This window comes from Microcaecilia unicolor, chromosome 2 (genome assembly GCF_901765095.1).
Source record: "Microcaecilia unicolor chromosome 2, aMicUni1.1, whole genome shotgun sequence".
Lineage (NCBI taxonomy): Eukaryota > Metazoa > Chordata > Amphibia > Gymnophiona > Siphonopidae > Microcaecilia > Microcaecilia unicolor.
Window position 1 is genome coordinate 453,986,731 of NC_044032.1, and position 1,153,433 is coordinate 455,140,163.

Below are 1,153,433 nucleotides of genomic sequence, written 5' to 3' on the forward strand. Positions count from 1 at the left end.
CAGGCTGTAAAACCAGGTCAGAACATCATCCCCAACCAGAAGGGAACTATCAAGGCACATCTCCACCAAATATGTAAATAGGTACCTGTCAGAACCTTACATCTCCAACATACATCCGACATAGTGGCAAATATGTGCTTCAATCGATCAGGCCTATAATACCAGCGGGTAAGTACCTTGTAGGCATTTTCTTGCACCAACATGCAAACTGAAGCCTTTTGTACTTCTGCACATATGGTCTCCCATTCCGAGCTAGAAAAGCTACAAAGCAAATCTTCTTCCCAGGAATGCATAGATTTATGGGAGAAAGAATCCCACCCCCTTACAAACAAAATAGGTCTAGGAGTCTTCTTCAAAGGTAGCCATAATTTCTACAGACCCTCTGTCTTACAGGGATCTTCCTGTAACCAACCTTGCCTCATCATAAAGTGCTGAACTTGCATATAGGAGAGAAAATCTCCAATAGATAGATCATGCAAGGATCACAACGTCTCAAAAGGTATAATATGGCCTCAGCAGTTCCCATCAAACAAATGACCTGTTCCCCTTCCCTGCCCCAAAGCTTGGCTCCCAATTAACTGCTGCCAAGGAGAAAGCCCGATCTACCTGACCCCATCGTCTGTGTGCTTTGTCCCAGATTTCAAGCAAATGTCGTAGAAAAGGATTATGGACCCTGAAAGGGATCCCCCCCCCAACCTTTCAGTTGTCCACAAAAGAGACCCTAATGGGTTGGAGGGGAAGTACGATTGTTCCAACAACACTGAGGGCTTACTCCAGGATTCTATATATGGCACCTTAATTTCCATATGGAAATCAAAACTTATTCTATAAGAATGCGCATAACTTAATTGGTTAACTAGCTAATCAGCGCTGTTAATTGGATGTTCACAAGCAATTAGCTCTAATTGGCATGATTTACATGTACAGCTCACTAAGCATATTCTGTAATGTGGTGTGTGTAAATTCTAAGTTGCATAGTTGAAAAGTGGGTGTGGTTATGGGAGTGGAATGGGTCATGGGCATTTCTAAAATCTCTGGGTGTTATAGAATACACCCGCTCCATGCCTAATTTATGCATTGAGATTTACACCAGGTTTTAGTTGGCGAAATAGACTGTGACTAAATTTAGTTGCACGGAGCAGCTCTTGCCGTATTCTATAACATATGCCTAGATTAAAGCGTACTTTATAGAATACGCTTTTATTTCTGTGTGGAAATCAAGGTGCAACATGTAGAATCTAGACCTTAGCATGCGCTATTCACAGAGTGAAAAATATTTTTTATTTTCCAGCGTGGGAGGTGTGCCCATGGGCAGAGAGTAGGCATGCTTGCACTAATCAGGTATCGCAGGCACATTACTACTACTACTACTACTATTTAACATTTCTAAAGCGCTACCAGGGTTACGCAGTGCTGTACAGTTTAACAAAGAAGGCTAGATTTCCTGGATAGAGGTATAATGGTTAGGTGCCGAAAGCGACATTGAAGAGGTGGGCTTTGAGCAAGGATTTGAAGATGGGCAGGGAGGGAGCTTGGCGTATGGTCTCAGGGAGTTTATTCCAAGCATAGGGTGAGGCGAGGCAGAAAGGGCGGAGCCTGGAGTTGGCAGTGGTGGAGAAGGGTACTGAGAGGAGGGATTTGTCCTGTGAGCGGAGGTTACGGGTAGGAGCGTAAGGGGAGATGAGGGTAGAGAGGTAATGAGGGGCTGCAGATTGAGTGCATTTGTAGGTTAGTAGGAGAAGCTTGAACTGTATGCGGTACTGATCGGAAGCCAGTAAAGTGACTTGAGGAGAGGGGTGATATGAGCATATCGGTCTAGGCGGAAGAGAAGATGGACAGCAGAGTTCTGAACGGATTGAAGGGGGGATAGATGGTTAAGTGGGAGGCCAGTGAGGAGTAGGTTGCAGTAGTCAAGGCGAGAGGTGATGAGAGAGTGGATGAGAGTTCGGGTGGTGTGCTCGGAGAGGAAGGGGCGATTTTTGCTGATGTTATAGAGGAAGAAGCCATAGGTCTTGGCTGTCTGCTGGATATGGGTAGAGAAGGAGAGGGAGGAGTCGAAGATGACTCCGAGTTTGCGGGCAGATGAGACGGGGAAGATGAGGGTGTTGTCGACTGAAATAGAGAGTGGAGGGAGAGGAGAAGTGGGTTTGGGTGGAAAGACAATGAGCTCGGTCTTGGCCATGTTCAGTTTCAGGTGGCGGTTGGACATCCAGGCAGCAATGTCGGCTAAGCAGGCCGATACTTTAGCCTGGGTTTCCGCAGTGATGTCTGGTGTGGAGAGATAAAGCTGGGTGTCGTCAGCATAAAGATGATAATGGAAACCATGAGATGAGATCAACGAGCCCAGGGAAGAGGTGTAGATTGAAAAAAGAAGGGGTCCAAGGACAGATCCCTGAGGAACTCCAACAGAGAGCGGGATGGGGGTGGAGGAAGATCCATGAGAATGTACTCTGAAGGTACGGTGGGAGAGATAAGAGGAGAACCAGGAGAGGACAGAGCCCTGGAACCCAAATGAGGATAGTGCAGCAAGAAGTAAATTATGATTGACAGTGTCAAAAGTGGCAGATAGGTCAAGGAGGATGAGGATGGATTTGGCAAGGAACAGGTCATTACAGACTTTAGTGAGTGCTGTTTCTGTTGAGTGTAGAGGGCGAAAACCTGATTGAAGCGAATCGAGGATTGCATGATAAGAGAGAAAATCAAGGCAGCGGCTGTGAACGGCACGTTCAAGTATCTTGGAGAGGAAGGGTAGGAGGGAGATGGGGGGTAGTTGGAAGGACAGGTAGGGTCTAGGGATGACTTTTTGAGAAGTGGTGTGACTACAGCATGCTTGAAGGTGTCAGGGACAGTTGCAGTGGAGAGACAGAGGTTGAGGATATGACAGATGGGGGGGTGACAGTAGGAGAGATGGTATTTAGTAAGTTGGTGGGGATGGGATCAAAGGAACAGGTGGTGCATTTCGAGGAGGAAAGAAGGTGGGCGGTTTCCTCCTTGGTGATATCAGGAAAGGAGGAGAAGGATGCCTGGGTTGATTGGTTGAGGGAGTGGGTTAAAGGGTGAAGAGGAGGAGGTGGCTTGGTAGTGAATTCGAGGTTGATCTTCTGCACCTTGTTGCGGACGTAGTCAGCCAGTGATTGAGAAGAGAGTGAGGGGGGTGGGTGGGTGGGAGTGGAGTGGAGGGCACTTTGAGGAGGGAGTTAAGGGTGGTGAAGAGACAACGAGGGTTGGAGCCGAATTAGTCAATTGGGTGTAATAGTCCTGTTTGGCAAGGAATAGGGAGGACTGGAAGGAGGATAGCATGAATTTGTAATGAATGAAGTCAGTATGGGTGTGAGATTTCACACCCATACTGACTTCAGTATGGGCTGGGGATTAGTACGCCTTGTGGGACGGGAGATGGATGGTGCAAGGGTGTCCAGAGCAGAGGAGAGAGTGGCATTGTAAGCAGAGACAGCCTTGTCGACAGACTCGGAGGATATGATGGAAGGGAGGAGATTAGAGATACTAGAGGATAAGGTGGGAGGATCAACAGCCTGGAGTTTCCTGAAAGTGGTGGTTAGTGTTTGGCGGGACTGAGGGGGAGGGTGATGAAGTGTGAAGGTGATCAGGTGATGATCTGAGAGAGGACGAGCAGAGGCGCAGAAATTGGAGGGTGAGCAAGTAGAGGAGAGGACGAGGTCAAGACAATGGCCAGTTTGGTGAGTAGGGGTGGTGGAGCCCAGTTGAAGGAGGATGTCAGAGTGAGGATCTGAGAAGTGTAATTTTTCCTCTGTTACCAACCATCCTCAAAAGTAAAAAACTGGAGAGAGTATGTACTCTTCTAGCTCCCACCATTGTACATAATAAATAAAATCCCTCTTCTCATCTCAGAGGCCCCATTAGTGTGCATTTTTCTTAAAAAGTATGTACTATGCATAAAGAGAGTGCACTCTTCTTAAATATTGCCCATTAACCCCATTTACTAAGCCACGCTAGCGGCTGCCATGCGCCAATGCCGACACAACCCATTCACTTTGAATGGGCTGTGTCAGTATTGCTGTGTGGCTTAGTAAACAGGGAGGTAACTGCAAAGAGAGAACCCTTTTCTTAAAGAGTGCACACTGTTTTCCAATAACGCGTGCCAACCAACTTAGTTCTTTTGAATATTTCTTCCCTAGGTTCAATTGCAGATAGGGTTTGGTCTTCCTTCTCTGTACCAACTCTTGATTCAATTAAATTCTTTCTCTACAAACAGTCATCTTTGAATTGCTTATTAGATGCGTGCCCTACCTATGTATTAAAGTCATCACCTGACCTGTTCGTTAGCTATCTTAAGTCTAACCTTTCTTTTATGCTGTCTCAAGGCTTATTCCCTACAAAGGCAAAATAATTCTTAAGCTCATTCCTAAGAACCCCAATTTTAGCATGAGTGAAGAATCCAATTACAGACCAGTGGCCTCCATACCACTGTTAGTAAAGGTGGTGGAAGGTCCAGTGTCCAGTCAACTCATGGAATATCTTCTGTCTCATAATATCTTACACAGTTCTTACTACCCTGATAACCAATTTCAGGATGGACCTAAGTCAGGGCAAGAAAATTTTGATTTTACAATTTGATATGTCCAGCACTTTTGAAGTGGTTGACCATAATGTTTTACTGAGTCTTATGGATCAGTTTAGCATTTGTGTTGAAGTCCTGAAATTGTTCAATGGTTTCTTAAAATCAAGACAATATCGAGTAAAGTTATCTGGTAACATTTCTTCACCCTGGCTCTTTGTGTATGGGGTGCCTCAGGGTTCCCCCCTTTCTCCCATTCTGTTTAATATAATGATGGTCCCACTAGGTAGATTATTGGAATCAAATGGCTGTAATACCTTTATTTATACTGATGATGTCACTATTTACATATCATTTAAAGAAAACTTGCCTAGAATTAAGTCCGGCTTGGATCTGATGGAATCTTGGGCTGCCAATTTTAAATTAAAACTGAATAAGGATAAAACCAAGTTTCCAATCCTAACCAATTCTGCCCACCCAATAACTAATAAAAGCTTCACTATTGATAATGTGTCCTACCTTTTTCTACCACTATGAAAATCTTGGGAATAACTATCGACCAATACCTATCATTTGAACCTCAGGTTTCTATGGTGATTTCTAGTGTCTTTAATTTTCTGTGGAGACTGAAAAGACTGAGGCTTTTCTTTTATAACTGACTTTATTGCTCTTTAGTTCAATCTTTAGTGCTATCCAAATTTGATTACTGTAATGCTGTTATCCTTCAAGAAACATACCCAACCCTCATCCAATTTGGATTCTGCAGATTGAGGCCTGAACAACGTAAACCAGCTTTCTTCAAGGAAAATCACTTGGCACAGCTGTGCTGACTTCATCCAAGGATGTTTACTGCAACTTACTTCCAATTTATTTCCTGGGAAGATGTGGAGGAGCGATCTTCTCAAGGACAGTGTCTCCAGTAACATCTGTGAACCATGGTGAGGAATTTGGTACTTCCAGCCTACTTCTGATAAGATGTTCTAGCTGGAAGTCTACAAGGCCGCCCATTGTCATAAACATGAGTAATCTGCTGGATGGAGGTACATGGTTAGTGATTGGTCCAGACTGGTCACCTGCTGGACTCGGAGTGCAGTGCCAATGCTGGGTAGGGGAGAAAGACAAAAAAAAAAAAAAAAGAGAAGAAGAGGATTTCATCGTGTACAAATCTCTCTCAGAAGAGATAGATACTGATTTGCCCAAACACCTGTGAACTGTATCTCTGTATGGAGCACTGCATGAGGTCAAGATCAGAAGCAGCTCTGTGGATTTATCTAAAGACTGTGTAACAAGCTGCTCAACGTGCAAGGACATTGGACTAATAATACCTGATCAAATAGGCTCGCAGGAGGAATTCTGCTGGAGCCTGGAGAGGAGCTAAATCATCACCCCATCTGGACTCGGAACCTGTGGGTGAGATACAGGACTTTTCCTCTTATGGCACAGGTTTTAGTTAGTTTTGGCTTGTGCCTGTGAAGGACTGGTTGTCCCAGTATTTTTTTTTTAAATTTTGCTTTGCCATATTGCTAATTATTTTTTATATCTATAATAAATATTTCCATTTTGGCATTGTTCCTTTTAATTGGTGGACAGCCTGACAAGAACCTAAGGGCCACATTTAGGTACTTTCAGCCTAGTGGTTAGTGCAGCAGACTCTGATCCTGGGGGAACTGGGTTCGATTCCCACTGCAGCTCCTTGTGACTCTGGGCAAGTCACTTAACCCTCCATTGTCCCAGGTACAAATAAGTACCTGTATATAATATGTAAACCGCTTTGAATGTAGTTGGAAAAACCACAGAAAGGCATTATATAAGTCCCATTCTCTTTCCCCTTTCATATCCTTAGCAAAAACGAGTCAGCTGCCAATCTTACAATGGCTGCTGAGACCTCCCATAGCAGGCTCGGCAGTCATCTTGATTCAGTGGTGGCAATAGGCAGGAATGAGTGGTCTCTGTTCCTGCCCCAAAGAGGCCATTCGATCACCAGGGTTTGTTAAGGTAGGCCTGGGGATGGTCTACAAAGTGGTTGGGCATCCCGGGGGGGCCAGACCCCTGATGGGAGGGTGCGGGGTGGGGATCAGGGTGTGGTGGTACGTATTTTCACTGGAAGGGGGTGACCAGGGAGGGGAAGTTGTTTACAGTTTCACTGAACCGAGTGGCAAATTTTGGCTGTGGATTTGGTTTTGGTCAGAACCAAAACTACTAGTTGGCCTTTATGCTCATCCATATTTATGCCTCCTTTGCATTTATGCACTATAGTAGTTACATTCTCAGTTACAGAACAGTGCATAATGCAATTACACACACAAGTTCAGTTTTCTCAGAATTTATGTGGGCAAGGTGTGAGTAATTCAAATTGTTTTTCACTGTCTCTTGTATACTGCTTACTATCTTAAAGTGTTAAACCTCTCATATTCGCTTGTTTTTACTTGTATGTTGTGCACTGCGCCTATCTTAACTGTTTAATTTCTGATACAGATTGCTAGCACGGAATTGATATTAATCAGAGATTTATCTGTGCCTTTCAGACTTTAAACGTTATTTGTATTAGCCTTCTGACCCCTCCCCCACCTTTTCTCTAAAGTAGTTACCTGATCTTGGAGGCAGACTTTTGTTTCAAAGCAGAGGTGTAGTAAGGTGGTTTAGCATTTGGAGATAGATTTCATAGCTAACACATTCTACAGATCTGTAGTTGTTTAGATTCACCCACCCCAAGGGTGACTTCCTATATAGTTTGTCTAATCCACTATCTCCTACAATTAATTCTATCCAAATTACAGCTATCAAATCATTTGATTACAGTGACTCTTCAGCCTTCTGTTTTTATCAGGTGCAGAATCCCTTATGAAAGAAGTACAAGAACTGAGAGAGGAGGTGGCAAGACTAAGAAGCATCTGTGACAGCCAGAAATTCATTCCAAAGATGCATGTTGAAACACTGGGGATCTCCAGCAAAAGGAGAAGAGCTCTCATGGAGAAAGAGGACAGCTGGACACAGCAGTGGCATAGCTATGTGGGGCCAGGGGGGGCCTGGGCCCCCGTAGATTTGGCTCTGGACCCCCCTGCCGATGTCCCTCTCGACCCCCCCTCCCGCCGCCAACCCGCCATCGCCTGCCTTTGCTGGCGGGGGACCCCAACCCTCGCCAGCCGAGGTCCTCTTCTTCTTGCAAAAGGCTTCCTTCTGTTTCTGACGTCAAGAGGGTCGTCGGCAGGGGAGGGGCAAAGTTGTTCCAGCAGTGGGTAATAGAACCAACAAGAGATGGAAAGATTCTAGACCTGGTGCTTACAAACTGGGAGAATGTTTCTGATGTTACAGTGGGGGATCATTTGGCATCTAGTGATCACTGAATGGTGTGGTTCAACATTAAGAGACAGGAAGAGAAGATTTATTCAAGATTGAAGGTCCTAGATTTTAAAAGAACCAACTTTGCCGAGATGGTGGAATTTCTCAAGGAAGAGTTAGCTAAATGTGAACAACTGAAGGAAGTAGAACATCAGTGGGCAAAACTGAAAGGAGCTATTTTAAAGGTGACAAACCTTTATGTTAGAAAGTTATATAAAAGTAAGAGGAAAAGAAGACCACTCTGGTTCTTGAACATAGTAGCTGAAAAGACACTGCAGAAAGAGGAAGATAGGCAAAAATACTTAGAAAAGCTGTCAGGAAAGTGAAGAGGCAAATGGAGGAAAAGATAGCTGATATGGTAAAATTGGGGGACGACATTTTTTAGATAAGTAAGTGAAAGGAAGATGTGCCACAATAGCATCATGAGGCTCAAGGCTGAGGGGCAGGAATATGTAGAATCTGATATGAATAAAGCTGAACTGCTTATCAATTATTTCTATTCTGTGTTCACAGATGAAAGGCTGGGGGCAAGACCACAGAAAACAAATGCTAATGGGGATGTATGTATGTTAGACTGGGATCAATTCTTGGAAGACTATGTTCGTGAGGAGCTAGTTAAACTAAAAGTAGGAAAAATGATGGGACCTGATGGGATACATCCGAGGGTACTCAAGAAAATCGGAGAAGTTATGGTGGTTCTACTGTCTGACCTCTTCAATGCTTCCTTAGAGTTTGGAGTGGTCCAAGAGGACTGGAGAATCGCAGATTTGGTCCCTCTGCACAACAGCGGAAGCAAGAAGGTTGTGAATTACAGAATAATGCGGAGGATTGTGAGGTTTCTTGAATCGAATGGACTGCAGGACTTGAGGCAGCATGGTTTCACTAGTCATGAGGAAGGATCTAGTGAAGCTTAAATCATGGTCCAAAAATTGGCAACTAAGATATAATGCTAAGAAAAGCAGGGTCATGCACTTGGGTTGCAAGAATCCAATGGAACGGTACAGTATCGGGGGTGAAGTGCTTCTGTGTACAAAAGAAGAGCGGGACTTGGGGGTAATTGTGTCTGAGGATCTTAAGGTTGCCAAACAGGTTGAAAAGGTGATGGTTGAAGCCAGAAGGATGCTCGGGTGCATAAGGAGAGGGATGACCAGAAGGAAAAAAGTGGTGATAGTGCCCTTGTATAAGTCTCTGGTGAGGTCCCATTTAGAATACTATGTGCAGTTCTGGAGACCTCACCTACAGAAAGATATAAACAGGATGGAGTCTGTCCAGAGGGCGGCTACAAAATTGGTTAGCGGTCTCTGTCATAAAACATATAGGGACAGGCTTATGAACCTCAACATGTATACACTAGAAGGCGGGAGAGAGGGGATATGATAAAGACATTTAAATACCTCAGTGGTGTTAATATACAGGAGGCTGGCCTTTTTCAAATGAAGGAAACCTCTGGAACGAGAAGGCATAGGATGAAATTAAGTGGAAACAGGCATAGGAGGAATCTAAGAAAATACTTTTTCACGGAAAGGGTGGTGGATGAGTAGAATGGCCTCCTGGTGGATCTTGTGGACTGTGTCAGAATTGTAAAAAGCGTGGGACAGGCACGTGGGATCTCTTAGGAAAAGGAAGAGTTAGTGGTTACTGAGGATGGGCAGACTGGATGGGCCATTCGGCCCTTATCTGACATCATGTTTCTAATTGCATACACCCAGTTATAGAATTGCCCTTAAAGTGTCTGGCAGTGAAGGGATGTTATATTACTCCTACTGAGATGAGACAAGAATGCAAATACTTTTTTATCTGGTGAGTTGTAATGGGAAACATCTTAGTTCTGCTTTGCTACCATTGTTGGGGAAATTTCTATGGATGTGGAGTGTAATTTTTAGAACTGGAAGTGCAGGATTTATATTGAGATTCTATCTCATCCTGTATTGAGTCCAGACTTCATTTTGATATAGAAATGATTGAATGATGGTAGCAAATATGTTTAGTGGTAGTTTCACTGGGTAGGTGAATTGGCTTGTGGTTTCTTTATTGTACAGAAAGAATGCCCTTTGGTCTTTTTATTGTCTTTTACAGTCAATTTGAAGGCAGCACAGGTGAGGGCTGTGCAGTGTGGGTGAATTTAATGCATGGAAATGTTATTTTGACTTTCCACTCTCCGTACCAAAGCTAGCTGTCCTGATGGTACTGTAACTGTGACCTCACCCTGGGCACGATACTTCACCCTACAATACCCTTAGAATACCTCGGACAAAATATCGTGTATCGGACAGGGTTAAGGTACAGACATTAACACTAGCCATGTCTCCCTGTTTCTAAAACGGGGAGAGGACTGAAACTAAATTGGTTATATATTTTATTGTAACTCAGGAAAACAAATGTCATTTACATTGATAATTTAATAAATTATTTTTTTTATTTAGGTTATGGGTATGTGTAAGGTTCAAATCCGTTTAACAAATTCAATATTTTTTTAGTACATCAACAACTCAACAGATCAACTTCTTCAACTTTTATCAGATAAGTATAATTTGACTTTAGCAAAATTCATTAACTAAATATGCATTTAATCTTAAACTTTTGTCTAAACATTCCCCTCTTCTATAAGAATTGATTCTTTGTTATTATTTCTTTTTCAGGTCCCTCAACCCTCAAGCAGGTAAGTATAGTTTGCGTTTTTTTTCTCCCTTTTCTTCTTATAGGTATATCATGGCTCCCATCACCAAATTGCAAAGACAAATTAGATAAGTATATTTTACTAATCTAACAAAATTTTCTTCTCTAATATATATAACACAACAACAGTACAGTATTTATTAAATTCTCAACAACTGTAAGAGCTGATTCTTTGTTTTGTGTTTTCTTTTGCAGGAACTTCTTCAAGGAAAAATACGGTAAGTATTATAAGTCAATGTTTGTGCAGCGCTGCGTATGCCTTGTAGCGCTATAGAAATGCTAAATAGTAGTAGTAAATAGTAGTAGTAGTAATGTTTTTAAACAGGGCCCGGTTGATTCTGGCTGATATATTAAAGGATACTCCTCTCCAGCACTTTTGTATGAATCTCTCTCTCTTTTATTGTTGGGTACCCGTACCGTGCTGTTTTTCTTTTCAAGATGATAGCGGGTATACTGCAGGCAGGAACTGGAACTCCTCCGAAGGACCTACTACTCTAAGCTGTAACCAACTTAATAAGAAAAACCTTAAACCTTTTCTATCCAGTCCACTCATATTAATATGCAGTGGCTCATTATAATTATTCCTTTCCCTATCTAGCTATTCCCAGGTAAAATAAAATATGATTGAACATCCCTATCTAAACCCTCCCAAACCAATAAATCCCCAAAAATGTATCACAATTTAATATAAGCACTAGGATTATTAAATCCTATGTGTTGATTTTTTTTCTTTCTCTGCAGCAGGTCACCGCTCTTTCAGAGACAGGGGTATTATAATCATGAGATTTTTTCCCCTCTTCCTTAAATTGATGAAGCTCACAATTACTGGGGTGATTATTTAGTTAAACCTTGTCACAAGGCAGATAACCCCTCACAGAAGTATTTTGAAACTCACACCAGTTCCTTACAAGGTCACTTCTATTAGTGAGCCAGACTGGTACTGCGCCCAAATATTTTATTTATCAAAAACACTTCTAACATATGAAGTTAAATTAAGATTCAGGCAACAGCTTTCCCATCCAAACCAAAATCACTTGCCTAAAGCCTCCTGACAACATGCGAGCGGCTTTTAAAATTAAGTTTTCCCACTGCAGACACACACCACTATTTTTAATTGACTACCCAAACCTCTCAAAACTCAATTTAAATGTATTTCTTGGCTGAATTGCGCAGGGACCACTTTTACAGGTCTGCACAGCCTTTAGCTTACCTCCCAACTGCCACACAAGCCGTTTAGAACTTAAGTATGTCATATATGGCACAAGCCCAGCATGAGCCCCTGCACTAACCTAACACTTTGCAATCCCCTATAAACATACACTTTACATTAAATTATGACATTTTCAGCAATATACAGCACTTTACACATATTTGAATATTTTTTCCTTACCTCATTTAGCATTTAACTGTGTTTATTTTTAAGTTTTCTTCTGCACGCGCCTGCTGCACTCCCTGGCACAAGCCAGCATCTGGCTCGTGCCATCAGCTGCTGCTCTCCCTCCTCGTGGCTTCCCCTCAGCGCGTGCCACCCAACAGCACGACCGCCAACACATTTAGAAAATAAAAAACACCGGAGAAGTGCACCGGAGCACTTCCCCCTTCTTACTCTGTTCCACGCTGGGTTCCCGTCTCCGCTCAGAACCGGCTCTGTAACCTAAAAGAGCCGGTTCCCTTTAAGAAACGGGGATTCCCTGGCCCCGGCGTCTCACATGCGTCTGACGTCATAACGTCGACGTCAGACGCTTACACAGGGCGGCCAATCAGGCCTCTCCAGCCCTCCCAGCCTTCCCCTTCATCCTAAAAAACAAAATGTGCCGCTGCAATCAACGCGGCCGAAGATCTCCCCAGCTGCTAGCGCGAACCCCTCCTTCCTGAATCGCCGCCCAAACTCCCGCACCACTGAACAGCTGACGCCCCTGCCGCCGCTAACGCCACCCACGTGACAGCGTACACCGCACCACCCTGGAGCTCACCCTCAGAGGCATCCCAGGTAAAATAATTTAACCCTATATGGGTTACAGTACCCCAAAATGTTCTGTCCAATAATGCTACTGAGGAGAGAGAAAATGTTACTTGTGCCACCATCCATTATCACTGCAGCTTCAGCCTGGCCCTCATATTTGAGTATTGCACTCAATTTTGGCCGCTGTATCTCAACAAAAGATATAACAGATTTAGAAAAGATTCAAAGAGCGAGCAAAATGATAAATGATAAAGGGGATGGAACTCCCCTCATATGAGAAAAGGCTAGAGGTTAGTGCTCTTCAGCCTAGAAAAGAGGAGGCTGAGTGGGGGGGGGGGGGGGGGGGGGGGGATATGATTGAGGTCTGTAAAATCCTGAGTGGTGTAGAATGAGTAGAAGTAAATAGATTTTTTATTCTTTCAAAAAGTACAAAGATTACGGGACACTCAATGAAATTACATGGAAATACTTTTAAAACAAATAGGAGGAAATATTTTTTTCACTCAAAGAATAGTTAAGCTCTGGAACTCGTTGCCGGAGGATGTGATAACAAAGGTTAGCGTATCTGGGTTTAAAAAATGTTTGGACAAGTTCCTGGAGGAAAAGTCTATAGTCTGTTATTGAGATGGACATGGGGAAGCCACTGCTTGACCAGGGATTGGTAGCATAGAATGTTGCTACTAATTTGGTTTCTGTCAGGTACTTGTGGCCTGGATTGGCCACTGTTGGAAGCAGGATACTGCGCTAGATAGGCTGTTGGTCTGATACAGTACAGCTATTCTTATGTTCTTATGAGGGTATGTTTCATTCTCCTTGCCCCGGGCACCAAAAACCATTTCAGCTCTGGGGAAAGGGCTGGTGAAATGGGTGGCAGAGATGCCAAGGTGCCATGCTGCTACTCCAGCAGAAGAAAGCTTCTTTGGCATCTGCTGTTATTGCCTGGGGCTCTGGCTAAGTCATCTCAGAGGGAAACATCTGGTAGAACAGTCACTGGATAAAAACGACACCCTTTTACACCTCTTCTATGCTCTTGTGCGCATAAACTCACACACTGACTTATAAGGATGATATAATACTCTCCCACACCTTGGTTCTCACAACAGTCACCCTTTTTGTTCACCCTTTCCAATAGCATTGTTCTCTCTGGGATGCTGTTTTGCTTAGCGAAAGCGCCTCAGGTAGACTTGGGAACTGCCACCTCTTAGTTTTTAGACTGATGGGAGAATTCTCACAGCTTATCGTGCTTGCAATGTTTGACTTAGACTATGAGCATATTATTTAGCGTCTAATGCACAAAGGGGTTCTGCATCGCTTTCACAATAGCAGTTACCGATAATCCTATGCAAATGTCTTACAACAAGCTCAGCATTCCATGCGATGCACAGACGTTTCCACGTGATGAATAGAAAGGAGCACATACCTTTAACATTCAAAATGTTCTAGTAGGTCTGGAGCAGTCTGCTTACATTTTTTAATAGTATCTGCACGTGTATGTGAAATGTGCTATGTTTGTGTATTATATGTGTATGTTCCACACGTATCAATAGTGTTTAAAATTTGTCATGGAACATTTGTTAATAGTAGCTGCACGTTTCTGAAATGTGTATTTTAAAATGTGTGTCTGATCCATATGTAACGCTTTTAAAATGGACATATATGATGTACACCTAGGACATGGTTGTTGTTTTTTTCCCCCCTGGGCATGCATATAACATCGATACTTACCGCGAGACTGTTCTATGCATGTGCTAGGTGCTTTCCATACCAAGCTGCTGGCAGAATTTCCATGCATCACATTTGCATGCGTTTTCCTTTGAGCATCGATTGCTGTTTCAAAATCACTACGTTCAACCATGGATATAGACACAAGCAGTATTTAACGGCAACTTTTGAGCATCTGGGCCTGAGCAACAGTGAATGGCTCTCTCTATCAGGATCTACTGGCTATTTCCAAATAATCAGGATTAATCATTATTAGAGACAAGTTGCTGGGGTTAATAAAACATTGGTCTGACCCAGCAATACATCCTTATGGATCTATTATTGCGATTTAATATTGTTGGGGAAAAATAGGAAATTTGTGTGGTCACAGATGTTACAAACACCTTGGCAAAGAAAGGGTCAAAAGTGTTAGCTTTATGCATGTACAAACAGCCTCACCTACATTGCCTTGCACCTTGTAAAACCCCTCCCTGGATTGCAAAACCAGTGCTTTAACCACTAGACCACTCCTGCACTTTCACTCTCTCTAGGTATTAGACACAGATCTGCTGATAAGAAGACCTGTAGGCATACAATTGCTTGGGAGACTACTGCAGCACACCGTCCCAGACCCTTACTTGTTGGAGTAGGAATTTAGTCTAGGCTGGGTGTTATTAAATTGGCAGAGCTGTCAAGTGACCCATGTCATGAGAGAGTCTTTTGGCCAGTCCTGGTTTTAAACGTGCATCTCAAAACATTGTAGTAGTTGTAGTCCATGATTCTATCCATTTAAATTAGTGCTGCAGGGCCCATAATGTACCAGGATGAAGTTGGCAGAAATCCAGGACTGGTCAAAAAGTCTTCCTCCTCTAATGGGTAACTTAGCAGTTTTGTATTGGTTGATTTTGCTCTTACATGAGCTGTTTTTTTGAAATGAGTTATAAGTTCTGATTGTTTCTATGAATTATGTTTTAATATGTTGATGTTGTAAGTACAGGTATATATTATTTTTAATAAGTTTCAAGCCGCATGCCACTAAGGTGGTGTAAAAATAACATTCTCTTTCCTCACTCTGAGCTCTTAAAGATAAATTCTGTCACATATAACCCAGCAGCATCTAGTTGACAAGTGGGTGGATAGGATAATAACACTACACGCCCCAACATCCCCTCCTCTTTATGACGACAACAGACGTCACCACGCCGCTGAGTTTCCTCGGAGCTTTCCGCGCAAGGACTGTAGTATCTCTATGGATATCCCAAAAGAGAGAGCCTCCTGCTTCCGCCGCTGCAGCACCAGAGAACTACATTTCCCAGAGCCCCATTCAGCTTTCCAGCTGCCTCAAGTCAAGGCTTTGCAAAGTTTGTTTGGGAAATAATCACACAGATGCAAGAACGATAAGTTGACGCCATGGTGGATTCTACAGAATATCCTACTTTCCAACTCGGGAAGCCCCGATTTCAGCAGGTAATTCAAATTGAAAAGCTAAAAATATTATCCTCCACGCTTTCATCAAAAGCATTCGGCTTACATATTATTTTCAACTGTGCCTGCTGCGCTAGGCGTTACAGAGAAAGCTCAGCTAGAGGACAGCTCGCAGTTCCTGCGGTCTAACGGTTTCTGCTTTCGCCTTAGATTTTCCCTACCCCAACTTGTAGAAGCTTCCCCGCTGTGGTCCCCCGGTTCCCCCTTCCATGTAGTGATTGGCCCGATGGGGACTATACCACGGTTTGGATTGGGTAGTTGGTTCGTCAGTTTCGACAGCCTTTCGTGTGATTGGTCGCAGACTCGGGGGTGGGACTTTTGACGACTCTCTAGACGACTACTGGACCCATGTGCATTACTTACCTTCCTTCCTATTACAGTAGTTCAGGTGCGAGACCAGGGTTGCTGGACCGTTGTAAATAAATCAGTTCTAACCATCAGTAATACTGTTTACCTTCCGGGATAAGTTAGTGTTCTTCGCCAAATGACTTTAGAAAGAAAAATATATATTTAGAAACGATGCATTTTTATATTGTAACTAATGAGAGTACTAACTTTTTATAGACATTTTTTTCAAGTCTTATAGATAGATGCCATCCCAGTGTATTTTGCAGTGGTGTAGAATTCTGTTAGTATCATGGGTGGTGGGGGGGGGGGGGGGGGGGGGGAGGAGAGAGAGAGCTGGAATCTTGGTGAGATCTTTTAAAAGTGTAACATATGATTAAAGAAAAGTCATAAATCACCTACAGCATGGTTTACAGGAAGATTACATGGGCCGCTATCAATGCTATTCTGTAGTTTTGTGAGAACTGCTTCTTCAAATAATGTACAAGTTCATATTTGCTCAGTTCATTGGTTAAAATTGGTTTTTATCTAGCCAGTTATTAAAAAGATACAGTGAAATAATGAAGCTCTGGTTTGTCTGGGTTCAGAGCATTTGGAGAATATTGTGGATAAAGTAGTGTGGTTCTTCTACTTTAAAGGTAATAAATAGAAATAAAAACAAACATCCTAAGTAAAACAAAAGAAAGGAACATAAGGTGATAACTTTTTCATATCACATTACAAACTATAAATTATACTGTCATCTTCTGGTTACCTGTTTGTACCTACTCCCCCACCCCTACCTTTCCCTCAAGACCATCATTAATGTTTTTCTTGTTTCACAATATATATTTTTATATTGCCATCTTTTGCTCGTATTTGACCTGAAGAAGAAGACTTTGCCTTCGATGCTTGTCCAAAAAAAATTGAATTATTCCCCAAAAAAGGTATCACCTTATTTTTCCTTTCCCATGTTTTATTTCTGTTTATTACCTTGCAAGTCTTATGGCACATGTCTCCTTTCTTTCTGCCTGAAAGGGCTGTCTGAACTTCCTCTGCAGTCGCTATAAGGTGGAGATGATTCTGCTGCTGGCCCAGGAAGAGGAAAGGGGAATGTTGTGCGCATAGAGGTTGGCTGACTTTACACACTCCAGTAGATCCTCTTCTGTAGAGGTTGCGGCTTCTTGTTCACTGATTTTATGAATCCAGCCAGACAGGACCAATGCCAGCAATTCTCCAAGATGTTGTCTTGCTCTTCTACTGGTATCAAGATATCTCTTGCGCAAAGGTTGACAGTCCAACCCTCAACTGGCGTCCACTCCAGTCTTTGTCACAGAAGCCGATAAGTCTTCTCCATCTGTGTATTTGCCTCTGCCAGAGCAGCCACGTTCATTCCTGTAAAAGATGCATAATGAATTCGTTGAGGGTTACTATAAAGATTTACCATCTGTGCAATATTAATAGCCAAGTGTATCCATCTCAGTCCAAGGGCGTTATTCCTGTGCAGTGATCACCTGACCCTTAGTAGTTTACAGCTATTTGGTTCAGTGGGGAAGAGTCCTGCTGCCCACTAAATGAGTTTGCTTGATAGTAAATGGATGTTTGAGCTAACAGGCACACGAGTCATGTTATACTTTTGGGGCAAAAGAATATGATAATTTGAAAAGAAACAAGGAGGCCATTGAGTTCGTGCTTTCTAGAGGTGTTTGAGGAGAAGACCAAGTGAAATACTGTCACTACCAATTTTATTTATTTATTCTGCTTTAATCTGAGTATATCAACATACCTGTTAAACTCCTTTTTGATTTCCTGGAGCTAATCCAGAATTCTCTGAAGATGCATTTTTCTCACTTTCTTTGTGATCGTGATTTTTTCATCTCTGTGGTTATATTGTGTGGTGTGCTCTGAGGGTAAATAGGTGTTCACACCATCATGGGTAATTTAAAAAGTCTGATACTTTCAGAGCATGGCAGTAATGTTTCAGAGGCAGTGGTTTCATGACCTAAGCCTTGGGACATACCAGCCATTCAGGTTTTTCAAGATAACCACAGTGAATATGCATGTGGTTTATTTTACATCCACTGCTTTTATTATATGCAAATTTGTCTCATACATATTAATTGTAGCTGGGTGTGTCTCTATAACTGGGGAGTGAGTACCCAGTTATTATGCAGCCCTGAGATAACTAATCTTTTAAAAATTGGTCTGTTTGTGGAATGTGTGAATTAATGTGATTCTTAAATGCAAAGAATTTACAATGGCAGCTGCGACATGTACCCCATTTACAGTAGATATTTTACAGAGGTGTTAGATCAGGGATACACACAGAGCCTCTTTTGGCATGAAGGATACATTGGAAGAACACAAGCGGTCTCAGAGCTCCAGCAAAGTTTGGCTGTTTTCCATTTTTCTTCCATCTCTCTCTCTCTTCCCCCCCTCCCCCCTTGCTCTGCCTTCTCCTGTGGCCCCTTCATGTGTTACACCATTCCTATCCCGTCACCTGACGCTGAGGCAGGTTCAACATAGTAGGTAGTGTAAGACTTACAGCATGGGGAGAGTGCATTCTGCACAGGAATTGCTGGGGGAGAACTGAAAACTTGGAGGAGCAGCTGTGGAGATAGGAGGCACTCATTCTCCTTGGTCCCTTTACTGCCTGAGGTGGAATGAAATGGAGCATTGGGTTTTTGGGGTCTCCTGTTCTTGGTGGCGTGATGGACTAATTACCACGATAGCAGCTGTTTGCCCTGGAACTGCTTTGCTCCTAAAGAACTTTAGATTAAATCATTTGTTTTCTGAGATGATTTACACAAGCAGGAATCAAGAGACTCAGATAGATGTATTCAGAGATTAATATATTTGGATATGATTGAGACTCTGGAGGATGAATTCAGTGGAACCTATGAATTTTAAAGTGACAAGGACAGGTTGTTAATCTGTAAACTGCTTGGATCTGTTAGATAGGTAAGGTGGTATAGTAAGCCTGAGTAAACATAAACGTATATAATGGGGGGGGGGGATGTGTGGAGACTGGGAAGATAGATGAGTTCAGAAGAGGAGTACTGTAAACTGAAGTACCTCATAATTCTTGTGAGAACTGTGTGAGTTTCGGTGACATATAATTATGTCTTTAAAGCAAGAGCCCTTTATGTAGCAGCTTTACTTGAACTTTCCTCAGAAAAACTAATCCCCGAGGATGTCTTTGCTTACAAGGAGATTATGTTTTGCCTTAAGCGTGTCCATGAGCTTAGAAGAGTTGGCAGAAGAGATGCGAAAGCTGTAGTTTTGCTAATTGCTGAATGTGTCCACTTCTGAGGTATGGCAGTTGATTTGTTTTGTTGTTTTTGGCTTAATGCATCGGTTTCACGGTGTGAGAGGTAGTTACATGCGTGTGCTGCCATGAACCATGATGTAAGATCTGGAAAGAAATGGCGAGCATACTTATATTTAAAAAAAATAGAGACATATTGTGCTGTCGCTCTGACAGACAATGCAGCTGATGCTCAATGATCTTGGCAGGACTAGAGGGGCACAGACCCAGGAGCATTCTGCTTCGCAAAGAATGATTGTCGTTTGTCTGCTGGATAATAACACCGATAATTAGTAGAGTGCTGCACATTGTATTGAAAAATGGGTATATCCCAGAGCTGAAGAACTAGTTGTGCTTCTGGGAAAACTTTGATTCACTAAAACATGCGTCTTTGCTTGTAACTCTTTTGCTATACTACACAGTGCTAAGCATATGTGCACTGAAATGGCTTTTTTTTTTTTTAAATCTCTTGAATTCACCTGCATTTGCTGTTTCTTGTCCTTTCTCCTCTGCTCACGGTATCCATATTTTCTCATAGAGCTACATGTGAGGATACAAATCATCAAACATATAAATGGCAAGTGACCGACTCACCTGCAAATGTGCAGTAGAGACTTCCTTCTCTGTCCCGCCCTCGCGTCAAGACGTGATGATGTAAGAGGGTGGAACAGAGAGGGAAACGGAGTTGGACTGTCGGACGCTGCCGCTGGAGCCTGGAAACGAACATCGCACGCACCAACCTCCACCCCCCCATCCCCGCCGCCGCTCCCGCCCCCCTCTGTATCGGGCCCCCTGCACTGACCTGACAGCGCCTCTCATCTCTGTGTGGAAGCGCTGCAGGCAGCAGCAGAGCGATCTGCTGCTGCCTGCAGCGCTTGCACACGGAGGTGAGAGGTGCTGTCAGGTCAGTGCAGGGGGCCCGGCATGGAGGTGGGAGGGAGCGGCGGCGAGGAGGGTAGCTGGAAATCTCGCCCGTTTTAACGGGCTTAACGGCTAGTTGAATTATAAATTATGATGAGGTAAAAAATATCACCATAGATAAATTCTGGGGTAGTATGTGTGGGTCAATATACAAATGCACCTTGTCATGAAAAACGACTCATCACAAGTGGACATGCATTTCTCTCTCTCCTCCCAGGACCTGAGGAAGGGGGTTTCCTGGTTCATGTTGATTCTTTCCTCTTACTATCTGGGAGAATAAGGAGGGTGGAGGTAATTCTTGGCCTTCAGTTTATGTGCCACAGCCTGTGCTTCTGTAACATCTGACACAGATCCTTCTTGCCTTTTTGTATAGATTTAGTTTTTTTAAAAGGCATCCCATTCATACATATAGGCGGTGGCTGTTTCCTCCAACTAGAAGGAAGGGTCCCACTTCAAAATCATGAGTTGTGGTGGGCATGGAGGAAGCCCCCCCTCAATGTCACAGCAGCTGGTCATGCAGGATCAATGTTTCCAGGGAAGGATCATTTCTCTAGTGGGCATGCTTCCTGCTCAGCCTGCTGTGAAATTTGCTCCTATATGAAAGGCAATGGGAAGAGCTATGAAAGTATGCCCATATAAATACCAGTAGTCAGCTTGTCCTTAGATTATTTAATTTTGTTTTGAATTTGAGCACAAGGCAAACAAGGAGGTACCCGCCACAAGGAGAAAGCATAGGGCCTGATACTCAGCGCTGTTTAACCGGCTAGGAAACAGCTCCTGGCCAGTTTTAATAGGGCTTAGCCAGCTAAGTGCTAATATTCAGCATGAGAGAGCCAGTTATCTCCACAGTATTAGTGCTTAGTGGCCAACCGTGTGATAGAGCCGGCTATCCACGAATATTCAAGTGCTGCCTTTATACCTTGGCTGGTGGGGATCCCGCCAGCAGAAGACGTCTTCCTCCAGTGCTGACTGCCTGCCCTTGTGACTGCTTTTCCTCTCAGGGCATGCTCAGTTTCAATGCCCTTCCTGTTTTGCTGGGGAAAGGTTGGTGGCTGGGACAACCTCTGCCCTTTCTTCCACTGTCACTTAATCTATGGATTTTTACCTGGAATGTAGGGGATGTTTGGCTCCCAATGAAACATACTAAAATCCTGCAACAGTTGCAATGAGCCAAAGCTGATATAGCCTTGCTACAGGAAATACACCTCTACCAAGTAGCATGCTGAGCTGAAGTGCTGGTGGATTGGTGAATGTGTGTCAGTGGCAGCCTGAGGAAAGAAATGTGGGGTAGCTGCATTATTCTGCAAAGAGGTGGTGAATGCTGTTAAAACCCTGGACATTGGCCCTGAAGGCTGCTATGTGATGTCAAATTTCAGTGGCTCATCAAGATCGTTTCATAAAAAGTTGACTCACATGCTGTTGTCACATCATTCCATTTCCATAATAATTGGTGGAGATTTTATTTTGGCCTGGGACCCAAGTTTGGATAAACCTTCGAACCCCCACTTTCCTTGTCATCAAGCAGATGAAGCCATTATGTATGGGTTGTGTCCATCAACCAGCAGGGGGAGATAGAGAGCACTTAACTTTTCTCAGTGCCTCATGGCCAGCTAGCTCCACTGCCTCTTCAGTATTCTCTATCTCCCCAAGCAGGGTGGATGCAGCTTCTTCGAGCTCCATCAGAAATCTGCCTGGGGGTGGCTCCTGGCTTGCCAGTTGTTAGCCGGGGTGTTAGAGGCTATAGCAGCTTCACTTTGAAGGCACATAGGTCAGCCCTTTCCCTGCCTTACCCATGCCCCTTTCTTTCCGAGCACTCTACCAAAACCCTCATCAACACCCTTGTCACCTCTCGTTTAGACTACTGCAATCTGCTCCTTGCTGGCCTCCCACTTAGTCACCTCTCCCCTCTCCAATCGGTTCAAAACTCTGCTGCCCGTCTTGTCTTCCGCCAGGGTCGCTTTACTCATACTACCCCTCTCCTCAAGTCACTTCACTGGCTCCCTATCTGTTTTCGTATCCTGTTCAAACTTCTACTAACCTATAAATGTACTCACTCTGCTGCTCCCCAGTATCTCTCCACACTCGTCCTTCCCTACACCCCTTCCCGTGCACTCCGCTCCATGGATAAATCCTTCTTATCTGTTCCCTTCTCCACTACTGTCAACTCCAGACTTCGCGCCTTCTGTCTAGCTGCACCCTGCGCCTGGAATAAACTTCCTGAGCCCCTACTTCTTGCCCCATCCTTGGCCACCTTTAAATCTAGACTGAAAGCCCACCTCTTTGACATTGCTTTTGACTTGTAACCACTTGCCTCCACCTACCCTCCTCTCCTCCTTCCTGTACACATTAATTGATTTGATTTGCTTACTTTATTTTTTGTCTATTAGATTGTAAGCTCTTTGAGCAAGGACTGTCTTTCTTCTATGTTTGTGCAGCGCTGCGTAGGCCTTGTAGCACTATAGAAATGCTAAATAGTAGTAGTAGTAGCCAGTTGTTAGCCGGGGTGTTAGAGGCTATAGCAGCTTCACTTTGAAGGCACATAGGTCAGCCCTTTCCCTGCCTTACCCATGCCCCCGTGGATGTGGACATATTAGCTTGCTTTTCCCTGTCCTTTCCCACTCAGTGGATGCAGGCACATTGGTTCGCCTTTCCCTGCCTTTCCCACTCATCTGAGCCTCCGGAGTTCTTATTACCTCTGCTTTCCTCACAGCGTTAAAAAAAAAAAAAAAAAAAAAAAAAATGGAACAGAGGTTTTCCTTTGATTCTTCTATGGGACCGGAGCTGTGATACTCCGGTCCGGTGAGGTAAGAGTGTTTTCTAACTCCTCCGGGGTGGGCTCGTGATCGGGGCGTTTTTAGCGTGAAACCGCCATTTTGAATTTTCCCGCCGTTTTTGGCGATGGCTGCAGTGAATGTAAAGCGCTGTTCCCGGTGTGGCAAGTGCAAATTAGCAGCGGAGCCCTTCTCGGATGTGGCTCCGCGGCTGGAGTCGGCCTTGTCCTTTTTGGCTGATGCCCTTTATGATATTGTCAGAGCTTCGGCTTAACAAATGGCAGTAGCAGTGGCGGCTCGCTGTCTTATTTGGCTACGACATTGGGCAGCAGACATGGCCTCAAAGCAAAGGTTGGTGAAGTTGCCCTTTCAAGGCCTTCTATTTGGTGAGGAGTTGGGGAAAAAAAAATTGTTAAAGGCCTGGGAGATTCTAAACCGCCTGGGGCGTTCTGCTGGGTTCACTTCTCGTGCCCGTTTTTCAGCAGAGGAACTCCTTTCGCTCGGACAAGCGTTCCGCAGCCACCGGCTCTAGGCCTGGAGTTCAGGGGCAACCCTCTCAATGATGGTGCGCCGGCCCCCTCCTCGCTTCCTGTCATCGGAAGGACGTCTTTCCCTCTTTGCCGAGGAGTGGGCCAATATTTCCTCAGATCAGTGGGTTCTGGACCTGATCAGAGATGGCTACAGAATAGAATTCAACGCCCCAGTAAGAGATGTGTTTGTGGAGTCCCGATGCGGTTCTGCCGCCAAACGGGCGGTGGTAGAGGAGACTTTGCAAGGTCTAATTCAGTTAGGGGCCGTGTCCCCGGTACCTCCCGCCGAACACGGCTACGGCCGATACTCCATCTACTTTGTGGTGCCGCGAAAAGGTGGGTCTTCTCGCCCTATTGTGGACTTAAAAGAATTAAACAAGTCCCTGAGAGTGCGGCATTTCCACATGGAAACCCTGCGCTCCGTCATTGCTGCGGTACAGCCAGGAGAGTTTCTCGCGTCTCTAGACCTGAAAGAAGCTTACTTGCACATACCAATTTGGCCCCCGCACCAGAAGTTTCTGAGTTTTGCGGTGTTGGGAAAACATTTCCAGTTCCGGGCCTTGCCTTTTGGCCTTGCCACAGCTCCCCGAACCTTTTCGAAGGTAATGGTGGTAGTAGCTGCTTTGCTCAGGCGAGAAGGTATCAGGGTTCACCCGTACCTAGACGACTGACTCATCAGAGCAGACTCAGTAACAGAGAGCTATCAAGCTACAGCCAGAATGGTCTCAGTACTTCAATATCTAGGCTGGGTTGTCAATATGGTCAAAAGTCACCTGACCCCCTCGCAATCTCTAGAATATTTGGGGGCCAGGTTCGACACAGACTCGGGCTATGTATACCTACCTGAGCTAAGGCGGTACAAGCTTCAGAATCAGGTCCGTCTGCTCCTGAGGATGCCCCGCCCGCGAGCTTGGGACATTGTCCAGCTGCTGGGATCGATGACAGCCACATTGGAAGTGGTGCCCTGGGCGAGAGCGCACCTGAGACCTCTACAGTATTCCCTACTTCAAAGATGGTCTCCAGTTTCTCAGGATTATCAATGCAGACTTTCTTGGCTCCCTGCGGCCCGACTCAGCATAACAAACTATGTAAGCTACATTGAGCCTGCAAATAGGTGGGAAAATGTGGGATACAAATGAATAAATCTTTTGTCTATTTTTTTAAATGTTTTTGGTTCTTTTCAGTTCTTTTTTTCCTACCTAGTTGGTTCCTCATGAGATTCCTGTCCATGGCACCACTGGCCTTGATGGTTTTTTTTTTTTTGCAGACTGATAAAGTGAAGACAGTTATTTAAGAAAGTTATTGGAGGTAAAACTGTGTACTGCTGTGTAATACTGTGTAATTTTAGTAACATGGTAGCAATTAGCACTGGTAGCAGCTAACAGTGACATATGAGCTATTAGTAGTCACTAGTGGAGATGTGGTTTAGGAAAAGGGTGCAAGGGTTTCATTGATGGTTGTGGGAACCAAAAAGGTTAAGAACACCTGTCATATAGCAACAAGTCAGCATCAGTGGAGTAGCCACGGGGGGGGGGGGGGGGGGAATTGAAGGCCTGGGCCCCCCATGTTTGACTCAGACCCCCTCCGTAACTGCAGTAGATATTGAATGGCTGGCATGGGTCAAATTTAATTTATAACAAAGGGAGGAGGAGAAATCATTGCAGACTGTTTTAAATTTTTCTGTGCGAGATGGAAAGATCGGGAAGATGATCTGTAGTTAGGGGGTCATTTATAAGTGTTTTTTTTTCTGTGTGTGAAGCCTGTTTTACATGTAGGTTATAGCTTTTATAAAATTGTATGACTGTAAATACATGCCAAATAAATTACGTCTGCTTATGTGGCCCTTCTAGCTAAGTGCGTTAAGAAACTTAGTATGCAGTTAATATGGTTGTGATGTAGGCTGTTTCCATGTGTTACGGGGTTTTGCTTTAGTTTGCCTGTAACCCTGCATTGAACCGTTTATTACTTAATTTTTGTGAATTTCTCTGTAACAGGGTGTGGCATTGGTGGAGTGTGGGTGTGGAAAGCGTTTGACCATTAATGTGCTTCACTTGCAGCATGCTAACTGCCTAATGCACAGTTAACGTGAGACAAGGTACCAAGTGTTACTTGAATGTTAAGTATAGCACAACCAAAGGAAACCAAAATAGTCCCACAGGGAAACAAGGCAAGAGAAAGGGGAAGGTGGGAATGAACACAAGGAGATGGACCAGGATGACAAAACCAAGGGGCAGATGCACTAAGGTCCTCCGAAGAGCCCTTCCCTTACCGATTCCATAGCAAATCGGTAGGGAATGGCCATGCATCAAGGAAAGGGAATGCAAATGAGCTGCTTGTTGTAGCTTACTTACATTCTCTATTCCCTCGGAAGCCAGTTGGCCGGTCGAGCATGCGCAGAGCAGCCAAGTGTTATGCTGGCTGCTCTGCGCATACCAAAAAAACAACAACAAAAAAAGGACGTCCCTGAGGAGCAGGAAACTTGTCAGCAGCCTGAAACCTCAGAAGAACAAGAGCAAAGTACAATACCCAAAAGTCCAAAAACATAGAAAACCAAATAAAAATACAAAATAAAAGAAGTTACATGGAAAACTTATTCTTACCCTGATTCCCCCAGAAGAATAAATTGACTGGCACCTAAAAGTGTACAACATATTTTGCACCCCTGATGCCTTTGATTGCCGTGAAAATAAGTCATAAGAATTGTCTGTGCTTTTTTGCAAGTTGAATCCCATGCTTCTTTAATTTTGTTTGGATTGAGACTTTTACAGTGAAGGAATAACAAAGGGAAAGCACCAACCATTTTTTTTCATGTTTATGCTTGAGCAAAGTCCAATTGATAACGTAAGTAATGTGGACTTTGCCCAAGAAGTGCTCAAAACATCCTGGAACTGGTTTAAATTTCTTTCCTTCTCTCCAATATCTCTACATTTCCAGAAGCAATGTACATTGTTTTAGTTTTTAATCTCTCATGTCTTGCAGTTCTTGGCTTAATTGAATTGATGCTGTAAGTTACCACATAAGGCTTTCTAGGAGCCACTTGTATTCAGGGAGAAATAACTACATTATTGAACCTGAAGTACTTTTATTCAGGGTTTTGAGAGAGCTTCATTTTATTGGATTAGAGGTAAATTTCTTTATTGCTACATTATTTGTAGAGGTGTGAATCAATGCAGTCTCTCCACAGTATACATGGAGGATAATATATTCTTCCATAGTGTCCCACAGATCAATCCAGAGACTTGTGGGTTATGCCCATCTATCAGCAGGTGAGACAGAGAGCTGTGCCATATAGGGCACTGTGCAGCGGCCTGTTCAGTATTCTCGGTATCAAGCAGGTGGATAGTCCATATCCTGTGCAGCTCTGGAATTGATGGTGTCTCCTGGCCTGTCTCACAGGTCTAGTTGAGCACCCGGGGTTGAGGTGTCCCTTGCCTGGGACTCAAGGGTATACTTGGTGGGACCAGGTCCCTCTCTTTCTCCCTTCTCGGGTTCCTTGGTTCCAGTTCCTGTCGGTGTTGCCTTAGCTGTATTGGTTTCCAGCTTCAATCTCCTGCCTGTCTTAAAAAAAAAAAAAGAAAAAGGCATACCAGCGGCAGCAGTGTGAAGGAGGAAGGGTGCCGGTTCAACAGTGAAGAGGTCCTGTTTATGCTCTGCCTGCTTCTCTCCTGTGAGTATTTTCTTCAGGGTTTTTTAATGGCTCCTCCCGCCAAATCCGTGAAGCGCTGCTGCCGATGTGTGAATCGGAGAGCAACGTCGGGAGTTTGCGCTGCATGTGCTTGTGCAGCCTTGCAGAGCCCACAGCAGCCCAAGGTTGGTTCGGCGTCGGGGGATGTCTTGGTGGGTTCCGTGGCACTTCTTTCTTCCTGCGGCCCTGCGGGTGCCATCTTTAATTTGCTACTCTGGTGGTGGGAAATTAGCTGCAGGCCGATTTGGATCAATGACTCGGTTCCCAGGACTGTGGGTTGGTGCGGCGAGAACTCCTGAGTCTGAGGACACCCCATTTTCACCTGTGTTTGTACTGTTAATGCACAAAACTTTTCTATTGAAAAGGCCTTTGGGGACTTGGGCCCCTTCTTCTTCTTTTGGGGTCCATTCTCCGGGTCTGCCAAAAAAGGCTAGGATGGCATTCTGAGGCACCTTGAGGAGGTGTTGGGTTTGATCACGGTTCAGTGGTCTCAGTATGGGATTTCTAGACAGGCCCTCTCGGATCTCTTGGAAGAAAGAAGGGAAGCTGCTGCCAGATGAGGGTGATGACCTCACAGCAGCTAGGCTCTTCCGCAGAGAGGAGCTGCTGGCCTTAATCACACGGTTACTGGAAGTCGTGGAAATTTCCTCACCTGAATCCCTATCTTCTGAGTCTAGCGCTCATCCCATAATGTCAGGGATGAAAAGACGTCCCAAAACTTTTTATATTCAAGAGGCTATACGGGTTTTTATTTTGGCACAGTGGGACACTCAGGGTTGAGAATGGCGCAGGCCATGGCTCGACTGTATCTTCTGCCGGTGGGAGAGTTGGAGTCCTTATGGAATCCTAAGGTGGACTCCTTGATCACTGCGGTCACTAAGAAGATGATCTTACCTGTGGAGGGTAGCATGGCGCTTAATAACACAGAGGATAGAAAACTGGAGTCCTCTCTAAAAATGTCTTTTGAGGTGGCCGTGTTGTGCTTGCAAGCCTCAGTTTGTGGCTCCTGTTGCCCGAGTGTGCCCCTCTTGGGTTCAGAAGGTGTCCTTGGTGGAGGAGTTGATTCAGTCCCTATCATCCTTGGAAGTCAGGTTGGCTTATTTGCGGATCTTCTTTATGACTTTCTAAGGGCCTCCATGAAAGAGGTCTTGGTGACAGCACGGTGCTGGCTTTGCCTTAGGAATTGGGTTGCTAATACATCTCTAAACCTGGCTCTGTTGCCCTTTTGGGGCAAGCTGCATTTTGGACTGAATTTGGACATTATTGTCAAAAATCTGGGAGATTCCAAGGGGCAGAGGCTGCCAGAGGACAAGCCAAAATCATCCTTCCACTCTGCCCAGTCTTGCTCCAGATATCGAGATGCTAAGCGTTACTAACTGAGCTGCTCAGGTTCCTTTCAGAGGCCGCAGTTCTGGCAGAAGCAGCAGCTCTTTCGGGGTGACAGGTGCTCTTGTGCCTCCTCTCCTTGAGCCACCCCAGCTGCCTGAGCTTCCCAGTGATGGGCTGTCATGGGCCAGGGAAGGTGAGCCCTTGGGTTGTAGCCAAGTTGACATTGCTAACTAGCCTGAAGGCTAGGTAGGCCCCAATTGGCAGCAGACGAGTTACACCCAGGCTAGAACTAGGCCAGCTTAGTCTAGAGGTACACCAGGAGAGTAGGACGTACTGTAACGGAGACCTCAGTAGGCACGCAGGTCCAGGTACCAACAATGGTATTGGAGAGGGTCGAGAAGGTCCAAACAATCCTGGAGGTCAGGACAGGCTGCGATCAGAGGAGAGGAGACAAGCCAAAGTTTTAAGCCAAGAAGTCAAGTCAAAGGAAGGGAGCAGGAGCAAGGGTAGGCAGAAGGGGACATACTGGAACAGGATCAGGCAGACAGAGATGTACAGGAACCAAGGCAGGGAGTTTGGAGAGATGTACAGGAACCAAGGCAGGGAGTGGTTATTAGCAGAACATTTGGGGGCTACATGAGGCAGGAATCCAGGAACGGGGCTAAGCAGGTAACAGGTTGGCACACAAGGATGGGACAAGACAGAAACTCAGGGACTCGGGAACAAGCGAAGAAACACAACCCAGGCAATGCTAGGTGACCTGTTGCGAAGGCAGAGTGGGAGAACTCCAGGATCCCTCATAAAGTTCCATCTTCATGATGTCATTACCGGGCACCCTGGATGAATTTCCACCATTGGCCCTTTAAAGTAAGTTCTTCAACACGTGTTTGCACCTAAGGGAGCCGGTGCAAGCCGGTGCTGGGGATGTAGCATGGGAGCAATCCGGTGTGCTGGGGATGGCCATGCAGATGGCCCACCGTGTTAGGAGGAGCGCCGGAAGCCATGGAGCCTGGCTGTCAGTGGATGGAGGTGAGTCGGCGTACGGGGCATGGCCATAGCTGTGACACGGGCCTGTGGTCCTTCTCCTGGAGGTGGTCATAGGGAGAAGGCTGTCGCTCTTTCTGGAGGAAAGGAACAGGGTTATGTCAGACTAGTGTATCTTGGAGGTGATTCATGACAGCTTCTATCCGATTATTTTATGGTTTCCCCTTGCAGGGCTCCGGCCAAAGTGGAAGGCAGTTTGAGACACACTCGCCATGCTGGTGTATGTGGGGGCTGTTCTTCTGGAACCTCTATAGGAGTGAGGCCACAGGTGTTAATCTACTTCATGGTGCAAAACAAGGGTGGGGCATCTCAGCCTGTTCGCAATCTCAAGTATGTAAACAATGCTCTATGAATTTGGCAATGCAGCAGTACCAAAAAAACATATTAAGCAAGTTACAGTGCAAGTTATACAAATATTCAGAAAATAAAGGCTGCAATATACAACACACAATTCACTCTTTATATAGGAACCAACAGTAAGAAAGAGAGAGGAAGAGGAAAGCACTGAAAGAATCGAGAACAAAGAAAATAAAGCACTTTTTAGAGGTATAAGTGAAATAAGCAGATCATCAGGGAGGGAAGCAAAATCCACTACAAGGAACCATACGTTTACATGCTGGTAATGGTGAAATCTATAAAGTGGGCTATTTTGATGGAGAAGCTCGAAAAAGAGGAGCCCAAAAAAGGGCATATCTCCAAGGTTTACATTTCTGTAGCCAGACCACTTTGTCCATTCCAGCTATATGTCAAACTTTATCCAACCAGAAGCGTTGGGAAGGCAATATAGAATCCTTCCATTTCTGTGCAATACACACCTTGACTATAAGTAGCAATTGTCTAAACAAATCTGAATACTCATGATAAATTAAATGCTGTGGTGGCATTCCCAGGAGAATGAATGCTAGTCTCATTGCAATTTTCTTCCAAAGAAGATTTGTAATATATGTAATTACCAGTTTCAAAAAGATTGGACATGTGGACAAGTCCACCACATATGGGACATTTCTCCATTCTGCTGGAGGGGATGCCCCATCTGAGAGATGAATATACTTGCCATTTGTATATTCAGTGCGAAGTGAGATAGGTAGAGTAGAGAATTCTCAATTGGATGTTAGTAAGTGATAATGAGATAAGAGTGAAAGCAATAGGACCATACTGTCATCTAAAAATTCTCGACTGTTTTCCGATAAGTTCTTCCCAAAGGTTCATATAGTGAAAACAACAAGGTTGAGGGGGCAGAAATGTACTTTTAAATTAATGCAAAGTTTTTAAGGAAAAGGCGCTGAAAAAAATAGCGAGTGGGGTAATATAGTAGTAGAGACAAAATGACAAATTTGGAAATACTGGAATAGTGACAGTTTCACTTGGAATATATGGAAAATATTGGATATAGTCAGTAAATTGCCATGCAAAAATTGTTTAACCAAGGGAAATCAGTAGGTAAGCCCAGAGTCTTTATATGAAAATTAGCCAGAAGAGGCATTAATGGAATAAAGACAGGAGAAATAGATTTCAGAGAGCAAACATTTCTCTAGCTAAGAAGAACAGAAGGAATAAAAGGGTGATAGCATAGCATTGAAGACCAGTTACGTGTATTGGCAAAAATAAAAGTTAAAAGAGTATAAGGGGAAATGAGGGACTCCTCCAATTGAACCCCAAGGTGGTTGAGTAAAGGCTTTGATCTAACAATTAAATGATTTTAAACAGGCAGACCATAATACCATTGTAAGTTTGGTAGGCCCAAACTGCCTAGTTGCTTGAGTGTAAAAAGTAAATGAGATTTGACAAGGGGCCATTTTTATACCAAACATAGGGCCCTGTTTACTAGACCACATTGTAGGCACGCTAACAATTAGCGTGTGCTAATGAGACACCTATTATATTCCTATGGGTGTCTCTAACATTAGCACATGCTAAAAAGTTTGCACACCTACAGTGTGGCTTAGTAAACAGGGCCCTTATTGTATTATGCAGGATCTTAATTTCACAAAAACTTTCCTAGGGATGGATATCGGTAAACTCATTAATAAAAGAATTTTAGGAAATGTAAAGATTTTAAAAATATTAATTCTCCCTAGTCATGAGAAGAAGTGGTCAGGACTTTGAGTGGAAAGATCTTTTAGTTGCAAAGAGCGCAGCAGCGACAATTAAGATCATATAAAGTATCTAGGTGATTTGAAACAGTTACACCTAGGTATCAAAATTTGGAGGTCCATTTCAGGCCATAAGGTAAAGGAAAGATATGATTCAATTTAGAATGTGGGTTATGCATAACAACAGATTTATTAAAGTTAATAGCAAAAAAGACAGAGATCCAAATTCCGGTAAGATCACTCAGGTAAAGCAGTGTGACATCAGCATATGAAGAGATTTTGTGTGTCTCGTCGTTAATATTAATGCCCTGAATTATCAGAGTTGAGTGGATGAAGATAGCTAAAGGTTTTAGGGCCAAAGCAAATAGGAGTGGCAAAAGAGGGCATCCTTGACGAGTCCCTTTATGTAAAAAGAAGACTGAGAGAGAGAGAGCGCCATTAACGGTAACAGATGCTAAAGGTTTTAGGTATATTGCTTCTATCCAGGACAAAAAATGTGGGCCAAAACCAAAGCTCTGGAAGACTCAAAATAGATGAGGCCATTCTTTATTATCAAATGCCTTTTCGACATCTAAAGAGCATGAGGTGCCTAAAATTATCTGAGCTGTATCAATTTTGAATAAATCCTGTTTGATCAAGATGAATACACTCAGAGATGGCATACTCCAGTCTTTGGCTGAGAATTTTAGTAAAGATTTTGTAGGTGGGGTGTTTCTGATCTTTAGGGATAACTGTTATAATCGCAGAGTAGAAGGATCTGAGTAAACAATGGTCCTCTGTTACCTTGTTGAAAGCTTCAGTTAAATAAGGGACCAAATGGGAAGCTAGAGATTGCTACAATTCTGCTGGAAATTTATCAAGGCCAGTTGCCTAAACAGTGGGCCTCCGTTATCTTGTTGAAAACTTCCGTTAAATAAGGGAACAATGAGAAGCTAGGGACTGATACAGTTCTGCTGGAAATTTATCAGGGCCCATTGCCTTGTTCCTTTTCAGTTTTGCAATCACTGAATGTACTTCCATCTGTGTAAAGGGTCTGACAGTATTAGATTGAAAGACAGATTTCAGTTTAGGCATTTCTAATTTATCTAGTCAAGATTTAATAGTTTCCATTGTGGAGGTAGAGTGAGACGTGTATAACTCATTGAAGAAAGAGGAAAAGGTGTTCAGAATATTTTGGGTACAGTATGTTACAGTTCCTTCAGAGAATTTAATTTTCTCAACAAGTCTCTTAAGTTTAACCCAGCACAGCTGCCAGGAAAGTAGTTTCAGAGATTTATTAGCATCCTCAAAGAATGAGCTTTTAGTGTATTCATATAATACGTTATTTGTTCAGTCTCAAGAGCTGCTATCTGTTGTTTGACCTGTAACATTTCCTGGAAAGTGAAGAACAGCTAGTGAGGCGTGAAGATAATATTTTACAAAGCTGTGCTAGCGATTCCTGTGCGGTAAATGAGAAGAAGCCCATAGGAATTGAATGGGCTTCCACATAGGAATCGCTAGAGTGGCTTTGTAAAAGAAGTCCTTACTGTCTGAGGATACTTTGGATATTGTTTTCCAAGCATCCCATAAAATAAATGTATTTCATCAGTATAATTAAAATGAACATATTCCTCTCTGGTTGAGATTAACTTTTGTATGAACACTGGATATTGAAGAAGTTGTCTATTAAAAGACCATTGTTGAGGTAGAGAAGTATCACTTAGATTGCCTAAGTAAAACAAAATAGGAACATGCGAAACCCCTACGAGAAAAGCTGCACTGGCTCCCACTTAAAGAACGCATCACGTTCAAATTATGTACCCTGGTTCACAAAATCATTCACGGAGATTCCCCAGCCTACATGTCAGACCTGATAGACTTACCACCCAGGAAAGCTAAAAAAATCATTCCGCACAATGTACCCTGGTTCACAAAATCATTCACGGAGATTCCCCAGCCTACATATCATACCTGATAGACTTACCACCCAGGAATGCTAAAAAATCATCCCGCACATTCCTCAATCTTCACTTCCCCAACTTTAAAGGTCTAAAATACAAACTAACGCATGCGTCAATCTTTTCCTACTTGAGCACACAATTCTGGAATGCGCTGCCGTGCAGCTTAAAACCGATCTATGAACTAACTAACTTCCGCAAACTACTGAAGACCCATCTCTTTAACAAGGCATACCACAAAGATCAACAAATGTGAACTCATACACATATATCCAGAACAGTATCACAATATTTGCTTGCTACACTACTATCATGTTTTATCATTATCATGCCACTCAAGATGCTTATGTAATACTAAATGTATATTTTCTTATATATTTCCACCATTCATGATGTATTGTAAGCCACATTGAGCCTGCAAAGAGGTGGGAAAATGTGGGATACAAATGCAATAAAATAAATAAATAAGTGGAAACTCACTGATGTGTGGTCAGAGAGATATTGGGTGCCAATAGAGAAGGATAGAACTGAAGAGTGAAGTGAAGAAGAGATGAACCAATAATCGATTAGGAATCATGGACTGCAGAGAAAAACGAATAGTCTTTCTCTCTTGCATGCATTATGTACCAGATGTCTATGAAAGATAAATCCTGTATATTTTGCAAAATAAGCTTTAGTTGAATTAGTGTTAAAATTATTTTCAGACTTATCTAAAGGCGATAAGGCACAGTTAAAATTTCTGCCTAAACTCAGAGAGCTCTTTAATGAAAGATTTTACACACGAAAGACATTCTTGAAACTGAAAAGGAGTTATTAGGAGCATACAGTGTATGTTAGCTAAAATTATATTGTTACCATCTAGTTTCTCAATTACAATAACATACCTACCCTTGGGATCTTGTATGGCAGATTCTAATACAAAGGGGCAATCTTTTGCCATTAAATTAGTCACTCTTCTTTTTGATTTAGAGAGAGAAGAATAAAATACCTGTATAACCCAAGTGGTTGTTTATTGTTATTTTTGTTACACTGTGCAAAATGAGTTGTTAATGTTGTGGACTATACTGTGTTTGAGAAGGAATTTTATTTTTGTGTGGATTTTATGACAGCTCTAACCTTAACTAGGACATTCCTGATAAACGTGAAATATAACAGCCCAATTTAAATCCTGATGATAAAGGTTTGCAGACACAATTTGTAGCTCTCAAGAATTGTTGAATTATTCCGAGGGATATTTTCTCCAACTGACTTTTAAAAAAATTCTTTTTAGACTACTTTCTATGGAAGATTCCGACACTTCCTGGATATCATTGATCCTCGGACTCTCTTTGTTACTGAGGTATGTAATGCACAGAATATTTGTGCTTTGAAACAATTCACTCTTATTTTAAATCATACTGCAATTATAATCTAATAAATCATATGCTAGAAAGTAAATGTTTCATGTATCACAAACCAGTGGCGTAGCCAGACAGCCAATTTTGGGTGGGCCTGAGCACAAAGTGGGTGGGCACAAAATTTTCTCTCTTCCCTCCCCCATTGTCCAGCATTTTCCCTTTCTCTTCCCTACCATCCACTGTCTATCTTCTGTCCCTGGATCCATCTTCCCTCTTTCTCCCCTCCCTCACTTGTGCATCTCTCCTTTCCTCTCCTCTTCTCCACCTTCATGTCCAACTTTTCTCCCTCTCCCTGCCTTGAGCCCCTGGTTTGACATCTCTCTCTGCCCCCCACCACCACCATCATCATCTCTCCATCCTTCCTTTCCCTCACTGCCATGTTCAACATTTCCCCTCTCACCTCTCCCTTCCACTTCCATGTCCAAAATGTTTTTCTCTCTCATGCCCTTTCTCTCCCTCTCCCCATCCCACCCATATCCAACAATTCTCATTCTCTTTCCCCTTGCAGCATCTCTCCGTCCCTCCCCAGCTCTACCCTGTCTCACTCCCTCATCCCAACAGTGCTCCTGTCTCTCCCCGACCCCCCACCCACACACCACCACCACACACACACACGTTTTTCCCTACCTTTCCCCAGCGACAGTCTGGCACCTGGCTGCAGGCCTTCTTTCCCCTCCCCTTCGGGCAGCGCCGCAGTCTATCCCTACAGCTGAGCAAAGCTGCACCGCACCGGGTCCGTCTCCGTCCTGCCACTACTTCCGCTCTCCGGCTCCGTTGTGATCTTTGTTTGCTCTTCTGCAGCGGTTCCGGATCCGCGCGCTCCCAGGCCTGTCTGTATGCTGCCTGCGACTGCTTTCTCTGCGCTGGCCCCGCCTACTCTTCTGAAGAGGCGAGGCCCAGCGCAGAGGAAGCAGTCGCAGGCAGCATAGACAGACAGCCCTGGGAGCGCACAGATCTGGAACCGCTGCAGATAAGCAAACAAGATCACGGAGCCAGAGGGCAGAAGTAGCGGCAGGACGGAGACGAACCCGGTGCGCTGCAGCTTTGCTCAGCTGTAGCGATAGCCAGCGGCCGAAGGGGAGGGAGGGAGGGGAAAGAAGGCCTGCGTGCCGGCGGGGGATCAATTCTTTTGTCGTCGCTCTGCATCGTCGCTGGGTGGGCCTGAGCCCAAAGTGGGTGGGCCCAGGCCCACCCGTGGCTACGCCCCTGTCACAAACACTGATGAGGCTTTAGCAGCGATCTCGGGCAGAGGTGGTTAAATATTTTGGCTTGGAGGCTGCATTGAGAGCTATAACCATGACTGGCCTGGGGGGCTACTGTGGGGTGTGACTTTGAAGCAGGGTATACCCCTGATACCAGTGGAGGTCTTGAGTGTGATGGGATGGAGATTTAGGGGACCAGGATGGGAAAAAAAGCCACCCTAAAACTCCTCTTTGAGTTATGGATACAGGGAAACAGAAATTGAAAGTATGCGACTGTACTAAGGAAGAATAGAATGATTAGTTGACATGAAAATGCCAAGGGAAAAATAAAGCAAGCTTTTTATGAAAATGCAATGTCTCGGGGAGGGAAAGACAAATTCATTTGAAAGATTTAAGGCTGAATGTAAGGGGAATGCCACAGATAAGTAACTTTTTTTTTTGAGGTGCTTGTAAACTAATGCAGTGTTTTTATAGCTGATTGGAATATATTTTTCTGATTTTAAAATAAAACAGGAGTTAAGTATGTTAATGCGAATCCAAATAAATGTGTTGGGGTTTTTCCCCCATAATGAACCTTGCGGGTTTGCTGTGTACTAAGGTCCCCTTTTACCACAGTGTGTAAAAGGATTTTAAAAAAATGGAAATGGCTGTGCTGTAAGTTAAGCACTTGCTCTGTGGCCGTTTCCTGGGGAAGCCATTACTGCCTCCTATTTAGGAGGCGATAAGGTCTCCCACGCTAACCCAGTGGTAAAGTACCGCTGGATAAGCCTCTGGTGCTAAAAATGTTTTACATTTGTGAGCGCCGGAAATGGTGTGCAGCACAAATTGGCACTACCACCAGCTTCCTGTGGTAGCCCGGTGGTAGGGCCAATTTGATGCGTTCCATTGATGTGTTAGCCCTACCATGGCTTTGTAAAAGGGCCCCTTATTGAGGTAGCCTGTTGTGTCTCTAGTGTTTTGAAGGTTTTAGTATGCACAACTCCAGATACCTTGTATTTTATTAGAGGTTTGGAGTTGTCAGGATTTCAGCTGTTGATATGGTGCTCTACATAAGATGTGGGAAGAACATTAGATTTGGTTTTATTTTATAATGAAGATTAGGAGTGAAGCTGGAATTTGTGAGTTAAGTATTCATCCAGTCCTTAGTTCAGATCATTGATAGGTTTAAAAATAGAGAGAAATTAGGGGAAGAAAATTGAGATTCTATGAACTGTAAGGGATTTGACTCTGAAGATTGCTAGAAGCATTAGGGTCACCTATAGGAAAAAAAGAAGTGAGTAGGGGGATGGTAGAAGAGTAGCTTAAGGATTTGAGGGGAGCAGTAGATTCAATCACCCTGTTAAAAAATGGTAATAGGATTTAAAATGAACTTCCCCTGGTATATAGAATTTTTTATACATTAAAGCAGACTAGAGAGGATTTTGTGCAACAGTACAGTGGCATAAGTGAGAATGATTTGGAAAATGCAACTAAGGAATACAAGACAGTGGTGAAGAAAACCAAGCATATATAGAAGGTAATATTAATTCTGCATAGAATAGTTCTAGAGAAGTGTTATAAAATTGATGAATAAAAGCTTAAATACCTAGGGCCCTGTTTATTAAGCCTTGCTGTAGGTACACTGATATTTTTAGCACACGCTAACACTAGAGACACCCATAGGAATATATGGGTGTGTCTAGCATTAGCGCGCACTAAAAACACTAGCGCGCCTTAGTAAACAGGACCTCTAGACATTTGTAAATGAAAAGACCTGGGTCAACAATAAGACTTATAAACAGAATGTGGCTCCAAGGACATCATTATCCCCCTGGCCGTCTCTGCTTTTTGCTATTTTCTGTGAAACATTTTTGTTCTTCTCCTGTTTCTCTTCCCACCAATGCCTTGGAGCCATTTCTGATTAACCTGGAAGTTCCAATAAGCAGGAGGAAAGCACTAGTCCTCCCCCCACCCCCCCAAAAAAAGCCCATCTTTGTCCATGTGGTGCTGCTTCCTGCTTTTCTTTGCTGCTTGGCTTGCTGTGGATAGATCCATAAGAGAAAAAAAATGAGTTTCCTCTTTGTTACTGTAGCACTGTTAAAGCTACGCTTTGGTTAGTGAATGGGATAATGAGCAGAGACAAAAAGAGGGTAGTGGTGAGTAAGAGAGAGAACAGGTGAAGTGAGTGGGAGAGATGAAAAGAAAGTTACAAAAATGGGAAGTGAAAGAGGGGATTACAGTGGAAGAATAAAAAGAATACAGGTTGAGGGAGAGTGAATAGGCAGAAAGATGGAAAGGAGATTTAGAAAGGGAAGAATGAGAGATTCACTGTAGTTTTATTAAATGTGAACGTTAGTAATTTCAAGCAAATTATAAAAACTGGGGACCACTCCAGTGCCCCTTCTTCCATTCTGTCAGTTAAAAGTTTTAGCTCCATTCTGGGTCTTTCTATTGTTTATTTCTCATTATGATGTCTCACGGTATTGTGGCTCTTTTTGTATTTCTCTTCTTTTAGTTGTTAGCCTCTCTCCTCTTTTCTCCTCTCTTCTTCCCCCTTTTGTTGCATCGACAGCAACCTCTTTACCTTCTAAATTCTCAGTCCTCCATCTGCATCTCAATGTTAGACATCAATGCAAGGGTCTTGGGGCCTTCTTTCTTGGTGGTGCTCAAGAAAACAAACTTTGCATAATGCAGCAAAACAGTTTGCTTGTTCTTATAGTTATCATGATAATTTTGCATGCAATGTCTGCCATATAAATCTAAAAATTGTCGTACCATCCAGTGAGCTATTGCTTCTAAGCAAGATAAATGATGCATTTCCTGGAGTTTTTTTTTTGGTGATGTATAGAAAACTAAATCTAAAATTGGAATGGAATCAGCAGAGAAAGAGGGGCAGTATAGAATCACAGAGAGCAAGTCAACTTGCAATTGGGAATTCAAGGGTAAGAATCATCCACATATTGGTGAAAGTCAGGGAGCTTGGAGATAAGTATCCCTCAGAAGCACTTTCCTCATGAAACCACTGTACAAGGCTGGTGGATATTGATATATTATCCAAAATAATGAACATTAGAATAGCTCATTGTAAAACCTTAGTTCAAAAATAATAATTGTAAACATAGTAACATTTGTGGTTGGTCTTGAATAACAAGGGGTGTAAAGCTCATTCATTCCTAAACTTCCCCACTGTTCAGCAAAGTTATTCTACCAGCAACAAATTTCAAACTTTTGGAACAACCAATTTTCAGGTAGACAGAAAATTATCACTTCTGAGGTCAGCCCAGCAAATTTTGCCTTTTTGAGACAGCTGGATTCACAGCAACAAGCCCACCCAGCGAGGGAAGCAGGTGCCTGAGTCCCTGGATCCCCACTGGGGGGGCCTGCCTATTTCCCGAAAGGTGTGAGGATCAAATGATTGGAATTATACATGTAATTGTGGTTTAATTAAGCTCCACCAGGGAAACCAAGTAGGTACAGCAGATATTTCTGTCAGGCTAATTTGTTCTATGTGACATTGACTTAGACTGTTAACACACTGTAGGAAACATTTTCATTAAAGCAAGCTGGAGGCCTCACAATGACACACAAGCTAAGTGGAAATGTAACCAGGGTCAGAACTTCGCTGAGAAGTTAAAGGTTTTTATGTGTTAAGTACAGGATAAACTTATTAAAATATTTCTTCATAATGCACACACATGGTCCTTATTCAGATTGATTAACATGTCGGATCAACCCAGCAAAATCCTATTGTACTGTATTTCATAGACCCAGCAGTTTAGAATCATGTATACAGGCACTTCTGTGTTGAATGACCTGGCAGTACCTTTCTGATTCTTTGAACTAATGAGAGTTTCCTCAAAAAAAGAAGGGAAAGAGACCAAGTTTTACATATTAAGTCTGTAATTGCATCAAGAAGCTTCAGTGATCTAGAAAATATTCAAGGCACTATTGTATTGACTTCTTCACCAAAGGTTGGTTTAAAAAAAAATAAATTAAAGATGACAAAAATATATTCAAGGCAGCTCAAGAGTAATCCTGCAGCAGGGATTAGAAAATGTTACAGTGGTTTTTAATATTTTATAGTGCATTTTCATATACATTTATCTTTCTCAGCTTTTTGGGTGCAGTATCTTTGGGGGGGGGGGGGGGGGTTGTAACAAAGAGCATTTGTACTTAAACCAAAATAGTAGGTCCTGACTGCCCTACTAAATACCAGAAATATCTCCGATTTCTAATAGCAAATTGAATAATCTATAGTTTGGGTTTCTCTTTCCCACATGCATCACTTTGCACTTGCTCACATTAAACATCATACTGTACTTCAGTTGCCTATTTGAAAAAGTGACTGGTGGCTGCTTAACTCCTCCCCCTGTATTTCACGCTACTCCAAGAGGTTTTTTTTTAGTTACCCTTATATAAAATTAGGCGAGTCTTTCATAGATGTGTGATTATTACTTTGGTCTATCTGCCCTCTGCATCAGAAGCCTTTGAAAGTACTTGTACATTCAAGGACTTTTAAATTAAGATGGAGACACTAGTCTTTTTGTTTCATTGCAAGTGAGAAGATACACTAACAATCCACTTTAAGCTTAAGACTTCACTTAAATGATAATTATGTTGCAAGAAGCAGATTTATATTGCCTTTTTGCTATGTCTTTTCATTTTGCTAGATGTTTGATAGCATTTACATTTAAATACAATGCTTTGAAAGCCTTCAAAGAGAGCCTCAGTGTAGCATACGTGTTGTAAAAGGGTTCCAAATATTTGACTCAATTCACACCAGTGATTATATTGGTCAAAACATACACCAGTGTAAATGTAATACAGTGGTTCCCAAACCTGGCCATGGAGGCACCCCCAGGTGTGTCAGAAAGAAAATAGGGAAAACCTCTATGCAAACCAAACAGAACTCCAGAGAAAGTAGAGGATGACACACAGTTCCAACGTGTTGGCAGAACAAATAGTCTTTATTACAAAGCACCAGTTATCGACCCGACAAGGGTCCGTGTTTCAGCAGAGACACCACCTGCATCAGAGGTCTCTCTAAGCTCAATCTTCTGTGTATGGTTCTAGAAAAAGTGCAACCAACTATGTTACAAATAATAGAAAAAGTCACAATAAAAATGAAGAGTGTATCCACTAACATCTCTGCCACCTTTTTGTCTGGCAGCGGCAGAGATGTTAGTGGATACACTCTCTTCATTTACTTAATGGTGGTATTGCAATACAAAAACATATCAGTTTTGTAGAGCACAATTTTCTCTTTCAGATGATACTGTTGACAAGCTGATTCAGGCAGATTCTTTTTAAAGAAGTAACTGAAGAAGGCAGGCTTGGGAACCTGCAGTGAAGTAACTGAAGAAGGCAGGCTTGAGAACCTGCAGTAAAGAAACACACAATCAGGCTTGGGATCCTGCAGTAAAGATACCCACCCGTGGCTGTTACTGCTTGGCTATCGGGCGATGGGGATGCTGGTTTCAATGTGATAACCAGTAATGGCTCAGCCATCATGGACCAACGCAATACATCGCGCACACAAAATATAACATACTTTGACCTGAGTAAATGGCTACTTAATGGTGGCATTGCAAAACAAAAACATATCAGGGTTGTAAGCACAATTTTCTCTTTCAGATGATACTGTTCACAAGCTGATTCAGGCAGACTCTTTTTTAATAATTGGCTTTGAACTTTGGTACATTTTACCATTTGCGCTGACAGTGCCAACTTTGAAGAGATCCTGCAGGGCGGTTATAGATGCTGGTTAGTTGCAAATCTGCAGTATTATAATGCTTGTTCAAAATTTCAAGTCTGTATCTTTGTTTGCATGGAAGTTGTTGTGGTCTGAATATTGGTCCAAATATGTTTTGATGCATCGCGACCAATTTTGATGCACACTTTGAGTCAACTTGTTTGACTGGATTTTGCATCCATAATGTTAAAATGTATTTCATCAGAATTAGCATCAAAAACTGTACAGGATTCGAATTTTTTTAGCCATTCTTATAAATGTGTTTGGATTTTATTAGACCCCAAAAATGGCATTTTGGTAAATGTCGCACGCTCATGGACTGACAACCTTTCAGAAAAGGGGGTCTAGATCTGCAACTATTGCAGTTAGAGACCTCAAATTTTGGGAAACTTTGTTTAACACCTGACTCGAGCAACAGATAAAATTTGAACAAAATTGGAGACATGATGGTGGGAAGGTTTAGACCACTTGGCATGGAATGACCCTATTGTTACTCGCAGATTCTTATGTCTGGGAGGTTCAGATCTCTGTTATGATGTGTAGGAAAAGCTCCCTGACGTGTTATGTAATAGAATCATTTTGAAGATAAGATCAAAAAAGCAGCTTCTCTTATAGAGCACTGTAAAACACTCAAATTGGTCAGTGGTCTCTTTCATAAAGCATATGAGAGCAGACTTAATACTATCAATATGTATACTTTGGAAGAAAGTCAGGAGAGATGGGATATGATAGATGTTTAAATATCTCTGTGGCATTAATGTATAGGAGATGAACCTCTTTCAAATGAAGGAAAACTCTGGAATGAGAGGTCATAGGATGAAGTTAAGAGCTTATAGGCTCAGCAGTAATCTAAGGAAATACTTTTTCATGGAAAGAGTGGTGGATGTGTGGAATTGTCTCCTGGTGGAGGTGGTAGAGATGAGAAAGAACTGTGTCTTAATTTAAGAAAATGTGGGACAGGCACGTGGGATTTCTTAGGGAAAGGAGGAGATAGTGGTTGCTGTGGATGGGCCATTTGGCTCTTATCTGCTGACATGTTTCTGTGTTTCTTTGTCCACTTCTGACCCATTCTTCTCTCCTCTTTGCTCTCATCTAAGAGGGTAGAGAGCTCAGAACCCCCAACCAGTTTATCAGCTAAAACCCATGTGGGATTTGACAGCATTCCTGTTTACATTCCAGATGACCTTTCAAGTAAGAGGGAGGCTAAAGTTTTATGTAAACAGGCCCATTATTACCTCTGACCACTGGGCTTTACAGATCATTTGCTATGGGCACAAATTCCATCTATTTGACATACCACCAACCTTAACAAAATGCTCTTCGTGGGCGAACAGCATCAGGAAATTCTTATGAAAAAGCTATCCTCCTTCTTTGAGACCAAAGTGTTAAAATCTGTCTACCGGGGAAAGATCATGGGGATTTTATATCATGTATTGCTGGGCAGACTTCTACAGTCTATGCCCTGAAAATGGCAAAGAGAAATCAAGATCAGGTATACATATGAAGTATCATAATATATCTTATGCAATGAGTTTATCTTGTTGGGCAGACTGGATGGACTGTACAGGTCCTTATCTGCCGTCATCTATTACATATATTACTATGTATTTTCTGGCCACAAATTAAATTGGATGTTTCTACTCTATCCTAGACCTGAACAGATTTCTGATTTGAGAAAAGTTCAGGATGGTTTTACTGGTTTCCTTTCTTCAGGATGGAGACTGCATTTTTTTCTGGACTTAATGGAAACATACATCCACATAGATATACATCCCAAATACCAGAAATATCTCAGATTTCTAATAGCAAATTGAATAATTTATAGTTCGGGTTTCTCTTTCCCACATGCATCACTTTGCAGTTGCTCACATTAAACATCTGCCATTTGGATGCCCAGTCTCCCATTCTCGTAAGGTCCTGTTGTAAATTTTCACAATCCTCTTGAGATTTAACAACTTTGAATAACTTTGTGTCATCAGCAAATTTAATTACCTTACTAGTTACTCCCATCTCTAGATCACTTATAAGGATGTTAAAAAGCAGTGGTCCCAACATAGACCCTGGTGAACCCCGCTATTTACCCTTCTCCTTTGAGAATGCTGACCATTTAACCCACTCTCTTTCCTATCTTTTAACCAGTTTTTAATCCACAATACAGCACTACCTCTGCAGTCTTTAATGAGGTACTTTGTCAAATGCCTTTTGAAAATCCAGATACACAATGAGGGGCATAATCGAAAGGGACGCCCAAGTTTTGCTGAGGATGTCCTCGCAAAATGTCCCATCGAAGGGGTGGGGAAACCCGTATTATCGAAACAAGATGGGCGTCCATCTTTCGTTTTGATAATATGGTTGGAAACGCCCAAATCTTGACATTTAGGTCGTCCCTAGACTTGGTCGTTTCTGATTTTCGACGATAATGGAAACTAAGGATGCCCATCTCAGAAATGACCAAATGGAAGCCCTTTGGTTGTGGGAGGAGCCAGCATTCATAGTACACTGGTCCCCCTGACATGCCAGGACACCAACCGGGCACCCTAGGGGGCACTGCAGTGGAGTTCAGAAATTTCTCCCAGGTACATAGCTCCCTTACTGCGTGTGCTGAGCCCCCCAACCCCCCCCCCCCCCAAAACAAAAAACACTACTCTCAACTGTACACCACTACCATAGCCCTTATGGGTGAAGGGGGACACCTAGATGTGGGTACAGTGGGTTTCTGGTGGGTTTTGGAGGAGTCACATTTACCACCACAAGTGTAACAGGTAGTGGGGGTATGGGCATGGGTCCGCCTGCCTGAAGTGCACTGCACCCACTAAAACTTCTCCAGTTACCTGCATACTGCTGTGATGGACCTGAGTATGACATTAGAGGCTGGCATGACATATTTTTAAAGTTGTTTTTTGAGGGTGGGAGGGGGTTAGTGACCACTGGGGGAGTAAGGGGAGGTCATCCCCGATTCTCTCCGGTGGTCATCTGGTCAGTTCGGGCACTTTTTTGTGCCTTGGTTGTAACAAAAACAGGACCAGATAAAGTCATCCAAATGTTCGTCAGGGGCGCCCTTTTTTTCCATTATGGGTCGAGGACGCCCATGTGTTAGGCACGCCCAAGTCCCGCCTTCGCTACGCCTCCAACACGCCCCCGGGAATGTTGGTCGTCCCCGCAACGGAAAGCAGTTCAGGATGCCTATTTGGGCGACCTTGTGAGAAGGATGCCCATCTTCTGATTTGTGTCGAAAGATGGGTGTCCTTCTCTTTCAAAAATAAGCCCTGAATATCAACCAGTTCACCTTTATGCACATGTTTGTTCACCCCTTCAAAGAAATGTAGTAGGTTGGTAAGGCAAGTTTTCCCTTCACTAAATCTAATTGGCTTTGTCTTATTAATCCATAATTTTGAATGTGCTCTATAACTTTGTTCTTTATAATATTCTCTACTATTTTGCCCGGCACTGATGTCGGGCTCACCGGTCTGTAATTTCCCGAATCACCTTGGAACCTTTTAAAAAAATCGGCGTTACATTAGCCACCCTCCACTCTTCTAGTACCATGCTTGATTTTAATGGCAAATAGTTCTGCAAGTATCAGTACTCTGGGATGAATACCATCTGGTCCAGGCGCTTTGTTACTCTTTAATTTGTCAAATTGCGCTATTACATCTTCTAGGTTTATAGAGATTTCGTTCAGTTTCTCCGATGCATCAGCTTTGAATACCATTTCTGGCACCGGGGATATCTCTCCCAAATGTTCCTCGGTGAAGACCTAAGCAAAGAATTTGTTTAACCTCTCCGCTATGGCTTTGTCTTCCCTGAGTGCCCCTTTTACCCCTCGGTCATCTGATTCTTTTGCTGGCTTCTTGCTTTTGATATACCGAAAAAAGTTTTTACTATGTGTTTTTGCCTTCAATGCAACCTTTATTTCAAAGTCCCTCTTTGTCTTCCATATCATCACTTTGCATTTGACTTTGCCATTTCTTATGCTGTTTCTTATTACTTTCAGTCAGATCCTTCTTCCATTTCTGAAGGATTTTCTTTTAGCTCTAATAGCTTTCTTCACCTCACTTTTTAACCATGCAAGCTGAATATTACAGTTATTCATCACTCGGGAACAAAGCTGTTTACTTCAGTGGAGGAAGCGCAAATATTTGTACAACAGATGGCAACGGATCAATAATGCTGGTGATGTGATGCACTGAGCTGCTATAGAATTTTGGATTACAAATCACCTCGGATGAAATTGAACAAGGGTAATTGCCGCACAGAGGAACCCCGCAAAGTTTGGATATAGTATTGCAAGATGTTATTTTTATGTGAACGCCTACAGGATGAGAACCTTAGCATGAGACATTGAATTTATACAACGTATTGATGAGCATGAGAATTGAGTGGAAGACAACATGGTTGACAGGTACTGATAGGATATCTGTGATGCTGTATACGATGAACATGAGGCCCAGATTAACTAAAAGGAGAGCTGGATTACCATTTGGACAATTGTTGGTGCAATGACACTGTTTGAACATTATCCTGATCACTGAGGTCAGCACTGCAATTTCTAAACACCCTGGTATAAATGAAAGAAGCAAAAGCAAACTGTTGATAAGTGATGAAGGTATAGTTTAACGTTTGGGGAGATAGAATACCCGATAGGGGTGGTTGTGGGTTGGACAGAGAGGTCTGAATATGTAACAGGGAAGATGATGTGGCTTTAGGCTCATTTGCTTTGTTTGGAAGGAGGTATGGAATAATGAATGGAGGGGGGTTGGATGATGGGGAATACATAGGAGTAACTTGTAATAGTTATTAGGTGAATAATGATGAGCAAGATAGGTCATGGATAAGGGGAGTAGGGGCGTCGTAAGTGACCTGATTCCTTAGGGAATGGAAGGGACAAGAAGGGGGGAACTGGGAAGGGTAGGGGGCAGGGGGAGTTTGGGCTAAAACGAGGGCTGGGTGGATGGGGGTTGACTCATTCTGTGTCAGGCAATCAATGGCTGAAGCCTGTTAGAGACTGGTATTCACAAGAGGGAGGCTGGAGGCTGGGCTGGTTTCTTTCAAATGAAAAAGATGATTTGGGGATAGATTGGCTGGATACCGGAGGGTAACAGATTAAGGTAGCATCTTGGAATGTAGGAGGTATTCATTCCCCCATCAAGCGCTCCAAGATTTTGTGGCATCTTAAACGCATTGGAGTAGACATAGTGATGCTACAAGAAACACACTTGTCAGATGTTGAACACACTAAATTGGCTAGGTGGTGGGATGCAGACTGTGTTGCAACTGCGGCCTTGGGGCACAAAGGTGGGGTGGCAATACTTTTTAGAAAAGGGATAGCAGTCCAGGTGCACAAAACGATACAAGACCCGGAAGGTAGGTTTGTTTTCTGCATTGTTACTCTGAATCGACAAAAACTAATTTTGGGTAGCATTTATGCTCCTAACATAATAGATTTAAAATTCTATAAGAAACTGCTTAAGCAGCTCATGCAGCTAGAAACATTGCCCATGATACTAGGAGGAGATTTTAATATGGCCTGGGAGCCTATATTAGATAGATCACATCCCCCAACTGATCTACGACGGATAAGCACTAGGGGCTTGCCTGATTTCTGCACAACGCTTGAGCTAATCGATGTCTGGAGGACATTGCATCCACTAGATAAGGAATATACACATCAATCTAGAGCACACGCCACCTCGGCTAGAATTGATTACTTGCTTGCTTCCCGCACACTATTAACAGACATTACAGAGGCACATATAGATCCCTGCGTTATATCGTATCATTCGGTGACATGAATGGGCAGGAGTGGGGGAGAGGAGGAAGAGAAATTAAAAAGCTAGACGTTTCCAGCATACTTGTTAAGAGACGCACGATTTGGGGAATACTTACAAGCTAAATGGACCGAGTATAAACATTTCAATGAGGGGTCGGTTGTGAGTACCACTAATTTCTGGGAAGCCGCGAAAGCAGTTTTAAGAGGTGAAATAATAAGTTATGTAACCCAATATAAACGCGCAAGAGGTAGAGAAATTGTGCGGCTTGAAAAGCGACTGGGTAAATTGAATAGACAATACGGTTCAACCCCATGTACTAGGATCAGACAAGAGGTGATGGAGCTACAAACAACTTTGAACTCACTTTTACATGATAGAGAATTGAAATCTCAAGCCTATTATCGGTTCCAATTATATCGACATGGGAACAAAGGTGGCAAATACCTAGCTAGACTTATTGCATCAAAATATGCTTCTAGGACTAACAGCCATTAAAACCAAGAAGGAGAATTGTCTCCACTCTAACCAAGCGATTAGATTAGCATTCCAAACATATTATCAGAGCAAGAGGGACTTTCAGGAGAGATATACTTGGATGGGGTTAAGACCCCGAAATTACAACTTAGTGATTGTAATCAATTGAATGCCAAAATTAGTGCAGACGAGGTGGCCTGGGTAATAGCTCAGAGTAAATCAGGTAAAGCCCCTGGTCCGGACGGATATAAAGCAGAATTTTATAAGTTAATGGGAGACTCGGTGGTCCCTACTTTTGTCAAGGTGTTTAATGAATGGATGGAAATTCTAGCAAATAGATTGGGCAGGGTATTACCCCATCTTATCCATACGGCCCAGGTAGGATTCGTGCAAAGAAGATCAATCACCAAAAATTTGAGGGGAATTATAGCATCGCTGGAGGGATTGGACCACTCCCATGAACAGGCTTTAATGATAAGCTTCGACGCTGAAAAAGCGTTTGATAGAGTGGAGTGGCCCTTTCTGTACTCGGTGCTAGAGAATTACAGATTTCAGGGTAACTTTGTACAAGCGATTAGAGCATTGTATTACCTACCTAGAGCACAGGTTCTGGTAAATGGTAATGTATCGGGTGAAATTCAAATTTGTAGGGGTACTAGGCAAGGGTGCCCACTGTCACCTCTCTTATTTGCGCTTCAATTAGACCCTTTAATTAGAGACATATATGGCTGCAAAGCGATTCCTGGGGTACAACTTAGAAATCAAGAATTTAAACTTGCCGCGTTCGCAGACGACTTGCTAGTGATAATTACAAAACCGAAGGAGACTTTACAGAATCTTTTAGAGATATTTTGGGAATACGGAGATTATTCGGGCTTTAAACTAAACATAGACAAATCTGAAGCTCTTGCGATAAACCTAGATATCCAAACTCTCTGGCCGGATGGATTTCCACTGAAACGAGCGACAAATTATTTTACATATCTGGGGATTTTGCTGCCGTCCAGACCGAGGGAGATCCATACTTTAAATGTTACAAGACTACTGGAACAGACAGCTCAGCAGTTAGAATCATGGGGCACCTTAATGCTGTCCTTAGCGGGGAGGATCGGCCTCATCAAAATGGTGATTTTGCCGAGATGGCTCTATACATTACAGATTCTGCCCATAGTGTTACTGCAGAAGGATATAAAATGTTTGTATCGCTTGGTGTCCAGATTTTGTTGGGCCAAAAAACGAGCTAGGATGCAGTTGAAATATATGTTGGGTGGATGGAGACAAGGGGGATTGGGAATACCCAATATTAAATATTATAATATGGCATGTCTCCTGCGGCAGGTGCGAGACTGGCTATTCCACTCCCAGGAACACACACCTTTAGAGATGGAAGAAGCGTTGTATAATCCATATCATGGTATAACACTAGCTCATTTACAGAAGAGAGAGATTCCACATAGACTCCGACATAATGTGCTGCTTAACTCCATCAGAGCAGCGTGGAGGTTCTTAGGGACATTAATGGGTGGAGATCCAAGAGTGACTGACCACATAAACATAAGAGGAAATCCCGCTTTTGTGCCTGGGTTGGAGAACAAAACTTTTGATAGATGGGCACAGTTAGGAGTGACTCGCTTAGCAGATGTATTGGGGATATAATACCGCTGCCGCAGCTGTTGGCTCAGGGGGAGCAGGGATGGGGTGACACGTACGCGCATTGTCAACTTAAACATTATATACAAACTTTAGATAAAGACGCATTGCATTGCAAATTGGGGAATAAAATTAAAAACTTCTTTGACGAGATTTCTGAAAATGCTCCATCCATATCTCATATACATCAGAAACTGTGGGGGCTAGCTCCGGGGAAGGAGCTGACCCAGATTAGAAAGAAATGGGAAAAGGATGTGGGCCGTAATTTGGAATCTTGGGACATTATTGCGCAGATAAAAGATATACCAAGAATAATAGGGGGAGCAGCTTACAGGGAATGCGCGTACAGGATTCTCCATAGAGCTTATTTTATCCAAGTCCAGTTATATAAATCTGGGGGAATTGAGACAGCTCTTTGTTTGAAATGCAATATATATGATAACTCTTTGTATCATGCGATGTGGGGTTGCGTAGTAATACAGAGGTATTGGAGACAAATAGTTACTTACCTGACATGTGTGCTGTGTACTAGAATAAACATGAATGCACTGCAATTGGTATTAGATCTGAAAGAACCACCACTAAGACTAAATGCTGACAAAACATTACTGTCTCGTAAATTATGTCTGGTGGCGAAGAAATGTATTATGCAATATTGGACTGTAGCCACTCCGCCTTCTTACTGGCATTGGCGTAACCAAGTACATCAGTTGCTGGTGTGGGAGGCGAAAGAGGTGAAAGGATACTGCAAAAGGAAAGTGCGATTTCTTAAAATATGGGGATGCTACTTAGACAAAATGACACAGAAAGGTCGAAGTCTTGTTGTTAATAACTTGTAATGGTACAATGTTTCTTCATGACACTGTATGGTATTAGACATGAGTTAAGTAAATAAGTGGGGGGGGGGGAAGAGGGGGGGGGGAAAGGAAAAATTTGGAGACAGGAAAAGCTTTGTAATACAACAAAGTTATGTTAATGGATGTTATTGAACTGAGAAACAGTGTATTGAAGTATTTTATCTTTTGTACTGTTTTCAATAAAAACGTTGACATATAAAACTCTAATGAAAACTCTCCTTTTGTTGTCCAAATTAGAATAATTGACTATAAATGAAGAGTTGAGCTAGGGGAGGTGGGGGTGGGATGAGGACTGAACTAGGCCCTGCTGTGTCTTCTAGAGTCTATCTGTTGTTGCTGTATTGTTTTATTGTCCTTTATGTGATTATAATTTTATTATGTATGGTGGTTCTAACCTGCTCAGATGTAGTGATGGTGAACTGTAAAGCCTTTCAGATAAATAGCTGGCAGCATATATGTGTGTAGGCTTTAAAAATGGGGCATCTACTTATGGAAGCAATGCCACTTCCATGTTGAGGTGCAGATCTCATGCTATCGTTTTATCCACTTTTAAAATGATTGCTCCCATTGTATGTGCCAGCAAATACAAATGCACACTTACAGGTATTTTAGTGAAACCTCTGTGCCAGCCTAGGCTTTTTTAAAATACTGCTGGAATTGAACATGTCCTGACTTGAACATCTCAGTTCCAATCGTTCTTCTATGTGGAATAGTCCTTCAGATGTTGCAGTAGTATTTATTTGGTTTTCGTTAATTTTTAGAGTCATCTTAAAGAAGCTATACAGTTGTTGGAGGATTTTAAGAATGGGATGTCACCCCCAGGAGTCAGCGACAAAGAGGTAAATATTCTTATGCCAGAGGTTTTCTCTTTTTATGATATTCAACTTCAACTTTGGCTATAGTTCCCACTTGTATCTCTCAGAAAAATTATGGATTGATTTTCCATTCTAGTTTGACATAGTTACCATCTAAAAGTATAAATTTATTTTGTGCTTATGTGCAATATATGCTTGATCTAAGGAGAATGATCACAGGATTCTGGAATTAGGAGCTGCCACTTGCCGCAAAATTTTAGATCAAGCATCCAAAAATGTTCTTTGCGTTTAGCAGCCAGTACAAAAAGTTAGGAACTAATGGCTGAGATGTCTCCTGCTTCCTCCTCCATTGTCCTTATTAAAGTTAAAGAATGGGGGAGAGAGGGATTCTCCTCCAAGTTTTCAGCTGCTCTTTTAGAAACTGATTTAGTAATTTTCTAGTTTTGCTAAGTGAAGAGATTTTAGTAGATAAATCAATATATGGCTGCACATCCTTGGCAGAAGCCAGCAGCCTCCCATCCCCAAGCATACCAACAGCAGTATGACAGTATAGCCTTGATAAGTAAAGAAAAGAGCTAAGTGTTGCTTTGCTTCACATTTCACAATTACTTTGGTCTCCACTGCTCCCTCTCTTTTTTTATTTTTTTTTTTTCTCCTTCTCTTATACCCTCTCACCCCAGTGTTTACCTAGTCTCTTTCATATTCTTCCACCTAACCAGTCTCCCCCTTTCTCTCATATAGTCCTTCCCCAGGTCACCTGCCATCTGCCGGCATGCTTGGCACTTATTTATTTTATTTATTTATTTATTTGTTACATTTGTATCCCACCTTTTCCCACTTATTAGTAGGGTCAAAGTGGCTTACATAGTCCCAGAGAGGTGGTTACAGACTCCGATGTGAACAAATACAGTGTACGGGTACCGTTACAGTGAGAAATACAGTAAAGAAGTAACGGTAGGTTGGGGTGGTTCATCCCAAGCAGAATGCTAGGGTGGGATCATGTGTCGGGGTTGAGTACTGTCCATTTCCTGGTTAAATTGTCATATTTCATTATTCTGTATTTGTTAGTTCTATGGGGTATGCCTTTTTGAAAAGGTGAGTCTTTGGGTTTTTTTTTTAGGAATTTTAGATGATTATTCGTGTTTTTCAGGTATTTTGGCAGTGTGTTCCAGAGCTGTGTGCATATGTAGGAGAAACTTGACGCGTATGTTGATTTATACTTCAGGCCCTTACAACTTGGGAAGTGAAGGGTTAAGTACGTTCTGGCTGATTCAGTTGTGTTTCTAATTGGCAAGTCGATTAGTTCAGTCATATAGCTCGGAGCTAGACCATGTTTCCTTAGCCTCAGTAACAGATAAATCCAGGAACTGGTGGGGGTTGTGTCCATCTACCAGCAGGTGGAGATAGAGAACACTAAAAGTAGGCATTGACCTCCTGAACACAGGTCCCTCTACCTTTAGTATATCTCCATCTCCAGCAGGTGTTGGACGGAGCTTCCCAGCTCCTGGATTCTGTGCTTGAGGGAACTCCTGGGTTACCCAGTTGAGCTGTGGGTGTGTGGCTGGTGGTGCCCACTTTGAAGGCATACTTGGGTATCAAGTCCTTGCCTTACCCTTTTCTCCCTCTTTCCCAGTTGGCTGCTCTGTGTTGTTCTCTGAGTTTTCCCATTGACTTTGCTCACAAAAAAAAGACAGCACGTTTCCAGACCCAAGCTCTCTGGACCAGGTGCTGGGACGCCGCCTTGTTTTCAGGCTCCTGCGGGGAGTGGCTATACTGGACTGCTGTGCCTGAGAAGGCTGAGTGTGGCTGGCTTCGCGACGCTTTCACCCGTTCCCCGCCCCCCCCCCCCCCCCGCTACCAGCGCGAGTGAGGCTATGGCTTCCGAGGCGGTTAAACGCTGTCCTTGCTGCGGTAAGAGACACAGCGTGACAGGGAGTTGCAGAGAAGGCTGCCTTGAGGGAGCGGGGTCTGTTCCTCTGCCGGCAGCCTCTGAAGCGGTTGTTTCCTGTTCTTTGGTGCTCATGACGGGCGCCATCTTGGAGTCGAGGGAGGCAGTTTGGATGGTTCCAGACGTGGAAGACCTCAGAGGAAAGGCTAGGAGCCTTGTTGAGGGCAAGCTGGTGCCGTTGGAGGCTCGGGGGTTAGGAGCGCAGGAGAGTTTTTCCTCGCAGCAGCAGGGGGACCCGTTTTCTGCAGAGTTCATTCTCCTTATGCACCAGGCCTTTTTGTTAGAGGGCCTCAATGAGTTCTCTGCCTCTGCCCCCTCAGCCTTCAGTTGCCTCGGTGCAGGGGGCTCCTAATTTGGAACCAGATGGGGTGCAATCATATTCTGAGGACCCACCTTCTCTGAAGCGCAGATGGGTGTTGTCCTCCTCGGAAGTGGGCTCTATCATCTTCCTTTCTCCTCAGCTTTCCCTGTTTGAGAGTACAGGTGGTACCGCCAGGTCTATTGGGCTGGGGGATCTCGAAGATGGGGAGCTGGGACAGGATGAGCAAGATGATACGAAAGCAGTACGTATTTTTCATAGAGATGAGCTCCCCTCCCTTATTACTGAGGCCTTACAGGCGCTCAATATTAAGGACCCTGAGGCGGCTTCAGCTCGACGGTCAACATCAAGATGGCCAGCACCTAAAAGCCCGCCCGTGCTTTTCCGGTACACGAGGCCATTCGAGAGCTTATTTCGGATCAGTGGTCTGACCCGGATGGGAGCCTGAAGGTAGCGTGCACGATGGCCCGCCTTTATCCGTTGGGAGAGTCTCATCTGATGCTTTTTGCGTTTCCTAAGGTGGATTCCCTGGTGGCAGCGGTCACCAAGAAAACCACTCTACCTGTGGAAGGGGGTGTCTCCCTCAAAGATATGTAGAACCGCTGTCTAGAGGCAACCTTAAAGCGTTCTTTCGAGGTTTCGGCCTTGGTTCTCTAGGCTGCTATTTGTAGTTCGTACGCAGCTAGAGCCTGTCTTTCTTGGCTTCAGAGTTCAGTGGAGCAGAACGTGGAAACTTCTACCTCTTTTCCAGAGTTGGCCCCCAGGATGAAATCAGGGCTTGCTTATTTGGCTGATGCTTTGTACGATTTAGTGAGGGTATCTGCTAAACAGATGTCCCTAGCTGTTTCAGTGTGGCGTGTGCTGTGGCTGCGCCATTGGTCATCTGATATGGCGTCTAAGCAGCGCCTCACTAAATTGCCCTTTAGGGGTAAGCAACTGTTCGGTGAGGAATTGGGAAAAGATTGTCAAAGATCTCGGGGATTCCAAGTCCCAGTGCCTGCCGGAAGACAGGCTCAAGCCCGGTTCCAGAGTTTCCTCTGCGAGGCCAAGATTTTGGAACACCCACAGATACTGTCCTGGCCAATCCTCTGTGCCTTTTCAGCATTCCAGATTTCAGCAGCGTTCTTCCTTTCGTTCAGATAAAAGACCCGCGGCCCCTGCACAGAGGCAGGGAGCGCCAAACCGTGCTTCCCAATGATGGGATGCTGGTCCACTCTTCCGTGCCGTGAATAGGAGGCCGTTTATCCTTGTTTTTCGAGGAGTGGACCAAAGTCACGACAGACCAATGGGTTCTCGATTTAATCAAGAACAGATACCAGTTGGAGTGTGCGGCTCCCATTGGAGACGCCTTTTTGGAATCCTGGTGCAGTTACCGACACGCTGCACTCTCTTCTGGATTTAGGGGCGGTGATTCCCGTCCCTCAGTCCGAGCTTCGGCTAGGACGTTAATCTATTTTGTGGTTCCTTGGAAAGGAGAGTCCATCAGGCCAGTACTCGACTTAAGAAGAGTCAACCAGTCTCTGAGAGTGCGTCACTTCCGTATGGAGACACTGAGGTCGGTGATAACAGCGGTGCAGCCCAGGGAGTTTCTGACTTCATTGGACTTAAAGGAGGCATATTTGCACATTCCAGTTTGGCCCCCTCATCAGAAATTCTTAAGATTCGCTATTCTAGGCCAGCATTTTCAGTTCCAAGCCTTACCGTTTGGGCTGGCCATGGCTCCATGCACCTTTTCCAAGGTAATGGTGGTGGTGGCGACATTCCTGAGAAGAGAAGGGGTCAGGGTTCATCCATATCTGGACGATTGGCTCATTCGGGCAGACTCTGCTCAAGAGAGTCAGTTAGCTACGGCACGGGTTATTGAAGTGCTCCAGTCTCTCGGGTGGATCGTCAGTTTTCCCAAGAGTCATCTGGAACCCTCTCAGGCTCTCGACTATTTGGGAGTGTCCTTCAACGTGGAATTGGGCTGTGTCTTTCTCCCCAGCAGTAGGCGACTCAAGTTGCGATCGCAGATTCTCCAGTTATTGAGCATTCTTTGTCCGTGGGCGTGGGATTTTGTGCAGGTTCTAGGCCTCATGGCAGCCACTCTGGACGTGGTGCCGTGGGCGAGATCTCACATGAGACCCCTGCAGCATGCCTTACTCAGGCAATGGTCACCGACGTCTCTGGAGTATCAGGTTCGGTTGTCATGGACCCCAGTGGTCAGAAACAGCTTGGACTGGTGGCTGTTAGGGGACAATCTGAAGTGCGGGATGCCGCTTGCTTCCCCTCAATGGGTACTAGTGACTACCGATGCCAGTCTGTCGGGATGGGAGGCGCATTGTCTCCACCAGTATGCTCCGGGGCTATGGTCAACTGTGGAGTCGAGCTGGTCCATCAATCATCTGGCGTTGAAGGCCATTCGTCAAGCTTTTCTGGCGTTTCACAAGATCCTGGAAGGGAAAGCAGTACGGGTAATGTTGAACAATACGACAGCGGTGGCCTACATCAACAGACAAGGCGGCACACAGAACAGTGCGTTGGCGAACGAAGCAGCCATAATTCTGGCTTGGGTGGAGCGACATCTTCTTCTGTTTTCGGCGGAACACATTGCCGACTTGGAGAATGTGCAGGCTGATCTTCTCAGCCACCAGTCCCTCAATCCAGCGGAGTGGGAATTGGTGTCGGACGCTTTCAAGCAGATTTGCAGCAAGTGGGGCACTCCTGGAATCGACCTCATGGCATCCAGTTCCAATGCCATAGTCGCACAGTTTTTCAGCAGATGAAGAGAGCGAGGGTCCATGGGGTTGGATGCTCTGTCCCAACCGTGGCCGCTGGCCAAACTTCTATATGTGTTTTCACTGTGACCCTTGATCGGTCGGGTTCTTCAACAAATTCGTCTTCACGCAGGTCTAGTGATCCTCGTAGCACCAGATTGGCCGTGGTATCCATGGTAGGCGGATCTGCGCTGGTTACTGGTGGGGAACCCGTTTCGTCTTCCTCTCCTTCCAGGCCTGTTACACCAGGGTCTGGTGGTTTTGGAGGATCCTTGCCGCTTTGGTCTTATGGCTTGGCTCTTAAGAGGGAGAAGTTGAGGAAGAAGGGTTATCCGGAAGAAGTGGTAGTAACCTTGATCAGAGGGCGGAAGAGATCCACGACTGCAGCCTATGCTAGAGTCTGGCGAGCTTTTGAGAAGTGGGGTTCTGAGCATAATTGGAAACCGATGCAGGCTTCAGTTTCCCAGATCTTGGCTTTTTTGCAGTAGGGTCTGCCGAAGGGTCTGGCATACAATTCTCTTCGGGTGCAAGTGGCAGCTGTGTCGTGTTTTCGAGGCCGAGTAGCCAGTTCGCTGGCAGCTCATCTGGATGTTGCACGCTTCTTGCGGGGAGCATTGAAGCTTCGTCCTCTGTTGCATTCTCTGTGTCCTACTTGGAGTTTGCGGCTTGAGCTGCAAGCTTTGCAGTTGGCTCCTTTTGAGCCGCTACGGCAGATTTCGCAGAAAGACCTGACACGGTGTTTTTGGTGGTGCTGGCATCGGCGCGTAGGGTGTTGGAAATTCAGGCTCTCTCGTTTCGAGATCCCTTCTTGCAGTTTTTGGAATCTGGGGTCATGGTTAGCACGGTACCATCTTTTCTGTCCAAGGTGGTTTCTGAGTTTCATCTGAATCAACCTCTTTTTCTTCCTTCCTTTCGAAAGGAGGACTGTCTGGAGTCTTTTCGACAGCTGCGCCTTTTAGATGTCCGGCACGTACTTTTGCAGTACTTGCACATGTCAAACGAGTTTCGGTGCTCTGATCACCTGTTTGTCCTTTTTTTGGGTCCGCGACGATGGTTTCCAGCTTCTAAGGCCACAATTGCGTGTTGGCTTAAGGAGGCCATTGTCTCAGCTTATCTTTTGGCTGGGCAATCTCCTCCAGAGGCCTTGAAGGCGCATTCCATGCGGGCGCAGGCTTCCTCTTGGGCGGAGACTTGAATGTTTTCAGTTCTGGAAATTTGTCAGGCGGTGACGTGGGCGTCTCATCTTTCGTTTGTTAAACATTATCGCCTGGATGTTGCAGCTCGAGAAGGTGCGAGTTTCGGAGCGGCGGTTCTCTCTCTCTCGAGGAGCTGCAGCTTACCACCTGTTTAGGGAGTGCTTGGGTACATCCCACCAGTTCCTGGATTCATCTGCTGTTGAGGCTAAGGATGGAAAAATTAGGGCTTACCTGATAATTTTCTTTCCTTTAGTCACAGCAGATGAATCCAGCATTCCTCCCTGCTTGCAGTCTATACACATTTAAGAAAAGTCTTTGGACACTGTCTGTACAGATTTAAGAGGGACTTTCATAGTCTATGCCATTAGTTACTCTGTTTTGAGTATGGTTCGCTCCAGTTGAACAAGTGTTCTTTTATTGTGAGTTAAGTCATGTTTCTATTTCTTTCTCTGCTTTGGCATTATTTCTATACTAAAGGTAGAGAGACCTGTATTCAGGAGGTCAATGCCTACTTTTAGTGTTCTCTATCTCCACCTGCTGGTAGATGGACACAACCCCACCAGTTCCTGGATTCATCCACTTCGACTAAAGGAAAGAAAATTATCAGGTAAGCTCTAATTTTACCATTATTTTGTGAACAAAGGTACAAATGTTGAAAACGATATGTTCTTTGATTGGTAGCCAGTGTAGTTTTTCCCGGAGGGGTTTTGCGCTTTCAAATTTAGATTTTCCATAGATAAGCCTGGCTGCCGTATTCTGAGCAGTCTAGTCTGTAGTTTCCTTAGGATTTGTTCTTTGCAACCTGCATATATTCCATTGCAATAATCAGCTTATTCCCCCTCATCTTATTTTGTGCTCATGCCCAACAGTTTTCCTTTTGTTCACATTGTGGATTGGGTCTCAGTAAGTTTGAACCGTATTTCAAGCGATCAACTGGAAGTTTCTTTCCATGTAGCTTAAACTTACTGAGAACTCACTTTCATATAATGACTGGCTCTCATCTTTCCCTGGAGGCTGTGAATGTTGTCTCTGTAGACCTTCACCCTTAACTGGTCTAAGAATTAGAAGCCAAATTCAGGAAGTGAAACCAAGTTTCCTGCACAGTAGTGTGAAGTAGTGACACTGAGCTATGGTCTGGCTCATGAAACATGTTTTTAGTGATGAATTTTGCAAGCATTATAGTGGTTCATAATTACCCTCTTTCTTTTATATGGGCAAATCATTGGGGAACAAAGATAAATTCAGTTGTTCTGTAACTTGTGTCACAGAGACTGATACACTGTATGATTTTATTGAAAAATTTTCACCTGCTGCCAACAAATCCCATGTAAGTAAATATAAAATTAAATATAAGATTCCAGAGCTCAGGGTGGGGTACTAGACACAAAAGGAACTTGGTGACATAACATGACCAGACAATGACGTTTACCAAGGTGTCTTAACTAAGAAACAAAGCTGGTATGCAGCAAGGTAACTGGTTGAGGACTGAGAAAAATTTCATAGTAAAGAATCTAAACTAGGAACATAGAATGGTCACAGCAAGAAGTCAAAAACGCAAGGCATGAGTGCTATAATCTATATCTATCTATAGTAATGCAGTTGTCTCTGAGTGAAAAAGGTAGCCACAGAGTGGATAGAAGGAGGCAAACAAGCCAAGTGGAACATACTGACACTTAATGGTAGGAAGACAGAAGTTCATACTAATGTGGTTTTCTTAGAAACTGGGGCACCTGCAGGCTGGTGGCAGAACATCACAGCTGACAAGTGTGTTTTAATATGCCAAAATAATATAATTCTGCTTCTACAATGCCTTTGTATGCTTGGTCATCCTAGTATCTTATATAGTTCCCAATAGGGCTTTTTTTGAGGGGGTACTTGGGGGTACTGAGTACCGGCACCTTTTCCATTGTCTGATAAAATTGACCCATGGACCCAAAGTTTTTATGAAAGAGCTCAGGCTCTACATACCAATTCTGCCTTGTCATAGATTATGTGACTGGTTGCAGGGGGCTTGGCTTTTATGGGGTGGGTCCCTCAGTGATCACCCCACCCCTGAAGGGTGGCCTGGCATTTGAGTACCGGCACATTTTTTGCTAGAAATAACACACTGGTTCCCAACTAGATAGATGGCATTCTTGTAGCAGGACTATACTACCCTGAACTATTCCAAATGTTTTAGAATTCTGGCCCTTCCCCTTGCGAATTCCCTTGAATGCCATCGCAACCATTTCTTTTTTTCAGAGGAAGAAACAGGCAGGAAATAAACTTTACTTATTGGAGGAATTAAATCTAGTGTATATTTCAAAACTTCAATTAAATATTTTTTCAATATATCCAAAGGAGCCATTGGGAAAGTTCATCAAACAGAGTTTTAATCTCCTGTTGAAATTTTCCAGTTTATCTTTCACCAAAGCAGCAATTGCATCTTGATTACACTGCACATCCTTCTTAAATTGTTGGAGCTGCGATGACAATTTGACTTTAATATTATCCATATTAGTGGAAAGCATGTCGATCTTACTCACAAGAGCTGAAACATCATCTCCAGCTTAGAAGGCACTCTCTATTCACCATCCAGGGTCACTCTGCCCGAAGCCAAAGGTTGTATGAGGCTAATGGTAGAGCTCTCAGTAGAAAAAGCTGCTTCCATATCATCAAGCTGATCAATCCATAGACTGGTGGGTTGTGTCCATCTACCAGCAGGTGGAGATAGAGAGCAAACTTTGCCTCCCTATATGTGGTCATGTGCTGCCGGAAACTCCTCAGTATGTTCTCTATCTCAGCAGGTGGTGGTCACACACAGCAGCAGCTCTGGCTAGGCCTCCAAGCCTAATCCTTAGGTTTTGTTGAGGCCTGGGATTGAGGGCTCTTTTGAGCAAGTGCAAACCTGGTGGTGCCAGGTCCCTCCTTTTCTCCCCCCTCCCGCTGGCTCCGTTTAAAAAAAAAAAAAAAAAAAATTTTTAAACGTCTTTAAAGGCGTTTAATTCGACGTTTCTTTAAACGTTCATTGCAGCTACTCACTGGGACACCAGTTCGTTACAGCTCGGAGCGGCAAGCAGGTAATTTTACCTTTTTATAGCGGGCAGGGGGTTCCCCGATTCTTCTCCTCGTGGCAATGGCGTCGGAGGGCGAGGGCGCAAAGGGTCGCGCCCCGGATCGCTGGAGCGCTTCTAGAGGGGATGCGGGGGTTTTACAACCTGATTCGCCCTTGATGGGTGATAGTTTAGTGACCGATGAATGTCCCGGTCGTTCCTCCGGCGTGGCGGTTTTTTCCCGCCATAAACGCCCATCCCCCGCTCCTCGCCTCCGCCATCTTGGCCGGCCACGCGGCTCGGACGGCTTCTTCGGGGCCGCCCTTGAGGTTGGAGACATTAATGCCATGAACGCCCTTAATTTGGGCGACGGCACAAAAGCGGCTAAAGTTAAGCGCCGTTCTTCCCGCGCGGCTCCTTCACGGAGTTTCGCGCCGGACGCCATTTTGGATGCGCAGCATGTCTCTCCCCCGCTATTGCGAGCGCCGGTTGAGAGTGCGTCTAGGGCTGTTGCCCAGGCTGCAGAAGTGCACAGTCTGGGGGGTTTCTCCCCCGAGTTTGTTTTGCTGCTGCATCAGGCTTTCCTCATGCAAAACGCTGCCCCTGCTCCCTCTTCTGATAAAGAGGTTGAGGTTCCCAGAGGTAAACGCCCTCGGGTTGATTTCCAGGCCTTGGAGGACTTTTGTCTCCTCCGATGTAGATGAGGGCAGCGTGTCTGAGGTCTCCCAACGATCCTTTGCGGATTCCTTGGAGGAGATAGATCCCCGCTCGGATGGAGCGGAGGACCTGCCCACCAGGGGATGTATTATCCTTTCGCACCGAGGATATATCTCCAAATGTTGCCCGGGAGGGAAAGGTTAGGACAGCTGTTGTACTTGGTGATTCGATCATTAGGCATATAGATAGCTGGGTGGCTGGTGGACGTGAGGATCGCCTGGTGACTTGCCTGCCTGGTGCGAAGGTGGCGGACCTCACGTGTCACCTAGATAGGATTCTAGATAGTGCTGGGGAGGAGTCCGCTGTCTTGGTACATGTGGGTACCAATGACATAGGAAAATGTGGGAGAGAGGTTCTGGAAGCAAAATTTAGGCTCTTAGGTAGAAAGCTGAAATCCAGATCCTCCAGGGTAGCATTTTCTGAAATGCTACCTGTGCCACGCGCAGGGCCCAAGAGACAGGCAGAGCTCCAGAGTCTCAATGCGTGGATGAGACGATGGTGCAGGGAGGAGGGCTTTAGATTTGTTAGGAACTGGGCAACATTCTGGGGAAGGGGGAGCCTATTCCGAAAGGATGGGCTCCATCTTAACCAGAGTGGGACCAGGCTGCTGGCATCGGCGTTTAAGAAGGAGATAGAGCAGCTTTTAAACTAGAAATGGGGGGAAGGCCGACAGTCGCTCAAAAGAGCATGGTTCGGGATAAGGTATCTTTCAAAGATATCACCATAACAGGGAAGATAGAGTATCCTGATAGTGAGGTTGCAAAAGAGATTGTAGTAGATCGGGTATCTTTAAATAACAATAAAATCAGACAAAAGATTGCCAATTAATACTGTCAAGTACTAAGCATGATGTACTTAGGAACAACAAACATAGTTTGAAATGTCTATATGCGAATGCCAGGAGCCTAAGAAATAAGATGGGGGAGTTAGAATATATTGCACTAAATGAAAAATTAGATATAATAGGCATCTCTGAGACCTGGTGGAAGGAGGATAACCAGTGGGACACTGTCATACCGGGGTACAAATTATATCGTAGTGATAGGGTGAATCGGATTGGTGGAGGGGTAGCATTGTATATTAACGAGAGCCTTGAATCAAATAGATTGAAAATTCTGCAGGAAGCAAAACACTCCTTGGAATCACTGTGGATTGAAATTCCATGTGCAAAGGGGAAAAGGATAGTGATAGGAGTGTACTACCGTCCGCCTGGCCAGGACGAACAGACGGATGCGGAAATGTTAAAGGAAATCAGGGACGCAAACAAACTGGGCAACACAATAATAATGGGGATTTCAATTACCCGCATATAGACTGGGGTAATGTAACATCTGTACACGCAAGGGACATAAGATTTCTTGATGAAATCAAGGACAGCTTCATGGAACAGCTAGTTCAGGAGCCGACAAGAGAAGGAAAAATACTAGACTTAGTCCTTAGTGGTGCTCATGATCTAGTGCAGGGGGTAACGATACGAGGGCCGCTTGATAACAGTGATCATAATATGATCGGTTTTGATATTGGCATTGAAGGAAGTGAAACTAGGAAATCAAGTACGCTAGCGTTTAACTATAGAAAAGGTGATTACGACAAAATGAGAAAAATGGTGAAAAAAGACTGAAAGGAGCAGCTCGCAGAGTAAAAAACTTGCATCAGGCGTGGATGCTGTTTAAAAACACCATCCTGGAGGTTCAGGACAAATATATTCCACGTATTAGAAAAAAGGGAAAAAAGACTAAACGTCAGCCGGCGTGGCTAAACAGTAAGATAAAGGAAATCATTAGAGCCAAAAAACAATCCTTCAGAAAGTGGAGAAGAGAACCAACTGAAAGTAACAGGATAGATCATAAGGAATGCCAAGCCAAATGCAAAGCGGAGATAAGGAGGGCAAAAAAGGACTTTGAGAAGAAATTAGCGTTGGAAGCAAAAATACATAGTAAAAACTTTTTTAGATACATTAAAAGCAGGAAACCGGCCAAAGAGTCGGTTGGGCCGCTGGACGAAAATGGTGTTAAAGGGGCGATCAAGGAGGACAAAGCCGTAGCGGAGAAATTAAATGAATTCTTTGCTTCGGTCTTCACCGAGGAGGATTTGGGGGGGACACCGGTGCCGGAAAGAATATTTGAAGCGGGGGAGTCGGAGAAACTAAACAAATTCTCTGTAACCTTGGAGGATGTAATGGGTCAGTTCAGCAAGCTGAAGAGTAGTAAATCACCGGGACCTGATGGTATTCATCCCAGAGTATTAATAGAACTAAAAAATGAACTTGCGGAGCTACTGTTAGAAATATGCAATCTGTCCCTAAAATCGAGTGTAGTACCGGAAGACTGGAGGGTAGCCAATGTTATTCCGATTTTTAAGAAGGGTTCCAGAGGAGATCCGGGAAATTATAGACCGGTGAGTCTGACGTCGGTGCCGGGCAAGATGGTGGAGGCTATTATTAAGAATAAAATTGCAGAGCATATACAAAAACATGGACTGATGAGACAAAGTCAGCACGGATTTAGTGAAGGGAAGTCTTGCCTCACCAATCTAATGCATTTTTTTGAGGGGGTAAGCAAACATGTGGACAATGGGGAGCCGGTTGATATTGTATATCTGGATTTTCAGAAGGCGTTTGACAAAGTGCCGCACGAAAGACTCCTGAAGAAATTGCAGAGTCATGGAATCGGAGGTAGGGTATTATTATGGATTAAGAACTGGTTGAAAGATAGGAAGCAGAGAGTAGGATTGCGTGGCCAGTATTCTCAGTGGAGGAGGGTAGTTAGTGGGGTCCCGCAGGGGTCTGTGCTGGGTCCGTTGCTTTTAATGTATTTATAAATGACCTAGAGATGGGAATAACTAGTGAGGTAATTAAATTCGCCGATGACACAAAATTATTCAGGGTCGTCAAGTCGCAGGAGGAATGTGAACGATTACAGGAGGACCTTGCGAGACTGGGAGAATGGGCGTGCAAGTGGCAGATGAAGTTCAATGTTGACAAGTGCAAAGTGATGCATGTGGGTAAGAGGAACCCGAATTATAGCTACGTCTTGCAAGGTTCCGCGTTAGGAGTTACGGGTCAAGAAAGGGATCTGGGTGTCGTCGTCGATGATACGCTGAAACCTTCTGCTCAGTGTGCTGCTGCGGCTAGGAAAGCGAATAGAATGTTGGGTGTTATTAAGAAGGGTATGGAGTCCAGGTGTGCGGATGTTATAATGCCGTTGTATCGCTCCATGGTGCGACCGCACCTGGAGTATTGTGTTCAGTACTGGTCTCCGTATCTCAAAAAAGATATAGTAGAATTGGAAAAGGTACAGCGAAGGGCGACGAAAATGATAGTGGGGATGGGACGACTTTCCTATGAAGAGAGGCTGAGAAGGCTAGGGCTTTTCAGCTTGGAGAAGAGACGGCTGAGGGGAGATATGATAGAAGTGTATAAAATAATGAGTGGAATGGATCGGGTGGATGTGAAGCGACTGTTCACGCTATCCAAAAATACTAGGACTAGAGGGCATGAGTTGAAGCTACAGTGTGGTAAATTTAAAACGAATCGGAGAAAATTTTTCTTCACCCAACGTGTAATTAGACTCTGGAATTCATTGCCGGAGAACGTGGTACGGGCGGTTAGCTTGACGGAGTTTAAAAAGGGGTTAGATAGATTCCTAAAGGACAAGTCCATAGACCGCTATTAAATGGACTGGAAAAATTCCTCATTTTTAGGTATAACTTGTCTGGAATGTTTTTACGTTTGGGGAGCGTGCCAGGTGCCCTTGACCTGGATTGGCCACTGTCGGTGACAGGATGCTGGGCTAGATGGACCTTTGGTCTTTCCCAGTATGGCACTACTTATGTACTTATGTACCCCTCTGCAGCGCGGCTTTTTAGCCCAGAGGATTTGCCCAACCTGTTGTTACAGGCCATGGACACTTTGAAGATTTCCTCTCCGGAGGACGTCTCTCCCTCAGCCCCTGTTGGCTCTGCCATTATGCTGGGGACGAAGCGCCCGCCTAGAACCTTCCACGTGCATGATGCCATGCACACCTTAATTGCGGCTCAATGGGATGTCCCGGAAACGAGCCTTAAAGTGGCTAGGGCTATGTCCCGCCTCTATCCTTTGGCTGTGAGTGAACGTGAGGCCTATCTGTGGCCTACCGTGGATTCTTTAATCACTGCGGTGACTAAGAAAACGGCGTTGCCGGTGGAAGGTGGCACGGCCCTAAAGGACGCCCAAGACAGAAGATTGGAGGCGGCCTTAAGGTCGTCCTTTGAGGCAGCTGCTTTAAGTTTGCAGGCCTCAGTTTGCGGCTCCTATGTGGCCAGGGCGTGCCGGACTATGGTGCAGCGGGCTTCCCCCTCGGATCATTCCTTGAGGGCTGATTGGCCGGCCCTGGAATCGGGCTTAGCCTATTTGGCAGACTTGCTGTATGATGTCTGGAGAGCCTCAGCTAAAGGCATGGCTCAGACAGTCTCTGCGCGGCGGTGGCTTTGGCTGAAACATTGGTCTGCTGACCACGCCTCTAAATCCCGCCTGGCTAGATTGCCTTTTAAAGGCAAGCTGCTCTTTGGGGTCGAGCTGGACAAAATCGTGACCGATCTCGGCACGTCTAAGGGCAAGAAATTACCAGAGGTCAGGGCTCGGGTTAGTACTCGTCCCGATACCTCCAGAGGACGGTTGCAGGAAGCCCATCGGTACCGCCCGGGCAAGTCGGGTTCCTCTGCCCCCTCTTCCTTCAAGAGGAATTTCTCCCCCAAGCAGCATTCCTTTCGCAGAGACCGCCGTCCCGGAGGTGCTCCCTCCGGTCCTCCCCCAGGGTCTCGTACCCAATGACGGGGCCTTGGTCCACGCCCCAGTGCAGATTGGAGGACGGCTGTCCTCGTTTCTGGGCGAGTGGACCACTATAACTTCAGACGCGTGGGTGCTGGAAGTCATCAGAGATGGCTACAAGCTAGAGTTCTGCCAACCCTTAAGAGACGGGTTTGTATTCTCTCCCTGCAAGTCTCCGGTCAAGCTGTGGTAGTGCAGCAGACCTTGGACAACCTGATCCGCCTGGGTGCGGTCGTTCCGGTGCCAAAAAATCAGATTGGCAAGGGACGTTACTCCATTTACTTTGTGGTTCCAAAGAAAGGAGGTTCTGTCCGGCCTATCCTCGACCTCAAAGGGGTCAATCGGGCCTGGAAAGTGAGGCACTTTCGCATGGAGACTCTCCGCTCTGTTATAGCGGCAGTGAAGGCAGGAGAGTTCTTGGCTTCCTTGGACATCAAGGAAGCGTACCTGCATATTCCCATCTGGCCTCCTCTCCAACGCTTTCTGCGTTTTACAGTCCTGAGACGACACTTCCAGTTCAGAGCCCTCCCTTTCGGGTTGGCTACTGCTCCGCGGACCTTTTCCAAAGTAATGGGGGTCATAGCGGCCTTCCTGCTAAAGGAAGGAGTACAAGTCCATCCTTATCTGGACGACTGGTTGATCCGAGCCCCCTCTTATGCAGAGTGCGGCAAAGCTATGGACCGGGTAGTTGCTCTTTTGAGCTCCCTGGGATGGATCATCAACTGGAAGAAGAGCCAGCTGCGCCCGACTCAGTCCCTGGTGTATCTGGGAGTTCGATTCGACACCCAAGTGGGCAGAGTGTTCCTGCCAGACAATCGGATTGTCAAGCTTCAGGCTCAGGTGGACTAGTTCCTAGTAGCCTCTCCTATTCGGGCTTGGGACTACGTGCAGCTGTTGGGCTCTATGCCGGCCACGATGGAAGTAGGGCCCTGGGCCAGGGCTCATATGAGACCACTACAGCTATCTCTGCTGCTGCGCTGGACTCCGATGTCGGAGGATTATGCTGTGCGCCTTCCCGTGGACCCCGCAGTGCGCAAGGCGCTGAGCTGGTGGACGCAGACAGACAAGTTGTCTGCAGGATTGCCTCTGGTGACCCCGGAGTGGATTGTCGTCACGACAGACGCCTCTTTGATGGGCTGGGGAGCCCACTGCTTGGGAAGGACAGCGCAGGGGCTCTAGTCTCCTGCAGAGGCAAGTGGTCTATCAACCTCCTGGAACTCAGAGCCATTCGGTTGGTGTTATTGGAGTTCATCCCGGTACTGGTGTTGAAGCCTGTATGGGTCCTGTCGGACAATGCCACGGCTGTGGCCTATATCAACCGCCAGGGAGGTACCAAGAGCGCCCCTCTAGCCAGGAGGCTATGAGTCTTTGCCAGTGGGCGGAAGCGAACCTGGAGCAGCTTTCAGCGGCCCACATTGCCGGAGTCATGAATGTCAAGGCGGACTTTCTCAGTCGCCATACCTTGGAGCCCGGAGAGTGGCAACTATCTGCTCAGGCGTTCTTGGACATCACGAAGCGCTGGGGCCAGCCGAGCCTAGATCTGATGGCGTCATCGGCCAATGGCCAAGTGCCGCGCTTTTTCAGCAGAGGACGGGACCCTCGATCCCTGGGAGTAGATGCTCTTCTCCAACAGTGGCCGACACAAGAGCTCCTCTATGTGTTCCCGCCCTGGCCCATGTTGGGCAGGGTGCTAGACCGGGTGGCAAAGCATCCCGGCAGGGTAATCCTGGTGGGTCCGGATTGGCCCAGACGTCCCTGGTATGCGGACTTGTTCAGGCTCTCAGTCGACGATCCTCTGCGGCTGTCAGTGGAGCAGGGCCTGTTACATCAGGGTCCCGTGGTGATGGAGTATCCCTCTCCCTTTGGTCTTACGGCCTGGCTATTGAGCGGCAGCGTCTGAGGAAGAAGGGCTTCTCAGACAAGGTCATCGCCACTATGCTGAGAGCGAGGAAGCGCTCTACTTCTACTGCTTACGCCAGGGTTTGGCGTATCTTTGCAGCATGGTGTGAAGCAGGCTCACTTTCTCCCTTCACTGCTCCAATTTCTTCAGTGTTGGCGTTCCTGCAAGAAGGTCTGGAGAAAGGCCTGTCGCTCAGTTCCCTTAAAGTCCAGGTAGCGGCTCTGGCTTGCTTCAGGGGCCGCCTGAAGGGTGCTTCCCTGGCTTCGCAGCCAGATGTGGTGCGCTTTCTCAAGGGAGTTAATCACCTGCGCCCTCCTCTGCACTCAGTGGTGCCTGCGTGGAATCTCAACCTGGTGCTAAGAGCATTGCAGAAGCCGCCTTTGGAACCCTTGTCGAGGGCATCTCTGAAAGACCTGACGTTGAAAGCAGTCTTTTTGGTGGCTATCACTTCAGCCAGAAGAGTTTCCGAGCTCCAGGCGCTCTCATGTCGAGAGCCTTTTCTGCAGTTCACTGAGGCAGGAGTGACTTCGCACAGTGCCTGCCTTCCTGCCCAAGATTGGTTCTCGCTTCCATGTGAATCAGCAGCTCTGTCTCCCTTCCTTTCGTAGGGAGGACTACCCAGAGGAGTACCCCGCTCTTGAATATCTGGATGTGAGACGAGTCATCATCAGATACTTGGAAGTGACCAATGATTTCCGGAAATCGGATCATCTGTTTGTCCTGTTTGCAGGTCCTCGTAAGGGTCTGCAGGCTGCTAAGCCTACAGTGGCAAGATGGGTCCAGGAAGCCATTGCAGCGGCTTATGTGGCTGCGGGGAAGGTGCCGCCTATCCAGCTGAAGGCTCACTCCACGAGAGCTCAGGCGGCCTCGATGGCAGAGGCCGGATCCGTCTCCTTGGAAGAGATATGCAAGGCGGCAACGTGGGCTTCGGCTCATACATTCTCCAAGCATTACCGTTTGACTGTGGCTGCACGGGCGGAGGCCCGGTTTGGAGCTTCAGTGTTGAGGTCAGGGATTTCTATGTCCCGCCCTGGGTGAGTACTGCTTCGGTACATCCCACCAGTCTATGGATTGATCAGCTTGATGATATGGAAGGTAAAATTATGTATAATCATACCTGATAATTTTCTTTCCATTAATCATAGCTGATCAATCCATAGCCCCTCCCAGATATCTGTACTGTTTATATTCTGGTTGAATTTTAGGTTCAAGTTTAGCCTTCAGTTACTTCAGGAGGACTTCGTGTTCAAGTTCTTCTTTCACTTGGATTCTTCAAGAGTTGAGACGAGTTTGTGTTACAGTGAGCTGCTGCATTCCTCTCCCCTCCGTTTTACGGGGCTGGATTGAGACATAAATTCTGCCGGCGCTCCCTCCCGCTTCGTGCGGCTGTAGGGCAGCTTTGTACCCCTCCCGCTTCGGCGGTGTTAGGGTCAGTCAGCTCCTCCCGCGGTTGCGGTTGCAGGATAAGCCAGATCCCCCCGCATCGGCGGGTGTGGTGTCCCTCCCCCGCTCCGCGGGGATGAGCTGGACAGATTCCCCTCCCCCACTTGTGTGGGGATGAGCTGGGTTAATTCCCCTCCCCCGTTTCGGCGGTGGTGAGCTGGGCAGAGTGTCCCTTCGTGGGTGTAATTCTCTAAGTGCTGAGTCCTGCGGATGGAGCTTTGATATCGACATACTGAGGAGTTTCCGGCAGCACATGACCACATATAGGGAGGCAAAGTTTGCTCTCTATCTCCACCTGCTGGTAGATGGACACAACCCACCAGTCTATGGATTGATCAGCTATGATTAATGGAAAGAAAATTATCAGGTATGATTATACATAATTTTACCTTCTGCCAGTGTTCCGGAAGTGACTTTTGCATGCAGTCCTGCTTGAGCCCGCTCCTGCATACTTGCTGGACATGGACAGACTGGAGGAGAGAATGATTAATCCAGGCCAAGCTCTCATGGAGTCTTTCATCTTGGAGAGCAGCGGGCTCTCAAACTCCAAAATCTTCCTGAGGGTTCTCAAGTGCGTACCACTCAACAGTCTGCTGAACAGGGGTAAAAGTGCGGCCCTCGGAGGCAGTGGGCTTAACTGCCCCTTTCCTTTAATAAGGAAAGAAGGAAAAACCACATCGTTCTCAGCAGACTCAGAATTGGCACACCATGCTCAGGTACGTTTGGCCATCTTGACTCTTCCCCTTCCCTTATTCACTCTTATCCGTAACCATCTGAATGGCTATTTTTAAAAGAAGACCCAAGTCCAAACATGGGATACTTGTAAGATCCAAGGAAATGAAAGTTAAGCTCTGCTCCTAAACAATCAAGTCACTTCTACTTTCTTTTCCCAATCAAAATCTCTTAAATCCTTCACACAAATTCCTCGTAACTAAATCTGTCAGTGTTTTCTGAGGTTGAGCATTCAGAATTTAAAACAAATCTTGAGCAGATGTGATATATTAGCAGTCATACCCTGGCATCCAAAATATGAATTGGCAAGATTAGCAATATTATTTTAAAAGAAAAGAAGATAAAAGGTCCTTTCTTTCTCTTTTTTTAGTTGTGTATTTCTATGACAATTTGTATAGCATTCATATATGTAAGATAAAAAAAATCCAGCATCTCAATAATTAATATGAGTCAAGCCAGACTATATATTTGTATAGTCTCTCTTAAGCAATTCAGTTCTATGAGTGGGCCTAAGGAGCCAGCTTTCCTCTCCTTAGCAATCAAGAAAGTATGCAGCATTCAACATACTTTGACTTAACTTTATTTTAACGTCATTAAAGCACATTCATGTCTTATGTGTCTCAATACCAAATCTGAGGAGAATGTCACCTCCTTAAGTTGTTCAGCTGTCTGAGTCTGACCAGCCTTTTTGGTTATGCCAGATAGGAGGGGTACTTGAGCAGAAATTCTCTAAGCTCTTTTGACACCAAATAATTTTCATACTAAATATTTTTTAAATCATTTTTCTTTATGAATTTCTGGATTTTTTCCTCCTCTTTTTTTTTTCCCAGGAAGATATATAATTTGTTCCTAATGCACTTGTCTGTCTTGTGCTCAAATGCCCTTCTCTCGACAACAGGGTGGAAAACTACTACTACTACTTATCATTTCTACTAGAAATCATAGCTACTAGACGTACGCAGTGCTGTACACGTGAACATGAAGAGACAGTCCCTGCTCGACAGAGCTTACAATCTAATTAGGACAGACAAACAGGACAAATAAGAGATAAGGGAATATTAAAGTGAGGATGATAAAATAAGGGTTCTGAACAAGGGTTAGGAGTTAAAAGCAGCATCAAAAAGGTGGGCTTTTAGCTTAGATTTGAAGACGGCCAGAAATGGAGCTTGATGTACCAGCTCAGGAAGTCTATTCCAGGCATATGGTGTAGCAATATAAAAGGAACAGAGTCTGGAGTTAGCGGAGGAGGAGAAGGGTGTAGTTAAGAGAGATTTACTCAGTGAACGGAGTTTCCGGGGAGGAATGTAGGGAGAGATGAGAGTGGAGAGGTACTGAGGGAGCTGCAGATTGAATGCACTTATAAGTCAATGAGAGGAGTTTGAACTATATGCGGAAACGGATAGGAATCCAGTGAAGTGACTTGAGGAGAGGGCTAATTTGAGCATAACGACACTGGCGGAATATTAGTTGTGCAGCAGAATTTTGAACGGATTGAAGAGGAGAGAGATGGCTAAGTGGGAGACCTGTGAGAAGCAAGTTGCAATAGTCTAAGTGAGAGGTGATAAGAGTGTGGATGAGGGTTCTGGTAGTGTGCTCAGAATGGAAAGGAAAACTACAGGCCTAGCTCTGCTTTATTTCAAAACTACCTGAATGTGTGGTCCTGGATCATCTTCTCCTGCACCTAGAATCTTCCAACATCTTACATCCACGCTAGTCGGGCTTTAGACACGGTCATTTGCTGAAACAATACTCGCATCCCTTCTGAATGATCTGCATGCTGCCTTTGATTGTGGCAATGCAGCTTTGCTTATATCTTTAGACTTAACTGCAGCCTTCGATCTAGTCAATCACTCCTTGCTACTTTCCCGGCATCTCCGCTCTAATTCATAATCGGTTTACTTCCTACCTCTCTGGTAGAAGCTTCTCTGTTTCCATGCATTCTTACACTACTCCCTCTTTTGCTCTGCCATGTGGCATTCCTCAAGGCTTGATCCTCGCCCCTGTTCTCTTCAATAGCTTCCTCAGCCCACTGGCATCCTTGATTCAAAGTCATTCTATCATTGCACACATTTATGCTGGTGACATTGTCTTGGTGTCTAGACAAGGACCCCTAAGTTTGGTTAACTGATTAACATGGCTTTTTAACATACACCGACAGCATGGTGCTATGCTAACAATGCAGTGTTTTTTACCTGTTAACATGCACAGTATTAGTGGATGTTAACAGGTAAAACACATTTCATTGTTAGCACAGCATCATGCTGTCAGTATATGGTAAATCAAGCATGAAAAAATCCCCTAACCAAAAAAAACAGTAAGAGTGTGATGAGTATGTACTTTCTGAAACCAAAAAATTATAAATGAAGTATACCCAAATATAAACATGAAGAGCAGGCCTCGGTGTGAGTCATCAGATGTACTGCTTGTCAATCTCTCAGCGGCAGTGCTTAGAACTCACAACACATCATCATAGGGCTTCTCGAATGCCAAACATTAACTCAAACTCATGTGCAACAAACCTCTTTGGTTTTGAATCTTTTAATTTTCAAAAGGTACACTCATACACACACAATCACTGAAAAGCGTATGTTAAAAGCCATGTTAATCAGCTAACCAAAATTACCTCGTTAAACAGCTGTTGAGAAAAAAAATGCCATTTAGAGTTGGGAGAATGGATGATGACTGTGTCTTACAGTTAATGTGGAGGCAGAATTAGGCCCGGATATCCAGACAGCAGCATTGAATATCTGGGGCCATGCCAGCATGTACTGGCCACCAGATCTTATGTGGGTCTGGCTGATGTTCAGCTGGGACCCACATAAGACACTTATGTGGACTCCTGCTGAATATTCAGTAGGATCTGCGTAAGAGCAAGCAGGTGCCTTCATCATCTCCCCCCCCCCCCTCCCCCCCAAGACAGAAATTCCTTGACAAGGCTCCCCCTACCCCACGCTTGTAGGCCGGTTAAGTGCTGCTGAATATCAGTGGATTTGCAAGCTCTCCTGCAAGATTAAATCACTTTAAATATCAGGCCCCATTATACAGCAGGTGAGGGAGGAGAAGCAGCTGGCCTTGCTTCTCTCGATAGATGCGGAGAAAGCATTTGATCGCGTGGAATGGGACGTTTTGTTCGCAGTGTTACGAGGGGTGGGGATAGGGGGAAACTATTTGAGATGGATTAGCTTGCTATACCAAGCCCCGTTAACCACACTGAAAATTAATGGCTCCTACACCAAGCTTATAGAATTGCATAGGGGAACCAGACAGGGATGTGCGGTGTCGCCTCTCTTATTTGCTCTTTTTATGGAGCCTCTGGCATGCGCAGTTAGGAAAGATACTAGCATTTGAGGAGTGATGAAAGGCTTGAGAGAACACAAACTAATGTTATTTGCTGCTGATGTGCTCCTCACTCTGACGAGACCTGCAGCCTCGATAAGAAGGGTAGTGGAGGTAGTGAAGCATTTTGGGACTTTATCAGGTTTTAAGGTAAATATTAATAAATCTGAAATATTGAACTTAACGGTGTCGCCTCAGGAGACATCTCAGATGAGGGCAAACCTTCCATTCGCGTGGGCGGTGAACTCTATCAGATACTTGGGAATGCAGGTTACATCAAAAGTGGAAGCACTATATCAGGCAAATTTCCCGAAGAAAGTGACAGAACTACTGGCAGAGCTAGATAGATGGGAAGGACTGAATGTGTCCTGGATGGGAAGAATCCAAGCAATAAAAATGATGTTGCTCCCCAAAATGCTATATTTATTTATGGCACTCCCCATCCCAATCTGTGTCGTTTTTTTGAGAGGCTTCATCGCAAATTGTTTACATATATTTGGAGGAAACGCCCCCCCGAGAGTGCGAAGAGCAACTATGTTTTAGCCGCAAGGGAGGGGAGGGATGGGTGTCCCAAATTTTTTACTCTATTATAAGGCAGCGCAATTGAGGATCCTGGCTGATTGGAACCCATACACGAGTAGGAAGTGGTTACACTGGGAGAGGGCGTGGATGGGAACTCAAGCACTGGGAGATGTATTATGGCTCCCTGGTAGAGAGCTGTTAGAAGTGGCGCTTAGACTCCCGCTGGGGGTTAGTCATATACTGACCACATGGTACCAAATCAGGAAACAGTGGTTCCCGGAGCGAAAATACTACCTTCAGACATCTATATCTAGGGCGCCGGGGTTTAAATTGGGAGGTACAAAGAAAGTATATTGGGAATCGTCACGGGCTGGGTTACATACCCTGGGCCAACTATGGGAGAAAGGAGAAATGGTTAGCTTTGATAGGCTTCAGGAGGAATATGGACTTCCCCCCAGAGATCAGGCCTATTATTGTAGCATCAGACATTATGTTTTAACATGCGCCAGGGAGGAGCTAGAATTGGAGGAAACAAAGATTAAAGGTGCATTGAGAAGGGGAGGGGGAAGGGGTAGTGTAATGCGTATATACCAGGCCCTACTACAGAGGGGGAGCCCTCAGAGATTCTACACCAATAGATGGGAGGACACCCTACAATCCTCATATACACAGCAAAACTGGGAAAATGTTATAGATACCTATTTAAGCCATCTCTAGCGCATCCTCATATACACAGCAAAACTGGGAAAATGTTATAGATACTTATTTAAGCCATCTCTAGCGCAATCCACGAGGGAGAATGGATTCAAGATATATTATTGGTAGTACTATACACCGGATAGATTGCAGCGTATATATGGGGGGACATCAGCTGAATGCTGGCGGGCATGTGGTGCAAGGGCTACATTTATGCACATATTTTGGGAGTGCCCAAAGGTACGGGAATATTGGAAAGCAGTGCTGACCCAGATTAATACAGTCTTGCAGTGTGTATATCCCTGTAAGGGATTTCCCCCCCAAAGCCATTAAAATGATCCAGCATAAGCTGGCGACACAATATCTGGTGGCAGCAAAGTTAGCAATAGCAAGGGCTTGGAAGCAGCCGAATTTGCCGGACATGAGCAAGGTAGCCCACAAAGTGGGATTTCAGTACCAGATGTCAAAACTAACAGCACTGAAAAGGGGTAAAATGGAAACATTTATTAAAATGTGGCAACCATATGAACAACATATAAATGGTGGTCAGCCCCGCCAGGAGGGGTGAGGGGAGGTAGCAGTAGTATTTTGTTGTATTAGAACAGGCGATTTAATAGTTGAGCAATTAGTAGTAATCAAGAGAATGTAAAGCTAAGTTTAGCAAGTGAACAAAGTTGGCATTTCTTGTATGTAACTTGAGATTTTTTCTATTAATAAAATTCTTTATTAAAAAAAAATATATATCAGGCCCCATGTATCTACCAATGGGATCTTCAGTTTGACTTTTGAACTCGAATGTGTGGAGTATGTTGGCTAGATCAGTGAAACAGACTTTTATTTTAATGCAATTTGAGAGTTGTGCAAAGGTGGGATGACTCCTACTAGTTACTGTACAGTTTTATTCACATAAAATGATGATGCCCCTCTGTTTTCCTGAGTATGAAGAAAACCCACATTGCCCATCCTACTCTTTTCAATTTAAATGCTGCTCACATACTGTTACTAGCATCCGCATTAACATTATCTTTGGTATAAGAGGCTTTTGCAAATACTGAGACAGAGAAAAAAAGAATGATTTATATTCATAAGGACATAGGAACATTTCAGATCACACATTTTCAACCTTCTGTCTTTTGACATTTTCTGCTCAGTAACATTATCTAATATATATTCTTATCTGCAAATAATTAGAATGAGATCAGTCATTATGTACCTTATGTATTACAGCTATTTTTCTTCATTAATGATGATATGTAGTTATTTGAACACAACATCATAGGTCTATGCAATAGCAAAAATGACAGGTTGCTTCAAACTGGGACAGTTCAGAAAGGAAAATTATTGCTCATTCTATAAACTTGTGTGCATGGTTTAGTGACTACACCCCTTCCCGTGCACTTCGCTCCATGGATAAATCCTTCTTATCTGTTCCCTTCTCCACTACTGCCAACTCCAGACTTCGCACCTTCTGTCTCGCTGCACCCTACGCCTGGAATAAACTTCCTGAGCCCCTACGTCTTGCCCCATCCTTGGCCACCTTTAAATCTAGACTGAAAGCCCACCTCTTTAACATTGCTTTTGACTCGTAACCACTTGTAACCACTCGCCTCCACCTACCCTCCTCTCTTCCTTCCCGTTCACATTAATTGATTTGATTTGCTTACTTTATTTATTTTTTGTCTATTAGATTGTAAGCTCTTTGAGCAGGGACTGTCTTTCTTCTATGTTTGTGCAGCGCTGCGTATGCCTTGTAGTGCTATAGAAATGCTAAATAGTAGTAGTAGTAGTGACTATCACGCAAAATTGCATGCACAAGTTACAGAACAATTGCAGTTAGTGCCTAATTTAACAATTAATGAAACAATGTAACAATTAATTAAAATGGTGTGTTTGTGTAGCAAGACGTACGAGGAAATGTATACTCTGGAGGAAAGGAGAGACGGGTGATATGATACAGACGTTAAGTTATTTGAAAGGTATTAATCCACAAAAAAAACTTTTCCAGAGATGGGAAGGTGGTAGAACTAGAGGACATAAATTGAGGTTGAAGGTGGGTCAACTCAGGAATAATATCGGGAAGCATTTTTTCACTGAGAGGGTGGTAGATACCTGGAATGCCCTCCCACCAGGAGGTGGTGGAGATGAAAACAATAACGGAATTCAAAAATGCGTGGGATAAACACAAAGGAATCCTGTTAGGAATTGATCCAAAGAAACTTTGTGGTAATAGGGTAGCAAAGCCTGTACTGGGCAGACTTCTACTGTTTGTGCCCTGATTGTGGCTGGACAGAATCGGCTTCAGAAGTTGGAGAACAAGGTCAGTGCTGAGCAGACTTCTGTGGCCTGCCTTGATCATGTTAATCTGTTCGTGAGCCCTTGTGCCTAGGCTGAGGCTTAGGAAGGATCTTGTCCAATGCCTAGGGTAGACCAAAGAGGAGCTACGCAATATCACAGCCACAAAGCCCCGCACATTCAGGACAATCAGCTAGCACCAGCAGAAAAGGTGGGCCTCACTCAGGCGGGCCTCACTCAGGCGGGCCTCACGGCCAAACCGGAACCCACTCGTACAGAGTCCAAGCGTACGACACAAGAGAAGGACGACTGACAAAAAGCTGGTAGGTACAGACTGACCAGAGGGAGAGAATGCAAACAAAGGCTACTCAGAAACCCAGGTAGCAGAGGCAAAGCCCACGGGGAAAAAAAAGAGGAAGCCGAGGACAGAATGGCACATGGCCTCAACAAGAGCGAAACTCCACAGGAATGGCTGAACAAGGAAAAGCAGGCTGAAGGAAAAGGCTGCTCAGCAGAGGCAGGGCTTACAGAAGGCAATACCAAGCTCTGCACATAAAGGGTAGACACTGAAGAAAGAGAAACTAAAACAAACAGGACTGATTACAGCAGACAGAGAGGCTGCCTAACAGCGGCAGCACTTACATGAGGCAAATACCAAGCTCTGCACATAAACGGTAACACTGAGGAAAGGGAAATTCAAGCAAACAAGCAGGAACGATTACAAGGGACAGAGAGGCTGCCAACAGAGGCAGGACTTACAGAGGCAAATACCGAGCTCTGCACAAACGGGTTAATACTGAGGAAAAGGGAACTAAACATACAAACAGGAATGAGCTTACCACAGACAACACAACACCAGCCAAGCAGAGAACAGACACAGGTGCAGTGTAGTGAAGCAATCAAGCACACACTGGGAACAACCAGCACATACAGAAACTACAAGCAACGAGAAGGCGGCGGTCCCCAACCCCCGCCAGCCGAAGAGTCTTCTTCATCGCCGGTTGACTCTGGCGCCTTCGCTGTGTGATGATCTGTTTCGAACTCCTGATGTCCTGCACTGTGCACGTCCTGTATGTAGCCCCGTGCAGGATGTAAGGCGTCAAAATCAGATTATCACACAACGAGGGCGCTGGAGTCGACCGGCGCTGAAGAAGACTCTTCGGCTGGCGGGGGTTGGGGACCCCCCGCCAGCAAACAAGGTACCTGATGCGGTGTCAGGGGGCAGCAGCTGGGGGGGGGGGTCAAATGTAGAGGGGGCCAGGGCTTAATCTGGGGGGACCCATGCCCCCGTGGCCTCACATAGCTATGCCCCTGCTGTGGAGAGAGGTAAGTTTAAATAGATCTGGCTTCTGACGTCTGCTGCTTCAGACGTCAGCTCAATCTCGGACAGGCCAATCAGAAGTGAGTCCCAGTCATTCCCCTGCCTGTCTTAGCAGAATCATAACAGATCATGGCTGAATAGATTTGGATGGGCTGGAGTGGAGCTTTTCAAGGGCTTCAACGACAACTTCAGAAGTTTTAGAACAAGGACAGTGCTGGGCAGACTTCTATGATCTATGCCCTGAAAATGGCAGGGACAAATCCAAGACCAGGTGTGTATGGAGTATCTCATAATATCTAATGTGAAGGGCTTGTCTTGTTGGCCAGACTGGATGGACCATGCAGGTCTTTGCTGTTATCTACTATGTTATGTTATGTAATAAGTACGAATATTGGTCCTTGATTGGCTTTACATGCATAACTGCAGATCAGTTCCAATTAAGTGCACTTAGGTGCTATTCTGTAAACATATTTCTACTGCAAAGGGGGTGTGTGCACATGGGCGTGACGCATCACTGGTGAAACATTGCCCATGTTGGTTAAAACAGTCCAGAGGCAGTGAAGAAATAAAGATAAGTTCATTTTCATTACAAATATTATAAGAAATTTTTATGTTTCTAAGCAAAATTAAAAAGACATGAAGGACAGGACCAATGATGATTGTGGTGAGCCATGAGGTATGGTACCTCATGTAAAACAAGTCACTACTGAGGTCATTAATAATTGGAGTGTCTATTTGGAGATAGAGCAAGCGTTGGGTTGCATGTTTTGACATGGGCGTGTCAGGGCATGTCTTGCAATTACGCATGTAAGTTATAGAATACTATCATGCACACAACTGCCAACATTTAAGTGTGTAAAACTGTCGACCACAATAATAATACGACTGTAGTCTAATCAAAATAAGTCATAAACTTCAAAATGCAGTAGTCGACAGTGATTCCTTTTCAAACAACCGTGGGTGTCAGGGGAAAGTCTCATACTGTCACAGGGGACATAATGTTCTATGTAATCCGCACCCACAATGTGAGTGAAGCCCTTTTTGTGACTCTTATAATCATCAACAAAACCCCCATCTTATAGGTGGGGGTTTTGTCGATGATTATAAGAGTCACAAAAAGGGCTTCATTCACATTGTGGGTGTGGATTACATAGAACACTATGTCCCTGTGACAGTCAGTATGAGACTGTCCCCTGACAACCACGGTTGTTTGAAAGAGAGTTACTAGTCCACTACTGCATTTTGAACATTTAAGTGTAAGCATTAATACTAGTCTTTGACATGTCATAAGCGCTCACATCTAGTTAGGCGCATGAATGCGACAATGCTAATATTCTATAATGGTAATAAATACACACAATTGCCATAAAGAATTGGTTTTTAGCACCCAAATTTTTGGGAGCTAACTTTAGGCAACCTTTCTTGAACTGACCCCTATATGCGCTTGAGAGAGGCAGGACCTTGTGTGAACTCAGCTATTTAAGATGTGGTGGAAATTGTTTAAAAAGGACAGTTAGAGTACACTTTAACTTAAGTCTCTGAATTTTCAAAATTTTAATCCATATAAGAATGGTGCATCCAATGGCATAGCCATAGGGGAGCCTTGGGGGCAAGAGCAACCTAAAAAGCAACCCAAACTATAGCTACATATGGCTACATTTGGACTCAAAACCGGGAAAAGGAGTTAGGTGCCATCGTGGGCAGTATTTTACAATTCCTCTGCTGAGTGAGTGGCAGCAGCTAAGAAAGCAAATATAATGTTAGGAATTAATAGAAACTGAATGGAGATTAAAACAGAATATCATAATGCCTATGTATTGCTCAATACTGTGACTGTACCTTTGGATATTGTTTGTGCAATTTTGGTTTCCGCATCTCAAAAAAGATATAGTGGAATTAGAAAAGCTACAGAGAAGGGTGACCAGAATGAAGGGGATGGAGCGACTTCCCTGTGAGGTAAGGCTGAAAAGGTTAGAGCTCTTCAGCTTGGATAAAAGACCTCTGAGGGGAGATAACAATATTGGTCTATAAAATAATGAATAGAGTAGAACGGGTAAATGGAAAAACAGTTGTTTACTTTTTTAAAAAGTACAAAGACTAAGGGACTACACAATGAAGTTACTAAATAGTACATTTAAAACAAATGAGAGAGAATATTTTTTTTATTGTGTGCGTAATTAAGCTGTGGCATTTGTTGTCAGGAGCTGTGGTAAAAGTAGTGTAGCTGGATTTAAGCGGTTTGGACAAGTTCTAGAGATAAAATCCATAAACTGCTTGAGGTAGATCTGGGGAAAGCCACTGGTTATCCTTGGGGATTAAGTAGTATGGAATCTTACTACTTTTAAGATCCTTATAAAGCACTCATGACTTTGATGGCTACAGTTGGAAACAGGATTCTGGGCTTGATGGACCTGTGTATTACGTTTTATTATCTTGTTTTATTGTAACCCCATTGGGTTGTCCTTTGGTGGACCCAAAAAGAAAGTATATAAATTCCAGGTTTGGATCTTTGTCATACATTCTAGCTGCTATCTATTCCATACTGCATATATTTTTGAAATGCCTCGATTTATTGTAGAAATAACAAAGGCATAGTGGGACTTATATGCAAACTTGCTATTACTCATGTAGTGGCACATGTAGAAATGATAAATAGCTGTGATTGGAAGCAGCACATTCAGGATGAATTAGTCTTTACATTTTCTGTGGACAATACAAGAACTCAATAAGCAGTGTTTGTAGGGATCTTTTGAGTGAATTCCACTTCACCAGCATGGGTAGGCATCAACATTCAGGTTAGAGATATTGTTCAAAAGTAGTGTTACTGTTAAAATTCTGTCAAATTGGAACTGAAAAAAAATCTGTTTGCAAAAACAAGACCTGGCTATTTTTATAAGGGTTCTTATATACAGGGGGTAATTTTCAAAAGCATTTCTGGGTATAAAACAGTGTTTTACTTGTAGAAATATGCTTTTATAAAACTGCCCTCTCAATATTCTCATAAACTTATCCAGATACAAATCAAGTGGCATGGTTGGGGTGGGGTTTGCAATTTGTGTGCAAACTTTATAAATCCTCTGCTGACTAGAACAGCAGTCTATTTATGCAATCGACTTGAATTGATTTGAATATACATTGCTGAATGGATATCATTTGAACAGCTTTGAACTATTTGATTTTTGATATCTATAGTATTTTTCAATTTAGCCAGAGTTTTGAGAACTTTATAAAGTATGCATACATATTTGGAAATTATCCTGTGAAATTTGTGCCTGCCATTGAGAAGGGTCAAATATTTTTGTATAAACTCCTTGGGATAATTTTCAAAGTGGAACTATGTGCCGACTTTCATTTTGAGAATTTGTCTGTATTCCATACGGAAAAGTATGTGCATGCTATCTGTGTTGAACAAACCAAGGAGAGGGAATCCAAAGTACAAACAACAAAGATGAATATGAAAAGCATGATGAGGCTTCAGAGTTGGGCAATGTCAAAAGTTTATTGAAGGACCCGAAATGGGCTGTGTTTTGGCAAACGCCTGCGTCAGGGGTCATGAATATAATGAAAAAAGGCTTTAAATCTTTTATTCTTATTTCTTCAGTAAGCAACAGCAATATGGACGCGGTCACTATGGTCCTGTAATGGGTCACTACATTCAGTCAAAAGAACGCTCTTTTTTTCATTATATTTATATCCACGACCCGTGCCAGGTCCTTCAATAAACTTTTTATTCTACCGAACTCTGAAGGCTCATCATGCTTTTTGTATGCATGCTATTTGTGTATCCAATTGATTTGAAAATTGCTTTTAAACCTTTAGGGGTAAATTCTATCTGTAGCGCCAAAACAAATGCATTTTATAAGCCATATTTAAAGTTAGGCAAGTTTATAGAATAGTGCATATGCCTAGTAATCGCGCCTAACTATAGGCACGGCCATTTGCACAAACTGAAATGTGGTGCAAGTGTGCATATCCCCATTGTTCTATAACAACGTGCATAAATGCTAGGAATGCCCCCATTCCACTCATGGCCCTCCAATTTCCACGTTTCCCCCTTTTACCTTGCATGAAAATAAATTATTGGCGCTAATTAGCTTGTTCAGTTAAATTGCATGCACAAATTGGGCTTATACCCAAACTTGCACATGCAGTTTTAGGCAACTTTTATAGAATTAAGGGGCTAATGTCTGTTTTTTAAGATTCTACAGTGGTGGAAATAAGTATTTGATCCCTTGCTGATTTTGTAAGTTTGCCCACTGACAAAGACATGAGCAGCCCATAATTGAAGGGTAGGTTATTGGTAACAGTGAGAGATAGCACATCACAAATTAAATCCGGAAAATCACATTGTGGAAAGTATATGAATTTATTTGCATTCTGCAGAGGGAAATAAGTATTTGATCCCCCACCAACCAGTAAGAGATCTGGCCCCTACAGACCAGGTAGATGCTCCAAATCAACTCGTTACCTGCATGACAGACAGCTGTCGGCAATGGTCACCTGTATGAAAGACACCTGTCCACAGACTCAGTGAATCAGTCAGACTCTAACCTCTACAAAATGGCCAAGAGCAAGGAGCTGTCTAAGGATGTCAGGGACAAGATCATACACCTGCACAAGGCTGGAATGGGCTACAAAACCATCAGTAAGACGCTGGGCGAGAAGGAGACAACTGTTGGTGCCATAGTAAGAAAATGGAAGAAGTACAAAATGACTGTCAATCGACAAAGATCTGGGGCTCCACGCAAAATCTCACCTCGTGGGGTATCCTTGATAATGAGGAAGGTTAGAAATCAGCCTACAACTACAAGGGGGGAACTTGTCAATGATCTCAAGGCAGCTGGGACCACTGTCACCACGAAAACCATTGGTAACACATTACGACATAACGGATTGCAATCCTGCAGTGCCCGCAAGGTCCCCCTGCTCCGGAAGGCACATGTGACGGCCCGTCTGAAGTTTGCCAGTGAACACCTGGATGATGCCGAGAGTGATTGGGAGAAGGTGCTGTGGTCAGATGAGACAAAAATTGAGCTCTTTGGCATGAACTCAACTCGCCGTGTTTGGAGGAAGAGAAATGCTGCCTATGACCCAAAGAACACCGTCCCCACTGTCAAGCATGGAGGTGGAAATGTTATGTTTTGGGGGTGTTTCTCTGCTAAGGGCACAGGACTACTTCACCGCATCAATGGGAGAATGGATGGGGCCATGTACCGTACAATTCTGAGTGACAACCTCCTTCCCTCCGCCAGGGCCTTAAAAATGGGTCGTGGCTGGGTCTTCCAGCACGACAATGACCCAAAACATACAGCCAAGGCAACAAAGGAGTGGCTCAGGAAGAAGCACATTAGGGTCATGGAGTGGCCTAGCCAGTCACCAGACCTTAATCCCATTGAAAACTTATGGAGGGAGCTGAAGCTGCGAGTTGCCAAGCGACAGCCCAGAACTCTTAATGATTTAGAGATGATCTGCAAAGAGGAGTGGACCAAAATTCCTCCTGACATGTGTGCAAACCTCATCATCAACTACAGAAGACGTCTGACCGCTGTGCTTGCCAACAAGGGTTTTGCCACCAAGTATTAGGTCTTGTTTGCCAGAGGGATTAAATACTTATTTCCCTCTGCAGAATGCAAATAAATTCATATACTTTCCACAATGTGATTTTCCGGATTTAATTTGTGATGTGCTATCTCTCACTGTTACCAATAACCTACCCTTCAATTATGGGCTGCTCATGTCTTTGTCAGTGGGCAAACTTACAAAATCAGCAAGGGATCAAATACTTATTTCCACCACTGTATATGAGATTACAATTAGATATGCTCCTACTAGATCAGTGTGATTGCAGACTGAGTTGTGGCTCGTTATTCCTACCACTAAGGAGATTGTTTATAGTCATTCAGGAGTGTGCTGTTTTGGAAAGACTTACCAGATGAGGTCGTTAGGAGTATATTTATCTTTCAGGAAGAAGGTAAAAGCTTGCTTATTTTATCAATTGTTTTGAATATAGATTGTAAGCTGGATATGTAAGTGGAATTTGGAATAAAATAGTTTGTATGGTCTTACTTTTTGAATAGTTTCAGACTATGAAGTATTGGTGATACTATGTATTATGATTTCTAGAATATACTGTTTTTATTATTGACTGATATGAGGTCATATGCAAGTATTCAGCTTTAATAATTATTTTACTTCAACTGTTTACCACTGAGATACCTACTGCAGGATTTGATGAGGGGTCTAAACATGGATTTAAATTAATTGACTAGTATTTGTGTCCATACAGTTAAGAAATTATTCCCATAACTTCTAGGTCATGTCTATTCAATACATTAAAATTCACTGTTCTTGTTGTATCCGGATCCTCTAGTACCAAGAGACAGGCAGAGCTCTGGAGTTTCAATGCGTGGATGAGACGATGGTGCAGGGAGGAGGGTTTTAGATAGGGAGGAGGGTTTTAGATTTGTTAGGAACTGGGCAACATTCTGGGGAAGGGGGAGCCTATTCCGAAAGGATGGGCTCCACCTTAACCAGGGTGGGACCAGGCTGCTGGTGTCGGCATTTAAAAAGGAGATAGAGCAGCTTTTAAACTAGAAATGGGGGGAAGGCCGACAGTCGCTCAAAAGCACATGGTTCGGGATAAGGTATCTTGCAAGGATACCTCACAAACAGGGAAGATAGGGTTTCTGGATAGTGAAGTTGCACAACAGACCGTGGTAGGTCAGGTGCCCTTAAATACAACTAAAGATCAGACAAAAGATGACCAATCAATAGTGTCAAGTCATAAGCATCATGCAAATAGGAACAACAAACATACTCTGAAATGTCTATATGCAAAGCTAGAAGTCTAAGAAATAAGATGGGAGAGTTGGAATATATTGCAGTTAATGAAAAATTGGATCTAATAGGCATTACTGAGACCTGGTGGAAGGAGGATAACCAGTGGGACATTGTCATACCGGGGTACAAAGTATATCATAGTGATAGGGTGGACCGGTCTGGTGGAGGGGTAGCATTGTATATTAATGAGAGCCTTGACTCAGATTACAAATTCATCAGGACACAAATCACACCCTTGAATCATTGTGGGTTGAAATTCCATGCATAAAAGGGAAAAGGACGGTGATAGGAGTGTACTACCATCTGCCTCGCTAGGATGAGCAGGTAGACGCAGAAATGATAAAAGAAATCAGAGACGCAAACAAAATGGGCAATGTGATAATAATGGGTGACTTCAATTATCCAAATATAGACTGGGTAAATGTAACATCGGGACATGCTAGAGAGGTGCAATTCCTTGATGAAATCAAGGACAGCTTTATGGAGCAGCTGGTGCAGGAGCCGATGAGAGAAGGAAAAATTCTAGACTTGGTCCTTAGTGGAGCACATGATCTGGTGAGGGACATTATGGTACTGGGGCCGCTCGATAACAGTGATCATAATATGGTCAGTTTTGACGTCAACCTTGAAGTACATAAGTAATGCCACACTGGGAAAAGACCAAGGGTCCATCGAGGCCAGCATCTTGTCCACGACAGTGGCCAATCCAGGCCAAGGGCACCTGGCAAGCTTCCCAAACGTACAAACATTCTATACATGTTATTCCTGGAATTGTGGATTTTTCCCCAAGTCCATTTAGTAGCAGTTTATGGACTTGTCCTTTAGGAAACCGTCTAACCCCTTTTTAAACTCTGCCAAGCTAACCACCTTCACCATGTTCTCCGGCAACGAATTCCAGAGTTTAATTACACGTTGGGTGAAGAAAAATTTTCTCCGATTTGTTTTAAATTTACTGCACTGTAGTTTCATTGCATGCCCCCTAGTCCTAGTATTTTTGGAAAGCGTGAACAGACGCTTCACATCCACCTGTTCCACTCCACTCATTATTTTATATACCTCTATCATGTCTCCCCTCAGCAGTCTCTTCTCCAAGCTGAAAAGCCCTAGCCTCCTTAATCTTTCTTCATAGGGAGGGAAGTCCCATCCCCGCTATCATTTTAGTCGCCCTTTGCTGCACCTTTTCCAATTCCACTATATCTTTCTTGAGATGCGGCGACCAGAATTGGAACACAATACTCAAGGTGCGGTCGCACCATGGAGCGATATAACAGCATTATAACATCCTCACACCTGTTTTCCGTACCTTTCCTAATAATACCCAACATTCTATTCGCTTTCCGAGCCGCAACAGCACACTGAGCAGAAGGTTTCAGTGTATTATTGACGACTACACCCAGATCCCTTTCTTGGTCCGTATCTCCTAACGTGCATGACGTAGCAATAATTTGGGTTCTTTTTTTCCCACATGCATCACCTTGCACTTGCTCACATTAAATGTTATCTGCCATTTAGCCGCCAGTCTTCCAGTCTCGTAAGGTCCTTCTGTAATTTTTCACAATCCTGTCGCGAGTTAACGACTTTGAATAACTTTGAGTCATCAGCAAATTTAATTACCTCGCTAGTTACTCCCATCTCTAAATCATTTATAAATATATTAAAAAGCAGCGGTCCTAGCCAGACCCCTGAGGAACCCCACTAACTACCCTTCTCCATTGTGAATACTGCCCATTTAACCCCACTCTCTGTTTCCTATCCTTCAACCAGTTTTTAATCCACAATAGGACTTTTCCTCCTATCCCATGACCCTCCAATTTTCTCTGTAGCCTTTCATGAGGTACCTTGTCAAACGCCTTTTTAAAATCCAGATACACAATATCAACCGGCTCCCCTTTGTCCACATGTTTGTTTACTCCTTCAAAGAATTGAAGTAAATTGGTCAGGCAAGATTTCCCCACACAAAAGCCGTGCTGACTCGGTCTCAGTAATCCATGTCCTCGGGTGTGCTCTGTAATTTTGTTTTTAATAATAGCCTCTACCATTTTCCCTGGCACCGACGTCAGACTCACCGGTCTATAATTTCCCGGATCTCCCCTGGAACCTTTTTAAAAAATGGGCGTTACATTGGCCACCCTCCAATCTTCCGGTACCACGCTCGATTTTAAGGATAAATTGCATATCACTAGCAGTAGCTCCGCAAGCTCATTTTTTAGTTCTGTCAGTACTCTAGGATGAATACCATCCGGTCCAGGAGATTTGCTACTCTTCAGTTTGCTGAACTGCCCCATTACGTCCTCCAGGTTTACCGTGAATTCTCCGAGGACAAGCGGGCTGCTTGTTCTCACTGATGGGTGACGTCCACGGCAGCCCCTCCAATCGGAATCTTCACTAGCAAAGTCCTTTGCTAGCCCTCGCGCGCCCGCGCGCACCGTGATTGCGCGGCCGTCTTCCCGCCCGAAACCGGCTCGAGCCGGCCAGTCTTCTTTTGTCCGCACTCGGTACGGTCGTGTTTTCGCCGTGTCGAGCCCCGGAAAGTCGACCTCGCGCGTCCTTTTCTTTGGCGTGTTATTTTTTTCTTCGGAAAATCCTTAAAAACTGTCGGGAAGTACTCCGGAAGCCCCCCGGGCTTCGTTTGCCCCTTCCCGTATTTTTCAGTCTTTGCCCCGGTAAGTTTTCTTTTGTTGTCGGGGTAGGCCTCTTTTCGGCCTCGGTTGAGATTTTCTCCCTAAAACGTTTTGGTGCTCAAATTCGTCATTTCGGATTTTGATTTCGCCGGCGTGATTTTTCCGCCCATGACATCGAAGCCTTCCAGCGGCTTCAAGAAGTGCACCCAGTGCGCCCGGATCATCTCGCTCACTGACAGACACGCGTCGTGTCTTCGGTGTCTGGGGGCCGAGCACCGCCCTCAGGCCTGTAGTCTGTGTTCCCTTTTGCAAAAGCGGACTCAGGTAGCGAGATTGGCCCAGTGGAACGTTTTGTTCTCGGGCTCTTCGTCGGCATCGGCACCGAGGGTATCGAGTGCATCGACGTCGTCAGCGTCCAGAGCTTCATCCTCGGCCGCCAGTGCATCGAGTGCATCGAGGCATCGGCCCTCTGCATCGGCGCCGGGACATCGGATAGCTGCATCGACGTCGGTGGTACCGGGACCCCGTCAGCTGATGTCGTCGGACGGTGGTGCATCGTCGGGAGTGCAGGTGAGGGCTGTCCATTCCCCTGCTGGTGGCGGTGAGCCTTCGGGTGGGTCTCCTCCTACCCTGAGGGCTCCTGCGGTACAGCCCCCCCGAGACCGACCTCCTTCGGCCTCGGCCCCGAGGAAGCGACGGCTGGATTCTATGTCCTCCTCGTCGGTGCCGGGGAGCTCCGGTGACATGCTTCGGAAGAAGTCGAAGAAGCATCGACACCGGTCTCCTCCCCGCGTCGGCACCGAGAGCTCTGGGTCGCCGAGGGAGTCGGCACCGAGAGGACCGCTCACCCTCTGTTCAGGAGGTGTCGATGCGCTCCACTCTGGACAGCCCGGAACAGCCTCCTCGCCCGGAACAGGTTCTGACGTCGACGCCTGCATCGACCTCTCTGCCTTTCTCTGCAGCCGCTCTGAACGAGAGCCTCCGGGCCGTTCTCCCAGAGATTCTGGGAGAGCTGTTGCGCCCTACCCCTCCGGTACTGGCGGTGCTTGCGCCTCCGGTACCATCGAGCGTGGCGCCAGCTGGCCCATCGCCCGGGGTGAGGTCCCCGACGTCGGTACCACGTGCGGTGCCGACTGCGGCCACCTCCCAGGAGGGCTCCCCGACTACGTTGGCGGAGGGAGCTTCGCCGATGCGGGTGAGGGAGTCTACCTCTCGACGCCCCCATCGTGGACGTGGCTCCACGGAGTCGAGCCGGGCACGGTTGCAGACACAGGTCCGTGAACTTGTGTCTGACACCGAGGGTGAGGCCTCGTGGGAAGAGGAAGAAGACCCCAGATATTTCTCTGACGAGGAGTCTGAGGGTTTTCCTTCCGATCCCACTCCCTCTCCTGAAAGACAGCTTTCTCCTCCTGAGAGTCTGTCTTTCGCTTCCTTTGTCCGGGAGATGTCTACGGCCATCCCCTTCCCGGTGGTTGTGGAGGACGAGCCCAGGGCTGAAATGTTTGAGCTCCTGGACTATCCTTCTCCACCTAAGGAAGCGTCCACTGTTCCCCTGCACCATGTCCTAAAAAAGACATTGCTGGCGAACTGGACAAAACCATTAACTAATCCCCACATCCCCAAGAAAATTGAGTCCCAGTACCGAATCCATGGGGACCCAGAGCTGATGCGCACTCAGTTGCCTCACGACTCTGGAGTTGTGGATTTGGCCCTAAAGAAGGCTAAGAGTTCTAGGGAGCATGCTTCGGCGCCCCTGGGCAAAGACCCTAGGACCTTAGACTCCTTTGGGAGGAAGGCCTACCATTCTTTTATGCTCGTGGCCAAAATCCAGTCTTACCAGCTCTACACGAGCATACACATGCGGAACAATGTGCGGCAGTTGGCGGGCTTGGTTGATGCTCTCCCCCCCGAGCAAGCCAAGCCTTTTCAGGAGGTGGTCAGGCAGCTGAAGGCGTGCAGAAAATTCCTGGCCAGAGGGGTGTATGACACCTTTGATGTTGCGTCCAGGGCCGCTGCTCAAGGTGTGGTGATGCGCAGGCTCTCATTGCTGCGTGCCGCCGACCTGGAGAATAGACTCCAGCAGCGGATTGCGGACTCGCCTTGCCGTGCGGACAACATTTTTGGAGAGAAAGTCGAACAGGTGGTAGAGCATCTCCACCAGCGGGACACCGCATTCGACAAGTTCTCCCGCCGGCAGCCTTCAGCATCTACCTCTACAGGTAGAAGATTTTTCGGGGGAAGGAAGACTGTTCCGTATGCTTCTGGCAAGCGTAGGTACAATCCTCCTTCTCGACAGCCTGCGGCCCAGGCTAAGCCCCAGCGCGCTCGCTCTCGTCAGCAGCGTGCGCCTCAGCAAGGCCCCTCGGCTCCCCAGCAAAAGCAAGGGGCGAGCTTTTGACTGGCTCCAGCAGAGCATAGCCGAAGTCCAAGTGTCAGTGCCGGGCGACCTGCCAGTCGGAGGGAGGTTAAAAGCTTTTCACCAAAGGTGGCCTCTCATAACCTCCGATCAGTGGGTTCTCCAAATAGTCCGGCAAGGATACACCCTCAATTTGGCCTCAAAACCTCAAAATTGTCCACCGGGAGCTCAGTCTTACAGCTTCCAGCACAAGCAGGTACTTGCAGAGGAACTCTCCGCCCTTCTCAGCGCCAATGCGGTCGAGCCCGTGCCATCCGGGCAAGAAGGGCTGGGATTCTATTCCAGGTACTTCCTTGTGGAAAAGAAAACAGGGGGGATGCGTCCCATCCTAGACCTAAGGGCCCTGAACAAATATCTCGTAAAAGAAAAGTTCAGGATGCTTTCCCTGGGCACCCTTCTTCCCATGATTCAGGAAAAAGATTGGCTATGCTCTCTGGACTTGAAGGATGCCTATACGCACATCCCGATACTGCCAGCTCACAGACAGTATCTGCGATTTCAGCTGGGCACACGTCACTTCCAGTACTATGTGCTACCCTTTGGGCTCGCCTCTGCACCCAGGGTGTTCACAAAGTGCCTGGCTGTGGTAGCAGCGGCGCTTCGCAGGCTGGGGGTGCACGTGTTCCCATATCTCGACGATTGGCTGGTGAAGAACACATCCGAGGCAGGAGCCCTGCAGTCCATGCAGATGACTATTCGCCTCCTGGAGCTACTGGGGTTTGTGATAAATTATCCAAAGTCCCATCTTCTCCCAGTGCAGAAACTCGAATTCATAGGAGCTCTGCTGGATTCTCGGACGGCTCGCGCCTATCTTCCAGAGACAAGAGCCAACAACTTGTTGTCCCTCGTCTCGCGGGTGCGAGCGTCCCAGCAGATCACAGCTCGGCAGATGTTGAGATTGCTGGGCCACATGGCCTCCACAGTTCATGTGACTCCCATGGCCCGCCTTCACATGAGATCTGCTCAATGGACCCTAGCCTCCCAGTGGTATCAGGCCGCTGGGGGTCTAGAAGACGTGATCCACCTGTCCACGAGTTTTCTCAAGTCCCTGTATTGGTGGACAATTTGGTCCAATTTGACTCTGGGACGTCCTTTCCAAATTCCTCAGCCACAAAAAGTGCTGACTACGGATGCGTCTCTCCTGGGATGGGGAGCTCATGTCGATGGGCTTCACACCCAAGGAAGCTGGTCCCTCCAGGAACGCGATCTGCAGATCAATCTTCTGGAGTTGCGAGCGATCTGGAACGCTCTGAAGGCTTTCAGAGATCGGCTGTCCCACCAAATTGTCCAAATTCAGACAGACAACCAGGTTGCCATGTACTATGTCAACAAGCAGGGGGGCACCGGATCTCGCCCCCTGTGTCAGGAAGCCATCAGCATGTGGCTCTGGGCTCGCCGTCACGGCATGGTGCTCCAAGCCACATACCTGGCAGGCGTAAACAACAGTCTGGCCGACAGGTTGAGCAGGATTATGCAACCTCACGAGTGGTCGCTCAATTCTCGTGTAGTGCGACAGATTTTCCAGGTGTGGGGCACCCCCTTGGTCGATCTCTTCGCATCTCGAGCCAACCACAAAGTCCCTCAGTTCTGTTCCAGGCTTCAGGCCCACGGCAGACTGGCATCGGATGCCTTCCTCCTGGATTGGGGGGAGGGTCTGCTGTATGCTTATCCTCCCATACCTCTGGTGGGGAAGACTTTGTTGAAACTCAAGCAAGACCGAGGCACCATGATTCTGATTGCTCCTTTTTGGCCGCGTCAGATCTGGTTCCCTCTTCTTCTGGAGTTGTCCTCCGAAGAACCGTGGATATTGGAGTGTTTTCCGACCCTCATCACACAGGACGAAGGGGCGCTTCTGCATCCCAACCTCCAGTCTCTGGCTCTCACGGCCTGGATGTTGAGAGCGTAGACTTTGCCTCTTTGGGTCTGTCAGAGGGTGTCTCCCGCATCTTGCTTCCAGGAAAGATTCCACTAAGAGGAGTTACTTCTTTCTATGGAGGAGGTTTGCTGTCTGGTGTGACAGCAAGGCCCTAGATCCTCGCTCTTGTCCTACACAGACCCTGCTTAAATACCTTCTGCACTTGTCTGAGTCTGGTCTCAAGACCAACTCTGTAAGGGTTCACCTTAGTGCAATCAGTGCATACCATTACCGTGTGGAAGGTAAGCTGATCTCAGGACAGCCTTTAGTTGTTCGCTTCATGAGAGGTTTGCTTTTGTCAAAGCCCCCTGTCAAGCCTCCTACAGTGTCATGGGATCTCAATGTCGTTCTCACCCAGCTGATGAAACCTCCTTTTGAGCCACTGAATTCCTGCCATCTGAAGTACTTGACCTGGAAGGTCATTTTCTTGGTGGCAGTTACTTCAGCTCGTAGAGTCAGTGAGCTTCAGGCCCTGGTAGCCCAGGCCCCTTACACCAAATTTCATCATAACAGAGTAGTCCTCCGCACTCACCCTAAGTTTCTGCCGAAGGTTGTGTCGGAGTTCCATCTGAACCAGTCAATTGTCTTGCCAACATTCTTTCCCCGTCCTCATTCCTGCCCTGCTGAGCGTCAGCTGCACACATTGGACTGCAAGAGAGCATTGGCCTTCTATCTGGAGCGGACACAGCCCCACAGACAGTCCGCCCAATTGTTTTTCTTTTGATCCCAATAGGAGGGGAGTGGCTGTGGGGAAACGCACCATATCCAATTGGCTAGCAGATTGCATTTCCTTCACTTACGCCCAGGCGGGGCTGGCTCTTGAGGGTCATGTCACGGCTCATAATGTTAGAGCCATGGCTGCGTCGGTAGCCCACTTGAAGTCAGCCTCTATTGAAGAAATTTGCAAAGCTGCGACGTGGTCATCTGTCCACACATTCACATCTCATTACTGCCTGCAGCAGGATACCCGACGCGACAGTCGGTTCGGGCAGTCAGTTCTTCAGAACCTGTTTGGGCTTTAGGATCCAACTCCACCCCCCGAGGGCCCTGTTTGTTCTGTTCCAGGCTGCACTCTCAGTTAGTTGGTAAATTTTTTAGGTCAATCTCAGTTATGTCCTCGCCGTTGCGAGGCCCAATTGACCATGGTTGTTGTTTTGAGTGAGCCTGGGGGCTAGGGATACCCCATCAGTGAGAACAAGCAGCCTGCTTGTCCTCGGAGAAATGCTACATACCTGTAGAAGGTATTCTCCGAGGACAGCAGGCTGATTGTTCTCACAAACCCGCCCGCCTCCCCTTTGGAGTTGTGTCTTCCCTTGTATTGTCTTGCTACATACTGGACTGGCCGGCTCGAGCCGGTTTTGGGCGGGAAGACGGCCGCGCATGCACGGTGTGCGCGGGCGCGCGAGGGCTAGCAAAGGACTTTGCTAGTGAAGATTCCGATTGGAGGGGCTGCCGTGGACGTCACCCATCAGTGAGAACAATCAGCCTGCTGTCCTCGGAGAATACCTTCTACAGGTATGTAGCATTCGCTGTCAGTAAGTTTCTCTGACTCGTCCGCTTGAAATATCATTTCCGACACCGGTATCCCACCCAAATCTTCCTCGGTGAAGACCGAAGCAAAGAATTCATTCAATCTCTCCACTACGTCTTTGTCTTTCTTGATCGCCCCTTTTACCCCTCGGTCATCCAGCGGCCCAACCGATTCTTTTGCTGGCTTCCTGCTTTTAATATACCGAAAAAAAAATTTTTACTATGTTTTTTTTGCCTCTAATGCTATCTTTTTTTCGTAATCCCTCTTGGCCTTCTTAATCTGCGCCTTGCATTTGCTTTGACATTCCTTATGCTGCTTCTTGTTATTTTGGGACGGTTCCTTCTTCCATTTTCTGAAGGCGTTTTTTTTAGCCCTAATAGCTTCCTTCACCTCACTTTTCAACCAGGCCGGCTGTATTTTGGAGTTCCGTCTTTCTTTTCTAATTAGCGGAATATGTTTGGCCTGGGCCCCCAGGATGGTATTTTTGAACAGCGTCCATGCCTGTTGTACAGTTTTTACTCTCTCAGTTGTCCCCCTAAGTTTTATTTTCCACCGTTCTTCTCATTTTTAAAAGTTAAACGCTAACGTACCCAAAGATGCAAAGAAAAATGCTAGTGAACTAACCAACTATAGACCAGTAGCATCCATTACCTTAATAACCAAAATAACGGAAGGGATGGTGACCAAACAACTCACAAACTACCTAAACAAGTTCTCAATACTACATGACTCCCAGTCAGGATTTCGTTCTAATCACAGTACCGAAACAGTACTGGTCACACTCATGACTAAATTCAAACAAATGATTGCAACCGGCAAGAACATACTACTTCTACAATTTGACATGTCTAGCGCATTTGACGTGGTTGATCATGAAATTCTACTACATATCCTTGAGTACTTCGGAATCAGAGGCAATGTTCTCAACTGGTTCAAAGGGTTCCTAACCACACGATCATATCAAGTGACATCAAATTCGAGTACATCAGCCACATGGACACCTGAGTGCGGAGTTCCACAGGGATCCCCCCTCTAACCGACCTTATTTAACCTAATGATGATACCCTTGGCCAAACTACTATCAAATCAAAACCTCAACCCATTCATATACGCTGATGACGTAACGATCTACATCCCATTTAAACAAGATTTAAAGGAAATCTCCAATGAAATTGACCAAAGTCTACACATCATGCATTCATGGGCAGATGCATTTCAGCTGAAACTTAATGCAGAAAAAACTCAATGTCTAATACTCACCTCTCAACACAATATGAACAAATTCACCACCATCAACACACCAAAACTGAATCTACCAATTTCGGATACCCTAAAAATTCTTGGAGTTACCATTGACCGACACCTAACACTCGAGAGTCACGCGAAAAAACACAACCAAAAAGATGTTCCACTCAATGTGGAAATTAAAAAGAGTAAGACAATACTTCCCAAGGACCGTCTTCCGTAACCTGGTACAATCATTGGTACTCAGTCACCTAGACTACTGTAATGCACTCTACGCTGGCTGCAAAGAGCAAATACTCAAAAAACTCCAGACAGCCCAGAATACAGCAGCCAGACTCGTATTCAGAAAATCAAAATATGAAAGTGCTAAACCCCTACGAGAAAAGTTACACTGGCTCCCACTCAAAGAACGCATCACGTTCAAAATATGTAGTTCACAAAATCATTCACGGCGAAGCCCCAGCCTACATGTCAGACTTGATAAACTTACCACCCAGGAATGCTAAAAAATCATCTCGCACATTCCTTAATCTTCATTTCCCCAGCTGTAAAGGTCTAAAATACAAACTAATTCACGCATCAACCTTTTCATATATGAGCACACAAATCTGGAATGCGCTGCTGCGCAACCTAAAAACGATCTATGATCTAACTAACTTTCACAAACTATTGAAGACCCATCTCTTTAACAGGACATACCACAAAGATTAACACACGTGAACTCCTCCACATGTATCCAAAACTGTCTTAAAATGTTCTCTTGTTATATTACTATCATGTTTTTCATTATCATGTAACCCAAAATCCTTCTGTAATACCAAACGTCTATTCTCTTCTTATTTCCACTATTCATGATGTATTGTAAGCCACATTGAGCCTGCAAAGAGGTGGGAAAATGTGGGATACAAATGCAATAAATAAAATAAATAAAGAAAGAAAGAAAAGAACTTCACTGTTCGATAGGAAAATACAGACAAAGAAACATAAACCAGAGATCCCCCCCCCCCCCACCAAGTCTACAAGGGAGCCACGCCAAAATCTGCCACATGAACTTGCGGAACTATTGTTAGTAATATGTAATTTATCTTTAAAATCAAGCATGATACTGGAATATTGGAGGGTGGGCAATGTAAAAACGATTTTTAAAAAGGGTTCTAGAGGTGATCCTGGAAATTATAGACTGGTGAACCTGATGTTGGTGCCATGCAAAACGGTAGAGACTATTATAAAGAACAAAATTACAGAGCATATACATAAGCATGGATTAATAAAACAAAGCCAACATGGATTTGCTGAAGGGAAATCTTGCCTCACCAATCTACTACATTTCTTTGAAGGGGTGAACAAACGTGGGTAAAGGTGAGCTGGTTGATATTGTGTATCTGGATTTTCAAAAGGCATTTGACAAGTACCTCATGATAGATTCCAGAGAAAATTGGGAGAGTCATGGGATAGGAGGTAGTGTTCTGTTGTGGATTAAAAACTGATTAAAAGATAGAAAACAGAGAGTAGGGCTAAGTGGTCGGCATTCCCAATGGAGAAGGTTAGATAGTGGGGTCCCGCAGGGGTCTATACTAGGACTGCTGCTTTTTTAACATATTTATAAATGCTCTAGCGATGGGAATAACTAGTGAGGTAATTAAATTTGCTAATGACACAAAATTATTCAAAGTTGTTAAATCGCATATAGCGGTAAACTTGCGCCTCCTTGTAGTGCTTCTGAATAGTCTGGAAAATCAAAATAGGCATTCCTTTATATTGCAGATCGTCTCTTTTTTTTTTTTTTTTTTTTTTTTTAAAGCCACTCAAAATTTCTACTTTTTCAAGATAGTTATGTATTTTCACTATTACCACTCTAGGTTTCCTGTGGCCTTTTTGCTGCCAACTGAGTCATTGAGCATGCTCCAGGCAAAGCAGTCCAATGCTAACTAACTATACAAATTCCAGTGTCAGCTAGCATTCAAGTAGTGGATCCAGGTTGCATACAGGAAGAGTCTCCGGTAGACCTACAATGCGGAGGTTTCCCCTCCGAGATCTGTTCTCTAGATCTTTGATGTGTGCTGCCTAGTCACACACCTGTTTCTCCAATGTCACCAATTAGCTTGAGGTTGTGCCAGATTCATCTTCCAGTTTTGAGACACGTTGCTCCACTTCGCCTGTTCTCCAGGTAGAGTTTCTAAATGGGAAAGTTGTTCTGATAACTTTCCTAAATGAGGCTTCAAAGCCTGTGTTACTGCCATCATCAGCTGGGCAAGCTGATGTTCCACCAAGGCCATGACGCTTGATACGTCCGCTGGCGCCATCTTATCTTCTCCGGCCTTCGCCTGACTAGCTTTTTTTTTTTTTAGCGCTGCCTGCCATCTCATCAGTGTTCGTTAAATATTTGTCCATATGCTTTCTGCTAAGCTCTCGGGGGGGGGGGGGGGGGGGGGATGGCTGATTATATGCTCTGGTATGCACGGTGAATATGGTCAGCGGGTTTGGGACCCCAGAGAGAATTCAGAACACCCCTCTCCCTGTCAGTGCATCATGTGACCTCAGCTCCTCTAGTTCATTTATAAATATGTTATAAAGCAGTGGTCCCAGCACAAACCCCTGGGGAGCCCCACTATCTAGCCTTTTCCATTGAAAATACTGACCATTTAACCCTACTCTCTGTTTTCTATTTTTTAACCAATTCTTAATCCACAATAGGACATAACCTCCTATCCCATGACTTTCTAATTTCTGTAAGAGTTGTTCATGACGTACTTTGTTAAATACCTTTTGAAAATCCAGATACATAGTATCGACTGGCTCACCTTTATCCACATGTTTATTCACCACTTCAAAGAAATATAATATATTGGTGAGACAAGATTTCCTTTACTAAGTCTATGCTGGGTTTGTCTCATTAATATATGCCTTGATATATGCTCTGTAGTTTTGTTCTTTATAATAGCCTCTATCATTTTGCCTGGCATTGACCAGGATCATCAGTGTATAACTTCTCTGATCACCTCTACAACCCTTGTTAAATATTGGAATTACATTGGCCACCCTCCAATCTTCTGGTACCATGCTTGATTTTCTAGATACATTACATATTACTAACAGTAGCTCAGCAAGTTCATTTTTTAGTTCTGTCAGGACTCTGGGATGTATACCATCTGGTCCAGGCAATTTGCTACTCTTCAGTTCGTTAAATTGCCCCATTACATCTTCCCGGTTTAAAGAGATTTGTTTGTTTCTCTAACTCATCAGCATTGAAATCCATTTCTAGCATCGGTATCTCCCCCACATCTTCCTCTGTGAAGACCGAAGCAAAGAATTCATATAATTTCTCTTCTGTGCCCTTGTCTTCCCTGAGCGCCCCTTTTACCCCTTGGCTATCTAGCAGTCTAACCAATTCTTTTACTGGCTTCTTGCTTCTAAATATACCTTTAAATGTATTTTTGCCTCCAACGCAATCTTCTTTTCAAAGTCCCTTTTTGCCTTCCTTATCAGCGCTTTGCATTTGACTTGCCATTGTTTTTGCTGTTTTCTACATAGGAGCCAACTTTTCAAAATTATTGGGGGTACTAAACCCAACAGAAACTACCTCTCCCTGGAGACTGTCAATGAGCTTGTTTGATATTGGGGGTACTCAAGCACCCACAGAGCCAGCTCCTATGGTTTCCTATTATTTTTAGTCTGATTCTTCTTTCATTTTCTGGAGGATTTTCTTTTAGCTCTCATAGCTTCCTTTACCTCGCTTTTTAACCATGCTGGCTATCATTTGGCCTTCCTTCCTCCTTTTTTAATAATAGAATATATCTGGTCTGGGCTTCCAGGGTGGTATTTTTGAACAGCATCCACACCTGATGTAAATTTTTGACATTCACAGCTACTTCTCTAATTTTTTTTTTTTTCACAGATCTTCTCATTTTATCATAGTCTCCTTTTGAAAGTTAAATGCTAACGTATTTGATTTCCTGCGTGTACTTACTCCATAGATAGATCAAATTGTATCATGTTATGATCACTGTTATCAAGTGGCCTCATCACTATTACCTCCTGCACCAGATTATGCGCTCTTCTAAGGACTAGGTCTAGAATTTTTCCCCCTCGTGTTGGTTCCTGAACCAGTTGCTCCATAAAGCAGTCCTTGATTTCATCAAGGAATTTAACCTCCCTAGCTTGCACAGTCAATATTGGGGTAATTGGACATCATGGAAAAGAATGGATATTCAGAAGATGCAAGCTAAGTTATATTTTTGAATTGATTCACCGTTATTGTGGCGTGATAAAGAGCCTCTACCTTTGTGTATTGTTTAAGGTGTATGCACAAGTATTTTATGAATAGAAGAGTGGAGTTTTTTTTTGTGAAGACTAGTGATTGAAGAAAGGAGTTCTCTTAACTTTGAAGAGTATTGCTGTAAAGAGAGTTTCTGAAGTCTTTTTTTCTCCACGCATTTTTCATAAATATACGTGAATTCACACCTGCAATACCGGGTCCTAAGTAGTAGAAAGGTTTGATTGATTTTGGATATATATTCTACTAGTCCTTAATATATATTAGGGTAATTGAAATCACCCATTATTATTGTGTTCCCCAGTTTGTTAGCCTCCCTATTATCTGATAATTTTTTGCATCTGTCTGTTCATCCTGGCCAGGTAGATGGGTAGTACACTCCTATCACTATCTTTTTCCCCTCTACACATGGAATTTCTATCCATAGGGATTCTGCAATGTATTTTGTGTCCTGCAGAATTTTTAGTCTATTCGATTGAAGGCCCTCTTTATCATATAATGCTATCCCTTCACCAATTCAGCCCACCTTATCACTTCAATATAATTTATTCCCTGGTCTGATAATGTCCCATTAGTAATCTTCCTTTCACCAGGTTTCAGAAATACCTATTATATCTAAATCTCTATTGTGCTTCTTCTGGTGAATCACAGCGGTCATGGAATATGGCAGCTGCACTTCCTATCATTAAAAACACCCTCCTTAAAAATGTCCTCCCTCAATTCAATAGCAGTTGTTGTCATCAATAATAATAATAATAATAACATGTTATAATAAAATTTTATGTCTAACCTGCTGTATCTGAGTCATTCTAAGCAGGGAACAAAATTACATACAAAGTAAAATATATCTTAAGTCGTCGTAAGTGGGAAACAACCAACCAATTTCCAACTTTTTTTTCTTTCAATAATTACTGAAAAAGTGGTATATACTCAATTGTTTCCTTGTATGGAAAAGATACTGACTCTCTACCCCGGCAATCGGTTTTTCGATCAGACTGTATGGAGACAGTTCTAGTTTCATTTGTAAATGAAATGCATTCATGCATGGATAGTGGAAATATTGCATTGGCTGTCTCTTTAGATCTCTCAGCCACATTTGATCATTTGGTCTCAATGAAGAGGGCTTTTCTTCTGGCAGGTGCTGGCGCTGCCTAAGGAGATCCGGGCAGAACCTATTTATAAAAAATTTAAGGTCTTATTAAAGATACACTTTTTAAAGTTGGCCTTTGGTTTGTAGTCCCAGGAGGTGGGAGGTCTGGTTTGCACTGATAATAATATTTTATGTTAGAAGTAATATTGTGTATGATTGAATGTTTGATTCTTTCATGCATTAGTTAAGTCTTTCCTATAATAATGGATTTCTTTTTTAATTTTAGTTTTGTTTTAATGGAATATTTGAATTTGGTAAACCGCTTAGATCTGAAAATGGGGAAAAGTATATAAAATTTTGAATAAAGATGGATATAAATCATTCTATCTTTTTAGCCTGACTATTAGGTTTAACTGATACTGTCCTTAAATGTCTTTCATTTTTTCTCATAGAGCACACATTTAAAGTGATTTTTAACGTTCACTTTTCACCCTCAACCTCTCCAAGAAGGGGTACGTCAGGGCTCATCTGTCTCTGAGTCCATTAGCTATGCTTATTTAAAATTTTCATGATCTCTGCTTATCCCTATGCTAGCGTCATTCTGCTGCTTTTCTTTACTGTCTCAAGGATCTTGATATTTCTCCCTTGCAAACCTGCTTCGATTCTGTCACTCAGTGGCTCCATTGCCATCTTCTGGTACTAAATCCAGATAAAATGGTAGCCTGCTGGACCACTGAACATGCTTTTCGTTCTACCTCTGATATTGTGTTACTTGGAACTTCTATTAAACCAGTTGAGACATTTAATTACTTGGAAGTTCTTGTGGCTTATTAATTATTGTTTGTTCTTCAGGTCTGATCTCATCTGTTATGAAGATGGGATTCTTTGTCTTAAGTCAACTTTGATCAGTGCATATTTTATTTTGACTTTGTCTTGTTCCATTGTTTTTTCATGCTCTCCTGATTCCAAGACTCGATTACTGCAATATTATATAAAAAATTTACATGCTACTGAATACCGCTATCCATCTTCTATGTTATGCTCAAACATATATGACCATGGGGCTCATTTTCAAAACAAAATACATGTGACTCCTCTTTTGAAGCAATATTATTGGCTCTCATTTGAATATAGAATTAAGTTTAAAGTATTGACATTTATGTATGTTTTTTTTTTTTTATTTATTATTTATTCATTTTCATCAAAAACACAAGAAAACATCTTGTTCGGAAAAGAACATAAAAAAAATTTTTTCATATAACTTAACATTAAAGATTAAACAATCTAAAGGATATAATTACTACTCAAGTCCATAAACTGAAAATCCAAGATTCAGGAATACAAGGAGAATCTAATTAAATTATAAAAATTAACAGGATTAAGCTAGTGCCATTGAGGTGTATTACTTATATATTAAGCGTTATCCTTTTTTCTCGAAGTTATAAGAGCAGATGCATGCATAGGCTCTGTGAACACATATTTCTTTCCATCAAGTTTTACTATACACTTGCAGGGGTATCTTAAAAAGAAGGTACCCCCCAGCTGCATTATTCCAGACTTCAGGAGCAAAAATTGTTTCCTCCGTTTTCTTGTCTCCTTAGAGACATCAGGAAATAATAATATCTTATAACCCAAAAAGGGTTTTTCTCTATTACGAAAAAAGAGACGGAAGATCCAATCCTTGTCCGGCAGCAAAGCAACGGTAGCAACCAAAGTTGCGGGCGTTGCCAGCTCAGAATCAGAAGTCTCAAGCAATAAAGATACATCTAATGGTGTTTCAGAAATTTGATTCAGTTCTTTTCCTGGGACATAATAAACAGAGGTAAATGGTGGCAAATTCTGATCTGTTACATTCAAAACATCTCGGAAATATCTCTTTAACATATCAGAAGGAGGTGTTGTCTGGATCCTGGGAAAATTTACAAATCTTAAATTGTGACTTTTGGTATAGTTATCAAATGTTTCCATTTTTTTCCGAAAATTAGCCAAGTCATTTATCATCAGAGGTTGTAATGTTTCCAATTTTTCAATTCTTTGCTCAGCCATTCCAGCTTTATTGACTATTTCTTTAGTTTTTCCCTCCAGTTGTCTCAAATCTTTCTCTAATAAATTAACTTTTGGAACAATCTCATTTGTCTGTTTCAAAAAAGTTTGTCCCAAGGCAGAAACCAAATCCCATAATTTATCCAAAGTAACCTCTTGTGGTTTAGTAATTAATTCTTTAGGCATTTCAAACCTTTCAGGAACCAACGCATGGATCTCTCTCTGTTCCTCGATACCTCTCCCCGGATCCCACGAAGGCAGCGTTTCTCCTGCTTGAGATGAAAGCGAGCCCTCCACTCGATTTCCTTCCGGGTCCCTCACATCTTCGTTGGGAGACCCGATCGAGCCAACAAGAAAGGAGCTTGCTCCAACCGGTTGGGGAGGCGGAGTCCGCATAGCGGGGCTAAGAGTGGTTTCCAAGCCAGGGGAGACCGAATCTCCTAGTACGCCGGACATCCCAACTGGCGGCGTCCCGCTTTCAAATGCAACACTCTGAGGTCGAACAAAACGGTCAAGAGGACCAGGTAAGGAGGGGGTAGCTAGCGGGGCTCTAGCTGCTACTCGCCCTCGTCGTTTAGGCATTTTGAGAACAGAGGTAAAGCGCGACTTACAGCGCCTCAATGGACTGCGGCCATCTTGGACATTTATGTATGTTTAAGGTACTCTGAATGGGTCTGTTTGGATTGAATATCTATTGTTGGAGTTCTTTTCTTACTATAATTTTAGCCTGTACACAGCTTTGGTATGCCTGTCATATAAAGCAGTTTAAAATATGTGAATAAACAATTATTGACACCTCTGACCCATGTACTATTTACTTTTCTATACTATGTGCACACTTGATGTCTCTGACCCATATGATTGGTGCTATTCTATATACTACATACCAAGTTATAGAATGAGGGGGGGGGGGGGGGGGGGTTGTGCATAAGATTTATTTTTAATGTGCAGAATTACTCAGGATTAGTAGCTGATGTGAGCTTATAAAGGATAATTATTTAACAAAGTTAAGTCGTTTTCTAATATTCAAGAAAAAAACACAGATTTCAATATTTGTTTTTACTACAGACAAGATAAAAAGTGATTTATTTTAGTACAGTTGACAAATAGTGGAAAGGTATTAAGTAAACATGGCTCAGCTGTTGGAAGGGTTAATTGTGACAACATGATATTTAGTCATTATTTGTAGGTTGAAAAGTTAATTCTCTGAAGTGCTTGATAAAAACTGTGGTAGTTGCTTTTGCACTTGCAATAATATCAAGATAAATTGTCCCGTATAACAGACAGGTATTGGTTGTCTTACTTTCAGTTATATTTGTCACTTCTGATGCATAACTTCTATAAAGTAGTGATTTTCTGTCAAGTCACTGACTTGGAACATTTTAAACTTTTTGGACAGGCTGTTGCTTCATGGGAGAAGTAACAGGCAGCTTGAAGATAGGGGAGGAATGTCAAGGAAAATAAACCAAAATAAAACGAGGCCAGTATATCTCCCAGGAAACAGCTCTCTTGTGTTGGGGAAAAAAATTGAAAATCTTGTCACATCCTGTAACACAAACACAAGAGAGTTCTGAATGCAGATAAAATGAAGTCCTAGACATTGCATACTGGTTGCCCTCTCAGTGTTACAAAGGTATTCTTTATTCCCTAGCACTATGCATCGCTAATAACTTGATGACGTTACTGTATTTTCTTTGTCTCTGCACTTTGTTACAATTTTGTAAATTTAAGTGTTTATATTCCAGCTAATTCTCTCTCTTTTTTTTTTTTTTTAAATACAGAAATCAGTGTTTGTTGATGCTTTTCTGCTATGGGTACACCTGCTGGGTACTGTTTCTGATAGACTAAGAGGGGCATAATCGAACAAGAACGCCTGTCTCCATGGACGTCTATCTCCGAGAACGGGCACGTGAAGGGCCGTGACAGACCATATTTTCGAAAAAGATGGGCGTCCATCTTTTTTTTCGATAATACGGTTTGTGCCGGGCAAATGCATCGGATTTGTGCGGATTTGAGCTGGGCGGTATTGTTTTTCAGCGATAATGGAAACCAAAGGCGCCCAGCTCAAAAATGAACAAATCCAAGGCATTTGGTCATGGGAGGGGCCGGGGTTCGTAGTGCACTGGTCCCCCTCACATGCCAGGACACCAACCGGGCACCCTAGGGGGGCACTTGTAACAAGTAAAAAAAAAAAAAAATTAAAATAACCTCCCAAGTCCATAGCTCCCTTCCCTTGGGTGCTGAGCCCCCCAAATCGCCCCCAAAACCCACTTCCCACACCTCTACACCATTACCATAGCACTTATGGCTGAAGGGGGGGCACCTACATGTGAGTACAGTGTGTTTTGGGGGCGGTTTGGAGCGCTCCTCCCATTTACCAGCACAAGTGTAACAGGTGGGTGGGGGGATGGGCCTGGGTCCACCTGCCTGAAGTCCACTGCACCCACTAACAACTGCTCCAGGGACCTGCATACTGCTGTGATGGAGCTGGGTATGACATTTGAGGCTGGCATACAGGCTGGAAAAAAAGTTTTTAAAGTTCTTTTTTTTGGGTGGGAGGGGGTTAGTGACTACTGGGGGAGTCAGGGGAGGTCATCCCTGATTCCCTCCGGTGGGTATCTGGGCAGTTGGGGCACTTTTGGGGGACTTGTTCGTGAAAAAAAAGGTGCCGCCCTTCTTTTTTCCATTATCGACCGAGCGCGTCCATCTCTCCTCGGCCGATAAACACGCCCCAGTCCCACCTTCACCACGCCTCCGACACGTCACCATCAACTTTGTTCGTTCCCGAGACAGACTGCAGTTGGAGGCGCCCAAAATCGGCTTTCGATTATACCGATTTGGGCGCCCATGAGAGAAAGGTGCCCATCTCCCGATTTGGGTCGAAATATGGCTGTCTTCCTCTTTCGAAAATAAGCCTGTATCTGTTTTGGCCCTCTGAATGTTACAAAATAGAAAAAAGTTGGGATAAACCTGCTCTAAATAGACTGGGACTATCAGTTGCTTTGGGCGTGGGGGGAGGAGTGAGGGGGATCGGGATGGAGGGAGGGGGGAGCAGGATCGGAAGGATTGAGACAGCTCTTTGCAGTTATGCAAATCCTGGCTGATATTAACCTGGGGCCCACGTAACTATGTTATATGGGCCTACCAGGATCCGCATAAGCCCCAGTGGCCAGTGCTGTTTCAGTTAGTCCTGGATATTCAGTGCCTGACATTGAATATCTGGGGCTAATTCTGCTCACGACTGTCAGCCTTTGAAAAAACGCTGACTGCCCAGACTGAATATCGACCATTTTAGTCTTGAAAGGGAATGGCTCGCATATGTACTTTAACATGAAATGTTTGATCTATCAAGTTCTATCATTTGTTATAGACACTCTTCTAGCAAATAATACTGGTTATTTGACTGGCAGTTTCCTAGTGATAGGCAATGTATTCTGCCCGTGCTTTTCTGCTTTATGTATGAAATGTATGGAGCTATATGGGTGTACTTGTATAGGAGTTTCTTCTCCATTTTGTTCAGCTGAGAGAACAAAGACTAATGCTTGCAAAATGGCCAGCACAATCCCCAGTGTTTGTCTTACCCGCTTGCTGAGGCAACTTTTAGCGTGGTGGTAAAATGGCCTCATTTTCCATTATTCCCATTAATGACCATTCACTATTTCCCCATTAGGTGTCATTAAGTGCTTACACACTATTTTCTAGGCAGTAAGTTCTCAAGCGCTAATCCTGTGCTAATCAGTTAGCGCGTGGTGATGTAACAATGCCAACCAACTAGTGCATTACAAGCTTACTCTCCACCCCCAGATGCGCCCCCAGTGATTAAAAAAAAAAAAATCTATTTTGTAGTGAGTGAGAAGTGTGTGCTGATCCCAAAGCTACCGTGCGATACCTGAACGTGCCCCATGATAGTGGTTTTTAACGTACGGTAGACATGCATTATTGTTTACCATGGCTTAGTAAAAGGGCCACTTGATAAAGTAAGAAAAGCAATGTTTAATGAGAACTGAAGAAATGCATGCTAACGTATATGAAGTTCACATCTTTAAGCAATTCTGCTTTGTTATCCCTTTTGCTTCACAGCCAAATGTTGAAAGGATTTCAATGTTCTCTTCACTATTCCCTTTTTCTTGTATCCCATTCTGTAGTTTTATTGAAAGCAACCAGTTACAACCGACCAGTTCTTGCTATTTAAAATAAAAAAAATCTCATTTTCTCTTTTATACATCATTTAAAACTGTGTAAAGAGCATTCAACTCACTGCCTTGAATTTTCCACTTGGCTTTGTTAGCGAGTGGCAGTGAGCCATGCATACCTTACCAAATCTGCTATCAAGTATGGTGTCAAATACACATAAAAGATTCATATAAATACTCATATGGAAAGAAAGCTTGTGCATTGAGAGATATCTTAGTTCTGCATGATTACGTCCATCTTTTTATTTACATTTTTGTTCCATCAGCATAAAAACATCTGTAATATGATAGTTTATATCTTCAGAGCAGACCTTATACTGAAGAAATAGAATAGAAAGAAATTATTAAAATAAATGCAAGATGATACAGCATTTCTTTGTCACTCAGTCTAGGGATTTAATGTGGAAGTTGATATTATTTTCTGTTTAATTAAATAATACAAGAGAAACATAGGCAAGATATTTCATCTTTTATTATTACTATCTAGCCATGATAGTAGGTTAAATTCTATCCCTTAAGCAAAAGGACTCAAATACATACCAACTTACGCGTCCAGTTTTTCCTACATAAGCACACAACTGTGGAACGCATTACCAAAAGCCTTGAAAACTACGAACGACCACCTAAACTTCCAGAAAAAACTAAAAACTAACCTGTTTAAAAAGGCATACCCTACCGATCCAACAAATGCCTGATCTCTGCAACACAACAAAACTAAAGAACGTAATGGACATTACACAACTCTTCCGCTGTACGATTCCTTAGTGTGGCTGTTCCAAATGAACTTTATCTTACCACAACATCACTTTGTATTTGTTTACACCGGAGTCCGTAACACCTCTCCGGTAATATGTAAGTTACATTGGGAAAATGTGGGATATACATGTAACAATAAATAAATATATGTAGGTTAACTAGCACATTGATTTGTTTCTCTTATGCATGATCATGAACTTGGGATTAGAGCAGGGATGTCCAACCATGGCCCTCGCCAGGTTAGATTTTCAGGATTTCCCCAGTGAATATGCATGAGATCTATTTGCGTACAATGGAGGCAGTGTATGCATATAGATCTCGTGCATAGGTTTTCAGGTTTTCCCCAATGACTAACTGGATTGCGGCCCTCAAGGAACAAGGTTAGACAACCCTGGATTACAGCATTTTCTCCTATCACCATAGATATTTTTCCTTCCTCCTCCAGTTCCATCAGAACATCAGGGGAGAGCCCTTTATAAGTTCTATATGGCACCCAAATGGGTAGAAGTGAAAAGAAGCTGTCAGGCTCATTGGAGGCTGCAGAAGGGGTTTGTAATGGTGGGGTAGAGAATGAAAGAGGAAGAGAAGCATTAAGATAAAATGAATAGGGACACTTACCGCTGGATTCTGTGTAGGTTTCTCAAAGTTTCGTGTTCAGTTTTGGTCGTGGATCACAGATCCACACATAAACTAATTAGCTAATTAGGCAATAATTAATTTCCATTAATAAGCTCTAATTGGCAGTTATTAGTAGTTAAATGTGGATATAACCTGCACACATAACTTATCTTACATGCAACTCCAAAGGAGGTGTGGCCAGGGGAGGGGCGTTCCCAGGATTTAGGTGCACGGTTGTAGAATACTTGAGTTTGTGTGCCTGACAATAGTTGAGTACAAGCATTTACGCCAGCTTTTGGCTCAAAGTTAGGCATGAAATTGAGCCCTAAGCTAGTATTCTATAAAGCCAATTCCATGTGGAATTGCCGTTATAGAATTCATGCCTAGTGTGCATCATTCCTGCCCTTAACTTTGGATGACCTTTACTAAATTCCCCCCATCTGCCTGTTTGACTGAGACATTCCATCAGGCTCACCGATGGCTAATTCTTTCTGCTCTCCTCTTCACTTCTTTCAGCTGTTGGAAGTTGCATCCACCAGGACAGGGGGAGTGAAGGAGTGGTTGCAAACAGAAAGAGCAGGAAAGAATGGTGTTACCCTATTACCCACCTGATTCAATACAAAATCTGACCCTAACACCACGCCATACTGTTCAGCCCTCCTATCTTTCCTCTTTGATTTCTCCTTATGTCCCTACTCGGATCCTAAGTTCAAGTTCTGAACAATGCTTAACCATTCCTTCTATTTATTGAGCTCAATTTGTATCGACTTGGTCATAGTGCATTCTTTTACCTGACTTCTGTAGCGTTATCTCCTACTGCACCTCAAAGCTGAACTCTTGTGCTCTAAATTTAAAGTGGGGATGAAAACTCATCTTTTTACTGAGGGCTTTCTGGGTTAGGTAGTTTCATAGGATTGTCTCTGAAGGTGCAAAGTCCTGATGACTGGATCTTTTTTCTTCTCTTTTCTATCAGAGATTTGTCATTCCTTTTGTTCTATCCTAGTATGTAAGCTGCTTTGATTGTTTCCGCTGGAAAGGCGGTATAACAAGTGCTGAATATACATAAACATTAACAGGGGTTTGTGCCATCCTTTTAATTGTACCACTATAACCAGTTGCCTGTATTGCCTTGAGGATTGCATCAGTTTTGAGTAGACTATCCCTTAATTTCATGTTAAGGAATTGTCAGTAGCTGCTTAGAGGGAAGAATAGTTCCTTCTAAGCCAACATCATAAGATGCTTCCCAGGACTCTCATCCAACTTTAAATACAGACAGTTTTATATTTTACTGTGATGACATCAAATCCAAGTGCAATATATCTGCAGGCAATGATGCACTTTCCTTGGCAAGAAGTTATTCTTTCTTTCTGAAGACCTGTGTTCTTCTGTTGTTGTCATTGTTGAACCTGATCATTTCTCTCTGCTCCTTTAAGCTTCCAGTTCAGTCAGAACCCAGGCTAGCATTTATAGCTGCCTGGAGTTTATTCTTTTATTTTATATATCCTCTCACCTCACATAGCCCAATCTGGGGCAGTGCATCAGAGTTCCTGGGCCTTAGATCTGGCCATTAGGTGTTTGTTGCACAGTGCCTGGGATTCTCTTTCCCAAGGGGGCTGTGAATGCTGCTTCCCCAGCCCTAGCCAACTTGGGGAGCAGAAGACCTAAGCCAAGAATGGCACCATAAAACAAAAACAATTTAACTGAATGAGCCAGCAAATTAAACCATAATGTAGTTAACAAAATCTCAAAATGATAATTCTAACCAAGATTCCTCTGTATTATCAGTGAAAAGCATCTCATAAAATTAAGGTCTTACAATAAAAGTCAGGTAATGTGGATTGGAGGGGCAAATTACAAAATGTACTTACCAGTGTAACTAACTGGTTATTTGGGCACATAGCTGCCTGAAAATGGTCCATTTATTTTGGATATGACAGGTAGGTCTGCATGTTCTTGATCTTGATCTCCTTCCAAACTGATCAAAAGAAGTGCTTCCTCCATCAGGCCTATTTGCTGCCTCTCTGTTTTTCTCTTGTTCACGGTGTCATTCTCTCCCCACTTCCCCTTTTTTACATTCTTAACCTTCAGCTTCCATCTTTCATCATTTTCCAGCCTCCGTGGCTTATACTTGTCCAATAATCCCTATTCTCACTCTCTTCCCCTTCCTGGCCTCCATTGCTCACTCTCTGGCTCTAATTGCTCACTCTCACACACCTCTCATCTGCTCCCACATTTCTCGCTTTCTCGCTCCCCTTTCATCCTTCATTGTGCCCACAACCAGTACTAGGTGGTTTAGTCATTTTGAGCCACATGCTACCTATAGTCCTGCGCCTCTCCCATCCTCATGAGTGCAGTTCGGAAGTATGGCTGCTCTTCAGCTAAGGCTTCCTGAGAGTTGTGCACAACTATTAATTGGCAGGAGAATGTTGTAGATCCCCTCATTCTATAACATAGTGCCTATATTTATGTACCAATTCTGCACATATATTAATAGAATACACTAACATGTGCTACTGTTAGCACCAGGGTTGGCCCTGCCTGAGGCAAGGGATGAGTTGGTGCCCCCGGCATTCTGCTCCCCCCCCCCCCTTACAACTCCTACCTCAGAGCTAAAGGCAAGGAACCTAAGGTGGTTGGGAGTGATAGAAAATTACAAACTTTTAAAAGCCAAGCAAGTAAGTTTATTACAAAATCATGATAATACATAAACCATATATACATATATTATATGCACTTAAAACCAAAGTGGAGCAGCTTAATGGAGTCAAGCCACACACGCACAAAAAAAGTGTCTCTTTCATTCCTCCAGGGTGGAGCCCTCTGGTACTGGCAGCTGCCAGGACTTAGCTGCACAACTCTAAGGCCTGGGCTGAGGAGCACAAGTACTCACAGAGAATATAGACTATAATTATTTATTCACAAAGCATTCCCAGATCAATCAATAAAACTCTCTCAACAAGTTGTACAGAGCAGAAATAGAATGTTAATACTTTACAACTCAACAAACAAAATCTGGTGTCAAATCAGTGATAGAAAAACAAACTCCCTCCACTACCAGACATCTCCTACCTGCCCCCTTGTTAGCCCCCAGCCCCCTTTACCTTGCCTCAGTGGCGTAGGCCCGTGGGTCCTTGGAGGCCTGGGTCCCCCAATTTGGGTTCAGGCCCCTCAAAGTCTGCTGGTTTGGCTGTCAGGGATCCCTAAGCCCCACCAGCAGAATCTTTCCAGTGGCGATATTTGCTGTTGCGCTGCCTGCCTTGCTCCCCTCCCTCATGGGCATGCTCGGTTTTAATGAAATTAGCTTCACTAAAACCGAGCATGCACGCTGGGGCAGGAGAGTTGGAAATAAGTACATAAGTACATGAGTGTTGCCGTACTGGACAGACCAAAGGTCCATCAAGTGGCCAATCCAGGTTACAAGCACCTGGAAAGATCCCAAAACAGTGCAAAATATTTTATGCTACTTATCCTAGAAATAGTCAAAACACTGTAAAATGGCAGAGGATATTTAGCGGGAAAACTAAATAGATTAATTGACTATGTGAGGTAGAGTCTCATATGGCTAACATGACTATTTTCATTTCACTGTCCGGTGAATCTTTGCTCGTGTATGTGTTTCAGTCTTCTCCCACCTACCTATATCGTGTCTCTTTCAAATTTCTCAATGGCATGCATATAGTTATAACTTTATAATACCTTAATGATTCCACAGCACTTATCTATTCATAATGGTGTGCTCAGAAGCCCCAACAGGTGCCTGTTTCGCAAACTACGCTTCGTCAAGGGGAAGTACCACCAAATTGTCTATTGTGTCTGTGTGTTCCTTCTCATGTAGTTTGCGAAACAGGCACCTGTCGGGGCTTCTGAGCACACCATTATGAATAGATAAGTGCTGTGGAATCATTAAGTTATTATAAAGTTATAACTATATGCATGTCATTGAGAAATTTGAAAGAGACACGATATAGGTAGGTGGGGGAAGAGTCAATGATTGAAACACATACACGAGCAAAGATTCATCGGAGAGTGAAATGAAAATAGCCATGTTAGCCATATGAGACTCTACCTCACATAGTCAATTAATCTATTTAGCTTTCCCGCTAAATAACCTCTGCCATTTTACAGTGTTTTGACTATCTGAGAAGCGAGCAGAGTTTGCCCTAAGAGTTTTGGCAGTATCCTAGAAATAAGCAGTGGATTTTCCCCAAGTCCATCTTAATAATTGCTTATGGACTTTTCTTTTAGGAAGCTATCCAAACCTTTGTTAAACCCCGTTAAGCTAAGTGCTTTTACCACATTGCAATGTCTAATTACATGTCGAGTGAAGAAATAATTTCTACAATTCATTTTAAATTTACAACTTTATACCTTTATTGTGTGCCCCCTAGTCTGAGTATTTTTGGAAAGAGTAAAGAAGTGATTCATATCTACTCATTCCAGTCCACTCATTATTTCATAAACTTCTATCATATCTCCCCTCAGCTGTCTTTTCTCCAAGCTGAAGAGCCCTAGCTGCTTTAGCCTTTCCTCATAGGGAAGTTGTCCCATCCCCTTTATCATTTTCGTCGCCTTTCTCTGTACCTTTTCTAATTCCACTGTATCTTTTTTGAGATGCGGTGACCAGAATTGCACACAGTATTCGAGGTGCAGTTGCAGCATGGAGCGATACAAAGGCATTATAACGTCCTCATTACTCCATCCTCAAGTCTGACATCCCTCCCTCCCCTGAGTCCATCTCTCTCCTTTCCCCATGTCCTCCTTCAAGTTCATCTTTCCCTCTCTCTCTCCCACCCCTTCCTGTATCTGTTCCTTTCTTTCTAGCATCCCCTCAGCCCAACATCTGCCTCCTGTAAATCACACTCACCCCATCCACCAGGCTGCAATCTGCCCCCCCCCCCCCCATGTTTCTCCTCCCATCCCATCTCCCCTGCGGCATCTCCTCCCTTCCTTCCTCAACCCTCCCCCCTGCATCTCTCCTTCCATGCCCCCAGGCGGCATTCCTCTCTTCTTAACTCCGCCGAGTAGCATCACCACTCTTCCTTAACCCCCCCCCCCCCCCCCACCGAGTATACCTTCAATTTACTCTAAAAGTTACAAGGCAGAGGTAGCGATTCACACATGCTGCCCTGCCTCCAGCTCCAGCATCATCTTTCTATTGTGTCCTGCCCTCTGTGACATAATTTCTTATTTCCACTGGGGCAGGCTGCAGTAGAGAGATGCCTCCAGGGCTGGCGGCGTGGCAGCATGTGTGAATCTCTGCAACTGCCTAGCAACTTTTAGAACAAATTGAAGGTAGACTTGGCGGGGGGGGGGTATGGTTAAGGAAGGGAGGAGATGCCACCCGGGGGAGGGGGTTTGGGTTGGGTTGAGGAAGGAAGGGAGGAGATAATGTCTGGGGTGAGTGGCACAGATAGCTGACAAACGGCAAGATGCCATTTTCTTAAGAGTGCTGCCTGAGGCCACCACCTCAGTTGGTCTCATTATAGGACTGCCCCTGGTTAGCATATGTTATTTTACCACTAACTTGTGCTATTTTAGCACAAGCCCCATTTTATGCAATGAGACCTAGTTACTAATAACTAGGGTGTTAGCAGTAAAATAACGTGGCTTAACAATAGCCTGCGTTAGTAACTGCTCCCTTTAGGTGGATAAGTGTACACTTACACATACAACTGCTACTTGAGCACTTGGTGCTATTCTATAAAAGGTGTGTGTAACTTGCTTAGCACCTAAATGTCAAGAGGAGTAGCTTGGACAGGGCTTAACTTACAGAATACTGACATTTACCTGATAAATTCCTACATTTAGGCATGCTCATTTACACTGTTGTTGATATGGCGTAGGTGGGTGTGTTTAAACTGATGCCGATTTAAGCTTGTGTTCTATAACAAAATCTCGGGTTCGTGATTCTGCTATAGAATTAGCCCTCGGTCCCTTACATCTAGGTGCCTAAATTTTGGTGCCCAGATATGGAACTGCCCCCTGAGAGCTCTCTCTCAATCCTACAGAAAAAACATATGCAGTCATAATGAGTGTGGGAACAGAAATTGATCATGACCCTAAATTTAATAGCCATTGATTTAGGGTACCAGTTGTGCAGGTAGTTTTAATGATGTATTTTTCTGTTGAAGGTGGTATTTCAGTATTTACTTTAAATCAAAGGACGGAAGAAAAGGACTTGGTAGCATACTGATGTTTTCTGTATTCTAGCCTTCAAAGCAGTGAGTCTATCACTTTGCATGTGGCCCTGCTCCAATTTTGGAAACTTGCTGTTTTGAAAGTGTTTAAACTTATTTTGCTTTCTCTGAAAGTGAAAAGAGAATCATGAGCCTAATGAGCTTGGATTTATTACTGTTTTCTTGCTTCAATCATGAGAACAGCAGGACAGGCTGCTCATACTGTTTCAGCTATGACAGAAACAACTGAATCTCTCACAAGCTAAATGACATCAATTTTCTACAATAATGGTCTTTTTAACACTGTTGTAGAAGAGTGAATACATTCATTTTCACTAAATTGTACGCTTTTCTTAAAACTGTCTAGTAAAAGTATGTGAATATGCGAGGTTGCAAAAGAGACCATAGTTGGTCAGGTGACCTTAAATAAAAATCAGACAAAGGATTGCAAATTAACACAGTCAACTAATGAGCATGATGTAAATAGGAACAACAAACATAGTTTGAAATGTCTATATGCGAATGCCAGAAGCTTAAGAAATAAGATGGGAGAGTTAGAATATATTGCACTAAATGAAAAATTAGATATAATAGGCATCTCTGAGACCTTGTAGAAGGAGAATAACCAGTGGGACACTGTCATACCAGGGTACAAATTATATTCAGTGATAGGGAAGGGCCTTGAATCAAATAGATTGAAAATTCTGCAACAAAACACATCTTGGACTCCCTATAGATTGAAATTCCATATGTAAAGGGGAAAAGGATTGTGATAGGAGTGTACTACTGTCTACCTGGCCAGGATGAACAGACAGATGTAGAAATGTTTTTAGAAATTAGCGAGTCTAACAAACTGGGCAAAATAATAGTAATGGGTGATTTTAATTACCCCGATATTGACTGGGTAAATGTAACATCCGGGCATACTAGGGAGGTAAAATTGTGAAAATTTACAAGAGGACCTTACGAGACTGGGAGGCTGAGCATCTAAATGGCAGATGACATTTAATGTGAGCAAGTGCAAAGTGATGCATGTGGGAAAGAGGAACCCAAATTATAGTTATGTAATGCATTAGGAGTCACTGACCGGGAAAAGGATCTAGGTGTCATTGTTGATGATACGTTGGAACTCTCTGCTCAGTGTGTGGCAGCAGATAAGAAAGCATATAAAATGTTAGGTATTATTAGGAAAGGAATGGAAAACAAGAATGAGGACATTATAATGCCTTTTTCCTTGTCATCAAGCAGATGAATCCATTACAAGTGGGTTGTGTCCATCAACCAGCAGGGGGAGATAGAGAGCATAGTGCCTCATGGCCAGCTAGCTCCATCTGCCTCTTCAGTATTCTCTATCTCCCCAGCAGGGTGGTTGCAGCTTGTTCAATCTCCTTAAGAAAATCTGCCTGGGGTGGCTCCTGTGCTTTTGCCAGTTGTAGCAGGGGTGTTGTGGCTGATGGTGCCCACTTTAAAGGCAAATAGGTTAGCCCTTTCCCTGCCTTACCCGGCCCCCGATGTGGAAGTAGACAAATAGGCAAGCCCTGTCCCTGTCTTTGCCCACGCTACTGATCCTCCGGAGTTGGATATTTGCCTCTTTCGCTGTTGCCTCAAACTTTCCTCAGTGTTAAAAAAAAAAAAAAAAAAAAAGTCGCGTCGTGCTTTGGCGCTGCGATCCCAGAAAAGAGGTTTTCTTCTGATTGTGCAGCGTGACCGGAGCTCGGAGACTCGGTCTGGTGAGGTAAGAGCATTTTGTAGCTCCTCCGGGGTGGGCCTGCATTTGGGACGATTTTGGCGCGAATCCGCCATTTTGAATTTCCGCCGCTTTTTGCGATGGCTGCTGAGAAATTTAAGCGCTGTTCTGTTTGTGGCAAGCGCAAATCTGCAGTGGGGCTCTGTAAGGTGTGCTTTTCAGATGGTAGAGCCGGCCCGAGCATGGCGAGCGATGTTCCTTCCTGCTCTGTGGAGCTGGCAGTGGGCGCCATTTTGGAACAGCATGGTGCGACCTCCGCTGAAGCGGAGGGGTTTGAACCTGGAGGGGCGCCTCGTGTGGAGGCTGATAAAAGAGCTGTTTCCCCCGGACTGGAACCGGGAGGCCAGGGTGAGCCATTTTCCCCTGAATTTGTTTTATTGCTGCATAATGTATACCTGTTAAAAAGAGCTCTTCCGCAGGGGTCCCCTGCGGCCCTGCTTTCTGTATCCCCTCCAGTGGAGTCTGGCCTTGGATTACCGTCAGGCGCGTTTTCCCTTGAAAGATGGCCGCAAGACAAACGCAGAAGGGTGGATTCACCTTCAGAGAGTGGCGCCCCCCCCCCCCCCCCCCCCCCGTGGTCGGGATGTGAGGACTCTGAGGGGTCTGTCAGGCCTTCGTGGTCTGGAGAGCCAGAAGAAGGTGCAGGATTGCCACTGGATCCAGATGATCGTTCCGTGGTGAGGATTTTCCACCGCGATGAGCTGCCAGCGCTTATTACTGATGCCTTGCAGGCCCTCTCTATAGAAGACCCTGGGAGTACTGAGACCTCCTTCGGTAATCCAAGGATGGCAAGTACTGGCAAGTACTAAGAAGCCTGCGCGAGCTTTTCCTTTGCATGACTCCATCCAAGAGCTTATCACGGCTCAATGGGCTGACCCCGAGGGGCCTTTGAAAGTCGCCAGGATTATGGGGCAATTATACCCTCTAAGTGCGGAGCATTTATCGTGCCTAGCAGTGCCTAAAGTGGATGCCCTTGTCACGACTGTGACAAAGAAAACTACCCTCCCAGTGGAAGGAGGAGTTGCCCTGAAGGACATGCAGGACCGTCGCCTGGAGGCAGCTATGAAGTGGTCCTTTGAAATTTCAGGCCTATCCTTATGGGCGTCTGCATGCAGCTGCTACACTGCCCGAGCCTGCCTCGCTTGGTTACAACAGGCAGTGGAACAGCCCGGAGATGGAGCGGAGCCCCTTTCAGAGGTGACACCGCGGATGGAGTCGGCCTTGTCATTTTTGGCTGACGCCCTTTATGATCTGGTCAGAGCTTCGGCTAAACAGATGGTTGTAGTGGTGGCGGCTCGCCGTCTTCTGTGGCTACGGCATTGGGCAGATGACACGGCCTCTAAGCAAAGGTTGGTGAAGTTGCCCTTTCAAGGCCTTCTCCTGTTTGGTGAGGAGTTGGAGAAAATTGTGAAAGGCCTGGGGGATGCCAAACCCCAGCGCTTACCCGAGGATAGGCCGCGGCCTTCTTCCAAGGGTCAGGCGGTTCCCTCCTCTTATAGACCTCGCTTCTGTGAAGCTAGAAGGTACCACCCGGGGTGTTCTACTGGGTTCATTTCGCGTGCCCGTTTTCAGCAGAGGAACTCCTTTCACTCGGACAAACGTTGCGCAGCAGCAGGCTCAAGACCTGGAGTTCAAGGGTGACCCTCTCAATGATGGTGCGCCGGCCCCCTCCTCGATTCTTGTGATAGTAGGACGACTTTTCCTCTTTCTCAAGGAGTGGGCCAAGATTACTTCAGATCAGTGGGTCTTGGACCTGATCAGAGAAGGCTACAGAATAGAATTCAATGCCCTGATAAGAGACGTGTTTGTGGAGTCCCGATACGGTTCTGCCGCCAAACGGGCGGCGGTAGAGGAGACCTTGCAAGGCTTGATTCATATAGGGGCGGTTTCCCCCGTGGCTCTGGCCGTTACTCCATTTACTTCGTGGTGCCGCGAAAAGGAGGGTCTTTTCGGCCCATCTTAGACTTAAAACAAGTCAACAAGTCTCTGAACGTGCGGCATTTTCACATGGAAATCCTGCGCTCCGTCATAGCGGCGGTACAGCCAGGAGAGTTTTTCACGTCTCTGGACCTGAAAGAAGCTTACTTGCACATACCAATTTGGCCCCCGCACCAGAGGTTTCTGCATTTTGCGGTGATGGGAAAACATTTCCAGTTTCGGGCCTTGCCTTTTGGCCTCGTCACAGCTCCCCGAACCTTTTCCAAGGTAATGGTGGTAGTAGCTGCTTTTTTCAGGCGCGAGGGTATCGGGGTTCACCTGTACCTAGACGACTGGCTCATCAGAGCGGACTCTGTAGAAGAGAGTCAGGTTACAGCCAGAGTGGTCTCAGTACTGCAATCTCTGGGCTGGGTGGTCAATATAGCCAAATGTCACCTGACCCCCTCTCAATCTCTAGAATATTTGGGGGTCCGGTTCGACACAGCCTCGGGGATGGTCTTCCTACCCGAGCAAAGATGGTGCAAGCTTCAGAACCAGGTCCGTCTGCTCCTGAGGATGCGTCCAGGTGTTGGGGTCGATGACGGCCACTTTGGAAGTGGTGCCTTGGGCGAGAGCGCACCTGAGACCTCTGCAGTGTTCCCTGCTTCAACGGTGGTCTCCAATATCTCAGAATTATCAATGCAGACTCACGTGGCTCCCTGCGGCCCGGTGCAGTATGGAGTGGTGGCTCTCAGACAGCATGCTGCGGCGAGGAATGCTGCTAGCACTCCCCGATTGGTGCCTGGTGGTAACAGATGCCAGCCTGAAGGGCTGGGGTGCACATTGCCGAGGAATGCATGCCCAGGGTCTTTGGACACCTGAGGAGTCGGAGTGGTCCATCAATCGCTTGGAGTTGAAAGCGATTTTACAGGCGCTTCTGGCCTTTCATTTGACCCTGGAAGGAGTTCTGTCGGACAACACGACAGCAGTGGCCTACATAAATCGCCAAGGAGGCAGTGCATAGCACTAGCAGCGCAGGCCGCGCAGATTTGCCACTGGGCCGAGCTTCATCTGCAGTTTCTCTCAGCAGCTCATATTGCAGGTCAGAGCAACGTGCAAGCCAATTATCTGAGCAGGAATCAGATCGACCCAGTGGGGTGGGAACTTGCAGACGAAGTATTCCTGCGGATATATGCCAAATGGGGAAAGCCCGTAATGGATCTTATGGCATCAAGCACAAATGCCAAAGTCCCGTGCTTCTACAGCAGATGGAGAGATCCTCGCTCGGCAGGGTTGGATGCCTTGGCTCAACCCTGGCCTCAGGGCCTCCTGTATGTGTTCTCTCCTTGGCCCTTGATAGGGCGAGTACTCCTGCGGATTCGGCTCCACCAAGGAGAGGTGGTTCTCATTGCCCCAGATTGGCCCAGGAGGCCGTGGTTTGCGGACCTCCGGCGGATGCTGGTAGAGGATCCCCTGTCGTTACCTCTGGTACCGAACCTGTTGTCACAGGGCCCGGTGACCATGGAGGATGCCTGCTGCTTTGGTCTTACGGCATGGCTATTGAGAGGGTGCAATTGAGAGACAAGGGATATTCCAGTAAAGTCATTTCCACTCTCCTATAGGCCCGCAAGCATTCCACTTCATTGGCTTATGCCAGGATTTGGTGCCAGTTTGAGGCTTGGTGTGCTTCTAAAGCGATTACACCCATGCGGGCTTCTGTCTCGCCGATACCTGACTTTTTGCAGGATGGTTTACAAAAAGGCTTGGCCTGTAATTCTCTGCATGTTCAAGTGGCAGCCTTAGCATGTTTTCGAGGGAAGGTCGCTGACCTCTCTCTGGCTGCTTGCCCGGATGTGGCACGGTTTCTTAGAGGGGTGCTTCGGCTCTGTCCTTCCGTGTGGGCTCCGTGTCTGGCCTGGAACCTGGGGTTAGTTTTAAAGGCCCTTCAGTATTCGCCCTTTGAGCCGCTCAGGCGAGCTTCGGTTAGTTTTAAAGGCCCTTCAGTGTTCGCCCTTTGAGCCGCTCAGGCAAGCTTCGGAGAAGGATGTGACATTAAAGACTGTCTTTTTGGTGGCCGTGACATCGGCGAGACGGGTATCTGAGCTCCAGGCGCTGTCCTGTTGAGACCCATTTCTGCAATTCTCAGAGCCTGGAGTAATGGTACGTATGGTGCCTTCCTTCATGTTATTATGCTTTGCAGTGTAGAGAATCCACAAACGTGGAGAACTCAACGAAATCCCAAGGATAGTCACAATACAGCAAAGCAGTGGGTAAAAAACCAGGAGTTCCAGAGTGAAGATGAACCAAACTTTATTAATCAGTATATTGACTCGACACAACGTTGTGTTTCGGCCAAAGGGCCTACATCAGGAGTCTTAACAAAGACCTTTGTTCTGAAGCATGAGCCAGATCACTCGCATGAGCGTCTGGGCTGTGCAGTCTAAGAAAAAAAAAGTGTAACACTGCTTTGGAAGCTTCAAATACTGAAGAGGCAGATGGAGCTAGCTGGCCATGAGGCACTATGGTTTTTCAGTGCTCTCTATCTCCCCCTGCTGGTTGATGGACACAACCCACTTGTAATGGATTCATCTGCTATGACTAAAGGAAAGAAAATTACCAAGGTAAGAACCTAATTTTCCCATATCTTTTTTGAGATGCGGCGACCAGAATTGAACACACTATTCGAGGTGCGGTCGCACCATGGAGCGATACAAAGCCATGTCCAAGTCCCTTACCTCTTGCTCCTCCTTTACTCTGGTTGAGATTTTCTTGGAGTGGAGATGGGCTGTAATATCTTGATTCAGAAGAGAAAGGAGTTATAGGATCCATTGCTTTTCTTTGACATTTGAAATACTACTGGGCTCACGTTGATACCCTTTGTATGGCAAAACAGAGACAACTTTTACTTCTCTGTCTGCATTCACTGGTTAACAGCAATAACACACATGTCCTGGACTAGTCTGATGGGACTAAAGGAAATAATTAGCAGGTATGAACTAATTTCTTCTTACTATTTGAACAGGTATTTTTTTCTTTGTGGAGTTAAATTAGATGCTACACAAAGAATGATTGCAATAAATGGAAGAAAGTTTAAGAGGTGAACATAGAAGTTTGAAGGTATTTGGGGTAGAGGTTTTTAAGTTGTTTTTAATTGAAATGTATGAATTATGTTATGTACTAGTAAAAAAGGCCTGTTTCTGACACAAATGAAACGGGCGCTAGCAAGGTTTTCCTCGGAGTGTGTATGTTTGGGAGAGTGTATGTGAGAGTGACTGTTTGAGAGTCAGAGTGAAAGTGTGAGTGTGTGAGAGAGAGAGTGAGTCTGGGTGTGAGTGTGTTTGTGTGAGAATGAGAGTGTGTGCAAGTGTGTATGTGAGACACAGTGTGAGAGAGAGTGTGTGTGTGTGGGCGAGAGAGAGAGTGTGTGTGAGACACAGATTCTCTGTGAGAGTGAGTGTATGAGACCAAGCGAGTGTGTGAGTGACTGTATGGCACATAGAGAGTGAATGTGATACAGTGTGAGATAGAGTGTGTGAGAGTCAGAAAGACATTGTATATGAGAGAGAGAATGTGAGCCCTGCCCTCCCAATCCATGGCCATCTGTCCCCTGCCCCCTCCATTCATCCTTTTCCAGCAATTCCCCTCTCTCCCTGAGCCCTGCCCTCCCAATCCATGCCCATCCATGCTCCTCTGTCACCTGTCCCCTCCATTCATCCCTATCCAGGAATTCCCCTCTCTCCCTGAGGCCTGCCCTGCAATCCATATCCATCCATGCCCATGTGTCCCCTCCATTCATCCCTATCCAGCAATTCCCCTCTCTCCCTGAGCCCTGCCCTCCCAATCCATGCCCATCCATGCTCCTCTGTCCCCTGCTCCCTCCATTCATCCCTTTCCAGCAATTTCCCTCTCTCCCTGAGCCCTGCCCTCCCAATCCATGCCCATCCATGTTCCTCTCTCACCTGCCCCCTCCATTCATCCCTATCCAGCAATTCCCCTCTCTCCCTGAGGCCTGCCCTGCAATCCATATCCATCCATGCCCATCTGTCCCCTCCATTCATCCCTATCCAGCAATTCCCCTCTCCCCGAGTCCTGCCCTTCCAATCCATGCCCATCCATGCTCCTCTGTCACCTGGCCCCTCCATTCATCCCTATCCAGCAATTTCCCTCTCTCCCTGAGGCCTGCCCTGCAAACCATATGCATCCATGCCCATCTGTCCCCTCCATTCATCCCTATCCAGCAATTCCCCTCTCCCTGAGTCCTGCCCTTCCAATCCATGGCCATCCATGCTCCTCTGTCACCTGGCCCCTCCATTCATCCCTATCCAGCAATTCCCCTCTCTCCCTGAGGCCTGCCCTGCAATCCATATCCATCCATGCCCATCTGTCCCTTCCATTCATCCCTATCCAGCAATTCCCCTCTCTTCCTGAGTCCTGCCCTCCCAATCCATGCCCATCCATGCTCCTCTGTCTCCTGCCCCCTCCATTCATCCCTTTCCAGCAATTCCCCTCTCTGCCTGAGCCCTGCCCTGCAATCCATGGGCATCCATGCTCCTCTGTCCCCTGCCGCCTCCATTCATCCTTTTCCAGCAAGTCCCCTCTCTCCCTTCCATGACCCCCCCTCGCATCCATGCTCCTCTCTCTCCCATGTCCCAGCCTGGCCCGCCCTCTTCCCCCCCCCCCCCCCCCTTCGCATCCATGCTGTCGTTTCTCCCCTGGCCTCCCGCTCCCATTGTTCTACTTTACTGGCCACCCTTTTCTCTCCCCCCAACATCCGTGTTTGGTTTTTTTCTTCTTTTTAAATTTACCTCCGTGGCGGTTCCGGCAGCGAAGCGTCAGGGAAGGAGGCGGTGCTCCCGACGTCTAGGTTTCCCTTCGCTGTGTTCCGCCTTCTTTTGACGTCATCCTTGACGTCAGAAGAAGGCGGAACACAGCGAAGGGAAGACTAGACGTCGGGAGCGCCGCCTCCTTCCCTGACGCTTCGCTGCTGAGCGATGCGATTGGTTGAGTGTCATTGCTCCGCCCTCGACGTCATCACGTTTGACGCGTGGGCGGGGCAGACACAAAGCGATCTCACCCCCTTCACTTTTAGAATGTTGGGTAAGTGAGGCTTCATTAGAACGTTGGAGGTGCGTTTTATATAGAGAGACAATGCTTTGATATATGTTTGTAAAGCTGTATGTCAAATTTTTAACAACAACAATAATAATAATAATAATATAATAGAAATCATATAGCTAAATGAATACATTAGTAGCTATGCTGTACAGAGACTTCCTGTTTATTTTACATAATGAATTCTCTAGTGTCCAGAACTAGCCTGTTTGTCTTATCAAGTGGAATATTCTTATATATTCCTGGTGCAGTATATATACCACCACAAACAAGGAAAAAAATCCCTATGGTATACCAGAGAAAGCAGGAGTAGAAGAGATGGAACGCTGACCAACCAAAAAAACACGTATATCCAGAGGTTGATTGACGCAATAATTTATTGAAAGACAAGTTATATACTGACTCTCAGTATATTCCATTGTGGTTTCATAGTAACTGAGATACACATATGAATGATGAGAGCTAAAAGATGAGAAATTGTTTCCTTTTAGAAATGGAGTCTACTGCTGACAGTTGCTGGGTATCATGAAGTTATCATTTTGCTTTTATTGTTGTTGTTCCTGCCAATCAGTGAAGCAAGCCATAACGAAGACATTGAAAACTGCTCTGAAAATCTACTTTCTGCCTATCATTTGAACAGTATTAGACAATACACATTTTCCAGAAAGAACATTCCATAGTCAGTAAATTGGGGACACTGCCTGATGGCTTGCAGTCCAGTTGAAATATCATTTTCTTATTTTGTTTTCTGTATGAGAAAGATAGCATTGTGTAAAGTTCTTCCCAGATAATAATGTTCATAACACCAGCCTGCTTCTGTAATGAAAGCAAAGAGATTTTTCACTTATTCTACTTATGAGGTTAAAATGTTTTGAATTTAGTGTAGGCAAGATAATTCGTAGTTTTTGCTTTATTAACCCCCCCTCTTTTTTTTACACAACTTCCCGAGTGAGAATAACTAGTGCTTCCTGTCTGGTTGTAAGCACCAGGAGGCTGCAATCTTGTTAATGTTGAAGTTTCAAGGGGAAAGAGGGTTCTTCTCTCCACAGTGTGAAAATCCCTCCCCAGTAGTGTGAAAGGAAAGCACGGGTCTTCTAATTAGAATTTTTTTCAGTCTCTGAAGAGACTCCCCTTTCAGAAGTTAGGATCATGTAAGTACCCTGAAGGAAAACATATTTCTGACTATAAATGTTACAACAGCAGGAGCGTCAACAAGATGATCAATGATATTATCAAGGTTGTAAATATTTCGTATGATAATAGCTGTGTACAATAATTATATACATTTTTTTCACTGACTAATAGCTTATGATATGTTCCAGTTATGTGGAAGTGGGGCATGGTCTTGAAATAAAGTGTAAAACATATTTGCAAGAATCTTCTTCCTGGATATAATTAACTTTGCTTTTACTCTCAGACTCGGAGCAGAATCCTTAGTCTAGCTCTTACACAAAGTGCTGTCTAACCCACCCTATTGAAATTTTGCTTCAGCAGTTTTGAGCCCATCTTGTAGCTTGTGCTGAGATAGCGTTTTTGGTGAAACATATATAGTTAGTGTAGTCTGTTAGTTTAGAGTATGAGACATGGTCCTAGAATGTAGTATGCTAGGACAAAATACTAACACGAATGCTAGAACAAAAACATTGCAGGAATGGCAGAGGTTTTTCTCTATGCCAATACATACACGCTGGTAAATATATTAATAAAAATTACAATTGATGAGCACTTTTCCAAAATTCAGTCCATTTTTTGTCAGTTTTCAGTTGTGATTAATTTAGTTCATCAAGGCAAGATTTATTTGCTGTAGTTTATTCTTCTGCCAAAACTTACTAAATCTATGGTGGTAATAATGACTTTGTGTTGAATATTCTATGTAAAACTTACTCAGTCCAAAAGCTATTTAGGTAACAGCTGTAATAGGTAAATTTTCTCAAAATTGCTGCTGATGGACTGAGTTTTGGAAAATTGCTCTTCAGTTTTAAACTAGATTTAAAGCGTGTCGCTAGAATGGGCAGTGTAGTGTAAAAATGGCCCTTTCTAGTAAAGAAGTATGCTAGTGTTTTGTGGCAGATTATTTCCATAGTCCTATGGAAATCTCTATTTTACAGATTATTGATTTATAAGATTGGCTGTTGGGATTATTTTTTTATCTATTTCTTTGGTTGTATTTATTTCAAGGATTAGTGTTGCCAATCTCTCTTTAATCTGGAGACTTAAGAACTCACTTTCTAGGCTTCCTGAAATATTTCCCAGCCTTTTTTCTTGATCATAATGGTAAGGGTGTGGGAATACACCCATTACCCTAAAGCAGACAAAAAGTACCATATGTAATCATCCTTGTGCTTTGATCACTGTGAACTCCTACATCAAAGTGCAGTAGAAAGTGCAGTAGTTGACTGTAAAAGAAGCCAAGAACACTATGGTTCATGTGTCCTTTCTACCAGGACAAGAATGTTAAGACACTTGACCTTCTTAGGAAGAGGTTTTACCAGAATGCAAAGCTGTCTTCCCCATATAGCCAACTGAGGTTTATATGATTCTCTAAGGACAAGCAGGACTTGAATCTTCATTCTTGGGTGATGTCACTGACAGAGCCTGGCTTGAGAAACAGTACCCCAGCAGCTTTTCTAGAAGTGTTTGGGCCACATGCTGTGTATGCACACCTGTTTCCACCAGCCACTGTTGTGCGGGACCTCCTCAATCTGTTATATTCCATAGAACCCATCAGTCCTATTCTCATTGTAGTTGCCTCGGTGTCTCAGAGTTTTTCAGCATTAAAGTTGTAAGTTCTATCTTTTTGCTGTAACACGATTTGGAGGGGGGGGGGGGGGGCTTCTCCCAGTAATCTCATAGGTTTTTCACTGGTTTGTAAGTTTTCTTTCTTTCTTAAGGTCGCGTTAGGCTTTGGCCTTGAGCACCCAAACAAGATATTTTGGCCACCATCAAGTCATTTGATTTTTGCTGTGGCTATTTTTCCAGGCAAGATGTCCGAAATCAGTTCTCCTAATTGCTTCAAAAGGTTTCCCCAATGCAACAGGAACATATCCATTATCGATATCCACTAATGGTGCCTGCAATGCTGAGACCTGACTATAATCTCTTTCATTGTATTCTTTGTTCACGGACATCAAAGGGCATACCATCATAGCGGTGTACAATATTATAATATAAGTAATAGCATTAACAATAATAATATTATTACCACAAGAGATGTAGGAAAGGAATGCTAATACTCATAAGACAGAAACTCCAATACTCATAGGAAAGAAAAAGAAGAAAAAAAGGAGCAGTTCAACAAGCTAGAGCACACAATCGTTTCTTCATAGTCTGGCGAGAAGGACCAGGACAAAATGGGAGAGGGACTGAAGGGAGAAGAGCAAGAAAACGAAAAATTCACAATGAAATTCCATATGCTTGCCTGAATAAGTGGGTTTTCAGAGCCTTAAACTGAGTGGGGTCATAACTGATGCAGAAAAGTAGGGAGGGAGTTCCAAAGAACTGACCTGGCAACAGAAAACATGGATTTTCTCAAAATAGTTAGTGGGACCAAGCGAGGAGTCAGCACGACCAAGAGGTTTGGGTCACAGAGTGCAGATCCTGCTCAGATGAGTATGGCTGTAAGTATTTAAATAAGATTGGAGATTGACCAGATGTTAGAGTCTTTTGAATTAAAGTCAGGGTTTTGTAGTGAACATGAAATTGTATGGGAAGCCAGTGTTCCTGTATAAGTAAAGGAGTGATACCATATTTTCTACCTCCTAATAGTTTTACTGCAATATTTTGTATCATTTTTAAGCAACGTAATTATCGTGTCAACCTTTGGAATAAAGCATTACAGTAATCAACCTTTGTGAGAACCAATGCATGAGTGAGTATACAACGTGCATCTGTCTCTAGCATAGGGTGAAGAGATCTTATCTGGCTCAGCCTGTAAAAGCTTTTAGAGATCACAGTTGAAACGTGTGGATAGAGAAACTAAGTTCTGTATCGAAAGTTACCCCTTGTAGCTTAAGGAAGTCTGAGGTGGTGTCTATATTTCCAAGAAGACACCACACGGAGATAATTCTAGGGGAAAGGGACTACAGTAGGGTATCATGGTTTTGGAAAGATTTAATTTCATCCTGTGATGTTCTATCCAAGAAAATATTGATTCAAATTTTGATTGTAAGCATTGTCTGTGCCGAGTTATCAGTAGGAGTAAATGGAGCCAGGTATATCATTGGCATAGATGAAAGGAGTGAAACCAAGATCCATAATTAGAGATGCTAGAGGAGCCAGGAATATGTTAAAGTATTGGGGCCAACAAAGAACCTTGTGGGACTCCACAAGCATAGAAATGACATTGATAAAGTATCCCTCCAGAGGACTTGGTAGGATCCTTGAGACAGATAGGATTCAAACCAGCATTTCGGTGCTGGTGACATCTATTTGCTGTAGCCTGTGTAAGAGCAAGGCATGATCTACTAAATCAAACGTGGATGAAAGGTCAATAGACAAAAGTAATATGGCCTGCTTACAGGATAGAGCTGATTGAACAGCAGTGAGAAGGGCTACCAGGGCTGTTTCTGTATTATAAGAAGCCCAAAATCCTGTCTGATTTGTGTGTAATTCAGAGATCTCCTCTACATGTCATCAGGCATAATAAGACTAGAAATTCAGTTATCTGAAAAGAACGGCAAATTGGCTATTGGTCAGTAGTTATCGATAACATCTTTCGATAGCTTAGTATCTTTTTGTTTGAGGTGTAGAATAACTATTGGCCTTGAATAAAACTGCATGTCAGGATAGTCTGAAGCAGCGAGTAGAGGGCAGGGGAGGGTATACCTAGTAAACTAGAAGGACAGGGGTCATGAGGCACGGTATAAAACCTTAGATTGTGAGCCCTCTAGGGACAAAGAAAGTACTTGCATATAATGTTTACAGCGCTGCGTACATCTAGTAGTACTATAGAAATGATTAGTAGTAGGTAGAGTGGTGAACAGATTTAATTGCAGTTGTGATAGAAGAAAGAGATGGAAAATCAAATGATGAGAGGTACCGGTGTCAGAGGTGGCAAAGCATAATGTAGACGTCCCTGATAAAAGTATGGATCGGGTCCCAGCATCTTTTTGAGCGAAGTGAGTCGCCAGATCATTAGCAGAAATGGCATCTGAAGGAGGAGGAAGAGACTCGGCAGTGTAAGATTGTGCGATTTTATAAAGCGTTCTTGTGTTAGGAGCCTGGCAGATACGTTGAGAGTAGTAGTGCTTCTTAGTCATGTAAATGCTTTTTTTTTATTTATTTAGTTCATTTATATCCCACTTTTTGCCACTGAAAGCAGCCTCAGAGCGGTTTACAATGAACTGGGTAAAATTACAATTTCAAAGATGGGGGAAGAGAAAGAGGAAGAGGGACAGGGAAGAAGGGGAAAGGAAGGGAGTTGAAATCAATTACAATTGCATTAGATGGGGGCAAAAAGGACATGGAAGGAGAGAGAGGGGAAGGGAAGAGAGTCAAAGATGGACGGCGGCCATCCAGGTGGGATGATATAAATCCAGGTAGAATAGAGCCGCTCCAACAGGTACAGGCATGGTGATCTTCAAACAGGAATTCATGTGACTTTTGCTTATAGCGAAGTTGGGACTATGCTGTCCTTGTTTTCCACCATAGACATTCACAGTGATGGAAGCTACTGATGAAGAACATATAGGTCTGCTAAATACCAACCGCGTGTTCTAGTATTGTATACAGGTGAATTGCTAAGGGGTGCTATTGAGGCTTATTTTCAAAGCACTTTGGGAGGCTAAGTTCCATAGGTTTCTATGGAACTTTGGGAGGCTAAGTGCTTTGAAAATGAGCCCCATGGTCTCATAAGCTTGACGAAGGGCGTTAACTAAGGTTGTGGCTTGTGCATCTAAGGTCATCTAATTGAAATCGACTGTATCGATGGTCAAAGATGCTGTAAAAGCTTACGGATTGAAATTTCAGTAATCACGTGACTTTAACAGACATAGTATCGGACAAAGCAGAGGGACAAGTTGGCAAAGTCAGCTGTTAGTAAGAATGGTCAGAAGCAGTAAAAAGAAATTGAGTATGTGAAGAACGGATGGTGTGGTCAGTTTTAGTAAAGATACCATCTAGGATGTGGCTGTCTTGGTGGGTTGGCTGACTAGTATGATAATTAAGACTCACATTTGTAAGGAACGTTTGAAATTCCTGTGAAAAAGGGGCCTGTGGATTATCTAAGTGTATGTTGTAGTCTCCAAGGATTATTAAATTAGTGGAGTGAAGGGCTTGGTAAGCAATAATATCTAGAAGGGCTGTAAAAAAAAGTGGTTAATGGCAGGGAAGGATGATATAATAGAAGGAAATCCAGTTACAAAGGAATTGAGAGATGAAAAAGAAAGTTTTCCAGACTTGTCTATAGGGGTGGAAGGTGTATTGAATCGGAAACCCTCTTGATAGATACCTGAAGCATGAAAATGGGCGTTGTATGCATAACCAGTCGGTGTTGCCTGAGAAAAGTATGCAAATTGCCAGGTCGAAACCAGGTCTCTACAAGACAGAGGATGATATCTATGCCTCGGGAGGTTATTAGATCGTGTATCAAAAAGTGTATTTACCAAGGGATTTATGGTAGAGAAAAAAGCAGAGAAAAACTATTTGTGATAAGACTGGTCCATTGGCATTGGAAGCATTGGTCTCTGTGTGGGCCCGAGAACTGCATCAGATGCTGTTGTCCATATTGTTTTATGGAATGTTTTAATTATGTATGTTTTTTGTTCTTCACCTTTTACAGTGGATGAGGCCATATCTTGTTAAGGATGTAAAAAGAATTGAAGCGGTGCAAAGAAAAGCTACGAGAATGGTATGGGATTTGCGTTACAAGACGTATGAGGAGAGACTTGCTGAACTAAACATGTATACTCTGGAGGAAAGGAGAAACGGGGGTGATATGATACAGACGTTCAATATTTGAAAGGTATTAATCCGCAAACGAACCTTTTCTGGAGATGGGAAGATGGTAGAACAAGAGGACATGAAATGAGATTGAAGGGGGGCAGACTCAAGAAAAATGTCAGGAAGTATTTTTTCACGGAGAGAGTAGTGGATGCTTGGAATGCCCTCCCGCGGGAGGTGGTGGAAATGAAAACGGTAACGGAATTCAAATATGCGTGGGATAAGCATAAAGGAATCCTGTGCCGAAGGAATGGATCCTCAGGAGCTTAGTCAAGATCGGGAGGTGGGGCTGGTGCTTGGGAGGCGGGGATAGTGCTGGGCAGACTTGTACGGTCTGTGCCAGAGCTGGTGGTTGAGAGGCGGGGATAGTGCTGGGCAGACTTATACGGTCTGTGCCCTGAAGAGCACAGGTACAAATCAAAGTTAGGGTATAAACAAAAAGTAGCAAATATGAGTTATCTTGTTGGGCAGACTGGATGGACCATGCAGGTCTTTTTCTGCCGTCATCTACTATGTTACTAAGTTGAATAAAGTTTGTCCCACTATAATTCACAAAGATCAAAATTGTTTTCATGGTAGAGAGATCAACAGTGGATAATATTTGCTTTTTATATAATGTTCTATCAATCTCTCAACAGTTGGAAGCCCCAGTGCTAGCTGCTTCATTAGATACTGAGAAATCCTTTAATCATATAAAGTCATGCTACTTATTCCAAGTTCTGCAATTGTTTAGGTTTGGTCTGACTTTTGTCTATAAGATACTTTTTAAATATCGACCCTTGATTCTTGTAAATTATTAGCCTAGCAATATCATACTGTGACTTTACTAGCAAAAAAGTAGTAATTTTGTAAGACTTACTGAGTTATCTTCTGCAAGAACTAATTAGTTGTTTATTTAGGGCCCCTTTTACCACTTTGTACTAAAAGGGGGCTCACAGTGGAATTGGTGCATGGGTTTGCAGTTCGCCGAGATCCCCTTTTACCACAGCGAGTAAAATGCATTAGGCACTTGCTGCATGGCCATTTCCCGGGGGAGCCCTTACCTCCATCTATTTAGGAGGTGGTAAGGACTTCCGTGGTAACCGATTACCGCCATGTAAGCCCCTGGAGCAGAAAATAATTTTAAAAACAGGACATGGCACACGGAGGTGGCAGACACTACTGCTGGGCTCCTGTGGTAGCTCGGTGGTAGTGCCTGACTGGTGTACGCCAACACCGCGGTAGCTCTACCACAGTGCTGTAAAAGGACCTCTTAGTTAATAAGCTTACTTCAATGCAAGATCATGAGAAACAAGTTTCTGTGATGGTTTTATGTCAGAATTTTGTTAATGCTTTCCATGGAAAGGTTGGAAAGGTAGTTGATTCTTTTAAGGCAGTGTCTTTTCCAGCTTAGATTATTGGTAAACTTGGAACAAGAGAAAAAAATGGAAAACATTTACTGTTTCTCCACAGCACGTTCAGAAAATGTTAAAGATTCACATTGTAGTTTGGATCCTTGTATTGCATCTGTTTATAAAGTCATTGATTTGATAATATAGCTAGCCCTATCTCAGCTTTAGTAAATAGATCTTTCTCAGAAGGAATATTTTTTGATGCCTTTAAAGCCCGTTGTCTGATGTTTGTTTAAAAGTCATTTATTGGATCCTTGTTCAGCTGAGAGCTATTTCTTCTTTGTTATTTTTGGCTAAAGTATTTGAGAAATTGGCTAATGATTAATTCCTTGTCATCAAGCAGATGAAGCCATTACATATGGGTTGTGTCCATCAACCAGCAGGGGGAGATAGAGAGCACTCAAGTTTTCACAGTGTCTCATGGCCAGCTAGCTCCACTGCCTCTTCAGTATTCTCTATCTCCCCAAGCAGGGTGGCTGCAGCTTCTTCGAGCTCCATCAAAAATCTGCCTGGGCGTGGCTCCTGGTTTGCCAGTTGTTAGCCGGGGTGTTAGAGGCTATAACAGCTTCACTTTGAAGGCACATAGGTCAGCTCTTTCCCTGCCTTACCCATGCCCCCATGGATGTGGGCATGTTAGCTTGCTTTTCCCTGTCCTTTCCCACTCAATGGATGCAGGCACATTGGTTCGCCTTTCCCTGCCTTTCCCACTTATCTGAGCCTCCGGAGTGTTTTTATTTACCTCTTTTGCCTCTGCTTTCCTCACAGCGTAAAATAAAAAAATAATTAAGTCGCGTCGCGCTTTAGTGCAGCGATCTTGGAAAAGAGGTTTTTTTCTTGAGATTCTTCTGCAGGACCAGAGCTGTGATACTCGGTCTAGTGAGGTAAGAGTGTTTTCTGACTCCTCCAGGGTGGGCCTGCGATCGGGACGTTTTTGGCGCGAACCGCCATTTTTGAATTTTACCGCCGTTTTCGGCGATGGCTGCGGAGACTGTAAAGCGCTGTTCTAAATGTGGCAAGCGCAAATCAGCAGCGGGGCTCTGTAATTCGTGCTGTACAGACGGTAGAGCCGGCCCGAGCATGGCGAGCGGCGATCTTTTGCGCTCTGAGCTGGCAGCGGACGCCATTTTGGATTTTCCACATGGCGCGGCCTCTGTTGCGATGGAGAGCCCTGAATCCGGGGGGGGGGGGGGGGGTCCTCTGAGTGAGGCTAATAATAGAGCTGATAGCCCTGGGCAGGATCCGGGCGGTCAGGGAGTGGTTTTCTCCCCTGATTTTGTTTTAATGCTGCATAGGGCGTACATGCTTAAAAGAGCTCTTCCACAGGGTTCTTCGGACCCTCTGCCTGCCCCCCCGGTGGATTCTGGCCTTTTGGAGTTGGCTTTGCCTGTTTCTTATCCTCCTGATAAACGCAGAAGGGCTAATTCCCCTTCTGAGTGTGGCGCACCCCCCTTTTCCCCCCGTGGTCGGGCTATGAGGATTCTGAGGGGTCTGGCAGAACGTCTTGGGCTGAGAAGCCAGTGTCGGGTGCAGAATTGCCACAGGAACTTGATGATCCGTCTGCGGTGAGGATTTTCCACCGCGAGGAGCTGCCAGTGCTTATTTCAGATGCCTTACAAGCCCTCACGATTGAAGATCCTGGGAGTGGTACAGCCTCCTCTGTTAATCCAAGGATGGCTAGTACCAGAAAGCCTGCTCGAGCCTTTCCTTTGCATGACTCCAACCAAGAGCTTATTTTGGCTCAATGGGCTGACCCCGAGGGTCCTTTGAAGGTTGCCTGGGCTATGGGGCAATTATATCCTCTGAGTGAGGAACATTTGGCTCGCTTTGCAATGCCTAAAGTGGATGCCCTGGTTACGGCTATGACAAAGAGAACTACCCTCCCTGTTGAAGGAGGTGTTGCCCTGAAGGATATTCAAGACCGCAGGCTTGATTCAGCTCTGAATCGGTCCTTTGATTTGGCAGGTCTCACTGTTCGGGCATCTGCATGAAGTTGTTATGCTGCTAGAGCCTGCCTGGCTTGGTTACAGCAGGCACTGGAACAGCCCGGTGATGGAGCGGAGACCTTATCAGAAGTGGCTGCGTGGATGGAGTCGGCCTTGTCCTTTTTGGCTGACGCCCTTTATGATATGGTCAGAGCTTCGGCTAAACAAATGGCTGTAGCAGTGGCGGCTCGCCGCACTCTTTGGCTACAACATTGGGCGGCGGACATGGCCTCTAAGCAAAGGTTGGTGAAGTTGCCCTTTCAAGGCCTTCTCCTGTTTGGTGAGGAACTGGAAAACATTATTAAAGGCCTGGGGGATTCCAAACCTCAGCGCTTGCCCGAAGATAGGCCGAAGCCTTCCTCTAAGGGTCAGGCGGTCTGCTTCTCTTACAGACCTCGCTTCCGTGAAGCTAGAAGGTACTGCCCGGGGCGTGCTGCTGGGTTCACTTCGCGTGCCCACTTTCAGCATAGAAACTCCTTTCGCTCGGACAAACGTTCCGCAGCTGCCGGTTCAAGGCCTGGAGTTCAGGGGAGACCCTCTCAATGATGGTGCGCCGGCCCCCTCCTCGTTTCCTGTCATAGGAGGAAGACTTTCCCTCTTTTTCGAGGAGTGGGCCAAAATCTCCGCAGATCAGTGGGTCTTGGACCTGATCAGAGACGGATACCGAATAGAATTCGATGCCCCGGTGAGAGACGTGTTTGTGGAGTACCGATGCGGTTCTGCCGCCAAACGGGCGGCGGTAGAGGAGACTTTGCACAGTCTGTGTCGGATAGGGGCTGTGACCCCGGTGTCTCCCGCTGAACAAGGTCTAGGCCGCTACTCCATTTACTTTGTGGTGCCACGAAAAGGTGGGTCTTTTCACCCGATCCTGGACTTAAAAGAGCTAAACAAGTCCTTAAGAGTGCGGCATTTTCACATGGAAACCCCGCGCTCCGTCATTGCGGCCGTAAAGCCGGGAGAGTTTTTCACGTCTCTGGACCTGAAAGAAGCTTACTTGCACATACCAATTTGGCCCCCGCACCAGAAGTTTCTGCGGTTTGCAGTTTGCGGTTTGGGGTGTTTGCTGGCGCTCCCCGATTGGTGCCTAGTGGTGACAGATGCCAGCCTGAAGGGCTGGGGCGCACATTGCCAGGGGAAGCATGCCCAGGGTCTGTGGACGCCCGACGAGTCAGAGTGGTCTATCAACCGCCTGGAGTTGAAAGCGGTGTTTCTGGCTCTTCTGGCCTTTCAAGTGACCCTGGAAGGATTGGCTGTCCGAGTGATGTCTGACAACACGACAGCAGTGGCCTACATAAATCGACAAGGCGGCACTCAGTGCAGAGCTCTAGCCGCACAGGCCGAACAAATTTGCCGCTGGGCCGAGCTGCATCTACAGTCCCTGTCAGCAGCTCACATTGCAGGTCAGAGCAACGTGCAAGCCGACTATCTAAGCAGGCATCAGATCGATCCAGCGGAGTGGGAAGTAGCAGACTATGTATTCCTGCAGATATGTGCCAAATGGGGCAAGCCAGTGATGGATCTTATGGCGACCAGTTCCAATGCCAAAGTGCCATGCTTCTTCAGCAGACAGAGGGATCCTTGCTCTGCCGGGTTGGATGCCTTGACTCAACCCTGGCCCCTGGGCTTGCTGTATGTCTTCCCTCCGTGGCCCTTGATAGGGCGAGTGCTCCTGCGGATTCGGCTGCATCCAGGAGAAGTGGTGCTCATCGCCCCGGATTGGCCCAGGAGGCCTTGGTATGCGGACCTCCGACAGATGCTGTTGGAGGCTCCCTTTCCGTTACCTCTGGTTCCGCACCTGTTGTCACAGGGTCCGGTGGCCATGGAGGACGCCTGCCGCTTTGGTCTTATGGCATGGCGATTGAGAGGGCGCAATTGAGAGATAAAGGCTACTCAAATAAGGTAATTTCCACTCTCCTGTAGGCCCGTAAGCGCTCCACTTCTGTGGCTTATGCCAGGATTTGGCGCCAGTTTGAAGTCTGGTGTGTTTCAAGAGCGCTTTCTCCGTTGCGGGCTCCTGTCTCACCGATTCTGGACTTTTTGCAGGATGGTGTACACAAAGGCTTGGCCTATAATTCCCTGTGGGTGCAAGTGGCAGCATTGGCCTCCCTGCGTGGCAAGGTTGAAGGTGTGTCCTTAGCTGCTCATCCAGATGTGGCATGGTTTCTTAGAGGGGTGCTTCGGTTCCGTCCTCCCGTGCGGGCACCTTGTCCAGCTTGGAACCTGGGGTTAGTATTGAAGGCGCTTCAGGGGGCTCCCTTTGAACCGCTTCGGCGTGCTTCAGAGAAAGATTTGACACTGAAGGCCGTCTTTTTAGTGGTCATTACCTCGGCGAGACGGGTGTCAGAGCTCCAGGCGCTGTCCTGTAGAGACCATTTTCTGCAATTCTCAGAGTCAGGGGTCACGGTTCGGACCGTGCCTTCCTTCATGCCTAAGGTGGTTTCAGCATTTCACCTAAACCAGCCTGTTTTTCTTCCCTCCTTTGTTGAGGAGGAGTTTCCAGATTCATTTAGGCAGTTGCACCTTTTGGATGTGCGCAGGACTCTATTGCAGTATCTGTGAATTACAAATTCTTTCAGGACCTCTGATCATCTTTTTGTGCTGTTTGCAGGTCCTCGCAGAGGGTCTTAAGCGTCTAAAGCCACTATTGCCCGTTGGCTCAAAGAAGCTATCTTTTCAGCATATCTGCTGTCTGGCCGGGCTCTGCCTGAAGCCTTTAAGGCACATTCCACAAGAGCGATTTTCTCTTCCTGGGCGGAAACTGGAGCACTATCTCTTCATGAGATTTGCAGTGCTACAACATGGGCTTCTAAGTTCTCTTTCGCCCGACATTACAGGCTGGATGTGGCTGCCAGGAGGGATGCGCGTTTTGGAGCACAGGTGCTAGCGCGTGGTGTGGCTTGTTCCCACCCTATTTAGGGATTGCTTTGTTACATCCCATACGTAATGGCTTTATCTGCTTGATGACAAGGAAGGGAAAATTAGGTTTTTACCATGATAATTTTCTTTCCTTTAGTCATAGCAGATGAAGCCATGAGCCCTCCCTGTATGATTGTCTGTATTGCAGTGATTCTGATTTTAGGTGCTGTTCTTGTTTCCTGAAGTTATATTCCTTCCTTGGGGAGTCGGAAAACTCCCTTGGGGAGGATGAGCAGGAGGATGCAAGTATTCCCTCCGTTTATACAAAGTGGAGGACGAGTTTATTCCCTCCAGGAGGATGAGTTCATTCCCTCCAGGAGGATGCAAGTATTCCCTCCGTTTATACAAAGTGGAGGACGAGTTTATTCCCTCCAGGAGGATGAGTTCATTCCCTTCTTTTTTGGAGTTTATGCCCTTGTTAAGGGGCCATCGTTCGCTGTGAGGAAAGTTCATGTTATTCCCATTGCGGTTTGACATACTGCTTTGGAAGCTTCAAATACTGAAGAGGCAGTGGAGCTAGCTGGCCATGAGGCACTGTGAAAAATTAAGTGCTCTCTATCTCTCCCTGCTGGTTGATGGACACAACCCATACGTAATGGCTTCATCTGCTATGACCTAAAGGAAAGATAATTATCATGGTAAGAACCTAATTTTCCCTTACAAGACTTTGTGAATGAAAATCAGCTTTTGGCTAACAGTTCATGCAGGTTTCATCCTCAGCATAACACTGAAACCTTATTTTTTTTGATATGATAAAAACAGGTTGTGATAAGAGGTCCTAATATTTGCTTGTTACATAGGATATTTCACTGGCATTTGATTCCATTAACCATGAGACCCTAATAAGAAGTTTTTGGTCTATTTGGCACAATTTTATTTTTATTTACCTTATTTTATTTGTGTAAATTTTTAGTGTTGAAGGGTTTACAAAGTTCTTGGTTTGATGCTTGTTTTGGAGTTCCTCAAGGATCTGCTCTTTCTTCAATACTTTTGAATATTCATGTCCCCTTTGCAAATTGCTTGCTTGTCTGAGTTTTCATTTTAGAATTTATAAGGAGGATGATTGCTTTTTTTTAATTGACAGGTCCATTGATGATGCTATTGAATTTTTGAGAATTTGGTTGAAATCAATTAATTCATGGATCAGAGAAAACCATCTGCATTTAAACATGGATATGCCTTCACAGTTTTTAATTGATGGTATCAGTACTTAGGTATATTATTAAACGCTTCTTTGATGCATCACCTTCGAAATGTCCATGTGATGTTCCATAAACTAAGAGTAATTAGGTGTTTATGTGATTTTTCTTTTTTAACCCCAGCTAATTTCAAGATTGTGGTTCAAAGTCCGGTTATTTCACACTTTGACTAATTTATTGTTTTTGGGTCTTCCAAAATGAGTTCTTAGAGCCTTACAAATTGCACAAAATGTGTATGCTTGTCTGATTTCAGCCTACTCTAAATCTGATCTTCAAATTACATTGGCTTCCTGTAGAATGGAGGGATAAATATAGAATTTTATCTCTGATAATTAAAGTTTTAAATAATATCCCAGCAATACTTACATCTACTTTGCATGTTATCAACTCCCTAGGTCACTCAGATCAGGTTCCAAAAATCTTCTGGATGTGCATTCTTAGTACAGATCTTCATCTTATTCTATTGTAGGATCAAAAGCTTGGAATGAATTACTGATGGATGTGTGTTCAATCAACAATGCTGAAACTTGTTAAAAGTCCTTAAAATGTATTTGTTTAGGCAGTCCTATGGAGATCAAACAATATAAACGGTGATGGGGATGATGTTACAAGTACAGATGTAACTATAAGATGAGGCTCAGTTATTCTTTGTTATATGTGGTTTTGTATAATTAGTATGCTATTTTTTAATAAGTTTTTAATTTGTTTTAACTTGCTAATGTATTCAGGTTATTTTGTATACCGCTAAGAATGGTCGATTGTGTGGCCTACACAAAATAAAAACAAGAACGTATGTTGTCGCCGTTACTATTTAGTGTTGCTTTAGAACAAGCTTCTCCAAATTCAGTCCTTGAGGGCTACAAAATGGCTATATTTTACTGAACTGGACTTTTGCAGAGGGATCACCAAAAGGGTGCCTAACCTCTTCATTTTAGCAGCTAAGATAGATATAGCTGGAAAATGGGGAGATGCAATGGGAGCTTCTTTCTCAACATGGTATGCAATAATTAGAGAAATACACCTATAAATCAAAATCACAAAAGATTTTGGAAGGGGAAACAAATATTCCCAGATGTGGCAGCCAGTAGAGAAATAATCAAAATTGTTTTTGGGATATTACTTCCTCATGACATTCAAGGCCAGTATTATTTTATTACACAGTTACCCTTTCCCAACCATGATATTCACCATATAAGCGCTCATTATATGTGACACATAGAGGGGCATAATTGAATGGGGTGCCCAAGTTTTCATGAGGGCGTCCTCTCAGGACAGCCCCGTGAAGGGGCGGCCATGCTTCGTTTCAATAATACGATCGGGGACACCCAAATCTCAACATTTATGGTCGACCTTAGAGATGGTCATCCCCGGTTTTTGGCCATAATGGAAACCAAGGATGCCCATCTCAGAAATGACCAAATCCATGCCCTTTGGTCGTGGGAGGAGCCAGAATTCGTAGTGCACTGGTCCCCTTGACATGCCAGGACACCAACCGGGCACCCTAGGGGGCACTGCAGTGGACTTCACAAATTGCTCCCAGTGCATAGCTCCCTTACCTTGGGTGCTGAGCCCCCCAAAACCCACTCCCCACAACTGTACACCACTACCATAGCCCTAAGGGGTGAGGGGGGGACCCTAGATGTGGGTACAGTAGGTTTGTGGTGGATTTTGGAGGGCTCACATTTACCACCACAAGTGTAACAGTTGGGGGGGGGATGGGCCTGGGTCCACCTGTCTGAAGTGCACTGCACCCACTAAAACTGCTCCAGGGACCTGCATACTGCTGTCATGGAGCTGGTTTTGACTTTTGAGGCTGGCAAAATAAAAAAAAATTTAAGTTTTTTTTTTTAGGTTGGGAGGGGATTGGTGACCACTGGGGGAGTAAGGGGAGGTCATCCCCAATTCCCTCCAGTGGTCATCTGGTCAGTTCGGGCACCTTTTTAAGGCTTGGTCGCAAGAAAAAATGGACCAAGTAAAGTCGCCCAAGTGCTCGTCAGGGACGCCCTTCTTTTTTCCATTATTGTTTGAGGCCGCACATCTCTTAATCACGCCCCAGTCCCGCCTTCTGTATGGTGCCGATACCCCCCTGTGAACTTTGGTCGTCCCCGTGACGGGAAGCAGTTGAGGGCGCCCAAAATCGACTTTTGATTATGCCAATTTGGGCAACCCTGAGAGAAGGACGCCCATCTCCCGATTTGTGTCAGAAGATGGGTGCCCTTCTCTTTCGAAAATAAGCCTGATAGGCTCTTAGTGATAGGGAGGGAGGAGGGGTTGGTTGGGAAGGGAAGTAGGGAGGGAATGAAGGAAGAAGGGGAGGTGGTGGAGAAGGAATCAACGAGGAATGTTGCTGAGAAGGGGTTGCAGTATACTTTGTGTTCATTTTGTTGGCACAGTTTTGGTTTTATGTCTAATGATTGAGTAGTTTAATGCATGAGTGAAGTACAAAATCTGTTCTCTGTATGTTCTTCTTGAAAAAAGTTTTAAGAAAAAGTGAAGTAAAAAAAAAAATGGCCATATTTTTAGAATATCCCTAATGAATATGTATTCAAATTCAAAGTAACTTCTATACTCTATAAATAAAGTTATTATATAGGGAGATCACGTGGTGCGATGAGCTGAGCGGTCGTGTTTCGCCTCGGCTCGAGAGCTCCCGCCCCATCTACTAAAAACCAGCGCCGCAAATGATTGAAACTTCGATTGGGTGGTCTTAAATCTCGTATGGACAGATTTGTTACTAAATCCCCAGCTGGAATGGCATTACGCACGGGGAAAAAAGAGAAAGAAAAGACCAAAACGCTCACCCCCGATTCCAAGATGGCGGCGGCCCCAGAACAGGTAGACCAAATTTTCACAAGCTCTCAATTAGAACAAATCACGTTGGCAGTTGCGAGGGCCTGGCAGCCGAAGTGGGACGCGATGGAGCAAAAGTTGGACGCAATTCACACAAAATTAGAGGGACTAGAGACCCGCACGGAAGATCTTGAAACTCTGGTCTCGGCCCTCGAAGACGACTCCCAAGGCTATAGCACAGACCTCCGTGACGTTAAGCAACAACTCCATGAGCACATGGAAAAACTTGAGGACCTTGAGAATCGCTCACGAAGGAACAATCTACGGATTGTAGGCCTCTCTGAGAATATACCAGATAAAAATTTGTCAGAATGGCTTTCCACGTGGTTGGCAAAAGAGCTGGCCTTGTCAGACTCTATGGGACCATTAATTATAGAACGGGCACACCGAGTGGGGCGCCCCAGAGAAAACCAAACTAGACCACGAGTGATAGTAATGCGCCTGCTGAACTACCGTCAAAAAATAGAAATCTTAAACGGATTCAAGATACGCAGAGGGGAACTGAAACATGACGGGCGGCCAGTATTAATGTTCCAGGATTACTCAGCGGGAGTCCAGGAACAACGACGGAAATATCACCCTATATGCTCATTGCTGGCTCAAAAACAAGTTCGTTTTATTCTTCAATACCCTGCATCTCTAAAAATACTAAATCAAGGGCGATGGGAAACTTTTAAGTCCCCTGAAGAAGCGAGGTCCAGTCTAATAGAACAAGGCATAATAAAGAAAGAGTGAGAACATAACAGTAACATCGGGGGTCGGATGAATAGAACATTATAGTGGCAGTAAGTACAATTTTCACATAAAGGGGTGGGAAGCTCTCAGTAACCCAGGTGATCTCTTGCTAAATTCCAGGTTAGTGCCTGGAAGATGGCCGAAGGGGTGGTAATGAGGGGGGGGAGGAAGGGAGGGAGGGAGGGCTTCGGGGAAGGAATAGGAATTCTAATTATAAACAATATGATATTAGCTTTGTGTCACAAGGAAAGATACCGTACAACTGGGGAATGGTCAGAGTTAGATCCTAAAGTAAACATGAGGACTAACGCCCAATCTTGGAGCTGGGGAGACATGTCGGGATTGCAGAGGTGGAGCAGTGGAGGCATACAGAAAGCAACCCACCATGAGCAGAAAGATAAGAAGCATGACTACTAGGATAGTAACATGGAATGTAGGAGGTATTAACTCCCCGATTAAGAGGGCCAAAATTCTCACAGCATTAAAAAGACATAAAGTAGATATAGCGTGTTTACAAGAGACACGCCTAACTGATAAAGAACATTCTAAACTGCAAAAACTATGGGTTAGTGAGGTATTTGCGGCCTCATCACAAAGCAGAAAAGGAGGAGTTGCGATCCTGTTTAGAAAGGGGCTCTCATACAAAGCAACCATATTAGAAAAAGGGATCAAAGGAGAATATATTTTATTAAGTGTGTGGCTCCCAGGGAAAAAATTTACACTACTAGTCTTATATGGGCCCAATAACTATGAAGCCACGTTCTTTAAATCTCTAGCTGGGAAATGTTTGCACAACGGAGGGGGAGACCTGGTAGTTGTGGGAGATTTCAATGCAGTAATTGACCCGCGCCAAGATTGCTCAAATACTCTAGCTTCTCATTACAGGGGAACACGCGCTAAAGAGTTCCAGGGGTTTAATCGGACTCTAGACCTGGTGGATCCATGGAGAATCCACCATCCGGGAGATAAAGATTACACACACAGATCAAGAGCGCACGGGACATTTGCCCGGATTGATTATATAATGGTGGCTCGCTCGCTATTTTATGCAGTAAAATCAGCAACTATTGGGCCTGAGGAGATAACTGACCACTCATTAGTATGGGTGGACTTTGCATTTACACATGACGATAGGGGGGGAAGGGGGTGGAGATTTCCAGCACAATTATATCAAGAACTACACTTACGAACCCATATACAAAAGACCTGGGCCCAATATATAGAACATAACCAAGTACATCTTGATTCCCAACCAGAGCTATTTTGGTCCGCTTCTAAAGCGGTACTGCGAGGTGCCATCATAGCATATTGTCATGTTAAAAATAAGAAAAGGGCAATAGGTATTTTAAGGTTAGAACGACAATTGCAAAAAGCTAAGAGAGTCCACCTACATCACCCCACAGTAGGTAACCTAGAAATCTTAAAGGCCACCCAGGTAGCATTAAATAGTTTATTGCATGAAAAAGAACTCAAATCAGCACTGTTCTATAAATTTAAATTGCAGAGGTTTGGCAATAGAAGGCAAAATGCTAGGACGTCTAATTAAAAATGCAGGAATCCCAAGGACGATAACAGTAATTAAAGATCTCAAGGGGAATATTCTTACTGATAACAGAGATATAGGACAGGCGTTTACAAAGTACTTCACTGCCTTGTATCAGGCGGGTCCACCTTCAACAGAGCAGGCGACACGGAATTACTTGCAGAAGGTGGGGCTTCCAAGATTAACAGTAGAACAAGTGGAATGTCTAAATAAACCATTAACAATGCAAGAATTACAAGGGGTGATTAAAACATTAAAATTATGGTCAGCACCTGGACCAGATGGGCTGTCCGGGGAATATTTTAAATTGTTACCGGGAGAAGCTGTAGCAGCGTTGTTAGACTATTATCGGGAAATAGTGGAAAAAAAAAGTTTTCCAAGATACGCTAACTCGGCATTGATCACACTGATACCGAAACCAGGGAAACCTCTTGATAAGGTGGAATCCTACAGGCCGATATCGCTACTCAATGTTGATACCAAAATACTAGCAAAGATGATGGCAGAACGACTGGCACAATGCTTGCCGTCACTGATTGGGGAAGAGCAGGTGGGATTTATACGAGGTCGCCAATCGGTACACAATGTTCGAAAAACCTTGATGGCCCTAGCAGCAAGCCAACAGATTCGAAGCCCCACCCTGATTTTGAGTTTAGACGCAGAGAAGGCCTTTGATAAAGTAGGATGGGACTTTATGTTTACAACACTATCAGAGATGGGTATAGAGGGCTGGTTCATGCAAGCAATACAGGCACTTTATAGAGGACCTAGAGCAGGGGTGGTGGTAAATGGTGTTAAAGAACCTGAATTCCAGATCTCCCGGGGTACAAGACAGGGTTGCCCCCTGTCACCTTTGCTGTTCTTGATATCCCTGGAACCATTGATAAGGAAAGTCTCCTCAGCCCCAGATATCCGGGGGGTCACATTGGCAGGCCAGGACATAAAAATATTAGCATATGCGGATGACCTGCTGGTGGTTTTGAGAGAACCCACTGAAACACTGGGAACACTAATCCAGACAATAGAAGAATATGGGGGCTATTCAGGTTTCTGTTTAAATTTACACAAATCAGTGGCACTCCCGGCATTCCCAGAGATGCGAGCAGAGTGGACTGGGACATTTCCCTTGCAATGGGCACAAACCTCCATAAAATATCTGGGGGTGAATATCCCTATGAACTTGGCTACACTTTATGAGCAAAATGTGCAACGATTGATGCAGGATACAAATAAACAACTGCTTGCTTGGACTTCATTGCCACTCTCCCTGATGGGGAGAATTGCTTTGTTTAACATGGTTATCGCTCCTAAATGGTTAATACACATTTCAAACATTACCGCTATACCTAACAAAGAGGGATGAACACAAACTGATAAAAGCGGTGCAATCCTTCTTATGGAAAGGAAAGAAACCACGCCTCCCTTTCTCCATAATATGTGTTCCGACGGAGTATGGTGGACTGGGTATGCTAAATGTAAAATACTTGACCATTGCCAGTGGAATGCGTCATCTGAATGATTGGTTTAGAGACACACAAGACTATACCAACACATCAATGGAATTACAATTGCTTCCTGGCCTACATTTCAGCAATTATCTACATACTGGAGGACCTCCACCTCCATATATACTGCAGAAATCTGGAATAATGGGATCCGCGAAGGCGGTGTGGAAATGGATCTGCAAACTACATAGGTTCTCAACTAAAGTTACTCCATATCTGTCGATCTGTGGAAACCCTGCCTTTGAACCAGGGCTCCTATATCCAGCCTTTGCCCGCTGGAAACGGAATGGGCTGGTATACCTGAAGCAGGTCATCACCCCAGAGGGTAAGATAAAACCCTTCCAAGAATTAAAAACTGAGTTTGCAATGCTTCCCTCGGACAAGTTTCACTACTTTCAGTTAAGACATTATATACAATCTTTATCATGGGAGGACCTGGCTGAAGATGTCCAGGAGGAATTGGCCTCGGCTTTATCACTGACAGCACAGCAGGGGGTGCCTCTCAGGTTTCATCACAGGCACATTCGTGATACGGCAGAGGAGCTGGACTATAAGAAATTGGTACTCATGTGGCAACAAGATATACCAATGAACCTTACCTTATCCCAGTTTAAGTCACATATAACTACAATGAGAAAGCAGACAAAGATGATATCGCATTGGGAAACTCAGTATAAGGTGGCGCTACGGCTGTATATATCTCCCCGACGGGCCTTTCATATGGGACTCTCCCCTTGGGGAGAGTGCCCTAAATGTCAAGAGCCGGGGGCTACCTTAGGACATATGTTGTGGTCCTGCGGAGGTATAAGTCAATACTGGAAGGATATAATACAATGTGTTTCAAGAATGTGGTCGGCAGAGTGGAAGTGTGATCCAGGCTTATTATTGGGACATCCGATACTAGTCCACCCCATCCCAGCAGGATTCACAGCTTTTGTGACCAAATCTATCATAGTGGCTAAACAGGTGATCCTATCGGAATGGATTACCCAACACTACCCTGCCTGTTCTCAGTGGAGAGCCCGCATGATCGCATTAATGCGAGTTGAAAGGATGGCAGTGACAGACTTTAAAGCTCAGGCAGGAGTGCAATTTCATAATATTTGGAGCCCGTTTCTTGACACATTGTCCTCACAAGCTAGAAGTAGACTGTTGAACTTTTAATGAGACACATGGCTGGACTCAGAAAGTTTTCTTTTGGGGGGAGGGGGGGAGGAGGGAAAGAAGGTTGAAAGAAATAAGAATCTGCGCACTATGTTTTGTATTACAATGTTTCTTTATTCAATAAAAAAGATTAAACCATAAAGTTATTATATAGTTTTATTGAAAACAAACAGTATTAAAATACAATTCTTATATTATTCCCATTATAATCCAACATCTGTCTTCACCATCACCGCATACACACCATTCATACCACACTGAAACCTGTAGGAACTACCTGCTTTGCTTTACAAGCTTCATGACTTATACCCTTTGACACACTCAGAATATTCCATCATTTCTGTTACAAAAAATTACTGATGTTTCTGTCAAAAAACAAAAAGTCAAGTATTTTTCTTTAAATGAACACCCCAGCGTTTTCGAGCACTGGAAAGTTTTGCAAGTTGGCAAAGGAACACATTGGAACAAAAGTGAATTGATGGTTGCTGAAATAAGAGCATTGCAATTTAATTAATTCGTCCAGGATATTGGATACAGTGTATGGAGATATATGTGGGACTGCAGACTTTTGGAACCAGGGACACATGCAGGACTGAGGAAGTTGAAATTGAGCACTGAAGATAAGTTGAATAGTGGTTTATCCATGGATATAAGATGGACACATGCAGAGAAATAATGAGAGGGCTGTTCTACATTAATGCTGTTTTGAATGAGAAACTTTTAATGTATGCAAATTTAAATGTTTTCTTTATTTCAACCTTTGTGTTACAGAACAAATGTAAAATTTGAAATTGAGCTGTACATATTTTCTTCCATTTTTATGTTTGGACAATAAATAATTGTTTTGACTTTTATCTGTCATTTGTAGTGACTCTTTTTTTGTTGTTGTTGTTTTTTTTAACGGTAACATGTCAACTTTGTTTTTTTGGGGGCAGCCGCTTAATTGGGAACAATGAACTATAGTCCTGATATGTCCCAATTAACTGAAATCCACTGTACATATTAAATAAAAGTTCTTCAATAGTGGAGAAGTTGCCCATAGTGATCAATCAAGTTTCATCTTTTATTCTTTGGGTAAATGAAACAAGAAACCTGATTTGCCGCTAAAGGCAAGTTCTCCACTTTTGTGATTAACTTTTCTTTTCACTTGTTTTTATAAATAGGCCCTCTCTGTAAGTCTCATTATTCATTTTTGCTCAGTTTGCAAGAACAACACATCACCTGTCTTGCTCTTTATGCCAGTTGCAATGAGCTGTATTTGTTATGTATGTTGCCAAGTCAGCTAACTGTTTAATAATAAATCTCTGCTGATTGGAGCTCAGGGGTACTTGATTGAAATTTTGTCAACTTAGGGTATGCTTACTTTGAAGAAGTTGAAAAACACTGCTCTAAAGCATTGGAAAAGTGCAGATACATCAGTCCTGTCATCTCACAGACAACGTTTTCTGAACCCAGGTCTATCCATCTATATCCTTTGCTGTCTAGACCAACAAAGATTCTTCTGGACAGTAGCATTGACAAATCTCATCCTTGTTTAGCGCAGTCATCCCAGTGGCTTCTCAGTACCAATATATTGGTGTAGTGGGCCAGTGCACATCATGAGCAATCTGGAATTTGTTGCCAGAGAATGTGGTAAAAGGTGGTTAGCTTAGCGGGGTTTAAAAAAGGTTTGGACGGCTTTCTAAAGGAAAAGTCCATTGACCATTATTAAAATGGACTTGGGGAAAATCCACTGCTTATTTCTGGGATAACAAACGAAATACACAGAGTGTATAAATGCCAATGCGATAGTCTTAAATACTGTTGGACTAAAGTGAAGGAGAGTCTCGTATATAATTTTTTTAGTAATATTCTTTTCTCTCAATAGGTGAATATATTACATATGTTCATGTCATAATCATTGACTCCACCTCCACCAACCCTTTTATAATGGCAAAAAATAACTTGCTCTGCTTTTTCTATATTGAATGTCTGTAAATGTGTATTTATCAAAAAAACACACTGCACTTATCTTAGGCAAATTGGTGCCCTCTTAACACCCCGACAGGTTCCCGTTTCGTATAGACTTTGTCAAGGGGGAGTGGCTACAATTCTGTCGAAGAGAAGGAAAAGACAACAAAAAAAACAGACGTCAAGTCTCTTATGTTTATATCTTAACCTATTGTTAAACTTCTCTAAATCATCGCAAAATCTTTCTTAAAGCGGCTCTAGGCTTACCCGATTCATGCCCCAGGCTTTTGTGTGTGCTGATTTGTATCCTTAGAAATGAACAAAATGGTGATAGCGTCTCATTTAATAGCGACTAGACAGCTGGTGATGTTGCGTCAAACGTACATACGTCAGAAACGTCAGAAACTCTTAAAGGTCTAACGAATCAAACAAACTAGTGTCTGCGGCATGTATTAGAAAGCATCATGGAAATGTGTTGTTGGAATACTCAAGACGTTAGGTTCAAAATTTGAAGGAACCAAACGAAAAAATGTACTCTTAGGCGGAAAAATGTACTTAATAAGGCAGTAGGACATCTACAGGGGGTAAATTAGAAAAAATAACAATTTAGAAAAAATGGAAAATTTAGAAAAAACTTCCCCATTGGATATATGTGTTTAATCCTGCTGGTTCTATTGTTTCTAATGTGAAAATCCAATAAGTCTCACGTTGCAAAATTCTTCTGTTGAGATCACCTCCTCTTTTGGAGGGGAGTATCTGCTCAATTACCATGCATTTTAAGTCTTCTAAAGTGTGTTTGAAAGACACCCAATGATGGACAAGAGGTGCTCCAAAGTTTTGAGCATTTATTCGTGAGCGGTGTTCTATCAGTCTTTCATGTAAAGATCTAGTTGATTTGCCGATATAATATTTACCACACGGACAAACTATATAATAAATAATACCCACTGAACGGCAGGTGGTATGACTTTTCAATGTGATTGTTCTATCTTTGAGGGTAAAACTTGTACCTTCAATGGTGGCTGGGCATGTTTTGCACCGTGGTTTCATGCATTTGTAATGTCCTGTGGGTTTCAACTGCTCTTCGTTCTTTAATACAGTCGGCAAAACAGCTGGACTCAGGATCTCTTTAAGGTTTTTGGAGCGTGAAAATGCAGTTCTAATGTTATAATCTGCAAACATAGGATGGGATCTAATAATATCCCAATGTTTCCTGATTATCCCTGCTGTTGATTCACCGCCTGGGGTGTATCTAGTTACGAATGTCATAATGTGGTCATCTTGCTGACGTCGTTGTGATCCCTGTAGTAGTAAATCTCTGTTGTTAAATTTTGCTCTGGTGTATGCACGCTTGATGACTTTACGTGGATAATTTCTTTGTAACAAATTGATACCAAATTCTTCAGAGTGTGCTTTGTAATCATCCTCGATAGTGCAGATGCGCTTAAACCTCAAAAACTGAGAGAAAGGGAGACTTTGCCTTAGTGCTTTAGGATGGCAACTACCAAATTCCAAAAATGTATTACGATCAGTACTCTTGGTGAAAACTTTAGTGATGAACTGTTTTTTAGACAACAGAATTTCAACATCTAAAAAATGAATTCTGTCATTGGACCATGTTACAGTGAATTGAATCCTGGTGTGACGTTGATTAAGCCACTGATGGAATTCTTGTAATTCTTCTACGCTGCCATACCATACTACAAAAATGTCGTCTATATAGCATCTACAAGTGCCCAGCATTTTTTTATAGGGTGAAATATGTAACCATTTCTTTTCAAATGACGCCATATATAGATTTGCTAAGGTAGGCGCAAATGTGGCTCCCATCGCCACTCCCGATTTTTGCATATATAGCACATCCTGAAAACTAAAAAAATTGTTGCACAAAGCCAACTCAGCCAGTTCAATAGGTGAATATATTACATATGTTCATGTCATAATCATTGACTCCACCTCCACCAACCCTTTTATAATGGCAAAAAATAACTTGCTCTGCTTTTTCTATATTGAATGTCTGTAAATGTGTATTTATCACATTAGAAACAATAGAACCAGCAGGATTAAACACATATATCCAATGGGGAAGTTTTTTCTAAATTTTCCATTTTTTCTAAATTGTTATTTTTTCTAATTTACCCCCCTGTAGATGTCCTACTGCCTTATTAAGTACATTTTTCCGCCTAAGAGTACATTTTTTCGTTTGGTTCCTTCAAATTTTGAACCTAACGTCTTGAGTATTCCAACAACACATTTCCATGATGCTTTCTAATACATGCCGCAGACACTAGTTTGTTTGATTCGTTAGACCTTTAAGAGTTTCTGACGTTTCTGACGTATGTACGTTTGACGCAACATCACCAGCTGTCTAGTCACTATTAAATGAGACGCTATCACCATTTTGTTCATTTCTAAGGATACAAATCAGCACACACAAAAGCCTGGAGCATGAATCGGGTAAGCCTAGAGCCGCTTTAAGAAAGATTTTGCGATGATTTAGAGAAGTTTAACAATAGGTTAAGATATAAACATAAGAGACTTGACGTCTGTTTTTTTTTGTTGTCTTTTCCTTCTCTTCGACAGAATTGTAGCCACTCCCCCTTGACAAAGTCTATACGAAACGGGAACCTGTCGGGGTGTTAAGAGGGCACCAATTTGCCTAAGATAAGTGCAGTGTGTTTTTTTGATAAATACACATTTACAGACATTCAATATAGAAAAAGCAGAGCAAGCTATTTTTTGCCATTATAAAAGGGTTGGTGGAGGTGGAGTCAATGATTATGACATGAACATATGTAATATATTCACCTATTGCGTGAAAAGAATATTACTAAAAAAATTATATATGAGACTCTCCTTCACTTTAGTCCAACAGTATTTAAGACTATCGCATTGGCATTTATACACTCTGTGTATTTCATTTGTTATTTTAACATATGTGACAGAGTGACGGTCTGAATCATTTCCTTAGTTATTTCTGGGATAAGCAGCATAAAATGTTAGTACTTTTTTAGGATCTTGCCAGGTATTTGTGACCTGGATTGGCCACTGTTGGAATCAGGATGCTGGACTTCATGGACATTTGGTTTGTCCCAGTATGGCAATACTTATGTACTTTAGTGCAAGACTTATTTTGTACCAATAGCTAAGGTTCTCTTGCTCAGCAATTGAGCCACAGCCCTGTGTAATATTCAATGGAACAGACTTAGATGACATCAGATCTAATAGTAGCTGATAAGTCTTTTCCACCTATTTCAATCACTCTTCTGGAGCAGCCTCATGCATTCCTGTAAAATAAGTTCAATGAATTAGTAAAAAACTACTGAAGGAATCTGAGTTCTAGCCAGTATGTGAGGGCATCCAGGATTGAAATCCATGACTCTATGTACCACATTGGGAATAATAATCCAAATCATAGTTACCTGATGGTAGGATCCACCTTAGGAGTGAGCACTCAAGAAGAGAGATCTAGATGTCACTGTAGAAAATATGCTGAAATCTTCTGCCCAGTGTGCAGTGGCAGTCAAAAAAGCAAACCGGTTGCTTGGAATTATTAGAAAAGGCATGGCACAACCTTACCTTGAGTACTGTATTCAATTTTTGTCACCATATCTCAAAAAACATATAGCGGAATTAGAAGATTTAAAGTAGAGTGACCAAAATGATAAAGAGGATGGAATTCTTCTCATATGATGAAAGACAGGGCTCTTCAGCTTGAAAAAGAGACAGCTGAGTTGGTAGCTTGTCTGGCAGAAGCAGGTAAGTGTGGAATTCGTTTGTGTGCATAACTAGTGACCCATTGGATATGTCGTGTAGAATCTCAGCTTCCACAATTGCTGCTAGGTGTCTGGCAGGTTTGCATGTGCTTGACCTAAGTGAAGTTATTCATATGAGTCTAGCAGAAATTCCCTGCTCTGGAGACTTTGTATTTGGAGACAAAGTAAAGGAGATCATGAATACTACTCCACTTCACAATATCATCCTCTAGATGAATGACTGTTTCAATACTGTATGTTTCTATTACTATTACTATAAGCGAACCTTTGCTCTCTTCACAAGACAGCTTCAACAAATCAGTACTCTCCTGCAGTAAGACTCATCCGCAGGAAAGAGGGTGAGCAAAGCAAGCCATAACGTGCACAACATTCTGCTTTTTGACTCTCCTCTACAGTCACAACTAGAATATGTATCCTACTCTACCCATAGGGAGTCAGGTACCATTCTTTGTTCAGGAACAGGAACACATCCCAAGGTTATCAATATCATAAAAGTGGGCTACCACCTTATGTTTCAGTCTGTGCTATCAGATGGACCATTTGTCATGGTCTCAGCTATCTCAGGTCTATACCCATGTGCTATGGGAAGAAGTTAATCTCCTGCAGGCTAATCTAGTAGAGCTGGTTCTACTCCATTTACTTCCTGATCTATGAGAATACAGAAGTCTTGTGTCCTATACCAGATTTCAGAGTCTCAATCTCTTTCTGTGCAAGGAAAAGTTCAACATGAACTTCTTTCCACTCTCTCCTATATGAAGAAATGAGAGTGGCCATGTTTTCTGGATCTCAAGGATGCTTATGCATATACTCCAATATATCTATATTGTCAAAAAATACCTTGGGCAGCTTCTTCCATTGAACTATTATTACCAATCCAAACAATAGGGGATAATAAATTAATACCGGAGTAATAACTATACTATAAGACTAAAAACTCCAGTTCATGGAGGAGATATTAGCGCTCACTTGCTGGTATTGGAACAGCGATATATTTTCATGTGGAGAACGGTAGCTCCCTTTGGCCTCAATCGGGAGGTGGAGTGGGTCTGATCTGATGTGGTGCCCCTTTAACTTAATTGAATGCAGGGGGCGTGTCTTCCCACACCGGTGATTGAAAATGGGTGTGTTTTGCCCTAGCAGCTCAGCGTTGTATCCTCCGACCCCTGCTGGGGCGAGTATCCTTCCGGAAAGCAGCCATATACAAGTAAAACAGTAAGTGATGAGGTAGTTGATTTAGATTGTGATAAGAAGAAATGCACTGGATTCACATTTAGAGTGATATTATTTTTATAATATTATAGACGATACGCTGGTTCCTCCTGAGGAAGAGTTGAAGTGCGGTCCTGCATCGGGGAACCGCTAGTGAACATGAACAGCAGAATGATTCTGTTTTGAGGGTGGCTGTTGTAGCCCCTCGCCATTGCCTAGTATTAATTGGATTTAAGAAAACTCTACAGCGCGCTGGAGTGTCTAGATGAAGCATATGGACTTTGTGATTCACAGAGGCAGCGGGGACTTGGTCCCAGTACAAGCAATATAAACCGGAAGCAGGCTGCGTGAATGAAAATGCAGCTTAAGCAAATGAGCTGGCTTTAAGAGCAGAGCGTCTGGAAAGTCACCAGTCGTGCTGTGAAGGCAACATCGATGAACTGTGTGACACATATAATGTGATATATTGTATTACAATATGTGAAGTTTATATTAGGCAGTAGGGGCGAGTGGTAGATGAATGTTGATGAATGTGAGTGCAGTTAGATGATGTATGTCATCTCAGTTAGATGATGTATGTCATCTGTTTTTGTAATGTAATTGGTGAAAATAAAAGTTAAATTTTTCAGTATATTACTGGAGTTTTTAGTCTTATAATATTATTATTATTGCCATAAATTATTCTTTCTCAGCCCCCTGCTCTAGGATATGAATATTCAGGTCTTTGTCTCTTAGGAAACATCAATTGGTGCAAACCCCACACCACTTTTATGGTATTTCATCCTCCAAAACTGAACACAGTATTTCAAGTGGGGCTTCAACAAATTGTACAAGTGCATTAACGCATCCTTTCTTCTGCTGGTTATGCCTCAATATACATCCTAGCATCTGTCTGGCTGTGGCCACAGCCTTATCACAGTGATTTCCTCCTTGAGATCATCGGACATTATCACCCCGAGATCCCTCTTCCGCTCTGTGAATATCAGCCTTTTTGCCACCAGCACATACAACTCCTTTAGAAAAGTGTTGCTTCTCACCTGTAACATGTTTTCTATGGGCCACAGAATTGAGTTGCATTTCTAAAGCTATGATGAGTTACTAAGGAAGACCACAGGAAGGGCTATGCATGCTTGGAACTTGAGTGTAAAGGGGGAGGGGGATTCTATAAAAGAGTTGCCTCCATTTAGGCACTCCATGGGATGAGAACCTATTGCATAATGGCACATGAGCACCCAGGTACAATTACATTTAGGTGCCTGCAGTTAACCAGCCACAGACCTGGTATAACTGAAGGCACATAAATCTGGCAGGAATGCATATTTAGTATTATCTTGTTCTATTGATGTCATCAAGAAGAGCCAATTATGGGGAAGCGATGAAATATTTTTCATGAGAGATGTCCTCTCTAATGAAATTTTGATATAATAGCTATGATTAAACATGTTTCTGCCGTTTCAGATTTACATAAGTACATAAGTACATAAGTAGTGCCATACTGGGAAAGACCAAAGGTCCATCTAGCCCAGCATCCTGTCACCGACAGTGGCCAATCCAGGTCAAGGGCACCTGGCACGCTCCCCTAACGTAAAAACATTCCAGACAAGTTATACCTAAAAATGCGGAATTTTTCCAAGTCCATTTAATAGCGGTCTATGGACTTGTCCTTTAGGAATCTATCTAACCCCTTTTTAAACTCCGTCAAGCTAACCGCCCGTACCACGTTCTCCGGCAACGAATTCCAGAGTCTAATTACACGTTGGGTGAAGAAAAATTTTCTCCGATTCGTTTTAAATTTACCACACTGTAGCTTCAACTCATGCCCTCTAGTCCTAGTATTTTTGGATAGCGTGAACAGTCGCTTCACATCCACCCGATCCATTCCACTCATTATTTTATTGTAATTGAGATATATTTGTTTGCTCTTGAGACAAACAACTTTATTATTATAATCTCGGAGTTACTGGGTTCTATTATTTGTTTTCAAACATAGCTATAAATGTTCAAATGCAGATTTTAGAAAAAACGTATAAATCAGAATTGAGACGTTCAGGTTGGGACATGCAAGTTCTATTATTTTAGAAAAGAATCTGCTGTCTTAGATCCTTTTCTCAAATACATGCAGGAATAAATGTGTATGTGCTGGTTACATGTGGTAGCAGCACCCATTTTGCAGTTGTCATTGGCTAAATTATGAACAGGGTCGACATGGCAACATACACTTTTATGTCTACCATCTTAGAAACATATATATCTGTTTCCTCAAGCTGTCAGAATGTCTGATAACATTTGCCAGTACTGTTTTCAGGGGAGGGGGAAACCTCCCCTAATCCCTCCCATAGAGCACTACACAGGGAACAACTAAAAGGTGGGCATCCAGAGAATGAAGATGCGATTAGGTGTATAAGGGATAATAACAGAGGAGAGATATAAAGGAGTTCCTACATATGAAGCACTATGAGTCAAGCAAAGTACTTTTAAACCAAATACAGAAACTGACAGGACGCCAGTGTAGTCTAATAAGAAGTGGAGAAGCATGATCTTCTCTTTGGGCATTGCAGAGAAAAGAAGTACCTGAATGTTGGAGGGTCTGTAAACAGCGAAGATGATGTTTAGATATACCACAGTAAACTGAGTTGCAGTAGTCCATATGAAAAATAAGAAATGCATGAAGTAGAGTATGCAGAGAAGTCTAGAAAATTTGTGAATAGTCAAAACAAAACCCTAATCTGGTGATCTGAGAAACCTGTTTTTCAAAGGTGAGCTAACACTCAAATGTCACCCAGATAACGAAAGGAGTCAACAGTAGTAATAGGTAAATTGAACAGTAAAGGAGTAAATGAAGGTTTAGAGTTAGGTCCTGTAAACCAACAGGCAGTTGTTTTAGATGGGTTAAGGACAGGTTTGTGAGTAGTAAGCCCATTGGACACCGAGTGAAGACATAATTGTAGAGAACTGATACCAGGAGAAACTAGTGAGGTATGGAAGATGAGGAGGATGTCGTCAGGATAGATTTAAAAAAACAAAACAAAACGGATGATCAAATATTGAAGTAAGGGTGTCTTTCACTAAGCCGCGCTAGCATTTTTGGCATATGCTGAACATAAGCATGCGCTAAATGCTAGAGATGCCCATATATTCCTATGGGTGTCTCTAGGGTTTAGCACACTTATCACAAGTGTGCGCTAAAAATGCTAGCGTGTCTTAGTAAATGACCCCCTAAGGGTAGCCAGAGGACTTATAAAAACATTGAACAGAAGTGGGGATAATATGGAGCTCTGAGGGACCCCACATTTAAGGGACTGTTTGGATGATCGTGAAAATGAACTACAAAAAGTACGACCAGAAACATAAGAAGAAAATTATTGTAGAATAGTGCCATAGAGGCCAATTTCCTTCAGTAGGGCAAGTAAGAGTGGATGATCCACCAGATCGAATGCTGCAGAAAGATCTAAGGATACAGTTAACATATTACTCCCTGCATCTAAATGAAAGTGAAGTTCACTGACAAGGGCTGTAACTGTTGTCTCCGTGCTATGATTGGCCTGTAAACCTGTTTGCCTTGCCTCCATTTTCAATTTGCTCAAAGACACTTTTCTCTAGTCTCTTTGAGTTAATACACAAATTTGAAACTGGTCTGTATTCTCAAGGAGAAGTGGATCTAAAGAGTTATTTGGTATGGGGGTAATTACAGCCTCTTTCCAAGAAGAGAGCACCATCCCATTAACTAAACTATGACTAATCATATAATTTCCAGATATGTGTATGGACACACATCAGGAAATATCCATACTTTTTGCCTGCATAAATAACTTTTGATGGTTTCTAAAAGAGTCTCAAAATCCAATCTTGGTCTGGGTCTTGGACAAATGTCACTAGAAGAATTGATCTTGTAGTCTCTTCGTTGTCAGATGTTTCTATTAACTGATAATATTCAAACTGCCCTCTGACAAATCCCTAGAGCAAGATAACTTCTTCTCGGGTAGAAAATAGACTCTGGTAGTCGGTGATAATTCCTCTTTTGTCCAGCCAAGGATCTTTGTAAAATATTTCTTAAGCAAATCCAAGGGTGACATAGTATCTGAATTGAGGAAAATTAATAAAGCTAAGTTCAAATGCTTGGCAAAATTTTCAAGCTTCTCAATTTTATTAACCAAGGCTATTACTCCATGAGTAGATGTTACTCCTAACTTCTGCACCCCCTCCCCCCTGTACACTTTGCACCAGCACTTTGATCTTCCTCATCAAATTCTGGCACAGTCTCTCTTAAGAGGCCAAACAGGTCTTACAGGACTAGATTCTATATTGTGGCGTACTTTATATAATAAACCTAAATTTCCAAGTGGTTTATAGAATACACCAAGCACCTATCTGTGCGACTAAATTTAGTCACAGGCAGTTAATCTAATATAATAAAACGCACCGTGAACGTTCTAATGAGGACAAGTTCTGAAGTCACTAAAACACTCCCTGAAGGGTTCGTGGCGTTCGTGGTGTGAAGCCACCCAGCCGTCTCTGCCCCGCCCTCGCGTCAAACGTCATGACGTCGAGGGCGGGGAAAACACACGGATCGCGAGGGCAGAAAAAAAAACAAACTGATCGCACCCACGCACGGTGCGTTTTAGTATATTAGATTTACCTCTGTGGTGGCGGTTCCGGCAGCGCAGCGTCAGGGAAGGAGGCGGCGCTCCCGACGTCACTAGCCTTCCCTTCGCTGTGTTCCGCCTTCTTCTGACGTCAATGATGACGTCAGAAGAAGGCGGAACACAGCGAAGGGAAGGCTAGACGTCGGAAACGCCGCCTCCTTCCCTGACGCTGCGCTGCCGGAACCGCCACCACGGAGGTAAATTAAAAAAAACAAAAGAAAAGGGATGTTGGGGGGATAGAAGAGGGTGGGCAGCAAAGTTGAACACTGGGAGCAGGAGGGCAGGGGAAAAACGACAGCATGGATGCGAAGGGGGGGGGGAAGAAGAGGGCGGGCCAGGCTGGGACATGGGACAGAGAGGAGCATGGATGCGAGGGGGGGGGGGGTCATGGAAGGAAGAGAGGGGAATTACAGGAAGAATGGAGGGGGCAGGGGACAGAGGAGCATGGATGGGCATGGATTGGGAGGGCATCCCTCAGGGAGAGAGGGAAATTGCTGGAAAGGGATGAATGGAGGGGGCAGGGGACAGAGGAGCATGGATGGGCATGGATTGGGAGGGCAGGGCTCAGGGAGAGAGGGGAATTGCTGGAAAGGGATGAATGGAGGGGGCAGGGGACAGAGGAGCATGGATGGACATGGATTGGGAGGGCAGGGCTCAGGGAGAGAGGGGAATTGCTGGATAGGGAAAAATGGAGGGGCCAGGTGACAGATGAGCATGGATGGACATGGATTGGAAGGGCAGGACTCAGGGAGAGGGGAATTGCTGGATAGGAATGAATGGAGGGGACAGATGGGCATGGATGGATATGGATTGCAGGGCAGGCCTCAGGCAGAGAGGGGAAATGCTGGATAGGGATGAATGGAGGGGGCAGGTGACAGAGAAACATGGATGGCCATGGATTGGGAGGGCAGGGCTCAGGGAGATAGGGGAATTGCTGGAAAAGGATCAATGGAGGGGGCAGGGGACAGATGGCCATGGATTGAGAGGGCACGGCTCACACTCTCTCTCTCATATACAATGTCTTTCTGACTCTCACTCTCACACACTCTGTCTCACACTGTATCACATTCACTCTCTATGTGCCATACAGTCACTCACACACTCGCTTGGTCTCATACACTCACTCTCACAGAGAATCTGTGTCTCACACACACTCTCTCTCTCGCCCACACACACACACTCTCTCTCACACTGTGTCTCACATACACACTTGCACACACTCATTCTCACACACACACTCTCTCACAAACACACTCACACCCAGACTCACTCTCTCTCTCACACACTCACACTTTCACTCTGACTCTCAAACAGTCACTCTCACATACACTCTCCCAAACATACACACTCCAAGGAAAACCTTGCTAGCGCCCGTTTCATTTGTGTCAGAAACGGGCCTTTTTTTACTAGTGCCAAATAAAACTTGGTGTAAATGCCAACCCCGAAATTACATGAGGACCGGGTGTATTCTATAACATCGCACGTAGATTTTAGATACACTCATGACTTGCTTATTCTACGCTCATGGCCACGCCTCCTTTTAACTATGGGTCTTAGAATTTATGCACATCATGTTATAGAATACAATTCTAATTAATGCCAATTAGTGTCAATTGCTTGTTAAATGGCAATTATCCTCGCTTTTTAGCTTGTTAATTAAATTGCATGTGCAAATCTAGAATATGACTGGATTTGCACATGCAACTTCACGCTATATAGAATCCGGGGGATAGTCTTGTAATGCAACATGTGTCCTGATGGCCTCAGATGAAATCTAATCTGACACATGCAGGTTTGATCAAAGGCGATTCATAAGTTAAACAAACTGGTCTGGCCACAGAGAATGCTGACCCGGCTCAGAAGTTTCACTCACTGATACCACGGACTTTTGTCCTGGATCAGTTCTAGACATGGAGATAATAGGAACATCCAACCCATTGTCTCCTCCAGTCATTCCTGCAAATCGCCTCCAATCCTTTGGCAGAAAGTTCTAATTGCTGAGCCAAGCCCTCTTTTTGCAGTTTTCCTGTTGGCATCTTTACACTGTCAAATGACACTGCCAATGACTCAGCACTGACGTTCTTGGGGCTCAGGAAGACATCGAGCTGTGCAAGGCTGCCTTGCTGCCAGCGTTGGATCCTGAGATACTGCCAGTTGAATCACAAGCTGATCAATTGATGAAGACGCTGGGTGCAGGATCTCAAAGGAAAGACCCTTGTTTTCCCCTTTTGTTTATTTTCACACGTAAAATGAAACAGCAAATAGTTTCAAATGGGAGAGCTTGGTGTTGTCTCTCAATGGGGAAACCACCTTGGATCCTCCATGGTTATCATTATTATTTACTGTAGCAGTACCTACAGTAAAGTCAGCTGCAAATGTCCCAGGCAGCAACGTAGCAAGTTCGACACGTGCCCTGTGCAACATGCCCCCAAACACTGCAGACGTGGCTCCATCCCACCCACTTTGCAAGGGAAACCAATGGCCAGCTTCCCTTGCGCCCTGTGTAGCTGCACCACCCACCCATAGTTTGCTACAGTCCTGGTCCCAGTTGCTGTTTTTTTTATCCTGGGCAATTTTAAAAATGAAAGTCTTTGCCTTTGAGAATTTGTACAAAGTCTATTGGTGAAAAGTACCTACACGCTTTGCACCTGGCCCATAGTGTTTTGAAAAATGTCCCAGCCATAGGTCTGTTCCCCCCCCCCCCCCCCCACCATGAATTTTGTGTGTTTTGGTACTGTAAGTTATCATGCAGTATCATGAAGTGCATATTTTTAAAGGTAGTTTCTGTTTTTGTTATAATTATGCTATTACTAGTAAAAAAAAAAAAAAAAAAAAAAAAAAAAAAGGCCCGTTTCTGACACAAATGAAATGGGCGCTAGCAAGGTTTTCCTCGGAGTGTGTATGTTTGAGAGAGAGAGAGTGTGTGTGTGAGAGATGGGGTGTTTGTGTCAGAGAGAGACAGAGTGTGTGTGTGTTTGTGTGAGAGTGTATGTGAGAGACAGTGAGTGAGTGTGAGCCCCCACCCCCCCCTCTCGCAGGGCTCCCCTCCCCACCCCCACCTCTCTGGTCTCAGGACCCCCTCCCCACCTCCCTCTCCCCTGCGCCCCTCTAGCCATCCATGTCCAGCGATCTTCCTCTGCCCCTGCCTCCCCTGCAGCCACCCATGTCCAGCGACCCTCCCCTCCCCCCCCGGCGCATCAAACCTCCTCGCCACCCGCAGCTGCCAGTGGTAACGCTGTCTGGCCGCTGCTGCTTCTCCTGTTGAGCAGCAGCGGCTGCTACAAAAAGGAATAAAGTGATAAATGTTTTTAAACCCAGCCCAAATCATTCACAAATGCCCGAGTCTTAAAACGCAGTCTCTGCAGCCTTTCCTCCTCTCACCTCTCATGTCGCTGCGCTCCTCCGGGGTCTTACTCCAGGGGCAGTGACGTGGAGGCGAGAGGAGAAGCGGCTGCAGAGACTTTGTTTTAATACTCGGGAATTCGCGAATGATTTGGGCTGGGTTTAAAAGCATTTGTTTTTTTTTTTCCTTTTTGTAGCGGCTGCTGCTGCTCAACAGGAGAAGCAGCGGCCGGACAGCGTTACCAGTGGCAGCTGCGGGTGGCGAGGGGGTTGATGTGCTTTGGGTGGGGGGAAGGGGGTGGTTGATGGGCCTTGGTTCGGGAGGGCATTTGGTGAGCACGGCAGGTTCGGGAGGGCAGTTTGGGAGGGCGGCAGTCTCGGTTTGTTTTTGTCCTTTCCTTTTCTTAGCTTTTATTTTCCATGAACGTTCGATGAAGCTGCCTGGGCCCACACTGCTGTTGCTTGGGCTCTCTGGATGACTTCATCCGAGGCTTCAGTCCCAGGCACAGCCAATTAGAATGGAGGCACGGGCCCAGGCAGCTTCATGGAACGTTCATGGTGCAAATTATTATATAGGATATGTATTTGGATTTAGCTCATGCTTTTTTAGTAGTAGCTCAAGGTAAGCTAGGTATTTCTCTGTATTGGTAGAGCTTATAATTTAAGTTTGTACTTAAGGCAATGGTGTGTTAAGTGACTTTACCCAAGGTTACAGGGAATGTCAGTGGAATTTGAACCTGCACTTCCCTATTTTTCAGGTTACTGCTGTAACCACTAGGCTACTCTTCCACATGCTATGCTGTTTTAATTTTTTAGCCCTTCAGCTTCTTATGCTTTCAGCAATGTTGAAACTAACACCGAAATGGTACTATAGTCATGGCCTACTACTAGTATTACTTATCGTTTGTATAGAAGTACACAGCATTGTACACATTATATGCAGGTATTTTCTCTGCCCCTGGTGGTCTCACAATCTAAGGTTTTGATTTTCTTTTTACTTAGGGCAAGTGGAGAGTTAGATGAGTTGCCCAGGGTTCCAAGGAGCTGCAGTGGTCATGGAACCTGGTTCCCCAGGATCTCAGCCCACTGCACTATCCATTAGGCTACTCCACTTCTTGTACAATTCCGCTATCCAGAATCTCTCTCCTACTTTCTGTAGCCCTTTTTCTTCTAAACCAGCTATTGTAATGAGATATGGAGTATGGTTCTCTTCAAAATCTGGCACAAGCATGCTTGTATCCAGCCAGTAGGTGTAACTGTTGCACAATAGTTGGCATTCCCTTTGCACCAAGCACTGAAACAGGTGGCTCTACGACTTTTCCAATAAGGAAAAACTGCCTAAGGAATCAAACCTGTCTCCTTCTCAGTGTTCCTCTGTACTGCCGAGACAGTGTGCCAACCAATCTTGTTAAGCATTTTCTGAGTGAGGTGTATGGAATGATTTATCATATTTAAAAAGTGATTATTTAATTGTCTTTTCATTTTTTTTCTTTCCTAGCTTTGGAGAGCTCAGAAGCTAAAACAGGTAGGATATTTTGTCTGAGTTAATTATATATGCAGTAGATCAGTCTTCTATATATTGAAAAATTGATTTAACTGCTCTATGAGCCAGCTCTGTTGGTGCTGAGCACACCTAGTATTGAGCAAGCTCCTTCACTGTGTCCAGGGAGGGGTAATTTATATTGTTTGGCTACCCCAGTCATTCTGAAATGTTAACACCTATGCTCTACACACATTTCTCTTTTTTTTTAATCATCTGTGTGTCCTTTGCCTTCTCTTTATGCACACTCATTTTCCTCTTTTCCCGATGTTTGCAGTTCTCTGTCCTCTTCCTTTCCTACAGTTTATCCCTTTCTCCTGCGTCTTCTGCTCCATTTCTTTCTACAACTCTTTTCACTTTCTGCAGTTCTCCCTTGGAACTCTTTACCATCTCTTTGACTCTTCCTTCATTCTTGTTCATGTATTGTCCTGGTAACAGAAAAGTATGTGGTCTGAGACAGTTCTGTGTTCAAAAGCCCCTATTTGATTTCTTCTCCACAGCTTACTATGTTGTCTTTAGGACAGTTATTTACCGGAGGGCTCATTTTATGCGTTTACATGTGTTGGTAAATGACCCCCCACCATGTGAATTAATTGTATAGCACCATGTACTCTCTCAGCCCTTTGTAGATGATGATGTCTAAGCCCCGTTATTTACTAGTGATATTTGAGCTGTTTTGTGTTTATCATTGATTGTCTAGATCATGTTTTCATGGGATGAGAAACTGCAATAATTTCTTTCCATCACAAGTTTAAATTCATCAAACTCTTTTTCTTCTCGCTGCATATAAGCACTTCATTTACATTTTGTTGAGGTGTGTAACGTGAATAGATAAGTATGCTAATATATAATAAGAAAGCAATGTTAAAGTACAGGTGAAATATGCATGTTCATTTATGAACATCTTTAAATTTTGAATAAAGTAGGTTAAGTGAATAATGCCTTAGGACACCAGAAGCATACGTGCTGACAATTTATGTGCATTTAATAGGCCTACTTATTCTGCTATCAACGTTAGCTTGACATCTGCCATGTTACATAATACTCGGGTTACCTTGGAGATGGAGAACACCTTCTTAAAAATACATAAATTTGTTGATTGTTACAATACATGTCTTCTTTTGTTTGTCAGTTCAAAATGTCAAGACTGACAAGATGATTTGAGGAAAGCCGAACTACTACTGTTATTTTCTGCTGAATGATAGCATGCCGATTGAAGATGATTCATACTTACCTTTGTTTAAATTTTTTCCCCTACTGATTTATCTGAATTATTATGAAGGCTTTTTAAAAATTATTATATTTATTACATTTGGTGGGGAGGTTGTCAATGTGGGCTTCTGTTAACGTCAGATTATTTTATCACAGGTTGAGTTATTTTAGTCGGGGTCCCATTTTATGTAATGAGATCTTTTGGTAAAATAACCCAACTTAACAGTAGTCTATGTTGATAACTTCCTCTCTTATCTTTGCCGTATAAAACTCCCAATTTAAAGTGAGATTTACAAGAATAACAAAAAATAGAAAACATAAAGTAATAATATGCTGAGGTGGCAAAGCCTTATGGGGCACATTTTCAGCAGGATTTAACTTTCTAACTGGGCAACTAAATTTGGCTACTGAAATGCCCAGATTTCCCTTCTCCTTCCAGCGCTATCTCCAAAATGACGGTGCCCTACCCTGTCCAGTACATCCTGGGATGCGCTGGGCAGGTCTTCCCTACTGTATAAGGGACTTTCTACTACCTGCCCATCTTCAAATCTTTGCTCAAAGCCCACCTCTTCAATGTTGCCTTCAGCACCTAACCTTTATGCCTCTATTCAGGAAATCTAGACTGCCCCAATTTGACTGCCCTATTTGACTGACTGTATCAAGTTGTAGGCTGTGATCAACAGTGTCAAAAGCAGCAGATAGATCGAGAAGGATGAGGATAGAACTTTGGATCTGGCCAGGAACAGATCATAGGAGACTTTAGCAAGCGCTGTTTCAGTTGAATGAAGGGGGGGGGGGGGGGGCGAAAGCCAGATTGAAGTGGATCAAGAATAGCTTGAGATGAAAGTCAAGGCAACAGCGGTGAACAGCACGTTCAAGTATCTTGGATAGGAAAGGGAGGAGGGAGATGGGGCGATAGTTGGAAGGACAGGTGGGGTCCAATGAAGGTTTTTTAAGGAGTGGTGTAACTACGGCATGTTTGAAGGCATCAGGAACAGTTGCAGTGGAAAGTGAAAGATTGAGGATATGACAGATGAAAGGGATGACAGTAGGAGAGATAGTGTTAAGTAGATGGGTGGGAATAGGATCAGAGGAACAGGTAGTTAGTTTCAAGGAGGAAATAAGATGTGTAGCTTCCTCTTCATTGATTTCAGAAAAGGAAGAAAAGGAGGCAGGGGTTGGAGGGTTGAGAGAATAGACTGAGGGAAGGAGAGGTAGAGGTGACCTGGTTGAGAATTCAAGTTTAATCTTGTGAACCTTATCATGAAAGAACTCAGCCAGAGTCTGGGGGGAAAGTGAAGGGAGAGTTGGAGGTGAAGGCATTTTGAGGAGAGAGTTCAGTGTGGCAATGAGACATCGAAGGTTTGAGCCAAGAGAATTTGTCAACTGGATGTAATAGTCCTGTTTGGCAAGTAAAAGAGCAGACTGGAAGGAGGTCAGCAAGAATTTGAAATGTATGAAGTCAGTATGGGCACGGGATTTCAGCCAAAGGCATTCTGCAGAGCGGGCACAGGAACGTAGGTAGCGGATTCTAGAGGTCAGCCAAGGCTGGGGTTTGGTACGTTTTACAGAACGGGGAATGGGAGGAGCGAGAGTATCCAGAGCAGAGGAGAGAATAGTATTATAGGAAGAGTCAGCCTCATTGACAGACTTGGATAACATAGTGGTAGAGAAGAGATTTGAAACACGGGAGGACAGAGTAGAAGGGTCAGTAGCCTGAAGATTCCTAAATGTATTGGTTAAGATTGGATGGGACTGGGGAGGAGGGTGTTTAAATGAAAGCTATCAGATGATAGAGAGGGGAAGAGTTGAGGCACAGAAACTGGAGAGTGAGCAGTTTGAGAAGAGGATAAGATCAAGACAGTGGCCATTCTGGTGAGTGGGGGCAGTGGAGCACAGATTGAAAAAGGATAAAGCAAGAAACTGAGAAGCATAAGAGTCAGAGGGATCATTAGCATGAATGTTAAAATCCCCTTGTGCCCCCGTGTTGGAGGGGGTTGGGGGAAGAAGGCCTCTAGGCCACCAGGGAAACTTTTTTTGGGGAGTAGGGTGGATCTTCAGCCTTCTGTGGGTGGGTGGGTGGTGGGGCTTGCAAGCATACAAATGCATGCTGCAGAGCAAACCCTAACACCATCTCCAAGCTGGCGTATGGTTTGCTGTGGGAGTGTTGCTGATTTTTGGTGCGCTGCCCACTGAGCATTGGGGAAGAATAGTAAATGCCCTGTTTTAGCATTCACTTGCATGGAACTTGTGGTCTGAGCCTGTGAGCATGCTTTTTCATGCGCTCGTAGGCTCTGATCATAGGGTGGGAGCAAACGCCGCGGGCGCTAGTATGGCACTAATAGCCTCTAGCGCCTGCGTTTGTTTCTGATCATTGGCCCCAAAGAAAGCTAATTATTCGTCTGGGATAATCATAAAACATGCAGCTTTCATGAGAAAAGTAAAAGTATGCAGTCTTTATAATCATCTCTCCCAAAGAGTCTATTCTACTGTTACAAAGAAATACTTCCCAAGGCAGCTCCAACAGCTTTTCCTGGCTGCTGAAGACTCCCTGATGGCATGCAATTATTTGCTTCTGAAAGGGGATTCATGTAATCATATGTAACCACCAGGAAGAGGTCACATCTCAAAATAGAGAGGTTTCAGGTGTGAGATAACAAAAGTTAAGCCATTACACTCAAGATGCATGACCTTTGCCACCTCATTAGAGGATAAAAACCAGAGCCTTAGTTAAATATCCTGGCCATTGTCTTGGTGCTGGCATAGGTACTTCAATGGCAAGTCCACAGCAAAGGGTCCTCTAGCCTTTATAGCTGCCTTCAGTGTGCTTCACCTGCAGTTTATTTGGACCCATGTCCACAAAATGTAATGCCTATCAACGCTAGAAAATATGGGAAGGAATACTTGAAAGTAAATAGTATACACTATCACAGCCATGAGAAGGAAGCTACTAAGCAAAAATGATGTGACCTTTTTGAGCAGTCCAAGGAGAAATGGGCAGTGTGCCTTCACATAGATCAAGCAGGTCAGGTATTCCTTACCAACCATAAGCAGTGAGACCTTGGACAAATTCACTGTGAGAGAGCTTGGAGGCTGGGAAACCTCTGTACTTACAAAGTGAGGCAGTACATATTGGGTTAAAGCTTTGGCATGATAACAGACTTGATAGTTCTCTGATTGACAGGTAAATATAGTAAATATGGGCCTTATGACCCATGTAACATAAACACCAAAAGGGAGAGAAAGTCCCCTTTGTTTAACTCCATGTAACATAAAAACACAGAGAATGTCAGTAGAAATAGACCATTTTTCCCCACCCAGTCTGCTGATTTGAAACTGTTTTGTCACAAGTCTTATTAGTTTGTTGTCATTCATGTCACTGTGCCATTAAATCCCCTATGGACCTGATTTTATAACACAGTGCATAGGTGAGAAGTCCAGAAAGATGCCTATTTTATACAGACAATATTAGTAGGGCTGTCCATTGATCAAAAGTTTAATTGAATGATTAATCGTGATTAAAATTTCCATATCATCAAGCTGATCAATCCATAGACTGGTGGGTTGTGTCCATCTACCAGCAGGTGGAGATAGAGAGCAAACTTTTGCCTCCCTATATGTGGTCATGTGCTGCCGGAAACTCCTCAGTATGTTCTCTATCTCAGCAGGTGGTGGTCACACACAGCAGCAGCTCTGGCTAGGCCTCCAAGCCTAATCCTTAGGTTTTGTTGAGGCCTGGGGTTGAGGGCTCTTTTGAGCAAGTGCAAACCTGGTGGTGCCAGGTCCCTCCTTTTCTCCCCCCTCCCGCTGGCTCCGTTTAAAAAAAAAATATATATATTTTTAAACGTCTTTAAAGGCGTTTAATTCGACGTTTCTTTAAACGTTCATTGCAGCTACTCACTGGGACACCAGTTCGTTACAGCTCGGAGCGGCAAGCAGGTAATTTTACCTTTTTATAGCGGGCAGGGGGTTCCCCGATTCTTCTCCTCGTGGCAATGGCGTCGGAGGGCGAGGGCGCAAAGGGTCGCTTCCCGGATCGCTGGAGTGCTTCTAGAGGGGATGCGGGGGTTTTACAACCTGATTCGCCCTTGATGGGTGATAGTTTAGTGACCGATGAATGTCCCGGTCGTTCCTCCGGCGTGGCGGTTTTTTCCCGCCATAAACGCCCATCCCCCGCTCCTCGCCTCCGCCATCTTGGCCGGCCACGCGGCTCGGACGGCTTCTTCGGGGCCGCCCTTGAGGTTGGAGACATTAATGCCATGAACGCCCTTAATTTGGGCGACGGCACAAAAGCGGCTAAAGTTAAGCGCCGTTCTTCCCGCGCGGCTCCTTCACGGAGTTTCGCGCCGGACGCCATTTTGGATGCGCAGCATGTCTCTCTCCCGCTATTGCGAGCGCCGGTTGAGAGTGCGTCTAGGGCTGTTGCCCAGGCTGCGGAAGTGCACAGTCTGGGGGGTTTCTCCCCCGAGTTTGTTTTGCTGCTGCATCAGGCTTTCCTCATGCAAAACGCTGCCCCTGCTCCCTCTTCTGATAAAGAGGTTGAGGTTCCCAGAGGTAAACGCCCTCGGGTTGATTTCCAGGCCTTGGAGGACTTTTGTCTCCTCCGATGTAGATGAGGGCAGCGTGTCTGAGGTCTCCCAACGATCCTTTGCGGATTCCTTGGAGGAGATAGATCCCCGCTCGGATGGAGCGGATGACCCCTCTGCAGCGCGGCTTTTTAGCCCAGAGGATTTGCCCAACCTGTTGTTACAGGCCATGGACACTTTGAAGATTTCCTCTCCGGAGGACGTCTCTCCCTCAGCCCCTGTTGGCTCTGCCATTATGCTGGGGACGAAGCGCCCGCCTAGAACCTTCCACGTGCATGATGCCATGCACACCTTAATTGCGGCTCAATGGGATGTCCCGGAAACGAGCCTTAAAGTGGCTAGGGCTATGTCCCGCCTCTATCCTTTGGCTGTGAGTGAACGTGAGGCCTATCTGTGGCCTACCGTGGATTCTTTAATCACTGCAGTGACTAAGAAAACGGCGTTGCCGGTGGAAGGTGGCACGGCCCTAAAGGACGCCCAAGACAGAAGATTGGAGGCGGCCTTAAGGTCGTCCTTGGAGGCAGCTGCTTTAAGTTTGCAGGCCTCAGTTTGCGGCTCCTATGTGGCCAGGGCGTGCCGGACTATGGTGCAGCGGGCTTCCCCCTCGGATCATTCCTTGAGGGCTGATTGGCCGGCCCTGGAATCGGGCTTAGCCTATTTGGCAGACTTGCTGTATGATGTCTGGAGAGCCTCAGCTAAAGGCATGGCTCAGACAGTCTCTGCGCGGCGGTGGCTTTGGCTGAAACATTGGTCTGCTGACCACGCCTCTAAATCCCGCCTGGCTAGATTGCCTTTTAAAGGCAAGCTGCTCTTTGGGGTCGAGCTGGACAAAATCGTGACCGATCTCGGCACGTCTAAGGGCAAGAAATTACCAGAGGTCAGGGCTCGGGTTAGTACTCGTCCCGATACCTCCATACCGCCCGGGCAAGTCGGGTTCCTCTGCCCCCTCTTCCTTCAAGAGGAATTTCTCCCCCAAGCAGCATTCCTTTCGCAGAGACCGCCGTCCCGGAGGTGCTCCCTCCGGTCCTCCCCCAGGGTCTCGTACCCAATGACGGGGCCTTGGTCCACGCCCCAGTGCAGATTGGAGGACGGCTGTCCTCGTTTCTGGGCGAGTGGACCACTATAACTTCAGACGCGTGGGTGCTGGAAGTCATCAGAGACGGCTACAAGCTAGAGGTCTGCCAACCCTTAAGAGACGGGTTTGTACTCTCTCCCTGCAAGTCTCCGGTCAAGCTGTGGTAGTGCAGCAGACCTTGGACAACCTGATCCGCCTGGGTGCGGTCGTTCCGGTGCCAAAAAATCAGATTGGCAAGGGACGTTACTCCATTTACTTTGTGTTCCAAAGAAAGGAGGTTCTGTCCGGCCTATCCTCGACCTCAAAGGGGTCAATCGGGCCTGGAAAGTGAGGCACTTTCGCATGGAGACTCTCCGCTCTGTTATAGCGGCAGTGAAGGCAGGAGAGTTCTTGGCTTCCTTGGACATCAAGGAAGCGTACCTGCATATTCCCATCTGGCCTCCTCTCCAACGCTTTCTGCGTTTTACAGTCCTGAGACGACACTTCCAGTTCAGAGCCCTCCCTTTCGGGTTGGCTACTGCTCCGCGGACCTTTTCCAAAGTAATGGGGGTCATAGCGGCCTTCCTGCTAAAGGAAGGAGTACAAGTCCATCCTTATCTGGACGACTGGTTGATCCGAGCCCCCTCTTATGCAGAGTGCGGCAAAGCTATGGACCGGGTAGTTGCTCTTTTGAGCTCCCTGGGATGGATCATCAACTGGAAGAAGAGCCAGCTGCGCCCGACTCAGTCCCTGGTGTAACTGGGAGTTCGATTCGACACCCAAGTGGGCAGAGTGTTCCTGCCAGACAATCGGATTGTCAAGCTTCAGGCTCAGGTGGACTAGTTCCTAGTAGCCTCTCCTATTCGGGCTTGGGACTACGTGCAGCTGTTGGGCTCTATGACGGCCACGATGGAAGTAGTGCCCTGGGCCAGGGCTCATATGAGATTACTACAGCTATCTCTGCTGCTGCGCTGGACTCCGATGTCGGAGGATTATGCTGTGCGCCTTCCCGTGGACCCAGCAGTGCGCAAGGCGCTGAGCTGGTGGACGCAGACAGACAAGTTGTCTGCAGGATTGCCTCTGGTGACCCCGGAGTGGATTGTCGTCACGACAGACGCCTCTTTGATGGGCTGGGGAGCCCACTGCTTGGGAAGGACAGCGCAGGGGCTCTAGTCTCCTGCAGAGGCAAGTGGTCTATCAACCTCCTGGAACTCAGAGCCATTCGGTTGGTGTTATTGGAGTTCATCCCGGTACTGGTGTTGAAGCCTGTACGGGTCCTGTCGGACAATGCCACGGCTGTGGCCTATATCAACCGCCAGGGAGGTACCAGAGCGCCCCTCTAGCCAAGGAGGCTATGAGTCTTTGCCAGTGGGCGGAAGCGAACCTGGAGCAGCTTTCAGCGGCCCACATTGCCGGAGTCATGAATGTCAAGGCGGACTTCTCAGTCGCCATACCTTGGAGCCCGGAGAGTGGCAACTATCTGCTCAGGCGTTCTTGGACATCACGAAGCGCTGGGGCCAGCCGAGCCTAGATCTGATGGCGTCATCGGCCAATGGCCAAGTGCCGCGCTTTTTCAGCAGAGGACGGGACCCTCGATCCCTGGGAGTAGATGCTCTTCTCCAACAGTGGCCGACACAAGAGCTCCTCTATGTGTTCCCGCCCTGGCCCATGTTGGGCAGGGTGCTAGACCGGGTGGCAAAGCATCCCGGCAGGGTAATCCTGGTGGGTCCGGATTGGCCCAGATGTCCCTGGTATGCGGACTTGTTCAGGCTCTCAGTCGACGATCCTCTGCGGCTGTCAGTGGAGCAGGGCCTGTTACATCAGGGTCCCGTGGTGATGGAGGATCCCTCTCCCTTTGGTCTTACGGCCTGGCTATTGAGCGGCAGCGTCTGAGGAAGAAGGGCTTCTCAGACAAGGTCATCGCCACTATGCTGAGAGCGAGGAAGCGCTCTACTTCTATTGCTTACGCCAGGGTTTGGCGTATCTTTGCAGCATGGTGTGAAGCAGGCTCACTTTCTCCCTTCACTGCTCCAATTTCTTCAGTGTTGGCGTTCCTGCAAGAAGGTCTGGAGAAAGGCCTGTCGCTCAGTTCCCTTAAAGTCCAGGTAGCGGCTCTGGCTTGCTTCAGGGGCCGCCTGAAGGGTGCTTCCCTGGCTTCGCAGCCAGATGTGGTGCGCTTTCTCAAGGGAGTTAATCACCTGCGCCCTCCTCTGCACTCAGTGGTGCCTGCGTGGAATCTCAACCTGGTGCTAAGAGCATTGCAGAAGCCGCCTTTGGAACCCTTGTCGAGGGCATCTCTGAAAGACCTGACGTTGAAAGCAGTCTTTTTGGTGGCTATCACTTCAGACAGAAGAGTTTCCGAGCTCCAGGCGCTCTCATGTCGAGAGCCTTTTCTGCAGTTCACTGAGGCAGGAGTGACTATTCGCACAGTGCCTTCCTTCCTGCCCAAGATTGGTTCTCGCTTCCATGTGAATCAGCAGCTCTGGCTCCCTTCCTTTCGTAGGGAGGACTACCCAGAGGAGTACTCCGCTCTTGAATATCTGGATGTGAGACGAGTCATCATCAGATACTTGGAAGTGACCAATGATTTCCGGAAATCGGATCATCTGTTTGTCCTGTTTGCAGGTCCTCGTAAGGGTCTGCAGGCTGCTAAGCCTACAGTGGCAAGATGGGTCCAGGAAGCCATTGCAGCGGCTTATGTGGCCGCGGGGAAGGTGCCGCCTATCCAGCTGAAGGCTCACTCCACGAGAGCTCAGGTGGCCTCGATGGCAGAGGCCGGATCCGTCTCCTTGGAAGAGATATGCAAGGCGGCAACGTGGGCTTCGGCTCATACATTCTCCAAGCATTACCGTTTGACTGTGGCTGCACGGGCGGAGGCCCGGTTTGGAGCTTCAGTGTTGAGGTCAGGGATTTCTATGTCCCGCCCTGGGTGAGTACTGCTTCGGTACATCCCACCAGTCTATGGATTGATCAGCTTGATGATATGGAAGGTAAAATTATGTATAATCATACCTGATAATTTTCTTTCCATTAATCATAGCTGATCAATCCATAGCCCCTCCCAGATATCTGTACTGTTTATATTCTGGTTGAATTTTAGGTTCAAGTTTAGCCTTCAGTTACTTCAGGAGGACTTCGTGTTCAAGTTCTTCTTTCACTTGGATTCTTCAAGAGTTGAGACGACTTTGTGTTACAGTGAGCTGCTGCATTCCTCTCCCCTCCGTTTTACGGGGCTGGATTGAGACATAAATTCTGCCGGCACTCCCTCCCGCTTCGTGCGGCTGTAGGGCAGCTTTGTACCCCTCCCGCTTCGGCGGTGTTAGGGTCAGTCAGCTCCTCCCGCGGTTGCGGTTGCAGGATAAGCCAGATCCCCCCGCATCGGCGGGTGTGGTGTCCCTCCCCCGCTCCGCGGGGATGAGCTGGACGGATTCCCCTCCCCCACTTGTGTGGGGATGAGCTGGGTTAATTCCCCTCCCCCGTTTCGGCGGTGGTGAGCTGGGCAGAGTGTCCCTTCGTGGGTGTAATTCTCTAAGTGCTGAGTCCTGCGGATGGAGCTTTGATATCGACATACTGAGGAGTTTCCGGCAGCACATGACCACATATAGGGAGGCAAAAGTTTGCTCTCTATCTCCACCTGCTGGTAGATGGACACAACCCACCAGTCTATGGATTGATCAGCTATGATTAATGGAAAGAAAATTATCAGGTATGATTATACATAATTTTACCTTCTAATCACACAAAACAGTCCCCTCAATGTCCTCCTGTATGGTGCAATGTACAGATAGCAGATGTAAATTCTCAAAACTGATATATTTCAATTACTAAACTTAAAATAAAAATCATTTATCTTACTATTGTTTGTTGTCTGTTGATTTTATCTTTCGAATTATCTCATTCTCTCTCTGGTTCTGCGTCCCTGTGCTCTGAACTGTGCTTCCAGGGCCTCCTGTCTAGTATTCATTATTTCTTTTTTTTTCTCCTCTTTCTCATCCTGTCTTGTATCCATCTTTCATCCATTTTTTCGTCCTCTTCAATTTTGTCTAGTTTCCATCTCTTCCCTTCTCCTCCATTCATGGGCATCATCTCCTCCGTTCTCTCATCCCTTCCCTTCCCTAGGCACCGTCTACTCCTATTTCTTCTCTTATTTCCCCTCCCCTTCCATTCCCCTCCATGGACACCATTTCTCTTCCCTTCCCTTCCACGGGCACAGTCTCCTTCTATCTCTCTTCTCTCCCCTTCCCCTCCATGGGCACTGGCTCCTTCTGACTCCTTCCCCTCTACGGGCACTGGCTCCTTCTGTCTCCTTCCCCTCTACGGGCACTGGCTCCTTCTGTCTCCTTCCCCTCTATGGGCACTGGCTCCTTCTGTCTCTCTTCTCTCCCCTTCCCTTCCCCTCCGCAGGCACTGTCTCCTTCCATACTACTACTACTACTACTTAACATTTCTAGAGCGCTACTAGGGTTACGCAGCGCTGTACAAATTGACAAAGAAGGACGGTCCCTGCTCAAAGGAGCTTACAATCTAAAGGACGAAGTGTCAAGTTGGGGCAGTCTAGATTTCCTGAGTAGAGGTGTAGTGGTTAGGCGCCAAAGGCGACATTGAAGAGGTGGGCTTTGAGCAATGATTTGAAGATGGGCAGGGAGGGGGCCTAGCGTATGGGCTCAGGGAGTTTGTTCCACGCATGGGGTGAGGCGAGGCAGAAAGGACGGAGCCTGGAGTTGGCGGTGGTGGAGAAGGGTACTGAAAGGAGGGATTTGTCTTGAGAGCGGAGGTTACGGGTAGGAACGTAAGGGGAGATGAGGGTAGAGAGGTAAGGAGGGGCTGCAGATCGAGTGCATTTGTAGGTTAGTAGGAGAACCTTGAACTGTATGCGGTATCTGATCGGAAGCCAGTGAAGTGACTTGAGGAGAGGGGTGATATGAGTATATCGGTCCTGGCGGAAGATAAGACGTGCAGCAGAGTTCTGAACGGACTGAAGGGGGGATAGATGGCTAAGTGGGAGACCAGTGAGGAGTAGGTTGCAGTAGACAAGACGAGAGGTAATGAGAGAGTGGATGAGAGTTTGGGTGGTGTGCTCAGAGAGGAAAGGGCGAATTTTGCTAATGTTATAGAGGAAGAAGCGACAGGTCTTGGCTATCTGCTGGATATGCGCAGAGAAGGAGAGAGAGGAGTCGAAGATGACACCGAGGTTGCGGGCAGATGAGACGGGGACGATGAGGGTGTTATCAACTGAGGTAGAAAGTGGAGGGAGAGGAGAGGTGGGTTTGGGTGGGAAGACAAGAAGTTCGGTCTTGGTCATGTTCAGTTTCAGGTGGCGGCTGGACATCCAGGTAGCAATGTCGGACAAGCAGGCCGATACTTTGGCCTGGGTTTCCGCAGTGATGTCTGGTGTGGAGAGATAAAGCTGGGTGTCATCAGCATAAAGATGATAGTGGAAGCCATGAGATGAGATCAGGGAGCCCAGGGAAGAGGTGTAGATTGAAAAAAGAAGGGGTCCAAGGAGAGATCCCTGAGGGACTCCAACAGAGAGTGGGATAGGGGTGGAGGACGAACCATGAGAGTGTACTCTGAAGGTACGATGGGAGAGATAAGAGGAGAACCAGGAGAGGACAGATCCCTGGAACCCAAAAGAGGACAGTGTGTCAAGAAGTAAGTTGTGATTGACAGTGTCAAAGGCGGCGGATAGGTCGAGGAGAATGAGGATGGAGTAATGACCTTTGGATTTGGCGAGGAACAGGTCATTACAGACTTTGGATAATGCCGTTTCTGTCGAGTGAAGTGGGCAAAAGCCAGATTGAAGCGGATCGAGGATGGTATGAGAGGCGAGAAAATCAATGCAACGGCTGTGAACGGCGCATTCAAGTATTTTGGAGAGGAAGGGTAGGAGGGAGATGGGGCGGTAGTTGGAGGGACAAGTAGGGTCAAGTGAAGGTTTTTTGAGGAGTGGTGTGACTACAGCATGCTTGAAGGTGTCCGGGACAGTTGCAGTGGAGAGAGAGAGGTTGAGGATATGGCAGATGGGGGGGGGGGGGGGGGGGTGATAGTAGGAGAGATGGTTAAGTAAGTTGGTGGGGATGGGTCTGAGGAACAGGTGGTGCATTTCGAGGAGGAGAGAAGATGGGCAGTTTCCTCTTCAGTGATACCAGGAAAAGAAGAGAAGGAGGCCTGGGTTGGTTGGTTGAGGGAGAGGGTTATAGGATGAAGAGGAGGAGAAGGTTTAGTGGTGAATTCGAGGTTGATCTTCTGCACCTTGTCGCGGAAGTAGTCAGCCAGTGATTGAGGAGAGAGTGAGGGGTGGGTGGGAGCGGAGGGCACTTTGAGGAGGGAGTTGAGGGTGGCGAAGAGACGACAAGGGTTAGAGCTGAGGGAATTAGTCAATTGGGTTTAATAGTCCTGTTTGGCAAGGAATAGGGAGGACTGGAAGGAGGATAGCATGAATTTGTAGTGAATGAAGTCAGTATGGGTGCGAGATTTCCTCCTTAGGCGTTCAGCCGATCGGGTGCTGGAGCGAAGGTATCTGGTGCAAGGGGTCAGCCAGTGCTGGGGATTAGTACGCCTTGTGGGGCGAGAGACGGACGGTGCAAGGGTGTCTAGAGCAGAGGAGAGAGTGGCATTGTAAGTGGAGACAGCCTTGTTGACAGACATGGAGGACATGATGGAAGGGAGGAGATCAGAGATACTAGAGGATAAGGTGGGGGGGGGGGGGGGTCAACAGCCTGGAGATTCCTGGAAGTAGTGGTTAGTGTTGGGCGGGACTGAGGGGGAGGGTGATGAAGCGTGAATGTGATCAGGTGATGGTCAGAGAGAGGAAGAGCTGATGCGCAGAAATTGGAGGGTGAGCAGGTAGAAGAGAGGACGAGATCAAGACAGTGACCAGATTGGTGAGTAGGGGTGGTAGTTTGAGGTTGAAGGAGGAGGTTAGAGTGAGGAATTGAGAAGCGTATGAGTTGGATGGGTTATCAGTGTGTATGTTGAAGTCCCCAAGAATGAGGGATGGGGATGAGGGCTCAAGAAAAACGGAGAGCCAGGCATCGAAGTCGGGAAGGAAGGGAGGGACTTATCAGGGGGGCGGTAAATGACTGCAACTCTGAGTGGCAGCGGGTAGAATAGACAGATGGAGTGGACTTCAAAGGATGAGAAGCAGTGAGACTGTGGTAGGAGGAGAGGTTGAAAACTGCAGGAGGGCGAAAGTAGTAGACCAACGCCGCCACCTTGGCCAACTGGGCGGGGCGAATGGGAGAAAAGATAACCTCCATGGCATAGGGCCGCGACTGAGGCAGAGTCGTCAGGAGTGAGCCAGGTTTCGGTTGGGCGAGCAGTTGAAGGGAGTGGGAGATGTGAAGAGATTGTGGGTGAAGGAAAGTTTGTTGCAGACTGAGCGGGGATTCCACAGGGCACACGAGAAGGGGAGGGAGGAGGGGGGGAAGAGGGGAATGGAGATGAGATTGGAGAAATCGCGGAAACGTTTGCATAGATACGACGAGGACAGGTGTGGAGGTCCTGGGTTGGGATTGATGTCTCCCGCGGATAGCAGGAGAAGGAGCAAGAGAGAGCGGAGAAGGGTGGGGGAGGTAGGGCGACGAAGACGGGATGTGCTTGGGAGGAACGGGGAAGGGTTCATGGCAGGAAGGAGGTGTTGAAGGTTGAGAGCTAGGAAGGAGGAGGAGGACAGTAGGGATGGTGAGGTGGTGGGGGACAGGGTTAGGTAGGGTATTGCAGTAATTAGCAGGATGGGAGAGGACATGGATGGGCAGTGAGTTTGTGTGGTATACAGCGGTGGGAGCGGGAAAAGATTAGGGAGGGATAGGGCAAGGAATAGAATGTGAATGGTGGCCATAAGTAGTAACTGAGGTGGTTATGGGGGCAGGTAGCTGGGCTGGGAGACAGGCAGGTTGAGGTGAGCAGTCGGGCAGGAGAGTGATGAGCTGGTAGGAAGATGGACTGGGAGGCAGGCAGGTTACAAGGCGAGCAGTCAGGTAGGAAGGTGAAGGGCTGGCAAAGTGGCAGGTTGTTGATGGGCAGCCAAGTAGGCAAGTTGAAGGGGTGATAAGCAGCAGGCTGATCGATTGGCTAGCAGGCAGGCGGGCAGGAACAGGTGATTGGCTGGTAGGCAGGTTGGCTAGCAGGCAGGAATAGGCGATTGGGTAGCAGGCAGGCAGGTCGATAGGCTAGCAGTTCGGCAGGCAGGAACAGGTGAGTGCGGTGGAGAGCACAGCAGCAGGACTGGAACAAGCTGGAATGGTTTGGAGCAGAAGAGAGCAGAGCTGGATCAGGCGGGCTGGAACAAGCTGGAGCAGATGGACTGGAACAAGCTGGATCAAGCGGGCTGGAACAAGCTGGATCAGGCGTGGATCAGGAGGGCTGGAGCAAGCTGGATCAGGTGGACTGGAGCAAGCAGGGAGAAGCTGGATCGGGCGGGCTGGAACAAGCTGGGGCAGATGGACTGGAACAAGCAGGGAGGAGCTGGATCAGGCAGACTGGAACAAGCAGAAAGAAGCTGGATCAGGCGGGCTGGAACAAGCAGGGAGGAGCTGGATCAGGCGGGCTGGAACAAGCTGGGGCAGATGGACTGGAACAAGTCGGGAGAAGCTGGATCAGGCGGACTGGAACAAGCTGGTGCAGAAGGACCGGACCAAGCAGGGAGAAGCTGGATCTGGCAGACTGGAGCAAGCTGGAGCAGATGGATTGGAACAGGGAGAAGCTGGATCAGGCGGACTGGATGGGTCAGCAGGGAGAAACTGGGTCAGGTGGACTGGAACACACTGGGACAGATGGACCAGAGCAGGCAGGGAAGGGCCAGGTCGGCAGACTGGAACAAGCTGGGGCTGATGGATTCTGCCAACCCAACGGTCTATGTCCCTGTCCCCGTCGGCCCGGCCGCACAGGTCGCTGGATCGGCGGGCTGGAACAGGCTGGGGCCGATGGACTCTGCCTCCTCTCAGCTCCTGTTCCGCCCCTGTCGGCCCGGTCGCACCCCTAATCCACCGCCGGCGTCCCGGTCTCGTGGTCTGCAACTGCAATCCATGCCCAGGCCGTTCCAGCCAGGGAGTGCGGAGGCACTTCCTTTCCTTTCTCCACAGGCACCATCCCTTCTCTCTCCTTCCCATCCATTGGCACCATCCCTTCTCTCCCCTTCCCTTCTCAACGGGCACCGTCTCTTTTCTCCCTTCCCCTCAACAGGCTCTGTCTCTTCTTTCCCCTTGCCTTCCCCTCCATGGGCACTGTCTTTTCCCTCCCCTCCATGGGCACTATCTCTTCCCTCCCCTCCACGATCACCATCTCCCTTGTTTTTCCCATCACCTATTTCCAGCATCTGTTCCTCTCAAATACATCTCTCTCTCTCTCTCTCTCTCTCTCTCTCCCAGCATATCTTCCTCTGCTTCTGAACCCTCCCCCCTCATGATCCTCATTCTCTCTTTCCCTCTTTCTCCCAACAATTCTTCCTGTGCTTCTGATCCCTCTTCCCCTCATGGTCCCCCTTTCTCCCAACAACTTGCTTCTGAGCCCGCCCCCCACACAGTCCCCAATGGGCTTTCATGGGTTTTCCAAACTTTATGTGCACTGCTAAAGAATATGGCCCTCTGTGCCTAAATTGGCATGCTGGTATTTATGCCACATTTGCCTTGGTGTAAATGGTTGCGTGTAGTTCTAGCTGCTGAGATATCACGTAAGTGTATAATATGTATTGCGCACCGAAATCTAGGTGACACTTATAGAATATGCTTAGACGGAAATTTGTTCCGTGCAGATTTTTCAGATACCATATATAGAATCTGGTCCTAATATATGCGCTCTAGTCTTGGTCATTATGTTTAGTCAATCAGCATTTAATGTTTTATTGTTTTTAGGTTTGTCTTTTTCAAAACTTAAGTGGAGTGTTTTAACATTATATATACTACATTTTTAAACTCTTTGTTCATGATGGGCATCACATGCATTTTTCATCATTTTGATTACTATCACACTTTATTTCCCTATGTTTATTGTTTTTATTTTTTCAAGTTTTAGTTCACAATGTTGGGTTTCCTTTTGATGGTGGTTGCAGGTCTATTTACGTATTGCTTGACTTTTTTCAAAAATGGAAGGTTATTTTGACGCTAGTCATCAGTCTGTCGAACAGACTAACTGTGCTGCAGTTGCTGACTATTATGTTCATCCTCTGACGTTGTGATGGGTTCTTTTTTTTTGTAGTTTTAAGATATTTTAAGTAATAGTGCTTTTTCTTATCTAACAGCAATTGTCCTTTTTTTTTGGGGGGGGGGGGGGGGGGGGGGATGGTACTAGTTTGAATTTAGATCATTGTGCACGCTGTCCTTTTTGTTCCCGTAATGCTCCTCATTTTTCTCAGCACTGCTCTCTTTTAATTTTTGAGACACGGTTGTTTCAGCACTCTTAAACTTATTAATACCACTATACAGTGAAGTGTTCTTAATTGTGTCTTTTACGTCGTCATACAGTTCCATTTGCTTCATTTGCATATCTGGCGATTGGCGCCTTTATTTTGAAAAATATGCATTTTAAAATATAAGCTACTTTTTATTACTCTGAGTTAGTTGATGTATACATGATCAGCTGTTTTGAACTAGTTTGATTTTTATCAAAGGGTTACATTTTCATAGTAGCATTCTTACGATTAATTTTTTCTTTATCTGATAGTGTTTCCTTCAATGTTTTGAATTCTGAGCTCATTTTGGTACCAGTCATTAGTTTGTTGAACTGAAACGCTGTACTGCATTTGTTGATTTTTGTGTTAACTGCTGATATTGTGGTGGGTTTCTTTTTTTGTAGGTTTTCAGTCATATTGCTATTTTCTGCCTTTCAATGTTTTTGCGCTACATGTTCACATTAAGGGCCCTGTTTACTAAGGTGCGCTAGCGTTTTTAGCACACGCTAACCATGTAGGTGCCCATAGGAACACTATCCAGCTTATTTTCGAAAGAGAAGGCTGGCCATCTCTCAAGGCCGGCGAAATCGGCATAATCGAAAGCTGATTTTGGCCGGCCTCAACTGCAGTCCGTCGCGGAGCCGGCCAAACTTTAAGGGGACATGTTGGAAGGGTAGTGAAGGCGGCGGGACGGGGTGTGCCGGGGCGTGCTTAAGAGATGAGCGCCCTCGGCCGATAATGGAAAAAAGAAGGGCGTCCCTGGCGAGAATTTGGTCCACTTTATTTGGTCCCTTTTTTTTCAGGTCCAAGTCCCAAAAAAGTGCCCGAACTGACCAGATGACCACCGGAGAGAATCAGGGATCACCTCCCCTGACTCCCCCAATGGTCACTAACCTCCTCCCACCCTCAAAAAAACAACTTTAAAAACTTTTTTTGCCAGCCTGTATGCCAGCCTCAAATGTCATCCCCAGCTCCCTGACAACAATATGCAGGTCCCTATAGCAGTTTTTAGTGGGTGCAGTGCACTTCAGGCAGGTGGACCCAGGCCCATCCCCCCCCCCCATCTGTTACACTTGTGGTGGAAATGGGAGCCCTCCAACTCCCCCCCCCAAAAACCCACTGTACCCACATGTAGGTGCCCCCCTTCACCCATAAGGGCTATGGTAATGGTGCAGAGTTGTGGGGAGTGGGCTTTGGGGGGCTCAGCATCCAAGGTAGGGGAGCTATGCACTTGGGAGCTATTTTAAATTTTTTTTTTTAATTTTTAGAAGTGCCCCCTAGGGTGCCCGGTTGGTGTCCTGGCATGTGAGGGGGACCAGTGCACTACAAATGCTGGCTCCTCCCACGACCAAATGCCTTGGATTTGGACGGCCTCGCTTTCCATTATGGCCGAAAACCGAGGCCTGCCATCTCAAACCTGGACAAATCCAAGGCATTTGGCCGGCCCCAACCGTATTCTCGAAACGAAAGATGGCTGGCCATCTCGTTCGAAAATACGGTCGGCCCCGCCCCTTTGTGGCGCCATCCTCGGAGATGGGTGCCCTTAGAGATGGGCGTCGCTGGTCAAAAATGCCCCTCTATAGGCGCCTACATGGTTAGCGTGTGCTAATGTTTAGCGTGCGCTAAAAATGCTAGCACGCCTCTAACGAGGCTTAGTAAGCAGGTCCCTAAAAACGCTGTGTGTGCTGTTCCTTTTGTTCCCAGCACCGTTCTTCTTTGCTGTCGACACTGCTTGTTTTTAATACATTACCTCACTGTGCCGTTCTTTTGCATTTTTGGCAATTAGCGCCTTTATCCTGGACGCATATGCATCTTTTATATTTTATGCTCCTTTTTGATCTCTCCCTATGAGTCAGTTTTTGCATACACATTGAGCTGCTTTTGTTCTGGTTTGATTATCTCAAAGGGTAATATTTACATAACAGCATTTTTCTGTTCAATTTTTTTTCTTTTTTTTTCTCTTTAGCTCATAGCATTTCTCTCATATGTCTATTTTTGGATTCGTTCAACAATTACATTGGGGCATTAGGCATTTCTCTTTAATTTTTTAGCATACAATTTTTATCTTTTAATTATATAGGGCAATATGTCCATTGCTTGTGGTTGACTTTATGGTAATTATATTATCATCTTATTGATTCTTGTCTAGGTTATTCTTCATATTGTCTTTTGCATTCCATTAAGGTAGCTCTTTTATGATTTTATCTAATCTGGCATTTTCAGGTCTCTCTTTCTGGTTTATCACTACCCTTTTTAGTAAGCACTTTATATGCAGTTTTTGTTATTCACAATTATACTTTTTCCTACATTTTATACATTCACACATGTTTGCAGGTACATCTATTTTGGTCACATTATCACTGTTAGCCACTGTTTGTGTATTACATATTTGCTTGTATTATGTAAATTTTTCACTGAGTTTTTTTTTTTTACTGTGTTTATATTCACATTCATATCTGCATATTTTTTGTACTTTACTTTTTGGCTGTATATTCATTTATGTTTATGCATTTATTATATAGTTGTGACCCCTGAAGAAGGCACACTGCTGAAATGAGACCCCTGTTGGGTCTGGACAGTGTATGTTATTTTTATTATAGAATAAACTTTTATGTTGAAGATATTGGACTTCTGGCAGTTCTTGGAACTATCTGTTTCACTCTTTGGTTTGCATGAAGTGTTTCTTTCACGACTTTGGGGGGTGGGAGGGGGTCAGTGACCACTGGGGGAGTAAGGGGGGCTCATGCCTTAATCCCTTCAGTGGTCATCTCATCATTTAGAGTACCTTTTTGTGACCTACTCATGATTGAAATAGATGTAGACCAAAATATTTAACTTTTAGTCCTGGACATTTTTGTTTTGTTTCATTATCCTGCTTATTTTTGAAAGAGAAAAACGCCTATAGTGCGACCTACATCGGGAGATAGACGTTCATCTCGCAAAGGCGCCCAAATCGGTATAATCGAAAGCCAATTTTGGGCGTTTCCAACTGCACTCCGTCGTGGAAATGAATAAAGCTGACGGGGGCGTATTGGAGGCGTGGTGGAGGCGGAACTGGGGCATGGTTATCAGCCGAGGAAAGATGGGCATCTTTAGCTGATAATAAAAAAAAAATAGGTGTTTTGACCGCGATTTTGGGTCACTTTTTTTGGACCCTTTTTTTTCACGAACAAGTCCCAAAAAAAAGTGCTCCAACTGCCCAGATGACCACTGGAGGGAATCAGGGATGACCTCCCCAGACTCCCCCAGTGGTCGCTAACCCCCTCCCACCAAAAAAAACCCACTTTACAAACTTTTTTTCCAGCCTGTATGCCATACTCGAATGCCGTACCCACCTCCATGACAGCAGAATGTGTTCGATCCTGTCACAGCCTTTCCCTGGGTCAGATGTGGCTCTCGGGTGCAGTACAGGGTCACATCAGCATTGCATTGTGGTGGGTGTAGGGTATTGGGCTCCGTGATTTCATTAGCTTGTGTTATAGTCTCATGATGTTGGTAGGCTCTTCTCCCATGGTGCTTTTCCCCCTGCCTACTGGATCAGAGTGTGCCCTGTTGTGTTTCCTGTTGTAGTCCATGCGGTAGTGGCCATTTTTGTAAGCCAGTTTTAGTTCCCTTTCCTGTGTTAGCCACGTTACAGAACTTAGTTCTTCCCTTGAATGTGGCTGAAAGAGGGCATTGTACAGCATTCTGCCAGCTCTGACCTACTGCTACTCTCAGTACCAGGGAGACTTGTTGCCAGTGGGGCACAACCTCTGATCTGCAGTTAACTGTGAGTAAATGCGGTTATGCCAATAAAGGACGTTTTCGGAGAGATTAGTCTTCAGGTGTCAACTGCTGTGCCAATGTTATACAGCAGCAACAAGTCCTAGAGGCCTGCGTGTATGCAGGTCCCTGGAGCACTTTTAGTGGGTACCACAGTGCACTTCAGCCAGGTGGACCCAGGCCCAACCCCCCCACCTGTAACACTTGTGCTGGTAAATGGGAGGCCTCCAAAACCGACTGTACCCACATGTAGGTGCCCCCTTCACCCCTAAGAGCTATGATAGTGTTGTGGGTTTTGGGGAAGGGGAGTTGGGAGCTCAGCACCCGTGGTAAGGGAGCTATGCATGTGGGAGCTTTTTCTGAAGTCCACCGCACTGACCTAGGGTGCCCAGTTGGTGTCCTGGCATATCAGGGGGGCCAGTGTACTACCAATCCTGGCCCCTCCCATGACCAAATGGCTCGGATTAGGACGTTTTTGAGCTGGGCGTTTTTAGTTTCCATTATCGCAAAAAAACAAACAAACGCCCAGCTCAAAAACGTCCATTTTTTCAAAAATACGGTTCGGCCCGCCCATTCACGGACCCGTTCTCGGAGATAAACGCCCATGGAGATAGACGTTTCCGTTCGATTATGCCCCTCTAAGGCAGAAAAATGTCCAAGTTTTGGGAATGCTCAAATTCCACTCATAACATGCTCCATTGTGATTTGGATGCACTGCAGACAAACTGTATAGAAAAAAGTCAAAAATGGGTTTCGAAAATAGGAATTTGGATGTTTTGGCCAAAAAAAGTCCATCTGCTTTGTGCCGCTTTTTCGACGTTTTTCTGTTTCAAAAATGAGCCCTTTAATGCACTCAAGTGTTATGTTAGCTTTCCCAACTGTTTTGGCACACTGACTGACTACCCTTGTGGTCATCAGAGATAATAATGACCTCTCAGGGGCAAGGCCTGTAAGTGGGTTAGTGTTTCTCATACCATGACAGTAATGAACCTCACTCCTAAGCCAGGGTATGTGGAGTATGATCTCAGTCTCACATTTATTGCTAACACTTGCCATAGTACTTGCATCGTGCCAAAGAGAGGATTCCTCTTTCGTTTGTAAGAGGTAAAATATATAGGCCACCTATCTAGGTATGCTTGCAAACTGTTTTTAATCAAACTTGTGTCACTTAATGATGGGGAAATATTTCTGTATCCTTCTGCCACACTCTCTTGTCTTGGACTTCTTCTCTTGGATCTTCTCTCTTTCTCTCTCTCACGATTCACAGAGTAATCCAACACATTTGTGATCAATGCCTTTCTGGTGCTCCTCTCTTCTACCACCATGCCCTGTTTCCTTGTATCCAGCCCTCCAAGGCTATCACAACCTTCCTATTCTCCACAGCTCTCCCAGGGTCATAATCCAATGCTTTTCTGGCACAGCATTTCTGTAATGCCTGCAAAGTTTCCAACAAACAAGACATGCCACACTGCTGTACACCTCTGTATAGAAATTCTCCATCATCAGCACTTCACAGGCTGCCACAAGATGAGCAGCCGATTCCATTATCTTTTCATGGAATCTACAGATGCAATATCCTGTCACACCGAGGATGTGTCTCCAGGGGCTTCTGCCCAGGAGAGGATGGTTAGGATGGCCATTGCAGTTGAAGATTTGATCGTTAGGCATGTAGATAGCTGGGTGGCTGGTGGACGTGAGGATCACTTGGTCACGTCTGCCTTATGCGAAGGTGGCAGACCTCGTGCGGCATCTACATAAGATTTTAGACAGTACTGGGGAGGATCCTGCTGTCTTAGTACACATGTGGGTACTAATGACATAGGAAGATGTGGGAGGGAGGTTCTGGAAGCTAAATTTAGGTTTTAAGGTAGGAAGCTCAAATCTAGAACCTCCAGGGTAGCATTTTCAGAAGTGTTGCCTGTTCCACCTGCAGGATGAAGAGACAGGCAGAATTCTGGTATCTCAATGCATATGGATGAGATGATAGTGCAGAGATGAGGGTTTTAGATTTGTAAGGAACCGGGCAACATTCAGAGGAAGGGGCCACCTTTTCTGGAAAGATTGGCTCCAGTCTATCTAGGGTGGAACCAGGCTGTTGGCATCAACATTTAAAAAAGAGAGAGAGCAGCTTTTAAACTAGAACCTGGGGGAAGGCTAACAATCACTGAAAAGTGCATGATTCATAACAAGGTATCTTTAACAGATACCACCAAAATGGGGAAGATAGGGCATCCCGATAGTTAGGTTGGAATAGAGACTGTAATAGACCAGGTGTCTTTAAATAAAGAGCAGACAGATTTTCAATATTGCAAATTATCACTGTCAACTGCTGAGCAAGTTGTAAATAGGAACAACAAACATTGTTTGAAATGTCTGTATGCAAATGTCAGAAACCTAAGACATAAGATGGGAGAGCTAGAATATATTGCATGAAATGAAAAGATCAATATAATAGGCATCTCTAAGACCTGGTGGAAGGAAGATAATTAATGGGATTATATTACAGTGATATGGTGGAAATACATTAAGGAGGGCTTTGAATCAAATAGATTAAAAATTCTGCAGGACACAAAACACATCTCGGAATCCCTATGTTAGAAATTCCATGTATAAAGAGGAAAAAGGATAGTGGTAGGAGTGTACTACCGTTCTCCTGACCAGGATGAACAGACAGATTTAGAAATTTTATCAGAAATTAGGGAGGCTAACAAACTAGGAAACATGATAATGGGTGATTGAATTACCCCGGTATTGACAGGGTAAATGTAACATCAGGGCATGCTAGGGAGGTAAAGTTCCTTGATGGACTGCTTTATGGAACAGCTGGTTCAGGAATCAACAAGAGGGGGAACAATTCTAGACCTGTTCCTTAGTGAAGTGCATGATCTGGTGCAGGAGATAATGTGGTTGGGACCATTTGATAACAGTGATCATAATATGATCAGATTTGATATAATCTTGGGGTAAATACACACAGGAAATCCTATGTGTTAGCACTTAACTTTCAAAAAGGAAACTATGATAAAATGAGGAGAATGGTTAAAAAAAAGAAAACAACTTAGAGTTGCTGCTGAAAAGGTAAAAAATTTACATCAGGTGTGGCTGCTATTCAAAAGTACCGTCTCGGAAGCCCAGACCAGATATATGTTCCATGTATTAAAAAAGGAGGAAGAAAGGACAAACGACAGCCAGCATGGTTAAAAAGTGAGATGAAGAAAGCTATTAGACCTAAAAGAAAATCCTTCAGAAAATGGAAGAAGGATCTGACTGAAAATAATAGGAAACAGCATAAGGAATGGAAGTGAAATGCAAAGTTTTGATAAGGAAGGCAAAGAGCGAGACTTTGAAAAGATTGTGTTGCAGGCAAAAACACGTAGTAAAACCTTTTTTAGGTTAGAAATAAAGTGTTGGTAAAAGAACCAGTGGACTGCTAGATAACTGAGGGGTAAAAGAGGCACTCAGGGAAGACAAGGCCATAGTGGAGAGATTAAATGAATTATTTGCTTCGGTTTTCACTGAGAAAGATGTGGTATTCAATGCTGATGAATCAGAAAATCTGAAACAGACCTGGAAGACTGAATTGGGCAATTTGACAAATTGAAGAGTAGCTAATACCAGGACTGGACAGTATACATCCCAGAGTACTGATAGAATTGGAAAATGAACTTGCAGAGCTATTGTTAGTAACATATAATTTATCTTTAAAATCAAGCATGGTGCCAGACGATTGGAGGGTGGCCAATGTAATGACAATTTTTAAAAAGAGTTCCAGAGGTGATCTGGGAAAGTATAGACCGATGAGCCTGACATAGGTGCTGGGCAAAATCAGGGCCGTGCCGATGCGGTAAGCGAGGTAAGCGCCGCAGGGGGGCGCCCACCTCTGGAGGGCGCCGCCGCGGTGCTTACCCTCGCCCCGCGCCGCAAAGGCCTTTAAATATTTCACCTGGGTCGCAGCAGCGTCAGTGAAAGCGCTGCCGACCAGCAAGGGCAGGGCGGTGGGGGCGGTCCGCCCCGAGTGTCATAAAAAAGGGGGGTGCCGCCGCTCCCGCTGCTCTTCTTCCTGGCAGCCCCTCCCCCGCACCAGCCCTTTAAAAATAAATTGCCGACGCGAATAGCGAGCGCAGCACCTCGTGTGCAAGTAAAAGAAGCGGATCCGATCATCTCATTGGGCCTTCCCTCACTGTCCCGCCCTCCTCTGACGCAACTTCCTATTTCCTCTAGGGCGGGACAGTGAAGGAAGGCCCAATGAGATGATCGGATCCGCTTCTTTTACTTGCACACGAGGTGCTGCGCTCCCTATCGCGTCGGCAATTTATTTTTAAAGACCGGGTGGCAGGGAGAAGACGAGGCAGGGTGAGGGTGGGGGACAGATGGGGTGAAGGTGGGGGGGACTCGGATAGCAGAAGGGACTGGGTGGGAGACAGATGGGGTGAGGGGGACTCGGATGGGCAGAAGGGACTGGGTGGGAGACAGATGGGGTGAGGGTGGGGGGCACTTGGATAGCAGAAGGGACTGGGTGGGAGCCAGATGGGGTGAGGGGGACTCGGATGGGCAGAAGGGACTGGGTGGGAGACAGGGTGAGGGTGGGGGGCACTTGGATAGCAGAAGGGACTGGGTGGGAGCCAGATGGGGTGAGGGGGACTCGGATGGGCAGAAGGGACTGGGTGGGAGACAGATGGGGTGGGGGTGAGGGTGGGGGGGGCACATGGATAGCAGAAGGGACTGGGTGGGAGACAAATGGGGTGAGGGTGGGGGCACTTGGATAGCAGAAGGGACTGGGTGGGAGACAGATGGGGTGAGGGGGACTCGGATGGGCAGAAGGGACTGGGTGGGAGACAGATGGGGTGAGGGTGGGGGCACTTGGATAGCAGAAGGGACTGGGTGGGAGACAGATGGGGTGAGGGGGACTCGGATGGGCAGAAGGGACTGGGTGGGAGACAGATGGGGTGAGGGGGACTCGGATGGGCAGAAGGGACTGGGTGGGAGACAGATGGGGTGAGGGGGACTTGGATGGGCAGAAGGGACTGGGTGGGAGACAGATGGGAGAAGGGGCATGGATCTGGAACTGGGGTCTGAAAAGTGAGCAGGAGGGAGAATGGGGTCATGCCTGGGGCAGAGGTGGATGGGAGAATCAATGGATCTGGAACTAGGGGCAGCCGCAGGTGGGAACTGGGAGCCGAAAAGAGGGGGCATTGAGAGAGGGGGGATAGATCCTGGATGGAATGGGGAGTGAGAGGGAGGGCAGACCCTGAATGGATGGGAGGGGGAAAGAGAGAGGGCAAATGGTGAATCGAAGGAGCAGAGAGAAAGGGCAGACAGTGGATAGAAGGGAGTGAAAGAGCAGACAGTGGATGGAAGGGGCAGAGATAGAGGGCAAATGCTGGAGGGAAAGGAGAGAGAGAGGGCAGATGGTGGATGGAAGGGGGAGAGAGAGATGGCAGACTGGGGCAGATGGTGGATGGAAGGAGCAGAAATAGAGGGCAGATGTGGATGGAAGGCACATTAGAGAGGGCAGACACTGGATGGCAGAGAGAGAGCGAAGACAGATGCTGGATGGAAGGAAGACGGTGAAAAGAAGATGAGGAAAGCAGAAACCAAAGACAACAAACTGTAAATATATATTTTTATTATTTTGCTTTAGGATATAGTATTTTAGCTGTGTTAATAAATGTTTATAAATAGAACATGTAAATAAGGTAATCTTTTATTGGACTAATTTTAATACATTTTGACTTAACTTTCAGAGAACAAAACCCCCTTCCTCAGATCAGGATAGGATACTGTAACAGCACTATACTGTATTGACCTGAGGAAGGAGATTTTGGCCTCTGGAAGTTAAATGTATTAGTCCAATAAAATGGTATTATTTTATTTCTGTATTTGTTTTATTTCTATTTGTTAATTTGTAAAGTGGTGATTGGTATTTGTTAGTTTTTTCAAATTTACATCTGCTGTCTTTATATTTTGCACAGTACTAGGAGACATTTTCTGTTTCTGTGGCGTTGCATTGTATGCAGAGTCTGGCATTGGGGGTTCAGTTTAATTTTTGTCTAAATAGAAAGTTTATGATTACTTATTCTATAGTGGATTAGGGTGTATCTGTGTTTGTGAAAAAGACATGGCTTTCAGTTGGCATTGACTGTGCAGGATCGACGATCTGTACTATTCTGTCTGGTTTCGTTTTACAATAGGTGAATTGATGTTCTAGTGCTCACTGTAGTGCTTAAGATGCTTTCCTTTTCCTTGTGTGACTCATAGAAACGACTGCTTATGGTATGGTAAAATTGCTCTATAGGTCGTGTTTGTATTCTCGGTATGCCTAGTACTGGATTTGGGGGGGGGGGGGGGGGGGTGTTAAAAAAATGACCGGCCCCGGGTGTCAACTACCCTAGCTACGCCACTGCTGCCGACGTCTCCCTTCCCTTGCACTCGTTGGTTCCCTCAGTGTCCCGCCTTCTTCTGACGTCAGAAGAAGGCGGACACTGATGGAACCAAGAGCGCAAAGGGAAGGGAGATGTCGGCAGCGCTCCGCTTTCACTGACGCTGCTGCGACCAGAAGTAAAAGATTTAAAGGCCCCAGGGCGCAGGAGGGAAGGGCAGAGAGGCATGGATGGGAGGCAGAGAGGCATCGATGGGAGGGCAGGGCCCAGGGAGAGGACAAATTGCTGGAAGGGGAGGGGAGAGAGGATTGCTGGCTATGGATGGAGGAGGGAAGGGCAGAGAGGGACAAGGATGGACATGGGGGCCCAGGGAGAGGACAAATTGCTGGAAATGGAGGGGAGGGGAGAGAGGAGGATTGCTGGCTATGGATGGAGGAGGGAAGGGCAGAGAGGGACAAGAATGGACATGGATGGGAGGGCAGGACCCAGGGAGAGAGGAGAAATTGCTGGAAATGGATATAGAGCAAGAAATGAAGAAGAAAGGAGAAAAGTAAAGAAATAAATGGAAAGGAAGCCCTGGAAATGGAGTTAAGAGGACAGATAGCAGCAGAATCAGATACTGGACCAGCATGATTGAAAAAAGAAAGTCACCAGACAACAAAGGTAGAAAAAAATCATTTTATTTTCATTTTAGCATTTGGAATATGTCCACTTTGAGAATTTACATCTGCTATCTTATTTTGCAATGTATACCAATTTGTTTCTAAGAATATTGCTGACAATTCCTTTCAGTGTGGCAAGTGGTGAGCGATCATTTTCATGGGGGGGGGGGGGGGCGTGATCATTTTCACGGGGGGGGGGGGGGGGGGCGCCAATTGATAGTCTGCAGGGGGGCGCCAGAGACCCTAGGCACGGCCCTGGGCAAAATGGTACAGACTATTACAAATAACAAAATTAAAGTATATACATAAACTTGGATTAATGAGACAAAGCCAGCATGGATATTGCATCATTAATCTAGTATGTTTCTCTGAAGGAGTGAATAAACATGTGGACAAAGTTGAGCTAGTTGATGTGGAGGGGCATAATCGAACAGGGACAACCATCTCTAAGGGCGCCCATCTCTAAGGACGTCCCGGCGAAGGGGCGGGGAAACCCGTATTATCGAAACAAGATAGTCACAATTAAAGTAGACGAAGTAACTTTCTGCTCAATAGAAGTATCCAAAAATGTAGTTTATCCCATAGCCTTAGTATCCAAAACAGGGTTTAATGAATCTGGAGATACACCTGGTGAGGGCTTTGGTTTCTCTGGAATATAAAACACTTTTAATATAACTTGGTGGTCAACTTCTGGAAGCTTCAGGACGTCAACAAATAATTTCCTTAGCATTTCTTTTGGTGAAATCCTAGGGACCTTAGGGAAATTTAATAAATAGCTAATTTTTGTTTCTCAAAACATTTTTTGTATTTTCAATTTTGTTATGCAAGAGCAGATTATCCTTAACCAAAACAGAGTTATGTGAAAAAATGGAATCCACTTGGGATCTCGTTTTTGAATGTCCACTTTCACCAAATCCAGTTGTTGATAGATTCTGTGAAGCCTGATGAGAAAATTAAGAGGCCAAACGTTTACCTAGCTCTTCAATGGCATTCCAAATTGATGTCAAGGATATTTCACCAGGACACTGTGGAGTAAAGGAAAAGATTAACAGTAGATCCTCCCTCGAAGCTAGGGACTGGAACCTGCCGACCAGGAACGCCTCGACCTTGCGCCTGAAGGGAGAGACTCATTCCACCCTCTGGGGACCCGACTCCTTGCTGGGCACCTTGCATCAGATCTGCTTCCAGTGTACCTGGCACTGAGGCTCATTCCAGTGCAATCCCTGCAGATCTTCCTAGGGCTGGGTTTGGTGGCTCAATGACGGATCCAGGACCAACACAGTCAGCGTCAAAGGCTCCCGTACTGCCGCAAACCGCAGAGATCAAGGCTCTAACGCAGAAGCCCCAGACTGGAGGTGACAATCCATCAGGCCAGAAAAACGTGGAGGCAGAGAAGCCAGTACGTGCCCTCTACCTACTCCTTTCCTCTTTTTTGCTTCCCATAAAAGGGTTGCTACCAGGAGTCGAAGAAAGGTCCACACACTCATGGACCGCTAGATTCAATCTTGCCCTGCCCCTCCATTTTTAACACATTTAAAAATGATCTAGAGATGGGAGTAACTAGTGAGGTAGTTAAATTTGCTGATGACACAAAGTTGTTCAAAGTTGTTAAATCACAAGTGGATTGTGAAAAATTGCAAGAGGACCTTACAAGACTGGGAGATTGGGCGACTGGTCATCCAAGTGAGAGAAGACATTTAATGTGAGCAAGTTCAAATTGATGTATGTGGGAAAGAGGAACCCAAACTATAGCTACATGATGCAGGGTTCCACAGTAGGCGTCACTGACCAGGAAATGGGTCTCGGTGTCATTGTTGATGAGACGTTTAAACCCTTTGCTCATTGTGCAACGGTGGCTGAGAAAGCAAATAGAATGTTAAGAATTATTAGGAAAGGAATGGAAAACAAAAATGAGAATGTTACAATGTCTTTGTATCACTCCATGGTGTGACCGCACCTCGAGTACTGTGTGCAATTCTGGTCACCGCATCTCAAAAAAGAAATGGCAGAATTAGAAAAGGTACAGAGAAGGGCGATGAAAACGATAAAGGGGTGAGATGACTTCCCAATGAGGAAAGGCTAAAGTGATTAGGGCTCTTCAGCTTGGAGAAGAGATGGCTGAGGGGAGATATGATAGAGGTTTATAAAATACTGAGTGTAGTGGAACGGGTAAATGTGAATCACTTGTTTACTCTTTCCAAAAATGCTAGGAGTAGGGGGCATGCAATGATGCTACTAAGTAGTAAATTTAAAACAAACTGCAGAAAATATTTCTTCACTCAACATGTAATTAAACTCTGGAATTCGTTGCCAGTGAATATGGTAAAAGCAGTTAGCTTAGCAGAGTTTAAAAAAAGGTTTGGATACTTTCCTTTAAAAAAAAGTCCATAAGCCATTATTAAAATGGAATTGGGAAAATCCACTGCTTGTTTCTGAGATAAGCAGCATAAAATTTGTTTTACTGTTCTGGGGACCTGGCCAGGTACTTGTGACCTAGATTGGCCACTGTTGGAAACATGATACTGGGCTTGATCTACCTTCAGTCTCTCCCAGTATGGCAACTCTTATGTCCTTATGCTGCAGTAGCTCCCTCCATGTTCAGTGGAGCCTCTCATCCACAATCCACCATCCTGGGCTACAGCTATCTATCTTTCATCCTTAGGTTTCAGTTCTCCTCTCCTCAGCGATTCATGTATCCGATCTTAATCCATGCTTGGCTCCTGGAGTAACACACCTGTTTGCTGACTGCCATGTCTTTAATTAAGAGAAAGGTACATTTGTTTCTGGATTTGTACTTCCTAAACGTATAAAGACTAGGGGACACTCAAGGAAGTTACATGGAAATACTTAAAAAAAAAAAATAGGAGGAAATATTTTTTTCACCCAACGAATAGTTAAGCTCTGGTAACAGCGGTTAGTGTAACTTGATTTATGAAAGGTTTCAACAAGTTCCTGGAGGAAAAGTCCATAGTCTGTTATTGAGACAGACTTGGGGAAGCAAATACCCTGGGATTTTGTAGCATGGATTGTTGCCACGATTTGGGTTTCTGCCTGGTACTTGTGACCTGGCTTGGCCACTGTTGGAAACAGGATACTGGTTTAGATGGACCATTGGTCTGACCCATTAAGACTACTCTTATGTTCTTATGTATTTACTTGAATTAAAACATAATTGCCAAGCCTTTGATCATATTTACAATTCTTTAAAATCATCTTTCATTTTATTTACTTTTTCTAACATGTCCATTCTGTGGTAGTTTCCATATCATCTACAAAATAGGTACACTTCTAACCCTTCCCCAAAGCCACTTATAAAGAATTGAGGAGGAATAGACCCATCTAATCTCTGTTGTACTTCATTGGTCACTTTTGCTTTATCAGAATGGACCCTATTTGATTTCTACAACAAATTGTTGCTCAACTAGTTTCTCACCCAGGAGATATGTTAAATCGAATTGACTGTTAAATTGAAATATCTGAAAAATAGCATTATGCAAAAACAAAGTCTGTTAAATATTAAGGGTCTCTTTTACTAAGGTGCGCTAAAAAGTGGCCTGCACTATCAATAGTTTGGGGCTTTCCTGAACGCTGAATCCACTGTTAGCATGGCTGTAAAACGGATACATTTTCCAGTTATTCTACATAAGTACATAAGTATTGCCATACTGGGTCAGACCAAAGGTCCATCAAGCCCAGCATCCTGTTTCCAACAGTGGCCAATCCAGGTCACAAATACCTGGCAAGATCCCAAAAAAGTACAAAAACATTTTATACTGCTTATCCCAGAAATAGTGGATTTTCCCCAAGTCCAATTTAATAATAGTCTTTGGACTTTTCCTTTAGGAAGCTATCCAAACCTATTTTAAACTCTGCTAAGCTAACCGCATTTACCACATTCTCTGGCAACGAATTCCAGAGTTTAATTACATGTTGAGTGAAGAAACATTTTCTCCGATTTGTTTTAAATTTACTGCTTTGTAGCTTTATTAATGGTAACACACTAATTTCCCCATTAGTGCGTGGCCATTAGCATATGAGTTCTTACCAACACCTATTTTATAGTGGTAAGGGCTCCTGCGCTAACCACACACTGATCGGCTAGCATGCGGTGATGTAGCTGCGCTAACCGATTAGCGTTGAGCACTCCTACTTTCCGCCTCTAAAACCACTCCCAGTGCTAGAAAATATTTTCTATTATTTAATGTTTGGGAAGTGTGTGCCAAACACAAAATTACTGTGGAATGCCTCAGCATGCCCCGCAGTAGTTCCTTTTACCCTGTGGTAAGCACTAGGACCGTACTGAATATTCATATTCAATTCGACCCTGAATAGTGCCTCAAATGTATTCATATTTGGTTGAATACTGATTTAAATTTGAGTACGAATAATCCAGGGCTCTACTGTGCTAAATCCTACTGAAATAAACACTTGATCTCTGGTTTCAAGTTGCTTCTTTTATTATTTGTTAGTTAAAGCTCAGTGCCCTTTATTTGTATTTGGCCGAATACTAAAATATGCTATTCAGTTAGCTCTAATAAGCACATGTTTGTGCTTACCGCAGCTTAGTAAAAGGGCCCCAGATGTTTGTATTTTGCTGTGCAGTACAGTCAATTTTCATATTAAAACTCATAAATTTAGCTATGTGCTGGAATATTACATATATGCAGTAAGAAATATATACTGTCCGTTAAATCCAAAATCTGTTAAATTAGGGTCCGTTAAATTGAGGGTTGACTGTAATACTAATGATAATCATAACAATAATATGCAATAGTAGGGAATGTGGGTAAATCCTAAGTCCACATTGGGATTTATATAAAAAAAAAAAGGACCAATGTCATATAATACCAACTTTGGGGGAAAAAAAGAATTGCCATAAAACTTGGATTTTTTTTCGGGACAATAAGACGTAAATTTACAATTTATAAACACCTAGTCATAGAAGCTATAGATATAAACCATATGTTGGGTTTGTAGGACCAAATGAAAGTGTCCTTTATTACCTTTAGCCCATTATTGTTGTTTTATTACTGTTGAATTAATTGAGGCATAAGGAGTTAATGTGACTTGGTCAAGGACTTATTCAAAAGCCATGGAAAATTAGGATCTTGAACTTATTTAGAATATTTGTGACTTGTAGTACATTGCTTTAGTAAGTCACGTTCTCTCCATTCACTGTAGAAACATCTGTGTATCTTGCTGGCAGTGTGCCACATTTCTAATCCCAGGGCCTCTTTCTAGGTTCCACATTGAGTGGCATACTGTCAAAACATCTGTGCTGTCTCAGCGGTAATGAGAATCTTATGAAATGAAATACTATATTAAATGAAATATTAAGGTAAATGATCAAATCTTTTTCTAATATAAACTTTTGTGCTAAATTAGAGTTAACACTGCATGGACTGAAATTTACAGTGTAACCCATTATGTAATATTTATTTACAAAGCATTTGATCCAAGCTATGATTTAGATAAATAGTATTTCTATTCAATTAGGAAGATATTTCCTATGTATCTTGCAGTATCTTTTTATTTTAAAACAATGTCTACATGGATTTGTGTTGCAACACAAGCTATTTTATTAATTAGTTCATAATTCATATAAATGTTGCTAAACATATGTTATATGGTCAGGAAACCCATTTCGTATTCCTCCTTATTATAATCTACTCTCCTGTGCTTTCAGTGAAATAATAATACCACCTCATCATAAGCACAAAATAGTGGAAAGCCTGCGTAACTTCTACCTTCCTATATTTGCCGTAGTATTACAATAAATTATTAAGAATGAAAAGCTCTCTTTTTTTACACTCTCCAGTAGTCCTGCCCCTTGGATTACTATTGCTTGGGAAGGTTAATAGATCAATAACTGAATGACTTGAGACTGCAAATAGTCATTAATCACTTGACCTCATTCTTGCCTTGTGATTATTACATTTCTGTTGTTCTCTGGCATTAATTGCCACAGCTTGGCATATCCTCTGAAACTCCTTGTGTATCATTTTGATCTCCCTGAAGATTCTCAGTTCAACTACCAAAGACCTTTCACAAGAGGCAAAACTCGAGACAGTCCTCCATCAGGTAGAAGAAAATCAGAGGAGGAGGATCTCACTCTTCAAAACTCGCCTGTTACTGTAGGAAAGTTTTGCAAAGCTTTTCCCATAGGCACTGAATGGGGGGGGGGGAGGGGGGAAGCGCTTTAATAGAGAATTTCAAAGCTTATTGCTGACTTGAAAAAAAAAACATTATGAGCCTGATAGTCAAAAGAAGCTAAATTTATGCCCCTAAGTTAGGGCCATAAGTTAGTGTTCCATTTTCAGCCTATATAAACTTAGGCCTGCCATTCGTTTATCTAGATTTGTGAGCTTATTGCTGAAAATCAATACTAAGCTCCTAACATTTTGCCCAGTCCTAAATATACCCCTGTTATCATTTATTTCTTATGCTCCTAACAGGAAGGAGTTTTGTGAAATGTTTGGTAAAAACTTAGGCACTCAGCCCTAGTAAATTCAGAGAGGCCAATTTAGGGATATAACTCTTAAGTTTGGAGCATAAATCCTTTGAATATTGGGTCCTATGGATTTGTAGTTTTGTCATCATTCAACAAGACTAATTTTGAGTTCAGGAATCTTTAAAGAACAAGAAAAGTCCTTTTTTACTGTAGTTTACTGTGGGCCAGCTGTTGAATTATGTATACTGATGTGTTTGTACCTATAGCCAACAGGTATGCAGAAATTTAGATCAACTGCCTTCTGGCTATAAAGAGGTTGATGTACTTGAAATATTTTATAGACAGCATAGTTTTAATCAAAATAAAATGAGATTGGGGTGGGTAGATGGTGGGAGAAAAGAACCTACACAAGTTTAAAAAAAACCCCATGGTCAATAATGCAGAGTTGGGGGCAAGATAGCGGTGGGAGCAGATGTGTTGGAATGAAGTCCTGAAAAAATCTTGCTGCACTAGCCTTGTATAATCCTTTGGGTCCAGAGGCAGGTTATACTTGAGGAATTCAAGACCACTAGTGCTTCAGGAGGAGTCTTTGCCTCACCTCCATGGATGCATAACTACTACTACTACTACTATTTAGCATTTATATAGCGCTACAAAGCGTACGCAGCGCTGCACAAACATATAAGAAAGACAGTGCATAAAGTGGAAAGCAGCATAGAAGGTGTCTCTCTGAGCCCTAAGCAAAGAGCGGGTACTCCTTTGGCCTGGTAGTGAATGCTTAAGGGTGAAATGTGTCCGTCTTTCTTGAGGGGACCTCGCATGCAGCATCTTCTCTAGTGCCTGAAGCTGAACAAGGCCTTTTGGAACACCTGTCTGTGAGTTCTGGGGTGTCTAGGTAGAGTTTAGTACATCAGTACGAAGAAAGTCAAAGTACTCAATACAGAAGCAAAATCAAAACAGCAACAAGGGCCTTCATGACGGATAGAAGCAGTCCTTTATTCATTGACCTGACACAGGCCATGTTTCGGTGCTAAACGTCTGCGTCAGGGGTGAAATGAGTATATGAGTATAGACTCTCAAGTGTTATAAAAAGGAAAGTCTCAACTTGATCAAGTGTGGACCAGAAATGCTACCACCTCTTCACTCAGTAAGATGCTGTCCTTAGGCACCAGCGATAACTAATGCCTGAGCATGGCATCTTACTGAGTGATGAGGTGGTAGCATTTCTACTACTACTACTACTTATCACTTCTATAGCGCTACAAGGCATACGCAGCGCTGTACACCATACATGTAAAGACAGTCCCTGCTAAAGAGCTTACAATCTAAATAGGACAGACACAACAACTAAGAGGTAAGGGAATTAAAGAGGTGGGGATAAAAGGGTACAGAGCAAGTGAGTAGTGGTTAGGAGTCAAAAGCAGCGTTAAAGAGGTGGGCTTTTAGCCTGGATTTGAAAACGGCCAAAGACAGGGCTAGACGTACAAGCTTGGGAACTCTGTTCAAGGCGTGAGGTGCAGTGAGATAAAAGGAACGGAGTCTGGAATTAGCAGTAGAGGAGAAGGGGACAGACGAGAGATTTATCCACAGAACGGAGTACCCGAGGGGGGGCGTAGGGAGAGACAAGAGTGGAGAGGTACTGGGGAGCAGTAGAGTGAATGCACTTATAGGTCAGTAAGAGAAGTTTGAATTGAATGCGGAAACGGATAGGGAGCCAGTGAAGTGACTTGAGGAGAGGGCTAATGTGAGCGTAGCGACTCTGGCGAAAAATGAGTCACGCAGCAGAGTTTTGGACTGATTGAAGAGGAGAGAGATGGCTAAGTGGGAGGCCGGTGAGAAGCAGGTTGCAATAATCTAGGCGAGAGGTGACAAGAGTGTGGATAAGGGTTCTGGTAGAGTGCTCAGAGAGGAAGGGACGGATTTTGCTGATGATATAGAGAAAGAAACGACAGCAGAGAAGGAGAGAGAGGAGGGAGAATGAGGGTGCCATCCACAGAAATAGAGAAAGAGGGGAGAGGAGAGGTGGGTTTATGGGGAAAGATGAGAAGCTTGGTTTTGGCCATGTTAAGTTTCAGATGACGCTGAGACATCCAGGCAGCGATATCAGATAGACATGCTGAAACTTTGGTCTGGATGCTGGTTGAGATTTCGGGGGTAGAGAGGTAGATCTGGGAGTCATCAGCGTATAGATGGTATTGAAAACCATGGGATGATATCAGTGAGCCAAGGGAAGAAGTGTAGATGGAGAACAGGAGAGGACCGAGAACAGAACCCAATTGGTAGTGGGATAGAAGTGGAAGAGGATCCACCAGAGTGAACACTAAAGGTGCGAAGCGAGAGGTAGGAGGAGAACCAGGAAAGAACAGAGCCCTGGAATCCAAGTGAAGACAACGTATCAAAGAGTAAGCTGTGATCAACAGTGTCAAAAGCGGTGGATAGATCAAGAAGGATGAGGATAGAATAGAGACCTTTGGATTTGGCCAGTAACAGGTCATTGGAAACTTTTGTAAGTGCAGTTTCAGTTGAATGAAGAGGGCGAAAGCCAGATTGGAGTGGTTCAAGAACAGTTTGAGATGAAAGAAAGTCAAGACAGCGGCGGTGAACAGCACATTCAAGTATCTTGGAGAGGAAGGGGAGGAGGGAGATGGGTCGATAGTTGGAAGGACAGGTAGGGTCAAGTGAAGGCTTCTTAAGGAGTGGTGTGACCACGGCATGTTTGAAGGCATCAGGAACAGTCGCAGTGGAAAGTGAAAGATTGAGTATATGACAGATAAAAGGGGAGAGAGTAGGAGAGATGGTGTTAAGAAGGTGGGTAGGAATGGGATTAGAGGAACAGGTAGTTTGTTTTGAGGAGGAGAGAAGATGTGTTGTTTCCTCATCAGTGATTTCGGGAAAGGAGGAAAAGGAGGTTGTGTTTTGGCAGTATTTTTCTATTTACTTCGTTAAATAATTTTATAAAGTCCTTTTCATGTGTATGTGGCCACATATGTGTGTAAATGGCCTGCTATAAAATTTAACTAGTGGCCTGGGAGCATTGGGGCATAAAACAATGGTCCAGTGCTTCCGGGTCACTAGCTGAGCGTCCCCCCAGACTTCTGCACCTTCTCACCCAAGCCCTCCCATAGTTTAATCACCCTTCCCCACCTGAAAGGTTGGTGGTCCAGGTTGGGGATCTTTCAGTCATGGGGGGAGGCTGTTTGGGCAGGAGTGAAGCCCAGTTGCTCCTGCCTCCAGTGCTGCCTTAAAATTAGCGCCCCCCCTAGCGGTAGTCTCGCGCTACTACCGTTAGGGAGTAGTCTTGCGATACTACTGTTAGGGGTGCCATTTTGAAGGCAGCGATGGACCGGTGCAGGAGCGAATGGGCATCACTCCTGCCTAAAGTGCCCCCTGGACCTAGAAGAACCCCACCCTTGACCACCAACCTTTCAGCTGGGGAAGGGTGGGATTGGGCGGTCCAATTCTCCTGGATGGTAAAATAACTTGAGCAAAAAGCTGGAGTTATTTTATCATGGTTTTTGGGCTGTAATGTGACTTGGGATGAATTTGCATAGTAATGAGATGCAAAACTCACGGTGACTTAAATATCTCCGTGGTATTTTTAGAATAGTGGCATTAGGGATGTTTAAGTCATGTTAAGGGCCAATTAATGTGACTTAAAGTCCTAATGCCGCCTGATTAATCCCCCCCTAATTGACCACATTTAAAGGGTCAGCCATTGAAACACTTCTGAGTTATGTTAATTTACTCATTGTTTACGTGGTTTTTATCATGATGTAAATCCTTCCTATATATTCTTATTGTGGTTTACAAACAGCCTAGAATATGACATTTAAAAAAAAAAATTGCCCTTATTTTACAGGCCATCATACATCCAGATACTAATGAGAAAATCTTCATGCCTTTCAGAATGTCAGGTAAAGTGCAGTATTATTATTATTACTATGTTTCACACAAATGTATCTCAGCATTTATGATCACAGGTAATGTAAAGACGAGGAGTAGAAAATTTTTTAACGATTGATCACAGAGCAAAGGTTTTATTTCAGCTAATCAAGATGGTGCTTTAGTGTTTGTCTTATGTTTAAAAAAAAATGCAATTCCTCACTAGTGAAAGCACAGGTGGTTATACCAACCCTTTTCTCTGATAGTGATAAGACATAATATCTAATAGACAATCATTGTGTTTTACTCCATAGATCCATGCAAAATGATGCAAATAAAAGCAAAATGATGCAAAAAGATCAGTAGTGAATCTCATAGGCTTTTGTCAAAATTAATTGATTTTGACAGGTAACATGCCCACTTCTGGGTTTTCAGCCAATCAGAAGTGAGGGCATGCCTAAGCTACACCCACCATGCCCATTTTGATGTCACTGTCCAATCCACACCCACTCCCCACCCCTTGGATGACATCACTGAATATGATATCTTCTTCCCAAGTCCCATCCATTTTGTATAACCATTCCCCTTGCTCCACCTTATTTGCAAAGCCCCACCTGAACCCCACCCCTTTTGCATAACCCTGTCCCTAAACCCCACCCCTTTTGGTGACCTCACAGAGGTGATATGGTTATGCCCCGTTTGTCGAGATTGCAGCCACTACTCTATGCATCATGTTACTTCCTGTTTCCACTACTGCCCTCCATCTTCGATGGGGTCATGTGACGTGAAGTGATGCAAAGAAAACCTCCCAACACTGCCCCCCTACAGCCTCAGTGGAATTTAGTTGTGCTCATCCGAGCAAAGAATTAGTGATCATTTTAGGATTATTAATAGCACAAGCTTGCCCGCTGACATCACAGCTGGTTTTAACACCTGGTACCTCTACACAGACATCATGGAGTATCAGTTAGTAGTGGATCATTTTGTACCACTGTTGCATTGTGTACTGGTTAAAGGAAAAATAACGAGTTTGTCACCTTCACATATAATAAACCCCATTATGTCCTTGTGAACAAGAACCACATCAATACTATTGCCTTTGAAATAAAGATGGATCACCACAGGCAGTTTTCATTTTGCTACGGGAAGATGATCCTTTAGCTTCACTTGTGATCTCGGAAAGCGAAAATATTTTAATATGATAGCGATTAAAACTTGCAGCGACCCAGTGGCGTACGGAGATTATTATGTAGACCAGGCCTGTCATGGGCTCCCGGGCTTTTACAACTCACCCGATCACCCATTATGTATAGAGTGGGGATCGGCGGTGTATTTCATAGTCTCTTTAGAAAAGTGCTACCGTTACTGAGAAGGGGCTTTGAGATTGTTAAACAACACATGAAAAGTGCTGCTAAAAACATAGCCAAAGATGTGATGAGTAACGTTACCATGGCCGTTCTGAATAACATGAATAACAGCAGACAAGATCAGGACTAGTGGTTGTGCGAAAAGCCCTTAAAAGAAAGAGAGGAGGGCAGATGCTGTTAGAAGAACTGCCCAATCCCCTTAAAAAAAAGAAACTGTAGTGTCTCCGAAGCCTAAGTTCAAGGCTAAGAAGAGATTTGACCCTACAGAGCCGGAAGACATATTTTGAGAAAAAATCATGGCTTTTTGCATGATGTGTCAGAAGAATGTGTTAAATCAGAGCTGGATGTCTTTCAATTGTCACCCACACAAACGAGTATAGAGAAAAGCGTTTATGTGGAAATACTACCTTTATCGGCCATATGGAAAACCACACCACTTGACTTTTACATAGCTGGTGATGGTGAAGATTATTTGGATTTGAACAATACATTGTTGTAAGAAGATGGAATGGATATCACAGGAGCAGCTAAAGTGGCGCTAGTAAATTATCTGATAGCCTCCCTCTTCAGCCAGCTGGATGTCACGATTGGAGAAAGGCTCATCAGTCAGAGCAACAACTGCTACCCTTATAGAGCCCTCATAGAACTGCTTCTCAATTACAGTGAAGGACCCCCTTAAAGCACAGTTTACGAGTGGTCTGTTTTATACAGACTCAGCTAGGAGCCACACGATGACAGATCCTTGGTGGTCGCACCGAAGGTTTCAACGAAAGAGCTCACTTACAGCTGGTAGAATTACTGGGCCATTTACACAGCGATCTGTTTTTCCAAGAAAATCTTCTGATCAATGGGGTAGATGTTAAGATAAAACTAATGAGAAGTAAAGATGCCTCCTGTTGAATGAGCGGGGATGCTGACAAACACTACAAAGTACAGATCCTGTCCTCATCGTTGTTTGTAAAGAGAGTAAGAATGTCATTGGGGGTAAGATTGGGTCATCCTGAAGTGCTGTTGAAGTCCCGTGTCAAGTATGCCGTTGGTTGTGTGGGGCTAAAGGTATTTAGCATACCCACTGGAGCATGCATTACCAACCAGGAACATCTCTTTGTGGGCCAATTGCCTAAACTCATCATCCTGGAGTTTGTGGACAACAATGCTTACAGCTGGTCCTATGGTAAAAATTCTTCTAATTTTCAACAGTACAATATCAACTTTGCCACACTGTACATGGACAGCGAACAAATGCCTGGAAAGCCTCGTCAGCTGGACCTTGAACACCGTCATTGCATGAGAGAATACATGCAACTGGTATAAGTGACCAGTAAACACATGAAAGATAGCTCTTTAATGATTGACCGTGTGAATTGATGTCGAGTCTAGGCATTGGAATGTTTTTCCATGTTGAAGCATTTTTGGTTTAATCAGCTACACATTGCATCTCATATTCGTGAATTCAACAAATAGTTTTTTTATTCTTCAGGATTTATATGATCAGACAGAATCTGTTAGCCCCTGATGCAGCCCAGTTGGGCGAAACACGGCCTGTGTCAGGCTTTTTAATTTTATTACCATCTATTTTTTTATTTATTTATTTATTTATTTATTCATTTTACAAAATATATCAAGATATATAATCTTGAACAGAAAAGTAAATATTTCAGGATATCTGTACTTACAAAAACATAAAAAAAACAAAAAAGTAATAATAATATGAAATATATTACTCAAGTCCACCAGAAGGAGAATCCAAGATATAATACATGGAGGTGATTAGAGGAAAATAATTTAACAAAATCAAATAATACCTAGAACTAACAGAAAAAGAAAACTTCTTATTTCACTCCTATTGTATTCTTAGAGGCTAAGAAGGATGTTAATTGTAGGGGTTCTGTGAATACATACTTCATCAAATTATATCGAATCACACATTTACATGGAAACCGCAAATAAAATACGGCTCCCAATTGAAGAACTGCTGATTTTAATAAAAGAAATTGTTTTCTTCTCTTTTGAGTTTCCTTTGAAACATCTGGGAACAAATTAATTTTAAGTCGAAGAAATAATTTGTCTTTATTTCTAAAGAACAATCTAAATAGCCAAGCTTTATCTGATGATAGAGCTAGGGTAGCAATCAAAGTCGCTGGCCTAGCTTGGTCAGTTTCAGAAGTCTCTAATAAAGTAGAAACATCCAATGGGGCATTTTGTTCTTGCTGAAGATCTTTTTGTGGCACATAATATGCTTGATTGAAAGGTGGTAAAGTTTCTTGAGGAATTTGTAACACTTCCAGTAGATATCTTTTAAGCATATCTAAAGGTTTCACCATTTTGACCATGGGGAAATTTATAAATCTGATATTATTATACCTCATAAAATTATCATAAAGTTCCATCTTCCTCCTCAGATTTACAACATCTTTCACCATAGTTTGCTGTACTTTCTCAGTCTCTAGAAGCGTTTTATTCATCTTTTCTTCAGTATCTTTTATACCTTTAATATCAGATTCATTTTTAACTATCTTCTGTTCTAAACGAACCACTTTCTCAGATAAAACTTTAGATTGACCAGCAAAGGTCGTAACGGCCTGTGCCATCAAATCCCATAAGGCATCTAACGTTACCTCAGATGGTTTCTCCGGAATTTTAAGGGAAAATGGCAGAAGTAGATCCTGAGAACCCGTGAGTTCTTCTCCTCCTCGTCCCACAGCCTGGGTCCCTGCAATGGTCGTCTCGGGAGTTGTGAACTGACCCTCTGGCTCTTCCTCGCGCTGTTCAGGAGCTTCTTTCATTGGGGTTACCCTTCCGCTCAAAGGCGGAGGCCCCGTTGATCCTCCTGAGGGAGAGCTGGTAAACCGCGGTTGTGGGGGCGGAGTCCTCTGGTCGGGGCTCAGCGAGACATTTGGCCCGGAGTTCGCCGATACCTCCAAAACGCCGGCGATACTCTCAGGGCCGCTCCCGATCTGGGTATTCTGTCCCGAGGGTCTGAGATATTGGTCCATCGGGCCAAGAGGTAAGGGGGGAAGCGGCAGCGAAGCTCGAGCTGCCGTTTTCCCCCGTCTTTTCGGCATTATTTTTTCTTTACTAGGAAAGCAGCTCCTCGATGTTCATAGGTACGGCCACCATCTATTTTTAATAAATATTGTTTTATCATCCACGTATCTGCTTTGGTTATTTTCCATATTGGAGTTTGCAGATCGGTTACCCTGTTGTTTTCTTGGACCCACCCTATTTGAGGCCTGCTTTGGTACATCCCACAAGTCTCTGGATTGATCTGTGGAATGCTATGGAAGGTAAAATTAGTTCTTACCTGATAAATTTCTTTCCATTAGTCCCAACAGATAATCCAGATACCCGCCCTTCTGGTTGTTACAGTGTATCATTCTTGAATTCCAAGTTGCTTTGTTGCCTGTTTGAAGATCAGTTTCCTTCATTTGGTTCTCCTACAATATAGAAGTTTAAAATAAAAGAAAATGTCTTGGTTGGATGTCTGAAGCAGTCCCGCTGGTGCTGTTGAGGTGCCTTGATAGGCTTTGTAGAGGCAGGAGAGATCTTTGTCAATAGATTTCTGAATTCTTCACTGCTACAATACTGAGGTGATGGCAGCTGCACAGGGTCACATCTACCAAACCTCTGAAGTTCTCTTTATCTCCACCTGCAGGCAGAACGACATAACCCACAAGTCTCTGGATTGATTTGTTGGGACTAATGGAAACAAAATTATTAGGTAAGGACTAATTTAACTTGATAGCTATGCCCCCAAATGTATAAGTTAAGGGAGACATTTTAGAAAGGTTTTCTATGTGTAGAACTGAATTTTACACAAGGAGAGAGTTATTTGTAAACTAATGCTCCAGATAGATCCCTAAACTTATTTTTACATGGATGTTGTTTGCAATGAATGTTTGTAAATCCCTGCAAGTAAATGGATGCATTTACATGCTATGAGGTCTGAATCTTAGAGCTTATTTTATAAAACTGTATAGGTACCTACCAGTGGTGGACTGATCTCTCAGCCAACTGGGTAGTGCCTGAGGGCCCAGGGCAGCTGGGAGCCCAGTGCCTCCCCCTACCTGAGCCAGCATGCTATCATCTGTCTCCTCTTCACCCAGCATTTCTTCCCATCTCTTTCACTCCTCCCATTTCCGCAATCCAGCATCCCCGAAACGTATTTATTTATTTATTGCATTTGTATCCCACATTTTCCCACCTTTTTGCAGGCCCAATGTGGCTTACAATATATCATGAATAATGGAGATATGTAAGAAATAAACATTTAGTATTATAGAAGGATCTTGGGTAACATGATAATGTTAAAGCATGATATTAATATAACAAGCAGATAGTAAAGACAATTCTGGGTATGTGTGAAGGAGTTCATATTTGTTGGTCTTTGTGGTATGTCTTGTTAAAGAGATGGGTCTTCAATAGTTTGCGGAAGTTGGTTAGTTCATGGATCGATTTTACGTTACGCGGTAGTGCGTTCCAAAAATGTGTGCTCAAGTAGGAAAAGGTTGACGCGTGTGTTAGTTTGTATTATAGCCCTTTACAGTTGGGGAAATGAAGGTTAAGGAATGTGCGGGACGATGTCTTAGCATTCCTGGGTGGTAAGTCTGACAGGCCTGACATGTAGGCTGGGGCATCTGCATGAATGATTTTGTGGACCAGGGTACATATTTTGGACGTGATGCGTTCTTTAAGAGGGAGCCAATGCAGTTTTTCTTGTAGGGGTTTAGCGCACTCATATTTTGTTTTACCGAATATGAGTCTAGCTGCTGTGTTCTGGGCTGTCTGAAGTTTCTTGATTATTTGTTCTTTGCATCCAGTGTAGAGTGCGTTGCAGTAGTCTAAATGACTGAGTACTATTGATTGTTACTAGGCCTCGGAAGACGGTCCTTGGGAAGAAAGGTTTTACTCTTTTTAGTTTCCACATTGAGTTGAACATCTTCTTGGTTGTGTTTTTCGCGTGATTCTCAAGTGTAAAGTGTCAATCAATGGTGACTCCAAGAATTTTTAGAGTGTCCGAGATTGGAAGATTCAGTGTAGGTGTGTTAATGGTGGTGAATTTGTTCGTGTTATGTTGAGAGGTGAGTATAAGGCATTGGGTTTTTTCAGCATTGAGTTTCAGCTGAAATGCGTCCGCCCATGAATGCATGATGTGTAAACTTTGGTTGAAGTCGTTGGAAATTTCCTTTAAATCTTGTTTAAATGGGATGTAGATCGTTACATCGTCTGCATATATGTATGGGTTGAGGTTTTGGTTTGTTAGTAATTTGGCCAAGGGTATCATCATTAAGTTGAATAAGGTCGGTGAGAGGGGGGATCCCTGTGGGACTCCACATTTAGGTGTCCATGTGGCTGATGTAGTAGAATTAGATGTCACTTGGTATGATCGTGTGGTTAGGAACCCCTTGAACCAATTGAGAACGTTGCCACCTATTCCGAAGTACTCGAGGATATGTAGTAGTATTCCATGATCAACCGTGTTGAAGGCGCTAGACATGTCAAATTGTAAAAGTAGTATGTTCTTGCGAGTTGCAATCATTTGTTTGAACTTAGTCATGAGAGTAACTAGTACTGTTTCAGTGCTGTGGTTGGTTCGGAATCCTGACTGGGAGTCATGTAGTATTGAGAATTTGTCTAAATAATTAGTGAGTTGTTTGGTCACCATCCCTTCCGTTAGTTTGGTTATTAAGGGAATGGATGCTACTGGTCTATAATTGGTTAGTTCATTCGCACTTTTCTTTGCATCTTTGGGTATGGGGGTGAGTAGAATATTTCCTTTCTCCTTCGGGAAGAGTTCATTTTGTAACATATAATTCAAGTGGTTCGTTAAGTCTGTTATAAATTGTTGAGGGGCAAATGTCATGAGGTTGTTTGGGCATATATCTAATTTGCAGTGAGATTTGGCAAATCTTTTGAACGTTTGTGAGATGAGGTCTTCCAATAATATCTCGAAGTTGGTCCAGGTTCTGTATGCTGGGTATACACCAGGATCTGGGTCTAGGCAGTCTAGGAGTACGGTGTAGTCGATGGTACTGACAGGTATTTTAAGTCGTAGTTGTATTATTTTCTCATTGAAGTACGCAAGTTTATCTGCTCCTGGTGTATCTTTGCTGTTGGTTGTGACTGGTGTGATATCTAATAGTTTGTTCATGAGCTGGAAGAGTTTGTGTTTATCTTTGTAGTTTGGTCCAATTTCGGTTTTGTAATATAATCTTTTGGTTTGTCTTATGGTATATTTATATTTTCTTTGAAGTTGTTTCCATGCGTTAAGTGTGGGTTCGTCTTTCTTTTTATTCCACACTCATTCTAACCTTCTGACTTGTGTTTTGAGTTTTTTCAGTTCTTCATTGAACCATGGAGTTGATTTCTTTCTGTGTGAGGTTCTGGCTTGAATTGGGGCAATATTGTCTAGTATTGTTCTGCATCTATCATCCCATTCTAAGAGGAATTGGATTTCATCTTTCTTTATAGTCCATCCGTTGTGGTAGATCTGTTGCCAGAATGTTACCGGGTCAATTTTTCCTCTCGTGTAGTAGGTTTTTTGTTCTTGTTTGTTAGGTGAGTCTTTTGTTCGCCATTGGAGGGAGATGTATGCTTTATAGTGGTCTGACCATGGTACGGGTGTCCATTTTGTGTCTGTTAATATAATATTGGAATCAGGGTCAAATTTGTGTGAAATAATGTATAGAGTGTGTCCTTTAGTGTGAGTTGGTTGCGTGTTTAGTCCATGAATATCCCATAGTTGTAGGAACTCTTTGCATTCTTGGGTGCTTGTAGAAGTGAGATCTTCAAGGTGTAGGTTAATATCTCCGATTATTATGAGGTTTGAGGTAGAGACACAGGTGTTCGAGATGAAGTCCATAAAGTGTGTTTGGGTCTCTTGCCAGTTGCCTGGTGGTCTGTAGAGTAAGACTGTGTTGAGGTGTTCCTGTAGCTTTGGGTGATTGATTCTAACCGATGCGATTTCTAGTTGTGGCAGAATGGATTCAGCTATGGTTGTGATGGTGAACTCGGATTTGTATATTATGGTTATTCCTCTTCCTCTTTTTCCATTTCTTGTCCAGTGAGTGATTTTGTATCCTGGTGGGCATAGTTCTAGGATTATGGGGTCTTTAAGGTCGCAGGCTTCAGTGATGAATAAGAGGTCAAGGTTGTCTGTAGTGATCCAGTCTGTTATGATCTCTGTTTTGTTTACTACTGATCTGGCGTTTAAATATCCCATTTGGATTGAGTGGTAAGGTTCGTATTGGGACATTGATGTGTTAATTTTTATTAGTTGCCTGTTTTCTTGGTATCTGGTTTTGTTGTGTCCTTTCTTCCCTTTCTGTTGGTTGTTTCCGTATGTATTTGTTCTATCTTTTAGTTGGTTGTTGTTCTTTTGGTCCAGTGAGTTGTGAATGGATTGTCTGTAGGGTCTGTATGCTGTGGGTAATTTGTTATTTATGTTGGGAGAAGTCCATGCGTGATATATTAGGGGAAGAAAGTAAATTATCATGATCAATTTGTTGATGTTCATGTGGCTATAGTTCACGGTGTTTGGCTGTGTTGAGGGTGTTAGTGAGTGAAAGTTTGTATAAGCATCAGTCAGTATCAGCGTTAGGCATTGTCAACATCAAGTAGTGTGATCATTAAGCATTAAGTGGTTAAGTATAATTTCAAGCAGTGTCCGCTATAAGCAGATTTAACATTATGCGGTATCAACATTAAACAGTATCGACGTCATGCAGTGACGACATTAAACTGAATGAACGTTAAGCAATGTCAGCAGCGGACAGTATCAACATTGAATAGTTAAAGCCTATAAAGCATTTGAGCATATAAGGAAGTTAATCAGCATATTGCAAGGCTCACGCTACAGTGAAAGCATTCAGATCGTTAAAGCATACAGAGGAAGCTTTTTAACTTGTTATAAGGCAGAGTTCAAAGAATGGCACTCAGTTTATTTAGATTTGGTATTGTTTACGCGTTATATCTCATGCTTTGTTCAATATCCTTTTTCTTGCATGGGCTTCCGGTGCCATCGGTAAAATCCTTTGGATCGAGCGCTCGTTCACTGCTGCGCTCCTCTCCGGCTGCCCTGTCGCTCTCCCTGCTCCCGTGCGGCTATCAGGTTCACATCAACAGTCGCGGCGGCTCCTCCCGGGTCGGATGTCCGCTCTCTGCTGCCCTCTCCCTCGGCCAGCCTCGGCCTTGGTCTCAATGCGGGTGTCTCAATGCGCCTCGGAAGACCTGGCTCCAGCGGTCTCCGCTGGGGATCCAGTCCACTCCACCCTGACATGTACCCAGGCTGTTTTTGCCGAGGAGTGTGTTGGCGTTGTGAGGGGGTCCCGTGCCCGGGCTCTCCTGGGGTTTACACTCCGACAGTGATGCAGTGGGGCTCACTGGCAAGCCAGTTCTCGGAACGATTCCCAACGGAATTCCTCATGTTGCATCCTCCCAGTGTGCGGCTCGTGCGCCCTGGCTCGTGGTCGGCAGTCCCGGTAGGTGGATGTTCCGGCTCGGTCACCTTCCCAGGTGGTCGCTGCTCAGACGGCCGCCAAGTTCACCTGCCCTGGAGGTCAGCAAGCGGGAGGGACGCTTGTGTGCTCAGGACAATGCATGGCTCACTTGGGGAGAGGAGCAGCTGCCTCTTGGTGTTCCGGATCAGCCGAGGTACCGTTTGCACCTTCTCCTCTCCCTGCACCTAGCGACTCCTCCTGTATTGTCGGCGGGCGGATGGTCGTTGGTTGGTCGGTCGGTTCGTTTGGTGGTGTTTTCTCGTCCGGTAGTTCATTTACACAGTCTCTCCCAGGAAATCCCAGGCTGCAGCTGCACTTGACAGATGCTGCCTGTGGCCTGCTCAGAACCTCTGTTCTGCAACGACCTGCCCCCACATATACAGGAAGTTGCATCTGAGGAGTGGGTCATGGCAAAGACAGAAGAAACACATTGAGAATGACCCAGTGGATGAACCAGGATTTCATCAAGGATGTCCTTTGTTCAATATTGGGGTGTACAGTACACATATGTAACATAGTAACATAGTAGATGATGGCAGAAAAAGACCTGCACGGTCCATCCAGTCTGCCCAACAAGATAACTCATATTTGCTGCTTTTTGTGTGTACCTTACTTTGATTTGTACCTATGCTCTTCAGGGCACAGACCGTATAAGTCTGCCCCACCTCCCAACCACCGGCTCTGGCACAGGCACAGACCGTATAAGTCTGCCCAGCTCTATCCTCACCTCCCCAGCCCTGCCTCCCAACCCTGGCTCTGGCACAGACCGTACAAGTCTGTCCAGCACTATCCCCGCCTCCCAACCACCAGTCCCGCTTCCCACCAACCAGCTCTGGCACAGACCGTATAAGTCTGCCCAGCCCTATCCCCGCCTCCCAACCACCAGCCCCGCTAAGGGTAAATAATTGTAATGAGACAATGGGACTCAACACAGGCTATGTTTCAGCATCAACGCCTTCATCAGGAGTCCTCGAAAAATAGGACAGACAAAAAAAAATATGACCAACTTTTAAAGTAATAATTTAAGACTAAAAAGGTGTGATAGAGCGAAGAAAGTCATATTGATTGTGTATTTTCATTGAGTGAGAAAGGAAGACAAGGTGAACAAAGATGTCTACTTTAAAAATTTATAAAGAATTATGATCTGTGACACAGCGATATTTTTTTATAATTTGTAAAGAAAAATATATAAGAGTGCAGAGAAAGTGTTAATATCTCTATATAAATTATACGGATAATAGTGGGGATAATAAGATTGGCAGGAATATATGCACAAAAGATGAACGCAAGGAATTGTAATCTGTGATGCTGTGATCAGACTGATCCTGTGTGAATTTTATAATGTGCTTATATTTTCTTTTCTTTTAATGTTTATGAAAAGTGCAGTGCTCATAGCTGTTGTGAAGAGAGGAGGGGATTAGGAGGTGTGATATGTGGGTGGAGAATTTTAGAGACGAGGGGTTATGAGAGTCTAGACCCCTTGTTGACTATACTGTTTGTGGAGTTTTATATTTTGGTTAATTGTGAGGGAGGTATGGGACTGGACCTGGGTAGGTGGTTGGAAGGGATGTTATATTGAAAATTGTATTCCAAGTTTCTGTATTGGTTCTGTTTTGGTACTCTCTAGCAATTAAGAAAAGATTAAACACTAAAAGTCAGTTGTTTGCTTAGTTTTAATTATTATCACAAGAATGAAAAATATCAATTGTAAATGAGACTTACTGTTCATTTCCACTGAATGTCAATAGCCTTCTTGTCTTAGTCATCAACACACATTGCAATTGCAAAGTGGTAGAAATGTTTAGAATAAAAGTTTCATTAATGAAATCTTTGTTTTTTTTCTTTAGGTTATATTCCCTTTGGAACACCAATAGTATGTATTTTAAAGACTCAATTATATACATATTAGTATTGTGTTAACATTGGAACACTGTGTCTTTTTTTTTTTACATGGATGCAGCATCAGGGCTTGGGTTCTAGCTGTGACCCTGCCACCGAGTCTGTGTGACTTTTTCAAATAACTTACAGTACATAATGAATTCCTCAGTTAACCAACTGAAATTGTGAAGTAGTATTGTTTACATCTTTAGACATCATGTAGTGTTAGTGCTGTAATCAGCTGTTATGGCAGTTTATTTTTGAACAATTCTAAATACAAAATATGGAAAAGATGCACAGGAAATACAGGTGTTAGAAAATATTGGTTTTCCAAAAATAGGGAGGAAAAGACCTCATCAACAATATTGGCGCTCAAAGCCACTTTTAATGTGATCGGTCAAAGAAGTCATCATAGGTCTAGAAAAACTATCTGGACCTTTGCCTACTGCAAAAAAACTGTTTTGGCGCTATATCAGAAATTGTTAGTAAATGCCTATGGAGATGATCTTCTACAATTCTAGACTCTGGACAATTACAAGATTTTGTGGACAGCAAAGTTTTTGCTGTGCTGCTCAAACTAAGTACCAACTTTATTCTTTCTCAGCTGTTGGTAGTAGTTGATCGTGTAAAGTTTTGTAACATTTTATCTACCTGACAACTGTCTGTTGGGAGGTTTTTCTAGACCTATGATGACTTTTGACCGATCACATTAAAACGTGGCTTTGAGCCCCAATATTGTTGATAAGGTTTTAATGAGGTCTTTTCCTCCCTATTTTTGGTAAACCAATATTTTCTAACACCTGTATTTCCTATGCATCTTTATCATATTTTGTATTTAGAATTGTTAATATTAATTTTCAGCATGGGTGAATGTAACCTAGGGGTTAAAATAATCTTAACTGGGCTCCTCCAGAGGGGAAAAAAAAAAGAGTTCTATAGTGACATCACTCTGGAACCACAGCTGAGGAAGCTGAGACCTGGTTGCCTTGGCGACAGCTTGCTGGTCAGTTGAAAGTTGGGCAGAAACAGATGAAGAGAGTATATGTATTTTTGAGGGTGAGAGTGGCCAGAAGGAGTTGAGCTGTGGTGAGGAGTGAATATGTGTGGTTGGAGCTGGTAAGGGTTGATTAGGAAAAGGGAATTTTACTCAGTAATTGAATTTAGGAAGTGAGTGGGAGGGATAAGGGTGAGACAGGAGAGAGGCTGCAGCGCTGCAGGAGAAAGGTTGTGTTTTTGGCATTCTCTGCAAGAGAGTGAGGGAATGGTGTTAAAGTTATTTTGAAAGGTGTTGGGGTGAAAGTAAATGAATGGGAACTAGTTTAGGGGTGGTTTGAAGGTGGGTGTGACTAAGTGATGTCATTGTGAGCGAGGGGTATGAAAATTAAGAGAGTGTGCCTGGAGTGAGAGGGGAATAGAGTTGGGGATGATTTTGGGTAAAGGGAGAGAGTGGGTTTTAACAGAAAAACAGCTACAAATCCTGATTGTGAGCGGACTGTGGGGTTTATAGTGACATAAATTTTGATGTATGGTATTTTGAAACTTTTTTTCTTTGTAGTTTATTTTTGAAGCCTTATGTCTTGGAAAGGGACTTGATATACCTTTGAATGAGGTTTTTGCAACTACATTCAAAGTGGTTTACATATATTCAGGTACTTATTTTGTACCAGGGGCAATGGAGGGTTAAGTGACTTGCCCAGAGTCACAATGAGCTGCAGTGGGAATCGAACTCAGTTCCCCAGTATCAAAGTCCACTGCACTAACCACTAGGCTACTCAGAAGACAACTGCACAGCTCGTACATCAAATCAGTTTATGCTAAGTGTAACACCATTAATGATTATGAGACATAATTAGTCTGCTGAATAGTGTCTTGTTGCATTATTTGTTAAAATATCTTTGTAGACACAAATGGGGTGCTGTTTGCCAGACTACCTAGGAAAATTTGTCCAAAAGATTTATTGTTATTGCTATGGTTGTACAGAATAATTGTAGGTTATTTTTTTTCTTCAGTTGTAATATTCTTTGCACTCTTATGTGTTTCAGTGACATGTGAAAGCACAGACTGTTTTTTTTCCCCCCAGGAAGACAGTGACATTGAATCCTTCCCAATGTTTCTTTGCTCTAACTTGTTTTTGTTTGATTCTTTATTTAATAACCTATAATATATCTGAATAATCTTTCTGCTTGTCTCAGTGATTCCTTTTCTATATCTTCATTTTAGGCATTCTAGTACAAAGTTACTTACAAAGTAACAAACTAAAATGAACATCTAATGGGTAGGTCCTGTCTATCTGTCTGTGACCCTGTTTGAGTGACTAAAAAAGAAATGGGTATTGTTCTTTGGACTATGTGAACGTTTACCTATTCCTATTTGAATTTCCTCTCTTTTGAGTTGGCTACTCTGTGAGATAGGCAGAGGCATCCTAATAGAGATGAAATGCTGGGAGACAGCAGCAGGAGAATTGCAGCTGGAGAGAGAGGAGGAGAGCCACATGTGACGTGGCATATGTACTAGAATGTTACTCCCACAGATGTACACTCAGTAGGAGTATAGCTTTGAAACTTATTTGCATATTCTATGACTCTGAATATAAAGAGTGGTCTGAAAAATCTGTCTTATTCGTGTGTTCTCAGATATAGATGTGCATTTTTCATGGCATTTTTTTCCAGTTCTCAATAGATGGAAAATCATGTCATGAGGTGGTATAATAAGTGTCCAACAACCAGATGGTTAGAGCACAGATCAGCGAAACAGTAACAGTTTATTTGTATAAATCTGTCTACTCTTAAATAATTCTTGTCCTGTACTTTGTGGAGAACCACTGTACTAAATTAAGCCACACAGCTATATGGATAGTGACTGAATATTGCTGGTTTAGGTGGCCAAATAGATAAAACAAAAGGTGACGCCAAAAGCCAGAAGGATGCTTGAGTGTATAGGGGAGAGGAAAGGCCTGCAGGAAAAAGGTGACAGTGTTTCTGTATAGACCTCTGGTCAGACCTCATTTGGAGTGTTGTATACAATTCTGAAGACGGCACCTTCAAAAAGATATACCATAAACAGGATGGAATCAATCCAGAAGGTGGCTACTATAATGGTCAGTAGTCTTTGTCATAAAGCATATGGAGACAGACTTAAAGATCTTAATATGTATAGTCTGGAAGAAATGTTGGGAGCAGGGAGATATGACAGAGACATTTAAATAATCCTGTGGAATAAATGTAGGGGGGAGGAGGAGCCTCTTTTAGTTGAAAGGAAGCTCTGGAATGAGGGTGCATAGGATGAAGGTGAAAGGGGACAAACTTAGGCGTGATGTAAAGAAATATTTTTTTATGGAAAGATTGGTGGATGCAACAGCCTCTCAGCAGAGGTGGTGGAGAAAAGAACTGTCTGAATTCAAGAAAGCATGAGACAAGCACAGAGGATCTCTTAGGGAGAGGAAGAAATTTTAGAGTTTAGTTGTTTATATGGATGGGCAGACTTGATAGGTCATATGGTCTTTATTAGAGATTGACACAGGGACAAAGTTTGTCCCCGTCCCCATGAACTCTGTCCTTGTCCCTGCAAGTGCTGTCCTGGTCTCTGCCCAGTCCTGCGAGTGCTGTCTGATCCCATCACAAGCCTCGAACAGTTAGGATTTTAAATTTAAATCATTTTATTAAAGTATAAAAAGAAACAATATTCTGTGGAGCTTTCATTTTATAAATCACAAACAATACAGAGCAAGGATCAAGAAAATCCCTGTCTCCCCTCTCCTCTCACAGATATCCTCTCTTCTCTATCAGAATGCTACATAGAATATTAATGCTAACAGAATACGTCTATCACACACACTGTAAACAAATGCCAAATACAGAATAGCTGACCAAAAATGATAAACATATATATTAAACCAAAATCCCAAGAAGCCACACCTTGCATGACTATTGCAATTCCATCTATGCTGGACTTAAAGGTGGTCTTCTCATTACCTCTCCTATCTCTCCCTACACTCCTCCCCGTGAACTCCGCTCTCTAAACAAATCTCTCTTGACGTCCCCCTTCTCCTCCACTGCTAACTCCAGACTTCGTTCCTTTTATCTTGCGGCACCTTATGCCTGGAACCGTCTTCCCGAACCCATACATCTAGCTCCATCTCTACCTGTTTTTAATTCTAGGCTGAAAGCTCACCTTTTCACTACTGCCTTTGGCTCCTAACCGCTACTCATTTGCCCTCCTCCCCCCCTGTTCCTCTTTACCCTGTAATTCCCTTGCCCGTAATGTATTGTCTGTCTGTTTTATCTAGATTGTAAGCTCTTTGAGCAGGGACTGTCTCGCTATGTCAGGTGTTCAGCGCTGCGTGAGTCTGGTAGCGCTATATAAATGCTATTAGTAGTAGTAGTAGTCTTCTCAAAAATTACAAACAGCTCAAAATACTGCTGCTCGTCTTATATATAGATCTCCTCGCTTCGCCAAAGCCACTCCTCTTTTATTTGAGCTACATTGGTTACCAATAAGAGATAGAGGGCTCCTTTTACTAAGTGGCAGTAAGCCCAATGCAGGCTTAACGCTCGCTATAACGGAAGTACCGCCAGGCTACCATAGCAGCCCGGCGATACTTCCTTCCCCTACTACTCCGGACTGTACCTGATGTAATCTGCGGTTACCGCCGGGCTAGCACAGGAGCCCTTACCACCACCTCAGTGCTGTAGCTTGGTAAAAGGGGCCCAGAATTTCTTTCAGATTTATGCATTTTCATTCACCAAATGCTGTTTGGTCAAGCCCCATCATATATGAATAATCTTATTGGATTACCCCCTTGTAATGCTGTTTCATCATCTGGAGAATATCTTGTCTTACATTTCACTATCTGTAAGAATGTGATACATAAAACAATTTACTCTGCTAATTTCTCCTATCAAGGCACCAAAATTTGGAATTCTCTTCCTAAATCAATTAAGTTTACAGATGATTACCTAACTTTTAGAAGTCTTCTAAAAACACATTTCTTCGGTCTGGCCTTTCTGAATACAAAGAACTCTATTTGAATTTTACCCACACCCTTTTCTTAACCTCGTTTCCCATTTAATCCTGCCTAATTATTCTCTTACCTATCCACTCTTAATTATTTGATTGTCCTTGAGATAGTCTGAATCCCTGGTTACTTACTGCACATATATTAATTTCCTTCTTGAAGTTGTTGTAATTTGTGTTATAATCTGTACATTATTATGTTTTATTCACTTGATTGTTTGTATGCCACATTGAACTTGATTCTATTTTGGGCTAATGTGGGGTATAAATGTCATGAATGAATGAATAAATAAATAGTACAACACCAAAGAAATAAAGAGATGCATTTCCTCCTATACTGTGTAAAATATAAAGATTACACATGCAAAGGATGGTGTTAGGGGAGTGCAACTAGGACAGCTGCCCCCTGGCCAGAGCAAGCCCTAAGCCTGCTGGAAATCTTTCCTCAGGTTCAGCATCTCCCTTCTCAGTGTCCCCAGAGACTTCCCTGGCCAATGTCTCCCCTGTATCCATCTCCCTGCAATCATCATCACCACTCTCTTTCTATCCCCCTCCCCGTGTCCAGCATTACATCTATGTCCCTATGCCCCCCCCAAGTTCAGCATTTCCCTTCTGTGTTCCTGTTCTCCCCCATGTCTAGCATCTTCCCTCTGTGTCCATATACTCCCCTCCCATGTCTGGAATTGCCTCTCTGTGTCCATATACCATCCACATGCAGCATCTCCCCTTTGGGTTCCTATCCCTATGCTTCTCTCCATGCCCATCATCTCCCCTCTGTTTCTGTATACCTCCCTGTGTCCAGCTTCTCCCCTCTCTTACTCCCCCACACCAGTATTTCTCTCTCCCTCTCCATTGTATGTTCAGTATTTCACTCCTCCTTCGTTCATCCCTTTGGTTTGACATCTCTTTTTTCTTTCTCTCCCTTCCTCCCTGCAGGTCCAGCACCTCCTCCAGGTCCTGCCCCTCTCTCCCTTTCCTCCAGCCCCCTACAGTTCAGCATCTCTCTTCTCTCTCCCCCTTCACTCCAGCCCCTCTCCTTCATGGTCCATTCCCTCTCTCCCTTTACTCCAGCCCCTCTCCTTCGTGGTCCATTCCCTCTCTTCCTCCCCCCCAGCCGCCCCCCGTGGTCCAGCACCTCTCTCCCTTTTCTACAGCCCCCTCTATGTTTCACCACCTCTCTCTCTTTCTTCAAGCCTGCCTCCTGCAGCTCCAAACCCCCCCCCAACGGTTCTAGCACCTCTCTCCCTTCCCTCCAGCCCCCTTCCCCTCCTTCTCTCCTTCCTGCGGTTCCAGCCCCCTTTATCTTCTCTCCCTTCTCGCCAACACCTCCTCCCTTCGGTCCAACACTTTGTCTTCCTCCCCCCCCCCCCACTCTACGTTATGGAGCCAACAGCGATCCCCACAGGCCTGCTCTGGGGCCTTCCCTCTGCCGTATCACCTTCTGAGGCAACCTCATGTTTTGCGAAAACAGGAAGTTGCATCAGAAAGCAGAGGCAGTGCCCCAGAGCAGGGTTGTAAGGATCACTGTCAGCTCCGTAAGGTAGAGATTGCAGCAGGGGGTGAAGGAAGACACACAGATTCCAGCCCCGTGGTAGTGGTAACTGCTTTTTTTGTACCATGGATTTACTGCGAGTTCTCATCCCCTTGTCATTCTCTTTATCTGCTCTCATTTTCTGTGACCATAAAGTTACATAACACAATTTACTATCTGTATTATTTATTTATTTATTTATTTTTACTGATAATTTAAAATGTTTCACAATAAAAGAAAGAAACTGAAAAATCTAAGAACATTATAAAGTTCTCTCATCTAATACTTTGTTAAACAAGACTAACTCCTAATCAAGTATCAGGAAATAAAGAAGTCATGAGTGTTCCTAAACTTAAGTATATAAGTACATCAGTATTGCCATACTGGGAAAGACCAAAGGTCCATCGAACCCAGCATCCTGTTTCCAACAGTGGCCAATCCAGGTCACAAATACCCGGCAAGATCCCCAAAATATATAAAGCATTTTATACTGCTTATCCCAGAAATAGTGGATTTTCCCCAACTGCCACACCGTTCGACATAATCATAAATCTAAGGGGAGCTTATCCCAAAGCTCCAGGGCTGTTACACTAAGGACTGGATTCAGTAAATGATGCTCAAAATTCAGTGCTGAAAAAAAAATCGATGCTGTACGGTATTTTATATATATATAGAATAGCGTGTAGTGCTGGGATTTGCACTCAACTTTGGACGTGAGGAGTTTCAGCAACTGAAACCAGGTGTAAATCCCAATGTGCAAGCTGGACATGTATCCGCACTGTTCTGTAACACTGCGTGCATCTTAAGGGAATGTTATTGACCCGCCCATGTCCCTCCCATTGTTTTGCTCCTTTTGCAGAGGTTCTACAATAATGGCGGGCAGGGGGATGTTGGGGGGTTATTTCATGGGAGGAAGGGGATCTGAGGAGGCCTTCTCATTGTGGGTTTGGGGCTGGGGATGTGAGGGTTTGGGGGGGGGGGTGATTTTTAAGTTATGTGAGTGCCAGCCTGATATTCAGCCGGGGCCCACATTCTTATACGGGCCGGCTGAATATTGGCAAGGACCCGCATAAACTCCAGCAGCCAGCACTAACGAAATTAGCCCCTGAAATTGCAAATTGCTAAATTCTTAATGGTGTTTAAATAGACAGTTACCAAGGCCACCAGCTGGATCGGGAGATATAGATGAGGGAAGAGAATGATATATACAGGGAAGGTGGTAACTGAGGAGTCACACCAACACACATTTGAATAAATCTGCCTCTATCTACAGAAGGCAAATGTATTTCCAAGCAATAGGTTACCATCAAGCAAAGATTTTTTTCTCTTTAATTGACATTGTTATTGTGGTCAAAGGCCATAGGTGTTAAGAGGCTTGAGCATGAACAGCAGTCTGGACCTACAATGTTTCTATGAACTGACCAGTTGATTTAGTTTAAGCACCATTTCTGTGGGATTCGAGGCACTAACAGTCTGTGTGGTGTAGCCACAGTAGTGCCTACGGTACAGAGCAATAGTCTAATGATGGTGTTGTTTGAAGTCAGGGCAGCCAAATTTGTTCCTGGATTGTTCTCTTCCATGCTTCCTTTTGTACCCAACCACATCCTCTCATGTTGAAGATCCTTGCTGTCACAGAAACAATTTGTTCTTAACATATCAGTTTTCTTTTAGCTTGTACCTCTTCTCTCCTGTGAGTGTATTATCTCATTGCCTGCTTTTGCATTTGATCTCCTGTACACTATTGTATAGCCTTTGGAAGCAATCAGGAGGAGCCAAGAAGAAATGAGATTTATCTGTTTCCTGCTATTGAACTTCCTTTCATATGTAATCTGCTCATGCTATTTACACATATAATTTTTGGGTGTCTGTATAACATCATGAACATCCTACTGGAGAAATATTTTACCATGCACATATTTTATTTTTGCCTAACCTATGAACTAGTATTTTAACATGCACACACACTTTTTTTTTGTGAGTGCATGTGTGAAGAAGTGCCTGGGAAAACCCTAGTTCCCTAAGGCACATACATCCTCTCCAGGTCACTTTAACAGAGTTAAGACTAGGAACCCTAGGCAGGACAGCATAGCTCAGATCAGAAAGGATAAAATTTCTAAGCAAGGGAAAGTTGAAGAGTAGCTGAGGAAAGACTCCCTGTCAGCGATAGCTGAGAGAAGCCTCCAAACTCTACTAGCTATAGCTGAGTGACTGCTGAGGATTAAGAAGAGAAGTTTGAATCAATACAGTTTGCAAGGTAGTACTTGGTGGCAGAGCCTACTAGAGAGCTTTCTAAGACTGAAGTGGCAGGCCTGTAAGGAGCTAGGCCTCTGTGTTTGCATTATAATAATCTTTATATCAAACCTGAACTGCCAGCTTGAGAAGAATGACAGGCTTATATTTTTATGTGGGAACCTAACTACGTGAACAAAGAATTTGTTTTGCTGCCTTTAAACTGTGTTTTGGTAAGGGTTGAAAGCTCCATTGTATGCTCACAATATCACAGCATGCAATTTTTTTTACAATTATTTTGATTTGATAGCACTGTGCTTGTTTATATTTCAAAGCCATTTTGCTATTAGAAACTTGTTAAAACTCCATTGTAAAACCATTGAGTTCTGATTATGTTAGAGATTTGGAAGACAGTTTCATAAGCTATTTTTGCAAGTAAAGCCTTTTATTAAATATATGGAACAGGGCAGGGCCGCCGAGAGGGGGGGCAGGGGGGAAAAATTCCCTGGGCCAGGGCCTCCAAGGGGGGCCCGGCGCCTGGGTATCTCTCCTTCTCCTGCTTCCAGGCCACCGGTGCTGCAGTCCCCGGTCTCACCTGCCCGCCCTTGGCTCCGTCGACAGCCCCCTCCGTCTACCATGGGCCCCCTGCATTCAAATCAGCAGCGCCTCACCTCCGTAAGAAAGTGGCAGGATCACCCCCCTTCGGGCCCTTCCTCACTATGTCCTACCCTCATCTGATGTAACTTCCTGTTTCCGTGAGGGGGGGACACAGTGAGGGAGGGCCCGAAGGGAGGCGATCCTGCCACTTTCACACGGAGGTGAGGTGCTGCTGATTTGAATGCAGGGAGCCCGTGGTGGATGGAGGGGGGCTGTCGACGGAGCCAAGGGCAGGCAGGTGAGACCGGGGACTGCGGTGCCGGCGACCTGAGAGCAGGAGAGGGAGGCGACAGTGGTAGCGATTGGGGGGAGGGTGCCCCAGGGGGGGCGGCGGCAGCACCGGGGGTGCAACGGCACCGTGGGCCCCGGTGGCGGCCTTGCTCTGGGCCCTGCTCAGTCTCTTGGTGGCCCTGGAACAGGGCATTTATAAAGTTGTGCATAAACCCTTCACTTTACCCAAACTGTTCAGAGGTGTTCCTCAAGTGGGGCTTGCAATACATGTGCATAATTTTGAAAATATACACATGCACATAAAGTAATCCCCAAAATTTGTCCATGTCAAAAGTACATGTATAAATGTAAGTAAGCAGGGAAATTTTCAAAAGAGAAGTATGCATACTTTCATTTAGGAAAAGCTGGTATATATGCCAACGACATCCAGATTCTCTGCTCTCTTGACTTGTCTAACCCATAAGGCATTTCTGCCCTTAACTCTAAATTTACGTAGATCACTGATTGGCTTTGTAACAACTAATTAGTCCTGAACTCCAATAAATCCAAATTTCTTCTCTTTGCTGCGTGTAATCAGGACTCCTTTACCTCTCCAATAATTCTCTGCAACACCCTTGTTCTGCTAGTCATCAGCACAAAGATTCTTGGGGTTACCTCGATGACAAACTTACCTATCAACCCCCACGTATCACAGTTTATTGAACGTTTGTTCTTCAAGCTGAAGTTTATTTATTTATTCTTGTATCCCACTATTATCCAAAAAAGTTTCAGTTCAAAGTGGCTTACAATTTACATTTTGGTGGAGTTACAATAGTGTTGTGCAATGTTGAGAGGGCATCTGTAGTTCGTGTGGTTATTCATAGAGTTTTGCAGAGATAGATTTGAAGTGGAAAAGGTAGTGGTAGCTTTTGTGTTCAATTGTAGAGTTTTGGTGATATTTATTCATATAGTTTTTGAAGATGTGGGTTTGAAAGGAAGGCGACAATATCTTGTGATTTGCTGTAGAATTGTTTTGAAGAGGTAGGTTATCATTTTTTTCTGAATTGGAGGAGATCCTGCTGTGTAGATAGTTTTGTAGATGGTGTTTTTGTAGTAGAGTAGATGTAGGAGTAGGTAGTTTCTGTTTTCTGGGCTGGCATTTCTTGAGGATAGTTCAATCCATGTTAAGCTTATATTCGGGTGCCATGTAGTGTTTCAAGCAGTGATCTTTCATATTTCAATTTCTTGAAATCAGTCTTGCTGCCAGATTTTGGACTGTTTGCAGCGATTGTAGTGTGTTTTCCTTGCACCCTACGTATGCTGCATTGCAGTAGTCTAGCTGCGATAGTATCATTGATTAGACCAGTATTCGTAAAGATTGTCTAGGGAAATAGTCTCTTATTCTTCTCAGTTTCCATAGTGTTTTGAAGCATTTTGATGTTATTGCTGATATTTGATTGTCCAGAGTTAGGTGTTTGTCGAGAATGATTCCTAGTATTTTAAGTTGTGTTTCAATGTGGTATGTTAGTTGGTTGGTTGTGAATTTTTGGGAGGATGTGGGATTGTGTGGGCTGAATAGTACTAGGAATTTGGTTTTGTCTCTGTTCAGTTTGAGTTTGAAAGTTGTTGCCAATTCTTCCATGAGGTCCAATCCTTTTTTTATTTTGTCCTGTATGTTTGTGATACTGTTTTGGAAAGGTATGAAAGTGGTGATGTCATTTGCATATATAAATGGGCTGAAACCCATTAATTCCATTTTTTTCCCAAGTGGTGCCATCATTACATTGAACAGTATTGGTGATATTGGTGATCCCTGTGGTACTCCGTACTCAGAAATCCATGAGGCTGATATTACTACTACTACTACTACTACTATTTAGCATTTCTATAGCGCTACAAGGTGTACGCAGCGCTGCACAAACATAGAAGAAAGACAGTCCCTGCTCAAAGAGCTTACAATCTAATAGACAAAAAATAAATAAAGTAAGCAAATCAAATCAATTAATGTGAACGGGTAGGAAGAGAGGAGGGTAGGTGGAGGCGAGTGGTTACAAGTGGTTACGAGTCAAAAGCAATGTTAAAGAGGTGGGCTTTCAGTCTAGATTTAAAGGTGGCCAAGGATGGGGCAAGACGTAGGGGCTCAGGAAGTTTATTCCAGGCGTAGGTTGCAGCGAGACAGAAGGCGTGAAGTCTGGAGTTGGCAGTAGTGGAGAAGGGAACAGATAAGAAGGATTTATCCATGGAGCGGAGTGCACGGGAAGGGGTGTAGGGAAGGACGAGTGTGGAGAGATACTGGGGAGCAGCAGAGTGAGTACATTTATAGGTTAGTAGAAGAAGTTTGAACAGGATGCGAAAACGGATAGGGAGCCAGTGAAGGGTCTTGAGGAGAGGGGTAGTATGAGTAAAGCGACCCTGGCGGAAGATGAGACGGGCAGCAGAGTTTTGAACCGACTGGAGAGTGGAGAGGTGACTAAGTGGGAGGCCAGCAAGAAGCAGATTGCAGTAGTCTAAACGAGAGGTGACAAGGGTGTGGATGAGGGTTTTGGTAGAGTGCTCGGAAAGAAAGGGGCAGATTTTATGGATGTTGTAAAGAAAGAAACGACAGGTCTTGGCAATCTGCTGGATATGAGCAGAGAAGGAGAGAGAAGAGTCAAAGATGACCCCAAGGTTTCGAGCTGAGGAGACAGGGAGAATGAGAGAGCCATCAACAGAAATAGAAAACGGGGGGAGCGGGGAGGTGGGTTTGGGGGGGAAAATGAGAAGCTCGGTTTTGGTCATATTTAATTTCAGGTGGCGTTGAGACATCCAGACAGCAATGTCAGACAAGCACGCTGAAACTTTGGTTTGGATGCAAAGTGAGATATCAGGGGTAGAAAGGTAGATTTGGGAGTCATCAGCATAGAGATGGTAGGAAAAGCCATGGGATGAGATTAATGAACCAAGGGAAGAAGTGTAGATAGAAAAGAGGAAGGGACCAAGAACAGAACCCTGAGGTACGCCGACAGGCAGAGGGATAGAAGTAGAAGAGGATCCACCAGAGTGAACACTAAAGGTGCGGAGGGAGAGGTAGGAAGAGAACCAGGAAAGGACAGAGCCCTGGAATCCAAGTGAGGACAGGGTATCGAGAAGTATGCTGTGATCGACAGTGTCAAAAGCAGCGGAAAGATCAAGAAGAATGAGGATGGAATATTGACCTCTGGATTTAGCCAGTAATAGGTCATTGGAGACTTTAGTAAGCGCAGTTTCGGTTGAGTGGAGAGGGCGAAAACCAGATTGTAGTGGGTCAAGAATAGCATGTGAGGAGAGAAAATCAAGGCAGCGGCAGTGAACAGCACGCTCAAGTAATTTGGAGAGAAAAAGAAGGAGGGAGATGGGTCGGTAATTAGAGGGACAAGTAGGGTTGAGTGAAGGCTTCTTAAGGAGAGGTGTGACCACAGCATGTTTAAAGGCAGCAGGGACAGTCGCAGTGGAAAGTGAGAGGTTGAGAATGTGACAGATAAAAGGAATAAGAGCAGGAGAGATGGCATTAAGAAGGTGGGTGGGAATGGGATCAGAGGAACAAGTGGTACATTTTGAGGAAGAAAGGAGAAGTGTAGTTTCCTCAATAGTAACTTCAGGAAAGGAGGAAAGGGAATGAGGGGAAGGAGAGAGAGGGGAACGGACTAGTGGAGGGAGAGGTGGTGAGGTAGAGAAAGCAAGGTTTATCTTTTCAACCTTGTTGTGAAAGAATTCAGCAAGGGTCTAAGGAGATAATGAAGGGGGAGTTTGGTCGGACATCTTACAATATAGCATCTGGTCTTTCGGAAGCCATTGAACCATGTTGCCACTGCACCGCTGATTCCTATGTTGTCGAGCAGCGTCATTAGTTTGGTGTGATCTACTAGGTCGAATGTACTTGAATGCCGAATTGTAGTAGTAATACGTTTTGTCCTTGACATATGCTTCTGAATTTTGTTATCAGGGTGGTTATGACCATTTCAGTGCTGAGTTGTGGTCTGAAACTTGATTGGGATTTATGAAGAATTGAGAATTTTGTTAAGTATTCCGTTAGCTGCTGTGTTACTAGACCTTCCATCATTTTGGTCAGTAGTGTTTGGCTACTGGTCTGTAATTTCTGATATCGCTGATCTTGCTGGTTGTTTTTTGGGGGATAGGTGAAAGTACTATGTCGCCTTTGTCTGTTGGAAATTGACCTCTTTCAAACATGTATGTGATGTGTTTGGTGAGTTACTCAACGCACCAGTCTGGTGGGTTTTTCATCATGCTCTGTTCTCTTTTTTAAAGTTGCCAGTTTGGAATTACTGCAGGCAGTTGGGAGGGGGGAGATGAGCTGATTAGGACAGGTATTTTGGGACAGGAGAGTGATTGACCTTAAGCACTTCTTGAAATGTAGCTATGAGAAAAGCTTCCACAATGCTTGTTTTAAATCTGCTTTATTTAAGTCAGACCAACTTCAAAAAGTTCCCAGATTACCTCTGGTAAAAATCTCAACAATAATAATACGAACCAGGGTATAATATGATGGAGACAATACAAGTGAGAGGATTGACCCAAACGTCTGCTGAAATATGGTATATAGATATAAATATATTAAGGAAGTTCTCAGAGTATAAACTTACCCAAGTGAGACTACACAAAGTGTTTTACGTCTCTAAGGGTGGACAAGCTTCTCAATCCTAGAACTTCACCTTAAGTCAATTTTAATTTTTATACTTGCAAATGCACACCCGTGCTATAATTTAAATTAATTTCAAATGAAATAAATATGCACCGTACTCAAAACTTAACCTAGTGGGTCAACGCTATCACTTGCTCCAACAACCTCATGCACACAATAATAAATTTTTTTTATGAGTGCTGTAATGAAGCTCTCTTGATAGCTTATAGACTTTCTTATTCACTGTGTATCTATAATGTACATATAATAAAATAAATCAAAGCACTTAGTGTATGGTCGTTTTTCCTTTGACAGCGGAAATTTTGCAAGTAGAAATTTATTATATGTAGAGATCCTGAAGAAGTTTTCTCGAAACGTTTGTATAGGAAACGTTTGTCAGCAAGTTAACAAACTTTAAGAGAACAGCTGATTTAATCGAATGATAGTATCGGCATTACATGTGGCCATGGATTGTATCGAGCTGACAAGTGGAGAGCAGCTGATTTAATTGAAAAATAGAGTCAACAATCGCTCACGGACCTGGACTCCATTCAGCTGACGAGAGGCGTTCCTGACCATACAACGCTAAGTGCTTTGATTTATTATATGTACATTATAGATACACAGTGAATAAGAAAGTCTATAAGCTAGCAAGAGAGCTTCATTACAGTACACTTATAAAAAAACTTTATTATTGTGTGCATGAGGTTGTTGGAGCAAGTGATAGCGTTGACCCACTGGTTGGTTAAGTTTTGAGGATGGTGCATATTTATTTCATTTGAAATTAATTTAAATTATAGCACGGGTGTGCATTTGCAAGTATAAAAATTAAAATAGACTTAAGGTGAAGTTCTATGATTGAGAAGCTTGTCCACCCTTAGAGACGTAAAACACTTTGTGTAGTCTCACTTGGGTAAGTTTATACTCTGAGAACTTCCTTAATATATTTATATCTATCTAGCACTATATTTCAGCAGACGTTTGGGTCAATCCTCTCACTTGTATTGTCTCCATCATATTATACCGTGGTTCGTATTATTATTATTTAAGTCAGAAACATTGTTTTTCTTTATGCTGTTGTATTTTTTTCCCCAGATTAGTAGGGTAGATGAAGTTCTCTGATTTATTTGGCCAGAACAGATGTTTGTATTAAAGTAGGTGAAATTACAGAGCTTTCTATCTATTCAGTATAACAAAAGCCAGTTTGTCTTTGGCTGCAATTAACAGGGGCATGTTAATTTCACGGACAGTGCTCGATGATAAGGGTCTGGGTCGCTTTGAAGTAAGAAAAGTTGAGATTCTCTAATGTGTATGTAGTTGTTCGGAAGAACTGTTTATATTTTGTACTTTTATATCTTGAAACAAGGTAAAATAGTTTTTAAAGTCCATTATCTGATATCTAGGAGGCACTTCTGTTTGCTAGAGACCATCGATCTAAAGACTGTATTTCACATCTATGAGATTATTGGTAATTTAATGGAGGGGGAGCTTCAGCAGATATCAGAAATTTAGAGATAATATAGGTTAAAGATATGAACTTCAGCTTACGGAATTGTAGTTATGGTTTCATCATTGTGCAGTTCCTGAATCCTGGTGTTCAGGGGCGTATCTGCGTGGGGCCTCAGGGGCCTGGGCCCCCGCAGATTTCGCCCTGGACCCCCCTACCGCTGCCAACCCTCCCCCTCCGTTGCTCGCCTACCTTCGCTGGCGGGGGACCCCAACCCCCGCCAGCCGAGGTCCGCGTCCTCCTGCCGCTGCCGGCTGCCTTTGGTCCTTTCATTCTTCCATTGAAGCTGGCGCCGACGAAAGTTTCTTTTGAGTCTGACGTCGCTGCACGTTGTACGTGCAGGACGTCAGACTCAGAAATTGTTTCTGAGTCTGACGTCCTGCACGTACAACATGCAACGTGCAGCGACGTCAGATTCAAAAGAAACTTTTTCGTCGGCGCCAGCTTCAATGGAAGAATGAAAGGACCAAAGGCAGCCGGCAGCGGCAGGAGGACGCGGACCTCGGCTGGCGGGGGTTGGGGTCCCCCGCCAGCGAAGGTAGGCGAGCAACGGAGGGGGAGGGTTAGCAATGGCAGCGGCTGGGGGGAGGGGGATCGGCAATGGCGGCGGCGGCGGGGGGGGGGGGGCTATAATGTGCCCCCCCTCTCTGGCCCTGGCCCCCCCTACCGCCGCAGTTCAGATACGCCCCTGCTGGTGTTTGATGATTCAACTGATGAAGTTAATTCGATCAATCCAATCTCTTCTTCATCTGCCAGCACTCAGTATTTTAGTACACTCTTTAGACATCAGTCAGCTTGATTATTATAATTCTCTTTACAAAGCTCTCACACTAAAGGATCTAGACACCGGTTGCAACTTGTTCAGAATATGGCTATTAAACTCATCCATGGGGCCCGGAAGTATGATCACATAACACCTCTTCTGAAAACCTCTCACTGGTTACTACTCTAATACCATCAGTGGCGTAGCAATTGGGAGCCCAGGCCCCCCATTCCAGCCTCAGGTCCCCTCAACCCTGGTGGCCAGTCAAGTGCCAGTGTTTTAGGTACTACTGGCTGCCCTCTCGTTTCCTGCACTGCTGTCCTTCAGCACTGCCTGCACTGCTGTCCTTCAGTTTTATGGGCCGCCAGCAGCATCAGTGAGGTAAATACACTACCTTCAGAGGCCCTGAAGTTTTCCCTGAGATACAACTTCTTCTCCTGTATAGGCGGGATGCTGCAACAGAGACATAGCTTCTGGGTCCACTGAAGGTAGTGTATTTACCTCACTGGATGCTGCTGGTGGCATGGAAAATTGAAAAAGGGCTGGGGTGCAGGGAGCCAGAACAGGCATCGTTAAAAAGCTGAAGCCAATTAGGTAAGTCTCCTTTTCCCTCTCCTCCATGCATCTGTCAGTCATCCCCGTTCACAAAACAGAGCAAGCAGACTTATGAGCCACTCTATCCACATTGTTGTTCTTGATGGTAACATTTTTATTTTGATCTCGCTTATATTTTCAAATGTGCCAGCTTTGCAGCATGCGGATGCACACAGGGAAAGTATTGAGTAAATAGTTCTAAATTGTAAATCACTGTGTCATTCGGAGGTGCTGGTTATATGGACTCTCTGTATTTGTGCAGAGATGTTTTCACCTAGGGCCACAAAAGAGATATTATGACAATCAGGTGCTTAACAATCAGGCTTACTATTTCGAACTACAGTTAAAAAAAACATTAATTAGGTTGAGACCTAGGAGCATTTAATATCTTTTTGTTCCTGTGCCTACATCAAAAGAAAAAGATGGCATGTGGGAACTTACTCCTTTTGTTTTGTGCAATGCAGTGGTTATTATAAAAATGCACTTGCCTTTTTTTATTACCATTGTTTCACAGAGAGGTATTGAATAATGAGGTAGGGGCTTCCTTCATGCAGAAGTTCTGTCCAGAGGCAGTCTAAATGTGCTAACATTGTTCAGTTGAGCACATTATTAGCTACCAAGTTCATTCAAAGTTAATTATATTCAGTGCAAAATAAATCTGTTGTCTCAGGCTGCTTTCTATGTGAATATTGCATTACTGTTGCATTATTGCTACCAAGTATTACATATTAAGGTCATTTGGTTCAAACTTTGTTTTAATTTATTTATCCAGTCCTTACATGCATGTGGTTTTGCTTTTTAAACTCAAAAGTTAATTCTAAGGGTGGTTGAACAATTAGGTATAAATTGTGTTGTTTCTGACTTTACTTGTTTTGGATTGCTTTGATTGCTACTGATCTGTATGTCTGCTGTTTTAGAATTTTGGAAGATGGAAATGAGAAAATAAATATTAAGTTTTGGATATACTCTGTAGAAGTTGTTTACTTTTGCAGTGTGTGTGTGGATGCCTGTTCTGGTGTGTGGATCTCTATACATATGGCTATAATTTCTGAACATGCAACATCATTAATTGTCAGACTTTTAAATGCCCAGTTGGGTATATATGCTAATCTCAATTTCCTTAAATGTTTCAGACATATCCATCTATTTGCTCCCATGATATAACTGAATTCTATTATTCTGTCTTGCTGTATTTTCAAATGTAAGCCACATTGAACCTGAGCTTGCTTGGGATAATGTGGGATATAAATAAAATAATAATTAAAATCCTTTATCCTCCACCTTTTAAGACACTGCCTATCCAGCTTGGATGGTGATGGCACAAGGAAAGCAAGTTTGGTCCAATGAAGGCTAACTCAAAATAACCTGTTCCTTAGCTGGGCTCTAGTATTACCATATTGAAAATGCGACCATACCATATTTCTGTGGTTATGCTCCACTAATAAGTTGGATGGAGTCACTGGGGCTCATTTTCAAAGCACTTAAAGTTCCATAGGTTACTGTGTAACTTTGTAAGTCTAAGTGCTTTGAAAATTCAGCTCACTGTTGTCACACAAGTTTAACTTTTCATGGGTATCCAGATAATTTATTTGTGGGTTTTATTTTGGGGTAGAAAGTGATCTAGTATTTTGCTCCCTAAAATAGATAAAACCTTTTTATTTTTATTTCTCCTGTGTTACATAAGTACATAAAAACTTTCTCCGATTCGTTTTAAATTTACTACATTGTAGCTTCATCGCATGCTCCCTAGTCCTAGTATTTTTGGAAAGCGTAATCAGACGCTTCACACCTACTCGTTCAACTCCACTCCTTATTTTATAGACCACTATCATATCTCCCCTCAGCCGCCTTTTCTCCAAACTGAAGAGCCCTAGCTGCTTTAGCCTTTCCTCATAGGGAAGTCGTCCCATCCCCTTTATCATTTTTGTTGCCCTATTCCCTTTATCATTTTCGATGCCCTTCTTTGCACATTTTCTAATTCCACTAAATTTTTTTTTGAGATGCGGCGACCAGAATTGAACACAGTATTCGAGGTGCGGTCGCACCATGGAACGATACAAAGGCATTATAACATCCTCATTTTTGTTTTCCATTCCTTTCTTAATAATACCTAACATTCTATTTGCTTTCTTAGCTGCAGCAGCACACTGAGCAGAAGGTTTCAACATATCATCAACGACGACACCTAGATCCCTTTCTTGGTCCGTGACTCCTAACGTGGAACCTTGCATGATGTAGCTATAATTTGAGTTCCTCTTTCCCACATGCATCACTTTGCACTTGCTCACATTAAATGTCATCTGCCATTTGGATGCCCAGTCTTGTAAGGTCCTCTTGTAATTTTTCACAATCCTCCTGCGATTTAATGACTTTGAATAACTTTGTGTCATCAGCAAATTTAATTACCTCACTAGTTACTCTCATCCCTAGGTCATTTATAAATATATTAAAAAGCAGCGGTCCCAGCACAGACCCCTGGGGAGCCCCACTAACTGCCCTTCTCCATTGAGAATACTGACCATTTAATCCTACTCTCTGTTTTCTATCTTTTTTTATTTTTTTTTTATTATTTATTCAGTTTCATCAAACATTTCAAGAAAACATCTTGGTAGGAAAAGCTACATAAAAAGAAAAATTAAACATATATCATTAAAGATTAACAATCTATTAAGAAATTATTAATACTCAAGTCCATAAATTGGAAATCCAAGATTCAGGAATACAAGGAGAATCAAAAAAATAAATTCAGGAAATTAATTTAAATTAAAGCAAGTTCCATTGAGGTGTATTACTTATTCCTTTAGCGTTTATCCTTTTTTACCGAAGTTATAAGAGCTGATGCATGCGCGGGCTCTGTAAACACATATTTCTTCCCATCAAGTCTTACTATACATTTGCAGGGGTACCTTAAAAAAAAGGTGCCCCCCCAAATGTATTATTTCAGACTTAAGGAGCAAGAATTGTTTCCTCCGTCTCCTTGTCTCCTTAGAGACATCAGGAAATAATAATATCTTATAACCCAAAAAGGGTTTTTCTCTATTGCGAAAGAAAAGACGGAAGATCCAATTTTTATCCGGTAACAACGCAACGGTAGCAACCAGAGTCGCTGTCGTTGCTAATTCGGAATCAGAAGTCTCAAGCAAAAGAGATACATCTATTGGGGTTTCAGGAATTTGATTCAGTTCTTTTCCTGGGACATAATAAACAGAAGTAAATGGTGGTAAATTCTGGTCTGATATATTCAAAATATCTCGCAAGTATCTTTTTAACATATCAAGAGGAGGTACTGTCTTTATCTTGGGAAAGTTTACAAATCTTAAATTATGACTTTTAGTATAGTTATCAAATATTTCCATTTTTTTTTCTAAGATTAGTCAAGTCATTTGTCATCAGAGGTTGTAATGTTTCCAGTTTTATAATCCTTTGATCAACCTTTTCGGCTTTACTATCCATTTCTTTAGTCTTTTCCTCCATCTTTCTTAAGTCTTTCTCTAATAAGTTCACTTTTGGAACAGTTTCATTTGCCTGTTTCAAGAAAGAATGTCCCAAGGCAGAAACTAAATCCCATAGTTTATCTAAAGTTACCTCCTTTGGTTTGACAATTAATTCCTTAGGCATTTCAAACCTCTCAGACGCCATCACATGGATCTCGCTCTGTCCTTCGGTACTTCTCCCCGCATTCCACGGCGGTAGCGTTTCTCCAACTTGCGATGAAAGCGAGTCCTCCACTCGAAGTTCTTCCGGGTCCACCCCACTTTCGTTGGGAGACCCCGTCGAGTCAGCAAGAAAGGAGCTTGCTCCAACCGGCTGGGGAGGCGGAGTCCGCATAGCGGGGCTGAGAGTGGTATCTAATCCAGGGGAGACCGAGTCTCCTAACACGCCGGACATCCCTACTGGCAGCGTCCCGCTTTCCAAAGCAACTCTCTGCGGTCGAACAAAGCGGTCGATAGGACCAGGTAAGGAGGGAGTAGGTAGCGGGGCTCTGGCTGTCACTCTCCCCCTTCGTTTAGGCATTATAGAAGCAACTATGAAACGCGACTCACAGCGCCTCAATAGATTGCGGCCATCTTGGATCTCGCTCTCTGTTTTCTATCTTTTAACCAGTTTTTAATCCACAATAGAACACTACCTCCTATCCCATGACTCTCCAATTTCCTCTGGAGTCTTTCATGAGGTGCTTTGTCAAACGCCTTCTGAAAATCCAGATACACAATATCAACCGGCTCACCTTTATCCATATGTTTGTTCACCCCTTCAAAGAAATGTAGTAGATTGGTGAGGTAAGATTTCCCTTCACTAAATCCATGTTGACTTTGTCTCATTAATATGCTCTGTAATTTGGTTCTTAATAATATTCTCTACCATTTTGCCCAGCACTGACGTCAGACTCACCGGTCTATAATTTCCAGGATCTCCTCTGAAACCTTTTTTAAAAATCGGTGTTACATTGGCCACCCTCCAATCTTCCACACTCTATTTTAAGGATAAATGACATATTAATAACAATAGCTCCGCAAGCTCATTTTTCAGTTCTGTCAGTACTCTGGGATGAATACCATCCGGTCCAGGAGATTTGCTACTCTTCAGTTTGTAGAACTTCCCCATTACATCCTCCAGGTTTACAGAGAATTCATTAAGTTTCTCCGACTCATCAGCTACGAATTCCATTTCCGGCACCGGTATCCCACCCAAATCTTCCTCGGTGAAGACCGAAGCAAAGAAGTCATTTTAATCTCTCTGCTACGGCTTTGTCTTCCCTGATTGCCCCTTTTACTCTTTGGTCATCTAGCAGTCCAACCGATTCTTTTGCTGGCTTCCTGTTTTTAATATACCTAAAAAAATTTTACTATGTGTTTTTGCCTCCAATGCAATCTTTTTTTTTTCAAAATCTCTCGTAGCCTTCCTTATCAGCGCTTTACATTTGACTTGACATTCCTTATGCTGTTTCTTATTATTTTCAGTCTGTTCCTTCTTCCATTTTCTGAAGGATTTTCTTTTAGCTCTAATAGCTTCCTTCACCTCACTTTTTAACCACGCTGGCTGTCATTTGGTCTTCCATTCTCCTTTATTAATACACGGAATATATTTGGCCTGGGCTTCCAGGATGGTGTTTTTGAACAACATCCACGCCTGATGTAAATATTTGACCCTCGCAGCTGCTCCTCTAAGTTTTTTTTTTTTTTTCACCGTTCTTCTCATTTTATCATAGTCTCCTTTTTTAAAGTTAAACGCTAACGTATTGGATTTCCTGTGTATACTTACTTCAAGGCTAATATCAAATCCAATCATATTATGATCGCTGTTATCAAGCGGCCCCAGCACCATTACCTTCCGTACCAGATCATGCGCTCCACTGTATTTCTTATGGAGAATGTGACTTCTCAGTGTTTCCTTTTCTAATTTTGGTTCTTTATTCTGAAATGGGTGAGGATTGGTCTATGTTCTGTGGGTGACTAAGGTGAGAGATTCTGCTGGCATGTAATTTGTGTGTAGATCAATAGGAGTTTGACTTGTCTGGGTTTTCCAATAGGAAGCATATTGCAGTTCTGTACATTCTCTGCTGCCTTTTTAAAGGTAGAGTTACTGATATTTATCTGTTCAGAAATGGTGCTGTTAAGCTTGCCAGATAGTGCTCCACTACCTAGTCGTATTTCTACATTCTTATTGAAGGACTTACCATGGAGAGGTCTCTTTGAGTGCTGTGGGGGGGGGGGGGGGGGGGGGGGTGGTCAGCATGTTTTTTAAGGGTGTTAAGGGAATGAAATCTCCCTGTAAATCAGTCCTTTAATTTCAGGCTGGCTGAATAGGAGAGCTCATTAAGGCTAGTATAGATTATTTTATTCTGTTAACATCCTTGCTAGTGATTGGTTTTAGCATAATCTCAAGTCACACTTTAATAAGTAGTTAAAAATTTCCCACTTAAACTTTATTCAGCTAAGCTGTTTTGCATAGACTCTTTACTGTTAGCTGCCAGAATGAAATATATTTCCAAAGAATCCCATAGATTAACTATAGCTGGGTATGTAAGCTTGCAGGCCATCTTTTTTTAAAGTAGTAGAGCCACTGCCAATTTTTTCATGACCAGTTGTGGTGAGCCAAGATGTGTATGACTTCCACGTCATTTTAGTGATTGGCACAGACTATTTATGATCTCTGTGCTATGTGATATCTGTCTGCAAAGGGTTTCTAGATTTTGTCATTACTAATATGTTGCCCATTACTGTTGTCTTGTAATAGTTAAACAGGTGAAAATTGAATTTGAGTTCTTCAACATGTTCTATTTCATGTCAGAACTGACATTTTTCATGTGCTTTCTCTTATAGGTTGTTGGTCTCCTCCTCCCAAACCAGACACTAGCATCAACTGTTTTCTGGCAGGTAAGTATCTTTGGAAATAGTATATTGCATTGTCATTGAAATGGTACTCTACTATCCATCAACTACTTATAATTTTATTTAGAAGGACAAGAACTAGAAAATTAACAACAAAAAAGATGGGAAGATGATCAGTTAATATAATACATAATTGTTTAAATAAATTTTATTTAAAGTAATTTATTATCCACTCATGTAGTGGAGTAGAGGAAACAGCAGATATAATAAAGCAATATAATTAGACAAAACTACAAATAAGACCACATAATAAAAACAGTCTTTACTCCACTATAGGGGCAGATTGAATAGGAGTTCCTTGTCAAGCACTGTTGATAGTAAGGAACAGAGAGTAGCTGTATTAATGTACTCCACATACTGTGCTGGTGTTCAGTAGTTCGCATTTTTTGTAAAAGGTATAACAGAGGTGGGCATTTACAGCAGAAGAACAATTCTGTCTATGCACAGTCACTTGTTTTTAGTCTGCCTGAATAGAGATCTTGCTATGCCAAATATTTAGAATTAAGATGCTGGTGGCTTACCCAGAGTTCTGACTTGAGTCTTCTAGGGGACATCCTTTTGTTTAGGGTATATAAGACTCCATTTATGTCCAGATCACATAGCTAGAATCTTGAGTGTGCTACTGATTGGCCACCCTGTGGGACTGCTTCCTTTTTATCCCCCAAGACCATGTACACTAGTACTAGCAGTATGTTTGTGGTCAGACACCATCTACTTACAATCCTACTGGAAAGAGAGCGTGATTGGAATTTCAGGCTCCTGGCCTGGTATCCCTTGTCCTCCAGCATCCATACTGCTGGTAGCTCGCACAGCCTCTAGGAGAAATATATGAAAATTCTGTGGTATCCTAGTATACCCTGTATTGGACTGTGACCTAGGCTGTGTCAGTAGGTGTGGACAGGATCATTCTATTTACCTGAGGGCAACAATTATCTTAATTTATATACTGTTTCACTTATAAGCTCCCTTTCCATAATCAGCTAAAGCAACAGTACCTGTTCATGAGAGTCTATCGGTTTGCCATATGTGCCTAAACCTTTTTTTCTCTTACTTGCAGTTTACACATCTCTTTCAAAATATTTGGGGAATTTAGCTGGTTTGACTGTAGAGTGGGATTTGGAGGTTTATTGTGGGAAGCTTCTGACCTTTGGTCATCCTACTTTGGAAAAGTGTTGGGGGGATGATATTGGGATGAAGTTGACTAGAACGATGGAGTGACTTTTGGGTCCCTGACTCATGCTGTTCATTCTGAGTCTGCCACTCAATCTATATATTTTTTGGCTCACAGAGCTGTTTGGACACCAGTTAAAGGCTTCCGTGGTAACAAATTGCTTAGTCCTAATTGTTGGTCCTGTAATTGAGAGAGAGGAACATTTTCCAGCACACTATTTTATTGTAGTAGCTTGACACCGTATTGGGCAGGTATTTGGCAACATTTACAAAATATATATGTGATTTATCAGTCTCCTTATTCCATGCAAGAAGTGTAAAAGTCAGGCTAAATTGTTCAATATCCTTATTACTTTAGCTCTGAAATTGATAATAATTGGAAAAATACTGCTGCATTATCTTTACAATTGTGGTGGTCATTTGTCAACATTATCTTTACAATTGTGGTGGTCATTTGTCAAATTTATATAAGTATGAAAGAATGCTGACAAAGGTGGATTCTTACATAACTTTACTGATATATAGTCTCTGATGTTTTTGTTGATCACCAACTCACTTTTTGACTGTTGTAGTCTAATTTATTTCTACGTCAGTTTTGTAGTTGTGTTCTTATGAGTAACAAAGTTTTCTTGAACAAAAAAAAAAGATGCTTCATTGTATTGTATGAACAGGATTGGCATAATAACTATCTTATTTGAATGTTCTAATGTGTGCTTATTAGGTGTTTCATTGGTATTGTGCTGAGATCGTATTATATCTATGTTGTTTGAATGTTCTTCCATGTTTTGTTTTTGTTACATTTGTACCCCGCGCTTTCCCACTCATGGCAGGCTCAATGCGGCTTACATGGGGCAATGAAGGGTTAAGTGACTTGCCCAGAGTCACAAGGAGCTGCCTGTGCCGGGAATCGAACTCACTTCCTCAGTTCCCCAGGACCAAAGTCCACCACCCTAACCACTAGGCCACTCCTCTATTATGATATCATTTGTATTGTACAACATTTATCTCTAGTCCATTCTGGTTTAAATCCTTTTGCAATATTCTAAAACACTCAGAATACTAACAAAAAAGTGACTTTAATAATACAGAATTCAGCATGTCACCACTTTTGTAATGTCTGTTCCTGAGTAATCACCTTAAGCTCCTACATTAAACACAAGGAGTAAGAAATTAGGAATGTGTTATTAATACTTTCATGTGTTAAAAAGCAAAAATTCTACTTGAATAAAGTATTTGAAAAAGTTCAGTCATCAGTTCAACAGGAGTGGGTGGAAAAGTTATTATGACACCTGTTCTCTAGTGTGAAAACGAAAACTTTTTAAGCACTAGATATGGAATTAAGTTCATTAAACTATTTAGGGAGGTAGTTATTAACCTGTATTAAGAGAAAACTGTATTATGTATGCCTCACAATGTGTTAATTGGCCTTCAAGCTTTTTGTTCATAGGAGTCTTATACACTTGACATGCAAAGCAATGACTGCAACTAGGGGATTGCTTCTTCCCAAGCCACTAGAAACCATGAAAACTCCCAGTAGGCCCTGAAGAGGGGATGTTTTTGGGGATGGAAGGCTTGTCAGGGTCTGGGCAATGAAGGGATCTTGAATGCAGGTTGGAGGGGTATGAGGCTATTCTTGGGGTCAGGGGGAGTAGAAGGGGTCCTTACTGAGGACTGGGAGACTCCAGAGGGGTGGGGGTGGGTCTTGACTGGGACAAGGGGTTTCTGTATGGCACCAGCCCCTTTAGGAAGGCTCCTTGGGAGCATTAGACCATGTATTAATGGCCCGATGCTCCCAAGTAATGGAATAATGCATCTTTCAAGGATGATTGTGTGCTACTGATATAACAGTGCTAGTTACTAACCTGCAATACTGAGTTGTAAACTAAGCTGTGGTATATTGTGATAATTTGCTGCAACTCAGTAACTAACTTCCTTAATGTCATGATTTTTTCATAAAACACTCTCACCACGAGTAAAATGAGGCAGGAACAAGTACCGTATCGTTTTCAAAATTCTTTGAGAGTAGTACATTATGAGAGCAAAACACTGATGCGTACCAAACTGAAGAGAGGTTCCACTGTTATATGATGATTGCATAGATGTAAAGATTGTAACAAAGCAGTGGCAAGGCCAGCTTGAGTGCAAGATATTACCAGTTGAAAAAACAGACAGTGAAGCCTCCGGAGAGAGGAAGTGGTCTAGTGTTGAGACAATGGAGTGAGAACCAGAGGGGCCATGATTCAAGTCCCAGTTCTTCCACCTTTAGATTGTCAGCTCAGACACACAGCCACCAAGCTCACGCAGGTCAGTACTTAATGTGCTGAATTATATCGATCCTAGAAACCTTGATCTCCTCTTTGATCTTTGTCAAATATTGCTTCAGTTGCCGGGAACATCCCAAAGTGCTTCCTTCACCCTACAGGGAATCATCAACAGAGAGTGCCAAGTCAGAATCAGACTCCGACACTGAGGCTGACAGAGCATGGGGGCGCACAAATTTTGCAGGTGGCTTAGTAGCGGATTTATCCATCAACCTGCCCAAAGAATTCTGGGGTTTACTCATCCTATTGCACTTCGGCTACAAATGTCTGTCACTCCTGTGCAGAAAAATTTGCCAATGAGAGCAATTGAGAGGGATACTTTCTGGAGCAGGTGGGAGGGAAAGAACTAGTGATGTCACTTCCTCCTCAGAGGGAATCATTTTTTAAAATTATTTTTCATCCTATGAGATATCATGGTGCTCAGTCTATACTTTTTAAAGCGGTGAAATGTGGAACTTGTCTTTCCTTGTCATCAAGCAGATGAAGCCATTTTGTATGGGTTGTGTCCATCAACCAGCAGGGGGAGATACAGAGCACTCAAATTTCACAGTGCCACATGGCCAGCTAGCTCCACTGCCTCTTCAGTATTCTCTATCTCCCCAAGAAGGGTGGTTGCAGCTTGATCAAGCTCCTTAAAAACATCTGCCTGGGGGGTGACTCCTGGCTTGCCAGTTGTTAGCCGGGGTGTTAGAGGCTATAGCAGCTTCACTTTAAAGGCACATAGGTTAGCCCTTTCCCTGCCTTACCCATCCCCCCAGTGGATGTGAGCACATTAGTTTCACTTTCCCTGCTCTTTTCCACTCTATACTTGGTGGATGCAGGCACATTGGTTCGCCTTTCCCTGCCTTTCCCACTGTTCTGTACCTCCGGAGTTGATTTGATTGCCTCTTTTGCTGTTTTCTCTACTTTCCTCACAGCGTTAAAAAAAAAAAAAAAAAAAAAGAGGTTTTCTTCAGTTTCTACAGCGTGACTGGAGCTTGTATACTCGGTCCAGTGAGGTAAGAGTGTTTTCTGACTCCTCCGGGGAGGGCCCGTGATCGGGACATTTTTGGCGCGAAGCCGCCATTTTGAATTTTCCGCCGTTTTTCGGTGATGGCTGCAGAGAGTGTTAAGCGCTGTTCCAAGTGTGGCAAGCGCAGATCAGCAGCGGGGCTCTGTAAAACGTGCTGTTCAGGCGTAAGAGCCGGCCCGAGCATGGCGAGCGATGATTCTTCCCGCTCGGTGGAGCTGGCAGCGGGTGCCATTTTGAAAGCACCACATGGCGTGACCCCCGCTGAGGCGGAGGGTCTGGAGACCGGAGGGGGCCCTCGAATTGAGGCTGGCCAAAGAGCTGCTAGCCCCGGACTGGAACCGGGTGCCCAGGGCGAGTTTTTTCTCCCCTGACTTTGTATTATTGCTTCATAATGCATATATGCTTAAAAGAGCTCAGCCACAGGGGTTTTCTACGGCCCCCCCTTACTGCCCGTCCGGTGGATGCAGGCCTGCGATTGCCCTCTGAGGTGTTTTTCCCTGATAGCTGGCCGCAAGAGAAGCGCAGAAGGGTAAATTCCCCTTCAGAGAATGGCGCACCCCCCTTCCCCCCCTCCCCCGTGGTCGTGATGTGGTGATTCTGAGGGGTCTGGCAGGCCCTCGTGGCTAGAGGAAACAGAGGAAGGTGCAGAAGGGCCACTGGATCCAGATGATCCATCCGCGGTGGGGATTTTCCACCGCGAGGAGCTGCCAGCGCTTATTTCAGATTGTCTTACAGGTCCTCTCTATTGAAGATCCTGGGAGTGGCGTGGCCTTCTCTGGAAATCCGAGGATGGCAAGTACCAAAAAGCCTGCTCGAGCCTTTCCTTTGCATGACTCCATCCAAGAGCTTATTTCAGCTCAATGGGCTGACCCCGAAGGACCTTTGAAAGTTTCCAGGGCTATGTGGCAATTATTCCCTCTGAGTGAGGAGCATTTGGCTCACTTTGCAATGCCTAAGGTGGATGCCCTAGTCACAGCTGTGACAAGGAGAACTACCCTCCCGGTTGAAGGAGGTGTTGCCCTGAAGGACATGCAAGACCATAGACTGGAATCAACACTTAAACGGTCCTTTGAAATTGCTGGTCTTACTATTCGGGCGTCTGCATGCAGTTGTTATGCTGCTGGAGCCTGCCTGGCATGGTTGCAACAGGCAATGGAACAGCCCGGTGATGGAGCGGAGCCCTTGTCTGAAGTGGCTCCGCGAATGGAGTCGGCCTTGTCCTTTTTGACTGACGCCCTTTATGATATTGTCAGAGCTTCGGCTAAACAGATGGCTGTAGCAGAGGCGGCTCGCCGTCTTCTGTGGCTACGGCATTGGGTGGCAGACATGGCCTCTAAGCAAAGGTTGGTGAAGTTGCCCTTTCATGGCCTTCTCCTGTTGGGTGAGGAGTTGCAGAAAATTGTGAAAGGCCTGGGAGATGCTAAACCCCAGCCCTTACCCGAGGATAGGCCGCGGCCTCCCTCCAAGGGTCAGGCGGTTCACTCCTCTTATAGACCTCGCTTCCGTGAAGCTCGAAGGTACTGCCCGGGGCATTCTGCTGGGTCCACTTCTCGTGGCCGGTTTTCAGCAGAGGAACTCCTTTCGCTCAGACAAACGTTCTGCAGCAGCAGGCTCAAGACCTGGAGTTCAAGGACAACCCTCTCAATGAGGGTGCGCTGGCCCCCTCCTTGATTCCTGTTATAGGAGGACGTCTTTCCCTCTTTCTCGAGGAGTGGGCCAAGATTACCTCAGATCAGTGGGTCTTGGACCTGATCAGAGAAGGATACCAAATAGAATTCGATGCCCCGATAAGAGACGTGTTTGTGGAGTCCCGATGCGTTTCTGCCGCCAAACGGGCGGCTGTAGAGGAGACCTTACAAGGCTTGATTCACATTGGGGCGGTTTTCCCCGGTGCCTCCCGCCGCTACTCCATTTACTTTGTGGTGCCACGAAAAGGTGGGTCTTTTCGCCCTATTCTGGACTTAAAAGAATTAAACAAGTCCCTGAGGGTGCGGCATTTTCACATGGAAACCCTGCGCTCCGTCAGTGTGGTGGTACAGCCAGGAGAGTTTCTCACGTCTCTGGACCTGAAAGAAGCTTACTTGCACATTCCAATTTGGCCCCCGCACCAGAAGTTTCTGCAGTTTGCGGTGATGGGAAAACATTTCCAGTTTCGGGCCTTGCCTTTTGGTCTCGCCACAGCTCCCTGAACCTTTTCCAAGGTAATGGTGGTAGTAGCTGCTTTTCTCAGGCGAGAAGGTATCCGGGTTCACCAGTACCTAGACGACTGGCTCATCAGAGCGCACTCCGCATCAGAGAGCCATCAAGCTACAGCCAGAGTGGTCTCAGTACTGCAATCTCTAGGCTGAGTCGTCAATGTAGCCAAAAGTCACCTGACCCCCTCGCAATCTCTAGAATATTTGGGGACACGGTTTGACACAGACTCGGGATATGTATTCCTACCCGAGCAAAGGCGGTGCAAGCTTCAGAATCAGGTCCGTCTGCTTCTGAGGATGCCCCGCCCGCGAGCTTGGGACATTTTCCAGCTGTTGGGATCGATGACGGCCACCTTGGATTTGGTGCCCTGGGCGAGAGCGCACCGGAGACCTCTGCAGTATTCCCTGCTTCAACGATGGTCTCCAATATCTCAGGATTATCAATGCAGACTCTCTTGGCTCCCTGCGGCCTGACTGAACATGGAGTGGTGGCTCTCAGACAGCATGCTGCGGTGAGGAATGCCGCTGGCGCTCCCGGATTGGTGCCTAGTAGTGACAGATGCCAGCCTGAAGGGCTGGGGGCGCACATTGCAAGGGGAAGCATGCCCAGGGTCTTTGGACACCCGACGAGTCGGAGTGGTCCATCAATCGCTTAGAGTTGAAAGCGGTGTTTCAGGCGCTTCTGGCCTTTCAAGTGACCCTGGAAGGATTGGCTCTCAGAGTGATGTCGGACAACACGACAACAGTGGCCTACATAAACCGACAAGGCGGCACTCAGTGCAGAGCTCTAGCCGCGCAGGCCAAACAGATTTGCCACTGGGCTGAGCTGCATCTACATTTTCTGTCGGCAGCTCATATTGCAGGTCAGAGCAACGTGCAAGCCGATTATCTAAGCAGGCATCAAATCGATCCAGCGGAATGGGAACTGGCAGACGAAGTATTCCTGCAGATATGTGCCAAATGGGGCAAGCCCGTAATGGATCATATGGCGACAAACTCAACTGCCAAAATCCCGTGCATTTCAGCAGACGGGAGAGATCCTCAGCTGGGTTGGATGCCTTGGCTCAACCCTGGCCTCTGTGCCTCTGGTATGTGTTCCTTCCGTGGCCCTTGATAGGGCGTGTGCTCCTGTGGATTCAGCTTCACCCAGGAGAAGTGGTTCTCATCGCCTCGGATTGGCCCAGGGGGCCTTGGTATGCGGACCTCTGACAGATGCTAGTGGAGGCTCCCCTTCCTTTACCTCTGGTACCGAACCTGTTGTCGCAGGGACCGGTGGCCATGGAGGACGCCTGCCGTTTTGATCTTACTGCATGGCTATTGAGAGGACGCAATTGAGAGGCAAAGGCTATTCCAATAATGTTATTTCCACTCTCCTGCAGGCCCGCAATCGGTCCACTTCCGTGGCTTATGCCAGGATCTGGCGCCAGTTTGAGGCTTGTTGTGTTTCAAAAGTGATCACACCCATGCGGGCTCCTGTCTCGCCGATTCTGGACTTTTTGCAGGATGGTGTACAAAAAGGCTTGGCCTATAATTCCCTGCGGGTGCAAGTGGCAGCATTGACCTCCCTTCATGGTAAGGTTGCAGGCGTGTCTTTAGCTGCTCATCCAGATGTGGCACGGTTTCTTAGAGGGGTGCTTCGGCTCCGTCCTCCCGTGTGGGCACCTTGTCCAGCTTGGAACCTGGGGCTAGTTTTGAAGGCTCTGCAGGGTTCTCCTTTTGAGCCACTATGGTGAGCTTCAGAGAAAGATTTGACACTAAAGGCTGTTTTTCTGGTGGCCATTACTTCGGCGAGACGGGTGTCAGAGCTTCAGGCGCTGTCCTGTCGAGACCCATTTCTGCAATTTTCAGAGTCCGGGGTTACGGTTCCTGCCTTCCTTCATGCCTAAGGTGGTTTCAGCGTTTCACCTAAACCAGCCTATTTTTCTACCCTCTTTTGTTAAGGAGGAGTTTCCAGAATCCTTTGGGCAGTTGCACCTGTTGGATGTGCGCAGGACTCTGTTGCAGTATCTGCAAGTTACTAATTCTTTCAGGACCTCTGATCATTTGTTTGTTTTACTATCAGGTTCTCGCAGAGGGTCTCCAGCGTCTAAAGCCACTATTGCCCGCTGGCTCAAAGAAGCTATCTTTTTAGCTTATCTGCTTGCCGGCCGGCCTCCGCCTGTAGCCTTTAAAGCACATTCTACAAGAGCGATTTCTTCCTCTTGGGCTGAAACTGGAGCACTTTCTCTTCATGAGATTTGCAGTGCAGCAACATGGGCTTCGAAGCTCTCAATTGCCCGACATTACAGGCTGGATGTGGCTGCTAGGAGAGATGCGCGTTTTGGAGCACAAGTGCTAGCGCGTGGTGTGACTTGTTCCCACCCTATATAGGGATTGCTTTGATACATCCCATACGTATTGGCTTCATCTGCTTGATGACAAGGAAGGGAAAATTAGGTTCTTACCTTGGTAATTTTCTTTCCTTTAGTCATAAGAGATGAAGCCATGAGCCCTCCCTGTATGACTGTCTATATGATGTGAATCTGTTTCAGGTTCTGTTCTTGTTTCCTGAAGTTCTAATCCTTCCTTGGGAGAAAGTTGGAAAACAGTCTTCAGGATTCTTGTTCACTTATAGGAGGATGAGTTCATTCCCTCCAGTTCATGTGTAGGAGGTTGAGTTCATTCCCTCCAGCAGGATGTGTGTATTCCCTCCATAAATACAAAGAGGAGGACGAGTTTATTCCATCCAGGAGGTTGTGTTCATTCCCTCCTTTTGAGTTCATGCCCTTGTTATGGGGTCATCGTTCGCTGTGAGGAAAGTTCATGTTATTCCCATTGCGGTTTGTTATACTGCTTTGGAAGCTTCAAATACTAAAAAGCAAATTTCACCCTTTACTGGCGAAAAACACAACTAAATACAATCAACAAACATGAGCGAACAACCTGCACAACGAGAGGAAAAATAGACCACACAACATTCTGGCAACAGATCTACCAGAGCGAATGGACATCACACAGGAAAAATGCAAATCCATGGTTCACCGAAGAGCTGAAAAAACTGAAAACACAAGTCAGGAGACTTGAACGAGCCTGGAACAAAAAGAGAGACGAGCAAACACTAAACGACTGGAAACAACTTCGGAGAAAATACAAATACACCATCAAACAGACAAAAAGACTACATTATAAAACATTAATAGGACCAAACTACAAAGACACACATAAACACTTCAACCTCGTGAACAAACTGTTAGACACCACACCTGTTACTACCAACGGCAAAGATATACCAAGTGTCGACAACCTTGCAAAACACTTCAAGGAGAAAATTGTACTATTACGACACAAAATACCCGCCAGCCCTATAGAATACACCACTCTCCTAGACTGTCTAGATCCAGAAGAAGGAACACACCCAGCAGACAGAACCTGGACCGAATTTGAACTATTATCAGAAGAACTCATCTCTAAAACTCTCAAAAAATATGCCAAATCCAACTGCAAACTAGACATATGTCCAAATAGCCTCATGCAAACTGCTCCTCAACAATTCATAATAAACCTAACAAACCACATAAACTACATGTTACAAAATGGACTCTTCCCAAAAGAAAAAGGAAAAATCTTACTCACATTAATTCCTAAAGACACAAAGAAAAACAAGAGCGAAATAACCAACTACAGGCCAATCGCATCCATACCACTAATAACCAAGATAACCAAAGGTATGGTAACTAAACAACTCACAAACTATCTAGACAAACATTCAATACTGCATGATGCCCAATCAGGATTCCGTTCGAATCAAAGCACAGAAACAGTATTAGTCACCCTTATGACCAAATTCAAACAAATAATTGCAACCGGCAACAATATACTCCTCCTACAATTTGACATGTCAAGCGCCTTCGACATGGTTGACCATGGAATCCTACTACACATACTTGAATACTTTGGCATCGGAGGAAATGTCCTGAATTGGTTCAAGGGGTTCTTAACCCTGCGCTCGTATCAAGTCACATCAAATTCAACCACGTCCGAGGCATGGATACCTGAATGTGGAGTCCCACAAGGATCACCTCTCTCTCCAACTATATTCAACCTAATGATGATCCCTTTAGCAAAACTCCTATCAAACCATAACCTCAACCCGTATATATATGCCGATGATGTGACAATATACATCCCATTCAAACAAGACACCAAAGAAATCTCCAACGAAATCAATCAAAGTCTACACATCATGAACACATGGGCAGATGCATTCCGCCTGAAACTAAATGCAGAAAAAACCCAATGCCTGATACTCACCTCCCAATACAACACAACTGAATTCAACGTGATAAGCACACCAAACCTAAAACTTCCAATCTCAGAAACGCTAAAAATCCTTGGAGTGACTATCGACCGCCACCTAACACTCGAAACTCACGCAAACAACATAACCAAGAAGATGTTCTTCAGCATGTGGAAATTGAAAAGGATTAGACCATTCTTCCCAAGATTCGTCTTCCGCAGCCTAGTGCAATCCCTCGTCCTTAGCCACTTGGATTACTGCAACTCATTATACGCAGGCTGCAAAGAGCAAATACTGAGGAAACTTCAAACAGCCCAGAACACAGCAGCCAGGCTCATCTTCGGAAAACCAAAATATGAAAGGGCAAAACCACTACGAGAGAAACTACATTGGCTCCCACTCAAGGACCGCGTTACTTTTAAAATTTGCACATTAGTCCATAAGATCATTTACGGTGAAGCCCCAGCGTACATGTCTGATTTAATAGACCTACCACCCAGAAACGCCAAAAGATCATCCCGAACTCACCTCAACCTTCACTACCCAACTTGCAAGGGCTTGAAATACAAGACAATACACGCATCAACCTTTTCCTACAAGAGCACGAAGTCTTGGAATACATTAACGTGCAACCTAAGAATGATTAACGAACAAGCCTCCTTCCGTAAACTACTGAAGACTCACCTGTTTGAACAAACTTACGGAAAGAGCCAAAACACATAGAGACCACACTCACTGTTCACCAATGCAATACACATCCACTTCTGATCCATCATCCCTTTATCCAGTCAATCATACATTTATTCATGGAACTATGTACACTATATGTCTAGGTGTCTAATAATGCCCTTTTTTCCCATTGTCTCCTTCTAATGTTTCTATGTTGATGTCCCATTGTTATACTCCCAATGATATTCGAATGTCTCGCACAACTCTGTTCAATGTAATCCATAACATAGTCGTAACAAATGTATTTCTATTATTCAAGTCTTATTGTAAGCCACACTGAGCCCGCAAATAGATGGGAAAATGTGGGATACAAATGCAATAAATAATAATAATAATACTGAAGAGGCAGTGGAGCTAGCTGACAATGTGGCACTGTGAAGTTTGAGTGCTCTCTATCTCCCCCTGCTGGTTGATGGACACAACCCATACGTAATGGCTTCATCTGCTATGACTAAAGGAAAGAAAATTACCAAGGTAAGAACCTAATTTTCCCATTTAAAAAGTCTCACAATTCAACTATGTAATACTCCAAGCAAGGATTTGGGGTGGGCCTCTGGAATAACACAGCTGGACAAAGGAATATAAATGAAAACAAGTGTTAGTTTAATTGAATCATGAGGCCTGTTAACATCACAGAGCCAGGAACACATGGAAAAACCTCTGCAGTTTAATAAGCAGCCTTAAGCAGGCCTCAGGCAAGGCCTGAAAAGTCTATGGCTAGTAGGGCAGCCCTGCCCCAAACACAGACTGTGAGTCTTTCTCAGTTCTTCTCCAAATACTAGGATCTGGCTCCAGCCATACTCCAGAACAAGGCTTGTCAGTCTCAAACAAGAATCAAAAGCAGCTTACCTCAGCCAGGTCACAATTCTTAATCATAGGTTGTGGTGACGTACCCTGGGGCTTTGACTCTTCCTTCTCTGGGCCTCCTTAACCTCAGTCAGGACCTGTCTTATATACTTCCTGATTTGGGCTCCACTCCGTCTCCTAGGTGGAACTAGTGCTTTTAAGGTGGCTCAGGCTGGCTATGGGACTATTCTTAAGGGTGAGGGTTAGAGTTCTATAAACCCCATCACAAGCTATTTCATTTACAAATGTTATTTTTGTGTGAAAGCACAGGAAACAAAAGTTTTCTTCAATATTTTCATTCTCCTGGTGTGATACAAATGTTTTGCATCCTATATTCCTGGTTATAAGCCCATCAGGGTTATTTCTGATATCTGCCATCCATTACTTAGGAAGGTCAAGAATTTGTAGGGTGTGTACAAGACTTAAATGAAAAATAATGCCTCCCCCCTCCATAATTAATCAACAGATGGCAGCAGCACCAATGCACTACAGATATTCAATTATTCTTTGAAATCTCTTCCTTGACTTCAGTTGGTGAGAAGTGTCTGTGTAAAGGAAATGTTTTGCTATTGCTTATGAAATGAAAGCATACAGTGAGCCAGTCATCAGTGTGATTTAAGCAACATGTCATGATAGAATTTCTAATGTTGAAGGAGTCCCTTCAATTAAAATTCACTACCACATGCAGGTTGTTTTTGGAAAGGTTGGCAAACTTGTAAAGGACAATTGGAAGATCACTCAGTGTTACATTGCAACCCTGAAAACTTTTACAGAATGATCGAGAAAAATTAAAAAAAAACCACAAGAAGGAAATTTTGTTTTAACATGACAACACTAGGACTCATGTATGAAACACCACAGTGGTAATTGCAAAGATGAGTCTCACAGTCATACCTCATCCTCCATACAGCACAGCCTTAATGCTATAGGATTTCAGTTTTTTTTTCCAGAAGGAATACCTTCAGGGGTATCTGTTCAATTCAAATGAAGCTGTAGAAAGGTGTGTGAGTGGTTAAAGAGAGAAGATATGCAGTTCTTTTGCAACAGCTTTCAAAAACATATCCATCATTAGCAGAAATGTGTGATGAATGGTGGTGACTATGTAGAAAAGTAAACGCATGTAATAAAATAGCAAGTTTCAAGCATTATTTTTGTTCTTTATTCAATACAGTGTTTTCATTTAAACAAAAGTTATGGAGGTGGAGGCATTACTTTTCATTTAACCCTTGTCTAACTTTTTTGAACCAAGCACATTTGTCTGTGAAAATACAAAAGTCACTTGTCATGTACCAAGTATTAATTTATGTCTGTACTTGAAGGTGGTCAGCCTAAAACGGTGATTCTCAACTGGTTCTGAAGGACCCTCAGCCAGTTGGGTTTTTAGGATATCTGCAATGAAGGTGCATGAGAGTGGTCTCCATTCAGGGCAGGCAGTGCATACAATGTATCTCACAAATATTCATTGTGAATATCCTGAAAGCCTGACAGGCTGGGTCTTCCCCGGGACAGGTTTGGGAATCCCTGATCTAAAGCATTGTAAAGATACTGCCTCAGATGTTTAGTGTGCAATATACAATTTGGCTACTGTACATATCCTTGTCAACCAGCAGCAACCTTCTTCGACAGGGGGAAAACCTTGGCATATAGATTGCATAGCCCCTTGTTTGAACGCCTGAAGGCTTGTGTCTTCTCATTCAGAATGCAAAGGTATTGCTAAAGAATGCCAAATAGAGCCATGTGTAGAGAGAGCACAGTTGAGAGGCTGGTAACCTCCAAGATCTAATTATAAAAAGGGAAGGGGAAGCCAAGAGGTGAAACTCATGGGAGCTAGGTGATGGTGGTAGGGAGGCTACAATAAATGGCAGAAATATCTACTTTCAATATTTCTACAAATCAGGGGTGGTCTGAGAGAGATCTGTGTCCTCAGGTGATAAGGATCATGAGTCCCTATCACTTATCAAAAGTGATTAAACTAGATGGAGGTTAGGGAGAGTCTGCTCCTCTAATGCTGTGGGCCCTCGGGCACTGCCCTATTGTCCCAATGGTCAGTCTGCCCCTGCTACAAATTAAAAAAAAAAAAACAACTTAAAGAACTCTGGTTGAACACTCGAGCATTCCATCAATATATGTTTGTGTGTGTGTGCGTATGTGCTTGTTTAGTGTTCAGCACTGAACCTTTTAAATTCATGAAGGTTGCCAACTTCTAATTCATTGTTCTACTCAGCTTGCTATATAGTTAGAATGCTGTATTTTATTCTTAGCTTATCAGGGTCTTTAAGCTGAGCAGAAGGAAAATGACTGACTAAGACTAAAAGTTCAGAGGAACAGTGAAAATAGAAACTGATGCTGATGCCAGTGTAAAGTCTCTTGACCTCCCCACTGGGTTTTACAATTTACAGTTTTTCCCCTGTGTCAGAGTTGGCAGAATCATGCTCTTATACCTCATCTTCAGAGTCATGATTTGTTGTAAGTAAAGTATTTACTCTTAGGAAAACTGTTGAAGGAAAAGCAAGTTGGCCTCCTAAAATACACAAAAAGAAATATGCTGTTGATTTTCTTATTGAAATCTTTAGACAGATGGAGGGCAGAGATTTGCTGTGTTCATAGAAATAGACATGTTTTGTCTTTGACAAAATATCATTTCTCCCTCAGCAGGGGATATAATTGAATAAGACAGCATTTTCTTCCAGGTGATATTTTTGCAATACCTGGCTTTGATTGCTGTGACTACAAGAATAAACAACTGTTTATTGAGACAAGTGGTTTTGATTTCATCTACTTTTTTTTTTGTAGTGGTTGAATCAGAGCCACAATGCTTGTGTTAACTATGCAAACCGAAATGCTACTAAGGTGAGTAAAAAATACTTCAACCTGATCTAAGGTTCATTTGGGCTATGAAATTTTACTCTGTCCTTTCCAACTGCTCTTAAATTCTTCTGCATCTACCATTTTGACCTTCTCTCTGTAGCCATGTAACTCTACTTCATGTCACTAAACTGGCTTCCAGCTCAGCGCTGGATAACTTTTAAATCCTTCTCACTAGTTTACAAACATAGTCACGTTTTGCTTGTATCACTATGGTAAGAGAGTTGTTCTAGTCAATTTAGAATGGACTAGGAACCAAGACAGTGCAAATGTCTTACCTGTAAACATAACATGAGCAGTACTTTCAGCAGCATTATCAGCAGTACTTGTTATAGCGCTTGAGCATTGCCATTATCCTTATGAGCTACAAATTCATCTTTCCATTAGCAGATTTAGGGTAAAGTTTGCAAACTTTATGGGAAGATGAGCTGTTCTTAATTTTTATTTAAGAGACACGTAATGATTACTGATACAGTAATTACTGCTAGCAATGCTACAGTATTTTTTTCTGAACTGATGCTGTTTTTTGGATCTACAGTGGACATTATTCTTTGTCATTGATAAATCAGGTCATGTTACCAGATAGGTGAAAAAGTGAGCTAGGTACAATAAGACCCCATCTTCTCTTTAGCAACATAACTATAATGAGCATTATCAGCAGTCAAGAAGATCAGTAAAACCAATAGCACCATCACTGCCAGGGTAATGCACTCTTATCATTGAAAACTATTCATTTTACCATGTAACATACGTGGAGGGGCATTTTCAATAGAATGTCTAAATCAGAATTTGAACGTTTTACAAAAACGTCCATATTCTGAACAGGAAAGAAGATCATTTTTGAAAAAGATAGACATCTATCTTTTGTGTTCGAAAATACTATGGATGTCTTGTGATTTGGATGGAGTTTTTTTTGGTCCATTTTCTAACAAAAAAACGTCCAAATCAAAACATCCAAAACAGAGGAGGAGTGGCCTAATGGTTAGTGCAGTGGGCTTTGATCCTGGCAATATGGGTTCAATTCCCACTGCTGCTCCTTGTGACTTTGGGCAAGTGAAATGCACAAGGTGCATTTTTGGATATGACATATAAGTCTGAATTTGGACGTTTTTTGTAAAACGTCCAAAATCAGAATAGGAAAGGTCATTTTCTACAAAAAAAGTCTCTTTTCCTTTTGAAAATGCTGTTTGGAAAAACATTTAGTGATTTGGACGTTCTATTATTTGGTCCATTTTCAAACAAAAAAACATCCAAATGCAAAATGTAAAAAATACACAAGAAAATATACAAGAGAGTGAAACCATTCACATGTTCTAAATATGGTAAAAGCTTTTGGTTCTAATGTAAATTTCAAAGCGCATCAGAAAGTCCACACTGGAGAGAAACCATTTGCATGTATAGAGTCTGGTAAAAGCTTTGGTCAGAAGGTAAACCTCACAATGCACCAGAGAATGCACACAGGAGTGAAACCATTTACATGTCCTGAGTGTGGTAAAAGCTTTGGTTTGAAAGAAAGTCTCAAATGGCATCAGAGAATCCATTTACATGCCCCCCCCCCCTCTCTCTCTCTCTCTCACACACTCACACACACACACACTCCGTCTCTCTCTCACTCATTCTCTCTCACGCACACTCTTTCTCTCTCAAACATACACACTCCGAGGAAAACCTTGCTAGCGCCCGTTTCATTTGTGTCAGAAACGAGCCTGTTTTACTAGTATATAATGAGACTTTTTAAAATCTATAGATCTGAATTCAAAGCTCAGATCTACTGATAAACAATAGACACAAGGCTCAGATGTTTAAAAATGGACCTGAGTATAATATCAGAGTCTGGCAAGTAATATTTTTAATCAAACGTTTTTGGGGTGGGAGGGGGTTAATGACCACTGGGGGAGTAAGGGCATCTTTTTGCGTGGAGTAGAGGAGTAGCCTAGTGGTTAGTGCAGTGGACTCAGTTCCCACTGCAGCTGTTGTTATAAAAACAGGTTTAGATCAAAATGTCTGTTTTAGTCCTGGACATTTTTGTTTTGTTCCATTATGGATGAAAGACATCTAAATCTTAGGAATGCTGAAGTCCTGCCTTGAACACACCCCTGGCATGCCCCCTTGAGATTTAGACGTCCTTCTGACTGACTTCAGAGAAAAACGTCTAAATAGAGGTTTTGAAAATACTGATTTGGACGTTTTTGTGAGATAAACGTCCAAATGCAGACTTATGTCACTTTTTGGACGTTTTTGTCTATTGAAAATGAGTCCCATAGTAAGTGATGGCAGATAAAGGCCTGAATGGTCCATCCAGTCTGCCCAACAGTCACATTCATTATCAATTCAAGATTTAAATCAAACAATCAACATGATATTATTTACCTGATCATACTCTTTCTTTGGTGTTTCTGGGACATAGACCATAGAAGTCCACACAACATATGAAGAATATGAGCTAGCTTCCTGAATTGCCCTAGGTCAGTGATTCCCAAACCTTCCCGGGGACCCCTCAGCTATCTGAGTTTTCAGGATATCCAGAATGAATGTGTATGAGAGACATTTGTCTATAATGAAGGCAATGCATGAAAATTTATCTTTTGTAAATTTATTGTGGACAAAACTGTAAACCTAGTTGACTGGGTATCCCTCAGGACAGGTTTGGGAAGCACTATTGTAGCTTATGAAATGATAATAGCATAATTCTAATCTAAAATTGCATTTATAGTCTGTTTTATGTGTTAAAATGCAGTTTGAGATGGAGTATAATTAATCTTGCAAATGATATGGATATCTAAGTGTATAATAAAACACAGAATAAATAATCAACAAAAATTAAAACTGTTTTACAATATGTGACCCAGGTGTGTCTATAAGCCCTACAGATAATGGAAAAAGAGTTTTATAATGCCTTTCAGGGGTGGGACAGCCCTGTGGGGAGCATGAATAAAGAAGCCCCTAGAACTTTCTTGCTGGGAACTCAAAGGGATGAGTTAGATGTTTAGATGTTTTCTTGGTTAATTTTAGTTACTATTTTGGAGGGAGATTGTTGTTTTTCGTTTTCTTTTCTGCCATTCAACAGTGAGTAGTAAGTCTTGCAGGGCAGGAGACAAGTATCCTCTTAGGCCTCAGAACAGATGAAAAGATGTGTTGCCTCTAGGTGTGGAGTGTGGCCAAAACCATTCCAGACCAGATGTAGCCTGAGCTCCAACTGGAGAAGAGAGCAGCAACGACTATGGAGGGGTGCCTTGTATACACTCACAGAAGGAAGGAACTAGGAACAGGGACTGGATGACACTTGAGTGGATCCTAGAGGGGAAAAGCCGTGTGGAAGAGGCTGTTCGGAATACGTAGAGCCTTGGGCGTAAGAGAAGCTTCCCCCAGGATACATTCCAGGTACCTAATCCAGTGTGGAGCCCTGTAGAAGTTAGCAGTCATGGGTAGGTAAAGGTGGTAACCTCAGAAATAAAAAGGCAGAAGTGGTATACATATATGTACAGTGGAGATACAAACATCTGGAAGGAAGGAGACTGTAACTAAACTCAGATCTTTGTATGTGTATGTTCAATGTCTTCCCAGAGGATGTTTTAAACAGTTGAAGAAGTTATTGTTTAATAAAGTTAAGGTTGAGTATACAACCCCTGTGTGCTGTGGGTTTATTTGGGAATGAAAGGGACTATATTGTCCTGAAGAGAATTGTGAAGTGGAAGTAGGGCTATGGAAAGAACTTACTATAGGTGTCACTGTAGATAATTGTCTTACGTTCTCAAATCGTATCTCTACAGAACTGTGAGCTACTCCTTGAGCTTTCATTTTTGTGCCCAGATACTTCCTTGAGTAAACTGTCAATGTGAATGTAAGTGTGAACAGTGCAACAATCAGACGTACATCTAATACTAAATAACAAAGATGTCCCCCAAAAAGTAAAAAGATTCCAAGAATAGCAATAATAGTCCAAAAGTCATAGTCATGAAAATGATTCTTATCTAAAGTTCAATGCTTGTTAACGAAAAGACTCTCCAACCACTGGCTCTACAGAGCTCCGTTTTGGAATCTTGGGGATTATCTATTGTTTACATTTGTGTATTCCTGATCAGTGGTTTTTCGTTTTTGAATTTATTATCCACACTTTGGTCATCTCAAGGCTAAATTCCTGTAACGTATTACAGGGCCTGCCACAGTATCAATTACGAAGACTGCAAGTTGTTCAGAACACTGCAGTCAAATTACTGTACAGATGTGCTGATTAAGGAGCACTGGCTCACGATTTTCTACCAAATTATGTTTAAGACCCAAATAGTTGTCCATCAGATACTTCACTCTGGAACCTCATCTTTTTTTATTTAGCTTTCTCATACAGTATGCACCCTCAAGGAATCTCCCATCTATGCATCAGAATCGACTTGTAATCCCAACTCACTTACAAATCTGTTCCCATTTGGCCAGAACCACTTGCTCCAGCGTGACAGCCATACATTATTGGAACTTAACACTGGACTTTCGGAAGAAAATGTTATTAAAAAATATTCAAAGCATTACTTAAAACTTTTTATTTTAAGCAAGCCTTTGCTGTATTAAACACTTGGATTAATTCAGTCACTGCGCCCAGGCCTGCCCCTATATGACTTCATCACTAGTGTCCTTGAAGTCTTTTAGCACAATTTACCAATCTTTTGTATCTTAGTTGACTAGTTTATTTCCAACCTTATTTCCTATCCCATATAATTTGGCCATTGTAACCTAGACCTCCTAATGTTTCTATTCCTATTTCTTACACCTGCTCTTTTTATTTAAATTGTAAACTGCTTAGTTTTTTTTTTAATGATTTATAAAATGAAATGTAAAATGTGCAACTCACCCACCGCCTTTCCCCCATGCCCTTGGGATGCAGAACAAACCTTCATTAATGTAGCCCTGGAATCTGCCTATCCAAAAAGAGGTTCACTGAGGTACCGCTACAAATATAAACAAACTGTTTTACATTTAAGGTAGAAGGTGACAGTGACAGTCACTAACAAGGTCAGCAAGCAGTACTGGTAAATATTATTTCTAAAGAAACATCTGTGTGGCGGATAACTTAATATTTACTATTGTCATTGTTACTATGTGACAATGTTACTATGTTACCTTGCATGGGCAGGTAAGTGATGCTCTTCTTTTGTCAACTATATGTGTGTCAATTGTGTTATTTTGCTATCTATTTGTAGTATCTGTTTTTGCCTTGCTGTATTTTTACTGGTTTTTTTTTTAAACGTATCTCCACCTAGTACATTAGTTAATTTTACAGAACAATAAATCAACCTAACTAAGGGGCCCTTTTACTAAGCTGGTAAATGGGCTTAGTGCATCCTAATGCGGGACTTTTCTGTGCATTAAGCCCATTTCTAGCAAGGCCGCAAATTTGGCCTTTTCCAATTATATCTTTTTCTGGCCATGTGCTAAAGTTAGAATTTGTGCGCAGCCACTGAAAAAAATTTGCATGTGAGCTCATAACGTCCCCTGTTTAGGAGGTGCTGAAGGCTTCCGGTTTAGTCAGCATTATTCAGTTAGCGTACGCTAATGTCAGCACGCTACCTGAATAGTGCTTCCACACCTAGTCTCCGCCTCTGACATGCCCTCTCCCACCAAAAATAAATAGCACATGGTTAGTGCACGCAAATGGCAAAACTAATGCAAAATGCTTTACTGCATTCTGTGTTAAGCTATTTTCCCCACGTTAAGCATGCATTGGCATTTAAGCCAGCTTAGGAATATGACCCCTAAATAAACTAGTGCTGTTGATTGATGCTCAGATGTTAACAGTGATTAAAATTATTAATTCTAACTGTCATAGTCTCCACATCACTCTTGAAGACCTCTCCTGAAGAGCCCCCCCCCCCCCCAGACACCTTCTCATAGGCACATACCTGGCCTATTTTAATGATGCCCTGATAGTACTACTACTACTTATTATTTCTATAGCGCTACAAGACGTACGCAGCACAGTACACTTAAACATGAAGAGGCAGTCCCTGCTTGACAGAGCTTATAATCTAATCAGGACAGACAAAACAGGACAAAATAAGGGAAATACTTAAGGTGGGAATGATAAAACAGACATTGTACTGAACAAGTGAATAGGGGTTAGGAGTTAAAAGCAGCCTCAAAAAGGTGGGCTTTTAGCCTACATTTGAATATGGCCAGAGATGGAGCTTGATGTAATGACTCAGGAAGCCTATTCCAGGCATACAGAGCAGCAAGATAAAAGGAATGGAGTGAGTTGGCAGTGGAGGAGAAGAGTACTGATAAGAGAGATTCACCCAATGAACTGAGTTCCTGGAGAGGAGTGTAGGGAGAGGAGCGGTACTGAGGAGCTGTAGAGTGAATACACTTGTAAATCAGTAAGAGGATATGGAAAGGGATAGGGAGCCAATGATGTGACTTGAGGAGACGGCTAATATGAGCATAGTGGCATTGGCGGAATATAAGTTGTGCAGCAGAATTTTAAATGGATTAAAGGGTAGAGAAATGACTTAGTGGGAGACCTGTGAGAAATAAGTTGCAGTAGTCTAAGCGTGAGGTGATAAGAGTGTGGATAAGAGTTTTGGTAGTGTTCTCAGAAAAGAAAGGGGCGAATTTTGGTGATATAGAGAAAGAAACAACAGGATTTAGCAGTCTGTTAGATATGTGCAGAGTAAGAGAGAGAGAGGAGTCAAAGATGACATCAAGGTTACGAACTGATGAGATGGAGGATAAGAGTGTTATCCACAGAGATAAAGAATTGGGGAAGAGGAGAGGTGGGTTTAGGGTGAAAGATAAGCTCAGTCTTGGTCTTGTTTAGTTTCAGATGGCGTTGAGACATCCAGGCAGCAATGTCAGACAGGCAGGCTGATACTTGGACCTGGATTCCTGCTGAAATTTCTGGTGTGGAGAGGTGGATCTAGGGGTTATCTAACATAACATAACACTTTGATCTTATAGCCCGCAATACCTTGCAGTTCAATGTGGATTACATACAAAGAGGACTGGACATTCCAAGGAATACAACAATAATTAATCAGCAAATCTTCTTCCATGGATCCTAAATAGATAAGTCTTAAGCATAATTCGACTCCTGAATTATCAAAAGAAAAACATCTTTACTTAATTTAGCTGCCTGATAAAGGAGCAGAAAGTCTACATATTTCTTACTTACTTTACCCTTCATTGATGGAAAGGAGAATAAATTGATAGATCTGGAAACACAAATCATAATAAGTGATAAAGCACTATCATGCTTTATCATTATCATGTTACCCAAGATCCTTATGCAATACTAAATATCTGTTTTCTAATGTATTTCCACTATTCATGATGTAATGTAAGCCACATTGAACCTTCAAAGAGGTGGGAAAATGTGGGATACAAATGCAATAAATAAATAAATAGTATTTGAGAAAGCAAAACATCGAGTTAAATAAACAGGAGCTAGACCATAAGAAATCTTGTACATCAAACATGCTAATTTGAAGATGACCCTTGTGGCTACTGGCAGCCAATGAACTTTAGAATAATATTCTGATAAATGATCAAAACGTTTTAGAGAAAAAAAATCAACCTTAACGCTGTATTCTGGATTGTCTGTAACTTACGCATAAGAACTTGAGAAATAAATAACATTACAGTAATCCAAAGAACTCAATAACAAAGCTTGAACAAGTAGCAGAAACGGATAAGTATGAAAGAATTTGCGAATACAATGTAGTTTTTGAATAAGAAAGAATGATTTTTGGACCACCTTATTAACCTGAGGCTCCAAAGTGCCCATAGAATCCAACATCACTCCCAAAACCTTCACTGAGGAGGATAAAGAGTAAACCCATTGACCAATTGCAATGTTGGACTCCATAGGCCCTCCGGAGCCATTGATCAGCAACAGCTTTGTTTTTTTTCTGTGTTTAACTTTAATCTATGCACTATCATCCAGTGTCAAACAGTATGGAATATCAATTGCAAAATAGGCAATTTGGCAACAACATCTTTTGAATTAGAAGAAGAATGATTGTCATCTGCATAATTAAAGGTCACAATTCCTAATTTCTACAATTCAAAACTCAAAGTATGTATATACACATCTAATATAATAAAACGCACCCTCAACGTTCTGAGGACAACGTTCTGTGAAGCCTTGAAGCCTGAAGCCCTGAAGCCCTGAAGCCTTGAAGCCTGAAGCCTGAAGCCTTGAAGCCTGAAGCCTTGAAGCCATCTGACGTCACTCCCAGGCTGAGGCTGAAGGGTTCGTGGATTCGTGGTGTGAAGCCTTCAAGCCAGCCAGCCAGCTGTCTCTGCCCCGCCCTCGCGACAAAACAAACAAATCCGGAAGCGAAACGTCAGGGAAGGAGGCGGCGCTCCCGACGTCTAGCCTTCCCTTGGCTGTGTTCCGCCTTCAAAACAAGGCGGAACACAGCGAAGGGAAAGCTAGACGTCGGGAGCGCCGCCTCATTCCCTGACGCTTCGCTGCACGAACCGCCACGGAGGTAAAGTTAAAAAGAATAAAAAAAAAAAAAAAGGGATGCATGGATGCGAAGGGGTGGGGGGGCATGGATGCGAGGGGGGGGCATGGACGCGAGGGGGGGCATGGATGCGAAGGGGGGGGAGAAGAGGGCGGGCCAGGCTGGGACATGGGAGAGAGCGTAGCATGGATGCGAGGGGGGGGGGTCATGGAAGGGCGAGAGGGGACTTGCTGGAAAAGGATGAATGGAGGCGGCAGGGGACAGAGGAGCATGGATGGGTATGGATTAGGAGGGCAGGGCACAGGGAGAGAGGGGAATTACTGGAAATGGATGAATGGAGGGGGCAGGGGACAGAGGAGCATGGATGGGCATGGATTGGGAGGGCAGGACTCAGGGAGAGAGGGAAATTGCTGGATAGGGAAAAATGGAGGGGCCAGGTGACAGATGAGCATGGATGGGCATGGATTGGAAGGGCAGGACTCAGGGAGAGGGGAATTGCTGGATAGGGATGAATGGAGGGGACAGATGGGCATGGATGGATATGGATTGCAGAGCAGGCCTCAGGCAGAGAGGGGAAATGCTGGATAGGGAAAAATGGAGGGGCCAGGTGACAGAGGAGCATGGATGGGCATGGATTGGAAGGGCAGGACTCAGGGAGAGGGGAATTGCTGGATAGGGATGAATAGAGGGGACAGATGGGCATGGATGGATATGGATTGCAGAGCAGGCCTCAGGCAGAGAGGGGAAATGCTGGATAGGGAAAAATGGAGGGGCCAGGTGACAGAGGAGCATGGATGGGCATGGATTGGAAGGGCAGGACTCAGGGAGAGGGGAATTGCTGGATAGGGATGAATGGAGGGGACAGATGGGCATGGATGGATATGGATTGCAGAGCAGGCCTCAGGCAGAGAGGGGAAATGCTGGATAGGGAAAAATGGAGGGGCCAGGTGACAGATGAGCATGGATGGGCATGGATTGGAAGGGCAGGACTCAGGGAGAGGGGAATTGCTGGATAGGGATGAATGGAGGGGACAGATGGGCATGGATGGATATGGATTGCAGAGCAGGCCTCAGGCAGAGAGGGGAAATGCTGGATAGGGAAAAATGGAGGGGCCAGGTGACAGAGGAGCATGGATGGGCATGGATTGGAAGGGCAGGACTCAGGGAGAGGGGAATTGCTGGATAGGGATGAATGGAGGGGACAGATGGGCATGGATGGATATGGATTGCAGAGCAGGCCTCAGGCAGAGAGGGGAAATGCTGGATAGGGAAAAATGGAGGGGCCAGGTGACAGATGAGCATGGATGGGCATGGATTGGAAGGGCAGGACTCAGGGAGAGGGGAATTGCTGGATAGGGATGAATGGAGGGGACAGATGGGCATGGATGGATATGGATTGCAGAGCAGGCCTCAGGCAGAGAGGGGAAATGCTGGATAGGGAAAAATGGAGGGGCCAGGTGACAGAGGAGCATGGATGGGCATGGATTGGAAGGGCAGGACTCAGGGAGAGGGGAATTGCTGCATAGGGATGAATGGAGGGGACAGATGGGCATGGATGGATATGGATTGCAGGGCAGGCCTCAGGCAGAGAGGGGAAATGCTGGATAGGGATGAATGGAGGGGGCAGGTGACAGACAAACATGGATGGCCATGGATTGGGAGGGCACGGCTCACACTCTCTCTCTCATATACAATGTCTTTCTGACTCTCACTCTCACACACTCTGTCTCACACTGTATCACATTCACTCTCTATGTGCCACACAGTCACTCACACGCTCGCTTGGTCTCATACACTCACTCAAACAGAGAATCTGTGTCTCACACACACTCTCTCTCTCGCCCACACACACACTCACACTGTGTCTCACATACACACTTGCACACACTCTCATTCTCACACACATACTCTCTCACAAACACACTCACACCCAGACTCACGCTCTCTCTCACACAATCACACTTTCACTCTGACTCTCAAACAGTCACTCTCCCAAACATACACACTCCGAGGAAAACCTTGCTAGCGCCCGTTTCATTTGTGTCAGAAACGGGCCTTTTTTACTAGTTAAATAATAAGAGAGGCAGTGGACCCTACAAGCATTACTCCAGTAGTCTGCCTGATAACCTAACATTTTAACTCTGTATCTTCTGCAGAAAAGGAAGTCATGGGACCAAGATCTTACAGTACCTGAAATCCCAATGACATCCAAAAATCTGCAGGAAATCAAATGCACTCGATAAATCAAACTGAAGGAGCAAGACCTTTTTCTCTTCACTAAGCCACAATCGAACTGTATCAAATAATGCACCCATTACAGTTTCTGTACTAAAATTAGATCAAAACCGTGATTGTGAAACATGAAGGATATTGTGCTGCTCCAAATAATATGATAACAGCTGCTAACCACCCCATTAATTTCACAAACAGCAGAATCAAAGCAATAGGCCTGTAGTTTGAAACTGACCCCACTGAATTCTTAGTACTCTTCAATATTGAAGTAATAATTATAGCTCCCAATTCAGATGGAAATCTACCTAAAGTAAAACAATGATCCATCCAACTAATAAATTGTTGCTTAAATTTCAAAGAAGCAGATGACATCACTGATGTCATGTGCATAAAGGTGATACTGAAAACCATGGGATAAGATCAGAGCACCAAGGGAAGAAGTATAGATGGAGAAAAGAAGAGTTCCCAAGACAGAGCCCTGAGGTGCACCAACTGATAGTGGGATAGAAGTGGAGGAGAATCCACTAGAGTATGTACTAAAAGTGTGATGGGAGAGATAAGAAGAAAACCAGGAAAGAACAGAGCCCTGAAATTCAAGTGAGGACAGTGTATCAAGGAATAGGCAGTGATCAACAGTTTCAAAAGGAGCAGATAGATCTAGGTGAATGAGAATAGAATAAAGACCTTTGGATCTGGCCAAGAGCAGGTCATTGGAGACTTTAGCAAGGGCTGTTTCAGTTGTGTGAAGAGGGTGAAAGTCAAATTGAAGTGGATTGAGAATAGCTTGAGATGAAGAAAGTCAAGAAAACGGCAGTGAATAGCACGTTCAAGTAGCTTGGATAAGAAAGAGTGGAGGGAGATGGGTCAATAGTTGGACAAGTAGGGTTTAAAGGTTTTTTGAGGAGTGGTGTATCTACGATATGTTTGAAGGCATCAGGAACAGTTGCAGTGAAGAGAGAAAGATTGAGGGTATGACAAATAGAAGAGATGACAGTAGGAAAGAGAGTGCTAAATAGATGGGTGGGAATAAGATTAGAGGAACAGGTAGTTATTTTGGAGGAGGAAAGAGAATGTGCAGTTTCCTGTTCAGTGATTTCAGAAAAGGAACAAAAGCAGGCAGGGGTTGAAGGAGGGTTGAGAGAATGGATTGGGGGAAGTGGAGGTAGAGGTGACTTGGTTGAGAACGCAAAGTTAATCTTCTGAGGCTTACCATGAAAGTACTCAGCCAGAGGCTGGGGAGAAAATGAAGGGGGGGAAGGGGTTGGTGGAGAAGGCACTTTGAGGAGAGAGTTCAGTGTGCAAAGAGACATTGAGGGTTTGACCCAAGAGAGTTTGTCAACTGGATGTAGTAGCCCTGTTTGGCAAGTGAAAGAGCAGACTGGAAGGAGGTCAGCAAGAATTTGGGCATGGGATTTTATCCAAAAGTATTTGGCAGATTGGAGGGGGGGGGGGTCGATAAATGACTGCTACTCGGAGAGGTAGAGGAGTGAACAGACGGATGGAGTGGACTTTGAAGGAAGAAATGTAGTGAGACAGGTGGAAGAAGAAGTAGAAATCTACAGAGGGTGAGACTAGTAGCCCAATGCCACCTCCGCAGCCAACCAGGTAAGGAGTATGGGAGAAAAAGTAACCTTCATGACACAGGGTCGCAGCTGAAGCAGGGTCTTCAGGGCAAAGCCAAGTCTCAGTTAGTGCAAGCAGATGCAGAGTGAGAGAGAGATCATGAATGTAGGAAAGTTTGTTGCAGACACAGCAGGTATTTCATAGAGCACATGAGAATGGCAGAGAAGATGGGGAGAGGTGAGGAACAGAAAGATTAGGGACCTGCAGGAATAGGATGAGAGCTGATATGGAGGACCGGGATTGATATCGCCAGGAGAGAGCAAGAGAGTACAGAGATGAGTAGGAGAGGCATGACGACAGCGATCAAAATAAGATGCACTCAGACAGAATGGAGATGGTTGAATGAAAGGAAAATGTCGAAGGATGAGAGCTGACAAGAAGAGAGAAGACAAAAGGGATGTTGAGATGATGAAAGCAGAAGGTGGGTAATGTGTTCCTGAGGTATACAGAGGTTTCAGAGGGAGAAAGAGATTGGGAAGGGACAGTATCAAGAATAGCAGAGAGAAAATATAAGCTGTAGAGAGAAAATGTTTCGGCATGCGGCACTTAGAGTGAAGAGCCAGAGTGGATTTAGGTGGACCTGGGAGTCACCCCAGAGAAGGCTGTGAGGATATGTAGATGGGCTGCAACTCCTTCATGGCATCTGGTGGAAGGGCTAGGCACCTGGAGTGAAGGTCCTGGGTGGATCGGGGTGGACTTGGGAGTCACCCTGGAGAAGGCTGGGAGGATATGCAGATGAGCTGCATGTCCTCCATGGCACCTGGAAGGCAGGCTAGAGTAGTTTGGGTAGCTGCAGTCCCCTGGCTCTGGATTTAAAATAGAATAGAAGATTTATTGATGGTCCGGTCCTAGGCAGTACATTCAATAGAATACAGAGGCATTTTCCCTGATACAGATGATTTTGAAACATGATTGGAAATACTATTGTAACTGGTAACATTTGTGGATAAATACAGAGGTTTGAAATGCTGCAAGAAGTAACACTATGGACTGATGCTGATGATATGGCGAAGAAGACATGTGAAGGTGGTTGTTCCATTATATAATGCCTTCCCATTAAGAAGGTCCAATATTTACAAATTATGGTTAAGCAGAATATTAGAGAGTTGTTTGTAGATGCATTATCACTATGTTATCATTAAAATCATTGCTACCATGATGAAGGAAATTTGTAGTTGCAAAAGAAGTACTTGATTTGTTAAATTCACTGATTTTTGTTGTTGTTTAATGAATTGTGGCTAAAATTTTCTAGCTGCACAGAGGACAGGAACAGTTTATCACTCTTAACAGGAACTGACAACTTCAAGTTACTGCTGTCTTTCTCCACTTGTGATGAGTGACTCCAGTGTTTTCTGCAGAATGGCTTGGAGAGAGAATCAGGTAGTGAGTTCTACCTTTATTTTGAAGGGACAAGAGATATGTTGTTTCTCCATTTAAAAGGCAGGCAGTAAGACATAATACTGCCACTGGTATCTGTACGTTTCTTAGCAAGAAGAACGATAATGATTTTATAATAGTAAGCAGTCTTTGGGATTCTGCCAGGTACTTGTGACCTGAATTGGCCAGTGTTGGAAGCAGGAGACTGGGCTAGATGGACCATCAGTCTGACTCAGTATGGCTATTTTTATGTTCTTATCTCTTTGCACAGATGAGTCACATGACTGTTTCATGCTGAGTTGAAGTAACTTCCCAATATGATTTGGATTCTTGCAGCTTTTGAATTGGTTGCTAAGCAACCAGGTAGCTGAACTGCCAGCTACTGTTGAACCCAACAGTTTTTTTTTCTCTTTAAGCTATTGAAATAAACTTTGTTTTCTAATATCAAATTTCTTTGAAATGAAATTTTCTTTGAGATTAAATTCTGCAATGCCATATGATGACACATCTTCAAGGATGCTGTCCTCTTCCCTTGTCTTGCCCAGTGGATTGTGGCTAGTGACCCTTAGCAAGCTTCTTCCTCATATCGGACTTCTTTAATTCTGTTAAATTCTCCTGTGGGAGTGCTATCCTCTTCCTTGGACTTGCCCAACATATTGCAAAATGGATTCCAAATTAGACTCTTCCTAAAGTAGGAAGGCATATTTCTCCTGATAAATGAGACTGAGATCATGTCAGTGTATACGTGAATCTGCAGGAAAACTGTTTCATTTCTTCCTGTATTAGCTGAACAGCTTAAATATGGTTTTTTGCCAGTGTAGCAGGTTGTTGATCCTCTGATTAACTTGTCTTTTGTTCTGCCTCTATATTTTGAGTCCATTCTAGTGATTTCAATTTCAGCGCTTCCCTTGATTAGCCTGAGCCATACCACATAGGGTTGTAGTTGACTGTTACCCCTTTTTTGTAGCCTATGATGAGGAACTAGTGATTTCAATTTCAGTGCTTCCCTTGATTAGCCTAAGCATACCACATAGGGTTGTAGTTGACTGTTATCCCTTTTTTGTAGCCTATGATGAGGAACTGATTGCAGCTGGATTCTATTGTCCTAATAGAATGTATTTGACATATTCATCTTCAGAAGGCCACCAGTGTAAGCTAACAAAAGTTTTTTACTCTGCTGCTGCCTTTGGAGGTACCCAAGACTTGCTCTTTCTGCTCCTTAAAGTACCTGAAGCCAATGACTTTACTTCTTTCTCCTAGGACTGTTTTTTTTTAACAATTCCCCATAAGTTGCGGTGAGCCGAATACTCAGTAACACTATCTGGTTAGTGCTGCTGAATATTTCCTCTGACTGCCATGAAAATATCTGGATAGTTCTAGGGTGGTCAGTGAGTAGAGATTGGGAGGAGCCACATGTCCAGATGGTAGTGTTTTTGGGCCCCTTAGCCAGGTAAGTATTTATGTAAGTTAGAACAGAACAAAGACTTTTAAAAAATGTATTGTTTTGGGAGTGGAACCTAAATGCGTCAGTGTTTTGTTGCTTATTATGTACAGTCATTTCCTGGCTTACAGGGTGCCCTTTTCTCTGAAAGCCCTGGGGTGAGGCTGGGCGCCCCGAGTATAGGTTCTCAGCATTTCACCTTTATTTCTCCTTTCATAACATGTTATGGCTAATTCTCAGGTGTCTTGAGTAGTATCTTGGTTTGTTTTGGGATCACATCTCCCCATTAAGTGCTCTAAGATCCTATGTCGTCTTAAACATCATAAGGCCACTATAGCTTGCCTTCAAGAGACTAAGTTATCAGACATTGAACATGAGAAATTGAAACAGCAATGGGTAGGTGAATTTTACTATTCCTCTTCAGGTGAAAAGCGAGGAGGTGTGGCCATCCTACTCAAGTGGGGGCTGCCATTCCAATCTAGATTACTTACCTGTAACCCTGCAGGGTGTTATGTGCTGATTTGGGTAAATTATCGTACATAAGTAATGCCATACTGGGAAAAGACCAAGGGTCCATCGAGCCCAGCATCCTGTCCACGACAGCGGCCAATCCAGGCCAAGGGCACCTGGCAAGCTTCCCAAACGTACAAACATTCTATACATGTTATTCCTGGAATTGTAGATGTTTCCCAAGTCCATTTAGTAGCGGTTTATGGACTTGTCCTTTAGGAAACCGTCCAACCCCTTTTAAAACTCTGCTAAGCTAACCGCCTTCACCACTTTCTCCGGCAACGAATTCCAGAGTTTAATTATACGTTGGGTGAAGAAATGTTTTCTCTGATTTGTTTTAAATTTACTACACTGTAGTTTCATCACATGCCCCCTAGTCCTAGTATTTTTGGCAAGCATGAACAGACGCTTCACATCCACCTGTTCCACTCCACTCATTATTTTATATACCTTTATCATGTCTCCCCTCAGCCGTCTCTTCTCCAAGCTGAATAGCCCTAGCCTCCTTAATCTTTCTTCATAGGGAAGTCGTCCCATCCCCGCTATCATTTTAGTTGCCCTTCGCTGCACCTTTTCCAATTCTACTATATCTTTCTTGAGATGCGGCGACCAGAATTGAACACAATACTCAAGGTGCGGTCACACCATGGAGCGATACAACGGCATCATAACATCCTCACACCTGTTTTCCATACCTTTCCTAATAATACCCAACATTCTATTCGCTTTCCTAGTCGCAGCAGCACACTGAGCAGAAGGTTTCAGCGTATTATCGACGACGACACCCAAGATCCCTTTCTTGGTCCGTAACTCCTAACATGGAACCTTGCTTGACGTAGCTATAATTCGGGTTCTTTTTTCCCACATGCATCACCTTGCACTTGCTCACATTAAATGTCATCTGCCATTTAGCCTCCCAGTCGCCCAGTCTCGTAAGGTCCTCTTGTAAGTTTTCACAATCCTGTCGCGATTTAACAACTTTGAATAACTTTGTGTCATCAGCAAATTTAATTACCTCGCTAGTTACTCCCATCTCTAAATCATTTATAAATATATTAAAAAGCAGCTGTCCTAGCACAGACCCCTGAGGAACCCCACTAACTACCCTTCTCCATTGTGAATACTGACCATTTAACCTCACTCTCTGTTTCCTATCCTTCAACCAGTTTTTAATCCACAATAGGACATTTCCTCCTATCCCATGATCCTCCAATTTCCTCTGTAGCCTTTCATGAGGTACCTTGTCAAACGCCTTTTGAAAATCCAGATACACAATATCAACCGGTTCCCCTTTGTCCACATGTTTGTTTACTCCTTCAAAGAATTGAAGTAAATTGGTCAGGCAATATTTCCCCACACAAAAGCCGTGCTGACTTGGTCTCAGTAATCCATGTCCTCGGATGTGCTCTGTAATTTTGTTTTTAATAATAGCCTCTACCATTTTCCCCGGCACTAACGTCAGACTCACCGGTCTATAATTACCCGGATCTCCCCTGGAGCCTTTTTAAAAAATCGGCATTACATTGGCCACCCTCCAATCTTCCAGTACCACGCTCGATTTTAAGGATAAGTTGCATATCACTAGCAGTAGCTCCGCAAGCTCATTTTTCAGTTCTATCAGTACTCTAGGATGAATACCATCCGGTCCAGGAGATTTGCTACTCTTCAGTTTGCTGAACTGCCCCATTACGTCTTCCAGGTTTACCGTGAAGTCAGTAAGTTTCTCTGACTCATCCGCTTGAAATACCATTTCCGACACCGGTATCCCACCCAAATCTTCCTCGGTGAAGACCGAAGCAAAGAATTCATTCAGTTTCTCCGCTACGTCTTCGTCTTCCTTGATCGCCCCTTTTACCCCTCGGTCATCCAGCGGCCCAACCGATTCTTTTCCTGGCTTCCTGCTTTTAATACCGAAAAATTTTTTTACTATGTTTTTTTTTGCCTCTAATGCTATCTTTTTTTTCGTAATCCCTCTTGGCCTTCTTTATCTTGGGCAACAGTTTTACTTCTGTACAGTTTATGGGCCGAATATGTATGATGCCCAATTGTTTTCTCGACTTACATCCTTAGGTCTTCAATACTCTGATGCAGCATGGGTTCTGGTGGGAGATTTTAACCAAGTTTTTGACCCCACTAGTGATAGGTCTTCTTCCCATGATTGTTCTGCTTTGTGGGGAGGGAGGGAGGGGATCACCTCTGTTATGTAAGACCCTAGACATACTTGACCTCTGGTGTTTGGTTATCCCCTACCCATATGGGTTACACTCGTATCTCTCAGGTTCTTCATACCTGGTCCCGATTGGACTACATCTTGTTGTCCCAATCTCTTTTCTGTAGATTTCATCAGGTGGACTTTGGACCTGTGGAGGTCTCTGACCATATTATTATCTGGGTGAAGATTGATTTGGGCTTGCAAAATCAGGGCTCCAGGCCTTGGTACTTCCCTTCATACTTATTGCAAAACACTGATTTTTGTGATTTTTTTTTTTTTTTTAAACAGAAGTGGCAGGCTTTTGTGGCAACGAATGAATCCCATCATGAATCTCCGCTCATTTTTTGGGAAACTCCTAAGGTGTACTCTGTGGCAAAATTATATCTTACATTTGTGCCCGAAATAAGTCTCTCTCCCAGGAAATAATTCATTTAGAACAAAAGTATAAGGAGTCTAAGCAAGCTTTTTTATACTCCTCTTCTGAAAGCACCTGAGAAGCTAAGATGGCTTCCCATGCTGCATTAAATTGCATGATTCATGAGCAAATGAAAAAGCAATTCTTTTTTCAATGGTTTGAATACCACAAGTTTGGTAATAAGGCAGGGAAGGTCTTAGCTCGTGTAGTGAAGGTGTGGTCCTCTAGAAAGTTTATCCTCACCATGCTTACTAGGGAGGGTTCTCGTGTACATGATCCTTCAGCAATAGCAGATGTGTTTTATAATTACTTTTCGTCCATGTACTCTTTGGATATCGATAACACCGGCCTTTGCTTGCTTGATTTGTTAGAGGATTCCAGTCTCCCTAAACATACCTCAGAATGACAGCGACAGCTTGGCACCTCTCTTTGGGCAACGGAACTTCAGAAAGCTATTAAATCTTTATCCTTTAGTACAGTGCCTAATCCAGATGGATTTTCCGCTGAATATTACAGATTCCTAGAACGTCACATCTGTGGCCCTTTGGTGGCGTATTATGAAGCAGCAACTCTACAGGGAAAATTTCCACTGTATGCCAACGAAGCCCTGATCACTTTGCTTCCTAAGTCAGGTAAATCACAGGTCTTACAATTTATTGGTATACAGGATTGGTTTCTTGCTGCAGTCCAAACCTTATACACTGAGCCTAGGGTAGCTCTGCTGGTCATGTAGCTCTGCTGGTCAATAGTATGCATACAGACACTTTTGCTGTGAATAGAGGTACTCAACAAGGCTGTCCTTAATCTCCACTTATGTTTTTATTATATTTAAAGCCCCTTTTATGTTCGATCCACCTTGACCCAGACGTATCAGGTGTCTCTCTGGCCATGCTTAATATAAAAGTACTTGTGTTTGCGGATGACCTTATGCTTAAACTTACCCAACCATGGCGAACACTCCCTTGCCTGCTTAGCTTGATTAATGAGTTTAGTTTTTAATCTGGGCTGAGCCTAAATCTTCAGAAATCCATAGCCCTACCAATCTCTGCATCTATGAGAGTGGTTACCATGTGTTGGATGCCAAAGATCACCTTCGTTCCTTTGACGACCTGGGTCTCGAACTTGGCTTTGGGTAAGGGATAGATTTGCTTATATTCAGCACCAACATTATATAAACTCCCTTCCCACCATCCATCTTACATCCACTGTGCGGGAATAGTTAAATACTGTGTATGGCTTGGCTGCACAATTATCCATCCCCTTTAAATATTACCATGGTCATCTCCGGGAAGCCTCCCGGAATACGATTATGCTAGCCTGCCTAAAAAATAGGCTGGTGATTTTACTGTTCAATTAAGCTTGCAACAACTCAAAACTTGCCTTCTGAATGTTTATCATACTACAGACAATGTTGTTCTTTGGGAAATGCATTACAAGTTTCTTCTGAGATTTCATATATCCCCACACTGCGCCTGGTTTTATTATTCCACCGGGGGGGGGGGGGGAACGGACAAAAAAAGCAAAAACTGCTGACATTGTTATGTATTCTGTTCTGGAGTTTGCTTCATAGGTGTTATGGTTTTGCCTTCTATCATTGGCTATCTTGGCAGTGGAGCTGTTAATGGTGTCAGTAAATATGAATTAAAAAAAAAAACAATGATCAAAGCTAAATAAAGATTGGATATTGTCCGGTAAGGCTGACCAGAATCTGGCTGCTTGATGAGAAAATGATGTTTGAAATAATTTCCAATTGTGTGTACTATTTGTAGATACAGACCTACAGATCAGACAACATATATGAGGGAATCAAACCATAGAAGATCTTAAATACTAGCGGGGGGGGGGGGGGGGGTCTTTTACAAAGGCTCACTAGCATTTTTAGTGCATGCTAAATGCTAGAGACACCCACGCAGGTAACAAAATTCAAACATGCGTGGGATATGCATAAAGGAATCCTGTGCAAAAGGAATGGATCCTCAGAAACTTAGATAAAATTGGGTGGCGGAGCAGGTGGGGGGAAGAGGGGTTGGTGGTTCGGAGGCGAGAATAGGGGAGGGCAGACTTGTATGGTCTGTACCAGAGCCGGTGATGGGAGGCGGGAAAAACTGCTGGGCAGACTTGTACAGTCTGGGCCCTGGGAGAGACAGGTGCAAATCAAGGTAAGGTATACACATGAGTTTGTCTTGGGCAGACTGGATGGACCATGCAGGTCTTTTTCTGCAGTCATCTACTATGTTACTATGTATATATTCCTATCTGTGTCTCTGTAGCATTTAGTACATGCTTTGCACACCTTTGTAAAAGGACCCCTAGGCTTCAGAGTTTAAGCACAATTTGAGCCTCTACTGGAAGCTAATTTGGAGTTACATAAAAAGGAGTAAAATGAGTGGAAGTTTTTAAAGCAAAAATTAATTGAATATTTTGAATTGCCTAACCATTTTTGTAACTTTTTTTGACACACCCAAGTAAACTATTTTACAATGATCCAATTTACTTAGGAGAAGTGATTGCACTAATAATCAAATTGCTTCTAATGAAGATATTTTTGTATTCTTCTTAATTTCCTCATAATTCATAAACAATTTTTGGTTAAGTGATTAATTTGTTCCTCCATAGTTAATCTAAAATCAACAAATATACCTAAGATTGTAATAGGTTTTTCCAGTTTATATGTTTGATATTTTCGACTACAAAGGTAAAGTCATTATCAAGTTCAACATTATCATTCAGTAGAAATTTTATCTTTTCCTTATTAAGTTGAAGGAAATTGTTACTCATTCAATTACTGATGAGAGACATACATTGAGTTACTGTAGAGAATGTGTCTTCTAATTCAGAGTCAATTATGAACAAAGGAATAATATCATCAGCTAAAGGAGTTAAGAATATATTGAATAATATAGGAGCCAACAGTGATCCCTTTTAGGATCACTAGGTACTTCTGACCTAGATTGGCCACAATTGGAAAACAGGATACTAGGGCTTGGTCTTCTCAAGTATGGCAATGCTTAAGTACATATCAGATCACTATGAAAAAGAACATTTTTTTTTTTGGGGGGGGGAGGGGCGGTCAGTTATAAACAGATTAAACAAATTCCCCATTACAGATATTTTATCATGGTTTACTGGTTATTATCAGAAATGTGAAGGCTTATGTCATTGTGTATATATTTGAGCATGTTGGGGTGAAGGGGGTGTGACAGATTAAGAAAAACATCAGCTATAGTATAAGCATGTTATTTATTTATTTTTTAGCTATGTGTAGCAGTTTGGAAATTCAAGTGTAGAGACCCTCGTGTTCAGCCCTCTAAATGCAGAGCAAAGACCTTTAGTGGTTGTACCTGTGATTTTAGAATATTCTAAAATATACCTCAAGCTGAGCCTTAACAGGAGATTAAGCAGTTTACAACAACAGATTTGAAATAAACATAGGAGTCAACTTTTCAAAATGATTGGGGGTGCTGAAATATTTTTTTTACAGGTGGTGCATTCCCCACCTCCTGCCCCCCTCTCCCCTCCCCACCTCCTGCCCCCCACTCCCCTCTCTCCCCCTTCCCCTCTCTCCCCCTCCCCGCTCCCCTCCACCTGCCTCTCCTCTGCCCCCTCCTCTCCCTCCCAGTTCCAGGCTCCCTCCTTCCCCTTTTCCTCCCTTCGAGTTCCAGGCTCCCCTCCCGCCACTCCCTCCCTCCCTTCGAGTTCCAAGGACCCCCCTTCCTTCGAGTTCCAAGGGCCCCCCTCCCTCCGTATGTCTGAATTTTAAAAGCCCTCTTCGTACCTTGTCAGTGAAAAGCGTGCACTGCAGACTCGGCGGCGCTTCAGCCTTCCCTTCTGTCTCTCAGCTCTGGTCCCACCCTCATTTCCTGTTTCCGTAAGGGCGGGACCAGAGCTGAGAGACAGAAAGGAAGGCTGAAGCGCTGCCGAGCCTGTAGTGCACGCTTTTCACTGATGAGGTAAGAAGAGGGGTTTTAAAATTTGGACGGAGGGCGGGCCTTGGAACTCGGAGGGAGGGAGGGACTTTTAAAATTCTGGCTGGGCTGGAAGGGAACTTCCGGTGCATAAAATATTGGGGGTGCTCGAGCACCCACAGCACCCAAGGAGTCGGCGCCTATGGAAATAAATACTTGGCAATGCTGATGAAGGGGGCAATAAATGGGAGGGAGTAGGAGGATATGGAGAGGAGAGAGAAATGGGGCGGGAGCTGGGGGTGATTGTTTCTCCTACCAGTTATTGACAATGGTAGGAGAAGACAGCTCTCAGAGGAAAATTACTGGTATGAATACTAAGCCCAGTGAAGGTATCTTTGTCTGGCTCCAACTTCCCTGGCCATAGCATCATTACAGCATCGGGAAGAGGCTTGGCTCTTGCTTTCTAACTAAAGCATAGCCTACTGAAAGGAAAGAGGATCTCAGGCAACCACAGTCACTGCACCTAGAGTGCCAAAGAATGGAGTGCACCTAACAAAACCTTAATAGCTGCTGAATCTGCACTAGGAGAGAGCTGATGTGTGCGAGTTGCTGCAAGCAATTTTTGTGGACAAAATAAAGAGCTGTAGTTTGGAGTATATGAAGCACAATAAAGTAAACCGTGAGGAAGCCAACAATTGTAGTGAAACGGCAACTTCCCTTGGATCATAAATAAGAAGTGCTCTGCTCATTCACAGCTCATTGTGTTTGGCAACATTGTTATATAGAGGTTAAATAATTCAATAATTTGAGTTTGCATTAAGCACTTTTTCACTGGCATTGCATAAAAATGTTAGAGGCTTTTGTATTTTTTAAGACTGACAAAAAAAAGTGGACCGAATATGAAAAGAGAATTCAAACAGCCTTTTAACGTGGTTTCTGAGGTTTTTTTCCTCCCACGTTAATAATATTTTAGTATATATGTAGCACTCCCTTGGGGAGTCCCTGGATTCCGAGCCTGACCTGGATGGAGTCTCCCTCAGGTAGACTCCTTCGGTCCCATGAATGGTTGGTGCCTCCACCTGGGGAAGAAAAGCGTTAATTGGTGGAATTACAGCCCTTCCCTCTCCCTCCCCCCAAGGGTACATCCAAAGAGACCGCTGTGAACAAGGCTGTCAAAAGATTGAACAGTTTTATTGAACAGGTATATAAAGGCGTTGAAAGATTAGCTATGTTTAAAGCTTTGTTATGAAATTCATAGAAGACTATAAACCATAACCACGCTGTCTAATTACAACACTTTAACCAATTACTTTTTCTTACAGCCAGTACTGTTTTGCCCAATTTGTTCAACATTCTTATAACCCATTAGTCCTTTTGCCTAAACAGCAACTCTTAATTCCTTTCTGTCACTCTAGGCTGAGTCTTTGTGTAGGTGTGACAGTGTGGCTGGCCTGTGTTCCACCTCATATTCCTTCCTTGTGTCCTTCCCTGGTCCTTTCTCACTGTCCTCAAGTCTCATCCTCCTGCTGGAGCACTCTGGGTTGGTGGCTGCTAAACATCCAACTGAGTGGAACTGGCTTGACATGTCCCCACTGTCAAGCTCCAAACACTGATTACGCTCCCTGGGGCTATCTGCCTCACCGGGCTGCTGATACCTCTCTGAACCCATGAGCAGCTGCTTTGCTTCTGGTGCTGATTGTACCCTGGAAACCTTTCGCCTCTGGGCTTTGAGTCCCCCCCCCCCCCCCCCCACACCAAAAAATGCCTCCAAAAGCCTTGCCCTGAGTTGTGTAGCAAACATGAAGTGCTTACAAGAGAGACAACGGTTTTGGAATGGCTTTCACTGTGCTTTATTATTGAAAATCTGTAAGGAGATCTCAAACATCATCACATGCAAGGAATTTTAAGAGTATTTCTGAGTTAGGTAGAACTCTTTAAGGAAGAGTGGGGAAGAAATACCAACAGTAAGAAAAGAAAGTATCTTAGCTAATTACAATAATTTTTTTGGATGCTGTTATTTTTGCCAGTGGAGGTGTTACGAAGTATTGACTGAAAGAATTCACAATCTTTTGCACCTGCCATATTTACTGCTTTCCTAATTTGAATCTGTGAAAAACTGCAAATAAATAATTGTACATTAAAATTTTCAGAAGGATGTGGGGGACCTTGTACAAAGCTGTGTTAAGCAGCTAGTCATGTTTTACTATGCATTACATGTTAGCATGAACCCATGCTAACTGCTAATACATGTTGAAATAGGCATGGTGTAAAACCCCATGCTAGCTGCTTTAATATAGTTAGGGGAGGTGCACAGGAATGATAGAGGAGGAGTAGCCTGTTGTGACAGCTAGCATATGGGTCAATACCACGTGCTAGCTCTCAGGAGTGCTGATAGTACTACTGCACTTAATGCCACCTCTCTGCTGCTCCCCACCTCCAACTGTTCCCCCATGATCAGATCCTGAAAGAACCCAGCCACCAATCTGATCTCCTGCCTTGAAAGACCCCTCCCACCTGAAATCACTATAGAAGAATGCAACCTTGCCTCCTTAGAAAAGCTGCGCCTCCTCATAGCACCCTGATACCCCCTCCAACTCCTCCCCTTCTGAGCATCCCTATAACTTACCCAGGGTAATCCCTGGTTGTCTTTGATTATCAGATGCAAGTGCCCCCCCCCCTCTCATCCTGGTGCGCCTGGCTCCAGGTGCAATATAGCGCCAATGAACTGGTTATCTCAAGGTACTACTGCTAGGGTGTTAGCCTTTGATATAAGGGCAAACTTCTGGATGGTAGGTGGGAGAGAGGGAGAGAGACAGAAAGGAATGAGAGAGAGTGAGGGGCATAATTGATAGGGGCGCCCAAGTTTTTCTGAGGATGTCCTCGCAGGACGTCCCGGTGAAGGGGCGGGGAAACCCATATTATCGAAACAAGATGGGCGTCCATCTTTTGTTTCAATAATACGGTCGGGGACGCCCAAATCGCGAAATTTAGGTCGACCTTAGAGATGGTCGTCCCCAATATTCGGCCATAATGGAAACCAAGGACACCCATCTCAGAAACGACCAAATCCAAGCCATTTGGTCATGGGAGGAGCCAGCATTCCTAGTGCACTGGTCCCCCTGACATGCCAAGACACCAACCGGACACCCTAGGGGGCACTGCAGTGGACTTCATAAATTGCTCCCAGGTGCATAGCTCCATTACCTTGTGTGCTGAGCCCCCCACCCCCCCCCCCCAAAACCCACTACCCACAACTGTACAGCACTACCATAGCCCTTATGGGTGAAGGGGGGCACCTACATGTGGGTACAGTGGGTTTGTGGTGGGTTTTGAAGGGCTCACTTATACCACCACAAGTGTAACAGGTAGGGGGGATGGGCCTGGGTCCGCCTGCCTGAAGTGCACTGCACCCACTAAAACTGCTCCAGGGACCTGCATACTGCTGTCATGGAGCTGGGTATGATATTTGAGGCTGGCATAGAGGCTGGAAAAAATATTTAACATTTTTTTTAGGGTGGGAGGGGGTTAGTGACCACTGGGGGAGTAAGGGGAGGTCATCCCTGAATCTCTCCGGTGGTCATCTGGTCATTTAGGGCACCTTTTTGAGGCTTGGTTGTAAGAAAAAAAAAGGACCAGGTAAAGTCGTCCAAGTGTTCGTCAGTGATGCCCTTCTTTTTTCCATTATCGGTCGATGACACCCATGTGTTAGGCACGCCTTAGTCCCGCCTTCGCTACGCTTCCGACACGCCCCTGTGAACTTTGGTTGTCCCCGTGACAGAAAGCAGTTGAGGACGCCCAAAATCGACTTCCGATTATGTGAATTTGGGCGACCCTGTGAGAAGGACACCCATCTTGCGATTTTGTGTTGAAAGATGGGCACCCTTCTTTTTCTAAAATAAGCCTGAGTGTCTCAGAAAGAGAGGAAATTTGAGATGGTGGTGGGGGAGGAGAGAGAGACGCTGGATAGCAGAGGAGTGAGAGAGACACAAAAGGGATGCTAGATGGCATTGGGGAAAGGGACACAGCAGAGATATACTAGCTGGCAGGGAGAGAAAGAGACAGGGGACATGCTGGATTGTGGGAGAGGGGAGAGATTCAGACAACGAGGCAGTGCTGGATGGTGGGTAAAGAGAGAGAGAGACAGGAGATGCTGCATGGTGGTGGTGGTGGGAGGGGGAGGCACAAGAGAGAGAGATGTGCAGACAGCCTCCAGTGCTACAAATAGAAACAGCACTACTTACACTTGGAAGGTAAACATCCCCTGGATTCTATATATAGTGCCCAAAATTGTGCATCCAAATTGCACACACATCTTAATTCAGTGACAAACCAATATCTAATAATAATTAGGCACTAACAACCAATTATTGTGCACATGATGCTAAGTGCTATTCTATAAGGATCCGTGCACAAATCTTTTAGCTTGCAACTGAAAATGAGGCATAGCCATGGGAGGGGTGTGGGTGGGTCAGGGGCATTCACTAAAGATGCATAGTATAGTGTTTGAGGGATTCGCACGTAGTATTATAGAGTTCAAGGGATCTGCGCCTAATTTACACCCCAGGTTTCAGTTGCAGTAAATCCTCATGCCCAAAGCTGGGCTCGCATCACGCTGCTAAGTGAAATTCTGTAAATGGTGCACAACCCAGAGTTCCATTTATAGAATAGTGCTCCATGTGGATTTTTTTCGACCCCCAAATTTAGGCGCCATTTACTGGTTCTAGTTCTATATGTGCAGTCCTGCACCTCTCTCTAGGTATTTTACAAAAGGTTCCATGTTTGGCAGAGCCTTCTGTAAAATACTGCCAGAACTGAGTATGCTTCAGCCTAGATGTCTGAATTCTGATATCTGTATTCTATGTAAAATGGGCTTTATTGTTTTCCGAGATAGGGAGAGACAGCTACTTCTTCTTTCCTGAGATCCAGAGTGCTTTTGCAATTTGGCTAGATTTACTTTCATCTTCACCTGTAACCATAACACTTTCTGCAGACAAACATGAGTCATGAGTTCCTTTTGATCATTATCCTTAGTGGCCAATGTATGAATTTATTTGCCCTCAAATGGAAATAAAATCCAAACTTCTCTTTAATATGTGCTAATGGAAGTAAAAATAAAAAAGAGTTGGCAACAGGACAGATCTGTGAGGAACACCAAAGCTCTCAACTATAAATACTCCAAACATGGAACCTATATTAAAGAACCCAAATTATAGCTACGTCATGGAAGGGTCCACGTTAGGAGTTACGGACCAAGAAAGGGATCTGGGTGTCATCGTTGATAATACACTGAAACCTTCTGCTCAGTGTGCTGCTGCGGCTAGGAAAGCGAATAGAATGTTGGGTATTATTAGGAAAGGTATGGAAAACAGGTGTGAGGATGTTATAATGCCGTTGTATCGCTCCATGGTGCGACCGCACCTTGAGTATTGTGTTCAATTCTGGTCGCCACATCTCAAGAAAGATATAGTAGAATTGGAAAAGGTGCAGCGAAGGGCGACTAAAATGATAGCGGGGATGGGACGACTTCCCTATGAAGAAAGACTAAGGAGGCTAGGGCTTTTCAGCTTGGAGAAGAGACGGCTGAGGGAGACATGATAGAGGTATATAAAATAATGAGTGGAGTGGAACAGGTGGATGTGAAGCGTCTGTTCACGCTTTCCAAAAATACTAGGACTAGGGGGCATGTGATGATACTGCAGTGTAGTAAATTTAAAACAAATCGGAGAAAATGTTTCTTCACCCAACGCATAATTAAACTCTGGAATTCGTTGTCGGAAAACCTGGTGAAGGCGATTAGCTTAGCAGAGTTTAAAAAGGGGTTAGACGGTTTCCTAAAGGACAAGTCCATAAACCACTACTAAATGGACTTGGGGAAAAATCCACAATTCCAGGAATAACATGTATAGAGTGTTTGTACGTTTGGGAAGCTCGCCAGGTGCCCTTGGCCTGGATTGGCCGTTGTCGTGGACAGGATGCTGGGCTCGATGGACCCTTGGTCATTTCCCAGTGTAGCATTACTTATGTCCTTCACCCATTTTATTGTACTGGCTATTTTATTGTTGTTTGCATCTGCTTTTCTAACTGCTTTTACAGCTTCTGCAGATATTTGTCTTCTTTATTCTTCGTTCTTTGGGAATTATGAATGCTAGCACCATTTTCCTTACTTTTTATGTACTTTAAAAATAATAGCATTTTCTTTTCCCTCATATGTTTATTTTCCTAACTGAAAAGTTTGTTGCCCTTAAAATATCTTCTGCTTCCCTTAGATGTTCCCATCTAGCAACTCCATGATGTATTCTCACATCTTGATTAAGTTTTCCTGAGGTCTAGGACCCTTGCTTTTGAAAGAACCATTTCCACCTGTGTCCTGATAATAAACCACAATGTCCAATGATCACTGGATACCAGATGATCACCTGCTACAACTTCAAAAACACTTTTCTCATTCATAAACATAGCCAGTATTGCTCCTTCCCCTCTGTAAGTTCTATTACCAGTTGCTTTAACTGTTCTCCTTGTGAAAAGGGGAAGCGGGACTTCTCAGTTTCTGTACCCATACTATGAAACATCTGCCTGGACATTGACAGAAGACCGATTATCTTGTCTTCTGGAAAAGATGAAAAAGTAGATTTTTCCATCTGACACCTAGAAATGTCTCTGGCAGCCTACATGTATTTTTTCTGGTTATCTGGTGGATATTTGTTTAGGTGAGCTTGTTATTTGAGCAAGTGGTAGGGAAACTGGTGGAAAAAATTTTTAAAACATTCGTGTGATTCTCCAGTGGTATAATTTGCAATTACTTTTTTTTTTTTTACCTACAAATTGATTGTTTATCTTCAGTTTAAAAGTAGTTGTTGGTAACACATTTTGATGAAGTCCATACTAAATATCTCTGCATTCAAATTAGTTTTAGATAACCTAACAAGGCGGCAATGATGAGACATTTCCTACGGTTTATTATCTGATCAGATTGAAATAATGCTTGCATTTATTCTTTTAGCCTTCTCCTACTTCCAAGTTCATCCAAGGCTACTTTGGAGCTGTAATAAGTGCCGTCTCCATAGCAGTAAGTAACACTTTCTGTTTTATTTTCATGAAGAAATATAGTTATGCAGTATCAGTCACAACACTGAATTATCTCCTAGATTATTTTGTGACTTAAGGAATGTGCAATTATGGGCCATTCCAAATAACAGAGAATTTCAGATGCTGGCACAGCTGTGTATATCAGAAACATTTTGGAGTGAATTGTATATATGACACTGAAATAATCGCTATGCTATAAGCCTCACTTAGACACGGTTTATAGAATAGCATTTACGCCCAAGAATCACACCTAACTTTAGATCCAGCTGTTTGTACCAACTGAAATGTGGTGCAAATGTATGCACCTAAATTAGGTGCATATCCCCCTCCCCATTCTATAACATGCATGAATGCTAAGAATGCCCCCGTTCTGCCCATGACCCTCCCATTCTGTGCCCCCTTTTTTTACTCACATGTAAAATTTAGGTACGGGTCCCGCTCCTAAATTTATGCACATAAATGCCAATTAAATCCAATTAGTGCCAATAATTGCTTGTTAAAAAGCCAATTATTGGTACTAATTAACCTATTAATTGGTGCATGGAAATTGGGCACACGCAATGTTCAACAGCTTTTATAAAATAAGGGGTTTTATGTGCCACTGGGTGTAAACCAGACCACAGTTAGAGCCTGGCCCCAAGAGCAGCCGTAGAACAGTCAGGGCAAGTGAACTTAAGCAGTTTGAAAGTGCATGGCAGAATGGCTGTGCTTTGTTCAACCATGAATAGAGAAACCTGTTGAAAATGCTTTCTAGCATAGCTTTTTATCCCCTTCACCACTTAAGAGCTTGCCATACGTATGGTCAAAGAAATGTGTGGTTTTTTTTTGTTTATTTTTTGCAGTAGAATATTATTTTTTTATTAAAATTATCTATTCCAAAAATTCACTGCCTGTAGAAAAGCAACTGAATACAGCAAACCAATTTGTTCACCCATTGTCATCTGCTTTTTTAAATCTTACAGCCTTTAGATTCCTCCCTCCCCCTTCTCAACCCTTCAGGGCCTTTATCTGGTGGTCTAGTGGGTGACAGGCAGGAGTGAGTGTTCCCTCTTTGCTCCTACCTGGCCGGTGTTGCCTCCAATATGGTGCCCTTCACCAACAAGAGGCCTTGGGAGTTCAGGGGAGAGGGGGGGGGGGCTTGGATCAGAGAGCATGATGGGGAATTAACAGCAGTCCTGCAGCCCCTTTAAGATCGGGCCTGGAAGCATCAGGCCATGGCTATATGACCCCTGATGGAGGCACCTTGCTGAAACATATAATGTAAAAATTGCTATAAAAGCAAGAGAAAAAGGAAACTGATATGGTTCTCCAAGCAAGTGGCTGAGAAAATAAAGGCTAAAGAGTTGGCTTTCCTGAAATATAGAAAAACTCAAGAAGAGGAACACGGGGAGGAATACCAGATGAAACTGAAAGAAGCCAAGAGAGAGGTATGTCTGGTGAAGGCGCAAGCAGAAGAACAAATGGCTAGAAATGTAAGGAGGGGCGACAAAAATTTCTTCAGGTATATTAGTGAAAGGAGAATGACTAAAAATGGAATTGTGAGACTAAAAGATACAGCAAACCGCTATGTAAATAATGATGAAGAAAAAGCCAATTTGCTAAATAGATACTTTTGTTCTGTTTTCACTGAAGAAAATCCTGGAGAAGGACCACGAGGGACTGGCAAAAGTACATCTGAGAATGGAGTGGATATAGCACCGTTCACGGAAGAGAGTGTGTATGAACAACTTGGAAAGCTAAAGGTGGACAAAGCCATGGGACCGGACGGGATCCACCCCAGAATATTGAGGGAGCTCAGAGAGGTTCTGGCGGGTCCTCTTAAAGATTTGTTTGAAAGATGGCGGCTGAGTAACAAGCTAGGAAGGTTGCTCCATTCTTACTTGCTCGTAACTCCCCTTTTCTTTGTTACCGGACATTTCTAAAACATGCCTAAACGGAGAGGTAAATCGCGAGGAGGACCCGCTACCCCCCATTTACCTGGAGCGGTGACTATGGAGCGCTTCCTTCTTCCGGGCACACCGACGGGGTCTGGTTCGCTGCTTGAGGGTTTGGGGAGAGGTCTCCCGTTCCCTCAGCTTGAACAAGAAACATCCTTCAGCCCCGAGATGAGGATCCCTCCTCCTATGCCGGCTGCGGCGTTGAACTCAGTCCGGAGACTTCCAGAGGCGCAGGACGCGACGGGGTCTCCTGGAGCGGGTGCTGGGTCGACGCCTGAAACGCCGATGAATCCTGCTGTGCAAACAGCAGAGGTGGGGGGAGGAGAAGCAGCCTCTGAGGAAGAACACGGAGCAGTGGCAGCTCAACCAGCTTTTTCTTCGTTTCTTACTTTGGATACTTCAAATAGATCATTTTTGCCTGAAAAACCTCAACAAATTTCCTTGGACAACATTTGGGAAGCACTTGTAAGTTTAGAAACTTTATTTATACAAAAGTTTTCTCAATTAGATAAGAAATTTAACTGTGATAATGAAAAGATTGTTGAAATAGATAAGAAAGTGATGTCTTTGGGCAAAGAGGTGGAAATTAATTCTTCAGCAATAAAAAATTCTCAGCAAATTCAATTGAATTTAATTAAAGAAAACTTGTATCTTCAAAACAGAGTGGAAATACTAGAGAATTATCAACGCTCAAATGCTCTTAGACTGATAAATTTTCCAAAGCAGATTGCCATCTCTCCATTGATAACCTTCAAACAGTACTTAACAGAAGTTCTAAAAATTCCAGAAAAATCACATCCACCAATTTCAAAGATTTTCTATGTAGAACCATTTCGGAAGAAAGAACTATTACAAAAAGAAGATGCAAATGTTCAATCTTTGGACTTAAATTTAACTCAAATTATTGAGGGAGACTATGAGGCATATTTTCAAAGCAGTTTGGGAGGCTAAGTTCCATAGGTTTCTATGGAACTTTGGGAGGCTAAGTGCTTTGAAAATATGCCTCAATGTGGGCCTGACAACTACAACACTCAAAGTGATTTTCATACTTCAACCGGATAGAGACTGGATACTTAAACAATTTTTTCTTAATAAAAGACCAGGTTTCCTTAATTGTAATATTAGAATGTACCCGGATGTCTCTAGAACTACCCAGAAAAAAAGACAGGAATTTCTTAAATTGAGACCAAAAGTAATGCAACTTGGTGCATTATTTTGGCTGAACTTTCCTTGCAAATGTGTGATAAAATTAAATTCAATTAAGTATGTATTTTTTGAGGCAAGTCAACTGAATTCCTTTTTAGAAGTAAAGCTGGGAGACCTGCCTCAGCCATTACCAGAGACAATAGTAACATCAACCCCATAGATAGTTTATATTGTCTGGATAGCTTAAAACCGGCCACCATGATTTGATTTTAGAAGTTGGCTTCTGAAATTTACAGATTTTCCTAAAAATGTGGAAACCCCATGTTAATTGTGGACTATAGATGAGTAATGGATCTTTTTCCCTATTTTTTTTTGTTGAATTGCCTTAAAGTTTATGTTTTGATAATCTTTGTTTTAAGATACTAAATCATCTTTATCTGTATTCAAGATGTTCTTGATGTAATTAAAAATATAAATAAAAAAAAAAAAAAAAAAAGATTTGTTTAATAAATCCTTGGAGACGGGAGAAGTTCCGAGGGATTGGAGAACGGCGGATGTGGTCCCTCTTCACAAAAGTAGTGATAGGGAAGAAGCTGGAAACTACAGGCCGGTAAGCCTCACTTATTGAAAAAGTAATGGAAGCGATGCTGAAGGAAAGGATAGTGAATTTCCTGGAAGCCAATAAGTTGCAAGATCCGAGACAACATGGTTTTACCAGAGGGAAATCGTGCCAAACGAATCTCATTGAATTCTTTGATTGGGTAACTGGAGAATTGAATCAACGACATGCTATAGACGTAATCTACTTAGATTTTAGCAAAGCTTTTGACAAGGTTCCCCACAGGAGGCTTTTAAATAAACTCGATGGGCTGAAGATAGGTCCCAAAGTGGTGAACTGGATTAGGAACTGGTTGGCGGACAGACGACAGAGGGTGGTGGTAAATGGAGTTCGCTCGGAGGAGGGACAGGTGAGTAGTGGAGTGCCTCAGGGATCGGTGCTGGGGCCGATTCTGTTCAATATATTTGTGAGTGACATTGCCGAAGGGTTAGAAGGTAAAGTTTGCCTATTTGCGGATGATACTAAGATTTGTAACAGAGTGGACACCCGGGAGGGAGTGGAAAACATGAAAAAGGATCTGCAGAAGCTAGAAGAATGGTCTAAGGTGTGGCAATTAAAATTCAATGCGAAGAAATGCAAAGTGATGCACTTAGGGAGTAGAAACCCGCAAGAGACTTATGTGTTAGGCAGTGAGAGTCTAATATGTACTGAGGGGGAGAGGGATCTTGAGGTGATAGTATCTGAGGATCTGAAGGCGACGAAACAGTGTGACAAGGCGGTGGCCGTAGCGAGAAGGTTGCCTGGCTGTATAGAGAGAGGTGTGACCAGCAGAAGAAAGGAAGTGTTGATGCCCCTGTACAAGTCGTTGGTGAGGCCCCACCTGGAGTATTGTGTTCAGTTTTGGAGGCCGTACCTTGCAAAGGATGTAAAAAAAATTGAAGTGGTGCAAAGAAAAGCTATGAGATTGGTATGGGATTTGCGTTCCAAGATGTATGAGGAGAGACTTGCGGACCTGAACATGTATACCCTGGAGGAAAGGAGGAACAGGCGTGATATGATACAGACGTTCAAATATTTGAAAGGTATTAATCCGCAAACAAATCTTTTCTGGAGATGGGAAGGTGGTAGAACGAGAGGACATGAAATGAGATTGAAGGGGGGCAGACTCAAAAAAGATGTCAGGAAGTATTTTTTCACAGAGAGAGTGGTGGATGCTTGGAATGCCTTCCCGCGGGAGGTGGTGGAGATGAAAACAGTAACGGAATTCAAACATATGTGGGATATACATAAAGGAATCCTGTGCAGAAGGAATGGATCCTCAGGAGCTTAGCCAAAATTGGGTTGCGGAGCCGGTGGGGGGAAGAGGAGGGGGTTGATGGTTGGGAGGCGAGGATAATGGTGGGCAGACTTATACGGTGTGTGCCAGAGCCAGTGGTGGGAGGCGGGACTGGTGGTTGGGAGGTGGGGAATAGTGCTGGGCAGACTTATACGGTCTGTGCCAGAGCCGGTGGTGGGAGGCGGGGCTGGTGGTTGGGAGGAGGGGATAGTGCTGGGCAGACTTATACGGTCTGTGCCCTGAAAAAGACAGGTACAAATCAAGATAAGGTATACACGTATGAATTTATCTTGTTGGGCAGACTGGATGGACCGTGCAGGTCTTTTTCTGCCATCATCTACTATGTTACTATTTTAAGCCTTTGTCCCCTTTTGACCCACTCGTGGCCCATTGCACTTTAGTCTCTCTGACTCTGTGTTGCTGATTCCCTCTGTCTGCCTGTCAGTAACCCAGTTGTATACCTAATTTATCCTGCTGTCTTTAGAGAATACTTGATACATGTAAGCAACTGTGCTTGCTCTTCTGATCTTTTCTTAGCCTTTCTTTGTGCCTATGATCATTTATATCCAAGTTTTCTGCCTCCTTTTCTATTTTCGTCCCCTTCCTGGGTCCTGCTCCACCTGGATGATGAACACATGGCACAGTTTTATTTTATTCTTCAGCTCTTGATAAATCGTTTATCGTCTTTATTGTGCTATACTGTTACTTATTGCCAAGCAAATCAGAACAGTTTAGAGAGCAAATCATGCAATAAAATCATAAAACAAATTAAATTAAATTGGGAATGCCATTAAAAGATGGGAAGGAACAAACAAATCATCCACTCCTAAGAACAAAAACAGTCAACTCACAAGCCAATCATACATAATATAATGCACAAATCTCTTTGCAATTAACTAGGAACCTGTGCGGCCTTCCCACTAAGGTACGGTAACTTTAGATGACGAAAACTGGTTAATAATATGTTTTCAGTGTTGTATGAAAAAGGGCATATGATTTTTCTAATCTGATCATTTGTGGTAAGGAATTCTACAATGCAGGAGAAAGAAAATAAAAAGCAGATGTACGGGTTGATTCCCATCTGGCTCTGGATGGTGGGGTTAAGACACTGCAAGTGATCCCTGGGGTGACTATGTGGTTTACAATTTCTATTACAGGTACTTTGCACTGTCCCTAATGGGCTCACAATCTAATTTATATATTGTACCTGTGGCAACGGAGGGCCAAGTAACTTGCCCAGGGTCACACGGAGCTGCAGAGGGAATTGAACCTGGTTCCCCAGGATCTTAACCCACTGTCAGGCTGCAGCGGATCTTGTACTGCCAGCTTTAGAGGCTTCCAGTTCCACCCCAGTAGCTGATCAGCTGCTGCCAGCATTTCTTTGAAGTACTGGTTTTGTATAACTGCGGCAAGCATTGCTATTGCATCACCAGTACAAAGAGGAAGTGTGCAGGAGCAAGGTCACTTCCACTATGCATCACTGTGGCAATATAGATGCTGGCCATAGTGGTATACATTGACTGGCACTTTAGGGATTAAACTCAACTGTGCAGAGCTAAATTTGAATTACCTATAAAATTTATTTAATTTATTTATTTTTAAAACTTATACCCGGCCTAAAAAAAAACCCCCAAAAAAACCTAGTAGCTTCTGCCACAGTTCCAGGATTGCTTGAATTGGATCAGAGCCTAGCAGATATTTAAATTTGAATTTTTAGGTTTATTTTTTTCCTTTTCTGAAACCAAGCTCAAGGTGAGTTATTTTCCTGCTTAAGAGGACATTAAGTGACCTTCCCCCTGCCCCCTGTCTCCACTTCTTTTCTCCTTTTTTTTTCTCTTTCTCTCTCTTTGGTATGCTTGCTTTCCTATCTGGAAATGGAGTTCCTTTCTTTTCTTCTGATTTTTAGCATGTGCTCTGCTCTGCCTTTGGCAGGTAGAGCGGTCTAGTAAGTCATAAAGGCACAATCCCCTCTCAGTTTTCTAAATCATTCCATTAGTTTTTTTAATATTGTATTTTTAGATAGTACACCGCTTAAATCTGCTTGACCCGTATATGAGGTATAAAAAGTTTTAATAAACCGTAAACCATGTTAGCTGTTAATGCAGAAATTATGACACATTAACTTCTAAGGTGCTGTGTTTACTGTTACCACATGTTAATTGCCATCTTATCATTTAACACAGCTTACTAAATAGACCCCATAAATTTGTAATAATTATAGTTTAGAGAGGAATTTTTTTCTGTTATTTCTTAGTGTATTTTATATGGCTGTCCAATTTAAAAAAAAAAAAAAAAAAGGATGTGTCTTGCAAAGAAATCATCCTACATATTACTTTCTCTATATTTCCAGCAAGTTGTTTTATCGCTTGTAAAAATTTAAATGGTTATAAATAAAAAATAAAAAAATAAATCATTGTTACCTTAAACACAGACAATTTCAGCTAAGAGAAAAATGTTTCTGAAGTTGTATCTTTTTTTCACATGAGAGTGTGCCACTTCATGAATGGTTAAATTAACAGTGAAGTTATGAGTTTGGAACAGGTATTCACACCTTTTTTTTTAAATAATAAAAAAAACAGCTAAATAAAAAGCAGTTTCTTATTTTTTTTTTAGTTGCTTGGCCTTGTAAGGCCCTAGACCTCATTAAATGATCTCTGCTGTCAATTAGTAGCAAATCACCTCCCAGTGTGAGCCTATTAGGACTAGATGACCTGAAAACAAGTGCCAGTCCCCCCAGTGGACTGCAGAGATCTTGGATTAATTAAAATGATCCCCTTCCAAGCTGGCTGGCAGGCAGTCTTGTGGGGGAGATCTGAAATAAGGGGCTTGCTGTGGAAGAGGTCATGATAAGTTAGTGATTTGAGGTCATGTTTTCCATAGCTTTAAACCTTTCCTTGTCTGTAAGGCAGAGCAATATTTATAGTGATTAGCACAAAAGCTCGTTAAACTTTCTCAATTATTTTTCCTCATGGAACCTTAAATTCGCAGTCACAAAGGCAATGTGTTGGTTAGCTAGACTTCTGGTTTTATTCTCATAGGACTGTTTATGTTTTTTTTCTCTCTGTTAGACTCATATTAGCCTCCTGTCCTTTATTTAGAAACCTTATGTGGTTGTGGGTGCAGTTTAAAAGGGAAATGGGATATTGTCAAATAAAAGCTAATCCAGTTGTTCTCTTGCCTAATTAGAAATGAGCTGCCTTCTCCTCCTGAGTGTGTAAAGGAACTGTATTATTTTCAAAAGATGCTTTCTGTTCTTTGTTAAATGAAGTTTTGAAAAGACTGGTAAAGTAAGAATGCTAGATTTCAATGGGGTGTTTTTTTTTTTTAAATCCCTCTTAGTAAATTGAGGGATTTTTATTTTTATTTTTTTTACTCTGGAGGTGATTCTAAAAAAGTGTGCTTAATAGATGTGCCCAGTGGGCATCTGTGTGGCACCTGTTTTTAAAGAAAAATAGTTGCCTACTTTTCTTTTATAGAGTATTTGTGAATCAGGTGAAATACAAACCATAATTTAAGCAGAAGTACTTGTCAGCCAGGGACCTGTTGTAAGTGCTCACCGCGAAATGCTGGAGACATACATGTAATTTATAGTATCCTGTACGTTATGTGCATGTGTCAATTCCACTTATGCTTCACCCAGACCATAACTGCAAAATACATGCTATAAGATATGTGTGTATTAGCACTTTGGCCAACTTTTGGTTTTTATATACATATGTGCACATTTATACATGTGTATGCCATTTTTCTAGTCCTGGATTACTGTGCACAGAACCAGTTGGTGGCAGCAGCGATTCTGACTTTTACCCTGAAGCAACCATTGGTTAAACGGAGATTAAAAGAAAGTGCTACTCTTATGATATTATTGACATTTTGAGAGTATACATTGGACTGTGTTGCTTGTTTGACATTTGGACAGGGATTTTGCTTGATCTATATTTGGTTGAAGGAGTTTGATGAGTAATGACTAACACTGATATAAAATGGAAAAAAAATAAGGACATGAGATAAAATGAAGATTTTAATAGATTAACTTTGTGAATTAGGAATGATTGTGAGTTTTTTTTTTGACCCATAATTACAAAGGGGGCTGAGGCACATGTTGATCAACGTGTCTGTGGGCTGTTTAGCCATATCAGGTCTTTCCTTCCATAACCATAGAGGTCTAATGATTTTCAAGTTGTGATTTTCACTGATTTTGTTTTTTCATGTTACTTATGGATTTTTTTCAGCAGTTTTTGTCCATGATTTTTTTTGTTATATGCCATTATTCTAAACATTCACATGTGTAATCGGCATATGAATGTTAGAGTCCACTTTATAGAATTATCCTTCTCAAGGTGCATAGTTTCCTTGACCGGTTATCTTCCCAGAGTGTAGTACCTATCCACGTCTTTGGAATCTAAGTTATTATTGCCAAAAAAAGTCCTGGAGATTGAAGACGTGTGCTGAAAGATGTAAAATTATGAATAATAAAAAGACAATAGATGATATACATATTAATGGTTATGCTAAATAAAAATAATACAGTTCCTTTCTAATAACAGTAATATCATGGCTAATAGGAAGGTGGAGGTTAATAATCAATCCTATAACAGTGAGTCCATAATCATAAACAGAAAAAATTAACAACAGTACCATGTGAAAAATTAACAAAAGATGATACAATGTGTTTCTAGCAGTATTAATACCAGCATGAACACAGCTATACCCACAAACAGTATCCCCAGATAGTAAACTTAAGAGTCTGTGGCTCCAGGCACTGTTGTTTCAGGGTTGTGGGCTGCATGAGGCAAGGATGTCTGTGTAGGAGATTGGGGTCCTGTAACTTCACTGCTGTGGCTGACAAGGCCTCAATTTGGAAAGGTCCAACATAAACAGGATCCTTCCAAGTTTTATAGGTGTAATGTTTGCGGTGTACTAGATCTCCTATTTTCAAGGCCTTGATATTTGCTGTACCGACCCCCCCCCCCCCCTTCTGTCTGGCAGTTCCTGTGAAATGCAAGACAGAAATGTGATTAGAAAGTTATAGTGCAGTGTAGGGATTATGCTGTGGGGAGGCTCACACAGGCAGGCATCATGTTGCATCTAGAAGACTTCCATTTAAAGTGCCGCATGGTGTCCATGAAGGTAAATAGTCCATATAATAGTTGTCCAATTCATGAGGAACATGTCATTAACTTAAGGATGCTCTCAGATTTCATTCTTTGTACAGTTCAAGGTATATGTAGGATATAATAAAAATCTTATGTGAACAGAAGCATTATCAAACATGAAAAAATCAGTTGCTTTAGTAATATTAAAGCTGACTGTGTTAACCGAAGAAAGGAATTAACATATGAGTTGACACCTAGTAAGCAAAAAGGACTGAGGGGCAAAAGAAGAGAGCCAAAGAAAGAAATCATCATAACTCAAAATGTAACATAAGTAATTAAAGATTATATAAAAAAGAGTAATATTCCGACAAGTCAAACCAACAGTTGAAATGCTGGAGTTTAACAATTCACCCAATAAATTGAGTATGCCCTTAAACCACACAAATGAGTCCAACTAAAAGTCTCTTTCCAGCAATGCAGCTGTAGGTGTCACTGTTTGGATACTATACAGTCCTGTATAGATTGGGTCTTGCCACGTTTTATGGCAAGCTTTTATACCAGCTGGTCAGGCTGATATTTGTAAACAGGATAACATGATGCTTCTGAAAGGTGTCAATGTTAGAGTAACAAAGGGGGCTTTGAATGAAAACAATAAAACAATTAGAGCAATGTGCTTAATCTCTGCCTAGTTCCTTAACAAAATGCCATTAGCTCAATGCTGGTTTCAGGTTTTATACTTTATGCAATTCTGGTTATAGTTAATTTAGAATAAAATCAATTGCTATTCTGGTCTTAACTAAAAGAATATATCATAATTCATATACATATCCCTATTCAAAGACTTCCATATATATTCACATTTCTCATTCTTTCTAGCTAACTTGCAATATCTTTTCTATACATGCTGTTCTACTAGCCTGCACTCCTTCCATGTGACTATTCACATTATGTAATGGTAAACAGTTCACACAACTGGCCTATTTTTAGCTCATTACAAATAGACCTTCTCATTTGTTTAAACATTTCTAACTTTGTACATAAATTTTTTCTAAAACTGATTGGGAAATTGCTTCCAACTTCTGCACAAGGTTTCTGCATTATATTCAAAACATAATTTTAAATCTTTACCATTGTGGTAAAATCATTAGACAGGCACATGTCATTAATAGAAAAATAAAAAATCACATCAGCATCCAATTGTCAACAGTGTGGAAATTAGGGGAAATAAAGAAATTTAGGGCATTAAGTAATCAGGAGCACAGTTTCTCCATTTATACTAAACAAAGAATACAGAAAATAGAAGAAGAGTTTAACATTCCAGATATTTGTAAAGAGTATCTCAAATATATATATATATATATATATATATATATATATATATATATATATATATATATATATATATAATCTTGAAACACCCCTCTTGTTGCTGAAACAATATGATGAAAGAGAAGGCAATTTAAGTTATTTGGGGCAAACTAGGCAGTTGCCTAGAAAGGTTATATCTTCTGCAACAGTATAAAACATTTTCTTTCAAGGTACACAAAATATCTTAACTTCTTAGTCTAAACATTCATCTAAATTCACTTGTTCTGTGGGGTAATTTCTCTGGATTCCCAATTGTCTGGGGTACAATAATATTGATCATAAGAGTGATGAACTAAACAGATTAAGTACTTCAGCAGACAAATGTTGCCTTGCACAAATCACAGCAAGACAAAAAGTTCAGCAGGACTGTGTTAAATTCTGTGTTGATAAATCTAATACAGGCAAGAACCTTTACAGTTAAGGTAAAATGTTGAATGCAATGCATCAAAAATCAAAGTTAAAAAAGAAAGAAAATATTTCTGGATATTCCACTGGTCTAGCTATGTCATTTTTAGGATACACATGTACATGTTTCATTCATAGTTTCTTAAAACAAGCAAGGAAAACAATAATGTTGGCATGAGAATGTCAGGAAATCTAATAGCTAATGTAAAAGCTACCTAGCTATAAAACATACAACAGAGAATTCAGAAGAATTAATGGCAGTAAAAAGTACAAATCCTAATGAGGTAGACAAAGGTGCATCCTTGGCTGACCTTTACAAGATTCATAGAGCAGGCAAGAAATAGCACATGGAGTGGAGGAGTGGCCTAGTGGTTAGGGTGGCAGACTTTGGTCCTGGGGAACTGAGGAACTGAGTTCGATTCCCACTTCAGGCACAGGCAGCTCCTTGTGACTCTGGGCAAGTCACTTAACCCTCCATTGCCCCATGTAAGCCGCATTGAGCCTGCCATGAGTGGGAAAGCGCGGGGTACAAATGTAACAAAAATAAATACATAAAATAAACGTTTGCAAGTCTTATGAAGAAATTTGGAAATTAAAGATTGTATTGTAGTGTAAATATAAATCACATTCCTCCTCTGCGGTGTGAATTGGGCCCTGAAACACAAAGCAGTGGGAAAGAATGGTATTCCACATTCTGGAAAAGAAAAACAAATTTAGTGTAATTTAAATATAAAATGCAATTAAATCAGCCTTAATAGGGACAGCCGAATAATCCCATAAGACTTGAGTGAGAAATAAAAAATCATAACGGAAACAATGGCACTGTCTGTGAGGAAGTTAAATACAGGACATAACTGATGAGCAAAATGAATGTACACAGCTAAAAGAAGATAGCAAAAGGCAATTCAAGAGATATTCAGACTGCTAACCAGTTAAGTAAATGGATAAAGATAGGATAACAAAAGGGCTGACCTAACATGAAGCTAACTGGGCACGCCTATCTTAATATCAGCTAGTGTCTGGTGGGCATCGATCTTAATATCGGCTAGTGTCTGGTTAACTTATGGGTAGCAGCTTTGGGGATTCCTGTTGCTTCCTCTATTTTCCCTCATCCTAGTCCTCCCTTCCTCTCACCCCAATGACAAGAAGCCCCCCAACCAGACCCCCCTATCACAAGTAGGCCTCACCCCAGACCTTTCTTTTCTAGATTTAGTGGTCCTAAGGGCAGGAGTGATGTCCACTCACTCCTATCCATCATGGCTCCAGCCTCAAAATGGCCTCTTCAACCTCTAGCTGCAGTCTCATGGTACTTGAAAGTACCTTATTGTTAACTAACAACATTTTACTCGCTAATTTCAATCTTCACTTCCTTCACTGAGATACACAGCACCCAGACTCATAGCATACAATATGATTGTAGTATAAAATATGCATACTTGATCAGATTCTGTCCTTGCCATTTTCGAGACTCAGTGTAGAAGTCTGTTTGGTGATTGTCTTACTTCCCAGCTACCAGAGTTGCCATATAAGCACCACTTGTGCCCATCATAGTACATCAACAGCCATGATGTCCTTTGAGTTTTGTTTTGATTCCAACTGGCATTTCTTTCCAAATATTTCTTTTCTTGTTTTTAGACTGTATACTGCCTTGGAGGAGACGTGCCTATGGGCAGAGAGTAGGCGCTCCTGTGCTAATCGGGTAGTGTGCTACCCAATTAGCATAGGAATAGTATGGGAGCTCTTTCCACCTCTTAAATAGGTGGTGCTAAAGGATCCCATGGTAATGGCACATGCTATTGGGGAAATTAGCATGTGGCCATTACAAAACAAAAAATGGAAATTGGCTGCAGCGCACGGAAAAGCCATGCGCTTACACTAGTACTGGCCACTTTGTAGCATGGCTTGGTAAAAGGACCCTAGGGAGAGCACCTTTAAAACTTGTCTCAATTCTATGGACAGTCAGTGTAATTGCTGGAGTACAGTTGAAGTGTGATCAAATGTGTTATAACCAGTCAGCAACCTTGCCCCACTGTATTCCGCAGCAGTTACAGTCTGTAAATGCTTTCTATAGAAGCTGAAGGATAGCAAAGTGCAGTAGTCCAGATTGTTAGGGGAAAAAAAGCATGAATCGATGTTGCAGGGTCCTTTGGACCCGATAAGGAATGTAATTATCAAATCTCATGTCTGTTTTTAATCTTTTATTATTTTATTTCACCCTTTCCCTTTCTTTTATTCTATTGTTTATTTTCCCATTTTTGCAGTTTGCGCGAGTTTCTGATCTTTTCAACATCTAAAAATGAATAGTATTCAGTAAAACCAGAAAAATCCCAGGAAAGCATCTCTTTTCTCGCTAGACACCAATCATTAAGTGAGCTGCTGGGGAAACTGGTAGAGGAGACTGAAGGGAGTTCATGAGGCATTTGTGATCACACAATTACTGTAAAATATAGGGCATTAAGCATATACAGCAACAAGTAGTACTCAGAGGCCAGTGTACTGTTAGGAGAGCAAATTTTTGTCCATCCGCTTTGTGTGCTAGAACAGTAAAGAATGTGCACGGACTTTGCAGACTTCTCCAACTCCACAAATAGTAAACTTTTAAATGTAGTTTTATTTTAAGTAATAGTTAATGATTGTGATGAAAATTTATGTAAAGTAGCTTCTTAGCTGTTAGTGCACATTAAACTTGCATGTTTTTAAACAATAGGATAAATTATGTTTGGGTAGTAATGAAAAGTAGACAACTCTTTTTATTTTTCATTAATTTGAAATTTGAGTCACGATTTTGAGCCCATTTTCACCTATAATTATTTCACAGGCTTTATATATATCTATATCTATATATCTATATATATATATCTATATATAAAAGGCACCACCAATGTTCTAAATGAAGCCTCCAGCTGGAAGTGTGAAGCGGTAGAGATATCCGGTTTCCCCATGAGTGTCTGCCCCGCCCTCGCTCTCTCTGTAACACAAACAGTGAAGGAAAACACAGCACAGCACGAAATCGCTCTTTCTGTAACAGTGAAGGAGGAGGGAGGGCAGAGAGGGCAGATGCCCTCACTCTCTCTGTAACACAAACAGAAGGAAACAACACTGAAGGACAGACAGCACAGGGGATGGGAGAAAGGGCAGGGACACACACACTCCCACATGCACACTCTGAAGAAATCCTTGCTAGCCCCCCCCCCCCCCCGTTTCATTTGCGTCAGAAACGGGGCTTTTTTACTAGTATGTATGTATGTATATATATATATATATATATATATATATAATATATATTTTTTTGTCTGTATATATTTGAGGTTTTTCCATTTTATTTTTGGTTTAAGACTACCTAATGATGTGTAGTTTTTTTTTTTTAATTGCAAAATTTTCCATAGGAAAAGTGCACACATGATTTTTCTACTGGGCCTATTTACATAGAAGGGAAAAATTGCATGTATTGTTTTACAAATAGTGCACACAGTGTGGTATAGCAGATAAACCTCAAAGATTGCCGAAAGTATTTAAACATGAATATGTCAGATCATTTTCAATGGTTCATTCAGTAACAAATTTCAGTGAGCCATCCAAATGCTGAATGACTAAAGTATAAAATAATATAAAAATTCTGCTGTAAGAAAGATCATTGTTATTTAATTTGAGGCCAAACTAGTGTCATTATTAGATTGATTGACATCTAATTTAAGATATCACAAAGTACTTTTTTCTGTTGCTTTTCCAGACGCCATTCATTGATATTCAGTGCTATGTTTTATGAATTAATACCCAATTATGACCCTAGAAGTCATATTCCTATTTTGGATATGTAGAAGCTGGCATTTAGATGTGTATATTTGAAACATACCTAAGTGCCGATTTTTAGAAAGCCTTGATGCACATCCAAAACTCAAAAGTGTACATTTGGCAAGGGCATGGTCTGGGCATGTTTTGTGTGGGACCAGGGTGGATTTTAAAGGTACATGTGCATTCCCTATTTCAGAAGGGAAATGCACATGTATGTCTGCCAGCCTCAGGATGTCTAGCTTAGAGAAAACTGCTCATTTTGTGTGATTGCTCCCATAATACCCCAGTAACTCTGGGGTAATACTCCCCTACACCACCCCAAAAGTGATACTGACATACACGTGTATTTTGGCATATACACGTGCATGTTCTGAAATAGCAACATTGATGCAACATTGAGCCTGCAAAGAAGTGGGATAAGGTGGGATACAAATGCAACAAATAAATAAATGTCTGTGTGCTGCCACATCCACATTTATCTTATTTTTATCCTGTTGCTAGTTTAGACTAGTGGTTCTCAATCCAGTATTTAGGACACACCTAACTAGTCAGGTTTTCAGAATAACCTACAATGAATATGAATAAGATAGATTTGTATATACTGGAGATAGTTCGTGCAAATTTCTCTTCTTCATATTCATTGTGGATATCCTGAAAACCTGTCTAGCTGGTTGTGTCCTGAACTGGGTTGCGAACCCCTGATTTAGACTCAGATGCTTGTAGAATGTATGTTCTCTCTGCATGTAACTGTCCCCATATATGTCCATTCCTGGATATATTTTAGAGCAGGCTGTATGTCAGTGAATCCTAACATTCTAGTGGACACTTTTCACATGAACATCTCAGTTACGATTTGTATGTCATTTCTAAAATCTACATCCATATTTGGATAGACTAAGATAGAAGGATATAAAGAGGTTTTGTCCAGAATAGTGAATATGTAGAGTAGGTTAGCATTCCAGTCAAAAAGAATTAATTTACCTTGTCTTGAACATGGCTTAGCTATATAGTTGTTTGTCCGGTGTATGACATTGTCAAGTAACTATTTTTTACATTGTAAAAGAGATTTTTACTTAGTTTCAAATGAAGGTATAAAATATTGCATTAGTATGATCTATGACATAACTAAAACCCTGAAACATCTATCATAGAAGGAAAATATTAAAGATGTTCCATATAAAATCACTCAGAAGAGGGCTGTGCACTGGGGAGGTGAGAGATGTTGCTTCTAACAGCCTGTAATTAATGTGAGACACCCAGAATTATACATTGAGAAGTGGTTGCCAACTGGCTCTTTGTTAGATAAGTAACAGATGAAACCAATCTGTTGTTGAAAATCTCCTTCCAGTGTATTCTGTTAACTTAGGGGTCCTTCTATCAAGCTGCGATAAAAAGAGCCCTGCGGTAGTGGCGGGGGCCGTTTTTGCCATGTGCCAGGGCCCTTTATACTGCAGCGGGTAAAAAGCCCCTAAAAATGACATGGCCATGTGGTAAGATTATTCTTACCGTTTGGCCATGCAGGGGGGAACACTTACCCCCACCCATTGAGGTGGCTGTAAGGGCTCCCATGGTAACCCGATTTGTGCCATGCTAGAAATTGTGGAATTATTTTCCGTAGCACCGGAAATGGCGCATGCTCGAGGTGGAAGGGTCGGCGGTAGTGCCAGGTTGTCACACGGCAACCCTTTAGTAAAAGGGCCTCTTAGTTCTGGAAGTTGTAATGAAAAAAAATCACACTTTCAGGTAAATGAGACAGATTATAACCTGTTCATTACTGCAGAATGCTCTTGAATTGAAAGTAAAATCTAATAATTAGCAAAAATATCATGGTGATTCTTCTTGTTATCCCGGGGACACAGAAGCCAAAAAAGAAATAAAAGCTACATGTTAAACCGTTTGTGAGCCCTTGTGCCTAGGCCGAGGCTAGGAAGGACCTTGGCAAAGGCCTAGGGTAGACCAAACAGGTGCTAAGCAATACCACGGCCACAAAGCCCCGCTCACTCAGGACAATCAACTAGCACCACCAGAAAAGGGAAATAGACCACTCAGGCGGGCTACAAGGCCAATCCGGAACCACTCGTACAGAGTTCAAGTGTACGGGCCTCACGGCCGAACTGGAGCCGATTCATACACTAGGGAAGGGACAAAGAACAACGAGGGGTTGCAAAAGGACTGGAGCACATGCAACACACACAGCGCTAGCTAGTGACACAAGGAAAGGGTGATAGACAAAAAGATGGCAGGTACAGGCTATGACCAGAGGAAAGAATGCAAACAAAGGCTACACAGAAACACAGGTGGCAGAGGCAAAGCCCACAGGGAAAAAAGGGAAAGTGGAGGACAGAATGGGACACACTCTACAAGAGCGAAGCTCCACAGGAGCACTCTAGGTTGTACCATACAGCACTCAAATACATTAGGCTGTACCATACAGCACTCAAGGAAAAAGGGAAGCCACCTATAGGAATTCACAAGGCTGTGCTACACAGGTCAAGGGAATCCACTCACAAGAATACACACAAGACTGGCCAGTACAGAACTCAAAGTTAAAGGGAAACCACTCATAAGAATACACAAGGCTGTGCCACAGAGTTAAATAACAGACACTAGAGACAAAGGGAAAAGCAAGCAAACAGGGAAAGCTCCTTTAAATACACCAATCAGATAAGGAGCAATGCTCACAAGAATCAGGAGACAAATATAGCAGTCAGAGTTAAAGCAGGCTAAAGGGAAGGGCTGCTTTTAACACACAAGTCAGGAAGAAGCAGGGCTTATACTGCAGTCAAAGGTTTAAAGCTAACAAAGGGGAAAAACAAACAATGTTCTTACCAGGACTCAGCAGTACACAGAGACAGAGCACCCACAGCTGCATGGAAGTAAGGTAATCAAGGATAGCAGCTAGGCTAGGGAAACAATCAAGCATACGCTGGGAACAACCAGCACACACAGAAGCTACAAGCAGCAAGAAGAGTAAGCAAACTCCAATTGATGCACAGTGTGCTACTAGCACAGACAGAGAGAGGAAAAGAGGCTCAGCTGACAGGAATCAACGCTAAAGCATAGGCTGTAGGGAGAGGTAGGTTTAAATAGATCTGACTTCTGATGTCTGCTGCCTCCGACGTCAGCTCAATCCCTAACAGGCCAATCAGAAGTGAGTCCCAGTCATTCCCCTGCCTGTCTTAGCAGAATCATAACACTACACTTTCTCCGAGGACAAGCAGGCTGCTTGTTCTCACGACTGGGTTGACGTCCACGGCAGCCCCCACCAACCGGAACAAAACTTTGCGGGCGGTCCCGCACGCAGGGCACGCCCACCGCGCATGCGCGGCCGTCTTCCCACCCATGCGCGACGGTGTCGACGGCCGGATCTTCGGTACCGGTACCGATGTCCATGAAATCGGCACCGACGGCACCGACCCCAGGAGCACAGGTCCCGTTGGCCCGCCGGTCTTCCGGAGATGGCAGGGGTGAGCGGCCGCGTGGGCAATCGGCCCCGGTCACTCCCTCTTCCCAGGGCCCTCGGGACTGAACCCTGTCGGACCCGATCCCTCGAGGCCGAGGGGGATCTACCTCCTCCTCTTCGGTACCGCCGAGCGCCGATGACGGGCACCGGAAAAAGACAAAGAAGCACCGTCATCGGTCGCCCACGGTGCATGTGGCTACCGGCTCCAGAGATGATTCGACGCCGAGGAAGCGGCAGCGCCGGGAGGAGCGGTCCCCTTCGGTAGTAGAGGTATCATTACGTCAGGGCACCAGCACTTCGGTGCCGTCTCCTGGACCCGAACAGCTTCTGGCACTGGCACCTCTACTGGCCCCCTCGCTGCTGAATATTACTGCTAATTGGCCACCCCTAACTGAATAGGTTAGGGGTAGGCCAAGAATGGAGTTAGGGCGGAGCAGCAACTTAACTGTTTAGTGGCAATTTAGTTTCACTAACCAGCTAAGGGATCCTTTTACAAAGCTGCGGCAAAAGGAGGCCTGTGCTGGTATTAGTGTGTGTTTTTGATGCATGCCGAGGCCCCCTTTTACTGCAGCAGGTAAAAGGCAGGTTTAAAAAAAAAAAAAAGATGGATGGTAGGCAAGTGAAGCACTAGCCATGCACCCATTTTGGGTGGGAGCACTTAACCCACCTATTGAGGTGGCGGTAAGGCTCCCGCACTACCTCGGTGGTAATTGGGTATCATGAAGCACTTCCCGATTACTGCTTACCACCGTTTTGTAAAACGGGAACCTGAGGAACTGCATAAAGTAAGGACAGCAAAACAACTGTCCTAATTTAAGGTGGCAAGTTAACTGATCACTGGTCTGAATATTGGATAGTGTTGGGTTAACTACCAGGTCAGTGGCTATAAGAACATGAGAATAGCCATACTGGGTCAGACCAGTGGTCCATAGCCCAAGTAGCCTGTTTCCAACAGTGGCCAAACCAGGTCACAAGTACATGGCAGAAACCCAAATAATAGCAACATTCCAACATTCCATGCTACCAATCCCAGGTCAAGCAGTGCCTTCCCCCATGTCTAGCTTAATAACAGACTATGGACTTTTTCTCCAGGAACTTGTTCAAACCTTTTCTAAAACCAGATATGCTAACCACTGTTAACCAAATCCTCTGGCAATGCCAGGAGCCACTTACCTCCGTGGGCTGAATATCGACCCCACAATTTGTTGTGGCTTGAATTGTGCCCCTTAAAATGTATCTGTTACCCCCCTTTAAAAAGCTCTTTTCAGAAGCTGTTAAATCTGACATTTGCTCACTAAAACCAAAATTAAAACTAAATTAAATTAAAAAAAAGAATTAGAACTTAAAGTTACATTGATGTATATGCAAGTTGAGAAATGCCATTGTCCTTTTTCTCAGAATGTACAATAATGGAATAAAACACTAGAAATACCAAATTAATTCAGTAGTATGAGATTTGAACGGTGCATCATTCTACTTTTTTTAAATTTATGAAGCAAATTATTGAATCATTGTTTGCAATCTGGAGAAACCCCTTCTTGTCTGTTTTAGTAGCTTTTATAAAACTAACCCAAAGCAATGTACAGACAGACAGAGCAAAGTTCTTTTTGCATAGGAAAAAGTATGTCTCCCTCCCCTTTCCCACCACTGCTAATTGTTGGATTGGTTTCAGGACATTTAAACAGCTTTGCCAACCCCTCCAGCAAGCTGGAAAGAACTCCATGCACAGAGTGAGATTCGGTACAAAAGAGAACCAGCTTGGGAAATTGCATTCCCATGCTGTCCCTGATTCTGAAACAGAACTCTTCCCAGAATATTAATGGAGGCAAGTCTTGAGGAATCATTTTGTAAGAGATTAAAGGGGCTGTTTGGCCAGAAGTATAGCATGGCAAAACATATTATCAGATTTCCTGTTGGAAAACAATTCCCTTTCAAATATGAAGAAAAGTACTGTACTTTCCTAGAAGTATATGTGGATGCTTTTCCAACTGTATTTTCCACACTACAACTGTGCTGTTCATGTAAATTTTAGGGGAACATTAACAAACTGAGAAAGTTCTGTACTACAAACGGTTAAGGCAAGACCCGATAACACCGTGAGCTGTAATTTATTTGAACATGGAAGGTCAGGCTGCTCATCTGTTTCTATACATAGTAGCAAAATATAGTTGAAAGAGAAATGCTGTTTCTAGTTTACAGGCGTCCTTTTACATTCCATTCTGTAAATGATGCATATGCATTTAATTTGAACAACAGTACGGTAAAGGCCATTTGCCAATTTCTGATAACATTACATCTTAAGTAGAGAGGTGTGGTAGCCGTGTTAGTCCACTCTTAAAGGTTACCAATAGAAATCAAACAAAATAAAACATGGAAAAGAAAATATGAATCCTTTTTTATTGGACATAACTAATCAGAAATGTATTAAGTTATGTCCAATAAAAAAGGTATCATCTTATTTTCTTTTCCATGTTTTATTTTGTTTGATTTCTATTGATAACATTACATAAAGTGTTTTCCTATGATTTTTTTTTATCCTTTCTCTTATCTCAAATAGTTCCACCATCCATCCTTATAAATGTCATCAAAGATGCTGCATTTTAAAGTATTTCTATTTTGAACAATTTACCAATAATAGGATGCCACATGTGTAGTAGAAAATGTTTATTTTCTGACTGGGTATTAAAATACAATACATACCATGTTGGCTCTCTTTACTAACCATTTGTTCCATAAATTCAAACCTTTAGGGGGTAATTTTATATCTGGGCACCTATCAAGGTGTCCAGAAATTAACCTATTTAGTGCTTAAAGGTTAGACTCCAAGGTAATAATAGTTCCAGAAGAGCTAAACATATCCACTTTATATATAATCAACTCTTCTCTCTCTTACTTTATCATGGACTTCAGCGGTGTCAATTAAAGGCTCAGTACCTCATTGCCCTGAATCTTTACACACCCACATCACACAGGTTCCCCTATATTCCTTAACTGTTCATTATTTCTTATCTCCACTGAAAGTTTTCATAGCAAATATAACTTTTACTTGATATTTTTCCTTTATAACTTTATATCTCCTTTATATCTGAACACACCACCCGAACTCTCGTCCACGCTCTCATAACCTCTCGCCTGGACTACTGCAACTTACTCCTCACCGGCCTCCCACTTAGCCATCTATCCCCCCTTCAATCTGTTCAGAACTCTGCTGCACGTCTCATATTCCGCCAGAACCGATATACTCATATCATCCCTCTCCTCAGGTCACTTCACTGGCTTCCGATCAGATACCGCATTCAATTCAAGCTTCTCCTTCTTACCTACAAATGCACTCAGTCTGCTGCCCCTCACTGTCTTTCTACCCTCATCTCCCCTTACGTTCCCGCCCGTAACCTCCGTTCACAGGATAAATCCCTCCTCTCAGTACCCTTCTCCACCACCAGGCTCTGCTCATTCTGCCTCGCCTCACCCTATGCTTGGAACAACCTTCCCGAGCCCTTACGCCAAGCCCCCTCCCTGCCTGTCTTCAAGTCTTTGCTTAAAGCCCACCTCTTCAATGCTGCGTTCTGCACCTAACCCTTACCGTTCAGTGAATCCAGACTGCCCCAATTTCACTGCCCCTATTGGACCGACCGTTCACTTGTCTATTAGATTGTAAGCTCTTTGAGCAGGGACTGTCTCTCTTTGTTAAATTGTACAGCGCTGCGTAACCCTAGTAGCGCTCTAGAAATGTTAAGTAGTAGTAGTATATAAAATAACAGAGAGTACTCATCTAAGTATGAAGATTTCTCACATCTCTCTGTTTGTTCACATCCAACATGTTTCGCCCACCGGTCTGTATCAAGGAAATCCTCTAAAAGAATGCATTCTATTAAAATGCTGAAATTTACTATCTTACTAATATGTTAATGAAAAAGCTTAACTACTACTACTACTACTAACTAGCATTTCTAAAGCGCTACTAGGGTTACGCAGCGCTGTACAATTTAAACATAGAAGGACAGTCCCTGCTCAAAGAGCTTACAATCTAAAAGACAAGAAAACAATCTAAAGACAAGTGAACAATCTAGAGGACGAGTGAACAGTTAGTCTGATAGGGTGGATAGATTGGGGTATTTTATATATCTCGAGTGGTTAGGCGCCGAAGGCAGCATTGAAGAGGTGAGTTTTAAGCAGAGATTTGAAGATGGGTAGGGAGGGGGCATGGCGTATGGGTAAAGGAAGATTGTTCCAGGCATGGGGTGAGGCAAGGCAGAATGGGCGGAGTCTGGAGTTGGCAGTGGTGGAGAAGGGTACTGAGAGAAGGGCTTTGTCCTGTGAACGGAGGTTACGGGCGGGAACATAGGGGGAGATGAGGGTGGAGAGGTAGTGAGGAGCCGCAGACTGAGTGCATTTGTAGGTAAGGAGGAGGAGCTTGAATTGTATGCGATAACTGATCGGAAGCCAGTGAAGTGATTTGAGGAGAGGGGTGATATGAGTATATCGGTTTTGGCGGAATATAAGACGTGCAGCAGCGTTCTGAACTGAATGAAGGGGGGATAGATGGCTGAGTGGGAGGCCGGTGAGGAGTAAGTTGCAGTAATCAAGGCGAGAGGTAATGAGAGCGTGGACGAGAGTTCTGGTGGTGTGCTCAGAGAGGAAAGGGCGAATTTTGCTGATGTTGAAGAGGAAGAAGCGACAGGTCTTGGCAGTCTGTTGGATATGCGCAGAGAAGGAGAGGGAGGAGTCGAAAATGACTCCGAGGTTGCGGGCAGATGGGACAGGGAGGATAAGGGTGTTATCAACAGAGATAGAGAGTGGAGGAAGAGGAGAAGTGGGTTTAGGAGGAAAGACGAGGAGCTCGGTCTTGGACATGTTCAGCTTCAGGTGGCGGTTGGACATCCATGCCGCAATGTCGGATAAACAGGCCGATACCTTGGCCTGGGTCTCCACGGTGATGTCAGGTGTGGAGAGGTATAGCTGGGTGTCATCAGCATAAAGATGATACTGAAAACCATGAGACGAGATCAGCGAGCCCAGGGAAGAGGTGTAGATTGAGAAGAGAAGGGGTCCAAGGACAGATCCCTGGGGAACTCCAACAGATAGTGGGATGGGAGTGGAGGAAGATCCATGGGAGTGTACCCTGAAGGTGCGGTGGGAGAGATAAGAGGAGAACCAGGAGAGGACAGGGCCTTGGAACCCAAAAGAGGACAGCATGGCAAGAAGTAAATCATGGTTGACAGTGTCAAATGCGGCGGAAAGATCGAGGAGGATGAGGATGGAGTAGTGACCTCTGGATTTGGCCAGGAGCAGGTCGTTGCAAACTTTAGAGAGTGCTGTTTCTGTCGAGTGCAGAGGGCGAAAGCCGGATTGAAGTGGATCGAGGATGGCATGAGAGGAGAGAAACATACCTTAAGCTGCCAATTGTACCCTCCGGACTGACTCACTCCAAGATAGCCGTGGCTTTTTTTAACCCTATGTATATATACTATTTCCTGTTAACTGACTCCTTTACCTTTGTTGTTTTATATAAAGGAGAAATAGCAAGTAAAAGTTGCATTTGCTATAACTGCAGTCCAATTGCGCAGCTAAGTTAGGGCACCATTTATAGAATTTAGGGATCTGTATGCATGCTTATTTCATAAAGTCTGCATGTACTTTGCAGTTCTACTCAAGCTATACCCCTGGGAAAGCCTGTGTGTGGTTCATGTATAAGTAAGTACACATGATTTTGTTTTCATACATATTGGTCCATATATTCAACTGTCATTTTCTGTGTGTAAAACATGCTTTACCCATAAAAAATGCTTTATAAAAGCATGTCCTAATGAGGGTTATTTTTATAAAAGACTGCATTTGTTACAACTATTTTATGACAGGTAACATATGCACCTATATGCCTTTATAAAATGACCCCAGGGTAAACAGGCAGTTGTGTTACATTACATTACATCTGGATCTTACATTCAAAGTGAATGAGGTTTGTCGGCATTACTGCACCAGGAGCTGCTAACACGGCTTCATAGTCTGGTCTCTTAGGGCCTCTTCTGTCTAGGAATAACACCAATCCAAAATAAATGATTAAAATAACAACCAATATTAAAAAAGCAAAAATCAAATATTAAACTATATCCAACAAGTCAAATTTATGAAAGAAAAATGCTTTCAGTTTTTTCCCTAAATATTAATGTCTGCATGATCACATGATCGAATGGTAGGGAGTTACAGACTGCTGCCCCTGATATTGTATGGAAAGAGAAAGTTTCTTCACTGAGTCTACCCTACTTATAATGGAGAAGGGCAACATAAATGTACTTGCAAGTATTGTGTATAGTATTACGTCTGATAGAGGGATACTAAATTGGACATATATAAAGAAACTTCCCCAGATAAAGTTTTAAAAACTGTGGTGCATGATTAAAATTGTACCTGAGCTGGGAAGTCAGTGTAACTTAGTATAAAATATTTTAACAGAATTATATTTATGAAGACCAAAAATTATCCAAAGAGCTCTATTCTGAATAATTTGTAGATGATTGAGAAGGGTCTTGGAACAAACAGCAAAAACAATAATCAAGCCTTGACAAAATCAGGACTTGAACCAGAAGTCTAAATACTACTGGGTCAAAATATTTTTTTATAGCTTTGAGTTTCCTAAGAATATAGAATGATTTTCTTCACTACAGTCTGAATATGATGATGTATAGAAAGTAAATTATCAAATTCAATTGCAAGAGATTTAGGGGTATATTTATAAGGTGCGTTAGCGTTTTTAACGCACCTTTCATTTTAGGCACATTATACGCTAATGCGCCTATACATTTCTATGGGCACGTAAACCATTTACTCGCATTAAAAACGCTAATGCGCCCATAGCGCACCTTGGTAAACATAGGCGTTAGAATACGAAAAAACTTAAAATTGATTATTTCTAATTATAAGCTTCTGAATATAATTAGAGTCATTAGTAAATAAAAACTGTAACCCAATCTTCAGTCAAGTTTAGGCAAGACCGGATGTGCTTCAGAGTATCTGACCAAAGTTGTGATGTCAGTAGTAAACATGCATGGTTTACATGTTTATATCAGTACCATTAGGTGCAGATATTTGTATTTTATCAAATACATACATAATTGCCAGTTTCACATATTTTCTGTCCCTGGGAACAGCTATCCATATATTTAGTAAATGTTAGTGCTCTGTTTCTATGCACCTACTTTTTACATTGGTATATTCCTGATTTGATTTAATAAAAGCCTGAAGGAGGACGTTATCAACATGGGCTACTGTTTTGGGTTATTTTGTCACAAGTCAGCTTATTTTAGCACAGGGTTTGTTTTCATAAAATGGCACTCGGGGGGGGGGGGGGGGGTGCTTTGAGAACCTGACTGGAATGGACATGTGAGGACAATGCTCTCGGGCCTCAACTGCTTAAAAGTGGCTTAGGACACTATTTCTGGACAATTTGTAAACCACACATGTCAGTACATTATGCCCCAATTCAAACCTGGAAAGATTGAAGCGGATTTCACTATTAATCCAACGCTAACTGTTCTGAGACTGACCTTCTGTCGCTGCCTGAAGCCACAGCTGATACAGCTAGGACGGACAGCAAGGCAGAGGTAGGGGCTCAGCTTAAGCACACTTCTATTTTACTCATGGAAAGCAAATCAGAAATCCATGATATCAAAATCAAGATTACTAATCTCATGACCAAACCCATAATGGATGCCCATCTTGATTTCTTAGAGCAAAAATTCTTACAATTTGATGACTTGGTGTCTAATCAGCAGATAGATACAAAGGCCCTGCACTCCCTCGAGTTGGCAATGGAAGATTTTGGCAGTAGGAATTGCCGTAACAATGTGAGACTCTTGGGACTTTACAAGGGATCCAAAGGTTTGGATCCTGTTAAATTCCTCAAAGGTTAGATTACAAAGATTTTTGATCTGCACTTCGACCTCCTGTTTGAAATAGAACGGGCACACTGCATTCTCGCACAAGGGAGCCAGGAACACTAGGCCACATCTGACAGTGAATAAAATACAGCGGAGACACGACATTGCTTTTTATCACTGAGGCCCAGTATGGTTTGCTGGCTCTTGTTCATATGAAAATCACATATAGCAATTGCACTAAGACATATGAAAATCCCTCCAAGCTGGAAACATTTATTTCAGAGCAGGAAGCTTTGGTACAAATGGCCACTTGAGCTGGTCCGCTCCTTAAAAAACCTTCCCTGAACCCTACCTGCCCCTCTAGCTATCGGCCTATCTCCCTCCTCCCTTTCCTCTCCAAGATACTTGAACGTGCTGTTCACTGCCGCTGCCTCGACTTCCTTTCATCTTGAGCTATTCTTGACTCGCTCCAATCTGGCTTTCGCTCTCTTCACTCGACTGAAACGGCGCTTGCCAAAGTCTCCAATGACCTGTTACTGGCCAAATCTAAAGGTCTCTACTCTATTCTCATTCTCCTCGACCCATCGTCTGCTTTTGATACTGTTGATCACACCTTACTCCTTGATACATTATCCTCTCTTGGATTCCGGGGCCCTGTTCTTTCCTGGTTCTCTTCCTATCTCTCCCAACGTACTCTTAGCGTATACTCTGGTGGTTCCTCCTCCACATCTATCCCGCTAACAGTCGGTGTACCCCAAGGATCTGTCCTAGGACCTCTCCTCTTCTCCATCTATACCTCTTCCCTTGGTGCTCTGATCTCATCCCATGGCTTTCAATACCACCTTTACGCTGATGATACCCAGATCTACCTCTCCGCACCGGATATCTCAGCTGAAATCCAGACCAAAGTATCGGCCTGCCTGTCTGACATCGCTGCCTGGATGTCTCACCACCACCTGAAACCATCTCGCCATGACCAAAACCGAGCTTCTCCTCTTTCCCCCTAAACCTGCCTCTCCTCTCCTCCCGTTCTCTATTTCGGTAGATAACACTCTCATCCTCCCTGTCCCGTCTGCGCGCAACCTTGGAGTCATCTTTGACTCCGCTCTCTCCTTCTCTGCTCATATTCAGCAGATTGCCAAAACCTGTCATTTCTTTCTCTGTAATAGTAACAAAATTCGCCCTTTCCTCTCCGAGGACGCTTCCAAAACCCTTACCCACACCCTTATCACCTCTCGCCTAGACTACTGCAATTTGCTTCTCGCTGGTCTCCCGCTCAGCCATCTATCTCCTCTTCAATCTGTCCAAAACTCTGCTGCGCGTCTTATATTCCACCAGAGTCGCTATAGTCACGTTAGCCCTCTCTTCAAGTCGCTGCACTGGCTCCCTATCCGCTTCCGCATATGGTTCAAACTTCTCCTTTTGACCTACAAGTGCATCCACTCCGCAGCTCCTCAGTACCTTTCCGCTCTCATCTCTCCCTACACTCCTCCCCGTGAACTCCGTTCACTGGGTAAATGTCTCCTGTTGTCCCCCTTCTCCCCCACTGCTAACTCCTGGCTCCATTCTTTCTATCTCGCTGCTCCCTATGCCTGGAATAGACTCCCTGAGCCAGTACGTCAGGCTCAGTCTCTGGCTGTCTTCAAGTCTAGGCTTAAAGCCCACCTCTTTGCTACTGCTTTTGACTCCTAACCATGACTCTCTTACTCAACACCCTCACTTATCACCCCTACCACTGCAATTTCCCCACCCCTAGCTGTCTGCTCGTCTGTCCAATTTAGATTGTAAGCTCTGTTGAGCAGGGACTGTCTTTTCATGTTAATTTGTACAGTCTAGTAGCGCTATAGAAATGTTTAATAGTAGTGGTCTTTCATTTAACAACTTCCTTTGTGCTTGCTTGGGGCTTTGGATCATACTGCATCCAGGATCCATAATATTTGCTTCAGAACCGGTATCGGAGACCCCTATCAATTCAGTCTATTTGGGAACCTGAGATGGAAATCTCCTTAATGGCACCTCAGTGGACTCATCTGTGGCTGAAAGTTACTAGCGGTGAGATCCGCTTCCATACTATATACTCTTTATTTTATTCTGCATAAAACCTTATGGACTCCTTTACAATAACACAGGGGTAGACACTGAATGGAAGGGGGAAGAGAAAGAGAGCAGATGCTGGATGGAAGGGAGAGAAAGAGAGCAGATGCTGGATAAAAGAGGTGAGAGAAAGAGGGCAGATGCTGGATAAAAGAGGTGAGAGAAAGAGGGCAGATGCTGGATAAAAAATGTGAGAGATTATGGACAGTAGAGAGAAGGGGAACAGAAAGAGGGCAGACCCTAGATGGAAGGGGAAAGAGAGAGGGCAGATGCTGGATGGAAGAATGAGAGACAGAGGACAGATTCTGGATGAAAGTAGGAGAGAGAGGGAAGACATTGAATGGAAAGGAGGAGAGAGGGCAGACACTGGATGGGGAGGGGAATAAATGGAATACATTTAATGAGGGATTTGGGAATAAGATTAAGTGAAATAGGGAGATCTGGGATGAGGGAAAGAGATGAAAAGCTGTATGCAGATGGAGTAAAAAGAGGGAAATTGAAGACTTGCTAATAAGGAAATCTGGATATTTATTTATTTATTTATTGTATTTGTACCCCACATTTTCACACCTTTTTGCAGGCTCAATGTGGCTTACAGAGTATGGAAATGAGAACGTCATTACATGATATACGAAAACAGTCGATCATAAGATGAAGTGAAAGAAGAATTTAGGTAGAAAGGTGTTAGGTAAGGTCGTGTGAGAGGTGTTTTGGTGTACTTGGGTGGTTTAAGGAATGCTTAGTTTCATTGAGGGTGACTTTTGTAGGATCTGTTGAAGAGATGTGTTTTCAAAGCTTTGCGAAAGCTGGTTAGATTGGTCATGGTTTTCAGGGACAGTAGTGCGTTCCAAGACTGTGTGCTTTTGTACGCAAAGGTAGTAGCATAAGCCTGTTTGTATTTCATTCCTTTACAGCTGGGGAAGTTCAGGTTGAGGAATTTGCGGGCCGATCTTTTGGCATTCCTGGGCTGTAAGTCCACTAGGTTTAACATATAGAGTGGGGCATCTGCGTGAATGATTTTGTGTACAGTCGTGCAGATCTTGAACTCAATTCGTTCCTTGAGCAGGAGCCAGTGCAGTTTCTCTCTGAGGGGTTTCGCACTTTCATATTTAGGTGTTCCAAAAATGAGTCTAGCTGTGGTGTTCTGGGCTGTTTGGAGTTTTTTGATGATCTGTTCTTTGCAGCCTGCGTACAAAGCGTTAAAGTAGGCCAAGTGGCTTATTACCAATGACTGTACTAGGGTGCGGAAGATGTTTCTTGGGAAGAAAGGTTTTATTCTTTTGAGTTTCCACATCGATTGGAACATTTTTTTCGTCGTATTCTTCGTGTGGGTGTCGAGAGTGAGGTTATGGTCAATGGTGACTCCAAGGATTTTCAGATTTTCTGAGATAGGAAGTGTGCAGTAGGGTGTGGTTATTGTGGGGTAGTTGTTTGTATTGTATTGGGAGGTGAGAACTAGACACTGAGTTTTTTTCTGCGTTGAGTTTTAACTTGAATGAGTCCGCCCAAGAGTGCATGATCTGGAAGCTCTGGTTGATCTCGTTGGTTATTTCGTTTAAGTCACTTTTGAACGGGATATGGATCGTAACGTCATCGGCTTATATGTAGGGGTTAAGGTTTTGATTGGCTAGGAGTTTGGCTAAAGGTATCATCATTAGGTTGAAGATGGTTGGTGAGAGGGGGGATCCTTGAGGATACAGGAAGCAAAATAAATTGAAGCAATCTGAAAGGAAAATCAGGAGAGAGAAAAATGACAAATGGAAAGCAAATCCTGGCAAGAGTTAAAAGAAAATGAGCAAAGCAGAAACCAGAGACTGGAACCAACAAAATCAGAAAACTTAAATGGCCAGACAACAAAGGTAGAAAATAATAATTTTATTTTTAGTTTAGGAAAAAAATAATGTAGTAGCCATGGAGCTCATTTTCAAAGGGGAAAAATATCCCCAAAGCAGCAGATGGACAGTCTTCACTGGAAAATGTCCATATCGCAATTTTCAGACCTCAGATTTGATATGTTCTTCTCTGTAGTTCTTCTAAATCAGTAGGGAGTATGTTGGGGGAGTGTTTTGGGCAACATTTGGATACGGCCAGAATATGGACATTTTTCAACAATAATGGAACATTAATGCATCCGGGTCCTGGCATGCAGGAACAGGGAGAGAGGCAGATCTGGAAGCAGGTAGGCAGAAGCTTCTAGTGCTGCCTCGAAACCTTGCCTGTGCTGGGCCCCCCCACCTTGGAGACCAAGCCTGGGGAATTCCCCCCCCCCTCTCGGCAGCCCTGCATGGAAGGTAGCTGCTATTATGTTATGGTAGAATTGCTCTGTAGGTCCTGAGTGCCACTTATAGGGTTTTGTATTAATTCACATTATGCCTGGTTCTGGATTTTGGATTTGGATCACACCTTTCTCAGTAGCAGCTCAAGGCAAGTTACATTTAGGTATTTTCCTGTCCCTGTAGGCTTACAATCTAAGTTTTATGCCTGAGGCATTGGAAAGTTAAGTGACTTGTCCAAGATCTCAAGGAATAGCAGTAGGATTTGAATCCTGTCTTTCCTGGTTCTCAGCTTGCTGCTGTAACCATTAGGTACAGCTAATATAAATAATACTGCCACGAAATACCTAGCCACCCACCTGAGGTTACACCACGGCCATTCAGAGGGTCTTTCTCCAGCACAGCGCCTGCATCTGCCACTTGTGCTCTACGCTAGCACCCTCCCCCCACCGACTGGGTCACAAATGCCTCTGGGCGAGTCTCCCACTCTCCAATTATCCCCGGTGATTTGTAGGGTACTGGAGCCACACTCCCAATGGTCCCACAGTTCCCAGAAAACACTCACAGACCCAACACACAAATTACTAGGATTTGTTATCAGTCCAGACAGGCAGAACAAACAAACAATTGTATTTATTCTCAGAACTTGGAACAGTGGGTCTGGCATCTCGCCTTCTTCCTGCTCATTCTGCAGGTCTGGCATCTCTTCCTCTTCTGTCCCCCCCTCCCCCTGTTTCTTGGGTCTGGCATCTCACTCATCGATCCCTCCTTCCTCTGCAGTTCTGGTGTTTCTCTCCCCCCCCCCCCCCCCCCCCCCCCCAGGACTGGCATCTTCTCCCCCTCTCCATAAGTAGTGAGTTATAGGTAGCTAACATTTGGAATTCTTCATTTTTATTTCTGGGATGCTGCCCACATTATTTACTGTTTAGGAAAAATTTGAAAACCTTTCTTTTTTCACAAAGCGGGCCTTAGTTTCTTTTAATTTAATTTGTGTGTATATGGAATATATGTTTTGATGCTTTTTCTGGTAGTTTTATTTGGTGGTTGTAATTCCCATACACTTTGGTTCTGGTGTCTTTTATTGTAACCTATAGGTGGAGGAGGGCTATAAGACATAATCCATCTTATTTTCGAAAGAGAAAGACGCCCATATTTCGACCCAAATTGGGAAATGGGCACCTTTCTCTCATGGGTGCCCAAATCGGTATAATTGAAAGCCGATTTTGGGCGCCTCCAACTGCAGTCTGCCGCGGGAACGAACAAAGTTGACGGGGGCGTGTCAGAGGTGTGGTGAAGGTGGGACTGGGGCGTGTTTATCGTCCGAGGAGAGATGGGCGCGCTCGGCCGATAATAGAAAAAAGAAGGGCGGCAGAAGCGAGAATTTGGGCCGCTTTTTTTGGACCCTTTTTTTTCACGAACAAGTCCACAAAAAGTGCCCCAACTGCCCAGATGACCACCCGAGGGAATCGGGGATGACCTCCCTTGACTCCCCCAGTGGTCACTAACCCCCTCCCACCCAAAAAAAGAACTTTAAAACCTTTTTTTCCAGCCTATATGCCAGCCTCAAATGTCATACGCAGCTCCATCACAGCAATATGCAGGTCCCTGGAGCAGTTGTTAGTGGGTGCAGTGGACTTCAGGCAGGTGGATCCAGGCCCATCCCCCCACCTGTTACACTTGTGCTGGTAAATGGGTGCCCTCCAACCCACCCAAAACCCACTGTACCCACATCTAGGTGCCCCCCATCACCCATAAGTGCTATGGTAATGGTGTAGAGTTGTGGGGAGTGGGTTTTGGGGGGATTTGGGGGGCTCAGCACCCAAGGTAAGGGAGCTATGGACTTGGGAGGTATTTTAATTTTTTATTGTACTTTTTAGAAGTGCCCCCTAGGGTGCCCGGTTGGTGTCCTGGCATGTGAGGGGGACCAGTGCACTACGAATACTGGCCCCTCCCACGAGCCTTCTGTTTCCATTATCACTGAAAACCGAAACCGCCCAGCTCAAATCTGCCCAAATCCGATGCATTTGCCTGGCACCAACCGTATTATCAAAACAAAAGATGGACGCCCATCTTTTTTGAAAATACGGTCTGTCCCGCCTCTTCGTGTACCCGTCCTCGGAGATAGTCGCCCATGGAGATAGGCGTTCGCGTTCGATTATGCTGTTGGCTGGCCTCGAAACCTTCTCTTCTGCTTACTAGAACATAAGAATATAAGAGCATAAGTGTTGCCATACCGGGACAGACCGAAGGTCCATCAAGCCCAGTATCCTGTTTCTAACAGTGGCCAATCCAGGTTACAAGTACCTTTTATGCTGCTTATCCTAGAAATAAGCAGAGGATTTTCCCAAGTCCATCTTAATAACAGCTTATGGACCTTTCTTTTAGGAAATTATCCAAATCTTTTTTAAAACCTGCTAAGCTAACTGCTTTTACCACATTCTTTGGCAGCAAATTCCAGAGTTTAATTACACATTGAGTGAAGAAATATTTTTTCCAGTTTTTTTGAAATTTAATATTTAGTAGCTTCATTACGTGCCCTCCTAGTCCTAGTATTTTTGAAAAGAGTAAACAAGTGATTCACGTCTACCCATTCCACTGCACTCAGTATTTTATAGACCTCTATCATATCTCCCCTCAGCCATCTCTTCTTCAGGCTGAAGAGCCTTTGCCGCTTTAGCCTTTTCTAATAGGGAAGCCATTCCATCCACTTTATCATTTCCGTTGCTCCTTTCTGTACCTTTTCTAATTCCGCTATTTCTGTTTTGAGATGCTGACCAGAATTGCACACAGTATTTGAAGTATGGTCACACCATGGAGCTATACAATGGCATAACATACTCATTTTTGCTTTCCATTCCTTTCCTAATAATTCCTTACATCATAAAACTTTCTTAGCTGCCTTGCAGTTAGTGAGTGACCTCCCCCTTATCTATTAATAATCCTGAAAAACCTAGATGCTATTATGGATCAAGCCAGCCAACTATATAATGGAGCTCTTTTCCCTTGCAACCCCCCCCCCCCCCCCCCAATTGCGAAGGCTCATAAAACACATATTAAACATTTTGTAAAGAAACATCTGCAATGTAATCCTAATTGGAAAGTAGCACCAATAGAATAGAAAGAGTTGCCTGTTTCAGTTCCAAAAACTTTTTTCTCCTTAGCTGTGTTCATTGATATTTTACATATAAGAAATAGGATAGAGAATACTGATTTTTATCTTTAATTTGCCCAAAATATGTATTTCCTTTTGATTGGGCAGATGTGTTCAGCAGGTGAAATGCTCTTGATGAAGCTGAATCCATTATACATGAAAATTGCCATTTTATTGCGTGATCTTTCTTTACTGCTGTGTATTTGAAATCACTCAGGCTTCATTCTTTTAAGCTAAAATAAAACCCAAACCCTTCACAGAAATCTGTATTTAAATTGCAGTTTATGCTTTATTCAATATGTATGAGTTACACATTTTCAGATTGAATTCTGTATATAATTTATAGTTGCATACATGTCGTGAATATTAACCTCCTCTTGTTTGCCAATATAATTCATGGTAGGATTGTCCTTTCTTTCTCCTGTCCATTTTCAACACACACACAGACTTACACAACCAGTCCTTTTTCACTTTGCTGCCTATGTGAAGATACCCCTGTGGGTTTTTCTAATCCCAGCTCCTTCACCCTGATAATTGTTTGTGAGTGGTGTGGCATGACTGCCTTGACAGCTTGTGAATCTGGTGTTATAGCCCATAATCAGTTTGTGAGAGGAAACAGGGAACCACCCACTGCCCTCAGGACTAGCTGCTGTTTAGTATTGTCAGGAAACATTGAAAACTGGGTAGAATTCAGACCAGAAAATAGGGCACAAGGATGAAGGTGTAGTTCCACTTTTGTAAATCTTCTATCTTAATATCCAAATTTATACATCAAGAACCCACCTATTTAGAGCCAATTTCATAAAGAAAATAGGCACCTACTGTTATATGCGCACAATAGGTCAAATATGCGCATATATATTAAGCCTGAGAAATCATATCAGCCATTGAGCTGGTGTACGTATTCATGCCTAGCTTCAGAAACTGTGCACATAAATCAGTGTATTCAATACTTTACATGCATAATTTTGCACCCTGCCCAAACTCTACCCATATGAACACCCCCTGCAAAGTAAATGCCATCAAATATAGGCATGTACTTTCAGAATAGCATGCAGACGAAATATTGTCATTCACATGCATAATTGGGTAGAATGCCAGCATTTACAAATATATTTAGGGCTAAACTCTCTATATGGTGCCCAAAAAATTGTACATGGAAAAAAATACACCTAGGCTTATTCTGTAAAGTGCGCCTAAAGTTTATAGGATAGGCTTTAAATTTCTTCATGGTATATAGAAAAACACCGAGCACCTCTCTGTATGACCAGATGTCATTGTGCACATTTACACTATGTTCTACTTGACATAAATCCTGACGCCTAAATTAGGTTAAGAGCAGGTGTATTTTATAGCAATGCACATACATTTTAGAAACACCCTACACATGGCCATGCCCCCTTTTCAACTATGCAGCTTAGAATTTAGGTGCACCAAGTTGCAGAATACGCTTATCGAGTTGTTTACATAAATCTTAATTAGTGCCAATTAGTACTGATAATTTACTTAACATCCAATTAACAGCGCTGATTAGCTAGTTAACCAATTAAGTTACGCACATTGTTATAGAATGTGCTTCGATTTCCGTGTGGAAATTAAGGCGCCATATATAGAATCCCGGGGTTAATGCCTAATTCTAGGCAGGTCCTTAGAGAATTAGCTCCCCATGGGGTTATTTTATAAAGAGTTTTCTCTTATAAAATTTTGTGTTTGAATGTATGTGTACCTTTTCATGTATATGACCCACACACTAGTATATCCCAATATATAACAAGTGGAAAATAGGCATTTATGTTAATAGTATTTTGCATAGCCTGTACCTTTGTATTCCATACCTCACCAGTTATTACATTCAGAATAAGAGCAAATGTTAAAATCAACTTGTCAATGCAGCATTTTGCTCTAAATCATAAAATAGGTTTTGCAGTTTATATAAGAACATAAGACTTATCCGTACTGGGTCAGTCCAATGGTCCATCTAACCCAGCTGTTTTCAACAGTGGCCAAGCCAGGTCACAAGTACCTGGCACAAACCCATTTAGTACCAACACTCCAAGCTACCAATCCTGGAGCAAGCAGTAGCTTCCCCCATGTCCATCTCAATAACAGACTATGGTCTTTTCCTCCAGGATCCTGTCCAAACTTTTTTTAAACCAGATACGTTAACCACTATTACCACATCTCCGGCAATGAGTTCCAGAGCTTAACTACTCTTTGAGTGAAAAAAAATATTTCTTCCTATTTGGGAAGGATGGTGGGCTAGTGTGACCCAGTATGACTCTTCTTATGTTCATGATATCCTGTGCTATTAAGAATGCCAGTTAACTGGACATACAGGGTGGGTAAAAAAGTAAATATTGGGTGCTGTTGGCCATGACTCTGTACTGTGGACTTACTTAATTGTCTACTATGCCATCAATAAGTACATAAGCACATAAGTATTGCCACACTGGGACAGACCAAAGGTCCATCAAGCCCAGTATCCTGTTTCCAGCTGTGGCCAATCCAGGTCACAAATACCTGGCAAGATCCTGAAAAGGTTCAATACATTTTATTCTGCTTATCCCAGAAATAAGCAGTGGATTTTCCCCAAGTCAATTTAATTATGGTCTATGGACTTTTCCTTTAGGAAGCAATCCAGACCTTTTTTAAACCCCGCTAAGCAATGGCCTCAATGAGCTTTGCAAGATACTATACTACAAAAACTTATGCATAGGTCTCAGTTCATTTGGACTTATGCTTTCAGTCCCCAATGCTCAAAAGTAAATGCGGGTGTTAGAAGCAATTAATGCCATAATAGCGCCCATATTTACCTGTGCAAAATGTTCAGGGGCCTGGAACATGGGAACAAATGAACAACGCAAGTACCATGCTAATATAGTTAAGCTCATGTTAATGAAGTCATTTTGTATTCCTCCCTAATGCTCACAAAGAGCACCTGAAACAAAACGGCCTTACCGCTGTAAAAAAATAATGCCAGGTCGGAGCTGGCATTAGGGTATTGGAAGAGAGAATTTCTCATGATTCTCTTGCTTCTCTTATGATTCCTTCTTCAAAATCTTCTGGTTTTGATTGCTTTTGAATGCAGAAGGAAGCCTGTTAAGCCCTTAAGTGCTGGTCATGAGAAACAGCAGACCCAAGCGACAACATAAATTGACGTCTGTTTCCTGTGTCTAAGTTTAAAGCATCCGTGTAAAAAAAAAATAAAAATTTAAATGTCCAAATTGAAAAAACACATTGGCATGTTTCCTGCATCTAAATTTAAGCATCTAAGCTTTTTTTTTTAAATTAAAATGCTTATATTTAGGCCATAGAAAACAGATGACAATGTGTGCTTCACGTTTGGGTTTTACCAGGAGCACGCGCACAGGAGCCGAGCTTACCGCGGAACTCTTCTCTGCATGTGCCAAGCACAATCCTCCTGCACAAAAGTACAGTCGTCATGCTGAACTCCATAATGCTCAACGCTATGAGCGCTTCTCATTAGCATTAAACATTATGACGTTGTTCTGGTGGTATTTTTATGGTACAATTTGGAACAGCGCCAGAGTTTTGGGCATCAGGGCCTCTGTTGCTTTCTGCTGTAGCTATGACCTGTGTCATCAGGATGGTTCTATGTTGTCCTCAAGAGACTGGTGAATAAAAGTGGGAGAGCAAATGGCAACTGATAAGGTGCTGCAAACACTGCCAGTGCTTTTTCCTGATAGGCCTATTCTTACCCTGCCACCAACACACTAAACCCAGTGCTGTTGCTTCAGTATTCCAAAATCACAGAGATGGGTAGTAATGAAGTACTTGTAATTCAATACAGTACTTAACTATAATTGGCAATAATTTTACTTGTAATGAGATGATTTTTTTCTAATACGTGTAACTCCATTAACCCATTCCAGGGTTCCACTGTAACTTAGACAAGGCTGTCAAAAGACAGAACATACACCACAAAATGAATTATATAGCCACCTCTGAGATAACACTTAGCCCTAACTAATGAGAGGATAGTTACAGTTCTTTCATGTTGAAAGTAGCAAGTATGTTGTATAGACCAGTGAAAACAAACTCCTACTTCAATGTATTCTAAATTGTATTTTTTCAGACTGCAGAATGTGAAAAATGTACAGTGATGTGCAAATGTTTACAAGACACAGTATGATTGCCTGGTGGTATTTTAACTGTATTCAGGTCTATTTAGGTATTTAATATTTATTTATTTATTTGTTTATTTATTTATTTATTTATTTATTTATAGCATTTATATCCCACATTTTCCCACCCATGGGCAGGCTCAATGTGGCTTACATCAGTCTGTAAAAAACATATATCAATGTAGCTAACAATCAAAATCAATGAAGTAAAGAGAGGCAAGTAACAGCAAAGGAGTGGAAAAGGAGAAAGTGTAATAGAATTCAATATGTCGTAATGTCTGCAGCAGTTCAGAATTTAGAGATGCTAGGCGGGTCTGCAGCGTAAGCTTTCCCAAATAATAGGGTCTTTAGAGACTTTCGGAAGGCCAAATGATCTTGAATAGATTTTACAGATTTTGGTAGTCCATTCCACAAGTGAGCGCTAACATAAGGAAAGGTGGATACGTAGGCGGTTTTATACTTGATCCACAACAGGCTGGGTAGTGAAGATTCAAGTACGTGTGCGACGATCTGGAAGTGTCCCTAGGTGGTAAGCTGATAAGAGTATCCAAAATTTCAGCTGAAAATCTAGGCACAGGTAATTTGGCTGAAAAGTAGCCAAACTCTTCTTTAGTTTAAAAGGTAAAATCCAAATTTATGAAGGAAACTACTTCTAAGTCTATTGGAACATCAGCTTCCTTGTTGAAAGGGAAGATTTGAGCTGTGCTGCACAGTTTGATGCTACCCTTCTTTCTTTCTTTTTTTTTTTTCCTTACTTGAAGGTTGGCCTAAATGTTCTGGTTCAGAAAGCAAACACGTTCTCTCCATCTACTCGTCTCTTGATCCAAAGGTTTGTGCCATTCCCTGCTGTAGGTAAGGAAAAAATACACATATATAAATTAATATAATATATATGGGGTAATGTTATAAAGCATTTTTTGCACATGAACACAAGGCTTTTATACTATTGTGTGACTGCATACATATGTAAAAAGTATGACAGAAACTGTTATATAGAAGTGTGTGTAGAAATTCTGGGGGCTTGCTTTGGGTAGAGCAGAGGCAAAACTTTGATGTACACACCTAGACTTTGCATACTAATTGACACCTTTGGAACAGGAGCGGCTATACGTTTCTTCGTCAGCATTTGCACACTATTGGGGCTGGATATGTGAGCCAGTTTTATGAAGGCACATGGGCACCTGTGTTGCCTATATTGGTACCTTTTTGAATTTCTCACATAGGCATTCTGTTATAAAATTATTCTCATAATGTCTGTGTATAAAGGATGGGGCAATTTTTAAAGTTTCTTTTTGGGACAAAGATCATGGGTACTTTTCATCAGTGGACTTTATACTCAGTTTCAAAGGGTAAGCATGTCTGCACTTACTCTTTGAAAATTGCCAGGCAGCTTAAAGTACCTGTGGCTACTGACACCTACTTTTCCTGTATTACTTTTTTCATGGAACAGTGCACAAAAATATTTGAAACTATACACCACATACATATTTTTCCTCATTTGAGCATTCCTTACAATCATTAGGACATTTTTCAAAGACATATACCCAGGTAAATAATGATCTATCCAGGAAATTGGCCTGTCTGAAAATTGCCATTCTGTACCCAGCTCATGGATATGTGGGTTTCCAACTCTGGGAACACCTATGCTCATTGCAGATAAAGCTATGCAAATAATAGTATTACACATACACTTTCACCCAGATATAGTCTGCACAGTTTTAAAGGAAGTTGGTTTTGTGTATGAACCTCTGTTTTATGCATGTACGTAGGTTCTAAAATGACCCTTTTCGGTAGGACCTGCTTTCCAACCTAAAGTTTGGAAGGCAATTAGTCATCCCAATTCTGTAAACCACATTCCCTCTAAGGTGCATGATAATCCACTGCCCATGTTCACATCATCTGGGGTAGTGCTGCAGCTTTGCTGTTTTAGTCACAACGGACAGACATCCCCTTGGGTGTTTTGCAGAACCTGCCTGCCATATGACAATAAGAATACACCTGTGACACATTTTACCTACAGGACTGTTTTGCATGACATTCAAGGGAAGGTACCCTGTGACCATTGTGGATACAAGTTTGCTCAAATGTTCAGTATATTGCTAATAACTATGAATGAGAGAGATTTGCATACATTCAAAACAGTGTGCATGCAAATCTGTCTCATGTATATTCATTAGGTACAGCCAGACAACATATGCAGACTGGTATATACAAAAACTAGTGGTTGCCCACTCCTAATGATATGCCATTATTTAATGATTGAAACTATGCATTCAGAGATATTTTTTTTTTCTTTTCAACACAAAGCAGTATTTTCTTGTTTAAATTTAGCTATGACTCATCCCTACTATGTGGATAATTTTATAAAGAAGTTTTTGTATGAATATTGTTTTTTACATGTGGAAATGGCTCTTATAAAATTGCATGACCAAATATGTATGTCAGTAAGTTAAACACCACATGATCCTGGGAACTCAGTTTGGAAGGAACAAGGGTGGAGTTGTAATGTACACACACATTTTATAAAATACTTTTGACCATCCATACAGAAGGTTCACACATTTATACCTTGTTTAGAGCAGGAGTAAATTTGTCCACTACCGGGGCCATCAAATAAAGAAAGACTTATTAGCTTATTCAAGCCCCATGATCAGAAGCAAACGCAGGTGCTAGAGGCTATTAGTGCCATTCTAGCGCCTGCGTTTGCTACCGCCCCATGATCTGAGCCCCCAAGCACGTGAAACAATGCGCTTGCGGGTTCTGAAAGCAACTAGCATGCAAAACAGGGCTCTTAGGTTTAGCATGCATTTTCATGCTATTTGTGCTATTCATACCCAATGATCAGCGACCAGTGTGCCAAAGATTGGGTCGCTGGCCACGGCAAACCCTACGCTAGCTCGGAGCTGGCGTTAGGTTTTGTAGACCATTGGGGAGGAATGGTGAGCCCTATCCAGCATGCATTTGCATTCTAGCTGACCCCCATTCCCCCCAATGCAGCAACCCTCCCCCAGGAACCAACGACCTCTCCCCCCCAACATAAGTTCATGGAGAGCTGGAGATGCGGTGGGTCTCCAGCCCCCCATCCCCCCACAGCATTTCTAAGAAGTCCCTGGTGGCCCAGTGGACAACTGACCGCCCCATCCCCCCACCCCCACTCCCAGCGACAGGGAGCTGGAACCTTGAGTTGGAGGGAGGGAGGTGGCCTGCCTCCCTCCTCATCCTTCAATGCCGCCTGCAAAATGCCAGTGCCAGGCGGCGTTGAAGGAAGAGGAGGGAGACCTCCTCCAACTCAAGGTAGGGGGGTGGAGGATTGACAGCAGCCCACTGGACCACAAGGGACTTCTTGCTAATGCTGGGGGGGGGGGGGGGTAGGGTGGCTGGAGACCCACCGGATCTCCAGCCCCCCTGAACCTGCGTTGGGGGGACCGGAAGCCCGCCGGATCTCTAGCCCCCTGTCTCGGGGGGGGGGGGGGGGTCGTCGGTTGCCCACTGGCCCATCAGGGGCTTCTTAGAAATGCTGGGGGTGGGGTTAGGGGGGCTGGAGACCCACCGGATCTTTAGCCCCTGTGTTACCTTGCTTGGGCCAGGGGTAGTTGGGGTCTGGTGGTCCCATGGACCTCCAGCCCCTGTATTTGACAGGCCTGGGCTATTGACAGCCCAGACCTGTCAAACAAGTGCGGGAGGATGCGCTCAGGCACAATCCTCCCGCATTTCTACCCCATGATCATTGCATGTTATTATCTCTGATCATGGGTCCAGTAATGCCCCGCGCTGTTCCAGCACTGTTTTAGAGCACTGTTTGTAACAGCACGGGGCTTTTGATCATCTGCTTGTTTATTAGTCTCCCATTTTTATCATCATCAAACCATTTGAGTCCATCAATTTCTTAATACAATTATATAACAAAAACCTTTAAAAAAAAAAATAAAAACCCTATTGTGCCTGTATTCTATTTTGAGACCTTGCTGTCCACCTAGGGTGCACCTTCTATTTGGGGATTCATTTTTCTGAGTCCTGAGGGCAGATGTTTTCTGGAACTAGAATGTCACTATAGAATAAATTATTAGTTGATTTGCATCTGATTAATCATATAGAAATGTTTCAAAATAAGTTGAGGGTGTATTTGTTTACTGTTAAGCAGGTTTTACGGCAGGCACTGAATTTGTTTTTTTCAGTTGCTATGGATTGGGGGCTCCTTTTACTAAGGTGTGCCAGAAAATGGCCCATGCTGGTGTAGGTATAGATGCATGTATTGAACGTACGCAGGTCCATTTTTCAGCGAGCCTTTGCCACACAGCCATTTCTTGAAAAAAAAAAAAACCAAAGACCTGCCTTTTACCCGCTGTGGTAAAAGGGGGCCTTGGCGTGCATCAAAAACACCCATCGATGCCAGCGCATGCCCCCTTTGACGCATCTTCGTATAAGGACCCCTATGTGCTGCAAAAGCAGTGGTGTCAGGCACTAAATATAAGCCATCTGAGATTCTTCCATCTGTTATTGCATCTAAAGTATATTTTATAAAGTCCTTAAATAGTGTCAATAAGTGTCTAATATCTTATTGCACTTAGTGATATGAAGAGACTATTAATTTCCTCCTCTTTGGTTGACCTCTAACTTTTTGTGCCATTTAAGCATAAGGTTCCACAGTACTCTGTTCCTTTAACCCATTCCTACTTCTGTTAGACAGCAGGGTAGTTTTTCAACTCAGTCATTTTATCCTTCTGGCTGATTAGTGACCATTGTTTACCACCCGCTGCCTCTTTAATTAGAAACCTTTGGGTGTCTTCAGTGCCAGCTTCCCAGGATGTGTGGGATTTTTTAATGTAACAGAGCCTGTAAGAGAGAAGTAAGCAATAAGAAAGTAAAGAGCCTAGACCAGGGGGGAAATCAGCTCTGATCTGACTTTAGTCATCCTGCTTTTTGTTACATTTTTACCACTAAAGATCAAGGTTAATTGTTAAAAGTATTAATGTTTGTTTTGTTTTCTTCATAAGTATGAGTTTTCAAATGCCTTAAGGATGTCAAATGAATGCCAGAAAATGTTACTTAACTTCACAATTAATAGATTCCTTTTTATTACTGATTGACTGCGAATATATTTATTTCTACTTTTAAAATCTAGCAAGAGTTCTGTCAGTCCTTAGACCATTTAACTGACTGACTTGCATGCATTTTTCTACCTTGAATGTAGTTATGCTTTTGTGTAGGAGAAGAGGAGTGGTCTGTTCTACTGCAAAAGTACAGAAGAGTCTGGTTTCTTGTTTAAAATTAAAAGTATATTGGGCCAACCAACATGGAGGGGCATTTTTGATATGTCTAAGTCCAAATTGAGACGTTTTGCTGAAAACGTCTCAAACCAATGTCTAGCACACAGCCATAGTCAAACCAGAAAAACGCCTAAATTTCTGGTTCGGTAATGGCTTGGCGCTAGATGTTTTCAGGCTCAACATGTACATCTGTAAGAACCATTTTTGAAAAGAAAGTCCCAGGGAAAAATAGAGTAAAACAAGCAATAGGGAAGTCTGTATGGCAGCATTCTTAGTGAACTGGCCACACACATCCCAGCAGTGCAGAGAGGCAGCCTATTGGTCAGTGCAGTGGATTTCACATAAAGGAATCCAGATACAAATCCCACCTAAACCCCTTTATATTGTATGGTGAGTTTCCCAGAAACTCAGGAAACCTATTGTACCTAATAGTCAAACACTACTATGTTATGTATGTTATGTAACTACAATAGCACTCAGGCTTGCAGGTCACTTATATATTTAGGTACAGGAGATATTTCTATGTTTCAGGAAGACTCACATATTTGTACTGAAATGAAAGAGTTAAAATGAGAACTGAACCTACTACTACTACTATTTAACATTTCTAGAGCGCTACAAAGTGTACGCAGCGCTGTACAAACACAGAAGAAAGACAGTCCCTGCTCAAAGAGCTTACAATCTAATAGACAAAAAGTAAAGCATTTAAATTTAAAATATTTAAGCAGTCAAGCACAAGAGAACAGTCACAGAAGGACTGAAGATGTTGAAGGGTGGTCAGTGTGATTAGGTGTAATTCTGGTTGGAGTAGTGGGAGAAGGTGATAGAAGAATAGAAATGGGTGAGGTAAAAGTAATGAATGGGTTGATAGGGAGGTTATATAAGACATGTCACTCTAGGGGTGGGTGGGTAGAGGGGTAGGGTGGGCGGGACTAAGTCTAAAGCAGGAGAAGGTATTCTCTGCAGTCTATCAGTGAGATGGAAAATGCTCTCTGAAGCTGCTGCTATAAGTTGTTAGTTTTCTCTCCCTGAAAGAGATCCAAACCCCACCCACGAAGTTCAAACTGTCTGTGGGTGGTGAGGGGGAGGGGAGGAAATGGCAGTGCTTGATGAAAAAGAGAGCTCAGTTTGATAGGAGATATACTATAGGATGTCATTCTGAGGCCAGGCTAAGTCTAAAGCAGGAGAAGGTATTCTCTGCAGCCTATCTGTGAGATGGAAAATGCTCTCTGAAGCTGCTGCTATAAGTTGTTAGTTTTCTCTCCCTGGGTCCCGTTATTCACTGTCCGCTTCACTGATCACTAGGCTACTCCACCCACTTGCTTGCTGATTTCTTAGGAATGGCCATAATATCTAGAGCTGTCATAGAGCCTGGTATCTCCTGCCCCTGTTATATCTGGTGGGAAGGGGTCAGTCACCACTGGGGGTTTAAGGGGGGTAGTCATGCCTTGGTCCCTTTAGTGGTCAGCTGTTCAATTAGGGCACCTTTTTCTGACTCAGTCATGTCTGAAACAGGTCTAGATAAAAAAAGTATTTCTTTTCTGCCCTGGACCTTTTTTTCTGTTCCATTATTGCAGAAAAATGTCCAAATTTAAAGCCCACCCTAAACATGCCTCCAACACGCCCCCTTGCAATTTAGATGAACTGTGGAGTAAAACATAGTTTGTAAGGAGAGTTGCATCGTTTGTAGTCATAAATTGTTGCTACAATGTATAGTGGATTTGAGTGAAACTATGGAACTGAACGGGTAAGGAAGGCGACTCACCTCACAATAGCTCTCTGACAAAGGCTGGAAATAACCTCTAGAATGCACATTTTTAGCAAACTGGGAGAAACTGCGCTAGATTCTTTACCACATTGCTATGAAGACCAAGATACTTTCATGGTGATATTTTCTTTTTCTATTCATGTTTTATTTACTGCCAACTCTCCCAAAGAATCCAAAACAGTTGACAAACAGAATAAGTTTTCACATAAAAGATAATTACATTTAAGTTAGCTATAAGTTACCTCAAACAAGTACAGTTATGTTATATCTCAAACAAAAATATTTTTAAGACTTTTCTAAAAGCAAAATATGATGGATCCAGTGTCTCGAGGGAGATCATTTCAAATCTTGACTACCTGAAAAGAAAATGAATTCTCATGAAACCCTTTTTAAAGTATGTTTTTAGATGTGGGATGGCCCGTTTGTAAAGTGCATAAGAAGTATTTACTCTACTTAATGGCTGGAAAAACCAAAAGATCTATTGTATCTTCAGAATTCAAGCCAAAAAATGCTTTAAAAACCAAGCTAGCTTAAATCTAATCCATTGTTTAATAGACAACCAGTGAAGATTTTTCATAAAGCTAGACACAGAATCAAAGCGATATAAGAATAGCCATACTGTGTCAGACCAATGGGTCCATCTAGCCCAGTATCCTGTTTCCAACAGTGGCCAAGCCAGGTCACAAGTACCTGGCAGAAACCCAATTAGTGAACAACATTCCATTCTACTAATCCCAGGGCAAGCAGTAGCTTCCCCATGTCTGTCTCAATACCAAACTATAGACTTTTCCTCCAGGAACTTGTCTAAACTCAGATACGCTAACTGCTGTTACTAAATCCTCCAGCAGAGAATTCCAGTGTTTAAATCTGAGTGAAAAAATATTTCTTCCTGTTTGTTTTAAAAGTATTTCCATGTAACTTCCTTGATTGTCCCCTGGACTTTGTACTTTAGGAAGTAGTAAAAAATGGATTCACTTCTACTCATGCTACACCACTCAGGCTTTTGTAGACCTCAATCATATATCCCCTTATCCATCTTTTTTCTAAGCTGAAGAGTCCGAACCTCTTTAACCTTTCCTCATATGAGAGAGTTCCACATGAGGAAATATACAGTTGGTGGCATAAATGACAGAAAAAGTTTCATCGCTGAACATATAAGTTATAGGGATAATTCATAAAGTATTTTCCTACTTATAAAGCACACCATTCCCCAGATTCTATAAACAGCAACTAAAGTTGCATGCGCAACTTAATTGTTTAACAAGTTACACACTTTGGAAGCGTATTCTGTAAAATGTTCCACATAAATGATGATGCTCAGATCACAAAAGAAGGTTTGGGCATGGGAGGGGCAAGGACAGGTTGTGGGCGTTCCTGAAAATTATGCGCACTGTTACAGAATATGCTTGATCAATTCCTAAATACGACGTGGGCATTTACACCAGGTTTTAGTTGGGATGGCTGCTATGCGTATTCTTTAACCTGCACCAAACTTTAGGCAAGGTTTATAGAATACAGCTAAGTACGGTATTTTGGCATCGATTTTTTTTTTTTTGGCACCATATATAGAATCTTGTCCCATGTATGGAACTGACTTTTATACAATTGCACAGGGATATGTGCACTATTATGCAATCTGTGTGTACGTGTTCCTGGGTGTGAAGTTTGGGTGGAACGGAGGTGGATTTGCAAGTATACTCATTGAGAACATCCACACATTCTTCAGAGCAGGTGTGAATTTGTGCACTGATAGTGTTAGATCTGAGAGATTATTTTACTACTATTTATTTAAAAATGTGACCACCTTCCTGTATTGAATTGTGGCCAAAGTAGTTTACAAAGCTAAAAACAAAGTGATGCACTTAGGGAATAGAAATCCACGGGAGACGTATGTGTTAGGTGGTGAGTCTGATAGCTACGGACAGGGAGAGGGATCTTGGGGTGATAGTATCTGAGGATTTGAAGGCGATGAAACAGTGTGACAAGGCGGTAGCTGTAGCTAGAAGGTTGTTGGGCTGTATAGAGAGAGGTGTGACAAGCAGAAGAAAGGAGGTGTTGATGCCCCTGTATAAGTGGTTGGTGAGGCCCCACCTGGAGTATTGTGTTCAGTTTTGGAGGCCGTATCTGGCTAAGGATGTAAAAAGAATTGAAGCGGTGCAAAGAAAAGCTACGAGAATGGTATGGGATTTGCGTTACAAGACGTATGAGGAGAGACTTGCTGACCTAAACATGTATACTCTGGAGGAAAGGAGAAACAGGGGTGATATGATACAGACGTTCAAATATTTGAAAGGTATTAATCTGCAAACTAACCTTTTCTGGAGATGGGAAGGCGGTAGAACGAGAGGACATGAAATGAGATTGAAGGGGGGCAGACTCAAGAAAAATGACAGGAAGTATTTTTTCACGGAGAGAGTAGTGGATGCTTGGAATGCCCTCCCGCGGGAGGTGGTGGAAAAGAAAACGGTAACGGAATTCAAACATGCGTGGGATAAACATAAGGGAATCCTGTTCAGAAGGAATGGATCCTCAGGAGCTTAGCCGAGATTGGGTGGCGGGGCTGGTGGTTGGGAGGCGGGGATAGTGCTGGGCAGACTTATACGGTCTGTGCCAGAGCCGGTGGTGGGAGGCGGGGATAGTGCTGGGCAGACTTATATGGTCTGTGCCCTGAAGAGGACAGGTACAAATCAAGGTATACACAAAAAGTAGCACATATGAGTTTATCTTGTTGGGCAGACTGGATGGACCATGCAGGCCTTTTTCTGCCATCATCTACTATGTTACTATGTTACATACTTAAAGCAACAATAAATATCCTAAAACAATATACACAAACAAGCTAACATAAACTACACCGAACAAATACTCCTTCCTTCCTTCCTTCCTTCCTTCCTTTCTGCTTCTTCACTCCTGAAGTCAGCTACTAAGGAAACATCCATGTTTTCAATTGTTTACAAAAGGTCCTATAATTTATTTATTTATAGCATTTATATCCCACATATTCCCATCCAAGGGCAGGCCCAATGTGGCTTACAGGAATTTACAGAAACCATACATCAAGTCTACAACAAACAGTCAATGGCATTGTATTGAAAGAGGCTAGTAAGTAATAGCAGAGGTGGGGAAATGTGGAAAGAGAAATGGAATTCAATAGACAGCGGTGCGGGGCGGGTCATGAGCGTAAGCTTTCCCGAATAACAAAGTCTTAAGGTATTTTTTAAAGGTCAGATGATCAGGGGTGATTTTCACAAATTTAGGTAGACCATTCCACAGTTGTGCGCTAATATAGGAAAAGGTGGAAGCGTAGGTGGTTTTATACTTGAGGCCTCTGTAGATTTGGTAATGCAGATTTAGATACAAGCGAGCTGATCTGTGAGAGTTACGAGGTAGTAAGCTGACAAGGGTGTCCATATACGCTGTGGCCTCACCATAGAGAATTTTATGCACCAGTGCGCAAATTTTAAATGTTATTCAGTCCTTGACACTGAGCCAATGCAGTTTCTCACGCAGCGGTCTTGAGCTTTCAAACCTCAATTTACCATAAATAAGCCTAGCAGCTGTGTTCTGGGCAGTTTGTAATTTTTTCAGAAGCATGTCCTTGCACCCTGCATATATCCCATTACAGTAATCAAGGCGGCTAAGGATGAAAGACTGAATTAAACTTCGAAATACTTCCCTATTAGGAGCTTTTTCATGCTTTTGGCGCTACTACTGACAAAACAAGAGAGTTTAGGAGAATGTGTTATAGAAATGCAGTCAAGATATAAAACAACTTCAAAAAGATATAGAAGCTATTCTTAAAAAAAACAAAAAAAAAACCCTGATATTTAGTGGCATTTATCCAGGCAGCAGCTGCTTCTATCTGGATAAATGCCGTTAATGGGGCCATACCTGGGTTTTCAGCAGCTCTGTCTGGATAACCCTACTGAAAATCTTAGACACCCTAGAATGGTGCAAGGGTGGAGGTGTGAGTTATCTGGCGATTGCAATATTCAACAAAAAAAGCTCTCCTAAATTATCTGGTTATTTGGGTAACAGAGCTGAACATCACCTTTCTCTAGGTAATTCCCATGTCTGTCTGTTACACCTGGATATTTAGTGCCACTCAATACCTGATATTGCGCTGAATATTTGGGTATAACTTAACTGCAGCATCTGGCATTTAAAACAAATATTAAGTGCTCTGGGCTGAATGTCGGGCCAAAAAGTGCTCAGCATATATACAGAGATGGCTTAATAGAAATGATTCAGCATGGATTAAGCAAAGAACATCTGGTCATATCAATTTTTGAAGATTTAAACAAATGTTGATAAAAGTCAACTGGTTTATATAGCATATTTGGATTTTCAGAAGACATATGACCAAAGTCTCTTGTGAAAGACCTCAAGAAATTAAAAAGTCATGGGATAGGAGGCAATGCCCTATTGAGGATTGGAAATAGACCAAAAGACAGGGAACAGAGATTGAAACAAATCAATAGTGGCATGCCCCAGAAGTCTGTACTGCGACCTGTTTAACATATTAATAAATGATCTGGAGAAAGGAGCAATGAAAGAAGTGATTCCCATATGCAGATGACAAAAAATTATTCAAAGTTAAAATAGCAGAGGATTGTGGGGATTTGCAGAAAGGTTTTGTGAGTCTAGGAGACTGGGCATCTAAATGGCTAATGAAATTTAATGTGTGTCCTAGATGCCCAAAAAAGCAAATATGTATTATGGTTTATCTAAACAGAGTTTATGCCAAATGCAGTTTGTTCAGAATATAGCAGCATGGTTAATTGGGATCTAAGGTAGTGTGATCTTGTGACCCTCATGTTACAGGGTTCACATTGGTTGCCCATTCGCTTTTTGACTAGAGTTTTAAAATGCTGATATTGGTATTTAAAGTGCTCTACAGGTTGGTGCCAACATACTTGAGAGGTTGGTTATGTGAATGTCAGCCAGAGATTAGTGGGTCAGACGCTCTTGATTGTAGCAGGAATTGAGCTGATTCATTCGAGAGAGAGTGCTTTCCTGACTGTAGCACCTGTATGTTGGAAAGAAACTTCAAAATGAAATCATAACTGCACTGTCTATTTACAGTTTCATAAAGTTGTGAAGCATGAGTTGCTTTGTCAAGCTTGTGTAACAATGTCTGATTTTATTAATTATGAATATGATGATTTTAGATGGTTTGTGAGCTGTCATGGACCTCATGGGTTCTAGCTGTTATGATCTTAATTGTATTAAAGGGCGATGGTAGGGTTAGGTGGGCTGTGTACTCTGCAAATTAAGATGTATAGACTATTATATGGAGGAAGGGCAGGGAGATTGGTGGGGGTGGGGGGAGGGTGGTTGTGTGATGATATGTTCTTACCTACAACCCTGAATAAACTACCTACCTGTTTAACAGCAGTTCAAGAATGAGCTAAAAACAATAAACTGCTGCCCAAATTCAAATAAAACTGAGCTTCTGTGGGTCCCTAACACAAGTGATCATATAACTGATATCAAAATCTCTTGAGAAATACAAACTACCCCTTAAATCACAAGCCAGGAACCTTGGGTTATAGCTAGACTCAACACTTACATAGATACCCTCAAATCCAAGTGACATTCATGTTTCACTATTTCTTCAAAAACTTCACTAGCTACCAGTACAGGGCTAAATTTAAAACTATCTGATCTTCAAGGTCCTTAAAGGAAATAGGTCAAAGTACTTGAAGAACAAGATCTTCCTCTAGACTAAGGTCCTCCCAAGGATTATTCCTAACCACACCCTCTCCAATGGAAATCATGTGATGTGACATCTACCAGTGAACCTCATCCGGAGTAGCCCCCATACCAGGGGCGTATCTGGACTCTGGCATTAGGGGGGGCCAGGGCCAGAGGGAGGGGGCACATTTAGCCCCCCCCCCCCCGCCATTGTCAGAGCCCCCCTGCCACCAATGACTCCCCCCCCCGCCATTGCCAGAGCCCCCCCCTGCCACCAACGACTCTCTCCACCTCCTCTCCCGCCGCCAACCCTCCCCCGCTGACGTTGTTTACCTTTGCTGGCGGGGACCCCAACCCCCGCCAGCCGAGGTCCGCTTCCGCCTGCTTTTAAAAATAATTCTTCAGTTGGTGGGGGACCCCAACCCCCGCCAGCTGCCGAGGTCTTCAAAGTTCTTGTTCGTCGTCCTCCTCCGTGGCCATGCTGTACGCTGCTGATTCGGAGTCTGTCTGACGTCGCACCATGTTCTACGCGCGTACAACGTGGTGCGACGTCAGACAGACTCCGAATCAACAGGGTACAGCATGGCCACGGAGGACGACGAACAAGAACTTTGAAGACCTCGGCGGCTGGTGGGGGTTGGGGTCCCCCGCCAGCTAAAGAATTATTTTTAAAAGCAGGTGGAAGCGGACCTCGGCTGGCGGGGGTTGGGGTCCCCCGCCAGCAAAGGTAAACAACATTAGTGGGGGAGGGTTGGCGGCGGGAGGGGGGCCAGGGCGAAATCTGCGGGGGCCCAGGCCCCTGTGGCCCCACGCAGATACGCCCCTGCCCCATACTCTGGAATGCACTCCTTGAAAGGCTTCACTCAGTCAAGACTATCTCTACTTCAGGAAGCAGGTGAAAGCTTGGCTGTTCTTCCAAACTTTTAATGGAAGGAGCAGCTAAGGTCCCAATAGTCAGTATTTTGTTGACTGCTGCCAGCATTAAACCCAGAAATTCAGTGCTGGGCCATGTCCTGGCACCAGCATTGAATTTCTGGGTTTCTGGAGCTGGCTAATGCATATCCAGTTAAGTGCAATATTTAGCCCTTATCCGGCTATGGGTTACTATATAAAGATAGGCCTGACTTTTATGCGGTTCTATTTATTCAGTTAACCTGGCTGCCCCTTAGTTTCTATTTAACGGCTTTTGTGTGGGGAAATCTTGCCTGACCAATTTACTTCAATTCTTTGAAGGAGTAAACAAACATGTGGACAAAGGGGAGCCGGTTGATATTGTGTATCTGGATTTTCAAAAGGCGTTTGACAAGGTACCTCATGAAAGGCTACAGAGGAAATTGGAGGGTCATGGGATAGGAGGAAATGTCCTATTGTGGATTAAAAACTGGTTGAAGGATAGGAAACAGAAAGTGGGGTTAAATGGGCAGTATTCACAATGGAGAAGGGTAGTTAGTGGGGTTCCTCAGGGGTCTGTGCTAGGAGCGCTGCTTTTTAATATATTTATAAATGATTTAGAGATGGGAGTAACTAGCGAGGTAATTAAATTTGCTGATGACACAAAGTTATTCAAAGTTGTTAAATTGCGACAGGATTGTGAAAAATTACAAGAGGACCTTACGAGACTGGGAGACTGGGCGGCTAAATGGCAGATGACGTTTAATGTGAGCAAGTGCAAGGTGATGCATGTGGGAAAAAAGAACCCGAATTATAGCTACGTCATGCAAGGTTCCACGTTAGGAGTTACGGACCAAGAAAGGGATCTGGGTGTCGTCGTCGATAACACACTGAAACCTTCTGCTCAGTGTGCTGCTGCGGCTAGGAAAGCGAATAGAATGTTGGGTATTATTAGGAAAGGTATGGAAAACAGGTGTGAGGATGTTATAATGCCGTTGTATCGCTCCATGGTGCGACCGCACCTTGAGTATTGTGTTCAATTCTGGTCGCCGCATCTCAAGAAAGATATAGTAGAATTGGAAAAGGTGCAGCGAAGGGTGACTAAAATGATAGCGGGGATGGGACGACTTCCCTATGAAGAAAGACTAAGGAGGCTAGGGCTATTCAGCTTGGAGAAGAGACGGCTGAGGGGAGACATGATAGAGGTATATAAAATAATGAGTGGAGTGGAACAGGTGGATGTGAAGCGTCTGTTCACGCTTTCCAAAAATACTAGGACTAGGGGGCATGCGATTAAACTACAGTGTAGTAAATTTAAAACAAATCGGAGAAACTTTTTCTTCACCCAACGTGTAATTAAACTCTGGAATTCATTGCCAGAAAATGTGGTGAAGGCGGTTAGCTTAGCAGAGTTTAAAAAGGGGTTGGACGGTTTCCTAAAGGACAAGTCCATAAACCGCTACTAAACGGACTTGGAAAAATCCAAAATTCCAGGAATAACATGTATAGAATGTACGTTTGGGAAGCTTGCCAGGTGCCCTTGGCCTGGATTGGCCGCTGTCGTGGACAAGATGCTGGGCTCGATGGACCCTTGGTCTTTTCCCAGTATGGAATTACTTATGTACTTATGCAACTCTGTTACGCTATATTCTATGAGGACAAGCAGGCCTGTAATTCTCACAAGTGGGTAAACGCGACCCGTGTTACCCAGTCTGGAGCGTATTCCAAGCTTAAAAGAGCTATCTGGAACAAGAAACTTACTCCACTGAGCATGCACGAATGCCTTCCCACACAACTTGATAGTGCGGGACCATCAGTTATCTTTTTACCGTGCTGGGGAGTGGATGCGATTTTTCTCTGTTCTTCACAGGCCTGGTTTGGAAAGAATTTTGAGTGCTTTTCAGCATCTCTTTTCACAGTGTTTTTGTTTTCTTGTTTCCTATGTTCAGGTTCTTCCTTTTCCCTTCCCTTATTTTTTAGTTATTCTTTCCCACTTTTAAATTTCCTTGCCTTTTCCATGTCTTTAGGCTCCATTTAGGCCTTGACTTCGGTCGAGTTCTCCCTTTGTTTTTCTCTGGTGCTCTGCCCCTTTTTTGGTCCTATTGAGTTGTTTGATTTGCTTACGGAAGCTTTTCCTTCCATGTCCGTGAAGGTTCCCAGTGGCTAAAGCGCTGTTCCCAGTGCAGTAGGACTATCTCTGGTAAAGACACCCATTCTTGGCATCTTCAGTGTTTGGGGCCTAATCATAGTTCTTACAACTATGTCCTGTGTCTTCCCATGAAAGAAAGGATTCGGTTGGCCAGAGATGCTCAACTAAAGAAGATTTTTAGAACCTGGTCCAAATCCTTGGCATCTGCATCGGTCTGTATGGCTGCTAGACCTGTAGAGACTGGGAGCAATTGTGCATTGAGTGGGTCTCTACCTGCCTCGGCATCGACTGCTGTGCAAAGCTCCTGGGAACGACCTGCATTGGACCCAACCCCGTGGTGTCTTGTTCCGCAGAGTTCTGAGGAGACACCCTGGTGTGAGCCCTTGGGTCCGTCTCGAGGGCAGCGAAGTGGTTAGCTACCGTTCTCCAGAGGACAGCCGACCCACCCCCGATCTTTGCCTGGGAAGGCCGCCGTTCCCTGGAAGTTGAGCCTCCAGGTGCAGGCGGTCTACAAGGCTTCGGGAAGAGGGTGCGAACAGGCCGACCCGACAGAGAATGGACAGGACCCCCCCGGGGAGGCGGATGGTCAGACGCCCCGGGCGGGACTGGCAGCAGGCACAGAGAGACAGGAGCTTGGCAACGGTCGAAGCAGGCAGCGGTCCAGGGGAGTCAGTAGCTTGGCAGAAGTCGAGGCAGGCAGCGGTCAAGGAGAGTTAGTAGCTTGGCAGAGGTCGAGGCAGGCAACGGTCAAGGAGAGTCAGTAGCTTGGCAGAGGTCGAGGCAGGCAGCGGTCAAGGAGAGTCAGTAGCTAGCTTGGCCGAGGTCAAGGCGCTAGCAGGATGCAGTCCAACCGGCTAGTGCAGGATACAATCCAACAGGCAAGTGAGCAGGAATCTCCCACGAAACGGAGTCCTCTGAAACGAGAAGCCGAAGCACTGGCTAGAGGAGCTGCGTTCCTTAAACAGGTCTCCTCATCACAGGAACCTGGCCTCCGACAACCAATCGTGGAAGACGCCAGTCGACGTCCCGTCAGGCTGGCCCTGCAACCGGAAGAGACGCCGGCTATCCTCCGCTGGCGCCATGTTGCAGAAGTTCCGCTCCAGAAGTGGAAAGCCAGCCACCGGGGAGAACCGGAATGACCGGCGATCCGGGGTGGAGACTCCGGTCCCCATGGCCGGAGGTAATAGCCGGCCATCCTTGTCAGGTGCCAATAGCTGGCCACCGGCGGAAGACCTGCGAGAATGGCCGCGAGAAGGACCGGCCATCCGAGGCGAGGCTGGAACACGCTGCCCGCCGAGTCCTGCAGCAGACAGGTGAGCATTGCCACTGGCGGGGTTTGGGACACATGGTGACGAGAGGATTCAACTTCATCCTTGTTGACACCGAGGAAATGGTGTTAAAGGGGCGATCAAGGAGGACAAAGCCGTAGCGGAGAAATTAAACGAATTCTTTGCTTCGGTCTTCACCGAGGAGGATTTGGGGGGGACACCGGTGCCGGAAAGAATATTTGAAGCGGGGGAATCGGAGAAACTAAACAAATTCTCTGTAACCTTGGAGGATGTAATGGGTCAGTTCAGCAAGCTGAAGAGTAGTAAATCACCGGGACCTGATGGTATTCATCCCAGAGTATTAATAGAACTAAAAAATGAACTTGCGGAGCTACTGTTAGAAATATGCAATCTGTCCCTAAAATCGAGTGTAATACCGGAAGACTGGAGGGTAGCCAATGTTACTCCGATTTTTAAGAAGGGTTCCAGAGGAGATCCGGGAAATTATAGACCGGTGAGTCTGACGTCGGTGCCGGGCAAGATGGTGGAGGCTATTATTAAGAATAAAATTGCAGAGCATATACAAAAACATGGACTGATGAGACAAAGTCAGCACGGATTTAGTGAAGGGAAGTCTTGCCTCACCAATCTAATGCATTTTTTTGAGGGGGTAAGCAAACATGTGGACAATGGGGAGCCGGTTGATATTGTATATCTGGATTTTCAGAAGGCGTTTGACAAAGTGCCGCACGAAAGACTCCTGAAGAAATTGCAGAGTCATGGAATCGGAGGTAGGGTATTATTATGGATTAAGAACTGGTTGAAAGATAGGAAGCAGAGAGTAGGATTGCGTGGCCAGTATTCTCAGTGGAGGAGGGTAGTTAGTGGGGTCCCGCAGGGGTCTGTGCTGGGTCCGTTGCTTTTTAATGTATTATAAATGACCTAGAGATGGGAATAACTAGTGAGGTAATTAAATTCGCCGATGACACAAAATTATTCAGGGTCGTCAAGTCGCAGGAGGAATGTGAACGATTACAGGAGGACCTTGCGAGACTGGGAGAATGGGCGTGCAAGTGGCAGATGAAGTTCAATGTTGACAAGTGCAAAGTGATGCATGTGGGTAAGAGGAACCCGAATTATAGCTACGTCTTGCAAGGTTCCGCGTTAGGAGTTACGGATCAAGAAAGGGATCTGGGTGTCGTCGTCGATGATACGCTGAAACCTTCTGCTCAGTGTGCTGCTGCGGCTAGGAAAGCGAATAGAATGTTGGGTGTTATTAAGAAGGGTATGGAGTCCAGGTGTGCGGATGTTATAATGCCGTTGTATCGCTCCATGGTGCGACCGCACCTGGAGTATTGTGTTCAGTACTGGTCTCCGTATCTCAAAAAGATATAGTAGAATTGGAAAAGGTACAGCGAAGGGCGACGAAAATGATAGTGGGGATGGGACGACTTTCCTATGAAGAGAGGCTGAGAAGGCTAGGGCTTTTCAGCTTGGAGAAGAGACGGCTGAGGGGAGATATGATAGAAGTGTATAAAATAATGAGTGGAATGGATCGGGTGGAGGTGAAGCGACTGTTCACGCTATCCAAAAATACTAGGACTAGAGGGCATGAGTTGAAGCTACAGTGTGGTAAATTTAAAACGAATCGGAGAAAATTTTTCTTCACCCAACGTGTAATTAGACTCTGGAATTCATTGCCGGAGAACGTGGTACGGGCGGTTAGCTTGACGGAGTTTAAAAAGGGGTTAGATAGATTCCTAAAGGACAAGTCCATAGACCGCTATTAAATGGACTGGAAAAATTCCTCATTTTTAGGTACAACTTGTCTGGAATGTTTTTACGTTTGGGGAGCGTGCCAGGTGCCCTTGACCTGGATTGGCCACTGTCGGTGACAGGATGCTGGGCTAGATGGACCTTTGGTCTTTCCCAGTATGGCACTACTTATGTACTTATGTACTTATGAGCCTCAATGATCGCCATCTGGTGGCCAAGAAGCATCGGCAGTGATCTCCCTTGACACAAGCTGCCAGGAGCTCCGAAGAGCGAAGAAAGTTGGTGCCGGGACGACCGCTCCCTCTCCATACAAGAGGTGCCAGTGTGACGGTCTCTGTGCAGCCGGAACTAGCTTCCCGTCTTGACCTCAGCAGTTCTGCAAACTGTCTCTGAGCCAAAGCCCTGGCCTTTCCCGGTGTTGGCCCTTGGTGAGCACATCCACGCCTTGTTCTGTGGATTGCTGGCTGGCTTCTTTCAACAGAGTGCATCAGCATCGAGGTTGCTTGCTATGCCTCTTGTTGCAGCCCCACTTGGCCCTCAGTCTGTGGTGAGGCCTCCAATTCCGGTGTCGCATGCGGCCCTGACGTTGACTGCCGCCCAAGCTGTGACTCCCTCGATGTCGGTGGAGGAAGCTACAGTGGAGTTGAATCAGAAGCTGACTCCTTGACACTCCTCTCTGGGACATGTCTCCTCTAGGTCAAGTCAGGCTTAGTCTCAGCCTGCTCCAGAGGAGTTTTTGGCTGATACTGATAAGGAGCGCTCTTGGGAGTCAGCTGGTTACCCTTGGTACTTCTCGGAGGAGGAGTCTTATGGGGTACCATCTGACCCCTCCCCTCCACAGGAAAGGAGAAAGTCTTCTCCAGGGAGCCTTTCCTTTCCTTCTTTGGTTAAGGAAATGGTGACTGCCATTCCATTTCCTTTGGAGGTGGAGGATGAGCCCAAGGCTAAGATGCTGGAGGTCCTGGATTATGAGTATCCTAGAGAGGCTGTGATGGTCCCGCTTCATGAGATCTTACATGAACTTGTGTGGAATTGGGAGTCCCCTCTGTCTGTCCTGGTATTCCCCAAGAAAATTGACACCATGTACCAGATGCAGAGTACACCTGGGTTTCATAAGCCTCAGCTGCTTTATCATTCCCTGGTGGTTGAATCCACTCTCAAAATGGCTAAGAGTTCTAGAGACTATGCTTTGGCTCCCCGAGGCAGGGAAGTTAGAACCTTGGACTCTTTTGGGTGTAAGATGTTTCAGGCCTCAATGCTCATCTCCCATATTCAGTCTTACCAGCTATTCACGAGCATGTACTTGTGGGGCCCAGTTTGCAAGCTGCTAGATTTTGTAGGTACTCTCACTCAGGCCAAATCGATTCACCAGTTGGCCAAGCAGCAGAAGGCGTATTGTAAGTTCTTGGCCAGGGGTGCCTATGACATTTTTGATGTGGCTTCCAGGATCTCTGCCCAGAGTATAGCGATGCACAGACTCTCATGGCTGCGTGTCCCTGACTTGGAACCCATGGTTCAGCAGAGGTTGGCAAATGCCATGTGCCAGGGGAATAACCTTTTTGGAAAGAAGGTGGAGGAGGTCACTGACTTCATCAAGAAATAGTGATACCATCCATTCTCTGTTCCGCGGGGCACTTTCTGCATCTGCCGCCTCCTCTAGCAGGTCTTTTGCCAAGTCGAGGAGGGGAGTCTACTACTCACAAAGACATAGGTACACCGCCTCTGCTCACCTGCCTCAACAGGCTCAACCCCAGTGTGCTCATTCACATCAACAGCATGCACCTAAGGCCCCAGCAACTTCCCAGTTGAAGCAAGGGACAAGCTTTTGACTGGCTCCAAAAAAGCATAACCGAGTAACGGTGACCATCCAGGATGACTTGCTGGTCAGGGGGAGGCTGAAATTGTTTTCCTTCTAACCTCTGACTGGTGGGTTCTTCAAATAGTTAGTCTTAGTTATGCCCTACATTGGCGGCAAAAAACACCAAATTGTCCACCAAGAGCCCTTCAGTTCTTAGCATGAGCAAGTACTTGCAGAGGGACTCTCAGCCTTTCTAAAGGCTCATGCAATCAACTCCATTCCAGCTACTTCCTTGTACAAAAGAAGACAGGAGGGATGCATCCCTTTCTAGACCTAAGGGCCCTGAACAAATTCCTGATCAAAGAAAAGTTCAAGATGGTTTTCCTGGCACCCTTTTCCCCATGATTCAGGAAAACGATTGGCTATGCTCTCAGGACTTGAAGGATGCTTACACACACTTCCTGATACTTCCAGCTCACTGGAAGTATCTGTGATTTTCGCTGTGAGCACAACACTTCCAGTACCGAGTGTTACCTTTTGGCCTCTTGTCAGCTCCCAGGGTTTTTACCAAATGTGTCACGTTTTCAAGGCAGAACTAGGTTTGTGAGCCCTTGGGCCACTGCCGAGGAGTGGCAGCGGCAGGCAAAACCACCCCACACAGGGATAAGACAGGACAGGGACAGCTAGACTTCACCTGCGCTTGACCACCGTTCCTCAGGAGTTGAGCGCCTATGTGCAGGTGGCTGGCAGGACTTACCAGACAGGGCAGGAAATGGATACCCACTAGGCAGGAAGGGGACAGGCCAAAAGGGTCAGGAACTGAAAGCTGTAGAGCAGCCACTAAAACAGGGTACAACTACTGACAGACAAGAAACAAGACTGAAAGCTGCAGAGCAGCCACTAAAACAGGGAACAAATACTGACAGACAAGAGCCAAGACTGAAAACTGCCAGGTAGCTACTAAACAAGAAACACAGACAACCAAGAACTAGACAGAGAAATACAAACAAGAAACAAGACTGGGAACAAGCAATACAGTACAAGGTAAACTACACAAAGACTATACTAAAAACAGGCAAGAATCTCAGACAATAAACTGGACTAGGCAGAAGTGCACAACGCACACCAGCATACCAGGGACCTTAGACGATGCAAAGGCAAACACAGAAGTTTCCAAATGGCTAATAAGCCCAGCAGCAGCTGAGACTCAGATGCAGCAATCACAAGGCAACTACGGATGCTGTGCAGGCACAAACAAGAAAGACAAGTCTGGCAGCCTGGAAGATCCAGACCGGACTGAGCTGAAGCCTATGGCAGCCACCGGTTCTGGCCACCAGAGGGCAAGGGGAGCACAAACCAAGACACAGGCAGAAAGCATACTGAAGCACAGAGAGGCTTAACACACACACAGGTGCAGTGTAGTGGAGAAATGAGAGCCATGCTGGAAGCAGCTAGCACACAGAGATAGAGCTAACTCAGAAAGACCAAACAGAAGCCAGCTTAGAAGCTGACTGCCAGAAATAAGGTAAGCCTGAGAGGGGTCACGACCACAGACGTGACAGTATCTCCCCCTCAAGGCTCCCGTGTCCCTACGGGAGCGTTCAGGTTTCCATGGGTAACAATGGTGAAACAATGGGGCTTCAAGACAGAACCATGGTTAGCTGGACTGGAACTTGGACTGGCATCCGCATCTGGGCCGGACCTGGAACTCGGCTTGGACTCAGCATCTTGGCTGGAGTTGGAACTCAGCTTAAACTCAGCATCTTGGCTGGAACTGGAACTCAGCTTGGACTCAGCATCTTGGCTGGAGTTGGAACTCAGCTTAAACTCAGCATCTTGGCTGGAACTGGAACTCTGCTTGGACTCAGCATCTTGGCTGGAGTTGGAACTCAGCTTAAACTCAGCATCTTGGCTGGAGTTGGAACTCAGCTTAAACTCAGCATCTTGGCTGGAACTGGAACTCTGCTTGGACTCAGCATCTTGGCTGGAGTTGGAACTCAGCTTAAACTCAGCATCTTGGCTGGAACTGGAACTTGGCTTGGACTCAGCATCTTGGCCGGAACTGGAACTTGGCTTGGACTCAGCATCTTGGCCAGAACTGGAACTGGGCTTGGACTCAGCATCTTGGCCAGAACTGGGACTCAGAGTAGACCCAGCATCTTGGCCAGAACTGGAACTCAGCTTGGACTCAGCATCTTGGCCAGAACTGGGACTCAGAGTAGACCCAGCATCTTGGCTGGAACTGAAACTCGGCGTAGACTCCACATCTTGGCTGGAACTGCAACTCGATCCGGACTCAGCATATTGGCTGAAACTCAAACTCGGAGTGGAATCAGCATCATCTTGGCTGGAACTCAAACCCGGAGTGGACTCAGCATCTTGGCCGGAACTGGAACTCGGTTTGGACTCAGCATTTTGGCCAGAACTGGAACTTGGCGGACTCAGAGGCTTGGCTAGAAGTGCCACTCGGACTGGAATCGGAGGCTTGGCTAGCAGTGCCACTTGAACTGGGATGGGAGACTCGGTTTGAAGCGCCACTTGGACAGGACTCAGCAGCTTGGCTGGAGCTGGACCTCGGTGTGGACTCAGCAGCTTGGCTGGAACTGGAACTCGGCTTGGCCTCAGCAGCTTGGCTGGAGCTGCCCCTCAGGCTGGACTGCCGGTAAGCCTGGAGCTTGGGATTCTCAAGACGCTTTCTTTCAATGGCAGCCTCCAGAGTATCCCGCAGGGCTGGATAGGAGACAAGTAGGCGGCAGTATTCGCAGAGCGGGGTCAAAGGGTCAATGGCAGAAACTGGGTTTTCCGCAATCATAAGCTTCCGGACATGCTTTCTCTCTGCTGCCGCTTCAGGAAGCTTCTTCAAGGCTGGATCAGACAAAAGCGTTCCACGATACTTGTTAAGTGTTATGAAAGGATCAAAAACAATAATTAAACTGGAACCAAACTTCATCCGAGAAACAGGAGCTACACCCGGGCGGTGACCTGGATTGCCAACAGGCGAAAAAATCCTAGGATGGAAGGCCAGTGGGTAGGGTGATCTTATCGAGCTAATGGCCTTTGCATTCTGTCACGTTTTCAAGGCAGGAATTAGGTTTGTGAGCCCTTGGGCCACTGCTGAGGAGCAGCAGCGGCAGGCAAAACCACCCCACACAGGGATAAGACAGAACTCTGACAGGGACAGCTTGACTTCACCTGCGCTTGACCACCGTTCCTCAGGAGTTGAGCCCCTGGGTGCAGGTGGCCGGCAGGACTTACCAGACAGGGCAGGAACTGGATACCCACTAGGCAGGAAGGGGACAGGCCAAAAGGGTCAGGAACTGAAAGCTGCAGAGCAGTCACTAAAACAGGGTATAGCTACTGACAGACAAGAGACAAGACTGAAAGCTGCAGAGCAACCACTAAAACAGGGAACAAATACTGACAGACAAGAGCCAAGACTGAAAGCTGCAGAGCAGCCACTAAAACAGGGAACAAATACTGACAGACAAGAAACAAGACGGAAAGCTGCAGGGCAGCCACTAAAACAGGGAACAAATACTGACAGACTAGAGCCAAGACTGAAAGCTGCAGAGCAGCCACTAAAACAGGGAACAAATACTGACAGACAAGAACCAAGACTGAAAGCTGCCAGGCAGCCACTAAACAAGAAACACAGACAACCAAGAACTTGACAGAGAAATACAAACAAGAAACAAGACTGGGAACAAGCAATACAGTACAAGATAAACTACACAAAGACTGTACTAGAAACAGGCAAGAATCTCAGACAATAAACTGGACTAGGCAGAAGTGCACAACGCACACCAGCATACCAGGGACCTTAGGCGATGCAAAGGCAAACACAGAAGTTTCCAAATGGCTAATAAGCCCAGCAGCAGCTGAGACTCACTGCAGCAATCACAAGGATTATGATTGCTTTATGATTGGATTATGTTTTCCTTTACTATGGTACCTTGTTTTGCTATTGAACAGTTTTGGGTCTTTTGTTTGTTAATTTTATTGTGAATGTTTACTTTGTAAGCCACCCAGAATTGTTTAAATAAATAAAGATTACACTTACAGAGGATGCCCTGTTATGATATTATCCCTTATTTTCTAGTGGGGGGCATGCTGGCAAAGAAACCAGTGTGAGAACCAAGATCATTGCTGGATAAAGCAGACAGCACACTCTGCAGGGGCTGTAAGTCCTCCTCCAATGACACATCTATCCTAAGGGATCTCCTCTCTGATATGGCCAATCTGGTTGCACAGCTGCATTTAGAGTAATTGGTGTAACTAAAATAGGTTCCCACCCAACACATTTTCTCTTTCCCTAAGTCCACCTTTCTCCTTACATTTTCTATCCCTGTTCCCCAGCTGCTCTTCCCAACACACTCTCCAGCTCCATCCCAGCTTGTCCCAATCCCCATTCCCATCCCCTCCTCCTCAGTTTCTTAATCCTCTTATATTTGCTCCATAGATTTGTAGGCATGTTAGCAGTGGCACGTCTGGAACAGATATTTGGGGGGGGGGGGGGGGGGGGTTGGCAACACTTGACTCTCAGCAAATCTGAGCTGCTCAGTGACCATTCATACACATGCTCTCTCAGTCTTATGAAAAGAGTGAAGGAGCTCAGTCAACATGTGGTTCAAGCTTACACAGAGCTGAATGGTGCACATAGAAAACAAAACAATTTGCGGATATAGTGCCAGCAGCAAGACTTTGGATATGGGGGAAGGCTCAGAGGGCCAAACTTAGGATTAATGGATGCCACCACTGGCTCCTGGGCCTTGTAACAAATATTAAATAAATACGTTTAGCTGATTACTTTTGGACAGAGCTACTGTATATGAAACACTTTCATAAATAATACAATATCAGTTTCATGCCTTAAAGGATTTGGCATCCTATTAGAAATATTTCTTTACTGTACAAAAACATAATCCCTATTCTGTTACATCTCGCAGATCATTATAAATAGGTGAGCATTAGGTTTCAAGTTGGTGCTCTGAAAAAATACATTGTGAAATACAGCTGGAAAATCTTTGTCAACAGGTTTCTTCTATTTTTACTTTGAGGTGATAGGAAATGGGAGGCTAAGCTTGCAGCAGGAGTGGTTAGGGACCTGTAATTAATTTGTTTAGTTGTTAATTAATTCTCTAGTTCATTCTCGTTCTTTATATGTATGTTGTTATGCCTAATTGTTGTCCAGACCATCTGAAATCATCGCACTAATTGCAGGTTCATTGTTTGTGGTGATGATTTTGTAGCATTAGGGACCTGAGCAAACTGTTTTATTATAGATTTTCCTCAGCCTAAGTAAAACTCTACGCTTTGGAAGCATGAGCGCTTTCATCTGAACAGTTTGTCACAGTTGAGCCCTTTTTCTGCTCAACACTGCCCTGATGCATCATTGAACTTCCAATTCAATCAAAACTGGCCCTTAGACTGTGGTTCTCTGATTCTTTTTTTTTTTTTTGCAGCTACTTATCTCCCACTTCTCTCTTTATAAGTACCTTACCTGAGAATCGAATACACATGCACCTTTTTCTGAATTTCAACATTTTTAAAAAGATATTTTTCTAAATCTCCATAGACTTCTTGCATGTACGAGGATTGGAAATATTGCCATAAGGCATTGGTGTGGTCTGATTGAGAATAAACAGTACATTACCAGAACAATACTGTACTGATAAGATTTAGTTTAAGGTAGCAAAAACAGAGAGGGTCCAAACGTACACAGAACGAAGCAATACGCACAAAAGGGCCCCAGAACTGGAACAATGATATAATTTTTAATGGACTGGATCCGACACGGGCCGTGTTTCGGTGCCCAACAGCACCTGCCTCAGGGGTCAATGTCAATCTCCTTAAGGGTATAAAAGGAAACAAAATGTCCTAGTGTAAGAATTGCCAAATATCAGGCAGATTACATCGGTTACTTCCAGCTGCTGAAGTCGTTGTCCAAACGAACCCCCAACAAGAACAACCAAACTAGTAATGGAGTCTTGATCACATCCAAAGAAACAAGGATTCTAGTAATGTTTCTTAGGGAAAAAAAAAGGATGTTAAGGGAATCATCACCTCACTTTTCAGGCACATATTTCTTCTGTGGTGAAGAACTCATTCTTCATGTTGCATCACATTCGTGTGGCCTGCTCATTCTTTGACAGTGATTTTCTTACTTTCTGGTCCAGTCCCTAGTTTTATTTCAGTTGGATTATTATAATTCTTTTCTTCATAGAATACTACAATATCAGTTTAGACTTCATGTAATTCAAAACATGGCAGTCAAATTGATTCATAGATTAAAGAAATTTCAATAGTGTCACCCTCCCACCCTTTTTAACAGAAAACTGATTACCCATTCAGCATCACACTTCTGGCCAAATTCAAACTTGAAATCTCAAAAGACAAAAACATCTTCCTATCCCAGTTTGACATGCCAAGTGCATTTGACATGATGGACCACCAAATCCTACAAAGAATTCTCGATAAGTTAGCAATTAGAGGGAAGATACTTACAGTGATCAAGGGTTTCTTGACCACCAGGTCTTGCCAAGTAAAGTCAAACTCCGTAAGCCTTACACCTTGGAAAGTGGGATGCAGAGTCCCACAGGGCTCACCATTCTTACCTATACTATTCAACCTAATGATGGTCCCGCTAGCCAGGTCCCTATCCAAACAATGCTTCAATCTCTTCATGTATGCCGATGATGTTACTGTCTATATCCCTTTCAAAAATAACCCATCAGAAATCACCTCCAAAATCACGAACAGCATAAAAACTATGGAATCCTGGGCATCAGCCTTAAAGCTGAAACTGAACAGGGAAAAAACACACTGCCTCATACTCTCATTTCCACACAATACTTAACACTTCACAACCATCAGTGCCTTGGGATCATCTCACTCAGTCTCAGACAATCTGAAAATCCTAGGAATCATCATAGATGTGACTTATCACTTGAAAACCAGACTAAGGCCACTACAAAGAAAATGTTCCACACAATGTGGAAACTTAAACATATAAAACAATACTTCCCAAGAGATATATTCTGCAACATGATCCAAACCATGGTTCTAACCCATGTGGATTACTGCAATGGAATCTACTCGGTGCAAGGACAAAATCTTAAAGAAACTACTGCAAACAGCACAAAATACAGCGGATAGACTCATTTTTTTGGGGAAAAAATGGTTTGTAAGCGCTAGACCCCTTCTCAAAAAATTATACTGGCTACCAATCAAGGCAAGCATTTTCCTTCAAGATTTGTTCTCTAGCCTACAGAATAATTTTTAGCCTCTCACAGGGATACATGACCAACCTAATAGATCTACCAATCTGAAATGCAACTAAGTCAGCAAAACCTTACCTTACTCTCCTTTTCTCTTACTCTCCTCTTCTCTAGATGTAAAGGGATTAAATACAAATCAGCATACGCTTTCATCTTCTCACATGTTTATACCAAGCTCTGGAACACACTACCAACAGACCTAAAACTCAAGGATAATTACCTAATCTTCTGAAAAACACCTAAAAGCCCATTTTTTTCCAGAAAGTTCCTCTCAGCTGAACCAATCTAACCAACCAGACTACTGAATAGCATTACATGAATACGACAATGGACAGAACTGAACTAAGCTTCGTCACTCAATTCATCCCAAACACTTAACATGCTTACCTGAGGCAACTATAAACACATGAAGCCTGTCAAACTCAACACAACTGTTAATCTCATTCTTCTATATAAATAGTAACCTTGTTCTGTACAAACTATAACCAATTTACTTTGTTCTATACAAGCTGTAACCAAAGTCCAGACTCTTGTAAGCCACATTGAACCTACCAATCAATGAGGAAAATGTGGGATACAAATGCATAAATAAATAAACAAACAAACTTTCAAGATTGCCCCCGATAGCTTAGGAAAATTTAACAGACGGAGATTAAGCCGTCTGTTATAGTTCTCTAATTGTTCAATTTTTCTTCTCATATCCATGTTATCTTTGACAAACATAGTCTTAAACTCCTTAAACGATTCTACTTCTTTTCCAAGATTAGCCACTTGCTTTGTTAAGTTCTCTTTAACAGATTCAACAGTTACTTTTAGCTCTTCAAACTTGGCATTTAAATTTAGCACATCACCTGAAGTTTTTTGTAATGTAGTATTCATCCGGTCCAACATCACCCCAATTGTTTCCAGTGTCACCTCCGGATTTTTCACTGAAGGGAAGCCAAGTTCCTTCAGGCTTCAGAGTCGATTTTTGCATGCCCGGGTCCTCGCTGGTTACCCCTGCCGATACACTTCCGGGATCGGCGGGGTTTCCCTCCAGGGACGCCGTCGACGCTGGACACGGAGGAATCAGCAGCGTTGATGGTGGTGAAAGGGAGGTTTCCTCTCCCAGCGGGGATCGCGCTTCTCCGGGAACTCCCGCTATGGGATCCTCCTCCCTCTGAAGCCTGGAAAAACCGGCGAAGTACCGCTCAAGAGACGCTTGGGCTGGGGAAGACGTCAAGGTAGGCTGAGGATCTAACCTTAGCTTCCCCTTTCTTTTAGAATGAGGCATTTTTTGGAAAAAGAAGAATAAATTTCCTCCCCAAACGCTCAGAGCTCTCTACCATCCGACCGGTTAGGCAGCCATCTTGACACGCCCCCCCCCCCCCCCCGATAACAAAGATTTTAACTTACACAGCATGTGCATTTTGAAATATATATTACGTTTGAGTCCTTGCACTTGGCTCCTAAAGGAAAGGAGGGTATCTAAGTTAACACTCAAATTTTTAACCTGTGAAGATATATCAATATCCACTCCTAATATTGACAAACTAGAAGGCATTACAACATAATTGACCTCTGTTTTTTTTTTATATTCAGCTGCAAACGATTCTGAGTCATCCAATCAAGGATAGCATTCAGGGTTTCCTTCGGTTTGGAAGATCCATCTGGGTCAATTCTAGCCAAAGGGAAAAAAAACTGGATGTCATCAGTATATACTCTGTACAAAACTTCCAATGGTAGTAGGAGGGTACACAGTAGATGCAGATAAAAGTTAAAAAGTATAGCTGATAAGACTGACTCTTGAGGGACCCCCATACATATAGGATGCTCAGAAGAAATAGCATCTCCTGTCTGTACTACAGCCCTGTGGTTGCTCAGAAATATCAAAACCATTGCAGGACTCCAGATCTATGGAACGTTATTCCATTTGACATCCATGCTGAACTCTCCCTTTAAAAAGTTCAAGGCTCTTCATAAGACGTATTTTTTGTCCAAGCCTTCCCATTGACAGCCTAATCCCCAATAATCTCCCTGGTATCTTATGCTGGTTGACCCCCCCCCCCCCCCCCCCCCCCCCCCCCCCCCCCCCCCCGATTACACTGCACACTCCTTGTCTATGTCTGCTTTACAACACCGCTAGTGTTTCTTAGTGTAGAAGATAACTCCCTAATTCGTAATTATAGGGTTACCATATGGCTCCAGAAAAAGGAGGACAGATTGAGCTAGCCGGGTTTTACTTCCATTGCTTTCCATTGAAAGCAATGGAAGTAAAACCCGGCTTGCTCAATTACTTCCATTGAAAGCAATTGCTTTCCATTGAAAGCAATGGAAGTAAAACCCGGCTGGCTCAATCCGTCCTGCTTTTTCTGGAGCCATATGGAAACCCTACGTAATTATATGATGTAAGCTAGTCCTTTGGTTGAATCTTAACCCTTTTTCTTCCATATCCACCTTGCCATTGTAAACCGCTCGGATACTATCCTCCCGATATTCAAAATCATTTAACCAGGCACAAACGGCACCTAGCCTGTTAAATGGTATTTAGCTAGATATCCACAAATTTTCAGCGGGACATGGCTGGCTATGACCCACTGCAAATGTGCAGTTAGTAGCTAGCAGATAGCCAGTTATATCATGCAATATAACTGGCTATCTGACAATTTTCAGACAGCCAGTTATATTGCAGAATGGTGGAGTAGCCTGGTGGATATTGCAGTGGATATTGATCCTGGGGAACTGAGTTCGATTCCCACTTCAGCTCCTTGTGACTCTGGGCAAGTCACTTAATCCTCCATTGCCCCTGGTACAAATAAGTACCCGAATATACTATGTAAACCACTTTGAATTTAGTTGCAAAAACCACAGAAAGGCGGTATATCAAGTCCCATTTCCTTTTTCAGTGTAAATTTGGTGGCCATGTTTGTTGCATGCATAACTGGTTTATCTTTGGCCAGTTTGAATGACTGGAGAGCTCTGAATATTGGCTTGGCTAGTTAAGTACAAACCATCCAAAAATAAAGTGGATATTCAGTGTTCAGCATTGGATATCCAGCATCATTGCGGACCATGGGAGTTAGCTAGATCAACTCTTGCGGTCTGAATATTGGCCCCATGTTTTATTTTCTGTATAGTAAATAAAATTAAAATGTGAAAACATTTTTACAAGCAATTGCTAGTAAATTGCATAGGTGTAAGGTATATGGGCAGCTTTCAACCTTAACTTTGACATTTTTCCAAGTTTCCAAGTTTATTAAATAACTTCCTATCCCATCCATTGATGAGTATGTCTGAATGGCTACATTCTAAAAAGAATTGGAGTAAAGAAAAAATGCAGGTAGCAGTATCCGTGAGGGAGAGAGGGTAGAACAATAGTGTCTGATAGGACGATGGGGGGGGGGGGGGGGGGGGGGGGAGTACATTAGCAATATGAACATGGGTAATTTTTCTTTGAAAATTTGGTAGTCATATGGATGCAAAACACCTCATGTACCTTGACTCTGTTATTTCTGTGGCTGGGGATGTGCAACACAAGGTAGCTCAAGAGGTTGTGGCTCCCTGAGTCAACATTTGCTTTGGTGCCCCCCTCTACCCATCTCGGAGCCTATCTTCCACTATAAATCACGCCGATTTTGACTCAGTGGCAGCTCAAGGCAATCCTGCTACTCATGGCAATCTGTACAACTCCACTCCCCCACCAAGGCACCCAAAATTGGGGTTCTTCCTCAGAGTTCCAGTCAGAGAGCGGGGGGGGGGGGGGCAACACTTCACTCAGAACACCAGTTTTATGGTTATTCAAAGAAAAAATAAGGCAACATATTCCCAGGCTATATAAGGGTTAATTTTCAAAAGGCACTTGGACGTTTGGCATAACACCTTTTTCAGGGAAAGTATATGTACAATTCATGTATCAGGAAAATGGGACATGGAAAGGATGTTTGTAGCTTACATGTTTGGCCCGGATGTGAAAGCATGATGAGTCTGGGCCAAACCAATAAGGCTACACATGTAAGTGCTGAATAATAGTGTCTACACGTTTATACTATATGTGTAAGTACACATGTAGGTTACATGGGTATTTTCAGTGGCACTGAGTACCCATGCAGTGCCACTGAGCCACTGAAAATACAGCTAAGCTACACGTGTACTTATATGTGTATATTGCCCTCATAATAACTGCAATGATCTTTGTATGTAGCAAAAAATTGTAGCTGTTTAATTATGTAGCCTGGGACTGTAATATAAAACATTCCATACTCTGCACACTTAACAAGGATGGTGTTAAATATAAATATATATTCTGCAAAAAACAAGGGAGATGCAAGGAGCTCACATTCCAAAGAACAAAAAGAAAAAAGCAAGAACCACAGGGCAATTTATAACACCAAAATAAAATTATAACTACTTTTATTTTGGTGTTATAATCTGCACTGTGGTTCTCACTTATTTTCTTTTTGAATATAAACCCGTACCCCAACAATAGGTACAGAGCAGAAGTGGGACATTTCTCTGTTTTATTACTCAAGATAGACCCCCCCCCCCCAAAATAAAAAAGAGCTTGATTCTGGTGTTAACAAAATCCTACAGAGTTACTAAGGAACCATAGATCAAATCTATCATACCATAAAAGCACCAGCTTCCAAAACAGAGAGCTACACAGGAACAGGGTTTACACCAAGGTCATGGGAGTCCAGTAAATTCATGTGGAATATTTTTCCCTTCCGTTTATCCAGTTGAGCCACCTTGTAGTTAGAGTCCTACTTTCTCAACCACTTTGTAGGGCCCTTACCATTTGCCCAGCAGCTTGCTCTCCAATGAAGGCAGGACTACCAAAACCCTGTCTCTATGCTGGGAGATCGTTTGGACTGCTGCCCAATTATGGTCTTGGGTTTGTCCCATTTGGGCTTTCTCCGGTCAGAGTTTGGCAGTCTTCCCTGCATTTATAATACTTTATAGTCCACCAAGTTTTGGCCTGGACTGGGTTCTTCTTCTTAGGTTTCTCTGACATCATCTAAGATATCCTGGGTCACCTTCAGTAGAATAACTTGAATGGAGAAAACCCTGTTGAAATCTGGGACACTTTCCCGAGAGCGAAAAATACATGGTGTTCCAATTCTGTGCATCTTCAGCAACTACTTAAGGGTTTTGTTGAAGCTGTCCATCGGGCCATCAGTCTGGGAATAGTACACAAAAGTCTGAAGCATCTTTACTTTCAACAAAGCACATACTTGCTTCATGACTCATGACACAAAGAGTATCCCCTATTCTTTGAGGATCTTTGTGGGTATTCCCATTTGTGAAAAGACCTCCCACAGAGCTTTCACTATTGTGGCGGTCTTCATGTTCCATAATGCAATGGCTTCTGGATAGGGGGTTACATAATACAGAATAACCAGAATACACTTGTTGCCTTGTGTGGTTTGCCTCAGTGGCCCCACAAAATCCATGGTCCCTCTTTCAAATTAGGGCTTGATGGGCATGGGCAAGAGAAGGGCAGGTGGAACCCTTGCAGGACTGTTCATCTGACAGGTTGAGCATGATTGACGTACAGTTGAACCTGTTTATTTATTTATTTTTTATTTGTACCCCGCGCTTTCCCACTCATGGCAGGCTCAATGCGGCTTAGGTACTTATTTGTACCTGGGGCAATGGAGGGTTAAATGACTTGCCTAGAGTCACAAGGAGCTGCCTGTGCCTGCAGTGGGAATTGAACCCAGTTCCCCAGGACCAAAGTCCACCACTCTAACCACTAGGCCACTCCTCCACTTCAACCTTGGCCAGAAAAATTGGGCTATTATATGCTCCCAGGTTTTCTTTTCTCCCAAAGTGCCCTCTAAAAAATGACTATGCTCCACCTGCATTACTTGTCTACAGTAGGGCTAAGGTACTAATAACTGTTCTAGTTTTTCTCCTTTTATAATTCCTTTGGTTACCCTATGTAGAAAATCATGTCACTATAAAATACGGGAGACCTGTCTTAGAATGGTCTTGATGGCTTACAGGTTTTCCATCTGCTGCTACTACCTTAGCTTTAGCCTCTCTAAAGGACTCATCTTTATTTATTTATTTTATTTGTTACATGTATACCCCACATTTTCCCACCTATTTGCAGGCTCACTGTGGCTTACAAAGTACCGTAAAGGCGTTTGCCATTTCGGTTGATAACAAATACAAGATTGTGTTGTGGTCAAATGAGGTAGAAGTGATCAGGCGTCATGGGGTTGAGGGGAAAGAGGATAGTAAATTGTCCAGTACGATCATTGATTATGTTGTGTTGCTGGGTGTGGAGATTTATGTTGGATCGGTGAGATAAGCTTTTTTGATGAGGTGGGTTTTTAATGATTTCCTGATGTTTGGGTGGGCATGTATTATTTTCACTGCATACAGGAGTCCATTCCATAGTTATGTAGGAGAAGCTAGATGCATAAGTTGTTTTGTATTTTAGCCCTTTGCAGTTTGGGTAATGTAGGTTTAGGTATGATCGTGCTGATCAGAGTCTGTTTCTAGTTGGTAGATCTATGAGGTCTGTCATGTATCCTGGGACTACGCTGTAGGTGATTTTGTGGACCAATGTGCAGATTTTGAAGATGATCTGTTCTTTGATTGGGAGCCAGTGCAGCTTTTCTAGAAGGGGTTTAGTGCTTTTGAATCGTGTTTTACCATATATCAGTCTGGCTGCTGTGTTTTGGGCGGTCTGGAGTTTTTTTGTGAGTTGTTGTTTACATCCCGCATAGATTCTGTTGCAGTAATCTGCATGGCGTAGGACCATTGATTGTATTAGTTTACGAAAGGTATCCCTCGGGAAGAAAGGTTTTATTCGTTTGAGTTTCCACATTGAGTAGAACATTTTCTTTATTACGGTTTTTACTTGGCTCTCGAGGGTGAGGTTGCGGTCAATTGTGACTCCAAGTATTTTTAGGCTGTTTGAAATAGGGAGTGCATGTCCTGCGGTGTTTATGGTTGCAGGTTTGTAGTTATGTTGAGATGAGAGGATAAGGCAATGTGTTTTTTTCAGTGTTCAGTTTCAGTTGGAATGAGTTTGCCCAAGAGTCCATGATGTTCAGGCCATCATTGATTTCATTGGTTATTTCAGTCAAGGCATGTCTGAAGGGAATGTAGATTATAACATCATCTGCATAGGCCTCGATTGGATAAGGACTTTGCCAGTGGGATTATCATCATGTTGAAGAGTATTGGTGATAATGGTGATCCTTAAGGTACTCCACAGGCTGCTTTCCATGGTGGTGATATGTTTGAATTTGATTTTACTTGGTATGTTCTGGTGGTTAGAAAGCCCTTGATCCAATTGAGCATGTTTCCAACAATCCCGAAGTGGCCAAGGAGTCTTAGTAGTATATTATATTATGTCAAATTGAAGGAGAAGTATGCTTTTACCTATGGCTATTTCCTGTTTGAATTTGGCCAGGAGAGTGACTAGGACGGTTTCGGTGCTATGATGGGAGCAGAATCCTGATTGTGAGTCATGTAGTATTGAGTACTTGTCCAGGTATTTCGTAAGCTGTTTGGTCACCAAGATCTCCATCAGTTTTACTACTAGAGGGATGGACACAACTGGGCGGTAGTTGGTGAGGTCGTTTGTTTTTTTTCTTAGTGTCTTTTGTTATTGGGGTAAGTAGGATGTTACCATAATCCTCGGGGAAGAAACCTTGTTGTAGCGTGAAGTTTAGGTGGGATGTGAGGTCTTCTATGAATCGACTGGGGTGGATTTAAGTAGATGACTGGGATATATGTCCAGTTTGCAGTGGGTGTTGGTGAATCTGTGAGTCGCTTGTGTAACTGATTCAATGGTGAATAGATTGAATGTAGACCAGATACGGTCAGCTGGGTATCCGCCCGGGATTGGGTCTAGGTCGTCGAAGAAGTTTTCGATGTTCGTGTTGTGATGAGGAAGAGTGCTGCGTAATTTTGTTATTTTGTCCTTGAAGTAGGTAGCCAGTTTGTCTGCGGATGGGATGTCTGTGTTGGATGTAGTGACAGGGGTGGTGTCTAGTAGCTTATTTACGAGTTGAAATAGTTTCTTAAGATCTTTGTTATCCAATCCTAGTTTAGTCTTGTAGTAGGACCTTTTGGTTTGTCTAATTGCATATTTGTATTTTCTGTGTATTTGTTTCCATGCATTGAGCGTATGTTCGTTTTTTGTTTTTTTCCATGCTCGTTCAAGTTTTCTGGATTGTGTTTTGAGTTTTTTTAATTCATCATTGAACCATGGTATCGAGTTTTGTCATTTTGATATTCTTGTCTTTAAGGGTGCTATTTCGTTTAGTATGCTTCTGCATCTATCCTCCCAATGGTTGAGATAGTGTGTGAAGTCAGTTCGTGTTGTCCTTTCGTTGTCATATATCTGTTGCCAGAATGTTTGTGGATCTATTTGCCCTCTCGTAGTGTAAGTTGATTGTTCGGGTGTATGATTTGAGCCCTTCTTTCGCCAATTTAGGAAGAGGTTCAGTTTGTAGTGATCGGTCCAAGGTGCTTCTGACCATTTGATATCTGTTATTGATAGGTTATGATCTGTTGACAGTTTGTGTGATAAGAGGTCCAGTGTGGGTCCCTTGGTGTGGGTAGCTTGAATGTGAGGCCATGTGAGATCCCATGACTGTAGGAATTCTTTGCATTCGCGTGCATTGGTTGAGTTGGGGTCTTCTAGGTGAAGGTTTATGTCGCCTAGTATTAGTGTATTGGAGTTGTTTACACAAGTGTTTGAGATAAAATCCGTAAAGATAGGCTGACTTTCGTTCCAGTTACTGGGCGGTCTGTAAAACAGGACGCAGGTCAGTTGATCAATCAGGGATTTATTTTGGATTCTAAGTGAAGCAATTTCTAGTTGGGGTGTTATGGACTCGGCGATGCTTTCGGTAGTGAATTGTGCTCAGTAGATTAACGCAATGCCTCCACCTCTCTTTTCCGATCTGGTCCAGTGAGTGATTTTGTAACCTGGGGGGCATGGCTCGAGGATTATGGGGTCCTTTTGATTGTGGATCCATGTTTCACTGATGAAGATAAGATCGAGGTTTTCTGAATTAATCCAGTCTGATATTGTTGTTGTTTTGTTAACTACGGATCTAGCATTAATGTAACCTACTTGGATATTTTGGTATTGGGCTGCTAGGTTTGATGTGTGGATTCTTGTAAGTTGTCGTTTGTTGGATGGTGTCTGTCTGTTGTGATATTTCCTTCCATTGCGTTGGTAATGACCGTAATTGGATAATCTTCCTTTACTTTGGTGAGTATCAGATTGGTGGAGTATGGAGTGTTTGATAGTATTTGGTGGTTTTGAAGGATGGGTATGGTATTGTATTCTGTAAGTGGGATGGATAGTGTTAGGTGGGTCAATGTGAGGGAGTAGATTGCTAGGAGTATTTTGATTGTATTCATTTTGGTGGCGATTTGGGATAGTTAGATAACTCACTGTCAGATGCTCTCATGAAATCTGGATATTCCTCCCCACTCAGGTAAGTTGTCTAAAGGATCTGGGGTATCCTGAGGGGCCTCCTTCTGCATCAAGGTCCCCATCTAGTCCCTAGATTCTAGGTATAACTAAGCTTCTCTGATCAATGTTGCCAGTGGAATTTAGGCAATTTAGAGCTTTTTATTTATTTATTTATTTATTTGTTTGTAGCATTTGTATCCCACATTTTCCCACCTATTTGCAGGCTCAATGTGGCTTACATTTGCCGTAATGACGATTGCCATTCCGGACTACAAATATGCACATGGTTTTGCAATCAAGTTCGTACAAACATGGTGAAAGAATGCATTGTGATCTTGCGTACATATTAGTACTTGGTTTTACAATCAAGTGCGTACATACATGGTAGGAGAATACATTGTGATTTTGTGTAGGTGTCAGCATTATGTAGTTGCTCAGGTGAGGACATTAGGGTGAGAGTATTAGTGTATGGCGGTGAGGTTAGTCGGCATTTTGTGGTTGCTTAGTAGTCAATATTAGATTAGAAGTGGTATTATTTGTTCATTGAGGTCATTGAGTTTGCTCGGGCGCGTGATTAGGGTCGGACCAATCTTAATCTTCATTCTTATTGTTTGGTAATTAGGACGGTTGTTTGTTGTATGCCTTCTTGAATAAGTCAGTTTTCAGTAGTTTTCGAAAGATGGTTACCTCTTGCGTTATCTTTATGGTCTTCGGAAGCGCGTTCCATATATAGGTCTAGGTCTAATACAGTGGTTAGCTGTGTCCAGGCCCTGAACTCTGGATAATCCCAGCCCAGGACAACTGAATAGGGAGGCCAAGGCAAAACACAGCTGGGCTTGCCCCATCACGGTTTTGATCAAGACCTGAGTGGCAGGCATTGCCTCTGGTAACCTTTATTAGATATCTCACCTTTTACACTTACGGCCTGATGTATCATTTGTTTCCTGATATTACTACTACTACTACTACTATTTAGCATTTCTATAGCGCTACAAGGCATACGCAGCGCTGCACAAACATAGAAGAAAGACAGTCCCTGCTCAAAGAGCTTACAATCTAATAGACAAAAAATAAATAAAGTAAGCAAATCAAATCGATTAATGAGAACGGGAAGGAAGAGAGGAGGGTAGGTGGAGGCGAGTGGTTACAAGTGGTTACGAGTCAAAAGCAATGTTAAAGAGGTGGGCTTTCAGTCTAGATTTAAAGGTGGCCAAGGATGGGGCAAGACGTAGGGGCTCAGGAAGTTTATTCCAGGAGTAGGGTGCAGCGAGACAGAAGGCGCGAAGTCTGGAGTTGGCAGTAGTGGAGGAGGGAACAGATAAGAAGGATTTATCCATGGAGCGGAGTGCACGGGAAGGGGTGTAGGGAAGGACGAGTGTGGAGAGATACTGGGGAGCAGCAGAGTGAATACATTTATAGGTTAGTAGAAGAAGTTTGAACAGGATGCGAAAACGGATAGGGAGCCAGTGAAGGGTCTTGAGGAGAGGGGTAGTATGAGTAAAGCGACCCTGGCGGAAGATGAGACGGGCAGCAGAGTTTTGAACCGACTGGAGAGGGGAGAGGTGACTAAGTGGGAGGCCAGCAAGAAGCAGATTGCAGTAGTCTAAACGAGAGGTGACAAGGGTGTGGATGAGGGTTTTGGTAGAGTGCTCGGAAAGAAAGGGGCGGATTTTGCGGATGTTGTAAAGAAAGAAACGACAGGTTTTGGCGGTCTGCTGGATATGAGCAGAGAAGGAGAGAGAAGAGTCAAAGTTGACCCCAAGGTTTCGAGCTGAGGAGACAGGGAGAATGAGAGAGCCATCAACAGAAATAGAAAACGGGGGCAGCGGGGAGGTGGGTTTGGGGGGGAAAATGAGAAGCTCGGTTTTGGTCATATTTAATTTCAGGTGGCGTTGAGACATCCAGGCAGCAATGTCAGACAAGCACGCTGAAACTTTGGTTTGGATGCAAGGTGAGATATCAGGGGTAGAAAGGTAGATTTGGGAGTCATCAGCATAGAGATGGTAGGAAAAGCCATGGGATGAGATTAATGAACCAAGGGAAGAAGTGTAGATAGAAAAGAGGAGGGGACCAAGAACAGAACCCTGAGGTACGCCGACAGGCAGAGGGATAGAAGTAGAAGAGGATCCACCAGAGTGAACACTAAAGGTGCGGAGGGAGAGGTAGGAAGAGAACCAGGAAAGGACAGAGCCCTGGAATCCAAGTGAGGACAGGGTATCGAGAAGTATGCTGTGATCGACAGTGTCAAAAGCAGCGGAAAGATCAAGAAGAATGAGGATGGAATATTGACCTCTGGATTTAGCCAGTAATAGGTCATTGGAGACTTTAGTAAGCGCAGTTTCGGTTGAGTGGAGAGGGCGAAAACCAGATTGTAATGGGTCAAGAATAGCATGTGAGGAGAGAAAATCAAGGCAGCGGCGGTGAACAGCACGCTCAAGTAATTTGGAGAGAAAAGGAAGGAGGGAGATGGGTCGGTAATTAGAGGGACAAGTAGGGTCAAGTGAAGGCTTCTTAAGGAGAGGTGTGACCACAGCATGTTTAAAGGCAGCAGGGACAGTCGCAGTGGAAAGTGAGAGGTTGAGAATGTGACAGATAAAAGGAATAAGAGCAGGAGAGATGGCATTAAGAAGGTGGGTGGGAATGGGATCAGAGGAACAGGTGGTACATTTTGAGGAAGAAAGGAGAAGTGTAGTTTCCTCAATAGTAACTTCAGGAAAGGAGGAAAGGGAATGAGGGGAAGGAGAGAGAGGGGAACGGACTAGTGGAGGGAGAGGTGGTGCGGTAGAGAAAGCAAGGTTTATCTTTTGAACCTTGTTGTGAAAGAATTCAGCAAGGGTCTGAGGAGATAATGAAGGGGGAGTTGGGGGAGGGGGCACCTTGAGGAGAGAGTTCAATGTGGTGAAGAGAAGTCGAGGATTAGAGCCAAGAGAGTTGGTCAGTTGGATATAATAATCCTGTTTGGCACGTAAAAGAGCAGATTGGAAGGAGGTTAGCATGAACTTAAAGTGTAAGAAATCAGCAAGGGCTCGAGATTTCCGCCAGAGGCGTTCGGCGGAGCGGGTACAGGAACGTAGGTAGCGGATATTAGAAGTCAGCCAAGGTTGGGGTTTTGTACGCCTTACAGGGCGGGTCATCAAAGGTGCAAGAGTGTCTAAGGCAGAGGATAGAGTATTGTTGTAAGAAGAAACAGCCTCGTTGACAGACGTGGATGGTGCCACAGTAGAGAGGAGGTTTGAAACATGGGAGGATAGAGATGAAGGGTCAATATCGTGAAGATTCCTAGATAAATTAGATAGGATAGGATGGGACTGGGAGGGAGGAGATTTAAGTGTGAAAGTTATAAGATGGTGATCAGAGGAGGGATGATCAGAGGCAAGGAAACTAGAAGGTGAACAGTTGGAGGAGAAGATGAGATCAAGACAGTGACCATTTTGATGAGTGGGGGAGGTGGAGCATAGTTGGAGATTAAAGGACGACGTTAAAGCGAGTAACTTGGAAATATAGGAGTTGGAAGGATCATTAGCAGGAATATTAAAGTCACCAAGGATGAGAGAGGGGAGGAAGGATCATGGAAGAAGGCAAGCCAGGCGTCAAAGTCACTGAGAAAGGATGAAAGGGACTTATTAGGGGGACGATAAATGACCGCTATTCGAAGAGGCAGAGGAGAGAAAAGGCGGATAGAGTGGACTTCAAAGGAGGAAAAACAGTGAGATTGAGGTGGAAGAAGGGGTTGAAATCTGGAGGAGGGAGAGAGAAGTAGTCCAACACCGCCCCCACGGCCAGCAGGGCGAGGAGTATGTGAAAATAGATAACCGCCATGGCACAGGGCTGCGACTGAAGCAGAGTCATCAGGGCAGAGCCAGGTTTCTGTTATGGCGAGCAGATGGAGGTGACACGAGATAAAGAGGTCCTGGATATAGGGGAGTTTGTTACAGATAGAGCGGGCATTCCATAGGGCGCAAGAGAAGGGCAGAGAAGAGGAGGGGAGTAGAGGAATAGAGATGAGGTTAGAGTGGTCACGGTGAGATCTGTAGAGTTTGGATAATAGTTGGTGAGGAGGGCCAGGATTGGGATTGATGTCACCAGCTGAGAGTAAGAGAAGGAGTAAAAGAGAGCGGAGGAGAGTAGGAGAGGTGTGGCCACGAAGGCGTCGAAGGCGAGAGGTATTTAGGTGGAATGGGGAAGGCAAAATGGAGGGAAGAAAGAGACGGAGATTAAAAGCCAAGAGGGAGGAAGAGGGTAGGAGAGAAGGTGAGGTGATGAAGTCAATGGATGGGAAGTGAGTTCCTGTAGCGGAGAGAGGTAGGGGGTGAGGGAAAAGATTAGGAAGGGACAGAGCTAGGAAGAGAATGTGAATAGGGGCCATAAATGATTAAGGTACTTTAGGTACTGGAAAAAGAATAGATAGAGAAAAATGCCCCTCTCAGCTGAGGAAAGGCTTACCAGGGGTTAGGCCGAAGCCAGCATTCCTCCCCCTGAGGGTCGCCTGATCCTAGCCAAAAAGCACCTGGAAACTCTGTGCACTTGGAGAGAAGGCCCTGGGAAGATCGGGATGGAACTGGAGTCACCCCGGATACAGCTGTGAGGAAATGCAGAAGGGCTGCAAGTCCTCCTCAGCACCTGGTGGGAGCGCTGGGCACCTAGAGCGGAGGCCCTGAGTGGATCGGGGTGGACCTGGGTGTCACCCCGGAGAAGGCTGTAAGGATATGCAGATGAGCTGCAAGTCCTCCACAGCACCTGAAAGGCAGCCGGTGGTAGAGGTGGGCACCTCTCAGCTGAGGAAAGGCTTACCAGGGGTTAGGCCGAAGCCAGCATTCCTCCCCCTGAGGGTCGCCTGTTTCCTGATATCATTAGCAGCAGCTATTGCTGCCTGCCTGGGATGGGGAAGAGCATCATCTGCTGAGGCAAACCCCTGCCATGTTCTCCTCAGGAAGAGCTAGCTATCTTTGGATGGCAATGTTGTGAAGCATTCTGTGAATATGTCACAAACTTTCTGAGGGCTCTATAGGAGATCATCTCTGATCCTGTTGAGACCCTTGAAGCGGCTCTTCAGGAGACCAAAGATGCACTCTATAGTGGACCTGGTCCACTGGTGGGCCCTCTACTATCTCTCTTCCTGAGGTATGTTGGGCTGCCTCATGGGTGTCATAAGCCATGTTACCTAGAGTAGTATAAAAGGGATTCCATTTGATGCTGGATATGTGGACAGAATGCAGGGGAATAAATGGGAGGGCTTGTGGCAGAGCGAGTAGTTTACTGTTAGTATTGGTATTCAGTATAGGAGCCATGGTGGAGGTGTTTGATAGATGGTTAAGAAGTGCATGGGTATTCACTCCTAGCCTTTACTGAGCAGCCAAGCATCCGTCTAGTATTCCATCCCCACAGCCCTCAGACAGCCTCGACTGTGATAGCACAAAGGCATCATGGTAGGACCCATAGAATTTTACATACACATCAGTAATGAGAAATCTCAAATTGTACACTACCTGCTCTCTCAGCCTGCCTAGGTGGCCTTAGGGAACATGTGTGCACTTTATGTCCCCCATCACTGAGGGAACTCTGTAATGCCATAAAAGTCCCTCACTGCTTTCTCTACTCTTAGCTGTGTGGAATGGTGATATAATTCTAGAGCCTTATGAGCAGGACTTGCAGGAAGGACTATGTGCAATGGCTGGTGACAGATTGTATGACGTCAGCGGTTCTTTTAATGACATGCTGAAAACTGCATTTGGCAAGAAAGGCCAGCACTGTGGTGACCTTCACATGCAGTCAAAGTATGGCTCCTTAGGGTCAGGTACAAAATTAATAAAGCACTAGTTTCCACCATGATAGCTCAACTGAACAATTTGAAATACTGGAAAACCATACACCAGTTCAATATAACTCATTGATAAAAATACTTGGTTTATCAAAAGTGTCTCAAAAAGCACATTTAAAAATTTTTTATCATCACTTTAATGCTAAAAGGAGGGAAAAAGGGCCTCAACAGTCAAAGGCTATTGCTGTAGAATGAGGTTACACTTAACGTGTGACACACACTGTTTAATTTCCAGAATTCACAGCACCTTATTACTAAGATCAATCATTGGCCAAAACCACTTTTTTTTTTTTAAATATCAATGCCAGTTTAGTACTTCACTTAAAATGAACTGTTTATGACATTTTGGCCTCTAAAAATGGAATCACACAGCAGGAAAAGAAGCACTTAGCTTTGCTTCTTTAAAGATCCCTTAGGGTCAGGGCCTTGAGGTAATCTTTTAGCTGCTCACAGAGGTCAGCTATGGTAGCCTTATTGAATCAGTATTTCTGGAATACCTCCTTTTCAGGGAGCTTCAGAATACTCACTCTTGGCCTGTAGACCCTGTATTTGCATCTCCTGCACAAGGCAAGAGTCTGTAGCTGGCTAGGCTGCTATCCTCTTTCCCTTCTCCTCCTCAGCAGAACATTGAAGTATTGCCAGAACACAGCTTTGCAGCAAATGTGACAGAGCTCAGGTGAGCCATTGTGGACGCCATGCAGTGGAATGGTAGAATATTCCTGGATAATCAAAGTACAGGAAGATACTCACCAAAAACACTTTCCTAAATATAAGTAGTTATTTGTCATCAGCTGGCCAGCTTTCCGGCACTGAATATTGATATTATCGGGTTAGGTTTTGACCATGCCCCTACAAACACCCACTGCTGCCTTGTTATCTTCTAGTAGTTAGCACTAATATTTGGTTATCCGGCTGTCGTGCCTCAAGTCCCTACCTGTGCTCCCGCTGGGGGAAGCGGTGGTTCGCGGGTCTTACGATGTCCAGGAGGGCGGAGACGGACCTCCGATGCGGCGAACCGCGGGGAGCGGACCGGCACAGAAGCTCCGCCTCCTCGCACCGGATTGGTGCGCCGACATTGAAACTCCGCCTGCAGGGCAGGCCGGCCAATCAAGCGCCCCTCTGTCTGTCAGGATTGGGTGATTGGCTCCTCTTCCGGGGGGGGGGGGGGGGCGGATTGGCGCAAGATTTAAACGGAGGAACTGGAGGATTCCAGTGCTTCCGTTTCTTTTGTCAGAAGCCGACGCAGTGGATCTCGGAGGGTTGGTTCTTCAGAGATTGTGTTCCTTTGCAGCGCTAGCCGTCCTTGCTAGCTAACTTCAGAGACTGTGTCCTCTTCAGTGCTAGCCGTCCTTGCTAGCCACCTTCAGAGACTGAGTCCATCTTCAGTGCTAGCCGTCCTTGCTAGCCACCTTCAGAGGCTGAGTCCATCTTCAGTGCTAGCCGTCCTTGCTAGCCACCTTCAGAGACTGAGTCCATCTTCAGTGCTAGCCGTCCTTGCTAGCCACCTTCAGAGACTGAGTCCATCTTCAGTGCTAGCCGTCCTTGCTAGCCACCTTCAGAGACTGTGCTCCTTTTCAGTGCTAGCCGTCCTTGCTAGCCACCTTCAGAGACTGGGTCCATCTTCAGTGCTAGCCGTCCTTGCTAGCCACCTTCAGAGACTGGGTCCTCTTCAGTGCTAGCCGTCTTTGCTAGCTGTCTTCAGAGACTGTGTCCTCTTCAGTGCTAGCCGTCCTTGCTAGCTGCCCTTCAGAGACTGAGTTGCTGACTACCAGCCAGGCCGGCCGTCACCCCGCGGTTCCAGCAGTCCTGCTGGCCGCCTGCAGCTGGGGGCTCAACCCTTGGTGAACGGCGGTCGCCGCGGGTGAAGATTCGGGGTGCGCGGCTGTCCTCTGAGGTCTTGCGGGGCCTCAGGGAACCTAAGGGCTCACCTATAGCAGAAACAGGACTCCGGCACTGGCTAAATTATCACCTTTAAATTATCACCTTTAACTGGATATGCCTTATGTACAGTTAAATGCCATATATACCCACATAACTGTTGTTTTAGAATGTGTGGCAAGGTTCTGGATTTTTCTGTCACATTGTAGATATGGTCAAAACCCCAACTTCAGTGTCATAATAAAAAATAAGCGCTATATTTATTTGCTTATTATTTTTTTTGAGAGAAAGAAAAGAGCAGAAAATAATAATGAAAAGCAACAGCAAAAGCAGATGTAAAATCTTCTCAAAAACAATTTGGAGAGCTTTGTTTTGACATTCATTCAGCAGAGAAGAAAAACAAAACTGAGGAGCTGAGATTTCTGCACATGGGAAGTGCTGTGTAAGCTCAGAACTGTAAACTAAATTGCTAGCTTTGGAAGAACAGTTCATTGCTAGTGACATGCAATTACATCCCTCACTTGTGTGCCAAACTCAGTTCTTCTTGTTGAAACCCGTTTCTCTAGGATGTAATACGTTTTTGATTCTATATAGGATTGAAGTTGATTGAACACAACTGTTTCTAATACTTTAGATAGAAATGGAAGTTTCGAAACCGGACGATAATTTCCAGGCGAAGATGGATCTAGGGAAGGTTTTTTCAGAATAGGCTTTACCAATGCCTCTTTAAGTGTTGTTGGAACTATCCCTTCTGTAAAACTTTTTGGAATGATTAAGTATAAGTGGGCTTGTAATTTTACTGAGGAGCTTTTCAGCCAGTTGGATGGGATTGGGTCTAATGCATTATAAGTGGGTGAAATGTGTGATATCAATTTTTGAAACTATGTTAGTGATGGAAAATTGATGCCATATTCCTGATAAAGATAAAGATGAATTTAAAGTAGGTAATTCCTCTATTTTCTTCATCTTACCAAACTGCAGCCTTAGGTTATCAATCTTCGATATGAAGAATTTTGCTAGTGTTTCGGATTCTATATACACCTTCTCTGTATGTGGATCTGGTTTTGATGTTAAGTGTTTCATAATACGAAAGAGCTGTTTGGATGAATTTGAGGCATCCTGTATTTGTTTTGAAAGATAATTTGTTTTTGCCATTTTCAACTGCTTCATATAATAACGTTGGCATTTTTTACATTTATCTTTTAGTTCTACTGTTTTTTCTGTCACGTTTGTGGCCGTGACCATCCTCATACTTACCCTGTTTCTGGGAGTCAGTGGCTGTGCTGGCTTCTGCTTGTCTCTGTGTCTGTCTCTGTCTTAGTTTCTCTCTGGCTCTGTGTGCTGATTGCCCTACTGAACCTCACCTATGTGGGCTATGCCTCTTCCAAGATGGCTGCCGCCTCTTCCTCCTTGCCAGTTTCCAAGATGGCTCCCGCTGTTCCTTCCTATGGAATGACTGCTTTGTGTGTCAAGCCTCTGTTTGGTTGCAAGGTGATTGCTGCAGCTGTGGCTCTGGTCTTGATGGGCTTTATTAGTCACCCGAAGACTACAGTCCTGGCCTTGGCATTGCGATTCTCTCCGCAGTGCTTTAGGTCCCGAGGTTAGTGTGCTGTTAGCACCGTTTGCTTTCCTTGTCTTTTGCTCTGTGGGTTTTCAGCCCTTCTGTGTTTATTGTTCTGTGGGCTTCCTACCCTTCTGTGTTATTGCTCTGTGGGTCTCCTACCCTTCTGTGGGTTTTCAGCCCTTCTGTGTTTATCGCTTGTGGGTTTCCAGCCCTTCTGTGTTTATTGCGCTGTGGGTTTTCAGCCCTTCTGTGTTTATAGCTCTGTAGGTTCCCTGCCCTTCTGTGTTTATTGCGCTGTGGGTGTTCTGCCCTTCTGTGGTTATCGCTTTGTGGGTTTCCAGCCCTTCTGTATTTATTGCGCTGTGGGTTTTCAGCCCTTCTGTGTTTATCGCTAGTGGGTTTCCAGCCCTTCTGTGTTTACTGCTCTGTAGGTTCCCTGCCCTTTTGTGTTTATTGCTCTGTGGGCTTCCAGCCCTTCTGTGACCATTGCTTTGAACCTACCTACTGCCAGAACCCGGACATTCCCTGTCTGTCTGCCTTGCCATCGCTTAGGTGCCAGGGGGCACCCCTGGATCTTCATTCCTGCTGCCCCTGTAAGTCCTACCGGCTGCCAGAACCTGAAGGCTCAACCCGAGGGGGTAGGCAGTCAAGTGTAGGTGAAGCCTAGGTCCAGTCCGGGTTCCAGTCCAGTGTGTTCCGGTCCGGTGTGTGTTCCAGTCTGGTGTACTCCAGTCCAGTGTGTTCCGGTCCGGTGTGTGTTCCAGTCCGAGGGATTGCAGTCCAGTGTTCCAGTCCTGTGTCCTCCAGTCCGGGGGATTCCAGTCCAGGTGTTCCGGTTCGCTGGGCAGTGCCTGCAGTCCCTGCCGTTGTGCTTACCCAGTGTTGGTTGGTGGGTTTTGCCTGCTGCTGTCGCTCCTCGTCAGCAGCCCAAGGGCTCACGTTTGCTCCAGAGCCCGGTCCCGCGGGCTCAGAACCTGACAGAACCTGACATTTTCTTTACGCCATAGTCGTTCCGCTCTCCGTACTTGCTGTTTGCATAATTTTAGCCCGGGATGGTACCATGCCTGAGATCTTTTTGTCCTCGGTTTCATTGTTTTCAAAGGGGTAATATCACCAAGTGCCACTGAGAGAACCCGATTCCAGGTAGTAATTTGTTCTTTTAAAACTAGATCAGGAAACGTTTGTGGAAATCTTTCTGATAGCGAGGGCAGAGTAAGAGGATCTATCTTTTGTAATCCCCTTGTTTGAATATTCTTTGCGGTTAATCTCTGAATTGGTCTAGGTAATATTAGATTAAAGAAAAGAATGGTCCGATGAAGAAACTGGTACTGTTTTAATCTGTGTACATGTGAACTCTTGTGGCATACATGTCATAACCAAATCCAGTGTATGACCAGCGTTATGGGTAGGTCTCTTCACATGTTGTGTTATATCAAGATCTAGTAAGAGTTTTAAAAATTTCTTAGAGCGTAGATTTAGAGCGTAGTCAAATGATAGATCCATCTTATTGATAATGGATCATGTGCACAGTCTTAAAATTCGTTTTTGGAACAGCTTTATCATGCGCAGTGTCATAGTCAAAGTGCAGTTTTTGGGGACAGGCAATAGACATTGTCTTCCCCAGCTCTCGCATCAGCATATATCATTCACCAATGACATCCAGAAAGTAGCAGCAACAACCTTTCACTCTACTCTTGACCACTCTGCCTTCCTTCCCCAGTGTACAGCTAGCACCACATGAACATTGACGCCTCTTGGGCAGCACATCCTATTCACTGTTTGTGCCATGCCAGCGGCACTTCAGAGAAGGTCGCAGTCCATGGATCTCTTCTGTTGATGAGAGTTCGTGATCCCTGTCAGTCATGGTGAATTGTGCTCACCATGGGTGTGCTGGGAGAATTAGAGGGGCATAGGCCTCTCCAGGCCCACCTGTGGCTACACCCTTGTCCACAAGAGTCACTTAACAGTTAGCTTAGCAGGGTTTAAAAAAGGTATGGATAATTTACTAAAAGTCCATAAGCTGTTATTAAGATGGACTTGAGAAAATCCATTGCTTGTTTCCTAGGATAAGCAGCATAAATACTGTTCTGGGATCTTGCCATGCACTTTTGACCTTCATTTGCAACTGTTGGAAACAGAATACTGGGCTTGATAGATCCTTGGTCTGTCCCAGTATGGTAATGCTTATGTTCATTTAATCAGTATAATGTTTTGCTTACAGGTGTACCAATATCAAAAAAATATGAAATCCCAGAATAAACCTCTGGTAAATTAAAGTAGAATACAACTGAAAAACCAGGGTCCAAATGGAGAGGGATAATGAGAAGAACAGATATGATGAGATAAATCCCATAAAAGCTTAAATACATATATAAATTTTGTTTTTTGGAGTAATCTCCTGCCTTAGACTTTGCCTGGCCTCAGAATGACATCCTATAGTATATCTCCTATCAAACTGAGCTCTCTTTTTCATCAAGCACTGCCATTTCCTCCCCTCCCCCTCACCACCCACAGGCAGTTTGAACTTCGTGGGTGTGGCTTGGATCTCTTTCAGGGAGAGAAAACTAACAACTTATAGCAGCAGCTTCAGAGAGCATTTTCCATCTCACAGATAGGCTGCAGAGAATACCTTCTCCTGCTTTAGACTTAGTCCCACCCACCCCTAGAGTGACATGTCTTATATAACCTCCCTATCAACCCACTCATTACTTTTACCTCACCCATTTCTATTCTTCTATCACCTTCTCCAACCAGAGTTACACCTAATCACACTGACCACCCTTCAACATCTTCAGTCCTTCTGTGACTGTTCTCTTGTGCTTGACTGCTTAAATATTTTAAATTTAAATGCTTTACTTTTTGTCTATTAGATTGTAAGCTCTTTGAGTAGGGACTGTCTTTCTTCTGTGTTTGTACAGCGCTGTGTACACTTTGTAGCGCTCTAGAAATGTTAAATAGTAGAAGTAGTAAAAACTCACCCAAGCAAGGAAACGCCAAAGCGATTTATATCTCTCAGGGCGACTAAGCTTCTCAATCATAGATTTACTCCTATAATTTTCATTTTTCTTAAGTGAGCAAACACCCAGTGCTCTTAAAATTAAACTTCACACTCTAACATTCTCTCACAGTCCCCCTCCAATATATTCGCTCTAGCACTCCAGTAGATAGTGCTACAAAAATATTTTTTAACACTTAGCTTAAGTAGAGGTGGTCCGCTGTTATGTCCTTCATTATAGCTTGCTTACAGGTGTGGCAGGTGAAAGACCATCAATAACTGGGTGCCTGCATTTACATGCTACTTACAGGCATAAATGCACAGAATACCAGCATTTTTGTGGATAAATGTACACATGTACATAAGTGGCAGCAAAGCAGCTAATAGGTATTCTGTAGTGGTGTATATAAATGGCATAGATTAGATTGGTGGAGTATGAAAGGGGCATGAGCAGTGCTACTATTTATACCTGCAACTTACAGAATACTGTAAATTACATGCACCTGTGTACGTCTGTGACTGGTGTAACTGAGGGTACATAAATATTCCATATTCTATCTATATTCCGTTCACTAAAGAAATAAATGACATTACTCATATCATCAGATTAGGTATCTCTCTAATGGAATCTTGGGTATCCAATTTCAAATTAAAACTCAACACCAATAACGAAGTTCTTAATAGTTACTATTCTTCATTATGCTATAATCTTAAATCATTTACCATGGAGAACATCACATATCCCCGTGACTCAGCTATGAAAATCTTAGGACTCACTCTAGATAACCAAATTTCCAAAATGGTCTCAAGTGTCTTAAATTCATTATGGAAATTGAGGAAACTAAGACCATTCCTCGCAAAATCAGTCTTCCATACCCTAGTTCAATCCCAAGTCCTAACAAACTTTGATTACTTCAACTTTATTTACACAGGACTTAAAAGGGATCTCTTCAAAAAACTACAAACCGCTCAAAACATTGCCAAACATCTCATTTTCAGATTACCACGCTTCACCAAAGCAACCCCCCTTCTGTACAATTTGCATTGGCTGCCAATAAAAGAATATCATTCAAGCTATGTACCTTCATTCACAAAATATTTTGGGGTTACGCCCCAATATACATGAACAACCTCATTGAATTACCCTCACCTAGTGCCTCTAAATATCTTATCCTACATTTTACGAATTGTAAGAAAGTAACCTACAAAACAATCCATACTACTAACTTTTCATATCAAGGCACTAAAATTTAGACCTCCTTACCTAAAACCATCAAATGCACCGATGATTATTTGTTATTCCGAAGTCTACTGAAAACTCACTTCTTCAGTCTAGCCTTTAAGGAAATTAGGCACAGTTCTCAAATAAACTCATGGCATTAATTTTTACCTCATCCCACCTCCCACCACTACTCCTGCCTATCCCAGCTAATTCTAGCCCTTACCTTTTTCCTCCATATTTCAGTTATCTAGCTTAAATCACTAGGGGCTTCTTTTACAAAGCCGTGCTAGCGATTCCCTCGTTGCAAATGAGAGGATGCCCATAGGAATTGAATAGGCTTCGTCTCATTTGCTGTACCGGGAATCGGTAGCACGGCTCTGTTAAAGAAGCCCTCAGTATTTAATTACATCTGTTCCTAACTTAAGTTCTACTGGTCTAACATTATATGATGTATTTTATTTTCTGTTAATATATTTTGAACAGGTTCATGCTTTTCTAATTGTTATGTAAGCCACATTGAACCTGAGTCCTACTCGGGCTAAATCGGGATATAAATGTTATAAATAAATAAATAAATAAAATAAATTATGGTAATATAATATAACAAAATTTGGGCATCCAGATACCGGTATGGAATAGTCTCTGTGATCATTCGGTCACCTTAAAAGGAGCCACCTGTTTATTAAATTACACTATAGTGTCTTTATTAGTTTAACTGAGTGGGTTATGTTTTAAAAACAGGTTTTCAAATTATTACCACTGTGTTGGAGAAGGATCATTGTGTCTTGTAAAATATAGAGAGAGACTGAATATTTCACATAGCTTTGCAGGGCCTTTATTTGTTTCATTAGGTTTTCAAGCATTTAAAGGATTAAATTCCACCCGGTGGCAAAATATTACACTTTTTAAAATTTAGGTTTGTTCAGAATTACCAGAGGCTTTAATTTAGTGACAGAAAATTTACAGTTTGGTTTTTAGATGAGTAGTCAGGAGCTGACACTTAAGAAATAAATCCTTAGCTAGAAAGTTGGTATAATGTGCAAAGAATGAAATATGCTGAAATTCACTGGCCTTAAAAGTACATACAATGCATTCACAATGGAATGGCTCTTGGAAAACTTCGTGAACTGCGAAATTGTGACGACCAAACCATTGCCCCTATGTTAAAATAGGGGTTTGGTTCCAGGTTTACCTATGTTTCTAAAAAACTGCAGATAGCGAATAATACATTCTATGGGAGTTAGGGATTAGGTTTGTGCTCTGCAAACCATTTAGGATTGGTAGCTTGCAGCTGAGTCCCTGGACGCTTGGTGGCCCTTCCCAGAAGCAAACGTCAAAACAAGAAAAGTGAAAGCAAAGAAGGCTATTTCAAAACATGTATATCCACGAATATGCAAACAATGCAGTGCGAATAGTGGTGACAAAGTATATCACCACAGACGAGTGAAATCACGAAGACCAAACACATGAATAGTGAGAACACACTATTGGTATGTTGGAGCAACTGTTACAAACAATGTTGAAAGAGCAGAGCCAGTAGCTGTAACTATTTACTGTTTTTCTTTAAAATGTTGTCATGATAACTAAGAAGGGATATAATAAAAAATTCATAAATGAGTTGGAACAGTTAAATAAAGAGCAATTGTTTAACCTTTCAAACAGCACTGAAACAGGAAAACACTCCTTGAAACTATGACTAGCAGATTGAAAAAAAAATTGTAGAAAGTATTTTTTCACACAGAACATAATTAAGCTGTGGAACCTGTTGCTGGAAGGGCATGGCCAATGCAACTAACATAATGGTTCAAAAGAAATTTGAACAAATTACTGAAAGAAAACTCTATAAAAATTTGGCTTGGAAGGCTCATTTCTTATCCCTTGAAATGAACTATAAGAAATAGATCTACTTTTTGGGGTTTACTGGGCACTCGTAACTTGGATCAACCTCGAATTCACCACTACTCCTTCTCCTCCTCTTCAGCCTATATCACACTCTCTCATCCAACCTACCCAGGCCTCCTTCTCTTCCTTTCCTGCTATCACCGAAGAGGAAATCGCCCATCTCCTCTCCTCCTCGAAAGCCACCACCTGTTCCTCTGACCCCATCCCCACTAACCTACTTAACACCATCACTCCTACCATCACCCCCACCATCTGTCATATCTTTAACCTCTCTCTCTCCACTGCAACTGTCCCGGACACCTTCAAGCATGCTGTGGTCACTCCACTCCTCAAAAACCCATCACTTGACCCTACCTGTCCCTCCAACTACCACCCCATTTCCCTCCTACCCTTCCTCTCCAAGATACTTGAACGCGCCGTTCACAGCCGCTGCATTGATTTTCTGTCCTCTCATGCCATCCTCGATCCGCTTCAATCCGGCTTTCGCCCCCTAAACTCAACAGAAACGGCACTATCTAAAGTCTGCAATGACCTATTCCTCGCCAAATCCAAAGGCCACTACTCCATCCTCATCCTCCTCGACCTCTCCGCCGCTTTTGACACTGTCAATCACAACCTACTTCTTGACACACTGTCCTCCCTTGGGTTCCAGGGCTCTGTTCTCTCCTGGTTCTCCTCTTATCTCTCCCATCGTACCTTCAGAGTACACTCTCATGGTTCGTCCTCCTCCCCTATCCCGCTCTCTGTTGGAGTTCCTCAGGGATCTGTCCTTGGGCCCCTTCTTTTTTCAATCTACACCTCTTCCTTAGGCTCCCTGATCTCTTCTCATGGTTTCCACTATCATCTTTATGCTGACGACACCCAGCTTTATCTCTCCACACCAGAAATCACTGCGGATACCCAGGCCAAAGTCTCGGCCTGCTTATCCGACATTGCTGCCTGGATGTCCAACCGCCACCTGAAACTGAATATGTCTAAGACTGAACTTATTGTTTTCCCACCGAAACCCACTTCCCCTCTCCCTTCACTCTCTATCTCAGTTGATAACACCCTCATCGTCCCCGTCTCATCTGCCCGCAACCTCGGTGTCATCTTCGACTTCTCCCTCTCCTTTTCTGCGCATATCCAGCAGATAGCCAAGACCTGTCGCTTCTTCCTCTATAACATTAGCAAAATTCGCCCCTTCCTCTCCGAGCACACCACCCGAACTCTCATCCACTCTGTCATTACCTCTCGCCTTGACTACTGCAACCTACTCCTGACCGGCCTCCCACGTAGCCATCTATCCCCCCTTCAGTCCATCCAGAACTCTGCCGCACGTCTTATCTTCCGCCTTAACCGATATACTCATATCACTCCTCTCCTCAAGTCACTCCACTGGCTCCCAATCAGATACCGCATACAGTTCAAGCTTCTCTTACTCACCTACAAATGCACTCGATCTGCGGCCCCTCCGTACCTCTCTACCCTCATCTCCCCTTACGTCCCTACCCGTAACTTCCGCTCTCAAGACAAATCCCTCCTTTCAGTACCCTTCTCCACCACCTCCAACTCCAGGCTCCGCCCCTTCTGTCTCGCCTCACCCCATGCCTGGAACAAACTCCCTGAGCCTATACGCCGTGCCCCCTCCTTACCCATCTTCAAATCAATGCTCAAAACCCACCTCTTCAATGTCGCCTTCGGCACCTAATCAGGAAAACTTAACTACCCCAACTTGACATTTCGTCCTTTAGATTGTAAGCTCTTCCGAGCAGGGACCGTCCTTAATTGTTAATTTGTACAGCGCTGCATAACCCTAGTAGCGCTCTAGAAATGTTAAGTAGTAGTAGTAGTAGTAGACTTGCGTACTGTTGGAGACAGAATGCTGGGCTCGATAGATGTTGGTCTGACTCAGTATGACTTATCGTATGTTCTTATATGCATTGCTGGAGAGCGTATTACATCAGGGAATGTTTCCCTTGTCACTAGGGCTTCTTCTATTAAGTGGCAGTAAGCCCAACACGGACTTTCCACTCGCTATACAGGAAATACCGCCAGGCTACCGCTGCAGCTCAGTGGTACTTCCCACCCCTAGCGCGCCGTCATTTGCTTTGCTATAAAAATGTATTTATTTTTGTAGCACCGGAGTGTACCTGACAGTAATCAGGCAGTGCACAGCACTGCCAGGGGGCCATTACCTCCACTTCAATGGGTGGCGGTAAGGGCTTCCCCCCGAAATGGCCACGTGGCAAGTGCTTTACTTTCCATAGGGCCAATTCCTGTAGGAAAGCGACATTTCCCTTTTACCAGCTGCGGTAAAAGGGGGCCTTACCGCACATGTAAAACACGTGCTGACACCAGCGCTGGCCCCCTTTTGCCGCAGCTTGGTAAAAGGGGCCTTAGGTGACAGAAGTTTGACCCATATTTTAAAAAATTCATAAACCTCACAGGCAGACCTCACCAACTGTTGTCCCATAGCAGACATCCCCTTCTTTAAAAAATGGTAAAGGAATTGTAGCTAAACAACCTTCACCATAGAGACTCATGAAATTCTGAATGCCACTGAATCTGGTTTTCCATAGGGGTTTTAGTACTGAGGCACTTCTGAGTATTTTTAACAAAAATAAAATATTACAAAGCTAAGGATTTTCGGGTGCTATACTCCAATTTGATTTCTCATCTGTGTTTGATCTCAACAAGCACCAGATACTGCTGAGTGACATAGGGATAGCTGGTACGGTTTTCAATTGGTTGGAGGGATTTCAATGAACCTATAGGGTGAAGTTGGAGGTTAAAATACCTGATGCAAGGTTCCACATTAGGAGTCACCAAGCTGCGTACGTCTAGTAGCGCTATAGAAATAAGTAGTAGCAGTAATAGGAAGGGATCTAGGTGTCATCGTTAATGATACATTGAAACCCTCTGCTCAGTGTGCAGCAGCAGCTAAGAAAGCAAATAGAATGTTAGGTATTATTAGGAAAGGATTGGAAAACAAAAATAAGAACATTATAATGCCTTTGTATCATTCCATGGTGCAACTGCACCTCAAATACTGTGTGCAATTCTGGTCACCACATAGTGACATTAGAAAAGGTACAGAGAAGGGTGACGAAAATGATAAAGGGGATGGGATGACTTTCCTGTGAGGAAAGACTAAAGCAGCTAGGGCTCTTGAGCTTAGAGAAAAGATGGTTCCATATCATCATGCTGATCAATCCATAGACTGGTGGGTTGTGTCCATCTACCAGCAGGTGGAGATAGAGAGCAATCCTTTTGCCTCCCTATATGTGGTCATGTGCTGCCGGAAACTCCAGTATGTTCTCTATCTCAGCAGGTGGTGGTCACACACAGCAGCAGCTCTGGCTAGGCCTCCAAGCCTAATTTTTAGGTTTTGTTGAGTGCCTGGGGTTGAGGGCTGTTCTTGAGCAAGTGCAAACCTGGTGGCGCCAGGTCCCTCCTTTTCTCCCCCCTCCCGCTGGCTCCGTTAAAAAAAAAATAAAAAATTTTTGGACGTCCTTAAGGGCGTTTATTTCGACGTTTATTTGAACGTTTATTGCAGCTACTCACTTGGACACCAGGTCGTTACAGCTCGGAGCGAGAAGCAGGTAATTTTTACCTTTTTATAGCGGGCAGGGGGTTCCCAGATTGATCTCCATGTGGCCTATGGTGTCGGAGGGCGAAGGTGCGAAGAATCGCTCCCCGGACCGCGTGTGCGCTTCTAGCGGGGATGCGAGGGTTTTAAAGTCTGATTCGCCCTTGTTGGGTGTCAGTTTGGAGGCCAGTCAGTGTCCCGGGTCTTCCTCCGGCGCGGCGGTTTTTCCCGCCATAAACGCCCATCCCCTGCTGCTCGCCTCCGCCATCTTGGCCGGCCACTCTGCTCGGACGGCTTCTTCTTGGGCCGCCCTTGAGCTGGGAGACGTTCATGCCATGGCCGCCCTTGATTTGGGCGACGGAAAAAAGCGGCTAAAGTTAAGCGCCATTCTTCCCGCGCGGCTCCTTCGTGGAGTGTCGCGCCGGACGCCATCTTGGATGCACAGCATGTTGCTCCCCCGCTCTTGCGAGCGCCGGTTGAGGGTGCGTCTAGGGCTGTGGCCCAGGCTGCTGAAATTCACAGTCTGGGGGGTTTCTCCCCCGAGTTTATTTTGCTGCTGCATCAGGCCTTCCTTATGCAAAACGCTGCCCCTTCTCCTTCCGATAACGGGGTTGAGGCCCCCGGAAGTAAACGCCCTCGGGTGGATTCCCAGGCCTTAGAGGACGCTGTTTCCTCTGATGTAGATGAGGGCAGCGTATATGAGTTCTCCCAACGGTCCTTTGGGGATTCCTTGGAGGAGACGGATTCCCGCTCGGATGGAGCGGATGACCCCTCTGCAGCGCGGATCTTTCGCTCAGAGGATTTGCCCAACCTGTTACTGCAGGCCATGAGCATTTTGAAGATTTCCTCGCCAGAGGACGTCTCTCCCTCAGCCCCTGTTGGCTCTGCCATTATGCTGGGGACGAAGCGCCCGCCTAGAACCTTCCACGTGCATGATGCCATGCACACCTTAATTTCGGCTCAAAGGGATGTCCCGGAAGCGAGCCTCAAAGTGGCTAGGGCTATGTCCCGCCTCTATCCTTTGCCTGAAAGTGAGCGTGAGGCCTTTATTTGGCCTACCGTGGATTCTTTAATCACTGCGGTGACTAAGAAAACGGCGTTGCCGGTGGAAGGTGGCACGGCACTAAAGGACGCCCAAGACAGAAGATTGGAAACGGCTTTAAGGTCGTCCTTCGAGGCGGCTGCCTTAAGTTTGCAGGCCTCAGTTTGCGGCTCCTATGTGGCCAGGGCGTGCCTGACGATGGTGCAGCGGGCTTCCCCCTCGGATCCTTCCTTGAGGGCTGACTGGCCGGCCCTGGAATTGGGCTTTGCTTATTTGGCAGACTTACTGTATGATGTCTTGAGAGCCTCGGCTAAAGGCATGGCTCAGACAGTCTCTGCGCGGCGCTGGCTTTGGCTGAAACATTGGTCTGCGGACCACGCCTCTAAGCCCCGCCTGGCTAAGTTGCCTTTTAAAGGCAAGCTGCTCTTTGGGGTTGAGCTGGACAAAATCGTGACCGATCTCGGCACGTCTAAGGGCAAGAGGTTACCAGAGGTCAGGGCTCGGGCCAGTGCTCGCCCCGGTATCTCCAGAGGACGGTTTCAGGAAGCCCGTCGGTACCGCCCGGGCAAGTCGGGCTCCTCTGCCCCCTCTTCCTTCAAAAGGAACTTCTCCCCCAAGCAGCATTCCTTTCGCAGAGACCGCCGTCCCGGAGGTACGCCCTCCGGTCCTCCCCCAGGGTCTCGTACCCAATGACGGGGTCCTGGTCCATGGCCCAGTGCAGATTGGAGGACGCCTGTCCTCGTTTCTGGGCGAGTGGACCAGAGTAACTTCAGACGCTTGGGTGCTGGAAGTCATCAGAGACGGCTACAAGTTAGAGTTCTGCCAACCCTTAAGAGACGGGTTTGTACTCTCTCCCTGCAAGTCTCCGGTCAAAGCTGTGGCAGTGCAGCAGACTTTGGACAACCTGATATGCCTGGGTGCGGTCATCCCGGTGCCAGAAAATCAGATTGGCAAGGGACGTTACTCCATTTACTTTGTGGTACCAAAGAAAGGAGGTTCTGTCCGGCCTATCCTCGACCTCAAAGGGGTCAATCGGGCCTTGAAAGTGCGGCACTTTCACATGGAGACTCTCCGCTCTGTTATAGCGGCAGTGAAGGCAGGAGAGTTCTTGGCTTCCTTGGACATCAAGGAAGCGTACCTGCATATTCCCATCTGGCATCCTCATCAACGCTTTCTGCGTTTTGCAGTCCTGGGCCGACACTTCCAGTTCAGAGCCCTCCCTTTCGGGTTGGCTACTGCTCCGCGGACCTTCTCCAAAGTAATGGTGGTCATCGCGGCCTTCCTGCAAAAGGAAGGAGTACAAGTCCATCCTTATCTGGACGACTGGTTGATCCGAGCCCCCTCTTATGCAGAGTGCGGCAAAGCTGTGGACCGGGTGGTTGCTCTTTTGAGCTCCCTGGGGTGGATCATCAACTGGGAGAAGAGCCAGCTGCGCCCAACTCAGTCCCTGGAGTATCTGGGAGTTCGATTCGACACCCAAGTGGGCAGAGTGTTCCTGCCAGACAATCGGATTGTCAAACTTCAGGCTCAGGTGGACCAGTTCCTAGTAGCCTGTCCTCTTCGGGCTTGGGACTATGTGCAGCTGTTGGGCTCTATGACGGCCACGATGGAAGTAGTGCCCTGGGCCAGGGCTCATATGAGACCACTACAACTCTCTCTGCTGCAGCGCTGGACTCCGATGTCGGAGGATTATGCTGTGCGCCTTCCCTTGGTCCCGGCAGTGCGCAAGGTGCTGAGCTGGTGGATGCAGACAGACAAGTTGTCTGCAGGAATGCCTCTGGTGACCCCGGAGTGGATTGTCGTCACGACGGACGCCTCTTTGTCGGGCTGGGGAGCCCACTGCTTGGGAAGGACAGCGCAGGGGCTCTGGTCTCCTGCAGAGGCAAAGTGGTCTATCAACCTCCTGGAACTCAGAGCCATTCGGTTGGCGCTTTTGGAGTTCATCCCGGTACTGGCGTTGAAGCCAGTACGGGTCCTGTCGGACAATGCCACGGCTGTGGCCTATGTCAACCGCCAGGGAGGTACCAAGAGCGCCCCTCTAGCCAAGGAGGCCATGAATCTATGCCAGTGGGCGGAAGCGAACCTGGAACAGCTGTCAGCGGCCCACATTGCCAGAGTCATGAATGTCAAGGCGGACTTTCTCAGTCGCCATACCTTGGAGCCCGGAGAGTGGCAGCTATCTGCTCAGGCGTTCTTGGACATCACGAAGCGCTGGGGCCAGCCGAGCCTAGATCTGATGGCGTCATCGGCCAAGTGCCGCGCTTTTTCAGCAGAGGACGGGACCCTCGATCCCTGGGAGTAGATGCTCTCCTCCAACAGTGGCCGACACAGGAGCTTCTCTATGTGTTCCCGCCCTGGCCCATGTTGGGCAGGGTGCTAGACCGGGTGGCAAAGCATCCGGGCCGGATAATCCTGGTGGGTCCGGACTGGCCCAGACGTCCCTGGTATGCGGACTTGATCAGGCTCTCAGTGGACGATCCTCTGCGGCTGCCAGTGGAGCAGGGCCTGTTGCATCAGGGTCCCGTGGTGATGGAGGATCCCTCCCCCTTTGGTCTTACGGCCTGGCTATTGAGCGGCAGCGTCTGAGAAAGAAGGGCTTCTCAGACAAGCTCATCGCCACTATGCTGAGAGCGAGGAAGCGCTCTACTTCTACTGCTTACGCCAGGGTTTGGCGTACCTTTGCAGCGTGGTGTGAAGCAGGCTCACTTTCTCCCTTCACTGCTCCAATTTCTTCAGTGTTGGCGTTCCTTCAAGAAGGTCTGGAGAAAGGCCTGTCGCTCAGTTCCCTTAAAGTCCAGGTAGCGGCTCTGGCTTGCTTCAGGGGCCGCCTGAAGGGTGCTTCCCTGGCTTCGCAGCCAGATGTGGTGCGCTTTCTCAAGGGAGTTAATCACCTGCGCCCTCCTCTGCACTCAGTGGTGCCTGCGTGGAATCTCAACCTGGTGCTAAGAGCCTTGCAGAAGCCGCCTTTTGAACCCTTGTTAAGGGCATCTTTGAAAGACCTGACGTTGAAAGCAGTCTTTTTGGTGGCTATCACTTCAGCCAGAAGAGTTTCCGAGCTCCAGGCACTCTCATGTCGAGAGCCCTTTCTGCAGTTCACGGAGGCAGGAGTGTCTATTCGCACAGTGCCTTCCTTCCTGCTCAAGATTGTTTCTCGCTTCCATGTGAATCAGCAGCTCTGTCTCCCTTCCTTTCGTAGGGAGGACTACCGAGAGGAATACTCTGCTCTCAAATATCTGGATGTGAGACAAGTCATCATCAGATACTTGGAAGTGACCAATGATTTCCGGAAGTGGGATCATCTGTTTGTCCTGTTTGCAGGTCCTCGTAAGGGTCTGCAGGCTGCTAAGCCTACAGTGGCAAGATGGGTCAAGGAAGCCATTGCAGCAGCTTATGTGGCCGCGGGGAAGGTGCCGCCTATCCAGCTGAAGGCTCACTCCACTAGAGCTCAGGCGGCCTCGATGGCAGAGGCCGGGTCCGTCTCCTTGGCAGAGATTTGCAAGGCGGCAACTTGGGCTTCGGCCCATACCTTCTCCAGGCATTACCGCTTGACTGTGGCTGCTCGGGCGGAGGCCCGGTTTGGAGCTTCAGTGTTGCGGTCATGGATTTCAATGTCCCGCCCTGGGTGAGTACTGCTTCGGTACATCCCACCAGTCTATGGATTGATCAGCATGATGATATGGAAGGTAAAATTATGTATCATACCTGATAATTTTCTTTCCATTAATCATAGCTGATCAATCCATAGTCCCTCCCAGATATCTGTATTGTTTATATTCTGGTTGCATTTCAGGTTCAAGTTTAGTCTTCAGTTCCTGTTCAGGAGGACTTCGTGTTCAAGTTTTTTCAATGGATTCTTCAAGAGTTGAGACGAATTTGTGTTACAGTGAGCTGCTGCATTCCTCTCCCCTCCGTTTTACGGGGCTGGATTGAGACATAAATTCTGCCGACGCTCCCTCTCGCTTCGTGCGGCTGTAGGGCAGCTTTGTACCCCTCTCGCTTCGGCGGTGTTAGGGTCAGTCAGCTCCTCCCGCGGTTGCGGTTGCATGATAAGCCAGATCCCCCCGCATCGGCGGGGTGGTGTCCCTCCCCCGCTCCGCGGGGATGAGCTGGACGGATTCCCCTCCCCCACTTGTGTGGGGATGAGCTGGGTTAATTCCCCTCCCCCGTTTCGGTGGTGGTGAGCTGGGCAGAGTGTCCCTTTGTGGGTGTAATTCTCTAAGTGCTGAGTCCTGAGGATGGAGCTTGGATATCGACATACTGAGGAGTTTCCGGCAGCACATGACCACATATAGGGAGGCAAAAGGATTGCTCTCTATCTCCACCTGCTGGTAGATGGACACAACCCACCAGTCTATGGATTGATCAGCTATGATTAATGGAAAGAAAATTATCAGGTATGATACATAATTTTACCTTGAGGAGGAGATATGATAGAGGTCTATAAAATAATGAGTGGAATGGAACAGGTAGACGCTTGTTTACTCTTTCCAAAAACACTAGGGGGAATGCAATGAAGCTACAAAGTAGTAAATTTAAAACAAATCTGAGAAAATATTTCTTCACTCAATGTGTAATTAAACTCTGGAATTCGTTGTCAGAGAATGTGGTAAAAGCAGTTGGGTGAGCAGGGTTTTAAAAAGGTTTGGATAATTTCCTAAAAGAAAAGTCCATAAGCCATTATTAAGTACATAAGTGATGCCACACTGGGAAAAGACCAAGGGTCCATCGTGCCTAGCATCCTGTCCACGACAGCGGCCAATCCAGGCCAAGGGCACCTGGCAAGCTTCCCAAATGTACAAACATTCTATACATGTTATTCCTGGAATTGTGGATTTTTCCCAAGTCCATTTAGTAGTGGTTTATGGACTTGTCCTTTAGGAAACCGTCTAACCCCATTTTTAAACTCTGCCAAGCTAACCGCCTTCACCACATTCTCCGGCAATGAATTCCAGAGTTTAATTATGCGTTGGGTGAAAATACATTTTCTCTGATATGTTTTAAATTTACTACACTGTAGTTTCATCGCATGCCCCCTTGTCCTAGTATTTTTAAAAAGTGTGAACAGACGCTTCACATCCCTAAGATGAACTTAGGGAAAGTCCACTGCTTATTTCTAGGATAAGCAGCATAAAATGTATTATTTTCGGATCTTGCCAAGGTGATAAGAAGGTATGTATCCATCTATAGGTGTTCCCTGGAGCATAGTTTGTGATTCCACCTATGCTCCACCTAAACTATGCCCCAGGGAACAAATGGATACATGCCTTCTTGCCACCATGGGTAGTTTTATAAGAAGCTTTTTACGTGCATAAAACAGGGTTTCACATTAAAACCTTTGGGCTCCTTATACAAAGCCGTGCTGGTGATTAGCTGCACGACAAATGCAACGATGCCCGTTCAGTTCTTATGGGCTTTGTCACATTTGGTGCATGGTAATCACTACCGCAGCTTTTTAAAAGGAGCCCTTTATAAAATTACTCTATTAAAGGACAGTTTTAATAATTTTACCCTTTACATGGGTAAAGGTATGCATGCTGAAAAAGAAATCCCAGTACTTTCTCACCACAAGAACCTGGGCAAAATCTTCTCTTGTTGCTAGCGTAATTTCTCCGAGGACAAGCAGGCTGCTTGTTCTCACTGATGGGTGACGTCCACGGCAGCCCCTCCAATCGGAAACTTCACTAGCAAAGGCCTTTGCTAGTCCTCGCGCGCGCCCATGCGCACCGCGCATGCGCGGCCGTCTTCCCGCTCGAACCGGCTCGTGCCGGCCAGTCTTCTTTTGTCCGCGCTCGGTACGGTTGTGTTTCGCCGTTCGTGCCCCGGAAAGTTGACCTCGCGCGTCGTTTTCGACTCGTTCTTTAAAAAGAAATAATAAAGAGAAGAGTGTTTCGGGAGGAGACCTTTTGGTTTTTCCCTTCCCGTATTTCGAGTTTTTCGCCCCGGTAAGTTTTCTTTCGTCGTCGGAGTAGGCCCTAGTTAGGCCTCGGTCGAAGTTTTCTTCTCCCTATTTTTTGTGGTGCCATTTTCGCCATTTCGAGTTTTGATCTCGCCGGCGTGATTTTTCCGCCCATGACATCGAAGTCTCCCAGTGGCTTCAAGAAGTGCACCCAGTGCGCCCGGGTAATCTCGCTCACTGATGGGCATGCGTCGTGTCTTCAGTGTCTGGGGGCTGGGCACCGCCCTCAGGCCTGTAGTCTGTGTTCCCTTTTACAAAAGCGGACTCAGGTAGCGAGGTTAGCCCAGTGGAACATCTTGTTCTCGGGCTCTTCGTCGGCATCGGCACCGGGGGTATCGAGTGCATCGACGTCGTCAGCGCCCGGACCTTCATCCTCGCCCCCGATTGCATCGAGTGCATCGAGGCATCGGCCCTCTGCATCGGGGCGACATCGGAAGGCTGCGTCGGCGTCGGTGGTGTCGAGACCTCCTCGTCTGCTGATGTCGTCGGACGGTGGTGCTTCGTCTGGAGTGCAGGTGAGGGCTGTCCATTCCCCTTATGGTGGCGGTGAGCCTTCGGGTGGGTCTCCCCCTACCCTGAGGGCTCCTGCGGTACAGCCCCCCCGAGACCGACCCTCTTCGGTCTCGGCCCCGAGGAAGAGACGGCTGGATTGTACGTCCTCCTCATCGGTGCCGGGAAGCGCCGGTGACGTGCTTCGCTCCAAAAAATCGAAGAAGCATCGGCACCGGTCCCCTTCCCGTGTCGGCACCGAGAGCTCTGGGTCACCGAGGGAGTCGGCACCCAGCAGGCATCGGCACCGAGAGGACCGCTCACCCTCTGTCCAAGAGGTGTCGATGCGCTCCACTCTGGACAGCCCGGAACAACCTCCACGTCCGGAACAGACTCTGACATCGACGCCTGCATCGACTTCTATGCCTTTTTCTGCAGCCACTCTGAACGAGAGTCTCCGGGCCGTTCTTCCAGAGATCCTGGGAGAGCTGTTGCGCCCTACCCCTCCGGTACCGGGGGTGCTTGCGCCACAGGTACTGTTGAGTGAGGCGCCGGCTGGCCCATTGCCCGGGGTGAGGTCTCCGGGGTACCGACTGCGGCCGCCTCCCAGGAAGGCTCCCCGACTACGTCGGCGGAGGGATCTTCGCCGGTGCGGGCGAGGGAGTCTACCTCTCGACGCTCCCACCGTGGCCGTGGTTCCACGGAGTTGAGCCGGGCATGGTTGCAGACACAGGTTCGTGAACTTGTGTCTGACACCGAGGGTGAGGCCTCGTGGGAAGAAGAGGAAGACATCAGGTATTTCTCTGACGAGGAGTCTGAGGGTCTTCCTTCTGATCCCACTCCCTCTCCTGAAAGACAGCTTTCTCCTCCTGAGAGTCTGTCTTTCGCTTCCTTTGTCCGGGAGATGTCTATGGCCATCCCCTTCCCGGTGGTTGTGGAGGACGAGCCCAGGGCTGAAATGTTTGAGCTCCTGGACTATCCTTCTCCACCTAAGGAAGCGTCCACAGTACCCATGCATCATGTCCTCAAAAAGACATTGCTGGCGAACTGGACCAAACCATTAACTAATCCCCACATTCCCAAGAAGATAGAGTCCCAGTACCGGATCCATGGGGACCCAGAGCTGATGCGCACTCAGTTGCCTCACGACTCTGGAGTTGTGGATTTGGCCCTAAAGAAGGCCAAGAGTTCTAGGGAGCATGCTTCGGCGCCCCCGGGCAAGGACTCTAGAACCTTGGACTCCTTTGGGAGGAAGGCCTACCATTCTTCTATGCTCGTGGCCAAAATTCAGTCCTACCAGCTCTACACGAGCATACACATGCGGAACAATGTGCGGCAGTTGGCGGGCTTGGTGGATAAGCTCCCCCCTGAGCAAGCCAAGCCTTTTCAGGAGGTGGTCAGGCAGCTGAAGGCGTGCAGAAAATTCTTGGCCAGAGGGGTGTATGACACCTTTGATGTTGCGTCCAGGGCCGCTGCTCAAGGTGTGGTGATGCGCAGACTCTCATGGCTGCGTGCCTCCGACCTGGAGAATAGAATCCAGCAGCGGATTGCGGACTCGCCTTGCCGTGTGGATAATATTTTTGGAGAAAAAGTCGAACAGGTGGTAGAGCAGCTCCACCAGCGGGACACCGTATTCGGCAAGTTCTCCCGCCGGCAGCCTTCAGCCTCTACCTCTACAGGTAGAAGATTTTTTGGGGGAAGGAAGACTGTTCCCTACTCTTCTGGCAAGCGTAGGTACAATCCTCCTTCTCGACAGCCTGCGGCCCAGGCTAAGCCCCAGCGCGCTCGCTCTCGTCAGCAGCGTGCGCCTCAGCAAGGCCCCTCGGCTCCCCAGCAAAAGCAAGGGACGAGCTTTTGACTGGCTCCAGCAGAGCATAGCCGACATCCAAGTGTCAGTGCCGGGCGACCTACCAGTCGGGGGGAGGTTGAAAGCTTTTCACCTAAGGTGGCCTCTCATAACCTCCGATCAGTGGGTTCTTCAAATAGTTCGGCAAGGATACACCCTCAATTTGGCCTCAAAACCTCCAAATTGTCCTCCGGGAGCTCAATCTTACAGCTTCCAACACAAGCAGGTACTTGCAGAGGAACTCTCCGCCCTTCTCAGCGCCAATGCGGTCGAGCCCGTGCCATCCGGGCAAGAAGGGCTGGGATTCTATTCCAGGTACTTCCTTGTGGAAAAGAAAACAGGGGGGATGCGTCCCATCCTAGACCTAAGGGCCCTGAACAAATATCTGGTCAAAGAAAAGTTCAGGATGCTTTCCCTGGGCACCCTTCTCCCCATGATTCAGGAAAATGATTGGCTATGCTCTCTGGATTTGAAGGAAGCCTACACGCACATCCCGATACTGCCAGCTCACAGACAGTATCTGCGATTTCAGCTGGGCACACGTCACTTCCAGTACTGTGTGCTACCCTTTGGGCTCGCCTCTGCACCCAGAGTGTTCACAAAGTGCTTGGCTGTAGTAGCAGCGGCACTTCGCAGACTGGGGGTACACGTGTTCCCATATCTCGACGATTGGCTGGTGAAGAACACATCCGAGGCAGGAGCCCTGCAGTCCATGCAGATGACTATTCGCCTCCTGGAGCTACTGGGGTTTGTGATAAATTACCCAAAGTCCCATCTTCTCCCAGTGCAGAAACTCGAATTCATAGGAGCTCTGCTGGATTCTCGGACGGCTCGCGCCTATCTCCCAGAGGCGAGAGCCAACAACTTGTTGTCCCTCGTCTCGCGGGTGCGAGCGTCCCAGCAGATCACAGCTCGGCAGATGTTGAGATTGCTGGGCCACATGGCCTCCACAGTTCATGTGACTCCCATGGCCCGCCTTCACATGAGATCTGCTCAATGGACCCTAGCTTCCCAGTGGTTTCAGGCTGCTGGGGATCTAGAAGACGTGATCCACCTGTCCACGAGTTTTCTCAAATCCCTGTATTGGTGGACGATTTGGTCCAATTTGACTCTGGGACGTCCTTTCCAAATTCCTCAGCCACAAAAAGTGCTGACAACGGATGCGTCTCTCCTGGGATGGGGAGCTCATGTCGATGGGCTTCACACCCAGGGAAGCTGGTCCCTCCAGGAACGCGATCTGCAGATCAATCTTCTGGAGTTACGAGCGATCTGGAACGCTCTGAAGGCTTTCAGAGATCGGCTGTCCCACCAAATTATCCAAATTCAGACAGACAACCAGGTTGCCATGTACTACGTCAACAAGCAGGGGGGCACCGGATCTCACCCCCTGTGTCAGGAAGCCGTCAGCATGTGGCTCTGGGCTCGCCGTCACGGCATGGTGCTCCAAGCCACATATCTGGCAGGCGTAAACAACAGTCTGGCCGACAGGTTGAGCAGGATTATGCAACCTCACGAGTGGTCGCTCAATTCCCGTGTAGTGCGACGGATCTTCCAGGTGTGGGGCACCCCCTTAGGTAGATCTCTTCGCATCTCGAGCCAACCACAAAGTCCCTCAGTTCTGTTCCAGGCTTCAGGCCCACGGCAGACTGGCATCGGATGCCTTCCTCCTGGACTGGGGGGAGGGTCTGCTGTATGCTTATCCTCCCATACCTCTGGTGGGGAAGACTTTGTTGAAACTCAAGCAAGACCGAGGCACCATGATTCTGATTGCTCCTTTTTGGCCGCGTCAGATCTGGTTCCCTCTTCTTCTGGAGTTGTCCTCCGAAGAACCGTGGAGATTGGAGTGTTTTCCGACCCTCATCACGCAGGACGAAGGGGCGCTTCTGCATCCCAACCTCCGGTCCCTGGCCCTCACGGCCTGGATGTTGAGAGCGTAGACTTTGCCTCTTTGGGTCTGTCAAAGGGTGTCTCCCGCATCTTGCTTGCTTCCAGGAAAGATTCCACTAAGAGGAGTTACTTCTTTCTGTGGAGGAGGTTTGCCGTCTGGTGTGACAGCAAGGCCCTAGATCCTCGCTCTTGTCCTACACAGACCCTGCTTGAATACCTTCTGCACTTGTCTGAGTCTGGTCTCAAGACCAACTCCGTAAGGGTTCACCTTAGTGCAATCAGTGCATACCATTACCATGTGGAAGGTAAGCCGATCTCAGGACAGCCTTTAGTTGTTCGCTTCATGAGAGGTTTGCTTTTGTCAAAGCCCCCTGTCAAGCCTCCTACAGTGTCATGGGATCTCAATGTCGTTTTCACCCAGCTGATGAAACCTCCTTTTGAGCCACTGAATTCCTGCCATCTGAAGTACTTGACCTGGAAGGTCATTTTCTTGGTGGCAGTTACTTCAGCTCGTAGAGTCAGTGAGCTTCAGGCCCTGGTAGCCCAGGCCCCTTACACCAAATTTCATCATAACAGAGTAGTCCTCCGCACTCACCCTAAGTTCTTGCCAAAGGTTGTGTCGGAGTTCCATCTGAACCAGTCAATTGTCTTGCCAACATTCTTTCCCCGTCCTCATTCCTGCCCTGCTGAACGTCAGCTGCACACATTGGACTGCAAGAGAGCATTGGCCTTCTATCTGGAGCGGACACAGCCCAACAGACAGTCCGCCCAATTGTTTGTTTCTTTTGATCCCAACAGGAGGGGAGTGGCTGTAGGAAAACGCACCATATCCAATTGGCTAGCAGATTGCATTTCCTTCACTTACGCCCAGGCTGGGCTGGCTCTTGAGGGTCATGTCACGGCTCATAATGTTAGAGCCATGGCAGCGTCGGTAGCCCACTTGAAGTCAGCCACTATTGAAGAGATTTGCAAAGCTGCGACGTGGTCATCTGTCCACACATTCACATCTCATTACTGCCTGCAGCAGGATAACTGACGCGACAGTCGGTTCGGGCAGTCAGTGCTTCAGAATCTGTTCAGGGTTTAGAATCCAACTCCACCCCCCTAGGCCCATGTTTGTTCTGTTCCAGGCTGCACTCTCAGTTAGTTGGTAAATTTTTTAGGTCAATCTCAGTTATGTCCTCGCCGTTGCGAGGCCCAATTGACCATGGTTGTTGTTTTGAGTGAGCCTGGGGGCTAGGGACACCCCATCAGTGAGAACAAGCAGCCTGCTTGTTCTCGGAGAAAGCGAATGCTACATACCTGTAGAAGGTATTCTCCGAGGACAGCAGGCTGATTGTTCTCACAAACCCGCCCGCCTCCCCTTTGGAGTTGTGTTCTTCCCTTCTCTTTGTCTTGCTACATATGAGACTGGCCGGCACGAGCCGGTTCGGGCGGGAAGACGGCCGCGCATGCGCGGTGCGCATGGGGGCGCAAGGACTAGCAAAGGCCTTTGCTAGTGAAGTTTCCGATTGGAGGGGCTGCCGTGGACGTCACCCATCAGTGAGAACAATCAGCCTGCTGTCCTCGGAGAATACCTTCTACAGGTATGTAGCATTCGCTTTATTCATCAAACAGTTTATTGCTGTATACACATGCAAGTCCATATTCAGCTGCTCCAGCCAGTGTTTTTTTTTAAATGCCAACTGCAATGCTTAAAAAAATATCCAGATAATCAGCGCCACTACTCAGTCTCTAGCACTGAATATGAAAGAACTTGTCTGAATAGTGACATTATTCATCTGGATAACTTACAGCAGCCTTCTGTCTGCCCTAAATTGACCAGATAGCAGACTGAATATTGCCACTGTCCAGATAAGTTCTGGGACTACTCTGTTCTCTGTTTATGCTCGGACCCAGAAATATCCACATAGAGCAGAGGCAGTTTTTGAGAATATTCGGAGACATTATCCGGATAGTGCTGCCTGAAAATCCCAGTCATAGCACTAATCTAGATAGCTAAGACCAGTGCCAGTGCTGTTTTGGAATATGGACTGTTCTTCAAAATAGCAGTTTTCTGGAGCCAGTCGGCTATATTTTGAAATACTGCAGTGGTGGGCAGGTGTATGACTAGGAATCGCTCCTGCCTCCTTAGACCTCTAGGATCAGGTATAAGATACTGGGGGGGAGGGGGAAGAGAGGATCCATTTTTGTAAGTTTTGTGGTGCATTTATACGTTCTGGGTTTTGGTGGTGGTAGGGTGGGGGGGGGGGGGTGTTAATGGGGCAAGCCCACAGGTGACTTTTTATATTTTTGTCAGTGGGAGAATGGCTGTTCCACAAATGAAATTAAAAATGAACAAAAGTTTGTTAGTTTTTCTTTTGTTTATAAAACATAATAGGAAATATTACAGGTACTTTTGTTTCCAATGAGAACACATCCCTAATGCTTTACTGGCATGGGAAGGATGTAATTTTATAACAGGGTGGTGAAAAAGGAGACAATTTTATACTCGTTTTATAAAGCCTTACTAAACAATGAAAAGAACCTTCAGAAATATCTATTTGTTACACCAAATCAGTAAGAAAAGTTTTCATAGGACCATCATATGCTATATAATCATCAGTTCATATTTTTTCAAATGATTTGGAAACACAGATTTATGCAAATTTTCAAAAAAACAGTAACGTGAAACAGCAAATGATAATATAAAGATAATAAAATACGCAGCTGCTGCAAATGAAGTTTAAACCGTCCCCACCCCGTCCCCCCCAAAAGAAAAATCCAAAACCACCAATACAAATGTGTTTCAATCTGTAGCTGTGCTTCAGGGTTTAAATCTATTAAAAAATAACAAGAAATTACCACATGGTCCCAGAAAAAAGGCTTTACTGACTACTACTTGCTGCAATATATTTATAATACATTGTTTTATGAAGGCAACTTAGGTGGGCTTTCCACAGGGAGAAACCTTTTTAAAATCACCTCCCTAATGGAACACTCAGAAATATGGTAGTTATTAAAGTTACAAATAACTGCAACCCAGCTGCTGCAAATTTACAGGAAGACAGTGATGCTCTGGTTCTTTATTTGCAAGGTTTTAATTTGAGCTTCATTTTAACAGCTTTAAAGTGCTAGACTAATCTAGTCAAGCGTGGTGCTGATTGCAGTTGATCATACATACATGTTGTAGTCTTGGCATCCCTTCATTGGAAGGCACATATTTGAATTAAGGGATCAAAGTGAACATTTCTCAATATTGTGTCTTCAATTGCCTTTCCTTTCTCTAGAAATGAAAGAAAAATAAATAAAAGGAGAATCTGGGGCATTTGCTTTGTGTATATAATCTTGAAGACGCTGTTGTCCCTGCTTTTCTTCTTGCCTACTTTGTTTACATTAATACAGAAGTGTTATCTAGGCTTCTGAAAGTGTAAGCTTACTTATTTAGCAATTCTTTTGCTTCCTCTTTAAGTTCTCTTCACTTATCTCCTTTTTCCCCTCTTACTAAGTTTTTCTGATATTTTTACACTTTCTGGAAATAATGGGTGTGTGCTGTTTTATTTCTACCATGCCTCTTTTTAATAGTCTCCTTCATTTCTGTGCTATATTCAGTGTTTAACAGGTGTAAGTGACATGTCTGCTGGGCTTTTCTGGTGAAAAATCAGCACCCCCAAATTACCAAAATTTTGTAAGTTTAGAAGTGATCAAGTAGGAGGATTTTTCAAAAGCGTATAACATTTTTTCTTGAAAATATGAATGAGAATAAGGAGTCTTAATGATGATGTTTGTTTGACTTATCAACTGAATTGTCTAAAAATATTTTTGCTTACTTATTCTACTTGATGCATGAAGAGTAGCACGTGTAGCATAGCATATGGCATTACGGGTGATTTTTCTATAAGCGCTGTAGAATAGGTGAACAGATAAGCAAAACTTAAAGTTTTTTTTTGGATCATATGCTGAAATCTGCAAGAAACATGTTACAACATAAGCAAAAAACAAGAAGGATTTCCATGAATGTGAAGACTTGTTATTACTGCCAAATTTGTGGCTTGTGTCTGGTGGCTCCATGGGGCTTCTGTGAAAGTGTGTTGGCAGAATAATATAAGTGGATTTGATTTGTTCTTTTTTTATTCTTCAGCCAGTGCCAATGTTTGCAATGTCGTTCTTATGAGACACAGTGAGCTGGAAGAAGGCATTGATGTTTTCAACAGTAATGGAAAGATTGTTGGATCTTCCAGAATTGCAGCAAAACATGTATGTCCCTGTGGTGTTTTTCCTTAATCATTGTAAGATTGTTTCATTAAAATCAAATTCTTAAAATGTGAGATCCACATGCAGGACGTATGTGGAGACCCATGGACTGTGGATTTGTTAAATGAGTCTGCGTAAATTAAGTCTCGGGAATCACAGAGGAAACATCCCAGTTCTATAGTACATTTTGATGAACCAGGTCAGTTCTATCAGTGCATTTTGATGTAGCCAACTCAAAATGATGGCTTGTTTGAGGATAAATAACATCAAATATTTTTCAATTTTATTTATTTAGATTTTCTGCTCTTCCTATGGAGAGCTTGTAGTTGGATCTGTTCAGGCAATGGCAGCACAACATCCTGGCCCACCTTCCAAGCTTTCTGGTTTCTGACACTGTGATGGGCAAAATATTGGTGGGGCTGTGGCTCCTGGGGTCCAGCTGCTGCCTGTGTGTTCATGAGCTCCCAGCTCCCCCAATGTGCTTTGCAAATACTTAGAACCCTATATGCCTTTGCGTTTCCCCTTATAGATGCAGAATGGGAATAAATCTTTAGGACAGCCTGGTAAAGTGTTGTTAAGCAAGGATTATAGGTTCAGTTGGTTTCTGTCAAATTCTGAATTACAGAAACAAAATAACTTTTCATTTGTATGTTAATTTCTTCTTTGAAAGCTCTATAATACCATGGGCTCTACTTTTCAGAAAACATTTTGTGGGAGAAAAATGGATGACAGATGTTTTACTGAATGTCAACTGCCATATAAGAAGCTATTTAGTTGAAGAAAAGTTTTTCTCAATTTGTTGAAACAATTTTTTGTTGTATAGGTTGAGGGGCTAGCACATACATGCCACTAATACTCTGTGGAGATACTACCCAAACATATACAAACAAGTTAATTATCAGCATGACACACAAAAGCATACCAATACCCGATATTTATTAAAAAGTAAATGCACAATTATACAAGTTGTTAGATAAAGAAAAACTTAAATATACAGTAGATAATTTATGCAGCAAAACAAACACAAACATTAAACATAAGATACATGATAACAATAATAATAACAACACCAACTTATTTCTTGTTCCTATGAGCTAATGTAGGGGGAGAGGAGAGGATGGCGAACATTGCTGTCAAATCTTCACATCTCTTATCCATTTTTAACTTATCGTAATGCTGCTATGCACATGGAAAGCTTGTTGATATCACAGGTTGTAAATGTCACTTCAACTCATTAATGCATTGCAAGCACCACTTTTAAAGTCACAACTCTTTCTTAGGTTCTTCATTTAGCATATCTAGATTACTACTCTGGTACCCAGTTCCACAAAAGTCTGAAGCACAAATTACCAGGGTTCAGTTTTCAACAATACAGGATTACTATGGTTGTGTTGATTGTTGATTAAGGAAGGAAAATGTTTTTCCATGTTCTTTTTAAATTGACCATCCCACCACATCACTTCTGTAGCAGCATCTCATTTACCATAGGGCTTCCCCTGTCTAACTGCTTCAGTCAATGCTCATCAGTAGCAGTTGCCCCACATCTTATATGTTGCTGTAGAAGAAATTTGTTCAGCCTTGCTGCTAGCACAGAGGCCAAGATTTTTAGGTCCTGGTTCAATAGGGAAATAGGACAGTAGGCGTCTATTGCTTGGCATCCTTCCCTAGCTTTGGTAAGACAGTAATATAAACATACTTTGGTGTGGAACCCATGTCCTATTTTTCCCATATTGAATCACACATTAAAATAAAGGGCTTCACAATCAGGTCTTGTAATATTTTATAGAATTCAGTGCTCAGGCCATCCAGTCCTAGGACCTTAGCCAATTTGAGTCTCTTAATAATGTCTTGAACCTGTGAAAGGGGATCTAAGAAGACTCACTTGTTCTTCGGAAAGCTGGGCCAAGTCTATTGCTCGGAAGAAAGCCATACAGGCATACTCATCAAAGGTCCCTGTAGCATAAAGAGATTCATAAAAATGGCCAATTCTTGTTGAATGTCTATTTGGTATGTGCTTTACCGTTGACCCCCCTTTATCCTACTTATGTAGTTTTAAGCAAACTTTTGCTTGACCAGGGATGCCAAAAGTTTTCAGGTCTTGTTGCATCATATGTGAAGATGATATCTGTACAACTTAATGCTTTTTAGGCCCCCTCTAAAAAATAAAAAACTCAGTTGTATTTATTTAAGATCCACTTCCACACACAGTTTTTTCCTGAGAGGAATAATCTTGTACACTGTACCTCTAGTCCAGCTTCTGAGTGGAGCTTCTCTCCTCTTGGGCCTGTAGGGCCAAGCAACTGCTCCACTCTTCTGTCAAACTGCAGGCAGAGGTGTGTAAAACCTTTAGCCCATCACATTCACTTCACACTGGACACAACTAAAAAGATCAAGGGAGTCTTCAAGGCTCCAGGGCTGAGCCCTACACACGTTGCTTCTCCTAGCAAATACACACAGCCACCACCACCACACCTCACTAAGGGTCTCTGACTCGTAAAGGGGCAAGTGACAATCCCAGGAGGGTGATACACCTCCTCTATACTCTGATGTGGTATGGTCCTAGGGGCAGAGACATACAGGACTAGTGAGGGTTTAAAATATTATCTTAAACTTAACCCAGAATGGTGGTTATAAACTTGTACATCCACTTTTTAACTGATTTTTAGTTTTTTTTCTAGCACTTGATGTGATCTTTCACATTGCCAAACTCTTATACAGACAATGCAGGACCAGATGATATATGTCAGGGAGTAACCCTAGAACTGTACAAAAAATGTGAAAAAGACTGTATCACAAGCTTCACATTGTGTGTAGATGCCAGGTAGTTGCCTTCTAAATGTTGTATTATCATCCAGGGTAGAATTTGCAACTTATTCTTATGCTATGAGTATTAACTGGTCCCACTTCATTTCTTGTTGCCCCAACCAGATCTGTGAAATTCTATTGGCTGCTAATCCCAGATGTTTACCTGGAGGCCTTACTGCAGCTCATGTATGCACTCAGAGTATGGAGTGCCCATAGATCTACATTTGGCGTATTAATTGACTCAGACCTGCAATAAGCATAGCATATTAAGTTAGGTGATCTCATATTTGAAGTACATGTCATACATTTAGTACAGTGGTGGAAATAAGTATTTGATCCCTTGCTGATTTTGTAAGTTTGCCCACTGACAAAGACATGAGCAGCCCATAATTGAAGGGTAGGTTATTGGTAACAGTGAGAGATAGCACATCACAAATTAAATCCGGAAAATCACATTGTGGAAAGTATATGAATTTATTTGCATTCTGCAGAGGGAAATAAGTATTTGATCCCCCACCAACCAGTAAGAGATCTGGCCCCTACAGACCAGGTAGATGCTCCAAATCAACTCGTTACCTGCATGACAGACAGCTGTCGGCAATGGTCACCTGTATGAAAGACACCTGTCCACAGACTCAGTGAATCAGTCAGACTCTAACCTCTACAAAATGGCCAAGAGCAAGGAGCTGTCTAAGGATGTCAGGGACAAGATCATACACCTGCACAAGGCTGGAATGGGCTACAAAACCATCAGTAAGACGCTGGGCGAGAAGGAGACAACTGTTGGTGCCATAGTAAGAAAATGGAAGAAGTACAAAATGACTGTCAATCGACAAAGATCTGGGGCTCCATGCAAAATCTCACCTCGTGGGGTATCCTTGATCATGAGGAAGGTTAGAAATCAGCCTACAACTACAAGGGGGGAACTTGTCAATGATCTCAAGGCAGCTGGGACCACTGTCACCACGAAAACCATTGGTAACACATTACGACATAACGGATTGCAATCCTGCAGTGCCCGCAAGGTCCCCCTGCTCCGGAAGGCACATGTGACGGCCCGTCTGAAGTTTGCCAGTGAACACCTGGATGATGCCGAGAGTGATTGGGAGAAGGTGCTGTGGTCAGATGAGACAAAAATTGAGCTCTTTGGCATGAACTCAACTCGCCGTGTTTGGAGGAAGAGAAATGCTGCCTATGACCCAAAGAACACCGTCCCCACTGTCAAGCATGGAGGTGGAAATGTTATGTTTTGGGGGTGTTTCTCTGCTAAGGGCACAGGACTACTTCACCGCATCAATGGGAGAATGGATGGGGCCATGTACCGTACAATTCTGAGTGACAACCTCCTTCCCTCCGCCAGGGCCTTAAAAATGGGTCGTGGCTGGGTCTTCCAGCACGACAATGACCCAAAACATACAGCCAAGGCAACAAAGGAGTGGCTCAGGAAGAAGCACATTAGGGTCATGGAGTGGCCTAGCCAGTCACCAGACCTTAATCCCATTGAAAACTTATGGAGGGAGCTGAAGCTGCGAGTTGCCAAGCGACAGCCCAGAACTCTTAATGATTTAGAGATGATCTGCAAAGAGGAGTGGACCAAAATTCCTCCTGACATGTGTGCAAACCTCATCATCAACTACAGAAGACGTCTGACCGCTGTGCTTGCCAACAAGGGTTTTGCCACCAAGTATTAGGTCTTGTTTGCCAGAGGGATTAAATACTTATTTCCCTCTGCAGAATGCAAATAAATTCATATACTTTCCACAATGTGATTTTCCGGATTTAATTTGTGATGTGCTATCTCTCACTGTTACCAATAACCTACCCTTCAATTATGGGCTGCTCATGTCTTTGTCAGTGGGCAAACTTACAAAATCAGCAAGGGATCAAATACTTATTTCCCCCACTGTATATGTTGCTAGGAACACCATCTATCAACTGATATTATGGCTTTGCGCAACAACCCTAATGCTGCTACCATGGTTGCTGCAACAATATGAAAAGAATGCATGGTGGAACATTTGCTATCTAAACCTACTGCTTTTAGATGGCTTCAAAACACTGTCAGATTGGAAAGTGGACATGAGATGACCGTTCTTGTGTATCAAAAGAGCCATTGGACTTTTTGGTTTTGGCCAGATTCTTTACTGGGCAACTACAGTCATTCTTCAGCAGATTCAAAACTTTCAACTGATTCAAAACTACCCTTGCACACCTTGCCCTATGGTTTATTTTGTATTTTCAATAATAATGTTTACTGTATTGTGCCCAAAAGGCACACTACCTACCTGAAGACTTGTGGAATCAGCTTGGAGTGTGTAGTATTGATTCTATGATTTGCAATGCAGCAATGAAAGCCAACAGAAAGACACATTTGAATAGAAGGACTTCCAATTGATTGTAGCATGCTTCCAGCAATGTCTGCAAGAGGAGGCCTATGAATTCATGTGTTATTGGATGTATAATATCTATTTACCCACCTCTTTAACATTGCTTTTGACTTGTAACCACTTGTAACCACTCGCCTCCACCTACCCTCCTCTCTTCCTTCCTGTTCACATTAATTGATTTGATTTGCTTACTTTATTTATTTTTTTGTCTATTAGATTGTAAGCTGTTTGAGCAGGGACTGTCTTTCTTCTATGTTTGTGCAGCGCTGCGTATGCCTTGTAGCACTATAGAAATGCTAAATAGTAGTAGTAGTAGATTTGGCCCGGACTTGCATTATTCTCCTCACAACAAAACTAGATACGGGGTTCATCGCCTAACATGTTTGCAAAGAACCAATCCTGGCTAATCTTGCTGTCACATCAAGCAGATACAAAGTTGAAATAATGACCAAAATTATTATGGGAAATTACAATGTAAAAGGAGGTAAATCAGTGAATCAATCATTCAGTATAAATGGTATTAAGTACAAATAAATAGCCTTTGCTACTGTTTCATTGGAAGGGATTCAATATTTCCTTTTTTCCACAGTGATGTGACTTTCCTAATGATGCTTAATCTTAATTCTTGACATTGCTCATTGTATTGTTCATGATGTAGATCTATATATGCCCTGTCCTGCACTGTATGATGAATTGCACTATTGGCTCAATTCTAATAGACCATATTTAGTCATCATCATTGGCTTCAAGAAAGGAGTAAATGTCTCACATTGAAAGTCTTTTAAGCTTGGAATGATGATGAATCCTGCATCATGTGCTAAACTTGGGTGAGGGGAAGATAAAACACCAACCTTCTGGGAATGTTGGGAGTCCCGATTGGCAACAAGGGCCAGGGATCAAAGGGATGAGTACTCAAAATAGGAGAGCGAGTCAGATGTGTGATACTAGTGATATCTGGCACATGGGATATATATAATGTGATGTTGAGCTGCAAGATAGCCTATTAATGCAGTTGTTCTCAACTCAGACCTTGAGGCACACCTAGCTAGTCAGGTTTTCAGGATATCGATAATGAGATAGGTTTGCATGCACTGCCTCTTTTGTATTCAAATCTATCTCATGCATATTCCTTGTGAATATCCTGAAAAACCCGACTGGCTGGATATGCCGTGAGGATTGGCTTTAGAAAGACAATATTAATTGACTTCACCAAAGACATATTATTGGACCTCTTACTGTTCAGATCCTTACCCTAGTTGTTGAAGGTGACCAGTCAGGAACAGCTATAGAAAAGTTATGTCACGGATTGTTCCGTATTGATGCCATAAGTTTGGCCATGCTTCTGTGCATCATGACCCTGAATTAAATGCTAAAGCCCAATTCTCCTTAGGCATTTGTGAAGAATTCTAACTCTCTGATTAATATGGGATGATCTGGCCAAAATGGTAAGAAATTAAGGGAGAAATTCTATATCTGGTGCCGAACGTTAGGCGCTACTTCCGTGCCAAACTTTCGGTGCGAAAAAAGCTATCTAATGGATACAAAGTCCCAAAATGGGGTAATGTTGTGCAAAAACACGTGCCCATTTTTATAGAATAATGTGTAAGTTTTCTGTGTGGATCTGCAAAGGGGGCATGGACATGGGAGAGGAATGGGTGGGCCAGGGGCATTCCATTAAAATGTGATCAATGTTATAGAATTTGAGGGATCCACACCCAACTTGTGTGCTGGGATTTACACTGTTATGATTCTGCTGGATCGGCAGGGGAATGTTTGGGACTCACTCCTGATTGGCTTGTCAGGGGCTGAGCCAGCAGACGTCAGAAGCCTGATCCATTTAAGCCTGCCTTTCCCCTGCAATCATTGCTTTGGCGTTGATTGCTCTGATTGCTTTGCTGAAGCCAGTCTGCCCTTGGTCGCTTGTGTTCAGCTTGGAGTTTAGCCTTTCTCCTCGTGTTTGCTTATTTTGTGTGTGTGTGTGTGTGCTGGGTACTCCCAGCATGAGCCTGATTGCCTCACTCCCCACACCTGCTTTGCTTTCTCCTTCTCTAATGTAGTGCTGTCTGGGGTAAGCTTGTGTCTTCAGTTTGTTTCTCTCCCTCGGTGTTCCCTTTGTTGTGCTGAGCTTCTGCTCCGCTCCCTGTGGTTCTGCCTCCCCCTGTCCTTGGGGAAGATGCACTAAAAAATCGTTACAGCCCTTCCCTTACCGATTTGCTTAGCGAATCGGTAAGGATGAGCATGCATTAAGGAAAGGGAATGCAAATGAGCTGCTTGTTGTAGCTCACTTGCATTCTCTATTCTATCTGTAAACGAGCATGCGCAGAGCAGCCAAGTGTTATGCTGGCTTCTCCGAGGACAAGCAGGCTGCTTGTTCTCACGACTGGGTTGACGTCCACGGCAGCCCCTCACCAACCGGAACAAAAACTTCGCGGGCGGTCCCGCACACAGGGCACGCCCACCGCACATGCGCGGCCATCTTCCCGCCCGTGCGCGACCGTTCCCGCTCAGTTTTTTCGATTCCGCGCTGGAGAGAGACGTGTTATCGTCTCTCTCTTTGTCAGCCCCGGAAACCGGATCGCGGCCTAGCCGCGAGCTTTTTTCTCTTTTCGTGCGCGTTCGCGCTTCTTTTCTTTATTTTCTGTGTTAAAAAAAAAAAAAAAGAAGTTAGTTTGTCCCCTCGTCGTCTTTAGCCGCGGGGGCGCCTCATTGCGGCCTTGTGGCCGCGCGGTCGTTTCTTTTTTGGGTGTGCTTTTCAACGCCACCATCGACGACTTTGACTTCGCCAACGCGATTTTTCCGTCGATGTCCTCGAAGGTCCCGAGTGGATTCAAGAACTGTGATCGGTGCGGCCGGCAGATCTCGCAAACCGATACCCACGCTTGGTGCCTCCAGTGCCTTGGCCCGGAGCATAATACCAAGACATGCACCTTGTGTCTCGGCTTGCAGAAGCGGACACAGGTGGCAAGGCAAGTTCTTCGGGACCGGCTTTTTGGAACTTGCGCTGGCCCTTCGACGGCGACGGCATCGGTGTCGACGGCCGGATCTTCGGTACCGATGTCGACGAAATCGGCACCGATGATGGCACCGACCCCAGGAGCACAGGTACCGCTGGCCCGCCGGACCACTGGCGACGGTGGGGGTGAGCGGCCGCGCGGGCAGTTGGCCCCGGCCACTCCCTCTACCCAGGGCCATCGGGACCGAACCCTGTCAGACCCGATCCCTCGAGGCCGGGGGGGTTCTACCTCCTCAAAAAGACTACAATGTTGCAGTATCGTCTAGAGTCTGAAGGCTCGTAATGTGATACAAAATATGCAGTGACTCTAGGAAGCAAAGTTTCGAAATAATGTGCTTAGAAGTGGAGAAAACCCTCAGAAACCTGGGACAGACAGTCACAGGTTTAGAGCGAGGTTACTAGTATCAAAAGTAACACCCACCCAGATTCTATCATTGGGTGTAAAAACTCCACTGTTTATTAGAATTTTTTCAAGATTTTATCAAACATTTTAACTCTATCTAAAGGTATGATTCTTAATTGCTGAGCTATTAAACTTCCAGCATTACTTCGCTTAATAACAAAAGTAAAGTACTCTTATCTTTATGTTCGACGGGGGTCACCTCCGTTTCACCCCAACATCAAGGCTTCATCAGGAACAGAGCGCTAGATCATGATGCTGAAAATCTACAAAAATAATCAGATTAAAAATTAAACTTAAGCAGAAAAGAATCAAAAAAATACAGAAAGTGCACACTGGCACAGTCACACTTGGATCCGCTTACAGCTTAACGGAGCACCATGCATTTCAAAATGGCGTCTCAGCGTCATCTATGGGTCATCTGATAATTATAGAGTTCTAAATTGACTTGCAATCATAATTGACTGATGAGCTAATAAAAAACATGGCAGTCAATGGAACCTAATGGCCTCAACAGTTCCATTGACTGGCATGTTTTTTATTAGCTCATCAGTCAATTATGAACATAAAGATAAGAGTGCTTTACTTTTGTTATTAAGCGAAGTAATGCTGGACGTTTAATAGTTCAGCAATTAAGAATCATACCTTTAAATAGAGTTAAAATGTTTGATAAAATCTTGAAAAAATTCTAATAAGTAAACAGTGGAGTTTTTACACCCAGTGATAGAATCTGGGCGGGTGTTACTTTTGATACTAGTAACCTCGCTATAAACCTGTGACTGTCTGTCCCAGGTTTCTGAGGGTTTTCTCCACTTCTAAGCACATTATTTCGAAACTTTGCTTCCTAGGGTTCTACCTCCTCTTCATCTCTGCCACTGAGCGCCGATGATGGGCACCGAAAGAAGACTAAAAAACATCGTCATCGGTCGCCCACAGTGTATGGGACTCCCAGTTCCGGCGCCTCAAGAGATGACTCGACGCCGAGGAAGCGGCAGTGCCGAGAGGAGCGTTCCCCCTCGGTCGAAGAGGTGTCGCTGCGTCAGTCCATGGGTGCTTCGGTACCGTCTCCTGGAACCGAGCAGCTTCCGGCACCGGCACCCACATCGGCCCCCCTGCCTTTCCCGACAGCGGGCCTTGACGAGTGCCTCCGAGCCATCCTTCCAGGGATTCTGGAAGGACTGATGCGCCAGGCTTTGCCGGCACCGGGGGTGCTTGCGCCCCCGGCGCTCTTGATGGAGGCGCCGGCGTGCTCTAGCCCGATGCAGAGGCCGCCGACGCCGCTTGCGGTGCCGGTGTCGACAGCCACGCAGGTGGAATCCCCGTCGATGGAGGGAGCTTCATCCCCGCCAGCACGGGAGTCCACCGCTCGACGCCACCATCGAGGACATGGTTCCTCGCAGTCGAGACGGGCCCGGTTCAGGTCTGAACTGCAAGAGCTCATGTCCGACACCGAGGAAGAGGCCTCGTGGGGGGAGGAGGAGGACCCCAGATATTTCTCCTCAGAGGAGTCTGAGGGCCTTCCCTCCGACCCCACTCCTTCACCGGAGAGGAAGCTCTCGTCCCCTGAGAGCCTCTCCTTTGCCTCCTTCGTCAGGGACATGTCTATTTGCATTCCCTTCCCCGTGGTCTCTGTGGATGAGCCGAGGGCTGAGATGCTCGAGGTCCTCGACTATCCATCACCACCTAGAGAGTCTTCCACGGTGCCGTTGCACAATGTCCTCAAAGAGACACTGCTTCGGAACTGGCTGAAGCCCTTATCTAACCCCACCATCCCCAAGAAAGCGGAGTCCCAATACAGAATCCACTCTGACCCAGAGTTGATGTGGCCCCAATTGCCTCATGACTCGGCGGTCGTGGACTCTGCTCTCAAGAGGGCACGGAGTTCGAAGGATACCGCCTCGGCGCCCCCGGGGCGGGAGTCTCACACTCTGGACTCATTTGGGAGGAAGGCCTACCAATCTTCCATGCTCGTGACCCACATCCAGTCGTACCAGCTGTACATGAGCATTCACATGCGGAACAATGTGAAGCAACTGGCGGACCTGGTCGACAAGCTCCCTCCGGAGCAGTCCAGGCCTTTTCAGGAGGTGGTCAGGCAGCTGAAGGCGTGCAGAAAGTTCCTGTCCAGGGGTATCTATGACACCTGTGATGTGGCATCTCGAGCTGCGGCCCAAGGTATAGTGATGCGCAGACTCTCCTGGCTGCGTGCCTCTGACCTGGACAACCGCACCCAGCAACGACTGGCGGATGTCCCTTGCCGGGGGGATAATATCTTTGGCGAGAAGGTCGAGCAGTTGGTGGACTAACTACACCAGCAGGAAACCGCTCTCGACAAGCTCTCCCACTGGGCGCCTTCAGCATCCACCTCAGCAGGTGGACGTTTTTCCCAGGCCAGGCAGGCTGCACCCTACGCCTACAACAAGCGTAGGTACACCCAGCCGGCTCGAAGGCCTCCTCAGGCACAGGGACAGTCCCAGCACGCTCGTTCCCGTCAACAGCGTGCGCCTAAGCAGCCCCCTGCGCCTCCACAGCAAAAGCCGGGGACGGGTTTTTGACTGGATCCATGGGAACATAGCCGCCATCAAAGTGTCCGTACCGGACGACCTGCCGGTTGGGGGGAGGTTGAAAGTTTTTCACCAAAGGTGGCCTCTGATAACCTCCGACCAGTGGGTTCTCCAAATAGTGCGGTGTGGATACGCCCTGAATTTGGCTTCCACTCCACCAAATTGCCCACTGGGAGCCCAATCCTTCAGCTCCCATCACAGGCAGGTACTTGCAGAGGAACTCTCCGCCCTTCTCAGCACCAATGCGGTCGAGCCCGTGCCACCAGGGCAGGAAGGGCAGGGATTCTATTTCAGGTACTTCCTTGTGGAAAAGAAAACGGGGGATGCGCCCCATCCTAGACCTGAGAGGCCTGAACAAATACCTGATCAAAGAGAAGTTCAGGATGCTTTCCTTAGGCACCCTTCTACCAATGATTCAGAAAGACGATTGGCTATGTTCCCTGGATTTAAAAGACGCTTATACTCACATCCCGATACTGCCAGCTCACAGACAGTATCTCAGATTCCGCCTGGGGACACGGCACTTACAGTATTGTGTGCTGCCCTTTGGGCTCACCTCTGCCCCACGGGTGTTCACGAAGTGCCTGTGGTGGTCACGGCGTATCTACGCAAGCTGGGAGTGCACGTGTTCCCGTATCTCGACGATTGGCTGGTCAAGAACACCTCGGAGGCAGGGGCTCTCCGGTCCATGCAGTGCACTATTCACCTCCTGGAGCTGCTGGGGTTTATGATAAATTACCCAAAGTCCCATCTCCAACCAGTCCAATCTCTGGAATTCATAGGAGCTCTGCTGAATTCACAGATGGCTCAGGCCTTTCTTCCCGAGGCGAGGGCCCACAGCCTCCTGTCCCTTGCTTCCCAGACCAGAGCGTCTCAGCAGGTCACAGCTCGGCAGATGTTGAGACTCCTGGGTCATATGACCTCTACAGTTCATGTGACTCCCATGGCTCGTCTTCACATGAGATCTGCTCAATGGACCCTAGCTTCCCAGTGGTGCCAAGCCACCGGGAATCTAGAAGATGTCATCCGCCTGTCCCTCAGTTGCCGCAATTCGCTGCACTGGTGGACATTTCGGACCAATTTGACCCTGGGACGTCCATTCCAAATTCCGCAGCCCACGAAGGTGCTGACGACGGATGCATCTCGCCTGGGGTGGGGAGCTCATGTCGATGGGCTTCACACCCAGGGACTGTGGTCCCTCCAGGTTACATGATCTTCAAATCAACCTCCTGGAGCTCCGAGCGGTCTGGAACGCACTGAAGGCCTTCAGAGATTGGCTGTCCTATCAAATTATCCAAATTCGGACAGACAATCAGGTTGCAATGTATTACATCAACAAGCAGGGGGGCACCGGATCTTGCCCCCTGTGTCAGGAAGCAGTCGGGATGTGGCGTTGGGCCTGCCAGTTCGGCATGCTTCTTCAAGCCACATACTTGGCAGGTATAAACAACAGTCTGGCCGACAGACTGAGCAGAGTCATGCAACCGCACGAGTGGTCGCTCCATTCCAGAGTGGTACGCAAGATCTTCCGAGAGTGGGGCACTCCCTCGGTGGACCTTTTCGCCTCTCAGACCAACCACAAGCTGCCTCTGTTCTGTTCCAGACTACAGGCACACGGCAGACTAGCGTCGGATGCCTTTCTCCTCCATTGGGGGACCGGCCTCCTGTATGCTTATTCTCCCATACCTTTGGTGGGGAAGACCTTACTGAAGCTGAAGCAAGACCACGGCACCATGATTCTGATAGCACCTTTTTGGCCCCGTCAGATCTGGTTCCTTCTACTTCTGGAGTTGTCCTCCGAAGAACCGTGGAGATTGGAGTGTTTTTCGACCCTCATTTCGCAGAACGACGGAGCGCTTCTGCACCCCAACCTTCAGTCTCTGGCTCTCACGGCCTGGATGTTGAGGGCGTAGACTTTGCTTCGTTGGGTCTGTCTGAGGGTGTCTCCCGCGTCTTGCTTGCCTCTAGAAAGGATTCCACTAAAAAGAGTTACTTTTTTAAGTGGAGGAGGTTTGTCGTTTGGTGTGAAAGCAAGGCCCTAGAACCTCGCTCTTGTCCTGCACAGAACCTGCTTGAATACCTTCTGCACTTATCAGAGTCTGGCCTCAAGACCAACTCAGTAAGGAATCACCTTAGTGCGATTAGTGCTTACCATTATCGTGTAGAGGGTAAAGCCATCTCTGGAGAGCCTTTAGTCGTTCGATTCATGAGAGGCTTGCTTTTGTCAAAGCCCCCTGTCAAGCCTCCTGCAGTGTCATGGGATCTCAACGTCGTCCTCACCCAGCTGATGAAACCTCCTTTTGAGCCACTGAATTCCTGCCATCTGAAGTACTTGACCTGGAAGGTCATTTTCTTGGTGGCAGTTACTTCAGCTCGTAGAGTCAGTGAGCTGCAAGCCTTGGTAGCTCATGCTCCTTATACCAAATTTCATCATAACAGAGTAGTACTCCGCACGCACCCTAAGTTCCTGCCAAAGGTGGTGTCGGAGTTCCATCTTAACCAGTCAATTGTCTTGCCAACATTCTTTCCCAGACCACATACCCGCCCTGCTGAACATCAGTTGCACACATTGGACTGCAAGCGAGCATTGGCCTTCTATCTGGAGCGGACACAGCCCCACAGACAGTCCGCCCAATTGTTTATTTCTTACGACCCCAACAGGAAAGGGGTCGCTGTCGGGAAACGCACCATCTCCAATTGGCTAGCAGATTGCATTTCCTTCACTTACGCCCAGGCTGTGCTGGCTCTTGAGGGTCATGTCACGGCTCATAGTGTTAGAGCCATGGCAGTGTCAGTGGCCCACTTGAAGTCAGCCACTATTGAAGAGATTTGCAAGGCTGCGACGTGGTCATCTGTCCACATATTCACATCACATTACTGCCTCCAGCAGGATACCCAACGCGACAGTCGGTTTGGGCAGTCGGTGCTGCAGAATCTGTTTGGGGTTTGAATCCAACTCCACCCTCCAAGACCCGATTTTGTTCTGTTCAGGCTGCACTCTCAGTTAGTTGTTCTTCGTAGGTCAATTTCCGTTATGCCCTCGCCGTTGCGAGGTTCAATTGACCTGGGTTCTTGTTTTGAGTGAGCCTGAGAGCTAGGGATACCCCAGTCGTGAGAACAAGCAGCCAGCTTGTCCTCGGAGAAAGCGAATGATACATACCTGTAGCAGGTGTTCTCCGAGGACAGCAGGCTGATTGTTCTCACCTACCCTCCCTCCTCCCCTTTGGAGTTGCGTTTTTTTCCTCATTCCTTTGCTTGTCATTCAACTGAGCGGGAACGGTCGCGCACGGGCGGGAAGACGGCCACGCATGCGCGGTGGGCGTGCCCTGCGTGCGGGACCGCCCGCAAAGTTTTTGTTCCGGTTGGTGGGGGCTGCCGTGGACGTCAACCCAGTTGTGAGAACAATCAGCCTGCTGTCCTCGGAGAACACCTGCTACAGGTATGTATCATTCGCTTGCTCTGCGCATGCCAAGGACGTCCTTTATGGACGTCCTTCACTATAATATAAACTCCCTCTAAAAAGACGTTCTTTTTACAGGCTACAAACTAATGTACAGTTCAGAGGCAAGAGAATAAAAACTAACCTGACGATATGGAGGAGCCTTCCAGCCCAGAAAATCGGGACGTGAGAGGACACAAATCAAAACTTTTTGGATGTCCCTCCCTCCAGGTCTCTCTCAGACAATCACAGCGCATTTAGCTGATACTGGTAACAGCTAAACATGCTGGGATTGGCTGAGAGAGACCTGGAGCTGATCAGTTATGCTATTACTTACTTGTTTTGGAGTGCTGTATTTTGTTATGCTGTTTTGGTAAATGTTCAATAAAGACTTCATACAACTTTAAAAAGGTGGGAAAAAAATCCAAGTGCTCGTCCTTTTTTAATTTTTTTAACAAAAGTGGGATTTGAACCCGCCACCTCTGGATTACAAGACCAGTGCTCTGACCACTCGGCCACAACTCTATTTACTTGGATGTCCCTCCCTTACTTCCAGGTCTCTCTGCTGAGTGAAGCACGGCCAAAAAGGACGTTTTTTATTATTGCAGGGGGGGGGGGGGCCTCCAAAATGGATGTTGTTTTTTTAGCGAAGCTTTATAAAAAAAAATCAAACAGGCTCCGATGCTGCAGGCTCTTTTTTGGACATCATTCAACCCCAGAATAATAAAAACGTCCTTTTTGGCCGTGCTTCACTCAGCTGAGAGACCAGGAAGTCTCTGAGCCAATCACAGCGCGTTTAGCTCGGCTGAACGCGTTGTGATTGGCTCAGGGATTTCCAGGTCTCAGCTGAGTGAAGCACTGCCAAAAAAGAAGTTTTTATTATTGCAAAGGGGGAAGGCGACCAAAATGGGCACCCATCCAAAAAAAACCCGTCTATTTTGGCCCCCTTAATATTAAAAACGTCTTTTTTGGCAGTGCTTCACTCAGCTGAGACCTGGAAGTCCCTGAGCCAATCACAATGCGTTCAGCCGAGCTAAACACACTGTGATTGGCTCAGAGACTTCCAGGTCTCTCAGCTGAATGAAGCACGGCCAGAAAAGACGTTTTTATTATTCCGGGGTCCAAAAAAGAGCCTGCAGCATCGGAGCCTGTTTGATTTCAGCACTTGGGCTGTTTTTTGGGTGGAACACTCCCATAATGGCCGTCCGTTTAGTGCATCTGGCCCCTTGTATTTTGCTCTTTTTTGTTTGTTTGAGTTCTCTTTGTTTGCTGTAGCTGTCTCCTGTGTACAGGGAGCAGTGTTCCTTTTCTGGTCTGTGTGTGTCAAGGCAGCTTCCTCTGCTTACTCTCCCCTTTATCTTTGTCTGCTGAGTAGCTCTGCCCTGTTTTCTCCCTTTAGCAGTTCCCTTTTTCCTTTGGGGGTTGTGGGGCCTGTTTAATCCTTAGGTAGTTCTCCCTTTCCCTTTGTATGCTGTATATTCAGCCTAGTGTGTTCCCTGTATCGTTGTATGCTGTAGGTTCAGCCTTGTTCCCTTGTGTGCTGAATGGTTCAGCCTAGAGTGTATTCCTATAGGTGGGTTTCCTTCCCCTTTTCCCTGAGTGGTGTAAGGTACAGCCTAGAGTGTTCCTTTGAGTGGCATCCCCTTTTCCCTGAGTGCTGTAAGGTACAGCCTAGAGTATTCCTTGAGTGGCTTCCCCTTTCCCTCTATTGTTGTATGCTGTAGGTACAGCCTAGTTCCCTTGTGTGCTGAATGGTTCAGCCTAGAGTTTATTACTATAGTTGATTTCCTTTTTCCTTGAGTGCTGTGTTGTATAAGCCTAGAGTGTTCCCTTCTGGGGCTTCCTGTATTCTTGATCGCCTCTGGCACAGTCTTTTGTATACCTTTAGAGGCTTCGGCCTCTCTCCCTTTCCTTTGTGACTCTACTCTGCACTGTGTGCGCTGCTTGTGTCCCAGTTCCGTATGGAACCCTTGTTGTTCTTTCTTCCTTCCCAGAGTGTGACTCGGTTCCTGGTCGGCCATGAGGCCTACTTGTTTGGTCTCTGCATGAGTGGGTTCTCGACTGGCCGTGAGGCCCACCTGAATGCTCTATCTCCCACTTTCTGGTGGTGCCTGATGGCTGTTGTGAGTGTGCGGGGTTTGGTGGCTGAGTTGGTGCATAGGGCCTGTTCGGTCCACCCTAGGCCTTGGCCAAAATCCATACTAGGCTTCAGCCTGGGCTGAAAGGCTCATGTCCGGAATAACATACACCTAGTTTTAGTTGGTGTAACTCCTCATGAGCATGAATCCTGGTGCTACACGCTATTCTGAAAAGAGCGCTGATCCTAGAACACCTGTTATAGAATACCATTCAGAGCTGATTTTTTTGGGCACCAAATATTGAGCGCCATTTATAGAATTTCCCCCTGAATGACTGATAGAAGTTTTTCATACTTGGATATCATGTTTATATGCTCTATCATAATGTGACAGTGGACCCTGGCAAGGGCTAACAACATCCTTCTTATGCAAACTCAGCCCATCAGGATGATGTGACAGGTGAAACAGAACAATCCCATAGGAGACTTGTACAACCATGCACATCCACTATAGTGCCTTTGTGCCAGCATAATGATATCCAAGTACCTAATCCAGTAAGGGGCTTGCTCAGGCTTGTTCTCCTCTACTGCACTCATAAATATATGAAAGGCTGATTCCCAGCAGTGTATAGATTTAAATCTTTTTGGTTTCTTTTCTTTCCTATCCTCATTTGTATCCTTATCTTTTGCATTACCATTCTCCTCTTCTTGATCCCTAGTCAGAAGTGTAAAAATATCAATTAACACCATCTCCCGTATGTTCTTTTTCATCTTTTTAGAAATACCCTATGCTAAAATGTTAACTTCATATTGACTCAAAGGAGAAAATGTTTTGTGTGGTGTTGGGTGCAACTGACTGACTTGGGGCAGGCATTGAACTGGGTGGCAGATAGCACCCGTCCCTGTGATCATTTACGCCAACTAAAACCTGGTGTAAATGCCTGCGCTTAACTTAGGCATGGATTGGGCATATTCAATATCAGTGCGCATAATTTTTAGGAACACCCATAACCTGCCCATTCCTCTCTCATGTCCATGCCCCATTTTGAGAGCTGCAAATTAGAATTTGCATGTACCACTTTACACAGTAAGTTGTGCACATAAATTCTAATTAGTGTAAATTATTTCTGATAATAGCTTGTTGGTGACCAGTTATCGGCGCTGATTGACGTATTAAACAATTAAGTTACATGTGCAACTTTAGTCAGCGTATATAGAATCCAGGGGTTAAAGGGCAACTATATAAACTAGGTGCTAACATTTAAAGATGTGGTGCATGTGTAAATGTTTAGAATATTAGCATATATGCATAAATATGCCAATATTCCACCTAAATGCTATTCTGTAAATATCTGCCTATCTAGTGCATATTTGCAAAGGGGGGCATATACATGGGTGAGATATAGGCAGGGCTCCCACTTACAGTATTCTGTTAACTTACATATATAAGTTCCACATGTCGCTGGCTCATTTAGGTTACCACACTTAAACCAGCATCGATACCGAGTTTGCGCAAGTAATCTATAATGGAACCTAGGCACCTATGTTCCACTATAAAATAGGGTTATATCATGTGCCCTCAAGGCACCTATATGAGGCGTGCCAAGTTATAGAATTACTCTCTTACTGAGGCACCGATGCACAAATGCAGCTGTAAAATACGTCTGCCTCTGTAAAGATTAGCGACTCGCAAACAGCAATGCACAAAGGGGAATGCATGCAAATGAGCAGCATGGATCCCCCTTTGTGCATCGCTTACTATTTACAAGTTTGAGCTGTCAAATATATTTGACAGCTCCAATGCACCGAACCCCGCCCCCATCCCCCCAGTACACCGACAAAATTCCTTAGTGGTCTGGTGGACCCCAGACCCCCATGACGCCTCACAGCCCCCTCCTGACAAAATTTCCTGGTGGTCCAGTGGACCACACACACCCCCGCAACTGACCCTGGTGTTCTAGCGTCTTTCCTTCTCCCCCCCCCCCCCCCCCCCCTCGGTTCCTTAAAAAAAGTTGGGCAGGAGCAACAGCTCTTGCCTCGGTGCTGCTGCTTTCAAAATAGCAGAGCCCAGCCCTTCCCGATGCAGAAATGTTAAAGGAAATTAGGGACACAAAGAAACTGGACAACACAATAATAATGGGTGATTTCAATTACCCTGATCAACAAAAAGGAATAGTAGAATACAATCACCGTTTGCAGCAAAATTCTACTTTAAACCCAGTATAGGAGGTGTACAGTCACTAGTATTCATGAAACGTGGAGAAAAAAAGACTTCAGAAACCATAGAGAGTACTCATTATGCAGGAACCACCTTTCAATTTTAGAGTACTCCTCTTCTTCAATCACTAGTCTTCACAAAAAAAACTCCACTCTTCTTATTCATGCAATACATGCACATAAACCTTCCACAATACTATGTGGTAGAGGCTTATATGAAACACTATACATCCGGTGAACTAATTGTTACTTAAATGCTCTTGATGCTGTCAGTCCGCACTGTCTTCCACAGCATACCGTACTCCCAAAGCCCAACAAGAGAACCCTGTTTCGGCATCTAATGCTTCTCAACTTCACCGCGCCAACTGCCTCATCTCGGCGTCCTAAAATCAAGGCAGACTTCCTCCTATATATACGTCATTTCCTTATTCCCTGACGCGTATCACAATGACGTCATCCACAGCAAAACTTTATTGATAAACGATCATCTCACAAAAAAGCTTTCCACTCAGTTGAAATATTCAATCCCTTAGGGATTACGGTTTGCAGCAGATATATCCATCTTTGTTAATATAACTGTAATCCGTTGGGTTGGTCGTGAGCCCTTGGGCCCTGGCCGAGGCCAGCAGGGCGCCGACCCAGGCCAAGGGGAGACCGACCCACCACCGCACACCCCAGCTACACAATACCCCCTAAGCTACCCCTCCCCACAGTCCCTCAGGAAGAAGGGAAATAGGCATACAGGCGGGCCTCGCGGCCGAACCGGAACCCACGCACACAGAGCCACTCGTGCGAGCCTCACGGCTGAACTGGAACCCAATCACACACAGGGAGGGGTGAAAGAACCCAGAGGGCCCCAAGATGCCAGACACACGCTGAACACCAGCAATAGGGCAGAGGGGGAAACAAAGGACCAGAGCGGGCCACGCCCACCCAGGGGACTAGCGCAGGACAGGGGAACTAACACAGCAACCCCCCCCCCCCACACCAGGGGTAGGAGCCCCAGGCAGAAGCCAGAGGAACCAGACACAAAAGGAAGGCAGAAAGCCTTTGCCTCAAACCCACTGTAGACAGAGGCACACAGAACACAAAGGGTTAAGCTTGTAGAGCCAGCAGAGAGAGAGAGTGCCATAAATCAACAAACAATCAGAGAGAACGCTTCCTCTCTCGAGAGGGAGCGGGGCCCATCCAACAAACACACTGGCAGAGGCAGGAATACAATACACACAGTACAGTACACAAAGGGTTAAACTCACTGAGCCAACAGGCCGGGACACTGGGAAGAGAAATCCTTAAAACAAACAAACAAAGGAGAACGCTCTCACTCAGCCCAGAGCACCCGGAGGCTGAGCAATGCCCAGCCCACAGCAGCAGCTAACCCAGAGGGAAGGAAAAGAATACTCTAATACAACACAGATCCCTGTCAGAACCTAGAGCACGTTCTGAGAGAAAACTATCAGGCTTTCCTGTGACCACCAAGTAAGTAACGCAAAAGCAGAGAAACTCTTCAGCTGCAGGCTAAAGTACTATCCCCTGACGTCAGCACAACCCCTGGCAGCCAATCAGAAGAGACGTCCCCCCCTCCTCCTCAGCCAAACCAGCAGAATCATAACAATAACTCAGAATAAACTGGAAACGTCTGTGTTTGTGAAACCAACTGATTGCAATACCACCTTGCATTTTCAAAGTATGCACCCAAGTCATTGTAAAACGAACATTCCTTTTGCACAATTTTTACGATATCGTAAAATTTGTTCTACTACAGAGAATATTTCATCAGACATTCATTTACAGCAAAAATTGGAAGAAAGAGGATATCCTAGGTCCTTGGTGTCTAAAGCAAGGAAACGGGCTTTTTATAATCATAGAGAATGGCTGCTAACCCTGATAAACATGCAACGGAGCAACAGGAAGTGGTAACTTTTGTAACACAATACAATACACACACGAATAAAATAGTGAAATAATTAAGAAACATGCTGCAATGCTACGTATTTATCCTTGTTTTCGTGATTTAAAGATTTGTTTGCCTATCAAGAGTAATCTGAATGATTTGTTATGTTCTGCAGATACGTGGAATCGTGAAAACAGTAGTGCTGGGAGGATAGGACAGCATAAACCATGTGGTCAGTGCTCAGTGTGTCAAAACATGTTGAATGTGGACAGATTCACGGATGTGCATACTGGCAAGACTTTTTATTTAAAATCTTTAACTGATTGCCAATCTAAGAATGTGATCTATCTATTAAAGTGTGCTTGTGATTTATACTACGTGGGACAAACATCTAGGATGTTAAAAACGAGGTTGATAGAACACAGACATTGTATACAAGCCAAGAAAACGTATGAACCTTTGGTTTCTCATTGCCTTTTGAAAGAACATGATTTTGCAATTTGCAATGTGTGGTTCTGGAGCAGGTTTGGGTTTCAGAGCGCAGAGGAGATGTGCGGAGAACGTTAAGACAGAGAGAACAAAGATGGATATATGTGCTGCAAACCCTAATCCCTAAGGGATTGAATATTTCAATTGAGTGGAAAGCTTTTTTGTGAGATGATCGTTTATCAATAAAGTTTTGCTGTGGATGACGTCATTGTGATACGTGTCAGGGAATAAGGAAATGACGTATATATAGGAGGGAAGTCTGCCTTGATTTTAGGACGCCAAGACGAGGCAGTTGGCGCGATGAAGTTGAGAAGCATTAGATGCAGCTGTCTGTGGCAGTGTTTAGCCCTTGAAACAGCCCGTTAGTGGCGAAACAGGGTTCTCCTGTTGGGCTTTGGGAGTACCGTATGCTATGGAAGACAGTGCGAACTGACAGCATCAAGAGCATTTAAGTTAAGTAACAGTTCACCAGATGTATAGTGTTTCATATAAGCCTCTACCACATAGTATTGTGGAAGGTGTATGTGCATGTATTGCATGAATAAGAAGAGTAGAGTTTTTTTTGTGAAGACTAGTGATTGAAGAAGAGGAGTACTCTAAAATTGAAAGGTGGTTCCTGCATAATGAGGACTCTCTATGGTTTCTGAAGTCTTTTTTTCTCCACGTTTCATGAATACTAGTGACTGTACACCTCCAATACTGGGTTAACAAAGTAGAATTTGCTGCAAACGGTGATTTCAATTACCCCAATATTGACTGGGTAAATGTAACATCAGGGCATGCTAGGGAGGTAAAATTCCTTGACGAAATCAAGGACTGCTTTATGGAGCAGCTGGTACAGGAGCCGATGAGAGAAGAAAATATTCTAGACCTAGTCCTTAGTGGAGCGCATGATCTGGTGCGTGAGGTTAGGGTGCTGCGGCCGCTTGATAGCAGTGATCATAATATGATCGGATTTGATATTAGATTTGAAGTAAGTATACACAGGAAATCAAATACATTAGCGTTTAACTTTAAAAAAGGAGACTATGATAAAATGAGAAGAACAGTGAAAAGAAAACTTAGAGGAGCGTCTGCGAGGGTCAAAAATTTACATCAGGCGTGGATGCTGTTCAAAAACATCATCCTGGAAGCCCAGGCCAAATTTGGCAGATACATGTATATGTACCATTATTTTAATGATGTGCAAGTAATCAGCACATAACTGCGCGCACGTAATAAAGTCAATGGGTATGTAACACATTTATCTAGACCTCAGTTTTCCTAAACTGTTTTTTCACTGATTTCTCTTCTTGCATTCTAATTTCTTACTGGATGTCTGTGGCAATGTGCAGCCATTTATGACTTGGTGATTTTAGGGGACCTTTTACTAAGGTGTGTTAGGTGCTAACATGTGCCTATCTCAGCATAAAATGGAGTGCCACAGGAGTACCATTAGTACTACCATAAATAGTACAATGTCACATAGTAATCCTGCGCATTCTATCTGTGCACTAACATTTTTGAAGGGGCATGTCAGGGGAAAGTGGCTTTTCCTGCACTAACCAGTTAGCACAGCTTCATTGCCACACACTGATTAGTTCACGGATACCACATGAGCCATTACTGCCTTCAAAATGGGTGGCGGTAAGTGCTCACACAGTAGTTAAAAATTAAAAAAATCACCGTGCACTAATGGCAACATAAGCGCCTGGCCATTAATGCAAAAAATGGAAAAAAGCCATTTTTACAGCTGTGGTAAAAAAGGCCTTAGAGCATGGGAAAGACCTGCCACAGCTTTTGTAAAACAACCTCAACTATTTATCTTAAGATTTTATCCTTTGTCTTTTAATTTTTGGTTGTAGGGTTATTGGTCCATGATTTTGGTCTTTTCTCATTATTTATCAGAGAGGAATCTTCCCTGACTTTTTTTTTTTTATGTATGATTGATCTATTTATTTATTTCTGAATCAATTGCTCTGGGTTTCTCTTAAAAACCCAAAGTGGCATACAGTACAAAATATTCACCTCTTCTCCCACCCAACCCATTACAAATCGCAAAAAAAGGATCATTTTAAGGGCCATACACTCCTAACTAGCTCATGGATAATATTGCCAAACAATTAGCACTTGTTTAAAATTGAGAGCATTGATAGCCAACAATAGAGCTCCTAAAGAAGCCGAGGGTGAAAATGGTGGCCCTCCATTGAGTTGTAAGATAGGTGCAGAATTGTTTAATCTGCTGCTCTTGGTATAGATCTTATAAAAATGATTTAAAAAGAAATAATAATTAGTTTTCATACTTAATAAAAGAATTAGAAATTAAGGAAGTGGGAAAGTTTTTGACCAAGGAAAGGAAAGTTTTTAAGTCAACAGCAAACTGCTATAAGTGGACTACTGAAGTCTTTTCCTTCCTTTATAATTAGTATGGATTCTATGAAATACCAACCTTGCAATAATTGTTGGTTGTTATTTTATAGAATCTGAAACCTTTTCAAAGATCTTTGTGACGTTCCAGTAGACTAATCTTATTGAAAACATTGCCTGTACTACACTCACTAGCTTATATGTGGGGTTGTACCAAAAGCTCATAGCAGAGATTTGGTGATGTAAACTTTGCTGTGTGACACCCACAGAGTGCAAATATCGAGCCATATATTTATAACTTGTGAGGGATCCTTGCCCCCCAAACCACACTGCCTCTGTTTTAGAGATATTCAACTTTAGTTGATGTTTCTGAAGCCAAATTTCCTAGAGTGAATCAAGGACCCTTTCCAAACAATAGTTTAGTCTTCACAGTCCCTCACTTCAGTCTTCAACAGGGCAAAGTCTTTGTATGTTATCTACAAACAAGTAATAAGTACAGCCCAATTCTTTAAGCATTTTGCAGAAAGGTCTTATGTACAGATTAATAGATTGAGGGACAGCATGCACCCTTGCAGAACTTCCCAAGACAGTTCTCAGCTCTGGGAGGATTTTGTTCTCTCTCTCATTTTGGTCCTTCAGCCTTTATTTCTCAGGAAGTAGTTATCCCAAATTTTGAGTCTTTATGATTTGTTTTTGAGGTTTATTCTCAAGTGGGTTTGTCTTCCTAATTTCGGTCCCCGTTTACTAAGCTGCGTTATAGGCATGTTAACATTTTTAACGTGCATTAACCATGTACACACGTTAACTGTGAACGTGCCTACAATATCACTATAGGCACCCTACACGGTAGCGTGTGTGCTAATTGTAGGCTCATTAAAAAATGCTAATGCGCCTTAGTAAACAGAGCACTAGGTCATTTATCTCATTTTTGTGTGCCTTATTTCTAGAGGATTTTAAACCCCTAATATTAGCTCTTTGTCCTATATATCTCAGAGAAGGTTGAGAGTAGGGGAAAGTATTGATGTTTCTTTTATGTCCATGATTTTTATCACATATCCTTTCTTTTTTTTCTGTAATTTCTTTGCTCCCAAGGTTTGTACTTATTATTCTTAGGGGCTGTCTTTCCTTATGCTTGCATTCTCAGGGGTTTTCTGCCTTGAATTTTAAAGCTGGATCTCTGTCCCTGTTTTCCCTGTGGTATAAGTGAGGCCTGCCTATAAAAAGAAAAACAAATGTTGATTTTTGCCTATAGGATAATTCTTTAACCCTCTCCTTTCCATCATGTTATAACTGTCACCCTAGCTGTTTTTATTTTCATTTGAACACCTGCTTTCTAAACCTTCTAATGCTATACCATATGCACCCTCAGTCTATTCCAAGTGATATTTCTTGTTTTGCTCAAATCCTTTAAGATTTTGTCCCTGAGACTACTTAACATTTTTACTAATAAAGACAGAATTGTTCAAAATATATTTCTTAAGTTTTTAAAGCGTATTGGCACAAAAAAGAAGTTTTAAGAACTTATGAAGCCTCATGCTAATATATTTGAAACCAAATTTAAGAAAGATTTTTAGGTGAAATTCTGTTTTGGCGACTTATACAAATGAAAATGTCAACGTTGAATAGTGACAATGAATAGAAAGTGGCTTAAAGGTTATAGCATAGAGCTGAAAGACTTAAACTTCCTGTGGTGTAGACAATACAGTATATGACCTGTTTCTAGCATGGGCATGGTGTAATCTAGGAAAAATCACCTTACTTGACTGTTTCAATTCCATCCCACTGTAACTAGGCAGTTAGTTTCAATTTTGTTGACTTGTTTAGTCAAAGAAACAAGAGAGAGATTTTTTCCTTCTTATAATTGACAGATGCTCAAAATCTTAAACCAAAATTTAAGAATAAAAAATATGTTAGCATTTCAGGTAGATAATCATGCAGAGAAGGCGGGTCAGATATTCAGTGGGATTATCCAAGTAGGAGCCTAAATTATGCGCGGACTGGGTGTATTCTATAACAACACGCATAGATTTTAGAATACTCCCATGACCCGCCCATTCCATGCCCATGTCCACACTCACTTTTCTACTACGCAACGAATTAATGCACACCATGTACAGAATACGCTTAGACCGTTCTCATGAATTCTAATTAATGCCAACTAGTGCTGATAATTGGGTTGTTAACATCTAATTTTCAGTGCTGGTTAGCTTGTTAAACCAATTAGCGTTATGTGCATTGTTATGGAATACGCTTTGATTTCCACGCAGAAATTTCAGCGCGATATATAGAATCTTGGGTATAGTGCTACTGAAAATATAGCAGACTGCCTCTGCATTATCCAGGCAGTGCGTTGGCAATCCAGAGCACAGTCTGTGTGGAGCTGGGCAATACCTAATTAGCAGGCCGCCGAGAGACGGGGCCGGGCCCAGGACAAGGCCGCCCCCGGTCCTGCTCCCTGGGCCCCGCCCCCCAGGTTGTCGTCGTCGCCCCCCGGGCTGGGACCCTTCCACCCCAAACCCGTGCCAGCAGAAAGTGCAGTCTTCTGACCTGACTCCGGCATTATGCGGCCCACACAAGAAGCGCATCCTCTCAGCTGATCTTCGCATGTCCTCTGCAGGGCTTCTGTGCGTCTGATGTCCTTGCACGTCCAGACGCTAACACACAGAAGCCCTTGTAGAGTACATCAAAGATCAGCTGAGAGGAGTGCGTCTGTGTGGGCCGCGTACGCCGGAGTCAGAACAGAAGACATCACTTCTGCTGGCCGGGGGCTTGGGTGGAAGGGGCCCGGTGTCGGGTGGCGGGTTGGACTGCGCGCTGGGCCCCCCTGGAGGCCCGGGTCCCGGGAATTTTGTCCCCCTGCCCCCCCCTCTCGGCGGCCCTGCAATTAGCAGCAATATTCAGACCACTAACCAACTAACTGGCCAATAAGTTAGATCTGAATTTCGCTGGTACCTAGTGCTGTCCAAGTTATGGCAGATATTCAGCACAGCCCATATTCAAGTACTGGTGCTGAATATCCAGGTACAAAAAAACATAATGGCTATCATTTAAACAAATGCAGACCACTGCAGGTTGAACATTACCTGGTCATCTATACACTTTTCAAAACTTTTAAGCCATTTTACTGTAGGTTAGCTGAGTGACAACCAACAGATCAAAGGGAATATAACAACACGGTGCCAACAGCAAATCAAAAGTGTACTTAGCCGCATTGAGCCTGCCATGAGTGGGAAAGTGCGGGGTACAAATGTAACAAAAAAAAAAAAAGTGTATTGAAGACCTAACACAGCTATGTTTTACTCATAATGCCTGGTGTCAGGAATCCTATATATACACACGCAATGAATAATGGATGTATTGCAATATATTGTATGGAAGGTGCAGTCATTACCCTTGGTGTGATACCCCTTAACCACAGTCACTGAAATAGAACGAAATGCAGAGCTTCAATACTTCCAAACTGTAGCTAGGTTGTGCAGTTTAGATATAAAACAGTAATAAGGCAGGCCAAGAGAGATTTTGAAAAATAACGATGTACATAAGTATTGCCATACTGGGAAAGACCAAAGGTCCATCAAGCCCAGCATCCTGTTTCCAACAGTGGCCAATCCAGGTCCAGAAATACCTGGCAAGATCCCAAAAAAGTACAAAACATTTTATACTGCTTATCCCAGAAATAGTGGATTTTCCCATTTAATAACGGTCTAGGACTTTCCTTTAGGAAGCCGGCCAAACCTTTTTTAAACTCCGCTAAGCTAACTACCGCCTTACCACATTCTCTGCAACGAATTCCAGAGTTTATTACAACGTTGAGTGAAGAGAGATTTTCTCCAATTCGTTTAAATTTAATACATTGTAGCTTCATCGCTTGCCCCCTAGTCTAGTATTTTGGAAAGCGTAAACAGACGCTTCGCATCTACCCGTTCAACTCCACTCATTATTTTATAGACATCTTTCATAACTCCTGTCAGCTGTCTTTCTCCAAGATGAAGAGCCCTAGCCGCTTTAGGCTTTCCTCATAGGGAAGCCATCCCATTCCCTTTATAATTTTTGTCGACCTTCTCTGCACCTTTTCTAATTCCACTATCTTTTTTGAGATGCGGCGACCAGAATTGTAGAAAAAACAGGTGCCGGTACTCGTTATGGGCGGGGGTCACCACATATGGCTCCACTCCTATGATAACCACACCCACATTAGCCACACCCCTAATACCAGCTATGGTGCATATAAACAGACATCATTGAAAATATTATTCTAGTATAGGAGAAAAAAAATAACGTGATTTTTTTCATTAGAGATAATTCTCTCTATCCCCTTCTTTCCATCCAGGCCCGCCCGCCCTCCCCACCTACCTACATGCCTATCTGCCTGCCAAGTTCCTCCCAGCGAAGCATGCGTGCCAGCTCCCATTTTCCGCCGCTGCTGTTTCTCCTGTTGAGGCAGCAGAGCGGTCGCTACAAAAAGAAAAAGATCAAAAATGTTTTAACCTCAAACGCGGCACCGTAGACAGCCATCAGGCAGTGGCTGTCGGCTCTGCAGCCGCTCCGTCCTCTCGTCCTCTGCACGTCACTGCTCTCCTCCGGGTCTGTACTCCAGGGGCAGTGACGTGAGAGACGAGAGGAGGGAGCAGCTGCAGAGCCGACAGCCAAATGCCTGATGCCGTGTTTGAGGTTTAAAAAACATTTTGAACTTTTTCTTTTGTAGCGGCCGGTGCTGCTCAACAGGAGAAGCACAGCGGCCAGAAATGGGAACTGGCGCCCAGCGTGCTTCGCGACTTCGCGGGAGACTTGTGACTAAGTGCAGGACTCACCGGGGGAGGGGGGGGGGCAAAAAAAAGGTGCCGGTACGCCGTACGTTGCGTACCGCACAAAAAAAGCACTGTGTGTGTATATATATATATATATATATATATTTGTCCTGGATCTAAATTACTGGTAAATAGAGTTATTTGCCAGTAAGTGGAGCTGAACAGTAGAAAATTAGAGGAGTCTGAGTTGAAGGTTTGGTATATCAACTCTACAGCCCTGATGGTATGTAGAATTGCTCTGTAGGCCCTGAGTGACATTTGTAATGTTTTTATTTACTTCACAGTATGCCTGGTACTGTTTTTGTTTCTTTCTGACCATTATTATTATTAATTGCATTTCATGATTATTACTGAAAATAATTTTGTCATATAGAGGAGGGGGTGTTAAAATATGATATGCCCTGGGCATCGAATATGCTAGGTACACCACTACCTCTGTGAAACTTCTGAGTCAATTTTGTATTGATTTTAACTGTGAGCCTTCAAACTCATTTACAGAGGGACTCTCCCTGCAGATTTGTCTTTGAAAATCTGTGTCAAATAGGGAATACACATGAAAATGCATGTGGGCGATTTGAAAGTGAAAACTGTTCATGTACTTTCATATCCCTATCCTATCTGCAACCACATTGTTCACACGGGGAGAATTGTGTACTCTGTTTTCACAGTATATGACCCTGTACCCACACTGAGGCCATATAGTTTTCAAAGGAACTTAGGCCATGTAGAACTTTTTCACTATTACCCCTGCTAAGTCTGACTTAATGTATAGGAAACCAGAAAGTAAAGGTCTCCTACATTTCAGCAGGTGATATTCCTCAATAGCCCATTAGCCTTGCACAGACAGAAAACAGTAAAGTAAACTCAGATGTTCTTTTTCTAAACATTTGATTTTAATGCATACTGTTGACTAAGTCCAGGTGGTGATGTTTAATCTTTTTGTTTTTATCTTTTTAGGCACTGATAGAGACAGCCCTCACTAGAATAGTCCTTCCAATGCCTATTCTGGTCCTACCTCCAATTATAATGTCTATACTGGAAAAGTAAGTGTTAAAGCATGAAACAATATATAATTTGTAATATAAATGCTGAAGAATGAGGAAAAGAACCACAGTGGAAAGTCTCAGCATGCTTGGAAATGAAGCATTTGTCATGTAACAGCTGTCATAAGCAAGTGAGCCTAAGGTACCATGAGAAATCATATTTATCTGCTCCTTTCTAGCAATTCTTGATTGAGTAAAGAGAAAGATGGGGTCAACTTCCTAACCTTTCATTTATACTTTTGGGACCTTGTAGAGAGGTGGGAGGAGTTCTGGGTGTAAACTAAAAATGGGATCTTGTATATCCAGTGAGTCAAGTGGGGGGAGTACAATGGAAGAAGCAGATATTGTCATGGATAAAGAGTGATATCCTTTAAGCAGTCCTGCTTTATAGCTAGCAGCTGCACTATATCCTTGAAAATGTGAACTGTAATAACCAAGGCAGACTGAATGATCAGTTGGTCTTTTTGCTACCATCCACTATGTTACTATGTACTGGGCCTAGTACACTTTTCACATTCTGGTATCAAAAAATATCCAACTCAAAATGCATTAAAGTAGGAGTTTATTTCACTGATGGGAACAACATACTCTCTATGCCAGGGGTGCTCAGTGTCAGTCCTCGGGGGCCCACAACCCAGTTGAGTTTTCAGGAATTTCCACAATGAAATACATGTGAGACATATTGCATATGATGGAGGCAGTGCCTACAAATAATCCTCTCTTGGAGGATTACGAGGTTCGGGTATCATATTCAACCCATCTGCACACAGTTTTGCACTGGTGGTTCATTCAAAAGAATCGGTGTCGGACATTCCTCTGCAAACCAGGAATGGAAGATGGTGACCACGGATGCATTGCTGTCTGGTTGAGGGGCTCATTGCCACCAACAGATGGCCCAGGGCATTTGGACCTCGACGGAGGCGTCTTGGTCCATCAACCACTTGGAGTTACGGGCGATCGTCTGGCCCTTTGGGAGTTTCTGTCTCCTTCTCCGTGGTTGCTCAGTTTGAGTTCTCTCGGACAATGCGATGACAGTCGCCTTTGTAACCATTGGGTGCACCACTAGTGCGCGAGGCGCCCTGATCTGCCGTTGAGCAGAGACTCATCTTGCGCTCTCTTGACGCGACTCATATAGCGGGGTCACAGAATGTGCAAGCGGACTTTCTTAGTCGCCACCAGTTGGAGCCAGGGGAGTGGACACTCTCCCCTCTGGCCTTCGATTAGATAGCTACCTGTTGGGGGATACCGGTGATGGACTTAAGGTTCCCCGTTTCTTCAGCAGGGGAAGAGAGCTGGGCTCGGAAGGCATCAATGCTCTTCTACAACCTGGGCCCAGGGGCCTGCTCTATGCCTTTCCCCCTGGCCTATGGTGGGCAGGTTACTGACTCACATTGCCAGTCATCCCAGTCGAGTGGTGACCCTGGATTGGCCCAGACGTCCCTGGTATGCGGATATGGTCAGGCTCCTGTTCGATCGTCCTCTCCAGGTGCAGGACGGTCTCTTGCTGCAGGGACCAGTCATGATGGAGGATCCCTCCCCCTTTGGTCTTGCAGCCTGGCCTTTGAAAGGGGTGAAGTTGAGAAGGAAGGGTATCCGGACGCAGTTATCACTATGATGCTTCAGGCTCGGAAAAGAGTCCACCTCGATAGCTTATGCTAGAGTGTGGCGTACCTTCGATTCGTGGTGTGCGAGTTCGGGATTGTCAGCAGCTTCGGTATTGATTATCCTCGTGTTTCTTCAGGAGGGTGTACAGAAATCACTCTCGTTGAGTTCTCAAGGTACAGGTGCCAGCTCTGGCATGCTTTAGAGGCTGGCTTCAGGGGGCGTCGATCGCCTCCCACCGGATGTGGTTCGTTTTTTGAGGGCCGTAATTGGTTGCGTCCTCCGCAACATCTTACCACAACATCACTTTGTATTTGTTTGCACCGAGTCTGCAAACGCCTCTCCGGTACTATGTAAGTCACAATGAGCCTACATTGTATTTTGTCTACCTGAGTACATGTTATAACTTGTTAAATTTGTCACAATTGGCTATTTATATATTGTCATTTTGTTATAAAAAAACAATAAAACTAAATGAAAAATAAAAGTTTTTTTGTTTGTTTTAAATTTGAGGTCATGCACTAGTGTCAACATTAGAGCTCACGATCTGCAAAAAATTAACATGGGAGCATTTACAGCCTCTTATTTAGGAAGCACTAACCCCCGTATTCTGTAAAGGTTGTACAAATTTGGATGCAGTCCTGAGGTTGCACAACTTAATTGGTTAATGAGCCACTAACAAGCAATAATTGGATACTAACAATGAATTATTAACATTAATTGGCACCAATTAGAATTTGCACGTGCATCTACCTGTGTGCTATTCTATAACACTTGACACCAAATCCCAATACACGCAACTCAAAAGGGGGGCACAGCAATGGGAGGGGCATTCTGAAATTTTGGGTGCAGTTATAGAATGCTATTGATGCGTGCCAACTTGTGCACCAGGATTTACACCTGGTTTCAACAGGCATAAGTATTTGCGCCCCAAGTTGATCTCAGGAATTGGCACCACATGCTATTCTGTAAAGAGCACTCAGTGCTGAGTGCCGATTTCTTTTTTCAGACATCAGTTTTTGAGTGCCATTTACTAAATCTAGCCATAAGTGCTCCCATATTAATCTGCATTATCAGTTAACCCGAAGAATACACAAGCTAGAAAGCACAGGAATTCCCACTCTCTGCATATGACATGCCTCCTCCAGAATATTTTTAAAAATAGCTAATGCACAGTTATCGTGCCACAACCGGAATATTACCTCAAAACACTTTAATGCATTTTGCCATAAGCCTTTTTTTCCACATGCCAACCATACATTAAGGCTTAACGCTCTATAGTAAAAGGGCCCCTTTGAGAGTTATGCTCCTAAATTGGCCTCTTTGAAAAATTACTAGGGCTATGATCTTAAATTTATACTCAAAATTTTCTCTAAACTCCTAAATTTAGGAGCATAAAAAGTGGTGTGTCAACACGGTCAGATTAAGAGTGGGGAAAAATATTTAGAAGCTCAGTGCTGATTTTCAGCACTAGGTACATAATTTAGGCTAATAATCTAGGCAATGAATGGTGGGGATACACTTATAGGCATAACCTTTAAGCTAAATTAAGATGAATTTGCAACTGAAAACTTAGGCACCTAAATTTGGCTTTTAAAAAGTTCACAAATTTTAGGGGCCTAATTTGGGACTGGAGGAGCGGCCTAGTGGTTAGGGCGGTGGACTTTGGTCCTGGGAACTGAGGAACTGAGTTTGATTCCCACTTCAGGCACATGCAGCTCCTTGTGACTCTGGGCAAGTCACTTAACCCTCCATTGCCACGGGTACAAATAAGTACCTGTATACAATATGTAAGCCGCATTGAGCCTGCCATGAGTGGGAAAGTGTGGGGTACAAATGTAACATAAATAAATTGTGGAGCTCAGCTTTTTTTGAACATTGGGCCTGTAGTGTATTGTCACTGAACAACATTTCTGGTTTGTTGTGAAGGAAAAATGTAGGCATAATCATTTATCCCTGTGATGTATTTAGTAGATTCTGTACATGGAGCTGAGATCCTTTAATAGAAACTTGTGATTGATACCTTCATCTTAAAGTACATTACATTAATAGTGTTAAGAAATTATAACTAATCAGTCTGAAGATTAGTCTTAAACTTTATGGTAGCAAGTTAGTGTCTTGGGGTCACTGACTCGATAACTGTAGCATAGTACAGCAAGTAACTTCCATAAGGAATAAATTACCTACCAACAGAGGCTGCTGACAAATTATGCAAAATTTAAACACTAATGAACAAGGTGATGAAAAGTTGATGGTAAATGTATGTATGACTACATCTGTGGAGCAGATGTACTGTAGACAGAAGGTTATGCAGGAAAGATTCTGCCTGTTAGATCTCTGTTAACATGTCTAACTTCTGATATTTATACCTGAGATTGACAGGTCCAGCTGTCCAGAAGCTCCCAGTCATGTCATTGGTTTATTTTAATGTGTGATACATCAGTAACAAATCCAAGAAAGAACTGGTAATTAGAAATCAGAAGATGTAGCTTCATTTTAGAATGATTTAAAAGAAAATGATGAAGAAAGAAAATGTAGTATATTTATTTCATGCTTATGCACACATACTGGAAGTTCTGTTGACCAAAAAAGGGGGAAACCTTTAGTAAAAATCAGATTCAACCTATTTTATGAGCTTTGAGGAAAAGAATGGCAAAGTAATAGTTACTAATTCTAACATGTGCCTATAAGAAAAACTGCGTAAATAATTTGTGAGAAACATCAGAAGTTATACAGTACTCATATAGCTTGTTGTAGTACCTTTGGAACTAAACATAAAATGTGATTGAATGAGAAATCTTGCAATAGGGTATTAAGAACTAAAGAAACCATCCAACTCCTCTCTGAGGAGGTGCTGAGGCACCTGTCCAGTAGCAGGCCTAATTTGGCATAATGGAAAACAGAGAAAATGGCAATAAAGACCATTCTCCAATGACAAGCAGGACACTATAATTCCACATGTGGGTGACATCATCTGATAGAGTCCAGCTCCTCAGCATTTTAAAAGTGAAGGCTAATAGAAGTGGCACATCCATAGGCTCCCGGTATAAGAGGCTTGGGGAGGCTAAGCCTCCCCAGGCCAGAAGTGGAGCAGGGCAGACTGGACCACCCCGGGTGCAGCTCCCGCTGCCTTGAACATCCCTCCCTCCCTCCCGTGGACCGCGCGATCATTACCGCCACCCCCCCCCCCCGACTACTGCAGTATCGCTCTCCCCTCCGCTCCTGTCCTGTCACGTCGTCTTTGAATGTCAAGGATTCCTTCCGGTAGCATCAAAATTGGCAATGATGTAAGCGCTGCTTTCAGCCTGCCCCGGAAGCACTCTCTGTACAGTTTCCCGCGTAGGAAGGACGCTGTCCAGAGAAGGCTTCTGGGGCAGGCTGAAAGCAGCGCTTACATCATTGCCAATTCTGCTGCTACCGGAAGGAATCCTCGACGTTCAAAGACATGACAGGAGCGGAGGGGGAAAGCGATACTGCACTAGGGGGGGGGGGGGGGTGAGCGATGCATCATGCCAGCCAGCTGCTAGACCAAAGGGAAAGGGGGTGGAGGAGGAGGATGTGAGGTGCCACATCTAAGGGGAAGAGGGAGGAAGGAAAGCAATGGCAGGGAATAGGAAAAGGGGGGTGGAGAAAGGAGTGAGAGTGATGGGAGCAAGAAGGGGAGGGAAGAGAAAGGTGGGATGCATGAGGACGCGCTGGAGAGAGAGAGAAAGTGGAAAAGTGCAGGGGAGAGCCAGGGACATGCAAAAGAGCAGGGGAGAGTCAGAGAGAGAGGGGGAGAGAAAGAGGGGACATGGAAGAGAGCAGGGGACAGGCAGAGAGAGATGGGGAGCGAAAGAGGGGACATGGAAGAGAGCAGGGGAGAGCCAGAGAGAGGGGAGAGAAAGAGGGGACATGGAAGAGAGCAGGGGAGAGCCAGAGAGAGATGAGGAGAGAAAGAGGGGACATGGAAGAGAGCAGGGGAGAGCCAGAGAGAGATGGGAGAGAAAGAGGGGACATGGAAGAGAGAAGGGGACAGCCAGAGAGAGATGGGGGAGAAAGAGGGGACATGGAAGAGAGAGCAGGGGACAGCCAGAGAGAGATGGGGAGAGAAGAGGGGACATGGAAGAGAGCAGGGGACAGCCAGAGAGATGGGGAGAGAAAGAGGGGACATGGAAGAGAGAAGGGGACAGCCAGAGAGAGATGGGGGAGAGAAAGAGGGGACATGGAAGAGAGCAGGGGGAGCCAGAGAGGGGAGCGAAAGAGGGGACATGGAAGAGAGCCGGGAGAGCCAGAGAGAAAAGGGGAGATGCTGGATGGAAGAGGAGAGAGAGAGAGAGTAGTGGAAGATGGGGAGAGAGAGAGAGAAGCTGCTGGGGAGAAACTGGGGCAGACCCTAGCTGTCAGACGGAGAAATGCTGAATGAAAGGAGGGAGGAGAAAGAGGGAAAATGCTGGAAGAGGGGGCAGGCAGAAAGAGGGAAGACACTGGACGTAAGGGTAGGGAGGGAAAGAGGAACACTGGAAGGATGGGGATAGAGAGGACATGCTGAATGGAAAAGGGTCGAGAGAGAGATGTTTAGAAGGAAGGGAGATAGAGGGAGACAATGGATGGAAGGAGAGGGAGACAATAGACGGAAGGATTGGGAGAGGGTAATGGGTAGAAGGATGAGAGAAAGAGGGATGACACTGGATGGAAGGGTAGAAGAGAAAGACATGGATGGATGGAGGGGAGGGAAGAAGGAGATGCACACGGATGGAGTAGAAGGGAGAGAGGAGAAATGCCGGACATGGATGGAGGGAGGAAAGACAGAGGAAGTTCATGCACATGGATGGAGGGGAGACATGCTGGATTTGGATGGAGGGGAAATTGCTGAATTTAAGGGCTGGATTGGAACACTTTGAGGGCAGATGCTGAAACTGGAGAAAGGATAAGGACAGGGCTACAGATGGTAGACAGGCATAAGGACACAGGAGGATGGTGGACTGTTGAGAGAAAAAACATGGGACCAAAGAATAGAAAAACTAAATGATCAGACAACAAAGGTAGAAAAAAGTATTTTATTCAGAATTTATTAACTGGAATATGTCAGCTTTTGGAAATGTGCATCTGTGATATTTTGCATGTAAGTTTCAATTTTCTAGTATTGCTGCATGCTGAGTCTGACTTCTTGAGGTAACTTTCCAGTTTTGCCTTCATATCTGTTGTGTCATGTGTTTTCATGTGTAATCAAGGTGCAGTATTCTACTAGTGTGTAGTATTTACAGCCCTTTTTTTTTTTTGTTTCAATAGGTTGTGTACTGGTGTTTTAGAGCCCGGTGTAATTACAGTGCTGCTTTTCCACGCATAAGGTTGTAGCTCATCCTGTCCTTGGAATTTGCTGTTATGGTTTGCTAAGGTTATGAGTGTGTTTTTGCACAAGTTTGTGTATAGTGTTTTGCAGTGGAGAGATTGTGTATTGGCATTACTGAGGTGGCACCAAAACATCGGAAAGGGTTTTAGAGCCTAAATCATGACACACTACCTCTTGAAGGATCTATATATAGTTGTTAATAAAAGGAGCTCATTGTGAACACTATCCACCCTAAAAGGGTGTTTTGTGGCGTTACATGAGAATTGTGATATTATGATCCCTTGTTTCATATTGTTGACGGTCTGCATTTTCTATATGGGTAGTATATTGGTGTATTAGGGTCTGCCTAGTGTTATGGTACAGTAAGGTTTGAGTATGTTTTTGCACAAACATGTGCATAGTGTTTTGCAGTTGAGCGATTGTGGTTAGTATATGCTTTGAGCAACCACTTTATTCTTTGACATATGATACATATCTAATATCTAAATTTAACAAAAGGTATTGTGACTATTTTATTTTTACTTATTTTTTTTCTGTGTTAATTGTGGCTATAAGCTCCGCCCCTGGCTCCACCCCTAACCCCGCCCCCTTTAGCCTCCCCAAACAGTTGGGCCACCGACCGCCTATGGGCACATCTATCTGCCTGCAAGTGCCACACAAGACCAAGGCAGTCTGCATTTTTCTGTGGAGCATATATGATGCACTGTAATCATCTCAGAGTGTGCCCAGTTTGTAAATTTTTGGCTTTCCCACCGTCTTCCTTTTGGCTTCTCTATTGTAAATGCTGTGTGAGACCTTTTTTTTTCCCTGTAATGTCTTAGTTTTTTTGGCATTTTTAAGTTCCTTTGTTTTTTTTGTGGCCCATTTGGCCCCTTAGGCCTTGGTATCCTGACTGGGATTTTCCTCTCCTATCTCCTTGTTGGTGCTGAGGGACTCTGACTCCAAGCATCAGGTGGAGCCAAGAAACATCAACATTGGTTCCCTTCGAGGCACAGTGCCAGAAGCTCTGGGATCGACCTCATTGGTGCCCAAGAAGCGTCACCACCATGAGGATCACTCCCCTTCCACATATTTAGCACTGATGCACCAGCCTCCTGTGCGGGTACTTGGCTTCTGATTCAGAGGACCTTCTGTGGACCTGACCACACTAGGACTGACTTGGCTCTTTCTGATGCCTGCTCTCGTGAGTGGTTCCAGATCATGTTATAAGAGGAACTGGACCGTATCTTGGCTCAGCCCAATGCCAAGGCTTGAAGGACATTGATGCCAGCTATGATGTTTCCACAGGCTATCCTGGTGACCCATGCCCTGCCTGTTGGCTGTGCCTCAATGCCAGTGCCCAGAAGGCCATCGGAGTTGGCACCAGCTGAGGTGGTGCTTCTCTCCAGTCCCTCAGGCCCAGGATAATCTCCATTCCTCAGTACTACTCCAGCACAGAGCCTGGATGTGAGACCAGTAGATTAAGGCAAGCCCAGACTCAGGCATCCCAGGAGGAGTATTGCCCTGAGTCTGATATAGACTTGGGAGCCAGAGGTCTTCTCAGAGGAAGGGTCTCTTTCTTTCCATCAGGTCAAACCCCTCATGAAAGGAGAAACTTTTTCCCTGAGGAGTTTTCCTTTACCAATTTTGCTACTGAGATGGCTGAGGCCATCCCATTTGAGTTGGATGTTGAGGATAAGCCCAGGGCAGAAGCCCCCCTTGGGAAACTGTGACAGTGCCCGTTCGCAACATTCTTAAGATTGTGCAAATGAAGCCATGAGACAGCTCCTTCTCCATGCAGCCTATTCATAAGAAGGCCATCTCTACATATAGAGTCCAAAAAGTTTCTGGATTTGAGAAGCTCCAGCTGCCATACCACTCTATGGTCATTGAATCTGCTCTCAAAAGAGCCAAAAGCTCCAAAACTCACTCTTTGGTGTCCCTGAAGGGGAATAGAAGGACTTTGGAATCTTTTGGTAGGAAAGTGGTGAAAACTCCCTTTAAGTTGCCCTTCAAGAGCATCAAAGTTTTGCTCTGAACATCAGGAATTGCTGCTTCAGGAACTCTCTTCCTTTTTATCGGTCACTGTGGTCAGCTATCCCACCATGGGAAAGGTGGAGTAAAGAAAATTTCCATCCCTTCCTAGGCCTAAGTGACGTGATTGAGATTTTATATATGGGAAGTTACACAGTTATGTAGATGCATTTTGAAAGCCAGGATAACTAATGAAAGGCACCTAATTCAAAAAGACGTGTTTCACCCCAGTGGAAAAATTGGAGTTCATTGTAGCCATATTAGACATGATTCAAAGTAGACCTAAGGTAATCTGTATATAATATATATATATATTATATATATATATATATATATACAGTGGGGGAAATAGTATTTGATCCCTTGCTGATTTTGTAAGTTTGCCCACTGACAAAGACATGAGCAGCCCATAATTGAAGGGTAGGTTATTGGTAACAGTGAGAGATAGCACATCACAAATTAAATCCGGAAAATCACATTGTGGAAAGTATATGAATTTATTTGCATTCTGCAGAGGGAAATAAGTATTTAATCCCTCTGGCAAACAAGACCTAATACTTGGTGGCAAAACCCTTGTTGGCAAGCACAGCGGTCAGACGTCTTCTGTAGTTGATGATGAGGTTTGCACACATGTCAGGAGGAATTTTGGTCCACTCCTCTTTGCAGATCATCTCTAAATCATTAAGAGTTCTGGGCTGTCGCTTGGCAACTCGCAGCTTCAGCTCCCTCCATAAGTTTTCAATGGGATTAAGGTCTGGTGACTGGCTAGGCCACTCCATGACCCTAATGTGCTTCTTCCTGAGCCACTCCTTTGTTGCCTTGGCTGTATGTTTTGGGTCATTGTCGTGCTGGAAGACCCAGCCACGACCCATTTTTAAGGCCCTGGCGGAGGGAAGGAGGTTGTCACTCAGAATTGTACGGTACATGGCCCCATCCATTCTCCCATTGATGCGATGAAGTAGTCCTGTGCCCTTAGCAGAGAAACACCCCCAAAACTAACATTTCCACCTCCATGCTTGACAGTGGGGACGGTGTTCTTTGGGTCATAGGCAGCATTTCTCTTCCTCCAAACACGGCGAGTTGAGTTCATGCCAAAGAGCTCAATTTTTGTCTCATCTGACCACAGCACCTTCTCCCAATCACTCTCGGCATCATCCAGGTGTTCACTGGCAAACTTCAGACGGGCCGTCACATGTGCCTTCCGGAGCAGGGGGACCTTGCGGGCACTGCAGGATTGCAATCCGTTATGTCGTAATGTGTTACCAATGGTTTTCGTGGTGACAGTGGTCCCAGCTGCCTTGAGATCATTGACAAGTTCCCCCCTTGTAGTTGTAGGCTGATTTCTAACCTTCCTCATGATCAAGGATACCCCACGAGGTGAGATTTTGCGTGGAGCCCCAGATCTTTGTCGATTGACAGTCATTTTGTACTTCTTCCATTTTCTTACTATGGCACCAACAGTTGTCTCCTTCTCGCCCAGCGTCTTACTGATGGTTTTGTAGCCCATTCCAGCCTTGTGCAGGTGTATGATCTTGTCCCTGACATCCTTAGACAGCTCCTTGCTCTTGGCCATTTTGTAGAGGTTAGAGTCTGACTGATTCACTGAGTCTGTGGACAGGTGTCTTTCATACAGGTGACCATTGCCGACAGCTGTCTGTCATGCAGGTAACGAGTTGATTTGGAGCATCTACCTGGTCTGTAGGGGCCAGATCTCTTACTGGTTGGTGGGGGATCAAATACTTATTTCCCTCTGCAGAATGCAAATAATTCATATACTTTCCACAATGTGATTTTCCGGATTTAATTTGTGATGTGCTATCTCTCACTGTTACCAATAACCTACCCTTCAATTATGGGCTGCTCATGTCTTTGTCAGTGGGCAAACTTACAAAATCAGCAAGGGATCAAATACTTATTTCCCCCACTGTATATATATAGATTACCTTAGGTCTACTTTGACACGACAGTCACCTCAATTGAAAAGGGATAATTTATTTTTTATATATCAAAATCTCTGCTTACATCCGGCCCCTTGTGTAAGCTATTAGGGAACCCTAATAGCTTACACAAGGTTGGTATGTTGAAATATAACAGTATTTAAATATTAGTGATACTACAGACATAATATGTGTTACAAAAGGAAGTACTGCTACTATCTTCTCACAAGGGCTAGTAATATTGTATTGAAGAAGAGTCTCACGTTCAGCGAATTTGGCTCTATAGTGGACACTTCTGATCAATGAGTTGGGGTATCCTCTCATCAAAAATCGTTGCTTCATTATTTCAGCATCATTGTGGAGCAAATCTGACATGTTTATAAAAATTGACCAGGCTCACTCTCAATTGATAGGAGTAAAAGCTCTGGAAATTATGGAAGGTGATTTAAAAACTGGCTTCCGGTATAATGTAGTCTGAATAATAGCGCCCTCCCGATATAATTGGGCATCTAAAAAATCCAATTGTGTATTACTACTGATCATAGTACATAAGAACATGAATAGCCATACTGGATCAGACCAATTATCCATCTAGCCCAGTATCCTTCCTCCTGCAGTGGCCAATTCAAGTCACAATTTCCTGACAGAATACCAAATAGTACCAAGATACATGCTACTGATCCAAGATACAAGAAGTGGCTTTCCCCATGTCTGTCTCAATAGCAGACTATGGACTTTTCCACCAGGAACTTGTTCAAACTCTTTTTTTTAATACATTAACCACTGATACCATATCCTCTGGCAACGAGTTCCAGAGCTTAACTATCCGTTGAGTAAAACATATTTTACCTGTTCATTTTAAAAGTAGTACCATGTAACTCCCTTGAGTGTCCCTAGTCTTTATATTTTTTGAAAGAGTAAAAAATTGATTTATGTTTACCCTTTCTACACCACTAAGCATTTTGTAGACCTCTATCATATCCCCCCAGCTGTCTCTTTTCCAAGCTGAAGAGTCCTAACTTCTTAATCCTTTTGGTCACCCTATTTCAACCTTTTCTAATTCTGCTATATCTTTTTAAGATACGGTGACCAGAATTGCACACAATACACAATGTGAGGTTGCACCATGGAGTGATACAGAGGCATTATAATATTCCTTGTCTTATTTTCTTTTGAACATCTAAAGACACAAAATCCATTAAAAAAAAGCCTGGTAGATATTGGTTTATGAGCGTCAGGCTTTTCCAAAACATATTTGATGGCTGATAAAGCCTCCTTTTGTGGGATCTGAATATATGATTTCACATCCAATGACACAAAAATACTATTTGTCAGTTGAATCTCCCGATTTACTCTTAAAAAGTTAGTAGTGCTGTGTATGGGACTTAAACTGTCCAACTTTAGGTTTCAAAAAATAATCAATAAATTTGCTCAGTGGCTCTAATACTAAAGGCCTCATTGACACTGTTTTTATCCTGGTTGAGAAGCCACACATCTATATGTCTTGGGGACAAAATATATTCTTGGAGTGCTAGGATGTCTACTACATAAAAAATGCCATCTCCTGTGCTGCTATCACAATGGATAAAAATGCATCATCCACTTTATACTTAATAATGTCCTGTAGTTGTATAGCTGGATCCTCTTCAAGCTTCAAATAAGTTTGTGTATTGGTCAACTGCAAATATGCTTCTCTCAAATAAACCTGTTTCGATTGTATTGTGGTATATCCTCCTTTGTCCACTCTTAACAGCCAAAAACTCTTGTTCTAAACACAGTTATTTTCTGTTCTTTGGTTGCTGGAGAGGTAGCATGTCCAGTCACCTCAATTAGGTGTTAATTAAGTGTGGGGAAGTAGAATATTTGCATAGGTTGCTGAGTTAGCTTGAAAGAGCCTGTTTAAAAGGACCCCTTAGTTTCAAAACTATGGGCCAGATGCACTAAACAATCGTTAGAGCCCTTCCCTTACCGATTCCCTTAGTGAATTGGTAAGGAACGGACATGCATTAAGGAAAGGGAATGCAAATGAGCTGCTCGTTGTAGCTCATATGCATTCTCTATTCCATCGTCAAACATGTACAATGGTGAATCATTACATTTAAGATGAGCAGAAGATAGAGGTAGAGAATTACATCTTGGATGTACACTGGTAAATGGTTACATTTAAGATGAACAAAAGAAGATATCAGATATCTTACTAAAGATATCTTGCAACAGAAGCTATCAGAGGTAGAGAGTTATATTGTGGATGTGCAAGGTTAAATCATTACATTTAAGATGAACAATAGGCATAGAGTTACAGTTACACACAATCTTCATCCATTCCGACCCTCCACTTATACCTCATACGATCACTATACAACTTTGTATTTGTTATCCACCGACTGGGCAAACGCCTTTGACGGTACTATGTAAGCCACATTGAGCCTGCAAATAGGTGGGAAAATGTGGTACAAATGCAACAAATAAAGTTGAGCTGAACAATAATAGGTAATTGTCGTGAGTGCTTCAATGGGTGGAGAAAGGAAAGAGGCAAGGGATAGGGAAAAGTTCTTATTTTGTCGTAATCCTTCATAATCCACCGATTCTACGTGGTCAGTGAGGTTTGTTCGATTTTGTTGTCTGTGGGTAGGAACTTCTTGAATAAGGGAGGTCTTGAGGTGTTTCCTAAACATAGTATGGGGTGTTATGAATCTTAGAGATTTTGATAGGGCATTCCACATCTTGGAGCTTAGGTAGGGGACGTTCGCAGCATGAACGAGTCTGTGGATGAGTTTGTGGCAGCTGGGGTAGTAAAGGGTCAGGTAATTCCTCACATCTTTTACTGTGTTTTGAGGGATAGGATGATCATGTCTGATAGGTAAGCAGGCGCTTTGCAATGGATTATGAGCCACATACAGAGTTTGAAGGTTACACAAGCTTTGATTGGGAGCCAATGTAGTGCTTGTAGTAGAGGAGTGGCTCTTTTGTATCTTGGTTTCCTGAAAATGAGTCTGCTGTATTTTGGACCATTTGAAGTCTCTTTGTGATTTGCTGTTTGCAACCTGAGTAGAGCATTGTAGTAGTCTAGGTGTGTACAAACAGTGGATTGAACAATGAGTCGAAATACTTTAGTGGGAAGTTGTTTCTAATTCTCCTGAGTTTCCACTTCATGTGAAATGTGTTCATATAGCCTTTGTGACCTGGGTTTCAAGCGTCAGTGTTTGATAATTACTCCCAGTTGTTTTAGGTTGTCCGAGAGTGGATGTGTGATCCCATCTTTGGTTATGTTGGGTGAGGAGTTTTGTTTATGTGGTGCTGTTATTACCAGGAATTGAGTCTTTTTTGGTTTGAACTTGAAGGCTGTGGCCCAGTTTTCTAGTATGTTTATCCTTCTTTTGATTTTCTCTGAGATGTCTTTGATGTCATTTTTGAATGGTATTTATATAGTCACATTGTCTGCGTATATATAAGGGTTAAGTCCTTGATTGTCGAGAGTCTTGGCTAGAGAGGTCATCATGAAGTTGAAGAGAATTGGAGAAATTGAGGATCCCTGTGGGACTCCTGATTGAGCTTTCCATGTAGAGCAAAGTTTGTTTTTAATTTTGACTTGGTATGATCTCTTGGTTAGGAATTTTTTGAACCATTGGAGACTGTTCCATTTATGCCAATCTTGTTGAGTATTCTTATTAAGGTGCTGTGGTCGACCATGTCGAAGGCCGAGGACATGTCAAATTGTAGCAGTAGTAGTATGTTTCTGTCTTGACTGATTTCTCTTCTGAAGTTGACAATGAGTGCGTAAGTGTCGTTTCTGTGCTGTGGCGAGATCTAAATCCTTATTGAGAGTTGTGGAGTATTGAGAAGTTGTGCAGGTACTCTGTGAGTTGCTTATTGACAATTCTTTCTAGTAATTTGGCAATAAGGAGTATGAAAACCACTGGTCTGTAGTTTTTGACCTCACTTTTGCTTGATTTGGGATTTTTGGGGATAGGCGTTAGGATGATGTTACCTTTTTCATCAGGGAAGATTCCTGTGGTTAGTAGCTCAGCTAAGTAGGCTGTGATACTTTCTAGGAATTGGGTGGTAGGTTCCTTTAGTAAGTAACTGGGGCAAATGTCCAATGAGCAGTGGGATTTGATTGTTGTGTGAAGCAATTGCCGGATTAGTGTTGTATTTGATATGTTGTGCTATGATGAAAAGAGTCCTCAAGATGCTTCAGATCTCTAAAAACTCATCTCTGAAATGTTGGGATTACTGAATTCAAGGTCTGTACCCATATCAAGTAGATTTTGGCTTCATTATAGATAACTTCTGGCTGTTCTTCAATATGTTCACAATATTTTCTTAGATGTAGCGTGCATAAATTGGTGTAAAGCTATATGAATTAAATTAATCATATCTTTGGGTGGGGACAAAACCCAAACCTAGTTCTAATAGCTCCCGTTGTTGCCTTGAAATCTCCACATCAGCTATAGGTATCACTGTCTAACTGATCTCTCCTGCATTCATCTGGCTCAAGTACACAGGCCTGTTGTTGATCTTGAAAGGCCACTTGCTCTCTGCCTCTGCCTAATCTTTTGCTGGATTAAAAACATGTTCTTGTCTCATTGGTGGTCTCTCCATATCATCATTCAGATCAGATTCTCCTGAAGAATTCTTTATCACTGTCCACCTGTCTTCCTTAATCTTCCCATCCTTATTCATCCAATGATAAATATTATTCGTTTGATAATTATGTTCATCCCACTTATGTTTCTTGATGTTGAGCTGACTCACAGGTTCTTTGAATGATTGCATTTTTGATGCCAACGTCAACTGTTGCTTCTCTAATCTGTCATTATCCTCAGTTAATTTTAGAATATTGCTCACAGTTTCTATTTCAACCTTTAAATCCATCTCAACCTTAGGTGTTATCTCAATGATAAATAGTATTAAATCTTTACTGAGTTTGTTTAAAATAGCATTCCATTTGTTAACAAATGAGACCATATATACTTCACCAGGTTGTTTCCATGTACCTGTGCCTGAACAAGTTGTTCCACCCAAGAGGCTTATAAGTCCTAATCACTCATATGGCAGGGTATAAGTATTAGCTAGTTGTAAAAACCAAATGCCTTTAATAAATTATCCTAAATACCTTTTTAGTAAAGGACTTCAGCAGTGACTTTTTTCACATGAGGAGCACAGCCTCATGACTCGCTGAATTCATCATCGGTCCAAATAAATCTCTAACCTTTTTTTCCATGTTCCTTTCTTCAATTCTACCAAGCATTTCAAACGTTATCTACACAACTGTGTAACTTTCCAAATATAAAATTTCAAACTCTTACCTCAATAGTGCTGTCTCCATCAGGACCCCTAGTTGACATGGGCCATGTTTCGCCTAAGCTGCATCAGGGCTCGGTCCTAAAAAGTATATATAAGATTACCTTAGCTGTATGTATACATACATAAGATCTTAAAACAATGCACCTACTAACTGCTTATTTACCTGGCTACTGCCACAACTTGTAATCACTTGAATGTTGTTTAAAATGTCAAAACGCTCCTAAGCGCCACCTTTTTAAAACTCATACGACCCTCCCTGCCCAATCAGCTTCCTGGCTTCACAGTAGTGACAACCAGTCAATTTGTAAATTTAACCCATGTGGAGAAATAATATTTAGCATATATATCTCTGCTCTTTATAATTTATGTTTCAACAATTTTTATTGATGAATCCACCATACAAAACAGCCATTATTCACATTATACAAAAAAAATCACAAAAGAAAGAAACAAAATTTCCAATCACAACAAGCAAATAAACTTATTAGGAACAAAGTAACAGTGTTGTCATCAAAGTTTTATCAATTTTCTCTCCACCCTGCCCCATCCTATACCCCATCCTGCCCTCACAGATGTAGCTTGAAGTGCAAGTACCAATAATGAGGAGGAGGACATATCATCTGGAGACCAACAGGAGCAACCTACCATCCTCTTAACTTTAGCTCTCCGCTCTTATGTCTAGCACTAAGATCATTCAATCAATCATTTCACTAGTACCTCCCTCCCTTCCCCTACTCCAGACATCCCTTCCCACTGCCTCTCCTGGTATCAACCCTAAGTACAATGTCCCCAGCCCAATCCTATCCTAGATTCCCAAACTCTAGCAATCTTCAAATTACCCACCCTATAGATCTGCCTTCCCCCCCCTAATCCCCTCTCCCTTCCTTCCCCTCCTCCCATCCTCTACCAGCCCACCCCCTAACCCAATATATTCTCCAGATTCCTAATTCGTTGAGAGATTTGAAAAACTGTGTTTATCATTTACTCCTTTATAGGTTATTGATCAGGATACTTCGTCCCTGTGGACTTAATATTTGCAAATAGGGATTCCAAAGCTTCAAAAAATTTTGTTTGCTTTTATGAGACCCTCTAGCCTCCTTAGCTTCCCAGGTGGCCAACATGTGCACTTGGTTCCGCCTGTGCCAAAATGCCAGGGTCTGGCGACGTCCATTATTGCAAAATTACTTTTTTGGCCACCAAACTAAGTTTAGGCATAAAAGAACGTTATATTTAGCATTGGGTCTAAGCACGCCAGGCTTATCTAGTAAAATTGTTCCACTGTCCCTTGAATATTGCAAGCCATCATAGAAGAGTAGAAGCCCTTGATCCGCCCCCAAAACACTTTAATGTTAGGACATAGCCAGATAGCATGAAAATAAGTTTGATGGTGACATTTAGGACAGCCCGCCTCCCCTCCTTCCACCGTGGGGCTCATTTTCAAAGCACTAAGACTTACAAAGTTCCATAGGTTTCTCCATGTGTGCTAGGTGGGCTTTGGTCCAATAAGCTCAGAGAATTACACGATATCCACATTCCCTGAGCCTCACCTCTGTAGTAAGCGAGAATACCCCCCCCCCTTAGTGTAGCAGCGACACCCCCAAATCCTCCTCCCATCTAGCTTTCAACCAAGAAAAATCCCTATCTGGGATCCCCTTTATCAGGGCCCGGCGAAGACCCGAAACCGACAAACCTCGGATCTCAACCTCTCGAAAAAACTCCCGGACCTTCACACCCAAATGAACCGCCAGCTGTGTCTTTTCCAAGGATGAAACATAATGTTTAAGCTGCCCACACGCAAATCGGTTACCCCACTGCTGTCCCACCTGTTCTTGCAACCTCTCAAAGGGGATCAACCCACCCTCTTCCCCTAAGACATGTTCCAGTAACATAATATCTTTTCTTTCCCACACAACAAAAATCGGATTGTCCATGCCTGGCTGAAAAGACCCGTTACCCTTAGAGTGAGTTGGTTGGACTCCGAAGGGTTGGCTCCCAGTTGCCCCACTAATATACACCACATCTCCTGCAGGGCCCTAATAACAAGCTCCTCAGGCAAGGAGGCGTTTGCGATTTAGACAGTGTAATAATGAAAAAAAATTATATGGTGCATAATATGCGCTTTTGAATTCAGTTGATGTGTAGGTCTGTATCCGACCAAACCAGTCACCCAAGTGGCGTAAAAGACATGCTTGGTATACTGTTGTAAATTGGGGAGACCCATGTCCCCCATTCTCCAGTCTCCCATCTAACGGACAGACGCATCTTCGTCTTTTCCCTGCCCAACAAAATCTACTAAATAGCTGATACAGGCCCCGCAGATCTTTTTTTAGAATCCTAAGTGACAATGATTGGAGAACATGCAACCAATGTGGAAGCTGTACCATCTTCAACAGATTCACCCGACCCAACAGAGATAGCTGAAGGAGGATCAGATTATCCAGCTGTTGAACGTATTTTCAGCAAAAAGAACTTTGATAAGCTCTCTGAAGCCTACAGTGTGGCAGCTGCAGCAGCTGCTCTGTCGCAGAACCGCTACCACCTCCCGTTAATTGTTGTTCCAGATGGACCAGCGGCAGTCTCTCACAAGCAGCCAGTGCTCAGATTGCTTGTGACAGATGTCATGTCAGAGCCGCTGACTGAAGCTGTTGCTAAGTTTGAACATGCCAAATCTGTTTCCACCAAAGCCACTGTCCTTCAGCAGATGCTATTCACTCCTTCAGGTGAAGCCTTTGAGCTCAACTTCATGGATGTCAAACCAGCCAGTGGATATTACGACTTTTCTGTTAGTGTGGAAGGAGACAGTCAATACATCACAAATGACGTTGAGTCCTGTACTGTTCTACATTACTTAAATCTACCCAGAGATCTAGCCAAATTCAAGCAAGAAATAGCAACAGGCAAAACATCCTTCTCCTCCAATTCACATGTCTAGTGCATTTGACATGGTAAACCATAATACATTAATACGATTACTAGATAAGTTCAGGATTGGTGGAAACATACTTAACTGGATCAAGGGCTTCCTAACCACAAGAACATTTCAAGTACAATCAAATTCCAACATATCATCACCGTGGAAAGCAGACTGTGGAGTACTACAAGGATCACCGCTATCACCGATCCTATTCAACTTAATGATGACCCCACTTGCCAAGTCCTTATCCAACCATGGCCTTAACCCTTTCATATATGCAGACGATGTCACAATATACATTCCTTACAAAACCAAACTGACAGAAATCACCAACAAAATCAACTCGGCCTGAACATCATGGATTCATGGGCAAATGCATTTCAGCTAAAACTCAATAAAGAAAAAACTCATTGTCTCATCCTCTCATCCCAACATCGCGGACATCCCCATAAGTATCAACACTCCAGATCACACCCTTCCTATCTCAGACAGCTTGAAAATCCTCGGTGTTACAATGGACCGTAACTTACACTAGAGAGCCAAGTGGCATCCACAACAAAGAAAATGTTCCACTCAATGTGGAAACTCAAACGCGTGAAGCAATTCTTCCCGAGGGAAACATTTTGCAACCTGATACAATCAGTGGTACTAAGCCACTTAGATTACTGCAATGGAATTTATGCAGGATGTAAAGAACAAACCTTAAAGAAACTTCAGACTGCTCAAAACATGGCAGCTAGATTTAAATTTGATAAAATGCGATTTGAAAGCGCAAAACCCCTCCGCGAAAAACTACACTGGCGCCCAATCAAAGAACACATCGCCTTCAAAATATGCACCCTGGTTCACAAAATCATCTACGGAGAAGACCCGAGTTAAATGACAGACTTGATCAACTTACCAGTTAGAAATACATCCGAATCAACATGATCTTATCTAAATCTGCACTACCCAAGCTGCAAAGGACTTAAATACAAATCAATTTACGCATCAAGTTTTTCTTACATAAGCACACAACTGTGGAATACATTACCAAAAGCCTTGAAAACGACATACGACCATCTAAACGTCCAGAAATCACTCAAAACCATCCCGTTTAAAAAGGCATAACACACCGATCCAACTTAAATGCCTAATCTCTGCAACACAACCAAACTAAAGCACCTAATGGACATAACACAACTCTTCCATTCTCCGATTCCCTAATGTGCTGTGCCACATGAACCTTATCTTACCACAACATCACCCTGTATTTGTTCACACCGGAGCCTGCAAAGGCCTCTCCGGTACTATATAAGCCACATTGAGCCAAGGTGGGAAAAAGTGGGATACAAACAGCAAACCGACGGTTTTAAGACCACAGTATTTTCTAAATCTACAGATAGGAACTCTTTATTGCATTTTTCCAGTATGCATCCATCACATATGAAGTAGAATATTCCGTTTGCACAATTTCTAAGGCATCGTCGAATTTGTTCATCTGATCAAGACTTCAAACAAAGTACCAACTCATTGAGCCATCGATTGATGCAGAGGGGTTACCCCAAACACATTGTCAGAAAGGCAGCTAAAAGATGGCACAACCCAAGAGAATCGCTTTTACAGTATAAAGCGACACAACAACAGGAGGATATTCTGCCATTTGTCATAAAATACAATGCGCATGCCACCAGATTGAGTTGGAAAATAAGGAAGCATTTTGAAATATTAAAAACACATCCGGCTCTAGCAAATGTGAGTATTCTGTTCTCCTATCAAAGAGGCAGTAATTTAGGTGATATGCTTAGCTCCAACGATGTTTGGAGCCAGAGAAAGGATAACAGCAAGAAAGGGCTCCATAAAAATTGTGGTCGATGCTCTGTATACCACATAATGATGGAGAGAGAGAGAGTTTTATACATCCAAGGACAGGAAAGAAATATTTTTCGATCTATGACCTCTTGTGACACTGTAGGGGTTGTATATTTGATCATATGCCCCTGTAACCTCATATATATAGGTCAAACTACAAGATCATTAAGGACATGACTGATTGAACATCGTTCTTGCTTAAAGCTTTTAAAACGAGAAGCCCCGATGGTAACCCATTGTGAAACAGCAGTCCATATGTTTGACAATTTAAGATGTACGATTCTGGAGTATTTACAACCCACCCAGAGAAGGGGGGATCAGAGACGTCAATTACGACAAATTGAGCAGAAATGGATTTTTCAATTGAAGACAATGAACCGGATGGAATGAACATTAGGGTTGAATGGGCAGCGTTTTTTTTACTTGCGGTGATGGGTGTGAGTGACTACGTTGCGTATGATTGGTCAATTCAAAATGATGTAGAGGTGAATGAGGAATTTTGATAGGCCAAAAGTTGGAGAGGAGTGGAACTCGCTGATTGAAAAATGGAGGCATTCGGTAGTGAGCAGTGCTCTTCGTCTTTGGAGTGCAGCAGGCAGAAGTGACACAGGAATGTATAGGTGTCTATGAGCGGCAACAGATGAAAAATATGTAAATCTTTACAAGAATAACGAACCCCTGAAGCAGCGATAGCGAAACGGGGATTCCCTGTTGGGTGAAGACGGATGTGACAGGGCCAGCCTGAGGAGAATTTCAGTTAAGTAACTGGCAGTAATCACTAATCATTTGATTGTAAAGGAATATACTGACATTAATCCTGTGGGCTGTGGATACAAGAAACGTTCAGCAGTATCTTTATATACATTGACTATTGTGGAGGTTTTTTGGCGAAATATTGGTGCGTCGGGCCCATTCCTTATAGTCGGTTGAGTTCTGGCTGGCTGGGTGGTGATACTGAAGCCTTTTTTCTCCACTTTAAAAAGATAAAAAAGATAAAACGAATAAAGAACAAACACTGATACTGCTTCGTGTAGAGCTGGGCTTCTATCCACTGTAATACACATCGTGTGTGAAGCTGTGTTTTAGAGTTTCAAATGGATACAAATGTAACAAATAAAATAAATAAAAAGAGAGGAAGACCCCTCCACTCCTCCAATTGCCGTTTAGTACTGTCTATGAGGATCCCAGTATTAACCTGGTACAAAGATGTAACATCCATTGCTAGTCGAATACCTAAGTATTGAAAGGAATCCACTGCCCATCTTAATGGAAAAACTCTCCCCCACTTTTTCTGAAGCTGCAGCGAGGACGGTAGAGCCTCTGACATCCCGATTAAGGCGAAACCCGGCAAAATCCCCATATTCTTGAAATAATTCCAATAAGGCTGTAAGGGATTCCCTCGGATTTGCCAAGTGGAACAAAAGGTCTTCAGCAAACGCTGCTACCTTAAAACAAAAGGAACCAATCTGGATACCCCTAATCTCGGGATTCGCCATAATATCCCTAATCAGGGGATCTAACATCAGGACAAAAAGGAGCGGCGACAGTGGACACCCCTGCCTGGTACCCCTGAGTACTTGGAAGCACCTGTGACACTTGTCCATTCAGCAGCACTCGTGCCTTAGGCGCCAAGTATAACGCTTTTATGACTGAAAGGAAGCTTCCTGTAAACCCATAAGCTTTCAGAGAGGCGAACATAAAGTCCCAATGCACCCTATCAAACGCTTTTTCTGCATCAAAACTAATAAGTATGGATTGCAACTCTCTCCGTTGTCTATATTCCAAAGTGGTGAGTATTTTACAAATATTTTTAGCCACTGATCGCCCTTGCACAAAGCCCATTGTGCTTCATGAACAATACTAGGCAAAACTCGCACCAAATGATTAGCCATTATTTGGCTAGTAGCTGAGCTTCATAGTTCAAAAGCGAGATTAGGCGGTAAGATTCCAAAAGCATGGCCTGGCTTAGGCAAAACAATTATGTGAGCCGTATCTAAGGATGATGGCAGGGCCCTCTTCCACGATCTTATTGAAAAGACCAGTAAGGGGGGGTACCTCCTCTCCCCCCATTAATTTATAAAATTCCGCTCTAAATCCGTCTGGCCCAGGGGCTTTCAACAAGGGGCTGCGGGCAATAGCTAGTGCCACTTCCTCCTCACTTATAGGCTCATTTAAATACTCTCGCTCAGCTTGATCAATTGAGGGCAAGGCTACACTCTCCATGTATAAGGACCCAGGGAGTCTCTCCTCCACAGGTGATGCATAAATTCGTCGAAAGTATTCATAAAAGCTATCACTTATGGCCTCATCTGTATGCACTCTAATCCCCCATTCCCCTGAAGGGTCAGGACTTTTTGAGGGCCCCCATGTGGGTGGATCAAATGGGCCATAAACCTCCCTTTTATTTCCATAACGATATAGCATATATCTATATACCTGCGCTTTAAGGGCCCTCTGGTGAATAAGAGAATTCAACGCTACCTGGAGATCAAGAACTTGTTGGCGCAGTTCCCTTGATGGACATGCCCCCCATTGCCGCCTCACCTTACATAGCTTCGAGCTCAGCCGCAGAATTTCCCTATCTCTCATTTTCCTCACATAATGGGAGTAACTTATTATTTCTCCCCACAGAACTGTCTTTGCAGCCTCCCAGTATAACACTGGATCCGTCTCATGAATCGCGTTGTGGGCTTTGTATTCCTTCCAGCATGTTAATATACGGCCCTGAAATCCTGAGTTTTTGTACAAATCCAGTGGAAAAACCCAATGACCTCCTCTGGGCACCAAACCTCCCACTGACCACCTCATCTTCACCCAAGCATGGTCCGAAATAAGATAGGGATCTATTTCTACCTGTTCTACTCTTCCAAATTCTCCCCTGGATGTCAGTGCATAATCTATTCGTTCTTGAGTTGAGTGCGCCCCTGACAAATGTGTGTAGTCCCTTTCCATTGGGTGCAGCTCCCTCCACACATCTAATAAATCAAGTACTCAACTTAGCTGAATCAGACCTTTGTTAAGATGATAAGACACAGCTGCTCCTGGTACAGACTTATCCATCCCAGGGTCCCATACAGCATTGAAATCTCCCCCAATTACCAAAGATTTATGTCTGTACTGCAGCAGAAGGTTAATGATGGGCCTGTAGAATTTGTTGTCATATTGATTCGGGGCATATAGATTACATATAAGATAGGTCCGATTCTGCATAGTCACTTCTATTAAAACATATCTCCCTCCTGGGTCCACTGCTATGGATTGCACTTTATCCACTACCCCCTCCTTATCAATATAGCCACCCCTCCCTTCTTCCCTTGGGAAGCCGCCGCTACACAAGTTCCCACCGACCAAGTTTTAAGCTTAACATGCTCCTGGGCATTTAAATGTGTTTCCTGTAACAGTGCAATATCGGCATTATGCTTTTGTAAATGATGAATAATTTTTGATCTTTTTATGGGCGAGTTAATTCCCCCCACATTCCAAGTCACCAAATTCACCATTTACACTTGACCATTTTGGTGTCCCTTTGGAACAATAACCAGCCATAGGACCAGAGGGGGCGCCCCAGCTCCCTCCCCTGCTAAATTGTATCTCTTGGTCGATCCCATCCCAGATCTGTATTTCCAACCTATAACCCCACCAGAAACGTCTTATCCTATATATCACACCCCTCTTTGTCAGTCCTCTTCGCTCTCTGCCCTTTCGTACCCACTCCCCTCCCCCCCAACCCCTCGACCTCCCCCTCCTCCCTCCCTCTCCCGCCTCAGGAGCCCTTTTATTCAACCCTTCCTAAGAGCAGTCACACCCAACACCTCCCCCTCTGTCACCCCTTGGCAATTGCATTCAGACCTATCTCCCTTCCATCACAAACCCCACAATCGTCCGAATCATCAATTCTCATCAACCCACTAAGTGTGAAGAAAGAAAAAAAAAAGGGAGAGAGCAGGCGAACGCACCTCCTCCGCCTCTCCTACCATCTACACGACTCGAACGGTGTTATGTCCAAACTTTTAACTGTCAGCTGGTGGCTCAACGCCGTTCCCGCTCTCCTCCACGTAGCATCAGTTTTACAGTGCCCTGCAAAAACCACTGGAAGTCACAAAACGATTGTGGTCAAATTCTTCCTCACACACTTGACGAACTTAAAGTAAACATGAAAGTAAACATCCCGGTCCAATTGAACTTCTGTATCAAAGTCCCACCAAATTGGGGTATTATTAAACTTCACCTCCGTTTCTCCTTCACTCTCCCGGTTATTTATCTGCGCCAGAAATTTGAGTGCTTTCTCTATTGAAGTATAGGTTTGTGCAGATCCCTTGTAATTAACTTTATGTATTGCGGGGTACAGCAAAGCAAATTTTATTTTTGCCTCGAATAACTTAGTGCACACCGGAACAAAAAACTCTGCATTGCACCGCTACTTCCCGCCGAGTAGTCTTGAAAGCACAAGATCTTTGTATTTCCATACATAAGAGATTTCCCAGCTCGTATGGCCTGCAAGATCGCCTGTTTATGTTGAAAGTTCAAGATCTTGAGGGTCACCACTCTGGGTTTTGCATGCAGGTTTTGTCTGGAGCCAATACTGTGTGTCCTTTCCACTCGATTCGGACCAAAACTTTCTCCCAGTTGTAATTCTTTATGGATCCAATTTTCCAAAAAGCCCACCAAGTCTCTATTCATTATGCTTTCTGGTAAGCCCACTAATCGCAGGTTATTCCTGCGTGACCTATTCTCAAGATCTTCTACTTTAGCCTCTAGTGCTGTGACCTTTTTAAGCAAGGAATCCTGCGTTTGTTCAACCACAGTGACCCGATCTTCCACCCCGCTGGTACGTTGTTGAAAAGTCACACATTCTTTTGCCAGCTCCGTTAACTGTAATTGCATTCACTCCAATTTGGAATCCAAAGGGGTAAATCGGCTTTCCAGTTTCTCTTCCATCACTGCCGACATCTCCGTGGTGATCTCCGTCACCCACTCCAAAGTAACAGTGGAGCCCGCGGGACTCGAAGGCGCCGCCATCTTGTCATCCGCGGCTCTCCCCTTGGCTCTTTGTGCGCTGATCTTGCTGCCATCGCTACAATTTACCCTGACCAAGCGATCCGGAATGTACTTCACTCTTTCTTATGCAATTTTATTTATTTATTTTTTTTTTTTACATTTGTACTCCGCGCTTTCCCACTCATGGCAGGCTCAATGCGGCTTACATGGGGCAATGGAGGGTTAAGTGACTTGCCCAGAGTCACAAGGAGCTGCCTGTGCCTGAAGTGGGAATCGAACTCAGTTCCTCAGTTTCCCAGGACCAAAGTCCACCACCCTAACCACTATGCAGTTTTATGCTGCATGAGGTCTGATTATCTTGCAGCTATTCGCAGGGAAACCGCCGGGAGCCTGGAGAGACTTAGCCTAGCGTCTGTCCTCCAGCATGACGTCACGTGACCTCCTGCTCTTTATAATTTTACTAGTAAAAAAGGCCCGTTTCTAACACAAATGAAACAGGTGCTAGCAAGGTTTTCCTCAGCTCCCCTGCAGCCACCCATGTCCAGCGACCCTCCTCTCCCCCTACGCCCACTGCAGCCACCTATGTCCAGCGAACCTCTCTCTCCCCTGCCCCCTCTCCAGCCACCCATGTCCAGCGACCCCTCCTCTCTCCCCTGCCCCCCCCCCAGCCACCCATGTCCAGTGCCCCTCCTCTGGACATGGATCAGCTGTGAGGCATGTTTTTTTCCCCTGGGTTCTGAAGTTGACATCATAATGGCTACGGTGATGTCAGCCTGATCTACGGAGCCTAGCAAACCAATTCGGAATGAGCCGCGGTCCCAGGCAAGTCAGAACGTTGGAGGTGAGAATTATTATATAGGATAATGAATGAATGTCACCTCCCTCCCACCCCAACTCAGTTTTGTCTATAATTCTCCAGCGTTTATTGATAATTGAATGCTGCTTCTTCAACCTGTATTCCACTAGTGGAGCAGTAATACGTAGTGCCACAATGAATGTGTGATTTATACTCAATTAATCTAAATTTTATGGGTCTACATGATCTACCAATATATAATAAGCTAAAGGGACACTGAATTGTATATATTACATTAGCTGTAACACACGTAAAATTGGCTCTAGCTAGTATATTTCTGTGATAACCAGAAATGTGCCATCTGGCATATTTATTGTACTTTGACACCATTGACAATTGTTACAGTGACTGTGCCCCACAGTTTCCTCAATTGAAAAGGGATAATGTATTCTTTATATGTCAAGATCTCTGCTAACATCCAGCCCCTTTTGTAAGCTATTAGGGGACCTTCTTTAAAACATTGGTGGATTGTCAAAATGTCCTAACATTTAAATATTAGTGATACTACAGACATAATACTGTGCTACTATCTTCTCACAAGAACTAGTAATATTGCATTGAAGGAAAGTGGCACATTGACAAATTTAGCTTTATAGTAGACACTTCCGATCAATGAGTTAGGGTATCTCTTCTCACCAAAAACCATTGCTTTATTATTTTGGCATCATAGTGGAGCACATCCAACATATTCATAAAAACGGACTAATAGGCAGGCTCTTTCTCGATCAATAGTGGTAAAAGATTTTATATCTGTTTACATGAAGCTAAGATAATCTTATATATACTTTTTAGGACCAAGCCCTGATGCAGCTTAGGCGAAACATGGTCTGTGTCAGATAGGGGTCCTGATGGAGAAAGCCTTATTGAGATAAGTGAGGTGATATGGGAAGTTACACAGTTATGGAAAAAAAATTAGAGATTTATTTGGACCGATGGTGAATTCAGTGAGTCATGAGGCTATGTTCCTCATGTGAAAAAAGTTGCTGCTGAGTTCATATACTAAAAAGGTATGTAGGATAATTTATGAGAGCCTTATTGAGATAAGTGAGGTGATTGAAATTTTATATATGGGAAGTTACACAGTTATGTTGATAAATTTTGAGATGCTTGATAGAATTGAAGAAAGGAACATGAAAAACAAGTTAGAGATTTAGTTGGACCAATGATGAATTCAGTGAGCCATGAGGCTATGTTCCTCATGTGAAAAAAGTTGCTGCTGAGCTCATGTACTAAAAAGGTATGTAGGATAAATTATGAAAGGCACCTAGGGTAATTCACAAGAGGCACTGGATTTTTACAGCTAGCTGATACTTATAAGACCTAATCACTCATATGGTGGGGATATAAGCATTCATTCGGCAGAGCAAGTAGGTCAAAGTCCAGCAGATGTTGAGGTTGCTAGTCCATATGGCCTCTGCTGTGTATGTCAAACCCTTGGCACATCTCTATTTGAGACTGTCTCAGTGGTGTCTGCCTTCCCAATATCTCTGTTGTTAACGGAGCTAAGTAAAGGATATTTATACTGTACAAGCTAATCATATACTAGAATCCTTCTTCTATAACAGTGTGTTATAATCTTTTTAGATCTGGGAGGAAAAGCCTCACATGTCATGAAGTGACTCCGAACTTCGCAGCTTACACTGTTTGTATACTTTACGGAGTTCTCACTCGCATCATCTGCATAAAAACCTCCAGTATATCATGATTGTTATTCACTCTATGCTGAATCTTAATCACTCATAATCAAAGTTATGTGAAATGTTCAGACTCCCAAAACTCATCTTTGCAGTCATACAGTCTAGTTGCTATCCACTGCCAACTGTGGCCAGAGTTTCAGATCCTGCTTCAGGGTTCATGGTCACTGCGATTGTCTGAAGAAAAGAGACAAACACTGTAGCAGGATGCAAAGCTTCCAATGTTCATTCAAGCTTTCCATGCATATCTTAAACATACCCTCACTTCTTTTCTGCAATCTCTCCTGCTTCTTTGTCAGGTACTGAGCTTCCAACATGGAGCTCTCTATTATAGAGTGACGTCAGATGCCATTCGTCTGCGGCAGCCTATGGGAATCCTGGAACCTTTAATGAGTATGTGATTCTGAATCATTTAAAGACCCCCCTTTGAAAACCTCTCAGAACCAAAGATATACTGCACAGACAGCAGCACTCTGCTTATAATATTTGCATAGTAATGCACTCTGCATATTCTAATCCTAAAAACTAACTTGTTCAAAAAGGCATACCCTAACGATCCAATTTAAATGCCTTAACCCGGCGGCATGTCGAAACCAAAGCTAGAACTGGACATAATTTAACTCTTCCTCCTTACGATTCTCAATGTGTCTATCACACATTGACCTTTACTCTATCACAACCTCACTCTGTATTCGTTCAAACCGGTACTGGCGATCGCCTCTACGGTACTATGTAAGCCACATTGAGCCTGCAAATAGGTGGGAAAATGTGGGATACAAATGTAACAAATAATCACATGATACTGTGGTTATTAGACATTTCACTTGGATGCAAAGATGTATGCAAAAGACCATAAGGCTGAGCACGGGGTTTGGTTGTGCTGCAGATTTAGCTGGTAGGTGGCGTAAAACAGCTATAGACTGCTGCATTCAGTATTATTGTGCCAGAAACTAGAATGTTTTACACAGGTGTGAGTTACCCACAACATCTTTTGCTGTTCTCAAGAATGTACGAGAAGGTTAGAGCAGATCAAGATGATCAAAGAGACAAGAAAGGGACCAGAGAAATGAGGCAGAAGAAAGGATGCAAGAGGAGCATGGGGCAGCAGAGGCTCAAGCTATCATCATGAGGCCCAGCAGACAGAATAGGCAGCATGTATTTCAAGTAAGGGCAATGTTGGAGGGACTATCAGAGACGCATGTGTATGTACCATTTGTGCACAAGAGCAATTTTAGCCCTGTATGAAGAAATTAAGAGTGATATAAATTTATTCACAGCTCGTGGGCATGCCATACCAGGGTTGGTATACCACTTTATATTTCCTGAGCAGCAGATCATTCCAGAATGCTGTTATAGTAGCCTGTGAAAGGACTAATCATTTTTAGCATAATCCAGGTACTGTATGCCTTCAAAAAGCTTGTCTGAAACTATATCTGAGTAGTAGGTAGAGTGGCAGGAGATGAAGTCAGAATTTGTTTGGTATACCAAATGCCAGGTGCAATAGATTTACATCCATGATGCTCTTACACCTCTGCCCAATAGAGGTGACTTTCTACAACAGGAAACACTTCTACTGATTGAATATCCAAGTTGTGTGTGATACTCATTTGAAGATTATGGATCCGGTCTCCAAATTTCTAGGGAGCTCTCATGATTCCTATATTTTGTTCAACTCGGCACTTGGATCCTGTTTCACAGTGGGGAATGTATGGCGAAGGCTGGCTGGCTCTTAGTAAGTATCACATACAGTGCAATTGCTAGGGAACAATATGTTTATATGTCAAAACCTTTCTTACAAATGCACAAATAGGAAAGAATTCCAATGTGATAAGGAGGTGACCAAAGTCAGAAGGATGCCAGGCTGCTCAGAAAAGGGCATAACCAGCAGAAAGAAATAAAGGTTATACCCTGATACAAGTCATTAGAGAGGCTGTACTTGGAATACTGTGCGCAAGTTTGGAGGCCATATCTTGCCAAGGTCACAAAAAGACTCAAAGTGGTTCAGAGGAAAGCAATCAAAATGGTAGGGGATGTATGAGAAGACAACTAGTATATATATTCCCTGGAGGAGAGGAAGAATAGGGAAGTTACGATACAGGTATTTAAATACTTGAAAGATATAATCGAACAAACCTTTTCCTAAAACAGAGAGACTAGAAAACCAGAGAACGTCACAAAACGCCTAGCCACCCGCCTGGGGTTACCCTACAGCTACTTAGAGGGTCTATCCTCAGCATAGCTTAGGTCCACCTGCACCTGCCGCTCGTGATCTACACTAGCACCCTCCTCCCACCATCTGGGTCACAACCACCCCTGGGCGAATCTCCCGCTCTCAAATTATCCCCAGTGATTTCTAGGTTACTGGAGCCACACTCCCAGTGGTCCCACAGTTCCCAGAAAGAGACTCATACCCAAGGCAAAGTTCTGCTTGCTTTCCATCGGATTGGAAGTCAATGGAGTCCATAATCAATACATCTTCTTGAAGTACTGAGTTTCCTGTGTTTCTGGAATCCGTGGTCCCTTTCCCACTTCATTCACTTTTGCTACACACTGTGGGATCTTTTGAGTTCTCCACCCAGGTGGATTTCTTCTGAAATATCTAATTCAGAAATGTCTGTTAGGTGTTGGGGATTCCAACTAGCAATTAAACGTGGAGGTTGTTACCATTCATTAACTGTTAATGTGCTTAACACACCTTAGGTTTGTAAGATGCAAAACCTTAGTACAGTTTAATAAATATGTCCCAAACACATGGAATTAAAGAAACAAAGAAAAATGAAGTCAAATAAGGTCATATGGTATATCCAGTCTGCCCAACATTTCCATCTACTATCCCTTCCTCTCCCTTAGAGATCCTGTGTACTTGCCCTAAGCTCGCTTGAATTCAGATACAGTCTTTGTCTCCACCACCTCCACCAGGAGGCCATTCCTGTCACGTCTGTGGCCGTGACCACCCTCAGACTTACCTTATTTCTGGAGGTCAGCTTCTAAGGTGGCTTCTGCCTATCCTTTGTGGAGTAGTTTTCCTTCTGTGTCCTGGCTGCTTCCAGCATGGCTCTAATTACTCCACTCTACTGCACCTGGGGGTGCTGCCTGAGTTAGCTCTACCTCTGTCTCCAGCCTGGCTCTGTTTGCTCCTCTGTGCTGCACCTAGGATTTCTAACCAGCTTATTTTCGAAAGAGAAAGATGCCCATATTTCTCCCGTGTGTGACCAAATCAGTATAATCGAAAGCCGATTTTGGTCGTCTTCAACTGCATTCCATCGCAAGAACGAACAAAGTTGACGGGGGCGTGGCGAAGGCGGGACTGGGGCGTGGTTATCAGCCGAGGAGATATGGGCGTCTTTAGCTGATAATCAAAACAAGAAGGGTGTTTTGGACGAGAATTTGGTCCGCTTTATTTTGACCCTTTTTTTTCAGGTCCAAGTCCCAAAAAACTGCCCCAACTGACCAGATGACCACCAGAGGGAATCGGGGATCACCTCCCCTGACTCCCCCAGTGGTCACTAACCCCCTCCCACCAAAAAAACCCCACTTTAAAAACTTTTTTTGCCAGCCTCAAATGCCGTACCCACCTCCATGACAGCAGAATGTGTTCTATCCTGTGACAGCCTTTCCCTGGTTCTGATGTGGCTCTCGGGTGAGTGTGACACCTTTTCTGTTATGCGCTCTACAGAGTCACATCAGCAATGCATTGTGGTGGGTGTACGGTATTGGGCTCCGTGATTCCAGTAGCTTGTGTTAAATGCTCACAATGTTGGTAGTTGGTAGGCTCTACTCCCATGGTGCTTGTCCCCCTGCTTACTGGGTCAGAGTGTGCCCTGTTTTGTTTCCGGTAGTCCATGAGGTAGTGGTCATTTTTGTAACACAGTTTTAGATCCCTTTCATGTGTTAGCCATGTTACAGCACTTAGTTCTTCCCTTGAATGTTGCTGAAAGAGGGCATTGTACAGCATTCTGCCAGCTCTGACCTACTGCTAATCTCAGTACCAGGAAGACTATTTGCCAGTGGGGCACAACCTCTGATATGCAGTTAGCTGTGAGTAAACGTGCTTATTCAAACAAAGGACGTTTTCAACGAGATTAGTCTTTAGGTGTCAACTGATGTGCCAAGGTTATACAGCAGCAACAAGTCCTAGAGGCCTGCGTGTATGCAGGTCCCTGGAGCACTTTTAGTGGGTACTGCAGTGCACTTAAGGCAGGCGGGACCCAGGCCCCCCCCCCCACCTGTAACACTTGTGCTGGTAAATGGGAGGCCTCCAAAACCCACTGTACCCACATGTAGGTGCCCCCTTCACCCCTAAGAGCTATGGTAGTGTTGTACATTTGTGGGTAGTGGGTTTGGGGGGAGGGGGGGTTGGGGGCTCAGCACCCTTGGTAAGGGAGCTATGTATGTGGGAGCGTTTTCTGAAGTCCACTGCACTGACCTCTAGAGTGTCCAGTTGGTGTCCTGGCATGTCAGGGGGGCGAGTGTACTACGAATCCTGGCCCCTCCCATGACCAAATGGCTTGGATTAGGATGTTTCTGAGCTGGGCATTTTTATTTTCCATTATCGCTAAAAAACAAACAAACGCCCAGCTCACAAACGACTAAATCCATGGCATTTTGGTTCGTACAAACTGTATTTTTGAAACGAAAGATGGACGCCCATTTTTTTTTTAAAAATAGGTCTGTCCCCACCCCTTCACGCACCCGTTCTCGGACATAGACGCCCATGGAGATGGGCGTTCGCATTCGACTATGCCCCTCCACGTCTCTCTATGTTCTGTGTGCGCTCTGCCTGCTCCTTGGTTTGTGCTCCTCTCACCCGCTGGTGGCCAGAGCCAGTGGCTGCCATAGTTTGTCTTGCTGTTCCTACCCGTTCCAGACTTTAGCCCAGTCCGGTCCGGTTCTTCCAGGCTGCCGGACTTGTCTCTCTTGTTTGTGCCTGGACAGCCTCCGTAGTTGCTTACTGATGGCTGCAGCTGCTCCTCAGGCATTGAAGGGCTTTATTAATCACTTAGAGACTGCAGCCTTGGCCTTTGCATCGTCTAAGGTCCCTGGTATGTTAGAGTGCTCTGTGCACTGCTACCTTGTCCAGTTCAGTGTGAGTTTCTAGCTTGTTACTAGTAGCTTGGGCATAGCTTTTCTTGTTGGCTTGTGTACAGCTTTACTAGTTCTCCTGTGTGTTGAGTTGTGTGAGTTCCTAGCGTGTGACTAGTTAGCTTAGGCATAGCTTTGCTTGTTAGCTTGTGTACAGCTTTACTAGTTCTCCTGTGTTTTGCTTAGTGTGAGTTTCTAGCTTGTGACTAGTTAGCTTGGGCTAGTTAGCTTGGGCATAGCTTTCTTGTTAGCTTGTGTACAGCTTTACTAGTTTTCTTGTGTTTAGCTTTCTGGTTTTCCCGTGTGTGTTTTCCTTTGCTTCTGGAGCTTCAGCCCTAGTCCTGTCCGCTGCCAGTACTCCTTGCTACTGGAGCTCCAGCCATAGTCTTGCTACTTGACCTGACCGTTGCCTCAATCTGACTATTCTCTGCCTGCTGCCTGACCCGACTACTGCCTGAACCCTGATACTTGCTGCCTGCTGCCTGACACAACTACTGCCTGAACCCCGATACTTGCTGCCTGCTGCCTGACACGACTACTGCCTGACTCGACTACTGCCTGAACCCGGATATTCCCTGCCTGCCTGTCTGCCTTGCTTTCGCCTAGGTGCCTGGGGGCACTTCTGTATCCTGCTTCCTGTTGTTCCTGCTTGCTAGTTCCAGTTCCAGTTTTCCTGTAAGCCCTGCTGGCTGCCTGAACCTGAGGGCTCAACCCTCGGGGAATTGTGGCTAAATGTAGGTGAAGCCTAGGTCCAGTGTGTTCCTGTCCAGCGGGTTCCGGTCCCGTGTGTTCCAGTCCAGTGGGCTCCACTCCAGTGTGTACCAGTCCAGTGCGCACCTGTCCGGTGCGTTCCAGTCCCGTGTATTCCAGTGCAGAACTCCAGTCCGGGGTTCTAGTCCAGCCTTGCCTCGTCTCTGCTTTGAAGGTGACCTTGCCTGCCACTGCCGCTCCATGGTAGCGGTCCAAGGGCTCACAAACCCAGTGCTTCCAGGGAAGAAGCATGACAATTCCACAAATTCATCACCCTTTCCATGAAGAAATATTTCCTCAGGTTACTCCTCTCTGTCCTCTTTCACCTTCATCCTATGCCCCCTCATAACAGAGCTTCCTTTCAATTGAAAATACTCACCTCCTGTGCATTTATGCCACAGAGGTATTTAAACGTCTTTATCATATCTTCCCTCTCCCACTTTTCTTCCAAAGTATACATATTATGATCTTTAATTCTGTCCCCATATGCTTTCTGACAAAGACCACTGACCATTTTAAAAGCCACCCTCTGGACCAACGCCATCATATTTATATCTTTTTGAAGGTTCGGTCTCCAGAATTGAAGATGGTACTCTAAATGAGGTCTCTTCAGAGACTTACACAGAGACATTACATTTTCCTGCTGACCATTCCTCTCTCTATGCACCCAAGAATCCTTTTACTTTTCACCGTCACCTATTCTACATGTTTGGCCATTTTAAGATCATCACGCACAACCACACTCAAGTCTCTCTCCTCTTTCATTCACAAAAGTGCTCCTCCCCCTAAACTGTACCATTCTCTTGGGTTTTTGCAGTCCAAATGCATGACCCTGCATTTTTTAGCATTAAATCTTTGCTGCCAAATTTCTGGACCAAGCTTTGCTAAGTCCCCTCTTCATGTTATCCACACCATCAAGGTGTCTACCCCATTGCAGATTTTGGTGTCATCTGCACAGAACACCACTGGTGGTGTCCCTTTCCTCAGAGTGAGCCTCATGTACCAGTACCCTTTGTTGCCTTCTACTCAACCAGTTCCTAATCCAGTCAGTCACTTTAGGGCCCACACCAAAAGCACTCAGCTTATTTATAAGTTGTCTGTGTGGAACCATGTTAAAGGCTTTTCTAAGATCCAAGTCAACTACATCTATCACTCTCCTTTGATTCACTTGTAAAGCAAATGCTTAAAAATCCAAATTCAAAGATGTGAACAATACAATTTTGATCGCAATGATGGAAACACTCAATGATGAAAACAATATCTAAAGGCTAAAATAGAACAATTGAAAGCGTACTGCATTCTATGCTTTAAATGTGCCCATAATGCCAACACTTGGACCATTAAAGAGACTGAGAACCCTTGTGGTTGGTGTTCACAGTTAAAGGGAATGCCAGTTAGTTCTGACTATAGTTCTAAAACAGAAAAAAAATTATATTATGGTATGTCCGGCATTGTCAGCATGCCTGCAAAAAGAAGTTAAATGTATGATATTAAAGCCTGCCAAATTAAGCATTTTCATGGAGCTTGCTCAGAATTTTTCATGAGTTGTGCATGTTACTTTTATAAATATGTTAAATAGTACCAGTCCCAGTACAGATCCCTGCGGCAATCCACTATTCACCCTCCTCCATTGAGAGAAATGACCATTTAACCCTGCCTTCTGTTTTCTGTCCATTAACCAATTCCTAATCCACACCAGAACCTTGCCTCCTATCCCATGACTCTTTAATTTTCTCAGGAGTCTCTCATGAGGAAGTTTATCAAAAGTTTTCTGAAAATCTAGATACACTATATCAACCAGCTCACCTTTATCCACATGTTTATTCATGCCTTCAAAGAAATGAAGCAAATTGTTGAGGCAAGACTTCCCTCGACTGAACCCATTCTGACTCTGTCCCATTAAACCATGTTTGTCTACGTGTTCTGTAGTTTTATTCTTTATATTAGTTTCCATTATTTTGCCCGGCACCGACATCAGGCTTACTGATCTATAATTTCCCAGATCACCCCTAGAACCCTTTTTAAAAATTTGCGTCACATTGGCCACCCTCCAATCTTCAGGGACTACGGACGATTTTAACGACAGGTTACATATTATTAACAGCAGATCAGCAATTTCATGCTTGAGTTCTTTGAGTACCCTTGAATGTGTGCCATCCAGTCCAGGTGATTTACTATTCTTTAATTTGTCAATTTGGCTCAGTACATCTTCCAGGTTCACTGAGATTTTTTTCAGTTCCTCTGCATCATCACTCTTGAAAACCAATTCTGGTACATGCAGATCTCTTACACCTTCTTCCGTAAAGACAGAAGCAAAGAATTCATTCAGTTTCTCCGCTATGGCCTTGTCCTCCCTGAGCTCCCCTTTTGCTCCTTCATGATCTAATGGTCCTACGGATTCCCTCGCAGGCTTTCTGCTTCTGATGTACCAGAAAAAGTTGTTACTGTGAGTTTTAGCCTCTGAGGCAAGTTTCTCTTCATATTCTTTTTTAGCCTTCTTTATTAATGCTTTGCATCTGACTTGCTAGTACTTCTTTTGCTTCTTATTTTCTTCAATTGGGTCCTTTCTCAGTTCTTTGAAGAGCAACCTTTTGACTGTAATGACCTCTTTTAACTCACCTTTTAACCATTCTGGCTGATGTTTTCTCTTCTTTCCACCTTTGCAAATATGTGGAATGCATCTGGACTGGGCTTCCAAGATGGTATTTTTGAATAATGCCCACGCCTGATGTGGAGGGGCATTTTCAAAAGAAACGTCCAAGTTGCGATTTGGATGTCTTTACAAAACGCCCAGATCCAGGGGCAGGGAAAACCATATTTTCAAAAAAAAATGGCCGTCCATCTTTCATTTCGAAAGTACCATCAGAGACGTAAATCCTTAAATTTGGACGTCCCTAGACATGGACATTTCTGACTTTCGGCGATTTTCGAAACCAAAGAGGTCCATGTCAAAAACATCCAAATGCAAGCCATTTGGAGGTGAGAGGAGCCAGCATTTGTTGTGCACTAGTCCCCCTGACATGCCAGAACACCAACCGGACACCCTAGGGGGCACAGCAATGGACTTCATAAAATGCTCCCAGGAACATAGCTCCCTTACCTTGTGTGCTGAGCCCCCCCCCCCCCCAAACCCACTAGGCACAACTGTACACTACTACCATATCCCTTATGGGTAAAGGTGGGCACCTATATATGAGTACAGTGGGTTTGTGGTGGGTTTTGGTGAGCTCGCTGTTTCCTCCACCGATGTAACAGGTAGGGGAGGTATGGACCTGGGTCTGCCTGTCGGAAGTGGGCTGCAGTACTCAATAAAACTGCTCCTGGGACCTTCATGCACTGTCATGGACCTGAGTATAACATCTGAGGCTGGCACGACATATTTTTAAAGATGTTTTTTGAGGGTGGGAGGAGGGTTAGTGACCACTGGGGGAGTAATGGGAGGTCATCCCCAATTCTCTACGGTGGTCATCTGGTAATTTCAGGCACCTTTTTTGTGCCTTATTCGTAATAAAAACATGTCCGGGTGAAAACGTTCACGTGTTTGTCAGGGACGTCCTTGCTTTTTTCAATTATGGGTCAAAGACGTCCAAGTGTTAGGCACGCCCAAGTCCTGCCTTCGCTACGCCTCTGACATGCCCCCTTAAACTTTGTACGTCCTTGCGACAGACTACAGTTGGAGATGTCCAAATTCGGGTTTCGATTATACCAATTTGGACGTCTCTGTGAGAAGGACGTCCATCTTACGATTTATGCCAAAAGATGGATGTCCTTCTCTTTCGAAAATGAACTCAATAGTGTCCTAACCTTTGCAACCGATACTTCTTTTTAACCATTTTTCTCATTTTATTATAGTCACCCTTTCGAAAATAAATTGCAAATACAGTAGATTTCCTTTGCGGGTTCATCCCAGATAGTAGCTCAAACTTGATCATGTTATGGTAAGTATTTCCCAGGGGACCCAACACCGCCACCTCTCGCACTATGCCTGCACGCCACCAAGGACCAAATCCAAAATGACTCCCCGTCTTGTTGGTTCCTGGACCAGCTGCTGCAGGAAGCAGTTATTTATTACACTTTCCATAGCACTCACTGTTGTTACATTTATCCAGTCAGTATTGGGGTAATTGAAATCACCAAATATTATAGGTTTGACCAATTTGCCAGCTTTCCAAATCTCTGTAAACATTTCTTCATTCGTCTGTTTGTTCTGTCCTTAGAAAAATATTGAGGTATCATTGTAGATAATACACTGAAATATTCTGCTCAGTGTGCAGCGGCAGCCAAAAAAGAAAACGTGATGCTAGGAATTATTCGGAAAGGAATAGTAAATAAGACATAAAATATTATAATGTGACCTCACCTTAGCATTGCGTTCAGTTCTGGTCGCTGTATCTCAAAAAAGATATAGTAGAATTAGAAAAGATTCAATGAAGAATGACTAAAATGATAAAAGGGATGGAACTCCTCTCATATGAGGAAAGGCTAAAGAGGTTAGGTCTCTTCAGCTTGGAAAAGAGACAGATAGGGGGCGATATGATTGAGATCTACAAAATCCTAAGTGGCGTAGAGCGAGTAGAAATGAATCGATTTTTTACTCATTCCAAAAGTACAAAGACTAAGGGACACTCGAGGATGTTACATGGAAATTCTTTTAAAACAAGGAGGAAATATTTTTTCATTCAATGAGTATGGTGCTCTTTGCCAGTGGTTAGTGTATCTGTGTGAAACAGACATGGGGGAAGCCACTACTTGCCGTGGTATTGGTAGCAAGGAATTTTGCTACTATTTGGGTTTCTGCCAGGTACTTGTGACCTGGCCATTGTTGGAAACAGGATACTGGACTAGATGGACAGTTGGTCTAACCCAGTATTGCTAGTCTTATGTTCTTATGATTGTGTTTTGTGGAAGCGTTGATGGTGCTAGAATGTGTTTTAAATGTTTATTTCTCTTATGAGCCACTAATAGCTTATGGTCATGGAACATATCTCTGTTTTGAATAACATGCCAATGCTTATGCAGAACTTCAGCAGTGTGTTTTGATAAATGGGTGAAGTCTAAGGTACAAACAATTCTCTCTTTCTCCTTCCTTTTCTTATGCATCGACAAATCTTGTCTGTCCAGCTGTACTGCTCTTGTAAGGCATTTATCTACTCTCTCTCTTGGATATCCCCTTGCTAAAAACTGATCGTACATATCTACAGACTGCCTCAGAAAATCTGTGTTTGTGGAGCACAATCTCTTTAACCGTAAAAATTGACTAAAAGGTAAATTAGATTTCAATGCTGTGCTGTGGCAGCTAGTATAATGTAAAACCTTATTTGTATCTGTGGGCTTCCTATAAATGCTTGGCTCTAGCATACCTTTTATATTCATAATGCGAACGTCTAAAAAAGAAATCTCTTTGATCATAGCTTATTTGAAATTTCAGATTAGAGTCACATTGATTAATCTATGTGTGAAACCTCAAAGGATCAGCCTCGGTCCCTTTCCAACAGAAAACTATATCATCAATATATCTCTTCCAACTCATAAACTCATGGTCAACTAAGAACTAAGATTGTTTTATATAATTTTGTTTTGTAATTTGTGATGTTTTAATGTTTAGTTTAAGCCCCTGATGCAGACTCTAGGAATACGAAACATGGTGACATCGGGCAATGTATGTTCGACACTGAGTGGAATAAACTTTGTTCAATACTAGAATACATGTTTTCTGCTCTTTGGGGAGAGAGAGATGCACACAGTAATGAGATGCTGCATGTCTGGGGGGTTGAGAGAGAGGAGATGCTGCATGGCAGGGAAGGGAGACACAGAGAGAGGAGATGATGCATGGCAGAGGGGACAGAGAGAGAGACATACACACACAGAGAAGGAAAATGGATGACGGACACGGAGAGAGAAGAAATGTTGAATGGACAGAAGACCCTTGCAAGAATTAAATGAAGGCAGAGGAAAGCAGAAACCAGATACTGAGACCAACATGATTAGAAATATAAAATGACCAGACAACAAAGATAGAAAAATAAATTTCATTTTCTATTTCGTTAATAAAATGTCAGTTTTTGGAATATACATTTGCCAGAGCTGATTGGTGCTTGTAGGGGGTGGGGGGGGGTACGATTGAAATTTGTTTGACTTTAGGGGGCATCTGGCTTGAAGAAGTTAGAAACACTGCATTATAGAACAGACTGCTACCATGCACCAATCAATGCAACCTTTTTCGCTCATTGACAGTTACCACAGCACATTAACTGTGCTTGTTAACTGCTGCATTAAACACCTAATGTAGAAATTCCCATTATAAAGTAAGAGGTGGTCAAGTAATAGGTTGGGTTTGTGTACTGCAGATAGCGCTGGTGTCGCTACCATATGTTAACTGCTTTATTTTGCAAATAATATGGTACTGTTAACTACACTTCCAGAGGTTTAGCTAACTGCATTCCACATTTGCTGCCATGCCATTAATGTATGGTTGCGACCATTGCCCTTCATTAGCTGCATGGTCACCTTCCTCAAAGTACTTAATTTGGCTACTTATATGCATTAGGTGGAAAATATTGGTGCAAGTTAGTAAATACTACTCCATAGAGGGATGTTTATCCATATAAAAAGTAGGTCTGGCAATTGCCCCATCACTGTTCCAGCATCCCTCCTTCCCAAAAAAACAGATAAATATGTCCCATGTTGCTACCAGCATGGCTATTTTAATCACAGCAACAAAAAAAGAGGGGGAGGGATAGAAGTACACACTGAGATTGCATTTTTACATTTCCACAAGTACTCTCAATTACTCATTTTGCACCTGCTGCCAAAAACTGTAGTAATCAGCGGGGACATGAAAGTAAAGATAATAAATATACAGATCTTTTTGATGGGTTCCTCTTGGGTTAGATTATTGTTTACTTTCATTATGAATGTTTTCCTTGTGTTTAAACTTTTCCTCTTATTTTGGTCGTAACTTTAGAGATCTACAAAAACAAAAGATAGAAAATATGGATTTTGAATACATGTTTAAAAAAAGCATGAGATGATAATATAGTTCAAATAATCCTTCATGTTATACATTGATGTACCAGTGGCACAAAGAAATTTCTTAGTTTAGCTAATATGTTGTTGATTATTTGAGTGTAAAAAGCAGTAAATACTTCATAATTTTAATGAAAATCCTTGAAGATTATTTTTCAACCTCCATCCAACTGAGCTCTCACTAAAACTATACGAGACCTTCTTGACTAAATAAGAGGGTCTCATGCACAAGGTGGCAAAGGCATCTGATTTGCTGATGTCTTAATTATAATCTATATGTTTATTAAAGTGTGCCTCGGGGGAGCTCTAAGAAATAGTAAGTGGAAACCTGGTTTAGAATAATCAGAGCTGAAAGAGCCAGTAAAAATGGGGGAAAGGGAGAGGATGACCCTTTCAACTAATTATAAATCATTTATACTGAACTTTACAAATCTCCAAATCAGATGCCCAATTAAGACATTGCACCTTATGTGTTAATTAGGGATTTTTCCCCTCTAAATCAAACCATATCTTTTCTTAATTAGAATGTCACAAGCCATTGTAATCTGAACTGGCCTGAGTTTTTACAGCACTCTTGGAAATTGCACCTAGGAGCTATATCCAGTGATTGTTTTAAATTGGTTCTTTTTTTTCTTTCTTGGGTGTTTATTGGAACACCAACTGAGCAATAATTAAATAGGGCGCAGCTTTGAAATGAAAAGACTAGGGTAGTGTAAACAGTGATATCTTAACACAGAGCTATATATTAGCCAAGGCAAAAAGAGACAAAACTGAGAGGCTACCAGTCATATAATCCCTGATATTTGCTTACTCCATGTACTGTACCTTAGTATTGTCCTGATTATTCTTATTTTATATATGGCATAAGCTTATATAATTCTTTAGATTATCATATAATATGCAGTATGGAAATAGCATATACTGTGATAGCAGGACATAAAATAGAAATTACAGATGTTCAGACGGGAGCTATCTGCATTAGGAGCATGTGCAAATTGAGTTAATAACCATACACATTTATTACTGGACCCAACAGGGTTCTAGCAGGTGATAACTTTACTCCAGGAGTAACAATGAAATCAAAAGAACATGTTTTTATGGATTTCATTAAGTTCAGGAAAAAGGGATTTTATATGAAAGGGAACCTAAACACTGAATTTAGCATTTGAGTTGGTAACATTGTAACATGGATGTCCAATAAAGTTAACGTGGCAGCATTTCTCTGATCTTGTTAGCACAAAACTGCAATGCTATATAGTGTCACGTGAGTATGTTACTTAGCATTGTGAATGCTAAATAGCATATCTACCACTTGGGAAGGCTTCATGCACCTAGGAAACTGGATGTAAGGGCAACAGCCAGACTCATGTTGATGTTTAATTGGATTTGTTATTAAACTTGAAGGAGGAGAGAGGTGTTGCCAGGTATGAATATAGGATATCCTGATGATCAGCTCTTAGAATGGTGGAACACAAACACAGAAAACTTTCTTGAATAAGGAGGATATTCTACACTTTTGAAAGATAATTTTATTTGGGGCTTCTATTGTAAGAAAAAAGTCACAGAACCAGAGATGCTAACCTTTCTCTTTATAAGCTACGTAGAACAGAACTTAGCATAATGAGATAAGGTCAAAAAGACAAAGAAAAATGGGATAGCTTAACTGGATATTAGATTTTTAACTTGTATTGATTTATTATGTAGTTTATCTTGATTGCTGTGCTTTCCTGTCATGAATGGAATTCCTATGTCTGTTTATTTGTATATACCAATTTTTTTATATATATGTAAACCGTTCTGTTTTGCAGATGCAATAAGATACGGTATATAAATTAACATAAATAAAAAATAAAAAAACAGTTCAGCAATCTATCAGAAAATTACCTCTCTTCTACTAAGGGTAAAAACTAACTGCCATGCAATGAAAAATAATGAAGAAAAAATACCTCAACTGTTGTATGTTTGAGGCTTCTAATGTAAGCCCATATTCAAGCATTATTTTAAGTCAATTTTATAAGAACAAGTAGGCTTTTGTCTGTATAAAATACTAGCATAAGTTGCAGAAATCACATTTACATTGCAAGCATGGACATTTGCAAATGTGAATGTTTATGCCTATAATTTTAAAATATGCATATAAACTAGTGTATTTTAAGGGGCATTTTTGATGATGTTTAAATCTGATTTTGGACATTTTGCTGAGAACATCCAAAAATCAAATGGCGAACATGGTCATTTTGGACCCTGAAAAAGCCTCTTTTTGTTTCAAAAATGGCCATTTTCTAGGCTTTTTTTTAGACGTTTTGTGCTCAGTGCTTTTTTCTTTTGTGACTATTAAAAAAAATGTCCAAAGGAAAAACGCATAGCATTTACAGCAGTAAAAATATTCAAATAACAATACAAAGTATGGCATAGAGGGGCATTTTCGATATGTAAAACGTCCAAAATATAAATAGGAAAGAAGGTCATTTTCGAAAAAGAAAAACGACTATCTTTTTTTTCAAAAATACTGTTTTGTGATTTCGATGTTTTTTGTTTTGGTCAATTTTCGAAAAAAAAAACCCCAAACAAACCCAAAACGTCAAGTGCAAAACGCACAAAATCAAGCCATTGGGATGTAGGCGGAGCCAGCATTTTTAGCAGACTGATCCCTCTGACATCCTAAGACAGCAATAGGGCACCCTAGGGAGCACTGCAGTGGACTTCATAAAAAGCTCCTAGGTACACATCTCACCATTGCTCCCTTGTGTGCTGAGCCCCCCCCCCCCCAAAAAAAAAAACCACCACTACCATAGCCCTTACGGGTGAAGGGGGCAACTATATGTGGGTACAGTGGGTTTCTGGTGAGTTTTGGAGAGCTCACAGTTTTCTCCACAAGTGTAACAGTTATGGGGAGGTAGGAGCCTGGGTCCATCTGTCTGCAGTGAACTGCACCACTACTAGACTACTCCAGGGACCTGCATGCTATTCTAATGGACCTCAGTATAACATCTGAGGTTGGCATAGAGGCTGGCAAGTTCATCACATTTTTGGGGGGTGGGAGGGGGTTAGTGACCACTGGAGGAATAAGGGGAGGTCACCTCTGATTCCCTCTAGTAGTCATCTGGATATTTAGGGCACCTTTTTGTGCCTTTTTATTTATAAAAACAGGTCTAGCTCAAAACATCTTAGTTTTAGTCCTGAACGTTTTTGTTTTGTTCCGTTATGGTTGAAAAACGTATTAAGTCTCAGGAATGCCCACGTCCCGCCCTGAACATGCCCCTGACACGTCCCCTTGACACTTGGACGGACTTCATAGAAAAACATCTAAAAATAGGTTTCGAAAATACTGATTTGGACATTTTTATGAGAAAAACATCCAAATACAAGTCTTCATCTGCCGTCATTTACTATGTTACTATGTTTCTATGTAAATGCTGCTTTATGCCACTTTTTAGACATTTTTCTGTTTTGAAAATGAGCCAGGGAGTATACTAACAATGTCAACACAATACATAATAGAACATTTTAATTGATAGTGAAGGGTAAAGCAAGGATGGAACATATAGATAGTTAAGAGATTAAGAAGAGTTAGAAAGTAAGGTGACTAATTTAAAGGAAGTTGCACAGGAGGTCAGAGAGATGGTTAAATATCATCTCAGCTGGGGGTAGGAGTGGATAAACATGTCCTGTTGCAGTATGTGCTGCCCATGTCACTAGTGTGTGAGAGTAAGACTAACAAGTTAGTTACTTCTTCCATTAAAGGCCTGGTTGAAGAGCCAAGCTTTCACCTGCTTCCTAAAGTAGAGATAGTCTTGTGTTAAGTCATGGAGGCAGTGCATGCAAATCTCTCTCATGACTATTCATTGTGGATATTCTGAAAACCTGACTGGCTGGGGTGCCTCCAGAACCAGGTTTGGGAACCACTAGTCTAACTTTTGTATCCTTGGACGTTTTTGCATTGTTCCATTATAGCAGAAAAATGTTCAAGTTGTAGGAACACCCAGTCCCACCCCCTACATGCCCCCTTGTGATTTGGATTCACTGCAGACGAACTGTATAGAAAAATGTCTTTAAAATGTGTTTTCAAAATAGCGATTTGGACATTTTTGCAAGAAAAACGTCCATATGTTGATTTTTGGAAGTTTCTGTGATTCGAAAATGAGACCCTTTATAATCTACATGTATACTCATTAATTCCAACCTCACTCTGTTCAGTCTTTGTCCTTGTACATGCCTGTTGGAAAAGCACATGCAATTATGTCATTGCATGTACCTTTACATTGGTTAGAATTTAATAGCAGATCTTTGACACGTGTAAATGGCCACATACACAGATTTTATAAAATTACCCCCTTAGAAAGCAATTCTATAATGGGTCGCCTACTTTCCTATTATTTTGACACCGGGGGCCTATTTGACATCGTATGCAGATGATATTTTCATCTGACTTCTTGTATCAGATAACCTAGATTTGACTTACACTGTTATCTCCTCCTTTATTAACAACATAAAATCTTGGGCTACAAAACATGTGTTGAAGCTTAATGCTGATAAAACAAACATTTTATGACTCAGTAATTCATTTCATTCGATTCCTCCTTCGATTCTACTTGAGCAATTCAACTGTCTTCTTGTGGCATAAACATTACAAGCCCTGGGTATTATTTTTGACTTAACTCTTTCATTTGAACCTCAAATCAATAGCTTAACAAAAAAATATTTTTTAATTGAAGCAATTGAGATAATTCATTCTCATTTTTGTAGCAAGCATTTTGCTCTTCTAGTTCAATCTTTCACAGTTAGATTATTGTAATTCGGTTTATATCGGACTCCCTCAGAAGCAATTTGCCAGATTAAAATTATTGCAGAGCATTGCTGCTAAAATGATTTTTCGAGGTGGTAAGTATGTTAGAAAAACAGCGAAGATGACTCAGAAGTAAGTGGACAATGCTCCAAATAATAAAACCAATTTATTAAAAGATAGTCGTGAGACTCGACACAGTTGTATTTCGGCCGATAACGCCTGCTTCAGGAATCTATTAAATAAACATAAAGGAAACACAGGTATGCAAAACAGTTTTAAAATGAAGTTAAAATTAAACAATGCATCATAAATAAAAGTTAAAAAATAAAATAAACAAAAACTTTGACACAGTCTCTCAACCTTCTGCTCAGTGTGCTGCTGCGGCTAAGAAAGCAAATAGAATGTCAGGTATTATTAGGAAAGGAATGGAAAACAAAAATGAGGATGTTATAATGCCTTTGTATCGCTCCATGGTGCAACTGCACCTCGAATATTACTACTACTACTACTATTACTACTATTTAGCATTTCTATAGCGCTACAAGGCATACGCAGCGCTGTACAAACATAGAAGAAAGACAGTCCCTGCTCAAAGAGCTTACAATCTAATAGACAAAAAATAAATAAAGTAAGCAAATCAGATCAATTAATGTGAACGGGAAGGAAGAGAGGAGGGTAGGTGGAGGCGAGTGGTTACAAGTGGTTACGAGTCAAAAGCAATGTTAAAGAGGTGGGTTTTCAGTCTAGATTTAAAGGTGGCCAAGGATGGGGCAAGACGTAGGGGCTCAGGAAGTTTATTCCAGGCGTAGGGTGCAGCGAGATAGAAGGCGCGAAGTCTGGAGTTGGCAGTAGTGGAGAAGGGAACAGATAAGAAGGATTTATCCATGGAGCGGAGTGCACAGGAAGGGGTGTAGGGAAGGACGAGTGTGGAGAGATACTGGGGAGCAGCAGAGTGAGTACATTTATAGGTTAGTAGAAGAAGTTTGAACAGGATGCGAAAACGGATAGGGAGCCAGTGAAGGGTCTTGAGGAGAGGGGTAGTATGAGTAAAGCGACCCTGGCGGAAGATGAGACGGGCAGCAGAGTTTTGAACCGACTGGAGAGTGGAGAGGTGACTAAGTGGGAGGCCAGCAAGAAGCAGATTGCAGTAGTCTAAACGAGAGGTGACAAGGGTGTGTTCAATTCTGGTCGCCGCATCTCAAAAAAGATATAGTGAAATTAGAAAAGGTGCGGAGAAGGGCGACGAAAATGATAAAGGGGATGGGACAACTTCCCTATGAGGAAAGGCTAAAGTGGCTAAGGCTCTTAAGCTTGGCGAAAAGGCGGCTGAGGGGGGATATGATAGAGGTCTATAAAATAATGAGTGGAGTGGAACAGGTAGATGTGAAGCATCTGTTCACGCTTTCCAAAAATACTAGGACTAGGGGGCATGCGATGAAGCTACAATGTAGTAAATTTAAAACGAATTGGAGAAAATATTTCTTCACTCAATGTATAATTAAACTCTGGAGTTCGTTGCCAGAGAATGTGGTAAAGGCGGTTAGCTTAGCTGAGTTTTAAAAAGGTTTGGACGGCTTCCTAAAGGAAAAGTCCATAGACCGTTATTAAATGAACTTGGGGAAAATCCACTATTTCTGGGATAAGCAGTATAAAATGTTTTGTACATTTTTGAGATCTTGCCGGGTATTTGTGACCTGGATTGGCCATTTTTGGAAACAGGATGCTGTACTTGATAGAAATGGTCTTTCCCAGTATGTAATATGACAACAATAATATTTTACAAGCATAAGCATTTGAGAAAAGAAATAAAATGACATAAAATACCTCATATCAAATAAGATCATCCACTTGAAAAATCTGGAACATATTGTATGCAAAATATTCAAAACAATAGAAGATTGTAAAACAATATTTATTACAAGGAAATGTGTCATAGGATGTCAACATTAGATAAACACCTAAAAGTAAAACAAACTAATATGTAATGTATTTACGGATATAGGCAAATTTATAATTTTAATGATGTATTAAGAGACAATAATTCTGTAACCAAGGACAATGAAATGTTTAAAGTCTTGTTTATGAGTATAATATGTAAATATTATGCAAATGTGAGTCATCTTTGCTGTTTTGCTGCATACTGTCTATTCTGCGGAGATTGGTTTCTTCTCTGTTCTTATCGGTAAGAGTCACCCCTTTGTTAATTGATCTACATTGGTTGCCATTGAAAGCAAGGATTATTTATAAGATTTCTTGTTCAGTTTTTAAATCATTTGTTGGCCAGATCCCTGTCTATGTATATGATAATATTTTTCACTCTCTTTCTAAGTTAACATTCAGATCCAAGGATAGTAATCTTTTTCTTTATCCTCCAGTTCAGCATTTAGTATCAATGAAACACTATCTGGCCGGCAACAGTCAGTGTTATTTAAATCCCTTACTGTCACCAGCTAAATTAGCCCCCAGTATTCAGTGCCGGGCCATGTCCGGGCACTAGCACTGAATATTGGGGGCTAGATGTGGACAGGCTGGGCATTGGAGCTTATACGGGCACATCCAATATTCAGCCGGGGCATGCATAAGCTTTATTTATTTTAATTGAAGCCTTCCTGAGCCCCCAATTTCCCCCCACTCCCCGTCCCTCCACAGCTCGCAGCCACTCCTCCCTTCCCCCAACTCAGTAGTTCAAGTAGCCCCCTTGGGCCTACTTCGATCCCCGGTGGTCCAGTGGTGGTCGTTGGGAGCAGAAGCAGAGCCCCCTTTCCCCTGCCCCTTGCAAAATGGCTGCCGTGACCTCTCGCGGCACCGTGAGCTGCTGTGAGAGGTCATGGCAGCCATTTTGGGAAGGCACCGCAAGGGGCAGGAATGAGGGATGCTCCTGTCCCTGATGACCACCATGGATCAAAGTAGGCCCGAGTGGGAGCCTACTTGAACTACCGAAGTGTTGGGGGACAGTGGGCATTCGGGGGGAAGTGGCTTGTGGCCGTGGGCTGGGGGGAGGGGAGGGAAGAAGGGGATACGTCAGGTGCTCGGGGGAGCCTTCAGTTTTGTTTTGTTTTTTAAACTTGTGCAGGTCCCAGCCCGATATTCAGCCAGGGCCCGCTTAAGCAGGTGCATTTAGGACAGCTTTTGAGCCAGGTCCCACTTAAGCTTATGTGGGCCTCGGCTGAATATCACTAACATCTGCCTGGCTCCTCCCCAACACACTCCTTGGCCCACCCCTGACAGGCCCACTTTTTTAGGGCCAGTCAGAGGCAATATTCAGCACTGCCTGGTTTAGTGCCGCTGAATATTAGCGGTTGGGTGGGGAAAGGTGATTTAAGTCGGCCAGAGCCTCTCCAGCCTGCTTTAGTCGCTCTGATTATTGGCCCCTATGAGCGTTCAGACTCTTTTCAGGCTGCCTTTCATTGGAATTCTTTGCAAGTTGAACTGAGAACTGAAAATTCATATTCTTCATTTTGTTCAAATCTTAAAACATTTTTATTTAATGAATATTTACTTGTAATTCCTATTTAAAATGTATAATTTATTTAGTTTTGTATTTTTAATTTTTGTATACCGCCTTGGATCTATTTAGGATTTGGTGGTTAGTAAGTGCCAGATTAGAATACTACTACTATTACTTAAAATTTCAAGAGCGCTACTAGGGTTACGCACTAGTGCAGTGATGGCGAACCTATGGCACGCGGAGCCCTCTCTGTTGGCACGCGCGCCGCCGGTCGCCTTACCCGAGACTTTCAGCCGTCCCACCCACCCGGCGTCAAGCATTCCTTCCTCCCTCCCTCCCACCCGGCACCAGCCCGTCCGGCCTCCATCCCTCCCTCCGAACCCGAAGAAATTTAAAAGTCTTCCCTTGTCCAAATAGGCGGCGTCAGCAGTAGCAGCGAAAAGCGTGCTGCTGATTCGGCGCGTCTTCAGTCTTCCATCTCTCAAGCTCTCTGGTCCCGCCCTCATTTCCTGTTAGGGCGGGACCAGAGAGCTTGAGAGACGGAAGGCTGAAAACGCGCCGAACCAGCAGCACGCTTTTCGCTGCTACTGCTGATGCTGACGCCGCCTATTTGGACAAGGGAAGACTTTTAAATTTCTTCGAGTTCGGAGGGAGGGAGGGACCCCTGGTGCACGCCGGGTGGGAGGGAGGGAGTGAGTCCTTGTGCTTGGGTGGGAGTGCTGGGTGGGAGGCCTGCCTGGTGCTTGGGTGGGTGCGTGGAAGGCCTGCCTGGTGCTTGGGAGGGAGGGCTGCCTGGTGCTTGGGTGGGTGTCCTGGTGCTTCGGTGGGAGTGCTGGGTGGGTGGATGGCCTGGTGCTGGGTGGGAAGGAGGGAGGCTTGGGTGCTTGGGTGGCCTGGTGCTTGGGTGGGAGGCCTGGTGCTTGGGTTGGAGTGCTGGATGGGTGCATGGCCTGGTGCTTGGGTGGGAGGGAGGCCTGGTGCTGGGTGGGTGGGCCTGGTGCTGGGTGGGAGGGAGGGAGGCTTGGGTGGGAGAGCTGGGTGGGTGCATGGCCTGGTGCTTGGGTGGGAGGGAGGGAGGGAGGCCTGGTGCTGGGTGGCAGGCCTGGTGCTGGGTGGGTGGCCTGGTGCTTGGTGCTGGGTGGGAGGGAGGGAGGCTTGGTGCTGGGTGGCCTGGTGCTGGGTGGGAGGGATGCCTGCCGATGGGAGGGCAGGGGGGAGAGGAGGGTGGCTGGAAGGGAGGGCAGGGGAGAGAGGAGGGTGGCTGGACATGGGCGGCTGGAGGGGAGAGGAGGGTGGCTGGACATGTGCGGCTGGAGGGGAGAGGAGGGTGGCTGGACATGGGCGACTGGAGGGGAGAGGAGGGTGGCTGGACATTTGTGGCTGGAGGGGAGAGGAGGGTTGCTGGACATGGATGGAGGGCAAGAAATGAAGAAGAAAGGAGGAAAGTAAAGAAATAAATGGAAAGGAAGCCCTGGAAACGAAGTTAAGAGAACAGATAGAGAGCAGCAGAATCAGCGACTAGGACCAATATGGATAGAAAAACAAAATCACCAGTCAACAAAGGTAGAAAAAATCATTTTATTTTCATTTTAGTGTTTGGAATATGTCCAATTTGAGAATTTACATCTGCTGTCTTATTTTGCACTGGGTATACTGGAGCTGTAATAACTTACAGAAATGATTTATAATGAAAGAAAATCATGTTGTTTTTTTCTCTTATACTAGTATAATATTTTCAATAATGTCTGTTTATATGCGCCATGGCTGGTGTAAGGGGGTGTGGCTATCATAGGGGTGGAGTCATATGTGGTGAGCCCGCCCATAATGAGTACCGGCACTTCGCGATGAGTAATTAGATTTTGGGTTGCTGTTTGGGCACTCGGTCTCTGAAAGGTTCGCCATCACTGCACTAGTGTAACAAGTAGAATGTATGCATATAATTTAGATATGACCACTTATACTAGCCATAGAGCAGGTGTAAATGCTTGTGGCTAGATTACTATATAACGTGTAGTAATTATAGTATTCTATAATTTCTGTGTGTAACAGACACCTAAGCTCTGTCCAGACCAAATCCATGTGTATGCCCACTTTCAAAGAGCACACTATTGCATGTAGGCACCTGTTTAAAGAATAGATAGCTACAATATTGGCATGTATGAGCGTATATGCATGCATACTGGCATATATGCCAGTATTCTGGTTTCTTGTGTGTATATTTAGTGCCTAAATGTTAGTGCCTTCATTATGAAATTACCCTCTTAATGAGTGGCAGTTGGCCTATAGCTGGCAGTGTGAACAGAAATGACTGGGCAAGCATGTGTAAAAGTCAGAGGTTCTTCCCTCTCATCTGCCTGACTTCTGAAACAAGGAGTGGGGTTGAGGGCTTGAACCCCAAGTTCGAATGGAGAAAGAGATAGACAAGCACCAACTCCTGATTCTCAGTTACTGGAGAAAGTATTATGGAGAAAGATTCCCTTGTCAAGAGAGTCTGTGTGGAATAAAATCCTTTAATTGAGGTTGTGAGGTATTTAATTTGTCCAGAAATGAAAAGGTTTTGCCAGTAACCAGGAAATTTCTACCTTCTGAAGAGACTATTTATGTAGAAGGGAATAGGAGACCCCTACCTTCCAATATTTATTGAAAAGGATCACAGGCATTGATAATGGATTTGAAATGTGTGCTCTTCAGTGTTTATTCAATGCTATACAATCTCAGGACAGAAAGAATGCCTCAAAACAGTACATATGTTGCATGATTTTTCAGTAAACTCAGTTGGAGCATCCCATATCTGTCTCTCAATATATGTTGTTAAGAGGAAAAATTCCTACCCCCTCTCCACCCCTGCCAAAAAGAACCTGTTTCCTTTCAGAAAAGGGTGTGTGCTGAATGAAGAAAGGGAGAGGATAGGGATAAAATAAGTGTTCTGTGGAGCCCTGGAGTATGTGATACCATTGGTGGATTTCTCCAAACCAAGGGACCCCTTACATTAATATAAGTTGGAACAGTAAGGCTATGGTATCATCAAAACTGAATTCTAGACCCATACCCTCACTTCATCGAGCTAAGAGAGTCTGCAAGGAGAATAAGGAGCTGAAATCATATTGTGCATTTGGGGCAACCTTTCACACATTGTTCAGTAAATACCAGGGAAGAAAATCTGCCAGCTATGACTTGAGAGAGCCCTGGTATTTCATCATATCCTCTCTTTAGATAACGGATGGTGTATTGCTAATTAACCTCAGTTAGATGTTGAGCAATGCAAATAACTCTCTCAGTGATATGGTATTAGGTTATTTTGGAGGAAAAGACTTCAGATGCTTAACCTTTTTTGTTAACTGTTGAATTAACTGTATTTGGTTAATGCCTTCAATATCCAACATGAAAGAGATTTCCTCTTATAGTGGATATCGGGCTAGCTCGTCACTAGTCAAAAACCTCCGTTTTAAACCTACTATACCCTTCTTTTTATAAGGGGAAGTCTTTATATTCTGATATATACAGAAATGTTAGCTCCACTTATCTGAGCTGAAAGCAGAAATCTGGCTGGGGACGCTCTACAGCAAGCTTCTGTTTCGCAATGAGCTTCTTTAGGAGCGGAGTCCTCTGCCGTGCTAGGTGCTCTGAAAGGCATATAAAGCTGTGAATAATGAGAGACAGTGTGGAAGTGGATACAAGATAGGCATTGCATTAATTGATGTTGCTTACCTAACAGTGTTCAGCCCAAGTCCTGTCCGGAACCGATCTACAAGATGGCCGCCGGTTTTTAAACCAACTGATGATAGGCCCCTCCTTCTAGAGGGGTTAGCTTTAAATTCTTAAAAGCAACGACTGAGTGATCATAAATTCAATCTTTTACATCAAAGACTAGAAGCTCCCCTCATAGCTCATAGCCAAATCAAATCTCACACATTTGAGGATTTCAGATGTGAGGCTATACCTCATGTAGCTACATCTATAAGGGGTGGCAACCGTGACAGAAAATTACATCAAACAGAGCAGCGTTGGATATATATTTAAACTCTTTAACTTCCGCAGGTTTGAATAACAGAATAGAATAGAATGCTTTTCTTTAATCTAACAAGTGTTTTCAGATATACGTCCTTAAGAATTTAAAGCTAACCCCTATAGAAGGAGGGCCTATCATCCGTTGGTTTAAAAACCGGCGGCCATCTTGTAGATTGGTTCCGGACATCCGAAATCCTCAAATGTGTGAGATTTGATTTGGCTATGAGCTACGAGGGGAGCTTCTAGTCTTTAATGTAAAAGATTGAATTTATGATCACTCAGTCATTGCTTTTAAGAATTTAAAGCTAACCCCTGTAGAAGGAGGGGCCTATCATCAGTTGGTTTAAAAACCGGCGGCCATCTTGTAGATCGGTTCCGGACAGGACTTGGGCTGAACACTGTGAGGTAAGCAACATCAATTAATGCAATACCTACCCTGTATCCACTTCCACACTGTCTCTCATTATTCACAGCTTTATATGCCTTTCAGAGCACCTAGCACGGCAGAGGACTCCGCTCCTAAAGAAGCTCATTGCGAAACAGAAGCTTGCTGTAGAGCGTCCCCAGCCAGATTTCTGTTATCAGCTGAGATAAGTGCAGCTAACATTTCTGTATATATCAGAATATAAAGACTTCCCTTTATAAAAAGAAGGGTATAGTAGGTTTAAAACAGAGGTTTTTGACTACTCACGATCTAGCCCGATATCCACTACAAGAGGAAATTTCTTTCATGTTGGATATTGAAGGCATTAACCAAATACAGTTAATCCAACAGTTAACAAAAAAAAGGTTAAGCATCTGAAGTCTTTTCCTCCAGAATAACCTAATACCATATCACTGAGAGAGTTATTTGCATTGTTCAACATTTAACTGATCATATCCTCTCTGCAAGCAACCTATAGTGTTGTGGCCAGAGTGACCCTTTGTTCCAGTGATACCTCATGCAGGCATCGGAAGAGAGGCTTCTGCCTGGCTATCTCCTGTTGACTTGGTAATCCTCAATTTTCAGCAGCACGCAAATAGCCAATGCTGCTGAAAGTCTAGACAGACCACTTTCAGACCATTGTGGCAATATCCGATTAGTCCTGGCACAGTCCAGGGGGTGGACTCTGGGCAGAGCCAGGGACACTAGGAGAGTTCACATTGCATGCTTTGGCTTGCTATTTGCACTGGTGCTGGAGGGAGAGAGTAAAAGAGCACAAGTACTTATGAAAATAACATAGTAACATAGCAGAAAAAGACCTGCACGGTCCATCCAGTCTTCCCAACAAGACAACTCATGTGTGCTACTTTTGTGTATACCCTACTTTGATTTGTACCTGTGCTCTTCAGGGCACAGACCGTATCATAGGAAACACAATTGTATTGTTTATAACTGAGGCAAGATGGCGACTGAGCTAGTTGCATCCACCTGAGCTCCACTGGAGCTCCGAACTCCGAACCCAACGGGAGAGGTGCCAGCTGAAGAGCAAGGTGGCCCACGTGTGTTCCGGGTACCTAGGGAACAGTGCCGGGACGAAAGCAGCAGAAAACGTCTGGCACCAGAACGACCACCGAGGCCCACCAAGAGGGGCAATAAATGTGGTTGACGCTGCCCCCAGAGACGAGAGAGGTAACTTGACCCCTCTCCCATGTTACGACCACCGGAAGCTGTGGAGGATCGTGCAACGTGGGGTGACCAATTCCCCCACCCCCCAACCAAGGTGCCGGAGGGTGATTGCATCCTCAATCCGAGGGCCGAGGGACGATCAGGTCTCCCATGCGGTGCACCATGAGGCCGACTAAACTGGGCCCTGCGTTCGACCCTGCCACCTCGCTGGTGCCCCACAGAACCAAAGGAAAAGTCCGGTGCGATATTGGAGAGGAGGCGGGAGCCTCTCCGGGGGCGGACGCTGAGACATCCTGGAGCCTGGCTGTGGAGGAGTGGCCTAGTGGTTAGGGTGGTGGACTTTGGTCCTGGGGAACTGAGGAACTGAGTTCGATTCCCACTTCAGGCACAGGCTGCACCTTGTGACTCTGGGCAAGTCACTTAACCCTCCATTGCCCCATGTAAGCCGCATTGAGCCTGCCATGAGTGGGAAAGTGCGGGGTACAAATGTAACAAAAAAAAAACTTAGCCATCTGCAGCGGCGGTGAGGAGCGGAGAGATGGGAAAAGCGCGACCAGAGCACCCCGATCCAGATGACTGCAACAGCGGAGTGGAGTGACGGGAGCACCCTAACTACCTCGTGAGCAGGTTCATCTAAGCTACTTTCTTTCCTTCTTCTGTGGAATACAGCAGGTTCATCTAAGCTACTTTCTTTCCTTCTGTGGAATACAGTAGATGGGAGCACCCTAATACCTCGTGATTTGTACCTGCCTTATTCAGGGCAAAGACCGTACAAGTCTGCCCAGCAGTACTTCCCGCCTCCCAACCACCAGTCCCGCCTTCCATCACCTGCTCTGGCACAGACCGTGTAAGTCTGCCCTCCACTATCCTCGCCTCCCAACCACCAACCCCTCTTCCCCCCACCTGCTCCACCACCCAATTTCGGCTAAGCTTCTGAGGATCCATTCCTTCTGCACAGTATTCCTTTATGCATATCCCACGCATGTTTGAATTCCGTTACCGTTTTCATCTCCACCACCTCCCGCGGGAGGGCATTCCAAGCATCCACCACCCTCTCCGTGAAAAAATACTTCCTGACATCTTTCCTGAGGCTGCCCCCTTCAACCTCATTTCATATCCTCTCGTTCTACCGCCTTCCCATCTCCGGAAAAGATTGTTTGCGGATTAATACCTTTCAAATATTTGAACGTCTGTATCATATCACCCCAGTTCCTCCTTTCCTCCAAGGTATACATGTTCAGGTCAGCAAGTCTCTCTTCATACGTCTTGGAACGCAAATCCCGTACCATTCTCGTAGCTTTTCTTTGCACTGCTTCCTTTTTTTTTTTAACATCCTTCGCAAGGTACGGCCTCCAAAACTGAACTGAAGATCTGATCGCTGATATTCAAAAGTTGGGGAAGAAAAGAGAGATGCTGTTGTTGGGAGATTTTAATCTGCCGGATGTAGATTGGAAGGTTCCGTCTGCAAAATCGGAAAAAAAGTAGAGAGATTGTGGATGCTTTCCAAAGTGCTCTGCTCAGACAAATGGTGAACGAACCCACGAGGGAGGGAGCCACGTTGGATCTGGTGCTCACGAATGGGGATAGTGTGTCAAATGTCCGAGTGGCTGCGCACCTGGGAAACAGTGACCATCAAACGGTTTGTTTTGATGTAACGGCTCATGTGGATGGCAGCCACTCTAAACTCAAAGTCCTGGATTTCAAGCGAGCTGACTTTAACAAAATGGGAGAATACCTGAGGAAGGAGCTGATGGGCTGGGAGGACATACGAGAAGTGGAAGGACAGTGGTCCAGGCTAAAAGAAGTAATAAACAGGGCCACAGACCTTTATGTAAGGAGAGTAAATAAAAGCAAGAGAAAAAGGAAACCGATATGGTTCTCAAAGCAAGTGGATGAGAAAATAAAGATTAAAGAGTTAGCGTTCCAGAATTATAGAAAATCTGAAGAGGAGGAACACGGGGAGGAATACCGGATGAAACTGAAAGAAGCCAAGAGAGAGGTACGTCTGGCGAAGGCGCAAGCGGAAGAACAAATGGCTAGAAATGTAAGGAGAGGAGACAAAAACTTCTTCAGGTATATTAGTGAAAGGAGAAAGACTATAAAGGGAATTGTGAGACTAAAAGATACAACAAAACGCTATGTAGAAAATGATGAAGAAAAAGCCAATTTGCTAAATAGATACTTTTGTTCTGTTTTCACTGAAGAAAACCCTGGAGAAGGACCACGAGGGACTGGCAAAAGTACACCTGAAAATGAGGTGGATAGTGCGCCGTTCACGGAAGAGAGTGTGTATCAACAACTTGGAAAGCTAAAGGTGGACAAAGCCATGGGGCCGGACAGGATCCACCCCAGAATACTGAGGGAGCTCAGAGAGGTTCTGGCGGGTCCTCTTAAAGACTTGTTTAATAAATCCTTGGAGATGGGAGAGGTTCCGAGGGATTGGAGAACGGCGTAGGTGGTCCCTCTTCACAAAAGTGGGGATAGGGAAGAAGCTGGAAACTACAGACCGGTAAGCCTCACTTCGGTTATTGGAAAAGTAATGGAAGCCATGCTGAAGGAAAGGATAGTGAATTTCCTGGAAGCCAATAAGTTGCAAGATCCGAGACAACATGGTTTCACCAAAGGGAAATCGTGCCAAACGAATCTCATTGAATTCTTTGTTTGGGTGACGGGAGAATTAAATCAAGGACGTGCTATGGACGTCATCTACTTAGATTTCAGCAAGGCTTTCGACACGGTTCCCCACAGGAGGCTCTTAAATAAACTAGACGGCCTGAAGATAGGACCCGAAGTGGTGAACTGGATTAGGAACTGGTTGACGGACAGACGCCAGAGGGTGGTGGTGAATGGAGTTCGCTCGGAGGAAGGAAAGGTGAGTAGTGGAGTGCCTCAGGGATCGGTGCTGGGGCCGATTCTGTTCAATATATTTGTGAGTGACATTGCCGAAGGGTTACAAGGTAAAGTTTGCCTTTTTGCGGATGACACCAAGATTTCAAACCAACGTCTTATACAGGGGCATTAAAACCTCCTTTCTTCTGCTGGTCACTCCTCTCTCTATACAGCCTAGCAATCTTCTAGCTACTGCCACCGCCTTGTCGCACTGTTTCGTCGCCCTCAGGTCCTCAGATACTATCACCCCAAGATCCCTCTCCCCGTCCGTGCCTATCAGACTCTCCCCGCCTAACACATACGTCTCCCTTGGATTTCTACTCCCTAAGTGCATCAATTTACATTTCTTCGCATTGAATTTTAATTGCCAAACGTTAGACCATTCTTCTAGCTTCTTCAGATCCTTTTTCATGTTTTCCACTCCCTCCCGGGTGTCCACTCTGTTGTAAATCTTAGTATCATCCGCAAATAGGCAAACTTTACCTTCTAACCCTACGGCAATGTCACTCACAAATATATTGAACAGAATCGGCCCCAGCACCGATCCCTGAGGCACTCCACTACTCACCTTTCCCTCCTCCGAGCGAACTCCATTTACCACCACCCTCTGTCGTCTGTCCGTCAACCAGTTCCTAATCCAGTTCACCACTTCGGGACCTATCTTCAGCCCATTGAGTTTATTTAAGAGCCTCCTGTGGGGAACCATGTCAAAAGCTTTGCTAAAATCTAAGTAGATTACGTCTATAGCATGTCGATGATTCAGTTCTCCAGTTACCCAATCAAAGAATTCAATGAGATTCGTTTGGCACGATTTCCCTCTGGTAAAACCATGTTGTCTCGGATCTTGCAACTTATTGGCTTCTAGGAAATTCACTATCCTTTCCTTCAGCATCGCTTCCATTACTTTTCCTATAACCGAAGTGAAGCTTACCGGCCTGTAGTTTCCAGCTTCTTCCCTATCCCCACTTTTGTGAAGAGGGACCACCTCCGCCGTTCTCCAATCCCTCGGAACCTCTCCCATCTCCAAGGATTTATTAAACAAGTCTTTAAGAGGACCCGCCAGAACCTCTCTGAGCTCCCTCAATATTCTGGGGTGGATCCCGTCCGGTCCCATGGCTTTGTCCACCTTTAGCACACTCTCGTCTGTGAACGGTGCTCTATCCACTCCATTCTCAGGTGTACTTTTGCCAGTCCCTCGTGGTCCTTCTCCAGGATTTTCTTCAGTGAAAACAGAACAAAAGTATCTATTTAGCAAATTGGCTTTTTCTTCATCATTATCTACATAGCGTTTCGCTGTATCTTTTAGTCTCACAATTCCCTTTTTAGTCATTCTCCTTTCACTAATATACCTGAAGAAATTTTTGTCTCCCCTCCTTACATTTCTAGCCATTTGTTCTTCTGCTTGTGCCTTCGCCAGACGTACCTCCCTCTTGGCTTCTTTCAGTTTCATCCGGTATTCCTCCCTCTTCTTGAGATTTTCTATATTTCTGGAACGCTAACTCTTTAGCCTTTATTTTCTCAGCCACTTGCTTGGAGAACCATATCGGTTTCCTTTTTCTCTTGCTTTTATTTACTCTCCTTACATAAAGGTCTGTGGCCCTATTTATTATTTCTTTCAGCCTGGACCACTGTCCTTCCACTTTTCGTACGTCCTCCCAGCCCATCAGCTCCTTCCTCAGGTATTCCCCATTTTACTAAAGTCAGCACGCTTGAAATCCAGGACTTTGAGTTTAGAGTGGCCGCCCTCCACTTCAGCCGTCATATCAAACCAGACCGTTTGATGGTCACTGCTTCCCAGGTGTGCACCCACTTGGACATTTGACACACAATCCCCATTTGTGAGCACCAGACTACGAGCATTTGTGGCCATCGCTTTCCATCTATATTTCCTGGTAAGTCTCAATGTGTCAGCTAAAATGCTGTTATCAAGGCAATTCTCTAGAATTTTCAATTGATTTAACTTTCAAAATTGCCCTAGAATATAACTTTCCTTTTTGTAATATAAATCTAAATATTCCCAATAATTATATCAGTTTCAGCAATGTAAAATGCAACTTTAGAGCCTCAATGCAATGCAAACAGCCTCTCCTCTCTATCAGACCTTGGTAGGAAGGGAAAGAAAGAAAGAAAGAGGTTTCACAGGGCAAATTAATTAATTAAGCAATAAGCATTAAATTAAAGAGAATATCAGGTATCTCACCTATAGCCAGAAAGTTGAGAAGTTTGGAATTTAAAAGGTCAGAATTTACTTTACTTTTGCAGGAGTTTGGTTTAGGTCAGCACCTGAGGAAAGTTACAAACAAATGGTTTGTCTCCCTATTTAGAGCCCAACCCTACCTCCTGCTGTGTAGTGATTTCCTCTCAATGTGTCAGCTAAAATGCTGTTATCAAGGCAATGGTACAGTCTCATCAATGAATTTTCAATTGATTTAACTTTCAAAATTGCCCTAGAATATAACTTTCCTTTTTGTAATATAAATCTAAATATTCCCAATAATTATATCAGTTTCAGCAATGTAAAATGCAACTTTAGAGCCTCAATGCAATGCAAACAGCCTCTCCTTTCTATCAGAGCTTGGCACCATGCTGTTTCTTGAATGTTATGTTCTTCCTCTCCTTCCATCATTCCAACCATCCAACAGTAGCTCTGAATTCAGTTAGTCCAAGTCTTTCAGCTAGCTAATTAGCTTTCTCCATAAGCAGAGGACCACTGACAGGAAACTGTCTGCTCCTGACTTGAGAAAACCACCGACAAAGAGCATCTTCTACCTCCTCAGCTTTTCCCGCCCGTTTTCATTTCCGGTGTGGATTTGTATTGTTTTGCCAGTCTCCAGAAGCTGATCTTTCTGCTTCAAGATACGTGAAATTTGACTGGGATTGACACCATATTCTTTAGCAATAGATGCTTGACTTGTTTTCTAATTTTTGAAGAACTTCTATTCGTTCAGCCAGTGTTAAAGTCTTACAGTTGTGCGATGCAGACGCCATCAGTGTACACTCTAACAACTTTCTTTCGCTTAGTCTGCCTGTGGAGTTAACCAACGAGATTTCAAATTTACCGCCCCTTTGTCACGTGCCAATCGGCTTCCATATTCCATGCGTGCGCTTATGTGGAGTCTTTTCTACAGAGGAGCAGTCTTAAACCATGCATATAAGCGAATCTTGCAATTATCAGTGGTGCGCCAAACTGAAGTTTGTCCCCATAGAAATTGATGGCACCAAAAATGGAATCGAAGTACGGCATGCAGTTAAACAGAGCATGTGCTTATCTGACATGCACTTAAATGGAGTGTACTGTGTGTGTGTGTATATATATATATATATATATATATATATATATATATATATATATATATATATATAAAACATTGCCCAAAACAGTGTTTGGGGTTTACTGTTAACCCAGCTCCCCCTTAAGGCCTCTACACTCCTTGATTATTATTAGGCTCAAACAAATGGAGATATCCAAAGGAAACAGTATTTAATAAGACACAGGCTATTACCACTATTACTTTGGAAAAAGGCTTCTTACATATTCTAAATGCAGTGATTAGCTACCTATACAATTGAAGTGCAAAACAAAACAAAAATCCCTTTTATCCTTTTGTCTAATTCCTTAGCTTTATGCAGTTCCACAAGCACAGTCTCAGCAAACTTTGGTCAAAATTCAGCAAATAATTTTCTGTATGATATTCTTTTATGTGCTATGCTAACTGTGGTGTTTTCAGAAGAGCCACAAAACCTTGGCTCTAGAATTCAGTAATGTGTATCACATCAAAAGAAAGTGTGCCAGAAATAATCCAGGCTAAGAAGTTTGATAGTCCTCAGAATTTGTTTAAAACTTTTCTCTTCTTTCAGCCTGCTTGTCCCCTGCTTCTGCAGCTTAGGGCAGTATGTACTTAATTAGCTTCAATGCTCAGCAGCAGCTGATGATAAAATAAACACCAGCAGCACTGAAGCTGCTAAATAAATAAAATACTTTTCTTCATAACTCTTTTCCCTTGCAAACCTTTGCCTTTGCAAACCTTTGCCTTTCCAAGGGTCAGGACAGGAAAAGGGGAAGATCGAACTTTCTTGGCATATACTGGCCAGGTCCTCCCACTGACCTTCCTCACAGACACAAGTTTCAGACTTGCAGCAGAAGACAAACCAATACACATTAAAAAGAAAACTCTTGTTAAGTAGAGTCCACACTATGCCACTCTATCTCAATGTCCTTCTCGTCTACAGAAGATGCATCTGAAAAATCATAAGCAATCTCCATCTCATAAGGCTGAGTATCTGAGGGCAAGTCTGAAGCATATGGGGGCTCCTGCTCTCCCCCTTGCTCTTTCTGGAATTATTTATTATACCCCACTCTAGGCTCTTGATATTTCTCAGCTCTACCCGTTGACTTAGTTACTGGAGAGACTGATGAATTTCCAGTCTCACCTGATTGGAAATGGGGCCAAAGACTGTTTCCCAAGAATACATTACTCCTTCCAGAGCTTGATCTGCCTACTTCCATGTTTTGTTTTTTTTCCGATCCTGTCCTTTCCCCAAGGATTATCACTACTACTTTCATATGAACTTTCCCAGGAATTTAGCAAAGGCTTTCTCAGGTAAGGGAGTCTCTCTTGGGTTTTGGGGTCAGATTCCCAAGGGTCCAGGCCAGTGTCTGGGGATCTCCGAAAGGGATAGTCTGCTCCCTTTTTTTTTCTTGTCCTGACTAGCTCTGTGGGTCACAATATGCATTGTGAATAATCTGAAAGCTAAACAAGTTGAAAGGTCTCAAGAACCAGATGTTGGTAAACCATAGTCATGCATTATTACTCGGTAATATTACATGATGAAACTTTATACTGGAAGAATATGAATATATGTTTATGTTTTTGTTTACAAACGTGAGAGCTCAGAACTGTAGAGAAGTCCCTACCTGATTAGGCTATATACTGGTTCCAGACAGTATATGTTTTCAGCAAAAATTCTCCTTTAGGATCCATTCAGGTTTTGAATAAAAAAATCATACAAGTTAAACATTCATTTGTAATGAACTTAACAAAGAAATAGAATGATAGTTGCATCTGTTTCCACTGTCCTACCTACTTATTTATGATATCAGCAGTCAGGAGCATCTGCCAGCTTTACAACATCTGCTGACAAGGAGCAGGCATTCAGATTAAGGGATTCTCTAAAAAGTTTGATATACATGTTAATTGTAAGGAACTGCAAGCCATTTCACAGTCAAACCTGCAAGGTCACTTGAGGGATATTGGCTTCTGACAATGGGAGTAGTAATTTCATTGGTTTCTCAGGTAATATTTGCTCAGTTTAAGATTTTTCAGCAACTCCAACCATTTCTATTGTAAAAGGATTTGGCAACAGTAAATCTAGCCCTTTCTGTTTACTTTGGCTGCCACAGAAATGGCAAAAAAGATTACAGCTAATTCAGAATACAGCTACCAGATTAGCGTGTAGTCTGAGAAAGGGATCATGTTTTCCTCATGATAAAAGTCCTTCAGTGGTTCCAGGTAGATGCACAATTCAGATTCATAGCTGCACCTTTTAAAGCCCAAAATGGGTTTGGATCAAACTATTTATAAGAAACATTATAATGGTATTTTCCAGGTGTCTTCACTCTTAGTGAAATTTCAGGGTAAAAAGTGGTGCCATTGGAAAAGGGTAGACATAGGGAATTTCTGGCATGCAAAGCAAAAATAATACTGCTTGTTCCATCTATACAATCTGTACTCTTTTTACTCATAGAGGTTCTGGCCATCCAGGGATAACAGTCACAAGATGTGCTTCACACCTTTGTCTTACATATACTATGCTGTGCTAAACCCAGCATTTCTGTTACAGCCTCACAATCTCCTTCCAAATAGGCCAGCAAGAATAGGGCACTGGCTACTGAAACATCATTTTGTCGTATACAAGGACTATATCATTCTATCATTTACTTTACATCCCCAGCAGTCATATCATAATAGAGAAGACTCTATCTTTATGTATATCTCTTCTGCTAGCACCACATCCATCATATATCTTGGAATAGTACCATCTAGGCTATAATGTTCTGCCCACCTCTTAATGGAGGACATGTCCTTTATCCCACACATTAGGACTACTATGCAGCATCTCTTCCACAAGAACAACACCTAATTATTTGTGACTATCTGGGAAGCTCATAAAATAACACTGAGGAAAGAGATCATTAATAATTCTGTCAGAGAGAATGAGGAGTGGAATAAAGAATTATCTGTGCGTAGGAAGGAAATTGAGAGTTTGGAATCACATGTCCTTTCTCAAAACTCTGATTCCTTAACTCACTTATAAGTGGAGTGGCCTATTGGTTAGGGTGGTGGACTTTGGTCCTGGGGAACTGAGGAACTGAGTTTAATTCCCACTTCAGGCACAGGCAGCTCCTTGTGACTCTGGGCAAGTCACTTAACCCTCCATTGCCCCAGGTACAAATAAGTACCTGTATACAATATGTAAGCCGCATTGAGCCTGCCATGAGTGGGAAAGCGCGGGGTACAAATGTAACAAACAAAAAAAACTTAGGTACACTTACAATAAAAGTCTCAGTCAACACACATCAAGTGCTATTTTTTAAGAAGTCCTCCTACTATGTCAATAATAATTAAGCTGGGAGACTGATTGCAAATTAGCTAAAAGGAAGACACAACAGAGTTAATTTCCTAGCATTATGGATTTCTCTATTTGTATATGCAGAAATTGCAAATACTTTCAAAAATTACTATACTAAGGGGGAGGAAGTGACATCACAGCCATGAATGGAAGACTAGAGATGGAGCTACAGAGACACAAACTATAATCAATTATAATTTAGGCTATATTTTTTTACTTCTAACCTCGGTTGCTTCATTCTGAGCTGCATTGGATGTTGACTGATGTCGCAGAACTAGGACGTGCTTATTAAACCGGCCAATAAAGGGGGTGGAGTGGTTGTGATGAACTGCACTGATTACATCAATGAAGTGATGAGACAACTTACAGACCAGATCCCACTGAAGATATACAACAAGATATCCTCTCACGTGGGTTTTCTGACCAAGAAAGAAAAAGAAGAAGGAATTCAAGTCAAACATCCGATAATACCTACAATATATGTGTTACCGAAAATACATAAGACCTTGGTGAATCCACCTGGCAGGCCGATTGTTTCCGGCAATGGTTCTGTGCTGGAACCCCTTTCTATTTTTGTGGTCTTTTTCCTCAGACCATTCATTCCATTGATTTCATCATATGTACGTGACACCATTGACATGATTAATACTCTGCAAGACTATGGTGGTCCGCTACTCGATACCATTATGGTGACATTAGAAATGGAGTCCCTCTACACTAATATCCCTCATTCTGAAGCTTTAAACATCATAGAGAGGACTCTCCGTAAAAGGACTACACATAGAAGAATTCCGAACCATCTCATACTCACCTGTGGAATCTTGACCCTCACTAAGAATTATTTTTCCTTTCAGAACACATTTTACCAGAAGATTAAGGGCACGGCCATGGGGTCAGCCATGGCCCCTGACATGCCAATCTCTATGTTGGGAAATTTGAACAGGAGCATTTGGAATACAGCACATTTAGAGAACACATTAGAATATACAAGAGATATATTGACGATATATTCATTTTGTGGCAAGGTGATGTGGATACACTTCGGACCTTCTACAGTTGGCTCAACTCCATGGATCCTAATTTAAAATGGAATATAACATAGTAACATAGTAGATGACGGCAGAAAAGACCTGCACGGTCCACCCAATCTGCCCAACAAGATACACTCACATGTGCCATTTTTTGTGTATACCTTATCTTGATTTGTACCTGTCTTCTTCAGGGCACAGACCGTATAAGTCTGCCCAGCACGATCCCCGCCTCCCAACCACCAGCCCCGCCTCCCACCACTGGCTCTGGCACGGACCGTATAAGTCTGCCCAGCACTATCCCCACTTCCCAACCACCAGCCCTGCCTCCCACCACCGGCTAAGCTTCTGGGGATCCCTTCCTTCTGAGCAGGATTCCTTTGTTTATCCCACACATGTTTGAATTCTGTTACCGTTTTCCTCTCCACCACCTCCCGCGGGAGGGCATTCCAAGCATCCACCACTCTCTCCGTGAAAAAATACTTCCTGACATTTTTCTTGAGTCTGCCCCCCTTCAATCTCATTTCATGTCCTCTCGTTCTACCGCATTCCCATCTCTGGAAAAGGTTCGTATGCGGATTAATACCTTTCAAATATTTGAACGTCTGTATCATATCACGCCTGTTTCTCCTTTCCTCCAGGGTATACATATTCAGGTCAACAAGTCTCTCCTCATACGTCTTGCAATGCAAATCCCATACCATTCTCATAGCTTTTCTTTGCACCGCTTCCATTTTTAAAACATCCTTCGCAAGATACGGCCTCCAAAACTGAACACAATACTCCAGGTGGGGCCTCACCAATGTCTTATAAAGGGGTATTAAAACCTCTTTTTTTCTGCTGGTCACACCTGTCTCTATACAGCCTAGCAATCTTCTAGCTACGGCCACCGCCTTGTCACAATGTTTCGTCGCCTTCAGGTCCTCAGATACTATCACCCCAAGATCCCTCACCCCGTCCGTACCTATCAGACTCTCACCGCCTAACACATACGTCTCCCGTGGATTTCTACTCCCTAAGTGCATCACTTTGCATTTCTTCACATTGAATTTTAATTGCCAAACGTTAGACCATTCTTCTAGCTTCCGCAGATCTTTTTTCATGCTTTCCACTCCCTCCGGGGTGTCCACTCTGTTGCAAATCTTGGTGTCATCTGCAAAAAGGCAAACTTTACCTTGTAAGCCTTCGGCAATATCACTCACAAATATATTGAATAGAATCGGCCCCAGCACCGATCCCTGAGGCACTCCACTACTTTTCTCTCCTCTGAGCGAACTCCATTTACCACCACCCTCTGGCGTCTGTCCGTCAACCAGTTCCTAATCCAGTTCACCACTTCGGGTCCTATTTTCAACCCGTCTAGTTTATTCAAGAGCCTCCTGTGGGGAACCGTGTCAAAAGCTTTGCTGAAATCTAAGTAGATTATGTCCATAGCACATCCTTGATTTAATTCTCTGGTCATCCAGTCAAAGAATTCAATGAGGTTCGTTTGGCACGATTTCCCTGTGGTAAAACCATGTTGTCTCGGATCTTGCAACTTATTTGCTTCCAGGAAATTCACTATCCTTTCCTTCAGCATCGCTTCCATTACTTTTCCAGTAATTGAAGTGAGGCTTACCGGCCTGTAGTTTCCAGCTTCTTCCCTATCACCACTTTTGTGAAGAGAGACCACCTCCGCCGTTCTCCAATACCACGGAACCTCTCCCGTATCCAAGGATTTATTAAACCACTCTTTAAGAGGACCCGCCAGATATAGTACAGATATAGTACAGATGCCGTTCAGTTCCTTGACCTTTCTATTTTTAAAGATCAATATTTCTTCAAAACAACCATTTACCGTAAGCTCACAGATAGAAATGCCTTCCTGCACCACGCCAGTTACCATAATCCTTCCCAAAAGAAAAATCTACCATTAAGCCAGTTCCTCCGGTTACGCCGGATTTGCTCCAACTTTAAGAATTTCAGTATTCAAGCGGAGAACTTAGGCCATAGTTTCCATAACAGAGGATATCCGGCCTGATACATTCAGGAAGGATACATGCAGGCCGTCACAGAAGACATCTACTGTACTCTAACAAGCAAACCAAAAGATGGTGCCAGACATAGTCTGTACTCTTAGATATTCATTTGTGGCTAAATATATACAAAAGGCAATCAGACGAAATTGATACATTTTAGATGAACTTGAGTGTTTTAGAAGCAAGAAATAGTGATTGCATATTCGAGAGATAGGAATCTAAAGGAACATTTAGTACTTGCTATGCTACCAGAATCCAGATGAAGCCTTATCCACCTCGGCCATCATCGCTGTGGCAGATGTAGTGTGTGCAGTCACTTTCTCGATACAACTGTTTTCACACATCTAGTTACATCAAGGAAATATCATCTCCACCATACCTCAGATTGCAACACCTCATGTGTCATTTATTTGATTCAATGCCCCTGTCCACGTCTATATGTTGGCAAGACCACCAGAGCAATCAAGAAAAGGATTATAGAGCACAGAAGTTTCATCAACAGAAATGTGGAAAGTGCATCTATTGTCAGTCATTGGAAAACAGCAAATCATACCATTTCTAATTTTTCGTTTTTGGTTTTTAAGGTGTTTCAACCCAATACGAGAAGGGGAAATATGGACAATCTTTTATTAAGGGAAGAACAAAGACTGATTTTTACAAACATTAGCACGCACAGGACTTAATGGTGACGTAGATTACAGGGTTTTCTTATAAGATGTTTCCTGTATAAATTCTGCACCAGAAGGAGACATCTATACAAGAAATGCTTCCATATCTATATAAATAAGTCTCACCTCCAACATTCTGAAGCTCAGTCTGTGGCAGGGAAACACTGAAGCCCTGCACTGTTGGTAGGCTAGGCTGTCAGCACCACTCACTGTCACTCATGCACCACTCACTCCCACTCATAGACCCACCCTCAGCCACGCCCCATCCGCACATAATTCACAACCCCAACGTTCTAATGAAGCCTCCACAAGTCCTAAGTGCATGGTGGTGAAGCCCATGAGTGTTTGCCCCGCCCTCGTGTCAAAACGTTATGACGTCGAGGGCGGTGCAGTGACACAACAAATAGCATCGCTCACCTGCCCCGCCCTCGTGTCTAAACGTCATCCCCTCTCACCGACTTCCACACTCCGCCCTCCCTCTGAATTCAACACCCCCCCCTCCACGTTACGACCCCTTGGACCCCCCTTCCGGGACCCTATTGACCCCCCCCTTACCACCGAAAATCGACCACCGCCGCCGTTCACTACCTGTGCTGATGGGGGACCCCAACCCCCGACAGCCGAACTCCTCTTCTACCCTTCGCCGCTTTGCGTCCTGAATGCTCTTCTGTTCAAGTTCCTCTGCGTGCGTCTGACGTCAGACGCACACACAGAAACTTGAACACAACTTCATTCAGGAAGCATCGCCAGCACAGATGACAACAGAACTTCGGCTGACGGGGGTTGGGCTCCTCCGTCAGCACAGGTACTCGACGGCGGCGGGGGACGGTTTTTGCCGGGAAGGGGGGGTTGACAGGGTCACGGAAGGGGGGGTTTAATTGAACTGCGTGCGTGATTGGGTGGGAGGGAGGAAAACCTTGCTAGCGCCCATTTCATTTGCCTCTGAAACGGGCCTTATTTACTAGTTTTATATATATATCTAACACTAAACCAAAATTACTTAGGATAAATCAAACCAATCATTTATACATAAAGCCACCAATATACCTTAAATTATTTGAGTTGTGCTCAGTCCATATCCATTACACCCATAGCGTCCCCAAGGAAAGCATGTGGTAGTGTTTAGATGGAACCACCATAGCACAATTTGTGTTCCACCTTCTCAAAGTGTATGCGCACACACCTGCTACTACTAGTTATAATGCAGCTTGCAATTACTGATATTTCAAACCCATATGGTGCAATCAGCTACACAGTCTAAACATATACTCAATAGTTCTTATTATACCTCAAATACTAATAGCCGCAGACATGTTTTAAATCTCAATTCTAAGTAATACTCACTTATAATGCACATACAGTTTGCTATGACTACTAAATTTTCACATACCACAAACATCAACATCACTGATAGAAAAACACAGTCAGGCTCATTTTCAAAGCACTTAGCCTCCCAAAGTTCCATAGAAACCTATGGAACTTAGCCTCCCAAAGTGCTTTGAAAATATGCCTCATAGTCAGTGAGCAAAAATATATATAGAAAAAGAGTCACTTCCCTTAGGAACCCAGCGTGCTCGTGCAGGTGATTTAAAATCTCATCAAAAAATCATTCGTGCACTTCAATCTCACGCCATTTCACTCATTTTCCCTTTAACTCTAGCTGAGTTTCGAATATCTTCCTCAGAAAGGGAACTGTAAACATAGATGTACATCAATAATCCAAACAATTTTTACACCATGTACTAGAATATAATTATATATTTATACACACTCCACTTTCATAACTTAAATCAAAATACTTACATAAAAGTTTCCACTATTAACATCAATGTCGGGCACTATCCCCAAGCGGGTAAATATGTGGAACACTCCCAACTCTCCGGAGCAATCAGCTGCACAACACCTTGCCCTGTTCAAATACCCAAAGGGGACAAACCCATTGGTTCCCATGCAGCCAATGAAAACGAGAGAAAGAAAGGGCCTCAAAGCAGCTAGAAACACCCATATTTAAAGGGGCCATCACACACAAGGAAGCCAAACCCACATTGGCACACTTCATAACCATTCAACTTCTCTGTTTAAACCCCGAGTGTGCCACATGTAAATGAATCGTTCCTTTTTGGTCAAGATATCACTCAAATTTCCTCCCCTCTGTAAATTAATTTGTAGGATCACAGTATATTTCAAGTCAGTAATCTGATGATGAAACTCACTCCAATGCTCAGACAGAGGAGCCTCCCTTTTACAGGTACGGATATTACTGATGTGTTCCCCGATGCGTGTTTTAATCTTCCTCTACGTGTGCCCTATGTACGGTTGATTTTATTATGTCAAATACATATACCATGTTTGCTTACTTCTCTATTAAATTGATGCATTACTACACCATTGTATGTTTTTTAGATTAAATATGTCTTATAACTTAAATGTGACTATGCTTATTGTCCTTGAATTCATGAGTTTTTAAATAGGGTATTTTAAGCATAGGCATTGTACATCGTATGTTTATTTTTAACACCATTGTATGTCATTTTAACCAAATTGTAAATGTGCTCATTGCTTTTAAAGATACAGTTTATAGTCATTTCTCATTTTCTTATGAGTTACTTAATAGTATGTTTTAAGCACAAGTACTGTATTCTTGATAATATAATACAATCTTATGTTGTTTTGACAATCATGTTTTATCTATTCTTTTTTTCCCGGCTAACATATAAGTCCGCAATTGATTACATATATTTTATATATTTATAATTTTTTTTTATCATCTGTAGTGTTTTGTTTTATGTATTCATCATACACATTGTTTTAAAAAGATGAGAGGCAATATTCTGGACCACATAGATAATCTCCATGCGGATATGAAAGAACTCGGTGGTCGAGTGGAGGACTTAGAAGGCTGCATTGAGGAGAGCAGGCTGACTCTAGCTCTACGCGATCGTCATAAGAGATTTGCTACTCAAATTAAGAAGTTGCAGCTAAAGTTGGATGATTTGGAGATTTGAGAAAGGAGGAAAAATCTGTGTTTATGGAGTGGCTGAATCTGACAGCATAGAAAATGTTCTGCTTGTTGTTCAAACCATTTGCTCTCAAATTTGGAGGGTACTACTGACACTGTGGTACCAGAGATTGAGGTGGCTCATTGGGCCCTAGGCACTCCCCCCATTAACAAACCCAAGGATGTAGTTGTGCGATTTGCAATATACCCTAATAATGATAGACTTTTGCTATGTGTCAGGTGAAGTGAAACCATTACGAACAACGAAACACCAGTACAAATGTTTCAGGACATATTGATATTGCAAAAGCACAGGGCCATGACCCTGTCTTTGAGATCCTGACTGTGAATGAGCTGAAATATCACAGGACTTTTCCCTTCTCTCTTCATTTCACTGCTGTTGGGAAATTTCATAAAATAGGAATAATTGAGGATGCCTGGAAGATTCTAAGGGAAGCAGGCCTTGTGTGTACAGCTAGGCCGGTGGTCACCGTGACGTCTGCAATCTGGGAAAAGGTTCAGCAATGGCAGAATGTTTTCAGCAAAGCAAAGAAGAAGCAAGAGGATTCTACCAAGATCGTGAACAGACTTTTACCACCTTTGCCTTCAACAATTTTGTGTTGCAGTTTGCTCAGTTATTAATGCTCTGGCTCTTTGACAGGTCAATCAAATATAGCTGTCACGAGTATTAATGTCACATTATTATTGTCATTCACTTTCCTGCTTAATGTATATTTAAGCTCTGTTTGTTACTTGTTCCTTTAGACAGGTCAATATATTTCTCTATTGGTGTTTGGGGGAGGGGGAAAAAAGGGCTTTTAGTTGGATGGGTTCTGTGTCTCTTCCACTAAAGTTCATTAGTCCTATCTTTTTAAGCATTGGACAGATTTTGGGTTTATTTAGATAGGTGGGTTTTGGAAGGGCAGCAAGTAGATCGTGTTCTTACCCTGTGGTGCATCTGTGTGTTGTTTTATGTTCTTGTTATCTTTTCATCCATGTTGTTCCAATTATTTTCACTAGTGCTAGAACATATGAACCAACTTGAAAATCCTCACTTTGAATATTAAGAGTGGTAATAGTCCTCAGAAGAGGCAATTATTCTTCAGAGAATAACTAACGTTCTCCCCACACATTGCAGGAAATAAATATTCACTGAGATCATGAACATCTACATCACCCTCGGTTCTCCAAGATAATTTTTGCCTCAAATAATTCCGGATCTAAAAAGAGGGGTGTTGCCCTGTTATTCCATACCAGTATAAATTTGCAGATTCTACACATTAAAAGGGATGTGGGGGGAGTTTTCTTTTGGCTAGGGTAATTATTGATAATCAGGAAATCACCACTGCATCTGTCTAATCCTCAAATACAGATCAAATTTATTTTTTTAGAGAATTGAGATTACAAATACAATTTGTTTTCTGGTGGCAAACTGATATTAGTTAGAGATTTTAATGCTCCAATGTGACCTGAATTGGACTGCTCGGAGTTTGTTCCTGGGGAAGATCTTGCCAATGCTGGGGTTTTTCGGACCATGATGGAAGCTCTGGGTCTCTATGATCCTTGGCGGGAGCAGTTCCCTGCAGTCTGTGATTACACATTTTATTCTCATACCCATGGGACTTATAAATGCATCGATTATATCTTTTTGGATAAGGCTTTTGGAGAAAAGCTTTGTTCTGCTGCTATAGGTAATATAACTATCTCTGACCATGCTCCTTGTAGTGTATCGTTGCCCAATTTGTGTATGGAGCCCTACAAGAAGCAATAGATTTTTAATAACTCTTTGCTTCAAGATAACACAATAGTACAGGCTTACAAAGATGTCCTTTAAGAGCATTTAGAATTTAATTTGCATTCAGGGCCCTCTATTGGAATAGTTTGGGATGCCCTGAAAGCTGTCTTGCAGGGATTCTTTATTCAACAGGCTAGTCAATTGAAATGACAGAGAAGAACATTCAATACATAACTGGAAAATTAAGATTGTTGAGCTAGAGATGCAACATAAGTGCACAGGCTCTGCAAAAATCTACAGAGCCCTGCAATCAGCAAGACTTTACTTGGATGGATTGTACACACATGAGTTAGATTTCTTAAATTCTAAGCTGAAATAGGTACAAAATGAAAAAAAAGTAATAAAATAAGTAGACCTGTAAATTACAATCTGAGCTTAGGCTATTTAACCTCTTAATGAAACATGGGCTCTGTATAAAGACCTCTGAGGGTATTTACTCTAGTGTACATGATTTTTATAAGCAATTGTATTCTTGGCACAAACAGAGGAGGAAGAGATTGCTAGTTATCTTAATGGTATGGTTCTTCCTGCCTTAGCTCTGACACAGGCTATTAAAGTGGAAGCTTCTATTGCACCACTGGAGGTTATTAGGGCTATTAGAACGCTTCCAACTGGTGAGGCACTACATGTGGGAAAGAGGAACTGGAACTATAGCTACGTAATGCAAGGGTCCACATTAGAAGTCACCGACTAGGAAAGGGATCTAGGTGTCATCATAGATGATACGTTGAAATCCTCTGTTCAGTGTGCAGCAGCAGCTAAGAAAGCAAATAGAATGCTAGGTATTATTAGGAAATGAATGAAAAACAAAAACGAGGATGTTATAATGCCGTTCTTTCGCTCCATGGTGCAACCGCACCTCAAATATTATGTACAATTCTAGGTATCACATCTCAAAAAACATAATAGTGGAATTAGAAAAGGTACAGAGAAGGGTGACAAAAATGATAAAGGGGATGGGACAACTTCCCTATGAGGAAGGCTAAAGCAGTTAGGGCTCTTCCGTTTGGAGAAAAGGTGACTGAGGGGAGATATGATAGAGGTCTATAAAATAATGAGTGGAGTTGAACGGGTAGATGTGAAGCGTCTGTTTACTCTTTCCAAAAATACTAGGACTAAGGGGCATGTGATGAAGCTACAAAGTAGTAAATTTAAAACGAATTGGAGACAATGTTTCTTCACTCAACGTGTAATTAAACTCTGGAATTCATTGCCAGAGAATGTGGTAAAGGCGGTTAGCTTACCAGAGTTTAAAAAGGTTTGGACGGCTTCCTAAAATAAAAGTCCATAGACCATTATTAAATTGGACTTGAGGAAAATCCACTATTTCTGGCATAAGCAGTATAAAATGTTTTGTACTTTTTGGGGATCTTGCCAGATATTTGTGACCTGGATTGGCCACTGTTGGAAAAAGGATGCTGGGCTTGATGGACCTTTGGTCTGTCCCAGTATGGCAATACTTACGAAATATATGTACTTATGTAGTATTTATTTTTGAATGAACCTTCTCCACTTGTATCCTAATACTGAATCACACTGTCTGGTGATCACTGGATGCCAGACGGTCGCACACTATAACATCAGAAGCACTCTCCTATTCCATTAGGTCCAACATGGGTTCCGTGACCAGTTGCTGGAACAGTTCTCCCTATAGAGAATGTAGGATCTCCCTATTACTTCTTCTTTTTTTTTTTTTTTTTAAATAAGTTTAAAACAATGCATATAAGTAAATTACTTGTACAGAATGCTGAAGTAATAATAAAGAAAAAGAAACAATAACCTTTCTTCAATCTAAGGCAAATATCATTCAGCACAAGTCCACTATGAGGGGCATAATGAAACGGTGCCGGCGAAATCGATCGCCGGCAATCTATTTTGGCGGCGCTGCAACAGCTGGCCGGAACCGTATTATCGAAAAAGATGGCCGGCCAACTTTTGTTTCGATAATACGGTTAGGGCCGGCCAAATGCCACAGATCGCCGGGTTTGAGATGTCCGACTTTGTTTTTCAGCGATAATGGAAACTGGAACCGGCCATCTCAAACCCGGCCAAATCCAAGGCATTTGGCCGTGGGAGGGGCCAGCATTCATAGTGCACTGGTACTTCTGGATGTTTAGATCTTGCTGATCAGTTATGTTATGACTTTCTTGTTCAGGAGTGCTGTATTTTGTGATACTGTTTTGAGAAATGTTCAAGGAAGACTTCATACAAATGAAAAAAGTCCCTGCCGTGCATTTTCCCTTGATGGCCGTCCCTGACGTGCACTTCCCTTAATAGCCGTCTTTCTCTCCGAAAGTGCACTTCTCTTAATGGCCGTCTTTCTCCCTGAACAGGGAAATCAAAAGCTTTTGCACACTGCTTTTTTTGTAGTAACAGTGGGATTTGAACCAGCCACCTCTGTATTACAAGACCAGTGATGTAACCACTTGGCCACAGCTCCACTTACTTGGGTGTCCCTCCCTTTTGATTATACCCCTTCAGGTCTCTCTCAGCCACTCACAGACAGCTTAATGCACTGTGATTGGCTGAGAGAGACCTGAAGGGGTATAATTAAAAGGGAGGGAGAGCGAGCCAAGTAAGTGGAGCTGTGGCCAAGTGGTTACATCATGGCTCTTGTAATTCAGAGGTGGCTGGTTCGAATCCCACTGTTACTACTAAAAAAACTGAGAGCAAAAACTGTTTTGATTTCTCTGTTTGGGGAGAAAGCCGGCCATTAAGAGAAGTGCACTTTCGGAGAGAAAGATGGCTATTAAGGGAAGTGCACGTCAGGGACGGCCATCAAGGGAAAATGAACGGCAGGGACTTTTTTTAATTTGTATGAAGTCTTTCTTGAACATTTCTCAAAATAGTATCACAAAATACAGCACTCCAGAACAAGTAAGCCATAACATAACTGATCAGCAAGATCCTTTTTTTTTTTTTACGAGCTGGCCGACTGGCTTCCCCTCCTAGGAAGGAAATGTTTTAAAGGGTTTTTTTTTGGGTGGGAGGGGGTTGGCGACCACTGGAGGAGTATGGGGAGGTCATCCCCGATTCCTTCCGGTGATCATCTGGTCAGTTTGGGCATCTTTTTGAGACTTGGTCGTGAAAATAAATAGACCAAGTAGGCCAAATGCTCGTCATCGCTGGTTTTCTTTTTTCTATTATCAGCTGAAGCCGGCCATCTCGTAAGCACGCCCCCATCCCACCTTCACTACCCTGCCGACACGCCCCCTTGAAGTTTAGCCGCCTCCGCGACGGAATGCCGGCGAGTGTGTCCAAAAATCAGCTTTCGATTATACCGATTTGGCCGGTTTTAGGAGATGGCCGGCCATCTCCCGATTTGTGTCGGAAGATCGCCGGCGATCTCTTTCGAAAATAAGCCTGTATATGGGGGAATACAATATTATCAATAAAAGAAAAATTCATACAAAGGAAAATAAAGATTGCATATAAGTTACAGAGAACAGAAATTAATCTAAACACCAGTATTGTCCCCATCCATGGAGCAGGTACAGAGATCCTCTTGGTAACCATAAAGGCAGTCGGCTATGAAGGTTCCCAAAAAATAAATAAATAAACAGCGGTCATTGTTCAAATTGATTTAACCAGGCAAGAGAGTCTCTTGCCCAGTTAAAACACTTATGCCAGGCCATCCACTGATATTCAGCAGCACTTAACTGGGTAGTGCTGCTATATATCAGCACTTACTATCCTCGTAGTATCTGGATATTGCTCTGGCAGTCTGTGGGCAGAGTCTTGTTGGAGTCGGCACTTATTCAGGCATTGGTGATATTCAGTGTTGGTGCCCAAATAGCCAACTGGACAGATAGGACCGCATACAATAAACAGTCCTATTTTTGCCTGGTTATCTATCTATACAGTGGCAATTAATATTGGTTGGTTCATGGATAACTTATAGGTTACAGCCTGAACATTGAATATCTCCTCCCAATACCCCCTCCCACCAGCTTGCTTCTCTGGATCTCCCTCCATCAAGAGCTGTCATCCTCCCTGTACCCCTCTAAGAGCAGCCCCCCCTTCTGAAGACCCCCTAAATCTCCGTAGTGGTCTCAGGAGGGTGATAGTCCAGGCAGGAATGAACCCTGATCGCTTTTGCCCATGCCAGCTTTGACCTTAAAACGGTGGCCGTAACCTCTAGTGGTGAGACTATTGCTACGGGTGCAGCTGCCATTTTAGCTGGAGCTGATGTGGACAGGAGAAATATGGGTTTGCTCCTTCCCAGACTAGCCCTGTAGACCTGAGGGTGCCTTCATGTTGGGGGGGGGGGGGGGGCTTCATGAGGAGATGCTGCTCTTAGGTGGGTCCATGAAGTGTCTACTCTTGAGGGGTTGCGGAGGGGGGAAAACTGACTCTAATAAGATATTCAGCCCAGTACCCAGATAGCTAACCTGGTAGTGGGGTAAATAATGTTGCACCTGCCCACAGGCATTCAGGCTATGGCCACAGATCAGTTCAAAGCCTGGAAATTCAGTGCCAGTACCCACATATGTGCCAGCATAGATTATCTGTGCCTAATTCATGCTATGCTGGTCAGTGTCTAAAAAGACAAAAGATAAAGGGTCATGGATTTGCTATACCACCTTTCTGTGGTACAACCAAAGGGGTGGGCTCACAATCAAAGTTTTCTAGGCTGACCAGCACCAGCTAAATACGTGGTGGAAATTTATTAGACTGATAGTACATAATAAAATTACAAGGAAATTTTAAATAGGAGGTGGCCCCCAGCTGAATAACTCTAGGATGAAGCAGCAAAAACTCTTCTCCAATTCTGGGTATCACGAGAGACATCCAGGAAAGCCAAAACTTGCACACATAAATATTTTCACTCTGCAACTGAAATATTAAGTAACCAGTCTCTAGCAGAACTAGTAACACAAGTCACCACCTAAGTCACTTGAGAAGTCCCAGATATTTCCAGCAGGTCTTTAATATGCTTCGATGAATCCACTGTATCCACCTCTATCCAACGACTCATAAAATTTTTGCACAGGCAAATAATAAATTATAATAACAGATTGCATTACTTCTTGAGATAATTGCAACACTTCAGAATAATATTTCTTAGATATCTCTCTGGTTGAAAGTTTTAAATCAAATAACATATAAGTCTGTAATACACATTCCTTGAACTGATTGAAAGTGAGCAGCAGTTTGTTCACAATTCTGAAATTTCTCCATAGAGGAAGCAACAGTTTGTTCATAATTCTGAAATTTCTCCATAGAGGAATCACGTTGAACCATTTCAATATCATGCTGATTTATCTTAGTCTCCAAAGTTTTAATCTGAGATACCAAATTATTAATTGTCCTAGCCAAGTCTGAAATAGAAAGCCTTAGATTCTCGTGTCATATCTGCTATCTTATCCAAAAGTGTAGGCAGCAAACTTTGAGAAGCTTTGTCCAAATTCAAACCTCCTACTTCTGGAGTATGTTTGGCACCAGATGGCATCCGAATCAGACTCCCTACATCTTGAAATTGCACCAAACCCTCTGCACTAGATTGTATTCCAGGCATTTTCAGCAGGTGCATCTCCTTGCACCAGCCCCTCTATGTGCCCACTAGCAACTCGAGCTTCCTCAAGTAATTTATTTATTTAAAAATTTATATTCTGCTGTATCTCCAAAGGTTGTAGGCAGATTACATAAATGCATGCATAGTAGTAAAAACTCATACATATTATACGACAATACAGACAAACTCAATACACACGCCGGCGATCTATGTTGGCGGCGGCGCTACAGCTGGTCGGAACCGTATTATCGAAAAAGTTGGCCGGCCATCTCTTTTTTTCGATAATACGGTTTAGCCAGCCAAATGCCATGGAGTTCGCCGGGTTTGGGATGGCCGGGTTTGTTTTTCAGCGATAATGGAAAGTTATGTCGGCCATCTCAAACACCGGCCAAATTCAAGGCATTTGGCCGTGGGAGGACCCAGCATTTTTAGTGCACTGGCCCCCCCTGACATGCCAGGACACCAACCAGCCACCCTAGGGGTCACTGCGCTGGACTTCAGAAAAGCTCCCACGTGCATAGCTCCCTTACTTTGGGAGCTGAGACCCCCAACCCCCCCCCCCAAACCCACTACCCACAAATGTACTGCACCCACTAAAATTGTTCCAGGGACCTGCATACAGCCTCTAGGACTTATTGCTGCTGTATAACTTTTGCATACCAGTTCACACCTGAAGACTAATCTCTCTGAAAAAGTCCTTTCTTGAAATAAGCACATTTACTCACAGTTAACTGCAGATCAGAGGTTGTGCCCCACTGGCAAAGAGTCCCCTGGTACTAAGATTAGCAGTAGGTCAGAGCTGGCACAATGGTGTACAATGCCCTCTTTCAGCACCATGCAAGGTAAGAACTACATTCTCTAACGTGCATAACACAGGAAAGGGATCTAAAAGTGGCTTACAAAAATGGCCACTACCGCATGGACTACAACAGGAAACAAAAAGGGCACATTCTGACCCAGTTAGCAGGGGGGGGGAAGCACCATGGGAGTAGAGCTCAGTACCCTACACCCACCACAATGCATTGCTAATGTGACTCTGCAGGGCACCTAACAGAAAAGGTGTCACACTCACCCGAGAGCCACATCGCAACCAGGGAAAGGCTGTCGGAGGATAGAACACATTCTGCTGTCATGGAGGTGGGTACGGCATTTGAGGCTGGCATACAGGCTGGCAAAAAAGGATTTTAGTTTTATTTTATTAGTTTGGAAGGGGATTGGTGACCACTGGGGGAGTATGGGGAGGTCATCCCCCATTCCGTCCAGTGGTCAGTTGGGGCACCTTTTTGAGACTTGGTCGTGAAAATAAAAGGACCAAGTAAAGCCGGCGAAATACTGCTTAACGCCGCTTTTTATTTTTCCATTATCGGCAAAAGCCGGCCATCTGGTAGCCACGCCCATGCCCGCCCATGTCCCGCCTTCGCTAATCTACCGACACGCCCCCTTGACCTTTCGCTGGCGAAGCGACGGGAAAGCGACGATGCAGTCAAAAATGCCGCTTTCGATTATACCGATTTCACCGCTTTTGTTTAAATCATTTTTATTAACATAAATTCAGAACAAACATCTCTTATAGCATTTCTTTTGTCATGTTAATACAGTAAACATCTACTAAGTTTGCAACCTCAAATGTTCCCTCTTTTCTCCCTCCCCACCCCCCCCAGCTACCAAATCCATACTAAAGTCCAAATCAGACTATATTGTCCAAGATCTATGGTTTTTCAACTGCTCAAGACTGTTCCGCAGTCGTTGGTGGATCCGCCGCTGAGCATTTGGATGTAAAGTATATAAAAATCTTCTCCAAACTTTCCTAAAGGAACTAATGTCTTGTTCTGTAGTGTCCGTCATCCCACAGAGTTCAGTGTGTAAAAGTTCTATCATCTTAGATCTCCACAAATCTTTAGATGGAGGACTCGTCTCTCTCCACAAAAGTAATATTACTTTCTTCCCAATCAATGAGGCTCTATGCAAAAAAACCAGTAATCCCGCTGGGGCAGGCCTTTTGATATTAAATGTGTCGAACAAAATCAGAGGATCAGCCAACATCTGTCTGCTCCAGCATCGTGTAATTTCAACAAAGATTGAGGTCCAAAATTGACGGATGTAGGGACAGGCCCAGAACATATGACCCAATGTGGCTTGGGCAGCGCCACACCCATTTTCTGTGCTCGTGCTGGTGCTATGTAAAATCGCACCGCGAATTTGTACTGTTCCCAGTCTCGAATAAAGGTTGATCTTTGTAGTATTGCATTTAGGTATCTCTGTAGCATATCTGCCATAACCTCTCCTCCAATGTCTTTCTGCCAACTGCTAGCTAGTCCACAATAGTCTATATCTTCTGTGGAGTCAAGTAAATACCTGTGGTGATAACGTAAAGGCACCATATTTTGTGACCCCAATGTTAGTGCTGTGGCTAAGACATCTTGCACATCTTCACTTAAATTGACTGCTCCCAAAGATGCTGTGTAGTGGCGTACCTGCAAATAGGCGTAATAATCAGTTTGTGGCCACCTATTTTCTTGCTGCAACTCCTCAAAAGGTTTTATCTGTCCTCCTTCATTTAAGAGTTGATAAAGATAATGTATCCCCTGTTGCCTCCACCTTACAAAGGCTTTCTGCGAAGTTCCCGCTGGAAAGTCTGGATTCAAATTTAGGGATAGAAATGGAGTGGCCTTTGCTGAAAATCTGTGTCTGCGGCACAACCACCGCCACATTGCCCTTAATGTGCTAACGAACAGATTTCTCTGTGGGCGGCTGCTGGGTCCTGTTCCAGTCGTATGTAATAGCCAGCTAAGATGTATGCTGGTATGCATGGAAGCCTCTAGTCGCACATTTGTAAACTGTTGGCTGCCCACTAGCCAGTCTCTAGCATGCCGCATGGCACACGCTATAGTAAGGTATCTTAGATTAAGCAATCCCATTCCCCCATGCGTTTTTGGCTTACACAAGACATCTAAAGCAAGCCGGGGACGCCTATTTTTCCATAAGAATCGCCTGAGCACAGCCTGCAATTTCCTCTCTTCCCGTCCCCCCAAGTATAATGGCAACATTTGAAATTTATAAAGCCATTTGGGCACCACCACCATATTATACAATGCTTTTCGTCCCGCAAGAGACAGGGGGCAAGACCCCCACAATCACAGCAACTGCGCAGTTTCTGCCAACAGGGGGGGCACATTTTTCTCGTATATCGTGTCCAACTGAATGGGTATTATAACTCCCAGATATTTTATTTGTCCTGCCACCCACTGAAATGGAAATGATCCCTTCCACTGCATTTTTGTGGACTCTGATATTGGGAGTGCCAGAGACTTATTATAATTTAATCAAAATCCCGATAGTGCCCCATAGTTCTGCAGTTCCATCATCAAATAACTTACCGATACTCGTGGCTCATCCACTACCAATAACAAATTATCTGCATATGCTAAAATTTTCAAAACACTCATTTCCCACCTCAACTCCCACTATATCCGGATGTTCTCTTATCACATTTATCAGGGGTTCCAAGGTGACCACAAACAGTAAGGGGGATAGCGGACAACCCTGTCTCGTACCTCTTTCTATCTTAAACTCTTGTGTTCTTACCCCATTTACCAACAAGCGTGCCGTTGGGTCTGCATAAAGCATCTGTACAGCATGATAATACCATCCCTGCAAACCAATCCAGTTCAATGTCTCCCACATAAAAGGCCAGAGCACCCTGTCAAAGGCGCGTTCCGCATCCAAGCTTATTACCAGACCCGAGGGTACCCTGGCAGGGGCTTCTATTAATACCGCAATCAGCCGACGTATATTCATCACAGATTGCCGTCCACGGACAAATCCTACTTGTTCAGCCCCCACGATAGATGGTAATATCGGCGCCAAACGCTCCGCCAGCACCCGCGACAAGATCTTAACATCTACATTTATCAGTGATATGGGTCTGTACGAGGCTGGTTCCAATAAGTCTCGTCCCGGTTTTGGTATTAAGCTGATCAGGGCCTCATTTGTATATCTAGGAAATCTACCGTCTTCTGTGGCCTCCTCATAAAGATTAACTAGGGGCCCCACTATTTGAGTACTTAAGAGCTTATAAAATTCACTTGAAAAGCCGTCCGGACCGGGCGCCGAGTGCAGTTTTAATGTCTGAATCACTGCCCCCACCTCTTTAGCTGTTAAAGGCGAATCTAATACCTCTATCTGTGTGTCAGTGAGTTTCGGCAAGTTGGATCTCAACAAATACTTCCGAATTCTCTCACTGAGATCCCCTTCGGGTTCCCCTTTATATAGCTCTTCAAAATGCTTCCTAAATAATTCCGCAATATCCTCTGGGTGAGTAGCAATCTCCCCCGACCTCCCACGGAGCCGTGTTACAAAATGTGGCCTACGGGCTCCTTTTACCAAGCGTGCCAGCATCCCCCCAGGTCTATCTCCATACCTCTTTAAAGCATATTTCCGCATCGCCATGGATCTCATGGTTCGTTCATGGAGTAAGCTGTTTAACTCTGTCCTAGCGTTTATGAGATTTTCAAAGGATACCTGCGTGAGGTTCCTAGTGTACCGCCTCTTCACCATCTTAACCCGTCTTTCTAATTCTACAATTTTCTGTGCTATTTTCCGATTCCGAAGACTCATATACGCTATCAAGTCTCCCCTGATCACCACCTTTGCGGTCGACCAGAACAGACCAGGATTATCTACATGCTGTTTGTTGTTTACTGCAAAGTCTTCCCATTTGTCTTTCAGAAAGGCTTTGAACTCGGGTGAAGAAAATAAATAGGCAGGGAAGCGCCATCCCCTGGGCCCTTGGTAGTACGGCTGTGACTCCAGATCCACCCATATTAACGCATGATCGGATACCCCTTCTGGGCCTATCTCCGCTTTGTGAATCTGGGGGGGTAAGACCTGCGCCATCAAGATATAATCTATTCTTGACTGGGTTCGGTGGGCCCACGACATGTGCGTGTAATCTCGCTCCTCCTCGTGTAAAAGCCGCCACGGGTCCACCAAACCCAGTGAACCGCAGAACTCCTCCAGCAACGTGACCTCATCAGTTCCTCTCACGCCTCTAGGATTTGACCTATCCAATTGGGTATCCAATACCTGATTCATGTCTCCCGCAATTATTAAGGGGTCTTTCCCGTGTCTCTGGCACTCCGCCATCAATTGGGCATAAAATTTGTTCCCACCTGTTTTTGGCGCATACACTGCCACTAACGTACGCATCTGTCCTTGCAGATTCAAGCTAATACCCACATAGTGGCCCTCGGTATATGCGAACAACATTTTAGCTTTGGCCGCCAAGTTTTTGTGAATCAAAATGACTACTCCTCCCCTTCTGCCGCTAGATGGAGACCCAAAGATTTCTCCCACCCAGTGCCGTTTAAGTTTGTTCTGCTCTCCCTGTGGCAAGCGCGTTTCCTGTATACAGGCTATATCCACCCCCTGTCTCTTCAGGGCACTCAATATCTTTGCACTTTTTATCGGGGACGTGATCCCTCCCACGTGCCAGGAGGCTATTCGTACTCCTGTGTTAGTCTCTTTAACCATAATCATAGTCTGCAGTCTTTCTTTCAGCTAGAACTGTTCTGACATCCCTTAGGGAGCCCAGCCTCCCCCCTCGGGCTTCTGTTACCACCTGATGCCTCCTCATATAATATCGAGCAGCATGTTCTCCTTTCCAGTAGCTCTGCCTTCGAGCTTCCCATATTTCCTGGGACTCTGACCCCCCCCCCCCATTAACCCTCCCTCTACCCCTTCTATTCCCACCCCCCCCCCCAGCTACTCCCTTTCCCCCTCCCTTCCACCCTCCCTTCTTCCCTGCCCTGTGACTCCCCTGTTACCCCGCCCATCACAAAAAGGATAGGCTGTAGAGGGTTTCGGTGCTTCCAGGCCCCCGTTCTTACAAGTAACCGTTTCCCTTGCAATTCTCACATTAATCATGTTAACAACATCTTACCATAAACTTTTTAAATCAACAGTTCTACTCTATAGAAATGATTTCAGACGCCTCCCTCTTCTTGCTCAGGGTTCTGTCTGTTCGCCATTATCGCTTGCACACATTGTGCTGCGGAGACATTTTCAAACTGCTTCCATGCTCCATCCATTTTAACCTTCAACAGTGCCGGATACAATAGCATGAATGGCACATGGTGGTCATGAAGCTGCTGACATATAGGTGTAAATTTTTTCCTCTTCTCCTGCGGCGCAGCTGAGTAGTCTTGGAATATTCTGATCTGATGTCCATCATAGCGTACTTCATTTCGTTTTAGTCTGTATCCTCGTAGAATTTCTGTTTTGTGCACGTAGTTATGCACCTTGATAATTACTGTGCAAGGGGTCCGTCGTCCATCTTGAAATCGTCCTATTCGATGTGCTCTCTCTAGACAGATTTTACCTGCATGGTCCGACAGCGCGAACTCAGCTGCTAACCAAGTTTCCAACACAGAGGCAAGCACCCGATCGCTGACTGATTCGGGCAACCCCACCAACCTGAGATTGCCACGCCGCAATCTGTTTTCAATATCATCCAGCTTTGCTGTTAGTGCCTCTACTTTAGCTTCCAGCGCGCTGACTTGCCGCGTGGTGGGACCAATCTCATCTTCCGCTGCAGATACCCTTGCCTCTAGTTCTGTTGTTCTTCTGATTGTGTCTGTAAGCAGCGCTTCAAATTCCGCGCTCCATTCGCTTAGTTTTTCGAACTTCGGCGCCAGCGCTGCTCCGACTGCCTCCGTTAGTTGCCGTAGTTGTTCTTCTGTGAACTGCACGCTTCCATTTTGCGACGGGCCTTCTCCCACAGTGCTCAACGCCTTCACTTTGTCTTTTTCTTTTTTAGCGCTTCTGCTAGCCATATTTGTAGCTGGCGTGCCCAGATATTTTTCCATATAGGCTCCTCTTTCAGGTAAGGTTGTTTTGAATCTTCTTCTTGCAGGTTTGCGGGTTAAAAGTTGTTTTAAATGAACAGGGGCCTCAGAGAACACAGAATCACGTCCTCTCCGTTCAGAGCATCACGTGACCCCCATTTCACCGCTTTTAAAAAATCGCCGGCCATCTCCCGATTTGTGTCGGAAGATGGCCGGCGATCACTTTCGATTATAAGCTGGATAGTTTCTCTTCATAGAGCATTATTCTAAGTGCTCTAATTACATATATACCATCATACTGTGCTCATAATCTAAAACAAATTAGGCTCCACTATAAGCCTCAATAAATAACAAGGTTTTTACTTCTTTCCTGAATTACATTAGATTCTGAAGCTCTCTCAACTGCTTCAGAATTGCATTCCAAAGCATAGGACTTGCTATATAGAAAATCTTGCTTCTGTGTTCCTCCATCCTAATCACATGATATGATGTAACATCAAATAAACATTGGCCACCTGATCTCAATAATAGTCTAGGTTGAGGTTGATACAGAAGATACATGTCTATTTTGTACCTTAAACATCAGGCTCAAGATCTTAAATTTAATTCTCTGTTCTATCAGAAATCAATGTAACTCTCTCAATACTGGGGTAATATGATAAAATTTAGATCTATCAGTCAAAACCCTTGCCACCGCGTATTTTTTAAACCAAGCAGCAGTCCAGGAGAACTCATCGCTCTTGGTTGCAGTGGGGGGTGTTCATGTGTTCAGACTCACAGAAACTTCTAACCCAAAGGATTAATCCATACCTCCTCCTTCAGTGGTCGATCCTAGGAGGCTCTGTTCAAGACCCCTTTGCTGTTCTCCAGCACAAGTCACAAAACCATTGATTGGGTGAGGTTAAAGATTGGTAGGGCTTACTCAGCTGTCTGCCCTTTCCTATTCTCATAGCAGAAAGAAGCTCAGAAAGAGGCAAGAAACCTGCAGCAACCTCTTAGCACGTGGCCATCATCTGGGATTCTCCCTTAAGCCAGATTTCTCTGCTTCTAGATAAAACTGTAGCTGGGATGTTCCAGTCAGCATCTGGCAAATTGAAATCGCCTATCAATAGCGCTTTTACTTTAACAGCAATATCGTGAATATCTTCAATTAAATCTCTGTTTCTTCTACCTGTGAGAAGGTCTGTGTATCACACCAGTGTAAATAGATGTTCCATGACCTCTTCCAGATTAACCTCCAGTTCCGCCTCCTTACCTCATATGTCCTAGACATGTGTGGCTTTAATATTACTTTTTACTTGTAATGCCACTTCTTCTTCCTTCCTTTCTTTCTTTCTTTCTTTCTTTCTTTCTATCTTTGCTGTCCTAAAATTAGCAGACTGAATATGGATGCTACCCAGATAACTAAACATAAAACTCAACTCTGTAATGATAATCTGCTTCATTATATGTATAATGCTGCTGAAAATCAGTGGATAGTTCCAACTAGGGCAATTATCTAGATAATGGTTGCCATTATTTAGATAAGTGGCTTAGAATATTGGAACCCATATGTTGAGATGTCTCCCTTAGACAAAGAATTATGTTCTTGAATGAATGAATGAATGAAGGCCCATAGCACTCCAGCCTTGGTTTTTACATTCAGTGTATTGTATTGGATAATGCCTTTTTAAGGACTTGATTTACAAAGTCTTTTTCCTATTCTGTGTCTATGAGTAGTAAATCAGGCTATAAATTTGTAGAAATCCTGAATATTTAAACTTTTCACATCTGAGTATGCTTAGTTTCTTGTTATTGCTTGCTGAAGCCTACTACTGAGCTATCATTGCTTTTGCTAGAATTAAAACAATTTCTGAACTGTCTGTAAACCCAAAATAAGCTACCATTGCACAGCTCTAATCTTTCATGCAGAAGGGATTAATGAAGGTTTGATTGAGTATTTCTGTGCTCTCATTTAGTTTCTGATCAACTCTTTTGTGCAGAGTTGAGGAAATTGGGTAAAACAGCATATAAGGAAGTTTGCACTTTGGTTGTCCGTGTTGTACTCTTTTTATGGGTGGATGGAGGATTACAGTTTGCCATCTTGTTAATTTGGCATGTTTCATTGGCATTCATTCACAGAACAAAAATAAGTGTATTGTGAAGGCTGAGAAGTCCGAGAAGAAAGAGGATGTTTCATGTAGCACCCCCCTATTTCTAGCAAACGCTTCTCAGGTTTATCATATAAAGAAACACTTTCTGTTAGCACACAGTTCTTTGCCATTTCCTGAGTAGGTGTTCCAACACTTTAAGTTTGGAGAATAACCAGAGCTGGCTACAGCATTTGTGGAGTGTAACTTTACTCTTCACATATAGCCCCTTGGGCCTTGATTTAAAGATGTGCTTGCATTAGTTTTAATAATGTATTTGAGTGGCTGTCAGAATGACAGCACTTTGTGCTAGCTTAGATAAAGAAAGCAGAAACATAATGATTTGCATTCTTTTAAAAGCAGCAGGCTGATTATATTAAAACCTAAATTGGGCCATACTTTTCTGCTTATATGAAAAACGTAGAGTTGACAATATTCAGGCGGCAGGTCAGTGTTTTTTTAAACGCTGGTCACTGATGGATGAATTAGACCAAGATACTCAGGGCCAGCCCATGTCAGGGCACTGACACAAATACCTGTATCTAGGAAGGCCACCTGGTGTTACCCAGGCACTGCCAGTATTCAGCAGCAGTACCAGGCTAGTTACCTGGTAAGCGTAGGGTTAGAGCTGTACTGAATAGCATATTTTACTATTCGGCCAAATTTGAATAACGGGCATTGAGGTTTAATATAATAAATAATAAAAGAAGCAATGTGAAATCAGAGATCAAATGATTTTTTTTCAGTAGAATTTAGCACAGTTGAGCCCTGGATTATTCGTATTTGAATTTAAATTACTATTCAGCTGAATACGAATAATCTATTTGGGGCTGAATTGAATCAAATACAAATATTCGGTACAACCCTACATAGGATAGCCTTTTGCTGTCCTAACTTAACCAGATAGTTATCCGGGTACCACTGCTCAATATCGACGGTGCCCAAGTAAATCTTCCAGCCTGACTCCACCCCCGGATCTCCCCAGTACCTGACCAAATAGTGCCATGGCAATCGGATAGGATTTCTAGTGGCACTACCTGGTTATGTGTCACTGAAAATCCTGTGGGGATCTGGTCACTGCTATTTGTCTATATGTTCCACCTCTGCTTACACCGTATGCTGTCTTTTAAGATCATAAGAACATAACAGTAGTCATACTGGGTCAGACCAATGGTCCATCTAGCCCAGTATCCTGTTCCAACAGTGGCCAATCCAAGTCACAAGTACCTGGTAGAAACCCAAATAATAGCAACATTTCATGCTACCAATCCCAGAGCAAGCGGTGGCTTCCCCATGTCTGTCTCAATAGCAGACTACAGAACTTGTCCAAACTTTTTAAACCGCTGTTACCATATCCTCTGGCAACAAGTTCCAGAGCTTAACTGTTTGTTGAGTGAAAAAATATGACCTCCTATTTGTTTTAAAAGTATTTCCATGTAACTTCATTGAGTGTCCCCTAGTCATTGTACCTTTTAAAAGAGTAAAAAATTGATTCACTTTTACCCATTCTACAGCACTCAGGATTTTGTAGACCTCAATCATATCTCCCCTCAGCAGTCTCCTTTCCAAGCTGAAGAGCCTTAACCTCTTTAGCCTTTTCTCATATGAGGGGAGTTCCATCCCCTTTATCATTTTCATCACTCTTCTTCGAACCTTTTCTAATTCCGCTATATTTGTTGAGAAATGATGACCAGAATACTCAAGGTGAGGTCGCACCATGGAGCGATGCAAAGGCATTATAATATTCTTGGTCCTATTTACTATCCCTGTCCTAATAATTCCTAGCATCCTGTTGCCACACACTGGGCAGAAGATTTTAATGTATTGTCTACACTGACACCTAGATTTTTTTTCTTGGGTGCTGACTCCCAATGTGGACCTTAGTATCAGGTAACTATGATTTGGATTATTCTTCCCACTGTGCATCACTTTGCATTTGTCCACATTAAATTTCATCTGCCATTTGGATACCCTGTCTTCCAGTTTCCTAAGGTCATCCTGCAATTTTTCACTGTCGAGATGCATTTTAACAACTTTGAATAGTTTTGTATCATCTGCAAATTTAATCACCCCACTTGTTCCAATTTCCAAATAATTTATAAATATGTTAAATAGCACCAATCCCAATTCAGATCCCTGTGGCACTCCGCTATTCACCTTCCTCCATTGAGGAAAATGGCCCTTTAACCCTATCCTCTGGCTTCTGTCCAATGACCAATTCCTAATTCAGAAAAGAGCATTTCCTTCTATCCTATAATGTGTACTGTAATTTTAATATTTCTTTCTGCTGTTGTCTATTATTCTTGCTTTATAAAAAGGCAATAAGTAAGTTGTCCTTTTAGTAAGCTGTGGTAAAACGTGGCCTGTGGTAGTGCGAGTGCCTCTCTTGGGTGCGCGCTGGGCCATTTTTTACCGCGTCTAGGAAAAAGGGCCTTTTTTAAGGGGCAAAAAAATGGACATTCACTAATATTGAAACCAGCACGCATCCATTTTCAGCCTGAGACCTTACCACCACCTGCTGACCTAGTGGTAAGGTCTTTCATGCTACCCGTGCGGTAAGCATGCAGCACGTGCCAACTGGTGTTTACCACCGGGTATGTGGCCCACGGTAGAAAATAGAAAATTATTTTCTATCGTGGGATTCAGTGTGCGCCAAATTTGGAATTACCACGCGGCTCACATGCTAGCTGGGCGGTAGTTCCAATTTGGCGTGCGCTGTATGCACGTAGGCCCTTATGCAGTTTAGTAAAAGGGCCCCTAAGTCAGAAAGTTGTTAGTACATAGACGGTTAACCGGGTAGAAGCCTTCACTATCGAGGTTACTAGTGCCGAATATCAACCCTGCAACTTTCAACTTGTTACATTCAGGTGTTCTTTCCAGGTATGTGCTCTGTATTTACATTCAAATGCCATTTTTATTTCAAAGCTTCATGTGTATATGTGCTTCAGTTTTATGTATAGTTTTGTATGTACACAAAATTTCAGTGTTCTAGTTAGATCTAATATGGTGTTGGTCTCTGTAACATTGTAAGTAAACTTTGGGAAAGAAAAAACAGCTTTGCATACAGAAAAGAAAGGGGCCTGAGAGGACCACTGATTATGGGAGGGAAGTAGTCTGAAATGAACTGTTGATCAGAGCCACTATCAGGGGGTTATAGGAGCAAGAGAGAAACTACTGAGTGAAACTTCACCAGCAGCTCATCCAACAGAAAAGAGTGGCTACACTTTTCCATAGAGAGAGAGAGCTGTATGTGCTCAAGAGAGAGAAAGAATGGAACTTTAGCTCTGTGTGAGAGACAAAGAACCGAATGGTATACTAGCTGCTTGTGTACAGTGCAGTGAACAAGCAAAACAAAAAGCAGCAGAAAATCTTTTAATCCAGAGCAGACTTAGCCCCAACCATTCTGGATAACATAGTAGATGACGTTAGAAAATGACCTGCACGGTCCATCCAGTCTGCCCAACAAGATAAACTTATATGTGCTACTTTTTGTGTATACCTTACCTTGATTTGTATCTGCCATTTTCAGGGCACAGACCGTAGAAGTCTGCCCAGCACTAGCCCCCCCCCCCCCCCCCCTCCCAACCACCAGCCCCGCCTCCCCCACCGGCTCTGCCTCTCGGCTAAGCTTCTGAGGATCCATTAAAATGTGCTCCACTTTATATCTTTTCCATAGTTTCTTCTGTTATTCTGCCCGTTTTCTATTTGTTTTTTCTTTATTCCTTAGTGATATTTAATGGGGAAGTGACCATTTTACCTTGAAGCAGGCAGATGTAAAACTTTAAGATCCATGGTGGCGATAATGCAGGTACATAAGTACATAAATATTATGATACTGGGACAGACCGAAGGTCTATCAAGCCCAGTATCCTGTTTCCAACAGTGGCCAATCCAGGTTACAAGTACTTGGTAAGGTCCCAAAACGGTACAATACATTTTATGCTGCTTATCCTAGAAATAAGCAGTGGATTTTCTCCAAGTCCATTTTAATAATGGCTTATGGACTTTTCTTTTAGGACACTATCCAAACCTTTTTTAAACTCTGCTAACTTAACTGCTTTTACTACATCCTCTAGCATTGAATTCCAGAGTTTAATTACACGTTGAGTGAAGAAATATTTTCTCCAATTCGTCTTAACTTTACTACTTTGTAGCTTTATCGCGTGCCCCCTAGTCCTAGTAATTTTGGAAAGAGTAAACAAGCCAAACACGAATACACGCTCGACTCCACTCATTATTTTTAGACCTCTATCATATCTCCCCTCAGCCATCTTTTCTCCAAGCTGAAGATTCCTAGCCGCTTCAGCCTTTTCTCATAGGGAAGTTGTCCCATCCCCTTTATCATTTTCGTCACCCTTCTCTGTACCTTTCCTAATTTCACTATTGGGCTCATTTTCGAAAGAGAGGGATGCCCATCTTTCGACATGAATCGGAAGATGGACATCCTTCTCCCAGGGCCGTCCAGATCGGTATAATCGAAAGACGATTTTGGACATCCCCAACTGCTTTCCATTGCAGGGACAGCCAAAGTTCAAGGGGGCATATCGGAGGCGTAGCAAAGGCGGGACTTGGGCCTGCCTAACACTTGGATGTCCTCGACCCATGATCGAAAGAAACAAGGACATCCCTGACAAACACTTGGACGACTTTACCTGGTCGTGGTTTTTCTTACGACCAAGGCACAAAAAGGTGCCCAAAATGACCAGATGACCACCGGAGAGAATCGGGGATGACCCCCTTACTCCCCCAATGGTCACTAACCCCCTCCCACCCTCAAAAAATATCTTTCAAAATATTGATTGCCAGCCTGTATGCCAGCCTCAGATGTGATACTCAGCTCCATCACAGCAGTATGCAGGTCCCTGGGGCAGTTTTAGTGGGTGCAATGCACTTCAGGCAGGCGGACCCAGGCCCATCCCCCCTACTTGTTACGTTTGTGGAGGAAACAGCTAGCCCTCCAAAACCCACCACAAACCCACTGTACCCACATCTAGGTGCCCCCCTTCAACCATAAGGGCTATGGTAGTAGTGTACAGTTGTGGGTAGTGGGTTTTGGGGGGCTCAGCACACAAGGTAAGGGAGCTGTGTACCTGGGAGCAATTTATGAAGTCCACTACAGTGCCCCCTAGGGTGCCCGGTTGGTGTCCTGGCATGTCAGGGGGACCAGTGCACTACAAATGCTGGCTCCTCCCACGACCAAATGGCTTGCATTTGGTCTTTTCTGACATGGACGTCCTTGGTTTCGATTATCGCTGAAAATCAGAAATGACCAAGTCTAGGGACGACCAGATTTCAGGATTTAGACATTCTTGACCGTATTATCAAAACAAAAGTTAGACATCCATCTTGTTTCGAAAATACAGGTTTCCCCGCCCCTGGATTGGGACGTTTTGCGAGGACGTCCTCATCAAAACTTGGACGTCCCTTTTGAAAATGCCCCTCCACATCTTTTTTGAAATGCGGCGACCAGAATTGAACACAGTATTCGAGGTGTGGTCGCACCATGGAGCGATACAAAGACATTATAGCGTCCTCATTTTTGTTTTCCATTCCTTTTCTAATAATACCTAACATTCTATTTGCTTTCTTAGCTGCCACCACACACTGAGCAGAGGGTTTCAATGTATCAACGACGACGCCTAGATCCCTTTCCTTATTGGTGACTCCTAATGTGGAACCTTGCATTACATAGCTATAATTCGGGTTCCTCTTTCCAACATGCATCACTTTGCACTTGCTCATATTAAACGTCATCTATCATTTAGATGCCCAGTCTTCCAATCTCATAAGGTCCTCTTGTAATTTTTCACAATCCTCTTGAGTTTTAACGACTTTGGCTAACTTTGTGTCATCATCAAATTTAATTGCCTCACTAGTTACTCCCATCTCTAGATTGGAGTAACTTGTGAGGTAATTAAATTTGATGATGACACAAAGTTATTCAAAGTTGTTAAATCGCAAGAGGATCAAAGCCTGCTGCACTAACCATTAGGCAACTCCTCCACTCATTGATTTTGAAAGATGGGGGACATAGGTCTCAAGTGGCAATGCTGGGAGAATGTGTTCTTATTTATTTTATTTATTAGGATTTATTTCTGCCTTTTTAAAGGATTTCACTCAAAGCAGTGTAGAGCAAGAATAAGGTAAACATAAGCAATAGACAATCAGAGCAGTAAAAATATTCAAATAACAATACAAAGTATGGCATAGGCTACATTACAGTGTCAACACAATACGCAATAAAAAAAATTTTAGTAGACAGCATAGGGTGTAAGTAATGATGGAGCATATAGATAGATAAGATAGAGTAACAGGAGTAAGAACATGAAAGAACTAATTTAAAGAAAGTTGCACATGAAGTCCGAAAGGTGCTTGAGTATTAGCTAGGGTAGGAGTGGGTAAACATGTCCTGCTATAGTATATGTAGCTGGTGTCACTCCGTGTGTGTGTGTGTGTGTGTGTACTTTCTGAAGTAGAAATAGTCTTTTGTTAAGCAAAGTTTTTTCGGCAAGTGCATTCCAGAGTGTGAGGGCTACTCCAGAGAAGGCTATCTGGCGGGCATCCCGCATGGCCATTATTATATTTGCCCCTACCACTTCTAATTGGTGTATGGCAATGTAACTGCACTGACTATCGTAGAATATGCCTACTTTCTGCCCCCAGTCTCGCCCCCAGCACTAAAAAAAATAGTTTTATTTTTTTATCACGTGGATAGCAGGCATACATCCAACAATTACCATGGGAGGCTTCAGAATGCCCCATGTTAAGACAATTTTATTTTTGCTGCAATAAGCATGCATTAGTTAAGGCTGACAAATGGATCCAGATTCCCAGGACAGGGTTGATCCAGTCCTGAGTTTACCCTGTTGCATGCAGGAAGTTGTAGTTCTGATTTCCCTATTGCATTCCTTAAGAAAAGCAAGACAACAAGTCCCAGCATGCACTGGGGTAAACACAGGACTGGATCAATCCTGTCCTGCAAATCTGGATCCAGTTGATAGCCTTAACATCAGTGCTTACCACAACTTAGTAGAAGGACCCCTAGATTTGGATGCTGCCTTTCCACTAAGTGTCATGTGATATGTTTGGATTATAGAATTAATTATTTGCCTTTCCAGATCTGAGCGTAACATGATTTAAAATCAGGCAGAGTAGATTTTTCCCCAGCCCACAATGCATGCAGTTTAAGGGCCTGGTTTACTAATGTGCATTAACTTGCATTTATGTGATTTATGTGCTTAATTAATAAATAGGCCCCACTGAGAATAATGGGCCTTGTGTTAAATAACATTAAAGCATGTCAGTAAATCTAGCCATAAGTTTTTTGTGTGTGTTTTTGTTTTTGTTTTTTACTTGCGGTGATAAGGAGCAAAATGACTTGTTTAAGGATACAATGAGCATTGGTGGAAGAAGTAACATTTCACTGCTTCTTGGCCCACTGCACAAACCAGTAGGATTCTCTTTCATTCTCTAGGTATAAAGTAACATAGTAGATGACAGCAGAAAAAGACCTGCACGGTCCATCCAGTCTGACCAACAAGACAACTCATATGTGCTACTTTTTGTGTATACCCTACTTTGATTTGTACCTATGCTCTTCAGGGCACAGACCGTATAAGTCTGCCCAGCACTATCCCCGCCTCCCAACCACCAGCCCTGCCTCCCAACCACCGGCTCTGGCACAGACCATATAAGTCTGCCCAGCACTATCCCTGCCTCCCACCACCAGCTCTGGCACAGACCGTATAAGTCTGTCCAGCACTATCCCCGCCTCCCAGCCACCAGCCCCGCCTTTTAACCAGAGCTGTTCAACAAGCTCCTAGTTTCAGACTTAGCCTGTGGTGGGGAGCTAGAAAACCTTCATTCTTCTCTTATGGCTGAAGAATTTAGGGCCTCTTTTACTAAACTGCGCTAGCGATTCCTGCATGGCAATGCCAACAAAGCCCATTCAAAGTGAATGGGCTTTGTCAGCATTGCCACACTGGGAATCGCTAGTGCAGTTTGGTAAAAGAGGCCCTACGTTAGCTAGGGCCTGATATTCAAAGGATGTATGCCCCTGATTTTGAGAGTTATGCTTCTAAATTGACCTCTCTGAAAATTTACTAAGGCTGAGTGCCTAAATTTATACTCAAAATTTTGTTGCACCTCTAAGTTTAGAAGTATAAAAAGTGGATTGCAACAGAAGAAGATTTAGGGAAGAGAAAAAAATATAAGAGGTTTGAACTGATGAGCACTAGGCTCACAAATTAGATTCATTAGTCTAGACAAATTAATGGCAGGTTTAAATATGTAAGGATAACTTTTAAGCTCCTAAATTAAGATGGATTTTTAGCTGAAAACTTAGGCTCTTTAGTTTGGCTGACAATAGGGCAAGTTTAGGAGCTCAACTATTTTTGAATATTGGTCTCATGGAGGGGCATAATTGAACGGTGCCGGCCATCTTCGGGGCCGACTCCACGATGGGGCGGAGCCAAGCGTATTTTTGAAATATGCTTGGCGCCGGCCAAATCGCTCGCCGAGTTTAGAGCAGGATCGCTGGGTTTATATGAGATGGCCGGCTTCGTTTTTCAGCCATAATGGAAACCTGGCCTGGCCATCTCAAACCCGGTGAAATGCAAGGCATTTGGGCATGGGAAGAACCAGCATTTGTAGTGCACTGGCCCCCCCTCACATGCTAGGACACTAACCGGGCACCCTAGGGGGCACTTAAAATTAAAAAAACAAACAAAAATAGCTTCCAGGTGCATAGCACCCTTACCTTGGGTGCTGAGCCCCCCAAATCCCCCTCCAAACCCACTCGCCACAACTCTACACCATTACCATAGCCCTAAGGGGTGAAGGGGGGCACCTACATGTGGGTACAGTGGGTTTTGGAGGGCTCAACACTAACCACCACAAGTGGAACAGGTGGGGGGTGGGCCTGGGTCCACCTGCCTGAAGTGCACTGCACCCACTAAAAACTGCTCCAGGGACCTGTATACTGCTGTCAAGGAGCTGGGTATGACATTTCAGGTTGGCATACAGGCTGGCCAAAAACGTTTGTGGTGTTTTTTGGGTGGGAGGGGGTTGGTGACCACTGTGGGAGTAAGGGGAGGTGATCCCCGCTTCCCTCCGGTGGTCATGTGGTCAGTTGGGGCACTTTTTTCAGACTTGGTCCTAAAACTAAATGGACCAAGTCCGGCCAGCGAAATGCATGTTCAAGCCGGCTATTTTTTTTTCATTAGAAGATGAAGCCAGCCATCCCGTACCCACGCCCCCGTCCCTTCTTCGCTACTCTACCAACACAGCCCCTTGAAGGTTGGCCGGTGCCGCAATGAAAAAGCAGTTCGGGCCAGCCAAAATTGGCTTTCGATAATACCGATTTGGCCGGGATCAGGAGATCGCCGGCGTTCTCCCGATTTGTGTCCCTTTCGAAAATGAGCTGGACAGTAACATAATTGATGATAGCAGATAAAGACCAAACTGATCCATACACTGTGATCAGCTGAGATTCTTCTAGTTTCTGTGGATCAGTATATAATTTCCCACATGCAACCCAATGCTGATTCGGCCTTCTTTCTTCTATCCCCCCTCCCCCCCCATACATATCTTGTCTTTTACTAATTCTCTCATTATTATCACTGGCTTCCATGTCCATTATAAATGTGTCCAAAAACTTTAAAATGCTGGCTTCCAGAACCTGCAATGTAGACCACCTTAAATCTTGTTATCTTCAACTTTGAATCTTACAAGACAAATAATTAATTCAACACCCAGGACCCTATTCATGTTATAATTAGGAAGTTTTGTAATAATCCCCCTGAACCGCAAAAATTAGTGAACCTGTCCAAAGCATCTATCCATGTTCACTGAAATTTCTGTTTTAACCATGGTCTCTCCATGCCAGGTACTTCAGCCATCTTTGAAGCCTAATGCCTTCTTGAAGGACAGTGTACAGTAGATCACCATTTTAGGTTGTAACCACCATTCCATTTGTGTTACTCCAGTGCTTCTTGACAGTAGGGTTCCTCTGTGCTTATATCATACTTTTATAAAATTATGTTACTGTTTTTGTCTTCTTAATACAAAAATGGCTATATTGTCCACATACTAGTGCAAACAACTTCAACTGAAAGTGGACATGACTGATCCACACATTATCTAGGAGGAAAACACCTCTGACGTCGCAAGGATCTTACACCCATCCTATTAGCATTGGGTTTAGGGAACTAGTCTTTAGCGACAATATAATCATTGGTCAAAAACCTCCTTCCTTATCCGACAAACTTCTTAGTATTGTTGAATTTAATTTTTTCAAGAAAATATTTTATACAGGCAAAAACTTTTCAACAATTGTACAACACCCAAAATCTAATTCAAAATGATCAAGAATTGCATTTTTCAGGATTTATAAGCATTTATGGGTGGTGTAGACAGGCACCGGTTTCACTGTAGCTTCGTTAGTGGATCCTGTTGAACAGTCACTTGCAAAAACACTCTCCAATCTCACTGCTCTCCTGCAATTCTTGATCATTTTGAATTAGTTTTGGGGTATTGTACAACTGTAGAAAAGGTTTTGCCTGCATAAAACATTTTCTAGAAAATATTGAATTCAACAACAGTAAGAAGTTTGTTGAATAAGGAAAGTGGTTTTTGACCAATGATTGAATTGTCACTAAAGACTGTTTCCCTAAACCCGATGTTAATAGGGTGAGTATAAGTTCCTTGCGACATATGATGGCTTTTACCCCTAGACAATATAATGTATGGATTGGTCATGTCCACTTTGAATTGAAACTGGTTTTGTCTTCACCATCTCCTCCCTGAGTCCTTTCCATGGACTTCTGGACCACTTTCTATGAAAACATATTTTTGGATGTTGCTCCAGAATCTGTTTCCTGGAACGTCATAACGTGATGACTTCTAGAGCATTTATTTCTCTGAAATGTTTGCTTCTTCTGCCATATTTTACAGTTTTAAGGTATTTAATTATTTTTGTCATATCCTCCAATCTCCTCTTTCCTTTAGGACAGGGTTGTGAAACTATGAGCTGTGAGTCAGGAGCAGCAATGCTGGTGCACAATGTTTGGCCCGTTGCCTAGCATCATCTACTTTCTTTATAAAATTCTAGTACAAGTGGTAGACAACACGCTTTACATTAATGGCACAATCAGTTATTCTAGTCCTATAGCTGGTATAAATATCCACATCTAGCTGTTAGCCAAAACACACACAAATTATAGGATACTTTGATTCTCTGCCCATGTGCACTCCCACCAGCAAAGTATACACAATCAAAACATGACGTAGTTTTCTACTGGTCAGTATTATATAAGAGGCCATTTACAGACGGAAGTCGCCACTTACGGGCATAACTGACTAGAATACTGCCATTTATGCATGTTCTGTTGCCTTAAACTAGGTGATTTCTTATAGAATTATCCCCTGTGTTCACAGTGACTTCAAGATCCTTTTTTTATTTTTTTTGGATGGTTACTCCTTCCTTGGAATCCAGCATTTTATGCCTGTGGGGATTATTTTTTCTTTATGGGTATCACTTTGCACTTGTCCACATAAAATTTGATCTGCCATTTAGATGCCCAATCTGCTAGTCTCAGAAGATCCTTCTGTAATTCCTCACCATCCTCTGCTGTTGTTACAACTTTGACTACATTTGCTGTCTTCATATTTCATGACCTCATTTGTTTCTTTTTCCAGATCATTTTTGAATATGTTAAGCAGTACAGGCACTTGAGAGTCTATTGAACTTTTCCATTTGGAAAAGTGAATATTTTGTCATCAGTCTGCAGCATACAGTGGGGCACCGCCTCCTATCCCATGATGTTTTCTTTTCCTGAGCAGGATCTCATGAGTGACTTTATCAAATGCCTTCTGAAACTTCAAATACCCTATATCATCTGGCTCATCTTTATTCACTTGTTTGTTTACATCTTCCAAAAATGTAACAACTTAGTAAGACTTCCCTTTGCTGATTCATTCTCATTAAGACATGTTTATGTTATTAAAACTTGATATACCGCCTTTACTAAATGGAGACCAAAATTTGGGGTATATTAAATGCTTATTGAAAATAATGCATTTTTAACTTTGTCTTAAATTAGGTAAGGGAAAGTTCAAACCTGATGTCAGGAGGGAGACCATTCTAGACTCTGGGGGAAAGGAAGAAAAAAGCTGAATTATGGGTTGCTTCATGGTATGTTTACCTGGGGGGGGGGGAGGGGGGAGAACTACCTGACTTGAATTGAGGGACGGAGCAAACAGGAAGGCGTGTATGGAATGACTAAAGTGATCAGATAGAGGGGGCTTCCAAGGAGGGTTGCTTTTGGGCTCATTTTCAAAAGAGAAGGACGCCCATCTTTCAACATAAATTGGAAGATGGGCGTCCTCACAGGGTTGTCCAAATCGGTATAATTGAAAGCCAGTTTTGGATGTCCCCAACTGCTTTCCGCCACAGGGACAACCAAAGTTCAAGGGGGTGTATCGGAGGCGTAGAGAAAGCGGGACTTGGGCGTGCCTAACACTTGGACATCCTCGACCCATAATCGAAAGAAACAAGCACGTCCCTGACGAACACTTGGATGACTTTACCTGGTCATGTTTTTCTTACGACCAAGGCACAAAAAGGTGCCCAAAATGACCAGATGACAACCAGAGAGAATCGGGGATAACCTCCCCTTACTCCCCCAGTGTTCACTAACCCCCTCCCACCCTCAAAAAATATCTTTCAAAATATTGATTGCTAGCCTGTATGCCAGCCTCAGATGTCATACTCTGGTCCATCACTTCAGTATGCAGGCACCTGCAGCAGTTTTAGTGGGTGCAGTGCACTTCATGCAGGCGGACCCAGGCCCATCCCCCCCTACCTGTTACGTTTGTGGAAGAAACAGCGAGCCCTCCAAAACCCACCAGAAACCCACTGTACCCACATCTAGGTGCCCCCCTTCACCCGTAGTAGTGTACAGTTGTGGGTAGTGGGTTTTGGGGGGCTCAGCACACAAAGTACGGGAGCTGTTCCTGGGAGCATTTTATGAAGTCCACTGCAGTGCCCCCTAGGGTGCCCGGTTGGTGTCCTGGCATATCAGGGGGACCAGTGCACTACAAATGCTGGCTCCTCCCATGACCAAAGGACTTGCATTTGGTCGTTTTTGAGATGGACGTCCTTAGTTTACATTATCGCCGAAAATCTGAAACAACCAAGTCTAGGGATGACCATCTTTAAGGACGACAAATTTTCAGGATTTGGGCGTCCCTGACCGTATTATCGAAACAAAAGATGGACGTCCATCATGTTTTGAAAATACGGGTTTCCCCGCCCCTGGATCGGGACGTTTTGCAAGGACGTCCAAATCAAAATGAGGACGTCCCTTTCGATTATGCCCCTCTTTGTGGGTGAGAATAAGTACTCCAACCCAGATGTGATATTGAACTGGTAGTCAATGTAATTTAATGAAAAGTGGGGTGACTGGATCAAAGCGCTGGGCCTTGCAAAGCATATGAATTGCTGAATTTTGTGTTTGGAGATGATACAACTGCACTTAAGATAGATCTGCATAGATGGTATTACAGTAATCTAGGCAAGAAATTACAAAAGCATGTATCAAAATATTTTATGTTATACGAGTCTTCTAGTTCGCAACTATAAAACAATAGCTTATTGCAGATTACATCCAAGACTGAAAGAGACAGAACTCCAGAAGATACAAAATTATTCAGCTAAATACTATCTAACCAAAACATATACAAATGAAATTTATTATAAAACCCCTGTCTAAACAATGATGATGTTATGTCTAAAGGACATTGTTGCAACTTAATCCTTATCCCGTTTGTTGAATAGAAAGGTTTTAAGGGCTGTATGAAAGAGCTCATAATTGTTAATCAAACAGATCTCTGGGGGTAGAGAGTTCCACAGCAAGACTATGAAATACTGAAGACAGGAATCAAAAACTTTTTTCATATAAGTAGTCTAACCGACAGAAAATTTAACAGCATCCGATTTCGAGTTTTTCTATTTCTGATGGAGCTAGATCAAATAAATATAATGGTGCAACACAATAGATAATTTCAAAAGCGATGACATGTAATTTAGACTGAACTCTGGCCTCCACTGGATGTCAGTGCAAACCTGATAACTGAAAAAAATCAGCTGTGCTGCCATGTTCTGAACAACCTGCAGACGCTTAATAAGCATCTTTGTACAGCCGTTAAAAATTACATTGTACTAGTTGAGTCTGCATTGTGGAGAAATCTAAGAAATGTCTAATGGAATATAACCTGCGTAACCAGAAGAATCCTTTCTTGTCTACTTGTGAGATCTGTTTAACAAAAGTAAATTCTGAGTCAATGATAATCTGGAAGGACATGTTGAAAAGAAACAGTGGTTGAGATGGAGCGTTTGACAGTGTTGTATATAGTAACTAAGTAAATGTAGCTTGTTACTGTACTTAAATAAAAGTTTTGTCACTTTTACTAGTACAGGATAGCATTTGTTACTTTTACTGAAGTAATAATTTTTGCCAAATTTTAAACATTTATTCAGTTACAACTGATGCTTGCAATAAAAAGTAAATGCAGAAGTGAGATAGATGTAAATGACAATTCCTCAATAAACATGTAAATGACAATTCCTCAATAAACAAGGTGAAACAGCAAAACTGGGAACAGGATTTTGCTGTTGCAAACTTTGTCATACAAACAGTAGATCACCTTATCTTAAATTTTGCTGTTCAATGTATATAGCCTGTAAGAACAATGGAGTTGCCTGGTTACTGGTCTCTAGCCATACGGAACAGTGATGAGTTGGGTCACTTTGAAGTGGGAAGCTGGTTTTACTTATTTATTTATTTATTAGGATTTATTTACCGCCTTTTTGAAGGAATTCACTCAAGGCGGTGTACAGTAAGAACACAGTAAGTACAGTAAGAATGGTTGTAGTTCTTAGTGAACAGACATATGTCTCTGTTACAACAGTCTGCTGTCATCCCATAGAAAATTTTACATTGGGGTAACTGTCCACTGGATTGATAAGCCTTTAGGAAGGAAGTCTGCTTGTCTAGCCTTAAGACTGAAGGGTTCTCACACATTTGACATTCTTGCATCAATTCTCGAAGATATTCAAAGTTTGCCATCAGACAAAACATTGTTAGAACAACAGACAATGATTCCAACTTTGTGACAGCCTCCTTTGTAACTGGATGGAATGATGATGATAATGAAGATAAAGATGAGGATGCAAGTGATGAATTAGCACTACTTCTAATACAGATGATAATGACAATTATGATGGTAAAGTACTCTTTGCTATACAGAAGTCAAGTGTTTCAGAGATTTCCTTGATTAAAACCTTCAGACCCAGTGAGAAGGCATCAGTAATACTGCAACCTGGCCTGATTAGAAGGAACTTATCATCAGACTGAATAATCCACTTTGTGGTACTGCAGTTGTTGAGCACCTTTTTAGCTGTGCTGGATTAATGATCATAAGCACACTCGCGTGAGTGACAGTCATTTTCAAAAATTTGATTTTACTAAAATCAAAGTGGATTGACTTGTAGAGCAATAAAGTTGTTGGGATAAAAACATTAACAATAGCTGTATTCATTGTAGTTGTGGTACTTTTACTCAAAAAGTGTTATATTAAGGATTAACTATTTTAATTTTACTTAAGTAAATTTTTAAATGTGTTTTTCACCGCACTGTATTAACATATGTATTTTTATTTTTACTTAAGTACTTTGACCTAGTACTTTGAACAACACTGGCGATTGAAGATCCAGGAATTCAGCAAGTGGTAGTTGTAGAGGAGTTGAAGATGAGCCTGTGAGATTTTAACCAAGCAGAAAGTGATTGAAGGGCTGCCTATAGTGGAACCAGATTTGGAGAAAGTAGGATAGATCAAAAGGATGTTGTCTGTATAGATGAAGAACCAGATACTGGAGTCTTGTAGTAGTGTTGTTAGGGGCTAATAAAATATTGAAGAGAAGTGAGGAAAGGGAAATATCCATGGACAGACCCGCTGTCTGTCTATATGTTCAGTAATTTTATTTTTTAGAATGGCTTCTACAGTTTCACCTGCCAGTGACATCATGTGCACTGGTCTATAGTTTCTTCGATGACTCCGGAGCACTTTTTAAAAATTTGCATTATATTGGCCGCTCACCAGTATTCAGGTACTATGGCTATTTTAAATGGTAGATTGCAGGCTATCAATTTCAAAGTTTGAGTTCTTTTGGAACTCCAGGATGAATGCCAATCAGCCTTAGTGATTTGTTAGAAATGTGCATTTTTTAATTATCTTGTTTGAAGATACTAAATAAAGGAAAAAAGGACAAAATAGTTATACATGGAATGCAGAGGAGCAATGAGCAATGTGAAAATGGCAGGTTTGTCACTCAAATGTTCCTTTTGCATTTACTGGGCTGATTATATGATAGAACATTTGTGAGAAGGCCAGAAAGGACCTATTTAAGCCTATTTTATGAAGACATCTTAGGTGCACACATGCCTTTGTAAAATAGGTATTCAGTACTAAACCTAATGCACAAATCTACACTTGCTTCTGCAGTTGGGGTAAATATGTGCATGCACTCTTAGCATGTACCCTTACTATATAAAAATGCATCTATATATATTGCAGCTACACCCAATTGTGTATCTAGCTTGTTCATCCACCCAGTACGTCACCCCCCCCCCCCCCCCCCTCGAAACATCTCAACTCACCACATTTTCAGCAAGGGGATGAGTGGATGAGGCACGCAACTGTCTGATCTGCCAGTCCATTGCCCCGGAACAGGAAGGTAACGTCAGAGGGGGCAGAGGACCGGCACAGCCAACAGCCACATGCCTGCTCCCCATGTCCCCTTTGCTGCCTGCAGCTAAAAAATCATAGACTGTGGAAGAAAGGGCCATAGCATGTGTACACTATAACGGAATCTGGGCAGAGCAAGAGAGAAATTCACACTTAAGTGCATATCTTACAGAATACTATGGGCCTGATATTCAAAGGATTTATACTCCTAAGTTTGATAGTTGTGCTCATAAATTGGTCTCTTTGAAAATTTACAGGGGCTCAGTGCCTAAATTTTTAATAAAAATTTCTCTAAACTTAAATTTAGGGGCATAAAAAGTAGATGATAATGGGGGGGATTTAGGGCAGTGAAAAGAAGTTAGGAGGTAAGCACTGATTTTCACTGCCAGGCTCATAAATCTAGACAAACAAATTAGCAGGTCTAAATTTATAAGCATAACTTTTAAGCACCTAAATTTAGACAAATTTTCAACTGGAAATTTATTCTCATAACGTGGCCTTTTACTAAAGGATTGCCACGCGGTAAGCCTCCAGCAATCGTTCTGCCCCCAGCACATGGCATTTCAGGTGCTTCCAGAAATTTCTGAAAAATATTATTGCAGGGGGTTGCCTGGTGGTAATCGGGCAGCACCGTGTGCTGCTCGGTTACCACTGGGTTGGCATGAAAGCCCTTACAGCCACCTCAGTGGGTGGCAGTAACAGCTCCCCCCAAAATGGCCGCATGGTAAGTGCAAACTTAGCACATGGGCATTTCTTTTTTTGGCTTTTTTTTTTTTTGCTATGGTAAAAAGGGTCTCAGTGCGCAACAAAAATGGCTGCCACTACCAGCACAGAGCCCCTTTTACCGCAGCATAGTTAAAGGGCCCATAATTTAGGGTCTCCCTTTCAAAGTCGCGCTAGCGAGAGGAAGCCCATAGGAATTGAATGGGCTTCCTCTCATTTACCGCACAGGAATAGCTAGCGTGGCTTTGTAAAAGAAGCCCTTCGGAACATAAATGTAGGAGCTCAGCATTTTCTGAATATCGGGCCTCATAAGTTACATGCTTGTCTCTGGCATTTAGGCACAAACACTTACACCATGGCTGGCATAAGTGCTCACACCTAAATTATAGGCACATATTTTACGTATTATACTAGTATTCTAGAAAGGAAAGTTTTGTCTTTAGAGAATAGATGCCACGTGGAGGGGCATAATCAAAAGGGACGTCCAAGTTTGATGAGGACGTCCTCGCAAAACGTCCTGATGCAGGGGTGGGGAAACCCGTATTATCGAATCAAGATGGACGTCCATCTTTCGTTTCAATAATACGGTCAGGGATGTCCAAATCTTGAAATTTTGGTTGTCCTTAGAGATGGTTGTCCCTGGTTGTTTCTAATTTTCGGCGATAATGGAAACCAAGGATGTCCATCTCAGAAACGACCAAATGCAAACCCTTTGGTCGTGGGAGGAGCCAGAATTTGAAGTGCATTGGTGCCCCTGACATGCCAATTTACCAACCGAGTACCCTGGGGGGCACTGACTTGCTCCCAGGTACATAGCTCCCTTACCTTGTGTGCTGAGCCCCCCCAACCCCCCCCCCCTAAAACCCACTACCCACAACTGTACACCACTACCATAGATAGCCCTTACAGGTGAAGGGGGGCACCTAGATGTGGGTACAGTAGGTTTCTGGTGGGTTTTGGAGGGCTCGCTATTTCCTCCACAAAAGTAACAGGTGGGGGGGGGGGGGGATGCTGCTGGGTCTGCCTGTCTGAAGTACACTGCACCCACTAAAACTGCTCCAGGGGACCTGCATACTGCTGTCATGGACCTGAGTATGACATCTGAGGCTGGCATAGAGGCTGGCAAAAAATATTTTGAAAGATATTTTTTGAGGGTGGGAGGGGGTTAGTGACCACTGGGGGAGTAACGGGAGGTCATCCCCGATTCCCTCCAGTGGTCATCTGGTCATTTCAGGCACCTTTTTGTGCCTTGGTCGTGAGAAAAACACGACCAGGTAAAGTCGTCCAAGTGCTCGTCAGGGACGTCCTTTTTTTTTTTCATTATTGGTCAAGTACGTCCTAGTGTTAGGCACGCCCTAGTCCCACCTTCACTATGCCTCCAATATGCCCCCCTTGAACTTTGGTCGTTTCTGCGACGGAAAGCAGTTGGGGACGTCCAAAATCGCCTTTCAATTATACCGATTTGGATGACCCTGTGAGAAGGACGTCCATCTTCCGATTTGTGTCGAAAGATGGGCGTCCTTCTCTTTCGAAAATGAGCACCTAAATCTAAGCAATACTGTTACAAAATTATCCCCTAAGATGGCATTTAAGCACCATTTTAAATTGTTGTGAACAAATTTCCATCATTATTACACTTCATGAACTTTTGGGAAGTTATGGCTGATGAATCACCCCTGGGACGATAAGATATGTGACATTTTTACACTTTGGAGGGTGTGCTAATGCGGTGTTCCATTTTGTTGTTGACCTTTTGTTTTTTGGACTATTTACTTGTAACCTGGTGTGGAGGCAGGAAACTATTGCTGAGTTTAGTGGAGTTTTTTTTATGCCTTGGGGCTTTTTTCTCCACAGCAGGATTGTTTTGTACTGGTTAAGAACGTCTGAGTTTCTTGTGGGGGGTGTTTAGCACTGAGGCACCTTCATAGTGATCTGCAGTTCATATTTTGTAGCCATTTCTTCCTTTGGTTTTAGGTTGGAATAGGCAGATCTTCTTTTGGTGACGTTTTTGAACATGACATTTTCAAAACACAAAATAATGTTCTACGTGCTACTGTTTTAGAAAAACCTGAAGTCTTTACTGAACTTTACTGGTAGGAATTGTTTTTCAGTTCACTAATGCATACAAAAAAGTAGTAAAGGATTGCTTGGTTCAGGTATTATGGGTTTTATTTGATGTGCCTGCTGTTAATCTAAATTTTCTCTTTGTAGGACACCTGTGCTGCGATCTCACCCTAGACTAGTTCTTCCAGTGCATAGCCTTGTGTGCCTTGCTGCCTTTGGGTTGGCGCTTCCATTAGCTATCAGCCTTTTCCCCCAGATGTCTGAGGTCAGTAAAGTAAAATCTTAGCTCTGTTTTAACAAAGTGATACAAATCAACTACTATTATAGATCAGCAAAGGTGAGTGATGTGACAGCTCTAGTATGAGCAAAATTATATAGAGACAAAATACATGCAGTAGTAACACTAATTTTTTAAGTGCCAAGTTACCCAATTCCAGGAGTGAGATTTATTGGCCAGTTCTGGTTTTATACTTACATTACACTCCATTACACTCCTGGAATTAGGTAACTTGGCGGCATATTAAATACATGACTATATCTGACTTTCCCCTTTTTGATGCATTAGGAAACCTCAGAATGATTTCAAAGGGTAGGACAAGGGACTATAAATACCACACTGCTTTCCAATAGTAACATAGTAGATGACGGCAGAAAAAGACCTGCACGGTCCATCCAGTCTGCCCAAGATAAACTCATGTGTATACCTTACCTTGATTTGTACCTGTCTTTCTCAGGGCACAGACCGTATAAGTCTGCCCAGCAGTTTTTCCTGCCTCCCAACCACCTGTCCCGCCTTCCATTACCGGCTCTGGCACAGACCGTATAAGTCTGCCCTCCCCTATCCTCGCCTCCCAACCACCAACCCCTCTTCCCCCCACCTGCTCTGCCACCCAATTGTAGCTAAGCTTCTGAGGATCCATTCCTTCTGCACAGGATTTCTTTATGCACATCCCGCGCATGTTTGAATTCCGTTACCGTTTTCATCTCCACCACCTCCCGCGGGAGGGCATTCCAAGCATCCACCACCCTCTCCGTGAAAAAATATTTCCTCAGGAAAGATGTCAGGAAGTATTTTTTCACGGAGAGGGTGGTGGATGCTTGGAATGCCCTCCCGCGGGAGGTGGTGGAGATGAAAACGGTAACGGAGTTCAAACATGTGTGGGATATGCATAGAGGAATCCTGTGCAGAAGGAATGGATCCTCAGAAGCTTAGCTACAATTGGGTGGCAGAGCAGGTGGGGGGAAGAGGGGTTGGTGGTTGGGAGGCGAGGATAGGGGAGGGCAGACTTATACGGTCTGTGCCAGAGCCGGTAATGGAAGGCGGGACAGGTGGTTGGGAGGCAGGAAAAAACTGCTGGGCAGACTTATACGGTCTGTGCCCTGAGAAAGACAGGTAGAAATCAAGGTAAGGTATACACATGAGTTTATCTTGGGCAGACTGGATGGACCGTGCAGGTCTTTTTCTGCCGTCATCTACTATGTTACTATTGGAAAGCAGTGTGGTATTTATAGTCCCTTGTCCTACCCTTTGAAATCATTCTGAGGTTTCCTAATGCATCAAAAAGGGGAAAGTCAGATATAGTCATGTATTTAATATGCCGCCAAGTTACCTAATTCCAGGAGTGAGATTTATTGGCCAGTCCTGGTTTTATACTTACATTGGAAAGCAGTGTGGTATTTATAGTCCCTTGTCCTACCCTTTAAAATCATTCTGAGGTTTCCTAATGCATCAAAAAGGGGAAAGTCAGATATAATCATGTATTTAATATATACCTGATTTCAGTTGGTGTAAATGCTCGCGCCCAAAGTGGGGTGTAGATTCCAGCGCTACATACTATTCTATAAAGGCCGCCCATCCCAGAGCACCCTTTATAGAATACCATTCAGTGCCACTTTTTTCAGCGCCATATACTGAATCCATCTCTAAATGTTTTTCTTCATATTATTACAAGATTAGTGTCATAGAAAAAGAATGTTGTAACTAAAAATGAATCAACTCCTACAATCCATCCATCAAGCCAGAGCTGGATAAAAGCATCTTGAAAAGCAGTATTAATTTAATACAGAGTATGAAAAACTGTAGGGGATGTTTACTAGACCATACTAAGAGCCAGATTCAGTAAATGGTGCTCAAATTTAGCCACCAGGAAAAATCCACGTTAAGCACTATTCCATAAAGGGCACCCTGGGCTAAGCATCCTGTATATAGTAGCGCTTAACATAGATTTATGCCTACTGAAACCTGTTGTAAATCCTGGCACGCAAATTGGGTCCCTCCCATGACCACACCGCCTTTTGGGTTGCACACAAGACAATGTAGGGATATCCATATGCAAATCCAAATTACTGCCACATTAACTATTTTTGCATGCATTTGCCCTGCGCGCCCAAATTTGAGGTAAATGGTTAATGCAGGTATTAGTGCTATAGATTTAATTTTTTTATTTTCTTCTATAAATAAATAAGTACCTGTATATAATATGTAAACCACTGAATGTAGTTGCAAAAAAACACAGAAGGCAGTATATCAAGACCCATTCCCTTTCCCTTTCTAGTCCGCCCTTATCCACAGTGGATTACAATAAAACATTCATAAAAACATTCAGCAAACAAAAAACAAAATCAAACAGATTACAAATACAAGAATCAACAATCAAAACAAAAAAAAGCCTTAAGCAAGAGGAAGTCTCTAAGCTGTTTCTGAAGTGCAGGACCACTGGCTTCACACTTGAGTCGTAATAGTAATTGTTCCATTCAATTGGACCATGAATGGAAAAAGTGACCAGTTTTGTAAGCTCCAAATGTATATGTTGCAATGCAGGAGCCACAATATTCTGATCACAATGATTGTGGCAGTATATACGTACCACTGCAATGCAGTTTTCATGTATTAAATAGCTGTATCCTGATACATGGCCTGATGAACCAGGAGCAGTAATTTATACAATATCCTCCATTGTACCGGCAGCCATTTCAAGCATTTCAAACAAGGAGAAATATGCTGAAAAAGGGACAGTCCCATTAATAGTCACACTGCTGAGTTCATTACTATGTGGAGCGCTTGAACACAGAGTACCTTGGCAGCCCAAGATATAGAATTTGGGGTAAATGGTTAGCGCACCATTGCTGCTTAGCACAGGTAGGGACAGGATCCGGGCTGTTTGAATGTAGATAAGGTATGGCCAGCCAAGTTTTGCACGTAAGGTGTGATAAGTGCAGAAACTTAAGCTCTTTAGTAAACGTGCTACTAAATGAACTAGGGATTTGCATTCATGTGAAATGATATGGGACATATCAATAACATTCTGATATCATTTTATGGTGTTTTTTTTTTCTTTTGCTGAAACAACAGAAAGACAAGCACTGAGATTTCAGGATTTTTCATGTGTCGTTAATAGTGTACATTCTTCCAAAAAAGTGCATAGTATTAGAGATATTGCTCCTTTAGCGAAAAACAAAAGGGAAAAATAAACACAATGAAAATTTCTGTAAATAATATGGGAAATGAAGCAACATGGAACAAAGAGAGGCAGTCCAAAGTACACCCAACACAGGAGCGAAAAACAAAAGCACAAGGAGCCTTCAAGGGTGGGAGCATCAACTCAATATTTTATTAGTCAGACCTGAACATTTTTTGGTTGCAACCCTTAAAATGAGCTACTACTGATCATAACCGTATGAAAAAAAAATTATGGGTTCCTTTTACAAAGCGGCGCTACTGATTAGCACTGAACTGAATGCGAAGAAACCCATTCAGTTCCCATGGGCTTCTTTACATTCAGTGCACGATAATCGGTTGCACCTCCTTTTAAAAGGAGCTGTATATTATTGTTTTCCAGAAATTGCATTCTTTGAGGTACTAAAGTTTCTCCGAGGACAAGCAGGCTGCTTGTTCTCACATGTGGGTCGACATCTGTGTTGGCCCAGGAATCGGCATTTTGCAAGCAAAATATAAACAAAGTTTTGCCAGTCTTCTGGCGCGCGTACTGCGCATGTGCAGACTGATTTCCCGCCCATCGTGTGAGCACATCTCGTCAGTTTTCTTTTCTCCGCGTTGAGGTGCAGTAGGCTTTTATCTGCACTCCTCTCAGGCCCAGGAAAGAGTCTTCGCAAGTTTTTTCACTTTTTTGTTCTAAATTTTCTTTATTTTACTTCAATTGTGTAAAAAAAAAAAAATTCCCGATAGTGTCTGTTAGATTTTTTTTCACTTTTTAAAGTTTCCTTTGTTTTTCGCGAGGTCGGGTTGTTCCCTTATTTTTTTGTGCCCTTTTCCTGTTATCAGGCACAATCGTGTCTTTTGATTTCGATGAAGCCATTTTTCCTTCCATGTCATTGAAGACACCCAGCGGCTTCAAACGTTGTACTCGGTGTAACTGGACCATCTCAGGTACCAATACTCACGCCTGGAGTATCCAGTGCCTTGGGCCCGACCATAGCCCAGCCGCTTGTAGTCTGTGTCTTTGTATGAAGAAACAGACCCAAGCATCACGAGAAGCCCAACGAGAAAAGCTTTTTGGGGCTTGGTCTGGTCCTTCGACATCGGTACAGAGGTCGGCAGCGTTGACATCGAGGGAAGCATCGACGTCGGGAGCGGAGGTAATGGCTGCTGAAAGACCAACTCTCGCTGGGAGCAGTGAGGTATCGAGTGGGTCTCCATCTGCCTCAAGGCCTCCTATTATGCAGCCCCCCACCCCCCCCAGGACTGACTTTCGTCGGACCCAGCCCCGAGGAGGCGTGAGGATTCCAAGTCCTTATCGGTACCGAGGAGTCTCGATGATGGGGGTTGAGCGAAGGCGAAGAAGCACCGTCATCGTTCTTCGACACACAGTGCCGGGAGCTCCGGGGCGTCGAAGGAATTGGCACCCGAGAAGTGTCGGCGCTGAGAGGATCGCTCCCCCTCTATACAGTTGGTGCCGATGCATCGGTCTTCTGGCAGTCCAGTACCTGCTCCCGAGCCTCGACAGATTCTGCCACCGGCTCCTTTACCTACCCCGCGGCCATGTCCGATGGCGGCTCTCTACGAGCACATCAGGGCCCTGCTTCTAGAGCTTCTGGAAGGATTGCGGCGCCAGTCTGCTTCGGTGTCGGGGGTGCTTGCGCCTTCCATACCTTCTGCTGCAGCGGCATCTGGCCGTTCGCCTGTGGTGAGGTCCCCGCACTCCAGGCGGGCGTCGACTTCTCGGCACCACCATCGAGGACGTCGTTCCTCAGCGTCGAGGCAGGCTCAGTTTTGGACTCTCTGAGGGATGTCTTGTTCGATACTGAAGATGAGCGTTCGTGATTGGAAGAGGATCCCAGGTACCTTTCTCTCCACCAGAAAGGAGATTTTCTCCACTGGAGAGTCTGTCCTTTACCTCCTTTGTCAGGGAAATGGCTGCGGCTATTACCTTTCCTATGGAGGTTGACGAGGAGCCCAGGGCTGAGATGCTGTAGGTCCTGGATTATCCTTCTCCGCCTAGAGAGGCTGCAACGGCTCCTTTGCATAACATACTGCAGGAAGTCCTTACGCGAAACAGGTCGTTCCCTCTGTCTAATCCCGTGATCCCGAAAAAAGCTGAATCCCAATATCGGATCCACGGTGAACCTGTATTGATGAAGTCTCAGTTACCTCACAATTTCATGGTGGTAGACTCCGCTCTTAAAAGAGCCAAGAGCACTAGGGACTATGCCTCAGCACCCCCAGGCAGAGAATCTAGCACCTTGGACTCTTTTGGAAGGAAGACGTATCAGGCTGCTATGCTCGCCACCAAGATCCAGACATACCAGCTCTTCACGAGCGTCCACTTGTGGAACTCGGTGAGGCAACTGTCCAGCTTGGTTGATGCACTCCCTCCGGAGCAGGCCAAGCCTTTTCGCCAGGTAGTCAGGCAGCAGAAGGCATGTTGAAAATTCCTGGCCAGAGGTACATACGATACTTTTGATGTAGCATCCAGGATCGCTGCTCAAGGTATAGTGATGCGCAGACTCTCATGGCTGCATGTGTCTGACCTTGATCATTCGGTCCAGCAGCGGATGGCGGATGTTCCTTTTGGTGAGAAAGCAGAGGATGTAGTTGACCAGATCAAGAAGCATAATGATGCTATGGATTCTCTCTCCCGCCGGGCGTCTTCTGCTACTACCTCCTCATCTAGGAGGTTTTTTGGAGAGAAGAGGAGTGCTCCCTATTCCTATGCTAGGTGTAGGTTCACTCCTGCTTCTCAGCAGCCTGCTCAGGCTCATCCCCGGCTCAGGCTCAGCCCCAGCGAGCTTGTTCTCGTCAACAGCATGCACCTAAGGCCCCTGGTGCTCCCCAGCAAAAGCAAGGGACAGGCTTTTGACTGGCTCCAGTTCAGCATAGCCTCTGTAAAAGTGTCCGTACCAGACGACTTGCCGGTAAGGGGGAGGTTAATGTTTTTTAACCAAAGGTGGCCTCTCATAACCTCCGACCGGTGGGTTCTTCAAATAGGTCCGGTTAGTATACACACTCAATCTGGTTTCCAAACCTCCAAATTGCCCACCGGGAGCTCATTCTTACAGCTCCCAGCACAAGCAGGTACTTGCAGAGGAACTCTTCGCCCTTCTAAATGCCAGTGTGGTCAAACCCGTTCCACCAGGGGAAGAAGGGCTGGGATTCTATTCCAGGTACTTGCTTGTGCAAAAGAAAACAGGGGGGATGCATACCATTCTAGACCTAAGGGCCCTGAACAAATTTCTAGTCCGAGAAAAATTCAGGATGGTTTCCCTGGGCACCCTTCTTCCCATGATTCAAGAGAACAGTTGGCTATGCTCTCTGGACTTAAAGGATGCTTACACACATCTTGATACTTCCAGCTCACAGGAGGTATCTTCGATTTCGGCTAGGAACACAGCACTTTCAGTACCGTGTACTGCCCTTTGGTCTGGCGTCTGCGCCCAAAGTGTTCACAAAGTGCCCTGGTGGTAGTCGCAGCATCCCTACGCAGACTAGGAGTGCATGTGTTCCCTTATTTCGACGATTGGCTGGTAAAGAGCACCTCAGGCAGGTGCTCTATAGTCCATGCAAATGACTATTCAAGTGCTAGAGCTATTGGGGTTCGTGATAAATTATTCCAAGTCCCATCTCACCCCAGTTCAAAAATTGGAATTCATTGGAGCTCTGTTGAACACAAAGACAGCTCGTGCTTATCTTCCCGAGGCAAGGGCAGACAACCTCCTGTCCCTAGTGTCCATAGTGCGAGCGTCTCAACAGATCACAGCTTGGCAGATGTTGAGACTCCTGCGGCAGATGGCCTCCACAGTTCATGTAACTCCCATGGCACATGTACACATGAGACCAGCTCATTGGACCCTAGGTTCCCAGTGGTGTCAAGCTGCGGGGGATCTAGAGGATGTGATCCAACTGTCCACTGACTTTCGGAATTCCCTTCAGTGGTGGACGATTCGATCCAATTTCACCTTGGGACGCCCATTCCAAATTCCTCAGCCACAAAAAGTGCTGACGACGGATGCATCCTTCCTGGGATGGGGGGCTCATGTAGATGGGCTTCACACTCAAGGGGCTTGGTCCTTTCAGGAAAAAGGTCTTCAGATCAATCTCCTGGAATTGCGAGCAATCTGGAACACTCTAAAGGCTTTCAGAGATTGGCTGTCCAACCAAATCATTTTGATTCACACAGACAATCAGGTTGCTATGTATTACACCAACAAGCTGGGGGGCACCGGATCTCGCCCTCTGTGTCAGGAAGCCATCCAGCTGTGACTTTGGGCATGCCGTCACAGCATGTTTCTCCAAGCCACTTATCTGGCAGGCGTAAACAACAGTCTGGCCGACAGATTAAGCAGGATAATGCAACCTCACGAGTGGTCACTGAACATGGGCATAGTCCGCAAGATCTTCCGAGCGTGGGGCACCCCCTTGGTGGATCTTTTTGCCACTCAGATCAATCACAAGGTCCCTCAGTTCTGTTCCAGGCTTCAGGCCCATGATAGACTAGCATCAGATGCCTTTCTCCTGCATTAAGGGACAGGCCTCTAGTAGGGAAGACTTTGCTGAAACCCTTCTGGCCGCATCAGATTTGGTTCCCTCTTCTTCTGGAGTTGTCCTCCAAGGAACCGTGGAGATTGGAATGTTTTCCAACCCTCATCACCCAGAACGAGGGATCGTTTCTACATCCCAACCTCCAGTCTCTGGCTCTCACGGCCTGGATGTTGAGAGCTTAGAATTTGCCTCCTTGGGTCTTTCAGAGGGTGTCTCCCGAGTCTTGCTTGCTTCCAGAAAAGATTCCACGAAGAGGTGTTACTTTTTCATAAGGAGGAGGTTTGCCATCTGGTGTGACAGCAAGGCCCTAGATCCTCTTTCTTGTCCTACACAGACCCTGCTTGAATACCTTCTACACTTATCAGAGTCTGGCCTCAAACCAACTCAGTAAGGGTTCATCTTAGTGAGATTAGTGTCTATCATCGCCGTGTAGAGGGTAAGTCTATCTCTGGATGGCCTTTAGTTGTTCGCTTCTTGAGAGGTTTGCTTTTGTCAGAGCCCCCTGTCAAACCTCCACCAGTGTCATGGGATCTCAACGTCGTTCTCACCCAGCTGATGAAAGCTGCTTTTGAGCTACTGAATTCCTGCCATCTGAAGTACTTGACCTGGAAGATCGTTTTCTTGGTGGCTGTTACTTCAGCTTGTAGGGTCAGTGAGCTTCAGGCCTTGGTAGTGCATGCACCTTATATCAAGTTTCATCACAACAGAGTAGTCCTCCTCACGCACCCTAAGTTCTTGCCAAAGGGGGTGTCGAAGTTCCATCTGAACCAGTCATTTGTCTTGCCAACATTCTTTCCCCATCCTCATACCCGCCCTGGTGAAAGCAATTTGCATGCTTTGGATTGCAAGGGAGCATTGGCCTTTTATGTGGAGCAGGCAAAGCCCTTCAGACAGTCTGCCCAGTTTGTTTCTTTCAATCCCAACAGGAGGGGAGTCGCCATCGGAAAACGCACAATCTCCAATTGGCTAGCAGATTACATTTCCTTCACTTATGCCCAAGCTGGGCTGACTCTAGAGGGCCATGTCACGACTCATAATGTTAGAGCCATGGCTGTGTCAGTGGCCCACTTAAAGTCAGCTTCTATTGAAGAGCTTTGCAAGGCTGCAACGTGGTCATCAGTCCACACATTCACACCTCACTACTGCTTTCAGCAGGATACCCGACGCGACAGTCGGTTTGGGCAGTCAGTGCTGCAGAATCTATTCGGGGTTTAGAATCCAACTCCACCCCCTAGACCCATTTTTGTTCTGTTCCAGGCTGCACTCTCAGTTAGTTGTTTATGGTTTCAGGTCAATCTATGTTATGTCCTCGCCGTTACGAGGCCTGACCAATGTTCATTGTTTTGAGTGAGCCTGGTTGCTAGGGATACCCCACATGTGAGAACAAGGAGCCTGCTTGTCCTCGGAGAAAGTGAAGATACTACCTGTAGCAGGTATTCTCCGAAGACAGCAGGCTGATTGTTCTCACAAACCCGCCCACCTCCCCTTTGGAGTTGTTATTTATTTCTTTATATGCTTTTTGATTTAACTGATGAGACGTGCTCACGCGACGGGCGGGAAGTCGTCCGTGCATGTGCGGTGCGTGTGATTCACGCATCAGAAGATTCTGGGCAAAACTTTTTATTTTTGCTTCAAAAATTTGCTCCGTTTCCTGGGCCGATGCGGACGTCGACCCCCATGTAAGAACAATCAGCCTGCTGTCCTCGGAGAATACCTGCTACAGGTAAGTATCTTCGCTTCATATGAATGTTGCTCTATGTGCATATTAAAAGGAAAAGCGTTTTGTCTATCTGAGTTACCATGGTTACACTGCTTTAATTGAATAGATAAGGACAGCATTAAACAGGTACAGCACAGATGGTATTAGAAATGTGTAACTAATGTAGCTTCCTCTCATCTTTTCCTCTACAAATTAATGCAGGCCCCAGACATTCAAGGGTGAGACCTTGTCTGTGAAAAATAATCTTAGAAATTAAACATAGACAACTTTATATAATAAGGAAGTTCAGTGTCAAAGTTTTGTTGTGATTTCACTAAATACAGAGAGGGTTGACTAATCTCAGGTTATTTTTATTGTTATTGTTAATGATAATAAATTACGAATTTCTTAAATGCTTTAATTTTAAACTTATGTAGAAGGTAGTGTTTTCAAGTGGAAGAGTAAGAAACTGCTTAATCAAGCAGGCATCATATTGTACAATGAGAATTCAATGGTAAAGATGTATGTTTTCCCCTGGCTATAAATATCAGTCAAATATAGAGCAACAGCATATTATTTTGTTTGTTTAGTAATAACATTTGTTATACCATCTTACAGTGAAAAAGTAACAAGGCGGTATATGATTGAAATGTGAAAACGAACACAAATATCCTAATTCTATAAATTGCACTAAAATTGCATGCAAAAATTCTGGTATGCACCTAATTTCCACACACAGTTTAATTGAATAACAAGCCAATTAGCACTGATAATTGGGTGGCGGAGCAGGTGGGGGAAGAGAGGTTGGTGGTTGGAAGGCGAGGATAGTGGAGGGCAGACTTATACGGTCTGTGCCAGAGCCGGTGATGGGAGGCGGGACTGGTGGTTGGGAGGCGGGAAATACTGCTGGGCAGACTTGTACGGTCTGTGCCTTGAAAAAGGCAGGTACAAATCAAGGTAAGGTATACACATATGAGTTTATCTTGTTGGGCAGACTGGATGGACCGTGCAGGTCTTTTTCTGCCGTCATCTACTATGTTACTGTGTTACTATGTAATTGGATGCTAATACTCAATTGGCTCTAATTGGCTATAATTAAAATTTTTAGATGCTGGGATCCACACATAAATTTTACATGTGGGTTCAAAAAAGGGGCATGGTCATGGGAGGGTCATGGGTGGATCAGGGGCATTCCTGCAATTTATGCACGCTGTTAAAGGGGAATTGGCCACTAATTTAGGCACGTGGATTTACACCAGGGCTTAGTTGGTGTAAATCCTCATGCTTAGTTAGGCACAGATCCTAACGCCTCTTTGAGTGCCTTTTATAGAATAGTACTTAACAGGTTATTTTGTCAGAGTTGATTTTTCGGCATCATTTATAGGATTGGGTCTAACATAACAATAACTTCAAAAATAATTTACTACAGGTACAATAAGGAAGGCATGTAATTGCACAACAATAAATACCAATGACATATTAACAGAAAACATTTCCGGTGTGTACCTTGACGATTACCGCCAGGTAAGTAGTAGTAGTGCGGGAGCCCTTACCGCTACCTCAATGGGTGGCGATATGTGCTCCCACCCAAAATGGGTGCACGGCAAGTGCTTCAGTTGCCACACATTCGTTTCTTTTAAAAATAAACCTGACTTTTACCTGCTGCGGTAAAAGGGAGCCCCAGTGCACGTCAGAAACACGTGCCAACGCTGTCGCAGGTTCGTAAAAGGACCCCTTAATAAAATGCACTCAAATATATAAAGCTACTTAGCTTGTCTCTCAAAATTGCATTGACTGTTGTAGGACCCTCACCAACATGGCCCATGTTTCGGCATGCTCCATCAGGGTTAGATCCTAGCAGCTGTTTCAGCTTCTGTAGAATGGGTAAAAGTGAATCGATTTTTCACTCTTTCTAAAAGTAAAAAGACCAGGGGACACTCAATGAAATTACATGGTGATATTTTTAAAACAAATAGGAGGAAATATTTTTTCACTCAATGAATAGTTAAGCTCTGGAACACATTGCCATAGGATATGTTAACAGCGGTTAGTGTATCTGGGTTTTAAAAAGGTTTGGGAAAGTTCCTGGAGGAAAAATCTATTGTCTGCTATTGAGATAGACATTGGAGAAGCCCTGCTTGACATGGGATTGGTAACATGGAATGTTGCTGCCGGGTACTTGTGACCTGGCTTGGTCATTGTTGGAAGCAGGATACTGGGCTAGATGGACCATTGTTCTGACCCAGTATGGCTATTTTTATGTTCTTATGTAGCAAGGAACCCTGGAGCTAATGATATGATAAATGTTTGTCCCCTGAGAGGGTTGTCTCCCTACGGCCATACAAGATGGGTCCTAGCCCTGCTGGAGGACAGTGGATGACCAGGCACTGTCTGTGAGGTGGTATGCCACTGCGCTATTGCACGGATAGGGCCGTTGTTACAGCTCTTGTCAGGGATGTGGGGTTATGTGCATCTTCATGCATATGTGGCCTATAGCTGGTTGGGAGATGGCAGGGGACCCTGTTTGATCCTCCCATCCTTGTGGCCACATCTGCTAGGACCTCCATGAGAAAGGCAGTTTATATACTGTAAGATGGGAAACCTAGGTTTGGTGGCATCTGTGATATAATCATACTAGTGCCAGTAGCTGCACATCACCCCATGACTCATGGGCATGCTCTTGGGGTGAGCGGGAGTGGGGACGGAGTACATGTAGATAGTGGTTTCCCTAAGGAGGGATTTGTGTCCCAGTATCATGTAGAAATTTGCAGAGCCCCTGGCTTGGGCCTTGAGGGATGTTTCACAAGACATCATGCCTAACTTTAGACCTCACAATTACTACTACTACTACTTATCATTTCTAAAACGCTACTAGATCTACGCAGCGCTGTACACTTGAACATGAAGAGACAGGGTCTGGCGGATGAGAGGCCATCCATTTGGGTGGCAACTTGTGCTCTCACAGACCTCTGTGGTCAGTCTACTGTCCTCCTTTGTCAGGTATGTATATGGCATAGGGGTTAGGGCTGTGGCCACTCGATGCAGGTTTGAATCTCACTGTGGGTCTGTCTAGTTAGTGTGTTATTTAGCTTCTATAACTGCTGCAGTGTGCTAAATAGCTGAGTGTGACATACTGGCCACTTTTCTATTGGTCTTAGGAGGGTGGTTTCCAACATCCCTTTCCCCCCCCCCCCCCTTCCTAGTTGGCTGCAACACATTCTAGTGGATATAGGGGTTGTGGGAACACTGTAATAAGGGTAGCCTCTACTAGGCTTTGATCCAGGACAGAGTTGTTATAGGGTTTGATTTTAGTGGTACTTATGTCGGGCCCCAAGGCGCTCCCTCATTCACCAGATGAGGCCTGGATCTTCCTGGCATATCTGCCTGTAGTGTTGCCTGAGCATCTCAAGGTGGATGCCGAATCTTCTGCAAAACACAAGGTGGTGGAGACAGGGTTCAGGTGATGGGGCTTCTTGGTGTCACATGCATGATTTTTTAATGACATGTTGTGCAATGCTCCTTACATAGGCTTGTAGGATAAGTAACATAAAATGTGTTTTACTGTTTTGAGATCTTGCCAGGTACTTGTGACTTGGATTGGCCACTGTTGGAAACAAGATACTGGACTTGATGGACCTTCGGTCTGCCCCAGTATGGCAACACTTATGTTCTTAAAGTCCTCCTGCAAGTCCTCTTAATCCTCTTGTGATTTACTACTACTACTATTTATCTTTTCTATAGCGCTACAAGGCATATGCAGCGATGTACACCAAACACAAAAAGACAGTCCCTGCTCAAAGAGCTTACAATCTAGTTAAGACAGGTAAACAGACAGAATAATTAAGGGTAAGGGAATAATAGGTGAGGTTAAGGACAGGGCAGGTGAGAAGTGGTTAAGCAACTTGGAATAATTTTGGTCTTTATTTTATGAACATATCCATGTGTAAATATCAATTTTAGAAAGCTGCTATTTACATGTGGAGATTCATGTTATATCATATGCAGAGATTTCAAGGGGGTATAGTGAGAGCATGACTTGGGAAGAACAAAAGGTGTCACTTGGAAAGAATAAAAATCTACACAACTATTCACCATTTCATAAAGGGAATATGTTTATGGGGAAAAAAATTTCTCCAACTGGTTTAAAATCAGCTCAAAAGTATACACAGATTTTAAAAGGTGCTCACTTCATCCAGGACTTTACACAAGAGATTAAGGGAGTAGTTGTCCTTAATTCCTTGAAGTCTTGCTATTTATGTAGTGGCACCTAATACATCTGAGTTTGTAGAATAAGTACATAAGTATTGCCATACTGGGAAAGACCAAAGGTCCATCGAGCCCAGCATCCTGTTTCCAACAGTGGCCAATCCAGGTCACAAATACCCGGCAAGATCCCAAAAATGTACAAAACAGTGGGAATGGAGCAGCTACGTTTAAATGTGGATTTATTTTTTGAAAATAATGTATATCTCGCTAATCAAAACAAATCTAAGCAGGTTACAATGTTATATATACTAAAACACAAAGTTGCTGAAATAGGAAGGCCTTAAAAGTTTTCTAAAAGATAGCACAGGCCAGCTGCCTAAACTCCAAAGGAAGAAAATTCCATATAGCTGGACCTACAACAAAAAACATACTAGCATAGTTTTCTTTAAGAGAGACTTGGTGAAATGAAGGAAATCCAAGTAAACATTTCTCCTGTGACATATATCTATCTATATCTATAGATAGATAGATACACACCCACATACATATATAGAATAGACAGGTATATGCACCCTTGAGGAAGGGCAGATGTTTATTTATTAGGATTTATTTACCCCCTTTTTGAAGAAATTCACAAATTCACCAAAGGTGGTATACAACAAGAATGTATATGTATCCAACTCCACCCACCATTAACAGTATGTCAGTTTTTTTTGAACATTTAAAACCAGTTTGTTGCCAGCTAGTTTGCAGTAGCTGCAGTATATAAATGTACTTGTTTAGATTAGTTCTCATTCTGTCTGTTCCCTCAAATGTGTCCATTCTGTTGCAGATTTTTGTCAAACTTTTCCTTCTAATTTTTCTGCAGTACTAAGCAAAGAATTTGTTGAGATGGGTTACCATTAAGATCAGAGGCGTAGCTTGGGGGGGGATGCGAGGGGAGTGGCCGCACACCTAAATGGATTTTAAATGAAATGGTGCCCTTCAGCCTTGCACCGGTGCCTGTTTCACAAAGGTATGCTCCCCCTGGCATCATAACCTGGCTACACTTTTAGTTAAGGTGTGGCCCCAGGACCAGTTCCTGTAGCATGCCACTGCTTGGACTTCTCCCCTCAGATTGAATCCATTACTGTCTGTCATCCATCATTCAACCAATTTCTAATACATATATACCCAAAGTTGTTCAGTTTATTTATGAGCCTCCTATGTGGGACAGTATCAAAAGATGTGCTTTTTCTTTCTACTATCAGTAATCTGATGTTGTTATAAGTTTCAAATTATGGCAGAATCAAATCAGTTATACAAATTACAAACGATGCAGCAATTTAAAATGAACTAGATATACTATACCATATATTATGGTGGTTATTTTAGAAGGACAAAGCGGGGTTCACACTCTCCACAACAATCGAACACAACAGAAATAGGGTGGAGAGGGCCCAATGTCAAGAGATCAGTCACCACACACAAGGGTAAGATGCTCCAAAAAACTTTAATCATGACCCAACACGGTCCGTGTTTCGGCTATATCAGCCTTCCTCAGGGGTCAATCAATTAGTAATGATCACAAAAACCTTACATAAGTGCTTCCCAAGCTTACTCAACAAACTTCACAATGCTGTGATGCCAGTTTGTTTGGGAAGCACTTATGTAAGGTTTTTGTGATCATTACTAATTGATTATTAAATGCTCCTTCAGTTGATGTATTGCTGAATCCCAATTGATTGACCCCTGAGGAAGGCTGATATAGCCAAAACACGGACCGTGTTGGCTCCTGATTAAAAAAACTTTTTGGAGCATCTTACCCTTGTGTGTGGTGACTGATCTCTTGACATTGGGCCCTCTTCACCCTATTTCTGTTGGGTTATTTTAGAAGCTCAGTTCAAGTTTTGGACATCTGAAATCCAGCATTTAAATGTCCATATTACATGAACCTCCAGATCCCAATTTTATAAAGCCATAATGTGAACATCTAAAACTGCAGGATGTCCTTATGGCAAGGATGTGTGGTCTGGGCATGTTTTGGACATGTATCTGTCTCTGATGGTAGATGGTCATTAATGCGTGTTAGTATTCACTCTGCTGATTATACTTTAGTAAATGTGTGTATGCTCCAGGTACTGATTCTCCAGAATTTATTACATCTTTGCATTTGGCTATTTTGCAACATCAATCTGGTTCCTTAATAATTGCTGGTGATTTTAACCAATCTCTTGATATCTACCTGGACCGATCTTCCTCATGTAGACCCTCTTCTTGAATTGCACAATTTACTGTCAAATGCTAACTTAATTGATACCTGGCGTGTTTTCCACCCATTTTCCCCCACATAACACATATGCTAGGCTAGATTATTTTCTCATCTCTGCACCTCTTTCCTCCCTATTGTCGTCCACTATTATACATCTAGTTCATGTGCCAGATCATACAGCTGTTTCCCTACTACCTTCATGTCCACCTGAACACCAGTCTAAATCATCATGGAGACCAAATAACACTAACTTAAATTATGAAGATTCTGTTATCAAGATTGTAAATTACAGTAAGGAATGTTTTGTTAGAAATGATTCTCCAGACTTATCTCCTACCACCATATAGGAAGCTTACAAAACATCTCTTCATGGTGAAATTATAAGCATGATGCTCTGGAAATGCAAGCAGAATAAAAGAAATATTTAACAGTGACCTAAATAAATGGTCACCCTTAAACTTAACTTGGTGGGGTAGACTATCCACTATTAAACTGGCCCTCACCCCAAGAATTACCTACATTGTTTCCATGTCACCAGCATTATGCCCTAAATCCTTTTATAAGTAAATTGATCGTAAGTTATCTGCATTAATTTGGCAGAGTAAATAATTTCATATTGCTCTCTGTAAGCTAAAGGCCTCTGGATCAAGTGGAGGTCTCAAACTACCTGATTTTTACTACTATCATTTGGCATCTTTGGCTAAATATGGAGCATCAAGACTTAAGTCCACTTATTCTGGTACTGACATTCCTACCTGTTTGAAAGCTGAAGCAAAACTGTGCTCTGAAATACCAATATCCTTGCTTGGTACTATGAAATTGCCTGGATTCTTTTTGGTATCATGTCCTCAACTCAAACTGCCCAACACCAATTAGATAAACTGGATGAAGTATCTATATGGTCCAAGAAACAAATGTCCATATGGTACAGTCCAAAACTTATGCACAAGAAAAGATGTATTTATTGGAAAGCATGGCAAAAATGTAATATCTGGTATTTGGACCAAATCATCATTCAGGGTCATTTGATATCTTTTTCAGAGCTTATTACCCAGTTTCCCATGCTTTCTTCTTGAAAATCTCAATGCACTTGTTATTCTTACTACTGAACCTACTTTCTTATCCAACTTTTCTAATTCTGCATCACTTCGTAAATGGTGTAATTTAACTCTAATTGAAGGTAAAGCTGTATCCACCTTCTATAAAATTTTCAGAGATGAGATTTATACAGTAGAATTATGTGAGTCATGGCAATTAAATTTTGATGATTCCTCCTTTCACCCAAATTGGTCTATTATTTGGTCATCTGTCAACAGGCCATTGCTTTCTACTGGTATGATGCAACCTCTTTACTTATTTCTTCATTGTGCCATTTGGACTCCTCGGAAAATTTGGAGAGCTAATCTAAACCAGGATGACCAATGCTGGCATTGTTCCATGTCCCCTGGCTCTCTGAGACATATGCTGTGACTGCTTATCTGTAAAATCTTTCTGGTTAGAAAACTGGCAGACTATTAAATCAATAGCTGTCTATTGAACTACTACTGTATCATATGATATAATTTTACATTCACAGCATCCTTGCTTTGACTCATCTCCCTGTAAACTTAAACTAATAGACATCGTAATAGCTACTGGTATCATCAGAAACTGGAAATCTGATAAATTTTTGAATTATGCCTTTTGGTGGAATATGTATACCCTAGAGGAGAGGAGGGACAGGGGAGATATAATACAGACATTTAAATACTTGAAATATAGAAACAAATATTTTCCAGAGAAGGAAAAGTGGCAAAACTAGAGGACATGAATTGAGTGGGATGGTCGACACAGGAGTAATGTCAGAAAATTCTTTTTCACGGAGAGGGTGGTGGATGCCTGGAATGACCTCCCGAGAGAGGTGGTGGAAAAAAAACTGTGGTGGAATTCAAAAAGGCATGGGATGAACACAGAGGATCTCTAATTAGAAAATGAATGATATAAAAACAAAACTTAAAGGTTTGCCTACTGTACATGTTTGCATGTCAAGTGGTGCTTAGTTGTCAACTCTGGCTATATCAACTAAGGCTGGTGCTGGCCAGACTTTGTACGGTCTGAGTCCTCCATATGGCGATCCGGTTTAGGATGTGCTGGAGAGAGCTTTGATGGAAACTCCAGTGGTTTGGAACGTGAGGACAGTGCCCGGCAAGCTTTTACGGTCTTTGTCCCGCAAATGACAAGGCGGATTTGGATAGGCTAGAGTGGGCTTTGACAGTAACACCAGTAGTTGGAAAATAAGGACAGAGCCGGGCGGACTTCTATGGTAATATGAACCAGAAACACCAAAGAAAGACCATGATCAAGTATATAATATGTATATTATCATCATAGCTAAGAGCTTTGATTCAAGGCCTGACTTTGGTTCAGGATCTAAAATGAGAGAAAACCTTACAGGCCCATGACTCTAACCTGAATTTCAGTTTGACTGCAGAACTCATGATCTGTTGTGACATTTTCATGCAGCAGAATGAGGAACGGGCGTAAGTGGAAAAACAGAGTAACATCGTTTAGCAACATGGTGGTCACTGATGTTTTAGTGAAAAACAGAACAAGATAACTCCTCAGGAAGATGACTTGGAAGTGTATTTTCAAATCACTTAGACTTACAAAGTTCCATAGGTTACTATGGAACTTTGTAAGTCTAAGTGCTCTGAAAATGAGCCCCTTAGTCTTCCAGGAAGAGCTAGTCTATTATTAGCTTTTCCAGTAAATACTAACCAAATCATTACCATAACCAATCAGTGTTAACCATTATATTAGCATATATCCAATATATAGGATTATTGTCAGATTACCTATGTATGACCTGTTACGCTAATGAATGTATATAAGTGATTGTACTTCCTACTTCAATGGAGAGAGGCAGTCACAGCCAGTACCTTTGTGCAAGCAAGGCTGCTCTCCCTCATGAGAAACCAATCAATTGTATCTGCATTGGTAAGTAATCCTATTGCTTTCTCATAAGTAGTCTTGAGTCTTTTATATCTGCAAATTGGCTTTAGCTGGTAATTTGGGGTGAGGGCAAAAAAGACCCTAAATAAAACATTAGAGACTCAGACACAGAGAACACCTATGTCTAGCTGTGGTGCTGTAGTCCCATAAGAAATTGATTGTACATATACTTGGAGTATAATAAATAAAAGTACTTGATTACTTGTATATTCTTTGGAGTCTCAGATATAGCAGTACTTTTGTATATGTTCTGTACTCCCAGTGAGATATCACTGATCTGCTAATTGTAGAAATACGTGATAAGAACTAAGGTATCTAATTAAACTCGTAACTGATGCATTGTTAATTTTAATCTTGAATTTATGATGAATGTGACTGTTGGACAGAATAGATGGGCCATTCAGGTCTTTATCTGCTGTCACTTATGTACTATGTAATACAGTTTGCCTTTTCACACAATTTGAACTATATGTTTCCAAGAAAGGAGCACATTCATTTGCTTTATGACAACTCTGGATGTCCATGGACTGTTTCCTCTGTGTACTGTTTCATTTGTTCATTTATTTTATTGATTATTCAGATTATATTAACATGATGTTGATTGTCTCATTTATCATTTGTTCCGTTTTACTAAAAGTTTCAGTAAAGAAACTGAAAAAATATTCTTACCTTCACCCACAATCCCCCTAATTCTATAAATGGTGCTTTAAATTACATGCACAAATTTGGGAACACACCCAATTTACGCATGCAATTTAATTGAATAATGAGCCAATTAGTGCCAATAATTGGGAGCTAACAATTATCAGTGCTAATTGGCATTAATTAAAAATTAGGCACGTATATGCACGTGCCCGGATCTGCACATAAATATTACGTGTAGCTATAATAAAGGGCACAACTATGGGAGGGACATGGGTGGATCAGGGGAATTCCCACAATTTGTGTGCGCTGTTATTGAATAAGGGGGATCCGTGCCTAATGTAGACACACAGATTTACACCAAGGTTTCTTTGGTGTAAATGGTTGTGCCTAAATATAGTCACAGTTTCCAGCATTTAGCCCTATTCTATAAACGGTGCCTAGATTTGAGCGCTGTTTATAGAATACCGCTAAGTGCTATTTTTTTGGCACTGATCTTTAGGCGCCATTTACTGGATTTATTCCAATATGCCCCCAAGAATACCTACATGCAGATCATATAAAAGTAGATGTAATCTTGCAGTACATCTACTTTTTATATTTGTACAAGCCGTAAAGCTCGTTACAACGGGTGACATTTCTGTTGTGCGTAATGTAATGAAATAGCCAAACGGGCAATATGTTTTATTTCTGAAATGTAAAGAGAATGAGAGTGTGTATATGTGTGTGTGTGTGAGAGTGAGTGTGTGAGAGAGAGAGACAGAGAACGTGTGTGTGTGTGTGTGTGCATGTGTGTGTGAGAGTGAGTATGTGAGAGAGACAGAGAAAGTGTGTGTGTGCGCGTCTGTGTGAAAGAGAGAGAGAGATTGAGAGTGTGTATATGTGTGTGAGACAGAGAAAGTATGTGTGTGTGTGCGTCTGTGTGAAAGAGAGAGAGTGAGACAGAGAGAGTGAGAGTGTGTATATGTGTGTGAGTGTGTGTGAGAGAGACATAGAAAGTGTGTGTGTGTGCATCTGTGTGCAAGAGAGAGTGTGAGTTGAGAGACAGAGAGAGTGTATATGTGTGACTGTGTGAGAGAGACAGAGAAAGTGTGTGTGTGTGTGTGTGTGCGTCTGTGTGAAAGAGAGAGTGTGAAAGTGAGTTGAGAGACAGTGTGTGCCCCCCCTGTAGCCACCCAGCGATTCTCCTCTCTCTCTTGCCCCCCCTCTCCAGCCACCCGGCGAGTCTCCTCTCTCTCCTGCCCCCCTCTCCAGTCACCCGGCGAGTTTCCTCTCTCCCCTGCCCCCCTCTCCAGTCACCCAGCGATTCTCCTCTCTCCCCTACCCCCCTCTCCAGCCACCCAGCGAGTCTCCTCTCTCCCCTGCCCCCCCTCTCCAGCCACCCAGCGAGCCTCCTCTCTCCCCTGTTCCCCCTTTCCAGCCACCCAGCAATTCTCCTCTCTCTCCTGCCCCCCCTCCAGCCACCCACCGATTCTCCTCTCTCCCCTGCCCCCCCCAGGCACCCACCGATTCTCCGTCACTCCTTTGAAAGCCCTGCCCGTTTGTAGCTGTGAGTCTCGCCATCTGACGTCATTTCCTCTTTCCACGAGGGCAGGACTCTGAGGGAACGACCTGGAAGGGAAGACTACAGACGGGCATAGCTTTCAAAGGAGCAACGGAGACTCGGTGGGTGCCTGGAGGGGGGGCATGGGAGGGAGGAGAATCGCTGGGTGGCAATGACGGACCGGGCAGGGGTTGGGCATTTGTTACAGACTGCCGTTGGTCCTGCCTCTATGTGCCGCTGTTACTGCCTCTACGTGCCGCTGTTACTGCCTCTAACAACGACGGGACTCGCAGCTGTTCTGCGCATGTGCGGCACGTCGGTCACTCTTCATTTATATAGTAGGATGTCCAAACACATTTGTATAAGAGCCTGAAGAAACACAGTGAGGGAATGCAGGCATTTTCCAGAACCAGGCAATCTTTATTCGAACCAGCACGATTTATTCCACTTTGGTGTGGTTTTCAGAAGCACAACTCTCATCAGTAGTCCAGTGACCTATCTTCAAAACTGGCACCGTGAATGTTTGCTGATTCCTAAGTTATTACAGCTATATATGTCCTTTCTGGAATCTGAGAAGTTCTGAGAAAAGAGGACATTTCTCTGGTTCTAAAGCCAGCTGACAGGGTGTTTTCTATTGATGGTATTATTCTAGTACACCAGCAATCCATGTTGTGAGAGTTCATTGACCCCTGACGCAGGCATTAGTCTAGCTGAAACACGGCCGTGTCTGGTCATCTCATTTGTGCTGTTAATGCTGGTAGGAATAAAAACTCTCTGGTTCTGGAATTTGCCTGCATCCCCTCACTGTCTTTGTTCTTCTCGATTTTCTTAATGAGGTGTTTTGTCCTTCTTTTTTACCTTTCTTTTTTCTTATAAGAGCCTTCTTCCATGAGTTAAATATGCTTTGCACATGAAGAAGCTTTATAAAATCACTTCTAGCACTATTACTACTACTACTTATCATTTCTATAGTGCTACTAGACCAGTTTTTTTCAACCAGTGTGCTGCGGAGTCCACAGGGATCCTGTGAGAATCCTCTCTAGGTTTGCGGGGATCCAAGGGGAATCCCCTCTGGGTCATAGGCAGTGTTTCCTCTAAGCTGAGCGTGTGAGCAATCGCTCATAGAAACTGGGAGTGTCATTCATGCTGTGTCAATGTTCGCTCACTGTCACGAGTCATGGTCCCCCCTCGCCTCCAGATTGCTGTTCGGGGCCTTGCATCATGCCGACTGTGACGTGCAGTCTTCTGGCTTCCTTTAGCTGTGTCTTAAACAGTGGTGTAGCTACAGGAGGCCCAGACTCTCCCATTCCTGTCTCAGGCCCCCCTCCAACAATGATGGCCAGCCAGAAGCCTGCATGTCCATGCACCCCTGACCACGACTATCACGGCGTCTTCCCTTCTCCCTCACCGCGGTCCTTCCACCTCACTTCCGTAGTGGCACACCAGTGATTGAAGCAGGGCAGGGCTTCCTCGGAGCCTTGGCCTTCCCTGGAGCATACCCCGCCCTCCTCTGATGTAATTTTGTTTCCGCCCGCACTCGCGGAAGCAGGATGTTACATCGGAGGAGAGTAGGGCATGTTCTTTCTAGGGAAGGCTGAGGTTCCAAGACAGCTCTGCTTCAATCACTGCAGTGCTGCTACAGAGGCAGGCTAGAAAGACTGCAAAGAGGGAGGGATGCTGGATCCAGTAAATGAGAGAAGTGTTACTCTGCTGAGTTGGGCCGGGTAGATGTGCTGGACCTCAAGGAGGTTGGATTGAGAACAGAAGATGGTATGATCCTATCTAGCCCATTTTATGGGCAGAAGCCACCCAAAACAGTAGCAAAAGATTAATAGAAATAAGGGACTACTATGCATGGTCCATCTGTAGAAAGTCAAAAGCTGTTGCAGTTGAATAGGCAGTGCCTTAAAGGGTGGAGGACAAAAGATTTGTTTAATTTTTTTTTACTTATTTTACAGCTTTTTAATTTATTTGAAAGCTTCCCATATGTAGATATAAATATCATGAAATAAAAATATCAACACGTTAAAAATTATTGTAGCTGGTAGAAATAGCAGTTATAAATTCTGTATTTTGTGCTCATGTTTCTATATTTTATAAAAGACAGATGGCCAAATTCCAGTGAGGATATCCTGTTTCCTGATGGGTTCATCTTTACTGTTGTAATCTGCCTTGGGAAGCTTGGTGTTATAAAGAGGGAATATAATGAAATTAAATGGAATTAAAATTAAAATCTCCTTTCATTGGAGCATATGGAATCACATCTTCACTTCATCTGTTTTGTAGACGTTTACAGTTTAGATACACAAATGGATTATTTAGTTTTGCGTATATTTCAGGGTTAAGTGGAGGTCAGAGATAGTCAAATTTGGCGAGATAGGTGGCTGCTGCAGAAATTTAAATTGCTGCTTTTCTCTCTCTTTTTGAAATGGAGATTTTGGGGGGCAGGGGCCTCTTAGTGTATTTATTTCATGTAATTATTGATGTTTGTTTCATTTTTATGAAATGATTTGAAATAAAAATTTTAAATTAATTAACACTAAATTAGCTCCTTAGATAGCTCAGGTGGACCCCCCTCCCCACTCTGTAGGTACCTTAGGAGGACCCTCGTGCTCCACAGATAACTCAGGGTAAACCCCCTTACTCTTTTTTGGCTGTTGGGCTATTTTCGGTGCTCACTCAAAAAAAATTTGCATGCAGAAGGTCACTTCTTAGAGGGAACACTGGCCATAGGCATCACTATGGGGTGCAAGTGCCACCCCCAAAAATTTCCTTGCTACCCCCTTGCCACTCCAGACAGAATCACCTCACTTCCCCCTCGGGTCATAATCACCTTGCTATCTTCTTCCTCTAAAGTCTCAAGTCTCTGTCCTCTTCACCAAAATTCTACAAACTTTGCAGTTGTCGGCAGCTATCAGAACAGGCCTTCCTCTGGCCAGCTCTGGGTCCTTCCTTTTGACACAACTTCATTTTGAGATGTGGGAGGGATACGGCAGAGGGAAAGCCTCCAGACACCCAGAGTAAAGCTTGTTCTAATAGTTGTCAACATCCACAAAGTTTGTATGATCACAGCAGAGAGGAGAGAGGCCTGAGGGGCGGGAGGAGGAAGGTAGGAAAGATATTGGACCTGTGGAAGGGAACAGGGTGGGGAAGAGGAGAGACAGTACTGCAAAGGAAAATGAGTGAAATGTTGCACATATAGGGAAGGGAACATATAAAGGGAAGAGAAGAGGGTAGACATGCTCCACATAAAGGGAAGGGAAGGAAAGAGGGGAGACATGCTGCACATGAAGGGAAAGGAAGATGGGAGACAGGCTGAACATAAAGGGAAGGGAAGAGGGGAGTCAGTCTGCACATCAAGGGAAGAGAGAGGGAAAACAAGATAGATTTTGAGAAGGAGGGAGAAAAATTGAAGAAAGCTGAACGTGAAAGATCAGTGCAAAACTGACAAAGGGCAGGAGCTGAGAAAAGAAATAGCAATGGAAAGGGGACCCTGGAAACAGAGTTAAGAGCTCAGACAGATGAAAGCAGAACTAAAGATTGGGAACAAAATGATTTGAATAATAAAATCACCAGATTACAAAGGTAGGAAAATTATTTTATTCTCAGTTTAGTGATTTCATTATGTTGGTGTTGAGAATTTACATCCTGTCAGCTTTATTTTGCACTGTACAGGAGAACATGCATTTCTTTCTATTTCTCTGGTGTTGCACGACATGCAGAGTTCGATATCTCTGCTTTACATTTTTGTTTGCATGCTGTTTGCAGTTCCCTATTTTGTATCAGGTGAGAGTCATGTTCCGCATCTGCAACTGAGGTGAAGGATTCTGCTGGTAAGTGGTATCTGTATAGGACTCTGTAACAGTCCATTTTGCTCCAGTTTCCCAGTACCGGATACATTAGAACATAAGAACATAAGCACCGCCATACTGGGAAAAGACCAAGGGTCCATCAAGCCCAGCATCCTGTCTCCGACAGTAGCCAATCCAGGCCTCAAGAACCCGGCAAAAACGCAAAAACAAAACAAAAATTTAAATTAATAATGTTCAATGGACTTTTTCTTCAGGAATCTGTCCATACCCCCTCTAAACTCAGCAAGGCCAACTGCTGTCATTACATTCTCCAGTAACGAGTTCCAGAGTTTAACTACGCGCTGAGTAAAGAAAAACTTTCTCCTATTTGTTTTAAATCTACCACATTCTAGCTTCATCTTATGTCCCCTGGTTCTATTATTCTTAGAAAGTGTAAACAAACGCTTCACATCTGTCTGCTCCATTCCACTCATTATCTTGTAGACTTCTATCATATCACCCCTCAGCCGCCTCTTCTCCAAGCTGAAGAGCCCTAACCGGCTTAGCCTTTCCTCATAGGGAAGTCCTCCCATCCCTTTTACCATTTTCGTCGCCCTTCTCTGCACCTTCTCCAGTTCCTTTATATCTTTTTTGAGGTGCAGTGGCCAGAACTGAACACAATACTCGAGGTGCGGTCTCACCATGGAGCGATACAACGGCATTATAACATCATCGTGTTTGTTTTCCATCCCTTTCCTAATAATACTCAACATTCTGTGAACTTTCTTAGCCGCCGCAGCACACTGAGCAGAAGGTTTCAACGTCTTATCCACGATGACTCCCAAATCCCTTTTTGGTCTGTAACTCCTAACGCGGAACCTTGCATGACATAGCTGTAATTTGGGTTCCTCTTTCCCACATGCATCACTTTGCACTTGTCAACATTGAACTTCATCTGCCACTTGGACGCCCAATCTCCTAGTCTCGCGAGGTCCTCCTTTTAATTTTTCACACTCCTGCGACTCGACGGCCCTGAATAACTTTGTGTCATCTGTGAATTTAATTACCTCATTAGTTACTCCCATCTCTAGGTCATTTATAAATATGTTAAAAAGCAGCGGTCCCAGCACAGACCCCTGAGGGACCCCACTAACTACCCTTCTCCATTGAGAATACTGACCATTCAACCCTACTCTCTGCTTCCTGTCTTTCAACCAGCTCTTAATCCACAGTAATACCCTACCTCCGATCCCATGACTCTCCAGTTTCCTCTGGAGTCTTTCATGAGGCACTTTGTCGAACACCTTCTGAAAATCCAGATACATAATATCCACTGGCTCCCCATTGTCCACATGTTTGTTCACCCCCTCAAAAAAAATACAGTAGATTGGTGAGGCAAGACCTCCCTTCACTAAATCTGTGCTGACTTTGTCTCATGAGCCCATGTTTTTGTATGTGTTCTGTAATTTTATTCTTGATAATAGCCTCTACCATTTTGCCCGGCACCAACTTCAGACTCACCGGTCTATAATATTGATGCTCAAATGTACTTCAGTAGCATAATTAAATGAAATAAGTACTTCTGAAGGTTACAGGTGGGGATAGAGAAGATTACTTGCAGGGATGGAATGGATCTTAGCGGGGAAGAGCAGGTATAGGTTAGATTCCACTGGTGTGCCTTGACAATTTTTGCACCTTGTAAGTGTGCCGCAAGATGAAAAAGGTTGAAAATCATTGTGTAACGAGACATACACAGCAGTGTACACAAATGCATATGCAACAGCCCATGCTTGATAGAGTTTATAATCTATTCAGGACAGGCCAACAGGACAAGCAAGAATGGAGGCAGTTTCATTTATTGTGGGAATGATTAAAACAGCATGAGTATTAAACGGGAATAAATACTTGAGTTATCCTGTATTTGAATAGGTCCAGAGATTGAGAATAATTTACCAATTTAGGAAGTCTATTCCAGGAAACAACACAGCAAGATGGAAGGAAGATAATCTGGAGTTTGCAGTGGAGGAGAAGAGGTTTACCTAACAGTTCCTGAGAGGGCTGTGAGGAGGGATACTGAGAAGCTGCAGAATGAATGCACTTCCTAAGTCAGTAAGAGGAATTTAAATTGTATATGAAAACAGATTGGGAGCCAATTTAAGGGCCTTTAGAAGAGCAAGTATGTGAGTATAGTGACACTGGAGGAAGATAAGTCATGCTGCAGAATTTTGAACAGATTGAAACGGGAAAGAGTTGATTTAGTGAGGAGCAAGTTGCAGTAGTTTAAATTTGAGGTGATAAGAACATGCATTAGGTCTTTGGTAGTGTACTCAGAGGAAGGGATGAATTTTGGTGGTGGTAGAAAAAGAAACAACAGGTTTTAACAGTCTGTGCAGAGAAAGAGAGAGAGGAGTCAAAGTTGACCAGCAAGGAGGATGGCAGTGTTATTCACAGAAATAGAAATGGGGGAAGAGGAGAGTTGGGTTTAGGGTGAAATATAGGAAGCTTAGTCTTGGCTGTGTTCAATTTCATTGGCAGTGGGACAATGAAAGACAAGTAAGCTGAGGCTTGGGCCTGGATTCCTGGTGAAATTACTGGTGTGGAGAGGTAGATCTGGGAGTCATCAGAATGAAGATTTACTGAAAACCATGGGAGGAGATCAGAGGATCAGGGGAACAAGTATATAGAGAGAAGAGGTCCCAAGACTCAGCCCTGAGGTACATTGACATAGTAGGATAGCAGTAGAGATGTATCTACCAGACATACACTGAAAATACAATGGGAGAGAGATGACGAAAAGCAAGACAGAACAGAGCCCCAAAATCCAAGTAATCAGCAGTGTCAAAAGCAGCATATAGAACAAGAAGCATGAGTATTGAATAAAGGTCCTTGGATTTAGCCAGGATCAGGTAACAAGAGACTTTGGACAGGGTTGTTTCTGTAGATTGGCGTTGGTTAAGAATAGCTTGAGATGAAAGAAAATCAGGATAATAGCAATGAACAGTATGTTCAAGTAGCTTGGATAAGAAAGGAAGGAGGATGAGACAATAGGTGGAAGGGCAGGTAGGATCCAGTGATGGTTTCTTAGAGTGATGTAACCACATCTTGTTTGAAGGCATCAGCAACAGTTGTCGTGGAACATGATTGATAGGTATAAGGGATGACAGTAGGGGAGATAGAGCTTAGTAGATGGGTGAGAATGGGATCAGATGAATAGGTAGTGAATATGGATGAGGAGAGAAGGAAAGATTGCCTCTATATATCATTTGGTATATACTTTAAAAATAATGATAATGCAACATTTTTTTAATGTCCAATTCTAGGATATTCCTAGTGTTCCTTTTGGTATTCTAAATTGTTGTGTCTTAGCAGTTTTGTTCACAAGGGCTTTTTTTTTAACCCGACATATTTAGGAAAGGTTTTCTTAACCTTGGTGAAAGTTCAATACTTCTTTTAGAAGGTCATCCTTTACATAGAAATATAGAAAATGACGACAGATAAAGACCACATTGTTTGTCTAATCTGTTCATCTATTCCAGCTATTGAATTTTACAATCCATTCCTCTCCCTTAGAGATCCTCTGTGCTTGCCCCATACTTTCTTGAATTCAAATGTAGTCCTTGTCTACACCAGTTCCACTGGAAGGCTATTCCATGCATTCTTCACCCTTTCCATAAAGAAATATTTCCTTAGATTACATCTGAATCTATCCTTTTTCACCTTCATTCTATGTCCCCTCCTACCAGAGCTTTCTTGTAATTGAAGAGTCCCACCTTCTGTGCATTTATACCACAAAAGTATTTAAACATCTCTATTATATCTTCCCTCTCCCATCTTTCTTCCAAAGTATATATATTAAAATCTTTGTATGTCCCATGACCACTGATCATTTAAGGAGGCTCCCTGGGACCAACTGCATCCTGTTTATATCTTTTTGAAGGTGTGGGTTCCATAATTGTACACAATACTCCAAATGAGGTTTCAAGCCTACTAATTTCACAGGTTTAGACTAGTAGAAAACAGGTAGCAATATGGTCTTAATTAGGAAAAAGCATATTATTTTGGGTATACTATAGTTAAGAGATTTCAGGCTTTTGGAATGCATTAAAGAAAATGGCAGTTTTTGAGGTGTAATGAAATAAAGGCTTATTTAATAAACCTGATAGAGACTGGGTGAAGAAAGGAAAAATGTTATATAAATTACTTGCTTCAAAATAAAATCAGTAACTCATCTATTTGGCACAAAGTAGAATGAATGAGTCTTACTCTATAAGGTGAGTGTTTTCTTGGTAGATTTGACTAGTATCTGCCACTAGCCATAGTACTATCCTTCCCTGCCTAGACTGCAAACTCAAAAGAGTTTGGCTGTTTAGAAGATGAGATTACATTAAGAAAAGCTGCTGTCAATTGTCAAGAGAGGTAAATGAGTAAGAAGAATCTTCTCTGAGAACTCACATACAGGAAACCAGAAAAGTGGATAGAATCAAAGGCAAGTGTAGTGTTTTACAATCTGTTTTATCCTTCATCTTGTTGGCAGACCACATTAGAAACAGCAAAAGGTTAATAAGCCAATGTGCAGTGGGATTATTTCAGGAAAATGACAGTGAACCAGTAATTACTAATTAGATGCAGTTTAACAGGAGGAAAAAGTGAAATCTCCTCTTCACCAACTGTCAATAATTAGCAGATCTGGTGAGGTTGAAATGTGTCCACAGTTAAAAGGCTGATTTTTAATGAAATGGCTCTTGATAAAAGAGCTGTAAGGAGGTCACAGCCATGGCCCTCCTCAAATTTCACTACAACAATGTTTAAAGGGAGAGACCAGACATACAGGTCAGCAGGGATTGCCCAAGAAGTTGTTTATCCTTTAGACTGTTTCTCATGCTTTACTTTTACTTGTGTTATTATTAACTTTAAAAAGTATCTATTTTCAGAAATTGCCAACAGTTCAGCATCTTTTCTAAGAGAGAATGTATTAAACCTCTAAATATTCAGGGATATAACAATCCCAGAATGACATGGAGGACAAAGGTGTTTGTTGCGCCTATGGCTGGCATGAGCTACATCTAATTAGTTGAAAAAACCCTGCATCTGTCATGAAGGATGTGGGTGTGGCATAGGTTACATCTAGCTTGGAGGATGGAGAGGTGTGACATTTCTGGTGTGGAGGACTAGCACATGGGTCACATTTGCCATGGAGCGTGAGCCATGGACCACACCTGACATAGAGAAAGGGGACTACATCTGGTATGTCTTTCACTAGCCTCATTTAAAAATAGTTTGAAAACCCATCTGTTTAGCACACCACCTCAGTACCCCATGCCACATGACACTTTGAATTCCCATTTATTTTGTAATGTTAATTAGTGCTTGTATAGCACTTTATTCAAGAGTGCCATATGAATAAATAATAATAATAATGAACTGGTACAGCACATAGCGGTTTGGATTATGTCATGTGTGAAGAACTGGAGCTTGGGTCACATTTAGTATGGAAAATGGGGTTTTTACTGTGTCTGCCTTGGAGAACGAATGTTTTTCACGTCCTATAAACTCTATGAGACTATGTAGATTGTATTCGGCACACAGAACAACAAGGTCATAAGATATCTCTTATAGAATACAGTGGTATGATTTGCATATTTGTTGGAAAATAGTGATGTGACATGAAGACAAAAGATATAAAAAATGCCTGGCACTAAAGGCAGGGAAGTGATATTCAGCAAATATAGTCCATAAATGTGGTTCTATATCTTTATTACCAGGATGTATGGGCCTTGTTTAGTATGAAAGCCAGCATCTTACATCATATCTCAGCTGATGTTTCCCAGCCTGGTCTTGGAACGTCACCCGACAGGTCTGGCTTTTAGAATATCCATAATGAATTTGATGAGAGTGGCACTGTGGATGGTTTAGTAGTGATCTCTTTAAAAGATAAAAGTATTACTCTATGCTCAGAGTTCAGTGGAGAGAGGTACAGATGTAGTCAGGTGTAGGAGACAGATGTGGGTGTGGTTGAATGGACGCAGACATGAACTTTTTGGTTTTGATAAGGAGCTGTGAGCAAACACAGTGGCTTTATAATTTGATGTGATCTACTGTATTCCAACTGGTGTATCTCCCCTGACTTAAACTAGCACTGGGGTAATGCTGTGCAAACAAAATCTATTGTGACTATATTTCATTTTATCTAGCAGTTCTGCATCTGTAGCTGTCAGTCATTCTTTATTTCTGGATTTCACCCAACATCAGACTGGAGGTTAGATTTTATTTTTTTTTTTAATTTCTGCTTGCTTAGTTTCATCCTATCTAAGCACCATACTTTAGCACTTCTTCATACTTCCCCCCCCCCCCCCCCCCTCCTTTCAAGACTAATTTGCTGAAATACATTTTACACACAGGTGATCTCTCTTTTCACCTTGTTTTTTCTTTACCTGCACCAGCTGTTCCTGTGTGTTTTTTTGTGTGAGGGCAGGGTTCACAGGCCTGGCATGCATTTCCTGAAGAGCCAGACTTTGCCTGCTGTTCTGCCCTTGCCCTTTGGCCTTCCCTTTACACCCTCACTCTACTCCCACCGACAGCCTGGCATGTGTGGAACACCTTTGCTGTAAAAATAAATAAATAAGTAAAAATTAAATAAATAAAATTTCTCAACACCTCACTTCCTGAAAGGAGCAGAGTAAATTCCAATGAGAGCTCACCTTTTAATCACTTTCTAATTGTGATGCCATGGAAGGCTGTTTTTGGCAGGGAGGGCATGGCCTGTATAGAAGATAATTAATAGGTAACAATGGATTCAAGAAGCAGTGCTCATATACCGTAATGATACATAAAGTGTGGAATATAAGATTTTTAATTTGAAAAACATCATTATACCAGAAGAGTTTCTCACCCTACTTTTTTTGGCAAAAACATGGGAAGTACAGATTCATAATTCCTTCTTTAAAGACATCTATAATCAGTATAATATACCACATATATCTTTTGTTACAATGCAATTGTGAATTATTTTAATTTTATGCTCATAATTAGGTTGTAGGACAGATGGTAAGTTTTAATTTAACCCTCTACCTGCTACATAATGTTGTATCAGTCATGTTACTGTTGTTGGCTGTCAGCCTGCAGCTTTCACAGTCTAAGATATCTTGGAATCTCTTAAGTCCTTAAACTTAGAGAACTCTTATGACTATGAAGCCTAAAATATTAATTCTTAGTATTTAATAAGTTCAGATTCCTCTTTTGACAAAACATTTTAATATAAAGGACTGAAATGTGGTTAAAGGAGTAGCCATGTTTGTTTTCAAAAGCCTCAGTGTCCCATGATGCCTTACAATCCATGACATCACTCTGCACGTAGCTTGTATTTGCACATGTATAACTATTGCCATATATGATAAGAGAGAGTTATCGGATACACAAATTGTTAGGTGCCACAATTAATATAGGAAAGGTGGAAATCTTGGACATGAAAAAACCTGTTGCTTTCTTAGAACAACAATAGTGTACAAATCCAAGAAATGTTGTGATAATGTACAAGATGCCAAAATAAAACCAAGCATAATTTATCAATATAGATTGAAATAGGGCACCAAGAGCACACATACTTTCTAGTCATGAGCTTTGTACAGTTTTGTACATAATTTTGCTTTGAAATGTACCATGGGTACAAAATGCATACAGTCATGCATTTTCTGTAGGTGGGTTTGTGCTGGTAAAATATATGTGAAGATCTGAAAATGCCATCTACATGCCTAGTTTGCTTGCCCCAACCCAAACCCCTCCTTCAGAATCTTAGTTGTGGCTACAAGTGCATGCATTGTAGAACATGTACTTTAGTTGCAGTAAGACAGGATAGTATTCAGAGAGCCAATTAATGCATGTAAATATTTTTTACTCACAAAAATTGCTTTGAAAATTGCCCTCCAAATTTCTGGCCTCTACAATATTAAGAGAAGAATAAACAATATTTTTATGAGACATTGAGGCCCATTTTCAAAGCACATAGTCTTACAAAGTTGCATGTGTACAGCGCTGCATTCGTCTAGTAGCACTATAGAAATGGTAAGTAGTAGTAGTAAGTCTATGTGCTTTGAAAATGAGCACCAACACCTTTTGTAAGTATTAGATGTCTGGTGGCCTGTTCTTGAACTTTAGGAAATATTCAGTTTTTCAAAATATTGCTCTAAGAATCTTTTCTGTAGTCGTGTTCTGTTTACATATAACTTAACATTGTCACAGATTTCTTGCAGGGTTTTTTTTTCATCAGAACCATATTATGACAGATTCTGTTAAAAAACTGTTCTGCTAAGCAGTATTATTTTCATAGAAGAAAATGTTAAAAATTGAAAATATGATCTTACAACCAAATCTATCACCTGACAGAGATGCTGAACTGATTATAATGGGTACTTTTTGAATCACAGTAATCTAAAGAGCCACAAAGTATTACATAAAACTGACAAAATCATGGGAAGGACAACTTTAAAAAGTAATTTATGCAGGTAAGAGAGGTTTTAGCTGAGTTAGGTTTATCAATATACAAACATTCAGAAGCTGTATGCATATTTTTACCTGCATTGAAGACAAGGGCATTTTTATGTTGGAGAAGAAAATTCTGTATATAGATGGTTTTCAAATCTGTATGGCTACATAAACAGGGAAATAATTGTGTACCCTTTGTGCCTCTAAAAATTTCATAGGGTTAGGGGCAAATATGCAGTTGCCCTTTTGGAAAGTTGAGCAAAGCCTGCAGATAAAAGAATCTATGAGGACTTTGTTCCAATACAGACAATTTGAAAAATGCCCTTTTAATATGTCTGGCTCAAAGTAACAGAACTTGCACTATTATATTTCACACATTCTGAGGGCAATTTTGAGTAGCTAATGCATGTGCATGATTTAATTACTTTTGTATCAATGTACCTTGTTATGAATTTTCAAAGAGAAAATACCTATATAGTTTCCATTTGAATAGGTACAAAAGCAACTGCAAGCCTTGCATATGTAATATTTAATTTGATTTTCATTTAATCCAATGTTTTTATTCTGTTTAACCACAGGAGCTCAAGGTGAAATACATAATTGTATAAAAAGACAATAAAATCAGATATTTTATTAAAATATAAGGAGCAGATAGAATAATACAACATATTTTGAGCATCCCTAAACATCTAACTAAAATAACAGAGATTATAAACATTTTAAGAGTTAACAAATTCCTTAAACAACCAAGTACAAAAGTATCAACATACTGGGAAAGACTGAAAGTCCATCAAGCTCAGTATTCTGTTTCCCACAGTTGCCATTCCAGGTCAACAAGTACCTGGCGTGATCCCAAAAGAGTGAAACAGATTTTATGCAGATCCCGAAAGAGTGAAACAGATTTTATGCTCAAATAATCAGTGGTTCCATATCATCCTATCAGACAAGTCCAGACCAATGGATTGTGTCCCTCTACCAGCAGATGGAGACAGAGGAATAAAATAATTCTTGTGGCTCGTATTATGCAGCATAGAATGTTCAGTATTCCCTCTGTCCCCAAAGCAAATAGATGGCGGGCTAACAGCACTCCTGACCTGGTTTATAACTATTTTCAGTTAAGCTTTAACTACCATTTTGGGGTTTTGTGCTCTTGAGCCAGTTTTGTGCTGAGTCTCAGTTGAGTTTAGGGGGTGCCTATTTGGCTTATTGGCATGAACCAGCTTCTCATCTGTGTTCCAGTTGACTTGGTGGTGCCCTCCTGGGCTTTTTCTCCTGACCCAGCTTAATGCCTGAGGTTCAGTTGAGTTGGAGTGCCTTCTTTGGCAAAAGTTCCTGTTTTTGAAAAAGGCAGCTGTTCTATGAAGCTGAGGTGTATGTCAGAGGTCTCTGAGATCTCTGCCACCCTTCTCAGACCATCGAACCGTCAACATCTCCTGTGGAAGTTAGCCTGCATTGGGTTAGGCTGCTCTGATTTATTTTGGTTATTTCAATGCTCTGGTATTTGTACCTCTATTCCTTATTAAGTTCTCACTGGTATCTGGCTTGACTTTTTCTCACAGCAGGGATTACTGACAGGAACCTTTGTTCTTCCAGTTTATATAAGCAGTGAAAAGTGACTATAAGCAACAAATGTGGAGAATTAGTTACTCCTGTTTGTGTGACATTAAACTTTTGTCTCAAACTCAGGAGAAGTGAGCACTTGGGCCACTGCCAGAGTATGGCTTGCAGCAGGGCTAGGACTGAAGCTTGAAAGCTGGACTGGAGCTGGAAAATAGAACTTGAAAGCTGGACTGGAGCTGGAAAGCAAACCTAGAACTTGAAAGCAGGGCTTGGCTGGAGCAGGAACCAAGAACAGAGTAGGGTTTGGCTAGAGCAGGAACCAGGAACAGAGAAGGGCTTGACTGGAGCAGGAACCAGGAACAGAGCAGGGTTTGGCTTGGTCAGGAACCAGGAGCAAAGCAGGGCTTGACTGGAGCAGGAACCAGGAACAGAGCTCAAAGGCAAAGCTGGAACTTGAAAGCAGGACTGGAGCTTGAAAGCAAGGCAGGAACTTGGAAGCAGGACTGGAGCGTGAAAGCTTGAAACAGAGCGGGAACAGGGAAACAAGACATGAGCTAGGAAGCAAGGCAGAGGAGACAGGAACAAACTAGGGCAAAGCTAGGAACTAGGCAGGAATAGATAAGGCAAGAGACAAATTAGAAACAGGTTGAGGTAAGGCTGTAATACAACACATACACTAGAAATCTCTAGGAAACTGTGTTGCAAAGTCAAAGTTTGAATGTCCCATCATTTCTTATGAAAGCCCTCATGATGTCATGCACTCAGGAATGAGGCTTGAAGCACACTGAATCACCAGAGTGAGGCTTGGATACTGGGACATCATAGTGAGACTTGGATGACTTGGGAGTGAAGCTTGGAAGCTGGGACATCAGAGCAGGGCTAGAATAATCTCTGGAATATGGCTTGAGAAACAGCGAGAAGGCAGTTCGGAGAAGCCGCAGAACCTGACCACTGGAGGAAGAGGTAAGTTTGGACATGGGGGCACTGCCACAGCTGTGACAATTTTCCTCAATGTTCCAGACCGTTACAATTTTTTCCTTCAAATTTCTTTTTCCATTTCTTTCAGTTGGTGGTTGTTTTTTCAAGTGTTTCCTGGCTGGTTCACATTAAGCAAATCCAGACATTTATTAGCTCTCCTTAAGTTAAAAAAAAAAGTATTTTACCCCTTACTAGGACATGTGTGCCTATTGTTTGGTTCATTGTTTCAATGCTGCAATTTGATTTAATTTTGTAATTTATGGTGCAGTCACTTTAATGGTTACAGTAGCTGCCTGAATAATAGATACAGATTCTACTACTTTTCTCTCTGTTTAATTTGAATATGAGTTAGGCTAAGTCTGTTCTTATGTGCAGCAGTCAGTCATTAATTGCAGTTAACTGTATTTAGTTTTTCCTGTATGGAGTTCCTAAGAATTAACTGTTCTTATCTTCTGTAGCCAGCTGGCTGTATTTTGGTATAAATAGCCAAACTTGTTTTTTTTTCTCATCCACCAGTATTACTCTGTGCAAAAAAAAAAAAAAAAATTCCTATCTGCTCAAAGCTGCACAATGCAACTCTCAGCTGTATTCTTCCAAATTTGATGGGTGCTGTCTGTTTCAACATGAATTACTGATTTGGCTTGCCGGATTCAGGATAGTTGTATTGGTTTTTTCAGTCATCAGTGGCCCAAGTGCAGCCGAAGAAGTTTGGTAGCCACTGATGATTTGGAGCTGGCACAGTTTTTCCATTCAGCTGTGGTTCACCTCCACATATAGTGTACAGTTCTCTCTATATCTTCCTGGGCTTTTCAGTTGCTCTGTGTATAGTTGCCCACCTGGGTTGCAAATTGCACCAACCACCTGGGTTGCGCACTTGTTCCCACTGGCATGGTTGCTCAGTGGCACCGGTATTGCACACTAACTGCACCCACTGGTTTTGCGCGATGGTAACATCCAACTGTGTTGCACAATGGCAGCAACCACCTTTGCACATTTGCAGCAACCATCTTGTTTGTACAGTGGCAGTGGCCACCTGTATTACACAATGGCAGTACTCCTTTAGGTTGCTTCCCCGTAGCAGCAACCACCTATATTGCACAATTACAGCACTTCTCTGTGTTGTTCCTCTGTAGCAGCAACCACCTGTATTTCTCTCCTAAAGCAGTTGCTGGTCTAGCTGTCCTGCAACATCTACCTGTGTTGCTCCTGCTTCCATTACCTCTGTTGTGTAGTTTATCATTTATTCATTTACTAGACCGTCACTTATTACAAAGGTAAATCAGAACAGTTTACAATATAATATAACATTAAAATATACCATTAAAATACTCTAAAACATACTCTGAAATCCATTTATAATAGGAAAGCATAGCAAACCAGACAGTCAATTAAACAATACGAGTTACTAAAACTATAAATCGTCATAAAACATTTACTAAAAATCTAAAATAAAAAAGAAGAGAAAAATATATTCTCTCCCTTTTTTTGTTTTGTTTTTTTAAACCCCTTATCTCCTATTCTCTCCGTCCCCCCTTCTTTTTTCTTTTCTTCTCCTATACCTTTCTGTTTTTAAATAATTAAAAATTGTATTAAACATTATCTTCAAATATGTCTCGAAAGAAATGCGTTTTTAAAATTTTATAGAAATGAGTATAGGAATCTTCAAGCCTAAGTTCCTTGGGAAGGCAGTTCCAAAGAGCAGGGGCTAAGAAGAAGAATGCAGATGTTCATATTGATTCCCATCTAGCTTTAGATGGAGATGGAATTACCAATCTATTAAATGTCAACGACCGAAGTGTTCGCGCTGGTGTATAAGGAATAATAAGATTAGACAAATGCGATGGACTAGATAAGTAAAATGCTTTGTGTCAATATAAGAATTTTGAATTTTATCCTAGCTTCTATTGCAGCAATCACAGTTTGCTTACCTGCAATAACTATGCAATTCCATAGTTGCAACGACCGCCGGTACTGCTCAACTTAAGCAGTCACTTATTTTCTGTGCCTGCAGCAACCACATGGGTTGCACAGTACATCTGTCTTGCACGGTTACATGATCAACTATGCAGTGTTGCTCAAATAGCCAAATTTCTTCTTTGCCTCCAGCAGTTGCCTACATGTCCTAGTGTTCCAAGTCAGTTACATAGTACTGTTCTAGATGCCAGCTGTGTAGCATGCTTACTCTGTCACCTTGTATGTGCAACTGCTACAGCAGCAGGTATGGCACCAGCTGCCTATATAGCACAGTTCCAGCAACTGTATGGCCCAGTTATGGAAGCTGCGTGTATGACACAGTTTCAAACTTGACTATGTGGCATCAGATGTTCCAGCTATCTGTGGTACATTTGGATAGACATGTGGCGTCCCAGTCAGCAACTGACTACATGTTATTGTCTGTGGTAACCATAAGTAGGGCATCAGAATCAGCATCCATGCATGTCAGCTATGGCAAGTGCATATTATATCATATTGCATGCAGGATCAGATGATATTGCTTCAGAGGCAGCCACCACAGCTGCCTGTATAGCGCCAACCACTGCCTATATGGCACTAGCTACAGCTGATCATATGGCACTATCTACTGAGGACACCTGTATGAATACTGCGCACAACCACCTCTAATTCTTGCTCTAACAATGGCCTGGAAGACTCCAGTTTTGGCAGACACGTCTATAGCTCTAGCTACTGTGGCTACACATATACCATTTCTTGATGCATTTACATATGGTGCATGGCTGTTTCAGTAGACTGTCTTCACTGGTTTTGATGGCTGACTAGGTGCCTCATCTACTCTTGTTATTTCAAGAGTCTCAAAATATTATTGCAAGAGTCTTGGCTGGTTACAATCGATATGAACATATATCACCGGTACTGAAGAGTTTGCAGTGGCTTACTATAGAGTATCCTATAAAGTTTAATGCTTAGTTTTTAAGATTGTAATGAGACAGCTTTCAGCAGTGCTGGCTATGAAGTTATATGTATATCAGCCCTCAAGATCTTTAAGATCTGCCAAGCAGTTAACACTAGATGTACCATCACACTGCTTGGTAAGATTAAATGAATTTAGATCTGGGTTTTATATAGCAGGTCCCTCAATGTGGAATAACTTGCCATTGAGATTAAGAAATATTCAGGATGTAAAGCAGTTCAAGAAGGACTTATTTGCATATACAGACATATGGGGTACCAGGACCCAACACCAATGTCGGAAAGGAGGGCCTGTGAAAGTGCTTACTCAGCTGTTCCGGCAATCACTTTAAGAGGTTTCCAGCAGCTCCGAAGAACCACGTCTCGGTCCCGATGATAAGAGGTACCAGGACCCAATGCGGACTTTGGAAAGGAGGGCCTGTGAAAAGTGCCTGCTCAGCTGTTCCGGTGATCACTCCCAGTGGCTTCCAGCAGCTCCCAAAAAGAAAATAACTTTTGTGGCTTGTCTTGTTAATTGGTTGTACTTATATATGTATGTTTTTCAAATTGAGACACTAAAGTGAATTTTCGAAAGAGAAGGGTGCCCATCTTCCTACACAAATCGGGAGATGGGCGTCCTTCTCACAAGGTCGCCCAAATCGGCATAATCGAAAGCTGATTTTGGGCGCCCTCAACTGCTTTCCGTCACGGGGACGACCAAAGTTTACGGGGGCGTGTCAGCAGTGTAGCAAAGACGGGACTGGGGCGTGCTTAGGAGATGGGCGTCCTTGGCCGATAATGGAAAAAAGAAAGGCATCCCTGACGAACACTTGGCCAACTTTACTTGGTCCATTTTTTTTCATGACCCAACATCAAAAAGGTGCCCAAACTGACCAGATGACCACCGGAGGGAATCGGGGATCACCTCCCCTTACTCCCCCAGTGGTCACTAACCCCCTCCCACCCTAAAAAAAAATCTTTAAAAATACTTTTTTGCCAGCCTCTATTCCAGCCTCAAATGCCATACTCAGGTCCATCGCAGCAGTATGCAGGTAACTGGAGCAGTTGTAGTGGGTGCAGTGTACTTCAGGCAGGTGGACCCAGGCCCATCCCCCCCCCCACCTGTTACACTTGTGGTGGTAAATGTGAGCCCTCCAAAACCCACCAGAAACCCACTGTATCCACATGTAGGTGCCCCCCCCCCCCCCAATCCCTAAGGGCTATGGTAGTGGTGTACAGTTTTGGGTTTTGGAGGGCTCAGCACCCAAGGTAAGGGAGCTGTGCACCTGGGAGCAATTTATGAAGTCCACTGCAGTGCCCCCTAGGGTGCCTGGTTGGTGTTCTGGCATGTCAGGGAGACCAGTGCACTATGAATGCTGGCTCGTCCCACTACCAAATGGCTTGGATTTGGTCATTTTTGAGATGGGCGTCCTCGGTTTCCATTATCACCGGAAATCGGGGACGACCATCTCTAAGGTCGACCTAAATTTCATGATTTGGGCGACCCTGACCGTATTATCGAAATGAAAGATGGACGCCCATCTTGTTTCGATAATACGGGTTGCCTCATCCTGCGAGGACACCCTCATGAAAACTTGGGCACCCTGTTCGATTATGCCCCTTTATTTTACAAAGAATTCATAAGATTACTTCAAGGGTTATGCACTTAGAAGCCTCTCTGGGAATTTTACTGTGGTATGGGTGGAGTTGAGATTTATGTACATTGTTAGTAAAATACATACATACATACTTTATGCCTATGCCTAGACATTTACACATGCTTCCTATCAGGTATAAATGTCCATGGCCTCATTCTAGTCGCAGTTTCTGTTGGTTTGCTGGGTATAGCAGAATGAGCAAAGGTGTGGCATGGAGCCTCAACAGACACTGCTACTCAGAGAGGTGAAAGTAAACCAAACATTTTATTTGTATTCAAGAATATTAAATCCTGTTTCCTTCACAGGCTTGATAAACGTAAGAAATAAAGTATCTTGGAATTCAACTATCTTCCTGCAGTCCTGTCCCTGTCAGGGACCACAGTCCTAGTATGTAATATTCTTTTTAAAGGTTAACCAGAACCAGGCTTGGCCTCCAGGATTATAATTTCACAAAGGTTCAAGGTAAAATGTGGCCTACTTGTATTAGGCTCCTACTGCTTGTTTATCTGTGGTGAAGGCATATGCTGAAGAATTACTCTTGTCTTCCCTGGTCCTCCCTACTGCATCCGTTTTAAGAATTTTTATTTAGCCGCCTGCATCACATCCTCCCCGTTCTGCCTTAACTGAGCCAAATCCTTTGTGCTCTGTACTGTGAGCTTTAATGGGGCTCTGTGAGGGAGTGTTGTTAAGGGGGAACTGGTAGCTTCCTATACGCTCCATCACACTGGGGTAATTTTATAAAGACACAAATAACTGTTTGTCTTTATAAATTAGGTATAAAAAAAAGCACCTACTTGCCCTTCACACAAAGGCGGCCCATATAAAACAACCTTCCACACATGCAAACACTGATACTGATATATAGAGGTTATGAAATCTTCGCTTACACATGTAAGTGCCGGCACTTATATGTGGAAGGTGCTAAGTGTGTCACCACTAGGGGGTGCCCTCCAGTGCAAGTCCCAGTCTTGATGACTGGTTAAGGCGAGTGAGCGGCCCCTGAAGGAGTCTCACACAGGTATGGGTGGTACTGAGAGGAAGCTGTAGCCTTCCTGCTATTCCTACCTCCCCCAGAGCTAGCTCAACCTAACCCTATGGAATCTTTTTCCTTAAAATGACCACAATTCCCAGCATTTCCCCAAACCAAGCTTTTATTGTGATTATAACAAACAGAAAATACAAGCCTTTATTCTTGCATTTGCTTATAAGGTTTTTGGAATACACAAAAGCACCAGTAACAAAGTAAAATTCGCCTTTCTTTACAAACAGTCAGGCATCAAACATATAGCAGTGAGGATGTACTCTTATCAAAGCCCTTCTCTGGTTCCACACAATACTGGTTACTCATGGGCAATCCCTCTCTTCCAGTGCACTCTCTATTGTTTGCACAGCACTGCACAGAGGTTTAACCACACTTTCCATGCATATAACATGTGCCACACTAAGAGGCTCATTTTCAAAGCACTTAGCCTCCCAAAGTTCCATAGAAACCTATGGAACTTAGCCTCCCAAAGTGCTTTGAAAATATGCCTCTTAGGCTCTCAAACCCTTTTCCCGGTTCAGCCTCCCAGCACTTCTCCCTTGGGTTACAAAGCTCAGCATGCAGAGGTTTCTCCCCAACTGTGCCTTTGCTTCCCCCAGCCCAAATCATCTTCTAGGCTCTCTTTCCGGGTTTCAATAAAATCCTTTGTACTTTCCCAAAGGCTTTCTCTCTCAGCCTCTCTTTACCTTCCTGGTAGATTCAGTACTTTAGGGTCTATCCAGTACCCAAGGAATTTCAGTCTGTCTGTGTTCCTCATACTTAGGGGTCTATCCACTACCCAAGGAATTTCAGCCTGCATGTGCTCCTCTCTGTGCTCTGTCTCTCTTCTTCATACACTGCCTGCAGCTTGTGCTTCCAAACATCCCCTCTTGCTTCTGCCCCAGCTGGGGAGAGACTAACTCCTGGTCTATCTGTCCCAAGAGGCTCTGCTGTCTGACCAATCTGGCTGCTGGAGATACCTTCTGCATTTTGCTTCCTGTTACTACCCCTCCCCTATGCACTCTGCTCAAGGAGGTTTAATAGTCAAGAGACCAAGTGACATCAAGACGTTGAAACCAATTAGGTCAGTCTCAGTTTCCCCTTCCCTGCAAAGCCGTCATCGCTGTACTCTCAAAACAAAGCAAGAAAAACTATGAGCTGCTGCATCCACGCTGTTGCTCTTTATTGTTGGTAGTATTTGTATTTAATCTCATATTTTCAAACATGCCAGCTTGTGCAGCATATGGATGTACACAGAGGAAGTATAATAATGGAATAACTTTTCATAGGTAGAGTAGTAATTTGTTATAAATCGTAATCTGTGTGTCATTTGGAGGAGCTAGTTATAGGGACACCCTAGCATGTGTTATGTTCATGCAGAGATTTTTTTTTCTCCTAGTAAAGGGCCACTAAAACAGACATTCTTTTGGGATGGTTCGGGATCTTGCAAAGATATCACCAAAACAGGGAAGATAGGATATCCCGATATTAAGGTTGCAAAAGAGACCGTAGTAGATCAGGTATCCTTAAATAAAAATAGAAATCAGATAAAAGATTGCAATCTAATACTGTCAAGTACCGAGCATGATGTAAATAAATAGGAACAACAAACATAGTTTGAAATGTCTATAAGCTACCACGTATTACATACCCAGACCTTACATACACAAAGGTGAATCCTAAGGGTGGTTGAACAATTAGGTATAAACTGTTGTTTCTGACATTACTTGTTTTGGAGTTCTTTGGATCCTGCTGATCTGTACATCTGATGTCTGGAATTTTGGAAAACAGAAATAAAAATTACATTTTGGATATACTCTGTAAAAGTTATTGTTTACTTTTGCAGTGTGATTGATTCCTATTCTGGTGTGTGCATGTGATAATCTTTGAATAACTTCCTATACTTATGGCTATGATTTCTGGACATATGGTACCATTAAAACCCAAACTTGTAAATGCCCAGTTGGGTATATATTCTAATCTCAACTTCGTTAAATGTTTCAGACATATCCATCTATTTGTTCCCATGATATAACTGAATTCTATTATTCTGTCTCACTGTATTTTCAAATGTAAGCCACATTGAACCCAACTTTGCTTGGGATAATGTGTGATATAAATATTTTTTAAAAATCCTTTATCCTCCACATTTTAAGACACTGCCTACCTGCTGGATAGTGATAGCACAAGGAAAGCAAGTTTGGTCCAGTGAAGACTAACTCAAAATAACCTGTTCCTTAGCTGGGCCCTAGTATTACCATATTGAAAATGCGACTGTACCATGCCTCTGTGGTTATGTTCCACTAATAAGTTAAACGATTAACTGGATTTCTTGAAAGGATTATATAAATTTAGGATGCATGACTAGGGACACAAACATACACTTATTTATTCAATATCACAGTTCCTCATGTACAGCCACAAAACAACCTTTTAGGGTGGATAGTGTTCAGAAAGAGCACCTTTTATTATCAACCAGATAAGAGAGAAGAGTTTTCAATTCTTGCAAGTATAAGTCATCACAAGAACAAAATATAAGAAATCAATGGGCTGCATTAGGGGCTTACAGCTCATTTATATTTAAACAAAAGAGATCTGAATGAAACAAAATATTTATTTTTATTTTGACTTATAAAACCACTTGCCCCTGAAACATGTTCATAAACAGAATTATCCATTTGTGTATCTAAAAGGTCAATTTCTACAAAACAGATGAAGATGTGATTCCGTGTGCCCCAATGAAAGGAGAGTTTAATTCTACTTCCATTTAATGTCAATATATTCCATCATCTTTATAACACCAGGCTTCACAAGGCAGATTACAACAACAGTTAAGATGAACCCATCAGGAAACAGGATATCCTCACTAAAATCTGGCCATCTGTATTATATAGAAGAACAGTGAAGAAAATTGAGCCAAACTACAGACTTTATCATTGCTGTTTTTACCAGCTACATTAATTTTGAAGCTGTTTTAATAATCAATTGTTATTTTTTTTTTCTCTTCCACCTTTTAAGGCACTGCCTATCCAACTGAAACAGTTTTAGACTTGTTACAGATGGATCAACAATAAAGAACGACAAGTGGATGCATCAGCTTTGGAACAGGTTATTTTGAGTTAGTCTTTTCCTTCCTGCTGCCCTGCATTTACAACTTTTATTTTACTTCAAGTCGTGGTGGCAGTGAAAGCAGCAGGCTCACCTCCAGCCTTCCCTTCCCTCTCAGTGTCCCGCCCTTGCGGAAAGAAGAAATTACGTCAGAGGAGGGTGGGACACAGAGAGGGAAGGGAAGGCTGGAGGCGAGCCTTCTGCTTTCACTGACACCGTGACTTGAGGTAAAATAAAAGTTGTAAATGCAGAGTGGCAGGAAGGAAAGATGGGCTGTCAGGAAGCTGAGGACGGGCAGGTGAGGACCGAGAACGTCCTGCAGCTGGAACTCTGCTGCTGCCGCGCAGGTCCTATGACCGAACCGGGAAACCCGGACAAATAATGAAAAGTGGGAAACCCACCAGACTACCGACGGTGCCCTCAAAAAGAGGACATTTCCAGGGAAACCCAGACATATGGTAACCGTAGGAATGCTGTAAGTGATAAAACTTTTTTTTCTGCATAGACTTTTATCAAATATCGATTCTTGCTGTAGATGCCAGCAAATACATATATATTTGCTGGTGTTGTCCTATGTATTTTACAAGAGACTTGCATTTAGCAGAGCTTTGTGCAAAATACTGGTGGAATTGTGACTGTCCCAAATGAGTCATTCCAATTCCTCCCTCAGTGTCTTATTCAAACTGGGGAATCATGTCTGGCCAGCAGTAATTTATGGTCTACCAGGTCCAATTGCATTTCAAGGGCCTCAACATCCCTATCAACCGGCCTCCTCAGTTCTGTTAACAATGTTGGCCAAACAGTCTCAGTATTATAATAATTCTTTAACTATGACATTATTGAGTTCAATAGAATAAAATCATGCAACTGTGCTGCCATTGCAGCTTCCAACAGTTTCACGCCATGTCCACTCTTTGCATTATTTCAGCTATACACTGATTCATAGCCTCCCTTAGAGGAAAAATTGGACCATGTCCATATCTGTCTTACTGCAGAACAAACATTAGACCAATAAATGTAGAAAGTAATAGCAAGAACTTTTAATCACTTGTGCCTGATGTGGCCAGGTTTCGCCAGAAGACTGCGCAGAGGCAAAACTGTAGGGCAAAATAACAAAATTATAATCATATACTAACAAAAAATAAATAATATACATATAAATTAATTAAAATATAAAATCATATAAGAATGATGCATGTCTGTATAAAACATTCAAAGGTGTAAAATTACACAAGATAAATCATATAGGAACCTTGCAAATCTGAGTAAGACATGCAAAGGAGATGAATCAGAATAATAACATAGAAATATGTGAGAAACTTTATACAATGACTGACACGTGACAAGTGGGTAAAATATCTCATCAAAGTGTGAAAAAGTGAAACAAGCTTCTGAGACAATTCAAGCATCTCAACTATGGTAGACAGAATTACAAATTAATGACAGTACATTTCCTAGAGAGGTAAAACCAAAAGCATGATGCTCTCTAGAGTTAACAGTCAGTATGACTTTTAAAACAGTCATCAAATCAATTCAATGAGCGTCATAAAAAGATCTCAAAACAATTTTAAAATAGAAGCTATCAAAAAAGCTACTCGCAGCCTTGCAACAAATCCTCCAGAGTTTCTCCAGCAAATCAACCAAACTTTGTTTCTAGAGGCTTATATGGCTGGTGGGTAGGTCTTAGGTCACAAATCTCTTTAAGAATTAAAACTAAATAAATACCCCCCAAAACTTTACTTTACCTAGAGCTTATATTCCACTCACACCTAAAAAAGATTTGCAGTGGATTACAATATAAGAAGCCAGTGACAATAAACTGGGTCAAAGTACAAAGTAGAGCAAAACTAACATAAGTATTTAATCTAACAATACATAGTCAATTTCCTAACATAGGGTCCTTTTACTAAGGTGTGCTGAAAAATGGCTTGCGGTAGTGTAAGCGCTGGTTTTGGCCGTGTGCCAATCCATTTTCAGCGCACCTGTAAAAAGGGCCTTTTTACATTTTTGTCGAAAATGGACATGGGGCAAAATCAAAATTGCCGCACGTCCATTTTGGGTCTGAGACCTTACTGCCCGCCATTGACCTAGTGGTAAATTCTCACGCGGTAACCAGGTGGTAATGACCTACACGCACCAAATGCCACTTGGTGTGCGTAGCTAATGTGCACCTGAAAATAACAAATATTTTTTGGGCGCATGTAGTGAACGCGCACCAAAAATGAAATTACCGCAAGGGCCACGCAGTAGCCGTGCGGTAACTCCATTTTCGTGCACATAGACGCTTACATGAATTAGTAAAAGGGCCCCATAGTATGTAAGTAGTTTCTTAACCAAAGATTAAGACAAAACATGTTTCTTAAATAGTGCAGTCTTTATTGCTTTAAGAAACAGAGCATAGCATATAATATTAGGTTCAAATGCTGGCAGAATATTCCAGATCTTGACAGCTTGATAAAAACGAAACAAAACTGTAAACAATAAGTGAAAAACACGTGTAAAAGGTTTTAAAAAACATCTAAGGAATGAGTTATGTGCTTAAAAAGTCCCAATTAACTTCCATAGGGGCCGTTTTTGAAAACAATTTAAAAATCCAAAATTAAAAGTCACTCTCAATCAAAGAGTCTATGCCCACCTCAAAACACTAAAAATCACCACAAAGTGCTTTAAAAATCACTCAGGGGGGGAGTCTTTTACTAAGGTGCGCTCACGTTTTAGCGCGTACTAAATGTTAGAGATGCATCACCTTAAAATGTTAATTTTTCAGTTAAAAATGCTGCTTCCTTCATTACATACCTGTATTTGAACTTACTGTCTGCAATTGATAAATAAGCAACTACAATACGTTAGAAACCAATATTAAAGCATGTATCAGTAAATATCCAACAAAATAATGTTCCATAATATCAAAATAGTTAAATGAAATGTTGAATAAATAAAAAAAATACAGTAAATAGCAATAAATAAGCAATCAAAAAAAATAATTGAGACCATATCTTAATAGAACATATAGGTAGGGCAAATGGGTAAACAGAAAGGCATGTATATACTGTGTTGCAATCATTATAGAAACACTAATAAATCTGATTCTTGCTTCAATCCATTTTGTGTCACTTTTGGTCTCATTTTCGAAAGAGAAGGGTGCCCATCTTTTGACACAAATCGGGAGATGGGCGTCCTTCTCCCAGGGTCACCCAAATCAGCATAATCGAAAGCCGATTTTGGGCGCCCTCAACTGATTTCCGTCGAAGGGATGACCAAAGTTCCCGGGGCTTGTCAGAAGCATAGCAAAGGTGGGACTGGGGCGTGCTTAACACATGGGCGTCCTCGGCTGATAATGGGAAAAAGAAGGGCGTCCCTGACGAACACTTGGACGACTTTATTTGGTCCTTTTTTTGTTACGACCAAGCCACAAAAATGTGCCCTAAATGACCAGATGACCACCGGAGGGAATCGGGGATGACCTCCCCCTACTCCCCCAGTGGTCACTAACCCCCTCCCACCCTAAAAAAAATTTTAAACCTCTATGCCAGCCTCAAATATCATACCCAGCTCCATGGCAGCAGTATTCAGGTCCCTGGAGCAGTTTTACTGGGTACTACTACTACTACTACTTATCATTTCTATAGCGGTACTAGACGTACGCAGCGCTGTACACTTGAACATGAAGAGACAGTCCCTGCTCGACATAGCTGCAGTGCACTTCAGGCAGGCGGACCAAGGCCCATCCCCCCGCCCACCACCTGTTACACTTGTGGTAAATGTGAGCCCTCCAAAACCCACCACAAACCCACTGTACCCACATCTTAGGTGCCCCCCTTCATCCCTAATGGCTATGGTAGTGGTATACAGTTGTGGGTAGTGCGTTTTGGGGGGCTCAGCACACAAGCTAAGGGAGCTATGCACCTGGAAGCTTTTTCTGAAGTCCACTGCAGGTGCCCCCTAGGGTGCCCGGTTGGTGTCCTGGCATGTCAGGGGGACCAGTGCACTACGAATGCTGGTTCCTCCCATGACCAAAGGGCTTGGATTTGGTTGTGTCTGAGATGGGCGTCCTCGGTTTCTATTATCGCCGAAAATCGGGGACGACCATCTCTAAGGTCGACCTAAATGTGGAGATTTGGGCGTCCCCGACTTTATTATCGAAACGAAAGATGGCCGCCCATCTTTTTTTGATAATACGGGTTTCCCTGCCCCTTCACGGGGACATCCTGCGAGGACGCCCTCATGAAAACTTGGACACCCCATTCGATTATCCCCCTCCACGTTAACCTAAGTATGAATTTTTGATCTTCTTGCAGCAGATTCCCACTCCTCAATGAAATGGAAGGTTTATGGACAAAATTAAAAAAAAACACTATGGGAAAATCATTTCATGTTGTGGCTTAAGTGAGCACTATATATTACACAAACATGAAAAAAATGGAAGAAAAAGGCCTCATAAATCGCCAGTGGTGCTTCAGTGCTTTCACACATAAACTTAGTCACCACCAAGACTTGCAATCATCATTGGCCTAAAAACCTCCTTTTAAACACAGTCACTTTATTATATATAACATCTTCCTTTTTAGTAAATTTCTTATGAATAAAAAGCACTTCTAGCATAGTTCATATGATCAAAACTTCAAACACTCTTATACTCCTGATGGGGTCCTGTTTTGCCCCAAGCTTTATCAAGGGAGTGTGCCCAGAAATGGTCTGAAAATATAAATATTCAAATATAGATGTAACTTAGGGCGTCTTTTACAAAGCCACGTTAGCGGTTCCCGTGCGGCAAATGAGAGGAAGCCCATAGGAACTGAATGGGCTTTCTCTCATTTGCTACACCGAGAATCGGTAACACGCTTTGTAAAAGAGGCCCTAAGTGTTTAAGATGACTCACAAACAGTAAAATTGTAATATCCAAAAAAAGAATTGTGTACTCACTCAGCATTCTGTTACTTTCATCTTCAATGTCAGAAACTGTCCAACATGGTGTCTGTATTTAACTGACGCTTGCTCACAAACAGCTGATTTATGATGTAAAACTATGATGCTTGATAAGGAACAAAAGAACAAGCTTTGCAAAACAAAGGACTTACAAAAGTTCTCACGTTCTACATAGATCCAAAAAATTCCACAATGAATAAACTCATAGTAGAAAAAACTGTCCATTCAATTATTCATTTCAATACTGCATTGAAGCCTGCCAACTAATTTGGGCTCTCATGTTTGTTTGTATTTTTTTTTAGATTTTGCTCACACCTTCTTCAGTAGTAACTCAAGGTGAGTTACATTCAGGTAGACTGGGTATTTCTGTGTCCCAGGAGGGCTCATAATCTACGTTTGTACTTGAGGCAATGGAGGGTTAAGTGACTTGCCCAAGATCACAAGGAGCAGCAGTGGGATTTGTACCGGCCACCTCTGGATTGCAAGACAGGTGTACTAACCACTAGGCTACTCATTTTATTTATATATATATATATATATATATAGCCTAGTGGTTATAAAAACCTAATGCATTAAAAGAAAGCTGCTCATTCAGCTGTTGCATTCAAGCCTACTGGCTCTGTGTAGTGAAGCCTAACAATCTAACTTTGCTCACACTGCAGAAGGTGGTAGGATTTATCCCCGTCCCAGATATTTTCTTGTATTTGATCAATAATAAAACACTTAAATTGAGCAAAAATGTGCCCAGTAGCCTGATAATGTGCTACCAAAGTAGCCCCCGTTCTTAAATGTGAAACACATGATTTGTGTTCCAACAACAGTGTGTGCAATTTTCGTGTAGTTTTACATACATACAATTTATTACAGAGGCACTGAAGAACATATATTAAATACTTAGAAGTGCAGTCTATAGTTGAAAAAATCTGATAACATCTATTGTCTTCAAGATTTATAAACTTATTACATTCCAACATCATATCACAAGTACTACAACCTCCACATTTGAAATGTCCATACTGCAATCCATTTTGTTCATTGTCAGAGCATCTTGACAGCTGAGCTCGACACAATAATTCTTTTAAATTGTGACCCCTGGAGAAAGCTATACGTAGTTGACTCACAATGGATAAGCTTGAACAATATCCAAGTTCAGCTGATCAGTCATGTAATTGTATTATACACAATGTTCCACCAGTGGTTTCTCAGCAATCTTAGGAGTGACTGCTATGCTCTATAATCCTAGATTTGAACTGTCTTTTGTCTTTCCAACATGCAGCAGTCCACAGGGGCATACACTATATAGATAACTCCTTCAGATCTAAAGTTGGACAAATGTCTCCATTCGTACCTTTCACAAGTTTTAGGATGTATGAACGTTGTGACTAAGATTCACTCAACAAGTAGAACAATTACTATAGTGCAGGACTATACATCAATAAAAAAAAAATTTAATTCCAAAATTTATCGCATAAAGTGCCCCCCTCACATTTTCTCCTGTACAATGCAATATAGAAATAGCAGATATAAATTCTCAAAACTGACATATTTCAATTACTAAACCAAAAATAAAATAATTTACCTTACCATTGTTGTCTGGTTATTTCTTTTCCAAACATCTCATTCCCTGCCTCTGCTTCCTTGTGCTCCCCGCAGAGTTCTGAGCTCTAAACTCTAAACTCTGCTTCCAGGGCCTCCTGTCTATTCACTTTTTCTTTTTCTCTCCTTCTGCCCTATAGCCATCTTTTAAGTCCATTTTTCTTCCTCCTTTTAAAAGCTCTCTAGTTTCCATCTCTCCCCTTCCCTTCTCCTCCATTCATAGGCACCCTCTCCTCTGTTCCCTTCCCTTCCCAGGGCACCATCTCCTCACATCTCTCTTCTCTCTCCTTCCCCTCCATAGGCACCATCTCTTCTCTCCCCTTCCCTTCCCCTCCATGAACACTATCGCTTCTCTTCAGTCCCCTTACCTTCCCATTCTATGGTCACTGTCTCTTCTCTCCCTTTCCCCTCCCCTCCATGGGCACTATTTCTTCTCTCCTGTTCCCTTCCCCTCCATGGGCACCATCCCTTCCCTCCCCTCCATAATCACCATCTTCCTTGTTATTTCCATCCCCTATTTCCAGCATCTCTCTGTCTCTCAGCAAATTTTCCTGCATTCCTGAACAGTCAACCCCCCCCCCCCCCCACACACACACACACGGTCCCCATTCTCTCTCTCTCTCTCTCTCTCTCTCTCTCTCTCTCTCTCTCTCTCTCTCTGCACTCCTGCATTCTGAACCCGAAATCCCTCCCCTGCTGTGGTCCCCCTTCTCTCTCTCTCTCTAATTGTCTTGCATTCCTGAACCATTTCCCCCCCCCCCCCCCCCGGGTCTGCATTCTCTTCTTCTACCTGCCCCTCACTGGCATTACATCCCAGTGGCATGAATCTCTACGTTTTGCACTTATTCTGGGTTTTTTTTCTGTTTTTGAAAATGGACCAAAAATCAAAGCATCTAAAGGACAAAACCTTGTTCAAAACAGTATTTTCAAAAGAAAAAGATATTGTTTTTAGAAAATGATCTTCTTTCCTATTTGGATTTTGGATGTTTTGTGCAAAGCGTTCGAAATCACACTTAGACGTCATATCGAAAGTGCCCCCAATGTCCTATTGTAGATTAAAAACTGGTTAAAAGATAGAAAACAGAGAGTAGGGTTAAATGGTCAGTATTCTCAATGGAGAAAGATAGATAGCGGGGTTCCCCTGGAGTCTGTGCTGGGACCGCTGCTTTATAACATATTTATAAATGATCTAAAGATGGGAATAACTAGTTAGGTAATTACATTTGCTGATGACACAAAGTTATTCAAAGTTGTTAAATCACAAGAGGATTGTGAAAAATTGCAAGAGGACCTTACTAGACTAGGCATCCAAATGGCAGATGATTTTAATGTCAGCAAGCACAAATTGATGCATGTGAAAAAGAGGAGCCCATACTATAGTTACATGATGCAAGGTTCCACATTAGGAGTCACCACCCAGGAAAATGATCTAGGTGTCATTGTTGATGATATGTTTAAACCCTCTGCTCAATGTGCAGCGGCGGACAAGAAAGCAAATAGAATGTTAGGAATTATTAGGAAAGGAATAGAAAAGAAAACTGAGATTGTTATTATGCCTTTGTATCTCTCCATCGTGTGACCGCACCTCGAATACAATGTGCAGTTCTGGTCACCACATCTCAAAACAATATCGTGGAATTACAAAACATACAGAGAAGAGTGATTAAAATGATAAAGGAGATGGGATGACTCCCAACTAGGAAAGGCTAAAGTGGCTAGGGCTCTTCAGCTTGGAGAAGAGATGACTGAGGGAAGATATGATAAGAGGTTTATAAAATGCCGAGTAGAGTGGAACAGGTAGAAGTGAATTGCTTGTTTACTCTTTCCAAAAATACTAGGACTAAGGAGCATTCAAAGAAACTACTGAGTAGTAAATTTAAAATGAATCGGGAAAAATTGTTCTTCACTCAACAAGTAACTCTGGAATTTGTTGCCAGAGAATGTGGTAAATAAGTTAGTAGGGTTTAAAACAGGGTTAGATAATTTCCTAAAAGAAAAGTCCTTAAGCCATTATTAAGATGGACTTAGGAAAATCCACTGTATATTCTAGGATGAGCAGCATAATATCTGTTTTACTGTTCTAGGACCTTGCCAGGTACTTGTGACCTGGATTGACCACTGTTGGAAACAGGATACTGGGCTTGATGGACCTTCAGTCTGTCCCATTATGGCAGTGCTTATGTTCTTATGCTCTTATTGCCAGTCCAAATTATGAGAATGTCATCTGTGTAACAACGCCACACACCAATGTAATCTTGAAATGCATGGCTCTCCAAAAAGGTTTGCTCAAATTCAGCAACGTATAGATTCGCAATTGAAGGTGCCATGGTGGCATCTATTGCAATGCCCTTAATTTGTTTGTAGTACTTGCCTTCAAAATAAAAATAGTTATTTTGTGAGGCAATACTTGTCAACTCTTGTCAGAAACTAAATAGGGATTCTCAAACTTCTTTCTCTTTTGGTTAAAGTCTTGATCTCAACTGCTTCTAACTGTGGAATATTAGTGTACTAGGAAAAAAGGCCCGTTTCTGAAACTAATGAAACGGGCGCTAGCAAGGTGTTTCCTTAGAGTGTGTATGTCTGAAAGAGTGTGTGTGAGAGTGACTGTATGAGAGAGAGAGAGAGAGAGAGAGAGTGTGAATATGCGAGTGTATGTGTGAGAGAGAGAGAGAAAGTGAGACTGAGTGTGTGTGTGAGAGAGAGAGAGTGTGTGTGAGAATGAGAGTGTGTGCCGGCAGGTCCCCCCTCCCCTCACTCCCTCCCAGTTCCAGGGTCGTCATCACCCCCCCCCCCCTCTTCCAGGGTTGTCCCTACCTCCCCCTGAGGTCTCCAATCGCCCCTGCCCCCGATATCGCCGATCACTGTTCCCCCTCATCTTACCGCCGTTTCAAAGTGCTGCACGCAGCAAGCCAGCCCAGCAGTTCGCTTCCTTTTGTGTCTTCTTCCCTCCTTGTGCCCCGCCCTCGTGTGACGTAACTTCCGCAAGGGCGGGACAGAGGGAGGGGAGAAGCGATCATGCGGTGGAATGCTGCGTGCAGATTTTTGACAGGTATTTGAGAGGCGGTGTTCCTTCAATGCTGGGAGCCTGTGCCGTTGGTAGACCGGGTGGGGGGGCGGCTGAAGCAGCAAACTCGTGGGTGGAGTGGTGAGCTGGGTGGGTGAGCAAGCGATCGAGTGAGCAATCTGTGTGTGGGGGGGGTAGCAGCATTGTGGAAGGCTGGGTGTGAGTCTGTTTCCCTGGCTGGGGGCTGTTTTTGTTAGTGGCAGCGGGAGTGCCCGGGTGGAGCGGCGAACTGGTTGGCGGAGTGGTAACCTGGCTGGATGAGCGAGCGACCTGTGGGGGGGGGGGGGTTGCAGCATTGTGGATGGCTGGGTGTGAGTCTGTTTCCCTGGCTGGGGGCTGTTTTTTTGAGTGGCAGCAGGAGTGCCTGGGTTGCTGTTTGCTTGGGGTGGTGGTGCAGGGTGGTATTGGTGGCTACCTGGGGTGGGTGTAGGGGTGAGGTGTGTGGCGACCTTGGGGGGGGGGTATTGCGAAGTGCAGATACTGCGCCTCCTACCTTCCAAAACGCACCTCCAATGCGATTGGGTGAGTGATTGCTCCGCCCCCGACGCCATAACGTTTGACGTGTGGGCGGGGCAGACACTCATGGAGCAAAAAAGTGGTCTCAGCCGCCTCACTTTAGAATGTTGGGAAAGTGAGGCTTCATTAGAACGTTGGAGGTGCGTTTTATATAGAGAGATAGTGATTCAATATCCATCATTACTAGTAGAATATCACCATTCATATTTATACAGTGGCGTTCCTAGGGGGGCTGACACCCGGGGCGGATCACTGATGCGCCCCACCCCAAGGCGAAGGAACCCCTCCCCCCGGTGCACGCCGCTGGGGGGGGGGTGCCGCGCGCCTGTCCGCTACGTTCATTCTGTGCTCCCTCTGCCCCGGAACAGGTTACTTCCTGTTCCGGGGCAGAGGGAGCATGTAAACGAACGAAGCGGACAGGTGCGCGGCACCCCCCCCCCCCCCACAGCGGCGTTCACCGGGGGGAGGGGTTCCTTCGCCGTGGGGTGGGGCGCATCAGTGATCCGCCCCGGGTGTCAGCCCCCCTAGGAACGTCACTGTATTTATATTTTCAAGGATTTGAATGACATGTGATAAATCACTAATATACGATGGAATGGACGGTACAAATGGTCTAAGAAATTTGTCAATGAAAATAGGTTCACTCCTAGTGCCCTTATCTATCACCAAAACGATATGTCTGCCTGTTGGTGACACAAGAGATTTATGAATTTTAGGCAATAACAGGAACCTTAGAAAAGGGCACCTTTAAAAAGTCCAATTTTTTGACTGTAAGGAATTCTGCCAATATGGCTATTTCCAATATAGATGTGATTTTACTCTGAATCTCTGGTGCTGGATCTTTCTTGGCTTTCTTATAAAACTATTAATCAACTATTAATCTCTGCTGTTATCCAGTCTGTTTATGACTATTGTTATGATCGTGGTCAGAACCCCTCTCAAACTTACCTTTTGCCTGGGGGTAAGCTTTTTAGCTGGCTTCTGTTTCTTTTGTCTGTCCTTTCTGAGCTGGCTCTGTCTCTCTGTACTGGCAGCTTCCAGCAGCATGGGGCTAATTGTTTCACTTTACTTCAGCTGTGTGGGTGGACTGAGTTAGCTCTACCTCTCTTTGGGTGTACTGGCTTCAAGTGCTTCACGGTGTTGCATTGGTGTGGGTTGGGCTTCTCTGGGTCAGTGTGCTTTTGCCTAGGTCTAGGGAATGTGACATCATCAGGGAGGGCCTTGATAAGGAAGTGGGGTTGTTTCCTTCAGGGCCTTTGGAACAGTGGCGTTTGCTTCTGGCTACTTGCTTTAGGTCCAGGTTTGTTTAGTGCAGTCAGTGTGCACTTGTGTCTTGTGTGTTTGACTTCCCTGTTTTTCCCTTTGGCTCCTCTGCTTTCCCTTTTGCTATGGTGTGTAGCACTGCTGTTAGTGCAGTGCTGGAGTTTGGTGCTGGGAGCACCCTTGTTAGTAAGTGTTTAGGAAGCACCTTTTGTTGTTTAGGTATTTGGCTTTCCTGCTTGTTTCCTTGTGCTTTCCCCGCTTTTCCTCATGACCTGTGTTTAGCTGCTGTAGCTTGGTGCTTAGGAAGCACCAGTGTTAGGTCTGGCATTTGTCTTCCCTTCCTTTTCCCTTGTGGCTTCCCTGCACTTCTGTTAGTGTAGGGCGTAGGGGCACCCCTGTTAGTTTCTGTTAGGAGCACTGCTGTTAGTGGAGGGCTTAGGAGCTTTTCTGTTGGTGCTGGGCTTAGGAACACTTTTGGTCACTTTAGGAGTTAGGTGCACTTCAGTTACAGCTTGTTCTAGTCCTGGTCCCTGTGTCGTCCAGTAAGTCCTGCCGGCTACTCGAACCCAGGAGCTCAACTCCTGGGGGGCTTAGTTGCTAAGTGCAGGTGAAGCTGTGTGGACCAGTCCGGTGTGCTCCAGTCCTGTGTTCCAGTCCTATGTCTTCCAGTCCGGGGGATTCCAGCCCAGTATTCCAGTCCGGGGGATTCCCGTCCAGTGTTCCGGTCCGGGGTTCCAGTCCTGTGCCCTCCAGTCCGGGGAATTCCAGTCCAGTGTTCCAGTCCGTGTGTTCCGGCTCGCTGGGCGGTGCCTGCAGTCCCTGCCGGTGTCGGTGTGCTTGCCTAGCATTGGTTGGTGGGTTTTGCCTGCTGCTGTCACTCCTCGTCAGCAGCCCAAGGGCTCACGTTTGCTCCAGAGCCCGGCCCCGCGGGCTCTGAACCTGAGAACTATAACAGCAACCCCCCCCCCCCCCCTTATCTACTTTCTTGATAACAATGCTGGGATTATTTTTAAGCAAAGTCATGATCAGTCTTTCATTCTTAGAATTATTGAAAAAGGTTTTTTACCCTTAGCTTCAAGTCTTTCTTGGTCTATTGCTGCCAATGTTTCATATACAACTATCAAGGAATTGGCTGCACATGGAGGATTCCAAGTACTATTTTTACTTACAATAGACATATCAATGTTGTTTTTTGCCAGAAAAGTAATCCATGATTTTTTAACTTTCTCGTGAACTTAAATTAACTTGAGTGTTAAAAGCATTATAAGAGGGGGTGGGGATGACAGAGAGTCCTTTCTCCAATAGTGACATTTCATTATCATCTAATATTCTGCGTAAGAGACTTACTACTCTTTATCTTTAAACACTGGATCATTCCTGACCTGATGTGGATGTGTCTCTGTTACTGATCTTTTCTGCCACATTTTTCCTAACTAAAATCCTGATGTGTCATATTATGTTTAGGTAGGGTAGTATAGAGGGAGGCAGAAGGGTTGAACATTTCATCAGAATTACTCCCAACCCTCATGTTCTCTTTTCACCTTAGAATTTTTAACAATCTCATGACTTCTAGTGAGTTCCTGTTTCTGAGCCCTTTTAGTTTATTCAATTAAATCTTTCTAATTTCAATCCTAAATTGGTCCAGTTGCTTATTATAGTCACCAAGATGTTTTTTACCTATTTGTGTTTGTTTTGTATGGTTGTTGGTGGTATTTTTTTAGTTTTATTTCTTAACAGTGCTTTTTTTGTAGGAAAAAAGGTACCAGTACTCATTATGGGTGGGGCCACCATCTATGGCTCCGCCCCTGTGGTAGCCACACCCCTTATACTAGCTGCGGCGCATATAAGCAGTATCATTGAAAATACTATACCAGTATAGGAGAAAAAAATAACCTGTGATTTTTTTTTCCATTATAAATAATCTCTATAAGCTGTTACAGCTCTAGTATACCCAGTGCAAAATAAGACAGCAGATGTAAATTCTCAAATTGGACATCTTCCATACACTAAAATGAAAATAAAATGATTTTTTTCTACCTTTGTTGTCTGGTGACTTTGTTTTTCTGATCATGTTGGTCCCAGTCTCCAATTCTGCTGCTCTCTATCTGTTCCTGTTTCCAGGATTTCTTTTCCATTTATTTCTCTACTTTCCTCCTTTCTTCTTCATTTCTTGCCCTACATCCATAAGTAAAAGCTGGGTCCTGGAGGAGGTATAGAGTGGGTCCAGCTTTTGCCTATTTTATTCATCCATGTGTAGTTTTTCTCCTCTTTTCCCTTTCCCTCATCTTGTCAGTATGCATCTCCTTCCTCTTTCCATCCACGTCCAGCATTTCTACTCTCTCCTCCCCTCCATCCATCTTCATCTCACTTCCTCTCTCTTCTCTTCCCTCCATCCATGTCCAGCATTTCAACTCTCTCCCCTCCCCTCCATCCATGTCCAGAATTTCTCCTCTGTCCCCTAAATCCATGTGCATCTCCTCCTCTGTTTTCCCTCCCCTCCATCTATGTCTAACATTTCTCCTGCCCTTCCCTCCATCCATCCATGTCCAGCAATTCTACTCTCTCCCCTGCTCTCCCTTCCCATCCATGTCCACCAATTCTCCTCTGCCCTCCCCTCCCATCTATGTCCAGGGATTCTCCTCTCCTCTGCCCTCCCCTCCATGTCCAGTAACTCGCCCCAGCCTCCATCTGCCCCCCTTTTCATCCCCCGTCAAGTTCAAGTACCAACCGCAGACCCATATGCCTGCCCTTAGCTCCCTGACAGCCCTGATTATTGTTCCTGCCAACCCGCAACGCGTTTAAATCTTTTTTTTTAACCTGAAGTCACAGCGGTGGCATTAGTGAAAGCAGCAGGCTTGCCTCCTCTAGCCCTTCCCTTCAATCTTTTTCACAGATGGGGAGCAGTAGAACTAGAGGTCAGGAGTTGAGTTTGCAGGGTTGAAGACTTAGGAGCAATGTCAGGAAATACTTTTTCACAGAAAGATTAGTGGATGCCTGGAATGCTCTCCTGTGAGAAGTTGTGAAGACAAAAATGGTGATGGAATTCAAGAGTGCATGGGATAAACACAGGGGATCCTATATAGAAAAATGATGGAATCCACTTAAAAGAAAACGTAAATAACCTCATAGCTGGAGTGAGCTTTGATGGCAGCTTCAGAGGTTGTGAAATAAGACCAATGCTAGGTAGACCTCTACAGTCTGGATCTTGTAAATGATAAAAATAGATCATGATAGAGGCTGGAGTCGGCTTTGATGGCAACTTCAGTTGTTGGGAAGAAGGACCAGTGCTGGACAGACTTCTATGGTTTGTGCTCCAAAATTGGCAGGGAGATAATTAAGTAAGTATACCAGTGTTTAATCATATAGAAGTGTAACCTATGCAGGGTGCCAGAGTGGGCAGACTGGATGGACTATGGATGTCTCAAAATGCCCATGTGCTCCTTCACAAAAGGCAGAAAAAGGACATCAAATACTGCAGTACATCCAAATACAAGGGGGTGTGTTTTGGGTGGGATGCCCAACATCAGGAGGTCCAACAATGTGTTTACTGAATGGGAAGAAACATTCTAGCCTAAAAAGAAGGATGTCCTTAGTTAGACCTGTTTCAGTTATGTCCAGGATACAAATCTGCTCTGATCTGGGGTCAGGTGATGGCAGGAGGCCTGGAATGCTGTCAGGAATTGGGTTATGATGTTGGGGGGGGGGGGGGGGGGGGGCGGTTGGAATGCTTAGGTATGCACAACCACAAAAATGTCGTTTGGGCACCTAAGTGGTATTCTTCAGATAGGCACTCAAATGGCATAGCATGTATTTGTATTTGTTGCTGGAGCATGGGTAGGCCATAAGTGCAGACATTTAGGCAGGTGACTTACAGAATACGTAGGCTCCCCCATTTATGCTAGGTCTATGGCAGGTGTAAATAGGAGCACCTAACTGTATTGGGTATTCAGAAAGGACACTTGGAGAGGCATTTTCGAAAGAAACGTCCAAGTTGCGATTTGGACGTCTTTGCAAAACATCAAAATCCAGGTGCGGGGAAACCCGTATTTTTGAAAAAAGATGGACGTCCATCTTTCGTTTTGAAAATACTGTCAGAGGCGTCCAAATCCTTATTTTTTGACGTCCTTGGATCTGGACGTTTCTGACTTTCGGCGATTTTCGAAACCAAAGATGTCCATGTCAAAAATGCCCAAATGCAAGCCATTTGGATGTGGGAAGAGCCAGCATTTGTAGTGCACTGGGCCCCCTGACATGCCAGGACACCAACCAGGCACCCTAGGGGGCACTTCAGTGAACGTCATAAAATGCTCCCAGGAATATAGCTCCCTTACCTTGTGTGCTGAGCCCCCCAAAACGCACTATCCCCAACTGTACACCACTACCATAGCCCTTATGGGTGAAGGGGGGCACCTATATATGGGTACAGTGGGTTTGTGGTGGGTTTGGAGAGCTCGCTGGTTCCTCCAGAAATGTAACAGGGGATGGGCCTGGGTCCGCCAGTCTGAAGTGCACTGCAGTACCCACTAAAACTGCTCTAGGGACCTGCATGCACTGTCATGGACTGGAGTATGACATCTGAGGCTGGCATAAAATATTTTTAAAGATGTTTTTTGAGGGTGGGAGGGGGTTAGTGACCACTAGGGGAGTAATAGACGGCCATCCCCGATTCCCTTCGGTGGTCATCTGGTCATTTTGGGTACCTTTTTGCACCTTATTCTTAAAAAAAACACATGTCTGGGTGAAAACGTCCAAGTTTTCGTCAGGGACGTCCTTGTTTTTTTCGATTATGGGTCCAAGACATCCAAGTGTTAGGCACACCCAAGTCCCACCTTCGCTACGCCTACGACATGCCCTCTTGAAATTTGGACATCCTTGCAACGGACTGCAGTTGGAGAAATACCGATTTGGACATCTCTGTGAGAAGGATATCCATCTTCCGTTTTATGTCAAAAGATGGACGTCCTCTTTCGAAAATGAGCCCCTTGGACACCCAAATGTCCATATAAAATAGGCTCTTGCCCTGCATTACCAAGGTGCCTAAATAGAGGCACCCCGTTGTAGAATTGACTCTATGTTGCCTATTAAGGATTGCAACCAACACAAAAACAGAAGAACAAGCCTCCACACACAGCACAAGGCAAACAAAACAGTGAAAATGACAAAAACGGCAATCAAAATGTGCTTGATAATACTTTATTGTGATTTTCGCTTACTTGACACAGGTTGTGTTTCAGCTAAAGTGCCTGTATAAGGAATCTAAAAGTAAAAAATGAACAATAGATAAGCAGAGACATCAATAAAAGATAGACTTCAACAGTAGAACAATAAAAAGAACCTCAAAAATACAAAGTATATATAATGAGTAAACAAATATCTAAATAAATAACTCAGGGCCAGATGCATCAACCAAACGTTAAAAAATAAGAAACGTAAAAGTGCTTAACGATTTTTAAAAAAAGAGGAATGCACTACAAAAACACTCCAGAAATGTTCGGAGCGGTATTGCAAAGTAGGATGTATCACAGCATCGTTAAACCCATCGTTAATCAGCGCCTAAAGCATGCGCAGAGCAGCCAAGCGTTATGCTGGCTGCTCTGTGCATGCCACAAAGGCCCAGCTGTCAAAACAAAAAAAAAAACCCACAAGCACGTGTGTTTCGGGAGGGGGCAAAGGCGCTCGTCATGAGCGTCCTGTATGGACGCCTTGCTTCCCCCCCTCCCCCCCGCACGAAAAAACTCCAATTTTAGCAGCCCCAGCCCCGGGCCGGCCCTCCTCCCTTCCTGTGTATTCTCCCACACTAGCTCCGCCTCCTGCCATGCTCCGGTCCCGTGCCCCGCCCCCGCCGCCCCCCCCCCCCCTTTGGTTGTGGCTGCCGCTCCCCCCCTCCAATGTCAGAGGAGGGACGGGCCCAGGAAGAAAGAAGGGACGTCTGAGGAGGCCTTCTGAATCGCCGATCAGCTGTTCTTGCCCGTGCAGCAGAGGTGACAGGTGCTGCACGGGCCGGTAAGGCAAATGGGGGGTCGTTGGAGGGGGGAGCGGCAGCCACGACCAAAGGGAGGGAGGCGGGGCGGGGCATGGGACCGGAGCATGGCAGGAGGTGGAGCTAGTGTGGGAGAGTACACAGGAAGGGAGGAGGGCTGGCCCGGGGCTGCTAAAATTGGAGATTTTTCGTGCGGGGGGGGGGGGCAAGGCGTCCATACAGGACGCTCATGACGAGTGCCCTTGCCCCCTCCCGATCCTTTTTTTTTTTTTTTTCTTTTTTGGTGCTGAGGGAGAGGGGAGCAGCAGCGACCTGGGGCGTCAAAGGACGCCCCTGAAGCGTTTTTGCCCCCCCCCCCCAGTTATTTTTTTTAATGGATTTTGTAAACTTCTAGCAGACAGACAGCCCTAACGAGAGGTACAAACTCTCGTTAGATTTCACGGTGTTTTCCTGCGTTAAACGAATCGGAAAAGGTTAGTGCATGTCATTTCAATGGGATTTGTAGAAGAATTGCTCATCTGCATTCAGTTTTCGTTAGCTGCTACTGTCATCGGAAAATAGGCTTTAGTGCATGGAAAGGATAGGAAATTCTTCCTTAAGGGCTCATTTAACGATGAAAAACGTTTAGTGCATCTGGGCCTCAATGTATAAAAATAGGCTTGAACTATTTTAAAATATATAAATATCACATAAATGCATAATTATAAATACAAATGCAAATATAGATATATATCAACATGAATTTAAAACAATCAACTTTACATAAGTACATAAATATTGCCATACTGGGACAGACCGAAGGTCCATCAAGCCCAACATCCTGTGGCCAATCCAGGTCACAAATACCTCGCAAGATCCCCCCCCAAAAAGTACAAAACATTTTATACTGCTTATCCCAGAAATATTGTCCCCAAGTCCAATTTAATAATAGTCTATGGACTTTTCCTTTAGGAAGCTGTACAAACCTTTTTTAAACTCTGCTAAGCTAACCGCCTTTACCATATTTTCTGGCAATGAATTCCAGAGTTTAATTACACATTGAGTGAAGAAACATTTTCTCCGATTTGTTTTAAATTTACTACTTTGTAGCTTCATCGCATGCCCCCTAGTCTTAGTATTTTTAGAAAGCGTAAACAGACACTTCATGTCTACCCATTCCACTCCACTCATTATTTTATAGACCTCTATCATATCTCCTCTCAACCGTCTTTTCTCCAAGCTGAAGAGCCCCAGCCGCTTTAGCCTTTCCTCATGATATAAAACTAAAACTAGACAGGGGATTAAGTTCAAAGGTATATGTCAATAGTCTTCTTGAAAGGTTGTCAACTAAAGCTTATTTGATATAAAAGTTACTTCTTTGATTTGAGTCACTTCTTCCCTTCTATTTATAAATGATTAAGTTTGTATGGTCATAATCCCTCGTTTAGTTTGTTTTATATTAAAGGTGACTGGAAATACTTTTAAAACAAATAGGTGGAAATATTTTTTTTTCACTCAAAGAATAGTTAAGCTCTGGAACTCATTGCTGGAGGATGTTGTAACAGCAGTTAGCGTATCTGGTTTTAAAAAAGGTTTGAACAAGTTCCTGGAGAAAAAGTTCATAGTCTTGTTATTGAGATAAACATGGGGGAAGCCACTGCTTTACCCTGGGATTGGTAGCATGGAATGTTGCTTCTGTTTGGGTTTCTGCCAGGTACTTGTGACCTGGATTGGTCACTGCTGGAAGCAGATATTGGGTTAGGTGGACCATTGGTCTGACCCAGTATGGCTATTCTTATGTTCTTATTAGTTAATTGTTTTATATTCATGTTGGTCCAGTGGCCTCTTCTAGCAAGAGTGAACCACAGTCGCTCCTGCCCTGCTGGTTTCTTCATCAGGCTTGCTGCCGAGACTTCCCGTGGCAGCCTCGCGAGACTACCATGGGAGGTCCCAGCAGACATTTTGTGATTGGAACTGGAATGGTTAAGTCCAACCTCAGAATGGCTACTGGGACTTCACAAGACTCCACTAGACCACCAGGGCATTTGAAGATAATGCCAGGGAGTGCCTCCAGGTGGTAGGGGGGGGTCAAAGTGTTTCAGTCAAGGGGGTGGGCCAGCCTGGGAGGACCCACTCTGGTGGGTGTAGGGGTGGGGGTTGGTTTCAGCTGAAATTGCATTGGCATTTTTCAGCCGAAACTCAAGCAGGACTGAACCCAGATTTCAGGGCAGATTTCAGTACTGAACCCATAATTCGGTTGGCCTCTAGTTTAAATTACTAACATTCAAGTGGTATGTCAGAATTCTGTGTTACCAGCCCCACAATAAAAGAGTCAGTTTCAATCAGAAACTCTGACTTCTCAACACACCTCCTCAATGCATAACTATGAAAGACTGGATTTATCAGAGGTTCCATACAATAAAAAGAAACTATAGCTGGAAATTAGCTGTCTTTTAAAGCTGAGATATTATTGAACACAGTTCTCACCAGACTAACAATTTCCCTTAGAGTTCTCCTTTAACAAGATTATCTAGATTGTACAGTGTCATAGGCAGTAGAATACTCAGAAGTTCAGTTTTGGGTAGACCTATGGAAAAAAGCCAAATAATGAATGAACTCCAGATGGGCCTATCTAGGACTAGTCAATTTGAGTCTAATGAGCTGCTTGTGAGGTTGATTGCAAGCAGTGTTATTCTTGTATTGCTGAGGTGACTAACCAGCAATAGTGAGCTGCCTCGGGTTAGTCACATCACACCCATGCTAAATTAAGATGCAGTAGAACCCTGACTTTTACCATACCTTAATAAGGACCCCCTAAATCTATAATCCAAATGCACAGCATCAGTGTCTGAACACATGTGGCCACAGCACTTGGTGCCTGTTACTATGTATAAACTGCTTCTAGAAAAGTCATACTGTAGTATGCAGTGGCCAAAAGGGGATGGGATTTGAAATGCTGCCTTTCTGTGGTTATAATCAAAGCAGTTTACTTATTATATAGAGGTACTTATATTGTGCCAGGGGCAATGGAGGATTAAGTGACTTGCCCAGAGTCACAAGGAGCTGCATTGGGAATCAAACCAGGTTCCCCTGCTTCTCAGCCCACTGAACTAGTCACTGATCTGAATACTGTCTGTACCTGGTTAATCTGCAGGTAGCAGCAGAGGAGTTTCAGTTGCCACCCTTTTTATCCTGCCTTCTACCCCGCCAAGAACTGTAGAACATCCCCCCTTGATTCCCCCTCCCCCTGAAGAAAATTCAAGGCAGGCCTGAGCACCCCTTCCCCTATTGATGGTCCGTGGTGGTCTGACAAGTGCAATGGCCACTCGCTCCTGCCCGGTGCGGCTGCCTGTTCAAAATGGCTGCTTCAATCTCTGGCAACAGCATCACGGTACTTTGATAGTACTGCAAGACTGCCTTGAATTTTCCTCAGGGGTGGGTTCTGCTGTTCTGTGGGATGGGAGGGGAATTGGAAGGCGATGTGCTGTTCTGAGGGTGGGAAGATTGGAAGGGGGTTGGGACCTGGCCAGAAACCCTTATTTGGGTCCTGGCCAGGCAAAACTTGCAGACACCCTTAAAAATAACTAAAAGGACAAGAAAGGCCAGAGCATAAGCACAAGAGAGATCAGAAAATAGCTTTTCTGTATAGATGCAAGTAATAAAAGAAGAAAACTATATAAGCTTTGAGTTCCAATGCGTATATTCTCTGGTTCTCAGATTTTGTTCATTGTATTGCAAATTTGCAAATGTGTACTACTGTTAGTGATATGATTTAAAATTTTTTGTTAAATATATAAATTGTCCAAGTATATGAAAAGCTGATTTCCAAGATCTGCTAAGGTCATTTGAGTTGCATCAGAGAAAAATCAATATTTCATGTAAAAAAAAAAAAGATGATTTTGGAAACTGGCTGCAGGCGAAGAACAAACACATTTTTGATCTCAACAATTACTGGACAGTGGGTTTTGGAAATAAGCCTCATTATATGGACATACCATCTTTCTTTTTATACGCAATTGAAGTATTGTGAGTATAGGACTAAGTTCACTTCCAGCCCTAGCCCCGCCCCCAGTTCCACTCTCTTTTTGTCTACAAATTAAGCCCTGCCAGTAGTATCCAGTAATATCTCTGATTAGAAACTTCGAGGATGTAAATATTTATTATACTGATATTTTCTTCATTATAAACATTGACATTCCCTAGTCTGTTGTACATTATCACTTCCAGTATACAGTATCAACAATCTATACCATAACTGCTATACCCAAAGAAGATATTTATTCTACATGGCATCTAGGTTCCTATATATACAGATATCTTTTGTCCTGTAAGCTTGCTTTGATTACATTAAATGATGGAATGCACAAATCTTTTTTAATGATGATGATTAATATAACCTTTTTCACTAAGGCAAGTCAAACCTTTTCTGAAAATGTCTATTTATTTTAAAAATATTAAAACTGCTTTTCATTTCAAGATTGCATTTAAAAGAAAAAAAGATAGTGACATGATGTCATGTGTCTTACCACATTGTCCCACTCCTCCCACTCCACCTCTTCACTGGATGGCAATCATGGCATCCAGATGATAAGTTATAGGCAATACTTTGCCAGAGGCAGCAGCTGCCTCCATCACAGCTTCAAGCTTGTGAGCTGCTTGTGGTTCTTCTGTGTGGGCAGACCCAGTGAGCATAAGAGCTATCGGAAGAGCTTTGTCAGTCTGGGTGACTCACTCTTGGTCTGTAGTTGAAATACAGTCTTGCACAGATTCTTTATTTGGATCACTCTGCATATGTGTATCTGTATGTGTGTGTTTATGTGTATGGATGGGGCTCAGACATACAGAGGCAGAGTAAATTGTCAGTTGGTAAAACAGTTAGCCCAGAAACCTGGAAGACAGCACAAGTCCGTACAGAATTTCAGCTTAAAAAGAATTCTCATTTAGCTTGAATCTATAGCCTTCTGTAAAGTAATATAGTAGCATAGTAGATGATGGCAGATAAAGATCTGTATGGTCCATGCAGTCTGCCCAACAAGATAAACTCATTACATAAGGTACGATGTGATACTTCATATGTATACCTGATCTTGATTTGTCCTTGTCATTTTCAGGGCATAGACCATATAAGTCTGCCTGGGAAGGTCGTTGTTCTAAAACTTTAGAAGTTTTATTTATTTATTCGTACTTGTATCCCACAATTATCCAAAAACAAGTTTCAGTTCAACGTGGCTTACATGTTGTCATTGAAGCCCCTGAAAAGCTCCAGTCCAACTCATCCAAATAAATTTAGCCACGATCAGGGCACAGACCGTAGAGGTCTGCCCCGCACTGGTCGTGTTCAACTTCTGAAGCTGAATCTGTTCAGCTATCATCAGGGCACTGGCCTTCTTCTCCAGCTTCTGAAGCAAATCTGTCCAGCCATCATCAGGGCATAGACCCAGGGCCAGCTCAGCCTGTGGACCATGTGAGGCTCTGGTCCAGGGCACCGGCGCTGTAGGGCGTAAAGCACCCGAGATCGTGATGTCACCCGGCCCGTATATTTAACTTTCTTTACTCTTAAACTTACCAGCGCATGCGAAGGGGCACGGGTGCTGGCAGGCACAGGACTGAAGTCACCAGGCACTCTCAGACAATGTTCTCTTCCTCTTTTTCTTCCCCACCCCCTGCTGTGGCATTTAATGAGGTGCAGGAGTGGGTGGTGGCAGGCATGGGACGCATCACCAGGTAGTGTTCTCCTCTTCCCCCCCCCCCCCCCACGCCTCCGACTGCTCTCTGTTCCAGCTACGCTTCCTCCTCCTTTGCTCTGCCTTCATATGTCACCACGCTTCTGGAAGTGGACTGGTTGTTTCTTGCAAAGCAGGCTGGAATTGGGTGACCAACATCTAATCCCAGCCTGCATTGTAAGGAGGAGCAGGGACGCTGAAGTATTCAAAAAGCTTTAGTGTCTACTGCTCTTTCCTTTTTTTTTTTTTTTAAGGACTCTCGGACTGAGTTTGTGTTCTCTGCCGGCCTGCCTCTGCTCAGCTCTGCACCAACCTGCTACCAGCACCACATGCTGCCTACTACTACTTATCATTTCTATAGCGCTACTAGATGTACGCAGCACTGTACACTTGAGCATGAAGAGACAGTCCCTGCTCGACAGAGCTTACAATCTAATTAGGACAGACAAACAGGACAAACAAGAGATAAAGGAATATTAAGGTGAGGATGATAAAATAAGGGTCCTGCCTTCTGTTCGAACCATGCAGCCCTACACCTGCTGCTTCCTTCCTGCTCCGCACCTTGCCTACGGGCTGTATCGCTGCCTCACTCACCCTCTGACTCCTGTAATGCCGGTTCTCACCAGACTTCTGCAGGTGGAAGAATGGGGTTGAAAAGGGGGGCTTTAATGCAGGGCAGGTGGGAGAAGGGAACTGGGGACTGTAAAGGAGGGTAGGTAGAATAAGGGGGCTAGGACATGAACAGAGGACTTGAAAGGGGGCAGGGGGAGAATGGCGCTTGTGCTGAAACTGGGTACTGGTGGGTGAAAAGGGCTGGGACTGGTGGGATAATGGGGCTGAAACTGAGGAGTGGTAGGATAATGGGGCTGAAAGGGGGGGAAGGTGGGATAATGGAGCTAGAGGTAGGGGCTAAAGAGGGGGGCAAGTGGGAGAAAGGGACTGAAGGAGGGGGCTGTTGAAAGGGGCAGGGGCTGGATGGGGGGAGGGTGTTGGTTGGGAGGAGAAAAGAGAGAGAGGGGAGATCCTGGATGTGTAGGGGGCGCCAGAAACCCTAGCACCAGCCCTGGGCGCAGTGCTGTCAGCAGTCCTGAATCTGCTTTCTAGTTCTTCCACTTCCTCCTCCTTGACTCCGCCCTCCAGGAAAATACATCACCACACATCTGGACTGGTTGTTTCTTGCAAGGCAGGCTGGGATTGGACAACCAACATCAAATCACAGCCTGCCTTGCCACAAGACGCTGAAGCATCTTGTGCTTCAGTGCCTAATGCGCTTTTTTTTTCTTCAGAGTTCAGAATTGCCTGCCTTGATCCTCTGCTGCTTCTAGCGTCGCCTCTGCTCAGCTGCTTCTTGCTGCATGCTGACCCACCATGTGCTGCCTGGCACCCGCTGCTTCCCTCCTGGGTTCCTGCCAGACTTCTACTGCTTCTCTGTGCCTGCTGTGATGCCTCCTGGCTGTACAGTGCTGTGCCAACTTACTTCCTGTACTGGGCTTGCTTCTGCTCTCCACCGCCACCCAGTTAAGGGGGCCAGACGGGACCGGTCATGTAATGTTTTTCAGTGGGGGAGGGAGTGCAAGTTGAAATTGCTGTGGGGGGAGGGAAGGCAGTATTGTGGAAGTTGCTTACTGTTGGGGGAGGGGGAGGGGGAGGAGGGCAGACGGTATTGTAGATTGTGCAACTCATATCCCCAGATTGGCCCCAATATATGGGGCAGGGGGTGGGACACGTGGGAAGCAGGGTGGCACAAAAATGGAAGTTGGTCCGGGGTGCCACAACTCTTGAGCCAGCCCTGCACAGACCATAGAAGTCTACCCAGCACTGGCTTTGCTTCCCAATTGCTGGTGTTGCCATCTAATCACCGTTAAGCTTCTATGGACCTATTCCTTCTAAACTGGCTTCCATTACTATTTTCATGTCCACCACCCGTGGAAAAGCATTCCAGCTATCTACCACCCTGTCCATGAAAAAATATTTCCTGACATTATCCCTGTTGGCCAACCTCAATTCATGTCCTCTAGTTCTACCACCTTCCCATCTCTGGAAAAGGTTTGTTTGCGGATTCATATCCTTCAAATATTTCATTGTCTGTATCGTATCACCCCTGTTTCTCCCTTCCTCCAGGGTATGCATTTTCATGTCATCGTCTCTCCTTGTGCATCTTGCCATGCAAACCCCTCACTATTTTTGTCGCTTTTCTTTGAACCGCTTCAAGTCTTTTTATATCCTTAGCAAGATACGGCCTCCAAAACTGAACACAGTAGTAAGTGGGGCCTCACCAACAACTTGTACAAGGGGCATCAACACCGCCTTTCTTCTGCTGGTTATACCCAGGGCTTTTTTTGAGGGGGTACTTGGGGGTACTGAGTACCGGCACCTTTTTCATTGTCTGCTAAAATTGACTCATGGTCCCCAAGTTATAATGAAAGAGCTCAGGCTCTACACACCAATTCTGCCTTTTCATAGATTCTGTGGCTGGTTGCAGGGGGCCTGGCTATTGTGGGGTGGGTCCCTCAGTGATCACCCCACCCCTGAAGGGTGGCTTGGCATTTGAGTACCGGCACCTTTTTTGCTAGAAAGCACACACTGGTTATACCCCTCTCTATGCAGCCTAGCATCCTTCTATCCACTGACTTATGTACTCCCTTAATATGATTTCAACTACTGTATGCTATGAACAGTTTCAAGTTATTTTGAAATGTATTCAGCCATCAATATGAAGAGAGAAAAGAACTCTTTTCATTTTATCACTGCTAAAAAGGAAGTTCTAGAAGTGAATATCCAGTGCTTGAGATGCGACCTAGGGCCCCGTGACATTTACAGTTTTCTGCAGCTCATTTCAGCATTATTATAGGCAGCACTATCCTGTAGTTACTGCCTGATATGAAGCACACCACTGTACAGCACAATTGGTTCATCATTAAAGTAAGATTTACAGGAACTGTTTACTATGGAATGAAAATCTCATCTGAGTGTATCCTAATTGCTGAACGGAACAATTAATATTGACAGATCTTGGTTTTTATCTTGTGAATTTTTAATCTGTTAGCACACTACTTTATATATATATGCACCCCTATTTCTTAGTGAACTAGCCGTTAAGCCCGTAACAACGGGCTAGATTTTGTTTTCCTATGCCCCCTCCTCGGGTCCACCAACCCTGCTCTCTCCCCTGCCCTCCCCCCCCCCCCAGCGTGTTTCCCTCAGTTCTGCCCCCTCCTTCCCTCCCTGCTCCCTCCTCCTCTGATTTCCACACCCATGTCCAAGCCCTCCTCCCTATTGGGCTGTACTGCTGGTGGAGGCGGGGCTTGGACTTCTACACTCTTAGCGTTCTGAGTGACTCTACTGCGCATTTGCAGGTGAGTTGGTCACTTGCCGTTTATATGTTTGATGGGACAACAGATGCAGAACAGTTCTAGACAGCATTGCACCGCTTAAAACCAGAACCTCACGTAGAAATAAATCTATACCATACAGTGGCGTAGCAAGGGGGGGCGGAGGGGGCGGTGCGCCCCAGGTGTCAGCTCAAGGGGGGGGGGTGATCCACCGCTCCCAGGCACCCCCCGCACCCAAAATCCCCCCCATAGGCGCCTCATATAACAGTCCTTCCTTCCCGCCCAGGGCAGCCCTCCTCCTCCTCTCCGCACCCCCCCCCCCCCCCCCGTGTCGTAACCCTTTTACTTTCCGTGGTGGCAGCAACGTCAGTTACTTTACGAAGAAGACACCAAAAGCTCCCCTCCGGCTCCAGCTTCTCCCTTCGCTAGTTCGCTCTGCACACAGTGAGTGCCCCGCCTTTGTGGAAACAGGAAATGCAACATCGCGAAGACGGGGCACTCACTGTGTGCAGAGCGAACTAGCGAAGGGAGAAGCTGGAGCTGGGCTGCCCTGGGCGGGAAGGAAGGACTCAGAGGGACAGGGACCGTTAAAGAGAGCAGAGGTGCTTTGCTGCAGCACTAGCCCTGTGTTTTGTGGGGGCAGCTGTCAGGTGATAGGAAGGAAGGAACAGAGAGGGCAGGGGAGAGAGGAGAATGTTGGACATGGATGGAGGGGGAAGGGGCAGGAAGGAACGGAGAGGAGGGCTGTGGGGAGCTGAGGGCGGGCAGGGAGAATCGCTGGACATGGATGGGAGGGGAGGGCAGGGGGAGAGAACAGATTGCTGGACATGGTGAGAAGGGAAGGGCATGGGGGAGAGAAGAGAATTGCTGGACGTGGGTGGATGGATGGAGGGGAGGGCAGGAAGGAATGGAGAGGAGGGCTGCCGGGGAGCTGAGGGAGGGCAGGGAGAATCGCTGGACATGGAGGGGAGGGCAGGGGGAGAGAAGAGATCGCTGGAGGAGAGGGCAGGGGAGAGAGGAGAATTACTGGACGTGGATGGATGGAGGGGGCAGGGGAGAGAGGAAATTTGCCGGATATGGATGGATGGAGGAGAGGGCAGAGGAGAGGAGAATTGCTGGACATGGATGAATGAATGGGGGCAGGGGAGAGAGGAAATTTTCAGGATATGGGTGGATGGAGGAGACGGCAGGGGAGAAGGGAGAGTTCCTGGACATAGATGGAGAATTGCTGGATATGGATGGTTGAATGGGGGCAGGGGAGAGAGGAAATTTGCTTGATATGGGTGAATGGAGGAGAGTGCAGGGGAGAATGGAGAGTTGTTGGACATGGATGGATGGAGGGGAGGAAAGTCAGGAAGGAAATGCACATGGATGGAAGAGAGGAGAAATGTTGGACAAGGATGGAGGGAAGGAAAGACAAAGGAAGGAGATGCACATGGAGAGAGGGCAGATCCTAGATGGAAGGGGCAGGGAGAGAGGGAAGACATTGGATGGAGGGGACAGGAGAGAGAGGGCAGACACTGGATGGCAGGGAGAGAGAGAGAAGGCAGATGCTGGGTGGAAGGAAGACAGTGAAAAGAAGATTAGGAAAGCAGAAACCAGAGACAATAAACTGTAAATATATATTTTTATTATGTTGCCTTAGGATATAGTATTGTAGCTGTGTTAATAAATGTTTATAAATAGAACATGTAAATAAGGTAATCTTTATTGGACTAATCTACTATAATAAAACTCACCCTCAATGTTCTGAGGACACTGACATCAGTGAAGCCAAGCCATGACTTCCTTCAAAAAGGTTCGAAGGTTCGTGGTGGTGAAGCCACCAAAATCGCTCCGGGCCCCGCCCTCGAGGGCGGAGCAATGGCAGAACAACGAAGGGGTTGGTAGGGAGGGAGGCGGGGGGGTTGGGAAATCGCTCCGGGCCCCACCCTCGCGTCAAACATCATGACGTTGGGGGCGGAGCAATGGCAGAACAACGAAGGGGTTGGCCAGGGAGGGGGGGTGTTGGTGACGAAACTCTTGCTAGCGCCCATTTCATTTGCTCTGAAACGGGCCTCTTTTACTAGTTTTAATATATTTTGACTAACTTTTGGAGAACAAAACCCCCTTCCTCAGGTCAGGATAGGATATTGTAAAAGCACTATACTGATCTGAGGAAGGAGGTTTTGGCCTCTGAAAGCTGAATGTATTAGTCCAATAAAATGGTATTATTTTATTTTCTGTTTCTGTGGTGTTGCATTGTATGCTCAGTCTGGACTCTTGGGGGTTCAGTTTAATTTTTGTCTAAATAGAAAGTTTGATTACTTATTCTATAGTGGTTTAGGGTTTATCTGTGTTTGTGAAAAAGACACGGCTTTCAGTTGGCATTGACTGTGCAGGATCGACGATCTGTACTATTCTGTCTGGTTACGTTTTACAATAGGTGAATTGATGTTCTAGTGCTCACTGTAGTGTTTAAGATGCTTTCCTTTTCCTTATGTGACTCGTAGAAATTACTGCTTATGGTATGGTAAAATTGTTCTAGAGATCCTGAGTGTTTTGTATTCTCGGTATGCCTAGTACTGGATTTTGGAGGGAGGTGTTAAAAAATGACCGGCCCCGGGTGTCAACTACCCTAGCTACGCCACTGATACCATGGTTTAACAAAGAACTGAAAGAACTAAAAACACAGGTCAGAAGATTAGAACGAGCGTGGAACAAGAAAAAAGACGAATCCACACTCAAAGACTGGAAACAACTGCAAAGAAAATACAAATATACCATCAGAAAAACTAAAAGAACATTTTATAAAACCAAAATTGGACCAAATTACAAGGATACACACAAACTCTTCTCACTCGTAAACAAACTACTAAATACTACACCGGTTACTTCCAACAACATAGACACCCCATCTGCTACCAACCTTGCAAATTACTTTAAAGAAAAAATTATAAAGTTGCGACTCATGATACCTACCAACACAACTGATTACACAATCCTGATTACACAATGTTTAGACCCAACACCTGGGGAATACCCAGCAGACCGATCATGGACTAACTTTGACACACTCTCATCCAACGACATCTCACAATCGCTTGGAAAATATGCTAAGACCCAATGCAAACTAGACATTTGCCCTACTAGCCTTATTAGATCTGCCCCTCAACAACTCACAACAGACCTCACGAATCACCTAAACTACATGCTAAAAAATGGCCTATTCCCCACGGATAAAGGAAACATTCTACTAACCCCACTACCTAAAGATGCTAAGAAAAATACAATGGACCTAACCAACTATCGCCCAGTAGCATCTATTCCAGTTATAACCAAACTCATGGAGGGCATAGTGACAAAACAACTCACCGACTACCTAGATAAACACTCAATTCTACACGAGTCTCAATCAGGATTTTGGTCGAATCACAGCACTGAAACTGTACTAGTGTCTGTAATAAACTCATTCAAACAATCAATTGCAACTGGCAACAACATACTCCTCCTACAATTCGACATGTCCAGTGCTTTTGACATGGTCAATCATGGAATACTATTACACATACTAGAATACTTCGGAGTTGGCGGTAAAGTTCTTAGCTGGTTCAAAGGATTCCTGACCAAAAGATCATACCAAGTAAGAACGAACGTGGATATATCAGCCCCATGGACACCTGAATGTGGAGTCCCCCAAGGATCCCCCCTCTCACCTACCCTCTTCAACCTGATGATGATACCCTTAGCTAAATTACTAGCTAATCAAAACCTCAACCCCTACATATATGCAGATGATGTTACGATCTATATCCTGTTTAAACCTGATCTAAATGAAATCACCAACGAGATCAACCAAAGCCTCCAAATCATGCACTCCTGGGTGGATGCATTCCAGTTAAAACTTAATGCAGAAAAAACACAATGTCTTGTACTCACCTCACAGCATAATGCAAGCAACTTCACCACTATAACCACTCCAAACCTTTCTCTTCCAGTCTCAAACAATCTGAAAATTCTTGGAGTTACCATTGACCGAAACCTCACACTCGAAACCCACGTGAAGAATACTACGAAAAAGATGTTCCACTCCATGTGGAAACTCAAAAGAGTAAAACCTTTCTTCCCAAAATCCATCTTTCGCATCCTGGTACAGTCAATGGTACTAAGTCATCTGGATTACTGCAATGCTCTGTACGCTGGCTGCAAAGAACAGACCATCAAGAAACTCCAAACAGCCCAAAATACCGCCGCCAGACTCATATTTGTAAAACCAAAATATGAAAGTGCAAAACCCTTAAGAGAGAAACTTCACTGGCTCCCACTAAAGGAACAGACCACGTTCAAGATCTGCACGATTGTACACAAAATCATCCACGGAGACGCCCCGACCTACATGCTAAACCTAGTGGACCTGCCTCCCAGAAATGCCAAAAGATCATCTCGAAAATTTCTTAATCTACACTTCCCCAGCTGTAAAGGACTAAAATACAAGCTTATACATGCGACCTCCTTCTCTTACATGAGTACGCAGTTGTGGAACGCACTTCCAACTGACCTGAAAACAATCAATGAAATATCCAACTTTTGTAAATCCCTAAAGACGTATCTCTTCAATAAGGCCTACAAAGAGGACCCATAGCTTAACTATACCACCTCACCAATCCACCCCAGTTTAAAAGTCATCCTTCTATATCTATTTTCTTAGAACTTCTTTAACATTCCTTAATCTTTTGCATCACCAATTGTATCTGACACCCTGGAAAGGCAATGCCATAACAGATCTCTGTAAGCCACATTGAGCCTGCAAATAGGTGGGAAAATGTGGGATACAAATGCAATAAATAAATAAATAAATAAATAAATAAATATCTATTTCAAGAAAAAAATGAACCATTTGGGCACTTTATAAATAAAGCATTCTTGAGTAAAATTGCTTCAGCAGTTCCCTGCTTTGTGCATTTAATTAAACATCAAAGTCATGAGAGAAATAGTAATGCTGAAAGAAGCTACTTTTTATTCTGTGTATAATTAAGAAACCAGTTTTCAGTGGCACTCTTGTGGGCAGATGGCTGCATTTGTGAAAGTGCAAAAAATTTGCACAGGATTTTAATACAGCAGCAATGTCAACAAAGCTTCACTGTCAACAAAATCCAGCCATCTACACACATTATTTTCTCTATGAAGTATGAGTATATAATTTTGTGTGACTAGATTGGCAAAACACATGTACTTTGCGTTGTTTTATTTTCTGGTCCTTTGCATGCCGAGGGCAATCACTAAGATGCCACTACCATAAACATCTAAACTCCATTTTATCCAGGCCAAGTTTATTTATTGCATTTGTATCCCACCACCTTTTTGCAGGCTCAATGTGGCTTACAATTCATCGTGGAAACTGGAAATAGAAAGGAATATACATTTGGTTTTACAGCAAGTATTAGGTGCATGATGGTGAAATACATAGTACTGGAAATAGAAAAGAGTATACATTTGTGTTGGCAGAAGTTTTGGGTGCATGATGGTGAGATACAAGATAGTATTAAAGTCATAGACATTAGGTACATGATAGTGTGAAAGCAAAAGACATTAGAGAATGATCCTGGATATCTTAAAGAATGTAGAGTTACGCGTGTTGTTCTTTATGATATATTTTGTCGAAGTTAGTTTCTCTGAACTGCAATCCCACTGCCATAGCAAGCAAAGAACGCATGATCCTGGTCCAGGGCTGTGGGAAAAAGTATATGGTCTTTTTCACAGTGAAATTCATTAACTAGTTTGGTAGCATATTATCAGTAAGTTTAGTTTTCTGAAAGCAATCTGGAATGCGAGAAACAGCTGCATCACTTTGGTACTACTTGATACATGACAGCAGCCCTGAGAACTGAAGCTACTGTGAACGAGGGGATGGCATACCAGCACTGAGGATGCAACTTTCCTTGAAAGGTTAAAACAGACGGAGGGCTGGATTTGCACTGGAGTTCAACCTGGGTCAGACATGATGCCAGTAATATGTACGAAGTCTCATCATAAGCCATGAATAGCTGGACTTGGACTGCCCTAGTGTTGCCAGGAATGCATTGGATTGAGTGATCACCTACTCAGTAGTATTGATGACCCTGCATAGACGAGAATAGAATGCAAGAATGCGCAGGATCTTTGATCACCCGCTTAATAGTACTGAATATACCTATGTAATTGTGAATGTTTCTACTTGTTTTGTCATTGTACTTGACTATGTAACTAAGTACATAAGTACCTGCCATATTGGGACAGACCGAAGGTCCATCAAACCCAATGTCCTGTTTCCAACAGTGGCTAATCCAGATCACAAGTATCTAGCAAGATACCAAAACAGTACCAATACAGTTTATGCTGCTTATTTTAGAAATAAGCAGTGGATTTTCCCAAGTCCATTTTAATAATGGCTTATGGACTTTTCTTTCAGGAAGTTATCCAAATCTTTTTTAAACTCCGCTAAGTTAACTGCTTTTAGCACATTCTCTGGCAACGAATTCCAAAGTTTATTTGCATGTTGAGTGAAGAAATATTTTCTCAGATTCGCTATAGAAATGATAAGTAGTAGTAAATTTACTTCTTTGTAACTTCATTGCATTCCTCCTAGTCCTAGTATTTTTGGAAAGAGTGAATTGCTAGTTAATTCACGTCTACTCGTTCCACTCCACTCATTATTTTATAGACCTCTACCATATCTCCCCTCAGCTGTCTTTTATCTAAGCTGAAGAGCCCTAGCCGCTTTAGCCTTTCCTCATAGGGAAGTCGTCCCATCCCCTTTATAATTTTCTTCACCGTTCTCTGCACCTTTTCTAATTCCACTATATCTTTTTTGAGTTACGGCGACCAGAATTGAACACAATATTCGAGGTGCAGTTGCACCATGCAGCGATACAAGGGCATTATAACGTCCTCATTTTTGTTTTCCATTCCTTTCCTTATAATACCTAACATTCTATTTGCTTTCTTAGCAGCCGCAGCACACTGAGCAGAGGGTTTCAACGTATCATCAATGCCCAGTCTCCCAGTCTCATAAGGTCCTCTTGTAATTTTTCACAATCCTCTCGCGATTTAACTACTTTGAATAACTTTGTGTCAACAGCAAATTTAATTACCTCACTAGTTACTCTCATCTCTAGGTCATTTATAAATATGTTAAAAAGTAGCGGTCCCAGCACAGACCCCTGGGGAACCCCACTAACTACACTTCTCCATTGAGAATACTGACCATTTAACCCTACTCTTTGTTTTCTGTCTTTTAACCAGTTTTTAATCCACAATAGTACCACCTATCCCATGACTCTCTAATTTTCTCAGGAGTCTTTCATGAAGTACTTGTCAAATGTCTTCTGAAAATCCAGATACACAATATCAACCAGCTCACCTTTATCCACGTGTTTGTTCACCCCTTCAAAGAAATGTAATAGATTGGTGAGGCAAGATTTCCCTTCATTAAATCCATTTTGGCTTTGTCTCATTAATCCATGTTTTTTGATATGCTCTGTAATTTTGTTCTTTATAATAGTCTCTACCATTTTGCCCGGCACCGACGTAAGACTCACCGGTCTATAATTTCCTGGATCTCCAATCTTCTGGTAACACCCTTGATTTTAAGAATAAATTACATATTACTAACGTTAGCTCTGCAAGTTCATTTTTCAGTTCTATCAGTACTCTGAGATGAATACCATCCGGTCCAGGAAATTTGCTACTCTTCAATTTGTAGAACTGCCCCATTACATCCTCCAGGTTTATAGAGAATTCATTCAGGTTTTTTTTGACTCGTCAGCTTTGAATACCAATTCCGGCACCGGTATCTCTCCCAAATCTTCCTTGGTGAAGACCAAAGCAAAGAATTCATTTAATCTGTCCGCTACGGCTTTGTCTTCCCTGATCACCCCTTTTGCCTCTCGGTCATCTAGCGGTCCAACCGATTCTTTTTCCGGCTTCCTGCTTTTTTTCGAAGTCCCTCTTAGCCTTCCTTATCAGCGCTTTCCATTTGACTTGCCAATCTTTATGCTGTTTCTTATTATTTTCAGTTGGTTCCTTCTTCCATTTTCTGAAGGATTTTCTTTTAGCTCTAATAGCTTCCTTCACCTCACTTTTTAACCACGCCGGCTATTGTTTGGTCTTCCGTCCTCCTTTTTTAACACGTTGAACATATTTGGCCTCAGCTTCCAGGATGGTGTTTTTGAACAGCATCCATGCCTGATGTAAATTTTTGACCCTCGCAGCTGCTTCTTTTAAGTTTTGTTTTTTCACCGTTCTTCTCATTGTATCATAGTTTCCTTTTTTAAAGTTAAACACTAACTTATTTGATTTCTTATGTACACTTACTACAAAGCTAATATCAAATCCGATCATATTATGATCACTGTTATCATGCGGCCCTAGCACCATTACCTCCCGCACCAGATCATGCACTCCACTATGGACTAGGTCTAGAATTTTTCCTTCTCTCGTCGGCTCCTGTACCAGCTGCTCCATAAAGCAGTCCTTGATTTTGTCAAGAAATTTTACCTCCCTAGCATGCACCAATGTTACATTTACCCAGTCAGTATCGGGGTAATTGAAATCACTCATTATTATCATGTTGCCCAGTTTGTTTGCATCCCTAATTTTCTCCAACATTTCTGCATCTGTCTGTTCATCCTGGCCAGGCTGACGGTAGTACACTCCTATCACTATCCTTTTCCCCTTTACACATGGAATTTCAATCTATAGTGATTCGAAGAAGTGTTTTATTTCCTGCAGAATTTTCAATCTATTTGATTCAAGGCTTTCCTTAATATACAATGCTACCCCTCCACCAATTTGATCCACCCTATCACTACAATATAATTTTTACCCCGGTATGACAGTGTCCTACTGGATATCCTCCTTCCACCAGGTCTCAGGGATGCCTATTATATTTAATTTTTCATTTAGTGCGATATATTCTAACTCTACCATCTTATTTCTTAGGCTCCTGGCATTAGCACATAGACATTTCAAACTATTTTTGTTGTTCCTATTTACATCATGCTCAATACTTGACAGTATTAATTTGCAATCTTTTGTCTGATTTTTATTTTTATTTAAGGATACCTGATCTACTACGGTCTCTTTTGCAGCCTCACTATCGGGATACCCTATCTTCCCTGTTTTGGTGATATCTTTGAAAGATACCTTATCCCGAACCATGCGCTTTTGAGCGACTGTCGGCCTTCCCCCCGTTTCTAGTTTAAAAGCTGCTCTATCTCCTTTTTAAATGCCGATGCCAGCAGCCTGGTCCCACCCTGGTTAAGGTGGCGCCCATCCTTTCGGAATAGGCTCCCCCTTCCCCAGAATGTTGCCCTGTTCCCACAAATCTAAAACCCTCCTCCCTGCACCATCGTCTCATCCACTCATTGAGACTCCGGAGCTCTGCTTGTCTCTTGGGCCCTGCGCGTGGAAAGGGTAGCATTTCAGAAAATTCTATCCTAGAGGTTCTGGCTTTGAGCTTTGTAGCTAAGAGCCTAAATTTGGCTTCCGGAACCTCTCTCCCACATTTTCCTATGTCATTGGTACCCACATGTACCAAGACAGCCGACTCTTCCCAAGCACTATCTAAAATCCTATCTAGTTGACACGTGAGGTCTGCCACCTTCGCACCTGCTGATGTCAGAAGCCAGCACTTTATCAGCTGAGCTCTCCCTAGACTCCTTGCTTCGGCTTCTACTTTGGTAGGTGTTACTTGCGCTGTAGTGTGCTTCTCCTCTACTTTGTTCCTCGTTGCTGACTTAGCGTGTACCTGGATTACTCTTCTGTCTGCTGCCTGCCTACTGACTCTGCCTGTACCTGGATTACTCTCGTGTCTGCTGCCTGCCTACTGACTCTGCCTGTACCTGGATTACTCTCTTGACCTGCTACCTGCCTACTCATTCTGCCTGTACCTGGATCATTCTCTTGCCTGCTGCCTGTCTGGCCATCACGTTCATCACCCCGCTTCCTGCTGTATCTCGTAAGCCCTGCAGGCTGCCTGCACCTAGGGGATCAACCTCTAGGGAATGGCGGTCAGCGCAGGTGAAACCCGGGGTTGTCCGGCCGCCAAGCAGAACCTGGTCCAAGTACTGGGCTCGGCAGCACTCTACTTGGTACAAGAACTCACAGGTCTGACACCAGCAGACTGTCCATTTATAAATTGGAACTATTTAAATTTCTCTTATCTCCCTTCTCTTGTCTTTCTTCCTAAATATACATATTTAGGTTTTTGAGTCTGTCCTCATCTGCTTTATTTATTACATTTGTATCCCACATTTTCCCACCTATTTGTAGGCTCAATATGGCTTACATAGTACCGGAGAGGCGTTTGCAGACTCCGGTGTGAACAAATACAAAGTGATGTAAGATAAAGTTCATGTGGCACAGCCACATTAGGGCATCATATAACGGAAGAGTTGTGTTTACGTACTTTAGTTTTGTTGTGTTGCAGAGATCAGGCATTTATGTTGGATCGGCAGGGTATGGTGAAAGCCATTGACCATTGTAGTAGTAGCTCTGTGAAGCAACTCCAGCACCAAAGAGAATGTCTTCTCACTCAGGTCCTTATGCACTATTTAGCACTTATCACGAAGGGACACTTCTTGTTTTGCTGTCACCCTATCTACCAATTTGGCCACCTTACTCCCAGGGACAAGAAGTGGCTTTCCACAGATCCACCTGGCTGATAATTGTTTATGGACTTTTCATCACAAACTTTTTAAAATCCAGCTATACTTGATGCTTTGACCGTATGCTCTGTCAACAAGTTCCACAACTTGATGTGTGTTGAGTGGAAAAATACTTCCTCCAGTTTGTTTTTAAAAACTGTCAGGTTCATGGAACATCTCCTAGTCCTTGTAATATTAGAAAGGATAAACAACCATTTCCTCTTTATCTGTTCCGCTCCACGCATGAATTCATAAACCTCTATCGTATCGCCTTGCAGTTATTTCTTCACCAAGCTGAAGAATCCTAATCTATCTATTCTCTCTTCATAAGGAAGCCATTCCATCCCCTTTTGAACTTTACTTTTTTATTTAAAAATTTCTTTTGAGCAATTTTTCTAGTTCTGCTATATATTTAGTTTCCATACTAAGGAGCTGCTTAGCATACATAAGCATGTGATGCAGCTTATTACTTTTTTACATGTGTTGTACCTGATTTGTGGCTGCTAAAAGGCAAATAGTGTGTGAAATTGCCTACAGCATTTCCCTTTTCACAGCTTGTTAAATAGGGCCCTCAACTGGCTAATCCCTTTGAAAATCCACACCTTCATGCTTGCTTCTAACAGTAAATGAAAGGGAACTATTAATCACGTATTGCGTTAGGTGTTTTTTTTATTATATAAATTATACTCAAAGAGCAGTTTTAGTAAGTTCATCCTGTAGCCTTCTTTATTTTGCTTTCCCCATAAATATTGTACTCACTTGGCAATATGGCTCTAAGGGGCCAGTGTAGTGAGGGAGTAATTCTATGATGGTATGTCTATATTTAGACACCGAGAGGGTGCCTGATAGCTGCATATTCTACAAAGGAAAGTACGCACTAGCATAACTGGGTATGTGTGTGCACGAGCACTTGTTCCAGCCATAGAACTGGCGTAATTTTGTGCTCTTAACTGCTGGTGATAAAATGCCAATAAGGTATAACTGTAAATGTGTTCTCTGGCCATGTGCACACCCAACTGTAAAATTTGCACTACTTAAGATTATGAGTATTTACAGAGTAGCACTTAGGCACATAAGCATGCAAATGGTGCTTACATTTAGGCAACCTGTTAAAGAATCAGGGGGTTAATGTTAATTTCAAACATGCATTAAGTCAAAGGGGGGAAAGGAGAGAAAACATGGCCTAATGGTTACTTCAATTCCCACTGCAGCTCCTTGTGACCTTGTGCAAGTCATTCAGCCTTCCATTGCCCCGGGTACAAAAACTTAGATTATGATTACCCTAGAGACATAGAAAGTATCTGCTTATAATGTGTGTAGCGCTGCGTACATCTAGTAGCACTATAGAAATGAGTAGTAATAGTAGTAGTAAAATGGCTCAGCTGTTGCCGATGGTCTGATACAAATAACACTCTAATGTAATACCTCTATCTGTATATTGTACATATTGCTTTTTGTATTGTTCTATACACTTTCGGATTTTTCACACTGTTTTGCATGGTTTTATACCTAAATAAAAAGAATGGGGAAAAACATGCACTAAACAGGGCAATGTGTGGTAAACATTTTAACTGCACTTTAGCACATTGGCTCTTATGGGGTAATTGTGTCAGCAACCTGAGCATGTAGAATAGCATTTTATACACTTCAGTAGGCACTTATAAAATTGTCCTGGGTTATATGTGTTAGCTGTTCTAAAAATTGGGAGGGTAGTTTTGTAATAGGACACCTCGAATAAGAAGGTAAGAAAGCACCTAATTAGGTGCTATTTTATAAAAATAAGTAGGTGTCTACTTTTAATTTAGTTTAATAACAGCATTTATATCCTGCTTGACTGCCAAGTTCAAAGCGGGTTACATCAAAAACAGTCATACAATACATAAAATCTAACATTCAATATCATGAGTATGACATAATAAAAGAACAGGCACAATCAATACTGTATAGTGTTGAAACAGCAAGATCTTAACAGCACAATGAAAGCTCATATAATGTGAAATATTCCTAACATCAGATGGTAAATTATTCCAAAGTTCGTAAGCTATGCCAGAAAATGTACTATTTTTAGTACAAAGCTATCGACCACAATTAGATGATGGGACTGCAAGTAAAAGTTCCTGAGAGGATCATAAACAATGCAGAAGTCTACAGATAGTAACTAGATATTGAGGACTTAAGCCATGTAAGATCTTAAAAATAAAAGTCAAGAGTTTGAACTTGATCCTTGCTCAAATAGGCAACCAATGTAAGTTGCACAAAAATGGTGTTTAATGATCAAATCTATTTCTCTGCAAAATCAATTCAGCAGATACATTTTGCAGGACTTGAAATCTTTGTAACTGCTTAGCTGGCAAACCCAATAAACTTAATATTACAATAATCAAAAGGTGTAAGAATTACTGTCTGGATAACAAATTGGAAATGTTTGCAAAATACTAGTGTAAGTGGCACATGTGTAAAAGTCTACACCAATACTTGAAATGTAAGTGTGTAAATTATGTCATTTTAAAATCTATATGTGTGGGGGTGCTGGAGTAGCCTAATGGTAGTGCAGTAGCCTGAGAACAGGGACTGTCCTCCCCATGTTTAAACTTGTACAGCGCTGCGTAACCCTGGCAGCGCTATAGAAATGCTAAGTAGTAGTAGTAGAACCAGGGGAACTGGGCTGCATTCCCACTGCAGCCCCTTGTGACCCTGGGCAAGTCACCTAATCCTCCATTGCCACAGGGACAAAATAAGAACCTGTATATAAACCACTTTGATTGTCGCCACAGAAAGGCAGTATATCAGATCCCATCCCTTTTCCTTGTGTTTTCTGACAAAAGTCCACCCATGTTCACTCCCTCCAGCAAAGTATGTACCATCAACTAGTCGGCATTCTGTAAGGGTTTCATTGCACACATATGTTGCCACATCTAGGCGTAAATGATTAAAATACCGGGGACGTACTTAACTATTTAAAATACATGCCCCTTATAGAATTGTCTGTGTGGAAGGGCATTTTCAAAAGGATGACAAAGTCAGAATGTCCCAAAGGGACATCCATTTGACATGTATTTTTGAACAGGATATGGCCTGTTTGAAAATACGTGAGATGGACATCCATGCATGGGAAACGTCCACTATGAGCATCCATTTTACAAACTGAAGCTTCCAAATTTTGAACGGGAGGAAAAGAAAACAAGAGCAGTGGACGTCAGTATAGCAGCATTCTTAGAAAATGGCCACACAGACATCCATGCAGAGAGCAGTCAGCCTAGTGGTGCAGTAGACTATAAACAAGAGACCCAGGTTCAAATTCCACTTTAGCTCTTTGTTTTTTGTAATTGTGAGCCCTCCAGGAACAAAAAATACTACTATACATAAATGTACACCACTTCAATAGCCTTCAGGCTTATAGGTGTCATATATTTAGGTACAGTAGGTATTTTTCTGTTTCTGGAGGACTCAATTAAACAAAAAGCTTTGAAGTGGGATTTGAACCTGGATCCCTTGGTTTACAGTCTGCTACAGTATTTCCTAAGTCCAGTCTTGGAGTACCTTTCCAGTCAGGTTTTCAGGGTATCCACAATGAATATGCATGAACTTGATTTGCATATACTGCCTCCATTATATGCAAATCTCTTTCATGCATATTCATCATAGGTATCCTGAAAACCTGACTGGCGAGGGGGTAGAACTTGGGAACCACTGGTCTACTGCTCTAACCACTGGGCTATTCCTCAAAGAATGCCCATAATACCTGATACTGTCATGGAGCTTGGTATCCCCTTCCAGTTTTCACCTTCAGGGGAGAGGGAGGGGGGCAGCAACCAATGGGGGCTTAAGGAAGTGTCATTCCTTAATCCTTCCAGTGAACAGCTGCTCAATCAGATTACCTTTCTGTAACCTGGACGTTCCTGAAACAGATCTAAATAAAAATGTTTTTCACTTCAGTAAACCACTATTGGATATCCATATTTCAGGCCCTCTCTAGTCCACCCAAAACATACCCAGAACACGCCTACTTGCTATGTGGACATACTGCAGTGTTGGCCATACCTTTTCTGCCTTTGCAAAATCAGGATTTGGCTGTTTCGAGCACATAGATGTCCATAGAGTTGGAACACAACTAGCACTCATGCCTGCACTTAATAAAATACGCACATGTGCACTGATTCTTACCAGCATGTAGATGCACACATCTTCACTTGCCTCCATGGTGTGACCACATATCGAATATTGTGTGTAGTTCTGGTCACTACCTCTCAAAAAAGATATAGTGGAATTAGAAAAGGTACAGAGAAGGGCGGTGAAAACAATAAAGGGGATGGGACGAGTTTCGTATGAGGAAAGGCTAAAGCTGCTAGGGCTCTTCAACTTGTTGAAGAGGGGAGGGAAGCTATGATAGAGGTTTATAAAATACTGAGTGGAGTGGTAAAGGTAGATGTGAATCGCTTGTTTACTCTTTCCAAAAATACTAGGGGGCATGCACAGAAGCTGCTAAGTAGTAAATTTTAAACAAATCAGAGAAAATATTTCTTCATTCAGTGAGTAATTAAACTCTGGAATTCATTGCCAGAGAATGTGGTTAAAGCAGTTAGCTTAGCAGGGTTTAAAAAAATCTAGAAAATTTCATAAAAGTCCATAAGCCATAATTAAGATGGACTTGGGAAAATCCACTTCATATTCTAGAATAAGCAACATAAAATTTGTTTTGCTGTTCTGGGATCTTGCCAGGTACTTGTGGCCTGGATTGGCCAGTGTTGGAAACAGAATACTGGGCTTGATGGACCTTCATTCTGTCCCATGTGACCATGCTTATGTTCTTATGCCTCAGAGCAAGTGCCACTTTGAGAGTTTTGAGGGAAGCAATTCTATAAAACATAGAGGAATATATATGGCCTTTATAAATTAGATATAACATATGCAGCTGTGTGCCTTGACAGCCTAGGTGCCCTTTTATATAATTACTCTCGGATGACCTAAAATGCTCTGAGGTTTTGCAAATATATGTAATAGACAAAATTAAAAATGAAAAAGAAGTAGGGGAGGAGCAGTCAATAAATATATAGGAATCTAGAAGTCAAGAAATGACAAACACAGCTTATTATAATAAAGACTAGATCATCAGGTCCATGTAAAAACAATTCTCCAAAACAGTGGAAGTTCATAAGGACTTGACATGGTGCCATTTTTCAGCGCAACTGCCTGCATCAGGACTCACAACAATCTAGGACCACAAATAGAAGAACAATTTTAAAAAACATAGTGGACCATACGGTTTTCACATAAATATACAGTAGGTCTTCATGTTACAAAAACAATTACAAAAGGTTTTAAGCCTTTTGTATTTCAAGCACTTTTCCCTGCTCAAGAGCAACCCCTCCTTTCTGGGTTGTCAGCAATCAGAGGCAGCCAGAGAAGTCAGGAGGAAACCTTTTTGTATTGACAAATCTGTGAAGATTTTAACATTTTAAGCAAGCATAAGAAGGATTAAGAAATGAAATTAGCTTAAAGTGACTGTTGCAGAATTGATCAGAAACTTTGAAGCAGGATATCAGAGTGAGATGGAATCTTCCAACATGAGTTCTTTGTGTTGCATCTGTCACACCTCTGTGCTAATTACCTTGAAGCTGCTCTAATGTTCCCCTCCCTTTTACCTCCAGCCAAAGCCAGAAATCTGAGCCCTGAAGATCCTCTAGGCAAGGAGGGTGGGAAGCAATTAGTTGCTAAGAGACCGATTGAGGGAGGACCCTGACTCAGAGCTACTCTCCCCCCTCCCATCTCTTCTGCTCAATATCTTATCAAAGCCAGAAATCTGAGCCTGAAGATCCTCTGGGCAAGGAGAGTGGGAAGCAATTACTTGCTATGGCCAAGATGCACTAAAACAGTCGTTAATGCCCGTTGCTTACCGATGCCTTAGCGAATCAGTAAGCAAGGGGATTGCATCAAGGAAAGGGAATGCAAATGAGCTGCTCGTTGTAGCTCACTTATATTCTCTATTTCATCGCTAAACAGTCAGCCAGTCGACCGGTCGAGCATGCGCAGAGCAGCCAAGCGTTATGCTGGCTGCTCTGCGCATGCCAAATGCGCCTCCCTATGCCGCCCGAAAGGAAGACGCCACGCCGCTCACCCCCGCCAAGGCCTGCTGCAGGAAGGCTCCGATGCAGCTTGATCCAAGGAGAGTGCAGTTGAAGACGTCCATCCGAAAAGACGTCCTTTTTGGATGTCCTCCCACCCCCCCACTCCCGCAATAATAAAAACTTCCTTTTTGGTCGTCCTTCACTCAGCTGAGAGACCCGGAAGTCTCTGAGCCAATCACAGCGCGTTTAGCTCAGCTAAACACATTGTGATTGGCTTAGAGACTTCCGGGTCTCTCAGCTGAGTGAAGGACGTCCAAAAGGAAGTTTTTATGATTGCGGGGGAAGGACGTCCAAAAAGGACCTCTTTGAAGCGGAGCGCTAATAATAACCTCTAAAACTTAAGGGTGGGTTTTGTTGATGAGCACTTGGGCATTGTTTCGGGTGAAGGACGTCCCTGACGAGCACTTGGACGTCTCCCCCCCCCCCCCAATATTTTTGTTAGAATTAATGAAGTTTTCAATCCCGTGCAGCCCCAACGAGAGGTACAGACTTCATTAGATTTTCCAGTGTTAAGGCAATTGGAAAACGGTAGTTCATCTCATTACAATAGGGTTTCTACACAATTTGCTCATCTGCATTCCATTTTTGTTAACTGCTACCGTCATCGGAAAATGGCTCGGAGAAGCCTTTAGTGCATGCCAGAGTAATCTACTTGCTCGTTAATGGCTCATTAAGTTTAGTGCATCTGGCCCTAAGAGACTGATTGAGGGAGGACCCTGACTCAGAGCTACTCTCCCCCCTCCCATCTCCTCTGCTCATTATCTTATCACTGAAACCTGATCCAGTACTGATCTCAACAGCTTGAAAGGCAGACCCTCTTCCTAAGTCAGCGAAGAGAGGGAAGCAACTTAAGTCAGTGAAGAGAAGGAAGCAACGATTAGTAGCCCACAGCGAAAAGAAACCAAAATGAATACCTTCAAACTACTCCTAATAATCTACTCCTTAACACTGATCCACTTAACACTAACCACCCCTCTTGCAGAAAGTAACATTATACGCAAACTATACAATCATCAAAGATTGATCAGATACACCACATCTCATTAAACTGACATCAACTTAAACAAGGGAAGAACACCAACATGCGGGCAACCACCACAGAATGCAAAGAAGGGTCCAAACAAAATCACCTCAACAAAGAAACTAATAAAAGTCCACACAACACCAGACGCAGAAGACCCATTCCAAACAATCCAAGTGGGCTACATCGACACCAGATCCACAGTAAACAAAACAGCAGTACTAACAGACTGGATCATGGCAGAAAACCTGGACCTACTCTTCATCAATGAAACCTAGATCCACGACCAAAAGGACCCCATAATCCTAGACCTGTGCCCTCCGAGATGCAAAATCACACACTGGACCAGAAAGGAAAAGAGAGGCGGAGGCATTGCACTAATCTATCGATCCCGCTTTACCACCGAAACCACTGCCGAGTCCATGACACCTCAACTTGAAATTGCCTCAATCAGAATCCACAACAAGACCCTACGCGATCTTTTGAATTGTGTCTTGTTTTACAGACCTCCAGGTAATTGGAACAAAGGCCAGACTAACTTCATGGACTTCCATTTCAAAAACATGTGTAACCAACTCCAATGTACTAGTATTAGGGAAAGGGAAATGGGACTTGATATACCGCCTTTCTGAGGTTTTTCAACTACATTCAAAGGGGTTTACATATATTCAGATACTTATTTTGTACCAGGGGCAATGGAGGGTTAAGTGACTTGCCCAGAGTCACAAGGAGCTGCAGTGGGAATTGAACTCAGTTCCCCAGACATCAACCTTCACTTAGAAGACCCAAACTCAATCAACGCACAAAAATGGAAAGAATTTCTCCACCTATGGAATCTCAAATGGCCACAAATGCAAGCAACCCACGTCAACGGGCACACACTTGATCTTATCTCACACAAATTTTTCAACAGACCAGAACCTAATAATAATAGATAATAAATGGACAGAAACACCCTGGACTGATCATTACAAATTAAATTTATCCCTACACTGGCGGAAGAAGGGATTGATGTTCTAGAGTCGGCTCTCAAGAGCCAGTTGTTAATTTTCTTTAATTCTGTAAGCTGGTTGTTCTACCAGATCAGCTGGGGAAGGATCAATCTTCCTATGTTTGCTCCTGCCCATGCAATCTTCACTGTCCATACAGAAAGTGACTGCTGTAAGTTTCAGTAGCAATCTCATGAGATTGCCGTGGGAACTCACGGCAGCCATTTTCAGTACGGAGAGTGGAGACTGCATGGGCAGGAACGTAGGAGAGTTGCTCCTGCCCCAGCTGACCACTGGACCACCAGGGTTGTGTTAGGTAGGCCTGGGATGCGGGGGGTGAAAGGGGGTTTGGGTTTTGAACATACTGTCTGCTGTGTGAGGGAGAGAACCGGACAAACTGCAGTGCATGAGAAGGGGACAAGCTGCAGTGGATGAGAGGGAGAGAAGGGGTCAACTGTATGTGGATGAGAGGGAGAGACAGGAGACAAGCTGCGTGGATGAGAAGAAGAGAAGAGATCAACTGTGGATGAGAAGAAGAGAAAGGTACAAGCTGCGTGTGGATGGATGGGAGGGAGAGAAGGGGACAACTGTATGTGGATGAGAGGGGGAGTAAGGTACAAGCTGTGTGTGGGTGGAAGGGAGAGAAGGGGACAACTATATGTAGATGAGAGAGAAAGAAGGGGGACAAGCTGCATGTGGATGAGAGGAAGAGAAGAGCAAGGAGAAGGTGACATGTACGTGGAGTGAAGGGAAAAAGAAGAAATGCAGCACATAGAAGGGGATGGAGAGAAGAGGGGGACATGTTGCTCATAGATGGGAGGGAAAGGAAAGGGGGATATGCTGCTCATGGATGTTTGCTTTTTTGGAAATATATATATCTTTTATCATTTTGTGTTTAACGGCATATGGAGGAATATGTATTTTCACTGCGTATAGAATCTGGCTTTCTTGGGGGGGGGGGGGGGTTCGGTTTTTGTCTACATTGTTTATGACCCCCTATTTTGTTTCAGTTGAGGGTCTGTCTATGTTCTGTATGTGCAACTGAGGTGAAGAATTCTGCTAGCATGTAGTGTCTGTGTAGGAATCAACAGTCCAGCTTGTTCCAGTTTCCCAGTAGTTGGGTATATTGGTATATAGGGTGAGAAATAGTCTGACAGTAAATCATATGTCAGATTTAATGTCAATAAATTTATTGTGAAAAGATTAGCAGATTGGGATGAATAGCAAACATCTTGGATGAATAGCAAACATCTTGGATGAATAGAAAATATACCCCCTTGTTTATTAAGCCGCACTGGCGGTGCGCTAATGCCGACACAGCCCATTCACTTTGAATGGGCTGTATTGGCATTGCCGCGCAGCTTAGTAAACGGGAGCATAGGTTGGCTACAGATACAAGAGGGTGGCGAAAATCAATTGGCCATTTGGAATTTACAGTAAAGAATATTCTCCGAGGACAAGCAGGCTGCTTGTTCTCACTGATGGGTGACGTCCTCGGCAGCCCCTCCAATCGGAATCTTCCTAGCAAAGTCCTTTGCTAGCTCTCGCGCGCCCGCACGCACCGCGCATGCGCGGCCGTCTTCCCGCCCGAAACCGGCTCGAGCCGGCCAGTCTTCTTTCGTCCGCACTCGGTACGGCTGTGTTTTTTGTCGTGTCGAGCCCCGGAGAGTCGACCTCGCGCGTCCGTTTTATATTGACGTGTTTTTCTTCGGAAAAGTTCTTTAAATTTGTCGGGAAGTGCTCCGAAAACCCCCTTGGGTCTCGTTTTCCCTTCCCGTATTTCCAGTTTTTGCCCCGGTAAGTTTTCTTTCGTCGTCGGGGTAGGCCTTCTTTCGGCCTCGGTCGAGATTTTTTTCTCCCTTAAAGTTTTGGTGCTCCAAATTCGTCATTTCAGATTTTGACTTCGCCGGCGCGATTTTTCCGCCCATGACATCGAAGCCTTCCAGCGGCTTCAAGAAGTGCACCCAGTGCGCCCGGGTAATCTCGCTCACTGATAGGCACTCTTCGTGTCTTCAGTGTCTGGGGGCCGAGCACCGTCCCCAGAACTGCAGTCTGTGTTCCCTGTTACAAAGGCGGACTCAAGTAGCGAGATTAGCCCAGTGGAACGTTTTGTTCTCGGGCTCTTCGTCGGCATCGGCACCGGGGTCATCGTGTGCATCGACATCATCAGCGTCCAGACCTTCATCCTTGGCTGCCAGTGCATCGAGGCATCGGCCCTCTGCATCGGCGCCGAGACATCGGATAGCTGCATCGACGTCGGTGGTACCGGGACCTCGTCTCCTGATGTCGTCGGACGGTGGTGCATCGAGTGGAGTGCAGGTGAGGGCTGTCCATTCCCCTTCCGAGGCAGGAGCCCTGCAGTCCATGCAGATGACTATTCGCCTCCTGGAGCTACTGGGGTTTGTGATAAATTATCCAAAGTCCCATCTTCTCCCAGTGCAGAAACTCGAATTCATAGGAGCTCTGCTGGATTCTCGGACGGCTCGCGCCTATCTCCCAGAGGCGAGGGCCACCAACTTGTTGTCCCTCGTCTCGCGGGTGCGAGCGTCCCAGCAGATCACAGCTCGGCAGATGTTGAGATTGCTGGGCCACATGGCCTCCACAGTTCATGTGACTCCCATGGCCCGTCTTCACATGAGATCTGCTCAATGGACCCTAGCCTCCCAGTGGTATCAGGCTGCTGGGGGTCTAGAAGACGTGATCCACCTGTCCACGAGTTTTCTCGAATCCCTCTATTGGTGGACAATCTGGTCCAATTTGACTCTGGGACGTCCTTTCCAAATTCCTCAGCCACAAAAAGTGCTAACAACGGATGCGTCTCTCCTGGGATGGGGAGCTCATGTCGATGGGCTTCACACCCAAGGAAGCTGGTCCCTCCAGGAACGCGGTCTACAGATCAATCTCCTGGAGCTGCGAGCGATCTGGAACGCTCTGAAGGCTTTCAGAGATCGGCTGTCCCATCAAATTATCCAAATTCAGACAGACAACCAGGTTGCCATGTACTACATCAACAAGCAGGGGGGCACCGGATCCCGCCCCCTGTGTCAGGAAGCCGTCAGCATGTGGCTCTGGGCTCGCCGTCTCGGCATGGTGCTCCAAGCCACATATCTGGCAGGCGTAAACAACAGTCTGGCCGACAGACTGAGCAGGATTATGCAACCTCACGAGTGGTCGCTCAACTCCAGAGTGGTGCGCCAGATCTTCCAAGCGTGGGGCACCCCCTTGGTGGATCTCTTCGCATCTCGAGTGAACCACAAAGTCCCTCAGTTCTGTTCCAGGCTTCAGGCCCACGGCAGACTGGCATCGGATGCCTTCCTCCTGGATTGGGGGGAGGGCCTGCTGTATGCTTATCCTCCCATTCCTCTGGTGGGGAAGACTTTGTTGAAACTCAAGCAAGACCGAGGCACCATGATTCTGATTGCTCCTTTTTGGCCGCGTCAAATCTGGTTCCCTCTTCTTCTGGAGTTATCCTCCGAAGAACCGTGGAGATTGGAGTGTTTTCCGACCCTCATCACGCAGGACGAAGGGGCTCTTCTGCATCCCAGCCTCCGGTCCCTGGCTCTCACGGCCTGGATGTTGAGAGCGTAGACTTTGCCTCTTTGGGTCTGTCAGAGGGTGTCTCCCGCGTCTTGCTTGCTTCCAGGAAAGATTCCACTAAGAGGAGTTACTTCTTTCTGTGGAGGAGGTTTGCCGTCTGGTGTGACAGCAAGGCCCTAGAACCTCGCTCTTATCCTACACAGACCCTGCTTGAATACCTTCTGCACTTGTCTGAGTCTGGTCTCAAGACCAACTCTGTAAGAGTTCACCTTAGCGCAATCAGTGCATACCATTACCATGTGGAAGGTAAGCCGATCTCAGGACAGCCTTTAGTTGTTCGCTTCATGAGAGGTTTGCTTTTGTCAAAGCCCCCTGTCAAGCCTCCTACAGTGTCATGGGATCTCAATGTCGTTCTCACCCAGCTGATGAAACCTCCTTTTGAGCCACTGAATTCCTGCCATCTGAAGTACTTGACCTGGAAGGTCATTTTCTTGGTGGCAGTTACTTCAGCTCGTAGAGTCAGTGAGCTTCAGGCCCTGGTAGCCCAGGCCCCTTACACCAAATTTCATCATAACAGAGTAGTCCTCTGCACTCACCCTAAGTTCTTGCCAAAGGTTGTGTCGGAGTTCCATCTGAACCAGTCAATTGTCTTGCCAACATTCTTTCCCCATCCTCATTCCTGCCCTGCTGAACGTCAGCTGCATACACTGGACTGCAAGAGAGCATTGGCCTTCTACCTGGAGCGGACACAGCCCCACAGACAGTCCGCCCAATTGTTTGTTTCTTTTGACCCCAATAGGAGGGGAGTGGCTGTAGGGAAACGCACCATATCCAATTGGCTAGCAGATTGCATTTCCTTCACTTACGCCCAGGCGGGGCTGGCTCTTGAGGGTCATGTCACGGCTCATAATGTTAGAGCCATGGCTGCGTCGGTAGCCCACTTGAAGTCAGCCTCCATTGAAGAAATTTGCAAAGCTGCGACGTGGTCATCTGTCCACACATTCACATCTCATTACTGCCTGCAGCAGGATACCCGACGCGACAGTCGGTTCGGGCAGTCAGTTCTTCAGAACCTGTTTGGGCTTTAGGATCCAACTCCACCCCCCGAGGGCCCTGTTTGTTCTGTTCCAGGCTGCACTCTCAGTTAGTTGGTAAATTTTTTAGGTCAATCTCAGTTATGTCCTCGCCGTTGCGAGGCCCAATTGACCATGGTTGTTGTTTTGAGTGAGCCTGGGGGCTAGGGATACCCCATCAGTGAGAACAAGCAGCCTGCTTGTCCTCGGAGAAAGCGAATGCTACATACCTGTAGAAGGTATTCTCCGAGGACAGCAGGCTGATTGTTCTCACAAACCCGCCCGCCTCCCCTTTGGAGTTGTGTCTTCCCTTGAAGTGTATTGTCTTGCTACATACTGGACTGGCCGGCTCGAGCCGGTTTCGGGCGGGAAGACGGCCGCGCGAGAGCTAGCAAAGGACTTTGCTAGGAAGATTCCGATTGGAGGGACTGCCGAGGACGTCACCCATCAGTGAGAACAATCAGCCTGCTGTCCTCGGAGAATACCTTCTACAGGTATGTAGCATTCGCTTTATATGTTTTAATATTTGTAAATTGGCTGCTGCCTGTGCATATCATTTGTACAAATAGAATGTGTAATACAGTTACGTAAATATCTATGGGTGAGTTTTTTGTTTTTTGGGTTTTTTTTTGAGTGAGAGCCCGTTGCTAAACATTTACCAGAACACCACTGATTAAGTGCCTCTTATACAGTGGAACACCAAGACTTTGGTATTATCTTCAGCTTCTTAGTTCTATTTCAATGACAGTGGAGATTGTATGGGGTCAAGGGTGCACGAGACAACTTTGGTGTGCATTACAATTAATTTGGTCCTTTCACTCTCAGAAGTTTGAGGCTGAGATTTCCACTTTCAGCTTTGGTAAGGCAGCAACTAGCTTGGTGGGCTGTTCTACAGCATCTCTTAAAGGGTGACCCTCTGTATCACATGGACTGTAGGGTTGAGGACCTCATTGCCTAGAGACGTTAGTTCAGGGGTGTTAATCAGCTCAGGAAGCTTTCAGGCTCATTTTCGAAAGAAGGACGCCCATCTTTCGACACAAATTGGAAGATGGGTCGCCCAAATCGGTATAATTGAAAGCCGATTTTGTGCGTCCCCAACTGCTTTCTGTCACGGGGATGACCAAAGTTCACAGGGGCATGTCAGAGGCGTAGCGAAGACAGGACTTCGGCGCACCTAACACATGGGCGTCCATGACCCATAATGGAAAAGGCGTCCCTGACGAGCACTTGGACGACTTTACCTGGTCCTCTTTTTCTTATGACCAAGGCACAAAAAGGTGCCCGAAATGACCAGATGATCACCGGAGAGAATCAGAGATCACCTCCTCTTACTCCCCCAGTGGTCACTAACCCCCTCCCACCCTAAAAAAACATCTTTAAAAATATTTTGTGCCAGCCTCAAATGTCATACTCAGGTCCATCACAGCAGTATGCAGGTCACCTGAGTAGCTTTAGTGGGTGCAGTGCACTTCAGGCAGGCGGACCCAGGCCCATCCTCCCCTATCACTTGTGGTGGTAAATGTGAGCCCTCCAAAACCTACCACAAACCCACTGTACCCACATCTAGGTGCCCCCCTTCACCCCTTAGGGCTATGGTAGTGGTGTACAGTTGTGGGGAGTGGGTTGGGGGGGGGGGGCTCAGCACACAAGGTAAGGAAGCTATGCACCTGGGAGCAATTTGTGAAGTCCACTGCAGTGCCCCCTAGGGTGCCCGGTTGGTGTCCTGGCATGTCAGGAGGACCAGTGCAGTACAAATGCTGGCTCCTCCCACGACCAAAGGGCTTGCATTTGGTCATTTCTGAGATGGGCATCCTTGGTTTCCATTATCGCCAAAAATCAGAAACAACCAAGTCTAGGGACGACCATCTCTAAGGACGACCTAAATGTCAAGATTTGGACATCCCCGACTGTATTATCGAAACGAAAGATGGATGCCCATCTTGTTTCGATAATACAGGTTTCCACCGGGACATTTTGCGAGGACGTCCTCAGCAAAATGTGGGCGTCCCTTTCGATTATGCCCTTCTTTGTGGCCTATTAATAGGTTGGAAGCTAGGACAATTCTGTTGGCCTTACTGTTCTGCCTGCCTCTTCTAAAGGGCAGAGCAGCACAATTCTTGTCCAACAACACCACAGCAGTAGCATATATGAACAGACAGAGGGGAACAAGGAGTGCACTGGGGTGCATAAATATTGATGAGCTTTGTTCTTGGGCAAAGATCATGCCTTGGCAATCGTGGCTGTTCATATTACAGGAATAGACAATGCTCAGGAAGACTTTCTCAGCAGACATCAATTGGACCCAGAATAAAGGGATCTCTGTCCTGGTAGTGGAGTGGTAGGGATCTGTCATTTTCAACCTGATGGCAATGTGACAGAGTGCAAGGTGTCCACTTCCCTTCAGTTGCAGAAAGGAGCTGTGACATTCAGACTGGATGCACTGGTTCAGCCCTGGATGGAGCATCAGCTTTTGGATGTTTTCCCCCCTTGGCTGCTTATTGTTCAGGTAGTGCACAAGATAGTGAAATATTCTAATAGCTCCAGATTGGAATGTCCATTCCTGGTGACTCTAATAGCACTGGATTGGCGTTGTCATCCTTGGTTTGCATATTTCCTGTATCTATTAGTGGTTCCACTTTTACTGTTATCCTCTCGATTCAGATCCCTTTTGGCTTACAGCTTGGCATTCGAAAGGCATTGCCTGAAAAGAAAGGGATTTTCAGCCCCCATCATTGCTACTGTGCTGAAGGCCTGCAGATTGTCTACTTCCTTAGCTTATGTGAGGATTTGGAGAGTGTTTGAGTTCTGGTGTTCAGCTCATGATATTTCACTTTGGAAAGTAGATATCCCTTAAATTCTTGCTTTTTTGCAGAAGAGGCTAGAACAGTGGTTCTCAAACCTGGTCCTGGAGGGCACCGCAGCCAGTCAGGTTTTCAGGATACCCACAATGAATATTCATGAGAGAGATTTACATGCACTACCTGCACTGCATGCAGATCTCTCTCATGTATATTCATTGTGGATATCCTGAAAACCTGACTGGCTGGGGTGCCTCCGGGACCAGATTTTGGAACCACTGGGCGAGAGAGCAAGGTTTGTCTCTTAATCCACTTAGGGTACATGTAGCGGCACACTCTTGTTTCAGGGGCAAAATTGGTAGACTTTCAATTGCAGCCCAATCAAATATAGTTCATTTTTTGCAGACAGTCAAATACATCATCCTTCCTTCAGAATTGCTGGGCCCCACTAGGATCTTAATTTGGTGCTGTCAACATTGGTTTTGAGCTTCTCTGTCAGACTTCCTTGAAGGATCTGTTTATTATTATTATTTTTTTTGGCTGGCATGTTTGGCTAGGAACATGTTAGAGTTGTAGGCATTTTCCTGTAGGGATCCCTGTCTTTTTCGGCAGACTTGATTACCATTCATATAGTTTCCTTTTTTCTATTAAAAGTGGTATCTTCATTTTAGGTGAATCAAGTTATTTATCTTCTTTTTTTCTAGACGTCTTTCAAAAGAGAATTATGTATCACTCTGCATAAACTGGATGTTTGTAGGAGATTAATCCATTATCTGGAGGTCGTTAGTTCGATCTAAAAATAAGATCATCTGTTTTTTCATTTTAATAGCACATTTATTTATTTATTTTAAAAATGTATCATTCATATTATCCACTGTTCTCCTTAGAATCAAATCTACAGCAAATCCTAGAAATCTTTGTAACACATGCAAACTAATTAGCTGTAAAAGAATAATTCACATTAAATTTGATATCCTTATCAATATTGTTTTAGAAAAATACAGTTATCTAGCAGTATCAACTATGTGTTTATATTCATTTTGCAAGGCTTTTACCTTTAGCTGATCTACTTCAAGGATTGATTTTCTCCAACCACATTCAGCAACACACACGCTACGTTTCTGAGTCTTTAATTCTTCATTGAACCATGCAGCAATGTATAACATTTCTTTTTATGCAGTTTGATCAAGGGAACTTTGAAGGAAGAATTCCAATCAATAGCCATTTCTCAGGAGCAAGAGTAAGCTGTTAAGGAGCAAAGGACATCTAAGACCTCTCTGACACATTGGATCAAGGTGGCAACCAGAAAGTATTACCATAATACCACAAGGTTTCTGCATCCATTTAACGAGACCTCAAGCGGCTTCTTGAATGGAAGCCAGAGCAATGTCTCCAGAGGGTATTTCTAGGACAGTGTTGATATCGGCACCAAAGGAGACAATAACTTTGGCAAGGCCATTTTGGAGGTAGCTTTCCGTTCCTCCCACCTTGAGGGATAATCTTTGTTACATCCTACTTTTGGACTGGTCTAGCAGGATGATAAGGAAGGTGAAAGTTATGTTTACTTAATTTCTTTTCCTTAATTCCTGCTACACCATTCCAGGACCCACCCTGGAAGACTGAGTGTTTTAGGATATCCTTCAGTGTCCTGGAAGAGAATTTGGATTTTTTTTCTCAAGTATTTTATCTGTTTGTACCATTACTTATAACTTTGGCATTAGCACACTGACAGGGTCCTGGCTGTACCAGCAGTTATACCAGTAACATCAGTAAAATCTTCAGATTTGTCTTTGCCTCCATCTGCTGGTAGGGAGACATACTAGTCTGGACTGGTTTAGCTGGATTCAAAGAAAGCAAATTATCAGATAAGAGTAAATTTCACCTTTATTGTAAGGCATTGTTCCTTCCCCAGAATTCCATTTTCCGGTGCTAGCTGTTCAATGCAGCAATTAGCTCACACTAATAGTTGAGGTGCTGAAATTAGTGCAATGCTATGCTGTTAGAGCATTGAATAGCAAACACTGTATAGTAAATAGGCCTCCCCAAGGCTGCAAGTCAGTGATTTATAAGCGTATGTTTGATTCTGTGTCCCATAATATGTTAATTGTACAGTAAGTAGATTAACTAGATTCATCATAGTCAGAAAAGAGGAAGGCATATTTTATTTTTCAAGCAACAGTTATGACCCATTTTTCTGTAATGCCATTGAAGTTAACAGGTAAGAAGAGAGAGGTGTCTCTTTATAAATTAACCATCCTATATAATAATTCTCACCTCCAACGTTCTAATGTGCCTGGGACCGTGGCTCCCTCGGAGGTGGTCTGCTAGGCAGTTTAGAATGCACTGACGACACCTCCTCTTACTCCCCCAGTGGTCACTAACCCCCTCCCACCCTCAAAAAACATCAGCTGTCAGTGCCCTCCCCTCGGCACAACACCCAAGCCCCTGCCCTGCAAAACCGTGAGCCAGGCAGGCGTGTTTCCCTACTCCTCCCCCTGCCTACCAATCAGCTCTCAGTGCCCCCCCCCTCGGTGCAACACCCAAGCCCCTCCGCCCCAGCACAGCACCCAAGCCCCTACCCCCCCTCGACGCATCACCCAAGCTCCCCCCCCCGGCACATCACCAAAGCCCCTACCCCCCCCCCCCCTCTCAGGTACATCAACTCCCTCGCCACCCACAGCCGCCAATACTAACGCTGTCCGGCCACTGCTGCTTCTCCTGTGGAGCAGCAGCGGCCGGTACAAAAAGAAAAAAGCCCCAAAAAAGAAAAAAGCCAAAAAAAGATTTTTAACCTGAAACGCGGCTCCGTAGACAGCCATCTGGCATTGGCTGTCGTCACTGCAGCCGCTCCTCCTCTCCCCTCCACGTCACTGCCCCTGCAGGAAGACCCCGGAGGAGTACAGCGACGTCAAAGGGGAGAGGAGGAGCGGCTGCAGAGATTACAGCCAATGCCAGATGGCTGTCTACGGAGCCGTGTTTCAGGTTTAAAATCTTTTTTGGCTTTTTTCTTTTTGTACCGGCCGCTGCTGCTCAACAGGAGACGCAGCAGCGGCCAGACAGTGTTAGTATTGGCGGCTGCGGGTGGCGAGGGGGTTGATATGCCCGAGTGGGGAGGTAGGGGCTTGGGTGATGCGCTGGGGGGGGGGTAGGGGTTTGGGTGATGCGCCGAGGGGGGAGGGTCGCTGGACATGGGTGGCTGGAGAGGGGGAGGGGAGGGTCACTGGACATGGGTGGCTGCAGGGGGGGCAGGGAAGAGGGAGGTGGGGAGGGGGTCCTGAGACCAGATGGGTGGCTGCAGGGGAGACAGAAGGGTTGCTGCAGGGGGGGCAGGGGGAGAGGAGGGTCGCTGGACATGGGTGGCTGCAGGGGGGGCAGGGAAGAGAGGTGGGTCGCTGGACATGGGTGGCTACAGGAGGGGCAAGGGGAAAGGAGAGGAGGGTCATTGGACATGGGTGGCTGCAGGGGGGCAGGGGAGAGGAGGGTCGCTGGACATGTGTAGCTGCAGGGGGAGAGTAGGGTTGCTGGACATGGGTGGCTGCAGGGGGAGCAGGGGAGAGAGGAGGGCCGCTGCACATGCATGGCTGCAGGGGCAGAGGAGGGTTGGTGGGGAGGGGGTCCTGAGACCAGATGGGTGGCTGCTGGGGGGGCAGGGGAGACAGGAAGGATGCTGCAGGGGGGGGGGGGATTACCTTGCTAGCGCCCGTTTCATTGCCTACCGAAACGGCCCTTTTATACTAGTTAAAAATAATGTGCCTGATTTTGAGCCGGTTCAATCTTAGTACTGGCACTGGCGCTGAAATTAATACATGTATAAATAACTATGTTGAATATACCTTTTATGCATTGAGGATGTTAGAAGTTTCCTCAGTTAAGAGGATATCGTATTCATTTAGCAGCAGAATATCACAGCCAAATGGATAATTTATATTGCTGCCTCTGTCACTGTCCTAATCCAGCCCACAATTATGAAAATAATATCTTATTTAGTGATTTAAATGGCCCAATATTTTTCATATAGTTTTCAGAAATTTTCATGGCTAGGGGAATTGTGCATTCACCGCCAAAACCAGTAAACTGCATCAATGATTTTATGGTGAGAATATTAAAAGGAAATTTTCAGACAATCTATGAACGTAAGATCTTTGAAGTCAAAATGATGAAATATTTCAACACCCACCAGACAGGGCTTAACAAAAATCTGGGCTTTCTATCCCACTATAAACCATAAAATTATACTGCTTTGTCACTCTCTTATCAGCCATCCATCTCTCCCTGTCTCTCACTCATCCAGCTCTCTCTGTTTCTCACCTAACCCACCCCACCCTCTTCCTGTGAGACTGTCATTGGAATGCATTTGTGTTTCACTTATATATTGTAATATTTGCCAAGATTTGCTCATTTCTGATCTAAAGAAGAAGGGTTACCTTCATAAGCTAATCAAAAAATGTATTGTTAGTCCAATAAAAAAGTTATCATCTTATTTTCTTTTCTATGTTTTGTTTTAGTTCTATTTATTACCACCTGTCATCAAACGTATAACTCCCTTCCAATATCAGCACAAATATATACTTTTGTGGCCTAGTGGTTAGGGTGGTGGACTTTGGTCCTGGGGAACTGAGGAACTGAGTTCGATTCCCGGCACAGGCAGCTCCTTGTGACTCTGGGCAAGTCACTTAACCCTCCATTACCCGCCGCATTGAGCCTGCCATGAGTGGGAAAAGCGCGGGGTACAAATGTAACAAAAAAATATATATATACATTATTGAAAATTAGTACCTTCATGAATATTGAAAAATAAGGGCTAAATTTGCCATTTTATTGGGGAAAAAAGTAAAACAGGCCCTAAGTTTGATTCAGAGTGAAATGTAAGATGTCATCCATCTAATACAGTACGAGAAACACTAAGCAACAGTGTCATTTTATGCTACTTAATTATTTAAAAGCAGGATAACTGTTGCAGAAGAAATATTTTGTAGTGCACAGGCAGCTTCCATAATAGCACCACTCAGGTGCAAGAGGGGATCTGGTTTCACGTTTTCAGCTCTGTCCTTTAGCTACAGATTCAAGTATGTAAACTATCTGTCCAAGGAGCACAAATTTCTGCAGGTGTGTGGGTGCTAGTGGGCATGAAAACATTCTTGACACCTTCTCTTTTAAGGTGTCTTCAACTTTTGATGGCTATAATCCATTAAGAGTCAAAGGAAAGAGTTGACATCCGACAGCCTTGGCTAAACAGCTGAACATTAACTCTTGAGGCGACTTGAAAAGCAGCACTTAAATGCACTTGATGGGAAGAACTATTTTTCCACTGAATGCTAATTGTATTCTGTGCAGAGAGCATCTTAGCAGCTTTGGCTGTGGAAAAGAATGACACAGGACAGTAGATGAAGGATTGCCCCTGCTTGGGAACATTCTTCTAGTAGTAGACCGCTTGACAGATTCTACAAAATGAACATGTTCCATCAGTAGAATTTCAAGTCATGTTCTTCTCAGATTGCCATTTCTTAATTGTGTTTATTTTTCTTCTCAGGATTACATTTGTGGTGTATTGATTTGCTTACTTGTTTTTATAGTAGGGATTCATATTACAGTGACTGTCTTTTGAAATATCAATAGAAACCCTGGAGAAAGAAATGAATACATGTTATTAGGTTCACAGTAAATTGCCCTAAGATAATTAACCAAGTAGCTCATATTTTTAGGGAGCAGTTTTGAAATTTCTCTGCTGGAATTGTGGACATGGCCCCTGAAGGCCTGCAAGGATATTTTAAAAGGAAAGCTCTCGTGGAGCTTTCCTTTGAAAATGCAGCAATTTTCTACTAGCTTTACAGCAGGGTTCAAATCCACAGCTAAATCCCTGCACACTGTTGCTCAGCTCTATGCCAGACCCACCCCCTTTTTTTTTTGGTATGGGTCAAAGTACACAGAGGGTTCATGCTTAGCTACTTAAGTCAAATTATTTGAAATTTGTCTTCTTACTGCAATTTACAGAACAACGTGGAGGGGCATTTTCGAACGGGGACGCCCATCTCTAAGGGCGCCCATCTCTGAGGATGTCCCCGCGAAGGGGCGAGGAAACCCGTATTATCAAAACAAGATGGGCATCCATCTTTCATTTCGATAATACGGTCGGGGACGCCCAAATCTCAACATTTAGGTCGACCTTAGAGATGGTCTTCCTTAGAGATGGTCGTCCCCGGTTTTCGGACATAATGGAAACCGAGGACGCCCATCTCAAAAACGACCAGATCCAAGCCCTTTGGTCGTGGGAGGAGCCAGCATTTGTAGTACACTGGTCCTCCTCACATGCTGGAGCACAGCAGTGGACTTCAGAAATTGCTCCCAGATACATAGCTCCCTTACCTTGTGTGCTGAGCCAGGGCCGCTGAGAGGGGGGGGACAGGGGGGACAAAATTCCCCGGGCCCGGGCCTGCAAGGGGGGCCCAGCGCTGCAGTCCTCTCCACTCGCCCCCCTCCGTCCACCACCGGGCCGGGCCCCCCTGAATTCAAATCATAGTGCCTCATCTCGACCTCGCTCCATGTGAAAGAGTGCAGCAGCAGCAGTCTGCAGATTGCCTCCCTTCGGGCCTTCCCTCCCTGTGTCCCGCCTTCATCTGACGTAACTTGCGCGAGGGCGGGACACAGGGAGGGAAGGCCCGAAGGGAGGCAATCTGCAGACTGCCGCTGCTGCACTCTTTCACATGGAGCGAGGTCGAGATGAGGCACTATGATTTGAATTCAGGGGGGCCCGGCCCGGTGGTGGACAGAGGGGGGCGGCGACAACGACGACTTCGGGGGCAGTGGCGGCGGGGAGGCCCCGGGGGCAGCCTTGCCCCGGACCCAGCCCAGTCTCTCGGCGGCCCTGTGCTGAGCCCCCCGGACCCCCCTAAAATCCACTCCCCACAACTGTACACCACTACCATAGGGATAAAGGGGGGCACCTACATGTGGGTACAGTGGGTTTCGGGTGTGTTTTGGAGGGCTCATATTTACCACCACAAGTGTAACAGGTGGGGGGGGGGGGGGGGGCCTGGGTCCGCCTGCCTGAAGTGCACTGCACCCACTAAAAACTGCTCCAGGGACCTGCATACTGCTGTGATGGAGCTGGGTATGACATTTGAGGCTGGAATAGAGGCTGGAAAAGAATGTTTTTTAATTTTTTTTTTAGGGTGGGAAGGGATTGGTGACCACTGGGGGAGTAAGGGGAGGTCATCCCCAATTCCCTCCGGTGGTCATCTGGTCAGTTCGCGCACCTTTTCGAGGCTTGGTCGTGAAAAAAAGGGACCAAGTAAAGTCGACCAAATGCTTGTGAGGGACGCCCTTCTTTTTTCCATTATGGGTTGAGGACGCCCATCTCTTAACCACACCTTCGGTACACTGCCGACACACCCCCGTGAACTTTGGTCATCCCCGCGACAGAAAGCAGTTGAGGACGCAAAAAAACGGCTTTCGATTATGCCGATTTGGGCGACCTCTGGAGAAGGACGCTCATCTCCCGATTTGTGTTGGAAGATGGGCATCCTTCCCTTTCGAAAATAAGCTAGTAAGTAATGTAACTAAATATCTTGCTGTTACAAATATAAAAAGTTTGAAATCACCAGAGAACAAGTTACTTAAGGGCAGTGGATGAAACCTTCTTGGAATTTTTTTAGCACAATAGCAGTTTTCTCCATGGCATTTCAAGGGAAAATGGAAGTGAAATAAGGACTTTCTAGCAGTTTAAAGGATAAATTTGCATTAATCCAGGATGTAAACTCTGCTATGTAATTAAAATGAATAAAAATCTTTGGATTAGTGCCATCAAATAAAGGCTTGAATTACCTGTGGCAGTGACTTGAAACAATTATCTCCAGCTTTGAAAGGATCTTCACAGTGTACTTTTTGGATCCCCTAGAATCGAAATGGCTGCAGCAAAGAAAGATGGCATGGCAGGAAAAGACAATTATGTTAATTTTAAAAGTGGAAAGTGTGGATATACGTTCCCTTTTTAAAATTACCCCATAGAAAGTACATACACACTTTTACAGCTGTTCTGAGGCACATACAAATTCTCCATTTTTTAAAAATGCACTTATGTGCAGATTCTGTCCATATAGCAAAGCCTGTGCTTAGGTTGGATAAACGTGTCCATTGAGGGTATATGTGCATAGGCTTAGGTGCCTATACTCTGGACCAGTGGTTCTTAACCCAGTCCTCGGGAAGTACTTAGTCAGATTTTCAGGATACCACACTGAATATGCATGAGATACATTTACCTGCACTATCTCCACTGTATGCATATCTATCTGATGCATTTTCAGAGTGGATATCCTGAAATTTTGGCTAGCTGGGTATGTCCCGAGGACTGGCTTGAGAACTCCTGCTCTGATCAGTTGAATAAAGGTGATTTCTGTTCATATAACAAACCAGTGTTAACCTGTTATAGATGTTTTCCATAGATGGCAGGATTGATAAGGACACGAGTGGATGATCACATTTGATAGCACTGGGCAGAATTCTCCCAGACAGGGCCGCCGAGAGGGGGGGACAGGGGGGACAAAAGTCCCCGGGCCCGGGCCTCCAGGGGGGCCCGGCGCCGAGTCCGTGGGTGGTCGCCCCTCCGTCCGACTCCTAGGTCCCTCCGTCCCTCCAAATTGCAAAAGCGATCTTGTTCAGTTCTTACTTCGTCGGGGGTTACGGCGAGAGCAGCACGCAGACGCAGTAAAAAGCGTGCAGGCTCCCGCTTCAGCCTTCCCTCGTTGTCTGTCTCTCAGCTCTGGTCCCGCCTTTGAGGGCGGGACCACAGACAACGAGGGAAGGCTGAAGCGGGAGCCTGCACGCTTTTCCCTGCGTTCTCTTCTGCATGCTGCTCTCGCCAACCCCCAACGAAGTAAGAACAAGATCGCTTTTGCAATTCGGAGGGAGGGACGGAGGGGGGCCTTGGAATTCAGTCGGATGGACGGAAGGAGAGGGGGGCCTTGGATCTGGGAGGGAGGGAGTTTAGTAGCGCTATAGAAATGATAAGCAGTAGTAGAAGGGCCTTGGATCTTGGAGGGAGGGGGGAGGCCTTGGATCTCGGAGGGGGGGGCAGGCCTTGGATCTCAGAGGGGGGAGAAAGAAGAGATTGCTGGACAAGAGGGCAGGGCAGGGGGGAGAGAGAAGAGATTGCTGGACAAGAGGGCAGGGGGAGAGAGAAGAGATTGCTGGACAAGAGGGCAGGGGGAGAGAGAAGAGATTGCTGGACAAGAGGGCAGGGGGAGAGAGAGAAGAGATTGCTGGACAAGAGGGCAGGGCAGGGGGGAGAGAGAAGAGATTGCTGGACAAGAGGGCAGGGGGAGAGAGAAGAGATTGCTGGACAAGAGGGCAGGGGGAGAGAGAAGAGATCGCTGGACAAGAGGGCATTGGGGAGAGAGAAGAGATCGCTTGGCAAGAGGGCATTGGGGAGAGAGAAGAGATTGCTGGACAAAAGGGCAGGGGGGAGAGAGAAGAGATTGCTGGGCAGGGCAGAGGGGAGAGAAGAACTGCTGAACATGGATGGATGATTGGAGGGGGCAGGGGAGAGAGGAAATTTACTGGATATGGTTGGATGGAGGAGAGGCCAGGAGAGAATGAGGAGTTGCTGGACATGGATAGATGGAGGGGAGGGAAGTCAGGAAGGAGATGCACATGGATGGAGGGAAGGGAAGAGAGAAGAAAAGCTGAACATGGATGGATGGAGTGGAGGGCAGGGAAGAGAGAAGAAATGATGGACAAGGATGAAGGGAAGGAAAGACAAAGGAAGGAGATGCACACGGATGGAGGGAAAAGGAAGAGAGGAGAAATGCTGGATATGGATGGAGGGGAGGGAAGACAGGAAATACATGCACATGGATGGAGGGGAGGAGAGTGAGGAGAAATGCTCAATTTAAGGGCTGGATCGGAACACTTTCAGGACAGATGCCGAAACTTGAGGAAGGATAGGGACAGGGCTACAGATGGTAGACAGGACGCATAAGGACACAGGAGGATGGTGAGAGAAAAAATATCAAATGGAAAGAAGACACTGCATAAAACAGAAGTTGGGACCAAAGCGAATAGAAAAACTATGATCAGACAACAAAGGTAGAAAAAAGTATTTTATTCAGAATTTATTAATTGGAATATGTCAGCTTTTGGAAATGTGTATCTGTGATATTTTTCATGCAGGTTTCAATTTTTCTAGTATTGCTGCATGCTGAGTCTGACTTCTTGAGGTAACTTTCTAGTTCAGTATTTTGCCTTCATATTTTTTTATTTCTAGTTCCTTATGTCATATCTGTTGCCATGTGTTTTTCATGTGTGATCAAGGTACAGTATTCTGCTAGTGTGTAGTATTTGCAGCCCTTTTTGTTTTGTTTTTTATTAGGTTGTGTACTGGTGTTTTAGAGCCCGGTGTAATTATAGTGCTGCCTTTCCACGCATAAGGTTGTAGTTCGTCCTGTCCTTGGAATTAGTGCTGTTATGGTTTGGTAAGGTTATGAGTGGGTTTTTGCACAAGTTTGTGTATAGTGTTTTGCAGTGGAGAGATTGTGTTTGGCTTTACTGAGGTGGCACCAAAACATCAGAAAAGGTGTAGAGCCTAAATCATGACACACTACCTCTTGAAGGATCTACATATAGTGCAAGGGCCCGGCAGTGGGGGTGGGGGGGGGGGGGCCCAGGGGCGGCCTTGTCCCGGGCCCGGCCCAGTCTCTCGGCGGCCCTGCTCCCAGAGCCCAGAACTTAGTCTAAAGTTCTGATCATACACAACCCTTCCTAAGCACAAAGGTCTCCTCCTCTTCTTAGTTGGTTATAAAACTATACCAGCTCTCAGGAGGTGAGTAAAATTGTGTGTCTTATCAGTCCTGCTGTCTATGGAAAACATCTATTACAGGTAAGCAACACTGCATTTCCCATTGATATGCAGGACTTAGGCACATAAATGGATGATTCCCAAGTTTAGGAATGCAAACTGCCTAAATATTCTGAGCATCCTGCAAAGCTGGAAATTAAGAGTTGTATGCTAATGTAGAATGGCCCTCCATTTTAAAAGAATACATGCTTTTTTTTTTTTTTTCAGAGATCTGGGATATGTAAATTAGGCTCTAGCCACCTTTCAACCATATGCAAATAATCTCTCATCTCTCCCTCTAACCTGCTGTGTATGGGGAGGACATTTTACTATTCAAAATTGCTTCTTTATAACCTTAGAAAACACTGAGAGTTAGCCCTTTTAAGTTACTAGAAGGAACTCAGTTAATCAACCTCCACACCCTGGACAGGACTACACTCGACCTTATGATCCTGTCCTCCATCCCCGGCTGTTAGTCTCAGTTCAAAGTAAACATCAAAACCAAAAAGTAACAATAAAGTAACAATGGCATTCTAATCCTGTACTCCCATCTTCAAGATTAAGTACTTTGTCCAAATATCCATCTATGGACCTTCCCCCACAGGCTTTCCTTCCATTCCTTGACTGTGGGGACCTTCCTCTCCTTCTCTAGTGCTAGGGAGCTCTTTATAAAGGCCTCTAAACTGTAAGTGCCCTCCCCTCATCCCACCTGCCCGCTTATCAGACTTCCACCTCTCAGGGAGCTTGGGTCCTTCTTTTTCTCATTCAGACAATAGGCTTGGTCTTTCATTCTCTAATAGGGATATTGCTTTCTGCTGGGGTTGCAGGCTTCCCTGTCCCCAACTTTTCCAGAATACTCCTCCCAGCACGGTCCAGAACCTTCCTAGCTGGTCCTCTCCTTTCTGGATTCTGGGAATCCTGGCTCTTGCCTAGGCTTTCTAGGAGTTGTGGTTCCCCCCCCCCCCCTTTCTTTTCTTAAAAGGGAGATGACCCATTTTCTGTCCCTGACAGGTCCCTCCACCTGTCAAACCTTAGAGAGGCAACACTATTCCCTTTGTGTATTTAGTTTTATCCTGGAAACAGGGAGCCAGAGCTCCCTCTCCCCCCCCCCCCCCCCCCCCCATGGCAACTCCAAGACAAGACACTAACTGTGCCTGTCACAGTATGTACAATTGATAACATATTCTTTGCTGATGAACTTATATATAGGTGGAGTTTGGGCAGAGCACACAATTTTCCATGTAGATTATAAAATCTTATCATTTACACATATTCTTTAGAAATCTAGGCATGGTCATCGGCTCCAAGGCTGCTATAAAGTATTATACAAAAGTACAACAGTGCACAGAGGCTTGGTAATATAGAACCATGTAGGCAGGAACCCCAAGTTATTACCACAAGGTCATAAGTAAGTAAAAATCTTTATTAAAATACCAGTTTGGCCACATTTTACCCTCAGGCTGCATCAGGAGTAATATCTCATAAAACACTGAAATCAGTTTCAGTGGTGAATAAAGGAATGTCAATGACAGAGTTCTGATGTTTTATTACTGAGCTGGTTGATGAACTGCCATTGACATTTCTTTATTCACTGCTAAAACTAACCCTGATTGGTTGGTTTATTTTACGTTGTGTCATAATCTACTGTGATTGTGATATATTGCTCCTTATGCAGCCTGAGTATGAAACGTGGCCACATCTGATATTTTAATAAAGACTTTCACCTACTTATGACTTTGTTTTGGTAATACATGTGGTTCCTGTCAGCATGGGTTATGCTATGTACACTAATATTTTATAATGAAAAGTAGGTGTCTAGATTGGTTTATTTACATTTTTAATAAATTTCTTGCAAATATAACTCAGTTTAACAAATGAGAAAGCAAAATCAATCTATAATAATTAGAAAAGATAATATTCCTAATATAAGCAAAAGAAAAGAAAGCAAGGCGATAACACCTATACATTTTTACCATGAGCGAGAACAAATGTCAAAGTAATGTATTTCATCAAGAACCAAAGTTAAAGTATAACCATCAAACATTGCATATCTCTTAATATCCTTCATCTATCCCTGCTAATTCTCAATAATATTCCCTCATGGTCACTAGTGATAGCTCTTTCCTGCCTCAATACCAACTTTTCTAGATATGCTGGATCCAAAAATACATAATCTTGACCCTGGAATTTGATAAAACATTTTTGAGGAAATTTCAAAAAGAAACTCATTTCCAGGGCCAAAGAGGAGGAATCTTAGGAATTCCCTTCTGGTCCTCTGTGATTTAACAGATACATCAGAAAAGTCATAAATTTTATGTCCATTAAAAGTTGCTATCTAAGTGGAAAAAAAACACACTATATTACCGCTATCTGAAACCAGCAAAAAGAATGCCAATATAGTATCCCTATTGATGGTTTCCTCAGTAGACATTTAATGCTGCATAGTCAAGTCCAGGGAGGTATAATCAATCCCTCCCTCATCAACACCTAGCCGCTTCTGAAAGCCTTTAAAATACTAGGCTTTGGAAATTGTTGGAAGAGATGAGGAACAGAGATTGTTGGAAGAGTTAGGGAATCCAAATGTTAAATATCCCTAAATTATTTAGAATTTCTAAAGGAGGGTGCTACAGCTTCCTACAAAGGTGCAGTTAGATTGTCCACATCTCATTATATGGAAAACTCTATTCTCATGTAGCATGAACATGGACCAATGAGCAAGGAACCAGGTTCAGAGAATCTTTCTCAACCTCAGCTCTATCACTAATAAAGATATATTGGGAACAGCATCTTGGGGTACAAACCTTGCAACACAAATTAAAGCTATTTATAGGTCCTTGTTCAGAACTACTTTTTTCAATAACATAAGTACATAAGTAATGCCATACTGGGAAAAGACCAAGGGTCCATCGAGCCCAGCATCCTGTCCATGACAGCGGCCAATCCAGGCCAAGGGCACCTGGCAAGCTTCCCAAACATACAAACATTCTATACATGTTATTCCTGGAATTGTGGATTTTTCCCAAGTCCATTTAGTAGCGGTTTATGGACTTGTCCTTTAGGAAACCGTCCAACCCCTTTTTAAACTCTGCTAAGCTAACCGCCTTCACCACTTTCTCTGGCAACGAATTCCAGAGTTTAATTATATGTTGGGTGAAGAAAAAGTTTCTCCGATTTGTTTTAAATATACTACACTGTAGTTTCATCGCATGCCCCCTAGTCCTAGTATTTTTGGAAAGCGTGAACAGACGCTTCACATCCACCTGTTCCACTCCACTCATTATTTTATATACCTCTATCATGTCTCCCCTCAGCCGTCTCTTCTCCAAGCTGAATAGCCCTAGCCTCCTTAATCTTTCTTCATAGGGAAGTCGTCCCATCCCTATCATTTTAGTCGCCCTTCGCTGCACCTTTTCCAATTCTACTATATCTTTCTTGAGATGCGGCGACCAGAATTGAACACAATACTCAAGGTGCGGTCGCACCATGGAGCGATACAACGGCATTATAACATCCTCATACCTGTTTTCCATGCCTTTCCTAATAATACCCAACATTCTATTCGCTTTCCTGGTCGCAGCAGCACACTGAGCAGAAGGTTTCAGCGTATTATCGACGACGACACCCAGATCCCTTTCTTGGTCCGTAACTCCTAATGTGGAACCTTGCATGACGTAGCTATAATTCGGGTTCTTTTTTCCCACATGTATCACCTTGCACTTGCTCACATTAATTGTCATCTGCCATTTAGCCGCCCAGTCTCCCAGTCTCGTAAGGTCCTCTTGTAATTTTTCACAATCCTGTCGCGATTTAACAACTTTGAATAACTTTGTGTCATCAGCAAATTTAATTACCTCGCTAGTTACTCCCATCTCTAAATCATTTATAAATATATTAAAAAGCAGCGGTCCTAGCATAGACCCCTGAGGAACCCCACTAACTACCCTTCTCCATTGTGAATACTGACCATTTAACCCCACTCTCTGTTTCCTATCCTTCAACCAGTTTTTAATCCACAATAGGACATTTCCTCCTATCCCATGACCCTCCAATTTCCTCTGTAGCCTTTCATGAGGTACCTTGTCAAATGCCTTTTGAAAATCCAGATACACAATATCAACCAGTTCCCCTTTGTCCACGTGTTTGTTTACTCCTTCAAAGAATTGAAGTAAATTGGTCAGGCAAGATTTCCCCACACAAAAGCCGTGCTGACTTGGTCTCAGTAATCCATGTTCTCGGATGTGCTGTGTAATTTTGTTTTTAATAATAGCCTCTACCATTTTCCCCGGCACTGACGTCAGACTCACTGGTCTATAATTTCCCGGATCTCCCCTGGAGCCTTTTTTAAAAATGGGCATTACATTGGCCACCCTCCAATCTTCCGGTACCACGCTCGATTTTAAGGATAAGTTGCATATCACTAGCAGTAGCTCCGCAAGCTCATTTTTCAGTTCTATCAGTACTCTAGGATGAATACCATCCGGTCCAGGAGATTTGCTACTCTTCAGTTTGCTGAACTGCCCCGTTACGTCCTCCAGGTTTACCGTGAAGTCAGTAAGTTTCTCCGACTCGTCCGCTTGAAATACCATTTCCGACACCGGTATCCCACCCAAATCTTCCTCGGTGAAGACCGAAGCAAAGAATTCATTCAGTCTCTCCGCTACATCTTTGTCTTCCTTGATCGCCCCTTTTTCCCCTCGGTCATCTAGCGGCCCAACCAATTCTTTTGCCGGCTTCCTGCTTTTAATATACCGAAAAAAAATTTTACTATGTTTTTTTGCCTCTAATGCTATCTTTTTTTTCGTAATCCCTCTTGGCCTTCTTTATCTGCGCCTTGCATTTGCTTTGACACTCCTTATGCTGCTTCTTGTTATTTTCAGACGGTTCCTTCTTCCATTTTCTGAAGGCATTTCTTTTAGCCCTACTAGCTTCCTTCACCTCACTTTTCAACCAGGCCGGCTGTCTTTTGGACTTCCGTCTTTCTTTTCTAATTCGCGGAATATGTATGGCCTGGGCCTCCAGGATGGTATTTTTGAACAGCGTCCACGCCTGTTGTACAGTTTTTACTCTCTCAGTTGCCCCCCTAAGTTTTTCTTTTACCGTTCTTCTCATTTTATCATAGTCTCCTTTTTTAAAGTTAAACGCTAACGTATTTGACTTTCTGTGTACAGTTACTTCAAGGTCGATATCAAAACTGATCATATTATGATCACTGTTATCAAGCGGCCCCAGTACCATAACGTTCCTCACCAGATCATGCGCTCCACTAAGGACCAAGTCTAGAATTGTTCCTTCTCTTGTCGGCTCCTGCACCAGCTGCTCCATAAAGCTGTCCTTGATTTCATCAAGGAATTGTACCTCTGTAGCGTGTCCCGATGTTACATTTACCCAGTCTATATTTGGATAATTGAAGTCACCCATTATTATCACATTGCCCATTTTGTTTGCGTCGCTGATTTCTTTTATCATTTCTGCGTCTACCTGCTCATCCTGGCGAGGCGGACGGTAGTACACTCCTATCACCGTTTTTTCCCTTTTATACATGGAATTTCAACCCACAATGATTCAAAGGTGTGATTTGTGTCCTGCTGAATTTGTACTCTATCTGAGTCAAGGCTCTCGTTAATATACAATGCTACCCCTCCACCAGTCCGGTCCACCCTATCACTACGATATACTTTGCACCCCGGTATGACAGTGTCCCACTGGTTATCCTCCTTCCACCAGGTCTCAGTAGTGCCTATTATATCCAATATTTCATTTAGTGCAATATATTCCAACTCTCCCATCTTATTTCTTAGACTCCTAGCATTTGCATATACACATTTCAGAGTATGTTTGTTGTTCCTATTTGCATGATGCTTAGTACCTGACACTATTGATTTGCCATCTTTTGTCTGATCTTTAGTTGTATTTAAGGGCACCTGGCCTACCACGGTCTATTGTGCAACCTCACTATCCAGAAACCCTATCTTCCCTGTTTGTGAGGTATCTTTGCAAGATACCTTTTCCCGAAACATGCGCTTTTGAGCGACTGTCGGCCTTCCCCAGAGTTATTTTCTCTGCTCTTCCTTTTCCCAATCCTAGACCACACACAGAAGATATTTGCTTCCTCACTGAATTATCCAAAATCTACTTGAGTTCCACTTGGGTTCTTAAGAGGCTCCAAAGAGACGTTTCTCCTTTGGAAAGCCCCATCAAGCATGCACCCACGGTCGCATGCTACAGCAAAGGTCGAGGTTATATGGGGCAGAGTGACCTCAATGATGTCGCTTCCAACCCCATAATGTTAATGCTCTCAACTGGTCTGGGAACTCTAGTAGGAATTTCTCCATCTTTACTCCACTGCTCTAGTACTTTTCTGTATAAAATAGCATTTCACTGGCACCTACTTTCAAACAAACTAGGCACCTCCTTATAAAATTGCCGTCATAAGGGATAATTTTTTAAATCATTTTCTGCCAGTAAAGCACGTTTTCTCCGAGGACAAGCAGGCTGCTTGTTCTCACTGATGGGTGACGTCCACGGCAGCCCCTCCAATCGGAAACTTCACTAGCAAAGGCCTTTGCTAGTCCTCGCGCGCTCATGCGCACCGCGCATGCGCGGCCGTCTTCCCGCCCGAACCGGCTCGTGTTCGTCAGTCTTCTTTTGTCCGCGCTCGGTACGGTCGTGTTTTCGCCATGTCGGGCCCCGCAAAGTCGACCTCGCGTGTTCGTCGTGTGTTTCGAAAAAGAGAAATTAATAATCCATTCTGTGTGGGAAAAGACTCTTGGTCTTTTCTTTCCCCGCTATTTCCAGCTTTCGCCCCGGTAAGTTTTCTTTCGTCGTCGGGGTAGGCCACTTTTAGGCCTCGGGTCGAAGTTTTTCTTCCCCTTGTTTTTTCGGTGCCTTTTCCGCCATTTCGACTTTTGATCTCGCCGGCGTGATTTTTCCGCCCATGACATCGAAGTCTACCAGCGGCTTCAAGAAGTGCACCCAGTGCGCCCGGGTCATCTCGCTCACTGACAGGCACGCGTCGTGTCTTCAGTGCTTGGGGGCTGGGCACCGCCCGCAGGCCTGTAGTCTGTGTTCCCTTTTGCAAAAGCGGACTCAGGTAGCGAGATTGGCCCAGTGGAACGTTTTGTTCTCGGGCTCTTCGTCGGCATCGGCACCGGGGGTATCGAGTGCATCGACGTCTTCAGCGTCCAGAGCTTCATCCTCGGCCGCCAGTGCATCGAGTGCATCGAGGCATCGGCCCTCTGCATCGGCGCCGAGACATCGGATAGCTGCATCGACGTCGGTGGTACCGGGACCTCGTCTGCTGATGTCGTCGGACGGTGGTGCTTCGTCTGGAGTGCAGGTGAGGGCTGTCCATTCCCCTGCTGGTGGCGGTGAGCCTTCGGGTGGGTCTCCCCCTACCCTGAGGGCTCCTGCGGTACAGCCCCCCCGAGACCGACCTCCTTCGGCCTCGGCCCCGAGGAAGCGACGACTGGATTCTACGTCCTCCTCGTCGGTGCCGGGAAGCTCCGGTGACATGCTTCGTTCCAAGAAATCGAAGAAGCATCGTCATCGGTCTCCTTCCCGGGTCGGCACCGAGAGCTCTGGGTCGCCGAGGGAGTCGGCACCCACCAGGCATCGGCACCGAGAGGACCGCTCACCCTCTGTTCAGGAGGTGTCGATGCGCTGCACTCTGGACAGCCCGGAACAGCCTCCACGCCCGGAACAGGTTCTGACGTCGACGCCTGCATCGACCTCCATGCCTTTCTCTGCAGCCGCTCTGAACGAGAGCCTCCGGGCCGTTCTCCCAGAGATTCTGGGAGAGCTGTTGCGCCCTACCCCTCCGGTACCGGCGGTGCTTGCGCCACCGGTACCGTCAAGCGTGGCGCCGGCTGGCCCATCGCCCGAGGTGAGGTCTCCGGCGTCGGTGCCGCGTGCGGTACCGGCTGCCGCCGCCTCCCAGGAGGGCTCCCCGACTACGTCGGCGGAGGGAGCTTCGCCGATGCGGGCGAGGGAGTCTACCTCTCGACGCCCCCATCGTGGACGTGGCTCCACAGAGTCGAGTCGGGCACGGTTGCAGACACAGGTCCGTGAACTTGTGTCTGACACCGAGGGTGAGGCCTCGTGGGAAGAGGAAGAAGACCCCAGATATTTCTCTGACGAGGAGTCTGAGGGTCTTCCTTCTGATCCCACTCCCTCTCCTGAGAGACAGCTTTCTCCTCCCGAGAGTCTGTCTTTTGCTTCCTTTGTCCGGGAGATGTCTACGGCCATCCCCTTCCCGGTGGTTGTGGAGGACGAGCCCAGGGCTGAAATGTTTGAGCTCCTGGACTATCCTTCTCCACCTAAGGAAGCGTCCACTGTACCCATGCACCATGTCCTAAAAAAGACATTGCTGGCGAACTGGACCAAGCCTTTAACTAATCCCCACATCCCCAAGAAGATCGAGTCCCAGTACCGGATCCATGGGGACCCAGATCTGATGCGCACTCAGTTGCCTCATGATTCTGGAGTTGTGGATCTGGCCCTAAAGAAGGCTAAGAGTTCTAGGGAGCATGCTTCGGCGCCCCCGGGCAAGGACTCTAGAACCTTAGACTCCTTTGGGAGGAAGGCCTACCATTCCTCTATGCTCGTGGCCAAAATTCAGTCCTACCAGCTCTACACGAGCATACACATGCGGAACAATGTGCGGCAGTTGGCGGGCTTGGTTGATGCGCTCCCCCCTGAGCAAGCCAAGCCTTTTCAGGAGGTGGTCAGGCAGCTGAAGGCGTGCAGAAAATTCCTGGCCAGAGGGGTGTATGACACCTTTGATGTTGCGTCCAGGGCCGCTGCTCAAGGTGTAGTGATGCGCAGGCTCTCATGGCTGCGTGCCTCCGACCTGGAGAATAGAATCCAGCAGCGGATTGCGGACTCGCCTTGCCGTGCGGATAACATTTTTGGAGAGAAAGTCGAACAGGTGGTAGAGCAGCTCCACCAGCGGGACACCGCATTCGACAAGTTCTCCCGCCGGCAGCCTTCAGCCTCTACCTCTACAGGTAGAAGATTTTTTGGGGAAGGAAGACTGTTCCCTACTCTTCTGGCAAGCGTAGGTACAATCCTCCTTCTCGACAGCCTGCGGCCCAGGCTAAGCCCCAGCGCGCTCGCTCTCATCAGCAGCGTGCGCCTCAGCAAGGCCCCTCGGCTCCCCAGCAAAAGCAAGGGACGAGCTTTTGACTGGCTCCAGCAGAGCATAGCCGACATCCAAGTGTCAGTGCCGGGCGACCTGCCAGTCGGAGGGAGGTTGAAAGCTTTTCACCAAAGGTGGCCTCTCATAACCTCCGATCAGTGGGTTCTCCAAATAGTCTGGCAAGGATACACCCTCAATTTGGCCTCAAAACCTCCAAATTGTCCACCGGTAGCTCAGTCTTACAGCTTCCAGCACAAGCAGGTACTTGCAGAGGAACTCTCCGCCCTTCTCAGCGCCAATGCAGTCGAGCCCGTGCCATCCGGCCAAGAAGGGCTGGGATTCTATTCCAGGTACTTCCTTGTGGAAAAGAAAACAGGGGGGATGCGTCCCATCCTAGACCTAAGGGCCCTGAACAAATATCTGGTCAAAGAAAAGTTCAGGATGCTTTCCCTGGGCACCCTCCTTCCCATGATTCAGGAAAACGATTGGCTATGCTCTCTGGACTTGAAGGATGCCTACACACACATCCCGATACTGCCAGCTCACAGACAGTATCTGCGATTTCAGCTGGGCACACGTCACTTCCAGTACTGTGTGCTACCCTTTGGGCTCGCCTCTGCGCCCAGGGTGTTCACAAAGTGCTTGGCTGTAGTAGCAGCGGCACTTCGCAGGCTGGGGGTGCACGTGTTCCCATATCTCGACGATTGGCTGGTGAAGAACACATCCGAGGCAGGAGCCCTGCAGTCCATGCAGATGACTATTCGCCTCCTGGAGCTACTGGGGTTTGTGATAAATTATCCAAAGTCCCATCTTCTCCCAGTGCAGAGACTCGAATTCATAGGAGCTCTGCTGGATTCTCGGACGGCTCGCGCCTATCTCCCAGAGACGAGAGCCAACAACTTGTTGTCCCTCGTCTCCCAGGTGCGAGCGTCCCAGCAGATCACAGCTCGGCAGATGTTGAGATTGCTAGGCCACATGGCCTCCACAGTCCATGTGACTCCCATGGCCCGCCTTCACATGAGATCTGCTCAATGGACCCTAGCTTCCCAGTGGTTCCAGGCTGCTGGGGATCTAGAAGACGTAATCTACCTGTCCACGAGTTTTCTCGAATCCCTGTATTGGTGGACGATTTGGTCCAATCCGACTCTGGGACGTCCTTTCCAAATTCCTCAGCCACAAAAATTGCTGACCACGGATGCGTCTCTCCTGGGCTGGGGAGCTCATGTCGATGGGCTTCACACCCAAGGAAGCTGGTCCCTCCAGGAACGCGATCTGCAGATCAATCTTCTGGAGTTGCGAGCGATCTGGAACGCTCTGAAGGCTTTCAGAGATCGGCTGTCCCACCAAATTATCCAAATTCAGACAGACAACCAGGTTGCCATGTACTACGTCAACAAGCAGGGGGGCACCGGATCTCGCCCCCTGTGTCAGGAAGCCGTCAGCATGTGGCTCTGGGCTCGCCGTCACGGCATGGTGCTCCAAGCCACATATCTGGCAGGCGTAAACAACAGCCTGGCCGACAGGTTGAGCAGGATTATGCAACCTCACGAGTGGTCGCTCAATTCCCGTGTAGTGCGACAGATCTTCCAGGTGTGGGGCACCCCCTTGGTAGACCTCTTCGCATCTCGAGCCAACCACAAAGTCCCTCAGTTCTGTTCCAGGCTTCAGGCCCATGGCAGATTGGCATCGGATGCCTTCCTCCTGGACTGGGGGGAGGGTCTGCTGTATGCTTATCCTCCCATACCTCTGGTGGGGAAGACTTTGTTGAAACTCAAGCAAGATCGAGGCACCATGATTCTGATTGCTCCTTTTTGGCCGCGTCAGATCTGGTTCCCTCTTCTTCTGGAGTTGTCCTCCGAAGAACCGTGGAGATTGGAGTGTTTTCCGACCCTCATCACACAGGACGAAGGGGCGCTTCTGCATCCCAGCCTCCGGTCCCTGGCTCTCACGGCCTGGATGTTGAGAGCGTAGACTTTGCCTCTTTGGGTCTGTCAGAGGGTGTCTCCCGCATCTTGCTTGCTTCCAGGAAAGATTCCACTAAGAGGAGTTACTTCTTTCTATGGAGGAGGTTTGCCGTCTGGTGTGACAGCAAGGCCCTAGATCCTCGCTCTTGTCCTACACAGACCCTGCTTGAATACCTTCTGCACTTGTCTGAGTCTGGTCTCAAGACCAACTCTGTAAGGGTTCACCTTAGTGCAATCAGTGCATACCATTACCGTGTGGAAGGTAAGCCGATCTCAGGACAGCCTTTAGTTGTTCGCTTCATGAGAGGTTTGCTGTTGTCAAAGCCCCCTGTCAAGCCTCCTACAGTGTCATGGGATCTCAATGTCATTCTCACCCAGCTGATGAAACCTCCTTTTGAGCCACTGAATTCCTGCCATCTGAAGTACTTGACCTGGAAGGTCATTTTCTTGGTGGCAGTTACTTCAGCTCGTAGAGTCAGTGAGCTTCAGGCCCTGGTAGCCCAGGCCCCTTACACCAAATTTCATCATAACAGAGTAGTCCTCCGCACTCACCCTAAGTTCTTGCCAAAGGTTGTGTCGGAGTTCCATCTGAACCAGTCAATTGTCTTGCCAACATTCTTTCCCCGTCCTCATTCCTGCCCTGCTGAACGTCAGCTGCACACATTGGACTGCAAGAGAGCATTGGCCTTCTATTTGGAGCGGACACAGCCCAACAGACAGTCCGCCCAATTGTTTGTTTCTTTTGATCCCAATAGGAGGGGAGTGGCTGTGGGGAAACGCACCATATCCAATTGGCTAGCAGATTGCATTTCCTTCACTTACGCCCAGGCGGGGCTGGCTCTTGAGGGTCATGTCACGGCTCATAATGTTAGAGCCATGGCTGCGTCGGTAGCCCACTTGAAGTCAGCCTCTATTGAAGAAATTTGCAAAGCTGCGACGTGGTCATCTGTCCACACATTCACATCTCATTACTGCCTGCAGCAGGATACCCGACGCGACAGTCGGTTCGGGCAGTCAGTTCTTCAGAACCTGTTTGGGCTTTAGGATCCAACTCCACCCCCCGAGGGCCCTGTTTGTTCTATTCCAGGCTGCACTCTCAGTTAGTTGGTAAATTTTTTTAGGTCAATCTCAGTTATGTCCTCGCCGTTGCGAGGCCCAATTGACCATGGTTGTTGTTTTGAGTGAGCCTGGGGGCTAGGGATACCCCATCAGTGAGAACAAGCAGCCTGCTTGTCCTCGGAGAAAGCGAATGCTACATACCTGTAGAAGGTATTCTCCGAGGACAGCAGGCTGATTGTTCTCACAAACCCGCCCACCTCCCCTTTGGAGTTGTGTCTTCCCTTGCTTTGTTTTGCTACATATGGGACTGACGAACACGAGCCAGTTCGGGCGGGAAGACGGCCGCGCATGCGCGGTGCGCATGAGCGCGTGAGGACTAGCAAAGGCCTTTGCTAGTGAAGTTTCCGATTGGAGGGGCTGCCGTGGACGTCACCCATCAGTGAGAACAATCAGCCTGCTGTCCTCGGAGAATACCTTCTACAGGTATGTAGCATTCGCTTTCTCCACTGACAAGCAGGATTGAGCCAAGCACACATCATCCTACAGCACTGGGATGCAACAACTATCCCACAGTTCAGAACCAGTAAAACGTTCTCCCCTTCTCGCATGCATAGTCCACTCAGTCATTTCTACTTTGTTCTTGCTCTGTTGAAACAGTTTTATTGAAGCATCTTTAGTTGTTTATGGCTTTGTTTTCAATTTCTTTTAAAAATATATATATTCTTAATTTTTGTTTTGATCCCATGGGACCATAGCATAGCCTGGCTTCAGACAGTGGCCCGACTTATGGGAGGAAAAGCAAATAATGACAATCACAGACTTGGGGCTCCTTTTACTAAGCCGCGGTTGTGATTCCTGTGTGGCAAGGGGCCCTTTTACTAAGCTCTGGTAAAAGGGGCCCTGCACTAGTGGCAGTGTGTGTTTTTGCTACATGCGGAGGCCCCATTTATAACAGCAGGTAAAAAGGTGGAAAAAAGAAATGGCCATGTGGTAAGTTTGCACTTGCTGCATGGCCATTTTGGGGGAAGCACTTACTGCCACCCATTGGGGTGACGGTAAGGTCTCCCGTGCTAACCTGGCAGTAACTCCTGTGGTAAAAAATACAGAACAATTTTCTATAGCACTGGAAATGGTGTGTAGTGGGGGCAGAACTACTGCAGCACCCGCGTTGGGCTGACAGTAGTTAGTAAAAGAAACCCCAAATGCGATGAAGCCCATTCAATTCCTATGGACTTCGTCACATTTGCCGCACCATGAATCACTAGCACAGTTTAGTTAAAAGGCCCCTTTGTGTCATTTGTTTGGTTTAGCTTACCCTAGGAGAACTACAATGAATTTTATTTATTTATTTATTTATTTATTAGGATTTATTTACCGCCTTTTTGAAGGAATTCACTCAAGGCGGTATAGAACAAACATGAGCAATAGGCAATTACAGCATATCTAATATCTAAATTTAATAAAAGGTATTAATTGTGACTTTTACTTATTTTTTTTTGTGTTGTCAGACAATTATGGATGTAAGGCCCACCCCTGGCACCACCCCTAACCCCACCCCCTTTAGCCTCCCCAAACAGTTGGGTCATCGACCACCTATGCCCCTGGCTCCACTGTCACCATAAGAATCTGGGACAGGAGCTCCCAGCCAGCAATCCAGAGCAGCTGCACGATCCGTCCACCATCCGCTAGGAGACAGAGAAAATACTGAACATTCCAGGCTGCATGATACCATTAAGGGGCGGTTCACTTGGAACTATTTTCTCTGTCTCCTTCCGCTGGTAGATGAACACAACCCATTAGTCTGGACTGGTCTGGTATAGATGACAAGGAAAGAGTGTTTTTGTTATTATGAGTTCCCAGTAGTTAGTATTAAACATAAAAATCTTTGGTGGGGAATGGATTTATAATATTTTCCCCAAATAGTCTCATTGTGGCTGAAATACAGACCAGAAGGATCAACTCTTCTGAGTTACCAGCTTTCACTTACCGACTGCAGCAGCTGTTCTGGTAATGCGTTCCATAGTTGTGTGCTTATGTAGGAAAATATGCGTAAGTTGTTTTGTATTTAAGTCCTTTGCAGCTTGGGTAGTGCAGATTTAGATAAGATCGTGTTGATTTGGATGTATTTCTAATTGGTAAGTCGATCATAAGGAAAATATGATGGCTAAGAAATCACGTCCTCTAGACATAGTGAATACAGAATAATTTCTTCAGAATCTCAGTATCATAGATCATTTTTGGAAAGTAGATCCAGTAATAAAATGATAGATCTGTGGAACAGGGAATTGAGGAAAATCCTAGATGTGGTCATTGCTCCCATTAGAGCCCATCATGGTTTAGTTTATTAAAAGGTCTGCTTGGTTCACCGATGACATGCACAGTCTGCAAAGGGAAAAGCAGAGGTTAGAAAGGGTTTGGCACAAGAAACTTAGTAATTATATCAAATCTCTCTAGACTGGAAGGGCCTAGTTATGAAAGACAAACCTGTTTTAGGTTCTTCTGTGATTGCTTATGTATAAAAAGTACTCAGTACTTTTCTGAAAAAATCCTTACAATCCAACAGATTTTGGAAAAATAGAGCTTGTGATGGGTATGTCTCAACCTTCTGTTATATAAATTTAATAATAGACTTAATGAGAATTGTATAAATAACACAGTCTGTGTTGGGGCTATCATTATTTTGGCCAGTGGATAACAAGGAGTTGTATAACATTTTAATTAGTTTAAAAGCCATGATCTTTTTCTTGGATCCCTGCCCAGTATGACTGATTAAAACAGCAGGTTGTGGTCTGAAGAGTGGTTTAAGAACTATGGTTAAAGTTTTACCGAAGAAAGGCCATCTCCCAAATGTTTTGAAGGCTGCAACGTGTTAAAGAAAAATAATTTGGATCCAGTACACTACACTAATTTTAGAGCTCTCTCTTGTGCTGTCTTATTGAGTTAATTGATCAAGAAGGCAATGTCTGTTCAACTGTTGGAATTCACAGATGTAATTGATTTTTTTTTTTTACCCCTTTCTATCAGGATCCTGAGTGGGCAATAATAGTTCTGGTGCAGTTGTTACTACATTGGCAGGACTTTTAAGGCTAGTGTTGGACAAAGCAGTGAATTTTGGTCTGTCTTGACCTTATCTCAGCGTTGATATTATTGACCTTAAGATCTTTTTAGCTGGCGGGATTTTCCTAATTTGATTCTCTGTTTTCTTAGAAAATAGGACCCGGTTTGTGATCTTAGAATAGTTTTCATTGGACATACAGTCAGTAACTTGTGATGTTGCAACCCCTCAAGAAAATGACATTCAGTTAAAATTGAGAATTTTAGGTTGAGAACCATGTTTGCAAGAATCAAACTGTTTACACTTACCTCATAGAGACTTTATCCCCATGTAAAAGCATGTGTGAAATCTTGGAGTTACAGTAAAATTGTCTTCGTGACACAGATTTATCTATCTGTAGAACTCATTCATCTTTCTTTGTGAAAATAGTGCATGGTTGTATAACAGTTCATAATGCCTTGCTTGTTGAGCTCTTCAAGAACCACATTTGGTCTTTGCAATTAGTACAAAATGCAGCTGCTACCATAGTAATAGGCTGCTGCTTGAAAACTAAAATGGCCTGCATGTTGGCTAAAATTCATTGGGTACAATTTAAGATTGATTTTAAAAATTGTCTACATATTGATTTAAAAATGAGGCAATTTACCCATGTAAATTATTTGAAAATTATAAAAATTGACCACAAAATTTGGGGTCTAGATTGGTGTATTGTTTCTTTTCACATTTTCTTTAAGTATGCACATATGCATGATATATTGTATATGTTCTATGATGCTTGTTGCCTTTTTTCATTTTTGTAATAAAATTACAAAATTGCTGAATTAAAAATGAAAGGAAAATTATGAGAATTTCCTATTCTGTTTTTGGGTAAACACATGCAGATAGTTCTACAACTCAAGTACTTTAATATGCATTCAGTGGGGCTAGGATGGGGATTTCCTCAACAAATGCACATCATTTTAGTCAGAAAGCTATTAGTCTGAAAAATTACCCACAGAAAAGTAGGTACAAACTGCTGTGGATACTTTTTTTCTTAAGTAACTTAAAAGTGAAAGTACAGGCCTACTTTTTTATATTTTCACCTGCTGCTATTCTGGATTAAAACAGGTAAATATGTTTAAATTTTCAGATGCGTGCAAATTGCCTTTTTTGCAGATGATACCAAAATCTGCAACAGGGTGAGCATCCTGGAACGTGTGGATAGAAATAAGGAAGTATATAATGAAGTTTGCTGAATGTTAGAGTGACAACTAAAATTTAATTCTAAAAAAATGCAGTAAAGACTGAGCAGCAAAAGCCTAAGACAGTGATTCAGTATGTAGCATTTTGCCCTGAAGAGGAAAGACCAGTTCCAGGGTAGAGAGTTGTATTTTTGAGGGTTGATGTTGAAAATGGTCTAAGTTGGCTATTTGCAGATATTTATCAGCACTTAAGTGGGCAGTAGGTACCCTTGAATATTCCTGAAGACCACTGATATGATGTCTGGATGGAGCCTGGCAGTTCAGGGGTAGAGTTAAGGAGGGGCAGGCATGTGCAGTTCTCCACATAGGTAAGAACCAAGATAGGACTGCATAAAAAGCAGTCCTGACTTTTACTGCTTAGCTATGCAGGTGCCAGCACTGAGTATCATCTGACACTGATCAGATGTCCGTCCCCCGCCCCCTTCTGGTACTACTGCTAGTACCTGGAGACTGCCACTAGAGGTCATGGCAGCCATTTTGACTTATTTAGTATATTCTCTTCTATTTCCAATATCCACGACGAATTGTAAGCCACATTGAGCCTGCAAAGAGGTGGGATAATGTGGGATACAAATGCAATAAATAAAATAAATAAATAAAGTCATTAAATCGCTGGAGGATTGTGAAAAATTACAAGAGGACCTTATGATTCTGGGAGACAGGGCGTCTAAATGGCAGATGACGTTTAATGTGAGCAAGTGCAAAGTGATGCATGTGGGAAAGAGGAACCCAAATTATAGGTACGTCATGCAGGGTTCCACGTTAGGAGTCATGGACCAAGAAAGGGATCTAGGTGTCTTCGTTGATGATATGTTGAAACCTTCTGCTCAGTGTGCTACTGCGGCTAAGAAAGCAAATAGAATGTTAGGTATTATTAGGAAAGGAATGGAAAAGAAAAATGAGGATGTTATAATGCCTTTGTATCGCTCCATGGTGTGACCGCACCTCGAATACTGTGTTCAATTCTGGTCGCCGCATCTCAAAAAAGATATAGTGGAATTAGAAAAGGTGCAGAGAAGGGAGACAAAAATGATAAAGGGGATGGAATGACTTCCCTATGAGGAAAGGCTAAAGCAGCTAGGGCTCTTCAGCTTGAAGAAGAGAAGGCTGAGGGGAGATATGATAGAGGTCTATAAAATAATGAGTAGAGTTGAACGGATAGATGTGAAGCATCTGTTTACGCTTTCCAAAAATACTAGGACTAGGGGGCATGCGATGAAGCTACAATATAGTAAATTTAAAACAAATCGGAGAAAATATTTCTTCACTCAACGTGTAATTAAACTCTGGAATTCATTGCCAGAGAATGTGGTAAAGGCGGTTAGCTTAGCGGAGTTTTAAAAAGGTTTGGACGGCTTCCTAAAGAAAAAGTCCATAGACCATTATTAAATGGACTTGGGGAAAATCCACTATTTCTGGGATAAGCAATATAAAATGTTTTGTACTTTTTTGTGATCTTGCCAGGTATTTGTGACCTGGATTGGCCACTGTTGGAAACAGGATGCTGAGCTTAATGGACCTTTGGTCATTCCCAGTATGGCAATACTTATGTACTTATGACTAAGTACATGCGATTTGCAGGAGCAACTGAGAATCGCTCCTGCCCTGATAACCCCTGGACCAGCACTGATATGAAAGGAAGGCCTAGGGGGACTACTGGAAGGTTAGAGGGGTCCAGAATGGGGTCTGCCTGTAGGGGTGGAGTCGGGATGGTGGGGGATCTGATTAGTGAGCCAACTAATTTTCAAAGGACATCGAGAGACTTGGATCATCTGGGTAGTGAGTTTGGGATGGTGACAATGCTTGGGGGGGGGGGGGGGGCGGGGGGTAGATCATTAGGAAGTAACCCGATATTCAGCTCACTACCCAGTTAGCTAAAGGGCAGTGGGCTGAATAACTCACCTGACTGGGCATGGCCAGAGCCCAGATAATTCTGCGCCGAAATTCACATAGGGGCTGGCACTGAATATTGGGACCTAATTCAGCCCGCAGCGGTCAGCATGTGAAAAAGTGCTGGCCACCACTAGCTGAATGTTGACCAGCTTATGTTTAGTGTCATGACCGCCTTTCCCAATGAAATCTCCCCTATACCTTCCAGTTCTAGTTTGGGGCAGAATAATGGCATGCCAGTCAGACAAGTTATATGGTATGAAGGCTGTGTCCCTGTGGCAGCAGTACAGTTTGGCATCTTTGTGCCTTCCCACAATAAAATCAAAATGCTCTGCAGTCCTCATGCAGAGTCTCATGATTTTCACTGCTGCCTAGGAGGACATAGGAGTTTGGACTGAGGTGAATCCAGATTAGGACAAGCATTGTTGCAGTGCATTTTCAGGTAAGATGATGACAAGTGCCCACCTTTATCTTACTGGCTACTTTTAGAAAAAGAGTTTGAAGCTTGGGGGGGGGGGGGGGTGGGGGAGGTGATGCAGTCATGGCAGGTTACTCCCGATTCAAAGAAGTGCAGCTTCCTTATCTGAAATGCAAGTTTTTCACATCATCCAGTTTCCATCAACTTCATAATATACTACGTTACAATGTCAACACAATAAAACATTTTAATATACAGCATAGAGTGTAAGCAAAAATGGAAGATATAGATAGATAAGATAGAGTAACATGAGTAAGAAAATAAGGGAGCAATTTAAAGAAGCTGCAAATGAGATCAGAAAGGTGCTTAAACATTATCTTAGCTAGATAATGTACTTAGTTATGGTACTATCCAGCTTATTTTTGAAAGAGATCGCCAGCTATCTTCCGACACAAATTGAGAGATAGCCAGCCATCTCCTGAACCCGACCAAATCGGTATAATCGAAAGCCGATTTTGGCCGGTGCCAACTGCTTTCCGTCACGGAGCCGGCCAAACTTCAAGGGGGCGTTTCGGCAGGGTACAGAAGGCGGGACGGGGCATGGTTACAAGATGGCTGGCTTCGCCCGATAATGGAAAAAAGATTGCCGGCTCAGACAAGCATTTCGCTGACTTCACTTGGTCCATTTATTTTTAGGACCAAGTCTCAAAAAAGTGCCCCAATTGACCAGATGACCACCGGAGGGAATCGGAGATCACCTCCCCTTACTACCCAAGTGGTCACCAACCCCCCTCCCACCCCCCCCCAAAAAAAACCATTTTTTTGCCCGCATCTATGCCAGCCTGAAATGTCATACCCAGCTCCCTGACAGCAGTATGCAGGTCCCTGGAGCAGTATTTAGTGGGTGCAGTGCACTTCAGGCAGGTGGACCCAGGCCCACCCCCCCCCCTACCTGTTACACTTGTGGTGGTAAATGTTGAGCCCTCCAAAAAACTCCAAAACCCATTGTACCCACATGTAGGTGCCCCCTTCACCCCTTAGGGCTATGGTAGTGGTGTACAGTTGTGGGGATTGGGTTTTGGGGGGGGGATTTGGGGGCTCAGCACACATGGTAAGGGAGGTATGGACCTGGGAGCAATTTTTGAAGTCCACTGCAGTGCCCTCTAGGGTACCCGGTTGGTGTCCTGGCATGTCAGGGGGGCAGTGCACTACAAATGCTGGCTCCTCCCACGACCAAAAGGCCCGCATTTGGCCGGGTTTGAGATGGCCAGGCCCAGTTTCCATTATGGCCGAAAACCGAAGCCGGCCACCTCTAAATCTGGCGATCCCTAAACCCGGCGATCTCTACATTTGACCTAAATGTTGAGATTTGGCCGGCGCCAACCATATTATCGAAAGAAAAGATGCCGGCCATCTTTTTCAATAATACAGTCAGGGACAGCTCTTTACGTCGCCGGCAATCTATTTGGCTGGCGCCGTTCGATTATCCCCCTCCACGTTACTATTTAAACGGAGGCAAGTTGTGTCAAATAAATCTGAATGATATTTTCATTTGGGTCTGTGTTGGAGTATCTTTTTTTTTTTTTAATTTCAGCAATGTTTTTAATGCTGTCCCATCTGAGATACCTCCTGAAATGGAACCCAATGTGATGACTGTATTAAAAAACTGTGAGGGTGTTTTACAAAGGTGCACTAGTGTTTTTAGTGCACACTAAATGCTAGTGATGCCCATAGGAATATATGAGCGTCTATAGCATTTAGTGCACACTTATTTTTAGCATGCGCTAAAAATGCTACCGCACCTTTCTAAAAGACCCCCTGTATGTTTGATAGACAACAGAGGATAGTGGTAAATGGAACTCACTCTGAAGGGAAAACTACAGTAGTGCCTCTGTGATCAGTCTCGAGAAGTTAGGAAAAATATCCCTGTGAGGAAATGACTCAAAGAGCTGCAAGAGTGAACACCCACGAGGAAGTAAACATGATGGAATCTAGTGGTTAGTGGTTTGGGTAGTGGACTCTGGTCCTGGGGAACTGAGGAACTGAGTTCGATTCCCACTTCAGGCACAGCTCCTTGTGACTCTGGGCAAGTCACTTAACCCTCCATTGCCCCAGGTACAAATAAGTACCTGTATATGTAAGCCGCATTGAGCCTGCCATGAGTGGGAAAGCGTGGGGTACAAATGTAACTAAAATAAAAAATAAATAAATACCAGTGCAGCAACTGAATTAATAGAAACACTACCACTTAATATGTATATTCAGCTATACATCCAAGCAGTGGCACTAAAGATACATAGAGGGCTTGATTCAGTAAATGGCGCTCAAAAATCGACACCCAAAAAAATTGGTGCTGAATGGGATTCTACAACGGGCATCCTGGGATAGGTGCCCTTTATAGAATAAGGCATAGTGCCAGAATCTGCATCCAACTTTGGGCGTGAGCATTTACACCAACTAAAACCAGGTGTAAATTCCAGTGTCCAAGTTGGGTGTGGATCTGTACTATTCTATAACACTGCATGCATCAAGGGAATGCCCCTGACCCGTCCATGTCCCTCTCATCTTTACACCCCATTTTTAGATCAGAGTGTAAATACTTAGGCACTCTTCTATAACTGGGCATGTAAGCGTAGCCTCTGTGCAGATCTGTTAGTTTGGGCAGGTGAAGAATACTGCTTATACTGTGGAGAATAAATCAAACCTAAGTTTTCCTTGGAAGTCTTGTCGTCACATCATGTGAATAGAAAGATCATAAGAAAAAGACATCATGCTCGGCAAGGTTTAAGATCAACCCAAAAGAGAAATATCGGCAGTGGAATGGATCAATACAATAGCAAAAATTAGTTGCCTGACTAAAGACCGAGCACAGCTCAGGGCAACTATACATAGGTTCACCATGAGTTGACATCAGATTGACAGCACATAACAAGATCTTCATCAGGCCATTTACTCATATTGTTTTCTCAATACTATCTGTATAATTTTTTTTTAATACATGGATAGCGACGTTATACATTAAGTACATGCACCAGTCATAGAGCTGGCCATGCGTAAATGCAAGAGATGTGCATGTACCTTACAGTATTCTATAAATTATTTATTTATGTGTGTAAACATGAATTCTGCCCATGCTCCTCCAAGAGTCTGCCTATCTGTGTGCCTATTTGTAAAATACACCCTCTGTAAGATATGCATGCATGTGAAGCATATTACTTAAGTGGAATTTTGGCATTTATATGCATATGTGAACCTATATGTGCCATTATTCTATGACTCATGTATACTTTATAATTTACTGTCCACTGGTGAATGTATAGCTTTATTTGAATATAGACCCAGATGTTATTTTTATAAAGAAGGACAGCATCCACCTTTCTCCAAAGATCATGCCTGTTTCCAAAGATTCCAACATCTCTGAGCTCTCCTAATACTCTAGGTTGTGTCCCGTATGGCTCCATGGCTTTGCCACATTTTGTTTTTATCCCTCCTCCAAAATACACACTTCTTTGAGTGAATCAGAATCTATGCGACTTCCAGATGTTACCTTGTCGATGGTCAGCAGCCTTTCTCCACTCCGTTCTTCAGCGGATACCAAACACAAATAGCTATTTAGCATTTCTTCTTTATCTTTGCCCCCCCCACCCTCCCACATGTGTCTCATTTCTCAGTTTAGCAATGCCACCTCTGGCTATTCTCCTTTCATTAATATATCCAAAAGTTGTTCTTCTTGTTTTACTTAATTAGCTGTATTTTCTTGAACTTGCGGTTTTGCCATCTTGATTTCTTTCCCTGCGTCTTTCAGCTTCACCAGATATTCTTTCATATGTTGTTCTTTTGGAGATCCTTTGTACTTTCTGCTCTATCTCAGGCAGTTAATATATGTTAATAGCACTATTCATATGTGTAAATTTTATTGAATTTGTGTTACTACAAAATCTATGCTAATATGATATTACCTATGAATACAGCAAAATGCAACACATTTATATTAATACCAAAATTGTATTTGGACCTAAAAGACATTTAGTTAAGTTTTTTGATTTGCTATCTGCCTCTAACATATCTACTTTTCCATCTGTGGTTATGCATGCCTCATTTGCATTGCATTAGCATTGGCTGTTACTATGCACATAAAATACCATGTTTATACATGATAATGGCCAATGTTAATGAATATTAGTACATTGGTCCTTTAGTTTAGATGAGAATAACTCAGAAATGTTGAGTAGCTTTAAAGTTAAAACAGTATATTTTGTGAAATCTCAATCATTTGAATATATAAAGTGTGTGTGTGTGTGATTGCTCTTGCTAGCATAAGTGTGTCTCATGGCCTTCATTTAACATTATTGAGAAACAAAATACAAATCAAAACTTGGTAATTTCTTGACTATGGTTTAAAAAAAAAGTAAAAAAATTACTGCCAAACTCTGCCTTCCTCTGAGCTTATAACCTTTAATGATTCCAATAAATGCCAAGAACCAAATGTGATACAGTATTTTATTTAGCTGAACACTTGTTTTACCATTAAATTATGCAAAATCCTTAATATTTACTGGGTCGTGCACAAAACTAATAATGTTATGGAGAGATATGAGAACTTGAATGTCCAACTTGTGTGTAGGCACCATGCCCTCCAAACAGATGGGCATGGGGTAACCAGCCAAGAGACCGTGTAGTGCATGTGCCTTCAATGTGGGTGTTGAGGGCACGATTCCCAGCCGGGAATGTCGAAACGTCTGTCCTTGCTGAGCTTCTGTGCTTTGTGGTGACAGGGATGTGGCATCACTTCTCCAACTCAGAGCTGGATTTGCTTTAAAGGATTAATAAACAACACAAATGCTGCTGCAGCCGTCAAGCAAGGCCATGTTCTTGGCCTTTTAAAATCAGGCAGGGTGCTAGGCGGAGGTGGAGATAGTCATACTAATGAACTGTATTCTTTCCACCCCCGTACCCCTTCTTTAGATCTCTGCAGGAGGCCCCAGTAGAATGGGCCAAAACAAGCATCTGTGACCCAGCCAAGTTTAGGAAGGAGAGGCAAGCTGGGTATGAAAGCCTCTCCCACAAACTTTGCGAGAAACATATGCCAAGAATAAAAACTCTTATGATTATCAGGAATGTGGTGACTTAATTTGATGAAGAGATTCTACCTTTCTCCAGTGAAAGCAAACAGTGAAATGTGAGGCCTTTGTAAATCAAAGATAGAATGCAGTAATGAGACACATTAGCACAGAAAGTAGTGTGAAAGTTGCCTTTCAGGTTTTAGTTTATTTGTGTTATTTTATATTTCTATTTCAAACCTTAGATGCTTATTTTCAAAGCATCTAACCTATGAAAATGTGTAAGCCTATGTGCTTTAAAACTGATCCTCACAATATATCTACACTTGTAGAAATACACGTTTGAATTCTAATTACATTTTATGCTGTCTCACCAATATAGGCTCCAACCGTTAAACACGAAAATAATCATGCTTAAGTAGGTACCTTTATGCATAAAGAAGAATAAAGCAAGAATGCTGGTTATTTTAATAGAGCTTGCCATGATGATAATAACCTAATTTAGAGAAAATAGATTGTCCACATTTATCAGGGTTTTTTTTGTTTTATTTTCTCCAAAATCAATTATAAAAAAACCATGAAAAATTAGTTGAAAACCTTCTTTTAGGAGCTATGTTCCCTCCCACTATGATTCACAATGAAGTAGGAAGTATGCAAGGAGGGGTAGGAGTGACTGTTACAGAAAAGAGAAAATTATTTAGGTGCATTTGGCTGCCATAAATGTACATTACTGCAGTTTTATGTAGCGAGTTTACTTATGTGTGAAGTTAGCAAGAGAATAGATGGGATAATCACTTCAAACAACACAAGAAAAGGGTAAAGATGAAATATTCATAAAAATAGAGAATGGTGTTTTTCAAAAATATTTGATTAGAAAAAAGCAGGTGAAGCCGTGGAGGTAGGTATAAGAGAACCGATGGAAAAGAAAAAAAATGAAAATGTGGGAGATAAATGAGATGGAAAATTATTTTTTTAAAAATTGACCAGAAGAAGCTAAAAAAAAAAAAAAAAAAAAAGAGGTGAAGTAAAAGTATATAACTAGAAAAAGAGTTTCAAAAGATTAGAAACGCACAGACAAATATAAGACATGATAATTGAACAGAAAGTAAAGGTTCAAGTTAAAGAAGAAGAATGTGTTTGGTAAGAAAAGAGTGAAAAGAGGAGATATGGAGAAAATGGTGTAGATAGAAAAAGAAAGCTGCAGGATTACAAATAGTAGAGAGAAGGCAGAGCAAGAGATTCTCAAGATCAAATGAGAAATATGGTAAAAGATATGAAAATTAGGAAACAGTGCAATATTTTATTGATTTTATTTTGCTCATTATATTAAAATTCAATATTCACTTGGTGCTTACTGTAGAATACAATTCAAAATACTAATAAAGCAAGCTGAACTCTCCTTCGTGCAGTTATAATGCGTTATGATGGCAGAGGAAAAGACTTCAGAGCTCCGCATTCACATTTGATATTATCAGTGTGAAGGCTTCGCTATCCAGAATTCACAGCTTGAACATAAGTTTTTGAACTGTGAATTTCTGGTGAGCTTCTTCATGAGTCGAAAAAACCTCTGGTTTATTTTTTGTGTTTTCTTATTATCAACTTTTATCTATTTCAATCTATAATGTTGTAAATAATCCTCAGTAAGATTAAAAATACCAAATACGAGGTACTTATCTTCTTAGTAGCGTGAGCTGCACAGCACGCTCTACAGCGAGCCCCTGTTTCGCCAATCCTTCTTTAGGAGCGTTACCCTCTATTTTCTGTAAGTACCCTTCTGCTGTAAGTCAGAAGATAACAAGCCAAAGCCATGTAGAAGTTTTCTGTTCAAAACACCGGGAACAAGAGCAGCCAGTACACATTTTAAATGATTCTCTAGTGTCTTTAAGTCTACACACTAGTAGTGTTTCACAGGGTTCACCCTTTTCACCAGTTCAGTTCAATGTACTTTTAAGTATTCTTGGAAGCTGCTTGTCTCATTTGGAAATCAACTTTTACACCTATACTGATAACGTTACTTTATTAATTTCTTTATTACAAAAAAAATACTGTTCTTCATAAAATTCAAAAATGTTTCCAGTCGGTTAGTGCCTGGGCTGCATTCTACTGTTTAATTCTAACGCCTATGTTTAATAAGCGGCGCTATGGGCGCATTAGGATTTTTAACACACGTAAATGGTATACACGCATTAAACGCTAATGCGCCCATAGAATGTATAGGTGCATTAGCGTTTAACGCTCCTTAAATTTACAGGCGCAATAAAAATGCTAATTCACCTTAGTCAACATATCCCTAAATGCTGATAGGACAAAAATGTTATAGCTAAAAACAACTTCTCCATTTTTATCTAATAACGCATTGACATTTAATAACATTTGTTTATCAAACAAACATGCTGTGAAGGTACTTGGAATTACTTATCTATTTATTTATGTATTGTCAGCACTTGATATACTGCCAGTGATCCCTGAGGTGACTTTGCGGTTTTTATGACAGGTATTTTTCACTGTCCCTAACGGGCTTACAATCTAAGGTATATATTATACCTGGAGCAATGGAGGGCTAAGGGGATCTTTTACTAAGCCACGCTAGTGTTTTTAGCATGCACTAATGATTGGCACGCGCTTAATGTTAGAGACACTCAAGAATATATGGGCAGTGTAATCTTATTTTTAGTGCGTTCCCCAAAAATGCTAGCACAACTTAGTAAAAGACCTCCTAAGTGACTTGTCCAGGGTCACATGGAGCTGCAGAGGGAATTGAACCTGGTTCCCCAGGATCTCAACTGCCTACTGACCATCACACAGTAGTGGGAATTGAACCCAATTCCCCAGGTCTGCAACCTGCTACACGAACCGTTAGGCGACTCCCCCATTCCATGGATGATTCCAGGTTAATCTATGACAAGCATGTTGGTCAACTGAGTAAAAAAAATCTTGTGGAAACTAAATCAGCTTCACCGAGTCAGAAATTAATTTGCATTGGATCATATTTCACTGGTAGTTCATACTCTAGTGATTGGTCAATTAGATTATTGTAATGTAGGATGGTCTTATAGACTGACACAACAATTGCAGACTTTATAAAACGCTTTAGTTAGAATGGTATGTCAAGCAAAGAGACATGACAGTCTCACCTTTTCAAAAAAAATCTCCATCGATTACCTGAATGGGCAGTGTCGGCATTAGCGTGTATTAGTAAACAGGGGGGATGGTCTTTAATGCTATCCATGGTACAGCCGCCTCAGTCCTTTTATACATAGTTATGTTCCCATCAAATCAAAAATCTTCACAATCAAAGAATCTATTCACTCTTCCTACAGCGACACAAATGCAGCACAAACAATTTCATAATCTTTTATTTTCTTATCAAGCAGCTGTAAATTGGAATACTCTTCCAACAACTGTAAAAGCTGAGGCAAACTACATGGGGTTTAAAATATATTTGCATAGTAAACATCTCAATGAATAATTTTTATAATTGATTTGAGTTCTGTCCCTTCCCAGTATGTTTACCTAGTATGTTATTGTAATCCGCACTGAAACAATTTTATTGGAAGTTTCGGACTATAAATATAGTATTGTTTCGTACTGTAATATACTGCCAATGGTTAGTGCGATTTTCATAGACATGGTTTTAAAAAATGTTTCTGTCAACAAGCAGGATTGAGTGAGGCACATAGGTGGGTGATGTCATCCAGTGGCACCATGATGCAACTGCTGTCTCAGAGCTCAAAACATAGTGTAAAGTTCTGAGCATGTGTGGACTTTCCTGCATGCAGTGGTCTTCTCAACTCTTCGGTTTTGTTGTGTTCATTCAGCCAATAAACATGTGACAAAGCTCTGCCAAAAAATTTAAATTTTTCCTATTAGTATTATTTTTTTAATTTTTATTTATTCGTTCTTGTATCCCACATTATCCAAAAACAAGTTTCGGTTCAATGTGGCTTACAGTTATCAGTTAGAAGTGTTACATTCTTTTGTAATTATCATTACATTACAATCAGTGTTCAACATTTGTATCGTGGGTAATTAGCTATAAAATTTCTTGAAGAGATAAGTTTTTAGGCCTTTCCTGAACATTAGATACTCGTGAATGCTTCTTATGGCCTTGGGGATCGAGTTCCACCATTTAAAGCCCAGGTTGCTAAATCTAGCCATGTGGATTGATTTGTAGGTTATGTTTTTCAGTTAGGCAGGTGAAGTAGTAGATAACCTCTAGCTTCTGGATGTGCATTTCTCAGTGATAATTCAATCAAGTCTAGCATATAATCAGGAGACATTCCAAACAGTATCTTGAAGATGATAGTGCTGGTTTTGAAAAACAGTCTGGCCCTGATTGGAAGCCAGTGTAGTGTTGTAAGCAGTGGTGTAGCTCTTTCATATTTTGATTTTTTGAATATCAGTCTTGCTGTTGTGTTTTGTATGGTCTGCAGCGATCTTAGTAGGTATATCCTATACCACACTGCTTTATTATTGCTTCTGAGTACAACAAGATATTTTTCTTAATATGTCAATTCTTTGTTTATACCCTCTCTGTGCTTGAAGAATCCACATAGAAAACATTTATTCACTCTGCTTCAGTTGCTGGGGGTTGAATCATAACGCAGAAAACTGTGTATTTTGTGTAGTCATATCTATATGCTATTGCTTGGAAAACTCCACGTATCATGACTAGGTCAGAAACTTCCTTTTTGCAATGGTGGTTAACCAGATCCTTCAACTTATGCAGGGGTCATCACGCTCTAACTTTTGGCTTGATGCACTGTCAGAGGCATATACTTTCCATCTGTGCAGAGGCCTGAGAGGTTTGGACATACAGCAGCAATACATGGAGTTCTGTCCTTCTTGCTATACTTCGCTGAAGGTTCCTAGACTGCATAATGCTTCCCTTTTGCAGGGTTGCTCTGGTCTTGTGCATTTGATGCTTTCTGTGCAATCAGCTTCATAATGCTCTGTATGTTCTTCACACAATGCCATTGTGTATAGGCAATCATCTGACTTATCAGGACAACAGTGCTGAGCCATGACCTATTTCTCATCAAGATTGTGCTTCCACTGCCCCTTGCACAAATAGAATTGGACATATGAGGAAATATATGTTTGTCCTTGACCCCTGCACAAGTAAATTGCTTTTTTCAGTGTTATGCAATTGCTTCATCTCTCTTTGCTTTTCATACATAGTCCCCAATATTCAGCTGGTAGCAATCAACATCACCAGCGTTAAACCTGGAAATTCAGTACAGTGCCTTGTCTGGGCACCAGCATTGAATTTCTGGGTTTCCAGAGCCAGTTAACACATAGCCAGTTAAGTGCAATATTCAGTATTTAATTAGCTATGGGTTACCATATAAGGATAGGACTAACTTTTATATGGTTAACCTGGCTGATTAAGTGCTGAATATCGGCACTTAACAAGCCAAGTGGCCAACTCCGTCCTCAGAACATCCCCAAGATAGCCACTTTTCAGTTCAGCGCTAACCGGTTAATTTCAGCAGTACTAACCAGTTAAGCGCCACTGAAAATTACCCCAAACAGGTGATTTAACTGACAAGGAGCCATTTCTAACTGGTTAAATCACTTTAAATATCGATCCCATAATGTTTAACTATGGAATGCTTGCCTTGGACATCAAGGCTACTAGCACCGTATTCATTTGCATTCCCTTCTCTGTATTCTCCTGCTTTTCCTTCTCCTCCTCTAAGCTGAGGAAATCAGTCCCAATCCTAGCTCTCCAAGGCAACTCACATCTCATCTGTATAGATCATAATGTAACCTCCTATAATCTTATTCCTATCTCTCTCCTCTCTAACTTTCACATGCGCTCTGTGGAATGTCTGTTATGTCTTCAACAAGCTCACCCATATTTGTGTCCTCTTTATCTCAGTTACTTTACATCTTCGTACTTCAATTGAGGCTAGGTTTTTCCCTAAAACCTCTGCTCCAGTTCCTGCCCTCTGTCATGGAGACTGCTGTTGGGGGGGGTCCAGATTGTGACTGGGGAATTGGGGGAGGGATGCGTAAGAGAGGGGTTGAGCACTGCCAAAACTCCTGTCCTAGCATGCTGCAGTACCAGACTCACAGCATAGCTACACTTACTGATCCTCTTGAGGTGGCAGTAACTTCAGCAGCACTATCAACAGTTGTGACAGCTAGCATACAGTACTGGCCTGTGTGCTAGCTGTCACAGCTGGCCACACTTTCACCCATCCATGGCACTCCTAGATCTCACCCACTCCTGGTTAGGCAGCTAATGTGGGATGTTTACCATGCTGGCTGCAAGAGACCAGTGCTGCTGTCTACCTTGCAGTAAACCCCACATTAGCTGCTTAACACAACTTAGTAAACTGACCCCAAAAATGTTAATATTAAGTAATCCAATATCTTATAAAAGTTTAAAATAAACTATGGACCTTAGTCAACCAGTTTGTGTAACTCAGGATAAACGATAGTGTTGTCATTAGCATTGGCCGCTGTGCATTCTCACTTGCTAAAAATAGTATGTAGGGTTCTTCTATGGCAATAATAAGATGCAAAAAAAAAAAAAAAGACTTCTTATTCCAGCAGAATTGACAGTATTTTAGTGTGACAATCTGTTGCTATAATAAACAAAAAAATGACTAAGGTCTCCTTTTACACAGCTGTGCTAGCGATTCCTGTGCGTCAAATGCATCGAAGCTCGTAGAAATTGAATGGACTTTGTCGCATTTGCCACATCAGAATTGGTGACACAGTTTTGTAAAAGAAGCCCTAAGGTTTCTTTAAGGAATTCCAAAAGAGTTTTAGCTTCTTGGACCATTCCAGACTCAAGTTCACCTTTATTTGATGTACCATCCTAGCAGTTAAAAATAAAACCAATAATAACAGGAAAAATAAAATGAGGAAAAGAACTACAAATTCAATAGGAAAACAGAAAACAAAAAGAGAGCACAACAACTCTCCACATGAGAGAAACTTGAATGAAAAAGTCCAGCCAATACAAGCTCGGTGCTCTAACATAGGTTTCCAAGGGCCTAGGGGAAGTAAATAGAAGCCAAACGCAGAATAAAATTCACCCAGTAAACTCAAATGTCTGTTTAAACAAATGAGTCTTAATAACTGCCTTAAATTCCTGGTGTGATGGCAGCATAACTCAGGGGAGAGGCTGTTCCAGAGGGTGGGACCTGAAACATTAAACATTGATTCTCGAAAGATATTCAAAATGTCAACACCTCCGCGATGGGCACAGAGTTTGCAGAATACAGCAAGGAAAACCTTATTTTCTTCTCAGCTAGCACAACACACAATAGAGCAAAGGCTCTCCGCTGGAACAAAATATGAACCGAGTAGTTCTGAAAACATAAGCTGGCCAATATTTAACTGGCAATGGTCAGTTGTTGTTTTTTTTTTAGTGCTGACTGTTGCTGGCTAGACGAGCCCAATATTCAGTACCAGGCCATGTCCAGGCTCTGGCACTGAATATCCAGAGCTAGAGCATATGCTGGTCCAGCCAATATTTAGCCAGGGCCCACATAAGACAATTATGCGGGCCCCGGCTGAATGCCAGCCAGGAACCAAATAACTTTAATTTTTGTTTTAGTGCCACAATCCCCCTCCTGCCCCCTCCCAGAAAGCCCTCTCCTTCCCGCCCATTCTCCCCTCCCGCCTGTGCCATGTATAAGCCCTACCCCTACACCCTCAACCCTCTTGGTGGTCTAGGTAGGAGCTCAGCCCCCCCCCCTCGCCACTTACTACACCATACCACAAGCTGCCATGAGAGGTTGTCACAGCTGTTTTCTCAGGCCATCAGCAAGAGGCAGGGGCAAAGGGCTACGCTCATGCCCCACTGGACCACAAGGGAGCAGAAGTAGGCCCAGGGGGGGCTTACCTAGACTGCCAGGAAGGTTGGAGTGGGGGGGCTTATACATGGTGAAGGGAGGAAAGGAGGGGTGCAGGAGGGGGCTTCTGGGGGGCGGGAGGGAGATTGTGGCACTAAAACAAGATCACCAGTCTGCTGTTGGTAGTGATCAAATTCCAATCCAGAGCTGTCCAAATGCTTATGTATAGCTTTGATTTTTTTTCATAGATGCCTTGATATTTGTTGTCCAGTGCAGCTTCAACCACTGCAGGCACCTCTAACCTCAGGTCTTAGGTCCACACAGGACCTACAGGAGGACTCGGGATGGGCGGCCCTTTCATGGCCATCTTACTCTCGCTTTCTCCATTTTTCTTTTCTGAGGTTTTGTTATCATACCTACTAGTGTCAGCAGCAAACATTTTGCAGCACCCTCCTCATTGCAGTCAGAAGTTGGATCACTCCACAAGACAACAGATTTGATTTGGTAGCTGGAATTAGAGGGGAATCTCAGAAGCATCACTAATTAACATGTGCTCCCTCTCATAGCATCACATGACCTCCTGCTGATGTTTTTTTTATGGGTACTGTAGACTGCAGGACCTCTAATGCAGGCATAATCTGGTTGGGTCAGCTGTTGAGAAATATTTACTTCTATAGTTTGACCCTTGGCCTTAACAATCATGCTAGTGAGAAAATCACACATCTTCAATCCTCCTCCAAATTCACTACCTGTACCTCTGATACCATTCTCACCTAACAATTCAGCAATATATCCCTTGCTGTCCTCGTTTCAATCTGCCATATTTTTAATCTGTTGTTTTCCACTGTAAATGTTCCTGCTGCCATCAAATAACTGTGATTATACCATTCCTCAAAAAATCTTTACTTGGCCCTACCTGCATTTTCATCTATTGTCCCATCTCCCTCTTTCCTTTTGCCCCCAATTCACCACTTCTTTCTTCATCCAGTCCAATCTGGCTTTCATTCTGTACATTCTGCAGAAACAGCCCTTGCAAAAGTCTCCAGTAACCTGATTCTGGCCAAATTCAAGGGTCTTTACTCAACCTTTATCTTTCTTGACATATTCACTGCTTCTGAAACTATTGATCACCATTTGCTTCTCTCCTTACTTGGATTTCGGGACTCTGTTCTTTCCTAGTTTCTGTCTTATCTTTCCCTTCACATTTTTAGTGTATTCTTTGGTGGATTCTCCTCTACCATTGTCACCCTATTAGTCAGTGTTCCTTGTGGATCTGTCTTAGGACCTCATCTCTTCTCCCTCTATATTTTACACTTTGTTATCTGATCTCCTTCTATGGTTTTCAATATCATCTTTATGCTGATGACTGCTAGATCTACCTCTCTACATTAGAAATGTAATCAGAAATCCAGGTTCTATCGTCTTGCTTGTCTGACATTGTTGTCTGGATATCCCACTGCGATCTGAAACTAAATATGTTAGTACTGCTAGATTTCCCAGCAGCTTTTGACACTGTGGATCATGATGACATTCTAGTACGACTGACAGAAACAGGTATCAATGGAACAGTACTTTGCCTGGTTCATATCCTATCTATCAGACAGGCAACAGTCCATAATGTTCAGCAGCAACTCATCACCACCATGGACACTGACCTGCGGGTTACCACAAGGATCGATACTGTCACCTATTCTGTTCAATATCTACCTCAAGCCACTAGCTGAGCTGATTCGGTCAATGGACACTCTGTTCTACATCTATACGGATGATGTGCAGCTACTCATACCCATTGAACCTGACTTACCTACAGCCTTGAATAAACTGATTACCTGTCTAACATCAATTCAAGAATGGGCTAAACACAACAAATTTTGCCTGAACCCAAGTAAAACTGAGCTGCTCTGGGTCCCTAACACAAGTGGATACATACCTGACATCAAAATCCCTTTTGGGAAGTACAAACTCCCCCTCAAGTCACGTCAGGAACCTTGGTATACTGTTAGATTCAACACTTACTCTGATTCCCCAAATCCAAGCAACCTTCAAGAGCTGCTTACGCTGCCTCTCTCCTTACATCGAGAGGGTAAATCTTATCCCAGTTGTGCATGCCATGATAACATCAAGCCTGGATTACTGCAATGCGCTATACAATGGTCTGACTACAAATGGCTGCACCAGCTCCAGTTGATTCAGAATGCAGCAGCAAGACTCATAGAAGGTTACAAGTGATGTGACCACATCACACCATTTTTGCAAAAACTTAATTGGCTACCAGTACAATACAGGGCTAAATTTAAGTCTATGTCTGATCTTCAAGGACCTGAAAGGAAATGACCCTGAGTACCTGAAGAATAGGATGATCCTTCACACACCGCCAAGGACACTATGGTCCTCTCAAGGACTATCACTAACCACACCCTCTCCAAAAGACATTACACGATGTGATACCTGCAAGCGAGCCTTCTCTGGAGTAGCCCCCACACTCTGGAATGCACTGCATGAAAGGCTTCGCTTAACACAAGACTATCTCTACTTCAGGAAGCAGGTGAAAGCTTGACTCTTCAACCAGGCCTTTAATGGAAGAAGTTAGTCTCACTCACACACGCAAGGAGTGACTTGGGCTGCACACTGCAGCAAGACATGTTTATCCACTCCTACCCTAACAGAGATATTTAACCATCTCTCTGACCTCATGTGCAACTTTCTTTAAATCAGTTAGCTTACTTTCTAACTCTTCTTACTCTCTTACCTATCTATATGTTACATCTTTGCTTTACCCTTCACTATCAGTCAAAATGTTCTATTACATGTTGTGTTGACATTGTAAGTAGTATACTATGCCATAATTTGTACTGTTTTTTGAATATTTTTACTGCTATAATTGCCTATTGCACATGTTTGATCTTACTGTACACTGCCTTGAGTGAATTCCTTCAAAAGGGTGGTAAATAAATCCTAGTAAATGAATAAATAGAATATGTCCAAGAGAGAGCTTCTTAACTTTCTCCCCATTCTCTATATATGTGGATAAAACTGTCATTCTCCTAGTCTCCCTCTCACCCTCACTCCCGCAGCTCATAACCTGGGGTCATCTTTGGGTCCTCTTGCACTTTCACTGTACATATCCAATTGACTGCTAAAATCTGTTTTTTCTTCCTTTAAAAGATCACCAAAATCTGTCCCTTTCTGAACATGCTACCAACACATTTTTCCACTTTCTTATCTCCTCCTGCTTAAACTACTGCAACCTGCTCTTCACAGATATCAAAATGAACTATCTCCCTCCCGTAAAATCTATTCAAAATTCTGCTGCACAACTTATCTTCCCCATTGTTGCTACACTCACATAAGCCCGCTTTATTAACTCCTTATTAGTTTCCACATATAGTTCAAACTTCTCTTACTGACTTACAAATGCATTAATTCTGCAACTCCCCATTACTCTATTATCTCTTCCTACACCCTCTTTGGCAACTCCACTAATCTGATAAGTCACTCTTGTCTGTGCTGTTCTCTACCACCAATTCCAGACTCTCTCTCTTCCATCTTGCCTTGCGTATCCTTGAAATAGACTGCCTGAGTTGGTATGTCATGCTCCTATTCAAAACCAGGCTAAAAGCCCTCAGGCTGCTTTTAAATCTTCACCCCTTAATCTTCCATTTAAACCCACATGTTTTTTTTATAATTTCCCACAAGAAGTGAAACTCAATCTCTTGTTTGTCCTGTTTGTCTGTCATGAATAGATTATAAACTATGCCTTATATATAATGTGTGTATGTACAGCACTGCATATATCTAGTTGCACTATTGAAATAAGTAGTAGTTGTGGTAAATAAACCTAGAAAATTTGTGCATGTGTATAGAGCAAGAATAACTGTAACCACATAGTTTTCCGGGGCTGATTTTCAAAACGGAGTATGCACATACTTGAGTCCACAAAGAGAAAACTATGTGCATACTTATGGTTTGATCCATATTAGTCTGGATTTAGGCAATATCATGGCTCTTAGATCGAATTGTTATCAGTTCAGGATAATAACTTCTGGTTGTCTGATATGAGAGAGAATACTGTTTTGTTGCTGATTGATCTATCCGCCTTTGACACAGTTAATCACAATTTATTTCTAGATCAGTTTCAAGAGATAGGGATGGAGGAACAGTTTTACAATGGTTCTAGTCTTGTGTTTCCCAGGAATGAAAACATATTAAGATGTGGTGGTTATGGGGGTGAACGCTGCACCTTTGTTTAATTTGTATACACAACCCCTATGTGAGATCATCAGGGAGAAAGGATATATGTATCATTTGTATTCTGAGTATATCCAGATATTAAGGGCAATTCTATAAATTGGCTCTTCACTGTAGGTATCCCGATGTTGTGTGGTTAGCACCAATTCTATTATGGCATCTTGGTGGTGAGTTCCTGTTACAGAATACCAGTGTAGGTTGGCATTGGGGCACCTAGGTGCACCAAATGACATGCGTAGCTTATAGTATTCTATAAACTATGCTCCTAATTGGAAGACATGCCCATGGCCTACCCATGCTCTGGCCACATGTACACCCTCCTTGCAGTTAGACGTTAGGCACTACCTTATAGAATAGAGCCAAGCGCCCATAAGCACCTGTCAATTTGATGGCACTTACCTCTAGTTGCCACCTTATAGAATTGCCCCAATTGTGCCTGGTGAGAGGGAGTGGGTGGGATTGTTGTGAACTTATAGGTTGAAGAATATATCAAAAAATAGGGACAATATGGATTAAAAGTAGGGAACTGGAGGACAATCAGATGGTCAAGTTGGAAGGTAAGCAGACCCCATAGTATGGCCACATGAAAAAATTTAGGAATCTGGATAGATTCTACTTTAGGGATGGACTGTCAGCAGTGAGTCAGTTATATTTTTTGAAATAGCAAATGCTGAGGCAGTTGCAGCCACATGTGGTGTATATGAATTTGGTAACAGTAGCGCAAACTATGATATTGAATTAACTTGATAATTGCTATTTTATGTATGCAATTCTTACAGAAAAGTCTTTAATGAGATTAGAACTTTTGCAAAATATGGTGGCCAGGATTGTCTGAAAGTTGAAAGTGAGGGACATGTGTCACCATAACTTAGGGCCTTCCAATAGCTGCTCAAGGTTTTCCTTATTTGGTGTAAATGGTTAGTGACAAGTACATAAGTATTGCCATACTGGGACAGACCAAAGATCCATCAAGCCCGATCTATCTGCTGCTTTTGACACTGTTGATCACAGCCTACTCCTTGATACGCTGTCTTCACTTGGATTTCAGGACTCTGTTCTTTCCTGGTTTTCTTCTTATCTCTCTCATCTTTCCTTCAGTGTATACTCTGGTGGATCCTCCTCCACTTCTGTCCCACTGTCAGTTGGTGTACCTCAGGGATCTGTCCTGGGACCTCTTCTTTTCTCCATCTATACTTCTTCCCTTGGTAATCTGATCTCATCCCATGGTTTTCAGTACCACCTTTATGCTGATGACTCCCAGATCTACCTCTCCACACCAGAAATCTCAGCAGGAATTCAGGCCAAAGTATCAGCCTGCATGTCTGACATTGCTGTCTCACCGCCATCTGAAACTAAACATGACCAAGACTGAGCTTCTTATCTTTCTCCATAAACCAACCTTTCCTCTTCCCCCATTCTCTATTTCTCTGGATAACACTCTCATCCTCCCTGTCTCATCAGCTTGAAACCTTGGGGTCATCTTTGACTCCTCTCTCTCCTTCTCTGAACATATTCAGCAGACTGCTAAAACCTGTCGTTTCTTTCTCTACTTTTTTGCTGTTCTTTTATTTTTATCCACGTAGCGGATCCTGTTTCTCCACTCTTTGTTGGTTTTTGTTTCTTTCTCTACAACATCAGCAAGTGCAATGTGAGCAAGTGCAAGGTGATGCATGTGGGAAAAAGAACCCGAATTATAGCTACGTCATGCAAGGTTCCACGTTAGGAGTTACGGACCAAGAAAGGGATTTGGGTGTCGTCGTCGATAATACGCTGAAACCTTCTGCTCAGTGTGCTGCTGCGACTAGGAAAGCGAATAGAATGTTGGGTGTTATTAGGAAAGGTATGGAAAACAGGTGTGAGGATGTTATAATGCCGTTGTATCGCTCCATGGTGCGACCACACCTTGAGTATTGTGTTCAATTCTGGTCGCCGCATCTCAAGAAAGATATAGTAGAATTGGAAAAGGTGCAGCGAAGGGCGACTAAAATGATAGCGGGGATGGGACGACTTCCCTATGAAGAAAGATTAAGGAGGCTAGGGCTATTCAGCTTGGAGAAGAGACAGCTGAGGGGAGATATGATAGAGGTATATAAAATAATGAGTGGAGTGGAACAGGTGGATGTGAAGCGTCTGTTCACGCTTTCCAAAAATACTAGGACTAGGGGGCATGCGATGAAGCTAAAGTGTAGTAAATTTAAAACAAATCGGAGAAAAGTTTTCGTCACCCAACGTATAATTAAACTCTGGAATTCGTTGCCGGAGAAAGTGGTGAAGGCGGTTAGCTTAGCAGAGTTTAAAAAGGGGTTGGACGGTTTCCTAAAGGACAAGTCCATAAACCGCTACTAAATGGACTTGGGAAAAATGCACAATTCCAGGAATAACATGTATAGAATGTTTGTACGTTTGAGAAGCTTGCCAGGTGCCCTTGGCCTGGATTGGCCGCTGTCGTGGACAGGATGCTGGGCTCGATGGACCCTTGGTCTTTTCCCGATATGGCATTACTTATCAGCAAAATTCATCCTTTCCTTTCTGAGTATACTCCCAGAACCCTCATCCACACTCTTATCACCTCTCGGTTAGACTATTGCAACTTGCTTCTCACAGGTCTCCCACTTAGCCATCTCTCTCTTCAATGTGTTCAAAATTCTGCCGCACGACTTATATTCCGCCAGTGTCGCTATGCTCATATTAGCCTTCTCCTCAAGTCACTTCACTGGCTCCCTATCCATTTCTGCATACAGTTCAAACTCCTCTTATTGACTTTTAAGTGCATTCACTCCGCAGCTCCTCAGTACCTCTCCACTCTCATCTCTCCCTACACTCCTCCCCAGGAACTGCGTTCACTGGGTAAATCTCTCTTATCGGCACCCTTCTCCTCCACCGCTAACTCCAGACTCCGTTCCTTTTATCTTGCTGCACCATATGCCTGGAATAAACTTCCTTAGCCGGTCCATCAAGCTCCATCTCTGGCTGTCTTCAAATCTAGGGTAAAAGCCCATCTTTTTCATGCTGCTTTTAACTCCTGACCCTTACTCGTTCAGTACCCTTATTTTATCATCCCCACCTTAGTAATTCCCTTATCTCTTATTTGTCCTGTTTGTCCGTCCTAATTAGATTGTAAGCTCTGTCGAGCAGGGACTGTCTCTTCATGTTCAACTGTACAACACTGCGTACATCTAGTAGCGCTATAGAAATGTTAAGTAGTAGTAGTAGTAGCATCCTGTTTCCAACAGTGGCCAATCCAGGTCACAAATACCTGGCAAGATCCCAAAAAAGTACAAAACATTTTATACTGCTTATCACAGAAATAGTGGATTTTCCTCAAGTCCATTTAATAATGTTCTATGGACTTTTCCTTTATGAAAGCGTCCAAACCTTTTTTAAACTCCGCTAAGCTAACCGCCTTTACCACATTCTCTGGCAACGAATTCCAGAGCTTCGTTACACGTTGAGTGAAGAAACATTTTGTCCAATTCTTTTTAAATTTACTACATTGTAGCTTCATTGCATGCCCCCTAGTCCTAGTATTTTTGGAAAGCGTAAACAGACGCTTCACATCTACCCGTTCAACTCCACTCATTATTTTATAGACCTCTATCATATCTCCTCTTAGCTGCCTTTTCTCCAAGCTGAAATGCCCTAGCCGCTTTAGCCTTTCCTCATAGGGAAGTCGTCCCATCCCCTTTATAATTTTCGTTGCCCTTCTCTGTACCTCTTCTAATTCCACTATATCTTTTTTGAGATGCGGCGACCAGAATTGAACACAATATTTGAGGTGCGGTTGCACCATGGAGCGATGCAAAGGCATTATAACATCCTCATTTTTGTTTTCCATTCCTTTCCTAATAATACCTAACATTCTATTTGCTTTCTTAGCCGCAGCAGCACACTGAGCAGAAGGTTCCAACGTATCATCAACAACGACACCTAGATCCCTTTCTTGGTCTGTGACTCCTAACGTGGAACCTTGCATGACGTAGCTATAATTCGGGTTCCTCTTTCCCAAATGCATCACTTTGCACTTGCTCACATTAAATGTCATCTGCCATTTAGATGCTCGGTCTCCCAGTCTTGTAAGGTACTCTTGTAATTTTTCACAATCCTCCCGCAATTTAACGACTTTGAATAACTTTGTGTCATCAGCAATTTAATTACCTCACTAGTTACTCCCATCTCTAGGTCATTTATAAATATGTTAAAAAGCAGCAGTCTGAGCACAGACCCCTGGGGAACCCCACTAACTACCCTTCTCCATTGAAAATATTGACCATTTAACCCTACTCTCTGTTTTCTATCTTTTAACCAGTTTTTAATCCACAATAGAACACTACCTCCTATCCCACGACTCTCCAATTTGTTCTGCAGTCTTTCATGAGGTGCTTTGTCAAACGCCTTCTGAAAATCCAGATACAAAATATCAACCGGCTTACCTTTATCCACATGTTTGTTCACCTCTTCAAAGAAATGTAGTAGATTGGTGAGGCAAGATTTCCCTTCACTAAATCCATGTTGACTTTGTCTCATTAATCCATGCTTTTGAATATGATCTACAATTTTGTTCTTTATAATAGTCTCTACCATTTTGCCCAGCACCAACGTCAGACTCACTGGTCTATAATATCCCAGATCTCCTCTGGAACCTTTTTTAAAAATCGGCATTACATTGGCCACCCTCCAATCTTCCGGTACCACGCTCAATTTTAAGGATAAATTACATATAACTAACAATAGCTCCACAAGTTTATTTTTCAGTTCTATCAGTACTCTTGTGCTGTTTATTATTATTTTCAGTCGGTTCCTTCTTCCATTTTCTGAAGGATTTTCTTTTAGCTCTAATAACTTCCTTCACCTCACTTTTTAACCATGCCGGCTGTCGTTTGGTTTTCCGTTCTTCTTTTTTAATACGCAGAATATATTTGGCCTGGGCTTCCAAGATAGTGTTTTTGAACAGCATCTAAGCCTGATGTAAATTTTTGACCCTCGCAGCCGCTTCTTTGAGTGTTTTTTTCACCGTTCTTCTCATTTTATCATAGTGTCCTTTTTTAAACGCTAAAGTATTTGATTTCCTATGCATACTTCAAAGCTAATATCAAATCTGATCATATTATGATCACTGTTATCAAGCAGCCCCAGCAACATTACTTCCCGCACCAGATCATGTGCTCCACTAAGGACTAGGTCTAGAATTTTTCCTTCTCTTGTCGGCTTCTGTACCAGCTGCTCCATAAAGCAGTTCCTTGATTTCGTCAAGGAATTTTACCTCCCTGGCGTGCTTGATGTTACATTTACCCAGTCAATATCTGGGTAATTGAAATCACCCATTATTATTGTGTTGCCTAGTTTGTTTGTGTCCCTAATTTTCTTTAACATTTCTGCATCCGTCTGTTCATCCTGGCCAGTACAGTGGCGTAGCAAGGAGGGCTGCCACCCGGGCCGGTTCGCCGTTGCACCCCCCCCCCCCCGGGTGCAGCACGATGACACCCCCCTCAGCGCATCAACACCCCCCCGACCCAGTGCCTACCCTCCTCAGATCCCGCCAACCAGCTGAGCACCCTACCTTTAAAGAAATTTCCGAAGCCATGGAGAGGCGAGGCGCAGCGCCTCGCGCCTGCAAGTAAAAGAAGCGTGGATCGTCATCGGGCCTTCCCTCAGGCTGTCTGTCCCGCCCTTGCAGAAATAGGAAGTTGCGTCTCCACGGCTTCTGAAATTTCTTTAATGGTAGGGTGCTCAGCTGGTTGGAGGGAGCTGAGGAGGGTAGGCACTGGGTCGTGGGGGTGTCATCGTGCTGCACCCGGGGGGGGGGGAGCTGGCAGGGAGCACACCCCCCGAGCTGACACCCGGGGTGCACCGCCCCTCCCCCCTTGCTATGCCACTGCGGTAGTACACTCCTAACACTATCCTTTTCCCCTTTACAAATGAAATTTCAATCTACAGTGATTCCAAGAAGTGTTTTGTTTCCTGCAGAATTTTCAATCTATTTGATTCAAGGCTCTCCTCAATATACAATGTTACCCCTCCACCAATTCGATCCAACCTATCACTACGATATAATTTGTATCCCGGTATGACGGTGCCCCACTGGTTATCCTCCTTCCACCAGGTCTCAGAGATACCTATTATATCTAATTTTTCATTTAGTGCAGTATATTCTAACTCTCCCATCTTATTTCTTAGGCTCCTGGCATTTGCATATAGACATTTCAAACTATGTTTGTTGTTCCTATTTACATCATACTCAGTACTTGACAGTATTGATTTGCAATCTTTTGTCTGATTTTTATTTTTATTTAAGGACACCTGATCTACTATGGTCTCTTTTGCAACCTCACTATCGGGATACCCTATCGTCCCTTTGTTGCAACCGCACCTCGAATATTGTGTTCAATTCTGGTCACCACATCTCAAAAAAGATATAGTGGAATTAGAACGGTACAGAGAAGGGCAACGAAAATGATAAAGGTGATGGGACGACTTCCCTATGAGGAAAGGCTAAAGCAGCTAGGGCTCTTCAGGCTGAGAAGAGATATGTAGATGTCTATAAAATAATGAGTGGAGTGGAACGGGTAGACGTGAATCACTGGTTTACTCTTTCCAAAAATACTAGGACTAGGGGGCATGCAATGAAGCTAGAAAGTAGTAATTTAAAACCAGAGAAAACATTTCTTTGCTCAACGTGTAATTAAACTCTAGAATTCATTGCCAGAGAATGTAGTAAAAGCAGTTACCTTAGCGGGGTTTAGAAAAGGTTTGAATGGCTTCTTAAAGGAAATGTTGTAAGCATTTATAGGTGAATAACTCTTCTGGGCAAAGCTACCCAATGAGTAATTCCCAGGTTCCGTTTACAGGAGTCTGGCTAAACCAACTTCCTAGCTCTGTCCAGGGGTTATATATTATAAAGGAACCTGGCTGTTCTGGGCCTACACCAGAACTTTTCTTCTGTTAGAGAGAACTGGAATAAAAGTAAAGTCACTGCTGTGAAATATATTAATTTATTATATAGGTAAGAAAATAGAATAATACACCCTACACTACAGCTCAGCTGTACAAATGTAGCTCCCTTATGCTGATAAGCAACTGTAGAATGTATTGTCTAACTAAAACACTGATATCACTGGTTACTAGGTTATTACACAATCCTGATTAGTAATACTGACTAGGTCATGAAGTAATACAGTTAGCAGCACATCTTCCTGATCACAAAGTTCTGACTAACCCATCTTTGCTGAGGTAAGAACCCACTAGCTAATCCCTGACTATAGGAAACAAATCCCTGTAATTCTCACCGAGCTGACTCTAGGTGGTCTCTCAGATGAAGTGGACACAGGTTTTTCCCTTTAGACTCCAGCTGTTTTCCACAGCGAGTCCCCGTCTTAGGATACAGCACAGGCTCTCTGCAGCATGCAGGATTACAGTCTCTCTGGCCGGTAGAGCTGAACCAACAGGTACTTTCTTCAGTTGGTCAGTTCACAAGGTTGTGGACCACTTCAGGTCTCGCTGGTCTTCTTGCCAGCTACCCTTCTTCCAGTAGAACCAGACAAATTCTCCCTTTCTTCTTTTCTTTCTTCTCTCTTTCTTATTCCCGCTCTCTGCCCCTGATTCCCAGGTGACCAGACAGCAACCAATCAGGATCTTGTCCAGCTCCTTCCCTGAGCAAGAAAAAAACCTTTTGATCTTCCAGTTGGTACATTGGTATGCATTCCTGTCTCTCATCAGACTCGCTGGCACCATGGCCTTACCCCCTGTAGCTCATCAGGGAGGTGCAAGGGTCAGGTAGCCCACTGCATATCCTTGAGTTTTTTTCCAGACCTGCCAGTTATTTACCACAAGCAGAGCTCTGCCACAAACAGAAAGTTGAATCTGCTTGGTCACTGAAGTGCAGGGTCTTAGTTCATAGACTCCATCTTGACATAGTTGTACACACAGGCTAAGACCAGCAGAGTGAGGCTCACAGGGAAATAGCCCTACAAAGGCCATAGACCATTGTTAAAATGGACTTGGGGAAAATCTCTGCTTATTTCTAGAATAAGCAGTATAAAATGTATTGTACTGTTTTGGGATCTTGCCAGGTATTTGTGACCTGGATTGGCCACTGTTGGAAACAGGATGCTGGGCTTGATGGACCCTTGGTCTATCCCAGTATGGCAATACTTATGTACTTATGTAGATTATCTTCTGTTTATCCATAATGGGTGTCTCTATCGTTAGCACGCGCTAATTTTTAGTACACAGTCCTTCAAGTACCTCTCACTGATCAAGAGCAACCCCTCCCTCTGGACCGACTTATCAGTAATCAACACATGCTTGGAATAATGGACTTTAATCCCGTTTTTAGGGAGTAGTATGCACTACGGTTAAGCTTTTAAAAGTCACTACACGGATGGGGATCCCCACAGGACGTCGGATCCATCAGTGAACTCCTGAATGAGCTAAGTAGAACTATCTTTTATGGAATTTTTAGAACATTGCTAACATAACGACTAACTCTGAAGATATTGCGGTAGGAGGCAGGAGTGCTATGATGGCTTAAGGGGTGTCAGCAGTAACATACTGCAAGACGACCTGTGACCCCTCCTCCTGAGCACTATCAGCATAAAAAAAAGAAAAAAAAATCATTTGTATTGGACGACACACACTAGTTTGTTTATGATTCATTACATTTAAAAAAAAGGATTGAGTGGTTTCTGTGTATGATATTTAGTAATCAAAGACAGCCAGAGATGTCAGAAGGAGAAACTGTTTTTGTATTGGCAAATCTATGAACATTTTAACAGTTTAAGCAAGCATAAGAAAGACTGAGAAATGAAATTAGCTTAAAGTGCCTACTACAGAACTGATCAGAAACTTTGAAGCAGGACATCAGAGTGAGAAGGAATCTTCCAACTTGAGTTCTTTGTGTCACATGTATGACACCTCCCTACTAATTACCTTGAAGGAGCTCTGAATTTGGAATCTTCAAACCTGAGTTCTCAGTGTTGCATGTGTGACACCTTCCTGCTAATTACCTTGAATGTGCTCTGAAGTTCCCCTCTCCCCTCTGCCTCCAGCCAAAGCCAGAAACAGGAGCCCTGAAGATCCTCTGGGCAAGGAGGGTGGGAAGCAATTGGTTGCTAAGAGACAGATTAAGGAGGACCCTAACAGAGCTATTCTCCTCCCTCTCATCTCCTCTGCTCATTAACTTATCATTGAAACCTGATCCAGTACTGATCTTAACAGTTGAGAGGCAAGCTGAAATAATCACACAAGACCAGAACACCAGACCCCACACCAAAGAACAAAAGTCCTATCACAAAGCCCGTCATCAGAACACGGTCTTATTAGTAGCCCACAGTGAACAGAAACCAAAATGAATACCTTCAAACTACTCCTAACAATCTACTCCTTAACACTGATCCACTTAACACTAACCACCCCTCTCGCAGAAAGTAACAGTATATGCATATTATACAATCATCAAAGATTGATCAGACACACCACATCTCATCAAACTGGCAACAACTTAAACAAAAGAAGAACACCATCATGCGGGCAACCACCACAAAATCCAAAGAAGGGTCCAAACAAACTCACCTCAACAAAGAAACGACAACTAATAAAAGTCCACACAACACCAAACGCAGAAGACCCATTCCAAACAATCCAAGTGGGCTACATCAACGCCAGATCCACTGTAAACAAAACAGCAATACTAACAGACTGGATCATGGCAGAAGATCTTGACCTACTCTTCATCACTGAAACCTGGATCCACGACCAAAAGGACCCTATAATCCTAGACCTGTGCCCTCCAGGATACAAAATCACACACTGGACCAGAAAGGAAAAGAGAGGCGGAGGCATAGCACTAATCTTTCAATCCCACTTTACCACCGAAACCACTGCCGAGTGCATGACACCTCAACTTGAAATTGCCTCAATCAGAATCCACAACGAAACCCTACATGATCATTTGAATTGTGTCTTGTTTTACAGACCTCCAGGTACTTGGAACGAAAGCCAAACTAACTTCATGGACTTCATTTCAAACACATGTGTAACCAACTCCAATGTACTATGAGACATCAACCTTCACTTAGAAGGCCCAAACTCAATCAACGCATAGGAATGTAAGGCATTCCTCCACTTATGGGATCTCAAATGGCCACAAATGCAAGCAACCCATGTCAAAGGGCAAAAACTTGATCTTATCTCACACAAACTTTCAACAGACCAGAACTTAATAATAACAGATATTAAATGGACAGAAACACCATGGACGGATCACCATGAACTAAACTTATCCCTACACTGGTGGAAGAAGGGATTACACCAAATACAAGAATACACATCCTACAGCACAAGAGGTCAAGTAGACACGAAAACATTCTGGCAACTGATATACAACAACGAATGGACAACACAAACAGACTCCATAAACTTCCTCATGGAATGGGATAAAAGATGCAAATGCATACTAGATGAAATAGCACCCCTATAAACAAGAACCTCACAAAAGCATAACTCGATACCATGGTTCAACGATGAACTGAAAAAGCTAAAAACGCAATCCAGGAAACTCAAACGAGCATGGAAAAAAAACAAAAGACGAACACACACTCAATACATGGAAACAATCACAAAGAAAATACAAATACGCAATAAGACAGACCAAAAGATCATACTATAAAACTAAAATAGGGACAGATTACAAAGACACAAAGAAATTATACCAACTCGTGAACAAACTCCTAGACACCAACTTGGTCACTACAACGAATACAGACATCCCATCTGCAGATAAACTTGCTAAGTATTTCAACAAAAAAAATTGTAAACCTATGCAACACGCTACCCCATGATAACATTGACATCGAAAACTTCCTTAATGAACTGGACCCAACCAATGGAGAATACCCTGCAGACTGAAGCTGGTTAAACTTCACCCTCCTTACCATCGATAGAGTTACACAGGTGATCAGCAGGTTCTCCAACACTCACTGCAAACTAGATACCTGTCACAACTACCTAATGAAATTCGCCCTGACCGCTTCATAGCAGACCTCACATCCCTCTTAAATTACATGCTTCAGCAATGTCTCTTCCCTAAGAAAAATGGCAACATCCTACTCACCCCGATACCAAAAGACACCAAGAAAAAAACAAATGAAATCACTATCTACCGTCCAGTAGCATCCATCCTGTTGTTAGTCAAACTGATGGAAAGCATGGTAGCCAAACAACTTACAGATTATATAAACAAATTCTCAATATTACACGAATCACAGTCAGGTTTTCGCTCCCTCCACAGCACAGAAACAGTACTACTCACTCTTCTAGCCAAATTCAAGCAGGAAATAGCAATAGGCAAAAACATCCTCCTCCTCCAATTCGACATGTCTAGTGCATTCGACATGGTAAACCATAATATATTAATAAGATTACTAGATAAGTTCGGGATCGGTGGAAACATACTTAGCTGGATCATGGATTTCCTAACCACAAGATCATATCATGTAAAATCAAACTCAAACATATCATCACCGTGGAAAGCAGACTGTGGAGTACCACAAGGATCACCGCTATCACCGATCCTCTTCAACCTAATGATGACCCCACTAGCCAAGGCCTTATCAAACCAAGGCTTTAACCCTTTCATCTATGCAGACAATGTCACAATATACATTCCTTACAAATCTAACCTGACAGAAATCACCAACGAAATCAAGATCAGCTTGAACATCATGGACTCTTGGGCTAATGCATTTCAACTAAAACTAAACAAAGAAAAAAAACACTGTCTTATCCTCTCATCCCAACACAGCGCGGACAACCCCACAATCATCAACACCCAAATTACACCCTCCCTATCTCAGAGATCCTGAAAATCCTCGGTGTTACAATGGACTGCAACTTAACACTAGAGAGCGAAGTGACATCCATGACAAAGAAAATGTTCCACTCAATGTGGAAGCTCAAACGCGTGAAGCAATTCTTCCTGAGGGAAACATTTCGCAACCTGGTACAATGAATGGTACTAAGTCATGCAGACTACTGCAATGGAATTTATGTGGGATGTAATGAACAAAGCTTAAAGAAACTTCAGACTGCTCAAAACACGGCAGCTAGGCTTATCTAGGGAAAAATGCGATTTGAAAACGCAAAAACCCTCCGTGAAAAACTACACTGGCTCCCAATCAAAGAACGCATTGCTTTCAAAATCTGCACTCTGGTTCACAAAATTATCTACGGTGAAGCCCCGGGATACATGACAGACTTGATCAACCTACCAACTAGAAACACATCCGAATCAACACGTGCATACCTAAATCTGCACTACCCAAGCTGCAAAGGACTCAAATACAAATCAACCCACGTATCCAGTTTTTCCTACATAAGCACACAACTGTGAAACGCACTACCAAAAACCTTGAAAACTACGTACGATCACCTAAACTTCCAGAAAACACTAAAAACCTAACCTGTTTAAAAAGGCATACCCTACTGATCCAACATAAATGCCTGATCTCTGCAACACAACAAAACCAAAGTACATAATAGACATAACACAACTCTTCCATTATACGATGCCCTAATGTGGCTGTGCCACATGAACTTTATCTTACAAACGCCTCTCCGGGACTATGTAAGCCACATTGAGCCTACAAATAGGTGGGGAAAATGTGGGATACAAATGTAACAAATAAAATAAAAAGTTAGTGTGCCTACAGCATGGCTTAGTAAACAGGGCCCTAAGTTTTGAATCACTGACTAATCCTTATTAATAAAAAAATCTCAAGCCTGGACACTTAAAAGCCTAAAATGATGCTGCTCTATTTTTCAACCCGTTATTTTGTAAAATGGCTGTCCCTGCTATACATGCTGCCAAGTAACACATATTTTCCTACATCCTTCAATGTATTTTACAAAATGTTCTGCATTCAGCTAATCTTTTGTGAAAGCATCATGCAAATTATGGTCATCACAAGTTAGATGCCCTTTTTTTTTACCTAAATGACCTATCCAAATTAGGCTTCATGTTTGTAAGTCTGAAAGCAAGGCTAGCTAAGTAACAGCTCCAAACTGTAAAGTTTTTGTTTTTATTTTCTAGTTTATAATGTTAATTGTATTTAATAGCTAGGAAAACAGCAAGGCAAAAGCCATGTTCCACAACATCATTTCATTATAAATTGTAGCTGGATTTGTCCACATTGTGAGTTGACTGCTCCCTCTTGTACTGAATGAATCAATAAATTGTAACCCTCTCCTACCATCCTTCTAATTGACCAGTGTCTTTTTTTTTAATTTAAAATCTAGCTATGTGCCAAATGCACACACTCTGCTCTTCACTACACTTCTATAGGACGGGACTCTGGCAAAAAGCCTAGACTGGTCCCCCCTTCCCCCCAGGAGTACATTCCTTTTAACACCTTTCTGAGAGTCAGGATAGAAATGATTAGCAGCCACAAACAAAGCATCTGCTTTCTAAACTGATTTTCTTTCTATTGCTGTGCACAGGATTGCTCTGTCACAGAAAAAGTAAACCAATCCATTTCTTTCACAACATGGGGCCAAGGATGCCCTGAGCCTGTCCAAACTGAATTCCTCACCTGTCCCCTCTGCTTTCCTTTCTGTCCCTTGCTTGGTTTCTCTTCCTCTTCCTGTGGTTTCTTTCCCTTTCTTTTTTGTCTTCACAGTCCCAGCTGTGACCACAGCACCATTTGTTCCTTCAGTCCATGCCAGAGCTCAGAGCCAGTTCTTTATCACCCCAATTAGCCTTGTCTGTGGCTGATTAGGGGAGAGATATCTTTCACTATAGGGAAAAGATGGGGTGAATAGGACTTGTTCACACACTGGGCACTATTGAAAGGCTTTTTTATGAAAGTGTCTCTGGAGATAGATTTCACTAGAAGGTCAGGAACTCTGCTTAAAAGCTAGCCCTGCCATTTGTTTCCTCAGCATACTGTTGTTTGGGTTAGACTAATTTACAAACAGATATTTTTGTTTGTAAGGGATGCAGCCAGAGCTGTATTGAGTCCATTTCATTTTTATTAGTACAGTGTAGTGCATGCAGAACCATTTCGATTCTTTACATATATTACTGCATCCAGTTAGTATCCTAAAACATTTTCGAGTATATCGCAGTAATTGATTCCAGAGTTTGTATATTGCAGACATGAAAGCACAATTTTAAAGAAGTATAGAAAGTTAATAGAGACTTCTCAGTCACCCTCATAGCAGCAAAATGTAAAGTACCCACATAGTTTCATTTAGCATTTTGCATTTGATATACCTGAGTAGACTTTATCACCAGAAAATATGCATAAATTTAAATGGGGGGAGGAGTGTTAATCCAGCAGTTTTCTCCTCCTTTGAGTTTCCAGCTCAGTGAAAATTAGGGCTGGGATAAGTACTGTGAGCTTTCATTTGAGGGTTCTCCCTACTTCATATCCTCTCCCAAATTACATTAGTTGAGACACTGTAGTAGGGTTGCCAACTTTTTGAAAGAGAAACACCTGCCACCTGCTGTTATCTATGCTCCACCCTTTCCCTTCCTATGCTGTACCTATGCCCATGCCTCACTCTTTGTCCCACCTTCAACAAATACATAGTAATATAGAGGGGCATAATCGAACTGGACGCCCATCTTTAAGGGCGCCCATCTCTAAGGACGCCCCAGCGAATGGGCGGGGCATCCTCTGTTATCGAAACAAGATGGGCGTCTATCTTTCGTTTCGATAATACAGTCGGGGTCGGCCAAATTTCAACATTTAGGTTGACCATCTTGACATTTAGGTCGACCTTAGAGATGGGCGGCCTCGGTTTTCGCCGATAATGGAAACCGAGGACGGCCATCTCAAAAACGACCAAATCCAAGTCATTTGGTTGTGGGAGGAGCCAGCATTCGTAGTTCACTAGTCCCCTCTCACATTCCAGGACACCAACCGGGCACCCTAGGGGGCACTGCAGTGGACTTCACAAATTGCTCCCAGGTGCATAGCTCCCTTACCTTGGGTGCTGAGCCCCTCCCCCCCCCAAAAAACCCACTACCCACAATTGTACAACACTATCATAGCCCTTAAAGGGTAACGAGGGACACCTAGATGTGTGTACAGTGGGTTTGGGGTGAGTTTTGGAGAGCTCCCATTTACCACAACAAGTGTAACATGTGGGAGGGGGGATGGGCCTGGGTCCGCCTGCCTGAAGTGCACTGCAGTACCCACTAAAAACTGCTCCAGGGACCACCATACTGCTGTGATGGAGTTGGGTATGACATTTGAGGCTGGCATAAAGGCTGGAAAAATGTTTTTTAATTTGTTTTTTTGGGTGGGAGGGGGTTGGTGACCACTGGGGGGGAGTAAGGGGATGTCATCCCCGATTCCCTCCGGTGGTCATCTGGTCAGTTCGGGCACCTTTTCTAGGCTTGGTCGTGAACAAAAAGGGACCAAGTAAAGTCGGCCAAATACTCGTCAGGGACGCCCTTCTTTTTTCCATTATCGGCCGAGGACGCCCATCTCTTAACCACACCCCCGTCCCGCCTTCGGTACACTGCTGACACGCCCCCTTGAACTTTGGTCGTCCTTGCGATGGAAAGCAGTTGAGGACGCACAAAATCGGCTTTCGATTATGCTGATTTGGGCGCCCTTAGGAGCAGGATGCCCATCTCCCGATTTGTGTCGGAAGATGGGCGCCCTTCTCCTTCGAAAATAAGCTGGATAGTAACATAGTAGATGACGGCAGAAAAAGACCCGCACGGTCCATCCAGTCTGCCCAACAAGATAAACTCATATGTGTTACTTTTTGTGTATATCTTACCTTGATTTGTATTCGCCATTTTCAGGGCACAGACCGTAGAAGTCTTGACCAGCACTAGCCCCGCCTCCCCCCCACCGGCTCTGCCACCCAATCTCGGCTAAGCTTCTGAGGATCCATTCCTTCTGAACAGGATTCCTTTATGTTTATCCCATGCATGTTTGAATTCCATTACCATTTTCATCTCCACCACCTCCCGCGGTAGGGCATTCCAAGTATCCACCTCTCTCTCCGTGAAAAAATACTTCCTGACATTTTTCTTGAGTCTGCCCCCCTTCAATCTCATTTCATGTCCTCTAGTTCTACCGCCTTCCCATCTACGGAAAAGGTTCGTTTGCGGATTAATACCTTTTAAATATTTGAACGTCTGTATCATATCACCCCTATTTCTCCTTTCCTCCAGGGTATACATGTTCAGGTCAGCAAGTCTCTCCTCATACGTCTTGTAACTCAAATCCCATACCATTCTTGTAGCTTTTCTTTGCACCGCTTCAATTCTTTTTACATCCTTAGCAAAATAGGGCCTCCAAAACTGAACACAATACTCCAGGTGGGGCCACTGTGATGAGAGCAGCAGTACAGGTTTCAGTACCTGCGGGCCACATCAAAAGGGGTAAAGTACAAGAGATTGTCCCCTTCACCCCCCCCCCCCCCCCATTGAGCCACAGTCCCCTTCTCACATCCACCAACACATATGTGCTCTTATTTGGTATTAAATCCTAAATTATATTGTACATCCACAAAACCCCCCTCTCCCCCCCCCCCCCCCAACAATGGATGTAGAGTAGAGCTAGCATATTTCCTCATTAAATGCACCGTACAATACAATGCCTGATTCTAGTGTCATTTCAGTAACAGCAATATAAACCCTCTCAATACTAGGCATATCCTTTACATATTTCTTTTATTCAGAGTGATTTAAGCGGTAGAAGAGGCTCCGGCCAGCCACTGATATTCAGCATCACTTAACTGACAGTGCTGCTACATATTAGCACTAACTGGCTATCTTGAAACTGGCAGCAAAGGAGCAATACAGGGGTGGATTTGGGGAGGAGCTGGCAGTTAGGCAATATTCAGCATGGCTAAGCGGGCAGCTAGGACCACACAAAAAGCAGTCCTAATTAGGCCCACTCACCTATGTAGGTGACGGCACTGAATATCAGCCAGCACCCGCATAACTTCTAGGTACCGGCCTGAAGCTGATCTCCCCTTCCTCCTGCCTTCCCTGACAAGGTTCAATTCCCTCTCCCACCATACTGACAAGGTCCTATTCCCCTCGGCCCCTGAGAAGGTCCGATCCCTCCTCCTGCATCTCCTTAAGTCTCAAGTGGCACCCCCTCCCCCCCCAACTTGCTCCTGATTGAAAATGGCTGCTGTGACCTCTAGCAGTAGTCTTGTTGTACTACCATTAGAGACTGACACCCTAAATTTAGTACCGCAAAACTATTGCTAGAAGTCACAATGGCTATTTTCAGTCAGGAGCCACAAGGAGCAGAAGCACATGGGGTTTCCTCTTGCCCTGACAATCAGCAAGCTTGTTAGGATAGGTCCGGTAGGGGAGGGGCTGCTGGGAGAGCTGGGAGGAGGACCAGGAGGCGAGATCTGCCCTCGTCAGGGAGGGGTGTGAGATGGCATCAGGCCTTGACAGGGGCAAGAGGGAGGAAATGTGGATATCCCTTTTTAGTGTCCTGACCCATATTCATATGTAAGGGCAGCACATTCTTGGCCGGTCATGCCCTGGTCATGGCCTAGCAGTAAATATCAGGGTCTAACTCTGCCCCCAACAGTCAGCATTTAAAAACATACTGACCACCACCAGCTGAATATTGACCAGACTGTTTATATGTGTGGCCGGGAAGCATTCTGAACCAATTATAAAGTTCACTCATTTTCTTCTGCATTATAATAGTACACTTTCTCTTTGCTGAGTAGTTTTATAGAGAAATAGAACTTTTCTTCTGCATGTGTTTAACACTGCTGACTAACACTTCACACACTTCTATTTTTTTTTTCATAAAACAACTTTTTAGCTAAAATAAGTTACTTGCTTTGGCATCTAGTGAACTAGAAAATAGCAAAAATGGACAGTACTCTAGTACAGAAAAATGATAGGAAACCCCATGTTTCAGATCTGTACGTGCAATTTTGTTTGCCCAGGCAGATACCAGTTTACCCGGATAAAAGATTTGTCAGAATATTTCCCACTCTTAAGCTGCCTAAAAGTATACATGAGGTTCTACAGTATGCAAACCTCTAGGAGCATTAAGCAGAGTCCAGTAGCATAGCCAAAAGTGAATGGGCCTCTGTCAGAGAAATTAAGAGGGACCTCACAACAGTGTGTTGTCCTGAAAATACAATGGTGTATAATGCTGCCAATCTCCCTGGGGTATCTGCAGATTGGGCAGGTCAGCTTCAAATCCCCAATTTTCCTTCCCACTCACCATACCCACCTCAATCACCAAGTTCCTGTTCTCCCTCCTCTCTTCCACCCAATAGACCACTTACCCTGGCACTATGGCATACACAATTATAGTGTATACAACTACTACTACTACTACTTATCATTTCTAAAGCGCTACTAGACGTATGCAGCGCTGTACACTTGAACATGAAGAGACAGTCCCTGCTCGACAGAGCTTACAATCTAATTAGGACAGACAAACAGGACAAACAAGAGATAAGGGAATATTGAAGTGAGGATGATAAATGGTTAGGGTGGTGGACTTTGGTCCTGGGGAACTGAGGAACTGAGTTCGATTCCCACTTCAGGCACAGGCAGCTCCTTGTGACTCTGGGCAAGTCACTTAACCCTCCATTGCCCCATGTAAGCCGCATTGAGCCTGCCATGAGTGGGAAAGCGCGGGGTACAAATGTAACAAAAATAAATAAATAGGGGTTCTGAACAAGTGAATATACAAACAAAGTAGAGACTGAAAAGAGCTTCAATACACTACTTCCAAACAATATAAACTCTTCTCAAAGTGTATTGGCAATAGTACTTAAACACCTTAATATATAAATGAAATGTAATCTAACAAATTCTTGAAAAGGGAAAAAGCTTCAGTTCCCAATCTTCCACCCTTACATTTTTATAAAAGGTGATAGGATCTCTGGTGGATTAGAACTCTTCATAAGCATAAAAAACCCTTTTCAGAAAAGAATGCTAAAACTTCATTTATCTTTAAACAGAGGGGATCCAAGATGGCCGTTTGAACCGGTTGCACGTCTCCACGCTTCCTGACAATATCGTTATGCCTAAACAAAGAGGGAAAGCGGCGGCCGCTGCTCCCCCGGGCCGACATACCCCTTCGTGGAGTGGCCCCATTGATTTGTTTGTGCGGAGACCGGCGGTATCCACAGGATCAGAGGGTGGCGGATTGGCTGCGTGAGCGGCGAATGGAGGTTCTGAGACGCTGAGACGCTGAGACGCTGCCCCTGCTTGAGGTTACCCTCAGCCCCGATCAACGGGCTCCTCCCCCGCAACCCCAGAGTGTTTCCTCTCCAGTAATGGCATCGTCTCCGAAGCTGCCTGGAATTGGTGTTGCGTGTGAGCCGGTGGGAGCTGGGGAAATCTTCCTGGAGAGTGAAGGAATTGAGGGAGACAGAAGCGCTCAATCAACCCTGGAGATTGTAAACTTAATTGCAGGAGGAACGCTGGAAAAGGTTAGAGGTTCAGAAGGGGAGAAATTACACACTGAAGGGCTACAAATGCAAGGTACTTTATCTTTATCCTTTTTAGAAGAAAAACCAGTGGAGATTACCCTGGAGAGTCTTTGGGCCTTAATTACTAATTTGGATAAAGCCATATGTCCTCAAATTCAGGGCCTTGAGTCCCAGGTTAAAAAAATTGAAGAGAATGCTGTGGGTTTGGAGTCGGAAAGGAAAGAAACATTGGTTAAGATAAACTCTGTGGTTGAAAGTTTGGAGAAAACGCGAAAACTGCAAATCAATATTGTAAAAGATGTTTCCAATATGAGAAGAAAAATTGAGAACTTGGAAAATGTTCAAAGATAAAAAATTTGAGATTTTTGAATTTCCCTAGGGTTACTACTACCCCAAGAGAAATGATTAATAGATATTTGAAAGAAATTTTGGGATTCACAGATGATATTTTGCCTCCAATGACTCAAGTTTATTATCTGCCTACTAAGATTACTGATGAACCTGTACAACAACTTGATCAAACATTGGATGTTTCTGCAATTTTAGAAACACCAACAGCAGACTTAACGATTTCTGCAACTTTAGTTACTTTAGCCTTAGATATGGATAAAACATTAATTATGAAAAAATTCTTCAAAAATAGAGAGAAACTTTTCCTGGGACTTAAGGTCCGCATATTTCCTGATGTATCTAAAGATACTCAAAAGAAGCGTAGACAGTTTCTTTTGTTAAAGCCAGGAGTGCTCCAACTGGGTGCCACTTTTCTTTTGCGTTATCCTTGCAAATGTATAATTTGTCATCAGTCGGTTAAATATGTTTTTTATGAATCTGTACAACTATCTGAATTTATAACCACCAGAAGCTCTTTGAGGTGGAGCTCTTTAATGGATAAGGATACTGATATATAGACTGGTTTAGTTTTCTTTAATTGATTTAGTAGTAAAGCCTCCTAGTTGTAAATCTTGGATCAGTGTTGTGGACTTGAGAGTACTTAGTCAAAAAATTAAATTTTGTGACATTTTCTTTAACTTTAATCCGACGAATGTACCTTTTCTGTTTCAAATGTAATGTTTGTTTAATATTTTGAAACCAATAAATATAATTAAATAAACAGAGGGACCAGAACATGTGTAACTTCAAGACAAGAAAACTTAGCTTTAGTGAAGGCCTGCCGTTCTGCTTATAAACATTCAATCACATCGACTGTGGCCAAAGTTTCGCCATGAATGCTGTATCAAGACGTGACAGAAAAAGGCTTTATCTATAAAAATGAATCAAAATAAAAAAATGTGAGCCAGTGTAACAATGATGCATTTTCAGAGAGTCTAAAAAGATTGGTCTGCCTGCCTGAGAATAGGGAGCTGCAGGATGCCAAGAAGTAGGTGCATTCTAATGCGGGCAAGCACTGTTTGTATAGCTTCATGGTTCTACATGGTTTATGATACGTTGGTTGAGTCAAATGCAGCAATATTGGTTTACATGATAGTAGTTTACACATAGTGTAGCATGAAATTAAAAATGTTACATGAAATATTCACAGTTCTTAATATCCATTAAAATGTTACAAAATGTTACAGTTCTAATATGATATTTAAAAACAGGGGGAATTACTCAGAGCATGTGGCAATATTTCTAGTTTTTAAGAACATGCGCTGTATTTATAAGTTTTAAGATACATATGTTGATTTTTATTCTCCACCAATTACCTATAAGGTAATAAGATTTACAATTGCAAGAATAAAAAGGAATTGAATATTATATCTCTGTTGAATTACATTAACCTGCACTGCAAGATTTAAGAGCATGTGCAAAAGACCATATATTTAACTTTAAAAAGAGTTTGTTTACAATACAGGTAATGTAATAGTTATAAGCAAGAGGTAGCTTTAGAATCTTTACAGGAGAAATATGCTTAAACACAAGATAACAGGTTTAAATCAAAAGTTAACTTACAAAAGTCTTTGTTGTTGAAGAGAGAGAATCTGCAGGGAGGTGCCTGCCATTCAGCTGAGCGATGAGGACATGGTGACAGGAGGAGAGATCCTCACAGCAGTCAGGGGAGATCAGCAGAGGAGAAGAGACTGTCTGTGTGGAACAGCTCCTGCTTTTTTATACTGTTAGTTTGCAGGGAAACATGGTCGCATGTCCTGATCATTTTGCTTCCTGGTTGCACTGAATCCTGGGTAATTGCAAAGCATTATTGTCTTAGGGTCCACTGAGTTGTGGGTAATTTGCAAAGCATTATGGTCCCAGGTGCACTGGGTAATGTAGTTCATAGAGGAACATGATTACATCATATGCTAAAAAGCCTTCTTTCTGCACATTCTGCTGGCGTCTTGTTGTCTGAGGTAGCCAGCAAATGGCCTGGCCTTCTGTTTATGTTTTACTCTGAGTCCTCTTGTCTTTAATAGGTGCAGTTCACACCTCTTCAGTTGGTGTCTTTGATCTTTGTTGTGTTGATCAGCCAGGCTTTTGATCAGTCCTTTCAGGTGGGAGGGGGGAGAGGAAGTTTATATCTCTTTGAAGCAATACCTTTTGTCTTTGTCAGAGTTTGTTTGAGAATAGTCTTTTGTTAAGGGTAGTAGATGTGCTGATGGCTTTAGGTAACCACCCAGCCAAGCTTTTGTTATCAGTAGTTACCAAAGGGGGGGGACGAAAGCCAGACCAGTTGATCTGCTGCAGCTTATCTGACCTAGCAAAATCAATAATTCTGACAAGTAACTCACATCATGCTACATATTTCAATAACTCTGACAACCAAACTCATTTCATGCTACATATTCCCTCTCTTGATTCTTAGAGACAATATTAAAACAATATTGGAACGGAGAATCACAAATAACCTTATCCTAATACAGAAGCAGAATTAAAAAAGAATAGAAAGGTGTTGGACTATTTATAGGGGTGTGTATTGGGAGGAGTGAATCTGTTAATAGTGGATATTGAACCTTGGACCATGTCACCTAATAGGAAATGTGACTATTATAAGCAAATGGTTCATCATTATTACTTTTTGTTTGCTTTTTCTCATGCCTTACGTTTAGGTAGCTAGGTTAAGCTTTCTGTGGTCACCTGGCATTAGTTCCATTTGGCTTCGGAGGCTTTGGGCAGAGTCTGGCTTTGCTCTGGTTTAAAATAGGCTTGCAATTCCACTTATATGTACCTTTAATTACATCAGTGTCATCTTGCTCCACCCCCAGAGACCAGCTCCTTTTTACCACTGCTCATGGACATAGGCTGCTCTCAAGTTGATGCCACACGGTATCTTACCCAGCATGCTAGCCAAATCATTAGCATGAGAGTGAGCATCTGACCAATCAATGCCACCACAATGGGATGGAACAATCTATTCAGTACATTATTCCCATCATTTGACTTTCCAAGGAAAATATCCCACTATAACATAACATAACATAGTATGAATGTTTCCCTACATTTTCTATTTCAGAAGCTAACTGATGTATTAATAGCAATAATAAAAGAACAGATAGTTCTAATACATAAACAAGAATGGTGATATGGAACTACTATACTGCTGTTATCATTAGAAAAGATGAAAGGCACAGATACCATTAAGCATGCAATTATCATAATAATTTCCTAAGTTACTATCACACACAAAAATAATTATTCCTATCTACGGGAATACATAAATCCTGTAAAATAGCATCTAATTGATCATTGACCGACTAAGCAAAAACAGGATCATGATATGGTACCATGAGATATCTTTCAGAGAGAAACCACGTATGGGTAGTGAGTGTAGTAAAAGGTTACAATATTTATCTGCTTTAGCAGTGTTCAATGTAGTAAATTAATAGACAATACTCGTGTTTAATGTTATTTATAAAGAATTTAGAAGATATATTAATTGTGCATTGCACACAACCAATATTTCATTCCAGAGAGAGACATTGTGTATGCACTGGTTGTGATGCAGAATAAACTGAAAAGGTCAGGTACATTCCCTGTACTGACTGTATCTGGTAGATCATATAAAGAGAAACCTTTTGTTCATAATTTTAAATTTACACATATGAGTACATGACATTAAATAGTAATTCGTAGAACTTAATATATGAACCATAGCTTGAATAATAGTGAACATGTTTTTTTTTTAGCTTGCCTGCCAGCGACAATGTGTTTTTGGAAAAAGGACCTGGTACAATATGAACTAATAGAAGGGCTGTTAGTGGGGAGGGTCTAGGAATGTCTGTTGTGTTGCAATTCTTTGGGTATACCATACGATAAAACAAACATATAAAAATGGAGACCACATGACAGACAAACACAGAGCTCTAGTAGGCCTTATATATCCGACCAGTCCATTCTGGATTCAGGATTGGGCTTAACCTGAAAATAAACACAAAAATAGCATATGCGACATCCAATTTGGATTACCAAAGCAGTTTCATTCATTAAGAAGTACTTCTTATGCGCAAAAATGAGCAAAAATTATACATGGCACCACTACCTCATAAGTAGAAAAGGCACAGATCTGTTTATTTTAAAACATATCTGAGATAGCCATTGATGTATCAATCCCTAGCCCATAAAAATCCTAAATTTAAAGCTTGACCTCTGAAAAAGAAAGAAAAAGACACTTTCACATTAATTTAAAAGGTCACATGGCTCCATGTTTCTGTTGGGACATTCCCTCCTTCACAGTTTCTTCCCGGGATCTTAGACCACGGCATGCAAGCTGGATATAGATAGGCTTTAGTTTCTTCTACAAAAATAAGCATACCTTGTTAGTTCAAATTAAAGCACAATATTCAGTTTCAGCTCAAGTGGGAGTTACTTATTACAGAGAGACACAGATTTAAATCTTAAACAATATTACAAAGGTACTTCAGTGCAAAAACGTTTTCCTATATTCCTGTCCAACCTATGCCAAAAATCAGCCACCTGGATCCCACTGCAATCTGCAGAGTGGATCATGCTCTGGAGAAGTCCAGTCCAGGCTGGATGCGTCTTCTCATGTCTCATAGGTTTCAGAGGCTGACTCTAATTACACCATCTTTGCATGAAGGTGCATGTTTGAAGACTCAGCAGGTATTTTTCTTATTGATATTAATTTTTGGACTTATATTGCACATCAGTTTAGCGCAGTCACATATCACATTTTTTAACACTTTTTATTCAAGATTGATCTCACTTTTATCACACTTTCTTCTTTCCTTTTTCTGTCTTTGTTAAAAAGGGCAAGGGATCAAGATGGCGGCGCTAACGGTCGTGCGAGCGCCGTGTTCCTGAGTCCAAAGAGAGTTGCGGTACCAACAGAAGCTCTTACTCCGTCTCTTTTTAATTGAGATGGGGAAGAGAAAGGGGAAAACTCAGGCTCTTACCTCCAAGGCCTCGATGTCAACCCCAGTCTCGCGGCAGGCACCTCTTAAGAGCTTCGGAATCAGCACTCTGGGTGCTCGGATTCCTACTTCGGCGGGCTCGACCCCGCAGGGGCCTGAGCGCAGCGCTGAGGGAGCGACGTTGAGTCCTCCTGATTTCACCCCTCCTCCACAGCCCGGAAGTAAGTTGACGCTGGCGATACCACAGCAGCTCGAGTGCATGTCTCCTGTGGATGGAGGATCTCTCAGCGTTACTATCCCGGTGAACGGAGCAACTATGCAGGGTCAGTTTCAGGCCGCTGCACCTATTCCCCGAGGACTACTTCCTGGAGAGAGTGGAGATTTGATAAGACCAATCCGGGTGACAATGGAAGTATTATGGGACGCAATCCAGCAGGTGAATAAAACGTTACTACAGATGAATGTTTCTATGACGGGCGAAATTAAGGAATTAAAGCAGACTTCCCAAAATTTGTCTACAGAAGTTCAGGAACATAAGCAAAAACTTGGGGGTATTGAAGAAGAAGTTAAACAATTGAAGGACTTAACTATGACTATTATAAAAGATAAAGAAATTCAAGAGAGAAAGATAGAATACTTAGAGAATAACGGAAGGAGGAATAATCTCAGATTCTTGAGGTTTCCTAAATCTCCCTTAATCTCAGCTACTGATATCCTTAAAAAATACTTTAATGAGATATTGGGGATACCTATGGAGGCTTGTCCTCCTATTACGAGGACTCAATATATTTCAGGAACTGAGAAAGGGGAAAATCAACCACAGAATCCTCCTGATTTAAATCTTACTGAGTTTCTGGAAACCTCTCTGGAGATAGTCACAGAGAGAACTACGCTGATCGTCTCCTTCGCTCTTGAACTGGATAGAAATAACATTTTAAGACTTTACTTTCGTCATTTAAATGATGTATTTTTGGGGGGGGAAATTCAAATTTTTCCAGATTTGGCAAGAAGCACTCAAAAAAGGAGGAAGGAATTTCTATCTTATAAAACTAGAGTATAATCGGACAAGATGGCGGCGTGAGAGGACGTGCGTCTGTGAGCTCCCGATTTCCAGCTGACATACCTGGGAAGCGGCACTCCTCCCCGGGTTAACCATGGGGAAGAGGAAGGGAAAGACCGGGGTTTTAACATCCTCCGACCCCGAGAAACCGGCTAACCAGCAAAAGACGCTGGAACAATTTGGAATCCAGGCGTTGAAAGTGCAGACGCCAACGTTGACGGGATCCGTTGCTGGTCAATTGGACCGAAGCATGGAGACGGCTTCATTAAGCCCGCCCCCGCTAACAGCGCCCCCACGACCCGGAAGCAGCTTGTTAGCTGCGGGGAAGACGAACGTGGAGCTACCCGAAGTGGTGAGACCCCGAACGACTGGAGGAGGCCCCGCAGCTACTTCGACCCCAGAACAAAATATAACTGGTAGATTAAGGGCAGATAGCCCGATATCTCCCCTGGCTCTGGAGGCAGCTTCTGAGGGAAGTCGAGTGAGTTTAAGACCCGCTGTTATAACATTGGAGACGCTGTGGGATGCTATCCAGGGCATCAATACCGCCCTCACCCAGGTAACAAAGTCTATTAAAACAGAACTAATAGAATTAAAACAAGAACAAATTGTATTATCTGGGAAAATACAGGAGAATGACAGGAAAATTGAAACTTTGGGAGAAGAGACACAGAAACTTCAGAACCTGACAGGAGTTATGGTTAAGGACAGGGAAATTCTAGCGAGAAAGCTGGAATTTCTAGATAACCGAGGACGGAGAAATAATTTACGATTTCTTAATTTCCCCAAATCACCATTGATGCCTGCTATAGATATGCTAAAGAAGTATTTGGGAGAAATTCTTGGAATTCCGGTAGAGGGTTATCCTCCAATTACCAGAGTTCAATATATTTCTGGAATTAGATCTCATCCTCAAGGTGCTCAACCTGGACTCAACCTCACTGAGTTTCTGGAAAATTCTTTAGATGTGGTCACTCAACGTACTACCCTCCTAGTGACTTTTGCATTGGAAATGGATAGAAACAATATTTTTCGTTTGTACTTCAAACATATGAAGGCATTATTTTTAGGCGCCAGGATACAAGTTTTTCCAGATTTGAATAAGGAAACACAGAAAAGAAGGCGAGAGTTCCTGGTGTTTAAACCACGAATTCTCGCAATAGGTGGTTCCTTTGTGTTGAAATATGTTTGTAGATGTTTCGTGTCTCTTAAAGATGTTAATTTTGTATTCCTGGATCCTGAGAAAATGTTGAAATGGTTAATTGCTAAAGAAGGGAGTGGTGGTGATGGAGCTACCTGAATACTCACACAGCTTATGCTTGTAATATCAGCTAGTTGACTTATGTGCTTTTTCCTCTCAATCTATTTGAAATAATTTCTGATAATTCTAAATTTATTCCTAGTGTCTTGTCCAATTATTGTGGTCAAAGTAATTAAGAATTACCATTTCGATTATTGTTTTGGAGTATCCTATATCTTGAATAATTTAATCCTCACGTCATTATGTATAACATATTGTATATTATTTTCTGAAAATTATAAATAAATAATAAGGAAAACTAGAGTGATTAATTTGGGTGCAACTTTCCTGCTAAAGTTTCCATGTAAATGCTTCATAACGTATGAAGCAAATAATTATATATTTTTTCCCCTTTAAAATTATTACAATTCATATCATCTAAGGAAACAGTTGGATTACCTGTTGCTTTGCCTCCCTAATTTAAAGCGCTGTTAAAGTTGGCTGTAGATATTCGAGCTGCCCCCTCCGTTAATTATTAACTTTTTTTTCTTTGTTGATTGAAATATTTCCTAGTATCTTGATCCCATTATTGGGGACAAATGTAAATTTAGTGTGTTATACTTTAACCATTTGGCTGTAAGTATTGGTTTTTCTTTTTTGCCTTTAAAGTCAATTCTGTTATTTCTAACTCTATGTATATGGATGTATGACTTTATCACTAATAAAAAAAAAAAAAAAGGCCAGTTTTATACATTTTTTATATATTTGTAATGGTCATTGAGAGGCCCTTTTACTAAGCCACGTAGGCTCCTATGTGCACCCAATGCACATCAATTCGGAGTTACTGCCCGTCTACCGCATGGCCTGGGCAGTAATTTCATTTTTTACGTGTTTCTGCCACGCGCGCCGTAAAATAATTTTTATTTTCTGGTGCGTGGCGGAAACCAGGTGGTAATCCTCATTCTGTGTGCATAGATGATTACTGCACAGTTATCGCATGAGACCTTAGTGCTAAGTCAGTGGGTGGCGGTAAGGTCTCAGACCCAAAATGGATGCGCGCCAACTTTTATTTTGCCGCAAGTCCATTTTCGGCAAAAATTTTAAAAAGGCCTTTTTTTTTACAGGAGTGCTGAAAAATTTATCTACACATGCCCAAAACATGCGCCTACACTAGCGCAGCCCATTTTCAGCGCACCATAGTAAAAGGACCCCCAAGTAATATCTCTGTTTTATTTTCCTAAATTTTTGCATCTGTTAATTTTATGTGTTTTTATTTAAGTTTATTCCTGACGAAGGCTGTGGTGCTGAAACACAGCCTGTGTTGAGTTGAGTGTTTGGGACTTGGCTATACTGGATGCAGAATAAACCTGTTGGTTTGTTTTTTTTTAAGACCGTTTCATCTTGATGTGTAGGTTCCCCAAGGATTTTTCTGTGGAAGTTTTGTGGTTTTTCCTTTTGTTAGAAAATAAGGAACTCCATCATTTAAAGGATAGTTTAGGAAAGTTAAAAACTTGTTAAAATGCTAGATATGCTGTAATAAACAGGAAATTCCAGCCAGGGTCCCAGTACTTCCAAGATATCTAATAACTAGGGTGAATAGGTGTCATGGATTAAAAATGTTTTGAGGGAGGAGCGAAATTCAGAGAAAGAAGTAACAAAACAAAGTTGGGGAGATATAGAATTCTAAAAGGTTGGGCTGAAAACAATGAAAATGTTGGAACGAGTGAAATTGAAATATATTTTGTGTAATGATAGAATGGATAGAGAATTAGATTGAGATGATCTTAATGTTCTAGATGGGACGTATGGAATTAAGTATCGACTAAGATAGAATAGTATACCTAAGAATTTTGGGGCCCTTTTACTAAGACTCGTAGGCGCCTACGCGCATACAACACGTCAAATTAGAACTACCACTCACCACGTGCCATGGATGATAATTCTAACTTTGATGTGTGTCCAAAACGCATGGCAGAAAATAATTTCTATTTTCCATCCCAAAGGCACTAACTAGGTGGTAATTGCCAGTGTACGCACGCTGACAATTACCGCCCAGCTAACGCATGAGACCTTACCGCTTAGTCAGTGGGTGGCAGTAAGGTCACAGGCCCAAAATGGACGCGCGCTCATTTTTATGTTGCCGCACATCCATTTTCAGCAAAAAAAGTCCTTTTTTGCAGGCGCGCTGAAAATTGGACCTGCACACATCCAATACATGCGCCTACACCAGCGCAGGCCATTTTTTGTCGCACCTTGGTAAAAGGACCCCTTTCTAAGTTATCCGATGAATAATGGGAGGTCAGTGTTCTTTTGTAGAAGGGGGTATAACAAGTTCAAATTTTTTAGATTCTGTTAATAACTTTACTGCTGTAAGTTATACTATTTGGAGGCATCTTTGTTCTTAAAGTTTAATTCCATAAAGAAGGTTAATTCAGTAATCAAGATTAGAGATAGCTAGGGAATGGATAAAATTTTAGCTTGACACTTCCTTTCCAACTTTGGATCTAGGACTAGGCTGAAATCCCCTCCAGCATTAATTAGCAGATCATTATCATCCAAATCACTTCAGGAAGAGACCAAGAAAAGGAGGAGGAATCTGTAGAGAGGGCATATATTGTAAGAAGTTGCAAAGTTGTCTCTACATTCTTCAAATGGACTATTGCCCATCTTCCCACTCGATCAGTCTTCTGCATAACCAAGGGTAGAGGTGATGGATCTCTTAAGCAATATGGGTGTCATGGGTACAGGGATGGTGAGCCCTTGGACTGCAGCCAGGCTGTAGGAGACAAGTCCTCTGAGAAAGGTACAGAGCAGAGGCGAGCCAGACACTGAATCCAGACAAGACACAAGATATAGCAATAGACAATGCACACTCAAGGCAGAGCAGTAACAGAGCCTGGCTAAAGCAAAAACCAGGAATGGAGCTAGACAAAAGCAGGAACAAAGGAAGGACACTCATACGGGCCGCAAAGCCAAACTGGAACCCACACGTACCAACGGGAAGGGAGAAGAAACAGAATAGAATCCCCTGAGTAGATACTACCCAAGCAGTGCACACATACTGCACAAAACACAGCCACAATCAGGAGGTCAAAAGACCCTACACACAAGCACAAAGACTGAAGAGGAAACCACACAGGGATACAGCTCAGGGCTGTGTTTAGAACCACAGCTATATGGACAAATAGGCTTAGCTAACTAAAACAGGAATCACACAGAGAGGTAGCTTAGAGCTGAGCTTGTAGTCCCAGAAAACCAGAAGAGCAGACCACTCGTGCCACACAGAGAGTCAGCTCAAGGCTGAGCTAGTAGACACAGCTAAACAGAAGAGCAACCCACTGAAACAAAAACAAAAATCCAAACAGAAAGGACACTCAGGGCTGTGTTAGTATCCACAGCTAAACTGAAGAACAACCTACTTGTGCCACACAGAAAGGCTGCCCAGGGCTGCGCTAGTAGTCACAGCTAAACAGAAGAGCAACTCACTCAAACTCAAGCAGAAACCTCACAGAGAGGACACTCAGGGCTATGCTAGTAGCCACAGCTAAACGGAAGAACAACCCACTCGTTCCACGCAGAAAGGCCGTTCAGGGCTGCGCTGCTAGTCACAGCTCGCTCGCTCTGTCTTTCTCTGTGCAGCAGAGCACAGAGTTCAGCTTGGGGTCTACTGCCCCCCCCTCTCTCTGTCCCCGGGCACTTCTCTGTGTCCAGGGCACTAGGTCTCCCTCTTTCTTTCTTTCTCCCTGCAGCAGAGGGCATGGGACTCTGCTGGGCTGTCTTTGTTTCTTCTTCTTCTTCTTTCTCTGCACACCTCCATCTTTAGCCATCAGAGCACCTGGCTCTGCTCCCCCCCTTCTCAGACAACTCTAGTCCAAGGTTTCTTTCTCCCTATGAACAAACACCCTATCCTTTCTTTCTCCCTCCCTCTAAATACACACCCCAAGACAGCTTGTACCCTTTTTCCTGTACTAAGTGCTGTGAGCCAATACATATATGCAAATATAATATACTTTATATATCCAAATCTGTGTGGATTGCGTATTCTTTGGGAACCCACTGCCTCTGTAAAGTGGACTCCGGGACCACCCTAGACAATGATAGCTGACATCTAACTCAAACAGAAATCTCACAGAGAGGGCTCAAACAGAAAGCATACTGAGAATTAACTCAAGACAGGGCCACACGGCCATTCTAAGGTAAAGAGAAAATACACAAAAGCAACTTAAGGCAGGGCCACAGAGTCAAATAACAGACACTAGAGACAAAGGGGAAAAAAACAGACCAAAGGAGAAAAGCTGCTTTTATATACACAAGTTAGTCAATGAACAGAGCTCAAAAGAGCCAGGAAGCAAACACAGCAGACAAAGAGTTAAAGCAGGCTGAAGAGAAAGGCTGCTTCTAATACACAAGTCAGCAAAGGAGTAGTGCTCAAAAGACTGGTATGGAACACCGAAAGAACATTTAATTTTAATAGACTCACCACACACCAATCCATTCTCAGAGAAGGGAAAGATAATATAGACTTTAATGATATGGGAGATAACCCAAATAAGGTGTTAAATCCCATACCCATAATTTAAATATTGATCTAGCTTCCATAGGGAGCCAGTGTAACAAATTACAGTATCAAGCAGACTCAAGACTGCTTATACTACTAGACTAAATGTGTCTCATTCTTCAGATTAAGATTTTTTAATGAAAAAATATTATTATTTAATGGTGGTGTCATAATTCCCATCCACATCATTTTGGCCTTATTGGTATTTAGCTTGAGGCGATACATATAACTCCATGATTCTACTACTTCTATACAACACTGGATCAAAGCAATTGGAGCAATTCCTTATTATCAACCGTTATCAATAGAAATCAAACAAAATAAAACATGGAAAAGAAAATAAGATGATACCTTTTTTATTGGACATAACTTAATACATTTCTTGATTAGCTTTCGAAGGTTGCCCTTCTTCGTCAGATCGGAAATAAGCAAATGTGCTAGCTGACAGTGTATATAAGTGAAAACATTCAAGCATTACTATGACAGTCTGACAGGGTGGGAGGATGGGGGTGGGTCAGAGGTATGCATGGGGACATCAAAGCATATCATTGATATTCTAACAGGATGGATGTGGATAGGTGAGGGGTGGGGTGATCAACAGAGACATACAGCTTTATGGTTTATAATGGGCTAGGAACCCAAGGTCCTTGTTAAGTCCTTTCTTTTGGGTGTTAAAATATTCAATCATTCTGACTTCAAAGGTCTTACGTTCTTGTATGGTTTTAAAGTTACCTTTCAGTATTCTCACTGTGAAATCACTGGTACAGTATCCTGGTTCTGTGAAGTGCTGTCCCACCGGGGTGGGGGCCCTACTGGCTGTATTGTTCATGTGATGTCTATGTAAATTGAATCTTGTCTTAAGCATCTGGCCTGTTTCTCCAATATAGCATCCTTCGTTACATTTTTTACACTGAATGATATATACCACATTGGAAGATGAGCAAGTGAAAGATCCCTTTATGTTGAATATCTTTCCTTTGTGGGTACCTGTGGGGTCCTGTGAAATATTTTGGCATAGTTTGCAACTGGATAAATTACAGGGACGTGTGCCCTTCTGTTCCTTTTCAGTCTGTGATGGAAGTTTACTTCTGATTAGCTTGTGTTTTAAGTTGGGTGGTTGTCAGAAGGCCAGTACTGGTGGGGATGGGAATATCTCTCAGTAATTCATCCTCCTGGAGTATAGGTTGTAGATCTCTTATGATTTTCCTCAGTTTTTCCAGCTCTGGATTGTATGTCACTACAAGGGGAATTCTGTCTGTGGATTTTTTCTCCTTGTACTGTAGCAGATTCTCCCTGGGTGTTTTGAGGGAGGAGGCAATATTCTTGGAGATTATTTTGGGGTTGTAGCCTTTCTGTTTGAAGGATGTACTCAGGCTTTTAAGGTGTCTGTCTCTGTCCCCTGGGTCAGAGCAGATACGGTGGTATCTTGTGGCTTGGCTGTAAATGATGGATCTTTTTGTTTGTGAAAGATGGAGCTAGGTGTGTACCGAGGACTGGGTTTAGAGCACCTGCACTATTATCTATATCAAGTTTCAAGTTTATTAAAATGTTCTATCCTGCCCAACAGTACATACCATCTGAATGGCTTACAGTCTAAAGGTAGGGAGAGACGAGGCTATCAAACTGAACAACACATGATAGGGAAAGAGAGTGGACCTACAATCTTTGATAGGAAGGGTGTGGTGGGGGGGGGGAAGACATAGAAGGCTGGCATGCTTGTATTCCAGTACTCTGCAGCCGGTTCTGCTTAGTCACCAATGAGTAAAGTAAAAAGAGCAATGTTTAAGTATCTCAAAACAGAAAAGTTTTGTTGGCAGAATGATGGTAACTTTACTAAAATGATGAAACCACCACAGCAATCATTGTCAGAATACCCTAATACCTTTAAACAAAGTGTGTTTCTACAGTTCCTTTTTACTAAATTACTATGTCCATATATGGCATATTGCCGATCGGAAAGGAGGTCATCTGTTCTCACAGCAGCAGAGAAAGGTAGCAGAATAATACTGCAGACTAAGTTCAGTCCATTTTATGTTAATCAATGAAAATCTGCAACTTATCTGGGTCAGTGTACCATAAGGTTTTATTATTGTACCTGACTACCATGCAGACAAGGTCTTAGAGACTGTATTTAGCACCAGGGACCTAGCCATCCCTCCAGTTTTGGCTGAGGGGGTGGGGGGGGGGGGCAACACATTCCTCCCTCCTCTTCTCCCCGCTAAACAGTTCCCAAGCTGCTCCCCTCCTTCTTGCATGCTTCTGTAAAGTGGACGTCAGTGGTATGCTTCCAACTGCTAACTCCAGGACTCCCTGTGCATGCTCAGTTCTTGTGCAAACTGAGTATGTATAAGAAGTCCCGGTGGCTGGGGGCACACAACAACTTCTGTATTAAAAAAGCAGTGTAAGGAAGAGGGGAGCAGCTTAAGCACTATATATTTTTTTGGCTTGTGGGGCTTTGACATCCTTACCAGCCATTTAAATAGGTACTGCAGTTCTGGAGGGGGCCCAAGTTGTCCCTGCCATCCCTTTAGTGGCTATACCACAGTTTAGCACACGTGGAGAGGCATAATCGAATGGGGCGCCCAAGTTTTCATAAGGGCATCCTCGCAGGATGGCCCCATGAAGGGGCGGGGAAACCTGTATTATCGAAACAAGATGGGCGTCCAACTTTCATTTTGATAATACGGTTGGGGACACCCAAATCTCAACATTTAGGTCGACCTTAGAGATGGTAGACCTTAGAGATGGTCGTCCCCGATTTTCGGCCATAATGGAAACTGAGGATGCCCATCTCAAAAACGACCAAATCCAAGCCCTTTGGTCGTGGGAGGAGCCAGAATTCATAGTGCGCTGGTCCCCCTGACATGCCAGGACACCAACCGGGCACCCTAGGGGGCACTACAGTGGACTTCACAAATTGCTCCTAGGTGCATAGCTCCCTTACCTTGGGTGCTGAGCCCCCCAAAACCCACTCCCCATAACTGTACAACTCTACCATAGCCCTAAGGGGTGAAGGGGGACACCTACATGTGGGTACAGTGTGTTTTGGAGGGCTCACATTTACCACCACAAGTGTAACAGGTAGGGGGGATGGGCCTGGGTCTGCCTGCCTGAAGTGCGCTGCACCCACTAAAACTGCTCCAGGGACCTGCATACTGCTGTGATGGAGCTGGGTATGACATTTGAGGATGGCACAGAGGCTGGCAAAAAAAAAAATTATGTTTTTTTTTTTTTTTTTTTAAATGGTGGGAGGTGGTTGGTGACCACTGGGGGAGTAAGGGGAGGTTATCCCCGATACCCTCCGGTGGTCATCTGGTCAGTTCGAGCACCTTTTCACGGCTTGGTTGCAAGAAAAAAATGGACCAAGTCGGCCAAGTGCTCGCCAGGGACGCCCTTCTTTTTTCCATTATCGGCCGAGGACGCCCATCTCTTAATCATGCCCCAGTCCCGCCGACACGCCCCCATGAGCTTTGGTCGTCCCCGCGACGGGAAACAGTTGAGGATGCCCAAAATCGGCTTTCGATTATGCTGATTTGGGCGACCCTGTGAGAAGGACGCCCATCTCCCGATTTGTGTCGGAAGATGGGCGCCCTTCTCTTTTGAAAATAAGCCTGCTATTCTTTAGGGCTACATGCTGAAATAGAAAATGTTTCCTCAGCCTTTATTCCATTGATTACAGTTACAGAGGTATTTGACCTCCAACTGCAATTTTATGGCCGTTGAGTTGACAGATGCTTCCTGCTTGTTGCTCCAGCTTTTGTATGCAAATCTCAAGGGATTCCATTGTCTTCTGACTAGGCCATGAGGTGAGCCAGATTTGCTTGTTTTGCCTTCAGTTGGTTCAGCCTCAAATATATATTTTTTCAAGTATTAATTTTTTATTGAGAAACGAAAAAAATACATCATATAACTGAATTGGCAATAAACAAAGTGGTACTATAACAATACTGATCTCAAAACACTCCCCCCTCCCCTAGGCTCTCTCACTGAGTAGCAGATTAGGTATTACCTAGCTAGCCTGCACTGCTGTTTTTTCTGGTGTTTGTAGGTCTGGTGTATGCTGCTTTAAACCAGAAGCAAGTATAGGTGCCTTCCAACTTGGTTCCTTTGATGGTGGACATTATGTTGAGGGTCAGAGTAACCTTTGGATGTGTAACCCATGGTTTGTTTAAGAACATGACAGAGTGAGTCCTAGGTGGCAGGTCATTGGGGGGAGTGACTGGAAGACCCAGAAGGAGCTCAGAGAGTATATAAAGGAAGCCCTAGGGAGAAGATCCTGTCTCTGGTTCTGACTCTTGATATAATAACACATAGAAGTTATGTGTTACTGATAGTCTGGTAACTAAGAGAAAGTATGCAGTTATGGCTAGAGCAAGTTAGTAATCTAAGACATATGTGTCACATGCTCTAGCTCGTTTTATTCACAATAGCTCTAGTACTATCTGAACATTTCTTTGTTCGGAGAAAAAGCCCTCAGAAACCTCCGACGCTTTGTCTCAGGTTTTAAACACTGTTACTAAGTGTATAACGACGTATCCAGTGTTCAGCTTCTATCATCAGGCAAAAACTTCCAATAGCTTGTAAATTAAAGATCATTGGCTTATAAATTAGAGAGCTCATAGACAATTTGTTATGATTTCCTCAAGGCTTCGTCAGGAACTAAGCTGGTAGATGTCCGATATCTGGAAAATAACATCAGATTGAAATTTCACATGTGGATAATATATAAAGTCATACTGGCTAAAACATCAACCCTTGGTACACTTGCTTTTAGTCTCGGAAATATGTTCTCAAAATGGCGTCTACGACGTCACACACCAGCAGTCCTCTAATATTTATACTCCTCCTTCTATGGTCTCTTAAAGGTGACTGACATTTCAATAAAAAACGTGCCAGTCATTTGAACTATTGAGGCCCCAAGGTTCAACAGATTTGAGTTCAAAAATCCATTGAGCTTCTTTTCTTTGTAGTAGAAGTTTTCCGTTGCTTCCTCTATTCAATGGTTCCACTTTGTAAATTGCACAACATTTCAGATCTTCAAAAGAATGTTTCATTTCTAGGCAGTGCTCCACAAGTGGTTCCTTAATGACCCTCCACTGGATGTTGGATTTATCTTCTAACAATCTTATTTTGAGAGCCCTCGTTGACATCCCAATATATACTTTTGACATGGGCACACTATAGAATAGATCACATAATCAGATAAGCAATTGGTAAATTGTTTAAGTTTAAACACTTTGTTGTAAATATTTTTTGTTTGGAGTGCTAGCATTAGAGGCTTAGGTACGTTGCTGTTGCCTGCCAAACTTGGTAAAAGGGAGTTCTGGCCACATTCAGAGAAAGTCTCCAACTGACAAAGCTTGGGGATCCTCATTAGCTGACGTATTTATATTTTGGGGTAGGGCAGAGAAAGTTTGGGCCCACCCACTTTGGGCTCAGGCCCACCCAAATTGGCTGGCTGACTACACCACTGTAACTTATACATCCATTTTGGTAGGCCAGAAGACTGAGTAACTTTAAATGTATAAATCATCAGTTTAAAGTTATACATGTATATTCAGCCATGCAATTTGGATACTTTGGCTTATTGAATGTAGGTATAGCTTTTACTGTGTAAGTTAGACATTTAAAGTTATATGATTTTCTCCTGACTGGAAATTGACCTCATGGTGCCTGTGTGATAACATTTCTCTCTTTTTTTCAAGTATTGTTCTTAGATTTATTGTTAATTTCTACATTTTAAATATAGAATGCAACAGTAACTGTTGAATAAACTTGCTAATGCACTATCCCCCGGATTCTATATATGGCGCCCAGAGTTGCACACACAATTGATTAACAAGCCCTAACAATAATTGGGTGCTAACAATTATTGCAGTTAATTGGCATCAATTAAGATTTACACATTAAACTGGTTTTGTGCTATTCTATAAGGTTCGGCGCCAAACTCTCGTGTGAATCTGAAAAAGTGGCATTGCCAGGGGCATTCCGAAATGTTACGCAGAATTACAGAATACTGTCTAAAGGTACCTAACTTGGATGCTGGAATTTATGCCAGGTTTTATATAAGGTGCCCTTTATAGAATAGCGCTTAGCGCCAAATTTGTTTGGTGCCTAAGTTTTGTCACCATTTATTGAATTCCCTCTTGTGTGTTGTGAATCTCCTTGTAGCTAAAACTCTTAGGGGGCTGATATTTAAAAGCATTTAGTGGGGAAGTTATCAACATGGGCTATCGTTAAGATGGGTTATTTTACCAGAAGTTGTGCTATTTTAGTACAGTGTCTCATGGCATAAAATGTGACTGTACTAAAATATCACCAATTGTTGTAAAATAACCCATCTTAACAGTAGCCCATTGTGAGGGATGCTGCCACTTCCCCTTGAGGATACTCCCTCACAGTGTCAGTCACCTTAAAACCTATAGTCCCACCCAAGGGGGAAGTGACAAGGGCGGGGTGGAGCCAGGAGGGCAGGGACCAGGAATTATAAAAGCCCAGGGCACAACTAGATTGAGGCCCAAAGGGAAGCAGTGATGCCCAACTATATTTGCCTCCACCACCAACATGTGAACTGCAACTGCTAGTTAGGTAGGCCACGTTCAATTTGGAACCTTGCAACTTTGGATTTTGACCCAAGTAACTGCTAGAGACTATATTGGTAACTCTGGGGAACCAGGCCAGAGACAAATAAAGTGCACTGACTGCTGTGCTGAGAAACTAATATATGCTGTGGTCCTGTAGGAGCAAGCCACTGGAGAACCTTGTTACATTTAAAGAAGCTTTTTTGTGTTTATTTTCTTTCCCCTACCTGTGAATGGAATAGGACCCCTACCTGATACTTAGAATAAAAGTATTTTCTTTCAGCTGCAACCACTCTGTGTCTGTCTTACCTGAGTTCCGGGCCCACCCTCATTATCATTACCACACCCATCTTGATAACGTCCGCCCTTATTCTGGTAGCAGCACCTGCTACCCGGGTAAATGCTGCTGAGACAGATATTCAGCAGCACTATCAGTGTGGAGTCAGGGTAGAGACACAAATTATCAACACCACTGTCAGGATTATTATCCAGAGAACTTAAGACAGAAAAATACACTGACCTAAGTGATATCAAGATAGCAGCGGAATACAGATAGTGCCGCACCTCACTGCTTTTTGTGGATATTCAACAGCAGCCTCTATCCAGATAATGCTGCTCCCCATAGCTGCCGGTGTTAAAAAAAAAATGCTGACTGCTGCGGGCTGAATATCAAGAGCGTTAATACATACAAATTAAGAATAAATTGGAACTGTTTCAGATTTAGTTAAATAAGATCACAATATTGCTGACTGGAATAGCAACGCTAGGAAATGGCACAGTGAAACGGTCCAATTTACAGCTGGTAAAGAATTTGTGATCCCCTCAATCCCCTAATTCTATAAATGTCACCGAAAATTGCTTTCACAAATTTGGGCAAGCGCACAATTTGCACGTGCAATTTAATTGAATAAAACTGATTAGTGCCAATAATTGGCTTTTTAACAAGCAATTATTCACACTAGTTAGATTTAATTGAAACTTATGCACATAAATTTTGGTTTGTGATCCATGCCTAAATTGTAACCATGAGTAAAAAAAAAAGGTGGTCATGGAATTGGGAGGGCCATGGTCAGAACAGGGGCAATCCTAGCATTTACGCACGTTTTTATAAAATACAGGGGCTATGCACCCAATTTAGGTATGTACATTTGCACCACATTTCAGTTGACGCAGATGACTGCACCTTACGTTAGATGCGAGTCCCTAGAGTAAGCACTATTCTATAAACCACATCTAACTTTAAGCATGGCTTATAGAATAGTGCTTTTTTTCAGCGCCATATATAGAATTCATCCCCAAATGTATATTTGCACTCAGTTTCTAGTTGAAAAAATGCAAATCTTATTGACAAATAATTCTTTAATAAATCTTTATCAACAAATTTTTTGTTGACAGATATTCATGTGTTCAATGCATGCTACTTTCATCTTTCCTTTTTTTCTTAACAGTTTTTCTTCTGTAAATATTTGTTGACAAATCTAGTGTTTGTTGACAAATGCTAAAAATGTTAATTATGAATTTTTTAATGAGAGCCATCTGTTCTGTTGTTAAAAAAAAAAGTTTCTTTTGGAAGTACACAATGGGTACACCTTCATGCTGTGGCACATAGTTTTCTGGTTTTATCTCTTTTTCTTTTTTTGTATAACGATTTATAAAGTCCTAGCCACTTAAGTTGATTAATCGTGTGTCTGCTCAAGGTCCCTTGACTTTTTGAAATCTCCCAGCCAATTTAAGCCATTATTGTTGATTCATCCTTGTTTTTGTCATTTGGCCCTTTCATAGAAACATAGAAAAATATAGACCATATTTTATAAAACATGTGGGTACATGCATAGAGTATGCATACACATTGACATCTTTTCCAGAGCAGGTGTAATCTGTGTGGAGGCTTTTGTGTGCCATTGGGTTGGTTCTGGGATCCTATTTTATACTGGTCTTTATAAAATAGTTTTAAAACAGGTATCTGTTTGGATTCCTCTACATGTAGTGGCAAAACTTGAAGTTGGCCAGCATAAAGAGAATAACAACAATGCAGAATCACCATAGTGAAGCGAGAAAGAGAGACTGAACATGTCTAGATGCTAGAATGGACAAAATAGACTATGGGACCTCATGGGACAGTAGCTGTGTAGGAAGTCCCACATACGTTCAAAAATCTCTAGGAGAGCTTGTGTCAGCATTATAAGAGGGTGCTGTCCATTTGTTTGGCTGATCTCATCCTGCTTCTGTAAGGAGAACTACTTTTTCACCGAGAAGATAGTTGATAAGTAGAACAGACTTTCAGTGGAAGCTATAGGACCCAAAACAATGGCAGCATTCAAACACAAATGTGATGGACACAATGACAGTTTAGAGGGAGAAGAGACCACAAATTGAGTAAGACCTGTGATTGTGCATTAAGAAAGCACAAATGGGCAAACTGATTAAAAGATGTCCTTATCTAATGACATCTTCTAAGGTTTAGAGTACATAGATAAATCTGATTAATTTCTTTGACTAAGTGACCAGAGAGTTGGATCGAGGGAGAGCGCTAGATGTGGTGTATTTAGATTTTAGCAAAGCCTTTGGCACAGTTCCACATAGGCAAGTAATAAATAGAGCGCCCTAAATATGGGCCCTAAAGTGACTGACTGGGTCTATTTGAGTGGAAGGCAACAGAGGGTAATGGTAAATGGAGCTTATTAAGTGAATTGGGAATAGCAGGTTCAGTGTTTAATTGGTTCAGGGGTTTTCTGAAAAATTATAGTTATTGCATTTTTAAAAATTGGATTCGTTCTGATGCTTGGAAATTACTATGTGGTGTCCCTCAGGGATCACCTCTTTCACCACTATTGTTTAACTTGTTTATGGCTGCCAAAAGGTTCCCATTTAGTTTCATATGTTGATGATATTTTTATTTTACTACTAGATCATTCAGATTGGGCATTAACTCTTCCTTATATAGATTTATGTATTGCAAGCGTTAAGGCTTGTGCTGATAGGCCCCTGTTTACTAAACAGCGTTGTAGACATGCTAACTTTTTAGCGTACACTAACAATAGAGACACCCATTATATTCCTATGGGTGTCTAACAGCGCTCGCTAATTAACCCATTTATTCTTTTATCCTCATATAAATGGGTTAATGAAAAATGTGTTCTTTAAATTAAAACGAGACTTTTTCGTTCATCTTTTTATAAAGACCTCTTTGCCTTAGTAGTTCAGGCTGCAATATTTTCTCAGCTACACTTCTGTAATTCATTGCATACAGGTATATCCCAAAAAATGTTAACTACATTGCAATTACTTCAAAATACTGCAGCGAGAATCATTTTCAATTATTCAAAATATGAGAAAGTATCTACTCTGGTGTTAAGTGTTCACTGACTTCTGATTCAAGCTAGAATTAGTTAAAACCTTGTGTTTATTCCATAAGGATTTTTATGGCATAACACCTAGTTATGTGGTTGATCTGTTGGAGCACTTGCCTTCCATTTATATTTGTTGCTCTAAGAATCATCTATTACTTCTTTTCCCTTTGCCTATTGGTCTTGTGTAGGTATAGTAAATATTGGAAGCCGTCTTTTTCGTGTTTTTCGGTTTCTCTGTGAAATGATTTACCTTTAGAATTAAGATTGGATCCTTCCTATTTTTTATGTAGGATGAAATTGAAAACACGTCTTTTTAAGAAGTATTTGACAGTGTAGTGTTTAATTTAGCAATGTTTTCTGTTTTTAATGATAATATTGTATCTTGACCTATTTATTTTATGGGCATGTTACTTTGTAAACTCCTTAGAACCAGAAGGATTTAGCAGTCTAGAAATGTTTGGATTAGATTAGATTAGATTCTGAGGAAAATGATGTTACCAGTGGAGTGCCACAAAGGTTCGGTTCTTAGACCAATTCTTTTTTTTTTTTTTTTTATTATTTATTCATTTAACAATATATTACAAGAAAACTTCTTGAGTAGGATAGAGTCAATAGTAAAAGTTTTACACCAGTAAATAAAAGGAAAAAAAACAAAAAGGAAAAGAAAATGTGAATAAATCTTCACTTTTCTAAATCTATTGACTCTCAAGTCCATAAACGGAGATCCAAGATTAAATAATCTAAGGGAGAAATATAACATAGGAATTAATTTAAACAACAATTATACTCTGCTAGAAAGTTGTACATCATCTTCTTCTACTGCTTCTCAATTTTAACTGAGGCTATCAATGTTGAAACATGAACAGGTTCAGTAAACATATATTTTTTACCCCCAAGCCTTATTATGCACTTGCAGGGGTACCTTAAAAAGAAGGTACCCCCCAAGTGCAATACCTCCGGCTTAGTGAGCAAAAATTGTTTCCTCCGTCATCTTGTCTCCTTAGAGACATCAGGAAATAACATTATTCTAAAACCCAAAAAGGGTTTCTCTTTATTTCGAAAGAAAAGACGGAAAATCCAATTCTTATGAGGCATTAAGGCGACAGTCGCCACCAAAGTAGAGGCCGTCGCCAGATCAGAGTCAGAGGTCTCAAGCAAAAGAGAGACGTCAATCGGTTGTTCAGTTTCTTGATTCAGATTCTTCCCCGGGACATAGTATACTTGTGAAAAGGGTGGAAAGTCCTTTTCCATAATATTCAAAACTTCAGAAAAATAACGCTTCAACATATCCAAAGGAAGAACATTTGGTAACCTGGGAAAGTTGACAAATCTCAGGTTATGATTTTTAGTAAAATTATCAAATGTTTCCATTTTTTGCCTAATATTCGTCAAATCTTTTAACATCGTAGTTTGTACTGTTTCCAGTTTCACAATCCTTTGATCAATTTTTTCTACTTTTTTATTCAAAACTTTAGTCTCTTCTTCCTTTTTTTGTAATTCAGTTTCAATATGCTTTACTTTTGGTAAAACCTCGTTAACTTGTTTAAGGAAAAGCTGTCCCAGGTTAGACATTAAGTCCCACAAAACATCTAGAGTCACTTCTTTTGGTTTTACTGCTAACTCTTTAGGCAATTCAAACCTTACTGGAAGCTGCTCACGAACCTCACTTCGGCTCTCAGTTTCTCTCCCTTCATTCCCCGCCGGCTCCATGGGCAAACTGCCCTCCATTCCCTCCTCAGATAGATTCGTCGCTTCTCCCCGGCGTTCTACTGGGTCCGTACCTACTTCCAAGGGGGACCCTGTCGGGTCAGAGAGGAAGGAACTTGCACAGAGGGGTTGGGGAGGCGGAGTTCGCGCTGCGGGGCTCAACGTTGTTTCTAGACCGGAGGAAGCCGAAATCTCCCTTTCGCCGACATTCCTAGCAGGTAGCGTTCCACGTTCCAGTACAGCTGCTCGTGGCCTCAGAAATTGGTCAATTGGATCAGGTAAAGGAGGTTGCAGCGGGGAAGCTCTGCCCGCTATTCTCCCCCTACGCTTCGGCATCTTCAGAGAGAGGTTCAGAGCGTCCTAGCAGAGCGGCGCCATCTTGGATCTCAGCCAGACCAATTCTTTTTAACATTTTTGTATCCAATATTTCTTAAGGGCTTTCTGATAAATTTTGCCTCTTTGTGGATGATGCCAAAATCTGCAGTAGGGCAGATACCCCTGATGGTTTGGATAACACGAGGAAGGACTTAGCAAAGGTAGAGAAATGGTCTGGAATTTGGCAGCTTAGATTTAATGTTAAAAAATGCAGGTGATGATACCCCTGTATAAGACTCTGTGGGTGGCTACTAAAATGGTCAGTGGTCTACATCATAAAGCGTATGGGGACAGACTTAAAGATCTCAATATGTATACTTTGGAAGAAAGGAGAAAGAGGGGAGATATGATAGAGGCATTTAAATACCTATGTGGTATAAATGCACAGAAGTAAGTCTCTTTCACTTGAAAGGAAGCTCTGGAATGAGGGGGCATAGGATGAAGGTGAAAGGGGATAGACTCGGAAATAACCTGAAGAAATACTTCTTCACAAAAAGGGTGGTGAATTTGTGGAACGGCCTCCCGATGGAAGTGGAGACGAAAACAGTATGAGAGCTTGGGACAAGTACATAGGATCTCTAAGGGAGTGATAGGGAGAGTAGATGGCATGAATGGGAAGAGTGGATAGACCATATGGTCTTTATCTGCCTACATTTTTCTATGTTTCTAAATATAGTTGTTGGTTTGTGGGAGGCTGAACCTATAGGCACTTACAGCCATATGAAGGATATTTGACATTACAGTGTAGGAGCCAGGGAGCATGGAGGTACTGCTCTGCATCTGTGACAAAACTCTTTTAATGAAGTGTGGTGCTACATGGCCAGCTTCCCTTTCCCTAAGTGTCTGTGGGCCAAGGATGTACCTGTGTACACACCTTATAAAGAGTCTATGCCCTAGGTGAGTGGTGTGAGCATGCATCTCATTGTCTGACCCTGTACATGTATTTATACTTTGATGCCGTTACTGAGATTGAGAGGCACTCACTTTCTAGTAATGATGCTTCTACAGTGGTTGCATATCTTCCTCCTCTGCTAGCTCTTGTTGCATTTGGGGTGAGCCCTCTAAATGGCCCTGAAGCATGTTTTCAGCTCCTCTATGTTCCTGTCAGTTGTGAAGCACCTAGAGGAGGAAAGAGAAGTGGACATTTTTAGTGGCTAGCAGCTAGCCACATTAGCATGGATGCTCTATGATACCCTTAGACCAGGTTTCCTTCATAAGCTGCTATGGCAAGGTAAGATAATGGTGTGGTTGATTGAGGGGAGCTAGTGCTATATTGACATGCAAGCTTTGTTTCTTGCTCCTCCCTTTAACTACTGCCAGGATATCTAGCGGTTTCCTCAGTTCTGGGCCTTGTTTTGACAGCAGATCTTTGAATGTGCTATTTATTGTCCTTGTATGTAAAAACTGGATACAGTTGCATAAAGCAGTGTGCATGCATAACTTATGACACACAGATGACTGAGCCATGTAATTAATGCTGGGGTTTACTAAGCCGCTAGTGCAGCTGGCTGTGCGCTAGTGCCAGTACAACCCATTCACTTTGAATGTGCTGTATTGGCAATGTCGCGCGGAAGCCGCTAGCGTGGCTTAGTAAACAGACCCATAAGAGAGGGAAGAGGGAAGGGGACTGTCTTACTCTTTGAGGCCATGCCAGCTGACAGCTTCTGTGATAAGCAGTTCCTAGGAAATACCTTGGCCTCTGACTATATTGTTTGCCTGTGTAGGGCACCTATCCTAATGTTTTCAAGACCTCAAAACAGCGTGACATTCTATTTTTATGTGGGGGGAGGATCTCTGGCAGGATTGCAGAAGAATCCTCCTATTTTTATACTTTGCTGACCACCCCCCAGGGATTATACCTCTGCTAGATGGCTTTGTAACAGGTATTTGAATAGGTGCATAGTTAAATTATTTCAACTTACTTTGCCAGGGCCATCTAGATATGCTCCTACACTCTCCGTGCTGCAGTATGGTCAGTGATTTGTCCACTGGGGCAGAAGAAGGTGCAGTTACTAGAGAGTACCATAAGTAACAGGAAGTCATTGGTATCTGAAAAGTTCCTCTCCTTCCTGCTCCCTAACAAATGCCCTCTAGTAACTTATGGAATTGTAAACGTCAGTTACAGGCTGTCAAAGCAGAAACAGGGAAAACCTCTACACCAGAAAAACCAAACAGGAAAATGTAGAAGCTGATCAAAGGACGAATCCAACACTGGGGATGTTATGGAGAAATACTTTATTGGTGCAGATATTGATGGACGCCTACATCAGGGGTCAAATGAATAATTCTAAAGGAACAAAAAATTAAAATACAAATATATAAAAGCAGATAAAACATCTAAAATATACAAAACATATATAATGCTAATGGTAAAACTAAAACGATATAAAATAAATAAGTAATGAATAAAAACTAACTAAAACTGAAGACATGTAACAATGTAACAATGATAATCATAACTAAGTGCTTTACCATAGAAACATAAGGAGATTAATATATGGTTGATGCAGATGTTGTAAGTGACAGAAAGTAAAAATAGATTTAAGGTATATGTAGAAAACTATTGGGTATTGTGCGAAGCTCGTGCTGAGACAAACAAGGACATAAAATAAACTACATCGCAAAGGGAAACTTATTGTTATGATATGCCAAACCTTAGACCATTCTTCTAGCTTCTGCAGATCCTTTTTCATGTTTTCCACTCCATCCGGGGTGTTCCCTCTGTTACAGATATTGGTATCATCCGCAAAAAGGCAAACTTTACCTTCTAACCCTTCGGCAATGTCACTCACAAATATATTGAACAGAATCAGCCCCAGCACCGATCCCTGAGGCACTCCACTACTCACCTTTCCCTCATCCGAGCGAATTCCATTAACCACCACCCTCTGGTGTCTGTCTGTCAACCATTTCCTAATCCAGTTCACCACATCGCGTTTTATCTTCAACCTGTCAAGTTTATTCAAGAGCCTCCGTGTGGGCAACCGTGTCAAAAGCTTTGCTGAAATCTAAGTAGATTACGTCTATAGCACGTCCATGATTCAATTCTCCGGTCATCCAGTCAAAGAATTCAATGCGATTCGTTTGGCAAAACCATGTTGTCTCGGATCTTGCAACTTATTGGCTTCCAGGAAATTCACTATCCTTTCCTTCAGTATCACTTCCATTACTTTTCTAATAACCGAAGTGAAGCTTACTGGCCTGTAGTTTCCAGCTTCTTCCCTATCGCCACTTTTGTGAAGAGGGACCACATCCGCACTTCTCCAATCCCACGGAACCTCTCCCGTCTCCAAGGATTTATTAAACAAATCTTTAAGAGGACCTGCCAGAACCTCTCTGAGCTCCCTGGGGTGGATCCCGTCTGGTCCCATGGCTTTGTCCACCTTTAGATTTTCAAGTTGTTCATACACACTCTCTTCTGTGAACCGTGCTATATCCACTCCATTCAAAAGCCGACTTTACTAATTATCATCTCATTTCTAGTATACCTTTGTTAGGAAACATAATTGAGCAAATTGTGAGAAGGCAATTGGACATTTTAGAAGAGAAGTCATATTTTACATTTATATCAACATGGATTTGGAGTGAAATGCAGCCTAAAGATTTTAGTAACATCATTGCTTGATACTGTTTTCAAAAAGTTTAGATTTTTGAAATAGAGCCTATTTGCATTTGTTTGTTGATGTTCCATTGGCAATTGGTTTAGTGATTTCTTCTGAACTGTTACTATCTAGATTAGCAGCATTGGGAATAGCAGGTGTTGTATTAAATTGGTTTCATCGTTTTTAACAAATATATAACAAAAACCATGGGTAGAGGATGAAATCTCTGCTTGATATTCATTATCATTAGGAGTCCTGCAAGGTTCTGCATCATTTGTGGCATTATTTAATATGTATATATATCTGCTGCATGGAATGAATGGGGCCAATATTCAGTGGGACTTATGCAAGCAGGAGTGGCTCCTACCTGGATAAGACCTGCTTACCAGGTTATACCTGGATTTTCAGCAGCACTTACCCAGATAGTGTTGCTGAAAATCTGGGCAAACTGCCTCGGAAATATGCAGGCAGTGCTGGGGCTGTCCAGAGACAGAGTTTGGGTGGAGCTGGGAGTTACCTGCTAACCACAGGGCTGGTGTTAGACATGCAGGGGCCCAGGGCAGAAACTGGGAAGGGGTCCCCAAAGCCTGCCTGCAAGTTATGTCTCCTTCAGCTTGAGTGAAGTTGAGGTCTCCTGTGGCATAGGGGCCCAGGGCAATCGCCCTGTTTGCCACCCCCTAACACCGGCCCTGGCTAACCAGATAAACTATCTGTCACAATAGGTATCTTGGTACCAGTTTGAATAACACCAGTACCCAGATAATTGCTGTCGACTGTCGAATACCCAGTATAAAAAGCCCACCGTCATAGGCATCCCTTATAAGAGGCATGGGGAGGCTAAGCCTCCCTGGCCCCAACTGCAACCTTTCCTGCCCACCGGTCCACTGCTTTCCTGTATTGCATTGCCTTTTGTTACTTCTTTATCCTGCTACCGTCTTATAGCACCTTTTAGCTCCTTTCCATTTCTACCTCTGCTGGGTCCGCACAAATAAACAAGGAGTGAAGACTTGCAGGACTGCAACTCTCCCTGCACTGCCAATGCTTCCTCTGCCGGTCCCGCCTCCTCTCAAAAACGTATGGAATAGGTAGAGGAAGCAGTACTGGTGCAGGGAGAGTCGAGGTCCCACAAGACTTCTTGTTTATTTGCGCAGACCCGGCAGAGGTGAAAATGGGAGGAAAACAGCCAGAAGGTGCTGAACGGTGGTGGGGGTTAGGGGAGTGAATGAGAGATAGAGAGAGATTGACGGTAGACTGCTAGCTCATGGTTGGGGAGGGGAGGACAGAAATGGGGCAAGAGTGGATGGGAGGGGAGAGAGAGAAAAAACAGGGACAATGCTAGATGGGGTAAGACTAAGGAGGTTTGATAACACTGAGCAATACTTGATTGATGGGATGAAGATAGAGACAGTAAAGAGGGGAAATACTGCATGGGGACATAGCTAGAGAGGGACCATTCTGGATGCCGCATGCCAAAACATCTTCCATGAACTGTTTGTATTTTCTCCCTGCTATTTCTTATGGCTCCAGTACATTTTCTCTTCTTGGTGCTTTCCGTTCCCATTCTCTTTCTTCATCTGAAACCTCTGTGTACTGCAGGAACACATTGCCCACCATCTGCTTTCATCATCTCACCATCCCTTTTGTCTTCTCCCTTCTCAGCTCTCAACCTTCAATGTTTCCTTCCTTTCATTCAACTATCTCCATTCTGAGTATATCTCGTCTTTGTCGCTGACATCATGCCTCTACTGCTCTTCTCAGTACTCTCTTGCTCCTTCTCCTGCTCTCTGCTGGGGATATTAATCCCAATCCTGGTCCTCCACATCAGCTCTCATCCTATTTGTGCAGGTCACACAGTGATGTCTCCAATCTCATTTCTATTCCTCTCCTCTCCCCTTCTTCTCTGTCTTTCTCATGTGCTTTGTCTGCAAAAGACTTTCCTACATCCATGACCTCTTTATCTCTCGTACTCTCCATCTGCTTGCCCTAACTGAGACTTGGCTTTGCCCTGAAGACTGCTTCATATGCGGCCCTGTGTCATAGAGGTTACCTTTTCTCCCATACTCCTCGCCCAGTTGGCTGTGGAGGTAGTGTCTGGCTATTATGCTCACCCTCTCACCCCTCAGTCCCACAGCTTTTCTTCCTTCGAAGTCCACTCCTTCTGTCTATTCACTCCTCTACCTCTCTGAGTAGCTGTCATTTATCAACCCCCTGATAAGTCCCTTTCTTCTTTTCTCACCGACTTTGACTCCTGGCTTTCCTTCTTTCTTGAACCTTCATCTCCTTCCCTCATTCTTGGGGATTTTAACGTTCATGCTGATGATCCCTCTAACTCTTATTCTTTTCAGTTTCTTGCTTTAATATCCTCTTTAACTGTTCTCCACTACCCCTACTCACCAGAATGGCCACTGTCTTGATCTTATCTTCTTCTCCATCTGCTCACTCTCCAGTTTCTGCATCACAGCTCTTCCCCTCTCTGACCATCATCTGATAACTTTCACACTTAAACACCTCCCCTCCCAGTCCCATCCAATCCCCACCAATACATTTAGGAATCTTCAGGATTAACCTTGAATTCTCAACCAAGTCACTTCCACCTCTCCTTCCCTCAGTTCATTCTCTTAACCCTCTTTCAACCCCTGCCTCCTTTTGTTCCTTTTCTGAAATCATTGGAAACTGCACATTTTCTTTCCTCCTCCAAATTGACTACCTATTCCTCTGATCTTATTCCCACCTATCTACTTAGAACTATCTATCCTACTGTCATCCCTTCTATCTGTCAAATTCTTAATCTTTTACTTTCCACTGCAGTTGTTCCTGATGCCTTCAAACATGCTGTAGTTATACCACTCCTCAACAAACCTTCATTGGGCCCAATCTATCCTTCCAACTATCGTGCCATCTCCTTCCTCCCTTTTCTATCCAAGATACTGGAACATGCTGTTCACCACCATTGTCTTGACTTTCTTTCATATCAAGCTATTCTTGATCCACTTCACTCTGGCTTTTGTCCTCTTCATTCATCTGAAACAGCCCTTGCTAAAGTCTCCAATGACATGTTCCTGGCCAGATTGAAAGGTCTCTATTCTATCCTCATCCTTCTCGATCTATCTGCTGCTTTTGACACTGTTGATCATCGCCTACTCCTTGATATGCTGTCCTCATTTGGATTTCAGGGCTGTGTTCTTTTCTGGTTTTCTTCTTATTTCTCCCATCACACTTTTAGTATGTACTCTAGGGGATCCTCCTCAACTTCTATCCCACTATCAGTTGGTGTACCTCAGGACTCTGTCTTGGGACATCTTCTGTTCTCCATCTATACTTCTTCCCTTAGTACTCTGATCTCATCCCATGGTTTTCAGTATCACGTTTATGCTGATGTTTCCCAGATCTACTTCTCCACACCAGAAATTTCAGCAGGAATCCAGTCCCAAATATTAGCCTGCCTGTCTGACATTGCTACCTGGATGTCTCATTGCCATCTGAAACTAAACATGACCAAGACTGAGCTTCTTATCTTTCCCCCTAAACCCACCTTTCCTCTTCCCCCATTCTCTATCTCTGTGGATAACAATCTCATCCTCCATGTGTCATCAGGTCATAACCTTGGGGTTACCTTTGACTCCTCACTTTCTTTCAGAGTAGAGGAGTAGCCTAGTGGTTAGTGCAGTGGACTTTGATCCTGCAGAACTGAGTTCAATTCCCACTGCAGCTCCTTGTGACTCTGGGTAAGTCACTTAACCCTCCATTCTCCGAGGACAAGCAGGCTGCTTGTTCTCACGACTGGGGTGACGTCCGCAGCAGCCCCCACCAACCGGAAAAGGCTTCGCGGGACGGTCGGCACGCAGGGCACGCCCACCGCGCATGCGCGGCCGTCTTCCCGCCCGTGCGCGACCGCTCCCGCCAGTTCCTTTTTTTCCGCGTCTGGAGAGAGTCGTGCCCCGCCGCTCTCTCTGATTCAGCCGCCGGATTTTCGATCGCGTTTACGCCGATCGTGCTTTTTCTTTGTTTATTTAGGTTTAGTTACCGTCAGGTTTCTTTTTGAAAAAAAAAAAAAAAAAAAAGAAACCCTGCGCGTGTGGAGCACGCGCTCCCCTTTTTCCCTCGCTTCCAGCGGGGACGCTGCATTGCGGCCTAGTGGCCGCACGGTCGTTTTCCTTTTCGTGGTGTGATTTCAGCCACCACTGACGACTTTGACTTCGCCGACGCGATTTTTCCGTCGATGTCCTCGAAGGTCCCGAGTGGATTTAAAAAGTGTGGTCGCTGCGGCCGGCCGATCTCGCAGACCGACACCCACGCTTGGTGCCTCCAGTGCCTCGGGCCGGAGCTGCTTCGGAACTGGGTGCGACCATTAACTAACCCCACCATTCCCAAGAAAGCAGAGTCCCAGTACAGGATCCACTCCGACCCAGAGCTAATGCGGCCACAATTGCCCCATGACTCAGCGGTCGTGGATTCTGCTCTCAAGAGGGCACGGAGTTCGAGGGATACCGCCTCGGCGCCCCCGGGGCGGGAGTCTCGCACTCTGGACTCGTTTGGGAGGAAGGCCTACCAATCCTCCATGCTCGTGACCCGCATCCAGTCATACCTGCTCTATATGAGCATTCACATGCGGACCTATGTGCAGCAACTGGCGGACCTGGTCGAGAAGCTCCCGCCGGAGCAGTCCAGGCCTTATCAGGAGGTGGTCAGGCAGCTGAAGGCGTGCAGAAAGTTCCTGTCCAGGGGTATCTATGACACCTGTGACGTGGCATCTCGTGCTGCGGCCCAAGGTATAGTGATGCGCAGGCTCTCATGGCTGCGTGCCTCTGACCTGGACAACCGCACCCAGCAGAGACTGGCCGACGTCCCTTGCCGGGGGGATAACATTTTTGGTGAGAAGGTCGAGCAGATGGTGGACCAACTGCATCAGCGGGAAACCGCTCTCGACAAGCTCTCCCACCGGGCGCCTTCAGCATCCACCTCAGCAGGTGGACGTTTTTCCCAGGCCCGGCAGGCTGCACCCTATTCTTTTGCAAAGCGTAGGTACAACCAGCCGGCCCGAAGGCCTCGTCAGGCACAGGGACAGCCCCAGCGCGCTCGTTCCCGTCAACAGCGTGCGCCTAAGCAGCCCCCTGCGCCTCCACAGCAAAAGCCAGGGACGGGCTTTTGACTGGATCCACGGGAACATAGCCGCCCTCAAAGTGTCCGTACCGGACGATCTGCCGGTCGGGGGGAGGTTAAAATTTTTTCACCAAAGGTGGCCTCTCATAACCTCCGACCAGTGGGTTCTCCAAATAGTGCGGTGCGGATACGCCCTGAATTTGGCCTCCCTGCCTCCAAATTGTCCTCCGGGAGCTCAATCCTTCAGCTCCCATCACAAGCAGGTACTTGCAGAGGAACTCTCCGCCCTTCTCAGCGCCAATGCGGTCGAGCCCGTACCACCCGGGCAGGAAGGGCAGGGATTCTATTCCAGGTACTTCCTTGTGGAAAAGAAAACAGGGGGGATGCGTCCCATCCTAGACCTGAGAGGCCTGAACAAATTCCTGGCCAAAGAAAAGTTCAGGATGCTTTCCTTGGGCACCCTTCTGCCAATGATTCAGAAAAACGATTGGCTATGTTCCCTGGATTTAAAGGATGCATATACTCACATCCCGATACTGCCAGCTCACAGACAGTATCTCAGATTCCGCCTGGGCGCACGGAGCCCTTTGGGCTCGCCTCCGCCCCATGAGTGTTTACAAAGTGCCTCGTGGTGGTGGCGGCGTACCTACGCAGGCTGGGAGTGCACGTGTTCCCATATCTCGACGATTGGCTGGTCAAGAACACCTCGGAGGCAGGAGCCCTCCGGTCCATGCAGTGCACTATTCAACTCCTGGAGCTGCTGGGGTTTGTGATAAATTACCCAAAGTCCCATCTCCAGCCAACCCAGTCTCTGGAATTCATAGGAGCTCTGCTGAATACCCAGACGGCTCAGGCCTTCCTTCCCGAAGCGAGGGCCAACAACCTCCTGTCCCTCGCTTCGCAGACCAGAGCGTCTCAGCAGGTCACAGCTCGGCAGATGTTGAGACTTCTGGGTCATATGGCCTCCACAGTTCATGTGACTCCCATGGCTCGTCTTCACATGAGATCTGCTCAATGGACCCTAGCTTCCCAGTGGTTCCAAGCCACCAGGAATCTAGAAGATGTCCTCCGCCTCTCCACCAGTTGCCGCACTTCACTGCTCTGGTGGACCATCCGGACCAATTTGACCCTGGGACGTCCATTCCAAATTCCGCAGCCCACGAAGGTGCTGACGACGGATGCATCTCGCCTGGGTTGGGGAGCTCATGTCGATGGGCTTCACACCCAGGGTCTGTGGTCCCTCCAGGAAAAGGATCTGCAGATCAACCTCCTGGAGCTCCGAGCGATCTGGAACGCGCTGAAGGCTTTCAGAGATCGGCTGTCCTGCCAAATTATCCAAATTCGGACAGACAATCAGGTTGCAATGTATTACGTCAACAAGCAGGGGGGCACCGGATCTCGCCCCCTGTGTCAGGAAGCCGTCGGGCTGTGGCGCTGGGCGTGCCAGTTTGGCATGCTCCTCCAAGCCACATACCTGGCAGGCGTAAACAACAGTCTGGCCGACAGACTGAGCAGAGTCATGCAACCGCACGAGTGGTCGCTCCATTCCAGAGTGGTACGCAAGATCTTCCGAGAGTGGGGCACCCCCTCGGTGGACCTTTTCGCCTCTCAGACCAACCACAAGCTGCCTCTGTTCCGTTCCAGACTTCAGACACACGGCAGGCTAGCGTCGGACGCCTTTCTCCTCCATTGGGGGACCGGCCTCCTGTATGCTTATCCTCCCATACCTTTGGTGGGGAAGACCTTACTGAAGCTCAAGCACGACCGCGGCACCATGATTCTGATAGCGCCCTTTTGGCCCCGTCAGATCTGGTTCCCTCTTCTTCTGGAGTTGTCCTCAGAAGAACCGTGGAGATTGGAGTGTTTTCCGACTCTCATTTCGCAGAACGACGGAGCGTTACTGCACCCCAACCTTTAGTCTCTGGCTCTCACGGCCTGGATGTTGAGGGCGTAGACTTCGCTGCGTTGGGTCTGTCGGAGGGTGTCTCCCGGGTCCTGCTTGCCTCCAGGAAGGATTCCACTAAAAAGAGTTACTTTTTCAAGTGGAGGAGGTTTGTCGTTTGGTGTGAGAGCAAGGCCCTAGAACCTCGTTCTTGCCCTGCACAGAACCTGCTTGAATACCTTCTACACTTATCAGAGTCTGGCCTCAAGACCAACTCAGTAAGGAATCACCTTAGTGCGATTAGTGCTTACCATTATCTTGTGGAAGGTAAAGCCATCTCTGGAGAGCCTTTAGTCGTTCGATTCATGAGAGGTTTGCTTTTGTCAAAGCCCCCTGTCAAGCCTCCTACAGTGTCATGGGATCTCAACGTCGTCCTCACCCAGCTGATGAAACCTCCTTTTGAGCCACTGAATACCTGCCATCTGAAGTACTTGACCTGGAAGGTCATTTTCTTGGTGGCAGTTACTTCAGCTCGTAGGGTCAGTGAGCTTCAAGCCCTAGTAGCTCATGCTCCATATACCAAATTTCATCACAACAGAGTAGTGCTCCGCACCCACCCAAAGTTCCTGCCGAAGGTGGTGTCGGAGTTTAATCTTAACCAGTCAATTGTCTTGCCAACATTCTTCCCCAGGCCGCATACCCGCCCTGCTGAACGTCAGTTGCACACATTGGACTGCAAGAGAGCATTGGCCTTCTACTTGGAGCGGACACAGCCCCACAGACAGTCCGCCCAATTGTTTGTTTCTTTCGACCCTAACAGGCTAGGGGTCGCTGTCGGGAAACGCACCATCTCCAATTGGCTAGCAGATTGCATTTCCTTCACTTACGCCCAGGCTGGGCTGGCTCTTGAGGGTCATGTCACGGCTCATAGTGTCAGAGCCATGGCAGCGTCAGTGGCCCACTTGAAGTCAGCCACTATTGAAGAGATTTGCAAGGCTGCGACGTGGTCATCTGTCCACACATTCACATCACATTACTGCCTCCAGCAGGATACCCGACGCGACAGTCGGTTCGGGCAGTCGGTGCTGCAGAATCTGTTTGGGGTGTAAATCCAACTCCACCCTCCAGGACCCGAATTTATTCTGGTCAGGCTGCACTCTCAGTTAGTTGTTCTTCGTAGGTCAATTTCTGTTGTACCCTCGCCGTTGCGAGGTTCAATTGACCTGGGTTCTTGTTTTGAGTGAGCCTGAAAGCTAGGGATACCCCAGTCGTGAGAACAAGCAGCCTGCTTGTCCTCGGAGAAAGTGAATGATACATACCTGTAGCAGGTGTTCTCCGAGGACAGCAGGCTGATTGTTCTCACGTACCCTCCCTCCTCCCCTTTGGAGTTGTGTTTCATATTTTATTGCTTGTCATTCAACTGGCGGGAGCGGTCGCGCACGGGCGGGAAGACGGCCGCGCATGCGCGGTGGGCGTGCCCTGCGTGCCGACCGTCCCGCGAAGCCTTTTCCGGTTGGTGGGGGCTGCCGCGGACGTCACCCCAGTCGTGAGAACAATCAGCCTGCTGTCCTCGGAGAACACCTGCTACAGGTATGTATCATTCACTTTGCCCCTGGTACAAAATAAGTACCTGAATATATGTAAACCACTTTGGATGTAGTTGCAAAAACCTCAGAAAGGCGGTATATCAAGTCCCATTTCCATTTCCCTTCTCTGCACATATCCAACAGACTGCTAAAACCTGTTGTTTCTTTCTCTATAATATCACCAAAATTCATCCTTTCCTTTCTGAGCACACTACCAAAACCCTTATCACCTCTTGCTTAGACTATTGCAACTTGCTTTTCACAGGTCTTCCACTAAGCCATCTTTCTTCCTTTCAATCTGTTCGAAAGTCTGCTGCACGACTTATATTCCACCAGTGTCACTATGCTCATATTAGACCTCTCCTTAAGTCACTTCTTTGGCTCCCTATCCATTTCCGCATGCAGTTCAAACTACTCTTACTGACTTACAAGTGCATTCACTCTGCAGCTCCTCAGTACATCTTCACACTTACCTCTCCTTACACTCCTCCCCACGAACTCCATTCATTATGTAAATCTCTCTTATCTGTACCCTTCTCCTCCACTGCCAACTCCAGACTCCATTCCTTTTATCTTGCTGCACCATATGCCTGGAATAGACTTTCTGAGCCAGTACGTCAGGCTCCATCTCTGGCCGTCTTCAAGTCTAGGTTAAAAGCCCACCTTTTTGATGCTGCTTTTAACTCCTAACCCCTATTTACTTGTTCAGTACCCATGTATATTTTATCATTCCCACCTTAGTAATTCCCTTATCCTCTTATTTGTCCTGTTTGTCCTGATTAGATTGTAAGCTCTTTTGAGCAGGGACTTTCTCTTCATGTTCAAGTGTACAGCGCTACGTATGTCTAGTAGCGCTATAGAAATGATAAGTAATAGTAGTCCTGTTTGGGTCGTTGCCACCAACGAAATAACTCCTGGCTCTGCCCAGACTCCGCATCTGGACTACTCTGGAATTAACAAGATAGAACAGAGGCAATCTGAGTAGATATTCACCATCACTAGCTGGTTACGTACCACTGAATATCTGGGCAGGACCCAATCAGTGATACTTAACTAGTTGTCCTATACAGTTAACTCATGCTGAATATTGACTCCTATATGTTTGGTTTGGACATGGAAAAAACAGGTACAGTACAGTCTCAATTGTCCGAACTTCGCTAATCTGACTTCTGACATATTTGACAGACACCCTCCATGCCGGTGATGTCATCGCATTGTCATTAAGAAGCATGTGACTTTTCTTTTCATTTTCTGGTATAGCACAGAGGAAAGCTTTGCACCTGAGACATTCAGTTTCAACCTCAGGACCTGCTTGGACCACAAAACAGCACTGCTGTGAAGCAGGACCCGGTTTTTACTGCGCAGTGAGTTTTAACTCTTTTTCTGCAACATTGCTGTCATGGATTCAGGGATGGTGAGCCCTTGGCCTGCAGCCAGGGCTGCAGCAGACAAGTCCTCTAAGATGGCACAGGCACAAAGCAGAGGCGAGCGAGCGAGACACTGAATCCAGACAAGACAAAGCAGACCAAGAACTGGATCCACACACCAAAGGAACAAACCAGACAAGACATGGCAAATAAGCAGTGCACACTCAAGGCAAGGTAGAAATAGAGCCTGACTGACGCAAAAACCAGGAACGGAGCTAGACTATCGTAGGAACCAGGAACAAAAGAAAGGACACTCATATGGGCCGCAAGGCCGAACACGAACCCACACGTAACCGTGTCCAAGCATATGGGCCGCAAGGCCGAACTGGAACCCAAACAAACAGAAAGAAAGGGGAAAGAAACAGAATGGAATCTCCTAAGCAAATACTAACCAAGCAGTGCACACACGCTGTGCAAAACAGAGCCACAAACAAGAGATAAAAAGATCCTATACATAGGCACAAAGTAACTGAAAGGGAAAAGGCAAACCCACACAGGCTCACATAGTACAATCAAAAAGTAAAATGTTAAAGGGAATTCACACAGGGGAGCGGGTCAGGGCTGTGCTTAGAACCACAGCAATACGGAAGAGCAGTCCTAACTAACTCGAACAGAAATCATACAGAGAGGTAGCTCAGGGCTGTGCTAGAAGCCACAGCTAAACGCAAAAACAATGCACTCAAGACTCAAACAGAAACCAAACAGAGAGGAAGCTCAGGACTGAGCTAGAAGCTACAGGTAAACAGAAGAGCCACCCACTCAAACTCAAATAGAAACCAAACAGAGAGGATGTTCAGGGCTGTGCTAGTAGCCACAGCTAAACGGAAGAGCAACCCACTCAGACTCAAACAGAAACCTCAGAGGACTCAAACAGAAAGCACACAGAGAAGCAACTCAAGGCAGGGCCACTTGGCCATTCTAAGGTAAAGGGAAATCACACAAAGAAGCAACTCAAGGCAGGGCCACTAGGCCATTCTAAGGTAAAGGGAAGCCACTCATAGAAGCACTCAAGGATAAAGGGAAGCCACTCATAGGAACACTCAAGGCTATGCCACATGGCACTCAAGGATAAAGGGAAGCCACTCATAGGAGCACTCAAGGATAAAGGGAAGCCACTCAGAGGAACACTCAAGGCTATGCCACACGGCACTCAAGGATAAAGGGAAGCCACTCTTAGGAACACTCAAGGCTGTGCCACACAGCCACCCAGATTCAAACAAGGAAAAGTAATTCATACAGGTACAAACAAGAACCACACCCAGAAACAACACAGGGTTGTGCCGGGAAACACAGCTAACAAAAAGGTAATTCACTCAGGTTCAGAAGCAAGGCTGCGCCACACAGCCACTCAGATTCAAACATAGAAAAGTAATTCACAGAGGTACAAACAAGAGCCACACCCAGAAATAACACAGGGTTGTGCCAGGAAGCACAGCTAACAGAAAGTAATCCCTTCAGGTTCAAACAAGAACCACACACAGAAACAGTACAGGGCTGTATTTGGAAGCACAGCTAACAGAAAAGTAACCCATTCAGGTTCAAACAAGAACCACACACACAGCTCAGGGCTGTGCCCTTAGTCACAGCTAACAAGAAGACCAGTTCACTCAGAATCAAACAACAATACTACAACAAGAAAAGGGTAAATAGACATGTTGCAAAGGCAAGGCATGAAAGTTCCTTTATAAAGGAGTTGGCTGATGATGTCACAACTAGGAAATGAAGCTTGGCGGTAGGAACACTGACAGCAGAAGCCACCATTCAGGTAAAAGACAGTCTAGAGATGTCACAGAGCCAGATTACTGAGAAAAAATAGGTCTGGACATATGGGCACGGGCACGGCCACAGCAGTGACAATATCTAATACAATAGGTACATAATACTATTGTACTACAGTACTATGTTTTTATTCTTCACCTTTAGATCTGTAAAAGATCACTTCTGAAATGGCCAGTCAAAAGAGGAAAAGATTTGTTTTGTCTATAGAACAAAATCTTGACTCTTTAAAAAGAATTGACAGGCTTCCGGTGACGTCATCCTCTGGGATGGCAGCAGCAGCCTGAAGCTCTGATTGATCCTTGTCTATAATGGCAAAACCTGATCCATTCGCAAACTAATTTGCTCAATTTCTTTTAGGCTTCTGCTTATTTTTTCTCTGCTGCTGCTTATGGTGATGTCCAGAAAATGAGCTGGTGAAATAAAACACTATTTTTTGACTGCTTCCCATGTGGATGGAGGCAAAACATGTGGCGGTTTAGAGATGGAGTCGGGCCTGAGGGATGATGATAACTCAGTTCCTTGGGAGAACCAGAGGATCCTGAGCTGCTAACAGTGCCCATTACTAAAAGTAATATTGCATGAATTAAAAACTGCTGTACAGAAAAACGCTGCTTCCCGGTTCAGAGAGTTTAAATCAGTGATTCAAGATGTGCGCAGGGGCCTGGAAGATCTGGTTTCCCACGTGGAGGAGGCAGAGCAGCACCTTGAATCACATTCCACCAAATTAGAAGACATGTGAAGTGAGTAGATCATGCAACAGCAGCCTTCAATACTTTAGCAGATAAAATGGATGATTTGGAAAATCGTACGAGACTAAAAGGGGCATTTTCGATATGACGTCCAAAATCTGAATAGGAAAGAAGGTCATTTTCCAAAAAGAAAAATGCCTATCTTTTTTTTTTTTTTCAAAAATACTGTTTAGAACAAGGTTTTGTGATTTGGACATTTTGATTTTTGTTCCATTTTTGAAAAACAAATGTCTATGTGCAAAACACACAAAATCAAGCCATTGGTATGTGGGAGGAGCCAGCATTTTTAGTAGACTGGTCCCCATGACATCCCAGGAAAACAATAGGGCACCCTAGGGGGCACTGCAGTGGACTTCATAAAATACTGCCAGGTACACATCTCACCATTGCTCCCTTATTTTGTTTGCTGAGCCCCCCCAAAACCCACTACTCCCAACTGTACACCACTACCATAGCCCTTACGGATGAAGGGGGCACCTATATGTGGGTACAGTGGGTTTCTGGTGAGTTTTGGAGGGCTCACAGTTTCCTCCACAAGTGTAACAGGTAGGGGGAGGTATGGACCTGGGCCCACCTGTCTGCAGTGCACTGTACTCACTACTCCAGGGACCCGAGTATAACATCTGAGGCTGGCAAGTAATGTTTTTCATCACATTTTTGGGGGGTGGGAGGGGGTTTGCGACCACTGGGGGAGTAAGGGAAGGTCACCCCTGTTTCTCTTCAGTGGTCATCTGGTCATTTAGGGTACCGTTTTGTGTCTTATTCATTATAAAAACAGGTCTAGCTGAAAACATCTTAGTTTTAGTCTTGGACGGTCTGTTTTGTTCCATTGTGGCTGAAAAACGTCCAAGTGTTACGAATGCCCACATCCCACCCTTAACACACCCCTGACAAGCCCCCTTGTAATTTGAACGCTCTTCTGACAGACTTCATACAAAAATGTCTAAAAATTGGTTTTGAAAATACTAATTTGGACATACTTGTGAGAAAAACATCCAAATGCAGATTTTTGCAACTTTTTGGAAGGTTTCTCTTTTGAAAATGACCTCCAAAATAACCTATGAGTGCATGGCATTCTGGAATCAGATGGCGAGGAGGGCTGTTGCGCCATTGTGCACACTTTGAGGCTCATTTTCAAAGCACTTAGCCTTCCAAAGTTCCATAGAAACCTATGGAACTTAGCCTCCCAAAGTGCTTTGAAAATATGCCTCATAGTGTCAGCAAATCCTGAAAATGGATTCATCCTCCACCCATATTAATTCAGAGGATATACAGCTTGAATAAGTGTATCACACACTTGGACCACAAGAACCTAATAAACTGAGGGACATAATAGTTTGTTTTCAGTCATGTGCCCTTAAATACCATATTTTTACTCCAGTGTGCAAGATGGGTGCCTTGAAGTATCAGGGAGAAGCTATGGAATTATACCAGGACTTATCTGCCTTAACACTACAAAAGAGATGTAGTTTTCAAGATGTGACAGCTCTCCTGCGCACAGAATGCATCCGATATAGATGGCTCTATCCCTTTGGCCTGGCCTTCCTTATTAGCAGGAAGTAATATCGGGTGAAAATGCTGGAGGAGGCGTCTTCTCAGCTGGCCTGTGGAAGGATCCAGAACCTGATTCCCCAATGGGATTTTCTCCGCTGGCTACTACTCCTAAAAGGCATCATGTCCCTATACTTAACAACTGTTTAAAATGTCATCTGCTGAGTATATTGCTGTGGGGAGCCTGATTTTCTATTCTTCCCGTTAGAGTGGAACAGTTACCTTCCGAGAAAGCCACTTTTCTTCCTGGATCTAATTTCATCTATACTTGCTTTGACATCATTCTACTGCTATATTAAGAGGCGATGAGTTCGCCCTCTGATAAATACATTTGGTCTGTGTTGCATTTTCTATGATGTTATGAATGTGGGTCTGACACACACTCTCTTTTTTCTGACTGAGCACTTTTATAATCTGTTTCAGGTATAGATCTGATATTAACCTATTTGATGAGGGGGTATGTAGAGGGGAGGGGGATGGGAGGGTTTGGTTTCATACTGCAGGTGGGATTACAGTGTTCTCCAGATGTTCCCCTTCTTTATGTTTTCTATTAGCCAGTCCATCTCCTATTGGCACTATACTGACTCAGGTGTCATTAGTGTGTTCATTTCTAGATTTCTTGTGCTCCCTGTATTTTATTTATTTATTAGGATTTCTTTACCGCCTTTTTGAAGGAATTCACTCAAGGCGGTGTTCAGTAAGAATAGATCAAACATGAGCAGGAAGCAATTAAAGTAGTAAAAATATTCGAACAACAATACAAAGTATGGCATGGTATACTACTTCACAAAGACTCCAGTATTTTTTCTTTTTTCTTTATCACAAAAACATTTTATTATATTGCAATGCCCGCTAACCTCACTAGCACTGCTGCCTACTATTAAAACCTCACACATTCACTTCTCCGCTCACCTTGCACACCTGTATTTAATTTAAATACAAAACAGTTGATTTTACATTTTAAACTGCATACTTATACTGTTTCATATTGTACATATGTTTTGCCATGCTTATACATTGTATCATACTCAAATAATCAAAACTCAGTTCTGCCAGCAAAATGGTCCTTTTCCTACAAACGCCACGCCTTCAAGAAGTGCACCCAGTGCGCCCGGGTTATCTCGCTCACTGATCGACACTCGTCGTGTCTTCAGTGTCTGGGGGCCGAGCACCGCCCTCAGAACTGTAGTCTGTGTTCCCTGCTTCAAAGGCGGACTCAGGTAGCGAGACTAGCCCAGTGGAACGTTTTGTTCTCGGGCTCTTCGTCGGCATCGGCACCGGGATCTTCGAGTGCATCGACGTCGTCAGCGTCCAGACCATCTTCCTCGGCCGCCCTTGCATCGAGTGCATCGAGGCATCGGGCCTCTGCATCGGCGCCGAGACATCGGATAGCTGCATCGACGTCGGTGGTACCGGGACCTCGTCTGCTGATGTCGTCGGACGGTGGTGCATCGTCAGGAGTGCAGGTGAGGGCTGTCCATTCCCCTGCTGGTGGCGGTGAGCCTTCGGGTGGGTCTCCTCCCACCCTGAGGGCTCCTGCGGTACAGCCCCCCCGAGACCGACCTTCTTCGGCCTCGGCCCCGAGGAAGCGACGGATGGATTGTACGTCCTCCTCGTCGGTGCCGGGGAGCTCCGGTGACATGCTTCGGAAGAAGTCGAAGAAGCATCGACACCGGTCTCCTCCCCGCGTCGGCACCGAGAGCTCTGGGTTGCCGAGGGATTCGGCACCCAGCAGGCATCGGCACCGAGAGGACCGCTCACCCTCTGTCCAAGAGGTGTCGATGCGCTCCACTCTGGACAGCCCGGAACAGCCTCCTCGCCCGGAACAGGTCCTGACGTCGACGCCTGCATCGACCTCACAGCCTTTCTCTGCAGCCGCTCTAAACGAGAGCCTCCGGGCCGTTCTCCCAGAGATTCTGGGAGAGCTGTTGCGCCCTACCCCTCCGGTACCGGCGGTGCTTGCGCCTCCGGTACCGTCGAGCGTGGCGCCGGCTGGCCCATCGCCCAGGTTGAGGTCCCCGACGTCGGTACCGCGTGCGGTGCCGGCAGCGGCCACCTCCCAGGAAGGCTCCCCGACTACGTGGGCGGAGGGAGCTTCGCCGATGCGGGCGAGGGAGTCTACCTCTCGACGCCCCCATCGTGGACGTGGCTCCACTGAGTCGAGCAGGGCGAGGTTGCAGACACAGGTTCGTGAACTTGTGTCTGACACCGAGGGTGAGGCCTCGTGGGAGGAAGAGGAAGATCCTATATATTTCTCTGACGAGGAGTCTGAGGGTCTTCCTTCTGATCCCACTCCCTCTCCTGAAAGACAGCTTTCTCCTCCCGAGAGTCTGTCTTTTGCTTCCTTTGTCCGGGAGATGTCTACGGCCATCCCCTTCCCGGTGGTTGTGGTGGACGAGCCCAGGGCTGAAATGTTTGAGCTCCTGGACTATCCTTCTCCACCTAAGGAAGCGTCCACCGTTCCCTTGCACCATGTCCTAAAAAAGACATTGCTTGCGAACTGGACGAAACCCTTAACTAATCCCCACATTCCCAAGAAGATCGAGTCCCAGTACCGGATCCATGGGGACCCAGAGCTGATGCGCACTCAGTTGCCTCACGACTCTGGAGTTGTGGATTTGGCCCTAAAGAAGGCTAAGAGTTCTAGGGAACATGCTTCGGCGCCCCCGGGCAAGGACGCTAGAACCTTAGACTCCTTTGGGAGGAAGGCCTACCATTCCTCTATGCTCGTGTCCAAGATCCAGTCTTACCAGCTCTACACGAGCATACACATGCGGAACAATGTGCGGCAGTTGGCGGGCTTGGTTGATGCTCTTCCCCCTGAGCAAGCCAAGCCTTTTCAGGAGGTGGTCAGGCAGCTGAAGGCGTGCAGAAAATTCCTGGCCAGAGGAGTTTATGACACTTTTGATGTTGCGTCCAGGGCCGCTGCTCAAGGTGTGGTGATGCGCAGGCTCTCATGGCTGCGTGCCGCCGACCTGGAGAATAGAATCCAGCAGCGGATTGCGGACTCGCCTTGCCGTGCGGACAACATTTTTGGCGAAAAAGTCGAACAGGTGGTAGAGTCTCTCCACCAGCGGGACACCGCATTCGACAAATTCGCCCGCCGGCAGCCTTCAGCTTCTACCTCTACAGGTAGACGATTTTTCGGGGGAAGGAAGACTGTTCCCTACTCTTCTGGCAAGCGTAGGTACAATCCTCCTTCCCGACAGCCTGCGGCCCAGGCTAAGCCCCAGCGCGCTCGCTCTCGTCAGCAGCGTGCGACTCAGCAAGGCCCCGCGGCTCCCCAGCAAAAGCAAGGGGCGAGCTTTTGACTGGCTCCAGCAGAGCATAGCCGACATCCAAGTGTCCGTGCCGGGCGACCTGCCAGTCGGAGGGAGGTTGAAAGCTTTTCACCGAAGGTGGCCTCTCATAACCTCCGATCAGTGGGTTCTGCAAATAGTCCGGCAGGGGTACACCCTCAATTTGACCTCAAAACCTCCAAATTGTCCACCGGGAGCTCAGTCTTACAGCTTCCAGCACAAGAGGGTACTTGCAGAGGAACTCTCCGCCCTTCTCAGCGCCAATGCGGTCGAGCCCGTGCCATCCGGGCAAGAAGGGCTGGGATTCTATTCCAGGTACTTCCTTGTGGAAAAGAAAACAGGGGGGATGCGTCCCATCCTAGACCTAAGGGCCCTGAACAAATATCTCGTAAAAGAAAAGTTCAGGATGCTTTCCCTGGGCACCCTTCTCCCCATGATTCAGCAAAACGATTGGCTATGCTCTCTGGACTTGAAGGATGCCTACACACATATCCCGATACTGCCAGCTCACAGACAGTATCTGCGATTTCAGTTGGGCACACGCCACTTCCAGTACTGTGTGCTACCCTTTGGGCTCGCCTCTGCGCCCAGGGTGTTCACAAAGTGCCTAGCTGTGGTAGCAGCGGCACTTCGCAGGCTGGGAGTACACGTGTTCCCATATCTCGACGATTGGCTGGTAAAGAACACGTCCGAGGCAGGAGCCCTGCAGTCCATGCAGATGACTATTCGCCTTCTGGAGCTACTGGGGTTTGTGATAAATTACCCAAAGTCCCATCTTCTTCCAGTGCAGAACCTCGAATTCATAGGAGCCCTGCTGGATTCTCGGACGGCTCGCGCCTATCTCCCAGAGACGAGAGCCAACAACTTGTTGTCCCTCATCTCCCGGGTGCGGGCGTCCCAGCAAATCACAGCTCGGCAGATGTTGAGATTGCTGGGCCATATGGCCTCCACAGTTCATGTGACTCCCATGGCCCGCCTTCACATGAGATCTGCTCAATGGACCCTAGCCTCCCAGTGGTATCAGGCCGCTGGAGGTCTAGAGGACGTGATCCACCTGTCCACGAGCTTTCTCGAATCCCTGTATTGGTGGACGATTTGGACCAATTTGACTCTGGGACGTCCCTTCCAAATTCCTCAGCCACAAAAAGTGCTGACCACGGATGCGTCTCTCCTGGGATGGGGAGCTCATGTCGATGGGCTTCACACCCAAGGAAGCTGGTCCCTCCAAGAACGCGATCTACAGATCAATCTTCTGGAGTTACGAGCGATCTGGAACGCTCTGAAGGCTTTCAGAGATCGGCTGTCCCACCAAATTATTCAAATTCAGACAGACAACCAGGTTGCCATGTACTATGTAAACAAGCAGGGGGGCACCGGATCTCGCCCCCTGTGTCAGGAAGCCGTCAGCATGTGGACCTGGGCTCGCCGGTACGGCATGGTGCTCCAAGCCACATATCTGGCAGGCGTAAACAACAGTCTGGCCGACAGGTTGAGCAGGATTATGCAACCTCACGAGTGGTCGCTCAGCTCCCGAGTGGTGCGCCAGATCTTCCAAGCGTGGGGCACCCCCTTGGTGGATCTCTTCGCATCTCGAGCAAACCACAAAGTCCCTCAGTTCTGTTCCAGGCTTCAGGCCACCGGCAGACTGGCGTCGGATGCCTTCCTCCTCGATTGGGGGGAGGGCCTGCTGTATGCTTATCCTCCCATTCCTCTGGTGGGGAAGACTTTGTTGAAACTCAAGCAAGACCGAGGCACCATGATCCTGATTGCTCCTTTTTGGCCGCGTCAGATCTGGTTCCCTCTTCTTCTGGAGTTATCCTCCGAAGAACCGTGGAGATTGGAGTGTTTTCCGACCCTCATCACGCAGGACGAAGGGGCTCTTCTGCATCCCAACCTCCGGTCCCTGGCTCTCACAGCCTGGATGTTGAGGGCGTAGATTTTGCCTCTTTGGGTCTGCCAGAGGGTGTCTCCCGTATCTTGCTTGCTTCCAGGAAAGACTCCACTAAGAGAAGTTACTTCTTTCATTGGAGGAGGTTTGCCGTCTGGTGTGACAGCAAGGCCCTAGATCCTCGCTCTTGTCCTACACAGACCCTGCTTGAATACCTTCTGCACTTGTCTGAGTCTGGTCTTAAGACCAACTCCGTAAGGGTTCATCTTAGTGCAATCAGTGCATACCATTACCAAGTGGAAGGTAAGCCGATCTCAGGACAGCCTTTAGTTGTTCGCTTCATGAGAGGTTTGCTTTTGTCAAAGCCCCCTGTCAAGCCTCCTACAGTGTCATGGGATCTCAATGTCGTTCTCACCCAGCTGATGAAACCTCCTTTTGAGCCACTGAATTCCTGCCATCTGAAGTACTTGACCTGGAAGGTCATTTTCTTGGTGGCAGTTACTTCAGCTCGTAGAGTCAGTGAGCTTCAGGCCCTGGTAGCCCAGGCCCCTTACACCAAATTTCATCATAACAGAGTAGTCCTCCGCACTCACCCTAAGTTCCTGCCAAAGGTCGTGTCGGAGTTCCATCTGAACCAGTCAATTGTCTTGCCAACATTCTTTCCCCGTCCTCATTCCTGCCCTGCTGAACGTCAGCTGCACACATTGGACTGCAAGAGAGCATTGGCCTTCTACCTGGAGCGGACACAGCCCCACAGACAGTCCGCCCAATTGTTTGTTTCTTTTGATCCCAATAGGAGGGGAGTGGCTGTAGGGAAACGCACCATATCCAATTGCATTTCCTTCACTTACGCCCAGGCGGGGCTGGCTCTTGAGGGTCATGTCACGGCTCATAATGTTAGAGCCATGGCTGCGTCGGTAGCCCACTTGAAGTCAGCCTCCATTGAAGAAATTTGCAAAGCTGCGACGTGGGCTTCTGTCCACACATTCACATCCCATTACTGCCTGCAGCAGGATACCCGACGCGACAGTCGGTTCGGGCAGTCAGTTCTTCAGAACCTGTTTGGGCTTTAGGATCCAACTCCACCCCCCGAGGGCCCTGTTTGTTCTGTTCCAGGCTACACTCTCAGTTAGTTGGTAAATTTTTTTAGGTCAATTTCTGTTATGTCCTCGCCGTTGCGAGGCCCAATTGACCATGGTTGTTGTTTTGAGTGAGCCTGGGGGCTAGGGATACCCCATCAGTGAGAACAAGCAGCCTGCTTGTCCTCGGAGAAAGCGAATGCTACATACCTGTAGAAGGTATTCTCCGAGGACAGCAGGCTGATTGTTCTCACAAACCCGCCCGCCTCCCCTTTGGAGTTGTGTCTTCCCTTAAGAGTTTGTCTTGCTACATACTGGACTGGCCGGCTCGAGCCGGTTTCGGGCGGGAAGACGGCCGCGCATGCGCGGTGCGCGCGGGCGCGCGAGGGCTAGCAAAGGACTTTGCTAGTGAAGATTCCGATTGGAGGGGCTGCCGTGGACGTCACCCATCAGTGAGAACAATCAGCCTGCTGTCCTCGGAGAATACCTTCTACAGGTATGTAGCATTCGCTTTAGTGCACCAAAATTTAAGCAAGAAGGAAAACCCCAGGCCCTGATGGCCTCCCCTTGGAATTTTATAAGCTCTTGGACTATCATGTCACCTCCACTTTATACTTTAAAATATACCTGAACTTCCACACAAAAAATATATGAAAAAGTTCAACAAACTATATTGTGGAATTAAACATATAAGGCTAGATTCTATGTATGACACCTAAAAAATCCATGTGGAACAAATTTCCACCTAAGCATATTCTATAAGCTGCACCTAAGAGTTAGACGTGGTATATAGAATATGATTAGTTGCTATTCCAGTGCCTAGAACTACATGCATCCATTTACACCAAGGAAAATGTGGCATAAATACCAGCATGTAGATTTAGGTGCAGAGGGGCATATTCTATAACAGTGCATCTAAATTTTAGATTGCCCATGAAGCGCCCATTTCCCTGCCCATAACCATGCCCTTTTTTGGCTCCATGCATTTGAATTTAGGAGCTGTGCGTTACAGAATATGCTTAGCAAGTTATGCACGTAAATTCTAATTATTGCCAATTAGTGCTCATTATTGCTTGTTAAGTGCTGTTAAAAATGCTATTTGGTTTGTTATGCCAATTAAGTTACGTGCATTGTTATAGAATACGCTTGGATTTTGGCGCAGAACCCTAGGCACAATATATAGAGTCTGTCGGATAGTGCTTAACACCTCCTCACGTTCTTCACTTATGACCCTGTATACTAAACCACGCTGTAGGCACGTAAGCTTTTTAACATGCGCTAATGCTAGAGACACTCATAGGAATATAATGGGTGTCTCTATTGTTTAGCACACACTAACAAGTTAGTGCGCCTACAATGCAGCTTAATAAACAGGGCCCTTATATTTTTGAATTTATATTTTTTTATATAACAGAAGAAAAGACTTCAAAAACTCCAGTGGTACATTTCAGTGGAAAAAGCAAGATAAGTGTGCCTTGGATCTTTTTATTTTTTCTTGCTACCAGTTTAAATTGAAGAAGACTGTATGCAATAAATGTACTAAAATGAGGTATCTATATATATATACACACTACAAACTTATTGTAAAAATCAGAGGTTTTTTTGGCTAGTGATGGTTACCAGTGGTGAATATATATCAGAGAAGTTCTGAAAAATGCCACTGGAGTTTTTGAGGTCTTTTCCTCCATTATATAAAAAATATAAATTCAAAAATATAAGTGACGAATGTGAACAGGTGTTAAGCACTATGGGCTAGATTCTATATATGGTGCCTGAAAAATCCATGCAGAATAAATTTACACCTAAGCATATTCTGTAAGCGGCGCCTAGATTTAGGCGCAGTATATAGAATACCCTTACTGATATCCCAGCCCCTAGAACTACATGCATCCATTTACACCAAGGGAAATGTGACGTAAATACTGGCTCGTAAATTTAGGCACAGAGGGGCATGTTCTATAACACTGCATGCAAATTTTGTAACACCCATTTCCCCAGCCATAAACATGCTCCTTTTGGCTCCGCAGATTAGAATTTAGGTGCTGTGCATTACAGAATATGCTTAGCGAGTTATGCACATAAATTCTAATTATTGCCAATTACTGCTTACTATTGCTTGTTAAGTGCTGTTAAAAATGCCAGTTGACTTAAGTTATGGACATTGTTGTAGAATACTCTTGGATTTCTACAAGGAACGCTATGCACAATATATTGAATCCAACGGTATATGTTTAATTCCACAATAAGGTTTGGTGAAGACCCCCACTTTACAGGCAGTCTGCGATGAGGCCTTACAGGAAGGGAAATTTCCAGGTACTTTAAGGGAAGCTACTATTTTGCCCATTTTGAAACAGGATCGTGACTCACAGATAACCAGCTCATATCACCCAATTTTACTCCTCAATGTAGGTATTAAATTATATGCAAAAACTTTAGTTACCCAATTGCAGGATATTAATGGGATAGATGTAGTTCCGAGAAGGGCTATCAAATGGTACTGGGCCCATAAAACAAACCTTACAGAAAAAGGATTAGAAATGGAAAATACACTTGAGGAAAGGAAAAGAAAAAGAGAGGTATGATACAAGCACTGAAATATGCAGTAAGCTTCAGTAAAGTTAAAAAAAAACGGATTTTCCATAAAATAAGGTAATCAACAGAAATAAAACATGGAAAAGAAAATAAGATGATACCTTTTTTATTGGACATAACTTAATACATTTCTTGATTAGCTTTCGAAGGTTGCCCTTCTTTGTCAGATCGGAAATAAGCAAGTGTTGGTAGATGGCAGTATATATAAGAGAAACATCAAAGCATTTCAGTGACAGTCTAACAGGATGAGGGTGGATAGGTGAGAGGAAGAGTCAGGTGGATTAGGGACAGGGAGATATGCATGGAGATAGGAGGGTGACAAAGCAGTACAATTTTATGGTTTATAATGGGCTAGAAAACCCAGATCTTTGTTAAGTCCTGTCTGGTGGGTGTCAAAATATTTAATCATTCTGACTTCAAAGGTCTTACGTTTTTGTATTGTTTTAAAGTTCCCTTTCAGGATTCTTACCATGAAATCACTGGTACAGTGTTCTGGTTTTGTAAAGTGCTGCCCCACAGGGGTGACCTCTTTATTGGTACTAGCATTTTCCATATGGTGTCTATGTAAATTAAATCTCTTCTTTAGCATCTGACTTGTTGTTTCTCCAATGTAGCAGACTTTGTTGCATTGTTTACACTGAATGATATATACCACTGGAAGATGAGCTTGTGAAAGATTCCTTAATGTTGAATATTTTCCCCACCGACATTCACAAAGGAAAAATATTCAACATTAAGGAATCTTTCACGTGCTCATCTTCCAATGTGGTATATATCATTCAGTGTAAAAAATGCAACGAAGGCTGCTACATTGGAGAAACAAGTCAGATGCTAAAGAAGAGATTTAATTTACATAGACACCATATGAAAAATGCTAGTACAAATCAGGATGTCACCTCTGTGGGGTAGCACTTTATAAAACCAGAACACTGTACCAGTGGTTTCATGGTAAAAATCCTGAAAGGGAACTTTAAAACAATAGAGGAACATAAGACCTTTGAAGTCAGAATGATTAAATATTTTGACACCCACCAGACAGGACTTAACAAAGATCTGGGTTTTCTAGCCCATTATAAACCATAAAATTATACTGCTTTGTCACCCTCCTATCTCCATGCTTATCTCCCTGTCCCTCATTCACCTGGCTCTTCCTGGCTCTCACCTATCCACCCCCATCCTGTTACTGAAATGCTTTGATGTTTCACTTATATATACTGTAACAAAGAGAGGGAACCAAGTACAGAAAAAGACCAAGCAAAAAAAATAGGACAAAGGGCCTTTAAAAAAACAAAATGGAACACAGTTCTTTCATTAAAAAATCCTTTAATAGTGAACTTTGATTGAAGAAAGACCCGACACGGGCCGTGTTTCGGTGCTACCGCACCTGCGTCAGGACCTGGCATAAGTGGGTGTGCCTAAATGTTGGTATGCAGCTGCTGACTTATGCTAGTACTCTATAACAGATGCAGCGCACAAATTTGCCATTATAGAATACTAGTTGAGCACTCAGATTTATGGTACCCAACTTTTAGCACCCTTTATAGAATTGTACTCTATGCATGTGTTTTGTACTTTACTGTGGCAATGAAATTCCTGGTCGACTTTTGCACTTGCTTCAAAGTGAGTACAACTTTTAAGTGCTTGTTTCAGCCAGGGCTTTGTACCATGGATTAAGTGGTTCAATGTACTTAATTCCCTGTGTTGTATTGTAGCCTTTCATGTTCAAGAAAACACTATTGGTGATCTTCTTTGTAAATTGGTGGCACCTGTGAAGGGGCATTTTCGATATGTCTGAATCCGATTTTAGGTGTTTGTGAAAAATGTCCAAAAATCCAATAGCGAACATGGCCATTTTCAAACCAAAAACAGGTCCAACTTTTTGTTTCAAAAATGGCCATTTGCTAGATGTTTTTGTGCTCAGTGCGTCGGTCTTTTAGAACCATTTTAGGGGGAAAAAAAAGTTCAAAGCAAAAACGCACAAATATAAGTCATTGGGATGTATGGGGGGGCAGCATTCTTAGTAGACTGGCCACACAGATATGCCAGCAGAGCAGTGGGGCACCCTAGGTGGCACTGAAGTGAACTTCACATAAAAGGTTCCGGGTACACATCTCACTGTTACCCCCTTATATTGTATGGAGAGCCCTCCAAAACCCACCAAAACCCCACTGTATCCAACTGTACACCACAGAAATAGCCCTTATGCCTGCAGGTGTCACCTATATGTAGGTACAATAGGTTTTTGGTGGGATTTGGAGGGCTCACACTTTCCATCACAAGTTTACCAGTTAGATTCGGATATGGGCCTGGGTCCCCTTCTCTGCACCAACCACTAAGCTACTCCAGGGACCTGCTTGCTGCTCTAATAGGACTGGCCTTAAATCTGAAGCTGTCATAGAGGCTGGTATGTACTGTTTCTTTCACATCTTTGGGGGAGTAAGAGGAGGTCATGCCTTAATCCCTCCAATGGTCATCTAATCATTTAGGGCACCTTTTTGTGACTTAGGTGTGATTGAAACATGTCTAGACCAAAAATCTAACTTTTAGCTCTGGACATTTTTGCTTTGTTCCATTATGACAGAAAACGTCCAAGTTTTAGAAACAGCCAAATCCCACCCCCTAACACACCCCCTTGGGATTTTGACACACTGCAGAGAAAAACAGCTCAAATCTGATTTTCAAAAATCTCAATTTGGACATTTTTTGAAGAAAAACATCCAAATGCCACTTTATGCTGTTTTTGAGATGTTTTTCTCTTTTGAAAATGAACCCCATACTTCCTTTTAAATCAGGCCACTTCCTTGTGTGTTGGCAACCATACATGTTGGATGCCGAGTGATACCGCTCTGTTTTTCTGCATAAACTTTACAAAATCTTGCCTCCTGTGCATTTGCCAGCATCCTTCTACATATTTTACAGAAAGCTTCGCATTCAACAGAGCCTTTTGTAAAATACCAGGGGAATTTATTCCTCCCTCAATGACCTATGCAAAATGTGCCTCCATGAAAAGTGAAGGAAGAAGCAGCCATGCAAAGGAGAAAAATCAAATGTCCTAATCTGCTGGCATTTGCTTTGTTCTAAATTATTTTGTCCATGGAATGCACAATAAGACTGTGTATAAAAATGCATTTGCTAAAAGAATTGCATACATGTTTTTATTTCATTTACATATAGCGTTGGGTTTCTTTTATTGGACTTCATGAGTTATGAATGCCTGTCACTTATGAGGGGAGCAGGCAAAAATCTATGGTCTAATCTTTTATGACAAGTGAAATGAAAACATGCATATAATGCCTTAAAACAATGGTTTTTCTTCTCATATACATTGGAGAGTATACAGGAAGTAGGTGGGTTGGGCCTGGTGACATTGATAGCATATGTTTATTTTTTAGTGTATGACATCCTTTGAAAGAACAGAGGAATTTATATCATGGGGATATTATACCCATCTAGATATACAAACATAGATGAAGCCATCTACATATACAAAACTTTGTATAGATGGTAATTTATAGAGAAAAGAGACTTTAATGGTACAGAGTCACTTTTTCCTACCTATGATGAAAGATTCTGAGATTAAAATTCAGTACTTTGTGTTTCAGTAAAAGAAGCAATGGTAAAGTTGCTAATAATGGCACTAAAAGAAAATATGCTACATCTGTTATGGATAGCAGTACAAAATTAGCTACTCACACCTCTGACACCCAAGATGTCTTAACTTAAAATACTTGTTGGCTTACTTTACATAATTTACTGATTATATTGAAAAGAAATACAATTTTGCAGTTACTGTTCTTTCTGGTGTGATATCTATGCATCATTTTCCTTTTATGTTTATATATTTCTCCTTCATTAGTGCTGTCTGAAGGGTGATTAGATCCTTCAAACATTTTACAGAGGTTAAACGTTGATTAAGATTTAATTATTACTGTAAATAGCTTAGAATGACATATGGTGCAAAAACCTGACATATGTGCATTTGAATAAATGAAGTGCTATTTCCCATGATGCCTCAGTAGCTGTTTAACAGCTTTGCTGAAGGGTTATGTTGCACCTCATGTTAAGATTGCTTTGATGTTATATTTTGTTGGGTTTTGCAGCTGAAAGCTAAGAACAGTTTTTCCAGTTTTTAAAAACATTGAATATTTTAAATACCTAAATTGTTTGGCACAAGTTTTTGCTAATTTGTCTAACTAGGTTAAACATTTTCAAAAGCCTTTCGATTTTTAACATGGGTTCCTCGTACTGTCAGATGTAGCTTTCATGCATCTAGACTGGTCCTGCTCTGTGTTGATCACTTTATTAGGAGAAATACCAGAAGATGCTCATGGTTTCCTTGCAAATACATTGTGCTGTATGATTTTAAATTAGGTGCAAGTTGTAGGCTTCTTTTTTTCAGCAATCCTATGAAAATATAAGGTGGACTGTCCAGAAGAAGATTGCTACTCTGTTACAATTTTGTTTTTCCATCATAGATTCAGTGCTGCAGTTTTCAAAAGCTTTGTAAAGCACAATACAGCAACGTTTTTGAATCTTCAGTTGTATAAGACTCACATAGATAAAAATACTATGCGGCACATCAATTTGTTTTCATAAACTGTGCGCCCATAGCCTTGCTAGGGCCACTCAGGTGTTATTTTTGTTGCTCTTGATATGTGTCAGTTTGGAAAAGGTAGCAATAAAATGAGAGAGAGCAAGTCTGAGAGTACTGGATACTAATCTGACATTGTCAGTCAGAATCTGATAGTAGCATTTGATCACATGAACCTCATCCTTAGTTTGACGAGCAATTTTCATTGGGCTGCTTCACTGCAAACTACATGTACATATTCAGTGCATATAATGCATTATAATACATTCTTCCTTACTCACAACACATTACCCCAACTTACACCATCTCCCTGTTCCCTACCTCTACCACCTTCCTCCCTTATCCTTTTTATTGTCCACCTCTTTATAAACTATGTTTAGATGTTTTTATTCATTTTGCTTTAGCTTGTAAATTTGCTATATTATGTAAGCCGCGTTGAGCCTGCTGAGAAGTGGGAAAGCGCGGGTTATAAATGTTATAATACAATACAATAAGCCCGGATTCTATATATGGCAACTAAAGTTGCATACATAAATTTGGCAGTGTGGCCAAATTGCACACCCAATTTCATTAACAAGCCATTTGGCGTTGATAATTGGCCAATAACAAGAAATTATCAGCACTAATTGGCACTAATTAGAATTTACGCACGCAGTGTTCTAAGTGTATTCTGTACAGTGGTGTTCATAAATTGTAATGCGCAGATCTGAAAAGGGGCATGGCCGTGGGAGGGGCAAAGATGTTTCACAGACGTTCCTAAAAATTACACGCACTGTTATAGAATATGTCCAATCCAAGCCAAAGTTAGGTGTGGGCATTAACCTCACTAACTTTAGATGAGGTTTATAGAATAGCGCTAAGTGCATTTTTAGGCGGCACCATATAGATAATCTGACCCATACCATGTAGTAATTGTAGAAGTGAAATTACCCGACCAGATTCATTTGGAAAATTAGCTAAGGTAAACTACCTATGTGCAAGGTGACTCATGTGTACTTGAAAATCTAACATATGCATATTAGTTTCTCCCAACCTAAACACCCCCACAGGAATGCTGCGTTTCAACCTGACTATAAATCTGCATGCAGTGGACGCCTTTGCAGACTCTTAGGCAGGCAATGGAGGACAATTTTCCCCCTTGGCTAAACTGCATAAGCACCTATTTATCTGCTAAACATCTATGATAACTAGCCTCTTAATTTCAGAGAAATTGAAAGGATCATGGACCACTTTTGACTTGCTACGTTAAAGTTTTGTTGTTGCTTCTTTCTTGCAAGCTACTGTGTAAACACCAGGATCTCTTTCCTTCCTATATTTGTTCATAGGGTTCAAATACACAAACATTTCCACTATGCCCATTCTTCTTCTTTGGTAATATAAGGGCAATTCTGTAACCTAGATGCCCACATTTAAGCACATGTTACCCCCGGGATTCTATATATCGCGCCAAGATTTCTGTGCGGAAATCAAAGCATAGTCCATAATAATGCGCATAAGCTTAATTGGTTAACAAGCTAATCAGTGTTGATAATTGGATATTAACAACCAATTATCAGCACTAACTGGCTGGCATTAATTAGAATTTATGCGCAGAACTGTCTAAGTGTATTCTGTAATGTGGTGCATGTAAATTCTAAGTCACATAGTTGAAAAGTGGGTGTGGCCATGGGCGTGGAGTGGGTGGTTGGGTCGTGGGTGTTTCTAAAATCTATTCTCCGAGGACAAGCAGGCTGCTTGTTCTCACTGATGGGTTGACGTCCTCGGCAGCCCCCTCCATCGGAAAGTTTACTAGCAAAGGCCTTTGCTAGTCCTCGCGCGCCCATGCGCACCGCGCATGCGCGGCCGTCTTCCCGCCCGAAACCGGCTCGAGCCGGCCAGTCTTTCGTCCGCGCTCGGTACGGTCGTGTTACGCCGTTCGTGCCCCAGAGAGTCGACCTCGCGCGTCCTTTTCGACGTGTTTTTTTGCTGTTTTTCCTTGAAAAAGTTTGGGAAGCGCTCCGGTAGTGTTCCGGAAGACCCTTTTGGGTTTTCTGCCCTTCCCGTATTTCTCAGTTTTTGCCCCGTAAGTTTTCTTTCGTTGTCGGGGTAGGCCTCTTTTGGCCTCGGTCGAGATATTTCTCCCTCTAAATTTTGGTGCTTCAATTTTCGCCATTTCGGCTTTTGATTTCGCCGGCGTGATTTTTCCGCCCATGACATCGAAGCCTTCCAGCGGCTTCAAGAAGTGCACCCAGTGCGCCCGGGTAATCTCGCTCACTGATAGGCACTCTGCGTGTCTTCAGTGTCTAGGGGCCCAGCACCGCCCTCAGAACTGCAGTCTGTGTTCCCTGTTACAAAGGCGGACTCAGGTAGCGAGATTAGCCCAGTGGAACGTTTTGTTCTCGGGCTCTTCGTCGGCATCGGCACCGGAGGCATCGAGTGCATCGACGTCGTCAGCGTCCGGACCATCTTCCTTGGCTGCCGCTTCATCGACTGCATCGAGGCATCGAACCTCTGCATCGGCGCCGAGGCATCGGGCGACTGCATCGACGTCGGTGGTACCGAGACTTCGTCTGCTGATGTCGTCGGACGGAGGTGCATCGTCAGGAGTGCAGGTGAGGGCTGTCCATTCCCCTGCTGGTGGCGGTGAGCCTTCGGGTGGGTCTCCTCCTACCCTGAGGGCTCCTGCGGTACAGCCCCCCCGGGATCGACCTTCTTCGGTCTCGGCCCCGAGGAAGCGACGGATGGATTCTACGTCCTCCTCGTCGGTGCCGGGGAGCTCCGGTGACATGCTTCGGAAGAAGTCGAAGAAGCATCGACACCGGTCTCCTCCCCATGTCGGTACCGAGAGCTCTGGGTCGCCGAGGGATTCGGCACCCAGCAGGCATCGGCACCGAGAGGACCGCTCACCCTCTGTTCAGGAGGTGTCGATGCGCTCCACTCTGGACAGCCCGGAACAGCCTCCTCGCCCGGAACAGGTTCTGACGTCGACGCCTGCATCGACCTCACAGCCTTTCTCTGCAGCCGCTCTAAACGAGAGCCTCCGGGCCGTTCTCCCAGAGATTCTGGGAGAGCTGTTGCGCCCTACCCCTCCGGTACCGGCGGTGCTTGCGCCTCCGGTACCGTCGAGCGTGGCGCCGGCTGGCCCATCGCCCGGGTTGAGGTCCCCGACGTCGGTACCGCGTGCGGTGCCGACAGCGGCCACCTCCCAGGAAGGCTCCCCGACTACGTCGGCGGAGGGAGCTTCGCCGATGCGGGCGAGGGAGTCTACCTCTCGACGCCCCCACCGTGGACGGGGTTCCACCGAGTCGAGTAGGGCGAGGTTGCAGACGCAGGTTCGTGAACTTGTGTCTGACACCGAGGGTGAGGCCTCGTGGGAGGAAGAGGAGGACCCCAGATATTTCTCTGACGAGGAGTCTGAGGGTCTTCCTTCTGATCCCACTCCCTCTCCTGAGAGACAGCTTTCTCCTCCCGAGAGTCTGTCTTTTGCTTCCTTTGTCCGGGAGATGTCTACGGCCATCCCCTTCCCGGTGGTTGTGGAGGACGAGCCCAGGGCTGAAATGTTTGAGCTCCTGGACTATCCTTCTCCACCTAAGGAAGCGTCCACTGTTCCCTTGCACCATGTCCTAAAAAAGACATTGCTTGCGAACTGGACCAAGCCACTAAGTAATCCCCACATTCCCAAGAAGATTGAGTCCCAGTACCGGATCCATGGGGACCCAGAGCTGATGCGCACTCAGTTGCCTCATGACTCTGGAGTTGTGGATCTGGCCCTACAGAAGGCTAAGAGTTCTAGGGAGCATGCTTCGGCGCCCCCGGGCAAAGACCCTAGAACCTTAGACTCCTTTGGGAGGAAGGCCTACCATTCTTCTATGCTCGTGGCCAAGATCCAGTCTTACCAGCTCTACACGAGTATACACATGCGGAACAATGTGCGGCAGTTGGCGGGCTTGGTTGATGCTCTTCCCCCTGAGCAAGCCAAGCCTTTTCAGGAGGTGGTCAGGCAGCTGAAGGCATGCAGAAAATTCCTGGCCAGAGGAGTTTATGACACTTTTGATGTTGCGTCCAGGGCCGCTGCTCAAGGTGTGGTGATGCGCAGGCTCTCATGGCTGCGTGCCGCCGACCTGGAGAATAGACTCCAGCAGCGGATTGCGGACTCGCCTTGCCGTGCGGACAACATTTTTGGAGAAAAAGTCGAGCAGGTGGTAGAGTCTCTCCACCAGCGGGACACCGCATTCGACAAGTTCTCCCGCCGGCAGCCTTCAGCCTCTACCTCTACAGGTAGACGATTTTTCGGGGGAAGGAAGACTGGTCCCTATGCTTCTGGTAAGCGTAGGTACAATCCTCCTTCCCGACAGCCTGCGGCCCAGGCTAAGCCCCAGCGCGCTCGCTCTCGTCAGCAGCGTGCGCCTCAGCAAGGCCCCGCGGCTCCCCAGCAAAAGCAAGGGGCGAGCTTTGACTGGCTCCAGCAGAGCATAGCCGACATCCAAGTGTCAGTGCCGGGCGACCTGCCGGTCGGGGGGAGGTTGAAAGCTTTTCACCAAAGGTGGCCTCTCATAACCTCCGATCAGTGGGTTCTCCAAATAGTCCGGCAGGGATACACCCTCAATTTGGCCTCAAAACCTCAAAATTGTCCACCGGGAGCTCAGTCTTACAGCTTCCAGCACAAGCAGGTACTTGCAGAGGAACTCTCCGCCCTTCTCAGCGCCAATGCGGTCGAGCCCGTGCCATCCGGGCAAGAAGGGCTGGGATTCTATTCCAGGTACTTCCTTGTGGAAAAGAAAACAGGGGGGATGCGTCCCATCCTAGACCTAAGGGCCCTGAACAAATATCTCGTAAAAGAAAAGTTCAGGATGCTTTCCCTGGGCACCCTTCTCCCCATGAGTCAGCAAAACGATTGGCTATGCTCTCTGGACTTGAAGGATGCCTACACACACATCCCGATACTGCCAGCTCACAGACAGTATCTGCGATTTCAGTTGGGCACACGCCACTTCCAGTACTGTGTGCTACCCTTTGGGCTCGCCTCTGCGCCCAGGGTGTTCACAAAGTGCCTAGCTGTGGTAGCAGCGGCACTTCGCAGGCTGGGGGTGCACGTGTTCCCATATCTCGACGATTGGCTGGTGAAGAACACATCCGAGGCAGGAGCCCTGCAGTCCATGCAGATGACTATTCGCCTCCTGGAGCTACTGGGGTTTGTGATAAATTACCCAAAGTCCCATCTTCTCCCAGTGCAGAAACTCGAATTCATAGGAGCCCTGCTGGATTCTCGGACAGCTCGCGCCTATCTTCCAGAGGCGAGAGCCAACAACTTGTTGTCCCTCGTCTCGCGGGTGCGTGCGTCCCAGCAGATCACAGCTCGGCAGATGTTGAGATTGCTGGGCCACATGGCCTCCACAGTTCATGTGACTCCCATGGCCCGCCTCCACATGAGATCTGCTCAATGGACCCTAGCCTCCCAGTGGTATCAGGCCGCTGGGGGTCTAGAGGACGTGATCCACTTGTCCACGAGTTTTCTCAAATCCCTGTATTGGTGGACGATTTGCTCCAATTTGACTCTGGGACGTCCCTTCCAAATTCCTCAGCCACAAAAAGTGCTGACCACGGATGCGTCTCTCCTGGGATGGGGAGCTCATGTCGATGGGCTTCACACCCAAGGAAGTTGGTCCCTCCAAGAACGCGATCTACAGATCAATCTTCTGGAGTTGCGAGCGATCTGGAACGCTCTGAAGGCTTTCAGAGATCGGCTGTCCCACCAAATTATCCAAATTCAGACAGACAACCAGGTTGCCATGTACTATGTCAACAAGCAGGGGGGCACCGGATCTCGCCCCCTGTGTCAGGAAGCCGTCAGCATGTGGCTCTGGGCCCGCCGTCTCGGCATGGTGCTCCAAGCCACATATCTGGCAGGCGTAAACAACAGTCTGGCCGACAGACTGAGCCGGATTATGCAACCTCACGAGTGGTCGCTCAACTCCAGAGTGGTGCGCCAGATCTTCCAAGCGTGGGGCACCCCCTTGGTGGATCTCTTCGCATCTCGAGTGAACCACAAAGTCCCTCAGTTCTGTTCCAGGCTTCAGGCCCCCGGCAGACTAGCATCGGATGCCTTCCTCCTGGATTGGGGGGAGGGCCTGCTGTATGCTTATCCTCCCATCCCTCTGGTGGGGAAGACTTTGTTGAAACTCAAGCAAGACCGAGGCACCATGATTCTGATTGTTCCTTTTTGGCCGCGTCAGATCTGGTTCCCCCTTCTTCTGGAGTTATCCTCCGAAGAACCGTGGAGATTGGAGTGTTTTCCGACCCTCATCACACAGGACGAGGGGGCGCTTCTGCATCCCAACCTCCAGTCTCTGGCTCTCACGGCCTGGATGTTGAGGGCGTAGACTTTGCCTCTTTGGGTCTGTCAGAGGGTGTCTCCCGCATCTTGCTTGCTTCCAGGAAAGACTCCACTAAGAGAAGTTACTTCTTCCATTGGAGGAGGTTTGCCGTCTGGTGTGACAGCAAGGCCCTAGATCCTCGCTCTTGTCCTACACAGACCCTGCTTGAATACCTTCTGCACTTGTCTGAGTCTGGTCTCAAGACCAACTCTGTAAGGGTTCACCTTAGTGCAATCAGTGCATACCATTACCGTGTGGAAGGTAAGCCGATCTCGGGACAGCCTTTAGTTGTTCGCTTCATGAGAGGTTTGCTTTTGTCAAAGCCCCCTGTCAAGCCTCCTACAGTGTCATGGGATCTCAATGTCGTTCTCACCCAGCTGATGAAACCTCCTTTTGAGCCACTGAATTCCTGCCATCTGAAGTACTTGACCTGGAAGGTCATTTTCTTGGTGGCAGTTACTTCAGCTCGTAGAGTCAGTGAGCTTCAGGCCCTGGTAGCCCAGGCCCCTTACACCAAATTTCATCATAACAGAGTAGTCCTCCGCACTCACCCTAAGTTCTTGCCGAAGGTTGTGTCGGAGTTCCATCTGAACCAGTCAATTGTCTTGCCAACTTTCTTTCCCCGTCCTCATTCCTGCCCTGCTGAACGTCAGCTGCACACATTGGACTGCAAGAGAGCATTGGCCTTCTATCTGGAGCGGACACAGCCCAACAGACAGTCCGCCCAATTGTTTGTTTCTTTTGATCCCAACAGGAGGGGAGTGGCTGTGGGGAAACGCACCATATCCAATTGGCTAGCAGATTGCATTTCCTTCACTTACGCCCAGGCTGGGCTGGCTCTTGAGGGTCATGTCACGGCTCATAATGTTAGAGCCATGGCAGCGTCGGTAGCCCACTTGAAGTCAGCCTCTATTGAAGAAATTTGCAAAGCTGCGACGTGGTCATCTGTCCACACATTCACATCTCATTACTGCCTGCAGCAGGGTACCCGACGCGACAGTCGGTTCGGGCAGTCAGTTCTTCAGAACCTGTTTGGGCTTTAGGATCCAACTCCACCCCCCGAGGGCCCTGTTTGTTCTGTTCCAGGCTGCACTCTCAGTTAGTTGGTAAATTTTTTAGGTCACTCTCAGTTATGTCCTCGCCGTTGCGAGGCCCAATTGACCATGGTTGTTGTTTTGAGTGAGCCTGGGGGCTAGGGATACCCCATCAGTGAGAACAAGCAGCCTGCTTGTCCTCGGAGAAAGCGAATGCTACATACCTGTAGAAGGTATTCTCCGAGGACAGCAGGCTGATTGTTCTCACAAACCCGCCCGCCTCCCCTTTGGAGTTGAGTCTTCCCTTGAAGTGTATTGTCTTGCTACATACTGGACTGACCGGCTCGAGCCGGTTTCGGGCGGGAAGACAGCCGCGCATGCGCGGTGCGCATGGGCGCGCGAGGACTAGCAAAGGCCTTTGCTAGTAAACTTTCCGATGGAGGGGGCTGCCGAGGACGTCAACCCATCAGTGAGAACAATCAGCCTGCTGTCCTCGGAGAATACCTTCTACAGGTATGTAGCATTCGCTTGCACATTGTTATAGAATACATCCAGTACACACATAATTTAGGCTTCAGGATTTACACCAAGTTTTATTTGACGTAATTGCCCACAACTAAATTTAATCATGCAGAGCAGCGCTCGGTGTATTCTATATACCGCGTGGAAATTTAGGCTTATTCTATAAAGTACGCCTAAATTAAGGCATACTTTATGGAATATGCTTGAGCGAATTTCATTTCAGCGCTGATTTTTTAGGTGTGATATATAGAATCTAGTCCTAAGTGTGTAAATGTTTAAAATAATGGCATATATGAGCATACATATGTACGTAAATGCAAAAAATGTACCTAAGCACTATTTTGCAAATACTCACTTAACTTGCATAACATCACAGGATGGAGTTACACGTGTTCCTTACCACTCTTAGGTCAACTCTATGGCTGGCATAAATGCAGATGCCCAGATGTTAGATTTACTATGCTGAAAACCCACCTTTTCACTGCTGCTTTTGGCTCCTAGCGACTACTCATTTGCCTCCCCCCATGTTCCTTCTCACCCAGTACTTCCCTCGCCCTTAATTGTCTTGTCTGTCTGTATTATTTTAGATTGTAAGCTCTATTGAGCAGGGACTGTCTCTCTATGTCAGGTGTTCAGCGCTGCATGCGTCTGGTAGCGCTATACAAATGCTAATAATAATAATGTTAGGTGAATTGATACCAGATTATGCCAGTGTTCTATAAAGGAAAGTAGGCACTTAGTTTCCTTTATAGAAGAGATTTCTACCACATACGCTCAAGGAGCCTAAATAGAGGTGCCCAGTTAAAGAATATCCCCTTGTCCTCCTGATTCTATAAAAGCCACCAAAAATTGCATGCACAAATTTGGGTGCGTGCCCAATTTAATTGAGTAACGAGCCAATTAGTGCCAGTAATTGGCTTTTTAACAAGCAATTATTTGTATTAATTGAACCCTGTTAATATGTATGTGCATAAATTTAGGCACATGATCCACGCCCAAATGTTTTGTGCGTCCCTAAAAGGGGGCGCAGAAATAGGAGGGGAAAGGGTGTTTTGAGGCAGAGCTGGGGTGTGAATTCCAGCTTTGTGCACAATTATAGAATAAGAGCATTCCATTGGTAAATTTAGGCAGGACATTTGCACCATGTTTTTGTTGGTGCAAATGAATACGCTTAAATTTACATGCAACCCCTGCACTTAAGCGTCATTCTATAAACTGCACCTAAGTTCAGGCGCAGCTTATAAAATAGCACTTAAGCGTTTTTTCGGCACTGATTTTTTTAGACACAATTTATAGAATTCACCCCTATATGACTGCAGTAATAGTTTGTGATTTCAGTCTTCTGTATGGAGTCATTGAACACCCCATTCTAATGGCTTCAATAAGCAAAGCAGCTGAAAATTCACTGAAATATTTACCTTCATGTCAAAGATTCTATAGTTCATTGATTGGGAAACAGTACAGTACAGGGGCACTGGTTTACAGTAGGAAAAAGGGTAGTTAGTTCTAAGAATCAAATCAACTGATTTCCACTCCTTGTCCTACCTTTGATCTTCTGGACCTGAGAAAACTCAGTGTCCCCTAGTTGTAACCCCATGGTTTAGAAGAGTACAGTGCTTATCCTATATAATAATTTGTACCTCCAACGTTCTATGGCTGGCTGGGTTCGTAACATCTCCTAACGTCAGCAAGCCTCCAGCGTTCCCTTCCCTCTCACTGTCCCGCCCTAGCATAAAGACGTAATGATGTCAGAGGAGGGCAGAACAGTGAGAGGGAAGGGAATGCTGGAGGCGAGCTGACATCAGGATGTTACGAACGGAACGGAAGCCAGCCAGCCAGAGAACGTTCAGGTACAAATCGCTGGACATGGAGGGGAGGAGAAAATCGCGGGACACATATGGGAGGGCAGGGAAGAGGAGAATCGCTGGACATTGAGGGCATGGGATGGGAGGAAAGAATCGCTGGACATGGAGGGGAGGGCAGGGGAGAGAGAAAAAAATTTTACACGAGAGCCTTCCTAGGGCCCATTTCATTGTTGACGAAACGGGCTTGGTTCCACTAGTATGGAAGAATGTGAATGTGAATGTATTACACTGTAATATCACAACATGCTTGATGATTTTATATTTTTAGAAAAGGTTGTTATTTATGCCAGCAAGACAAATTACATACAAATCAAGGGTTTTTTTTTTTTTTTTTTTTAAATGGACAAGACATCTTTGAGGGGTAACAGATTATTTGAACTTGACCAATTTAAATTGATGGTACGAGCATTAATTGTTACTCAATTAGATTATTGCAATGTGCTGTACACAAAGGGCCCTGTTTACTAAGGTGCATTAGTGTTTTTAATGCGCCTACAATTAGCGGGTGCTTGAACCATGTAGGCCGCGTTGCTGATCTTCTGCGGCGTGGCTGCGTTGCTGATCTGCAAGGGCAGGATTCTGTTTCTACCATACATATACCTCATTATACCACAATATCACTTTGTATTCATTAATACTATGTATTTGTTCAAATCGTAATCGGCTAACACCGTTAACGGTTATATGTAAGCCACATTGAGCCTGCAAAAGGTGGGGAAATGTGGGATACAAATGTAACAAATAAATAAATAAATAAATTGCTGATCTGCTGTTAGTGATCTGTAACCTCTCATTAAAATTGTCCATAGTACCTGAAGACTGGAGCGTGGCCAATGGAACGCTGATTTTTAAAAAGGGTTCCAGGGTGATCCAAGAAATTACAAACTGGTAAGCCTGATGTCAGTGCCGGGCAAAATAGTGGAAACTATTATAAAGAATAAAATCACTGAACATATAGACAAACATGGTTTAATAGGACAGAGTCAATATGGATTCAGCCAAACAGATGTCTTGCCTCACCAATTTGCTTCATTTTTTTGAAGGCACAAATAACCGCATTAATGCAATTATCCTTTCAGTACTCTAGGGTGAATACCATCCAGTCCAGGTGATTTACTACTTAATTTGTCGATTTGGCTCAGTACATCTTCCAGGTTCACCAAGATTTCTTTCAGTTCCTCCGCATTGTCACCCTTGAAAACTGTCTCTGGTGCGGGTCAATCTCTTATATCTTCTTCAGTAATGACCGATTGAAAAATTCATTCAGCCTGTCTGCTATGCCCCTGTCCTCCCTGAGTGCCCCTCTTACTCCTTGATGATCTAATATGGGAATGGGACTTGATATACCGCTTTTCTGTGGTTTTTGCAACTCCATTCAAAGCGGTTTACATAGTATATACAGGTATTTATTTGTACCTGGGGCAATAGACGGTTAAGTGAATTGCCCATAGTCACAAGGAACTGTAGTGGGAATCGAACCCAGTTCCCCAGGATCAAAGTCCACTGCACTAACCACTAGGCTACTCCTCCAATAGTCCCACGGATTCCCTTACAGGCTTTCTACTTCTGATATGCCTGAAAAAGTTATTTCTATGAGTTTTTGCCACCGAGACAAGTTTCTCTTCATATTCTCTTTTGGCCGCCTTTATTAATATGAACAATGGGACCCAGGTTCAAGTCCCATCAACTACTTTTTTTTTAATGTAATTCTGAGCCTTCCAGAAACAGAAAAATACTTACTATACCTAAATATAGTAACATAACATAGTAACATAGTAGATGACGGCAGAAAAAGACCTGCACGCTCCATCCAGTCAGCCCAACAAGATAAACTCAGATGTGCTACTTTTTGTGTATACCTTACCTTGATTTGTACCTGTCCTTTTCAGGGCACAGACCGTATAAGTCTGCCCAGCACTATCCCCGCCTCCCACCACCGGCTCTGGCACAGACAGTATAAGTCTACCCAGCACTATCCCCACCTCCCAACCACCAGTCCCGCCTCCCACCACCGGCTCTGGCATAGAATGTATATGACACCTGCAAGCCTGAAGGCTATTGAAGTGGTGTGCATTCAGGTACAGTAGATACTTTTCAGGTCCTGGAAGGATCACATTTACAAAAAAAAAAAAAGTGTTATAGTGGGGTTTGAAGCTGTGTTGCTTGATTTACAATCCACTGCACTAACCACTAGGCTACTTCACCCATTTGCAGGGATATCTTTGTGGCCATATTTTTGAAAATGATGCCAGACAGACAATCATGTCCCTTGTTTTTTGTCATTCAAAAGTTGGATGTTTCACTTTGGAAAATGACTAATCATTTTGAATGTTTTCAGTACAAAAGCATCCATATCACAGCCATAATCAAACAGGAAATCTAGACGTTTTTCCAGTTTGATTATGCCTTTGAGACGGTCGGTTTTATGATGTTTTTTTTTTTTTTTAACATTATGAGCAGGACGTAAGGGGGGAGGTGTGGACTTAAACCTTTTTTTTGTAAATGCCCCTCTTTATGTACTGTACTTAACATCAGAATCATCATCTCTTCCAACCAGTTAAAATCTGTTATTTATAAGTACCACTCTGAAAAAATGCTTTTCGGGGAATGACTAAATGGGTCAGTGAGTCTGAGATTACTGTAATTTGAAATCCAAAATATGTGAAATGAGTTTCAGAGCTCTGTCTGCTTGCTGATAAACAGGTATCTGCTTCACTAAAAGTCACCAGCAGGCTTGCCACTAATTAGTGGCACTTGGCTGGTAATCTCAGCAGATGGACATGAAAACTATCTTTTCTCTTTAGTGGTGGCCTCTCCAACACAGGGGAGTGGGATGTTTGCATTATCAATATTGTACATGCTTCCTGAATAAAATCTTGTCATTCTGTACTGTTAATAAGCGCAAAAGTTACAAAGCAATTAAGTAGATCATTAGTCCGTAACTTTTAACCCAGATTTTATCTGGTTTTCTACAGATTGAAACCTCCCAGCTGGAGCCAGATATTGCTATGGCCACCACCAGCAAGACTGTTATCTACAACAAAGGATTATAAACAGAAATGGATCCTTGCAACAGATATCATGGATGGAAACAACCCAGTACATTTTATTCTGGTGGAAAATCAGTGAAAAAGGAACAGTGAATTTTACTTTGCTGGCAACAGGAGAATAACATTCAGAGAGTCTCCATGTCATAAAGATATGATAACATGTTAACAATTTAACATTGTTAAGGCACAGCAAACTATAAACTTCTTTATAGAATTAATTAAATGAAAAATAACAGCAAGTTAGCAGCACTGCATGGAAAGGAGATGTAATTGTTAATAAAAGCCTAATGCTACTGCAGATCTGAAAACATGAAGGGAAAAGAAAAGGGTGAAATTGATTTCTGCTATCTACTAAAGGATTAAAATCTTAACACTGTTGGATGCTTCACAGAAATAATTTTTCATAGAGATCTCGGTGCATGAATTAGACAAAGTAATAAACAGGGAAGTTAGAATAATGCTTACACAGTGAGTAATTAAATGCTAATCTTGCACCTGTAACTGCAAAAAAATAAGTAGGTATACTTATTTAGTTCAGTTCATAACATTGATAAAGAGAATTACCATCAAAGAGGTTCACATTATATAATTTTCATTTGCTCCCACACCCCACCTTTCTGCTACCTAAGAACAAACTAATGGAATTTGTCCATTTCACTGCAGTGGATCGGCATTTTCTTGTCTTTGATTCAGAAGCAGACGTGAGGTTTTGTCTGTTCATTTAATGTAACCATAACCTAGTGCTAGATTTCACTATAGTGCACTGCAGTTTAAAGCATGCTAATGTCATTAACACATATTATTATCAAACTAGTAAAAAAGGCCCGTTTCTGACACAAAGGAAACAGGCGCTAGCAAGGTTTTCCTCGGCTCCCCTGCAGCCACCCATGTCCAGCGACCCTCCTCTCCCCCTGCAGCCACCCATGTCCAGTGACCCTCCTCGCCCACTGCAGCCACCCATGTCCAGCGAACCTCCTCTTTCCCCTGCCCCCCATCTTGCCACCCATGTCCAGCGACCCTCCTCTCCCCTGCCCCCCTCCAGCCACTCATGTCCAGCGACCCTCCTCTCCCCTTCCCCCTCTCCAGCCACCCATGTCCAGCGACCGTCCTCTCTCCCCTGCCACCCATGTCCAGCAACCCTCCTCTCTCCCCTGCCCCCCCTCCAGCCACCCATGTCCAGCGACCCTCCTCTGGACATGGATCAGCTGTGAGGCATGTTTTTTTTTCCCCCGGGTTCTGAAGTTGACATCATAATGGCTACGGTGATGTCAGCCTGATCTACAGAGCCTAGCAGACCAACTCGGAATGAGCCACGGTCCCAGGCAGCAAGTCAGAACATTGGAGGTGAGAATTATTATATAGGATAAGTCTCATTGCATAAAATGGTATCTGTTAAATAATGTGTGTTAATGCATGTTACATGCACTAAGAAGGTAGTGAAGTTTTTAAAATGTAGCCCATAGTAAATGATGACAGATAAAGACTTATCAGCCTATTTAGGGGGCATTTTACTAACACACACCTAACACAGCACAAGTGGCCTAACACATGACGCGCTAAAGTGTTCTGCATTAGTTTGGCTATTGGCATGCACTAAGTATGCGGTATTTATTTTTCTAGAATTTTTGGTTTTGGGAGGCGGCGGCTTGTCAGGGGCGGACAATGGGTGTGGATGCTCTAATCTGCTAGCACGCTAACATTATCACTGCCCTAACTGGTTAATGCTTCCATAATATGGGATCCCTTAGTGCCCCCTAAATAGAAGGCGTTGTGCTCCCGTAGTAATTTTTTTTAATGGCCATGCACTTCTGCTAACATTAGAGCAAGCCAGAAATGCAACAATATAGAAAAAAAAACCCTTTTTGATAAATGCATTAGATATGGGCTTAGTTCACAGGAAAGTCCCACATGAGGATGTGTCAAGCCCATTTACTAGCGCTGCCTAGTAAAAGGACCTCTTAGCTGTGGTTCCTTGACAGTTACTATATGTTAACTTACATAGTAACAGCTAACACAAAATGGAGAAAAATGAGTAGCAAATTGGCAAACACTGTGCCTTACTGATAATTTGGAGGTGTTTACACATGTTAATATTTCAGATGACATGGCACAGTTAACCTAACCTCAATAGGTAATAAGGGGGTCTTAAAGATTAGTTTGAGTTATCTGCAGCAGGTCCAATTTTATTCCTATGGACCCTACTGCAGATAGCTCGAGCTAATCTTAGTAAAAGACCCCTTAAGTAATTGCATCATGTTATCTACAATGCAATTAACACATGGTAAAGATTTTTCCTTTTTGTTAATTGTATGGGAAGATGCTGTGGACAGCCCAAAGTTAATAGTGAGGTTTTGCAGTGACCACACATTAATTGTGACAGTTGCAAAACCTTGTCACACTTTAGTGAACAGGCCCCTTAGTCTGCATTGTTACTGCTGTGTTGTCTACACATCAATAGAAGCTTCACTGATTGTAAAATACCATGCTTGAATCCCTTGTACCTGAATGGAACATGCCTTACATTACAATTGAAAAAATGAAATGTGTGCTAAATCCAAAGTCCCTTCCCCATATAAAAATATAAGCAATGCTAATGTAACCCAAGGGGTTAAAGTAATCTTGACTGGGCCTCTCCAGAGAAAAAATACCAGTTCTAAAGTGACATCACTCTGGGACAGCAGCTGAGACCTGGTTGCTTTGGCAACAGCTTGCTGGTCAGTTGGGAGGTGAGTTGTAAGCTGATCAGACCTGTATTTAAGGTCTGAGAGCAGCTGTATGTAACAAACACCCATTTTTAACCCAAATTAAGTTGATGTTAAGGGTGACTGGTTTGAGGAAGGTATGATGAATGTTAATTATGATATTTTAACAGCCTTCCGCGTTTGTAACAGGCTGATAGGGTTGTGACAGGTGTGATAGAAAGCTGTGTGACGAAGTAGAGGATTGGCAGCGCAGCACTAAAAGCGCACTATTGAAGTTGGTTTGAATTTGTAATTAAGCTTGTATCGCTGAACAAGCTGAGATTTTATATCTATGATAAATGGGACAGAGAGAATTCTAAAATAGCGATTATTGAGCCTGTTTGGTATCAGGAGGTAGTTTTAAATAGAAATACCTCTCTGAAGGCAGTGTATTCTGTGGTCTTTATAGACTTCAGTGGTTGAGAATTCTAAGATTGGAAGTATTTCGTCCTTTAGATTGTAAGCTCCTTTGAGCAGGGACCGTCTTTCTTTGTTAATTTGTACAGCGCTGCGTAACCCTAGTAGCGCTCTAGAAATGTTAAGTAGTAGTAGTAGTATCATTAAATACATTTATATATTAAATTGACTAATGAAATATTGTGAGGGAGGGATAGCGTAGGGATTCATAATTATCCATTTTTTTTTATTTGGGGTGAGTTAGTGAGGAAAATATTACAACCTGAGACATACTCAAGTTCTAAGGCTACTGTGGTAGGTAGATCTTAGGGTTTTCCTTCCTTTCATTTGTTAACGTTTAGAGTAGTAGGTACCCAGAGGTGTTCCCGGTTCCAGGAAAGTTACATCCAAACGACATGGTACCCACCGAAAGAAAGGCAAAGAAAGGAAGATAAAGCAAGAAAGCAGGAACAAAGTATCCTTTGAATACGTCGACAGCACCTGAGCTAAAGAGCCAGCAAAAATTTGAGTACAAAAGTAAAATATTTCAATGAACTGATACTTACCTTAAAGTTATTCTGAAGGAGTGCCTAGGGAAAGGGAAGAAAAGAAACCACAAAGAATCAATTTTTGACAATTGACATTCTAAACAGTTTGTTATTGCATATATGTTTAAATTATACATTGAAGTAGTCAAACTAGAACTTATCTGATGTTAGCTGTATCTTGTAGCTGAGAGGGGGGATCTGCTAAACTAAAGAAACAAAGGTGAAATGTCACAGTGTTTATATTTTGAAAGAGTTAATGATTAATAGAAACAAAGTTTGCATTAGGTAAAGAAAACATAGAGGCTTAAGGGATTAAGAGTTACAATTTTTAGGCCTAAAGAACAACTGGTGGATGGGAAGGGATAACATTAGTAGTTAGAGTGTAAGGTATAAATTACTGAGTTGTGAGTTGAAAACAATTGTGTTTACTAAGGCTAATGTTTAAATAAAAATAACTTTTAAATCAATTCCATCTTGATAAGTTTTTTTGTATCCCTCACCCTACTCCTGAGAAAGCTTCAGTGTCTGGCCCAACTACAGACGAAAGACACTTTGATTTACTTTCCTGGAGGTTTGACACTCAGGAGGGGGCGGGGCTTACACTATACTTGGTCAGATCAGTGAGTCCAGCCTTCTGTCTCTGACAGTGGACAGTCTGGTTCACTCGGAATGTCCAGCAGATCCCAATAGGAATTCCATTCCATATTGATGTCTACCAGAAGTAAGAAGTTAAGACACCCAATTTTATCTGTCTAATAATTATTTATTGAGCTCTTGTGCAGAAACTTGTTCAAACCTGTTCTCCAGAAATGTGTTCGTTGTTTAATTCTGCGTCAACTAAAAAATATATACTTAAATTTGTATTGAATTTAGTTTATGCAATATGCTATTAGTTTAATGGAGTACCTCTTAATGCTAATACAATAATTGCACCCATGATTTCATAAACATCTCTTATGCCCTGTCTTGGTCATTTGTTCCCCTAGCTCAGGAATCACAGAAACATTGAAAATGATGACAGATAGGGACAATGTGGCCTATCAAATCTGCCCATCCATACCAACTACCAAGCTCTACAATCTCTTCCTCTCCTTTAGAGATCCTCTGTGCTTGTTCCATGCTTTTTTGAATTTACATACAGTCTGCATCTCCACTGCCTTAGGTGCGAAACCCAAGCATCCACCCCCTCCCCTTTCCATAAAGAAATGTTTCCTCAGATTACTCATGAGTATCTTCCCATTTCATCTTCATCCTATACTTCCTCATTCCAGAACTTCATTTCAGTTGAGGACTGCTACCTGTGCATTTATGCCATGGAGGTATTTAAATGTCTCCCACCTTTCTTCCAAAGTATATGTATTGAGATGTTTTATGGTAACAGCAACTGACTATTTAATAGCCACCTTCTGGACCAACTCCAGCCTGTTTATGTCTTTTGAAGGTGTGAACTCTGTACACAGGATTCCAAATGATGTTTCACCAGAGATTTATACAGAAGCACTAACATCTTTTTCCTGCTGGCCATTCCTATCTGTGGGCATTCGAGTACCCTTCTGGCTTTTGCCATTGCCGTTTCTACCCATTTGGCCACCTTGAAATTGTGAATTACAATTACCTTTTTTTTTCATGTACAGAAGTATTTCACCCCTTACACTGGGCTTTTGTAGCCCAAATGCATGACTGACTTCATAAGAGAAATGTTCCATCCCCTTGTTATTCCTGTTGCCTTTCCCTGCATTTTTTGGTGCACACGATATTGAAGATGTAGTTGCATCATGTATTGAAAAAGAGGTATTATAATATTTCCAGTTTTGTTTTCTGTTACTTAGGGGGTAATTCTCTACCTGTCACCTAAAATTAGTAGCCAGGGTGATGTGCTTAAGCTCGAATGCTATATCAACAATAACATGCATAATTGCTGTTATACAATACTAGTGTAAGTCCGCAGTTATATGCCTAACCTTAGACGCAAATACTTATGCTAGCTCAATGGCTGGTGTAAATGCCGTCAGACACATAATTGATAATATTCTAAATTGCTAGGCACAACCCTGACCCATCCATGCCCCCTTACAGTTGAGTGTTATGGATTTTGCAAGCTCAATTTTTAGAATACCAACTAAGGGCTGTTAAACATCTTAACGGCAAATTAGTGCCAGTTAGTACCAATATAGCCAATTGTTGGTTAATGACAATTAGCAGCTAATTTAACAATTAAGTTATATGAATAATTGTCATTATTCTATAACAAGCATATGCAGCTTTGTGCACTAAGCATAACATAATTTATTTTTATTGCTCGCAATACCTCGCAGTTCAATATGGATTACAAAACAAGAAGCTGGACAAGCCAGGAACATGGAATGAACATAATCAGTTAAAATGAATACTTCCATATCATCATGCTGATCAATCCATAGACTGGTGGGTTGTGTCCATCTACCAGCAGGTGGAGATAGAGAGCAAACCTTTTGCCTCCCTATATGTGGTCATGTGCTGCCGGAAACTCCTCAGTATATCTCAGCAGGTGGTGGTCACACACAGCAGCAGCTCTGGCTAGGTCTCCAAGCCTAATTTTTAGGTTTTGTTGAGTACCTGGGGGTGAGGGCTCTTCTTGAGCAAGTGCAAACCTGGTGGTGCCAGGTCCCTCCTTTTCTCCCCCCTCCCGCTGGCTCCGTTAAAAAAAAAAAAAATTTGGACGTCCTTAAGGGCGTTTATTTCAACGTTTATTGCAGCTACTCACTGAGACACCAGTTCGTTACAGCTCGGAGCGAGAAGCAGGTAATTTTTACCTTTTTGTAGCGGGCAGGGGGTTCCCCGATCGGTCTCCACGTGGCCTATGGTGTCGGAGGGCGAGGGCGCAAAGAATCGCTCCCCGGACCGCGTGTGCGCTTCTAGCGGGGATGCGGGGGTCTTAAAGTCTGATTCACCCTTGTTGGGTATCAGTTTGGAGGCCAGTCAGTGTCCCGGTTCTTCCTCCGGTGCGGCGGTTTTTCCCGCCATAAATGCCCATCCCCCGCTGTTCGCCTCCGCCATCTTGGCCGGCCACTCTGCTCGGACGGCTTCTTCTTGGGCCGCCCTTGAGGTGGGAGACGTTAATTCTATGGCCGCCCTTGATTTGGGCGACGGCAAAAAAGCGGCCAAAGTTAAGCGCCATTCTTCCCGTGCGGCTCCTTCGCGGAGTGTCACGCCGGACGCCATTTTAGATGCGCAGCATGTTTCTCCCCCGCTCTTGCGAGCACCGGTTGAGGGTGCGTCTAGGGCTGTGGCCCAGGCTGCTGAAGTGCACAGTCTGGGGGGTTTCTCCCCCGAGTTCATTTTGCTGCTGCATCAGGCCTTCCTTATGCAAAACGCTGCCCCGGCTCCCTTGTCCGATAAAGGGGTTGAGGCCCCCGGAAGTAAACGCCCTCGGGTGGATTTCCAGGCCTTAGAGGACTCTGTCTCCTCTGATGTAGATGAGGGCAGCGTATCTGGGTTCTCCCAACGGTCCTTTGGGGATTCCTTGGAGTAGACGGATTCCCGCTCGGATGGAGCGGATGACCCCTCTGCAGCGCGGATTTTTCGCTCAGAGGACTTGCCCAACCTGTTAGTGCAGGCCATGAGCATTTTGAAGATTTCCTCTCCGGAGGACGTCTCTCCCTCAGCCCCTGTTGGCTCCGCCATTATGCTGGGGACGAAGCGCCCGCCTAGAACCTTCCACGTGCATGATGCCATGCACACCTTGATTTCGGCTCAATGGGATGTCCCGGAAGTGAGCCTCAAAGTGGCTAGGGCTATGTCCCGCCTCTATCCTCTGCCTGAAAGTGAACGGGAGGCCTTTCTTTGGCCTACCGTGGATTCTTTAATCACTGCGGTGACTAAGAAAACGGCGTTGCCGGTGGAAGGTGGCACGGCCCTATAGGACGCCCAAGACAGAAGATTGGAGGCGGCCTTAAGGTCGTCCTTCGAGGCGGCTGCTTTAAGTTTGCAGGCCTCAGTTTGCGGCTCCTATGTGGCCAGGGCGTGCCTGACGATTGTGCAGCGGGCTTCCCCCTCGGATCCTTCCTTGAGGGCTGATTGGCCGGCCCTGGAATCGGGCTTGGCTTATTTGGCAGACTTGCTGTATAATGTCTTGAGAGCCTCGGCTAAAGGTATGGCTCAGACAGTCTCTGCGCGGCGGTGGCTTTGGCTGAAGCATTGGTCTGCTGACCACGCCTCTAAGTCCCGCCTGGCTAAGTTGCCTTTTAAAGGCAAGCTGCTCTTTGGGGTCGAGCTGGACAAAATTGTGACCGATCTCGGCACGTCTAAGGGCAAGAGGTTACCAGAGGTCAGGGCTTGGGCCAGTGCTCGCCCCGGTAACTCCAGAGGACGGTTTCAGGAAGCCTGTCGGTACCGCCCGGGCAAGTCGGGCTCCTCTGCCCCCTCTTCCTTCAAAAGGAACTTCTCCCCCAAGCAGCATTCCTTTCGCAGAGACCGCCGTCCCGGAGGTGCGCCCTCCGGTCCTCCCCCAGGGTCTCGTACCCAATGACGGGGCCCTGGTCCATGGCCCAGTGCAGATTGGAGGACGCCTGTCCTCGTTTCTGGGCGAGTGGACCAGGGTAACTTCAGATGCTTGGGTGCTGGAAGTCATCAGAGATGGCTACAAGCTAGAGTTCTGCCGACCCTTAAGAGACGGGTTTGTACTCTCTCCCTGCAAGTCTCCGGTCAAAGCTGTGGCAGTGCAGCAGACTCTGGACAATCTGATCCGCCTGGGTGCGGTCGTTCCAGTGCCAGAAAATCAGCTTGGCAAGGGACGTTACTCCATTTACTTTGTGGTACCAAAGAAAGGAGGTTCTGTACGGCCTATCCTCGACCTCAAAGGGGTCAATCGGGCCTTGAAAGTTCGGCACTTTCGCATGGAGACTCTCCGCTCTGTTATAGCGGCATTGAAGGTAGGGGAGTTCCTGGCATCCTTGGACATCAAGGAAGCGTATTTGCATATTCCCATCTGGCCTCCTTATCAACGCTTTCTGCGTTTTGCAGTCCTGGGCCGACACTTCCAGTTCAGAGCCCTCCTGTTCGGGTTGGCTACTGCTCCGCGGACCTTCTCCAAAGTAATGGTGGTCATCGCGGCCTTCCTGCAAAAGGAAGGAGAACAAGTCCATCCTTATCTGGACGACTGGTTGATCCGAGCCCCCTCTTATGCAGAGTGCGGCAAAGCTGTGGACCGGGTGATTGCTCTTTTGAGCTCCCTGGGGTGGATCATCAACTGGGAGAAAAGCCAGCTGCGCCCGACTCAGTCCCTGGAGTATCTGGGAGTTCGTTTCGACACCCAAGTGGGCAGAGTGTTCCTGCCAGACAATCGGATTGTCAAGCTTCAGGCTCAGGTGGACCAGTTCCTAGTAGCCTCTCCTCTTCGGGCTTGGGACTATGTGCAGCTATTGGGCTCTATGACGGCCACGATGGAAGTAGTGCCCTGGGCCAGGACTCATATGAGACCGCTACAACACTCTCTGCTGCAGCGCTGGACTCCAGTGTCGGAGGATTATGCTGTGCGCCTTCCCTTGGACCCAGCAGTGCGCAAGGCGCTGAGCTGGTGGCTGAAGACAGACAAGTTGTCTGCAGGAATGCCTCTTGTGACCCCGGAGTGGATTGTCATCACGACGGACGCCTCTTTGACGGGGTGGGGAGCCCACTGCTTGGGAAGGACAGCGCAGGGGCTCTGGTCTCCTGCAGAGGCAAAGTGGTCTATCAACCTCCTGGAACTCAGAGCCATTCGGTTGGCGCTTTTGGAGTTCCTCCCGGTACTGGCATTGAAGCCAGTACGGGTCCTGTCGGACAATGCCACGGCTGTGGCCTATGTCAACCGCCAGGGAGGTACCAAGAGTGCCCCTCTAGCCAAGAAGGCCATGAATCTATGCCAGTGGGCGGAAGCGAACCTGGAATAGCTGTCAGCGGCCCACATTGCCGGAGTCATGAATGTCAAGGCGGACTTTCTCAGTCGCCATACCTTGGATCCCGGAGAGTGGCAGTTATCAGCTCAGGCGTTCTTGGACATCACGAAGCGCTGGGGCCAGCCGAGCCTAGATCTGATGGCGTCATCGGCCAAATTGCCAAGTGCCGCGCTTTTTCAGCAGAGGACGGGACCCTCGATCTCTGGGAGTAGATGCTCTTCTCCAACAGTGGCCGACACAGGAGCTTCTCTATGTGTTCCCGCCCTGGCCCATGTTGGGCAGGGTATTAGACCGGGTGGCAAAGCATCCGGGCCGGATAATCCTGGTGGGTCCGGACTGGCCCAGACGTCCCTGGTATGCGGACTTGATCAGGCTTTCTGCGGCTGCCTGTGGAGCAGGGCCTGTTGCATCAGGGTCCCGTGGTGATGGAGGATCCCTCCCCCTTTGGTCTTACGGCCTGGCTATTGTGCGGCAGCGTCTGAGGAAGAAGGGCTTCTCAGACAAGGTCATCGCCACTATGCTGAGAGCGAGGAAGCGCTCTACTTCTACTGCTTACACCAGGGTTTGGCGTATCTTTGCAGTGTGGTGTGAAGCAGGCTCACTTTCTCCCTTCACTGCTCCAATTTCTTCAGTGTTGGCGTTCCTGCAAGAAGGTCTGGAGAAAGGCCTGTCGCTCAGTTCCCTTAAAGTCCAGGTAGCAGCTCTGGCTTCAGGGGCTGCCTGAAAGGTGCTTCCCTGGCTTCGCAGCCAGATGTGGTGCGTTTTCTCAAGGGGTTAATCACCTGCGCCCTCCTCTGCACTCAGTGGTGCCTGCGTGGAATCTCAACCTGGTGCTAAGAGCCTTGCAGAAGCCGCCTTTTGAACCCTTGTCGAGGGCATCTCTGAAAGACCTGACGTTGAAAGCAGTCTTTTTGGTGGCTATCACTTCAGCCAGAAGAGTTTCCGAGCTCCAGGCCCTATCATGTCGAGAGCCTTTTCTGCAGTTCACTGAGGCAGGAGTGTCTATTCGCACAGTGCCTTCCTTCCTGCCCAAGATTGTTTCTCGCTTCCATGTGAATCAGCAGCTCTGTCTCCCATCCTTTCGTAGGGAGGACTACCCAGAGGTGTACTCTGCTCTCAAATATCTAGATGTGAGACGAGTCATCATCAGATACTTGGAAGTGACCAATGATTTCCGGAAGTCGGATCATCTGTTTGTCCTGTTTGCAGGTCCTCGTAAGGGTCTGCAGGCTGCTAAGCCTACAGTGGCAAGATGGGTCAAGGAAGCCATTGCAGCGGCTTATGTGGCTGCGGGGAAGGTGCCGCCTATCCAGCTGAAGGCTCACTCCACTAGAGCTCAGGCGGCCTCGATGGCAGAGGCCGGGTCCGTCTCCTTGGAAGAGATTTGCAAGGCGGCAACTTGGGCATCGGCCCATACCTTCTCCAGGCATTACCGCTTGACTGTGGCTGCTCGGACGGAGGCCCGGTTTGGAGCTTCAGTGTTGCGGTCAGGGATTTCAATGTCCCGCCCTGGGTGAGTACTGCTTCGGTACATCCCACCAGTCTATGGATTGATCAGCATGATGATATGGAAGGTAAAATTATGTATCATACCTGATAATTTTCTTTCCATTAATCATAGCTGATCAATCCATAGCCCCTCCCAGATATCTGTACTGTTTATATTCTGGTTGCATTTCAGGTTCAAGTTTAGTCTTCAGTTCCTGTTCAGGAGGACTTCGTGTTCAAGTTTTTTCAATTGGATTCTTCAAGAGTTGAGACGATTTTGTGTTACAGTGAGCTGCTGCATTCATCTCCCCTCCGTTTTACGGGGCTGGATTGAGACCTAAATTCTGCTGGCGCTCCCTCCCGCTTCGTGCGGCTGTAGGGCAGCTTTGTACCCCTCCCGCTTCGGCGGTGTTAGGGTCAGTCAGCTCCTCCCGCGGTTGCGGTTGCAGGATAAGCCAGATCCCCCCGCATCGGCGTGGTGGTGTCCCTCCCCCGCTCCGCGGGGATGAGCTGGACGGATTCCCCTCCCCCGTTTCGGCGGTGGTGAGCTGGACAGAGTGTCCCTTTGTGGGTGTAATTCTCTAAGTGCTGAGTCCTGCGGATGGAGCTTTGATATCGACATACTGAGGAGTTTCCGGCAGCACATGACCACATATAGGGAGGCAAAAGGTTTGCTCTCTATCTCCACCTGCTGGTAGATGGACACAACCCACCAGTCTATGGATTGATCAGCTATGATTAATGGAAAGAAAATTATCAGGTATGATACATAATTTTACCATTGAATTCCTAACAAGTTTTTAAAACAAGGATGTTTTAAGCAAACGTCTAAAATTTACATACATCTAAAATCAAAGAAGAAACCTCTTTACCTAATTTAGCTGCCTAGAAAGAGAACAAAGAATCAATACATCTCTTTCTTCTTTTACCTTTCATAGATGGATAGGTAAACAGGTTTACAGAATTAGGGGGTTAATGCACTGTAAGTTGTGCATGACCCTGCCATAGTTAGCTGCCCGCACTTATGCCTGGTCTATGGCTGGAGTAACTACATTTGCCTAAATATTAAGAGTGCCAATACTAGGTTATGCTAATATTCTATTATTGAACTTGACTGACTAGGTTCTTGTGTACATCACTGCCGTGGATTGGAATGTCCCATCTGCGGATTGGAAAGAAGTAGGGAGACTGTGGACACCTGTCAAAGTGCCTTGCTCAGACAAATGGTGACGAAACCCATGAGGGAAGGGTCGATGCTGGATCTAGTGTTCACGAATAGAGAAAGTGTTTTTAATATCCGGGTCAGTGCCTACCTATGTAATAGTGATCATCACACCATATGGTTTGATATAAGGGCAAAGGCGGAGTGCGGACGCACAAAACTCAAAGTACTAGATTTCAGACATTGATTTTGATAAAATGGGGGAATACCTGAAGAAGGAGCTCTTAGCATGGGAAGGCATAGGAGATGTGGAAAATCAGTGGTCAAAACTACAGGCTGCTATAAATATGGCAATTGATCTTTATGCAAGGAAAGTAAACAAAAACAAGAGAAGCAGGAAGCCTATATGGTTCTCCAAACAAATAGCTGAAAAAATAAGAGCAAAAGAGGCTTTGTTCAAGAAATACAAAAGAATGCAATGAGAGGATCATGGAAAAGATTATCGGATTAAACTCAAAGAAGCGAAGAGGGAAATACGGCTAGCGAAAGTGCGAGTGGAAGAAAAAATGGCTAAAGATGTAAAGAGAAGACCTTTTTCAGATATATTGAAGAAAAGATAGGAATGGAATTGCGAGACTGAAAGATGATGAGAATGGCTATGTGGAGAGTGATGAGGATAAAGCGAACGTGCTAAGCAATTACTGCTCTTCTGTGTTCATGGAGGAAAATCCTGGAGAAGGACTGCGGTCGGCTGCTGAGGGAACATCTGGGAATGGAGTGGATACTCCGCTGTTTATGGAAGAAAAAGTTTATAAACAGCTGGAGAATCTGAAAGTGGACATGATACAGACGTTCAAATATTTGAAAGGTATTAATCTGCAAACAAACCTTTTCTGGAGATGGGAAGGCGGTAGAAATAGAGAAATGATGGTACAGGTTTGTTGTGCTAAATGCTGATGCCGACACAAATGGTAGATTGGCATATCAACACACACTGAGCACTGCATATTAAAAAACAAAAAAATAGTTTTGATTAGGTAAGGGGAATAAATTAAGATTTTACTGGTGTAAATTGCATAACAGTTTTGAAACTAAACGCCAGATTGTAATATTAGAATTCTAATAGTACTATATTGAATATCAAGAGCAGGGCCAATATGGCCACTGGGTGGGATTCCTAGTCGAGCAGCAAGCACCAAACATCCACTAAATCCAGTGTATCACACAACAATGCTACTCCTTTGGTCCTATCTGCTGTTTGATTACGTGGATTATGTGGCCTGTCTCATTCCGGATCTACTATAATATTGAAGTCACCCCCCACAATTTTAGGATAAGGTGGAAAACGCTGGAGCCGGGACAGCAGCCAAACATAAAAAGATTTTTTATACTCATTAGGGGCATATACATTACATAGTATCAAAGGCTTGAATTCAACTAGCACATGAGCTATTATATACCGGCCCTCTGGGTCAGAGAACACCCTCTGTATTTCAACATGCAGTGATTTATGAAAAATAATAATTACTCCAGCCTTCTTTGCAACAACTGGAGCCTCTAGGTAAGTACCCACCCGCCATGTCGAGAGTTTCCTATGCTCCTCAGCACACAAATGTGTCTCCTAAAGAAAGGCAATCTGTTCTATTTTTCTTATGCAAAGCGTGGAGAATCTTCTTCCTCTTTATGGGGGAAGAAATTCCCCCTACGTTCCAAGTAAACAATTTAAGTGGCATTGCGTAACATTCCCGCAACATAAGGTCAACCAATACCAATTATGACTATCAATTCTGAAGATACTGTCCCAGCCACCAGGATCCTCCCTCTGCTCTTGCCCAGGAAGTCCACATCTAACTCCCATTATTTCTATCTCCAAAGGTCCCCATATGATTTCCTCTAAATCCCCATAGGTCCCGAAACAGATTATATATAACCCATCATGCTACACCCTTAAGATCTCCTCTTTCTCTAATCCCAGAAAGCCCCCCCCCCCATATTCCCCACCTCCTAATCCTTCCCTCTAATGTCCTCCCCGACAAGCCCCAAAAGAGGGGCCGATCACTATAATGCCTCCCTCCCACTCCATCCACCCTTACAGTAAGCCAAACATCACCCACTCACACTATACAGAGAAGAAGAGAAAGAAAGGATTTTTAAAAACCCACATTAATATGTATACATTCATTTAAAGTTACCATTCGGGAAGGGTCCCGCTCCCACTACACATATCATAAAAGATCAAAAAGGTATATGCATATCTGTAGCCAGAAAGCACTACCAGCATGCCCTATCTCCACTGGTAACAGGGGTAATTGGCCTGCTTGTTGTCCAGAAAGCTCCCATCATACTTGGCCACATAATTAAAGTAGTCTCAGCAATGTGGACAGACCAATGAGATATATAAAAAGAAGAGAGGAAGAGAAGAAGAAAAAAAAACTCCTCCACATATCTGTGTTCCTTCTCTGTAGGTCTGATCCTTGCCACATGGAAGCAGTATGTTATATTCCATGACATAATGTTTCCTCGGCATTGATTCAGGGCTCCCCCTCCGAAAATGATCAGTCATGCAAAAGCAGACAAGAATCCCATATCTGCAAGTCCATCAGCAGGTGCATTACTGTATGTCAATGTGACAAGGCAACATAACCCAGTTCCAATTCTTAAGGCCCTTTAAATTCACCATAACGTCTCGATACCACATTACTTCCCATAGTGCTCCTATTAATGGCAAATCTCCTTGAGTCCCTTCTGAAATATCATCCAACCTTCTACAGCAAGATTCAAGTCTCAGCTTCTGCCGAAGGAGATGGCGTCTGCAACCCAGAAAGAAAGTCTTGCGCGGCACTCACAGTTGTAAAATACATGACTTTATTTCCGTGTATCAGTCTTAAATGGGCCGGGTATTGAAGCGCAAACCGGATCTTTTGATTCACTTACTGAGTACACGGTGGAGCAAAACTGCACCGCAACTTTAGTCTTTGGGTGACCAAACAGTTGGATGTGGGAGGGGTGCTTGATGTGGTATACTTGGATTTCAGCAAAGCCTTTGACATGGTTCTGCACAGGCGACTTGATAAATAAATTGAGTGCCCTCGGTGTGGGACCTAGAGTAACTGATTGGGTAAATAATTGGTTGAATGGTAGGAGACAGAGGGTGGTGGTAAATGGAGCTTGCGCTGAAGAAAAGGATGTCAGTGGAGTACTGCAGGGATTAGTCCTAGGGCTGGCTCTTTTTAACATCTTTGTGAGCGATATTGCAGAAGGGCTGTCTGGTAAGGTTTGTCTCTTTGCAGATGATACTAAACTCTGCAACAGGGTGGACACCCTGGAGGGTGTGATTGACATGAAGAAGGACCTAGCGAAGCTAGAGGAATGGACCGATATTTGGCAACTAAGGTTTAATCCCAAAAAATGCAGGATCATGCACTTGGGTCGCAAAAATCCGAGGGAACGGTACAGTATAGGGGGTGTAATGCTTCAGTGTGTGAAGGAAGAGCGGGACTTAGGGATGATTGTGTCTGACGACCTTAAAGCTTTCAAACAGGTAGAAAAAGCGACGGCCAAAGCCAGAAGGATGCTTAAAGAGAGGCACGACCAGCAGGAAAAAGGAGGTGATAGTGCCGTTGTATAAGTCTCTGGTGAGGCCTCATTTGGAGTACTATGTGCAGTTCTGGAGACCGCACCTACGGAAAGATATACCGTATTTTTCGGACTATAAGACGCACCGGACCATAAGACGCACCTAGGTTTTAGAGGAGGGAAATAGGAAAAAAAAAATTTTCCTTTTTCCCTCCTCTAAAACCTAGGTGCTCCGGTGCGTCTTGTCCGAGTTCGGGATCGCCCTCCCCTACTCACGTCAGCAATGTTCCCTGGTGGTCTAGTGACATCGGGGCAGGAAAGAGCCCCCTCTTTCCTGCCGAGCGCGCTGCTCTCCGTCCTCCTCCGTCCTCCTGTATGCTGCCTGACGGTCTCAGCGATATTCAAAATGGCCGCCGAGAGTCTCGGCGGCCATTTTGAATCTCGCCGAGACCGTCAGGCAGCATACAGGAGGACGGAGGAGGACGGAGAGCAGCGCGCTCGGCAGGAAAGAGGGGGTTCTTTCCTGCCCCGACATGACTAGACCACCAGGGAACATCGCTGACGTGAGTAGGGGAGGGCGATCCCGAACTCGGGGGAGGGTGATCCGGAATCGCTACCTTCGGACTATAAGACGCACCCCCCATTTTCCTCCCAAATTTTGGGGGAAAAAAGTGCGTCTTATAGTCTGAAAAATACGGTAAACAGGATGGAGTCAGTCCAGAGGGCGGCTACGAAATTAGTAAGCGGTCTTGAATGCAAAAAGTATAGGGACAGGCTTATGAACCTCAACATGTATACACTGGGAGAGAGGAGACATAATAGAGACGTTTAAATATCTCAAGGGCATTTATGTACAGGAAGAGAGCCTTTTTCAAATGAAGGAGAGCTCTGGAATGAGGGGGGCATATGACAAAGATAAGAGGGAATAGGCTTAGGAGTAACCTAAGGAAGTGTTATTTCACAGAAAGGGTGGTGGAGGCATGGAATGGCCTCCCGGTGGAGGTGGTGGAGTCGAGGACTGTTCCAGAATTTAAAAAGGCATGGGATAAGCATGTGGGATCGCTTAGGAACAGGAAGAATTAGGGTTACAGAGGATGGGCAGATTGGATGGGTGATATGGCCTTTATCTGCCGTCATGTTTCTTGAAAACATAACACTTTATGGCTATCATATGTTAAGTTCTTACCACCTCTGATCGCTTGCAAGATAGATATTTTATGAGCATAGTTAGGAACCCACAGGATAACCACTCGGGATTGGGGGGCATTTGGTAGGTATTGTCCAAGTCTATGCACCCTTTTGATATGTAGAGGACCAGCATGCATAGGTAATTGCAAATCCTTTGAAAGCCAGGCCTCCAGAACCCCAGTTAGATGTTCTCCGCCACTGATTCCAGCATACCCACCAATCGAAGATTATTTCTCCTGGACCAGTTTTCAAGGTCCTCTAGTTTATCCTCATAGCTTGAAACTTTAGTTTGTAGGTTACCACACACTTCCTCCAAGTGCTTCACGCGATCCTCCAGGTCGCTCATGCATTGTTGCTGCTGTGCCAAATCTCTAGTAGTAGTATCCGAGTACTCTTGTAGTCATTCTAATTTAGTGTTTATAGGCTGTAGCGACCTGTCCAACAGAAGTTCCATTGCTGCCGTCACTTTAGCCGCTACCTCCGTAACCCAGGCCAAGCTAAGGTCTGTGGTGGCGGGGCTAGTCACCGCCGCCATCTTGTCTTCTCCTCCTTGCGCGCTTCGAGCCTTTATGCAGAGATTTTGCCGCCATGAGGCGTCAAGTTATTATCAATCTGATTCTGTCCAATTAGGCGTTAATTCCTCTCCTCAGAGTGCTGTCCGGTCATCCAAATGATAAAGTTTAAAGGCAGAACAGAGCGGGAAGGCCGGGAGAGCTCAGCCCCTGTGTCCTCTCTCGGTCATGGCACCACGTGACCCCCAGAATATTCCTTTTAATCAGTTTCACTTTATGCTTTCTGGGCCTACCATTTTCATCCATCATCTTTCATGCAAACCTCTGTCTTGTCTTTTTAAATGCTTACACAGTGTAATCCTTCCAATATCCTCATCACTTTTGCATCCCATCTCAATGCAATTGGGGGTTTAAATCTATTTGCTTTTGAAAAGTGAGACTTGAGAATCCCAGAATACTCTTGAAAGAAACCTAAAAACATGGGGCTGGTTAAAAAACGCGTTCACTCATCGAGCCATCTGGTCACCATTTACCAAACTTTCTGCATTATTAGTATTGCATGACCAAATGACCTTATGAACTCCAGGATAGTTTTGGTCAGCCTTGGTTTAAAACCTCATTTATTCTTGGTTTTGCAGTCATGTTTATCTTGTTGATAAAATAAACTGATGTTCATGATACCTGTGAGTAGGAGTTGAAAGCCCTGAGTTTTAGGAGAATAAAGAAAATGCTTATTAGCATGATAACACATTGTGTTAAAAATTAGATCTGGGACAGCTAATGACAGCATTATGCACATTCAAATAATTGCTAATTAATTACTTAGTCATTTCTAATGTGCGGGAGATGTCTGAAAACTCTGAGGGCACAATCGGCAAACACATGCAATCTCAAATAATTATAAAAAGTCAAACCTTGGACAAAGCATTTTAAGTTCATCCCTGCAGATGATATTGTGGTTATTATCTTTTGCAGAATTAATTGGGAAGGTAGCAGTTAATTGATTTCTTAGGGTATTAATTAAGAAATAATGAGAATAGGAAAACAATGAATCTCTTGGCGATCGCCAACTGAAATTCATTTTTGAGGAGGTGATATATTTGACTGATATGATGCCACATATTGGCAGATTTGTTAACTGAAAAGTGAGAAAAACAGAGATCTATGTATACTGGAAGGGGAGACATTGGAGGCTGTATCGAAAGATAAACTATTACAAAATCTTTCAGGTATCATTAAGCCAAAATGAAACATTTTTTAACCACTGAATTTATTCTCACTTCAGTTTAGCTTTAAGTGTCAGAGATCTTGCATGATCATTTAATGAAAAGCAGTATAGGTGCTGACAGTGGTGATTTCTGATCCGGAAGCTGGATGCTTAGGGCAGTGATTAAACCGTAATGAATAAACAGTCATCAATGAGAAAAAATGTGGGACTATGTCATAACGCCTCATTTCCGATTATATGCAGAAAGCTGTATATGGTCATAACAATGTTTATGTGACTTTCTGTGTAATTGATACCTCATTAACATAGTAACAAGTAAACGACCGCAGGTAAAGATCTGAACGGTCGGTCCATCCAGTCTGCCCAATAAGATAAACTCATTTTACATGGTATGTGATACTTTATATGTATACACGAGTTTGATTTGTCCTTGTCATTCTCAGGGCACAGACCGTAGAAGCCTGCCCAGCACTGTTCTTGTACTAAACGTTCTGACGCTAACATCGAAGACCCTTAAAATTTACACTGTAGCCCATCCCTATCTATTTACACTGTAGCCCATCCCTATCTATTCAGTCACTATCAGGGCATAGACTGTAAAACTGCTCAGCACTGGTTTTGCTTCTCAATTACCGGTGTTGCCAGCCAATCTCCGCTAAGATTCCATGGATCCATTCCTTCTAAACAGGATTCCTTTGTGTTTATCCCACACATGTTTGAATTCCATTACCGTTTTCTTCTCTACCACCTCCTGTGGGAGGGCATTCCACATATCCACCAACCTTTCCGTGAAAAAATACTTCCTGACATTACTCCTGAGTCTGCCCCCTTCAATCTCGATTCATGACCTCTAGTTCTACATCTCCAGAAAAGGTTTGTTTGCAGATTAATACCTTTCAAATTTTTGAATGTCTGTATCATGTCACCTGTGTTTCTCCTTTTCTCCAAGGTATACATGTTCAGGTCAGCAAGTCTCTTGTACAGTTTGCAACACAAATCCCATGCCATTTTTGTAGCTTTTCTTTGCACCGCTTCCAATCTTTTTACATCTTTGTAAAAAGATTAAACAGGAGTGTGAAGGGGTAGTTTTTTGCTTTGTTTATTTTCATTTCTTTTTGTGGTATATTTGTTTTTCTTTTGGGATTTATAGGGGTATTTTTTTTCTTCAATTCATAGTGTGGTAAATGATTTTAGTGTGCACTAAGGGGTAATTCTATAACAATTAGAGCTGTACCAAATATTCATATTTGAACAGATTCAGGCCCGAATAGTGCCCTGAATATATTATTCGTATTTGGTTGAATAGTGATTTAAATTCAAATATGAATAATCCAGGGCTCTACTAAGCAAACTCTCCCTCCTGCTGCACCTCACAAACCCCTGTTGCCTGTCAGTCAACCAATTTCTGATCCAGTTAACCACCTGGGGATCCAATCCTGAAGATGCTCAATTTATTCATGAGCCTCCCATGAAGAGCAGCATCAAATGCTTTGCTGAAGTCTACCCCCATAAGAGTATCACTCTGCACTTCTTTGATTGAATTTTAATTGCCAAACATTAGACCCATAGGCGGTCGGTGACTCAGCTGTTTGGGGAGGCTAAAGTGGGTGGGGCTAGATTAAGTTATAGGGCAGGGCTAAGATCAGGGTATGGGACAGATGGAATAGAACAGAGTACGTTAAAATGCTTGCAGTGGGGGGGGAGGGGGGAAACACCTATGTCAGCAGTAAAACGATAGTGGAGAACATTTGAACACTGCTAAGAATTAATCCTTCACTGTGTGGTTCTGGTGCAGCTCTATCAGCTGTCTCCCCAGTACCTCTGTAATATGCACACTGAATACAAGCCAGGAATTATGTGCCAAAAAGTGAATATAGTGAACCAAAACAATACAACCTATTAAACAGGACAATACTTGCAGTATTCTGGAAATATATACAATTATTTAGCACAGATTTGTAAGTCCTCCAGAGATAGAAAAATTGCAGTGGGCAGAACATCATCAATATACCTATTAGAAAGCTAAACAAGCTGGATTAGTACAGATCAGTCCTACACAGACACTCAATGCTAACAGAATACCCAGCCTTTTTCATACATGTTCACAAGTAGACCCTAATCAAGTATAGAATAAGTATCCACAAACTAAAAATAGAAATATGTAGACAAAAATTAAACTGAACCCCAAGAAGCCATACTCTGCATATAATGCAAAACCAAAGAAATAGAAACAGTGACACATTCCTTTGTACTGTGGAAAATCTAGAGAGCAGATGTAAATTTCAAAAAAAACTAACACATTTCAATTGCTACATTAAAAATTAGCAAATAAAACAAAAAAAAAAAAATAAGGTGATATCTTCTTATTCAACTAACAACATTTTTGGCTCGTTTTCAGAGGCCAAAAACTCCTTCTTAAAGTCAGGATGAGCATACTGTTATAGCAGTATACTGTCCTGACCTGGAGAATTAGGTTTTGGTCTCCGAAAGCAAGTCACAACAATGTATTTAGTCACCTTTTTTATTTTTTTATTTTATAACTATTTATTAACTTTTAAAGTGGACTAACATGGCTGCCACATTACTTCATCCCAAATTAAAAATAAAATTATTTTTTCTACCTTTGCTGTCTGCCAATTGTGTTGGTCCTGGTCTCTGGTTACTGCTTCCATGTTTTCTTTTAACTCTCTTTCCATGGGTCTCCTGTCCATGGGACTTTTTTCCTTGTCTTCTGTCTTCTTCACCTCTTCCATAACAACCATCATCAACACTAATCTGTTCCTTTCAGCTTTCTTCCATTTTTTTGTTACCTAGCCATTCAGATTTCATTCATATTATCCAGTCTTCCACCTCCCTCTTTTTACTGCATCTACCTACAGCTTTTCATCTCTTTTCCTCACTCTGGCCCTCCAATTCTCCTTTCTCTTATTCCCCAGTCTTTCACTAGCTTTTTCCTCTCTCCCACTGCCATTCAGCATCTCCTCCTTTTATCTATTGCCTGCCATCCAGCATTTCTCTGTCTCTGTCTCTCTCCCACCACCACCACCACCATCCAGCATTGCATCTCCTCTCTCTACCCCTTTCATCCAGCAACTCCTCCCTTTCTGTTTCTATCACCTGCAATCCAGTCAGTATCTTCTCTCTCACTCTCCCACCACCATCTAGCATTACCTCTCATCTTTCTCTCCCACCTGCCATCCTGCATCCCCTCTGGTCTTTCTTTCTCATCCCCCTCCAGCCAGCTAGAAACCCTTCTTGTCTCGCTGCCCCTACCACCATAAAGTATCTTGTCTCTGTCTCTTTCCCTTACCCCCACCATCCAGCATTGCCCCTTCTCTCCCCCCATGCAGTATTGCTTCTGCTTCTCTCACCTCCTGTCTCTCCCTGCAACCAGCATCTCCTCTATGTTCCTCCACATACCACCATACCCCTGTCATCCAGCAGTGCCTGTCTCTCTCCCCCAACATGCAGCAATGCCCATTGTCTCTCTCTCTCTTCTACTCCCCACACCTGCCATCCTGCATCCCTTCTCTTGCCTCTTTCTTTCTCACCAGCTGGTTCTCCTGGACCCAGAACAGAAGCACATGACCCCATCAAGAGCAGCAGACAGAGAAACGCTAGGCGCAGGCATCCCCCGGGCCCGAAAACAGACCAGATTCTACAGCGACGCTAGCGCTTCCTGTGACGGTTCTGCCTCTTCCGATATAAACTTCCGGGACCAGCACAAGAAGCGCTAGTGGCGTTGCAGAGAGCCGGGTCCTACGCTTTTCTATCATTGTTTATGAGCGCGGTGGGTCCGGTAGCAGCAGTGCAATGGGAGGGAGCCAAACTCTGAGAATCCCGCTGTATCTGTTTTTTACCTTTTGCCCAGAATAGGGGTGGATGGGAGAAGAGAGGCAGTGGGTCAGACAAGCAGGGAAGGTTGCGGTTCGTGGGTCCGACAGGCAGGGAAGGTTGCGGTTCAGGTTGGGGAGGCTTAGCCTCCCCAAGCCTTTTATATGGGGCGCCTATGATTAGACCGTTCTTCTAACTTTTGCAGATCCCTTTTCATGTTTTCTACTCCCTTCGAGGTGTCCACTCTGTTTAACCAATTTCCTCATTTTGTCATAGTCGCCCTTTCGAAAATTAAATACTGCTACAGTAGTATCTTCACTACAGATCAGCTCAAATTTGATCATGTTATGATCATTGTTTCCAAAAAGCAGTCATTTATTATATCTAGGAATTTTACCTCCCTAGCTCTCCCTGATGTAACATCCCGTCAATATTGGAGTAATTGAAATCACTCATTATTATAATGTTGCCAAATTTGCCAGGTTTCCTAATTTCTGTAAATATTTCTTCATCCGTCTGTTCATTTTGTCCTGGTGGATGGTGGTACAGCCCTTGCAGTATACACTGTCCCTTCACACATCTGTTTCATGTAGAGTGTTTGTTTTGCTTGACTCAATTCTCTAACATATAGCACAACCCCCCACCCCTGCAATTTGATCCACTCTATCATTGCAATATAATTTTTATCCTGATAGCACAGTGCCCCATTAATTGCCCTCCTTCCACCATGTCTCTGAGATGCCTATTATAGCTACCTATTCATTTAGTGCTACATATTCCAACTCTCCCATCTTATTTTGTAGGCTTCTAGCATTTGTATATAGACATTTCAAATTGTGTTTTTTCCATGCATCTACAAGCTGCTTTGAAGTTGACATCCTTTCTTCTGTTCCCAATTAGCATTCCTGGCTTTCTTTCACCATTGTTGAAACCTCTCTTTCAGGATTTCTTAAAGATCCTGTTTCAATAGTATCCTTCAAGGATGCTCCACTGGACTGTGTGCTGCTTCTCTGAGAGTGAAGTTGCTTTCACCTGTAAGGCGATATCCTGTGAAACCACCTTCAGGTTTGTTCTTGAAGCCCCTGATGCAACCCTGGCAAGGGCAAAACAAGATCTTGTCGGGCTTTTACTTTATGATTTATATGTGTGTGGTGAATAAATAAATTTGGACATTATCCTTGTGATCTGCTCCCTTTTTTTGCTGTGTTCTGGATATTGCAGATTGCCTGCCTATTTGTTTCCTTGGACTCTCAATATAATATACAGAAGGGGCTGTGCATATTTTTCTTTTGTTTGGATTACACCTTTTTCAGTTGTAGCTCAAGATCAGTTACATTCAGGTACTCAAAGTATTTCCTTGTCCCCAGAAGGCTTACAGTCTAAATGGAGGGTTCAGTGACTTGTCTGAGGTCACAAGGAGCCACAGTGGAATTGGAATGTGGCTTTCGTGGTTTTCAGCCTACTGCTCTATTAGGTTACTCCTCTGCTCATATGAAATAGCTGGGGTATATCCCTAGAATTCATCAGATCTTTCTCACCTACTTATGAAACAACTGCCAGTTCCTTATTGTTTCATTTAAAGATGTGAAGTCTCAGGTAAGCCTTTATTACTGTTCTGCTACTTCACTCCCAGAATGATTAGAATGCAGTTTAAACCAAATACTGTACACAAACAACATCACCCAGATAGAGTCTAAATTCGTAAGCAAATATTCTTTAATGTAGTAACTTGAACAAGGAGAAAATAACTGTTTGTTGCTTAACAGGTAATGTAGCCTCTGCTACCACTCTCAATCAGTATGCCCTAGACTCAGAGGAACTGGGAGAACTGAGAAATAATGCTGAACAGCAATAGCAGGTGGTGGTTGATGGAACAGGTTGTAATGATAAATTGTAGAAGTAAACTGTAGAGGGTAAACAGTAAAGGGTTAAAAGACTTGATGGAATTAAAGTGATTTTTGGAGACATGCACAACATCTGAGCTCAGAAGGCAACTACCATTATGCTCTTAGGGGAGAGAGAAGAGAGAAAAAGAAGGCAAGCAACCAATAGGAAGCCTCCCATAAACCACAGAGAGCTATGCATGTGTCCTGAAGGAGCCTATCAGAGAAAACTACAAAATTACATTAAATCTGTAGTCCCATCCTATTTAAAGGTACAGAGACTAAATCTGGCTATAGCAACATCCAATATACAAACAACAAGCAACCTGCCTCCATGAATATGGGGGCAGAACAAAAGCTTGAGTCATGGAAACCTGAGTTGAGAGTTACTTTTCTTGAAACTTTTCTTGTCTTCCAGTGACTATGAAATACAAATTAATACAACATACCTCTTTGAAATGAAGTAGCCTCTAACAAGGCACACACTGTTCTTTGTACTTTCTGAATTAATTTAACAGTAAGAATAACAGCTGTCTATGTAGCACTGAGGAAATACTACTTGAAATAAAAGCAGATGCAATTCATCTATCTCTTGTATTTCTTTTATGGTGCTGGATAATGCAGAATATTTTTCTGTTGTGTTTGGTTGTCTTGCATAAATCAGTGATCGCGGGAGTTTTTTCCCAGAGGTAAATTTTTTTCTCTCTTACAGGATTCTCATTTCTTCACTTTTTCCACTTTAGTGAAATTTTGTAAACCAAGATACAGTGATACCGTAAAAGTGTTACCTTTATTGCTTTGGTCTTGTTTTATCAATTCATATTATATGAGGAAAACATATCTGTAGCCCATATTGCTGTAAAATGCGTGGCTATTTTTGCACCTGCTAACCTTGTAGGGCAACTTACAGAGTGAAATAATGTGGTTAGTTCCCTTTGAAAACTTCCAGATACTTTTCATCCTCTCCTCCCCACTCAAAACTCATTTTGGTATTTGCTAACCTGCAGTACCTGAGTTGTACAGGTTAATAGAATCTACTATAATGTTTTCTGTGTTCCTGCAATCAGCAGTCTTACATATTCACAGCTACAGGAACAAAATGACAGGCTCATTCCCAGCTCACCATCTTTTTAAAAGCAAAACTAATCCCCCCCAGTCTCCCTGCCAATCAAAAATGTAAAATCTCCGTAGACCAGTTGCTCCCTTTCCACCTCACACCATTTCAAAGGACTTCTTTCAAGGGGGTGGCCAAGGAGGCTGATCGGTCCTTGATGTGCGGGTTTGCATCAGAAGGGGGGGTGAGGGCAGAATCCCATTGCCCTCCTCCACCCTGCTGTGACAGTTGTTCTCTTGGAGCACAGATAAATTGGCAGCACCAGACAGCAATTTTTTTTTTATTAGGAGTGTCTGGGGGGGGAGGGAGGGTTTGGGGAGTAGTTTAACTGTGACCTATTTTCTACTTAGGAACTAGCCTTGTCCACCATGGATGAGGGGGGCCCTTTTATGGGCTATTAGGTTGTTCTAAATGGGTTGAGGGATTTAGTTGGGGGGTGCTCATTCTTTTTATGATTTGTTTTTGTTGGGTTTGTTGGTGGGGGGTTCAATGTTTTATATTCTTTTGTTTTTTGGGAAGGGTGGGCTTGTGGATAATGTAGGAGGATTGCAGGCTGGGACAATCCTCTCTGAATGTTTTGGACTAACGTATTTACTTATCTTTTGGGCTGCTCTTTATGCCAGTTAAACTTATTTCCTGGAATGTCAATGTAGTTACTTCTCCTTTCAAGGGACAAAAACTTTTACAAACCTTGAATCATCGTAAAGTGGGGGGGGGGGTTGTTTTTTTTACAAGAAACCCATCTGTCCACATTAGAACATGATAAATTTAAAAGATGGTGGGTGGGACACTTGGTGGAAGCTCCAGCTGTTAATCATAAAGTAGGAGTCTTAACTCTCTTTCGTAAGACTCTGGATGTATTTATCCATGGGAGTTGAAAAGATTCTTCTGGATATTTTATTATTGCCCAAGTTACTATAAATAAGCAACAGTTACTCCTTTGCAATGTCTATGCCCCTAATGTATATGACCACCAGTTCTTAATCTTATTGTTCCATGCTCTGTTATGTTGTTCAAATGTCCCTGTTATCATGGGGAGAGACTTTAACATGGTTTTACAATCCAGATTTGGATAGAGCTACTGGTTCAGATCGAGAAAGCCAGAATCTCTCTTGGGGCATTCCCTTGCTCTGTTTTATGTTAGATCTTTTAGATATCTGGCATATCTTGTGTCCTGGAGACAGGGATTACACCCATTTGTCTAGGGCTCATGCCTCTCAAGCTACAATTGATTATTGGTTGTTATCCCAGACACTTTTTTCTCAAGTACATAATGCTGGGGTAGGCCCTCATGCCTTGATACGGTGTTCTTTGGCACTCGGTCCGCAAATGGACAAGTCCTATCAGTGACGATTTCCTCTTCAGTTATACTGGGATATGGAGTTTCGAGAAAATTTTTTGCATCAGTGGTCTGATTATCAGCTTTATAATGCTATTCATAGAGATAATCCGGTGCTCTACTGGGAGGCTGCTAAAGCAGTGCTTAGGGGTACTCTAATAACTTATGTTAGTTTTAAAAAGAAGACCCATGACAGGGAGATTTTGTGCCTCAAACATAAGGTCCAAATGGTATTTATTCTGTATGGTAATTGCCCTACCCCTCAGCAGAAAAGCTCTCTGTTGGCTATTCAAGCTGCTTTTAATGAGCTTCTCCATGCCTGTGCTATCAAGTCCCTGCAATATTATAAACATCAGCTATAGTTGCATGGGAACAAACATGGGAAATTATTAGCTAATCTTATTTGGCAGGCTAAAGGAATGTGCATTGTCTCACAGATGGAAAAAGAATGAGGGCACTTGGTACTTACGGACTGAGAAATAGCACAGGTATTTAGAACGAATTATGACACCTTTATGCTTGTCCCTTAGGGGATGATTTGAAGGGAGATGTTTATTTGGATGGTCAGACATTACTAGTGATTACTGCTGATTCTCAGTCTAAACTCAGTGCTCAGATTACAGAGGATGAGGTTGCTCTGGCTATTCAACAGGGTGCTCTTTATAAGACTCCAGGACCTGATGGCTTCTGTATGGAATTTTATAAGATTCTGAGTCATTCAGTTGTGCCCACTTTGCAATCTCTGTTCATGCAATTTGTGGTGATGGGTGAATTACCAGAATCCTTAGGACTCATGCAGATAGTGGTACTCTTGAAACTTGGAAATTATCCAAATCAGGCCACTTCTTATTGGCTTATTTCTCTTTTGAATATTGAGCCAAATTATTTGCTGAAATTCTGGCTAATCATTTTGCATGAGTGCTTGCTTCCTTCCTTAGTGGTTGAGTCACAGGTTGGATTTATGCGGGCCCATACAATAGCAAAGAATATGTGTATGCTTCTTGCTTCCATGGAATAGGTGGAGAGATTAATGATGCCTTCTCTGTTGGTCAGTTTTGATGCAGAGAAGGCGTTTGATCACTTAAACTGGCATTCTTGTTTGCCACCCTGCATAATTATGGTATAGGGGGTTTTAAAAATACCATACGGGCTCTTTATGCATCATCAATAGTGGTTCTATGGGTTAATGGGTTGCCTTCAGAATCTTTTGCAATTCAGAGAGGCATCCGGCAGGGCTGTCTACTCCCCCCCCCCCCCCCCCCCATTACTTGTTCTATCTTTAGATCCACTTCTCTGGGAGATATTGGATAATCTGGATATCCAGGCGTTGCGGATTGGTACTCAAGCATTCAAACTTTCTGCTTTTGTGGATGATCTTTTGGTACATCTGGTAAACCCTCACCTTTTCTTATTAGCTTTAATGGATAGTTTTGCTGAATACAATGATTTTTTTTGGTTTTAAACTGAATTTGGATAAATCACTGCATTGCCTACTGTGGCTTTGGTCTGGCAACATTGGGAGGGTCCTTTTCCCTTGAAATGGCAGACCCAGTCCTTTGTGCTAATATTCTGTAAACAGCTTAGGCACACCCTTAAGTTGTTCCAGAATTGACACTAAGCATACCACTTTGTGGCACCTAAAATGAGGTACAACCTACCAAAATTACTTTTGCCCTTAAGATTAAGAGAAAGGACACTAATCAACTTCTTATAATCTTTACAAAAATGAGTCTTAATTGCACGAGGAAGGTCCTAGACCTTTACTAATAGCAACTCCGTAAAGGCCAACTCTTTTTGGCTCATGTGATTAACTGCAAAAACAATAGTGGGAAACAACTCCTTCATGAGGAGAAAAAAAGTCTCTTACAGTCCTCTCTACTTAGACTTCTATCTTTGCAAAAAACAGTTCCACAGGATAGAAGTAGGCATGCCACAAATCTCACACTTATAACGTTGTTGTTCTTGGAGTACTGCTGTGTCAGATGCACATTCCAAAAAAATCAAAAGGCTGCCTGCCAACTATTCAAATCCAAAACCCCAATAAGGGCCCCCCTTGCTTCGTTAACCTGCTTCAGGAGGAGGAACTTCTACGACAGCAAAGCTGACTCAAAATGGCGACAAGCATTATAAAACGTCAAAGATTCAACCTCCAATCATTGAAAAGACAAAATTTAAAGGGGCCTGGCCTACCCTTAGAAAAAAGCATCCCATTCCATGAGTCCATTCAGCCCCATAGGAGCTACAGTTTGTAACCGATAAATGCAACGCTGCTCATGTTGACTTAACAATTTAGAAATATCTCCTCTGCGATGATTGTCTGAAATATGATCAACCCCCATGCACATTAGATCCAAAAAATTGTGCCCCTTCTCTATATAATGTTTCACAATGGGAGCATCCATTTTTTTCACAATCAAACAATGTTTATGACCTGTTAACCTTACTCTCAATTTTCACCTGGTCTGGCCTATGTACAGTGGTGGAAATAAGTATTTGATCCCTTGCTGATTTTGTAAGTTTGCCCACTGACAAAGACATGAGCAGCCCATAATTGAAGGGTAGGTTATTGGTAACAGTGAGAGATAGCACATCACAAATTAAATCCGGAAAATCACATTGTGGTAAGTATATGAATTTATTTGCATTCTGCAGAGGGAAATAAGTATTTGATCCCCCACCAACCAGTAAGAGATCTGGCCCCTACAGACCAGGTAGATGCTCCAAATCAACTCGTTACCTGCATGACAGACAGCTGTCGGCAATGGTCACCTGTATGAAAGACACCTGTCCACAGACTCAGTGAATCAGTCAGACTCTAACCTCTACAAAATGGCCAAGAGCAAGGAGCTGTCTAAGGATGTCAGGGACAAGATCATACACCTGCACAAGGCTGGAATGGGCTACAAAACCATCAGTAAGACGCTGGGCGAGAAGGAGACAACTGTTGGTGCCATAGTAAGAAAATGGAAGAAGTACAAAATGACTGTCAATCGACAAAGATCTGGGGCTCCACGCAAAATCTCACCTCGTGGGGTATCCTTGATCATGAGGAAGGTTAGAAATCAGCCTACAACTACAAGGGGGGAACTTGTCAATGATCTCAAGGCAGCTGGGACCACTGTCACCACGAAAACCATTGGTAACACATTACGACATAACGGATTGCAATCCTGCAGTGCCCGCAAGGTCCCCCTGCTCCGGAAGGCACATATGACGGCCCGTCTGAAGTTTGCCAGTGAACACCTGGATGATGCCGAGAGTGATTGGGAGAAGGTGCTGTGGTCAGATGAGACAAAAATTGAGCTCTTTGGCATGAACTCAACTCGCCGTGTTTGGAGGAAGAGAAATGCTGCCTATGACCCAAAGAACACCGTCCCCACTGTCAAGCATGGAGGTGGAAATGTTATGTTTTGGGGGTGTTTCTCTGCTAAGGGCACAGGACTACTTCACCGCATCAATGGGAGAATGGATGGGGCCATGTACCGTACAATTCTGAGTGACAACCTCCTTCCCTCCGCCAGGGCCTTAAAAATGGGTCGTGGCTGGGTCTTCCAGCACGACAATGACCCAAAACATACAGCCAAGGCAACAAAGGAGTGGCTCAGGAAGAAGCACATTAGGGTCATGGAGTGGCCTAGCCAGTCACCAGACCTTAATCCCATTGAAAACTTATGGAGGGAGCTGAAGCTGCGAGTTGCCAAGCGACAGCCCAGAACTCTTAATGATTTAGAGATGATCTGCAAAGAGGAGTGGACCAAAATTCCTCCTGACATGTGTGCAAACCTCATCATCAACTACAGAAGACGTCTGACCGCTGTGCTTGCCAACAAGGGTTTTGCCACCAAGTATTAGGTCTTGTTTGCCAGAGGGATTAAATACTTATTTCCCTCTGCAGAATGCAAATAAATTCATATACTTTCCACAATGTGATTTTCCGGATTTAATTTGTGATGTGCTATCTCTCACTGTTACCAATAACCTACCCTTCAATTATGGGCTGCTCATGTCTTTGTCAGTGGGCAAACTTACAAAATCAGCAAGGGATCAAATACTTATTTCCACCACTGTACATAAGACCACAAGGGCAGTATATCATATAAACCATTCTGCTGGTGTCACAATCAGTAGTACTGTAAATTTGTAATGTCTTTTTACCATGGGTCACCAAAACTCCCTTCCCTCTTCCATAATCCCACAGAAAGAACAGTGGCTGCATTTGCGGTGACCTAAACTTTCATTGCTGTCTACTGTCCATACATTTGAAAAGGACAGAAAATCCATCAGATTCATGTTCCAGGCATACAAAACCATGCATTGAGAATGACAAAAAAATGTTATGTTCGGAGAGTACCCCCCAGTGACGTTTTACAATGTTAGCCACCTTAAGCAAAAAATCCATGTATTTTAAAATGCACACACTATTAGTGTCCTGAATGGTATTATTTTTCTGTTGTAACAACAAATTCCTGTTGTTAAATAGAGCCTGTTTGAAAGCATTTTTTACCGTCTTCTGGGGATATCATCTAGTAATACATTTTTCTTTCAAACCTGCAGCACATTGTAAGTTGACATGAAATCACAAATGCAACAGTATCTCAAAAAATCCGGCAGGCAAACTGTTCTTAATGTGAGCCAGATGCATACTGTTAAATGTTTTTATTAGTTTTTGCTATGACCTAAGATGACGTGCCAGTTTATAAAATTGCCACCTATGTTTTCATTAGCATGCTGTTTGTGGCTGTTTATCCACCATACAGGCTGTATTTGAGCGAGAAATGTGAAATTAGTATTCATTGTCCCGCTTAAAAGGCTAGTATCCTTTGACATGGTAACATTTTTAGCACTGAAATTTGCCAGTCGCTGGTCAAGTTCATACTATGACTGCATAAATCCCAATAAATAAATATAATGTTTCAACCCAGCCTCTCTGGACAGAAAAAGAGAGAATAAAATTGCTAATTTGTAGTGTGCCTGTTATGTTACAGGTTGTGTTTGTATTGTATTGTACATTTTGTTACGTGTATCATTTGTAAAAATCACTTTGAGCGTACCTGTATTGGTTGGTAAGGCAGAATGAAAGTATAAATCAATCAAATAAATAAAGGCTTATCATGTAACACACATATTCATCATCTCAACCTGACTGAAAAGAAGCCGTCTTTGTAATATTACTCTTAACTGCTAGTAGGCTGGAGGTCTCTCTCTCTCTTTCTTTTCCTCAGGTGTTATCAGATTCTCAGAGTGTGGTGCACAGTAATTGTTTGTTTATTTTGTGCTGTTGAGCCTTGTTGGTTACATGGCTCCTTATAAGGCCCTCTGGGAAGACACCTGTTCCAGGTCTAAGCAGACAGCACAGTATCCTACCACAAAGCCCTTGGGTTAGAGAGAGATAGAAGGGCAAGGGCAGAGCCCGCAAAGAGACAGAGTAATTGGTGTGAACACTTGGAGAAAGATGCTTAGTAACTTGATCTTAGTGTGAATTCTGCTATCTATGTTCAAAACAAAACAAAGTAAGGAGAACAAAGATAACTTCCTCTGGGTGAGACCTGCAAGTGATAATCTCATACTTCTCTATCTCTTAAGGAGGAGAAGTGCTAAGAGATATTGTTACTGAGTTGAAGAGCAGAACAGCAGGTTAAACGGCAATATTATCTTCTTTCCTCATGGGCCGATGCTCAGAACTCTGGTGCTATAGGGAACAGCACCGAAAATACCGCGGAACCAGCACACAAAAATAGCTTCCCAATGCTCAACCTTAACAGCATGCAAATTATATGTGCACTGTGCAAGGGGGAGGAATGTGTTTAGCATATGCACACAAGAGTTTTGCAGTAAGCAAAGTTCTTGTGTGCATGCCCATTTGAACCCTGAAGTGCAGGCACACATCAGCACTGTGCTCCTTAAATATCAGCATTTCATTTTTATTTTGTCACTTGAAAAGCTTATATTTAATCACAGAAAACAGGCGCCAATGTGTGCTTCCACTTCTGATTTTGCTCGGACTCGCACACATTTGTTCCTTACCATGGGCTCTCAGAGGCTTACATGGGCTTCTTCCCTCTTTCAAATAAAATAAAAACTGATAGATTTTAAAAGGACAATCACGAGAAATCCTCTCTTCTAATCCCTCAACCCCTCTGAACTAGCAGTAGGCTTCCAGTTTTAGGGCAGGGGTTTTTTGTGCGCTGTTTCTCTGAGCATTGAGAGGGAATAGCTCTCATTTACATCCACTTGCCTACATTTAAAAGCAATTTGCGCTAATCTTTGGTGTGCACATTGTTTTCTAATGCTTCTTACTCTCTTACCTATCTATATGTTCCAGCTTTGCTTGTACCCAACGCTGTCTATTAAAATGTTTTATTAATTATTATGTTGACATTGTAAGTAGTATACTATGATATAATTTGTATTGTTATTTGAATATTTTTACTGCTGTAATTTTCTATTGCTTATGTTTGACTTTTTCTTTTTGTACCTTTATATCGCTCCATGGTGCGTCTGCACCTCAGATACTGTGTGCAATTCTGGTCACTGCATCTCAAAAAAGATATAGTGGAATTAGAAAAGGTACAAAGAAGGGTGACAAAAATGATAAAGGGGATGGGACGACTGCCCTATGAGGAAAGGCAAAAGTAGCTAGGGATCTTCAGCTTGGAGAAAAGACAGCTGAGGGGAGATGTGATAAAGGTCTATAAAATAATAAGTGGAGTGGACGTGAATTGATTGTTTACTCTTTCCAAAAATACTAGGACTAGGGGGCACGCAATGAAGCTAAGTAGTAAATTTTAAATGAATTGGAGAAACATTTTCTTCACTCAATGTGTAATTACACTGGAATTCATTGCCAGAGAATGGAGTAAAAGCAGTTAGCTTAGCGGGGTTTAAAAATAGCTTGGGTGGCTTCCTAAAGGAAAAGTCCATAGACCATTATTAAAATAGACTTGGGGAAAATCCACTGCTTAGTTCTAGGATAAGCAGCATAAAATATATTGTACTTTTTTGGGATCTTGCCAGGTACTTGTGACCTGGATTGGCCACTGTTGAAAACAGGATGCTGGGCTTAATGGCTCTTTGGTCTGTCCCAGTACGGCAATACTTATGTACTAATGTACACTGCCTTGAGTGAATTCCTCCAAAAAGGCAGTAAATAAATCCTAATAAATAAATAAACACTGATACTAGTCCACAGTGCTAATCACCTCTAGTGCCAGCATTAGGTTTTGAGCATCGGCTCATTAGTGCATGAGCTGGCTTCTGTTCTTCTGGCTATACATTTATTTGATGTAACTCATTTCAAAGAATAATAGACTAAAGTTTACAGATTACTAGCACTTACTTGCTTCAGAGGTACCAATACTTAGCATTTTGAGGCATAAGGGCCAAATCCTATTCTATAAACTACTCAGCAGCTTCACTTACAAATGGGGCACACGTGTGGGTGAGGCTTGGGCTGGCCACGAGCATGTTGCCAAGTGACATTCACAATTTATAACATACTATCAGTTATGTGCATTGCATGGTGCACTTAGGTACACCAACTTACATCAGATATTGACCTGTCTTAAATGGAGGTGCCTAAATTTTGGCATGCCAATGCGACTTTGCACTAGTATTCTATAATTGCTTAGGCACGCCTAAGTACTGTGATAGAATTGGTGTTAAGTGCGCTCTATTGTGGCACCTATGACAAGGCGCCAAGTTCTAGAATTACCCCCTAACAATTTATGCTAAGATATGTATTTAAAAAAAAATAATGATCAGGGCCATCCTGAGGGTATCTGGTACCCTAGGTGAATCTTCAACCATGCGTTCCCTCTCTCTCCACTCTACACGCCGAGATAGTTCAAGGCAATCTGCTACCTGATGCAAGGGATACGATAGCACTCCTACCCCACTCTCCAAGGCACCCAAAAGCAAGAATCTACTCAGAAACCTGGTTAGGGAGCAATCCTAGGCAGCCCCTGATTTGCATCTCACTGACCATCTTAGGAACACTCTGTCTTCTGCTAGACATTTGCACCAGGTTGTATAGTTACCATGTATAGTCCTATATAATAATTCTCACCTCCAACGTTCTATGCTTGGGACCGTGGCTCCCTGGCTGCAAGTGGTCTGCGAGGCAGACATGCACGGACGTCACTGACGTCAACACAGCTGATTTCAAGGCAAGCGGAGGAATAGGGAAACATGCGCAGCGTGTTTCCCTACTCCTCCTTCTGCCTTGGAATCAGCTGTCACCCCCCCCCCCTGCGCTATGGCCCCCTCGAAACCCACCCCCTCCCGCAAACCTGTCGATCCCCCCCCCCGAAACGCCGAAAACCGCACCCCCCTCCCGCCGCTGTTGTGCACTACCTTCGGGTGGGTTCCTCAATCATCTTCTTAGAAAGTTTAACTCTGTGCGTCTGACATCAGACACACGGAGTTAAACTTTCTAAGAAGATGATTGAGGAGCCTAAGGGAAGGTAGCACAACAACAGCGGCAGCGGTAGTTTTCGCTGGCACGGGGGGGGGGGAACGACAGGTTCGTGGAAGGGGGGGGTTCGAGGGGGCCGTAGCACAGGGGGGGGGGGAATTGCCTGCCTAAGGCCCGTTTCCTTGCCTACAGAAATGGGCCTTTTTTACTAGTCTATATATATAAAAGGCACTTTCAACGTTCTGAAGCCTCAAGCCGGAAACTTGAGACGCCAGAGATATCCGGTTTGGCAATGAGTGTCTGGCCCGCCCTCTCGAGGGCGGAGCATTCACACTCGGTGAAACGTCATCTCCCCCTGCCTCTCGGCGACCATTTCCCACCTCCGGAGGACTAACATCGCCCGAACAACGGCGGAGGGAGGGAGGCGGGGACGCGGCCAGCGGCGACACGCAATCTCCCCCTGCCCCTCGGCGGCCAATTTCCGCATCCGCAGGACTCGGACTCACGGACGGAGCCAGCCAGCCTGCCTGCCTCCCTGAACGTGCGAGGAAGGGAACCACCTTCAGCAGATGGAGACAGCCTGCCTCCCTGAACCTGCGAAGAAGGGAACCAGCTTCACCGTCACAGTTTCACCCTGAAAGGCAGAGCGAGGGGGGCACTCGACCCTGAAGCTGCGAGGGGGAAACGGGGAGGCCAGGAAGGGGAGGAGGGAAGACAGGGGGAAGAGGGACAAAGGGCGGAAGAAAGAGGGACCACCATCCTGAAAGGCCCGGGGGGGGGGGCAACCCTGGAGCTGCGAGGGGGGAAGGGGGGGAGGGAAGACAGGGGGGACCACCATCCTGAAAGGCCCGGGGGGGGGAACTCCCTGAAGCTGGGATTCTCTCTCACACACACACTCTCTTTCTCGCACACACACTCGCGCATTCACTCTGTCTCTCTCACACACTTACTCTCAAACATACACACTACAATGCAGAAAAAAGGCCCCAGACGGAGGGGCCATGATCCTAAAAGCCAGACAGCGGGGGGGGGGGGGGGGGGGGACACAACCCTGAGGCGCTGTGGGGAGGACACATGGGAGGGGAAGGAGAAGGAAACGGAAAAACGAAACACAGGGGGGACCGGGAAGGACGCCAACAGACGCAGGGGGGGCCCCTGCAGCACACTCTCATTCTCAAACACACACTCTCACACACTCACTCTCTCACACACACACTTGCACATTCACTCTTTCTCTCACTCTCTCTCTCACACACACTCACTCTCAAACATACACACTACGATGAAAACCTTGCTAGCGCCCGTTTCATTGCTCTCAGAAACGGGCCTTTTTTACTAGTTATTTTATAAGTGCCATGGGTTTAGAGTAATTGACTGAATTATAAAAATCTATTTAGGAATTCATTCGCATTTACTCTGTTATTTTTATGATAAGACCTTCATTGTCTTCTTTCTTTCTGAGCCACAAATTCAGATGTTACTATTCACTATTTAGGAGTTTTCCCAGTCCTCTCCCTTGTGTAGCTTCTGTATTGTACTATGGTTTACATGGGTTTAGATATACATCCCACCTATACTCATGCTTTCTGCTTCCTGAGTTCAAGTTCCAGATGTGGATTCACACTCTTTAGACAGGTTGTTCTGTCATATCCCTTATATTGCATGTTTTTAGGGAGACATGAAGAAAAGAGAAGCAAGATCCTCTATAGAGAAGTTTGCCATGGGGCAAAAGGAAGCAACAGGAATTTATACTGACCCCATTAAAGAAGCAAATCTGCTCTTTTAGAAGCAAGCAGTGACAGACAGTGTCTGACCTTGGGCAAGGCTCTTGTATTCTATTCTTACCTTTCCAGCTCAGTGCCTAAGAACAAGGAATGATGTCTGTAAGGGACGGCTGAGATAAAACAAATCTGGCAGGAAAGACGATCAGAGCACATAACAAACCTGCATTAATGCTGCACAGGTGAAGGATGCAGAGAAGGGGAATGACATAGCAAAGGAAGGAAAATCTAAATTGTCAACAGAGTTTAAAAATCACAAAGAACTAATTTTACCTCATGTACTAATTTTAGAAAAGTGAAATAAAGGAGAGTGATACCACTACAGATCTACTTGCTGCATTAATATATCTCTAGGGCTGAAAGGTGGAAATAGATAACCCCTAGCCAAATATTTGAAATAGAAGGCCTCCTTAAATAACCAAGAAGAAAAATGAAAGTCATTGAAATATATGACAGGTGTAATCTTATAAAGACTTTACCATGGCCTTTTATAAAATTTCATGACAGTATGGGGTAATTCTACACCTATATTTAGGTGACTATCAGGCTTATTTTCGAAAGAGAAGGACGCCCATCATTTGACACAAATCGGAAGATGGGCGTCCTTCTCACAGGAAACTGCAGGACATGGGGTAGTGAAGGGAAAAGGGAAGGAATATACTGGACCAGAATGTAGAGATGCCAACACTCTGATGTTATGACAAATAAAGTTTTGATGCCACCTCAGTAAGGCCAACACAATTTCTCCACTGTAAAGCACTGTACACAAAGGTATAGTATGATAAGGTTCTGAATGTGTTTTTGCACAACAGCATTAACTTCCAGGACTAAAAAAGCAACAACCTTATGCGTGAAAAGGCAGCAATGTAAATATTACACCATGCCCTAAAACACCAATACACTATCTAGTGAAAACAATTTGAACAAACAGGACTGCAACAAGATCTCTACACATACTAAATGCTACATGTCCTATTTTATACTGTTGGGCCACTTTTTTTTGTTGTTTGTTTTTTTTGTTACATCTGTACCCCACACTTTCCCACTCATGGCAGGCTCAATGCAGCTTACATGGGGCAATGGAGGGTTAAGTGACTTGCCCAGAGTCACAAGGAGCTGCCTGTGCCTGAAGTGGGAATTGAACTCAGTTCCTCAGGACCAAAGTCCACCACCCTAACCACTAGGCCACTCCTCCACTTGGCACAATGTGTACACTAATGTCCGATAGTGAGCTAAGATTTAGTAAAAGGGCCCCTAAGAGAATAGTTCCACTAGATATGAATGTAAAGTTCATTCTTACGGGAATCATTTATCACAATCATATTTATAATTATCTTTCTCGTTTTAGGCTGTGCCAAGGTCTCTTATTTATCGCCTTGTTGATTCAATGTTTAGGGTTGAGCACATATCTCAAATTTTGCTACCTTGGACAATTTTGCTTCTACACTTATGAGATGACAAAACAACTGGCAGGATGTATCTTTTATGTTCCTCCCCCTTGTCTTCCCAATTTTAGGGCCCTGTTTGCTAAGCCACGCTAGAGGTGCGCTAGCATTCTTAGCACGTGCTAACCATGTAATTGCCCATAAATATTCCTATGGGCATCTACACGGTTAGCGTGCACTAAAAATGCTAGCAAACAGGGCCCTTAATGTTACTTACCCAGTTGCATATTCACGTTGGCATCCAGGCTTCTATTAATTGAGCAGCTGTTGATGGAGCTGGAGTTTCAATAACTTCCTGGATAACATTTTAGATAGTTGAAATTTCTATTCTTTCCCAGTGCTTTGTAACAGGATGCAGCGTTTCTGGGCAGTCAATCACTAGGAAAATTCAGTCGGACAGAGTAGCTGCTTTCACTCTCATACCCCAGACCATTGAATTTATAATACAGGGGCAGGCAGTTAGGCTGCTTTTCATTTTAAGGAAATTCATAGCAAGTTTTCTCAATCGGCACACCATGAAGAGTTTGAGTAAACTACAGGATACATTTTCTTTTCTAGTGCCTCCTTTTTATGATCTGTATTCTTCACTTTGCTTGATTACAAGTCACAACCATGTCCTTATTGAATATATCTTCACACCCTTCTCAGACATGGCCTTGCCTGCATTGTCTGTGTTCTGAAGTGACCTTCAAGTGGCTGACGGTTTCTTGCTTTTTGGATGAGGCAATACAAGGTCATTTTATTGCAGTGGCATGCACTCCTAACCATTCCATGTGCACAATGCCATATGTCCGTAGATTACCTGAAGCATCGCTATATGACCAACTGTATGACATCCATCTTCTGCCTGTAAATCGACTCTGCATTTTGGTGGTGCCGCCCATGGTGCTTCTTTATATGCATGCTTCATCTACTTGCTTGGCATCCTACTCTTTCTGTATTGGATGTGGGCACATGTAATGATCTAGTTCTATTATTCTCAATGGACAGCTTAATCATGGTCCAGCCTACCTTACTTCACAAAACAACCTCATACACTTGCCGTTGTAGATGACGGGGGATGGTCTGCTGGCTCTTGCATACAGTGGGGGAAATAAGTATTTGATCCCTTGCTGATTTTGTAAGTTTGCCCACTGACAAAGACATGAGCAGCCCATAATTGAAGGGTAGGTTATTGGTAACAGTGAGAGATAGCACATCACAAATTAAATCCGGAAAATCACATTGTGGAAAGTATATGAATTTATTTGCATTCTGCAGAGGGAAATAAGTATTTGATCCCCCACCAACCAGTAAGAGATCTGGCCCCTACAGACCAGGTAGATGCTCCAAATCAACTCGTTACCTGCATGACAGACAGCTGTCGGCAATGGTCACCTGTATGAAAGACACCTGTCCACAGACTCAGTGAATCAGTCAGACTCTAACCTCTACAAAATGGCCAAGAGCAAGGAGCTGTCTAAGGATGTCAGGGACAAGATCATACACCTGCACAAGGCTGGAATGGGCTACGAAACCATCAGTAAGACGCTGGGCGAGAAGGAGACAACTGTTGGTGCCATAGTAAGAAAATGGAAGAAGTACAAAATGACTGTCAATCGACAAAGATCTGGGGCTCCATGCAAAATCTCACCTCGTGGGGTATCCTTGATCATGAGGAAGGTTAGAAATCAGCCTACAACTACAAGGGGGGAACTTGTCAATGATCTCAAGGCAGCTGGGACCACTGTCACCACGAAAACCATTGGTAACACATTACGACATAACGGATTGCAATCCTGCAGTGCCCGCAAGGTCCCCCTGCTCCGGAAGGCACATGTGACGGCCCATCTGAAGTTTGCCAGTGAACACCTGGATGATGCCGAGAGTGATTGGGAGAAGGTGCTGTGGTCAGATGAGACAAAAATTGAGCTCTTTGGCATGAACTCAACTCGCCGTGTTTGGAGGAAGAGAAATGCTGCCTATGACCCAAAGAACACCGTCCCCACTGTCAAGCATGGAGGTGGAAATGTTATGTTTTGGGGGTGTTTCTCTGCTAAGGGCACAGGACTACTTCACCGCATCAATGGGAGAATGGATGGGGCCATGTACCGTACAATTCTGAGTGACAACCTCCTTCCCTCCGCCAGGGCCTTAAAAATGGGTCGTGGCTGGGTCTTCCAGCACGACAATGACCCAAAACATACAGCCAAGGCAACAAAGGAGTGGCTCAGGAAGAAGCACATTAGGGTCATGGAGTGGCCTAGCCAGTCACCAGACCTTAATCCCATTGAAAACTTATGGAGGGAGCTGAAGCTGCGAGTTGCCAAGCGACAGCCCAGAACTCTTAATGATTTAGAGATGATCTGCAAAGAGGAGTGGACCAAAATTCCTCCTGACATGTGTGCAAACCTCATCATCAACTACAGAAGACGTCTGACCGCTGTGCTTGCCAACAAGGGTTTTGCCACCAAGTATTAGGTCTTGTTTGCCAGAGGGATTAAATACTTATTTCCCTCTGCAGAATGCAAATAAATTCATATACTTTCCACAATGTGATTTTCCGGATTTAATTTGTGATGTGCTATCTCTCACTGTTACCAATAACCTACCCTTCAATTATGGGCTGCTCATGTCTTTGTCAGTGGGCAAACTTACAAAATCAGCAAGGGATCAAATACTTATTTCCCCCACTGTATGTCCACATTGACATAACCCATCCTTATCTCTATTGACATGTCATTGCTATTTTTAGGCTCCCCCTGACAACAAAAGACAATCTGGGGAGGAGTCAAACACCCCCTTTTCCTTTAGCTAGTCAGGAGAGTAGCAAACTGCTCTTTCAGCACTCATCTGGGACTGGCAACTCAAGATGTGCAAAAAAATGGATATGTGTTAGTGGCATGAGGTTGCTCCAGTTACTCCTACAACTAATGGCTCATTTGGCACACTCTGAATCCCCTGCCATAATTGTTGTTCATCTAGGCAGCAAAGACTTTGAACATCTATCCTGTGAGCAGTTAATCCTAGTGACAAAGGATGACCTTGGTGAACTGTCATCCTTCTTTCCTTTCATACTAACGTGGTCCAGAGGGTGCTACTAAAATGGTTAGTAGTCTTCGTCATAAAGCGTATGAGGACAGACTTAAAGATCTCAATATGTATACTTTAGAAGAATGGCTGGAGGGGGGGATATGATAGAATCATTTAAATACCTATGTGGCATAGACACACAGGAGGCAACTCTCTTTCAATTGAAGCTCTGGAAGGAGGGAGCATAGGATGAAGGTGAAAGGGGATAGACTGAGAAGTAACTTGAGAAAATACTGCTTCACGGAAAGGGTGTGAATTCATAAAATGGCCTCCAAGTGGAGAATGTAGAAAAGTACATAGAATCTCTAAGGGAGTGACAGGGAGAGTAGATGGCATGGATGACAGATTGGATAGACCATATGGTCTTTATCTGCTTTCATTTTTCTCTGTTTCTAAGTTATGATCCTGTGCTGTAAACTACCAAAACCAGCAAACATACTTTTTCTTTGTGAGATATCTACTGTATTGATTTCAGTGATATGTAATATCATTGCTTTTGCAGCTTTAAGTAACATATGAACCTTGACAAACCAAGAGGTGTTAATGTTGGTTCAGTTGAGCATGGTGAAAACACTGTTCACCAGCTGGTGGACAGATGGTTGGGTGGCAAGCATGATGTCACCTAGCTGATTGGCACAGTTGAGCCTCTATCTTGCTGGGCCAAGGACCAACAGGTTCAGAAGGGGTTCCTAGTTAGATCAACAGGGCAGATTACTTGGGTTCAAACTGGCCTCAAGCCACGTCAGGTGAAGGGTATGAAGTGAGCAAAGTATGGAGTTAGGACACGGCTTGGACTGTTTGAGAGAGGGGTAATTCTTCTGCTGTTTGAAGGTACTAATAAAGGTGCAGCCTTTCTCAACCCACATTCAGTGTGTCCGTGTATTTCTATAGTGTATTTTGAAGAGGTAGAGAAGGGACCAAACGGGTCATGAATTTCTGCCTGCCTATGCTACAGCCAATTACCTTGTATAAAACATGCTTCATGTGTGAAAAATACTTCATAAAATAGTCCCCATACAGGGTGATTTTATAAATGGTCACCTACATTTGAAGTTTGAGAGGTGCCTATTTTAAGGCTATTTTATAAAGACATAGACTGGCAACTGTGTGTCTTTATAAAACACTGGGGAAACAAGCTGAAATCAGGTGTAAATGTTAGCATGTGAAGTACACATATAAATTGTGACTGTGCCCAAACTCTACCTCAGAACACATCGACACACTGTTCACATAAAAGTACATGACTTCTTTTCACCAATGGAACTTTTACACGACTAACACCAAAGCCCTTATGTAAAGCAGTGGCATAGCTAGTTGGGGCCACGGGGGCCTTGGCCCCCTCAAATTTCTTCTGGGACCCTGGTTTTGCTGGTGGGGTCCCCAAACCCCGCCAGCTGAAGCCTTCATCCAGTGCTGGTCTCCAGCGCCGCCATGTTGCCTTCCCTGCTCTCTATTCCCCTCACATCTGGTACGCTCCTTTTAGTGAAACTGAGCATGCTCAATTTCACTAAAAGGAGTGTGCAGGACGTGAGGGGAAGAGAGAGCAGCAACGTGGCAGCGCTGGGCGAAGGCTTCAGTTGGCAGGGGTTCAGGACCCCCACCAGCCAAGGTATTTGCAGTGGCGAGGGGGACGGGGGGGGGGGGGAGTGGCACATCAAAATGTGCCCCCCCTCTGGGCTCTGGCCTCCTCCCACCGTGAGGTCCGGTTACGCCCCTGATGTAAAGTAGAGTTTTATATGCAAAAAAAAGTTTATAGAATTACCACTGTACTATATATATAATATTTTCTAGTACTATTGCTTTATGGGTCCATGAATGGCTTCAAACCTGGTTATTAAATGGAGACACCTAAATGTATGTGCAGAGCCCCTTTATTCTATAATTGCATGTGTAACTAAAATCCATGCCCACGCTCTGCCCCAAAATGCCCATTGCCCACCCATTTCATTGCCCCCTTTTCTTGGAAGTGCCTAAATTTACGCATGTACATATTAATTGATTTCAATTAGCAATAATAATTGCTTGTTAGCCAATTATTGGCACTAATTGGCTTGTTATTCATTTAAATTGTATTCACAAATTTGTGCATGCAATTTTTGGCGACTTTCATAGAATTAGGGGGTAAGTGCACAAATAAATGGTCTTAGGGTCAAATTCTATAAATAGCGCCTTAAAATCGGTGCCAAGAAACCAAGCAGTTAGCATGATTCTATAAATTACACCTAAATTTATACAGAGTTTATGCCTATGTCTGTTCTTGCTACTAAAATTTAGGCGCAGCCATTTAGGCCATCTAAAACCAGGCCTAAATACCTGCGCCTATATTAGGCGCAGATCTGGTGTATTCTATAATAGGGTGCATAGATTTTTTGAAACTCCCACAACCTGCCCATTCCATGCCCATGGCCATGCCCCCTTTTGGACTGCACGCATTAGAATTTACACGCACCGTGGTGTAGAATATACCTAGAAAGTTGTGCGCGTAAATGCTAATTGGTTATTAAGCACTAATTATCAGTGCTGATTAGCTTGTTAATCAATTAAGTTGTGCACACACAACTTAAGGCACGATACATAGAATTTGGGGGTTGGGAAATCTGATGAGAAAACCTGAGCCCTTTGGTGTTTCACTGAGGAAAGGTAACTAGTATATTATGCTCTCCCTCCTCCCATACTTCTAGCCCCACTTGTAAATACTATGCAAATATAACATGGCTTGTGGTATTTGGTTAAGAGGGGTATAAGAAGTCCAAGTAGCCCACCTCTTTTTGTGATGCTATAACAATTAATCCGGAAACCCCACTTCCTGTACCTTTGTCACAATAAGGTGATACTGGGAGCCAGGATACATTTTTCTCCAGAGATGATTTTTGAAGCCCCCTATACTGAAAACATTCTGCATTTGGTACATTTGTAGTGGAGTGGAGGAGTAGTCTTGTGATTAGAATACTGGTCTTGACATCTAGAGGTGGCCGGTTCAAATCCTATTGTTGCTCCTTATGACCTTGGGCAAGTCACTTAACCCTCCATTGTCACAGGTACAAACTTAGATTGTGAGCCCTCCAGTAACAAAGAAACACCCAATGTACCTGAATGTAACTCACCTTGAGCTACCACTGAAAAAGGCATGAGCAAAAATAAAAGAATGAGTCAGACTATAAACACCAGAATGCTTTGGAAAAGGAGCTAAGGCATACTAATAGGCAGCCATAAATTAGCACATACATTATTATATATAAATGCTTTCCTGCACCATCGTTCCCTGGTCCTGTTTTATAATTTTTAATTAACAGCTTTTCTGATACACTGCATGTAGGAAATACTTCCTGAATATATTCTTTCACTTCTCCATATACATTTTACACCTAGCACAATATTTAAAGAAAAGGCAAAGAGTATAAAATGTTTACAACCCAGTTTAGTTGTGGCTTTGTTTCCCTTCCAAATGCTGCTGGCCGGAAGCGGAACAGTTTTAAAATTATGCAGCCAACTACTTTTGTCAGGCAATGCATATCCCCTACTATCTAATGAAATCGACTCAGGAAAAACATCACATGCAGGGAGCAATATTGCATTTCTATTTGTGTAGTAGTTGTGTACGGAAAATAAATGATTTTTAACCAATTTCTTGTACAGACATGTCCTCTAAGTCATACAACTGGCATGATCAGGCCGCCTGCAAACCTTACCTTTTACGAAGTGTTTTTTAACAAAGCAATCTCACTCCTGTCTGCAGTAAATATGGATTGCCCAGGAAGAAAACCAAAGTGCTATAATAGTGAACTGAGTGGCCTAGTTCCTTTGGAAAGAAAGATACTGGTTAGAAAGATGTATATATGGTGATTAAAAACAAAAGCAATATTGTATGATTTCATGGCAAGATGAATCTCAAATGCCTTCTGTTTCCTAAGCTCTAGGACTAACCCATTAGTGCTAGTGATGCTTAGTTGGTCATTTGAGATTCCATTCCTTTTAAAGGAGTTGTCCCCCAACTGTTGAGCTGCTCTGCACAGACAGCCCAGGTATGGTAGGTATGTGAGGCTACCTGATTCTTTTTGCAGAACTTCACACCTGTGTAGGGTATTGAATGTCCATAAGAGGCAATTTCAAAACAAATTTGCCTTCCATTCCCCTTGTAAGTATCCTTGAATGAATGATAAAAGGGAGCTTCTTTCTGCCTCTGGAGCCTGAATACACAAACTTTTGCATTAACAAAGTACTTTACTTAGCAGGAACTACCCTTCATCACATCATTAAAAGCCCTGCAGGGTCAGTTAATTTCAGATCCTTAAAAGAGTATGAGCCAGAGTTATAGGAATGAATGAGGGAGAGAGACAGAGTCTTTGTGAGAAAGCTTGAATGGTGCATATTTTCAATATACACATTGCAGTGTTTATCACCAAGTATGATATTTGCATTTTATAAGTGTGTATTTGAGATGGTAGAAATGTAATTTTATTTTATTTTATTCATGCATTTATATTCCAAGTAACCAAATAATAGCATAAGGCGGATTACATCAAAAAGGTAGAAACAGTGATTCCAGTTACTATTGAAGTTACATATGAACATTACAACATAAAACAAATATAATCAATTACTAAAATCAAAACATTATGTAAAAATGAACATTAAACTTTTCATGATCAACCAAGTTTTAAAAACATGACAAAAATGTACATAATTCATTTATTGACATAAATTAAGCAGCAGTAAATATATACAGATAGATAGAAATATTACTTTTCACTGGTCAGTTGAATACTTTGGTCCTGGGGAACTGAGGAACTGAGTTCGATTCCCACTTCAGGCACAGGCAGCTCCTTGTGACTCTGGGCAAGTCACTTAACCCTCCATTGCCCCAGGTACAAATAAGTACCTGTATACAATATGTGAGCCGAATTGAGCCTGCCATGAGTGGGAAAGCGCGGGGTACAAATGTAACAACAACAACAGCAACAACAACAAAAATACAACTGCCAGGTTGCCCTGGAATTCATATAATTGAGGGACACTTAATGAAGTTACATGGAAATACTTTTAAAACAAATAGGAGGAATATTTGTTTTCACTCAACCAATAGTTAAGGTTTAGAACTCTTTGACAGAGGATGTAGTAACAGTGGTTAGCGTACCTGGGTTTAAAAAAGATTTGGACAAGTTTCTGGAAGAAAAGTCCATAGTCTACTATTGAGATAGACAAGGGGAAGTCACTGCTTGCCCTGGGACTGGTAGCATAGAATGCCAGGTATTTGTGACCTGGATTGGCCACTATTGGAAACAGGATACTGAGCTTGATGGACCATTAATCTGACCCAGTATAGCTATTCTTATATTCTTATGTTATGTTAACCATGTGATATCTTAAACATGAAATGTCAAAGTTTAAATTGACTTTATGACTATGAATACACTCAAGCTTGCCAATAATCAATTTGAAACTCAAAAATCACAGCTTCACACTCGCTGTGTATCACAATGGATCTAGAGATTAGTATCACTCTGAGTTGAATCAGAAACACCCAACACCTAAAGTGGAGAAAAAAGGGGAATCAGTAACACCACCCAGCCAGCCCAGAATCATTGGACTATAAGGCATGGGCCCGACGCAACATCATATGACCCCAAAAAACTCCACACTTAGTTGAATGTCCAAAAAAAATCAAAGATAACCCAATGTCTATATCCAAAGTAGTGAGATCACAGAATGAACCGATCTCTCCCAAATACTTTACAGTTAAAAAGTTAGTGCGCTGGTGAAGCTACCAATCACTTATCTTAATCACACCACACTGGTGTTATACTCTCAGTCTGTAGCTTCAGTCTTAACCCAACAGGGTGTCCCCGTTTCGCTAATGCTGCTTCAGGGGTTTCACTCGCTTGTAAAATTTTAATTTCTGTAGTCTCGTCTGCTGCCGTTGCAAGACCTCTACACACTTCTGTGTCTCATTTGCTGCACTACGAAGACGAGCTGGTCTCGTCTTTAAATCCACTCTGCAGCCCCCCATTACCTCTCCACTCTCATCTCTCCCTACATTCCTCCCCATGAACTCCGCTCACTGGACAAATCTCTCTTGTCATCCCCCTTCTCCTCCACTGCTAACTCCAGGCTTCGCTCCTTTTCTCTCGCGGCACCTTATGCCTGGAATAGACTTCCTGGACCTATACGTCTAGCTCCATCTCTACCTGTTTTCAAATCTATGCTGAAAACCCACCTTTTCACTGCTGCTTTTTAGCTCCCATTACTTCCCTCACCCGTCACTGTCTTGCCTGTCTGTATTATATAGATTGTAACTCTTTTGAGCAGGGACTGTCTCTTTGTATCAGGTGTTCAGTGCTGCGTGCATCTGGTAGTGCTATACAAATGCTAATGCTAATAATAATAATAACTTGAAAAACATTCTTATTTATTGTTTTTCAAGATGAGCTCTTATCAGTCTAATTGACCATACAGACAGTGTTTGTGAAATGCTGCCGCTACCAGGGTAGGCATTGAGAAGGAGTGCAGATTCTGATCCCCAGCAGGGGAAGGGGAGTGAGCTGCAGCACTGTGAGTAGAACTGGAGGGGCTACTAGTGGAAGCTATGGCCAAGGTGGTGAGTTCCAGCAGCCACAAGATCTTTGTGCTGCTCACTATCCAGTTTGTGTCGCTGCTCAGGGGGGGTGGAGGAGAGGGAGGGAGAGGTGCTGTACAATGGGAGTGAGAGAGAGAGAGAGGAAAGGAAGAGAGAGAGAGATAATGGACTCCAGGAAAGAAGAGAGAGGGAGGAGAGACGGGGAGAGATGTTGGATCTGGGGGTGGGAGGGACGGAGATCATCAGTCTTTTAGGGAAGGGAAAGGAAATGGTATTTATTGAGCTGCCTTTCTGTAATTACAATCAAAGTGGTTTACTTATTATATTCAGGTACTTATTTTGTACCTGGGGAATGGAAGGCTAAGTGACTTGCCCAGAATCACAAGGTGATGCAGTGGGAAATAAATAAACAAAATAAATATAGAAAATACCTTTATTTGTATGATTAATTGAGATTTAAAAATTTAATCGCAGTACAACCTTAAAAAAAGTACCCAAGCCCGCAGGCATCCCCAAGTCCTGCCAGCTGAAGACCTCCTCCCAATGGTGCCAAGAACACTGCCACCCACCAAAAACTGAACATGTGTAGATGTGGGTGCTGGTGCTTCTGTTGGGAAGCTGCCACCAACCGCTGAGGTGGGCAGCAGTGTTCTTGGTGCCATCGGGGGGAGGTCTTCAGCTGGTGGGCTTGGGGATCTCCGCCAAATACTATAAGGGTATACCACTGCTGAGTGAGACTGAGCCCTAAGTGGGTGGGCCCTGTCTCGCCTGGGCCCACCCATGACTATGCCAGTGCTTAAGAGGGCTATTAGCCAAGTTTCTGTGCTCTGTTATCTCCAAAAACTGTATTGTGTTTTAACAAGTCATAATCCTGCAAATGCTGCTGCAGTCTGCACGCAACCATAGCTTTGATCACTGGGCTACTGGGTGATAGCTACAGCAAACAGTTAATTCAGTATTCCATGATTTCAAATAAAAGAGTGACCAGTATGCTGCTTTGCAATGGCAAAAGGAAGTAAACCTATTCTGGCCGAATTGTGGGAAAATCTGACTGACTTCTCCATTGTTTTTCCCGCATGCCATGGGTTTATTTCCGCGTTGCCTAATGACGCATGGCCTACGGCACAAGCTAAAGTGCGTGCCTTTGTGCAGCAACTGGTGCAGTGATGGAGTTTGGACAGAATTTTTTATATAGTTGGCTACATAATTATTTTTTTAGAGATGGCTGGGTTTTGGTGGTGTACGTTTCTAATCTGGTTATTATTTAAGGGAGGATGGTGTGTTCTGGGGATAATTGGCTGCCATTATTAAAGGATATAAACTTTTGTGTTGATGGTCTGAGAGGAGATATAGGGGTAGTAAACCGGATATATCCCTATATAGATTATTTACCTTCAACTATAGAGGTACAAATGTCAAATAATGTTGGACAATATTCAAGCTTAAGTAAGACTATGAGATCAAAATGTAGACAAAGAAGGAACCTTAAATATGTAAAGATTGATAGATCTGTAACCTATAGTTCTCCACCAATTCCCTGCTATTTTTTTAATGCCAGGTCCCTGGCCAATAAAGCTGTGGTAGTCAGGGACTAGTTAGGACTAGAACAGCCTGGTTTGGTGTTTGTGACTGAGACATGGCTACAGTCAAGAGATTCTTCTCCCTTTTTAAGAGAGCTTTTACCTTACGGTTATAAAATTGTACATGTATTTCGGGAGAGTAAAAGAGGAGGCGGGGTTGCTATAATCTATAGATTTTTTTTGATGTTCAGATTTTAGGCATATATCAATCCCCATGATTAGAGTTATTATACAAAATCAGTGATGTTTCATTTACAGGTGATTTACATTGAATGGTTTGCTATTGTCCTCCTGGAGGGAGAGAGGGGGGACTTTTATGATATATTGATGAATCAAGGTTTAAAACCTGGAGGACAGCTAATTGTGGGAGATATTAATATTTATTTAGAGAATATTAATGATAGGACAACGAGGGAATTTAAGCATTTCTTAGAAAGTACTGATATGAAGATTAATTCATCTCAGATCACACATCAAATGGGTCATCAGCTGGATTTTATAGCTTGGTGTTCAGACTGTGAGAATGTTTTGGAATTAGAAGATAGAGACTGGGCTCCTGATATGGTCAGATCATTTTATATCACATTTCGTTTTATACTGGCAAGAAATTGTTTCTGGAAAAAAGGGGGATAGTAAGTCTGTGTTAGGTAAAGTATGTAATAAGATTGATAAGGAAGCTTTTTGGTTGACATTTGAGGACAAAATGAAGGATACGGACTATCTTACAACTATTGAGCATTAGAATGATTTTATTGAAATGGTATGCAGTAGACAGAAGTTGGACCAAGTTTTATCCAGTTGAAGAGGGAGATTTTAAAAAATTTATTGTTGAAATAGTCAAAATCTCAATGTTTACTTGATAGTTGTCCGGTATACTTGCTTAGATGCTCATCTGATCGTTATCTTAAATTAGGAATGAAGTGGATAATGGATTCTCTGCACACAGAACAGTTTGCTTTTGAATGTCTGCCTTAAATGTGGACAGTTGAATGCCTCCCTTGGTCATGTGTTATGGAAGTGCTCATATGTACAATCTCTTTGGCAACAAGTCCTGGCTTTCATCACTAGAACTGGTCTTGGTTGGTCCTTCTACAGCCGGGTCTTCTCTTTGGTGTTGTTCCAGAAATACCTCCACAGTGACAGGGAGCTCTGAGGTTTCTTCGCTGGGCGATCCTGATGATATTGAAAGTAATTCTTTCTTCCTGGCTGTCGAAGAGGGCCCCTTTGGAGCAATTGTGGAGAGCAGCTATGATCTATGTTCTCACTATGGATAGGTGATGTGTGCGGAGCTTGGACTCACTGGAAGGCCTTAAGTTTCAGGCTATTTTGGAATCAGTTTGGTCTTCTTTGACTCATCATGTCAGAAGCAGGATTTTGAATTGTTGACTGATCTTTTTTTCTTTCTTGGCCAGCCTCCAGGGGAGTAGGTTGGGAGGCGGGGATAGTGTTGGGCAGACTTATACGGTCTGTGCCAGAGCCGGTGATGGGAGGCGGCACTGGTGGTTGGGAGGCGGGGATAGTGCTGGGCAGACTTATACGGTCTGTGCCCTGGAGAGGACAGGTACAAGTCAGGGTAGGGTGTACGCAGGGAGTAGCACATATGAGTTTATCTTGTTGGGCGGACTGGGTCGACCGTGCAGGTCTTTTTCTGCCGTCATCTACTATGTTACTATGTTATGTATTGTTATCACTTGTTGTATATTTCCTCGTTGGATTCAATTGGCTTAGTTGAAATTGCTTTGTTTATCATGTCTGTTAATGTACTTAATAAAAATGATTTGAAAATTAAAAAAGAACCTGTTATTGCCACTGAACTAACTCACGGGGGGTGGGGGGGGGGTGGGGAGAGGAGAATAGATGGAGAAAGATTAATTTGCAGCTTTTACTAAGGGTACTAAGGGGATGGTTTGTGTTCTGGGAACACATCAGCATCCACTTTTGCAATGATGGCAGAACAATGAAGAGGAGACTACTGGTGGCAGTAAATATGGGAATGGAGAAGGTAAACAAGCACATGCTCCCTGTCCCCTGGCCTCCCCATGCTTCACTAAATTCCTGTGCTGCATCTGCCTAAATGGGAGCAGAAGGGACAGATAAGTGGGTTTTCTTGAAGGAGGGGTAGCTGAGTCCACTTATTTTCTACCATCACCAAACCCAAAAGCAGTGCTTATTTTTCCTAGTGTCAGTGGTCCTGGGCAGGCTCAGATCTGGCCAGGGCCTCCCAGTACCTGACCATATTTCATACCAGTAACATCCACTGCAGCAGCTACATCAACACATGCACTGCTTAGCTACTGACTGGGTTAAAACATGTCTTCTTGGGCGCCAAAGACCTGACAATTTGATAAATGTTACTCTTTCATCTGGTGAGATCATCCGAACAGATTCCCAATCCAAGGTGCTAGGAGTTATATTAGACTCCTTTGTACTTCAGATAAATAATGTAGTTAAAACAATACTTTTTCAATTACGTCAGTTGTGTAGTATTTGATCAATTTTATCTCAGGAAAATTCCAGAACAATAGTCCAATCAATAATAATTCCGTATTTGGATTCTTGTAATTCATTAAACATTGGATTATTGGCTAAACAGTTACATAGACTTCAGGTTGTATAAAATCCGGCAGCTTGACTGATTTTTGGTAAAAATAAGTATGAAAGAGCTTCACCTTTATTGATGAAATTAAACTGGCTTCCAATCAGAGAACGTTGTCATTTTAAAATCAATTGCTTGGTCTTTAGGGCTTGCTATGGTATGTCTGCCACTTTTGAGATGGCCTAGAGTTTCAGTAGGATGCTATGTTGCTCCCTATTGAAACTTAAATTTTCTTCACTGAAGTATGTTTGTTATAAATCTCTTCTAGAACCTTCATATCAATATCAGTCTGTTAAAATATGGAATTCTCTTCCAAATTCTATTAGATCTATTTCCCTCTACTTACAGTTTCATCAGTTTCTGAAAGCATAATTATTTTCCTTAGTATACAAGTGCATGAACACCTAAACGTAGTCCTGTTTTACAGACCACCAGGTAACTGGCAAGAGTGCCAAACTCACTTTATGGACTTTATATCGAACACTTGCGTTTCTATCTCCAACCTTCTGATAGTAGGGGACATCAACCTTCAACTTGAAGACCCTAATTCAACAAGCACACATGAATGCAAAGATTTCTTTGAATTATGGGATCTTCACTGGCCAATTATGCAGCCAACTCACACTAAAGGACACACACTAGACATCATTACATACAAATTCTCCTCCAACTTAAATCTAGTACCAACAGATACAAAGTGGACACCCATACCATGGTCCGACCACTACAAAGCAAACTTTTCCCTACAATGGTGAATGAAGGAACCACCACACAGACAAGAAAAAACAACCTATACCACGAGAGGAAAAATAGATCCGATAACATTTTGGCAGCAATTCTACATCAATGAATGGACAGCACTAACAGATTCAAACCAATTTCTTCAAGAATGGGACAATAGATGCAGAAACACACTAGACAATATAGCACCACTTCAATCCAGAACCTCACACAGAAAGAACTCAATACCATGGTTCAGCGAAGAACTGCAAAAACTAAAAACACGTCAGAAGGTTAGAACGAGCATGGAACAAAAAGAAAGACGACTCCGCACTCAACGCCTGGAAGCAACTACAAAGAAAATACAAATATGCCATCAAACAAACTAAAAGAGCATACTACAAAACTAAAATTGGACTAAATTACAAGGACACACATAAACTTTTCCAACTCGTGAACAAACTATTAAATACTGCCCCGGTTACCTCTAACAGCACAGACACACCAACAGCAGACAATCTTGCAAAATACTTCTGAGAGAAAATTGTAAAACTGCGACTCACGATACCAGCAAACACCAGCAATTATATAAAACTCCTCGATTGTCTGGACACAACTCCCAGCGAACACCCAGCCGACAGAACCTGGACTAATTTCGACACACTCTCAGAAGATACCACCTCCCAAGCGCTAAAAAGATTCGCCAAGTCCCACTGCAAACTAGACATATGCCCAAACAACCTTATAAAATTCGCCCCTCAACAACTCATATCGGACCTCACAAAACACCTGAACTATATGTTACAAAACGGACTCTTCCCAAAGGATAAAGGAAACATCCTACTCACCCCTATACCTAAGGACGCAAAGAAAAGTACAAGCGACTTAACCAACTACCGCCCAGTAGCATCTATCCCCCTAATAACCAAACTAACGGAAGGCATGGTGACCAAACAACTCACCAATTACTTGAACAAATTTGCAATACTTCACGACTCTCAATCAGGATTTCGATCGAACCACAGCACTGAAACAGTACTAGTTACTCTCCTGACAAAATTTAAACAAACTATTGCAACCGGCAACAACATACTTTTCGTACAATTCGACATGTCCAGTGCTTTCGACATGGTTGACCATGGAATATTACTAAACATCCTAGAATACTTCGGAGTTGGAGGCAACGTTCTAAACTGGTTCAAAGACTTCCCAACCACAAGATCATACCAAGTAACATCTAACTCGACTACATCAGCCCCATGGATACCTGAATGTGGAGTCCCTCAAGGATCTCCCCTGTCACCAACCCTCTTTAACCTAATGATGACACCCTTAGCCAAGTTACTATCCAATCAAAACCTCAACCCATATATATATGCAGATGACGTCATGATATACATCCCGTTCAAACATGACTTAAAGGAAATCACCAATGACATCAACCAAAGCTTCCAAATCATGCACTCATGGGTGGATGCATTTCAATTGAAACTTAATGCAGAAAAAACACAATGTCTTATACTTACATTGCAACATAATACAAGCAAATTCACCACAATAACCACACCAAACTTTTCCCTTCCCGTCTCAGACACCCTGAAAATTCTCGGAGTTACCATAGATCGAAATCTAACACTTGAAAATCATGTAAAAAACACAACCAAGAAGATGTTCTATTCAATATGGAAGCTTAAGAGAGTAAGACCTTTCTTCCTAAGGACCATCTTCCACAACCTGGTACAGTCAATGGTGCTGAGTCACCTAGACTACTGCAATGCACTCTACGCTGGTTGTAAAGAGCAAATCATTAAAAAACTTCAAACAGCCCAGAACACCGCCGCTAGACTCATATTTGGGAAAGCAAAATATGAAAGCGCAAAACCCCTAAGAGAAAAACTACACTGGCTTCCACTTAAAGAACGTATCGCGTTCAAGGTCTGCACTCTAGTTCATAAAATCATTCACGGAGAAGCCCAGGCATACATGTCAGACCTGATCGACTTACCACCCAAGAACGCTAAAACAACATCCGGCACATTCCTCAATCTTCAGTTCCCCAGCTGTAAAAGACTAAAATACAAACTAACACATGCGTCCAGCTTTTCCTACCTAGGCATGCAGATGTGGAACGCATTGCCACTTAACCTAAAAACAATTTACGAAGTAACTAACTTTTGTAAATCCCTGAAGACCCACCTCTTCAACAAGGCATACCACAATGAGCAACAATTATAATTGCAACATATCGATTCTGTACCTAACCATATAGGCACCTATAAGGATATTGTAGTCAAATACACAGTTAATGTGCATGTTAAAAACGTTAACGCGCCTATAATGCTGCTTAGTAAACAGGGCTCTTATATTTTAAATTAATCTATGTAGTGGATGTAATTCTTTAACAGTTATTTGTTAACTTCTTGTGATGTAATCTGCTTTGAATCAATCGAGATAGTGTGGAATATAAATATTGGTTGATGATAATTAACAAAGAAAGAAGAGAGGGAATAAAACAGGTGAAAGTTCTGAGCAGTCATGAGTGAAGGCCTGTGGTGTCTAGCATTGATTCAGACCTGGTTCATTTGGGCTAGGAGACCACCAGCCATGCCAAATAATATTCATTAACAAACTGTTTTGTGAATTTAAACCAGATACCACAATTGTGATGAAACTGACAATAAGTACTTAGCAAAATTCTTTCCAGGGTATAGTGATATAAGAGGAGCATAAGTCAGGGCCGCCGAGGGGGGGGGGGGGGCAAAATTCCCTGGGCCTCCAAGGGGGCCTGGCGCCGGGGTCTCTGTCTCCTGCTCCTGACAGGACCCGGGTGATTGTGTCCTGACAGGAGCAGGAGAGAGAAAACTCCGGTGCCGAGTCCCCCCTTGCATTGCCTGCCTAGTAGTTACTGGGCCTTCAGGCCACACATGCTCAGTCTTGAGACCGAGCATGTGCGACCTGAGGAAAGCAGCCACAGGGGCAGGCAATGCTGAGCAGAGGAAGGAGCAGCGCTGCCTGCAGCTGGTGGCAGCAACGACGATGATGATTCTGGGGGGGGGGGCCACAATGACGATTCGGGGGGCCCGGCGGCGGCCCTGCCCCAGGCCCAGTCACTCTCTCGGCAGCCCTGGCATAAGTTTAAAACAGTGAGCCATGAAAAGGGTAAATAAGAGACTAACACAGTGGTTCCCAAACCTGGTCCTGGAGGCACCCCAGCCAGTCACGTTTACAGAGTATCTACAATGACTAGTCAAGAGAGAGATTTGCATGCACTGCCTCCACCGCATGCAACTATCTCTCTCATGAATATTCATTATGGATATTCTGAAAACCTGACTAGCTGAGGTGCCTCCAGGACCAGATTTGGGAACCACTGGACTAACATAAGATAAAGATAGCCCCAAAATTAATAAAACAACCAATCTTTAATTCAAATGCATTTATACAACCCTCATAAGGTAGTATTTAGTATTCCCATCGCACTTTAATATCATACAAAACAAGTATATTGGCGATACATACTCTGTGTAGCATTATTAGCAGTATTAGTGACTTTAATGAACAAATTTAAACAAACAATTGCAACTGGCAACAACATACTTCTCTTACAATTTGACATGTCCAGTGCCTTTGACATGGTCAACCATGATATATTACTACATATCCTAGAATACTTTGGAGTTGGAGGTAATGTTCTTAATTGGTTTAGAGGATTCCTGACCACAAGATCATACCAAGTAACAGTCAACGCGGCTATATCAGCCCCATGGACACCTGAATGTGGAATCCCCCAAGGATCCCCCCTCTCACCAACCCTCTTCAACCTAATGATGATACCCTTAGCCAAACTACTAGCCAATCAAAACCTCAATCCATACATATATGCAGATGATGTCACGATCTACATCCCGTTCAAACATGATCTAAAGGAAATCACCAACGATATCAACCAAAGTTTCCAAATCCTGGGCGGATGCATTTCAGCTAAAACTTAACGCAGAAAAAACACAATGTTTGATACTCACCTCACAACAGAATACAAGTAAATTCACCACCTTAACCACAACAAACTTTTCCCTTCCCATCTCAAATACTCAGAAGATTCTTGGGGTTACCATTGATCGAAATCTCACACTCGAAAACCACGTGAAGAATACAACTAAGAAGATGTTCCACTCCATGTGGAAACTCAAAAGAGTAAAACCTTTCTTCCCAAGATCCATTTTTTGCAACTTGGTACAGTCAATGGTACTAAGTCACCTGGATTACTGCAACGCACTCTACGCTGGCTGCAAAGAACAGACTGTCAAGAAACTTCAAACAGCCCAAAATACTGCAGCCAGACTCATATTTGGAAAAACAAAATATGAAAGTGCAAAACCCTTAAGAGAGAAACTACACTGGCTCCCACTTAAAGAAGGTATCGTGTTCAAGATATGCACGATTGTTCATAAAATCATTTACGGAGATGCCCCGACTTACATGCTAGACCTCGTGGACCTACCTCCCAGAAATGCTAAAAGATCTGCCCACACATTTCTTAATCTACACTTCCCCAGCTGTAAAGGATTAAAATACAGACTAACACATGCGACCAGCTTTTCCTACATAAGCATGCAGATGTGGAATGCGCTACCAACTAACTGAAATCAATTAACGAAATAACTAACTTTCGCAAATCTCTGAAAACCTATCTCTTCAACAAGGCCTACCACGAAAATCCATAGCTTAACTATAACACTTCACCACTCCACCCGTATTCTGAAAGTCTTCTAGCTATAACTGTTTGCTTAGTTCTTTTCTGTCTTCCTTGGTCTCTTTGTAACACCAAATGTATCTTTTACCCTGGAATGGCGACGCCATAACAGGTCTTTGTAAGCCACATAGAGCCTGCAAACAGGTGGGAAAATGTGGGATACAAGTGCAATAAATAAATTTAACAGTGAGGAGACAAGGATGATCAATGATACCTTGGTATGGTTATTATTGTTATTATTATTTCTCTGTTTACACAGCGCTGCCCTGCCAAGATATCAGGTTACAGAAGGAAGGCTTTTTGGCCAGTCCTGCTTCTGAACTTACATCCCACAGTAGTGAGGTATTTGCAGTCCTTGAAATCAGAGCTGTAGGTCCCACAATGCTACAGGATGGGGAAGTTCGAGATCTGGGCTTAGCCTAAAATCTACCTGCTGGATCTTGGGAAATTGGCAGCTCTGATTTATAGTGGAACAAACTGAGGTGTAGAAAGTTCAAAGCAAGGAGCTCTCCTTGGAGGACATAAACAGATGTGGGGTTTTCTTGTTTTGTTTTGTTTTTTTGCATGGGAAAGGCCAGTAACATTTACCTCTTGCCAGTCAGGAGCACAGCTAGCTGGTGTTTACAGAAATGCAGCAATAAGTAATGTCAGGAAGAGGTGCTTCTGGTAAGTCCCAGTAGCAATTAAATAGTTAGGCTGGTGAAATCTGTTTGACAGTGAGCATGAGGAGATACTGGTAAATCCTACAGCAATTAACAAGATTACTTCCAGCAAACCCCACTGGTAATTAGCAGCTTCTGCCAAACCCCACTGGCAACAGTGTAAGGCTGTGCATAAGCCGGCAGCTTGGAGCAGCTGTGATGGGGATAGCCATGGACGTCCACTGCTTGCTCAGTTACCTCAGCAATTAATAATCCTGTAGCCAGACAGATAAGAAGGGGAAATCCTTCACTTTGTTGCTTCAACCATTTTTTGTTTCTTGATGAATAAATCAATCAGGTCAGCTCACGTGCAGGCCCTGGACCAGATGAGCCATTATACTCCGAAGAAGCCCTACATTTCAGTGCTTTATGTTCAGCTTCTGTCCCTGATTTACAACAAAATATCTATCATTTGCCCCTAGCAAGACCGGGTGATCTCCATGTGATCAAATATACTGCTAAGTTCTTTCTAACAAAGGAGAGAGTTCCAAGGAGTTGAAGAAAATTGATTAAAATGAGCCAATATGTGGTGGTTACAATAAATAAATACAGACTTTCATCGTATGTTTAGAGTCAGGAAAGTGAAGGTTTCCTCTGTTACAATTCTCTGTATAACCATGGCCCGGTGTAGCTGGGGAGACCTTAAAACAGGGCATATAGGTGCATATGTTGTGCGTATTTTATAAAGGCGTTTCTAAACTTGCCCCACATTGTGTACAAGGCACTGGGTACTTTTTACGCAATTATCCCCCAGCTTCTATATAGCATGCCTAGAGATCCAAGCTGAAATCAAAGCAGGTTTTATAACAATGCACGTAACTTATTTATTTATGTATTTATTTATTTATTAGGATTTATTTACCGGCTTTTTGAAGGAATTTACTCAAGGCGGTGTACAGCAAGAATAGATCAAACATGAGCAATAGGCAATTACAGCAGTAAAAATATTCAAATAACAAGAAAAAGTATGGCATAAGTATACTACTTACAATGTCAACACAATACATCATAGAACATTTTAAATTGATAGTGAAGGGTAAAGCAAAGATGTTAGGTAAGAGAGTAAGAAGAGTTCGAAAGTAAGGTGACTGATTTAAAGAAAGTTGTACATGAGGTTAGAGAGATGGTTAAATATTATCTCTGGTAGGGTAGGAGTGGATAAACCAGTGGCGTAGCTATGTGGGGCCATGGGGGCCTGGGCTCCCGCAAATTTGCTCTGGGCCCCTGGTTTGACTGGCGGGGTCTCCAACCCCCACCAGCTGAAGCCTTCATCCAGCGCTGGTCTCCAGCGCCACCACATTGCCTGATTTCACTAACAGGAGCGTGCCGGACATGAGGGGAAGAGAGAGCAGGGCAGGCAATGCGGTGGCGCCGGAGATCAGCACTGGATGAAGGCTTCAGCTGGTGGGGGTTGGGGAACCCCATCAGCCAAGGTATTTGTGGCACATTTGGTGGGGGTTAGGGACCCCCGCCAGCCAAGATGTACAGTGGTGGCAGAGGGTGGGGAGCGCCGAGTTGGCAGGGTGGGTGGCGAGACAGCGAAGGGGGGGAAGTGGCGAGACGCTGGACCAAAATCTGTCCCCCCCTACCTTGGGCTCTGGTCCCCTCCCACCTCGAGGTCTGGCTACACCCCTGATATAAACATGTCCTGCTGCAATATGTGCAGCCCGAGTCACTCCTTGTGTGTGTGAGTGAGACTAACAAGTGGAGGAGTGGCCTAGTGGTTAGGGTGGTGGACTTTTGTCCTGGGGAACTGAGTTCGATTCCCACTTCAGACACGGGCAGCTCCTTGTGACTCTGGGCAAGTCACTTAACCCTCCATTGCCCCATGTAAGCCGCATTGAGCCTGCTGTGAGTGGGAAAGCGCGGGGTACAAATGTAACAAAAATAAAAACTTATGTAAGCCACATTGAGCCTGCAAATAGGTGGGAAAATGTGGGGTACAAATGCAATAAATAAACAAGCTAATGGGTGCTGATAACAGCACTTAACAAGCAATAATGAGAACTAATTGACACTAATTAGAATTTACGTGCACAACTCGCTAAGTGTATTCTGTAACAAAGTGAACCAAACTTCTATCATGTGTAGGCAAAAAAAGAGCATGGTTATGGGCAGGGAAATGGGCGTTTCGTGGGGATTCTGAAATGTATGCGTGTAGTTAAAGAATATGGCCCATTGGGCCTAAATCTACACGCTGGGATTTATGCCACATTTTCATTGGTGTAAATGGATGCACGTAGGTTTAGGCACTGAGATATCGAATAAGCGTATTCTATAATTGGCGCCGATTATAGAATACCCTTAGTTGGCACTGATTTCAGCGCCAGTTTTTTTAGGCACCATATATAGGATCTCCCCCTTTACTACTATGCAATTTTATAATAACCATTTTCTGTGCATAAAATGTTTTACATGCAGGAAATGCTGAATAAAATTACGTGCATTGCCTGTGTGCTTACTTTGTACGTATGAATACGCCCAGTGGCGTAGGAAGGGCGGGTCGGTGGGGGCGGTCCGCCCCGGGTGCACGCTGCTGGAGGGTGCAGAGAGCAGTCGCACGCCTGTTGGCTCCGCTGGCTCCCTGCTCCCTCTGCCCCGGAACAGGTTCCTGTTCTGGGGCAGAGGGAGCAGGGAGCCAGCGGAGCCGGCAGGCACGCAGCTGCTCTCTGCACCCCCCAGCAGCCAAGAATGCACCCGGGGGGGGGGGGCTTGATGTGCCGTGGGGGCTTGATACGCCGGGAAGGGGGTGTCATTGCGCCGGGAAGGTGTGTCGTGCTGCACCCTGGGAAAATGGACACCGCTGCACCCAGGGGGAGGGGATGCGCAGCGGCGATCCGCCCCAGGTGGCAGCCCACCTAGGATCGCCACTGAATACGCCCAGAAAATTTTATAAGAGTCCATTCAAACATGCAACATGCTGTTCTACATGCTCAAGTCCCTTATGAAATTATCCCCTTTCAGGCCAGTTTTCAAAGCTGTTTCTGTGGGTAAAGAACATGTTAAGGTTTTCAGTCAGTTATCTGAAAATCACTCCACAGTGCATGCAGGCAAAAGTACACATTTGGAGGGTAATTTTATAACAGGGTGCCCGGGTGTGGAGGCTAAGTAGGTGCCTGTTTTAAAAACACATAGAAGCCCTTTTACAAAGTGGTGGTAAGCCCAACTCAGGCTTACCACAGGCTACTCTGGCGCTACTGCCAGGCCCAACACAGGTGTCAGAGGTAGTTCCAGCCCCGGCACATGCCATTTCCTGCACTAGGGAAAATTGGCCCATATTTTTTAGCGGAGCGCTAACCCGGCAGTGATCAGGCAGTGCCGCATGCTACCTGGTTACTGCCGGGTTAGCGTGAGAGCCCTTACGGCCACGTGGTAAGAGCAATTTTACCGCATGGCCATGTCTTTTGTTCAGAGCAACACCAAGGCAGACACTGTGAAGTCCAAAAAAGTCTTTATTCAAATGAGTCCCGACGTGGCTATGTTTCGCCAAATAAGGCTGCATCAGGGGTAAGCATAAACAACTAACCAGGCTTACACAGAATTTGCCCTGGCAGTGAGACTAAGCATCCAAGATGACTTGAATGCAGCTACTTATCCACAGAGGGCAGATCAACAGCTTCACACGTCTTTTTTTTTTCAACTTTTTTATCCACTGCACTAAAAAGGGCTTTAGCGCACAACAAAAATGTTTCCTGCCACTAGCGAAGGGCCCATTTTTACCGCAGCCTGGCAAAAGGACCCCATAGAGATCCTTTCACTAGCTGTGGTAAGTGCTAGTGCATGCTTACCACAAGTTGAAAAGCTTAGGGTCCCTTTTACCAACCTGTGGCAAAAGGGGGCCGGAGCTGGCATTGGCGTGTGCTTTACACTCATGCCGAGGCTCCCTTTTACTGCAGCTGGTAAAAGGGAAGTCAATCTTTCTGACAGGAAATGGCTGGGTGGCGAGTAAAGCAATTCGGGGGGGGGGGGGGAGCCCTTACCACCACCCATTGACCACCCATTGACCTCCTTCCAGTCTGCACTTTTACTTGCCAAACAGGACTATTACATCCAGTTGACAAATTCTCTTGGCTCAAACCTTCACCTCCAACCCCCCCTTCACTTTCCCCCCAGACCCTGGCTGAGTTCTTTCATGACAAGGTTCACAAGATTAAACTTGAATTCTCAACCAGGTCACCTCCACCTCTCCTTCCCTTAGTCCATTCTCTCAACCCTCCAACTCCTGCCTCCTTTTCTTCCTTTTCTGAAATCACTGAAGAGGAAACTACACATCTTCTTTCCTCCTTGAAACTAACTGTTCCTCTGATCCTATTCCCACCCATCTACTTAACACTATCTCTCCTACTGTCATCCCGTTTATCTGTCATATCCTCAATCTTTCACTTTCCACTGCTACTGTTCCTGATGCCTTCAAACATGCCGTAGTCACATCACTCCTTTAAAAACCTTCATTGGACCCTACCTGTCCTTCCAACTATTGCCCCATCTCCCTCCTCCCTTTCCTATCCAAGATACTTGAACGTGCTGTTCACCGCCGTTGCCTTGACTTTCTTTCAACTCAAGCTATTCTTGATCCACTTCAATCTGGCTTTCGCCCCCTTCATTCAACTGAAACAGCGCTTGCTAAAGTCTCCAATGATCTGTTCCTGGCCAGATTGAAAGGTCTCTATTCTATCCTCATCCTTCTCGATCTATCTGCTGCTTTTGACACTGTTGATCACAGCCTACTCCTTGATACGCTGTCCTCACTTGGATTTCAGGGCTCTGTTCTTTCCTGGTTTTCTTCTTATCTCTCCTAGCGTACTTTTAGTGTATACTCTAGTGGATCCTCTTCTACTTCTATCCCACTGTCAGTTGTCCTGTCCTGTCTTCTTTTCTCCATCTATACTTCTTCCCTTGGTACTCTGATCTCATCCCATGGTTTTCAGTATCATCTTTACGCTGATGACTCCCAGATCTACCTCTCCACACCCTAAGCTAAAAGCCCACCTTTTTGATGCTGCTTTTAACTCCTAACTCTTGTTCACTTGTTCAGAACCCTTATTTTATCATCCTGACTTTAATATTCCCTTATCTCTTGTTTGTCCTGTTTGTCTGTCCTAATTAGATTGTAAGCTCTGTCGAGCAGGGACTGTCTCTTCATGTTCAAGTGTACAGCGCTGCGTACGTCTAGTAGCGCTATAGAAATGATAAGTAGTAGTAGTAGTAGTATTAAGGTGGCGGTACGTGCTCCCGCATAACCCGGCGGTAACCAGGCAGGGCGTGGCACTACCCGATTACGGCCAGGTACACTCCGGCGCTACAAAATTAGATACATTTTTGTATTGCTGGAAATGACAGTGCACTAGGGTGGGAAGTACTGCCAGGCTGCTGCGGTAGTCCGGTGGTACTTCCTGTATAGCGAGCGGTAAGCCCACGTTGGGCTTACCGCCACTTAATAAAAGGAGCCCTTACTGTGGGATGTGCTGAGATATCCCACAGTAAAATTTACAATGTGCATGAACAAACTGTGCACTACAAACATATTTTAATTTTTTCCTCTGAGGAGGTCTGTGTCTGGGGGATGGAGAGTAGGTGTGACAGCACAAATCAGTTAGTGCAGCTACATTGCCATGCACTAACTGATTAGCGCATGAGCCCTTACCACCTGTTTACTAAGCCACGTTAGCGGCTGCCATGCACTAATGCCGACACAGCCCATTCACTTTGACAGGACTGTGTCGCAGGGGCGTAGCCAGACTTCGGCGGGAGGGGGGTCCAGAGCCCGAGGTGAGGGGGCACAATTTAGCCCCCCCTGGTGCCACCAACCCCCTCCGCCATTGCCGACCTCCCCCCGCCACCGCCGCCACTACCAACAACTTTGATGACCCCTGCCGACGACCCTCTCAACCCCCCTCCCGCCGCCAACCCTCCCCCGCTGTCGCCGTGGGCTACCTTTGCTGGCGTGGGGGACCCCAATCTCCGTCAGCCGAGGTCCTCTTCTTCCCACGAAGGCTTTGTTTTGTTTATGACGTCCTGCACGTTGTATGTGCAGCACGTCAGACTCACAGAAACAGAACAAAGCCTTGATCAGGCTTTGTTCTGTTTCTGTGAGTCTGACGTCCTGCATGTACAACGTGCAGGACGTCAGAAACAGAACGAAGCCTTCATGGGAAGAAGAGGACCTCGGCTGGTGGGGATTGGGGTCCCCCGCCAGCAAAGGTAGCCCACGGCGACGACAGGGCGGCGGCGGGTTGGCGGCGGGAAGGGGAGTTGAGAGGGTCATCAGCAGGGAGGTCCAGGGCCAAATCTACGGGAGCCAGGCCCCCGTGGCCCCACGTAGCTACGCCACTGCTGTGTCGGCATTGTCACACGGCCGCCACTAGTGTGGCTTAGTAAACAGGGTTTGCCAAAAGAGATGACACAAGGTAGCTGTGGTCCTTACCAGCAGTTACTGGCTGAAGAATAGCCCTGGTGTTGGCAGACCTCTGTACAAGATATGCAACCTGGGATGTTATGGTGTATACGATCTTACCTCTGTGCTTATGGGCGATGTCTCTGCCACTAATCCCTGCCACAATTGCAGGGCCAGGTGTGGCTAGCACCTGTCTCTCCAGGGTTGTGAAGATCCCCATCACCCTGAAGCAACATTTCCTTTGCAAAACACTGACCACCTCCCTAGCGTGACCCGATGTTACATTTACCCAGTCAATATCGGGGTAATTGAAATCACCCATTATTATTATGTTGCCCAGTTTGTTTGCGTCCCTAATTTCCTTTAACATTTCTGCATCTGTCTGTTCATCCTTGCTAGGCGCACGGTAGTACACTCCTATCATTATCCTTTTCCCATTTACACATGGAATTTCAATCCATAGTGATTCCAAGATGTGTTTTTTTTCCTGCAGAATTTTCAATCTATTTGATTCAAGGCTCTCCTTAATATACATTGCTACCCCTCCACCAATTCAATCCAACCTATCACTACGATATAATTTATACCGCAGTATGACAGTGTCCCACTGGTTATCCTTCTTCCACCAGGTCTCAGAGATGCCTATTATATCTAATTTTTCATTTAGTGCAATATATTCTAACTCTCCAATCTTATTTCTTAGGCTCCTGGCATTCACATATAGACATTTCTAACTATCTTTGTTGTTCCTATTTACATCATGCTTAGTACTTGACAGTATTAATTTGCAATCTTTTGTCTGATTTTTATTTTTATTTCAGGACACCTGATCTACTATGGTCTCTTTTGCAACCTCACTATCAGGATATCCTATCTTCCCTGTTTTGGTGATATCTTTGAAAGATACCTTATCCCGAACCATGCGCTTTTGAGTGACTGTCAGCATTCCCCCCGTATCTAGTTTAAAAGCTGCTCTATCTCCTTTTTAAATGCTGATGCCAGCAGCCTGGTCCCACCCTGGTTAAGGTGGAGCCCATCCTTTCGGAATAGGCTCCCCCTTCCCCAGAATGTTGCCCAGTTCCTAACAAATTTAAAACCCTCCTCCCTGCACCATCATCTCATCCACCCATTGAGATTCCGGAGCTCTGCCTGTCTCTTGGGCCCTGCGCGTGGAACAGGTAGCATTTCAGAAAATGCTACCCTAGAGGATCTGGATTTGAGCTTTCTACCCAAGAACCTAAATTTGGCTTCCAGAACCTCTCTCTCACATTTTCCTTTGTCATTGGTACCCACATGTACCAAGACAGCCGACTCCTCCCCAGCACTATCTAAAATCCTAACTACGTGATGCGTGAGGTCTGCCACCTTCGCACCAGGTAGGCAAGTCACCAGGCAATCCTCACATCCACCAGCCACCCAGCTATCTATATTCCTAATGATCGAATCACCAACTACAACAGCTGTCCTAACCTTTCCCTCCCGGGCAGCACTTGGAGACATATCCTTGGTGCGAGAGGATAGTACATCCCCTGGTGGGCCGGTCCTGGCTACAGGAGTACTTCCTATTTCACCAGGGTGATGCTCTCCTTCTAGGAGACCCCTCTCCTCCTAGGTAGCACAAGGGCTACCAGACTGGAGGTGGGACTTCTCTACAACATCCCTGTAGGTCTCCTCAAGAAACTTTCATCAATATATTTCTCATTGTTATAGAGGGAATTCAATCTGCAGGCATCTGACACATGGAAGATTGGATGGATAGAATTGTGCTCAAGAGAGTTAGTGGGGATATGGGTACATTTTGGAGATGTGGGTGGAGGAGGTAGGGATATGGGTACATTTTGGAGATGTGGGTGGAGGAGGTGGTTTGATGCTTCCATTGCCTGCAGTTCCTCTTCATTTTTGGCAGGAAGGACCTGTATAACTCACTCAGCAGCACTTCTCTTGCCGTATGTTACTACTTATCTTCAGCTAGCATTTCTGGGGAACTCTGCCAGCCCCATTGCTTCAGCTAGAAGACACCCTGGCAAAAGTGTGTGTTACTAGATTTTCAGCTTGCTCTCACCTTACTACAGTCATGCTCGTGTGCAAGCAGCTGATAAGCAAAGAGAGAGGTTCTCATTACTTTGCCTAAACAGCAAAAAGGTTGGTTGGGCTCACAACAAAGAATGAAGCATGAAGTGGGGATTTTTGCCAGCCTGAGTCAGTGTCTCACTGGTTCACCGCGTAATCCAACTCTGTCTTCCTCCAAGGGGTTGCCAGACCTGATCATTTTCTCAAGCTTCATTGCCCAAACTCAAAACAGAAACTACTCATAGTCTCTATCCAGAAAAGGCAGGAATGTCTCTTTACTTCCTCCTCTGGAGCAGGTAAAGCTGTTTTACTCCTCCCCAGGAATAATAGATAATCTTCATTTCACTTTTTCTCAAAGCAGAAAATACTGCCTCTTTTTTCTAGAACAGGAGTCACTGTTTCTCTCCTCTCTCTAATTGTTATAACCCTTAGAATACGAAGCCTCTTTTGTTTGTTGGGAAGCATAAATATATTACAGATATGATCCAGACTATAAACTTAATCAGGACTTCAACTGAGAATATGAGTCAATGATAAATTGTAAATTGCCATTTCCAAGTTTACCTCATGCTTATAAATTGCAAATTTTATATTAAACTGTAGCTGCTGTACACTGCATTGGGTAAATCTCTTCATAAATATGATTCATAAAATCCAAGAAACAAATCTTGGAACTTGGATCAACTCGTCTCTAGATTGTACTAATTCAATTTTATCATGATATATTATTTATATATTATTTCTTATCATATTGAAATTTTATAAATATCTTAACATTTATATTATGCAATCTAATGAGAGTTTTATGATGATAAGAAAATATTTGAGGCAGGTGGCACCTCATAGACTATGCAATTTATTGAGGCATGAGCTTTTAAGGACCAGAGCCCATTTTGCTAGATGTATTTGAAGAAGTGGACTCTGATCTTCAAAAGCCGTTATCTATAAGGGCCTTTTGTATCAAGTCAGGGTTGCCAGATAGCAAAAAAAATCTCCCAGCCCAAACCGTACCTGAAAGGAGCCCAAAATAGCCCATGCTATCTGAGGACCAGGGGAGGGAGGTCTCCTGTGGTCACTTCCTTGACAAACTATGTTGTTGTGTGGCATGCTTGCTCTCCTCCTCTTCCAATCACACGTGGTCGTGGTCACTGCTCACCAGGGGTGTATCTGGACTTCGCCGGTAGGGGGGTCCAGAGCTGAGGTGAGGGGGCACATTTTAGCCCCCCCCCCGACGCTGCCGACGCCACCCCCCACTGCCGCCAGAACCAGAACCAGAACCACCTCCAACAACTGTCGCCCGCCTGCCCGATGACTCTCTCGACCCCCCGCCCGCTGTCGCTTACCTGTGCTGGCGGGGGTCCCCTACCACCACCAGCTGAAGCCGTCATCTTCGTTCATTTGTTTTCTTCTTTCTGAGTCTGACTCTGATGTCCTGCACACGTCCTGCACGTTGTGTACGTGCAGGACGTCAGAGACGAGTCAGACTCAGAAAGATGAAAACAAATGAACAAAGGACGACGGCTTTGGCTGGCGGGGGTTGGGGTTCCCCGCCAGCAAAGGTAGGCGACTGCAGGTTGGCGGCGGGAGGGGGAGTTGTGAGGTCCATCGGTAGGGGGGTCCAGGGCCAAATCTAAGGGGGACCCTGGCCCCCATGGCCTCATTACAGATACTCCCCTGCTGCTCACTGGCACCGGCGCCTCTCACAGGGCTGATGATGAATCATCATCTGATGACCTCCTCACCCACCTCACCCTCCTATTGGTCAAATTTGGAGCCAGAATGAGGCTTGAGATGCACCAAGCCTCATCCCAGCACCAAATTTGACCAATAGGAGACAGAGCTGGAAACATCACAAAAGGTCGCAACCCGCAACTGTTCAAAAGTGCTCGCAGGCAGCATATTAAAGCTGCCCAATTCCAAAGTAGAATTGCAGAGTTGGCAACCCTGCTAGTGGCTACTGGTGTGGTAATGCCGACAAAGCCCATTCACATTGAATGGGCTCCATCAGCATTGCTGCACGGGAACTGCTAGCGTTGCTTGATAAAGAAGGCCCTAAATTGGTTAGTCTATGAGTTGCCACCTGCCTCTATCATTTTTGCTATACCAATCTAACACAGCCACCTCTTTGAAAGGAAATATTTATGTATGCATATTGAACACATAGCAATGTGCACTCAAAAGTACTGAAATATGAGGGCTTTTTTTAATTCCATTTGTTTATTGAACATAGATATCATCACACTGTATGGCACAGCCTACTGGCACTCTCGTGCACATTGGAATCATGACTTTTATGTATGATAATTGTTTTTATTTATGTATGATGTTTATGTTTGATGATTTAAATATTGATACTTTTTGTAACTTGCTTAGCATGTTTAAGATAGGCAAGCTATAAATAAAGTACAAACACTAGGGGACACTCAAGGAAGTTATGTGGAAATACTTTTAAAGCAAATAGGAGGAAATATTTTTTCACTCAACGTATGGTTAAGCTCTTGAACTCTTTGCTGGAGGATGTGGTAATAGTGGTTAGCATATCTGGGTTTAGAAAAGGTTTGGACAAATTCCTGGAGGAGAAGTCCATAGTCTGCTATTGAGACAGACATGGGAAGCAACTGCTTGCCCTGAGATTTGTAGCATGGAATGTTGTCACGTTTTGGGTTTCTGCCAGGTACTTGTGACCTGGCTTGGCTACTGTTGGAAAACAGGATACTGGGCTAGATGGACCATTGGTCTGACCCAGTATGGCTACTCATGTTTTTATATGTTCTTATGAAATAGAAAAGGGAAAGGAACAAAATTAGCAGGTGTTTAAAATTTGTGAGTAGTAGCTTCTATTGTCAAGTTTTCAACCCTATCTATTAACCATTTATACATCATACCTCAAAGCATTCATATCTCTATCACCTTAAAGTATGAACAAATCTAACAAAAATTAATCTTTCATTCATTCCCATCTACAATAAGAACTTCAAAAGGCAGTGGCGTACCAAGGGGGGGGGGTCCGCTCCGGGTGCATGCCGCTGGGGAGGTGCCGCGCGCCTGTCGGCTCTTTGTTTTCATGCTCTCTTTGCCCTGGAACAGGGAGCATGAAAACGATGAGCCGGCAGGCACGCGGCACCCCCCCCCCCCAGTGGCGTGCACCCGGGGGGGGGGGGTTTCTTTCGCCGGGGGATCAGGGGTTCTTTCACCGGGGGGGGGGCGTCACGCTGTTCCGGGGGCGTTGTACCCGGGGGAGGGGCGGGGTGCATCAGCGATCCGCCCCGGGTGTCAGCCCCCCTAGGTCATATGAGTGTGTCCAGCTGCTCTTATCCATCAAAGCATGAGCCAACCAAATGAAAGATTTATTTTAACTTTTCACAGATTTGTTACTACTTTTGAAAGATAATTAAATCACTGTTGCTTCCAAGGGGCATGAAGAGGATGAACCGTATACTACTCAATCCATCCACATACATTCTTAAGAGTAATCATTTTTTTAATGTCAGGGAAGAGAAAGAAAGAGATTCCAAACTGATTGAGGAGGATGACAGAGAAGAAAAATGGATGGTGGGACACAGTAGCCTGGAAAGAATCTGGAAAAATAATGAGAAGGGTATAATACAGAGAGAAAACACAAAATTCACCCACATATAATAACTGATAAAGTCTTCCCAGATGAAGATATGAAACTATTTTGCAATGTGTAAATAGCAGCATTTATACATCTATGTTGCATACATGTGTAATACTCAGTTTCAGCATACTATTTACATATACCCCACTGACCCAACATAAAAATGCCTGTTCACCTGCGACACAATGTAACCAAAGACCTTAACGAACATTACCTGACTCTTCTTCCACCTCTTCCTCTATAAGTTCCCCCAACTGTCCCTACCACACAGGTACCCCATTCTACTACAATATCACTTTGTATTCATTCATACCATGTATTTGTTCAGACCGTAATTGGTAACGCCGTTAACGGTTATATGTAAGCCACATTGAGCCTGCAAAAGGTGGGAAAATGTGGGATACAAATGTAACAAATAATAATAATATAGAAATCCTCAATACATTTAATGGTCCTTTTACAAAAGTGCACTAGTGTTTTTCGCACACACAAGAAGAAGCATGCACTAAACGTTAGCAATGCCCATATATTTCTTTGGGCGTCTCTAGTGTTTAGTGCTTGCTAATCATTAGCGTGCACTAAAAATGATACCACACCTTTGTAAAAGACCCCCTTAAATTTTAAGGGGACATGGGTTGAATAGGTCAAAAATCTATACATGTAGCCCCCTTTCATAAAGGGAATGCACATGCATGACCTGATATTTCTTTGCTTAAAGATAGTCTTTACTTAAAGCCCACCTCTTCAATGCTGCGTTCGGCACCTAACTCTTACCTTTCAGGAAATCCAGACTGCCCCAATTTGACTGCCTCTATCAGACTAACTGTTCACATGTCCTTTAGATTGTAAGCTCTTTGAGCAGGGACTGTCCTTCTATGTTAAATTGTACAGCGCTGCGTAACCCTAGTAGCGCTTTAGAAATGTTAAGTAGTAGTAGTAGTATTTCAATGTGGAGCTTTACAGCTGCCCCCTTGCACATGTAGGTTTGTAATAGGAGGAATTAGGGGAGTTATCCCTCTCAATGCCCTGTTGTTCATTTTCGCCTCAAACCTGAGAATAAATTAGGATTGTGGTTTCAATTATTAACAGCATGTATACATGTAGGTTTGCAAAATGGTAGGTGTGTACGAGTTGCCAATACATGCAAGTTTTGAAATAATAACTTACATGTTTTCTCTGTTCAGTTTTTAAATATGTATCATTGTAAAGTGGCTGCTCCCACTGTAAGTGGAGGAGTAGCCTAACAGCACAGTGGGCTATGATCCTGGCAACCTGGGTTCAATTCCCACTGCAGCTCCTTGTGACCTTGGGCAAGTCATTTAACCCCCCACCCTCCATTGCCTCAGGTCAGTGGCGTTCCTAGGGGGGCTGACACCCGGTGTGGATCGCTGAAGCGCCCCGCCCCCCAGGTGCAGCGCCCCCCCCCCCCCCCCGGAACAGCATGACTCCCCCCTGGCGAAAGAACCCCTGATCCCCCAGCGAAAGAACGCCCCCCCGGGTGCACGCCACTGGGGGGGGGGGGGTGCCGCGCACCTGCCGGCTCATCGTTTTCATGCTCCCTCTGCACCGGAACAGGAAGTAACCTGTTCCGGGGCAAAGGGAGCATGAAAACAAAGAGCCGACAGGCGCGCGGCACCCTCCCAGCGGCGTGCACCCGGGGCGGACCGCCCCCACCGCCTCTCCCTTGGTACGTCACTGCCTCAGGTACAAACTTAGATTGTGAGCCCTCCTGGGACAGAGAAATATCCAGTGTACCTGAATGTAACTCACTTTGAGCTACTACTGATAAAGGTGTGAGCAAAATGGAAATAAAAATAAATAAATAATGTGTACAGCACTGTGTACATCTAGTAGCACTATAGAAATGATTATTAGTAGTAAAGTGCAGACAAATACACATGCACTCTTGCATGTAGTTTAGAAAAGGCTCAACATGAATAGATCGGAATATGAGCAATCCTGGCCTGGATGTATCCATTCCAGTTTCTTTGTTCCATCTAAAATGAGGCTTAACGCGTTATCTTACAGACCTGGTACCATCAGAATACGTCCAGGCAGTCACACTCAGAGCATAATGACTCTGATACTCATGTCACCCCAGGATTACTCTACAGCTTCACATTTTCCTCAGCTATCAAATGGAGCTTGACACCATGCATTTTTTTTTAAATTTCATTAACCTGAGGACCAAATAGCGGTTCAATTTTATACAAGCCTGCATCCTTACAAGGTGAATCAAAATTTTTTTTAAAAAAATGGTTTTGTTACCGGGTGGAGAAGAGCCCAGCCTATCCAACTATTTACTTGCCTCTTGGAGAACACTGCATCAAGTTGCACAAATGGACTCTCAGTGTTTTCATATTTGAGGAAATTACTAGGAAATATGGTTGATGAATAAAAAAAAAACCCTCCCTATTTTCATGATCCTTAATCTTAATTAATTCATTTGTTACATGGGCGCCATATGTATTAACATAGGAATCTCATTTTCATTTGGCAATCATTTATGAAATCATTAAAAATTCATGAACAGTTTTTTTTTTTGGGTACAATAAACAAGTGTCCAGAAACTAATTAAAAAAAAAAGACAAAATGAGAAATGAGCCTCAAATAGTGTAGATGAGTTATTAACAGAAGGACCTCTTATTTTAATTTAGTTTAGGGCAGTGTTTTTTTTACCAAAAGCAGTTTGCCAGCATAGTTCCTCAGAGGCCCACAGGCAGAGCCACCTCCAGAGAGAGAGAGAAGTTAATCCCCACTGTCAGTGCCTGCAATGAAGAAAGATTAAGAAGGCAGAATCTTATGGTTAAGTAATGGCAGCAAGCTAAAAACTGCCACATTTGCCCTGAGGCACATAAAAATTCCGCTGAGGGGAAAAATGCTTAAACCTGCTGCCATTTCACAACTCAGCTACCTCTTGTTATTTTAAATACAACGTCTTGGAGCCACCTGCCATCCATACAAGGTCAGTTTCACTGACAAATGGCAGACTTAGGTAAAGATGAGGGGGTCTGCTGATGGTGTTGCCTACCAAGCTGGTAACTCCACGTGGTTGGCACGTTAGAGCACCAGAGATCTAACAGATTGTCCATCCCTGTCTTCCATCTCGAGCACAGATTGCACTGCTGCATTCATGAAATCTTTTCAAGTTGGAAGTTACTAACGAGGCATCACAGAGATCAGAGCCGTGCTGGGCAACGTCCCAGTGTTTTATTATCATTTTCATTTTAACAAATAACTTGGATGTTAGCATTGAAAGAGAGGTTTCCAAGTCTCTCTAGATGTTACTAAATTAAGAGTAACAATTAAAAAGAGTTTGAACTACAGTCAGAGAAGAAAAAAAAAGAACAGTTATTTATTTACATTTTATTTGGGCTCTTTCCCTTATCAAGTGTATTTTTCTGGCTCTGATCCTCAGTCTGCTGCAAGCATTTGCAGTAGGAGGAGATGTGGGACGTGGCATGACAGAGCACTGACCTGTAGGAAAACTTCCAGGAAATGAAATCGAATCTCCTCTGCAGGTCAATACATCCGTTCCGGTTGAGTAACTATAATAATGGCTAGAGAAGAGATAATTCTGTGACCCACAGACTATGACTTTTTTTTTCTTTTTTCTTTTTTTAAATAGATAACATTCAGCCCAGTATTCAAAAGCATTTGGGGTCATTTTCAAAAGGCCACCTTAATTTGGGCACTGGGATGATGCACGCTAAGTGTGAATTCTATTTCTGGCAATTACACACCTAATTGCTGTTATAGAATAAGTAGCATAAGTTCGAAGTTATGCACCTAAGTTTAGACATGAGCATATACGCTAACTCAAAGGCTGGTATAAATGCTCGCGCCTAAGTGTTGTCTGTTAGGTGTGTAAGTGATAATCCTATATAATAATTCTCACCACCAACATTCTAATGTGGGACTGCCTGTGTCCGTGGCTCCTGGAGTTGCTGAGCTAGGTTCCGTAGCCAGGATGACGTCACTAACAGCTGATTCCCAGGCAGGGAATCCCCTGGAGGAGCGCAGTGACGTGACAGGTGAGAGGAGGAGCGGCTGCAGAGACTGCGTTGTAAGACTCGGGCATTTACAAATGATTTGGGCTGGGTTTAAAAACATTTATCGCTTCTTTTCTTTTTGTAGCAGCTGCTGCTGCTCAACAGGGGAAGCAGCAACAGCCAGACACTGTTACCACTGGCAGCTGCGGGTGGCAAGGGGGTTTGATGCGCTGGTGGAGGGAGGGGAGGGTCGCTGGACATGGGTAACTGCAGGGGGCAGGGGGAGAGGAGGGTCGCTGGACATGGATGGCTGGAGGCGGGGCAGGGGAGAGGGAGGTGGGGAGGGGATCCTGAGACCAGAGAGGTGGGGGTGGGGAGGGGGGCCCTGCGAAAGGGGTGTGGGGCTCACACTCACTCACTGTCTCTCACATACACTCTCTCTGACACACTCCCTGTCTATCACATTCTATCTCTCTCTGTCACAGACACACACACAGTCTCACACACACAGACACTCTGTCTCTCACACACTCTCTCTCATACAAACACACACACACGCTGTCTCTGTCTCTCTCTCATTCTCTCTATGACACACACACTCCATCTCTCACACACACTCTCTCTCAAACATACACACTCCGAGGAAAACCTTGCTAGTGCCCGTTTCATTTGTGTCAGAAATGGGCCTTTTTTACTAGTGTTCTATAACCCACGTGCGTAAGCACTAGGCATGCCCCTGACCTTCCTATGCCCTTCCCAGGCCCACACCTCCTTGCAATTGCGCAACTACGGATTTTGTAGAATCCTAAGTGCAGTTACTTGTGTAATTGCTAATGAATGCCAATTAGTGCAAACCAGCACCAATTATAGATAATAATTGCTGTTTAATGCCAATTAAAAGCTAATTATTGAATTAAGTTATGTGCATACCTGATACTATTCTATAACTTCCACATGCAACTTTGCACACTAACCCCCAGATTCTATGTAGCGAGATTTAAGTTGCGCATGCAAATCCAGAACACAGCTGGATTTGCATGCGCAGCTTAATTAGTTCACCAGCCAATCAGCGCTAATAATTGCCACTTTAACAATTAATTATTGATACTAATTGGCATTAAATTACAATTTATGTGCAGAACTGTCTAAGAGTATTCTATAACTTGATGCGTGCAAATTCTAAGTCGCATGGTTGAAAAGGTGGCATAGCCATGGGAGTGGAATGGGCGGGTCATGGGCATTTCTAAAATGTATGCACGATTTAGGCACCAACATTTACACCAAGTTTAACTTGGCATAGTTGCCCGTGACTAAATGTAGTCGTGCAGAAAGGTGCTCGACAAATTCTATAAATCGTGTGAAAATTTAGACTTTTTTAAAAATAAAGTACACGTACAATTAGGTGTACTTTATAGAATACGCCTAGGTGCATTTCATTTTAGCATTGATTTTTTTTTTAGGCATGATATTCCGAATCTAGTGTTAAGTGTAAAAATATGCCCACAGGTTGATTGAATTAAGGGTTAAAGGGCAATTGTGTAACTAGGGGCCCATATTTTCATGCCACATATGTGCATAAATTGCAGAGTATTGGCACTTTTGTAGGTAAGTGGGGGCTGTAAGGGTGCACATAAATGGCATAGGGGATCTTTTACAAAGGCACGCTAGTGTTTTTAGCACACACTAATCATTAGCATGTGCTAAATGCTAGAGATGCCCATATAATACAATAAAAACAAACGGCCATCTATAAAACCTCTCAAGCATCATAATTACTCCATTAAAACCATAACTTCACACTTTGATCTTATTATATTCAACTCCATGAAAAAGGCTATCACACTTCTATAATTGTATCAAGAAAAATGTTTCATCAGACCTCTTCATATGCTTGTAAGAATAAAAGAGTTTTCAATTCTCTCTTAAATTCCCCCAACCTAGGATCCATCTCAATCTCATGGGCAATGCATTCCACTATTGAGATCCTGCATTACAACAAATTGAACTTTGATACTCGCTCGATCTATTCACATGATGTGAAAGGACTTCTAACAAAAATGTGTTTGCTGACCTCAATATTTGTGCAGGTTGGTAATTGTAAAGCTTAGTTATAGATTAGGCTGTAACCGTGCGACATCAGGACACCTAAAAAAGAGGACCCCAGTTACAGAATTGTCCCTTTACTGCTGGATTATATATAGCGAGCTTAGAGATCTGCACTGAAATCCAGGCGGATTCTATAACAACGCGTGTAACTTAATTGGCTTAACAAACTAATCAGTGTTGATAGCAGCACTTAACAAGCAATAATGGGAGGGTGGTAGATGCCTGGAATGCCCTGCCGTGGGAGGTGGTGGAGAAGAAAATGGTAACAGGATTAAAAAACGCATGGGACAAACTCAAAGGAATTCTGTTTAGAAGGATTGGATCCAAAGAAGATTAGGGGAGATTAGGTAGGAAAGCCAGTGCTGGGCTGAGTTGTACGGTCTGTGCCCTAATGGAGGCTGAATTAGATTTGGATGGGACAGACTGGAGCTTTTCGGGGGCTTTCACATAACTTGTCAAAGTCCCCGACAACTTCAGAAATTTTAGAACGAGGCCAGTGTCAGGCAGTGCCAGGGTCTATGCCCTAAAAATGGCAAGGGTAAATCAAGAACAGGTATACATACCATATGTAATGAGTTAATTTTGTTGGGCAGACTGGATGGACCGTACAGGTCTTTATCTGCCAACATCTACTATGTTACTATACTAATAAACACTAATTGGCAATAATTAGAATTTACACAAACAACTCGCTAAGTACATTCTGTATGCACTGCGCCTAACTTCTAATGTGCACAGATAAAAAGGGGCGTGGTTATAGGTGGGGGAAAGGGTGTTTCATGGGCATTCCGAAGTTTACGCGCATAGCTATAGAATATGGCCCTCTGCGCCTAAATCTACATGCTGGGATTTATGCCATGTTTTTGTTGGTGTAAATGGACACATGTAGTTTTAGGCACTGGGATATCAACTAAGCATATTCTATATACCGTACCTAAATTTAGGCACCACTTATAGAATATACTTACGCGAAAATGATTTCCATGTTAATTTCTTAGGTGCCATATATAGAATTCCCCCCCCTCCCCCTTAGTGGGTAGCAGCACTTGCCTTCTGGATTGATGCTGCTGACTGAGGTCATCCACTAATTATCAGCGGCATTATACAGATAACGCCACTAAAAATCATTACAAATCGCTGCTGCTCTGTCCTCATAAACCTGTAGAGGTACAGTAGCACAATGAAGATGGATCAGGAAATTTTCCAGATAGTGGCAACATTTGGCTTAATCTGAATAACTCTCTGAACAACTTTGGACAGAAAATGCTGTTCTTCATTCACCAGATTGTTAACTGTATAGCGACACTATATCTTGCCATTATTTGGATAATTCTGGCAGTCAGTAGCAAACCCAGATTTCGAATACCACTATCCTAATAGCAGCCGGTGCTGAACATCCGGGAATATGTTTATACCCCGCAGTGTTTAACAGAAATAGAGCTTAAATATTGACCCGATTAAGGGCCTCTTTTACTAAGGCGCTTGCATTTTTAGCGCTCGCTAATATTTAGGGCTCGCTAAACGTTAGAGACTTCCATAGGAATAAATGGACATCTCTAACATTTAGCGCGCCCTAAATATTAGCGTGCACTAAAAGCGCTAGAGCGCCTTAGTAAAAGAGGCCCTAAGTTTCTGGATTATGTTGACCCTGTTATTGACCAACAGTCTCTGTTTTGATAGGATGTACAGAGCCATTCCTGCTTTTACTCCATTATTAAGGAAAAATCAGAGCTACAACTCCATATAACAACATAAAACCAAGATGCATTCTGCTTGTCCTGCCAAAACATGATGCATTTCCTGCTGGGAGAACATGGGACACTGCAGCGCATGAACGTGGGCCTGGACAGAAAGGTCTTGTGCTGTCATACAACAGTAGAATATTTTTTTGTATTTTGGTTTTTTTTTTAACGTCTCTGTAACATTTTTTTCTTCTCAGAAGCTATACAGTCCTGGTAAATCACTCCCAAAACTTCCATTACTGAAAGCAGCAAACTGCTTAAAAATTTTTTTCTTTGAGTAAAATAAAAATAGTAAAGGAAAATGGTAAACAATAATTATAATTCATATTTGCTTTGTGCCTTCCATGGTATGCTTTTGGCATGCTAAAGCGTACTCAGTGGGAAAATTTCTGGAATAAGAGCAAGTTTTAAATCATTAGCCATGAGAGAAGTGTTTCATCCATCTCTATTACTACTCATGCGCGCTGCACTGAGATTGAGACAGATGTACATCCCTCCTAATAAGCTATATATGAGCTAACCCTTCAATTCTTCAGTGCATTCAGTGTGCTTCACCGGTTACATGTTGTGCTGTAGTTATATGATTCAATCATTATACTATACCTTTTCCTTGGGCTAAATGTGCAAAATTAAGCCTTAATTAAGAATCTTAGACTAAAAAGGTTGAGGAAAACTTCCTGAGAAGGTTCAGCAGGATACACAGTACTGACATCGGATTACTGGAACTGCAGGACATGAAAAGTTCCTTTGGTGGAGATAGCCCACCCCTTGAAGGATTATCTCACGAGTTACTACCTCTTCCCTGCTTTGTCTACATTCTTAACCCTTGATCTGGAAAGAAATTGGGAACCACTGAGAGTAGAAACATCTGTAATTCCTCCTTTAAACTGTGGTACAGCTGCAGTGAAAGAGGCAAAGCTGATCTCAGACTGCATTGTAAAGAAGTACTCAGTATACTGTACCTGTTCTACTCAGCCTTTCACACCATTCAGAGTCTTTCACTTAAAAAAAATTGTTTTTTAAGATGGTTATTGCTTTACTATTTTGGCCTAACAGCATCCTCCTGTTCCTTTGGGCCTTTAGCCCAATCAAGACTTCCATCTACTGAGATAGTGGTGCTAGAAACCTTCATTTCCAAATACCTGGGGTATTTTCCGAATGCACATCTTATTTTTTATTTTATTTATTTTATTTACGTCAATTTATATATCGTATCTTATTGCTACTGCAAGACAGAACGGTTTACAATTTATAAAAAGAAGCAATACAATAAGTACAAATTGGACAAACATTAGAACTCCAATCATTACAGGAAAGCACAGCAAACCCACAAACTAGCTACATAAGATGAAAACAGTATAACTCATGATTAGTACACAGGAGAACACCGCAAATACAAAATTAAATACATAATACATAATTAAATACATAATATAATCTACACAGACAAATAATACAGTTTTGATTTAATATATATTACAGATGCCCATTTATAACCTTTCTTCCATTATTCTAAATTCTGTTCTACATACTCGATAAAGTAGAAAGTTTTCAAAAGTTTCCGAAAATGAAAGTAGGATTTCTCAAGTCTGATCTCTTATATTGCTTTGTCTTATTTCAAATACCATGATCTAAAAAGTTCTTAGTGGAAATACATCAGAAACACTCACTGGTAATAAAGCTTCACTTACATACCAATAAACATGAGAATTTTATAAAATATATACAAGCCTGGGGCTCACCCCATTTACCATGTGGTCGCTTAGCCCTGCAGGAGACAGGCCCTGTACACCTTCAGTTTCTGGAGTTTGTACTTTGGATGAGCCCCCCCCCCCCCCCCCCCCCAGTAGCTGGAACCAAGGTTCTGGGATTTGTACCTGATAAGGTGTGGATCGCTGGTATCAAAAGAAATAGATGCTTCCTGAGTCCGATGATAAAACCCATTGCACCCCAAAATTTGCCACAATATTCACAACAGTCAGTGTTACTGTACAAAGTAGAGGTAAATTTGTGGCCAATATTCAAAGCGACTCCTGCCGGCTTGAATTTCTTACTATCACCACCTAAGCCCCGATATTCAGCAGCACTAAAGTGGAAAGTGATGCTAATTATCGCCTCTGACCGGCCCCAGAAAAAATGGGCAGGTCAGTGGTGGTACAAGGTGGAGTTAGGGAGGAGCCAGGGGTTATGCGGGTGCTGGAAATATTCATTTCTGGGACCCACCTCGCTAAGCAGGTTAATATAGGACAGCTCAAAAGCATGATCTAAGCATCAACAATAGGCATTGCTGGTCAGCCATTGCGTTGGTAAAATCCGTTGTTATAAAGAAATTCTAACCCTGCCACATAAGCTTTTGAAGACTTTTCATTTTTCCTAGTATGGCTAACACTTGTGAGAATTACAATATTTTTATTATCAGGGGTCATGGTTTGTTGGTAGTGTGCACAGTATTCGTCAGGATGCAATGTGCTCATTCAATTTCGAACGGTCGATGGAATTTCAGATTTAAGACCTCCAGAATCAATTTTTTCCAGGAATTGAACAATATGTGCTCCTTCAGCACTTTCATGGAGGCCAAGGATTCTTATATTATTACATTGGTTGTGATTCCCAAAATCCTCCAGTTGCGCTTTCAGAATTTGCAAGGCCTTTCTATCGGTTTGCTGTCCTTTGGAAATTTTGTCCATCATTATGGATTTTTGCTCTAGTTTTCCAAGACAGGTATCAAGTGCTGCTATTTTGGAAGTTATAGTGCTAAGTTCAGATTTTCTGTCTTTGACGTCATTCGTACTTTCAGTTAAAAGTACAGATATGCGCTGGAGTTGCATTGTTACCTCAGCCATAATGCAGTCAGAAGAACTTAGGCCAGCTTCTCCAGAGAAGGTGGATCGTGTTTTGGCCGTTTGCTCATTGTTTGTAGGGCCTTGTCTATTAGTAGGCATACTATCCTGACAAATTTCTTTGTATTGTTGTAGTTTAACGCAGTTTTCATGTGCCGTATCGAGGGAGCCAATCTTTCACCCCTCCATTTGCTAGGAGTCTTTTGATAATGACTGTACTCTCAGCTGCCTTGAGCTAATACCGTTGAGGATGAAATGATTCCTCTTAGTATATTAATTCAAAAGGAGTGAAGCCTGTGAAACTGGGATTACCTTAATCAGTGGGAACTGGAATAGAGACTCAAGTGTTTGTATTGTTAAATAATTTCTGGTTTTAAAAGAGAAAAAAATGAAATCAGGTGTATTATTTCCACTAATATTGGACAATAAGTATGTTTCCAATGAAATAAATTGACTATACACCGTTTTGGGTTTGAAGAAGCCAACCAGACGATCAATGAGGAATAATGATTCAGATAAATAACAACTGGGGTTAATCAGGTTAATACCACATTTTCTTTGTTTACTGTTGTTGAATTGATCTGCTTGTCTTGTTTCACTCTCCCTATTTTGTGGTCTAAGGAAGAGTATAGAATTACCTGATTGAAATAATTCTTGTGTGTTATTTTCTCTGTATTTCTGGCAAGTTATTTTAGTGCTTGTAAAATTAAGTTGTTATAAATAAAATAAAGGTGAAAGGTGTTACTTGACCAAGGGATAAATTTAAAGTCAAAGGTTACAAAGAAAGTATGCACTCCTAAATGTTGAATTCAAAAGAATCTTGTGACTTCAGCCACAGTAAGCAATAAAACACCTACTTAGAAGGTGCCATACAGCGAGAACATTATTACATTCAGCTTCACTGCATACTTTCAGCAGCTCTCTAAAATGTACAAATACAGTAGGTTGCTATAACTCCCTAACAGTTGTGCTTTATTGGTTACAAAGAACAATTCTGCAAAATAAAATGTGAGGGCAACGATCAATCATTAAACGTACAGTTTTGTTTGTTTTTTGATATCCTCATTAATAATAATTTTCCAAACTATTCACAGGAGGGGGGGGGGGGGGGGGCAATTTTGAAAATATCCAAATAGCTTGTAGGTCTGTGAAAGGGAAATTTAGAACTGTAAAGTATGTGTGGTAAAGTATGTAGAGAGTTTTTATTTATTTTATTGTTGCATTTGTATCCCACATTTTCCCACCTTTTTGCAGGCTCAATGTGGCTTACATTCTGCCGTAGTGGCGATCGCCATTTCCGGAATGAGAAAACAAAGTGGTATTGCTTTAAAGTTCATAAGTGATAGAGTAAATTAAGCAGTCAAGTATAGAGAGTTCATTCCGGCATGAGAAATAAAGTGGTATTGCGTTAAAGTTCATTAGTGGCAGAGTATATGAAGCAGTCGAGTATAAAGAGTTCGGTTTTGTCAATTTCTGGCATAGGTTTGGTTGTCTGGTATTTAGGATGGATCATTGTGGTGTGCCTTTTTGAACAGGTTCGTTTTTAGTGATTTTCAGAAGTTTGTTAGGTCATGCATTGTTTTTATGACGTTTGGTAGTGCATTCCATAGTTGCGTGCTTATGTTGGAAAAGCTGGATGCATATGTTGATTTATATTTTAGTCCTTTGCAGCTGGGGTAGTGGAGGTTCAGGAATGTGCATGCTGACCTTTTTGTGTTCCTGGTTGGTAGGTCTATGAGGTCTGACATGTAGACTGGGGCTTCGTCGTGAATGATTTTATGAACCAGGGTGCAAATTTTGAACGCAATATGTTCTTTGAGTGGGAGCCAGTGTAGTTTTTCTCTTAGGGGTTTGGCGCTTTCGTATTTCGTTTTTCCAAATATGAGTCTGACTGCTGTATTTTGGGCAGTTTGGAGTTTCTTAATGATTTGTTCTTTACATCCGGCATAGATTGCATTGCAGTAATCTAGGTGGTTTAGCACCATTGATTGTACCAGGCTGCGGAATACTTCCCTTGAGAAGAAAGGTTTTACTCTTTTGAATTTCCACATTGAATGGAACATTTTCTTTGTTGTATTTTTCGCATGGCTTTCTAGTGTGAGATTTCGATCAATTGTAACTCCGAGAATTTTCAGGCTATCTGAAATAGGAAGGGTATAGCCTGCGGTGTTTATAGTAGTGGGTTTGTTCATATTATATTGTGATGAGAGGATGAGACATTGTTTTTTCTGCGTTGTGTGTAGAGAGTTTTCACTTTGTCTCCCCAATCCTTGTCCTTCCCCTAACTCCTTGTTTCTATGGCTTGAAGTACTTCCACCTGCTTGGGTACAGTGGGATTTTCAGCCTAGGAAATTTATCTGGGTAACTTGGAGGGACATAATCGAACGGCACTAGCCATCTATATGGGCGGCCATCTATATGGCCGGCGCCGCAAACAGCGGTCCTGAGCCATATTATCAAAAAAGATGGCCGGCCATCTTTTGTTTCCATAATACGGTTTGGGCCGGCCAAATGTCAGAGATGGCCAGGGTTGAGATGGCCAGCCTCGGTTTTCATTATTGGCGAAAACCGGTGCCGGCCATCTCAAACCCAGCCAAATCCAAGGCATTTGGTCGAGGGAGGGGCCAGCATTTGTAGTGCACTGGTCCCCCTCACATGCCAGGACACCAACCGGGCACCCTAGGGGGCACTGCAGTGGACTTCAAAACTTGCTCCCAGGTGCATACCTCCCTTACCTTGGGTGCTGAGCCCCCCAAATCCCCCCCAAATCCCACTCCCCACAACTGTACACCACTACCATAGCCCTTAGGGGTGAAGGGGGCACCTACATGTGGGTACAGTGGGTTTTGGGGGGGGGTTTGGAGGGTTCAACACTTACCACCACAAGTGTAACAGGTAGGGGGGGGGGGATGGACCTGGGTCCACCTGCCTGAAGTGCACTGCATCCACTAAAAACTGCTCCAGGGACCTGCATACTGCTGTCATGGAGCTGGGTATGACATTTCAGGCTGGCATAGAGGCTGGCAAAAAAATGATTTATAATTTTTTTTTTTGGGTGGGAGAGGGTTGGTGACCACTGGGGGAGTAAGGGGAGGTCATCTCCTATTCCCTCCGGTGGTCATCTGCTCAGCTGGGGCACTTTTTTGAGACTTGGTCCTAAAAATAAATGGACCAAGTGAAGCCGGCGAAATGCTCCTCAGAGCCGGCCTTCTTTTTTCCATTATCGGCCAAAGCCGGCCATCTCGTAACCACGCCCCCGTCCCACCTTCCATACCCTGCCGAAAGGCCCCCTTGAACTTTGACCGGCCCTGCGACAGAAAGCAGTTGAAGCCGGCCAAAATCGGCTTTCGATTATACCGATTTTGTCGGCTTCAGGAGATGGCCGGCCATCTCCCGATTTGTGTCGGAAGATGGCCGGCCTTCTCGTTCGAAAATAAGCTGGATAGTTACCCACGCTATTCTCTTTGAAAATTGGCCTCCCCATTAATGAGATTAAGAGTATGCAATTGCTAAAATAGCATTTGAAAAAACTGGTATGTATGCTAATGAGTAACAGCAATTAAGCATTATTATCACATGCCTGATGTGGCTTTCAGCACATGCATGCTATTTTACACGTATTCTTTCCTGAGCTCTTCCATCAAAAATATTGAACAGAAGGCTTACACGTGGAGGAGCATCTTTGGTCTGACGCCCAAATGGTGAAAAAAAAGTTTATCGGAAAACGTGTAACCCCCCCCCCCCCTGATATTCAAAAACAGTAATATTCAGCAGGGGGTGGAGGGTAACTGGCTATCCTCCTCCCCGAATATTCCCAGTTAGTGGCTAGGAGATAACTGGCTGTATTGCACAATATAGCCGGATATCCTCGAATATTCAGAACATAGCCAGCTATTGTAAGCGGCCACATTGGTCCACGTAAATAGCTGGAATATCTTGACTCTTTAAAACTTAACTGGCTATCTTTGAATATTAGTTTAGCTGGATATGTTTAAACTGGCCAAGAACAAACTTGATATTCAATACTGGACATGCCCCGCCAATGGGCAGAGGCAGCAGGGAGAGGGTCCCTTCAATGGTTCCAGGTACCTAGTGCCGAGCCCCAGCAACAAGGGGCGGTGGAGAATTTGAAGACTTGAGTGACGCTGGGCAGCCACGGTGATGGGCACTGAGGGCCCCGGCGCCGTACACTTCAATATTTGGAGATGGCGGGCTGGATGACCTGTATTGACTGCTAGCACTGACTGAAAAGTGCCAGTGGCAAGAAAGGCAAGGGAGGCTTCAGGCCAGGGAGGCTTGACCTTAAGGTGAACAGGCACTGGATTAATTCTGTTTGACCTGGCCTGGAAGAGAGGGGTTGTTGCTGTTGATAGAGGTGCTATATGGAATGACCAATTCCGCCTTTCTACTCTCCAACTCAGCAAATTCACACACAGATGGGACCAAAGACAGGTTGGGGCTTGACCTAATCACTTTAAAAGCAGTTCTAAATCACAACATTTTTCTTTCTCGTCCCAGGAAGTTGTTTTACTATCGGTTTATTGCAAAAAAAAAAAAAAAAATGTCCATCACATAAGGGTGCCCATCTCATGCCCATGACATGCCCCTGAAATGCTCCTTCTGAAAACATTTTCTTTTCAATGAATATTGGACTTAAATTAAATACAAAACAACCTATGCGTCCAGCTTCTCCTATACAAGCACACAATTATGGAACACACTGCCAAAAGTGGTGAAGACAACCTACGAAATCATTAAAGACCTACCTGTTCAAAAAGGCATACCCCGCCAACCCAACATAAATGCCTGCACTCTGCAACACAACATAATCAAAGCTTGTACTGGACACTAAATAATCTTTCCTCTCCTTGATTCCCATTGTAACTAAAACATATGTTCCTTACTCAACCATAATACCACCTGTATTTGTTTCTTTACCGGACTGGCGAAATGCCTCTACGATACTATGTAAGTCACATTGAGCCTGCAAATAGGTGGGAAAATGTGGGTTACAAATGTAACAAATAAATAAATAAATGGGGGTTTTCTTGGTATGTTTGATTATATGGTTTAAATTTTTTTGAGTGAGAAACACGTCCATCTGCCACTTATGCCATTTTTGTACTTTTTTTTCTTTTGATTATGAGCCCCACTGTCTAGAAAAGGGCATATGGTGTGAGTTCTGAATGAATTGCCCTAGGAAATAGTAAAAGAAACAGGAGTTACCATTTCATTTTTTAGTATTTGTCTTATCCTGTGATTTGAGGGTAAGTGTCCGTCTGCTCTCTCTCTCTCTCTCTCTCTCTCCTCTCTCTCTCTCTCTCTCTCTCTCTCTCTCTCTCTCTCTCTCTCTCTCTCTCTCTCTCTCTCCCTGTCTCAACTTTTGTCAGCTTTTCAGCTTAAGGAAGAGATGGCTGAGGGGGAGATAAGATAGAGGTCTATAAAATGCTAAGTGAAGATGAACAGGTAGACGTGAATCGCTTGTTTACTCTTTTCAAAAATACAAAGACTCAGGCCAGGGCCACGCAATGAAGCTACTAAGTAGTAAATTTTAATAGAAATCAGAGAAAATATTTCTTCAAGCAATGTGTAATTAAACTCTGGAATTTGTTTCCAGAGAATATGGTAAAAGCAACTAGCTTAGCAGGGTTTAAAAAGGTTTGAGCCATTTCCTGAAAGAAAGGTTCCTATTAAGATTTGGGGAAATACACTGCTTATTTCTAGGATAAGCAACATAAAATCTGTTTCACTCTTTTGGGATCTTGTACTTGGACCTGGATTGGCAAAGTGCTACTATTCAGCGCAAGATAGCAACTATCTTGGCTGAATATTAGTGCTTAGCAGCTAGCCTGGTCTCTTGCTACGTTGTGCGACATAGCCGGTTAGCACCAATATTCATTGACTGACTGGCTAAGTTTAGCAGCCAGATAGACCCACATAAATAGCAGGTCTATCTTTGGCTGGTACAACTTAGCTTGTCAGCTGATGAATATTGGCTTAACTGGCTATGTTGATAGTGGCCACAAAAAAAAAAAAAAAGAAATTCAATACTTTTTGCTGGATATGGCCCAGCATTGAATTTCCGGGTTTGCTGCCGACTATAAGAGTTAGCTGGGCTGTCTCCTGTGGTCTGAATATCGGTCTCTTAGTATCTGCATTAAGGTATGGAAGAGAGGAGAGAAAGTGCACAACAGTGGAAAGAATGGAGCCAGCCTGACAAGGGTATGAGAGTATGTTAGGAGTATGAAGGCTGAGAGAATATAGTAAGGAAGCTGAGTTATAAATGTGGGAGGGGTAAAAGCTTGTCTTTTCTGCAATTGATCATTTGTTTCTACTTATCGAATATACTTGATCCTTAGAAGAAGGGACCTCTCTTACCCATTGCTCCTTCCTTCAGACCTGAATGGGGTAATAGAGGAGAATGATGTTAAATTTGGGGAGTTGCATGTAAAAGAGGGTTTCTTTTCCTCTTTTCCATCTTACCACATCTCCTCCCATTGTCCTCAAGTGTTCAAGATGCCATGACCCAGCTCATCTGCCATCCACTCCTTCCATCCTTCTATTCTAGTCCAGGCTTCCCTTCCTTCCACTCTAGTTCCAGCCCTTAACTCTTTCTTCCATCCCACAATGATCGGATCATCTGGAAAGAGCCAATGGAATGTGGGTGGCATTGTTGCCAGCAGTTGATAGTCTTAGGGAGATTGTGGATATGTGGGGGTCGATACCCAGGGTCCACCCATGATGCCTATATAATCCAGCATTCATAAGATAGGGGAGATCACCGGTAGGCTCCTAGGTAAGCAGTACAGGGATTCCTAACCCCCATACCCACTCCCTCCCCTCCTAACATCAGAGGGCAGTGGTTGAGGGGCATTTGCTATTAGAAGAAGGGACATTCTTGTGTTCTTAGAGTGCCTGAATCACAGTCCATTGTATCATACAGAGTGCCCCAAAACTCTATCTCTGAGCCCTAGCCAAGAATCTGGCACCTATGGCCAACTGAAAAAAATATGTCCTCATGACACTAAGAGCTGAGATACTGTTAGATGCTAGAACTGTTACACTGCTGCTGAGCAGAACTCCATTCTCTTTGAATTCTGACTTTTTATTGGAATTTAACATTAACTATAACTGCTTAACAATAACAGACATTCCTAGTGCCGTTAATAAAAACAGAACTCTGTACTAAAAAGCTCCTCTTCCATTTTGTCACAGAACAACACAAGCAGACAAATACAGAGAAAACACCAGAATAGCTTTGATCACCGGGGTGTCAGTTGATTACTCTGTGAAAGGTGTAGAGAGAGAAAAGATCCTAAAGTACCAATAAATGCAATCTGAGACCAATAAAATGTGACAGAAGGGTACAGAAATATTTCCCATCATTTTGTGAGCCACCTGGATAAATTTCCTATACATGTTACATCTTATGAACTCCAGAAGGAAGCTCCCTTTGTCACAATGCAAGTACTATGGTGAGTATTAGCAGTACATTTGAGGGGCAGGTCATGCTCCACATATCCTACCTTAGGGAGCATGGCTGTAATGAGGTATGTTGGAGGGGTGGGAAAGGAGAATTGAGAGAGGTCTCAGCTACTGGCTCCTAAGTTTTGAGCGGGTTACGAGACTTTATGAAATTTGTCAAGGCCTGCTTTTGGCTCCTCCCCCCCCCCATGCACATACAACCCTCTCCTGAAAGCCCCCTCCCCGGAAGAAATCCCACCCTGAAGAGCCTCCACCCCCTCCTGAAGACCCCCCCCCCCACTTCCCTGTAGGCCCCCTGGACCTACCTGAAGGATGCCTTTGGGTAGGGCCTTGCTGCTAGGGTAGGGCAGGTAGCAGCAATCTCCAGTCACTGCTGGTCATACCACTCTGGGTTCAAAATGGTGGCTACAGCTAGAGGTCATGGCCACTATTTTGAACCCAGAGTGGCACAGGCAGCAGTAACTGGGGCAGGGGCGGACTGACCATTAAGACAATAGGACACCACCCAAGAGCCCACAGCAGTTGGGGCCTACTCTCCCCTAGCTTCCATCTCGTTTAATAATTTTTGATAGATGGTTAGGGGCCCATGAGCTGTAGTGCCTGGGAGCCCAGATCACTATCAGTCTGCCCCTGGGCTGGAGATTGCTGCTGTCTGCCCTACCCTAGACCACCTAGCCATCTTTAAGGTAGATTTGAGAAGGAATACAAGAGGGGTCCTTGGGAAGAGATGGAATGCATTTGGAGGCATCTTTGGGAGGGGGATGGATACATTTGGAGGGTGTTTGAGAGGAGTTGTCTTCTGGGAGGGGTGATGGATATGCCATACGCTGTCTTCAGGGGGTGGGCTTTCAAGAGAGGGATGTTGCTCTGGGGAGGGTTTGGGTGTCATCATGGTGTTGAGTCACAGGTCACAATTATAGCTTGGTATGGCCCTGCTTAGGAATGAGATTCATTATTGTCACGTTATGTGATTATTGCCCCCAAAAGAAAAATAGTTGCAGCTGCAAAGGATAGCACTAAAAGCACCCTGAAAACCACCTTCTCTAGCTTTCAAACCACACACACATACTTACATCCCATGAACATACAAATGCACACACATTCCAACCAGCACCAACACTCCTCCAAAAACAGATTCACCCCTCCCCCATGCACACACAGCCACACATCTCCAAATACACACACCACCAGGCCCCATACACCCCCACTCACCTACCACATGTTTTGCCATTTCTATTTCAGTGTAGCTCACACGTGGGCTTTATCCTTCTCTCTCTGTCAGAGAAGTTACATAGAAACACTTTTAAAACAAATAGGAGGAAATATTTTTTCAGTCAACAAATAGTTAAGCTGTGGAACTCTTTGCCGGAGGATGTAGTAACAGCGGTTAGTGTATCTGGGTTTTAAAAAAAGGTTTGGACAAGTTCCTGGAGGAAAAGTCCATAGTCTGCTATTGAGATAGACATGGGGAAGCCACTGCTTGCCCTGGGATTGGTAGCATGGAATGTTGCTACTGTTTGGGTTTCTGCAGGTACTTGTGACCTGGATTGGCCACTGTTGGAAACAGGATTTTGGGCTTGATGGACCATTGCTCTGACCCAGTATGGCTATTCTTATGTTCTTATGCACTGTTCGGTTTGTATGTGGGAAGGGGAAGAAAAAACAGTGCACATTATAGTTCCATGGTGAGAGGCAGATGGGAAGAAAATAAAAAAGAAGTGAAGCTTTGCATAGGAGGATGATTAAGGAAATGTATACCCGTTAATACTATTGATAGAGCAACAGTAGAAACACTTCCTTTTAATGTGGTGCCTGTGACTCAGGCTGAGCTCCTTTTACATCTTCATGAAGACATTAATCATGATTCCTGTTATGACAATGAATACCAAATGAATTCATAATGAATGGACTCATAAAATAAAGTGTTACTGTAACACCTCGTGTGAAATTAGCCACTTTTCCCATTTCATTAAGTGCAAATGATTAAAGCAAGAGATTTGTTTTCTTTGTCTAACATAGTTATTAGTTATAGTGTAGTGTCAACCTGGTAAATAACTGATACATTTTAAGCAGTGAAGGGCAAAATTCATGGCGACTTGCATCCTTCTCCGTAGAAAATAACATCAAACTGATCGGTACGGAATTACTCAAGGAGAAAAATTTAGCTATGAGTACATGTTGGTTCATGAAATCCGTACACTTTTGCAGTGGTTATAGTCTTCTGGCACTGCACAACTTAATGCTTTGATGTGCCTAACAGTTCCACTAATTATGTTACAGATGTATTATCCAATACTTAACCACAATTGCAGGGTAACTGCTTTGCAGACAAAAAGAAGGTAGTCCATGAACCACCATCCACTGCTACCTATTGTTGGTGTCAATGGGCTTTGCAGTTGTCAGTGAAATAGGAGAGCATAGCTTAAGCAGTTTGACAGTCTCAGCTGAGTCTCTGGATATCCTGCATCCAGTCAGTTGTAAAGCTATTTCATGTATTGTTCTTCATAATCTGTGACACTACCAGTAGCTGTTAGTCACTGGGCAAAAGAACACGGCAACACAACGAAACCAAAGCTCGTACTGGGCATAACCAAATCTATTCCCCCCTAAGATTCCCTAATGTGTCTGTTACAATGATCTTTATTCTACCACTAAATCACTTTGTATTTGTTCATACCGGAATAGACGATTGCCTTTACGGTACTGTGTAAGCCACATTGAGCCTGCAATTAGGTGGGGAAATGTGGGATACAAATGTAACAAATAAATAAATAAATAAATAAATAAGAGGGGGGATGGGATTTGATATACTGCCTTTCTGTGGTTACAGTCAAAACGGTTTACATATTATATACAGGTACTTATTTGTACCTGGGGTAATGAAGGGTTAAATGACTTGCCCAGAGTCACAAGGAATGTGAATGAAAGGCACCAGGAAAAGAGGAATAAAATAGAAAGGGTTATTATTATCACTCAGTGGTAAATACCTCATAGTGTTGCTCAATGTGATTATACTGTATTAATCTAGACTGGATGGACCGTACAGGTCTTTATCTGCCGTCATTTACTATGTTATATTACATCATAGAACATCTATCCCAAGCTACAAACCAGAGATTCAGATCATTAGGAATTCCAAGAAATCAAGTGGTTGGGGTTTGGCTCTCCGATCACCTAGATAAGCCTTGTGTCCAAAGATTTTCTTCCTATCTAACCTCTAAAGTAATATAAGAATTCTAAAGATAGGGATCCTACCTATATATCCTGGTTAAGCAATCAATAGAAATAAAACAAAATAAAACATGGAAAAGAAAATAAGATGATACCTTTTTTATTGGACATAACAATACATTTCTTGATTAGCTTTCGAAGGTTGCCCTTCTTCGTCAGATTGGAAATAAGCAAATGTTGGTAGATGACAGTATATAAGTGAAACATCAAAGCGTTTCAGTGACAGTCTAACAGGATGGGGGTGGATAGGTGAGAGACAGGGAGTTGGGTGGATGAGGGACAGGAAGATATGCATGGAGATAGGAGGGTGACAAAGCAGTACAATTTTATGGTTTATAATGGGCTAGAAAACCCAGATCTTTGTTGTCCTATCTGGTGGGTGTCCAAATATTTAGAAAACCCAGATCTTTGTTGTCCTATCTGGTGGGTGTCCAAATATTTAATCATTCTGACTTCAAAGGTCTTACGTTCCTGTATTGTTTTAAAGTTCCCTTTCAGGATTCTTACCATGAAATCACTGGTATAGTGTTCTGGTTTTATAAAATGCTGCCCCACAGGGGTGACATCCTTATTGGTGTCGCCCCTGTGGGGTGATCGCCAATTCCGGTATGAACAAATACAAAGTGATTTAGTTAGTGGTAGAATAAATATCATTGTAATAGACACCTCTAACATTGCTTTTGACTCGTAACCACTCGCCTCCACCTACCCTCCTCTCCTCCTTCCTGTACACATTAATTGATTTGATTTGCTTACTTTATTTTTGTCTATTAGATTGTAAGCTCTTTGAGCAGGGACTGTCTTTCTTCTATGTTTGTGCAGCGCTGCGTACGCCTTGTAGCGCTATAGAAATGCTAAATAGTAGTAGTAGTAGTAATTGGTACTAGCATTTTTCATATGGTGTCTATGTAAATTAAATCTCTTCTTTAGCATCTGACTTGTTTCTCCAATGTAGCAGCAAACCTGAACTTTTTCTTCACATTACATTTCTTATCTAACATGTGTCTGTGACAGACCAAGGGCTTATTTCCAGGGGAGTGTCTGGAACCCAGTTCAACAAGGTCATTTCAGACTCCAGATCAGCAGAAATGGTCTGTTCCAGCACCTCCCTTCCAGGCAGCCTGCACAGGAGGGGAGGGGGTGAATCTGGAACAGAAAACAATCACTCTACTCCCTAATCCAGCCCCTCTCCTCCTCCTGTTGCTTCTGCAGTGACCTGCCCGCTCACATCCTCTGCCTGGCTCTACAGTTTCACTTCCTTTTTATCCACAAATTAAGCCCTGGAGAGACCCAAAGAAGATTTGAATGAAGGAGTTTGTGCTATATTTAGGAAGAGAGAAAATTAAGCATAGTAAGATCCATACAAACAAAAATAAACATTAGTGGGGGACTGTCCTTGCCTGACCCATACTTGACCCAACCAGTCAATGCTTTGGCTCACTTCTATCTCTCTTGTCTCTTTTACCTGCTTTGGTTACATTTGCTGCTAGCAGTTGGGTGGACCTGAGAGTCTCTAGTGTCCTCCTGTACTCTGTTGACAAATTCCTGTTCCTGATCTTCATGGCAAATTATGCATGTACACTTCTCTCCCCTCCAAGCCAGCAACACAGAGAAAGGCAGATAGGTGCTACACAGGAGTTCAGTTAAAAGACATAATAATGCAATCTTAGGGAAGGGGGTGGGGGGGTGGAGAAACATCAGATCTCAAGAGTGACAGGAAGGGGTTAAGCCGATAAACTTGATTTGGTTCCTGGACACACAAGGCTGCGGGTTTCTCGCCCAATTGGGCTCCTTTCCACGAGCCGCTGCGGCTTTTTCACTCTGCATGCGGGTTGCGGGATTTTGGGTGGCTTTTTAAAGCCCTGCCAGCGTTTTTTTCGCCCACTTTTTTTTCCTCGTGGCCACTGGCTGCAGGTTGGCTGGTTTTCCCACAGCCGCGGCCAGTAGAAGCCCCCACAGAGGCAGGCTTAATGACATCATTTGTATGCAAATGGCCTCATTAATATTTATTAACGATGTCATTCACATGCAAATTGACTTTGTGCGGTTTTGGGCTGGTTTTGGGCATGACAAATTTTTGCCATCTGGCAACACTGGAAAGAACTGAGGTGTTCTTTTCCTGTGTCTCACCAGATGCTGTTGCATGAACGTTCCATTGCCACCTGCCCATACTTTTGATTACCAGTTTTACCATTTGTTAATATCACACAAACGTTTAGCTTATGAAAAAGAAGACCTAAGAATTGTTGAAATATGAAAGATAAATATATTTTAAAATTTGCTTTAGCCAATTCTTCTTGCTCCAGTTGGGCTACCAGCCTCTGCTGAACGAAAGTACCATGAGCGAAAGACCTGGTTGCTCACTAAATTTTAAGGGAGTATATGTGAAGCAGGATGATCCAGTGATCTTTCTTGGGTTTTATTATTGTTAGGATCTGTGCAGAGAAGAGAGTGGGTGCTACTGTGATGGAGTCCTTTTAGACTCAACTGATAATTAGAGCTCAGAGCAATACTGTAATTTGATCTGCCTTTCTTAAACTTACACTTGTTAGCAGAATAAAAAAAATATTTATTTATTTATTTATTACATTTGGATCCCGCGCTTTCCCACTCAAAGCAGGCTCAATGCGGCTTACAGAGTAAATATGCTTCCTTCTGCCAAGTTCAGAACAAACTTGTAAAGACTGGTTCTATAGAAATCAGACTATTGTAATTCACTGTACTTGGATCTTCCCCAAGTTAATATTAAGGCAATGCAGATTGTTCAGAATGTGGCAGTTAGGTTCCTTACTGGGGTCTCCCGGTGTGAACATATAATACCACATTTAGCTTCTTTCCACTGGTTTCCTATTATTTATAGGATAAAATTTAAGATCTTATTTATAATGCATAAAGCTTTACAAAATGAGACACCTTTATACCTGATTTCTGTCCTAAATATTTATAGGCCTGGCCATGCACTTTGATTTGAAGGAATGGAATTTATTTCTATGCCTGATATACTTAAAATTCATTTTGCAGACAGGCTGATGCCGAGCTGAAGAGCCCTGAGGCGTGCGTGGGGTGAGCTCCTGGGCCCTGATCTTTGAAACTCACTTCCTGGGCTGAATATTTTTCGTGTGGGAGTTATAATTTCATCTCTTTGGTTTTGGAAGCATCAGGGAGCTTTTAGGTTCAATTGTTTCACTTATTATGGCAAGTACACCGCCGAGAAAAGAGAAAGAGAAAAATCGAATGCGAGATCCTGAGATGGGGGAGAGTGAGCCGGCAGAGGAGCCCTCTTCCAGTTCTGCATGGGTCATGGAAGTGAAGAGTATCATAGAAACATCTTTGGACACAAAACAATAACATATCTAGGATAAACTTGACACTTTGGATGGCTGCCTAGAATCTTTGAATGGTGAATTTGCAACCCATTGTTAGCGGGTCTCCGATCTTGAAGATCAGGTGCAACAACTCTCCTCATCACATCCTATTCTGCAGGAGTGAGTCACGCACTTAGAGTCTAAATTGAACGACTTTGAAAATCGTTCCTGAGAGATTCTGAGGCTAGAGAAACAGGTCCAAAATGACTGCATGTTGTATGGTGAACATCACATGCCTCAGCGTAGGGTAGCCCTCTTGGTATCACAAGCAGCTCTTAATACTTTAGTACATGCCTGAGCTTTAAAATCTCTTGCTCATGGGAAGTTTCAGCTCCAACTTCATGACAATAAGAATGGGAGATTATTAGCAAAACTCCTTTGCAATTCTCTGGGGCCGAAAAGATCTTGCAATTGGAGGATGGTGCAGTGGCTTGGTGCACTCTGATCAGGAGGTGAATGAAATTTTCACCAAATACTACCAATCTCTTTATACTAAGCCCCTGGAGAATATGTTAGATAGTGCTACTGGAGAGCATATCGCTGCCTCATGTTCCTGCTTCGGTTCAACATAAATTAAATGCACTGTTCTCAGAAGATGAGGTGACTTTTGCAATTCAACAAAGTGCTCTCCTTAAGGCACCAGGACCTGATGATTTCCAGGCTGAATTTTATAAACTTCTCCAGTCTCAGGTCACCACGCACTTTGACAACTTTTTTCAATTCCATTGTAGCACAAGGAGCCATGCCAGCTTCGTTTCAGGTGGCTCAAGTAATTGTTCTTTTGAAACCTGGTAAGGATCCAGTTCAGCCTACCTCCTATAGGCCCATTTTGTTATTGGAAGCAAAACTGATGGTAAAAATCTTGGCGAATCGGTTAACTCTGATATTACCATCCTTGGTAGCTGACCCGCAGGTTGCATTTTTTAGAGGCTAGACAGCCACTAAGAACATTAGATTGATATTGATCTCACTGGAACAGGTTGCACATCATAAGCTGTCTTCATTTCTGGTCGGTTTTGATGCAGAGAAAGCTTTTGACCGGGTGTTGTGAGACGTTTTGTTCAGAACTTTCCAGAAATATGAGATTACAGGCTGGTATTAAGGTGTACAGCTGACAGGTAATACTTCTACACTATACCATACCAACATTTCGGCACTTCTGAATTACACATAGGACTGGTTCCAATGGTGCATGCATCTCCCCATTTCATTTTCAGGTAGAGTCAGTTTATTTACAATGGTATTACAGTGCACTCCATTTAAGTGCACGTCGGATAAGCGCATGCTCTGTTTAACTGTATACCGTACTTCAGTCCCGTTTTTGGTGCCATCGATTTCTATGGGGACAAACTTCAGTTTAGTGCACCACTGATAAGTGCAAGATTCACTTATAAGCATGGTTTAAGACCGCTCCTCTGTAGAAAAGACTCTGCATAAGCGCACGCACGGAATATGAAAGCCGATTGGCACGTGACAAAGGGGCGATAAATTTGAAATCTCATTGGTTAACTGCCACAGGCAGAATAAGCGAAAGAAAGTTGTTAGAGTGTACACTGGAGTCGTCGGCATTGCGCAACTGTAAGACTTTAACACTGGCTGAATGAATAGAAGTTCTTAAAAAATTAGAAAACAAACAAAGTCAAGCATCTATTGCTAAAGAATATGGTGTCAATCCCAGTCAAATTTCACGTATCTTGAAGCAGAAAGATCAGCTTCTGGAAGACTGGCAAAACAATACAAATCCACACAGGAAACGTAAACGGGTGGGAAAAGCTGAGGATGTAGAAGATGCTCTTCTTCGGTGGTTTTCTCAAGTCAGGAGCAGACAGTTTCCTGTCAGTGGTCCACTGCTTATGGAGAAAGCTAATCAGCTAGCTGAAAGTCTTGGAGTAACTGAATTCAAAGCCACCATTGGATGGTTGGAAAGATGGAAGGAAAGGAACAACATAAAATTCAAGAAACAGCATGGTGAAAAACAAGATACTGATGACTTTGGTGCTGAAAATTGGGTTGTTTCAGTTCTTCCTACCATCTTGAACGAGTTTGCACCTCGTGACATTTTCAATGCTGACGAAAATGGTCTCTACTGGCGAGCGATTCCTGATGTAACACTTGCATTCAAACAAGCCGAAATTACAGGAAGTAAAACGTCGAAGGACCGACTGACGATCCTCCTTTGCTGCAATATGGATGGGAGTGAGAAGTTGGAACCACTCGTCATTGGAAAGAGCAAACAGCCCCATTGCTTCAAGGATGTTAAGCAACTTCCTGTGTCATACGAGGCTAACGCAAATTCATGGATGACTGGGAAAATTTGGAAGCAGTGGCTAAAGAAGTTAGACACTAGAATGCGGGCACAAAAGTGCCAGATTTTGTTGCTTTGTGATAATTGTGCTGCATACAATGATGATGTCAGGCTGTCTAATGTCAAGGTGGTCTTCTTGCCACCAAACACTACCTCTCTGATCCAACCTATGGATCAGGGCATAATAGCCAATTTCAAAAAACATTATCGAGCTCTTGTGCTAGGTCGTCTGATGAGCGTTATGGATGACCAGACTGGCAAGGAAAAACGTGCTGTTGAACTGGCTCATAATCTATCACTGTTGGATTCCCTACATATGCATGGAATCATGTTACACAGGCAACCATTGTGAACTGTTACAAGCGGGCAAGCTTTGTTAAGGATGTGGAGAGGGACGAAACAGATGCAGCTGTTGCAAATGTGTCAGATGAACAGGCTATTGACATCCCAGCCAGTGTTACTGAAGAGGAATTTCATCACTACGCAGCTGTTGATTACGATCTACAAACAGCTGACGACAGCACTGATGCCAAGATATGCGCCTACACGCAGGCAACGGCTGATGATGAAACAGATGATGAAATGAGCAGCGAGGCACATGCTGACGAAATTCAACAACCTCCTGTCACTTTTGCAAGAGCGCTGGAGAGTCTCAACACTGTGCAGGCCTATCTGGAGGCCACTGGATGTCAGTGCTATGACAGTTTTTACCGTCTGGCAGATGTAGTCTATGGAACTCACAGACACAATAGTGTACAGAGGACTATGACTGATTACTTCAAGTAAGCCTAATGTCAGTTAACGGAGACTGTATAACGTCAGTTAACGGAGACTGTATACTGTACGTATAATAAACAGTACTGTACATATGTTTATCAGATGTCAAGCTTCTTTGGGTCACAACGGTTAAGTGCACTCTCTGGTTAACTGCATGTATTTCTTTGGTCCTAGACCCTTGCACTTAAGCGGATTGCACTGTATTTCCTAAGTGGTTGTACATCATGCAAATTATGCCACTTTGGGTTTTGAAGAAAGATCTTTTATCTTTTTACAAGTTAATAAATACATTTTGTTGGGTTGGGAAGAAGCCTAAAACAGGGCTTACCCAATTGTTGGGTGATTGACGTTTTGTGGGTCTGGGATTACCGGATCTTCCATTGCACAATTTGTGGAGGGAATTGGTGACATTGTTGGAGGGTAACACTGTGGTATTTGATCAGCTTCCCCTATGTGGCGATTTTTCCTTTTCGCCAGGATGGGATAATGTCAGCTTCCATCAGTGGACCCAACAGGAGTTAGTTCTGTTGGAATATGTTTCTTGGAGTGATGGGTCTCTTTTTTCATGGCAAGAATTTCAGCACATTTATCACACCACAGCTGGGGATTTTTTTGCCTTTGGTCAACTGCACCACTATGTTCAGTCTTTGGACTCAGAGGGTTTGGCTTTTCGTTTGAGGGACAGATTGTGGGATTTTTTGGGGAAGTTTCCTGAAGAAGGTTTATCATTGTCTGTATAACATATGGAACTACAATGCCTGTCTCTGTTTCGGGACTGTGGCGCTTTGTGTTCTCGGTGGTGTGCAGATTTAGGCCTTCCTTTAGAGGTGCTAGATTTGTTGAAGCTAGTAACACGTATACCTGAAATTTCATTTAGTGCAGAGCTGGGGGAATGCCAGTGTTGAGTATTAAACAGAGCATACTTTACCCAGGATCAGGTCTATAAGTCTGGTAGGCTCGATACCCCAATTTGTCTCAAATGTGCCAAAGATATGAATTCCTTTCATCATACTTTCTGGTCATGTCCCATGAAAAAACCTTTTTGGCAGACTGTACTTCAGTATATGGAATCACTGTTGGGCCATGCTGTTCTGTTTTCGCCGGCAGGACTGCTGCTTTATAAGTCTTTAGGTTACAGAATCATGGTAGCTGGCTTTTAATGTGGAAGGCGTGCATGCTGGGAAAGAAAATTATGTTGGGTATTTGGACCAGTGGAGATGCGTTTTCCCATTGGGCTTGGTCCAGTCATTTTCATGGTTTAATGCTTTTGGAGCAATGCCAAGCTATGGCTTCTCCTAAACGGAAAAAGTTATTTTTATCAGTTTGGAGCCCATATCTGCAATCCCTGCTGCATAAAGTAAGGAGCTTAATTCTTAATTCCTTTTAAACCTTTGGAGTTTGGCTCCTGCACTGCTCATTTGAGTAGGTTTTGGGTTGTTTTTTTTCTGTCGGAACTTGGGTGGGGGGGTGGGGAGGGTGGACAGCTTTGTAAGGTTTCTTGGGTGCAGTAAATTCACGTTGGGTGTGATGAGGGTTTCTTTTTGTTTGTTTCACAGTTTTTGTTCAAGGATTTCCGCTTATTGGGAAGTGGGAGGGGTGTGGTGATTTGGGATGCCATTGCCAAATGTTGAACGTTACATTTGTTCGCTTGAATTTTCTTCATATTGTTCAATAAAATTGTTTAAATTAATTTTGCCAAGACAGTGGATACATTGCTGATTCAACTCAGGCTGTTATCTGACCAGCTGTTGTTAGAAGGCAGTTGAAGGTTTTACTGTTTTCTCAGGCTTTTCCTTAACTCTGACTTTGTTGATTGTTTTGGATAGTGTAAGGTCAATTCTGTAATAAGCTGCTTACATTTACACATCAGTTGTTTTTCTAAATGTACAGAATACTGACATTTAGGGCCTAAGTAAACACTTAGGCATTCATATGTGTGAAGCATGGACAGGTCATAGGTGGGGCAGATATTTAGGCAGGCAACTTAGGAGTCCTTTTACTAAGGTGCGCTGAAAAATCGTCTGCGGTAGTGTAGGCACATGTTTTGGGAGCACGCAGAATCATTTTTCAGCACATCTGCAAAAAATTTTTGCCGAAAATGGACGTGTGGCAAAATGAAAATTGCAGCGTGTCCATTTTGGGTCTGAGACCTTTTCGCCAGCCATTGACCTAGTGGTAAAGTCTCAAGTGGTAACTGGGCGGTAATAACCTACGTGCGTCAAATGCCACTTGGTGCGTGTCTGATATGCAGCTCCGAAACTAAAAATTATTTATCCAACGCACGCTAAAAATGAAATTACCACAAGAGCTACACAGTAGCCTGGCGGTAACTTCATTATGGCGCGTGTTGGGCATGCATAGACGCTTACGCGGCTTAGTAAAAGGGCCCATTATAGAATACTGCCTGCATGCCTGCTACATTTAGATGCCCCCATTTACACCAGGTCTATAGCAGATGTAAATGGGGGTGTCAAAATGTACACTAGTATTCGGTAAAGGCACTTGGGCACCCAAATGTCCATATAGAATAGGCTCTCACCCCGCATTAGCAGAGTGCCTAAACGGACGTGCCCTGTTGTAGATTTGACCCCTTTATGCTCAGGTGTTCTTAGTATTCTTTTCTGGGGCAAGGAAGTCCTTTTCCTTTTATAGGTTTCTGATATTTGAGGTGGCATCTGTATATTTGGGTTGAATAGATTAAGCTTTGTTGAGGTTATGCTCTTGATACACCTGGAGTAAGTTCAGGTCTTTTTCTGTTTGTATGATTGTGTTTATTTGTTTTATTTTATGTTAGGTAGTTAGATATCTTTATGCACTTTACTTTTATGTAAAGTGTTTTGTTTTGTTTGTGTATGTGGTATTTTATGCATATTTATTGTTTGTAATGTTTTTATGTATGTTTCTTTGTACTTCTCCTAGGTGTCCGATTGGCAGATCAGATATTTTTTTAAACAAATAATTATAATAGCAGAGGTAGATTTACATTTTTCAGATCTGTGATTTTATTATCCAGTGTATGAGAATTTGTACACGCGGAGGGGCACCCAAGTTTTCCTGAGGACATCCTCGCAGGACGTCCCGGCAAAGGAGCGGGGAAACTTGTATTATCGAAACAAGATGGGCGTCCATCTTTCATTTTCATAATACGGTTGGGGACGTCCAAATCTCAACATTTAGGTCAACCTTAGAGATGGTCGTCCCCGGTTTTCAGCGATAATGGAAACCGAGGACGCCCATCTCAGAAATGACCAAATCCAAGCCCTTTGGTCGTGGGAGGAACCAACATTCATAGTGCACTTGGCCCCCTCACATGCCAGGACACCAACCGGGTACCCTAGGGGGCACTGCAGTGTATTTTAGAAATTGCTCCCAGGTGCATAGCTCCCTTACCTTGTGTGCTGAGCCCTCCAACCCCCCCCCCAACCCACTCCCCACAACTGTACACCACTACCATAGCCCTTAGGGATGAATATGTGTGGGTACAGTGGGTTTCTGGTGGGTTTTGGAGGGCTCACATTTACCACCACTAGTTTAACAGGTTGGGGGGGATGGGCCTGGGTCCGCCTGCCTAAAGTGCACTGCAGTACCCACTAAAACTGCTCCATGGATCTGCATACTGCTGTCATGGAGCTGGGTATGATATTTGAGGCTGGCATAGAGGCTAGAAAAAATATTAAACATTTTTTTAGGGTGGGAGGGGGTTAGTGACCACTGGGGGAGTAGGGGGACGTCATCCCGATTCCCTCCGATGGTCATCTGGTCATTTAGGGCACATTTTTGTGGCTTGGTCGTAAAAAAAAAAGGACCAAGTAAAGTCGGCCACGTGTTTGTCAGGGATGCTCTTCTTTTTTCCATTATCGGCCGAGGACGCCCATGTGTTAAGCATGCCCCACTCCCACCTTCACTATGCTTCCAACACACCCCCTTGAACTTTGGTCGTCCCCGCGACGGAAAGCAGTTGAGGGCGCCCAAAATCGGCTTTCGATTTTGCCGATTTGGGCGACCCTGGGAGAAGGACGCCCATCTCCCGATTTGTGTCAAAAGATGGGCGCCCTTCTCTTTTGAAAATGAGCCCAATGATATTTCAAAGTACCTTTATTATGTGAAGTTTGCAAAGAATATTTATCATGTTACATATTTGTTGCATGATCATTTTATAGCTCTACGATAGGCCAATTTTGAGCCAAGTTTTATTATTGAGTCTTTTTTTCATCAATAAACAAGTATTTTTAAGATCCATCTCTCCAGGTCTTGTATTGCCGTGGTCAAACATCCCACTTTCTTCTATACCTGTGTTCTCCCGTGGGGCGTTCGAGTTCTCTGCTTTACTGCGGATTTTTTTGAATTTGATTATTATACATCCAGCCATTTATTTGTTATGAAGGAAAATAAAAGGGGTCAACCACACAAGGTGGAGGAACACAGTCCCTACATACACCAGCAAGAGAAAGTTCAAGGAGTAGGATAGAATGACTCTTCCAAAAAAACCAAGGGAGACGTCAACTCAACAAGGTGATCTTTATTGAAACAAATGAAAAGACTCAACACAGCAGTTGTGTTTCGGCGTCAGAATGCCTGCATCAGGAGTCTTGTGTTGTTCCAAAACAACATGCAGCTTTAAATCAATGTTAGATCCTTTAAACTTGTCTTTTGAGTTTGAGATCACTACAATAATTGATACAAGCTGCCAGCGACTGGCCCCGAAATTTTCTCTCACTTCAGTCTCCAATGCGTCCCGCCCTGCTGGAAAATAAAAGGGGTCCCATTATTTTGAAACACACTGGCTGATATTCAGCTGGCGCTAGTTAGCGTACTGTCTGCCCAATGTTGACGCTTTACCTGAATATTCAATGCCAGGCTGTTTCCAGTGACAGGAAATGAATATCCGGGGTGGGGGGGGGGGGGGGGGGGGGGGGGGGGATTTGGCTGGCTTAAAACTTAACCGGCTATGTAACATTCAGTGCTGGCCGGTTAAGTTTATAGCAGCCAATTTGTGGAGGAGCATAAAAGTGATGTTTAAATCTAAAGATCTATTCTCCGTTCTCGATTATCAAGCTATAAGACAAATTAAAAATAACTTGAAGAAAAACAAGAGGGAGAAAAAGAACCAAAATTAACAAAGACCGTGCTTTACAGTAACTCTCTTTGGTATTTGGTACATCCTTCTGACACAGCAAAAAGGATCCTTAGGGAGAAATAAGGGCAATACATTTCTAGGCAATTAAACTAGAAGGTGGGGGTGCTAAATGGAAGCAAATGGACTCCAGAGGTCATCCCTACCAAAATCAAAACCAGCAGCAGAAGAGTGATAGCAGTGGAGAAAGAATTAAAATAAACCAACTTAGCAACTCACCTGTCAGCAAGAAGGTAGATAGGAAGATTAGGCAAAAGGATAAACAGAGGGTGAGAGAGACAATAAGTAACTGGAAAGGTATGTACACAAATGCTTGCAGTCTGCAACAAAATTCATGATCTGCAAGCCCTGATCTTACAGGCAGACTTGGATATTGTTTCTATAACAAAGATGTGGTTAAATGACTCCCATGAATGGGATGCAGACATACCAGGCTATACCCTATTCAGGAAAGATAGAAATGGTCAGAAAGGTGGAGGGGTAGTTTTATATGTGAGAAACAATATTAAAGCAGCTGAAATACAGAGGACCTAGGGGGAGAGGAAGAAGCAATATGGATTGTCTTAGAAAGAGAAAATGGAACATCAATCCACATGGGTGTTATCTACAGACCTCCAACACAAACAGAGAAGTTAGACAAAGATTTGGTCACAGATATCCAAAAGTTGGGAATGAAGGGAGAAGGTGCTGTTGCTGGAGGGATTTCAACCTGCTGGATACGAACTTGAAGGTCCCATCTGCAGAACTGGAAAGAAGTAGATGCTTGTAACCACTCGCCTCCACCTACCCTCCTCTCTTCCTTCCCGTTCACATTAATTGATTTGATTTGCTTACTTTATTTATTTTTTGTCTATTAGATTGTAAGCTCTTTGAGCAGGGACTGTCTTTCTTCTATGTTTGTACAGCGCTGCGTATGCCTTGTAGCGCTATAGAAATGCTAAATAGTAGTAGTAGTAGTAGTAATGCTTTTGTGGATGCTTTTCAAAGTGCACTGCTGAGACAAAATGGTGATGGAACCCACAAGGGGAGGGGCAACATTCGATCTTGTGCTCACAAAGGAAGATAGTGAGTCTAATGTCAGGGTGGGTGCACACCTAGCCAATAGTGATGATCACGTTGTATGGTTTGATGTAAGAGCTAAAGCAGAATGCAGATACACAAAGCTAAAAATCCTAGATTTTAAGCAGGCTGACTTTGTTAAAATGAGGGAGTTTCCGAAGAAAGAGCTGATGGGATGGGAGGATATAGGAGTGGTTGAGAACCTGTGGTTGAAACTGAAAGGAGCTAAAAAAAATCAGCAACAAACCTTTATATAAGGAAGGTAAGCAAGAACAAGAGAAAAAGGAAACCGACATGGTTCAGCAAACAAGTTACTGACAAAATAAAGGCAAAAGGTGGCATTTGTGAAATACAAAAGAACGCAATAAAAGGAACATAGAAGAGATTAGTGGATAAACTGAAAGAAGTGAAGAGAGAAATACAGCTGCAAAGGCTCTGGCTGAAGAACAAATGGCTGAAAACATAAAGAAGTGTGACACAATTTTTTTCAGGTATGTTAGTGAACAGAAGAAGGCTAGAAATGGAATTGTGAGATCATGACCCCCTATGTGGAGAGTGATGAGGAAAAAGCAGATGTACTTAACAAATACTTCTGTCTTTAACAAAGAAAATCCTGGAGTAGGACCTCAGTTGACTGGTAAAGGTACATATGAAAATGAAGTTGATTTATGAAAGAAAGCATTTATGAACAACTAGAAAAACTGAAAGTGGACAAATCCATGGGGCTGAATGGGATCCATCCCAGAATCTTGAGGGAGCTCTGAGAGGTTCTGGTGGGCCCTCTTAAAGATTTGTTTCATAAATCCTTGGAGATGGGGGAGCTTCTGCGGGATTAGAGAAGAGCTGATGTGGTCTCTCTTCACAAAAGTGGAGACAGAGAAGTAGTAGGAAACTATAGGCCAGTAAGCCTCACTTTGGAGTGGTTGGAAAGGTAATGGAGGAGCTGTTGAAGGAAAGGATGTTGAGCTTCCTGGCAAACAGTGGGTTACAAGATCCGAGGCAACATGGTTTCATCAAAGGAAAATTATGCCAAACAAATCAGAGCAGACATGCACTGGATGTACTCTACTTGGATTTCAGTAAGGCCTTTGACACAGGCCCTTATAGAAGGCTCAAAAATAAACTCAGTGAGCTAAAGTTAGGACATGTGGAGGGGCATTTTCGAAATCCTGAATTTGGTCATCCTTAGAGATGGATGTCCCTAGACTTGGTCGTTTCTGATTTTCGGCGATAATTGAAACCAAGGACGTCCATCTCAGAAATGACCAAATGCAAGCCATTTGGTCATGGGAGGAGCCAGCATTTGTAGTGCACTGGTCCCCCTGATGTGCCAGGACACCAGCCGGGCACCCTAGGGGGCACTGCAGTGGACTTCATAAATTGCTCCCAGGAACATAGCTCCATTACCTTGTGTGCTGAGCCCCCCCAAACCCCCCCTAAAACCCACTACCCAAAACTGTACACCACTACCATAGGTCTTACAGGTGAAGGGGGCACCTAGATGTGGGTACAGTGGGTTTCTGGTGGGTTTTGGAGGGCTCATTGTTTCCTCCACAAACATAACAGGTAGGGGGGGTATGGGCCTGGGTCTGCCTGCCTGAAGTGCACTGCATCCACTAAAACTGCTCCAGGGACCTGCATACTGCTTTCATGGACCTGAGTATGACATCTGAGGCTGGCACGACATATTTTTAAAGATGTTTTTTGAGGGTGGGAGGGGGTTAGTGACCACTGGGGGAGTAAGGGGAGGTCATCCCCAATTCTCTTCGGTGGTCATCTGGTCATTTCAGGCACCTTTTTGTGCCTTGGTCGTAAGAAAAACATGACCAGGTAAAGTCATTCAAGTGTTCGTCAGGGACGTCCTTGTTTCTTTCGATTATGGGTTGAGGACATCTTAGTGTTAGGCATGCCCAAGTCCCGCCTTCGCTACACCTCCGATACGCCCCCTTGAACTTTGGCCATCCCTACGACGGAAAACAGTTGGGGACATCCAAAATCGGCTTTCGATTATACCAATTTGGACGACCCTGTGAGAAGGACGCCCATCTTCCGATTTATGTCGAAAGATGGGCCTGCTAGTGCCCAAGGAATGGCTCCTGGCTGGTTAAATAGCACTGAGCGCTAATATTCAACACGAGATAGCCGGTTATCTCCACTGAATATTAGCAGTTAGCGGATAGCCAATAACTGGCTATGTCGTGCGACTTTGCAAGCTATCCATGAATATTCAAGCTCTGGCTGGCTAAGCTTAGTGGGCAAATCGGACCACATAAATAGCAGTCCTTTCTTTGAACTGCCTGCCATCAGCTGAATATTGGGAGCTATACTTTATCTCTTACTGCAAGTTGAGGAGTCCCTTGTCATCTTTTATCAACATATTTTTGGGATTCTTTTGCTTTTTGTAGCTCCTGTTGTACTTGTACATGATGTTTATGCATCTCAGGCTTCTCCTAAAGAATGGAAAGACTTGATGGATGAATACTTCAAATTATTGTTAGGGCTGCCAAGAGACTTAGCTGGGCCTGGTGCAGGGCCATCACTGCCGCCCACCCCCCCAGGACCACCGCTGTTGCCCCCACGGACTGCTGCTGCCGCCCCCCCCCCCCCAGACCACCGTGTAGCCAGACTTCAAAAATTGGAAGGGCTGGAGCCCAAAGTGGGAGGGACACATTTTGCCCCACCTCCCAGTCCCCTGCCCACAATTCCACATACATTGGCTGGTAGGGGTCCTCAAGCCCTGCCAACAGAAGCCTTCCTCCAGCACTGTTCTCCATTGTGTATGCTCAATTTCATCAAAACCGAGCATGTGTGATGTGAGGGGAAATGCAGCCGCAGGGCACACAATCCGGTGGAGAACAGCATTGGAGGAAGGCTTCTGATAGCGGGGCTTGGGGACCCCCACCAGCCAAACCAGAGGCCAGAAAGCCCTGTGACTGCTCCTCCCCAGCCTCTAAGGGGGGCCCAGCACTGGAGTTTTCTCTCTCCTGCTTCTGCCAGGACGTGATCACCCGGGTCCCATCAGGAACTAGAGAGAGACAGACCCTGGCGCTGGGCCCCTCTTGGAGGCCGGACCCGACACTGGTCCCCCTGACATGCCAGGACACCAACGGGGCACCCTAGGGGGCACTGCAGTGGACTTCATAAAATGCTCCCAGGAACATAGCTCCCTTACCTTGTCTGCTGAGCCCCCCAAGCCCCCCCTAAAACCCACTACCCACAACTGTACATCACTACCATAGCCCTTAGGGGATATCTAAAAGATTGTAAAGCCCTCTATCACTTCTAGGAGTCCTTTTCTATCATTGGTTCCCACTAGGGGATGGTAAGATCACAATTGGGACTGGAGATGATATTCTTCCTGAAGCAGCATTAGTCAATGGCAAAACAAGGCGCTCTTGTAGAAGAATTGAGTAATTCACATTTGTCAGATTTTAGCTGTGGAACTGTATCCAGTATTCAGTGACCAACATAGTGATGGCATCAGAGAAATAGAAGATATAGAAAAGTGATGCAGAAAAAGCGCTGCACGTTGTCAGATAAGTGCATGGTTTTCCACTAGTGGTTTTTGGTAAATGCTGGCTGGCTTTTTTCAACTTTTTTCTGTTTGTTTGTAGTTGTTTGATCTTTCTGACACCTTTTGATTTTTTAATTTAGAGATATATTTATTTGATTCTTACATTTGTACATAAGTTTAATGGGGAATTTTTAGAACTGGTGGTTTTTCTCCTTATAGTTTGGAGTTTTTTCAACTGGTTGTTTTTTCCCCTAGTGGACTCCTAGAAGTGATAGAGGGCTTTACAATCTTTTAGATTTCCCCTATCAGGAGATTTGAGATTTCAGTTATTTAATGATTAACATTATATAAGAACACAAATATTATGACTCTAATGTTAATTTGAAACAAACTTTTTTTATTAGTAAGTATAGCTTTATAGAAATTTGATATCGCAGTACGGAAGTTGTATTCATATATAAGAACATAAGTGTTGCCATACTGAGATAGACCAAAGGTCCATAAAGCCCAACATCCTGTTTCCAGCAGTGGCCAATCCAGGTTACAAGTACCTGGCAAGATCCCAAAACAATACAATACATTTTATGCTGCTTATCCTAGAAATAAGCAGTGGATTTTCCCCAAGTCCATTTTAATAATGGCTTATGGACTTTTCTTTTAGGAAGTTATCCAAACCTTTTTTAAACCCCACTAAGCTAACTGCTTTTACCACATTCTGTGCAATGAATTCCAGAGTTTAATTACATGTTGAGTGAAGAAATATTTTCTCTGATTTGTTTTAAATTTACTACTTTGTAGCTTCAATGCATGCCCCCTAGTTCTAGTATTTTTGGAAAGAGTAAACAAGCGATTCAGGTCTACCCATTCCACTCCACTCATTATTTTATAGATCTCTGTCATATCTCCCCTTAGCCATCTTTTCTCCAAGCTGAAGAGCCCTAGCCACTTTAGCCTTTCCTCATAGGGAAGTCATCCCATCCCCTTTATCATTTCCATTGCCCTTCTCTCTACCTTTTCTTTCTCCGAGGACAAGCAGGCTGCTTGTTCTCACGACTGGGTGACGTCCGCGGCAGCCCCCACCAACCGGAAAAAAGCTTCGCGGGACGGTCAGCACGCAGGGCACACCCACCGCGCATGCGCGGCCGTCTTCCCGCCCGTGCGCGACCGCTCCCGCCAGTTCCTTTTTTTCCGCGTCTGGAGAGAGCCGTGCCTCGCCGCTCTCTCTGATTCAGCCGCCGGATTTTCGATCGCGTTTACGCGGATCGTGCTTTTTCTTTGTTTAACTTTGTTTAGTTACCGCCCGGTTTCTTTTTAAAAAAAAAAAAAAAGAAACCCTGCGCATGTGGAGCACGCGCTCCCCTTTTCCCTCGCTTCCAGCGGGGACGCCGCGTTGCGGCCTAGTGGCCGCACGGTCGTTTTCCTTTTCGTGGTGTGATTTCAGCCACCATTGACGACTTTGACTTCGCCGACGCGATTTTTCCGTCGATGTCCTCAAGGGTCCCGAGTGGATTTAAAAAGTGTGGTCGCTGCGGCCGGCCGATCTCGCAGGACCGACACCCACGCTTGGTGCCTCCAGTGCCTCGGCCGGAGCACAATATCAAGTCGTGTTCCCTGTGTCCTCGGTCTCCGGAAACGGACTCAGGTTGCGAGGCAAGTTCTGCGGGACCGTCTTTTTGGAACTTGCGCCGGCCCCTCGACGTCGACCTCGACGGCATCGGTATCGACGCCCGGTCCTTCGGTACCGGTATCGATGCCCGAGACATCGGCACCGATGGCATCGACCCCAGGAGAACAGGTCCCGTCGGCCCGCCGGTCCGCTGGCGAGGGTAGAGGTGAGCGGCCGCGTGGGCAGTCGGCCCCGGTCACGCCCTCAGCCCGTGGCCCTCGGGACCGAACCCTGTCTGACCCGGCTCCTCGGGACCGAGGGGGATCGTCCTCCTCCTCCTCCATACCTCCCAGCACCGGTGACGCGCATCGGAAGAAAGACAAGAAGCGTCGTCACCGGTCGCCCTCGGTGCATCCGGACATCGGAGAGGAGGCGGCGCCGAAGCGTCATCGTCGAGAGGAGAGGTCCCCGTCGGTCGTGGAGGTACCGACGCGTCAGGGTTCCGGCACCTCGGTGCCGTCTCCTGGCCCCCATCAGCTTCTGGCACCGACACCCCTACCGGCCTCACCGCCTTTCCCGGCAGCGGGCCTGGACGAGTGCCTCAGAGCCATCCTTCCGGGGATCCTGGAAGGGCTGATGCACCAGGCTGTGCCGGTGCCGGGGGTGCTTGCGCCCTCGGCGCCGATGTCTGTGGCGCCGGTGAGCTCTAGCCCGGCGCCGGGGCCGTCGACACCGCCGCCGCTTGCGGCGCCGGTCTCGACCGCCACGCAGGTGGAGTCCCCGTCGACGTCGATGGAGGGAGCTCCGTCCCCGCCGGCGCGGGAGTCCACCGCTCGACAACACCGAGACCTCGGTGCCTCGACGTCGAGCCGGGCCCGGTTCAGGACTCAGCTACATGAGCTTATGTCCGATACCGAGGATGAGGACTCGTGGGGGGAAGAGGAGGACCCTAGATATTTCTCCTTAGAGGAGTCTACGGGCCTTCCCTCGGACCCCACGCCTTCACCGGAGAGGAAGCTCTCACCCCCCGAGAGCCTCTCCTTTGCCTCCTTTGTGCGGGATATGTCTATCAGCATTCCCTTCCCCGTGGTCTCTGTGGAAGAGCCGAGGGCCGAGATGCTCGAGGTCCTCGACTATCCATCGCCACCTAGAGAGTCCTCCACGGTGCCGCTGCACAATGTCCTCAAGGAGACACTGCTTCGGAACTGGGTGCGACCGTTAACTAACCCCACCATTCCCAAGAAAGCAGAGTCCCAATACAGGATCCACTCCGACCCAGAGTTAATGCGGCCCCAATTGCCCCATGACTTGGCGGTCGTGGATTCTGCTCTCAAGAGGGCACGGAGTTCGAGGGATACCGCCTCGGCGCCCCCGGGGCGGGAGTCTCGCACTCTGGACTCGTTTGGGAGGAAGGCCTACCAATCCTCCATGCTCGTGACCCGCATCCAGTCATACCTGCTCTATATGAGCATTCACATGCGGACCTATGTGCAACAACTGGCGGACCTGGTCGAGAAGCTCCCGCCGGAGCAGTCCAGGCCTTATCAGGAGGTGGTCAGGCAGCTGAAGGCGTGCAGAAAGTTCCTGTCCAGGGGTATCTATGACACCTGTGACGTGGCATCTCGTGCTGCGGCCCAAGGTATAGTGATGCGCAGGCTCTCATGGCTGCGTGCCTCTGACCTGGACAACCGCACCCAGCAGAGACTGGCCGACGTCCCTTGCCGGGGGGATAACATTTTCGGTGAGAAGGTCGAGCAGATGGTGGACCAACTGCATCAGCGGGAAACCGCCCTCGACAAGCTCTCCCACCGGGCGCCTTCAGCATCCACCTCCACAGGTGGACGTTTTTCCCGGGCCCGGCAGGCTGCACCCTATTCTTTTGCAAAGCGTAGGTACAACCAGCCGGCCCGAAGGCCTCGTCAGGCACAGGGACAGCCCCAGCGCGCTCGTTCTCGTCAACAGCGTGCGCCTAAGCAGCCCCCTGCGCCTCCACAGCAAAAGCCGGGGACGGGCTTTTGACTGGATCCACGGGAACATAGCCGCCCTACAAGTGTCCGTACCAGACGATCTGCCGGTCGGAGGGAGGTTAAAATTTTTTCAACCAAAGGTGGCCTCTCATAACCTCCGACCAGTGGTTCTCCAAATAGTGCGGTGCGGATACGCCCTGAATTTGGCCTCCCTGCCACCAAATTGTCCTCCGGGAGCTCAGTCTTTCAGCTCCCATCACAAGCAGGTACTTGCAGAGGAACTCTCCGCCCTTCTCAGCGCCAATGCGGTCGAGCCCGTACCACCCGGGCAGGAAGGGCTGGGATTCTATTCCAGGTACTTCCTTGTGGAAAAGAAAACAGGGGGGATGCGTCCCATCCTAGACCTGAGAGGCCTGAACAAATTCCTGGTCAAAGAAAAGTTCAGGATGCTTTCCTTGAGCACCCTTCTGCCAATGATTCAGAAAAACGATTGGCTATGTTCCCTGGATTTAAAGGACGCATACACTCACATCCCGATACTGCCAGCTCACAGACAGTATCTCAGATTCCGCCTGGGCGCACGGCACTTTCAGTATTGTGTGCTGCCCTTTGGGCTCGCCTCTGCCCCACGAGTGTTTACAAAGTGCCTCGTGGTGGTAGCGGCCTACCTACGCAAGCTGGGAGTGCACGTGTTCCCATATCTCGACGATTGGCTGGTCAAGAACACCTCGGAGGCGGGAGCCCTCCGGTCTATGCAGTGCACTACTCGACTTCTGGAGCTGCTGGGGTTTGTGATAAATTACCCAAAGTCCCATCTCCAGCCAACGCAGTCTCTGGAATTCATAGGAGCTCTGCTGAATACCCAGACGGCTCAGGCCTACCTTCCCGAAGCGAGGGCCACCAATCTCCTGGCCCTGGCTTCGCAGACCAGAGCGTCTCAGCAGGTCACAGCTCGGCAGATGTTGAGACTTCTGGGTCATATGGCCTCCACAGTCCATGTGACTCCCATGGCTCGTCTTCACATGAGATCTGCTCAATGGACCCTAGCTTCTCAGTGGTTTCAGGCCACCGGGAATCTAGAAGATGTCATCCGCCTCTCCACCAGTTGCCGCACTTCACTGCTCTGGTGGACCATCCGGACCAATTTGACCCTGGGACGTCCATTCCAAATTCCGCAGCCCACGAAAGTGCTGACGACGGATGCATCTCGCCTGGGGTGGGGAGCTCATGTCGATGGGCTTCACACCCAGGGTCTGTGGTCCCTCCAGGAAAAGGATCTGCAGATCAACCTCCTGGAGCTCCGAGCGATCTGGAACGCACTGAAGGCTTTCAGAGATCGGCTGTCTTGCCAAATTATCCAAATTCGGACAGACAATCAGGTTGCAATGTATTACGTCAACAAGCAGGGGGGCACCGGATCTCGCCCCCTGTGTCAGGAAGCCGTCGGGATGTGGCGTTGGGCGGGCCGGTTCGGCATGCTCCTCCAAGCCACGTACCTGGCAGGCGTAAACAACAGTCTGGCCGACAGACTGAGCAGAGTCATGCAACCGCACGAGTGGTCGCTCCATGCCAGAGTGGTACGCAAGATCTTCCTAGAGTGGGGCACCCCCTCGGTGGACCTTTTCGCCTCTCAGACCAACCACAAGCTGCCTCTGTTCTGTTCCAGACTTCAGGCACACGGCAGGCTAGCGTCGGATGCCTTTCTCCTCCATTGGGGGACCGGCCTCCTGTATGCTTATCCTCCCATACCTTTGATGGGGAAGACCTTACTGAAGCTCAAGCAAGACCGCGGCACCATGATTCTGATAGCGCCCTTTTGGCCCCGTCAGATCTGGTTCCCTCTTCTTCTGGAGTTGTCCTCCGAGGAACCGTGGAGATTGGAGTGTTTTCCAACCCTCATCTCGCAGAACGACGGAGCGTTGCTGCACCCCAACCTTCAGTCCCTGGCTCTCACGGCCTGGATGTTGAGGGCGTAGACTTCACTGCGTTGGGTCTGTCTGAGGGTGTCTCCCGTGTCTTGCTTGCCTCTAGGAAGGATTCCACTAAAAAGAGTTACTTTTTCAAGTGGAGGAGGTTTGTCGTTTGGTGTGAGAGCAAGGCCCTAGAACCTCGTTCTTGCCCTGCACAGAACCTGCTTGAGTACCTTCTGCACTTATCAGAGTCTGGCCTTAGTGCGATTAGTGCTTACCATTATCGTGTGGAAGGTAAAGCCATCTCTGGAGAGCCTTTAGTCGTTCGATTCATGAGAGTCTTGCTTTTGTCAAAGCCCCCTATCAAGCCTCCTACAGTGTCATGGGATCTCAACGTCGTCCTCACCCAGCTGATGAAACCTCCTTTTGAGCCACTGAATACCTGTCATCTGAAGTACTTGACCTGGAAGGTCATTTTCTTGGTGGCAGTTACTTCAGCTCGTAGGGTCAGTGAGCTTCAAGCCCTAGTAGCTCATGCTCCATATACCAAATTTCATCACAACAGAGTAGTGCTCCGCACCCACCCAAAGTTCCTGCCGAAGGTGGTGTCGGAGTTCCATCTTAACCAGTCAATTGTCTTGCCAACATTCTTCCCCAGGCCGCATACCCGCCCTGCTGAACGTCAGTTGCACACATTGGACTGCAAGAGAGCATTGGCCTTCTACTTGGAGCGGACACAGCCCCACAGACAGTCCGCCCAATTGTTTATTTCTTTCGACCCTAACAGGCTAGGGGTCGCTGTCGGGAAACGCACCATTTCCAATTGGCTAGCAGATTGCATTTCCTTCACTTACGCCCAGGCTGGGCTGGCTCTTGAGGGTCATGTCACGGCTCATAGTGTTAGAGCCATGGCAGCGTCAGTGGCCCACTTGAAGTCAGCCACTATTGAAGAGATCTGCAAGGCTGCGACGTGGTCATCTGTCCACACATTCACATCTCATTACTGCCTCCAGCAGGATACCCGACGCGACAGTCGGTTCGGGCAGTCGGTGCTGCAGAATCTGTTTGGGGTGTAAATCCAACTCCACCCTCCAGGACCCGAATTTATTCTGGTCAGGCTGCACTCTCAGTTAGTTGTTCTTCGTAGGTCAATTTCTGTTGTACCCTCGCCGTTGCGAGGTTCAATTGACCTGGGTTCTTGTTTTGAGTGAGCCTGAGAGCTAGGGATACCCCAGTCGTGAGAACAAGCAGCCTGCTTGTCCTCGGAGAAAGTGAATGATACATACCTGTAGCAGGTGTTCTCCGAGGACAGCAGGCTGATTGTTCTCACCTACCCTCCCTCCTCCCCTTTGGAGTTGTGTGTTTCATCTTTTGCTAGTCATTCAACTGGCGGGAGCGGTCGCGCACGGGCGGGAAGACGGCCGCGCATGCGCGGTGGGCGTGCCCTGCGTGCCGACCGTCCCGCGAAGCTTTTTTACGGTTGGTGGGGGCTGCCGCGGACGTCACCCAGTCGTGAGAACAATCAGCCTGCTGTCCTCGGAGAACACCTGCTACAGGTATGTATCATTCACTAATTCCACTATATCTTTTTTGAGATGTGGTGACCAGAATTGCACACAGTATTTGAGCTGCGTTTGCACCATGAAGCAACACAAAGGCATTATAATGTCCTCATTTTTGTTTTCCATTCCTTTCCTAATAATACCTAACATTCTATTTGCTTTTTAGCTGCCACTGCACACTAATCAGAAGGTTTCAACATATCATCGGTGATGACACCTAGATCCCTTTCCTGGTCGGTGACTCCTAATGTGGAACCTTGCATCACGTAGCTATAGTTTGAGTTCCTCTTTCCCACATGCATCACTTTGCACTTGCTCATATTAAGTGTTATCTGCCATTTGGATGCCCAGTCCCTCAGTGTCACAAGGTCCTCTTGTAATTTTTCACAATCCTCTTGCAATTTAATAACTTTGAAGAATTTTGTGTCGTCAGCAAATTTAATTACCTCACTAGTTACTCCCATCTGTAGATCATTTATAAATATGTTAAAAAGCAGCAGTCTCAGCACAGACCCCTGCAGAACCCCACTATCTACCCTTCTCCATTGGGAATACTGACTATTTAACCCTACTGTCTGTTTTCTATCTTTTGACCAATTTTTTTTTTTAAATTTTTTATTTATAACCATTTAAAGTTTTACAAGCGATAAAACAACTTGCTGGAAATACAGAGAAAGTAATATGTAGGAATTATTTCAGTCAGGTAATTCTATTCTCTTCCTTAGACCACTAAATAGGGAGAGTGAAACAAGATAAGGATATCAATTAAACAGTAAACAGAAAAAAAACCGTGGTATTAACCTGATTATCCACAGATATTACTTGTCTAATTCATTATTCCACATTGATCATCTGGTTGACTTTTGACCAATTTTTAATCCACAGTAGAACACTACCTCCTATCCCATGACTCGCCAATTTCCTCTGGAGTCTTTCATGAGGTACTTTGTCAAATGCCTTATGACTAGGATCAAAGGATTGGGAGGAATAGGAACCTAAGACAGGGTTTCAACAGTGAGTCAAGGTTTTATAGTTATCCAAAAATACTAGGACTAGAGGGCATGAGTTGAAGCTACAGTGTGGTAAATTTAAAACGAATCGGAGAAAATTTTTCTTCACCCAACTTGTAATTAGACTCTGGAATTCGTTGCCGGAGAACGTGGTACGGGCGGTTAGCTTGACGGAGTTTAAAAAGGGGTTAGATAGATTCCTAAAGGACAAGTCCATAGACCGCTATTAAATGGACTTGGAAAAATTCCGCATTTTTAGGTATAACTTGTCTGGAATGTTTTTACGTTTGGGGAGTGTGCCAGGTGCCCTTGACCTGGATTGGCCACTGTCGGTGACAGGATGCTGGGCTAGATGGACCTTTGGTCTTTCCCAGTATGGCACTACTTATGTACTTATGATGATTTCCTTCTATAACCAACTCCTCCTACTGATTATAACGTAATATGTCATTCCCAGCTTCTCCTTTCTGGAAGAGGCCAGAATGTTCAGCTGATCAGATAGTGCTCTGCCTGCCTACTGCTGAAGTTATAGAAATGGTGGAATTTTATTGACTAAAGTAGTGGCAATGGGAATTTAAGCAGGCACTCAAATTGCTAAGTTGCTAAAGAGGAATGGAGAGGGTAGTAGTGCTGAAACTGAGGATATGCTGCTCCCAATCTACTAGCTGCAATCCCCGAGATGCAGGAAGGAGTGAGGGAGAAAAGGGCTTGATGGATGAACCAGAAAAGCAAAGAGGAAAAAAAAAACCTTTGCTTGGTGTGGCAGATCTGATAAGTGGACAAGAAAACATGGCAGATCAGAAAATCTTGCTTCAAAGGCCACTTGCTCTATACAAATTCTTCACCTTTACATGCATGATGAAATTGACTACCATACAGTGGCGTAGCAAGGGCGGGGCGGTGGGGGCGGTCCGTCCCGGGTGTCAACGGGTGGGGGGGGTGTATCTGTGCCCCCCCGGCGCAGCGCCTCCTCCCCAACATGGTCCCCACCTGCCTACGAGCTCCATCCATCTGCAGTGCTGCTGTAAAGAAGAAATCGCTTTGTCGGCCCTTCCCTCACTCACTGTGTCCCGCCCTTGAGGAAATAGGAAGTTACATCAGAGGGCGGGACACAGAGTGAGGGACGGGCCAACGAAGCGATTTCTTCTTTACAGCAGCGCTGCAGATGGATGGAGCTCGTAGGCAGGTGGGGACCGTGTCGGGGTGGCACTATGCCAGTGGGGGGGTCCACGCTGGTGGGGGGGGTGTCATGTTGGTCTGCACCCGGGGGGGGGTGCAGCGGCGATCCACCCCGGGTGGCAGCCGCCCCCGCTATGCCACTGCTACCATACTTTCTGAAACACAATCTGTCCCCTACACTCAAGAAAATAACACACACATTGGTATTTACCAAGTATGTCTCTAAGTTTGGGGACCTTTAGATTAACAGGAATCCGGTGTACTGGAGGACCAAGAAAGAGGCAAAGAAAAAACAATCAGTGATCAACAAGAGGAAGATCGATGACAGAGGAGCATCAGTATGTCGAATAAAAGTTTATTAGATAAACACAAACCTGTATATTGGATCCTGGTATTGTGTGTAACTTTCAGCCCTTGCAAAACATCTGGTAAAACCCTTTGTATGTATTTGGTAATAGCCCCAGAGGAGTTTATTTCTGTGTAATTCCCTGTAGGAGCTCTGTAGAAGTGATTTGGAGAAACAACATAACAACACCTCCCTGTCATAGGCGGTCGGTGGCCCAACTATTTGGGGAGGCTAAAGGGGGCGGGGTTAGGGTGGGGCCAGGGGTGGAGCTTAAATCTATAATTGTCTGATAACACACAGAAAAAATAAATAAATAAAAATAAAAGTCACAATTAATACCTTTTATTAAATTTAGATATTAGATATGTATCATATGTCAAAGAATAAAGTGGTTGCTCAAAGCATATACTAACCACAATTGCTCAACTACAAAACACTATGCACAACTTTGTGCAAAAACACACTCAGAACCTTACTGTACCATAAATATTACACTGGGCAGAACCTAATACACCAATATACCACCCATACAGAAAATGCAGACCGTCAACAATATGAAACAAGGGATCATAATATCACAATTCTCATGAAGAGCCACAAAACACTCTAATTCATGTTTAATGTGAGATAAAATGCCATAAATAAGTAAATAAATATAAACTTTTAATGTTGAGCACCTGATTCTCAAAGTGGACATATTCCAAACACTATAATGAAAATAAAATGATCTTTTCTACCTTTGTTGTCTGGTGACTTTTTCTGATCATGCTGGCCCAGTATCCGATTCTGCTGCTATCTGTCCTCAGTGCAGGTCAGGAAGTCGTCCTCGTTAAATATCTCCCTGGCAACACAGGACACCTCCAGCCAACCCCCCCCCCCCCTCGCCCGCTCTCCCAGCAGTAAGGTAAACAAACCATAAACCAATTTCTACAACTGATTCACAAGGCTAGAGGGCTTTCACTACAGCTTCTGTTATGAGGATGGAGGTAAATCAACAATTTAAACCCCTCAGAGCACAGCAGGGGAGGCTTAGCCTGTCCAAGCCTCTTATACTGGGCGCCTATGCTCCCTGTGTTAGCTTCTGTCTTATCATGGAACATTCTAGCGTCACTCTCTATTCCTAGCTAGGCCTCTCTCAACATCCCTAGGAGGATTATATAATATGTCTAGTAAGATTTCCTCCTTCCAGGAATAACTGCTGTACTCTTTTATGAGGACTGTGAATAATATCTGTGTTGAAGAAAATGAGAAAGATTTATACCCTGAAAGCTGGAAGGTTACCATCTTGAGGTTTTTGAGATTCAAAAAGGAAGACAGAGACCTAATTAGCTCATAATGGTATGGACTTCATGTCACACTGCTGTAACTATCGCTGGCCAAACTGTGGGTTTGACAAACGGGCTCATTTTCAAAAGTTCCATAGGTTACTCTGGAATTTTGTGAGTCTAAGTGTTTTTTGTCACTCGTTGACCTTCACCTGGAATTTTGCTTAAGTAGGAAGTGGAGTTTGCTGCTCCAGTCTCAAGGAACAAGCATTCACTGTGAATTTACCTGTGGACTGAACTGTGTAATCTTTCCCTCCCATAAATAAATAAATAAATAAATGTATATTTGGAATGACAATCACCTGGTTTGATCTGCCTTCATTATCTTGAATTAGCCTTACCAGCTAGGGGGTAATAAGGTTTTCTAAGAAGTTTCCAGTCTGTGTTTTAACAGGAGCTAAAGTTACCAATAGTGGATTCTGCCTAGACAGTGATTCATCCCCTGATCAGCCATGACTACGAGTAACCCAAAAGCCAGTCAGGACTAATAACCCTGAACAAAACTGGTTGCATATGTGCCTTCACCATCCCAAGTGACCGGATTTATAGAGCAACAACTTCCAGACTGCTTTGCTCCAAAGTGTCATAGGTAGTTTGGGAAAGCGGCGTTTTCCAGGTTTGCTCCGGGGGCCAGCTTTCCTGGTGCTGAGCTGCAAGAAAATCAATACAATTCACTGAGTGGATTAACATTAGGGTGCAGCTCACTGTTTATTAAGGGCATTCATAACCCTTACGTTGTCACATCAAAAACCATCTTCGTGTCCCTTGAGAAAAGGCCCCAGTTAATTTGTGGTAATGCTGATGCAGTACCTGGTTAGTGCAGGAATGGCAACTTTCTGCCCCTGAAATGTCCCTTCAAAATAAAATTCCAAAGATAATTACTGTGCGGTTAGCATACATACATGTCAAAACTAACATGGAATGCATTAGCCGCATTCCATGTTAGGCTAGTTTTGCTGCATTAGGTTCTCATTAGTGCCTAACACAGCATAGTAAAACGACCCCTACTTTATGCTGTAGTTAAATTGTTCAGCACACTATTATTATTATTATTAGCATTTGTATAGCGCTACCAGACACATGCAGCGCTGAACACCTGATACAAAGAGACAATCCCTGCTCAAAAGAGCTTACAATCTAAATAATACAGACAGACAAGACGGTTACGGGTTAGGGAAGTAATGGGTGAGAAGGAAGGAAGGGACAAGGGGAGGGCTCTCACTCTCACACTATCCAGTTCTCACTCTGAACTATTTTGTTTCATCACAGCTTTCCTCACAGCAGGAACATTCACTGTCATTAGAGGGTCAGGTCTCCACTAACTTGGAAGTAACCAAGAGGTTTGTTCCTCCGGAGTGTGCAAGATTATTTTAAACAAACATGCAGCTGATTAAAAATTACCAGGGCCTGTCCTCCCTGCTGCACTCTGCTTCTTTCAAGGTCTTTGGAGGAAATGGTTGATTTATTGTGTGGAGCAGAGCATTGATAATTGTCCCTTTTTTTATTGCATTTGTTTAGATCTTTCTTTCTTGCGAGATCTGGCATGTCAAAGCAGCAAACTAAAACCTGAAATGTATCCAGACTCATTAGCTGATAACAGATAAGGACAGGAAAGCTAACAGCTCACAAGAATAATATTGTTCCATTTTGTTTTGATTTTATTTTAATTTTATGTTATGACATCATCTGACTAGGATAGATATTAGTTTACCAGCTAACAACAGTAAATATTTTCATCCTGAGAAGGTAATTCAGAAAATATATGCATACTTATGTTAACATAATGGGTTTTCTGCTGACATAAATACTACAGATTTGAAGGTGATATGACTTGCTGAGAGCGTGGTGGCTGTAAGAAAAAGACACATGCACACCTTACAGAGCTTTCCTATTTAAGAGGCATTGCAAGAGACAGGTGAGTAGCCATGGGTGGGCCTGGGTAAGCTGTGGCACCTTCCACTTTGGAGTCAGGTCCACCCGGTCAGTGGCACTGCCACAGGTGAATGAGAGAAGAAGTGAAAGTACTGTTAACAGCTGCACTGTCTTGTGCCCATCCTTGCTAAATTATGGCCCAGGCAAAAAAATCAATGCTAGTGATTGATGCCTCATCTGGTCAAGGTCACTTAAAACCTAAACATGCAGAAATTGTTCCAGAACACAGTGATTTCCATGACCTGTATAGAAAATGCAGGTCACCAAAGAGAATGAAAAGCAGGAGCATTGTTAGAAGACATATCTTTTCTGCATCTATGCCATATTATTAGGGATTTATATAACTCTGTGGCCAAGCATAGGTTCTCTGAGACACAGTCCAGGGTTAAATGAACCTCATCCAACATGAGTGAAAATCCAGTGTGGAGCATCCTGCAAAGCACCAACTTCAAAGTGTTTCTTGGAGTGAAGGGTCAAGAATGGATCTGTCACCCAAAGTACATCAGTAAGGTTCACAAATGCACTGGATTTGTCTTATTGCAAATTGTGATAATATTCTTACCTGCCACCCAAAAACGTTAACTGAGATTCCCATATATCAAAATATAGGAGTTTTGACTAGATGTAACTTAGTAACATAGTAAATGTACCCCCCTTGGGTACTCAGTTCTGTCTGTCCCCTTCTCCTCTACTGCTAATCCCCGACTCCATTCCTTTTATCTCGCTGCACCTCACGCCTGGAATATACTTCCCGAGCCTGTACGTCTAGCCCCGTCTTTGGCCATTTTCAAATCCAGGCTAAAAGCCCACCTCTTTAACGCTGCTTTTGACTCCTAACCACTACTCACTTGCCTTGTACCCTTTTATCCCCACCTCTTTAATTCCCTTACCTCTTAGTTGTTTTGTCTGTTTGCCTGTCCTATTTAGATTGTGAGCTCTTTGAGCAGGGACTGTCTTTTCACGTATGGTGTACAGCGCTGCGTAGGCCTTGTAGCGCTATAGAAGTGATAAGTAGTAGTAGTAAATGACAATAGATAAAGATCTGCACAGTCCATCCAACCTGCCCATCAAGGTGGCCATCCACCACTTTCTGGAGGTTACATTCCTTCATGATTAAACACTGGCATCACAACGAGGGTAGTCAGCAATTCACCACAATTCCAGCCACAGAAAGGCAGTTATGGGAGTTAGCGTTCCAGAAATATAGAAAATCTCAAGAAGAGGAACACGGGGAGGAATACCGGATGAAACTGAAAGAAGCCAAGAGAGAGGTACATCTGGCGAAGGCGCAAGCGGAAGAACAAATGGCTAGAAATGTAAGAAGGGGAGACAAAAACTTCTTCAGGTGTATTAGTGAAAGGAGAAAGACAAAAAAGGGAATTGTAAGACTAAAAGATACAGCGAAACGCTATGTAGAAAATGATGAAGAAAAAGCCAATTTTCTAAATAGATACTTTTGTTCTGTTTTCACTGAAGAAAATCCTGGAGAAGGACCGCGAGGGACTGGCAAAAGTACACCTGAGAATGGAGTGGATAAAGCACCGTTCACGGAAGAGAGTGTGTATCAACAACTTTGAAAGCTAAAGGTGGACAAAGCCATGGGACTGGACGGGATCCACCCCAGAATACTGAGGGAGCTCAGAGAGGTTCTGGCGGGTCCTCTTAAAGATTTGTTTAATAAATCCTTGGAGACGGGAGAGGTTCCGAGGGATTGGAGAACGGCGGAGGTGGTCCCTCTTCACAAAAGTGGTGATAGGGAAGAAGCTGGAAACTACAGGCCGGTAAGCCTCACTTCGGTTATTGGAAAAGTAATGGAAACGATGCTGAAGGAAAGGATAGTGAATTTCCTGGAAGCCATTAAGTTGCAAGATCCAAGACAACATGGTTTCACCAAAGGGAAATCGTGCCAAATGAATCTCATTGAATTCTTTGACTGGGTGACAGGAGAATTAAATCAAGGACGTGCTATGGACGTAATCTACTTAGATTTCAGCAAGGCTTTTGACACGGTTCCCCACAGGAGGCTCTTGAATAAACTAGATGGGCTGAAGATAGGACCTGAAGTGGTAAACTGGATTAGGAACTGGTTGACGGGCAGACGCCAGAGGGTGGTGGTGAATGGAGTTCGCTCGGAGGAGGGAAAGGTGAGTAGTGGAGTGCCTCAGGGATCGGTGCTGGGGCCGATTCTGTTCAATATATTTGTGAGTGACATTACCGAAGGGTTACAAGGTAAAGTTTGCCTTTTTGCGGATGACACCAAGATTTGCAACAGAGTGGACACCCCGGAGGGAGTGGAAAACATGAAAAAAGATCTGAAGAAGCTGGAAGAATGGTCTAACGTTTGGCAATTAAAATTCAATGCGAAGAAATGCAAAGTGATGCACTTAGGGAGTAGAAATCCAAGGGAGACGTGTGTGTTAGGCGGGGAGAGTCTGATAGGCACAGACGGGGAGAGGGATCTTGGGGTGATAGTATCTGAGGACCTGAAGGCGACGAAACAGTGCGACAAGTCGGTGGCCGTAGCTAGAAGATTGCTAGGCTGTATAGAGAGAGGTGTGACCAGCAGAAATAAGGAGGTTTTAATGCCCCTGTATAAGACGTTGGTGAGGCCCCACCTGGAGTATTGTGTTCAGTTTTGGAGGCCGTACCTTGCGAAGGATGTTAAAAAAATGGAAGCGGTGCAAAAAAAAGCTACGAGAATGGTATGGGATTTGCGTTCCAAGACATATGAAGAGAGACTTGCTGACCTGAACATGTATACCCTGGAGGAAAGGAGGAACAGGGGTGATATGATACAGACGTTCAAATTTGAAAGGTATTAATCCGCAAACGAATCTTTTCCGGAGATGGGAAGGCGGTAAAACGAGAGGACATGAAATGAGATTGAAGGGGGGCAGACTCAGGAAAGATGTCAGGAAGTACTTTTTTAACGGAGATGGTGGTGGATGCTTGGAATGCCCTCCCGCGGGAGGTGGTGGAGATGAAAACGGTAACGGAATTCAAACATGCGTGGGATATGCATAAAGGAATCCTGTGCCGAAGGAATGGATCCTCACAACCTTAGCTAAAATTGGGTGGCAGAGCAGGTGGGGGGAAGAGGGGTTGGTGGTTGGGAGGTGTGGATAGTGGAGGGCAGACTTATACGGTCTGTGCCAGAGCCGGTGATGGGAGACGGGACTGGTGGTTGGGAGGCGGGGAATACTGCTGGGCAGATTTATACGCCCTGAAAAAGACAGGTACAAATCAAGGTAAGGTATACACATATGAGTTTATCTTGGGCAGACTGGATGGACCGTGTAGGTCTTTTTTTGCCGTCATCTACTATGTTACTATGTTATATATGACACAATTTTAGAAGAGTGGCTTTGTGTTTTGTCCACAGCACAGTTATGGTTTATGGTTTATTAAAACTTACCATATTGCATACACCAAACAGGTGGATCTAAGCGGTGCACAATTACTAAATAAAAATAAATTTAAATGAAAAAAAATACCAGCTTAAACATATAAAATTGGAAAGATAAACAATTAGCCAAGACCAGACATACTAATTGCTCTCAGTGTCACAGATTGTCCAACCAATCTACTAGCACCCATCTCCTAGACCCCAAAGGCATGGTGGAAAAAGTAGAGTTTTACATTTTGGAAAGGATTGTTCATTGCATATATGAGCAGGGAGATCATTCTAGAGCTTGAGAGATAAGAAGTAAAATGCTGAATGTCTAGTGGATTCATGGTTGGCTTTCTTAAGGGTTGGAAGCACAAGCCAGTTGGAGTCTAAGGAACGTAAGTGACAGGAAGGTATGTCAGGAATGGTCAAAACTGAAAAGAAGGGGTTCCAAGGTAACATGTCTTATGGGTCAGGATCAGAACTTTGAAAAGTATTAAAAAATGAATGGTAAGCCAATGTAATTGGAGAAATAATGGGGAAACATGATCAAACTTATTAGCCCTGCAAAGTAACCTGTGATGGAATACCAGCATAAACAGAATTGCAGTAATCTAGGTGGGGTATTATGAAAGCATGCATTGCAGTATGGAGAGAAGTGAAATCCAAGAGAGCACGTAAGTAACGAAGAAATTCAGAGTCAAACTAAACCCCTAAGTAGCAAAAAACATATAATTGGGGAGACAGAGAGACCAAAAAGAATTGGGTCAAAGTTGGGTTGAGACACTGTTCCTGTGACCCAACAGACTAATGTCTTGTCTGGATTCAGTGCCACTTTATTGGATGCAAGCCAGGAGGCAAAAGCAAAAAAGACAGCGTCTACAACTCTTATTGTTATGATACCATTGGCATATGTAAATAGTAAATATGTAATAGCAACTATGTAAATAGTAAACCATGTAAATAGTATACAATGCCATACTTTGTATTGTTTTTGAATATTTTTACTGCTGTAATTGTTTATTGCTCATGCTTGATCTATTCCTACTGTGCACACCGCCTTGAGTGAATTCCTTCAAAAAGGCGGTAAATAAATCCTAATAATAAATATAGAAAGGCCTTAATGTTGAAGGATTGGATCAGAGTATCTAGAGGGCTAATAAAATATTGAAGAGCAGGGGTGACAAATGAAGCCTTGAGGGACTCCGCGATTAAGGGATAGAGTAGATCCTGAAGCTGATTGAACAAAGAAAAAGTGATTATTCAAAAAAGAGGAAAACCAAGTGTGAACAGTTACAGAAAGTCAAATATTAGTCAAACAAGAAAGTAGGAGAGTGATCTACCAAATCAAAAGCTGCAGAAATTAAGGCAGTGTCACCTTTGTCAAGAGTAAAGCAGAGATCGCTAAGTAAAGCAATAATAACTGTCTTTGTGTTGCTGTGTTGACAAAAGTCAGTTTAGTGAAGGTGAGGAACCAGGGTTTGCTTATCGTGGGATGGAAGTTGTAAATAGACAACCTTTTCTGTGAGTTTAGATAAGAAGCAAAGATTGAACACTGGGCAAAAAGTTTGCAGGATTAGTAGGATTCAGGAATGATTCCTTGAGGATGGGATGAACCAGGGCTTGCTTCTATAAGAGAGGAACTGAGCCAGAAGAAAGCTATGACAGTTAATTGCAAGAGCTAAAGGAAGAAGACCCTGTTTAAAAGATTTAAGCCGGGCAGAGAGTAACAGATCAAGAGAGCAGGTAGTTAGGGGTATAGTGGAAAGGAGGGTAGAGACAGAAGTCAAGGAGGGAAGAGAAAAGGAAGACCAGGATGAAGTCTGCACTTGCAAAGAAGGAGAGTCAGATGCAGGGTGAGTCTGTGAGGAAGGGAGCTGAATAGGACTAGGTTAAGAGGGAAACATTGAGCGTGAGTTATGCAAAGAGTCAATTTTGGATAAGAAATATTGGGCCATGGAATTAGAGGATGGCATAATACAGGAGTAAGTTTTGTGTTTTTTTTAGTAACTTCGGTAATGATCTGAAATAAACACCACAGAATTTGAAGAAGACACTATTTGCTTGGAGAAATCGTCTTTTTTTGGCTTTCTTTAAATGTAAGTTAAACAGACAGAGTTCGTTTGTAGGAACAAAACAAAATGTCCAAAGCACAAAACCTTATTCGAAACAGTATTTAAAAAAAAAAAAAAAAAAAGATAGATATTTTTCTTTTTTGAAAATGACCTTCTTTCCTATTTGGATTTTGGACATTTTGACTTAGACGTCATATCGAAAATGCCCCTTTATGATAGCAGGTAAGTACCATAGGTCCATCTAGTCTTCCCACACATCCACCATATCTGTATTTTCTGATGTATTCTTCAGTCTCATCTCATGACCTCTTCTTCTAGAACTTCCGTCCCACTGAAGACATTCCCTTCTTTTGCATTATTCATGCCTTTCAGGTAGTCTAATATCTGTATCATTTCTTCCCTGACTCTCCTGTTCACTAGGTTATGGCTTCACAAATCTAAAGGGCCCTTGCTTCTTCTTTTGTTTATCTTTACTGCCACCAGAGCAGGAGCTTCTTCCACTCCCTACCATGCGACTCTATGAGTCTGAGAACTGCTGAGCTGACCTCTGAATTTCAAGTTTTGCAAGACCAGCACAATAGTTCTTGCCCTCCATTTTTCAACTACCTGACAGCCATACGATGCAGAGCAGTGGCATAACCACAGAGGCCTACCCACTTTGGATTCATGTCCAATGAGAAACAGCACACCCTTGCTCCAAACCTCACCAACCTACGACCTCCTTTGAAGGTGCCCAGTACTCCCTGCTGCCAGGCCAGGCAGTTGGCAGCTCAGGAATGCTGTCATCAACTGCTGAACTTGACAGCAGGGAGTTTTGGGTACCTTCAGAGGAGGTCTTCAGCTGGTGGTGCTTGAGGATCTCCACCTGCTCAAGTATATATATTCTAAATTGAGTTGGGAGGCCTCTGGGAGGGCAGAAAGAGGGTAGAGTGTTTGTGTGTGTCGGGGAAAGGGGGCAAGGAAGCAGAGAGGACATTTCATGCTTACCCATTTTTCCCATAGGCCCACCCAAAATGTGGCATCTGGCTACACAGGTGATGCAGAAAAGAGGACGCTCCTGTTCTGGTGGTGGCAGATGAGTGATAGATGAGAAGCAAAGTTAGTCAAGTTGACCTACTGGAAAGTCTGAGAGAGAGGGGCTGACTGACTGACGCATTGGCTGTAAAAGTCACTAGCTGGATGGTGAAGGCTAACTAGGACGAATGAATCTGACTACTTGGGATAGGGATGGGAGAATGGCAGACTGGCTTGCTGAGTGGTGACAGCTTTATGGGAGGTGGCCTACTGGAGGAAGAAGATGTTGGGATAGGGGAGGGAGATTGGTAGAGAAGACAAGAGAGAGAGAGACTGGTTGAAGGGTAAAAGAAAAAGAATCTGGGTGACAGCAGGCTTGGGGAATGAGATAGAGAGACTGGGTAGGGAATGGACCGTCTGACTGTCTATTTCTGCCAGTGGCCTGCAGCAGTGCATTAAGGGGCCTGACTGACTAAGCTTTTTTCCTCCTTAGGCATGGAACAGGAAAACAGCTTTAGTAAATCAGGCTCTAAAGCAGCTACAGCAGACCTCTGAAGGAACTTTGGTGGAGACAACGGGGGAGGGGTTAAATATTTCAGCCACCAGCTCCTAAGTTATGGGCCAACTCCTAAATTCAATGAAAATTAGTCAAGGCCTGCTCTAGGGCATACATATTAGTTCCTTGAATGACATCTGTTAAGGCTTCGGAGAGTAGTCCTTACCTGGACCTCCTCTAATCCATAGTAAGACTGCAAAAATGGTGTAGAATCTGCACCATAACCCCTAATATGTGAGACATAGGGGGTAATTCTATAACTGTGCACATATATAGAGAGGCCCAGAAGCTGCCTGATAGGTGCATTTTCTATATAGGAGAGTAGGTGCATGCTGCCCTTTATAGAGTACTAGTGTAATCTGGTATATATGCATGTATGCACTTAGGTGCCATAGAGCTGGGTCAAGTATATGTTTAGTAGTTTTGTTCTTTGTAATAGTCTGTACTATATTTCCCAGCAATGTTGTCAGGCTCACCAGCCTGTAGTTTTCTAGAGCACCTCTGGAAACCTTTCTAATAATTAAAGCCCAATTTTTGCATATGTTTTCTAGATAGGAGAAGGATGGATAAATCTGGAGATTTTCAGTTACCGGAGCTTTTTGTAAAATACCTATAATGCCATGAAAACACATATGTATTTGGTGACACATATAGCAGATACAGCAGTTTTGCAAAGAAACATGCTGAAAAAATATTGGCTTTACTCGAGGCTTTGAACATGTAAATCATGGCATTTGTACTGTACACCTGTGTGTCGATTCTGCACCTACACATGTAAGTACTGTCAGCTAAGGAGATAAGATACAAAACATATATTTTAGGCTTTTTGAGATGTAAGCACAATTATTCCCGTCCTCCCCCCCAAAAAAAGAAATCAGTCAACCAGGTTCAAATGAGTATTCAACTAACACTTACACATACCTTGAAGAAGGTGTGAATGCAGACATCTACATTTTATGAAGTGGATGTATATTTCCTTTGCAAAATAGGAAATGCGTGTCTACTTTTCAGGCCTACCCAGAACATTCCTCTTTGAAATTTTTCTGCTGTGGATAGTAGCAGCTTTCCTAAAATTGATTCATAGACACATAATATTGTATTGCACTTGCAAATGCCACACAAGCCTTTTAAAATGACCCCCCCCCCCCTCTAATGTTAACATGTCTACCCTTACCTGTTCCCAGAATGTCCGTTCCTTAATCACTCTAGTTTTTCTGTTTTAGTTTTTGAAGGCCTCAAGGTACCACAAATTTTAAAGACGATCTTAATAAAAATCACTCAGTAGTAAAACAAATGTGTCCTAGTTCTGCTGTTTGTGTAACCTTTGCCTTATCTCTTGCTACAGGATTGCTTGGTGTCCTGCCTAATTGCCTTCCCGATTCAGCTCCTGGTTCCCGGGTCATGTGACCATCACACGTAAACATCTCCTGGAGATCTACTATATTAACAAGCTGCCAGGGGCGTACCATGCCCAAGAAACAGGTACTGGTCCTTGGATGAATTCCATGGGCATACTCTTTTCATGGCTTTTATCTGTTTTTTTACCCTCTTTCGGGCCGCTTTTTTCCTCTGTGATTGGCTGCTAGTTTTTCCACCTTGAACGTATGGAAAATCCTATGCAGTCCCCTGTCTCTTCTTTTTCTGAGATCTCCATTTCTTCCTTTTTACTTCCTTCTGTCACTGATTTCTGGTGCTTTGGCATTCTCAGTTGCTGCTCACTTAAATAAGTCTGGTCTCATTTAAGACTTATTTATTCATAAGCTGGACATTCTTTGCCTCACCAAAACTTGGTTTTGGGATGGTGAGGAGTCATATCTCTATCCATGTCTCCCACCCAATTTTACTGCTTATATCCTTGCCCTGAAATCTAAACAGGGTGGCAGTGTGGCAATTTGTTTGACTGCCACACTCCCCATGGTCAAACTTTTCTCTTCACCCCTCCTTTATTCTGAAGTCTTGATACTGAAGGCCACTCCTTCCCCTGCTCTTTATTTTGGTATTCTACTGTCCTCATTCTCTTGCTAGTAATGAATGGGACACTCTTCTCCTGTCGTTGGCTGAAGCAAGTATTCACTTCCCAAAGTTGATTATTGTCAGTGGCTTTAATATTCATGTGGATCTCTCTTCATCACCCCGACAATCCACATTCCTTTCTTGTCTCCATGATTCTGGTCTCACCCAAAAGGTCTCTCTTCCCATTCACTCCTTCAGCCACACTTTAGATGTTGTTACTGTCCATGACTCAGCTAGTCAGTCTATTTCATCCTTTTCTGTTTTTCCTATTGATCAGATAACTCGCTACTCACCTTTAGTTTCTCCATTCCCGATGTGCTGTCTTCTACATTGTCCTCTGTCCTCCCTCTTGATCTCAGTTTATTTTTAATGATCTTGATACCTGTACCACCCTTTTCGCCTACTTCCTGACTGACTTTCCCACCCTTCCCCTGGAATCTATGGTCTCCTGCTGGAATTCTGTATTGTCGACCCAGTTTCCATGTCGTCCTAGGTCTCCAAACCCTGAGGCCTCCTCAGGTCATAAGCATCCTTGGCTTCACCATGGGCTTTTTGTCTTCCGTCATCAGGTGCAGCAGGCAGAACATCTTTGCTGCAAAGGCCACTCTCCAGCATTGGTTGCTCATTTCCGTTCCACTGACAGGCATTATCATTCTCAACTTCACAAAGCTAAAGACGCTTATCTCTCACGATTCATTTCCCAGTCTAGCTGTCCTTCCAGAAAACTGTTCCAAGTAGTCTCCTGTTTGTCAGTTCATTCTAACTATTCTTTGAACCCTTCTTGTCCCTCGGCTGATGCACTTGCATCTTATTTTTCTTCCAAGGTAGTCTCTCTCCTAAAAGATTTACACCCCCCCCCTCCCCTTCTCTTCTACCATTGTTCCTCCTTCTACCCAGTCAGTTTCTTCGTCTGTGCTGCCTTCCCATTGGGATACCTTTGCTGTCCCGTCTCTGACACAATTAACTAAAACTTTGTCCTTGATGCATTTTATCCAGCTGGACCCGGTTCTGTCCAGCTGGATAAAATATTCACATCATGGTTTGTCCCCCTTGTTGCTGTTATTTCTCAAAGTCTTTCCGTTGGGCTCATTTCTTCCCCTTGGACGAAAGCCATAGTCATCCCCTTGCTCAAAAAACCTACCCTCAACCCTTTTTGCTCAGAGAATTTCCGTCCAGTTTACAACCTTTGTATTCTTTCAAAGATCATGGAGCATGTTGTTTTTGACCAACTGTCATCTTGTGTTACAGACCTTTCCAACATACACCTTGCCAAACCGAGGTCCGCTCATCTCACAGAATGGAGACCACAATTGCAGAACTTCTCAGCGAGCTCCATTCTTCCTTAGATCCAGGTTTCATTACTCTTCTTGTTTCCTTGGATCTTTCTGCTGCCTTTGACCTAGTGGACCATTCTCCTTGGTAGCTATTGGGCTTTCTGGTACTGTCCTTACTTGGTTTACCTCATTTCTCTCCAGGTGCTCTTTTTCGGTCCTTACTCCCTCTTCCTCCTCATCTGTTTTCCCACTCTCCTGCGGCATCCCTCAAGGCTCCATTCTTAACCCTCTTGCCACTCTGATCCAGAGCTTTAACATAAAATTTTTCATCTATGTTGGTAACATCTTACTGTTTTTTTCTCACCTCTTCTTCTCATCCCAATCTCAGCCGTTTCCAGTCTTGCCATTCTGCTGTTTCTCAGTGGCTGTGTCCTGCCATTGTCTTGTTCTTAATGCAGCTAAGAGAGTCACATAGTGGATCACTGGCCCCTTTTCCAAACCCTCTTTGATTTCTTTTCTTTTTGATTCCCCAATTCCCACAGTGGATTCATTCTGCTATCTTGGTGTTGTCCTGAACTCTGCTCTCTCCTTTCATTCACAGATTTCCTTGCTTCTTCAGTGTGGTTCTCTGGTTCTTTGCTGTCTTCAGTCTATCTCCAAATTTCTGGAATTCTCCATTCTACATACCTTAATTCATGCATTCGTCATATCACACTTGGACTACTGCAATGTGGTTTATGCTGGTCTTTCTACCTTCCAACTTCGTCAATTACAGACCCTCCAGAGTACTGCTGCTCGCTTCTTTTGCAAAGCCCATATGTTTGATTCCATCTCCCCACTCTTGTCCAGTGGCTCCACATGAAATTTCAGTCATGGTTCAAATTTCTTTGCATCACACACAAAGCCCTACTTTCTGGCTCCCCACATTATCTCTCTTCACCTGTTATTCCCTACACCCCCACCTGCACTCTCTGCTCCCTTGACTCCCACTGCCTAGTTCTCCCTTTCCCCAAGCAAGCCCATTATGAATCTACCTGTCACTTGGCTTTTTTCTTTTTGCAACAAAATTATGGAATGACCTCCCCCCTGCTCATCACTCCGAGCTCTCGTTTTTGTGATTTAAGTCCCTTCTTAAAACCCATTTTTTTAAACTTTGGCCTTCGGCTACTCACCTCCAGCATGCTTGTGGTGGGCACCTGGTTTCCCTGTGCAGAGATATTGCTTTAGTTTGTTGTGAGGTGTTCTTGGATGGTTGAGTCTGTCCTATTTACCTTAGGCATTCCTTTTCTATTTTATTTTTTAATTATTTATCTGCTTTGTGAACTACTGCAACATTTTTTTTTAGAAGTGGCGGTATATTAACAGGCTTATTTTCAAAAGAGAAGGGCGCCCTTCTTTCGGCACAAATCAGGAGATGGGCGTCTTTCTCCCAGGGTCGCCCAAATCGGCATAATCGAAAGCTGATTTTTGGCGCCCTCAACTGCTTTCCATCACAGGGACAACCAAAGTTCACGGGGGCATGTTGGAAGCATAGCGAAGGCGGGACTGGGGCGTGCTTATCACATGGGTGTCCTTGGCCGATAATGGAAAAAAGAAAGGCGTGCCTGACGAGCACTTGGCTGACTTTACTTGGTCCATTTTTTCTTGTGACCAAGCCTCAAAAAAGTGCCCAAATTGACCGGATGACCACCGGAGGGAATCGGGGATGACCTCCCCTTACTCCCCCAGTGGTCACTAACCCCCTCCCACCCTGAAAAAACAACTTCAAAAATATTTTTTGCCAGCCTCTATGCCAGCCTCAAATGTCATTCCCAGCTCCCTGACAGCAGTATGCAGGTCCCTGGAGCAGTTTTAGTGGTTACTGCAATGCACTTCAGGCAGCCGGACCCAGGTCCATCCCCCCCTACCTGTTAAACTTGTGGTGGTAAATGGGAGCCCTTCAAAACCCACCAGAAACCCACTGTACCCACATGTAGGTGCCCCCGTTCCCCCGTAAGGGCTATGGTAGTGTTGTACAGTTGTGGGGAGTGGGGTTTGGGGGGGCTCAGCACTCAAGGTAAGGGAGCTATGCACCTGGGAGCAATTTGTGAAGTCCACTGCAGTGCCCCCTAGGGTGCCCGGTTGGTGTCCTGGCATGTGAGGGGGACCAGTGCACTACGAATGTTGGCTTCTCCCATGACCAAATGGCTTGGATTTGGTTGTTTCTGAGATGGGCGTCCTCGGTTTCCATTATCACTGAAAACCGGGGACGACCATCTCTAAGGTCGACCTAAATGTTAAGATTTGGGCGTCCCCGACTGTATTATCGAAACGAAAGATGGACGCCCATCTTGTTTCGATAATACGAGTTTCCCCGCCCCTTCGTGGGGACGTCCTGTGTGGACGCCCTCAGGAAAACTTGGGCGCCCCATTCGATTATGCCCCTCTAAGTAAACCATATCAGTGATACGTGTATAACTTACAGTAGTGGTGTAGCCAGGAACGTTTAACAAGGGGTGCATCTCACATTCCATTTCCCCTCCCTTCTCTCTCCCACTGCATCTCTCCCTTGCCTTCATGGCCTGGCCCGGAAAAGCTCTCGTAATTCCCTCCCAGTCCCTCTTTCTCCCCGAACATTAAAATCACCTCCAGTTTTTGCCCAGGCAGTGACGGCAGCATTCGTAGGCTGCCTGCACTGGGGTTTTCACTGAATCATTCCATCTTTCAGAAAATAGGAAGTTGTGTCAGAAGGGGTGGGATGGTTCAGAGAGAAAGCCCTTGAGCAGGCCACAGCCTTTGAGTGCTCCTACCGCTGACGCTGCCCAGGCGAAGACTGGAAGTGATTTTAAGGCGTGGCGGGAGAGAGGAAATTGTGAGAGCTTTACAAGGCTGGGAAGAGAGTTGCGGCAGGAGGGAGAAGGGAGGAAATGACAGGGGGTGTGTACGCAACACACGTACCATGAAGGGATATGCCATGGTAAATGTGTGCCTCTGCCCAGTGTCCACCTATGAGCACACCCACTTGAACAATACACACTATGTAAGATCAGAAGCGGGGGGAGCAGAGAGTGGACAGCGCCAGTGTGTATTTTAAATGTGACAGATCATGTGAAAAATAGGCATTGTTGCCATTGGAAGTCCGTTTGGGGGAGTGGACACTCCCCTGGTGACCCACCTAGCTACGCCTCTGTGTAAGATATGCATATGCTTACAGAATAGCGCTTAGATGCATATCTGGCATGAACGCATATATGTGCACACATACATACGTATATGCTAGTATTCTGAACATTTACACATGCAACTGGCATGTAAATGCTAGTGCCTTCTTCATAGAATTACCCCCTTAGTGCTCCAAAATATATATACCTTAGAGAAGAAGGGTGATACAACAGACATTTATTTACCTGAAAGTTAAAAGGGGCACTCAGGGAAGACAAAGCCATAGCAGAGAGATTGAATTAATTCTTTGCTTCGGTCTTCACCGAGGAAGATTTGGGAGAGATACCGGTACCATAAAATATATTCAAAGCTGATGAGTCAGAGAAACTGAATGATCTTTCTATAAACCTGGCAGATGTAATGGCGCAATTTGACAATTTGAAGAGTAGCAAATCACCTGGACTGGTTGGTATTCATCCCAGAGTACTGATATGTAATTTATCTTTAAAGTCAAGCATGGTACCAGAAGATTGGAGGGTGGCCAATGTAATGCCAAGTTTAAAAAAAGGTTTCAGAGGAGATGTGGGAAATTATAGACCGGTGATTATGGTGCCGGGCAAAGTGGTAGAGACTATTATAAAGAACAAAATTACAAAGCATATTCAAAAAAATTGGATTAATGAGACAAATACTAATAATATGGTTATTTGACAAGTTCCTATATTAAGCACTTAAATGTATGATATATTTTAAAATAGTGTTTTATTAATCTGATTGTATTTTTCCAGGTATACCTGGTTTCTTAATATTTGTAAATCTCATAGAACTGATGTGGTTATTACGGTAGTTTAGTTTAGTTTAGTTTAGTTTAATCTCATTCCCAATTCCTCCTGGCAAAAATAATGAGACCTAACCCTCAAAAGCTCACATAGCTATAAAATCTACATCTGGGGGAATTCTACACAAAATTGTCCCATATATCTCCCCATCTTTCCCCAGCATAGATACCTAGGTCTCTTTCCTCCTGCTTCCACCCCCCCCCCCCCCCCCGGGATGGCATATACCCCCTATAGGGCTGAACACCACAAGCAGAGGAAAAGGAGGGGAGCAGATACCACTGTGATGCTGAATGCAAAGTTTGAATCATGCAATAAACTGTAGAGCCCCATGGTTCAGATTTTGCATTCAGTACCGGGTGGCATAGGAGGAGGATGGAGCCCAATATACAGCAGATCCCTTCCTCTTCTGCTTGTGTTCAGTACCAGGCAGGGGTGCCATACAGGGGGTGAGGATGCAAGAATATAGCACTAGGGCAAGCTGGGGAGTGTAGGGGGGGGGGGTGTGGAGAGGAGGAGATGAATGCAGAGGAAAACTTAGTCTCATTGCTTTCTGGTTCCTGTGCAGAATTCATTGCACAGAAGGAGAATTCTATGCATATCCCCCCCCCCCCCCCCCCCAAGAGCACATACTGTGATAGATAACATTGTTATAAACTCCTTTTGCCAAATTACTTTCCTTGTCAACTTGGAGGCCAGGTGGCTTAAATAATGAGTGATGAAAAGGGGACTAGAATTTATGGCGCTAATTTTCAAAAGATAAAAATATCTCAAAAGCAGCAGATTCAAGTTTTTCACGGAAAAACGCCCAAGTCACGATTTTCAAAACTCAGATTTGAGACAGTTTTCTCTGCAGTTTTCTAAATCTACATATGTCAAACAACACCTATGCAAAGGAGACCAAGTAATGTTTCTCCAATTCGATATATTGGCAGCATTCAATGCGGTTGACCACACATTGCTACTCGAACAAATGGATCAGATAGGAATAACAGGGACTGTGTTCAAATGGTTCAGCGAATTCCTAGCAAATCAAAGCTATTCTGTCAAGCAAATCAGCCAACTTTCCGACTTCTGGTCTCCTAACTGAGGGGTCCTGTTCAATCATTTTATGTTATCCCTTGCCTCAATACACTTGGGACTTAATGAACTACTATTATCCTATGCGGATGACATCCTGATTCTCTTACCAGTGACAGCTTCAAACATAGATCCAACTCAGTTTGTAGCGAATGATATGACTGCTATTAGCACCTGAGCCCTGCCCATTAAAATGAAACTGAATGCGTAAAAAACCAAGGTCTGTGGTTCTGAAATCAGGGAGTTGAGGTCCCGTCATCAATATATTTGACTAATTGTTACATTTTTACAGTCAAATCTGAAACCAGAGTACTAGGGATCTTGTCTGATTCTTCACTCACTTTCTCTTCCCATATTAACCAACTATGGAAGAAAACACTATTTAAAATGAGACAGCTACGCCTAGTCAGATCATTCTTCGATCAAAAAGCCTTCGCAATACTAGGCCAAATGTTAGTTCTACCTCACTTGGATTACTGTAACATTCTATTTCATGGTATTAAGTGTCAATAACAGAAAAAATTGCAAGTCATACAGAACGCAGCTGCTAGACTTATGTACAGATTGAATAGATACAATACTGTTTCAACTCATCTAAACAAACTACACTGGCTTCCCACAGCAGAAAGACTCAGGTTCAAAGCTGCTTGTTTAGTTTTTCATATCCTACAGGGCATCACCTCTGAACTGCTGCCTAAGACCGCTTCGCTATATCTGTTCCAGTCTAACAGAATGAAGCAACAACTGATGCTAGCAACACCGTTCTAAAAGACAATTAGAAATCAGAAGATTTTCAACTCTCTATTTCCTGTTCTTGAAGTCAAAATATGTAACTCTCTACCTATTCCCATCAGAACAGAAAACAACTACCTCAACTTCAGGAAGAGGCTAAAAACCTTTCTCTTCCCAAAGACTGTTTCATAGCAATCCAGCATGACTTCTACCTCCTAGTATTATCCATTATCCTTTCCTTAATGTTTTTAGTCTTATGCATTAATCCAATGGTCTCTGTTTCTCATACCTTCTACTAACACTATTTGCTTTTGTCTCACCGAGAATGTAAACTGCACGGAACCCTGGAAAGGGGATATTAGCGGTATATAAGAATTGATTTGAATTGAATTTGAATTGAAAATAGGGAGTGTGTTGAGGACATGTTTTGGGTGGGCCCAGAAATTGAATATTTTTCAGGGAACAAGATAAAATCATCTAGGCCAACAATTGGGACAGTTTTATCTGAATCTGTTTTAATCACAACTAAGTCACAAAAAGGTGCCCTAACTGACAAGCTGGCTTCTGGAGGGATTAAGACATGAGCCCCCCTTAATACCCTAGTGGTCCCTGACCAGGACCCCCTCCCACCCTCCAAAGATGTGACAGTGATAGTACATGACAGGTGTGTAACAGCTTCAGATATTATGACCATTACAATTAGAGTAGCAAGCTGGTCCCAAGAGTAGGCCAGTGGTCAATGCAGTGGACTGTAGAGAAAGGAATCCAGGTCCATATCCCACTCTAACTAGTACACTTGTGGTGGAAATTGTGAGCCTTCTAAAACCCACAAAATACCAACTGTACCTATAGATAGGAGACACCTGCAGATCTGAGGGCTTTTGTAGTGGTCAGGGCTGTGCCAACAGAGTAAGCACGGTAAGCGCCGCAGAGGGGTGCCTGCCTTCAAGGGCGCCGCGCCGTCAAGCTGTATTTAAAAAAAAACTTACTCCTCCACTCCATCCCCGAATCCCCGGCGCTTTAAATTTACCTCACTCCGCCTCCGACATCTGCGCAGCGTCAGTGAAAGCGCTGCCTGTCTGACGGCTCTCCACCAGCCTTCCCTTCGCTCGTTCGTTCCCTCTGTGTCCCGCCCTCAAGGAAATGATGTCAGAAGAAGGCGGGACACAGAGGGAACGAACGAGCGAAGGGAAGGCTGGTGGAGAGACGTCAGACAGGCAGCGCTTTCACTGACGCTGCGCAGACATCGGAGCCAGAGGTGGAGAGAGGTAAATTTAAAGCGCTGGGGAATCAGGGATGGAGTGGAGGAGGCTCAGGCCAAACCCAGCCATTTCCTCCATCGCGCCCCAGATGGCAGCTTGGGGGAGCAGCGCTCGGCTCTTTGGCACCGCCCAGCTCTTCACCCGCCTTGGAGCCAGGCAGGTCTGGGGGTGGGGGGGGAGGGGGGGAACCAATTGATAGTCTGCAGGGGGGCACCAGAGACCTTAGGCACGGCCCTGGTAGTGGTATATAGTAGGTTTTTAGATGTTCCTGGAGGGCTCACAATAAGGTGGGATCTGTACCTGGGTCCCATTTTGTGAAGTCCACTGCACTGACCACTAGACTGCCCCCCAGCTCTGCTAGGATGTCTGTGTGGCCAGTTTACTAAGAATGGTGCCACATAGCCATCCCCATGGCTTGATTTTGTGCATTTTTCTCTAGGATCTTCTTTTTTTAATGGTACGTAAAGAAATGCATACTAAGTGACAGTGGCATAGGAAGGGGAGGCAGGGGGCGGGGGGGCGGTCCGCCCCGGGTGCACGCCACTGGGGGGTGTCGGCTCCGTGCTGGTGCACTGCCCTCTCTGCCCCGGAACAGGTTACTTCCTGTTCCGGGACAGAGAGAGCAGTGAACCAGCGTGGAGCGACACACCCCAGCAACATGCAGTCGGGGCAGATCGGCCCTCCCGCCCGTCCCTTGCCGCAGGGATGCGCTCCGGGGGGGGGGGTGCGCTGCAGTGGGAGGAAGGTGCGTCGTGCTGCACCCGGGGGGGGGGGGGGTGCGCAGCGGCGACCCGCCCCGGGTGTCAGCTCCCCTCTCTACGGCTCTGCTAAGTGCAAAAACATGTAGAAAATAGTTATTTTCGAATTCCACGGCTTAGGAGATAGTAAATCTAAAGTAATACCAAGTACCTGGGGGAACAGTGGGGGGGGGGGGGGGGGGGGGGGAGGGGACTAGATGGGGGAGAGGGGAGGTTGGGAGGGAGGGGACTTAGAGGGAGAAAACAAGAAAATGAGGACGATGTGCAAGGAAGCGCAATGGTATGGATAACATACGCTCTGATTATACCATGTGTTTTTATGGTTTATTTGTTTATCGATCAGTGGTATAGCATTAAAGTTAATTTGTTATCCTTTTGGAGTGCATTAATAGTTGAAGTGGTCCTGAGGAAGGCAACAAAAATGGTATGCGGCTTGCGTCAAAAGACATATGAGAAGAGACTGGAAGGCCTGAATATGTATACCCTAGAGGAGAGGAGAAACAGGGGAGATATCATACAGATGTTTAAATTCTTGAAAGATATTAATATAGAAACAAATATTTTTCAGAGAAAGGAAAACGGTAAAACTAGAGGACATCAACTGAGGTTGCGGGGTGGTAGACTTAGCAGTAATGTCAGGGGAAATTTTTTCACAGAGATGGTAGTTGATGCCTGGAATGCCCTCCCGGGTGAGGTGGTGGAGGAAAAACGGTGGCGGAATTCAAAACGGCATGGGATGAACACAGAGGATCTCTATTTAGAAAATGAATGGTATAAAAAAACAAAACTTAAATGGTTGCATATGTGTTTACATGTCAAGTAGTGCTTAGATGGCGACTCTGGCTGTAAAAACTAAGGGGGTTCTGTATAAGCTGGTACGGTCTGGGTCCCGCATATGGCAATCCAGTTTAGGATGGAATGGAGAGGGCTTTGACAGAAACTCCAGTAATTTAGAACGTGAGGACAGTGCCAGGCAGACTTTTATGGTCTGTGTCCTGCAAATGACATGATGGATTCGGATAGGCTGGAGAGGGCTTGACGGAAACTCCAGTAGTTGGAGCATAAGGACAGAGCCGGGCAGACATCTATGGTCTATATCTCAAAACACCAAAGAAAGACCATGGTCAAGTATATAATATAGGAAGAACAAGAGTCCTCTGCACAAATATACCAGATAGGCAAACACAGTGGGGGTGACACGAAGGACGATGCTTTATTCAAAGTAAAATGGACTCAACACAAATTGTATTTCGGCCACAAAGGCCTGCTTCAGGAGTCCCTGTAAATCATAGTTGTATGGCTATACAGCGTTCTGCAAATAACAAAATCCAAATTCATGTCGAGTCCATTTTACTTTGAATAAAGCATCTGATGTGAACCTTTTAGCCCATTGGACGTTTTTGTTCCGCTTCATCCTTCGTATCATCCTGGCTGTGTTTGCCTATCAAGTATATAATATCACAGTCACTGTTAATTTAATCATGAATTGATAATGAATTTTACTGTTGGGCAGACTGGATGGACTGTTCAGGTCTTTATCTGCTGTCACTTACTATCAGGCTCATTTTCAAAAGAGAAAAACATCTAAAAAGTGACATAAGTCTGCATTTGGACATTTTTCTCACAAAAACGTCCAAATCAGTATTTTCGAAACCTATTTTTAGACGTTTTTCTATGAAGTCCGTCAGAAGTATGTGCAGATCTCAAGGGGGCGTGTTCAGGGCGGGACTTGGGTGTTCCTAAAACTTCGACATTTTTCAGCCATAATGGAACAAAACAAAAACGTCCAAGACTAAAATTTGACGTTTTGAGCTAGACCTGTTTTTATTATGAATAAGGCACAAAAAGGTGACCTAAATGACCATATGACCACTGGAGAGAATCAGGAATGACCTCCCCTTATTCCTGCAGTGGTCACTAACCAACACCTCCCCTCCCAAAAATGTGATGACAAACATTACTTGCCAGCCTCCGTGCCACCCTCAGATGTTATGCTCAGGTCCATCAGATTAATATGCAGGTCCCTGAAATAGTCTAGTAGTGAGCGCAGTGCATTGCAGACAGGTGGGCCTAGCCTCTTACCTCTCCCTACCTGTTACAATTGTGGAGGAAACTGCGAGCCCTCCAAAACTCACCAGAAACCCACTGTACCCACATATAGGTGCACCCTTCACCCGTAAGGGCTATGGTAGTGGTGTACAGTTGTGGGTAGTGGGTTTGGGGTGGGTTTGGGGGGGCTCAGCAGACAAAGTAAGGGAGCAATGGTTTGATGTGTACTTGGGAGCATTTTATGAAGTCCACTGCAGTGCCCCCTAGGGTGCCCTATTGCTGTCCTGGGATGTCAGGTGGACTAATCTACTAAAAATGCTGGCTGCTCCTACATCCAAATGGCTTGATTTTGTACATTTTCAACTTGGACTTTTTTTTCCCAAAATGGACCAAAAAAAATGTCTAAATCACAAAATGTCCAAAATACAAAATGTCCATAGTATTTAAAAAACAAAAGATAGACATTTTTATTTTTCGAAAATGACCTTCTTTCCTGTCCAGAATTTGGACGTTTTGTGTAAAACGTCCAAATTCAGATTTAGACGTCATATCGAAAATACCCCTCCATATCTCTATATTTTATGGTCTTGTAACCAGAGCATACATGAAAAGAGATATTCTTACTAGCATCAGAGTACTCTTCAGGGAGCATATCAATAGATAAATAAAGCTTGTAGATAATTCACTTAACCACCACTGTTGTTTTATCATACAGTGTTTAAGAATTTTTCCCATAGACACAAAAGAGTAGAAAAACTCTATTAAATTAACCACACCTGTTCTTGGGGATCCCCAACCAGTCGCATTCTCATGGTATCTACAATGCAATAGAGGTAGTGCATGCAAATCTATTTCACAGATACTCATTGTGGATATGCCTAATGGGTGCAACCAAGGACAGGTTTGGGAACCCCTGAAATAGATCCTTTGACTTCCTTGCATATTGCCATGGCTAGAATGAATGCAAATAAGACCATATTTGGAATACAGCCTTGAATATATATCCCTTAGTCTTCACTCCCAGTTCTTAATGTTACCAATGGATCAGGTTTTCAGGTTAATCCTAATGAGTATGCATAAGAGAAATATGTGTGCCTAATACCTCTGTTGTACGAAATATATCTCATTTAGACATATTCTAAAAATCTGATCTGCTGGCTGCCCTTGAGGACTGGGAGTGAAGACCGAGGCTGTGGTCTAATCCAGGAGTTCTCAACCCAGTCCTTTGGGACACGCTTAGCCAGTAAGATTTTCAGGTTTCCAGCCTTATTCGTTCTCTCCTTGAAAAAGACTCTCTATAAGGAGCCTTGGAAAGGATGTACAGCTATCTATGGATTTTCAGAATCCCATAAGTAGAGTAAAGCTTTCAAAAGGTGCAGGGCTGCATTATGACTTTTGTGGGTCGTAGGCACTCTTGCCTTTATGCCCCTTCCTCTTTGTTGGCATTTAATATATGACTGAGCTTTTAATTTGAATTGTAGGTATACTTTATTTGTATTAGATTTATCTTTATCTTTATTGTGTATCTTTTCAGAGCTAGTTCATTCTTATATGGATAAAAACTTACAGATGGCACTTTTCCAATTAACTGGTGAATATACTTCAAACTTTATAGGGATTTTGTTGGTATATAGACCTCCAGGTTATTGGTCTTCAATGTCTTCTGTTTTGTATGAACAGATTTTATACATCAGTTCTTATAGTATTCTGTAAGTTGTATGCATAAGTGTGAATCTTGTTCATGCTCTGTCCCCAGGGGCATAGCCAGACAGCAGATTTTGGGTGGGCCTAGGCAAGAAGTGGGTGGGCACCAAGTGTTCTCCCCCACCCCACCACACCAAAAAAATATCTCAGCTGGCGGGAAAATGCTTCTCTCCACCTTGGCAGTCTGCAGCAGGCATGCACAGGCGCCAGTATCGTGGAGAGCAGCGTTTCTGTTACCATCAGGGGGAAGTTTTCAGCTGATGGAGCTTGGGATCTCCAACAGCTACTGCTAAACGTGTGCTACTGTTGGGTGGGCCTGAGCCCACCCAGGCCCACCTGTGGCTACACCACTGGTCCAGACTACACCTATCTGTACACCTTCCTGTAAAATGCGCACTATGGATATGCACATATTTACAGAAGAACACTTAGGCAGTATTTTGGTATCTGTCCACATATTTACACATGTAATCAGCATGTAAATTAGCGCCCACTTTATAGAATTACTCCCATGATGCACATTGCCGGGTGAATGAAAATATAGTTCAGAAAGCGAAAAGAACAGCATTTCTGCCCCATAAAAACTGATGACCCACTTCTACTTTGCCTTTACCTACAATTGCAATGAACCTGAAAGTTTAAACTGTGATTTACCTGCAAGATTCACAGCAAATATTTAACAAATTCCCTTCCCTGGGGTTTGTAAGGAAGTATGAAACAGATAGGTAGCTAGAATTTTTGTTTGTATAGTTAACCTGATTTAGCTAAAGGTTTAAGGACACTAACTCCATCATGCCCTGTCCCCCATCAGTAAAACTAATTCCAGGGCTGCAGGGGGGGGGGGGGGCAAGATTCCCCTGGGCTCAGCCTCCTAGGGGAGCCCGGCACAGGGGTCTGCCTCTCTCCTGATGAGACCCAGGTGATTGTGTCCTGACAGGAGCAGGAGAGAGAAAACTCTGGCGCCAGGCCACCCCTTAGATGCTGGGGAGGAGCAGACACAGGGCTTCAGGGCCTCTGGTTTGGCTGGCAGGGGTTCCCAAGCCCCAGCAACAGAAGTCTTTCTCCAGTGCTGTTCTCTGCCGTATTACCTGTCCAGCGGTTGCTTTTCCCCTCACGTTGGGAAAAGCAGCCGCAGGGCAGGCAACGTGACGGAGAACAGCACTAGAGGAAGGCTTCTGCTGCTGGGGCTTGGGGACCCCCGCCAGCCAAGGTATGTGAAGGTGCAGCAGGGGGCAGGGAAGTGGGGAAAAATGTGCCCCCCAACTTTGGGCTCCGCCCCCCCCAATTTTTATAGTCTGTCTGCTCGGCAGTCCGGAGGGGTAGTAGCGGCGGTCCTGGGATGGGCCAGCAGCTGCGGCGGAAGCCCTGCCCCAGGCTCGGCTCAGTCTCTCAGCAGCCCTGACTAATTCCATGTGGCCTATCACCACCTTTACCCTCTGATGAAATGGTAAAGACTCTCATGAAGCACCAGCACAATCAGGTAACTCAGGAGCCTGTTATCTTCCTTATTTATTATCACACAGTAAACACACTAACTATTGTACCTAAAACAGAAGAAAAATAAATTAAAATCTTAAAAATGGGATTTTTTTTTGTCAGTGGTTAATTTATAGTTGACCAACAAGTTCAGCTGTGAGGGGCATCAGTATATGTCTAGACTTTCACCTCCAGCTACTCATTCTCCTTGTTTGTCGGAGGCGTCCGATTCTCCTTCTTTGGAGACAGTGGTAAAGCTGAGCTGTGTTGATGGAGTGAGATGCATGAACGAGTCTCATAGATCACTGTCAGTTCGGCAAACACACTCAGAAATGTGATTTGTCTCTTGTTAATATCACTAGAAGTCTCTGTTACTTTGACCTTTCCTCCTTGATTTAGTGTGGTTGTTGCTGTTTAGCACCTCATGGTCCCTAGTCGTTAGAAGTGACATCAATGTCTTCTCCGTTGGACTGTTTGGTGGCAAGTCGCCATCTATTGATATGATGAGAACCTTTCTTCTTCTGTTCTGATTCTGCCCCTTCCTCTTCTAGCTTCTGCCTCTTGTATTTTGTTCTTCTGTTCTGGAACCATACTTTCACCTGCACAATAAAACACAGAAACCAAAGACAGTGAGATGGAAAATTGGTTCCAGGAATGTCCTCCAGTAAACATCTAGAAACAGTGGAGTCATTTTTGGTTTTTCTAATTTTTAGACTAGTGAAGTCTGAAAAAAGTGTTAACAAAGAAATTCAAAAAATAATAGTAATAATAAAAACATAGAACAATGCAGGACAAGTGCACCTAAGCATGAAGGATGCAAGTTTTTATTGAGTCATGTATGAGGTGACTATCCTGCTTATAATCGAACGAGAATAACGCCCAAGTTCCGACCTAAATCGGGAGATGGGCGTTCTTCTCACAAAAACAAATAAAGCGGCATAATCGAAAGCCGAACTTTGGACGCTTTCAACTGCACTCCGTCGCGGATGCGGACAAAGTTGACGGGGGAGTGTCGGAGGCGTGGTGAAGGCGGAACTGGGGTGTGGTTATCACCCGAACAGAGATGGGCGCCCTTCGCCGATAATGGATGCGTTTGTAGCTAGAATTTAGGGCACTTTTCCTGGACCCTGTTTTTTGACGAATAAGGCCCCAAAAAGTGCCCTAAATGACCAGATGACCCCCAGAGGGAGTCGGGGATGACCTCCCCTGACTCCCCCAGTGGTCACTAACCCCCTCCCACCACAACAAATGATGTTTCACAACTTTTTACTTTCACCCTCAAATGTCATACCCTCCTCCCAAGCAGCAGTATGCAGGTCCCTGGAACAGTTGTTAGGGGCTGCAGTGGACGTCAGGCAGGTGGACCCAGGCCCATCCCCCCCCTACCTGTTACAATTGTGCTGCTTAATGCTACTAGTCGTCCAACCCCCCCCAAACCCCCTTCACCCACATGTAGGTGCCCCCCTTCACCGCTTAGGGCTATAGTACTGGTGTAGACTTGTGGGCAGTGGGTTTTGAGGGGGATTTGGGGGGCTCAACACCCAAGGGAAGGGTGCTATGCACCTGGGAGCTCTTTTACCTTTTTTTTTGTTTTTGTAAAAGTGCCCCCTAGGGTGCCCGGTTGGTGTCCTGGCATGTGAGGGGGACCAGTGCACTATGAATCCTGGCCCCTCCCACGAACAAATGCCTTGCATTTATTCGTTTTTTGAGCTGGGCGATTTCATTTTCCATTATCGGTGAAAAGCAAAAACGCCCAGCTCACACCTTGGCGAATAAAGCATGGGCGTCTATTTTTTTTAAAAAAATACGGTTCACTCCGCCCCTTCACGGACCCGTTCTCGGAGATTAACGCCCATGGAGATAGGCGTTTCTGGTCGATTATGCCCCTCTATGTAACCCATGGTCACCTGGTAAAGATAACTTCAAATTTCAATGTTCTAATGAGAGGTGCATTGAAGAATAGTCCATAACAGTATTCATATATAGAAATAAATTTCCCCTAATTGAATTATTTTGGGGATGATATCTAATATAAAGGAGAAAATGAGAAACATTGTGCACATCATTCAACGACTAGTGAGTTTCAATACATTTAATTGACAAATGGTGATAGCTAACTCATCTTTAACTAGTGTCTCTGGGAAAGGAAGAAATTCAGTTTTTTCCATGTGCAGCATATATGTGGCCTTATTCAGTAAAGAGTTTTTTTCTACAGTACAGAATGGGGAAGAGTCCATCTTGAATAAGGCTTATAATGGCTGCCTACTAAATATTGGTAAATGCATTTTCGTATCTTTATTTAAGCAGTGATATATCAGGTCATCTCTGTCCAATCAGATTTTACTGATGTCACAAAGGATCTCTGACAGCTACAGTCATGCTTGTCAATAAGAGGCATGTGTACCTCTCATTGATTACTTGTAGCGAAAAAGTTTACTATAATTGAATGATAGCTTTGCCACCCACCACTTATCAAACGCGCACATTCACACATAGCTAATAGTAATGAAACTTGGATCTGAAAGGTACATATTGCATATATAGAGGATGATTCTATAAATAAGTACCTATATGTAGGCTCCCACAGGGCACCTACCTGGAACCTGTTCTATCTTTACAGAACACTGGTGTAACTGGGTATGTATGCTCACACCTAGATTTGGGGGGGGTTCATTTGATTTATTAAAGCTTAATTGATCACCTTTCCTCAAAAAAAGATAACAAAGCAATGTACAAATCGAGTAAAATTAAATTAAAAGAGTAAAGGAGCGCCAAGTTTACAAAAGAAGAGTGAGAAAAGAAAAGATGAGGAAAAGAGATACACACATATCTTATAGTATGCTATAAGTTACATGCTTAAGTGTGAACCCTGCTCATGTTCTGCCACTCTGAATGCCCATCTGCAAAGTTTGCACTATTGAAAATATAGTTACCAAATAGCACATAGCCGGATTATTATTTACACTTGCATGTATTCACATACTGATGTAACTGCTGATTACATCAGTATGCTGATTAACTTTAGGCATTTCCTTATGGAATTACCTCTAATATGTCTATGTATGTGAAACTGCTAAAAACAGAGAAGTCAATATTCAAACACTATGGTCAGCAGTCTAAAACATATACGCAGTGCAGCGGTGTTGAATACTTGTATTTCGTGGTGGCTACCACTAGCTCTACAGAAAGCAGTGATATTCAGCAGCTGTTTGGATAGTGATGTAGTTTATGTGAGGTCAGCAAACAGGCTGTCCTAACTTACACATAGCTATCCAGATGATACTACAATTTGGGGGGGGTGAGGGGAGTGCCGGAACCCAGAGTGCTGGGGTCCAGGCCCTCCAGTCCCACCCCGCAGCTGCTCCAGCATGTAGCTTTATCTACAGGAAGTGTGAGCAAGTTTCAAATTGCTCATTTACTGAGGTAAATGGCTTTTGGGAATTGTTGTCCTGGGGACTAATTTCATAAGTAATTTGAGCATATAGAACAGCATTTTACATACTAAAGGATAAACTTATAAAACTGCCCTAGGTGCTCATCGTGACATCTCCCCTGACTTTGCAGACCTCATTGAGCTCAGGAGATAGGTAACCCCTGCCGAACTGGGCCGCGGACACAGTTGCAAGTGCTAGAGCAGAAGAGTCCCTGGCTGATGATGTTAGGGAAGCTGTTGGTGCTGGAAGTGCAACTGTGCTAGAGGGAGGAGGTGGATCCCCTCCCAAAGAATTTGGTCAGTGAGTTCCTGTGCTGGAGAATAGTGCCAGGCAGTGGCAATTGCCAGACAGCCAATTTTGGGTGGGCCTGAGCCCAAACTGGGCAGGCACATTTTTTCTGTCCCTGCCCTGCTCCCACTCTTCACCTCTCCCCCGGCACCTCACAACTCAAAATATAAATACTTTAGCTAATGAGGATCCCCAAACTCTGTCAGTGAAAGACTTCCTCTGAATGTGGCCAGAACTCCATTTTACCAAGTTCAGCAGACACCAGCAACATCCCTGTGCCACTGATGTCAGTACAGTTAAGTGTTGTACACTGCAGAGATTGGTAGAAGGGAGTTCTGGCTGCCTTTGGAGGAGGTTCTCAACTGGAGATGCTTGGCGACCTCACCAGCTACAGCATGGGTCAGAGCTGGCGTTAGACATACTGGAGCCCAGGTCAGAAAATAAAGGAGGGGGCCCTCCAGATCCCTGCCTCCTCTCCAATCTCCCCACCTGCCATTGCTATCATACCAATAGACCCTCACCAAATGCAGAACAAGGGATCACAAAAATTGAACTGAGAACCCCAAGAAGTTAAACTTGGTATGTACTGCAAACTAGAGAAGTAAAAACAGATATGCATTTCCTTTACTACTGAACACAATACAAAGACATCTGCTAAGCACATTTCTCAAAGTTAAAATATTCCATTTAATACATTCAAAATAAAATGCTTTTTTTTCTACCTTGTTACTTTTTCATCATGCTGTTTCCAGTTTCTCTTTTCTACTTTCCTGTCTGCCTCCTGCTAATTCTCCTTCAAGCAGCTGCTGTCTATTTGTTTTTCCTCTTTCCTGCCTTGTTCTGTTCCCTCACTAAACCTACCTTTGACATATTGGTATTTCCTGTTTAACTCTTTCTTCTCTATTTTTTCGCTATTGCCTTTCTGTTCACTCAAATTTCACCTTTTTTCTCATTCATCTCCTTTTTACTTGTCAGCTACCTATCAAATTCAATTTCCTTCTCTCACCCACTAGCTGTCCCATTCCTCAACTCACTCTTTCCCCAGCATTCTATTCCCTTTAATCTTTAATCCCCATTACCATATTTCTACCCTACCCCCCTGTAATCACTATCCACCTCACATTTGATTCCTTGCCACCCTCCTTTGGCCTCTCCCAAATAGTTCCACCATTTGCAGTGTCTTTCTCCCTCCACTCTTCTGGCCCAGCACCTTCTCCCTTTTTCTCCTCTCCCCACCCTTGTAGCCCAATATCTCCCTGTCCCTTCCACTCTCCCCCCCCCCTCCCAGCATCTTCCTGTCTATTCTCTCTTTCCTCCTGCCCCCTCCCCTGTTGTTCAGCATTTCTTCCTCTCTCTTTCCTCCCTCCAGTTGTCCAGCATCTCTCCCTCACTCCCTTCTGTCCCTTGATCCAATATCTCCCTCTTTCTCCATTCCCCCTCCTGTGCATATCTCTCCCTCCCGCTCCTCCACCCCCATATCCAACCCCTCTTCCCTCCTTCCTCTCTTCCATTGTCCACATCTCTCTCTCTCTTCCTTGTGCCCTGGGTCCAACACCTCTCTCTTTCTTCATCCCCCTCCCCATACAGCATCTCTCCTTCCCTCCCTCCTCCACATCCAACTTTTCTCCCTCTTTCCCCATTCCACTCCGCATCTCCAACATTTCTTCCTCTCTCACCCCTACCCCCCTCTGCATCTTTTTCCCCTCCTATCTCACCTCCAACAATTTTCCCTCTCCCTCCAACCCATGCAGCAGCTCTCCCTCCCACCCTAACTCCAATAATTCTTTGTTTCCCTCAACCAATGTAGCATCTCTCCCTCACATCCATCCCATGCCCAGCAAATTCTTATCTCTTCCCCTACACCCATGCAGCCTCTCTCCCTCCCTCCAAAATTACCCTCTCTCTTCTCTCCCCCATGTGCATCACCTCTTTCCTTTCCTTCCCTCCACCCTCATGCATTTCTATGCCCATTGTGATCTCGGGTCTGAATCTTCCTTCTTCCTCCCTAACCGCGAAGCCTCCCCTCTGCTGCATACCACTCAGTCAAAAACAGGAAGTTGCATTAAGGGGAACGGTGTGTTGCAGTGGCTAAGGGGAGGCTTCCAGGTTAGCCACGGGCAGCATGTTTGAAATCGCTGCCACTGCGGCTGCAGGCAATCCTTTGTTTTGAGAAAGGTTTGTGAAGGGAGGGAGATGCAAGACCGTGGGAGTCCAGCTTGCTCCCTCATATGCTGGCACAGTTATAGGTGCAGAGCTTCTGGGTGGGCCTGAACCAAAATTGGGTGGGTCCAGGCCCACCTGGGCCCACCTATGCTTATGTCCATGGTGCAAGGAGAATGCAGAAGTCACCCCAAGCATTTGAATTTAGTTTACAACACTCGGCAGTTATGGCATTGGATTCTATTTGAATAGCAGTTGAAGGACTGGGTGCAATGCTGCCCCTTCAATTTTCTTCTTTTCATACTCAGATACAAGGCTTTTCAGCTAGAATGGCAGTGCAGGAACAAGACTTAAATTCTCTTTCTGGTCGCATCGAGGCAGTGCTGTTCAAACACTGGTTCTGCTTAATGAAGAGCAACTTGATTCTTCAATATAAGTTTCAAAAAATGGAAAATATTTGTGAAATAAAAACTTACACAATTAATTTTCCCAAAGTTTCTAACATATCACAGAAGGAAATGTTAGGAAGTATCTTATGGAAGTCTTAAAGATTCCAGAAATATCTGTTATGGTATTAAGAGTGTATTACCTGCCTGTTACAGTTAAGCGAGGTATAACAGTTTCAGAGTTCCTGCTGAATCACTGAACACAGTTTTGAATAAAAAAGATATGCGCCTTACATCTTTTCTGGCAACATCCATGGAATCGCAGGCAGTTCCTGCCACTTTGATGCCACTGATAGAGACTGGATATTAAGATTCTTCTTCCGCATAAAGACTCTTTGTTTGCAGCCTTCAGCTCCAAGTAGTTCCACATGTAGTTTGTGTACTCAGAAGAAGAGGCAGCAGTTCCTGTTTTGCATCCTAGAGTATTGGAGATTGGGGCAACCTGTTTCCTAAAGTATCTGTGCAAGTATGTTGTGGAGTATAAGGATTCTAAGGGTCCCCTTTACAAAAACTCAGAGCTTCTAATGGGCATTAGTGTATGCTAAATGCCATGTGGCTCATAGGTATAAAATAGGATGTGTGGCATTTAGTGAATGCTATGTCCATTAATACACACTAAGCTTTAGTAAAAGGGCCCCTAAGTTTATTTTCTTTGAATCTTCTCAGTTATTTTTTTCCTTTAGTGATAAGATACCACTTAGGGCTTCTACCCCCCACCCCCCTCCTTTAAGTTTTCCTTCAGTATAGGTGGAATCTATTTGGTAAGGGTTTTGCCTCATATTGTGCTGTCCTTAAAGGGGTCATTTACTAAAGCTTAGCTCGAGCTATCTGCAGCAGGGCCCATGTTATTCCTATGGCTCTGCTTGCAGATAACTCAAGCTAAACTTTAGTAAAAGGCCCCCTAAATGTCCTGGATATTTATCCAATTGTTTATTGCTCCTAATTTCATTGCTCCTCTCCCAACAATATGGAGGACTTTGGTGTAGGATTGAATGAATGAGGGAGCTTATTCCTTTTTTTTCCTTTTTTAAAGAATTCTTATTTTAGTTAAATGGTTGCTTCTACTTTCTGTTTCAAAAGTTTTTCCTTGTCACTTAATTTGAAATTGGATAGATAAATAAAATAAAAAAATAGGCGCTCACGAGAACATACCACCTACTGAGTGTGTGCGTGTGTATGTTCTAGTATCTTTATTGTTTTTTTATACTTGAAACACAATAAGCATACACATCCAATAAAAACAAAGAAAACAACAAACATATTCCATAATCAACTGGGTCAGTGAAGCTGCACACAGCAGTGAAGTCATTTTACACATAATATAATCTGAACTAGAGAGGGAAGTATGACCTATCACTTTTTTTAAGTTCAATAAGCTTTGGACTCCAGTAGATAACCAGCTGAGAATCAATTATCCCTTTTCACCACCGCTACCACTTCATATGTGTGCAATCAACATGCTTGATTCCACCAAGTGTGTGCATTCAAACTTGAAAGATATTTCCAGTGCATTAAGATAAGTTTAGATAGATGGTCTGGAATGTGGAAAACCTCCATATCATAATTTTGTATGAGACCCCCTTTGCTTCCATACTACCTATCAGAATGAAACTACAAATGGGCAAAGAAAGAGTTGGTGTGGCAGAGTGCCAATGTCAGAGTTACAGGACCAGCATCAGTTTGATTTATTCCCTGGCAACTTGGCCTATTTGACCAGGTTCCAGAATCGCTCTGTGAAGTACAAAGTGTGAAGAGTTTGTGATTGCAACAGAGACTCAGCACCTTTAGCCCAGAATAGCTCCTACTTCCCTGTATCGGGGAAGATCAAGATCCACTTCTCTTGGGGCAATATTGGAACTTTGAGCTTTACAACCCGCAATATGGCCACTGCCTCAGGAAGCCACATTGAGCCTGCAAAGAGGTGGGAAAATGTGGGATACAAATGCAATAAATACATAAATAAATAAATAACAGAAGACTTACAAGATAATTGGTTTGGGGTGCATCTTTGATGACCTGCACAGGAGTCCTATAGACTCCTTTGACCTCAAGAGTATGACCAAATTTCAGCCCTTAAGTGCATTTGTTCCCTCTGTGCTTCCTGGAACCCTGAGCACTCTCAAGTTATTCCTTCATCTTCTGTTTAGGTCCTCAAGATTGTGTTCCACTACAATAACCACTGAGAGATTTCCTATATATGGAGTTTATCTGTTCCTTATTCACTTTCAATTTGCTCTCCAGCACTGCTGTGCTTGCAGCTACTTCTCTGATCTGTCCTCTTAGTTTGTACACTTCACTACACAGCTTGAGTGTCAAGATATTCATTTAACATGTCCTTGATCTGCAATATCTCCTGCTCTAGCAAATGAGTATTGACTTCCAGATCTTTATGGTCACCATGTTTTGTGGTTATTATGGATCGTTTTTAGGCCATTTAACACCAGATACAGCTAAATTATTGAAGTCTACTTTACAGCTTTGCTTGTGGACATCTCTGCCTTCAAGCAGCTGAGTCTGCCAGAGGGGGAAATTCAAATTTTTTTTTAGAAGTATTCGGGGAACTCTTCTTCTATGCTGCCATCTCACAGGAAGCTCACTAGTGCTCTCTCATAGCATTTTGTGCATGAAAGAGGAGCAAGGCTTGGGTGTGATCATATATGATGATCTTAAGGTGGCCAAACAGGTAGAAAAGGTGATGGCGAAAGCTATAGAAGGAGGCTTGGATGCATAGGGAGAGGAATGGCCAGTAGGAAAAAGGAGATGATGATGCCCCTGTATAAGACTCTGATGAGACTTCATTTAGAATATTGTATACAATTCTGGAGACCTCACCTTCAAAAGATATAAGAGGATGGGTTTGGTCCAGAGGGTGGCTACTAAAATGGTCAGTGGTCTTCATCATAAAGTGTATGGAGACAGACTTAAAGATCTGAATATGTATGCTTTGGGAAGAAGACGGGAGAGGGGAGATAGGCATTTAAATGTCTCTATACTATGTGGCATAAATGCACAGGGAGGTGGAGTCTCTGCCAACTGAAAGGAAGCCTCTGGAATGAGGGGACATAGGATGAAGGTGAAAGGGGATAGACTCAGAAGTAACCTGAGGAATACTTCTTCATGGAAAGGGTGGGTAAATTTGTGGAACAGCCTCCTGGTGGAAGTGGTGGAGATGAAACGGTATCTGAATTCAAGAGAGCTTGGAACAGGTACATAGGATCTCTAAGAGAATGCAAAGGAGAATAGATGGCATGGATTGGCAGACTGGATAGGCCATGTGGCCTTTATCTGCTTACATTTTTCTTTGTTCTATGAATGCATCAGGCATTGCAGGAGCAGAGCAGAATAGGATCGGCATTTAAATATGTTTCTTATAAAATACATGCATTAACAGCAATTTCTGCTGGCATACACAAGCACAACATTATTCCAGCATCAGAGCAGAGATGACTTTGTGCAGAAGGTTTCAGGTGGGCTGTTCTATGAAGGCACATGGACTCATATGTTGGCTTCATAAAAGAGGTGCAACATGTTTGCCTGTGTGCCTTCCAGCACCCTGTTATAAAATTGCCCTCCCTATATAAATATTGTATATCATACAAAATAAAGTACTGTATTTTAAAGTATGATGTTCAATTACAGATTTTTACAGGATCATTCTGGAAAGACCATTTACACAGCCTGCATCCACCTCCAGGATATTCACCTCTCTATCCAGGCCTTTGCCTTCGACAGGGAAGATCAACAAGAACACCACCTGTGTACTTATCTGGTTCACCCTCTCTCCCAGAGCCATGAAATCAGTAGCGTAGGAAGGGTGGGGGCGGGAGGGACGGTCCGCCCCTGGTGCACGTGCTGGGGGGGTGTCGGCCCCGCTGGTTCCCTGCTTCCTCTGCCCTGGAACAGGTTACTTCCTGTTCCGGGGCAGAGAGAGCAGGGAACCAGCGGAGCCGACGCAGCTCCCAGCGACATGCACTCGGGGCGGATCGGCCCTCCCGCCCGTCCCCCGCAAGTAAGAATTCGCTCCGGAGGGGGGGGGTGCCGCGGAGGGGGGGTGCGCGCCGTGCTGCACCCGGAGGGGGTGCGCAGCGGTGACCCGCCCCGGGTGTCAGCCGCCCTCGCTATGGCCCTGCATGAAATCACATATCAAAAATGATTTTAAGGCCCTGGGAGACAGGATAAAGCAGGCAGATGCACAAGTGGTGTTCTCATCAATCCTCCCTGTCAAGAGTAAAGGCCAGGACAGAGAATGCTCACATCCTAGAGATGAAAGCATGGCTGTATGAATGGGGTCAAGGAGAGCATTTTGACTTCCTGGATCACTGGATGGCTTTCCAAGGGCTGCCCACCTATTGAAGAAGGGATGAAGTGTCTTGCACAGCAGACTATCTAATCAGTAGGGCTTTAAACTAGGATTGGTGGATACTGTGCCCTCTAAACTGGGCTTGCATTGCTGCCAGTAGGGGTTGGTGCTTCAATATTATGTTTCCAATTGCTAGGGACAGATGGTTTCTCTGGAGTCCTGCAGGGCTTGCCTGCCTCTCATTATAGAAAATGTGATAGTGAAACAGCACCCCCGACTGGCAGGACTGTAGGTGGAAGACTCTCGCTCAGCTTAGAAGGAGAAGTTGGTGGATATATGTAAACAAAGCCACAAGGTAAGTAAAACACTAACTGGTTGATATTCAAAATGATTTAACTGGCCAGAAATGACCACAGACCAGTTAAATTGCTTGTTTGGGGCTAGGACTAGGGGGAATGCAATGAAGCTACAAAGTAGTAAATTTAAAACAAATCAGGAAAAATATTTTGTCACTCAACGTGTAAGTAAGCTCTGGAATTCGTTGCTAAAGAATGCAGTAAAAGTGGTTAGCTTAGCAGGGTTAAAAAAAGGTTTGGCTAACTTCCTTAAAAAAAAGTCCATAAGCCATTATTAAAATGGACTTGGGGAACATCCACTGCTCGTTTCTAGGATAAGCAGCATAAAATGTATTGTACAGTTTTGGGATCTTGCCAGGTACTTGTGACCTGGATTGGCCACTGTTGGAAACAGGATGCTGGGCTTGTCCCAGTATGACCATACTTATGTACTTATATACTTATCTGCTAATTTTCAGTTATCGCCACTGAAAATAAGGAGTTGGCGCCTAAGTAAAAAAAACAACTATTTGGGGGGCATTCTGGGGGCTGAATCAGCACTTGGCCAGTTAAGTGCTGATACTAAGTATGTAACCGACCAGGGTAATCGCATAAAAGGGATTGCATAAAACACAGTCCTGTCTTTATTTGGCAACCCATGGCCAGTTAAGTTCTGAATATTGACTTAACTGGCTATGTGTTAGCCAGCTCCACACAAACCGAATATTCAGTGCCGAAGCCTGGGCATGGCCTGGCACTAAATATCCAGGAATAGCACCAGTAGCGATCAGCAAAACATTCAGCACCACTGGCTGAATATTTACCCCTAAATATGTCTACAGAAATGGGGGGCAACATCTGAAAAGCTGTGTATAGTAATGCCCAAAGCATGGGAAATAAACTTCTGGATCTAGAGGCTGTGGTGGAAGAGGCTGACTTGGATTTAGTGGTCGTCATGGAGATGTGATTTACAGAGAACCATGACTGGGATGAAATTATACCAGGTGATAATCTATTCAGGATGAACAGGGTAAGAAGAAAGGGAGGAGAAGTGACACTACATATTAAAGATTACAAGAAAGCAACAGAACTGTAGAACTTACAGGGTAAAGAGCACTGGGGGTTAAAATGTAATGATAGAATGGAACTTCTATTTATACCATTGTGATTTACAGACCTCTGTCCAGGGGCGTATCTGAGGTTTGGCGGTAGGGGGGCAAGGGCTAGAGTGAGGGGGCACATTATAACCCCCACGGCCGCTGTCCCCCCCACCGCCGTTAACCCTCCCCCGCCTACCGCCAACCCTTTCCCCGCCTACCGCGGTCACCTACCTCCGAGGTCCGCTCCTGCCGGTTTTTTTAAATATTACTTCAGCTGACGGGGGACCCCAACCCCCGCCAGCCCAGCCGAGGTCTTTAACTTCTTCATCCTCGTGCTGTTAAACCTGCAATGCATCCTTCCAGTTAGACGGAGTTTGACGTCGCAGCACGTTGTACGTGCAGGACGTCAACTTGCTGCGACGTCAAACTCTGTCCAACTGGAAGGATGCATTGCAAGTTTAACGGCACAAGGATGAAGAAGTTAAAGACCTCAGCTGGGCTGGCAGGGGTTGGGGTCCCCCGCCAGCTGAAGTAATATTTTTAAAAAACGGCAGGAGCGGACCTTGGGGGGGGGGGGGGTAGGTGACCGCGGTAGGCTGGGAAAGGGTTGGCGGTAGGCGGGGGAGGGTTAACGGCAGTAGGGGGGTCCAGGGCAAAATCTGCGGGGGGCCCAGGCCCCTGTGGCCCCACGCAGATACGCCCCTGCCTCTGTCACTGGCAAAACTGGATAGTGATTTCATTGAAGACATTAAAAATATTGCTGTGAAAGGGAAAATATTACTGATAGGCAATTTTAATATGCCATTGGTTGATTGGACTATCCCAGCTGCAGTGCCACCTAAAAATAAGGAGAACTATTTTAGGAACTGGTGATGAAACCCATGCACGAGGGGCAATACTGGATTTGGCGCTTATGAATGGGGAGAGTGTTTCTGATGTTATAATAAGTGATGATCATCTGGCATCAGGGGCAGACTGACCATTTGGGCAGTGCTCAAGGGCCCAGTACCTCCTTCCCACATGACTGACATCTCTCTCCCTTACATCCCCTTGTCTATCATTCCCCCTCTCTCTTACCCCTTCCCCTACTCCAGCATTTCCCCTGTGTCTGACACCCCTCCCCCTACGCGTTTACTCAACAGTTCCTTTATCCATGGCCCACCCCTTTCTGATATAACTTCCTGCTTCCGCAAGGGTGGGCCACGGCAAAAAGAAGGTTCCAGTCAGCGGTAGACAGCCTATTTGTACAGAGAAAGGAACTTTTGAGGTAAATGCAGAGGGAGGTGGAAGAGCTGAACCTGAGGATGGAGGAGAGAGGGAGAGATGTTGTCCTCTGTAGCGAGAGAGATGTTGGGCCTGGGGAAGGTAGGGAGGCAGAGATGCTGGTTCCAGTTGTGGGGAAGGGGCAGAGATGGTGCACCCAGAGGAAGGGGACAGAGATGGTGCACCCAGGAGGAGGAAGAGACAGTTGTGGTGCATCTAGGGGAGGAAGAAAGAATGAGGGGGAGAGATGTTGCATCTGAGGAGGGAGGGGGAAAGATGTTCAATTTGGAGAGGAGAAAATGTCACAAGGAGTCATTAGCTGGATGAGAACTTCTAGGGAATATAGCCAAGCATTGGGCAAAACTGAAAGATGATATTTTAAGGGCACAAACATTTTTGTTAGAAAAGTAAATACAATAAAGAGAAAAAGGAGTTTCTTGAAAAGTAGCTGAAAAGGTAAGGAAAAAAAGACTTCAAAATCTATAAGAGATTACAGAAAGAGGAAGACAGGCAATGATATCTGTAAACCCTAAGAAAAGCTGGTAAAGTAGTCAGGAAAGCAAAGATGCAAATTGGGAGACATTTTTTTTATGTCTGTGATAGAAGAAAGTGCGAAAAGTGACATTGTCAGACTCAAGGGTAAAGGAGAGGAGTTCTGTATATAGAAGCTGATGAAAATAAACTGGAAATGCTTAGAAAATGCTTAGAAATATTTTGTTCTGTGTTCAGGACCACAGAAGAACACAAGTGGGAATGGAAATGAGGTATACCTTTCAAATGATTTTCAGGAGACTGTATTTTGTGAGGAGCTAGTTAAACTAAAAATTAGACAAAGCAATGGATAGGATGATATACATCCAAGGGTACAGAAGGAGATTAGGGATGTTCTGGCAGTTCCACTATCTGACCTTTTAATGCTTCTTTTGAGGAGGAGTGATCCCAAAGAACTGCAGAAAGGTGAATGTGATCCCACTCCACAAAAGCAGAAGGAGGAGATTAGGAACTACAGGACTTAGGGACCTGAAAGATAATTGAGGAGGGTGGCACAAAGCTGAAGGTTTGAGTAGAGCACTTAATATACTTGCACCAGCCCTACAGTTGTTTGGTACTCTCTTCTTAAAGAAATCTCTCAGCTTGATTGGTGAACTTCTAGAGATTGGAGACTGTCCTTAAAATTTTACAAGTCTCACATCGCTGATGGAGCATGAATCTGCTCTGTGTCTCTTTGCCCTACTTTGTGGGGGGTATTCCTTACTTTGCAGGACACTACTGCTCACTGCTCTGTATGTAACTGTAGGTGACATACAGACAACCTAAGAGATTTTGTGAAGTCTTACTTTGCTTTGAGACTGTGCTGTTAAGAGGCTTTCTCTGCCCTCCCTCCCCCTCCCCATTTTGGATGTCAACAAACTTTTTCTACCTAGCATCTGTCTCTTTGTCCTGTCCATTTGAATGCAGGACAAAGAATGGTGCCCTCTGCTGTTCTGTTTTACTTTCTTAGTCAAGTACTGATGACATCATCACCGTGGACATTTGGAGAATAGTGGTAGTGATAGGCTGCTTGTCAAAACGTTTCAACATAAATGTTGAAGTGACTTGTGGTTCTGTCTTCTCCTGCAGAAGATACTCTAGTTTCACTGCTTTCCCCTTCCCCATGAGCATAATTTCCATCAGAAAATGAATAGAACAAATGAGCGTTCAACTCAAGCTGGCCCCTCATCTATGTGGCTTATGTTAACATAATACATAAGTGTTGTCATACTGAGACAGACCGAAGGTCCATCAAGCCCAGTATCCTATTTCCAACAGTGGCCAATCCAGGTCACAAGTACCTGGCAAGATCCCAGAACAGTAAAACAGATTTTATGCTGCTTATCCTAGAAATATGCAGTGGATTTTCCCAAGTTCATATTAATAATGGCTTATGGACTTTTCTTTTAGGAAGATATCCAAACATTTTTTTAAACCTGCTAAACTAATTGCTTTTACCACATTCTCTGGCAATGAATTCCAGACTTAATTACACGTAGAGTGAAAAAATATTTTTTCTGATTTCTTTTAAATTTACTACTTTGTAGCTTCATTGCATGCCCCCTAGTCCTAGTGTTTGGAAAGAGTAAACAAGCGATTCACATCTACCCGTTCCACTCCACTCTGTTTTATATATTTCTATCATATTTCCCCTCAGCCGCCTTTTCTTAAAGCTGAAGAACCCTAGCCGCTTTAGCCTTTCCTCATAGGGAAGTTGTCCCATTCTCTTTATCATTTCCATTGCCCTTCTCTGTACCTTTTCTAATTCCACTTTTTTGAGATGTGGTGACCAGAATTGTGTACGAACCAAAAATGCCCTCATTTGCCTCATTTTAGCATCTGAAGTTCCTGAGGATGAATGGCTGGTCTAGAGCCTGATTTTAACAGGGGGTGAGCTTTACCCTGCGCTAGCCTGGGTGTTTATGGCGGGTGTCAGGAGGAGCCTTGCTTGCCTGGACCATGGAGGTACCAAGGCCAAAACATTTTGTTTGGCTTTGGCCAGAGTGGTGGAAGCTCTCAAAGTCTCTGCCAGCCTTGGCCAAGTTCTCAGAGATTGGGCAGAAAGTTTTGAACTTCCTTGCTGCAGAAAGCTTACCTAATCATGGGCTTCCCTTTTTTCTCTGGGAGGAGCAGGAAGGAGAAGTTTTAAGGTGGCATCTCCAAGGACCAGGATTCTTCCTGCTCCTTGGAGGCGTTTTGTTACCCTTCCCATCCGCCCTTACTTCATTACTTACCGCATTGTATATTGTCGCAGCATGGGGGGGGGGGGGGGGGGGGGGATACCCAAGCTAGAAGCACCTTCAAAGGAAGTCCTTTGAACGAGGCCTTAACATTCACTAGGTGGATTAGGTATTTGGTATTAGTAATATCAAACAGAATACACTTCCCCAACCTAAACCTCCTACCCCTTTGTTTCCTTTACCCCTGAGTGCTTACAGCGGTACCACAGTTCTGTAAGAGATCACACCCCTGTTCTATACAAATGTTCTTTGTTCTCCAAAGTGGGGGGGTGGGGGGGGGTTAACTAAAAATACCAACTGACACTTTTATCTCAATTATCTACAGAAGTGAGAGCCCTGTTTCTTTTTCTGTAGAAAAATTAAATCAACAAGACAGCAATCCACAACCTTTAGGAAGGAAATGAACAAGCTCCCAGTTACAAAACTCACTATATCTGTGATGATTATTCTATAGCACAATGCTGCTGAGAATTGAAGCACCTTAGTGTTAAACTACACCAAAACAATATTGGGAATGTCTGTGTAATATCACAAAAGGAAGATGGTAGAAATCTGCCTGAAGGCAATAGAGCTGGCAAGGAAGTTTTCTCAGGACTGTCTGTCTGCACTCCGGAAGGTGATATTCTGTTTACTGTTTTATCCTGCCATTCTATACTAGGTTGTTAATGTCGGTAAGTCTCTGTTAAATTGATCCCCTCTGTCAGCAGCAGTCCACACTTTGAAACAGATTTCCAGGTTCTCTGAATGATTACATATCTCCATTTTGTCCTTCAATAACCTTGCTCTGTTACACACAGGGGGGGGTTCCAGCATCACTGGTGATGCTTTGGACCCGAGGAACTCCCAGTAAATTGTCCGCCCGCATTTCAAATGCAGTCTATCCGTACATGATGGATTTCATAAAAACCCAAGTCTAAACTGGATTATTTTTTTCTGGAATACATATGTAGAACTGAGTCTGTTCAGAGAACCTAATCAGTATAAAATAATTGTAATCAATGATAAATCAAGGGGCACAGTTATCAACACGGGCTACTATTAAGATGTGTTATTTTATCACTAACTCGTGCTGTTTATCACAGGTTCTATTTTATTTAATGAGACCCAGTTACTAATGACTGGAATTAACAGTAAAATAGCACATCTTAATAGTAACTCATGCTGATAAATATTACCAGAAGGCAGAAAAATAATAAAACCAATTACATGTAAGAAATATAACAAGGTACCTAAAACTTCACCCAAATTCATACTGCTTAAAATCTGGTGACTATTTTCAAAAAAACTCTAATGTTATATTATAAACTAAAGGAAAAATATGAAAGCAAATACATGATATTATTGAAATATACAGTAACAGATTACTGCAAAGCTGTTGAATTACTGAGAAAGGTGGAGCCAATTCCAAAATCCCTTTAGTATTATTTCCTTGATGGTATAGCTCCTGGATCAAAGATTCAGTTTTGTATTGAATGAGCCATCAGCACAGGTTTTGAGACTTGGAAAGGTATTGCTATGACACATTAAAGAAAATGTGTTCTGTATTACTGTACTTTAAGCTTCCTGCAGTCTGTAGCAGCTTTGTTGCGTATGCAGAGCAGATGAATGAACATCAGAACCTGAGGAATTAAAACTGAAAGCCTTTAAGGGTTTCATATCCCAATGTGATAAGTCGGGTGCACATTTATAAACTCTATGAGGGTAATTTTCAAAGGCATTCCTATGGCTAAAGCAGAAATGACCTGTTGGAACGTTACCTGCACAATATGCAGACCGTACTATGATTGTACAGCCTATAACTGTGTAGCTTTACCTGCTATTTGAAGAGGCATTCGCATGGGCTCAGAGGCAGAGGAGTTTTTGCACTTAAGTGTCTTTTGCAAATTCAAGCATATACACATACATTTTCCCAGAAAAAATGTCTGCCCTTAACAGCAAGTTTAAATGCAAAATGCACAGCTTTCCTAGACCAAGTTTTAAAATGTTTATATTTCAAAATTCAGCAAGGACTGCACAGAGAAACTACGCATGTACTCTCTACCTATGTGCACAATTATAGATTACCCCCCATAAGCTTATGCTCCTTACAGTGCATTTCCACCTAGTCCTGTCCATCTGTATTTCCCCCCATTATACATGGCTTTCAGAATTTCTCTTGGAGTTATTTTCAACAGCAGTAATCACTACTGGTGTTTGACTTAATACAAATATTTAATGCCACTGCAGGTAAAGTCGGTGGTGTTGAATATATCTCTTATATGGTGACCAATACTTCCCTCATTCTGTTTAGTTGAGACCTGCAGAATAGCAGTTGACTTTGTGAAATCAGTAGGGCAGCATAGAAATCATGTAAATAAATAAATAAATAATGGGTGCCACCCTCACTCCACCTCTGTCTGTCCCTTCCTATTTAGATAATACATTCTAACAGCCTCAATACTATCAGCCTAGTACGATCCCTATAGAGGTGTCCTAGATTGGAGGTCAAGTGGGCATCTATTGTGGGCTTATTCTAGAAAGTTGCATGCCCAAATTTGCACACACAAGTTACAGAATAAAGTCAGTTACATGCCTAACTTACCCCTCTGTTTATTAAGCCGTGCTAGTGGCTGCTGCATGACAATGCCAACACAGCCCATTCAAAGTGAATGGGCTGTGTCGGCATTAGCACATGGCAGCCGCTAGCAAGGCTTAGTAAACAGGGGGGGTTAGTTTAATAACGTGCAGAATTGGTGTTAATGAGCAACAATATATCATAATTGCCCTTAATTGGCACCAAATGCTACAAATGAGCAGATACACATGTAACTGCCTTTAGTCAGTATTGTATAAGTTGCGGTGCTCAAGCTCCACAGCACACAACTTCAAGGGGGCATGAACCTGGGAGGGTCATGAGTAGGTCAGGGGTGTGTCAGGCAATTATATGTGCAAGATTATTTAATGCTAGCGTTTACGTGCCTATCTGCCTACAATTAGGTGCAAACATTTACAGCAGCCATCGAGCTAGTGTAAGTGCTCACACCTAAAGTTAGGAGCATAAATATGGACTTACGCTAGTATTCTATAATGGCAGTTGCATGCAGAACTGCCATTATTGAATTGCACTTAGGCAACTTTTTGAGAATTACCCCCTTATTGTACAAAGACACATGGGTGCCTTTACCAATTGTAACAGCACAAAAGCTGGTGAAGCAATGAAGCCACTAAGTAGTAAATTTAAAACAAACAGGAGAAAATGTTTCTTCACTCGATGTGTAATTCGACTATGGAATTTGTTGTCAGAGGATGTGATAAAAGCAATTAGCTTAGCAGGGTTTAAAAACAGTTTGAATAATTTCCTAAAAGAAAAGTCCATAAGCCTTTATTAAGATGGACTTGGGAAAATCCACTGCTTATTTCTAGAATAAGCAGCATAAATTGGTTTTACTATTCTGAGATCCTGCCAGGTACTTGTGACCTGGATTGGCCACTGTTGGAAACAGGATATTGGGCTTGATGTACCTTTGGTCTGTCCCAGTATGGTAACGCTTATGTTTTTATGTTAAATTGGGCTATAATGAAGCATCAGAAGCAGGTGTAAATGCTTGTATGTAAAGTACCTATATAGTTGTGAATCCACCCTTGCTGCATCCTAACTCCTTCCCTGAACACTCCTAAGCATTTATTGCATAAAAGTATGCACATTCTGATCACTGTCTCCAAAATTGTATCAAGAGCACTAAAAATTGGGGAATAGGGGTCATTTATGCATTTATCTAAATTAGCTAATTGGTGCTGAATTGGCATTAAGTAACAATTGGTGTCACAAGCACTTACATAGAATATAAGAGCATAAGTGTTGCCATATTGGGACAGAACAAAGGTTCGTCAAGCCCAACATCCTGTTTCCAAAAGTGACCAATCCAGGTTACAAGTACCTGGCAAGATCCCAAAACAGTACAATACCTTTTATGCTGCTTATACTAGAAATAAGCAGTGAATTTTCCCCAAGTCCATCTTAATAATGACTTAGGACTTTTCTTTTAGGAAGTTATCCAAACCTTTTAAAACCCTGCTAAGCTAACTGCTTTTACCACATTCTCTGGCAATGAATTCCAGAGTTTAATTACATGTTGAGTGAAGAAATATTTTCTCTGATTTGTTTTTAAATTTACTACTTTGTAGCTTCATTGCCATTCCCCCTAGTTCTAGTATTTTTGGAAACAGTAAAACAGCGATTCACATCTATCTGTTCCACTCCACCCATTATGTAATAGACCCTTTATCATCTCTCCCCCTCAGCCATCTTATCTCTAAGCTGAAGAGCCCTAACTGCTTTAGCCTTTCCACATAGGTAAGTCATTCCATCCGCCCTTCTCTGTACCTTTTCTAATTTCACTGTATCTTTTTTGAGATGCGGTGACCAGAATTGCACACAGTATTCGAGGTACAGTTGTACCATGGAGCGATACAAAGGCATTATAACATCCTCATTTTTGTTTTCCATTCCTTTCCTAATAATACCGAACATTCTATTTGTTTTTCTATGCAACCGCCGCACACTAAGCAGAGAGTTTTCAAACGTATCATCAACGATGAGACTGTCCTATATGGAACCTTGCGTCACATAGCTATAGTCGGGTTCCTCTTTTCCACATGCATCACTTTGCACTTGCTCACATTAAATGTATCTGCCATTTGGTATGCCCAGTCTCATAAGTTCCTTTGTAATTTTTCATAATCTTCTTGTGATTTAAAAGCTGATTTGTAGTTACTCATGTAAATGATGTATACACCTATTCTATAAATGTAGCACCTAATTTCAAGAGGGGCATGGAGATGGAAGAGAATAGGCAGGTCAGGGTTATGCCAGGCAATTAGGCGCTAAATTATAGACTCCTGTCAGTTACATGTGTAACTGACAGTATTTGGATGTGAACATTTATACCAGTCATTGGGATGGCGTAAGTGCTAACGCTTAGAGTTAGGCGCCAAATGCGAACTTACGTTAGTATTCTACAATGACAGCTATGCACAATGTTGCCATTACAGAATTGGCGCTTAGCAGTCAAATTTTGATGCCTACATTTAGGTCCCTGTACCGAATTGAGCCCTATCTGTACTTCTATTTAGGAGGATATTTTGTAAGCAATGTTTTACTTGTGTTTACTGTCATATAAATGACACTTCCCCTGTGTGTTATTCTCTACTTTCTTGTTTGCCCTTGGACTTCTGTAGAGGCTCTTTCCTGTTTTGTTTGTGGATTTTTTTTATCAAATTACCCCCACATATGTGTGAAAGTTCACAGATTGCAAACATATACATTCATCAGTCTACAGTCAACATACAACTCGTTTTTTTTTTTTTTAATGAATCAACCCCCCCCCCCCCCCCCCCCCACACACTTGTTTTTATGTATTTGTCCACTGTATTTTCTACCCACTGTAAAAGAGAAACTAGAACAAAAGGAGAAACCTCCCTAGGCCCACCCCCCTTTCCCTCTTACTTCAAGGGAGAAAGGTAGTGTAGAAAATTCAGTGCAATTAAGGCTTCTACCAGTAGAGGGCACTGGGACTCACTTAAACCGAGGAGAGGGTGGGATGACAGAATGGGGAAGAATAATCCAGAAAGACCCTGTGGTACCGCCCAGTGGGGGAAAGGCTTCTGGGGAAGAGCGGGGATGTATAAAAGCTCACATTGAAACAAAGGAGGAATGAGTGAGCCCATGAGGCCATGGAGTATCCCAGAGCAGAGGAGGCTCAAGGCTATGAGGAAGATGCACCAGATGCCCAAGCCCCAGAGAAGGAGAAAGAGCTAGTAATAGTTCCTCTACCTGGAGACCTGGGATAGTCCCTGGAGGAATCCTGATGTCATTTCCAGATCACTGGCTAGCAGGAAATACATTACACCGCTCAAATCTCTTATGAAGAATAATTATTCCTAGCTATACTGGTGCTAATATTCCACTGGGCCAGATAGCATTTCAACTTTATTCACATATTCAGCGGCACTATCCATTTAACTTGTGCCCTGAATATACATCTGACCAGTGACTGCACTAGTGACTATCCATTTAAATTTAGGCATGCTGTTTCACTGGCATTATTTTAAATGCATACCCTTATCTGCTTAGTGGTGGGATATTGCTACTAAACCATGTTTTCACCCCAGTCCTTGGGATATATCCAGTCAGTCAGGTTTTCAGGATATCCAGAATGAATATGCATGAGATAGTTTGCATACCAAGGAGGTAAATCTGTCTCATGTATATTCATTGTGGATATATTGAAAACCTGACTGGCTGGGTGTGTCATGAAGACTGGATGAGAAGCACTGCCTTAGAGAGTAAATTAAGCTGTCTCCTAATCATGTTCAGTTCTGCTCTTGCCATACCACTAGAATTAACAGCAAGAAAGAAGAATTTGGCATTACATTTCTTGGTATAGGCTGGTTCTTCAGCATCTTTAGACCCAGACGTCCCAAATGATTGCAGCCTGAGTCAGGAATTAAGCCCAGTTGGCAGCATGAAGTGTTAACCAGCAAAGCACCAAGCTGACGAGTTCTGTACATTTCTGATGCAAGAATTATACTGAAGCCAGATTTTACAACACAAATTATTTTTTCTCTGAAACAGCAAAAGGAAAGATGTGAAAAGTGATTTTCAGCCCTTTCAACAGTCATTGAACCGATTGTTTGCATTAGGGAGCCTAAGCCAATGAATTGATTTTGTTGCCTTGTGGTAGGTGGCTGTTTTATTTCTATCAGCCTCGCTCCATAGCTCATTTAAGCAATGAGTGTAACAAGGTGGGTGAAGAATCATATCCGGATACAACCCCACCAGGCCAAATAACCCAGCAAACTGTTCAGACGTGTTCATTAGACTAGTTTTACCAGGTATTGCTTACCCCTCCCCTAGTGAATACTGTCTCAACCTTCTTCTATATCCACCCCCCCCCCCCACCCCACATTAGCATTTTTCAGCAGAGATGAGAATGACCCTGGGTGTGGAACTGGCCAGTGGAATGCCAGACGTTGCAAAGAGAGTTCATGAGCAATGATACTAAAAACTAAAACCAAACTAACTCATGCCTGAATTAAGAAAAAATATATTTTAAACAGAATCCATTGGGTGAGAACACAGTGTGATGGCAATTATACACATTGACTGGTTCCAAGATATGCAGTGTGAAGTACCACTCTCATTTGGCCGCATTCCTTGGAATGCGAAAATGCAAACTGTGCATATTTAATTCTCTATTTTTCTCAGCACAAATCAGATGTGTATTATTGATATAAAGTCGGTAGGATTAGGAAGGGGAAAGAAATATATAAAAAATGCTATCATTGTTCTTTAATCCAAGTGGATATTGGATTATAACATAAATCCTCTGCTGTTGTGAAGGTTAAACCAAAGGGAGTGAGACATAAACCTATTCAACATCTTGGAGAAAGGTTTTTTAAATTAATTTTACATTTGACTTCAAATAGGACAAGACTATCTGCAAAACGGTTGTTTACTTCTAGATATGCCAGCTTTAAGAGACACAAACAAGGATGAATTTGCATATTTCCAGATTCTGCACCCAATGAAGCCTTTCTTTGGGGAGGCCACGGGCCAGGGTGCCGCAGCCGGAGATAACATGGTGCCGTGCCTCTGGCCCTGCCCCCCCCACGACGTGCGCGAATCCCAGCGATCACGGGAACCACATCACAAGTGCAACAAAAAAGAGTGGCCAATGGGGAGGAGTGCTTGCCTTATAAGACGCAAACGTAAGGCACGCTCCCTCTCTCCTCACAAGGCGTGGATGGCGTGGGCAGTGGGTCACGGTCATGGTCACACCAACAGTTAAACCCCTGGCCTTAACCAGCTCCAGAGATACAGCAGTTGCAGAGCGGATTGGCAAACCCCCGACCGGGTAAGGACTTTGATGTGGGTGTGCATGTAATTTTGTTCCTTTTGGTGACAGGATTTTTTTGCTAGGTTAGTCCGCAGTGCATCAAGCTGTGGGCCGCCAGGTCCCTCTTGACCAGGGACTTATTTCCACCCGCTTTTCCCATGTGCGGGCCCTGGGAGATCTGCAGTGAGGCTTATCCGGGAAAGCAGAAGCTTGTTGGCATCATTACTGGGGCTCCTTCCTAGCGGGTTCGCAGCAGGCCACCTTGGCCACATTTCCATTGGCTCCCCTCTCCCCCTACACCCGGTCCATGGTATATTAAAAAAAGTAACTTGTTACCAGGAGACTGTGTACCGGGGCTGCCCGTTGGGTCCCCTTCACGAGTGAACACACTACACTGTTTTGGCGGGTCCTCAAGCCTCATGGATACCTCTAGAACTTCGCACGGGATTCCATCCATCCTTGATAGTGCACAGCTTGTGGGAAGCGCGAAAGTGGCACTTGGGGGGGGGCAGCTGCTGCAAGCGCAGAAACAACTTGCTCCGCCTGGAGAAAAAGGAGAGGTTCTGGCTAAGGATCATGAGAAAGTTAAACCAGCAAGCAAGCTGAAGTCCGCTAAAGGATCGAATTACAGAGCAGCAACCAAGAGGAAAAGCGCAGCTAAACAAGCAACCTGTTGACACTATGCCACACAGCGAACACAACACCACAACTCCCAATGGAGAGGGTACCACTGGAAGGAGAGCAGCTGCAGAGCAACATCGCTGGATGAGCTGAGCCCCCTGTGACTCTGTGCGAGGGAATGGCCTGGGACTGGAGGAGACCAGACAAGCTTCATCACAGCCAGCGGTAGAGCAGCAGCTGTCTATCCATAACAATGTGGACAAGGTGGAGCCTCCCCTGTACTACAGTGCATCGTTGACTGGCTCCAGGGGGCACAAGGCAAGAACTGGTTGAAACAGAACACAGCACGGGCCAGTGGGTGCCCAGCCGAGCTACAGCCTTTCACCATATCAAGGACATCAGCAAGGAACCCCTTGGCCGCATGGCCCCTACCAACCACTGGCCTGGACATACAACTCCCACTACTACACCCCACACACACACACACACCTACCCTCCCCCCAACTCTTGCCCCCCTTCCCGTATACTTACCATCCAGCACACAATATTCCCAGGGTAACCCCCTCTAACCCCCTTCTGCTCCCACGGCCGAGGGATTGGGACCAGGATCTGTGGTGCCTGTGTCGCAAGGACAGTATGCAGCAGCAGACTGGCCAACCCAGATAATCCAGGTCACCACGAACAGGGTTAAGTATACAGCGCAGGTTGGCAGCAGCAAACAGAGGGTCCAGCGCAAGCGGCTAGAAACCCCGTGACAAAAAAAGGAGTAAAAAAGAAGCGGAGATCTCGGAGGAGGAAATGCTGGAGCTCATCCAGCTCAAGCAGTAGTATGGACTCCTCCTCCGAGTCATCCACCGTCTCGGGGACAGGCAGTGAGAGCAGTGACAGGGCCCACCAGCACTCACCTCTTTAATGCCATTATGGGAGTTAGCGCCAAGAAAGCTAAGAAAGAGAATTTTTAAAAAGAAAAATGTATAGACATTTTCCAGTTGTTAGAAGGCAAACAGAGGAAAAGAAAAAACAGCGATATCAAAAGGGGGTGGGGGGGGCACAGGACAGAGATAGAAAGGCTACACACCACCTTAGTTAATTGGATGATGGCCTTCCTTAGAATGCAGATGTACTGAGGCAAACAGATGTGAATCAAGTGGGCCCCCTTCTTGCATACATGCACAGTATACTAGAAGCATACAGCGACATTGAGGGCAGTGTGTGGCTTAAATCTGACACAGCATTTCGGGAGGCTATTGAAGAGAGCAAATTCATGACCTGGGGACTACCCAAGTGAACCTATGGTTGCACACATGACCAACAAAACTCACTATGGGCAGGGCAGAGTAGACCCTTTCGTCACGCCAGCACATTCAATGGGCCAGCTTGGCTTGCAGGAGCAGGGCAGGATGTCTGCTGGAGATACAACCGGGCCACATGCAGGCCTATGGGATTACAAATATAGGCACCCTTGTTCCACCTGTGGAGCAAGTCATCCCGTGCTTAGTGTCAAAAGCGAGCAACAGACAAGACTCCCTTCCAGTCCGCCTCACCGCAAAAGCCCTGTCCGCAATATCTTTGGAACACATGAGCCTCTAGTTACACATCTACCCAAGCGCGGAGCAGCACATCTCATTTGAGAAGGTTTCACAATAGGTTTTAGGATCCCTTTCACAGTCCCGATACTGAATAGCAGGGCTCGGAATTCCCTTTCTGCAATCGCAATGGCAGAAGTGTCCCTTAAGAAACTAAACGATAAAATTCAGTTGGTCCTTTCCCCAACCCCCCTTTTAATTCCATGATCCTATCACCGTTAGCTGTTATCCCCAAAAAAGAAGCGGGAAAATACAGACTAATACATAACCTGTCGCACCCCTTGGAACTCTTGGTTAATGACTTTCTCCCAGAAGAAACATTCACAGTGCAGTACGCCTCGTTCGATCATGCAGTAAGGTTAGTCCAGAAGTGTGGTCCTTATGCCCTTATGGCCAAAGCAGACATCGAGGTGGCCTTCAAGCTACTCTCTGTGCACACTGATAATTTCCCTCTACTCCAGTTTAGCTTCAAGGGCCAATTTTATTTCGACAAGTGCCTGCCCATGGAGTGTGGCGATATCATGCGCACATTTCGAAATGTTCACTTCATTCCTCCACTGGGTGAGAGTGACAGCGAACCGCAATATCTTACACTATCTAGACGGCTTCTTCTTCGTGGGCCCAGCTGGCTCCTGGGGAATGCTCGTTATTGCTGATGCATTTCAAGGCAATCGCTGAGTGCTTTGGAGTCCCACTGGCCCATGAGAAGATGTTCAGACCATCCCCCCGCATAGTGTTCCTGGGCATAGAGCTAGACACCGTGGAGATGGTGGTCCAGACTTCCCCTCGAGAAACTGGCCAAGCTTAAGGGACTAGTGGAACAGACAATCGCATGCAAAGTCACACTAACGGAAATGCAGTCTAGGGAATCTAAATTGTCCATGCAGGGTGATTGTGATGGGAAGAGTCTTCATACACAGGCTAGCAGCTGCCACAGCGTGTGTAGAGAGGCCGTCCCATTCATAAGAATCAAGCAGTCAATCCGCGAGGACCTGTGTGTATGGGACTCCTTTCTGCGCTCATATAACGGCCTCTCTTTTTGGCAGGGACAACCAGTCACCAGCCAAGAAATTGAACTTTATTTGGATGCATCAGGGACAATAGGTTTGGGGGTTTATTTTCAGAAGGTTTGGTGCCTTCCTGGAGCTGTTTCCCATAATGGCGGCCCTATTCCTGTGGGGTGACCGTTTACAGCACAAGAGAGTGATCTTCTGGTCAGACAACTTAGCGGTAGTGGAGGCCATAAACAGGCAGACAACACATTGCGAGCTAGTAGCCAATCTATTGTGGACATTCATACTGTGCTGTTAAAGATTAATGTAACGGTACATGCAAAGCATGTTCCAGGTGTGCAAAACAAAATAGCTGACTCTCTCTCCCGCTCCAAGTGGGACCTTTCCTGGAAACTGGCCCAGGAGGCGGAACCCACAGAAATGGTGGTTCCGGAACATCTCTGGCTTCTCAAGTTCCCGAGGCATGAGAACTGCTCCATCTGTTCATCACGCCAAGCACCTGAAGATCCTACTCCTGGGGATACCATCAAGTAAAGAGTTTTGCCCAGTAGAGGGGATGGAAGGGGGGCCCGTGTCCGGACAGCTTGATTGTAGACTTTATCACCTCAGAGAAGAAAAGGGGGCTCACCCAGGGGGAGGGTCTATTCCCACCTGATCGTAGTCGCGTTCTTTGCACAGGCAGAAGGGCACCCCAATCCAACAAAAGGGTTCTGGGTAAAAAGAGTTATGGCAGGATGGGCAAGGGAGTCAGGTCCTCGCCCACCAGATACACAGCGTCCCATCACACACAAGATTCTACTCGCCTGTTGAGAAGGATGAGATAGCATATGGCAAGACCAGGGGAAGGTCACAGCTGCCCATGTTATTGAGACATTATCCTCTCTACGCCTTTTCAGCTTGCTGTTCAGACACTTCCTCATTTTCTTTTCGCTGACATGCTAAGGTTTAGAAGCAAAGTGGAAGGGAAGTAGCAAATCAGCTACAGAGAGGATGAAATCAAGCCTTAGAGCACCTCAGCTCCAAACAGCAGCAGATTAATATCAGTGACTGGGTGGCTGGCTGGTGGGTTCACATCAGGCACCTTACTTTCTAACTCTTCTTACTCTCTTACCGATTTGTATGTTACAATCTTTGCTTTACCCTTCACTATCGATTAAAATGATCTATTACGTATTATGTTGACATTGTAAGTAGTATACCATGCCATACTTTGTATTGGTATTTGAATATTTTTACTGCTGTAATTGCCTATTGCTCATGTTTGATCTACTCTTACTGTACACCACCTTGAGTGAATTCCTTCAAAAAGGTGGTAAATAAATCCTAATAAATAAATAAATACATGAGTTTTTTGTGCTTCTATGAAGTTGGGGGGGGGGGGGGGAGAACCTGCACAGAGCAGCAGTCAAAGTCCTAGTCACTTTACAGACTAGGTTGGCCATTTCAGTCTTTAGATGCTGTACTCTACTGTATTTACTATGCTAGGAACAGAATACGAAGATTACGGCCTTTAGTGATGGTGATTTTATAATATGTCACCTCGGGTGGGAAGCCAAATAGGTACTACATCAAGCCTATTTATAAAAATGCATACATGTCTATGTGTCTTTATAGAATGCTAGCATAAAACCCGCCAACATTGTAGCTACAATGGTGTAAATGGACACTACAGGAGTATAAGTGCATATTTTAAAACTATGCATGTACTTCCTGAATTTACCTATGTTCTGCCCAAAATATGCCCCCCCCAAACATGCTTACATGGATCGTGTAAATAAATGTATGTGCCTTCTTGTCACCATAGCTACATTTTCAGGAGTGATGGAGTAGATTAATGGTTCAGGAGAGAGAAAGGGGATGGGATTTGATACACTGCCTTTCTGTGTTACAATCAAAGCAGTTTACTTATTATGTATTAGTACTTATTTTGTACCTTGGGCAATGGAGGGTTAAGTGTCACAAGGAGCTGTAGTGAGAATTGAACCCACTGTAGCTCCTTGTGACTCTGAGCAAGTCACTTAACCCTCCGTTTCCCCAGGGGCATAGCCAGACACCCAATTTTCGGTGGGCCTAGGCCTAAGATGGGTGGGCAGAAGAACTCTGCCTTGTCCCACGTGATTTTGGTCTCTCCCTCTCTTGCCTACATGCCATATGGTCTCTCAAACATCCCCCTCCCCCGCATACCTTTTAAATAGCAGATTTCACCAGCAGTGAGCAACAACTAATGCACACTGCTCATGCTGGCCCCACAGCCTTCCTCTGATACAAACTTCCTGTTTCTCCATAGGCAGGAATACATCAGAGGGAAGGCTGTGGGGCCAGTGCGAGCAGTATGTATCAGTCGCTGCTCGCTGCAGGCGAAGATCTGCTATTTACAAGGTATGCAGGAGGGACAGTTATTGGGAGTTTCGGCTGGTGGGGCTTGGGGATCCCTGCCAGCCACATCATAGGTGTGCTGATACTGGGTGGGCGTGAGCCCAAAGTGGATGGGCCTGGGCCTGGGCCTGGGCCCCCCCCCCCCCCCCCACCTGGCTACGCCACTGATTTCCCCAGGTACAAAATAAGCAATATAATATGTAAAACTGGTATATGAAATCCTCTCCCCTTTCCCTACATGTGTAACTTATGGAGTAATTTTATAAAACAGAGTTTACATACAAATAACTACATTATTAAAATTACTCCCTTACTTTTCTGCAGTACACACACAGGCATTCCACAAGGCAAAAATAGGAAGAGACAGATTGGCACTTAGCAGTGGCGTACCAAGGGGGGGGCGGTGGGGGCGGTCCGCCCCGGGTGCACGCTGCTAGGGGGGTGCCTGCGTGCCGGTCAGCGTCGTTTGTTTCCATGTTCCCTCTACCCCGGAACAGGAAGTAACCTGTTCCAGGGCAGAGGGAGCATGGAAACGAACGACACTGACCAGCGCGCGCACCCCCCCAGTGGCGTGCACCCGAGGGGGGGTTCTTTCACCACGGTGGGGGGTGTCCCTTCACCGGGGGGGGGGTCGCGCTGCACGGGGGGGGGGCGCTGCATCTGGGGGGGCGGGGCGCATCAGCGATCAGCCCCGGGTGTCAGCACCCCTCGGAACGCCACTGCCACTTAGACACATATTTCATAACATATGCGCACATACCCGTATTCCTGCTGGTACATATATACACACAATTATACTAGCCTCAGTGTGGATGTGAATGTGAGCACCACAATAGCAAGTGCAGATGTGTTGCATCTAGAAAATAGGCACAACATAGGTTCCTCCTCCTCATCAAATTACCCCCACAGAGGGCAAAAACAGAGTGGTTTGAAAATCAAGAGAATTGCTTGGGTCCATGGGTTCATTCCCAAACACCACTGTGAACCAAAGATGAGCTTGCTGCCTATTCTTTGCAGGGGTGTTTGCTACTTCCAAACCCTGTATAATTGAGGTGGAGTTTGCTTTCTTTTTCTCAAAGAAGATAGAGGGTGATCTCATGCAACTTGGATGCCCCACCCCCACCCCGTCCCCAGCTACCTCAGGAGTGACAACAAAGACTTCTAGCCTTGAGAGAGGCTTCCTGCTCGGATCTTACAGCCACAACAGTGGAAGTATGTGGAGGAGTGGCCTAGTGGTTAGAATGGTGGACTTTGGTCCTGGGGAGCTGGGTTCGATTCCCACTGCAGGCCAGTGTTTGCCAGGTGGGCGGTTTTACCGCCCAATTGGGCGGTTTTCCGCGACCCGCCGCGGGAAATTTTTGCCCACGGTTTTTTGGGCTTCCGGGCAGCTTTTTGGGCGGCTTTATGATTTTTTTCGGCCGCGGGGGGCGGGGTTAGTGACGTTTTTGGGCGGGGTTAGTGACGTTTTGGGCGGGGCCGATGACGTGGGAGGCGGGGCCGATGATGTGGGAGGCGGGGCCGATGATGGGGAGGCGGGGCTGATGACAGGGAGGCGGGCCCGATGACGTGGGAGGCGGGGCCGGTGACGTGGGAGGCGGGGCCGGTGACGGCGGGGGCAGGGGTGGGGGGGTCAGGGGTGGGGTTTGTGTTTGGGCGGGTTTTGGGCTGGTTTCTGGCCTGGATTGGACTGGAAAAAAAATTTCTACCTGGCAACCCTGCTGCAGGCACAGGCAGCTCCTCATGACTCTGGGCAAGTCACTTAACCCTCCATTGCCCCAGGTACAAATAAGTACCTGTATACAATATGTAAGCCACATTGAACCTGCTATGAGTGGGAAAGTGCAGGGTACAAATGTAAAAAAAACAAAAATTCTTGGGAGGAGGAGAAATCCAGAAGGCCCACATTTTCACTTCCTGAATGTCTGCACACATTTCAAGTCTCCAGAATTTTGAGAACTATAGTCATAGTAACATAATCTTATGACTGCAGATAAAGAACCTGTGTGGTCCATTCAGTCTGCCCACCATGATAAACTCATTACTCATGGTATGTGATACTTCATATGTATAGTCTGTCTTGATCTGACCTTGCCTTTTCAGGACACAGACCGTAGAAAGTCTGCCGAACACTGGCCTTGCTTCCCAGTTACCAGCGTTGCCATTCAATCTCTGTTAAATTCCGTGGATCCATTCCTTCTAAACGGGATTCCTTTGTGCTTATCCCATGCATTTTTAATTCCGTTACCGTTTTTGTCTCCATCATCTCCCACAGGAGGGCATTCCAAGCACCCTCATCCATGAAAAAATACTTCCTGACATTATTCCTGAGTCTGCCCCCCTTCAACCCTCAATTCATGTCCTCTAGTTCTACCAACCTTCTCATGTCTGGAAGAGGCTCTCCAGTAATTTGTGTCCATACTTTCTGCATATTGACAGTATTTTCAGCATTTTCAAAGCTTGAAAAATCTATGTAACTAAACTAATTCCCCAGTAATAGCATATCTCCTACAAAATTCCTGGAAAGTCTCCAGCAAAACTCTGAAAGCCCTCGGAGGTTATACTTTAGTCACTGACCCTATAAAATCTCTGATTTTTGCTTGCCAGACTATTTAACTCTCTCTCTCTCTCTCTCTTTGTTCATGAATCAGGTTTGTCAAAGTTAATCTGTTTTATGTCGCTGCCAAATAGACTGCTCATACATTGGCTTGAGTTGCTTTTTTAGGGCAAGGTTCTTTTAGAGTACCTCCTAGAGAGTTAATTAAGCAGCTCCCGAACATCAAGTCTTTCCATAGATAACAGCCTGATAATTCCACGGTGATTATTCACATTATTATTCATAAGAACTTAACAGTACAAATCACATGTTTACAAAGCGCTTGCAATCTAATATGAGCACTTGAGGTTAAGTGACTTGCTTAAGGATAGCACAGTGAGTGGGAGAGATGGGAGAAAAAAAAATCTTCATCTCATGTTTCACAGGTCTGTGCTCTAAGCACTAGGGTGCACTGCCAGCACCATTTAAGCGAAAGAAGAAAATCACAGACTGTATGGCAAGCTAAGCTAAAAACTCAAGATGTGTCCCAGATCAGAAAACCAGGAAATCTGAAGCTGTTCTCTGTGAATGTAACTGCCTCCATCTCACACACACATTCCCAAAAGTAGTGCCATCAGCTGTTTTTATCCTACCTGGAATCTAGCTCCCCAATAAGACTCTGATAGGTTCTCTAAAAGTCTGATTCCTCTCTATCATCTGCTTTAAAAAAGCAACTAGCTTTCAGGGGCAGCGGAACACCTTTATGGTTGGAAGGGGTCAAACAGCCCAATCTCTGGCCCTACCTGCAAGGTGTCTGGTTGCTGATGCCGAATTGGGAAATACTGATAGGGCCATTACCCCAATGGCCCACCCTATCCCACTGCCTATGTTCTTCTTCACAGCAAATGACTAACCTATGCTAAATTTAACTTGAGACACGTTAAAGTGACCGTGGATAAATTTACAAGGTGAATTAACGCAGGTCCATTGTTTTACATAGGGCTGATTCGCTAACCCTTTATTAACTTCAACGTGAACCACATTAATTTTGCGTAGGTCACTGGGGTTTCTGGCATAAGGACTAAGAGGCCCTTTTACAAAGCAGCGGTAAGCTCAACGCAGGTTTGCCATAAGCTAATCTGGAGCTACCGCCAGCCCAATGCAGGCAGCAGCAGCAGCCCCAGTGCATGCCATTTCCCGTGCTGGGGAAAATAGGGCTGTAATTTTTAGCATGGTGTTAATCAGGCAGCACCAAGCACTACCTGGTTACTGCTGGGTTAGCACAGGAGCCCTTATCGCCACCTCAATGGGTGGCGGTAAGTGCTCTCCCTCACATTGCCATTCAGTAAGAGCAATCTTACTGCATGGCCATAGCTATTTTCATGAAACAGATAGAGAGGGTAATACAGCATACATAGAAAAGTATACAGCAGAAAAGCATTAGTAAAAAAAGCTTTTACTAATGCTTAGTGCAAACGAGAAAGCTCTACATAGAGCTCAATCCTTGAAAGCGCGCAACTTATAACCATCGTTATATATTTTGGGGGCACTGAATCTATACCACTTGTATAGGAGTGGAGTGGAGGAGTGGCCTAGTGGTTAGGGTGGTGGACTTTGGTCCTGGGGAACTGAGGAACTGAGTTTAATTCCCACTTAAGGCACAGGCAGCTCCTTGTGACACTGGGCAAGTCACTTAATCCTCCATTGCCCCATGTAAGCTGCATTGAGCCTGCTATGAGTGGGAAAGCACAGGGTACAAATGTAACAAAAATAAAAAAATATTACAGTACTACACTTTGACCCCTGAGGCAGGCATTGCCTAACACCGAAACACAGCCCGTGTTGGGTCACTTGTTAATAAAGAATTACAGTTGTCCCAGTCTTGAAGGCCAGTGTTGCTTTTCTGTCTGCATGGCTATTTTCAGCCTTTTTTTACCTGCTGTGGTAAAAATGGCCACAGCTTTGAGGCAAAAACGGCCCCCGCCACTAGCACAGGGCCCTTTTTACCACAGTTTGGTAAAAGGAGCCCTAAGTTTAAGGATGGTGATGTCCATCACTTCCACTGACACGGTGTTGAGTCACTAGCTTAAGAGCTATCGCCCAACTGAAATGATTAAGCATTTTCATCTTCACGTAATCAGACTGGCAAATATCCCTATATCACTTTGACATTCCACATTATATTTCATGATTTTGGATACCTCTCCTGATCTTAATTGTGTGTAACATGTATTTAGTATAAGGCCATTTGTCTAAGATGTTCTTTATACTATGGTGTTATTCATAAATATTATTAAAGTACATCAGGAAAATTGAGTATAATATTTGTATAATAGGTAACCTTTTGGAGAAGGTGCTCACTAATGTCCTGACAAATCAAAACTCCGGTACTGTACGAAACAGCGCCAGAAAAACAATGCCCGACTCTCAACACTAATGACATGCAAATTTAGGTGCACTCTTAGCACTGAGCATTAGGGACTTCTGTGGGAGGATTGTGTCTGACGCATGCACTGAAGAGGAAGAGCTTTCTTTGACCTGAAGTCCTGCTCTACTGTGGCCCCGGGAGTGGGGGAAGGGGTGGTAGGGGTGCAGGGACTGGAGCACAACTAGAAAGCGTCAGAAAGAAGCAAAGAGGAGTTGGGAGCAGCAGCACCTACCTGCGGCTGGGATTTTCCAGCACCTCCATCTGGATCTCCTGCGAAGCAGATGGTGTTTGAACATGTTGCTATGGTCCATTTGATAGGGTAAAAGAGAATTTTTTTTCAAGACAGCCCAAAACAAAAAAGAATCTCACACACACCGATCTCCCTATTCCTCCCCATGGCTCGGTACAACCTTAAAGCAGCTCCAAGCTGGTGTAGGGTTTGCCACGGGAGGAGAACCATCCCGCTGAGCATTCGGGAGGAATGCGGGATGACCTCTTTAGCATGTGTTTGCATGCTCATTGCATTCAGAGCTGGCGAGCTCATTGTTTTACATGCTCGGTACTAGCAAATGTGGGTGCTAGTCTGGTGCAAATAGTCTCTAGCGCCCACATTTGCTTCTCAATATCGGAGCCTAAGTGAGATCTTTCGCTTGTTCCTGAGGCAAATTAAAATAAATGTGTGTCTTTGCAAGTACTAAACACATGGAGTTCAAAGGAAACTTGATCGTGCAATAAAAATGATGAGCATTCATTATTGCTCCCCTTGTTTCAAACAAATAAGATAAAAAATGTTGGGCACCTCTACCAGTCTGCTATCAGGAAAATCAATTAAAACTAACAGGCCCTGCTGAAACCTTAGAAATCACCCAGATTATAGACACAACAAAAGCAGTCTAACTACTGCCAATATTATCCTATCAGCTCCCAACCCACGCTTTCTGTTACTACTCATAATACCACTGTTTTGCAATCACTTAGCTGTGTATAGGATTAGAATTAAAGTTTGTTTGTTTTTTAATTATATGGAGAGGGGTTTTTCTTAATGCATCAATTTTGGTTGTACTCTCATTGAAGGCTACCATTCTAATGTTGATCAGTAACATCAGTAACAGATCTCTGAGCCTTATATGGTGTTCCAGATGTTGCAATAGGAGGGGAATATCCAGGCTGGATCCTGATCCATTAGTCACCTACAGGTGTTTTTAATAGCAATATTAATACTGAATCCCTATAGTATATTTAATTTAAATCTTGGCCACTGTACCTTTTACCTAGCACTATTTGAAAAACATGCATTTAGTCGCCTGCTGGGTTGGATGGCTGTGCATGTTGCATGACGGTATAAAGAAAGGAACAGGAAAAGGGAACGATTTCATTATCAGCACCTCATTACAGTTGGATATATTATTGACTCACAAAGAGGAAATGTAATGGTGAGAGCCAGAAAAATAATCAAGACCCAGAAATTTCCCTGATTCCCTCAGTTGCTTACTATAACCTCAAGACCCCAGCTCCAGTTCATACGGTCATCACCACCTCTAGCACAAAATAGTACTTTTAAACTAATACTTTCTGAAGGTATAAAAATTCATCACGTGCACTGCATTTGTTTTTTTACAACGAGCAAAGCACCTTTAATCCGGTCAAAGATCTCCCAGCAAATAATTGATCGACTGAATTTATTATGAAGAGTATGTGAGGGGTATAGATGGCATCTTTCATATTGCAGATAAACTGAGATGTAATTTAATACCCCCTCTTATTGTTCGATGTTACAATTCTCTAAAAAGTACAAAGCGGAAAACAACACAAAATAATAAAACAATTAAAAAAAATCAATACAAACAACAAGACTCACATAAACACTGGGGTATTTATGGCTAGTATTCGGATTATTGCTATTATTCTATCTCAAATGATTCTGAGATTGGTACTCCTATTTTTACTCCTGACGAGCTGAAGAACAAAAAAAGTTGATTATTTATAATGCCAGCTCAGGGGTGATCTTCTGTGAGTTACTGTCCAAACCGCTGCTTCGGTTCACTTACCGATACCTGAATAAGCAAGAGGTCCCTTCTTTCATCATCTTTTTCCAGAAGCTGGTTTACAGTATGGAAGGCCCCAAAAGCAACTCATACTCTCTGAACCCAATTTAGAAAATTATTTTATAGCAAACCAAATTTATGCCTCCGTTTACAAATCAAAGAAAATCTTTACACCTCTTAAGACGCACTAGATTTAGGCAATTTTCTGCTGATAACTTATATTTGCTGAAAGTCTTTTTGGGGTACCTCATACAATGTTGGATGTAGTAAAAACAAAAAACAAAAAACAAAAACCCCAAGAAGTATACATACATAAAAATATTAGTATTCTTCAGAATAAAGCAGATAGAATTTTGAACGCTCCACAACAGAAACTACAGCTAAGAAACAAGAACTGCAGCCCGAGACCAAGAAGATGTGGCAGAAAGATAGAGGCATGTTTCCTTTTGTTTTGACTGCTACAGACTTGATGAAAAAGAATTTCCAAGCACATCTGGATAGGTTGCCTGTAGGTGTTACCAACTTCAGAGGTAGGTTCTCTGTGGCCACAGAGCAAGTTTTATGGCCAGCGTTAGCAGTAAAATTTGAGAGACTGAGATCATTCGCCACATACCCTGGTTTAGGAGGAGTGAGGTTCATTCCTGTCATGGTATGCGCAAACCCATTTAGAGAAATTGCCCCGAAGAAACACTGTTCACCCTGCAATTCCATCTTAAACCCAAATACACTAATGAACAGCCCTTATCAAAATGATTTCTAGCGCCTAAAAGTCTCTGCCATATATTATAGTGTCAATAAACAGCAACCATTCTGCAAGGTAATATCGGATGTCAACATTGTTCCACGAATGTCAACAATCGTTCCACGAAATGACACTACACCTCATATTCCTAGCGTCATGACGTTTGACAAATACATTATTTTTCCAAAAATTGAATGATACCCAAGGGCCAAAAAGATCTCATGTAGGTGTGCACAACCTGTGTCCAAACTGTTTATTTCTTCCAGGAAAGGTTAAAAGGAATAAGGCAAGCAAGTAGCTAGCGCAAAACGGGGGGTGGGGGGAGCCAACCTGCCTCCCATCCGGTCCAAACAACCTTTTCTGCTTTCTGAAAAATATGTCCTCAGATATAGTTGGCCATTTACACACCACTCGGGCTTGATTACTAGAAAGAATAGCTGTTTAATAGGATAGGATTTCCATTTGTCTAATCATATGTTTGTTGAGTACACAGAACAAACATAACTAGAGAGGTGATACTGCACAGAATTTGCAAACAGATAAACCCGCTAAACTTGGCAGAGAGATAACAAGTGGAGATCAAAGATAGCTTGAATGGACTTGATGTGTTTTTTTTTTTCTTTACAGGATTGTTTTGCACACACTTGTTTTGTTTTATAAAACCTGCAAGTTTGCTTTGTAGCTTTTTTTTTGTTTTCTTTTCTTTTAAATGCACGGAAAAAGTGATTCTGTTCTTTGTAGACCGTTTAGCAAGCGGAAATGCGCAAGGGGCGCATCCGGAAAGCCTACAGATGAAATATTTTACATCTACTACTACCCGCCACCTGAAGAACAGACCCTGGGCCTCGCCCCACCCCGTTCTTTGTATATGGCTTTTTGCTCTTCACAATAGCAGACAGTTTCATCGGCTATGCTATGGAGGAAGCTAAAAGAAAAAAAATGCTGGCTTGGCACAAATTCAGTACAAAAAAAATTACGTGGAACAATACAGTAATCAGCAAGGAACATTGGGCGCGCAAAACAAGGCTGACGATCTAAGCATTATTTTCTTCCAGTCGTTTATTCAGAATCTTTCATAACACACTCTTGCTTATACACTTTCCTTTCAAGGCAGATCATCCAAGATACTGCGCAAACCACTAGTCTTTATAGAATTGTCTTTTATTGGAAGCAATGTGCCTGGTTATTTTCTGGGATGCTAAGAATTTGTTTTCCATAAATAGTATTCTCATTTAGGGAAGCCTCCACTGTATCAGTCTTTCATTGTATAGAGAAGAGATTGTTTGTGACTTCATGATAAAAGCCATATTGCACACCTGTAGCTTAGTTTGCCCGAACCAGCCGCCTAAATTGAAAATGCCGACCTGGTTGCTTCTCTGGAGTTTAACTAAGCAGTCTGTGAACCATCGCATCTGTTACAATCGGTGCTATCCTGTGTTATTATCGTATTGTTAAATTGTATGTTGTGTTTATTTAAGAAAAAATGTCTTCAATAAAAAGAGTACACACACACACAGGAACAAAGTTGCACTCTCAACTGTTTACTAAGAAGCAGAACTTTCCTTTTCAGATACGTTTTCTACCATTGGGTGCTTTTTTGTTTGTTTTATTTTGTTTTTATTTTAAGGAAGTTCTATAGTTGTGTTTTACATAAGAAAACTGAAACTTCTTTTCATGGGATCGATCATAAGAGAGATTCGAAAATACGAAGCTGCTCTGGCTGTCAAGCAACATACGCTTCAATCTTCATTAAAAATTTGGGTACCATTAGACTCATACTGTGCTAACGTCAGCACCTGGACTCAGGCTACTATATCTTAAATAGCATGTGGAGGAGTAGCCTAGTGGTTAGTGCAGTGGGCTTTGATCTTGGGGAACAAAATAAGTACCTGAATATATGTAAACTGCTTTGAATGTAGTTGCAAAAACTTCAGAAAAGCCATATATCAAGTCCCATTTCCCTTTCCCCTGATACTTCTATTATTATCTTTTAGATCTTCTGGACTTTAAAAAAGCAGTTAAGTGTATTTTCACACCAACTATAATGGATGCGTTTTCTTTTTGTTCTGTTTTATGGTTAAATTGCATGTTATAAACATTATGGAAAATTTTTCAATAAAAAGATTTAAAAAAAATAAAAAGAAAACTGCAACTTAAAGCAATTTCTCTCCCTCCCTCGTTCAAAAGAAAGAAATTGATTAAAATCTTAATATCCAATTTCATATCAAGCTGACAAAAAAAGCCAGAAATGGGGTTTTAAAGTAATCCTTCATATTTATTTAGGTCCGGTTTTCAGTTTTGCGTGAACCTAGACAGTTCACTATCGTCCAGACTGAACTATAACCAGCAGACATTGTAGTTTAGTCATTTTATCTTTTAAAAGTAGGTTATTGTGTTCCGCCTTGGGCTAATTTTGAAGAGGGTGGATAATTGAATAAATACATGTCCAGGTGACCTGGAGGAGGAGGAGGGGTGGGAGGAAATGTGGAAGGTGGGTCTCCTTTCCTCTCTTCTCTTGCTCTTCATTTATATATTTGGGTGTCCGACAATATCGGGAGACAGAGCTGATGTCTAAGGAGATCAGCCAGTATTAAAAAAAGAAAAAAAAAAAGATGGACAGAATAAATTAGCGCCATTCCACAGGACAGCCTGCCCAACCACTAATAGCAGATAACAGACTACAGTCCTGCTGCTTTTCAGAGAACACAAATTATATTCTTACACTGTGGGCTGCCGTTTGAAATAGTGTGAAATGCATGCTTAGGACGCCTGATACAAATCAAAACGAAAGGCGATTAATATCCTGACCTGTTTTTCTCTAGAAGTACATATGATTCTAGTCCTTCTCTCTTCCTGAGTGTACATATATCGTAGTAAATATGTATTTGGGTATACTGAGAAAATGTGTGTGTGTGTGTGTGTGTGTGTGTGTGTGTGTGTGTATTCTGTATTCTCCTTCTCTCTCTCTTTTTGTGTGTATATAAAAATACAAGTAGTGAAATATATATATATGTCATCCATGCTCCCTATGTAACACCAATTGTATCTTTTACAGAATATTGTAAGCCACATTGAGCCTGCAAATAGGTGGGAAAATGTGGGATATAAATAAATATATATATACACACACACACACACACACACACACACCTATTTGCAGAGAAATTATATATATATATATATATATATATATATATATATATATATATATATATATATATATATATAATTTCACTACTTGTATTTTTATATACACAGAAAGACAGAGAGAAGGAGAATACAGATTTGCATTGAACCATTGTACATCATTCTTTCTATCTCTCTATCTCTCTCATTTATTGCACAACTTTGAACACCTTAGTATTGCCAAATCTACAGGGTCTTTGGCTCCTAGATGCTTGTCATATCCACCCCCTGCCGGCAGAAAGCTAAAGCTCGGCCTTAGATGATTTGATATGATATCCATAAACGATAAAAACCTTAACTAGAGTATCTCAAAACCTCAAAAGTTAAAACATGGATGCATTTCAAGTTGAACAAAAAAACAAGATTCCTTTCCAAATCAGTCCGGCAGCGTATTTGTTGGACATGGATCCATTGTAACAATCTGGTATTTTCAGAGTCAGATCCGTTCACGATGCAGAGGTCCCAGTGGGGACGCTGTTTATCTGCGTTACTTTACCCATAACACGAGACTAATAATTGTCTTTAAACCTACAAAGGTTCACATGTGATTACTGAGTTGCTGGCGCACTGTTGTGTGAGTTACAGTATGTTTTTGTGCATAAATGAGGGATTGATCTTGGAAATATTAGCATACTGTATACTAAAATCACAGTATCACAGATGGTTAAAGACTAATACCGTTGTAGGCTGAATGACTACAGAGTAAAAGGTGTGACAGCTATTAATATATTCTTGCAGTATGAAGGTATAGAAAGACGTGCCCGCTAATAAGGAAACTCTATTGATTATTATATGAGTGCTCGATTAAAAAAAAACCCATCAGCAAGATGCCATCCTTGGATTTATGCTGGTCCTCCTGCTCTGCTGAACAAGGCTCCCTAGCCACATTTATTATTGCAAGAATGTTAAGGCTTACTGGAACCCTGTTTGGAAGAGAAGGGTGTTAAATTTTGGCTTATCTAGAGACTGTCAGTCATTACCTACAAAACATTAATTTTGCGTTCATCTGATCCTGACAATTATCATAGAGAATGATCATCAGAAACTGTTTAACACTGTGCTGGCAACTGCTCTGCAGCTTATCATATGCAACTGGAAAGGCAATTGGGACGCTGAATTTTACAGAATGGAGGAGCCGCATAGCTCTCAAACAGCACAATCTTCAGTGCCCCTTAAAGACGTGGGCACTATTAAGACTCCTACCGCACGGCCAACAATATCAGTACTGTCTAGGATTTCCAGTGCTAGCAGGCGCTGTGTCCTTCCTGCCTTTTTCTATGCAGCTAACCTGTTTTTCCAGCTTTTTCTAGTACAAAGTGTTGGATGCTCTTTGTTAATGTTTGTTGATATTATATATGAAGTGTTTGATATAAAATTAAAACTCTTCAAATAAAATTTATGAAAAAAAAAAGAAACCCATCAAAATAGTTGGGGGATATCCCTTTAAGGAAAGTACAAAGATGGCAACTGTTGGGAAGAGATGGGTCTCTTCCAGAAGCGACATCAATGGTAAGGGAAGATAGTACCCCACCCCCCACCCCTTGCTGATTTCATGTTTCCGTTTTGCTACAGCTCCTTAAAATACTTGCTTTCACTCCTTCATGTCACTTGAGTAAACAGCAAAACAGAAATCACAAAATTATTTCTGTCATCACTTTGTGATAAGTTGAAAATTGCCCTGCTATTTTGCATGGGAGATATATATAAAAAATAGGGAGAAACAAGGGGGGAAAAGCAGTTTGGCTGCTGAGAGCATTTATTAATATTACTTCAGAGCTGAGTTTGTATTTTCATTGTCCATTTTTTTCATGCTATTGATTTCTTTTTTCAGTATCTTATTTTAATCATATGATACAGCAACATGATCTCACCTCCTCCACTCTTTCTCCCTCACACACACACACACACACACACACACACACACACCAATATTTCTATCTGACCTATATAGTTCTCATATTGCATTAAGGAAAATGCTTTCTAATAGGTTTACAGGGTGGAAGGGGAGGGGGAAATATGTGCAGATTTTTCGAGGTGCATAGCATTTCCCCCATAGATGAAAGCCTATACAGGCTACATTTTATGAACTCCAGAAAAAAAAACCCTCTCTTTGGCACAATGCAAGTACCACGGCTACCACTAAATTTGAGAGACTGAGATCATACACCACATACCCTGGCTTAGGAGTGCGCAAAACTAACCCACTTGGACAAAAAAATAATATCTTTTAAGTGCAACTGGCACGATATTCCTTGTTGGGAGTAAAGGGGCTCGTTTAAAAGCATTGATGCTAATAGCAAACGGCATAGCGCAAAATAACGCCACTAAAGATGCCCCTTTGACAAGGCTGTGGCAGAGAATCGTGCGCTATTTAGAAAGAACTGATGCAGAAGCAATAGATAGTGCCTCTCTGAGCCTCGGACCCTCAGGTTTTAAATCAATTATGGGGACATCAGCTCTTCCAACACTCCCCTCCCAAAGTAAACCTCCTATGCAAACGCTCAAATTTTGGGGAAAAATAGATCAGAGTTCAGGGCATTGTTTTGGGTTCCTTTAAAAAAAAGGTTGTGACCAAATTTGCCCCCGCTTTTCAGCAGCAATACATTTGAAGGGCAAAAAAACCCAAAAGTGTAGGCAGTGTTCTTGCTAACTTAAATAACATACAGTCTGCCTGCTTCATTTGTCTCTGTTTTCATTTTAAAATCAAGGTGCCCCAGGAAGGTGCGCATTTTGGCCGCCATTTGCCACCGTCTGGAAATAAATTTTCTTTGAGGCGCTACTTGCGTTACAACTGGCTTATGTGAACCTACTTCCAGAGCCAGCATGGGCGCTGTTATTTTGACACTGCTGCAAATGAATTATGAGCGCGGCTCCATATTTTTGGAAAGATCTAACCAGAAATCTCACTGGCTTACCTGACTCACCTGCGTCTTATTTCAACTCACTTCCTAGAGATTTCTGTCCAAAGTCAGTATGTAAAATTATTAGCTAAGCAAATAGTTTGAGGGGGACTGCGAGATCTACCAATGACTGGATGTGAAATTAATAAGAATCAGATATCCAACATGCCTATTCGCCATGAAAACATTTCTTTATCAATAAATGAATCAGACAAAAGAAATAATAATAAATTTCCTGCACTTGGAAAAGCAGAATAGGCAGGTTGCCTAACAGAGAATTACATAAATTTTGTTGTGCCTCTAATCTCTGTACTAACAAATGAAGCAAGTGGGAAGACCTAAAGTAAACCCATGCTGCCAATCAGTTGTTCACTCTCTTTCAGTAGGAATTTGTTTGGGGCAGGAGGTGGGAGAAGGCAGGCTATGGCTTTCTTTTGAGAATGGATCGGACGACTCACGCCTCCATTTGGACCGGGCTTACCTGCGTTTCCGAGAGGCTGAGGCTGCTAGCTAGCTGCTTTCTTTCGGCTCCCACCACGTAGTGGTTTTTCTCAAAGGCTCTCTCCAATCTGAGGAGTTGCGAAGGAGAGAAGGCTGTCCTGATGCGTTTGGGCTTCCTGGCGAAGGGGCCATGCAATAACAAACTTTCCTGGGAAACTTCACTCCCTGAGAATAAAAATAAAAGCGAGGCAGAGTCAGTCTCCCCCACTCCCACGGTTTTTGTTTCTTCAGAAGGCCTTTAGTCCGCTAGAAATGAGCTGATGCCTTTCTGTAATTAACTTGCAGATTATTAGTTTCGAACCCCAGGCTGCCAGCAAGAAGACAGTCTAACCCCCCCCCCCCCCCCCCCCCCCCCCCCCCCCCCCCCCCCAGTGTAAAGCTAGATTTATTTATTCCCGTCCTCCTTTCCTAGCGGGATTGATTTCCTCCATATCAAAGCAGGACTGATTCACACGGTAATTGCTGAAATATTGCACTCTGAAACAATCATTTAAAAAAAAAAAAAAACATGAGCATAATTTACATGTTAAATAAGTTTACTTTCTTAACTTCTTACCTATAGCTTCTTTTGTAAATAAAAAATTATGCAAACGATTTTTGTCTTTCGATTTTTTTACCCTTTTCTAGACTTCGTTATTATTATTATTAGTAGTCGAATATTTTATTTCTTCCCTTCCCACCCCCCGAACAAGTCATTTCACTTCTTTACTGAATTAAAAAGAAATCTTTTCTGCAGCTTTCCCTCTTCTCAGCCACTTGTCTAAGCTATTATGCTTTAGGAAACTATAGACATCCGGAAATCTGACTTCTTGGATCTTATAAAATGTATCCCTGAAACTGAAATTAAGGAGCGTGACAGATATCGATTTGATTAGCGTTCTATTAATGTGCTGGCAATATATGTCCATGGCCCGTACTATCGGCCCCAGTGAAGTTCGAATACTTTTAGAAAAGAAATGTTAAGCATGGCTCCTGGAAACCAAGATTAACTGTCCCAAGGGCTTCAGAAGAATTTCAACAAGATTTATAGCACACATTTCCCCAACTCAGTTTCTCTAGCTAACTACTTGAAAGCTGCCCCTATAATTAAACTGATTTCAGTTCTTAGTCTTGCACATACATCGTAGTAGAACTCACTTTGAAACATTCTTATCTTTCGCTTCCATCAAATTTGGGGTCAGGCAGAGGGAAGGGAAAGGTGCCGTAGAGCCCTAATAGACCTCAGTGACAAATTACCTGTTGGATGCCAAAGTTTGAGGCAACTTAAAGAAAGCCTGCAGTGAAGCAATTGCGGCCACATTTCCACTTTTTAATGAGCAAACATCTTTTAACCCCATACCAGAAACGGGAGAGAAAGGGACGACCTAAGAAGAAATTCCAGCAAAGGTTGCAGTATCAATACACCTGGGGAAGTGATTTTTATTTTAAAATTGTGATTAAACAAAATAAACGTGATTTAAACGTACTAAATCAGAGGAGACATGCATAGCGCTTGCTGTACACAATGTGACTAGGAAAAATTCCCGACGTTGCTCAGTTCCGTCCCATCAAGAGAGATGCTTTTTCGGCATTCGGGTAATAAAGTAACAGGGGAATTTTTTTTTCATTAAAAACGGCTATCTTATTGGGTTCATTTTATCCTCATCAACCCCCTTCCCCCCAAAAAGAATAATAGTTGGTAAAATAAATGTTCGTGAGACCCACCAAAAGACAACATTTATTGCCTTCTGCAATAACTTTAAACTGCCCTTTCAATTTACTCCTTGCGCAGAGTGAAAGAGATATCAATAATAATAATAATAATAATAAGGAGGAGACAAGAGAAAATTGCTAAATTTTATACCTCCATTTTTAAGAATTCTCCCCTCTCTATTTGTTCTTCTTCTATATATACATTTAAGTTAAGTGAATCAATTGAAAACCTTGTAGAAATACTAACAGAAGTTAGGGAAGTGTATGTTTTTCATTTCATCCTGTAACATACTGAAATAGGAAAATATATCGAGGCAATAAAACTCTCAATAATAAAATCAAAATAAACTTTGAATTCCCGGTGTCTGTAAGAGAAATAAAAAATGCATATCTGTTTTTCCTGCAAGGACCAAACGATTATTTTGTTTTGTTTTCGGATGGAAGGGTTGCAAAGTGTGTACTGAGAAGAGTCTATTCATTTCAACATATCCATAGGCAAAAAAAGAATTTGATAAAAAAAACATTAATTTTTTGTGTCACCTCCTCTCCCTATTTCTATTGCTAAACAGTCAGTTAATTATTATCATAATAAAATTGCATGATTATCCTGCTGTATATAGCAGATGTGCGCTATTGAACCCAGGTGAGCACGGACTGGCATAACATCTCTTGCTCACGCTTTTATCGCTGGAAGAGCCCACTGACAGGTCGGGAGGTTTCTCTGTGAAACCTATGTTCCCCCTAACAAGAAGCCTTTCCAGCTCGTTTTTTCTTCAAATAAGGGACTGGTTAGGGTACAGGGTGATCCTCAGGCTGTCTGTTTTTAGTGTGGTGCTCAACCAGTCGCCACTTTGAAACTTTGTGAGTACCAGAGTTTTATCTCATACCGGGTTAGGCCGGGGGCTTCCACGAACACATATACGATGTGACATCCCTAATTGAAAATGTGTTACGAGATTAAAAAATAATAATAATAATAATGGCAATTGACTGCAATTGTAGGGGTACCACCAGCCGAGATATTTATGAAGAGACCTGACTTCAGTTGACCTCCTATTACAAGTGGATTTACATCTGAAAAACTTCAGAAAGCAAAGGGTAAGACCTACAGGCCTCGCAAAATTGGATTCTCTATCGTTGTTTGACTTACAAATAAGAGATCATAATTGTCAACATTGTGCACCTTCTTTCCTCCCACCCCCCCCCCCCCCCCCCCCCCGAGGACAAATTATAGTTGATGTCTCATTTCCACGATACAGCCAATGAAAGGTCAACCTAAAGTAACCTGTTTTTAAGAACAGCAAGAAAGCATTATTCGGAAAGAAATTCCCTTTACCAAGAGACACGACAGAATTCTCTCTGTAGGCGTATGAAAGATTTCGCGCCCTCTCCCCCCACCCGACCCCCGACCCCAAGCCTAATTCCGAATTGTACTTAATAAGGTAGATTTTAAGATTAGAAAATAGCTTATTCTCCATAGATCATATCTGAGGGGTGTTTTAATATTTGTTGTTTCAGGTTCCAGTCTAATTATCTTTAATGACACATAAATGGCTGTAAATTAATTCGTTTCTGCTGTGTGTGTGTTCGTTTGTTTGTTTTGCACAGGAACAGTACTAAGAATGTATGTTTGTTTTCTTTTTAACTAAGCAGGAAAAAAAATCCAGCAGTCTCTATCACATAGGACAGAGAGACCGTTTAGAAAGGAAGAATCCGTCTACAGCCAGTGTTTTGATTCCAGACTTTTGCCTGATTTTGCCTCCGTGCATTTTTTTTGCACTTGTTTGGTCCGAGCACACCTCCTCTTTCATGCTCTTGTGTCGTGGGGGCTTTGTGCTTGCCCTCCCGTTTTATTAGAGGGTGAAGTTTGCATTTTCAGTGAAATTCTTGTCGTCATTTCTGCCACTCTCCCCCAGAAATATGACAAGGGCCAAAAGAACGTTTTAAAAAAAAAATTGCAAGAGGCTTTATGTATAAAATGATATAGTTATTGCACAACTTAATTTTTCAGAGATGGAAGTTAAAGTGAAGCAGTCTCCTCCACTCCCCTCCCCTCATCTAATTCCCTTCTTTCTGGGTTTTTTTTTTTTTTAAATCTGTCTAATCAGTGCTACTGACACATAACAATTTCAGCAATCTAGCGAGCAGTAATTTATTGCTTAAGCAGCCATAGCCAGGAGCAAGGCGAGAGAATTTGCTGTTGAGGAGATAACTTAATCTTTTTCTTCCCTCCAAGAACAAAGCAAGCCTTTGATGATCCCTGCCTCTCTTTTTACTAGGTTTAGTGTATTGAGTGAAAGCCTAATGTGGATTTGCATTTATAACTCAGTAATGAGGTGGGGGAAAGGGTTGGGGGCGGTAACGACCCTCCACCAAAGAAACGAGTTTCCACGTACAAATTATGTTACCTGCCCCCTCTCCTTCTTTTATTCATTTCCAGCTTGCTTTTAACTGCTCCTTTTTTAAACAAAAAAAGATTACAAGGCAGAGAAGATATGCCTAATATGCCCCCCCCCCCCTTTCTCCTCTCATAAAAGTTAAAAGAATATAAAAATGCTGGCTGATATGACATCTTTTAAAACATTTGCATTTTGAAAGGTGATTTGGCTCTATCAAGGCTTTCCTGGTGAATTAACACACAAATCTGACACAGGAATTGTATTCATAATGTACGCATAGCGTGCACAGGACGAATTTTCCTACCAAAAAGCTAAGGATGTTTTAATATTTAAAAGTATACAGATTCCGGAAATTCGTGCCCTTTATTTTTTTTTTTTGAAATTCCCAGCTCGGACATAGCCATTTAAATAAATCTATAAAGTTCGGGTTCAAACGTGGATCCGTGTTTTTTTTTTAACATTAAAGACACGAAGTTGTGTGCGGTTCCAGCGCTGATTCCTCACTTTAAAGTGTTAGTTCAATAGATATGTCACCCGTTTCCTCTGCAGACCAATTTCACAATTAGTTTGGACGAACATTAATAACAGTATATTTGAAAAGACATTACAAATAAGCATTATGCAAAAGCAGTAGCGCTGCCCAACATTCAGGCGTGCATATGTTTGCTTATGCGCACACACACTTCATAATTCATGAGCTATAAAGCAACATTGGTATATCTGTTCGTGTATCTCTAATCTGGTTTTTTTTAAACATAACTATCGATCAATGCACCTATATCTATCGTTTTACCTAATGTTATACTTGGAAGTTTCATTATGTTTCAGGCTGCATTGAAATTTGCCCTGAGTTTAATAGGCTTTCTTTTAACATTTTCAGCTAAACAAGCTAGCATTTTTTTTTCTTTTAAACTTTCATTTACCTTGAAATCTGTGTCCAAAGAATCTGTTTCTTAAAACCCATGGGTAGAAGTTCAGAGGATCCCTATGCTGGGGTCCAAAGAAGGAGTGAGGGTGTTGTAGGTGGGACGTTCCGAGCTGGTGAGGGTGGACAGTCAAGGATGGATGGGTGACCGCTTCTGGGAAGACCAGCTCCGGGTTTCCGTAGAGGGAGCGCCCCGCTGGGCTGGGGAAACCGTTCACAAAGGCTTCTGCAGCGGCGCTGGGGTAGTTGAGAGCTGTGGGTCGGATGGGTTCTTCTGAAGTCAAGTGATTGTCCTTGGCCACCAAAGATTCAATCGTAAAGCAACGTTTAGCTGCTGGTTGGAACATGATTTAGGGAGTTTTCAAGCCTCTAGGAGGGGTTGTCCTTGGGTACGAAAAGAGGACTATCCAAAAGAAAAAAAAAAAAATCCCGAAAATGAGAGCCAGAGCTGAACGCCCCGTGCTCTATCCCAGGGAAAAGAGAGGAAAACCACAGAGCTCCATGCAAGCTGGCTTTTGTGTGTTGGTTGAGAAAGATCAAGATACTGGTGAGGGTACAACAGACGCCCCGCTTCGGTCTCCAGAAAAAAATCCGTTTGGGGGAATCTGGGAAGAGAAGTACAAATAGACTGGTACCTGGCAAGAACGATCTGATTGGCCAACCTCACCTGCCCAAAGGTTGGGGAGGGCAGACGGAGAGCGGGATCTCCTGAAAAAACTGGACTGGAGCCTGGCACGAGCGAGCTAGGCAGGCAGGGCTGCGAGGAGACCAGATGACTAATGCCAGATCTTTCCTGCCTTATGAATGTTGCATGAGCTGCGGGAGACGCGGATGTGCGGGCAGCACTGAGCTCAAAGCCCTACGTTTGAGCTCATGATCTATTCAGTTCAATACGGATATCAGCCAGCCAGCGAGCGAGCGTCCGTCCCTCATAAGCTTGCTTGCTCAGACGAAAAGAACGTAGCTTCCTTCTGATTGTGCTGCCTCACTTGGAAGCTTGCTTTTCGTTCTCTTTTTTTTTTTTCTTTTTGTTTTGGTTTTCCAAGAGCGATAACTGCTATCATCTGAAAGCGGGAGATTAGAAGGTTTCAAGGATCTTACTGGGTAGTGAAAGTAGGGTGTGCATTTCATGCTCATGAAACGTGAGGCCTCAGTTAAAATAGCTGCCACCAGAGACGTGGCATTTGTAGATGTATAAATAACACATAATTTTATACTCGAATTTATTGATGTCATATTTTCCCTGTGACACACAGGGAATACTAAGTTACTGGTAGAATGGCTGATCCTCAAAGTGACATTACATTATATACTCAAATGTGTGTGTGTGTGTGTGTGTGTGGATGTATGTATTATACATACATACAAGAAACACGCATTTGTTACACACACAAACATAAAAAGTAAGAGAGTGTGTATGTATATGTGTGTGTGTGTGTGAGTGTGAGTGTGTGTGAGAGAGAGTGTGTATCAAATGCATATTTCTTGATATCTGTTTAATACCAGCCTCTAATTATGTTTCAGTAGTATAATAATTATGTTAAATTTCAGCTCCACCAAGTATAAAGTCGCAATTTATATCTCCCACAAGATCCTAGATACTCATTTTTCTACCAAATCCAACTAAAACTTTTTCAGGAAATAAGAATGGCAGAAATGAAAGGAACCATTTACTAACAGCCTTCGCGACTCCTGTGTGTCATGTACTTTTTAAATTACCTGTCTGAAATTATTTCTCCTGCTCTGTGGGATCCTATTCAAAGTATTGTATTTTAACGTTAAGTTTCTCAGGAGCTTGCCAGACTCACATTGAACCATTTTTGCCCTGTAACTCCGGGACATTATGGATTTAGTGTTGACTTTTGAAGCCCAATGTACGTGGATTATTTATTATTTATATCACTAGATTACACGCGTACTATTCTTTCACCTTGTATAAGGAGAAGGTAGAATAAATTAACACGTGCAACCGTTTCCTGACGACGATTGTATAATATACATCTGTAAATAATAGCAATTGTTTCAAAATAGGGTGCTTATATGATTTAATAACTATTTTTTTCTGCAGGTACATTCAGGACACAGGAACATGTGCACAAACAGATTCACACGCTCATTTTTATGACAAGTATAAACAGATTTTATTCCACGTTCCCAGTAAGATCTGCTCTCCTGATTTCCCATATACGTATTTTCCAAGTTGTTTTTGGTTATTGTTGACTCATGAATCACATCAGAGAAGCCCCTGACATTAAAATTACTATCAACAACCTACTAACGGGATACATACAAAACACAGTTGGGAAATGCAGCTGCTACTGGCTATGACCTGTGCTTTTTTTAAAAGGGTGTGCTTATTAATTACATAAAATAAGTCTGACTTGTAATAACGTCAGACTATGAATATAAAAGCAAACACTAATGTAATCTATGGGTACAAAACACTGGTGCTTCCAGCAACACTGCTTAGGATCTTGGAGAGTTCAGTCCAGATTTTGCAAGCATCCTGCTGAAAAGACCTAGTGTCTATAAATTGATTGAGTTTTGTTAACCCTGTGAAGGGGGCTGTTCCTTAACCTCTGCCACAATGAGGGTTTAAAGTCTATTTTCCACTCCACTGAGCTGAAATACTCCATGTGGCTCTGATCTCCTCTTCCTTCTGCTGGAAATGAAGACTTAAAGGCGTGTAAAAGTGCCAGTAATGGGGAAGGCAGTCCCCTCTCACTTTCTTCTTTTTTTGTGGGGGGAGGAAAGGGGGAGACACAAAATCCCTACAGTAAAGAAGGAAGAGAAATCCAAATAAGCGGTCCTCATCCTCCAATAATCAGTCTGGACTGCTGTTTGCTTCTATTTATTGGTGATGGTTAAACGATCCGGGAATCCACAGACAAGCAACACATTTCTCCCTCCTCGTCTCTCCTAAATGCATAAGTATCTGAAGTCAAGAAAGACAGGCGTAGAAGGACATCTTGCTCTGTCCTGCATAACAGGGGTCCTAAACTTAGCAAAAAGTTGCAAGACCTCCCATGTAAGAAGGGAGGCTTCTTGTCATTAGCCTTGAAAGTCCCGTAACCTGAAAACTAAAATATCTTTAATGGAAATAGGGAAAACAGAATGTGCAAAACTATTCAGCAGATCTAAGAAGCGCGAGGGGTGGGGGCTGTTCTTGCGAATAACCTCAACAGGAGAACATAAGCTGTGGATGGGGAAAAGGTGTCTCTTTATAGAGAACGTGTATGGCTCTTAGAGCAGGCGTACACATAGATCACATACTGTACATCATATGTATTTATCTATCTATTTATTGTGTGCCATACATTCAAGCAAGACCACGACTCTGTGCCGGGTATGTTCATATATTATCTGTCTTTATTAGGGGGGGGGGGGGGGGGGGGGGAAACATAAGTTTGAATTAACCTATAGATGCACCTATTACTATTTTATTTTTTACCCGACTATGATTGGATCTGAACTGTGTGGCTCCACAGGAAATGTTGTACACTTGTATATGGCATGTGTGATGGTGATGGGCCGTGTTTTATGTTAAGTAATAAAAAGAGGATTTGTAGATGAACCTCGAGAGACCATGAAGGTTTTCGGTGATACGTTCTTCCAGAGAAATGAAAGCTAAAAGACCCGAAAGAAGCGAAAAGGTTTTAATTTTTGTTTCACCTGACAAATAGGTATGGAAAAAAATTACCTCGAATACTAATGATTCTTCACGTTATTAGATTAAGAATATCTTATTTTGAAGCAGTTGTTGTGTAGGGTTTTTTTTTTCTATTTTCTTTTTTTAATTATTTTATTTTAAAAATAAGATCGCCAACAGAGGGATGAAGAAGGCTATTACAAGTTTGGTAGGCACACGCTTCAGGGGAGAAATGAGATGTCAATTTCTAGCAGAACAAACCGAGCCCCTTTCCGGTTCGAGAGTAGAAAAAAAGAAACGATTTCCAAGGAACAGAATTCAGAATTCACTCTGACCCAGAAAAAAAATTCAGTTTTTAATTTTATTATGAAACGTTTTTCTTAGCCTGCTATTCTGCCATCTCAAAATCCTTTCATGGTTGTATTTTTCTACTTTTATTAGTGAATTTATTTTTCTCAGTTGTAATTATAATTCGGTGATTTCCTTTACTTTTTAATTAAGTTCTTGTTCAGCCTTAAGATACCTTTTAAAAACTTTTTTATTTTTATTTTTTTTCACATTTTCTGTGCTGTTTTTTTTTAGTAACAGTATATGGGGCTCTTTCACTAAACAGTGTTTAAAAGTGACCTCTGCTATTTTTAGCATGTGGGATTTTCTGAGGCCACTTTTACCGTTGCAGTAAAATAGCCGCAATTTTATTTACCCCTTAATGGCCATGTGCTAATTCCTCAATTAGCACATGGCCATTAGAGTGTGAGCCTTACTGCCACCTATTTACTAGGCAGTAAGGGCTCCCGACCTAACCCTGCTCTAATTGGGAGCATATGGCGACTTACCTGCTCTACTACTACTACTTATCATTTCTGAAGCGCTAGTAGACCTACGCAGCGCTGTACTCCTGATTAAACCCAGGACATGCCTACTCTCCGCCTCCAAACAGGCCCCTCAGCTAAAAAAAAAATATACTACATATATTTTTTAGGGGATTGGCACAGGTCAATCCCAGAACTACCGTGGGCCACTAGACCACGTCCAACGGTAGAGCCTTTTCAGTGTGCAGTGAGCACGTGCTGGTTCTTGCTGTGGTTTTGTAAAAGGGACTTCAAAAGGCCGTGTTGTACAAGTTAAGTCCTGTAACTCTTCAGACCCTGCCCCTTGTTCCAGCGCTTCTCTGCAGCTCTTAACACGAGTTTAGCTGTTCAACAAATACCTCAGCAAGCACTTATCACCAGTCATAAATCTTCCATTTCTGCCAGCGATTCCTTCCCCAGCAGCTAGAAAACACGACCTCCTTTTCTTACATTTCCGGTCATCTCTCTACTTATATCATTTTTTTATTTTCTTTCTTTTTTTTTTTTTTTAGTTCGATTCCCACTGCAGCTCCTTGTGACTCTGGGCAAGTCACTTAACCCTCCATTGCCCCTGGTACAAAAATAAGTACCTGAGTATATATGTAAACCGCTTTGGATGTAGTTGCAAAAACCTCAGAAAGGCGGTATATCAAGTCCCATTTCCCTTTCCCTTTTAAAATTAAATAGATAGCAAAGACGTATAACAGTCATTAGGTGGACTTCAGTGAGCGTCTACAAACGCCAAAGCTAAAAGCAAGTGGGACATAGCCGAGAAGGCAGAAAACACACGCGCCATGTTAAATACTACTTATAGAGAAGGTTTCAGTGTAGCTTTAGGGAATCTGCTTAAAACCTTCAAACAGATAAGCCCATGCTGGGTCTTCTTCCGTTAATTTATTAATTAAACAGCCCCCCCTTTCACCTCGTCTGTTCTTTCCTGATCTTTGGAAAGACAGACTTCTTGTTGCTGGGCACTTTTTCCTTTTCCACTACAGTTTTAAATCTCTGCCAAAACGGTATATATTTCGTTATTTCTGGCCATTAAATGTGGTAACTCACACAGTTTTGCTATTAGAAAAGGCAATTTACATAAGTCTAAAAGAATCGTCACTCGAGTCAATGAAACCCATCAACAGGAAATTTAAAATAGCATGCACCCAGGGGAAGATTACTTGATTGGAAAAGGAAGGAAGTACTAAATAAAAGGGAAAAAAATGTTTTGCTTTGTGGGTGTTTCTTTCATGGATATTGCCAGTGTGATTGAAAGATCATGTATATTAATAATATAGTGCGGTTTGTCTTTTCTTCATTAAGTTGTTGTGTAGGTCCATTCTGCTTGAACTGACACGGTTTTTGGACAATCCGTACGTACCATGTTGCAAGATATCACTTGATGGTTCTAGAATTTCTTTTCAAGTAAGGGGGAAAAAAAGCAGAGCATAGCAGTTTTATATTTTTGTTGAAATGATTTAATCAGCTAGACTCTAAAAAAAATAGAAATACGTTCAACAAACAGCGCATCAATACAAATTATTTCAAATAAAGGCTTTCTCCTCACCCCCAAAAATGTACTTTATTTAAACATTTACTCCTAGAACCTCATTGTATTTAAAGAGAATTTAAATATTTTAAAGTTCTAATAATTTTTATTGAAAATTTTAAATTTTAGAAAGAATAAAACATACCTAACAAACAAGTGAGAAATACAAAGGATCACATAACATAAAGAGAGAGTAAATAACAACCAAATAAAAAGGCCAAACAGGTAAAGAGCGCAAAATATAGAAAATCTGCGTATATCATATAGTCACAAAATACCTTAAATGTAAACGTCTGTGATTTTCTAAATGAAATAACGTTTAAGAGGAACATTTGATTACTTCAAAAGCTATTTATGGTATCAGAATGTAAACGACTGTGGTGTAACCGTGAAATAAAAAAACGCATATTATAAATACACTTTATAATATTACCAAACAATATCCCTCAACATTTTCTGAAGATAGTATTGTGAAAGATTCTTTTTTAAACGAAGTTACACCGTTTATGCGCCAAAGGGGAAAACAAATGTCAGGAAAATAGGAAATAGAGGGAATTATAATTGCATACGCATTTTAGCCTTTCCCCCGTTTATTCATGTTTTATGATTTGTGGAAATGTTGATGATTTTTGAGCCGGTCAGATGAAAGGTATTGTAACCTACTCAGGCGGGAAATGGATTTAAACTGAGGCTGCGGGGCAATTGGGGGATCAAGAGGAAAGGTGTTTTCTGGAAACTATTTTCAAACCCTGTAGGTTCAGAGGGGGAAGAAATTAATGGGTCAATAGAAACTTTATTTAGCTCCTTCTAGAAAAGCAATTTCTTACCACTTCTTCTCAAGTTCACAACCCCCAAGAAATCATGAATGGATTATTCAAAACTGAAGGAAAGTTTAATTTTTTGCTATGATTTCGTTGTTATTTTTAGCATCTTTCTTGTGTTTAACCGTGCTGCCTTCAATTTTCTACACACAAGTAGGAAAAGAAACGAAATTAACACAAAGAAAGGACTGACCCCCTAGATCACAACATGTCACCCACTCTTCTCTCAAAAGTGAAAAGCTGGAAGAATCAAACTACTGCCATAGCAGGTGTGTGAAATAGGCCCTACGTACCTACTTACAGGGATGAAAGTTCAAAAGAAGGATAAAGTGCAGGTTCAGGCTGTGTTTCTAGTTCTGCTTAAAAATAGGATAATTGCAAGGTTTGATGGTTTTTGAATGAACTCATTTTTCCAAAGTATACTGAGAGGATATGCGACCCTGTTATCTTCCTTAAATCGGCAAGAATGTCACGCGATTTTTCTTTTTATAATGCACATTTACTTAAGTCTAATCTCCAGGCGTTTTGAAGAAATACAGGCTGGAGACTTTGACTTGTTAATATGTAACACAGCAGCCACCATCAAAGCACAATTTGTGGAAAATTAGGAAATTAAACAAAACAAAAAAAAACCCTAAGCCATAACCAGGGCCAGAAAGCTTCAAGAGTCCATAGTGGCTTTAGACATTAAAGTGCAATGCTATTTCCCTTTAACTGTTCTAATTATTTGTTTAGGTTAATAACTTTATTTTGCTGGAATTTTATCTCGAGCATTTATCTTTCTATGCCGAGTTCCTGATCCCCGCTGCATGAAACCTGCCCTTATGAAATCAGGTGCAAGACTTTATTTTACATTTTTATGACTCAGACAAATTACATGCTCTTAAGTACAGCAAGTAAAAGTCCCAGATTCCTCTCCCAGTGACACTTTCTTCTTTTTCATCCCATCCAGAGGAAGCAATATTCCTTTTAGAATACATTTTCATGCCGGCTAATATTTGGTTGGGGGAAAAATACCTTAACGCTGCATTTTCCTCCCCCGAGCCATCTTCTCCCCCCTCCACCCTCTTACCCCATATCCCATCGGATTTTCTCGATCCTGTTCATCCTGCAGTCTTGCCAGGCCATTTCCGAAGCTTGCATACTTTATGGCGTTTTCTCTATAGCAATTTCATACTTATCCACCAATCACTGCCAAGGTTAATGTGCCCATTGCCCAAGCATACATTTTTAGAGGTCTCACCACCAATAGCGGACCTTTGTGACTTTGCAAGTTACTGCAAGTAAGAAGTGGAAATAGACAACGTTGCATTGACAGGGCCCCTTGCCCTGCCCTGCTTCGGGTTAAAATGTCAGTTCCGTTGTAACCTTCTGTGTTAAAAAAATTAATGCCTACTGCAGTGCTAAAAAAGCTACATTAAAAGTCGTACCTGTCAGTGTAGCGCTGTAAAATGGTTGAGTTTTTCCTGATGACCCCTTTCCAGGGAAATTTTGTTTATAGCAAATAAATCAGATTGTTGTTTAATTAAAGTAGAGTTGTGACTGGAACGTGAAAATCACATTACTGCTTAATTGCTGCATGGTGCATCCAGCCCAGGAATTTTTTTTTTTTTTTAAACACAATACAGTGTATGTAGGGAGAGATGTTGAAATAGCTCCTGAGATGGCCCTTTTAGGCTGATTGTGTTTTGACTGTAAATTTTATATGGCCTTTCTGATATCATGGGCTACTGAAAGGGCTGCTCTTATGAAGCAATGACTTGGTGACTAGTCAGGAATGGGCTTTCACCTCAAAGCATTTTTAATAGCAGCACAGTAGTTAACCTGTGGGGGAAAGGAGATACAAGAACGTTATATAATGCATTTATACACAAAATATATTGCATTTTAAGTAAACGGCTGAAAGATGGCTCATTTTATAATGTTGGGACTGAGGGTGACTTCAGGATGGGTACCCCTGGTCATTTTTGGCATCTGTGGCTATAAAAAATCGAAATGTCCTCCAAAATTCCTCTCCCCAAGCACATGGAACAGGTGTAAAAGGTCCTTGTGGGCTGATGCTATAATCTTTGGATAGTTTCTGGACAAGAATACACAGTTCACTCAAGAAAAAATAACCGAAGGAAACTGATAAGAATTAGACTACAAATACCCATTTATTGGTCCTTCCCCGGGCACAGGATAATGTACAAAAGTAGAACTAGGAAAGCTTCTTCCCAGAACTTAGCACCAATCTGATTTCCACACTGACCAGCTTGGAGATGAACAATTTCTCTCATGATGCTATTAATGAAAAAAAAGTATCGACCAAACCAAGAATAATCTAAACAAAAACGGTTACTAGCGCATACACCAGGCCGGGCTGGTGGTTGTGAGGCGGGGATAGTGCTGGGCAGACTTATACGGTCTGTGCCAGAGCCGGTGGTTGTGAGGCGGGGATAGTGCTGGGCAGACTTATATGGTCTGTGCCGGGGCTGGTGGTGGGAGGCGGGGATAGTGCTGGGCAGACTTATACGGTCTGTGCCCTGAAGAACACAGGTACAAATCAAAGTAGGGTATACACAAAAATTAGCACATATGAGTTATCTTGTTGGGCAGACTGGATGGACCGTGCAGGTCTTTTTCTGCCGTCATCTACTATGTTACTATGTTATGTTAGAACTAGGAAAGCATAAGGCATGTGGAGGGAAATTCTTTAAAGAGGCCTAAAGGGCACCTATTTGGAGTCTCTGCTATAAAGGAACATAGGTACCTACTTTCCTTTGTAGAATATTAGCATAACTGGATATATGCACACATACTGTATATGTTTAGGCTCAAGCACTTGAGCCAGCCATAGAGCTTGTGTAAACACAGCTAGATTTGGGAGGTACACACTGTAACTTATCTTTCAATTCGTTTTTATTCAACAAATACAGTAAACATTGTACATGTTCCAGTTTCTTAACTCAAGTCACCTGTTACCTCTGTCAATTACATGTACATCAAATATAGTATCATAGGTACAAACTTTTTGATTATAGAACATCCTGCTCTATCTTCCCATTCCCCCCCCCTTTCCTCCCTCCCCCCTTTATCCCCATCCTTCCCAGGGTCGCTCTCACTCCAAACTTTACTTCCTAGTTCCTATGTTCATATGTTTAACAGATAACTCCTCGCTGCTGGCGTTAATGTGTTCCACAGTGGGCTCCAGCGCTACGTAAATGCTTTTTTGTACCCTTGCGGTTGTCTGTTCATTTCCAATCTTTCAAACCGCATGAGCTCTATCATACCTCCCCGCCAGTGCTGTACTGAGGGTCTCTTCGGAGCTAACCAATTCTGTAGAATAGCTTTTTTCCCAAAAATTGTGGCTCGCAAAGCAAATTGCTGCATTCCTTTTGGGGTAGGCCGTGGTAGCTTCAGATTGCCAAACAGTATTCCAGGTTGTGGTCGCCACGTCACTTTCCAGATTTTAGAAATTTCCTGCAATAATAGTCTCCAAAAGTTCCGGATGTGGGGGCATGTCCAAAACATGTGCCCCAGCTCTGCTCCCTCCAACCCACACTTGGGGCAGGCACCATCTGGGGAGAGACCCATGTGAAAAGCACGCCGTGGTGATACATGTGCTCTCAGCACTACTTTGTACTGCAGTTCCCAATGTCCCACAATTGCCGTATATTGTCTCATCCCCAGAACATGTTCCTTGATCATTTCCTGCTTTATTATAATTCCCAAGTCCTCACTCCAGGCTATTGCCAGTTGTACATAATCCAGTTCTGAAAAATTGTCCTTAATATATCGATGATGGTATGCTAGTGGGACTTTCTGTTGTGCCCGGAAAGAGTAAGCCTCTGCTAGTTCTTCCTGTACGTCCTCTGCCAGGGACTCCCACGGAAGGCTTTTAACATAATGTTGTAATTGGGCGTAGTGGAACTGGTCCACTGATTTCAAATTGTATTCGCGCCTCAGCTCCTTAAATGCTTTTATGTGACCTTCCTCCGTGATCACATGTAGTAAATATTTAATGCCTTGTGTCTTCCAGTCTTGGAAAGCCTTGTGTAACATCCCGGGAGCAAACTCCGGGTTACCCTGTATTGGTAAGTATGGTGTTACTGTAGGCTTAAAATGATAAATACGACAAATCCATTTCCATACCGCTTGAGCTGAACTATAAATTCCAGTGTCTTTCAGTTCCTGTGCAATTTCAGCCCTCGGTGTTTGCACCACGTAACCAAGATGTAAACCCTGTGCCATATGGCTCTCCATTGCTGTGGCTCAAAAGTCTGATGTCCCTCTATACCAATCGTTATAAATATACCCATTTTGGCACAATCATCATGTTAATCACAGCGATTCTACCTAGGAGTGAGAGCGGGTACCCTTGCCACATCTGTAGCTTTGCCTGTGTTATCCCCAGTAAGATGGCTACATTCCTTGTGTATATTTTTGTAAGATCATTTGTAATCATTACCCCTAGATATTTAAATTCCTCCTTTTCCCAACTTATGTTTAGGCTACCTTTCCACCTTCCCTTATCTTCCTGTAATACTGACAATCCTGTGGATTTATGGAGGTTTAGAGTAAATCCCGAGTGGTCCCCATATCACACTGTAACTTATAACATAGGCAGGCTGCACACTCTCGCGCCCCCTCCCTCGCTTTTCCCCTCAAGCACTCACAAACCAGGCATGAGACAGATTTTTGGGAATAAATGGCCACAGCTTTATTGACAACACATTAAACTGCCCCTAGGAAGCACCCGAGCCTTGGGTTGGACATTGCAGATGCTTCAGCCCTCCGCCATGCTTAACCAGCTAGAGAGCCAGCTTCCCCGCCCACTTGGCGGCCAGCTCTGACTCCGCCCCCAGCGTGGCCGCGCATCCGCCTGCTTGGGACTGCACCCCAGACCCGCACCGCTCACCACTGACCAAGAGACTCCCCTTGTCTTGTCGGCGACTCTTAAGCGGTGCGAGAGGGCATCCCCCGAAGCCCCACACCCTTCCGGTCCTCCAGCCAATGACAGACGAGGTTCCCCCCAACGTCATTCAGAAGGAAGCCGGAAGGGAAGGGTTGCTCGGGTCAGGGAGCTGCCGCGTGGCAGCCACCATGTTATTGGTGGCTGCTCAGCATGCTCCTCGCCGGCCTTCTTTAGTATTCTGTAAGTTATACATGTGTGTATGCCCTGCCCAAACTCCATATTTCACCCATATGAATGCCTGTTTGCAAATAGAGGCTGACTGAATTTTGGTTTTGGTATTGGCACCGAAACAGGCTCAAAATCCATGTTCGGCCTTGTTTTGGTTTCAACCAAAAATGTCTGTGCATTTTTGGCCTGGAACTGAAACTGTGTGCAACCCCTACTCCCTCTTTCCCCCTCCTGACTGAAAAAAAGTCCCCCTCCTGGACCCACCTGCCAGTGGCAGCCCCCCTCGGGAACCCCCCTCCCTGCCTGCGCTCACGTTGCCAGGCACCAGAGAGAACCAGCTCACATCCCACCAGTTCTTTAAGCTGCTTCTTCCTGCTGCAGTGTGCAGGCTCCACCTCCTCTCAGACCATCCTCCAATCAAATAAGGGATTAGAGATGCTGGCCAGGGAAGCTGGAGAGAAGGGGATAGAGAATGAGCAGAGGCTTCTTGTGTGGCAGCTGCCATGTTATGTGCAGCTTTCCTCGCCAGGCAACTCGCTGGCCTTTATTAACGTAGGCAGGCTGCACACACCCTCACTCTCAGCTCCCACATAGAACACACTCCAATAATCAGATGCAGAGGCAGATATGGGAATAAATGGCTTTATTAATGCACATTTGTAAGAACATCCTAGGAAGCACCTGAGCCATAAGTTCAATGTTACTGCTCCATGCTCCCCTCCTTTCCTTGCCAGCCAGGGAGCCAAGCTCATTAGTACAAGCAGCGGCATGCCATATATCCACCTCCAGCTAGGCCACAATGTATGTCTGCTTTTCTGGTCGCTACTCGCTCTAGAAGCACACCTGCCATGAATGCCAGCTAGGTGATCAGTCTGTGGCCAATGGGTACACAGGTCCTCGCCTCATGCGATCACACACTGTTTCTTCTGTTGCTCCTGCGCACCTGAATGTTTCTAGGTTTGGGTGCTACTGTCACAGCCCAAGGCTGCCAAGTATGCCTTGGGTCTCCACAAATCCTTAACCCGTTCATGAGAGAGATCCCAAGTGATATTAGTATCAGAAATGTTTCTCCAAAGCCCCTTGGAAGTTATTGATGAGCAAATCCTTGCAATGTCTGAGAGATGGTATTAGCAGATGTACATGGACACCACCCAGTGTAAAAAGGAGCTGAAGGCCTCAAAAAGGTTGCAGGGCATCACGCAACCTATGGGCATACACTTGTCGAAGAAAAATTGATCACCATAGCAGAAACCTAACAGCAAGAAGCATTTTGTTCACAAATTTTATTGAAAATTTTGTAATTATAACAGTATAGTATTAGCAAATAATGAAATAATAAACAGTAACAGAGAGCATCCATTTGATGAGTTAAAATTGTTATGGGGTTGTTTACAAAGTGTTGGTAAGCCCAATGCGGGCTTACCGAATGCTAAATTGGGATTATCGCTAGGTCAATGCGGCCTCCAGCGTAGTTCTGCCCTGGGCATGCATCATTTCCAGGAGAAAAAGAAAACCCCTGGAAACGGTTTACGTGGCGGTAACCTGGTGATAATCAGTCATCACCGCATGCTGTCCGATTACCACCAGGTTACAGCGGGAACTCTTACTACCTCAATGGGTGGCGGTAAGGGCTCCTTGCCACATGGCCATGTGGTAAGAGTTCTCTTACCGCGTGGCCATGTTTGTCTGGGGGCGTTTTACCTGCTGCGGTGAAAAGGGCCCTGGAGCATGGGAAAAACGGCCTTCACTGCTAGCGCTGGTACCTTTTTCCGACAGTTTGGTAAAAGGACCCCATAGTATGCTGCATACACATTAAAGTGAAAAATACAGTATCCGTTATATGAGCACAAAGGACTGAGCAATCTAGTTATTTATGATACTTTTATTAGCGCAGAAGGAGGACAGAAGGTTGTGTTGTTTGAGAGCCAGTGCAACTTCATATTTCTGATTACACAACTGTGACTCCACCATTGTGAGAAATTTAACTGCAAGTTGTCCTTCCATTTACATATGATAAGGTACAGAGCAGTTGCAAGCATAATATTAAACAAATTGCGGTGGTCAGACTCAATATGAATGTTAGGATCAGATGAGCGTAGAATAATTCTTCTGTATATGATTTCTAAATTTATTGGTAAGTTGAAAATTGTCACATTCTCTTCCAAATAAGGCTCCAATAACCTCTAATATTTTTACAGTAATAAATCATGTGGGATAAGGAGCCCAGTACAGTGGAACAGGACAAGGCTGGCATCCTCCTGATTTTAGCAAGTCCAGAAGGAGTCCAGTAAGCACTATGGTTAGTGAAAAAGGAGGACTGAGTAATTGCTGCAGATTTTGTAGGTCTGATTACTTTATACCAGAAGGATGACCATTATTCAACTTCATTTGCAGGTAAATCAAATTCTATCGCCCATGTAGATTCAACTAGGGAAAAACTATTAGTGAGAGAGTTGTAATTACTTGTATAGGATTGATGTCTTCTTTTGCCCAATAATATGTATATAAGAACATAAGAGTAGCCATACTGGGTCAGACCAATGGTCAATCTAGCCCAGTATCCTGTTTTCCAAACAGTGTCCAAGTCAGGTCACAAGTACCTGGCAGAAACCCAAATCGTGGAAACAGTCCATACTACAAATCCCAGGACAAGCAGTTTGCTTTCCATATCTGTCTCAATAGCAAAGTGAGGAGAACTTGAGGGTGTTGGTATGAAAAGAAGAACTTTTCTGGAGTGAAGAAATGTATGAAGTAATCTGTGACCATGGAATAGAGCGGATTATTGGAAAGTCAAACAGCATATACAAATCATCTTGGGAAAGTAACTTATCATCTTTGAACAGTTGCGACAGACACCACAAGCCTTTGGATTTTCCAAAGAGATTCTAGTTGTGACAAACAGGATGAATCAAATATAGAGTTGTGCCATATAGGGGCTTCTTCAAACGAATCAACTTTAATCTTGATGGTGTTCCGGAAATCCCGTATAGTGTAGGCTGAAGCCTTCAGGAGATGAAAAGGCTTAGGATATTGGTATTTATCCATTTTAGGGAAAGATAGGGGACAAACTTGTTTAGTTCCTCTTTTAAATGGAAATAAATTAGAAATGGTACCATTAACAGCAACAGCTGCCAGTGGGTTCTTATACAGGAGAATCATTGCTATGAATTTGGGGCTGAAATCATATCAATGCAAATCATAAAATAAATATTCCCACTCAATCCTATCAAACGCCTTTTCGGCATCTAGAGAGACAGCAAAAAAGGAATCATTTGAGTGCTCGGCTGAAGCCATAGAGTTATCACTAGCTGATCTGCCAGGAGTAAATCCATTTTGGTCTCTATGGATTAAAGCAGGGAGGAATTTTTTTGAAACCTGGTGGTCAAAATCTTTGCATATATTTTGTTATCAATATGGATAAGCGAAATGGGTCAGTAATTTTCAACTTTTGAGTGGTCTTTTTCGGATTTTGGAATAACTATAATAGTTGATTGTAGGAAAGAGCAATTGCAAACAAGTTCTAAATTAAGAGACTGGAAAATATAAGCTAATTTAGGTAGCAATAGGTCTGAAAAGGCCTGGTAAAATTCCTCTGTAAATCCATTATTCCCTGGTGCTTTACCTCTATGGAGAGCTCTAATAGCCTCTGAAATCTCCTGGTCAGAGGGTACCTCTGTCCAAAAAAGAGTTCTGAGATGGAGAGACAGGGATGATCTATATCTGCAGTGAATCACTCAAAGGCTTCAGAGGTAACTTTTGTTTCAGAAGTATATAGCTTCCTGTAATAGTTCTGAAACTGTTGAACAATATGACAATCTGATACAAAGAAGTCCCAATAGGATCCAATATCTGGGACACACTAGACCTATTAGATTTAGATGTAGATTTAAGGCATTGAGCTAAGAGGTGGCTATCTCTGTTGTTTTCAGCATACAGCCTGGAGTTTTGGATGTGTATGATTTCTAAAGCTTGCTTAGTTAAAGTGGAATTAAGTTTATATTTCAAGGCTTGTAGTTGTAGCAGTGGCAGGATTGTTATCTTCTAAACATTTATTTTCTAGTTTTTTGATTTCAGATTCAAGATTCTGTAGTACAGCTTTATGTTCACGATTTTTAGCAGCAACGTAACTATTATATGGCCTCTTAAGGTGGCTTTTATAGCGTCCCACCAGACACTAGCTTTTGTGTCATGTGAGTGGGTTAAAAAAAAAGTGTATGATTTTAGTTCTCATTAGTTTGACAAACTCCTCATCTTGAAGGAGTACAGAATTAAATCTCCAAGGGGTTTGATTTTAATACTTATGATATTATCCCAAGTTAAGGAAATGGGAGAGTGGTCAGAGATGGATCTGGCAAGAATACCTGAATTAGTTACACAGGGAATCGTAGATGAAATTAAAAAGTAGTCAATATAAAGAAACTATTGTGAGGGGGAGAGAAAAAATATGTATTTACGTGTTTGAACCTCACGTGGACACCAAATCCCCAGTATCTGGATTATGATAAAGTGATTATAACCAGCAAACATATAGATAGATAGATAGATAGATAGATAGATAGATAGATAGATAGATAGATAGATAGATAGATAGATAGATAGATAGATAGATAGATAGATAGATAGATAGATAGATAGATAACATGGCTAAGTACATAAGTACATAAGTACATAAGTAGTGCCATACTGGGAAAGACCAAAGGTCCATCTAGCCCAGCATCCTGTCACCGACAGTGGCCAATCCAGGTCAAGGGCACCTGGCACGCTCCCCAAACGTAAAAACATTCCAGACAAGTTATACCTAAAAATGCGGAATTTTTCCAAGTCCATTTAATAGCGGTCTATGGACTTGTCCTTTAGGAATCTATCTAACCCCTTTTTAAACTCCGTCAAGCTAACCGCCCGTACCACGTTCTCCGGCAACGAATTCCAGAGTCTAATTACACGTTGGGTGAAGAAAAATTTTCTCCGATTCGTTTTAAATTTACCACACTGTAGCTTCAACTCATGCCCTCTAGTCCTAGTATTTTTGGATAGCGTGAACAGTCGCTTCACATCCACCCGATCCATTCCACTCATTATTTTATACACTTCTATCATATCTCCCCTCAGCCGTCTCTTCTCCAAGCTGAAAAGCCCTAGCCTTCTCAGCCTCTCTTCATAGGAAAGTTGTCCCATCCCCACTATCATTTTCGTCGCCCTTCGCTGTACCTTTTCCAATTCTACTATATCTTTTTTGAGATACGGAGACCAGTACTGAACACAATACTCCAGGTGCGGTCGTACCATGGAGCGATACAACGGCATTATAACATCCGCACACCTGGACTCCATACCCTTCCTAATAACACCCAACATTCTATTCGCTTTCCTAGCCGCAGCAGCACACTGAGCAGAAGGTTTCAGCGTATCATCGACGACGACACCCAGATCCCTTTCTTGATCCGTAACTCCTAACGCGGAACCTTGCAAGACGTAGCTATAATTCGGGTTCCTCTTACCCACATGCATCACTTTGCACTTGTCAACATTGAACTTCATCTGCCACTTGCACGCCCATTCTCCCAGTCTCGCAAGGTCCTCCTGTAATCGTTCACATTCCTCCTGCGACTTGACGACCCTGAATAATTTTGTCATCGGCGAATTTAATTACCTCACTAGTTATTCCCATCTCTAGGTCATTTATAAATACATTAAAAAGCAACGGACCCAGCACAGACCCCTGTGGGACCCCACTAACTACCCTCCTCCACTGAGAATACTGGCCACGCAATCCTACTCTCTGCTTCCTATCTTTCAACCAGTTCTTAATCCATAATAATACCCTACCTCCGATTCCATGACTCTGCAATTTCTTCAGGAGTCTTTCGTGCGGCACTTTGTCAAACACCTTCTGAAAATCCAGGTATACAATATCAACCGGCTCCCCATTGTCCACATGTTTGCTTACCCCCTCAAAAAAATGCATTAGATTGGTGAGGCAAGACTTCCCTTCACTAAATCCGTGCTGACTTTGTCTCATCAGTCCATGTTTTTGTATATGCTCTGCAATTTTATTCTTAATAATAGCCTCCACCATCTTGCCCGGCACTGACGTCAGACTCACCGGTCTATAATTTCCCTGATCTCCTCTGGAACCCTTCTTAAAAATCGGAGTAACATTGGCTACCCTCCAGTCTTCCGGTACTACACTCGATTTTAGGGACAGATTGCATATTTCTAACAGTAGCTCCGCAAGTTCATTTTTTAGTTCTATTAATACTCTGGGATGAATACCATCAGGTCCCGGTGATTACTACTCTTCAGCTTGCTGAACTGACCCATTACATCCTCCAAGGTTACAGAGAATTTGTTTAGTTTCTCCGACTCCCCCGCTTCAAATATTCTTTCCGGCACCGGTGTCCCCCCCAAATCCTCCTCGGTGAAGACCGAAGCAAAGAATTCATTTAATTTCTCCGCTACGGCTTTGTCCTCCTTGATCGCCCCTTTAACACCATTTTCGTCCAGCGGCCCAACCGACTCTTTGGCCGGTTTCCTGCTTTTAATGTATCTAAAAAAATTTTACTATGTATTTTTGCTTCCAACGCTAATTTCTTCTCAAAGTCCTTTTTTGCCCTCCTTATCTCCGCTTTGCATTTGGCTTGGCATTCCTTATGATCTATCCTGTTACTTTCAGTTGGTTCTCTTCTCCACTTTCTGAAGGATTGTTTTTTGGCTCTAATGATTTCCTTTATCTTACTGTTTAGCCACGCCGGCTGACGTTTAGTCTTTTTTCCCTTTTTTCTAATACGTGGAATATATTTGTCCTGAACCTCCAGGATGGTGTTTTTAAACAGCATCCACGCCTGATGCAAGTTTTTTACTCTGCGAGTTGCTCCTTTCAGTCTTTTTTTCACCATTTTTCTCATTTTGTCGTAATCACCTTTTCTATAGTTAAACGCTAGCGTACTTGATTTCCTAGTTTCACTTCCTTCAATGCCAATATCAAAACCGATCATATTATGATCACTGTTATCAAGCGGCCCTCGTATCGTTACCCCCTGCACTAGATCATGAGCACCACTAAGGACTAAGTCTAGTATTTTTCCTTCTCTTGTCGGCTCCTGAACTAGCTGTTCCATGAAGCTGTCCTTGATTTCATCAAGAAATCCTATGTCCCTTGCGTGTACAGATGTTACATTAACCCAGTCTATATGCGGGTAATTGAAATCCCCCATTATTATTGTGTTGCCCAGTTTGTTTGCGTCCCTGATTTCCTTTAACATTTCCGCATCCGTCTGTTTGTCCTGGCCAGGCGGACGGTAGTACACTCCTATCACTATCCTTTTCCCCTTTGCACATGGAATTTCAATCCACAGTGATTCCAAGGAGTGTTTTGTTTCCTGCAGAATTTTCAATCTATTTGATTCAAGGCTCTCGTTAATATACAATGCTACCCCTCCACCAATCCGATTCACCCTATCACTACGATATAATTTGTACCCCGGTATGACAGTGTCCCACTGGTTATCCTCCTTCCACCAGGTCTCTGAGAAAGAAAGGAGGTACCACCAATTAAGGAGTCATAGGACCAACGGCTTACAGACCATTATAACATCTAATATGCAACAGAAAAAATCATTAGTGCATTTATGCATGTATACATGTCAACTGTATGGATAAATCAGTTTAGTGGCCAAATGAGTCCAGGAAAGCAGATAGAGCCTTGGGATCATCAACGTTTTGTGTAGAATTGATATAGGTGACTCTCGTATGAGTCAAAAGAGTCCAAATTGAGCCCCTATTTTCTTCAGGTGGTCTCAATAAGCCGTGAATGCTTTCCTTTTCTGGGCAATTGTTTTGTTCAGGTATGGGTAGAGAGAGAGTTTCATTCCCTCATGTAGGAGAGGAGCCTTTAATTTTGCTTTTTGAAGCATTAGGAAAGCCAGGGGACATATCCGTAATTTAACAATTACTGGGCGATGGAACTTTTGGTGTGCCAATCTGAATGAAGGAGCGCAGTGGGCCCATCGATTTCAATCAGGAGGTCTGCAGGGAGATCTAGAATCTTTGGCAGAAATTTCATTAAGTAATCCAGCATATTTGCACCCTCTGCTCCTTCACTGAGGCCAACCAGACAAATGTTGTTTCTGTGAGATCTGTTATTACTGAGTCAATTTCCCTTCATTTTCTTCTGTAGGGTCATAATGAGAGTGATGTTAGACTCACATGTGCGTTCCACTACTTGAGTATGTGCCTCTATATTAGATAAATGTGTTTTGACCTCAGAAAGTTCTTCTAGTTCTTCTTTGATTTCTGGGAGAGACGTTTGATTATCTTTAATTAGTAGGATCTCGCTCATCCACGACTGCAGGGAGATTTCAGTCTCATGGTCTGCCACTTTCTTGGAGGGTGAGTGAGGATCTTGTTTTGATGTTTTTGATGCTGTAGTGGGATGGTGCTGGGATCGAGTTTTTTGATTTCACCCCGCCATGGATTTTCTATATTATTAGAAGCAAGTTTTGTCCAGACAGAGGTAGAACCAGCTCAATGGAAGATTAATAATCGCAGGATCCTATGCACAGGAGCATAGGCTAAAGGGTCAGGCTGCCATATGGTTTTGAGCTCACTAGCGCCCCAGCGGGAATCATTTTGGGTGAATAGGATCAGGTGGAATGTGGGCTCAATATCTGCCTTGGCCATGAGGGCCCCTGTGCCAGCAGCTTTCATGATATCCAAATAATGTTGAACTATATGTACTGCACTGAAGTAGCATTCTCCGGGATGAAATTGTTGACTAGGTGGCTGATGGGATGAGAAAGGTTGTGTATAAGGCAAAACTTCTCATGCTCTTTCTTCAGCCCTGCTGTGAAGGGGAACACAAACATCCTCGGGAAGGGGGGGCTCAGTGAATGGCCCTGTAATGCGACCCAGTGACATCTCATCTACAAGCTTCTCTGCTATCACTTGTGAAAGGCGGACCCATCGAAGGGGATTCCTGTCAGCAGTAGCTGGTGAAAGGGGTCCGGAGAATGGGATGACAAAACCTGATGTGAAGCTGTGAAGAAGCAGTTGTGTATCTTTCTTCTTGGGGTATTGCTGCAACCAGGGGAACACGGCCTGAACATATATTGGGATGGGAGCTCTAGAAAAAAATATCAAGCCTTATGAGTCCCTCTTCGCTTTGATGAGGTTTTCATTGGACACAAGACGAGAAGTTGTGAAGCTCTGCAGTCAGCACACAGGTGCTTGAACTTGCAGTCTGGAATGGAATAGGCACCTTTGTTATATTTCCAGCACACTTCTTGTGACAACTTGGAAGGCCTCAGGCGGCAGCAATGTTCTTTGAAAGGAGGGATGGGCTATGACACTCCTGCTTTGAGCTAAGATGCTTCAGAGCCAAAAACCTCTGTCGTCCATGCCCCAGGCCATGTTGGGGTTAGTTTTCTTCTTGTCCTTAAAGTGTTCATTGAAAGCCAGCCAGGCATAACCTTCATGCTCCCGGTAGATGCTAATAACAGTTTCCAAATAGCAGATCATTGGGTCGAACTGATTGTGTCTTTTCCTGCATGTAGTACTCATCATGCACGCATATGTCAGTACCCAGTAAGCAAGACTGCATGGAATCTGCTCATTACGGTCAACTGGCAAGTCTTCCTTCTTGGCGCATTTCTTGGCATTCTGTCTGTGTCTGCCCTCTGCTAGCTTAAAGATTATGAAGTACTCCCTACACATCACTTTCTTTTGTAGGGAATTTGGGACCTTCTGCCACAGCTGCTCAGGTGAAACACCATAGGAGCATGTCAGAGAGGTGGTGTAGGTTGGGAATAGGATTCCAGGTCCAGGGTGGGGGAAGAGGAGGAAGAGTAGTGGAGGAGGCGGAAGAGTCAGAGGAAGATGAGGAATTAGCGCAGTCAGAATGCTTTTCTTCCGTTGTGTTGCTTGGATATCAGCTGAGCTGTGTAGGAAGGCCTGTAGAGGTCTGAGGAGCAGGAGTGACAGTGGGTGGCTCAGTGAGTGTTTCAGCAGTTTTCTTGGTAGCAGGTCCAACAGAACTGCCTACACCAGGCTTGGAGACTATATTGTTGCTTTAAGGTTCTACAGGAGAGTTGGGCATAACCACTGAGGTGGCATATGGCACTCCAGGGGTAGCAACTGTCTGCAGGTCCATGTAGGGGTGTCCATGAAGTCCTCTCTGTGGCTCTGGCTGGTTGAAGTGATCTTCATCCATGATAGGATGAATATTGGAGCGTCTTCCATGATTGTATCTGCAGTTCTGGGACTGTGACCAGGATCTATCATGAGACCTGGAACTATGGTGCCCAAAGTGAGACCTGGATATGAAGTTTTTGGTTCAGGAACTGGATCTGTGGTATCTGGTTTGGGACTTGGATCTGCGCTGCCTGGTGCGGTATCTGGATCTGTGGTGTTCTGTGTGGGACCTGGATCCGTAGTGTCTGGTGGGGGACCTGGATTTGCAGTGTCTGGCAGGGGATGTGGATCTGTGGTATCCTATATGGGACATAGATCCACAGTATCTGGTGTGAGACCTGGATCTACGGTGGTATGAGTAGCTCTTGCGGGAGTATTATCGGTTGAACCCTCTCCTATCTGTTGAGGAATTGTGTTGTGATGATATTTGTGTGCAACTGCTGTGTCCTATACCTTCTGATTGGGCACATGAGGGTTACAGGGAGGACAAGGCAAGGTTGAAGGCATGCCATGGCAACAGTGTCACCAAGCCCTGCTCCTGACAACAACTGCTTCTGCTCAGGGGAATGCATTACTTCGACTTGTTTTTCTGCCACAATGTGATGAACCACCTGTACCCCAGGCTCATCCACTGCTGCAGATAGAGATTCCTTACCTTGGATCAGGTGAAGTGCCAGGGACATGAGCTCCCATTCTACTTGAGCTGACAGGAGAGTAGGATCTGTGGGGGCAGCCTGCAGAGAATGCTGAGATTCCGAAGCAAGACACATCACAGATCACGGGAGTGGAAGGTCAGCGGAGTGGACATAATATTCAGGCTGGCACTGCTGTCTCATTGAAGAGAGTAGAAAAAGGGCTGGTCCAGTGGAGTCACTGACTGGGCCTTGGGTTCTTGGGTCAGGATATTCACTGAGAGCTGCCTGAAAAGTATCAGGCAGACATGTTTTAGACATGGTTTTTGCTCAGTACGGCATAGTGAGGTGCTGTGATTCTGCTCAGCAAAACCACACTGCAATCCCTTCACTCGGTTGGCACCAAGCAGTCAAAAGTGAAATTGAAACCAATTGGTAGCACCCGGTCAGCAGAGACAGCATTGGGAGCCCAAAGCAGATGCAAAGCTAGCTTGTGAAACAAGGCTAGCAGGGCTGTTTTAGGTCGCCACCTCAGAAAGCCTGTAAAAGCCAAGCTAGAGACAGAGTGGAGGCCACATGGTGTGTTGCCATTAGCATCTGAAGTGAAAAGCATGGGGAGGAGAGGCCCAGAACAAAGCCCAAGGACATGTGGAGGCAAGAAAAGGACGTCACAAGAGAAGACTTGGTGGAGGCCTTCCAGCAACAGCAGGGAACAGGCAACCAAAGTGTTTTACCTCCATAGCTTAAGTTCCACCCCTCCTGCCAAAGAATTTAAAGATCGGAAACCAGCAGACTTCCACAGGCAGCAGTGGTGTCGCCCACGGAAAGGTTCAGGTCAGGCCGCACTAGTAGCTTCAAGTGTAAGTGATGCCGGTGCTGTACAGCACTCATGCTGCCAGGTGCCAGACAGAACCGTCCCACAGGTTCTTTAAGCTGCTTCTTCCCACTGCAGCAAGGAAGTTCTGTCCCCTCTTGTACTGTGTCAGCATTACCGCACCGGCAGCCGCTAGTGTGGCTTTTTAAACAGGGGGGGTTAATCATCTAATTCATCGTTCCCATTTCTAGATCATTTATAAATATGGTGAATGGCCACTAATCCTTGGGCCAGATTGTTAGTGAATGGGACCCTTACATCGGCTTTTACAATTCAGTGAGGGACGTGCCAAGGATGTCCACTCTCCCCTTTGCTCTTTTTACTATGCTTGGAGTCACTTCTATCCACAATTCACTTAGATGTGGAGGTGATGGGTGTACAATTACCTGACCTTCTGGCGCTGGCTTTGAGGTCTGCACGGGCTATCAAGACATCCCCCTTACTGCCACTTGCGGGTAATTTGGATTTCCCAATGGGGGACTCTTCTGCTCTTTTCAGACAGTGGGTGACTCAAAAGAACCAATATTTATTTCATGTTTTGACTGAGGAGGGATCCTTGAAGCCCATAGTGGACTTTCCTGGAGGCACGCTAACAGTACAGGAGCGATTTGCATAAGTGCAGTTACAGCACTATGTGCATTCACTACCTAGAGAGGCCTTGACTAATGAAGTGTGGGAATGCTTCAATACTATGGTTGGGCCTTGAAGTCCACCTATCAATTCCAGTAAAGTATTACCGGTACATGCCCACCTGAGAGAACAATTGGCAGAGCCCATGTATGAGTCACTCGCACAGAAGTGGTCAGCAGATCTGCCTATTTCGGTGGGGGCGACTCCTTTAAAGAATTGTCTCACACAAGTGTATGCCCTAGTAGAAAGTATTAATCTTCGTGAGGTACAATTTAAATTTATTCATAGGCTATACATCTCTCCTCATAGAGCGTTTCGGGAGACCCTGAAGTGTGCTCGGGAGCCTGTCCATCTGGGACACATGTTCTGGACTTGTCCCTTGATTCTGGAGTTTTGGAACCAATTAGCCAGACATGTCTCCCAGATATGGCATATATGCTGGACCCCATCTCCCCTTCAACTTTTTGATACCTTTGCTGTATAAGGGCACAGACCAGTTGGTCATCGCCCCTTTTTGAGGCGCATGGTGCTGATTGCCAAAACAATTATTTTGAGTTTGTGGCTCCAGCTGAAGATGCCTAAAATCTACCATTAGTGATCATTGATGGTACAGCTTAGTGCCTTGAAGCGCAGAGCTATCACGGACCTTGCTTCTCCAGCAGGAGACAGTTTTTTGTATACCTGGTCCCTGTTTTGGGAATCCTTGACCCCAGTGGCCTGTAGCCATATCCTCAATGCCTCAGGGAGTGATCAACAATAGACTAAGAAGTGGTCTGGACTAAGGGATGGAAAGAGAGGGGTGGAGGGGTTTGAGATGTTGACTCTGTTCTTGACAGTCATATCGTTTTGTGTTGTTGTTTATGACAAAAGTTTTAAAAAACAATATATATTTTTAAATGGTAAATGGCACTATTTCCAGTACAGATCCCTGGGTCACACCACTATTCGCCCCTCCTCCACTGAATAGCCATTTAAGCCAGCCTGCTCTCTCTGATTGCTGAAAGATATATGGTGGGTCACTGCTGGGACTCATGGTCTGCACCACAAGATATGACTGGGAGGATTCAGTGTGGACTATTATTATACAGCTCGAGTGCTTCCTAGGATGTTCTTGCAGCTGTGAAGTTGTGACCTTTTGTTACCACATTTACCCTTGAGTCTGTCTATTGTAATTTAACCCTGTGGGAAAGTCAAGTGGTATGGGTACATATGGCCTGCCAATATTAAGCAAGGTCCAAGAGCATTTTAGTGAGTACAGCCACATGTAACATGACAGCGGCCGTGATCAGGATCTTCAACTTGCTCTCCTTCTCCCTTGCTGCACCCAAGAGTGCTTCCCTCCCAACAACTGCTATCACTTTATGTTTACAACACTGTGTGGCTTTAGGTGTAGTTAATCAGTTAGTATCCACGATTGTGTTCTGTTACGGTGTTTTGATATGGCTTTAATGGAATGGCATGATTTTAGGCTTATACAATCTCAGTTAGCATCTCTGCTTGTGTTATGTGTTGCCAAGGCTGCTTATTTTTTGTCACAGCTGTGAGTACGCCTGAGTCTAGGAATCATTCTAGTATAGAAAAGCAACAAACACTAGTGCTGAGCCAGTTAGGACAAGAATTGCATCTTCAGGTGAATGGTCTGTCATCTAGTGCCTAGCTGGAGCTCATGACAGGCTTGCTACTGGGATGATATGTAGCTGGAAAAAATAAATGTGTTATGTGGTGTGTTCAGTTTTGGAGGCCGTATCTTGTTTAGTTAGGAAGTAAAAAGAATTGAAGCGGTGCAAAGAAAAGCTACGAGAATGGTATGGGATTTGCGTGTGGGCGTAGACTGGGGGGGCGAGGGGGGCAATGCCCCCCCAAACGACGACGACATGACGGCGCCAGTAGTAAAAAAAAAAAAAAAACAAGCAGGCACGCGCTCGTCTCCGTCCGCTTCGCTTCCCTGCCCTCTCTGTCTGTGTCCTGCCCGAAAGGAAATGACATCAGAGGAAGGTGGGACGCAGACAGAGAGGGCAGGGAAGCAAAGCGGACGGAGACGAGCGCATGTCTGTCTACCCTCTCTCTTCCTCCCTCCCTCCGGCACAGGCAACAGTCTTCTTCAACTTTTCTGTGTTCCTGGCAGTGGTAGCGACGTACACGCTGCCTTCGGTCTGACCCGAAGCCTTCTCTTCAAGTTCCTGTTCCCGCAGGGGTGGGGAACAGAGGGAAGGAGCAAGAGATGGATGGGACTGGGAGAGGAGGTGAGCAGAGGGAAGGAGCAAGAGATGGATGGGACTGGGAGAGGAGGGGAGCAGAGGGAAGGAGCAGGAGATGGATGGGACTGGGAGGGTGGGGAACAGAGGGAAGCGTACTGGAAAGAAGACACTGCATAAAACAGAAGACACTGGGACCAAAGCAAATAGAAAAACTAAATGATCAGACAACAAAGGTAAAAAAAAGTATTTTATTCAGAATTTATTAATTGAATTATGTCAGCTTTTTGAAATGTGCATCTGTGATATTTTGCCTGTAAATTTCAATTTTTCTGGTATTGCTGCATGCTGAGTCTGACTTCTTGAGTTAACTTTCCAGTTCAGTATTTTGCCTTCATACTTTTTTATTTCTAGTTCCTTGTGTCATGTCTGTTGTGCCATGTGTTTTTCATGTGTGATTAAGGTGCAGTATTCTGCTAGCGTGTAGTATTTGCAGCCCTTTTTGTTTTGCTTTTTTTCACGAGGTAGTGTATTGGTGTTTTAGAGCCTGGTGTAATTACAGTTCTGCCTTTTCACGCATAAGGTTGTAGCTCGTCCTGTCTTTGGAATTAGTGCTGTTATGGTTTAGTAAGGTTATGAATGTGTTTTTGCACAAGTTTGTGTATAGCGTTTTGCAGTGGAGAGATTGTGTGTTGGCCTTACTAAGGTGGCACCAAAACATCAGAAAGGGTGTAGAGCCTAAATCATGACACACTTCCTCTTGAAGGATCTACATATAGAGCCTATGCATTTCTAAGGTCAACACTGGTATGGTATGGGAAAGGGGGTGGGGAAATACTACTGGAGATGAAGAGGGAGTGCTGGGTAAGGAGGAAAGAAGGAAGGAAGGAAGGGAGAAAGAGCTAGCTTGATCTCATACATATTCATTATGGTTATTCCCCAAAAAAGCCAGCTCTTTTTCCCTTCCTTCCTCCATATTAACATATTCATTTGCTTATGTATATATGCAAATGAATATGCTACTATGCTCCGCCCCATCCTTTGCCCCCCCAAATGAAACAGTCAAACTACGCCTATATACAAGACATATGAGGAGAGACTTGCTGAACTAAACATGTATACTCTGGAGGAAAGGAGAAAGAGGGGTGATATGATATAGATGTTCAAATATTTGAAAGGTATTAATCCGCAAATGAACCTTTTCCGGAGATGGGAAGGTGGTAGAACGAGAGGACATGAAATGAGATTGAAGGGGGGCAGACTCAAGAAAAATGTTAGGAAGTATTTTTTCACGGAGAGAGTAGTGGATGCTTGGAATGCCCTCCCGCGGGAGGTGGTGGAAATGAAAACGGTAACGGAATTCAAACATGCGTGGGATAAGCATAAAGGAATCCTGTGCAGAAGGAATGGATCTTCAGGAGCTTAGTCGAGATCGGGAGGCGGGGCTGGTGTTTGGGAGGCGGGGATAGTGCTGGGCAGACTTATACGGTCTGTGCCAGAGCCGGTGGTGGGAGGCGAGGCTGATGGTTGGGAGGTGGGGATAGTGCTGGGCAGACTTATACGGTCTGTGCCCTGAAGAGCACAGGTACAAATCAAAGTAGGGTATACACAAAAAGTAGCACATATGAGTTATCTTGTTGGGCAGACTGGATGGACCGTGCAGGTCTTTTTCTGCCGTCATCTACTATGTTACTATGTTATGTGGTGTAGCTGGAGAAAGATATTTATTTATTTAGATTTTTCCTCACATCTTTTTGAGTCTTCCCACTCGGCTATTCACCTCAGCCTCCTTTCCAATCTCAAATGGATGTTACTGAAATCTTCAATGGCAGAGGGGTAAAAGGTGCCACATTGTGTAAAGAGAAAGAGATATTTGGCATAATCACATAAACACAGTTGTCATTGAATCTTAGAACAGTTAAGTAATTGCTCATGATAGAAAGACTATCTTAAACTAAAGGTTAATGGCAGCATTGACCTGCCCATGGGACAGTAGGCATTGTAATTTAGGATTTCCCCCTTCCTCTGATTAAACTCTAGCTTTTCATCTGCAAAGTTTATTTTTTGATCATGATACTTGGTTTTTGGTTGCTAGGCAACAATATTGCTCGTTTGACCATGCTGTGGCCCATGATTGATACAGCAACTCCTGTCAATTCGGACAGAAAACAGTAGTATTCAGAGTTTAAATCCTTTTAAGCCCCTCCCCCCAGTCCTTTCAAGAATTAACAAAACAGATATAACCTAGCTGCTATCAGGTCACAGTATAAAATTACTGAACTTAAAGATGAAAACTTTATCATCATGGGATGCTAATTTTCAAAAACAACAATGCTGTGCATGTCCAATCTATATTTGTATACTGTACCATGAAGATTGTATTCAATATTTGTTGTGTAATGTCCTTCAACAACCTAAAGAGCATATGTCACAGTAATGTCTTATATCGCGACCTTGGAAAGCAGAATGTGGAGTACCACAAGGATCACTGCTCTCACCTATATTATTCAGCCTAATGATGACACCACTGGCTAAATCTCTATCCAAACAAGGCCTCAATCCATTTCTCTAAGCAGATGACATCACCATCTACATTCCCTTCAAACAGAACCCCACAGAAATCACCAAGGAAGTAACAGCATGACCATCATAGAGATAAAACCCAATGACTCATTCTCTCATCCCAATACAATAATATTCCCCCCCTTGGCAATTAACACACAGGGTTCATCCCTACCAATCTCAGACCACTTGAAAATCTTAGGCATAACAATTGACCGCAACCTAACGCTAGAAAGCCAAGGTAAGAACACGACCAAGAAAATGTTCCACACTATGTGGAAGTTGTCTTTTAAATGATAAGTTCCTTTAAGAGAAAGGTCCCTTTTGAATGGAAGGACTGGATGGCATCGGGTTTAAAAATCCCCGACACCATTTTAGGCATTAGGAGTCCCACAGTAGGAACGAGCAGGATCCTCCAAAGGTAGGCTTCTTGCACTTTACACTATAACGTAACTCCTCCGGTCCTCTCTCTGAAACGTTATATCTACACTTTTATTACAGGGCAGATTTAGTAGCAGAGGGCACAGCTCCTGAAGAAGCACTTGAGAAACAGGGGCTCTCTGTTGAGCGTTCCCAATCGATCAAGCTACAGCCCAGATAAGTGTAATTTTTTTATTTTGTAAGTAGTTAAGCTAATAAATAATTGTGACTAACAGCATTAACAATTCTAAATGGAGGTTTTCTGAATTGTGCCGATTCTGCACCTAATCCCATTATAGCAGATCATGGTCTGTATAAGATAGGAAGCAGTCTGCTATTCACGTGAATAAAACCAGGGTGAATGCAGAGAATCTGAAGTCTTTCCTCCACAACCGAAGATAGAATCTATCGTGCTAATAGTATAGATTGAAAGGTATAAAATACAGATCTTCACATGCCACCAGCCTCTCCTTTATAGGCACACAGCTTTGGAACTTGCTACCCAAAGACCTGAAACTCACAGAAAACTACCTACAATTCAAAAAAAAAAAAAAAACCCAGAAAACACATCTTTTCAAGAAGTCTTTCCCCCCTGCATCTGCCTAATCCCACACCACCATATATCACGAAAAGTTCAGAAATGGAAAACAATAATATTAACCTCTCTCACAATATGCTAATATATCAACCTAAGCATTTATTGTACTTCTGTATTATGTACTAGACTTCTGCAAATCTAAATTTTGTAACCACCTTTTTAGCAATATGTAAGCCACATTGAACCTGCCATAAGGTGGGAAAATGGGGGATACAATTGCAATAAATAAATAAATAAAATGTAGTTTCTAGAGAATTCTATAAACGATGCCTAAAGTTAGACACTAATTCCACACCCAACCTTTGGTGCAGAAATGCTTTCTAAAGGATGCAAGACATCAAAGTGGGGCTGAAACAGCAGATCAGCGTGGAAATACGCTTACACACTCAGTTATAGGATAGCGCCTAAGTTCATCTGCGCACAACTGCAAAGGGGCATTCCCATGGAAGAGACATGGGTGGGCCAGGGGCATTCCAGAAAATTGCATGCAGTATTATAGAATACCATAAATGCACGCCCAACCTGCGCCCATCCACTGACCTTCTGTAGTCTGGCATCTCTCTCTCTCTCTCCCTCCTTCCAATTAGGCCAGTGTCTTTTCCCCAGTCCAGTCTCTGCCTCTCTCTCTCTCTCTCTCTCTCTCTCTTCCCCTTCCAGCATCTCTCTCCCGCTCTTCCTTGTCTCCTGAGCCAGGCTTTCTCCGTTTTCCCCCCACCATGCGCCCAAGCCCAGTTTCTCCCCCCGACCATACACTCATGTGGGTCCTGCATCTGCCTACCTCCATTCCCCCCCCTCCCCCGGTCCTCCAAGCAGTGGCAGCACTGAAGGCTGCTCCTGACTGGCAGGGCCTTTCCTCTGCTATGTCCCACCTTTCTGATGCAACTTACTGTGGGTGGAATGTGGCAGAAGAAAGGCCCCATCACAGAAAGCAGCCTTCAGTGCTGCCTCTGCTGTGACCCGCCAGCATTTGGAGGACCCTGGGGGAATTGAGGTAGGCAGATGCCACGGAAAGGGGAGATGTTGGACCCGGGCACAGGGAGGGGAGGAAGGGGGCTCCAATTTCAGGCGGCCTCTACCATTGGGTGGCCCTGGGCATTTTGCCAGGCTTGCTCAGTGGTAGCTATGCTCCTGCTACTACTTTTTCCCCAGGTCAATGTTACTCCATCCATGAGGAGGAGGGATCACAGCTCCTCTGCTTTGTATTTTAGTTTTTATTCATTTTAATTTGAAATGAATAACATGCAATTAAATAAATGCTGAAGCAACTGTATTTCAACACCAACGGGGCAATTGCAGTAGTAGTTAACAGCCACAGCAGCTTGCCTTCTGTATTAATAATTGATCTTAAAGAGGATTAAAGATTGAACCACTAATCTGAAGGTAGAAGTAGTGAAATATTTCTTAATGTATTGCAATTTTTTCAACAAGAAAAAAAGGCTTCTTAAGTTGATATGAGATTGCATATTAAGCATATTATCTAACTCTACACCAAGTACCCTTGTTGACTTATCAAAATGAAAACAGTCTGTCCCAATATTAAATTGTAGACAGCTAAAAGGATGATCCACAGACCCCCCAGCCAGAGAGATTTCATCTTTTTCTTGTTCAGTTTAAGCCTATAAGCAGTAATCCAATTTTCTATTATAGCGAAACATTTTATAATACCAGTACGTTTTTCAGACCAGTTAAATATCAAAATATCATCTGCATATATGAAAAAAATTGAATTAGCTTCCGCCAATGAAACACCCAATTATTGTAATAAAGTATTAAATAAAGTGGGTGATAAGGGAGAGCCCTGCGGAACTCCACAGAATTTTCTACTTCTACTGGTCCTTTCTGTCTGGTGGCTCTAATATCCGGATACATTGTCAAAGGATTATTGGACAGTATGGCTTTATTGTAGGTACCAAGGAAGAGAGAGGGAACAGAAAATGTGCTGAACTTTTCAGCGTATTATAGACCAGGAACAGGGGTGGGAGGGAGGTGATTTTGAACACATGTTGAATTATAAAGAACAATGCCGGATTTTTGAACTGAAAACAGTGACCCCTGGTGGTTTAAATGAGGAACTGGAATGGATGTCCTTTATTTAAGCCTATTGGCTGTTGAATTATATATGACTGACATCAGACGCTGTCGCCATTTTTGGATGCACAGTATTAGATCTGAATATGTTTGTGCTAGAAGTAACTGCAAGCTATGTGAGTAGTGGATCAGTGTTGTGTTTTTGATAGCTGGGAATGCACAACTTAATGTAGACTGTTCTTTTGCAGAGAATGATTCCCTGATGCAGCAAATGCAAAACTTAGATACACCTGTGCTGGAAAGAAAGCGGTCTGAGAATGGAGCCTGCTTGGAAATGATAGAAGCCTTTTCGATGCAGGTTTGAAGATGAGTATTGCTTTAAAGCTGAGTTTAATGAGATGAGATATTTGGAGACTATCCAGCTTATTTTCGGAAGTGATAGCCGGCCATCTTCCGACACAAATCGGGAGATGGCCAGCCATCTCCTAAAACCGGCCAAATCGGTATAATTGAAAGCCGATTTTTGGACACACTCGCCGGCATTCCATCGCGGAGGCAGCTAAACTTCAAGGGGGCATGTCGGCAGGTAGTGAAGGCGGGATGTGGGCGTGCTTACGAGATGGCCGGCGATGACGAGCATTTGGCCGGTTTTACTTGGTCTATTTATTTTCACGACCAAGTCTCAAAAAGATGCCCAAACTGACCAGATGACCACCGGAAGGAATCGGGGATGACCTCCCCATACTCCTCCAGTGGTCACCAACCCCCTCCCACCCAAAAAAGCCTTTAAAACATTTCCTTCCTAGGAGGGGAAGCCAGTCGGCCAGCTCGTAAAAAAAAGGATCTTGCTGATCAGTTATGTTATGACTTACTTGTCCAGGAGTGCTGTATTTTGTGATACTGTTTTGAGAAATGTTCAAGAAAGACTTCATACAAATGAAAAAAAGTCCCTGCCGTGCATTTTCCCTTGATGGCCGTCCCTGACGTGCACTTCCCTTAATAGCCGTCTTTCTCCCCAAACAGGGAAATCAAAACAGCTTTGCTCACAGTTTTTTTAGTAGTAACAGTGGAGTTTGAACCAGCCACCTCTGCATTACAAGAGCCATGATGTAACCACTTGGCCACAGCTCTACTTACTTGGCTGTCCCTCCCTTTTGATTATACCCCTTCAGGTCTCTCTCAGCCAATCACAGTGCGTTAAGCTGTCTGTGAGTGACTGAGAGAGACCTGGAGGGGTATAATCAAAAGGGAGGGACACCCAAGCAAGTGGAGCTGTGGCCAAGTGGTTACATCACTGGTCTTGTAATGCAGAGGTGGCTGGTTCAAATCCCACTGTTACTACAAAAAAAGCAGTGTGCAAAAACTTTTGATTTCCCTGTTCAGGAAGAAAGACGGCCATTAAGAGAAGAGCACTTTCGGAGAGAAAGACGGCTATTAAGGGAAGTGCACTCAGGGACGGCCATCAAGGGAAAATGCACGGCAGGGACTTTTTTCATTTGTATGAAGTCTTTCTTGAACATTTCTCAAAACAGTATCACAAAATACAGCACTCCTGAACAAGTAAGTCATAACATAACTGATCAGCAAGATCTAAACATCCAGAAGTACCAGTGCACTAGCCAGCTTATAATCGAACGAGAAAAACGCCCAAGTTCCGACCTAAATCGGGAGATGGGTGTTTATCTCACAAAAACGAATAACGCGGTATAATCAAAAGCCGAATTTGGGACGCTTTCAACTGCACTCCGTCGCGGATGCGGACAAAGTGGACGGGGGCGTGTCGAAGGCGTGTCGAAGGCGGAACTGGGGCGTGGTTATCACCCGAACAGAGATGGGCGCCCTTCGCCGATAATGGATGCGTTTGTAGCTAGAATTTAGGGCACTTTTCCTGGACCCTGTTTTTTCACGAATAAGGCCCCAAAAAGTGCCCTAAATGACCAGATTACCCCCAGAGGGAATCGGGGATGACCTCCCCTGACTCCCCCAGTGGTCACTAACCTCCTCCCACCACAAAAAAATGATGTTTCACAACTTTTTATTTTCACCCTCAAATGTCATACCCTCCTCCCAGGCAGCAGTATGCAGGTCCCTGGAGCAGTTGTTAGGGGGTGCAGTGGACGTCAGGCAGGTGGACCCAGGCCCATCCCCCCTACCTGTTACAATTGTGCTGCTTAATGCTTATTAGTCGTCCAACCCCCCCAAACCCACTGTACCCACATGTAGGTGCCCCTCTTCACCCCTTAGGGCTATAGTAATGGTGTAGACTTGTGGGCAGTGGGTTTTGAGGGGGATTTGGGGGGCTCAACACACAATCGAAGGGTGCTATGCACCTGGGAGCTCTTTTACCTGTTTATTTGTTTTTGTAAAAGTGCCCCCTAGGGTGCCCGGTTGGTGTCCTGGCATGTGAGGGGGACCAGTGCACTACGAATCCTGGCCCCTCCCACGAACAAATGCCTTGGATTTATTCGTTTTTGAGCTGGGCACTTTCCCTTTCCATTATCGCTGAAAAGCAAAAACGCCCAGCTCACACATTGGCGAATAAAACATGGGCGTCTATTTTTTATCGATAATACGGTTCGGTCCGCCCCTTCACGGACCCGTTCTCGGAGATTAACGCCCATGGAGATAGGCGTTTCTGTTCCATTATGCCCCTCCATGAATGCTGGCCCCTCCCACAGCCAAATGCCTTGGATTTGGCCGGGTTTGAGATGGCCGGTTCCAGTTTCCATTATCGCTGAAAAACAAAGTCGGCCATCTCAAATCCGGCGATCTGTGGCATTTGGCCGGCCCCAACCGTATTATCGAAACAGAAGTTGGCCGGCCATCTTTTTCGATAATACGTTCTGGCCAGCTGTTGCGGCGCCGCCAAAATAGATCGCCGGCGATCGATTTCGCCGGCGCCGTTTGATTATGCCCCTCTATATATTTAAAGGTTGAATAAGTGTACTATTATTGAAATATAAAAGCAGACCGATGAGGAATATAGGTGTGGCTACAAAAGCTGTGCTTTCTGTTTCACCATCTGATAGTCCACAATTTATTTTGAGAACTAATTGATTGAGAGATTCAATGTGTATTGCTAGTACTTTTGGCTTTAGTGATATATATAGTACCACATTATTATTGATATTTTCTGAACCCAGGATCTTTGATTTCTATCAAAAGCAAATCTGTAACAGAAATTGGCTGCTCAGTTTCAGCAGAAACCAAAAGCGTAAATGAAACTCTCCCCCCTCCATGCTTGACTAAAAAAAGTCCCCCTCTCAAGCTGAACCCCCAGCAAAAGCCCCCACTCTCTCTGCCCCCTCCCTTGCAATCACATCCCACCCCCCACCCCAATTCCACTCATAGGCCCTTCCCAGGCATACCTTAGGAAGGCCCGGTGGTCTACTGGTGTCTTTAGGGGCAGAAACAAACCCCACACATTCTTGCCCCATGCTGCTGCTCCATCACAATGGCTGCCAAGACTTCCTGTAGCAGCCTCACAAGGCTGCCACAGGAGGTCCCGGCAGCAATTTTGCGATTGGAACTAGCACAGGCACCAACACAGCAGTGATTCTGATATGCTAGCTGTCGCTGGCCCTGGAGCTTTCTTTCTGCCACATTCTGCCCAGGCAGAAAAAGGAAGTTGCATCAGAGTAGGATGGGATGAAGCAAAGGGAAAGCTTCAAGGCCAGCTGCAGGCAGCATATCAGAATTGCTGCCACACCAGTGACTCCTGTGAAAAAAATATGTTTTAAGATAGACTGGGACGGAGAGCAGGAGGAAGAGAGAATTAGGACTGGGGTGGGAGGAAGAAAATCCAGACCACAGGACCCCCCTGGAGCTGTTTTAAGGTAGAGGAGGGAGGGTGGAGTTGAGAGGGAGAGAGGGACTTGAGGAAGAAATAATAGGCCTGAGGACAGAGGGGAGGGAGAGAGATGCTGGACAATGGGATGGAGGGATGGAAGAAAGAGGGAGAAATGTAGGACCTGGGGGTGGAAGGAACGAAGGAAAGAGAGAGCAAGAGATGTTGGACCTTGGAGTAGAGCGAAGGGGGGAGGGAGGGAGTGATGCTGGATGAGAGGGTGGTTTGAAAAAAGAGGGAAAGATGTTGGACCCAGGGAGGGAGGGAAGAAAGGGGGGCAGGTGTTGTGCCTGAAGGCAGAAAGGAAGAGAGGGAGAAATGCTAGACAATGGGAGGGAGGAATAGAGAGGGAGAGAGGCTGGATTATGGGGGGGGGGGAGAAGAGCAGCAGGAAAGAGAGAAGCAGAGATACTGGACAATGGGGGTGAGAAGGATATATGGTGGAACACAGGGGGTGGGGGGGAGAAGGGAAGAGATGTTGGACAGGAAAATGCTGGAGGTGGAGGAATAGGGAAATTTCAGGCTACAAGGGTGGGGGAGGGAAAGGGAGAGAAAATGCTGGGCTACAAGAGTGGAAAGAGGGAGCGGGAGTGGAGATGATGGAACCATGTGGGAGATGCTAAGGTGGAGGTGTAGCATGATATAAGTTTAATTATGAGAGTTATTAATTTTGCTGGATCAGATCTAAATCATATAAAATATACAGCTTCAAAGACTCTACCCCCCCCCCCCTCCTTTTTCCTCTGGAAAACTACTAGCTGGGTCGTTACCTAAGCCCATCAACACCTATCCAAAGAATCAATCACAGAGACTACAGTAACAAAAGACAGTGAAACTCCACCTATTACTCAGACTCAGAAGCCCATCTATCAGACAAAAGAAGCTCAATCACCCTCAGACAATGGACCAGCAGATGTTCATTTCAAAAGACAGCTATCTCAGAGATTGCAGTAACAAAAGACTACACCTCTACCTATTTTCAGACAAAGACTAAGCCATCTAAGCTCAATCACTCTCAGACAATGGACTAGCAGATGTCCAGGCAGGAAGTCTTGTGATGTCATTGAGCATGTGACCTGTTGCCATGCTCCATCTCAAAGCCAGATGCCCAGAATTCAGCTACCCAGGAGCTTTCTAATTGGACCAAAGGCAACCACCTGACGCGAGTCTAAAAATAGCCTGGTAGATAAATGCCCAGTTCAGACACCTTAAAAGCAGGGGCTCTTTCTTTAGAAGGAGAGTTCTTCCTGGCTGTTCCTGATGCTCCTATCCTAGTCCCTGCTGCCCCGAAGTGATTAAATCTAAAAGCAAGCTAGAATCTCCTGGAATCCTGACTTCTCAAGCTGGACATCACATCCACCTGAAAGAAACTGCTTCAAGCTCATCAGACAGCAAATCTACAAAGAAACTTCCTGTTCCAGCAAGGATCTCCTGCATCACTCTCCATAGCAGCCTCCATCAATGTGAGTTATCCAGCTTCATTTACAATCAAACCTGTTATTTTGTAGCACACTTCCATTGGTAAAAGATCCTCTCTAAAATTGCCTCTCTATTGTAAACTTGTTACCTTGCCTGTATTAGAAATAAACATTTTCTTTTTAAAGTTAACTATCTGGCCTTTATATTGGGAAAAGCACATGTCCTCACATGTGCAAGCTCCAAATGCTTTAAGCACATGTTCCTAAACGTACAATGCAGGTTAATGTAATTAATTCAAATTTAGTGTATTTACTTCCCCTTTTCCTTACATATGCTTATCTTATTACCTTATAGGTAATTGGGGAATAATGAAACAGAATAGAATCAAAATATATCTTAAAACTTAGAAATACAGCACATGTTGCGACCACATGCTCTGAGCGATCCCCTCTATTCTTAAACATCATTTTGGAACTGTAACATTTCCAGTAACAGGGGGTGTGGTGGCAAGGAACTAAGTGAGAGGAGGATACTGAGTACAGAGAACAGAAATTTGGCAATGGGGAGTAGATGAAAGATGTAAGAGAATAGGAAGGTGGGGAAGGAGCGAGATGGAAAATGGGAGACATAGGGCATGAGAGAAAGAGATGAAAAATTGATAGCTAGCTGAAAAGTAAAATGAAGGTGAAGGATGAGAAAGAAGGTGAAATCTGAGTGGATAGAGAGGTAGAAAAGAAAAAAAGTCTCTGCAGTCATTATAATAAAATGGCAGTGCCGGGCAGACCAGCCGCAGCGGGCAGAAAAGAGTGGGGTTCTTTCCTGCCCCCAAAAAGGTCACGAGACTGCCAGAACGCCTCAAGGTAGGCCCAAGGAGAGCCCACTGAGAATCCGGGGGTCTGTAATGTGCAGGAGGGGTCTGGGATAATATAGATGGGATATGGGTGCAGGAAGAAGGGCTGAACAAAGGTAGATGGTTTGTAGGTGTAGGGAAGGAGCTGGAATGTGGGTGTAGGGAGGGGGTTGGAAAAAAGATGGATGGTGTGTGTGTGCAGCAGGGCCTGGAAACAAAGGTGGATGGAGTGTGGGTGCAGGAAGGGGGCTAGAAAAATATGAATGGTATGTGTGTGCAGGGAAGGGGCTGGCAAAAAGATGGATGGTATGTTTGTGTGGATGGACTGGAAACAAATATTGATGGAGTGTAGGGAGGGGTTGGAGTGTGGATGGGCTGGAACTTCATTTCCCAGTGCTTTCAGTTGTCTTCCACTCAACCAGTAAACCACCAGAGGGCCTAACTCCAAGACGCTCAGTTTATATATGATCTCTTGTCCTCTGATGGTCTTTTAAAAATTAAGTTAACTTACTATGGCATTTATAGACTTTCTTAAGTCAGAAAGTCACTTCAAGTTAGATTACAATCAAACAAGTATCAAAATTACAGTTACCCATAGAATAAAAAAAACAAACTCTATAATATATAAAAATTAGTAGAATGATAATCAACAATAAAATGAGCAAACTGAAAAACAGCATTGAAAAAGAAAACTTTCAGATTACTTTAACAAACATGCTTTAGGTTTTATTTAAAACGTACAATAATTGTCTGCCTGACTCAAATCTATAAGCAGGGAATTCCAAGCCTGTGACACAGAAGCTTGAAGTGGCTGTTTTTTCTTTTCTTTCCTAACATATAAATTTGTCATTTGAACTATAACTCCTTTTAGTTGCATCCAAATGGCTCTTTCTGTTGCATGTGGTACCATGTGGTGCCAGAAGGATGCTAGGCTATATAGAGAGAGGTGTAACCAGCAGAAGAAAGGAGGTGTTGGTGCCCCTGTACAAGTCATTGATGAGGCCCCACTTGGAGTATTGTGTTCAGTTTTGGATCTTGCTAAAGATGTAGGAAGACTTGACGCGGTCCAGAAGAAGGTGTCTGAAAAGAAGGTGAGCCCTTAGGTCCCGCAAGGCCCCGAAGGACCTCAGAGGACAGCCGTGCAACCCCAAGTCTTCACCCGCGGCGACCGCCGTTCACCGAGGGTTGAGCCCCCAGCTGCAGGCGGCCAACGGGACTTCCGGAACCGTGGGGTTGACGAACTGACTCAATACTGGAGCCAGGAGCCAAGAGGGCAGGAGGAAAACAGAGGAGTCCAAAACAAGCGACAGGTCAGGGCAGGCAGCTCACAGCGTAGTCAAAACAGGCAATAGGTCAAGGCAGGCGGCTAGCAGAGTAGTCCAAAAACAATGCAAAGGTCAAAACCAGGAGAGCAAGGAAAACGAACTGAAAACTGGAACACACGGAGACAGGCCTCGGGCAACAGAACCTGAAGCAATGTCCTATCTCAGGCCTGCTCCTTAAATACTGTCAGCATTCACCCGCCCAGCCCCAGCCGACATAGCCGGTCAATCAGACCCCGGTTACTGACAGAATCCCTCTGATTGGCTCTGTCTGACCTCCCAGGCGGGACTACAGCACCGGCCTCCCAATCTAACTCCTCTGAGGCGGAGCTTCGGGTTCCCGCGCCCGAAAGTGAAGGAGACGCCGGCCATCGTGTCTCGGCGCCATTCTCCCCACTGGCGCGAGTACGGTCCCCATAGCCGGCGATCGAGAGCCCGGCAGCCGCGATCGCTGTCCCACGGCCTCGGCCCCGGACTGGGCGGCTATCGCCGTGGCGAGCCCCGGCTCTCCGCCGCGGCCTCAAGAAAGCTGGCCCTCGCCACGATGGACACCGGCTCCTGCTTCCAGCGGAGGAGCAGCCGGAGGGAGCGACGGATGTGACAGAAGGCAACAAAAATGATATGGGGATTGCACCAAAAGACATATGAGAAGTGACTGGAAGACCTGAATATGAATACCCTAGAGGAGAGGAGGGACAGGGGAGATATGATACAGAAGTTTAAATACTTGAAAGGTATTACTACAAAAACAAATATTTTCCAAAGAAGGGAAAATGGTATAACTAGAGGGCATGATTTGAGGTTGTGGGGTGGTAGGCTTAGGAGTAATGTCAGAAAGTTCTTTTTCACGGAGAGGGTAGTTGATGCCTGGAATGCCCTCCCAAGGGAGGTGGTGGAGAAGAAAACTGTGCGGAATTCAAGGTGGTGTGGGATCTCCAATTAGAAAATGAATGGTATAAAAAACAAAGCTTAAAAGTTTGCATATGTATTTTCAGGTCAAGTGGTGCTTAGATGGCAACTCTGGCTATATCAACTAAGGCCGGTGCTAGACTGGCTTGTACAATCTGAATCTCACATATAGCAATCCAGCTTAAGATGGGCTGTAGAGAGCTTCGACAGAAACTCCAGTAATTTGGAACATGAGGACAGTGCCGGGCAGACTTTAATTGTCTGTGTCCCGCAAATGACAAGATGGATTCAAATAGGCTTTGACGGCAACTCCTGTAGTTGGAACATAAGGATGGAGCCGGGCAGACTTCTATGGCCTATGTCCCTGAAACAACAAAGAAAGACTATGAGCAAGTATATAATATATCACGTTCATTGTTGATTCAATCTAGAATTGAGAATGAATGAGACTGTTGGGCAGACTGGATGGACTGTTCAGGTCTTTATCTGCCGTCACTTACTATGTTACTATTTCTACATTTATATATCTTTCACAGTGCTTTGACCTAGCAGTAAAGAATCCGGGCGGTAATGACCCAAGCACATCAAATGTCACATGGCGCGCATCTGAAAATAAAAAATATTTTTCAGACGCGCATATCGGACACTTGCTGAAAATGAAATCACCACAAGAGCTACGCAGTAGTAGGGCGGTAACTCCATTTTGGTGTGCGTTGGGCACGTGTAGACGCTTACACGACTTAGTAAAAGGGCCCCATAATGAATCAATGAATTTTGCTGCATGCCAGTGATTAGTAACAAGGACAAAATGGGAGCAATTCTACTTTCTAATAAGCAGAAGGAGAGAAGACACAGTCATCAGGGCAGTTGTGCAATAGACATCCATAGGGATATATATTTTTTAAACTTTCTTCCATTATTTTTAGCTTTTTTTTTTTTTTTTTTGGTTGCTGTTGAGAGAAATTGTGTGCCAGGAGAGCTCACTTGCCAAATGAAATAGTCTGTTCAGAAATGCAGAACATATTGCAACATTAGAATATTACTGCAGAAACAGAGGAAAATGAAACTGGATTCTACTTCCGGGACCCCGATTCAGGAAGACTTCTTACCTATTTAATGTTATATTAAAGAAAATGCTTATGCTGACAGTTTTTAATGTGAGCACGACCTTCCAACTTTGCATTTATTCTGGTGTAACAGAAAGCTCCTGGATTTATATTATGCTGCTATCAGGTTTTTACTTCTGGAACCTAAATATATTCACTTCATTAGTGGGGTCTTTTACTAAGCCATGGTAGCAGTTTTAGCTTGCAGTCGAAATCAGCTGGTGGTAAACGCCGAGACGCCCATTATATTCCTATGAGCATCATGGCATTTACCACCGCAAGCTAAAAACGTTACCGTGGCTTATTAAAAGACCCCCCTAAGAAAAGATTTTAAGTTTTGAAATAAAGAATACACACCAGAAATTTTAGCGGTTGCATCTGCCCTGTAGCTGAAAAAAACAGCGCCTAAATTACTCTTCGGGGACAATTTTGAATATTCCATTTTATTTACAATGAATGCAGGGACTTTGTTATCCAATGTACATTGCAGCTAGTTTTATAACTTCCATCATTTACTTAACACAGGCAGAGTGCCTATACCAAATGCAAAGCTGCTCAGAGACACGGAGGATAATTTATAACAGGCTCCCTAGCTTGTGCAGAAGATATGCAAATAAATTGTACCTTTTCTAAAGGGAAGTACAGCATTGTTGCTCACCTGTAATCCTGTAATAGATGTTTTCCATAGATAGCACAGTTGAGCAGGCACACAAGTGGGTGACATCATCACACATCACCAGGATGGAACTTGGTTTAAAGTTCTGAGAATGTGTAGCCCTTCTTGCAACTCCTCGGCAACTCAGTTCCATAGCTCAAAAAAGAAATGCAGCTCGGGGAGATGAAAGGGATTGTGTACCTGATCAAACCTGCTGTCTATAGAACACTTTCAAGTGAGCAACTATGCTTTTTCCAATGACACCTAGGACAGAGCAACACACAAATGAGTGACTCCCAAGCTCGAGGCAGCTCAACTTTTCATTTTTTGTCTATTGTTGAGGAACAGGGCCAGCGGAACGCAGTAAGCAGGGTTTGCATGGCAGGGGGGCACCAACATTCGAGGGGCGCCAGAAACTGCTATGCTTACTCTGCGCTACGCTACACTGGCCAGAGTAGCGGCAGAGGGCAGGAAAGAGTGGGATTTTTTCCTGCAGCCACTACACCACCAGGGCAGCCTTCAATGATCAAGGTAAGTCTTCTTGGGAGGGTTGTAGTGTGTGGGAGAGGGGGGTTATAGTATGCAGGAGGGGGATGCGGCAGCAGCGGGGGGGGGGGGGGGCAAGCTTTGGCACAGTATAAGTCATCACAAGGACAAAATATAAGAAAATCAATGGACTGCCTTAGGGGCTTATAGCCCATTTAGTTATATTTAAGCAAATGAGATTTAAGCAAAGGATTGCTGCCACCCAAAATCACTCCCACACCAACACAAGCAAACCCCCCTCCCCCGGGTAAGTCCTGGGGGGAGGGGGGTTGACGGTGGACAGAGGGTAGGGCTGTGGGAGGCAGAGTTTTCTGTTGGAGGCAGAGCTTTTTGAAAGGTGGGTTTTTGATCAGGGTTTGGGCTTGTCATCAAGGAAGCTGGGGTTGTGCAAGGAGAGGTTAGGGATCTGATCAGGAGGACTGGAGTTGTGCTAGAGAGATTGGGGGGGTTGAGGTTGTGATCAGGGAAGCTGGGAATGGGTAGCGCCACCATGATTAGCTGTTGCGGTTTTTCTTAATGCACAAATAGGGAACACATGCACATGTAAATGGAGCTTGTGCTGCTTGTATGCTATTCTAAATCTATGTGAGTATATTATAACATGGGCAGCAGGCCTTTTTGTTTGAGGATGCCCCAGCTCCACCCCCCAATGCCAGCATCTCCCTTCCCTACTATCCCAGTCCCTCCCCCCACCCAGTGTCCAGTATCTCCTTCTCTACCTCTAAACATCCCCCCTCCAGTGGTGTCCAGCATGTCTCTCCTTCCCTGCCTCTCAATTCCCCACCCCCCATGATGTCCAGCAAATTTCTCTCCTTCTCCTGGTCTCCGGAATCTCTGTTCTCCTCTTCCCTCCCACCAATATCCAGCATTTCTTCTTCCTTCCACCTCCCCTGCAAGATGTTTCCTTCCTTAGATCCCTTTCCCAAAGTGGCAATGCTCCAATTGCCATAACACCAAAAGCACTGGAACCAACCAGCCGGCATGGGGCCTTGAACATCTGTGCAAGCTCAAGGCCTGCTGGCTCCCAACCCTTCCAAAACAGGAAGTTCAGCGGGAGACAGGAGCTAGGAAGCCTTCAGCATGCACAGATGCTCAAGCCCAGCGCCAGCCAACCCCAGTGCTTTTAGTGTTATGGAGTGGTGCTGCGCCAGGGGAGGGAGATAGAGAACCATTAAAATATAGTGCATGGTCCATTTGGAGGCATTTCCTGACCCTAATTTCTAACATGCCTATTATACTTTTTTAGAGAGTGCGTGCAAAAATAATTTTGGTACAAGATTTTGTGCATAGGGCCTCTACGTACTGATGCTCATGGAGGAGAGGAAATAAATCTGTTTTTCCTGAATCTCAATGCAATTGTACAGAGCACATATGTTCATGCTGTACCAGAAAGACAGGAAAAACTACATTACTGATGCTGTTATCAAAAGTATTTCTTGCATACCCTGAGGTCTAATCTGTCATCTTTATGACTTCAGAATATGCTCTGCTAAGACTAAAGAGGTCAGTTTAGATAGGTTACATGGCATTTGTATATGTAAATAGCAGGTTTACACCTTTAAAGGGCCAAAGGCACGTAAGAGCAATTTTTAGAAAAGTCACTACTTACCCATATATCCACAGCTTGCAGTTTTGCAGGGGTACCTGTTCAGGGTTTGGTTTGGGCAGGCCTGGAAAGTATGCATGCATTTTCTATTTTGGAATGGCAATACACGCTTATATTTAAAAATGAGCTCACCAGTATTCACACTTGCTCTTAATCACATGTGTCAAGTAACTGCTCCTTTGGATTTAGGATTTGAAGGAGGGATTAACTGGGCAATTGTGCTTAGCTCTCTGATATTTTAAACCACTTCAAAGATCCCAAAATATGAGTTTTGGAGCTTGACTCCTTAATTGATTCCCCCTGAACGTGGTGAACGTGGTGAAGGCGGTTAGCTTGGCAGAGTTTAAAGGGGGTTAGACGGTTTCCTAAAGGACAAGTCCATAAACCGCTACTAAATGGACTTGGGAAAAATCCACAATTCCGGGAATAACATGTATAGAATGTTTGTATGTTTGGGAAGGTGCCCTTGGCCTGGATTGGCCGCTGTCGTGTACAGGATGCTGGGCTCGATGGACCCTTGGTCTTTTCCCAGTGTGGCATTACTTATGTACTTATGTACTTATCCAATTTTGTGAAATCCAGTTTTTACACTTATAGGGGCCCTTTTGCTAAAGGGTGGCAGCGCAGCAACCCAGAAATACTGCCGGCCCAACGCGGCCACCGGCAGTAGTTCTACCTCCAGCATGCAGCATTTCCGGCGCTCCCAGAATTTTTTGCAAAATTAATACTGCAGAGGTTTACTCTGCGGTAATTGGGCAGCATCTCGTACTACCCGGTTACTGCCAGGTTAGCACGAGAGCCCCTACCACCACCTCAATGGCTCGCTCCCTGAAATGGCCGTGTGGCAAGTGTGACCTTACCACATGGCCATTTCTTTTTTGGGGGCTTTTAACGTGTTGTGGTAAGAAGGGCCTTGGCACACGGCAAAAGCAGCAGGCGCCGCTAGCTCAGGGCCCCTTTTACTGCAGCTTGGTGAAAAGGCCTCAGAGGTTGCAGAATCAACTTTTTGTAAAATACTCTACAAAACTGAAAATGTCCACATTTAGATGTGCATTCTCTACCTAGGCAACTTATACAAAATTAAGCTTCACATGTTCAGGACAGAGCCATAGCGAATGAATGCAGAGGCCATCATTTATTTTTCTATGTTAATTTTGTAGGCTTTAATTTTTTTTTCTCTTGAAAGACCTTCTCTACTCCTTTATCTTTCAGCAATAAATTATTAGGTAGCCAACTTGCTATTTTGAGGGATATCTTAGAAAGAGTGACCCCTTAATTCTCTAAACTTTCATGCTCAAATTTCCAACTAACATGCAAATTATGCACAAAAGTTACAGAATAAGGTCAGTTGTGAGTGTAACTTAATTCAATATTTGGCTGTTACTTGGAGTTAATGGGCAATCATTGGCTATAAGTGACCTTAGCACTAATTGGCATGAAATAGCAGATACGTAACTGCCCTTAGTCATTATTCTACAAGTTGTGCGCTCAATTTCCCGAGTGCACAACTTTAAGGGGGTTGTAGACCTGAGAGGGGCATGAGCAGTCTGGACAGGTTGGGAGTATGTCAGGCAGTTATGCACATGGTTTATAGATTATAGTACTAACATTTACATGCCTAACTGCTACAGTTAGGAGTGAGCACTTAAGTCAGCCATTGAGCTGGCATAAGTGTTTGTGCCTAAAGTTAGGCTCATAAATGCAGACCTACACTAGTTTTCTATAATGGCATATGCGCATCATCCCAGCACCTAGATTTCTGCAACCTTTTGATAATTTATCCCATAGTGTAAAAATAAGACCCTAAGAGTAGCCATACTGGGTCAGACCAAAGGTTCATTTAGCCCAGTATCCTGCTTCCAACAGTGGCCAAGCCAGGTCACAAGTACCTGCCAGAAACCCAAATCGTTGCAACATTCCATGCTGCCAATCCCAGGACAAGCAGTTCTTCCCTATGTCTGTCTCAATAGCAGACTATGGACTTTTCCTCCAGGAACTTTTCCAATCCTTTTTTAAACCCAGATACGCTAACCACTGTTACTACATCCTCTGGCAAAGAGTTCCAGAGCTTAACTATTCATTGAGTGAAAAAAAATATTTCCTCCTATTTGTTTTAAAAGTATTTCCATGTAATTTCCTTGAATGTCCCCTAGTCTTTATACTTTTGGAACGAGTAAAAAATAGATTTACTTCTACTCATTCTACACCACTCAGGATTTGTAGACTTCAGTCATATCTCCCCTCATCCATCTCTTTTCCAAGCTGAGGAGCCCTAACCTCTTTAGCCTTTCTTCATACAAAAGGAGTTCCATCCCCTTTATCATTTTGGTCGCTCTTCTTTGAACCTTTTCTAGTTCCGCTGTACCTTTTTTGAGATACGCCAACCACAACTGAAGGCAGTACTCGCGTGGTCGCACCATGGAGCAACACAGAGGTATTATAGTATTTTCGGTCTTATTCACCATCCCTTTCCTAATAATTCCTAGCCTCCTGTTGCTTTTTTGGCCACCGCCACAGACTGAGCAGAAGATTTCAGTGTATTATCTACAATGACACCTAGATCTTTTTCTTGAGCGCTGACCCCCAAGGTGGACCCTAGCATCAGGTAACAATAATTCGGATTATTCTTTCCAATGTGCATCACCTTGCATTTGTCCACATTAAATTTCATCTGCCATTTGGATACCCAGTCTTCCAGTTTCCTAAGGTCTTTCTGCAATATTTCAGTCCACACATGTTTTAACAACCTTGCCATAGAAATGGATTGGAATGCTTTTTAAACATAAACATTTTTTTAAATGGCAGTTTTCTCTTCCAAATAAAGGAGCATCCTTCCAAATGTTGGGTAGATGGCTAATATAATGAATTGTCATCATAACCTATAGCACTGAAGCCTTTTCAATTAAAAGGATGATGCACAACTTTCAAACGTCTCTCGCTTATATACAGTACCTCTGTTCTTCCCCTACTCTGCCACAGGAGGCCAGTCAGTGTTACTGTGGGAGAGACAGCAGTATGAATCTGAATGTCTAATTAAAATATCTTCAATCTGACCCAGCCAATTGTACTGTCTCTCAATACTGTTCTTCGCTTGGTATGAACCCAAACGTAGAAGCATTCATTTTGGTACTACCTGCACATTAGTCTGTTTCACTATGATCATGCTGTTAGCCCATTCCTGATTTGTTTTATTTTACTAGACTTCTTAATTTTAGGGCTCAATATTCAAAGCCATTTATCCAGATAGCAGATGCTGCTGTCCAGATAAGTGGCTCTGACCGGGGCTATCAACTGATATTCAGCAGCAGTGGCATAGGCACGGTGGACCTGGGTGGGCCAAGGCCAATGTTCCCTGTAAGCAGAGGTCATGAGCGATTGCTCATATATTTAAGGAACGTCGCTCACAGATTTTATATGGTTGCTCACAAAAATGTTTTATGTGCTATATACAGAAATGCATCGCTAATACTGGCGCTCAAAAATTGTTGGTTTTTAAAACTTGTTGCTCACATGAAAAAGAAATTTGCACACACCAGACCACTCCTTAGAGGAAACATTGGCCAAGGCCCATCCACTTTGGGCTCAGGCCCACCCAAAATGTCTTCTCCCTTAGTGTGGCTGGCAAGGATCCTTAAGCCCCAGCAGCCGAAGACCTCCTCCCTGCTGAACAAACTTACATCTTGGGTGGCCATCAGAACTGTGTCCTAGCTGCTACAGCCAGCTGCAGGCCATCTCCCCTCCCCCCGCCCCCTCCCCGTGCACACTCAGCTTTTACACACAGCGTACAAGGAGGCCGGCAGCTACAGCGCTTGGATAGTGCCGGCAGCTGCTCGAAATATACGTTCATTCAACGGGAAGGAAGTCCTCAGCTGATGGAGCTTGAGGATCCCCGCCAGCACAGGTATTTCATTTACTTTGGGGTGTGGAAATTAAATTGAAAAAAACAAAGTCAGGTTGGGTGCCTTGACCAAAGATGTAACCCAACTCGACTTTGTTCTGTTTGTCTTTCGACTCCTCTCCTAATAACTTTATTACCTTTTTTCAGATAATCCCCATAGAAACTCCTATGCTCCTAACCAAGATCAATACTCTCCACAAGGAAGCTCCACAGACTCTTACTGTCCTGTCGAACTACCAACCCCCTAGATACTCTGTAACCAACACATTGTTCCATGTATGCCTACCAAAAGGTGGGAAAATGTGGGATACAAATGCAATAAATAAATAAATAACTTAGGGTTTTGTTTTAATTGGGGAGAGGGGCAGAGGTGAAATTTTTGGCACACCCACTTTGATCTCAGGCACTCCCTAAATCAGCTGTCTGACTATGCCACTTACATCTGGACAGTGCTGCTGAGGAGTGTAATTAATAACATGTACTATTGATAACGTTATTTTACACTAACTAGTGCTCTGTATGAAATAAGACCTCGTTACTAATAATTGGGGTTAACAGTAACATAACATGTCTTAACAGTAGTCCACATTAGTAACTACTTCTCTAAATATCTTACAGATAACACTCCCAATTATTCCCTACCCATTTCAGACAGTTTAAAACTTCTTGGAGTTACAATTGACTTGCACCTAACCCTGGAAACCCAAATAAATTGCACCACAAAGAAAATGTTTTACTCGATGTGGAGATTCAAACGCATAAAACCTTTCTTTTCTCGAAATGTTTTCAGCAACTTGATACAGTCAATGGTATTGAGCCATCTGGACCATTGTAACAGAATCTATGCAGGCTGCAAGAAACATCTAGTCAAGAAACTTCAGACTGCCCAGAACACAGCGGCAAGACTGATTTTTGGTAAATCTAAATTTGAATCTGCCAAGCCCCTTCATGAACAATTACATTGGCTTCCCATCAAAGAATGTATTGCCTTTAAGGTCTGCACCCTGATTCACAGGATCATTTATGGTGTAGTTCCCGAGTACATGCTTGATCTGGTTGACCTACCACCTAGAAACAGTTCCAGTTTAACCCGATCCTACCTAAATTTACATTATCCTGATTGTAATGGCCTTAAATATAAATCTACCTATGCCTCCAACTTCTCCTACATAGGCACACAACTATGGAATATTTTACCCAAATCCGTAAATCAACCCAGAACTATCTAAATTTTAGAAAATTATTGAAGGCCATCCTGTTCAAGAAGGCTTACTTTCCTGACTCAACCTAACCCACCCATTCCTGGTTTTCAGCAAGATTCATCGACCTTATTAACATGTAACTTTGTATTATCTTTTGCTACCTTACTTGTTTAAATGATACCTATTTGTCTATTACCTTACTCTTACATTGTTTAATTGTACTTTTCTGTACTGTAGTCTTCCCTACGGTTCTATGTAAGCCACATTGAGCCTACAACTTGTGGGAAAATGTATTACATAAATAAATAATAATAATGCTGGAGGAGTCCCTGAGTGGAGCGAGGGTGGACCAGCAGCCTCATAATTTGGTGTTGGTGTAGTTAAAGGCCATATTTTGGGAGATATCTAATTGGAGACAAGCAGGTGGAAGCAGGCTTAAAAAGAGCTTGTTGCAATGATCAACAGCCTTTTTGCTACCCTAAGTTATGTTTATGTTTATTTAAAATTTTTATATACTGCCTTTGAGTAAAAAGAGCAAAGCAATTTACAAAAAGTAAATAAAAACTACAAACAGTAACATCAAGACAAGAATTCCATTAAAATAGGGAAGAATACATAAAGCACTCAAGGACAAAAAAACAATAATTGCAAAGCAACACACAGCACAAACATTCGAGAACCAGGGGTGATATGATACAGACATTCAAATATTTGAAAGGTATTAATCTACAAACAAACCATTTCCAGAGATGGGAAGGTGGCAGAACAAGAGGGTGGTGGATACTTGGAATGCCCTACCGCGGCAGGTGGTGGAGATGAAAACCATAACAGAATTCAAAAATGTGTGGGATAAACACGTAGAAATTCTGTTTAGAAGGAATCAATCCAAAGAAGCTTAGCAGAGACTAGGTGGCAACACTGGTAATTGGGAAGCAAAGCCAGTAGGGGGCGGACTTCTATGTCTGTGCCTTGATCGTGGCTGAATAGACTTGAATGGGCTGGAATGGATCTTATCAAGGTCTTCGATAACAACTTCAAAAATATTTGAACAAGGACAGTGCCAGGCAGACTTTTACGGTCTTTGCTCTGAAAATAGAAAGGACAAATCAAGTTTAGGTATACATATGTTGTATCACCTCATACTTTATGTAATGAGTTTATCTCTTCGGGCAGACTGGATGGACCGTACAGGTCTTTATCTGCCATCATCTACTATGTTACTATCGGGCTCATTTTCAAAACAGAAAAACGTTTAAAAATTGTCATAATGCAGCATTTGGACGTTTTTCTCACAAACACATCCAAATCAGTATTTTCAAAAAACATTTTTTAGACGTTTTTCTATAAATTCGGTCAGAAGTACATCTAGATCTCAAGGGGTCGAATCAGGGACATGTTCAGGTGGGGATATGGATGTTCCTTAGATGTTTTTCAGCCATAACGGAACAAAGCAAAAACATCCAGGACTAAAACTAAGACGTTTTGAGCTAGACCTGTTTTTATAACAAATAATGCAAAAAAAGGTGCCCTAAATAACCACATGACCACTGGAGGGAATCAGGGATGACCTCCACTTATTCCTGCAGTGGTCACTAACCCCCTCCCACCCCCCCAAAAATGTGATGAAAAACATTACTTGCCAGCCTCAGATGTTATACTCAGGTCCATTAGAACAGCATGCAGGTCCCTGGAGTAGTCGAGTGTTGGGTGCAGTACACTGCAGACAGGTGGACCCAGGCTCCTACCTCCCCCTCCCTGTTACATTTGTGGAGGAAACTGAACCCTCCAAAACTCACCAGAAATCCACTGTACCCATAAATAGGTGCCCCCTTCACCTGTGAGGGCTATGGTAGTTGTGTACAGTTGGGGGTAGTAGGTTTGGGATGGCTCAGCACACAAGGTAAGGGAGCAATGGTAAGATGTGTACCTGGGAGCATTTTATGAAGTCCACTGCAGTGCCTCCTAGGGTGCCCTATTGTTGTCCTGGGATGTCAGGGGGATCAGTCTACTAAAAATGTTGGCTCCTCCTAAATACCAATGGCTTGATTTTGTGTGTTTTGCAGTTGGACGTTTCTTTTTCGAAAATGGGCCAAAAACAAAACATCAAAATCACAAAATGTTGTTCGCGACCGTATTTTCAAAAACAAAGATAGACATTTTTCTCCTTCAAAAATTACCTTCTTTCCTATTCGGATTTGGGACATTTTTCGCAAAACGTCCAATGTGGACTTAGACATCATATCGAAAATGCCCCTCCATGTAACAAAGCATCCAATCCTCCTGGACAGGAGAAGGTAGTGCTCACATACCAACACACAACACACTTCAGATGTTTCCACCTCCCCAGTACTGCCACTGGTCATTACTGTATCTAGGTGTTCAGCACCAGCCACTATCAGATACTGGTACTGAATACCATGAGATTTTTTTTATTATTGATAATTATAAATAATTACAAAAAAGTAATTTAAAGCAAATATGATACACAAATCTTAGCAAAACAAGAAGAAATAGACATACATCAAATCCACATTATTGGGAACAACTAAGAAATATAAGCAACATTATAAATAAAATAAAAGTAAATTATTATTCGCTGCAAGCCTGAAAAATCAATACTAACCCTATACACACCAACTTCTCATTTTTATAATGACCCACCTACTTTGGCATTTTGTCTATTTTTGGTAAAGTATACATCACTGGAATAATACGATGTTGTCTATTCAATATTTAAACTCTTTCTTGGTCAAAAACCCTTCTTCGATTCCCAATTGTGTGATTTCTTTTATTTTCAATTGTAACTCTGAAGTGGGATCTTGGTCTAGTTCTTTATAAACTCCTTCTTCTGCTAGCTGAGTTTCTATTTCTTGCATGTAATCTGCTCGATTCTGTATACTCACTGCTCCTCCCTTGTCAGCTCGCTTGATAACTATTTGTTCATTATTTCTTAATGATCTTAGGGAGTTCCACTCTTCTTTAGACAAATTGTCTATAAACTGCTGTCTCCGACAAGTAGCTAACACTTCCCTTGTTAACACTTCTTTGAAAATCCTCACAATGGGGTCTAAAGGGATGGGTGGTGTCCAAAAGGATTTGGAATATAATCTCGAGCAATCATAACTCTTCTTCTTTTTGTCAAAATAAATACGAAGCTGAAGTCATCTGTTGAATCTCTCCATGTCTATATTGAACTGGAAGGCATCAAAACTCATTGCTGGTACAAAAGACAATCCTTTTAATAAAAGGGAATGATCAGAAGGAGTTAACTTGCTCGAGTTTGAGAATGATTCTCTCTTGTTTTCTTTGATAATCTCCTCTCCATCCTCTTCCTCTTCTCTATCCTCTGTCTTCTAAAAAATCTTCCCATCTGTCTCCTTCGTTTGGAGATCCACTACTTGAGGAAGAGTCTGAAGGAATGTTACTATCATCTTCATCTTTTTCTTCTGTTTTATTCTTATACATCTATGGGTATACTCGATTGTTTTGATAATCCTTCTCATCTCATTCAAACTTCTTGAGCTTTACTCGTCTCACTTCTTCCCGAAATCTACCCAATGACTCTTTTAACCTCTCATAATCTTTATCAGAATCACTCTGTGTCTGTTTCTCTTTAAGTTTCTTCAATTCTAAATCGAAATGCTGCAGCCAGTCAGTGTCACAGGCTTCTATCACACCTGTCACCTCTTGGCCTTGACTAACTTCACTCCCAGCCACACTTTTGGGCCTATAAAATGTTGGCTTTCCACACACATGTAGTGTTGCAGCCTCCATCATGCTTCAATTTTCCAGTTTAACATTTAAGGATGTGCCTTTATAGGAACTGCTCAAAGCACACTTAGAGCAGGTTATTCTGCTTTTCAGCCTTAAGCTGTCACTATGTCGCAACAGGCCCAACTCAGACACAATATAGTAGCAGGTGGGATAAAGTGCAGTTTACTTTTCTTTTTCCCTGTCAACAATTATTTTTGAGGCAGATCACCACCACTGCCTGTCTCTCCAATCACTCCATGGCAGACATTTTCAATAGTACAGACTATGGAGGAGAGTAGAGACTGCATGGGCTGGAGCATATGAGAATCACTCCTGACCCAGCTGACCACTGGACCACCAGGGCTGAGTAAGGTGGGAGCAGGAGTGGGAGGGGGTTTGAAAAACATGCTGTGTGAGGGAGAAGACAAGCTGTGTGGATAAGTGGGTTAGAAAGGGGACAAGCTGAGTGGATGAGAGGGAAAGAAGAGGACAAGCTGCATGTGGATGACAGGGAGAGAACTTAAGGGAAAAGAGAGGGAGACATGCTATATATGGAGGGAAAGGAAAAGGACAAGCAGCATGGATGAGACAGGAAGGGGACATGCTGCATGAGAGAGAGGACAAGCTGTGTGGATGAGTGGGTTAGAAAGGGGACAAGATGCATGGATGAGAGGGAAAGAAGAGGACAAGCTGTGTGGATGAGAGGAAGGGAAGGGGACAAGCTGCATGAATGAGAGGGAAAAAGGAGGACAAGCTGCATGTGGATGAGAGGGAGAGAGCTTAAGAGAAAAGAGAGGGAGACATGCCATATATAGAGGGAAAGGAAAAGGGAGAAATGCAGCATATAGAAGGGGATGGAGAGGGGGACATGCATGGTGCTCATGGATGGGAGGGAAAGGAAAGGAGGATATGCTGCTCATGGTTATTTGTTTGTTTGTTTGTTTGTTTGTTTGTTTGTTTTTTGGAAATACATTGCTCATGAATATTTACTTTTTTGGAAATATGTATCTTTTAATGGATTATGGAAGACAATGCATTTCTGTTACTTTTACCAGCATTTTCATTGCATATATAATCTGGCTTTCTTGGGGGGGGGGGGTCTCCAGTTTTTTGTCTGCACGTTTCTTGTGGCCCCTTATTTTGTCTATTTTGTATCAGTTGAGGGTCTGTCCATGTTCTGCATGTATGACTGAGGTGAAGGATTCTGCTGGCATGTAGTATCCATGTAGGATTGTGTAACCGTCCAGCTTGTTCCAGTTTCCAAATAGTGGGATGAATAGCAAACATAGATTGGCTACAGATACAAGAGTGTGGCAAAAATCAATTGGCCATTTGGAATTTACAGTAAAGAATATTATATGTTTTAATATTATTTGTAAATTGGTTGCTGCCTGCATATATCATTTATACCAATAGAATGTATAAAACAGTTATGTACATATCTAAGGGTGGGGTGTTTTTTGTATGTTTGTTTGCCTTTTGGAGAGAGAAACTGTTGTTAAAAATTTACCAGCACACCACTGAGATTACTACATTTAGATGACAAAAGTTACTCTATTAATCATTTCTATAGTACTCTCCGCCACACTATACATATTTGAGATTGGATTACTTCTTGGCAACTAAAGATATACCAATGCTACAATCCTCAAGGATTCATGGTGTAATTATATCAGAGTAAGCCGCTGTGTTATAGAATGGTCACAAGAGCCTTTGAAACAAAATACATGGAAGCTTGATTCTTCACTACTTGCCTGTCTAGATATTATCAAACATATCCAGATGCTCTCTGAGGACTCCTGAAATACTACATCAGATATAAACTTCTCTATTATTTGGGAATCTTAGAAAGCATGGCTCAAAGTGATCAGCTGTACAGCGTTCCAAAAGAAAAAGCGTAAATCTGAATTATCCTCGTTGGAACAAGAAATACACATGCTTGAAGCCATCTTATACAACAAATTTGACTCGAAAATTCTGTCTTAGTTACAATCTTTAAAATTCAAATACAATCACATTCTTATCAAACAGCATCTGCTATTCATTTTAAACAAAGCTCTGTATTTTATGCCTCCACTAACAAAGCAAGCAAGTTACTAGCATCATACTTCAAGGGGCGTCAAACCGAACAAAGAATTGCATCAATTAAACTCCCCTCAGGCACCATGCAGACTTCTACTTCAGATCTACTACAAGCATGCTGTATTAATGAATAAAAAATTCAGTGTAACCATATCCATACTGTTCTTTCTTTCTAACATACTGCAGGCAATTGAATGCACTGGGCCACACTGTTTCCCATTTCTAGAAGCTACTCCAACAAATCAAGCATAATCAAATGTCTGGTCTACAAAGTTCTTGGCAGGAAGACTAGAATCATATTTTCCAGAAGAAGGAATAGGAATCATTCTGGTCTTCAATTTTTTTCCTCCTCCAGGTCTGCTACCATAACACAATCTATGTACTTTCTGACACATAGAACCTACTGGACCTCTAAAAACCCAGCGGTTTCTCCAAATTGCTGGTCGTGTGGAAAAGAACACAGCTCTCTTAAGCATTTATTATTTTGAGTGTGTTTATACTGAGAACTATTGGAAATCAATAAGGTCCTTTGTATGCAAACTTTTCACCATTAAGGGCTAGATTCTATATATGGCGCCAGAAAAATCTGCACTGAAAAAAAATATGCCTAGGTGTATTCTATAAACCAGTGTTTCCCAAGTCCGGTCCTGGAGTACCCCTTGTCAGTCTGGTTTTCAGGATATCCACAATGAATAATGTATGACAGAGATTTGCATATAATGGAAGCAGTGTATGCAAATCAAGTTCATACATATTCATTGTTGATATCCTGAAAACCTGAGTGGCAAGGGGTACTCCAGGACTGGACTTGGGAAACACTGCTATAAACTATGCCTAAAGTTAGGCACGATTTGTAGAATAATCCTTAGGCCCATCCGCTCGACTAAATCTAATCATGGAAATTTACACCAAGTAAAACTTGGTGTAAATGCCGATGACTATCTTAGGCATGGAGCAAGTGTGTTCTTTAACAGCATGCATAATTTCTAGAAATGGCCATAAACCGCCTATTCCACGCCAATGGCCATACCCCCTTTTCAGCTGTGCGCATTAGAATTTATGCACGTCACTTTACAGAATATGCTTAGCAAGTTGTGCACATACATTCTAATTAAAGTAAATTAGTGTCAATAATTGCTTGTTAAGTGGTAATTATCGGCGCTGGTTGGCTTGTTAAGATAAAGCTGCAGTTTACTCAGTTTACTTGTTACTATGAAAGCCGCATTGAGCCTGCGATAAGCGGGAAAGTGCGGGGTACAAATGTAATAAATAAATAAATAATATTACCTGATTTGCATGTGCAACTATGTGGAATCTGGAGGTAAGTGCACAAGGGGTTCCTAACCTTGCGCTCATACCAAGTCACATCAAATTTAACTACGTCTACCGCATGGACACCTGAATGTGGAGTACCACAGGGATCCCCCCTCTCGCCAACCATCTTCAACCTAATGATGATCCCCTTGGCAAAACTTCTATCAAATCACAACCTTAACCCTCACATATATGCAGATGATGTAACGATATATATTCCTTTCAAACAAGACATTAATGAAATCTCCAACGAAATCAACCAAAGTCTATACATCATGAATACCTGGGCAGATGCATTCCGACTAAAACTGAACGCAGAAAAAACTCAATGCCTCGTACTTACCTCCCAATACAACACGAATATATTTACCGCTATCAACACACCTAAACTAAGTCTACCAATCTCTGAAACTTTAAAAATCCTTGGAGTCACCATTGACCGCCACCTAACACTGGAGAATCACGCGAATAACACAACCAAAAAGATTTCTACTCCATGTGGAAACTGAAAAGAATAAAACCATTCTTTCCAAGGTCCGTATTCCGCAGCCTAGTGCAATCACTCGTACTCAGCCACCTGGACTATTGCAACTCACTATACGCAGGCTGCAAAGAACAAATACTGAGGAAACTTCAAACAGCCCAGAATACAGCAGCCAGACTCATTTTTGGAAAACCAAAATACGAAAGCGCAAAACCCTTGCGTGAGAAACTACACTGGCTCCCACTCAAGGAACGTATCACCTTTAAGGTATGCACATTGGTCCACAAAATCATCTACGGTGAAGCCCCTGCATACATGTCTGACTTAATAGACCTGCCACCCAGAAACGCTAAAAGATCATCCAGAACTTTCCTCAATCTCCACTTCCCTAATTGCAAAGGCATAAAATACAATGTATTGCATGCATCAACCTTCTCCTATATGAGCACGCAGTTCTGGAATACACTACCACGCAACCTGAAAATGATCTACGAATTAACCGACTTCCGCAAACAATTGAAGACTCAACTCTTCGAGAAAATTTATTGCAAGGATCAAAACACATGAAGTCCATACATACTAATAGAAATGCATCAATACCCTCCCTTCTGAATTTCTCTTACCCCGTATTTTCATCACACTTCAAACTCCACCCACAGATAAAATGTTATACCCTATGTTCTCTTGAAATTGTTCTATCGCCTTATCTTTTCCCCATTGTAACTTCACATGGTTTCCACGCCCTAACGATTTTTGACTTGACTCTGTCTTTCCATAACTCCTCACAATGTAACCCATAATCGTACTGTAACACTGTATCTCCATCCTTCACAATGTATTGTAAGCCACACTGAGCCCGCAAATAGGTGGGAAAATGTGGGATACAAATGCAATAAATAAAAATACAATATCAGCACATCATTCTAAGATTCATATGTTTTCAAAGTGATTAAAATCAATATGAAAGCTAGTTATTAGATACTCTGATTGCTTTTGCCCTTAAAATTCTTCTTAGTTCAAGGAAAGATTTAATACATTTCAACTATAGCTCCTGTTGAACTCTGTATGTATCACATATAAATATGAGGCTTATACTGCTAGAAAATCTAATCATCTTCTCACATTTAAATCTAAATGGCGATCTTTATCATCGTTTGTAGAAAGTAATACCTAATATCTACATTGTCAATGATGTTGTCATTTTACTGCTATTTATTATTAATTATTGTGTTGTTAATCACTCCTCTTGATATTCACTACTCTATGTATCCTAGGCAAAAATCAATAAAGAAATTTAAACTTAAAAGAATGCTGGTTCCTCCTACATCCCAATGGCTTGATTTTGTGCATTTTTCACTTGGAGAGTTTCTTTTTTCAAAAATGGACCTAAAACATAAATGCACAGAGCACAAAAACATCTAGCAAGTAGCCATTTTCGGGGGGAAAAAAAAGGATAGACATTTTGCTGTTTCGAAAATCGCTATATCCACCACATGCATTCTGAACATTTTGAACAAAACATCCACAGTCAGACTTATTGTTTACAGAAAATAACGTAAGAAGCTGCCTGAGTTAGAAAAGATAATGAAGCATCCAAATATATGCCTCTTGGTAGAAAGAAGACCTTTCGTAAATCCTTGTGTATCGAATAGATTTAAATGATGGAAAATGTAAAATAGAACTATCTTTTAACCTTCACAAATGTCTAACCAAGTGATGAAAGATCAGACTAGAAAGAAGCTCAGGAGCTGCACCGTCCCAAATCTTAAGAAGAAAACAAGCTAATTTAGGGGTCCTTATTCTAAGGTGCGCCAAAAAGTGGCCTGTGCTGGTATAGACGCGTGCATTGGACGTGTGCAGGCCCATTTTTCAGCGCACCTGCAAAATAGGCCTCTTTTTTTTTGGCTGAAAATGGAGGTGCGTCAAAATGAAAATTGGTGCGTGTCCATTTTGGGCCTGAGCCCTTACCACCACCCATTCACTTAGCAGTAAGGTCTCACATGTTAACTGGGTAGTAATTGTCAGCGCGGGTTCAATGCCAATTACCACCCTGTTAGTGCCATTCGACAGAAAATAAAATATATTTTCCAGCGTGCATAGTGAACATGCGTAAAAAATGGAATTACCACCCAGGCCACACGGTAGCCTGATGGTAGTTCCAAATTGGCGCACATTGGGCACACCTAGGTGCCTATGCTGCTTAGTAAAAGAGCCCCTTAAACTCCATACATGCTTTCAGTGGCAGTCAATGAAGGGAACGCAAAAGAGATGTAATATTATCATAACTTTTTTGTGTAACGATTAACTTGGCCACTGTGTTTTGTAGTAGTTGGATCCTTTTCATTAAAGCAGGGGCATAGCTAGGTGGGGCCATGGGGGCATGGGCCCCCACAGATTTAGCCCTGGACCCCCTCTACTTTCGACCCTCCCCCGCCACTTTCGACCCTCCCTCCCACCGCTGACGCCAACCCTCCCCCGCCGCCACCAGGTACCTTTGCTGCGGGGGTTCCCAACCCCCGCCAGCCGAAGTCTTCTTCCTCGCCGGTCTCCGGCGTGTTCGCTGATCTGTTTCTGTGAGTCCTGACTCCTGACATCCTGCATGCACGTCCTTTTACTAAGCCACATAAGCGTTTATGTGCACCCAACGAGCGCCAAAATAGCGTTACCATACAGCTACCGCGTGGCTCTTGTGATAATTTCAGTTTTGGCACGTGTCCAATACGCGTGGCTGAAAAATAATTTTTATTTTCTGCCACACTTATTGGACATGCGCCAAGTGGCATTTGGCACGCGTAGGTCATTACCGCCCAGTTACCGCATGAGACTTTACAACTAGGTCAATGGCTGGCGGTAAGATCTCAGACCCAAAATGGACGCGCGGCAATTTTCATTTTGTCACATGTCTATTTTCGACAAAAATTTTAAAAAGGCATTTTTTGTAGGTGCGCTGAAAAAAAAAATTCTGCGTGCGCCCAAAACACTTGTCTACACTACCGCAGGCCATTTTTCAGCGCACCTTAGTAAAAGGACCCCTGAAAGTTAGTGATAAGGGACAAATGAGCAATTTTCTTGAGTTATATGACTATAAAACCAAATTCATCACAAAGCTACATGTAAGAAATACTCCATGCATCTTTCTCTGTTTCAATAAACAGCCCCAGTATATTTTTAATTCATTCAGTTTTAAGTTTCAAGTTTAATAAAATTGATATATCACTAAGAGAGGGTCCTACAGAGTAGTTTACAATAAAATATTTAAAAACAAAACATACATCAGAAAGGAAAAAGGAACTACAATGCTCTTTATTTTTTCATGTGTTTGTTCTTACATATGTGCATTTGCATTGACAGACTTGTTATTATCTGGTGCTGCTTATCCATATTGGCACAAATGATACTACTAGTATCCCACTGAATGTATCAAAAGCTAGGAGAGAGGGTGAAGCAGACAGGTGCACAGGTGCTGTTCTCGTCGATTCTCCCTGTTGAGGGTAAAGGCCAAGACAGAGAAGCTTGCACCTTGGAGATGAATATGTGTCTGTGCAGATGGTGTCGTCAAGAGCATTTTGGCTTCCTGGACCATGGGATGTATAGTAGGAATTGTTGAGGAGCTTATCACCGTACTCAGTAAACAATTGCCAAGAGACAGTGTTCACCTAATATAGCAATTATCTGGACTCAGTCTAGGGGAGGTTCACTACAAAGAACAAACGGATTCATTTTCCAACTGGTAATATGCCAATGTGTAAAATATATATGTTTACAATAATAATATAATAATAATTAGTGAAACAGCAAGTAAACACACAAAATAAATACTACTAGGACTACACCAAAGATATATATATATTTATTTATTTATTTATTACATTTGTACCCCCACGCTTTCCCACACATAGCAGGTTCAATGTGGCTTGCATAATAATAAATAGAATTACAAAGTCTTGTAAGGAGAATATTACAAACTTTAATAAACATAGTAATAGTAAGAATAGAATATATCAATTGAACATGGGAGGGTAAGCGAGATAAGATAAGCAAAAGAGATTGATATGTTTCTAGGAATTACACAAAAATAGAAATCTGTAGATAGATAGATAGATATAGATATATATCTGTTCAGTGCTGAGAATTATACCTGAGAATACCAAAAGCCAAATATCTCGGCTAATAAACTATGCTCCTAATCTAACACAGCCTGTGGCATTAGAAATTATAACTATCTGATCCCAAACTAGGAAAGAACCCCAGCTTCTCACCATATAACACTTGCTTCTTAGCTGATCTCTGGCAGAGGTAGAATTTCTTCTTCCAATTCCAGCTGTTTGCACAGCGAGCTTATCAGTGTAGAGATCATCGTTCTCTCTCAACCAGCCCAGCTAGTTAGTCCAGCATAATGTAGCCATAATTATCAGCTGTCGGGATGAACAGAAAGTTTCTCTCCAGAGCTATTGGAGATGCAACTCTCTGGTTCAGTGCCATGCCAAATTCTGATTTCTTTGTCTTCCAAAAAGTCTGTCCAGACCTCTGTCCACTGCCCTCAGGTGACTGTTTTGGCCCAATCAGATCACACATTCCTCCAGTCCAGTAGATGAAAAACAGGCCTTGAAGACAGTCCTGTCCAGTGTTGATACAGACACTCTCCCTGGGAAAGCTGGCACCATCCAAAGATGCCCGCTGGTGTTATCACATATTGGTGTTGGTATAAATCTGTCATGTAACCAGCTTCACCCCCAAGATGAAGTGCAGATGTACTCAATGCTATCAGTATCCATGGACTGGCAGAGATGCCAGAAATGTTCATGCAGCCATGACAGTCTTGCTCAGCAAATATGTTTCACACATAGGCTTGTATTTGGACATAGGCCCCACTTGCACAAAAGGTGACATATTGGGGACACTCCTACAGATGCTTTTTCAAGAGCTGCTGAGAAGAGATGGTGTCTATCTATCAAAGAAGGTAAGAAATATTTTCAGCAGCCAGACTAGCTAGCCTACTGAAGAGGGCTTTAAACTAGAATCATTGGGGAAGAATGATCAAAGCCCCCAGGTAAGTACAAGCCCTCAGGTAAGTGAAGCATTAAATACCTCTGCACAAATAGGAACAAGGGCAACATCTGAAAAGCAGTATACACTAATGCCCAAAGTATGGGAAATATGGTTTTAGCTCTTGAGGCTGTGATGGAAGAGGCTGATTTGGATTTAGTGGCATTCACAGAGACATGGTTCACAGAGAACCATGACTGGTATATAGCTATTCTGAGCTAAAATCTGTTCAGGAGGGACAGGGTAGGAAGAAGGGGAGGGGGAGTGACATTGTATGTTAAAGATAATATTGAGCCACACAATTGCAGAACCTTCAGGGTAAGGAAGAGGCACTGTGGGCCAGTCTGGAAAGAAGGAATGTCAAATGTATTTACATTGGTGTGATATGTAGGCATCCTTCACAGACAGAAGTAGACAGAGATTTGATTGAAGACGTTCAAAATGAAACTGTGAAAAGGGAAATGCTACAAATAGGTGATTTTAATATGCCAGATGTTGATTAGGGTATCACTATTGTGGGGTCTTTTAGAAGCAGGGAGATCCTGGATTCTCTACAGGTGGAATATTCTAGCAGTTGGTAATGGAACCCACGTGGGATGGGGCCATACTGGACTTAGTACTTACTAATGGGGAAAGTGTTTCTGATGTTATAGCAGGTGATCATCTGACATCCAGTGATCACCACATGATGTGGTTTAATATTAAGATAGATGTAGAGAAGATACTTTCAATAGTGAAGGCTCTACACTTAAAAAACAAAATAACTTTATTCAGATAGGGGATTACCTGAAGGAATTGCTGTCTAAATGGGAAAATCTGGAAGAAGTTTGAAAGCAGTGGGCAAAGGAGCTATTGTAAGGGAAACAAATCTTTTTGTAAGGAAAGTAAATAAAAATAAGAGGAAAAGGAGGTCACTTAAGGGTCTCAAAAGTAGTAGCTGAAAAGATAAGGAAAAAGAGGTTAATTTTTATAAACTGCAAGAGATCGCAGAAAGAGGAAGACTGGAAAAGCTAAAAGAAGCTGATAAGAGTAGACAAGAAAGTAAAGATGCAAATGGAAGAAAAAATAGCCAATATGGTAAAATGATGGGGACAAGACATTTTTTAGATATGATAGTGATAGGAGGAAGTGCCAAAGTGACATGGAGGGGCATAATCGAACAGAAACGCCTATCTCCATGGGCGTTTATCTCCGAGAACGGGTCCGTGAAGGGGCGGACCCAAGCGTATTTTCGAAACAATTAGACGTCCATGTTTTATTCGCCAAGTTGTGAGCTGGGCGTTTTTGCTTTTCAGCGATAATGGACGATGAAATCACCCAGCTCAAAAACGAATAAATCCAAGGCATTTGTTCGTGGGAGGGGCCAGGAGTCGTAGTGCACTGGTCCCCCTAACATGCCAGGACACCAACCAGGCACCCTAGGGGGCACTTTTACAAAAACAGAACAAAAGGTAAAAGAGCTCCCAGGTGCATAGCACCCTTCCCTTGTGTGTAGAGCCCCCCAAATCCCCCTCAAAACCCACTGCCCACAAGTCTACACCATTACTATAGCCCTAAGGAGTGAAAGGGGGCACCTACATGTGGGTACAGTGGGTTCGGGGGGGGTTGGACGACTAAGCATTAAGCAGCACAATTGTAACAGGTAGGGGGGGGATGGGCCTGGGTCCACCTGCCTGAAGTCCACTGCACCCCCTAACAACTGCTCCAGGGACCTGCATACTGCTGCCAGGGAGGTGGGTATGACATTTGAGGGTCAAAATAAAAAGTTGTGAAACATCATTTTTTTGTGGTGGGAGGGGGTTTATGACCACTGGGGGAGTCAGGGGAGGTCATCCCCGATTCCCTCCAGTGGTCATCTGGTCATTTAGGGCACTTTTTGGGGCCTTATTCGTGAAAAAACAGGGTCCAGGAAAAGTGCCCTAAATTCTAGCTAAAAACGCATACTTTTGTCCCATTATCTGTGAAATGCGCCCATCTCTGTTTGGCAGATAACCACGCCCCAGTTCCGCCTTCGCCACACCTCTGACACGCCCCCATCAACTTTGTCCGCATCCGCGACGGAGTGCAGTTGAAAACGTCCAAAATCGGCTTTCGATTATACCGCTTTAATCGTTTTTGTGAGATAAACGCCCATCTCCCGATTTAGGTCGGAACTTGGGCGTTTTTCTCGTTCGATTATAAGCTGGATTGTGAGACTTGAAGATGAAGGGGAGGAATATGTAGAAGCTGATAAAGATAAGGCGGAATTGTTTAACAGCTGAAGGGCTGGGAGCAGGACCACAGAAGACAAACATGAATAGGAACGGAAGGGTGGTGGTCCCTGAATGATTTTCAGAGGACTGTGTTTGTGAGGAGCTAGCTAAACTAAAGGTGGACAACGTGATAGGGCTGGATGGCATACATCTGAGGGTACTGAAGGAACTTAGGGAAGTTCTAGCTTCTCCACTGGCTGACCTTTTCAATGCTTCTCTAGAGTCGGGAGTGGTCCCAGTGGACTGGGGAAGAGCAGATATAGTCCCTTTCCACAAAAGCAGAAGTAAGGAAGAGGTTGGGAACTACAGGCTGGTAAGTCTGACTTCTCTGGTATGTAAATTAATGGAAACACTTTTAAAACAGCAGTGCTTTTTTTGTGCCGGTACGCTGGACATGGATGGGACGGGAGGGCAGGGGAGAGAGGAGAATCGCTGGACATGGATGGCAGAAGGAGCAGATCCCCTCCCTTATGTGTCTTTCTTAAATGGGTGTGTGCTTTGGTATCTTCAATCTTTATCAGCCTTTGTTGGTGTGTATTGTTTTGATTGGGTCTGTTATGGCCAACCCATAGAGCTGGGGGCTTATCTGCCTTGCCAATGGGTTGGCTCAGGGCTGATTCTTTGTTTCTGCATCTCTGTCCTGTCTTGTCCCTGTTATATGTGTCTTACTTTGTTTCTTGTGCTGGCTTCTTGTATATTTCCTGCTCCTATGCTGGATTTATGCTGCAGGTTTGTCTGGACTCCTGCCGTGCTTGGTCTTCTCATGTTTCTGCATGCCTAGTTTCAGTTGGATTTTTGTTTTGGACTCTTGCTAGGTAGGGAAAGTGCTGTTTTCAATTTGCCCTTAGCATTAAGGCTAGTGCTAATAAAACTAGTCTTTGACCAGCTCTGAGGATCTATATTCTGTCTTCTCTGAAAGGGTCTCCTTCTCATTAGTCGCTCATATTCCAGCCATAGTCCCAGACAGGATCTGCCTCACTTACAAAACCATAGCCAGCTGGTCACGCCAATATTTGTAGCAGTCTATGATTCTGTCCAAGCCAGCACTCAACAGACGTATTTTGGTCCTTGAGGGCCACAAACAAGTCAAGTTTTCAAGATATGCCCTGGCAGCGCTATAGAAATGCTAAGTAGTAGTAGTAGTAGTAGTAGTAGAATATGTAAGAGAGAGATCTACATCGAGCAGAGGCTGTGGGCATGCAAATCTGTCTCCTACATATTCATTATGGATATCATGAAAATCAGTGGGTTGCAACCCTCAAGGACCCGACTTTGAGATCCCTACCATAAAGCAGAGCCTTGAACTTCCAACGGAACCCAGGTACACTGCATAGCGCTGCAGTAATCAATAGAATCTTCTAAGTCAAGCGAGAAACTAAGATTGATATCCATTCTCAGTTTTCAGTTCTTCAGGTTTCATTACTTTTCCTTTCTATTGTAATTTATAAATGAACTTGGAGTTTACCTTCAAAGTCATTCTAACACCTTTCGATAGTGTTTATTAGTACATTTCACCTCTTGTGCAGTAATTAGTGTTTTAAAACAAAACAAGTTTAAAGAAAGAAGGGTTGCAAGAAAGACAATGAGATCAAGACTGGAGGAAACTATATTTGTACACAGTTGTTTCCGTTCAGAGATATAACTTTCACTGTTAATTAGTAAATCATTATCCCAGTAGAGAAGATGAATTATTTCTTATTAATGTTTCGAAACACCTGCCTCGCTTCTAGAAACAACAAAAATAATGTGTAAACCAGGCTGTGAATAAGCAACATTTCTTTATTCTTCCTGTTAGAGAAGCTGTACTAGAAGGCATTCCATGTCTATGAAATGCACGGAGAACAGTGAAACAATGAGAGCTTATAAAGAAAAAATTATACTCCGTGGCATAGACTTAGGGGTCCTTCTACTAAGGTGCACTGAAAAGTAGCTTTGCGGTAGTGTAGGCATGGGTTTTGGGCGTGCGCCGATCCATTTTTCAGCGCGCCTGTAAAAAAATCAATTTTTTAATTTTTGCTGAAAATGGATGTGTGGCAAAATCAAAATTGCCGTGCATTCATTTTGGGTGTGTGACCTTACTGCCAGTCATTGACCTAGCGGTAAAGTCTCACGCGGTAACCGGGTGGTAATGACCTATGTGTGCCACATGCCACTTGGCGCGTGTCCAAAAATAAAAATTATTTTTTGTCTGCGCTAATTGGATGCACCAAAAATGAAATTACTGCAAGAGCTACAGAGTGGTCAGGCAGTAACTCCATTTTGGCGTGCATTGGGCGCACATAGAGCCTTACGTGGCTTAGTAAAAGGCCCCTTATGTAGGGACTGTTCTTGACAACAAATGTTTTTTTGTCTGGGGTTTGGCAAGCCAGAAAATTTGAAATGCAAGCCGAGACAAAGCTGGACCAAATTAATTAGCACAGAGAAAATCAGCAGGCAATTCCGACCAAAAAATAAATAATAAAAATAAACTGTTTTACAGTCTTTGTGCATTTTTTTCTCTGACTGATCCTTCTTTCCTTCATTTTCTTCATTTCAGTTGTATCTTTGTCCTCATGATTTTTTCCCCTATTTTTCTGTCTTTCTTTCCTTTCATTAGTGCTGTCTTTGTTCTTTATTTCATCCAACTCTCTCTGCCCATCTCTCCCTGTCTCTCACCTGGTCATTCACTTTTGTTTTTTTCTCTCTCTACAGTTTAACCTGTCTTTCTTACTTTTACATTTCTTCTAGCTTACCCTTTCCCTACTCCAAATCACTCTTACCCTTTCTTCCAATCCATGACTTTCTATCCCTTTTCTCTTTCTACCCTAGCCTAGTCTGTATCCTCTGGTTTTGTGCAAGGTAAAGTTTTGTTTTGTTTCATTTCAGATCAATCACCCATTCAGGCCATTCTTGGATGCCAAATCATTTGTCACATTACTTTCATTTGTTCCCATTGAAGTCAATGAAGCAAGCAACTTTGTTGTGTAACTGGGTTTTTTCCATTCCTTTTCAATGTAACTGGTTTAAAACTTGCTGTACAAGACTTCAAGAGTGACTTGAACCCCCTACAGTGTCAGAAGAGGGGCAAAGAGCACTAACAGTGTCATGAAGACTCCAAGCCACTGTCAGAAGGTCAAAACAGCAGAAATTGTGGAATGAAGATCCCCAAGGTACCAGGAGATAGTTAAAAAAAAACATCACTAAAGTTGGCTGGAAGACATCAAGACAGTGATTGAGTGTTAAAGGAGAACTCATAACTGCTGGAAGACCCCAAGGCATCAGGAGAGGAATAAAATAATAGCAACATTGGTTGAAATACCCTAAAGCAGTGGGAAAGGGTTAAAGCAGCACTAATAATGGCTGGATGCACCAATACAGCAAGAGAGGGTTATAGTGGCACTGAAAGACCTCAAAACAGCAATCGAGGGTTGAAGCCAGTGGCGTAGCCAGACCTGAGATTTTCGGTGGGCCCAGAGCTAATATGGGTGGGCATGCACTGTCTATATGAGTAGTGTCTCTTGGGATCCTACAAAATAATGCCTTAGAATTCACTTGATGATGGTTTTCTAAGTAGTCTGCCCAACAGCTGCCCTGCATCAGTATAACCACATACATACTTAATGGAAAAATTGATATTTTTAAATATAATTACATTATCCCACAATCTCTCCACTGCAAAATGCTATACACAAACTTGTGCAAAAACAAACTCATATCTTTAAAACCATAACAGCACTAATTCCAAGGACAGGATGAGCTACAACCTTATGCTTGAAAAGGCAGAACTGTAATTACACTAGACTCTAAAACACCAATACACTACCTCGTGAAAAAAAAAAAAAAAAGCAAAACAAAAAGGGCTGCAAATACTACACGCTAGAGAATACTGCACCTTGATTACACATGAAAAACACATGACACAACAGACATGACACAATGAACTAGAAATCAAAAAATATGAAGGCAAAATACTGAACTGGAAAGTTAACTCAAGAAGTCAGACTCAGCATGCAGCAATACCAGAAAAATTGAAACTTACATGCAAAATATCACAGATGCACATTTCAAAAATCTGACATATTCCAATTAATAAATTCTGAATAAAATACTTTTTTCTACCTTTGTTGTCCGATCTATTCGCTTTGGTCCCAGTGTCTTCTGTTTTATGCAGTGTCTTCTTTCCATTTGATATTTTTTCTCTCACCATGTCCACCATCCTCCTGTGTCCTTATGTGTCCTGTCTACCATCTGTAGCCCTGTCCCTATCCTTCCTCGAGTTTCAGTATCTGCCCTCAACATGTTCCAAACCAGCCCTTAAACTCAGCAGTTTTCCCTCCATCCATGTCCAGCATTTCTCCTCACTCTCCTCCATCCATGTGCATCTACTTCCTGTCTTCCCTCCCCTCCATCCATGCGCATCTACTTCCTCTGTCTTCCCTCCCCTCCATCCATGTCCAGCATTTCTCCTCTCTCCCTTCCCCTCCATCCATGTGCATCTCCTTCCTTTATCTTTCCTTCCCTCCATCCTTGTCCAACATTTTTCCTCTCTTTCCTGCCCTCCACTCCATCCATGTCCAGCATTTCTGCTCTCTTCCCTCCCCTCCATCCATGCGCATCTCCTCCCTGACTTTTCTCCCCTCCCTCCATCCATCTGTCCAGCAACTCTTCATTCTCCCCTGCCATCTCCTCCATCCACCCATATCCAGCAAATGTCCTCTGTCCCCTGCATGTTCATCAATTCTCCTCTCTCCCCTGCCCTCCCCTCCATCCATCCATACCAAGCAAATTTCCTCTCTCCCCTTTCCCCTCCATCCATCCATGTCCAGCAATTCTCCTCCTTCCCCTGCCCTCCGCTCCGTCCAGCAACTCTCCATTCTTCCCTGCCCCTCCTCCATCCATCTCCAGCAAATTTCCTCTCTCCTCTTTCCCCTCCATCCATCCCCAGCAATTCTCCTCTCTCCCCTTTCCCCTCCATCCATCCCCAGCAATTCTCCTCCTTCCCCTGCCCTCTGCTCCGCCAAGCAACTCTCCATTCTCCCCTGCCCTCTCCTCCATCCATCTCCAGCAAATTTCCTCTCTCCCCTATCCCCTCCATCAGTCCCTGTTGTCCAGCAATTCTCCTCTCTCCCCTGCCCATCCTGTTTCTGCCCATCCCCTTCCCCCTTCTGTCCAGCATCTCCCAGCCACCTGTAAGGACAACATGGATGAAGCAGCTCACAGGTTTGCTTGCTGTTTGCACTCCCGAAGTTGCAGCAACGAACGAGCGGGCAGGCAGCGGTAGGAAAAGCAACAAGGAGGTAGGTTCGACTCTGTCCTTCGCTTCCCTGCCCTCTCAGCGTCCCGCCTGCCCGAAAGGAAATGACATCAGAGGAAGGCGGGATGCAGAGGGCAAGCAGGGAAGCGAATGACGGAGCAGTCGACCTGCCTCCTTGTTGCTTTTACTACCGAAGCGCTGCCTGCCCGTTCATCGCTGCACCTTCGAGTAAAAAAGTCGCCGTTCCAGTCGTCGTCATTTGGGTGGGCCTGAGCCGAGATTGGGTGGGCCCGGGCCCATCTAGGCCCACCCGTAGCTACGCCCCTGGTTGAAGCAGCATTAACATTAACTAGAAGACTCCAATGGCATTGGGAAGGGATTAAAGCAGCACTAACATTAGCAGGGAGACCCTGAGGTAATGGTGGAGGGTTAAGGCACCACTAATATTTCCTGAGAGACCTCAAAGCAGCAGGACTGGATCAAAGATAGCTTTTTTTTTTTTTTTTTAGAATATCTTTATCTATGATCCATAAGCAAAAAAAATATAAAACAGCTATAGAACAGCAGAACAACACTCTGGAGATACTAAGGGGCTGATATTCAGAGTGTGGGAATTAGCCGGGTTGCCTCTCGCAATTGGTGCTGAGTCCAGGCCATTTCCAGTAACAGGCATTGAATATTCAGTTCATTTTTGGCCAGTTTTAACTTAACCGGCCAAGTCAATATTCAGCACCGGCCAGTTAATAGGCCTGCTATTTTGGCAGCCTAATTTGGCTGACAAATGTAGCCAGCGATGCGCTGAGTATTAGTGGATAGCCAGCTATGTAGACAATACAGCTGGTTATTCGCCAAGCACTGACCGCGAATATCAGCGGCAGCTAACCAGCTATCTCCTGCTGAATATTCGCAGATAGTCAGTTAAGCTCTATTTAACCAGCCAGGAAGTAGAACGAATATTGGGCGGCAAGTATAAAAGAAGTCCTACCTGCGGTGTTTGTGCCGCAGCAGCATGCGCCCAAGGAGGCAAGCTCCTTATCTGCAGATAATACATACCATTTTTTGGTGGTAGTCAATCGAAGATGCTTTAAGCAAGGTAGGACTGTCGTAAAGACATTCTTAATTTTTATGTTTTTAATTTTTGGACTATTGTTTTTATATAGAAACTTTGTTGTGAGTAGTCCTTTGCTTTCGATTCTGGCCTTCTGGGGTAATCGCCCACAAGCTAGATTTGGGACTATTAACGGTTCTAGGCCAGTGCTATTTCAGTAAGTACAAGGAGTCGGCAATTACTGAATGAGAAAATGTGGTTAACGTTGCTAAATTGTAGATCGCTTAAGACTAAGACAGGATTAATTAGTGATTTGATTAAAATTCATAGTATACATAGAGGGGCATAATCGAAAGGGGCGCCCAAGTTTTCCTGAAGATGTCCTAGCAGGACGTCCGGCGAAGGGGCGGGGAAACCCATATTATCGAAACAAGATGGGTGTCTATCTTTCATTTCGATAATACGGTCGGGGATGCCCAAATCTTGAAATTTAGGTCATTGTCCCTAGAGATGGTCGTCCTTAGACTTGGTCGTTTCTGATTTTCAGCGATAATGGAAACTAAGGACGCCCACATAGGCGTAGTTTGACTGTTTCATTTGGGGGGGGCAAAGGACGGGGCGGAGCATATTAGCGTATTCATTTGCATATATACATATGCAAATGAATATGCTAATATGGAGGAAGGAATTGAAATTTACAGGCAAAATATCACAGATGCACATTTCAAAAAGCTGATATATTTCAATTAATATATACTGAATAAAATACTTTTTTTACCTTTGTTGATCATTTAGTTTTTCTATTCGCATTGGTCCCAGTGTCTTCCGTTTTATGCAGTGTCTTCTTTCCAGTAGGCTTCCCTCTGCTCCCCACCCTCCCAGTCCCATCCATCTCCTGCTCCTTCCCTCTGCTCCCCACCCCTCCCAGTCCCATCCATCTCTTGCTCCTTCCCTCTGCTCGCCTCCTTTCCCAGTCCAATCCAATTCCTGGTCCTTCCCTCTGCTCCCCACCCACCCCTCCCAGTCCCATCCATCTCCTGCTCCTTCCCTCTGCTCACGTCCTTTCCCAGTCCAATCCAATTCCTGGTCCTTCCCTCTGCTCCCCACCCCTCCCAGTCCCATCCATCTCTTGCTCCTTCCCTCTGCTTCCCACCCTCCCAGTCCCATCCATCTCCTGCTCCTTCCCTCTGCTTCCCACCCTCCAGTCTCATCCATCTCCTGCTCCTTCCCTCTGCTTCCCACCCTCCCAGTCCCATCCATCTCCTGCTCCTTCCATCTGCTTCCCACCCTCCCATTCCCATCCATCCCCTGCTCCTTCCCTCTGCTCCCCACCCCTCCCAGTCCCATCCATCTCCTGCTCCTTCCCTCTGCTCTCCACCCTCCCAGTCCCATCCATCTTCCCTCTGCTGCCGCCCCCCCCGAGGTCCAGGATCGTGACTCCGTTTACCCCCTCTCTTCCTCCATCCCTCCGGTGCAGGCAGCAGTCTTCTTCAACCTTTCTGTGCTCCTGGCAGCGGTAGCGATGTATACACGCTGCCTTCGGTCTGCCCCGGAAGCCTTCTCTTCAAGTTCCTGTTCCCACGTATGCGGGAACAGGAACTTGAAGAGAAGGCTTCGGGGCAGAGCTGAAGGCAGCGTGAACGTCGCTACCGCTGCCAGGAACAAGAAAGGCTTAGAGAAGATTGCTGCTGCCTGCGCCGGAGGGAGGTAGGAAGAGAAGGGGTAGATGGACACGCTTGTCTCTGTCCGCTTCGCTGCTTCCCTGCCCTCTCTGTCTGCGTCCCGCCCGAAAGGAAATGACATCAGAGGAAGGCGGGACGCAGACAGAGAGGGCAGGGAAGCAGCGAAGCGGACGGAGACGAGCGCGTGCCTGCTTGTTTTTTTTTTTTTAACTTCTAGTGCCAGTCCACGTCGTCATCGTTTGGGGGGGCATTGCCCCCCCTCGCCCCCCAGTCTACGCCCATGGACGCCCATCTCAGAAACGACCAAATGCAAGCCCTTTGGTCATGGGAGGAGCCAGCATTCGTAGTGCACTGGTCCCCCTGACATGCCAGGACACCAACCGGGCACCCTAGGGGGCACTGCAGTGGACTTCATAAATTGCTCCCAGGTACATGGCTCCCTTACCTTGTGTGCTGAGCCCACCAAAATCCCTGGTACACCACTACCATAGCTCATACAGGTGAAGGGGGCACGTAGATGTGGTTACAGTGGGTTTGTGGTGGGTTTTGAAGGGCTCACATTTACCACCACAAGTGAAACAGGTAGGGGGGATGGGCCTGGGTCTGCCTGCCTGAAGTGCACTGCACCCACTAAAACTGCTCCAGCAACCTGCATACTGCTGTCATGGAGCTGGGTATGATATTTGAGGCTGACAAAAAATCTTTAAAAAAATTTATTTTGAGGTTGGGAGGGAGTTAGTGACCACTGGGGGAGTAAGGGGAGGTCATCCCCAATTCCCTCCGGTGGTCATCTGGTCAGTTCGGGCACCTTTTCGTGGCTTGGTCGTAAGAAAAAAAGGACCAAGTAAAGCCATCCAAGTGCTCGTCAGGGACGCCCTTTTTTTCAATTATGGGTCGAGAATGCCCAAGACCCGCCTTCGCTACGCTTCAGACAAGCCCCCAGCAACTTTGGTTGTCCCCGCGATGGAAAGTAGTTGGGGACGCCCAAAATCGGCTTTCGATTATGCCGATTTGGGCGACCCTGGGAGAAGGACGCCCATCTCCCTATTTGTGTCGAAAGATGGGCGTCCTTCTCTTTCGAAAATAAGCCTGATATTGAGCCAGACTATATATGGTGCAGACAAAAATACACCTAGGCACCTAAAGTTAGGCACAGTTTGTAGAATACACCTAGAGCCCGTCCACGTGACTAAATTTAGTCGCAGGTATTTACAGCAAGTAAAACTTGGTGTAAATGCCAGCAACTAAGTTAGGCATGGAGCAGGTACATTCTATATCAGCATGTGTAGACTTTAGAAATGCCTATGTCATACTCATTCCATGCCTATGGGCATGTCCCCTTTTAGGTTCTGCATCTTAGAATTTGCGCACAGACCTTTACAGAATTCACTTAGCAGGTTCTGCACGTAAATTCTAATTAATTCCAATTAGTGTCAGTAATTACCTGTGAAGTGGCAATTATTGGCACTGATTGGCTCATTAAGCTAATTAAGGTGCACATGCAAATCATCATACAACCAGATTTGTGCGTGCAACTCTGGTCACACTGTATAGAATCTGGGGGATATGTGTTTAACGGAAATGTGGATTAGAGAGGAAACATATTTGATTGAAGTGGCTCCATTAAGTACATTTCTGTGCCAAGAAGGACTAAGAAAGGAGGAGGGATTGCTATACTCTTTTCAAATGAGTATAAAGTAGCAGAAGTGTCATCTGAGTTGAACTAGAGAGGTACTTTTGGTAAAAATGACATCGTATGTATTGCTGCATCTAGTGCTTTTTTATTGTTCCCCAGGTCTCACAGTAGAAATTTGGGATAACATCTATCAAACTATGGCTGAACTCAGTATACAGTTTTCTGATACAATCTTTTTAGGAGATTTTAATATATACTGTGAAGATATGGGGAACCTGAGGACAGTTTGTTTTCTATCGTTTGTTGCAGAACTGGGTTTAAAATAATGGTTAACTATCCCCATGCACGTAGGGGGAACATATTATTGATCTTATTATGTCAAATGATCATTTTGGGGCTTATTTTCAAGAGAAACACTTTTCAAAAATGGCATAAAGTGGCATTTGGACATTTTTCAGAGAAAAACATCCAAATTGTGATTTTCAAAACTTGGATTTGAGACATTTTTCTCTCCAGTGCATGCAAATCACAAGGGAGCATGTCAGGGGCGTGTTAAGTCAGGATTTGGGCGTTCCCAAAATTTGGACGTTTTTCTGCCATAATGGAGAAAGCGAAAATGTCAAGAGCTAAAAGTTAGACATTTTGGTGAAGATCTGTTTCAATCACGACTAAGTCACAAAAAGGTGCCTAAAATGGCCAAATGACCATGTTCCGGTATTGGCAAAATAAACTGCATGCCCTAATGTTGTGGGAATCATCTGGAGCTAGAGGCCATCCTAGGAGACAAAAATATTTTCTATCAGTTTGGGTTCCCTACCTGTGTACAATATCCTCCAAAGCACAAAGTCAAGATACCTCTTGGGTACCTCCATGGTTTCAAGAGGAGGGGAAGGGTAAGAGTTCGTTTAGAAGGGGGTTTTTTTTTTCTTTTTTTTTTTCTAATTGTCTTTTTTTTTCTTTCTCTTTTCTGGTTGGTCTCAGATCATAAGAGTCCAGATCTCGTGCAAAATATGATTACTATCTACTAGTGGAAAGTAGGTTTTTGTGGGGAGAGAGGAGAGATGGTGTTTATATTAGTTAAGTGATATGTTCCTACTTTTTGCTATGTTACAATTGCTTTTGTCCTGTTTTCATGCTTAATAAAAATATTCTTTAATAACAAAGCACTTACTGCCACCAGCTAAATTAGACCCATGTCTGAGCACCAGCATTGAATAACCAGGTCTTTGATAAACCCAGATGTTATGCAGGTGTTGGCTTATATTCAGTGCCGGTATTAACACAGCTAACCTGATAAAAAAATAGGACTGCTGTTTATGTGCTCCTATCTGCCCTTTTAGGTATGCAGGCACTGGCACTGAATATTGCTGGAGTCTGCATAACTTCCAGGTCTGCCTCTGGACCACCCTGGCACTGCCTGGATTATGCCGAGACAGCTAGAAGTGATATTTAGTAGCATTGCCCAATTAAGTGTCACTGAATATCAAGGCAGGAACCTCTCCTACCCGCATAAACCAGTGGCGTAGCCACGAGAGGGTCACGGGGGCCTGGGCCCTCCAAATTGCCTCTGGGGCCCCCAGTTTGGTTGATGGGGTCCCCAACCCCCATCAGCTAAAGCGTTTCTCTTGTACTGATCTCACATTGCCTGGTGCCCTGTCTGTTTTCAGTCACAGTGCACGCTCATTTTAATTAAACTGAGCATTAAAACGAGCGTGCACTGCGACTGAAAACAGGACAGGCCACCAGGCAATGTGAGACCAGCGCGGGACAAACGCTTTAGCCGATGGGGGTTGGGGACCCCCCACCAGCCAATGTACCTTCTCAGTGGCGGTGGGAGGAGCAGCAGCAGGGTGGGCAGAAGCGGCAGCAGGAGGACGGCAGCAGGGAAGCGGTAGCGGCCGCGGGGGGTGGGGGTGGGGATGGAAGTGGCAGTGCGGAAGTGGGCCAAAATGTGCCCCCCCCCCACCTTGGGCTCTGGCCTCCCCTCCATTCGATGTCTGGCTACATCCCTGGCATAAACCATGCTGAAGATTGACCCCATATTTTTTAGGCATGTACTTTCTCCATGGAATACATAATTTGAGGGGGAGGGAACAGAAATAGACATAGTTGATAAACTATGTAGATCTCACTGCACTTTTCAGAAAATATAGTTGCAGTTTTCTGTGATTTCACTTACATAGGTTGATGATGACCTATTTGCCCAAACTGTGCACTGCAACACCCCAGGGCACCACAGCAAACTCTCAGGGGTGCCGCGGCATATTTTCCACACCTCTCTCCTGCTGCCACCCGAGCCACTACTGTTGCTTCTCTAGATGAGCAGCAGGCACCGGCAAAACAAACTGCAGCCTCCATGGGGCCAGATTCTCCATACACACGGCTGACAGTCCTGCCCCCTCAGACGTCAGTTCCTATTTGGGGCACAGCCGGCAGCTATGTGAATGAAGAGTCCTGCCTTGCAGTGGCTGTAGCTTGCTTTGCCACTGCTTCTGGTCTAGTGAAACAGCAGCAACAGGGATGGGTGTGGGGGGGGGGGGGGGGGAAGGGGAGCAGAGAAGTGGCAGATGCTGGATTGGGGGAAGAAACAGAGAGGAGGCTTAGGCTGCATGGAAGGGGCAGAGAGGGCAGAAGCTGGGTGGAAGAGGTAGAGGGGGCAGAGGCTGGATGGAAGTGGAGATAGAAGGAGGGCAGACACTGGATGGAAAGGGGGAAGAGAAAGAGGGCATGCATGGGAATGCTGGCATTGGTGACTGAATCATGCCACCGATTTTCTCACTGCACAAGCAACATGGAGCTCAGGCTTTAGGCAGTGGACCTCTTTGGCTGGAGGGGCTTGGGCATCTCCGCCAGCAAAGGTTGGATAGACCTCATCGACCTACCAATCCGAAACATATCCAGATCATCACGAACATATCTAAATCTCCACTACCCAAACTGCAAAGGACTCAAATACAAATCAACTTATGCTTCCAGTTTTTCCTACATAAGTACACAACTGTGGAACACATTACCAAAAGCTGTGAATACAACGTATGACCACATAAACTTCCAGAAATCACTAAAAACTTACCTGTTCAAAAAGGCATACCCTACCGATCCACCTTAAATGCCTGAACTCTGCAACACAACGAAATCAAAGCATATAATGGACATAATATTACTCTTCCGCTGTACAATTCCATAATGTGTCTGTTCCACATGAACCTTACCCTACTTCAACATCATATTGTATTTGTTTATACCGGAGTTGGCGATTGCCTCTCTGGTACTATGTAAGCCACATTGAGCCTGCAAATATGTGGGGAAATGTAGGATACAAATGTAACAAATAAATAAATGTGTAGCCTAGGGGCATCGTGTGCCGAGAAAGTTTGGTAACCACTGGAGTAGCCTAATGGTTAGTGCAGTGGCCTGAGAACCTGGGGAACCAGTTGGATTCCCACTGCATTGCCTTGTGACTGCAAGCAAATCATTTAACCCTCCGTTGTTCTAGGTACAAAATAAGTACCTGTGTATAATATGTAAACTGCTTTGATTGTAACCCATCTCCTCCCTTTCCCCTTACCTGCACACAGGCTGATATATGAGTATCCAGCTTATAATTGAAAAAGAAAAACGCCTATATTGCGACCCAAATCGGGAGATAGACGTTTATCTCACAAAAACGAATAAAGCGGTATAATCGAAAGCCGAATTTGGACGTTTTCAACTGCACTCCGTCGCGGATGCGGACAAAGTTGATGGGGGCGTGTTGAAGGTGTGGTGAAGGCGGAACTGGGGCGTGGTTATCGGGCGATCAGAGATGGGCGCCTTTCGCCGATAATGGAAGAAAAATATGCGTTTTTAGCGAGAATTTAGGGCACTTTTCCTGGACCCTGTTTTTCCACGAATAAGGTCCCAAAAAGTGCCCTAAATGACCAGATGACCACTGGAGGGAATCGGGGATGACCTCCCCTGACTCCCCCAGTGGTCACAAACCTCCTCCCACCACAAAATATGCCGTTTCACAACTTTTTATTTTCACCCTCAAATGTCATACCCACCTCCCTGGCAGCAGTATGCAGGTCACTGGAGCAGTTATTAGGGGGTGCAGTGGACTTCAGGCAGGTGGACCCCCCCCCCCACCTGTTACACTTGTGCTGGTAAATGGGAGCCCTCCAAACCGCCCCCCAAACCCACTGTACCCACATGTAGGTGCCCCCCTTCACCCCTTAGGGCTATAGTAATGGTGTAGACTTGTGGGCAGTGGGTTTTGAGGGGGATTTGGGGGGCTCAACACCCAAGGGAAGGGTGCTATGCACCTGGGAGCTCTTTTACCTTTTTTTTTGTTTTTGTAAAAGTGCCCCCTAGGGTGCCCGGTTGGTGTCCTGGAATGTGAGGGGGGCCAGTGCACTACGACTCCTGGCCCCTCCCACAAACAAATGCCTTGGATTTATTAGTTTTTGAGCTGGGCGCTTTCATTTTCCATTATCACTGAAAAACAAAAACGCCCAGCTCACAAATTGTCGAATAAAACATGGGCGTCTATTTTTTTCGAAAATACGGTTCGGTCCGCCCCTTCACGGACCCGTTCTCGGAGATAAACGCCCATGGAGATAGACGTTTTTGTTCAATTATGCCCCTCCCTATCACTTTGACTCCCCTTACTTGCAGATTTACAGTTCTCAAGTTTACTCTGTCTTGGAGCATAAAAATAAAGTTATACAAGAAGGACAACATTTAAAATTGGCAAAAATATTGCAAAATTAGAGGGTGAGGGCTTTGTATGCATAACTAATTTTATGTTTGCACCAAATTTAAAGTTTCTGAAAAATCTCACAAAATTTCCACCTGTCTGCATGTAAAAGAGTTTAGAAAAACAACCACAAAAATGGTACAAACTCTTCAGCTTGCATTAACTGTTTTTACATAGTACAAAAACATCTCAGAATGCAAAAGATAAAATGCAGTGGACAGAGAGTGCTATAACATTTTACATAATATGTGTGTGTGTCACTAAACACTGCAGGTTTTTTTTGTTTTCTTTTTTTGCAGTAAAGTACTTTTAAAAATGTGCGTCAAGGGTTCATTCTTCTGCAGAGTTTTTTTTTTAAATGTAGCCATCTGCAGCAGACACAAATATATAGGCGTGCACAGACACAATGTCGCACTTATAACACACACACAGCAGAAGTTTATCACACACACAACACACAAAATTTAAGCACAAAATAATCTTTATGTACATAAGACACCTATAACAAACACATATCATGCTTAACAGTGTGGCACGTATCATCACACTTGCACTGTGTCACACACACACACAAAACACACCACATTTCACCAGATTTGCATTTACATGAGGTACATTTTTTTTTCAACAGCCTGTTTTGGGAGAAAAGTTAGTCACAACAATGCGAGATAACCAGCTGTATGTTGACTTCGCTCTTGACACACTGCCAAACTAAAATCAGGTTTCAGAAGAGGAAAGGAATGATGGTGTCAGCCATCCCCTTAGTTCCATTCTTCTGTTGTGGACATGCGGGCTTACTTTCACTCTACCCGGGCACTTTCCAGGAAACAGGCTCCACCTGCCCCAAAGCATGTGTGATGATTAGCATGCGAATGGAAAAATTTGACAATAATAATAATAGGGAAACGTAGCATCTATAGACCTCAGGACATTAGCATGGGATCTCCTGCTAGCATTAACACTAATAGTCATGTCCAGCCTTTTTTCTCCTTCCCTTCCACTATAAAAATCCAAAGCTCGGATTAAACTCATTTTTTCTGTGTGTGTGTGTGTGTGTGTGTTTTTTATTCACCTGCCTGTCTTCCTCTCTCTCTCCTTCCCTTTCTCCCTCTCTCTCCTCTCTTTCTCTCCAAACTCATAATTAATAGCTCAAGGCAAAAGTAATGAATGTTAATTGGCCATCTGTACAAAGACTAATTAAAATCTACCATGCTGGGGATTAAAACATACCTATAGCAACTGGCTGAATTGAGAATGAGATGAAGGGGAGATTGAGAAAACAGCTGAAAGGCTTGCAAAACACAATTTTTTTCCCCACTAAGGTGTGATAAGAGCTGAAACTTAGAGAGAGAGCTGAGATGCATTAAGAAAAGGAAAAAAAAACTTTTGACACCATAAACTGAGAGATGCAATTTTGATGTGAAGTATGGTACTGTGTTATGGCAATGGCGTTTGAGTAAAGTTATTTCAGAAGTGACCACTGCATACTAAGCCTATAAATGTATACTTCTTTGAAACACCCTCCTTGAGAAATGAATTTCTTGTTTCCTCCATGGTTCTTTTCTTTCCTTTTAAAAAATATATATCTATACAAAATTATTTAGCTGTATTCAAAATACAAACATAAATTTCAAGGACAAGCCAGCTTGGAAAAAAAGGATCTTTTAGGGTTTCCAAATAATAAAGTATTGTGAAACCCTCTAGTTTTTGGCCACCGTCTCAAACCAACAGTCTGTTTTTGGTTTTATGGGTTTTGTTTTTGTTGTTGCTGCTGTTGTTAATTTCTTGGAGCAAAGCACAATAGTAGGAACACAGGTTAATGGGGATCCCAGTGCTTGGTACAGATCCAGGGGTAGGAGAATATTAAGGACTTGAGTTGAGCCTTATCACCTTCTCTCCGCCCACCCCTCTACTTTTGATCTTTGTTTCCAGCACTTATGGCTCTCTTCCCCTCCCCATTGGCTTGTCCTATTCCAAGAATCTTAGATACTGTTTGGAACTTGGCCTGAGAGAGAATAGGGTGTTCACTGTTATATGGAGAGAGGGCAACCAGAGGGCCGCAAAGATTAGCTTGATAGTTAAATGCCTGTGCATGATCAAGGCCCATAGTTTAACTAGCTTATTTAATATATTAGCATTATAAAAATGAATGCAGTAAAGACTGAAATAGTCTATAGTATTATATTAAATAAAATGTAAATCAAGCGGAAGATGGAGTGTTTTAAAATTGGGAAAACTGAAAAAAGCTGTATGATTGAAGGACATACACATTTTGATGACTTCACATTTTAGGTATTGTTTTGACACATGGCCTTGCAATCCTTCAAATTTGTGTAGACAGGAGAAAAAAAACCTCTATTAGTAAAAGCAGTTATCAATCAGAATGAACAGCAATTTATCATAGCAAAGAATCTCCACACTTAACAATAGTGCATGCTCCAGCAGAATATTATGCTTCTGTGTAATCCAAAAAGATTCTCAGCTTACATATGTACTCTTAGGCATTAAACCAAGTGATAAAAAAAGACAGATCCTAACTTTACAATTGGCAGTGAAGGCAGGGGATAATGAAAGTCACCTGTTTCATCAAATATTAACCAAAAACCTGAAGAGACAGAAGCCTACAAGAGTTAAAAGTTGCTAACCATTTGCATATAACATTTACAAGTTCCTAGAGGAGACGAGATACTTGATAAAATTTATAGTCAGCAACAGAGTGGATCAACCAGTAGCAAAGGTCAGGCCCAGTCCTACCGTATTTTATATTAAATGAAATCCAAATCAGTCCCACATTGGTTTTAACCGCAGCAGAAAAACATGGGTGAGAGTAAACAGACTGAATTCTAGATCCAGTCCATTTTAAGCAACATTTCATAAGACAAATATTTTGGACAGACCTCCATGTCAGCCTAGAGCAACTAATTGAAAACAGCAGTTTTTACAAACAGAGCAGAGGGAATCCAGGCAATGGCTCAAGGATCTGATGTCACAGAAGATACAGTTTTCCATGTTTATTTTGCAGCCATCTTGGAAATTCAGCTATGTAAGGTTAATAATTTATTTTTTGCATTTGTACCCCACATTTTCCCACCTATTTGCAGGCTCAATGTGGCTTACATAGTACCGTCAAAGGCGTTTGCCCAGTCGGTGGATAACAAATACAAAGTTGTATAGTGATCGTATGAAGTATAAGTGGAGGGTCGGAATAGATGAAGATTGCAATCATAGTCATGCTGTGTTGGTAGGTGAAGAGGATTACGTGGGGTCGTTGGGGTAGGCCTTTTTGAAGATGTTGGTCTTTAGTGATTTCCTGAAGTTCAAGTGGTCGTAGATTGTTTTCACAGCTTTTGGGAGCCCATTCCATAGTTGTGCGCTTATGTAGGAGAAGCTGGCTGCGTAAGTTGTTTTGTATTTCAGTCCTTTGCAATTTGCGTAGTGTAGGTTTAGGTAGGATCTTGATGATCTGACTTTGTTTCTTATTGGTAAGCCTATAAGGTCTGTCATGTATCCTGGGACTATGCCGTACATGATTCTGTGGACTAAGGTGCAGACTTTGAAGATGATCCGTTCCTTGATTGGGAGCCAATGCAACTTTTCTCAGAGGGGTTTGGCACTTTCGAAGCATGTTTTGCTGAATATCAGCCTGGCTGCTGTATTTTGGATGGTCTGAAGTTTTTATAAAGCAACCCTCTATTATTTTGTTTCACATTTTCTATAGTATTTTTTTTCTTGTTTCTGGCAGATGTTGCACATTGGGGCTCATTTATGAAACAGAAAAACATCCAAAAAATGGTGCAAAGCAGCAAATGGATGCTTTTCTTGCAAAAACATCTAAATTGTTCTTTTTGAAACACATTTTTTAGACATTTTCTATGCAGTTCGTCAGCAGTGCATCCAAATCATAAGGTGGCATGTCAGGGGCATGTAGAAGGCGGGACTTAAGTGCTCCTAATACTTGGTCATTTTTCTGCCAAAATGGAACAAAGCGAAAACATCCAAGGCTAAAACCTAGATGATCTGGGCTAGACCTGTTTTAATAACAATTAAGTCACAAAAGGGTGCCCCAAATGACCACTGGAGGGATTAAAGCATGAGCACCCCCCTTACCCCCCTCCCCCAGTGCTCACTAACCCCTTCCCATATCCCAAAGATGTAAAAGAAACAGTACATACCAGGATCTATGGCAAGTCCTATTAGAGCAGCAAGCAAGTAGTTGGTGCAGTGCACTGTAGAGAAAGGGACCCAGGCCCATAACTCACTCTAGCTGTTACACTTGTGGTGGAATGCGCGAGCCATTCAAAACCCACCAAGAATCTACTGAACTTGCAGGCATAAAGGCTACTGTAGTGGTGCTGTTGGGTACAGTAGGTTTTTGGTGGGTTTTGGAGGGTTCACCACATAATATAAGGGGGTAATGGTGAGATGTATGCCTGGGACCCCTTATTTGAAGTCCACTGCAGTACCCCCTAGGGTGCCCCACTGCTATGCTGGGATGCCTGTGTGGCCAGTGTACTAAGAATGCTGGCTCCTCCTACATCTCAATATCTTGATTTTGTGCATTTTTCACTTGGACTTTTTTTTTTAATGGTCCAAAAGATAGACACACTGAGCACAACAATGTCTAGCAAATAGCCATTTAAAAAAAAATAAAGATAGACTTTTTCAGGTTCAAAAATGTCCATGTTTGCTTCTGGATTATTGGACGTTTTCCACAAAATGTCCAAAGTCGGATTTGGATGTCATATCAAAAATGCCCCTTATTGTGTCCCCTCTGATTTAACCCTTTTTGAGGATATTTTTTGATGCACTAAGCAGACTAAATTGCAATATCTCATAAGGCATTCCCTGTACATTTGGAAACCTGAGAGTTCTACCTTTCCAGTGATAGAAAGCACATGGTCACATGATTAGTGGATCTGGAAAATTAACACTTAAAGCTGTTACACCAGCAATAGTTAGTTGGATAATTTAGATGCAAATTAAAACAAAATAAGATCAGGACATTCTCCTCTTGATACCATTTTCATTTAATACATGATGAAATGTTTATTTATTTATTTATTTATTTATTTATTTATTTATTGCATTTGTATCCCACATTTTCCCACCTCTTTGCGGGCTCAGTGTGGCTTACAATACGATATGAATGATGGAAATACAATTTGTTACAACTTGGTTATGGATTACATTGTGAAGAGTTATACAAGACAATCAAAGTGTTGTTAAGGAATATAAACACTGGAACCAAACCTTGAAACATTAGAAGGAGACAGCGGGAGCTTAAAAGGGCATTATGTATGGTATACATATTTCTGTGAGTAAGGGTATGAGTGAGGTGAGACTACGGGGGATGAGAGTTCAGAAGTGGATGTATTGATGCATTAGTGAACAGTGAGTGTGAGCTTTATGTGTTTTGCTTCTTTCCGTAGATTTTTTCAAAAAGATGGGTCTTCAATAGTTTGCGGAAGGAGGTTTGCTCGTGGATCGTTCTCAGGTTGCGCGGCAGTGCATTCCAGAACTGTGTACCCACGTGAGAAAAGGTTGACGCGTGTAGCGTCTTGTATTTTACGCCCTTGCAATTAGGGAAGTGGAGGTTGAGGAAGGTTCGGGATGATCTTTTGGCGTTTCTGGGTGGTAGGTCTATTAACTCAGACATGTAGGCTGGAGCTTCGCCATGAATGATTTTGTGGATTAATGTGCATACTTTAAAAGTAATGCGTTCCTTGAGTGGAAGCCAGTGTAGCTTCTCTCGTAAGGGTTTTGCACTTTCATATTTTGGTTTTCCGAAGATGAGTCTGGCTGCTGTATTCTGGGCTGTTTGAAGTTTCCTCAGTATTTGCTCTTTGCAACCTGCGTATAGTGAGTTGCAGTAATCCAGATGGCTTAATACGAGGGATTGCACTAGGCAGCGAAAGACGGATCTTGGGAAAAATGGTCTTATTCTTTTCAGTTTCCACATGCAGTAGAACATCTTTTTGGTTGTATTGTTTGCATGAGTTTCGAGTGTTAAGTGGCGGTCGATAGTGACTCCAAGGATGTTTAGCGTTTCTGAGATTGGAAGGTTTAATTTTGGTGTATTTATGGCGGTAAATTCATTTGTGTTGTATTGGGAGGTGATTCTAGCCAAATTAATATTTGTTAAAGTTTCTGCCTATGTAGCCATGCATGTCATTATGGATTTAAGTAAATCCTCATCTGAATCCCAAGCAGGCATCACACTAACATATTGTATATAAGGTATGAATATGAATAGCCACTCAAGGATATGAAATCATAGGATTGCAGAGCTGGTGGGAGGGGAATAATCATAAAAAAAAGTTGTGCACCTTTATTCAACAAAAAGGATGAAAATGTAAGAAATATAGGCCCTTAGTTTAGAATCCCTATTCGCAATGTAGACATATAAATATTGCCACTTAAACATATACCTCAAATAAACATGGGAAACCCAGGACGCAAGGATGTACATGTGTAAATGTGAAGTACATTCATATGGCAAGGGGGTGAGGTTTGGTAAAGTTGGGGTGGGACTAGAGTGGAACCCCAAAATACACCTGTGTTCCCCATTTCAGAAGGAGAATGCATGTCTATGAACATAAAGATCAATGTTGAGATTTACAGCTGCTCCCAGTTACATGTGGAGGGACATATTCGAAAGAATGTCCAAATCAGAATTGGGATGTCCTGCTCATAACGTCGTTTTAAAATGCCCATCTCGCAGCCATTTTCAAACAGGGAAAATGTTGGGACTTCCTGTTCAAAAACTAATGTGAAGGACATTCTTGCACTGAAAACTTCCAAAATGAACAGCCATTTTCCAAAATCAAATATCTAAAATATGAACGCCAAAAAGCCAGGCACAAAAATGTCTGTTTGGCCTCATTTGTACAAAAAATATATCAGACACTTCTTTAGATCTGTGTTCAGGTAATATGAAAAGAATTTTTTTAAATAGTTGTATTCTTGTATTAATATTACTTGTCTTGTAATGCTTCGTCTTAATTTGTTATGTAAGCCACATTGAACCCGATCTTTCTTGGGAAAATGCAAAGTAGAAATGTCATAATAAATAAAATAAAGAAAGAATGACCACACATACATCCCTGCAGAGCAGAGCGGCAGCCTAGTGGTCAGTGCAGTGGATTTTAAACAATGGAACCCAGGTACAAATCCCACCTTAATTCCTTTATATTTTATTGTGAGCCCTCCTGGAACAGATAAAAGCCTACTGTACCTAAAGGTACACCGCTACAATAGCCATCATGCTTGCAGGTGTCTTATAAATTCAGGTACAGTAGATATTTCTATGTTCCAGGAAGGCTCTCACATTTGTACAAAAATAATAGAGATAAAGGAGTTATACCTGGGTCCTGTTGTTCAAAGTCCTCTGCACTGACCACTAGGTTACTCTTTATACTTTCTTGCTGCTCTTTTAGGAATGGCTATAATCCTGAAGCTGTCATAGAGCCTGGCATCCACTGTCACTTTTACTTCTTACGGGGGTGGGAGGGGGTCAATAACTGCTGGGAGATTAAAGAGGGTTCAACTTCATGCCTTCATCCCCCCCCCCCCCCCCCCAAGTGGTCAGCTGCTCAATCAGGGCTTCTTTTTGTACCCTGGACATGATCGAAACAGATCTAGATAAAAAGTCCTTCTTTTGTGTCTTGGACGTTTTTTCCCGTTCCATTGTTGCTTAAAGATGTCCCACCCAAAACACACCTCCAACATGCTGCCTTGCTCTTTGGAGTGGAAAACGTCCAAATTCTGCCTTTCAAAAATTGTGATTTGGATGGGTTTTTTTGCAAATGGACCTTTTTTGGGCCATTTTGAGATGTCCATCTGCTTTGAAAATGAACGTCATACTGTAGGTTGTGTAAAAATGCTCATTTTGGGTAGCACTCTACTGGTCAGATTAGGGGAGGTAATCCCCTTAATCCCCTACTGTTCTCCCCACCCAAATTAAATTGATAGTGCCGAATGGTTGTGGCCTCTGTACTTAATTGGGAGCATTTAGACAAGTAGGTTTACAAAATGGCACACATACACGTCTATGTGTCAACACTTCCATGTTTAGAGTTTGAAATACCAATTTAAATGTGTAAGTGCCGACACTTAGACATGTATGTTACCAATTTGCCTCCAATGATGTTTTAGATGTTGACAATAATGTAAAATGATTGCCCCATAGCACATAACTGGTGCATACATGTGTATTCCTGCATATATTTTAGAAAAGGCTGTACATCAGCAGATCCTTTTCTAAAAAGCTACCCGATTTGGACATATCCTAACCTGGATGTCTCAATTACGATTTCTATGTTCTATCTAAAATGGGGCTGCAAAAGAAAGTATGTCATGCACCACTAATCAGGATCATCTAAGCCTCAGATTCCTGCTTGCAGCAGACATGCTGACACAGATGCAGTGTGTGCTGGTGTGGGAGCAGAAACCACGTGAAACTGGAACCCAGCACTATCCACAGCACAATAGATATTATTCAACCCACTGTGCCTTCCCCCCCCCCCCCCCCCCCCTTCTCCCACACTGCCTGCTGCGGTCTTTGCATCAACATTGCTGCTCTCACTCTCCACTGACAATTTCATTGGCCACTGCCTCTATTGCTACCTCTGCATCTTTTGCCTCCAATACTGCAGTCACTCACTGGTGCTTCTCACCAATGCTGCTGTCACTTTGCTACCCACTGCTATTTCCATGGCAACTGACAACCCACTGCTTCTGGCTGCAGCCTTCATAGCCAGCACCCTAGTCACCCACAGTACAGTCACACCATGCCACAGCTGCAAGTTGGTGATGTGACAGAGGCCTTAGGAGCCTAGTACTCAATTGGTTTACTGCTTTCCTCCAGGATCATACATTCTGAGTTTGTACTAGTCCAGATTCCCTTTCATTTTCCTGCCACAAGCTCTTTTTTCTATTGTTCTTCAATATATTTCTTCCCCCCCCCCCCCTTCCTACTCTGGTGCAGGAGCAAGGTGTTAGTGGATTTTGCTATGCAGACATCCTGCTTGCTTCTTACACCCAGAGCTTTTTTTGAGGGGGTAATTGGGGGTACTGAGTACCGGCACCTTTTCCATTGTCTGCTAAAATTGACCTATGGTCCCCAAGTTTTAATGAAAGAGCTCAGGCCCTACACACCAATTCTGCCTTGTCATAGATTCTGTGACTGGTTGCAGGGAGTCTGGCTAATGTGGGGTGGTTCCCTCAGTGATCACCCCAGCCTTGAAGGGTGACCTGGCATTTGAGTACCGGCACCTTTTTCACTAGAAATAACGCACTGCTTACACCGGTCCATAAGTCCTTAGTCCTGTGAATTCTTGTTTAGAGGGAGTATCCCTGTGGCTTGCACAGCATCACCTCAAACTTAAACCTGCAAAGTCTATTGCTCTTTGAATTTGTGGCCAGCCTGCACGACCAATTACTCCTCCAAGCCTATCAGGCTACCCAATTGCTTTTATGGACTCAGTGCTTTATTTATGGGTTCTTCTGAACTCTGAACTTTTGAAACACAGATTTCTAAGACAATATAATCTTTATAATCTTCTTTTTATGCTTTGAGGCACTTTCAGAGTATTTGGTATTATTTGGACGAACAAGCTCAACATACTTTGATTTATGCCTTTGCTTTATTTTTAGACTATTGTAATTCAGTGTATTGTGGGAATTGGCTCTCTGATCTTCAGTGGTTGCAAATTGTACAAAATACAGCCATTCATTTACTTTGCAATGCTTCTAAATTTGACCATGTTCCATCCCTTCATTATCAGAATCACTGGATTTAGGGTTACCATATGGCCCCAGAAAAAGATGGACACATTGATCCAGCCTGGGGTTTGCTTCCATTGAAAGCAATGGAAGTAAAACCCAGACTGGCTCAATCTGTCCTCCTTTTTTGGGAGCCATATGGTAACCCTAACTGGATTCTAGTAATATATTAGATCCATTTTAAGATTCTTTTGCTTGCCTGCAAAGTTTTTCATACAGGGCTCTCTTTTTACCTTTCTTCCCTGGTTGTACCATATGTGCCCTCAAGGATGCTTTGCTCCCATCGTAGGAATCTGTGGGTGATCCCATCAGGGTTTTTTTTTTTTTGTTACATTTGTACCCCGCGTTTTTCCCACTCATGGCAGGCTCAATGCGGCTTACATACCCATCTAGATTCAACCTGCTTTCTTCTATCTAGCTCCTTTTCTGTGAAACTCACTTCCATCTACTATCCATGATGAATCGTCTTATAAGAAATTTAAGACAGTCTTGAAGACTTATTTCTTTGAGACTGCATTTCCCAATGGGAGAAACTGGGAGAGTTTGGGCCTTGATAGCTGGGGCTGGTAGTTATCTTGCTTATTCATCTCCTTTTGTTCTTCCATTGTTATCCTTGTCAAAAATGCATGGGATAAACACAAAGGAATCCTGTATAGAAGACGGAACCAAACAAGCTTAGTGGAGATTAGATGGCAACACTAGTAATTGGGAAGCAAAGCCAGTGCCCTGATTGTGGCTGGACAGATAGGCCAGTGCTGAGCAGACTTCTATGCTCTGTTCCCTGATAATGGCTGGACAGATTTGGATGGGCTGGAGTGGGGCTTCGATGATAACTTCAGTAGTTGGAGAACAAGGCCAGTGCCGGGCAGTCTTCTACAGTCTGTGCCCTGAAAATGGCAAGGACAAAATCAAGATCAAGTATACATATGTAGTATCACATCATACTTTATACTATGAGTTTGTCTTGTTGGTCAGATTGGATTGACCATACAGGTCTTTATCTGTCGTCATCTACTATATTACTATGTCCTGTTGACTTTTGCCATTCTTTTCCTGTTTTCTTTATTTTGTTATGTACACTGCTGTGCAGTTTATGAGCAATGGGTGATATTGCAAGAATGAATACACATATACATAACCAGATATTGCTGTGTTGCAGTGCCATTGTTGCCTGCCTGGAAAAATTCATCATTGCCACCATTGAAAATGTAAATAAGGACCCCAGTGGCCATTACAAGGTAAATATTTTTGGCTTGAGGTGCTATGGAATGGGAAAAAGGGATATCGAGCATGTGGACCTGGAAGAGGAGAAGGGGGAGGGGTGCTTACATGGGAGGGGTAGGAGAAGGGAATACTGAGGACACAAACCTGGGGGAAGAGGGTGGAAAAATGGATATTGAGGCTGTTGACCTGAGGGAGGGGGGTGGAAGAAAGGGATATTGAGGATGGCTATCTGAGGGTTAGGAGGCAGGAGAAAGCTTTATTGAGGGTGCTGGCCTTGGAAGCAGATGGAAAAAGGTTACTGACCTGAAAGAGGGGATCTGAGAAGTGGATTCAGAGGGTACTGGCTTGGTGGAGGGGGATAGAAAAAGATACTGAGAGCACTTGCCTGGGGGAGGGGAGGTAGGAGAAGGCTATACTAAGGGTGCTGGCTTGGAGGACAGGACATGGGGATACTTATGGTGCTGGTACTGGAGTAGAAAGCTGTACAGATTAATTCAGTTTTTTATGCATATTTCTGCCTCTTAGGTGGTTTAAAAAGTCAATTCATTATTTTGGTCATTTGAATATTGCTATTTTCTGTGACTTCAAGTATAACTACAAGTGTTATGGTATAGCAGGTGAAAATCTTAAAGGCCATGAAAAGGTGAAACCATACATATTTCTAGTTTTTATTATAAGCTGTTTTGCTCTCCTTGAGCTGAAAGTAGACTTAAGAGTTGTAAGAGAATTATAAATGTGCTTTTTCTGAAAAATACCTTTCTAAGGCTGTAGAAATTTGTGGTTTGACATTTTGGCCTGTGCTAACTTGTGATAAGTTTATTTATTTATTTATTTATTTATTTATTTATTTATTTGTTGCATTTGCTGGTCAGAAGCTAAGAGTCAGAGACTCCTATGACTAAGGACACCTGCTGTATCCAGATAAACAATCAGAAGGAGAAGTGAGTGGGTGTGGTCAAAAACTATAGCCCTAGCACGAGGGTGGGAGTAGTAACTTGGTAAAAACCAAAAAAAGGAGGTGAAAACCCTCACGAAACCGTGGAGTATAAAACAAAAAGTGAGGAGAGTGGATGAGGATACCAAAATTTTTTTTTATTCACATGAAAATTAAAAATTTAAAAACCTGATGTACATAAGAATGACCCGACACGGCCGTCTATAATTCTTATTAACTCTTAAAAAAAATTTTTTTTTTAAAACTTTTTAAATATTCATATATATGGTTTACTTTTATTATTCAATGTTATACTATCAGAATGAGTCACAGATAATTATCTGGTGGTTTGTTTGTTCATTTATTTACGTTATACATTTTTACCTAATGTCTGTTGTTTTACTCACCATATTCATGTTCATGATATATTTGTAACAATATTTTCCATTTGTTTCATTGTTCAACTTAGGTTATAAAGACCCCTGAGGCAGGCCTTAGGGCCGAAACACGGCCGTGTCGGGTCAATGGTAGTAACTTGGTAACATACCCATTATCTAATGAAAACTTATGCTTATATGCATGACAGGCCCTAACTGCCAATATAATAAGGGAATAAAATGATAGACGTTTGATGGAACATGAGACGTCATAACTGGAAACAGAATATTCTGGAAAGATGCATATTCATTAGGTAGGAAGGGTAATTATAATTAAGATAATGAAGGAAGGAAGAAAAAAGTATATGACAGGAAACAGAACTAAGGATGATGAGCCTCAATGTGCGTACACTAGCAGGTGGACATATGGACAGCTTCCAGGGAAAACTCTGTTTTTATTTGCTACATATTATACTGTAGTGGGAGTTTATTTGTTACTATTTCAATAATTACTGATTGGCTTCTTTGACAATTTGAATAAACATTTATTATGTCTAATACTTATTTAGTAGCCAGAGTTTTTCTTGCCTGGGGGAGTAATGATTTACTCGAGGATCCAGCCCCCCCAGGAGACCTTCAGAAGGTTACTTCTGTCCCAGAGGCAAGTCAGAAGTATACACAAGTCTGATATTGTCTAAGTATGCTTTGTGCAGGGCTTTACGTTTCTTGATAAAATACATGGCAGTGGAGGGAAGCTGTGTTGTTGTTACTGAAGTGACACCAAAACTAATATTCATCTAAAGTTTCATATTAAAGAGTAACAATGTTGAATTATGTGAATTCATGGGATCATACCTGAGAAGGGAATTAGTGCTTCAATAATCAAAATTTTGGATGGGGTTAAGGGGAGAGCATAGCTGTTGGACTGAAGAGGAACCAGTATGAGGACAGAGGAGTACTCATTGGCCAGGAATGGAGATAATCATAATGACACCATTCTGGACTTCCTGACACCCTGCTGACTTCATTATCTGTAACAGAGACTCAGTAGAGCCCCACAGTACATGGCCCATAGTTGTATGCTGAATGAGGCATGACAAAAGGGGTAGTCCCCTTTACAGTCCCTTTGGAGCCATCTGAGGAGCCTTTTGAGGAGTTCCATGAAGAGTTTAGTAAGATTCCATTGTATTGCTAAAGGTAGTATTTTATCTGTTCTGTTGGGTTTAACACAACATGGGAAGAGGAGGGGTAAAACCAGGAAGACCAGTCAGTCAAACCCTCTATTGTGTATGGTCTCACTGACTCCTTTGTATAGACTGGTAACAACTTGGAATCAAGTATAATTGGGGCATCTTGTGGATTAAATAGGGTTTAATCTTTAGAAGAGATCTCTGAGTCCAGACCTGAGCTTACTACCCCTTCCAACTGCTGTAAACTTGGATTTGAATTCATCAGAATTAAACCCAGAAAGTTTGTTGAGAACTAGAGTTAAAAGAACACAAGCCATAATTTTTTCCAAATAGGAGAATTAAGTTCTCCAGGCAGGGGCACTCCATGTATTTCTTTGGTCTTCAGTGATGTAGGGGCCAAGCCAATCTTTGTAGTTGAGGAAGAGCAGTGTTCGTATTCCTGAAGTCCTCTGAAGCCAGTGGTATTTTCTGATGTTTCGACTTTTAAAAGTCCCCTATCTTTTAGTCCCCCAAGAGAAGTTACTGACCTTGGAATCTGGTTTATGCTTTCCAAGATGGAAGTTGCTCTTGTTGCCTCTTGCAGTGATGTAAATTTTCTGAAGAGAGAGTTATTAAACTTTCAGCCCTGGAAAATGTACTGGGGAAACAAGGGAGGTTGATTTGTGACCATGCTAAGTGGATTGGCACATTGGAAACTGCAAAGAGTGTTTTGGTGAATGAAAATTTGCTAGTGGAGAGAAAATTGGAAAAGATAGAAACTATATTCTATGTTAATATGTTTATGCTTTGTTAATTTTCCTTATTGTAATATGATTTTATCTCTTGAAAAGTTGAAACAATACTTTGTAGAAATATTGAATTTGATTTTACTGCTCTGTTGGCTCCGGTTGGAGCTTATTTTGTGCCTAAGTCATTGAGAAGACTGGAAGGAGACGAATCAGATCAAGTTGATGAGAATAATTTGGCCACAATGTTGGAGATCACTGTACAGGAATCCACCAGTACAGCAAACAGAATATCGCAGAGCCCTACTTAGTGTTCTCTGGAATTTTATTTATTTATTATGACATTTCTACCCCGCGTTTTCCCAAGAAAGCTCAGGTTCAATGCAGTTTACATAACAAATTAAGAAGAAGCTTTACAAAACAATTAAGATTAATACAAGAAAACAACTATTTAAAAATATATATTCTTTTCATATTAGCTGACACAATATGGTTATGACATATTATGGTTAACACTTTTCCATGGTCATAATATATCTTGGAGTGGAGGAGTGGCCTAGTGGTTAGGGTGGTGGACTTTGGTCCTGGGGAACTGAGCTCAATTCCCACTTCAGGCACAGGCAGTTCCTTGTGACTCTGGGCAAGTCACTTAACCCTCCATTGCCACATTGAGCCTGCCATGAGTGGGAAAGCGCAGCGTACAAATGTAGCAAAAAAAAATCTATCCAGATGTGTCTACTAGGACCCAAGAGAGAAGTTTTGTGATTACAGTCCAGAGCTTTGTCTCTAGGCATCTCGAGTTCTTGTTTTTTGTATATTATTATTATTCCTAAAAGTCCTTTGTTAAATTTCATGGAAGAGAATATGTATTTTTGAGCCTTCACAGTTGAAAGCACTGGCTCAAAATCAGGAGTTATTAGTTAACAATCAGAATAGTACACCTGTTACTTCTTAGCCCTCTGATAGATGATGGAATATAGGGGTTTTAACGAAGGTCAACTTCATTGGTAGACGTTTTTCCTATATGATCGATTTAATTAGCTCTTATTTCTTTTTATTTTTGGGGCTATAAGGGATTTATATAACCTATTTGGATTTTTCCTATGGATATGTTGGATATATATAGCTCCTTTCCTTCTTTTTTTCTGAATGACTCATGAGAATTGTATTCTTTTATTATATATATATATATATATATATATATATATATATATATATATATATATATATATATATATATATATATATATATATATATATATATATATATATATATAGATAGATAGATATATATATAGATATATATATATATATATTTAAATCTTGAGGGGAGTCTCAATGGGCATGAGGCTGGGTACTTTTATGTTTCAACATTTTTATTGATGGATCAGGCTTATGTACACAACCAAATAACTCCAAACACAGTGTTGCACGGTTACACCAAACAGTGGTACAATTGGAACATCAAGTGCCATCAACAGGGTTTTCAAATTTTCTCCCCTTGCCCTTTCCCCCTCCCCCAATCTCTATTCCCCCCTCCCTCTTACATTCCCAGTGTGAGTTAAACACATTAGTATTCTGGGTCAGGACTCAGGAATTCCAAACCATCAAACACTAGGGAAAGAGCATGCTTAGTGATTGTTGTTCTAGGGTCAGATTATAACATATTGAGCAGTAGATTTCGTCCCCGTGGGCTAAGCCCTTGTAGATAAGGACTCCAAATTTGCATGAACTGCTGTTTGCGTTTCGGGTTACCTTTCGCCTCCCTAGTCTCCCAAGTAGCGAGGCTGGGTACTTTTAAGCACCTAATAATACCTCTTCCCAGCTCTCATAGGTGTGCTCTGTCTCTCTCTCTCACTCTCAATCTTCCTAGTTTCCTCCTCAGACTCTATGGCCCGAACATAGTTGATAGCATGAAGGAAAACAGAGTCAGCGTGTGGATGTTCATGCACTTCTTTAACATGATCCTCCTACTGTCAGTGTCTCTCCCAGTATGAAGCAGAAACCTACAGAGCATCAGGCAGGTCAAAAAGCACATGGGCAGGAGAGGCATCATTAGCAATAATGGCACGCTAAAGAAGCTCTGGGTCTGCCAGCTGCATTTTCCTGCTATCAGCTAAGATTGGGCAGTCAAGGAGGGAAGACTGAGGTCAGAGTACAAATGCAAGTATGGGCCCCTGGGTACCAGACATCCACGCTACACCACTGCTATCAATTGAACCCCAACCAATCCGTAATGCCAGTGAAAGCTGTTCTGACAAAGTTTATCCTTGAGGGTGGAAAGGGGGGGGGGGAACAGAATTTTAGCTGTTATGGTTTGTCCAGCTAAACTCTAAACGTTATTCAGACTAATCCTTTGAAAATTAGTCTCTATGATAACAAGGTAAAGAGATATAAAAGTTTTATTACCTATCAGGGCATGGAAAAATAATGTGCATTCAAATATGCAAAGTTAACACAGATCTCTTAATGCTAGAAACTCTACTACACCTTGGGGAGGTGTACTGTAGTTCAGTTTTTGTAATAATGTCCACACTAACGTGTTAATTTTAACACTTGCAAATGAATGCAAAATTCATTTGCATGACATTAACACGCACCATTAGCATAAGCTAATTAATGCATGTTAAGAGCCAATGTTGCCACACTTTATTTAATTGTTCTCTAAAGGACCTTTCTACTAAACTGTGTCAAGCTCTTAACGCACATTTAGCGCAAGAAAATAAGCTACCACAAAACACTTTAAAACATTTCGGAGTATTTTACTTTTTTCTGTGCACTAACCATGCATCATATATTTTAAAAATATATTTTTGGGAGGGCATGTCATGGGAAGGAAATACATATGAAAGCATTATCCAACTAACACATTATGATTTACATGCATTAACTAGATAACGCAGACTTAACACAGGAGGTGCTACCACCTCTTAAATAGGAGGCAGTAAGTATTCCTGCGTTACATTTTTGCACCTCCCACACACTAATGGAGAAATTAGCATGGTACCTTCATAAATGGATTTCTGTACGACATTGAATAAAAAGAATGGAGCTGTTATTTTGATCACAAAGAATTTGGAATAATAGAATGTTAGGTATTAGAAAATGAATGTAAAACAAAATTGAGGACATTATAATGCCTTTGTATCACTCCATGGTGCGACCACACCTCGAATATTGTGTTCAATTCTGGTTGCCACATCTCAAAAAAGATGTAGTGGAATTAGAAAAGGTGCAGAGAAGGGCGATGAAAATGATAAAAGGGATGAGATGACGTCCCTTTGAGGAAAGGCTAAAGTGGCTAGGGCTCTTCAGCTTGAAGAAAAGATGGTTGAGGGGAGATATGATAGAAGTCTGTAAAATAATGAGTGGAGTGGAACGGGTGGATGTGAAGCGTTTGTTAACGCTTTCCAAAAACACTAGGACTAGGGGGCATCCGATGAAACTATAACATAGTAAATTTAAAAAGAATTGGAGAAAATGTTTCTTCACTCAACGTGTAATTAAACTCTGGAATTTGTTACCAGAGAATGTGGTAAAGGCGGTTAACTTAGCAGAGTTTAAAACCTTTAGCTACTACTAAAAAAATATGTGATCAAAATCCAAATAAGTAAAATAATATTAATGCACCCACAGATGACTTCCCAGAATTGTTTGGAAGTGTTTCATCATATATCATAGAGGTGAGCTTCCCACGTCTTATCCCTGCAGTTATGTCACATGAAATCTTGCAATTTTGGGGACTCTACCAGGTACCTGTGACCTGAATTGGGTCACTGTTGAAAACAAGATACTGGGCTAGATGGACCTTTGGTCTGGCCCAGTAGGACAACTCTTCTGTACTGGCTGGTGATTTCAGCATACATCTAGATCTAATTATTTTATTTTAATAATTTCTTATATACCACCCGCAAGCATGAAGACTTTTGAAGCAATACACATTCAAGTACAGTAGATATTTTTGTGTCCCTGGATGGCTCACAGTCTGTTTGTACTTGAGGTAATGGAAAGTTACATGACTTGCTCAAGATCACAAAAAGCAGCAAAGCAACTTGAACTAAACTCCACTGGATCTCAGTCTGTTGCTCTAACCATTAAACTACTTCTCTACTCCTTGACAGGCAATCTGCTTATAATAGGAAGGATGGTTTTGCACACCCAGTATTACAGTCTCCTGGATCTGTGGAGGTTGCTGTATCATGAAGGTAAATACTATATATATGCCTGTTATTTAGCACTCCATTAATCCAATACTAGGATACCGTATTTTCTGATCTCTCAAGCCTTAATTACATCAGCTGTAGATGCTAAAATTGATAGCATAATTTCTGATCATGCAGCCTGACCCCGACCCTTCAGCTACTCCCTATTGACCCAAGCAACAGAGCCTGATGATTTCATTCCAAACAGTTAGATGATCCCATTTTTATGGCAGCACATTCAGAAGTTCTCCCAGTTTAATAAAGCTGGGGCTACATCACATGTCTCAGTCTGGGATGCATTTAAGACTGTTAGAGATAGGTTACAAATTATACTGCAGGGCTTACTAAACATAGGAGTGCACAGAGCATATTCAAAAGCATGGATTAATGAGACAAAGTCAACATGGATTTAGTAAATGGAAATCTTGCCTCACCAATCTACTACATTTCTTTGAAGGGGTGAACAAACATGTGGATAAAGGGGAGCCGGTTGATATTGTGTATCTGGATTTTCAGAAGGCATTTGACAAAGTAATTCATGAAAGACTCCAGAGGAAATTGGAGAGTCATGGGATAGGAGGTAGTGCTCTATTGTGGATTAAAAACTGGTTAAAAGATAGAAAACTCAACGTGTAATTAAACTCTGGAATTCATTGCCAGAGAATGTGGTAAAGGCAGATAGCTTAGCGGAGTTTAAAAAAGGTTTGGACGGCTTCCTAAAGGAAAAGTCCATAGACCGTTATTAAATGGTCTTGGGGAAAATCCACTATTTCTGGGATAAGCATGTTTTGTACATTTTTGGGATCTTGCCGGGTATTTGTGATCTGGATTGGCCACTGTTGGAAACAGGATGCTGAGCTCGATGGACCTTTGGTCTTTCCCAGTATGGCAATACTTAAGTACATCTGTAAATTTGGCGAGACAGCACATAAAGATGAAAATTTATGCTGTCTTAACATAACTTCAGCTGCTTAGACATAAAATAAAAAGTGTCTTAGTAGTTTGGCAAGAGTTTCCATTTCCATGCAGAAAGCTAGATACTACTCCAAAGCCAATACAGTGATCACTGCTTGCCCAATAACTAAAAAACAGAAAAACCAGACAGGAAGTCAAGGTCTTGGATTCTGAGGATGGCATAAAGATTTTTGCAGACAGATACATCATAAACTAATTTTTGCAATTTTATAAAATTTTGTATACATCTGCAATAATATTTCAGGAAGAGACAGTATCCCAATATCTAGCTTCACTGTCCAAGTCACAGCTATCTTAGGAGGATAGAGGCATGCTAGAGAAGGATTTTACCATAACGGAGATTCAGGAAGCTAGCAGAATATACGTTTGGTGTTAAGGCACTTTAATTCAACAATAATATTCTAACACAAGCCCAATATGAATCACATTTTACCATATGAAAGGGCTGCGTCGGGGGCAGCTACAAATAATAAGAAAGAAATAAAAATCAAACATATAAACGGCGAGTGACCAAACTCACTCGCAAATGCGCAGTAAAGACACTCTCTGTCCCCCCCCACGTCAATACATGATGACGGGGGCGGGACAGAGAGGGTCTCTACTGCGCAAGGGGAGGGAAGAAACCGCTGTCGCTACCGCTTCCCCCCCCAAGGTCACCGCTACCACTCCCCCCACCCGGAGTCGCCGCCGCCACCCACCCTCCACCCGGGCTGGGCTCTCGCTCCGCTATAGAAACAGCGTCAATGCAGCACACAGCCGTTGGCCTACCTTCCCTGCCTGTGTCCCGCCCTCGCCCACGAGAAGAAGGACGGCAGCTCATCTGAGCTGTGTGCTGCGTTCCCGTGCTATTTCAATAGCGAAGCAAGGGCCCGGCCCAGGTGGAGGGGTGGTGGTGACTCCGGGGGGGGCCGTAGCGGTGACCTCGGAGGGGCAGCGGCGAGCTCGGCGGCGGGGGGGCCTTGCAGCGGCGAGGAGACGGGGCCTTTCAACCCCCCCATCCTATACTAGCCCGTTTTTACGGGCTCAACGGCTAGTACATCATAAATCACATATATATCAAAAAACAATCTTAATGGCAATGAAATCAGATGTACACACAAATGGTGCTCTAAAGAACATCAAAACGTAAGTGTAGCAGGATCACTCCAAAGCAACTACAAAACATATACAAACAAATCAGAATCATAAAATAACAGTACATCAGAGATCCGCACAGTGGGAAGTGGACCAATAACTCCAGAGACTGGGACAACTGAGTCGAACAAGTCAAACTTTATTACAGACTTGACACAGATCTGTCTTTCGGCCACAGGCCTGCCTCAGGAGTCTAAAATCATATAAAACAATATATAAGTATAAATGATAATAAAAAATATATATAAAAATTTTATATATATATATATATATATATATATATAACTCACCCTCAACGTTCTATTGGCTGCTGACGTCACTGAAGCCAAGGTTCATATGTTCGAAGCTCTGAAGCCTCGAAAATCACAGTCTCTGGGCCCCGCCCTCGCGTCAAACGTTATGACGTTGAGGGCAGAGGCGGAGCAATTCACCAACATCGACGACGGGTGGGGGGGCACAGGAAAGCCTTGCTAGCGCCCGTTTCATTGGCTCCAGAAACGGGCCTTTTTTTACTACTTAAAAAAAAAAAGAAACTGCCAAGGGCGCCAAAGGAGAAGAGCAGTGCCGGTAAAGTATCAGCACTTTCTCTGAGACAACAGGTTAATCTTTCCCCTCCACCCCCACCCCCGCAACCAGGAAAGAAAATCCTCCACCTCTTACTGCTCCGGACTGCAAACGGAAGATTCACTCAAAGGGAAGATTCACTCTTTCCTGCTCCTATCTGAAGGGGGACATGTGGTGCAGCCCCTCCCCTTCATTAGTGCTGGCTGTTAACTTAAAAAGAGTGAAGGGGAGCAGGAACGGATGACGACGCAGCTTCAGGTTGCCTTAATCTTTGCTTTGGCCCGATATGTCGAGTGCCCCCCCCCCCCTGACTGGCCCCCGCCACTCCCCCTTTGTGAGCAACAGATTAAAATAGAAGCTAGGAAAGAAGCTGCTCTGAAGGAAAGAAGTGCAATAGCCAGAATTCAATCTTTTACTAACCAGTTTCCAGTGTCAGTCAGAAAGGTGGCGATGAGTTCAAAACAAAAAGGCACAATTTATACATTGAGGACTCAGGATGATGACGAAGAAAACAACACTTGCAACCGAAACTCTACTCAGCAAATGTAGTTTCTTCAAAGTAATGGATGTGCAATAACTTTTTTTCTTCTATGATTTCATTCAACAAAATATCTGCAGGATGGGGTATGGGGAGAAAGTTTGGCATTTTGTGCCCTGATCAGTGAAATTTAATTCTGTTGTGGTATGAGATTACAGCCCAAAGAAGGTCAAAACATCTGTTGTATCTAATTATTGTGGCATGATATGGTACCAGTAACAGTACTACGAATGCTTAGGATTAAAGAGCACTTTCACCTCCAGAAAAACAAATAATAATAATTGTTTTTAAAGTGCTGCAGACCAGATACAGGATGCTTGAAAATGTATTTGGCTGAACATTGTTAAGGCATATTTTACACACACACCCTACGGTGTTAAACACACACACACTCCATCTCTCACACTCCCCCACTCCCCCCTCCAAGTCTGCAGATCCCCCTCCGTGCATGTCAAGCCCGCACCTACCCCTCTGTTGCACACACACACACACACACACACACACAATGTCAGTCACACATGCACACAAACTTCAACAATGTCAGTCACATACGCACACAAACTTCCTTGAAATGCCTACAGCCATGCTGCTATCCTCCCCACCCGACTGGCCCCGCTGATCCCCCTCTTTGCACGTCGCCCCCCCCCTCCTCAAAAACTGCCTACCCTGCAACCCTACCTCTCTCTGTCTCACAGACACATTCTCTGACACACACACTCTGTCGGTATCTCACACATACAGCAAAACTCTCTCACACACAGCCACGCTGTGTCTCTCTGTGACACACACACACACAATCAATCGACATTCTGTCTTTCTCTCTCCCACACACACACACTGTCACAGTCTATCTCTCTCTCACTCACACACACATACACTCTCACATTCACTCTCTCTCTCTCACACAGTCACTGTCAAACACACTCTGTCAAACATAAATACTCAAAGGAAAACCTTGCTAGCGCCCGTTTCATTTCTCACCGAAACGGGCCTTTTTTTTACTAGTATATATATAAAACAAAATCTTACATGTAAAATCAGATTTTAGAAAACTTAACAAATGCCAACGTATCACAATATAACTAAGCCGAGAGAATATCAAACAAAATATAAATACCAAATAATAAAACACATAAATAGATTAGAAAATACATGTCATATAAACATGACTAATATTGAAATATCAAATAATATATAGTAGTTGAAAAGCAGCACAATGTAACAAAGAAATCCAACCAGAGATCCTGAAGAATAAACCAAACAGACAAAGTTTAAAATGCATATGATGTAACATATATAAAATTGAAAAATCAAATCCTATATAGTGAAAAATCATATGTGGAGGGGCATAATCGAACGGCGCCGGCCATCTATATGGCCGGCCATCTTCGGGGCCGGCTCTGCAAAGGGGTGGAGCCTACCGTATTATCGAAAAAGATGGCCTGCCATCTTTTCTTTCGATAATACGGTTGGGGCCGGCTAAATCTCAACATTTAGGTCAAATGTTGAGATCGCCAGGTTTACAGATGGCCAACTTCAAAAAAAGTGGAAAAAAATCCAAGTGCTTGTCATGGCTTTTTTAGTAATACCAGTGGGATTTAAACCAGCCACCTCTGGATTACAAAACCAGTGCTCTAACCACTTGGCCACAGCTCCACTTACATAGATATCCCTCCCTTTTGATTATGCCCCTTCAGGTCTCTCTCAGCCAATCACAGACAGGGGTCTCTCTCAGCCAATCACAGACAGCTAAATGCGCTGTGATTGGCTGAGAGAGACCCCTGTCTGTGATTGGCTGATAGAGACCTGAAGGGACATAATCAAAAGGGAGGAACAGCCAAGTAAGTAGAGCTGTGGCCAAGTGGTTAGAGCAGTGTTCTTGTAATCCAGAAGTGGCCAGTTCAAATCCCACTGGTACTACTGAAAAAGCTGAGCAAAAATGGTTTTGATTTAGGACATCCCTGACTAGCACTTCAATTTTTTTTTGTTTTTTTTGGGTGGGAGGGGGTTAGTGACCACTGGGGGAGTAAGGGGAGGTCATCCCCGATTCTCTCCGGTGGTCATCTGGTCAGTTGGGGCCCCTTTTTAAAGCTTGGTCGTGAAATAAAAGGGACCAAGTAAAACCGACGAAATGCTCATCAAGGCCAGCTTTCTTTTTTCCATTATCGGGCAAAGCTGGCCATCTCGTGAGCACGCCCCCATCCCGTCCCATCCCGCCTTCACTACCCTACCAACACGCCCCCTTGAAATTTTGCCGGCTCCACGACGGAAAACAGTTGAAGCCGGCCAAAATCAGCTTTCGATTATACCGATTTGGCCGGTTTCAGGAGATCGTCGGCCATCTTCCGATTTGTGTCGGGAGATCGCCAGCGATCTCTTTCGAAAATGAGCTGGATAGTGGCCAGAAGACAACTCCTGCATTCCTAAATATAATAATTGTTATTATAACTAGAGATGCATAGGAATTTCAAAATAACAAAAAGAAGAATGTACTGTGCATGGATAACCCCAGATGCAACATAGTAGACATACAAAGGTCCTAACACAGGGATATCACAAACAGACTAGAAAATAGGGTATCATGTCACTGGTAAACTTGAACGTGAGATATTGGTAAATAGAACCCCTATATCAAAGCGGGTGTACATACATCATACATTTCAGAGACAACTATCTGTTAGAGGCTTAAAACAAACCTTTGTAGTCTGAGCTCAAGTGTAGAGTACCTGTGTAAAGGGGATCTGGAAGAAAAGGAGACATGATGTGGATAAAGGGAAACCTAAAGTAGTGAGTTTCTTATGGGATTATTTCATCAGGAAAATGAAATAAATGAAATGAATATATAAATGTTGAACATTAAAAATGGCAATATCCTGTGACAGAGTTTAATGCGTGTAGAACAAGAACAATATAATAACGTGAAAGCTCAATGTCGTATTGCTGAAAAATATTTAATAACCTTCAAAGAGCAACGCCATATTGCTGCAATTATTAATACAAGGATGCTTAACAATCTAAGCTTGCAGACCCCAGAACAAAATTAAATTCAAAAATAACAAACTTGCTGGAGTGACGCGATAACAAGGTGGATACTGACCATATCTAGGGTAAATATATGGTGGCATAGACGTCAGGAGTAAAGTAAGCTAAAAAAAGTGAAACCACAATATAAAACAAGGCAGCCAAAGTGTAAATGAAAGCCAATGGTAATAAAGAGAGGCTGTAGAAAAATAAATTGAAATGTACTGCTACGGTGTATTATGAAGAAAAACAACATAGACCTTTGTACTTGAAGAAAAAAGCAGTGCGTCATGTCACTCAAATCCAAGATTTGAAAGTAAACGGCCGTAGAAGTCTGCTCAACACTAGCATTATTTCCCAACTACTGGATTTGTTGCTTAAGCATGGCTAAGCTGTTTTTATTCCATTCTCTTTCCATATAGGAATCATTAATACCTTTAAAATATTTAAACTTCTGTATCCTATCACCCCATCCCTCCTTTTCTCTAGGATATCCATATTCAGGTCCTCAAGTCTCTTCTCATAGGTCTTTTGACACAAAGCCCATATCATTCTTGTCACTTTCCTCTGAACTGCTTCAAGTCTTTTTATGTTCTTAGCCAAATACAGCCTCCAAAAACTGAACACAATACTCCAATTGGAGCCTCAGCAACAACCTGTACAAAGGCAGAGTCCAGGATGGTAACTGCAGTCACCCCCACTGAATATGCCTGGAGGGAGAGGAAGATTATATAAAACAAGAGCGAAAAAATTCCCAAATAGTGCAAATAAAAGCTCATGGTTCCAGGTCCCATCTTGTTTCCAAATGAACTGAAGAGAAAACATGCCAAGAAAGCTGCCAAGTCAAACAAAAAGTGTTTTTAATTGTGTAAATTTTCCATAGTTTTCTAGATATTTTGTGAGTTTTTTTCATTGAACTTAGATAATGACAATTATTTTACAGTCTGACACAGAGACCAATGTACAAAAAGTGCGTTAACACCAGCTGTTAAAATGCATCATTAGCTTGAGTCAACAGCTCATATTTATGATATGCAAATGAGTTTTGCATAATTTGTTAGCATTAAAATTAACACATTAATGCAGAAATTATCTTAAAAACCTAGCTACGTCTCCCTGGCACATTATTAGAGTTCATATTTGCATATTTTAATACACATTATTCATGTGATGATGAGCAATCAGCTGTTTTTCATAGTGTTTTATCTCACATTATCTCATTAGAAATTTTTGTGCCATTAAATTTTTGATAAGCTATTAATGTGTGTTATAAGTGTTGTTAACATGCACAAACCAAATTGTGTAAGGTGTTGATAGGCAGTTCTTGTCTTCCACCAGCAGGGACAACTTTTTGTTTTCGGGACTAGCTGGTTATTCTTCTCAGCTCTATGACCCACACTTCCTCTTGGCAATCATTTTGTTTTCTTCTCAGCATGTATGAAGAGATTCTGGTTATAAACTACTTTGCTTTTCAAGTCCATTCTTCTGTTTCCATTGTCCTCCAGCTCAGGGACAGCTTAAAGATGAGGTGAGGGATGAGATGGCTCCTCATCCCAAGGCATCCATAAGGTCTGGCCTTCTCAAGGAGCAGGGGAAATGGGGGACCCATCGCTAACCATTCCAGCCAGGCAATTGCTCCACAAAAAAGGAAAACTATATAATTTTTTATAAATCATATGTCTCATTTTTGTTAATGGTTCAAAGGTTAGTTCCATCCAACTTGGACTATTGTAATTTGTTGTATGCTGGTCTAAGTAGTAAGTTGTTAACTAAATTTCAACTTTTAGAGAATAGTGCAATAAGGCTAATTTTTCGATTGAGGAAGTATGATAGTGTTTCAAGTCACTTCAAAGAACTACATTAGCTTTGTGCACGAATTACTTTTGTTTTCCAGGTAATATATGGGAACATATCTGAACTCTTAATTCAACCCTTTTCTAACTGTTTATACAATTCTGTTTGAGTTCATAAGAGTTTACAATTGAAATATCCGGTTTTAAGGATATTCGGTTCAAGAGTCAGCTTGGTTCTATGTCTTCTTTTCAGGCCATCTCTATGTGAAATAATTTACCTGCTCCAATTTGGATAGAATTAGACTATATGCGATTAAACAAAAAGCTTAAAACTTTTCTATTTGATCAATTTTATGAATAATTTCATGTTTTATTATTTTGATATATTTTTCCTGTTTTTTAAAATTTTGTTGTGTTTTTGCATTTGTAAACCACCTGGAACTTTCTGTTGGGATAGGTGCAATATATAAATTGTGTATTAGATTAGATTAGATTAGATTTGTAATCACTTGTTATACTCAGCAGAAATAGTAGCAGTTTAATTCTGTTACTGTAATTCTAATATAAAATAATACTGACTCCCAACATTGCATATTGGACCATTAATCTGTTAATGTGAACGTATTAGGATAGATTCAGTAAATGGCAATCAAAAATCAGCACTGAAAAAATTGATGCTTAACGCTATTCTATAATGAGGACTCAAAGATGAGCGCCCATTATAGAATAGCAGAGTATTTTGGGGTGCCAAAACTTACACCTGCTGAAACCAGGTGTAATTCCCGGTGCCCAATTTGGGTGTACATCCTCAGTAATCTATAGCTGTGTGCAAATTTTAGGAATGCCCCTGACCCTTCCATGTACCTCCCATGCATGAAGACGAGGTGGCTGAGTGGAGATATGATAGAAGTATATAAAATCTGGATTGGAATGGAATGGATGAATGTGAATTAACTGTTTACACTTTAAAAAAATATAAAGACTAGGGATCCTCTGTGATGTTATATAGTAGCATATATAAAACAAATAAGAGAAAATATTTTTCACTCACAGTTATGCTCATTCACTCTTGGGTTGCATGCTATGGGATTTGGGCACACATTGTTATAGAATAGCGCGTATCAAGATGTGTGCCCAAATTCAAATTGATGTCAGAGAAAATTGCACCCAATTATTTTCCCAAATTGGCTCGTTAGCCAATTTAGTTGGACACACACCTTTGATTGGAGCCAAAATTTCAGTGCCAAATTTTGGGCACCATATACAGAATCTGGAGGATTATGCATGCAGAGAAATCTCTGTGTCCCCTCCCCCAACAATGAGCACAGAGAAAAACTAGGATATTTCCCTAGAGAACTCACCATACAAAATACATTTTGAATTTGATGTCATCTCAGTAACAGCAATCTATTTAGAGTATGAGAACATAAGGATTACCCTACTGGGTCAAACCAAAGGTCTGTCTAGTCCAGTATGCTGTTTCCAACAATGGCTAATCCAGGTCACAAGTACCTAGTAGATCCTAAAAAGTATGAAGATTCCATGTTACTTAATACCAGGGATAAACAGTGGCTTTCCCCAGATCTACCTTAATAACGATTTACAGTCTTTTCCTCCAGGAACTTGTACATACTTTTTTAAAACCCAGCTACTTTAACTGCTTTTACACTTAACTCTGATAACGAGCTCCAGAGCGTAACTGTGAGTGAAAAATATTTTCTCTTATTTGTTTTATATATGCTACTATGTAACATCACAGAGGATCCCTAGCAGTGGTGTTCCTAGGGGGGCTGGCATCCGGGGCGGATCGCCAATGCGCCCCGCCCCCCGGGTGCAGCGCCCCCCCCCCCCCCCGATGCCACACGGACCCCCCCAGGCGAAAGGACACCCCCGCAAAGGAACCCCCTCCCCCCCCACCGGGTGCACGCCGCCGAGGGGGGGTGCCGCGTGCGCCTTTCCTCCGTTGTTCGATGCTTCTTCTCTGCCCCGGAACAGGAAGTAACCTGTTCCGGGGCAGAGAAGAAGCATCGAACAATGGAGGGCAGGTGCGCATGGCAACCCCCCCGGCGGCGTGCACCCGGGGCGGACCGCACCCACCGCCTCCCCTAGGAACGCCACTGATCCCTAGTCTTTATATTTTTTGAAAGAGTAAACAATCAATTCACATTCATCCAGTGGCGTAGGAAAGGGGGGGGCGGTGGGGCGGTCCGCCCCGGGTGCACGCCTCTGGGGGGTGTCGGCGCCTCGCTGGTTCCTTGCTCTCTCTGCCCCAGAACAGGTTACTTCCTGTTCCGGGGCAGAGAGAGCAAGGAACCAGCGAGGCGCCGACACCCCCCAGAGGCGTGCACCCGGGGCGGACCGCCCCACCGCCCCTCTACCGCCTTCCAGGTATGTTCTCGCGGGCGGGGGGGGGGGGTGTTGCGCTACGGAGGGGGGAGGGTGCGTCGCGCTGCACATCATATGTGTAACATTTCCAAAGAAAAATGTGATTCTTATATGGGTGATCAGAAAGAAACCTTTCTTCAAAGTCTGCAACATACAAATCTGCTCCAAGGGGTGCCATAGTGGCACCCATTGCAGTGCCCTTAATCTGTTGGTAAACAATATTCTGACAGGCAAAGAAGTTCTCAGTTAAGGCTAATGTGGCCAATTCCACAATAAATCTGTTGATATTCTCAGATTTGGTTCATTCATGTAGAGTGATTCCACATCAAGAGTTACCAACAGAATTTCCCCCTCACAAGTAACATTTTCAAGAATATTAATGATGTGAGCAGAATCACAAGTGTAAGGTGGAATTTTAGAAATTAGGGATTTCAGAAATTGATCCACAAATGTGGAAAGGGATTCAAGCAAGGAACCTATGGCTTCAATCATAGTAGGGATCATAAATTTTTATAAATCTTATATAAAATGTATGTTGTTGGAATAATTGTACTGTCAAAAAATCTAATTCTATTGTAGTGAGGAACCCTGCTTGTCTGGCTATCTCAACAAGACTTATGACCCTTGGGGTAGGATCTGCTTTGAGTTTCTTGTAAAAGGAGATGTCACAAAGGAGCCCTTATGCAAAACTGCAGTACAATGTGGCCTTAGCACATCCTTATGTGGGTCATTTCTACATACTAAGGCTACTTTTATCACCAGGATAAAATGACTGATTTTTAAATTTTCCATATTAATGGCCACACACTAATTTTCTCATGAGCACCATGACCATTAGTATGTGGGCCCCTATTGCCACCTATTTTGTAGGAAGCAAGACTCACACACTACACATGCGCTAATCAGCACAAGGCAATGCCCATGTACTAACCAATTAGGTGGGATGCTATATATGCCGCTTAAAAAATCCGTGCAATAAACATTTCCACCTAGGTGTATTCTCTAGAAGCAATACTTAGATTTACACGTGATATATAAAATACACTGAGGTAGACTTCACTGCAATTAAAACTATGTCACGTGCATCCATTTACAGCAACGAAAACCTAGTGTAAATCCTGCACATAGATTTACACACACTGTGTCATATTCTATAAGAACATGTGTAAATTAATGCTTACCAAAGCTTTGTAAAAGGACCCTAAAGCTGCCTATTGATTTAAAGAATGTAGTCACATCTATCCACTATAACAATCACACTTCTCTTATCTGCGGCTTTAATTATAATAGATTCATTGCTCCTAAGGGAATGAATAGCTTGTTTCCCCTCCCATGTCATATTGTATAAGATCATGCTCTGTTTCTGTTCTAATTGAGTAATCTCATTCAAAATCACAGTTTCATAGGTTTGTATGAGTAGGTTAACAGATCCTGGCACATTTCATCTACTATCACTTTTAACGATTGAATTTTATTAGCAAAAAAGTTAATAATCTTTAATTTTCTTGTAAATTTGAATATGTTTATGATTATTTAAAACTTGATATACTGCCTTTTCCAATAAAAGGGCAAGGCAGATTACAAAATTTATAAAATAAGTGATCAAATTAAAGGAAATCCAATAAAAATAGGAAAAATGCATTCATTTAAAGGACGTAATAATAGCATACAGTTAAGACACGGTGGCTCTAGGCGACTATACAGGCCATGCATAGCACATTGAAGTAATTGAGAGATTAAAAGCAAAATGAAAGTAATAGTGTATCTAAATGTAACTCACCTTGAGCTACTACTGAAAAGGTGTGAGCAAAATCCAAATCCAAATAAATAAAATATGTTTTTAGTAACAGTGAGGGAGTTGTCATAGAGTCAGGGAAGGTGAGTCCTTGGGCCACCACTGGATAACTGATAGCAACAGGTGAACCACCCGGATAGGACAAGGCACTAAGGCAAAACTCAGGCCAGGCAAAGCTAGAGCTGGAGGCAGGCAGGGCTCGGACTGGAGCCGAAGACAAGCAGGGCTGGAACTGGAGCTGAGGTCAGGAAAAGCAGGTCAAATCCAAATAGGATTTCTCCAGGATTTTTCCACAAGACCAGGCATGCAAACTTGGCAGGAAACATTGTTGCAAAGGCAATGATTGATAGAGAATAGTCTGGGAGATCAAACGGCTATATTGGATTGACGGAGTATCATTTGGGAGATCACATTGCCACATCATGGATAGAAAGAAATATGGATGCAGAAGTCTGCTTTAAGTTAAGTAATTACTTAAATATTATAGTATTGCTTAAAGTAAATGGAATACTGCTGAAATAGTTTGAAATTGAAGACAAGATTGAAAACAAAGGCTATAGATAGATAGATAGATTTATTTATTTATTTATTTATTTATTTATTTATTGCATTTGTATCCCACATTTTCCCATCTATTTGCAGGCTCAATGTGGCTTACATAGTACCGTGGTGGTGATCGCCAGTTCCGGTATAACAGTTACAGAGTGATATTGTAGAAGGTTCATGCATGATAGATAGATAGATAGATAGATAAAAGAAAACAAAAGAAGATAAAACATCTTATAAAAAAAATGAATTTGGGCCAATGAGGAAATGTGGTAAGGCAGCCTATATGTGTTTTAGACATACAGATGGATTATAACAGATAAAGCCCACCATCTGAAGGTCCTAAAAAATTACATAAAGAGGTCTTTTTTTGCTAGTGAGATATATTTTGGGTTGAGACCTTAGTAATAACAAATATAAACCATGAATTGGGTTACAATTCAAAGAAATGAAGCAAATTGATTAGGCAAGACTTCCCTTGGCTGAACACATGCTGACTCTGAGCCATTAAACCATGTTTTTTTGTGTTCCATAATTTTATTCTTTATAATAGTTTCTACTATTTTGCCCAGCATTGAAGTTAGGCTTTCCGGTCTGTAATTTCCTAGATCACCCCTAGAACCCTTTTTAAAAATTGACATTGCATTGGCCACCCTCCAATCTTCAGGTCCTACAGGCGATTTCAATGACAGTTTACAGATCACTAACAGCAGATCAGCAATTTCATGTTTGAGTTCTTTCAGTACCATGGGGTGTATACCATCCAGTCCAGGTGATTTATCACTCTTTAACTTGTTGATTTGGCTCAGTATGTCTTCCAGGCTCACCAAGATTTCTTTTGGTTCCTTTGCATCTTCACCCTTGAAAACCATTTATTGTACAGGTAAATATCTTACATCTTCTTCTATAAAGACCGAAGCAACAAATTCATTCAGTCTCTCCGTATGGCCTTGTCCTCAGTCCCCACTTGCTCCTGTCCATACTACTTCTGCGTCATAATGGCTGCCACAACCTCCAGTGGCAGTCTTAAGTCTGCTGCTAGAGGTCCTGGAATTCATTTTGATACAGGAGCCAGCATGTGCATGAGTGAGTGGGGACCACTCCTGAACCCACTAGCCACTAATTATACAGTGCTGCGTACATCTAGTAGCGCTATAGAAATGATAAGTAGTATACGGTAGAACTGGGAGGCAGGCTGCCACTGACGAGTGGATCAGGGGAGGGCCTTTCTGTTTGGGGGGAGGAGGGAGGGAGTGAGGGTTGTGCAGCACAGTTTTGGTTGCAGCCAATTTTTTTTAACTTATTAGGGATATAACCCCAGTCTTACCAGAAATTGTAAATATTTTCTCTGATGCCCTTCATAGAGGCAATTCTGCATCTTATTACTGTACTCTACTCCTGACTACATTTCTAACATTACTCTACAACACATATGGTCTGAAAATCTTTCCATATAGCTAAATGAGAGGCAGTGGTCCTTTTTCTGGTCAAAAATCAATGGCATCCTCACATATTTTACACTCTATACTTTATGATGCATAGGGTAATGTGGACACTGGTTAAATAAACCAGAATAAATAACAAGCTCTCTAATCTTTGTTGGTCTTATAATTCTGCAATTTGAAGGACAGAACGCATGCTATTTTCCTGTCTAAATTCGCAATTACTTTGGAACTTGGTATGGGACAGAATCTCAGCATTGTTAGACGTAAAATTAAGTTAGAAGGTTATTATACTTCGTTCACTTCAATATAGGGCACGTTTGCCTCAAGAAAAATGTAAACTGTTGGATGTTTTACTGTCTGCTGCTTTAAAAACTGTACTTTGCAACTGGAAAGATAAGAAAAAGGTCTATTTTAATTGTTGGAAGAATTCTGTATGTCTCACTTATAAATATGAAGCGCACTTAGCTAAGAAACTTAATCAGACTGGGCATTTTACTAATGTTTGGGACCCATTAGATCATCCTGCCCAAAACACAGCAGCCAGACTCATATTTGGAAATACGAAAGCGCCAAACCCCTAAGAGAAAAACTACATTGGCTCCCACTTAAAGAACGGATTACGTTCAAGATCTGCACTCTGGCACATAAAATCATACACGGTGAAGCCCCGGTCTACATGTCAGACCTTATAGACTTACCAACCAGGAATACTAATAGATCATCACGTACATTCCTGAATCTCCATTACCCAAGCTGCAAAGGACTAAAATATAAACTAACATATGCATCCAGCTTCTCCTACATAGGCACACAACTGTGGAATACATTACCAAAAGCCCCCAAAATAATACACAACATAACTAATTTCCGAAAATTACTAAAAACCAACCTGTTCAATAAAGCATACCATAATGAACCATCCTAAATACTAACAAAACTCATACCAGAACTGGACTAAATGGAACTCTCTATTCTTGAATGCCAAGTTACTCTGTCACAATTGAACCTTAACGCATTACCTTTTTATTTCTCATCACGAAAATGAATTCTTTACTTGATTGCCTAATCTACTCTGTCATCTACAAACCTTAATGCACTATAACTCTGTATTTCTCCTTCTGGAAATGGCGATTGCCGTTACGGAACAATGTAAGCCACATTGAGCCTGCAAATAGGTGGGAAAATGTGGGATACAAATGCAACAAATAAATAAATAAATTCTTGTCCACAGTCTAATTGTGACCTTTTCTAATAATTCCAATACTACTCTGTTCAGTGATGCTTTTATGATTATATTAAGATATATTCCCCCAGATTCTATATAACACACCTAAATTTGTAAGTGCAAATCCAGGTGTATTCCATAAAATGCACATAACTTAATTGGTTAACCAGTCAATCAGTGCCGATAATTGGACGATTACAAGCAATTATCAGAACTGATTGGGACTAATTAGAATTTACACGCACTACTTCATAAGCGTATTCAATAAGCTAGTCCGTGTAAATTCTACCATGTGCATCTGGATAGGGGGTATGACGTGGGCATTCCTAAATACTATGCGCATGGTTACAGAATTTGATGCTCCACATGGAAATTTGGGGACACTGGCATTTATACCAAGTTCTCCTTGGCGTAAATGCCTACATCTCCTGCAATGATGCACATCCCGGCTTTAGGCACTATTCTGTTTATGCGCTTTGGACTTCCTTTCCTATGGACTAACCTGTTCCTGTAACTTGGGGTTCTGATATATTAATGTTTTTGGACAACCATGCATTTCAGTTCCTCAGAACAATCCAACATCAACATTTGTCTCAGTTGATGAGAAGAGCTGGGTGTTGATCTCAATTTGGTGGGGGGGGGGGCTTCCAGGTCACTGCTAGCCAGACAATCTCTACTGTGCTGAGACGTGTCTCATCAATAACGTGCCTAAATGCTTTCTATGTACTGTGTTGTAGTGGCTATTACACTGACCTCTGATGCTACAGAGTGGGGTTCAAGTCTCAGTGCAGGTAGGGTTTCTGATATATTTACTTTTTGGCCAACCATGCTTTTCAGTTCCTCAGAACAATCCAATATAGACATTTGTCTCGGTTGAAGGGAAGAGCTGGGCCAGAAAATCCCTACTGTGCTGAGAGATGTGTTGGATTATTTGTAGTAAATAATTAGCAGATTTTAGTACACACAGCTTCAGCTTTAGAAATGTTAATTTCTTTCTTCATCTCTCTCTCATTCACCCCTGAATAATTCACTGCTGAGTCACTTTAAAGTTGAAGTAACAAAACATCTGTTTACTCACAGTTTGCAGTTAGATTATAATCAGACAGGCTTATATATACATATTACTATACATTTGTATTATCAGCTCCTTCCATGTGCTTAGATGGTAATGGATGCTCACACCACCATAGATCCTCTCAGGTTAGGAGAGATCATGAGCTCCATGTGCTCCATGTGCTGCATGTGCTGTATCTGACCCCCACAGGAAGTTGCATAGCTGTGTGACCTCTCTAAGTAATTCACATCAGAGGTCACAGAGTAATCACAGAGAAATAATAGGTGACAGGCAATGCATGTAAAATACAATTACATTCCAACAAACCCCTTCTCATGCATAACTGTCATGCAATTATTTATTCATACAAAGTCCAAGCTTTATACGCAGATTCACAAAATGTTCTCTGGGTAACGGTTTGGTCATGATGTCAGCTGTCATCTCACTGGTGTGACAATAGTGTAGACTGATGACCCCTTCTTTCGCCAACTCTCGCACGTTGTGGTATTTCGTTGCGATGTGCTTGGTGCGTGACTGAACCTTGTCATTCTGTGACAGTCGGATGCAGCTCTGATTATCTTCCATTATCTGGATTGGTCTCTTTTCAGCTATTCCGAAATCCAGCAAAAGTTTTTCAATCCACATCAGTTCTCTGCACGCTTCCGATACGGCCACATATTCAGCTTCTGTAGAAGACAAACTCACAATACTTTGTTTATGACTGGCCCATGAAATTTGTACATTTCCATACATAAACACATATCCACTTGTGGATTTATAATCAGAATGATCCCCTGCCCAATCTGAATCACAGTAACATATTAGTTTTGGATTACTATTGGCTGAAATCTTTAATTTACAATCAATGGTACCCTTTAAATACCTTACCATCCTTTTAACTGCAGTCCAATCTGATTTGGTAGGTGAGCTGACCCTTCTGCTCAAAATTCCTACTGCATTTGCTATATCAGCCCTGTATGTGGTAGCTAGATATAAAAGCTTACCTATGGCTGATCTATATTGGATGTTATCTGGTAAAGGTTCTCTTACTGTTTCATCCTTCAGAAAATCAGTGATCATGGGAGTGCTTACAACTTGGGCATCTTGCATACCTAAACTTTCAATAAGCTCATTTATTTTCTGCTTCTGGCTTAGAAGATAAGAACCATCATTTTGTTTCTCAATTTCTATACCAAGATAGTATGACACATTACCAAGTTCTTTTATCTCAACATTGTGGTTTAAACACTTTACAATGTCCTTGTACTCTTGCTCACTTTCGCTTGCAATGAGCAGATCATCAACAAAAGCTAAAATGTATGCATATTGTCCATTTGTGCACCTAGTGTACAAGCATTTATCTGCTTCACCTTGCTTAAATCCTAAATTTGTCAATATTTCATGCAATTTTTCATTCCAACATTTTTCACTTTGCTTTAATCCATAAAGACCTTTGTTTAATTTACACACTAGCTGTCTTTGTTTTGTATTTATGAAACCTGTTGGCTGTTCCATGTACAAGTCTTCAGTTATATCTCCGTGAAGAAACGCTGTTTTCACATCAATGTGTTTGACTTGCATGCCTTTTGAGACTGCAATGCTCAGAAGTGTTCTTATTGTCGTGTGTTTCACTACAGGTGCAAACACTTCATCAAAATCTTCTCCATATTTTTGAAGATATCCCTTTGCCACTAATCTGGCTTTATACCTTTCCACTTTTCCTTGTGCATTCCTTTTTAACTTGAATACCCATTTGCATCCTATAGCTTTCTTGCCAGGAGGTAATTTTGTAAGAATCCAAGTATTATTTTTATCCAATGCATCAATTTCTTCTTGTGCAGCTTTACGCCATTCAGCAGCTTCTTCTGCTGGCATTTTCTCAATCTCATCCCATGTTAAGGGCTCTTGAGCTTCTGCTGACTTTGTTAGGTAAGACAGTCTTGGGGGTGGAACACCTTTGTTTTCCCTGGATGAGCGTCTGACAACAGGTTGGTCTGACCTTTCCGCATCCTCTAAATCTGAGAGTTCTTCTCCAATTGATTCCCCTTCTCCAACTGTACTGTCTTCTTCAATGATCCTTTCTGTGTCTGCTTCCTCTGCCTGTTCCTCGTTAGATACAGGTGAGTTGCTTTCAGACATCTGCCTTGGTATGGCATTTATATACACTGGCATGTCTATTATGGTTCTAGTTTCATATTCTGGATGATAAGGCTCATCTGGGATAATCCAGCCTTTATCAACCCTTTTGTTTTCATCAAAATATGTAACATGTCTTATGCCAACAATGCCAGTTTTCAGATTCAAAATTCTATATCCTTTGTGTCCTGGAGCATAGCCAACTAAAATGCCCCTTTCTGTTGTGGAATCCAGCTTATGCCTTCTTTGCTTTGGTACATGAGCATATGCTGTACTTCCAAATGTTCTTATGTGTGACAGGTTTGGCTTCCTACCATGCCATTTCTCATGTGGTGTGCGCTCAGCGCCTTTAGTTGGCATTCTGTTTTGTAGGTACACTGCTGTGAGAATGGCTTCCCCCCATAGTCTTTTAGGGAGATTGCTATCTGACAGCATACATCTGGTCATTTCCACAAGTGACCTAAATTTTCTCTCTGCAACAGAATTTTGCTCTGGTGTATAAGCTACTGTTGTGATATACTGAATGCCTTCTTGTTCTAGAAATGTGCGCATGCTTTGTGAAGTGAACTCACCACCATTGTCGGTCTGAAGAACCTTTGGTTTTCTTTCAAATTTATTGCTCACCATGGCTACGTATTTCTTCAGCATGTCTGTGACTTGACTTTTCTCTTTCAGCAAATAGGCCACACAATATCTAGAGAAATCATCCAAGAATATTAGCACAAATCTGTTATTTCCCAATGATGGGATATTAAACGGTCCACATAAGTCACTGTGTATTAAGTCCAGCACTTTATTACTCCTATTTCCTGTGTATGCAGGAAATGAGGGTCTCACACCTTTTTGAGTAACACAGTCTATGCATTTCTCCATATTACCAGCATCTGCACTTATCTGAATGCCGGTGGCCAGTTGCTTACTGTAAAGATCCTGGATCACCTTAGAATCACGATGTCCCAGGCGGCGGTGCCAGATTTCCAGACTACATTTACCATCATTCTTCCTTACTTGCGCCATATGTGAGGCATCACCTGAAATGTTCAGCTTATAAACATCATTATGCATAAAAGCTTCAGCATACACTTCATCATTTTTAGAGATTGTGCACTTACTGTTTTCAAAATGAATCACAAATCCCTTCTTATCTAATGTAGATACACTAAGCATATTGCAAACTGCTTGGGGAATATACAAGACATCACTTACAGGAATTTCTTTAACTTCATTAGACACTTTGCATTTTAAGAATCCAATACCTTTTGCTTGGATCTTAGCAGTCCCTGCGTTTGCAGTTTTAAGAATACCTTCCTCTGGACACATTTCCTGAAAGAAATCTTTACAATTGGTTAAATGGCATGTACTCCCCGAATCCAAAATCCAAGTACTTTCATTTGAATTATTATTTACCATAGTCAAAGATTTTTCTGCCATTAGATAGCCCTTGTGTTTATCTTTGTCCTTCATACATTTCCTGGTTTGAAAATTCTTTAGTTCCATTGGCTTAGGTGAGCTAGAGGGAGTGTTTTGTGTTTCCTTACACCATTTAGATACATGTCCCTCCTTTCCACATGAGTAGCAAATCAGCTTGCCCTTGGGTGGAGTTTTCCCATAGCTCCGCCTTCCTCTGTTCTTTGCCAAGAAATTTGTTTCATTTCTCTCTGACTTGCTTTGAGAACACATCTCCTCAGAATCATTTATTATGCATTCCTGCCTTAGTTTTGATGTTGCCTGTTCAAAAGATTGCCCTTCAATGGCCTCATTTACAGACCTAAAAACATCAAACTTCTTTGATAGTGAGGTAAAAAGAAATGCTCTTTTCAATGCATCACACATGGGAATTCCAGAAAGTTCTAACTTTTGAAATGAAGACATAAGATGCATAATGTGATCATTACATTTACTTTTATCCCTTAATTTGGTTTCATTCAACTCTGCCAACCAAATTGGTTGCTGCTTTGCATATGTAGTTGCATACATAGTTCTCAGTTTATATAAAATGTCCTTTGGTGTATCTTTTCCCTCTACTAATATGGCTTGTTTCTCTGAGAGAGCTTCCAAAAGCATGCACTTCACATAATAGTTTGCATTGTCCCATTCAGCCATATTTTCAGCTGTTCTGTCTTGGTCTAAGCATATATTTAATCCTTTTGCTCGAAGGAGACATATGAATCTTAATTCCCACTGCTGATAATTAAACTCAGTTAATCTAGGCACCTTGAGAGAATAGAACAATGGTGAATTTCTTCCCTCAGCCATTTTCTTAGCCTTCTGTCTGCTGTGTGGGGGGAGAGAGAGACAGACTGAATCTTTCCTTTAAAACTTAAGAGAAAAATGTGGCCTTTTTTTTTTTTTTTTTTGCCTGGTAATATTTCTCTTCTTTTTCAATTCCTGAGCCCTGGGCCCATAACCCTTTTGTTGGATTATTTGTAGTAAATAATTAGCAGATTTTAGTACACACAGCTTCAGCTTTAGAAATGTTAATTTCTTTCTTCATCTCTCTCTCATTCACCCCTGAATAATTCACTGCTGAGTCACTTTAAAGTTGAAGTAACAAAACATCTGTTTACTCACAGTTTGCAGTTAGATTATAATCAGACAGGCTTATATATACATATTACTATACATTTGTATTATCAGCTCCTTCCATGTGCTTAGATGGTAATGGATGCTCACACCACCATAGATCCTCTCAGGTTAGGAGAGATCATGAGCTCCATGTGCTCCATGTGCTGCATGTGCTGTATCTGACCCCCACAGGAAGTTGCATAGCTGTGTGACCTCTCTAAGTAATTCACATCAGAGGTCACAGAGTAATCACAGAGAAATAATAGGTGACAGGCAATGCATGTAAAATACAATTACATTCCAACAAGATGTCTCATCAATAACTGGCTTAACTGCTTTCTTTGTACTGTGGCTAGCACATAGACCTTTGATAATACAGCCTGGGGTTCAAGTCCCACTGTAGTAGCTGAGGGAGGGAGTTCAAATTCTCTCTCTGGTGCTTGCCCCCCCCCCCCCCACACACACACACACATCTGGATGCATCTTGCTAGTCCCATCTCAAGCACAGGTTTTCCCATTAAAAGAAGGATTGCTATGCAAGGAAGGAGTTCTTCTGGGGTAAGGAGTTTAAATCTTGTCACTGCTGCCTGCCCCTCCCCCACCACATTACTCAGTGCTGAATGTTTGAGTGCCATATATAGAATCTAATCCATTGTCTGTATAGGACTATTTGGTCAAAATAGTCTAGTTTTCTCTCGTTCGTACCTGTTATAAGTTTTGTTTATGTTATGTTATAAATATACCAATAAAGACATATTAACTTAAAAATGCTATTTCAAGCATTTTGCAGTGATCGTGCAGTCTGAAACAAACGTGCACGCCATATTCCACAGCGGTCTTTTTAAAGACTATCCTTTCCAGAAGATTTTATGTCATCATTACCCAGAAGGCTTTTTGTGAAATAAGACTCCTGATGCAGGCCTAAGGCCGAAACACAACATTGTGTTGAGTCTCCATATTTCAATAAACTTCTCTATTATTATACATCTTCTCAGTCTTTGGCATCCTTGGTCGCCCTCCCACTTTTATTTAAGCTGGGGTTATTACACCATTTACATAATAATGAGCTGTTTTACATACATTTGCATGTTTTGTATGTCATTACTATGTAATCCACATTGATTTAAATAACACTGCATTAGAGCAAGATGACCTTTAAGTCACGGGCACATTAAAAAGCAAATAATGAGGTTTATTGCCAGTGGAATACCCAGTATATTTGAAATCTGGGGAGGATCATTTTCAAACATCCCCCATCAATGATGGCCACCAGGCTTCAGCTCTGCTAGCCTTTAGTTTACTGTTGAGTTGTCAAACATTAGGTACCGTTAATACAGATAAAAGGTATTATTCTTTATTAGCTGTATCCATACATAGTAACTATATCCATATATAGTAACATAGTCTATGACGGCAGATAAAGACCTGTACGGTCCATCCAGCCTGCCCAACAAGATAAACTCATTATACATGGTATAAGATACTTTATAAGTATACCCAAGTTTGATTTTTCCTTGCCATTTTCAGGGCACAGACTGTAGAAGTCTGCCCAGCACTGCTTTTGCTTCACAATTACAGGTCTTGTCACCCAATCTCCGCTAAGATTCCATGGATCCATTCCTTCTAAACAGAATTCCTTTGTGTTTATCCCATGCATGTTTGAATTCCATTACCATTTTCATCTCCACCACCTCCCACAGGAGAATCCATGTATCCACCACCCTCCCTGTGAAAAAATACTTCCTGACATTACTCCTGAGTCTGCCCCCCTTCAACCTCAATTCATGTCCTCTAGTTCTACCACCTTCCTGTCTCCGGAAAAGGTTTGATTGCGGATTAACACCTTTAGAGCAGCAAGCTGAGAACCAAGGAAGCCAGGATTCAACTCCCACTTCAGCTCCTTGGACAAGTCACTTAATCTTCCACTGCCTCAGGTACAAAACTTAAATTGTAAGCACTCCAGTGACAGGAAAATACCTACTGTACCTGAATGTAATGTGCCTTGAGCTACTAATGAGAAAGGTGTGATCTAAATCCAAATTCAAAATTCAGTACAAGATATACTGTGAAATAATACAAAACCCTTCAAATGTCACTCAGGACCTATAGAACAATTCTACCATACCCATACCATAATAGCAGCAACTTCCATGAGTCATACAAGGGCCTACCTAGGAAATGGCAGCACCATAAACATTACAGTTGACACTAGAACATCAATACATCTATTGGAAAACTAAACAAGACAGATTAGTACAGGTCAATACTACATAGTCAATGCTAACAGAAAACAGTGTTTCTTTCACATATGCAAAACACGGTGAAGGTCTAAGTAACCACAAACCAATAATAGAAATATTAGAGAAAAATTAAACTGAAACTTCAAGAAATCCAGACTGCATATAATGCAACACTAGAGAAAGAGGAAAAAGTAATGCACTTCCCCCTGTACTGTGCAACATGTAAAGATAGCAGATGTAAATTTGAAAAACTGAAATATTCCAATCACTACATTACAAATAAAACAAAAAATGGAAAATAAGATGATACTATTTTCAATTAGCTTTCAGAGCCCATAACCTCCTTCCTCAGGTCAGGACAGTATACTGCTGTTATGGTATTCTGCCCTGTCCTGAGGAAGGAGGTTTTGGTCTCTGAAAGTTAGTCAAATATTAAAATTAGTCCAATAAAAAGATCTCACCTTATTTCCATTTTCTATTTATACTTATTAATGTTTATTAACACAGCTACTGCACTACTAACTAAAAATAACATTTTTTTTTTCTACCTTTGGTGTCTGGCCACTTACTTCTAATTGTTAGTCCCAGGCTCTGGTTTCTGCTCTCCCCATCTTCTCTTAACTCTTTTGCCCAGATTTGCTGTCCATTTGTTATTTTTCTCTCTCCTCATTGTCCTTTCAGATTTCTTCAATTTTTTTTGCCCCTTTGTCCAGATTAAATTCTTTCTTACTATCCAGTCTTCAAATTCCCTCTTTTTATTGTGTTTACCTACAGTTTTCCATCTCTTTCCTTTTCCCAGCTCTCCCATTCCACTTCCTCTTATTCCCCAGTCTCTCACTAACCCTATGCTTTTTCTCCCCCCATTCCATCCAGCATCTGCCTTATTTCTCGGCCCCCTTTCTTCTAGTTTCTGCCCTCATTCTCTGCTTCCTTCCATTTAGCATCTGCCCTCTCCCCCCTTTCCATCCAGCATCTGCTCTCTCCCCCCCCCCTTTCCATCCAGCATCTGCTATCTCTTTCCCCTCTTTCCATCCAGCATCTGCCATCTCTCTTGCCCCCTTCCATCCAGTGTCTGCGCTCTTTCTCCCCTCTCTTCTATCCAGCATCTGCCCCACCTTCCATCAATATCTCCCTCCTCTTTTGGTCTCCCCCCAACACCACCGCCACTACTACTGCTTTTCAATCAGGATACCTTGTCTACCTCCTTCCCGCTGTCACTCCCACTGCTGCTGCTGCCTTTCCAGATCAGCAGCAGCAGTGGCAAAACAAGCTATTCCCATCAGGGGCTGCACGTGACTTCCAGCCCTGATCCAGGAACAGGAAAATGATGCTGAAGGAGGCAGGGCCCACAGCCACATGAATACACAATTCAGCCCTGTGATGGGTTTAGCTTATTTTGCCACTGCCACTGATAGTCTGGAGAAGCAGGAATGGGAGTGACAGCGGGAAGGAGGTGGGCAATTCACTACTGCAGGTTTTATTTTGTATGTGTTGTAACTTCTTTAAATTTTGAGACCCAATCCCAAGATATAGAACATTACAGTAATCAAGATGGGGTAATATCATTTGAACCAAGAGGGCAAAAGTCTCTTTAGTGAAAATTGGCAACATTAGCACACAGCCATATATTGAAAAAATAGTAAATAGTTCTTTTTCACAGTTGCAATAAAAATGGCCTTAGCTTATGGGAAAGACCCATGTAAGGGCGTACTAAGACCATTTCTTACTGCAGTTTAGTAAAGGAACCCCTAAGTTTGTACCTGAGGCAATGAAGGGTTACATGACTTGCCCAAGATCACAAGTTGCTGTAGCAGGATTTGAACTGGACTTCATTGGTTAGAACATAAGAACAGCCACACTAGGTCAGACAAATGTTCATCTAGCCCAGTATGCTGCTTCCAACAGTGGCCAATTCAGGTCACAAGTACCTAACAGAATCCCAAATAGTAGCAAGATTCAATCTAATGAACCTAGGGACAAGCAGTGGCTTTCCCCATGTCTATCTCAATAGCCTGCTGCTGTAAGCTTTAGGCTACTCCCCCAAATGATGTCAAGCAAAATAGAACATAAAGAACTGCTTTAAAACTCACTAAAAGACTGAAGATGTTACAAAGGATCCTGTTAAAGGATTTCTGTATGTTTTATATTATTTAACCCCAATCAGGAGCAATACATCAATCAGCCCCTCAGTACATCTTCCAGGTTCACTGAGGTTCATCTCAGCATTTTGATACTAAGAATCACATGACTATTCTCTGAAGCTATTTTTGGAAGACACATGCTTTGTACATGTATTATCCAAATTACCCTGGATTCTATATATGGTGACTAAATTTGCGTGCGCAAATCAACACATATTGCCAATTTGTGCATGCAAATTAATTGATTAATGAGCCAATCAGTGCTAATAATTGGCTGTTAACAACCAACCATTGGCATTAATTGGACTTAATTGGGATTTATGCATGCATCATCAGTGGTGTGCTGGAGCCGGTTGTTAAATTTATTGGCATCTTGCGAGCCGGTTGTTTACCGAGTGCGAGCCTGCTTGCCTCTCCTCCCTCCACCCCGTGAGTTGCAGGCTCCCCCACTCTGCAGGTCATCCATCATCTCCTGTCTGCCCTCAGCTCCCCGATAGCCCTCGTTTCCTTCCTGCCGCTGCCCTTTTCCTCGAGTCGCAGCTCGGCTCCAGCTTTCCCTCGCTTGGTTCCGCCCTTGCGGAAACAGGAAATGCATCAGAAGAGGGCAGATAGCAGCAGAATCAGATACTGGGCCAGCATGATCAGAACAAAGACAACAAAGGTAGAAAAATCATTTTATTTTCATTATAGTGTTTGGAATATGTCCACTTTGAGAATCAGGTGCTCTACATTAAAAGTTTATATTTATTTATTTACTTATTTATGGCATTTTATCCCACTTTAAACATGAATTAGATTGGAACCTGGGATCATTTAATTTTCTTTTTCCTGGAGTAATGCATTGCCCCTCCCCCCAGGCTCACTCCCCGGCTATAACCAGCTCTGCAATTTGGGGGGGGGACGCAGAGGTGGATGGGGGGGGCACAGAGGTGGATAAGGGGGGCACAGAGGTGGACCAGGGAGAAAGCCTGTTGTTAAACATGTACCAGCACACCACTGTGCATCATATTCTATAGTGATGCGCGTGGAAATCCTTTAACGTATAAATTCAAGGGGGCATAGCTGGGGGTATTCAAGGAGGCATTACTAGAATTTATATGCATTGTTACAGAATAGACCCGACCGGCGCCTAACTTAGGCACCCAGATATAACTCTCACTTTAACTCTTTTATATCTGTACAAATATTTGAACCCTCCTGGAACATAGAAATAACTACTGTGCCTGAATTTATAAGACACCTGCAAGCGTGATGACTATTGTAGCGGTGTATCTTTAGGTACAGTAGGCTTTTATCTGTTCCTGAAGGGCTCACAATAACATATACAGTGCGTTCTTGCTATCCGCTCGTTTGGTTTTCATGGATTTGCTTATTCACAGAAAATAAAGTGTAACCCATTTTCGCTATTCATGGGCATCTTTGCTTATTCGTGGCCATGCACAGTATAGTGCAAGCGCAAATGAAATTGTGCTCCCATGAAGAAGAAGATATTCATAGAGCTGTGTATGAGTATTGCTACACCAAAAACCTATATTTACTGTACGTTCATAAATTACAACACTCTTTCAAATTTAATAACTTGCAGTACTTGCAGGGCTTTTTTTTGAGGGGGTTCTTGGGGGTACTGAGTACCGGCACCTTTTCCATTGTCTGCCAAAATTGACCCATGGTCCCCAAGTTTAATGAAAGAGCTCAGGCTCTACACACCAATTCTGCCTTGTCATAGATTCTATGACTGGTTGCAGGTGGCCTGGCTATTGTGGGGTGGATCCCTCAGTGATCACCCCACCCCTGAAGGGTGGCCTAGCATTTAAGTACCGGCACCTTTTTTTGCTAGAAAGAACGCACTGAGTACTTGTGTCTATCAAATGCCCACTGGAGTACAAAAAATGCTAGGGGGAAAAAGCCTCAGAACCCTCTCTCCACTTCTATTAAACAGAGAATTTCTTATGTGGAAGAATCACCGAGGGTAAATTCACTTCACAGGCATTAAAAAAAACCATGAAAAGGTTTTGCTAAAACTCCAGTAGTTAACGTTTCTGAGCATTACATGGATCCCAAACCGTGATTTTAAATGTAAAAAAAACAAAGACTTAGCTTTAAAATATGTGCTCAAACACACCGACTATGGCCAAAGTTTCGCCAAATAGCTGTGTCAAGGTGTAAACAATCTGTCTAAAAAAACATAAAACAGTGCTCTTGTTAATTTGTGAAACGTCAAAATGTAATGTGACATATATAAAGAAACCCCCATGCATAACTATTTCTTGTTGATAAAATGTAGAGTACTTGTCAGCGTTTTATTGCTTTCAAATATTACAGTGTCACCAGATCCCAAAGAACCTGGTCAGGACCACTTCCTTATGACTGCTCCAGACTGACATCATTTCCGGTTTGCGATGTTAAACGTCACACAACCAGACTTTAAAACATCCATTTACAATCAATTCTGGCATTCAAACCCTTCGGTTCCTCTGTGTGCAATGTAAAGATCCAAAGTGTTTCTCACCATAATAACAATTTTTGCTGATTAACCCTAGAACGCATATTGGGGGCCTTTTAGGCCCCCATGCTTACATTTTTGCTATTATCTGCAAAATTACTTTAGTTAGAATTTTGAAACTCAAGGTATTACTCAAGTATGTCATTGTTGATAATATCCAGTTGTTCATATAATTTTTTTTCATAGGCATTATGGTGTAACAATGCTTGTTTGGTGAAAACTACATCTGTACGAATTGGGGGCCTTTTAGGCCCCCGCTGTTTTTATCATGTTCTCAGAAGTGTTTGTGTCTCAAGTTACTTTATTTGTACTCAGTAATGCTGGTGGAGGGGCCAGGGTGTGGATAATAACATGTGAGGATGTCATGTGATTTTTGGAGGGAGTGATAAGGCCATGACATCACCTCAGGTTCTTCTGAACACTGAGGACAGTATACACTGTGAGCTAATTGCTGAAGGACCTGTGATAAGATAAGCTGTTGAGAGGAAATCTGTTTCATTTTCTAACATCTAGTCAGCAATGGCACAGTCTTCCTCCAAGTGTCTGACTGACCAAGAGATTGAAGCGATTATGTTTCAAAGCGATGATGAAAGTGAACTATCTTTGTCTGATGAAGAATATCTGCCACCAGCTAATCAAACATCCTCATCCAGTGATTCTTCTGATGATGAAGAAGTGAATCTAGTGGATCCTCAAGAAGTGATAAGTAGAACATCCAAAACGAATGTTTTTTGGGACAGTAATCCTACATTAGTCGGACGTACTCCAATACACAATATTGTGAGACAGGCTCAAGGAGCTGTGGGAAGTCCCAGTTACTTTACCCCTAAAGATGTATTCCGTACTTATTTTTCTGACAATATTGCAGAAGAGGTCCTATTATGTTCAAACCTAGAAGGAAGACGTATCGCTTCAGCAAAAAAAAAAGTCCTGGAAAAATATCTCAAAAGAGGAACTTTATGCATATATTGGACTTTTCCTGCTGGCAGGGAGTCAAAAATTGTATGATGTCCCAATACGAGAATTATTTCTGGACCCACTTTCTGATCCACACTATAAGGCGACAATGTCAGTGGGCAGATATGAGGAAATTAGAAGGATCATTCGCTTTGATGATAAGCGAACTCGTGCAGCGAGGTTTGAAACAGACAAATTAGCCCCTATCAGTTATATCTGGAACATATTTATCAAAAATTGCACAAAACTTTACAATCCTAGTACTAATGTTACTGTAGATGAGCAACTTGTACCGTTCAGAGGACGCTGCAAATTCATACAATACATGCCCAGCAAGCCAGCCAAGTACGGTATAAAAATCTTCTGGATGTGTGATTCTGCAAATTATTATGGCATAAATGGCGTAATCTACTGTGGCAAAGAGGTTGTTGCACCAGTACAGAAGGATCTGGGGTCTGAAATAGTCAAAACTCTTGCTGTTCCAATATTCAATTCAGGTAGAAACATCACCATGGACAATTATTTCACCAATGTTGAACTAGGCAATTTTCTGCTTGCAAAAGCTATTACACTTGTTGGTACTATAAAGCAAAACAGACGAGAAATTCCAGCAGCACTCAAACACAATCGTCAGCGAGCACTTTATGAGAGTGTCTTTGGATTCAATAACAAAGCGACTTTGGTATCTTACAAGGCAAAGAAGGAGAAATCTGTAATTTTACTCAGTACCATGCATCACGATTGCAGTGTTGACAGCAATAACCAAAAATTGAAACCAGAAATCATCCTGCATTACAATGCAACAAAAGGAGGTGTAGATAAAATGGATGAGATGGTGGGAGAATATTCGTGTAAGAGGCAAACAAAACGATGGCCTGTAGTACTATTTTCAAATATGCTTGATGTAGCAGCCCTAAATTCATTCATTATTTATACAGAAACTCATCCTGAATTTCATGCACAGAGGAAGGACAGGAGACGCTTATTCTTGAAGGACCTTTGTCATGAACTTGTAATACCTCACATGATAGAGCGAAGCGACTTGAAATGCTTGCCAAAGAAAACTAAAGAAGCAATGAAACGGTGTAGCGTACAGTTTCAGATTACTCCAGAGCCAGGAGAAAGAAAACGAAAGCGTTGTTTCATGTGTCCAAGAAACATAGAGAGGAAAACTGAGCGATATTGTTCCACTTGTAAGGAAACTGTTTGCAAAGAACACTCTTCTGAAAAAATAACATGTCAGAATTGTTTGGAAGACTAATATAATAGAAAAGAAAGTTAGAATAAAAATGTAGCTGCAGCTAGTTTGCTATATAGATTTCTATGCATTTTTGTGTGTTTTCATGTCTTTGCGTTAAATTTGGGAAAAAAAAGATTTTTTGGTGTTTTCTGTGAAAAATTATAATTAAAATGTTGTCCACTATTCATATTTTATTGAGCAATTTTGAAATAAACTTGTGAAAGTTATTTAAGTGTGTTTTTCTACATTATGTGCATGGGGGCCTAAAAGGCCCCCATGACGTTAATATGTATATTTTTAACGTCATGCGTTCTAGGGTTAATCAGTTCATTCTGTACTTGCTCTAAGGAGCACACCCGTAATGAAGAGAAACTGGGTCCTTTTTGTAGGCAATGCTCGACAATTGGGACTGCCCTTCTGCAACACTTCAAACAGCTTTAATGTTCACTCAAACGAACCTTCAAAGGACATGTTATTTGTCCAATGTAGATTTTAGGACATGAGCAAACAATCGGGGTGAGGCACCAACGACATTCAGATCAAGGTATATATGTTAAATGGGACCTCCTCAAAATTATCTCTTTATGAGCAAGTACTTCAGAGATTTTTAAGGAAAAGGCCTCGAGAAACCCCGTGACGTGAAATACAAGTCACTTAGGGTTGGACTTCCTCATTATCGGCCTAAAAAACCTCGTGATTCTATTATCATAAAGCTAACTAATTAAGTTAAACAAACTTAGCTTTAGAAGTAAATCTCTGTGCTCTCTGTGTTCTCTTTAAACATTTCTGTCCGTGATCATTTTAGGACATGGACATATTATCAGATAAATCACATGATCCAAGGCACATATGGTTTCTCCATTCAACATGTATCTCTTCTGAGTCACAGGGTATATAAACCATGTATCATCTTCCAGTGTAATTTCACATATCTTAGAATTTAAACATTTGTAGTGTTTCCTCTTCACATCTCCCCATTCTCTATTGCTGCTTTCAGTATCTGAGGGGCTTATTAGCTCTTTCAAATTTCAATTCCTATTAAAGGCCATCCATAAATGTGTTTCCACAAACACTGGTGTGTGTGATATGGAGGGGCATAATCGAAAGGGATGTCCTTGTTTTGATTTGGACGTCCTCACAAAACATTACCATCCAAGGGCGGGGAAACCCATATTTTCTTGGTAGCGTAAATCATTTTTTGCGGTAATTGCGAAAAACCATGTCTTTATGGCCAAAGTAGAGGAAATGTGCAATGATCACCTGAGGTCTGCGATCACCAGCTGTGCCACGGCCTAGTCTGTGGGCATGTTCGATGCAGAGCTCCCCCCAGCGGATTCTCAGGCAAGAAGTCCAGCTTGGGCCAAGTTTCCAAAAATTCCACTAATTCAGTGGCCAGTTTCTTGTCCTTGTCTCTCCATGTCAATTTGCAGGTCAGCACATCATGTGATCTATCCCTGCTCCAAATTTTAATTGTGATTAGTACAGCAGCTTTATAGGCTCTGTTACTGATCTCTCCACTCCTTATATTACCAACGGCAGTGGCTATGTTAACCAGAGAGTCCTTCCTGTCTGATATAATGGTCCAGGAAACAAGAGGCAAAGACAGGGGACTTGAAACTGGGCTGGGATTATAGATAGCAAAGTTTTCCTAAAAATGGTGCCTCCTCCTATCATTGTAAATCACAAGTAGGTGATCCAGCCCCTTGTTCAAGAAGCTGTGGGGGTATATAAAAGCCAACATACCTTATTATGGTCCAGCCACTGGAGATCTCTGCATTTCCTTAAGGAAAAAGAACCTTATGGTCTCTACAATAGTATAAAGGTCAATTTACCCACACTAACAACATAAGAACTTAAGAAAAGCCATGCTGAGTCAGACCATGATCCATCAACCATTATCTTGTCTTTGAGAGTGGCCAGTCTGGGTCACAAGTACCTGGCAGATTGCAAAAATTAGATCTAATTTCCATATTTCATTTCCACAGATGAGTAATAGCTTTCTCAAGTCTACTTGCCCAATTCTCTTTGGAATCCTGGTATGTGAGTCTGTTTATGTTTATATTTATGTTTATTCAAACGTTTGGTATACAGCCTGCCAGAATCTGATCTAAGCGGTTTACAGTTGCATGAAAGCATTACTCAGTTTAGGAAAAGAATGTTTATTTATTTATTTATTTATTTATTTATTTATTTATTTATTTATTGCATTTGTATCCCACATTTTCCCACCTATTTGCGAGTTCAGTGTGGCTTACAATACGTTGTAAATGATGGAGGTACAGTTTGTTACATTATGATTATGGGTTACATTATGAAGAGTTATAGGAGACAAATTCAGTAAAATCATCTTTGGGGCATAGAAAATGTGGGATGTGACATTGGGGAATGGTAGTGTGAACAGATAATAGCAGGAGAGCGTTAGGGTATAACAATTTATCTATGGGTTGATTGTGAATGTGAGGAGAGTACGGGGGAAGAGAATTCAGAAGGGAGTGTATTGATGCGTTTCTATTAGTGTGCATGGAAATCATGTGTTTTGATCCTTGCAGTAAGTTTTTTCAAAGAGTTAGGTCTTCATTCGTTTGCGGAAGTCGGTTAATTCGTAAATCGTTCTCAGGTTACGTGGTAGTGTGTTCCAGAGTTGCGTGCTCATGTAGGAGAAGGTTGATGCATGTAGTACTTTGTACTTTATGCCTTTGCACTTAGGAAAGTGGAGGTTGAGAAAGGTTCGGGATGATCTTTTGGCATTTCTAGGTGGCAGGTCTATTAGGTCAGACATGTAAGCAGGGGCTTTTGTGAACTAGCGTGCAGACTTTAAAGGTGATACGTTCCTTGAGCGGGAGCCAGTGTAGTTTCTCACGTAGGGGTGTTGCACTTTCGTATTTTGGTTTTCCGAAGATAAGTCTGGCTGCTGTATTCTGGGCTGTTTGAAGTTTTCTCAGTATTTGTTCTTTGCAGCCTGTGTATATTGAGTTGCAGTAATCCAGGTGACTGAGTACAAGTGATTGCACTAGGTTGCGAAAGACAGATCTTGGAAAGAATTGTTTTATTCTTTTCAGTTTCCACATGGAGTAGAACATCTTTTTTGTTGTGTTGTTCATGTGAGTCTCAAGTGTTAGGTGGCGATCAATTGTGACTCCAAGGATTTTTAGATTTTCTGATATTGGTATTACTCGGATAGGATAGTTAACACAATCACTGAGGAGGGGGTAGATAAAAGGTTTAAAATAAGGTATAGAGAGAAAGAAAACTGATAAGCAGTGCGCCTTCTATTCATTCAGCCCTAACAACTCATAAAAGAATTCATGACTTTACCAGTCCATAAGCCAATTCATAAAAGTACATTTTTAAACAGGATTTAAAATTCAAAAAAGAGGATTCTGATCTAATATATTTTGGTAACTTTTTCCACAGCCAGGTAGAAAAATGCTGAGGCTTGAGTACTTTCATAATAGGTCTTCTTTAACAGAGGGAGAGTAAGTTGATGACCATTCAACAAGCACAAAGCACGCATCAGAGTATATGGAATGACCAAATCTGATAGATAGGAAGGGATTCCCAGGTGATAGGCTTTAAAAGGATCTTATATTGCGCACAGGAAGCCAGTGCAGAGAGTGTAGTATAGGAGTAACATGATCGTATCTCTTGGCATAATGTAGAAAACGAGTAGCTTTATTTTGTAAGGATTGTAGATGCTTCAGCTGGTGCTTGGTAATACCTGCATAAACTGAGCTGCAATTGTCCATAGGGGAAATGGAGTGAAGCTTGGACAAAAGTATGCAGTGTGGGAGGACTTAGAAGACCCTGAAAGGAACAAAGTCGACGAAGTGTCAAAAAACCTAGTTGAATTACTCTGGAAATTTGCTTTTCAAAAGTAAGATGAGAATCAAATTGTATCCCTAAATAGCAGAAGGACTTCACAGGCACTATGTCCATGTCAAACAGATGGGGCAGTAATGACGGAAGTGAATGACAACCAGGTATCCAACATACAGTTGTTTTTTCTGGGTTTAAGACCTCATCTGACAACAGATTCTAGAGCTTATATATGTACTGCATGAAAAAAATCGTTCTATGATTTGTGTTCAATCTGTTGGTGATTAGTTTTGTGGAATGTCCTCATGTTTTTGTATTGTTTAAGAGGTTAAACAACAGTTTCCTATTTAAGCATTCCACCCCTCCCATAACTTATTAAACTTTCCCTCTTAGTTGTCTTTTCTCCAAGCTTTAGACCCCTAACGCAGTGCTTATCAAATATACTGTGGCTGCAGCTCCATTATCGTGGCCACAGAAAGTATGTGACCCTCTAGAACCATGAGTCAATGTCACTCTATGGAGAGCCATCCCAGGTTGCAACCCCAAACGTGAATTTTATGACTGCATTTAAATTGCAACCCATAGTTCGGGATGCTGTACTCTAACCTGTCTAACCTTTCTTCATACAGGAGGTGTTCCATTCCCTCTACCATTTTGTCACCCTTCTCTAACCTTTTCTAGTTTCACTACAGTTCCACTGTTTAGCATGTCCTTTGGGTGAGCGGCAGGCTTTCTTAAAGAGCAGCAATCATAAAATAGTCTACTGAAGAGATATTTGGGAGTTAAATAGAACCAGTAGAAGAAAGGAGGTGGTAATATCTCTGTACTGGGGTGTGATAGAGTAGGTGGTACAAGGCAGGTTTTCCTTAGGAACACTCCCTCACTGAAGTAGAGCCACCTTAAAAATAGGTATATTAGCCTTTATGGCCAGTAGGGTGGAACACAAGCAGACAGCAGGAAGTTAAAAGCCCTCTGGCAGAACAAATCAGGGAGGCCCCAAGCAAGGATCCTCCTATGGTGTTCTGGTTTGGTTCCAGCACCTGAGGGGAGTTCCAGGGAAAAGGAGTGGCCCTAGCTCAGACGCCTGTACCCTGTGTCTTAAGAAGCCTCAAGTCTATGCCTCCAGGGATTTTATGAGGACTGAAGACTACCAAGGTAGGCCAATTATTCCTTGGCTATTGGAACTGGGAAACTATGTTTGGGACAGGCTATTGAAACTGTGATTATGCTAGAGAAGGTTATTGCATATTGAAGTGTGTTGCCTGTGACTGTGCTTGAAGAGACTTTAATAGAAATACCAAGCCTGTGAGGAAACAGGGCTGATTATTTCCCTTGTGTTCTCTTTAACTTTTACCTGCAACTTGTGTGCGCCACATTTTGTGAGGTACTGCAGCCAATCGCTGAATCCACACTACCACATGGGGATGATGAGACCTCAACTAGAATATAGTATCCAAAATCTGGAAACTGTAACTCTGTAAGAATATAGACAGGCTGGAGGCAATCCAGGGAAAAACTACCAATGAGATGGGTCAATGTCAAAATTCATGTGAGATAAGATTTAAAGACCAAAACATACATAAACTAAAAGAGAGGAACAATGAGAAGAGAGCAGAACATGGCAGACACATTTAAATACTGCTTTCAGGCAGCTGCACCACTGCCCATTGCTGCCCAAGGCCTCAGAGGAGTAATGTCAGCTGAGGGGGAGGGAAAGATGAGTATATTGGACACTAGCAGCAGTGTTGGCCTGTAAGACTCTAAATTTTGAAGACAACTGGGGCATCCAGAAACTTTGCACCACCCCTTGTGTACAGCAGGCATGCAGCCTGTTTATTATGTACTTATGCATATTGCTTTTATGCAGATCACATGCATTTCTGTAAAAGTAACCAGGTTATTATAAATATACATGAAATGTCCAAGAGCACATGAAATATGCATTTATTTTATAAATGTTGGATCTTTCGCTATTTTTATACAATTTTTAATGCAACTTCTTTTTTCACAGTGGGGGTGGGGGGAGTGGGAGGTCATTGATTCTGTTTATGGGTTTTTCATTCACACAAAACTTTTACTGTTCCAGTTTAACTGCCATATATACTTATAAGTCAACACTTATAAGTCTAGAAATTTACACTTCATTTAGAAGGTGTAAATTGCTATCTTGACTTTTATGCAAGGCAATTACCAGGAGTCAGCTGGAGCAGTGGAAAACATCAAGCAAGAACAACCCCGGAGGATCTGATGAGTGGTGTGTAGACTGAATGCAGAAGCTAGGGAGCTGTGAGCAGCAGCAAGAAGGAAAAGAAGAGAGATCATGGGCCACTGCAGAATCAGGAACATACCTGGGAACCTTTGAGCAGTGCTCGCACTGAGATTGGTGTTGATTAGCAGAGTTGAAGGAAGAACGGTTTCCACAACTTCTCTCTGCCATACCTTGCCATTAACCTGCACTCTTTCACACATTAGCTCTGTTTCATACACACATTTTCTCTCTCTCTCATACACACACACACACAAACACACATTGGTGGAAATTCAATAGATGGTACCGAAAAATTGAGTGCTAAGCATTATTCTATATAGGCAGCATGCCCTTTATAGAATAACATTCAGTGCCTAACTTTTGTGCACTGTACTTATGTCTGATAAAAGCAGGTGTAAATGCCACGCTGCAGGAAAATTCCATAAATTCACGTACAAAATTTGAGCAAGATCAGCAACACCAGCAAGATCACTTTTCTTTTAGGAAGATATCCAAACCTTTTTAAACCCTGCTAAGCTAACTGCTTTTACTACATTCTCTGGCAAAGAATTCCAGAGTTTAATTGCACATTGAGTGAAGAAATATTTTCTCTGATTCGCTTTAAAGAGAATATAGTAAAAGCAGTTAGCTTAGCAGGGTTTAAAAAGGTTTGGATATCTTCCTAAAAGAAAAGTCCATAAGCCATTATTAAAATGACTTGGGGATGGGGAGTTCCCTCTTCGTTGGGCGCAGGGATCCTTTAAATATCTGGGTCTGCGCTTGTCGATGAGGGTTTCAGAGTTGTACCATCTGAATGTCTCTGGTTTGTTGAAGGCCACATCGGAGCAGTTGCAAGCTTGGATGTCTTTGCCTTTGTCGCTTTTTGGGCGGATCCAGTTGTTTAGAATGGTGGAGTTCCCCAGATGGCTATATCTGCTGCATATGTTGCCCATTTATCTGAGCGCAAGAGATCTCAATCAGTTGGGAAGGGTGATTAGACATTTTTGCTGGGGGGGAAGGAAGGCAAAGCTGCTGTTGAACCTATTGCAGGGGTCATGGGGTGAGGGAGGCTTGGGCCTGCCGGATTTGCGGCGTTATAATTGGGCTTGTCTCATGCGTTACATTGGGGACTGGGTTTTGGTGCGAGATGATTACATAAGGAGACGATTGGAAAACCAGTATTATATGCCATGTAATTTCCATTTTTTATTACAGGCTCCCAGCAAGATGATTCCAGTGGAGTTACGTAATAGTATATTATTGACCCCTCTGCGAAGTCTCTGGAAAGATATGATGAAGCTGTTTGGCTTGAGTAGATGGATCTCAGATATTCTTCCTATTCAGGGCAACTAGGATGAAGCGGCAGTTATATAGACACCAGCGAGATCCAATGCCAGTGCCTACATAGCAAAGCAGGTAGATAGGATCACATAAAAGGCAGCCCTATCTTTACATACTGAAATATGTGGCTTGTCTATGTTTGTCTCTTGATATTAGATGTTTGTTAGTAATTGGTTTCTGAAAAGTGCCATGATGCTTTTTATACCAAATGTTTGCTAAATAAATAACTACAGGGCTGTGGCATAGCCATGGGTAGGCCCAGGTGAGCAGTAGCCCATCTAGTAGTGGCACAGTGTAGCTGGTGGGGATTCCTGGGCCCTGCCAGCTGAAGAGTTTTCGCTGGAGTCCCCTCCCCCCTCCGAGCAATCTCATCCCCAGGCAGTCAGCAGCGCGATTCTAGCTGACGCTGGCACTCCCTCCCCCACCTGTGCATGCTCAGTTCAATTGGCATCCTGCGCTTGTGTACGCTGGGGGGGGATGCTGGTTGAACTGAGCATGTATGAGGGGGGTAGTGCTGGTGTCAGTGTCTGGAAACACACAGCCAGCTGCCGCGGGGATAAGACTGCTCAAGGAGATTCCTGAGAGACTCTTCAGCTTGTGGGGCCTGGGGATCCCTGCTAGCCAAGGTATTCATTTTTAGAGCTTCAGAAGAAGGGGGGAGTAGCGGGCAGAGAGAAAATGTGTGAGTCGTGTCCACTCAGTCCACCACTATGCTGACCCATAAATTGAGGTCTGACTACGCTACTGCTACAGAGTTCCTTTACTAAACTGTGTTAAGCACTAATACATGCTTAACGGAGAAAAAATGGCCTAACGCAGGATGCAGTAAATCATTTTGTGTTAGTTTTGCCATTTGCACATGCTAACCGCATGGTATTTATTTATTTATTGGATGGGGCATATCAATGGTGGACAATGGGCATAGAAGCGCTATTTATCTAGCGTGCTGACATCAGTGTGTGTTAACTGAATAACACTGACTTACCACAAGAGACCTTAAGTAGTAAGGGCTCCTGTGTTAATATTTTTCACTGGTTGTGTGCTAATGATATTAGTGCACAGCTAGAAAATGAAATAATTGAAAAAGGCCAAATTTATGACCACACTAGAAATGGGCTTAGCGTGTAGGAAAGTCACATCTTAGAACGTGCTAAACCCATTTACTAGCACAGATTAGTAAAAAGGCCCCTAAAGAAATGCAATGTCAGCCAGCACCCACATAACTTCCAGGTCTCCACTTGACCCTGAAGATTCAGTACTTGTGCCTGGACGTGACCTGGAACTGAATGTCTCTATGGTTTTGCATATGCAGTATTTGGCACAATATTGAACACCTTTCAATAGCACTGTCAAAATATTGCCTGTTTAGCTTGATATCTTCTACACAGTCACTGATATCTGGATGTATAGAAATGAGAAATTAAGATTTAAGTTTGTACCTACACACCATTCAGCTGCTTGGAACAAATGTTTTGAGGTCTTTTATATTTATACACACACACACACACACACAAACACACACACACACACACACACACACATATATATATATATATATATATATATATATATATATATATGTTTTTTAGTATATAAATTATGAATCATTTGCATGGCAGTTTTAATATTAAATTTTAATATTATTTATTTTATAATTTTTTACTCTTTGCATATGTGTTTTATATATAATGTTTGTTTTGTTTGATTTTAATTGATTGTTTTATTTGACAGTTTTGCCTCTGATGCAGCCTTACAGGTGAAACATGACTTCGTCAGGCCTTGTACCTTTCTGTGAAATTAAAGCCTTGTATGTATTCTACGTTGGTGGTCTGCTGCTTTCTTTCTGCTGCATGATACATGAGAACCAGGTGAGGCCATCGTTGGTGCTGGACTAAATGGTAGAAGCTACATTAAAAACAAAATTACTGATCATATAGATAGACCTGACAATCAGAATGAGTCAACATGGATTCAGCAAAGGCAAGCCTTACATTACTAATTAATTAAATTTTTTTGAATGTATGAACAAACAACTGGATAAAGGTGATCTTGCTGATTTAGTGCATTTGGATTTTCAGAAGACATTTAACAAGTACCCCACGAGAGATTCTTCATGAAATTAAAGAGTCATAGGATAACGTCCTTTGGTAGATTGGAAACTGGTTAAAACACAGGAAACAGAGAGTAGGACTAGTAATTCACAAAAAAAAGGTTCAGTAGTGGAGTGCCCAAAGGGTCTGAACTGGAAACTTTGCCTTTTAACACTTTTATAAGTTATCTGGAGATAGGCTTGATCTGTGAGTAATCACAATTGTGGATGACCCAAACATCTAGATGGCAGATGAAATTTAAAGTGGACAAGTGCAAAATGATGCACATAAGAAAAAATAATCCCAGCTACAGGTACAAAGAGCTGAATTCTGAATTAGGAGTCACCACCCTACTTGAAAAAGTTTCAAGGATAACAAAAATTATAAAAGAGATAGAATACCTCCCTCATAAAAAGGGAGGTATAAGCTTGGAGGAAAGACAACTGAGAGGGGATATCGATATAAGTTCATAAAATCATGAGTGCGGAGGAACAGTTAAACAGAGAAAAAACGTATAGCTTTTCAAACAATAGTAAAGCAATAGCACATTCCATGAAACAAACGACCAACATATGAAAATATTGTAGAAAGTATTTAGATGTAGAATTTGTTACCAAAAATACATGCTAAAGGCAACTAATTTAGCAGGGTCCAAAATATATTTGGATACGGTCTTGAAGGAAAAGTCCATAAAAGTTTAATAGGCATGTAGGTTTGGAGATCCATTGCTTATCCCTGGAAATGAGCTATGAGAAATGGATCTACTTTTTGGAATCTGGAAGGGTATTCTTGACACAGACTGGCCACAGAGACAGGATGCTAGGCTTGATGAAATTCAGTCTGACTCAGAATAGGCAGGAGAAGTGAATCAATTTTTCACTCTTTCAGAGTACAAAGACCAGGGGACACTCAATGAAATTACATGGAAATACTTTTAAAACAAATAGGAGGAAATATGTTTTCACTCAAAGAACAGTTAAGCTCTGGAACTCATTGCTGGAGGATGTGATAACAGCAGTTAGCATATCTGGATTTAAAAAAGGTTTGGACAAGTTCCTGGAAGAAACGTCAGTTATTGAGTTGGAAATGGGGGAAGCCACTGCTTTCCCTGGGATTGCTAGCATGGAATGTTGCTACTAATTGGGTTTCTGCCAGGTACTTGTGACCTGGATTGGCCACTGTTGGAAGGAGGATACTGGGCTAGATGTATCATTGGTATGACCCAGTATGGCTATTCTTATGTTCGTGCGACACCACAGAGCACAAGTTAGTGATTTATGATGCAGGTGCTGAGATCTGGCTTGGGAAGATAATTCAGAGCCTAGAAGAATTGGGAGAATTAGTGGCATAAATTCCACCCAAGCAGATCCTGCTATGCAGAGGACCCAGGGAAGAAGGGTACCCATTTGAGGCCACTCTCTTATCCATAGGAGCCAGCTTGTGGGTGCCAGTAGGTGCTAAGCAACACCAGTATTAAGCAAGCTCCTTCATTGTGTCCAGAGAGGGGTAGTTTGCTTTATTTATTTAATTATTTATTTATTTTATATCATTTATACCCCACAATTTCCCACCACTGGCAGGCTCAATGTGGCTTGCAACATTTAGTGAACAAACAGGAAAGTACAATTAAAGGAAAGTGATATGTGGGGCAGAAAGGTTCAGGGTTAAGAGAAAGTACCCCAAATCATTTTGAAATGCTGGTGCCTATGCTCATATCCTCTGAGAGATTTCTTCTGAGATGCATCCTCCTGCATTGGGGCCTTTTCCATGATTTTGTTTGTGGGAATTTAACTTAAACTTCTGCCACTAGGGAGAGTGCTGGAACCAGCCCTGAAATGAATGAGAGAAAGACTATCCCCTGATTCTGTATATCATGCCCAAATTTCTGCGCACAAAAAAATTGACTAATGAGCTCAGAAACATCAATAATTATTTATGTTAATTGACAGTTTTAAAAATTTGAATGCACATCTTGCTGCGTGTTATTCTATAAAGTGCAGCGTCTAACTTTAATCATGCGTATCTGAAAAGGGGCCATGGCCAGGGGCTTGACAGGAGTATTCCAAAATGTTGTGCTACACTAAAAAAACAAAATTTTCTGATCATATAGATAGACCTGACAGCTCTGTGACAGCTGAGCACAGGACATTAACACAGGTCAGCTCACTGTCCAACTCACCTCCCAACTGCCTAACAGTAACTTTTAGAACTTACTCACATCACTGCCTTGAGCTCAAGCTCTAAGCACGAGCCTCAGACACTCTCATACACACAGCATTTTTAGATTAATATAAAACAAGCAAATACATCCAAACAGCTTTTAAAACAAATACATACATTGGTACCTGTTTATCCCTGGAGCCTGTAAATATTCCCTTTTACTCTGCTCATGAGCCTCCTGCTCCGCTCCTTCACCCTGCCCAGGTAAATCTTAACCCCTTGGGGTTACATTCGTGCCAGGCAAAATAAAAAAATGTTTGCAATAACATTTTTTTTCTTCATCCACACCAGTTTTCAAATAAAACAAAATTTAATAACAATTCAACGTTTCCATTTTACGCTTTATATGTTTCATTTACAATCCCTTCAGTACCATTAATTCAGAAAATAATTTTCTGTTAGAAATCCAGGCTTCCTCCCCTTTGTGGTTCTTGACAAACTTCTAATTTCTCCTTCCCCACTACTAACATCAGAATTACTCCCAACAGGACTAGGTACATCTCTTAGAGATACATTACATGTTGGTGTTACATCAACCACTGTTTGAATGACATACCACTCATTAGTTTTAGAAGCTAAACCACTATTCAGATTGGTTAAACTTTCATTTACTGTCTGAGTTTCCTTAGACGGATAGATCTTTATAATCTGATTAGCATCTTCCTCCGAGATCAATCTTAATTGATCTTGGTGCATCACCTTCTCCATGCCCTTTTTATCCCAAACTCTATATACATTGGCACCACAAGAAGTTATCACCTGGAAAGGAACTGAGTTCCATACATCCTGTAGTTTGTGCCTTGTTTTGAACCTTTGTTTTCTTAACAAGACCCAATCTCCAGGCTTAAGACAGTCACCTCTTCGATCTAACTGCCTTTTATTCTTCAGCCCCGCTTTCTCTGAGGATAGGTTGGCTATTGCGTGAACTTCCTCCATTTTCCTTTGTCACGAATCCAGTCAGATAACTCCAAGTCTTCTTGCTCTCCTTGGGAACTCAAAGGCAGTAGAGATTCCCTTCCCACTTTCACTGCAGGAGTGTCTTCATTTTCCTGGATATCCTTCCTTGAACTTTCACTATCCTCGTGCAATGACATTCCCAACTCTGGAACTATAATTGACTCTGGTTTTACCACTTCAGCCAGCCACACTCTGGGTGGGATAATTAACTCCTTTTCCCCCACATTAAGCACTCTCACAAAATCATTTCCTTGCACTGGGTTTACTAAGGTATTAGCCACCATTAAGGTTTCCGGCCGATGTCCTGTAGGTGTAGAGGTCACCATCATTGTGCAGGCTGTCATACCATGTAACTTCTGGCATCTTCCTCTTATTATTTTCTCGGACATAGGTGAAATTACCATTGGACTATCTCCAGCCACTTTCACAAAGCCCTTTTGTTCTGCTTCGCAATGATCAAACTTATTCTTGTTTTTAATTTCCACTTGCAATTTCTTTATTTCCTGCCGAGGTAAATTCTGGGTAAAACAGGATAGATCCTTAAAAAAACCCTCTAGATATTTGAGCACGTTCATGCCCACTATACCTGGAATTTGTTCTTCATCCTATGTCATCGGTTTGGTATTTCTCACCACAAAAATGCACCGTTCCGGGATCTTCTGACCCAAGCAATGCACTTCTGCTGCAATACAGCCAATTACAGGGAGAGCCGTCCTATTTGCCACTGATACGTTGATCCAGCTAGCATCGTGAAGATCCTCACAATGTTTAAAATGCTTGTAGAAATAGCTAGCTAGAATAGTGGATACATTTGATCCCGTGTCTACTGTGCACTTGGTCTTGACTTCTCCAATACGCAACACAAGGACCGGACTAGTTCCCATAGCCTTTTCCTGAAGAACACTCCAATCTTGTTGAAGTATTTCAGACTCTAGACTTTGCAATTTTGCTCTGGGTACAGTAGCATCACCTTGACCTTTTTCTGCTACTTTTCCTTGCATGCTGGTACTCTGTTGTTCTTCCTCACATCTCTGCGGTCTCTTGGCTATTTTCTTGCTGTGACAATGCCTAGTCAGATGTCCTGGTTCTCCACAGTTGTAACAAATAATGTTGGAGAAATCTCTCAGACGGGTTATTGACTCCCCTCGTGCAGCTAGAGATAATTCTTTCCTTCATTGTTGGTACATAAATTCTTCTTGCCTCTTCTCCATTCTCTCAAGCCTCCGGATAATATCCGGCATAGGATCCCTTTCCAAGTTAGACCCTAACGCCGCTGCTCCTGATCCACCCCTAGGTAATTCCACTGGTTCTCATTGCAGTATTTTTACCGGCATGTCAGAATACCGAATGGGTCTACGTTCTTCTTCTGCCCAATTTATGGCTGCCTGCATCAAATCCCCGAAAGTCAGCTCCAGATTCAATTCCAGTCTTCGGCTCATCTCTCTCCTGAGCACATCGTTGCGCAATCCCAGAATCAGCTGCTCCTTAAGGACGACTTCCGGGTTACCCACTCGATAGGCATCCCTTATTCGGATTGCCTCCAGCTTCTCCTGCAGTTTATAAGAGAACTCCCTTATGGTCTCTCCTGCTTTCTGTCTTTGGTCGTAGAATTCTTTTACATGGATGCCTAACAGAACTTTATCTCCGTAGACATGCAGAAGTAGTTCAAAAATCATGTCCACTGTGCAGTGTCTTCTTGGAATGGAATATTTAACCGTCTCCCTCGCTTGACCCTTGATGTGATCCTTAATGGTCTCCAATTGATCCTCTGGAGGAATTCTCAAAATCTTCACCGCCGACTTGGTACTTTCTACCCATTCCTCCACAGACAGGTCCCCAGCATTCTTAGGAAATCCAAAGAAATCCGGGATCTCCTTGTCCTTCCTCAGAACAATGGTATTCGTGATCACAGGTGGTGTCTGTCTCAGGGCTCTTACCATCTCCTTCAATTCTTCCATTTCTTTCCTCATTTCTTCCATTTTCTTTATAAGCTTGGAGATTAGGCTTCACCAAGAAAACAAGGGTTAGCGAAACTACAATATTTAGCACAACAATTAACTCAGGTATATCTTCAATAACCAGTCAGCACCAATTTCCAAAGCTGGCAATAATTATTTTCCTCACCAACACAACAATGAGATTTCCCAGCTAAAGTTCTACAAGTTATTGTATCCTGTCCGTGACACCACAATAATATGTACCTTCCCCCTTTGATCCCAATTGTTCACCCTACAATTACCCAAACAATACCTCAGATGAACAATGGGAAAACTTGGTAGGGGTGAGGAGTAATTATTAAAACTAACCACGCCTCTTGATTTGTAAAACCAGAGGGGAAGTAAACTAAAGAACTCAGCTGAGCAAAGTTAGTGTTTCATGAACTTTTAAGTTTTATTCTCCATTAAAATTATATAACAAGAACTATTCTTTTATTTTCAGGAAAACACAAGTACATATCATTCCCCCCCCCCCCCCCCCACACACACACCGAATTCCATCAGATAAGTATCACTATTCTAAAATAACAGTAACAAGCTGTACTTAATACCATATGGTTTAGCTATTATTGTCTTTATCTTCCTTAAAATTTTGTAAGAACTGATTCTTTGTTCTCTTGTTTTATTTTGTCTAGGTCATGACCCAGATTCCTTGTATGGTAAGTATCAACAGTCTAATACTTTATAGCAGTTTATTTCTCTTTGAGTAGACACTTTTAAGGATACAGTTCCTGCTTTCTTGTTTTCTTCTTTTCTTCACCTTTCTTGTACGGTGGGTACCATTAGAGGCGAAAGAGTAGAATGCTCTTAGGAGTCAGCAGTCAGGGACCCATTCTCGGGATCAGAGAACCTACTACACTGAGCTGTAAAACTCAACAAACCTAAAATCTAACTAGTGAAATTACATGAGTCTTAAAATGAAGATTTAGGTACTTCCCTAATCTAGCTTACCCCAGAAAAAAACAAATAATTTTTAAACCCTTTGCTATCCCACCCGCTTTTAATTATTATGCAGAAGAGTGTGTGAATGCAACTCTCAGAATTCTATTCAGGATAAAATTATTTGAACTCAAACAGCTTCCAGTTAGGTCAATTAGTGGACCTAATCATCCCTTTCAATAGGCAAGCTGTATAAAATATTCTGGCTATCCTTTAGAATTCTTCAGTAACCAACTCTTTTTTTTTTTTATAAACTACAAAAAGCATCACTGTCAGAACTTTGATTAAAATCTTAAAGTGACAGCTCATTAAGGATATAATTATTCTCAGCCAAACAAACCATCAGTTTTTCTTACTCTGGTTTGTAGAGATACTTGTTTAATAAACCTCAGCTTGTAAAAACAGCTGGCAGCTCTCTCACTCAAAGCCAGAAACACCGTTGGCTGTTCATACAATTCAGTAATTTACATTAACCACTCTTTCCACACACTCCAAATATACTTAAAAAAATACTCAAAATCCCACTTAAACAAGAATTTTTCTCAACAACTATCTGCAGACCACCAACATAGGTCTGTACAGACCAGAACTTACCTCCCAACTGCCACACAAGCCGTTTAGAACTTAAGTATGTCATCTAAAGTACCAACCCAGCACGAGCCCCTGCACTCACATAAAACCCACTTAAACCCCCCCAAAACACATTTTTTAGTTCGCATTACATATTTTTAGACATCAACACACATTTACCTTTAACATAATATAAATTTAGTACCTTTTTCCCCCTTGGTGTCCTTAAAAATCTTCATTTTCGTCCTGAGCACAAGCCTACTGCAGCTCCGTCACGAGCCAGCATCCGGCTCATGCAGTCAACTGTTCTTTCCCTCCTCGTGTCTCCTTTCCGGCGCGTGCCAGCCCGTTGCGCGCCTATTGTACTTAAATAAAAATAAAAACATTGGAGAAGTGCACCGGAGCACTTTTCCAAACTTCCGCTACACTCTGTCCCACACTGTCCTCTCTTCAGAACCGGCTGTACAACTTAAAAGAGCCAGTTCCCTTTAAGAACAGGGGCCCTGCATCTGAAACGAGCGTCTGACATCACTACGTCAACGTCAGACGCAGACGCAGGGCCAATCAGAGCCCAAAACACTCCCCAAGCTTTTCCCCGGGCTTCCCCTCTTTGCCTTCACTCCTTGATGCAGTCACGCTATAGCACCGACACGCCAAACACAGCCCGGGGTCCGGCGCAACCACTGCTCCTTGTCCTCCCTTCTGCAGCGCTGCTTGAGCGCTGCCATCCACAACTCGGCCCTTTAAGGCCAGAATCGTCGCCACCACCCTCCAGCACTAAAAAAACGCCCCTCTATCTACAGACCCAACGAGCAGCTGGGGTCCAACGCTTCCGCGCACCCCAGGTAAGTTTTTAAACTTTAACCCCTTAGGGGTTACATTAACCCCAGACTACCCCAACACTTCCTGGAGAGTGCTGCAGTGGTCAGAGTTGATATTCAGCAGCACTGCCTGGTTAACTGCATCTGAATATCAATGCTCAGATCAGTAGAAGAAACAGCAGACTATCACACAAAGATCAGAGTAGTAATAAAGGTTGCCTGATGTGGCCATGTTTCGCCTACAAAGGGCTGTGTCAGGGGCAATGATTGTCAACCAGTGGCGTAGCTACTTGAGGCCACGGGGATGTCAGACTCAGAAACAGAACAAAGCCTTGCGCCAGAAGAAGAGGACCTCGGCTGGCGGGGATTGGGGTCTCCCGCCAGCAAAGGTAGGCAACGGCGGCCGTGGGGGAGGGTTGGCAATGGGAGGGGGTCAAGAGGGTCATCAGCAGGGGGGGGTCAAAGTTGGTGGTGGCGGCGGGGGTCGGCAATGGCGGGGGGGGGGTCATCAGCGCTGGGGGGGCTAAAATGTGCCCCCCTCACCTCGGGCTCTAGACCCCTCCCACCAAAGTCTGGCTACGCCCCTGTTGTTAACCAAATAAAATGATAAAAATTGAAAACAAATATTTTTTAAAAACCTAAAACATAAATATGAAGTAAAGTCAAACTAACAGATGTAAAAGGTATTGTAGATTAAAAAGTTTCAGGTAAAGCACGATACCAATTTAAACATGAATACAAGAGTCAAACAATAACTATGCAAAGGCAAAGATCAAAAGTGTCCCATGAATATGAAATGAATATGTGAAGGGGAATATGTGAATATTAAGTGAAGGGGAATTTTTAAAAGAATGTCCATGTCATAATTGGGACATCCTACTCATAATGTCAAAAAAATAAAAACCCGTCTGTCTCACAGCCACTTTCAAACAGGAAAAATGTCAGAATTTTCTGTTCAAAAATAGATGAGAAGGATGTTCTTGCACTGAAAATGTCCAAAATGAACACCTGTTTTCCAAACTGAAACATCCAAAATTGTAACGCCAAAAAAGCAGTCACAAAAACATCCGTCTACCATCATTTGTACAAAAATGGCCACACAGATGTCCCTGCAGTGCAGAGGGGAAGCCTAGTGGTCAATGCAGTGGACTTCAAACAATAGGACCATGGTACAAGTCCCACCTTAATTTCTTTACAGTCCGTAAATACTATTTGCTAGTGTTAGGTTTATAGAAAACCCTATGAATACCAAAAAAATGAATACAGAACCATTGATCCTTTGGGAGAAAGAGGGTTAGGTTCCTGTACAACCCTGTTAAGTAGCAAAAGTTTACAGTGAACACCATAAACTCATCATTTCATGTAGCCTTCTAGTGAAGAACATCTTTCTCATTATATTGAACATTTTATACATGTATTTTATACAGTGTTATTTTTTTTTGTAAATTGTTTACTGATGATGAGTTGTTGTTTTTTTTTTTTAATGGGCAGAGATTTAAAACAAATGCTCACTGGATTTAATAATATTAATCATAGAAAAAAACTAGAACCATTTCAGAAGAGATACAGAAGAATCTTGATAGTAAGTTATCACATTTGAAGATTTCTACATTGGCAGAGGATGAATTTGAGAAACAAAATGGAAAAATGCAGAAGAAAATAAAACAGTTTAGATTAAATTTACAAAAATTCAAGATATAGAAATTCAAGAGAGATGCAGCAGATTATGTCAAAGAACCTATTTATACTTGATTGAAAGAAAAAAATTCTGATAAATCAACCAGGATCTGATGAGGCTTTTCTAGAGAAACACCCAAAAAAGAAAAATCATGAAGACAAAAGAGGAAGATCTGGTAACTGAGGCACTTAACAGTGACCCAATACCAGATCACTGAAGGATGACAGCAGGTAATAGAAGATTCAGTGATTATTAATATATTTAGTCACCAATTAACCACCATAGAATTAGATTTATTGAAGAAGGGTTTATCTTATATTCTAGTTAAACCTTTAGAATCCTTTCAGATTCATATTGATTTGGAGAGATTTTTTAGGACTTTACACTTAAAGGAATTTTTCTTGGGCCATTCATTTGACATTGAAAGGAAGTTTCAAGTGAGTAACAAATCTACCTATGTTCCAGTGACTCCTTTGAGTGCTAACACAAAGGTGTATAAGGAAATGGTGTTAAAAGAAGTTGATGCATTCTACAGAAAAATTGACATCAGCGCCAATATTGGTCTAAAGAGGACAGCATGGCTTTGAGAACTATGTGTCAAAGAACAGAGATTTGGTAATGCAAGACTGATAAGAGAGGACACTTTGATGTATGACAAAGAAGTGTACAGACAATGGTGCCCTTTTACTAAGCCACGTGGAGGGGCATAATCGAATGTCGCCGGAGAAATAGATCGCCGGCGATGTATTTTGGCGGCAGCGCAACAGCTGGCTGGAACCGTAGTATCGAAAAAGATGGCTGGTCATCTTTTTTTTCGATAATACGGTTTAGCCCGGCCAAATGCCAGAGTTCGCCGGGTTTGAGATCACCGGTTTTGTTTTTCAGCGATAATGGAAAAAAATGCCGGCCCTCTCAAACCCGGCGAAATCCAAGGCATTTGGCCATGGGAGGAGCCAGCATTTGTAGTGCACTGGTCCCCCTCACATGCCAGGACACCAACCGGGCACCCTAGGGGGCATTTCTAAAAAATATTTTAAAATACCACAAATCTCCCAGGTGCATAGTTCCCTTACCTTGGGTGCTGAGCCCCCCAAATCCTCCCCAAACCCACTCCCCACAACTCTACACCATTTCCATAGCCCTTATGGGTGAAGGGGGGCACCTACATGTGGGTAGAGTGGGTTTTGGGGGGGTTTGGAGGGCTTAACATTTACCACCACAAGTGTAACAGGTAGGGGGGGGATGGACCTGGGTCTGCCTGCCTGAAGTGCACTGCACCCATTAAAAACTGCTCCAGGGACCTGCATACTGCTGTCAGGGAGCTGGGTATGACATTTAAGGCTGGCATACAGGCTGGTAAAAAAAGGTTTTTATTTTTATTTTTTTAGTGTGGGAGGGGGTTGGTGACCACTGGGGGAGTACAGGGAGGTCATCCCCCATTCCCTCCGGTGGTTATCTGGTCAGTTGGGGCACCTGTTTGAGGCTTGGTCGTGAAAATAAAAGGATCAAGTAAACCCGGCGAAATACTGCTTAATGCCGTTTTTTTCCATTATCCGCGAAAGTCGGCCATCTGGTAGCCACGCCCATGCCCGCTTATATCCCGCCTTCGCTATGCCGCCGACACGCCCCCTTGAACTTTTGCCAGCGAGGCGACAGGAAAGCGGCGATGCTGTCAAAAAAGCCGCTTTTGTTTATACCGATTTTGCCGCATTTGAGAGGTCGCCGTCCATCTCCCGATTTATGTCGAGAAATGGCCAGCGATCACTTTCAAAAATAAACCTGATAGGCGCCTATATGCACCCAATTCGTGTCAATTTGAAATTACCGCCTAACTACCATGTGGCCTGGGTGGTAATTTCATTTTTTTACGCTTGTCTACTACATGTGATTTTTATTTTATGGTGCATGACACTAACCGTACATAGACCATTATTGCCTGGTTAATGCATGCGACCTTACCGCTAAGTCAATGGGTGGTGGTAACGTCTCAGACTCAAAATCGACACGCGCCAATTTTCATTTTGCCACACGTCCATTTTCGGCCAAAATAAAAAAGGGATTTTTTTATAGGTGCGCTGAAAAATGGATCTGCGTATATCCAAAACATGTGCCTACACCAGCGCAGGCCATTTTTCAGCACACCTTAGTAAAAGGACTCCAATTATGGTAGAGATTGAGTACAAGAAATTGCCATTTGATCCCACTGATGATTTGAGGAAGGAAATTAGAGAACTTACTATTAAAGCTTTGGATAAAGGTTTTTTTATCAGAACAGAATTCCAGTATTTGAACAGAGAGGATCTGACAATCCTGTTTTTTTATATATTACCATGAATTCATAAAACATTGGAACAGCCTCCGGAATGTCCAATTATATTTAAATCTATTTATTAGTTTCAATATTTAAACAAGCATTCTACTTGTACAGAAATACAACGTTAAATATAAGCCAAAAAAAAGAAGGAAAAAAAGGAAAATATCATACATTATTATTCATAACATATCATTATATATATATTCAACGTTTCCTTAGACCACTATTCGGGGACATAGTCAAAACTTGAGAAGAGTTATTTGTGGATTAACTTAACATATATTAAGGCTACATGTGGTGGCTTCACATGATTCTTATATTATCTCAGTTGTTTAGTATCTAGAAAGGATTTCAACTGTTCTGGAAGGAAAAAAGGAATATTTAGTTTCAGCAAAACAGACCAAGCATTTACAGGGATATGCAAGGAAAAATGTCCCTCCCAGTTTCAGAACTTCTTGTTTCATTTTCAAAAAATCTTTCCTTCTGTCTTGGGTCTGTCGAGTAACATCGGGATAAATCCAGATTTTCTCCCCATAAAAAGGGGTCTTTGACAATTTAAAGTAAAGTCTCAAGATCACATTTAAGTCCTGTTCAAACACAAATGTAATTAGCAAAGTGGCTCTGATAGTTATTATTTCAGTTGATTGCTCCAAAAAAGCAGAAATATTATCAACATCAATATTAGGCTGTTCATTTACGCATTCATATTGTCCCTCTTTCATAGCTGATTTTTGGGGTATATAACAGGGGCGTAGCTGCGTGGGGCCTTGGGGGCCAAGGCCCCCGCTTTCCTCTCCCAGGCCCCCTCTACTGTGGTGGCCAGTCAGGTGCCTGATTTTAGGCAGCATGTCAAGAAAATTTAATTTGCTGCCGCTACTGCTGTTTTAAACTAAGGACATCATTTCTCGCGTGGTCCAGCAACAATAGCAATTACCTTTGTGGCCCCCACACACCGGCTTCTGCTCCCATGTGACTCAGAACGTCACAGCCACTGTGCTTCCTGAGCTACAAGCAACCTCGAGTGATCCGCGAAGAGTCCTGCCCCCACAGCACGATCGGACGCACTGAGGCACGCACAACACTACTCACGAGGCATGCGCACCTGTTAACGAAGGAAGCCTCTCCTGTGCGGTGCTGCCTGCCAGCCTGTGAGTTGAGACCGCCTGAAGAAGAAGCAAGACTGCCCTGCCGCAAGACCCACAATTCTGCAAAGCTGCTGCTACTGAAGAGGGTGAGGCGCCTGTGAAGCTGCTCCTGGATTGGCTTCCTACCCTCACCCTTGTGGGCTAATCATTTGTCATCTCTCACGCCTTCCACTCTGCCCCCGCACTTCCACACCGGTCTGGTCATCTTTCACTCCATCATCCAAGTGTCCACCCTCCAAATCTTCTTTAGATCGCCGACGGCGGCAGCGTTTCACTTAGGCTGTCTCTGGCCAATCCGCGGAGCGTTTCTTCTGCAAGATCCTGCCCGAACGAAAAGAAGGGCGGGAACTGGAAGAGGAAAGGCCCCGTGGGTCAGCCGGAGACAATGAATCTAAGGCAGGTTTGGAGGGCAGAGGCTCGGATGGGGTAAGAGATGACTGGACCAGGGTAGGGGGTGGCAGAGTAAAGTAAAATGAGGGAATAGTGAGGAGGGAAAGAGACCCTGACCCTGGGGTAGGAAAAGAAGAAAGAAAGACATATGGCCCAGGAAGAAGATAGATACACATATGCTGGCACTGGAAAGGGGTGGTAGTGTGGGAGAATTTGGGAAAAGCGAAAGAAGAAGCTGAATATGAGGAGGGATAAGGGACATGTTTGATGTGGGGGGGCATAGAGACACAGAGGAGGGTGATGGCCATGTGAAGGGGACAGAGACACAGAAGAGCAATGCTGGACAGGACAAGAATAGGAACAGAGAGAGTGGAGATGCTGAACATGGTGGAAGGATGGGGCAAAGAGACGGGAGATACTGGACAGGGCAGATAGGAATGCAGAGGGAAGATGGATGGTGAACATGGAGAATGAAATGTCAAAATGGACAAGGAGGCCATGGTAAGAGAGTTAAAATTTAAAAAAGCAGAAACCAGTGACTCAGACAGCACAAATAGAAAAAGAAAATGACAGACAACAAAGGTAGAACAAATAATTCTATTTTCTATTTATTTATTAGAATATGCTAGTTTTTGGAATGTATATCTGCTATATCTGGTGTAAGACATTGCTGGGACCTCTGAAAAACAATACTCACTTATTGGCCTGAAATCTCCAGCATAGCAGTGACAAATCTTCAGCTTTGTCATGGGCTACCCTCGCATCTCATCCCCCCCTCCCCACCCCCGTCCATTGGCAGCAGGAGAGCCATTAATAAGATGTCATCTCCTGCAGGACCAGTTTCATAATAGAAGCTGCAAAATCTCACAGCTCTTATCCTGAGACTAGTTCTGTGTCTTTTTATTTTTATTTCTCCTGTGTTGTTCTGCTTATAGAGAATATGATTTCTCAGTGTTTCCTGTTCTAATTTTTAGTCTTTTATTCTGTAACTGGTGAGGGTTAATCTGTGTTCTGCATGTGACCAAGGTGAGAGATTTGCTGGTATATAGTTTGTGTGTGGATCCATAAGAGCCTGACTTGTTCAGTTTTTCCAATAGGCAGCAGCATATTGATATCCTATATTTTTACTGCTGCCTCTGTAAAGGTACAGTTATTAGTATTTGTGTGTTTTAGAATTGGTGCTGTTTAGTTTGCTACATGGGCTCTTAGAAGCATCTTTGCAGGATTTACTGTTATTTCATAAAGTATGTGGCATTGAAGAGTTTTTGTGTTTTTGTGCTGCCAGAATTTCTGGTGAGTGATGGGTAGCGGAAGCATTGACAGGGTCAAAACTGCTGCTTTGTGCATGTGACTTCTGCTGCACATGGTGTCACCAGAGCCGATGGTGGGAGGCAGGGATAGTGCTGGGCAGACTTGTACGGTCTGTGCCCTGAAAAAGACAGGTACAAATCAAGGTAAGGTATACACAAAATAGTGGCACATTTCTTGGGTAGACTGGATGGACCGTGCAGGTCTTTTTCTGCCGTCATCTACTATGTTATGTATTATGCTTCCACTACCCACTTTTTAGGAGGTAAGGATCTTCTGTGCTTATCACAAAATTTATGGAAGTTGATTATGATTTTAGCTTCCAAGAGAGACAAAGTTCCTGACAGTGTTCCCAGGAAAACATCTAGTCACCCAGTCTGCCCAGTTATGTTGTCCACACAGCTATGGACACTTCTCAGCTGCTATCACAGTGAGACCATTTCAAAGAATTTCCCTATTTTATATTTGTTATAAAGCAAAGTAGAGGGATATGTGCCACTGCAGTAATTATTTATGATCTGTGTTGAAAAGGTGACCAGACTCAGGTCTGCTATAATGGCAAAGTTTAAGTTATGGGATAATGCAGCTTTATTTTAAAATGTCAGTTTCCAAAGTTTCCATGTGTGTATGTGGTTTATGTTGATTGATGTAAGACAGATTGTTTACTTAGAAATCCTTTATCAAATGCACTCTAAGTCATTATTTAGGCGTATACCAAGCACTACTCACACTTATATGCCTAGTGCCCCCTCAAGTTAACTTTGGCCCCCCCAAAATGTCAATTCTGCCTACGCCCCTGGTATATAATATAGCTTTGTTATAGGAGGAATAGTTTCTTTAGGCATTTTTAAATTTTCTATCAGGAATTTCTTAAATAAATCAATAGGTAACATTCCAGACATTTTAGGAAAATTCAATATTCGTAAATTCAGCCTTCTATTATAATTTTCTATCTGTTCAATCCTTCTGTTCAGCACAATCTTATCTTTAGCCACTGCTGCTTTAAAACTTTTCAAATGTTCCAGTTCTTTTCCCATTTGAGTTTCTCTTATAATTAAGTCCTTTTTCAAAACCTCCACATTGTTAACCAGTTCATCAAGCTTGATGGATAAAGCATTTACCTCAGCAGCAAAGGGTTCTCTTATATCTGTGATAAGATGGATTTTTTTTGAAGCGAATGGCAGAGGTAGAGAATGTAGCCTACTTTTTTGGTTATGTTAGATGTCAGATTGCTATATACATCTATATCACAACTGGAAGCACTTGAAATTTTGAAGACTTTGGAACACTAATATTCCAATCAAGGGGTGCTTACATTTTTATTGAACAGTTGGTAGCTTTAGCAATGCAGAAATATTATTTTAGATGTAAGGAATGTTTCCAACAAATTTCTGGGGTGGCCACCCTCGGTGACTAATCTATTTATACAGGAATATGGAGAGAAATGGGTTAAGGAGAATGATTTCTGTTGATATATTAAAAATTGGATTCATTTCATAGATGATAATTTTGTATTGTGGACTGGACCAGAAGATGTTTTGATACAATTATGAATGGTTGAACACTTGATATTCGAACATTCAATTTAACTTACCATCCTGTACAGATTTCTGTTTTAGATGTATTGATATCTAGAGAAGAACAACATTTTGTAACTGCTGTCTATAGAAAAAACACAGACAGAAATACCTTTCTACATTTTTCTAGTAATCATCATCCTGCTCTAAAGAAAAGTCTATCACTTAGTCAGTCTTTGAGATTCAGAAGAATTTGCACCAACATAGATGATTTCAGGGATCAATCTAGTAGTTTAAAGAAGCAATTGATTGACAGGGGGTATTCCAAAATGGTGGTTAATAATGCCTATAAAAGAGCAAGATTTCAAAATAGAGAATTACTATTAGAAAACACTGCTATCAGAGATATAGAGAAAACACTGACTTGTGTTTTGTCCTATACTCCGGGGGGGAGGGGGTAGATTGAAAATTCTTAGAAAACACTGCCATCAGATGACCACCAGAGAGAATCGGGGATGACCTCTTCTTGTTACTCCCCCAGTGGTCACTAACCCCCTCCCACCCTCAAAAAACATCTTTAAAAATATGTTGTGCCAGCCTCTATGCCAGCCTCAGATGTCATACTCAGGTCCATGACAGCAGTATGCAGGTACCTGGAGCAGTTTTAGTGGGTGCAGTGCACTTCAGGCAGGCGGACCCAGGCCCATCCCCCCCTACCTGTTACGTTTGTGGAGGAAACAGCGAGCTCTCCAAAACCCACCACAAACCCACTGTACCCACATCTAGGTGCCCCCCTTCATCCGTAAGGGCTATGGTAATGGTGTACAGTTGTGGGTAGTGGGTTTTGGGGGGGGCTCAGCACACAAGGTAAGGGGGGCAATTTATGAAGTCCACTGCAATGCCCCCTAGGGTGCCCGGTGGTGTTCTGGCATGTCAGGGGGACCAGTGCACTAGAAATGCTGGCTCCTCCCATGACCAAATGGCTTGCATTTGGTCGTTTCTGAGATGGATGTCCTTGGATTCCATTATCGCCAAAAATCAGAAATGACCAAGTCTAGGGATGACCATCTCTAAGGATGACCAAATTTCAGGATTTGGGTGTCCCTGACCGTTTTATCGAAATGAAAGATGGACGTCCATCTTGTTTCGAAAATACAGGTTTCCCCGCCCCTGGATCAGGACGTTTTGCGAGGACATCCAAATCAAAACTTGGACGTCCCTTTCGAAAATGCCCCTCTTTGTCTGCTCTAGACACCCAGTTTTTAATGTCAAAATTTTTTTGATTGTTTGGAAATATTGTAATTTGCATGGGCAGGAGGCCCTGGCATTGAGTTGTGATGCTGAGAAAGCCTTTCACTTGGTCTCCTGGCCCTTTCGTTTTTGGGTGCTCAATGCTTTTGGGTTTCAGGGTTATTTTCTGCAAGTTATACATGTCTTATATGAGAGCTCTGCAGCCAAGATTTTGGTCAATGGAGTGCTCTCTCCTTCTTTTACAATTCAAAGGGGAACATGTCAGGGTTGCACCCATTTTCTATTGATGTTTGTTTTGTTCTTAGAACCTTTGTTACAAGAAATTCATCAACATCCTGGTATCCATGGGGTTAAAATCGGAGGACACACGTTGAAAACGGTGGCATTTGCTGATGATGTCTTTGTTTTATTGACTAGGCTCTTAGGTTCTGTGCCCACTCTTCTTCAGCTTTTTACTACTTTTGGGGCGGAGGCAGGCTTTCAGCTTAATTGTCAAAAATCGGTGGCCATTCCAATTAATACAACAGTGGAGGCTGTTGCAAAGGCAAATTTTTTATTTCAATGTGGGGGATGAATCCACAACATATTTGGGGATTCAGTTACCCTGTTCATTGGATAGGCTGTATGAGGTCAATATTAAACCCATTTTAGTCTACACTAAAACTTTGTTGACCAATTGGGTCTATCTGCCTTTGTCCCTGATGGGTCATTTGGCTCTTTTTAGGATGGTCATTTTGCCAAAGTGGCTTTATGTTTTCAGACTATCCCACTGATATTGCACAGAAGGGACAAATTACAGATTTAGTGATTGGTTCATTAGTTTCTTTGGAGAGGGAACAAAGCCTGGTTTATCTATAAACAATTGACTTATGCTCCTATTCAGGGAGGTCTGGGCCTGCTGGATTTAGATCTTTATAATAGAGCTTGTCATCTCCAGCAGGTCACTAATTGGCTGAAACAAATAGATTATTATACCCCACTTAACTATAAGCAAGGGCTTATAGCCCCTTTGTCTCCCAGTTATGTTTTACATGCATCTATGGGTATGTTGCCACAATACATAAAATGTAGCTGTCTAATAACTCCTTTACGTAGAGTCTGGGTTTGGTTATATAAGATAAAGAAATTGAACTTCAGAACTACAGCGTGGTTGTCCTTGCGAGGTAATTGCAATTTCCCTGCAGGTTTGACTAATAAATCATGTTGAAATTGGGGGGATAATGGGATTTCTATGTTAAAATAGTGTGTTAATGAAGATGGGAAGGTTATTTCTTTTGACCAATTATGTACTCTTTATCACATTCCTCAGGTGAATTATTTTTCTTATTTGCAAGTGAGACCTTATATTTGTTCACTACCTATTTCTGCTTTGACAGAAGATAAGTACATAAGTATTGCCATACTTTGACAGACCAAAGGTCCATCAAGCCCAGCATCCTGTTTCCAACAGTGGCCAATTCAGGTCACAAGGACCCGGCAAGATCCCAAAACAGTACGATACATTTTATACTGCTTATCCTAGAAAAAGCAGTGAATTTTCCCCCAGTCCATTTTAATAATGGCTTATGGTCTTCTCTTTTAGGAAGTTATCCAAACCATTTTTAAACCGCACTAAGCTAACTGCTTCTTCTACATTCTCTGGCAATGAATTCTAGAGTTTAATTACACGTTGAGTGAAGAAACATTTTCTCTGATTTGTTTTAAATTTACTACTTTGTAGCTTCATTGCATGCCCCCTAGTCCTAGTATTTTGGAAAAGAGTAAACATCACATCTACCCATTTCATTCCACTCATCATTTTATAGACCTTTATCATATCTCCCCTCAGTTGTCTCTTCTCCAAGCTGAAGAGCCCTAGGTGCTTTAATCTTTCCTCATAGGGAAGTCGTCCCATTCCCTTTATCATTTTCATTGCCCTTCTCTGTACCTTTTCTAATTCCACCATATCTTTTTTGAGATGCAGTGGCCAGATCTGTACACAATGTTCGAAATGCGGTCGCAACATGGAGCAATACAACGGCATTATAACATCCTCATTTTTGTTTTCCATTCCTTTCCTAATCATACCTAACATTCTATTTGCTTTCTTAGCTGCTGCCACACACTGCGCAGAAGGTTTCAACGCATTATCATCGATGACACCTAGATCCCTTTCCTGGTTGGAGACTCCTAATGTGGAACCTTGCATTATGTAGCTATAGTTTGGGTTCCTCTTTCCCACATGCATCACTTTGCACTTGCTCACACTAAACGTGACCGAGCGAGTGGAAGAGACCTTTCTGTTGGGAGGTGCTGCCACATCACAGGTCTCTTTTTATTACAGAGTTCTTGGAGCTGACTTCACACCACTGAACTTTCAAAAAGGAGCAGATGCCTGGTCTGGGGAGTTGGGGATTGAGGTCTGAGTGGAACTTCTCCGGAGACTGGTTTGTAAGCCTCTAGTCAAGCTAAGTTTAGTGATTCATTGGGAACAACAATATAAATTCCTATTTTGAGCCTATATTTTTCCAAGTCGAGCCCTTCATATGGGAATAACACAAAATAGTCAATGTCTGAAATGCTCACATCAAGAGGCTACTCTTGGATATATGGTCTGGTCTTGTTCAGCAATTCAGCAGTTCTGGTGATCTGTATCTTTGAAAGTGTATCAAATATTTCAGTTTTGTTTACCATTGCAACCACCAATTTTTTTATTTGTTGATTCCACTGCATGTACAGTTAAACTGAACAAAATAAAATGTGTCTTATTGTTCTATTTGTTTTTATTGGCAAGACTTTCTATATTGTTGTAACAGTTAAGCCCAGATCAGTAGTGTGCTAGAGTGGGCTCTCACGGGTTCATGAGAGCCGTTTGTTAAGTTTTTAAGAATTTTGGGAGCCAGTTGTTAAAGTAAGCCCCTCATAGCTACTTTAACAACTAGCTCCCAAAATGTGGGCTTGGGCCCCCTCTGGAATTCTCTTTCACTTTGCTGGCAAGGATGCTAAGCCCTGCCAGCCCACTCCTTGTTTCCAGCTCTGAGCAGCAGACTGGGACTTCTCGTGCATGCAAGAGAATTCCCAGTAATCTGCTCAGAGCTAGAAACAAGTAGCGGGGAGTGGTGGCAGTCCATTTATTGGCTAGTGGGGCTCAGCATCCCTACCAGCAAAGGTATGCCTAACGTGCCCTCACGAGCTGGGGGGAGAGAGAAGCATGCATTTTCTCTGCCAGTCCACCCCCGCCCCCCACCCAAATTGAAGGGCTGTCTATGTCCAGAGAGAGAGCCCGTTATTAAAAATTTACCAGCACACCCCTGGCCCAGATGCTCCTAATGTGACACAGTGGCCCGATTTGGTCTATGCCCTTCTGATTTTGGAGCATCATAGAACAGGCTAGGATCATCCTGGTCATTGGAAGAAATTCCAATTGATTTGGGAATCATTCTGGATTGGAATAACACACCGAATTCGCAGTTGGACTTTGAAATGTTGATGATTTTAGCTTGGATCCATCCCAAGACTTGGATAAGAAACAACAAGATCTGGAGATGTTGTAGAGGGTCTGTATATGGGGGAAGGAGAGGGGAAACAAAAGGGACTTTCACGTTAAAAGACTGTTATTGTACTTTTGATTTAATCTTTGTTTACCATAATAAAGATGGGGTTTTTTTTTAAGTTGGAACGGGAAACCAGCCTCCACCACATCCTTCCAAGGAGTGAAGCATTGAAAGAACAAGTCTGAAGGAAAAAGAAGGGACCAGAGGTGAGTCACAGAAGATCTACAAAAATAAAGAAACCTAGTAGCTTCCCATCAGGGAAGGGACCACCTACTAAAGACTTTGAAACAAAAGGCTCAGAGATCCCCACTTCAATAATAAATGTAACCCGGTTCTCACCTGTGTGCTAACTCTGACCCCAGGCCACAAAACAGATTTTAGGTCAGTTTCCCATTTAGGGCCAACCTTCCCTCACTCATCAGTTCCAGCACACATGCATTTGAGCTTGGGAGTAAGTCTATGGTCTGGAATAGTGATCCAGGGGTTTGAGAGGCTGTACTTTATCCTACAGAGCTGATCGGTTCCCTCAGCTCTCTCTCTCTCTTCCACAAACCAAGCAGTACTCAGAAAGTATCAAACAAATGCACACTTTTTATTTGAACTCTTGCAACAGGCAAAGGGTAACTGGCAAATTATCAATCCAAAGTATTCCTTGTTATTCCCAAAGGGGAACTCCCTTTTCTACTTCTTTCCCAAATTATATTTACAGGATATGTAATATTATATTTATAGGTATTTACAGCTTCTCCTGTCTATGCCTGTCCTGTAAAGAGATATTATCCCCAAACGTTGTACTCCTCTTCTTCACACCAACCTCCTTGTACAAGCTGTTGAGAATTTAGGGGTCCCCAGCCCCCCAAGAAGGCTGGAGTGACCTTAAATCTGACTCCATCTCTAAATAGCACTAGTACTGGGGTACTCAAGGAGTTATTGCCTCTAAGGGATTTAGACTACAGGTTATACAATGTAGCGAATGATAGCCTGATGTAGCAAAAGCATTTATACTTACAGCCTTTCATCATTAAGTGAAACCCACAAATCATCATTTGGAATGAAGAGTTTATTTGCAAATCAGAATTTAATCAGATACATTCATCAGACAGGTTCTGGGTTCAATTGGACAGAGCCCTGCTCCTTCAAAAGCGTTGGGGAAATGTTCCAACTTTCTGTCTAAATCTCATCCCTTTTATAGTAGTTGGTCTCAATACAAGTCTATGGCAGGACACTTTTTTTTCTATTATTGCCCAACCTATGAATCATCCTTCCTTTACATCCGGCCAGGTGCCCATCTGTACCCTCACTTTTCCGTTCTAACTATTGCAAGTTATTGTGCAATTTCCCTTTTTGTCAACATCTCCCTAGATACGGACATCCAAACATCCAAACATGGCTATTGTGTAATTTCCTTTTTTATAAACACTTTGTTCTTATGAAGATATCTAAATATAGATATATCAATTTCATAACATCTTGTGATCTGGGTGCCAACTTATTAAAGACAGACTCCGTGTTATGAACCAAACTTCTTATCATTTCTGTCTTTAATTTCTACATCATGTGTGTTACACTCAATTTGGAAGTTGCACCAGGTTTCATTAGAACTCACCAAGCAGTCCTTGCTCTTGCAGGCTCTCTGCTATAAGGCCATCATCTTGTTATCAGGCCTAGTCAGTGCTTTTCAGCTGTTTAAAGCTATGTAGCTTGGCCCACCACTATTCCAGTGGATAGGTCTCAAAGTAGAACACATATTAACCTGCAGGAAAAGCAAGTCCTTGCTCAGCCAGTCATAGACTTTTAAACCTAGCTGGTATTTTTACAGCCTGAGTCCTAAAATCTGGCCTTCCACCCTTCCGGTGGGCATCCAGTGAGGGCCTCTTGCTGTAGTATAATTATACATTCCCCACTTGTCACCCCCTCTGAGGAGGGGTGACACAAAGCTCGTCAAGCTTGTCATCATCCATTCCAGAAGGTGGCAAGCTATCAAACTAGAGGGGGAGTTTTGGTCTTACAAATTGCTAGAAGGTATGGTGCAAGACAGGAAACTTCATTCTTAGGTGGTATATTTTTTTGGCATATGGAATTCCCTTTATATTACCCCACCCCTTGGGCTTAATCCTGATGTCATCTCTCTTGAGGTTTTATGAATGGGACAAATCCATGAGTTTATCTAAAAAAAAATCCCATGAAGTATAGGTATGTGGGTAATAGCAATTTCAGGTGGATCATGCTAATAAATACTTTCAGGTCTTTCTATGGCTTCTAGTGTATCTGTTGCATAGTGCATGGGGAGATAATCTAATGTATCTGTCTCAGTGGTCCTTGGAAGGAATGGTGGTTTTGATTAAGCATTGTTATGGGCTCAACAAATATATGGTTAGTACTCTGATTGCAGGCTGTTTAAGGTTGTAGGTATTCAGAATCCTTAAACAGGTCGGAATTCCTGGACCTTACTATTACTCATCATTGGCATCCAATCATGAGCACTAAAAAGTGGATAGCAAGTATGAGGTTGCCTTATACAGCAAAAATGGTCAATCCTAGGAAAATGTATATTAACAAAGGTCATGCATGGATTTTGACATATGCATAATGACCTGGAAGTATGGGAAGCATTTTATATATTCGTTACCCCACTTGGAGCTTAGTCAAACCTACAGAAAGACATGCAGCTTAAGTAAGCCTACACCAAAGTTAAACAATTGCATAACAGGTTGATACTAACAGGGTTTACACCTACATTATGATATCATAGCCAGTATTAGGGTTTGATGTTACCCTTGTGTCTGAGCAATATCAACTTCAATTTAAATTACATTAACAGAAATAACGGGGAAACTCTTAGAAAAACATTTAGAACAATAAAGGAAATAATAGGAAAATAAAAATAAAACCTTTTCAATATATAGACAGGATTACTGCTAAACTGAAAATAAAACAAAATATGAGTCTATAATGTCCATAAACAGCAACAGTAAATCTCAAGTGAAGTATCAGTTCTGAATTCTCTTTCATCGATCATGGTTGAGGCGGTGGAAGCGCTGAAGAATCTGGACGGAGATCTGGAAGATCTAACAGGGCTGGGTTTTCAGGCTGGCCTGCTGAAGGAAGTGGCCGGTCTTGAGATGGTTAAGCTGGTAACATCTGGGTCTGCGGCTGAGTAAACCCGTATATCTTTCACATGGACCCAAAACTTGTGGTCCAGTAGTTTGCAAGGTGTAAAGATTATTGCCACAACCTTGGGGGATCTAACATCATTTGGGCCTGGATAGATCTTGAAGACGTACTTGTGGTGTACAAACTTGGATCTTTCCATGTCTTTATTCTAGGCATGCACCATCATTATTAGTCCATCAAGAGTCAAATAATATATAGATGTCAAGAGAAATGAAAGACAATGTAAACATGGAGAAAACAGTGCTAATTAAGTGCAAAAGCAAAAGCGAAACCATAAGGGTTCAATAACGAAAAGCCAATTTACATAAATAGCAATAGTATATATGAAATTATATCTCCTGATTGGTAGGGGTCAGAGCTTCAACTGCAACCCTCTTAATACTAGGAATTGGGATTTGCATAATATATCCCCACTTCTGGCTTGCATAATGTGCAAGACAGATTGGTAAGTATTACGAAGAGATGATCCAATAACAATGGTAAAGTTTATGGAACAAAAGAAAAGAGTACAAAAAAAACAATTAAAATTTAGAGATGATGTTGATTGTTCAAGTTATAGATGTATGGAGGGTCAGGAACGTGGTGCACAAAAATAGTCAAAAGGCACGGGCAATGCGTTGCAATCTATCGTCAGTAGGTATGAAATCTTCACCTGCGATGACTAACATTCACCAAGGGTTGGGCCCTCAGCTGCAGGAGGCCAGCAGGACTTACGAGTTAGATGATTCAGAAAGAAGGGTAGCTTAGGAAATAGTCATAATCAAAGCAGAAGACTAATGTGCAATCTGACCCTCTTCCCAGTTTCTTGGATTAGCTCTCCCTGGCTCTGGTCCCCTTCTCCTGGGTTGGGCCTTCTACCCGTCCGTGGCACACTATCTCCGGTTGCCACTTATTGGAGCCACAACCTGCCTCTCACAACCAGTGGATCTCTCCAGTTTTTAGGACTCCCCTCTTTCTCTTCTTGATCAAATGCAGGGGATATATAGGCACTCCAAACCTGCAGGCAACCGAAGATCCCCTTAAAGGGCACAATTTTAGCTTTATCTCCTTCCCTACTCTCCCCCCCCCCCCCCCCCCCATCACTCTTCAGTACTATTTCTCTTTCTTTTTGTTCCAAGTTTTTTTATTCAAATTCCAATATAATACATGTCAAAAAATAACAACAACAATAGATGACTGTCTTTACAAATAATATCAGTCTCATATTATATCACAATATAGTCTGTAGAAAATAAAATTAAGAATCCTGCCCTTAGAAGAGACCTCTACTCAATGTCAAAGCATGAAGATTAATAATGATTGAAATGTTGATAAGAATATGAGTATCTAACAAATTACGAGTTATTTGAAATCAGATATTTTTCTAAACTGGACCACATTTTAAGTTTAGAAATTGAGTTACCAACTTTATCTGCTAAAGAAAGTTCAAATTTCTGTATCTGTAACATTGTTTGCCCCATACCGGTAATGAGAGTGAGGTGTTGTCTTTACAGTTGGTAACCACTGATTTAAGAGCAATAGCTAAAAGAATATTTAATAACTTGGAGTCAGGGTGGGATAAATCTGAAGTAATTACTCAAGATCCCAAAAAAAATTACTTTGGATACTATTTCTCTGCATTTTGTTTCAAAACTATTCCCCGTGGGTTGGGCTTCCTCCTACCCAGGGCCATCCTACCACTCCAGCCCTCTGGCAGGGACCTGCCTCCCTCCAGGGCTCTGGAAAAATCTATCACTATAGTAATACATATTCCATGGGGTATTACAAGGACTTACAGTGAAACCTTCCCTCTGGAAAAAGGAGTCCCCATAGAGAGTAAAGCTGTTAAAGGACTTTACCAGGAACCTCTGCCAAGGTGAGGGTTTACAAAGAAACATACTAGAGACTGTAAGTGCTGAAGATAATTTTTCTAGTTTACCTATGCCTGTATATAGTTGATATTAAATATTGTCCCATGTTTTTTTGTACCTGAAGAATCCAAGTCTGAATAAATTTTGGTTCAGCATTAAACTCTTAGCCTAGACTGGCATATTACATGAAAAGAAAATGAGGAGTGATTGGATTACTGTTCCAATCATCCTTCCAGTTTAGTGCTGGTCCCATCCCTGACCTCCCTACAAACTATTAAAAAAAGTACCAAAAGTAACCCATCCCAGCTATCTAGGCCAAAAAAAAAATAGGGCTACTCTATTAATATCAAGGAAATACTTAATTTAATGAACATTAGACTGACCGATATGACATGTATCTTGAGTACCTCATGTGTTTGTCTTAGAAGAAGAAAGAGAATGGGAGATATCATAAAGTTTTTTGAGTCTCTCAGGTACTTGAGGCAGGCATGGGAAGATATTTTTCGGTGAGGGGGAGAGAGAGATTCTCTGTTATAGGAGGTTGTAGTGTAGGGCTCCAAGGTTTGGGGAGGGGAGATTCAGGAGCAAATCAGAGGGTATTTCCTCATAGAATAGATAGTGGATACATGAAAGGGACTCCCATAGGTGGTATCAAGACAGAAACAGGGACAGAGTTTGGGAAGCACTGAATAGGCACAGAGGATCCATAAGGCAAAAAGGACAGTAACAAAGCACTAGAGTAACCTGCATGAGACAATTGCTACAACCCAAAAAAGAAGTTTGGGCTTTCAAGAAGGCATTGTGGTAACCTGCATAGAGTAGCAGTTACACCTCTAAACACAGCATCAGATTTCCAGAAAGGCTATAGTAACCTGCATGGAGAAACCATGGTTAAACATGGAAGGGGCCTAATTGTTGGACTGAGTATTAGATATGTAGGAATCAAGGTTAAGGATGAGAAGGCCTGAAATGGCCTAGCAGCAGAAGTGATGGAGGACAGCACTTTTAGTAGATTCTGAGCATGATTGGGATGTATAGGAAGGGTGGCAAAAACTTAGCTCTTCTCCTAAGCCTTTAATGGAAGAAGAAACTAACTAGGCAGTCACACACACACTAAAGCAGGACTTGTTTTTCCACTCCTACTCTAGCTGAAAGTATTTTCATGCACTTTTTCTGACTTCAAGTTCAATTTTTACTTGTTAACTTGATAATGTGATTGGACTGGCATGGAACCCTCACAGGCAGAGGTCAGTATAAATTCAAAAGGCAACTTTATTGGTGGAAAATAATTAAAGCAAAACAGTCTGTTCTTCTCGCAGGCTCACTTTCTTCTTGTCAACAATAACATTTATTCCCTCCTCTCTTAACACTTCTAGTTTCCTCAATATAGTTCCAACTACTCATCCATAGATCCAGGCCTGGCTCCAGCTAGAACACTCAGGACCCGGGATCTTCACAGCAAATAAAAACATGACGACCTTTGGCAGTCTTCAGTTCCTCGTTCATACAATTCCTGAGCTTCTACAGGGTGCAAAACTGCAAACCTCAGAGCTAGGGCCACTCTCTACTTCCCTGGAACTCTCCCCATCAGGTACTGCAGCCCAGCCACACTTTAGGGAGGGTTCCTTCCTTTGGAACCTCCCTCCAGGAGATCTCTGCTCTCATGATCTCTCTCTCTTTCCTGGAGACCTCTTGCTTCGGGGTCTCTCTAATCCACTCTGCTACAAGGCATTTAACCACCTACCGGCCTGAACCCCGCCCCTCTGACTCAGCGTGTGACACAGCAGGTTTAGTGCTACCTGCTGTAAGGTGGCTAACCTACAACTTCAGTAAGGGAGTGATCTTAGAGACACCTGCCGCTATATCACGCACTCCCTCACAGTCACCCATAAATTCTATGTTCCTCTATGTTATCTGGCTATATGTTCCATCTCCATTTACTCCCTATGCTATCTGTTAAGATGTTTTAATGTGTATTGTGTTGACATTGTAAGCTGCATTCTATGCTATAATGTTATTTGAATATTTTTACTGCTGTAATTGTCTACTGCCTATGTCCAGTTTATTCTTGTTGTACACTACTTTGAGTGAATTTCTTCAAAAAGATGACAAATAAATCCTAATCAATAAATATACACTGTTTTGAGAGATAAAACTGTATACTGTATACTTTTATTTATGAAGAGGGAAGAGTACAATTTTCAAACCTTTAGTAGGGCAAAAAAAGTACCGTGTCCCAGCTTTGGTTTACACATCATTGAACCTAGTCATTAACACAAACAATACAGAAGTTACAGAGATCTTTTGAGAAATCTTTTCCAAAAATTTGTCTTTTCAATTTCACCTCATTCTGGTGAAAGGAAGGAGTGTAGAAGAGATAGTTTTATCTCAGCTTTGTGGAAGTGGAAAAGTTTTTAGATGCTGCTTCCAACTCCAGGGTTGTCATTCTCCTCTTCCTGCTGTTGTGTGTAGAGGCACAGCATACCCACAAGTATATCTGAGCAAAACTGAAAGAAAGAGACACGGACAATGAATCAGGATACCTTACAGATAACATAGAAAACAGCAGGTGCAAAGCAGGAAAGAAAGCAGCACGTGGAACTTCACTTCCAATAGGGGGTATCTTTTCACTTCCAGGGCAAACTCCAGGGCATGCATGAATGCATCCATTGATGGCATTCCTGGGGTCTATAGGATAGTGGTCCTTTAGAAAAGCAGCTGCATGCTCTGGCTAGTCAAGGGGAAAAGATTTAAAAAATGCAGTACAAGCAAGTAATAGTTATGTTAAGAAGTATGAACAAATAATGCAAAGGATGAATTCACAAAGAGAAAAGGCAGTCCAACATTTTCAGTAAAATGCCTATCTGCAAGTTTACACAATTACTCTCAAGCAAATATGAAAGCCCTTTAATTTTCAAACACAAAGTAAACATACAACGGTTGTACCACAGAAAAGTATATCAATCATCTAAAAATTAGAAAAAAAAGATGAGTTTGAATATTGGTTCAATAGGCACCTAGCTTATATGTAAAGTTACCTGTTTCAATACAGAGTACAGTTACGTAAATGGCATGCTATTTATATGTGTAACATTTACAATTTTTCTGATATGCTTGTAAATTGGAACAATACCCCTGAAACAACCCTCCCACCAGAGTGCCCCTTTTCTGTGCATACAAGTTAGACATGTGAATATTTTGTGCATACTTTAAAAGCTGTGTAACCCCTTGTTTCGCGGTGAGCATTAGGATGGGTTACTTGAAGGAAACATGAAGAGTTTATAGGGAGGTCAGGGCCGGGACCAGCAAGAATTGGGAGGTCAGTTCATATAAGAATCTACTCACTTAATAATCTCCTTTCATCCAAAAGTCAGTACAGGCCAGAAGATGCAGTTCTGAATCAACAGGTTTACTTAAACTTGGATGATGTAGAAGAAGAACATGGATAATTTCAGCATTAACTATCTACAAGCAGTAGTAGAATAAAATAGTTTCAAACACTAAAGTCTTTAATAGGTTTCCTTAGGAACACTCTGCCTTGGTTGAGGTTCTTGGTAATAGTCCTTTACAGTTTTATTCTCTCAACTAGAGGAGAGCTGCACTGTATCCGGTATTAGAACTCTCTGAGCCTTCAGATACAAAATCCTTGTGGCTGGTTCCTCCCCCATTGGGTATACTGCTACTGGAATTTTCTGTCTTTGTTCTGGGACTCTCCTCTGTACCCCTGTTATTTCTACAGGCATGATCTTGTTACTTTTTCTCCCTTGGCCAGATTTGGGGTGGCGGGTTGTTTCCCTGTTCCAGCTCCTCCTTGTGCAAATTTAGCAGCTTTTGTATGCTCTTCAATAAGTAGAGGAGTGTGGTAGCCGTGTTAGTCCACTCTTAAGGTTATCAATAGAAATCAAACAAAATAAAACATGGAAAGAAAATAAGATGATACCTTTTTTATTGGACATAACTTAATACATTTCTTGATTAGCTTTCGAAGGTTGCCCTTCTTCGTCAGATCAGAAATAAGCAAATGTGCTAGGTGACAGTGTATATAAGTGAAAACATTCAAGCATTACTATGACAGTCTGACAGGGTGGGAGGATGGGGGTGGGTAGGAGGTATGCATGGGGACATCAAAGCATGCTCTTCAAGAGATCCTCTTCCATTTAAAGAGATGTGTTTTAGTTTGGGAGGCAAGAGTCAAGCCTTTCCCTTTGCCATAGTGATACAGTGATCGAGGAGCAGGAGTCAAAGGCAAGACTACTCCCACCGAGCATAGTATTTTTGCCAATACAATTTCCCTCCAAAGAGTGTCTCCTCCTGTCATGATTAATTACAGGTAGGACAGCCAGCCCTCTTTTCTAGAACTTGTGAGAGTTGTCTAAGTTAAAAGGTCACATCACATCCCTTATATTGGTAGAATCACTAGAGGTCTCTGTTGAGCTGGTTTTAGCAAATTGGACCTGAGAGCCTCTGCAGCTGTTTAAAATCCACATTGTAAACATACACCTAGCTTGTATGCATAATTCCTTACTTTATACACATAAATCTGAAATAAACTTTTGAAAAAGTAGATCAAAATGTAACTGCACATACCTAGTTATACAGTTGTCCTTCATCTGCATAATTGGATCCTTATAAAATACCAACTAGCATGAACATAAACACGTAAGTTTCATGGCACATACTTTCTGTAACCTTTGTTTCCCCTGGGTGAGCATCAGGGGGTAGATTCAAGAAAGGGTGACAGATGTTAGGTGCAAAAAAAATTGAGTTTTAAGTAAGTATTTTCTAAAAGCAAAGTTGGGCACTGAAGCAATTATAGAACAATAGCATAAGCCAGTATTTGAACACCAAGGATTTACGCCATGTCAAAGGTTGGTGTAAATGCTTGCCCCTAAATACTGTCAGTTGCGCGTGTAACTGACAGTATTCTATTACCTTAGGACGTAAGTGCCTGACATGCTCCTGACCCCCCCCCCCCCCCCATGTCTCTCCCATGTTAACATCCCCTTTGCAGTTATGCGCTATAGAACCTAGGTACTAACTGGCCGATTTTCAAAGCAATTTAAGCCCACTTAAAGTGCTTCCTGCTGCCACTGAACATCCCTACAGACCACCCAAACAAAAAGTGGACAGGTTGAGGAGGCACTGAGGTTATGCAAATGCCGTCAATATTCAGTGCCAGTATCCACATAGCTGAGCGGCCTAAGAATCCATATTAGTATGGAATTGTCTTCATCTAACTAATTGAAGGACTAATTAGGCACTACACATTTTGGAAATAATTCTATGTGTATTCCCATTGACACATGTAAACCAGCTGTTTACGTGTTTAAATGGCATCTGAGCCTTAATTACTTCCTGATCTCCAAAAGAATAATAAATCACCAGCACTGGTATACACCCCAGAATACTGAAAGAACTCAAAGATGAACCTGCAATCTGTCGTTTAATAATCTATGGTACCTGAGGAATGGAAGATAGTGAATATAACATCAGTTATTAAAAAGGAATCGAAAGATTGGGTGGGGCAGTTCCCCCTCCAGTTGGAAGATCAGGCATTGTGTTATTTGTTTTTTTTTTAATTCCTAAGGAAATCAGTTCTTTTTACTCAATTAATGTTGCACCACCATTGGAGGAAACCCGTTTAAAGTTGCAGGTGTGGAGGCCATATCCCTTAATGCTGTGGGACAGAATGGCACTATTTAATATGCTTTTGGCCCCAAAGTGGCAGTATGTTTTTCAAATGTTGCCACTGTTCCTGTACTGTCAAGATGAAAAACATCTAAATCGGGCCCTGCAGCTTTATCTCTGGAAGGGTAGAAAGCCGGTGGAGAAACTGCAGATCCTGAAAGCGCATGGGGGCATGGGCCTGCTTAGTATATGACGGATTACTGTTGCAAGTGGGATGCGCCATATTAATGAATGGTATACAAGTACCCAGGATTTTTCTTTAACATCTTTAGAAACCGTGTTGGTTCCCAATATTCATTTGAATTTTCTGCTTCATGCAACACACATGTTTCCTCCGGGTATTTTTGAAAAGCATCCAGTCTTGAAGGAAGGCGGGGCTATATGGAGGTGGAGCTGCAAACGTTATCATTTCTCCTTTCAACTTACTCAGTTTCTTTCCATTTGTGACAATCCTGATTTTTTGCCAGGTGTAGGTACTACTGTTTTTTGTGCCTGGGCAGAAAAGGGATTAAATTCCTTCTACAGGTGGTAACAGATAAGGGCAAAATACATCCGTTCTCAGAGCTTCAATGCACCTATTAACTTACAAACTATGACTTCTTTGCTTACCTGCAGCTCCGACACTTTGTTTTTTCTTTGGTTTGGGAACATTTGATGAAGGATGTACAAGAGACGTTATCAGAGGCATAGACTCTGGGATCCCAGCAACGTGTCTTCCTAACTTTTCATCATTGTTATTTACAATATACAACAGAGGACTTGGATTATGTTGCTTTGGCACGGGCATGGAGTGCTGATTTTACACACAGACCTCTCCTAGGCTATCGTGCAGGCGTTTGTCCTCTCGATTCAGAAACAGGTAATTCCAGTGCCACACTGTGAACTGGTCTACAAATTAGCGCTTTGATTGAATATTTCACCTCATAGGGCAGCTAGAGCAAGTCTTGCTGTTGAAGGGATTTGCCCTAAATGTTGTACTCCCAATGCCACCCTGGGCCACATGTTCTGGACCTGTGTAACAGTTCAACAGTTTTGGTCCTCCCTGCTGGATCTGTTTTCCATTCACTGCTCACCGTTGCTACTTTTTGATACTGGAGTTACCACTGGAGGAAAGTCATTTATTCACATCATGATACTGATGGCACTGAAAGCGATTTTATTTGACTGGCTGTCCTCTGCAGCTCCTTCGATCCAGCGTTGACACTCTTATATGATTTACCAATTGTTCCTGGAACATCTTCAGATTCAAGACTTCACTACTGTGGAGGGGACTAAATTTTGTGCCATTGGGAACCATTTTGGCAAACCTTATCTGTTCAGGCACGTGGTCGGCTGTTAAATATGTAATTGTTATTTTGTCATTTTGAGGTATTTTATTTGTTTACCATGGTGTCACTGGGAGGGGTGGGGGTAGGACTACAGTTCTGGTGAATTCTGATGTTGGTTATTAGACATACTGTTGGAAGTGTTGCACTGTACCTTCTCTTTTGTTCGTTTGTTCAATAAAAATGATTGAAACATAAAAAGAAATCGAAAACTGATTTGAGAATCTACAGAGTGGTAAGCTTGATGTCAATGTTGATAAAATGGTAGAAGCTACTCTGAAAAACAAATTTACTGGCAAATAAGTCCAATCAGTTAGAGTTTTTTGAAGGTGTTAATAAACATGTGGATAAGGGTGAGCTAAGTGATATAGTAGTGGCCTGGATTATCAGAAAACATTTGACATAGGGGGGCATTTTCGATAGTCTGTCAAAGTCAGACTTTGGATGTTTTGTGCTAAACATACCAAATCCAAATAGGAAATATACCCATTTTCGAAAAAAGAAAAACGTCTATCTTTTTTTTTCAAAGATGCCGTTTCAAACAAGGTTTGGTGCTTTCTGCGTTTATCTCTTTAGGCATTTTTTTAAAAAAGCATAAATTAAAAATGCAATGCACAAAATTACGCCATTGGGGTGTAGGAGGGGCCAGCATTTTCAGCAGACTGGTCCTCCAGACATCCCAGGAGATTTAGGGGGCACTGCTGGACTTCAAATAAATGCTCCCAGGTACATATCTCACCATTGCTCCCTTATCTTGTCTGCTGAACCCTCCAAAACCCACTACCCCCAACTGTACACCACTACAATAACCCTTATAGGTGAAGGGGGCATTTATATGTGGGTACAGTGGGTATCTGGTCAGTTTTGGAGGGCTCACACTTTCCACCATCAGTTGTTAAGTCATGAATGTATCTTCTGTACCTGTATGTAATATGTAGACTGCTATGGTTGTTAAACAGAAAAGCAGTATATCAAGAATCTCATAAGCATAGATAATAGATTAAATTTAATGTGGACGTGGAAAATGATTCATATAGGGAAAATAGTCCTACAGTAACTATAGGTACAAAATGCTGAATTTTATATTAGGATTCATATTCCAAGAATAGGATCTTGGAATCAGTATGCACATTAAGCTCAGATACTCAGTTCAGTATGCTAAATAAGATAGGGCTGTTCAGCTTGGAGAAGAGACAGCTGAGAAAAGATATGGCAGGCTCTTGTTGTTCAAGCTCCTCTTGTTGACCTATAAATGCATTCACTCTGCAGCCCCTCACTACCTCTCCACCCTCATCTCTCCCTACACTCCTTCCCTAGAACTCCGTTCACTAGGCAAATCTCTCCTAATTGCACCCTTCTCCTCCATCGCTAACTCCAGACTCCGCTCCTTCTATCTCGCCGCACCTTATGCCTGGAATAGGCTTCCTGAGCCATTACGTCTAGCTCCATCCCTGGCTGCCTTCAAATCTGGGCTAAAGGCCTACCTGTTTGATGCTGCTTTCGACTCCTGACTTGTAACTTTTATCTTATCCTTATGTGTCCTTCTGTCTGTCCTTCCCTTATCCTTTTTGGTCCTGTCTGTTTGTCCTGATTTAGATTGTAAGCTCTTTTGAGCAGGGACTGTCTTCTTCATGTTCAATTGTAAAGCGCTGCGTACGAATGGTAGCGCTATAGAAGTGATTTATAGTAGTAGTAGTAGGCTCTATAAAGTCATGTGTGGGGTAGAGAATATAAATGCAAAAAGGTTGCTAACATTTTAAGTTGAACAAATTTTTTATTGATGATAACGAGTCAAAATACATCCAAAATTGCAATATTCAGCAGATTAAGCATCTAAGATCCATCAATATAAGCAAGATTGTACATTGTATCAGCAAAGTTTTTTACAATTTTCTCCCCTCCCCCTAGATTATTAATCCTCCCTTTGATGCAACCTTTATGTTATTTACATTGTAAAGAGAACAAGAGAAGGGTATTACATTGCCAGAAAATGAAACATAGAACACCCCATAATCTTACGAACACAGTTATGTAAATACTATAAATAGTGCTATGGTTAGGGCAGTGGTTCCCAAATTTGTCCTGACAGTGGTTACCATAGAGGTTTTACTTGCTGAGCTAGCAGTTCTCATGCTGGATTTATCCACACTGAGAAAAAAGGTGCGTTTTTTTATGGATATGCTACGGCGTACTTATAACATCTTTTAAGTCCATTAGCAGAGCTTTTTAAGGAAGTTTATTTTCCTTTCTGTACTTGTTCTCGAGAGCATCTGAATCTTTGGACCCCTGAGGCAGGCTTTGTTATGCCAAAACACGGCCCGTGTTGGGTTTTTATGAATAAAGAACTGTAGGGGTATATTCAGGAGGACAAACTCCTAATATATATCCAGAGGTACTTAGCTGACAGAACACTACTAAATAGCAATTATTCTGGACTCGTTTCTAGGGGAAGCGTACCTCTTTGGCCCTATGGCTAGCTAGCTGTGCCACAGATGGAATATAAATATTATTTATTATAAATATAAAGAATTATGTGGCCAATTGCAAAGCAGCTTACAACAATAAGATTGGTTACCAAAAATAGATTATCACCAAAATATATACAATGATATATCATTATCCAAATGGACTATCTAAATGAGTGATCACACACTAATCACAATACTGATATCCTAATGATCTTATTATGAGAACTTACACAACATGTCTTATGCAAAATACATAGTTAACAGCTAAATTCACAGACCACCAGTCCTGACATAAAACCAATCTGTCACAGACCAGAGCCAAGGACTAGCTATCCCCATGACCATAGGTAGTATATCCAGTTATCTTACCATGCCGTCTGTTATGGTGACTTTCCATTGGTAAAGAAGTGGATTTCTCCTCTGAGACTCAAGCTGAAGCATCAGCGAGTCTCTCAGTCCAGGAATAAAGTCCAAGGTCTGTATTCTTGATACAGATTGCACAGTCTTTATGGGGCCATGTATTGTAGCTGAGCTAACCTTGTGAGTTTGTTACAAGGTATGCAGATCACTGGTATTTAGAAAATCAGTCTCTCTCTCTCTCTCTCTCTCAGAGCCTTCTATTCTCCAGCAAGTCTTCTAGTCTTCTTCTTTCTGTTCTCCTTCAGTCCAACATTGGCATCCACCAGTCAGATGATACCTGTGGACCAATCGCAGACGGTGTAATAATGTCCAGCCAGATTCATGATCATGAAGAGAGGCCTCTGTTATAGCAAAGAAAGCGTTATCAGAAGGCACATGCAAACCTCCCTGCCGGATCCCATACTCCTGGAGCCATCTTTGTCTCTCTCCTCCATTCTTCCCAGGAGATAACTGGGCTAGTTTGCTACAAATAATGTCCTTGAATGAAGTCATCTTAGTATGGCCGGCAGTAATTTTCCTGTGTAGAAAAGCTGGTTTCTGATGGTTACAGATGTATTCAGGCCACAGGCTGAAAAATCCATATAGTTATAACAGAATGGTTCAGGCTTGTATAGGCCCCGGACCAGCAAAGGTGAGATCTCAGGTAAATACTCCTACAGAACCCTAGATTGTTCCAGTCTTGGCCCTGTTGTGCTTTTTTCTTTTGCTGGGGGAATCCCAGCCAGTCCGGTTTTCAGGATATCCATAATGAATATGCATGAGTTTGATTTCCATACACTGCCCCCTTGATATGCAAATCTAGCTCATGAGTATCCATTGTGGATATCCTGAAAACCTGACTGGCTGTTCTCCCAGGACAGGTTTGGGAATGACTAGATTAGGGGACATTCCATGAAACTAAAAAGTAGTACTAAAAAAAAAAAAAAAAAAAGTCAGAGAAAGGTAAGGTTGGTTTGTTTGTTTTTTTAACTCAATAGACAATTATGGAATTTGTTGCAGGAATATGTAGTAAAGACAGCATAACTGAGTGCAGGTTAATGTAATTCAACAAATATAATATTCAATTCCCCCTTTTCTTACATATTCTTATTCTTATCATATTACCTTATATCTAATTGGTGGAGAATAGAAATAGAATATATTATAATATATAATACATTATATATTTGTACATTTTTTTCAGAGTGACCCCTACTCAATCCTGCCCTTCGGGGCCCTAGCGGCTCAAGCAGCTAACATGGCTGCCATAAACTCTAAATGTAGTCTTGCATTACTACTGCTAAAAGTGAGTTTCCATATAGTACCAGTTGCTTAAATCCCTTTGAATATCAACTAGTATGACCTCACAGCTCATGGTAGTATCCATGCCCAATTCCAGATTTTACTGATGTAACTCAAGCAACTTTGAGGCGTATTTTCAAAGCACTTAGACTTACAAAGTTACATAGGAACATGCTTTGAAAATGAGCCTCTTGGGGGCTCATTTTCAAAACAGAAAAATGTCCAAAAAGTGGCATACATTTGCATTTGGAAATTTTTCTCAGAAAATCGTCCAAATAGGTATTTTCTAAACCAATTTTTACAAGTTTTTCTATAAAGTCCATCAGAAGTGCATTCAACTCACAAGGGAGCATGTCAGAATCAAGTTAAGGGTGGGATCTAGGTGTTCCTAACAATTGCACATTTTTCTGCCATAATGGAACAAAACAAAACTGTCCAGGGCTATAAATTGGACGATTTGGTCTAGATCTTTTTTAACAAATAAGCCACATTAAAAATGCCTTAAATAACCAGATGGCCAGTGCAAAAATTGATGACACCCCCTTATTCTTTCAGTGGTCACAGACCCCCTCTCACCCTACAAAGATGTAAATGAAACAGTAGATACCAGCCACTATGACAGTGTCAGATATCATGGCCAATCCTATTAGAGCAGCAAGCAGGTTCCTGGAATAGCCTAGTGGTCAATACAGTGCACTGTAGAGAAGGTGACCCAGGCCTATAATCCACTCTAACTATTACACTCAGGGTGGAAATTGTCAGCACCCCCCCCCCAAATAAAACCCAGAACCTATTGTGCCTACTTATAGGTGGCGCCTGCAGCCATAAGGGCTATTGTAGTGGTGTATAGTTGGGTACAGTAGGTTTTTTTGTGGGTTTTGAAGGGCTCACCATACAAAGTAACGGGGTAATGGTGAGATGTGTACCTAGGACCTTTTATGTGAAGTCCACAGCAGTGCCTCCTAAGGTGCCCCACTGCTCTGCTGGGATGCCTGTGTGGCCAGTCTACTAGGAAAGCTGGCTCCTCCTTTGCACCCATAGCTTTATGCCTTTAGCACTTGGACTTTTTTTTATGGTCCAAAAAGATAGACATACTAAGCATAACAGCATCTAGGAAATGGTCATTTTCACTACTTGATTTTTGGACGTTTTCAGCAAAACATCCAAAGTAGAATTTAGACATCATATCGAAAATGCCCCTTTCTGTGTATTAAAAAGGAAATAATGAGGATGAAGGAGTGAAGGCATTAGATCTGTGGGGTGCAAACCATGTCTACATGTCTGTTCTCCTACTGATGTTCCCTATGACTTTATACATTTCATTTAACTCTCCAGTGCCTCAAGATTCAATCTACTTACCAGCATTAACACATTAGTCTGCATTAATGAATTTAAATGAGTTATTTACTGCAGGTCCCATTATATGCAATGTGATGTTTTTACTAAGAATGCACATTAATAGCAATAACATGCATTAATGCATGCTAGAACAGGTTAGTAAATCTAACCCTTAATGTGTAAGCCTTTTTGGGCAGGGGCCTGCCTGACTGTAATTCCCCTTGAACTCCCAGTTTGAAAAGGCAACTAATTAAATCCAAATCATGCATAGGAAAATGAAGCAGTTAATATATTCCAAGACTAGGAGCACCACAGGTATGATTTCTTTCATATCTGTAAATTTGCATGCATTGCAAACATTCTTATGCCCTGGCCCAAGTAACTATTCACCTCTGGATGCTTTCTAGCACTGAAGTGGGTGAACTGATCACGTAGTTGTTTAGACTGGAAAAAGACCAGGTGCCCATTTAGTTCAGACTTCTAGTTGCCAAACAGCTCTCTTTAAGTAATAATCTAGACAAAACCAAAAAAATTTGCATCTATTTCTGCAGCATAATAATTATCTTTCCTGACCCTAAATATTGATTAGCCATTTTATTTTCTAGAATGTAGCTGTTTTCACCCAAACAAATGTATTTATTTATAGAGATTGGATGTTATCCAAATTTTGTAAAGTTATTTAGAGTTGTAGCCATGACTGTCTGCCAGGACAAACTGCTCTACAGTTTCATCATTCCTGAAGTAGAAATAAGGTTCATCAATTTCAGTAGTATTTTTTCATTGGACTAATTTAAGATATTTGTCTCTAGCTTTCAAGAGCTAATCTCCCTTCCTCAGAACAGGTCTCTAAAAAAGCTAATCATAAATGCATTCAGTTAACCAATGACCTTTATTTCTTTGTATCCAAGCAGATTAATACAGCACACACTCTGGCTTACTGCCCCATAACGAATATTCTTTTTCATGGAAAATTAACTTAGCATATGGCAACTACTCAGCTTATGAATTATTATTGTAGGAGGTACAAAATATTCTCAACCCTGATCAGTCAGACTTCTGTTGAGGATGCAGCTCTAAAAATGTTTTAGTATCGTTCCTGGACAACCTCCACTTCAGCCTTGATCATGGTGTCAACTCACTACTAATGCTGTTACTTTTATCAGCAGTGTTTCACACAATTAACCATGGGATCCTAATTGAGAAGTTGAGAAAAATAGCAATAGATGTCTCCCTTTTTCTTAGAGGGTCAAATTAGGTCTTCCTTTATTATCTTCATGGGAACTGAAATAAGAGGTCCTACAAGGGTCTATTATCGCCTCTGTTTTGTTCAATGTCTATTTTAGGCTGCTTGCTCGTTTGAGATTTGGGATTTCAACCCTATCACTATGTTCTAGATCAGTGTTCTTCAATGCAAGATCTGGGGGCCAATGGCAGCCCCTGGAGACCTCTGGGGTGATCCCCATCTTCATCCTGTGTTTCTTTTTTAGGGGGGGGGTGCTCTCAGTCTCTCTACTCAAGCTTGTGATAGAAAGAGGGAAGTGGATGGGGGAAGAGCTGTATGGTTGAAGGGTAATGGATTTCTCAATAAAAGAAGAGAATGTATTTGGACACATTCACCTCCTTGAAGACACCTCCAATGAAAAGTTTGAAGGGGGGCTGGAAAGTATGGATGTCATTGACACATGCTGGTCAGAAGTGTTGCAATCCCACATGGGAAGATATTTGGTGGCTGTCTTTCAGCTGGTGTGGATCCATAGTGGCCCCATTTAAGAAAAATTAGTGAAGACCAATGCTTTAGATAAAATCTTGATGAAAACTTGGCACTGTTACATTCTGGTCTTATAAAGATTTTTGAGTGGCTGTTAGCAAACAAACACTGGGGTTTAGCTGTGCTAATGCCAACACAGCCCATTCACTTTGAATGGGCTGTGTCGGCAATACCATGCAGAAGCAGCTAGGGTGGCTTAGTAAACAGACCCCAAAATTTCTTGTGTAGTACAATGATACCTGTGAATAAAAAGGTTCAGATACTGGCCATTTTCTGGATTAGAGCTTAGATGTATCTGCTCAGATTAGTTCAGTGATTCCCTCATGTTTCCAGCAGCCCAAGAGACTCCTCTCTTCATAGGATCTGGCTACAACTATACAGGATAACATATTAGATACTGATTAGTATAGCAATAGTAGTAGTATAGCTTCATTTGGGTTTGCCACTGAACCTAATCAAATGATTACAACTTATTCAGAATGTCTCTACATGTCTTCTCATGGAGTTAAAATTCACTTTGAACCCCATTCATTGTCTTCTCATTAGTGTCCATATATGATTTAAGATGGTTGTACATGCAGAGGGCAAACAGTTTGGCAGTGTTTTCTATTGCCTCTACTAGTGTTAAGTGTGTGAACTTATGACTTGGAAAACCCTTTCAGTTTCCAGAATCATGGCTGACCCTTCTCCTGAGTGACAATAGTATAAGACACCCCTGTAGATAGAAATTGAGGGACTATAAATATTAAGCCCATGGGGGGAGGGGCTTTGTCTCTGGTTTCTGCTGTTTGGCTCTGCACTACTGAATGTAAAGGGAGTTTGTAACCGAGAAACACAGCCCATGCACAGGGAAGAGAAGAATTGAAGGAAACAGTAATGGAACCTATCAGTTGCTGAACTGATTTCCAGGTGGATTTGGAATGCGAACCAGACCATGACTCTTGCCTTCAGAGGAGAACAAGGAAAGAAACAGTGGGAAACATCTATCCAGGAGAAGCACCATAACCCAAGTAGTTGCGATCTCATCATGGAAGGAACAGTCTACCAGGACTTTGCACCTGCAGGCTCAAAGAGCTTAGCCACCTGAGAATACCCATAATATTTACTACCACACAGCTCCTCTTTGGAAATGGGGTCCAGACAGTGAGAGAACAGCTGCAAAGGACTTTGAGGAGTGTTCATCAAACTATTAAGAGGCTGTAAGTATTGGTTTGTGCTTTATTTCTACTAATGACTGTAAAGCATTGTTTTGAGTGGATTAGATTACTGTAATTCTTTGTGTTTTGGACTTCCCATCAGACTGATAAAAGTGTTACAGGTTATATAAAATACTGCCACTAGGTTGATTTATAGGACTTCATGATTTCAACATGTTTCTCTGTTGCTAGTTCAATTACACTGGTTTTCTGTAGAAGCTCAGTTCAGGTTTAAGTGGTTGCTTTTGATTCATAAAGCAGTATGGCAGAAGGAATGTTTCTTTTGACTTTACTTAGTTTATCTAGGATACATTTTGAGGAAACAAGGAGTACCTTTTGAATTTCAGGTATGAAAGAGTGGAATCAGTTGCCACTCTATTTGTGGAGGATGGCAGACACTGCTGTGTTCAAAAAAATTTCTGAAGAGTTATCTTTTTTCAAACAGCTGTAGAGCATATTATGTCAATTTCTGGAGCTGTTTGGAGGAACTGTAAAAATTTACCAATACTGTGCCTTGTGGAGAGTTTAGCTAGGAATATGAACACAGTTGTGTAATTGTATTTTTGTTTGATCTATACTGTGTTTTATTTTTGATTTATGATAATTGTGTATGTTTGATTGTGAGCCAGCCACCTTGGCTAAGGCACCTTCTAGCCTAGACCACATTATTGGATGAGAACAGTGTGCTGAGTGAGTGAATTTTCAGTGTCTTCAAGCTTCCCAGCTTGCTGGTCCTGGCCCTGACCTCAAAAACAGTCCTACAAAATACTTACAATAACCCTCCCTAATGCTCACCAAGTTATCAGGAGTTACATAGGTGATTTTGAAGATTTGTATAATCTTGAACCAGACTAAGAGATAGTCTGCATTCTATGCGCCTTCAAGACCTCTTAGGTCAAGACAAGCAGCATTCATCAACATTCCTCCATTGTCCTTAACCAATTTACAGAGTGTGTGGAAGAAAGCAAATTTTTTTGTAGGCCTTATCCTTTAAATAATTTCCTGAAGGAAACTTTAATAGCTACTAATTATTTAAGGTTCCACAAACTTTCAAAAACCATTCTATTTTGTTTTAAGTATCTTTGGAAATACATTTTGTTGTCTTCCCGTACACCAAAATACATTATTTTGGGGTGCGCTCAGGCATCCTACGGTATATGCACGCACTTCCCTGGTGCTAAAAAATACTTTTGTATTTTTTAGCACTGGGTCATATTTAGGGGTGTAGAGTAGACATGCCCAGTGCTAATCGGTTAGCACAGGTACATGTGAGCCTTTTCTGTCTACTAACTAGGTGTTGGTAAGGGCTCACATGCTAATGGCCATGCACTAATTTGGAAATTAGCGCCTGGCCATTAATAGAAAAAATGGAAATGTGGGCATTTTACAGCCACGATAAAAATGGCCTCAGCACCTGGGGTATCATAATTCATTGTTGGATCTCTAAGACTCACAGCACTGAAGTGTTAGTAGCTGCTACTTTGGATAAGGTGCGTCTTGGTTTGGATAGATGCACCAGTTATCTGTTTGTTTGGGAGGGGGGTTGGATATTTGTTACAACATCTGTGGGCTTGTGGCCTTGCGGGAACCATACTAAAATGGTTTAAGACTTTTCTCAGTCACAGGAAGCAAGTTGTGTGGATGAGCGAGACTACCGCACCTGTGTGCGCATTACATATTGGAATACTACAAGGTTCATCACTGTACGTGGTATTATTTAATATATATCTGCTTTCATTGTACCATTTGCTGCATTCTTTGGATGTATCATACTGTATTTACACAGATGGCGTCCAATTTTTCTTTCCATTAACATCTTCTGTTTCTGTTGTGGTGACTCGATTACAATCCATTTTTGATGCTATATTGGGTTGGCTGACGAATTGCCGATTAATGTTAAACACTACAAAGGCTGAGTTGATGTGTGTTGCCTCTAATTCAACCATGATATTTCCTGAGAGTGTCCTTTTTTTGGAAATTACTGTGAAAGTTTCTAGCCAGGTACAGAGTCTAGGAATACTCTTGGACTCCCACCTGTCTTTTAAACTACAGATTCAATTGGTAATTCATAGAAATAAATCAAAACATAGAAAAGAAAATAAGATGATACCTTTTTTATTTGACTAACTTAATACATCTTTCAATTAGCTTTCGAAGGTAACCCTTCTTCTTCAGATAGGAAATAAGCTAATGTTGACAAATATCAGAATATAAAGTGAAACACAGAGGCATTCCAATGACAGTCTCACAGGAAAAGGGAGGGGTAGGTTAGGTGAGAGACAGAGAGAGATGCATGCCAGAGAACAGAGAGACAAAGCAGTAGAATTTTATGGTTTATAGTGGGATAGAAAGCCCAGATCTTTGTTAAGTCCTGTCTGGTTGGTGTCAAAAGACTTCAAAGGTCTTACGTTCCTGGATTGTCTTAAAATGTCCTATTAGTGTTCTTACCATAAGATCATTGATGCACAGAGGTGGCATCCTGGTTGGCATTGGAGTGTGTCTGTGTAAATTAAGCTGTGTCTTTAGCATCTGGCTTGTTTCTCCAATATAGCACCCTTCTTCACACTTTTTGCACTGAATGATATATACCACATTAGAGGATGCGCATGTGAATGATCCCCTTATTCTGAATGTTTTCCCCATGTGAGTCACTGTAGGATCCTATGAAATATGTTGGCACAGTTTGCAGCTGGGAATATTGCAGGGGCCTGTGCCATTATCTTCTTTTTGAGCGTCTATTGGGAGTTTGCTTTTCACTAATTTCTGTTTCAAATTAGGTGGCTGTCAAAACTCTTACTTTGAGTTGTGCCTGATAACAATTGCAGACTTTGTTGCCTAGATCTGATTTTGTAAGAGTTTTGCAGGCTATGGTACCGAGTGAGTTGGGCTATTGTAACATCATGTATTTGGGTATGCCAGCTTCCAGTTTTCACTCATTGCAAATTGTGCAAAATTCTACAGTGCATTTATTGTATGGTTTGACAAAGTTCAAACATGTTACCGCTTGTTTTGTGTGATTGAGGTGGTTACCTGTTGGTTATCGCAAAAAAATTTAAAGTTATTGTTATTGAGACCTTGTGCTCTTAATCACGACTCTTCTTTTTTTTTTGCATAATGCTGTACAGTGTTATGTGCCATCTTGGGCCTTCTGGACAGCGACAGCTTGTGTTCTTGAGTTACCTATTTTCCAACAACTACAACCGGAACAAACTAGGAGGGTCTTTTACTAAGGCGCGCTCACGTTTTTGGTGTGCGTTAAAATTGTGGGCATGCTAAACGTTAGAGACACCAATGCATTCCTATGGGTGTCTGTAATGTTTACTGTACTCACAATTTTAGTGAGCGCTAAAAACATGAGCACGCCTTAGTAAAAGATGCCCAAAGAGAGGTGTCTTTTCTGTGACCGAACCATATGAGTGGAACAAATTACCTTTGGGACTTAAAAAGCAAATTACTTAGACTGTATTTAAGTGCCAGCTGAAGAAGCACTTGCTTTGTTTAGCTTATAATGTGTCGGATGAGTTGGGACTTCCTGATTTTGTTATTTGGGCATCAGTTGGAGGATGAATTGCTATGTCTGGATGGTTGTTGCCCTGACTGTGCCTGGGAATTGTCATCTGTTATATTGTTAATAATATTGTAAGTTTATGTCAAGCTGTAACTGCTGTATAACGCCTTGGGTGAATCTCTTCATAAAGGCAGTTAATAAATCACAATAAATAAATAAATAACTATATCCACTTACTCCTACTACCAATTGGCAAACTTGTTCAAGAAAATGTTTCTGGGGCTGAAAGGGAAAAGCAAGTTTTTAAAAAACATCTTAAAAGAAAACTGAGAATCAACAGAAAACAAAAGATGTTTCAAAAACTCAAAACTATTGTACAATAGTTTAAGGCAAGATTTGACATACTCCAATATATTATGAGATCTTCTCTTCAATGAATAAAAGCTGATTCACTTGCAGAGCACCACTTGAGGCTTTCCTCTGTTTTTCCACATGCTGAGATACAAACAGCATCTTCTGACCAGGATAGGCTTTCGAGCTGTGGATCCTGGGTAGCTGCAATGTCATTATCCCCATGATGCCCAGCAGGAAGTCACATAGCAAAACAGCAAGAGAGAACAGAAGGTAAACACACACGTGCCTGTATGAAGCAAACATTACACATTCTGGCACAGAGAAAAGTTGAACTAAGGATGGGTAGATGGGAAGAATAGACCTCAAGGAGCTAGAGAGCAGGGGAGCAGAATTAAATTTCCTTAAGGTATTCCTATTGGCTTTCAACCAACTTTATTTCAGCTAGGAAAATTTCATGTCTCCCTTTCATATATTCTATCCAAGTAACAATTCCTTTCAGCTATCTAGTACCACTTTGCATGAATGCAATTAATTCTTTCTTATTTTATGCTTTTCAAGGGAGGTGCAGGGTTGTTAAACATTTTTGCATGTGCGACAAATGCAGCCTAGTTTGTGCCACACTGTCATAAACGCCTTGGAGGAAGCAATTCTGGATAATTTCTTTCCTTCATGTTTAATGGGTCATAATGTATGCAAATGACTGTAAATTATTATTTTCACAGGTCTGGTAACTATTGTCAGCTAAGTTATTAAAAACAAAAGTATCATCGCAATTAAGGGAAGGCGCGTGTCCTACATGAGAAAGGAAAGAAAGGCAGGTATTAGAAAACTTGTATGATCAAGCTGTAAATTGCCCTTCCATCATACACTAATGTGGGCATTTAAATACTGCTGCTGTGAAAAGGGGGTAATTGGTAGGATGGTTTAATTCTCACAGCTTTTTTTTTTTTTTTAAAGCATTTTTCCCCTTCCAGACATATTTTTTTGTATATCTTCCCTGCTTTCACCTACCAAGTGGTGTTTATTCAATGACAGAAATGACCAGTTCTTCCCAGGCCTTGTGTTTCTTGTGGATCATCAGCTGTCTTCATTCACACTCCTTTTCTGGAAAATATGTGAAATGTTTTCCTTCACCTTGTCCACCAGGATTATTTTCAATAGGATTCCTTCACGTTAAGGTTCCCTGTGATGATACTGATTTGCAGAATCTCCTGTGGTTAATGCTTCAAAATAAAGAGATGCTACTAAACTCCTCTGAAGAGACTGTCTAGTCACTTGTAATTTGGTTGTTTGTTTTGTAGTTTGGTTCATCTTGGGGAGATTTAACTCCTCTCTGTCTGGGAGAGAATCTGATCAGACCTTATCCTTTATAACGCAGATTTACTCCTGGAGCAATTCTGCACAAAAACATTAAAATTCTGCAAAATTTATTTGTAAGTTTTTTGTGCACAATTCCCTATATCTTAAGGCCTGACATTCCCCCACCCTCAACTATCTGTTTTGCTCCTACAGCAGTTTTTTCTCCCTATCCTTCCCTGTCCCCCATCAATTCTTTCTTCCTCTAGCTCCCAGCAAGACCCCCAGTCCTGTGTGTCCCCATGGTTCTCCTCAATGCACATACCTACACCTTTTCTTCTTCCTACCTGCCAGACATATACCCCACCTCTCCATCTTTCTCCCCACAGAACATACAGTGGGGGAAATAAGTATTTGATCCCTTGCTGATTTTGTAAGTTTGCCCACTGACAAAGACATGAGCAGCCCATAATTGAAGGGTAGGTTATTGGTAACAGTGAGAGATAGCACATCACAAATTAAATCCGGAAAATCACATTGTTGAAAGTATATGAATTTATTTGCATTCTGCAGAGGGAAATAAGTATTTGATCCCCCACCAACCAGTAAGAGATCTGGCCCCTACAGACCAGGTAGATGCTCCAAATCAACTCGTTACCTGCATGACAGACAGCTGTCGGCAATGGTCACCTGTATGAAAGACACCTGTCCACAGACTCAGTGAATCAGTCAGACTCTAACCTCTACAAAATGGCCAAGAGCAAGGAGCTGTCTAAGGATGTCAGGGACAAGATCATACACCTGCACAAGGCTGGAATGGGCTACAAAACCATCAGTAAGATGCTGGGCGAGAAGGAGACAACTGTTGGTGCCATAGTAAGAAAATGGAAGAAGTACAAAATGACTGTCAATCGACAAAGATCTGGGGCTCCACGCAAAATCTCACCTCGTGGGGTATCCTTGATCATGAGGAAGGTTAGAAATCAGCCTACAACTACAAGGGGGGAACTTGTTAATGATCTCAAGGCAGCTGGGACCACTGTCACCACGAAAACCATTGGTAACACATTACGACATAACGGATTGCAATCCTGCAGTGCCCGCAAGGTCCCCCTGCTCCGGAAGGCACATGTGACGGCCCGTCTGAAGTTTGCCAGTGAACACCTGGATGATGCCGAGAGTGATTGGGAGAAGGTGCTGTGGTCAGATGAGACAAAAATTGAGCTCTTTGGCATGAACTCAACTCGCCGTGTTTGGAGGAAGAGAAATGCTGCCTATGACCCAAAGAACACCGTCCCCACTGTCAAGCATGGAGGTGGAAATGTTATGTTTTGGGGGTGTTTCTCTGCTAAGGGCACAGGACTACTTCACCGCATCAATGGGAGAATGGATGGGGCCATGTACCGTACAATTCTGAGTGACAACCTCCTTCCCTCCGCCAGGGCCTTAAAAATGGGTCGTGGCTGGGTCTTCCAGCACGACAATGACCCAAAACATACAGCCAAGGCAACAAAGGAGTGGCTCAGGAAGAAGCACATTAGGGTCATGGAGTGGCCTAGCCAGTCACCAGACCTTAATCCCATTGAAAACTTATGGAGGGAGCTGAAGCTGCGAGTTGCCAAGCGACAGCCCAGAACTCTTAATGATTTAGAGATGATCTGCAAAGAGGAGTGGACCAAAATTCCTCCTGACATGTGTGCAAACCTCATCATCAACTACAGAAGACGTCTGACCGCTGTGCTTGCCAACAAGGGTTTTGCCACCAAGTATTAGGTCTTGTTTGCCAGAGGGATTAAATACTTATTTCCCTCTGCAGAATGCAAATAAATTCATATACTTTCCACAATGTGATTTTCCGGATTTAATTTGTGATGTGCTATCTCTCACTGTTACCAATAACCTACCCTTCAATTATGGGCTGCTCATGTCTTTGTCAGTGGGCAAACTTACAAAATCAGCAAGGGATCAAATACTTATTTCCCCCACTGTACTCCCACCTTGCCTTTTTTTTCTTCTCTTCCCCATCACACACAACCTCTCTTTTCTCACCCCTATCACTATATAAGCACACCTCTCATTCCTTGTCCTCCACATATCTAGCTAGCTTTAAGGAGTCCCATTCCATGACACACCACTCCCCCCCTGCTTGTTCCAGCAGCCCCCCACACCACCTTGCCCAAGCTACCCCTGTGGCCATGATCTACCCAAATGTGCACATACACACTCCACCTGGCTCCAGTTATCAACCCCTCCCTTGCTCTAGCAACTCCTATCCTCATGAGACACCACAGTCAGCTTTTTTCAGTGACCCCCTACCCCTACCTCCACCCCCATCCCCACTAGCGGCTGACCGAATATCAGTTTCAGTTACAGTGCCAAAACCATGCCAAAATTCTTTTTCTGCCCAGTTTCAGTTTTGGCTGAAAGGTTATTTTAATTTTTAGCCATGTTTTTGGTTTTGGCCAAAAATGACCATGTGTTTTTGGCAAAGCTGTCAAGGGGGCCCAATTTTTAAGAAGGAGATTTTGGTACATGTCCCTGCCCCACCCACTCTGGCTTGGCCTTGCACACTGTACCTCATGGCTCCACCCCCTACCATGCTGTTTGAGCAGTGCGGACATTGGTGATGCCGGCACTCCTGCGCATGCTCAGTTCAGGCACTTGGAAATGGAATATAAGATGATATCTTTTTATTGGGCCCAGTGGCGTAGGAAGGGGGGCGGTGGGGCAGTCCGCCCCGCGTGCACGCCACTGGGGGGTGTCAGCTATGTTGGTTCCTTGCGCCCTCTGCCCCGGAACAGGTTACTTCCTGTAGTGTAGATTAGTAGTGTAGCAGGACCCAAGGAATTGTTACTCTATATTTAAAATAAGGAATTTTCTGGAGTCCTTACTCCTAATATGATGACCTATGATATAATGGAGAATGGACCCATGCATGTCCATCCTTTACAGAGCAGTAGGTGTATCCTTGTAACGGCTACACTGCTTTGTTCTGCTCTGGCAGCTAAAGTGATCTAGCAAATCCTAATAATAAATAAGAAAATAAAAACTAAAAATAAATGGGACCATTTAAGTCCCTGTATGTTGAGGCTGGGTATTCTTTTTCTTCTTGCTTAGACATGTGAAGGAGAAGCAGGGACTGCCTGTCTTCAAGGCCTAGCTAAAGAAGGAGATTTTGAAGAGATGTAGACCCAACCATTGATCAAAGATGGTGACCGTCTGAGCAGCCTAAATGGACGCGCTCTGAATCTGTTGGCGGCTTAATCTTGTGCGAGTGCCTTACCCGTCTTCTGATGGGCAAGAGAAGAGGCAGAGTCCGGGAGGCTCCCCTTGTTCCAGGCGGAACACCCCAACCGCGCCAGACAACGCTAGAACATTTTTGAGTTGGATTCGGTCCCGAGCTGGCATCGACTCCTTCTGCCGGGGCTGGCGCTTTGACGCTAGACGGCAGTGCAGACGGGGTTTCCCTGAGCCCTGTCGAGCATGCGGCACCCCCACAACCCAGAAGGGAAGCGTTCGATGCAAGCCCTGGCGCCATGGCTCCTGGAGGAGAGCAAGGTGAACAGGGAGGTAGCCTGCACGAGCTGACAACTGTAGCTAACTTTCAAGCTGAACCGGGATTAACGTCTGCTCAAGTTTTGGAAAAAAACAGTGAGTACCCTGGAACAAGCCTCTAAGGCCCCCCTCCCAGATTTTTTAGTGGGAAGGGTAGAAAAACCAGCTGTAGTGACATTGGAGTCACTGTGGGACTTGACTTCATCTACCCAATCTGCCTTACAAAACTTAATTTTGAAAAACATGGAGACAATTAAAGTACTTTCAGAGACTGCGCTGAATCAGATTCAAACTAGTGCATTCCAAGCCTCTGAAGTTAGAAGGTTGTCGGAAAAAACTGAGAAATTTGAACTTGTGGGACAAACTTTAATCAAAGACAAAAACTTCACTTTAAGACGTTTGGAATATTTGGAAAACCAATCCAAGAGACTGACTTTGAGGTTTATAAATTTTCCTAGGTCTCCTTTGGTCGTGCCAGTTCAAATGGTTAGAAAGTATTTAATGGAGATTCTGGGAATGCCGGAGAATTCTTTGCCACCAATAACTCGTGCTTATTATATTCAAACTGATGTGAAATCATCAGACAATCAGCAAATGCAAGGTGCAATGAATCTTACGACATTCCTCGAGTCTTCTCTAGAGGTTATAACTCAAAGAACCACATTACTGGTTACCTTTGCATTGGAGATAGATAGAGACGCAGTTCTCAAACTTTCCTTGAGACATTTAGATTCCCTGTTTATGGGTTCAAAAGTTAGAGTATTTCCTGATTTGACTAGAGATACTCAACAAAGACGTAGGATGTTTTTATCCCTACATCCAAGAGTAATGGCAATAGGCACAGATTTTCTTTTGAGATTCCCATGTGTATGTAGAATAAAATTTCAGTCTAAGCAATATCAATTTTTTGATCCAAAACAGTTGGAGGATTTTCTAATAAGCAGAGAAGAGGTTAATGTACAAGTCTAGTCACATATGCAACACTGTATGGCAGACCAGAGTCATCTGTTCCGGAACTAAGCTGCTCTTTTGATTTAATTACTTTGTGAACGTGCTTTATGTATAAGTATTGATATTTCTTAAGTCTTGGATCAATTACTTAAATTTGTGGACGATAGTTGGATATTGTAGAGAAATGTATAATTGTTTTATTTCCGTTAAATGATTTTCAGACTTGTGTATTATCACTCATAAGTATATATTATGATTGTTAAAATCGATAAATAAAGAATTTAAAAAAAGAGAGATGCAGACCCAAAGGAGGAGATGGAGAGAAGAGTAAGATTAGGTATCCCTCAGGATGTGAGTGAGACCAACATGGTGCATCCCATTTTAATCTCTGAAAAGTCACGTCTTTGTGAGATATTGAATCCCAGTGCATCCATAGTTCTCAGAGAAGGAGTACTATGGAAATGTAAAAGAGTTAAAATATACATTGAGCCTGCCATGGGTGGGAAAGCGCGGGGTACAAATGTAACTAAAATAAAAAAAATATATATATATATATATATATAAATTGTGAGCACTCCGGAGGGCGGGTGTGAGGGAAAGGGGATAGTGGGTCTTTCAGCCGGCATCATCCCCGGTCATTCAGCCCAGCTAGGAGAGCAGCCTGCCAGGGAAAGCTGTAATGCAGGAGAAAAACTACACTCCCCAGAAGCCAGTGCAGGGTCAGCTGAACTCCCAGGAGGGGGAGGGAGGAATGACATGGGGAGATGAGGTCTGATCCTGGAGATGGGGAACAGCTGGTGGAGCTTGAGGAGGAGGAGGAGATGGAGTGGAATAAAGAAGAGGGAGAAGGAGAAATGTATGGAGGAGAGAGAGAGAGAGAGAGAGAGAGGGAATGGGAATATGGTGGCTGGCTAGGAAAGCGGACGGAAGCCAGTGGAAGCTAAGCAGGGTTGACCCTGGCTCCCAATATGGTGGCTGGCTAGGAAAGCGGACAGAAGCCAGTGGAAGCTAAGCAGGGTTGACCCTGGCTCCCACCTGCAAGGGGGACCTGCTTACAATATATATGTATTACTACTACTACTACGTATCATTTCTATAGCGGTACTAGACGTACGCAGTGCTGTACACTTGAACATGAAGAGACAGTCCCTGCTCGACAGAGCTTACAATCTAATTAGGACAGACAAACAAGAGATAAGGGAATATTAAGGTGAGGATGATAAAATAAGGGTTCTGAACAAGTGAATAAGGGTTAGGAGTTAAAAGCAGCATCAAAAAGGTGGGCTTTTAGCTTAGATTTGAAGACGGCTAGAGATGGAGCTTGACGTACCGGCTCAGGAAGTCTATTCCAGGCATATGGTGCAGCAAGATAAAAGGAACGGAGTCTGGAGTTAGCGGTGGAGGAGAAGGGTGCAGATAAGAGAGATTTACCCAGTGAACAGAGTTCCCGGGGAGGAATGTAGGGAGAGATGAAAGTGGAGAGGTACTGAGGAGCTGCAGAGTGAATGCACTTATAGGTCAATAAGAGGAGTTTGAACTGTATGCGGAAACAAATAGGAAGCCAGTGAAGTGACTTGAGGAGAGGGCTAATATGAGCATAACGACCCTGGCAGAATATTAGTCGTGCAGCAGAATTTTGAACAGATTGAAGAGGAGAGAGATGGCTAACAGAGAGACCTGTGAGAAGCAAGTTGCAATAGTCTAAGCGAGAGGTGATAAGAGCATGGAGGAGGGTTCTGGTAGTGTGCTCAGAAAGAAAAGGGTGAATTTTGCTGATATTATAGAGAAAGAAACGACAGGTTTTAGCAGTCTGTTGAATATGTGCAGAGAAGGAGAGGGAGGAGTCGAAGATGACCCCCAAGGTTACGAGCTGATGAGACAGGAAGGATGAGAGTGTTATCCACAGAAATAGAGAATGGGAGAGGAGGAGAGGTTGGTTTAGGGGGAAAGATAAGAAGCAGTCTTGGTCATGTTTAGTTTCAGATGGCATTGAGACATCCAGGCAGCAATATCAGACAGGCAGGCTGATACTTTGGCCTGGGTTTCAGCTGAGATTTCTGGTGTGGAGAGGTAGATCTGGGAGTCATCAGTGTAAAGATGATACTGAAAACCATGGGATGAGATCAGAGTAGCAAGGGAAGAAGTATAGATGGAGAAGAGAAGAGGTCCCAGGACAGATCCCTGAGGTACACCAACTGACAGTGGGATAGAAGTAGAAGAGAATCCACTAGAGTATACACTAAAGGTACACTGGGAGAGATAAGAAGAAAACCAGGAAAGAAAAGAGCCCTGAAATCCAAGCGAGGACAGCGTATCAAGGAGCAGGCTGTGATCAACAGTGTCAAAAGCAGCAGATAGATCGAGAAGGATGAGGATAGAATAGAGACCTTTGGATCTGGCTAGGAACAGATCATTGGAGACTTTAGCAAGCATTGTTTCAGTTGAATGAAGGGGGCAAAAGCCAGATTGAAGTGGATCAAGAATAGCTTGAGATGAAAGAAAGTCAAGGCAACGGAGGTGAACAGCACGTTCAAGTATCTTGGATAGGAAAGGGAGGAGGGAGATGCTTTTGGCTCCTCAGGGTAGCAGAGGCTGTCCAAGGCATCTCGGGATCCATTTAGGGGGTCTGGAGGTGATCCGGGGCCAGTTCAGTTTTTTTATTTTTTTTATTTTTTTGTTGGGACTCATTTAGGGGGTCCAGGGCATTCCTGACCCATTTTGGGTCATGTCTGTGCTGATCCCCTGTGGCTTGTGGCTTCAGGAGGAGCTGGAAAAATTTGCGACCAGCCGCGATGCTGGCTGGCCACAAATGAAGGGTAGGCAGGCAGCACCCGGCAGGAAAATGGCCGGTTTAGGCCTAGCCTGCCGAGTGGAGCATTACTGGGTACATGCAGTGGTGTGCTGGTAAATGTTTAACAACAGGCTCTCTCCCCGGTCCACCTCTGTGCCCCCCCCCATCCACCTCTGCACCCCCCCCCCCCAAATTGCAGAGCTGGCTATAGCCGGGTAGAGAGCCTGGGGGGGGGGGGGGGGACAATGCATTACTCCAGGAAAAAAAAAATTAAATGATCCCAGGTTCCAATCTAATTCATGTTTAATGTGGGATAAAATGCCATAAATAAGTAAATAAATATAAACTTTTAATATTGAGCACCTGATTCTCAAAGTGGGCATATTCCAAACACTATAATGAAAATAAAACAATTTTTTTTCTACCTTTGTTGTCTGGTGACTTTGTTTTTCTGATCATGCTGGCCCAGTATCCGATTCTGTTGCTATCTGTCCTCTTAACTCCGTTTCCAGGGCTTCCTTTCCATTTATTTCTTTACTTTACTTTTCCAGGATCTCCCCTTCCACCTTCTTCTGTGGCCAGTATATCCTCCATCTACTTTTCCAGCATATCCAGTGTCTCTGATCTCCCCTTCCACTTGGCCTCCTCTCCAGCATCTTCTCTTGATGTCTCTTTTCACATGGCTGATGGCCTCCTCTCCAGCATCTTCTGCCTATCTCTCCTTCCATCCACCTCTCTCTAGCATCTACCTGCCTCCTCTCCAGCATTTCCCCAATGTTTCCTTCCACCCGCTATCCCGTTTGGGTAGAGGGTGGAATGGGGGAGGGAAGCAGGCGTTAGATGCTTGCATCCTACATGCCGGGGTGGGGTGGACATGGTGGCAGCTGTGAAGGGGCAAGCCAGTGCAGCAAGCTTTAGGTGCCCCTACACTTGAGCCCTCTAAGCCCAGTTTCCCTATTCTTTTCCCCCCCAGAGTCCAGCATATCCCTTTTCCCAAGCCAAGAAGGTCTGTCATTTTTCTTCTCCCTCCCCTTTTCCATGTAATACTACATTTCCCTTCTCTGTCTGTCTTTCTCTCCTCCTTCCCCATCCAGCATTGCCCCTTCTTGCCCCCCTCCCTATTCCCTTCTTCCTGGTGTCCAGCAATGCATATCCCAACCCACAACTGTGTACCATCTTTCTTCTCCCTCCCCTGCCCCACATATTCCAGCATCCTCCCTCACTCCTTCCATGTCCAGCTTTATCTATTTCCCCTTTCCCTCAAGCCTGTTCTCTTCCCGTTGCTGGACTGCCCATGCCCAACGTGTTGCAGGATCAATCTCTCTTCTTCTCCCCTGCCCCGTTCTGCTTTGTCCCTTCATGCACTCTTCCCCCGCTCCCTCACCTTAAACACTAGTCTCGTGGATGGATCTTCATTTTTCCCAGTGCAAACAATGGGTGCAGAGCCTCATGCTGTTGTGAATGCAGCCGGAACGAAGTTTATTTATTTATGAACATTTATACCCCACTTTTTTTCCACATAAAGCAGACTCAAAGTGGTTTACAATGTACAAATTAATCAATTACAATTACATTGGATAGGGGGGAAGGAACAGGGTAAGAAGGAAAAGGGAAAGGGAAGAGAGACTAAGATGGACGGTGGAAATCCAGATGTGGAGATGGCCCAGAGTGGTTTGAACAATTCATGGCAAGGCGATCCACAATTGGGAGCTGTAGCAGTACCCAGTAAGCGCAGGCGAAGCGCAGAAGAAACAGCAATATGCAGCCAGGAGAGTGGTAGTGGTCACCAGAGGCAGACAACAGCAGCTGGAGGCGGACAATGCTGGCGGGGCCCAGGATGACAACGGTTCCACTTTGTATGACGTAGTAGCATTCCAAAACCACTTGCTTCTTCCAACTGCTTCTCTCTGGCTTTCCTTTTAGCCTTCTTTCCCTGTGTGTTGGCCAGACGAGCTCTTGCCTCTGAAAGCATCTCAAGTTCATCTTCATCCATATCAACTGGATCAGGCCTGGCTGGTTTTGTTTCTGGATTTGGATCAATTTCTCCAGGTTTAAGTTTCCGAGGATCATCTGCTGTTTCTTCTTCATTATCTCTCTGTGCAGCTTTATCTAATAGGAATTTATAATGTTCTAAACACTGTGCAGCTGTTCTTCCGATGATTGGTGCTATGGTTCTCCACTGGGTTGGCATTAGTTTGGCTCAATGTAATAATTTTTCCTCTTCTTCACGTGACCATTCTGTCTTTTTGATGCTTGGATCCAGCCATTCATACCATCGAGCTTTACACTGCTTTGCTGATTTTCTGTGCAACAAGGAAGCTATTCGAGACCACTGGTTTTTGCCATATTTCATAACAGCTGCTGTAAGAATTTCATCCTCGGTGTTGCGCCACACCCCGCCCTTTATCATAACCCACGGCATGATTGTGGCTAATTTGGCGCTTCAGCATCCACTTGAAGAGTTCCAGTCAGCCAACGGCCGCCGTTATAGAAACTTAATGTGCGACGACTCAAGTTAGAAGAACCGCCCCCTTCTTGGCAGCGGGAAGTGCATGGGAGGGAGGGTGCATCCGGCAGACAGATCTCCCCGCTGGAAGTAAGACAACACAGTACTAGGGAGAGTAACGCATTACCGCAATGTTGCGCCGCCCCTGGGAGCCAGCTCGCCTGCAAGAACAACCGGCTCGCAAGAGCTTTAAAAATTTAACAACCGGCTCTTGCGAGCCGGTGCGAGCCGGCTCCAGCACACCACTGCCTGGATGTATCCCATCTGGCCCTATAGCTCTGTTCCTGGAGGGCTCACAATAAAAAATAAATTAAGAGTTAAAGTGGACTTTGAACCTGAATCCCTTGGTTTACAGTCCTCTGCACTAACCACTAGTCTACTCCTCAGACTTGCTGCTTGTGTTTTGCTTTATTAAGAATGCCCATAATGCCTGAAGCTGTCATGGAGCCTGCTATCCCCTTTCAGTTTCACTTTCAGAGGAGAGAGAGGGGGATAGCAACCACTGGGGGATTAAGTATGGTTCATGCCTTAATCCCTCTAGTGGATAGCTGCTCAATCAGAGCACCTTTTTGTATCCTGGACATTCCTGAAACAGGTGTAAATAAGGATGTCCTTCTTTTTAGACCTGGACAATTTTTTCCCTTCAGTAATCATTGTTGGATGTCCTGATTTTGGGCCCTCCCTATTTCCACCCAAAACATGTCCACGACATGCCTCCTTGCTATTTGGACATATGGCAGTGTTGGATGTCCAAACCCTGCCTTTGCAAAATTGGGATTTGGATGTTTCAAGCACATGAAGATCCATTTCAGTATTTTGGGATGTCCAAAATAAGTGCCATGGTAATATATTTTCACTGTTAGATTTCTAGATGACTTCTTTTGCTGCTCCATCTTAAACAGGGTTTGCTAGAGTTTGACATTGTGGACTTCTTCTATAGGGCAGTCTGAAAGGTGAATATGAGAGACATTCATAATTCTTTATTTTACCACAATCTAGCCAATGGCTAGAGAAAATTATCTTCATACTCCATAGCTTTCTGAACCAGTCTTCATTTCCAGGACTGAATATCCAGTTCATTCAGACTTAATCTCTTGAGCTTCTGTTTTCTGACTGGAAATTAGCTGTGCAAGAGGCTACCATTGTGGTTTGGATGTTGGTTAAGAAAATCCTGTTCATATGGTTTACCATGGGTTTAGATCTTCTGATCCTATACAAGCAGAGATGACGTCCATCACTGCACTCCTACAGTAGGTCCTCAACACAGTCCTTGGGGCATAACTAGCCAGGTTTTCAGAATACTCACAATGAATATGCATGAGATAGATCTGCATACACTGGAGGTACTGCATGCAAATTTATCTCATACATATTCACTGTGGATATCCTGAAAACCTGACTGGGTATGACTTAAGGATTGAGTTGTGAACCTCTGCATTAGATTCACAACTTTCAAGGATACCCAGCAACCATACCACATAGACATACTGTAACTATTACCCCTAATAGAATATTACAAGGCATGCACCTTGCAGCCCAGGACTCCCATCAAAATGGAGCTTCCAGGGAAAATTTTGCTCCTGTTGAGTAACTTATCCTATAACAAGTACTTCTGATTAGGTTGAATGAGTAGCAGCTTACATCAACAATTGTTCCTACAATCCAGTATCTCTTACCCCCCTCTACCAAATAAGTCTAAACAGCATTTCTATAATTTGTACATTCAGCACTGTGATTCTATCTAAATGATGGACATTATGATGAAAGATGTTCTGCCAGGATTCTGTCACCTACCATTTGATGTATTAAATACTTTATTACATTAGACTCCAAAATTAATCTAGAGGCTTCCATTTCCAATTCATAAATACCTTTTGTTATAGCTATGTGCTCCCACAGCCTCTTAGTACTGTTTTGCATGCTTGCATACAATTACAACCAGCGAGACCCCTTACCATTGAGCCAGTATCAAACAGCCCAGCTTAACTTAACCAGTCATAATTTGGTCAGCTAGGGAATTATGGGCTCCTGTTACAAAGCGGACGCTTTTACAGGTTAGTGTGCACTGAATGCGAAGCAGCCCATGGGAATTGAATGGGTTTCTTAGCATTCAGCGTGCCGCTAATAGGTAACGCCGCTTTGTAAAAAAGAGCCCAATATATGATATTAGTCTTCACATTATAAAAAGTAAATGAACTTTAATGAAGAAGCCTCTATGAGTATTGATCTTTATCACTGTCTAATCATATAGTACTATAATAAAAATTTCTTCTTAAAATAAACTCTCCAGCTGCTTCTTTGGAGTTTAAGCATTGATTCAGCCGCTGAACACCGAACTCTACACCTTTCACAGACCTTTTTATTTCCTGGTTCAGTGATAAGAACATGAAATGAAACACAATGTCAATTCTAATAGCTAGTGAGAGTCATTTAAATGCCACAGAACTAATGAGTTGAACAATAATAAATAATCACTGATAGGCCAGGTATTCACTGACAATTAATGGCCTGGGTGGTTAGGAGTATTTTCCTTTGGCCTGCCACAAATTCAGGCTATTAACCAACTGTCAGTGTCCTGGCTAAAGGTACAGAGTTAATTATTGTTATTCTCAGTTGAATACTCAGCAAGTGCTCTAATATCTAAACAAATGTCATCTTGGACCGATGCAGTTACCTTATGTTTGAACCATGTGATAAAGGTCATTGTATATAGAAACATATATAGCAACACACAGAAAAATGAAAGCAGATAAAGATCACATGGCCTATCAAGCCTGCCCATGCATGCCATCTACTATTCCTTCCTCTCCTTTGGTTTCCTAATGCAAATGCTACACAAAATTTTGTTTCCCAATGCACTAAACAAATAGTTTGCAAATTACTGCAGCCTTAAAAAGTGTGTGCTGTCACAAAAATAGTTCCCACTTCCATTGAGCCAATGACGATGTGAGTGCATAAGACTCTCTATAAGTATGTAAGCAGTGCGGCGCGGCTGAGGCTCATTACCTTATACTCAATAAACTTTAAAGAGAACGTACAGCTGTTTGATTGGAACTGAGTGCGCCTGATATTCAGATAAAGTATTTTTGGATTTTGATGCATAGTTTCTAGTCATGGCAGTACAAAAATAAATTACGGCTAGATTCACTGATCTGCAGTAGTCAGATATAGCAAGTTAGTAAATGTGATGAAATTGTGCATAACACACTATTTTACTGCACTTTAGTAAATTTACCCCTTATATTGTAAGCTTTCTGGGGCAGGAACTACCTAACATACCTGACTGTAGCTCAGATTCAGAAATGTGAGTAATCAAATCTGAAATCCAGATCTGAACTGTTACAGTCATCTTCACTTCAGATCAAAGCATTGCTGTGGTTCAAGAGAGGAAGAGGTAACTTAAGGATATGGAAAAAAAAAGACATTGTCTTGGCATTTTTCAGGGCAAAGCAGAGTTCAAGCCTGACCTGGCCTGTCCCTCCATTAACATCAATAGCACACTAAGTAATAACTCATTAAAAAGCACAAGCCATGAAAACAGGACAGTTTACCAGCTAACTGACTGCTCTGTCACTCTAAACTGGGTTAATATGTCATTACACTTTACTGACAAATCTGATGTTACCCATTACATGGATGAACTGCTCACAGGCTTGCAGGGCATATTATGAAGCTGATATGCAACACTTGAACTCAAAAGTTAAATAAAACTGATGAAGAAGAGAAAGATATGAAAAGAGACAGGATAAAAACATTACAGCACACCTAAGTAAAAGACCTTTTCATCTCGGAAAAAGATGTAATCGTTATCAGTAGCATAGGCGTAGTTTGACTGTTTCATTTGGGGGGGCAAAGGATGGGCGGAGCATATTAGCATATTCATTTGCATATATACATATGCAATTGAATATGCTAATATGGAGGAAGGAATTGAAATTTACAGGCAAAATATCACAGATGCACATTTCAAAAAGCTGATATATTTCAATTAATAAATTCTGAATAAAATACTTTTTCCTACCTTTGTTGTCTGATCATTTAGTTTTTCTATTCGCTTTGGTCCCGGTGTCTTGTTTTATGCAGTGTCTTCTTTCCAGTAGGCTTCCCTCTGCTCCCCACCCTCCCAGTCCCATCCATCTCCTGCTCCTTCCCTCTGCTTCCGTCCTCTCCCAGTCCCATCCATCTCCTGCTCCTTCCCTCTGCTCACCTCCTCTCCCAGTCCAATCCATCTCCTGGTCCTTCCCTCTGCTCCCCACCCCCCCCCCCCAGTCCCATCCATTTCTTGCTCCTTCCCTCTGCTCCCCACCCCTCCCAGTTCCATCCATCTTCCTTCTGCTGCCCCCCCCCGCGAGGTCCAAGATCGTGACTCCGTTTACCCCCTCTCTTCCTCCCTCCCTCCGGCTTCTAGCTCACGGGTCTTCAACAGCACAGACGGGGGAAACACCCCGCCTAAGGCTAATTAAACTGAGCTTTTTAAAATCTGAACACACCATTTCCTAATAAGTACATTCATCTTAATTGAGATATAAAATGACCCTGTACCTATAAACATTTATTTTCTTTAGAAACCACCAGAGTATATTGTCTGAGTTACAAGCAGTGAACTGAATCTGGACAAGGAAGGGGGGGGGGGGGGGGGGTCCATTACAAAATCGGCGAAATCTAGATCTGTATAGAGGTGAAAGTTCCTAGGAGCTCCTGGTCTCCTTGAAGTGACAGTGTTGCTGGTGAAAAGTCAAGTGACATTACCCTCTCTGAAGTGTCTATTTTCTGAAGCCAGGAGGTATCACTTTACTGGCCCACCTCGTCCCTGCCACCGCCATATATAGACAAGACATTGTTGCCTCTCCAACATGATCTGAGCAAAGTCAAACCAAAGCCTGGAGCCCCTGAACACCACTCACCAAGCCAGTGAACACGAATTAGCCCGGGGTTGTTTCCACGCAATAGAAAAGCACCTTGCACGTAAAATCTGGTAATTAGAATGGAGTCCCACTCCGGCGCAGGCAACAGTCTTCTTCAGTTTTTCTGTGTTTCTGGCAATGGTAGCGATGTACACGCTGCCTTCGGTTCTGCCCCGGAAGCCTTCTCTTCAAGTTCCTGTTCCCACCTATGCGGGAACAGGAACTTGAAGAGAAGGCTTCGGGGCAGAGCCGAAGGCAGCGTGTACATCACTTCCGCTGCCAGGAACACAGAAAAACTGAAGAAGCATGCTTGCTGCCTGCGCCAGAGGGAGGGAGGAAGAGAGGGGGTAGACGGACACCTCGTCTCCGTCTGCTAGGCTTCCCTGCCCTCTCTGTCTGCGTCCCACCTGAAAGGAAATGACATCAGAGGAAGGCGGGACGCAGACAGAGAGTGCAGGGAAGCCAAGCGGACGGAGACGAGCGCGTGCCTGGTTGTTTTTTTTTTTAACTACTGGCGCGGCGGCGCCAGTCTCACATTGTCGTCATTTGGGGGGGCATTGCCCCCCTCGTCCCCCCCAGTCTACGCCCATGATCAGTAGCAATAATCAGCATTTATAATATGCGCTTTCCCCAACGCCCTTTCAACATTTGCAGTTTCAACACTTCAGGAACATTGTGGGCAGGTGGATAAGCTTCCTAATGAATTTTAGTAGTTTAGCAAATTTCTGGAAGAGAAGAGAATAAAACAAGTAGAAAAGAAGTGTGCTCAAGAACATACACATAAGAGCAGGAATGTATATATTCAACAAGATAGATCACCATGGAGCTAATTTTCAAAAGAGAAAAACATCCAAAAAGTGGCATAAATCTGCATTTGGACATTTTTGTATTTTCAAAACCGATTTTTAGACATTTTTCTATGAAGTCCGTCAAAAATTTGTTCAAATCATTCAGGGGCGTGTTAAAGGCAGGATCTGGGTGTGCCTAACACTTGGACATTTTTCAACTATAATGGAACAAAGCAAAACCATCCAGGACTAAAACTAAGATGTTTTGAGATAGACCTGTTTTATAACGAATAAGGCACAAAAGGGTGCCCTAAATGACCAGTGGAGGGAATCAGGGGTGACCTCCCTCCCACCCCCCACAAATGCGAATACAAATATGATTTAGCAACCTCTATCACTGCCTCAGATGTTAGAGCCAGGTCTATTAGAGCAGTATGCAAGTCCCTGGAGTAGTGTAGTGGTCAGTGCAGTGCAGCATGGAGTGTGGGACTCTGGTCCCTATCTCCCTCTACCTGTCACATTTGTGGTGGAAACTGTGAACCCTCCAAAACTCACCAGAAACCCACTGTAACCACATAAAGGTACCCCCTTCACCCATAAGGGCTATTGTGTACAGCTGTGGGCAGTGGTTTTTGAGTGGGTTTTGAGGGGCTCAGCAGACAAGATAAGGGAGCAACGGTGAGATGTGTACCTGGGAGCATGTGTTTGAAGTCCATTAGAGTGCCCTATTTATCTCCTGGGATGTCCGGGAGACCAGTGTACTAAAAATGCTGGCCCCCTCCTACATCCCAATAGCTTGATTTTCTACGTTTTTCACTTGAACGTTTTGGGGTTTTCTTTGAAAATGCACCAAAAAACCAAAATGTCCAAAGCACAAAACCTTGTTAGAAAAAGTATTTTCAAAAACAAAAGATAGGCATTTTTCTTTTTGGAAAGTGAACTTCTTTCGATTTTGGACATATTTTGCAAAACTTCTAAAGTCAGACTTAGATGTCATATGGAAAATGCCCCTCTATGTGTATGGTGTGTGTTAGACACATTCGCCCCCCCCCCCTCTCCCCCCCATATTCTGTGCTATTTAACCAGCTAGGAATGGCTCCTGGACAGTTAAATAGCCTTAAGCCAGCTAAGCACTAATATTCAGTGCAAGATTGCTGGCTATCTTGGCTGAATATTAGTGCTTAGTGGCTTGCCTGGTCACCAGCTAAGTCATGCGACAGCCAGTTAGTGCCAATATTCATTGGCTGACCAGCTAAGTTTAGCAGCCAGATAGACTCACATAAATAGCAGGTCTATCTTTGGCTGCTATAACTTAACCAGTCAGCCAATGAATATTGGCTTAACTGGCTATATTCATAGCAGCCCAAAAAAACCCCAGAAATTCAATGTCTGACTGCAAGAGTTAGCTGGGCTGAATCCTGCTGTCTGAATATTGACCCCATAAGTAATTGGAGTTCTAGATTCAAGGGACAAATTTTTATTTTTTTAAATTTTCAATAAATAAATGTTACCTTTTATTAATGCTCAATATGGAAAGCTATCTCAATCTAAACAAATTATTAATGAAGGGGTTGATATTCTACACTCTGCAACACAGCATACCCAACGATCGTACTGGACATTACATAACCTTCCCTCTCTTCAACCCCCATTGTGACTGAATCAAATGTACTTTTAGTCGACCACAATCCAGCTCATTTTCGAAAGTGATCGCCGGCCATTTTCCACATAAATCGGGAGATGGCCGGCGATCTCAGAAAAGTGGCCAAATCGGTATAATCGAAAGCCGCTTTTTTGGCAACCGCCGCTTTCCCGTCGCGTCGCCGGCCAAAGTTCAAAGGGGTGGGTCGGCGCTGAAGCGAAGGCGGGACATGGGCGGGCATGGGCGTGGCTACCAGATGGCCGGCTTTAGGCGATAATGGAAAAAAAAACGTCGTTAAGCAGTATATCGCCGGGTTTTCTTGGTCCTTTTATTTTCACGACCAAGCCTCAAAAAGGTGCACCAAATGACCAGATGATCACTGGAGGGAATGGGGGATGACCTCCCCATACTGCCCAGTGGTCACCAACCCCTTTCCATACTAAAAAAATAAAACTAAAAACCTTTTTTGCCAACCTGTATGCCAGCCTCAAATGCCGTACCCACCTCCATGACAGCAGAATGTGTTGTATCCTCCAACAGCCTTTCCCTGGTTGCGATGTGGCTCTCGGGTGAGTGTGACACCTTTTCTGTTAGGTGCCCTGTAGAGTCACATTAGCAATGCATTGTGGTGGGTGTAGGGTACTGGGCTCTACTCCCATGGTGCTTTTCCCCCCTGCTAACTGGGTCAGAGTGTGCCCTGTTTTGTTTCCAGTAGTCCATGAGGTAGTGGCCATTTTTGGATCCCTTTCATGTGTTACCCACGTTAGAGAACGTTATTACCTTGAATGTGGCTGAAAGAGGGCATTGTA

General features: G+C 43.5%; 2 protein-coding genes and 1 pseudogene across 4 annotated transcripts; 1 reads left to right on the forward strand and 2 right to left on the reverse strand.

Moving 5' to 3' along the window:
* Nucleotides 1-15,456: 15,456 nt before the first annotated feature.
* SFXN5 (sideroflexin 5) lies at nt 15,457-759,306 on the forward strand. Of its 3 annotated transcripts, none has more exons than XM_030190957.1 (14): nt 15,457-15,683; nt 34,913-34,981; nt 51,486-51,563; nt 161,692-161,718; nt 200,087-200,141; nt 211,822-211,847; nt 235,337-235,390; nt 250,748-250,804; nt 279,991-280,056; nt 319,480-319,570; nt 390,330-390,445; nt 419,839-419,924; nt 527,393-527,510; nt 758,874-759,306. In XM_030190957.1, the coding sequence occupies exons 1-14, from the start codon at nt 15,627-15,629 to the stop codon at nt 758,949-758,951; spliced, it is 978 nt and encodes a 325-aa protein (XP_030046817.1). In that variant the 5' UTR covers nt 15,457-15,626; the 3' UTR covers nt 758,952-759,306. The 3 variants fall into 3 exon arrangements, with proteins under 3 accessions (XP_030046817.1, XP_030046818.1, XP_030046819.1); XM_030190959.1 differs by lacking the exon at nt 15,457-15,683 and adding an exon at nt 26,499-26,558; XM_030190958.1 differs by lacking the exon at nt 34,913-34,981.
* Nucleotides 759,307-903,243: 143,937 nt separating this feature from the next.
* On the reverse strand, nt 903,244-952,847 carry LOC115462554 (homeobox protein EMX1). Its single transcript, XM_030192547.1, has 3 exons — nt 952,252-952,847; nt 947,218-947,402; nt 903,244-903,931 (listed from the first exon to the last, which is right to left on the reverse strand). Exons 1-3 carry the CDS (start codon nt 952,598-952,600, stop codon nt 903,764-903,766), a joined length of 702 nt encoding a protein of 233 aa, XP_030048407.1. The 5' UTR covers nt 952,601-952,847; the 3' UTR covers nt 903,244-903,763.
* A 191,720-nt stretch (nt 952,848-1,144,567) lies between these two features.
* LOC115462135 lies at nt 1,144,568-1,145,206 on the reverse strand (annotated as a pseudogene).
* Nucleotides 1,145,207-1,153,433: the final 8,227 nt, after the last annotated feature.

Excerpts from the sequence above, each read along its gene's own strand:
- SFXN5 (XM_030190957.1), top strand. The coding sequence starts at position 15,627 with ATGGTGGATTCTACAGAATATCCTACTTTCCAACTCGGGAAGCCCCGA. Across the intron at positions 161,719-200,086 it reads GAGCTCAGAAGCTAAAACAG|GCCATCATACATCCAGATAC; the intron begins GTAGGATATTTT and ends CTTATTTTACAG. Across the intron at positions 250,805-279,990 it reads CAAACCGAAATGCTACTAAG|CCTTCTCCTACTTCCAAGTT; the intron begins GTGAGTAAAAAA and ends TTATTCTTTTAG.
- LOC115462554 (XM_030192547.1), bottom strand. The coding sequence starts at position 952,600 with ATGTTCCAACCAGCAGCTAAACGTTGCTTTACGATTGAATCTTTGGTG. Across the intron at positions 947,403-952,251 it reads CTTTGGACACAGATTTCAAG|GGAGTGAAGTTTCCCAGGAA; the intron begins GTAAATGAAAGT and ends TTTTATTCTCAG. Across the intron at positions 903,932-947,217 it reads TCAGCCTCTCGGAAACGCAG|GTGAAAGTATGGTTCCAGAA; the intron begins GTAAGCCCGGTC and ends TTTATTGTGCAG.